Genomic DNA, 1,153,433 nt, shown 5'->3' on the forward strand with positions numbered 1-1,153,433 from the left:
TTTAACACCTGCTCTGGACAAGCATTAAAAGTGCTGAAAAAAATGATACAAGGAAATCTCTTAGATTTAATTGTGCCATTTTTTTGGCCCCCCTAACGGGGGAATGGCACCTTTGCATACATTAATCCTGGCGCAGGTATAATGTAGCGCAAAGAGTTACAAAATGGCACAATCCATGCAGCGTATTTGGCCTTCTAACGCCACATTAGCATAAAAAAATGATGCAAATGTGACATTACAATGGCATTAGGCGCTCTTAAATATGCCCCATAGTCCACAAAAACTGCAGTTTTTAATGAAGACCCCTCGTCGAATTGAAGTTTTTCAGGTGACAGTTTTTTTTTTTTTTTGGTCTTGTATGAGTTTGCACTTCACTGGTTTGGTTGCAGCATCCCCATGAAATAATGTGTTTGTTGGAAGAAGATCATTCAACAGAATGTCCTTGATAAATTCACCCCCTTCTTTTGCTACATCCATCTCTCTATGTGCTGGCGAAAGTTATTTTTTTGTAACCTGTTTTGTAGTGGCTGGTTGGACGAAACTCTTACTATGGCAATTAAAGCATGGAAGTTTAGCTTTAGTGATTATGTCAAACAGCTTTGTCTCTTTCACTACAAACCTCTCTTGCTTCAGTTCTGCGTATGGCAATTAAAGCATGGAAGTTTAGCGTTAGTTATTATGCCAAACAGTTTTTTCTCTTTCAATACAAACCTCTCCTGCTTCAGTTCTGCGTATAGTTTCAATCCATGTTCCAGGACATCAGGTAGATGTGTCTTTATATTATTATCCACATATTGTTTGGTCACTAAGTTGTGTAATCGCACAGGCTCAGTCATTTCAAAGGGGTTTCCTTGCTGCTGCATGAAATTAAGAAGGTTGTCAACATTTTTATTAAAATGTTCTCCTTTCTTTCCCACAAGTTTGTGGTGGGGAACAGTTTCACGATGGTCCATTAATTTTAAATTTGTCATCTCTCTCAAAACATTGCAATTAGGAAGGACTTCATGGTATACTAGCTGCCACTGACCACCATGTTCACTTTTATGTGCCTGACAAACAAATGCCTTAGAGCTTTTCTGTGATCTATGGATTGTCTGTCCCAGTTTCATATCTGGAGCCACAGCATTGAAACTTCTCTTTCTGTTTTTCACCACACAATGTCTTTGGATGAATTTTCTGTAAAGGTATGGTTTTTCCACCTCTAGCTTCTTCACTCTTTTCAAATGCCAGGACCCATATCTCAGACAGCTTATGCAATCGAATTCATGAAGAACAGTAATCAGTGACTCCACAGTCTTCACATACAGCTCCCAATCACCATCCAGATTAGCACGTACCAAGTTTTTAACTGGAGCTATCACAAAGTTCTGATTTTTCTTCCCATTTTTTGACAATCTATACAGACTTGGTTTTCAGGTTTTCTGATTTTGAATGTATTGAAAATTGCTTGGCTTTGTATTATGTCTTTTGAATGAAGTGCACTGTGTTCCTTGTTTACTTCTGAGATAAGATATGCAAAGCCTAATATGTCATTCTTGTTCCAGAAAGCATTTCAACACAATGTTTCTATAGCCTCAGATATGATGAGAATAGCTTGTATTTCAGCCTCAATAAGTGCATCGTCCATGCCACATTCACTGAGATAACTTGCTGCACACTGCAACACAACTTTTGTCATGTGTAAAACCCATAATTGGATAAAGATCATCACATTTTACTGGATTGCCCATAAAAATGTCAACTACAGTACGGAAAAAACCTTAATCACAGAAAACTATCAGGATAGGCTGGTCTTCAAGCTGAGTACGCACATTTTGGAAATTTGTTAGAGCTGTGTATACCATTGCTTAGTTTGTGACTGGAAATTGTATTATTGGTGTTGTGTGTATGGAAAATGTGTGCGTGTATGTCTGTATGTATATATGTGTGTATGAGTGCGTGTCTGTGTGTGTATGTGTAGTTGTGTGAGTGTGCATGTGGGGGGGGGGGTGTCAGTGTTGGGGGGGTGTGGGGAGGGGTGTCCGACCATCTTTGGGGGTGGTAGGGGGGTCGTGGGTTTGGGGGGAGGACTCTGGGGAGGGAGAGTGGGGTGGAGGAGACCCCTATCAGTGCCAGGGAACGTATTTCCTGGCACTGATAGTAGCTACCGCCATGGATTTCGTGGCGGTACAGAACCCCGCGAAATCCATGGCGTATGTGGGGTTGTGATACCGCCGGCGGTGTAGTGACAGCCGCCGGGCTGGAGACCGAAGTCTCCAACCCAGCGGTAGTTACCACCCTGGCAGTCGGAGTGGAGAAGTGGCAGTTTTGCATGGCGGTCACCGCCATGCTTGTAATTTCATTTTTCTTTCCGCCTGCCTGTTTGCGGTGTTACCGCCACTTCTCCACCGACCGCCAGGGTTGTAATGAGGGCCTATGTCATTATAACTTGTTGATACACCAGTCCTATTCTTTAAAATGATTAGCTCTCCACTTTTGTACTTGTCATGGATTGCATGGACAGTCATCATGTGAAGCGAGGTTTTGTTTTTTCCGTGATGTAATGCATAAAACATGATTTGGAAAAGACAGTACATTTGCACAGGATAAGCCTGTTGGTTCATGGGTTTGTATTCCACTTCTTTGCTTATATCTTCCAAGCCATCATCAGTGTTGTTGGCTTCTGTTGCAAACTCAAGAACTTTAGTTTGTAACAGTTTTGCTTTGATGAAATTAAACAATGATGTAAAAAATGTTAACACAACATCAGGCATTCTTGTGGACTCCCATGACTTGCAGAGCTCTAGGGCATCACAAAATTTGTCATTAAGTCCAAAATCTAAATTTTTCAGGGCGTTTCTTAAAATAGTTCATGCTGATTTTACTGCATCCTGTGAGATGCTATTTTGGCAGCAAGAACTTTATGAGTCAAATCAGCTGAGAACACCATAATTGGCTAATTCTTTTTGTTAGACTGATAAAAACGAATTCTGTCACTGTACACTCTCACCAGACAAATCTTAATTTCATTATTATGGATCAATAAATTTCATCAATGTTGACCTTTATTTCTCTGATCTCACTAAGCATGAACCCGTAGCCGGCACTCAAGAGTGGCTTTAGAACTTCATTTGCTTTTTCAAAGAGTGCAAACTTAACTAAACGCTGGTGGTTACTTTGGAGCTGGGAGCTCACTGTACATTTAAATTTTCAAATGAATGCACATGTACAGTTCGGGTAGGCATACAAATCTGCTGCAAATACATTCTGCTCACTGTTTAGGTCAGCTACTCGGCTCAAAACTTAATCTTGGAAGAAACTAGCTGCAGATAAAACATGTTTGCACTTTGAGACTCACATACTCTCTACTTTGTTCTTTCGTAAGTCCCTTTGGCCCTTGTTCTGGCTAACCTACAGATAACAAAATGAAGATCCTCTGCTTTCTGATCAGTTGTTGGAGGTGGACGAAGGGTTGCCATCGCTCTTCTAAGTGCATGGGCATTGGGGTTTGGTTGTCATCGCTTTCTCAGAAGATTCAGATTCTTGTTGTGATTCACTGGTTTCTGCTATTTTTTGACTATTTTTTTCCAGGCTTTCTTCTATTGTATATGACTTGTAGCACTTGCTGTTACAATGATAAAATATTTAATCCTCGTCGCCCATCAGTTGCAATCTTTTGTGAACTTCATCTTGCCATATTTTTACAGCATTTTGAACTCTCTTCTGTCCAGCCGCAGTTGATGTTAGCTTTTCTTTCAGATTAGTTGGGCATATGACATATTTTTCTTTGTTGAAGGAGTCCGTAGATTTTGTAGTTAGCAACACTCTGTCAGAAGGTAAAGATCCTCTGCTCCCACCTCCTTCGCTCATGTTTACAAATTTGAATCAACGGAAAACCTGAAACAAAAACAATGTTAAAGTAAATTACCAATATGATGGCTAAAACGCATCATTTTGGAGCCGCCATTTTGGAGAATGGCAGAAGGTTTGCTCTGAGGAGTTATTTTCTGTCTTTATATGACTACTTGACCCCCCATAAGCTATGTTTTGACACCAAAATGAAGTATATAGGTCTCATGCTTCCTGAAATAGTACATCATCACTGCAACACATCCGCCATTTTAAGAAATGGCGTCCAGACAAAATCTGCTGAATTAGCAATTTCTACCCAAGCTAAATTACTTCTCTAATGATATAAAAACACAAGTCAAAAATAAAAATCTCTGGACAACAATTTTTTTACGGAGATAAATCAAGGACTATGTGAGGTAGAGCCGCAAGGAAGTTTGGAAAGGTTGCCAAAATTATCACATAAGTCTGCTTTGTGTGTGAATTACAGTCACCATCTTTGTAGTGGAGATTCCTGGGGGCCTTATGGCAGTGAAGGAGGTGGTGAACTCGGTGTACATGTTATTCATGCCTCACAAAAGACTCATCTCTTTTGCTGCTTGTCAGTTTGGAGTGTTCAGTGAGAAGGTATGGTACACCAAACATAAAAAATGATGGATAGCTTCAGCTTCACATGTAGACGTTTTACAATTCATGGTTCTATTAAATATTACCACAGCTGCATGCTCATTGCCTTGTTACACACTTGGAAATTCTTGACAGAACACAACCCGTTTGTAAATGATGAGCTATACATCAGAACTACATCTAACCCCTTTATATCCTGAGACAAATTTTATCCTAGATTAAAGTGACCATTTACAGCCCTTCTTTAAGGGCTTCGTTACACAAATGTGCAGGATACCACCAATGTGAATCGAACTGTAGCACCCCTTCTGCTAATTACAAATAAGCCAGAGTCAGGCAGACACACCCTCCACTGCAGGAAAACATCATGCAACTTATTCCTGTCGCTTGAGGCACATTAATCATTTCTTGTATTAGAATAATTCATAAAGTTCCCAAATTATACGCAGCTTTTTTTAGCGCGTGGGTGTGGGGGGGGGCAGGTGGGGGGCGGTCCATGAGGCTTTGTTCAGGCGTTTACTTCTCCAAAGCAACTTGGATATCACTGCTGTGAAGGGACCATGCTAAGCACATGCTTACACCACAGAACTGGAAAAGGTGGGATTACTTTGCGTATCCCTTTTAACCAAGATGTACCACTGGGTGCAAATAAATAACCACACCTCGGCAGTTAAACTCTGTCCACTTTCTGAGAAATACCACTGTGTTATATTGCTCTGAAAAACGTATATCATAAACTCTTTAGAACTTTCGCACTGTCACATGCAAGAAAATAAACATAACTGTGATGACAAAATATTTATTGACTTGATCACAAGTTTACAGCGTCCCAAGCCAGAATGAGGGAGATCAACTCCTTTCTGCCGGGGAGATGGCTTGTTAGTAGTAACATACACCAATGGCATGTACTGTACGTGTTGAGACATCAATTGCACTATAAATTCCGGAACAACAACTAATGCTACAACATGGCATATGTACATATGTATAAAGTTAAGTTCAGAAGATACAGAAAAAACGTTAAAGTCAGTCATCATTTGGGATATTACTGTAGTGGAACAGGAGTGTCGTAGGCACCACCACCTTCAACTTTATTTAACTTGTGGCTCGAAGTGAAACAGTCTTCATAGTCTTCAACGATAATTTAGAGTACTTACAAAAAAATAACTTAATTGTTATACGACATCAGAAGAAGAACATAACAATGAATATTAAATATTGTTCTTTTAGGAGAAAGTAAATAGCAACAAAAAAAAATTAACAACACAATATACATTTTAACTCGAATAACAAATGACGTTGTATGGATGAATGTTTGTCTAGGTGTGATTTTGATGAGCTCCATGGAAGTTGCTATAAATGATTGACACCTGTGTTAGTCATTCCAGAATGTACTTTGGTCTTAGTCTGAAAGTCTCTGTCCAATATTTCACTTTGTATTGTAGTCGCAACGAAATCTTGCTAATGGCAAGTAGCTATTTTGCTTTGCTTCATCAGTTGAATTCCGCACTCGCTCACTACGTGATGTCAAAGGCATTTCAAATAAAAGGAAGCAGGAAATCTCGGTTTGGATGAAGAAAAATCCACTTACAGCCTACCCCGCCACCCAAATATACACCATTCTTGGTGAATGAGCAAAAATATTCCCAACCTTATCACAGAAAAACAGTAGATTGTTGAAGGAAAGGTTAGTATTTCTCTCTCTCCACGGCTACCACGAATCTATTAGATTTTAAAACACTCTCCCCAGGCAAAAATAGAGCTTCATATGGTGGTAATGTTTTGTCCTTCTTTATATATATATATATATATATATATATATATAGACACTTTTTTCATCTATCACTTGTTAATGAAAGTGTTGACTGAAAAACACAATTGTCAGGGATGGTGTCACACTGATTGCCAGAGTTGTCCTTGGCACTGATTCCTGTCATGTGCCCTTTGTACATCATCATTCTCTTGGCCTTTTTATCTCTCATGTGTGCTCAGTGACATTTCTCTAGAAAATGGTAGCCAGAAAAATGACCCGTCCCTAAGGCTGAGAGGAGAATGAGATTATCAATGGAGGTCAACATAATCTATAGGGGTAGGAGGTTCAGTTTTACTCTCACCTCCGGTTTTTCCTTTCCATTCTCATCCAGATTTACCATTTCCTCCCGAGGTCGGGAAATGTTTCCTTACAATGCGACTCTAAGTCAGGCCTTGAAATTCAGAGACCAGCTGACACCCCCCTCTCCATTGCTGACATCTTTGTCGGGAGTTTAGGAGGGAGACACATGCTACAGGAGTAGGGGAACTTTAGTTCCTGGAGACTCAGCTAAGCATCCCCTCACCCTAGAAATGTTCAGAAAAAACAATTATTTAGGTATTCTTTCATGCTTGGCATGGCCTTTGTGTATAAGCTGTTGCTCCATGTAGCGCATTTAGAATATCTTCTTTAGAATTTCCTAAACTCAGATTATCCCTTTCAGAGGCAGTTCAATCAGTTAAATAAGCACTTTTCTGTAAGCCGTCAAGTGACATTTACCTGTATCCCTGTCAGTAGGCTGGCAACCTTTGCTGCTTGTACTCAACTAGCAATCTGCCAGCCCTGATCGTGCTACTCTAGGTGTTCCACCAAGATTTATTCTCCCAAGAAAAAGCCATGGGGTTTATCTGGTGGCTTACTGAGGGATGCCTCAATTGTTCACTATATAGAACTTATGGGAAAGAGGTGGTAGGAAAGGTGCATCTCGAAGAGGAATTGTACACTTGTACTTTGAATACCAGTAACCATGTAACCTGCCCGTGACTGAGGAACGTGCCCAGAATCAGAGGTGACTTGCAGAGCTTCTAAAAGCAGTGATTTTAGTCTTAGAACTGTGGATTTTAAACAACAAAGCCAGGAGGCTCAGGCAATATTATAGGAAAGGGAACACATAAATAATTATCTGCTTAACATGGCTGTTTTTTTGCTTTTTGTGTAATATGTTTGACGTCAGAATATGGAGTGTCTATAAACTGCAAATTATAACCAGTTCTCTACATATGTCCAATCCACACAAGAGCTAACTAAAAGGTGAGTACACGAGGTGAGTATGTACCACCATGCAGTGACAACCAGTATCACTGTTTAACGCTTCCACGTCTCCTCTGTTTCTGTCCTAGAGTATTTTGTGTGGTTAATTGGGTTCTCTGAAATGTCTAAATTTCTCATACATTTCAATAAACAAAGCCTGGAAGGAGTTCACAGAAACGAAAAAGATAAAATTATCACAGATAATGGATTGAAAATTCAATTTTATGGCGAAGTACTGGCCGTAGATGTATCTGCTGGGATTGAGCAGTTCTCATTGAACTATTTTATGCAAAGGTTCTAGTCTCATGCTCTTCAACCCATGTCCTCATCCAGGAGACGTAGTAAAGGTTTTGTACATATGATGGTACCCCTGATAAGAGTATGGAATAATACCATTCCCATTTTAAAGCACTCAGATAGAAGAAACTCCGAGAAATTCTCACTGCAATTTATGGGCTTGCAACTGTTCCTTTTGGCGCTTGAGATCTAATTGACAATAGAGTGGCTGAGCAGCGAGGAGTCTCGGTACCGATCCAGAAAAATAAAAAATGAGTTTCAGAGAACTATCACGCTTTGACTGGCTATGATCCTTGGCTGGCTTTGATCGCAGAGACAAGATGATCTGAAAGATGTGTCTGAACCTTAACTACCACGAGAATAAATGAATCTGCCATGGAAAGCTATGTTTCCTAAAGATGGCAAAGAGATTTGTTAAGAGATTGGTCTGACTCCTAAAACAATCTACACAAGGTATTTGTCAGCGTACCAGTGGCATACAGGGCTTTTTGTAAATTTGCCACTCTTCTCAGTACTGCAATATTCCTCTTCTTGCATAGGGTCCTTGAGATTGAGGGGTTTTATCCACGGGTTGACTATTCTCACCCACGTAAACTTGAAAGGATGGCTCCCTTAATCTCCTGAGAAGGCCATTATTACAGTGTGAGAACTATACTGGTGATCATGGTGGCTTTCCCCAATAAACTGCTCATTTGCGGTCCCTCTCTCTGGCTTCTGCTGGAGTTAATGACTCTGGTCAAAAAGAAGACAGTGCATGGACATATTGCAGTTTCCAGTCGTCAGTGGGCAGATGTTGATGTACAGGGAGATCACAGGAAGTAGGCAGAGATGGGAGTTTGTAAGAAAAGGCAGGTGAAGTATAGATCTGTAAGTGGTAGGCTAAACCCACCTCCTCCTCATTAAATGTATATTGAGATGTGGGATGGCTTCTCTGCATTTATGACCACAGGTCTGTGAAAACACCGGTCACACACCAGACACACATACCCTAATGGTGGATTCCTAGTTATTTCCCTGAGGTATTTATATCTTCTATGAAATAGAAAAACACAATGGGGGTCATTCCTACATGCGGGAACCGCCAATTGGGAACCGCCAATTGGCCGCTCCGCGGTCAAAAGACCGCGGAGGCCATTCAGACTTTCCCGCTGGGCCGGCGGGCGCCCGCCAAGGGAGCACCCGCCGGCCCAGCGGGAAAGGCCCTGCAACATTGAAGCCGGCTCCGAATGGAGCCGGCGGTGTTGCAGGGGTGCGACCGGTGCAGTTGCACCCGTCGCGATTTTCACTGTCTGCTATGCAGACAGTGAAAATCATGCTGGGGCCCTGTTAGGGGGCCCCTGCACTGCCCATGCCAGTGGCATGGGCAGTGCAGGGGCCCCTAGGGGCCCCACGACACCCGTTCCCGCCATCCTGTTTCTGGCGGTGAAAACCGCCAGAAACAGGCTGGCGGGAAGGGGGTCGGAATCCCCATGGCGGCGCTGCTTGCATGCCATGGAGGATTCTCCCAGCCGGGGGTAATCCGGCGGGAAACCGCCGGACCCGGCTGGGCGACCGCGGCTTTACAGCCGCGGTCGGAATGCCAGATGAAGCACCGCCAGCCTGTTGGGGGTGCTTCCGGCGACCTCCACCCTGGCGGTCTATGACCGCCAGGGTTGGAATGAGGGCCAATGCCCAAACAGAGCTGCCAGAGAGGTGCAGTGGAGTGAGTGTTACTCTGTGTTCCCAAGGTAATATTCCTTTAAAGTGAAGAGAATTAGGGCCAGATTTACAATGCCCTAGCGCCACCAGAGCATCACTTTTTGCAACGCTCCGGTGGCGCTAACCACTTCTCCATATTTACAAGGAGGTGTAACCCCACTTTTTGTGGCTTCACACCTCCTTGTAAATATGGGCCCCTTCGACACAGTTTTCCACATCAGAGGGGGACACTGCCCCAGATTTACAGGAATTAATAAATCTGAGTCAGCAACAAAATCTAACGCCACCCCAGAGGTGGCTTTAGCATGGCGCAACAATACTTTTATTCCTCCTTGTTTTTTGCTTTTTCTATGTGTGCTGCATTTTGCAGCACACATAGAAGAAGCAAAATGTCATGAATGATTGTTTATGTGCAGGAAGGGACACCTTCCCACACATAAACAATCACACCCCTCAATGCAGATACCCTTGCACTACGGTGCAAGGATGCCTGTGTTGGCGCAGGCTGCTTAATGTAGCGCCGGCGGAAGGGGGAAACACAGGTGTGTGCTGTAATCTTGTAAATACGGCACATCCCTGTGTTTCAAAACTGGTGCAGTGCAGCACTATTAATGTTGGGGCACACCTCGCTCCACCACGTTCTTGTAAATCTGTCCCATAGTTTTTACATTTGAAAGCAAAAGTGCCATTTGTACATTGTAACTTCTCACCTTCCTTCTTCTCACATAGCAATGCATGCTACGGTCATGGAATTCTACGTTAAAAATTTAGCATTCTTTCTATGTATAAATAGATTAGTTAATGCCTCATCATCATCAACAAAAAATGTAACTTTTTTTAGTACAGTAATACAAATTTTAGAACCTTTCCTACCAGTCCACCTTGTCTTTGTGCTGTGGTTAGCAGCCACCACAGCTCAATGACTGCTTTGTTTGTTGGTCAAACTATGGCAGATACTAGAAGTGATCAGAGATAAGAAAGGAGACAGAAACGCGGGGGGCATTCTTCTCATAGAGCAAACAACATAAGGGGACTAATGACCCTTACCTGCATAATGGCCTAAACAGTATTGCAGGTAAGTAAAATGCCAATGTCCTCCTGTAGATAAAGGTTTAAAAACAGTGCAAAAAACACAAGTGAGAATAAAAGAATGGTGCCCAGAATGTTTCTTTTTCACTTTTTACAGGCTTACATTTCTACTGCAAATTATCAGGATTCATTTTTGTATGGAGTACGTTTGTCTAGTGCAACAGATATCTGCTATAATGCAGTTTAGAGTCCCTTTGGGTTCTAGTGACATTTATAAACTACTAGACCTTGGTTGGCCCGGATGCATTTTGAATACAGATTAGTGGTTTTCCTGCAGCTGACGCCATTTTTGTTTTTTCTTAACGTTATATGTGCTTTATGTGTAATTTCCACCCAGAGAAGGATGTTTTGAGCAGAAACGGTCTTGTGGCTACATGCACTGAGAGGCAACATGTACTGCGTAACTTCAAAAACTGTAAGAAAATACATCAAGAGCGAGCATCTTGTGTGACATCTGAGAGCAAGCTTTGCATGCATTTTTCACGCAGATGACTGCCCAAATGTGTTTTGCGCAAAATCAGTTAAATTACACATTTTTACATGGAACGTGTTCAAAATTGCGCACAACTACTTGTCGCATACTGACAGTGACACTGTATTTCAAGAGGAAGCAGTCGCAAACCTATTAAGTCCTAGTTAAAAAGCTAGACATCCGCTCCCATAGATTTTCTCCTCCATTTGTAGTACATTCCCAACCTTCAGGGGATTCATGAACACCCCGTAGTATTCCCGCAGATATACAGCAGACACTGTTTTCGGGGAGTACTTCTCTCCCTCTGTACTTGGTGAGGTGGATTCCCCATTTTTTTATTTCGTTTTTATGCGCAGGAAAACGATTTTCTCTATAGAGAAAGCCCTTCTCCAACACCCTATGAAATGCGAGGGTGAGCCCTTTCCATTAAAACCCTAGAAACACCTTTATTGCAAACTTTCTGGATAGCTTCAAGAGAGTCTCAAGGGCGGGAATGGCCAGGCAAAATGTTTGTAAAAACCAACAGAACTGTAATGTGTACTCAATGCATTTAGCATGGCCGCCCAAACAGCCCATCTTGATTACCTTTTGCGCTTTAGTGCTACTTGTATGATGCTAAAATCCCTACGTATCCCAGTTTTGTCAATCAGGATGTGGAGTCTAGAACTGTACATACCCTTTTGTGGCTCTAAATTAATATTGTGATTTGGCCCGATGTGGTGACATAACAGACACTTGTGGATCATGGCCTTGTGCCGTCAAGGGGCCTGGCGACACGGTATTAAAACAACGAGTCAGTTTTCGCCAGATCCCCAATATGGAATTATTGAACCACGATACGTGTACCTGTTATGCATTGGTATACAGCAGTTTTCACCTTCCTATTTATTGGTAGAAAAACTGGAATTTACAGTGCTATTCCCATGAATTAAGCAAATAATCCACTGGTGATATTCCTATAAATTACTGATTTTGAAATGACTGATGTTTGTGCAGTAACAAACTTCAATGTAATATATATGTATAGGCAATAGGTACAATTATAAACAAATATATACACACACACAATATAAATATAAACTTAGAGGTAAACAATATTTTCTTCCACATTTCCACTTTCTACGTCTTGTGAGACATCAGAATGTGGATTTGGCAGTGTCTCTGACGTGTGTTGCCGCTGGCTGCCAGTAGGATTTGGACTGTACGTTCCTGACAACATGGCCCCACGAATGATAAACTGTAATGCATTTAGATCTGAAAAACAAAACAAGTGTAATGATAATCCTATTTATCTTCAACAGCAGTTCAAAACAAGGATTCCTACTAAAAGTATATGTGAACAAAAAAATAATCGATTTGAATACTTTAACAAAAATACCAATGTGATCTGCAAATTGGAAATGTAATGATGAAATATTAAGTGCAAAAACTATTATTATTTAACTCATGTTTCTTTCATAAAGCACAGCATTTTAATGAAAAAAGGAGACATGCTTTATATGCAGTAACTCTCCAATTAGTTGTGTTTTCAGCAACAACTGAGGCATTGATTTCTTCAGTGATATAAACAAGGAATATCATGTTGAGAGCGTGTGCCTAGCCCTTGTTGCACCTGCTCCCTCACTGAGATCAGCATACTTTAATCTAGCCCCTTGCTTTAATGCTTTTTATAAATATTTACTTATGGCTTTTTCGATTTTACTATTTCATTTTAATTTGATTAATATTTTTATTTGGTTAGCACTTCCTCCTCCTTTCTTGCATTAATTTATCCTCCTTGCCGCTGGTGCTTCTGGATGCCTAGGCAGTCTGCCCCCATTTTTTTTTTTTCTCTTCACTACTTAACCACCTCAGTGCTCCTTTTCTATGATACACCCATCACCTATTTTTTAAGTCACCCACTCACTGTCGCTCTCCACTTGTGCCTTTTCTAGGTTGAGCGCACAAGCTCTTCCGACCTGTTGTGATCTATTCTGTGGGCTTTAACCACACCCATGTTATGCCCATCACTTTCATTCATTCAAGCCTTGCCTTTAAAATTCCTTGATTTCATTTGTCAAAGGCATGCATACGTCATACTTTTTACTGTGTTTAGCCTTCCTCGAGAGCACCAGCCAACTACTATTAACATATGCAGCATCCATGTTTTAAGCATGGTTTCGGGATTACTTTTTTTTTTAGTTTACCCAGGCTCCAAGCTGTGCTAATGTTGAACACTTTTATTTGTTCACACTCTTGCTGGTATTTTTTTGGCAATTTTATAGAGCTCAAAGTCGACACATAGGTATTGGAGTTTATTTTTTGTTTTGCACTTTTATGGAGCACAAACTCACTACCTCCTATCGACCTTTCCCCGGTTTATGTGGTGGTGGTGGTGGTGGTAGGCTTTACTTGGTCAAGCGTAATGTACCATTATTGTCCAAAGAGGCCCAAACTATCATTTCATTTGGTCATGGCAGACATTGGCATTAACGAAGCAGACTGACCCTATAATTGAATTTTTTAGGAAAGTAACTCCAGGTATTGGGTGAATAAAGTCATTTTTTTAAAATGATTTATGCAGACATTCATAAAGACGTCACTGCCTCAATGACCACGAGGTTATCACTGACAATAACACTGAGGTAATCTCACCATCTCTTTGGTACTTGACATGGACAAAACATTTTGGATGTCAGAGATGTTACAAATTCTTAAAACACAAACATGTCCAACCCTTTAAAGCAAGCATTTAACAAAGATCGCACTTTCCGGCCAAAGCGGACGTTTGAGCCTGGTACGCAGCACTTCAAGCTTCACAAGAAGGCACAGGCTTTCCTCCACGCTGGGCTTGGCCTGAAGCTGGCTGTCCAGCTACCACACGGCGAGGACCAGAATCACTGGGTGGCTGTGCATGTGGTGGATGTCTTCAACCGCATCAATCTGATCTACTGCACAGTGAGCGATAGCTGCAGAGAGCAGTCGTATCCGGTCAGGTCTGGTGGCCCTAAGTACGAATACCGGTGGAAGGACGATCAGAAGGTACTGGAAGCCCACAGCCCTCTCTGCACCCAAGTACATGAACTTGCTGATGGATTGGATCGACGTAAAGATTATCAATGAAAACATCTTCCCAACCAACCACGGTGAGTTTTGTGAAAGTGGCCATGCAAATTCAGTCTCAAGGGGGAAAAGTGGCTGCTGTGTGTTGCTTAAGGCATCTCAAAGAGTGCATTTGTGGTCCATGGTTCAACTGTTGCCCTGGTGTGATATTAGTCATCTCAGTTGCCTTGGTTTTGACTGACAGTGGGGGCACCGAAAAGCTGTGATTTGGGGCCTAATGCCGGCTCTAAAATGCACCTATGAAGGTTTCTTTTCTCTACTTCAGAGTTAGCTCAGGAAAACACCGGTGGGGACATTTCCTATGAAACTAAAGTTCGGCCTTTTAAAGCTGTGAACAGCGATTTGTTTCTGCTCCTCGTTTTAGCTTATTTCCAGTCAGACATAGTGTATGACTACAAGGGTTCTGATGGGAATCCAGTCAGCAGGTGAAAATCATAGATTGTGCTGTTAACAGTCCAATGTATTTCTGTACTTGAGGGTCCAACAAAGCGTGGGATTGGGAATGGCCCCCTTACACATCGAAAGCTGTAGCAGGGATGAACCCTCAGAGTAATCCTTCACAGGTGACTCGAAACTCCATTAAAAAAACTTAACGACTGGCTGTAAATATTCTGCATCTCACTAAGGGCCACATGTACGAACACATATTCCCATTGACACAGAATGGGAAAACCCTTTGCTACATCTGGCCCTAGATATGTTGTTGTTATGGTTCAGTAAGCAATCCATTGCTATGTATTTTTTAAAGGCACAAGTAATCACTTTTTTGCTCCTGTACCCCTTGCAAACCTTATTTTTCACTCCCTGTGGCTGTTGTGGCATATGCATCTAGCCGAAAAAATACGTTGTGTACTAGAATGACTAACAGCTGAAAAGCATGCAGGCGCCTTCCAGGGGCGGGCCTTTTCCTCGGCACATCCTTTTACCGGCAGTTGCTCTGCAGTCTTATTCCATAGCTTATGTGAGTATGGTCACAGAAAAGGGTTTTTGTCACACAGTTTCGACAAGGATTTTGTCCTTAAGTAAATCGTTTCTGATTTTGCATATATTTACCGAGTGACCACCTTTTCTCACCAATTTATGGCTGTCAGGGTTTTTTGGGCAGGGCTGACACTGCAGCTGTCAAACAAGTAGCTTACAATATACATCGAGTGGGTTTTAGGTACATCCTTTTTCAACCTTTGGCCTTTTTCGACCAGCTTCTTTCAGTTGTTGGCTTGGGACTTTGTCAATCACCTCTTTGCTCAGCCCAGATGAGTATTAATCTCTCACGTAGTACTATTGGCTATTTGATTGTATCCTTCCTTGACGATTCATGTATTTGCATTGAATTGCAGGAGGAACTACATTACAACTGTCTGTCCGCTCTTGCAGGCTCCTTCCCATATGTCTTGCTGTAATGTGCTAACCCATTTTGCGCTAGGACATTAAACCCAGACCTATTGGCTTTTTCATTGCTTGCTCCTAGTGTTTCTGCCACAGCACATTCATCTTGCCCAGACTATTTTTAAGTGCTCTTCCTTCAGGAGGAACACAAGCTGCATATGACCCACACTTGCTACTATCGCTGGTTGATAACCCATATTGGTCTGCTGCACATCTCTTTTAGAATTCCTGGAGTGAGTGTATTCATGTGGGTTTTCATATTTATCGTGGAATAGTGTTCAGTTAAATCTGCCTCCATGATTTGGTCCATGGTAGCCAATTCATGATTTGCTACTAGTGATTGACTACTATTTTCCCCTTGTATTTTATTGATGTTTTAATTGTGGCTGTTAAACTCCTGGATAACCTTTGACTGTGCACAAGTGGTGTGCCCACTGTATAATATTACAGCTAATCTACAATGATTTTTAACTTTTGCTGTCACACACAAACTCTGCTTTTTATTTTCCCCATCCCAGTTTTGTTTATGGAATGCATTGTTTGTTTTCTAAGTCTATCTTCCAGTAACATCACTCACTTTGGTACTGAACCAAAATCTGGGGTTCTTTCCTTTCCGCACACCTGAAGCTAAGAACGCTTAGCTGGTGGCAATCTCTATATTTCCATCCTCTACAAGGTTAAGGCTCTTCTCTGTTTGAGCATTTTCCTTTGTATGTGTTTCTTGTCAGTTGAACCTCTCTGACTGCATTTTCTGACTACACATATGTTGTTTGTGAGTAGAGTGGAAATGTATTGAACCAAAGAATTTCTAAAATTCTGATCTCCTTTTGAAGGAGCCCGGGGTTAACATGGGTATTACAGCACTGTTTCTGTTCCAACTTGTCAAAGTTAGTTTCAAATATGTACATTTTAAGCAACTTCAGCAGTATTTGTAATTCCTTTCCTGGTGGGGCCCTCCGAAGTTGCTCCAGTGCCGATCATCCTACAATGACAGCGTCCCTAGTCTTTAGGTCGAGCACAGCAGAGTGCAAGCTCATCACTTTAATTCATTCCTTGGCTTGCCTTTCAATAATTCCTTGATATCATTGGTAAATGCTTTACGTTTGTCCCACCTTGAGGCTCTTTTATTACCCCTTTCAGAGTGACCCTATTACATAGATTATTGCACGCTTTCCGATATACTATCTGAAGGGTGAACTATTGTTTTCTTTTGTCTCTCCCCTTTGTGCTGCATGGCAGCCATGGCACTTTGAGTGTGAACTCTGCAAACCTGATTGGCGGTATTGGAGCGCTTGTCACATTGTTCACACTGTTACCTAATAGGAGTCATTTCAATTTTGTCTATCCCCTTCATGCTCCAAGGCTTTCAAAAAACCCTTGTAATTGGTAAATGCTTTACCTGAATAAAAACATAGAAATCATCAAAGCAGCTCTCTTGACACAGGGCAAGAGCTGATACTACAATATTCCTTGCACTCAGGGAAACTCGCCCCATAATTCTTTCTCAAAACATTTGTGTCCATAACTGAGCCTGTGGTGATCCTACGACGCTGAGAACACCACCACCACCACCACGATTAGCACAACACACTCTTTCTATGTATGTCATCTTTGGGTCCCCACACTAGGTTAGTGGGGACCGCAAAATGATAAACCCTCCCACCATTCACTGTCTTTTTAACCTCTCTCATGGCTGGAACTTTTGTTTCACAGCTGAGAGTAGTTTGTGTTAAGGGCCTTATTTTAATACCATTGCAGTAGGATTGCTAGTCTTTAAAATATGTAACACACAACGTTCTCTAGAGGTTAAATATATGGTTGCACTGCATTACTTTCTGCCACTCTTTTTTCATGTGGTTATGTCCTCAAGGGGCTAACTATAGGGTTACATGACCCTGTTTCCTACAAATGCTATTTTTTTGTGGTGTCCTCTAGGGGCTGTTCTGAGCTTTACAGTCAACATGCTACAATATTCGTGGCACTCGGGAACTCGCTCCATAATGCTTTGCAGGGCATTCCTTTTAGAAAACATTTTTGCTCATAACTCAGCCTGTGGTGGTCTTGGGACAGTGGGACCACCTTCAAAATGTTCATTACAACGTGTTCTTTATGTCTAGATTATCTCTGGATCCCCACACTGTGAGAGCACAAGATATTAACCCATCCAACCATTCAGTGTATTTTTAAGCTCTCTAATGGCTGGAACTTTTGTTTTGCACCTCAGACTAATTTGTGTTTTAAGAGCCTTGTTTGAAAAATGTTCCAGTAGGCCTACTAGCCCTTTAGTTATATGAAGGGCTACTGGAATTATGTGGCAGAAAGGACCAAAATATGTGGCAGGGTCGACCAATTTATGTGGCAAAAAAGTCCAGTTTACATTTACAATGCCAAGAGCTCCAACTCAAGTAAATGAGAGACCTATTGCATTGCAAATGCCTGATCTCTTACTTCGAGTCACCGATACTTGCTGCGCCTGACTAACAAACAGAATGCTGTTGGGCCCCTATTATACTCCTTAACAGAGATCCTATGCATCCCACTCATTTGGCATACATCCATAGTGTACTAAGGATTCCCACTCACATCTAGGCTGCTCAGCCTGTAACCTTCCAATCTGTCCACCCTGGCCACCGAGCCCAATTCCAACCACCCACTGAGGTGCTCCTCCTTATCACACTTAGGCCCGTATTTATACTTTTTTTAGCGCCGCATTTGCGCCGCTTTTTGACGCAAAACGGCGCAAACCTACAAAATACAATGGTATTTTGCAAGTTTGCGCCGTTTTTGCGTCAAAAAACGACGCAAATGCGGCGCTAAAAAAGTATAAATACGGGCCTTATTTCCCTGGTCCACGTGGATCACAGATTACTATCACAACACCTTCCTTATCTTCTCTTTTTTCAAGTGCCTTTTGAACCTACTCTGGTGTGAGTCAGTTTTTGTTACTCCAGTTATTAAAAATATGTATGTAATTGTGACATTTGTCTAATTTCTCGAATTCCTCTTTCTATAATTCCCTGGTCTCTCTTGGGCTCCTTATTTTTTATAGTTGTGAAGATGCCATATTTCAGAAAAGGATCAAAACATAGTTGACTTCTGTCGCAGACCAATAATAAAATTCTGTATTCATGCTCTTTCTGATTATAAAATATGCACATTGATCGCTTTATTCACAAGTGTATCATGCCGAAGACAGTATAAAGGGCCGCTGCCCACATTCGGACTGCATTTTAATATTACAGCATTTAGAAAGTTACTTGCGCCAGCGCTAGAAATTATGGCCCAGATTTAAGAGGCCTAGCGTCTCCTTGTGGCACATTAGCGTAATTTTTCATGACGCTAATGTGGCCCAACAAGGCCAAATTCGCTGCACCAGATTTACCAAATGGCACGATGCAAGCAATGTGCTACTTTGCAACCCCTTGGATCACATTATGCCTGTTCCCCTGTTAGAGGGGCCGAATAAATGGCGCAAAGAAATCTAAAAGATTTCTGTGCGCTGTTGTCGTCAACATTTTTAACATCTGCTCAGAGCAGGCGCTAAAAGGGGGGACACCATTGGTTACAATGGCCTCTATGTACTATTCAGGTTAGGCGCCAAAATTTTGGCGCAGCGCTAACCCTGAACAGTACATCAATAGCATCAAAAATAATTACACTATTGCCCCCTACCGTGCGCCATGATTCGCTGTATTTTAAATATGGTGCACATGTGGTGGCGGTAGGGGGGTGCAAAGGGGCACAAGGAAAGTGGCGCTGCACTGGGTACAGCACCACTTTTCTTAAATCTGCCCCTATATTTTCCTTAGTCAATTGTTTCAAGCTCAGGATCCGAAACATATTGAGGTGGCCTCAAGAACTCCCCACCCTGTCCCTTTTATAAATTCATTAAATATTTGGTCACGCAACCTCGGAGCCTATCGTATCTGAAGACGTTTCATTTAGGTGCTTACTTTTTTTATGCTCTCAAACTTTGATTTTTTTTCTCAATCAAAATAACACGCGGCTTATGTAACTTATGGGTGTTTTTCTCCATGGTGCCACAAGGTGGCGGAAGTGTATTCCTTTAGCCTCACTCATTGGATGTTAGTTCTTAAAAAGTATTAATTCTGAAATTCATCTCGACTTGCAAGATGCCACAAGGAGGATAAGTGTATTTTTTTAATTCGCTTTATTTGTATTTTATAGCATAAAACTCAAACAACAATAAACATAGTATGTGAACCGAAACTGCCTTCCAAAAATTTTTTTTTTTACATTTGTTACTGTTTTCCTTACTCAACATTTACAGTGAGTATCCACCCATCTCGTTACCATCTCACTAGATCCATTTGGCAGTATTCCATTTCTTTCCACCTAGGGACACTTGTTGCTAGGGAGGGCTGTTTATAATATTTACAGGTATCTCTCCCCAACCAGCGAGAGCTTCAGTGACTCTATCATCCCTTTCAGGCTAGTTTCATGTGCTGCTCATCTGCAATGGTCCAATCAAACACATCTTTCTACACCCGGGCCTGAGGAGCCGGTGAAGCCACCGAGTGCATGGCCAGCGCTTAGTTTGAGATGGTGGTTGCTAGTGGGGCCCACAGCACTCATTTCTGGGGACCGGCACTTATTTTTTCTAATCGGACATTTCCCAGGAGCAAAAAAAGTGAAACACACAAAGGAAAAGTAGGAGAAAGAAAAAAGATGGTAAAAGGTCAGAAAGGGAGAAAGCAGGAACCTGCAGGAGTGAGATAAAGAGGCAGGGAGTGTCTGGAAGTTGATTACAGAGGCACAAGGCGGATTCCAAACTAGTAGCCTTGGGATTGGGCCATTAGTGGGCGTGAGCAGAGTTTTGGGCACCAGCACCTATTCTTCTACAAATTAAGCATGTGTGTGTCTATCCGGCGTATTGCAAGCACCATACCCAGCGCACCATGCAAGTTTGCATTTTTGTGGCGCTTTCGGAGGTCGAGCGCAGTTTTGAACTAATGTGGGAGGTCGGTGTTAACGACTTCCGAGGGTGAGTGTGCTCTTTATTTTGATGGTCATACTTGGACCTGGATTGTTACATGAGGTACACGGCCAAGAAGAAGATACATATTAAGTTTTCAGCCAGAGATTCCGAGGCACACATGATCAAAGAGAGGACGAATCCCTCCTGTGGGAAACAGTGTATTCATGCTGTTATCAGTGGCCTTCCTTGAAGTAACAAAAACACTATTTCAGAAGAAGTCCCCCGTTCAGCGGAGGTAGTTCCGCAGGTTAATACTTAACAGGCGTGGTGGCGATGGGAGGGCGGAGAGGGGTTCCCACGCAGCTTGCTGTCAGGTTACAGGCTCTCACAGGGACACATATGCAGTCCCAAGCCACAGTTTTAATTTTTCGTTCTGCTTTTATGATCAGTTTCAATGCCATTGCAAGGAAAATTCGACGTTGACTGGTTTGGACTGTTTTACAATAGTTCTGTTTTGTTTAGACGGTTTTTTTTTCTTTACAAGCTAGTGCACTACCTTGACTCAGCTGTGGCCCTTGTTTTCAGCAACATACGCCCTCAGGGTACACATTTTAATTGTTTTGATGTGAAATTACCTTGATGCCTTGGCGGCGGGGATTTCAGTAAAGAATCGAGGGGGCTCGACGATTTTAAGCTTGCGTTTTCCCTTTGCGGATAATTAGTGCAACTCAAGTCTTCAGTGGAAGGACCTGTCATTCAAAGAAGCCAAAATGCTGTTAATAAACAAATATTACGAATTGCACCTCAAAGTCTTGCTTGCAGCATAGTAACCTGATGGCTAATAAAACGTCTGTCTTCTATGTCCTTTCCCTTTAGGATGCTGGTAAACGTGAGAGAGAACAGACTCTGGCACTGAGTGTCAGGGATCTGACTGTTGCTCCACCTCCGAATACCCCCCATTGTCACTCAGACCTAAGATTGATCTTTGTAAACTTCACTAGTATTGGTGTCTGGTGGACGTTGTGACAAGTGGGGTATAACAGCACAGCTGAGCACAAAAGCCGCCCCAGATCTTTTTAAAACAGTGACACGGTTGGATAAACTTTGACAACACATAGCAAACGTGCTGTTAAAATCTACAACACTCACAAAAAAGTAGTGTATCCCCTATTGACATAGTTAGAAACTGGTATGCACTTCTGTGAATATTGGGGCAAAAATCCACCATGCAAATAAGTTAGTGGCTTCACATCACAACAACATGATCAATGTGTCAATGGGTGTAGTCTTTGGCAATTCAGTCGGTAAGTCAAGCTGAGCACGGATGGTGCCAAAATGTAATTTAGGGTGTTTTTGCTCTATGAACACCGGATATGAGAGAAGCTGCACTTGAGCATTTTATTTCCAGATAACGCAGTATACCGGATACTCCGTGTCCAGCCCAAAGTATTCCTGTTTGTATAGACAGGCTAGTGTTAACTGCATTATTAAAGGCTGTTCTCTTGAATGTCAGGACATGTTTCCTCATGCACTTTAATTTGTGCTTGACATTGCCTTGCATCTGCTCATTTCTCTGCCTGTCTGGTGCAAGTAGTTATGCAAGACTTGTAACTCATATAAAATGGCATCGACACAAGTGCTCTATTTTACTACAACTGGCCATGAGGGATAAAAGTGAATTTTGAGTACATCTATGGCACAAAAACTACCTATCTAATGTCTGTAGACCCCATCTCTTAGGGTATAAATGAAGGCCCACCCAATCTTTAAATCCGACCTCTTTGTAAAACATTTATGAATAGTTAGCTGAGGGAGGGTGAATGGGCACTTTGTTGCATCTTGTGCTGTAGAATTTGGATCAGCGGTACAGTGTGTGGCCAGCAGGTCCATCTGATCCTGTTTTGAACGACTAGAGATCTCTGGGGGGAAGTAGGGAGCACCAGAGCCTGCCCAGGAAGCAGCGGGATGCCAGCCATTGATTGATACAAGACAAAAAGGACCAGCTTATCCAGTGGGTTTCATGAGTCTTACTGTTTTAGAAGTTCTAGAACTTGGAATAAAGAGCTCTCTTCAGTTTATGCCTAGAGAAATGCGAGCAACTATATGACCTTTTGTAGGAGAATTTTTCTTGCCTCCCCCTCAACTCTGTTGTAATGTTAGCAATCGTTACGGAAAACCTAAGGTCCTACCCAAGAGAAAGGAGCCACGTGTAAGTTCCAGTGTGTTTAAGACTACTGCATTAAAATTCTCATCTTTAGAGAGATGGGCCTCTTTGGTTTGGGGAATACAATGATCTGCTGTAGAAAAGGACTGGTGAAAAATTATCACTGGAAGGAGTCAGTATGGCTTAGTTTTAATTGTGGGATTGATCACGAGTGGTGGGCGGTCAAGCTCCCAGAGTTGGAATGTGTAAATAGCCAATATAAAATCTATATTTTCTTATACAGCCTATGAACAGATATTTCCTAAACACAAGTTTCTATGAATTTAATAGCTGTCCCAACCAGGACATGCTCAGCTTTGAATATTTACCTCTTACTTGTCAGATATGTGATATATTCTATCCTTGGATTTAAAATAATACGGATTAATTAGTTATTTTGTATTGCATACCTAATATATACAAATAAAACTGCTAGCACCAAACAATGAGGTATAAGTGAAAGCACTTAAGCTAGATATTTGTGCGCACAGAAATCTGGACAGGATAATATCAGGATACCTGACCTACATCAAAAGGGAGAAAGTAGAACATTCCTAAGGGTGTCTCCCATCAGCCTTGCTTTGGTGAAGGTTATTTTTACTAATTAGAAATAATGCTAAATTTAAATGGGGTCCCATTAGCATGACTAGGCCACAGACAGCTTGCATTGATGGCTATTCACCTTTGAGGAATAATACTGCTCATTTATATTAAGTGAGCACGCCAATCCCGCTCTTTGAGTGCTTGTGTATTTTTCAATTTTAAGAAAATTATCGAAGAAGAAACTTCCACTCTGGTGTTTGTAGTTTAACATGTGTGTTCTCTCTAGGAAGCAATGTTCAGGATGTTTGTCCATGTTCTGTGTATGTCATTCATTAGCTTAACAAACCATTGTATTGCTGTGTTATATAAAATGTTATTAGTTTCTTTAATTAGATATGCATAGCCTATCTATGAAATACATTAGAAACTAGCTGTCTCTAGAAGTACCTTGCTTACCAGAATATTCATTAGTTTATGTGTTTGCAGCATTGCTAATCAAAGTTATGTCATATGATGCCATGAAATACATGTGGCGTCTATGCCCTGAAATATTATAAAAGCTGTTTTATTTTGTAGAAGAGCCAGTTCTTTCTGGGTCTTCTTTAGAAGCAGACACTATGTGGGTCTGTCTAGTTGATTTATACTTAGTCTTCCTGTGTTTCATTAGAAGGTAGACTCTGCACTATTCTGTTTATTGATTTATACTTAGTCCTTCCTTGGGTTTTCTTCAGAAACAAACCTTATGTTAGACCTCTTGCAGAATTATGTTTTGATTATTTTGTTGATGCTCATTCCTACTTAAATAATTACATTTTGCTTTCTGCAATGATCATATTTTTTATTAAACCCATGAGGTATGAACCTGGAATCTTGTCTCATGCAAGTTTGTTTATTAGCCGTGGACTAAGTCTTATAAAGACTCAGACTGTCCTGATCTTGTGCATCGACCCTCTCAATTAGATTAATTAGAATGTTGGCAAGTACATGCAGTATGGCCGGAAAATGAGATCGCTTGATATAGAAAATGTCATGTATCAAGTCATATTATGTAAAATAAATCACTCACTGAGATAGGAGGTAAATCTTATCCCTTTCCCAGTGCAAGTAAGGAAACAAGGCAGTTTAGTTCAATTTTCACCAGACCTTCAGACCTAGCAGACAACCTGGGCATTAAATGGAAATGGCTGGTTCAGACAGAGGGGGCTTTGTAGTATTTCCCATACTCCTATAGAGGATGCCTCATGGGCTCTCTTTCTAAGGGTGAGAAGAACGCCACCTGCTCTCATAAATTGATAGACCAGAGTGAGATATGGCAGCATCGGCTCTGCACTGATAACACAAGAAACATGGGCAAAAAGCTGATAAAATACTGGGTGGCCTTTCGCTCTTTTAATTTGATTTGTGTTTGGACTAAAACAAGCTGCAAATAGGTCCATATATTATTCACGCAAGCCTCATATATAGTCCTGCTCGTGGCCCACCAGAAGCAGCAACCACCATCGACTTCTGGGGGTGGCAGTTCCACACATCACCACCATAAAATACACAATGTCTTCCAGCTGCACATGCACAAGTCATCACGTGGACTGTGCTGCAAATTGCTACAGGGGCCTCAGACACAGTGAGTCAGTAGTCAGAAGAACAGACCTACAATTAAACAACCATGACAAACTTAGTAGCCTCTTTTGATCTGGAGTGATCTAAAAGCTTATTATCAGGCATATCTCTCTTCTTAAAAAAACATCAGAGATGTCTTTATGGTCACGTAAAGCAACTCATTTATGATTAGCACTTGGGAATGCAGCTTATTGTGTTGGGTGGCAGATGTTCTTTCTATCCTAGGTGTTTCTGTTCATTAACTATAATGGAAGTCAGATATAGCAGCAAATAGAGTATTTAGAATCTGCTCTGTAACATACTGTTTGTAGGTGTAGCAGGGAATCTAGCCTTCATAAGAAAACATGCTTGGTTAAAAACATTGTCAAGCAACAGACTCTAGCTGGTAAATGGGTTAAACTAAGGTGCACATATGATGCCACACAGAGGAAATCCAACTAATGAAGACCCCTTTCAGCATGAAAGCTAACATATGTTGCATATCATTCAAATTCAGACGGGGTGCAAGGAGTTGTGCTGGGGGATCTTTTTGAAATCCAACTATTTACTTTGAACAACATGTAGGGCAAGATGTATAAAGCCATTTAGCATTTCTTAACGGACCGGATCACTATTTTGGAAATGACAAACCAGCCCATTAGAATGAATGGTATGGAATTTCCTATTCAGCGATTTCCTAAAAGCGATTCTTTCTCTATATCATTTTGCATTTCCTAAATAGCGATTTCTCTCAAATCGCTATTTAGGAAATGCAAAATAAGAATTTTGTACATCTGGCCCTAAGTCTCATGAATTCTAACACCATTTTCACAGAAGATAGAATATTATAATTTGAAACAGATTTTTGGATGGGCCTTTGACAAGCCCTCTGTTTGATGCATGCAAGCTAGGCAAAGGACGATGGCAGAAAAAAATAAAAAATAAACCCAAAACCTCATACCTGGATGGCCACACAACACTCCCTAAGAGAGTTGATGAATTCTAAAAACAAATATTATGGGTGGGATCACCAAATGGAAATCGCCCTCTGTGTGCAATACTTGGCCTTTTTTAGAACCAGGGCTCTTTGGGCTATGTTTACTTTGATATCAAGAGCAGTTGTGTTGATATACAAAACTGTTTCACATAAATGGGCCCAGGTGTTATGAACTGATCATAAAATCAAACCTAAAACTGCGAAAACTACCTGGTCTGCTCACATTTTATGGTGTTGTACCTGAATGCTCAAACAAAGGGCTGCCATTGTATACACGTTGCACTAAAGCTTATCTTTCTCCTATCTGTGATTTGTATCTTTCTGTGACTTTGTTCCAAAGTATAATTTTGCACCAAAAGGGGATTTTGCTCTAAAGCCTGTTTTTGCTCACACTGAAGTTCTATAATAGAAAGATCTCTCCTGAGATCCACCTTGTAAACCAATAACCAATAAATAGTAACTCTAAATACTATGTTACAACCTTTAGGCAATGGGTGTCTCAGCCACACTTATTCTCCTTTTTTACTCAAAAGTATCTTCTAAAGAATTAGACAATCCTTTGTAAAGTCCTGGAAGCCCTTTTCTTTGCATTAGCACTACTATCACAAATAACATTTCTTCAGCTGTTCTTCAACTCAGTTCCAAACATGTTCTCTGCCTCCCACCGTGCCAAAGATTTTACAAACCATCTTCTCATCAACTTAAATACTGCCTTCTTCTATATGCCTTGAAAAACACTTGGTTTAAAAGTCCCATCTACGGGATTGTGTTACATCACTTTCCGCCTATGCCATGGCCATTCAATATGAAATAAGACTGAGTCTGCTGCCGCGCTTTCAAAGCAGGGCAGATACCCCCACCACAGGCCGGTGCAGTGAGTTATTGCATTTGCCTGCAGTGGGGTGTCTGAGGGATCCATGGATCCCCATATGAAGAGGTGCTTCTCAGGGGAGCACAGACTGTGTTACCTCAATTGTGGTGCACGGGTAGTACGCACATGATGGCATGTTTGTCACTGCACCTGCATCCTTAATTTGGCAGAGTGCAATAGCAGAGTTACCTCATCAGTGTGGGACACGCCCCATGTAAATGAAGTAGTTCCCCTTTGTAATCATACGGAGTAAGATGTGTGCGGGAGGGGCTGCACCACCGCCTGCAGGCCTTTCTGTGACAGCATAATGCCTCAAAGGTGCAAAAAGCAGGTGCAAGTGCCCATTGTGCTCTCGGGGACTATATACAGTGTGAGACCAAGTCATTATTATCTATTAATGTCTGCAAAATGTGTTCCCACAACCACATTCTTTTGGTTGAAATACTAATCTGGCCAAGAGGGATAACTGTGATAGCCTGTTGCTTGGCCTTCATCAATGCACATTCTTCCCTTGGACAAAATGAACGAGTTACTTACCTTCGGTAACGACTTTTCTGGTGGATACATTAGCTACCTGTGGATTCCTCACCTCATGAATACTCCCATGGCGCCAGCATTCGACGGAAATCTTCTTACTAGTCTCTGCACGTCGACGAGGACGTCACTGTCGCCCACGCGACGGCGTCTGACGTCATACAGGCAATAAGAGGTCCTCGACGACGTGCGGACGTCAGTACCAATCATTTTTTACGTGCATGAGAACAACCAGGCAATGCAATGAAAGAGCAAGGCAACATCCATTATATTGTAAAAATACACCACATTGTATGAATAACTGTAAATCTTTTTATGTACATATATATGTATATATAAAACTCTCTCTTTTAAAATATATACACACACCAAGTATATACATAAAGATATATACATATATACATATATATACATAAATATATTATATATACATCTATTGCACCCTCAAAGACCAAGAGGAGCGCACTCAAGGATTACTTGGCAAGACCAGAAAGGCAACGGGGAGGCGGGTGGGACCGTGAGGAATCCACAGGTAGCTAATGTATCCACCAGAAAAGTCGTTACCGAAGGTAAGTAACTCGTTCTTCTGATGGATACAACTACCTGTGGATTCCTCACCTCATGAATAGAGTCCCAAAGCAGTACCACGCCCGGCGGTGGGTGCCTAAATGGTCAAACCAAGAAATCCTGCAGCACTGACCGTGCAAAATGGCCGTCCCTTCTAACCTCAGAATCTAAACAGTAATGTTTTGCAAAAGTGTGAAGGGACGACCAAGTTGCGGCCTTGCAGATGTCGACCACAGGAACCCCTCTGGCTAAGGCCGAAGTGGCCGACTTAGCTCTGGTGGAATGAGCTCTAATGCCCTCAGGAGGATCCTTCTTTGCCAAAGAGTAACATATTTTAATGAAAAGAACAACCCACCTGGATAGTGTTCTCTTGTGGACTGCCTTTCCTCTCCTCTTGCCCACGTATCCAATAAACAGCTGATCCTCCAGCCTGAAATCCCTTGTTCTATCGATAAAGAAGCTCAACGCTCTCTTTGGGTCCAGACGGTGCAGTCTTTCTTCCTCTTTGGAAGGATGAGGCGGAGGATAGAACGTGGACAAAGTAATTGCCTGAGCCAAATGGAAGGGTGAAACAACCTTCGGGAGGAAAGCAGCCTTGGTCCTCAACACCACCTTATCCCCATAAAAAGTTGTATAAGGGGGTTTTACTGATAAGGCCTGCAACTCACTCACTCTCCTTGCTGATGTTATAGCTATCAGGAAGACTGTTTTTAAAACCAAATACCTCAAGGGGCAAGAATGCATAGGTTCAAAAGGGGACCCCATAAGGAAAGTCAGGACTAAGGACAAATCCCATTGCGGCATAATGAATGGCTTTGGAGGATATTGATTTAGAAGACCTTTCAAGAATCTGATAACAATAGGGGATTTAAATAAAGATGGTTGGTCTGGAAGACATATGAAGGCTGACAAGGCCGATAAATAACCTTTAATGGTAGCCACTGCACAACCTTTCTGCGCCAGAGATAGAGCAAAAGACAAAACGTCCGATAGATGAGCATGTAAAGGATCAATCTGCCTCTCTCCACACCACGCAACAAATTTAGACCACCTATTAGCGTAGATAGATTTAGTGGAGTGTCGCCTGGCCGCTAATATAACATCCACTACCTCAGGCGGGAGAGAGAAGGAACTCAGGTTGCCCCGTTCAATCTCCAGGCATGTAGGTGCAGACTCTGGAGGTTGGGGTGTAGAACCTGCCCCTGCGACTGTGAGAGGAGGTCTGCCCTGAAAGGGAGACGGAGCGGCGGGCACATTGAGAGTTGGAGAAGGTCGGAGTACCACACCCTCCTTGGCCAATCCGGAGCTATTAAGATTACTAGAGCCCGGTCTTGGCGAATCTTCCTCAATACTCGAGGAATCAAGGGTATGGGAGGAAACGCGTAAAGCAACTGGCCGCACCAGGTCATTTGAAACGCGTCCCCCAACGCTTCCTGCATCGGATACTGAAGGCTGCAGAACAACGGACAATGCGCGTTCTCTCGAGTGGCGAACAGATCTACCCGAGGAAACCCCCACTTCTGGAAGATTAAACGGACTTGATCTGGATGGAGACGCCACTCGTGGTCTGCCGAGAAGTGGCGACTGAGACTGTCCGCACGCACGTTCAAAACTCCGGCCAGATGGTTTGCTATCAAGCAAATCCGATGGTCCTTTGCCCAGGACCATAGTCGAAGAGCTTCTCTGCAGAGAAGGTACGACCCCACTCCTCCCTGCTTGTTTATGTACCACATCGTGGTAGTATTGTCCGTTAGGACCTGTACCGACTGACCACGAAGGGAAGGGAGGAAGGCCTTGAGAGCCAGACGTACAGCCCGTAACTCTAACAGATTGATGTGAAAAATCTGTTCCTCTGGAGACCAAAGACCTTTGATCTCCAGATCCCCCAGATGAGCTCCCCACCCTAGAGTGGAAGCATCCGTTATGACTGTGGCCACTGGTGGCGACTGCTGGAACGGCTTTCCTTGTGAAAGATTGTTGCTTGCAATCCACCACTTCAAATCCACAGCAGCATCTCTGGAGATCTTGACAGTACCCTCTAGATCCCCTCTGTGTTGAGACCACTGCCTTCGGAGGCACCACTGAAGAGCCCTCATGTGCCAGCGAGCATGTGTGACCAACAGAATGCAGGAGGCAAAAAGACCGAGCAGACGAAGGACCTTGAGGACTGGAACTACCGCTCCATTTCGAAACATTGGAACCAAATCCTGAATATCTTGAATCCGCTGAGGCGGAGGAAAGGCCTGACCCAATGTTGTATCCAGTACTGCCCCTATGAACAGGAGGCGCTGAGAGGGCTCTAGGTGAGATTTGGGCTCGTTCACCGAAAAGCCCAGGTCGAACAACAACTGGGTTGTTGACTGCAGATGACGCAACACAAGCTCCGGGGACTTGGCTTTGATCAACCAATCGTCCAAGTAAGGGAATACTGCTATCCCCTTCCTTCTGAGCTCTGCCGCAACCACCGACATCACCTTCGTGAAGACTCGAGGTGCTGAAGTAAGACCAAACGGAAGGACCGCAAACTGGTAGTGATGCGATCCCACCACAAACCGAAGTTACTTCCTGTGTGACTTGAGTATCGGGATATGAAAGTAAGCATCCTGCAAGTCGACAGACACCATCCAGTCTTCCATGTTCAACGCCAAAAGCACCTGTGCTAGGGTCAGCATCTTGAACTTTTCCTGCTTGAGGAACCAATTCAAGATCCTCAGGTCCAGAATTGGTCTCAAACGACCATCCTTCTTGGGAATCAGGAAATACCTTGAGTAAACTCCTTGACCCCTTTCCTGCTCCGGGACCAACTCCACCGCGCCCTTTAAAAGGAGGACTTCTACCTCCTGTTCTAGCAACAGGAGGTGTTCTTGTGAACAATACGAAGGGCGGGGCGGGATGAGGGGCGGAAACTCCCGAAAGGGAAGGGTGTAGCCTTTTCCCACAACACTGAGAACCCAAGTGTCCGACGTAACAGTCTCCCATTTGGTGAGAAAATGCTGTAATCTTCCCCCTACAGGAGAGGAGTGAGTGGGAAATGGTGGAAGCCTAAGGCTGCTTCCCCTGCTGCACCCCGCCAGAGGATGAGGAAGAGGCAGAGTGCTGCTGAGAGGCTCCCCTGGTGCGGACCCTACCCCTCCCCCTAAAAGATCTATAGGGATGGGAAGAGGCAGGTTGCTGATATCTTCCCCGAAAGGAAGAGGAGGAAGAACCACGCCCAAATCCACGAAACCTCCTGAAGAATCTGGAAGAGGCCGTGGAAGAAGGAGCTTGGAGTCCCAACGACTTAGCCGTGGCCCTGCTCTCCTTAAAACGTTCCAAGGCCGAATCAGCCTTAGCCCCAAACAGTTTGTCCCCATCAAACGGGAGATCCAACAATGTGGACTGTACATCTGCCGAAAAGCCCGAGTTACGGAGCCAGGCCTGTCTCCTTTCCACCACAGTTGTGCCCATTGCTCTGGCTACCGAGTCGGTGGTATCCAGTCCCGTCTGGATAATTTGGGTCGCAGCAGCCTGGGCATCAGAGACAAGATCCAAAAGACCCTGGGGAAGCTCTGTAAACGAAGAGGAGATGTCATCCATCAGAGCATGAATATACCTCCCCAGGATACAGGTTGCATTGGTGGCTTTTAACGCCAGACTGCAGGACGAAAAAATCTTCTTCGACTGCGCCTCTAGCTTTTTTGAATCTCTGTCCCCAGGCACCGTCGGAAAAGAACCAGGCGCTGACTTGGACGAACAGGAGGCCTGCACTACCAAGCTCTCCGGCGTAGGGTGCCTAGATAGGAAACCAGGATCAGTTGGAGCCGTCCGATACCTCCTGGCCACGGCTCTGTGAACTGCTGGGGAAGATGCCGGCCTCTTCCACACCTCTAAAACCGGATCCAGCAGAGCGTCATTAAAAGGTAACAGAGGCTCCGCCGCGGCTGAGGCCGGATGCAACACCTCTGTCAAAAGGTTTTGTTTCGCCTCCACCACCGGCAAAGGCAGGTCCAAAAAACTAGCTGCCTTCCGTACCACTGTATGAAAGGAAGCAGCTTCCTCAGTATATTCCCCCGGGGATGAAAGGTCCCACTCAGGGGAAGTGTCCAGCCCACTGGCCGACTCCAGTCCACGCAGCCCATCACCCGAGTCCTCTAGCTCTCCTTCCTCTAGGACTCGTTGGTACTCCTGCTCTTCTAGTACCCGGAGAGCACGCCTCCTTGAATGCAGTCGTTGCTCAATCCGCGGAGTCGACAATGCCTCCGCCGAAGTCGGAGATCGGCGCCGATCTTCCGAAGCCACCGACGCCGCATCCGGCGCCACAGGTAACTTCGGCGCCAACTGAAGAGCAGTTGAAACGGATGGACCCACCGGAGTCACAGGCCGAAATCTCGACGTCGACGGGATGGAAATCCCTGGGGCCAATCCCTCCGAAGCCACCGGAGCGGCCACCGGCGCCGACACTGGCGCCGAGCCCACGTTCCCAAACGGGAGAAAGGGCATAAAGGGTGCCGGCCGAAGAGGCGCAGGATCACCCAAAGAAAAGGCCAAAGGCCCAGCCGGAGCACCCCCTGGAGCCATCTGTTGGAAGATGGCATACATCGCATTCAAGAATGCGGAACTATCGGCTCCAGGGGTGGGAAAAGCCGGATACTGGGGTGCCTGTCTCGGAGGCGACCCCGACGCCGGCCTCGGCGTCTGCGCCGGAGAAAACACTTGAGGCTCCAATACCTCAATCACCGACGCCTGTCCAGGCGAAGTTGGAGACGCCGGAGAGGGCAACGGCGTCGAAGGATGCGGCGTCACCGTGGGGCTGACCTCCCATGTCCTTCGGCGCCGATCCGGAGACCTGGAACGAGCCTCCCTTGAATGACGCCGAGATTCTCTACGGCGCCGGGAGTCTCGATGACGCCGATGTCTTGGAGAAGACTTCTTGTGATGCTTCTCCTTTGACTTGGCCATAAACAGCTTCGCCTCACGTTCTTTAAGGGCCTTCGGATTCATGTGCTGACATGAATCACAAGTCGAGACGTCGTGGTCGGAGCTCAAACACCAAAGGCAATCGGAATGAGGATCCGTCACCGACATCTTGCCTCCACACTCACGACAAGGCTTAAATCCAGACTTTCTCTGCGACATTATTTCCACAGAGAAAGAGTACGCAGCAAGATATACACTGTAACCGCAAGAGTAACAGTTGCTCCCTCGAAGATAACCGTTTCGAATGCACGGAAAAAAGGGAACTGACGTCCGCACGTCGTCGAGGACCTCTTATTGCCTGTATGACGTCAGACGGCGTCGCGTGGGCGACAGTGACGTCCTCGTCGACGTGCAGAGACTAGTAAGAAGATTTCCGTCGAATGCTGGCGCCATGGGAGTATTCATGAGGTGAGGAATCCACAGGTAGTTGTATCCATCAGAAATTACACTTTGCTAAAATAACCCTTCATAATCGTCCTATGTATGCCCTTGTATTATACAATCATCATTAAATCAGCTAGTTATCAGCAAAACAACAGGGCACATGCAAACTACTAATTCTTTCAAATATATGAATAAGCCACCCCTTAACTACCTATCTGAAATGCTAACAAGATGTGTGTTCTTGCAATCTTCATTTGACAAACTTAAACTCTCTTGTCTCTCTACCCTGTGTTCAGACATGTTAATTGGAAATGCTTCAGAAGATGACTCCCAGTTGAACTACGCTCCATCTCCTTTCTTTCCGCTTCCTAGATCACCCTAGTGACTCACGTACTCTTGCAACCTGATGCCATTCCCTTACTCTTCAAACTAAAAATGCAGACATGCTGTTGACCTTATAGCTGTGTAGATGTTATTTTTGACTCACTAAACACGTGTCATGGATCTAACATACAATTTTCTGCCTGTTACCTCCCAAAATGAACCCAATCGAATTGATAATTACCATTGTCATAAATGCCATCCCCTTTGCTGAGCTGGGATGTGTATTCTGTTCTTGTGCGATGCAAGCTGTTTGAGCGCCATTGCTCGCAGGTGACACCGGAATAATGAGAGTTGTTCACTGCGTGGTCGGAAGGAAGCGCACTAGTCCTTGCCAAATCTTCATCAGCACAAAAAGGTTGCGGGTTTGAGTTGCTCGGGCTGTTCACTGACATGTGTCCTAAAGCTTCAGCAATATGGAGTGATTCTTCACTGCGTAAACTGTTATTCCTTGAATGGGGCACAACCTGTAGGACACAAAAGAGAGAACATAGAGTAATCTACAGACCGAACACTCATTCTCAGTATTTTTTATCTAGCACCCAAAGTCAATGTTTCCTTAAATCCCATTCATGATCACACATACTGAGGGCAGTCACAGTCCAGATAACAAACTTCACAAAAGGGCATCCACATAGTAAGAAAAGTGGCGAAACAGCACTGAACCACGAAGAACAACAAATGTATCAGTATGACAAAACCTTCCATTTTAAGTAATGGCATGGGGTGGACCATCCAGAGGTCCCTTGGACTACTGACTGCTGACTATACCACCAGCATCAACTATTCACAAGGTGGTAGCTGCTAGCCCTGGACCATTTCCACTTTGTGAATGATGATGACTTGCTTTGTTTTGACAGGTCTGTGTTACATCAATGAGATACCCACTCATCCTTTCATGCCTTTCACAAACGAAATCAAGCACATTTTAAAAGGCTGGCCCACGAACCAACGAAACTGATGGGTGTGACATGGGTGTGGTTAAAAGCCCACAGAGAGATTACAGCAGGGGCCAGAGGGCTTGCGCGCTCGACCTTAAAAGCGACTTTTTTTTTAGAAACTTTGGTAAAATCTGTAGGATGTTTAGGAAGCTGCAATTTCTCCTTTCTTTTTCCAAATCAAATAATCGTCATATTCCGGGGGGGTCTGTCATACACACTACCTGGAAATTTCTTTTTTGGCTAACATTGTCTAGATTTTCAAAATTATATTAAAGTTATGATCCTTTGCATAACACTGACCTGTCCCCTCACAATCTTATCTGTTCTTAAAAATCAACAGATGTCTATTTAAATAATTCACTCAAATTGTACATTCTACTTGAAGATAACGTTGGAAGAGGGTAAGCGCCACTTTCCTCTTGGCATCTAGACTGTGGGGGTGATTCTAACCTTGGCGGACGGCGGAGGCCGTCCGCCAAGGTACCGCCGTGAAATGACCGCACCGCGGTCAAAAGACCGCGGCGGCCATTTAAACATTTCCTCTGGGCCGGCGGGCGGTCTCCGAAAGAGCGCCCGCCGGCCCAGAGGAAATGCCCCTGCAACGAGGACGCCGGCTCAGAATTGAGCCGGCGTAGTTGCAGGGGTGCGACGGGTGCAGTTGCACCCGTCGCGTATTTCAGTGTCTGCAAGGCAGACACTGAAATACTTTGCGGGGCCCCCAGGGGCCCCGCGGCACCCCCTACCGCCATCCTGTTCATGGCGGGTTTCCCGCCATGAACAGGATGGCGGTAGGGGCTGTCAGAATCCTCATGGCGGCGGAGCGCGCTCCGCCGCCATGAAGGATTCCCCCGAGCAGCGGTAAGTCGGCGGGAGCCCGCCGACTTGCCGCTTCTGACCGCGGCTGAACCGCCGCGGTCAGAATGCTCGTGGGAGCACCGCCAGCCTGTTGGCGGTGCTCCCGTGGTCGGTGGCCGCCAGGGTCAGAATGACCCCCTGTGTATTGCAAGATAAATTGGGTCTGCAGACATAGCATCTGACCACTAGGGGGCGCCAAATTATAACAAAATCCCTTAATGCTATTCACTCCTTTTAGGAAATAGGGTAGGTAGCATCATAAAAGCAATTTTGCTCGGAGTGCTGAAAACGTTTGTGCCGTTGTTGCATGGATGACAAGTGAAGAACTTACGTCGCACAAAAAAGTTAAAAAGTATTTCTATCAGTTTCGCTTTCTTTTTCTCAAGCAGCATAGCAACATACTTTCCTCAATGCCCACGAAGGCTTGGAAAATAAGAGCAGCACTATAGCTAAAGTTTCTTCAGTAGATTTTCAAATAACATCAGCACGACTCCTATTCAGCACATACCAAACGTCTTTGAAACGTCAAAGAAACGTCTTTGCTAAAAGAAAGTGCTTTTGAATGCCAGTAGCTCTACCGTGCAGGACGTTACTACGCATGCCTTTGCCATGCAGGTAAGCACCACGCACCCCTTTTCTGTAAGGGTTATGGGGTGGGTAAGGGTTCAGGGTGGTAAGAGTTTTAAATGTCTTTTAGGGTTCAGTGGTTGGCAACGGCACAGGCTAGTAAGGATTGTAAAGGGGTTTTAGGGTTCAGGGATGCGTAAGGGTTTTATGAGTTTTTTGGGTAAAGGTAACGGACAGTAGGTGGTTATTAGGATTCAGGGAAAGGTACGCGGAGTGGTAGTAAGTGCTTTTTTTTAGGATTCAAGAATTGTTAAGGGTAGGGAGTAGTAAGGGGTTTTTAGGGTTCAGGGAACATAAGGTACAGGGTAGAAAGGACTTTTTAAGGTTTAGGGTTGGGTGTGCATAAGAAGTAGTAAGGGGCACATATAAAAGGGTAGCAGAGAGAGAAAAAATACACAAAAAACATGTAAGGCTATCAGTCAATAAAACTGCAAATGTGTGGTCAAACCCTGCGTGGTATTACATCAGGTTAACGGCAGTGCTTTAAATGGGCCGGTACTGTCCGGTACTGAGTACCGGCACTTTTCTATTTTGAGCGGGAGAGTACCGGCACATCTCAAGAAAAACTTAATACTTTTAATTGGGGAGTACCGGCACTTCTCAGAAACAAGCAGGTACTCTAGCACAGAGTACCTGCACTTTATTTTTTCCATTTCAAGCACTGGTTAACGGGGTGTAAAGCTCTTGGGGAAAAGGCATGCGTGCTATTGACTTATACTTATCTCTACACCTTCATTTAGCTGGGTCAAGGAGCATCGGTCACTGGGGCTACTTGTAGAAGTATTTTACAAGAAAATGAAGAGACCGCGTGTGAAACATTCAGCTCACCAAAGGAGGTTCAACTCACCTCGCTCATAGAAGGTAAGACCATCACAGGTAGGCTACTGTGACGCGTGTGTTTTAAGTGCCTCATGAGCTTTTGTTGCACGTGTAGTTTTTCCTTCTCTTTCACCACCAGTCTCTGACCTTCCTTGAGTCGTTCAAGGTTTTGCTGATAGTCCTGAAATTGAAGGCCCAGCTCCTCTTTTTTCTTCTGGAGAAGCTCCTCCTGGCTTTGGCATTCCTTCTCTCTCTCCTGCAGCCAGGTCTCTTTCTGCTCCTGCTCCCGCAGCCTCTGCTCACACTCGCGATACCAGCGCTGCTGCTCTTGGTGGAACTGATGCTGAAGTTTGTTCAAGTTGGCTGCTTCCTCTCTGTGTTTCTCCAAGTTCCGGTACTTTTCCTTTTCTTGGAGCATGCTCCCCCTGGAAATGTGTCCTCGGGCCGTCCTCTCGCCTTCATGCAGCAGCACCTTGTGAAGTTCAATATGGCTGTCCTGAATGGTCACAGCAGCCTGTAAACAAAAATGTTATTGTTCATTTATCTCCTCTTCATTATTACTTACAGAGTATCACAACTTGGGCACCTGCCACTGAGAAGTAACATATTTTTGTTTTTTTATATCAAAATATTTCCTAAATCTTTACTGAATAATCAGACAAATTAAACCGGGCGTTGTTGCAATCTGTGCCACGCTGTCATATTTTGGGCACTTTCATAGCACACACCCAGCACCAGAGGGCAGCAGAGTGTTGTCCTCAGTACAAGTTTAGGGATGAAGCAGAGAAGCAACTGTACAAAGCATTATATAAAGTCGCCCAGGACAACATAAAAAATTGAAACATGGGGTGGAAAGACAGTCAAAGGGCCAACTGGGCATACACTCTCAAAAGGCAATAGCAGGGTTGAGCTGTGCTGTAGCAATGGGCATTTGCAGTGATCCAGAACACCCAGGTCAGTTGCGCCAACAGGAATTTTACCCAGTATCACTGATCAGAATGTCTGTGTGTACATACAGTAAACTGTGAAACAAACCAAAAAAGTGGCATTAGATGTTGTGATGGGAATCTACGTGCACATGCGCCTGCACCCCAGTAACCAGATATCAGTAGAGGGTTCACCACCCATCTCTAGGCGGGACTGTATCAGGCCCATCCATGTCTTTTCACACTTAAACATTGAACACACTCTCTTTAAGCACTTTTTCCTGACCTATAGTGTGCACTGGAATTCCAAAACTGAGAGTACCCACTCACCTGAGGGTTATCCAAATAATTGCAGAGTGGAAATTTGCTTTTACTTTAAAGAAGTCATTTCTCAATTGATGACAACGTTCTATTATATTTCAATAGACCACATCTTGTGAAGAGAGCTTTCCTTTACTGTCTTCTGAATGTTTTGCCTTCTCTCCCAGAGAGCTATTACTCCTCAGGGAAATACAGGGCTATCAATAGTCTATCTCACACTGGTATCTGCCAGTGGCATGGTGATATGCGAATGGTTTCTTAATTATGTATGTTACTCCCGGTGTAAGATGGGGAACACCTTAGGTGAACAGTAGAAAAGTTGGTGTGAGGATTTGAATTGGATATTCATATGGAACCCATAAAGGAATCCTCATAAAAAAGTCCTATCATCTGATAGGACAGAGCAGAAAACCCTCGTTATATGAGCTGTCCTTAATGCTCTGTAGGACCTGTGCCTATGAATATCTAATGGGAGTTTCCTATACAGTTTCACACAAATCTTAAGTAAGTAGCAGTTTTCTAAAGCGAACAAATACCGAACTGTCTTGGCGCTAGCATCTCCCAGGTTACAAAAGAGATGCCAGCCTAATTCCATATAGAACTGAAAAGCCACGTCTTTAACGATTTCCTAAAAGGAATAAGATAAGTTTGGGATCTAATGGATAGGGGTAGGGAATACCAGAGTTTGAAAGCCAGAAATGAAAAAATCCTGCCTGCCCATCTAGTCTTTTTTACATTAGGGATGGACATCAATTTAGTAGAGGAAGATCTTAGTTCACGATGTGGAGCATACCATTTAAATACGTTTTGAAAATAAAGAGGGACAGTATCATGCAGAGCTTTATGGGTTATGCAAGGAGCCTTAAACTTAACTCTTTCTGAAAACCAATGAAGGTGATAGATCTTCTTGGTTAGAGGACTGAAGTTAGGTACTTTCAGAAGCAGATGGACATTTGCATGTTGTAGGGATTGAAGCTTAGACTGAGATAATTTGTTAATGCCCAAATAAAGTGCATTGCAACGATCAACCCTAGAATAAATACAAGCAACAATAACAGATTTTTGCATCTCAAGAGGCATATTAAAAAACACTTTTTTAACATATTAATTAAATAGAAACAGGAAGACGTTATGAGGATAATCTGTTCTGAAAAACCCAGCTACTCATCACATAAAACCCCCAGATTTTTAGCTTTCCGAACTGGGGGGTAGGGGTAGTGGACCAAGGTTAGCTGGCCACCATGCATTATTCCGAAAAGCAGGATCATTTCTAAAGCGTATGACCTCCATTTTATTGGAGTTTAACTTCAAGCAGTTTTCTTGCAACCAAGTTAAAATATGACCTAGACAATTATTAAAGATTTTGCAACAGCATCGACATCAGAAGGAATAAATACATCTCTTTGAGTATCGTCAGCGTAAGAAATAACAGAAAAGCCATATGATTGAATACGTTTCATTAGCGGGGTGAGATAGAGATTAAAGAGCATGGGGGATAAAGAAGAATCCTGGGGAACCCCACATGGGAGAGTAAATGGATTAGACTTAAGCAACCACAATATTGCTTATTTGAGGTACATGCTAACATTACTGGCAGGTGACATTCATAACTACTTTGCCTCCTTTAAATATCCTGTTATGGGGCAGTAAAATCCTTGCAGGACAGGATGATTTTGCTTTTAATGTCCTTTAAGAGATGACAGCGTATGCGAGGGCAGTGTACTGTTTTTTAATTGGTTTTTTTTGTGAACTGTGTGAGAGGATAGGTCCCTCCAGGAAAGTTTATCTTTTTACTTTCTGATTTACTATCCTGATGAAAATGGTAGGCCATGTGAGTCATACATCACTCCACATAACCCAACATATTTATTAATATGTTAATTGTAAACAGACTGCTGCATTCTAAAGAAAAAAGTAGCCTGTTTACTATAGACAAAGTTGGGAGACTGCTGGACCAACCATTAGATTGTTACAAAATGTGGAGCTTTATGTGCCTTTTTCTGTCTTACAAGTCTGCTAACCACTAATTCAATTTGTTCAACTGGTCCATAATAAAGAGATACTATCTTCTGTACTAGATGGAGATATGTTTACTATGATGCTAGCAATCAAGTTACACTGTGAACTAGGTAGCTTGTAAACACACCAATCCACAGTAACACCTTCCAAAGTTGTAAAGCACTGTGGGGCCTTCTCTTTTGTGCAGGATATGAAGAAACATTAGATATTAAAAGACTCTTAAGGAACACAGCAGACAAAGAGGTTGCACCCCCACCCCCTCCTCAGGGCTGAAAACCTGAAATTGTCTTGGGGCTCAAGAGACCCGCAATGGTATTGGCAGGAATCCTAACCTCCAAATGAACTGAAAACAAAAAATCTGAATTTTCTTACAGGTTAACTGCTTAATAGTCATGAACCAATTATTTTTTAAGTATTATGTTGGTGAATGTCTGGAACAACCGTTGAGCTCTATAAACAGCAGTGATGACTGCTGTCCCAAACAGACTGACATTGTACCTTACAAACCCACAATCCTCAATGTATCCCACATTCTTTCCTTCCATTATGAAATTTAAAGTTTATTTCATATTAGTCCTGTTATACTAGGATTATAGAATGTCAGTTCAAGCCCTTTAGTATCACTGGTAGGAAAAGTTATGGTTTTACATTCCATCACCATCACAACCAACAAGATCACTTTGACCATTGCCTTATTGCATTTGTCTCACATTTACTTTAGTTTTTACCATGGCATCACCTATTTGCTGTGCTTCTGTAAACTTGAAAGTGCCTAGAAATTAGTTCACTCTGCTTTTTGCATGACACAGAAAAAGAAATATACATGTATTAATATAAGCTAATTTACCTGTATACTATATAAGAGTCGGGTCAGGTTCTGTATGGCTTGAACAATCTGAAATGTAATGGCAGAGAATTGATAATTAGGTTGAAATGTGGTTTGTAAACAGCACTTCACATCCCTTCCTCCCAAGAAAAGAGTTTGTCAACTACTCATTAGATGCACATCTGCCATAACTTACCTCTGCTTGTGTGATTCCTGAGCCGTTTCCACACTTCATCTAAAGTAAATATAGAAATGCAATTCTTTAACTAATCTATTCATTGATTATGTCAACTTTTCGTTAAACCAGGAACTCCATTTATTTATGTGTATGTGTTAGAAATGGGGTATTTGGTTGGCAGTCAGGTTACCCCCTGTCCAAGCAAGGACCCTCACTCTAGTCAGGGTAAGTCACACACAATCCAAATTATCCTGTGCCCACCCTCTGGTAGCTTGGCACTGAGCAGTCAGGCTTAACTTAGACAGCAATGTGTAAAGTATTTGTGCAATAAATCATACAATAACAACACCACACAGTGGGCCTGATTACAACTTTGGAGGAGGTGTTAATCCGTCCCAAAAGTGACGGTAAAGTGACGGATATACCACCAGCCGTATTACGAGTCCATTATATCCTATGGAACTCGTAATACGGCTGGTGGTATATCCGTCACTTTACCGTCACTTTTGGGACGGATTAACACCTCCTCCAAAGTTGTAATCAGGCCCAGTGTTTAGAAAAATATATAATATTTATCTGGATAAATGCAGGTCAAAAATACAATACGTATATGTTGAGATATCACTGAAAAGTGATATAAAGTGTCTTAAGTCTTTTTAAAAACAAAGGGGGTCATTCCAAGTCTACCGCCGCCAGGCGGGAACCGCCATTTGGCCGCCATGCAGCCAAAATAGCGCTGCCCCCATTCCGACATTCCCGCCGGCCCAGCGGGAATGGGGGCCGCAACACAGGAGCCGGCTCCGAATGGAGCCGGCGGTGTTGCGGCGGGGCGACGGGTGCAGTTGCACCCGTCGCGCTTTTCACTGTCTGCTAGGCAGACAGTGAAAAGCTTCATGGGGCCCTGTTAGGGGGCCCCTGCACTGCCCAGGGGCCCCAGGACACCCCTTACCGCCAGCCTCTTCCTGGCGGTGAAAACCGCCAGAAACAGGCTGGCGGTACGGGGGTCAGAATCCCCAGGGCAGCGCTGCTTGCAGCACTGCCCTGGCGGATTCCCCAAGCCGGGGCAAAAACGGCGGATGACCGCCGGCCCCGGCAATCCGACCGTGGCTTTACCGCCGAGGTCGGAATGGAATGGGAAGCACCGCCAGCCTGTTGGCGGTGCTTCCGTCATTCGTGGCCCTGGCGGTCTTGGACCGCCAGGGTCAGAATGACCCCCAAAGTCTCTTTCAAGCACAAAGTACCTGGTTCGCGTGAAAAATCTCCACAAAGAACCGCAGAGGAGGAGATGCGTGGAAACAAAGGGGTGTGCATCGATTTCTCAGGCCGCACACGACGATGCGTCATTTCGTTTTCACGCAGGAATGGGTGTGCATTGATTTTTCGGTGCTCGGTTGTGGATCCTCTTCTAGTTGCTGGGTTTTCAGATGCCCTGGGGACGATGCGTGGATTTCCTGAGCTGGCAGGAAGAAGTCACAGGAGCTGCATCGATTCGGTGGGCGTTGCGTCAAATTTTCTGCCACATGGCAGGCGCTGTGTCGATTCCTCTCTGGAAGTCGGACTGCTTTGTTCCGGCTCAGCTGTGCGTCGATCCAGTGAGCCGTGCGTCAAATTTCCGGTTGTTAAGCTGGCGCTGCATCAATCTTCTCGAGGCGAAGTCGGGCTGCGTCTTTCCGGTTCTGCGTGCGGTGAGACTTTCACAGCAGGGCAGGCTGTGTGTCGTTTCTGGCAGGCTGTGAGTCAAATTTTGCCGCACAAGGAGTCCTTCTTGTAGAGATGAAGTCTTTTTGGTCCTGAGACTTCAGGGAACAGGAGGCAAGCTCTATCCAAGCCCTTGGAGAGCACTTCTTCACCACAGCCAGAGAGCAGCAAGGCAGGTGGGCACAGCAAGGCAGCAGTCCTTCACAGAAGGCAGACAGGTGAGTCCTTTGGGCAGCCAGGCAGTTCTTCTTGGCAGGATGCAGGTTCTGGTTCCAGTTTCTTCTCCAGGACGTGTCTTGTCAGGTAGAGTGTCTACCTCAGAAGTGTCTAAGTTGGTAGGGTTAGAGACCCTGCTTAAATACCCAAATTTGCCTTTGAAGTGGGGGAGACTTCAAAGAGTGGCTTAAAAGTGCACAAGGTCCCCTTTCAGCTCCATCCTGTCTGCCAGGGTCCCAGTAGAGGGTGTGGCAGTCCGTTGTGTGAGTCCTTTGACATGTAAGTGTCAGGCCCTCCACCCTCCCAGCCCAGGAAGACCCATTCAAAATGCAGATGTATGCAAGTGAGGCTGCGTATTCTGTTTTTGGGGTGTGTCTGAGTGAATGCACAAGGGAGCTGTCAACCAAACCTAGCCAGACGAGGATTGGAAGGCACAGAATGATTTAAGTGTAGAGAAATGCTCACTTTCTATAAGTAGCATTTCTAAAATAGTAATATAAAATACAACTTCACCATTAAGCAGGATTTTGTATCACCATTCTGGCCATACTAAATATGACCTGGCTAATCCTTTCAGATCAGGATCTACCACTCAAACAGTAGATGAGAGTAGCCCCACTGCTATCCTATGAAAGGAGCAGGCTTCACAGCAGTGTATAAAAACGAATTTAGGAGTTTTACACTACCAAGACATATAGAACACACATGTCCATGTCCTGCCTTCTACCTACATAGCACCCTGCCCTATGGGCTACCTAGGGCCTACCTTAGGGGTGACTTATATGTAGAAAAAGGGGAGTTTAAGGCTTGGCAAGTACTTTTAAATGCCAAGTCGAAGTGGTAGTGAAACTGCACGCACATCGGCACCGCAGAGGCAGACCTGAGACATGGTTGGGGGGCTACTTTTGTGGGTGGAACAACCGGTGCTGCAGCCCACTAGTAGCATTTAATTTACAGACCCTGGGCACATGTAGTGCACTTGACTAGGGACTTACAAGTAAATTAAATAAGTCAATTGGGTATGAACCAATGTCACCATGTTTTAAGGAGAGAGCATAGCATAGACATTGTAGGGCAGGGTAGCCATATTGAGTATATGGTCTGAGACTCTGTCAATTACGAACTCCACAGTTCCATAATGGCTACACTGAATACTGGGAAGTTTGGTATCAAACTTCTCAGCACAATACACCCACACTGATGCCAGTGTGGGAGTTATTGAAAAATACACAGAGGGCATCTTAGAAGGTGCCCCCTGTATGTTAGCCCAACTGCTAGGGTAAGGCTGACTGGTCATGCCAGCCTGCCACTTCCAGAAGAGTTTCTGACCACATGGAGTCAGTGCCTTTGTGCACTCTGTGGTCAGAAACAAGGCTGTCATGGGTGGAGGTGCTTCACACCTCCCCCTGCAGGAACTGTAACACCTGGCGGTGAGTCTTAAAGGCTCAAGCCTGGTGTTACAGTGTCCAAGGGCACTCCAACTAGTGGAGATGCCCACCCCCCGGACGAGCCCCCACTTTTGGTGGCAAGTCCTAGGAATAATGAGAAAAACTAGGAGGAACCACCCCCTCAGCCAGGACCACCCCTAAGGGCCCAGAGCTGAAGTGTCCCCCCTCCTTGAGATATCCTCTATCTTGCTTGGGAGGATTAGGACCAATAGAGATGGGGATGTGCCGCCCTCCCCGGAGGGAGTGGGCACAAGGAGGGTGTATCCACCCTCAGGGACAGTAGCTATTGGCTATTCCCCCCTGACCCTAAACACACCCCTAGGTTTAGTGTTTAGGGGCGACCCTGGGCCCCGGCTCTTCAGATTCCTGATGACCTCAAGAAAGGACTGCTGAGCTGAAAACCCCACAGAGAAGAGGAGACGCCGGCTGACTCCACCCCAGCCCTACTAGGCCGTCTCGTGCTTCAAAAAGCTGCAAAAGAAGCAGCAAAGTGTTCTGCAGTACCAGCAGCCCCTGAAAAGCCTCCAGGGGACTGCCTGCATCACCAAGAACCAGGAAACTCCCATGGACAGCAGGCCTGTCCAACAAGAAGATAAAGAAACCATCTTTAAAGGAACTCTCACCTCACTCCAGAAGCGTGAGTCCAACTACTCTGCAACCTACGTCCCTGCCCCGTGTCCAGTGAAACCAACTAGCCGGAGAGGATCCCCAGGCAATTCCAACTACGTGTCCACCTTGGGCTGATCTTTCTGCACCCCACGACAGCGCCTGCAGAGGGAATCCGGAGGACCCTCCTGACCGCGACTGTCCGGGACTATGATATCCGTTGCCTGGAGAAACACTGCACCAGCAGCCCCTGGGCCCGAGAGAAACAGACCACTGGTGCAGCAACGACCTGCAGGCGGCCGTCACCCTTGCCCAGTTGGTGGCTTGCCCGGGAGGCCTCTCTGTACCCTGCCTGCAGTGCCTAGGTGACCCCCAGGTCCCTCCACAGAGTTCTGTTGGGAACTTGACGCCCTGTTTGCACACTGCACCTGGCCGCCCGCTGAGGGTGTGGTTTTTGTGCCTACTTGGGACCCTTCCAGTGCTACTTCAAAGCCCCTGGTCTGCCCTCCGACGCGGGTACTTGCCTGCAGGCAGACTGGAACGGGAGTACCCCCTGTCTCCATAAGGGCCCATTGACCTCTGCGCCTGACCGGCTCTGTGTTGCTGGTGCTTGGTGTTCGGGGTTATCTTGAACCCCCCAACGGTGGGCTGCCTATGCCCCGGAGATTGAGCCTGTGGGTTTGTTGCTTACCTCAAGAACTGTACTTTACTTGCCTCCCCCAGAAACTGTTGAAAATAGCAGTGTCCACTTTTGAAACAGCTTTTTGCCATTTTGAAGAAAACTGTGTACATTGTTGATTCAATTCAATGTTTTAAGTATTACTATGCAAAGTACCTTTCATTTAATGTACTTACCTGCTAAATGAATCTTGTGGTTCTAGAAGTGAATTGACAGAAGAATGTTTTTCTGTATGGAAATCTATTGGTCTGGAGTTGTCATTGAGTGTGTGTTTTCACTTGTTGCTTGTGTGTGTGTGCAGCAGATGCTTGACACTGCCCTCTGGTGGTCCAACTGCTCGACCACACTACCACGGGTAGAGCATTGGTATTGTCTATTATTGCCGCTGTCAAGCCTCTTGGGGAACCCCTGGGCTCTATGCACACTATATCTCATTTTGATATATACCCCACCTTAGAACACCACCATACAAGAAAAAGACTATAGGTGGTACATCCTTCTCCGTTCAAGCAGCCAAACTATGGAATTCATTACCCCCAACTATAGGAGCCACAGATAACTTTCTTGTCTTCAGAAAACTACTCACGAGTTGGCTCTTTCCTTCATAACCACCATATTCAAACAACTATGGACTGCATATGCCTATGTTGATAAATATTTGTTTATGATTATGTGTATATTTCTAGTTATGTATAGTTCGTTAGAAAATATGTATCGCTACTATGCCATAACAATAAAATACACACACACTGTTTAAACCTGTTTGACTAAGTATATTTACCCATGGTTCTAATTATGTATTTATGTGCATATGTGTGTGTATTCATGTGTGTTTGTATGTGTGTGTGTATGTGTGTATGTATATATATATATTTATATATATATATGTATGTATGTGTATATGTTGTTTCTGTGCTTGGCATGTTCATGGGTCATTGCATGGTTCCTGGATGGGTTGTTATACTAGATATCTATGAATTTCTGCTCTCATCTTATCACACTTATCTACCCATCATCATATGTCATGTCTCTATCAAACTACCCTCCATTCCCACTCTGACTCATCCCAAATCCTTTCTAACTACTTTCATCTGCTAAATAACTCTGCCTAAGCTCTTCCCTCCGCTTCCACATCTAACTCACCAAACCTCACTCTACTACCATGACCTCCCACACAACCCTACTAAATTCTCCCTCATTTATCTCACCCTGCTACTATGCTCTCCCTAACCCTTCCACAGACTCTTCCCTCCTCCATCCCCCTTTACTCATCCCAAGCCTTTGGGTTGAGTAAATGAAGGATATACTCCCAAGTAACACTTCTGGATTTCTTTCCTCCTCCACCCCTCCATTACTCCAGTCAATCTAACTAACAAACTCTCATATCCACAGCTCAAATTAATTCATAATAATACTAAAACTGTACTCATTATTTCCCGATACTAATCCATCACTAATTCTTGTTGGGTTCCAGAGTAGCGTGCTACTCACCGAAAAGCGCTTCAACGCCTCGTCAGGGGTAGTAAGCGCTATATAAATACTATTAAAATACAATACAATATGCACTTTAGCACTGATTAGCAGTGGTAAAGTGTGCAGAGTCCTAAAGCCAGCAAAAATTAGGTCAGAAAAAGAGAAGAAGGAAGGCAAAAAGTTTGGGGGTGACCCTGCAAAAGGGCCATTTCCAACAGTATGTATATATATAAAAAGAAAATATTACTTATAAATACTCAATACTCCCAAGCATACAGCAGACAAAAGGAATTTACACTTTGTTTTATATCTGCCTGAACTGCCTCTGCTTTGGGGTAACTCTGATTTCAATGTTCCTCTGACCCTAGATATGAATGAGATGAAAACATCTAGGGTATTTTGCTTGGCACCACCTTGCTCCTGCCACCAACATTGTATGTGGGCTCCAACACTCATGCAGCTACCATTTACCATTTACCTAAATTCCACCATCGTAGATACAAGGGAACTGCCAATACTACCAGCCAATGCACAAAAGGCAGGTGGAAAGCATTACAGCACTTTATCTAAAAAGTATTCTGGAAAGGTTTTTCCTAAGTAAGTGGAATCACTTTATGGTTCACATCGAGCCGAAGATAGAGTTATGTGAAATGATCAAACTCACATTCACTAGCTATACGGTGCAAATTCATGGGGAAACTGTAGAAATCAAAATCTGCTATCTATTTACAGTCTGGTAACACAAGGCGTTTCCTTCCCAGAAAAGTGAATCTTAAATAAATATTATTTTTATTATGACGTTAGGTTTTTGCTTTTTCAAACTTGTAAATATTTTTACATTTTAATGAACTTTTCTAAACTTCTTACACAAAATAACAATTAGCAATTTTAGTAATTACATTCTTCTTCTTTATTACAATAGCAGTAATATCAGCTTTGACTTTGACTTGTACTCCATATTCAAAACTACCCATTATCAAAAAAACAGTTTAGTTTCCACTCCACTAAAAATACAAACCACATCTTTTCACTCCCATTTCTAGTGCACAGCCTATTCCAGCCTATTAATCATTTCACTTTCTAAATCATTTGCTGGAGAGTTTACAATCTGGGCAGACACACTCAAATTTCCAGCATTCACCAATGTTATCAGTTATTCTAACGGCTTCTGTCTGGAATAAGCCCTTTGTTCACCTACTGTAATACAATGCACATCCCTTTTCAGCACCCATTCTAAACCTTTCAATATTATACATCTCTGGAGAACACTCACTAACACTGAACCATAAAAGAGCACACCAACTCTTCTAAAGAAACAAATTGATTCTTTCAACAATGACAGTCCCAGTCTCCTCCTACACACCTTTAATTGTAGTCTTAACAAAACAATGCCATGTCTAGTTCTACTGATTTCTACCAAAACAAAGTTAAATCCTAGCCATTGATTTCCATCTCAATGAAAAGCCGAGCATCTCAAAGCATGCCAACATGAACTTTCTGGCGTTTTCTTATTTAAAGACAATCACAGACATGGCATCATACTGACCCTTGAGGCCACAATCTCTGTGATAGCTACCAATCCAAGCAAGCCGCAACTTGCAACCTACTTCATGAATGTTATTTACATAGTTTGGATTGTGAACCATTCTATTCAAAATTTTGGTAACTGACCTATTTGTAAATAGGTTAGGCCATAGTGGGGGACCTTGCATTTTAGAAACATGATAAAGAAGTTGGTGTGCATGTTGAATAATGGTAGGGTGCAGGCTTTTATGTGCGGTAGTCACTGAAGAGGAGTTTTTAAGGACTTCACACAAAATACCTATAAACCAGATCTAATGATGCATCTCCAAAAAACTACAAAACCATTGCCGTTTCAGTCCCAGTCATGAAGGCACTGCTATGTACAAGCATCTCATTCATCAAACTAACAGTAACACACAACTTACTATATGTATCTCTGTCCAGACTCAAAGGGTCAAGAAGCACGAAAGCAATCACCATCAACGTAATTTAAAAAAAATATTGTGTGTTTTTAAAAATGAATTTACATGTTATAAATTAAATGTCCATTTTAATGCAAGTAGTAGCAACATTTGACTTTGTCAATAAAACGGTTTTCATTGAAAACCGCTTATTTAAACTGATATCCTCTGAAAAGTACTTTAAAAAATGAACTGATTCGATGAGTTACACGAGCAGAAATAGAATTGGCGATATTAAATCCTCTAATGGTTCTGCTCATTCTTCATTTGTAATAATGGGTATTGTTAATCATCAAAAACCAGTATTTATTGACTCACATGTTAGCACACTCTGAAAGAACCTGCAGGATTTTGATTTAATATATTGTTCACTAAAAGTGGTTACCTTATCCTCTGAGTAAGATTCCTCCACTTCAGTTTGAATTTGACAGACACTGAGATCCGAGTCGGAACAGCCTCCTTCTTTAACCTCTGTGTTCAGAGCTGAAAAATGGAGAATGGAACATAACATCTATAAAAAATAATTTTGTACACTAGCATTCCTTATTTTTGAGAACTAGGAGAACTAGGAAATACTTAGATTTCATAGCACTAATGGCAATGATTGTTATGCAGTTATTGTTAAACAGAACTAATGAAAAACTAAATTTCCATGATTAGAATCAAGAGCATTGTGCCATTTACCTACAAAAACATAATCTGCACTCTGCAAGCTCGGCGACTTCACCCCTTTTAGCAAGAAGTTCAATTAACTTCTTCAGTCTTAAAGAAACACTTTTTTGACTAATCATCCACATTCTAATGATGGGTATCACACTAAAGCACATGGGTCTTCTCGGAATTAAAGTATTAGTAGTCTACTAACTAAGATAGCCAACCTAGGGCACAATACCAGAATGCCAGTGCACACATATTGCCTGCCATTAACATATTGTCCTAATTATCATTTAGAAAAAGTGTGCCATTGGAGTTATTGGAGAAAAATCCTAATCCAATGGGATGATACTTTTGAAAACAATATTTAAGGCCCAATGTTTATGTCACATGATACTTGTAACAACTTCTGACAATAGTTTTCTGACATACAGCCCATTATTATTATTCCAGCCCGTAAGGGTATACTTAGTGGTTCTAAAATTGGAATAGTGACCTTAGGGTGCTTCTGAAAAGAGATTCAATTTTAAGTAAGTTTAAGTAAAGAGAAGATTTACGGCCCTATTTCATGACATAACGGAGTGCTGAGCAACATTTAACAAAAAATCTTGCTCAAATGAATAAATAACTCTGCACTGGATTTTTAGTTTGTCTTCTATTTTCCATCTGAGAATCTGTGGCTTCCTATGGTATCAGCCACTCAGTTCAGTTGCTACTGTGGATTTTGCTTGGCCAAATTATTCCACTAATTTATTCAAAAAGTGAATCCAGCCTAATAGCACCTCAGTGACTCAGGGCCTAATTTAAAAGACAGTATACTTCATATCGCAGTTTAATATCGTATCATGTAAGTCTGTCGAAATGTGGACTCATGAATGGCCAGTAAGCCGAAATAGTTAATCAGTGGCTGCAAACATGTTAAGATAAGCCAAACTGTGAGAGAAGCAACAACAGTTGGTGGGAAACTTTGAGCAATATGTCAACTAGTCTCAATGCTTGAATTATCCTCTATGCTTAAATGGGTACATTCCCTGCAAACCAGTGACCCACTGCCGGAAATCCGCATTGTGGAAGGACAATCACAATGAATAATTCTGCATGACACATAAAACCAGATCTGCTGAGTGGACAAGGGGGACAGCATACACGGGTAATTTCCATAGTGGTTCACTGGACTGAATGTCTTTGGCGCTGAGAAACATGGAAACTGGATTATAAAAGTACTGAAGGCAGATGTGAAAGTTATCAATGTTACTCAACCCACTATCATTGGGAGATAAGTGCTATCCCTGTAACCAGAACACCTCTGCAAATGACGAGGTACTAAAATAAGTTGTCACACTTTGCTTAATATGTTGCGTTAAGGTTCATAAGATATGTGATTTGTTCCAAGAAGGCAATGTGTATAGACCTTTTGTTTCAAGAAATGATATGCACATTACCTAGTGTTCAGACTCATGAGTATTCCTGAGCAAGGCTAATTTGCACAACACTGTATCCTGCATGCCTAGCCCTATAAGTGGGCATGGGATGGACATGAAATGTGATACAGGATATGATGTGCAGTACATTTCTGTGATGAGCGGACTCTTCCAACTAGTCCAACAAGACTCATTCAGCATTAGAAGTCGATCACCAACCAGCATGCTGTGGTGCTATCTTACTTTCCTTTGAACGTGGCAGTAAAATTTGCTTTAAATTACAGCTATGCTACAGGATGGTTTTGCTGAATGTAAACACAAGAAAATCATGCATAGTCCCAATAAGACTCACTAGCGACTCATACAGAAGGGACTACCACACGCCAAAATATCATGGAAATGTTATACTTTTCAGTATTTCTGAGAGTGTAGAGGGAAGAAATGGACCTAAGTTTAGGAAATGTGAGACCAGCTGCGGCAGCCCTAAAGGGCTTTATAGCATGTGGAAACTTGTCATTGGTAACAGGAAGAATTGCACTAATGAATATTGGTGGCACCACCCTGACTCCAAAAATATTTTGCAACAACCCCTTTTTCCTTGCCGAGCACATTATTTAGAAAACTTAACTAAAGCTTAACAGATTTTGGGCCTGATTTACATTTTGGTGGAGGAAATACTCTGTCACAAACGTGACGGATATCCCATCTGCCCTATTATGATCCCCAGAGGATATAATATGTAGTTTATTTATTCATTGTTTCAGCTGACAGCCATACAATATTTTAAGAGAAACTGATTAAAATCATTACTCAAGGTACGCCCTAAAACAAGTAAACATAAACAACCAATACACTCAATTGCTAAAACAAAAAAAATAGTAAGTAAAAGACTACATTCCAAACCTGAATAACATTAGCAAATTCATAAATTATGTCAAAGTGCAAATGCAATAAGCGAATGGAAACATGAGATCCAATCATACGCTAATGAGGAGAAACAAATACCTCATTAATGACTTGGTTACATGGAGAGATAAAAACTATATTCTGTCCTCATATAATTTCTCTGCCACACATTGAATATGAAAAAATGCAAGTGCACAGCGATGTTAGGGGGTTTAAAATGGAATAGTAATTAGTAGCATATTGTGGCCTGAGAAGAGGACAAACCCATAGCAGCCATGTGGATGAACTGGTAGCTATCGCTGAGGACATCTCTCTCAGGCATGTCCATGTTGCCCATAAAAAAGATTCTACATAATTGACCACATAGACATTGTCATATTTAATACACAACGCCATGTCTGACCCTAAAAAATATGAAGAGGGGGGGGGGGGGGGCATCACCATCCTGCAGAACCAAATTTGTTGCAAAACAAGATAAAATGTACTAAATTATCTACCCCCCCAAAACTGCAATCACATTGTTCGCAACTAGCGTCAAGCCTTTGGGTTCGTATATAGTAATCCCATACCTAGCCAAAGTTTTATGTACAGTGTTCGATTTACAACATATCCAGGTAGGCTGAGCCAGGAGAGCCATGGAAGTTACAAATATTATTGCTTGCAATGGAACCTGGCTTCAACTCCTGGCGTTTTTATTGCTGCATATATTCATAATACCGCCCTTTAACCAAAGCTGCAGTACCCTGCCTGACTCTACCTGGATCTTCCCACAGGGACACCATCTGCAGCTCACCTTGGATTTTCTGTATATGAGAGAACAATGTATGGCCACAACTAGAGTCACTAGAAATGACTTTTTTAAGGATATCTAGGTAAACTGCAGCCTGAGGGTTTCTTAGTAGTCTAACTGAATAAAGGGTTATTCTGAGGGCTGAAGTTTCCGATATTGGGCTAAAATGTAGCTCTGTATACAGTGCCACTAGAGGTGTGTCAGGTCTGAACCCAAGCAAAGCTCTTAAGAAGTTATTTTCAGCTACTTGGAGTGTTCGTATATTTATGTACCCCCACAGCTCTGTCCCATACAGAGCAGCTGCTACTGCCCTCTGCTTATATATTTACAAGATGACACTGATGCCTCTAGCCCCAGCTTTTTGCCTAAACTTCAGGACAGCACCTGCCAATTGTTTCAGTTGCCTTCTGTATATGACACCCACAGGATAGGTTCTCTGAGAATTGAATTTCCAGATAATCAAACTGCCTAACAATGTCCGGGGGTACACCTTCGGCCAATGGCTTCTGCTTGAAGTTAAGGGAGGGCCTCATGACCATACACTTCATTTTATTTCCGTTAATGGTCAGTGACTTCTTGCAGCAATATCCCTCTAAGCCTTTTAATAGGTTTTGAATAATGGATGAATAACATGAAGAGGGCACAGCACTCTCTGGAAGGGCTACATTAAACATTTTGGTGAGAATCTTGGCCCACAGATGCAGTTCCTCCTGGTATATGTCAATATGGAACATATCCTGCCTGGGGCCTTACTCTTTTTAATTTGAAGAATAGCTCTTTCTCCCTCGTATTAAAATATTAATTGCACAAACCTCAGTAAGATTGTTCTCTGGAACTTTCCCCAGAACAGGAAAGCTAAGCTTAAAAATTGCACTAAAATGAGTGGTCCGTACAGAAGGCCCAATATGGTATCCTATAGTACTTATTGAGCCCTTCTCCACCCGAGATAACAATTCCCAGAATAGTCTGGTATTTTTCCTATAAGTGGCCTCCCTCAATTCCTCCCGGAGTGCCGATTAATGCAACAACTTTTTGGTTCTCAGAAGGTGTTTGCATTCCCCTCTAGGTTTTCAGAATGTCAACACATCTGTAGGGCTTCTAAGTCACTCTACTAGGGCAGATCAGATGAAACTACTCCCTTCATTCTGCAGCATTCGTCATCATACCAGTTTGCCCTTGCCCCTGGATATAATGGGATCGTAATATGACGGATGGGATATCTGTCAGGTTTGTGATGGAGTATTTACCTCCACCAAGATCTATATCGGGCCCTTTATCTTGAATGTGAGGGATTGCAGAGTCACTATGCAGACACTCATGATGCCCATGGATGAGGGCAGCTAGAAATACCAGATGTTGAACTTTACTACTTAGCAGCTCAACTTCAGTGGGCATTCAAGTGGGCAAGTACACTGACCTAGTCAGCGTCTGCTGCCCTCCCCAGCTCCTCTGGCTGCTGCCTCTGCCTTGCCTGGGAATGAACTGAGAGCCTGCCTGACTCTCAGCTCGAGGCCCTCCTCCACCCGCATGCTCCTGCCTGCTCCTCATCCCTGGTGGTCTATTGGCCATCGACAAGTAAGTATCTCTCTCTACCTCTCCTTTACTCCTGCTTCTATACTTCTGTCTTTTCTTTCACTTGTTTTTACTTTTGGCTTCTTCCAACCCTTTTCTCTTTTTCTGTCCTTTCCTTGACCCTTTCCCTCTGCGTAGCTCCTGCCCCTGTGGCCTTACCTTCCTTCACCCCCTGTGAAGCGCCTTTCCCACCCTCCTGCTTCCCAGCTGACCGGTCTCCCTCCCCTTCCGAGGGCGCACCAAAGACAAGCCCGTCTGCGCCCGTCCACGCTCAGACCGCGCCTAGTGCCAGGAACCCAGGATCTCCATCAAGTCATCCCCTGCCCAGCATCCATTTCGACGTCGTGACCCTCCACCGCCTTACCACCGGACGTCTCAGCGACTGCTGCACTACATCCCCCAAGGACACCCACAGACCTTTTTCGTACAGGAACTGCAACTTCAGTGCCAGCCACAACAAGCAGAAGGTACTCCCCACACCCGGAAACACCAACCACACTACAACCCCATCAACTGCCTCCTCCCGAACATCCACTCTCTCCACAAGCATGCCACTGAACTCTGGGATTTGATCGACACCACCTGACCAGACAGCACCTTCCTTACCGAGACCTAGACCAAACCCCAACTCGGGACCGGACATGGCCATCGCCATCTTGGATGGATACAGCATCCTATGGAGGGACCGGCCCTCCCACCTGGGTGGAGGACTCGCCATCATACACAAGTCCTCACTACATCCTCACTACGTATCAAGCCCAACTCAGAAGAACAGTGCGCCATTGTGGAACACCTTCACTTCCTGGTCCACACCAATCACAACTCCTCCATCCGTGGTACCCTGGTCTACAGAACACCTGGCCCCCACCCAGCATTCTTCGACGACATTGTAGACATCGCCACGCCCCAGGCACTGGCATCCGACAACTACCTCCTCCTCGGTGACCTGAATTTCCACCTGGAGGACCGCAACGATCTAAACACCACCGTTCTACTTGACAACCTCGCCACCCTCGGCCTCAGACAGCTGATCACCGTGCCCACATACATCGCAGGCCACACACTGGGCCCCATCTTCACCTCAAGCAACCGGACATCGAGACCATCTCCACCCCAGACTGGACCGACCACCACTGCCTACACTTCACCATCACTGCACCCAGTAGCCACATCTGTGCCCCCAGAACCCCCACAGGAAATGGTATGAAATAACCAACGAGCAACTCACCACAACTCTTGCCAAATCCCTCCCACCTCCCTCCGATGACGCCAACACCACAGCGCGCAATCTCAACACATGGATCACTGAGTGCGCCAACACTCTAAACCCCATCAGTCTGACATCAGCTAAGCGCATACCAAAGAAAGCCAGCTGGTTCACCACTGAACTCCAAGAATCCAAACGCACCCGCAAGCACCTAGAAAAAAAATGGAGGATAGCCAAACCAGCGAAGACCTCGCCTCCTTCAGAGCCGCAACCGCCATCCACCGCAGACACATAAAGAACACAAGAAAGAACGCACTCCGGGAACGCATCAACTCCTCCACACAACTCAAAGGAACTTTTCTCAGTCATCAACAAGTTAACAGATCCCCCCTCCGAAACCACCAGCATGCCCCCGTCGCCAGACCTCTGTGACAAACTTGCCACCTTCTTGCACCGCAAGATCCAAGACATCTACGACAGCTTCCTCCCGGGACACCAACCCAGAACCAGAACCTATGACTGACCCACCCCCCTAGAACCCATCATGACCATCCACAGCTGGTCCACGCTGACCACAGAAAAAACAGGTAGCATCATGAACAGCACCCACTCCGTGGCCCCCACAGACCCTTTCCCGCACCACATCTACGTGCGAGCCATCACATCTATCGTCCCGAGCTCCGGAACACGATTAACCGCTCCATCAACACTGGCACCTTCCCCAAGGTCTGGAAACACGCCGAAGTACACCTCCTCCTGAAGAAACCGTCAGCCGACCCATCAGAACTAAAAAACTTCCGGCCCATCTTGTTGCTACCCTACCTGCTAAACTACTGGAGAAAGCCATCAACACAAAACTACGAAATTTCATGGAGGTCAACAACTCTCTGGACAGTTTCCAGTCCAGGTTCCGCAGCAACCACAGCACGGAGGCAGCTCTTCTTGCAGCCACCGATGACATCTGATCACTTCTCGACCACGACCACACTGCAGCACTCATACTCCTCGGCCTCGCAGCAGCCTTCGACATGGTCTCCAACAGCACACTAAGCATCAGACTCTACAACGTATGAATCAGCAGAACAGCCCTCAAATGGATCCACTCTTTACTCTCTGGAAGGACTCAGAAGGTCAGGCTCCCTCCCTACACATCTAAATCCAAGTGAGTCAGCTGCGGAGTTTCCCAAGGATCCTCTCTGAGTCCAACTCTTTTCAACATATACATGACCCCACTCGAAGCCATCGTCAAAAGCTACGGAATGAACATCGTGTCATATGCCGATGACACACAACTCATCATTTTCTTCACTGAAGACCCAGACATGGCCAAAAGGAATTTCCACTCAGGAATGGAAGCCGTTGCCGCCTGGATGAGAAAAAGCTGCCTCAAGCTCAACTCTGACAAGACAGAGCTCATTATTTTCAGAAACGCCACCTCAGCATGAGACGACGCCTGGTGGCCCACATCTCTCAGCACCCCGCCTTCACCGACTGAGTATACCTGATCATCCTCGACTCCTCCCTATCTATGACCCAACAGGTAAACTCAGTCAACTCCTCCTTCTGGCACACCCTCTGCAAACTCCGGCAAATATTCAAATGGATCCCACTAGACTGCTGCAGGACAGTCACCCATGACCAAGTCACAAGCAAGCTTGACTATGCCAACGCTCTCTACGCCGGCACCACGACAAGAAAGATCAAAAAGCTGCAACTCATCCAGAACGCTGCCGCCAGACATGTCCTTAACCTCCCATGCCAAGAACGTATCTCCCAGCACTTCAGGACCCTCCACTGGTTCCCGATAGAAAAACAAATCACCTTTAAGATACTCACCCACACGTACAAAGCCATACACAACGTCGGACCAGCCTTCCTGAACCACTGCATCTCATTCCACACCCCTGCCAGATCGCTGCGCTCAACTGGCTCTGGCCACTATCCCTCGCATTTGAAAAACCACCGCTGGAGGACGATCCTTCACCTACATCGCAGCAAAGAGCTCGAACAACCTGCCCCTACACCTCAGACAAAGCCCATCGCTCACCATCTTCAGGAAGAACCTCAAGACATGGCTCTTCAGATGAGGCTCTACCTTTTCCCCCAGCCCCTCCGCCTCAGTCCCCCCCAGATCCTTGAGACCCTCATGGGTGAGTAGTCACGCTTTACAAAAACTGAATGATTGATTGATTGATATCTGACCTCCAGCTCCAAAACAGAGGGGCAAAAACTCCAATAGAATCAGAGAGCGAGAGACCAGAGGGAGAGAGTAAGCAGTGCAGTTCTTGGGAGAATAGACATATAGAAGGCACCAAGGTCAGGAGAAAAGAATATTATAAATGAGGCTGGTGCCTCAAGAGAACAGATATGACTGAAGCTTACACCCCTGAACTCACTTTGTGCAGTCAAACAAACAAATGAGTGCAATGACACTCTAGCAAATGGTGGGAATAATGGCAGATTGAGACCTCTATGCAATAGATTTAAATTATTTTAAAACATAGTAGTAGAATATCCAGCCTCTCTGGATCTTAGGGTACGGAGGGATAAAAGGGCAGTAGTCATGAGATGTGAGCTGACCAAACAAAGAATGGGAGGCAACTTTGGAATACACATTGAAAGTATCATGGAATTTCTGCTTTTGACTTCAGTAGTATAACAACATTCATAGGAATATCTAACTTCCCAGACACTGGGTAAAATGTTTCAAGTAGTTGTGTATTCCTATTCTAGATATCAGAAACTAGATGCAGGTTTTACCACATGTACGGGTATGCCAAAGTTTGGCTGAATACTAGAAACCTGTGACAAGCACTCTGGCACAAATAACTGGCAAGACAGGGCTACTCCGGGTTTGTCTCCTTGGGCTAACTACTTAAACGCAGAAAAAGAAGTCCAGCTTAAGCTCTATACAAGCTCTACTACTGGACAAACATTTAATTGCCACACACTGGCATCCAAGCATTGCTCCTGCAGGGCATTATTTTGATCTGGTGGTTGCCAGTCAGAGAACATGAGGGAAAAACAAACCATAAAGTCCTTCTTTTAAGGCAGTAATAGCAGGGAAAAGTTTGTTACAACAGCTCACTGAGGGTGGGGCACAGGGTTGGTCAGGAAGCTCTCTCTCACTTCTCTTCCTTCCCCTCCCTCACCTCACCCCTTATGCTATCATTTCACTCCCCTCTTACTATGTGTAAAGGCATTGTTTAATACTGAAGGTGTACTTACACAAAGTAGTAAAGTGGAGTTTTAACTGGTATCCCAAAGTTTAGTTGGAACAGTCAACAAATTTGTCAAAGATGGGACTAAACAGAAGCATGATATAAATGGGTAGTTTATTTTCTAATACTGGAATATGATTATAACTTTATGACTAAATAACAATAAAATGACAAAACAAATAGCTTGTGCCAAACAGTGGACATGATTTGCATTGGCATAGAAAATATAATAGAACACTATAAGAGAATGTTCAGAATCCCCACATGCTTCTGCTCACATTCATTACTAGTATTCGTGTTCACTCACTTCAGCCATGCATTGCTGTAGTTCATATTCTGAGAAAAGAGCATGAGTTAACATCAGAAGGAGAGTTAGGGATAAAGGGGTGTGGCTAAATTGAAGAGCAAAGCCTTTAGATTAACAGAAAGAGGCCATGAGGGGAATTATAGTTCAGTTAAAGGCAGAATGAATTGGAAGATCAATGAAACACATTGTAGGGCCAAAGTAATTTTTGGCAGAGACAGCAAGTTTTTTGTGGAAGTAAATTCAACTTACATGTGCTAGACATAATATGTGGTCTGAAATTTCCTAATTATGACAAACACATTCAGGATCAGCAGAAAGTTCTTCCACAGACTAGATTTAATACCTGCTGACAATCTTCCTGACTTGAGTATTGTCCAAAGGAGCAAACCACTGAAACAGCATAGATTGCTATCATCCCAGATGTCGCAATGTTGATTTAAATGTAACCATACTCTAGACCTGCTAATCAAACTAATTTATTGTTAAGTGTTGAACTTGATACATATAACAGAGTGCATTCACCATAGTCCATAGATGACGAAAACTATGTGGTATGACCTTAACAATTGAAATGTAAACATTAACGTTGCATAGCAAACTTTACAATAAATAGGTATGGCTTACCCTGAAATGATAATAGACTTCATATCATGTATGCTAAAATTATTGATTAATGTTGTATAAATGTAGTTCTCCATCGTCTTCGTTTACATGTATTATCAATTGATTAGTTTGCATTTTGTTGTGACATGAATTCTGACAAAGTACAACTAACATTTTATGTTGAAAACGTTAGCATGCAGTTTATTATAATATGAATTAAACATGCATTTTGATTTTCTCTAATTTAGCTGTACTAGGCCTAAATCATATTTTCCCTGAACAAGAGAAACAGTTTTCGATTTTCTGTTAGTGTGCCATAATTTTTAGGTATTTTGTGCGGAGAAATGTTAGTTTAGAAATAGATATGCTATTGTCTTATTCATAGAGAGCCTGAAAATGTAGCATTGGAAAAGGTACACTGAGAGATTAAAAGAAAATGTGACTGCCTCTATTCAACTATGCTGCAAAGCTGTATAGGAGACCAAGTACGTTTACCTTCCTACGATAATATTGGGAAAGTATGAACTTGTTGTAAGTCTCACCGTGAGGTGGGAAGAAGATGACAGAACTGTGTGGGTTGACCAGAGGAGGCATTATTCAATTAAAATTGTGACTTTAAATAGGACTTTAGCTAACTGATTGTAGGCTAGATTCCCTTGGACTTTGAGAGGTACAGACCTCTACTTTCCTTTTCCCCGTGTTTGCCAAGTGTAGCTTAGGCTGACACTTGATTCCCTGAGAAGACTCTTGACCGAGGTTCTGATATGCTGATACCTTCCCTTCATTCTCAATTGTTTCTTTCTTTGGCTATTTTCAATTTTTCCAAATTATTTTTGTCTTATTTTAGCTATTTACTCTTTGCCCTTGTGGCCTTTAGTTTTGGGACAAATGCATTATTTAGGTTTCTTTAGGAGATTCCTGACTGATCACAGCTTATTTAGTTAAATGATTATATAGTGCACTAATGTGCAATAGATTGCACCAACATCTGTTTTCAGAGCATCAGATTTTACTCTGAAGTTCTTTACAGCCATGACGGAATTCCTTGCATGTTTATTGTTGGATTGTTTCCAATACATTGGGAGATTTGGATACCCCATTGCTATTTTGTATCTTTACAGTATGTTTTTGAGAATTTCTTACATTAAACTGAGTGTTAACTTGAAATTAAACCCTTTAACTTGATTTCCGACTTGGGTTGTCAGTGTGTGGCCAATTTGGTTACACTGTTTAAATCTTGATGATGAGTGGTCTTCCCTATTTCTAGTTCAATCCTCAACAAAATCCAAAGGTTTGTCGAACTCCTTTAGAGCATAACAGGTAAATGCTCCATCACTACCTACTGGGTAATTTTCTGCCCAAATAAATCTCCACAAACACCCAACATCTAGCAAGTTTGTCGATATTTACAGAAATATTGCATATCCTGTCACGCATTGTACAGCTAGCTATTCCTGTGAAGAGTATGAATTAGAACCTGATGTACTATTCCCATTCACATGCCATGGATGTGCAGTTTGCAATTATCATCACAAACCGCTCACACATTTGTTAACGAATTCCAAGTAAAACTGAGATGGTTCTTTTACACTCCCTCCTATTTGTAATTCGTAATGGATCACAAAAGCCTTTTCACTAGAATGAATTTTCCAACACTTAAGATGACTGATATATTTTGAAAAGGCATTTCGAGGTTGTGAAGTGTGTATGTCTTTAAATCGCAGGCTTTTCAAATGTAAAACACCATAGTACATAGGACCCAGGTACATTTACATAATGGAATGGAACCGGAACACATCCGTATTCCAGTGGGGATAGGGCAGTAAGTTGCTACACAGAGAATAATTTTGCTTTTCCACATTTCCAGCATAGTACCAAAGTCTACTGGAACAAGCCTAGTGGTTCATAAGTACTCCTTGAAATAAAACATTTATGTAAATGGCAAAGTGTATGGGTCTCCAAATACCCAAAATATACAACTGGAAGTAAATCGTAGCCATACATCTGTAAAGGGTACATATATGTATTTTCTTTCAAATGAGACCCTGTGTCTTGGTAGTTTTGGTAGTGAATGTACTTCAAGATTGAACATCGATCAGTTCTGCTAGGAAATAGAAGACATCATTTTTCAATAAAGTTTAATTCTCTTCTACCGAAATAAACTTTCAGTTTTCAGTTGCCGGAAATGGCATCAGCTAACATTTGTACAGCACATACCACAAACAGGTTTGTCTATGCGACTTGTGTTAGTTTCAGTTATTAGATATAATGATTATCAACAATTGAAAGATATAAATCAGTGTCAATCCCTGATACTACATTCTAGCGAGCTAAGGTTGCTCACGATTCTTTCAGACAAGTACAATTTCTAATTGAAACAATGTATTTCCAGTTCCAGCCAGCACCTCTGTTGTTCAAAGTATATAGGTTTTCTTCACGCCATATTTCTTTATCCAATGCAGACCATGTTGTTTTTTAAGGCACTCAATAATATATAAGGCAGCTCTCAAAACTACCATTATCAAATACTAAAGCATTTCGCAGGGCCAGGCACCCAAAATGCAGTAGTACTACTTCAGAGTATTAGGAGCAACTTGAAAAGTTATTCAAAAATAGGAATCACAGCAGTACTAAGTGCTACATAAATTAATGCAGAATCTGACTTTAATAAGTGCAGAACAAACTGCTGTGAGGGCACCCACTGCATGACTGCTCTTCCTTCTACTCTAATGTGATGTCTCTATATGTTATACCACATTTTACTTACATTCTGAAGATGATGCCAGTATTTCATCTGCACTATCATAAGACGTAAGTCGGTTTGGTGAAGCAGATGTTTCAGAACTTTCCTCCAGTGAACTGATGGTGCTGTCAAGTTGTGACGTTACAGCCACATGGAGATTATCAGCTACAGAAAAACATATTGTTCATTAAAAACACATTAAAAAAGAATAAATAAGGTATTACTGCATTATTAGAACATTGGTATGTAGAGAGCACCATTGAAAACAATGGAGTTGGTCATGGCTATTAATGGCTGGTATAGGCCTTCAGCTCCAACATCCTAATGTTTATTTTTCAGTTGCTCTGTATAATTTAGAACATTCTACCTTCAGTGGGTGGAATATTGTAATAGTCATTCCACCTCAGGTTATACTTGTTGTTAAAGTCCCTCTTTCTTGCCGTAGACCCGAACCGAGCTTCAGGGCCTTTAACAATCAGTAAAGCCCTTAGCTGCCAGAAGTCTGAAGAATTTTGCTGAAATTAGTTGCGGTTGCACAACAAGATGCAGGAGTGTAACATTACATTAGACTGTCAGCTACACTTGTTTTTGTTACACAAACAGGGAACAGAGGTAAAAAGGATTGATCTTCTTTTATCTTGATCACATGATTTGTTTACATAGAGAGTGTTGGAAATTGGGATACTGGTTGAGGGGGGTGAAACCCTGCTCAAGCTGCTGCCACAACTTCGGTCAGGGAGAAGTCACAAGCAGACCTCAAAATAACCTGTGCTTAATCCTCTGGTAGCTTAGCACAAAGCAGTCATGCTTAACATAGAGGCAATGTGTAAAGTATTTATGCAGCACTTCAAACTCAAACAGTAATAAAGAGAAAAGATAGTACAAGAAAAAACCCACACCATGTCGGAAAAATAGAGTAAAATTGAATAAATTAATTACATTAATTGACACCAAAACTACAAACGTCCAATAAGTAGAACTGGAGCAGTGAACTGGAAATAGACAATTTTAAATATTTAAGTGAAAATAGTACTTAAAAGCACAAAGAGCCAACTGTGGTTATCTGGCCACTGTGGATCGGGACAAAGTCACAAGTTCAGCTTGACCGCAATGGAGCAGGGGTGGATACAGGGACCAAATTAGGCCAGCTGAACAAAAGTACTGTAAATCCTGGTTTGTAGAGAGTTGCAAGATCCTGTATTGAGGATGCATCAAGCACCTGCGGTTTCAAGAAACTGCGGGGCTGAAATGCACAGTCCTGTGTCTCTGTTGCAGATGCCGTAAAAGAGGTGCTTGTGATGTAAAGTCCTGCATCGAAGATAGGTCACACACCGGCAGTTCCGGAGAAGCTGCAGGTCTATGAAGCAAAGTGCTGCATTGTCATTCAGGATGCCCTCAACGAGGAGCTTGCAATGTGAAGGCCTGCGTCAAGGATGCATCACACAGCAGCGATTCTGAGGAGGTTTTAGGCCGCGATGCGAAGTCTTGCATCAGGAATGCATCGCACTGCAACGGTTCTGATGTGGCTATGAAGAGATGCAGTTATGCTTCCAGGACAACAACTGGGCTAGCAGAACTTTTTCAGGTCCGCTACCAAGGGTCCATGACTGGGGTGGCACCACTTGGAGGACAATAAACACAGCAAGTAAAGTCCAGGTGCTGGGTTCAGTGTGGCTGGAGCTTTTTCTGTCCCAGAGGCTCTGATCAGGAGGCCAGGCAACTAACCCTTGGAGTCACTCTGCTGGTCCTGGGATCAAGATGCAGGTCCAGTCCTTTCACTCGGGCAGCAAGGCAGCAGTACAACAATCATTCTTGTAGAACAGCATAGCGGATTTCTGAGTCTTTCACAGGTCCAGCAGAGTACTGAAGAGTTGGGTCTGAGGGTCCAATATTTATACCTAGTAACCACTATGAAGTAGGAGAAGGTTGTGGAGGTTTCCACCTCTAGAGGTGTTTGGAATTTCCTCCCTCGTGGCTCCGGCCCCAGCTTGTCTGGGGTCACAAAGCCCTTTGTGAGAGTGATCGGGTGGAGCATCTGTGATGAGCAAGTGTGGTAGGTGATAGCCTCGCCCTCATAAAGTCAGGGATGGTCCATCCTGCCAACACCTATGCTCCTGGCAGCAAGACACAAAGAGCAACTCCCAACTACACCTAGTCATGTGACTCAAGACACAGACTGCAGGCACACAAAGGTTGGAGCAAGAAAATGACAACTTTCTAAAAGTAGCATTTTCAGAACTGTAACTTACAATCTGACTTTACCATTAAAGAGGATTTTAAATGACAATTCTTTAGAAACCAAACACGACCTTTCTACTTGCTCCCAATTAACACTTATCACTTAATAAATGTGATAAGTTAACCCAAAGTTGTCCTATGGGAGAGATAGGTCTTGCTGTGGTGAAAAACAAATTTAAGAGTGTTTTCACTACCAAGACATGTAAAGTTAAAAGTACATGTCCAACTTGCTCAATACACTGCACCCTGCCATATGAGCTGCTTAGGGGCCTACGTTAGGAGTGACTTGTATGCATTAAAAAGTAAGGTTTAGGCCTGGCAAAAAGTTTATTTTGCTAGGTCGAAATGGCAGTTTAAATCTGCACACACATGCTGCAATGGAAGTCCTGAGACATGAATTACAGGGTTACTTAAGTGGGTGTCACAATCAGTGCTGCAGTTCCACTAGTAGCATTTAATGTATAAGCCTGAGGTACATGTGGTACCACTTTACTAGGAACCTAGAAGTAAATTAAATGTGTCAATTGGGTGTAAGTCAATTTCATCATGTTTCAAAGAGAAAGCACTGGTCAGCAGTGATAAAGGGGCATGAAGTCCTAAGGCCAACAGAAATGAGATCAGTAAAAATGGAGGACTAAGGCAAACAAATTGCGGGAAGGCCATCCAAAGCTTGACAGGTCTAACCGAGGGCCAACTAATGTAGTTTACCCTATGGGCAATTGAGCCTGGGCTTTTTATGGCAGGATATGGTGAACTATAAGTATATCTGGCACTTAACCCTCTGCAGTCTGGTAGCACCAGTATCATACAACGGCAAGTCAAAGGAAATAACTCACGGTCTTGAGTGACCAGCGGTTATAGCTGCAGATCAGCAGTGGAAAAAATTCCAGTGCAGTTGGCGATCAGTAAATGAGTCATATCTTGAGGTCTGAAAGAGGCAGGAGTCTCCCTTCCACCCTGTAGGATATTGATTTTTTTACCAATCTTTTACTGAATTTGATTTTTTTTTTAAAAGAAGGAATCTTCAGATATTTTCAATTTAACTGTAAAGAGGACCTTAACCATTTACAGAAATTATATCTGTACCGCACACTATTGATCTTAAATATCATTGCCAATATGGATGGTAAAAGGTATTTGGAGCCTGTGCATACTTTAAACTCGACTATTAAAATATGTCCTTGTTTAGGTGAGTAAAAGAAATGGGAATGAACTACACAATATATTAGCCAATTACATATTGCCAGTCTCCTATGATCACCTACACAACAAATCCCCCCCTTCCGCCTATGGAAGGACTGCCCATTCTTAATCAATATTTTACTGAGCAGTGCCTATTTATGACAATCTTCTGACGCCAGTCAATATTTGAGTGTGCAATGCATTACATTTGTCAGAAGATCCACTGCAGTTGCATTTGCCCTTCCTACATGTGAATGATTACCAATAAATGAGAAATACCCTCCAGTCTTGGAATATAAGAGACAGCACTTCAAGAAGCTTTCTTGCAAGCAGTAGCGTCCTGCTGACATGCAGACTATGAAAGGTCATATATGAATCAAAGCAGGGTTTCGAAAGTTCACAGGACCGAACATTTCTTATGTCGCATGAAATTCTGCTAACCTTTGTAGCAAAGGAAGAGTGGGTCGGAAGAATCAATTTGTCCCTACGAAATTAAAATGGCAGTTTTCCACTTTACCATCTGAATGACACTGAAGGCCATTAGTTCAACTGTTTTATGATTCAACACAGAAATACCATAGGTCAAGCCCTAAACAAAGAGGTGTCGCATAAACATTCATGCAGGGAAGGCCATCAAAGTATTTCTTGTTCTTTGGAGTAAAAAACACTCATTCTCTGAGTTCATATTTTCCATTCCTAGACAAATGGGACCTGTGAAAATCAATATGAATGCAGGAACAAAACAAGTGAATAAATATAGATAATGCAAAATTAAGAAAGTGTGCAGTAACATTCATCTATTTATTCAACCCCCACCAACACATTCCAAGCCGTTTACGCTTGTACTGGCTCCTAGTCAAATGTGTTCTGCACCCTAGAAGATACAGGGTCTCCTCAGGCAGCCTATATTATGAAAGGCCAAAGCTGCAACAGGCAGGATGTCAGATGCAACCTCCAGGGCAAAGAGGGGCATGAGTTATTTTGGCTGATAATGAAGCTTCCATTTGTTTGCTAGCTAGAGCAATCACACCTGTCAAGGTAACAGATTCAAAATGATGAATTTGTTGGGCCATTAGAATCCACAAGAATTATTGTCTGAATTTAGAACATAGATATTCACCACTGAGAAGGGATCCTTCTGTATGGAAGACACAACTAGGAAACTCTTTGGAGATGGAGTGGTCATAAGTGGAAAACCAAGAAGAAATTGCATACCACTGCACCTGCTACGCACCAATTTCTACGAACAGTTGTTTGTAGATAAAGTACACGAGATTTGATTTGTTTGGACTAGCTACATAATTTTGTGTGCCTAAAACTCATTCGAACTTTACCAGTAAAGCATGGAGTTTTAGATGCATGTACCCTATAGATATTCCACAGCTATAGTTACACTTTATGCAAGTATAATTAGCATACCTTCTCTCAAAGCTGCTGTGAGCAGTGATGTAGCATGTGGGATCTCACAAGGGTCAGGCTTCACAAGAAGGTGTGGCTCCAGGTGGACATCTTCGCCTGCACTCATTCCCGCAAGTTCCGTGTATATATGAAGCTTCTCCTCCAAAATACCACAGATTTGCTGATCCTGGTTACTAAGCGATTCTGTACAATAAAGTGGCGTATCATGTGCCATAATAATAAAATCTTATTTGTTGGCTTGAATAATTTCAGAAGCAATTTGTAATGCACAAAGATAAATAAAAATTAATTTCATTGAGATTATTTACAAATGCTTTAAGATATTTGCATGCATTAATCTCTTACAAATTAACATACATGTTTATGCAAATGAAAGATATACTATAAGAACAACCCAAGTAAACATAGCACGGCTTTCTCATCATTTTTTACTATGAATTCCGTGTGTTGTTTTGTAGTTTTCCACCTAGATCTGATATCTGAAGGTTCTTGTTCCTTCAGCTGATTCTGATAGCTGACACTCTTTGCTTTTTCAGCAAAGTGTGACAACTGGAGCTTTTCATTCTTTTATATGGATTTAGCAGCTGAGCTTTTTTATTCTTTTAGCTAGATCCGATGGCTGGGGCGTTTTATTCTTTCAGCTCCGCCTGACAGCCAAGATTATCTTTTTTTGTAGTTAGGTGTGAAGCGTTTTCTTCTTTTGGTTACCTCCGACAGCTGAAGGTTTATATTCCTTAGCTACACCTGAAAGCTAAACTTTTTTTATTCATTCAGTTAAGTCTGACAGCTGAAGTATTTAATTATTTCAACTATATCTGATGGCTGAAGTTGGCCATTCTTTTTGCTGGGTCTGACAGCCTAAGCTTGCTCTGTTTTATCAAGGTTTGACAGATGTAGAGTTTGATTCTTTCAGCTAAGTCGGACAGCCGACGTTTTCTATTTTTTCGACAGGACATGTACCCTCTGCCCAGGCATAGGGAGTAATGCTCAGGTTGTGCAGTATTGCATTAGGTTATCGAATATTTTGCACAACACATGAGATGACCACCAATGACAGCATGAGAATGTTTCTTGGCAGAAATAATTATTACAAAGAGAATGGTTCTATTGCAGCAAACTTAGAGCAGCCAGAAATGCCACCAACAAACAAAAAAGGTTCAACAGAGCCATTGTGAGATCAAATATTTCAGGAGGAATCTTTAAAACAATTTTTAAATGCCCTTCTGAATATGTTTGCAAGAAGTACTCTGGAATGGAGATACACAGTAAATGTGCTTAATCATCGGTACAATGGGGGGGGTGCTTTTGGAGGTAAGTGTGCCACAATGTCGTGACCTCCCTTGTTCACAGGATGGCACACGTGCAATGTCAGACATGCTAGTATCATGCTTGACTCCTGTGTGCCTGCAAGTTATGGAAACAGGGCTCTGGCCAAGCTCGAGTGCAGCTCGATTTTATATATTTATCCCTAAATATTGTACATTTTTTAAAAAGAGAGGTTCCTTCATCCGGCAGAGTTCCTCCTGTTCGCCATACGGTGTGGACAAGCCCAGTGAATGTGCAGACCCTGGCCATGAAATAATGAGTAGAGTCCCGTCAAATCCGTCCGCCCTCTGAATCTGTGATTTGTCCCTTTTCACAAATAGGAATTTCTATTTATATCCATATAGTTGTAAATATTTAGAGTGCACATTGTGCACATTCCCATGAAATGGAACCCTTCTTTATTTGGCTCATTTCCTTAACATCACACCGTGGATAAAAGATCATATCATTTACAGAGATGTACCTTGGAATTTTTGTATTTGAGCCGTTCTTGCCTCCGTCACTCGTTTGTCCTCGTCGGATTCACACGTGTTCTCTTCTTCCTCCTCTGGGAAGCTTTCGCACAAAAGGAAACAAATTGAAAACCAACACTTTAATACTGGTGTCAAAAGAGAAGAAAAGAAAGCCCAAACCTTGCAAGGTGTTCACTGAACCTCTCCTAGAACTCATTTTCAGTAATGTGATATAAATATAAAATTCCCCACTATCTGAAAGTCTCCTTTTCTACCAATTGTAAATATCTCAAGACGCACACTTATTAATTACTGGGTGTCAGAATCTTAATTCATCTTCTCTAAAATAAGCAACAGTTCAGGACCCAGAACTGACTATTGAACATACAAATAGTTGAATTGACACCTAAGCTTGCCATCAGCCTCCGAATCACTCGGTTTCACCCTTGAGACTGACCTCTCATTCAGCACATTAATGCTCGAGAGAAACCAGATAGTATGGTACCAGCTTTCAATGATAAATAAGGTAAGGCTCTACCTCTCTTAAACACACTTCAGAATGTCTACCCAGGCCCTCATCCCCTCTCACCCATGTGGGGAAATGCCCTGGTCACCAGCATCCATTTCCATACTATCCATATGAGGGGTGCCATATATACCACAGTCCAACTCATCAAAAAACTGTAAAAAAAGACCCCGAATGACCAGAACTGGCTCCCCGTCAATTGCATACCATCTTATAAACCCTCTGCACCAAGAGGAAAGAATCAAGGTACCAGCAAAACTGGACAAAAGCTAACCACGTCATGTCGACTGCATAAAACAAACATCTAAGACATTGTTACGCTTCAAACTAAAAAACACAGAAAAAAAAACAAGCATTTGCAATGCAATGGGTCTCTCATTTGCTCGAGTTAGAGCTATTAGTGTTGTAAACTCCTAACCGGACTTTACTTACCACATAAATTGAAAATTAAAAGTAAAACATTAGTTGACATAAGCAAGTCGATTCACAGCATCACGGCCGCTATGAGCATCAGCGCAAAGGAGAGACACAAAAGAAAAAAGAAGTTCGCTCGCAGTCAAACTTATCCTCAAAAGTGTAATTAGCCATGTAACAGGGGCGATGGCCAAGGCGGTAACAAGAGCTCCCCAAAGAGGGACAAAGGTAAACCATTTACCAATGTCATCAAAGGATTTTTGAAGGGCAAGCCCACCAACAAGCGACAGTGATGGGCGTGAGGTGGCGTTGTTTAAATCCCAGATACATACCAACACGTCGGAAAAGCAGCGCTCGCGCGATGCTATGCTCGACCTAAAAATTTTCATGATCCATGTCTGAATGATCTAAAAGGCATCCTTTCAAGCACCTGGTTTGCACCACTACTCTGGCGATTGAGAGAGAAATACAAGAATAATCTCTTCAAAAATCATCAACAAAGGCCCTATCGGCTCCTCCGGCTACTTATGTAGCAACCACCCCGTCCCAGAATAGTTCTAGGGCACTTCACCTCTGATGCTCTCAACTACGTTTGTGCCATAAAACACTGATACATCTGTAGGTGCCATCCTATTACACAGTTACAAAGAACACTTCTGACACATAAACTGTACGTCATGAAGATCAGAAATGTGTTTAAAAACGTCAAAAAATAATAGTAGGGTGAAAGCCAAGCCTTTCGGTTGATGTCGGCATGGTACATGAAAGAAGGTCATGTGGGATTCTAGATGCTGGCGCTCCTCCTGGCTGCACTGCCAATATTTGGAAACAAACCTTACCTTTGCACGGCTTCCTGAATATGTCTCATCCAGGTGTTGCGTTCGTCCTTGGAGTTCGTGTGGATTTCATACATCTCCGGCCCCGCAGAAGAGGCACTAATCAGGAACATGCCCCTTTCTTCATTTGCTACTTCTCTTACGATTAGCTTCTGGAGCGAGATCACAGGAGGCTTCTGGTCCTGCAGAACATGTTACGCAGAGAACAACGTTAGGGTTACTGAGATGGGCCATAGAAACAACAGCGTTTTAATAATCGCACAACGAACAACTGCGTTTCTGAGGGACGCCCTTTAGTTGCATTCATTGCCATGGATTTGAAGGTATATAAGGTACATTTTGAATTTCGGCTGCTATTACGTGGTCTACATTGGGGCAACAAGGATGCTGTTACTCATTCCACACTGGGACAGCGGGGATGCTGTTACTCATTCCACACTGGGACAACTGGGCTCGTGTTATGTAGACTACTCAGGGCTACCAAACAAAAGCTCACAGCCAGATTACAATGGCCACAAATTTAGATGACTGGAAACATGACGATAAAAACTGAACTCTCCAGACTCCACTTCAGCCCCACAATGACAGGGTCAGCTACAGAGCACTGCCAGATCAGGAGTTCGCATCTTGTATCCGATCTGAGTTTAAATACACTTGAGCTATAGTGCAGCCAGTCTATTACCTAGCACTCTGTAGTAGCTGTAGGGTGACCTCTTACTCTAAAAAATGCAAAATAAATGAATTAGTTCGAGGCTCTGTTCATAAATTCCTCATTGTGCTTCAAATATGGCCACCAGAGTGCGTAGAGAAAGGAGAAGCAATTTCAGAGCTTTCAATCTTGCCAGATTCACACTTGACTTGTTTGGCATTCCGGGACTTGTAGTTCTGGTTATCTCATTGTAAAATCAGGACTACGCGTCCCAAAATTCAAAGCACAAGACCTGGTCTGGCACAGCTAGTTCTGCAGGAAACTGGGAATTTTGAGAGCTATGCAATATCATGTTTGTGCCCAAGTCCGTCTCCTATGAAAAGCTCTTTTTACAGTGCTAACAGCAAGAAACTTTCAAGCTTGTAACATTGCCCAGCTCTGCATTACCACGTAGGACTCGTGCGACATGCTTCCTCTTGTAGCATCAACAGCACATGGCCTGCTATCGCTACTCTTCACAGTAACTCCAGCGAGTTTTTCTTCTCATCATACCAGTGACCCAATGTTTCCCATATACTTAACAGTCCCTCCAAAGGCGAGTTTCCTTTATGCATGTCTCTAGCTCCAAGATTCTCAACTTGCATTAGCACCGGTACCCAGTTTCCTATCACCCCATATTTGAGATTCCCACCCGCTTCCAGAGACAACATAAGCAAGGGGCTCAACATCCATTCTCTTCTCAGTTCAAACAGCACCAAGCTTTTCATCCTATAGTAAACATCGACTAGCCAGGTCCCAGGCAGGTGCACACAAATAAATCTATGAATACGGCCTGATGAGTAAACTGCAGCCGTGTAGGGACCAATGGCCCCGCAGCCCCCTGGGCCCCGGTGCAGCTGCACCGACTGCATCATTGGACGCCATTCTACGACCATCCTTAGGTATTTGAAGTCACACTGCCACTGTGATTTTTTTTTCTAAAAGGGCAAACAACGGGCCCTTTTATCGTCATTAAAAGGGCCAGCTGTGCAGATTCACGCTGCCTTGCCAAGTTCCACAATGCATAGGACTCTTTCAAGAATATGGCTATTAAATCATATGCAAGTATGGATACCTCATGGCCACACAGTGTGCGGTGTAAAGCACTTACGAGTACAACGGTCGAAAATGTAATCTAAAAACGTTATTCCCTGCTGCTTTTTATTTTTGTTTTTATCAGATCACTTGGTCCATCTTTATAGCATTCTAACGTTTTTTACTATCAAATACTGTGCAGCTACATTTTAAACCAATTGTTATCGTGCGATGGAGAAATAAAATAATGCTCTGATTTAGAAATTAAGCTATTTTATTTTCAAAATGTGTTTCTCTTAAAATAATCTCTTGTCATACAAGGAAAGCGGTTAACAAACCGAGTAAATAGGCTGAGTAGTATAATTCACTGAAAAAAATCAGTTTCGCTAGAACCATTCCGTAAATTACCACTAGGTGGCACACGTTAACAGATGCAAATAAATTCGATGAAACAGTACAAGGTTTCGCGGGATTTGTTCCTGAGCTGTGCGTACAGCCACCGTAAACAGGCCTAACATTTGCTTATCCAAATATGGAACATCTGTGACTGTTGTATAAAGATGACCAGATCCCGTATGCTCTGGAAACTTTGTATAAATATATTAAATTAATACCCGCTTCGGGCTGTTGGTTAATTGCAGATTCTAACCAATGGTGTTTTCCACCGAGTGCGTGTCTGCACTGTTATGAAGGAAGGTTTTAAATAATTGAGAATTATACGGTTAACTTTTTCAGAAATTGAGGCACACAAAACAGCCCAAACTTCAAACAAAACAGGGCCAAAGAAGGTTGAACAAACTTCGGTAAAGACATTTTTAGTCTTTGAGTCTAGATTTTGCCTCTTGCAACATCTCACACGAATCCAGCGTCTGACCATTCTGTTACCCCCATTTTGAGGAAGATTTGCGGAGGGTGGATGTTTAGTGCACTAATTCACGGCACTTAAACAAGCCATAGGGACACATCACTTGACATTACAGCTTTAATTGTGATCACCAATAAATACAATCAACCTCCTCGTTAGAACAGGGAAATTAAGAGCAAAGGTACCAGGATTTGTGGAAGCAGAGATTTCACTTATAAAATGTGTTTTTACGTAATCATACTCACGGATTAATGTGTGGATTAATTAGATAATAATATTATGTTGATGAAAATGTGACTAATTGAATGGCCACCATTTTATGTAAGGCCTATATTTTGTTCATGCTAACTTAAGCTGATGGAATTATTCTACCTTTACAATATAGTGTGTTTCTTAACTAAAACAAAATAATAAATATAAATGTGTATTTAGTGTCCTCTGCTGGATTGAAGTGGAAGCAGATGCAAGGTCATTGTGTAATGCAAGCTGTATAAAATGTTTCTAATGTGTTCCGTAGTTTGACTGACTTAATTGTTTAGAGATATGTTTCTAACTTGTATGTCTTTCTTGGAGGGTAAGTGGATGGATGGAGTAACACATTTTGTGATCGTTCTTCCTGTGACTTTGTATTTAGGTGCAGTGGAAACAAAGGATCCACATATGAGGTGGAAGAAGAGGAAGTCTAGAATATAAAATGTATTAGTTTAGTTTTTCGACAATGGAATAACAGCAAATAGAAGAGCTTGGAGTAAACTAATTGTATAATTTTGATATCTGTTAATGTTCTGATTGGTCATAACTTTCTCACATGCTTTATCCAATTATTTTTATTTAACACGTTTAATTTAATGTTCAGACACCATTGTTCACGGATCCATTTCCTTCAGGTCATTCTTTCGTTGACTCTTCTTTGGGATTCTCGTGTATCCTGAAACCTATAGATTCTATTACTTTATGAAGAAGCTTAATGCTTAAATGGTTTAGCGTATCTTATAGTCCAAAATTCTAAACCATTACCCCTGTCCTTATTCTGTCCCATTCCTGATGATTGGTGCCTGATGCTGTCCCACTGACGAAGTAGATGTTGCTGATTTCTGTAGTATTTTGGTAAAGTATAAATGTGAATTGTTATTTGTCTTTTTTTTCAGGTACCAGCTGCAACTGCTTTTTTACTGCTGCATATATTTTGATAGAACCTTAGCTAGATGTTTTCTAAATTTGTGTTACCAAACTTTTTACATGAAGCCCAACATGTCAATGCTAATTAATGGTTAGTGAGAGAGGCGTTTCTCAGATGCTCATGATTTATATTGATATTTCTCTGTGTAATCATTATTCAGATGTGTTCCCCTGCTAACAGCCGAAGACTCACATCTGAAAAGACCACTGCACCACAGTGTACTAACTGTCCACAACTTAGCTTCAACTCCTGTTACTTGGTGACTTTATGATTGTTTTGACCATGTACAGTGCTCTCCTGGTTTAGGCTAGGTGTGTGCTATACAGATACCACATACATTCAACTATACCTACATAGATACATGTATGTATGAACAAACAAAAGAACAGTAGAAAGTGAGAGAGGTTAGGTGGAGGTAGAAGTATGATAGAGATAGAGATGAGGTAGAGAAATAGGAGAGACAGAGAGAGATTCGAGGGAATGAGAGAAAGGTGAGGTACACAAAGCAATTAGCAGACAGGAAGCAAGAGAAAGATGTAGGTAAAGAAAGGTAGACACTTGGGTAAGGTTTCAAAATGAGGGCTAGGAATCAGGAAATGTAGAGAGGGTGAGGAAGGGGTGAGATATATAGAGAGAAAAGTGGAAAGAGACGTACAATACAGTAGAGACAGGCAGAGAGGTGAGGCAATGAGATGAATGGCGGGGAGAGAAGTAAGGGAGAAAGAATTGCAGAATGAGAAATAAGATTGGCACTGAAAGACATGTCAGTTAAAGAGAGAAGTGAGGTGGGTACAAAGAAGAGGCTGAAGGGTAGAATGATTTATAAGGAATGAAGAAAAAGATGCTAAGCACGGAGACAGAGGTGAGGTGAAGAAAGAGGCCAGGTTGATACAGTGACATAGAAAGGGTGAGGCCAATTAATTTGAGGATGAGAGAGGGGTACAAAAAGAAATATAAAGTCCAAAGATGTATAAAGAGAGAAGTAGAAAGAGAAGTGAGGTAGTGGGGGTGAGGTGATATAAAGAAGGAGGTACCGGGAGAAAGGGGGCAATAATGGTCGAGAAAATGAGGTAGAGATAAAGTAGAAATGAGGTAGTGAGAAAGTAGCAAGGTAATGACCAATCAATCAATCAATCAAAAAAAATTGTAGAGCGCGCTACTCACCCGTGAGGGTCTCAAGATGCTGGGGAAGGGGAAAAGGGTGAGGGGAAAAAGGGGGGGGGGGGGCAGGGAGGGTCACTGATCGAGCAACCATGTCTTGAGGTTCTTTCTGAAGACCAGTAGGTCTTTGGTTTTGCAAAGGTCGGTGGGGAGGGAGTTCCAGGTTTTGGGGGCGAGGTAGGAGAAAGACCTGCCTCCTGTGGTGGTGCGTTGGATGCGGGGACTGTGGCTAGGGCGAGGTTGGCTGATCGGAGGTTGCGTGTGGCAGACAGAAGTGGTAGAGAGAGATGCAATAGAGGGAGTCAGAGAAAAGGGTTGATAGATAAACGAGTTAGACAGAAGGGCAGTTTTAGGAAGCTAAGATGCCACGGTAAGGAAACAGACTCTCACCACTACAATAAGCAAGCTTCTAATCAGGCAAGCACTGTGTCTCTGAGGTAATTCTATCTTTCTTCTTGTAGAAACTCTGCAGATAACTGTAGGCATCCTTCATATATGGCAGTCTAAAGATGTAACTGTACCAAAATAACACCTGAATCAAGAAATCACTCGGCAATACTCTCAAATAAATTTAGTAGAACTAAAAGGCAGTTTATGATTACAATAAGATGAAAATGGCAAAAATTGGCTGTCACTTAAAAGATATAGATTTTCAAGGTAAAGTTTCCACTCCACACTTCTCTGTTCTTTTAGAAATACACACAGTCCTTTGCCTATAAAGCCACAGTCCCAGTAGCCCTCTCCACGCTCCAAGTTCTGCACCACATATGTTTGTGGTCTGGCTGTCTTCCAAATATGTTCAGACTTACAGTGTTGTACATTTTTTGAGATGCACACGCCTTGGCTCCAGAGGTATCATGTATCCCAACACTGAGATTACAGCATATGTTTTCTGGCCGGTCCACCAATATTTTGCCCCATAAGTGTGTGTATAAGAAGTTTATGCAAAATGCATGGAGATTTTCAGTTTTGAGACCCCCCCTCCTTTTTTCTCAAACCCCACTTGACAGATCACCCTAACACTTTCCAGGAAGGAGCTAAGGTGGATGAACTTTTGTTGGAAAGTTTCATGAAGAATCGACAAATGGGCCCAAAGATATTAGCAAACAACAAAGGCTCTGTCTATGGAAAAGAAGGCCTAACTATAACTATCTACTGGCAACTGGCAGTAGTTTATATATATATATATATATATATGGAAAATGTCACTTACTCAGTGTACATCTGTTTGTGGCATTTTGTGCTGCAGATTCACATGCTATGCATATCGATTCCGACATCTAGTGTTGGGCACCTTCTGCCAGCAAACAAAGTGCGAGTGCAGGGCGGGGCCAGTGTGTCACTGCTGCCAATCATTTGCAGCAGTGAGGAGTGGCCCCTTTGTTTGAAGTGTGCATGATGGGTTGACCGGCTATCTTGCTACTGCCAAACCGACATGCACATTTTAAACCTCTCCAACCCGGCTGTCTTGGACAGCTGGGTTGGAAAGAAGGCATACAGTGCCTTTTGGAGGGTGGAGCTATATATATATATATACATATACATATATATATATATATATATATATGTTCAATGGCATGTGTAGCTGCAGATACACATGCTTTGCATATCGATTCCGACATCTAGTGTTGGGCTCAGAGTGTTACAAGTTGTTTTTCTTCGAAGAAGTCTTTAGAGTCACGGGATCGAGTGTCTCCACCTCTCGGTTCCATTGCGCATGGTCATCGAATCCATTGTTAGATTGTTTTCCCGCAGAAGGTGAAGAAAGGAGTGGTAAAGTATATAAGAGAAAAGAGATGTCCATGCAAATATATAAATGTATATACATATGTACAAATGTGTTAGCTTAAACGACTACAGGCATCCGGGGAGGAGGGAGGGTGAATCTGCAGCACAACATGCCACAAACAGATGTGCACTGGGTAAGTGACATTTTCCGTCTGATGGCATGTGTAGCTGCAGATACACATGCCATGCATAGACTACAAAGCAGTTAGTCCTCCCAAAAAACAGAGGTGGCTAACCTGTAGGAGTTGAAGTTGTTTGTAATAATGTTCTTAGGCCAGCTTGTCCTACAGTGGCTTGTTGCTGTGATAAAACATCAACACAGTAGTGTTTAGTAAATGTATGAGGTGTTGACCATGTAGCTGATTTACATATATCAGCTATTGGTATGTTTCCTAAAAAAAAGCCATTGTTGCACCTTTTTTTCTTGTAGACTGTGCTTTAGGAGTGACTAAAGGTTGTCTTTTTGCTTTGATATAACATGTTTGTACACATCTAACAATCCATCTTGCTAAACCTTGTTTTGATATAGAATTGCCTGTATGTGGTTGTTGAAAAGCTACAAAAAGTTGTTTGGTTTTTCTAAACTGTTCAGTTCTGTCTATGTAATACATTAGAGCTCTTTTAAGATCTAGTGTATGCAGAGCTCTTTCTGCCACAGAATCTGGCTGTGGAAAGAAGACTGGCAATTCCACTGTTTTAATGATGTGAAATGGTGAGACTACTTTTGGTAGGAATTTTGGATTTGTTCTTAGTACAACCTTGTGTTTGTGTACTTGGAAAAAAGGTTCTTCAAGTGTGAAAGCTTGTATTTTACTTACTCTTCTTAAAGAAGTAATTGCCACCAGGAAGGCAACTTTCCATGTTAGAAACTGAATTTGGCATGAGTGCATGGGTTCAAAAGGTGGTCCCATAAGTCTTGTAAGCACTATATTTAAATTCCAAGATGGAACTGGTGGTGGTCTTGGTGGAATGATGCGTTTTAACCCTTCCATGAAAGGTTTAATAACGGGAACTCTAAATAAAGAACTATGTTGAATAGTTTGTAAGTATGCAGATATTGCAGTAAGGTGTAATTTTATTGAGGAAAAAGCTAAATTAGATTTTTGCAAATGAAGTAAGTAACAAACAATGTCTAGTATTGATGCTTTAAGAGGATCTATAATTTTAGATTGGCAATAATAGACAAATATTTTACACTTGTTTGTGTAGCACTGTCTAGTAGTGGGTTTTCATGCCTGTTTAATGACTTCCATACAATCGGTTGGGAGTTTTAAATATCCAGATTCTATGACCTCAGGCACCAAATCGCTAGATTGAGAGCATTGGGGTCTGGATGTCTGATTTGACTTTTGTTTTGTGTTAGCAAATCTAGTCTGCGTGGGAGTTTGGAGTGAGGGTCTACAGATAGATCTAGTAATGTTGTGTACCACGGTTGGCGTGCCCATCTTGGTGCTATGAGTATCAAGTTGAGTGGAAGTTTGATGCAACTTGTTGACTAGAAATGGAAGGAGTGGGAGAAGGGGGAAAACGTAAGCATATATCCCTGACCAATTGATCCATAGAGCATTGCCTCTGGATAGAGGATGTGGGTATCGGGATGCAAAGTTTTGGAATTTTGTATTTGCGCTTGTTGCAAATAGATCTATGTCTGGTGTTCCCCACTTTTGAAAGTACTTTTGAAGTACTTGAGGGTGAATCTCCCATTTGTGTGTTTGTTGGTGATTTCTGCTGAGGAAATATGCCAACTGATTGTCTATCCCTGGAATGTACTGTGCTAATAGATGAATTTGATTGTGAATTGCCCATTTCCAAATTGTTTGGGCTAGAAGGGACAGTTGAGATGAATGTGTCCCTCCGGTTGTCATTTTGTCTGTCTTTATAAGAATATTCTTCTGTTTGAGAAGAGGTTGAAATGCTTTTGGGGAAAGAAACACAGCTAATAATTCTAAATGGTTTATGTGTAGCTGTTTCTGTTTGACATCCCATTGCCCTTGAATATTGTAATTGTTTAGGTGAGCTCCCCAACCAATCATTGATGCATCTGTCGTAATTATTGTCTGAGGCACAGTGTCTTGAAACGACTGCCCCTTAATTAAGTTGCTGCAATTCCACCACTGAAGGGACATATGTTCTGGCTGTCTACCAACACTAGATCTTGAAGTTGACCGTGTGTCTGTGACCATTGTTGTGCGAGGCACTGTTGCAAGGGCCTCATGTTTAATCTTGCATGTGGGACTATTGCTATGCAAGATACCATCATTCCTAAAATGTTCATGACAAATCTTACAGTGTATTGTTGATTTGGTTGTATAAGTGAAATTAGATTTTGAAAAGCTCGTATCCTTTGTGTATTTGGATAAGCTAGAGCTAGCTGAGTATTTAGGATAGCACCTAAATACGGTTGTACTTGTGCTGGTTAAAGGTGTGACTTTTGGTAGTTTATAGAAAAACCTAGCGTGTGCAGAGTTTCTATCACATAACATGTATGATTTTAGTATTGTGTACGATTACTTGATTTTATTAGCCAATCATCTAGATATGGAAAGACATGGATGTGTTGTCTCCTTAGGTAAGCTGCTACTACTGCTAAGCACTTTGTGAACACCCTTGGAGCTGTTGTTATGCCAAAAGATAACACCTTGAATTGGTAGTGTTTTCCTTGTATGACAAACCTGAGGTATTTTCTGTGAGCTAGATTGATGGGTATGTGCAAATACGCATCTTTGAGGTCTAGGGCTGTCATAAAGTCTTGTTTTTGTAGCAGTGGGATAACATCTTGCAGAGTCACCATATGAAAATGTTCTGATAGGATGTACAAATTTAGGGGCCTGAGGTCTAATATTGGCCTGACGGTGCCATCTTTTTGGGGAATTAGAAAGTATAGTGAGTAAACTTCTGTTCCTAGTTGAGACGGTGGAACTAATTATATTGCTTGTTTGAGTAGTAGAGATTGAACCTCTTGTTGTAACAGAACTGTATGCTCTGGGGTTAATTTGTGATATCTTGGTGGAATAGTTGGAGGAGTGTTTATCAATTCTATGCAATAGCCATTGCGAATAATTGATAACACCAACTTGTCAGTGGTGATATTTTGCCAATGTGCATGTAACTGCTGTAGTCTTTCCTCAACAGGAGATGTGTGGAGTGGAAGGGAGTGAGGAAAGTCACTGTTTTGATTGTGTTGCTGGTTGTTTAGAGGTTTGGAATTTACCTCTATTTCTAGTGTATTGTCCTCTGTATGTTCCTCCAAACCCACCTCGCTGGTACTGGGTTTGATAAGCTGGTTTTGCTATGCCTCGGAGGATTGTGATCTAAAACCTCCTCGAAACTGAGGCTTACGAAATGACCCCCTATATGGGGTAGTATACAGAGCACCCATTGCCTTTGCTGTATCAGAGTCTTTTCGCAAATTTTCTATTGTAGTGTCCACCTCTGGCCCAAAAAGATGTTTCTTGTCAAAAGGCATGTTTAACACAGCCTGTTGGATTTCTGGTTTAAAACCAGAGGAGCGCAGCCATGCATGTCTTCGAATGGTAATTGCTGTGTTCACGCTCCTTGCAGCTGTATGTGCCACATCAAGAGCAGACCTTATCTGGTTGTTACTGATAGATTGCCCTCCCTCTACTACCTGTTGTGCCCTGTTCTGGTGTTCTTTTGGGAGATGCTGTATGATATCCTGCATCTCATCCCAATGGGCTCTATCATAACGGGCTAGTAGTGCCTGGGAATTAGCTATCCTCCATTGATTTCCTGCTTGGGACGCAACTCTCTTCCCTGCAGTGTCATATTTCCTGCTCTCTTTATCAGGAAGGGGGTGCATCTCCTGAAGACTGGCTATTTGCCCTCTTTTGTACAGCACTAACCACCACTGAATCGGGAGGCACCTGATGGGTGATGTAATCAGGGTCAGAGGGTGCAGGCTTATACTTCTTCTCTATTCTAGGTGTGATTATTCTTGCTTTCACAGGCTCATTAAAAATTTGGTCTGCGTGCTTTACCATGCCTGGTAGCATTGGGAGGCACTGGTACCTAGAATGTGTTGAGGATAACGTGTTAAACAAAAAATCTTCCTCTAATGGTTCTGTGTGCATTGTTACTCCATGGTAGGCTGCAGCCCTGGCTATGACCTGATTGTATACTGTGGTATCTTCAGGTGGAGATGGCTTAGAGGGGTAGGTGTCTGGGTCGTTATCTGGGATGTGATCAGGATCATAAAGGTCCCATGGATCTACAATGTCTTCCTGGGAATCAAAAGAATGTGTTGGAGAAGGCATTGGAGGAGGGCTGGTGGGAGGAGAGGTAGGTAGGTGCGGAGAATGAGGAGGAGAAGACTGGGGAGGTACTGGTTTCTCTTTTTGCATTGGCACCTGAGCTGGGGGATGTGCAGTGTCCAGTTCTTGTTGGAATACCAGCTTTCTCTTTGTCTTTAGAGGAGGTGCTGTAATAATTCTCCCCGTTTCTTTATGGATGGGTATCCTAGATTGCCTTTCATCCATAACTTGAGAATGGGCTCAATGTCCAACTCTTCCTCAGAGGTTTTATGGCTTTCTCGTAGTTTTTTGGAAAGTCCTTGCTCCTCTGTATAACCTGTCTTTTTCGGTTCCGAAGTTCCGAAGTTTGATGTTTTTTCGGTATCGAAAATGCTGTGAAAGGTCCCGGCTCCGAAACTGTCTTTCTAATTTTCAACTCCGAAAATTGCTGTTTTTTGCTGGAGTCTGAAATGGAGCCTGGAGTTTTTGTCGACTCCGAAGTAGTTGGAGGTGTGGCCTTTTTCGCGCCGAACCCGAAGGTCGGTCACTGACAGTCTTTTTTCCAGGCGAACCATGGCCTTCCGGCAGTGGTGTACCCAAGGCCTTCTGATGTTTCTTGTGTGGGGGTGCAGGGGCAGACGTACTCATATGCTGGCCGGCTGTGATGGGTCTGTCATCTTCAGACTCCTGCTCAGATTCTGTGTCTCGGATAGAGACTGCTGTGTGCGTCTGCTCCTCTTCAGTCGAGATGTTCACTGCTCTTCGACACCATTTCCAGCCTTCTTGCTCTTCGGTCTCTAAGAGTATTTTTTGATCAAAACTATCGACAGGCCTCACAGTTTTCCTCCCGATGGTCTGGAGAAAGGCACAGGTTGCAAATTAAATGCTGGTCTGCGTATGGGTACTTGACGTGGCACCTAGGGCAGAATCGGAATGGAGTCCGATCCATCAGGCTCTCCACTCGGTCGGCCCGAATAGGCCCGAGTTGGGAGCGTGCACCCCGAAGGGCGAACAAAGTGGTTTCCCAACGGTACTACTGGTTCGATGCTAGTTGGATAACGCAATCGAGACAATACCGATGAAAAGAAAGGTTTTCTAATGTTTTCCAAATCGAAATCTCGAGTGAAAGGAAACACGTCCGAACCCGACGGCGGAAAGAAAACAATCTAACAATCAATTCGATGACCATGCGAAATGGAACCGAGAGGTGCAGTCACTCGATCCCGTGACTCTAAAAGACTTCTTCGAAGAAAAACAACTTGTAACACTCCGAGCCCAACACTAGATGTCAGAATCGATATGCAAAGCATGTGTATCTGCAGCTACACATGCCATCGAACATATATATATATATATATATATATATATATATATATATATATATATATATATATATCCAGCAAAATAAATTGGAGAGGCACAAAAAACTACAACATTCACACATAACATAACATACACACATAACAAACATACAAACATAACATGCACACCAATATAAATATTTAATAAAAGACACTTACCTTACTCGATGTCATGCAGCACGTCCTTGTTCTGCACCACGTTCTTCTAGTGCAAAGCCCACAGCCAACTGCCTCATCCAATAAAGACACTGTTTTCATGCTGCTAAGCAGCATGAAAAAAGTGTATTGATTGGATGGAGCGGGATGGCTCCATGCTCCAAAAGGCACTGTATGCCTATGCCTTCTTTCCAACCCAGCTGTCCAAGACAGCCGGGTTGGAGAGGTTTAAAATGTGCATGTTGGTTTGGCAGTAGCAAGGTAGCCGGGCAACCCATCATGCACACTTCAAACAAAGGGGCCACTCCTCACTGCTGCCAATGATTGGCAGCAGTGACACACTGGCCCCGCCCTGCACTCGCACTTTGTTTCCTGGCAAAAGTTGTCAAAAATAAAATGGTAATTAAATCATTTTATTACCATTTTATTTTGTATCGCTTTCTGCACAGCAGTGCAGGGGACGACACTCCTCTGCTCCCATGGAGGAACTGGCACTGGGTACAAATATCTATTGGTATATAAATATATAAACATTCACTGAAAAAACAAAGGTTAAAGTAATGTTATAGTTAGGTGAATTTCTTAGTGCCAATGTTAATGTTTTAAACTAAAAAAACACAGAAATTCACCAGTAATCGTTAGCAGCACAACTATAACTTGCGCCCCCAGCCATTATCATACGTTAATCCAACCTCTGCCGCGCATGGCTGGGGGTTGGCAGCAGGGCCTGACAGCTGTGGCCAACTCCTCAAAGGCATTCAAGCAGGGCGGGAGGCATGCAGTGCCCCTCCTGGGCCAATTTCGGCCTTGGGGACCCCATCTATCGTAGCTGTTTATTGCTTTAATTGGTAAATAGAAATTCTTTATACAAAGATTTCTACATTGTATCTAACAACCTTAGGGGATATGTTTGTGCTTTAGATAAACAGAACAAGTAAATAGGAATATTTGCACTGCCTTGCAGGCTCACTAATCTACTCAAAGTAGCAATATGATAAAATATGATAAAATGCACAAAATAGCATAAATAGGTGTTTATTTCCGTGCCCAATGAACTGCTGTGTGCAGAATTCTGCCTAGATGCTCATGCACACCAAATGCAGCTAACTCTTTGCCACACAAGAGGTTAAGAAAGTGCTACACAAATACCAATACAATACAATGAAAAATGGAAGCACTCTTTCCATCATCAGGTGAATGTGGCCTTTCTTTCTTCACTCTCTGCACAATCTCTTCTCTTGTGACAAGCCATAGCTTGAGACTGCCTTTTATGCTGCCTCCTCAGAGCTGACAGTGGTAATTGGTCGGATTCCGGGTGCTGGTCTTAGATTCATCAATTTCGTGCCCCAGTGCCCTGTGTTGAGACTGGGACACAACGCAGCACACACAGCAGCAAAAGCAGCAGTGATGCATATGTAGTCTTGGGTGTAAAGTGAAGTGCCATGTAGCGAACTTCATGAGGGTTCGTGATTGGAGACTCTTTCCTTGGGTGCTCAACTCCAACTGCTGCACTTCAAGGGTAGTGGGCAATTCCTTTTAACACTATGTCCTAGCTGGGAGCAGGTATTGGGAATCAAACATAGCAATGCTAGGCAGTGCCACACCCCGCTTCCAGGTTTAGCAGCTCATTCGGGAAACAATATATGAATTGTGCATGGGACTGCACACACTGGCCCAGATATGACACACATGAAAGTGTTTCACTATATATGCCACAGTGCAAATGTGTTTGATGTTTATGCCTTAGGTGATATTTTCTTCAAAACACAACGTCACTCTTATCATCATCCTTAAAAATAAAAGGATAAAGTTAAAAGGAAGTATTCAGATTCGCTCTTTATAGGTTATATGCTGTAATTTGTAATGGGTTCATGTACACTGAGCAGTTTTATCCGGATTGGAAGTTGTCATCTCAGGTTAAGGAAGGATCTCTGCAACAAACACATTGAATCTGAGCTATCTTACTAGGTTAAGAACCCGTGACCTACTTACTGCAAGTAGCGCTGTGCTGCAGCCACAACAACTCTCTGAGCTATTTATGAAGTTTCAAATCTGTTAACACAGTGATCTCTGTTGCACGGGCCTTAACCCTATACACTTTAAAATGTGACCATCTGTGAGCAATAAAGCCAAACAGAACAACTTTACTATCGTATTTCTACTTGTCAGTGTAGGTGCAGTCAGTGTTTGAAAAATAATCCATATGCACTGGGAGATCGTACTCCGAGTTTCACAGCCTTATCTGACTAGCTCGCTTCTTCCGCCTTGAAGACTCCTCCTCACTATTGTGTGCAGGATTTCACTTCTTGTCCACCCCTCTGGGGCTATTCAGCAACGCGTACACAGGCTGGAGACTAAGGTGCCAAGACAGCGACGACAGGCACAACTCCAGCTACTGCGAGAATGGAAAACACTTAAGAAATGTAACGTGTACAGGGCTGGACTGGCTGACTGGCATTGCCTGGCAGTGTGAAGGTTAGGGAGACTGCTTCCATAGCATGATACATGCCATGACCCAACCGTGCCTCAATTGCCCCATCTAGTGGCGGCCTCCTGCAGTGCGGGGCTGGTTTGAACTTTTTTGCCAGGGCTGATTTTAATTTCCAGTCCGGCCGTGAAAGCGTGAAAATAAGCGAACTCTGAAAAAAGTGCAACAATACATGAGAAACTGAAAATAGGGTACTTAGTCAAATAAATCTAAGATAAAATATACAAAAAAGAAAAAACTCAAAGAAACTGAACAATATGAATGTGTGCATAATAAGAAACAAGTGCAGCGAAGAAATCGCCATAATGTGAAACTCAAAATGACAACCTATAAAAAGGTATCAGAAAAACTGAAAACTCAGAAATACAGTATGCTGAGGAAAAGTTAGAAATGTAAAATGGAACACGGTGTAAGCTGCAAAACAATGAAATCAACTGTGAAAAAATGTGGTACGGCCCAAAAGCATGAGTGGGTCAGAAAGACGAAGGGTGTATTGAAGAAGAGTCGGGAGGAGTGTGGTGAGAGTTGGTCAGAGTATAGGGTGACCAGATTTTGAGGAGTTAAAACCGGGACAGGTCCAACATAAAAGAAGGACTAAAGACTTTACTCTCAATTTTATATCTGGCCTGTCTCGTTTTTTTGCGTAGCCTTGTGAAAGTGTGTGTGTATATATATATATATATATATATGTATATATATATATATATATACACACATACAAACACACACACATTTACAAGACTACATATACAAAATTAGTTATGACTTGACCTCCCACCCTGCACCCCCAACCCGCCCCCCACCAACCTCTCTCTGGCTCCCCTCTCCGTCTCTCTGCTGGGAGCAGACAGGGGACTGTGTTGCCCGACAGTTACAGATAAATTACTTTAATTATTTCATACTTTGTAGGCGTCTTTAACTTATGCTTCCCTAGATGAACTGACCTTTGTCCCACAAACCTGGAAATGTATTTAATAATCTGACCTTTGTCCCAAAAACCGGGACATTTATTTAAAATTAAGAGAAGCGTCGGGACACCGGGATAGTCCTCTAAAAACCGTGACTGTCCGGGGAAATCCGGGACGTCTTGTCACTCTATCAGAGTATGATGTGTGTAGGTGTGGCGTGATGAGTGTGTGTGAGTGTGGTGTGATGAGTGGGGGTGTGGTGTGATGAGTGGGGGTGTGGTCTGATGAGAATGGGTAAAGATCAGGGCCGGATTGGCCAATTTTCTCATTGGGCATTTACACCGGGAGGCTGGAGCCTCTAGAGGCCTCTTTTTGAAGGTGAGGTCTAGGCCCACTGCTGGTACCTCCGTCACTCCCCCAGCATCCCGAGGTTTACTGCAGCAGCCACAGTGCATGCGTTAAGCAGAGAGAGAGGTGAGGGAAAGAAAGTGGATGGCAAGGGAGAGACAGAGTATGTAAAGAGAGAGAGGCAGAAGAGAGAGATGAAGAAGGGCGAGAGATAAAAATCATATTGAGGAAAGAGATCGGGGAAGGCGGTGCTTCATATGGACTGCTGGTTGGCATAAGGCCACCGCCACTTACGTTTGCAGACTGGCACATATTTTTCCTGACTGGACATTTCCTGAGAGCAAGAGATAGAAAATTATACAAAACAGAAAGACAGAGGAAGCGAAAGACAGAAAAAACATTGCAAAGGGGAAAAGGAGGAGCCTGCAAGAGTAAGATAAAGTGGCAGGGAGTGCCTGGTAGTGGATTAAAGAGCCATCAAGGTCCATACTAGGGATAGGGTGCACTTTCCATGTTTGCGCCACAGCACACCTTAATGTAGGTGCGCCAGATGCAAACATGGAAAGTGCGCCCTATTAGACAGAACGTGCTGCCCCCAGGGCAGTGCATTCAACAGAAATACGGAGCAGCTGTTTAAAAGCTGTTCCGGGTTTCTCTGTGCAGGTGGGTGTAGTGATTCACTGCACCCGCCTGCAAATGGGGATGTCTGGGGGGTCCATAAGGACCCTTTTTCATCCCTTTCGAGGGCTGCTTTTAGAAGGATCACTGCAAGTGAGCCACCTTTTTGTTGCCTACTTTCAGTGCACTTTCTAAAGGAATGTTTGCCTCTGTGCTCATGTCGGTAATACAAGCACAAAAATTTGTGGCCCCTTCTGTAATACCAAAGTGCCCTGACGGTGCACAAAGCAGGTGCAAATGCCCATTGTGCCCCGGGCACTTGTGTAATGCAGCCCAAGGTGGTTTTTAAAGCTATTTAGCCTTGGAATTCTGCACACTGACTTTTAATTGCACTGACTGCTGGCTTCTGAGCAGAGCTTCGGTACCAGCACTGATTCTTTTGCAAACTAAGCACAGGAGGAAGGGAAAAGGAGGGTGGAAAGCATGATACAGTAATAGAAACAGTGGAAATCTCTCCCACTCATTCACTTTGTGATATTTGAAGCTGGTTTGGACCTTTTTGCCAGGACTCATCTTGGTTCCCACTCCACCCTGGTGAAGGTAAGCTGAAGAGTGGTTGTGGTGGACTGACTGTGGGTATGTTGTGCTGGGGATGGATGAGGAGGAGTTGGGTGGAGTTACGTGCTTCCATGTGAGTGATAAATATTAGTGGATGCAATTAATGCAAATTTGAATAGTTAATGAGAAGAAATGTGCATGGTGAAAGTGAAGGCAGTGAGCGGCTCCAATGGGAAAAGCAAGAGAGTAGATGGTAAACTGAAGGAGCACAGAGACCAACATTTGACTCTGTAGAGTTTTTCATACCATGCCATTACAGGAATTCAAATATTAATGTGAGCTCCTAACATTAGGACGCAAGAAACCCTGGTATCTTCAGCAAACATTAATTGATAGAAACTATGTATTAAATTATGTGTTGCACAATACTCACAACTGCGGCAAAAACAAACTTTTGGTCCTTTTCTTGTAAAAATAGCAGTATGTCATTTAGAAGCAGAGCTGAGGTATCTGAAAAAGATAATAATTTAGTTACAGGAATGTTTGGTCAATATAAAAAGACTTGCGTAGAATGTACAAGGTTTAATATGCGTTAGCACTTTACAAATGTCATCGATGTCTATGGTTCATAGTAACCCAAGGATTGCTTTATAATATAAAATAGCAGCTCTTACGCAACGGATTAAATGATATACTAGCAAGACCCTAACACACTGGCTGCGGGTCAAATCTGCCTGTTTCAGGCTCTTGAGCTCAGGCATGACTTGAGGAGAAAACTATCTGAGGATAAATAAAGATAATGTTAAGTCTCTATGTAACACCAACATTTGAGAAACCATTAAGATATTCTAGCAAACAAATAGTTTTAATGTTTTCTGTTGCACTTATAAAATGACTTTCATGCTCGTCTGTCTCTTTACAATATATCCAGGTTGCCTGGGGGGTACCCTGGCATCTGTGCCCAGAGAGACAATTAATCTCACTGGGCTTGGCTCTGCTTTTGTTCTTTCTCACAGTCACTGTGGCAAAATGGGGGCAACTTTCAAGAGCATAGAACAGGAGCATGAATGGGATGTTCCTGCATCCGTGCTCTAATAGGGCCCATCCACTCTACTTGTGCTATGCTTTTTCCCTCTATTTGCTTGGTTTCTCAGCTTTGAGAGTCACACTCTGAAAAGGACAAATTATAGTGCGCTCTGAGATATACATCAACTAGAAATTCTGTGCATTGATTACTATGGTGCTCCGTAAGGCTGGGCAAGGTGTGTACCAGGCTACTCACCTGCAGATAAACTGCTGGCATTTGGCAGTGTAGCTGCTGCACCCTAATAGCCCATAAGGCACTTCTTACCACCTACCCCATAGAGATCATGCTTAGGCTGGTCATCAATCAGTATTTGTCTATGGAGGGCCACTGTCCATTGTGTATGTTCAGTAGCACGCCATGCTCCAGAGCATAAGGGGATTCTCTCAGTCACATAGGCAGTGCCCAGTGCAAATGGGTTTATTCTCGTCTGAGAAGGAACCTGCAGAGGATCTCTGCCAGTGCATCCAATAGTACAGAACCACCGCAGTGTCACAGTGCACTTGGAATATGATGTCTGCTCAACAAAACATGAGGTTGGAGGATACCTCACAGTACAGAGAAGAAAGAAGAACTCATGTGAACTTCTGCACTGAGCCCAATGCTTAACTTTGCTGTAAAAATCTGAAGGATACCATGGACGTTCCTGTAAATCAGAGCCTCTTCCTATAAAGAAGACTCTGCAGACAACAGATATCAAGTATGCTCAAGTTGAACTGTGTGATTGTTGTTTCTAACAGAGACCCCTGACCCCTAAACCCAACTTCAACTGGTCTACTGACTTTAACTCACAGGTGTGTTATAAGACATAGTACTGGAAAAGATGGTCAATGTTTGCTACTATTGGCAGAATGCAGACTACTTCAACTATCCACTGCTAAGCATCTTTCCTTATGAACTTGCAAAATAAATGTGCCCAATCCATGAAGAGGACTCCTTAAGTTAGTACACAAAGGTTCATAAAAGGGACGTTAAGTACAAGAATGGTAGTTGTTGCCTATCATCTATCCCACCCATATTCATCAGCAAATTTCACCACAGCAGGCTCCAGGAAGACACCCTCAAATGGATTGCATCTTGACGAACCCAGAAAATCTGCCTACCACCCTTCTTCATAGAACCCAAGAGCATCATCTCCGGCGTCCCTCAAGGGTCATCCCTCAGCCCCACAATGTTCAACACCTACATGACACCCCTGGCCAACATCACCAAAACACATGGCCTCAAAATCATATCCTTTGCAGACGACACCCAACTCATCCTCTTGCTCTCACGGACAAGAAGGATGTGCTGATTTTTTGAAACAACACCTACCTGAGGAACAATACCTAGTGGCCCTCTGAACTTGGACCCACACTCACAAAGACAGACCACGCCCGCAACCTTGGCATTATCCTGGACAGCAATTCACCATGAAGTGCCAGATCAATGCAGTCTCCTCCACCTGCTTCCACACACTCCACATGCTCTGAAAGATATTAATATGGCTTCCTGCCGACACTAGGAAAACCATCACTTAAGCCCTAGTCACAAGTCTGCTGGCCTACGGCAATGCTCTTGATGCAGGGATCACCATCCAACTCCTGAAGAGAGACCAGATGATACAGAACACAGCTACCAGATTCATCCTCGACCGCTCTAGGCAGACCCACCCCACCACGCAACTCAGGAACCTCCACTGACTTCTCATCCATAAAAGATGCAAATTCAAGATGCTGGCACAAGCCTAAAAGGTCCTCCATGTCCAAGGACCAGCTCACGTCAACCACCAATTGAACTTTCATGGACCATCCAGACACCTGCACTCCACCTCCTTCACCCTTGCATCTATACCCTGCATCCGCCAAAGTCACAATGGAGGACGCTCCTTCTCCTGCCTCTCTGCAAAGTCCTGGAACAACCTTTCCCTGTACTTCTGAACAGGACCTTTGCTTCCGGAATTCAGAAAGGAACTCCAGACCTGGTTCTTTGACTGATCCCAGCAAGATGCTAATGCCTGAATACCCCTGCAGGTGATTAGCCGCACTTTACAAATCCAAACTGATTGAATGATCTACAGATACCTACACATATAGTATGATGCCACAATTCTGCAGTGACACATACACTGAAATGAGCATTTTGCATTTGTCAGTGACAAAAACACGAAATTATGGTAGTAAGTCAACCTTATTCTAGTCTCTTTCTTTATCAATCAAGACATGTTTCACTATAATTACAAATCCTTGTCATTTACAGACTGAAGCCCTCCAGATATGGTGCCATTTAACTGCCATTAGTAACGATGGTATAAAATGCTCATTATATCTTGTACAATGACCATCAGTTACATGCTGTCCCATGAAATGATCACTAAAGTCTCAATTGAATACACATCATCTATAAGGATTCTAGCCTTAGTTCAAGGAGAACAGACTTATTTGAAACACGGGTGTTATATTCTTCTAATCTGCTGCCCTACCTGCATTTTATCTCTCTGTACACTCCAGACCAAAGAATCAAAGTCTGTACATGCAATGACACTTTTACATAAATTAAAACCGGTTAAGATGACAGTCATAAAAGTGTTATTTTTTGTTAAGCTACTGTACCTTTAAGGCGTCCTGTAGCAGTTTTCCAGTACACTAACCCCTCATGTACCAGTATTCTTTCTTTGCTTGTCAAATCCTGCTTTCTGAATGTATTGCCATTTTTTAGTTTGGTGCAGGTTTTATTCTCTATCTTGTTCAAGATCTCCATCAATTTTTGTTCTTTTTCAAATTCATTGACTCGTAAATCAACTGCAGCGATCATGTTCTTAATCAATCCAAGTGCTTTGCAGAGGTCCTTGTGCTCCTCCGTCGCTTCTGCACCAATCAAAATAGACAATAAAATACATCAACCGAAGAAAACTGAAACAACCATGTTAATTTGCTGAAAACAAATAATGTGTACAAAGATTTAAAAAATGCACACAATCCAGTTTTGCACAGTCGGATTAGTTTGCCTTTAAGCAGGGCCGGCTTTAGCGCTGGTGGCGCCCGATGCAACAAGAACATTTGCCCCCTTGAAGCCCCATGACCGCTTCCTGGGATTTCGGCCAAAAGTGCCCCTCATCTCTCCATAGCCCCTCTCTCACACACATTTCATTTGTTTTTAAGCACTGGTAAAGGTTGGCGTCACTAATAAGAATGTGTATCTACATAAATGTACGTTTTTTATCAACATTATGAATGGATGATAAAAGATTGGGGGAAAACATAACGCCCTAACCTATTCTTTGCAGTTTGCATGCAGCTCTTTGATGACTATTGTTGACCATCAACGTTCTATATTAGGGTTGTATCTATGAAATGGTAGCAAAAGGATTTCTGCAACAAAAACAGTAATCCCATCCGCTATCCACATAAAATAAGGATCTGAAATCTGCAAGGTATGCGTTCTTTATGGCGAGTCAAAACTGCTACTAGACAAAACTCCGATCTCTCTCTCTAGCTGGAACATTATCCACAAGAGTTATCTATATATTTTTTGTTGCTGCCTGAAAGCTGGACCCACAAGGAACTGTGCAGCAGGTGTTTTTAACTTGTAAATTATTGCTAAACATAGCCCGTCTCCCCAGAGCAGCGCCCGTAGCCCACCGGTCGCACCGCCCTAAAGCCAGCCCTGCCTTGAAGCCACTTTGGCGCACATTACGAGTGGCGTCTTAATTCCAGTGGTTGCTAGTAACAGCAGTTAACAGCCCCATCAAAATTAAGAGATGTGCAGAAAACTGCGGTTAACTATACTTTCACACAGAGATTTTAGCTGCAGAAATCTGTTTGAAAGTCTGGGTTAAATGAGGAGCTGCCAAGGGAATCGAATCTAGTATTGCTTATTCCCAGGTAATTCCTCATTTCTAAATTGGCCCTTAGGATCCACCTCGTGATGGGCTTTCCCTACCCCTGGAATCAGTAATATCTGAGGGTGATCAAATACTAGGTAATGAGGCCTTTGTGCTTTGCCCTACAACATATTTATTCACAGTGCCAAAAATGGTTGGCAATGAGAGCTATAGTATATGATGATTTGCAGACAGATAAATATATCACACTACAGCCTTATGGCGCTTCAAGCAAATCTGCTTCCAATGATTCTTTGAATTATATCAATCAGTCAAACTGGTAAAGCGCAGCTAATCACCTATAGGGTCTCAAGGCGCTGAATGAAGCCGTGCTTTCTCAGTAGAAAAGCCAGGTCTTGAGGTACTTCCTGAACTGCTTCAGTGATGCGATCTACCTGAGCTTGAGGGGAAGTGTGTTCCATGTCCGGCATGCTAGGTAGGAGAAGGATCTCCCTCCTGCTGTACTTTTCCAGATCTTGGGGTCGGCTGCAAGGGCAAGCTGGGAGGAAAGGAGATGTCTTTTGGGTATGTAGAAGTTGAGGCGGTGGTTGAGGTATGCTGGTCCTATGTTGTGTAGTGCCCTGAAGGTGTGGATCAGGAGTTTGTATGTGATGCGCTTGTTGACTGGGAGAAAGTGTAGGTCTCTGAGGTGGGAGGAGATTCAGCTGTGTTGGTGGGGATGTCCAGGATGAGTCTGGCTGCTGCATTCTGCACTCGTAGTCTTGATTGAAGTTTCTTGGCAATGCGGGCATATAGTGTGTTGCCTTAGTCCAGTTAACTGGTGATGAGTGAGTGGGTGACTGTCTTCCTCATGTCGGGGGGAATCCATTTGAAGATCTTCCGCAGGAGATTGAGGGTGTGGAAGCTTGATGAGGAGACAGCGTTAACTTGGCGGGTCATCAATAGAGTGGAGTCCAGGATGATGCCCAGGTTGCGGGCATGGTCTGTGGGGGCGTTACCCAATGCGGTGGGCCACCAGGAGTCATTCCAGATAGAAGGGGTGGAGTTGATCACAAGGATCTCTGTCTTGTCCGAGTTGAGCTTGAGGCAGCTGGCCTCTGTCCAGGCGGAGACTGCTCTCATCCCGTTGTGGAAGTTCCTCTTGGCTTGCGCAGAGTCCTCGGACAGGGAGAGGATTAGTTGGGTGTCGTCAGCATAGGAGACTAAGTTTTGCTTGTGTTGTCTGGTGATCTTGGCGAGTGGGGCCATGTAGACGTTGAAAACCGTCGGGCTGAGTGAGGATCCTTGGGGCACTCTGCAGAAAGTGTCTTTAGATTCTGATGTGAACGGTGGTAGTCTGACCTTCTTTGTTCTTCTGGTGAGGAACGACCTGATCCAGATCAGGGCTTTGTCTCGGATGCCGATGACATGCAGTCTGCCTCAGAGGGTGAAGTGGGAGACGGTGTCAAATGCAGCGGAGTGGTCAAGCAGGATGAGTGCGGCAGTGTCACCGTGGTGCTGTATGATGCGTATGTCATCGGTGGCTGCTACGAATACGGTTTCGGTGCTGTGGTTGCTTCTGAAGCCAGACTGGGAAGGGTCCAGGAGATGGTCGAGGAAGAGATGGGTCTGTAGTTCTTCAGCCCCCTAGGGTTGGCGGTGGGTTTCTTGAGTAGTGGGCTGATTTCGGCGTGTTTCCAGTCTGATGGGAATGTGGCGGTCTTGAAAGACAGGGTGAAGGTTCGGCACAGCTCCTATGCTATAAAGGCGCTGTCCAAGTTGAGGCTGTGATGAGGGCATTGATCCTAGGGTACTGATGAGTGGATGGAGCTCATCAGTCTTTGGATGTCCTCTACGGTGCTGGGGGTCCAGGCGCTTTGTATCTGGTGGGGTGCAAAGTACATGGTGGTGAGCGGTGCTGGAGGGCTTTGGTTCCTGAAGCCTTCATAGGGCTTCATAGGTGTCCTGGATCTTACAGTGAAAAAAGGTGGCGAGGTTGGCGCAGAGGTCTTGGGAGGGAGGGAGGGATGGATGAGGTGTCTGCCCCGGGGTTTGTGAACTCTTTGACGATGGGGAAGAGCTCTTTGCTGTGGTGAATGCTGGTGTTGAGGTGTGCTTGAAAGGCAGCTTTTTTGGCGATTCTGATGTGCTGGTGGTGCGTAGTGACTGCTATTTTATAGGCTGTACGGTCTTTGGTGGATTTGCTGAGCCTTCATTTACGTTCCAATCATCTGCAGGCGTACTTGGATTCCTTTAGGTCTGGCGTAAACCACTTAGGTGTTTTGCTCTGTCGATTCCCTGCTGATTTCCTTAGTGGGGCTATGAGGTCGGCGCAGTTTGAGAGCCATCGGTGGAGGTTGGCTGAGGCTTCGTTAGCGTCTGTCGCATCCAGTGGGACTGAGTGGTTGAGCATGTTGGTGAGCTGTGCTTCTGTGGCTTTGCCCCAGCATCTGCCGGGAAATGGGGGATGTGGTGGCATGCAATGTTCTTTGTGTAAGTAAAGTGGATGCACTTGTGGTCGGTCCAATGGTGTTCGGAGGTGTAGGAGATGGTGATGTTGTCCCCTGCTGAGAAGACGGGGTTGAGAATGTGTCCAGCTCTGTGGGTGGGGACGTTGACGAGTTGTTTGAGTCCGAGAGTTGTGAGGTTGTCCAGGAGGTTTTGAGGTGTTGGGGTCATTAAGGGTGTCAAGGTGGAAATTGTGGTCATGGAGTAGGATGTAGCCAGAGGAGGTGAGTGCTTGCGGGGCGGCGAGGTCGGCGATGTCTTCGCAGAACAGGGGTCGGGGTCCGGGTGGCCTGTAAGTACCATGTAGGGAGGTGTTTGGGTTGGGATGGATCTGAAAGTGTATGTGCTTGTGCGTTGACTGAGACTGTGACTCGATGCTGGTAGTCAGGCGGAGGTTGTTCTTGTACATTATGGCAATGCCCCCTCCAGGCGGGTTGGCTCTGTCCTTGTGGATGATTTTGTAGTTCTGCGGTATGGCCATTACGATGTCTGGAGCAGTGGTGGGGGTGATCCAGGTCTCTGTGAAGAAGGCGATATCCAGGGCTGTTCAGCTGAGGAGGTCCCAGACATCTACTGCATGTTTGACGAGGGAGCATGAGTTGAGGAGTATGCACTTGAGGTGGCTGTCCATGCTTGCTGTGGGAACATTGGGTGGTCCTCGAGGGTGTTGGAGCAGGCGCAGCAAGAAAAAGGTCCATGGGTGTTCCTGGGGTCAGCTTGGTGGCAGGCTGCAGATCTTCCTGGGTTGAGGTCACTTAGAGTGCTGGCGTCGAACCGGTTGATGGGGCAAGAACCAGGGTTCGTGTCGCTGGGCACGGTCCAGGCGTGTACGGGCACAGACTGGCTTGCCTTCGGTGTGCCTTTGGCACGCCAGCAGCATGGCCATGCTGCGGCCGCCATGGAGAAGGGGAGGGAGGTGGGGAGTCAGGTCAGCTGGGAGGGTGGGAAAAGCGCTTCAGTGGGAGGAGGGAGGCAGGGCCGCAGGGGCAGCAGTGGTGAGGGAGGGAGAAGGTAACAGAAGAGACAGAAAAATAAGAGAAGAGACAGAAAATAGAAAAACTGAAGTAAAAACAGAGGTAAAAGGCAGAAGTATAAAAGGAGAGAGAGAGAGAGACAGAAGATACTTCTTGTAGATGGCCACTAGGCCACCAGGGATGAGGTACAGGCAGGAGCCTGCGGATGGAGGAGGGCCTCGAACTGAGAGTCAGGAAGGCTCTCAGTTTGTTCCCAAGGCAGAGGAAGAAGCAGCAGCTGGAGGAGCTGGGGAGGGCAACAGACGGTGACCTGGAGGTCAGTGGAGTCGCCCTCTTGCAGTCCTGCGGCCCCCATTAAGAAGGGGGGGAGGCGGGAGGGTAGGAAAATCCCTTCTCAGGGGGGCGGGGCTGCAGAGGCAGCAGCGGCACGGGAGGAAGAGGGTAACAGAAGAGACAAAAAAATAAAAGAAGAGACAGAAAAAATGAAAACAAAGTAAAAACAGAGGTAAAAAGTAGAAGTATAAAAGCAGGAGTAAGGAAAGACAGAGAGAGACAGAAGATACTTACTTGTAGGTGACCACTAGGCCATCAGGGATGGGGAGCCTGTGGGTGGAGGAGGACCTCATACTGAGAGTCAGGCAGGCTCTCAGTTCGTTCCCAAGGCAGAGGCAGCAGCAGAAGGAGGAGCTGAGGGAGGGCAACAGACGCTGACCAGGAGGTCAATGGCGTAGTGATACATTACCATTTCTTCCTTGCCTTTTAAGGTGGGCTCCAAGCCTGGGAGTAGATAACCGATCTATCAATTGCCATACCATGATACTTGTGTAGTCCCTCCTATTAAAATGAAGGTACTCATACCTGACCAAGGGGGGTTGCTTGCACCCCCTGGACTTAGGTACAGCCTGGTGTGCAGGCTCACAGTGCACAGTGGCCGCCATAGTGTTAGGCTGCCTGCACTAGTACAGCCGCGGCCCCCCGCTGATGTTAAAATTATGCCGCCCCTCCCCCATTTTTGTGGACGTCCATGACTGATGGTCATTGTTCAGAGGAGATTGGGACCTGATGTTGAACAAGAAGACCAGTTCTGAGCTACCTGCTGCAGCAGATGAGCTCTGTATCTGCAAGAGGCTGTTCCTACATATTTTCCAGCATTCTCTTGTCGTCTGGTTACACAAAAATGAGGACAGGAAAATGTCCTTTATTTGACGAGTGTCCGGTGGATTGTAGTACCAGATTTGCATGATCATAAATAGTATATACCCTTATCTTGCCCACAGTGAGAAAATATAAGAAACTAATATACCTGTTAAAACAATCAATTACGACAAATACAAATTGGTTCTTTAATTCAATACAGTGGATACACAAAGGAACTGCAGTTCTATAAAATAATTTGGAGGATTTTGCATTGGACTCAAAAGGGAGGTCCAATAATGACCGCAGGTTTGTGTATGGCTTGCCAGTGTCAAGATAAATGCACAGTAAAATATAAATATAATATCTATCTATTGATCTACATTGCATATAGCTGTGACCTTTAATTTAAGCAGCTGTGATTATTGACATATATAAATATATATATGTATACATATATAAATATATATTTATACTATACTATATATTTATATTATATTTTGTCATTTAAAAACCAGTGTAGGCAGTTGCACTTACTAGTGAATGCTAGTACTTCACACAAGAATATCTTCACAAATGTTTAATTCCAATAAGGACATTCATTGATTTTTGCCAGCCCGATGTGTTTCAAAAAGTTTACTTTACAATATGTATTATTAAATGGTCATTAGTGGACTACCTTTATCTATCAGGCTGCTCCATTGTTAGTCAAATTATGCTCCTCCCAACACATCACACACAATAGGTGAATGGATCAGCCCACTTCAGCCTGTTGAGTTCATTTACTTCAAGATGACGTTTAGAATGCACACCCAAATACATCCACCTAAACATAAACACCCAAGGTTAGCTGCTCGAAGGCACTTATATTTACCAGTTACTGTGCAAATCTCTATGTTAAAGCCACACCTCCTTAACTTGGCATGGGCACTTGAAGCACTAGCATCTGGCTCAAGAGGGACCTCTAGTAACAACTTAAGGTATTACAGGTTTGTGGAGACCAGCTTGATCTGACTTGGGAGCAACACTTAGTAATGACTTGAGGAACATTGGCCTTGTAAAAGAATTTGAGATTTTTGTATCTGACTCAAGAGGGACCTCTATTAATGACTAGATGTACTCCAGGTTCATGAATAACTTGCTAATCTCAAGAAAAATAAAAAATCCATAGTAACATCCATATACTTGACAAAGTGGCGGTCACTACTGTGTAGTTATAGTTACATCGGAGTTTCTATAGGCAGAGCGTTTATTGTTCTGCTAAAAACTTCTTGAAATTTTCACAAAACTGTCCCAAAAAATTCATCTAACTCAGCTTCTACCTGGAAAGTTTTGGGATGATCCGTGAAATATGGAGGAAAGAAAAGGGGGTCAAAATCATTGTTTTCCCATGTTATTTACCAAAGGACATTTTGACAAGTGATACAGAAAAAAACAGCTCAACAGAATTACACCAAATTTGGCAGAAAGTTGGAACTCTACTCAGAAAGTGTTCTTTTTCTTATTCAGCATAAACCTGCCCTGAGGCAGGCACTGACAAGGATTTTCAAGATTTCTCCTCACATATTTCACATGGCAGTGTGCTGCACTGTACGGCATGCATCCAATGTATGAGCAGTTTTAAAGTTAGTCAAAGTATAGTATTTTGCACTGGAAATGTGTCCTGCCACTAGAAAACCTATGGTAGACATCACACACACACTTTCCACTATCGCTGAAAGGCGTTCAAGATGTGGAAGGGCATTCATGACAGAAGATGACTGAGACCTTTAGAACCCAGGCTGAAGGCAGGTTTACGTTTGTCTCCATGCCTGCCGGTGAGTTATTAAAGTGTTCAGAATTGAGGCACATTCAATTGTTGACCTCTCTCCAGAGTGCACAGATACATTTTCACATGTATTCCAATTGTAATTGTCATTCTTTGAAAAAAGAGTGTGAAGGTGGTACACAGCTTTTGAAATATTGACAGAGTCAAAGGAAAAGAAAATGCATTGCTTACAGGTGACTGGATGTGTTGTGTGTAAGTGCATGAGTTTGTGAGGTGGTGAAGATGAAAGGGAGCATGTGCAGGATAGGTGCCGAAGATGAAAGAGGTGATGTGTGAGGTATGCAGTGGGAAGATTTCAGAATGATGTGCGGAGAAAAAGAGCATAAGTGCCTTAACAGAGTGGAGACTGCAGAGGAAAGTGATGTGAAGGGGAGAATGGGAGAGATTGAGACACTGTGAAGACCACTACCCCACAGCCTTGTAATGTTTAATTCACAGTCTCATTTTCGGCCTAGGTCTGTTGTTGTGTTGTGTATCTGGACAAAATAACAGAAAACTCACAGAGAGGCAACTGAATACTGGTCAGGTGGCACAATGTGTAAAGCCCAGGGCTGTAGCTTACATGTTTGAAAACATGTCCTTAATTACAAAGGCCATGCCTCCATGAAAAGATTTCTAGTTATGCTTCTTTAATGACACAACTTTTAGAGATCTCCTGCTTTTTCTTCACGCTTAAAACACCTGCTGTGGACTGTTTGTACACAACTGGTTTCAGTAAGCAGCCTTCCTCTATGGTGACATTGAAATCAGTTGTCTTTGAATTAGCCTCGACTTATTTAGCCCCTAGTTAGTTCCTCGGTTAGTACCTCCTGTCTCATACACATGTGCCTATTGCCACTTCTACCTACAATGAAGGGTAGACAGAAGATATTGCAAGTAAACTGCAGACATGCTATAAGGTAAGTCTCTTGGGGCATGTAAGGCCATAGGCTTTGACTTTCAGGCTGAACATGAAGAGTTCAATTTTAACTGTCATGTGCTCTTATGCTGAAAAATGTAGCAATAGCTGGACACCAAATCTTTACATGCATCCCAAAACCCTCGGTTGCAGAAGCATCTGGGTAGGAATTGGGGAAATGCCTGTTGTAATTTTTCATCTGGATTTCATTACTACCACTGACGCATTAATTGGTACCATGTAATACTAACACAATTGGTCTTGGTGGTCTTATACCTATGAAGTGCTCAAAGGCCTGTGTTTGGTGTGTCGCTTGGTTCAGGGCATGTGATCGTGTATGTCTGTTGGTTGAGTATACGCAGGTATATTTGACTGTCTTTATGGATATCTCCAGCTCTGTGTGAGTGCCTGCAGGTGGCCTGTTCTCTGCATGCCAAAAGGCATAGCTTTTAACTCAAAATGGAAGTCAGACCTATTGATCTTGACAGTGCTTGTTGCATGTGCAACTGCTGAAGTGGGCAGGAGGATGGGAGTCTCGAGGACTGAAGGAACTGTAAGGATACGGTGAATCTTGGCTAGAGGCACAACTGACTCCAATGTTTAGGTTTAAAACTGAGCGTAGCTCACCTATCTGTAGACCTAGAATGATAGTTTTACAGAACATTTCTCAACTCCATGCTAGAATCACTGACCACATGTGGCCATGTTGCTTACTGCATGATATCTGGGTCTGTGCTAAAGGATATCAGTCCACGTTTTCCAACCTTAGCTCGGATGGGAAGGGATTTGGTGATGGAAAGGCACGATACTACACTAACACTTATTCTTCCTCCCTGTCTTTGATGGCTGTGTGATTGACCAATACAATACAACCCAAACATGATAAACAGGAAGTTCTAAGTGAGGTCCAAATTTAATTACCTTCACTGTACTCTTTATGGTATGCAGTGAATGCCAGTTGCTCCTTCTGTTGATACCCAATTTCTTCCATGAATATCGTGGACAGGTCAAGAGGAAGGGCTAACAGTGTGTGTGATGAAATGAAAGAGATAATTTGGCTCACATTGCCTCTCCATTGTGAAGTGAGGACTTTGATGCAAAAAAAGTTGAAGTACTAGTACAGTTGATGGAATAGGTTAACAAAAATATGCTTATCATCTGCTTCCATACAAGGAATACTGCATTTATGAGGTTTTCTTGTTTTGTACTTCCCACATATTGTATGGATAGCTTTTCATGTTGTACTGCATAAGGCCACATATTGGTTCACTACAAGTGAACCACACTGTGGTTAGCCATATTTTAGACACGTTAATTTAGCAAACTAGGCCTGCCCTTGTGCACTTTAGCCCGATTACATTTTATTTGGCATCACTTTATTTTTTTAGCAATAGCCACATTTGCAGTGTTGTTTTATTTCTCTTTATCTAATTCTTCTTTGGCATAGGAAAGCAATACATTCTCAGTAGGACATTCATTTCACTTTGTGCTTTCTTCAAGGCTACAGTCAGATAGGTTGCCGGCAGTGTGGTACGCTGTGTCTACAACATTCAGAGAAACATACAAACTCATATGTGGGGATTGCCAATAAAAATACTTATGTTAAATTAAGAGTTTCCTTATATTCGCTTTGATGTGGAAGGAATTACCACTGTTCAAAATTCACAAATGCTGACATGGAAGGATCACACAAAACACCCCTGGTTTAGCAAAGGTGACTGATGGATGAGTAGGAGTAGGATCTCGGCCCTGGCCATATCAATCCTCCATTAGAAAATGCCGTGACTTGGGACATTTTGGATAATCCAAGCAAAGATGTCACTTTGATGCTATCCTGCCTATTTTTATTCAGTGATAAGCACTCTGGTACCTCAGATATCAATAACAGCTGAAGGGCCTGATTTAGATATTGGCGAAGGGGTTTCTCCGTCACAACCTTCCCATGCACCAGAATCTAAATCCCATTATAGCCTATATATATATTGTAGATGTAGATTAGGCAGACAGGATATCCGTCACCGTTGTGACGAAGTAACCCCTCCGCCATGGAGATCAATTCACCAAAATGCCTGGGGTAGTGGAAGTGGCATATACCATTTGATCTTTACCTTCACTCATACACACATGCTTACACATACACACCCATTTACACACTTTCTCTGACATAAACACACTCTCACCCGCAAGCACATATACAACATGCATTTATAAGCATTTTACTTACCTATATTGCAGCTACTTGTACTCCAGTTTGTACACTAAAGTGGATACAAATATTTATTTGTGTAATTGAAAAAAATTGCAGAAAATCTGGAATGTGGAGGCCCAATACACGTCCATTAGGACAAGCCGGCTAAGTGTTCCTAGCACTGATTTTGCTTCCACTAAGGCCAGGGGTTGCAAAGGGCAAGCCAGAGGTCGCAAGAGGCAAGCCAGAGGTCGCAACTAAGACCCCCTAGCAACCCTGAAATGAAGTCCATGCCCTTCGCCAATATCTAAATCAGGCCTAAAGTGTTAGAATATGAGTTTTGCATTGTGATGTACTGATACGTCCCAAACAAAAAGTCTCACATTTGAAAACAAAATTATAGATTGGTAGTCAAACCAATATGACGCATAAAAAGGGAAAACCTTTTAAAAGCCTGACTGCTGTGTGTGGAATTATTCATTTAGTTCATGGGAGGAAAAGTATATGTCATATTCAGTTCGTTGATTTGGTGCCCTCCCCCCGCCGCAAGAAGAAAAAGATACCTACCCCCTCGGAAAAAAACTAAGAGAACATGCGTAAAGCTACTATTTTTCAAAATAAAAACTATTCTATTGTGTGGAATCATATTTGCAGTACAAACAAGGCGGCAGCAGTACGATAACTTAGACAGGATTTCAGTGCAGTCCAAAGCGGTCGTATATTAAAAGATCCTCAGCGTGTCTCACCTTTTGTGTACCTCAGTATCCTCTCCACCAGAACAGGATATTTAGTGATGCGCTGTGTGACTAGAAGAATGCATTCTGGGATTCCTCTACGGCGAGCTAGAAGATTACTGTTTCGCAACTAAAAAATATGAATTTGCATTACTTTCACAACACAGAGGCATAGCACAGATAAGATATTTTATCCCCCAAAATTATTGTATTTTGAATAAAACATAAAAACAGAAGCAGAAGCAGTGCAAACACAGATAAAAAACATATCCAGAAAGCACATATCAATGAATACATTCCTTCCTCAGATCAGGCCTAAAAACATAAGCCCATAGCAGACCCACCATAACCCACAAATCTTACAATAGCATTCCCTCACTATGTAGATGTAGATTGTTTCCTCCTATTTAGAACACCAGTCCAAGGCCGCATGCCAGGCAGCAAGGAGTGGAGGGATGAGCAGTGCAATATTTTGCAATGTCCCTCTTGGCAATATTAGGTGCGTTCTCCACAAGCCCCTCCTATTTCTTTCAGGATGCCCAGCATTGCAATGTGTGGCATGTGTCCCACAGGTCTTCCCAGTATTTGTGAAACAGTAGTAAAGATATGCATCCAGTTTTTCTCTATGATCAGGAAATCCCAAACCAATGGGAGGAACTCTCCTCCTACCACTGTACATTGAAACATGTGGACGAGGGAATCATCCGGGCCCACCGGAGAATTTAAGGGGTGAGATAGGAAGCCTGTAGGTACTTAAGTCAGCATGGATATGTTATGTAAAAATGGCAAGCGTAAAATATAAATTGTACAATTTGGTGTCCAGAGTAAATGATTACATTTGCTTGGATTTGTGTGATGTAAAATATTTATGTATCTGTGATGGGGTTTTCAAAAATAATCACACTTTTTGGAGCAAATATACATATGGATGCTTAATTATGAGAGGAGATTTAATCCTTACGATTCAAAGCTCACACAAACATATTTTAAAAGCCTTTTTTAAAAATACCAAGAGTCTTAATACACATAGGGTGCACTTTCAGTGTTAAAATGTAAACTTAAAACAGGTGTGTCAGGCACAAACAGAGAAAGTGCACCCTATTACACTCAATATGCTGACCCCAGGGCAGCTGCAAACTCGTGCTATCCTAGAGGCAGCGCAATCAAGTAAAAAACAGAGTGGCTTTGTAGCCATGAAGGACGCAGCAGTCTGCAAGGGGATGTCTGAGGGGGTGCACAGGTCCTCCTTTCCTCCCTCCAGAGGGCTTCCATTAGGAGGCGCACTGACAGTGAACCACCTTTAAGGGGGTGCCCTGACAGTAGCCCTCCTGACAGTTTCTTTGCACCCATGTCTATAATACGATGCGGGCACAGAGAAAAAGGAATTCCCTGATTTGCATGAGGCCATGTCCCCATGCAAATGAGGGAACACCCTCTGGTGATCGCGCTGGAACTATATGTACCCCAGTGCTATCTGTATTACAGAATGGGGTGCACAAGTGTCTGTGGCCCTTTATACCAAAATACCCTGTAGGAGCACAAAGCTGGTACACATGTCCGTTGTGCCCCTGGGGCACTTTGTATATTGTTTGATATTGTTTCTCAATTTAGTGTCAAGACTGCTGAATTGTTCATCTGTTAGTCTTTTAAAAATATATAAAAATGCATTCCTATTTACCAATAACACATATGTACATATTTTTCCAATTTTTTATTTTACTTTTATCAGTGGGTCTACTGTTGCCTAGTGAATATATCTATAATGCCAAAAATACTCACTCTGATAAAATTTTGGAACTTTTTATTTTGCTGCAACTCCTTGAAGATGTTCACTGCTTCTTTGTGGTGGCTGCAAAATTCTCCATATATCTGCTTCATTTTTTCAGCGTTCTCTTCTGAAAACTAAATACAAATGTAAACACCAGTGAAGAAAAGGCAAACCTCAAAGGAAATGCTATAGAGCGGGGAATTACACTAAAGGAGAAGCAAAACACTAAACAAAATAACAGTGTTAATGGTTAACTGAAGCCTGGGACACTTCTCAATCAGAAGAGTAAGTCCTCTTGTCTGGGAAGTTTTCTTTAAAAGCTGCATAAAACAGAAGCATTATTAATGACTGGGGAAGAGAATTCAAAGAATAGGGCCCATGCTCTAAAGTTTTTACAGGGGTTCTCAGAGATCGGAATCAGTTATGCTTCAGAATACAACAACTAATGTTGCGGTTAAGACATTTTGGGCCAGATGTATCAAAGGTTTTTACCCATTCTATGTCTATGGGTAAATGTGTTCATACATATGGCCCTTTGTCATTAAGAAGTCTATAGTGATGTAGTCTAAATTGTGGTAGAGCCCCTCGTGTCACATGGGCCATCAAAATGTGACAGTTTATATCTTATGTTAATCGAAGTATTAATAGTTAAACGCAAAAGTATTAATAGTGAAACTGACACCCAATTTAAACGTGCATTTGCTTGTATTTCAGAGCTTGACTTAGGTGGTATTTGTACTAAGTCACATGTTCGAAGGATAAAATTAATATTATAATGTTATTTTGACTATAGACTGATAGTGCATATTAAAACGATGTTGGATCTCTAATGATTAATGAATTTTAAAAATGTGTGCAAAACTGAAAGAAATGCACTTCCCTATTATATTTAATGAAATGTATTCACAAAATCTTATTGTTTAAAATAAAATGTATTATTCTTATTAATGTAGTGTTATCAATGATGATTTCATAAGTTTGCATATTACATGTGTTTTAATAAAACATATTAATTGAATATCATTTCATGATTTCTTGCTTTAGCATAAGTGAGGCCTGCAGAGTTAGCATTTTGGGATCGTGTTAGAATACTGATTGATGTCCTAACAAGAACCATCTTTTAGGTTACGTTCCCATGAGAAGACTAGATTTTGGTAATAGATCCCATTGTTTAAGCATAGAGTGAATGTATGATACACCCCTGGGAAGAGAACATTGAGGAACATGGACTGATTTAGAATTCAATTGGTTCAAACTTATGTGGAGTCACACGGACTGAAGATGTTCTCATGAAAAGCTTGGGAAAGGAAGAAAAGTTTCAACTTGGAATTGTATGAATGATTGTTATTGGATGATGCCTCTTCAACGTGACATGGACTGATTCCTTTGGCGATCTTTTTGATATGACAATGCCATGTTGGACTTTGGTCGGAGATCTTCTTTAGACAAGATTCTGTCCTGATGTTTGCAGATGCTTTTGCTGATGAAAAGCCCCTGAATTCTGAGCCGTTGGTGAGGTATCTTCCTCTCTGCTTTGCCCCTTGAGATGTCCCTTTGAGACTTAGAAATGTTTATCCGCCTTTCAGAAGACTCTTGATAGAGGTTTGGATGTGCTGACGCTATCCCTTTCTTTTTCTATAATTATTTATCTTAGTTATTAACCTATATCACATAATTATCTTTTTCCAACTTATTTTGATCCTTTTAATGCTTTTTGACTTTTGCCCTCATGTTTTTGTCCCACACATGCATTTCCCTGTTTTGGTTAGCTGTAGGGTTTTCATTGCCCACCCAAAATTATGACTCTGCTAAATTGAATTGACTGATGTTTGCTTATTCTGAGAAACATATTGTATCTGTATCACAGATATTTCTTTTAATATTATGTATTTTCCTACCTGAATGCTTAGTTTTGTTAATACTGGTTCGCCTAAACCTATTTCATCGCCTTGGACAAGCCTTGGTGATTATGTATCTTTATAATCTGGTACTGCGAATAGTCTACATGACTTTGAGCTTGTGTTTGTAGTAAATCCCTTATCTGAGTAAAATCTCGAAATAACATTTATATCTGTCTTCCTATGAAGGTTTTCGATTCTTCAGCCAACTGCTGCATAGACATCTGACTTTGTCAAAGGGAACAACCCAAAATAAATCACAATATCTCATTTCTAGTCATTGTGTGATTTGAGCACAGATAAGACATTCTGGCAACCATTAAAATAATCTGGTTACCCTCCTATCTGTGGGTGAGGTCCCTAAACTCATCGGGCTGTTCCTGTACAATCCTAAATAAGTGATGTGAAGACCAGTGGCCCAAATCAAAAACACATTTTCATGACTGAGACTTCATTTTGCCCTGTCTTGCCTAATAGTGGAAATCACTGACAGCATTGGTAAAACTTAGAGGATTAGGCATGCTAAAAGGTTGTGCTCTAATAATGCATAATTAATAACGTCTTTCCAAATGTTCTGATTTCCAGAGGATGACTCTAACTGGACCAGCAGAGGGGACTCAACCAGCTTGTTTAAACACAAGGGCGGTAGCTATGCAGAACACCATGGTTCGCTGTCCTCTATCTTCTCTGAAAAACGGACCTCATCATTGTAATCACATTGAGAAAACGTACACAACTGTCTACCGCAAATGAGAGGAACACCTTGTGTTTGGAAAACAGTGTAGTGGTTTGTATGCTATGGAACCATGCCATATTGTCGGACTATTTTACCAGTTTTTATTTCAAATAGACAATGTTATTTTTGCAATTACATTGTTTTCCCTTTTCTCAGAATGGCAAAGACTCCTATTAATGGAGCTATACAGATTCATATGGTAATCTATTTTTAGGATGAGTATTTCATGTTACAGATGGAACAGGTTACTTAACAAAGTGCTAAGCTAGGTTTAGGATGTTCTTTTTTAGTCATGCCTTTATAATCACGAAATGAGAGTTGCTGTACTGTCAAGAGATGGTGTACTTCATGAATGTGGCAGTAAGTTCATATTTAACAAATGGAGGCACACAAATCCTCTCTTGTGAGTGATGAACAGTTGACTCCAACTTTTCTAGCATAGATATCTTAACCTGACGTCATAAGAGTGCTACAGAGTGGTAAATTAACAGTATGCGGTCAGGGATACCCTATATACATAAGTGACATACTCATTGTCCACTATATCAGGGTATGTTAATGTTAATATTAACCACATTCATTGACACAAAGAAGCTGCTGTACAGAGAGAAATGAAGAGTCAGATCCTCCTTTCATTTTGGCTCCTACTTGTATAGCTGATAATTCTCAAATGCAATTATTAATGAAGCAAGTTGTTTTGAGGGGTTCCATGACTAATTTTGAGGGATTTATATATGTATCAATTGATCTTTACAGCAAATGTAACTGTAGAGAAACAAGGCTCTCCTAGTGAAGGTATGTTGATGGAGGATGATGAGATCTTTCGTGGCTACGGCCAAGGTATGATAAACTTCAGGATTTTGTAATTTTGCTAAGCAGGCAACATCTTTCCTCTAATATTGAATACCTCTGCAAGAAACCTGGAAAGCATCTGCACACCAGTCTTCGTGGTCTGATCTTCTAGACCTGAGGGTCTGATCTTTTAACAATGTAGTTTCACATGCTGATGGACTGCTGTTAGGGGACAATGTCAAAATGTTCTAAAGCACCATTTTCAACATTACTGCTGGCCTTTGCCACATTTTTTGCCACTGCTCATACCTGTAAATTGTCGTTTGTGCTTGCATTCTACAGCCCTCTTTGGAAATTCAACTCTGTTCTTTTGCTTCCCAGCAGCTGCTTTTAGACACCAGAGATGCACCAAAGATTGAAAAACAGACCATATACAATCCTGTAGCTTGCATCTAACCCCACTTCTATAGGCCAGAATTTTCAACTTTTTCCTGAATTGTTCTCAAAGCATGTAAAGTGACACAAAAGCATTTTCCAGACGCTCTCATGTTCCATCCAAGAGATGACGCTCCGGATTAGGATAACTCACATTTTGGTACAACCATCTTGTAATATCCACTTAACCATAAGGATTATGAGCAAACTACCCTCATTACAATATTGCTCAAATGGCACTGTTTTTTGCCCTCGAGGGTCCTATGTGCTGGACACAATACACTGCAATCAATCTTCTTTAGAGAGAACTAAGACTATGCAAAGTTGAAAAGCTTTATAGCTGGTAACACTATACAGCTTTTCAAAAAAGTTTGTTAGATTTGCTAATTTCATATCTGACAAATCTGTGCCTTTGAGACCACAGTAAGTTATAATGGGGGAATAACATTTGTCAGAACATCAGGGCTATGGATAACTGTTTTAATAGCTTTGTGTCATATTAATACCACCAGAGAGATATAGTCCTGTTGAAGCGACTGGTGATGATGAAGCTGCGACAGGGACTAACAGGGAAAAAGAACAATCAAATGCATATAACTAACAGGTATATGAAAAGAATTATGGCAATGGCTACTGGGTGTAAGAAAGTAAAACACAGATGAGTCGACTGATTTTATTGCTCTGGTCAGCAAAGAAACATAATTGAGTAAGCCATGGCACATGATTTGCTGTACATTTGCTTGATCCTGGCATTGCTTTGAAAACAGAAAATTTAGGACACATCTTTTTGGTCAAAGAACAGGGATAAGGGACTATGGATTTTCCACAAGATCCTTTATGTGCATTATAGGTATATAAAATGGAGTAAAAATAATAAAATAACGAAATGATAATGCACAGATAGCGTCTCTTGTCTAGTTTTCTTGCTTGTTTCTGCTCTTGTAATCGTTGGCTTGAAGAGTGACACAGTTTCATCCCAGATGTTTTGTCCTAGATTGCGCTAGCTAAATTTTCATCAAATTGAGTATTTTGTTTTAAAAAAGAGCTCACCTGCTGCACAAGAATATCGCCTATTCTGCTGATGATAAAATTCCGATCAGTGTCCTCACTAGATTCCAGTCTTCTTTCTTTCATATTGTTGAAAAACTCCTTGTGAATATCGAGGAGTTCATCCAGGCAGGGGAATATTTTATCCACTGTGCTGTGGTCCAGCTGAAGCTCATCCTTCATTCCTTTCCTGAATATTTCTGACATTATAAACAAGGTCTGTATATGATGGAGTTCTGTCTGCATTAGTTCTGTAACATAAGTGGTTTTATTTACAGCATGAGTTTCATAAAAATCAATCAACCACATAGAATTATACTGGTGAGAAGAAACTGTAAATTGGTGCACTGAAGTAACAGAATATTAAAATGCCCTACCTTACCAGTTAAGCTGCCATGCTAGCTTCTTCTACCTATTCTACATTCAACCACTATCTCCTCCCTTGGTAGGTATTTCTCCCATTTTTGCAACAACATAAAATTGAGGCACAACAGTGATGCATTGGGAGAGTGATGCTGCCTGATGTGCAGTGCTTAATTTGAGCTGCTGGTTGCAGGTGGGGCCAACAGGAACTTATGTTTCCTCATCAGACTTTGACCTAAAACAGGACAGAGAGAAAAGGCTATAGAGGAAAAGGAGGAGGAAACGAAAGATGGAAAAATAGTGACAAAGGGAGCAAGTTTCAGGGGCAGTGAGTGCCTGGTGATCAATTAAAGATGAATGAGGGGGAATTATTCAGCACTGGTGGCAGCTGAGCACAAGTGCGGACCTAGGCAGTTATTATTTTACAAATTAAGCACTGCTGATGTGATACCAGATTTTCTTTATGTTGGTGTTCTTCATCTACTTTTACTCTCATCATGGGATCTGTGAATCCAATAGTTGGACTAATTACATATTTGTAGGGCCCTTAGGACATGAGGAAGGAAGAAGACTCTCTGCACTATGAGCAATTTTACTTAGATGTATAAGGCTCGATTAGTAGTGCCATGGAATTATAATCATAATGTAGTGCACAAGATACAATCTGACACCTTGAGGTTCAGAATTTATTGGAAGCAACAAATTACTCCTATTCCAAATGTTTGGAGAATAACGTGGATTTTGGTCCACAGAGCACCAAACCAAAATACACATGTCCAAGTAAATACCAGGTCTTTTTCCATGGTTAAATTTCGGCAGGTTTAGACTGCTGTAATTTAACGGATGGTGCAGTCTTGTCACACAATATAAACATCACACTACTTGTATTTGCGGTTTGGTTTCTGTATAGGTGGAGCTGCAGGGATGATAATTTAAAGGGCCACTAGAAATGCATGCATGTATGTATAGGGTATTTCTATAGTGCAAACCCAGCCAAAAGGCAGCAGAGCAATGTACATTGTCAAAGATGTAGCGTCTTCCTCAACCAAGGTACCCGCCAATGACTACGCCACACACAGAGCTGTAAATCACACATCTGGGTGTACCTGTAAACTCTTCAACATTCTAAAACAAGCCTTCGTTATATACCATTCTAGGGATTACATCACACTGATACGGAGTCCATTGGGAGCCATAAAGGTTCCTTTCTAATCAAGCATGACACTACATCTCCCCCTCTGTTAATTGAAAAATTAAAATGTTTAGAAAATCATTATACATACAGAAACATGTACAGCTATATCTCTTCAATCAATCTTTTTAGTGCTTTGATCCTACAACCCGATCTGGTTACCGGAAGCGGTTGTTGTTATTGTCAGAAATTGCCAGGGATGGTAGAGAGGCAGCATCAGTCACTGAGTTTTCAGAGTTAGGGTCTGACATTGGCAGTCCCACTGCGAGACTGCCTATATCATGGGGAGGACGCTGCCATCATGTGTCCCCCCTTTATATTACAATGTTCCTGTAAGGATGACCGGCAGGAACATTGTATTACGACGTTCCCGCCGGTCAGCCCTAAAGGGAGCCAAGGCCAATACCAGCAAAGCAGACCATGTGCATTCCAACAGTGCTGGGCAGGGGGGCCCTGCACTGCCCATACCCTTGGCATGGGCAGTGCAGGGGCCCTCCTGTGGCCCCTGGCACTGGTTTTCCGTCAGCCTTCCCATGGCAGGGTGACGGGTATGGAAAAGCTGGTGGAAAGCTGAGTTGTAATCAGCACAGAGGCGTAGAGTTCCTGGCAGAGATGGCGGTCTTCAGGAGGTCCTGCCCGTCTGAGTTGTAATGATGCTGTTGGACTGCCTGGAGTGCATCAGTCCGACCATCGCCACGAGGCTGGCGGTCTGAAGATTACCAGCCCCATAATGAGGCCCTTAATCTTTCTTTCACCATTACAAGTTGACGATCAATGAGACATAGGCCTAAAATGAGAAGTCTCTAGTAACAGACTTCCCGGAGTGCTGGGCAGTCACCCTGTGTCCTAGGTAGACACCACTTGGAAAGGTTCAGCATTATAAGCAGCACCAGATTTTCTTTTGCACATCTGCTGGGCGATCATCAAATCTCCGTTTCTAAACGAGATATCCTTTGCATGTCGCCTCTTGCCTGCACTGTCATCTTCTGTTTGTTAACCAAGTCTCTTGTACGAATTATGTTGTCACTTTTATCTCTCTTGACAGTCCATTGAGGCAACTTGGTTGTTATTGTTCTCCCCAAAAAAAGGTCACATAACTTTCAACAGCAGTAGAGTGGCATGTCGCATGATAAGCTTGGAGAGTAGAATTATGCATTGCTTTCTTTAGTGGACCTATAAAACGCTCAACAAGTCCATTGGCCTGTGGCCATAAAGATGCAGTCCTTTCATGCTTTATGTTCAGATGCTTCAGAAATTTCTGTAGCATTTTCAATGGCATGTTCGATTCTCTGGAAACCTTCCTCATATTCCTGTAACCACTGAAAAGAAACATTTTTCTTAGTCAACTCTTGTAATGGAGAACTAACAGTGGCAAAGTCTTGTATGTATCTTGAACAGTAACTGGCCTTGCCAAGAAAAGAATATACCATTGAAACATCTGGTAGGGAGGTCAGCATTTGACATGACAAAGCATTTACTTTTGTGGGGCCAAGTGTCATTACCCATCAGAAACAAAATGGCCAAAGAATTTCAGTCTTATAGAACTCACACTTGTCTGCATTCAAAGTCAAATCTACAACAATGAGTAATTGACACACTTGTGAGAGAGCTCTACTGTGCTCCTTCTGTGTAGCTCTGAAATCTAATATGTCATTGCTATAATTAAATGTATTAACAACAGTCTGTATGATGCATCGAATGATGTACTGGAAAAGTTATGCTGCCGGTGACATACCTCACACATGTCAACGCATACACATACAGCTCCATTAATGTCCTTTAAGGGCACTACTACTATGGGAGAAATCCATGATGGTGGACCACTAGAAAGCTCAATAGTGTTAAGTTCTTTTTCAACAGCTTCTTGTAAATGAAAAGCAATTTGTTGATGTCCCTGAGCAACAGGATAAACATCCTCATACATTTGTAGCTTTACTTTCATAATTTTTAACTTTCCTAAACCATGAAACAACAAAGGGAATTGACTTACTATTTTGAGATGAGCACTCATATTGTATTTCACAGAAATCAGTCCCATATCAGCAGCTGTGTTGAAACTGAACAAATAGGCACTTGCGCTGTAATTTGAAGCACATGGATCGGTGCTTGTACCTCCATTTTCTTATGCTTCTGTCTATAAAAATTAACCTTGGCTCTTCATGGGCATTAATGTAGCCGAGGTATACACTTTGTTCTTTGATGATGTAAACTGTGGTAATGGAGACAGTTCATTGTATCTCTCTTTAGTCATCATATTTATCCACGTACCACTGTTAATAATGAAAGGTGTTGATCATACATTTATTTTCAATGTAATCTTTGGGCAGTGTTTGTATGACTTTGCTGCTTTGGCATGTCTACTTTTCTTTGACTGACATTTTTCTTAACATGCGACTAGTCCGACGTGCAAGTTTTTCTGAGGTAAACATCGACATAGCACAATTACTTTCTTCACTTTCACTTACTATTGAGATGGAATAACTGTTTGACAATGATTTAAATTATATTTAGTATATATTTGCCTCCACTGATATCACCACTCGGCCTTGTGAGCGTGTCAAACATTGCTTCTGGAACGTTCTGGTGGCCATTTTGTCTTCGTGCTGTGATGCACTTACTATCTCCTTTGCCTTACACATTGTCACAAAATGGTTCTCTTTCCCACGGCTTTTCCATATCTGTCCAATGGCGGGACACTTTCCTTCATGTGAAGACGAAAATCCACATCTGAAACACAACTTCTTTTTACGTGCAGACATCATTTTGTGTGCTTCAGTTTTCTGCTTCAGATTACTTTTCACACTTAGGACTGACTTGCTCTGGACACCTCTGTCCTCCATGTCAGAAGCTTGTCTCTCAGCACGCCCCTCAGCTCTGGCAGCCATCAACACTCATTCCAGACTAAGGGTTTCTCTCAGCATTCATCATCTCAATGAATGGAACAAGCATACATTAATAACTCTAAGCAATATTGCTTCTTCATCACTGAATTAATTGAACTTACAGTGTTTGAAGAGTGTGTTGAGTCTTTCCACAAATTCATCAATTGTTTCACCAGCTCTTTGACATTGTGTACTGAAAACCTATCCTTGATAATTAACGTTTGGTACTGGACTGAATTTGAGATTCTTAATCTGATGGATGTGACTTCTTCATCAGTTCTCAGCATTTTCTTTCACATCATCACCAGTAAGATTTCTGAGATATTCGATAATCTTTCTGTTATCAGTTTCTTCAAATGCATCAATGAAATCTTCAAATGTCTCTATCCAGTCAGTACATGTATTGCCACTATTCAGCTTTTTGGCTGTATTGAAAGGTGGTGGTGGTGGTATCAATCAGAACTTACTGACCTTGAGAGTAGCGTGCTCTCTGATGCTTTAGGATGATCATGGTTGTGCGAGCCTTCTTTAAAGTCTTTTGACGTGTGAGCCTCAGAATTGTCTTTAACATTAAGTGGAATGGTGTTTTCTCTCTTAGATGCCATCCTCAAGTTTCATGAATCCAAATGTTGCCTTCAACTCTTTGAAGAGCTATGAAGTTGTTCTGAGCACTATTTGCTACATTAAGGATGCAACTGCTCTGTGTATGGACAGCTCTGTAAGCACAGCCGAAGCACTTCTCTCCTTGAACCACTCTGTCGAATGCTGTGGCACGATGACTCTCTTTAGCAGGTTTAGTAAGTTATTTATTTCCTCTGTTCTATAAGTCAATTCGCTTTTTCTAACACCTTGTTGATTTCGCCTTGCAGCGCTTCTATTCCCAGCATTATCTGGTAAATGATAATTGTCTCCAACTGAATTTTGTAAACCTAGGTGCATCCACCTTAAGCATTAACTCTTCGTACAATGTATAACTTTATTTTGCATGGCAGCGTGGTACCTTTTTGTATGATCTTGGTTGTAGCTTCCTGACCAATAATACACAGACTTCTTAGTGAAACGTCCTTTTCATTCACATACTTCACACTGACTGGAACTGCGCTTTGACTCCACATATGACTCTGCACTTCGACGAAGGCACATGTGGCCCTCACAGGCAGTTTGCTTTAACCATGGCAAACTCTCCAGGAGAGCACTTTCTTCTTTGGGTTACTTCTCCCCTATCTTGTCAGTTGTAGCGTCTACCCCAGCCAAGGTACCCACCGATGACGGCACCACACACTGAACTGTAAATCACGTCTTTATTCTTCTGCGTGTACCTGAAAACTCTTCAACATTCTACATTCTAAACTAAGCTTTCACTACATACTGTTCTAGCGATTACATCTCACTGGTACGGAGTCCATTGGGAGCCAGAAAGGTTTGGTTCTAAATCATACAAGACACTACAAAAAATAAGTAAAAAGTCAACGAGTAATAGAAGTGGAAGCTAGGTTATGGATGGTTAACACATTGTGATGTAGATGTAGCCTTCTTTAAAGAGGTGAGTCTTCAGCTCTTTCCTAAACTGGAGCGGCCTTGGGGCAGTCCTGACGAATACAGGGATGCTCTTCCAGATCCTGGGTGCCTAGATTGAAAATGCCTACTGTCTTCCATCTGATAGTGTCCTAGTTGCAGGAATGTCAAGAACCACCAGAGATGGTGACCTCGTCTGCTAGATAAGTAGGGATCCTGGTCACAATGGCTTTGTATATGATGCAGATGGTTTTGAAGCATGCTGCTGGCCAGCAAGGAAACCAATGGAGTTTCATCAGGACACAGGTGATATGATTACATTTTTTTCACACTGTGGATGAGACATACTACAGCATGTAGGACCCCCCCCTCAAGATTGCCAGTCTGGAGGCTGGGAGGCCCTGGAGTAGGGCATTATCACCATTCAGATGCAAGAACATGAAGGCTTAAACCAGCATTTCTAAAGACGTTTTCTGAAAGAAACAGTTTGTCTTTATTTAGAAGAGAGAGCTGGTGCCAGACAGTTTTTGCTTTTGATAATGCGTTCCTCAAGACTGAGACTGGTGGCCTTGGTGAATCCAAGTAACTTGGCATTAGGTGAAAGATGAGGTTGGAGGCCACCAAGGTAGGAACTCGACATTCAGTTCTGTTTTGGCCTGGCCTTGAGTGGGTGCTCCTGTGGTGAACTTCCATGGTCTTTTCCTTTCTTTGTGCTCCTGCCACGGATCTGGCATCTGTGCTTCCCTCCTGGTTGGGGGAGGGACAAGGTATTAAACCAGTTCCATACATCTGTTGCCCTTTCAAAAAGTGGGTTATCCGATTCACTATCCTTCTCATTTTGGCAGTGAACAGTAGGGCATATGTAATAGACCATTTGCGAACGTTTCACACTGCTTCTGATCCACTTTGATGTGGTATTCATAGATGCATACCTCACTCCCTTACACTATATAGGGGTCATGCGTCTGCACCCTCTGAAATATTATTTCCCTGTCTCAGAAATTGAGGAGCCCTGCCATCATTGCGTGAAGTGGTGCCCTGGGTCGGGCAGTCTGCCCAGCACTCTGTGTGCACGCTCCAGTGCAAACCAACTGGATGTATTCCCTGCTAGGACCACTGACTCAAGCAACTCTTCAAGAAAAGCTCCATGCTAGGACTTTCCAGCCCTTCCGGGAGCCCAAGTAGTCGGACACTGTTGAGGAAGGAACGTCCCTCTGCATCCTCTATTTTTTGCCATAGCTTGCCCAGCTCTTTTTCCATAGTTAGTATGCGTGCAGAGTGGTCAAGGAGGACTTGTTGTTTTCACTCCAGTGTAGATTTATATTCTGGTACTGTAGTAACGCTAACCTCTGGACCATGGCCATTTTGGTATCCTGTATGGCCAGTATGTGTGCCATGTGTATCCTGATGTCCTATGTCTCAGGTAATCCTATCAGTGGGTGCTTGTATTCCTGCAGGTGGGGTGTCTCCAACCCTTGGGAGGGTCTGGTCATTTTAGGTCTCATCACTGTTGCCGCTTGAGGCCTCCTTCCCGAAAGAGCCTTATAATTACTGCCTTATAAGGCCACACCCCCATGTACTCCTGGTCCCAGCTCAGCCTTCAAGGCCACCTCTGACAGGTGCAGCAAGCCAAACCCCAGGAAAGACCCAGAAAGCCCCTGTAGAGATATATATCACACAGGGGATATTCGGTCAGGAGGTCCCAGCTTTCCTGACTGGTCAGAACTGTTCTGGACCTTTCATCCCCAGGGACAGGCCTTGGCCTTGGAGTACAAACTATGTTGGTTTGAAGCTATGATCAAACAAAAAGTCAGACTAACAGCTTCATCAGGAGTCTGGATGTCAGTGCAGTCGACAGTGCATTCGACCTGCAGGAGACCTTCCCATTCCAACAGTTATTAGCTACCATCAGAAAAATACTGTGCTGTCAACCTGCTCATAATGAGCCCAGGTGACATTGTATATTTAAAGGCATTCATCCTAGACGTGTGTGTGTGTGTGTACAGAGCACATCACTCTGTAACCTGTACAATTTGTTTTTCAATTTTGAAGACATGTACATGTTGTGTTGGAGTTACATATGTAAATATTTAATATAGGACATGTGCTTATTTCTAATATAAACGTTATTATGAGCAGGGAAAATAACTTAGCAAAGTAGTCTGTATTTCTATATCGAGCTGTTGTAAAATTATAAACATCTGCTAAATCCACAAATCGAAATGCAATTTCAGTGCATGTTTTTGATAAGTCTTGGATTTATTTTTCTCCGTGTTTATACTCACAGTTACAAAAAAGGAACACTGCTTTTGTTATTTACCATGCAACACTCAAGTTTCAGAACAGTTTTCTGCATCGCAATGTAAAAGTATCTGGGGCATACTCACCGAATATCACATCCTGCCTCTTGATTACATCTTTTTCTTGCTTACTACAAAATGATGGATCCACGGCCAGGCTCCAAGTTTCTGCCTCCAGCTCAAGAGCATCTACACAGAGGTCACCCAAAAGCGGTGAATCCACAACATCTGTGAAATGTAGAAGACACAATTCTTTAAACAATATACATTTTCTAAAATTGTTAGATATCATAACAGCTGTTGTTCTATACCATGAACATATTTCTAGTCAGACATTCAAAGTGCATATTCAGAGTTCAGGAGATCAGAATTGAAATCACTCCTGCTCATAGGAGCCTGAGAAGAAAGATGATATCTTTCTTCCTTGGCTTGCCTCTGCCACCTGGAGGCTGATCAATAATCAGTCTATGTTCTGACACTATTGTAAGGTCCATGATGTGATATACGATCATTCATTGAATATCAATTTGTCTCCCGATGAGCAGTTAAAAAGACATCTGGTACCTGCCATCCAAAAGCCCATTCAGACCCTACAAGTGCTGGTTTTGTGCTTGCTTGTTTTGTGGACATTACCTATTTGTTGTATCAATCAGATTTAAAGTTTTTAATATCACAATATGTTTTCCTACAGTCATGCTAGAAACCACTTATTAGAGAATGTGGTAGCTACAGTAACTTCATTTCATGTTCCGTTTTTTCTTCCATCTTTATTCTCTTAGGTGATTCACTTTGATTCATGTTGGTTCACTTTGAGATGAAAAGGGCCATAACTCCTACCTTAAGAGGGCTTCATAATACTTTATTCAACAAACACTTTGTCAGGCTATTTATCTGCTCTATCTGACCACTGAGTTGATGGAGAGAGATGCTACAAGACTTTGTTAAAGTTTCTGATTGTTTCTACACATTTCAGGTGGAGTTATGGTCATCCATAGGTAACATAACTAAAGTGTATTTAGAAAGCACACATTCCACCTGAATGATAACTTGGCACTACCATTAGATAATGGATGTATATTGTTACCCAACTCAATGAAATTAATTTTATCCACATGTGACAAAGGGCTTAGTGAACCCACATCAATTCAAACTCGGGCCAATGAGGTTAAACACAAATGCCTGAATTCCTTGCTGTTAATACAGTGAACCAGACAAAATTAATTAATTGATCACCTTCAAGAATCTGATGCTCACCTTCAGAAGTTGTACTGGACTTGCTAGCTACAGGTAACACAGAGCCGGATTCCAGTGAGTATTTGGCTTCGCACAATTTTATACTGTCTTATGTTCCTGTACACAGAGCACCATAGAATACCAAATCTCATTTTAAGGGCTCGAAATTCCACTGGTAAAATTGCATTTAGAAGAGGTTGCTAGTACTCAGCCCTAGCCCAACCGTCGCCAAGACACAGAGGGAGAATGTAATGCTACCCCTGCCAGGTGACACCTTTCCCTTTCCTTTCCACATTCTCCCCACCCCTGTACATGGGAGCACTTGCTGACAAATTCCAACGGCATGTGGAAGAAGACTGTGTGCATTTTGATGGTGCTGGGCAGTGCAGCCTCCAATCCCCCGTGGCCCTTGCACTTGCTCTTTGCCAGCCTTTTCATGGTGGGAAAACAGCCATGAAAAGGCTGGCAGAGAAAATGGTCGTAACAGGGCGGCGCTGGCTGATTACAACCAGGACTGCTGTCAGCCCGTCGTGATCTTGCATCCTGGCGGAGATGGCGGTCTGTTGGTGGGACCGCACGCCAAACATGTAATGTGGGGGTCAGACTGCCGCAACCGGGGTGGTCCGACCACCAACTCGAGCCAGACTCGTAATCAGGCCCTATATCTTCAAGTAATATCTTTCAAGAAGAAATACACTCCAAAACACTCCTTCTCTGGAAATTAACTAAAGATCTAGAATCTATTTTCAACACATTTCAAACCTGCCCCATTCTGCAACAGTTTCTTAAAAATACATCCTTCACAAACATAGCTGCCAGTGGATGACCTACTATATATAGGTAGAACTGATGAATTGTATTTTTAAATTCAATCTCTGATGGAAACTACTGTATCCTTGCCAAGATTATATTTTCCCCCATTTTAACATTGCTATATTAACCACTACTTTCTTAACAAGTGGTCTGTAACTCTAATAGAGACTAGTTTGTGCTCTACAAAAAACAAGAACATAAACGAAATAAGATATGTTGAAATAAAGCAGAGCAAATATTTCTCACACAATCGAGTGTAAACATACAACTACTGGAAACAACAACACTGTCAGCTCTGAGCATTTCAAACATGGTTTCTCACCTTCTATTGGAAATGTGTCAGCTGATGGAGGAGTTCTAACAAGTTGCAATGACTCTTCGGATTGCGACCGAGGCCTGGAAGCATAAGCATCTGCATCCGGTTCCATAGAGCTTCTGAAATACACAAAGAATGGCACTATTTCCTGACATCGCCAACTATGTTTACAAAACTTTGACAATGAACACAAAACCTGTCATTTAACATAAAAGAAAGGCCGGATCTGAAACAGTAATAACACATTCAGCTGTTAATTTTCATGATCAGTCAGCTTTTCTTTGTAATTAATTCCCTTCCTACATGCTTATCTCCTGATTTACATTTTTAATAAAGAAACATTGTCATGAAAAAACACCTATGGATTTATAACACTGAGCAAAAAGGAACAAGACATATGGGAAGAAATACCTTTTCCAGTTACATTGCTTATTAAAACAGAAAACCTTAGCGCTGTGGTAGACAGCAAGGGGGATATCATGGGCATTGCAATTAATTAAACTGAGCCCATAAAATAGTTGTTCCATTAGGATTCAAGTAGCATATATGAAGGAAAAACAATGGGATGGGATGGTTTAGAATACAGTGAGCATCTCGCCAGCTCATGTATCTGCAAAGGCCCTCCCCTCCAACCCACAGCAGAAGAAGGCCTGCTATCAGCGTTCAGTCTGTTTTGCTCAGAAATCTGTGGCCAACACTACTGAATGTCAGTGTGCTGAATACCCAGGCTGCATAGTCTTGATTCCACCTCACGCCTCTTTAATTAACCACCAGACGTTCCCCGCCCATTTATCTCGCTCTTCCAGGTCCATGCTTTCTCCCTTTGCCATGTTTTTTTGTCTTTTCCTTCCTTCTTATTTCCCTTTGTCTGTTTTTCCTGCTCTTGTTCTTGAGCAAAGTCCGAAGAGGAAAAATACGTTTCAGTCCCCAAACATTAGTGTCCCTGGGCCTCGCCTGCAAACACCTGATCAAAATACACACCGCCTGCCGTACCGTGTTTTCCCCGTCAGTGACTGTCATGGCATTTGTGGACAGGAAAAACTATTGTCAGAAGGCCTACTCAAAGTAGGATGGCCTATCGATAATCTCTATAGACATTGTCACTGCAGCTTATGGTTACTAGGAAAAAGTATACCAAAGTAAACTGAGCAGTACCACCTGAACCCAGCCATTCTGCCACCTCCAAATGAGGCAGGGAAACTAAGGTTTGGTGGGCTGAGGAACTGCTGATTGCAGTTACCTAATCCTGTCATGATCGATATTGTAGTCAAGCACCAAACCAGTAATGAAGAATTAAACAGAGAAAGCTTTTCGCATCAGGGATATCATATATTTAGTGCTTGTATTTGAGAGCACATAAGCTTCCAAAATATGTTTAAGTTAAATTATGACAGCAGGGAGGATTAAGCAATGCTTAGCCACTAATGCCCATTTATGATTTTTTTAAATTTCTATACAAAACCTTTCTTTGACTGAGGGAATAGGCCAGTCATTAAAACACAGAGTATGATACGTCTAAATGACATGATTGAAGTGCCACAAAAGATTCCGAAAGCTTATCAAAGATGCACCACACACCAACACAGATTTCTGAAAAGGTCACACCAAAGGAAAGTCTTTGAGGCAAACCCCTAAAGAGCATGACTGACCATTCAGTGAGATACATTTTTAGCAGAATAAAGAAAGATAAGACGTTCTAAACAATGACATCTACTGCTGATTGTTAAAAGCCATTTTATTTCCTGGCATTGGCTTTAGGTAAATGGGACATTATGGCTAGGAATAACCTATGGGACCATGCATATAACACTACCTTCTGAACTCAGATTATTTTATTTTCAGCAGTATCTTTTACTATGCTAAGGTTCCATGTTTTCCTTGGGCAAAAAATGTGTGTGGATGTCACTTGCCACATTCGGAACAAAGATTCCAAGCTTAGACTTGCAGCAGTCACTCTTATAGGTATAAGGTGGGATTTAGGAAGGCATGGCCATTCCCACCTGTTTTTAAATGACAGTTTCTTCCTACCCCGATAATGAGGTAGGCAGGAACAACCTGTGCTTTACCAGGTAATCTATCACATGTCAATCAGTTATATAAGGCAGGTTTTCTATAATTTAGTTAATGCAGACCTGCTAACCACCTGACATGCTGAAATTTAACTCACAATATTTCTAGATTTTGGAACACATCTTGATCACAGTATCATGAAGGATCTGGCAGTGCTTTTTCTCCTCTCTGCTTCTGTGACCAGGAAAGCCTCTACACGAATGACCAGAGAAGTTGTGAACGTTTGTGAGGCATCACAACTACCGTCCTAGAAATGTTTATAGTATTTGCTAATGGAGGTTTGTTACATGATCATTGAACCCGTCTATTTGCTGCAAATGATCTAGCAAACTCTGCCGTGCATGTTCTTGCCATTGTACTGTGAATGTGCAGTTATTACTAATCAATGGTCTATGAGTTGAGATATTCACTATAAACATGGAACTCAAATTTATTTCAATTGTGACAACCAGGCAAGTGTTTATAATTTATAGATGGCAAAAATATGGCTCTTGATGTAAATTATTCCCAGGCTGTAATCCATGGTGGATAAAAGGATTTTTAAAGCCAAGGAGTTATGTAGTTTACAGAACCTAGTAACACTGAGAATACTACCACTAGCAGTCTTCCAGCAGCAATGTGTTGCCAAATGTTGCATTTCATAAATCATCCATGTCATAACAACAGAACACAATGCTGCAACATGTATGTACCATTTCTTATCATGGATAATCTTAAATGGCAAACTTCTAAACTTCTTTTAAAACACTCTGGGCTAACAACTTCATTTAACTATTTCTATTGTTTACGTTCACATCCAGTTAATGTTTTAATCAGTTTGCTAATACTTGTTTCCAAAAATGGTTTTGATTGATTTGCAAAGGCTTATGGACAATGGTCACAGTGCATAAGGTAATATATTCTTCATTTCTTTTTGAAGGACAGCTTTATATAAAAACACACATCCAAAGTGATGTATTTGTCTTCTACCTTTCAAAGATCGCAATAGGTACACTTTTTGATACAGGTAGAGAGGCCTCTTGCCTTGCTCCGGATAAGCTGATAGGCAATGACGAAGACGACCGCATTGACAAGGAAGACATTAGCTGTGCATTCTCTGCAAACGATGGACCTATGAAAGGTAAATAAATTGAGATATTTATCAGAGGTATAAACGTGTTTAAAGGTAGTCTCACAGGTACAAATGCTTCAATTATGGTATCTTCTTTTGAATGATATTTTAGACCTACTTTCAAACTTATAGGGAAACCTCATATTGTGGAATTTATAAACACAATATGGCATATCAAGGTCCTGTTTGACAAAACAATTTCTATGAGTAGTTATTTCCTACTCCTTACATTGATGTGACATTACTCCTAAAGTTTAAGATGTAAGGCACATGTAATCACAGAAAAAAGCTTTATGAATTGGGCTCTAAGAGCTTAATCTACAAACCAGATATTGATTACTTACCTATTTGGTATTTGACATATATGTTTTTAATCTTAATAATTTAATCAACAAGCAATTTGATATGAGATCACACCAAGCCAATGTGCGTCTTTGAACACAATCAAAAAATACTGTTTCCAATGTTTCCAAATAGTGAGCCTACTGGAGCACACCTTAAAATGTGTAATACAACATACATTTATTAGAGAGATAATTCAACCCCAACTTAAACTTTATTCATTTGCACAAACATTTTCCTGGAAAAACGTAGGTTATTAATTTTGTAGCTAAATTTGCTTAGGTAAGGACTAATGATTCTGAGGTAAGAGTGGCATCAGCAGCATGACAATGCTTGGCATCAGCGATTGTTAGGGTTTCCCACTTTGCCTCAGTTTGCACTGAATTTTGTCCTTCAAACTTTTTTTTCTTATCCTAAATTCTTTTAAAAAGGCCTATCCTTGGCAGGAGGCTTCCTATGACCTTTTGTGTTTTTAGCTGCCTCCTTCATGTTTGGTGGAAGCTCATCACCTGTATACTGGTTTCTTCTTCACAGTTCAGCTCCAAGTGGTATCCTGCTAATACATGAGGGCTAGTTGCAAGCTTCTTCCACATACTGGAGCCAAGCTAAGACAATATTGTATACATACCTTCTGTTTAATATTCTTGATAATCTTTTATGATCAAGTTTTGGGGTTATTTGTGCCTTTTATAGACTGGGGTTCCCATGAAATGTTCTGTCCTACCTGATCGGAACAGTGAGAAGTCAGAGGGAGTGATGCTTTTTTTCCAACTTGATGCCTTTTTTTAACTCCTTCCCAACCCCTTTTTTCCCTTGTAAGTGGAGCTGATTTGTGCATGCTTTGCCTGCACTTAGAGAGGACAGAGTGTGGATGAACATTAATATCCAAAGCTGCCATGGCACTTGTGACATTACTGAGGGTCACAAAATGGTATAGCAAAGTGTGTGACTGAAATTTACCCAACAAAATTGCCACAATAGCAAGATATCCAGCTCACATACTGGTACTACAATGTTCCCCATATTTATTACCAAAATACCCACACAGAAAATACTACAAACAAAAATAGTTTGAATAATTTGATGGAAGAGAAACTAGCAACAATTGTCATCACCAGCAAATATTGATACTTATACCTACACCAAGATCACATCTAGACACAATGCAACAACAAAAAAAAACTGGTTCAAATAGTGGCAACGCAATTTACTGGGCGAAAATCACAACTGGTTAGCAGCTCGTGGTCTACCTCTGTTCTATGCTTTTCATATATGTAAACATGTTGGGAGGCATATTTTACACTGTGTTCTCCAGTCCAGTGGCACATCTAAAGAATTGATCTAAATTGCTTGATACCCCAGATAAAATGGACCAAGACTACTGTTTTTCCTAGTAGTATAATTATAAAATATTTATATTGAGACTCTATCACCAGAACATGAAGTTTATGATTTTCGGGAGGCCTTTTCACTGTTTCCTGTAGTGAGGTAAGTGTCAATTTAAATTTCATAAATTGGGACCTCAGCTTTCTTGCTTTAGTTGCATCAAAATGATTTTAAAATATGAGTCTCTAGCCATGACTAGCTAGAAACAACAACATGATAAAACACTGCCTGCAAACGCCATTGAGATCTAAATCTGAAAGGAAAGCTATCTCCATCAATTTTCGCAGTTTGTGTAGCATAGACCAGTGGTTGATAACCTGGGGTGTCTGTGGCCTCGACTGTTTAAAAAAAAAGATAATAGTATGAGGCTTCATAATGCACAGATACATAAAAAAACTGACTGGTGAAAACAGTGCATGTACAGAAAACAAAATCTAATATGGATACTGGAAGTGTCAATATAAGCACTGGTACATGCTGATAAAAAGAAAGCATGTAGTATGAGCAAGAAAACACAAAGTGGTATGCTAGAGTTAAGCATATTGCTTCTTTTTTAAGAAATAAAAACAAATCCCCCAACCATCTCATATAAAATTAAAATTAAAATGTTTGTGAAAAATGTCCTAATTTGTGTATTTTTTATGTATTCTTATTACTATAATTGGGTATTGTTTTGTGGTTCAAATCACAGAAATTGCTTAGGTCTGGGGCCTTTGCTTTCTCTTAGCGACTCAATGAAGGGTCCACAGAAGTCAAAGGGTTAAGAACTGTTGGAATAGACAAAAAATAAACCTAGATTTTTGTCATCCCTTAAGACCAATGATCTCAGCAGAAAGTAGTGCCAATAAAGCTGAGGCTAAAAAAAATGGGTTTTTTTTGTAGTCTGGCTTAAAATCCTTCAAAACTTCACCGTTCCTACAGCATAATGTGTCCACTCTCCTACAACTCCACAGACAAAATTGACCCCCCTTCCTGTAGGCCTCAGATGATCTTTGACACAAACACCTATACACACCAACAGTCACACAACCTACAATATATAAGATCTCAATGGAGACTGGAACCTAGAGAATGGGTTCACAGCACATTGTTTGCACCACCTACCCACACCACCTCTCATCATGCACTCTATGTGAAACCACCAAGATCAACCTCTTCTTTGTTATGAAAATAAGCACCACATGATACATCTTAAACCACTCAGATTTCTACAGAATATCCCCCATAAAACACCTCCTGGCTATTATCTCTTAAAGACTCATTTAGCATCCTAAATGCACTCTAGGAAGTCTTGAATGAGAAGATGAAACCACAGTCATCTCCCTTTAAATCATTATCTCAAACTTCGCTTCTCTTTCCATACTTCCTATAATTCGTTCAAATCCTCCACTCCTGAAAAAACATGCCCAAACACAGACAAGTCTGTCACCTTCTGCATTCTTGGACACTTCCTGTGTTGTCTAATATGTTTATGTTATATTTTCAGCACCCACCCACTGGAGTATCTTGGTGCTATAAAGAAAATACAGCAAGAATTAAAACTAAAAAAAGATATACAACTATGTAGTCACAGATTATTTAACAAGTCTAGAGTTTTCTCCAAATTTAGGGATGAGGCATGATAACCAAAAGGAGTAGTTCCAAATTTTGGAAGAATTCCCCAAAATTGACAGATCTTGTTCTGGGAATATAAAACAAAAATTGCAGAAAGAAACTATGTGCAATTTTGATAGCTTTGGAAATTATTCATTTGCTGATGGACACCAAGTGAAGAGTTCTGAGTAAACGGGTAAAATATTTGGTCATTTCAGGATTGTTATGATCCTGGCCGTTACTTTCTGGGCATACTGGAGACACTGAACTAGCTTGTTGGGCAGATTCAGTTGAAATGCATTTCAATATTCTAGTTTGGTTTGGATGATGTCTAGTAAAACTTCAGTGTGATGCTCAGGTTTGAAAGTGAAGAATCTTTCTAAGACATTTCATCTGCCAGAAGCAGGAAGTTGCTACTTTGTAACTTAGAGTCATAACTGACAGCTGAGAGTCATTCAGATTACTAAAATTGTGCACCCCTTAAACAGGGGTATGAGGAGAACCCATGAAAACTGGACATTTGTGGGGAGACCAAAAAATTCGATGGAGTTCTTGGTTACCAAAATCTCTTTTTTGCTGGGATTTAGCTTTTAGAAAATTAAAGGCAATCCATTATTTAAGTGATTTGAAAAAGAAGGAAGAAAATCATTAAGCTTGGGGCAGGAAAGGGATTCTTTAGGCACCACCAATGTGAGACTCAGTTTTGTCATAAGCATAGATGTAAAATTGTACCTTAATTGAAAGAACAGTAAGGGCTAGCAGCAGCATGTATACATTGAATAATAACATTGACGTGACCAAGTCCTGAGAGACACACCATACTTTGGCCCTGATTTATACTTTCTTTGCGCCACTTTAGCGTCATGTTTTGACACAAAAGCGGCACAAACTTACAAAATACAATTGTATTTTATAAGTTTATGCCACTTTTGGGTCAAAATATGATGTTAATGCGGCGCAAAAAAAGTATAAATCAGGGCCTTTATGTTTTTTCCTGTTTTCTAATGATGAAGGAAGATGATCTGGGCATGACTAGCCAGAAATATTTCTAGCCATTTCAGAGCTAAATTGTCCAAGTCACTACCTTGGAGTTTTATGAGGAACAGTGCATGGTCAATAGTGACAAAAGCAGCTGACAGATCGAGAAGGACAAAGGAGGACGAGGGCCCCAACACCACTGGCACCAACTGGTCTATGCAGATCATCCAAAACAGAAAGTACCACTGATTCAATGCCATCTACAGCTCCTAAACCAGCTTGAAGAGAATAGAGACTGTTACCTGATTCTACAAAAACATAAAGTTGTTTGAAAACTAGTTTCTGTGGTTTTACGATTGCAGCTTTTAAATCGTCCAGTACACTAGACAGAAATAATTCTGTCCATTTAAGAGTTAAATCATCCAAGTCAATTTCTTGGAATCTTATGGGGAAGAGTGCATGGCCAATGATATCAAAATCGGCTGACAGATCGAGGAAGATGAAGGCTACAAAACCACTGCCATCAACTGGTTTGTGCAGATCGTGAAAAACTGAAAATGTCACTTACCCAGTGTACATCTGTTCGTGGCATTAGTCGCTGCAGATTCACATGTTGTGCACAGTCCGCCATCTGGTGTTGGGTCGGAGTGTTACAAGTTGTTTTTCTTCGAAGAAGTCTTTCGAGTCACGAGACCGAGGGACTCCTCCTCTTTGCTTCCATTGCGCATGGGCGTCGGCTCCATCTTAGATTGTTTTCCCCGCAGAGGGTGAGGTAGGAGTTGTGTGTGTTAGTAATAGTGCCCATGCAATGGAATGAATAAGTATGTACAAATTAAGGTTAAGTAATGTATATATATACAAATGTACAAATGTTGAAGATAAGTTCCAATGGCTACAGGCTCCCGGGGAGGCGGGTGGGCACATGTGAATCTGCAGCGACTAATGCCACGAACAGATGTACACTGGGTAAGTGACATTTTCAGTTCGATGGCATCTGTTGCTGCAGATACACATGTTGTGCATAGACTAGTAAGCAGTTATCTCCCCAAAAGCGGTGGCTCAGCCTGTAGGAGTGGAAGTAGTCTGAAACAAAGTTCTCAGTACTGCTTGACCTACTGTGGCTTGTTGTGCGGATAGCACGTCTACACAGTAGTGTTTAGTAAATGTGTGAGGCATGGACCATGTGGCTGCCTTACATATTTCGTGCATTGTAATATTTCCTAGGAAGGCCATGGTAGCGCCTTTTTTTCTGGTTGAGTGTGCCCTTGGTGTAATGGGCAGTTGTCTCTTTGCTTTAAGATAGCAGGTTTGGATGCACTTAACTATCCATCTGGCTATACCTTGTTTTGATATTGGGTTTCCTGTATGAGGTTTTTGAAATGCAATAAACAGTTGTTTTGTTTTCCTAACCTCCTTTGTTCTGTCGATGTAGTACATTAGTGCTCTTTTGACATCTAATGTATGTAGTGCCCTTTCAGCTACTGAGTCTGGCTGTGGGAAGAACACTGGTAGCTCTACCGTTTGATTTAAGTGGAACGGTGAAATAACCTTTGGTAGGACTTTAGGATTGGTTCTTAGTACTACCTTATTTTTGTGTATTTGGATAAAAGGTTCTTGTATTGTAAACGCCTGAATTTCACTTACTCTTCTTAGAGATGTGATGGCAATGAGAAATGCAACCTTCCAGGTTAAGAATTGTATTTCGCAAGAATGCATGGGTTCAAAAGGTGGTCCCATAAGTCTTGTCAAGACGATGTTAAGGTTCCATGAAGGAACAGGTGGTGTTCTTGGTGGTATTATTCTTCTTAGGCCTTCCATAAATGCTTTAATGACGGGTATCCTAAACAGTGAAGTTGAATGGGTAATCTGCAGGTATGCAGATATTGCTGCAAGGTGTATTTTAATGGAAGAGAAGGCTAGATTTGACTTTTGTAAGTGTAGTAAGTATCCCACTACATCTTTTGGGGATGCGTGTAATGGATGAACTTGATTATTATGGCAGTAGCAAACAAACCTTTTCCATTTGCTTGCATAGCAGTGTCTAGTGGATGGTCTTCTAGCTTGTTTTATGACTTCCATACATTCTTGAGTGAGGTTTAAATGTCCGAATTCTAGGATTTCAGGAGCCAGATTGCTAGATTGAGCGATGCTGGGTTTGGATGCCTGATCTGCTGTTTGTGTTGTGTTAACAGATCTGGCCTGTTGGGTAACTTGACGTGTGGTACTACTGACAGGTCTAGTAGTGTTGTGTACCAAGGTTGTCTTGCCCATGTTGGTGCTATTAATATGAGTTTGAGTTTGTTTTGACTCAATTTGTTTACTAGATATGGAAGGAGAGGGAGAGGGGGAAAAGCGTATGCAAATTTCCCTGACCAGTTCATCCATAGGGCATTGCCTTGAGACTGTCTGTGTGGGTACCTGGATGCGAAGTTTTGGCATTTTGCGTTCTCTTTTGTTGCAAATAGGTCTATTTGCGGTGTACCCCAAATTTTGAAGTAAGTGTTTAGGATTTGGGGGTGAATCTCCCATTCGTGGACCTGTTGGTGATCTCGAGAGAGATTGTCTGCTAGTTGATTTTGGATCCCTGGAATAAACTGTGCTATTAGGCGAATGTGGTTGTGAATTGCCCATTGCCATATCTTTTGTGCTAGGAGACATAGCTGTGTCGAGTGTGTTCCCCCTTGTTTGTTTAGGTAATACATTGTTGTCATGTTGTCTGTTTTGACAAGAACGTATTTGTGGGTTATGATGGGTTGAAATGCTTTTAGCGCCAGGAATACTGCTAGTAATTCGAGGTGATTTATATGCAGTTTTGTTTGATGTACGTCCCATTGTCCTTGGATGCTGTGGTGATCGAGGTGTGCTCCCCACCCTGTCATGGAAGCATCTGTTGTTATTACGTATTGTGGCACTGGGTCTTGGAACGGCCGCCCTTTGTTTAAATTTGTACTGTTCCACCATAGAAGCGAGATGTATGTTTGGCGGTCTATCAACACCAGATCTAGAAGGTGACCCTGTGCATGTGACCATTGTGATGATAGGCACTGTTGTAAGGGCCTCATGTGCAGTCTTGCGTTTGGGACAATGGATATGCATTAGGACATCATGCCTAGGAGTTTTAAAACCACTTTTGCCTGTATTTTTAGTGTTGGATACATGGCCTGTATGACCTTGTGAAAATTTTGAACCCTTTGTGGACTTGGAGTGGCTAATCCTTTTGTTGTGTTGATTACCGCTCCTAAGTAGTGCTGTATTTTGCACGGCACAATGTGTGATTTTGTGTAGTTGAGGGAGAACCCGAGTTTGTAGAGGGTTTGTATGACATACTCTGTGTGTTGTGAACACTTTGTTAGCGAGTTGGTCTTGATTAGCCAATCGTCTAGATACGGGAATACGTGTATTTGCTGCCTTCTGATGTGTGCGGCTACTACTGCTAGGCATTTGGTAAATACTCTTGGTGCGGTTGTTATACCGAACGGTAAGACTTTGAATTGATAGTGTATTCCCTTGAATACAAACCTTAGGTATTTCCTGTGCGAAGGATGTATCGGTATGTGGAAAATACGCGTCTTTGAGATCTAAGGTTGTCATGTAATCTTGTTGCTTTAGCAGTGGTAACACCTCCTGTAGCGTGACCATGTGAAAGTGGTCTGATTTGATGTAGGTGTTTAGTATTCTGAGATCCAAGATTGGCCTCAGTGTTTTGTCCTTTTTGGGTATTAGAAAGTACAGTGAATAGACTCCTGTGTTTATTTCTGTACATGGTAACAGTTCTATTGCTTCTTTTTGCAGTAGTGCTTGAACTTCTATTTCTAGGAGGTCTAAATGCTGTTTTGACATTTTTTGTGTTTTTGGTGGGATATTTGGAGGGATCTGTAGAAATTCCATGCAATAACCATGTTGGATAATTGCTAAGACCCAAGTGTCTGTTGTTATATCCACCCACGATTGATAAAACTGACTTAGTCTTCCCCCCACTGGTGTTATGTGGAGGGGTTGAGTGACTTGTAAGTCACTGTTTGGTTGTTGGGGTTTTGGGGCTTTGAAATTTTCCCCGGTTTCTCGGGAATTGTCCCCCTCTGTACTGGCCCCGAAAACCTCCCCTTTGGTACTGTCCCTGGTAGGTAGACGGTGTTGATTGTGAGGTGCTGGCTTGTGTGGCCTGACCCCGAAACCCCCCTCTGAAGGTTGTTTTACGGAAGGTGCCGAAAGTGCCTCTGCTTTGCGGGGAGTAGAGCGCGCCCATGGCCTTGGCTGTGTCAGTGTCCTTTTTTAGCTTCTCAATTGCCGTGTCAACCTCTGGTCCGAACAATTGTTGTTCGTTGAACGGCATATTGAGTACTGCTTGCTGTATTTCTGGTTTAAAGCCAGATGTGCGTAACCATGCGTGCCTTCTGATGGTTACTGCAGTGTTTATTGTTCTTGCAGCTGTGTACGCTGCATCCATAGAGGAGCGTATTTGGTTATTGGAGATGTTTTGTCCCTCCTCAACCACTTGTTTTGCCCGCTTTTGAAATTCTTTGGGTAGATGCTCGATGAGATGCTGCATCTCGTCCCAATGGGCTCTGTCATAACGCGCTAGGAGCGCCTGAGAGTTTGCGATGCGCCACTGGCTTGCAGCTTGTACAGCGACTCTTTTCCCAGCTGCGTCGAATTTTCGGCTTTCTTTATCCGGGGGTGGTGCATCGCCCGATGTGTGTGAATTGGCTCTTTTGTGAGCTGCTCCTACCACGACTGAGTCTGGTGGCAGTTGAGAGGTGATAAAAGCAGGGTCTGTGGGAGGTGCTTTATATTTTTTCTCTACCCTTGGAGTGATCGCTCTACTCTTGACAGGGTCTTTGAAGATTTGCTTCGCGTGCCTTAGCATTCCTGGAAGCATAGGCAGGCTTTGGTAGTTGCTATGGGTGGAGGAGAGGGTGTTAAAAAGGAAGTCATCCTCAACAGGTTCTGTGTGTAATGACACGTTGTGGAATTCTGCTGCCCTAGCTACCACCTGTGCATACGCTGTGCTGTCCTCGGGTGGTGAGGGCTTGGTAGGGTATGACTCTGGACTATTGTCTGATACTGGGGCGTCGTATAGGTCCCAAGCATCTTGGTCATCTTGGCTCATGGTGGTGTGAGCCGGTGAATGTGACGGAGTTTGTGCCGGTGATATCTGAGTTACAGGTGGAGGAGAGGGTGGCGGAGTTGCTTTCTTTGCCACCTTTGCTTGTGGTGTTAGTTGTTCAGTTTGGAACTCTAGTCTCCTTTTTCTCCTGATTGGTGGAAGAGTGCTAATCTTCCCTGTTCCACTCTGGATGAAGATCCTCTTTTGTGTATGGTCTACATCAGTAGTCTGTAACTCCTCTTCAAACCTGTGTTTACGCATTTGAGAGGACAATGATTGTTCCTCTGAATATGAGCTGGTAGTGGGTTCGGTTGCTGGTTGTTTTGGCACCAAAACTGTGTCTTTTTTTGTTTTCGGCTCCGAGGCGAATTTCTTCTTTTTCGGAGTCAAGCCTTCTCGGCGTCGATCATCCTCGGTGCCGCTGTCTCTGCGTCGAGCAGCGTCGGCTCCGCTGTCTCGGCGTCGATCTTTTTCGGCAACACTTTCTCGGTCCCGAGAATGTTGCGTGCCTGTGACTCGACCCGAGTCGGACGATCTGGGCACCAGTTCGGCCTTTTTCGGTGCCGATGGACGGTCACCTTTATGGGTTGAGCCATGGCCAGTTGGCAGTGGCGTCCCCTGGGCCTTGTCTGTTTTCTTGTGCTGTGTGCTTTTCGACGTCTTACTCACAGTTTCCTCGACGTCGAATTCCTCCGAGTCCGATTCATGGATGGAGAAGGCTTCCTCCTCTTCTCCTTGTTCCTCGAACTCTCGGTGTTCTGTCGGCGTGGACGCCATCTGTAATCTTCTGGCTCGACGGTCACGGAGCGTTTTTCGGGACCGGAACGCACGACAGGCCTCACAAGTTTCTTCTTTGTGCTCGGGTGACAGGCACAAGTTACAGACCAAATGTTGGTCTGTATATGGATATTTATTGTGGCATTTAGGACAGAATCGGAACGGGGTCCGTTCCATCGGTGTCGATGTTACACGCGGTCGGGCCGACCAGGCCCCGACGGGGGATCGAAATTACCCCGAAGGGCTACCGGAGCTCTTCACGATTCGGTGTCGATTCTAACTATCCCGAGCGAAACAATACCGACGTATTTTTCCGAAGTTTTGACTATCTTTCCGTCCCGAAACCCGGAGCGAAAAGGAACACGTTCGAACCCGAGGGCGGAAAAAAAACAATCTAAGATGGAGCCGACGCCCATGCGCAATGGAAGCAAAGAGGAGGAGTCCCTCGGTCTCGTGACTCGAAAGACTTCTTCGAAGAAAAACAACTTGTAACACTCCGACCCAACACCAGATGGCGGACTGTGCACAACATGTGTATCTGCAGCAACAGATGCCATCGAACATATAGTACCACTAACTCAATGCTATTTACAATTTTGAAAGCAGCTTGTAGAGAGCTTGTACAGAATAGAGACTGTTACTTGATTCTACAAAAGTGGAAAGTAGAGACTGTAACTTGATTCTACAAAAGTGGAAAGTTATTTGAAAACTAGTTTCTACATAATCTTCCCAAGACAGGATCTGCTGATAACACAGACTGTTTACCATTGCAGCTGTGAACTCATCCAGTGCACAGTCTTACTGTAATGAAAAGATTGAACAGAAAGGCACGGCTGTCAACCAACACAAGGATTAGCTGTTTAATGACTTTGACAAGGACGATGCCAGCTGGGCAACCTGAGGGTCTGGAGGAAATAACAAGGCTGATTAATTAAGTATGGATACATCGCTGTCAGATAGGTAATAAGGAAGGACTCCATGGTGTTCTCACCTTGTTCAATTCTGAAGTTTATTTGGTGTCCTATCATGTCGACATTAATCGAGAAGAAGTAAGAAAAACTGATTACAGAATTCCAGTGACAAAGCCATAGCCGGTTTTGAGATTGGGAAGGGGGTGAAAGATCAACTTTTATATGAAACAGGTCTCGCATTTTGTTGAGGGCATTGTATGCGCTAGTTTCATTTTGCCAATCACATCTGAAGTGTGTAGATGACGAGAGTGTTCAAATATATATTTTTCATTTCTGTGCAGTATTTGATCCTCCACTGCCCACTGTTTTTCAGCTCTGCTGGTTTCTAATTTGAAAATAGCTAGTTCTAGTGTAAACTAGGGGTTGTTTCTATGATAGAGTTTATCAACATATTTTACTGTCTTAGATGGAGAATGTCTATCCAATAGATTAGTAATGTTCTGGTTAAAGCTTTCTAGGCTAATGTTGCTGTCTACTGCCTTTTGAATTTCTACAGTGGAAGCAGAGTAGACGAAGGATTGGGCTCTTTGAGTAAAGTCTGTGACTTTGAGTGATTTCAAGAGTTGTGATGGATCTTCTCATAGATTTGAATTTCTATGCTTTAGGTATCTTTAAGCTAAAATGAAATGCTGGATGGTGAGTCCAAGGCAGGAAAATATTGTGGTTCATGGTGGGAGAAACAAAAATAGCATTAGAAATTGGCCTGATTGGTGGGTTATTTCCTGGAACAAGGATGAAGGTTTCAAGGTCTTTGCAAAAACAGGAGGAAAATGTTTTCTCTGTTTCAAACTTCATATTGAAGCCACTAACGATGGTGTGCTCATTTAAGTTGTTAACTGTTCAACCAATTTGACAAAATTGTGGACGGTGGCTTTTGAAGGTCTGTAGATAAGAAAATGTATTGCTAAAGGGCCAACCTTGCATTACCAAGGGAAAAACAGACTCTCCAGTGGCTTCTTTTTGCTTTACAAATGGTTTTACTAAGGATGACTACTCAACCACATGTTTTGTAAGTACAACTGCATTAAAAGTGGTGACAGAATCATGTATAGACCAGTAAAAGCATGCGTAGACCAGTAAGAATGAACTCGTCAAAAAGGAACATTATGATATAGGTTGTCATTTATTAAAGTGAGTTTAGAAATCTCTGAAATTTTATATCGAAGCAAGGATAAATTCAGAATGATTATATTGCATGAAAGATTTCCCTGACTCATTGCTAGAAAGTTGAGACGATTTACAAGCACCTGGGTGTTGAAGCTCATCAACAGTTGTTGTTCGCGCTAGGTCTGGAACTGGAAAGGCTGCGTGGCTAGCAGCTGGAGGCATTCAGGGACAACTGGTGCAGATAGGCTTGCCTCCCATATTTGTTCTACTGATGCACCTTCTGCGGGGAACCACACAGTGTCAACTCTAAATAGGTGAATAGGGCAGCACTTTTTAACATATTACCTGCCAATTGAGAAGGAGAAAGGTCCTTGCCTAAGGTGGTGAGAACAAAGTTTGAAGAAATACTTTGGGAGAAAGAGCCCTGACCAAACACCAAATATTGGTCAGGTTAGAGGGACAGTTCTAAGCCCTAAATGGCATAAAGATAGCCAACTAGATTATATTTAAAAAAAATCCAGAAGCAAGAGGCACAGCACAACAGCATTCTAAAGTTCAGTAACTGCTGAAAGTAGGAAGTGTGTAGCATCCACCTCTAAACGTGTAAAACAAAAATATACTACCTATATAGGAAAGTAAGTATTTTGATGTAGAGCATGCTCTCCATGACATCTAACAGTTTACTTACTTGTGGAAACAGTTGGGTGTCGAGGTTTAGTTTGATTTTTCTCTTTGCTCTTCTGCTAAGGAAAAATATAACATTACAAATAAATGGCAACTGCACTGGGAAACTGGAATATCTTACTGTCTGCAAGTTAAATATTCTACAACTAAAGGAAAAATAAAATGTATCAGAACATTTAGTAGAGCTACGTAGGAAGTCAATCTGTCTAACAACAGCATATTTCTTCAAATAAATATACAAAAGTATGATTTCAACTGGAAGCATGAACAGGATTTATTTCTCTAAACTATAATTTTGCTCATGTACATATCAAATAGAAGCATTCCATTAAAAATAGTTTATCAATATAAGACTTCACTCGACTAACTAAAACACATATAACAATAGGGTTACAGTTTATACAAATTTGAGCAATTATGTTTATACATTTTTTTAAATACATATTAGTTTATACTAGCCCTCACAATTGTACCTATGACTTCCATAAATTATACTATCCAGGGTATTTAGGGCTCAGACATATACTTCAAAAGGAAACCCCTGTATAAAAGTAAACAGCTGTAAGACCCAGAGCACAATAAATATTGTGAGCTTGGCACTTCATGATTATTAAATGTATCAACTGTTTTACATATAGAATAATAACAGAATCAAACATATGAGCAATCATAATATTGCACAGCAGTGTGTGACTGTGTGAGTGAAGGTTTGCACATTGACTATCAGGGCAGATGATCATTCAATTTTTCTGTTTAAATTATTGAATTGACTACACTCTAAAAATTGTTACGAATGTTTATGTTTTAATAATTTTATTTGAACTCAATAATATATTATCAGCAGTGTATGAGAAATGGTACATCACTAAAGGTATATTCTACAACATTTGCAAGTAAATGAGAAGGCTTTAGGGTCTATCAGATTTAAACAAATGACTAAATACTGGTGACAGCTGATGTAAAAGATGGGGAGGTGAGTAAATTAAATGGTCAGAGTGGTGAACTCTACAGATAAACATAAACCATTTTGAGGCTATCAAACCAAAGCCTAGACTCTCGGGCTCCTAACTCTTAATTTTTTGTATAGTAGTATACCGTCTATTGTTAATCTTTACCTTTGTACACAAAGGGGCAGAATCCTTGCAGTTCTTGTGCACATTTACATTACAATCTGAAAGGAATAATCAGAAAAATTACTTATCACTCACAGACCTTTAAAAGCAGCTCAAAATAACACTACAATCAATGGCTTCTAAGCATTTGGCCTCTGTTTATAATAGTAAGTACATTTTATTTTTTCGGCTTACAAATATAAGTCATACAAAATAAAAACACAGTAAAAATCTAGGACATTAATGCATTTAAAATCCACTTAGTTAATACATTAGAGTGTCACTACAAAATGTGATTACTACAGTGCTAAGTGCATGAATTCAGAACTTTGATTAGTCTGTCATAACACAGAATTCAAGCAATAAACAGCAAAAAGTTCAAAATAAATATTACATTTTTTTAAAAAATGAATATAGAAAATGTATAACAGTACAAACAGTACAAACTGTGGGTCTGATGTGTATTCAAGTAGGTCGCAAACACCAGGTGCAAACTGCACACAGATTTCTCTGATCTGCCTGTCATTGTGCAATGCAATCCATGTACTAAAAGGTTGCATTGCAGAATGTCCTTTAGCAGAAGGTCACAAAATGGCAGGACACTCTTTGCAACCCTCCTGAGATTGGCTGCAAGCATGGGTATGGTGGTCTGCCAACGATAACAGACCTCTATCTCAAAGTTCATATCACTACAATTTTTTTTTTTATTTAAAGCAGCTCCTGCTCTCTTAAAGGGAGAGGTTCTGTTTAAAAAATGTTTTTGATGTGGAAGACACTGGGGAGCATGTAAAGGTCCCCTAGATCAGTTTGTTCCCAGAGACATGCCTGACACCATTCCACGCAACTTGGGGGGCAGTATCTGATCAATCGTCAGCAAACACAATTGTAGGTACAATAAAGCAATACTAGTCACTGCAAATTGCAACTAAGAGGGACACCTTTTCCCCCTTACTAACTGTGATTCAGAATGAGCCATAGCGCCAATTTTGCATGTTGGAACGTTTTGTACATTAGACCCAATATTTGTTCCATCTAATGCCCCACTAACCTGCAAAACTGTGAAAATTGTGAGTGTTTCCACATGCCACGTTCATAATCACAGTTTACAGTGTGTTTTTGACAACCTTCTCCATTACTAAATTCATTCAGGAAACATTATTTCTGTCTGCAAATCCACAGCAATATTTGACTTGCCAACAAGCTAGTAAAGCACAGTACGGTACTTGAAAGGTTTGCAATGGTCCAAAAAAAATCGAACCCATTAGTCTTCTGTTCATGGGTGTGTGACATCGAAAAATATTATGAACTTATTCACATTGACAACACAGATACATGTCTGATTTCCATACTTATAACAAAGAGAAATTATCTTGTAAAGCAGTTGTTGCTACCTATGGGGCATCTCCATCCCAAGAAGCCCACTTATTTCACTGATATTGCCTGCTCAGAAAAGATGGTTAGTTACTTAGCAAAAGTAGTCTATTCTAGACAAGTTAGCAAATATTTGGAACAGAAACACATCATGAGTCAATCACAGTATACAAGGACTGTTCGAACTATAGTTTTGGGACATAAAATGAGCAATGATTTGTTTTCTTTCATGAAGAAATACTGTCAGAAGAAAGAGAATTATTTTAAGAAGCATGTAAGAGAACTACAGAATCTGTAATTTCACCAAACTTCTATTGAAAATAACCTGATTTTCTTAAGTATTTGAAAATTAAGTGAAAATGTTTTGAGGTGTTTAGGACTGTTGCATTTGGAATATTGCAGCACTGCAGTGTTTTACACCTGCAACCTGCCACTGTACATGGAAGGGGGTGCAATTAAACACCTGCTCCAAAATAAAGCTATCTTTTAAAATGTGATGCCAATGTCAAACTTTATCGCCAAGTCACTGATTACACAGATCAGAGTGCATTTAAAATGCAATTTTATAAATATGCAACAAAAATAATGTTGAATTTGAAAACTACATTCCAAGATAGACCCTTCCACAAATAATAATATCCAGTCATACCTTGATATGCTTTATACTGAATTAAAGTTACTTACGGGAGCACTGAAGTGACTCTTTCCCCAAAAGCGCCTTTTCGCACACCAAACAAGGAATAACACCTGAAAGTGTCCCAGCCACAAAGTGATGCCTGTTTGATTTTTCTTTATCTTTGGAGTCCTTATTTTTCGTCTTCATGAGCAATGTTTACAATATAAGGGAAAACAAAAGAAATTTAAAGAGAAGAAGCAGAGATTAGCAAACGGCATCTCTCTATCTCCAAACATATAACTCACAAAATTAAAAGACTTGCTTGCATATAGAGAACAAGACAACATACTGTATGTGCAGCACAAGAAGAAATGGTTACACTTGCATGCTATCTTTTATCCTTGTCGCCTGTAGGGATAAAAACATGTTTTGATGCATAGTGACAATGTGTCCAAAATAATCTACATCCATATCATGTAAAGTGATGACATCATCTGCTAAAGAAACTGAGGCTGAGATTTCTATTACCCAAATCTCTTTGTATTTTTCATGTAGTATTTCATATTGACACTTAGCCTGCTTCTCATCCTCATCTTTGAGAATAGAGGAACAGAGTCATTGCGGCCAAAAGATATATGCCCTGCATCACTCAATGCGATCAAGTTGAGAAGATGGATTTCATTCACTAAGATCACAATGTCACTCTCCTACAGTTATAAACGTATTAGACACAAGGGGCATTAGAGGACAACATACCTGCAGCCTGAAACATACACGGTTCTTCTAAAACTTATAATCCTTTCCCAACATCTTGCAAAACACACTTGGTGAATAGAATTCAGCCCCTAAATGCAACAGTTTGAGATGGGAGTCCTCCGATTGCTCTAGAAAGGTCTGAATTATTGAGGGCATGGGTTTTGTTCACGTTATAATCTGGACCTGTAGATGTCTAGCTTCTTTTTAGGTCTGCTGCAAGCATACAAGCAATTGGTGCTGAGTGGCCTTCTCAACATTATGTTTAAGAAAGTATATGCCCCAGTCTGCAGAAGTCTGTGTAACCCTGAGCCTGCCTTTTCCATTAAAGAGGGCCCAAAGTAAGGCACATATACATTAGCCAACAGTACAATGAAAGATTCTGGGGCTCCAAGGACTGAATTTGAATTTGAATTTAAAACCTCTGATAAGCACCACACTTTACCACCACACTGAACACTGCCCCTATCTGAGAGGTGGGATTCACTGCACCACCCACACTGGTCAGCACGGTGTAGCAGATAATTGTAATGGGAAGGAAAATGCTTCATGTATGGTTTGCTGCCACTAATACGCCAGGGGTGATGTTGCAGATAACACTGCATTATTGATGCTGGTGAATGCCTGAGAGAGACAGTCTTGCATTGTGGTTGAGAAAGTGCTAATTTGCCATAAGATTTAAAAGCCAGCTACATCACTGTTACAGTTACATCACGGGTCACTCATTCCTGAAAAATACATTGACAAAAGTGAGTAAAAGTATTACTTTTGTGGTCAGGTTTTTTAATACAAAGAAGATTCAATTATCTTAAACATAATGCATTATTATAAGAATTGATTATTATACTTAAATGACTAACATATTATAAAATGTACAAAGTAGTTATAATTGAAATTGCCCCTGAGCTATATGAATCAAAAGTACAAATCCAAAATGTAAAAACGAAAGTAGAAAAATAGGTATATATTTAGAAATTGTTTTATTCACCTTAGGAATAAATAGAAAACGTATAAACATATAAATTAATACAAACCTAAATAGCTGGAAAGGTTAGTTATATATTATTATAATGAAAACGTCTAAATTTAGGTCCAAACCCATAGCACTGAGTAAGAGAATATTGGATTAAATTACTACTTAACTAATAAATGTATATCGTTTATTGTAGAACTGTTTAGGTTATTAATGTAAAACATTTCTCACATAGGTAAATACAAGTTAGAATGAGATAAGAAGTTTCATTTAATTATAAGTGTGTAAAATAGAGAAAAATGTGAGGGTTATATTTCTAAATAGAATAAAATATAAATTAACTATATATGTATAAAATGGTAGATAAACAATAGATTATTAATGAAAATATATAAAATGTTAGGGTTATATCACGCACAATCATTTTAAAATCAATTAAAAACAAACAAGAGACAGGGTTCCAACTACATTTTTTTTTAAAGATTAACAAAATACACAGTCACTATCAAACATAGGTTAGAGACAATGTGATGGCAGTCAATAAAGTAGTAAATGACATATGAAACTTAGTTGGATGAAGTAGTGGTAATGTAATAGAAGTGTGATGTAATGATGGGCAATATTGTAACATCAATAAATACAGTCTTGCAGCACAATAGATTTTAAGTTTTGTGATGACTGGCACTGTGGTAGAAGTAGGAACTAAATCCGACCAAATATAATTGAGAACTTTACATCTGTGTATGCTTTCCGTGATTCAGTGGTTGGATATTGCTTGGCAGTTGGAAAATAGCTTGCAGTGTTAAAAGGGCATCCCTAACCAACAGCTGGTCAATGCAGAGGTGTTGCAACTGATGGGCACATTTCTCAAACTGATGGGCATATTTCTCGGTCTATTAGTTACTGATGAAATAGATTGCTACTAATATCAGTTTATGGTTGAATCTGAAGACATGCAATACCTCTTCCCAGAACGAAAAGGACATTTATTTGACAAATTCACTTTATGGCTTGAGGAAAATCAGAGTTCTAGAACCATTTTATTTCAAGGTAAATCAGGAGCAGATTATGGGGGTCATTATGACTTCGGTGGATGGAAAAATATCACCCACAGAAGTCCCAACGGGTAGGTTCCCACCAATGCTGCTGCCTCCCCGACGGCCCCATTACGAGTTTCCTGCTGGCCCAGCGTGAAACAGCCTACAGCATTGATGCCAGCTCATAATAGAGCCGGCGGCAATGTGTGGTGCACAGGGTGCACCAGCACCCATTGCAATGTTCATTGTCTGCTCTGCAAAGCAGACAGTGAACTTTGAGACGGGCCCCCCTGGGGCCCCCTGTACCTCGTCTCCGCCAGCAGTTTCATGGCAGTTCTACTGCCATGAAACTGCTGGCGGAGAAGGGAGTCGTAATTCCCAGGGCAGTGCTGTTCTGGCAGATCAGGACTGCCACACCGACCTGTGGAGGAAATGTGGCAGTGCTGGAGGTCCAACCGCGGCGCTACCCCTGTGGTCGTAATGTGGTGGTCCATGAGGGCCTATGTGTTCAGTCTGGTAAAGCAAATCAGTTTAATGTGAAATACAATCAATCCAAGAAGCCTCAGTCTTCTTCCAGCAGGACTGTGTTCCTTGCCCTGAATATGTCACGAACTTAGGCTTCTGCTCATACTTGGTAGTTGTTTGCTTTGATAGTTCCTTCCTGTACTGAAAATCCTAGTGACAACAACAGATTCAGAATCCTCTTAAAGTGACTGCCTAGCATACAGAAAACATACAATTCTCTTTACCAAGTCTTGCCTCTAACAATCACAAACAATAGGCATTCTAAAATGTTGTGTTGTTTTATTATATCTGCTTGCGTTTTAAGATCTTTTGCAGCATCATTCACCTGATGCCCCCTTTAAGTGTCATGAAGGTCTCTCTTTTTACAAATAAGCTTTCAGAAGTTAGTATTCTGGGGGTGGAGAGTTAGAACATATACATCTTCTAGGAAAATAGAAAATAGAATATTTTTAGATCGAGGGCACATTAGAATTTTTTTGTGCCCAAAATTCTACCTATTCAGAAATACTTTTTGATACTTCAATGCCACGACAGGTCATAAAGAGCAAAACCATGGTCTTTCCTATATGCAATCGCAACTGTTGGGCTGCTGCTTCCCCTTTGATGAACACCAAGACTTTTTACATTTTACATTTCATTAGTATTTCATCTAAGACTGTTGATGTGCTCACTTTTGTCATAACCCAATGCCTTTTGCTATAACTAGGGAAAGTGTGAACTGTAAGTAAGGATTTTGTCAGCCAATAAAACAACTTTGAACAAGCTGCAAAGTTATATGCTCATTTCTGGCTGATACGGTGTGTCACTTTTTTGTCAATCGACCCCTGGCTGTTTTAAATGTGTCACTGAGTTTCTTAATTTTTTCCTTCCCCCACATCAGTTGGTCACTGGAGGCCAGATACAGATCAGCTGATGAAAACAAAAAAAGTAAATGGTTGTAGTCAGTTGCTATCTTGAAATTAATCCCTCCATCTGGTTCTTGAGAAACCAACATTTTTCAACTCACATGGTTGTCTAAGAGCCCTGTATCCCTCATTGCCTTCTGATAATGCCTTCCCTTTCATGGAGGTTGTTTACCTTAGCAGATTTTCTGTGCCAGCCCAAGATCATGAAACACAACATTGCTAGTGACCAGTTCCAGCTTGTCCAGTTATTGAAATTAAAATACTCTACCTCCTTTAGACACCGTAGTTCTGAAAGTGAAGTCAGTGTTATATTATGCATATTTATAGATCTCACTATCACCCGGGAGAGTATCCTGGTGCTGAGCAGTTGTGAGTCGAACCACACTTAGGGCATAGTGGGACAACTCAAAAGTCCAGGTCTTCAGATTCTTGTGGTATTGAAGAAGTGAGGAGAAGACTTTTATGTGAAGCAGCAGCTCATTCAATGCTTTAGGAGTAATGCAAGAGGAGCTCAACCAGCAGATCTGATTGTCTTTATTTGTGGGATCTGTGCAAGTAGGAGTCAGGATGAACGGAGGTGTCTGGAAGGTTTGTGAAAGCAGATGTGATTGTTGAGGTATGCTGGGCTAGTGTTACGTAGTGCCTTGAAGGTGTCGCTGAGGAGTTTGAATTTTGCTTGATTGTGAATGGGGAGCCAGTGGAACTCCATCAGGTGTGGTTTGATCGAAGGGTGGGATGTTGAAGGCGATTCTGGCTGCAGAGTTGTGAATGGTCTACAGACTTCTGGTGAGCTTTTTGTTAATCCCAGCATAGGGGCTGTTCCCATAGTCCATCTTGCTTGTGACCAGGGTGAGCATGATAGCTTTCTGGTAGCGATTTGGAAATCATTCGAAATCTTTCACAGCATCTTCAGGATATGGAGGCATGGAGCAGTTACAGCATTGACTTAGGCAGTCATGTCGAGTTTGATGTCAATGATGATCCTGAGGTTCTTGGCATGGGTGGTGGGAGTGCCTCTTGGTCCTAGAAGTTCCACTGTCACATGCTCTTCCCAAAGATCACAATTTCAGTCTTGTCAGTGTTCAGCTTTAGACAGTTGGTCTTCATTCAGGTTGGCAATAATGAAGATCTGAATGTAGTGACCTTGTCTGATACTTATACTGAAGCTCACTGGCATCTGGCACCTGAAGAAGTCTTTGGGGCTTTGTAAGAATATACACTCCAATGAATTTGCACTTTATTTTTGCTGCTCCAATAAAAGATATACAACTGTATTGTCTTGTAATTATCTACTAGAGATGGTGCATTAGAGTCTTGTTTTGGGATGAATCAATCACTAGAAGATCCTATGAGGATCAAAATTAGGCATCAGATTTTATAATATTGGCCACTGTTAATTCACTCATAATTTATCGTTCTGTGTGCAGTGTGTGTTCTCTACGTCATACATTGTTGTTTTTAATAATTGTCACCTTACCTTGCTTTTATTGCGCGTGCTGCTCATTCTGTTCTTCAGAAAGCTCAGAGTTCGGCTCATTGTGTATTTTTCAGATTCTGCTTTGGCGGGCGCCATATATTTGTCCCATTCTTCCTCCTCAATCCTGAAAGACAAACATAGTTACCACTCCACACCACATACTTCAATTACACAAAACATGTCCAGATATGTATTTTACAAATCTGACACTACAGGCGCTGCTATCGTGAAGGCATTAGTGATAGACACGTCTACAATAGTCAAGCACTTGAAAACACTAAGAAATACAAAGATTTTCAGTGCTCAGTGTGTGTGTGAGTGTGTGTATATCCTACATTTTTACCTCACCCAGTGGTAGTTGCCACTTGGTAGTTATAGTTAGGCCAGCTGTCCCATAGGAAAAGCTATTTTTGTGTTGCTAATAACTTTGGCCCTGTTTGACGAATCTCCACTAAACTTCCTAAAAAGGTGCTACTTTTTGCCTAGTTTATGCATGTAAAGTTTGGGGATCAAGAAAAAAGGGGGGTCCCAAAGCACAAAATCCCCAGCATTTTCCATAGACTTCTTTGAAGAAGCGCTACCGCAAAAACGATTGAACAGATTTACTTCAAATTTTGCAGGAAGCTAGATCTTGGCCCACAGATTGTGATTTTGTCAATTTGTTGCAAAACCATGAAGTAGTGATGGAGAAATTAAGGTTTAAAAACATTTGTATCTCTGGACAGTTGGGTTTGAGGGACTCTTGCGAGAGTCTCTCAAACCCATTTTGTGAAACACAGAGGACTCTGATTGGCCCAGGGAGCTTTTTTCCCCCTTGGGCCATCTCGCTCTTGCAGGGGTCAGACTCCTAAGGGAGAGAGCGCTCTGATTGCCTGCCAGCAACATGGGAAAAATGTTACTGGAAGCCATTACAGGACTCAGGGACTTAGGCCCTCATTCTGACCTTGGCGGGCGGCGGAGGCCGCCCGCCAAAGTCCCGCCGTCAGATTACCGTTCCGCGGTCGAAAGACCGCGGCGGTAATTCTGACTTTCCCGCTGGGCTGGCGGGCGGTCGCCTTCAGACCGCCCGCCAGCCCAGCGGGAAAGAGGCTTCCACGATGAAGCCGGCTCGGAATCGAGCCGGCGGAGTGGAAGCTGTGCGACGGGTGCAGTTGCACCCGTCGCGTATTTCACTGTCTGCGCAGCAGACAGTGAAATACATGTAGGGGCCCTCTTACGGGGGCCCCTGCAATGCCCATGCCAGTGGCATGGGCACTGCAGGGGCCCCCAGGGGCCCCGCAACCCCCCCTACCGCCATCCGGATCCCGGCGGTCGGACCGCCGGGATCTGGATGGCGGTAGGGGGGGTCGGAATCCCCGCGGCGGTGCAGCAAGCTGCGCCGCCGTGGAGGATTCAATGGGGCGGCGGTACACTGGCGGGAGCCCGCCAGTGGTGCCGGTCCGACCGCGGCTTTACCGCCGCGGTCGGAATCCCCATTGGAGCACCGCCGGCCTGTCGGCGGTGCTCCCGCGGTCCTCCGCCCTTCCTTAAGTTATAAAATACATAATATAAGGTGACAGGGTAGGGATGCCCCGTCCCCCTAGGCCCTATGGGAGGGACCCAGAGGGACCCCCCAGGGTCAAATTGGAAAAACAGCAATGTTTGCAGTGATCCCGAAGGACTCCGGCGGGATCAAAAATGGTGGCCCACCATAAAATTAAGGGGAGGGGTCACTCATCCCACCTAATTGGGCCATTGTGAGTCCCCAGGAATCCCATCTCCCAGGGCCAAATGTATTTAATAAGGAGAGGGGGCCATGAAGCCCTCCTCCCCAAGCCTTTAAAAGACCCTGGGGACTGCATTCCTCTGGGCCATCACTTTTACAAGAGCTTTCTGTGGCCCTGGGAACCTCATCCTCTGGGGGCGGGTCACATGCTGTGTCAGTGTGCCATGGGCGGAACAGGCACTTGCACCCCCTTCTTGCCACTCTGGAACACTTTAGCCAGGGGCGTAGCTTCGGGGCAGTGTTTAGGGTGTTACACCCCACCCAGTAAAATATATTTAATGATAAATAGTTGGGTACATGTGCTTTCAGTCGGGTATAGTGAGGTGTTTGTCGGATTTCATCAGAGATAATTACATAAATACAGACAAAAACGCACACACACTCTCCCTCTCTCTGTTTTGAAAGTCTTAAAAAATGTGGGTTATTTTTACATAAGCTTGTGTTTTCTCTTACTTAGTAACCTTACCAATCTGCATTCTTCTTCCTTTCCACCTCCCCTCTCTTGCACCTTAACGTTAAATGCCAGCGTATTGTTGCAATCTGAAGTTCGCCTCCCCCAATATCACTGACCAAGTTACGGCCCTGGCTTTGGCATCATAGAAGTATCCACAGATGCTAGTGCCGCTCATTCTACAAGGATTGTGCTGGCACACATTTTACAATGGCATGATCACAATTGGGCATTATCTCATTAGTGCAACTTGGAACAAACCAAAACAGCCACCCAATACAAAAGTCAGGCCCAGGAGCAGACATCTTTATTTAAATATGTGTTTGCAGTTAGAGGATGGAATCACTTCTCAGAACCATTGCGGAGATTTTATTATTATTCTGCCAGATTCGTACTCCTATACCAATGCATAAACATTTCAGTGCCAACAACGACATATACTAATGTGCAGAGGGTGGGTGCCATTACAATTATTCCATCCATGGTGACTCTCGGATTCTGCAATACACACATTCATAATGAACTCTCCTAGCTCACTCGAAGCCGGTGGTTGCATTCACAAGTTCACTTGGAAGATTGTAAGACACATCTAACGCTACATACAAAAAGGCAAAAGCCCTATGTGCCACAAAAATTACTGAGCTTCTAATCCAACCATTTATATCTACTTTTTGAGCCTGTTGGGACAGAGACTGAATTTATAAACATTGTGGTGCGTTGAGCACCATAATCTCCATATTATTCCCGTTATCAAAGAAAAACGAGCAATATGTGCTACTTTTTTACACCCAGTAAATTCGAAACCTAGCAGTGTTGGAAATTATCACGTGATATAAAGAAAGCACCGTCTTAAAGGCAACCCATCCTGAGAGCCCTAGTAGAAGACCCAAAATTATAACCTACCCAAACATTTAGGCTGGTAACAGCAGGCCCAGAATCCTGTTGTTGTGCTGTCATGCCATTTATCCAAAAGATCATGGTCTGTAAATATGGCACCCATCCCTACCACAAGGGTAACCAGCCGTTAAAAAGCACAAGTGGCACTGCACTACTGAAAATATCACACACCGCCAACTCAGTACCACAATCATGTTGCAGGGTGAACTCTTATAAACAGAATCACATGATGCATATCATATGTTTGGACATCATCTGCATGAGAAAAAATGCTGCAGATGTTTTTCCTTGTAGCATGGGGGAGTAGCAACAACTTCTGTAAACCACATGCCTATGAAACTAAATAGTTTAGAAAATGGTGCAATTATTTTCTCGGGGAGGATCAGCAAATAATCAAGATGGAACAGTGGGATGGTGCAAACCATATCAAAACTGTACTAACATTTACTTACATTTAAGTGTCTATCTTGTACCACATACTGTCTTCTACAGCAGTTTCAAGTTAATGCCTAAACCAAGGAATGCCATAATAATGTTCTACACTGCAAGTAGGACATCAGGGCCAGTTTGAATTCCTGTGTCCAGTACACATGTTCTAGCCTTGTGATTTCTGTATCTTCAACCTTCAAACTTTAATCTCTGTCTACTGCAATAACAGCAGGAGCAGAATATAAGGACTTCAGATCAAGTTTAATTCTTTAAGGGCCAAATTACAAGTTTGGTGGTCTGAGGACCGCCAAACCCGTGGTGGCAGTCAGACCACTGCACTCCTGGCAGTCGGACCGTCAGATTACGACCCTGGCAGCCAGACCACCAGGGGACCGCTGCCACCACCAGGATCATGGATCCCGGTGGAGTGGCAGTGGTCAGAATCGTGGTCAGCCACTGCGGCGCTGAGTTCAGCGCCGCCGTACTGATCGCGAGTCCTCTTTCTGTCCTGAAAGGCCTGGCAGAAATCCAGTGCTGAGGGATACAAGGGGGGTCTGCCATTCCCCTTGGAATGCGCACTGTTTGCAATACAGACAGTGTACATTCCGAGGGTGCTGTTGTGATACCGCATTGGCCTTGGGTCCCTTCAGAGAGCTGAGCCAATGCCGTAGCACTGTTCCACCGGTCAGACTGGCAAAAACACCATAATATGATCTTTCCGCCAGTCAGTCCGGTGGAAACATCGTAATACGACTAGGGGGGAGGCTGTCGGTATGACAGCATCCTCCTCCCCGCGGCTTTGGCGGTCGGATCTGTCCAACCGTCAAACTCGTAATGAGGCCCTAAGTATGCTAATTCCGCCTGCTGCACAACTGGTGGCCATTGAAGCAGTATTTAATACTGGTCATGAAGATAAACAATTTGATACAAAAACAATTGGTAGAGATTACTTATGCGCAGGTTCCAGAATGTGTAAGATCTCGTGTTGGACACAGATATGCTGGTAAGTCTCACAGTTAAGAGGACGCTGAGCACTCAGGTCATGCCCTGGAGTACCAGACATTCTTCCAAAAGCCAGTACAGATGGATGTCTGCCATTTTCACTACAACACTAAACTGCTAATCAGAGAGTAAACTGCTATTAAATACCACAGACAAATTATGAAATTGATCAGCTGCCTCTGGGGCAAAGATATATCACAGAAATTAGGTATAAGCTAATGTTAGAAATGCAGACATACAGAATTTTGGTACAGATAAGGACTGCTAGATCTATCCATTCCATCCATGCCCTCTACAGGACTTACATGATCAATAATATTACTCTTGTTTAGTAAGGACCATTAAACTGGTTTCTTCCCGAGCCTTCATGAATGTGCCTGCTGTTTTTCTTCCACTTCCATACTCACTACAGTTTCCTTTGCCTTGCACAAGAAATTTCCCTTGAATTCAACAAGACTTTGGAATAATCTTTGATCTGCAATCGCAGTCCCTCCCCAGCTTCACAACGTTCAAGAGGAACATGAAAAATGGCCTATTATTAGAATACTCTTGGTACTTAAAGAATATGAACTCCCTTTTAATCATCGTTTTCCCGTTTATGTTGTGCAGTTCCAATGTTTCCTTCTCCCCTTTCATCTCCCTTTACCTGATCTCATCTCTACTATCCCAATCCCTTTTCCCCTTGGTCAAGGTCCCCTATCATGTGAGCGCTTCCAGAGCTCTTGCAGTGCAGGATCCATAAAAGTCAAATTAACAATACTAAATAGTCTGGTTATATTTTGTAATATTAATTCTGTCACATCCACTTTCATTGTTTTCTAATATAAAACCCTTGAAATATGGAATTCTGAGTTAGTAAATGATAAACATTACACAAAACCTATCATACCATAACTATTGCAACAGTCACAATTGCCACAAATCTAAGTAATTGTAGTACAATAATATATAGGTTAGTAGCAGAAACATCTTTGTTTGATTCACGTCAATACCTTTGCTGTTTTATCTGCTCTGGGAGACTGTAGGCCCTTTGTTCTGAAACACATAAAAACAAAGGAAAATCACAAACTGTATGTACGTTTGTGTACGGTATGAATATGTTAAAGCACACAGCCACCACCACAATTTATGATTAACTTTTATTATGATTGGTACAATGCCACTTCACAAAATTGATCAGATTCAAAAGACACAACATAAATATGATTGAACACCATTGCACACAAATTTCTCCACTGCCACATTGGAAAATGGAAACAAACAAATGGCCCTGTGCTTTCTGAGTAATCATTTGAAAGGTTTGCTTTAAAATGTGTTCTGAGTTTTATGGTTAAAAATGTGAGATTCAGAGATTTAGTATTGGATATGCAGTTGCAAGGAGCCTGATTCACAAAAAGAAGAGTAAATATATGAAATGGGATATACGTCTACATTTCTTATAGATGTACTAGGAAAACCAAAGGTAAATAGTGACATTAGAAAAAATAGGCATTAGAAATCACTTATGTATTTACATCTATTTTCCATAGAGAAAATATTTTCCCTGAAGTCAAGCCCTTTGCCTATACGGGAACAAATATGTTATCATTCTCCTGCATTTACTGGCATTAGGAGAACATACTCAAAATGGGTTTGAAAAGCCACGAAGAACAGAATGGAAGAATGCCAGTGAGGGAAATAATACTAAGCAATTCCTGGCATATTTTTTCAGCACTGATTTCAAATTGTGCGAAATAGGAAAAACCATGTTTGACAATTTCACTACATGGCCTCCCATTCTTACAGATTGACTTTTCTCCTTTTACTGTTACATCCCAAGTCACCCAGGCATTTCCACTGAGAGCTCTTGGTAATTTGAAGCCAATGTATGTCATACTTTGCTGTTTACTGTGATTTATTGATGTGGATACCAAACCTTGCATTCTCTGACTGAACTAAAATGCAAACAGGTGTACTTTCTGGATGCTGCATGAAGAGTACATCAGTACATCACCACCACTGCCCAAAGATCAACAAAGAAAATCTCATGCAAGGTTGTTTTGTGGCCTTGGTTACCATTCCAGTACTTACTGCTGGGATGCAGCAGAGACATAGATTTAGACAGCGAAAGAGCCTGCAGTAGGGACCGGCCACTGTGGAAAACACCATCTACAGAGCAGGAATAAACCCTTTAGAGATACACATAGATTCTAAGACGTTCTCGACCTTTGCTGATGTCATCCTATTTGACTGATAAAGTCTTACATTCATAGTGTTTAAATCAAATAAAAGGATTGCAGTTCCAGAAAATGACCAGCAAATCGTTGCAAATCATCCTGTGTTTAGGTATGAGCACATTTAAGTAATGGGTTTTATTGACATAGTAGCTTTAGCTAATAAAATTCCGCATTTAAAACTTACAATGCATCTCACACTCCTTAAACATCAATCCCGATTCACAGGTGATCCACAAATATTTTTCTCAGCACTTACCTGGCTTAAAAGTCAATTTTAGTGCAACATCTTTTTCATCTCTTCTGCTCAAAACAGCATGTAGAAAAGTTTGATTTAAAAACATTTTATAACTCTTCTGTTTTTTTGATACTTAACTAAACCACCATTATTCCTCAGTTACAAGCATCTGAAAACCTCAAAGTTAAGCACAGTTACTTCGTGGAATTCCCTCCATAGGACTGACATTCGCTCTTTTTATTTATTCTAGTGTAGCAATCTTTCATTTGCTTCGTGATCTGGCAGCCACTTGTCTCCTAATTTGTTTATTGAATACTCTAAGCCACTACCGTCGTTTTTCACTTTCACTAATGAAACTGAATGTTTCATTGTCTGAAACTAGTTTCCAGCTCGTGTATATAACCACTCCCGGTTTTGTAGCCATTTAACTTAGTTTTATAAACTTCTATCTATCCAGTTATGGATCCTTCTTTCCCCTGATTTTACCCCCAGATTTTAATTGTGTATACACTTGCCCGCTTAACCAGCCCTTTCTCCTGCTTTCTATACACTTTCCTGGTTTAGGGCCAGTCTAGCATGTAATCTAGATTAAAAATCCAAGTAGCCTGAAGACATGCAAAGCAATATGTTGCAAACCTAAGATATCTTAATGGAAATGCGAAAATCACACTATAATAACAATAATCACGATAACAACAAAATAATGGAAACAATCATAATAGTAAAAAATAATAGTAATAATAATACTAATAAGAACAATTATAATAACAGATATTATAAAATTATTATTTTATCATTACCTATAGTATTTGTATGTCATGTATTTATATTAATAACGATACCAATTCATAATATTAGTAGTAGTAATAGTAATAGTGATGTATTATCAACATTGCTAAATAAAATTAGTAATAATAAAAAAAAAATAAGAAGAAGGAAAAGGAGAAGGAGAAGAAGTGTTATCATAATTATCTTTGTTATTAGACATATCTTTAATATTGAAAATAATGATCGTAAACATAATGATAATAATCATAACTATTATTACAATTATCTTCATCAATATTAGTAGCACTATTAGTAGCAATGAAAGAATACTATTAATACTAGGACTACCAGTACCACTTCTAATGGTAACAATAATAACTATTATTGTCATTATTAGTAGCAGTAGCTGTGGTAGCATAATTATTATTGTTGTCGTTGTTGTGCCATCAACAGTGAACGAAGATTCTGAAAAGAGAGCAAAGCAGCGTTCAAAAATGAAATGAAGATAATACACATATCCCACATCTTGAGTAAGCAGCTGTTGACATGCGGGAAAAAGAAACTTGCATAACTACCAATGACCAGCTTCCACTGAGTAGCGACAGAGCTCTGGTCAAGGGGGAGCAGAGGTACCGTAGAGCACGGGGAGTGTCGCTAGTACAGTGGCTGGCACTAGAAGACGGGGCCTGATTCCCAATGCCACCTGCACGTGTGAGTCTCACACAAACAACTCACTTATTTTACAAATCAGAGTTTGGAATTCACAAATTTCCAGTTATTCTAGCAGTCACCAATGAATAACCACTATCCCTTCATATGGTAGTATTATTCATGCGTTAACTGTATTCCAGTGGTGTCGGGTGGGTGCTCTGAGCCAGCGATTTCCTGCTAGGTTTGGAGGCACATGGGCTTGCACTAGTGTTTTTATGGCCCATGTTTCTGGAAGTGGTCAGAGATGTACACCTGTCACAGGTGTGAGCACCTACCTTGGTGTGGTGGGAACAGGAAGGGAACGCCCCTGAAAGAGGTTGGGGTCCAGAGGAGGGGGGTTTATCCGAGGAGAAAAGGCTATTTCCACATGTGCAAATTTCTAGTGTGTACAATACCTCAAGCAAAAACTTGTATGCGTAGTTGGAGATAAAAATTCTCAAACGGTTTGGCAGGAGTACTACTGCAAAAACTTAAATAATCACAGGCTTCCTTAGGTACTCTTTGAAATTCCCAAATTTCAAAACTTTGCACCCATGCGAGGAAATTAACGTGTGTGCCGATTTCTGGAACCTTCCTGATTGGTGTCTGCTGGATTTATTTTCATTGAATGCATGTTTCATACATAACTTCATGTTGATGGCATTGGTAACACGCAAGCAGGCGAGGGTATACTGTTTTGCGTTTGCAATGAGTGCACTGATCTCCTGCACTCTGGTGAGTAATTCAGACACTACTATAACATAGCCCTCGGAAATCTTCCGGTGTGCTCCAGGTGGTGGAAAAAATAAACTAAGGAAGACTGTAAAATCAGGTTAAAAAATATCGAATTCGGGAGCGGTGGATTTGAGATGGGTGGCTGCAGACGGCTGCAGACTACAAACACGCTCTTAAAGCTGCAGATGTCAGTTTTTAACAGTTTAAATAGTTCTATGAGATTCCTAAACAAACAAAGTATGCCTTGGTAACTTTTTTATGAGAATCTCAAATTTACATGGTTTTGTCTTTGTATATTCAAAATTAGAATTTGTCAAACGTAGAATACTTTGAAAATGGTCAATAAAATATGCATTATTTGATTGGTGTTTATCATTGGTAAATTTTTAATGAGAATCTCAAATTTACATCGTTTTGTCTTTGTATATTCAAAATTAGAATTTGTCAAACGTAGAATACTTTGAAAATGGTCAATAAAATATGCATTATTTGATTGGTGTTTATCATTGACCCTGATGTTGCTCCGATTGAAGAATACATCTAAATATGCCAACAAAGTCACACAGTTCCCATAACTGATATCATTCACAATGACGCCTTCAAAGCAACCCTTTATTGCCGCCATAATTAGGACCCAATTGGACCTGCTGAAAAAGTCCCTGTCCGACTCCACTTGAACTGACTCTTCTTCCCACCTGTTCGATTTTACCTTCTTTCATAATGTCATCTTCTCACTGCTATCGCATTTTTCAGGAAATGTCTTATTTCGACATGTCACCTTGATTACTTGTAAAGCGCACTTAGTGGTGTAAAGAAAAATAGTAAACAAACGATTACTTTGATTTCGCAAGCTTGCCCATACATAATTCTACATATGAGCAGGTCACATAAGAAGGGCCCAGCTGAGACTCATATAATTTTCAGTTTACTGAAAACATCAGCACAACCTAAAGCCTAGTCTCGTGCCAATAACTCGTCACAAAAATGTTCACTACTTTTGTTGGAAATGTGCGGAATATCAGACAGATGAATGGAACTGACATACTGGTGTAATCACGGAGATCACCTGCTTCACTGCATAAGGACGCTTTGCAGACTTACTTAAGGGTACAGGGAACTCAGTACTCACTCACTGAGCTCCAGGCATGTCCTCAGCAGGGAGGCTTTTGATTTCATGAACTCGAGATCACATGTATTATCTTGATATTGTATACACATCTCAACTATATCAACAAGGTTCCATTTACAAAGCACATTTCCTCTCTTGGATTTTTTCGGTGGTAAATAGGATTATTGTCGTTCATTTTAATGGATTTTAATAGGATTAGTGTTGTCCCTCTAGCAGTGTGGAGTGCTCTAGGAAAGTGAGGCTTACCTTCAATGGAATCGCTCGCCGCAACATCCCGGATAACACGGGATTTCCCTGGTAAAGACTTTGGTGATGAGCATGAATAGGAACGCAGTCGAGTCCCTGATGCCAACAGCTCCTAAAAGATGATAAAATAGATCATAAGTAGTTGATGATCATCATTACATTGTTCTGAGGTGCATATATACCGGACAGTTTCTAGATGTTAATAAAAGCTCTGTGGGAAGCACCTACTGCGATCTAACACTGCCCAAGACTGTCCTACAAACTGAGCAGCTTTCAGTACAAGGTGTCTTGGCTCACCTGAGGAAACTGGGCAGCTAAGCAGCTCACAGAGGAATCTGTTAAGTGTTGTGTGTAACAAACCAACAAACAGCAACACATTTGAAGAAATTATGAACTGAAGGGCCAAAAGCAGATTTAACTGGAAAGGAAAAAGGAATGTCACAAAAAATGAAGAGAAAGAGCGAGGTAGTTTGAAAGAGGGGAACCATAACAAGACGTGATGTGATGGAAAAAAGGGGGAAATGGCCTAAACAACGTGAGCTAAGCCACGCATGCCGGTTCAACGCAAGCATATCAACGCTTGCCTGAACCACAACTCTCCCGTTCTTTGCCTTACCCTTGCATGTGCCTAAACCAAGCCTATGCTCGGCTAAGGCAGAGCACGGTCTGCGGCCTAGTTGTGCGGATGGGTGGTGAAGAAGAGAAGAGGAAGAATCTGGAGAGGTAAGTGGGGGTAGGGCTGGGTACGGGGGTAGTTTTCAGGAGTTGGGGAGGGTTTTAGGACTCTGGGTGAGGGGTGGGATGGTGGTACTTTTTAGGGGTGGGGGTGGTCTTAGGTCTCATGGTGGGTGGGTGTTTGGAGTACTTTTTAAAAAAGGGGCATGGTTTTAGGTTTCAGGGCGGGTGGGGCAGTCAGGGTAGTCTTTTTAAAAGGGAGAGGGTGTTAGGGGTCAGAGTGGGGTAGTTTTGAGGGCATGGCAGGTCAGTCGGAAGGCTCAGAGCAGGGGTGTTTGGGTAGTTTTAAGGGCAGGCCGGGGTCAGTTTTAAGGCTCAGGGCTGGGGCGTTAGGGTAGTTTTAAGGGCAGGGCAGGGTCAGTTTTAGGGCTCTAGGGGTGTCAGGGTAGATTTAAGGGCAGGGTCAGTTTTAGGGTTCAGGGTGGGTAGGGGAGTCGGGATAGTTTTTTTAAAGGGGTCTCAGGCAGGTGGAGGGTTCGGTGTAGTTTTTTAAAAAGGAGCAGGGCTTTAGGACTCAGGGCAGGGGGGTCGAGTAATTTTAAGGGCAAGTCAGGGTCAGTTTTAGGTGTCAGGGCAGAGGGAAGGGGTAGTTTTAAGGGCTGGGGCAGGGTGGATTGAAGGGTTGGGGTACCGGGTGTTAGGGGCAGGGCAGAGGGGTATTTCCTTTAGCAAACATGCTTTTACAATGAAATTCATTGTAAAAGCATGTCTGGTGAAGACACGGTCGTGGTTCCACCCGCACCGTGAAGGCACAAGTGGTTTGGGCATGCAAAATCTTGTGTCATACAACCAGGAAAAGGGGCTATACATTGGTCTATGTGAAATTTAAAATAAGCTGAAAAAAGTCAAAGTTTGGCTTAAACTGAGAATCACAGCAAGACTGACCTGCAAGGGTGAACAGTCGGCTTCAATTAGGTGGTTTTGCCCAATCAGATTTCTACAGTAAAACTGCCACTTATACAAAGTGGTAGTGTCAAATTTTGAAGCCATGGGATGGCTCTCTGACTTAGCTCTACATTAAGAGGCCAAACAGAAACGCAACCTGTGTTGTTGACTAATATGCTGGCCCCTAAGTGGTCTAAGCTCCTGTACCCAAGGCCAGCTTTCAGGAGGTAGGCGTGAGTGCTCTGGTAGCTGTGAACATCAGCCTCTTGGAGGGCTGTGGCATGGCCGAAGGGTTGAAGGAGCAGCAAGTAAAGCGCATTGATGTTTGGATAGTTGCTTGATGAAGGATGACATGGAGGTCCTGGCTGAAAACTCACCAGGGAATTGAGTATCACATTATTAATGATCGCTCCTGCCAGTGGATGGGCTCAAAGAAGTTGGGTGAGTGAGGACTCAAAAACAAACCCAGACAACAAATTGGTAGAGACATGGCACCCACTGAATAATCCTTCTCCATGACACAAATTACTGCACAGGGACTAATGACATAATATCAAAGGAATGCACTAATCCCATAAAGGGCAAAATTGCTAAAACAAGCACAAAAAACATTAGGACTTATGCCCAGATCAGAATTACCATGTTTGAGTACTCTCAGATAGCAATGAAACTAACTATGCATATGCACGCTTCTTTATTCATCATAAAACCTAGAAATCCAGAGGTAGATTAGTTGGACTCAGTGTAATTATTTCCTCATCCACTGCAAAAGATGAGAATGTAATAAATGGTACAGGTAAATAAGAACAGTCACATCATTACAGAACGGGTAACAGAGGATGTCATTCCAAAACTGCTAAAGTGCAGCAGATAATTAATAATTTAGAAAAGGTAACAAGCATGCTTTAAAAACGACATCAACGAGTATCACATATTACTCAGCCTCCAGATAATGTGCTGCGGAAGGGTGTGAATTGCCAGATAAACCTGTTTAGAAAGGCCATGATCTGTTCTATTGAAGCATAGCATCAACATGAACAGGGTCCTGGTTCTCCAAAATGGTCTGCTGCAATATCATGAACACAGTGCTACCCAAGAACAGATACTGAAACATCAACAAAGCATGTACAAGCTGCAAAGTCAAGAAACACATCTTGTTTCACCAGGTCCTGGACCCTGCACTTGCTCCACCCACAACAAATAATCAAATTTAAAAGACTGTGTAAAATCCACGAGGCCTTCTGGGAAGGAGTCATTTCTATCAGCAGTCTGGCAAACCATTAGAAATCTAAGATGAAGGCAAGCAACAGAGATCACACTCAAAATTGATTCAGAAAATAAAAAGATAAGTCCCCTGAAGAGTCAAACAATTTTCAAAGATTTGGTAAAGAGCTGAAAACAATGCTATTCAGTCAAAATTATTTCAATACTCTTCTGCGCTTCCATACGTCAGGAACTGCACTTTTCCATTATCACTTATCTCAGCATGTTTCCTTCAAGTACTAGCATTAAAGAACAAGCTACTTACCTTTGGTTACGCCTTATCTGGTAGAGACATATTCTAGTTGCAGATTCCTTACCTTTAAATTTCCCCCAGACGTCAGACTGGATCTGGAGAATTTTCTAAGCAGTATCATTGCGCGCCGTTAGGTGGTGCAGATAGGCTCCGTGTCCGTCGTTGTCTGCACCGGAAATGACGTCGCGGGTCCCATACAGACACCACCCTGATGAGCAGACAACACTTTCTTTTCATGACTTTCCATGCCAGAAGCACAGAGCTATGAAGAATACTGACTACTGGTGCATCAAAACTAAGGTCCTTAAGGGAGTCCCTGTCCATAGAAATCAGTTCACAGAGTGGGGAGGATGAGTGGTTCGGTAAGGAATCTGCAACTAAAATATGTCTCTACCAGATAAGGTGTTACCGAACTTAAGTAACTTGTTCCTCTGATAGAGACTTCTAGTTGCAGATTCCTTACCTTTGAATAGATACCCACGCAATACCAACCCCGGCGGTGGGTCTGGCAACCAAGATCATACTAGAAAATCCTGCAGGACGGAAGGGGCAATGTACCCGTCCCCACGGACCTGACTGACCAGGCACTAGTGCTTGGTAAAAATGCGCAAAGATGTTCACACTGCCACGTGACAGATATCAAGGACTGGAACTCTCCATGCTAACGCAGTGGTTATAACTGTAGCTCAAGTAGAATGAGCATGCAAGCCCTCAGGGAGTTCCTTTTTGACCAGTGCATAGCAGATGTTAATGCAGAGTAAGACCCATCTGGAGATGGTCTGATTCTGAACCACCCGACCTCTCTTCACACCCACATAACTGACAAAGAGTTGAACACCCAGCCTGAACTTATATGTACAATGAAAGTAGAATGCCAATGCTCTTTTGAGGTCCAGGCGGCGGAGTCTCTCCTCTTCCTTAAAAAGATGTGGTGGTGCATGAAATGTAGTTAAGGTGATGTATTGGATTACATGTAAGGGCATAACCACTTTTGGCAGGAATGAGGCCCTAGTGTGAAGCACCACTTTGTCAGGATAGATGGAAAGGTAGGGCGGCTTAGATGACAATGCCTGAAGCTCACTCGTCCTGTGGGCAGATGTAATGGCCATAAGGAAGGCTGTTTTCAAAGTCAGAAGCCCGACAGGATAATTGTGGAGAGGCTTAAAGGGAGATCACACGTCAGAAAGGTCAAAACAAAATTCAAATCTCCTTGGCGCATAATGAATGGCGATTGAGGAAAAAGATGCATAAGGCCTTTAAGGAACCTATTAACAATAGGACACCTAAACACATAAGGTTGAGCAGGCAACCTCAAAAAGGTAGAAATAGCAGACAATTTTTGAGAGTGCCCATAACAGAGCCCTCTTGACCCAGAGAAAGGATAAACAATAGGACCTCCGAGAGAGGAGCAGAGAGGAGGTCAACAGACTTGCCTGTGCACCATGCCACAAATATTTTCTTAATAGCAGGCGGATACCGCTTTGGTGGAGAGAAGCCAGGCTGCCAAGATAAAATTGCAGACTTCGGGCAGAAGGTCAAAAGCTGTCAACTGTCACCGCTCAATATCCAAGCAAGAAGGCAGAGATTTGACAGGTTCGGGTGCAGAACCCTCCCCTGCTGCTGCAATAGAAGATCCTCCTAAAGGGGCAGTCTGATCGGAGGATCGTTGGACATGATCAACAGCTTGAGATACCAAACTCTCCGTGCTCAGTCTTGAGCCACAAGGATTACTTGGGCCCGGTCATTCTTTATCTTCTTGAGAACTCTGGGCAGAAGTCGTGTGGGTGTGGGTGTCGGTGGAAAGGCATACAGGAGGCCTAAGTTCCAATCGACCAAAAAAGCATCTCCGATCGAGTGCTGCCCTGGAAACTCCAATGCACAAAACTGCTGACATTGCGCATTCTCTCTGAGGCGAACAGATCTAACCAAGGCTCTCCCAACTGCTGAAAGAGACCTTGCACCACCTCCGGTTGGAGATGCCATTCAAGATCCGGTAGACATTTTCAGATGAGTTTGTCTGCTCTGGTATTCAGAGAGCCCACCAAATGTTGAACCACCATGTATATGCCCTGCTGTTCCAGCCACATCCAGAGGTGCAGAACTTCCCGACTAGAGGTCCACGGCCCCACGCCCCCCTGCTTGTTACAGTACCACACGGCAGTGGTGGTGTCCGTGAACACCTGCACCATCTTTGAACCTGCTAGCACTGAAATGCCTTCAATGCTAGCCGAATGGCACGGAGCTCCAACAGACTGAAGAGGAGTCTGGATTCCGCCTGAAACCCGATACCTCTAATATGCACCTCTTCCAGATGGCCACCTCATTCCCAGGAGTGACACATCTGTCACTACTGTCAGATCTGGTTGAGGAAGGGAGAAGGATCTGCCTCTGAACCATTTGTGGTTTGTTAACCACAACTGGAGATCGTGCGCAGTTCCCTCCAAGATCTGGACCTTGCTGGAGAGATTCTCCTGATGCTGTTCCCATAGGAACTTCAGGTCCCACTGCAGAACTCACATATGCCATCTGGCATGTGTTACCAGCAGGATGCAGTAGGCCATGAGACCTGCAGCCTCTGACTCATTCTCACCGAAACCTGGATAGAGGCTGAAACAACGGTATCATAGCCTGAATATCCTGGACTCGCCACTGAAGAGGATAAGCCCAAAACGGCACTGTATATAAAACCGCTCAGATAAAAGGGAGTGTGTGAGAGGGAGTCAGGTGTGACTTCTGCACAATTATAGTAAACCCCAGCAAATGCAGAAGGTCCGCCATAGTCTGGAGGTGGGAGACAAGAGCCTGCGAGAACCCGCCTTCAACAGACAGTCGTTGACCAGGGGAAGACTGAAAATGATAATCTGCGCAAATGAGCTGTGACCATTGCCATCACATTGATGAACACCGAGGGGCGCTGATAAGACCAAAGAGGAGCAAGATCAACTGAAAGTGCCTGTGGCCTACCATGAACCACAAGTAACATCTGTAGGCAGGCGGAACTGGAATATGGAAATAAGTGTCCTGCAAATCCAATGCTACCGTCCAGTTTCCTGGGTTCAGGGCAGATAAAACATGAGCCAGAGTGAGCATTTTGAAGTTCTACTACTCTAGGATAGGGCAGAGGCCCTTTTCCTTTTTGGGTACCAGAAAGTATTGTGATAGCAACCACAACCTACTTCTGGCACAGGAACCCTTTCTATGGCTCCCTTGGTCAAGAAAGCCGTAACGTCCTCGCGGAGAAGGCATAAATGATTCTCCTTTATCCGAGCGTAGGATGGTGGCATGGATGGAGAGATAGTCTCGGAGGGGACGGTGTGGCCCCTTCAGACTATCTGCAAAAACTATCTGTCTGACGTGATGGATTGCCAGCGGAGCAGGTGATGGCAGATCCTGCCACCGACTGACCCATGATGGGAAGTCAGACCGGGAAGGCTTAGAGGCTGTTCCAGAGGGGGTGGTGACGGACTGGACAGACCACTGGCTTCCTGATTCACAAGGTCAGTGGATCCCATGCCCTTGGCCATGCACAGGCTGGGCAGCATGTGCAGCACCATGGTTAGTCGGGAATGAGTGCAGTTGGAGACCCCTTCTGTAGCTTCAAAAGGGGCGAAGGCAGCCTGAGGGGGGATGAGGGGCCACTGTGAGACCCAAGGACCTGGCCATAGCACGAGAATCCTTGAAGCACTTGGGTGTCGAGTCTGCCTTAGATCCAAAGAGACGGGTGCCATCAAAGGGCATGTCCATCAAAGTAGCCTGGACATCCCCTGAAAAGCCAGACATCCTCAGCCTGGTGTGGCGCTTCAGGGCAACTGTATACGAAACCGCTCTGCGTAGCGAGTCAGTCATGTCCAATCTGCAACTGTGAACTTTGCTGGTCTTTTGCATTGGCAAATGCCTGAGAGAGTACAGCCCCAGGCCTTCTTCGGGACCTGTGGCAACACTTGCGCAACCGTATCCTACAGTGTGTGGGAGTAACAGCCCAAAAGGCTTGCGGTCTTCACAGGCACAATGCTAGGCTGGTGGAAGACAACATCTTCTTCCCAAACCTTTGGATTCCCTATCCGAGGGTGTGGAAGGGAACGTGCCCTGGGAAGTAGAGGCTTGGATAACCAAGCTCTCTGGGGTGGGGTGTTGTGTCAGAAAGCTTGGGTACCCTGGAGCATCACAATGGCGACAGGCAATGGCCCGTTCACAGGAGCCCCTGTGTTAGGTTTGGACCAGGTATCCAGTAGGAAATCTGTGAGGGCTTCATTAAAAGGGGAGCATGGTTTCTGAGAAGGAAGCTACTGATTGAAGCAGGTTAGTTTTGATGGCCACTGAAGGCAACCCAAGGTCCAATACCTCAACTGCTCTTCTCACCACCATGGAATAGGAAGTTCTCTCCTCCATAGCCATGGTAAGGGGAGAAAGCATGCTTTACTGGTATTCTAAATGGTCCAGCGACCCCTCTCATTCCGACATAGGAGGCAAGGCTCCTGCCGGCGTCAGAGTCAGCAATGAGAATGTGGATGGCATCACCCATGGGCGCGGGCGATGCTGACAGCGTCGGGGTCGGGACCGGCTTCGGCGAAGGTTGAGATGATACAACCATCATCAGTCTGGATCCAGGACTAGATCTATAGGTGCCCCTCGGCAGCAAGACCGATGTCGCCAGCGCGGAACCCGAAGGGGCCGCTTCCGACTCCACAGGGCCATAAGGCGCTGCAGCGGTGTCACACTGCCCAAATATGAGGCGTATGGTCTCAAAAAGCTTATTGACTTAGGCAGGGGTCGCTACAGCTCCTGGAAACTCCGGGAGGCACGCAGACATCCAAGGCACAGGCTCCGCAGAGCGAGGCCTAGAATGTCAACACCCCCTCATCTTGTCGGCTGAGAAGAAGGCGAAGAACGCTTCGACTTCTTGCATTTCTTCTTGTGCCTCTACTTACCCAATTGCCCGAGGACTTGGAGTGGGACAACGATGATGGAGGACTGCGTGACCATTCCCGGGACCTTCCTCTCGACTTGCATGGAGTCGGGCATCGACCTCCATCAGCTTCAGGGACCGCTTCCTCAAAGCTTTCATATGCATGGCCTGACCCTTGGAGCATGACTTTGGGTCGTGGTTGCGCTCCAGGCACCAAAGACACACAATGTGTAGGTCCGTCAGGGACATCACCAGATGCAGGACCACAGGGCTTAACCTGGTCTTACTCTATGACATCCTCGATCCAACAGGAGTTGAAAACTCAAAAAAAATATTCGACAAAAAGTTTTTTTACAACAGTCAAAAATGGCTGAAGAGTAGGTCTCTTTCGATCAGCACTAGCTAGCATGGAAGGAAAGGAACTGATGTAAGTGCGCTGGGCAGGTGCCTATTTAGACCTTGGAACGTCATATTTGGCGTGAACGACACCGATGATGGACGTGGAGCTGATTGATGGTACCTAACGCGCGCATGGGTACTGCTCAGAGAATTCCCCAGATCTAGTCTGATGCCTGGGGGGAAATTCAAAGGTAAGGAATCTGCATCTAGATGTCTCTATCAGATGCATAAAATAATAAAATGCACCCAAGATGGTTATGGGTTGAAGGCTAAGCAAAAGAATTGCAAACAAAGAATAAATCATACCCTAGTACTAATGTTATTACACATTTTTAATCTAAAGCTTCAAAATACACAATGATAATATAGAGGCAGAAATTGAAAACATAATAATAAAATTGTCTGATGAATAGAAACAATTACTCGGTCTACCGAATTGGGCAGAGCAAGGATGTAGCATCTTTAAAGAGTAATGCTGTTAGGTTCTGGGATAATGGGGCAGGTTGAAGTTTTATAAACTGATGACAAGTGACAGAAACAAATCCATCAGTAATAATCCCAGGAAACAGAAATTACAATGTTTCTTATTTTAAGGTGTAATGATCTGGTGTCACTAGTCTGGGTAAAAATGAAAGATACCCTGGGAGTTCAAATAGTGCTATTGTGCAAATAAACTGTTCTCTACTTGAGGAGAGTTGGACCATGAAATATATTAATAGAGGCTGAGAGTTCCAGAACCATCAGGGAAGTGACTGAATGGTGTAACAGGACATCTGGGGCTTCAGATCAGCAGAGAATTGTGGAGCTGGTGGGTTTGGAAACAACAGGAGATCTGTTTAAGTCTAGAGCCCTAACAACATTCAAATTATTAATGAAGAGTCCTGGGCTCCCACCAGTTCAAGTCTTGCAACATAGCATCCTGACTGTGGGAATGCACTCATTGTGGGAGATCACAGAACCGCCAACCTATGAGTATATTCAGGTCGTTTTCACAATGGGCTATGGCAGGAGGCTAATCACTCGGTTATACAGGGCCCTATTGGGTATTGGAGGAACGTCCCTGTACAGTTTACAGGATAAACGGGAAGGTGAACTTCTCACATCTTTCCACAAGACGGAATAGATGAAGGTATTGGAATATCACTGAAAAGTATCTCTTTTGCTAGATTTCAAAATATTCATTTTAACCACCTGCCTATATAACCCCAAAATACTTAGTAAAATGAACTCTACAATTTCATTACGTTGCTCCCCACTGTCAAATTGATCAAGGGGGCTTTGTCCACATGATATGGGACTGCTAAATAGTGGATGAATTCTAGTAGGCAGCTCTGAGAATATAGTAGGGAGAACCTATTACGATACCTTAGGGAACTGTATAGTAGGATTGTCTCCCTGCTTCAAAACAGGCGAGACATAGACAAGAGTTGCAGATCTACTAATGTTGGAAAAATGTACTGTTGGCATGAACAGGAAAACCAGTTCAGGCCCTCCTGCAAATCAGTGGAGCAATGCTTTTGAATGATATACAGCAAACGAGAGTCTGACTTTACATACAGAAGAGGCCAGAGGTCTCTGGAAATACCCGATCACCTGTGCCTAGGACGAGATAATGGTATCATTCTCCTGAGTGGTAAAAAAACAATGATGGACTTCCCTAGAGAGTCTAACCCTGGTACCTATATCTGTGGATCTGTCATTTATGAGTATCCCCAACTCATTGAGGTAGTTCGTACATGCCCCCCACCATACACAGGACCAGGAGTCCATACCTGATGCACTTATTATTTGGACCAACACCACTCACTTGTGCACAGTGAGGTGACCTGTCTGCTGCCCCCAGCCCTCCCCTGGACCTGTCCTGAACCCGCTTCATAGACTCACAAACATGTACATGATCCTTCCCATGTGTCCCCACCACCACGTGTTACCCTGCTTACATCACCATTGAATGGAATATACCGCATGTACTGTCCTTCCCGACAGCTGGAAGGGTTAGTTGCACAGATTGTTAAAAGACTGAAAAGGAATATACATCTTGCCCATGCATGCAGCTGACAATGGAGTACACATTGATGGGGGCATTGACTAGGAGCTCTTGACCCTTAGTGTAGTTGTTAAGCTGGGTGAATACAGCTATTTCAGTGTCAGTTTATGTGGAAACTGTCTAATGGTAATTGGAATGTAATTGACTAAAATGTTTGGGCTTGGCATTGACTTAGTCAGGAGAAGCTTGCCTGTGACGGTATGCTCAATAGTGTTATGAATTGCCTGTGCTACAGTGATGACTGGCAAATACTTGTTGAAGATAAAAGGGAGGCGATCCAGAATTGCATATAGAGGTGACAAGGTTCATGAAGATGGTTATAAGGTTCATGGTAATTAGGGTAATTCAGAAAATATCTTTAAAGTTCCTTTGGAGAGCAGCTAGAGTTAGTCGTGCATGAAACATGAAGTGTCCTTTATATTTTTAGTTCATGTTTGCATAGTCTTAGTTGTTGACTGTACAGCAGTCTGTCCGCTTGTCCTTTACAGTTCTTTCCTTCTCGTTCTAGGATAGAGTAATTTCACATGAGTGTGGGAAGTTATTTGGTAAAGCCTCTGAGGCTGTGGTGGCGTGCATAGCTTTGCTGGAGTTTTTGAGCAGTGCCATTGTGTTGGTGGCATCTGATAGCCAACGAATGAAGTGAACAGTTTGCATTTTCTGTTAAGGTAAAAGCTGGAGCTTAGCCTACAAAGCACTTTGAAGAGTGAATATTTCAAAGTGCTCGAACAGCGTGGCATACCGCTGGTTGTACTGCTGGCACATGGGACGTGTCAAGGAGTATTCATGAATAATGGTAGGTGTTACAACTCCAAGAAGGATTCGGAGTCGGACGCACTGGCAGCAGCGAGTGCCTTTGGCATCATGTTGTGCGATGTGAACAAAGTGAGCCTTATTCACAAAGGTAAACTTACACTTTTGCGTACGTTTACATTTCCTTTGGTATTCACAAACTACAAGTCAATAAAAGGTTTGCGACTGCGGACAGGTATATCTTTTTAGCTTTTATCTTTCTATCTGTGGAGTTCTCTACCCCGATTAGAGTCTCTGCAGTCATAAACTTACTACTTACTCGCAGTTTGTCAATTCCCACAAAAAAAAGTGAATTGTGAATCTGGTCTGGTGTGCCTCTGGTACACACACTCAGAATGTTGTGTGAGGATTTCACTCAATCGGTGTTTCAAGTGTCAGCGTCTCCATAGTTGATTATATTTCACAGGCTATATGGGGTACTGGATGCAGGAGACAGATGGTAAAATGTAGAGGCATAAAGCATATCAAATGTGGGTTCCTTTTTCCTTTTCCAAGCCATTACCCGAAAATGCAATTTTCCTAGAAGACTAAACAGATCTAACAATATATCCATCCAAAATGGTTGTTTCTACAATGTTTATTGTCTGAAAATCCCAAACCAAAATGGCCATTAATTTTCTTCCTATGATATAATTTCCATTCATAAATATGAATAAGCAGACTTCAGTCAGAGAAGGATGCATCACAATACAGTCATCTTTGATTTTTCATTGCATTCATAACTCATTATTATAAATTTTTCTCCCAGGTTGTTGTTTTTCTGTCATCAGGTTGTATTGTGGATGTGGCTCCTCCGGAAATATCTGTGCTATGCTTTTTCTCAGCACTGATTATTTTTGCATCTCACCTACAATCAATATTGCTGAGGTTTTTTGCCATTATGTTATTTTTCCTCCTAAGGCCGCATTATGGAAACTATTGACATCTTTCACATATGTAATAAATTGCAATATGGCACTGTGGCTAATGGGAGAAGACACCCTTTGTTCGGTCAATCACAAAGGAAACTATTGAGACTTTCTTTGTGTCTAGTCCTCAACAGTATGAAGAAGAGGCCAACCCTGGGAAGAGGGTAAAGCATATAAGTGCCCAGATCTTGCTCCTTAGAGATAACAGTGGTGAAGATATGCCTGGCTATCTGCAAATACCCAGGATTCTGGCTGCAAAGGCCAAAGGATTCTCAGGCAGAGAGAACTGTTGCATCAAGGATTATCATTGAGGAGTGGTACAGCACTTCTGGCACAATAAAGTCATAGAAGGAGCCATGGAAGGAATAGTTAACCTGCAGAGGTTGATAGATTAGGAGGGAAGGGGAAACGTATCAAGGGGACAAAAGTTTGTCTCTGCCTGTATGATGACGATACTACTCCTTTGACATTGCTGATTTCGCATTCACCATATGCAAAATGTCTCATCAAAGGACAGGACATCTTTAATAACCTGTAGGACCTACACCGGCTGCCCCTCCATGGAACATTATCTTGAAGACTGGCTATATTACATACTGAGCAACAATAACCCCCTCATCCACTACCAGGAATAAAAATCAAACATCTCCAGAGACCAACATAATGCTGAGATCCAGAATACTGCCATATCAAAGCAAATTCATGCAAGAAATTATTTTTAAAAATTGAGTCAAACAGTCTACAGCTGTGCACCACCAAGGATTTAGAACGCATCCCTTCAAATGTAATACTTCATCCAACATTTCTTACTTTCAGGACAGAACTGAAACACTACCCAAGCACCAGTGTCCACCCAGGCCACACACAGAAGGGACATGTTTTCACCCATTCATCTCCATTGCCATTCCACATACAGAGCTCCGTCGCATACATGCACACAATCTGTAAAAAAAAAACAACTGGCATCCTAGGTAAAACATGAAACAAGTGCATATATTATCCTTTTACAGATCTTGTGAGACTTAGAGTACAGAGTACATGACAACCACTGTTATTAGTTTCCTCATGAACACAGGTCCATATGTAAAATATTCTGCATACCTTTGATAGTAGGCTGGTTGATTCCATTCTGTTTATGTTATAGTTCACCTCACTGTTGGTTTCAAAAGAATCTAGTTCGTCTCCACTACTGCCTATTGGTCGAGGGTTTAGGTTGACAGGGTCAAAGGTGTTGTGCGGCCTGTCAGAGTTACCTTCACTTTCACTGTCTGCATCAAGGCCGTCAAGGCTGGAGCTGAAACAAATAACAGATTATCTATTAGACCTTTGTAGGAAAACAAAGTTTTAACATTTATAACTTGAAAAATAATTAATGCCCTTAGTTTTGTTAATTTGTAAGTATTTAAAGAAGCACAGCTAATTTGCTGAGGGACGCTCGAATGACTGGGAAATGATGAACACAGAGAAACCCTAAAGATCTTACAAGCCAGTTTATTTACACAATATTTGGAACCACTGTTCAATAAACTATTCTCAAATGAAAAAATAAAAAAATTAAAACATGAAACTTACCCACCTATCAATCATCAAAAAGGACACCATCAGCAACCCAATGCAGAGGTAACAATCTTTTATTGGTTTAGCTGAATTTTGCTCAAAGTATATACCGAACTTTGCTAAAAAAATTCAATATAAAAGCTAAGTGTACTGTTGAGTGTGAAATGGATTTTCAAACAGTAAAGAATTGCTTTTCTAATGTGGCATCACTCAAATGTTTTGATCCTAATATTCCTTGCATAATCACCACTGATGCAACTTGTAAGGGATTATGTACAGTACTCCCCAAATTGAGCACAATGGTAGAGAAAATGTAATTGCATATGCATCGAGCATTGTCACCTACTGAAGAAAAGTATTTGGTGATAATGAAAAGAGACTCCTGCCTGTGCATGGAAAGTTAACCACTTTAGGACATTTGTGGGGGGAAGACGTTTTACATTAAGATGTGACCATAAACCTTTAGTTAAGGTTTTAACTACAGAAGGTACTATTAATACTTCTGCCACATTAGCTAGATTATGAGTTAAAATGCAAGATTATAATTACCAGGTGAAATATATATCTGGAAAAGTAAATGTAATAGCTGATTTTTTTTTTTAATCACGTATGCCCAAGCAATTGGTTGAGTGTGAGGATGAAGTGTGGAATGATCTTCACATTGCATATGTACAAGGTTCTGATAATTCTTGTATTAAATAAGAAATATGGAATCTTGCATACTAGGAGGATAAGGTGGCATCTTATCTACATAATGGTTGGCCTGACAAATATAAATCGGAAATAAAATGCAAACCTTTTTGGGAAATAAGAATGGATTTGAGTATTCAAGATGGTTATATTTGAAGAGGTGAACGTGTTATACCACCAAACAGTATGCATGGCAAAATAATAAAGCTTTGTCATGAAGGTCATTTTGGTATAATAAGAACTAAACTAAGAACCTGTTTTGGTGGCCAGGGATGGATATTAATATCGAGAAGTTTGTACGAGAATGTTCTAAATGTAATAACGCAGATAAAACTTTGGTGACAATGAAGCCACCCATGAGTATGTTTTCGGTACCAAAGGCACCTTGGGAATCTGTTGCTATAGATATCATGGGGCCAATAGAGGACATGCAAAAATTTGTCTTAGTACTAATGGACATGTTCTCTAGGTGACCTGTGGTTAAAATAGTGCAGATAGTAGATTCTGATACTGTATTGAGATTTATTGATAAAAAAAGTTTCTATGGAGGGAATACCTACAGATGTTTTGAGTGATAATGGAGTATAGGTTTTCTTTAACAAAGCTAAAGACTACTTTAATAGACTTGGTACTACACACAGAACAACTTCACACTATAATCCAAGCAGTAATGGGGTTGTGGAGTGCTTTAATAGGGTAATCAAAAATGCCATCCAACTATCTGTTTCAGGGGGTTGTGACTGGGAAACTCAGTTAATGAAAATAGTGTGTGCATATAGGGTGTCGAATTGTAAAATGACTGGATATTCACCTTTTGTTCTTATGAGAGGAAGAAATCCTAGAACCAAGTACAATCTTGGATGGCTTTTTGAACCAGGTATTGTACAGTGGTCAAAGGATGATGTGCACAGGAGGATAGAATCCATACAGTTAAAAAGGAAGAATTGGTACAGGATGAAATATGGTAATAAGGAATGTCAACTTAGTGGGGGTCAATGGGTACAAGTTAAGAAACCTTACAAATTCTTGAAGGATGAAAGTCAGTTCTATGAATCTATGGAAGTTGTGGAGTTTAATAATACAGTACGTCTTTCTGATGAGAAAGTTTAGAACCTTAAAAGCATAGCGAAATGTCATGCACCAAATTCCACTCTGAGTCATAATGAATGTATTTATGATGAACTGGATGAGAATTTTATTAATGATACTGAAGATGGGGCGAATGTTTCTGATAATTGTATTACTACACAGGTTGACATTGCGTGCGATGAAGCCACAATGAACCAAGAGAATGAGATTTTTGGAAACAAAGATAACATTATTAGCAATGGTAATGAAAATGTATTGAATGAGTCTATGGTCAACAAAGATAACAATGAAGGCATAAATGTTGAAAGGGACTTGTATATACTGTAGAAAGGTCTAAGGACACTAAACGACAAAAAAAAACTCCCATTTGGTTAAAAGATTATATTTCTGATCATTTTCCTTTGTAAGTTAAAATATATAAGATTTGTTTTGTTTTCTAGTCATTTCTTTGCGATGTAAGTTGTAGATAGTTTTTTAAATTAGTTTAACATAGAGTTTTCATTTAATGGACAATACTTATATTGTTCAGAAAGGGGGATCTGTTGTGGGTGCTTTGTACTAGAGAATGTGGTAGAACGAAATGATGCAGGAAGATTCAGGACTAGAAGGGTGAGATGAAGGGAGATTGTTAATGTGATGGAAGCTTGCTGGTCTGCTCTTAAATATATATAATAAATACTCAAGGAACAGAAACTTTGTAAATGGATGTCATTATGTAACACTCTCTGAGCTTTCTGTTATTCCATCCAGATATATAACACAACAACTGACATATATCTCTGTCCCGGTTATGCAGCACTATGGATCTTTACACAGTATACATTCTCCTATTGCGTGCTAACTCAGAAAGCCTTCTCCCACTAGACTCCTAAATCCTGCACAGAAAATTGGCCTTGACTTACTCCCACTTGATTTCTCTTCTTTCTTCAGAGTGACACTCTTCTTACCTTCCATTCTTGACTTACTCCCGCTTGATTTCTCTTCTTTCTTCAGAGTGACACTCTTCTTACCTTCCATCCTCTGTATAATTTCAATTTCTTAGAACAGCCTCCTCTCCGTCTCATGCTTGCCTGCCTCAATGGTTCTTATTGAAAATTCTGCAATTGGATGATACCTCATTCACAGATCACAACCTCTCTTCTTTAAAATCCTATCCCTGTAATCTAACATTACCTAATCTCCACCAGCCTATCTATCTCACCAACCATTCACCTGAAACCTAACAGCCCGCACTAATGACTACACCTATCTGGTATTATTATATCACAAAGTAACTGGAGTAAATGCATGCCGTTTTTCTTGAGATCACATGATTATTTGCAATAACCAACAATAACCACTACATTTACCTCTAACCTTGGGTTTCGGAGTAGTATACTATTTGCCGTAAAGTACTTCATCACCTCATCAGGGATAGTAAGCGCTATATAAATCCTACAACAATTACAATTGTAATAAAGGTGCAAAAAAGCCTTGCCTCCAATTTTGGGCAAGTGCAATGTCTATGGTATCAGGGTCAGATTCTGTGTCTCTACATCTAGTACTTCAGCATGGCTGCAGGGTTCCAGAATTAGAAGAAGCTGTTTTATCCATATGTGCAAATTACTTTCACAGTACAGCGTAACTCTGACTGGGTGTCAGATTTGTAGGTAGGTAGATTTTTATCTGCTACTCTTCACCAAGACTAATGCACAGCACAGTCACTGGAGAGCTCCAGAAAAATGTGGGAACAGTGATCCACATAGTAGTTCGAAGACGTAACCTGACAATAATGATCATGGCAGAGATATCTGCTTGGTCCATGGAGAGCTGCTGTTTTGCAGTAGCCATGGTAAAATCTTCCATGTAAACATTTAGCATCTGCTTACTCAAGGACATAAGTCTACAGCAACAAATCTGTGAAACTGCGACAACTGCCATGTTCTACTCTTCTGCCAATGCTACAGAAGACTAAAGAAAAAATAAAAATTTAATATCTTAAAATCTGCAAGGACATAGCCATTGGATTCCAGAAGGAAATGACAGAATTCCTGTTAAGTAACATCTCTTGTCCCGCGCTAGTTAAAGCTGCAGGATATCTAAAACTAGCTGTGAAGGAGAGGAATAGAAGAATGATAAGCTAAGATGCTCAAGAAATGAAAGATATAAGATGAGCAAAAAGTGAAAGTTCCAGCTGCAAAAATGCTTATGATACAGTTAGGTATTTGGTGTGTACCTTGCACTGCACGCAGCGATGGACCAACAGGGTTAGAGTACCAAGGAGAATGAGTACATAAATACAAGGACACTTAGGGAGTAGATCATGATTGCTCCCCTACAACGTTTTTACTACCTTTCTCAAACCCCGATGGCAGGTTGCTATCAGCAAGGTGAATTTATAGATACTCAATTTGGGGTATCACATGCAAATAATAAAAGACACTACTAAGCTTATGTCAATGGTGTCCACCACAGTCTTCACTTCCATCCTTAACATCACCTTTCCAATCAAATGTTTTTTTTAATAAAAAGGTTTTGGGGGTCATTCTGAGCTTGACGGGCGGTGGGAGCCGCCCGCCAAGCGGGAACTGCCAGAATACCGCTGCACGGTCAAAAGACCGCCGCGGTTATTCTGAGTTTCCCGCTGGGCTGGCGGGCGACCGCCAGAAGGCCGCCCGCCAGCCCAGCGGGAAACCCCCTTCCATGAGGATGCCGGCTCCGAATGGAGCCGGCGGAGTGGAAGGGGTGCGACGGGTGCAGTTGCACCCGTCGCGATTTTCAGTGTCTGCTTGGCAGACACTGAAAATCTTGGTGGGGCCCTGTTAGGGGCCCCCTGCAGTGCCCATGCCAGTGGCATGGGCACTGCAGGGGCCCCCAGGGGCCCCGCGACACCCGTTACCGCCAGCCAGGTTCTGGCGGTCAAAACCGCCAGAGCCAGGCTGGCGGTAAGGGGGTCGGAATCCCCATGGCGGCGCTGCCTGCAGCGCCGCCATGGAGGATTCCCCAGGGCAGCGGGAAACCAGCGGGACACCGCCGGTTTTCCGTTTCTGACCGCGGCTGTACCGCCGCGGTCAGAATGCCCATGAGAGCACCGCCAGCCTGTTGGCGGTGCTCCCGCGGTCGTTGGCCCTGGCGGTCCATGACCGCCAGGGTCAGAATGACCCCCTTTGTCTCTTACTTACATCATTTTCCCTATGCCTCCCCACCCTTAAATCTGTTTAGATTTGCAATCAAAGGCCTAAATTAGAGCGAATGTGCATTAAACAAAAATTGAAAAGAACTGAAATTGAATGCAGAAGCCTGCACAAGCTGCATTTGCCCATCTAAGATTGAGGTACCTGGTTGGTGTCTCTGAATCTATGAGTAAAATTACTAACTTAAAAAAATGTAGGTAGATAACAGACATTGGCAAAAGGGCCCTTTTAAGAGGGGAATCTTTCTCCAATTTCAAAACCAAAGTGAAGACCCATCTCTCTAATGTCAGTGATACCACCACTTAGTTGATACCATTCTTTGCAAGTACCTTACTTTACAACATCTGTAGATGTATGGCCCACAGTGCTCTATACGACTGTCCTCAACATCATCAAATCATGCAATGGCTTTGCACTGCATCCAATATCGACCATCTAAAGTTACCTTACATCCCTGCAGTTTTTACATATTCCTTTTTTTATCTTCACTGGAGCAATCTGACAAGCTGATAAAGCCTCATGAACCTTTGTCAAATGAAGCCTAGGAAAACTCCAAGCTGGTTCGAGCTTTTACAAAAAACAGTCTAAATCGAGTCAGCCCATTGTGAACATTCTCTAATCTCTCCTAGATGCCTCGCAGAGTCCTCTGACATTTGAAATAGTGGCCAGCAGCTGGATTTAATTGAATGGCTATTTTCTGTTTTCATTTTTAGATTAAGGGCCTCATTACAAGTGTGGCAGTCTTCAGACCGCTGCACTCACGGAGGTGGTCAGGACCGCCAGCATTCATGATCCCAGTGGCCTGGCAGCGACGGAGATCACAATCCGCTAGGGCAGCGCTGCATGCAGCGCTGCCCTGCGGATTACGACCTTGTTCTCCGCCAGCCTTTTAATGGCAGTAACACATCCATGAAAAGGCTGGTGGAGAACAGGTGCATGGGGCCACAGGGGGGCCCTTGCACTGCCCATGCACTTGGTGTGGGAAGTGCAGGGACTCCCCTGCCCAGCACTGTCGCAATGTTCATTGTCTGCTTTGCACCTACCGACCCAGAGGGAAACTCTTAATAACTCCGGAGGGGAGGTTGCCACGAAGCCGGCGGCGACCCTGTCAGGAGTTTGGCAGGTGTCCTTTCCTGTGTGTCAAACACTTAATTAGGCCCTAAGTGTTCCAGTCATCAGATAGAGCAAAAATATATCCATCAGCAGTTGGCTCTTGGTGGACGATGCTGTTACATGAAATTGTCTAAAATACACAACCATATCATGTAGGTACAGTCACGTTCATAAGCGTAAGTACTCAGAAGTTTCAAAGCCCTAAGAAAATTGGACCGGGTCTAACTTGTAGAGCTTGTGCTAAAACGTCTCGTCTTCTGTGATCTTAAATGTTTGTCAATTCGATACTAGACTGCACAAAATATATATTTTAGAAAATAAATCACAGGGAAACAAAACTAAAAGAAATATATAGTATGCAATGAAACAGCACAGAAACTGGACCTATTTCTGTGAACGTTTCACGACATCAAACATAACAGAGAAACAGGAATATTTGTGGATATGAGTAGATTCGCTTGATCACTCCAATTAATTCAAATTTCTCAAGCAAAATTTCCATCAGGTGAGAAATTCTACATGCATAAATATTGCATGAACATATGTAACTTTTTCCACTCCTCTTAGAAAGTATTTTTCAATGTGAAGAATCACTTTACTCCATAAATGATTGAATGTGGGTCCTCTCACCCCTTTCTCACCCCAAAAGGCACTTAGTTTTATCTTTTCCAGGGGTAAATTTCAAACTGTTTCCATAGTGGGAGACTATCTCCAAGAGGTGTCTGATTACCCATGTAGTGCTTTAGTGTTTTATTTGTACAAATAAAAAATAAAAAATACAGAGGGCCAACATTTTTCTTAGAACGGCTGTGCCCTTCTACTGTGGTAACTGTATTGGTGCCACCTGCTGCACTGTGTGCTCAGTTAAACTGTTATTGGTGCTAGTTCCATTAACGCTGAAATTTTACTAATGAATATTCATGTATTCTGAATATTAAATCTGAATAGAAAATGAGTTAATATAGAAAATAATACACAAGTTTGAAAATGTGCCTACTTGAGTTACCATCAATATTCACGATGTGTACTTATTAACAGATTATTAATGAAAAACGTTGAGCTCATGTTTGGATTAATGTAGTAGTATGTCATATTAATGGTTATGTATTATTTATGTGCTTTATTAATAACAGGCCTTAATTTAGCGAGGTCTTGGGCCTAGTTGCACGGCCTCATGTCAACTTGCATTGCTTAGACGAATGATAAAACAGTTGTTTAAATAATTAAATTGTAATTTTCCATTGCGTTGACCTAATGTTAGTAGCTAGAATCCTTTCCCATGAGAACTGCTTGCTAGAATATGTTGAACTAGCTAAGTTTACTTTGTATAACTTAGTGTGCGTAAAGGCAATGTTCCCTTGAGCTAACAATGGATGCACTGACTGGAATATAAGCTGATACAAATTTGTGACGTGACAAGCCCAATGACAGGAACAGGAGAAGAGAAGCCAATCATTGACATGTGAACAACGGTCTTAGATTTGAGGTTCTACTTTCATTGGACTAAACGTAAATATATGATTCTTTGAGCAATAGTAATGTGGGAAGTCATTTTAGGGAATCTAACTTAGCCAGACTGTACCGAGAGGAGAGAGGACATTCCCCCCATTCTTTCCTAACCATCCGGAGAGGATAGTCATTATTCTTTCTGAACTGCATGAAGATACCTTTCTTTTCTTTAACCTTATTGCTGAAGTCTGATGTCTTGCTGACTGAACATATGCCCAATTGACGAAGACAGTCGCAGCTTGCTGAACCATACTGAGGCAAGGTATAAGACGATATTACTGATTGCTATGTCTATTTGCTTTTGTCCTTAGGTACCCACCACTAATTTTGATAGAGCCATAGTAAGTTGTTCTCCAAATTTGTGTTGTCTAAATTGTTTTGCATGAAGCCCAAACATGCTATTCTAATCAGAATAGGATACTGACTGAGTGATGCCTGCAAAATATTAACAACAGTTGATGTCTTTTCTTGACTAAATATAAGTGTATGCCATTTCTATTGTACAGTTATTCTTGCTATTGATTTGTACTGTAACTCTAGAATGTGTAGAGATCCAAGCTTTGATTAAATTGAGATTCTTTAGATGATTCTGTCAACCAGTAATGTTTCTGTATGCTTATCATTTGATTTTGAGACTAGGGGCCAGATGTAGCAAAATTAAAAATTGCGACTCGCATTTTGCGAGTCGCAAAATGGGGTTGCACCGGATGCGACTCGCAAACGGGTCCCATCGCTTTTTGCGAGTCGGAAATGGACTTTTTGCATCCCATTTCCGATTTTGCACTGTCGCAAATTGCGATTCGGCCCGTTTGCGAGTCGCAATCGTTTGCTACATCTGGCCCTAAGTTACATGATATTAGCATTGTTCATTTAGGAAAATAAACATTCTAACTTTTATACAAGGTGTGGTTATTCATGGCCAAAGGGGTCATGGTGCGTGGAAATTACTGACTCCCAAGATTATTGATGTTATTGATTGGTATTGCTATTGATTTGTGTTGGAACTGAGTTTGATGGTCGGAACTACTCTAAGCGTAGTCAAAAAGTCAATCGAACCTATAAAGTGCCCCCTTATGAACTAATGATAAATAACCAAATAATGTCAGACGCGCAAACAGTTCCAATCCTGCCTCTAAGACATGATGCTGTTGATGTATGTTAAGCAATCAACCACAACATTTTAGGCGGTTGAAAGCTGGCTCCACCCAACACAATGTTAACTGTGTACCAAATGCCTTATTAAAAGACAAACTCCATATTGTCAAAAGGGGCATTAACCAAAAAATGAAGCTTTTTAAGATGTTTCTAGCATGTGCCTTGTGGAGGCAGACATGGGAGGACGTTACATGCTTCTGGGGCATAGTGAAGCACATAGAGTGTTAAGCTTAGTCAATCTTAACACTCAAGGCAACAGGCAATTGCAAACTGCAAAACCTCCTGAGTGCAAAATGTGGTAGCCTAAAATCTCTAGTAATGTGCCCCATTACCTCAGTAGTGGACTTTAGGTGTGTTACAATGGGCAGGATCCCTGCTACCCCACATCATGGCTGCTAGTGATATAGTGAAGGTATTTTGAAGACACTGACCACGATACAGGGGTACATTCTTCCAAAAATGACTTTCATTCTCCCTTTCCCATTCACACAGCTAAATAAACTGTACATTCTTAAAGTGCATGCCCATCTCTTACATAAGAGAGTTGAAGAAAGTCAAAACCCACCTCCAAGTCATAGTTTCTTTAAAGTGCTTATGAAGAGATAAGTAATGTGCCTTTGTTTCCTTTAACTGCATTGGCAGCTAGGTGTTAGGCTCCAGATGGTTCCCAGCCAGGATGGTACTTGTAAAAGAAAGTCTGATGGCTCTTTATACCATGACTTTGAGCCCAGGTGGAAGTAAAAATAAGAAAGCCTCCTCGCTGGCTGTAGGTTGCTGCACCAGCAGAATGCAGACAATGTGATAATGCTGTATTGCTGTGCTGTGTTAATATGATAATGCTGTGTTGTGTCCCGGTGTCGGAACATGACACCTGGAAAAATTCAACACATTTTCCAAGTTGGCGGGATCCCAGAAATAACAGCCGGAGCCGGGATCCAGCACGATCCTGCTACTTTACAGCAGAGCTTCAGCTGTAAACTATGACTGTGAAGAATGTGCTTATTTATCGATCTCACTTGCCCCCAAGCAGCTTTCTCCATTTTTATTGCTCACTGGTGTAACGCAAATAATGGGCCTCTCCTGCAGGCCCCTTAGTCTCCTCTATCTCAAAGATATTCATTGGCCTTGGGCTGAATGGGGCCCCTGTGGAGCTGAGGACCGTCTGAAAGGTTAGAGACTCCCCATGTTCCACAGGGGCTGTCATCCTCTCTCCATATGTCTTGAAAGCTGCCAGTTTCACCATACACGTCCAAGCGTTACTTTGGCTAGCCACCTCTCAGGATCCATCTTAGATCATATATTTTCCAATATGACTGCTCTCACTGCTTCTACTCCTTTTCCCCTCATCTGGCTGTGGCATTTTGTGGTGACTTTTTTCTATCCCTTACATTCCGCCTCAACTGTCCCACTGAGCTTTACTTAGTTCCAACTTCCCCCACCTGGTTTGAAATCCTTCCCATCAGATTCAAATAAATCCTCAGCCTTACTCTACCTCATCAACTCATCTTTTCATTCCACAGCAAAATTCTTTAAGGCCTTTCCCAATAATGCCACTAATTCCCTCACCCCTCTTGATGGAAAAGGGTCAAACGCAATGCTCCCTCTACAACATGATAATCAATGGAACTTCATCAGCCAGGCACAAAGGTAAGACACTTGAGCAGTCAAGGCAGAAGTCTTACAATCCAACAGACAAATATCAGTAGAACAGCAAACAAATTAAAGTTGTGACCAGCATCACACGCACACAGTATTTTTTTTAAAATTGAGTCCTCCAGCAACTCATCCAGAGAAATCTTTTTGATTGTTCAAAGTTTCCCTGTACTCCATGCTTGTTATAACACTATTCTACCCTCTCAAGGGCTCTATGATAAACTCTACTTTCTTCTGAAACAAAATTAAAACTAAACAATCAGCTTTCGAATAACAACCCTCACTGGATGAATAGCATTTTTTACTTACACATTCCTGTTCTTCCAATGGTGCTTCTCTCACGGACTTTCCTCCACAAATAAATCTCCTCTCTACTATCCTCCATCAAATCAGTCCCCCCTTTGGAGCCAGTCCCCACTTTCATTCATTCGCACTATCTATCCAGCATTACTCAATCTGTGCAAACTCTCGCTTGCTTTAGCTAAGGGGGTGGAGGCGAAGCACACGAGGGACAGCAAATAGCCCATGAAGGAAAAAGCAACACAGAGCACAGGAGTGGGTATTTGGTAAGGGGGTAGAAGCACACAAGGGGGAGAGCAAGACAATACAAGCACTCTCCAGGAGTGCCTAACCAAAAAGAGAGAAAGTAAGTAAATACCTAAAAGAGAGCAGTGGAAGGATACTTGTCAGACTATCAAAAGAATAGTAAGGAGGTTATGCTCCAGCGGAGGAACAAACATAGGCAAAGAAAGGTCAGCCATTGAATAAGAAGCAAGAAAATGAGAGTAACAATAATGCCAACCAATAGCAAGCAATGGGCAGGCTGTAAGCCAACAGTAGGTTTTTGTAAGGAAATGCCTCCTTGGCATGGTTGCCCCCTGACTTTTTGCCTTTGCTGATGCTATGTTTACAATTGAAAGTGTGCTGAGGCCTGCTAACCAGGCCCCAGCACCAGTGTTCTTTCCCTAACCTGTACTTTTGTATCCACAATTGGCAGACCCTGGCATCCAGATAAGTCCCTTGTAACTGGTACTTCTAGTACCAAGGGCCCTGATGCCAAGGAAGGTCTCTAAGGGCTGCAGCATGTCTTATGCCACCCTGGAGACCTCTCACTCAGCACAGACACACTGCTTGCCAGCTTGTGTGTGCTAGTGAGGACAAAACGAGTAAGTCGACATGGCACTCCCCTCAGGGTGCCATGCCAGCCTCTCACTGCCTATGCAGTATAGGTAAGACACCCCTCTAGCAGGCCTTACAGCCCTAAGGCAGGGTGCACTATACCATAGGTGAGGGTACCAGTGCATGAGCATGGTACCCCTACAGTGTCTAAACAAAACCTTAGACATTGTAAGTACAGGGTAGCCATAAGAGTATATGGTCTGGGAGTCTATCAAACACGAACTCCACAGCACCATAATGGCTACACTGAAAACTGGGAAGTTTGGTATCAAACTTCTCAGCACAATAAATGCACACTGATGCCAGTGTACATTTTATTGTAAAATACACCACAGAGGGCACCTTAGAGGTGCCCCCTGAAACTTAACCGACTATCTGTGTAGGCTGACTAGTTTTAGCAGCCTGCCACAAACCGAGACATGTTGCTGGCCCCATGGGGAGAGTGCCTTTGTCACTCTGAGGCCAGTAACAAAGCCTGCACTGGGTGGAGATGCTAACACCTCTCCCAGGCAGGAATTGTCACACCTGGCGGTGAGCCTCAAAGGCTCACCTCCTTTGTGCCAACCCAGCAGGACACTCCAGCTAGTGGAGTTGCCCGCCCCCTCCGGCCAGGCCCCACTTTTGGCGGCAAGGCCGGAGAAAATAATGAGAATAACAAGGAGGAGTCACTGGCCAGTCAGGACAGCCCCTAAGGTGTCCTGAGCTGAGGTGACTCTAACTTTTAGAAATCCTCCATCTTGCAGATGGAGGATTCCCCCAATAGGGTTAGGATTGTGACCCCCTCCCCTTGGGAGGAGGCACAAAGAGGGTGTACCCACCCTCAGGGCTAGTAGCCATTGGCTACTAACCCCCCAGACCTAAACACGCCCTTAAATTTAGTATTTAAGGGCTACCCTGAACCCTAGAAAATTAGATTCCTGCAACTACAAGAAGAAGGACTGCCTAGCTGAAAACCCCTGCAGAGGAAGACCAGAAGACGACAACTGCCTTGGCTCCAGAAACTCACCGGCCTGTCTCCTGCCTTCCAAAGATCCTGCTCCAGCGACGCCTTCCAAAGGGACCAGCGACCTCGACATCCTCTGAGGACTGCCCCTGCTTCGAAAAGACAAGAAACTCCCGAGGACAGCGGACCTGCTCCAAGACAAGCTGCAACTGTGTTTCCAGCAGCTTTAAAGAACCCTGCAAGCTCCCCGCAAGAAGCGTGAGACTTGCAACACTGCACCCGGCGACCCCGACTCGGCTGGTGGCGATCCAACACCTCAGGAGGGACCCCAGGACTACTCTGATACTGTGAGTACCAAAACCTGTCCCCCCTGAGCCCCCACAGCGCCGCCTGCAGAGGGAATCCCGAGGCTTCCCCTGACCGCGACTCTTTGAACCTAAAGTCCCGACGCCTGGGAGAGACCCTGCACCCGCAGCCCCCAGGACCTGAAGGACCGGACTTTCACTGGAGAAGTGACCCCCAGGAGTCCCTCGCCCTTGCCCAAGTGGAGGTTTCCCCGAGGAATCCCCCCCTTGCCTGCCTGCAGCGCTGAAGAGATCCCGAGATCTCTCATAGACTAACATTGCGAACCCGACGCCTGTTCCTACACTGCACCCGGCCGCCCCCGCGCTGCTGAGGGTGACATTTCTGTGTGGACTTGTGTCCCCCCCGGTGCCCTACAAAACCCCCCTGGTCTGCCCTCCGAAAACGCGGGTACTTACCTGCAAGCAGACCGGAACCGGGGCACCCCCTTCTCTCCATTCTAGCCTATGTGTTTTGGGCACCACTTTGAACTCTGCACCTGACCGGCCCGGAGCTGCTGGTGTGGTGACTTTGGGGTTGCTCTGAACCCCCAACGGTGGGCTACCTTGGACCAAGAACTAAGCCCTGTAAGTGTCTTACTTACCTGGTTAACCTAACAAATACTTACCTCCCCTAGGAACTGTGAAAATTGCACTAAGTGTCCACTTTTAAAACAGCTATTTGCGAATAACTTGAAAAGTATACATGCAATTTTGATGATTTGAAGTTCCTAAAGTACTTACCTGCAATACCTTTCGAATGAGATATTACATGTAGAATTTGAACCTGTGGTTCTTAAAATAAACTAAGAAAAGATATTTTTCTATACAAAACCTATTGGCTGGATTTGTCTCTGAGTGTGTGTACCTCATTTATTGTCTATGTGTATGTACAACAAATGCTTAACACTACTCCTTGGATAAGCCTACTGCTCGACCACACTACCACAAAATAGAGCATTAGTATTATCTATTTTTACCACTATTTTACCTCTAAGGGGAACCCTTGGACTCTGTGCATGCTATTCCTTACTTTGAAATAGCACATACAGAGCCAACTTCCTACAGTTTTCAACAAAAGGTCTTTCACAATCAGATCGACACAAACTAAAAATAACTTACGCACCTTTTATAGACAGTAGACCTCAACGTGAGTTACCAAGGTGTCAAGTTGCCCTATTTTCCGTTCCCAGGATGACAAGCACTTTCAATATCAAAGAAAACAATGTATATGATACTTTGGTTACTAGCACTCTGCATGCACTACCCGCTTTGAGCATATAACATCACTGGTGAGGTTCACAGTGATGCAATTTTCAATTTACATAGAATTCTTGGTCATGACATTCCAGCAACAGAGTTATAAAATGACAAACAGGCACTGGAAAAGCCAATAGGTCTGGTATTGACTGCCAAATGTTTGGCTTTGTCAGCATTTTTATTTTCTCTTTTTTTAGACAACTATATTTTGGGGGAAGCCACTGGGCACTTGTCAATATCAAACAAAACATTGACTCAGAAAGAACATATTCCCTTAGTAGTCCCTTGCACTGAAGTAATCTACTTGAGAAAGGCCAGAATGGCATCACTCACAGTGTATTTAGCCAATGGCAGAAGTGGGCTGACCTACTCCCCCATGCTGTATGCTGTGGTGGGTGTAAGAAAAAAAGGAATTACATAACAGCAGACTAATGGATCAAAGGGGCTTTGTGAAAGTGTATAATCTTAGTAAAAGGAATAGGTCGTGGCTAATGCCAATCCTAAAAAGGGGTACATGGCAGTAATGAGAGGCCTACTACCTGCTTTATAACCGTCAGACTCGGACTCTTGGCTGTGTTGCAGTGGAGTCCTGGTCTTCATGGTCGGTGTTGGGACTGTCACTAGGCTGCACCAGAATTTGGTTGACCCATCTAGGAAGATGATGACAGGCTCAGGCTAGTGGAGTGGAGGGCAGTTGAGGGAGCAGCAACAACCCTTGGCAAGGTGTTGGGGCATGGCCAACTACAATATGTAGCACTGCACATTGTCACCACACGTTCCTCTAATGCACAGGACCAGCAAGATGCATTAGTCCGTCTCTAGCTGAACTGAAGCGAAGATAAGGAGGGGTCACATCATGCCACACTGTGCTGCTTTGTTTACTGGTCATGACCCACCCTGGTGCCCACATGAATTTGGATGTTCTCCTGCTGCAGGGTTACTCTCGAAAACCCAACCCCCCTCCCAACTTAACATGAGAATGAAGCAATTCTACTTTGCTAGTAGGTGTTTGTTTGACCTATAGGGCAACCAGACGGTTTCTGAAGGGCTAGTCTGACTGGTCAGTGTGTTGGCCAGTTTATTGGCTACTTTCAGATCTGTTTTATGGCTACTGGGTCGGTTTGTATTATTGATTCCCCTGATATTAAAAGAAACTCTGACTGAAGCAAGCTCAAATCCATGGAGCCTTCCATACCTGGCAAAATACATATACAGTGTCTTTACAAGTTCAAAAGTGCCTCAATTTGGGAACATGAGCCACTTGTTTAGCTTTTTAAATCACTAATGGGGGCCACTTTTAGTTTGTAGCCTGGGCATATTTTCTGTCCACGTCCGACCCTGAAACAAGTATATTTCCTGAATGTATAGGTCCATCTTGAGAATGTTAGTCAGGATGTGGACTGTAAGTCTGCAAGCTGCTTCTTCTGCATTTGAAGAAAGGATATATATAATCTGAACAAAAAGCTAGTTTGGGAGGTGACATTACTGGTTCAGCTGTGACAAAAAAACTGCAGCCACGACACCGTTCGGTCTATCCCCTAAATAAGACCAAATGCGTTCTTGGCAGTAGCACCCAGGTTACCACTTGATGTAATCAAAATTAGAGGATTTTTTAAATAGAGTTCACACTACAAAACAAGAAAATAGAAGTCAGCAGAAAAATCAACAAATCACACACAACCGTTTGGAAATGAATAGCACAAACTCCAAGTGAAGTGAAAAATAGCACACCACGTGAAAGTGGTCTAACACCAAAACATTACCACTTACAATCAGGTGTAATACAAGGATTGTGCTTACAACCTTGGATCAAATACCTAGTGGTTGTGTCAAATAAGCTGGGTAGATACAAAATACATTTTTCCAAACGTTCTGTTGATCCTCGCATCACTCCAGTAGGTATGCTCATGATCGCAGGAGTCGTAGTTTATAAGTAGTATAGGAACACGCCAACAGGATGGGATTGGTGTCCCTTACAAGAGGTTATATTCGGATAAACATTACAAACGTATGACATCAGTGCACAAAATAAAAATAATCGCCACGTGGCACAAATTTGCTGATGCAAAATTCTGCTTGCTCTTTGATATTGTAAAAACTAATAAAAGGAAGGACAACAGGTACTGATGCAAAACTTTAAGTGACACAACCCGAGTTGTGTCACACCGCTGTCAATGTGGGCTTTGCTGTATTTTACACATGATGAAATTAGTACGAAAAGATAAGTTGCTTCACAATAGTATGGCAGTCTTTCCGAAACAACAAAGGTAAGAATTGCACACAGCGAATCAATATACAGCTTTCGTCAACCACATGCATCACTACAATTTTAATTGAATATGCCGTCCCTTTCTCTAATTGGCTAATTTAATATTCAGGTGCAGCAGCTCAGGCAGTACAATCAAGTGCAATTCAGCAGAAGAAATACGAACATAGAACATCCGTCCCTACCTTCTTTTCTTAATGTTGTAATAGGCAGGGCCTCGTTGGAATTTAAATTCACGTGGCCTGAAAGGTGGATGTGGGCTGCCAGATGCACGCCGGTCTGGGGTGCACGATCCCCGGTCTGCGCTCTCCCCACCGTTTGCTGGCGTCTGGTTGGGTTCTGCGTGCCGGTTTTCGATGTGGTTCTTGTCCTGGGGTGAAGGAATTGTACAGCTCTCAGAAGCCGAGTCGGCGAGATCTGTACTAGACGCATCTGAAGTGGCCTTGTCTATACTAATGTAGTTTAAGTCCAAGTCTGCATGCTGTGGAGAAAAACACAAACCATATATATGTATTAGTTGATCTCTGAGTTAGGCCTGCCACTCTAACGTCTATGGACGGCTGCTTATTATGACAGATCACCAAGCCGTTCTAATTTAATTTCTAGGCATATTGACTCCTAGTCACAAAGTAACTTTAACACCTAAATTCAACTCATATGTATAAAAGGCATGACACTTGTTAATGCAAATGTCTTAATTAGACATTATTAATGAATGTTTATGTATTTTGAATATTGAAATTGGTAGAAACTGAATAAATTAGAAATATAATGTGCACGTTTGAAATTGTGACCTAGGAGAATGGCCACCAGTATTTACGAATTGTACTAAATGAGTGATTAACATACAGGAAATATTGGAAAAATATTAGATTAATGTAGTAATATGTCATATTGAGAATTATAAACCTATGTTTTTTATTAATTGTAGGCCTTAACTTAGCGAGTGTCTTGGCCTAGTCTTGCTAGGCCTCATGCTGAAGCTGTATTTCTTAAAGTTCAATGGAAAATGCTGACAAAATGAACTAACCATGAACTGCTCATTGTTTAATAAAATGCTTAACTGGAGCTTCCTATGAGAACTGGCGGACAGGAGACGAAGTCTCTAGAATTGTGTCTAATAGTGTGTAATGTGCGCTAGATGTACTTTCCCAGGACTCGAACAATGAAGACACTGACTGGAGAAGAAGATGCAACATTTTTGATACCTGACGAGCCGGATGATGAGAACATCGTAAAGCGGACCAATCAACGACATGTGAACTGTGAAATATTAGAATTTATAGATTTGGTACACAGACATTATTGGTTAGGGTAATAACGTACGACTAATTGACAAATTGGAAATTGGGGGATAGTTTGGGTGACTTTGAAATAACAACGTGACAGAGGGAAAGAGACTCAGATGCTAGATGTTAGGGGAGCAAGACCTTATTCTGAAATTGATGCGATATTGGGCTCATACTCTCTGACTGAGAGCCTGATGTGATGCAGATCGACTGATGACCTGAGGACGAAGACTGAATCTATTGCTGACCCATACCGTGGATAGGTAGATATGACAATGTGACTGAAATGCATTTTTGTGCCTTTTCTTTCTAGGTATCAACTGCGCTGTCTAAATAGTATTCTTAGGTAGATGGGTTCTAAATTTTGTTTCTAAATTGTTTTTGCTTTAAGTCCCACATGCTGATGCTAATGGGGGTAGATGAGGGTTTCCTTACATGACGTTTGACAGATTACAGAAACAAATGGTTGACGGACTGTTTTGCTCAACTCCATGACTAAAAATGACTTATTGCCTTTGATTCTTTTATTGACCTGTGTTAATGCTTTAGAATGTACTCTGATGCAAGCTTTGATTAGTTTATGTTTTTGGCGTCTTCTAACAAATTGATGCTGGTTTTTATTTTAATTGAATTGTGTTTGAATTAATCCCATTACTTAGTATTGTAACCAAAAGGGAAATAAAATTACTAAAACGTATATTGTGGTGTGGTTATTCATGGCTGAAAGGCCATGGTGTGATGCTTATTGCTTTAACTGACTATTGAATAATGATTGGTCTAAATGGTTATTAAATTGTGTGCACTGATTCAGAGAACATTGGTCACATCAAAGCTAGGATACTCCATGCGAATCAAAAGGTTAATCGACCTATACGCATCACCTTGTAAGTTTACTTATTAAGGACCAACGCGCTAACACACTCATGAACAGATTTAGTCCAACATTAAATCATAGCGGTGTGATGTACGTTTATGTAGTAGGAAATCTGTTTTCGTGGACCTGGAGTGGGTTTTCTGAGGCAGGGGTGCCATGCAAAGTTAGTTTACGTCAACAAACTTGTGGGATTATGTGTATACACATATATTATCACACAGGCATCTGTAGACTGGATGTAATAAGTGATGTACAGCTGGCAGAGGCAAAGGTAGATCCATCAAAGTGTTGGGCTTTATCTTTTGTTGTGTTGCCTGTATCATCCTTTGTGTCGCACCCCACTTGTCTGTTTCTGGTACCCACTAATCACAACCTCCTATGGTGTGAGCAGGGCCCCATCACAATCCTCAGAGGCCTAGGTGCTAGAAGAGGTGATCCCGAGCCACATATGGTGGTCATCCACCCCGGCACCATTATGAAGAGGTATAGCACCAAGATACTAGCTGAAACAATATAGTTCAAAGCCAGTCCCAGTGTGTGCCCTTCAGGCTTTGGATTTGCACACCAATTGTTCCATAGGTCATATAGCTGTCTGTCGCCATCACTACCTAAATATGCTCCCCCTGATTGTAGCGCCATTGATATAGAGTCACTAGTATGTTAAGATTGCAAAATGTTCTTTTTTCAGTGAACTGACTTGGCCCATCCCTAAACCAGAGGAGAAGCATATCTTCTCAGTCTATAAAAATGGAATGTGAACACTGAGACACCTGATTCCATTGTGTTCTAATCTTGTTTTCATCGTCCCCAGACTGGACGTTTTAGGGTCGAGCCTGCGATAGCATGCGCTAGCGCATGCATATCACTTGCGAGACGCTGTAGTAGTTAGAAAAGGGCTCGGAGCCCGCTTGTCGCTCACCATTTGTTGGCTTTTGTGGCACTCTTCTTTGCAGGCTTGTAATTCGTCCAGTTCAGGCTGGCATCATTTCCGGTCCGGTCTGTGGAGCAAGGATCAAGCCCTAATTCATTTAAGTTAATTAGTGCCCGTCCGCTGCTCCCGACGTGATTGAGGTACTCTTTTTTAATATTTTGATATTCTGAAAATGTGGGTTGTGTTTTCCTTTCCCATTTGCACTTTATTGCTGTAGGAAAGCAGTGGAAATCAATATGTACCAAAAAAATATGCCTTCAGTCTTTCTTGGTTGTTTATTCCTAGGACCGAGGTCTGCATTAGAAGTGTTAAGCTTTCTCGCCAGGAGGCTTAATTTGTCTCCACACGGCCTTGCCATCTGTGCACTGAGGCTGATCTAAGGGCAGTCCCCCTGCTGCGCGGTGCTGTTGAAAGTGCATGTTAACTCACTTTCCACCCTCCTGGAGACAGCTGACAGCTTGTAGGGTGACTCACCACGTTATCACCAATGATCAGTGTCATTGATGACTTCCTAAACACATTTATTCTAAATGTGTACTACTACTTAGCATGCGTAATCATCTGACCCAGTCATGTGACGTGTGTATTACATTAGATATGTGCATTAAATATGTAGTATGGCTCTTTGTAATTAACTAAGCGCTTAAATCCCTCAGGTCAGGAGTAGAAAGCAGTAAATAAATAGAAATGACGGTGCAATTCGATTATTTCTCACTGTAAAGTGCAGAATGCAATGCTCACCTTTAGGATTCCTCTTTTTTTTAAAGTAATGTGCATCTTGTCTGAGGTTTTCCTTCTGTCAAGTAGATTCACGTAAGGCTTTTTATAGTGTTTTGTATTCATAGGCGTGGTGGCTGAACTATTAAATACTCTCACATATTACGTAAAATCAGAAGCATTTTTTAATTCTTTAGAATATAAACCAGACGTACATTGCATTTAGCGCCTTATTAAATATTTGCATTTTAATGTATTAAGATGTCTTTGGATATTTATTTTTAAAAATACAAGCCCACAAGTTGTACAGCAAGACAATAGTTGCTAAACTGTCTATTGCAGGCATTAAACAGACTGCAAAACAAGAAAATGTGAATATTCAGGTCTGCCCAACTGCCTAACAAATAACATGAGGTAGTCAGGAACATAATAGTCTAGATCAAATATAGATGTGGAAGGAGCAGAAAATCAATCTTTCTCTCTCTCTCCCTCTCTCTTTCTCCCTCACGCTCTCTCTCTAAAAAAAACACACACACACTCCCCCCTCCCCCACACACACATAGTAGCACTATTCATTATCTTTTTAAGGTTTTCTAAGGGCTGTTTTGAGCATTAAAATCTAATGCCAAAAGTTTATTTCTGATAAAGATTTCTATGAAAATTGTATATGTTTTAATAATCTCTCCTTATCACAATTAGAACCATAATGCAGGCCAACGTAACATCCTTACTACACTATTACTGTTTCAACACTCTTGATATGTTTGAGTGACCCTTCTAGTTTATTATTAAACATTCGCGGTCACAAAGCAATTCTGAATTGCGATGCGAATCGCAAATAGGAAGGGAACACCCCTTCCTATTTGCGAGTCGCATTCCCAAATTGCGAGTCGGTACCGACTAGCAATATGGGAATGAGCATCGCGTTAGGCTGTTTGCATGGCGCAAACTGCGATTTTCGCAGTTTGCACCATGCAAACGGCTACCTACATCTGGCCCCATATTTCTTTATCACAATATTTTTATTTGATATTTTCTAACACACCCACTCATCTCACTCCCAATGCTCAGCACAACTCACCCCTTGACTGTTCCAAAACTATGAGATGTTCGTTCAAGGATAAGATCTTTCCTCACCAACTCAGAACTACCTGATCACAGATAATTCACTAATATTAGGAAATCCTTCCTGGCTATCTGTTTCTTTCCCAATAAGTCCCTGACAGTGTGCTGCAAACTCAAACCACCAACACAAACGTAAAAAACCTTCACAATTACTTGTTCTTATCTTTTTTTCACTGTAGCCCCCTGTATAACTTCACACAGTGGCTTATTCATGATATAATTTCAGGTAGTTTGAGTGAGATCTTTATCTTAGATGTTATGGGTTTTGCCTTTATGGTGTTTCACTGTGATTCTGTGCAGGAAGCAGCACTTATCCTGGATGAGTAAGTATGTGAGTGAATGTGTCTATATGAAGCTGCAGAGTGTTTCGGAAATTACCTTGACAGCCAGATGCCTGAGATGTCTCTTTGGAATATTTAGGTATAGGCTTCTGTGTAACTGGCATCTTGACAGTACGAGGATGACTTGGGAAGGCACAGGAGGTGGTGGGTTCCTAAGCCTGGCAAATGGCCTTAAAAGATGAAAAAATGCTGAAGAGGCTGGTATAGCTCCAGAATATCAGGTTTTAAATATTGTGGTATGTAGGAAGCTGGTTATTTATGTAGTGTACCAATGTATGTGCACTCTATGCAGATAGTACAGGCAACCCTCATTGTCTGACAGGAGTTAAAATAATAAGCTTAAATGCTCTCTTTTTGTGGTAGTGTGGGCAAGCAGTTTAGGCTTATCAGAGGTTAGTGTTAAGCATTTATTGCACACATAGAACCAGTAAGCGTGACACACACTCAATAAAGAAATCAACTCCAATTTAGAAATATAACATAGGGGCTCATTACGACTTTGGCGGTCCCAATTCGGGATCGCCAGACTCAAAGGGGTGGATGCCACCACCATGGCGGTGGTGCCCTCACTCGCCCCAGTACAAGATTTTTAAAGTTCTGACATGGTGGACAGGCAGAAACCTTGAAATAGAGCATTCCCTTAAAGGAGCTGAGTGCTATCTCGTAGCACAGAGGGGGCCGTACACCACCCTCAAAATGCGTGCATTCCCAGGGTGCTGAGCAAGAGGACCCCTGCACTGCCCATGCCATTTTATACACAAATTAAATTACAAAAAATGCAAACAAATCTAGATTTCTAAAGTAAAACAAAAAATACATGGGCAGTGCAGGGGTCCTTCTGTGGCCCCCAGCCTTTTAGTGGTGGGGAAACTTCCATGAAAAGGTTGTTGGAGAACAAGGTTATAATCAGCAGGGCGGCACTGAGTTCAGCACTACCCTGGCTGATTACAACCAGGGCTGCCATCGCCCTGTTGGGATCATGGATCCTGGCGGAGAGGGAGGTCTGTTTGCGGGTCTGACCGGCAAACTCGTAATGTGGTGGTTGGACTGCCACAGCCACGGTGGGTGGTCCAACCACCACCGTGAAGCTGGCGGTTACAAGAGGCCCATAGATTTTTATATAAATTTAGACACCTAGATCATCGTAATCAGGGAAGTACTTTTCGAGTTATCAATCTCTAAGTCACAATAAAATATACTTGTATTGACTGTAATGGGGTAATGTTATCCTATGGGAAAGACACGTATACTGCATACTAGTAATTAGCAGAGACTTACAGGGCCAATCTTCAAGAGTTAAGGTAAGTATGTAGCCAGGTCCATGGCAGCACCAACAGGTTAATTTGGGAGACACTGGGGCTTCTAGGTACAGAGGTACTTTTTAGCATTGGGGGCCTTAATGTTATCCTATAGGAAAAGGAACATATAATGCATTCAGGAACTTAGAAGTGACTTACAGGACCAATCTTCAGGAGTTAAGGTGAGAATAGGGCAAGATCCAAGGCAGCACCAACAGGTCACCATGGTCGGCTCTAGGGCATCCCGGAGCAGAGGCGCTTTTCAGCTTTGTGTGCCCTAATGTTATCCAATGGAAAAAGAAACATACTGAATTCGGGCACTTAGCATTGACTTACAGTACTGTTCTTCTGGATTTAAGGTAAGTATGGGACAAGGTCCAAGGCAGCACGAACAGGTCACTTCGGATGGCACTGGGGTGCCCAGCGAGAGGTTCTTTACAGCATCGGGTGTCCCATTCACTTTAATGGGAAACGGTCCTGGGGAATAATAGGATGCAAGCGGGGTCTGGCTGAACCCAAATGGGGGTTCAGGTCTTGAGGGTCTTGGGCCTGCAGGAACACCATCAATCCACTTGAACTCGGAATGAGGGGTTTGGGTGCAGTAGTGCCTTGTCTGGCAGGGGTCGTGCTGGTGGTGACGCTTGGTTTTGTAGTTGCCTGTGAAAAAAGGTTGCAGATGCGGACTGGAGGACCAAGCTGGCCAAACCCAGAGAGGGAGCTCAGCTTTGGATGGCCTCAGCACCCCATGAGAACAGTTGATCCAATTCTCCTAGGGATGTGGGTGCAGTCGTGCCTTTTGGTTGGGTCACTGCAGTGATGAGGCTCTTGCGGTTACTGCTTTTCCTGCAGACTGCAGCTGCAGGTGGGGCTTAGGGGACCAGTCTGGCTAAACTCAAGGAAGGCTCAGCTCTTGAGGGTCTCTGGGTGCTAGGGACATCATCGGTTCTCCTGGAATTGGGCTGTGGGGCTCAGGTGCATAGGTCTTTTTCTGGAGGGTCACAGCAATCAGAGGCACTTGTTTTATGGTGCCTAAAAGATGCTGCTAGTTGGTGAAGGGCTGGCAGTCCTCCCAGGCTTTTGGAGGTTGCACAGCGGCAGTGCGAGCCATTGCAATTGTCGGAAGCAGCAGTCAGTCCAGTAGTGTTGGCACCAAGTCAGTCACAGGTCCTCCGTTCTTGCTTCTTTGTCCTTCTGAATTGTTGAATCTGAATTCCTGTCAGGGGGCCACCTAAATAATAAAATTAGGGGCATTATGGGGAGTGAAGAGTAGTAGCCAATGGGCTACTTACCCTTAGGGTGACTACACCCACATATGACCACTTCCTGTAGGAAGTGGGCATAACCCTGTCCCAGAGTGTCTAATTCCACCACACACAAGATGGTGGAATTCCTAGTTTGGTGTTCACTTCAGGTAGCCCACTCTAGAGGTGTGACTAGACTCGGAGTGTAACACGCCTCCTGACTATCTAATTGCCCACCTGACCTGCTCCCAAATGGGCAGAGGGTTGCCTCTCCCAGGTCTGGGGAAGCTGGAGTCACATATCAAAGGCAGCAGGGACTTTGAAGTCCCTGGCCTTGGTATGCAGATTTACTATCCATCCTGCTAGTGGAGGTGATAACACCTCCCATCAGAGCAGACATTGTTTCTGGCCTTTGAGAGTGGGACTCTCACCTCCAGAGAGTCAGAAATTCATCTGTGTTGGCAGGCTACTCTATACCAGTCAGCCAGCACACTAGAGGGCTAGTAGGTTTTAGGGGGTATCTTTAAGGTGCTCTCTGGGTGCATGTCATAATAAATCCAATGTCGGCATCAGTACTGATTTATTACCACAAGGTGTTTGATACTAAACCCCATTATTTTCTGTGCAGCATCATGTAGCTGGGTCACTCACGATGATCAGTGTCCAGTTCATGTTCTAAGATGGCTGCCCGGTCACTTGTAATGTCCGGTAATAGAACTATATAACATTATGATACATTAATATACATGCTCTGTGATATTGTGCAATTCACCTTACTAATGTGGTGTCATAAGATGATACCTATCGTTTATGGTGTCCGTCATTGATAATCGGTAGTATTTGGGTTCTCGTATCATAGCTCCTCCGGGAGGGGGGTGTGCTTGTAGTCACACTTTCCTCAAAGCAACATTCCCGCTCTGTACCTAATGCTCACCGGAGGAGTAAGGTGAATTGCACCATATCACAGGTCATGTATTATTTATGCTTTCATTAGACGTAGTCAAACAAGGAGTGGCACCAGGGAGTCCACCTTGATCCTGAAGACGAGCCTAGGGATAAGGCTCCGAAACCTGTAGACTAGGAAGTCAGGTACATTACATCCCCCACTTCTGCGGCCCCCTTTTAATCATACCGCCTCCAAGAGATCTATTAAATCATTGAAATTACTAGGAGACAGATATTTTTAACTCACCCAAGACCCCACCACTCCTTTCCCTCCTGTGATTCACATTGACGAGACTACATCCATCAGTGCTCCCATGTATCCCGTAGGTCATAGCACTCCCCGCTCCGTAGCGAAACGGGAAGAAACCCAATGATGAAGCATGCCACCAAGGGGTAACCCTGGTGGGTGAGGGTTTTTCTAACAGGAAAATCCTTTTTCCTATCCACCCTGTGGTAGTTCTTTTAGCTGGGCCTCTTTTGTAATGTTATATAGGCTATAAGGAGGACAGACACAGCCCCACAACCTCCTTCTCCCTCTTTGTTTTTGCAGTAATATAACTAGACATCACAGGGGCATATCTGCTCATGCAGACATGCCCTTGCATGTATTATACTGCACCCTGCATTAGGGCCCTTAAGGCCTGCTGTAGGGGTGACTTACATATAATACATGCAGTGACTCTGATGTGGCGCAAAATGAGTGTTCAATGTTTTGTTTTCAAGCAGGGCTTGCACCCTGGCATTCTATCTGCCATGGCAGGTGGTTTGCAATTTGTGTGTGCGGTGTCTTAGGGTGGCATAAGATATGATGCAGCCCTTAGGGGCCCTCTTTAGTACCCATGCCCTAGGTACCAAGGGTACCATTTACTAGGGACTTACAGGGTTGATAAAGTCCTGCACCAATTGTAAGACAATTGGACATACCTTGTTTTAAAGGAAGGAGCACTGGCACTGAGGTCTGATTAGTAGGCCTGTCAGAGTCGAAAACCAGCATCTGGTAGTTCTGGGCGGTTGGCAAAAAGTGGGGGATCTCTGCAAAGAAGACCAGTTTCCTACCTGGTACAAAATATCGTGCCACAATATAGGCTACCAAAACATTATGAAAGTAAATATATAGAGTATAGATTTACCATTTGCAACTCCACATACATGTTTCTTGATGGCGTATAAATATATTTTAAGGACACATGGATGTGGAATCAAGAACAGTAAATCTATACTTACCTTCACAATATTTGGTAGTCAATATCTGCCTACGTTATTTTTGCAGAACTACATTCATGTGAACAATATTCTGACACACAACTGACTATCTCACAGTAGTCTTTGTTTACAACCAACCAACCACAGTTCTTGTCATGTCATAAGAAGATTGAGCCTGTCTTTTTCATTTCAGAAGGACTAGACAAAAGATGGACCCGGACACTAGCAAATATCAAGTGAACCATCACAAGTCCCTGCGGTACTGTAAGGTTCAGAGGATACAGACACACTGAAAACCTCAGCTGTGTCAAAATACCTGCATTGGCAAGCACAGCATAATGCCAGTGATAAGCATCTGAGGAGAGAGAGAAACACCTGACTGGAGCTCATTCCCACATGGAATTTTCTCACTGGAGGAATTGCCTGGTGCAGCCTCCATATTACGAAGACAGTTTACTTTCAATTGCTGGAAAGCAAAGAAGGACAGGTGATTATGTCGAACCAGATGGTGAGAAGAGTTAATGACAGAAAACGATTCAAGATTACCGATTCTGGCAGCGGAAATTCGGTGTTGAACCAAACATGAGGTTTGGATACAAGTTTGAACTGATACATAAACAGAGAGAGCCAATGCAACAAACAACAGTGCTAGGCAAACATTCTGAGCCCTGAATGATCTCAAATAGGAGTCCACCACTGTTGATCCAGCTGTGACCTAAACAAAAGGAAGTGACTATGTGACCTGTCTTCCACCATTTCCAGCCCCTAAGTATGCTACACTGCTTTTGTTTGCCCTGAATCTTAACCATACTCCTCCCTTTTCCATTCCCTGCCCTAGAACAATCCTCCGTCTGGGAAATAAAGTTGCATCCAGGTCTAAATGAATGAGTCTTATGAAACCCTTTAACTAATCTAGAGGCTTGGACAAAAGGCATGATTAGGACTGTGGTGGTCCGACCATCGGACCGCCACTACGACTGTCAAGAGGCCTGCTTGGCCGGCCGGCAATGACAGTGCAGTAGCATTAGCTTTAACTCTCAGGGAGAGCCGAGGCCAATGCCGCTGCACTGTTGGTGCAGGCAGCACACTCAGAATGCACACTATCTTGCATTCCAAGTGTGCTGACGGGGGTCCATGCACTGCACACGACATGGTCATGGGAAGTGCAGGGGCCCCCGTGACCCCGTCTCTGCCTTTCCGACAGATTTTTCATGGGGTTGACTCTGCCATCAAAAGGCTGGTGGAAAAGAATGCCATGACCAGCACGGCAGTACTGACAACAGCACAGCAATGCTTGAACATGACTTGCACCGACGCCAACCCATCAAGATCCATGATCCTGGCAGTGGCGGCGGTTGTCTGGTGGTCCGATCATCAGCATCGTAATCTGGAGGTCAGACCACCAAGACTGCAGTGGTCAGACCACCATCACGATTACGGCAGTCTTAGGACTGCCATATTCATAAAATGGCCCATCACATCATCTCTTTTCCAGGTACCACCAATTGTAATTGGCCCAGATGGATACAAGAATCTGTAATTATTTCCACCTCACAGACGCGTGATCAATCTACAAACACTAGCGGAGGTCTACCGACTCCATCAGGCAAGTGTGGTTTGACTATAGAGACATGAAAGACGGCACTGCCATGCCAATGTACGGAAAAGGTTAAGCAGACTACAGAACTTTCCTTGTTTTCTCAATTTTTGATGGCCCAACAAAATGGGGATTGAATTTAAAATGGGAACCAAGAACGTCTAGATATTTGCTAGACAACCACATCGTTCTACTACACTTATAAACTTATAGGCTCTTCTCTTTACCAGATTCTGGTAGTCACTGTGGGAACAGAGGATGTTGGAATGTGTCTTTATTTCGACTGCAGATAATATCCCTAAGAGCAAAAGAAGGGTGATTTTCCCAAAGAGGAATGCAAGGAGTTGTTGTAGGCAAGTTTTGCTATAGCAGCACATCAGAACCAGACATTTGGATGGCTAACAAAAAAGCATCCTCAGTTGTGTTCTAGTGAATAATTTAATTACTCTTAATGCCCAACAGCCTCTTGTTGATAACTTGTAGATTTAATATGCCTGGTACCACCTATTTTCATTAGTTCTTACCACAAAAGTGCCATAAATTATGTCCCTCTATCATAATGACTTTTCTGGGAGGCCATTAACTTGGAAAATCAGGATAATGAAGATGCCTTCTCATGCAACAGCCAGTTGACATTTCTTGAGTTGTAGCAAGTGTCTCATCTCTGTGAAATAGTTTGTAACTACTATTAGTGGTAAAGCCATTTGAAGGAGGAAGTGCAACTATAAAATTAAGGTGTAGGAAGTGGCTGTAATTCTCCTTCTGGTGACATATGAAAAGCTTTGACTTGTGCACACACTACACGTCTTTCAACATAATTTTAAAGAGATGTCTTCAGATTAGGTCACCAGAATTCTCTATTTCTCAAGTACAAAATTTTCCTTTGCCTGGGACGCTCTCCTTCTTAACAAACATTACACCATTTCAGAGCCTTAGAGTGTAACTGTTGAATAAGAAGATACAATTTGCCTTCTCTATAAAGAACTCCATTATCAATGATATCTTCTTTAGCTCCATCTGTATACATTGCTGTTTTGTAGCACTCTCCAGCGCATCCTTGGTGAGATTTAAGAATTCAGTAGTTTGATTCATGGAAAGGGCCACGATATAGTGTGCGGACTCTATCATTTCCATATCAATTCCCTTTTCTGTATAGCAGGAGAGGGCATTAGCTTTGCAAGCCTGTTCACAGAACAGAAAGTTATAACATAATGAAACTGAGAGAAAAAGTGCCTAAAGCATTGGTGCACATTTCATGCTTTATAGATACAGTGTGTTTTTGTGGCCAGTCCAAACAATTAGCTTATGACATGTCCCATTTAAAACAGGCCTCCAGTGTGAAAAAGTTTAATGGCTAGCAATTCTCGGTTGTAGAGCATGTAATTAATTTAGATATCTGTAAAGGTCCAAGAATAATACCCAAACAGGTGAATTTCTAGCAGAAACAGTGGAAAGGCCAATGGGCATTGTAAGGTACTCAAAGTAGCCATAATGGGTGCTAAAGGCTGTTTTCCAATTATCCCCCTCACAAAGGTATACTAGATTGTAGACACCTCTGACATCCCAACCTTTCGAAGATCTTGGCAGATCTAATCTGATCGAGAAGAACAGAATTGAGGGGTCAGGTGTCGATTATGAATGACGATGGCATTGAGTTCCCTGTAATTGATATAAGGTATAAATTCCCACATTTGCCTTGACTACAAAGAAAATTATTACTCCTGTAAGAGAAGTTGAGTGTCAGATAAATCCTTTCTCAAGATTATCTTACAGATATGGTTGCAAAATCTCATCTTGTCTTACAGGTAGAGGATAGACTTGACCATGTGGGATGGCTTCTCCTGGAATCACATTGATTTGGTAGTCATATGCTCTGTGAGGAGGAAGGGAATTGGCCCCTCTTCTTATGGTACTGGGATAGCATATTCATCGGCTAGGGATGATGACTGCAGAGTAAAACAAGTCAATTGATGAGTCCTCTGATGTGTGCTGGTTTGAAAGTAGTGTTTCTAGTAAACACAGGAAGCAAACATAGGCCCTCATTATGTCCCCAACAGGATGGCGGTACATACCACCATATCATGCGATTGGCAGGTTGGCTGCAGCCAACCCGCCAATTTACCATTCATACCGCCATGGCGGTATGAGCCGCCAGGCCGGGGATGTGAATCCCCAGATCTGCGGCCTACAGAGTACCGCCCCTGGCATTCTGAGCCAGCCTACCGCCATGTTTTCCGTGGTGTTAGCAAGGCCACCAAAATCATGGCGGTAGGCCCTATGCGTGAGAGGGAAGGAATTCCCTATCACCGGTAGGTGGCTCCCTCACCCCCCAACACTCACCAGACACCCCCCACGCCTCCTCCATCCAAACTCCACCCCCTGACATTCAGATACACCCCTCCAAGTCCTCCCCATACACACATTAAGCCCCCATCCCCTCCGATTCATTCAAATAGCCTCCCACCCCCCATACACACACACAGACACGCACCTCACATACACCCATTAACTTACACTCATCCATACACGCATTCATACACACACTGGCATACACGCATTCATACACACGCATACAGGCATTCATACCTGCATTCTTCCAGACATACACACATGCACAACATGCCCTCCACCCTTCCGCCCCCCTTCTCCTGTCGGACGATCACCTTACCTGCTCCGGGGAGGTCTTCCGGCAGGGAATGGGAAGAGGCGCTGCTACCACCAGCACCGCCCCGCCAGCTGAACACCGCCAGGCCGTATCACAGGTCATGATACAGCTGGCAGCATTCAACTGGCGTGGCGGTGCTGGTGGTAGCAGCATCAGCTTACCGCCGTCTGCCAGTCTGATCACTGCCGGATTTCTGCCCTTCTTGTGGTGGAAGTCTGGCAGTGCTCATAATCTGGCGAATGGATGGTAGCCGCGGTGGCGGTATTTTGGCGGCCGTCACCGCGGCGGTAGGCGGCTTATACAGCCAACATCTAAATGACCACCATAATGTTTAATTGATCCCACTTATTTTGAGGATTTTGCAGTCTCTGCCACCTAGAATGAAGTATGATGGGGAGGGAAGGTACATCAATAGATTTCCTCACCATGACCAGTTTGCATGGTACAATCCCCTTGCACACCACTCGAAAAGCTAAAAGCGTGCCATCTAGTCTCAAAATGTTCTCTTGTACAGATTTGTCTTGAGTGGGTACCTCAGCCTCTGCCTGAAACTTATTATCCATAAAGCATCCAAAAGCACTTGAATCCACCAAAGCATATATGGTAAGTGGTCCTCAGGCTGTGGAGATAACTACTTGCAGGAAGTAGTATACATTCTTCTCAATTGACACTTTGGTAATCTGCAGGGATGAACCAAGCTGTTTTCCGGCAGCTGAGTCCTGCTTTTCTCTGTCTTTTCTTTTCGTCAGGATTAAGTTTCATCCATATATTCTATTCACCTAGGTTCTTCAGGCAAGACCACCATTTTCCTGTTCTCCAGGGGTTTTGGAACATTGCAATTATGAAATATATTTCTGTGCTCTGAACAAGAGGTTTTCTGTTGAGCTTCTGTTCTGTAAAGTTAGTTTGGTTAAGGCAATAAATGTAGTGGGTCGATTTACAATGAGGGACCTAGAGTCTCAATTCCTCTTGCAGGACTCAATAAAATGGCAGCTTCTGCAAATTCATCAGCCCACACTACTTCACTAGCTAACTGTCAACGTATACAAATGTAACTAATGAGACCTGGCTTTACTTGTCATAACATTAATTAACCTTCATGAGCAGATTGCGTATTGCACCTCCCATCCAAGATTGCCTTAAATTAAGCCAGGAATTGTGCCCAATCAGTTAACCAGGGACTTTGATTCAGAATATGGGGTTTGGCCCATTGAAATGTGGTCATTGTTTAGTTAGATCACAACCAAGGTACCAAAAAAGGGTGGTTTAGCTAAACAAAGCAGTTGGCATTGAGCCATGAAGCTTTGAAATCTGTGGAGGTCACCACCAAAATTTCTCCTGGTGTTTTAAAACCAGACTATTGCTATTCCAAAGACATTCGTTGGCTGCCCCACTGCTGATATTAGTCTCTAGGAGATTAATACACAATGTAAGGCTGTCAATCGGCTGCATAGGGGAAACGGGACTAGCAGGACCAGGTGTGAATGAATCAAAAATCTCAGGGTAGCCTTTGTTTAAATAACAACCGTGGCACAAGATGATTGAGCAGTTGCAGGGATAGCTCTGAAGCTTGTTGTGTCCCTGTAGTTCATACAGGTCAGCCAACTGACTCTTGGAGTCACTCTAGGTAGCCTTGGAGAAGTCCAAACATCCTTCTTAGACCACAAGGCAATCCTTCAAGCAGCAGAGCAGTGCTTCTTCTGTAACTTCCCCAGGTCCAGGATTGTTTAGAAGTGTGGTTCTGGGGGGCTAATATTTATAGCTGGAGACAGCCTTTGTATGTTGGGGAAACACCCTGCCCTTCTCCTACATCTGGTTCTGGAAAGTTCTTCCGTTACCCTGAGAAGGCTTTAAACTGTCTGGGGTAACAGAAGGATGGTGTAAGGTTCCTTTGATTGTGCTGGGGGCAAAGCCTTTTGAAGGGCAAATGGCACAGCGTACAGGTCCGCCCCTGCCATCCTGCCCACACCTATTCCTCTTTGAGTCACTATTTGGGAGGAATACACACACCCCAACAGCAGGGCCATTAACAGTAATGTGATCCTGGATAGACGCAGAAGGCACAAATGGTTGAAACAAGATTCTAAACGTTTTAGCATCACAATTGTGACTTGAAATCCGACTTTACCATTTAAGAGGATTTTTAATTACATTTCATTTGAGTATAAAACACATATCTCTATCTGCTCCCAATCCAAAGTTAGCACTTATTAAATGTAATAAGGTAACCAGAGTGAGTCAATGAGAGATATAGGCCTTACCACAGTGAAAAATAGCTTTGGAGTTTTTTATTCCCATGACATATAAAACCTAAGTTCACATGTCCTACTTGTTAAATACGACCACCCTACACTAAAAGCCTTGTATATCACCTTACAGTGATGTATACGTATTAAAAAGGAAGGATTAGGCCTGACAAATGTTTTATTTTACCAGGTTGAAATGCAATTTAAAACTGCACTGCAGGTTGCAATGGCAGGCCTGATACATTTGTAAAGTGGCACTTCAGCGGATGGTACAATAAGTACTGCACACCTACTGGTAACATTTTATTTACAGGCCCTGGGGATACGTAGTTCCATATACTAAGGACGGATAATTAAATTAAATAAGCCACACAGGGGTAGGTCAATTTTACCATGTCTTAGGGAGAGAGCACAAGATGTTTAGCACTGGTTAGCAGTGGTAAAGTGCACACAGTCCTGAAGCCAACAAAAACAAATTCAGCAAAGCAGGAATAGTCAAGGCACAATGTTTGGGAGAATACCATGCCAAGGAAATCAGGTCTAACAGTGTTGAATTGTTATCTTGGTTTTGTGTCTCAAGAAGCTATGTAATCTCTTAATTATTTTAATAGAATAGGTTGTTTGCCTGCTTGAAGCAACAGGGGAACCCACATTTTAAGACAGTCTTTCCATTTCAGTATAAGATATAAGTTGCAAATTAAAACAGGTTATTTCTCTGTTTCCTGTGCTTTCATATTTAGTATTAACTTTTGAATCTGTTTCGGGAAACTAGGAATGTCCTGTTTTCTTCTCGTCAAATTTTGAGCGCTCACGCTGGAATTCCATTAGAAATGCTACTAGTCTGTAAAGACAGCAGTATTTCTTCCTTCAACACTTCCTAAATGCTAGTACATGCAAAGCTGTGCAGATCACCATTGAGAGTATACTAGGGGATACATAAGGCAATCCATCTGCACTACCAAAAAATGTCTGTCATATGCAGGATCCCATCTCACATATAAGACTGTGGACCTGGTTCCTCATTTGGTAAGCATTTTTTAATGCACTTTCGGAAAAAGCTTTAAAAAATAAGAAACAGTGGAAGGGGAAATTTAAATGTAGCTCTAGCATGAAGAGTTTAAAGATCTCGAAAAATCTAATCATTGTAATTACATTCCCCAGAGTTGATACATAATTTAATTTACATTGACAAAACACAGATCATATGCAATGGGAAAGAAGAAAAATATGAATATTTTACAATATCAAATTAAATTATTGGGCGCCACAGCAAGTAATATGATTTTCCTCAAGCAGGAATGGAAAATCTGAAATGAATTGAAGCTTTGAAGGATTACCTGATTCACAACCATATAGTTTGTATAAACTTCATCATGCCCGTTCATCATGGCACTTAAGCTTGACGCTGCAAGTAAGGCAGGGGTTTGCTTGTACTTCTTGAGGACATCTAAGGAAGAGTGCTTCTTCTCTGAAACAAAATGTGTGTTGAAAGGTGGTTATTTTTTCTGTGACTTAAAAGAAATATTAAGCACATATCCGACGAAAAGCAATATCTAAAGCATTCCCCACTTCACAAAAACATAAAATTCAACCATGTTGACCTAAGTAAGTAGCTTATTTATTTTTGGTGTAGAATAGGAAAACAGGCAGATGGAAATATTAAAAAGAGACTGTACTTCCTCAAGGAAACAAAAGCAGTAATAAAAAGGAAACCATTTTGCAATCAAAAAAGTATTCTAAATCTTATAGCATATATTAAATCTTAAAGGGAAGTCCAATTGTATAATAACTAAGGTGATCACAGTGATGGTCGCCCTCACCCTATTAGGGCAAACTTTATTCGATTTCCCTGCCCAGGGTTGCCACACAGCCCCACACAGACCAAGCCACTGATGGCCCCAAAGCTTCAGAAGAAAATTCCTGCACTGGAAAAACCTTGCAGAGCAAGTGGAAACAAATGGCACCTACTTGCCAAGGATCCCTGGCATTAGTGCTGCTTCCAGAGTGGTGTCTCCACCCCAGGCTTTAGACTTCCCAGACATATGGTCGGACTGGCCAGCCAGGCAAGCAGGCAATCCCCGTGTGACTGGAGCCCCAGGTGGTCGGTTTCGGCCTCAGGAGTATTGGTGCACATTACACTGTGAGCAATGCCCATAGGGCTAAAAGGGCTTTAGCCTCCCCTCCCTTCATGTGTATCAGCCTGGGCTGCTGCCTGTGGTCTAGGACATACTCAGTTCTTGAGCTGCTGTGGGCTTGGCTGGCCAGTGGCTGGAGTCTTATCTCAGCCTTATCCAAGTATTTCTCAGGTGTATAAAATACCGTCTACATGCCTTTGTCAACTGGTTAATGTGGCTGTGTTGTTTTTTTCCTCACTGGTTCCGGCACCCTCCACAGAGTCCCACTCTACCTAAATACCGGCCATTTGTTGTTGTTTAAAGAGTCTGCAAAGGCACAGACATGGTGCTAACTAGGGTTGTAAGCAAAATCCCATGTATTCATTTGTAACAGGAGTTTTCTGCTTTGGTTACTTTAATCATTAGACATGGCTCATTAATGTGGTCGTAGAACATATTTAAAAGTACTTTTAATTTGTATTTGCTGTTTCAAGTATGTATAGATAAAGACAAAAAATACCGGCTTTATGTGATTTTGCTTATTTTTGTACCAGCAAGACATCAAAATACCGGTGGTATGGGTTATAATCTACTCAGCTAATATTGTGCCTATGTGCAATGTTTTGGGGGTCACTGACTTGGTTCAAATGGGGGCTGAATTTATCATTTTTGCCAGGGCTGTTTTAAGTTCCCGGTCTGGCCCTGCCTAGACAGAAGGACTGGGATGTCTCAGATCAAGGCTATGGACAGGAGGGCAGTAATCTCCGTTGGCCTGGTGAATGTTGTTCTTTACATAATCCTGTTTGTCTCCTCTTCAACCTTTAGGATAAATACATAAACAAACCTAAGATTGATCCTTTCAAATTTGTGTGACTAGTGATGACGCAGAAAAAGAAGGTCCGACATATATTCATATAAATTGTGTAATCAATACGTGTAATGTAGTATGATTTTAGTAAAAGAAATAATGTACGAGGGGAATTGTGCCCTCAGGTTAGTTTGCCATCATTATAAACGAGCGTTATTAATCACGAAGTATTAAAATTGTAGTAATCCGTCATAATCGCAAATGTATGCCATGATTTCTTGTTTGAAAACTGTTTTGCTTAGCTTAAATTTAGTACAGGCTTTGGCCTAGTTGCTTGGTTTTCAAATTCTAACTGCGTGATTCTTTTTTTTCCTTGAATTAATGAAATATATTCTTGCTTGAAGTTGTATTTTTCCAGTAGAAACTGGCTGGTACACTTATCTCCAAGGTTTCGTGCTAGGCCGGTTACATCCCCTTTGATACAAGGTCAGCCTCTGCAGGTGCGGACAATGGAGGTACAGATAGTAAAATAATTGGCAAACCATGATACAACTTGTGTTCCAAGGCTCCAAGGCTAATGTATGCACAAATAAGTTCTAGTGAAAGACAATTTTTATTGGACAATTTGAAGCCAACCTATGAACCCTCCAATGGAGGACCCTGCAGAATTCGGAATGTTTCTTACTTAAACCCACCGGACAAAGAGAAGTCAGCCATTTTTCCTCGATGCCAGTTTGAAGCCTGATGCCAGACTCCATTTTGGGACGACACCCTGATGCCCTTTTCTCTATCCGAGAGAAAGAGACTTTGACAATTCTCACCCTAGAGACTTTAACTTTGATTTGCCCCCGTCTTGCCCATGCAGTAACTTTGCCCTATTCTCCTTGCCGTTGCAAGGAAGCTTGCCCTTAACTTTGCCCCTTTGAAATTTGCCCCATGCTGATCAACCGGTACCTGAAGGACGAAGACTTTTCTTGAATGCTGATTGTATTTGGTAAATATGAAAGGATAAATGTATTATGCATTGTATTTTTCCTTTTAGGTACCAACTGCTATTTTGATAGGGTCCTAGTTAGAACTTTTCCAAATTTGTGTTGACTAAATTCGTTTTGCATGAAGTCCCACATGCCAATGCTAATTAGAGGTTAGTTGAGGTATTCATTCAATGTATCATGAAGAATTGAAATCTTGTTATGCTGACCGAATGTATGCAATTAGTCAAATACAGTTAGTCACATTGGTGATTTGCATTGCTATAACAGAGTGTATCATCATCCAGATTTTGCGTAGATTGCGTTTCTTCCGCCGTTATGGACAACTAGTAATGTTCATATACATATATCAATTGGTTTTGAGACATATATATATCGTGCTAGCTTTGTTAATATAGGGAAATAAATTTACTAACTTTTAATAAACTGGTGTGGTTATTCATGACTGAAAGGTCATGGTGCGCCGAAATACCAACTGTTATTGATTTCTGATGTGCTATATTGACCTATTAATTGAGTATTGATTACCGATTACAATAGTCATTGATTATTGATCTGAGTGACTCGACTATTGAGGATGAGAAGAGCCCGACTCGGTTAAAAGATTCACCGACCTCCAACGTGTCCAGATACAGGTAATTTTAGAAGGGCTGGACGCGTTATCAGTAGATGGTAGCAGAGATTGATGGTTTAGCCCTTTGGGACCCCATCCGAACAATAGACAGAGTCAGGTTAGAATTTTCTTTGATAAAACAAGTCGGAGAGATGATGATGCCCTAAGTCCCCAATGACTTTCCCGGGATCTCGGAGCTTGCGAATGAGGAACATGAAGGTATGAGAATGGTCTCAGCATTTCTAGTGACGGTATGAGTGAAGTTAGGGTTTCGCGCTTGCACAGCTTATCGCCGCAGATTAATTGAGAAGTCTGTGAGGATTTAAGGAGTTAAAAGATATTAGAGGAGTGTTCCTCCAAAGGTGTGAGAGTAGGGAAGTCGTCGAACTTCATGTGTGTGTAGCGCTTTGAGCAGAAAAATTGTCCACGTGGTTGTTGATGTTGAGACGGGCCCTGCGAGGTCAAGAGACTCCGGAGTATGTTGAAAAGTGTATGTGACACTTGTTTGATGTTGTGATCTGGTCGGTTTAATAGGTTGATCAGGCGTGGTCAACAAGTCGGTATGAATGTTGCAGAGTAAAAGAAAACTTCGACTTTGAGATTTGACGAATTCTAAAGTGCACTAGAATAGTTCATTGATCAGTTGAGAGTAAAGTTTGCGGGTCAAATTTTGCTTGCGAAAGTGGGAAACCGAGAAAGATGGAATAACTGCCAAGGCTAGTGAAAAATCCCTAAGGTTTCTGAAGCGATTGTATTACCTTTCCTGTAGTAAACCGACAGATCTGTTTTATTCTTTTGGTTAAGTGCTCGCGTTATATTGCAGAAATTAGTTTATGAGTGAAGCCGAATGAAAAGAGGACAAGCCGCAGGATTTTGTCAGCCGCAGTGTGTGAGTGTGACGTCACTAGGAGCCGCGCTGGGATAGGTCGGTTGGTGAGAAGGGTCGCGCACGGATTGGACGCAGTCCGTGAAGCGCAAGTGGAAGGGGAAAGGCAAGCGAAGAGTATTCCGGGAATTAAAGTCACTTATTGATTACATATTTTTAGAAAAACAAAAGACGGAAAGATGAAATTTTTCAAAGCATTTAAGAGTGCCATGAGGGGAGATGTTTATATTAAAGCAAATGTAGGAGAAGAAACACCGCCTGAGGGTACACCAGCTTACATCGTCATTGAAGAAAAGGGTGTAGCGCTGTGTCTTTGGCTAAAGCAATGGTGCAAATTAACAGAAAAACATGGAAGTGTAGCGTTCCCTATCCACGGGTCGTTTAACCTAAGGGTTTTAGAAAATCTGAGGTTTGCGCTATACAACATGAAAGTACCCCCAAGGCCAGCACAGTTTGAGGCATTGGCAATTTGGGAGCTAATAGCTAGAAATCAACAGCAAAAGAAATTTGAGACAAGAATAAGGAAAGTAGAAAAGACCCTAGCGGATGCTAGATGGGACAGCACACAAAAGGTTTGGAGATCAGACGTATTGCAGGGAATTAAATTGTTTCCAGCGATTGCCGAGGAAGAGGAGACGGAAGGAAGGAAAGCCACCTGTAAGACAAACAGGAGTCAGTCCAGGGAGGGAGAGAGCAATAGAAACTCGAAAAGGGGAGACGAGTCAGATGATGAGGAGTTCATTATACAATTACTGAATGATCGCCCACCACCATATGTGGAAAGCGAAAAAGGCTCAAGCATTAGTACTGCCCCTCCAGAACCAATACAGGGTAATGTGACGCCAAATTTGAGAAGATCTCAGAGGCCGAGCAGTTCTGACATGCCTTTCTCACCACGAATACCACGGGTTCAGAGGATGTACCCAGACGTGCCAACATTGAAACCTGCTGATAACTATCAGCCACAGGTTCAAAGGCATTGTTGTGATGAGCATAATGTGGGAATGACTTCCGATTCAATGGCGCAGGGAGGACAAAACTATCAAAGACCGACCTTGATTCAAGCTGAATCAACACAGTTCTCGATGCCCCCACAGTAGACACAAGAAGTGCGAGTAGTAGAAAGCCAGTTAGGTATGCCAGCAATGATGAACCACAATGTGGGGATTAATATGCCACAGAATTCGGGGAACAGACAGAATCCAGACGCGATATCTCTACCTATCACTGTAGGTCCACCAGTACCACTGTACATACAGGCAAATTCAAGCACCAGCGACCAAGGGTTAATGATACAGAGTGGGACAGGGAGAAGATGCATAGAAACCACTCCAGAGACAACTCCGATAGCGGCACTGCCAAATGGATCTGGGTCCCTGTCGGAATTTAGTCCAATTCCAATTTGTGCTCCGTCAACCGTGGTAAGGTCACATCCACCACTATTAGTACCGTTAACATCACAGACTGAGACATTACAGAAACCGTCAATGGCAGTTGACGTAACTGCTACATTGATGGGACTGAACGCGCAACAGCTAACACAATGGTTCAACAGCCTGAATTCCCCACAGAGTACATCTAGTGGGAAGGGAGAGGAATACCTGAATAAGATAAGGTTGGGTATGGAGGCAGATGAACTGGTTGAGGGAACAATGGGTTTGAACAGATTAGAATCATACACGGAGGAAGAACTAAGATACATGTGCCCTAGGATTACAAGAGAAGTGAGCAGCATACATAAGAAATTACAAGAAATTGCAGACAGACACGAGATTGATATAGGTAAGACTAAACACCTGAGTAGAAGTTACAGGTTAGATTTCGACACAAAAGACTTCGAACACATGAGATCCGCAGGGATGAAAACACACCTTAAAGAGATACTGCAGAGTGCACAGGTCTGGAGATGTTTAGACAAGTGGGAAAGCAGGTGGGTCAAGAAAAAGGATAAAAAGAAGGAAAATACTTCAGAACGAGGTGAGAAAAAACAACAGAATGACGATTTGATAACCATGTTACCAATGAGAGAGACAGCAGGGGAAAAACTTGTGCATGTACCATGGCACAGGTGCGATATTCAATCCTTTACGGACGACTTTCCCAAATTGAGAGAAAAAACGATCGAGTGGTATCAACAAACAGATAGATTTGTGAAACTCGCGAAGTGTCTCTGGGAAGACCTGAATACCTTATTTGAGATTGTGGTTCCGGCTGATCTGTGGGAAGATTGTAAAAGGGCTGTAGTTTGGCCGACGAGTGAACCAGAGAGAGATAGGGACACAGGTGCGCCATCACCTACGGTAATGAGTTTGTACCACAAGGTGATCGAGCACTTGAAAACCAAGGTTGCGTTGAAAAATGTGGATTGGCAGAGAATTGACAGAACAGCCCAAGAGGTTAAAGAGTCTATACATGCGTACTACGAGAGATTGTTGAAGGCGTTTAAAAATTACAGTGGCACGGAAACGATTGAGCCAAAGGACATGCTTCATTTTGTGTTCAGGTTTGTGGAAGGGCTGAGACCTGAAATTAGCCAGATGATTAAATCGCATTTGATTTGTTGGCAGTCAAAGTCGATCGATGAAGTGTTGAACTATGCAAAAAACTGCAGTGATGAGATTGAGACAAAGCAGAAAAGATTGAAGGAAAAGGTGATGGTGATGCAGCTCAGAGCAGCTCAGACAGGTTTACAAGGTTTGCAAGGTTTTCAACAACAGATGCCGCAGCAGCAGCAACAGGGAAATGCTATGTTTCAGCCGCAGATGAGAGGCAGAGGCCGAGGAGGTTTTGTGAATAATGGTCCTGATTTAAATACCGTTATGATTCCAAATGGTATACAGGCAATGAAGAAGGTGATGCCATGTCACACGTGCAGAATTGTCGGGCATTGGAAACGGGAGTGCCCAATGATGGTGCAGGAAGGTGTAGGTCAGCAAAACAATGATGTCAATGCATTTCAAACTATGAGAGGACCGAAACTGAGAGGTCCGAACCCAAATTTTCAAAACAATATGAATCAGATGCAGGGTCTACAACCCATGCAACCGCAACAGGTGCAAATGCCCCATGTGCAAATGACACAATTGCAGCCAATGCAACAGCAGTTTCCCATGGTACCTAATCAGCAAATGCAAATACCCTTAGCACCAATGAATCAGCAGCAAGCAATGCTTCCTCAATAGGTCACGGGTCAGGGAATGAGTCAAAATGACACAGTACACCAATTCCCACTACACAGAGAGAATGGAATAAACGATGTATGGGAGAGTGGAAGTTCAGATGAGGAGGGAAATTGTGTGCTTGCAGCATCCTTGGAAGTTGATCAAAAGGGTCCGTATGTGGAGGGAAGAGTTATGGGTCATCGTGTTTCATTCTTGGTTGACACAGGAGCTACACGTTCCACTGTTAGGAGCATTGAAGTACCAAATTTGCCACTCTCAGGGAGAACAGTTCAAGTAGTGGGAGTAGCAAACAGGTACCTGACGAACCCAATCACAGATCCAGTACAAGTCAGAATTTGTAACTATCAAGGGTCACATAATTTTGTGGTATGTGACTCAAGCCCGATATCACTGTTAGGGAGAGACCTATTGTGCAAATTGGGATGTTCGATCATGTGTTCGAACAAGTGAATTAGAATTCAGACGAGCAGTGATGGGGAAGAAGAGGACAGTGTAGAAGGGGATGAGATGGAGACTGTCGATGAAGAGTATCCTCTGATTACCCTTTTTCCGATGATCACTGAAGTAGATATTCCAGCCGAGTTACAGGAAACAGTCGGAAAAGAAGTGTGGGATATGACACGAAAAGAGGTGGGACTGGTGAAAGGAGTGGAACCAGTGAAAGTGACTGTAAAACCCAATGTAACCTTTCCCCAGACCCCACAGTACCATATGGCACAAGACACCCTCATGAAAGTCGCCCAACTCATTGATGATTTTGTAAAGCAGGGAGTACTGAAAGAAGTGTTAAGCAGTCCATGTAATTCACCAATTATGGGACTAATAAAGCCAAGTGGAAAGGTCCGAATTGTGCAGGACTTGAGGAAAATAAATGACATAATAATTAAATGTTGCCCTGTAGTACCAAATCCAGCTGTGATAATGTTTCAAGTCCCTTGTGATGCTGAGTGGTTCTCAGTCATCGACTTGTCACAAGCATTCTTTTCGGTGCCTCTTCATGAGGACAGCCAATTTCTCTTTTGTTTCAAATTCTTAGACAGAGTTTACAGTTGGTGTCGAATTCCTCAAGGGTTTTCGGAGTCACCGTCAATTTTCAATCAGATTCTAAAGAAAGACTTGGAAGCGTTAGAATTGCCATTCGAGTCAACCCTAGTACAGTACATTGATGACTTACTGATTGCATCCAAGACAGAAAGTGACTGCACAGCCGACACCATTGCCCTATTGAACCATTTGGGAAGGAATGGACACAAGGTGTCTCCTTCAAAATTACAGTTCTGTCAGAAGAAAGTGAAATATTTGGGTCACCAAATAGAGAAAGGGTCACGGAGGATAATGAAGGAAAGAATAACAAGTGTACTTCAAATGAGTCCCCCAAAGACGAGGAGGGAAGTGAGGAAGTTTTTGGGAATGGTGAGCTACTGTCGCCAATGGATTCCCAACTTCTCAACTCTAGCAAAACCTTTGCTGAAATTAACCCAGAAAGATGCGTTGGATGAGATTGAGCTGAAAGGAGATGAGATGGATGCTTTTATTGAATTAAAGGAATGCATGTGCAGGGCTCCAGCTTTAGGTATGCCTGATTACACAAAGCCTTTCACATTGTTTTGTCATGAACGTGATGCATGTTCCTTGTCTGTCTTGACCCAAGCCCATGGTGGTGTAAACAGACCAGTAGCATATTTTTCAGCTACTTTGGATCCGGTCGCAGCAGCACTGCCAGGGTGCTTGCGCGCCGTAGCCGCAGTTGGTATCAGTCTCACTCAGAGTGAAGGAATAGTGATGGGACACCCATTAACAGTCATGGTCCCTCACTCAGTCGAGATACTTTTGACACGTTCCCGAACACAGCACGACTGGTGCTAGACTCACAAGGTACGAAACAATAATTCTGGGATCACCTAATGTGCAGCTGAAAAGGTGCACTACGTTGAATCCAGCAACCTTGTTTCCCAGTGAAAATGCTGGAATTGAGAACGCTGAAGACATCGAGCACGACTGTCTTCAGGTGACTGAATTTTGCACCAAACCAAGGCCTGATATCAAAGATACCAAATTAGAAGAAAATGATCAAATCATTTTTGTTGATGGTTCATGTTTAAGAGATGCACTGGGTGTATTGAAAGCAGGGTACGCTGTATGTACTGTAACAGGTGTTCTGGAAGCCTCTTGGCTTCAAGGGGTTTACTCTGCACAAGTAGCAGAATTGGTAGCTCTTACTAGAGCATGCCAACTTTCTGCACTAATGAAAGTTACCATTTACACTGACAGCCAGTACGGGTTTGGAATAGTGCATGATTTTGGACAATTGTGGTCACAGAGAGGCTTCATGACCTCTTCAGGATCACCAGTGAAAAATGGTGAAAGAATAAGAGAATTGTTACATGCCATTCAGTTACCAGGGGAAGTAGCAGTGGTGAAATGCAGTGCACACTCAAAGGGACAAGACTATGTTTCCCTAGGAAATGGATATGCGGATCAAGTCGCAAGGTTTTGCGCATTGAACTGTATATTGCTCAGGGATGAATGGAATTTGATAAGTGAACCAGAACTTGAACAAAGCGACATTTTTGCTCTAAAGGTTATAGATACGATGGACGAATTGAAATCCCTACAGAATGGTGTCAGTGAGGATGAAAAACTCTCGTGGACTAAATCACAATGTGTAAAGAGACTAGATGAATTATGGGTTTCAAGTGAAGGGAAATTCGTTCTTCCAAATAGCCTTTTGACACAGATAGCCAGATTTTACCATGGACAAGCTCATCTTGGGAGGGATGCCATGATTAGGTTATTTAAAACTGATTGGTTTAACCCCAAATTCCGTCAAGTTGCTGAAGCAGTTTGCCACCGTTGCGTCATTTGCCAACAGATGAACGCAGGGAAGGGAACCGTAGTAAACTTGAGCCACATTGGAAGAGCAGGGGGTCCATTCAGCAGGATGCAAATGGATTTCATTGAGATGCCTGTGCATGGAGGCTTGAAATATGTGTTGGTGATTGTGTGCATTTTTAGTCACTGGATTGAAGCATACCCTACACGCAGAAATGACAGTCTCACAGTTGCAAAACTACTCTTGAGAGAGTTAATACCACGTTTCGGATTCCCGATCTCTTTAGAATCAGATAGGGGAAGTCACTTCAATAATGAAGTAATAAAATTGCTTTGTGCAGCACTGAACATTGAGCAAAAGCTGCATTGTAGCTACCGCCCTGAAGCATCAGGTTTAGTGGAACAAATGAATGGCACATTGAAATCAAGAATGGCGAAAATATGCGCATCAACAAACGTGAAATGGCCCGACGCATTGCCTTTGGTGTTAATGTCAATGAGAAACACCCCTGACCGAAAGACTGGACTGTCTCCACACGAGATTCTCATGGGCAGAGCTATGAGACTTCCAGCAGTTCCTGCAAATGCACTTTTGAATATTACAGATGATATGGTGTTAGACTACTGCAAAGGTCTAGCTGATGTGGTTCGCTCTTTCTCTCACCAGGTGGAGGCAACCACCTTGCCATCGATCCAAGGTCCAGGACACACCCTGAAAGCAGGTGACTGGGTCGTGATAAAGAAGCACGTGAGGAAGTCGTGTCTGGAACCCCGTTGGAAAGGACCTTTCCAAGTGATTCTGACGACTACCACTGCTGTGAAGTGTGCGGGAGTTCCCAACTGGATTCACACCAGTCACACAAAGAGGGTGTTGTGTCCCACAGATGAGGAAGTTGAAGCGCTGAAATTACCAGTACCTGATAACAAAGTGCCAAGCGCTGAGACAGAGCGAACAAGGACTAGAAGCGAACAGGCAGAAATAGAGGAGGGAGAAATATTCTCTGAGGACGAAGCAACTGATTCACTTGGGGAAGATCAAGGAGAAGCCTCAGACAGCGACGAAGCAGCTGAAGGTAACAAAGAGCCTGAAGCAGCTGAGAGTGACAAAGAGCCTGAAGAAAGTAACGGTGACAAAGGGCTCGAGACAGGTGAAGAAGCAGGAAAGTCTGATCAGAGGAGGGCTTTCCCAGAAGCAGACGATACAGGAAGGGAACAGGAGAACCTGATTGATTTCCCAGAAGGAGAAGACGAAACCAGACAGAGTGAAACTGTTCAAACTCCTTCGGAAGAGGTTGCAGGTCCGTCAAGTGGACCCAGTGCAAAACGTAGACAAAGCATATCACCAGTAAAACTGAGAACTAGAGAAACGTTGAATGACAGTGAAGGGCCAAGAGTGAAAGAGAAAAGAAAGGAAGTGTCTGTCGTAGTACCAACACCAAGTGAAGAAAAAGACTTGGCCAAAGAGGAAAGTACGAGTGAGAAAGAATCAAAGAGAGATGCAAAATTGAAAAGAAAAAGGATACAGAGCAGAAGGTATTCCGGTCCGGAGTGGGCATACATAGCCAATAACGACTGGTCAGACGAATTTGTATCCCTCAGTCTCGAGAACGAAGAAGCAGAGCTACACTTTGGAAATAAAAGTTCTATGGACTCTGTTGATTGAAACATTGATAACCTGATTGACTTTTCAACCGGCTAAGACATTGCTAACTTGATTGACTTTGAAACCGATTTTGAGACAACGCTGCTAACCAATAAGAGACTAAGCTGCTAAAGAAAACTGTGTGAACATTGAACTCGTTCAGCTTTGTAAATATCTGCAAAACCGCTTTGATAAAGTGTCTTCAACTTTCTGATTCTATACAGATCATGACTAGTTTCACTACACAGGGGCGTAAAATGAAGTATTGTAAATACGTGTGTATAGGCTTGATAACCGCATGCGTACTAATAATTGTAGCAATAATTCTTGGAATGCATGGTAAAAGTGAGAGTGAGACGAATGATGCTTCCACTTCTAAACCTATTATCGTTACTGAACTAACAGCTCTCAAGAGACTAGAGCAAGACGAGAGACACTTGCATGATAAGAAGGAACTTTCATCTAACGTTTTCTATCGCTTACTGAGTGAGTATGTTGAGACCATGGATGCGAAAGATTGTTATGTGTGTACACAAATACCTACCTCAGTAGTGGAAGGGGTAACGTATCACAGCATGCCTCTTACGTATGGAATTACATGTAGTATAGTAGCTTCTAGATTTTATGCTCAAAAGGACATTCATTATTTCTATACTAATTACGATGTTACATTTGCATATGTCCCCATAATAGGGCATTTAAGTAAGATAGCTCGAGATTATTATGCCAAGCTAATGAGGGAATTCTTCGAACCAATGTCACCTTTTCACACAGCTCACGCACATAGGGAGAACCTTACATGCTTGCTTTCACCAGTAGAAATAGAATTTTTAGATCGCACTGATGATAGGAAGAATGAAATGAAGGAGAAATTAGAGAGGGAATTACACGAAAGGACGTCTGTAGATAATTATGCTTTTGCTGCAATAAAGACACAAGGGAAAATAGCTTTAGATACATTGCATGTAGGAAGATTTTGTATACATAGATTTCCATCATATTATGACACAGTTTTTGTGGGAACGAGTGAGTGTAAACATACATATGCATTTCAATCTAAGTGGACGTTCATGCTGAATGGACAAGATCCAGTTATTCCTGGAGTATATTATATTTGTGGACTCAACGCCTATTATCGTCTTCCCAAAGGATGGTATGGGAGGTGTTATTTGGGAATAGTGTTCCCAAAAGTTTACCAACTAGATGACTTAAAGAAATTTCCAAAGCTGTCTGAATCACATCGTGTTCAGAAAAGGGAGACAGCTTCTGGTGTGGTAGGAGACATATGTGGAGCATTGATTCCTTCAGTAGGAGTCATATTGAATTCAATCAAAATACGAAAGTTGTCTACTATTGTGGATAACATGCTGACAAAGTTTTCAGGAGCTATAATCCTGATGGATGCTGAACTTGCTGCAGAAAGAGCTATGACTCTTCAAAATCGGCTTGCCTTAGACATTCTTTTAGCAAAGGATGGCGGCGTTTGCAAAATGCTTGGTACACGTCACTGCTGTACCTATATACCAGATAATAGTGGAAAGATTAGAACAATGCTTACGAACTTAACCAAAGAAAGCATAGATTTGAAGGAATTGAAAGAGCCCGGAGTTTGGGAGAAGGTTGGAAAGGGATTTGCTTCCGTGGGAAATTGGCTCAGCAACGTTTGGAACGGATTGTTATTAAAGATAATAAAGGGAATATTAATAGTGTTAATTTGTTTATTAGGTCCTTGGGGAATATGGAAAACTATCAAAATAATAAAAGCAAGGAACAAAAGAAAGAGAGAGGAGAAAATAGAAAACAAAATGGTGGAAATATATAGAGAAAAATCAAAAGGGACTAAAAGAAAAAGGGAATTGACTGAAGTGCCAAATTACTATACAGAATTTTAATGGAATAAAATTTGTGGGTGGATTTGATGTGATGACATAATTAGTCATCAGAGGAGGGATTGATGACGCAGAAAAAGAAGGTCCGACATATATTCATATAAATTGTGTAATCAATACGTGTAATGTAGTATGATTTTAGTAAAAGAAATAATGTACGAGGGGAATTGTGCCCTCAGGTTAGTTTGCCATCATTATAAACGAGCGTTATTAATCACGAAGTATTAAAATTGTAGTAATCTGTCATAATCGCAAATGTATGCCATGATTTCTTGTTTGAAAACTGTTTTGCTTAGCTTAAATTTAGTACAGGCTTTGGCCTAGTTGCTTGGTTTTCAAATTCTAACTGCGTGATTCTTTTTTTTCCTTGAATTAATGAAATATATTCTTGCTTGAAGTTGTATTTTTCCAGTAGAAACTGGCTGGTACACTTATCTCCAAGGTTTCGTGCTAGGCCGGTTACATCCCCTTTGATACAAGGTCAGCCTCTGCAGGTGCGGACAATGGAGGTACAGATAGTAAAATAATTGGCAAACCATGATACAACTTGTGTTCCAAGGCTCCAAGGCTAATGTATGCACAAATAAGTTCTAGTGAAAGACAATTTTTATTGGACAATTTGAAGCCAACCTATGAACCCTCCAATGGAGGACCCTGCAGAATTCGGAATGTTTCTTACTTAAACCCACCGGACAAAGAGAAGTCAGCCATTTTTCCTCGATGCCAGTTTGAAGCCTGATGCCAGACTCCATTTTGGGACGACACCCTGATGCCCTTTTCTCTATCCGAGAGAAAGAGACTTTGACAATTCTCACCCTAGAGACTTTAACCCCTTAGCTGCTGGGCCTTTTCCCCCCCAGTGCTGAGCCCTTTTTTGGCTATTTGGGGTAGTTCGCGCTTAGGGCTTCATAACTTTTTGTCCACATAAGCTAACCACGCCAAATTTGCGTCCTTTTTTTCCAACATCCTAGGGATTCTAATGGTACCCAGAGTTTGTGGTTTACCCTGGAGGAGACCAAGAAAATAGCCAAAATACAGTGAAAATTTAGTTTTTTCCAAAAAAATGGGAAAAAAGGGCCGCCGAAGAAGGCTTGTGGTTTTTTCCCTGAAAATGCCATCAACAAAAGGTTTCTGGTGCTGAAATCACTATCTCCCCACCTTTCAGGAACGGGCAGACTTGAATCAGAAAACCACATTTTCCAACACAAATTTGGCATTTTACTGGGACATACCCCATTTTTACTATTTTTGGTGCTTTCAACCTCCTTCCAGTTAGTGACAGGAATGGGTGTGAAACCAATGCTGGATCCCGGAAAGCTAAACATTTCTGAAAACTAGACAAAATTCTGAATTCAGCAAGGGGTCATTTGTGTAGATCCTACAAGGTTTTCCTACAGAAAATAACAGCTGAAATAAAAAAATATTGAAATTGAGCTGAAAACAACAGCCATTTTTCTTTATGTTTTACTCTGTAACTTTTTCCTGCGATGTCAGATTTCTGAAAGCAATATACCGTTTTGTCTGCTGGACTCTTCTGGTTGCGGGGATATAAAGGGCTTATAGGTTCATCAAGAACCCTAGGTACCCAGAGCCAATAAATGAGGTGCACCCTGCAGTTGGTTTTCATTCTATACTGGGTATACAGCAATTCATTTGCTGAAATATGAGGAGTGAAAAAGAGGTATCAAGAAAACCTTTGCATTTCCAAAATGGGATCAAGATAAGGTTTTGAGGAGCAGTGGTTATTTGCACATCTTTGAATTCCGAGGTGCCCATACTAGCATGTGAATTGCAGGGCATTTCTCAAATAGACGTCTTTTTTACACACTCTCTTATATTTGGAAGGAAAAAATGTAGAGAAAGATAAGGGGCAATAACACTTGTTTTGCTATTCTATGTTCCCCCAAGTCTCCCGAAAAAAATGATACCTCACTTGTGTGGGTAGGCCTAGCGCCCGCGACAGGAAATGCCCCAAAACACAACGTGGACACATCCCATTTTTTCACAAAATACAGAGCTGTTTTTTTGCAAAGTGCCTACCTGTGGATTATGGCCTCTAGCTCAGCCGGCACATAGGGAAACCTACCAAACCTGTACATTTTTGAAAACTAGAGACCTAGGGGAATCCAAGATGGGGTGACTCGCGGGGCTCTGACCAGGTTCTGTTACCCAGAATCCTTTGCAAACCTCAAAAAGTGGCTAAAAAAACAAGTTTTCCTCACATTTCGGTGACAGAAAGTTCTGGAATCTGAGAGGAGCCTCAAATTTCCTTCCACCCAGCGTCCCCCCAAGTCTCCCGATAAAAATGATACCTCACTTGTGTGGGTAGGCCTAGCGCCCGCGACAGGAAATGCCCCAAAACACAACGTGGACACATCACAGAAAACAGAGCTGTTTTTTGCAAAGTGCCTACCTGTAGATTTTGGCCTCTAGCTCAGCCGGCACCTAGGGAAACCTACCAAACCTGTACATTTTTGAAAACTAGAGACCTAGGGGAATCCAAGATGGGGTGACTCGCGGGGCTCTGACCAGGTTCTGTTACCCAGAATCCTTTGCAAACCTCAAAAAGTGGCTAAAAAAACAAGTTTTCCTCACATTTCGGTGACAGAAAGTTCTGGAATCGGAGAGGAGCCTCAAATTTCCTTCCACCCAGCGTCCCCCCAAGTCTCCCGATAAAAATGATACCTCACTTGTGTGGGTAGGCCTAGCGCCCGCGACAGGAAATGCCCCAAAACACAACGTGGACACATCACAGAAAACAGAGCTGTTTTTTGCAAAGTGCCTACCTGTAGATTTTGGCCTCTAGCTCAGCCGGCACCTAGGGAAACCTACCAAACCTGTACATTTTTGAAAACTAGAGACCTAGGGGAATCCAAGATGGGGTGACTTGCGGGGCTCTGACCAGGTTCTGTTACCCAGAATCCTTTGCAAACCTCAAAAAGTGGCTAAAAAAACAAGTTTTCCTCACATTTCGGTGACAGAAAGTTCTGGAATCGGAGAGGAGCCTCAAATTTCCTTCCACCCAGCGTCCCCCCAAGTCTCCCGATAAAAATGATACCTCACTTGTGTGGGTAGGCCTAGCGCCCGCGACAGGAAATGCCCCAAAACACAACGTGGACACATCACAGAAAACAGAGCTGTTTTTTGCAAAGTGCCTACCTGTAGATTTTGGCCTCTAGCTCATCCGGCACCTAGGGAAACCTACCAAACCTGTACATTTTTGAAAACTAGAGACCTAGGGGAATCCAAGATGGGGTGACTCGCGGGGCTCTGACCAGGTTCTGTTACCCAGAATCCTTTGCAAACCTCAAAAAGTGGCTAAAAAAACAAGTTTTCCTCACATTTCGGTGACAGAAAGTTCTGGAATCGGAGAGGAGCCTCAAATTTCCTTCCACGCAGCGTCCCCCCAAGTCTCCCGATAAAAATGATACCTCACTTGTGTGGGTAGGCCTAGCGCCCGCGACAGGAAATGCCCCAAAACACAACGTGGACACATCACAGAAAACAGAGCTGTTTTTTGCAAAGTGCCTACCTGTAGATTTTGGCCTCTAGCTCAGCCGGCACCTAGGGAAACCTACCAAACCTGTACATTTCTGAAAACTAGAGACCTAGGGGAATCCAAGATGGGGTGACTCGCGGGGCTCGGACCAGGTTCTGTTACCCAGAATCCTTTGCAAACCTCAAAAAGTGGCTAAAAAAACAAGTTTTCCTCACATTTCGGTGACAGAAAGTTCTGGAATCGGAGAGGAGCCTCAAATTTCCTTCCACCCAGCGTCCCCCCAAGTCTCCCGATAAAAATGATACCTCACTTGTGTGAGTAGGCCTAGCGCCCGCGACAGGAAATGCCCCAAAACACAACGTGGACACATCACAGAAAACAGAGCTGTTTTTTGCAAAGTGCCTACCTGTAGATTTTGGCCTCTAGCTCAGCCGGCACCTAGGGAAACCTACCAAACCTGTGCATTTATGAAAACTAGAGACCTAGGGGAATCCAAGGAGGGGTGACTTGCGGGGCTCGGACCAGGTTCTGTTACCCAGAATCCTTTGCAAACCTCAAAAAGTGGCTAAAAAAACAAGTTTTCCTCACATTTCGGTGACAGAAAGTTCTGGAATCTGAGAGGAGCCACAAATTTCCTTCCACCCAGCGTTCCCCCAAGCCTCCCGATAAAAATGATACCTCACTTGTGTGGTTAGGCCTGGTGCCTGCGACAGGAATAGATCACACAACGGTCAATGTTGGTCCTTACGTGAGGCAGCTGTTGACCCTGGGGTGATCCATTCCTGACACAGACACTAGGTGTAGGCACTCAAGTGGGGTAGTGTTTTTATCAGGACAGGTGAGGAGTCACTGGGTGGTAGGAATATTGTGGATCCCAGCATATTCCTGTAGTTTGTGTGACAGAAATGCGAGAAACATTTAGTTTTTTTTCAACATTTCAGCTTTGCAGGGTATTCTGGGTAAGAAAACTTTGGGGAAGCCACACAAGTCACACCTCTGTGGACTCCCCCGAATGTCTAGTTTCCAGAAATGTTTGGGTTTAGTGTGTTTCTCTATATGGCCGCCGAATCCAGGACCAAAAACACAGGTGCCTGCCTTACAAAACCAGTTTGTTTTGCCATGGATAATTTTGATGTCTCCACAATATGATTTGGGTGGTGGAATTTGGGGCTGAACTAAATTGGGGAGCTCCCAAGAGAGCACTCTCTCTCTGCTTGCCGCCACATTCACCTGCTCTCTGGGTTGACCTAACCCACTATTACCCAGTTGCACAAACAGCTTGCGAAGGGACAGCAGGACTGTCCTCATCACCTCCCTCATAATGTACTGGAAGAGGAGTTATCGAATGGGACTCCTCTGACTGAAAAATCACTCCCAGAGTCTGCGCCATTGTCCTATCCCTCAGATGCTGTCTCAGTATCTGATGTCTCAGTCTCTGATCCTATGTCAGAGCGGTCCTCTATAACCCGAGTGTAGGCAGCAGTCATCCATCAAGATGCCATCTCTGCTATTGGCTAAACTGTTGCTCTAAAACACTAGCCTACGTAGACAGTCACAAAATCGATGGTGTGTGAGATACGTGCAACAGTAGAGGCCACCTTACCTGCGCTTCTTCCCTCAATCAGCACGTACTTTCAAGACACTCAAAAAACACCTTGTCACATACCATTCGTCACAGTCTTTAGCACCTCCTGCGCCCAGTCCAACAATCATTATTGGTGCTCCCACTCCCTCCTCCTCGGATTCCCTCATTACCACCCAGCAAAAGTGCCCTTCATCTCTCCATAGACTTTGCTAATGTACTCAGCTATTTACATAAAATACAGATTTGCTCTTTGCAGTAGGCATATAAACCTTCTGCGCTTCTTTATGGCACTAAAACTGCCACTAGACAAGTCGGACCCTTTTCCCCCCGGGGAAACCACACACATATTGACAAAAGTGATATATATATGACAGCCAATCACCTGAAACTCAACTCAAGCAAAACCGAAATAATCCTCTTTGGCCCACACAAAAACACCTGGGACCCCTCATGGTGGCCCACCACGCTAGGCCCTGCACCCACCCCCGCCAACCACGCACGCAACCTCAGCATCATCCTAGACTCCTCCCTCTCGATGACCCAACAAATCAACGCTCTCACCTCCTCATGCTTCAACACACTCCGTATACTGAAAAACATTCAAATGGATCCCCACAGAGACCAGAAAAACTGTCACTCACGCACACAGCAGCAGGCTTGATTACGGAAACGCCCTCTACGCCGGCACCACTCTAAAACTCAAGCGCAAACTACACGCATCTAGAACTCAGCAGCACGACTCATCCTCGACCTCCGCCGACACGAACACATCTCTCCACACCTCAAATCCCTCCACTGGCTCCCCATTGACAAAAGGATCACCTTCAAGATCCTCATCCTCGCACACAAATCACTCCACAACACAGGCCCTGCCTACCTCAACGAGAGTCACCTTCCACACCCCCACACAAAACGTCCGCTCAGCTGACCTCTCTCTCGCCTCTGTCCCCCGCATCAAACACACCACCACCGGGGGCAGATCCTTCTCCTACCTTGCACCCAAAACCTGGAACGCCCTCACAACCCACCTTCGCAAGACCCAAAACCTACTTCTTTTCAGGAAGGGCCTCAAAACCTGGCTTTTCGAACAGTGAACCTCCCAGCCCCTTTCCCTCCCCCCGCCCCCCCCCAAGCGCCTTGAGACCCTCACAGGTGAGTAGCACACTTTATAAATCTCTTTGGTATATATAGATCTACCTCTATATATATATATATATCTATGTACATAGATATATCTATAGATATATCCATGTACATAGATATATCTATCTACATAGATATATAAATATAGATCTATATATAGATCTATTTTTTTTAGTTGTTGTATAGTTTCCTTGGGGGCCAAAATGGCCCCCAGGGAAACCCTACAACATCTAAAAAAAAAATTGCCCCCACAGGGGGTCACCCTGCCGACGGGCGACCCCCTGTCATTTTATATATTTTTTTCATTATTTAAAAAAAAAAAAAAAAACAATCCCCTGGGGGGAGGGGGGCGCGATCGCGCCCCCCTCCCCCCAGGGGGCACCTACCTTTTTTTATTTTTATTAATTATGCCCCCGGGGGGGGGGGCGGCCCGTTTTCCGAGGGGGCTGCCCCCCCAAAGTGAAATCCCTGGCGTCTAGTGGTGTTTCCTGGCCCCCGATCGCAGCTGTGCTGCGATCGGGGGCCAGGAAACACTTTGAGAAGGCCTCGTAAGAAAGGGGAGACTCTCCCCCTTTCTTACGAGGCCTTCTCAAACTGTTTCTGGCCCCCGATCGCAGCACAGCTGCGATCGGGGGCCAGAAACAGTTTGAGAAGGCCTCGTAAGAAAGGGGAGAGTCTCCCCTTTCTTACGAGGCCTTCTCAAACTATTTCTGGCCCCCCGATCGCAGCTGTGCTGCGATCGGGGGGCCAGGAAACCTGAAAGTGTTTCCTGGCCCCCGATCGCAGCACAGCTGCGACCGGGGGGCCAGGAAACACTTTCAGGAAGGCCTCGTAAGAAAGGGGAGACACTCCCCTTTCTTACGAGGCCTTCCCGAACGTGAGAAAGGCCGTTTTCCCCATCAAAGCAGGAAGCGGCCGCAAGGCTGCTTCCTGCTTTGATGGGGAAAACACCTTTGCAACGTCAGCGCGCCGCGAGGCGCGCTGACGTCACAAAGGGGCGGGTGGGGGGGCGGGGGGAGACACGGAAGCTTCCGTGTCTCCCGGGGGGGGTTTAAAAAAAAATAAAAATCCTCGGGTGCGACGCACCCGAGGATTTATTGATACCCTTCCTGGTGTCGGCCACTGGTCGTGACCTGCACCAGGGAGGGTGTGTGGGCGTCGGCCAGTGGCCGACGCCCGCACCTATCAGGTTAACTTTGATTTGCCCCCGTCTTGCCCATGCAGTAACTTTGCCCTATTCTCCTTGCCGTTGCAAGGAAGCTTGCCCTTAACTTTGCCCCTTTGAAATTTGCCCCATGCTGATCAACCGGTACCTGAAGGACGAAGACTTTTCTTGAATGCTGATTGTATTTGGTAAATATGAAAGGATAAATGTATTATGCATTGTATTTTTACTTTTAGGTACCAACTGCTATTTTGATAGGGTCCTAGTTAGAACTTTTCCAAATTTGTGTTGACTAAATTCGTTTTGCATGAAGTCCCACATGCCAATGCTAATTAGAGGTTAGTTGAGGTATTCATTCAATGTATCATGAAGAATTGAAATCTTGTTATGCTGACCGAATGTATGCAATTAGTCAAATACAGTTAGTCACATTGGTGATTTGCATTGCTATAACAGAGTGTATCATCATCCAGATTTTGCGTAGATTGCGTTTCTTCCGCCGTTATGGACAACTAGTAATGTTCTTATACATATATCAATTGGTTTTGAGACATATATATATTGTGCTAGCTTTGTTAATATAGGGAAATAAATCCACTAACTTTTAATAAACTGGTGTGGTTATTCATGACTGAAAGGTCATGGAGCGCCGAAATACCAACTGTTATTGATTTCTGATGTGCTATATTGACCTATTAATTGAGTATTGATTACCGATTACAATAGTCATTGATTATTGATCTGAGTGACTCGACTATTGAGGATGAGGAGAGCCCGACTCGGTTAAAAGATTCACCGACCTCCAACGTGTCCAGATACAGGTAATTTTAGAAGGGCTGGACGCGTTATCACTAGTTAAAAGGAGTACACGTTGAACTTCCTATTCCAGTCCTTAGACGAACATTTGCTGTCTGCTATAGCAAAAGCAGTTCTACACCTCTAGACCAAACCTGGTGTGAAGAGCGTGGCCCAACCTAGCTCCTCTGAATATTTTAGCGTCTATTCATTGACTACTTTTTGAGAAAGTTGAAAACCATCGTTAGCAAACTTTTCTTCAATTGGATTAAAGTGCAAAGCTTTCATCTTCCTTTCTATACACATAAAACACAGATTTATCTGCAAGTTCAGTGATCCACAGGAAGAACCCTTTACAGTGGTAGAAGCACTGAAGGAGCTGGCCCTCTTTGTTGGATTAAGTTGTCTTAAACTGAATGGTTTTAAAATGCAGGCTTTGTACTCGACCACTGATAGCGTTTATGATCAGTGGGAAAATCCCTTCTCATTATGCTTTGGTTGGGTTCTCTATTTCTGATGCCTAAAAAATAGAATGAACGTGGGAATAGTTCAGGATGCAGAGCTGAACCTTGGCGCTCAGATTGGCTTAGTAAATGAAGTCATATTTTTCTTCCTAGGCCAGTTTATAAGCATACATCTGCAGACTATTGATGACCACCATAAAGGTGCAGCGGAAATCATGATACATCCCAAATGTTAATATACCAATGTCCTTTTTGTGAGTTAGTGTAATTTGAGTGGCTAGCCCTCAGCCTGTCAAAACAATGTGGTCAGTTGAAAGTCCGAAAATGTAATGCAATCACAGAGGCCATTCATCAGTTCCACTGGCTAGCTTTCACATAGAAAGTGGTCCACAAACTGATATGTCTAATGAACAAATGTAACATAATAAAGTCCCAATGTACCTTGAAACAAAATTTCAATTGCGTTCTGAGATCCGGCAACCTGGCCCTCTTCTCAGTCCCAAAGGACTGTGGCCAGTGCTTAGGAGGGAGGCTGGCAGGGCCCAACCACCCCATGTTATTGGCTGTCCCCTAAATGATTCTAAAAGAAGACCATCTGAGGCAGTCAATACTGACTAAGATATTGAGCATCGCCACCAAATAAGCATAACTAGGAGCTGTGCAGAGTTAAAAAAAATTGCAAAACAGCATACATTTTTCTTTTTGTAAAACACGTACTAAGGATCATCGCCTTGAGACCCTAAATATCGACTTGAAAACCTATGGGTGATTAGCCGCGCATTAGAAATGATTGATTGAGTGAAACGAGACTAGGGCTGAAATATGGTAATACAGTACTACAGTACAATGTATGCACTGAAAAGTTAGCCCTATTCACATACAACACAAAACTCCTACACACATATATCTGTAAATTAAATATCCTCACAGGGATCTGCGTTTGACCTCTTGATCACAGCTTCAAAACCCAGAGGGTGTTCTCAGCCGTTAATCTTTTTGAGGCTGATAACACCAGTATCGTTGGGTAATAATAAACATCTGTTATTCAGCACCAGGTTGGCCCAAAGGGTTAACATGTGCGTTGCAAATAAACGTTATGATACGACTTTCATGGCTCCACTGGTGCAGGCCTGTCACATTTAGGAATCGCACACTGCTTTTTTCTCAGTTTCTCGTTTCTTCACATGAAGTAATCGCTTTCGAAATACCCCGCAGTGAGTGGCGTGTGTAGGCATTTCCCAAAGCTTGATTAATCAATTACGCTTCCTTGAAGAAGGCGTAGTGGAATGAACATTGGAAAATGCATTGTTAATACTAATAAAACCATGGCAAGTTAGATGTTACTCACATTGCAATGCTACCTGAAGTGACAGTCCCATAGCAGTGACAGTAACGAAACTGAACCCCACTCCTAACTGCAAGGTGCATGGAGGTGGCCCCCCTCCGGACTCACTCAGGCCAGGTGCTGTGCTGTGCTGAAGGACATCCTGGAGTTCGCTCCCGCCCCGCAACCCCCCCCAACTCCCCCCCCCCCCCGCACCGTGCAAAAACCTTTCAATATTCATTATCTCATTTTTGGGAATAACAACCAAAATTACTAAGTAAAACCCAAACGTTTAGGAAACGCATATATTCAATTAAAACATATATATGTTGATCAGCATTTCGTCACAAATGATCTGCTGTCTGCCAGGCAGTGAGTGGGCAGTCCATTAAACTCATGGAAACCCGGTTGAAAAGTGCCGGTTCTGTCTCATTGAAAGGCCCGTGACTGCTGCCCACTGTGGACAGCTGCAGTCCTGTTTATCTCTTGCTGTACCAGAGTTCAGATCCAGTTCCCTGGCTACCCTGAAGCTGATCCAGACTAATCTGGAGGAAAGGCGACACGCCATGCAGCACAAGTGCCCATCTGCAGTGCCGGCATGGTGCTGCTGCAGGACCTGGCTGACAACAGAGTTGGTGAGGAGACTGATCATAGCTTTACATGCTTGATTGGTAACCTAAGTGCTGCTGCTGGTTCTACATTTGATTCATGCAGCTGCGGGACACCCCGTTTTTGCATTAAGTACCCTCATTATTAAACTGTTTGAATACCCATTTTCACCATGCCAGGTTACCCTGCTAGTTGCTGCCAGTTGTACACTCTGTCTTTTTTTAACCAAGACCGAAGTCACTGGAGCACACTGGGATGAGAGTGTCTAAGAAGCCCCACAGAAGCACCACTCTATGCAGAACAATTTTAGAAGACAGAAGTTGCCTCTTACATGTGCCATGAATAAGGCCATTCCAGTAACTCCATCTAGAGACTGGTCCATCTCCAATGCTCAGCACTGCTGCTTATAGGAAGGGTGCTTGTAGGAGTTTCCGAACTTTGAGCTCGACTTTTGGAAATAGTTAGGAATTAAAGCTTCACTGGATACATGAAGGAGGGGGAAGGAACCGAGACTGTAGATCCCCTGTATCAATTATTCCACTATTACTTCTTCCTCACTACCCTGCTGCTCCTAGCCCTACATCATCAACACAGCGCCTAGCAGGCATCCTTGCCTGGAATCACTGAGGTTTACCAATGGGTCCACGAACAGGAGGGACAAAAACTAGTATAAGATGGAACAGAGAAGAGAAGCCTCCAACCCTTGCGAAAGTGGTTCGGCTGGTACATGGCAAGGGTGGGGAAACATGCTATGATTGTGTAAAAACAACAAGCAATCACTGAACAAAGACAGAAAGAAAAGAGGATCAAACCCCTCACAATTACTTTGAGGAACTCCCACATCTGTAGATTAGAGTTTCCTTGATGATAATGTTGTTCACAGCATCGCAATTAGAAACAAATTAGGGATACTATATTTTGGTCATAATGGGCTTCATACCTGGATCGAGCATGGGGTGTTGTTATTATGGATACTATATTTTGGTCATATTGGGCTTCATACCTGGATCAAGCATGGAGTGTTGTCTTTCGCTGCCAGAGCACCAGGAACTGGGGCGTGGGATCAGTGAAGGGTTGCTGCCATTGCAGTTCCTAGTCTTTTACTGGGACAGCGAAAGACCCACATCATCTGCCAGGCCACAGGCTGCCCCACCCTTTCCTTTATCGCCAGCAGCGTTAGGCTCGCATGACAACCTGGCTTGCTGCGGGCTCTCCCACCAGGTTCTCCCTTTTATGGTGATGTTACTGGGGACAAAGCCCCACCTCCATAGATATGGCCTTGGTCCCTAAAGAAATACGTCGCTATTATGCACAGTCTTAATTAATACCTTTCTCGCCTACACTAACGCAGAGCCTGGCTACGGATAGTGCCCTAACAAACCTGTAATATGTGCAGCCACAGACAAAAAAAACACATTTTGGATTGCTTATAACTTTGGCCACATATATTTGCACAAAAGATTATAAAAACAATAGATGTCCACCATAGGCTATTCGCAGCACACTCTGGGGTTTGGGAGTTAATTACTATGGCACACCACATGTCCAGAGTCCTCCATGCCCTGTGGAATCGGGGTCAAAAGTCAAACAGAGTGGGCAATTCCATGCTCGGTACCCAGATCCTACAGGCCATTGTTGAAGGCTGTGGCCAGTGGGCACTAGCGGTTGGAAGAAGTACTACTTCCATGTTCTGTGACCAGAGTTCGCATGCTGCAGGTGAGGACTAATCACTGGAGGCTCGGCAATAGGGGAGAGGGCACAAGGCATGGTTGTAGAGAATACCGTGTAGCCAGAGTTCAGAAAAAAACAGAAGAGAGCAGTGTACAGTGTGCTCCTGGGGAGCTAGAGTAGGCCACATCACACAAGAGACTACAAGGAACAGAAAAGACACAACTCTGTTAACTCCAGGTAGAGGGTGGATACAAGGCATTGTCATACGCAGCCACGCCTTTTGCCAAGTGCCCAAAGTGCTTACTCTAAGGCCAACCTCAGTGGGATGTGGGGATCTGAAAAGCAAATAATAGTGTACCTAGGCCCAGACCTTTGCAGGACGCGGCCACAGGCAAAGCCCAGTGGACACGGACGGTCTAGCGGCTGTACTGTGCCTCCCTTTTGTTTTGTCATGAGGATGGAATGTTACCGCTACCATTACCCGGATTCAAATAATAATACGTCAGACACACAGAGTTCTAGTTACGAACTACCAATCATTTTGGCAAATTCAACTCCTCTGAGAACCAATATTTATTTATTATAAATATTTGATTTGACTTTCGCTGTCAGATTACAAAATATTGTATTATCAACAAGACGAAATCATAGATATAATAATTGAATTCTTATGGCACTCAATGTACTATGGACTAAAGAAAACTGTAGAATAGCAGGTGCATCAGGTAAAACAAAGGCAAACGTGAATGATGTGAACAATGAAAAGCAACGATGAGGCTGCTCATATTACATGTCAAATCTTAAAACCTATGGAACATAATTTGTTCCACGCTGTTCTAGAGTCTTTTAACATGCAGAACTATTTGTATATTTCTCCAGGGCAAGTTCAACAAGCTTTTAGCAGTAAACACCTTTAAACCCAATAGAAAACCTCACTGATGTGTTTGCTGGAACAGGCCTGGCTGCTGATTGCCAAGAGCAGCGGCTGACTCCTGTTGCGCTACCAGCTCTTCGAGCCCTACTAGGGGTTGGTATTCATGCGACTGGCACTGGAGGGACCTCTCCGGCTCAGCTTCTAAATCTCTCTCTCCTCCCAACCCAAAGTTCAATATAAACATAAAAGCTCAATATAAACGCAGGTGGCAATATTTTTTACTGATTTTACCATGCATGTGTAAACAGTGGCATCAAAAGCAGGTGTACTATAAAACAAGCATTAGCAAAGCTGTTGGAGTGTAGTTTTATAATCAAAATTAACATGAAAAGTTTGCGAATTAATGCATAATAATGCCGCATAGAAATTATATTAAAGTGCTTTTACTAAACGTGTGTTTGAAATGTGCCCACGGGGAGTGGCCATCAACATATACGATGATAATTGAAACTGACTAATAGTGAAATATTAATGTACTAATGTATGATTTTGTATTAGTATTAAGAGTTATATGTTAAGGGTTTGCTAATTAATCACTAGGCCTTAGTTAGCATGAGTCGGGGCCTAGCTGTCCGGTTTCATTTTAAATGTGTTTTTCTAAAGTGCAATGTGCTGACTTGCTGAAGGACATGTAGCCGTACTTTTCCAGAAGACTAGAAGATGTGTGTAATCGTAGTAAATTCTTTCTCATGTGACTCGACTTGCTCAAGGAGACATTCTTGCCGAATGCAACAGTGTGAACTTGCAACAGGTACAAGGTCGCCTGAACTGGTATAGACAATGGAACTACTGACTGGGTCTGTGAGAGAACCGTGAAAACATGAAATTGTACCTGATATTCTGCCCGTTGGAGACATCAATTACAGAAACCAATCAACTACGTGAGAACTGTTCTGAGGTGACAATCTTAATGAGGCGACAAGTAAACCACTGGATGGAGATAATGGTGCATCAAAACTTGCCCAATTGAAATTAGGGGACTGTACAACAAGTTTGATATAATCGTATGACGCAAGAAGAATTCAGCGATTACGTGCCTTTGCTATTGCCTAGACACTTTGTCACTCTGTCTTAAAGACTTTGCGGTTTATCTCTTCGAACCATCCTTATTCTGCCTTGCCCGATTCATGCTTTCCTCCTTATGAGGGAAGTGTCCCTTTTTGCCCCGTCTTGCTGAACTTTGCTGTGTTTTCTTGGTGATGGCGAATCAACTGGTGTCCTGAGGACGAAGACTGACTCTGTATGCTGACTCAATACGGAGGGTAACTATATGATGATGAAATTTTAATTGTCTGTTTGCCTTTACTTTCTAGGAACCAACTGCTATCTTTTGATAGAGACCATAGTTAGATATTTTCGAAATTTGTGTTGCTAAATTGTTTTGCATGAAGCCCAACATCCTAATGCTATTTCGAGGTTAGCTAGGGAATTCACTAAATGGACGCAAATAGACAAACAACTAAATCTATGCTTTGTTGAATAATGCGCTAATGATACTCTGCTAAGATTAACCCATGTTGACGTCGTGCTTTGTTCTAATGTTTATGATTTTTGCGTTGATGAAGTCCTATTCGAGTTTCCATATTATTACTTTGTTGATGTGTTTTCTGGTATTGAGACTAATAACCTTACTCGCAGAGGTGTAATCAATAGGGAATAAATATCATAAATCATACTAAATCTGTGTGGGTAGTCGCGACTGAGAGGTCTTGGTGCGTTTTGATTCTTACTTATGCCATCATCCAAATTGAATCAATTTGCTATAGTGAATATTGATGATGTTATTGATTGATTGATTGCTATGTTGATTAATTGTCTCGTCCTGAGTTGTCTTCAATCAGGGTCAAAAGATTCATTGGCCTAAAACGAGTCCCAGACGAATTAAATTATCTAAGATGGGACGGGTTATCAGTTCTGGTAGCAGAGGACGGTTCAGGCCCTTGGGGCCCTCGGACGAGGGACCATTGTTTAAAATTGTTTTTGAAATAATGCAAATTGGAAAGATGATGTGCCCCTAAGTCCCAAATGACTTTCCCGGAATCTCGGAGCTTTCTGAAGTGAGTTGGGTATGTTCTCGCCGTTCTAGTGATAGTATGAGTGAAGTAGAATTTGCGCTTGCTCAGCTTATGCATATCGCAGGTGAATTGTGAGGTTTGTGAGAATTTATGCCAGGTGATGTTTTAGTAGGAGTGGGCGTACTCTGCAGTATGAGAGTAGGGAAGTCGGCGAAATTCATGTGAGTGTGGCGCTTTGTGCTCAAAAATTGTCCACGTGGTTGTTGGTGATGTACTGACCCGGAGTGGTCTAAGACTCCGGAATATATTGGTAAGTGTATGAGACACTTGGCTTATGTTGTAATTTGCGCGGTTTAATAGGTCAATCGGGCGTGGTTGGCGAGTCGAGTTTGAATCAAATTGTGTGAGTGAAACCTTCGATGGAGATTTGGTAAGTTCTAAAGTGCACTAGAACGAACCATTGACAAGTCAAGAGTAGAATTTGTGGGTCAAATTTTGCTTGCGAGTGCGGGATCTGAGAAGGAGAGAGTAGCGGCCGAGGCTTCAAGTGAAATCTCTGTAAAGTTCTGAAGCGATTGTGTTACCCTTCCTGTAGTAAACTGGCAAATTTGAATTTGTTGTTAAGGTGCTCGCAATATTGCATTCGTTCTGTGTGAATAGAGAGTGAGGAAGACAAGCCACAAGACTTTGTCAGCCGCAGTGTGTGAGTGTGATGTAATTGAAGCCGCGCTGAGATAGGTCAGTTGCCGAGAGGGGTCGCGCACGGATTGCCAGCAATCCGTGAGAGGCAATTGGTTGAGAAGGTAGGCGGAGAGTGTTCTGGGAACTAAAGTTACTTCCTGATTTGATTCTAAACAAAATAAAAGACGCGAAAATGAAGTTTTTCAAGGTTTTAAAGAGTGCTTTGAGGGGAGATGCGTACATTACAGCGAGTGTGGGGGAGCCTACACTGCCAGAGGATACCCCGGCTTATGCCGTAATGGAGGTGAAGGGAGTCGCGCCATGTCTTTGGCTAAAGCATTGGTGCAAATTGCCAGAGAAAGATGGGTGTTTGGCATTTCCAGAGAATGGAACATTTAACATAGGGGTTCTAGAAAATTTGCGGAAAGCGATAAATGAGCAGAAGCCGCCTCCGAGACCAGCTCAGTTTGAGGCGTTAGCGATTTGGGAATTAATGGCCATACGACAGAGGCAACAGAAATTCGAGCGGAGAATGAGGAAAGCAGAAAAGACCTTAGCAGAAGCTAGATGGGATAGTGAGACCAGGATGTGGAGAAGGGAAATAATAGACAGAGTTAGGATGTTTCCGGCAATACCTCAAGAAGCTGAAACACAAGGAAGAAAGGCCACTTGTAAAACAGACAAGGGCTCTAGCAAGCAGAAGGAGACACAGAAGTCTTATGCAGATGCAGATGATTCAGATGATGATGAATTTCTTAATCAGTTGTTACACGATCGACCGCCACCATATGCCATGAATGACAATAGACCGAGTACTAGTGCAGGTCCTGTAAATCCGACACAAAATCAGGGAACCACAAGCGCAGCACAGGCAAATAATGTTATTACCTCAGCTCCGATACAGAATGGTGCTAGTGCATCCACTGCACCAGACACACAGATACAGTTGCAGCCACCACCAGTTCAGAGGCTCTACCCTGATGTCCCAGTATTAGAGACGAATACAGGTTTGATGGTGCCCCCTGACCCAGTATACACAAGATCAAAGTTAGTGCAGACTGAGCCAACTCCACAATTGCTACCCCAGCAGCAGCAACAGGTGGTTCTGAGTTACACTTCGGTCACAGGACCGCAGTCAGTTACAGCACCTATGATGAATCAAGCTATGGGAGTTAATGCTCCACCAGGATTGGGAAACGGACAGGCACCAGCCGCTATATCATTACCGATTACCGTTGGTCCGCCAGTACTGCTATATGCGCAGGCGAAACCTAGTGTGTGTGATCAAGGAGTAATGACTCAAGAGGTGATAAGAGGAGGGCTCACGGGAAGTTCCCAAGGGATGACACCAGGAGAACAGACAGTCGAGAGATCTAGATCTTTGTTGGACTTCAGTCCGATTGGGGTTCCTTTAGAGACCATGAGACAAGCAGGCTTGGGTCTACTAACCCCACAGGTAATGAGTGCAAACACATCGCAAACCCCGATGGTGCAGGCTGGAAATATCTCATTGCAAGGTTTGACAGTGCAACAATTGAACAAATGGCTGGAAAAGCTTAACACTCCGCAGACTACTCCTGTGACAGCAGAGCGGTCAGAAAGAGAGGAATACCTGAATTTTGTGAGGTTGGGTGTGGAAGCAGCTGAATTAGTTGAAGGGACTATGGGAGTGAACAGATTAGAATCATACACTGAGGCAGAACTGAGGTACCTGTGCCCGAAAATAACCAAAGAAGTGAGTAAGGTGCACCAGAGGTTAGCGTATGTAGCAGACAAATACGGCATAGACTTAGACAATACTAAGCATCTGAAGAGGAGTTATAGGTTAGACTTCGAACCTAAAGATTTTGATCATATGAGATCTACTGGGATGAAGGCACACCTTAAAGAGATACTACAGAGTGCCCAAGTTTGGGGAGCTTTAGAGAAGTGGGAAGGCAGATGGGCAAATAAGAGAGATAAAAGGAATAGTGACTGCCTGGAACCGCAGCAGACGAAGGCTGCGCCAGACAAGAGGACAATAAAGATGTTACCAATGAGAGAAACAGCTGGAGGGGTCCTAGTCCATGTACCCTGGTCTAGGGGAGACACTTTGTCATTCACAAATGATTACCCCAGGTTGAAGGAAAAGCCAATAGAGTGGTATCAGCAAAAGGATAGGTTTGTGAAGCTTGAAAAGTGTCTCTGGGAAGACTTGAATATATTGTTTGAGATTACAGTCCCAGCCGACTTGTGGCTTGAGTGCAAGAGGAGTGTGGATTGGCCGACGACGGAACCGGCAAGGGACAGGGCTACAGGAGCACCATCTCCTGAGGAGATGAAATACTAATATAAGGTTTTTGAAGCAGAAGGTGTCACCACAGAATATTGATTGGCAGAAAATTGATCGAACGGCACAAGAAGGCAAAGAGTCGATACATGCTTACTATGAGAGGTTGTTAAAGGTATTCAAACACTATAGTGGCACGGAGGTCATAGAACCAAAAGACATGAATCACCTTGTGTTCAGGTTCGTTGAAGGATTGAGGCCAGAGATTAGCCAGATGATTAAGAATCATTTGATCTGTTGGCAAGCGAAACCGATTGATGAAGTGTTGCAGTATGCGAAATACTGTAGCGATGAGATTGAATTGAAGCAGAGAAAGCTGAAAGAGAAACTAATGGTGATGCAAATTAAGGCAGCTCAGGCAGGGATGCAGGGAAATGGAGTACAGCAGATGGTACAGCAGCAGCCTCAAAGGAACGGAATGTTCCAGCCGCAAACAAGAGGCAGAGTTCGGGGAGGTTTTGTGAACCGTGGTCCAGACTTGAATATTGTTGTGGTTCAAAAAGATGTGCAAGGGATGAAAAAGATGTCACCATGCCATGCGTGCAGGGGCGTGGGACACTGGAAGCTGGAATGTCCAATGATGGTGCAGGATGGTGTTGTTCAACAAAGCAATGATGTCAGTACATTTCAAAATGTGAGGGGTCCAAGAATGAGGGGTCCAAATCCGAACTTCCAGAATAATATGGTTCAGCTGCAGGGTCTCCAGCCTATGCAACAAATGCAAATGCCACGTGTCCAACCAGCGCAGGTGCAGCAAGTGCAGCAAGTGCAGCAGCAGATTCCCTAGGTACCTAGGAAGCAAATGCAGTTGCCTTTAGCTCCGAAGGGACAGCAACAGGTGATGCTTCCTCAACAGGTCAAAGGCTAAACAATGAGTCAAAATAATACAGTACAACAGTTCCCATTGCGTGGTGAGAATGGAATAAACAATGAATGGTCGGAGGATTGTTCAGACAGTGAGGAATGCAGGCTTGCAGCATCCCTAGAAGTAGATCAGAGAGGACCTTATGTGCAGGGAAAGGTGATGGGTCACAAGGTTTCATTCCTGGTTGACACAGGAGCTACACGCTGTACAGTCAGAAGTGCAGAGGTTCCAAAATTGCCGCTTTCGGGGCGTACCATAAAGGTGGTAGGAGTAGCAAATCATCTCTTGACTAATCCGATTACAGATCCGGTTCAGGTTGAGATTGATACCTTTCAGGGATTGCACAGGTTTGTAGTCTGTGATTCAAGTCCCGTATCCCTACTGGGAAGAGACTTGCTGTGTACGACAAGGTGTTCAATCACCTGTCCCAATGAGGGAATTGAGGTACAGACAAACAGTGATGATGAAGGGGACGATGGTCAGATCTCAGAGCCAGAGACAGAGACAGAGACCACAGATGAGGAGTACCCTTTGATAAGTTTCTTTCCGATGTTCACAGTGACCGATTTGCCAACAGAATTACAGGGAACAGTGACAGAGAAGGTGTGGGACTTGACAGGAAAGGAAGTGGGACTGATCAAATGAGTAGAACCAGTCAAAGTAGATGTGAAGCCAAATGCCGTGTTTCCCCAGGTACCACAGTACCACATGGCATAAGATGTCCTCATACAAGTGATGCAGATAATTGCAGACTTTGTGAAGCAAAGGGGTCTTAAAAGAAGTGATGAGCAGCCCATGTAATTCGCCAATAATGGGACTGAGAAAGCCTTGTGGGTAAGTTCAAATTGTCCAAGACCTGAGAAAAATTAACAAGATAGTGGTAAAATGTGGCCCCATAGTGTCAAATCCAGAAATGATCATGTTTCAGGTCCCATGTGATGCAGAGTGGTTCACGGTTGTGGACTTGTCTCAAGCGTTCATTCTGTGCGCCTCTTCACGAGGACAGCCAATTTCTCTTCAGTTTCAAATTCTTGAACAAGGTTTACAGTTGGTGTTAAATTCCTCAAGGGTTTTCAGAATCACCTTTCATCTTCAATCAGATATTGAAGACGGATTTGGAATCATTGGAACTGCCTTTTAATTCGACTCTAGTACAGTACATTGATGATTTGTTGATTGCGTCCAAAACAAAAGATGACTGCAGGTATGATACAATTGCCTTACTGAATCATTTGGGAAAGAACGGACATAAAGTGTCCCCAAAGAAGCTGCAATACTGTCAGAAAGAGGTGAAGTACTTAGGCCACCTGATTGAAAAGGGGTCAAGGAGAATATCCAAAGAAAGAGTGACAGCCATATTACAGATGAGTCCCCCGACTTCCAAAAGAGACGTGAGGATGTTTTTGGGAATGGTGGGCTACTGTCGCCAGTGGATTCCCAACTTCTCAATTATCTCTAAGCCTTTGGTGAGGTTGACTGTCAAAGAGGTTGAGGATGGCCCGGATACCCTAACTATGTCCGAGAAAGAAATGAGGGCATTCATTAAACTGAGAGAGTACATGTTCAGGGCTCCAGCTTTAGGTATGCCTGACTACACAAAGCCTTTTGTACTGTTTTGTCATGAACGTGATGCTTGTTCTCTGTCTGTCCTGACACAGGTCCATGGAGGTGCAAACCGCCCAGTAGCATATTTTTCAGCTACTTTGGACCCAGTCGCAGAAGCCTTACCGGGTTGTCTGCGTGCAGTTGCAGCAGTTGGTGAGAGCCTCACTCAGTGTGAAGGTATAGTGATGGGACATCCTTTAACAGTAATGGTCCCACATTCAGTTGACATACTATTGACCCGAACTAAGACCCAGCACATGACAAATGCTAGATTGACCAAGTATGAGACAATTATACTGGGGTCACCAAATGTGTCGCTCAAACGATGTACTGTGTTAAACCCGGCAACTTTGCTTCCTAATGAGAATACAGATGTTGATGAGGCCGAGGAGGTAGAACATGATTGTCTTGAGGTAACAGAACTGTGCACCAAACCAAGACCTGACATTAAAGATACTCAATTGGAAGAAAATGATTACATTATCTTTGTTGATGGTTCATGCCTGAGGGACTCAGTGGGAGTGCTAAGAGCCGGATACGCTGTGTGTACAATCACCGGTATCCTGGTAGCATCTTGGCTCGAGAGAGTGTATTCTGCTCAAGTGGCTGAATTGGTTGCTCTTACTAGGGCATGCCATGCCACTGACAAACTAAAAGTGACTATCTATACTGACAGCAGATACGGATTTGGAATTGTCCATGATTTTGGCCAGTTATGGTCACAGAGGGGTTTCATGACCTCTTCCGGTTCCCCCATGAAAAATGGTGAAAGAATTAAGGAGTTGTTGGACGCGATTCAGTTACCTCTTGAAATTGCCGTGGTGAAATGCAGCGCTCATGTGAAATCACAAGACTTTGTGTCAATGGGAAACGGATATGCAGATCAAGTCCCAAGGTTTTGTGCATTGAACTGTATATCGTTCAAAGATCAGTGGGAATTGTTACCGGAAACTGAAAATGAAACATGCACAGGTTATGCATTGAGGGTGGTTGACACAATGGAAGAGTTAAAATTGTTGCAGAGACGTGCCAGCAGAGAAGGGAAACGTTCTTGGCTTAAATGCAATGTGTACAAAGACCTGATGATTTGTGGGTTTCAGATGAGGGGAAAATGGTTTTGCCAAACAGTCTCTTGTCACAGTTTGCAAGTTTTACCATGGGCTAGCACATATTGGGAGAGACGCCATGATCAGGTTGTTAAAAGTTGACTGGTTCAATCCAAAATTCAGACAAGCTGCAGAAGTAATCTGTCACAGGTGCATCATCTGTCAACAGATGAATGCTGGGAAAGGGACCGTGGTGAATTTGAGCCACATTGGGAGAGCTGGAGGTCCATTTAGCAGGATGCAGATGGATTTTATTAAGATGCCTGTGTGTGGAGGTCTGAGGTACGTGTTGGTGATTGTCTGTATCTTTAGTCACTGGATTGAAGCTTACGTAGGAATGACAGTCTCACAGTAGCGAAGTTGCTGCTTAGGGAGTTGATACCACGTTTCGGGTTTCCGTTCTCTTTAGAATCAGATAGAGGAAGTCACTTCAACAATGAGGTGGTTAAACTCTTGTGTGCCGCACTGAACATTGAACAGAAGTTGCATTGTAGCTATCGTCCCGAAGCCTCAGGACTAGTGGAGCAGATGAATGGTACCTTGAAGTCGAGAATGGCGAAAATGTGTGCAGCTACCAATTTGAAATGGCCAGATGCATTGCCCTTACTGCTAATGTCAATGAGAAACACACCTAACAAGAAAACAGGACTGTCTCCGCATGAAATTCTCATGGGCCGAGCTATGAGATTGTCCGCAGTGCCTGCAAATGCTCTTGTGAATATCACGGATGATATGGTGTCGGACTACTGCAAGGGTCTGGCTGACGTGGTCCGCTCTTTCTCTCACCATGTGGAAGCCACCACACTACCACTGATAAATGATCCAGGTCACAATCTGAAAGCCAGTTGTTGTTGGGTTGTTGTCAAGAAACACGTGAGGAAGTCGTGTTTGGAGCCACGTTGGAAGGGGCCGTATCAAGTGATACTGACAACTACTACTGCTGTGAAATGTGCGGGAATTCCAAATTGGATCCATGCCAGTCACACAAAGAAGGTGACGTGTCCAACGATGAGGCACTTGAGTTGTCGAAAATAACCGCTACAGAAAAGGAAGTCTTAGGGCCGGAGAGTAATCAAAGGGGAACTGAGACTGAAGGAGAGCCTGTTGAGGACGGCCTGGTCACTCAAACAGCAAACAAGATCCCGAAGGGTGACGGTGAGCCTATCTCAACTGAGGCAGCAGGGGAACCGACACAAAGAGAGGTTCTCCCAGAAGCTGACGGATACGGGTTCGAAGTTGAACCCCTGACAGACAGGGAAGGCGAAGGAGGTGAAACAGAGGGAAGTCAAGGTGTTCAAACTCCTCCTGAGCCACTTGCAGAGCCAGCAAGAGAAAACACCATAGCACAAGAGGAGGGCAGTGAACAGCAACCTGAAAAGCCAAACAGAAAAAGGGCAATGAGAGGAGATAAATGGCCAGAATCACAAACTGAAAAAGGGAAAGTAGTCATCAAAGAAACAATAGAGGAAGAGGTCGATACCACAAGGAAAGAAGACCTAAGTGAAGGAGAATTGCAGGGTGACCGCAAGTTGAAAAGAAAGAGAATTGTAAACAGAAGATACGCGAGTCCTGAATGGGCTTATGCAATGACAGCCGAGTGGCAACAAGAGTTCTTGGCTTTTTGTTTTGATCGCGAAGTTCCAGGTCAATATTATGGTACTTGAAGTTGGCCACAAATAAAAGAGACTGTGTTCAGCTGAAATTTGAATAAAGGGAAACCTGAGGAAAGAGACTAATGAAAATTACTGGATGTGACACTGCTAACCTGAATTGACTTGAAACCTGATTGTGACAAGCTGCTAACCTGATTTGACTAAGACCATGGAGTCATGGGAGAGCTGTAAATACTTGCTGAAGAAAGACTTTGCTTAGCTTCGCAGAGAATAATAATTTTCTAACCATCCTCGTATTAGTTGATTACATTCGTAGTTCTTTACTTTCTGATTCTTTACAGATCATGCCTAGGTCAGGAGATGACGTTGAGGGAAATAAGCGTTGTAAATATTTGGGTGTCGCTTTAGCTGTTGTATGTGTGATATTCATTATAGCTATATTTGTGGATATGCGTCTGGTAGATGAAAATGCAGCTAACAATGCTACAGTTTCTGAAACTGCTACATTAACAACGTGGGATAGGTCTGAGTAGGATGCGAAGTATTTGCATGGTGTGAATAATGCAAAAAGGGAGCTGTCTACTAACGTTTTCTATCACTTGCCGAGTGAGTATGTTGACACTATGGATGTGAAGGCTTGTTATGTGTGTACACAAATTCCTCTTTCAGTCCAGGAGGGAGTTACCTATCACAGCTTACCATTAACCTACGGGATTAGTTGTAGTCTGCTACTAACGCGTTTTTATAATCAAGAAGAAGTGTAATATTTTTATTCAAATTATGATTTAGTGTTTTCGTATGTGCCTATCATAGAAGATTTGAATAGTGTAGCTAAATGTTATGCCATAAAGCTGGTTAAGGGTTTCTTCGAGCCTAGAATGACAATTAGTACATCATATGCGCACCTCAATAATTTGACATGCTTGCTTACACCTGTAGAAAAGAGCTTTTTAGATCACACTGAAGACAGAAGGAGGGTTTAACCCAACAAGAGATAGTGCAGATTTAACGGAACTGAAAGAACCTGGAGTCTGGGAAAAGGTTGGAGAAGGATTTGCGCATGTGGGAAGCTGGTTTAGTGGTCTTTGGCATGGGTTTTTAGGAAAATGAATACAGGGAATATTAATTGTCTATGCTTGCTTATTCGGACTACAGTTATTAAGTAAATGCAGTAAAAGGGTTAAAACAAAATGGGCAAAACATAAGGAAAGGAGGGAAGACAGGAAAAGGGAGAAAATGTTCAGAGCAAAATATGAAAAGGCAAAACGAAAAGAAGAAATTGAAATGAGGGAAATGAACAAATGAAAGAAAAATAAAGAGTGGATTTGTGTGATGACAAGTGTCATCAGAGGAGGGATTGTTGGAGTGTAGTTTTATAACCAAAATCAACATGAAAAGTTTGCGAATTAATGCATAATAATGCTGCATAGAAATTATATTAATGTGCTTTTACTAAACGTGTGTTTGAAACGTGCCCACGGGAGTGGCCACTAACGTATGCGATGATAATTGAAACTAATAGTGAAATATTAATGTACTAATGTATGATTTTGTATTAGTATTAAAAGTTATATGTTAAGGGTGTTTTTCTAACGTGCAATGTGCTGACTTGCTGAAGGACATGTAGCCGTACTTTTCCAGAAGACTAGAAGATATGTATAATCGTAGTAAATTCTTTCTCATGTGATTCGACTTGCTCAAGGAGATATTCTTGCCGAATGCAACAGTATAAACTTGCAACAGGTGCAAGGTCGCCTGAACTGGTATAGACAATGGAACTACTGACTGGGTCTGTGAGAGGACCGCGAGAACATGAAATTGTACCTGACATTCTGCCCGTTGAGAGGTCAATTACAGACACCAATAAACTATGTGAGAACTGTTCTGAGGTGATAATCTTAATGAGGCGACAAGTAAACCATTGGATGGAGATAATGGTGCATCAAAACTTGCTCAATTGGAAATTAGGTGACTGTACAACAAGTTTGGTATAATCGTATGACACAAGAAGAAATCAGCCATTACGTGCCTTTGCTATTGCCTAGAAACTTTGTGACTCTGTCTTAAAGACTTTGCGGTTTATCTCTTCGAACCATCCTTATTCTGCCTTGCCCAATTCATACTTTCCTCCTTATGAGGGAAGTGTCCCTTATTGCCCCGTCTTGCTGAACTTTGCTGTGTTTCTTGGCTGATGGCGAATCAACTGATGTCCTGAGGACGAAGACTGACTCTGTATGCTGACTCATTACAGAGGGTAACTATATGATGATGAAATTTTAATTGTCTGTTTGCCTTTACTTTCTAGGTACCAACTGCTATCTTTTGATAGAGACCATAGTTAGATATTTTCGAAATTTGTGTTGCTAAATTGTTTTGCATGAAGCCCAACATGCTAATGCTATTTTGAGGTTAGTTAAGGAATTCACTAAATGGATGCAAATAGGCAAATGACTGAATCTATGCTTTGCTGAATAATACGCTAATGATACTCTGCTAAGATTAACCCATGTTGACGTCGTGCTTTGTTCTAATGTTTATGATTTTTGCATAGATGAAGTCCTATTCGAGTTGCCATATTATTACCGTGTTGATGAGTTTTCTGGTATTGAGACTAATAAACTTACTCGCAGAGGTGTAATCAATAGGGAATAAATATCATAAATCATACTAAATCTGTGTGGTTATTCACGACTGAGAGGTCTTGGTGTGTTTTGATTCTTACTTATGGCATCATCCAAATTGAATCGATTTGCTATAGTGAATATTGATGATGTTATTGATCTATTGATTGCTATGTTGATTAATTGTCTCGTCCTGAGGTGTCTTCAATCAGGGTCAAAAGATTCATTGGCCTAAAACGAGTCCCAGACTAATTAAATTCCCCCTGCCAAACCCAAAATGAGCCCAGTAGTTGTGCTTTATCTGGATCACTTTTATTGCCCTCACTTCCTGACAATGCAAAGTTAAGCATACCAGACACATATAAATTAAGTGGAAGAAGCCAGAATAAGAGAATATGACATTCTAAACTTGGGAATTCCACTCATCTGAACTTCTTCATACATATTGATGCACCAACAAGACATAAACTACAGGTGTTTTAGTAGGAGACTGTGCTAGTCTGTGAGGAATAATTCTAAAATGTGCATGGTGCTCTCTCTTCTCTCTTTCTGCCTTTCCTTCTGTCTTTGCTGTACTGACTACACAGCTGTACAGCAGAATATTGAGGACAAAATATGGACTGGCCAAAATCTTGTGGACAAAATATCAACTACCGTATTGTGAAGGTAAGTATGCTTGGAAAAGTACAGATTTATTATTCCTAACACTGCCTTTACTTACCTTGTAGATATTTATATATTAACCTGGCACATACAAGTGGAATTAGGAACAGCAAACCTATGCCTATCTATATATACTTAGCTTTATGAAAATGTGACAGTTAGTATTTTGGCAGTATTATCTTGGTAGGTCAGGATGCTATTTCATTCTCAATTTCAAGGAGAAATTCAGCGTTTGGGTGCTTTAGAGGGGTTTTTGAGGTGTAAACCCTAGCTCAAAGTTTTGGCTCCCTTTGACATAGCAGTAATACGTGGAATCTGGGCTTTGTAAAGACTGTGTAGTTTCTGCTCAGGTTAAGACCCTTGATAGCTGTTCCTCTTCTGTTCACGAGGAGTATTTATTAGGCAGTAGGCAGTATCACTGCCTTTAAAAAAGAAAAAGCTGCATTTCTACTGCTCATGTCACCAATTCCCATTCTTGCCCTTTTGGCATCCTTCTAATAGTTTGACAACATCCGTGTCTAGTGCCTGTTGCCACATGGATTTTTTAGTGTACCTCCACATGGCACCTTGCTGCCCCTTTGAGTACGCTGGTAACTTGTAGCTCGTTATAGGTTTAGTCCTTATGTTGATTATAATAATTATAATTTTTCACATACCCTTACCTATCCCACCCAACAAGCACTGCATGGTCATCACACATGACATGAAAACACTTCCCAAACAGGCTCAAAACTAAAACCACATCCTTCTAATCACATACATAGTGTAGCTTGCTCTTGGTGTAGGAAGTCCTTTGGCACCTTATGTAGGGCTAGGAAGTAACATGCAAATGCTACAGTGCAATAAAGCAAAAGTCCTGAGGACTGCAGCAACTGACATTTCTGCCCCAAGACATTTCTGGTCTAAGTTACGGGTGTCCGAAGGTACTAGAGTGCAGGGCTCAATACACTTCAACATCAAATGCCTATAACAGAAGGTTGTAGGCATCACCTCTTCAGTGCTATGGGTCAACTGGATGGGACCAAGTGCCTAGAAATCAGCTGGGCTAGTCCAAGACATTGAGCCCAGTCTTAAAGGTGTAAGAGTAATTTGTTTTCCAGGTTGGAAGAGCTCAGCATACTTTAACTTCCAAAGCTAATAAATGTGGTCACAGCTTTACAATGGGAAGGGTCAACAGGATGGGGCCAAGTGCCCAAGAATTAGCAAAGCTAACCCAAGACATAGTGACTAACGAGAGGTACTTTAATGTCTCCCTAAAATCTAGCTACAGGACACAATGCCAGAGTCCTTGGATAAACAATGCAAGTGAAAGCTCTGCTCTTCCTTGGGAGTCTTGCATCATAGAGCAGACTCAATAAACGTATTCTGCTTCCTTTAGCCAGCGTTCAGACATTGAATTACGAGCTGGCTATGACAGGAAATGATGCATATTGACTACTATTGTTTTAGATCAAAGGCCTCTTGTTAGAGATGCAAGCAAAATTAAAATTAATGGGGGTAGTGGGAAGAAGGGACAACAGAGGCAATTCACAGGGACAACAGAGGCAATTCACAGGAAAGTTAACCTGTGGAGACATAAATAAAAGGTGTTTTTTGCAAAGGCTTACAAGTCAACGTAGAACTGGGTTAAGGCTGAAAAAAATAAGAAGTTCTAAGTCTGTGCCATGCTGAAGTCCTAGCTGAAACAAAGCAAGCGCGGTGTGTCTCCTTTCACCACACCTTGTTTTCTTTACCTTGAAATGTCATTTCCTACTACTACTGAAAGTGGAATTTGCTTTGGAGGAAACTCTAGAAGGGCAGGAGGATCTTTCTGTAAACTAGAAAGAACAAGCATCTCTGAAAAGTATTGGACTCGCAAGGAAAGGTGAGGACTGAAAAGTAACTCTAGGCAACTCTAGGCATGCAGATTTGCTCTTGCGCTGTTCAGGCAGCAACCTACCACGCCCTTAGTTTCTCACCCTTAAATGTGCAGGGTCGCACTTTGGCTGCTGTTTGAGACATGACTCCAGGGTTTGCCCGACTGGTACTTCTCCATCCTTGGGACCCTTCAGGTGATAAGAAAATGTTAGGACGTGAATCCCACCTCAAAATATTGGCATCCATCAGCCTAGACAGAGCAGATGGAATCAGGGCCTTGTAAAGAATGTGTAATTTCAACTCAATTTTCCATCCCTGAGTGTTTTTCCTCTCATACATGGGATGTATTTGTTCAGCAATAAGCAGTAACCAGCCATCGAAAAAAGGTGCATGATTGCATGAGTACCGCTTACGCCACTGATTCCTATTTTTGCCCCTTTGGCATCCTTTTATTTATTGAACAGCATCTCAGCCATATGCATGTTGCAAAATTGGTTTTTCAGCCTTCTCTGGTTCCTCCTCCTTTTTTGGTGTACTCTACACAGCATTCCGCTGTCACTGTTGCTAGGATGGTACTTTGCTACTGCCTATATGTTCAGTCCTCATTACAATGATAATTTGTGTACCTATCTCTCACAAACCCTCACCCATCATACCGCAAGGCGCTGAGTCCCAAAACCTGATGTCCTCCCCTCACGCATGACATGAAAACACGTGCCACATAGGCTCTACACATAAACAACACCCTTCTAGCTACACGCTTTACATGGTGGAGCTTGCTATCCATATGGGTAAGTGCTTCAGTACCTCACACAGGGGCAGTAAGCACCATACAAATGCTACAGTGCAAAACAATACAACCAACAGAATATTGAACAGATTTGATTGTGTACGCATTTGCCTGTTCAGTACAGGCATGGACCAAAATCCCAAATAGTAGCTACATGACCATGTCCCACGCTCTCTAAATTTGTCAAGATATTTTTCCATGCAAAATTAAATATTTTCCACCATCAGTGAGGACAATAGCTGTAAAGAAGACGCAAATAAAACATAACAATGGGCAGCTAGCACTGCAGCACGAAATCAATAGTTTGTCACAAAAATGTAGGCAAACTTTTCAAGAATAACCTTGCAGTGAACAGTATAGTTTTGTCTACCTTTGTTTATTTTCGTTTTTTGCCCGAAAGGAGGGCTAAAGGACAGATATCTGGGAGTATATTATGACTACGTTGCTGCAGATGCATGTTTTTGTTCTACACACACGGCAGCCACAGTCGCAAGCAAGTTTATATAAGTTACATTTCGGAAAACTGGACCGAGGCCTAAAGACAGCTTGCTCTAGTGAACGCGAATTACTGTAGTCAGATCAGCAGTTCTAGTGGGATGTAGGCGTCGCAGGTGGTACATTGTCAGTCATCACCAGCCAGGGTCAGAAGTAATCTGGGGCTGGCACACTGTGGAGGCGGGCTGCTCCGCTCCGGTGCCAACTCATTCAGCTTTCTCGTACAGACAGAACTCACAATTAGCGGCTCAGTGATATATACTCGAGTACTAATGCATCTGATACAATCGCAGCATTTTCAAAGCACTTTTTATAATGGCCCATTGTTCGCAGAAATTATAAAAGCAATTGCCTTTTGATTTCATCAGCAAAAGCCATCTAAGTTCACTCAAAAACTTTGATTCCTGAAACCATTTTTCAGTTTAAAAGCGAAGCCAATAATATATTAGCGCAAACGAATTCCAACTGTGAACAACTGTATTCATCTGCACCATTAATCAGATTGCTAAATCTGCAGTTTTGGGGAGATTAATGCCCGTCTTGACTCAGTTAGGGCTTTGGGCCAGAACATGCAGAAGGCCTCAAGCAGCTCCCAGCCATGAAAGGGCCTGTGTTCTAAGTGGCTGCAAAACAGAACTTCCTTACCCAGACAACAGTACCTTCCGAGGAAGGCAACATGAATGAGACGAAATGTACAGTAACTTTATTTAAAGATAGCAAGATGTTGTGTAGTAAATTTCGCTGTTGCCCCAACTTGGTAAGTTTTGCATTTCCATTGTACTTCTGCTGAGCATCTTGCTAGCCACATTATTCTCTGTCACCACTGAACCTTCTTCATTTTCCACACTTCTCGTCCCCCTTTTACCGCACTTGTGACCTATTTAATTTATCGCTGTAAAATAAACGAGACGGTGCTATTGAAGATGTATTGCAGCTTAACCATAACAAAAAAGCAGAGAGTTCATCCCGACCTCATAAGCAAATGGAGTGGACCCTGGGAGAGGCGACCCTAGAAGCGGGCGGCTCATGGACAGAGACGGAGACCTGCACACCCCATGTCCTTCGAATGAGTACCCTAACCAGGCTTGCTGGAGCCCCGCCTGAGGAGACATGGCCATGGGGACTTACCCATTTTTTATTTCACTGTTGTTATTGGGCGTGTTACCATATTTCCAAGAGGGGAGTGGGAACTGCGAGGGAGGGAAGACTGGGGGAAACATCATCCATACACACAACGAAACACATGTGGTAGCTACTCCAGTGGACAGATAGGAAACGTTGCTTTTACAACATGGGCTCCAGAATGGCTGCACTAAATGCCACAACTTAGAACGTTAGAGGGCCAAACAACCCCGAAAGAAGGAAGAGTATTTTCACTAACTGCGCCTCCTAGATACAGAGATACACTCCTCCAGGAGACTTACCTACTACATCGAGACCAGCACCGTCTTAGATCTAGGAAATTTTCCAAGCAATCCTTTTCTTCAAGAGGGAAGAAAAAGTCCATTGTCTGCATTTTGATTCATCACAACTGCCCTTTTCAGATAGAGGGAGACCTTATTTGCAAAGATGGCAGATAGGTAGCAGTCAAAGGGACTCATAATGGTGTGCCACTGGTGATGGTTTTGGTCTATGCACCCAATCAGGGACAGGGAAGAGTTTATCTTTGTATGTTCCAGGCACTGAGGGCTTGGGCATTAGGTTCTATGGTGAGTCGGGGATTTAAATCTCGTGTTTGATGGCAAGCAAGATGTGACCCTGAGCAAGCTTGGGAGGCGGTCGTGATCTCACCAGCAAGGAAGATATAGCTAGAGGATCTGGAGCTGATAGATGCATGGAGGTCTAGGCACCCATTGGTAGACTTTTCCATTGCTCAACAGCATACAAGAGTTATGCGAGACTCAACCATTTATTCATGAGATAACCTGTTGCTCTCTGAACTTCAGCTGGCCACCCAGAGTTTGATTATACTTTCAGGTAATTGCCCAATATCTCGTACACTGCGCAACCTACAGCTGAATCAACAACAAGGTAGGGGTAATTGGTGACCGCAAGATACACTACTAAAAGACACCATAGTGGAAAATAACATAAGAAAAAGTATTGAAGAATGCATACCATATAATGATACCACGGAACTCAAGGCAACAGTTGTATGGGAAGCACTGAAGGCTCTGATTAGGGCAAAATTTACAGCAGAAGCTGTCCTATCAAAACATACGAGAGAGGCCCTACACTCCCAAATTAAGGGAGCTGGAACTAATACAAAAACAAACACAATCGCAGAAAATCTGGAGGAAGGTAATAATGAAAAGAGTCCAACTCAGGACATTGGAATTCGATAGCGCACCCCATCCACTAGTCAAACTCGATGCAAAATAAAATGAATTAGATAATATGTCTGGGAGGGTGAGTGCCTGGCATACACAAACCCAGACTGTTGAAGTCAGAGGTCAAAATGGTCAGTTACATATCGAAGAAAGTGATGAGGCTGGCTGCTTCCATATTGTTATGACAGCCTCTACACAAGAAGCCCAGGGAGCCCCGAAAAAAGACCCCCCTTCTTAAAGCAGTGCAGCTGACCAAGATATCCGCTAATCAACAGAGACAATTAGAAGACCCAATTGAAAAGAAGGACGGAACTCTTAAGGGCCATATCAAGGCTGCTCGAGTTTGTAATGATTATAGTACCTGTTTAACACCTGTTATTCTTAGGACATTCCAAGAGATGATTAGTGACAAGAAAGGGGCACCCGCTATGATGGAGTCTATTGTGTAGCTGATACCTTAGCCAGGTAAATGACTGGATGAGTTTACCTTGAAAGGTTTATATCACTATTGAATATTAAAGTGAAAATTGTCACTAAGATAGCAGCACTGCACCCTCAGACAGTGATAGGTGCTATTACACACCCTGACCAGTAAGGTTTCATTCAAGGAAGGCAGGCCAATGAGAATACAAAAAGACTCTGCACCTGTTGGATATAGGAAATTCGGGGGAAACAGGCAGTTCTGTTTCCAGTAGACGGTAAAAGTGTTTGACAGGATGGACTGTGAGTTCGTGGCATTAACACTGTGTGCATTGGGCTATGGGAAGAGCTTTTGTAGATGGCTGCTGGTGGGCTATCAAAGTCCAAGGGCAAAGATTAGAGTTAATTGATCCCTTTTTCAATGGATGCCTCTAGAAAGAAGCACAAGGAAGGGGAAAGGGTGCTCGCCTTCACCCTTTCTATTTGACCTCTTTGGACCCCATTGCAAAATAGAATAAATAAGAGCATTAACGGGATAAAACTAGGACCACAAGTGACTAAGCTCACAATTTGTGCAGATGACCTATTGCTTTGGTGATGCACCACTGAACTCACTCTCATACTTGATGAAGGAATAGCAGTCTTATCAGTGGGTGCTGGAATTCGAAATCAACTACTACTAAACATATCCACCCCCAAAAACTAAACTGAGACGGTACAGAGCATGACCCTTTGAAGTGGACAGCCATGAAAGTGGAACTGTACAGTTGGCGTGACAATACACTTTATCTATTGTGTAGAATCGCTGCAGAAAAAAGTCAGTTCTCCTCAAAATACTTTATATGTTCCAAACGATGTTCCTCAATGTCCCCAAGGACTATATCACTAAGCACCAACTATATTGCACAGACTTTATTTGGCAGGGCAAGAAAGGGAGAATTGGCATACGTCAGTGTACAATGGAACCAGTGGTCAGGGTTTTGATGTTCCCAATCTCCTTAATTATTACTGTGGGGCTCACTTGTACTTCCTTGTGCACTTGACTAGAAGGGAGACAGACAATGGTTGGTGCATGATGGATCACACGCTAAGTGGTGGACCATTGTGGGAGGTACAGTGAAAACCAAAGGCTCAGGCAGATCCCAAGTTATATATGTCTCAGGTATGAGAAGGAATAGCTGGAAAAAGGGGTTGATGTCAAGTCCCTCACTCTTTACACCTCTATAACAACTTTACAGCAGGGTTCGATAAAATTGCCTTTTGGCAATGGCAAGAAGTGAGGGGGTGCATAACTTTGAAAGCGATGGTGAAACATGGAAAAGTGAAATTATTGGAACTCTTGAAATAACTATTTGAGCTAAAGGAAACGGAATGCTTCAGGTATATTCAGCTCAGACACTGACACCTCAACCCCTAAGTGTACAGAATGTGATTACAGAGATTTCCAGTTTTGCAAAATACTTATGAACCTGCTCAGATTGACACCATGGAACTTCACGCAACTACAGGCTTCTCACCACCAGAGGGGGAAGAGAAGCTACACTTTCAAAAAGCATGTGAGAAAGAACTACAGATATCCATAAATGTAAATCAATAGAGAGACATTCTCACCTAAACAAATAGTTTTGCTTCACACGCAGGCAGAAGAAAGGCAATGTTGAAATCATTATGTAGGTGGAACTATACTCCTGCAAAACTGGTATCATCAGGGTGGTGAGGGATGCTGGAGATACTGTGGTGGAAGGAGAACCCTAACAAACATTACTTGGGCCTGTCCTCGGGTAGAGACGTTTTGAAATACGTTTTGCTGATTCTCTTCACCTACTGTAGCACAATTAACCCAATTTATATGAATCCCATTGTTCCTGCACCTGGATTTTGTAGGTTGGAAACACAGGACCCAATGTTGCCTGCTAGAAAATCCATCCTGTAAAACTACCTTGAGAATGGGTTGTGAGTGCTACTCTACTGTGGTAGCCAGCACCCACGTGCCTGCTTCAAAGGCACAGAGGTAGCATCTTATGCATTCACCTTCCCAGCCACATAATCCCTTCCCTCTGCAGCCCACCGTTTCCTACATTCCCTCGACCCCTGAACCTCACCTCAGCACCTGACCCGCATTCGCACCGAACACCTGCTCGGGTACCCCACTTCCTACATCGGCCCCCAACACAGAGCAAGCGGTAATCTTGAACAGAATTCGGAATTTTGTGCAGAATTGTGTCCAGAGAAAGCCTGCAAATTCTGTGGGTATTAACTCATATCTGGTGTAGTGAGGTGCAGAGATATTGGCTAACCAGTATCACCACATGTAAGTAGCCTTCCTTGTAACTGGGGACCCGAGAGCCTGATTTATAGTTCTGCGGATGGGTTACTTCATCACAAACGTAAAGAATATCCTGTCCGCCGTATTACAAGTGCCATTTAATATAATACTCTTGTAATACGGTGGACGGGATGTCCGTCAAATTTGTGATGAATTAACCTGTCCGCCAAATACTAAATCCGGCCCGAATCATTAAATCAATCTTGCCTCTCACTTTACAGCTCATCATTTGTGTCTCTCAAAGAATACTCTTTAAAAAAATGTATTTCAGGTTTCTTCAACGTACAATGGTGCATACGTATTCCAGTAGGAAACAACAACAGCACAAGATGCTCATATTAAGGCATGTCTTTGCAAAATAGTCCATGTATTTGGGACAGAGTATCTCATCAACATGAGCAAAGTGTGAATGGTAAGAGCCTCACAATTTCACTACTTATCAACGTAATATATTACCAAAATAGGAAATCTTGCTCGCTAGACATAATGGCTGACAGGATTGAACAGCTACTAGTATGACTTGTCCAGTTCAGCTAAACACCATACAAGGGGGAGGAGGGCGTGGGAACAACCCTTCGGTAAATAAGAATGATCACCTGTGGGAATATTACATTATAACATCTATGTCCTTCAGATATGGCCAATAAGCCACACACGGGAGAGAGCTCAATGAAAAATCTCAGGGCCAATCAGAGAAAGCATTTGTTTTTGGATCAGAATCAAATTGCACTTGGACGTTTAAAGACCAGAAATGCACAGTAGCAGACAATGGCAAGACACCAAACACGCATTTATGTACTCCTAGAATTAATTTAATAGACAGTGGTGGTGTATGAAGTGCCCTATGTAAATGTAAGAGTCATAGTGTGCAGCATGCAAATATAGACCTAACGAGAAAGCAAGGGCAGGGCTGGATCCAGAGGGGAGTCGTGTCACTCTAAAGAATGGAAGTCTCAAGTTTGCACTATACATTGAGGAATTTGCAAGAGTTTTCGAGGTGCTGGAAAAAATGGGCACTTGTTTTGTAATGACATTTGATACTATGCATTTCATTTAATGTGATTTACTAGGTACCACTCTATTTCCTGATTCATGGTGTCTTAGAGAGAAAAGCGGGATCACCGAAGAGGGAAAGAAATGAATGTGGAAGACAGCAAAGATAAAACCAGGGAATATCAACAGACTCTAGGCAGCTGCTATTCCAGTTAGAATGGAGAAGACCAAAGTGAGTAACCTCCTACGCCCCTGCTGTAATCTGAGGTATTATTGTCGCTGTAGCATAGATTGATATGTCACAGAGAGAACCATTCGCAGAGTAGCCATTTGGTCAGTGTGTAGCTCAAGGAAAGACTGATGACGCAGAAAAGCCTTCAGTTTACTTCTGAACTTGAGATTGTTTTGCAGTTTCTTTCGACTCTTCAGAGCTGAGTCTAGGTACACAATGAAACATACTAAAGATTCCTCAGTGTTTAGACCTAAAGTGTGGAATCTACAGATAACCTGTTCTTTTCAGTAAATTTAGGATCAGTCTAGGTATGTACAGAAAAGCACTTATTTACAATAGTCAAAGCCCAATATTGTACACTTCTTCACAAATTACTTTGAAAGTTCATGAAGTCGGAGGACTTCATACACTCAAAAAGATATTATAAAATACTTCAAAATACTAAATGAATCTTATGTAATCTCTGATGTGTGGCATATCATCAACTTGGTGTTTTACTATGGGTACTGAAAGGGTCCGCGGGCTGGCCACGAGGATTGAAGACTTTCAGCTCACAAATCTATTACAAATACATGATGGTTTTCATTCACAACTGAGATGTCCCGCCACTCAAATTAATGCATGATTGGTTAAAAAATGATACCCTGCTTTTGTGCATGCCATTCTGCACTGAGGAGATGAAGAAAACAGAAGCAAACTGTGAGTTTGGACAAAACACCATCGCTGCGGTCTCTAAAAGAGAACAACTACTTTTAGGACAGAGTAATGTAGGACCATCGTAGACGTCACTCGATGCGCAGCAAAAACATGAGGTCACAGTTATCAAGTAGACGTCTGAGAAAATGAAAACAACTATGAAGAATTCTCTTTTGTGGGATTTTTCACTCATTCACCTACTGAAAAAGTAGACTGCTCACAAAGTAACATAAGACCTTCCAATCGAGTACTGGTATGTGGCCACAGAGGACTTTACTCCTTTGAAATATCTAGAATGCAAAGGCATCTCAGGGCAAAGCATGATGAGTTCACTAGAGAGTTATTAATGCATACAACCAACCCACAAGGCAGTTCCAGACTAGATGATGAGCGGGATGAGTATTAGCAAATGTTCCCCAGGGTATCACTGAACAGAAGACAAGCCCACATTTAGAGAGTGTGAAACACTTGTTTGAGAACAAAACACGAGGATGGGGTGTAATGTGTTTTTAGCAAAGCTAATTGTGGTCGTTTTAAAGTGGCTACTTGTCACTAAAGGCTCTGCCTTACTTCCACCCTCCCCTTTGCAAGCCTGTTGACTACACACAGATTATTTTATCAACGTAGAAGCTGCAAGCATCTTTAAAAAAATGGTTCACCGAAAAAGCTTAGTATAGATTAATTTCTGTTAAACAAAACTCAGAAATTACATTAAGGAAACGATTAAATTGTAGCTCTGGTTATGATTTTGAATCGAAACCCCCACAAAATCACCAGATATTGTTAGAAATGCAACAATAAATCACCAATCAATGCTCAGCCTATTACCTCACACATCACAGATAACATCATAAATGCAATCCACGATGCCATCACCGATGATGTCACCTCACTATTGGGATGCTTTATACCAACCACCACACTTAAAACTGTGTAACCAAAGTCTTATAGTTCCAATTCAACAACCACCCACATGATCAAAGCATTTACTGGGTTCCAGAGGCACTTTGTAAACAAAGTCATCAATCAGCACTTCATGACAATAATCCAAGTGAACGTTCCCAAAAACGTAACCTGCCCGCCTCAACTCCAACATATTGTGAGGAGACAGGTCCTTCAGACATGGGTAGGTGCTGGTAGAGAAGCTGTAGCCTCAGAAACCTCCAGTAGCTGCATGATACCATCTACATATGCAGGATATGCACGCACGTATGTAGTCCTGAATTATGCTTGAACTCCGGGCAAGAACATACCTGTATGTGTCTTATTCCCAGGGGCGCTCTAACACACCCCATGTTTTTGCCCTATACTTGATGATGTGTATGAATGTCCTGGTATTTACATGGGGCAAACCTAGCATGGGATCAACATAGTGCTGCGAACTCCATGTTACTGCCATTTCATGAGGGGTTCAGGCGATGCTTCAAGCCCATCTACATCAAATGGGGATTTGCAATTATAAATACCTAACATTTCTTTATTTACAAGTAAAAGCACCTCTTTACATTTTTAAGCTCAAAAGTCCTATGTCCAGTGACCTTTGTACCTTATCCTTCACCTCCAACTCCAACGTTTTGGCCTACACCCCTACATAATTAGTCAGTCTTGACCCCAATAAACACAGGCGTCAAAAACATCCTGGCCCTAGCGACTGCAGAAAAAGCTCAGAGTCCGACCTGCTGCTGGACGATTGAGTGTGAGATCTTGGCTTAACCACTCACATGTGACTCGTCCAGTTGGATCTGTCCCACTCACCACTTCCCACAGGCGGGCTGATACTGTGGCCATCAAGAAGATAGTTGCCGTACGAAATGTCTTCCTCGTTGTGAGCTGAATTTCCTTGTGGCCTTTTCACCTTTGCCATTCCTTCTCTGTAACAATGTGTATTTGTACCACCTCTGTGCAGTAAATAGAGGCCCTGAGAGCAAAATAAACTACTGTCCCTGCTGTTGTTCCCAGTGGATCTGTGAGTACTGGAACAGTTAACCTATGGCCATTCTGTGGTACGGCCACTAAATACTGGGGGACAGTAAAGAGTACTGACATTCATCACAAGCCTGTGACATCCTCCGTTTGACAAAACAACACTTGGGCAGTAGGTAGCCAACAGAACTCTACTAGAACTTTTTTTTACAATACCACCAATTCTGATTTACCTGCCCGTATTAAGACTTGAAACTGCATCAGTTGTCTGATGTAAGAGCAGTTCAAATTAGACACGCAAGACTGCATTAACAGTACAAACATTCAAATGTTGACATACTCTCTGAAGAATGTAGAGATTTGCCTCGGGCAAAGACTGTCTGCTTCATTCGGGAATCGGACGACATTCCATTTGAATTCTTCTGTAATTACATTACGAGCAAAAGGTAGTGGCATGGATAGTGTGGTGTATATTTACCTATTCTGAGCTACACAGAACCATCCTGGGGGTCTGCCCATCTGTTGGCTTGGCCATCAGACAGAATATGAGGCCCTATAGCTGATCAAACAACAGAGCATGCTCAAAACAAATGCTAGCACAATGGGGTAACTATTAGAAAACAAACGTTTACAGAATATATATATATACATACATATATACATATATATATATACATATAAATACATATATATACATATATATATATATATATATATATATATATATATATATATATATATACAGGGAGTGCAGAATTATTAGGCAAATGAGTATTTTGATCACATCATCCTCTTTATGCATGTTGTCTTACTCCAAGCTGTATATGCTCGAAAGCCTACTACCAATTAAGCATATTAGGTGATGTGCATCTCTGTAATGAGAAGGGGTGTGGTCTAATGACATCAACACCCTATATCAGGTGTGCATAATTATTAGGCAACTTCCTTTCCTTTGGCAAAATGGGTCAAAAGAAGGACTTGACAGGCTCCGAAAAGTCAAAAATAGTGAGATATCTTGCAGAGGGATGCAGCACTCTTAAAATTGCAAAGCTTCTGAAGCGTGATCATCGAACAATCAAGCGTTTCATTCAAAATAGTCAACAGGGTCGCAAGAAGCGTGTGGAAAAACCAAGGCGCAAAATAACTGCCCATGAACTGAGAAAAGTCAAGCGTGCAGCTGCCACGATGCCACTTGCCACCAGTTTGGCCATATTTCAGAGCTGCAACATCACTGGAGTGCCCAAAAGCACAAGGTGTGCAATACTCAGAGACATGGCCAAGGTAAGAAAGGCTGAAAGACGACCACCACTGAACAAGACACACAAGCTGAAACGTCAAGACTGGGCCAAGAAATATCTCAAGACTTATTTTTCTAAGGTTTTATGGACTGATGAAATGAGAGTGAGTCTTGATGGGCCAGATGGATGGGCCCGTGGCTGGATTGGTAAAGGGCACAGAGCTCCAGTCCGACTCAGACGCCAGCAAGGTGGAGGTGGAGTACTGGTTTGGGCTGGTATCATCAAAGATGAGCTTGTGGGGCCTTTTCGGGTTGAGGATGGAGTCAAGCTCAACTCCCAGTCCTACTGCCAGTTCCTGGAAGACACCTTCTTCAAGCAGTGGTACAGGAAGAAGTCTGCATCCTTCAAGAAAAACATGATTTTCATGCAGGACAATGCTCCATCACACGCGTCCAAGTACTCCACAGCGTGGCTGGCAAGAAAGGGTATAAAAGAAGGAAATCTAATGACATGGCCTCCTTGTTCACCTGATCTGAACCCCATTGAGAACCTGTGGTCCATCATCAAATGTGAGATTTACAAGGAGGGAAAACAGTACACCTCTCTGAACAGTGTCTGGGAGGCTGTGGTTGCTGCTGCACGCAATGTTGATGGTGAACAGATCAAAACACTGACAGAATCCATGGATGGCAGGCTTTTGAGTGTCCTTGCAAAGAAAGGTGGCTATATTGGTCACTGATTTGTTTTTGTTTTGTTTTTGAATGTCAGAAATGTATATTTGTGAATGTTGAGATGTTATATTGGTTTCACTGGTAATAATAAATAATTGAAATGGGTATATATTTTTTTTTTGTTAAGTTGCCTAATAATTATGCACAGTAATAGTCACCTGCACACACAGATATCCCCCTAACATAGCTAAAACTAAAAACAAACTAAAAACTACTTCCAAAAATATTCAGCTTTGATATTAATGAGTTTTTTGGGTTCATTGAGAACATGGTTGTTGTTCAATAATAAAATTAATCCTCAAAAATACAACTTGCCTAATAATTCTGCACTCCCTGTATATATATATATATATATATATATATGGAAAAATAAACAATTTGCAGTTGCTGTGTTCTAACGGCTGGAAAGGTATCGCAAACCGTGGTCTGAATTATAAGGCAGTCACAATAAGTATTCTGTGTCAGGTTTTTATTCACAGCTGTGGCGTGCTGGGGTCAGGTGGGTGGCATGAGTTTACTACCGCATCACAGACAATTTATACTCAAATATTTAGAAGCCTGGAACCAGGGGTGTAGCTTAGCGTTTGAGATTTGTGGGGTGTGAATCTCAAATTTCCCAAATAAAGAAGCAGTGGGGTGCAGGGTGGAGGGGTGAGATGACCAAGGTTCGATATGGACTGTTTCCATGAACAACAGGGTCAGTGATGATTTGCCTCAGGTGAGCCTCTGCCAACAGTGGCACATTGGGTGAAAAACAATGGGTTGGAATTCTACTACTGTTGATAGACACTGGTTAGACTATTTACAAGCATTCATCCCATCACCTTTGGAGTGGTTCATTTCCAGGAGTATGCCTGGAAACTTTAAACTGGTACAGCTTTCCAAGCCTATTGCTCTCAATGTTTGTGAATTTCAAAAAGTAGTAAATTTGCACCCATTCCAGGAGTATTTCTAAGGCTGTGGACTTACTACACGTTCTGGCAAACTGGTCAGTATATATTTTTAAGATCCTGATCCAAAAAATTAACAAATTCAAACCTCTTAGTGAAAGAAGAATGACAAGAAAACTCGTCACAGACATAGAAGACTAGACTCATGTCTCCTAGACCCACTACCAAATCAATAATGCATTTGAAGGGTGTCACACTCCTGCTGAAGCTCTGCCTCTGCCCGTACCACTTGGGCCTTCAGTTCTCCCTGGGAACACATGTCTATGGCCACATATAACAGAACGGCCTGGAGTCCCTGTCTTTGAATCACCTATTTTAATGTATTTTCACTCCACGCACCCTGTGTCTCTTCGACAAGAACGCCTGATGTTAGAGTTGTTGAATCAGTGCATGTAGGCATGCTTCCATGTTTCTATTATTGACCTTTTACAAATCATTTTATCAGGTGACTGGTGGCTCCATGCGGTAAGTATGAGCTGCAAATAAAGAAAGGCTCACAGGCAAATTAATAGGGCAAGCCAAGTCATGGGTCTGGCTTAGGTCTAAGACTGTACACTAGCCGAGCCATGAATCATTTGGCATGTATAGCGTGCAACAAACATAATGGCCTAGATTCTTATTATTGATGGAGCAACATTACAGTCTATTGAATAAAACATAATAGGTGCTTGCACAGTGCACATCCTAAATTCAAGTTTTTAAAAGCGCACTGATATGTGACAATAAAGCAAAAGAAGGTTCTATGAAAGAAAAATCTGTGCCTAGTATCACACAGTTTGGACAAGCAGGGAAACTGGTGTTGATTCCAGGTTATCTGGTCTCACATTTTGAAATGCAACCAACAAATGGGTATTACAATCTCACTCTCTTTTTTAACATCATAGGTCACTGTTTTGTTTTTTATTTCTGGCTCACAATGAGAAAAACCAACACAGAGATAACCTTGCATGGCTTGATAAATCTAACTTGAGTTGTGTCGCTCTTGCACCCCACTGCATGGTGCAAGCTTGACACAACTCTTTGATAAATATGGCCCATAGCTTTTCAGGTAAAAGATCTGACAAATTGTTTTTTTCTGTTCTTTACTGAAGGACAGCAGGTCAGCATTAAGTCCGAGTTCTTGTTGCAGATGGTTCCAGAGACTGGGTGTTTGTCAGGGGACAGCATGATTGTAGGTCTTGAATGCTTTTTTCACTTTCAGGATTTCTAAGATCAATTGTAATTTAGTTCTAGTATTTCCCTCCCCTACCATCATGAGATGTTTGTTTTTCAAGTAATTAGGTAAACTTAACTGCAGGTGATTCACACCGTTTTTAGCTGAACCTTGATTTGGAGAGACAACACTGAAATCCTTTCACAATGGGATGATATGTTCTGATTTATTAGCCCTATGAATAGGCTGCATGATCTGGGATGGCTTTGATGGGGGTAGTACTGCTTTTGTAAGACCATCCATTATTGCCTTTCCACCACATAAGAGTGCAAAGCAAGGGGCTGAACAGTGTACTGACGTTTTGGGGCTGGAAGGAGTGTTTTAATGTTCTTGAAGTTAGAAAGAGGAAGTTTTAGTCAACTTGGCATGCACGGTACCATAGCAACATTTTGGTCAACTATAAATCCTAGAAATTTGGTGGTGGAGCTCAGCATGGGCGAGACGTCAAAGCTGGCAGGATTTATCACCCATTTTGGACTGGAGATGTTGATTCACAAGCATAAAACAGGAGAATTCAGATTTTGATGGATCTATTGTTAGAAAATATGTGTTCCATGCATCTAGTGTTAGAAACATGCATCCCACTTTTTAGGATTACGCAAAACATTGCTCTGTAGAGGGTGAATTGGTGGAATGCTTTATGCATTTCTCTTGTTAACTTATTATTTTATCTGTGCTTTTTAACCAATTTCCTTGGAACATAGAGCTTTAAAATCAACCCGCTCACAAAGCATGTAGGTTGTGACCGTGCTTTCCACACCTGGATGATCAACAGAAAGGTACTATGCACTTGTGCAGTAATTTGCAGAGGATACAATGCACAGCGGCGGCAATATGCACAAAAAGGTGTTGGGCCGAAGAGAATGCTGATCAAAGAGGGTACAGGACACACAATGCTATTGTGCACAAGTGGTGTTGGGCACAAAGGGATAAATTGGAAGAGGTTGCAGTGGGAACATGATGAATTGGCGAGTGCACTGGGAGCAGAGGCTGGTTTGAAGCGAAGAAGATGCTGGGCACACTTGAGGTGTACTGAAAAAACAGTGCCTGGCACCCATGAGGTCCTTGTGGTTGCTAGGCACAGAGGGTGCAATGCACAGGTGGCCTCTGCTTACCTTGTGCTGACCTCCTGGCTCAGGATAACCCCAACATCTTCATTGGTTTCTCTCTGTGCGTCAAGGTGCCTTTACGAATCCAACAGTGAATTCCAACAAGGAGGTGAGGGTCACATATCCTCCCTTTCCCCCTACATCCTGCCAGGAATGCAACAGCCAGCCTTTGAACTAGATGTTCATTGTGGGAAGTAGGTGTCATTCCTTCCTGAGACTGGGGCAACGGTGCCTTCCTAGGTGAGTCCAGTCATTCCTTAGCTTGAGGTAGGCCTGTCCATCCTTGCTGGATTCGAAGTGGGAGGTGGTCTCCCCAGTAAACCCCCACTAATACTCTGGCCCTTTGAGTTCCACTGCAGGGACCGGCCCGGGACATTGGCACTGTTTTGTTTGGTCACACACAGTGATGCATTATTCGTGAAGCGGGTTCTTGTGTCCGTGCATCTAACGCTAACACGTGGAAATGTCACAACTTATCTGGTGGCAGGATTCTCAGCACCGATGGGCCTTGCTTTGGAAAGCTTGGGCCTGCTTGACAGCTACCCATATCCTTAAATACCTTGTCAAAGCGATTTTGAAAATGGTATATAATTTGTTAAATAATTACTACTATTCTTTCACAGATTTCAGCTCCCATTTCCTCGTGCAGAATAGCCTTGGGGACCGTGGAGCATAAAACGTTGTTTATACGTAGTTCAGGTTAATTTCTTAAAGGTAATTATTAACGTTCTAGCTCGTCCTGTCCGGCTTGGAAACATGTCCGAAGCAATACTGCCCCAAGCGGTCAGTGAGCAGGACTGGCTCTGCCTGCCCTTTGCGGATGAGTTGTATGCAACAAGCATATTCCAGCTATTGTTAGCGGCTATATTTGTGCTATTCGATAACAGTGCGGTTATGTACGATACAAAGGAAAAAACTGGTATTTTTCCATTGTATTTTGGCGCCATATAAAATGTAAAACTGAATGAAATTAAATTATATCGACTTGAAACAACAAAGCAGAAAACTGTACCATATATTTATTTATTTTTTTAATAGTTGATTTCGAACATGACACTACTTTAATTCAGGGATTCAGATACCACCATAATGTTCAAAACGAGAGTCCCACCCACGCATAGAACACATCACAATTTATCAAGGATGACTGCTGCGTCACCAGAAGATGCGAATTTTGTCAGCTGACTCCTTGGGTATTCGAAATGCATTATCTTAACCTCCTCTCTGACTACAGCGACTGTCAGTGGGTGCACCAAATAGGGTGCAAGCCTTCATGGGACTACCCCCCATTGTGTTGTGTCACTTTACCATTGAGTTTATGGAGTCAAACGCCACCACAGACTATGCCTACTCCATTTCTGAGCAGTAAATATGCTGTTTATTAAAATCTCATATAGACGTTTCTCTTTTTCGCGTTTGATTCAGTTACAGTGTCAATTTATATCAGTTTTTCTCGTGTCCTGTGAGTCACATCAAATATTCATGCTGGGTGTTTTTTTTAAAGGAAAAGAAGGTCTGTGCGAGGTACCTGCAGAGATCACAAAAACGCTCAACTAGACATCAGATTCTTTATTGCATCCATTAGGGGACATTCCATCTCCTCCCAGGCATTTTGGCAGCAGGCCTTGTCCGTGCACCCCTACAAACCAGGCTTCCATTACCATAGCTTCCAGGATGCTTTGTACAGGAGTGAAACATGAGGGGGCAACAGAGGGGTAGGAACTATTCACGTTCAGCCTTCCTAAAAATAACATCTGTACCAGTGACAACTCTCTCTGTAGGTAGGACCTTTGTTCACTGACTGTCATTCAATAAAGAAGTAACCAAAAAGCCTAGCTTACTCACAGAACAAGGCCAATCATTATAAGAACCCCAAGAAGTAATTTGCAAGATGGATTCTGAAAAGCAGTGGTGTTACTTAGGGCCCTGTTGCAGAGGTGGGGGGCAGCTCCAGGAGCCACCTCAGCACAGTATCCTGGCCGGTTGGCTCCTGATTGAGCCTGAGGGGGGAGGGAGGGGGGACCGAGGTACCTTGCAGGGCGGCCCCCTCGAGTTTTATTACACCGCTACTGAAAAGTCGAACGCAAATACATGACGTGCATGAAAAAATTGCCATCACCTACCACACACACTAGTGAACTTTACAACGAAACACAAACAACACCAAGGAATACATTACAATACACAACACAATACATTCTAATGTCAAAGGTTAACTACCTGCTGATCACCAGACTGATCGCTGGACTGAAAGGCAACACCTCTGAAAACATCTTCAGCACTACACATAAATCACTTGATAAATGTGCATCATAATCAGGATGGAGAGCTGTGAAAAGTGAAGGCACTGGCTACCAAACTGAGCCGGTTCACACTGACAAAGCTCTGCAATTCTCTTCCTTACAGAGGAAAGAGACCTTAATAAGAGTGCCACAGGACATGACGCACTCCACGTGCACATTACATCTGAACACAATCCCAACACAATTACTGGCTTTCCCTCACATACTGCTAACCCTCACAACACACACACTTCATGACATAATTATGATGGCATTTGCACAAAGCGCAAAAACGTCTGAAGTCATTCTACACAAAAGGCAAGACGTGAACTCCAATTCAAAAGCAGCTGCTAGCTTGAGCCCAGACTGTATTTCTTCTAAATACACCCTTGCCATGAAAACCTGTAAAGTAGGGTTTCTGAATTAACAAGTTTTCCTTACCAGGGCATTGCATGTCTGATTTAGGTTGGTGTCTTTTGGTCGTGGTGCAGGGGAGTAATTGCATTGGCCAGGGCAGATATCCCACTGGACGGGGATCTGCCTAGTGTGACTCAGGTTAATTAGCAGCACCCTTTTCAGAAGCTACTCTTATTTCTAAGATTTGCGAGACTTCTCTTATTTTAACTTGCTGATTTCCTTCCTATTTAGTTGCTATTTAGTTGAGCTAAAAAAGGTTTATTTAGTTTTATTTAGTGTGCATTCATTGAGAAAAGAGCTTTGCGATTGTTTTTCTAATTAACGGAGAAGCTGCACTGTGATTGATTAGTCAGCTAAACAGCTAATCTGGGACTGGTGAGATGTCAGCACAAGACTATGCTGTTGCTGACTGACTGATGACAGAGCCGCACTGGGATTGGCTGTTGTTCATTAGGTTATTTTATGCAATTTTTAGATCTTCTTAAGAAAAAATTAATGGGTGTTGTGATGAAAAAGGCTAAAGTTTCTGTTGTACCTTTCACTCAGGGTCAGAAATTATCTGAGGATGTTACAAGTTACAATTGATGTAAACACATCATTGATCTACAATATTGATAAAACGAGGTACTTGATTAAATAAGGAGTTAGACATGCAAAAGAATCACACATTAAAATGGAAGAATTGACTGATATGTATGAAGTTGACAGGACCAAAATAAAAAATATGAGAAAGAATTATTAAATGGACTTGACCTATGATGAAATAAAGGAATTGAATTTAATGACTTTGAGAGCTGACAATATGGATGTAACTGAAAAGACAAGATAATGGGTTGATTTGAAAAATAAAAATAAATATGGAAGAGAGGGACAGCAAGCAAAAAGTGAGCTACAGAGTCAGGAAGGAATGAAATGAGATCTGTTAGTGATCCAGAAGCCAGAAGAATTTTAGAGTTTCCACTGGGAGAAGTACATGGAGGGAATTTAGCAGCTGTGGCTTGCACGAGAGCTGGTCTTTATGCTTTTACCACATATTTCCCAAATAAATGAGAGGAGTCTGCAAGGTGGAGAAGGAAGTTTATGGTTTGACAACAATTTTGCACATGCTGTGGACTGATTTGAATTAATTGTTTGAAATTGTAATTCCTAGTGACTTGTGGTCAAATGTAGCGTTGCTGTTGCTTGACCAACCGAAGAACCAGATAGGGTTGCATTTATATTTGTTAGCTACCCGCATCTGTGGAGGTAGCAAAAAATATAGACATGTGATTGAGCATTTGAAAAAGAAAGTGCCTGAAAAGATTTTGACAACTTCACAAAAGCCAAAAGAGGCAGTGCATTCTTAATACAAGAGGCTTATGCAGATATTAAAGAAACGTAGCAGAGTCAAGAATCCAGGGAAAGATGGTGGTAGTGGTTTAATTTCTGCCTTTGTTATTTGTCTGCGCCCTGAGGTTAGTAATCACAGGCAGCAAAGTGAAATGTGCTGGCAGGCAAAAAGTATAGATAAGACTTTGAAGCTTGCCAAGTACAGTAGTGATTGTTTTGAAGAAAAGCAGATAAAAATCACGGAGAAACATTTGGTTGCCCAGACAAAGCAATTTAAGAAGACTACCAGAAATTGATGGTTTCATATGTGCGTTATGTGCCATCTGAAAATGTTAAAGTGAAGGGGGTGTCTCAAGTGCAAGGCGTGAAAACTGGAAATGGTCAATACAAATGCAGGGTCATGAAAGAGCAATTGAGAACAATCCTGGCATTTAATGCAAATGTTAAAATGTTGAAGAGGATCTCTGCTTGTCATTTCCGTGGTAAAATCAGGCACTGGAAATGGGAAGGGAGACAAAATATAGGTAGAGTTCAAAATGTAGTTGTTCCCCAGATGCAGAAAGACACACTGCCAATGTCCCTGGTCAAATCGACTTCTGTGGAGAGTATGAAGGATCAGAAACAGTTTTACCTGATGATGCCTTGAGCCCCAATACTTCAGCAAAATATTAAAAATAAAACGCCACACATTCTAGGGTGCCACCAGAATCCATTGATTTAGAGTAATGATTTTCAACAGTTTTCTTCAGGAAACAATTCCCAACGATCATGTCTAAAAGGGGAGGATCTAGCCTACTTGGCGCAGTCCTAGAGGTAAACTAAAGTGGCCCATACATTGATTGTGAAGTCAATGGCCACTAAGTTTCTTTTTTTATATCTACAAGAGCTACTCATTCTACAGTTCTTCTTTTTGTGGAAGTCCCAAGCCTACCCACTCCTTGAAGAGAAGCCCAAGGTGTAGCTATTAGTAATAAATACATTGGTAACCAGGTGGCAGCAGACGTCCCAGTTAAAATAGGACAAATGAAAAACAAACATTAATTCATTTTGTGTGATTCAAGTCCTGTAAATATTTTGAATATAGGCTTGTTATGCAAAATAAATTGTATGATGTACTGCACACTGGATGGTGTTGCAAATGAAACCCAAGATGAGGCTTCTGTTTTTTAATATTAAAAAACAGGAATCAAGATTTCAGTTGTTCCCAGTCTTGGAGTGAAGGAATAGGCCTGAGCCATAATTTAACTGTGTATTTCCCACACTCAATTGAAACCTTATTGACATGTACAAGAACTCAACACCTGGCAAGCAGTCCATTTGACAGATATGATCAAGTCATACCAGCAGCAGAAAACATCTCAATTAAGGGGTGTAACTCCTTGGATCCGGCAACATTGCCTTTCCATTCCAAAAAAACTTTGTGAAGACAGGAATGATGATGAAGAACATGAGAAGGACTGCATAGCAGTTACAGAATTATGCACCAAACCAGGACCAGATTTTAAAGAAACTCCTCTTGAAATGGCTGATCTGACTTTGTTTGTTGATGATTTTTATTTAAGAAACCAGTATGTAGGATTGTTCTATTTCTGAAAGCCTTTAAGCACCATACCTGCCAAATGTAACTTCAGCACATGTGGTAGTCTTGGTTTAATTGTCGAGAGCGTGTTGCTTGTCAGAAAATGTGAATGTGAACATTTATACAGACAGCCAGTATGGTTTTGGTGTGGTCCATGATTTTGTTCAACTGTAGTCACAAAAGATTTTCTGACATTATATACTTTATCTGTTGAAAGCAATCCAGCAGCCAAAGGAGATTGCTGTGATCAAGTGTGCTGCTCATAAGCCTTGAAAAGATATGGTTACTCTTGGAAATAATTGTGTGGATCAAGAGGCCTAATATTGTGCACTTCATGATGAGACAGTGGTTCAAGAAAATGAAAATGATGAATCAATAATACATTCAATGCTAATTGAAAACATTGTGGCTTGTTTCTTATTGAGCTCAAATCAAACTTATCTAAGTGAATTGAGAGACCTTCAGGAGAAGCTAGAGAAGTTGCAAAAAATAAATTAGGTTACAGGAAAATTCATCAAGAATGGTAAGTTACTACTGCTCATAAGCATGTACTCGCGGATGCAATGTTATATCCCATGGCTAGATACGCCCACTGACAATCGTATTCAGGAAGAATGCTGTGGTCAGGAATTTTAGGAAATATTGAGAAAATACAAATTTCATAAATGTTGCCAAGAGTTTGTATGTGTGCGGTTTGGTGTGCCAGAACAATAATCAGGGTAAGAGAATATTAACTATCATGAACCACAATTGCAAATCAGAGGACTCATGTACAAGACTCCAGATAGAGTTTGTGTAGATGCCAGTTTGCAATGGCTTAAAAATACACTTTGGTGATTGCTTGTTTACTAAATGGGTCGAGGCTTATTCTAGCAGGAGATCCGACAAACTCACCATTGCCAAACCGTTTTTCAAGGGAACTGAAACCACAATTGAAATATCAACTTATTTTGATACAGAATATGGTTTCCATTTTAAAAATTTGATTTTGCAAGTTATTTGTACTGTTTTCCACTTTGATCAGAGGTTCCACTGTAGCTTTTGTGCTCCATCTGCTGGAGTGGTTGAAAGGATGATTGAGATCCTCAAGAACAAATTGGCCAAAGTTTGTGCTGTTATTGGTTTGAAGTGGCAAGAGGTCCTTCCTCTTGTCTAGATGAGCATTAGATGTACTGCTGACAAAAGACCAGTCTTTTGCCTCATGAGGTGATCATGGGCAGTTCAATGAGATTGGCTTATACTCCTCCAGCTGCCATTGTTTTATTCACTGATGATATTGTGATGGGTTAATGCAAGGGTGTGGCTGATATGGTGAAATCTGTCTCTCACCAAGTAAACTTGGTAACAGAGGCAACAAAAGAAAGATAATGCCTCTATCTGTATACTGATGACCAGATGCCAGTGGCATGGGCAGTGCAGGGGCCCCCAGGGGCCCCACGACACCCGTTCCCGCCATCCTGTCCCTGGCGGTAAAAACCGCCAGAAACAGGGTGGCGGGAAGGGGGTCGGAATCTCGCCGCCATGGAGATTCAGCCCAGACAGGGAAAATCCGTCGGGAAACCGCCAGATCCCCTTTTCTGACCGCGGCTTTACCGCCGCGGTCAGAATGGGCAGGGAAGCACCGCCAGCCTGTTGGCGGTGCTTCCGTGGTCATCCACCCTGGCGGTCGATGACCGCCAGTGTTGGAATGACCCCCATAGTGACACAGCTGCCCACATCTAAAAAATGACACAGACACTTTGGGGGTTATTCCAACTTTGGAGGAGGTGGCAATCCGTCCCAAATGTGACGGATTTACTACCAGCCGTATTACGAGTTCCATAGGATATAATGGACTTGTAATACGGCTGGTGGTATATCCGTCACTTTACCGTCACTTTTGGGACGGATTACCACTTCCTCCAAAGTTGGAATAACCCCCTTTAAGTTTTATAGCATTTTTTTACAGCGGGCAGGGGAGTGGTAGCAATAGGATAGAAAATCAACAAGGTCGGTGGAAGCAACACAGGAGCACGGGGGGCACAGAAGCAACACATGGGTGGGCAGGGGATACAGAAGCAATACAGGAATAGTGAGGGGACATGGAAGCAACAAGGAGAGGGTTAGAGATGCATAAGCAGCATGTGACAGTGCAACAGAAAAGGAGACATGCAGCAGCCTGAGGAGGGGGGAGAGAAGTATACGAGAAAGAAGGCTGGAAAACACATGTATTTTCTGTAAGGGATTACACAAAAAAGAAAAGATCGTTCACTAACATCAAACACACAGACGGTAAAGAGGTACTGCTCCATGAGAGCGACTAACACAAGGTTGAGAAGCTGGTAATATGAATAAAAAGCAAGCAAATGAGAGTGGTAAGGAAAGCCAACCAACGGTAAGCAATGGGAGGGCTCCCAGCCCTCCATGTTCATTCTAAGCCGAAATATGACTTTCAACAGAGTGCATGTGCTGTGTAGAAGGCTGGACCTAAAAAGCAGTATAGCCCCTGTCCTGTACCTATACAAGACAGACAAAAAGATGCCTTTCACAAAGCACCCAGGGTCAAGCACCATGAATAAAATGCATTTACTAAAGAAACTAAGAGTGAGCTTCCATCAAGTGAGTATCACAGCTACTAAGAGGTAAGAGGGAGAGACGAATGAGAGCCTCCAGTGGAGCATCTCTCAGCAGGAGGAAAAGAAGATGTTTCTGGTGCACAGTCCTGGCAGAAGTAGAAACTACAAACAACATATAATTTCACTCAGTGGGCTTGCAGAGCTAATCACAGATACGGAGTGAAGAAAGACTGTGGATTAAAATAGGCTGAACGCACAGAATGCAGAAAGTGTTTTTTTAAGGACCAAGATAACTTAGGGCCAGATTTAATTATTGGCGGACAAGTTACTCTGTCACAAAGGTGACGGGTATCCCGTCCGCCGAAATGTAAATCCCATTATATTCTATGGGATTTATATTTTGGCAGACAGGATATCTGTCACCGTTGTGATGGAGTAACTTGTCTGCCAATATCTAAATCAGGCCCTTAATCTTCAAGACGAAGAGGGTCAGCACATAAGAAGAGAGCGGTACAAAGCTTTCAGGCTGGGCAAGTATCAACTATTGATATATAATTCCACTCGCAAATTCCACAGCCAATTACAGTCACTGGAGGGATGCAGGGTGGTGACCTTCAGCAACCCATCACCTAGGAGGCCCCAGAGCGTAAATGAGAGAAGGGGGTGGCACAGACAGTATCCTCCATGAGCCAAAGCACAGAAAATCAGCAACAAAGCATCAGCAGATAAGGTGTAGTGACTGCCAAACACATGAATCTTATCACATGGCTCTTACAGTCAATCATAGGTAAGGAGTAAGGCAAGATGGCAGCCTCAGTAGACCATCTCCGAATAAGAAAGAAACATTAGCAAGTTTGACAACGCTACACTGAAAAGGTGCAGTGAGGAACTGTTTCTCAGTCCCGTAACTGGTTATGGGTTTCCTTTTGCTTATTCCACGTCCTGAATTAGATAATGTTTACCACATGGCTGAGGAGTGGTCTATTTTTCACACAATAGATATATGCCACAGTTGTCCAAACCAATCCCAGGGTAAGCTTGAAGATATTACTACTGCAGGCTTCCTCTCAACCAAAGCCTTTCCAGGGGCTGGTTTTCATATAAACAGGGTTTATAGAAAGCAGCTAAGCTCACGCTCTTCATGCAGTCAGCGTGAAAATCCACTCTCATTGCTCCTAGTTATAAACATCTCTGTGTGTTCCCCATCTCAAGGGTGTTTTGCTCATCAGCTTCAAAATGCAGCACGAACTTAGACACACGATGACGTGCTATAGCATTGATTCTTAACAATATCAGACATTCTTAACCTTTTATCCCCAATTCAGATTGGGGACAGAGAATTTGCCAATATGAAAAAATCCACTTGATTTCATAGATTGCAATTGTACTGTCACCTGTGGCATACTATTCTAAATAAAAAATGAATATAGCTAATAGACTAGGGTTATCAGCAGTTAGGTGAAATTAGCCTGTAAACCAAATCTAGGCGCACTATTCCTCGGGATATTTTAATGAGTAACAAAATAAATATTATTACTAATAAACATTGAACTTATTTTAACAAGACGCAGCAGAACAATATTTGTGACTCCTTTATTTTCATTTACAAGGAGAAGTACCTTACATGATAAACGAAAATAAGGTATTTTTAATGGATGTGGTGATCTTCTATGTTCTGAAGAAGGGGGCGTGTACACGCCCATCCGCATGCAGGGATGAGAAGTCTATCTAACTTGCTTCAACTGCAAATGTTTGTCAATCGTTTTCATAAATCTACACTCAATCTGATTAATTAGGTGATCATAAGCCTTTCCCGTGGTATAACATTCCTGACTATAAACAAATGACTATGTGGCACAATTTTAGATGAGCCTTTGAAAAGGCAATTGTCCACCAAACCTGTTGTTCCGAATAATTGCTTTAATGTATAAAACTATATTGGAGCTATTATCTCTCCAGGTGGCAAAGGCAATCAAGGAGTAACCTTGTCACCCTTGTGGCATACATCATATAGCATCCTGTGCCAAGGCAAATACCCCCACGTCCACACCATTCTAACATTAATCAAGGCGCACCCCATCTTTATTTGTTTTGCTTATGAATAACACTTTGCCCTGAGGACACTTCAGAGTGCTTGTACACGTCCGTTGTCCTGCTGACATAGGATGTTCTTTCTGGCAATTAGTCAAGATGGCCTGTAATGACGGGTTTAACGTGTTGGCGGTGTGAAAGTCATTTGACATGGTGCCCATGTGGCATGTGTCTCATTGTATAATTCTGGCTGATGCACTATGTTTTCTGGTGCAAGAGACCCGTCTTTCAAGTCTCTTGATCAGCTCACCATGTGGCTATGGCGCGCACGTCATCAAGAGAGCCCTGGGCTCTGTTGGAGCAGTGGGGACCACCCAAACCGGCATTCATCATAGCTTTGGTGACTACTATACCCTTAAAACTATTAAGAGTTGGTAGCAGCTGAATTACAGGCAGGGGTACAGACCATTTAGCAGAGCCCCAATGAGGAGACTGCTCGTTGGCTCTGCCTGGCAAATTTGTTTGGGGTGCTATGGCTGGGCTCATCCCTCTGACTGTATGAGGAATGGGTACCATGTGAGGTGATGCACCCACTTTGGGTTCGCTCCTACATGTATGTAGTCCTTAAGCTGTAGGCGGTGCCATAGAGTTAGTGGTGGAATTCTCTGTAATGTGAAGATTCCAGTCTGGCTTTGAATCATCATCCATAGGAAGAAACTTTTGTTGCAAGTGACTGAAAGTGACTGAAACTGAAGCAACCAGGAATCTAGGAAGAAATATGTGGCACATTACTCGAAAATTCCGAGTCCCAGATGTCATTTGAAATTATGGGTCCGACACTCAGGATAGCTGGTAACTGGGCTAGTGATACTGGCTGAAATCAGTAACGTCATGCTCAGTATTACCCCCTGCTACCGGCCAGCTTTGAGCAAGGGCCTTTGGGGTGGTTTAATAATGTGATTGCTGGACGGGACTCTTATTCTGTCCGGCTATCACCTCTTTCATGAACTGATGAAAACAGTTATACAGAGCACTACACTATTCTTCTCTATGTATCAGGTGTAAGATCCGGCCAGCAGCAGAATGCAGCCTGGATAACGAACTAACCAGAACACTATGACTACTATCAATCAGAGTTAAGTCACCTGCACATTTATTGTTGATTTTAATGAGCTATGAAAAGCTGCTAATCCACAGTCAAGCGCTGAAAACAAATAATCTGCCCTTTAAGGAAAGAAACTGAGTCTGAAACAAAGCAAGAGAAGTCCCCACCACCCCAGCCAAACCTTTGATTATGTGTTTTACAAAGAAGCTAAGTTCAAACAGGTAGAGACGTTTTCAAAACAAGCAAACCTCTTCTCCATGTGGAGTCTCAGCATCCTGCCGCAGGGCAGAGAGTTTTGCAATTCCTGGAACGAGCGTTGGTTTCTGATCCTGACCCATTTCATCTGTTTTTTCTCAAATTCAGTACACTTAGTCTTGCTGGCAGGAGTGCCTGGCATCCGTGATGCACATGCTTTCTGGTTTTAGATAGCTATCTCTTTTCCCGTCTTTTGACAATTGTTATGGACCCTAACAAACTAGTGATATTTCTGACAGTTTGACTTTTTTTGCTTATGCAGGGCCATCCCCAATCTTTTTGCCTCCTGCCTCCTATTTTTTCTGACCTGTTGCTGTTGGCTTTTGAACACTGAGCACTTTACCACTGCTAACCAGTGCTACAGTGGATATGCTCTCTGTGTAAATTGTATGGTTGATTGGTTTATCCATGATTGGCATATTTGATTTACTAGTAAGTCCCTAGTAAGGTTCACTAGCGGTGCCAGGGCCTGTATATCAAATGCTACTAGTGGGCCTGCAGCACTGGTTGTGCCACCCACATAAGTAGCTCTGTAATCATGTCTCAGACCTGCCACTGCAGTGTCTGCGTGGCAGTTTTAACTGTAAATTCGACTTGGCAAGTCTACCCACTTGCCAGGCCTAAACCTTCCCTTTTCTTACATGTAAGGCACCCCTAAGGTAGGCCCTAGGTAGCCCCAAGGGCAGGGTGCAGTGTATGGTTAAGGTAGGACATATAGTAATGTGTTTTATATGTCCTGACAGTGAAATATTGCTAAATTTGTTTTTCACTGTTGCAAGGCCTGTCCCTCTCATAGGTTAACATGGGGGCTACCTTTAAATCTGATTAAAGTGTAGATTCCCTTTGGGAGCGGATGGATATGTGGAGTTTGGGGTCTCTGAGCTCACAATTTAAAAATACATCTTTTAGTAAAGTTGATTTTAAGATTGTGTGTTTGAAAATGCCACTTTTAGAAAGTGAGCATTTTCTTGCTTATACCATTTCTGTGACTTTGTCTGTTTGTGGATTCCCTGTCTGGGTCAGTTTGACGGTTGGGCTGGTTACACCTCCCACTAGACAGTGACACAAAGGGAGATGGGGTGTAGTCTGCATTTCCTGATGAGTCATCTGTGCTAGGAGGGTGGGAAGGAGTGGTCACTTACACCAGAAAGGGCTGTGCCTGTCCTCACACAATGCAGTCTCCGAACCCTTGGTGAGTGTCTGGGGCCTTGCCTGGGCAAGGCAGGATTTCACATTCAAAAGAGACTTTACTTTGAAGTAGGCCTACTTCAAAGGAGAAATTGGGTATAAGAAGGGCACCCAAAACCACAGACTTTAGAACACTTCTGGAAACAAGAGGAACCTCTGCCTGGAGAAGAGCTGAAGAGCTGAGGAAGAAGAGCTGTCCTGCCTGTGACTGTGCTTTGTGGAGCTATCCTGCAGTTGCTGCTTCTGCCAGAGTAAGAGGGCAAAGACTGGACTTTGTGTGCCTTCCATCTTGGGAAGAAATCTCCAAGGGCTTGATTTAGAGCTTGCCTCCTGTTGTTTGAAGTCTCAGGGACAGCAAAGACTTCTCTCTGCCAGCACCTGGAGTCTCTGGAGAGACTCCTGCTCTGACAAGTGGTGCACTATCCAGTCCCTGGGCCCTTGAAAGGAAAAGCTGGTGAAAATCCAAGGAAATCGACTTCGGACAACTCCGGACCGACGCCACTGCTGAATCCGGTGACGCCGCCTGCAACCGACTCCTTGATCTTTGCTGGAACGCAACGCCCCTCGCAGGCGCAACGCCGCAGCAGCCCCGCCGAAATCCGTGACTCCATGGGAGTCGCCGCACCACGTCATGACCGACGCGCCTCGAAGTGCGTGGATTCAACATTTCGCAGACGCCGCAATCCCCGACTTCGCGCATCAGCTTGTTTTCACTCTTCACCAAAGGAACTGTACCTAGGGGTCCACGTGACTCCGTGGTTGATGCCGCTGGTGTCGGATTGTTGGGAACGACTCCGTCACGACGCCGTGTTAACACCTCATCGAAGTATTTTGTGTTTCTAATCGCTATTTTTGAATTTAGTCTTTAAAAATTCATAACTTGACTTGTGTATGTCGGATTTATGTTGTTTTGGTCTTGTTTTGTTTAGATAAATATTTCCTATATTTCTAAACCTGTGATGTGTAATTTTGTAGTGTTTTCATTAAGTTACTGTGCGTGTTGGTACAAATACTTTACACCTGGCACTCTGAAGTTAAACCTACTGCTCTGCCAAACTACCAAGGGGGTAAGCAGGGGTTAGCTGAGGGTGATTCTCTTTTACCCTGACTAGAGTGAGGGTCCTTGCTTGAACAAGGGGTAACCTGACTGCCAACCAAAGACCCCATTTCTAACACTGACAATGTGAGAAAAGTTCCACACGGGCGTGTACACAATCTTACACACTAATTCCATATGTCCAGAGATAATGGCGGCTCGAGAAGGTCACCTGTGCAGAAGTTCCTGTGAAATGTGGTTACCACCAGGAATCATCGCTAGGTAGCTTGAAAGTGCTACATTTAATCACCTCACCTTCTTTAGAATTCCCACACCCGACACTTGTTTTTCTTTAAAAAAATCTTTAGCCATTTTTCTTTTTCATTAATTCCATCACATAGTCTTACATCAAACCATACAACAGAACTAATAACAATTGGTTATCCTTTATCTCTTTGTAAATGTTTGGTTAAACCGAGGCAATACGCATGCTCGTGTGAACAGATCAGAGTAGGGGACAGGAAAATAATGCAGGTCCCTTCAATGAAAGGTAGGGGGGGGCGACACTTCTGGGAGCCCTTTTGTGACCATGGCCAATGAGTATCTGTGAAATATGGAATACTCTGGGCCAATCTTTACCTTGTGCAGGGGCCCCAGCATTTTATGTTATGCCACTGTTATGGGTCTATACTCGTTCATGCACAAGTAAAGAGGGTCATGAAGTTAACTTATCCTCGTGTCATGGAAATATCGCTTATAACGTCTTGACGAGTGTCCTATGCTCTGCTCGGTGTCTCCCAAATATGACAGTTATAATTCTTCTTTAAAAAAAATATTTGTATTGAAACAGTGCTCATCATACAAGTTATGGAAGGAAATATTGCAAAGTATCTAATGTCATATAGTTATAGCACTTTTACGGCTCAATCCACTACATGGAACATCTGCCAAACCTGGTGCAATAATAGCTATTCCACTTGATCCCCCATCCTCCTTACCTCCATCAGTAGCCTTGGTAGGCTCACCAGGCCCCCCACACCGTCTCCCATTTCCTGGGACAGCCATGACTTTGGTAAATCACTTGTTCAACCCTCTGGCACCAGTCAAGGTCAGACTCCTAGTCTTCGATTTTAGAGGGGTTTGCCTTCCCCCAAAGCCTTTGCAATATTGCACTTGGCTACCCCTGCTGCCACCACAATCCAGATGCCCTGGCATTTCAACCAGGATTTATCTCCCAATATCATTAGAAGAAGCCATCTTGGGTCCAGGGGAACCACTTGTGATAGAACCCAGGGCATCCTCTCTGTAACTTCCCGCCAATATCGGGATATCAATGGGCATTCCCACAGAATGTGAAAAATGTACTCTCCTGGTCGCACCCTCTAAGACATACAGGTAATTGTGCTGTACCTATTTTGTGGCGATGGGGTCAAAAGTAGTAAGATCTGTGTAGTATCCTTACTTGAACTATTCGAAACTAAGCCTGTATTGCTATTTCCCTCAGACTTTGAATGGCTTTTGCCCAGTCATCATCTTCAATATCTCCTACATCCGCACCCCACTCCCCTCCCAGGGCTGCCACTGAATCCGGGGACTTATTAAGTAGCTTCCTGTAGATTTCCGAGATTGCATTTTCTGAGATGGACTCTGTGAGGATGCGGTCCTCCAGGGGGGAGGATCGGGAAGCTGCTCTCCCTGCAGTACATGACACTGCAAGGCATGTCCCAATTGCAGATACCTAAATTTCTCTGTCTCGATCAGTTCAAACTTTTGGCTAAGGATCTCAAATAGTATAAAGGCTTGTCCCCGCTAGACACCCCCCATATGTTCTATTTCAATTAGCTCCCACTTCGAGAAACCTGTCAGGCCTCCCACCTTGGATAGCATGTTGCATTCCCACAACACAGTCATTGTGGAAAGTTTACCTTTCCATCCTAGGTAAGCAGTGGCCTCTCTCCAAACCCTGACCACCGTCTGAGTATGTATCGGCAAGGCTCATCCCCTTTTCTTACAGTATAGGATCACTTCATGTCCTCTATGACCCATGGCTTCCCTCTCTACTCAACAGGCCGGTTGCTGATGGTCTGAGAATAGCCGGTCATTGATCTTTAGTAGCTGCATCACCCAGAAGTACTTAAGGAGACAAGGTACTGCCAAGTCCACTGTCATAGACTCCCCTTTGTAACTTAGTCAGTGCCCCTACACTCCAGAGCAAGAGACAGAGTTCATGGTCATTTTTTCTGAAAAAACTCAGAAGGAACTGGGAAGGGTATATCTTGAAGGACACAAAGGAAGCGCGGGAGGATCAACTTATAGAGTGTCGCTCTGCCCATAAGGGAGCGAGGAAGGGTTCTCCAGTGCACCAGGTCTCAATTATACCACGTCTAAAAATTCTTGTCGGTCCCTGGTAACGTAGATTCCTAGGTTTGGGAAGCCTTCTAGAACTGGAGGTGCTAAACAATCGGTCGGGAGGTTCGGAAGTCCCCCGGACAAAGGAAAGATTAATGATTTGGTCCAATTAATTCAGTAGCCCAAGTGGCTACCAAAGATATCAAAGACTTGGAGTATCCTGTTTATGGATAGGGCGGGCTGTGTGACATAGAGCAGAACATCATCAGAATAGAGGGGGTTATGCTCTTCCCATCCCCTGTACACTCTTACTCCCTGCATCAGGGGGTCCTGGCCGATCCATGCCACCAGTGGCTCCAGTGCCAGTGGACGGTTCTAATTTGTAGTCATATTGAGTTCTCAGATCAAAACATCTGGCAGTGTTATCAATCGACATGGACAGAAGTGAGCATCGCACTTTCAAGTGCTAGTAATTTACACAGTTTCAATATGCTTCTTTGCACCATTCAGCAATTGCAGGTTCCTGCGCTCTCCTGGCACGTATTTGATCGGTTTCAAAGACTACAGTTTATTTGTCCTACACTAGCTGGGTAAAGCATTTCACTTTGATTGAAATAGTACAAATTTATATTTCTAGATATATTGTAAATAAAACAAAACACTTGTGAGGATTAGTAAAGTCAAATCCAAACATGAGAAAATATTCATCACGCCATTGTCAACATGCTGCTAGGTTCCTCACAAGAAATATCCCCAGGAAAGACAGTGCTTGTTAATGTATAATGCATAAAAGCTAACCACCAGATTAACGAGAGTAAATTTATTCTGGCATTTTAACAAGTTTCGTCTGTGACACAACAGTGGTGTGATTATTGGTGAAATCTTCCAAGAAGAAGGGGTGAAAAGAGGGAGTGCTCATTTATGAGCTCTGTTTGTGATTCAGGTCTCCCTGATCATGTCTTGCTGCTCAATCAATCAATCAATCAAAGATTTGTAAAGCACATGGCTACTCAGGAGTGCCCCTGGTTCTGAGGATGTGCCTGAAGCGATTTTCGTCTTTTTGCTCTATTTCACTGCAGATTTTTCACTTGAGTTGTAAATTGTGCACTTAAGTTTCCATATTGTGCACAGAAGTTATGTTTTTATTTCAAAGGGTTTATAAGCCACTGTTGTACCATCTTCTGTGGTCTCCCGTTGTTAAGTCATGTAAGGTTCACCCCATGACACGTGAAGAAGTTATCTCAAGCACAACGTTCCTAATTAATTCATAGGAAGCTGATAACAATGTTTCTTGAATGAAAATGTTGGGGGGCATGGCCAGTGGGCCGATGGAGCAAACCTGAGTTTGTTAAGCTACCCTCCCTATCCCTACAAAGCAGTATATTTTAACGACCCCTAGTCCCTAACTGCGACCACTGGGCTTAGTTAGTGGTCTCACTGTTGCAGCGCACTCCTGGGGAGAGAAAAGATCCTTCAAAATTGATGAGTTGGGCGGTTGTTGTCATAAAAACCCCCTTAGCGGAGGGCCGTCATTTTGGGTTTTGTGATGGGCCTGTGTGTTGTAACCGGGAGCTGCAGCACCTCTCAAGCAACAAGCTGTGCTGGGCCCCGAGCGGAGGGCAGCCTGCTGGTGAAATGGCCCTCAAATTGACTGATGGTGCAGCCCTATTAGGTGGGAAAGCCCTGATGGATTGTCAAGTTGCAGACCCAAAAATCGAGAAGCAGAGTTGGCACAGAACTACAGTCCTGCAAATGGTTACAGAAGGTTGGCCCTTTCGTTGATCCTAGAGTCAGCAGAGTTTTGGGGCAGCTTCAGAGCGAACCAACAGGTCAATGGGCACACCTGGGTGGCAATGGCCTCATTGCAGCTGACCAGTGGATATTTTAAGTGAAAAGCCCTAAAAGCCTTGGAGAGGGTTTCATCCACCTAAAGCAGGCGCTCTGTGTGATACACAATATATAGCATGCAAGGATCAGCAAAACTGGATCCGTTTGACTCCCCAATAGAAGCCCCAGAGGTGGCTTGTGTAAACCCTCAAAGTGTGGAACACACAGCAGAAGTACCCTGAGGCCCTGACTATGCTTGTTTGTCTGGCCCTGGCATTTCCATGATTTAGTACACTGGAAGTGGTAGAGGGGCCCATCCTCAAAGAATATATGATCCAGCAACCACTGTTCAATTTCTTTGCTGCCTGCCCTGGTTCGGACTTCGACTATGTCTGAGTTATCATACCAACTATGCTTCTTGCAGGGATTGAAGGAAGCCAAGCTTAGAGAGACTTAAAACACTAGAAACTGACAGGCCCCACTACACTCAGGATGGACTTGCAAGAAGAGAGTGGAGCGACCTGGATTTTTAGACACGTCTGCCTATGTGACAGGCGATCGAGTGCCCACAATGAGTTTTCCTGGAGGCTGCTGCACCTGCTACAATAAAGCTCTAAGTGCAGTGTTGGGGACTGGCGGCATGACTCTGACTATGGCATCCAACAGATCAAAGAGAGACACATTTGTTAAAGATATGCTCACAATAAATGGGAGCAAAGTGGACAAAGCAGCAAAAACCTTGGCTCTTGACAGACAATCCCCAGACAAAGATAACAGGGGAGAAATATATCTAGTAATGTCACAAGACTTCTTTCAGCACTTCATGCAGGAAATCAAACGAGAAGTTGGAACAATCAGAAGTGACTTTAAAGATTACTTATCAGAAGTTCAAAAGAATGTACAGAATCAAAGACAACGAGTTGATAACCTAGAAAACAGGATGGATAACCACTGGACACCCACCTTGTCTCCCTGGAGGGATATTATGAGGATATTGCATTTAAGCATAAGCACAAAGAAAACCAGTTGTATAAGAACAGCATCCAAATGAGAGGTCCCCCTGAGGGCAATGGCATTCACACCTATATACAACAGCTGTTGAACCACCTACAAGACAGTCCAACAGGCCCCATGATTCATATTGGTAGAACACACGGGGGCAAGAGCTCGAAGGGAGGCACCACCAGATATCATAGCCTAAATCCAGTTCTATGATAAACAAGAAGAGCCCATGGAAAAGACTGGAGACACTAACCATGCTAAATTCCATGGCCACAAGCTTTCATTTTACAATGACTTGGCAGCCAGCACCCTTCACAGGCAATGTGAATTTAGGCCGATCACAGACTTTCTGCGACAACACAATACATTTTATCAATACATCAGTTCTGTTTAATTTTCGCATGTTCAAAGCAAAAATATCATCATACCACGTCACTGCAGGAAGGTAGAGACATACTGAGGATTGCACAGACCGAATCTCAAATGATCCACAGATGTCCACCAACCAACAAGAAGAACATGGACAAGAACTGGGGGACACAAGCCGGAAAAGAAGCACTTAAGGAAGTGGGCAGGCCTATAGATAACTCACAAAGATGGTTACAAAAGCGTCTGATGAATGGAGACCAACGAGAAGATAAGGAGAACTCCACATGAGCCTAGCATGTGACAGACTTGAAGGGATACTTAGGAAGGTAAGAGAAGTTGCAACTGGGAGGGTGGAGAATCCACCATGGGACAGTTTAACATGACCTTCACGTTTAGGGGAGAAACTCTTGAGCAACATACCATTTTAATATTACTCTCAGAATACTGGAGAACATACGTTTGTACTTTATATGGATTCTTGGGTGGGCAGGGGATTGGGTAAGGGAAAGGGAGCCTGGCACCATCTGGGGAAGGAAATGAACTTACGGCATGCCGCTACACCATTTGTCCCTAGGCCTATTACGGCCTAGTTTGCATGACAAAACACGCATTTGCAACAGCTGATGTGTCACAAACCACCCTTAAGATAGTTAGCCTTAATGTCAGAGACCTTAACTCCCTCCACAAGAGGGTGGCTGTATTGAGCTTCTTAAAATCTACAGGAGCAGACATATGCTTACTGCAAGAAACACACCTTCTGGATAGAGATCATCACAGTATTACCTTTAACCAATTTCCACAGAAGTTCACCTGCGGGCATCAAAACTGTGGGGGTGGTGATACTTTATAACAGGTCCTTATTATTACACAAAGGTAGGGCTGGGAGGTAAACGGGGATCACTTTTTTCAGAGGGTGGCAAAAGAACTACACAGTGATATCTCTTTATGTGCCAGATGACAAACATGAGGCTCTCCTTTAATACAATGTACTGGAAATCATTGACAATAGAGAGGGTTCTCTAATCTTGGAAGGTGACCCCAACTTGTTTTTGAATCCAGCTAAGTCTAGGTCCCAGCAGAGATATCACACAATGGTTGTGGGAGGTGGAACTGACGGATAGCTGACAACACCTCCATGATGAGGAAGTTGATTGCACATTTTATTCTGGGGAAGATAAGTTGCATGCATGACTCGCCTATTTCCTGATTCCAGACACCCTGCAAGGATCCCTCAATGAAGCAGCTGTAGGTGCTACATCACTCTCAGACCATACACCAATATACATCCATCTTCAACTAAACAACACATACAGGAGAACTGGTAGTTAGAGGATAAACAATTTCTTACTCTGAGCCCCATTTAATGACAGACATAACTCAAAGAATCAAGGAATCCCTACAAAATAATGAGACGCCATAAAAGCCTAGATGGACATTGTGGGCGGCACTGAAGGCCTTTAGGCAGTGGCATATTACGACAGCAGCATCTGACATGAAAGCAAGAGTGAAAGCCATTAGAATCATGTTAGAGGCCCAAATGAAAGATGTAAAACACTAGCACAAACTTACCAAATCCAATAAGATAGGGAGAAAAGTCCTGGCCTTGCATTACCAAGTCCGAGCATTAGAGTATGACAAAGCAGGACACGCCATGATTTGTATCAAATAACTATTCTACATAGAAGGCAAAAAACCAGGGAAACTCTTAGAAGCCCAACTAAAAGTTAAAACTGCATCCACTAGAATTCAGAAAATAAAAACCGCAGAGGGTAGACTAGTAGAAGAGGATGTAGTGATAAGCAGGGCATTTAGGGACTTTAACACTTTGCTTTATAGTAGAGAGCATACTAACTTAGAGGATGTAGACTAATACCTCACTGACCACCTACAACGGTCCATCACGAAGGCTTGCAGAGAGGGCTGAGATGCACCCATAAAACAGCGGAAGTAATAAAGTGCCATTCAAAAACTGAAACTAGGCAAAGCCCCAGGGCCTGATGGCTTCACTGGAGCCCTCTGATTGCATACCCACATTGGCCAAATGGTAAAATGATTTTGCCAACACATGAGAAATGGCTGACTCCATGAAGGAAGCCACTATAGTACTCAAACCAAATCTAGGGAAGGACTGGGAGAACTGCACACTATACAGGCCAATCTCCTTATTAATTAATAATATTGATGCCAAAATGTTGGCAAGCATCTTGGCAACTCAACTCCGAGGCCAGGACATTTACATGTGGAAAAACTAGGGTTCATCCGTGAACAACAATGTAATGAGAACACCAACAAACTACTATGCTTAGTAGAAAACACCAAAAGGAGATGTAAGAACTTGCTCTTCCTATCTCTAGACATTGAAAATGCTTTTGGTTGATTAGACTGAGGACAGGTGAGATTAGTCCTCAACAAATTGGGCTTTGGCGACCACTTTTTACCGTCAGGGCTGGCCTGATATAGATCCCCACGGGCGAGCACTAAAGTTAATGGGACAACTTCAATATTTACCATGGAGCAGGGGACATAACAGGGATGTCCCTTATCTCCCTTATTCTTGGCCCTGACACTCAAACATCTGACTAACTCCATACATGGAAGAGGAGCGATTAAAGGGGCATCAGTAGGCCACAATGAATATAAGCTGATGATGTGTGTGAGCGCTATTGTAGAAACAATCCAGGACATAGTGAATTCAATAGGGCCACTACTAGAAGAGATGGAGAAATTGCAGCAGTTAATATAGAAAAAAGTAAAGTGCCTCTACTTCATCTCTTACAAAAGCAAACTCATGAATTAGGGAAAATCCTTCAGATTACAAAGGGCTATAACACAAACTACTATCCGTAGATTAAGATATTTCTCTCAATAGTTCAAATAATAACCACCAACGACTTCACATTATTAGGAGCAATAAAATCATATCTTGGGAAATTGAACCTCCAACACTTTTACAGGCTTGGTAGAATAACCACTATTAAGATGAATGTCCTCTCTAGGATATTATACCTTTTCCAAACGATCCCAGTAAAGGTCCCTAAAGATATAATTCACTACCTCCAGGTAATCATTAATGGATAAATATGGTCCAATATAAAACTACGAATAGGAACAAAACAGACATATAAGTTGCATTGCAGTGAAGGACTAGTGATCCAATATATACATATGCATCCCTCCTGAAATACCTGGTGGAATGGTGGCTAGCTGAGTCCGACAAACAGTGATATATCACTGATCACCTAATAGCCACTATACCAACATGGAAAATCCCCTGGATACTCAGGAAACATAGGGGCTGGGGACAATATTTATCACCCATAACACATGCCCGCTAGAAGCTGGGATGCAGTAGCAGTTAAAAAAGGGTTTATGTCACTTTCCTTGCCCTTTACACATATATATTTAAGCCCAGATTTACAGCCAGCCATAGACAAACATACATTCACCTAGTGGAGAGACAATGGATGTATCATGGTAGGGTCCTTGTTTAAAAATGAAAAAAGTGGATTCTTAGAAGAAATATCAGCTCCTGGAAAGCTTAACGGTTTGCATATCTCCAAGTCTGACATTGGATTCTACACCCTGCTATGGTGGAGAGGGCATCCAGGCCACTAACACCATTTGAGAAATGAATTAAGGACTAGGACTACCAGGTTCCAAGGAGGGTTACTGTGGAGAGTGTTGAAAGAGAGTTGTATGTTATCACTGATGCCAATTGAAGATCCTTGCCAGCCATCTGTTGCAGATGATGATATATGTGACAAAAAATTATAAAGAGGTTTGATAATAGAATGAAAATGTTAATAAGCTTCACAGTGTTACAGAGGGAGCAAAATATAAATTTGTGAGTTGTAAAGCAGGACATTCGCACCTGCCAACTGTGGAGTTCCTGAAATGATGTTCATGCCAATGCTTACTGGGCACCAGAAAGCCTGGTCATCAGTTGCTCCAGGTGCCAGATAGAAAGAATGGTGAGTAAAAGTGTTCAAATTTCAAAACCCCTGGGCAAGACCATTCACAAGATAGCTCATCTGAAAATTCAGTCTCTCAAAAGTACAAAATTTGCAGGAAAAAACAGAAGGGTCTTAGTTTTGGAGCTCTGCCATTCCATGGTTGATGACAAAGAGTGGTTCGGGTTTTAGTAGGTATTGAGAAGGGGGATTAGAAGACGTTGCTGGAGATAAGATCTAATCAGAAGTGAACCAACATTTAAAATGTTGAAGTGCAATGTTGGATTTAAGCTCACATGTGTCATCATGGGACATGTAGAATTGACAGATAGGAGCTTGATGAAAGTCCTGCATTAATAATATGAATTCTGCATTACGGAAAGCACTTAAAACTAATTCATCACCTGGCTAAAAGATTGCATCGCCAGCATCTAGGCCTGGATCGTGATTTGTACTATTTGCCAGCTACAACCAACAATAACCAGAGGTCTAATCGATCTTAGTGATAAAACTTGACAGCATCTCTCCACAGTTTGTCATCGGTGCCAGCTCCCTATAATTCGATATGGACAACACTCGCAGCTTCACAAGGAACATCTCAGAAAAGGCAAACCAAAAAATCATGCTCTGCAAAGTAAAAGCTTTTCTTCCAGAAGCAAACTTCATACAGCCATGTAAGCCCCCTGGGGTTTGTCTCACCTCGATGGAGGGCATTTGGTGCTGTCAGGAACAAAGGAATAACATCTGGCCCACTGAAGAGAATCCTTTATGCCACTGCCTGACTAGTAAAGAGCTTCTAGAGGATTTTTAAAAATCTAATCGACCCAAGAAGCTCCTCTTTTCCCCTAGACTATCCTATATTACCTGCAAGGCTATTATATCCCCTGCAACCTGGTAAACTTGAACACTCTACCATATCTGACAAGCTAGATCAGTATGTCAACAACACAGAACAACAGAAACATTAAATGATCTGAGACAAAAAAACACAAGAAGGAGAAGTCAAGACTCCAGGTCTTCTCTTGCTGCGCTCCACCTGGACACCCCCGCACACAGATCTGGCATGCTTTTTCACTCCTGCATTTCGAGGTGAAACTGAAGACCCACCTCATTCATGTGTAACCCTTCAGACAATTCACCTCATTGGAAAGCCCCTTTATCTTCCCTGAATTTCCAACCACACTTCCTCCTGTACACCGCTTCCTTCTCAATAAATCCCCTACACACAGAGCCTTTGTGCTGAAAATGCTGACAACCGGCCAGCTGTTGATGATTGTCCATACCCGTGCAGGTCTCCATGTGTAGAAGTCAGGCACAGTCACACCAAAGGGACCAGCATCGAAGTCGAGTGTGGGAGGCCACAGAAAAATACGGTAATTTCAAGTTTGTTGCACATGACACAAAAATGGTGCTATGAGTAAACCTGACAATCTCTATGTTTTAAAATACGTTTAACAGTCATCCAGACATCCGTGAGCATTGTTTTATCAGAAGAAGAAGAAGAAGAAGAAGAAGAAGAAGAAGAAGAAGAAGAAGAACAACAACAACAACAACAACAACAACAACAACAACAACAACAACAACAACAACAACAACAACAACAACAACAACAACAACAACAACAACAGCAGCAGCAGCAGCAGCAGCAGCAGCAGCAACAACAACATTGGAAGGTTGAGAGCTCCAGTGAAGGCCCTGAAGAGGCTCAGAGCACATTATGGATGGTACAGGCCTTTGCTCCAGCATCCCAATGCTTGTCTTTCTGCTTCTATTTATTTTAGAAAATGTTGACCTCAGTATACGGAATGGTCTAATGGCAATATCACCCTCCTGCCCCGGGGTTCCAGGCCCTCTCTCTCTTCTGTTACAGGCATGAGCCTCAGAAGAGGGTGGGTCTTTACCAGCAGTTATAGTGGTAGTCAGTGGGCTACACTGCTACATTAATATGACTGTTCCTTATAGTTTGACCTGTTTTATTGTGCGTTTGCCCTGCGCTGCCAACAACAGTTGCTAATACTGCCCAGTGTACTGGTAAATGGCAACTGGATTCTGCATTATGGCGAATAAAGCGCCCCGAAAACTGTAGAATGATAACGGGCGTTTATGAGTACTTAATTGCGTAAATGATCTTCATAAGTGAACAGAAACGCACTTTTTGTGCCCGGGCTTTGGTGCTGCTGGGAGAAACAGCTGGGAAAGGTTTATGATCAGAATTGTTCCCAGTCCCAGGCTATCCTGCAGCCTTGTGGTGGCCGCTGTGTGTGTGTTACCTCAGCACTGCTGACTACACAAGCAGCAGAAGGCCCGGTGTGAATGGATCACCCATCATCCAGGCCAAAACACGTACTTCCGCAAGCTATCAGAAATGCCGATTACAGGCTCCTGTCAATAAGTAACGCGAGAGCAGAGCGTCATGTTCCCGGTGCCCTCATGCATGCGGTGTTTAATGGTTCCCTGGAATAAACAAATGAGGTGCTAGCCTTGCACTTCAGGCAGAAATAGGCCAGAAGCACAAAATGTGCAAAGCCTTTTCTAGTGAAATAGGGCTCCTGTACCAGCCAAATGAAAACGTGTTGGTTTCATACGGTCTTGAAAGGGTGATGCATTTCTCATCTTTCACTGCCTTCTGGACTCAGCTTTCAGGGCCACATACGTCACGCGCTCAGGCCGCCTCTACCCAAGATAATGCAGAAATCCTTCATTCATTGACAGCCACTGATGGGAGTAGAGGTTGGATGGTATGTGCCTTCAGGGCACGAGTCACAAATCATTATATTCACTTAAGTTCGAATTATGTGTGCAAAAAGTTGAATTTGTGGCCAGAATGTGTTAATCCTAATTCAAAGAATTAAGATTTGCAGATTTCTCTAGCCACAATATCCATTTACTACTTTGCGAAAATCTGTTAGTGCCTCCGAATTTCTGAAATAGTAATAGAAAGAGTTTTCGAGCGGGTGCAGGTACAGGTAATTCTCTACCAAAAAAAATATTTACTTAGAGTAGAAAAAAAATGCAGATTAATTTACATGTGCAATACCTCCTCCTGCGGATTGGCCATGGGAGATAGTAAAGACGTCTTTGATTTGCATGAGTCCTCTTGGCACAGTTTCACACTAGCTGGTCAACGCTACAAGGCGCTAGGCCCCAGTCAGCTCTGGTGTTCACCCTCATCGGGTGCACCTGGCACAGACGGGAACCCGACCAAATCATAGAAAAATCCGCTCTGCCAGTGCAGGAGAGGACTCTTGGAGCTCGCAGGTGCACTTGAGAGCGCATCGGTGAAAGATGAGCAGCGCTCACTGCTTTAGGATAGCAGCTGGAGTCGAGGGGGCAGGGCCCCAGGCCCCAGTCGGTGGTTGACAGTGTGAATGCATCCTCCTGTTGAGGAGGATGCGAGGGCTCCTCGGGCATTTGTGGACCATGGAAAGCTTCCTAGGTGGCACAAGGTAGTGCACCTCACCAGGCCTCTCAATGCCTGTGCCTGCTTTTGTAATATGATGTGGTTAAAGGGACAAATGTGTTCCTTCAGTTGCTCTAGGCCTTTGCCCCACGCAAATTAGGAGAGAACCCGTTGACACTGCACAGGCGAAACAATAAGGATCTGCACCGCGGAGATTGCAGAAGGGGTCGCACAAATGTCTGCAGCCCACCCTTTAATACAAAAGTGCCCTACAGCAGAAAAAGTGATGCAAACGCCCACTGTACTGCCAGTCACTTTAGAAATCCAACCGCTGCAGAGGTTGTCAGTCAGCAGAAAGTCAGGAAGCTCTGATGTGCAGTATGACTTCTTTATACTAGTACATTTTTAGTGAATCAAATCCTAAGTGATCTCCTAAACATCAGCACCCCAGAAAGAGTTTATTTGTAACACTAATCATTGTCTTGCTGAGAAATAACACCAAGATCGGCCGTACTTGAATTAAATGAAACGAAAGTTTATTTGATGATTTGGGGCAGTGTTTTTAAATAGAACATTTGTTTTCCATATATAATAAATTGTCCTATTCAGTGGCAATAATTTGCATTGCTGCTTTCAGGCACTCAAACATCAGCGACTTATTCCTTGTAGAATACTCCCAGTATATTCTGAGAGCTAATGATGGGGTTAGGAAATAGAGTGATATGTCTCCCATCTGTAGCTGCTGTAACACATTGAGAACTGACGGATCTTCAGAAGAAGCATTTCACCTGTTGTAGAACCGCTGACAGTATGACTGGTAGCCTAGGGACCACAAGAATCAATATGGCGGTACATCTGCTTTATTGTAGATAACATACATATGTTGATTAATTTATCACTCCGATATAACGTTAGTTTAATTAATATAACAAGGTGCACACAAGGGACAGGATTTTCCAAGGCTAAGCTGCTCCGATGGTTAAAGCAGATTTCCTGTGACGGAAACTAGATGTCTTGTTTCTAGCCTTAAACCAACCACTTGTGTATAACTAGTTGCCACCTTCCTACTGCCCATTATCCCCATCCAGACGACCTCCATAGTTTAATTGAATCTGGCCAACAATTTTGGAACAATATACTAGAACTGGATTCCTTGCAAAATATCACTTCATCTGCAATGTCGGCCATCACAAAAGTGAGAATTCAAATGTTAATGAGGTCCTTCAAGCTTGCTGCAATAAAACGTGAGTCCTCTGAGAAGCTAACTGGTCCTCCTAAATCCCTAACACCAAAACCAAATGTTTGATGCCCTGGAGTTACCACCCACTCCACTCCTACCTGCCCGCCACTGCAAATGGATGCAGCGATTGAAAGGTTAAGATAAACCACTGAACATCTCCTGTTTTCTTGAGGGAGCCAAACATGGTGATAACCACCGGACATCAGCCTAAGGGGCCTTCTCACACCAAGAATATATCCTCCCCACCACTAAAAAGGGATCTGACAAAACCCCACCTTCTCCTATAGAAAGTCACATGTCACTAGTAATCCCTGTCAATAAGTGACAAAGAGATGCCAATACAAGGTATATACACAAAATGTAATTTGATTCTCTACAGGGAAACTTAAAAACGAATCTGATGTTTATACATGCAGTGAGTAACACACTCCAAGTAACTGAACGACGTTTCTAGTAAGGTGGAAAAATGGCTCAATGAAAATACCCTACATTTTCACCAAAACAGAGACACGTGGAATAAAGGCAGGAATGCGTTCAGTTTTTGGAAGAGGATTAAAGGAGATCTCTAACAAAGAAAGACTTCCAAAATTCTGCACTAGGTAGAGGAGAAAGGGTTCCCATCACTAACCAAACTCAGCGAACATATTCCAGAAATGCGTACCTAATCCGTGCGGGGCTTTCAACCCGTGATGCAGCAGAAACCTGTGGACCTCCCTGTACTGTGTCAAGGGCTTGTAGGAGTTGTATCAGTAGAGGAGGCATAGGCTCCAGTGTCTTGTAAGCATAAGGAAACCGTGCTTTATTCCTTCTCAACCACACGCCCTTGCATCATTCCCTCACTTGCACTTCACTGTCTCAATGCTCTTCCCTTGGCTGCTCTAAATAAGTACATTGATTATATGGGATATTAAAATTGACATTTATTTTGAGGCTTGTAACAAAACTAACCCGTTCTACATTACAAAGGCATTAACAGCTCTTGCCACATTAAGTATATTATGAGAGCCATATGGCATTGTGACGTAAATCTTCACGGCTTGCCTAAGTACAGATTAAAGTCTAAAAAGGAATATAATTGCTGGTCGGTGGATGATGCAGGTGTGCACGTAAAGTCACCTGAATGTAATAAGATAAGCTAGAAAGGATGCTTAAATCACAGTAAACCATCTTATTCCTTCGGGTGAGGGGAGGGCTACCCATTGACCTTCCAGGACTAATGCCAAGGATACCAACTGTTATTCATTTTTAAACAGTGATCATCGTGTATGCCACAGTGAACAAGAGTGAATCCAAAGCCTAACAAGATTATGGGCCCAATTGACAAAGATATTTCCACACAAGTGGCATTTCGATGTACATTATTCATGAGTGCAAATTGTAGTTGAAGATTCATAAAACATGAATTTGCACTCATATACTGGTTTACTCAACCAGTAGTATGCCATATATTTTAAGTAGCTCTCCTCCCACGGTAGAGATCTGACAACCACAAACCTGCAAGGGTATTGACAAAACCTATGCAGGTCGCATCCCACCCTGAAAACGGCACAAATTTACTCCCACCTGACAGGACTAAATCTGTTTTCACAGTGTGAAAAGAAGGAACACTCCCTGCATTAACAGCTTAGAAGGGGAAATAGTTCTTCCCTTGCGAAAATGGTTTTCATAAAGAAATAAATACAGCTACTTACTGTAAATGCACTGAAGAATTAGGGAATGATCACTTCCCACATTTGGGAAAGTGTACATGTTACTGGGAAAACGCAACCATCACAGATTTCTAGGAGTACCTATAGCATCCCTTGTGATTTTCAAGAACGGTGAAAATTTGCTTCAACAAGAAGCGTGATTCTACAAAGCACTTTTACAAATTTCCTTGTGAATTGGGCCATATGTTGGAATTAGACTACGTTATTGACTAATTGACACTTAACCAGTATAAGAACTGGTGTGTATGCAGGCAAACCCGGTGAAATTGAAACTGTCATGAAACTAAATTGCGTATTCAGTGGGGTTGTTGACACTGAACCACAGGGGCTTTCTGATGCCTATAAACCCCAGTCACAGATAGTGGCAAGCTGGTTCCACCCTAAACCACTCCATCAGATGCCCCTGAAAGACGCAATTAAATTCAATGGAGGGTGGACCATCAACTTTAGCAGACACAGATAATGTGGGTTCATGAAATGGAACCTCTAAAACCCCAACAAGGCTAGCCTGGTCCTGCAAGAGCAGTCTGCTTCTGAGCACTACTGGTGAATGTTGTGCATAGAAGCATTTTGAATCAGCGTAAGTGTCAGAGCCTCTTTTCCTTTTCTCTGCCAGTTTTAGGTGTTTACACAGTGACACATCTGTACACGTTAAACTGTTAAACGTTGTGTGCTGCAAGTGCACATCATGATTGCAGTAGGTTACTGACAAGAACTAAGGACAAAACGTCTGACATCAAACAACCCAATTCGACTTTCAACGCTAATTTACAATAGATAATGCACTTCTAGGGTCCCCTTATGCTGTAATGCTTCACTTCATTCTCTCCTTGTAATTCATGGAATGAAACCTTCCACATACCCCTTTAAAAGACAATCTGTAAAGCACTATTCAAAGTCCAAACATTCCAGATGATTCCCCACCCTCCTATCTAGGAAGCAAACCACCAGGAAAGTAAAATCCATAGATGTGATTATACTAGTGGAAAATACTCAATTTCTGCATTTGCTTTTGTTTAAGCGTGTGAACAGGTAAATCACATTTTTTGCTTACAACCAACACAAATCGGATTCTACAAATGTTGGTGATTTTTTTAGATTTACTGCCTGAAACAACAAACACTGGCAACTCCAATAGGTCATGCCTTTGGGACCCATATATAAAAGTTTTTAGCAATGCTGTACAGCACCCTCGATGCCATGCAGCATGGCAACAGATGAGATTGCAAAAAAGCCTATACTGACGACATCATTACGTAAGCATGCACACCACGCATGCTACATGGAGGGTGTGGGTGGGAGGAAGCAACAAGGAGATTATGGGTGGAAGCAACCTGGAGGTCAGAGAGAGTAAGCAACACAGAGGGTGAGGAAGAAGAACATACATTGGCAAAAGAAAGCAACATTGAGCTGTAGAAGAAGCACCCATGAGAAAGCAATGCGAGAGAAGCAGCACACAAGGGTAGGCGCAACACAGAAGGGGACAGAGGAGAAGCACATGGGGGAGAGACAAGAACATAAAACATTGGGGGGAGAAGTGTTAAGAAGACAGCTGGAAAACACATGCACCCTCATAGACTACTTAACCAAAAAAGTATAGCCTGAAAATTAAGCAGAGGAAGTACACAAGTATCCAGGCCATGCTCTGGGGAACAACAAATAAAAGAAGAGGAAGGGAAGCCACACAAGCTAACGAATAAAAAACAAGAAAATTAAAGTGACGATAAAACTAACCAATGGTAAGCAATGTGTGAGCGCTAAGCTCACTTTAAGCTGACAAACGGTCTTTTCACAAATAGAAAGCTTGTATTGTCTGTTAGGCGAGACCTAAAAACGTTCCTATCTCCTGTGAATGAACCGAATAGAGAACTGGTGTGTTGTTCAAACTGTGCTCAGACTGCAGTCTGTCGAGGGGGTCGGATCTTTGCTGCCTGACCTTGCTTTATCAGTGTCACTCGGGCACCCTCTGTCCTTGCCTCTTTCTGAAACAACTGCATTGGCAGATTAAATACATAAATAATATAGCATAACCTTCTTTGTCCCTTCCTCCTCTTGCCCCGTGCCCCTCTTATTTAGATTCCTGACTGTTCTTTCTAAGTTGCTGGTGTGTTTAAGCTTGTTCGCAATGTCTCTTGCCTGTGTATTACTTGCACAATGGTTTATTTATAGCAATGACTTTCATTCTTCGGGTTCTTGTATTTCATGGATGTGAAGAGTCGGATTAAAGTGTGACGCGATGCAGGAGACAGTTTTGTAATCTTTGTCAGATGTATGGGTCCCGCCGTTGTGGGGAAAAGTAAATGTCCTCGCTGTGGCAAAGTATGTTCAATGTCTGCCCACAGGGAGCTGCACTGTAGAGTGTGGTGAACCCTCCACCTGCGCAGCTCCTGAAATGATGTTATGCAATAAGTGGCACATACATGCAATCACGCCACAATACAAAGAATAGTGTCTGAAAGGGCAGACTGAAGGGAAGAAGTGATGTGTATGGATTGAGTTTGTTAAGCCTCATGGGCTGTCCGTGCCAAGGACATTCCGTGGACTTATTATGACTCAACAATTGGCTTAGACTGTAATGGAATCTGTGCTTAGCAACAAAAAAAAGGGTTTATTTTGTTTTAAAATGAAGTAAATCAATGACTGAGAGAGAAGCTGGAATAAAAGCGGGACATATGCATTTCCAGAGGTGTTCTACTATGTGATGTACTGAAAGGTTCCTCAATTAAAATAATACAGTTGGTTTGGACGAAATATTGCTTGTTGAACTAGCCTAGGTTTGCAAAGCTGAAATCTTTTTTTGTCATGCGAATACCAGTATTTTTCACAAGATCTATGCTTAATACTAGCAGGTTGTCCTCCGCATAGGAGTTTCCACCTGAAAATCTAGACTTGCGCACCCCCTTTCAGTTGTTCTGAGAAGAAAAAAGACCACCTATAACAATCTGATTTTTAAGATAGTGAAAAAAACACTGATAAGTCATCTTGCACGAAAACGCCTCATCCATTCTCAGTGGCAACCAGCACATGTGAGTAACTATTTTCAGTTTGCAGGGAAAACTATGACAGGACGTGAATGCAGGAAAAGTATGAAACTGAATGAATGACAGCCACACCAGCAGCGAGCATCTAAATGGTTCTTGGCTTATGTAATAAAAACTGCATATTACTAATACCAGGCACAGAAGCTCTCGCTCATCAGCAACAGGAACGAGCTGCATCCTAATCACAGTTCACACAGTTAGTTGACAGGTTCCCTCATTAACTCGATTAAGGAGGACAAAAATATCGACCTTTCAAAATATTGTGGTCAATATACCAACTACCAGAATACAGTGACACTATATGAAAGTAAGAAGAGATTCACTGTCCTTAAATCCACAAATATGTTCCCTGATGATATATATATAATTTCAAGACATGTAGGTGTAGAATTAAGAATAATAAACCAATACTTACCTTTATGCATTTCCTGTTACTATATTCTGGCCACAATATTTTGGCAGGTCAGTATATTCTGGTAGTAAACCTTCTCGTTTTTATCTGTTCTGTTGACTGATTATAAGCGGGGCATGGCTTGCCCATCATGTGCCTAGCTAACAAGAAATGGTTTGAGAGAAGATGGCTCCATTTTCAAAGCACAGCCCTTGAAGCTGTCCTCGTCTTTATTTAAGCCCAGGTAATGATTTCACGTTATGTTGATGTTATCTCACTCCTCAGTTCAGCAGTCGGCCTCACTGCACCATCACGACCCTTAGACACATCCTTGCTGCAGTGACCTTCTTTGCCCTTCACCCTAGAACACACCTCTTCCACACCTTCAACACGTGCTCTGAAAAGGAGTATGAGCTTACTTTCATTTCATCACATTTGATCACATTGTGAAACTCAACTATATATCTAGTTACTCTCTGTAATAGCTGTTCCTTTGTCGCGCTACAGCATTTTCGCACAATATCTCACCCACTTTTTTTACTATCCAAAAAATGTGTCCATCAAGCTCTGTACCTCTTGTGTCCTACTGTACACATTACAACACTGAAATACAATTAGTAAAATTAGTATATATATACATATATATATATATTTTTTTTTTTAATTTATGTTTTTTACTTGAGAGCACGTCTAATCGCAAATAGTACGCTATATATATACATACACACATATATACATACTAACCCTGATGAAGACTTTGTAAGTTAAAACGCGACTGTGATGGTGTTTGTTTACTTTGGCGACTATTTAACAAGAGTACTAAGTCTCCTGGAGTGCTGCCGTGAGAGGACTGTTTGGTTTGCGTATAAACATTTCCTATATAAATATACAAATCAAGCTCAATTAAAACCAAACATCATATAAGCCGTTTCGCGAATGCCATTCTATTTTATTGACATCATCCTAGCCGCACGGAAATTACGCGGCGGAAAACGCGTTCTGGATACAGGTCCCGCGGAGTCCCGGTAACCACAAGGCGAGGCGCCCGGCTCCTGAGACAAGGCATTGAAAGTGGTGGATCCGTTAGTCCTCGCAGACAGCGCCGCCGTCTTCACAAGCCGCGCTCCAGCCAGCAAGGGTAGGGTCTGAGGAACAGAGGGATCTCCGATGTCAACCAAGTGAAAGCGCGTAACGAACCACAGGCGAAAGCGAGCGAAAGCAGGCGACGGCAAACAAAACAGCAATAACCGCAATGACGGCAGCAGCAATAACGTGTCTACCTTTTATCGAGGTCCTCCGGCGAATCCTCATCTTGGGCAGGGAAGGCCACGAGTAGTTGAAAGGTGAATCGGAATCCGACTCCATTGTTTTCGCTTAAATACACAGAGCGGGCTGCAGACACTCGAGCAGCACTTTGTTGTGTTCAAAAGCAAGTCAAGTCTAAGTGTGATGTGAACTGAAGGCATGGGCCAGGCTGGGTCGGATCGCCCTCCCGTGGGAGGGAGGGGGTGGCAGTAAATGTTTGCTCTCTTCAGGCGTCCAGGCATGGAGACAGCTCGGGCTGTAAATATTAAGCCAGAATGGGGAATTGTGAAAAGAGAGAGAGAGAGAGAGAGGACGCAAACTTTAGAGCGGGGCTGCGGCGGGACCCACAGTGATTTTAAAGGTCAGACGGAGCCAATGAATGATTAACCCACCTTTTCATTCCCACGTAAATGAAGGCTGCTGGAGGTGAGCCCGGGCGGGAGAGCACACCCCCAGGACACACCGCTCTCGAGCCAAAATAATAACAAAGCGCGTATGTCAAGCGGGCTCTTGTCACACCGCATGCTTCTGAGGGTAGCGGGAGAGCAGTACCTGCGGACCTAAAATGGCTGCAAGAGTCCTGCTCAGGTGTCCTGCTCAGGTGTCGGAGTGCCCAGGTGTCGGAGCGCAAGTATCAAAAGCGTCAACAATCATTGGTAAAGCCAGTAAGTCTGGCTGTAATGTACTAACATAGGCAAACGACATTTGTGCATCAGAATAACGCTAGGCCTTTTAGCAGTGGCAGTGTTTCTTTACTGTGTCTTTTTGTTCAATGTAGTGCAAGTTTTAGTGAAATGGCTGCCACAGAACTTGACCACTGATTCACTGCATATCAGGAGGGCCTGTGGGTTTTCTTGGCGATGGGTAAGCAATGCAATGCCGAGTACTGAATTTGCCTTTTTGCCAATTGACTCAATGATTTGAGAGAAAAAAAACAGAGGGGTGGCAGCGTGCTGGACCTATCGACACGGAGTCATCTGGCAAACCTGACAAGTGAGGCGCTATGTTATGCAGATTTGTACAGCGCACCATCACCTGGGAGGGTATCCTGGTGCTGAGCTCTTGTGGCCCTAGCCAAACCTGGGGCCTAGTAGCACCACTCGAAAAGTCAGGTCTCCAGCTTCTTGCGGAATTCAAGACATGAGGAGGAGGCTCATATGTGTAGCGGCAAGTCCTTCCACGATCCATACAAATACACAGCCACAGACTCCTGTAAAGCAACCTTCACATGCCTCTCAGACCTCAGGTACACTTCAGTAGATTACCACTGAAAACCATTTACTCAGCAAAGGGCCTCGCCAGCAGCCATCAAAATGAAATAAGGATTCCTATAGAACTCATCTGAAGCCCTTCTGCACTAGGAGAAAAAAGTGGATTAAGTTTGTTTTTCACCATTTTAGGTGCTTGCATTTTACCTAAGAAATATTCTGTCATGTTTTGCATCAGGTAAACATGGAAACCATGGAGTTGATTGTTCTCTTCATTATTTTGTCAGTTTCCGCTGCAAAGGACAGAGCAAACTGATTCTGTTCCAATAGCAAATGCAAACTTGAGAATAAAGTGGAAACAAAAGCATACTTTTTATGAAACGCCATACAAATAACAATGTGGGCTGTGAAAGGCTGGTAGAAACCATTCTTGCCAGAAGCAGATCTGTGATGGCCAGGGGCGACAGGCTGCTAGTGTAGGGCGCTGAGCCTGAGAGCACGGGTGAGGTGACTCGAGGCCAGCATTGTAGGGCGATACCCCTAACCACGATGGTCGGAGTGCACAAATCAGAGTTGAGGGACTGGGTGAGAAGGCCGGATTCCTTTTTTATTTTTATTATGAACCAACTTCACTTTATGCTTCCCAAAGAAGCATATAACTTAAGCTACCACATTAGATAGGTGGCAGGCATGGTTTTAATGTTCACCCATGAAAAATAAGAACTGCTGTAAGAGGTTTAGGTATAATAGTTTATTTTAAAGTATGGAAAGTAAATATCCAATACATTTTAGAAACATTAGGAAACCAAGGCCTTTTAAATTGTATGTTAACCATTATACTATCTTACATGTGGGCATGGTTATGAGGACTTAGCAATGTCTGTCGCAGCACATTGCGGGCGGCAGTCAGAGAGGTTGGTGGTGCAGGGTGATGAATTGTTGGGAGTAGTGCTGTATATTTAGCATGCCTCTCATAGTCAGTGGGAGAATATGAGCTCTTGACCTAAAGATGCCCACTTCAAAGTCTCAAGAGAATTCGGCTTTTGCTGCAGATCTCCTGCAACTTCAACCATAGAAGCCATTTGTCTTAAAAGGAAATCAAGCTACGGATTTCGATTGGAAGCAGCTAAAGGAGGTTTTTCCGGACGGCAGAAGCCAGAGAAGAACTGGGCCGGTGAGTCTTGCTAGAAAGAGGAAGAAGCCCACTACAAAGTCTTTCCAGTCCAATGTCTTTTAAGAGTCTGCCTTTTGCTGTTGAATTCCCAAGACTTCAGGTATGAAATCAAATTTGTTAGGTTGTCATTTTTAACGAGTATGACTAAATTCTTTTGTGTAGCTGTTTTACAGGCAAAAAGAGTCTCATTACAAAAACACATAACTATTATGGTGCTCTTTACATACTTAGATCATAGTTGAAGCAAGCATTTCATTATAATGTAGAATCTATTACTTTTAATGTGGGAAGCCTTATTTCCAAGACAGTTTCTGCATTCAAAAAATGCCCCTGCCAGCAGCTATTATTCCTGAAAAGAATGTACCTCCTGCATTTCCACGAATGATTTACCAAAGAAGCCACTTCATGACAGCAAGAGAGAAATAATCCTCTGCTGCCCTCTCAATGTATATTTAAGAAAAATATCATGAATAGCCATGGTGGGCAGAACTAAAGGTGGCAGTAGCGGGTGGTGCTTTTATAAAGAGGTGGGCAGAAAGTGTATTAAAAAAAAAAGATATAAAAAAATTAAAACAGGTACCGCTGGTCACCAGGGCCTAGAAGCACACTCTGGGCAGTAGAGATGACATACTGCTCGCTTCAGCAATCCCATCCCTGCACTTCACGTCACTGTAGTCTCCACTCACTGCTCTCAAAACAACCAATCCGTGCCTTACTCTCATGCTGTTTTTACTAATAATCAGAATGAGAGAAAAGCAAGGGTTAGTGTGAGCAGGAGAACCTATCACTCCAAAGGAGTCTGGGGCAACTGTGCTGCATTTCCCCCTGGGTCCTAAGCAGTGCGGTTTGGAAGCCTAAAATAAGCATGTCTGATTGGACACAATAACAGACCTGTCCAACCCGACATGCGCACCAGACTTTAGCTGCTGACTGCCAATCAGCAGCGGGCAGACAGACCACACCCGAGGTAAGTAAATAATCTATGCCAAATTGGCACTTCCTATTGGCAATGGGATTTTGGAGGCAACAGGAGTGGCGGGTCAATGCCCTCACACCTAAATGAAGAAACTGCTGCTGAAAGGAGGAGAGAAACTATAGCATCTGTTCTGGTGGAAGAAACTGATATCATTAATGCTGGATTTTGAAAGCCACCAGTCCTAAAATGGAATAGTGACTTTTCAACTTGACCATATTTTGTGAGCTTGAGCAAATCACGCTCTGCCTTCAGTCGTGCCATTACCGGAAGTCCCCAGAGGCTGAGTCATTGACAATAGAAGATGGTACATTATTTTAAGAGAGAGCAGAGGATGCAGTGACACATCAGTATTTCTGCCTATGCCACTTGGCCTACAATTGCATGCATACAGCACAAACAATAATGTGTTGCAGTCTCGGTGTCCTCCCAACCCTTCCCAGTCTTCACGGGCAGCTGCCAGGGTCACCAGCTATGAGTGTGGAGAGGAGAGAAATACTTCAAGCTCAACCAACCATCAACCTATCTCACCTTGATATAGAAATGCCTAAGTAGTGACAAAGTTTGGTGTCAGTTACTGTTTGCTTAGTAGGGAATGGAGCAAATAGGAATTGCTCCACACTAAAAGTTTGCGCTTTGGCAGAAAACAGATTAAACTGATTTATTAAACTGTTTACCGTTTACATTGTATAAAATTGAGCCAGGCATCTTTCTCCACTTTCCAAAAGAGGGAACAACGTTTGAGTCACGATCAATATGTTTCTTTTCATGATAGAAAAGCATCAAATGTAGTTAATAGTCAATTAGCTTAATTATCAAAAACAAGTTAGTTACAGATCAGGGAACATTTTACCACTGGGACACAGACGGTGTGTACACCTGAGCTTTGCATTGTGTGGCTGCTTCTGTAATAGTCATTTCACAAGTGTGCATTTTAAGCGTGTGCAGTGTAAAGGTGAAATTCCCTCATTTACATGTTGGGCTTCGCGCCATAGAAATGACGTAGCGCCTCTACCTTTAGCGTTGTCATGTTACCATTGTGGGCGCACAAGGAAGAGGCTATGGGGGGGGGGGGGGGGTGCATTAATTGTGCCCTGCTTAGGAAGTGGCAGACAATTAGTGTGCCCTTCAAGGGCCCAGGTATAACCCAGAAGCCTTCCAGGAGGTGGGTGCCAACCGGAAGACACCATTCTGCATCCCCAATCCAGACGCAAGAGGGATCCAGCTACAGACAAAGACAGGACAGTGGTTAGAAAACTACCGACCACACCATCAGACCTCTCTTCGGCGCAGTGGCAAACACGGAGTTTGCAAAGAGGGTAAAAATGTCTAAGAAAAGTTAGCTGATAAAAGTGGAGGCTACGATGTGTTCCTTCGAACACAAACCATTGTTGTTTAATTTTCTTTATCCAGCTTTACTTTTTTATTGTTTGCAAACGCTATGAACTTCAAGAAGCTTATTCATGTTTGTAAGAAAGTTTAGTGAAGTTTACACGAACGTCACACTGGACGGCTCTAGGTTTTTAGGAAGAACTATCGCAGCCTCCCTTCGCCTAGCCCCATTCGCCTAGCCCCATCGCCTTAAGCATGGTTCCGATGACTGATGAGCACGTTTCCAGCGGGGCACTTGGCCGAGCAGACAGTTGCCCTGCGGGATTTATTGGGCTGGCACCTATGCAGCACTGACCTAGCCTCTCCAGCGGCGCACAATGGTCAGTGGTGACTGATTTACAGCAAACCCTCCATTCTTACACAGTCTCCCCAACAACTCGCGGCCGATTAGTATTCAGCCCGGACCACGTGCCCCCTCCCAGAAACTTTACGGTAGGCAGAACAACTCCTCGCTGGAGCAAATGTGGCTTTATGGGGTCTTGCACAATGTTGCCTGCCCTCAGGCTGCTTCTGAGAATGTATTTAAACTGCTCTGTGAGTTCAAATATTCCTGAAAGAAGCCAAGTAGATGGCACCGCGGCTTGTTAACATTCCTTCAGTTAGCGCCTTAAGTTTTGAGGTCTAAGACTGGCAGCTCTCCACTGGTCCTGGAACGACTTCCCGGCGCTGCATTTGGTGACTGGTAACCATTAAATACTAAGCACATCTTTGCCAACACCCACCAAGGCAGAGACGTACGAATCTTTGTTCTAAACTTACTAATGAGTGTGCAAAGTTGCAGAAGCAAGTGGATGCTGTGTTAATGTTGCACGCGTGGCACATATGTATGTAATGTCACAGCCAAGACAGGTGAAAGCAACATTGTACTCCCTTGCGGAGTTACCACTGTATATACGTGTCCCATAAGGGAGACAACACACCTGAAAGGCACGAGCCGCTGCACCTTTCCTGTGCCCGCCGCTGGTATCTAGTAGAACAGCGGGTTCTCGATGACGTAATGTCCTTTGCTCATCTGGCCTTCTATAATTTAGGATGCTTCAGAGAAGACAGGAGCAGTTTAATCCTCCATGTTCCTTACACTCCATACTCTTTTTCACTTTGGCACTCACTCCTTGGTGCAGGTGATCCAGAGTAGGAGGTAGTTGTTTAAGCTCTGGCCCCTCAACTTGGGAATGGGCTGCCATTGACATCATGCAAGATGTCTAATTTCTGTCAGTTTTGCGGGGCTCTAAAATCTCATGTGTTTTGTTAACGTCTGGTGTATCTTTTTCCCGTACTTGTCCTACCACCATGAAGTTTATGTATGTCAGTATTTCACAAATGTAGTAATTCATTCATTCATTCCATGGACATCAATTCACCAAAAGACATGGGCAACGAAAGTGACATCACGTCTTTTGACCCTAGTGACTTCACAGTGAGTGACATCAACTGACTTTTGACCTGGGTGATTTCACAGAAAATGATGTCACACAATCATTAACCTTGGTGTCATTAACAAAAGGGACGCCATGGAAACTGATAAAAATAAAACCTACAATATTTGCTATTGAAAAATAATAAAAGTATATTAAAGTAGGTACAAATGTGCTTTAGTAATCAGCCATATTCACTAGGCTGTTGCAATAATATTCCATGGGCTCAACCACAAAAAGCCTGCACCATACAGTAGGAGGGCAGCTACCATAGACCAGGAGTACAGCCATCATAGACCAAGAGAACGGCCATTATAATCAATCAATCATTTCTAGAGCGCACTACTTACCCATAGGTTCTCAAGGCCCTGTGGGGTATGTCCTCAGGGTTCTGTCGAAGAGCCAGGTCTTGAGGTTCAGATGCAACCATCAAAGTCTTGAGCACAGCTTCAAACGCTCAGATACAGGCTCATGCTCTGGGCTCAGCCATTGTATGTCAACCATCATTTGGCTATGCACAACCATAACAACTGAGACATACTCTCAAAGACTTAAATAAACTGGCAAAAGCCCAGGCAGAGTCTCCATGTGTCATGGCAAAATTAGTAAATCCCAGGAAAACCCCAATATGCCTGTGCTGACTCATAATATCATAATCATTAATCACAGGCTGACCCCAGTTGGTACAAATGTGTACACTCTCCTAATAGGAGCTAATCTGCACACAGAATGCATCTACTGAGTCTCAGGAACAAATATACCCATCAAAAATGCAGTCACTCTGCTCACATACGATTTCCAATCCTTTGTTTATTTCGAGTTAAATCTGACTGCATTCACAGGAAATCTGCGTGCCTAGTCTGGGATAAGTGTTTACCTAACCTCTTATTTGTGTAGCATGTACCTACCTATCTTTGAATCCTAAAACTGTATTTTTAAAAAAATAAGTTGATATTTTCAGGATATACGCTTTATTTTATGTGGGTATTAAAACTCCGGCATGGAGCAAGCCTTCTTGGACCTGCTTTGGACACCCATTACATACAAGAATCATGTTAGGCTTATGTATAGTTCATGTCTCAAAATGGCTTGTCTCTTGGAACTTTATTAATAGATGGTACCCACCAGAACGCATTTTCATAAATTATAAACCTATGACATCACCATGTGCATGTAGACATGTCTCGCTAGAGTACAGCTAGTGCTCTAGCACCTTTCTTCATTAAGCCACATCCCACCTGCATGCAAGTTCTGGCTACATTTCTTATGGGTGTGGGCACAGGTGGCACACATGTGCACCTAGTCGCATCTGGTAGTGTGTAACTCAGTGATCTTTAAAGTGTGTTTTGCTTCATGTCTGAAGAATGTGTGTTTGTTGTACCTATGTTGGAACATATTTGTGAGTGCATGTGTTTTAGGAATGCGTGTCAGGTTGTGTGTGTCAAAAATAAGTGTGTGACTGTGACCATCTCAGATATGAGAGCTCAAACATGGTCGCAGTCCCACACATTGTTGATAACCGCAACCTGACACACATCCCTAAAACACATACACACATAAACACATTCTAACATAGGTACACCCAACACACATTCATCAAACAAGCAGCAAAGCATGCAATTAAAAAACACTCATTTACAAGCTCTCAGTTCGACAGCTACATTAGGCTGAGTGAGACACACAAACAATGTCACTCTCTCACAAAGGGTAACAAGCTGCAGTATTTCGCAGCTGTGACCCCTGGCGACCCCTAAATGAGATCCATAGCTGATTGATTGATTCATTCATCCATTCACACAAGAGAATTAACTCTGCTCCAGGCCTTAAAGGCGCTCCTTCCTCGAGCTGCAGAGCTGACCCAGACCTGATCACCTACTGCTGCTGGCTGTTGTGACTGCCACTGCATACACTGCTCACATGCTCCATAGCTAGGCACCACTGTCAACACTTGCAGGCGTGTCTGCTTGCTAACAACATCGACCAAGTCCTGCAGGGAAGCAACTGTTTTTGTTGAATCAGAAGTTTATAATTGTATTAATCATTTAAAACATGAGTTGTGTTGGGCTTTGGGGGCATACAGCAAACCCTGTTACAAAATGTTCAGAGAGATGAGATGATATTAACGATCATGTTAGGGGGAGTTGGTCACTTCTGGAGTGCCGAGCTGCAGGTTAAGTTTGTTATACAGGGGCTGATCCTGTTGTGGAAATAAGGGGTGGGATCTTTAAATTATTATTACCATACACAAGTACCCCTACACCATGAGTTGCAAACACTATTTAAGTTGGTCACGTAATCATCCTGCGCCACTTACCAGTTCTATTAAGGATTGTTATTTATCTCAACCACTAAGTGGGAATATATCCCCCCCTCTAGTATTGTTTTTGTATTCCCTGAAAGGCAGCTTGTAAAGAAAGAGTGCACCCTAGAGAAATTGTTCACGGGGTGAAAATTATATTCATCAAAACAAAGTTATGAATACTTTAAAATGAAATACACATTTCAGACAAGCAGTAAAATATCTTGTCACGTAAACCAGGTGTTCAATATGTTAATATCAACCTTTACATATCCACATTTATTACGTTCAACAGATAAATACACATTTTCACAACACATACTTTTACAACATAAATAAGTGTCCACAAAGACAAGTGTCCAACATATAAGAATTCATACTAGTGTCCAACTGTTTTAGTTATATGTGTCGGTGGTATTGCATGTCTCCACACATGTACTTCTTCAGGTAGAGTGGGGCCCTGAATGGGTGGGGCAGATACCTTTAGCAGTTTGCAAGGCTATGTGAGTGAAATATATCTTCTAGCTCATAGTCCACAGAAACACTATTTTATTTGGATTCACTGACCCCTATGCCACATTGTAAGCTTTGCTGATGTGTTTCAACCTTCAGGATGTGCCCACAGAGATTTGGAAGGTCTTCTTCAGGGCAAAAATACTTACTGCTGATGAAGAAACACAAATGCTGGACATAAAAAGGAACCACACTTACTATAGTGCTAAAAGGAGCAAGTAATTATGTGGCAGAAATGTCTAAGGGGCTCACCACACCTTAGGTTTTCATAAGGGTCCTCTTAATGCCTAGGGGCGTGGGGACACCGGTTTTGCTCTTGCAGATTCCACCATTGCTTAAACAATATTTCTTAATAGGAAGAAGCGAGAGAGCATATATGGACCCGTCGTCATGCGTCTAAATCTGTAACGGGTATAGAAAAACACACACACCACGTTACTTAAAGAGTTGCAGCCTAAAGTCACCTTACAAGGCTGGCGGAGGTGGAAGCAACCACTTTGGAAAAGAAGGCAGGAGTGAGGGAAGGAGGTGACAGTGAACATATGATTCTTCTGAGGCTTTTGAAATGTCATGGGCACCAATTAATTTTTATTACATGATGGCAGCCAAATTATCTTTTAAAGTTATTCTTAAAACTATTGTCATGCTTATTCTAGAACAAAATTTCCAGCTGTCTTCAAGACATTAGACACTGGATGATAAACAATCAACTAAAGCCGAACCACAGTAGGACTTAAGTGGCTGTGTTTTGGTCCTGCTCTGATGTGGAGACCACTGAGTTCTGACTTCTATCTGATTGCCTATTTCACACCTTCTGATAGAAAAAACAAGAGTTTATCGTGAAAGAAGACCTATTGCTTCTTCTGCACCCACCTCACAATGTTCATCGAGAGCTGCTAGTAGATGCTTCAATGGATTTTCAAACATCTAATCTTATCCAAACAAGTGACGGCTACCTTGGCTTTATGTAGTTTCTTTTTTATCTACGCTAAAAGAAACTCATACAGATCATGTAGATCACAAATTCAATGGTAAAAGGTTCTGGGGCCAATGCACATTTTGTCCCAGTCATGAAGTATAGCAAGGTCCAGAAATATAACCTAGGTTGTGGTCTTATCTGCAAGATAAATAAGGATTAACCGCAGTGGTCCGGAATGCACTACTCTTTCTTTGATAATAGCCTTGTGCCAGGCTCTTCAGCTTCTCAAGGTAAAGTAGTTGCCTGGGAACCAGCAGAGTTTCCTAAGATGAATATGATTCTTCCTCTACCAAGGGACTTTGCCACTGTTGAGTTCCCATGATGCAGGCTATACCTTTGGAAAACAGTCAGGTCATGGCATAGGACCTAGGGGTCTCTACCTGCTGAAGCACATTTTGGGGAAGGGGCTCACACTTGCCTTTCCTGATAATTTGGATCCACTATGTCTGGGACAGTGCTGGATGGTTCTGGTATTCCTAGACTCATTTTACTAGCAATCACCAATGGAATTGCTGTTGGTTCAGCTCATTACGCTATCACACATACCAAATTGGTATGGGTCCGCCGACAATTAATGGAAGATGAGACCACAGTCTTTGCAGGCAGCGCTGGAGTGCATTCACCATCCTTCCGCCACAGTGAGGAATGCTTCACCTCACTAAGGGAGCCAGGAAAGATCGAAGGCCCTTTACATTTCAGGATCGGTAGCTCTTTTTCTGTAGGATATGGGGTGCTGATTGTAATTGAAGCAGACTTTTGTAAACTATTGACCCTTTTCTGAATCGAGCTTTAGTTCCTCTTCATCACTGTGTGACCGTATTTCATGTCAACCCCCCAGGCTCGTGGGCATGGCTAGCATGAGTGACTCTGCCAGTGCCTGCAACCTGTGCTGATCTACAACCTTTACTCCAACTGCGCGACAGGATTCAAGCGCAGGCTTTGAAGATCACCTTAACCAAACTGAGCACCAGAAGCACAGAGCTGACCTCCAGAATGTCATGCTGACAAGTGGCATGGTGTGTTTCTTGGTTTACTTTTAACTTGACATGGGATTCAAACACAGCATTTTTGATTGTCAACTTGACAGGTACTCTCTCTTTCGTGAGAAAGTCTCCTATCATGACAATTTTACCAAGGACCCAAGATGATGACGAAAAGTTTTGTCCTTTGAACACATATTAGTGTGAAAATATGTGCATAAGTAAAGAGTAATAGGTCTGCACAAAGGAGCTAGGAGGAGGGCTGCCAAAAATACTGCATCAATAGCGATTCATGGTAATATCTAACACTGCTTCCGACATAAATACAAATCATTTGAATACTGTTCTCACAACCTTTTATCATGGCAGAGAAAAGGCTACACTGTGTCATCCTTTTTTCTATATATTATTTGACTTGGACTGTCACCATACTTTACTATGGTGTCTCTACTTTATTATGGTGATCTATAATCGCCACATATTGTAAGCCTCTCCTCTGAAAGGGAAACTCATTTATTCGATGCAATGTCATGTTCTACCTGACTGCAGAATACCTCATCTCATCTTCTACCTACATATTTGCACTTAATCAGAGTGATGTATGTCACTCAAATTATTAATCTAAGTTCATTTCAAGGTCAACACATGCTTCCTGTCCCAGAAACTCCTATATCATCCAAATACAATACGAACAGCCTTGTATTAAACCACCGAGAGAAAGAGAGTGAGTGATAACCAGAACAGGCTGTCACAACTGCGCCCACTCTTATATGTTTATAATACATGTATGGGAATTCAGCCAAAGCGGGCAGGAAGACTCTCCTCTGGAGTAACTGTAGGACTTAGCTATACACGAGGGTAAATTACATTAAACCACTGTATCTTGCTTGAAACTGGCCTGCTTAACTGTATATTGTCTCCACTATCCCCTCCTTCACTACTTAGTGATAATGCATCCGTTTTGACTTACAGCATCCATTTCCTGTGTACAGGAAGGATCCCGTGCTGCTTCTCTAATTACCTCTTCATCCTCTCCCTCCGCCCAGTCCTTACACCAGTGAGGATTAAGCACCTCCCACACACCACCCTGAGGTCCACCTAAAATAAGAAACGTCCTGGTCACTCCTTCCCCTCATTAGGCACTATAAACCACAGCTCACACCTTCCCAACGGCTGTGTATGTGCAGACATCCTGGCGTGCCCCATAGCTGGGCCCTCCCTTTGTCTCAAGGCCACAGGGTCAAGATGGGGGATGCAGGGCTCTCTGCTGTGTGGAAGAGACAACAGCGGCTACTTTAGTGAAAATCTGTATATAGGCCCCATTGAAATGTACGAGGCAGAACTGCCCAATATCAAGATAAGTAACATTTTTTGAGAAAGTAGAACATGATTCTAAATCTGATGGTGTAGTTTCTTTAACAATATTCTTTGTTTGTCCTTATTCTGACATTCAAAAGGCTGTTCATCATCCTTCCTTTGTTCCATTAAACCTTTCTCAAGGTTGGAAATCATTACAATAAAACAAGTGGCATAGAATCAAATTGGAAAATATACTGAAAATTATACTGCATTAGTTGAAATTCAAGTGTAGCATAAGGTGTGCCGTTTCACTTCATGCTGCGGCCACTGCAAACTGTGAGCTAGTGAACATGTATTGAAAAACCAAACTAGGGCTACCTTTAGATGTTACTGAGGTACACTTGTGTCAAACTTGGATACCATGGTGGACTTGCTTGAAAAAGTTGTAATTCTGTAGGAAGAGGTAAAAATTAGTAAATGGTTGGAAAATGGTAGTTGGGAATCCGTCAAGTCGCACCCCAGGGGGATTAATTACCTTCTCTGTTGTGAGGAGTGGTCATTGCTAGTAATTGCTTTCAGTTTAATCAGTCTTGGTCCTTCATACAGCATGAGGATGAGGTCTGGAGGTTTTGGAGTTTTGGACTTCTGAATCGGGTAGTGGAGATACAGTCAAGGAGAGCGGTCAGTATGACCACGGCCCTCCCTGCGACCATGCTGACTATGTCTAACTTAATGGGGAGGGATCCTGTTGAGGCAATAAGGGGTGGGATCCATAAATAATCAAAAAGAAAATGCCTTGGCCCTTATATCATTAATCTGGTAAAAACTTAAACCACAAGCCACATGACTATTCTACGCTTGTATTCGACAACCGTTAATCAGTATTATTTTAAATCAATCTTTGTGTCTTTCCATAATGTACATTTACAGTTAGATATTAAAGCTGGTACTAATTTCACCACCAGGTTAAAAAATCAATGACAAAATGTTTCATTTTACTTATGGGTTTGGGACAATAATATACATAACAGCATGACATGAATATTACATTGACCAACATAACTTATAAACAAAACAACAAACGTGACTTTCAATATGTACAATAACTGCTTCATACAATGTTCATAGCCTTTCATCAAAATAAACGTGTCCAACATAAATTACATATATAAAATATGTATGTGTCCAACATAAAGTCTTTTTACATCACTGAGAATACAGCATCCTAGTGTATGGGTTCAATGATAATAGGTGGCCCATATGTGGCGGGGCAAATATACGACGGAACAATGCATGCTTTTTAGTTGTAAAGGCATGCCTGGTAAAGCCATGCGTGCAACGGCATGCATGGTTCCAGCTTGCAACATCCCTGATCCCTGCCCCTAAACACAATCCTACCCGACCCTCCTCCCCGCCCCTAAAACCTAATAGTACCCTGACCCCCAACCCCGCCCCTAAAAACTAAAACTACCCCGACTCCCCACCCCCTAAAACTCAAACTACCCGATCCCCTACCCTGACCCTAAAACTACCCCACTCCTAAAACCGAAAAACTACCCAGAGCCCTCCACCCCCACCCCTAAAAACTAAAACTATCCCCACCCTTAAAAAATCAAACTACCCCACCCCCACCCCTAAAACTGCCCCTCAACCTTATCCAGCCCCACTTACCTGATTGCGTCCTCTACTGATCGTGAGTCTGTTTTCCATGTTTGTTGTTCAGGATATGCGTGGTTAAGGCAGAGAAAAGCAGAGTCATTGTTCACGAAAGCGCTGTTCCGCTTTCGTGGACAAAGCACCTCGGTGTTTAGGAGTCGTGGTTTAGGCTGTTTTCCAGCAGGGGCACAACATGCTACCGTTATGTGGTTTCTTTGGCGATATAATTCCTCTTAGTCTCTAATGAATGGCTGTTATTGGCTTTGTGTGGATGTATTAGCCCTTCTAAAACACTGTGTTATGCCGACGCGTTTCGACCTTCTGTGTGGGCCTGATGACTGAATGTTGAAAGTCTTCCTCAGGGATGTGCGTATTCTAATAGCGGACACTTCTATATTTCTCAAGTTGAAATTTTTTCGAAGGGGTAGCCTACTTAGCCACAAAGATCTGAAAAAAAATTCAAAACAAAAAGCACAGCAGTCCTTCTTAGTCTTCCACAGGTCCAGAGGTGTACTGAAGAGTTGTGTCTGAGGGTCCAATATTCATAGTTGGTGCCAGCTTTGAAGGAGAAGTTTCCCATTCCCAGAAGTGTTTGAAATTTCCTGCCTCTCTGCCCCAGCCCTAGATTGTCTGGGAATACCAAAGACTAGAATCCAACCCTGTGTTGATGTGCTGGGCAGAGCCTTTGTGGTGTGCAAGTGTGGTAGATGACAGCTCCTCCCCCTACTCAAGGCAGAGACGGCCTGTCTTGCCAACACCTTTTCACCATTTGTCTCACTGTTTGGGAGCAATACACAAAGACAAATTGCCAGCTACACCTAGTCACGTGACCCAAGATACAAGGCAGGCACCAAATGGCTGGGACGAAAAAAATGCCAACTTTCTAAAAGTGGCATTTTCAGAATTGTGACTTCAAATCAGACTCTACCATTAAAGAGGGTTTTAAATTACAATCTTTAGACAGCAAACTGCGAGTTGGTGTGAAATTACCAACTCTCAAAATAGGGATTGTGACTCGCAATTAGGAAGCAGTGTCCTGATGGCGTCCATTCCCACTCGCAGTGGTATGTATGATTGTTTTGTGACTGTGAATGTGGTTGCAAAACAATCACAGTTAACATCAGTTTCAGATTGGTGCTAACCTCTTCACAAACAGGACGGAGTCCCTATGGTACCCCCCTCCCCCTTTGTGAATGGTAGCCAAAATATTTTTTCAGAGACCCTATTGGGAATTGCAAACAGCATGCTTAACATTGCTGTGCATTTTGTTTTGTGACTCGCAATTTGCGATTACCAAACGGATCGCAAATTGTGAGTCACAAAACAAAAGGTTGTACATCTGGCCCTAAATATCAACTCCCCCCCACCAAACATGTGCAGTAACTTCAACAGAGAAAACATCCAGGGAATAAAACACAACATTGTCAACCAACTCACGATACTCACACCAGCTCGGTTCCATCGAGTACCTTTCCTGCCAGAATTCAAATGTACCCACATTTTCTTTCCACTAAGACAAAAAGCATTATTCTACAACCGCTGGGCATTCTAGGTCTCCAGCAATGCTATTGCCACAGCTCTCACTGAAGAACGGACCACCAGCCTGGCCACCACCACCACCACCATTAGTTTCAGCACACTTCGTGAGTCTGGCGCAATATTGGTGCCCGTGATGTAGACGCAGGGCAGTTGTAGGTACCGATGGGGCCATTTGCAGTGCAAGTGCAATGTGGCATGCCAGCAGGATGGACCAGCGGACACCATTGATCAGCCGCCGCATACAATGCCTGGCCCTACGGGGTCACCTCACTCAGCTTCCCTCTGTCAGTGCTAGTATTACCACATGCAGAACAATCAGTGCCCACAGCCGGGGAGTGGGACCAAGGGAGGCGACTTTCCTTCTGGACAGCAGAGTCCAAGCCTCATTGTGTCTAGTGTTACCAAAGTGAATGTACCCTTCCCGTCACCAACGCGTTTCTCCGATGTGTAGGGCGTCTGTATCTGTGAATACAGCTTTTTTGCTTATATGCAATGCTAAGAGTACACTTGGAACGACTGCTTTACCAGCGTAAAAGAAATTGTGCCTGGCCTTGTCGCCAATCAGTAAGTAGCTCTGCTGCTCCGGCGGTGCTGTGTGTAACAGGGTTGTTATGGGCCTTCAGGCAAGCAGGTAGAATAAGCCCTGCTACTGCCTCGTTGGGTAGCAAAGACAACCATAATGTGGAGGCACTTGGCCCCTCACATCTTTCCACCCGGTGCCACTGCATCTGCTGCACTAATGGTATCTACGCCCCTGAGATAAAGGTCCTTGCTGGTGAAAGTGGCCTTTAGGTGGCCCTACCTAACACACACGCAGTGATAACAGCAGCTTAGTAACCTGCTGGTGATGTCAGTCCTTCCACTTATGCTATAGCAAGGGATGTTGCCTTTTACGGATGTATGGAGTATTCGTGAGCAGGTATTTTATGAATGAGTCATGGTTTTCCGTAGTTTTGAAAGGACGCCTCGACTAGATTTGGGTGCACGTGGAAAAATATGTGATTAAGGAATGTCTCATTTGAGGAAGGAATGTCACTCCCCGGCGACACGAGGTGAATATGTAACTGCGATTAATAAGTAAGCCCCACCACAGAGCCCCCCACGGAGCTGTGAGGACAGGAAACGGGTTTTAATCTTTTTTAATACAGCTTTATCTAAAAGGTAAACCGGATGTTACGGGCGAAAGCAACTATTTCTCACAAAGATGTACCCGGTCCAGTGGCAGGTTGACAGCTCTGAACAACTCCATCCAGTGTTCTAACCCACATGTTCAACACTTAATGTAGTGCTCCGGGTATCAACAACAGTCAAGACAACACCTGCCTGATGCCCGTGGCCCCGCGGGCGCCCGTGGACTTCCTGCTGTGGTGTGCTGTGGTTCACGCGGGCCACTGCTGCAGTCTTATCAGCCACAGGAGAAGTAGCTTCTTTAGTTATTTCAAAGAGCTTTTCAATCTGGGAGCAGCAAAACAAAATATAACTTCAATACATTCTAATTTAAGAAAATAATACAATAACACATATTAAACTGCATGTTGGAATGGGCGTTGCCAATACGGCAGCGACCTTCTAATAAACAATACAAATGTATGCACTTTTATACAGAGCTCCCAAATTTGTCTGATCTCTGTGTGCTGATAACAAGTGTTATTGCCCTACTCGATAGTATTTATTTTAGCGAACTCAGAAGGGTTACGTGGGCTGGCTGTGGTCCACTCAACCTTGCCACCAGGTCATACCTGTGACATCACGTTACATACATGCAGATCTCTGCAAAGGATGCCTTAGTCCACTCATCTCGGGTTCTCTCTCTCATTGTCTCCACTCCAAAACGACTGTACCTCACTATATGGTATCCCTAAAATTGCATACCTTTAAACGATGTAACAGCAGACAATATTCTGGCATAGTGACCATGGCAATGGTTTAGGGCAAATATATCAGTATGAGGGATAATAGGGGTAATAGGGAGGCAATATAATAGGAATACACGGTCAGTAGAAAAGGAAGAAATAACATACCATGGAGAAGAGAAATGTTTGTGCACAGAGGGTCCACCAGGAGGACCTCTCTGCGGCCCTGGGTAGCATATGCCATCCTGTATGAATTGCTCTCTTCTGCTCCCCATGCTCCAGTTTCAGACTCAGGTTTTGTTTTGCTCTTGTCTACCTGGAACCAGAGCATGAATTTAAAGCTTTATCCGGAGGTTAGCCCAAGGTCCAGGTTTCAGTGCAAAATTCCACATCAGTGGAAGATTGCAGTTACAGAACCCTTATACCATCTTTTGCCCGCCACACATTTTTTATTGCTTTCTAAAGACATCCCTAAATCTAGGCCAGATCCCAAGGACAACATGGGAACTCCACTGACAGAGGCCTGTAACTTTGAAAAGGTATTACTAGGTATGGAATGAAATGATGAATACTTACTGCCTGCATTCCTTCCAAAGGGAATTTCAAAGCATGGGTTAAATGACAATGTTTGTTCAAGAGATTCATTTCCGGCTAGCCAGGGAGTTCTTATTCAGAAGGTTGATGTTCTGGTGTCCCTGCTGATACCGTGAAGTGATTACAGTAGATTTTCAAGGTGTATTCTTTCTTAAATCATGAACAGCTCAAGCTATGGCAACATTCTCAACTCGATTGGAGGATTTTGGAAAGATCAGAATCTTTGATGTAGGAGATCCAAACTGTACTCTACTCTCTCTTGTCTCACACTGTGGACAGAAACTCTACTTTGAGGTGTCAATAACTGTGTTGCGCACGACTGCCCAACTGTACTGGAGCCAACTGTCAAACTGCTTTGCATCAGCTTCTTTCACATGCAGGCTTAAAATGGATCTTCCCTCCTAAAATGGAAATCCAGAGTCACAGACGCGGGATTTCCAAGTGAACATGCACAGTTTTCTGTCTGAGGAGGTGCATGAATTTGGCAGGAAGGGAAAGAGCATGCAAAACATTTGGGATTTTTCATAAAGCTGCAACGTTTTAGTTTTCACACATTTTTGCAGGCATTTTCTCTCTTTTCAAACACCTCTTGATGAGCTGTCACCAAAAATTGGTGCAAGTGAGTTTGCATGGTGGGAAGATGGATGTCATCACCCACATGTTCAATGCGGCTGTAGGGGAATGTGTTTCTCCAAATGGACCTATTTTACATGTGGGCAAAATATGAAGAAAAAAATAATAATATGGAAATAACTGTTTCACTTAGCTCTATATGGGCAGGCTTTCACTGGCAAGGCATTCACATTTGACGCTGGTTGATTTGTGGTACAACGAAGTTACATTACGTGGTGATGAGGGAAACCTGGACTGGGGCAGGTTATCCATCATCACCCCAGAAGAGCATGCTCAAGATAATACCGAATTAACCTGCACAGAGTACAAAGATTGAAGGTGTGCTGGCGGTGACAAACAGTGTTAGCAGTGAAAGGCAAGTTGTACCTTTACAGCTTGCTCTTATTACAATCTTTTGACAATTATTTATAAGCAATTGCACATACATATGGTTGACGGTTAATGGTCGCGAGTAGCAGATCTTTCACTAGACTTCTGATGTGTCCGCCGGCAATGTGTACGACCAGTGCTTAATTCGTAAATAAAAAGGTGCCGGTGCCCAAAGCCCTCCTCATAAACACGCAGCTGCTGCAATTAAATGTGTGAACACGGAATACTGAGGCAGCGTAATCCTGAAGCCATCTCGGGCCTCTTCAATCCGTATAAAACCCCTGCCCCTTCAGCTCACTATTGCAGCTTTCTAATTATTCCCTTTGTGACGCATTTCGTTTTTCCCTTCCTCTGTCTTTCCCATATGTCTCTTTTGCTCGCAGCAAATGCTTGGGGCAGAAGAATAAACCCCGTCCCTCAAAAATAAGTGCCAGTGCTCAGCACTGGAAATAACAAGCACAAATTAAGCACTGTGTACAACTGAACAAAATGGACTGCTAGTGCGCACACAGCTTGTAAGCTTGAAACTCAGTGAAAGGGAGAGTGCAGTATTTCATGCCACTCTACGTGCAGCCATCTTGTTTTTTTTCGTGAATCATATGTCGGAGGAGAGACAGTGCCGGGCACCTGCATTCCAGCTGGCATAAAGAAGAATTACCAGTGATTGCATAGCTGCGCCTCACCTACGTATAAAAGATGAACCTAAGTTTTATGTACTGTTCCACTTAAACTTCGCACAGACACGCCTTGCCCGCATGCACCAGGCGAGCCTGAAATTGGTACAGCATGTTTAAAGTATTTAAAACACTATAACCTGTGAGGAAATGGAACAAACACTGAAAGATAATACCACATATATCTATGATGAAGGGACGTAAAAAATTACAGAATCCAAAAGAAAAGAAGCATCAATTTTTATGGAAGTTGGTTATGTTATTTTATCATTTTAGGTATTTATGTTAACTTGTTTTGATAGTTGTTTTTAAACTGAAACTTTGTGGACCTATCAACCAAGTGACTAGCATAGCCTACTATTCACCCAACAATGACTGCCACAGGAATGTGGCAACCTCCAGCTTTTTTATCTGAGGCAGGAGAACCTTTATTGACCTGGCAAAGATCGAAATACCTCTTTGACTCTTATTTGATCACATTTGGGTGGGGACAATTCTCTCCTGCTAGAAAACAAGGTATTCTTCTCCACAATTTAAGAATTGAGGGAAGGAATATTTATGAGAGCCTTGATGACATTCCTATAGGTCAAAGAGAGGGTCAACCAGGCAATGTGTATAAGGTGTCAGTGATGAAACTAGAACAACATTTTGAAACTCAAATTTATGTAGTCATGGAAAGGCATACATTTTACTCGAGGAACCAAGGAAAGACGGAGAAGATATCTAAATATGTAGCTGCTTTAAAGACCCTAGGAAAAACATGTAAGTTTGGGGAACTTACTGACTCACTAATTAGAGACCAACTGGTACGGGGTACATTACCAATAATCCAACTATTGAACATACCTCGGGATGGATAAAAGAAATGCGAAATGATGAATTAAAAGTATCAGAGGCTGCTAAATTGTGTGATAAATTGAATGAAGACTCACTTAAAGGAAAGAAAATACACGTGGATGGGCAGAGACAAATGTCAGGAAAATTCAAGTGTTTGTGATGTGACAGCATGTTTCATTGTTCTAAGAGTCCCTATTGTTATGCGAAGAGGGCCACCTGCAGAAAATGTGGTAAAAAGGGTCATTATGCCCATGTATGTAAAAGTCCAGTAACAGAGGAAGCTTGTAACACAGATACCATTCAACAAATGCAAGAGTTACAAGATAGTCTTAATCAAATAATTTTTATAGTGACTGATTCTCCTGCTGTAGGAACAGATTGTGATAGGTGCAATAAGAATGTCAGAGTGTCAAGTTCCTATAGGGGGGAAACATGTAAGGGTATTGGCGGATTCTGTATCTCCTTTTATGTTGATAGGAGATAAGAACTGGAACAACATTTTTGGGAAGGATGATATTACACTGCTTGAACCCAACATTAATACCATGACCTATGGTGATGCAAGTGAAGATTTGTTGAGGTATGTACCAATGAGCATTGTATTCAATAGTAGAGAAACTGAAGGAAAGATTTACATGGCAAAAAGCGGTGACAACATTTTAGGTTAGAGGCATCAGCGTGATTGGGGATAATTCTGAACCCTAATTCTCCAGAATAAGTAATGATGATTATGGGGGTGAGTGAGGATGCTGACATTGTGAACCATTATCTGGATGTATTCACCAGTAAATTAGGGTTACTGCAAGGATTCAAACACAAAATCATATTGAAGGAGGGAGCGAAGGTGGTAGTTCACAAAGTATGTAAGGTTCCTAATATGATGATGGAATCACTTAAGGAAGAAGTCAAAAAGCTGAAAAAGTTAGGGGTGATTGAGGAAATTGAATCCTTGGAATGGTTAGCCCCGTGGGATTTGGCACCTAAAGATGGGGGAAAGAACATTAGAACGTGTGTGAATCTCCGTGACTTGAACAGGAATATATGGGTAGACAGACAACCTTTTCCAAACAAATCTGAAGAATTATCATTACTTAAGGATGCACAGGTTTTAGTGTGTTAGATCTATTTTCGGCATATCACCAAGTATTACTGCATGAAGATTTGAAACATCTAACCTCCTTCTTTACTCCTTTGGGAGCTTTCTGTTTTAAATGGATGCTCTTAGTGCTAGCATCAGCTGCTGTTTGCTTTGAATCAATCAATCAATCAGAAATTTGTAAAGCGCACTACTCACCCAAGGTGCTTTCAGAGGGCGATGAGGAAGGTACTTGAAGGTGTAGAACAGATTTTGTTTTTCCAGGATGAAATATTGATTTATGGTAAGAACAGAGTAGATCATGACAACACATTGGAAAAAGTATTGTTGAAGCTGCAAGTTGCAGAACTCATGGTAAAGAGAGAAAAATGCCAGTTCAGAGTAGGCACAGTTACATATCTTGTCCATACTATTTCAGGAGAAGGAATAAGTCCTAAGTTGTATTTGGTGATATCAATGGTCGGATCACTGGTACCGGAGAACAAGGAGCAATTGAGATCATTTCTTGGTCTTTCAGAGTACTATTCTAAATTTGTTGAGAACTTTGCATCATTTGTACATCCCATGAGGGGGGAAACATCCTTTTTTACGACTTTTTTATTACGAAAGTCGTGGTTAACGAAAGCGTAACAACGCTTTTTTTAACCACGACTTCGTATTTTTGTGCCTTAACTACGTATGTTCTGAACAACGAACATGCGTGGTTAAGGTACAAAGAAGGGAGTTGGCGAAGGTAAGTGGTGGGTTTAGGTTTTGGGGTGGGGTTGGGGGGGGTGGGGTGTTTTTGGTTTTGGGGAGGTGGTGGGGGTTATGGGGTTTTAGGTTTTGGGGTGGGGTGTTTTTGGTTTTGGGGAGGGGATGGGGGGTCAGGGGGTTTTAGGTTTTGGGGTGGGGTTGGGGGGGTGGGGCGTTTTTGGTTTTGGGGAGTGGGTGGGGGGGCCAGGGGGTTTTAGGTTTTAGGGTGGGGTTGGGGCGTTTTTGGTTTTGGGGAGGGGGTGGGGGGTCAGGGGGTTTTAGGTTTTGGGCTGGGGTTGGGGGGGTGGGGCGTTTTTGGTTTTGGGGAGTGGGTGGGGGGTCAGGGGGTTTTAGGTTTTAGGGTGGGGTTGGGGGGTGGGGCGTTTTTGGTTTTGGGGAGTGGGTGGGGGGTCAGGGGGTTTTAGGTTTTAGGGTGGGGTTGGGGGGGTGGGGCGTTTTTGGTTTTGGGGAGTTGGTGGGGGGTCAGGGGTGGGGCGTTTTTGGTTTTGGGGAGTGGGTGGGGGTCAGGGGGTTTTAGGTTTTAGGGTAGGGTTGGGGGGGTGGGGCGTTTTTGGTTTTAGGGAGTGGGTGGGGGTCAGGGGGCTTTAGGTTTTGGGGTGGGGTTGGGGGGGTGGGGTGAGGGATGTAGGGTGAATGGTGCCTATTGCTAATGATTTTATCGGGAATGCCTTTACAACGAAATATCGTTGTTAAGGCATTTGTGGTAAAATCATTAGTAGTAAGGACGAGGTCGGTGTTCCGACCTCGTTGTTAAGGTTAGTAGTTGTTTTTAATTCGGTGTTCCGTCATATAATCCCATGAGGGTGCTTCTCAGGAAAGAGGTGAAGTTTGACTGGAACAAAGAATGCATGGCAGGTTTTGAATCTATGAAACAACAACTGTGTAAAATGCCTACATTAGGACATTTTGATATGGAAAAAAAAAATCTTGATAGTGGATGCCAGCTTATATGGGTTAGGTGCTGTGCTAACCCAGGGGAGCAAACATGAGAAAAAGGTAGTGGCATTTGCTATCAGAACTTTGAGAGGTTCTGAGTGTCATTATTCCGTGATAGAGAAAGAGGCACTGGCATGCATACTGTTAATTCAGCATTTCAAGTTTTATCTCTGGGGGATACCCTTTGTAGTAAGGAGTGATCATAAGCCTTTAGTTTATGTATTTTCATGCAAGGATACTGCACATGTTACTCCCGGAGTAAACAGATGGATGGAAGAAGTGGAAATGTTTAATTTTGAGGTGAGATATGTCAAAGGTATAAAAAACAAAGCAGCTGATTGCCTCTCTAGGCTACCTATCAAGAGTGAGAATGAAATAAACTCAAAAAGCAGGAATTAGAGTCTTGGGTAAGCCAGGAAGCTGTGAAGAAAATGAGTGGGACCTGGCGAGAAAGGATGACAAGCTGTACAACAAGATTAGTGAATTTGTGCTCAATGGCTGGCTGGATATAAAAAAATTGAGCGAAGAGGAAAAATATTTTCAGGTTATCAAGGAAGAACTGTACTTAAAAGAAAACTTTTTATGCAGGTGCAACAAAAAAATCCATCCTGAGAATTTGCAGAGCAAAGTAGTGTGCTTAGCTCATGAAGGTCACCTAGGTAGGAATTTGACGAAAGGAAGATTGCGAGAAAAGTACTGGTGCCAAGAAATGGACAGAATGGTAAAGGATGTTGTGGGAGATTGTATTATGGTGCACAAACTGACAAAATGAAGGTTGAGAGACAACCACCATGAGAGCCTGTAAAAATACCTACTGACCCACTGGATAAACTAGGTATAGATATTGTAAGGACATTTGAATGTTTGAGTGCATCTGAAAGGTTTCTCCTTGTTTTGGTTGCTTGGGTTGTTGCCAAATACTATAGCTCCATAACTTCCAGGGAGGTTGTGAGTTCTTGAAAGAACATTTTTCCAGAGAAGGGCTGCCCAGGCATGTGGTGAGTGACACTAGGGCACAGTTTGTGTCACATTAGTTTGGAGAGTTTCTGAGTAAAATGGGAGTGGATCATCAACTTACAGCACTTTACCATCCACAAGCAAATGGTGAGGTCATGAATAAAATGATGACGGGGTGTTGCAAAGTGGTACCTCTTTATCGGACACCCTCAGAGAAACACTGTGGGCTCACAGGACTACTCCAAATAAAATAACTGGAATGTCTCTGTTTGAGGGGTTGAGAGGTAGAATTGCAAGGACTAAACTTTCTCCTTATATTGGAGATGCAAAAGTGTATGAAGGAGGTGTGATAAGAGAACATCAACTGAGGTTCAAAAACACTATGATGAATTACACGATGCAAGGAGAGGAAGATGGTGTGTAGGTGATTGGGTGTACATTAAGAAACCTCAGTTTGTGAAGAATGGTGAACCCAGTTTCATGAGTCCCTTTAAATCAAATGGGTTACAAAGAATGTGGGAGTGATGGAATCTGGTAAGGTATGGAGTATGTCAAAAATAGTAAAAAGGGATGTGAATGCACCCAAAAAAATCCCAATCTTTCTGGTAGCTTTTCCTCTGATGCTAAGGATCCTGTAACTGATCTCAAGAGTCAACAGAAGAAGAGACAGAGAAAGAGACCAGGATGGTTACAAGGTTTTGTTTGACTGTCTGGTACACTACCTTATTGTGCTTATGTCAGGCATATTGTGATGGTGGTTTTCTTAAGATTTGTTCATATCAATGTTTCTTATTGATACACTGGTTTACATATATAATTTACTTAAACACGCATAATTCTATAATTTGTGACTTTATGACTAGGATATTAATTAATCGTTATGCTGAAATTTATTCGGTTAAATGCACCCTTTGTAATTTAGTTATTACCATGCATTGTTACATATTGACACAATTTATATCCAATGCATCGTAGGTATGTACATTTATGACGGAGTTCTTTTTCTGTCAAGTTTTTCTTATTAGTAGTAAAAAGGGATGTGCTATATCTTGATTTATTGGGAGAGATTTGTAAGATGCAGGAGGGTTCTTAGATGGAATGCTAAGGGGAATGAGAGGGGAGTCAGAAAGAGAAGACAGAACGTACTGTGAGGACGTGGGGACAAGGCGTTCCTGATGATGAAAAGAAACAACTAATAAACTTCAATATATGACCATGTTTGACTCCAGTTGATTTGTGGTAGAACGAAGTCACATTATTATATGATACTACTGACACTTTACCCAAAAACAAAGAAAAAGAGTTGTAATATTATACTTTTCAACTAAATGGCCAAGTAATTAGCGACTTTGCAGAATTATCAGAAAAACTGCAGCATTACAAGGACGTTATTCCTGCTGAATCCTCTTATCAAAATGTATTTTTCCAAGGCAATATTTGGTTTTGTGAAATGAGATACACATATGAAAGTATTTCCTACCTATTGTTAAAATATGGTTGCATTTATTTTATCTGTGAATGGTTTGGTCGTTGTGGTGCATATTTAGGCTTAGCTCCTGTGCTAGGGCTATTCACAAGATTGTGCCATTCTGATGTCGTTGAGCATGAACTCACTGTGTGCACTGTGTGTTAAGCTCTGCCAAGATCTTGCTGCTTGCCTTAGGACAGGCAGCCCCCTGGGCACGGGGTCCATACGGCTGAAAAGGTTTCAGATTCACACTGTTAAGGCTTTCTGTGTGTCAGCTCCGGAGGAAGAGGTGTGGCTTGGAATAAACATTCTGTGTATTTATATGTAGATCTCTTTATATTTCCATTACTGTTGGTGTTTTCGTTGTAACCATTGGGCAGGTGGTTTTGTTAAGATATAACTCAAGTTCAGTACTTATGCTACCATGTAAGTCAGTGTCTGAAAATTCAGGCCCATATTTATGGAATTTTGGCGCAGGCAGTGCCCTGCATCAAGGGGAAAGGGCAGGCCAGTGCTGTATCTATGGCATACGCCACATTCCTGTTCTTTCCCACTGAGCTGGTGCCGTTTTGGAAGCCTAGAGACCATGCAGCCACCCTTGCACCATTGTACAAGGGTGTCTTGTTGGCAAGATTGTTTTTGTGCTTTAAGGGGCACATTCCTGCACAAAAACAGTCCTGGGAGGCTCTTTCCTCTTCTATGTGTGCTGCTGAATACAACACACATAGAAAGGGGAAAAAACAAGGAGAAATAGATACTTGTCCTTGTCGTTCCTTCTCTGGGGAGGCTTAAGGCCTTGGTGCATCCCCAAGTTTACAAGGTCTTGTAAATCTGGGGATGTGTCAATGTCCTTGGGTGTTGCTTGGGAACATCTACTGCAAAGCCCAGGGAACACCTCCCTTGCACAGAATAAGGCAACGTAGCGATTTGTGCAGCTTTGCCTTACTCCATATCTATGAGGCCATTCAAAGCCACACAAAGCAGCGTTGTGTGGCCTCATAGATATGATTTCAGTGTTTACGTTGCCATTGCATTGAAAAAAGGGAAGCAACGGGGGCACAAGTGACTTGTAAATATGCCCTTCAGTATGTACTACATATGCAGGCACATAGAGTGTCATGCTATTTCTTACTATTGAGTGAGGGAAAGAGGATGACTCACAAGAGGTGAATTCTCGAGTGGGTCATGATGTCTCAGCCCTCCCTCGCCAATGGTAATAAACAACATACTATACCATGCACGTATGGCTTTTGTCATGTTGGCCTTTTTTGTGTGGAATTTATAAACCAAGATATTCAAGCAGAGCCAGAGCACAGATGAAGAAAACGTGCATTAATCTAGCCTGTATTGCGGCAATAACAAAGATCCTGCCCTTCACACTGTAGTAATAAAAGTGTAAATCTACGTTTACTAGTATACCTGTTCCCTATAACATGTTTTAATGGGACACATTTATTTTCACTGGCACAACATGCCCACGGTTATAAGCTACCTCTTTGTCACTTGTTTTTATCTTTGGGAATCTTTAGTTAGAAGTACAATAACTTTTTATGTTGTTTTAATGATTTTGCCTTTTGTTTCGAAAACATTTATAATCCTTACTGATCTACCTTGAGGCGACCACCATTTTCCTCTTGCTGTAAACTGCCTCAGCTTTACTGACTGTAGGGGTACACGGATAGGTGTTTCACTCAACAGTACTCTGCAGTTTCAGGAAACCCCTCTTAAAAACATGGGGCATCTATTTTAATAAGCATGCATTAATGGTCCAAAATCCACCAGGATGGGTTAATTAGAATGATTTGCACTGATGCCAGTGCAATTTTGGACCGACACTCAGGGCGCAAGCCGGGGGAGCGAGAGGGGTTACACGGGTGAATGGAGTTCCCCAACTATTTTGTGAGAGGGGACACTGTTCCCCTTACCCAAGACCAAAGGAGGCTGAGAGGTGTCATGTGTCCCAGCTCAGCAGTTGCTTGTATTTACAAACACTGCATGCCTGTAACATACCCGAAGGGTGCTTTTAAACCCCTCCTTACCCTGGCATCCACTTTGATTGAGAATTATCTTTGGATGTCTTACCTGAAAAGTAATAGAGAACTCTACACCATTAACTCTTCTGTTGCCTAATGCCCTACAAATGTGCACACAACTGTGCTTTGCAACTGGATAAAGAGTATCAGCAGAAAAAAACAAGCATTGTAACCAAGTTTTACTGTTCAAAATTATATCAAGCACATTTTGTTTACGCTTTAAATGAAATTTAAAGAGGTTATATGGTAATATATGAATATGTTACCAATTGGTAACTAGTGCCTATAAGTTAAATGTCACAAGTGGACTGCAGAACCCATTATGCCGCAGACTACATTGACAATGTAAACATGACTGCAGGCCTGCCACCTGGTTGTGCAGGTTTTAACTGCAAATTCGACCTGTCCAAATAACCCCTTTTGACAGGCTTATGCCTCCCTTTAAAATATGCAGAAGTCATCCCTAAATGGGCCTTATTGCCCATAATGCAGGGTGTATGGTATTCAGAAGCAAGACATCTAAACGTTTAATATCACATATGTCCTTACAGTAAAAAAAAAAGTCCTAAAAGCTATTTTCACTGTAGCTGTGTTGGCTGCTTCATGTGAAAGCACAGGGATACAATATTAAGTGTCACAAATATTATCCAGAGCTAGGAAACAGGTACAGATGTTTTTTGGGCTTTTTGAAATATTTATTACAACCACAATTCACTTTGTAATGAACAGTTTGAAAAGATGACTTTTAAAAAGTTACCTTTGCCCTGTCTGAAGTCACTGGGAGCTAAATCTTCATTTTGTTTTCCCACTTCTGCCAGGCAGTAATTAACATTTCAGCAGGCGTGGATGAGGTGTGAACTTCCTACCAGGACAGGAACAACAGCCTTGAGTGTGGTGAGGTGTTGTTGTGACCTTGTCAGGATGGCGGGTGGGCAGTGCCAAAGGAGTTCATTAACGTCAAAGAGGCCTACACTAGCCGATGTAGCTAACATCCATGCCTATTCCATTCTTTCGTCTTTCAACTATTTTTGACATCACAGTGTCGGAACCTGCTGGAGTGTCAAGACCTGTTCGACAGGTCTGTTGGTTTTACAACATTTGGGGTGCACTTCATGGGATGAAAACAGAATGCCAAAACAATTTGTCTATATCCACTGTCTTGTTGCCAAAAGCTCAGCTTGCCTCTACCACACTTCTGTTTCTGAGTTGCCTGGAGATATAGTGACTGCCTAAAATGGAATTTTAGTGTTAGATGTGGGAGGACACTCAGATTACCATTGTACACTCCTCTCATACACACACCTAAAAGCCAAGTTTAGTGTGTCCAAAGACTTCAACCATTTTTTAAATGCCTAAAGTGGGTAGGGTTAGCCCAGAAAAGCCTCTATCCCATTATTTAGGGCATTTCCAGAGGTCATACCCACCCACTAGCTTCTGTAAGGCACAAATACAGCATCTCCAGGAACCCACACTCATGAACCTGTGGGATATAAGGATAGGACTGAATCTGCTGTCTAAGACCTGAGAAAAGCCTAAAAGACTAGATCTGCTGGAGGGGGGACGACGTGGCTAACCACTTAAGATGGCAAATGCATTTTAGTGAGGCTTCCAACAGGCGTCCAGGAACTAGCATAATCATTCATCACCCTGCACATCTATTACAGAAATTAGACACCTGCAACGCCACGTGTCTTGTGTGAGTCCGACATCTGAAAAGCCAACCCCTGGACGAGACGGCCTCACCCGATTGTATTCGAAGCGCACCTTCCCCCTGCTAAGCTCTGGCTACCTAGACCCTCTGAGCTGCCCAGCTGCTGCCGGAAAACTGGGAGAGGTGTCTAAGAGAGGGGCCGATACACAGATACACCATGTGGTATGGCCCAGAAGAGTCGGACGGTGTGAGCGATGCCAGCAGTGAACCCTGTGTTCCGACTCCTGATCAGGCCACGAGACTGAAAATCAGCAGAGTGGTAATCAGGCCGCAAGTACAAAACAGAGGGAGAAACCGACGACCCGGACCACTTAAACACTCTAGCTGCTGCTGGAACCACAAAATACAAAAAATGGTCCTGGGAGAGGGGTCGGGACATTGATACGCCACCTGGTCCTGCAGAACCGGGTGTTTGGGCCAGGCCACGACTGAGCCCTGAATCAAAGAATCAGCAGAATGGTAAGTTGAGTTGCTCGCACACAACTAAGGGAGCATGGGGGTGAGATGACGGGGGTCAAGAGCTGAGGCGGCCTTCCTGCATGGAGAATAGATAACAAACAGCATCATGTTTTGGGAAAACTGATCTCCATGTATCCAAAAAGCATCAAAAGGACTGCCACATTACAGCCAGGACAATTTCTCCACAAAAGGTGACCGTGTGCGCTGTAAAACTGTTGTCCGACATACTAATAGCAGTGGGGGCCAGAATGGGAGCGTTATAGCAAGCCAGGGCTTCAGTTCTTCTCCCTATAGTGAGCCTCCAGGGTACTGTTGGTATCAGGGTCAAGTACAGGCGCAAAGAGAGGGGTCTAAACCTACAATGACCTCCATGCATGAAATACAGATGAATAAAAAGTGACATTTATAAGAGGACCGATTACCTCGCCTCAGTCAGGATAATTGCCAGGATAATTGCCATGCAAGAGTGACCCAAAATACAGCTACCTACTAAACTAATTACTGTGGGGGGCAGACTGAGATGGGCATAAAAGGTCAGAACTCCCACTCTTCCCTCTAAGCCTTGAGAGCGCAGCTTGAATCATTGCAAAAGACTCAGGGGCAGATTTAAGAGCCCCCGGTGCCTACCTGTGCCACATTAGCGTCATTTTTTTTACGCTAATGTGGCCAAACGAGGCCAAAATCACAGTGCCAAATATACAAAGTGCGCAATGCATGCACTGCACCACTTTGTAACCCTTTGTGCTACATTATGCCTGCACCAGGCATAATGTATGCAAAGGGAGCGTTCCCCTATTAGGGGCGAAAAAATGGTGGAACGAAATCTAAAAGTTTTTTTGCGTCATTTTTTTCAGCACTTTTGATGCCTGTTCAAAACAGGCACTAAAAGGAGGCACACCATTGTTTACAATAGGCCTCAATGGGCTGTGCAGGATTAGCATCAACATTTTTGACACTAATCCTGCAAAGCTCCGTACCAGCGTCAGAAATTTTGATGCTAGTTCTGGAACTACTGCCATGGTGCGCTGTATCTTTGATACGGGGCACACATGGTGGCATTAGGGGGGCGCTAAGGGGCGCAGCGCCACTTTCCTTAAATCAGGCCCTCAGTTCCTCCAGCACAAAATATACCATGAACTGGGATATTGTTCCTCCTGACGGGTTTATTACCAAGATACTGAAAGACCATCAGTAAAATAATTGCTTTGTGCTCGGACGATAGCGTCTATCCTACACTTACTCCTGGCCTGCCTGTAACGCTGGGATGATAATACAACAACTGCTCCTCGTCACTTCATTGGACCCAATAACAATGAGCCACTAGCCATTAAATATAGAACAGCACCAAGCAATATTTTGGACAGTTGCCTTTAGCGACTCACATAATGGGCCGCAGCAAAAACACAAAGCCTGTCCTTCCTCCTACCCAGGACAGCCTCTGCTCCGACTCTCCTCAATCAAATGGATTGCTCAACTGCACAGGAGTGGATGTAATACCTCCTACTGCCCCAACCCCTGGTACCGACAAACTTGACCTCACACTAAAAGAAATCCGAGACTCCGGGCCGCCATGGACTTCTGAATTGGCACATTGGCAAAGGATTTGGGGCTGCTCCATGATGATCATCGCAAGCTCACAGACAGGGTCAAGAGAACACAAGCCGATCTCAAACACTTGAGTCCACAAAAAGCTACCCCCTCCTCTGCACTAGACGATTAGCACACCCAGGTTTGTCTCCTGCACAACAGGGCAGAGGATGCAGAAGGGAGGGCATTGCATAACAATGTATGAATAATTGGGATGTCTGAAGGGGCAGAAGGCCCCAATGTGACTCAATACATTGAGAACTGGCTAAAACACACAATAGCACCACAAGGCCTCTCATCTCACTTCACGGTGAAGAGAGCTCACAGGGTACCCACGAGATGACCGGCCCCACCCATGGTTGTGCGTATCTTGAACTATATAGACTGGAACACCATCCTGCAAAAAGCCAGAGAGTGTACACCGATCTTAGTACACAACTCAAGGATTTCTATATTTCTGGACTATACCTTGGAAGTCGGGCAGAAAAGGTTGACATTCTTAGCACTAAAACGTCAACTGTGAGCCTAAGCACTACCTTATGCACTAATGTTTCCAGCACAACTTCGAGTACTCCATGACCAGAAAACAATATTTTTTGATACCACAGAGGCAGTCTGGGATTGGCTGGAAACCCACTATCCCACTTTTTGTTGTCTGGACACCGCTGGAGAACTACGTGGCCCTTCTGGTAGCATAACTCAGCGCCAGAAACATGACAACACCAGGCAGCTCTCCCTCGAGTGATCCGACACCTAGGCAAACATTGGAGGAACATCTGGCGGTGCTTGCTACAATGTCAGAGGCGGTCCCCTTACTCATCGTCCAGCTCCCTGAACAATGGATCATGGGACTCTGACTTCAACGCTAGTGCAGCACTGTTCCCAACGGTGACACTGCAAACATCAACACAGTTAAATAATTTCAGCCCCTTTTCTTTTCTCCTTACAAGTTATATTCCTGGGACACAGTATCCTTTGTTTGCATATTTGATAAGCAAACGTATTTCTCCTGGTTTGAAGCCACAGGCTATACTGCTGATGGTTGTTAGGTCAGGCACAGTGGCTGAGCTAAATTTTTGACACAACTGGTGTGTTAAAGTGGTTCTTCCTAGGTTGCCCAAGGGAGCCACTCCACCCGTTTGGCTGTACCTACTTATTTAGTGGATTACATACTTGACAGGTACTATCATTGAAAATGTTAGCATATCCCCAGACCAAATGTTACAAAACATGTGTTGTGTTCCTATGTTTGCTGTTTTGGTTGAATGACTTGTTTTCTTTGGATCGAGTAATAAGGTTCACCAGTTCTGAAGGTAGTTACTTCTGCTCCAGTAACTTATTATGATGGGGATATGTCCTATTGAGAGAACTCCTGTGGGCAGAAATGAGTCATCTAAGTGAATTATACCATAGGTACATTAATGCAAACTGCAGTCAGTTCATATAATATAATGGCATGGAATGTCAGGGGGATAGGCACAGCGCAAAAGCGACACAGAATACACACCCTCTTGATTCAGGAGGCATATTTACAAGAAACACATCTCTCTTTCACAGAAGTGTTAAAGTTCCGTCGAAAATGGCGAAGGCAATTATGTGCTACAACATTCTTGGCATATGCACGAGGAGCAGCTATTTGGATTCAAACTGGTGCACAGTTTCAAACACTCAAATCCAAGATAGACACACACGGTTGTTACGTGCTAGAATAGGGGAACCTGGATGGTAAACCATTAGCATTAGGCAGTGTGTATGCCCCCATTACAGAACATGACTTCTTCCTATAACATCTTTCTGCAATGCTGGCAAACTGGTCCCAAATACCATGGTTGATCGGTGGTGATTATAATGTAGTCCTTGATGTTGTCCTAGATCGGTCTTACGCTCCTCTTCCTAATGTGCCCCCGATTTGAAAAGCCAAAGTCCTGAAAGAATAGGCCATGGGGCACTCTATGCTGGATGGCTAGTGTGAGTTGAACGCGTGGATGAGAGAATACTCATTTTATTCAATCCCACACAATCTACACTCCTGGCTAGATCACATTTTTGTTCCCCTCACCTCCTTAGAAGCATTTCTCATACAACGCATTTAGGTAAGACCCTATCAGATCATAACCTGCTCGAACTACGCATTGTATGGGGGTGAGTCCCCACTTGGTTGCCCACATGGTGACTCCAACCCGGTCAATTGGAGGACACAGCCTTCAAAGATACCCTGGCCACTAACATTACAACTTATTTTATTGGAAATGTGGGTACAGCTTTATTGTTGGCAGTTGAATGGGAAGCATTTACGGTAGTTATACGGAGAGCATCTATGTCCACCTCGTCTAAGTCACGCCAAACAGTAATACAAGACATAAAAGAGGTGGAGAACTGGTTAAGATTCCTAGATCAGGTAATGGTCCACAATGAAGCACAGATAAAAGAACTACAGGATTGCCGCACCCGATATGCGGAACACCTGGAATGGTTCTGGATGCTAGTTTATCGCATTTACATGAATAAAATACACACAGAGGGCAATAAGGCAGGCGCCATGGTGGCCTGTTTGATTCAACCACAGCAGTCCCCTACACCTATGCTATTGATATGAATGCCCGAGTGGACCACACTTAGAACACAAAAATCCATGAACACAGCATTTCCAGACTATTACATACACCTATAAGGGCCCCCTGTACCCAGTCTCCAACCAATTTACATGGCTTCTCACATGATGTGAGACTTTGGAGACTAGTCCCCAATACACACAGTGTGAAACTAAATGCGCCCTGAACACAAGAAGAAATCCGTAACACAATAAATGATCTCTCACATAATAAGACGCCAGGACTGGATGGTCTGCGAGTTGAACTTTATGCCACATGCCACCTGTGTACTCCCACACTTAGAAAACTTACATAATAAGCTACTTAAAAGCAGATCAGTCCCACCCACTACTTCTCAGGGCCTGGTGGCCTTCCTGCTCAAACCTGGCAGAGAGCCGACAGACGTCAGCCTACAGGCAATTATCCCTGCTTTCCACCGAATATAAAATATAGAGTAAAGTCCTAGTCACCAGGTTACTCCCACTATTATTAAATCTTATACATGCAGACCAAAATGGGTTTGTGCCTCGGTGTAGTACATTGTTAAACATTAGAAGATTATATCATGTAATGGAGGTTGCTAAAATGACCTATCCGGATGCTGGATGTCTTTCCCTTGACCTCCAACAAGCGTTTGATACCTTAGGTTGGGATTACATCTTTGCAAAACTGCAGAAATTTGGTATTCCCCAGTACTAAATCAATTGGGTGAAATTACTATATACAGACCCAACTGTCAGCGCCTGAACAGGTTTATACATTTTCTCTGCTTACCCAATCTTTTGTGGCACAAGCATCTGTGCCCTTTATCACTACTCCTTTCTGTACTGTCCATGGAGCCACTGGCACATAGAATCTGACAGAATGCACACACTTCCGGTATTCCACAGGGACGCCGCCATCATGCCTTCTCACTTTATGCAGATGACCTCATAGTATATCTCCCTGACCCGACAATGCATTCCTCACTCAATTTGCAGAACTCTCGGGGCTAAGAATCAATCATAATAAATCATGCGTTTTCACTTTCAGAGAAGACGCTATACTTAGACATATAAAAATGGGACGAATGCAATCCCATTAGCGCCACACACATTTTGTTACTTAGGAGTCCAGAACAGCTCCTGAGATTTAAGAAGGCAACTTAAACAGAACAATTACTTCCCCCGCTTGCAGATTCGGTTCTGGATCACTGTACCCTTATCTGTGGCCGGATAAATAGCACTGGCAAAAATGGTAATGCTGCCCCGATTGTTATATTATTTCATAAAACTACTGGTAGTGGCCACAATGGAGTATTATTGACAGCTCAACACAATGCTTATAGATCTGGTTTTGAGGATCGGCAGACATAGGATGAGCCTTGCAAAAATTACAACTCCCCCCAGACGAGGGAGGACTGGGACCCCCAGACTTTAGGGCGTACTGCTATGCAGGCCAGCTGCAATGGCTGGCGTTCTGGCTACCAGACATCCACCTGATAGAAATAAATTACACACTAGAGACCTACTGAGGGGCAGGTTACAGACACTGTTATTACTGGGAGCGCATCATCCCCCTAAACTACCTTTGCTTTTAAATAGTGCCCTGCTATACTGGAAACAAGGTCTAAAATACACGAAATGTCCATTACACTACGCACCCAACATTCCTCTGCTTGGCATACCGTCACCCCTGGGCCCGCTCACATCCGTTAGAAGCCACCCATGGGACGCAGTAGAAGTTAACACAAATGGAGATTTATTCAATGACGATGGGTTGATGTCCCACCAAGACTTTGCCCAAATGCATGGCTTGCCAGAATTACCTTTTCTATTGCTTGCTGGAATATCCTGTTATGTTTGCACAACTTGGGCCATGAACCACAAACGTATTCACTGGTTCAGGCGATATGTGAGATGGGAACAGGCAGACACCTGGTCAAGTTGTTGTACAGAGGCTTAAGTACACAACACTAGCACTCCTTAGGACCTGCAGGGAGGAAGATATAGCCTTGGCATTAAATGACAAGGAGTGGTGTTTCATGCTGGAATATCCCAGCAAGATATCACGCAACTCCCATTTTAAACACAAACAGTTTTCCCTGGTGCATAAGGCATATTTAACACCACAAAAATTACACATTATTTTTCCCACAGGATCCCCAGCTTGTCCCAGATGTCACACAGGTCCTGCTGATCTACCATATATGCTCTGGCCATGCCCGTCCTTACGAACCTACTGGGCCTGTGCTAGAACTGCCTTGACAGGCCTGGCAGAATCCCCTCACTGGCACACATAGGAAAAATGTATATTAGGCCTTTACCCTTGTCCAAATTCTCTAAAGCCCTTTCTCGCTTTGTGGATCTGGCTTTACTGTTAGCCAAAAGACAAATAACATGAAGGTAGAAATCACCCATGGCCCCCAATGTAGACAGCTGACGTGAAGAGGTAGATCATTGGGGATTGGCTGAAAGTCAAGCACTTCGAAGAGAAGAATAATGCTGCCTCCGTAAAAGACGTATTTCGTTGCAGTGGGATACCCTATATGAATCAATTAAATCACAAACCGCTGGAAGAGAAACACAGAGAAACATTAAAGTGGTCTTTCCCAGTATGGTGACCCCAGACACCTAACTTTCTCCCCCAACAGCCAATAAGGAAGAGGTAGGGCACTACCACACAACCCACATCTTCTCCCAAGATCAAAACTTGAGGTGCAAATAATGCCTAGGCAAGTTCCCCTGCCTCTTCCCCCACCATTCTCCTGATTACTCACTGACAGATTCCCCCCCAACATTTCTTCCCTTCTTATTTTGCACTGGAAGCAGAACAGTTGGGCTAGGGAGATGGAGAAGGTTGAGATTCAGAGTACATTAGATAGACCATGGGAATGTTAATGAATAAAGTTATTTTGTATATCTTTATTGTTATATAGAACTGAAATGTTACAAGTATACCGTTATCATTATGCAACGTACAATCTCCCATCCCACTTCAATATTTAAGTAATGTTGACAGTATTTAAATCAATTTTCTATTGCAGGTCTCTTCCAACAGGCAAGGGTAGATGAGAATCTGAGGTGAAGATTAAATAATTTGTGAGCTCAGAGAATATAGAAGCCTCAGCATTGATTTCACACATATTCATCTCCACTTTAATAGTAATCTTTAGTATAGGATTCTACTAATCTATGTACATTCTTTGCATCCTTATTACCAAGTTAATAAAATAGTGTGTAATCAATAAAGGAAACTTAGTTTATTATGTCATCACAATCAGCTGGGTGGTTACAAAAGTTAGTTCACCAGTGCAGTACAACGTTTTCTCCTACTGAACAAGCACTGCCAAAACAATTAATAGTAATAGTTTGTAATAGTAATAGTTTGCTTTAATATGCCTTTCTGTTATGAAATTGCATTAGTACTGGGAGTCAGATGAAGCTAACACATAACAGGACCCACCTATTGTGATAGACTCCTAATAATGTGGTGCCACAATAATAAGCAGTAACAGGTTAGCAAAGTAGCAACTAACACACAACTTTCCGGCCAATGACGGACCCTGTAGAGAGAAGGCCTCTTACTACTTGATACTTAATGTAATCACAGCTCACCAAAATTCTATATGTCTCCCGGTGGTTTCAGTAGCAATGCATCAACCCTGTTAGTACCTCCAATAAGTCAGTTCCTTATCATTTGACTTTTCATGATTTGTTATTTGGTTTCATTTACTAAACCTACAGCATGTTGTGCCCCCAGTGACAACAGAACAAGAATCTGAGGAGAAGCAGTGCAAGTATTTTGGCTGTCCTATCAAAGTATAATTTTCAATGCAAATCCCATGCCCACTGTCTATGTAGATGTCTAGTATTTCCTTGCCCAATAGTTTGAAACCTTCTATGGCAAACCACATAGATGTTTATAAAACAACACCCTTCAACAGAACTTGGTTTTAAGTGAGAAACCGTAAGTGAAACTTGCATTGCAATGTTTCCATTTCGCTGCCAGAAAACTCTGAAATCAGTTATCACATCTCAAGTCTAATGGAGGGCTGACCTGTCAAGTGAAGGCCCTCTTGGCTTTACTGCAGACATTAAGATGAATTTGACATTTAGGACCTAATTCTACGTGTCCTGCAAATTGTGATTCATCACAGGCACAAAGTGTACACCCATGAAATACGTATGTGAAGGTGTAAAGTATTTACTGAGCTTGAAATGTACCCCCAATTCGAAATATGCACCTCAGAATAAGGAATTACGAGCTAATGAATAACACATAGGTAATGAGTGGAATGTTTACAATAGTCACAGCCAGTGGTAATCGCTCAGGGTCCCATGCCTGTCCATTGTCCTTCACGTACTATGCCACTCCAGGCAGAGACTAGCTGTATACAAATCAGCAATGGTTCTGCCCCAATAGGAACAGTCCAGCAGCCCGAACTGCTAAGCCAGGTCCCCATGGAACAGGAACAACTTCAAACCACTTCAGAGCAGACCTGGCTTGTCAGTTTCAGCTAGTCTCTTCTTAATGGAGCAGGACCAAGGCTAATTTGCACATGGCTGGTTCCTTCCTAAAAGATGATGGACTGGATTGCGGCCCAGAGTAATTATCAGTGGTTGAAATTAACTCAAGCAGTCCACTGATCTTATTTTTGTTTTCTTCAGTGTGAAGCACTAAGTGCAATGGTCATGCTTAGATGTGATTCATGCATTCACCGTGCCATAGGCCTCAAGGTGCACCCTGCTGAGTAGGCACAAATAGGCTGAAGCCAGTCTGTGGTTTCTTGTGAACGTGTTCAGAGGAGACTGAGGATGCCAGTTTTGGATGATGACCTGTTCCTACTGGAGCAGTACCAATGCCGATGTACATATGGCTGCTTCCTGTCTGAAGTGATATGGCAGGCAAAAGAAAGAAAGACTTTGATTATGGCCAAATTAGTTCAAGCAATCCACCCATTGCCTTTTTGTCTTCTTGAATACGCATTAATAGCACAACTTACTACCCCAGTATGTGGTTTCAACCTCTAATTATCGGCTATCTGTAACTTTGGCTTGCACCAGATTGTGTGTGTGTGTTGTAATGCCATTTTAGGTGCAAATGGGAGTTTAGGTCCTTATCATGATTTGCACCCACATTAGAATGAGGACCTAAGTTGTTAGGAGATGTTCCAACTTAATGTCTCTACGTTCTTGAAGTGAAGCTAAAAAGTAATGTGTACAACACTGTCATCACTTCAGACCACCTTTCTACAAGTCACTAAGGACACTGTCTTGAGTAAGGAACTTTTAACCTACAAATCACTGTTTTCATGTGGGTTGGTTCAGTGAAAGCAAACCACAACTACAACACACAGAATGCAGTAGGTGATCACACAAAAATGCAATACTTGAAACAGTGTCAGTAATAACCTGAGCTGGTTACCCTAAACTCATTTTAACCAGCAAAGAAAAAACAACTTACCTGTTCCCGGTATATCCTGGCTTTCATTCTCACAGGGCTGCCCCAAAATGTTTTGACAGGTCTGGAAAAGAAAACAATTATGGCACGCGAACTAAACAATGGGCAGCCTTAAGTAATGTTTCAAGCGGTTAATTTGCTATGGGGCAATTGGAAACAGAATGTATCCAGTGAGTCATGCAATGAATAAACCACACAATTATAATGGTACATAATAATAAAAGCATTAAAAGGACTTAAGAATCAAACATGGTGACATGATGAAATGTTTTGGTCAGCAGCAGAATTAGCTGCTACGGGACTGGCCTCAACAAGGAGCTAGACAAAGAGGTTAATTTATTTCTCTACAAGAATGAATTCCTGGAACTGAGCACTTGCTTTAAACCGGCCAGAATGGTGGCTCTGTTGCTTTAAGACAGAGGTCTTCAAACTGGGTGGTGGGCCCCCCTAGGGGGGCCTGAAGTGATCCCAGGGGGGGCCCCAGACTCTGGCCAAAATAAATATTATACAGATAACAGGCCTTTATTTTAAGCAGAAGCATGTTATTGCAGTTTTAAAAAGGTAACAGTACTTAACTGCAATGTTTAAATAGGTTTAGACATATTTAAACATTGCCATGTTTATAACATAATTGTGAAAAATTCTGAGGGGGGCCCAATGATTTTTATTTTTCAACTGGGGGGCGCGGCATTAAAAAGTTTGGAGACCTCTTTTAAGACGTTCATAGTTTGCTGCCTGATAGAAGCAGAATATGCTTTACACACTAACATTGTTAGGTAAGGCACATTTTCATAGTTAATAGCCTTATCTGCATCGACTACAACGATTCAGAAAGCCTCTATGTGGTTGTCTCTACAGATCAAATAAGAATTTCATGGTACAGGTATTGCTTCCAAGGATAATTTGGCATTAGAGAAGGGGTCGCAAGCATTTGTGTTGTACGTTCTGTAATTTCAGTTGTGCAGGTGCTTAGAGAGCACATACGCAAGGTAAGGTGGGCGTGCCCCCACCTGCACTGGAGCTGTGCCCCCATCTGCACTGGAGCTGTGCCTCCATCTGCACTGGAGCTGTGCCCCCATCTGCACTGGAGCTGTGCCTCCATCTGCACTGGAGCTGTGCCCCCATCTGCACTGGAGCTGTGCCCCCATCTGCACTGGAGCTGTGCCTCCACCTGCACTGGAGCTGTGCCCCCATCTGCACTGGAGCTGTTCCCCCATCTGCACTGGAGCTGTGCCTCCATCTGCACTGGAGCTGTGCCCCCATCTGCACTGGAGCTGTGCCCCCATCTGCACTGGAACTGTGCCCCCATCTGCACTGGAGCTGTGCCCCCATCTGCACTGGAGCTGTGCCTCCAGCCAAAAGATGAAAGCCCTGCCTCAAGCCTGTAACATGTAGCAGAACACAGGTAAACAGACACAGGGACCTGCGAATGTGCACTATGCACAAGGCGGTGCGCGCTATATGTGACCCCCAGGTATAGTGGGGGTGGCCCTGAAGAGACACTGACTTCCATCAGAAGTACCATGTACAACAGGTTCTGAAGGACTCCCAGAAGATTCACGCCTGCACCAGCCCAGGGAGCATGTGACGAACCTCCTTCCAGTGTTTCTTTACTGCGCTCTGCCTGCAGTGAATGTGATATCTTGCTGAGTTAGCAAACACACTACAAACAAAACATGCCAAATCCAACTGGGCCAATGTCTGGTCTGCCCAGTGACCACCCAGTATGGGTTTTCACTACCATCAACCTAGGCCCTGCCATATTTTCCAAATCCAAGTACTGGTGTATATTATTCATGCTGTAATATTTTGCTCAGAATAACACAAGACTGTTCACAATGTCCATCGTAACTCATGTTAATGTCATCTATTACAAACAGTGTATGTTGAAATAATCATACTTTCATACATTTCCATTTGAATATACTAAGAGATAAAGCAAAATCTGACGTTCATATGCTACACCATTATGCTAAAATCACTTTCGGCCAGATATATTAAGATTCCATGTACAAAAGTGGTCACAAATTTCACAACATCTTTTTGCGAATGGAATCTGTTTTTTGCAGACTGACAGGTAGGTTCACAAGATAAGGCACTGAGAGGGCTCTCAAAATGGCCTGCCTTATTAATACCCATTATGCAGCTCGCATTTGGAAACCCCCTGTGATTCGCTTCAACAACAGTGATTATGGCCTGCAAGGGACAACAGGCTACCATCCTTGTCTTTACATTACAAAACGAAAACAATATTTTTGTTTTTAATGCAATCCCTTGTTCCTTACAGGAACCGATGACTTTTTTTTAAATAGTTTTACAAAATGGAAACCCTCTTTTGCCTGCTTCTTCTAGGCTGCCATCCTGATTCCAAAGGGGAAGGAGCCCATATGGGACCTCTCCTCATCCTTTGTGAATCAGTTATCACCCCAGCTTGAGAGCCAGTAACTGATCAATAGTTTTCGAATGGGACTGCAATCAGAAACCCTCGATTCTGTCTATATCAGTTCTCAGTTTGAAAGGGACGGCCCTTTCATGCTCCTTCCAAATTGCAAATTGGTGTGAATCACTAACCCCGTTTTGCGATTCAGAAAAGTTTTATCGAATCTTAACATGTGGTTAATATATACTAAACAGGGATTCGGTGGTCACCAACCCTGTGATTTTGAGAATCGCACTGTTTTCCACGGGAATGTCTTTATTATAGATCTGGCCCTGTGTTACTGGTGACATATTATTATGATAAAGGTCTTTAACACAACCCTTGAAGTCATCAGATGGTGTCGCAATCTAGTTTTCCTACCCACACACTGTACCGTATTACTGATAAAAAAATATTCCACCTCTAAGCCAGGATCGCACAGTATTCTCAAAGTGCCGCTAATGATCTTTTTTGGAAAAAAGGCTTACTTTTTCCACCTTAGTATGAGGTGTCTAATGACAGACCGCACTAAATAGCACGGCAATACTTTGAAGACCTGAAAACAGGCGGTTTAGCAACTTGCGACCTATTGAGCACTCAATCTGTCAACAAATTGTGGCTCTGCATACGTTCTTTATATTTGTATGCCAAGGAGTTTTTATTTTATTTTACAAATGAAGCACTGAAAAAGATGATTGAAACGTTTTTGTTTAACTTGTAAGAAACTGTCAAACCTTGTCATTCACTTACCAACCTCTACCCCCATGCCCTGATAGTGTAACGAGCTCCAAGTTAAAAATGTAGTAGTTGATCTTAAAAAAAGCTCATTTGTGGAAAGCCAGTGAAGGTGGGTGAGGTGTGATATCTTCCCTAAATCTAAGCATCCGCATTGGCTGCTACGGTTTTTTTTGTTGAGTCGACTGGCCTATTTCTCAGGTGGGAATCCACACAGGGCTTTGCATTACAGTAATAGTCGCATGCCTGTGTGTCTTGTAACAGATCTTGCCGGACCCAAAGCAGCCTCAGGTAAACAATTGCAGCTTTCGTTTGTATTTAAATGGAGTAATGTCCCATTCCAGGTCTGTACAGTTCACGAACTCACCTCCACATCCTCAGCTTGGGGAGATGAACTCCTGGATATCTGGCTCACAGAGTCTGCAAGAAAGATGGTTTTCACAAGTTACTTAAAAATGCTGGAAGTCCTAGTTTGACACCAAAAAACGGCGACGGGGTACACTTTTCTTTATGACACAGATATGTTAAAGGTTGATTTTCAGACACCTAATTGTCAAAGCGAAGCAGTGTATGCCGTGCACACATATTAAGTGACAATTCCTTTAGGTTATCTTCACATGACTCACCGAGAATTGTGAAAAAAAGCGAACACAGTAGAATACAGTGGTTGGAGGATTAGTTTATTAGCTAAGAGCACTGTTTAAAGCTATAATCTTAATTTCAATACCAAATTATGGCGGTCATTCCGACCCTGGCGGTCATTGACCGCCAGGGCCGGGGGCCGCGGGAGCACCGCCAACAGGCTGGCGGTGCTCCCAAGGGCATTCTGACCGCAGCGGTACAGCCGCGGTCAGAAGCGGAAAACCGGCGGTCTCCCGCCGGTTTTCCGCTGCCCTGAGGAATCCTCCATGGCGGCGCAGCTTGCTGCGGCCGCCATGGGGATTCCGACCCCCTCACCGCCATCCTGTTCCTGGCGGGTGTGACCGCCAGGAACAGGATGGCGGTGAGGGGTGTCGTGGGGCCCCTGGGGGCCCCTGCAGTGCCCATGCCAATGGCATGGGCACTGCAGGGGCCCCCATAAGAGGGCCCCTAAAAGATTTTCAGTGTCTGCCATGCAGACACTGAAAATCGCGACGGGTGCCACTGCACCCGTCGCACCCTTCCCACTCCGCCGGCTCCATTCGGAGCCGGCTTCCTCGTGGGAAGGGGTTTCCCGCTGGGCTGGCGGGCGGCCTTCTGGCAGTCGCCCGCCAGCCCAGCGGGAAACACAGAATAACCGCGGTGGTCTTCTGACCGCGCAGCGGTATTCTGGCGGCTCCCGCCGGCACCGCGGTTACCGCGGCCGGCGGGAGTCAGAATGACCCCCTATATCTTCAAAGGTGCAGACAGTGCTTAATTTGAGTCGATGATTTCCGGTGCAGAGCACCGGCCCTTATTTTTGAGGGCCGGTACTTATTTTTCTGCCTCAAGCGTTTACTGCGAGCAAAAGACGCATATGGGAAAGCTGGAGAAAGAGAAAAACGAAAAAGCGTCACCCAGGCAGAAAGCTGCAAGAGTGATCTGAAGGGGAAGGGAGTGGCTGTAAATGGATTAAAGAGGCCCGAGATGGCTTCAGGATTACATTATGTCAGTCTTCTGTGCTCATGCATTTAATTGCAGCAGACGTGTGTTTCAGAGGAGATCTTTAGGCATCGGCACGTTTTTATTTTCAAATTAAGCACTGAATGCAGCGTATCCTCTGACTCACATGGCAGGTTTAAAGAGCAGTATTGTCTAAGACCTAGTATCCTTTGTCCAGTGTCAGTGGTTTGTCTCGGTTTACTGTGCGGTTTGCAATGATATGCTGTTAATCCTTGCTCAGACTAGTTAGTGTAGAGTGGGGAAATGTGATTTTGTACTATTTTGTGGTGTGCCACAGCAAGGCCTTCTATCTAATTTTCAGAAGCAATCAAGGTATTTATTTAAGGTTCACTGAAGAGAAGCAGAGAAGGCTGCTATGGATACAAAAATATTTCCCTGTCCTGAAAGCCCCTTAAACAGTGTCTAAAAAGTACATGGTACTCTGAATGCTTTTCCATCAATATCTCTTTTAACAACGGTGATCATTTTCATTGATAATACCTCCTATTCAACACAGTCATCTCTATAGGGAACAAGAGGGTTTACCTGTGGGACAGAAAGGTCCCAGTCTTCATGTGAGCTGCAACGCCCGAAAAAGGTAAACTGACTTCTGGGAGGAATCCCTGTCTCATACTGGGTAGCATGGTACAAGCTGATAAGCTTTCTCAGAAAATGCATATGATATATGCACAACAAATAACCCAAGCATAAATACAATTAAGAAAGGGTGTACGCAAAAGTTACAAACTAAGTAAGCAAGATGAAAATGTTATACAACAAACGTAACACAAAATGTGAAAATAGGATAAAGTGATACCATGCTCTAAAGAAAGCAAAAACTGCCCCATAGGAAAGTATCCCATAAGAAATGCAATACATGAGATACAATGCTAAAGAGACAAATCCCTACATAATCCTTTGCGGCCAACCCACGCGTGACTGCCATCGAGTAAAAGCTGGTGTGCGACAATGTTCAACACTGGAAGTCTAAAAGCTGTAACTGATAAAAGCATGAGGCTGGAAACATTGGCTGAGCAGACCCATTAGAGCACGACTCTAGATACCAAAAATCTCTGAACAGGTAAACTCCAAAATAAAGCTACTATCCGGGGTGGCAGTGCAGGATCTACTGATCCACCAAGAGGGAAAGTATTTCTAAATTCTAACGTTTTGAGCACGTTCTGGTAGCACTGCTACTTTGATTAAAAAAATATACACGTTTCAATACTAGTGCCTAAGCCTCCACCCTGAATGCTTTCCTACAACTCTCTTTTCATGTCCACGGGCAAATGTATAATTTCGATTGGTCCACTGAAATTCTCCCTGGCAGGTATCAGCTTCCACGGTTATTCTGCAACCCCACCTGCCTCAAGAACGGCAGCCTAAGTAATGTCCAGTTTCAACTTGTTCACTGCGTTTCCACCAGGAAAGTGGCAGGTCCCAGTTCTTCTGCACCTGTCATCCACAAGATAGAAGTCTTCCTCTGTGCAATATTCCTATTCAAGTGTTCAATTCAAATATCTCTGGTAGTGTTATGGCCAAAACAAAGACTCTCACATCCCATACACCAGGTCCAAGTATGAAACACACCCCGTGCATGGCATCAAGTCATCTCACAATGTTCATACACACCACATAAAGTTAACAGGCCTTCCCTGTGTAACGAATGCAACACTGGGTTTCAGAGTATCTGAACCCAGCCCACTTATCATCCACTGGTAAACACTGGCACGTGCTAATCTGGGTAACCTAAAGCACAGAAATGCATTTTATCACATTTCACACATACCAAACATACATTGTGTAAAATCTTGAAAAGTGCTCAGGGTTAGGGATTAGGTTTAGGTGTAGGGATACGGGTGGAGTTTACGTTGAGGCTGTAAAGTTACCGCCAGAGTCCAGGACAGCACTGGGTTTGGGTTGGGCGCACAGTGCAGGATCAGTGCTACGGTGAGATTTATGGTCAGAGTTAGAAATAGAGTCTGAGTCAGGGGTACGGATAAGGATAGGACTTGGGTCAGGGTTAAGGTTGGGCTGTACGTAAATTGTAGGGTTATAGCTAGGGTAAGGGTTAGGATTATGGTTAGAACTAGAGTCAGAATCAAAGCTATAGTTAAGGTTAATAATAGGGTCAGGGTTACAGCTGGGTTGTGGGCAGTATGTAAGTTGTAGGGTCTAGGAGTAGGGTTAGGGATGATTTAATGTTAAATAATTGGTAATTTAGATGGAATTTCAGTGCTTTACACATGGGTTTCTTCATGTTAAACTGCTACAGAACAATCATTTTCACTTTTCTGAAGTGCTCGTGGGGTTTGCTTCTCCTCTAATCCCTCAGAATAAAAGAGAAGGCTGCTCAGGTTTGAGAAGACGGGCAAGCGGTCAGAATCCCCATATGTTAACCTGTGAGCAGGCTCCTATGTGCACCGACCGGGCTAGCGTTGGAAAGATGGGGATACTAAAGAAGTTGAATGTGGCTCTCAGAGACATGTTTCCTTCTGTGCATGGAGCTCTGTCCCTGAAGGCAAGGGTTGCAAGGCAGACAGCATCAGAAACACCACGTAGCAAGACTAGGGTAATTCATGCCCATGGCTTGATCTTTTCGGCTAATCTCTCTTCTCTGATGTTGCCCAGAGGTACGAGGTCCATCAGAGCATTTTGCTGTGCCTCCTACATTTTTCCATCTATATTATTTACCCTTTTTGCCCTCCTCTTTTGGTGCATTGTATCAATCTCCATAAAAACTCTCTAATGGTCTTTCTCTTTCTTCCTTCTTATCTTGAAGTCCAAGATCCCATGTTTGACCGTACTATCTTAATTCTTAGATATCGTCATATACTTTGCACCTCTTCCAGTCTAAAAATGTCAGTATAGATGTAATTGAGCACACATAAGGGGGAATCCTAGATGGGAAGCAACAGGGGTCTGCACATAGCAGTGGGAGAAGAAACATTCAAGATCGCATGCAAAAGAATGGGATTCAGGGGAGAATTCTTCTCATAATTTGGCGGCTAGAAGAGGAGTCGCTGGTAGCTTCCTTAACAGAGTCAAATGAGGTCTTCATCCAAAAGTGTATGCTATTCTTTTCTTCAAACTGAGAGGTGTGCATGAACAAGCTTATTTGTGGCCAGGTGTTCCCTACCCGAGGCCCTCAGCTTGAGAGGGAAAATCTTGTGCCCGCTTTTCCCAAATAATATAAACTGATACACATGTTTAACTTGCAGTAGACATTACATCTACATTAAACAATTTTTGAAAAAATTGCTTGTGTAGCCAGTTGGAAAGCAGCTCACATATCACGGTACTAAACATAAGCTGGTCCTTTTGGCTTCTCCTGTGGTTGGAAGGGGAAACATCCTGAACAACTACGTCCTAAACAACTACTTGCCTAAACCACTTTTTTATGGTTTATTAGTTGTTTAGAATTTATATATATATATATATATATAAGTTGTTTAGAATTGATATATATACCTTTGAAACAACTAATAAAGCATAAAAAAAGAGAAAGAAAAACGTAACTTAAAATTTGTTGTTTTGGCAATCGTTATTTAGGCAAAATTGTTGTTTAGACAGTAGTTGCTCAGTACTGCGTTGTAGAGACTTTTTAGTTGTTTAGCAGTAGTGGTTTAGGCAAGTAGTTGTTTAGGATCTATTTGTTCTATCACATATTCGGTTGGAAGAACTCTCCCAACCAAATGTGGATGATGACAGGAAAGCAAAGCAGACACCTTACTGTTTCCGCTGTAGAGGAGGTATACACTCCAAGACTGAGCAGAAGACTGTGAGGATGCAACCACAGAGAGGGAAATATGCTGCTTAGCAGGCAGAGGAGCTGCCTTTCCTTGAACCACAGCCCGGGTCCAGCCACCAATGCACTACAGTGAAATATTTGAAAGGACTGAAACTGCCAAGACTTGAGGTCTGTGACCTTTGCCCAGGCCATCCTGCAAAACCTCCATGATTGACCACAACCACAGTGTGAAGGCTTGTGTACTTCATCACTAACTGTTCCACCCGAGAGCTTCTGCGAGAGCCCGCAATCTCAAGCATGAGTCAAAGTTTATTGTACCTGAGAGCCCATGCACCTCTGTTCTTGTTACACTGGTAACTACCCACAAATGATGGCACTTATGACACTCTTGATAATATCAAAGTCATATTTGCAGTAATATGTTTGACAAAAAAAACTGTGCATGGTGAGAGCACGAGTCATAGTTATTCTAAGGCACGTTTTATAGTTACTTGAGATAGCTCTAACTATAACTGGGAACATTTATAAGGTTTTGTATGTTTAAAATGTGAGGCTAACTATGATGCCCTGTAACCTTTCTCTTTTTCAGTGAATTTCTAAGTTTTTTTTAAATTCTATTTCCTAACTATAGTGTCCCTGTAACCTTTGTTTCTTTCAGTGAATTTCGATTATTTTTTTTTACGTATAGTAATTTTCATTATTATATCTTAAACAAACCACTGCCGCGCACGGCCACCCAACCTTACACTGTGCCTTGCCTTCACCCATGCGGAGGTTGCCTGCAAGACCTGGCCTGCGCCATACCCTGCAGCCAACCTCCCTAACCACCCATCCCCCTGCTGCACATTGCCCTTTGGCCGTACACAACAGGAGTTGTCTGCAGCCTCTCTGGGTGTGAGAATAGGTGTGAGGGTGTATCTGGGGGTGAGAGTGCCTGTCAGATAGTCTGTGTGTAACAGTGCGTGTATCAGTGTTTGGTGGGTACATCAGTGTGTGCGCGGGGTTGTGAGTGCATGCATGAGGGTGTCACTGGGCCTGTGAGTGGGTGTATGACAGTCTGAGTGGGTGTGTGAAAAGGTGCGTAACTGCCGGAATGTGTCTGTGGTTGGGTGCATGAGGGTCTGACTGGGGCTGTGAGTGAGTGCATGAGGGTCTGAGTCGGTCTGTGAGCGGGTGCATAAGTGTCTGAGTGGGTCTGTGAGTGGGTGCGGGAGTGCCTCAGTGGGTCTGTGAGTGGATGCGTAAGTATCTGAGTGGGTGTGTGAGTGGGAGAAATTGCTTGAAATAGAGACCGAAAGACAGTGAGGGAGAGAGATAGATTTTTTTTAGAGTTTGGTGTTTAATATACTTAGAATGAGATATTTTGTGTAAAATTTAAGCTCAAAAATCTTTTTTTTTTTTTTTTTTTTAAATAATGCTGTTGTTTTTTGTTTTTTTTAAACAAAAAAGAAAAGAGACCAGGTGGACTCGAACCCCCAATGCTCAGTGTGAGGGTCTGCAACCTTCACACTGAGCTATGTTTTTTTTATTTTCTTTTGTTAGCCTCTTATGGGCTCTCTGGAGCCATGAGAGAGCCCTCAAGGGCCCCCCTGCGGTCTCTATTAATTTATTTATACATTTATTTATGTATTTTTTTTATTAAAAAAAGGAAAAGCCCTTTAAGGGCTATCTGGGACTGCGAGGGAGCCCCCAAGGCCTCCCCGCAGTCCCTATATATTGAATAATTTATTATTTTTCTTCGTATTTAAAAAAAAAAAAAGCCCTTATGGGCTATCTGGCAGTGCGAGGGAAGCCTTAAGGGTTGCCCCGCGCTGCCAATGTTTCAGCAAGCAGGGAGCTGCTTTGACAGCAGCTCCCTGCTTGCTGAAGCATTTCATCTCTGCTCCCTGCACGCATTCAGGGTACAGAGATGAAACTTTGGATTTTGACAGTGGGACCTGCTTCAAAGGTCTCGCTGTCAAGACCTAAAATGTTTGCTGTGGCTTTGCGGAAGCTACAAATCTGCAGCCAAGACACAGCAAACAGCCATGTCCCGGGGTAGGCACCCCAGGCCATAGCAGGAGCCGGCCCTGGGGTGTGGCGGTCCCCAGGGCCATCAGTGGGTCAATGAGGGGGGGGCAGCATGGCCACCTTCCAACGAGAATTGCCCCAGGGGCTGGTGGTCCCCGGGGCTTGTGAGTCCCATAGAGATCCCCTTTCTTTTTCTAAGGATTTGCCCCGGGGGTGGTGGTCCTCAGGACAGAGGGGGCCATGTGACACCCCGCTCCAAATAAAGTGTAGCTGGGGTGTGGGGGGGCACAGGACCCCGCATTAATTAAATAGATAGCCCCAGGGAAGTGGTGGTCCCCAGGGCTGTGGGGGTGGCCAGTGGGCCTCCCCCACTTGGTTAAAAATATTTTTGCCCCTGGGGGTGGTGGTCCCCAGGATGCGAGGGGGCCGCCCGCCCCTCTTATTTGCACATTTGGCCCAGGGAGGTGGTGGTCCCCGGGGCTTATTAAAGCCCAAGGAGGGGGGCCCTGTGTGCTCCTTCCTCTATGATGCCACCTGGACCTGGCCCACCTGGAGGCACATTTTAAAAAAGCACGTGAGACCACGTTTTTTTAAAAATCTCAGAAAAATCCACAGAACCATCAGCAGATGTTTCCGATGCTTTAAAAAAAAAAAGCTTTTTAGCCCTGGAGGAGTCCTTCACGGACCCCAGCACCACGGCTAACGGGTCAGTATGACTCTAACTTGTCCCTTTTTCTTTTTTTTGGTCTTTTTTCCTGGGACTCGGCTGAAGCTGAGTCCCAAGCTGGCTGCCAACCCATCCTTGCTGAAGTGTTGGCAGCCAATCAGATATCAGCACAGGGAAAGTTGGTCCCCCGGAGGATCCGCGTCCCTATATATCTATATTTTTTGGCCTTAAATTTCACCTAAACTACTGAACGGATTTGCACCAAATCACAAAAAGCGTGACCTGTGAAACAAAACTGAGCTTTGTGTCGAATTTGGTGTAATTCAGTTCAGTGGTTCAGGCAGTAGGCGTGTCTAAAGATCCGATGGAAAAATGAATGGGGAAAGCAAGTTTTGGGACCACCCTTTTAATTGGCCCTCGCTTGACAGATCACCCCGAAACTTTCAAGACAGAAGCTGAACTAAGAAAAGTATGTGTTAAAACTTTTGTGAAGATTCATCAAACGGCAGCAAAGTTATTAGCAAAACAAAAAATGCTGTTTCTATAGAAACTAGGTCCTAACTATAACTACCTAGTGGCGTCTGCTACTAGGTAATATATATATAGATACATATCTATATCTATCTATATATATATCTATCTATATATCTATATATATATTACCTAGTGGAGGCAGTTATAGTTAGGACCACCATTCCATAGAAAAAGCGTTTTTTGACTTGCATATGTCTTTGACACAGGTTGACGAATCTTAACGAAATGTTCCAAAAAAAGTGCCCCGGTGATTCTTGTTGTACACTGAAAGTTTTGGGGTCATCCGTCAAGCGGGGGCCAAGAAAAAGGGGGGGCAAAAAAGTTGTGTTTCCCATGGTAATTTCTGTAGGACGTTTGAACAAGGCTACCCCAAATTTGGCAGAAAGCTAGCTTTCGGTACAGAGTTTGCTTTTGCTTATTTGGTGTAAAACTGTTCAGTAATTTTTGAGATATTAAACGGAAAACAAATTTGTATATCTGAGGTAGTAACGACTTTGTGAAGATTAAGACCTCGTGCACGGCAAATGCACAGCTTTGATTGGCTGCCAACACTTTAAACCAGGAAGTTTTAACAGCCACAAAAAAGTGTTAAAAAAAGACAAGGGGCCAGGATGGAGTCTCCCTCACCCCTTTGGTCTGGTGCTGGGGTCCCAGAGGGACCCCACCAGAGTAAAAAAGCATTTTAAAAAAAAAATGTTACTGCAAAATCGCAACGTCCTTTGCAAATTGGTAGGAAAAAAGAAAACAAGCGCAGGCTCCCATGCTTGTGTTTTAATAGGCCCCCGGGTGGGCCAGGTCCCAGGGGCCTTGTTTTTTTAAATATAGGGGGGCTCTTGACCCCCCTCAGTCCTGGAGAACACCACCTCCCCGGGGCTATTGCTAAAGTAAATGCAGGGGGGCAGCGCATCACATGCCCGGGGTATAACAGAAATATGGTGTAGGGAGCTGCGCAGCAGCCCTGCAGCCCCGGGGACCACCACCTCCCTGAAGCTATAATGTAATTGTATTCGTGGGTCCATGTGGCCCCCTTCTCCCCGGAGACCACCACCTCCAGGGGAAAATGCTTTTTTGATGTTGGGACGGCCCCATCGCCTCACACACAGCCCTGGGGACCACAACCTCCCTGGGGCATTGTTAAGATTCCATACGGGGGGTGCTCGCCCCCACCGCAGCCCTGGGGACTACCACCCCCTGGGGTATAGCTGAAATATGGTGTGGGGAGCTGTGTGCCCCCCCACAGCCCCATGGACCACCACCTCTCTGGGGGTATAATGTAAATGTATGTGGGGGGCAGGTGGTCCCTCGCAGCCGCGAGGACTGCCACCTCCCTGGGGCTATTAACAAATTGTGTGCAGAGGGTGCCACATAGCCTCCCCCACGGCCCTGGGGACCACCACCACAGGGCATTGTTTAGATTCCATGCCTCCCTGTTGCTCCGGGGACTGCCACCTCCCCGGGGTTATTAAGAAATTGTGTGTGGGGGCACAGCCCTGAGGACCACCACCTCCTTAAAGCAAACTGTACAAAAAATAGAAAGGTGGTCCGTTTCGGACCCCTGCAGCCCCAGGGAGCACCATGGGGGATATTCTATGTTGTGGAGGAGCCTACTATGGCCCTGTGGACTGCCACCCCGTCCCCCACTGCCGACACCTGTTATGTCCCGGGTGCCCACCCCTGGGACAAAGCTGTTTGCTATGGCTGCACCAAGCCACAGCAAACACTCTGCTCCGATGAAAGGAGAGCTGTCAAACAGCTCTCCCTTCATGGGAGCAGAGTTTTCCTCTGTCTGCTTGCTCGCGGAGATGCAGGCAGGCACACATAGGAAACTGCTCTCACAGAGAGGGAGCTTCTATAGCAGTTTCCTCTCTGTGACACAAGTGCTGGCTCCAGCAGGAGACTGGGAGCCAGAAGGGACCGTAGGGACCTTCAGGCTCCTCCACAGTCCCCAACATTGTGACTGGGTATCCTTGGGGGCACCCAGGTCACATGGCCGGTCCGCAGTGCTTGGGGTCTCCGGGCCCGAGGTCGGCCCTGGGGAGAGAGGCCATATGGCCCCCTACCAAAAAAAAAAATAATAATAATTAGGCTGGACCCAGGAGAGTGGGGTACCCCCCGCAAGAACTAAAATAATTAGGCCAGGCCCAGATGAATGGGGCCCGTGGACCAAAATCAAAGTGGGGAGTGGGGCTGTATGGCCCCCTGTCCCCAAAAAATAAATTTAAATGTTTACGCCAGACCCTGGGGGGTAGGATTCCCGGCGACAAGATCGGCCGGGGCACATAACCCCCCCCAAAATGTAAATATTTACCCTGGGACCCGGGGGACTCGTCTCCGGGGCCAATATCGGCATGAGGAGATGGGCCATGCGGGACTGGGTTGATATAGGGGTTGGTTGTATGGACTGGCCTCAGGCCAGACACTGTGGTCAAACCCAACTGCGCACTGCCGAAGGCGGTGCACAGTGCGGGGTTGGGTGGTTATAGGGGTTGTGGCCAGGCACTGCAGACAACCCCCGCTGTGCACCGCCGAAGGCCTGGCGCAGCACCAGGTTGGGTGGTTTATGGGGTTGGATGCAGGGCCTGGCCACAGCCCCTATAACCACCCAAACCCGCACTATGCACAGCCTTCGGCAGTGCGCAGCGGGGTTTGACCACAGTGTCTGGTCTGAGGCCAGTCCCTACAGCCAACCCCTAAAACAACCCAGTCCCGCATGGCCCATCTCCACATGCCAATATTGGCCCTGGACACCCAGTCCCCCAGGGACTGTGGCAAACCCCAGCCACACATGGCTGAAGGCGATGGTTGGATTTATGTATACGTAAAAAAAACATAGAAATTTCACTGAAAAAAACAAAGGTTACAGGGACGTTATAGTTAGGAAATGGAATTTTTAAAAAATAGAAATCCACTTTAAAAAACTAAAGGTTACAGGGATATTATAGTTAGGCTCCCATTTTAAACATACAAAACATAGAAATTATAGTTAGAGTTATCCAATGTAACTATAACTCGTGCCCTCGCCATGCACCGCTAATTACCCACACATGATGGCACTCATGGCATCTTTGATAACATCACTGATAATATCAATGTATTATTTGCAGTAACATTTTTGATGAAAAAAATGTGCATGGCGGGGCATAAGTTATAGTTACATTAGGGCACAAGTTATATTTACTTTAGGTAACTATAACTATAACAAGTGAATTTCTGTGGCTTTGTACGTTTAAAATGAGAGTCTAACTATAATGTCCCAGTAACCTTTTGTATATATATATATATATATACACACACATATATATAGATCAGGAACCTACCTATAATGTCCCTGTAACCTTTGTTTTTTTAAATGTGAATTTCTAAGTTTTTTTAAATTCTATTTCCTAACTATAACATCCCTGTAACCTTTGGTTTCTTCAGTGAAGATATTACCAAAGCAAACAGTTGATAACAACTGCAACACTGCACTCCAGGAGAAAAACTTGCTCTTTTCTTTATTTGCAGTCAAAAAAAGTCACCAACCATCACCACCGACTCGTTTTGACCTACTGGGTTCTCATTTCTCAGGAACGCTCTTTCACCATCATTTAGCAGGCCTTCCTCATACCGTATATCCAATTGTTGATTCAGCTTCAAGGTCAATTCATTTATAGGATTCTTTTTCAATTTCAAATAATGATTTTTCTCATTTATTTGTCGATACGCCTCCTCCATATACTGTTGCTTTTCCATAATCACTATGTTGCCTCCCTTGTCGGCTGGTTTTATTTCCAAATGGTTATTTGCCATGAGTTCCTTGCGTTCCTGTAGAGTGATATTTTCACTTTTAATATTTTTAATCTTCTTCATCAATCTATACTTCCCAGTTTGGATTGTTTGCACATGGTTTTTGCACATGGAGTAATTTATTTTTTTATTTTTGGTGGGTGGAATCCTTTGTTTTTAGTATGTGTTTTCAATCACACTACATTTTCCATAATGCATCAGAATGGGCAATAGTGAAGAGACAATAAAAAATAGACATTGAAAAAAGATTGAGATACTGTAAACAAGACCAGTAGGTCGAAACGCGTCGGTGGTGATGGTTGGTGACTTTTTTTGACTGCAAATAAGGAAAAGAGCAAATTTTTCTCAGTGAGTGCAGTGTTGCAGTTGTTTTGCTTTGGAATTATTTAGAGGAAAGGTCCATTCCTCAAAACTGCATCAGCATGAAATAGCGCGCCATAAGGAGGACCATGTTGTTTGTGTGTGGATATATATATATCTATATATATACACCAGAGATTACAGGGATGTTATAGTTAGGAAATAGAATTTTTTAAAAACATAGAAATTCACTTTAAAAAAACAAATGTTACAGGGATGTTATAGTTAGGTTCTGAATTGACTCATACAAACCACAGAAATTCACCAGTTATAGTTATAATTATCTCAATTAACCATATCTCAAGTAACTTCCGCCCTCGCCATGCACAGTTATGTGATCAATAATTTTACTGCAGATGTTACAGTGGCATTATCAAAGTTGTCATGAGTGCCGTAATTTGTGGGGTAATTAGCAATACATGGCAAGGGCGCACGTTATAGTTACCTTAGGAGGTGGTGGTCCCTGGGCCAGATTTAAACTCCGCTTTCTGCAAGTGAGAGCTGTTTGACAGCTCTCAATTGCAGAAAGTGGACTTTGTTTGCTTCTGCTTGGTGGGAGCTGTCAGCTTCCAACAAGCAAAAGCAAACAGCTATGTCCCACGGGTGGGTACCCTGGGACATAGCAGGAGCCGGCCCTGGATGGTGGTAGTCCCTAGGGCCATCAGTGGCTCCTTCATGGGGGGCTGTGCACCCCCCCTCCAACTGTGAATTTAGCCCCAGGGAGATGGAGGTGCCTGGGGCTGCTGGGGTCCGAAATGGCCACCTTTTCTCTTTTTCATGTTTGCCCCGGGGAGGTGGTGGTCTCCAGGGCTGCCAGGGAGCCACACAGCCCCGCATGTAAATACAATCAAGCCCCGAGGATGGCGGTCCTCGGGGCTACGGGGGAGGAGGTGGCACATGGCCCCCACCATTAAATGAAAAATAAGCCCCAGGGAGGTGGCAGTTTGGCAGTTACTCGGGGCACTGAAAAGCCCAGGAGGGGGGCCATGGGCAAACCCCTCCCTATTTTTTACTTTGTCCTGGAGACCTGGCCCACCAGAGGGTTTTCTTAAAAAACAATCGCAAGAGCCCAACCTTGTGTTTTTTTTTTTTTTTTGTCATTGATTCTGGAATTCCACAAATTAGCTAAGGGGTCAGGGAGACTCTGGCCCCTTTTCCTTTTTTTTGCATTTTTTTTAGGGACTCGGCTAAAGCTGAAACCTCTGATTGAAGTGTTGGCAGACAATCAGAGCTGTGCATTTTTTTGCTCGTAATGATTTGCGAAGTCATTGCGGCCAGAGATATATAAATTTGGATTTCCTTAAATTTCTCAAATACTATAGAATGGATTTACATCAAGTAAGCTAAAACATAATCGGTGTACCAAAAGCTACCTTTCTGCCAAATTTGGTGTGATTCTGTCCAGCGGTTCTGTCTGTAGTCGTGTTCAAAGGTCCTTTGAGAATTAACATGAAAAACACAACTCTTTTGGTGCCCCCTTTTTCTTGGTCCCCGCTTGATGGATCACCCCCAAACTTTCAGTGTGCAAAAAGAATCATGGCACACTTTTTTGGGAATATGTTGTGAAGATTCGTCATATGATGACAAATACATAGGGAAGTCAAAAAACGCTTTTTCCATGGAAACACATGCTCCTAACTAAACTACCTACTGGCGACCACCTCTAGTTATTAATATATATATATATATATATAAATATATATATATATATATATAAATATACACACACAGACTCTGCTTGTTTTGAACATAAGAATGAAATTAACTTTTCAGCGTGTTCTTTTACTCAGCCATTTATTCTTCTGAAAAAACTCGGCAGTTTCAGTGGCAGCAGGCTTAAAATGTGGTGGGGCACCATGGTGCCAAACTAACCATATTTGCGGCCTTCCCCCCCATCCCTTTGTACGGCACTTCTGCCCCACGCCCACAAGCAGGAATCAGTGGAACGGGGTTCCAATGAATCCTGGAGTAGCTCTCAAGCTGTTTTCAGCATTAGAACTGCTCCAGGGTTGGTGGGAGCAGGCGAACCCAGCACTCATTTTGAGGCTGGGGGCCTGTGCCAGCATTTCCACAGCTGTTTGAAAGCCCTGGATTTGCTGGTTCTACAGTGCACATGTCAGGCTGGTCATGGCTAGACAGCTGGCCAACCCGACATGCGCACTGAAAGGGGGAGCAGTCATCCTGCAACCTACAGGATGCAACCTCGCCCTATGCCCTCATGCTCGCACTGTACACAGCGCGAGCATGAGGACAAAATAAAATGGCATTATTATGCCATTTTGTTCAATTGTGTTTGTCTGCTGTGCTTGCAGCAAGCAGGGTGACACTTCTCTGCTCCTTAGGAGGAACCACCCCTGGTCAGGATGCAGCTCTGTAACCTTAGTTGTAGTATTTGATGCTATCTCACCTTTTACCAACATACCTCAACTTATGTCAGTTAGGTGTTCACTCGCTCATTGGTCTTCTCACATCTTCATTAGTGTACCATCCCACTGCTGGACTGAACTGCCTGCTCCCATGCTCTTCTACAGTCAACCTTTAATTCCTTCATTCCTCTGCTTTCAAATGTCTCTGTCACTTCACATATTGTTCATCATTCTACCTTTTATCTGCTTTTTGAATGTGTCAATGGCTTTCACGTTCATATCTCCTACCCTCGTGATACACCTAAGAACTATGTGATGTCCTAGCTACCACGACCCACTCCTCTCACGCCCTCACTCTTTATATCTCTCTAGAAAGTCACATCCTTGTGGTAACCTTCTCAGGAAAACTACCCATAAGTCTAATGGAGCTGTGATCCATCAATAGTTCATAATAGATTTTATATTCTATCAGTATCGTCCAATACAGGTGAATTGTCTACGTTCATGAGCATAAGAACTCGACGCATGAAATACATAAATGAATGAAGATCAGTTTACTAATGCATGTGTTATGGAATGGATCTCTCAACCTGCTTGTTTATACTCCAATTTGTGGCCTGGGAACGATGACACAAAACACGTCCCCATAAGCAAGTGTAGTCATGGAAAATAAAAGTAGAATGTACAGTGTGAAATAAAACACCTTAATTTTATATACCTAAGTGAATACACAGATAATTATTTTGAAATGTGGTTTTATATTTTGTAAGACATTTTGGAAAGATGATTTTTCATTATTAGAAGGACTGTAAGTAAAACATGTAAACATAATAAAACAAAAATGTGCAAGCTCTGCATCTGGGGCATGTTCATACGAAAAAACAACAACATACACATAGGTAAATAGGAGTAAGCAATTTACAAGGGAACACATTTAATTTGCTATCGCTGAAAAAGATATTATTCCTATTATGAGTGTCCTCACGAACTTGGTCCAAACGATAAAACGTGCAATTTCATCAGAGGATTGTTGGCTGTTGCACACATCACGTACAGTGTTTCACATTATCTGAGAAGCAAGGTTCTGGTGTATGTAATAAAGTTTAATTAAGTTGTCATAAGGCTTCCCCTGTTGGCTAATAAGGATGCACAGTATCACCTTACGCCAGCCTGCTGCCCTGGCATGAAAATGCAATAACAGCACATATCCTGCACAGACAATGGCATCAGTCACTGAGCCCTGGTGGTTTTCAGGTCTGCTGATTATCATTTGAGGCCACCCAGAATTGAATGCACTCGCACTGCTCTCCTCAATAAAGAGGGTGTAAATGGAGCTACTGGGGAGAAAAATGTGGCGCTAGTGACTCTGAATGTACAGTAAAAATCAGATTGGCAAATGCCACTGTAGGCACAGGACCCAAAGCTAAGCTGAAGTATATTCATTCATTACCAAAGAAGATCTCGTTAAGGCACATAATGAACATATTTTAAAAGCCTAGGCTTTGGGCTGAGATCGTTCCTCATGAGTTTGAAATTAAAGACAATAGACAAGTTGGACGAATGGCGGGTGCCATCACAGATGCTCTCTTTGAGTCATGTGCGATGAGACTCAACCATTTTTGCTCTGTGTTGCGTGCACGAATCCAAGGCAAAAGGAAGGCTCGTGCCCCGGAACAGCTGGGAGATCGTTCTACTACCCAGAGGGTAAAGGGGTCCACTGAGTTCTATCAATGTTCATCAGAGGTGATGAACAAGCATACAACAGTTAGAAGGTCACAAACTCCCAAAACTGTCAGGACTTTTTTCAGTTTTTCATCGACTTGTCTTATCAAACCTAGTAAATTCTCTTCTTTTCCACCGGCTACCCTTTGCAGTGAGTCAGCGCACCTCATTGTCGTGGAGGTGGCAAAGACAATAGCTGAAGATATGAGACCATGCTTTGTTGGCTTCCCCCACATCTCCTGAATATTAGAGATTGGCATAGTGAACTGCTGGGATGGTCTTAAGTTGCCTGTCCACACAGAGTGACTTAGGTACTTCTCCTTATAGTGTCCATCACTTTAGTAAAAGCCCACCTTGTCACTAATTGAGTTCCCAAGAGTGGAAAAATACAAATGCATCTCTTTTTTACAAATAAGCTTCCTCCGGATCCTGCAGATTGTTCACACATTTAAAGTTGCATTGTATACCCACGTTTTGAGGCCCATATACTGTTAATATTAGATGAGGATCTTGATTCAATTTGTAGACAAATCAGTCAACAATGGCTGAATGGCTAGAATATGACTGGCTAAAATGAAATGGCACCAAGATCAAGTGAATTGTTTTTGTGAACGGATGAGTGACCATGACTGACAAAACCTCATGGGTAACTGCCCAAGCCAACACCATTATTTATGGGTTCATGTTTTTTATGAACGAGCTGATCCCGCTCTGCAAGTCAACACACTTGCTACAAGCTCATTTTCCATGTGGCAACACTCTGTGAGGTCATAGCATTTCAGTACTTCCATTACGTCCATAAGAACTAGATCATACCAACAATTTTAGCTGTACAAGTCCAGAGGCAACAGAGAATCTAGAGCCCCGCAGCCTCGTACTGTCGGGATGCAGCAACTGGAACTATAAATCTACACCCACTCTTTCCTACACTGCTTCTGAGCTGAAATAAGGATTTCCGTGAAAAGGGGGTGGTGGCTGGCAAGAAATCCGATCCTAAACTTGCAAATCTCTGCTGGCCCTCCAATCATCCTGAGATTATATTGGCATTCATGTGGGCATCCGTTGGCAATACTCATGTGAAGGTGAATTGGAAGCACTTTCCAAACTCCTGAGCCTACTATCGTGCTGCAGACTGCCGGGAGAGACTCTGGTGAGACCTTATGTGGGAGCCTCCTGAACCCACAACAGCCCAAAGATATAGCAGTACCGTGATTTACCATTGCGAGTCTCCAGACAAGACAGAAACATCTGCATGGCAAGGTATTTAACTCAAAAAATATTTTAAAAGCTTTTATGTTATATATTAATCCAAATCATTTGATCTATTTATTGTAAATGTACAACTAAATAAAGAAATGTTACAACAATATTAACTTAATTTTGAATTAAAACTTTAATAGTATTAAATTAAAAATAATTTTAAATGTTAAATAAAATATACATTCTAACTTAATGAAAAAATGTTAATATGAATTAATTGTTATTAAAAGTGATGTATGCAATTAATTAAAACTAATCTGGTGATAGTTTAATAAAAGCTATAGTTGCATTATGTTTTTTAAATTCAAAATAGGGAAATAAAATATTTTATAGTTACTAAATCTGTTCTATTTTTGTATATTTTTACATTAAATTATATTTTTTTATATTTTTAACAGTTATAAATAATTTAATTTACTTTAACGTTGTATTCAATGAGGTATTTTATTTTAATTCTCTTCCTTCATTATTTTCCAATGGAGGGTGTTGCAGTACCACAGGTTGGCCAGGTGAGTAGGTGTGGAATTTACTACTGTTTGTTACTAGTAATTTACACTCAGATTTTGTGATTAAGCAAAAAGTAGTAAACTTAGTCAAAAGTGTAAATTACTCAAAAGTGTAAGTTATTGTGAGTCAGGCCATTAGACTCAAAGTAAAGACGAAACACATTCCAGTTAATGTCACGCCAAAGAAATGAAGGTTTGAAGTGCTAACGATGGTCAGATAGGTGGACATAACCACTGAGGAAGGACTTGCATTCCACCTTCTGACTGCAGTCTATTTTCTAAATGAAACATTTGTTGAGCATCTTTCCCTCAGAACAAGAAGGAATCAGACGTAATATCAGCAACACACAGAAGGATTCTGAAGTAGAAAACGCTCAGAAACACTGTTCCTGTCTTTTCCTTTAAATAAATACTTCTTACACAAATATTTTATTCCATAACAGCTCACACTTTTAATTCAAAAGGTTTTGCAATTCTTGATCTCTTAAACGGAATTCGTATTCACTGCTGCGCTATTATTTTCAGTACTTTAGCATGTTCTGTTCTCAGTATTTAAAAATCATCACGATATGCTTTGGTGAAACAGCACCATCTGCTGATATTATTTAAACACTACTTTTAAAAGCAACTGCATTAAATAATAGAACTGCTAAAAAACGAAAGCCAAGTTTTACGTAAACATGCACGACGCTAATGTTAAATAAATAAGCATGACTTTCTCTTTATTTCTTTTTGTTTTTTTTAATGCTTCATCTGCATAGGGGAGAGGATGTGGCGTTACTGCCAGAGCTTCCGACTTTGGAATTGGGAAACCGGGTTGGAGTCTTAACGTCCTGTGATTCTGGGCACATCACTTAATCTCACCGTGCATAGGAAAAAACATCTGACCTTGTGTAATGTAACTGTTGCTGATGTAAAGGGCTCCAATATCTTTGGGTGTAGTTAGTCCTATATAAAAATGCAAAAATAAATGTAAAAAATACATATCTGCTGGATTCTGGAATTTCAAGTTAGTAGGTGTTTAGTAACAGCAGGTCCCGGGTAGAGGGACTGATAATTCACTCAACAGGAGCTACCATTACCGGCCCGCATGTTAACTTCAGGGTAGGAAAAACGAGTTAAACCCTAAGGGTCAAGAACTGGGGAATAAATGCGGGAAATGGGATACCAGGTGCCCCAGTTATTACCCATTCACGGCCGCATCACCTGGAGATTTCAAATCCTTTGAGCAGCTGGAGACCCTGGGGGAAACTGTGCAGAGCAGCAGTGGTTCTGCGTTGCAGCTAATCCTGGTAGGCCCAGTGACTTCTGTCACTGGGTAAGTCAGAGACTGCGAGTAGCTGGTGATGGGTTTTATTTCCAGGCCAATGTGCAAAAAAATTGACATGACCACCGGACTATATACACTCTTTTATATTGCTTTATCCGTTTTTAGATCATGAATCTGGGGGCGTTACAGCAACAGGTTCACCAAGTACCGCCAAAGCCAGTGAGACTTGACTCCAAATGGCTGACCTATTGCTTCTGCATATTGGCTGCATGAGTTGCAGTTGCATGGACAGCAATTTTCCAATGGGTATTCTGTTAAAGAAAATCCATTCCAAGATGGCCACCCTTGGGTGTGTCTTACGGATGTGCGCACATGAACAGCAAGGCATGGCGGCTGTTTTTCATTTACCAATTTATTACGGAGTGTGGCCATGTCAAACCAGTACGTTTTAAGTAACAAAAAAAGAGTGCCCTCTAGGGTGAAAAAGGGAGCGAGCTCGCTGATTAGCACTTTGCAGCTGTTGGGCCTGCGCAACAATTTTGAGAAATGCTAAAACATGTAAAACAAAATAGGTTGGGAGTGGGGTAGGCAGCAGGGAGGAAAATAAACATAGATTGCACAAGGCACAAACAAAGGAAAGCATAGTCTGTGCAAGTGCCAATAAAGGAGGCGACCAGACCATCAGCGCTGCTGGGCCCTCATAAACATAAATGGAAAAACTGTAAAGCAGGGTGAGAAAAGGAGAGTAAAATAGAGCATTTGGAGTGACACACAAGGGGGAAGAAAGCAAGGGAACAGAAGCATTTGCAAAAAGTGCTAAAGGTAGAATAAATAAAAAGAGCCCCATCAAGCCAACAGTGGAATAATATAATTTTATAACTCATCCAATCAGAACACTATGAGACTAAAATGCTCCTGGGTAGACAAATACAATAGTAGGACGGTAAACATGAAACTGCTGAATAAAAAAACAGACACCTGAGACAGACAATGAATGCATCCAATTATGGGCAAGGGGTTGACACAACCCCCACTCTAAGAATACAGTATGCATTTGAAACAACAGTTCTTGCACACAGACAGCTAAAGCTCTCCGCAGCCGTGACCGAACATGTGCAAAAACTCAAACTCACATGCTTACAAAGTAATGTGCTGAATGCAACTAAACCACTGCATTACAAAATTATTGCACGTAGCAACTTATATAATTTATTCAGTGTGTACAGGGAAATAAAGTGGAACAATGAAAATGAACAGAGGAAAACAATAGATAATGAATGTGGAATCTTATGCCTGAGCCCTTGTTCACCCATTTTCAGTCCCTCTCTCCAGCTCTAGTACACAGATATAATGTCTCCTCTTTTTATTTAGCTCAGATCCCTCTCCCACCACGCTCTAATGGCCTTGCAAGCGTTGGATGGGAGAGGTATCGACTACATTAGTGTCTTGCTACAGCTTGAACTGCTCCCTTCAGGCTTATTGACATTCAGGCTGTTCACACCCAGCCCAATCTGATATCTGCCTGCAGCTGGGACAAGGTCAGTGCCCAGACTGACAACATCTGAAAATCATTGACAGTTTCCTCCCACCTTCTACCCTAATGAACTTCAAACCTTCAGGAAGGCGTCCTTGGACAAAAAGGTCCCAACAACTCTGATTCATGTTACACCAAAATGGCAAGTTAGAACTGGTTATGGGTTTCCTCTGGCAGCAGTGCCAACTCCATCACTGTGCAGGACCCTTTCACAGACACAAAGGAGAAGGTTCACATGGGCTGAGTGAAGAAACGTCCACTAATCTATTGGCTCTCTTTCAGGATGACACTGTTTCTTCGGTGCCCACAACTTCCCGTGCTCTCCACCTTCAGGAGAGATGTCCCAAAGCCAATCAGGCTTCCCTGAACAGGACCTGGATCCCTTCCTTTCATTGGGTCAGTCTCACATTGTCAAGGAAAATCAGGAGGCAAACATTGCGTCACAGTCTCCTATTGGGCAGATGAGAACTCTTCCAGCGAGCAGCAAATAATCTTATTTTCTTCATATGCTCCATGCAGCTCTCTGTTTAAGAATGCCCATGCAACTGTTTTCAAACTAAGGATCTTGCAGTTTCACTACCTACCATTTATAGGATTTTCACTGTTTTTGTTTGAGAAAGGAACTGAGTACAAGTGTAAAGACCCCTTTTGAAAGGGAGGTGAGTGCTGGTAGCGAGGAGGGTTCTTGTTGTAGCTCACTGTGCTGCAACCCTTGAAGCCAGGCATTTGGTCAAAGTAGCCCAAGGATTGATTAGGTGTGAAGTGGGACAATTAGATACAAACTAAACAGAGTTCACCCAGAAAATGGGACTAGCTCTTTTACAAATATTAAGTAAAGATTAATCACACAATAAGCAGGGGATGTGGCTTGATCAGTAAGATTGAGGGGTGGGGGTGAGCTTCAGATTTTCCAACAATCAGACTGGCATATATCATTTAAATATATTATACAACAAGCTTGGTGCATAAGAGGGGCGGGGGCTGTGGCAGGGGCGGCTCCTTCGCAATGGCCAAGGAGCGTCGCCCCTGGCTAAGAGTCAGCAGCTGAAAAATAAAACAATGTTTAGTAATCGTTTTATTTTTCAGCTGCAAGTTCAGCTGGCAGCTGCAGGGGCTGGTCCAAGGGAGAGGGGAGGAGTGGGAGTGGAGTCAGTGCACTGAGCGCGCACATCTCAGGCCGGCCACACTGACATGTGCACTTAGATTTCTCCAATTCAGCTGCATTGCACAGCTGGGTTGGAGAAACTGCACAGACTAACGCAGTGTCTGAGCGGCAGAACAAGCCGCTCAAACCAATCCTGGTGCTACTTTCATGCTAGTTATAGCATAAAAGCAGGGCCAGGATTGCGTGGGGGAGCCTGTGCCGCTGTCCGATGGCAGCAGGAAAAGGAAAGTTTATTTGTAACAATTATTTTTGTTTATTTCCCCCGTCCCCTCGCCCCTCCCCTTGAGATTAGCAGCTGTCGCCACTGGGCAGTGGAGAGGGAGATGAAGGCTGATTGGTAGGAGTACTGTGAGAGAAAACACAATATTTTGTAAAATAAACAATATTTTGTAGGACTTTCAAAGCAGAGGGAAAGAGAGAGAGAGAGATAGTGAGTGTGTGTGTGTGTGTGTGTGTGTATATATATATATATATATATATATATATATATATATATAAAACGTCCTGCTCAAATCCTAGACATCTCACAATACCAGACTCAAATGACTTGTTGGGGGTAAATAATGACCAGAAAATAGATTCATTAGGAGTGTAACACCCCTAACATCCCCCTGAAGCTTTGCACCTGACAATAAGACAACTTCTGAAACATAAATAAGACGTGCAGAAGATCAAAATCTAATATTTCCACTCATTTTGCATACTTAACTCCCTACATGTTGCAAATATGAAATGTTTTACTATTTTCTAACATTTTTTAATAATAGGGTTTTCGCCAGTTTGTCACATCTTTAAAAAATGAGTCTCTAACGTGCACAGACAAGTGCTTTAAACACATTTTAGATGCAAGCAGAAAAAACACGTTCGCATCCCAGGTTTGAACTTTGTGCGGCTATGCAAAGCTTTGGCGCACATTTACAGCTGATTTACTAAAGAGTAAATATGGTATTTTAAATTTAAACACATTTTTATTTTTATGGCAAAACATGTGCAGCTGGACGCTGATTCACACCCACCAGTGCGTCAAAGATCAAAAGACCAGATGCCCTGAAACATGAGGGAATCAGAGCAAAAAAGATGGATTTTGTACAAAGAGGCTGTACGTTTGCCTAACTCTGTTGTTTATGGCCTGTGACTCTGAGATATGAATCACTTTGGTTTGACCACCCTTCCCCTTCCAAGTAAACTCTCGGCCACTACCATGAGGCATAACACAAGGTTTTAACCTCCCATAATGCCTGGAGCTGAATAGCCTGGTTTGTATGGAAATTAAGCCGAATATGCACTGCTCTCTGACCTGACCCAAAGCCTAAAAGAGCCATGCTTGACATACAAACTCCTCCCCACTCGGCCTAGAGAGGAAGAAGGCATCACCACCAGTAATATTCTGGCCCAGCAACTATCTATTTGACATATATATATAGCATTTTACTGTAGAACTTAAAGTATACATTTATAACTCAATCTCAGGTAAGCATATGGCCAGAAAACACATTTGGTGCGAGTGAGGCAAGTACAAATATTCTATCGCACACCCCTCGCTGATGAGGAAAAAGACACTGGAAGAGAGAATTTGTACTTAAAAAGTACATATTTATCATGTGAATGCTTTTATTGAAGAGGGATGCAATATATTTTGCTTCATAACTCTACCTTCCTCCGTGTCTTCTAGGTAAGAGATTTTCTGTTGTGCTTCTGTGCCACCATCTTTCAGACTTAGCACCTACAAACATGAGGAATACACATTTTAGCAAGCTTAATTCAATGTACATATTGCATAGATATATATTCACATAAACACGGTATATACACGTGCATGAATATTACATAGGCTTCTGTGGCAGTAGTTCTAATAAACAAGACATAACCTTTACAAGCCACAACATCCTTCTGCTACATGTTGGTGAAATATTTTCTATATTACAGTCGATTTACTCAGAGGTGTAGCGTGGTCAGTAAGATTAGGGGGTGCTGACGAGCTTCAGATTTCCCAACAATCACACAGGTTACAATGTTAAAATACATTATAGGATAAGCATGGCGCATGCGAGTGGCTTAAGGGGCAGTGGAAAGGGGGAGGAATGCAGATTGGTAGGGGTATTAAGAGATGGAAAACACTATGGGCCAGATGTATCAAACTATTTTGCATTCACAAACAGTGCGAATCACAAAATTCCACCGTTTGCGAATGCAAAATAGCCTTTCACGATTTATGAAAGGCATTCACAGTGAAATTTTAAGGAATCACTAAAATAGCGAATCCTTAAAATTTTGACTCAGCTTTGTATGTCTCAAACTGCGATTCCCTAAATAGGAAATCGCAAATAGGGAATACCTATTAGCGATTACCTATGCACATGTATTATGCATTTCCTAAATGCAAACTGGGCGTTTACAAAATGCAATTACCACCAGCTCCAAGTTGGTGGTAACCATGTGCATGTGTGCACTTTCATGTGCACATTTGTGTGGTGGGGGGCGGGTGCATCAAAGGCGGCCTTGGGCCCCCAGCACCCTTGGATTTCCGTGACCTAAATTGCGAATTCCTAAAAGGATTTAGCAAATTAGGAAATACAAAACCATTCGCACCTATAGGCCCATAAGGATGAACGGAGTCCCATTTACTAATAGTGATTCCCTAATAGCAATTGCAAATGTTAAGAAATTGCTATTAGGGAATCACTATTTTCTTACCATTTTGCATTTCTCAAATAGCTATTTCTTAAAATTTGCTATTTAGGAAATGCTGAACGGTACTTTGATACATCTGGCCCTATATTTTGTAAACTAACAAACATTTTTAACACTTTCAAAACATAGAGGAAGAGTGTGTGTTTTGTTTCTGCGTATGTCAGAATTCCTGGTGAAATCCGACAGATACATCACCATAACCGACTGAAAGCACCCTATCCAACTATTTACCAGAAAATAGATTTATTAGGGGGTGTAACACCCCAAACAACCCTGAATCTACGCCCCTGGATGTACTAGAGACAAAGAAAACGGTACGATTGTCAATCGATATCGCAAAGCCAGTCCAGTCAAATACTCCAGCTTAATAGCAGCATGCTTACACATTAACATACGATTTATGGCTAGTCGAACAACTCATAAGGCTCGATTACACAAGTAACCTAATAAGGCATTTAAAAAAAACGCAAAACAGAGTAGTTCAAATGTCAAACGGGCCCAAAGCTTGTCCAAGCACCTCAGACGCTGTTTCTCTCTTCCAATTATGTAGACATTTGGGAGCACAAGATCATGTTTTTTTCTGTCCCCCTCTGATGCCAGGAGGAGAAGTGCCCCATGCAGACTGCCGTGCACTTTCAGCGGCTGTACTAGAGCTTCCAATTGTCTGCTGCCGCGAAACTTAGCCGGAAGAATGGGCATGGCTGAGATCCAATCCCAATTATTTTTTTTATCAAGGACAATTCAGTTCTTAGAACCAGACACGTTCTCCCCACGTTTTATGTGGCTGCCTTCTCTTCACACAGCAGCATGGTGTTGTTTGGTAATAGCAGAGAGATGCAGGAATTGTGTGTGTAGTGGCGGGGAGGAGGGGGGAGGGAGGGAAGGCGCGAGAGAGGGAGAGAGAGAGAGGAGAGAGAGTTTTTTTTTTGGTTGAGCCTACCAGACAGCGCAAGCTGTCTAGTTGCAAAACACCACTTCAGCTTACCAAGACCTTACCAAGCACTTCCATGGGCTTAAAGCTTGTCCACTGCCTACTATGGGTTGGCTTTATTGAAACTATCATTTGTTTGCTTTTTAGGTGATGGCTTGGCTTGCTAATTTTATGTTTGTCCCTCTCCTGGAACATATCCGCTTTACTTGTGTCCTACCACTGCCACTTTTAAGGAGCTACGTTGTCCTTTCTGCTTAAGCACTCTGCGAGATTGCATGTGTTTTTAGTTGTTGGCCTTGCTTGGTTCTGTCCCCCTCCTGCTATGGGTTGCTCTCTCTCTCTTTTCGTTCCTCCCCTTTATCTGCTCTCTCATTTCTTTTTGCTTTACCACTCCATGAGTGCATGTGTTGTCCAGCTGTATCACTTGTGTGCTTCTCCCACCCTCCCACTCCGCGTTGCTCTCTTTCACCCATGTGCTTCTGCGATGTTCTCTCCCTCTTGTGCTTCTCACCTTCCCTGTGCTTTCTTTCCTTCTCCTCCGTTACCTCCCACAGCCCAAACACCGGTGATCCTTTTTTATTTTTAAATGCTGCTTTTGCTCTACAACATCTTTAGATTTTATTTAGCAATTCCGAGTACCGTCCGGGAACTCGGACTGGTAAATAAAAACTTAAAGAAAGTGGCGCCTGCACCATTGCACTGGCGTGCCTATCAGTTCTGCCACTTACTTATTTTTCTTATGATGCTGCACAGTATCCAGACATTGCACTGTATTGCCAAAAGCAATTTTTACATCCAATAGGTCCCAAAGGAGAAACCTGTTGGCTTTGCTAGTGCTTGTATGCATTATTGTTTCCACTTCATCTGGAATGTTGAACTTTGGGCAACAGAAAGCATAGGTATTTGGGACTGCCACATGAGTATATATTTTGTGCTTTCTGCAGCATCAACTTTGACCTAAGATATATTTATTCTCCTCACACATTGTTCTAGGAGTGGCATGAACCATGAATGGGTGATGGTTGGGGGATTTAATAGAGGTACTCAAAGGTGACTCTTCACACATGTGTACCACTATGCTATTACATCTTTCATACTACATTGAAATCTTACACCGTAGGCAGCGTCTTGTTTGGTCTTACACAAATCGTGGTGATGTGCCCATATAAGAGTTCACACTGAGAATGGCAGAAGACGCTTGGATACAGTGACGCCTCACTCTACACTGAAGGGCAGTGCACGAGGAGGAGGGGTTGACGGGGGAGGGAAGGGGGATTACATTTAAAATAAAATAAAAAAAACACTTACCTGTGCCGCCACCACCTTCACCTCTGCACTGCACCTCTCCTCTTCCCTCCCTGCAGGCACAGGCTCCCAACCTGCCTTGCGCCAATCCTGGCGCTGCTCAAAGCAGCGTCAGGAATAGCTGGGAGCACACAGCCAGGGCTCTCCCAGGCAGACTGGGAGCCTGTGCAGGCTCTCTCCAGCCCAGCAGCTGTATTGCTGGGCTGGAGACAACCCTGTGCTCATGTGTGTTTGGCCGGCCCAAACATACATGCGCCCCTCACACTTGTCATCCCCGAAGCCCCACCCCTTTTCCACAAAAACGATAATAAACAAAGTTTATTATCGTTTTTGTGGAAATGGATTGCAGCTGACGCTGCTGGCGGTGGGGGGGGGGGGGGTGACACTCCTCCGCCCTTATGGAGGAGCCGTCCCTGCTTGGATATAGCCCATACACATTTGTCTTCTTTCAATCCAGCCCTGTCCCAGCACTTGCTTGAGTTTAAGGTGTTAGCCTCAACATATTATTCCATACATCTCTGTGTGGTTAATCTAACTTTGTGACCCCCTTTATTTAAAGGTGGACTCGACTGCACAGTTTAACCATGCACCAATTTCTTTTTTTTCACAACACATTTTTATTGGTATTTTACAAACATGGGGCAAAATGGTCAAAGTCAGAAATAAACATGAATAAACAATGTGCCCCTATCTGAGATCACAAACTCAAAATGCCCGAAATACTTGATCTTGGAATTCACCTTGTCCAGTGATAAGACTGACCTTGGTGAAGTCCCTCCATCCAAGCACCCCATATGTTGCCATGTGTTTTAGGACAACCTCTCGCCTTATATTCACTTCCTTAGGTGGTGGCACAAACGTCCATGGCTCTAAGCTAGTCATACAGTGAGGGGCTGCCAGCATCTGCCAATTGCGAGCCATTTCCCTTTTAGCAGTCATGAAGCCAGCTTCTACCAGTTGTTGTTGTGCCCAGACACCATCCCACTTAGATGTTTCTGCTAACACTGCCACCTTAGGAGTACAAGGAACCTGTCTTCCTCCTAACTAAGCTAGAGCACTGCGTATGACCAATATCTTTGAAGAGTGGCGCATGCCTAATCTGTAAATATTTGAACAATTATAATTCATATAACCCAAATTACGCCTTCAGATCTGCAATACTGCAGTGCATTCCAGTGCCATCTGCAGAGGCTGTATGCTGTGCCAAGTGCCCAGGCTGGGTATGAACCCGTATTGGTTCCAATGCACTAGATCACCCACCACCAGTCAATTGGCCAAAACCTTTGCTAAGATTTTAACTTCAGTGATTATTAAACTGATTGGCCTACAGGAGGCACACTCTGTTTTTGGTTTTCAAGCCTTGTGAATGACCACCACTGTGGCCTCCATACATCCTAGTATAGCATTTCACGCTGTGCGCATTTGTGAGATCAGCCTGGAGGCATGTCACTTAAGAAATTCTGGAAGTAATTCATTAGGGCCCAGGGCTTTACATAGGGGATTTGTCCCTAATTAATTTGCCTATCTCCTCCACTATTATTGGTAGGCCTAATGTATCTACTTCTTCAGGAGACACCTTGGGGAGAGGAAGGTTGTCTATGATCAATTTGTCGAACGTGAGGGATAGGAAGTCCCTCTTAGCGCATAGAGCGATATAATATTTTGATAACACATTTGCAATACCTTGTGCCGTTGAGACCATCCCCAAGCCTGGGTGTCTCACTGAAGCCACAAACTGAGATTCAGCCTGCCGAGTTGCTAACCAGAAGGTAATTTTTCCAGATTTATCCTGAGCTTCACAGATTAAGCATCTTTTGGCAAGTATAGCTGTTTTTATGCTATCCCAAGGTTTGGTATGTAAAGACTCTCTAGCAGCCTCTGGGTGTCTGCTGGTAGGCTCGGTTGGGGGCAGGTCTATAGTCTCTTGAAGTTAGACTATCTTATGTTTTAGTGTCCGGCATTCTTCTGCTTTTACTTTCTTTTGTTGGGACGTAAATAAATTATACCTTCATTCACAACTCTCTTTGTGGCTTTGCATCAAGATATTTCCGAAGAAAGGAAACTCTGTGTCCTCACCAATAATTCAATAGAAGAGTGGTCAGGCAGACATCTTCGAAGCATTTGTGATATCAACGAGAACTATAGCAGGTATGAAGTGGATTGTGTATTGTGGACATGTGATTAAAACCTGTATTGTCTAACTGGGGGATGCTCCAGACATCATTAGACCTATGGTGCATGGCTTCTCTGAAAGGGCCTCTCTCCTGGATGGGACAGCGGAGCTGGTGAATTTGAACTCCGGCTTCATAATCAAGTTGAAGTCACCTCCTGTTAGAAATTGGGCCTCTAGTTGGCAGAGGTTTGCACTCTGTCCAACTAGGGACCACAATCCTCGACAGGGTAAGTAATAAACACACTAAAGGTTTACCAGTGCTCACCTTGGGTAGGTTGGCACAGAGCAGTCAGGCTAAATTAAAGAATAAATGTGTAAAGTATTTGTGCACACACCTGGTAACACAGTGAAAACACCACAAAACGACTCCACACCAATTTAGAGAAATACGAAATATTTGAGTCAAACAAGACCAAAATGACAAAAATCCAACATGCACAAAAAGTTATGAATTTTGAAGATTAAATCAAAATACAGTGCTTAAAACTCAGTAGCTCCCACCCGGAGCCATCTGGTGGTGCTGGACTGGAGCAAATACAAAAGTTCAGGTCGACCACACTAGAGCGTGGGCCAGTTACAGGGGTCAAGCACCTTGGTTGCATTGATGCTCAGTGATCCAATGAGAGGATGCATTGCACTTGCAGGCGATGCTTTGTTTCCTGATCGGATAATGTAGTTGATGCATTGATGTTCAGAAGCGATGAGTACTGGTTCTGATGCACTGATGCTGCTTCAGCTAAGCTGGGTCTGTGTTGTAAGTTCGAGTTGTTGCTTTGCACAATCAAAGAGCAGTGTCTACAGCTTTGGTGCAGGCTGCAGCAAAGCAACGTTTCTGCAGCAGGATGCGTTGGTTCCAAGTGATGCGCCGGTGTTGTTGCATCAGTTCATGTGTTGCAGTACAACACTCATCTCCAAGGGCCCAGAACTGGATTTGGCACCACTTGGCAGAGCAAGATAGACAGAAGGGGGGCCCAGGTGCTGGTAGCAAGATGCAGGTGAAGTCTTTGATATCCCTGAGACTTCAGAACCAGGAGGAAACCTCAATTGGGCCCGTGGAGAAACTTTAGATTGCAGGATGTAGCGAGTTAAATCCAGTCCTCTCACTCCTAGGCAACAAGTAGCAGGCAGCAAGCCAACACCGCAGGGCAAACAGCAAAGTGGCAGTCCCTCAAACAGCACCACAGTCCTTCTTCTCTGTAGAATGTCCTCAGTCCAGAAGTGTTTTAAAATATGGGATCAGAAGCCCAGTATTTATACTCAATAAGGCCATTGATGTAGGGGTAACTTCAAAAGAATTCTCTGAAGTGCACAAGGATCCCTTTCAACCCATTCCTGGCTCCCGAGTACCAGCAGGGGGTAATCAGCCCTTTGTTTGAGGGCAGGACACAACCTATTCAGATAAAACTAAATCCCCTGTCACACCCAGCTCTTCCTTTTAGTGGCTGACCGGAGAGAATGCACAAATGTTGCTGTAACCTAAACCCAGACGTGTATTCAGAGACAGGCTATGGAACAGAATGGTCAAAGTAAGGAAATGCCATATTTCTGAAAATGCAAAGTTCAGACCTGCAATTTAAAAAACAACTTTATCAAAAGATGCATTTTTAAATTGGGAGTCTAGAAACACCACACTCCAAATTTCTATATTTTCTCAATTGGAAATGACACTTAAAAGATGTTGCAAGGTAACCACAATGTTAGCCTATGGGAAAGGTAGTCTTTGCAATAGTGAAAAACGAATGTAAGAATGTTTCCCCATCTGGACATGCTAAGCGTAAAGTACATGTCCAACAATTAAAATATATTGCACCCTGCCCTTGGGGCTAACTACAGCCCACCTTAGGGGTGATGTACATGTAATAAAAAGGAAGGTTTGGGCCTGGCAAGTGGGTACACATGACAGGTCAAAGTGGCAGTTAAAACTGCACACGCAGACTCTGCAATGGCAGGCCTCAGACATGTTTGAAAGGCTACTGTAGTGGGTGGCACAACCAGTGCTGCAGGCCCAATAATAGCATTTGACTTAAAGGCACTGGGCACACTTAGTGCACTCTCCTAGGGATTTACCAGTAAATCAAATATGCCAATCATGGATACACCAATGTTACCATGTTTTAGAAACAGAGCACATAAACTTTAGCACTGGATAGCAGTGATAAAGGGCCCAGAGTCTTAAAGCCAACAAAAACATGGTCAGAAAAAGAAGAGGAGAAGAGTAAAACATCTGGGGGATGACCCTGCAGAAAGGACCATTTCCACAACCTCCTATGAGGAGCTCACCCATATCAAATGTACCTAACATCTTGGCCAACTTCTTCAATGGGTCACCTATCAGAGTTGGTAGGACAGACACTTCCAGCTGTCCAGTGCCTTCCCTCCATGGTACTTTAGATCACCACCCATCTACCCAAGGGGTCATGGTAGATGCTATTGTTTCAAAGGGGAAAGACCTATCTATGAGTATGGACAACCCTCTAGAGCCCCTGGTAAATCAGGAGTGATATACTGTGGAATACACCCTTGGGCCTAGTAACTGGCAGTTGCTACCCAAAGTGTGGTTTCTTGGGATAATAAAACCACTGGAGCCCACCTTTTTAGCTCCTGTGCTTTATCTTGGCTATAAGTGGACTAGTGTTTTGTGTATCTGATGCATACATTGACAATTCGAAACTTGACAACTTGTAGTTGAGCAGGCAGCACTATTATGTGAAAGAAAAAGAAAATTACTGTACACTCCCCAAATATCCTTACCTCTTCCTAACCAATACTTCTAGTAGTAATGCATCTGTCACCCATCATTTAAAAAGAAACGGGTATAGGTAACCAACCAGAACCTAACATCCCAACTAAATAGAGTTAAACAATGTTATAACAACTAGCATAGTGGTAGTTAGCATCCACCCAAAGACCAGGGTGGAAGGAAGCCTCAGTTCAGTATCAAAATTATCAAGAACATCATTTAATTATGAGTTCTGTATCCAGGAGGGAGGAAAATAAGGATACTTTCAATAAGATTTGTCTTCTTCAGCGCAGACAAGAAGAGTGGCATCTTTGGGCTGTTACATAATATCTATGCAGACTGATGTAATCATGTGTTGCTCCGACTTTGGTGTGGGAACTGCTTCCAGGGAGACAGGCCATCCACCCCTCCCACCAAGTGCCCTGGTGAGAATCTTCTCTGCCTGAAGTCTGGTCACTCATCCACCCAACTCCAAGCATTGACAGGAATGTCAAAGAGCAAAGTCTTGTCCTTCTAGAGGACCTTGAGCCAGTCGGGAGGAGCAACATTTATTGAATCTGCATGGCACACAACTTTTGCTTCGCTTTTAGAAAGGTTTGGTGTTTCTGTTGGACCTTTAACGTGTAGTGTTGAAAAAGCATGTACTATGCCAAGCCACAAAAATGTTTATCCTGCCTTTGGGCTGCCCGGAGGATCACATCTCTGTGCACTAAATCAAATATCCATCATATTATTGACCCAGACGGGGCGGTGGCTGTGGTGCTAGGGCCCTGTGTGCTCTTTTGACTATTAAGGATGTCGGCACTGTAGCTACCCAGCATTTCAACCATGTTGTTATAAACTTAGTAAGTGATTTTCTCTCTGTCCCCTTCGGAAGCCCCACAATTCTTAGATTGTCTCTTCTTGAGTGACACTCAGCATCTTTCACCTGGGTCAGTTTTCTATAGGGACAACATTTGATTCTGACCCATGCAGGCACAGTCTTCCATTTCTGACATGTGACACACCGCTGCTGTCACCCTATCCGCCGCCTTAAAAAGATCTTGTTGGAGCAGGGTGATGTCCAAGCTCAGGTTGCAAATTTTAGCCTCCATCGACTGATGAGATTCTTAGATTGCCAGTGACTCCCCCGCCCCTCCACCACCGACAATGTTGCTCCAGACTCTGGTTTGTCAAAATTGGATTGAGGTTTTGTGATGTGACCAATATTCCAATGTGCAGGCCAGGGAGTCTGTTTATCCTTCCTCATATTGATTCTGCACTTGATTTGAATCTATGTGTACGCTGAGGCTGGTCCTCACCCCCCAACACACCCACCAAAATGGAAAGAGGTCCTGAGGGCACCACCTCACCCAGTGGCCTTCCCATGAGAAGTAAAGCAATGGGAAGGGACAACCACCACCTCATGGTAGGGAAAGGATCAGTAACTTCCATTTTGAAAGGCTTTTGTCCAAAGGGGCAGCCCGGATTTTCCACCGGGAGATGGGAACAATGAGGGGGCCCCAGCCATGTAATAGTTTGAAGCAGTGAGGGCAGCCCTCAATGTAAAGAGCCCACCTGCAGCCAGAAGTAACAGCAGTAGAGTAGTCAGATGGATGTGAGACCAAAGATGAAGGCATCAACTCTGAGAATCAACCACTCACCATAGGATCAGGCCCACATGTTAGTTCATCCCCATGTCATCAAATGTGCATCTTACACTGTTTAGGGATTACTTTCTCTCTGTGAATTCAGTCTCTTCCAGTCACCTCCTCCCCGATCAGACATGATCAGCCCACCCATCCCCGATGGACGGGTGGATTGGGCAGGATCACTGCTGCTCGGTGCTGCTGCCACTATTGTGAGTGGCCTGTACCCAACCATCGATCACAGACTCTTTGTACCACAATCAAGAAGACAATGGGAATCTGGGTGCCAAGCAAGCTGCGCACAGCCCCAAGGGACAGGCTGCTCTCCAACCATCCCTGGCCGACCCCTAAGTCATGTCTCGGGACCCTGGCAGGCACCAGTGAGTGAGTAGTCCATGGGCAGGCTGTGACCTAGTCCCTCCAGCCCCCTACCCAATGTTTTTTAGGTACCGATGGGCTACATCAAGTCCTCCTCTCAGGAACCTCGCCACCCCTTTCCAAGTGGCCAGCTGCTTTCCAGTTGCCCTCAGCTGGTTCATAATAAACAATTTCTAGGTCTGGCCCCAAGCAAGAAGTGCATCAATGTCTCTGCGCTCTGTGTCTAGAGGAACCACTCTGAAAACATGATCTGGGAGCTCTGTTTCCCCAGGGTCAGGAACAACCCTGCAGTACTTGGCACATCTCAGGGACACATGGGCAGGGGCCCAAAGCAGGCCATGCACCATTCTCACTCGCTGGCTGCACTGACCACGGCAGCCGTGGGGCCTGCCCTCGTTTGGCCTTTCGGATCCATCAGCCCTCGGGGGCCTCCTGTGGTTCTTTAGCCTGAGTCTCCTCTTGCAGTGGGTGGGGACCTTGGTATACCTTCAGTACCATGCATACCCTTCCCTCAGCTCTCCCCGTGGCAGGCTTTTTGGGGCTGAGTACTGCCGACCCAGCACACCTCCCTGCCAGGTTTACGGCTCCCAGTAAGGTGTGGAGGCCGCCAGGCAGCACTGTGTTCTTTATTATGATGATGTCCAAATTTTGGCAGATTAAGCTGGGGTACCTCACATAAAAGAGCAACCACCATCTTCACAGCTGCCCATGCTCCCACACATGTCCAAATTTCTATTGGCATGTTATTCCAGCATATCAGTATATTTCTTAGTTTTGAGGAAGCATGGTTCCGCTACTTTGCTCCAAGCATATTTGAGGTGCTTAGATGGGCGAACACTGATCAGATCTAAGGAACCTTATATATTATAGCTGATTCAAGCCCAGTGATTGTATGTATTATAGCTGATTAAAGCACAGTGACTTTATGTATTATAGCTGATTGAAACACAGTGATTTTGTGTTATTTTCAGGTGTGTATATGTACGTTTGGATGAAACAAAGAGAGAAAGGTGGAGAGAGAAATCAATTTAAGGCAAGTACTTAAACATTCATGTTCATCTTTACTGCATCTAGATGAAATGACCTATTTTAGCAACCACAACGTCAAAAATGAACGCATAAAATGAAGACGATTCATCATAAAATTCACCAAAAAGAAAGAAACTATGTTACATTACATTAAAAACGTAAAAGTTTACATTGAATAAACAAACAATAATCAATAATAACTTATCATGTGGAAAAAAGAGACTCCCGGCCGTATGCGTCAACGAAGCGGTCCTTTTGCCACAGAAGTTTACACCTATAAGCTAAAATGTTAAAAGATGCCTTTAATGTTCTGGTTGCCACTTTCATCAAGAGCACAAAGCATGCACACTGTTGATTAGGAAGAGAGGACTAGAGGACTAGTAAATAGCCTCACTTTCACATTAAAGCGAGTTCAATTATTTTTTAATTCTCTTCTTTTTTATGGTGAAATAGTTTAAGAAATTTGGGCAGCCACGGATGACATGGCTAATTAATTCCGATGCCGGTCAACCTATGAGACACAAGGGCTGAGCTCATTTACACAAGTCACTGTTAGATCAGTGAGTTCCAGTTGTCTTCAGGGCTAGCTTCAAAGCCCTAGCCCACCTGTGGTGCGATTTGCCTAAGACAAGATTTAATTGAACATTACATAGCATACATAACATCAGACAGCGCGAACCTTACTACGTAATTACAAGCACCCTCACCATGTTTAGCACTTACGGTTGCACACGTACATATCGGAAGGCAAGTCATATAAAACATCGGGTGGGATTTAAGAAGGGCTGGGGTGAGCAAGGATTACATAGGTAAATGTAAAATTCCCACGTTAATCAGTAAGTGTATGCGTAGTTGGTCTCCTTCACAACTCGTCCTAATCCCTTTCAATGATAGTGTTACAGTGGTGTCAGCAGCTGGCTGGTTGTGCCCTCTCCCTCACTCCCAATAGAATGTTAACTTGGCGCTTAAGTTAGGGCGACCAGACGTCCCGCATTTGCTCGGACAGTCCCGGTTTTCAGAGGACTGTCCTTGTTTGGGACAGAGTGACACACCGAGACCTGTTTGTGTGTGTAAAAGGCCGCTTTATTGGAACAGGTGCCCCTAGGCCTACCCCCTTGGCCTTTGCCTTACAAAACTAAAACCTCACTAGACATCGAATCACCTGCCCCTGCCCCTCCCCCACCCCTACCCCGGTCCCTCCCCCCCTTTTCTCGACCTGTCTTTTCCTTCCTCTCGTCTCCTTTACTTCTCCCCTTGTTTGAACCTGTCTGCTACTGAGCAGTCTCCTGCCTGTCCTTGTCTAATTAATGTTCCCCCCCGTCCTAATACCTGACTTTCCCTGCCAGCTCCGTCCTCCCCCGAGCTTTCAATAGCTGCCCTGCAGCTGTCCCCGCCCTGGCACGCACCTGTCCAAGCGACTCCTACCTAACGACCTCGGACACCTGTTCCAAGAAAACCCCCAACAAAAACAGCCTAGTCTGAGGGAGGGTGGGAGGGAAAAGCAAAACCAGAGCCTGCCTGACTAACGCCCGGCCACCAGGTCACCTTCCCAAAATGGTGCCTGGCTTCACAAAATGGCCGATTAAATAACTGACCCACCCACCTAGAACTGACACCCCGGGAGACCAACCATGTCCCGGGTCGTGCCACCCGTCCCAAAAACCCCGGGGGGGGGAACTCCTCGTTCCTCGTCTTCCCCCCCGAGGCCCCATTGGGACAGAGTGACACACCGAGACCTGTTTGTGTGTGTAAAAGGCCGCTTTATTGGAACATGTGCCCCTAGGCCTACCCCCTTGGCCTTTGCCTTACAAAACTAAAACCTCACTAGACATTGAATCACCTGCCCCGCGCAAAAACCCTTCATCTCTTTATTAATCTTACGTCTGGCCCTCTCAATGGCCCCCGGTTTCCTGGCCCCTCTCCATACCCGCCGCGGTATAAACGCCGTGAAAACAATGTGACACCCCTTCCACTGCTCGCTGACCAACTGCAAATCCCTTTTCATAATCTTCAGCAAGCTCAAACCTGTTGATCTTACCAAATCGTTCTCCCCCAAGTGAACACAAAGGAGATCCGGGCAATGCCCCCTCCCCCTCATGGTCTCAAGCCGAGGTACTAGCTCTTCCCACTTCATTCCCCCTTTTCTGCTCCACGTAACCCTGTAACGCTCCTCATCCAAACCCAAATTGCCCCCAGCCGCAGTCCTCCGTGCTTGTCGTTGGGCCCATTTTATAAAGGAGTGCCCAATCACCCATATCTCCAAATGTGCCGCTTCTGGCCCCAGGACCACACCTGTAAAAGAAAAATAAATGTGAGAACATACAACTTTACACCGGCCCTTAACAATCACCGCGCACATATCGCCTAAAGCAGTCCGACCGCCATCTACCCAACGCCATCATCTCTTCCTTATCCCAACCTTTGGCTCCTGCCTCTGTAGCCACCCCTATCCGAAACGAATGCATCCCAAACCCTTCTGCATCACAACCTATGACCTCCAAACCCTTTCTCAATACCGCCAGAAGCTACGCCGACGTCACCCTGCTCCCATCCACATGACAAAACACCACATCTTCCAAATTCGATGACTTCGCACGGAGTTGTACCCCCAACTTAACCGGGCAAATGTCCTTGTAGGGATACCGACGCAGCACGACCGTAGCCCCAGCTCCTTTTTGATCCGTTTTTGATCGCCGTACCCACAGTGCCAACCCCTCTTTTACTGCCCGAACCTCCCTCCATAAGATACCCGCTTTGCCGGTGAGACCCAGTAGCTCCGATACCCGAAACGCGCCAAAAAACATCCACGACATCAGAGTTCGGAAGAGAATGGCCTCCTGATCATTATAGCACAACTCTCCCAGCGTCGTTATCAAACGTTTTAGCAATGACAGCGATATCGGCTGCCGCTCTCGAACTTTCTGCCCCAACGATTTTTCCCAACCCTGCAAAATTCTCAAACCCAATTCCCCCGCCGACGGCTGGTAACCCCAGACCAACTTACCCATGAACCCGATCGCCGACAACTTACCGGAAATCGTGACTCTCGCCTGACCCTTACCGATCAAATCCATAATGAACTGGATCACATCTTCCACCACCTCCTCCTGACGCTCCCGCCGCCGAGCCCCAGATCCCAGAAACTCCGCCCATGCCTTCGCATAAGCCCTCCGCGTAGACGGCGCCAGTGAATTCATAACCAATCGAAGAATCCTGGATCGCCTACTTTCCACAACGCCTCCGGCATGCGAATTCTTCTCAATGCCACGCCCGTGGTTAATCCATGGAAACGCTCCCACTGTGAACGAGACAAAGCATCCGCAATGTCATTATTCACGCCCGGTACATGCTTCGCGCTGAAATGTATGTCATTTCGCAAACATAGAAGGACAAAAACCCGTAACAGCTGCAACAAGCCTGCCTCCCGCGCCGACTGCCGATTGACCATCTGCACAACCGCCAAATTATCCACCCGAAACAACACCCGCGAATGCTCCAATTCCCCGCCCCACAAACACACCGCTACGATCAGCGGAAAGAATTCCAAAAACGCGATGCTACGGCTGCCATGCTTCCACTCCCGAGGCCATTCCTCCGCGCACCAGCGCCCTTCCCAGTACAGGCCAAAGCCTGCCGATCCCGCCGCATCCGAAAACAGCTGCGCATCCCATTCCCACTCCAGCCAGACCTTTAATGGGATCCCATTGAATGACTCTAAAAATTTTACCCACATGGACAAGTCCGCCCGCACTCCCACCTTCAACCGCACATGGTGGTGAGGGAGTGTATGCCCCGCCAACGCTAGGGATATTCTCCTGCAAAACGTTCTCCCCGCTCGCACCACCCTACACGCAAAATTCAGATGTCCCAACAACACCTGCACCTCCCGCACCGTGACTTTGCGCCTCCGTAGCATGTCATGTATCCTGCCAATCATGTCCCTCTTTTTATCGGCCGGCAACTTGGCTACTCCTGCCACCGTATCCAGCTCAATCCCCAAAAACGACAGCGCCGTTGCTGGCCCCACTGTCTTTTCCGGAGCCAGGGGCACGCCCAGGTCTCCCATAATGTCCATAAACCAGCTCAGCACCGCCGCACAGCGCGGGCTGTCCGCTGGCGCCGCAAAAAAGAAGTCATCCAAGTAATGCGTTACCTCTTGGTGACCCGTAGCCCTCACGAATATCCACTGCAGGGCCGTGCTAAATCGCTCAAACAGCGCACACGAGCTGGAACACCCCATAGGCAGTGTCTTGTCCACATACCAGTTTCCTTGAAACTGGATGCCCAAAAGTTCAAAGTCGTCTGGATGCACCGGAAGTAACCGAAAAGCAGACTTAATGTCCGTCTTTGTCATCAAAGTCCCCGGCCCCAGCTGATCCACCATCTAAACCGCAATGTCCACCGACGCATAGGACACCTTTGTAAATTCCTCCGGGATAAAATCATTCACCGAGGCCCCTTCCGGCCATGACAAATGATGGATTAACCGGAATTGTCCCTCCTCCTTTTTCGGGACTACACCAATTGGTGACACAATAAGCTTCTCCAACGGCCAATGAGAAAAGGGGCCCGCCATGCGACCCTCTCTTACTTCTTTTGTTAGTTTTTCTTGAACCAGCTCCTCCCTTCCGCGCACTGATCGCAGGTTTTCAGCCCACCGACGCTCCCGCGGACCTTGGTACCCCAGCCTAAACCCCTCCCGAAAACCCCGAACCAATAGCTCCGCTTCCTCTTGCCTGTCATAGCCCACCAGCCATGCCCGTAACCGATCCAATTTAACCGGCGTAGTAGCCTTTTCCTGCCAAGCCTGGCCGCTGTCGTTGCCCCTCCTTTCCTCCGCCAGTACCCCCTTGACTCCCGCTCGCTGCTCCCCCCGAACTGGCTGAATTCTGTTGGCCACTGCATGCTGTGACCGGATGTCTACCCGCGCATTTGGTACATTCATGCCGAAACTTGCAATACTCTCTGGAACATATTCCTTTATTATAGTCCCAGCACGCTCCCGACCTTCCGGACCCTGTACTGTTATACGTATTGGGGCTGGACCCCCCAGACCCCACCCCTTGGGTGGGGCGCTCTCGAAAGGGCCGATATATTATAGGCAACCCACTGGCTGTGAAAACCGTTTTCCCAAATTTGGCTGGCCCCATAGTGTGCTGCCACAAGTCTGTGTCAATCTCCCCCCACTGCACCTCCGAGTCCGCGGCCATGCGCGCCCGAAACTCCTCATCGTACTGACGCCACGCATAACCACCATAATTAAGCTGAGCTTTTCTTATGATGTCCATATATTTAAATAACGATACGGACCTCTCCGGGAATCGCTCGCAATATACGCTAGCGAATATCAAAAACCCCGCTGTCCAATTCTCTATCGTGACCGGCACCTTCGGCCGCTTAGAAAGCTCCCACTCCTCCTCCTTGGAGCCCTCCTTAGCCCTGATCTCTCTATGTAACAATTTTAATATGTCCACATACTCTCCCTTCCAAATCTTTTCTTTTGTTACCGGCATTAAATGCGCCCCAGAGGTTTTGCCGTGCCCATATAGGGCAACCTTACCTTTTTGGACGACGGCTCACCCTCCTTTTCTTCCTTCGCTCCCTTCTCCGTCCCGGGAACCGCCGCACCTTCCCCCTCTTTTGTTGCCCCCACGCCCTGTCCTTCCCCTGACACTTTCCCGTCGCCCTCTGTCGATACTCCCGCGTCCTGCATATACACTCCCTTCACTAAGCGCACCGACTCCTCTCTCGCCTCCGACGCCACCGATATCATCGAGCATGACGAAATCTTACCTGGAGACAGCAGCGGGGGCCGCTCCTGTACCGTCCGCGCTTCTCCACCCTTACGCTCTCTGCGCCGCTCTCCCTGCCGTGTACCCGACCGCTGAACCTGCAATGACTGACGGACAGCGTTAGACGTTCCCCGCCCGCCTCTTTTCCACCACTCATCCTCACTGCCACTGTTAATCAATTCACCCTCCTCTAAGCTCTCATCCGACCCCTCTTCTCGCCCCACAGCACTCACACCCGAGTCACCGCACTTCGCGCAACCAGAATACTTCCCTCTGTCTGTTGTCCGCCTTCTTGATGAACCCGGACGTCGCTCTCCCCGGGCGGCGGCGACGGGGGGTGCCCGACCCTCTCCTCCAGACCGCCCAGCGTAAGCGTCCGCGGCTCCCAAACACCGCCTGGTCCGTCCTGGTGATGCCATCCGGCTAGCCGCCCAAGGGCCAGCCTTCCCTTCCTCCCAGCGCACTCGAGCCGCGTCCTGCTCGCCTGGGTCGTCATCCTCGTAATCCAGTGGCCCCTGCCAAACAAGGTCTGGTGTGCCGGGGGACGAACCAATGGCCCACTGACTATAAACCCCTGGACCCCCCTGCCCCCCTGAACCCTCCTTACCAGACCCCTCGCCCAGACCCAGGACCCCCCTTTCTTGAGAAACCTCTCTGCCTGCCTTCCAGTATGCCCCCAGGGAGCTATATTCTGCGGTGCCATCCTCGTACCACCTGCCCCCTGGGGAGCTCCCCCCCTCCTCATCGCTGCTCCACTGGAGCATAGTAGGCCATTTTTTTGACACCGGTACCTTGGGATCTCTTTCTGCCTGCTTCGCCAACGGCTCAAAATGTGCCCCCTGTAATGATGAAACTGCCTCAGAAGCCCTGCCCCCCGCCCCAATGTGGTCCCCTCCCTTCTCACTCGGGCCCTGGCCCGTACCCGGCAGCACTGTCGCCCTCTGAGCTGTCCCGGCAGCCCCCACTCTGCCCGCCGAACCCTGAACTGCCCTGGAGGCAGCCGCGAGCGGCAGCCGCGCGCCGGCCTTCCCCCGCCCCATGCTACCAGAGGGGTTTCCCCCTCTCCGCGCGGCCCCTTCTCTCCTTTTTTTAGCGCGGCGCGCTGACTCCAAGGGCCCCGTCTTTGCCCTGGGAGCCGGAATCCGGCTCGCGCTGTGCAAACCCTGCCCCGCCTCCCGGGAAAGCCTCGGGGAACCCCGGCCCATCGCCCTCCCACGGAGCCTCCCACTCTCCGCCCCCAACACACCCTTCGCACCCGCCCCCCGGGCCGCCCCACTCACCTTCCTACCGCCGGAGGAACGCGGCGGGGAGCATGCGGCAACCGCCGCTGCAACTCCCGCGGAGGCCCTGCGCGCCGGGCGCTCCGGCGCCAGGGCTCCTTCAACCAGCAAATCTAGACGGCCCGCCTGGCGTAACAGCGCCGCGGCCTCAAGAATTTTGGGATCCTGCTCCATCCTGCCGACGATACGCCCGACTCCGCCACCTGCCCCACCTAGCACTTCTCTAAGGTAATCAGCTTAAGTAACTCACAATATTAAAGTAAATATATCTATTTTTTTTTTTTTTTATAATAAACCCACAACTAACCGCCACGTGAAAAGCAAAACCAGAGCCTGCCTGACTAACGCCCGGCCACCAGGTCACCTTCCCAAAATGGTGCCTGGCTTCACAAAATGGCCGATTAAATAACTGACCCACCCACCTAGAACTGACACCCCGGGAGACCAACCATGTCCCCGGGTCGTGCCACCCGTCCCAAAAACCCCGGGGGGGGAACTCCTCGTTCCTCGTCTTCCCCCCCCGAGGCCCCATTCCCGACGCTTTTGTTCATTTTCAATAAATGTCCCGGTTTTTGGGGCAAAGGTCAGGTCAACCTGTGAACGCTATGTTAATTTTAAATAAATGTCCCGGTTTTTGGGACAAATGTCAGGTCAACCTGCGAGGCAGAAGTGAAAGGTGTGCTCTCCTTTCACATGCAGCTCTAGAGTCTTAAATAATTGAGAAGTACTTTATTGGTTTCTGCCTGCTCCTCGGTGTGTGTGTGTGTGTGTGTTTGTGTGTACACATATACACACACACATTTATAGGACAGCTCAGATATAAAAGTGAGACTAAGGGCTTTAGTCCTACTTTTATGTCTGACCTGTCTCAGTTTTTTCTTTTCAAAATCTGGTCGCCTTAGCTCAGGTCCCGAGAGAGATTTCACCTGCTACAAGGCAACACACAGGATTTTAATAGCACTGAACGGGGTCATTTATAGGAATTTCCCTTAATATTTCCTTATAACTAAGCTTTTATAGTTTATATGCTGTATTTTAGGGAGCGAGATTGTGTCTAAGAAACTAAAAGGATAGTATGTAGTGCCCTGACGCCAAGCCTACAGACTCACAGTCATTCCCTCATCTTAAATAAAGGCGCCCTACACAATACGGAATGTGTCACTAGTGTCCCATAAGGGACGTAAGTGAGTGCAGAAGGGGGTTGTTTATACTTGTCTATAATACAGGTCAGCACAGTAATGTCAGCCATCTATGTGGCAAATGAATAAATCAATACATATAATCGTTTTTAGGTTGAGCATAGCAGCGCACAAGCACTGCTTTTCCGACGTGTTGGTATGTATCTGAGCTTTTAACAATGCCCACCTCACGCCCATCACTACCACTCGTTCATGGGCGTGCCCTTCAAAAATGCTTTGATGACATTGGTAAATGTTTTACGTTTGTCCCACCTTTGGGGAGGTTTTGTTACCACCTTGGCCATCGCCCCTGTCGCATGGCTAATTGCACGTTTGCCGATAAATTTGACTACGAGCGAACTTCTTTTTCCTTTTGTGTGTCTCTTCCAGCTGATGCTAATGGTGGCCATGGCACTGTGAATCGGCTCCCTTATGTGAAACTGTTTTACTTTTCATTTTCAATTTATGTGGCAAGAAAAGTCCGGTTAGGAGTTTACAAAGCTAATAGGTCTAACTCGAGCAAATGCAAGACCCACTGCATTGCAAATGCTTGTTAAAAGTGTGAGCAAAGCAGTCTTTGGTAACTGGGGTACAATGAGTTAAATTGTAACATAAAATATTTTTAAATGATGTGTGTGGAAACAAAGGGTCCTTATTTTCTATCAAAGATGGGGGATTGGCCATCAGGTCTGCAGATCAGATTCTCACGTGTGACCATCATCATCATTTCTTTGGTCTAGTCTTCATGCGACGTCAAAAATGGTGACTTCCATCTGCGGATTGCTGCTTATATCCACGGCTATCGAAGTCGTAAACATGGGATCTCTGACACTTCATGCAATACGAGGAGTGAGGAAGTCACTTGAAACCGATAACTGCACATGCTACGTATTGTGCACCATCTCCGTGACCAATATTTGATGAAGTTAGCGCAGTGCTATAGCTCATGTTGTGAACCACAGTCAAACTAAATACACCTCCTCCAGCGTCACAAATCTGGGATCAGATTTTCAGGGATTAATCACTGACTGGACCGGTGCATGAACTGCAAGGATGCCTCTCGCGAGCCCGTGTCATGTATGAGCAGCTCGAAGACTTCCCTTCCCTGGTTGAACTAAACAGGCAGCCAGCTCTACCAGCAATGGGATGAGAAAGGAGACAGTCATTGATAGTGGCATATAAATTAGAACATCAAAATCACCCCAAACTCTCACTAGGACATACGTCGGTGCAGGGGGAGGTGGCCCCAGCCTAGACCTCGAGCAGTGTGACAGCTGCAGCCACCTCCCCTTCTTGGCTGGTGCTAAACCATACTCCGGGTAAAGGTCAGAGAAAGATTTCCAGCGTTAACCATGAAAGATGTTCCCTACGACATCAGTGGCTGCTTGCACCCGCTCTTTCCATTGGAGGGGCCCGCGGGAAGCAGGAGCAACGCTCTAGTCTTCCCGCGGGCCGGTTCGGGAAGGAAGTGAAGGCGCGGGACAGTGATTGGGGGAAAGGTAAGTGGGGGTGGGTTTAGGGGGTGGTAATAAAAGGGGTTGGGGGTGGAGGGACCGGCCTCTTTCCGCACTGACCCATCGCGCGGTTAGTTTGGAGTGTGGCCGGTCCCAGGGGACAGGGAGCTAACTGTAAGGTAGCGTGTGTAGGCAGGGCCGGGGCTCTTAACTGTTTTAAATTGTGTAGTCGTTGCAGGGCGGAGAGCGTGCGGGCTTCCGCGCGAGCCTGCATAACGCGGCAGGGGGCGGCAGCGCTCTCACCACGTGCCGCTCCCCTTTGGGAGCACACGTGCTTTGCTGGGCCGCGGCTCCATGGCAACGAACGGGGGGGGGGGGCGCTTTTGACCCCTTACGGCGGCAGTGCACCGCCGGGCCCCATAAAAGTTTGCCAGGCCGTGTGGGCTACCAGTATAAATAACGGGCAGGCCAGGGAACGTGCCGGCTGCGCGGGGGGCAAATTTCAAAGGCCTGTTTTTAATTTGTGGGAAAGGTAGATTAAAATTAAAAAGCGGGGATTTAAAAAAAAAAAAAAAAAAAAATGAAATATAAAAGAAAGGAGGAAATATAGATAAGGGATTATATATATGTAATCACACATATATAAATATTTCAATAATATTTAAAAACAAAATCTATTTGGATCAAGGGCAAGGACGAAGGGAGGCTGTAGAGCCAGCCACAACCACAAGTGAGGGGCGGCGTGTTGCGCACACGCAGGCCACAGACCCCCCTTGTCAGGTTTGGTTATCGGCCCATAGCTAGGGGCCGGTCAACAGGGGGCGGAAGGACCTTCCACCCCGTCGCCATGGCAACCAGCCACGACGCGGAGGTGGTCCAGGCCGCGCTCCGTATATTAGGCGAAGCTGGCTGGGCCGACCTCCTCAGGCCTGGGGTCCTCGAACAGGCATGGGTGGGGATGGTGCGACCGACACGCGTTGCGTCCGGCGGGGTAGTGGCGGCAGTAGCCGCATGCACATCACCGGATAGGGCAAAAAAGCCCAAAACAGCAGCGGTGGCAAAGGCGCGTGGCACGCCCTCCCCCACCAGTCAATTGGGCGATGGGGAGGGACCCTCGAGCGAGCCAGGGCCCTCAGAGGAGGGGACGGCCCCAGATCAACAGATAGGGGACATGGAATTACCCCAGGAGCAGAACTTGGGGGACGGGCCCCCCGCGCAAGAAATAGTGGTACAAGACCCCCCCGCCCCCATCACAGAGATGACGCCTATGGACCTGTCGCTACCCAAGGGAGGTGCCACCCAGGCGGGGGCCAGCAACACCTCAAAAAAGAAAGGCAAAGGCCCCAGACAGCCGGGCGGGCAGGGCAGGGGCAAGGCCAACAAGGGGCAGCCCAGGGTAGCCGGGGGAGGGGGCGGGCCGAGTTTCCCATATGCAAGGGCCAGGTTGCCCCCAGGGTGGGCAGGTTAGATGCAGGCGAAGTATGGAACTTAGAGGCCAGGATCCGGGAACAACGCCGCATAGTGGAGGAAACAGAGGATAGGTGGTCCCAATTGTGCATGGAGCGGGAGATGGCCGAACCATACGGTCAGCAGCTCAAGAGGCCAGCCGAGAACATGGGGTATGCAGGAAACATGTCGCAGGATGCTGGCAAAGGTAGTTGGGTGTGGGTCCCAAGCGGAAGGTGTCAGGAGGCTGGTGCGGCCGGTGGTTTAGGTAACGCGATGGGGGCCGGTGGCGCACACGGCCACACAGGGCGCGGAAGGGCAATGCCAACACAAGAGGTTGGCAGAAAGAAGGCGATGCCAACGGGGCGCAACACGGCCCCTGCACGTTGGTCTGAAGCACTAGAGGGGTCTTCGGCGGCCTTCTCTACTCCGCAGGGTCGGGGACAACACAGAGATGGTAGGCGCCATGAGGGTCATGATGAGATCACAGCGAATTACTCAATGATGAGTGGAAGTGTGGATAAGAGAATGGATGTGGGTGAAGAAGATGTTCTTGGACTATGAGGAAGAGCTGGACGATTGGGAAGATGGGGAGATTAGGGAGACAGAGGTACACAGCATGAGGGGGAGGGGAAGAGGACGCAGGAGCGGCGCAACCCCTCTTTCCGCTTCTATTTTTCAGGATCACAATACCAGCGGAGGTTCTCATGAGAGGAGACCAGAACAAGCACGTCGCCGTGGGGCCCGGAAGGTTTCGCGACCTGTGGGAACACAAGCAAGAGGTAAAGGGCAATGGTGGTCGGTTTGGGGGGGATGGAGCAGGGGTGGGGGATGCCCCGGTCTGTAGATCTGTGGGGGTAGGGGATGGTTCGATACTCAACGCATTATCAACTAAAGACACACAAGGCAGCGAGACAAATAAAGAGCCACGAGTTAGACCTTTAGCCGAGGGAAGCAGCGGGGACAAGGTGACAGGAGAAAAGTCAGGGACTGAAGAGAAAGAGGGGGGAGATCACAAAAAGAGACTTCCCTACATGGGTCTGGCTATGCCATTGGGCTCAAACGTAGCAAAAAAAACGAAGGCCAGAACATGGAGACACGAGTATGTAGACGTTTTTAAACTCTTACATAGGGACATACAAGCCAAGGAAGGGTCCAAGGAGGAGGAATGGGAATTGGCTCGAAGGCCAAAGGTGCCAATTAATATGGATTATTGGACATCAGCGTTTTTGATTTTCGCAAGCATTTATTGCGAAAAATACCCTGACAGGGCCATAGCGCTATTTAAATATATGGACATTATCGGAAAGCGCAGATGCACTTCGGGGGGTTCGCCTGGTTAAGTTACGATGAGGAGTTCAGAGCCCGTGTGAGCATCAACCCTGAGAAGCCGTGGGGGGACGTAGACCCAGAGTTATGGATGCAATGGATGGCATCGTCACAGTCCACGGCATCCACCCACACGGCCAGCGGTTTGCCAGTGGGTTATAAGCCTTTTCAGGCGCGTCCCGCCCCAGGAGGGGCGGGCGCGGGACAGAGAACAACTACTAACACGACGGGAGCTTGCTGGAACTTTAACAAAGGGTTCTATTCCAGACACCCCTGCAAATTTAAACATGACTGCTCTAAATGCGGGGTCCGTCACCCAGTTACACAATGTTTTTCGCTTTCCAGTCCAGCCGAAACAATGGAGAGCAACGAAAGGCAGAGGGACTCAGGGGGCTCCTGCTCCAAAGGGGGCCTACGCCAGTTAGGCTAGACTTCATTCTACCATGGCTGCACCAATACCCGGATAGGGCAGCAGCGATTAAGCTAGCGGAGGGTTTTCGAGAGGGTTTCAGGATCAGCTACCAAGGTCCACGGGAAAGGCGCTGGGCAGACAGTTTGCGGTCTGCAAAAGAGCTACCACGGGTGGTGAGGAAAAGGCTGGATAAGGAATTGTCCTTGGGCAGAATTGTGGGCCCATTTTATGAGTGGCCCAAAAACAATCTGATGATATCCCCACTGGGAGTCGTGCCGAAGAAGGCCCCGGGTGAGTTTAGGCTGATACATCACCTGTCATGGCCGGAGAGCGCATCTGTCAACGATTTCATTGCGGCAGAGGACACCAGGGTAGTTTATGCATCAGTGGATGATGCTGTAAAATTGGCCAGGTTGTGTGGTTACGGGGCAGAACTGGCAAAATGCGATATACAATCAGCCTTCAGACTGTTGCCAATACACCCTGGGGATTTTGAATTGCTGGGGATGCAGTTTGAAGGGGCAATCTTTGTGGACAGGGTCCTGCCCATGGGTTGCGCGATTTCATGCGCTCTGTTCGAGGGGTTTAGCACTTTCATGCAGTAGGTTTTTGTCAAGACAAGTGGGCATTACGCGGTGACCCATTATTTGGATGATTTCCTGTTTGTAGGGAAAAAGGAGTCGGGGGATTGCGCAAAGGCCTTAACAACCTTTCAGGACATGGCACACCAGATGGGGGTCCCGCTGGCACCCGAAAAGACCGAAGGCCCCGCATCGGTTCTCACCTTTCTGGGCATTGAGTTGGATACCATTACACTGACAGCTAGACTGCCGGAACAAAAAGTGAAAGACATGCTGGAATTTTTAGGAACAGTGAAGGGGGCACGGAAAATTGATTTGCGAACAGCACAGAAGCTGTTGGGGTACCTGAACTTTGCTTGTGGAGCAGTCAGAGGAGGGAGGACCTTTTGCAGGAGGTTGGGGTTGGCTATGTCAGGAGCGGTGTTGCCACATCACAGAATAACAGTTTCAATGGGCCTTAGAGAAGACGTTAGGGTGTGGGAAACATTCCTGAGACATTTCAATGGGGTATCCATGTTTTTCTGTGAGGAAGAGATAGCATGGCAGGTACAGATATTTTCAGATGCAGCAGGAACTCATGGTTTTGGGATTTTTTGGGACGGCAGGTGGTGCGCAGAGATGTGGCCAACATCCTGGTTACAACAAGGGAGGAGTATTGCCTTTCTAGAATTTTTTCCCCTTCTGGTAGCCATGGCAGTATGGGGGCAGGAGTTAGCGAATAGGACAGTGGTGTTCAGAATTGACAATATGACAGTCGTTGAGCTGGTTAATAGACAGAAGGCAAGGGACCTGAGGGTTTTGCGCTTGTTGCGCCGTTTTATGTTGCAGTGTTTATCTTTGAATGTGATCTTTAAAGCCGTACATATACCATGAGTTTTTAAAGAGATTGCGGATTCCCTGTCTCGTTCACAGTGGCAGCGTTTTCGCAACCTGGCGCCAGGAGCAGAACAGTTCAAGACAGCGGTCCCGGCAGACATTTGGGAATGGGGGGGCATGATGATCACGGGCCTGGTGGAGATGTCTTTAGCGGATTCCACTCGGCGAAGTTACCGGCTGGCCTGGTTGGATTTTCAGTTTTTTGAGCGGTTTACAGGAAAGTTTTGGGGTCAGAGTAATAAACAGCTAGAGCATCGGGCATTGCGCTTCGTGCTGTGCATGATTCAGAAAGGTTTATCAGCAGCTACTATCGGGGGAAAATTGGCAGGTGTATCATTTTATGGAAAATTGTTTTTTGATCACGACCGGCAAGAAACGATCTGTTGGGAAGGATGTTATAAGGTTGGGGCAGAATCAGAGCAGTTGAGGGTAGGGCAGCCAGGGAACCCATTGACTTTGAGTTGTTACTGGAGTTGTTACATGTACTGCTGGTATGTTGCGCAGACGAATACGAGTCAGCACTTTTCCGCTTATGCATGGTGTGGATGTTTTTTGGAGCTTTTCGAGTGTCAGAGTTGTTGGGTGTTGGGGCAGCGGTTGGGATACGCTACAGGGAGGTGTGCGTGCACGGCGATCGATTGGGGATCTGGCTTAGACAATCAAAAACCGACCAGCTAGGCAGGGGAAAGTGGGTATGGCTAGAAAAGGGGGGCAACGTGTTGGCCTGCCCAGTTACCGAATGGAGCAATTTTCAATCCTCAGGTATGTTGAACAAGGAAGCCGGGGTTTTTGTGCACAAATCAGGGTTCAAGCTCACCAGTTTTCAGCTTTTACGAGTATTGAGGATGGCGTTGGGACAGGTGGGCCGCCGGGCCATGGATTTTGGCACGCATTCATTTAGAATTGGGGCAGCTACGGCCGCGGCACATTTGGGCTGGGACTGGGCAAAGATCAGGGCGATATGCCGCTGGAGATCAAGGTGTTGTGAACAATACGTTAGACCCTGAGATGTGAGGAGAGACAGCTGCAGGGTTCTTTTTTTTGGGGGGGGGGGCGTTTTTTTTTTTTTGATATTTAAAACACCTATTACAGTTATTTTTTCCATTACAGGAGATGCGTTTGGTCCATCGCAGGGCAAGATGGTAACATGGCTAGTCGGCCATTCATTTCGCCACTGGGCAGCGAAGTTCGCGGAGAAACAAATATATGGTCGGGCCCTGGGACTATCCAGCAGGCGGCACGAGGTGATATGGTGGGGAAAGAGCGGCATGCAGTGGGGTAACCTGCTTCCTTTCATCACAGCTAATTTATTGAACTGGGGATGTCCGGATTTGTTAATCATCCATTTGGGAGAGAACGATCTGGTAAAATTATCAGGACTCACGCTACTGCAGCACATGCAGAGAGACTTGGAGATTCTCAAGCAAAAATTGCATGGTACATGCTTGGTGTGGACAGAATTTGTTCCCCGTAGAGTGTGGAGAGGGGTAGTAAAGCATGGAGCCAAGGAGCGGGCTCGAAGGAAACTTAACAGAGCAATGAGGGTTTTTTGCTGGGCACAAGGGATACAAACACTGAAACATGAGAACATTACAGAGCAGGAGGCAGCATTATTCAGAGACAATGGGGTCACCTGTCCACACTGGGAAATGCATATTATTTGACAGATCTGAGATTGCTGGTTGAGGAGCTGTGGGGGGAGAACTTATGGATTACAAGCAAGAAATGAGAAATTCTGGTTGCAGTAGCGTGGCCTTGGGAAGGGGTGGGGCAGCAAAACGCCAAATGGGTTTGTGCTGGTTGACAGTAGATGGGGGAGGGTGGTGAGTCAGATGCGGGCTTGGCCACCCTTCCAGGGAATAAACAAGCAGGTGAAGGCTCTGAGTGGGGGTCAGCACGAACCAAATGGGGCATGAAAGGAAAAGGGGAGTGCGTAGGGGAATGGAAACGAAATAAGGGTTTGAAGGGGAAGGATGAGCGAGGAGATGTTAAAGGGAGGGCGTTATTAAAGTTATGGCTTATGTTTAAAAGTTAAGGTTATGTTGTTTATGCAATCCTGTCCTAATAAATGACCTTTTACACTTAAACAGCTGTCACTGAATTATTTCCCGATGGAGGGGCCCGCGGGAAGCAGGAGCAATGCTCTAGTCTTCCCGCGGGCCGGTTCGGGAAGGAAGTGACGGCGCGGGACAGTGATTGGGGGAAAGGTAAGTGGGGGTGGGTTCATGGGGTGGTAATAAAAGGGGTTGGGGGTGGAGGGACTGGCCTCTTTCCGCGCTGACCCATCACGTGGTTAGTTTGGCCTCCCACCCACCCGGCAATTAGAAGAGAGGTCGGAAGAATGGAAGTCAGAGAAGAATAGCAAAGGGGGGGACGGCAATTGTCAGTTAGGGCAGGTTGCAGGAGAGAGCGAGCAGTAGATGGGGGAGGGTGGTGAGTCATATGCGGGCTTGGCCACCCTTCCAGGGAATAAACAAGCAGGTGAAGGCTCTGAGTGGGGGTACGCACAAACCAAATGGGGCATGAAAGGAAAAGGGGAGTGCGTAGGGGAATGGAAATGAAATAAGGGTTTGAAGTGGAAGGATGAGCGAGGAGATGTTAAAGGGAGGGCGTTATTAAAGTTATGGCTTATGTTTAAAAGTTAAGGTTATGTTGCTTATGCAATCCTGTCCTAATAAATGACCTTTTACACTAAAACAGCTGTCACTGAATTATTTCCCGAGGACAGCCTGGCGGTCTGTCACGGGACCTGCGGTGGTATCCAGCTGAGAGGCGTTTGTTGTGTGGCTACATCGTGCACGAGCAGGCTGGCTGGGAGGTGGGATGTGTGGTTAGGTGGGCCCTTCTTGGTGCCAGTCACTTAAGGAAGCAGGGAAGAAAAGGGCTGAGCTGGATTAACGTCTGGGTTCAGGTGGGCTTTTGGTTTACAGAAAACTCTGTACCTGGTCCTGAACGTAGTGAATTAAACGTACTGAATGTAACCTTCTATGTCTGTTCAGTGAATGCTACAATTTGATGAGCTGGTGCTTAAAAGAACCTAGAAGTGGCAAAGAAGAAAAGTAATGCTCTTGTATAGAAGAGGAGAAGGTCTCTAACTCTACCACTGAGAAAGAAAGAAAGAAAAAAGAAAAAAAGAAAGAAAGAGAGAGAGAAAGAGAGAAACAAAGAAAGAAAACTAGCAGCCTCCACAGCTCACTGTTTCAGCACAGCACAAAAGTGCAGATCCTATACGTTTATAAGACAAAAGAAAAGAAGAAAAGGTCAGCAGCAAGAGAATGTCCTGAACTACAACATGGAAAAGACTCTCAGCCTCTGAATGCTAATAAGGTGCAGAAACGCCAGCCAGGGGTGCAGCACAAAGAGCGAGAAGAGAAACGTTGGGAAACGTCCCTCCAGGAGAGGATGCTGCAGGAGAAGGGAAGGGCAGCTGCCTCTATGGAAAGATGCAGTTAAAGAAGAAAACATATTCCTTGAATCATCCACCACATCAGCTGGTGTTCTGCATTTTTAGGTTTTCCATCAACGTGCCCAGCAAATCTGCCCTCAGCAACATGTGGAGGATGTTAGAACGACTGTGGTGACTGGGGTGGAGGTTAGACAAAGTGAAGATCTGTTTCAGCGATGACTGATTTGGAACCAATTCACTTGGTTTCTAAGGCACTAGGAGTATGTTTTGATGAGGCAGTCTCGTTTCATATGTTGAAACTATCCCTTCTCTCACTTTTGCTGAATGGTTCGTGCTCATGGTCCGGCGCAAGAATGCTTGAAGAGCTCCACCGCCTTGTAATGGCTAGTAAGAGCTATATAAATGCAATTACATTTCAATACATTTACAAATGATACATGTCAGTCTTGTCAATTATCACAGGTTTGTCCAGTCTTGAAGGTCTGTGTCTTTGAACCACTAACCTCATTAACTACGTCGGAGTTCAGATGCGTCTCATCAGGTTTCCACAGACCGTACCTGCCTTCCACTTTAGGATGAGCCCACCAGATAGCACAAGGTGTCTGGTTGCAAAAGGCATATTGTGGGCGTGCCAAGAACATACACTGGCTTGCAGCCTGCCAATTGCTTACCATTGGTTGGCTTTACTGTCACTCTTATTTGCTTGCATTTTTATGGTTTTCCTTGCTTCAGCCTGTCCATCTTGTGTTTGAGAGAGAACAGCTCTCTTCTTTTTGTATAGGCACTCCAAGAGAGTGCCTGTGTATTCCAGCTGTCTTCCTTGTGTGCCCTTCACCCCCTCCACTTTGCTCTCTCCCACCAGTTTCTCTTCCCCCTGCAGTTGTGTTGCACACGAGAGGCCGTCTTCCATTTTGCTGTCTTTCACCCATGTGATTCTCGCTTTATCCCTGCGTTCTCTCGCTTGTGTTGCTTCTCCCCCTCCAACTGTGTTGCTTCTCTCCCATCCACCATGTTAGTTTACCCCCACCTACTCTGCCTCCCTAACCCGCCCCCACAACATGCTCATCAGTGCTATTTTTTTTTTTTTTTTTTAAACACTTTCATGCTATATTTTTCAGGCTCTCCTTCTTCGATCAGTAAATTAAAAAAGCCTGCATCCTTTTGTAGGTGTACACATGCATGTACTCACAACTACAAAATAGCACAGTGCACCATGCTCAACCAAAGGCATGATGCTGTACAGCATGGCTAAAATATATTGGCAAAGCCAATAGGTCTTATGGGCAAGATCTATTTCCTTTACCAATGCTTACTCACCAAGTAGACGCTTCACATGGTGTCTGCTTAGCATTTTCTGTTTTCCTGTGTCTCATGCTCCAGACATCTATTGCAGTATACTGCGATTACCAATATCATAGACATGAAAATAAGACTAGGCTTGTTCACTGTCATGATTCCATTTAGCGCCTGGTTGCCTTGTCTCTGTTAGCACGTCTGACCTTAATAAGTAAGCTTACAAGGGGAAGCGAATAGGTCGATGAACCTTTTGACTCGCAATTAAGATGTTCCCACCATAGATCCAGAACAGGCAGATCAATAATCAATAATTAATCATCAACACCAATAATCAATGACATTCAATAACATTAGTAATAAATAGGAGTCAGTAATTTTCACACACCATGACCTTTCAATCATGAATAAACACACCTTTTAATAAAAGCTAGAATATTTATTTCCCTATATTAACAATGCTAATGTCACGTAAAATAATCTTAAAATCAAATGATACACATACAGAAACAACACTGGCTGTCCAAACCTGCGAAAGAAACACAATCTAATCAAAGCTTGAACTACTACACATTCTAAAGTTACAGTGCAAATCAATAACAAGAATAATTGCGCAAATGATATTACATACATTTAGATTCAGCAAAGAAATTCATCAAACATTATTCCCTATAGCAAATTCTCATTAGTGAGGATCGTTATCTCACATCAGATTAGCATCAGTATGGTGGGCTTCATACAAAACAATTTAGTAAACACAAATTTGGAAAACATCTAACTATGGCTCTATCAAAAAAAGCGGTTTGTACCTAGAAAGAAAAAACAAATAGGCATAACACAACACATGGGTAAAAGAATACCTCTTCTAAATTGGATCAGGAAGCTAAGATAGTCCTCGACCTCAGGACATCAGTTCAGTCAGCAAGGCATCAGAATTCAGCATCAAAGTTCAGAAAAGGAAAAGCCTTTAAGCATTAAAGTTAAGCACGTCTCCTGTCAGGATGCACAAGAAATCATGATGGTGGCAAAAGATAAAAGTGCAATGTCAAAATGATGATTTCTTTACAGAGCAGACCTGTTAAGTTAAATTTCCTAAAACTACTTCTCAAGTCCCTATTGGTCAAGGGACCGCATGTTCACACTTTGTCCAATAAAACTAGCACACAAAATCTATACTTTCTACTAGTACTTGGTTCACATGTCGCTGATTGGCTTCTCCAGTAATGTCCTCATTGTCCGTCCAGTCAGGTAACAATATTGTTGCAGCTTATACTCCAGTCATTGTCTTCATTGTTCTCCTCCTGAGAAAGTCAGTCTTACACACATTGCACTCATAATGTTACATTTAGCAAGAACAGCATCTTCTAGGAAGCAGTTCTCATGCGAAAGACTTTTAGCTACGAGCAAATTTAGACAGTACAGTGGAAAATCACAGTTTAAGACAGCCATTTATTAAACGTGCAAGAAATGCAGCTTGACATGAGGCAGTGCAACTGGGCCAAGACCTCCGCTAAGTTAAGGCTTTCAGTTAATAAAGCTAATACATAATGCATAACCTTCAATATGATATACTACTACATTAATCAAACATAAGCTCAACATGTCATATTAATAAGCCATTAATAAGTATACTTCGTGAACATTGGTGGCCACTCATCGTGATCACATTTTCAATGCGTGCATTATCTTTCTATGTTATTACATTTTCTGCACAAACCCATTACTCAGAATGCATGAATACTCAATTTTTTATTAAAACCACCTGCGCTAGCAATCCCTCCTCTGATGACTAAATGTGTCATCACACTAAACTATCACTCACAAATTTTGCATCAGCTAAAATTCTATCAATTCAATCCCTTCTTACTTTGGTTCCCTTTTTGAATTTTCCCTAGACAATTTTTCCCTTTTCTTTTCTTCCCTCCTCTGATCATTCTTTGACTTTTTCATTTTAATCCTTTTACACAATTTACATATTACCCATATTCCAATTAGGCAAACCACAATAATCATTATCCCCTGTATGATTTTCAATAAGATCCCATTCCAAATGTTACTGAGGCAATTTCCCACTGAAGCAAAACTCTTGACAACTTTTTCCCAAACACCTTGCTTCCTAACTTCCATTAAATCAGCACTTTCATTAGTCAGATTAGTGAGTAAGCCTCTAATTTATTTACTATTATCAGGAATGAACGAACAACAAAGCCTAGAATTAATCATCCTACAAACTCCGCCATCCTTCACTAAAAGAATGTTTAAAGCACGGCGATTTTGAAGAGTCATAGCTCTTTCAGCAGCTAATTCAGTATCTATCAGGATTATGGCTCCTGAAAAGTTTGTCAGCATTTAATCCACAATAGTAGACAACTTTCGAATCTTTATCAAATTCAGAACAACTCCAACTGAAAGAATCATTGCTCCAAATATATCTCCCACTATATCAGAAGGAGACTCCCTCCTCTGTCACATATGATGTAATTCAGTTACTTTCGGAAATTTCTTTAAGTCATCCATCTGAAATCTTTTGGGGGAAACTATTCCTAAAGAACATGTCCTATACCATCCTCTTGGAAGACGGTAATAAGCATTTGGACCACAGATGTAATATTTCCCTGGAATCGCTGGGTCCTGTCTATTCAACCTAAATGTCAATTTACTCTGAAACAAAAACACATTTCTACATTCATGCATTCCCACAAACAAAGTATCAGTGCGTGATTTAGGCCTATATATACAAAGTTTCCCTACGTGTTGCGCTTCTAGAGCTAATTTCCCTTGTGTTTTAATTGCACTATAAGCATAATAATTCTTGTAAGTCCTTTTCTCTAAGCCTTTTTCTAATTTCTCCTTCAATGCCTTTCTCCTGTCATCTGTGTTATCTCAAAACTCTTCTCTAAAGGTGTAAGCAAGCATGTCAGGTTATTCCTGTGAGTGTAAGCCGTGCCAAATGTCAATATAGGTTCAAAGAAACCTCCAACTAATACTATGACATTATCCTTAGCTAACCTACTCAAATACCTAATTATAGGGACAAATGAAAACACCATGTCATAACTGGAGTAGAAACACTGGATGTACTCCTGGTTACATAATCTTATTATTAGCAGACTACAATTTATAGAGGCAGATTATGGTAAGTAACTCCTTCCTCAACTGATGATGAAATCTGCGTACACACATAACAATTTTTCACATCCATCGTCTCAACATACTCACTCAACAAGCAATAGAAGACATTTGAAGAAAGTTATCCTTGCGCATTAGTACCCTCATGCAAATACTTCTCATCTAGCCTAAACTTCTCTATTGCGGTCAGTACAGTGGTTGTCTCGAAAGCAGAAGTATGGTTGGCTTTGCTCTTATCAAGAACAGACATTCCCACAATCAATACCACAAACAATATCCCACATACGATCGCCAAACCAATACACATATGTTTGCAACGCCTATTATTCCTGCTGGCTAAAGTTACTCATGATCTGTAAAGAATCAGAAAGCAGAAGAGAAAATTTAGAAGAACTGCAGCAAAAATCAAAACAAAAATCTTCTTTCAGCAGTTATTTACATCTCTCAGCCTTTCTTCCAGGATCCCTTTGTCAAAATCGGTAAGCAGCTTGTCAAAATCAGGTTTCAAAAGGTCAAATCAGGTTATCAAAGTTTTTTCCGGTTACTTTCAACAGTCTCTTTCTCAAAAATGTTCTCAAATTGGTTCAACACTTTAGTTCATCAGCTTCTTTCAAGTGCCAAAATACTGACCCAGAATGTCTCTATCAAAACAAAAAGACAAAAATTCTTGCTGCCATTCACTTGTAGTTGCGTACGCCCATTCAGGACCCACATATCTTCAGGTTGCTTTTCTCTTTCTTTTCAACTTTCGATCGCCATTCAATTCTCCTTCAATCAGATCTTCTCTCCTTGTTGTATCCACTTCTTCTTCAATTGTTGTTCCAACAACCACTTCCTTTCCTTGTGAACCTTGCCACTAGTCTCTTTTCAGTGGACCTTTGGTCAATGTTCTTTTCAGAATTAAACTTGAAACTTCTCCTTGGTCTATGGTGTTTTCTCTTGACGGACCTGCAACTAGTTCAGGAGGAGTCAGATCACAGTGACTTCGATCCACCTCAACTCCTTCCCCCTTAGGGTCTGGCAATTGCTCTGTTTGGCTCTCCTGCTGCCTCAATTGAGATAGGCTCTCCATCACCCTCCTGGAGGTCTTCTCCTTCGTCTCTTACAGGAGTGACTGAACCGTCCTCACCGGGCTCAGATCCGGTCTCAGTTTCCCTTTGTTCTCCTTCTGGCCCTGAGACTGGTCCTATCATTGTTAGTACTTTCAACAACTCTTTTTAATTGTCCAGAGGACATGCCACTTTCTTCGTGTGGCTGGCGTGGATCCAGTTCGGAACGCCAGCGCACTTCACAGCTGTGGTAGTTGTCAGAACTATCTGGAAAGGTCCTTTCCAACGAGGCTCCAAACACATTTTCCTCACATGTTTCCGGACCACAACCCAGTCACCGCCCTCAGATTGTGCCCTGAATCATGGATTGTGGCAGTGTGGTGGCCTCCACCTGCTGAGAGAAAGAGTGAACCACATCAGCCAGACCTTTGTAGTAGTCCAACACCATGTCATCTGTAATGTTGACAAGTGCATTTGCAGGTACCGCTGGCAACCTCATAACTCGGCCCATAAGGGTCTCATGTGGCGACAATCCTGTCTTCCTGTCGGGTGTGTTTCTCATTGTCATCAGAACTAAAGGCAATCTGTCAGCCCATTTCAAATTTGACGCACACATCTTTGCAACTCTTGATTTCAAGGTACCATTCATCTGTTCAACTAGTCCTGATGCTTCAGGGCGGTAACTACAATGCAACTTCTGCTCAATGTTCAATGTTGCACACAGTAATTTAATTACTTAATTGTTGAAGTGACTTCGCCTATCTGATTCTAAATAGATTGGAAACCTGAAACGTGGTATCAGTTCCCTAAGCAGTAGTTTCGCCAGTGTGAGGCTGTCATTTCTCTGTGTGGGGTAAGCTTCAATCCAGTGACTAAAAATACAAACCATCACCAACACATATCTCAAACCTTCACACACAGGCATTTCAATAAAATCCATCTGCATTCAGCCGAATGAACCTCCTGCTCTTCCATGTGGCTCAAAATAACCACTGCCCCTTTCCCCGCGTTCAATTGTTGGCAAATGACGCAACGATGGCAAACTGCTTCAGTAACCTGCCTAAATCTTGGGTTGAACCAATCATGCTTGAACAACCAAATCATGGCATCCCTCCCAACATGTGCTTGACCATGATAATACCTAGCCATTTGAGGCAACAGACGATTCAGCAAAACCAATTGATCCTTTTCTCAAACCCACAATTCATCTTGTCATTGCACACATTTCATTTTACTCTGTGAAAGTTTTTCCTCCCTGTCAGCATTATTCTCAACATTTTCAATTCCTCCAAGGTATCAATCACTTTCAATGCAAAACTTGGACATATTTCATCTTCTTCAAGTAACAGTTCTCACTTATCTTTGAATGATATACAGTCCAATGCGTAAAACCTTGCGATTTGATCCGCATATCCATTTCCAATTACACAAAGTCCTGTGACTTCAGATGTGCACTGCATTTCACCACGGCAATCTTCTCAGGCATTTGGATAGCATGTAACAGTTCTTTAATCCTTTCACAATTTCTCACTGGTGAACCAGAAGAGGTCATGAAACCTCTCTGTGACCACAACTGGCCAAAATCATGAACTATTCCAAATCCATTCTCGCTATCCGTATAGATTGTAACTTTCAGCTGGGCAGAAACATGGCACACTCTAGTAAGGGCTACCAGTTCTGCTACTTGGTCAGAATACACTCCTCGAAGCCAAGAAGCTTCCAGGATACCAGTAATTGTGCATACGTTATATCCTGCTCTCAGTGTCCTTCTATTGTCTCTTAGACAATCACCATCAACAAAGGTAATTTGGTCATTCTCTTCCAATTGGGTATCTCTAATGTAAGGTCTCAGTTTTGTGCACAAGTCACTTACTTCAAGACAATCATGCTCAGCATCCTCAAACTTTTCAATTTCAACACTCTCAATTGGAAGTAAGTTTGCCGGGTTCAGCACTGTGCACTTTTTCAATGACACATTTGGTGACCCTAGAATACTCGCATCTTATCTAGTCAATCTTGCACCAGTCAAGTATTGGGTTTTCGTCTTTGTAAGTAGGATCTCAATAGAGTGAGGGACCATTATAATCAAGGGATATCCCATCACAATGCCCTCACACTGTGTAAGGCTCTGTCCAACCGCTGCAACTGCACGCAAACAACCTGGTAAGACTGCTGCAACTGGGTCCAAAGTAGCTGAAAAATATGCTACTGGGTGGTTTACACCTCCATGGACATGTGTCAAGACAGACGAAGAACATGCATCACGCTCATGACAAGACAATGTGAAAGGTTTTGTGTAGTTAGGGATACCCAAAGCCGGAGCCTTGCACAGACTCTCTCTCAATTCAGTGAATGATTTCATTCCAGCCTGGTCTAACATTATGGGATCAGTGACTTCCTTGTGAGTCAGCTTCTGCAATGGTCTTGAAATGACTGAAAAATTGGGAATCCATTGGTGGCAGTAACCTACCATCCCTAGAAACAGCCTGACATCTCTGTGTGTGATCGGGGATTAATCTGCAATATGGTTGCAACCCTTTCTCTGGGTATGTTTCTCAATCCCTTCTCAAGCTGGTTACCAAAGTATTTCACTTCCTTCTGACAGTATTGCAATTTAAGCGGAGACACTTTGTGACCATTCTTTCCTAAATGGTTCAGTAAGGCAATTGATGGTGTCATACTTGCACTCGTCCCTCGTTTTGGACGCAATCAGCAAGTCATCAATGTACTGTACCAAGGTCGATTGGAAAGGCAACTCCAATGACTCAAAATTCCTTTTCAAGATCTGAATGAATATGGAAAATGACTCTGAAAACCCTTGAAGAATTCTGCACCAACAATAAACTCAGTCCAAAAATTTGAAACAAAAGAGAAATTGGCTGTCCTCATGAAGAGGCACAGAAAAGAAGGCTTGCGACAAATCAATGACAGTAAACTACTCTGCATCCATGGAATCTGAAAAATTATCACAGCTGGATTTGGCACCACAGGACAACATTTGACCACAATATCATTTACTTTTCTCAGATCCTGGACAATTCGAACTTTCCCACAGGGCTGTTGCAAACCCATTATCGGTGAAATACATGGGCTGCTCAACACTTCTTTCAGAACCAATTGTTTCACAAAGTCTGGAATTATTTGTGCGACCTTCATAAGGGCATCTTGTGGCATGTGATACTGGGGAATTTGAGAAAAACTGCATTTGGCTTTACAGTAACTTTAACTGGCTCAACTCCCTTTATCAGACCGATTTATTTTCCTGTCAAATCCCTGCAAATCAGGATGAAGCTCCTTCACTGTGCATATTGGGAAAAATCCAATCAGAGGATATTCCTCATTTGTAGTCTCACACTCAGTTCCTGGGGCCTGGTCAGCTTCATCATGGCTATTCGTCTGAATCTCAATTCCATCATTTGAACAAGTAATCGAGCATTTGGTTTTACAAAGCAAGTCTCTGCCCAGTAGGGATACTGTACTTGAAACACAGACTATGAATTTGTGCAATTCCTGGAAGTTGCCAATTTTAACCTGAATTGGATCTGTAACCGGGTTGGTCAAATACTGATTCGCTACCCCTACAATCTGAACTGTTTTACCTTAAAGGGGCAAGTTTGGAACCTCGACCGATCTTACTGTAGAACATGCACCTCCCATGACAACCAAGAATGAAACTCTGTGACCCATAACATTTCCCTTCAATTAGGGACCTCTCTGATCTACTTCTAAAGAAGTGGCATTCACACATGGCTCCTCATCTGAACTTTCGTTCACCCAATCAGCATTTATTCCATTCTCACTGTGTAACGGAAATTGGTGCACTGTGTTATTACTTTGGTTAAGCTCTGACCTGTGACCTGTTGAAAAAGCATAATTTGCTGCTGTTCTGCTGGGGCTTGAGGTATTTGAATTTGCTGTCTAGGTACCGTGGCATTTGCACCTGCTGCATTGGTTGAACATTCTGCACTTGATTCACATTATTTTGAAAATTTGGATTAGGACTTCTCCCTCTGGGTCCTCTCATGTTTTGGAACGCATTGACGTAATTAGTCTGATGAACAACACCTTCCTGCACCAACATTGGACTCTCCCGTTTCCAATGTCCAACGGCTCCGCAAACGTGACGAGGCAACAATTTCTTCATCCCTGCACATCATTCTGAACCCTTACAGTACCCGAGACTGGTCCGCGATTCATATTGCCTCTGCGACCTCGACCTCTCATCTGGGGCTGAAATACCATATTTACCTACTGCTGCTGTGGTAGCTGTTGCAGAAAATTTCCCTGCATGCCTGTCTGTGCAGCTTTAATCTGCATCACCATCACCATCACCTTTTCTTTCAACTTTCTCTGCTTCAACTCAATTTCATCACTACAGTATTTTGCATACTGCAACACCTCATCTATCCGCTTAGCTTGCCAGCATTTCAAATGACTCTTATTCATCTGGCTAATTTCAGGTCTCAGTCCTTCCACAAATCTGAACACAAAATGAATCATGTCCTTCGCCTCAATTGTCTCTGTATCACTGTAATGCTTGAACGCCTGTAACAATCTCTTAGAATACGCATGTATCGACTCCTTTGCTTCCTGAGCCGTCCTGTCAATTCCCTGCCAATCAATGTTCTTGGGCGACATTCTCACCTTCAAAAATTCAATCACCTTATAGTAGTATTTCATTACCTCTGGAGACAGTGCACCTGTATTTTTATCTCTCTCTGGTTCACATGTTGGCCAATCTATACTCCTTTTACACTCTATCCACAGATCAGCTGGGACCACTATTTTTAGTAATGTGCTCAATTCCTCCCACAGGCACTTTGCAAGTTTCACAAACCTGTCTGTCTGCTGATACCACTCTACTGGCTTATCCCTCAATTTTGGATAATCATTTGTAAATGATAGAATATCACTTCTGCTCCAAGGGACATGAATAAAATTTCCTCCAGGAACCTCTCTTATTGGTAAAATATCCACTGAATTCTGGCCTTGCTGCACATTTGCAGTCAGCTCCACAGAATCCCTTTTCCTTTTGTCTCTTTTCTTCACCTATCTGCCTTCCCATTTGTCTAATGCTCCCCAAGTCTGGGCACTTTGTAGTAATTCCCTAAGGTGTGCCTTCAGTCCGGCAGATCTAATGTGTTCAAAGTCTTTAGTCTCAAACTCTAATCTGTAACTCCTCTTTAAATCCTTTGTTTTCTCTATTTCTATGTTGTACTTCTCTGCCAGGCCTTCTAGCTTCCGATACACATTACTCACTTCCCTTGTGATCCTCGGGCATAGGTATCTCAGTTCTGCTTCTGCATAGGATTCTAACCTTTTCACACCCAAAGTTCCCTCAATGAGTTCACCCACTTCCATTTCTTAGCCTAGCATAGTTCAAACACTCCTCTCCCTTAGGAGCATTCTGCGGGGTATTCAGCTTGTTTAATCATTCAGTCAACTGATGAGCAGTCAAACTTAGCAACAAAATATTGCTGGCTTGTACCGGTGGCACCAGCTGCGCAACTGCATTCGGGGTCTGAGGTGTCAATAATTTCAAGCTCTGGCTAATGTTTGACCCTATCGTAGTATCTGGAAGTGCTCTGAATGGACTAAGGTTCAGCAATGATCTTGATCTGTCAAAAGTCTGTCCCACAAGAGAGACTACTCGAGTATTTTCATTATCTCCCCCATTACATTCTGTGTCATTACACCCTGTTCACATACATCAGGTTTCTTCTGAGCAAACAGGGGTACGGCCGGACAAACAGTAATTGTCAAAGATATAGCATCTGAGGTTGGTCTTATGCTTAAGTTCTGTGGGAAAGTAACTCCCATGATCTTATTCATCATTGGAGACATATCTGACTGCATCCCTGTTACCGGAGTGAATCTCGGCATGACTTGTGGCTGCACTTGAGGCAGTAAAAGTGGAGTTGGTTCTGTCAGTTCTGTCTGAACCAACATCGGTCTGGGGCAAACCTGTTCTGTAGGCACCATTAGGTTTGTAGCTGTTTCCATAATGGGTATATCAGGGTAAATTCTCTGGACTTGTGGCGGTTGCACCTGATTTTGTACTACTGGAGTAGTAGGCATGTTACGACTACCCTGCATCATACTCTGTGTCAGGCTGGTATCAACCTGCTCAGGACACATTGACCTGTGCCGGAGCTGTAGGATCAGCACTGATGCTCAGATCACTCTCATGTGTTGCATATGGTGGTGGACGGTTCCTCAATAACTGTAAAATGAATTCATCATCATCTGATACTTCCTCCATGGTTCAAGACTTTCTAGCCTCCCTTCTTTCGAACGGGCTATTGTTATTCTTCCTAGTATCTTTCCTTCCTTCTTTCTCAGTGTCTTGTGTAATCGCTGGAAACAACTTAATTCCTTGCAAAGTCTTATTTCCCCATATTCTCTGAACACTGTCCCACCTAGCCTCCGCTAATGTCTTTTCTGCTTTTCTCATTCTCCTCTTGAATTTTTGTTGCTGTTGCTATCTGGCGACTAACTCCCAAATCGCTAATGCCTCGAATTGTACTGGTCTTGGAAGGGGCTTCGATTCATATAGCACCATCCTTAAATGCTCTAAAACCCTCAAATTAAACGTTCCATTTGTTGGAAACGCTAAGTTCCCATCTTCCTCTGTCACTTTGCACCACTGCTTTAGCCAAAGACATGGCGCAAGACCCTTCTCTTCCACTACAATGTAAGCTGGTGCACCTTGCAGTGGTGTAGCCCCGCCTATACTTGTTGTAACGTATGTATCTCCCCTTAAATCATTCTTTAAAGCTTTGAAAAATGTAATCTTTTCGACCTTTTGGTTATTCAAAATCAAATCAGGGAGTTACTTTTAATCCCAGAATTCCCTTCACCCACTTTCTCAACCCATTGCCTCTCACTGATGGCTGCCACTCCGTGCACAACCCTTCTCACTAACCAACCTATCCCAGCGCAGCTCCAATGACGTCACACTCACATATACTGCGGCTGACAAAGTCTTGCGGCTTGTCCTCCCAAACTTCGATTCACACAAAACTAATGTAATATATCGCAAACACTAACCCAAAATCAAAGCCAAATCTGCTGGTTTACTACAAGAAAGGTAACAGAATCTCTTCAGAAACTTTATGGATTTTTCACTGATGGCTTTTCGCTCTAACAGCTACTCCTTCTTTCGCAGTTTCCCAGATTCGCAAGCAAAATTCGACCTGCAAATTTTACTCTCAACTGATCAGTGGGTCTGTCCTGGTGCACATAGGACTCGCCAGATCTCAATCGAAATTTCCTTTCACTCACGTTGACTCAAACTCTGACTTGTTGACCACGCCCGATCGACCTACTAAACCAGACAAATTACAACATGAACCAAGTGTCCCATACACTTTTCAATATACTCCGGAGTCTTAGAACAACAACCACGTGGACAATTTTTTAGCACAAAGCGCCACACACATGTGAAGTTCAACGACTTCCCTACTCTCAAACTGTGGAGTACGCACACTCCTTCTACAGCCTCATTTGGAGTACGCAAACTCCCTGAACCCTCACAAACATCACAATTCCCCTTTGATTTGCATAAGCTGTGCAAGCACAAAACCTACTTCATTCACCCTACCACTCGAATACCAAGAACATCCTCAAACAACCATTGGCAGGCGCCAAGATTCTGGGAAAGTCATTTCTGGAATTAATAGAAAACAAATTCTCCAATTAACATTATTGAAAAATAATATCCAAATCTCAGTAATAATGAACTCTCAAAAGACCAAATCATCATGCTACTACCATCTCCGTTGATCTTTATGTCTTTCTGCTACCGTCTCTGTGAACATCAATCCTACTACTATCTCTGTTAATACCTGTTATTCTATTCCGGACATCGATGATGGGCTTTTAAGGAGACTAACCATCCGTCTCTGCTACCATCTCTGTTAGCGCATCTGACCTTAATAAGTAAACTTACAAGGGGACGCGAATAGGTCTATGAACCTTTTGACTCGCAATTAAGATGTTCCCACCATAGATCCAGTACAGGCAGATCAATAATCAATAATGATTCAACAATACCAATAATCAATGACATTCAATAACATTAGTAAATAATAGGAGTCAGTAATTTTCACACACCATGACCTTTCAGTCATGAATAACCACACCTTTTAGTAAAAGTTAGAATATTTATTTCCCTATGTTAACAGTGCCAAGAAGATAATCTCAGAATCAAATGATACACATAGAGAAACAACACTGGCTGTCCAAATCTGCGAAAGAAACGCAATCTAATCAAAGCTTGAACTACTACACATTCTAACAGTGCAAATCAATAACAAGAATAATTGCGCAAATTATATTACACACATTTAGATTCAGCAAAGAAATTCATCAAACGTTATTCCCTACAGCAAATTCTCATTAGTGAGGATCCTTATCTAACATCAGATTAGCATCACCATGTTGGGCTTCATGCTAAACAATTTAGTAAACACAAATTTGGAAAACATCTAACTATGGCTCTATCAAAACAGTGTGGTTGGTACCTAGATAGAAAAAGCAAATAGGCATAACACAACACATGGGTAAAAGAATACCTCTCCTCAATTGGATCGGCAAGCTAAGATAGTTTTCGTCATCAGGACATCAGTTCAGTGAGCAAGGCATCAGGATTCAGTTCAGAAAAGGCAAAGTCTTTAAGCATTAAAGTTAAGCATGTCTCTTGTCAAGATGCACAAGAAATCATGACGGTGGCAAAAGGCAAAAGCGCAATGTCAAAATGATGATTTCTTCTCAGTGCAGTCTGGATAAGTTACATTTCCTAAAACTACTTCCCAAGTCCATATTGGTCAAGGGATCGCATGTTCACACTTTGTCCAATAAAACTAGCACATCAAATCTATACTTTCTACTAGTACTTGGTTCACATGTCGCTGATTGGCTTCTCCTGTATTGTCCTTATCGTCCATCTAGTCAAGTAACAATATTGTTGCAGCTTATACTCCAGTCAGTGTCTCCATTGTTCTCCTCCTGAGAAAGTCAGCCTTACACACATTGCACTCATAATGTTACAGCTAGCAAGAACAGCATCTTCTAGAAAGTGGTTCTCATGAGAAAGACGTTTAGCTACAAGCACATTTAGACAGTGCAGTGGAAAATCACAGTTTAATTCTCTAAGACAGCCATTTATTAAATGTGCAAGAAATGCAGCTTGACATGAGGACGTGCAACTGGGCCAATACCTCCACTAAGTTAAGGCTTTAAATTGATAAAGCTAATACATAATGCATTACCTTCAATATGATATACTACTACATTAATCAAACAAAAGCTTAACATTTCATATTAATAAGCCATTAATAAGTACACTTTGTGAACATTGATGGCCACTCATCGCAATCAAATTTTCAATGCGTGCATTAATTTTCTATGCTATTACATTTTCTACACAAACCCATTGCTCAGAATATATGAATATCCATTAATATTTTTTATTAAAACCACCTGCGCTAGCATCATCAAAAATTGTATAGTCGTTTTTTTCAAACTTCCTGTCACTTTATGAAAAAATCGTACAGTCAAGTTCTTCGAGGGTTTTGCTTTTGGGTGGTCTCCTTACATTGTCTCTACACTCAGTCTGCCGTTTTGATAACTCCATCAATGCCATGAAAGAAAGCATTTCACTAAGGACATTCTGTTTCAGAAAAATGTTTCTAGATTGAGAAAAGGATGGGCTATTAAATGTAAAAAATGTTTGTGTTGGCATTTGAAAAGCAGTAAAAAGAAATAAGCAGTATGCATGTTCCTGGGTCAGAGAGAAAGGGGGCATATCTGTCAGAATAGATTGTTATAACAACTTAGGGTTGCCACTTGGCCTCTTTTCTACCAGCCTGGCCTGTATTGTTAAGTCCAGAACGGTAAAATACTGGGAAAAGCCTGTAGTTTTCCCTTCAGAAATATAAATCTAAAACAGTGAACACATTAAGAAGTTAGTTAAAAAATTACAGGAAAGCTGCCTAAGTCGTTTAAGAATGTTTATTAGGGGAAACAGAGGGATAAACAGTCATTACAAAACAATCCTGGTCATTTTACCTGAATTCTTTTCACCTGCCAGTTGTTGGCTGTTGAAGAAAAGCAAAACGTAAGCAGATGGCCGGTATTTTCTTGCTAAAGGGTGGCAGTCCTCGAGTGTGTTAAGTGGAAACAAACGTAGGACATCATGTTTATAGCTGAATACTCGGTTTATCAAGAGAAGTATACACGTTGCACATGAAAAACTTACAAAGTGTTCTGTTTACAAGTGGGTGGAGCTTTACATGATGTGACTCATAGATACATGTGCTTTGGTTAGTGCATTATATCAGACACATTATTTTCCAGTTTAGCAGGTCTTTGCCCTTGGGAGTGCACAGAGAGCACTAACATCCGGAAAGGGCAGTTACATACAACATTAAAGGTACTGTATTTTTTTTAAACATGAAAAGAGTCATTGCCAGGCAAGTGAAAAATGAACTCATGGCGTAACTGTGCAGTTTTCAGTGCATCTGGTATATTTCCTTTGTTCAAACAACACATTGGGAATATGTTGGGAAATCAAAAGTTTTATTTACTTGCTTAGACCTTTATTTAGCGTGCAGCGTGTCTGCAATTAAAATTTCGCTGCGTTGAATTTTGAATTAGTAGCATACAGTAACATTGTTTCATGGGATACACACATGCTTACACATACACACACATGCACTCATACACACACTGTCTCTTACATAAGCACACTCTCACCCACAAGCATGAACACAACACATATTTAGAAGTGTTCTTACTTTACCTCAGCCCCTAAGGAGGGTCATATTCTATTGTACTCTATTTTTTATTTCACTTATAGTGAATAACACAACATTATTCGTTAATAGTGTAATAAAAGAAAACTGACTCTAAACGAGAAAGTGGAGCCCTCAACCAAGCTGTCCCTGTGTTCCTTGCACTGGTTTTTCCACCTCTGAGGCCGAGGGTCGCAAAGGCACTAATAGGGGTCACAAAGGGCAAGCCGGGGGTCGCAGCTGCAACCCCGGCGACCCCTAAATGATGCCCACGTACCCAACTATTTATTAGAAAATACATTTATTAGTGGGGTGTAACACCCCAAACACCCCTCCTGAAGCAACGCACTTGTGTATATTTGTCCCAATGCTTTATGGTACTTGGTACTGTTCAGATACAGGAAACACCAATGTCAACAATTTCATGACTTGTGGGAACGTTGTCTTTCAGCATTTTGGATGTCATTTATCGGCAAATTAAAGCTGTAATAAACGGGTTAGATTTACTGATATTATTGTAATGCTACATAGATATGTTAGGGTATTACAGATTTTCGGACATCAAGCAACATGTCAGAGTATATTTATGCTACTGAGTTTTCCCCATCGTTTGGAGTATAAGCGAGGTAATACATGCTGATGTTTGTATGTAATTGTCATGCACTGTGTGGGCAATGCACTGGTGATACAACAGTTGTGTGGTCCTTTTTAATGGCTGTTGGGTAAGGTAAGCACATGACTATTGTTTTTAGGATATGTGCCACGGAATGTGCTTCATGATTAAGGATACGAATTTGCTTGGCACTGTCTTCTTGAAGTGTGAGGTGTATGAGGTTAAATTCACTTTGTGCAGGCTGTGCGCACATAGGCTGTGTATGTGCTGTTTGAATGGCTGTTTCAATTGATGCTAGGGAATAGAGCCCCTAGTGTGTGGTTGAGATGCAAGACGTGCAAGTCTTGTGTGGGTGGGTTTGGAGTTGCATGTGTGGGAAGCCTGCAGGTATGTCAATGTTTTTGTATTGTCAGACTGGGATATGGAGCACCCAGACTGGTTTGTGTTTGGCTGGGCTAGAGATCCCTTGATTAATTGGAGTAGTGTACGCTGTACATGGCTTGTAGACTACAGTTATGTGCACTCATTGTCATGTAGTTGTGTGTGAGGATTGTTGTCAAGCTACGGTAGGCCATTCTTGGTCTATGTTTACAATACAAGACTGATGTGTAGTGCTGTGTCACGCTGCAGGCGTGGGGAGTCTGTAGTCAGGGATGGGCCCTCTAACGGTTGCAGTGATTGGCTGGGCTATGAAGTCCCTAGTCACTTGGCTACTGCAAGGCCCGAATGTTTGGTGAGACTGTATGTTTGGTGAGCCTGTAGTTTTAATTTTATGTCTGTTACGTATAGTGACAGTCTTGAGGTGGAGATTTCAGAATGATGTAGAGTCAGGTTGGGGTATGGAGCACAACACGATTGGAGATTGCAAGGCTTGCAAATGTTGCAGACCACAGATGTGGGGAGCTTATGGTGGTGCGGATGTGTATTTGTGAGCTGTGTTAGAGGTATGTTACAGAGCCCTGGTTTTGAGATGTGTGAGCAAAATCTGGAAACATCAGTGTTGAATGTTTATTTATATTCATGTGTATTGGTTGTATGGATTAGTTGAGTATGAAAGATGTAATTTATGTGTTGTAGAGAGTATTTTTAAGTTTAGTGATATAGATAGCTTTTAGTAGTGAGTGGATGTGATTGAGAGAGGTATACTTAAGGTAATGTAGCTTTCTTTGGTTGTGTGAAACAGCTCTGTTGTGCAAAGGCAGTTATATGGTATTGAAGTCTGAGGTATTTGTCTTGTGACTATAGCATCAATGAGTAGGGTGACTGGGAGATGCAAACTGTAGTGCAGAGGTTGCGAGTTTCTGAGTATTCCACCTGGAGTGAGTTAGAGAGCTCATTAGAAGGGCTGAGCTGCATTAACATCTAGCTCTTGTTGGTTCTTCTTTTACAAAGAGAACGTTGTACTTGTACTTATATAGAGATGAATAAACTTATTAAACCTAACCTTTCATGTGAGGCCAGTGAATATTGCACCTGCATCCCAACATAAGGCTGCCACAGTTTCTACGTGGCTATCCAGTGATAACTTTTTACTTTCCATCAGGTGCCCCTTTTGAGTGGATTATGGGTTAGTAATAGTGCCCTCATCGTTCTCTTAGTCTTGCAGGACATCAAATCTAGAGTGCCCATAGAGCTTGGAAATTCCTTCTCAATCTTGACCGGTGCCAGTTTATGACTGCACTTTGGCAATAATCTTGTGAGGTGTGCTAACTGATACACAATGTAATATGATCTTGTGTGTGAACCCTGAGACCGCCATATATTTCTGAAAGTCAGATTTTGAGTCTTCTTGGCTATAGGGAGTACTTAACTCTCCAACCAGTTAATCCGATATACAAAGAAGGCTGACATGTCTCTTAGGATGCCTAGCAGTCCATGTATGGATTCATCTTGGTGTGATAAAGTAAAGGTGTTACGATTATTGTAGTACTTTCTGTCAAGATACTTTTACACGTTTCACTTCTCCTACTTAGCATCAAGATGCATACACTTTTCATGCTATTAAGTGTGTGAATAATTGTGAACATGTCCCAACAGCCTCTCTGTAAACTGTAGTTCCATAAACTAACCTCATCCTGAAAATAGCCATGTGAAGAGTGTGGGTGTATGATGTACTCATTTGCTGAAACTACTAACAATAATTACTTCTAATCAAGCATCTCAAGAGATAAGGACCTCTGGCTTGGGAAACTCCCTGCTGTGGGGTAATAGATGTGTACCCACCATAGCTAAGGCTAAGGACATCACTGAGCAGCAATGACTAAAATAATCCCACCAGTTGCCAAGGTATCAGCTTCCTGCTGCCAGATGTCCAGCCCTTCTTAGGTAGGACATCTGGCCACATATTCTAGTCCTCCACTGCTGCAAAATTCCAATGGCCCTGGTCACAGCAAGCAACGCATAGCAGTACTATCCATCATGTAAATGCATACGTGGAGAGAGAGAGGAGTGTATGAAGTCAATTTTAAAAACCTAAGGATTATGGCAGAACATAAACGTTGGGCCATATTGTAAGGGGGTGGCTCAGCGCCTATCTGTCAGTGGTTTTGAGTTTAAATTGACGCACGGTCTGTAGTCCGCCACATGAGCTTAGATACGTTAGGAGCAGCATTGCAAAATCTGTGTTTCCTGCTGCAACATGATTAATAGATTGGCTCAAATCCACCTCTCGCTCCTGTAAATAAACAGTTGGTAGAACTATATGGCGGTTGAAAATGTCTGATAATGCTTGCAACAGGTGTACAATCACCTTGCTTTCGTCGTAAGTATAACACAGACGAAGAAAATACGCTCTTCAAACGATCTGCACTGTAGTGTGGCACCGTTAGCTGGGGCTTCATTCATTAGCTTTTCTCCCAGGATGCTAGATTATATGATGTTGAGTAAGACATGTGACGCACTAAACAAACAGAAGCAGTGCTGAATTTAGCAGAGACATTAATAAGCAGATGTGTTGTGGTTCACCAGCACATACCTTGCTCAGAAAGGTCCGGTCCCAGAGGCATCTCCTTGACAGCTTGATGTCATCCTCCAGCGAGTGCTCGGTCGTGTGGTTAAACGTCAGAGTCAGGACATCTGACTGGTGGTCCAAGCGCAGGAAAGCGCTGTCTCCGATCAAGGCCGACGAGAAATCCGAAGGAGGAACTTCCGGCAAACTGAAAGATCAAGGGCTCGGAGTCAGAACGTGGCGCGCGCACCAAGTCCACACAAGTCCCGCCAAGGGAAATCCCGACCCCACCAGCCCTCGCATCGCGAGCTGTGCAATGTGGCAGAGACGCAACACCGCTGCACGAGGCTGCCCTAGCACGAGCCACTGCAAGGGAGCTCTAAATCACCCTGGATTACTTGAGAGGAAACTCAATTTGTCCCTTAATAGCTTCACAAGAGGCAGTGCTGCCCTGCCTGGGATCCAGGCTTCCTCGACGCGGCGGGCATGCTTTCCATGCCAACAGAGCTGTGGTACTTGCGGTAGAACCCGCCAGCCAGCAGCCAAACAGCTCTATTTTCCTACGACTGGGAAAAACAGACGTCTCATGGGAGAACCGGCATTGTTTCGGATATTACAAACAACAGAGACATTCATAACAAAATGTTCCGTCGTAGTAAAGTCTTTGTTTCCTGCCAAGGAAGTATGAATAATTCTGTCAGAAATGGCATGCCATGCTGATCCCTGAACAATGGAAGTACACCCAAAACACAAATGGAGCAGCATTCTTGAGCAGTGGCATAATGCAATGACAGCGGGCGAAGGGACAACAGATACACAGTCAGGGCGAGGTCTTTAGCATCGTGCGAAGCACGGTTCTTGAAAGTGCCCCCGCCACCTCCGCAAAACGAAATAAAAAAAGACTTCAAGATCTGCGAACAAGGAACTACGCACTAAATGTACATAATTACAGTTTGTGTTTTCATTTCACTTTATATTTTCTGTATGAAGATTTCGCCGTAGCGACTTATGGAATGACACAAAACGGCTCAGATTTAAAAGATACTAAATCACACGGTTAGAATCCATCGGGGTGAGGCAACGACGCAAAACCAACTGAAGTAAACAATACTACATTAATCCTTGTTCAAATCTCGATTTTAAAACCAATGGCTTAAATATTGTGTATGAGCTGGTAACGAACATTCATGACAAGAAAACTGAAAAGGCATTCAGTACATTTTGGGAATATTTTAATTATGCACCAGTAACGAATTTATACACTTGAGTGAATTTTTTAATGTATTAATTGTGCAGTTTTTCAAAGACCAGCAATAGTATTGCTTATATGTTTTTATAACCCAAAAAGAAATCATCAATTCAAAACAACAACAAAAGCAACACCATATTAAACACCAGAGAGCATGGGCCCGAGGGTAAAGTCAGGAGACGAAAGCAACCAAATTAAGGCTTTTTCAGAATATCTCGGGAAGAGTTTGGGCAGAGAGGAGATATCTTCGGAAGCTGCACAAGTTGATAATTAGTTCATAGGCCTCCAAACCTAATTCATCTAATGAATTCATTGTTGAAAAACGTACATTTAAATGAAATGCATTCACCCTACAATACACACACCAGGCAAACCGAAGAATAAGACTGATCTGTACTCTTGGGTGTATCTATCAGGGAGTGATCTTTAGATTTTCTGACGCCCACCAACATTCATCAGAGGAGAGGTGTTTTGCATAGCCAGAGCCTTTCGCTACTTGTCATTTTTAAATGAAAATAGTTATTTGGGAGCCTGAACATGCAACACGAAGAAACACTGCTGATGCTGGCAGGTCTAGTTTGCGTTTTCCATTCCATGCCAGACCTATTGGCTTCGGCGACGCATTAAACAATAAGCCAGACCTACCAGGTTTGCCAACGCTTGTCATTTATTGGTTTGTAAGGCAGTCCTTTCGGTTTCCATATGTTAGCATTTCTTCTGTTTCCCTTGGAGCAGTAAATGGAGGGGCTCCTGCAGGTGGTAAATCCCTGCCAGTAGGGGCTTCCATCGCTTATTGTCAGCATATAGGCAGGCCGGACGTGATTTGTTTGGTGTTACAACCATTATGCAAACAAGTATTGGCAAGTATGAGAGGCTTCGCCAATGTGTTTTAGCCATGTTGTACACCAAAGTGGCTGCTGTACAGCATGGCTAAAAGTTAGTGGCGTACAGGAGAGTGGCATAATGTGGAGTATTGTGGACAGGAGTAGAGAAGGGAGGCGTGGATTACAGTGGAGCAGATTGTCGCAGAGTGGAATGGCGTAGAGTGAAGTTGAGTGGCGTAGAGTGGAGTGGCATAGAGTGGAGTAGCGCAGAGTAGAGTAATACGAGTGTCATAGAGTGTCATAGAGTGACGTAGAGTGTTGTAGAGTAGAGTAGAGTGGAGTGTCGTAGCGTAGAGTGCAACAGAGTGTCAGAATGGAGTGGCATAGAGTGCAGTAGAGTGTTACAGAGTTGAGTGCTGTAGAGTGGAATGTAGAGAAGCTGAGTAACATAGAGTGGCTTAGAGCAGAGTGGAATAGAGTGTCATAGACTGGAATGGAGTACAATGTTGTAGAATGCAGTAGAGTAGAATGTCATAAAATGGAGTGGTGCAGAGTGTCATACAGTGGAATATTGTAGAATGCCATAGTGTGGAGAGAGTAGCATAGAGTGGAGTGGCATAGAGCAGAGTGGTATAAAATTGGCTAGCGTGTACTGGTGTAATGGAGTAGATTGATGTAGAGTGTCATAGAGTGGGGTGGCATAAAGTGGAGTAGAGTGGACAGTGGAGTGACATTGAGTGGCATAGAATGGAGTGGCATAGAGGAGCCGAGTGGAGTGTTTTTGAGAGGAAAGGCGTATAGTGGCATGAAGTGGAGTAGAGTGGAGTGGCATAGTGTGAAGTGGCATAGCATGGAGTAAAGTGGCATACAGTGGAGTGACGTAGATGGGTGTAAAGTGGAGTAATGAAGACTGGAGTACAGTGTCAGAGTGGAGGGGCGTAGGATGGCACACAGTGGATACAATATCATAGAGTGGAGTGGAGTAGAGTAGCAGAGAGTAGAGATTCAGAGTGAAGCTGAGTGGCATAGTGTGGAGTGACATAGAATGGAGCAGTGTTGTAGAGAGGAGTGGGATGGAAAAGAGTTGTCATGGAGTGAATGGCATAGAGTGAAGTAAGGGGGCATGGAGAGTCATAGAGTGGAGTGGCACAGAATGTTGTAGAGTGGAGTGACAGAGTGAAGTAAAGTGGAGGGGCCTGGAGTAAAGTGTCACTGAATGGAGTGGAGCAGTGTTTTGTAGAGTGGAGTGCCGTAGAGTGGAATGACATAGATGGAGTACAGTGTCACAGAGTGGAGTGTCATAGAATGGAGTAGCTTTGAGTGGAGTAGAGTTGAGTGGCATAGAGTTGAGTAGAGTGGAGTGGAGCAGTGTGTAGTGGGATAGAGTGGAGCATCTCAGTATGGAGTAGAGTGTCATAGGGTAGAGTGTTGTAGAGTGGAGTGGCATAGATTGGAGTTGAGAGGAGTGGTGTAGAGTGGCATGGAGTGGAGTTGCATAGAAGCGAATAAAGTGCCATGGAATAGCTTAGAGTGGAATGGAGTATCATAGAGTGGAATAGCTTAGAGTGGAGTAGAGTGGTGTAGAGTGGAGTGGAGTGGCATAGAGTGAACTACAATTTTGTAGAGTTGAGGGGAGCACTGTGGTATAGATTGGAGTAGAGTGTTGTAGTTTGGCATGGCATAGAATGGAGTAGAGTGGAGTGGTAGCTCACTACCATGACAAACAACACATTTTCAATTGAAATGGCCATTATATTTGCACAGAAATTCAGTTTTGCTGATAAACCTACACAGTGCGTGAAGCATTACATGCAGAAATCGGCATCACTTAGTGTACTGATTTGTTTTGATGGTATTAAAATATTTGTTTCCACCACATTTCAGAACAACAAAAAATGTGATTCATTTGCACTTCCCCAATTCTGATATCGTCTGAAATATTTATACAGTTAATTTAATGGTATTTACATTTTGTTGTGTGCTAGAAAATATAACATCCTGCAGTTTTTCATTTCATACCCCAGTACCCAACAAGATTGTCACATAAACCTTCTCAGTTTGCTATCAGAGAAAGATAAGTAAACACCAACCTCCCTCCAAAGACAGAGCCTAACATTTTACCTCTGTCTTTGAATGCACAGCAAATGTGATAAGATACAAACAAAATTTAAAGACTTGTTAATTCCTCATTCACTTCTGAACTTTAGCATGATTATTTTGGGGGTGCTTCAGAACTCCCACACCCCTACTTCCAGTGCCTACTGCATGGGCATGAAATTGAGGAAGATGATTGTTTAAGTTATGCTATTATTAAATAAAGAGCACTGACCAAAATAAACAAGTTCATGGAGAGAACATTATCCCGCACAGGCTTGGGAGACTGATGAACTGACAGTGGCAGAGATAAGCAGAATCAGTCAAGCAGAAAGACAGGGGCAGGAAACCCTTTCAAAGAAATACAGCACGTTCACTTCTGTGAACTACTATAGGTCGGATACAACTGAAAACACATACTCTTCTTGAATGCCTCATGAAAAAGAAAAAAAGAGTTACGGGAAAGCGAGGACTTGTGGAAGAATACAAAGAGCTAGTCAGAGTGGTGGTTAACAGGCTGTGCTCTATAGGGGGGACAAAAACATGCAGAACAGCCTAAAACAAATAAACCAGCAAACAACAACAAGCAATTGTGAATCACAAAACGCAAATCCAATAGTAAGCAGTAAATAGCATTTTTCCAATCTGTCTATGCATTCAGACAACTGTGCTGTCTGGTAGGTTTCAACCTAAAGAAAGGCACTGCCCCATACAGGTTAAATCCATATATCAAATTGTTTTTACACAACCCATGCTGTAAGGACCTATATTGCCAATGTTTCATCCTCAAATCTTAGTGTAGGGATGTTTCTTTGTACCCGATGGTTCATAGGAGAGAGGCCAATTCTGGCCCCCTCTGCATGAGGTTAACATTACCCTCCAACACTTCTCAGCAAGGCTGCTGTACTATTAGAGCTAATAACGGGGTTTGAATGGCACCTCTTACTAGGGAACCTACATCTTTAATGGACCACTATAAACACACTGCAGCAAGGCTTACTATACCTCTAACCAGACAGTACCAGAATGTATCACAAAGGCTGAAATACCTTTTATGAAACAGCTCACATCTGTCAGCATTGATGCTGTATGTTTAGTGGCAGTGACCAGGGACTTCTCAGCAGGACTAACACTTTGGTGGACTAGCTGCATCACACCTCTTCAAAGCCGCTGCCAAGTGAGACACTACTACCCTTTTTAAACAAACAATGGCATCCGTGAAGAACTACTGACAATTCCCTGCAGGAGTGTGTTACCTATGTTAGGGAAGCATCATGTATCATTACTTTAGTAATTAGAAGAGTAATTGTTCTCCATTGAGCTGTAGTGCATCTAACAGGACATGACATTTACGTCTTAGTAAGGTTGCCACAGTCCTGTTAGATATATGTCCCTGAAGTGATCAGTCTCTGGATGTACAGTCCCAATATCACAATAGTATATCCGAACGCTGACCCCCTCTCCTAGGTAAGGGGGTACAGATCTTATTGAGCTTATAGACGTGAGCCAAACAGGAAGTATTATATGAGTGCAGATGGAAAATAGAGGGCTACATAGAGGGAAAGGAAGGGGAGAAATAGAGAGAAGAAAGAGAGGGAGCACCCACTGGAAAAATAGAAGCAAGGGACCTTTTGGAAAACAAAAATGATATAAAAAGGCAAGAAAGACGAACTGTTGAGAGTGAGAAAAGATTGGAGGGTAGAATAGAAAGTGCAAGAGAATACATACAGAAAGGGTGGGGTGTAAATGGTAGTAAAGGGAAGGGCGAGAGAAACGAAGAGAAGAAGGCAGTTGTAACAGGAGAGTGCAAGAGAAAAGAGATAGAGAAAGAGACAATGGGAGAGGAAGACTACCAGAGAGAAGAGGAGAGAAAAGGGTGTAAATAAAGGAGAGTGAGAGAACAGAGTGAAAAAGAAAGACAGGAAGGGACAGAAAGATACTATACTTATTAATGGTATGACAGTTAATTGATTCCATTGATAAGAGATGTTCTTTACTTAGGGGTAAATATATTTGGTGTCCTCTTTATGTCAATGTTACTGTCCTAGTTTCGAGAATGGAAAGTGCTGTGCGTGAATTGCTTTCCCCTCTTAAGTATTACTGTAGTCTTAAATGGACTCCATGTTCAAACAAAATTGTTTAGGCTGAACAACTAATTGGAATTCCCTTTGTAGTGCTCTGTGCCTAAGATTTAGGGGGTCATTATGAACTCTGGCGGTTCAGACCGCCATGCCGGCGGCGGGTCAAAAGACCGCCACCGGCATGGCGGTCTGAATCGCCATATTATGAACACAGTGAGGGCTGCCCACCACCAGGCTGCCACCGACAGGCAGCCTGACGGTGGAGGGAACCATTTTACGAGAGGAAAGTGCTGCAAGCAGCGCTGCCCCTCGGATAATGATCCCTTCTGCCACCAGCCTTTCCCTGGCAGGTTCCCCCGCCAGGGAAGGGCTGGCGGAAGGGGTGCTCCGGGGCCCCCCTGGGGGTCCCTGCACTGCCCATGCACTTGGCATGGGCAGTGCAGGGGCTCCTGTGCAGTGCCCCATCGCGCAGGTCACTGCCAGATTTGCAGGCAGTGATCTGCGCGATGGGTGCAGCTGCACCCGCACCCGCCGCACACCAACATTGGCTGCGGTTCCATTTGGAGCCGCTGTCAATGTTACGGCCCAGCAGGGAAAACATTATATGGCCGGTGGGGAGTAGTCATGCTCTCGGTCTTCTGTTGACCGCCAGCACGGATCTCGGCGGTTTTAACCGCCGAGATCGTAATGAGGGCCTTAATACCGGATGGAACTGGTCCACAATAAAGCCACACATGGATTAATATTAGCTAATATCTCTGAACTGTTTTCTGCTCAATACTCCAAAGCGAGTGGCTGCTCATTTCCAGCTTCCCTACTTACTTTTAAAAGTAAAAGTCGAGGCAACTGCTTTTTGAACCTTCCGATAATTTGAAGCCTAAATCTTAACTGGAAGCTAAAAATGGCTTCCTTCAAAAAGTAAGTAGCCTTCCAAAATCTACCAATATATTATTATTACGGGAGGAACTTGGTGTGAACAACACAGTATTTTTTTGGTTTTTAAAAAATCTTTATTTATATTTTAATGTAGTCATTTACAACTCAACAATGTATTCATCTTGCTGCAAACATATCAATTACTTGACGTACTTTAGGAGGTCACATACAATAAACAGTACTACACATTTCCATCCTGCCCTGTAACATCTGATCGTTAATCTAGCCACAATTACTGCATATGTTCGTGCGATTCAATTTTATTTCGCCCCATCAGAATGTCTCTCCTGTTTCTGATTCTCTTGTTTCCTTTCCAGCAAGGTAGCGGCTAATGGCCTCCCAGTATTTCTTTGGCCTAGTGGCGGAGGGGAGCATCTTGTTATAGTTGTCTGATTGTGTGTTACAATATGCCATATCTCTATGCCACTCTTGTATTGTGGGGACTGGGCTGCGATCCCATCGCATTGCTATCCGCCGCTTGGCCAATAGGAACCCCATCGCCACTAGCCTGCGATTTTGCACCGCTAATTGTTTATCCCAGCCCAAAAGTGCTGTCAGCGGCTCACAGGTCATCTGCGCTCCAGCGATATTGTTTAATTCCTGTGTCACTGCCCTCCAAAATTGTTGCACCCCTCTGGACCCCCAAGACATGTGTAAGAATCCAGCCCGTTCCTCTCTACATCTGTGACAATTAGCTGTCTCTCGTAAACCATATTGATAGAGTCGCAGGGGGGTATAATAGACTCTGTTTAGATATTTAAAATGGATTAGACAGTGTCGGCCGTTCAAGGATATGGAACGTGTTCTAGAGCAGCAGTATCGCCACTGTGCGTCTGAGATCTGCACCTCCAGCTCTCTCTGCCATTCCAGACGAGCTCTCTATAACTCATGCTCCCTTGACTTCTGAACATGCGCGTATAGACAAGAAATCAGTTGGTGAGGTTGTTTTCCCAACAGTACCACCGAGAGAGCATGTACCTCTGGGGGCTCTTGCATACCATTTCCCAACAATTCCGTCAGAGCATGTCTCACCCTGTGATACTGATATCGGTGTAAGGAAGTTGATGTCTCCGTGTCTCTTGCTATTACGTCCCAGGTCTTCACTATGCCCTCTTCGAAGATTTCCCCCATTTTGTCAATGCCTATTTCGCGCATGGATTGCACAAAGCTACGGTCTCTCCCAGGAGAGAACCAGGCACAGCACTCTACCGGGATATGCGGAGAGTATAATAATACCAGCCCCTGTTTGCTAATGAGTTCGTGCCATGCACGCGTGACCGAATTTATGGATGCAAATTCCTTATTTCGTCTATGGGGTGCATGGAACAACCTACTACTCAGCTGCTCTGGGGCAGCCAACTCCCTCTCAATCCTTAGCCACGGGGCCTCTCCTATCCCATGAATCCAGTCCTGTGCCACGGCTGCATGCGCTACTATGTAATATATCTCAAGGTCTGGGGTGCCCAGGCCTCCCATCTCATATGGGAGTGTCAGAGTTCGCCAATTCACGTGAGGTACCTTGTTCGCCTATGCCAATTTAATTAATAACGTTTTTAAAGCGGCAAAATATGTCTTCGGCAGTACTATCGGTATATTTTGAAACAGGAATAGAAAACCACCATTTTCATCAGCGCTATGCGTCCAAGTAATTACAACGGTAGTTTGATCCACCTCTCCACATCCATCGACAGTTTTTTCAATGCAGTTTCAAAATTATCCTCTATCACTTTCTTAGGGTCGGTATGTACCTGTATCCACAAATATCTGACAGTGTTCGTCTCCCGCCCTAGCGGGAAGTCTACATCGACCTGCGTTGTTACTGGAGTCAAGGGAAACACGATGGACTTATTCCAATTTATTACTAGCCCTGACAGAGAGGCAAATTTTATGATTTCCCGAAGTATTGGGGCGACATTACGCTCAGGATTTTTGATGTACAATAGAGTATCGTCTGCATACATAGACAAAACAAGGGTGTAATTTTGAAATCTGAGACCCCGGTGTCCATGGTACTCTCTTAGTGCGCACGCCAAGGGCTCCGCCACCAATGCATATAACAGGGGAGACAACGGGCAACCCTGTCTGGTACCCCTCGTAACCGCAAACGATTCCGTCACCGTACCGTTGGCGCAAACCCTGGCTCGGGGGTCACTATACAATGTAAAGATCATTTGAAGGAAGGTGTCGCCTACCCCAAATCTGCTCAAAGTCGCCCTCAAAAACTCCCATTCTACCGAATCGAACGCCTTTTCGGCATCCAGGAAGACTGCCACTGCCCTCAATTCTGGGTTAATATTTTGGATTGTGCCAAATAATGTGCGAAGGTTCATGGACAGATTGCGGCCGGGGACAAAACCAGCTTGCTCCGGCCTAATCAGATGTGGCAGCACTCCCGCCAAGCGATCAGCCAGGATCCGGGCACATTTTTTTACATTTACATTTAACAGTGACAATGGCATATAGGAGGAGCAGTTTTCACGGGGTTTACCCGGTTTGAGCAGGGCAATTATCATTGCTTCTCTCATTGACGGGGGCATGCTACCTTTCTCTACCATTTCATCGTATACATCTTTTAACTTTGGGAGTAACAGGTGTTGATATGCTTTGTAGAAGTATACTGTCAGCCCATCCGGACCAGGAGCTTTTCCTTCTGCCATACCTCCCAGCGCCCTCGTAATTTCGCCTAGAGTCAAGGGTGCACTGAGAACCTCCCTATCCTCCTGTGTCAGTCTTGGCATAGTGATATGTGTGAGGTAGTCCGCTATTGCCTCCGGGTTTGGGTTTACCCTGTTAGAGTATAATGATTGATAGTATTCTCGGAATCTATCAGCTATACGTTCAGGATCTCTTATTTCTTCTCCCCCCTCAGTCTGTATGGTTTCGATTGTGTTTTTGCCTCGCTGGGGATGTACCAAACCCGCCAGTACTGCCCCCGGTCTTTCTCGCTCCCCGTATACTTGGGCCGTGGTGTATTTACCCAGGTGTTGTATTTCTGTATGAGCTGTCTCCTGGTAGTCTTGTATCTTAGCGTGGATTTGGCTCAATACGTTGGCGTCTGCAGTGTCACTGTGGTCTCGCTCCAGTTTTGATAAGTCGCTTTCTAGTAGTTGGAGCCGCCGCCTTATCGATCGAAGCACCCCCGCATGTTTGGTTATGGTAATCCCTCTGATGTACACCTTAAAGGTTTCCCATACCGTGCGTACCTCGGGAACGGATCCCTCATTAATCCGAAAGAACTCTGTGATCTCTGAGGCCAATTCGTCCTTAAAGACAGTGTCCAAGAGCGAAAAGGGAGGGAACCTCCATGAAAACGGAGGAGCCATTATCGTTCCGGTTGTCAACAGTATTGGTACTGGGGAGTGGTCTGAATATGTTCGAGGCCAAGGAGCTTCTGGGATCAGGTTGCACAGCAACCGGCGAGCCACTAGCCAAAAATCTATACGCATGTGCAGATTGTGCGCAGCTGAATAGTGTGTGTAGCCTCCTCTCTCAGGGTGCCTATCTCGCCACACGTCTACCATATCCAGTTCGGCGGCTAAACGCAATATCTCGCGTGCCGCCGCCGCCGGCCTACGAGCCACCCCCCGACCCGTCCAGAGCTGGGTCCAATGTACAGTTGAAGTCACCGCACCAGAGCTGTGGTTGCCCTCCTCAGGAGTCTGCCTTGAGTGCCAATTCTTGATAAAATAGGGGGTCATCATAATTGGGGCCATATATGCCTGTCAGTAAGAAATTAAATGTTCGCGCAGTGCAACGTGCCACCACATATCGCCCTCCTGGGTCCGCTGTCACTAAGGAGAGACTGATATCCGTTTCTTTTGATGCCCAGATCAGCACACCTCTGGAATGTGAGGTATATCCTGCCGCAACAAATTGTCCCTGCTATTTGGGGCCAAGTGTGTCTCCTGCAAAATGGCTATATCTACCTTATGATTACGTAGATACGCAATTACCTTACAAGTCTTCCGCACGTCATTGAGGCCCGATCGTTCCAGGTGATCAATCGAAGCTGTTTGCGATCTTTATTTATGTTGGGATGTGTGTGTGTAGCGGTTTGTCTTCTCTATTATTGTGCAGTACAGTATTAGTCCTACCTGTGTTGTAAATGTGCAGCTCTATATCTTTGTGTAAGAGTATGTACTCAAATAACTGTCCCCGAACATCCCACTTCCATCCCGCCCCCCCACCCACGATAGGCAATACCCCAACTTGCCCATCTTACCCATCCCTTACCCAACTTCGTCTCCCCCCTCCACCCACCCAAAACGATATCTCCCTCTTCCTGAGGTATAAATGGAGCACACATCAGGGCTGATGTTACCCTGCCTTGACTTTGTGTGTTAGCGTGCCAGCCACCTATGCTGGTGAGTAATCATGTCACTTTTTGCTCTCATAATGCGCCCAGATTGTTCAATAACGTGTAGTACATGTGATCTCTCTGTTCCATTGTATCGCAAGAGCTCCATCTTCTGCAGGTTTGTTAGTGTATCGAAGATGACTGTGGTAGTGGAAACACCACCCTCTTATCGCCACCTACATGTCCTCGTCCGCGGCAGCTTCAGCACCGTTGTTCGCCTTCCTGCGCTTCATAAATTGTTCCAGTTTTTTAGGGTCTGTGAAAAAAATCGGACTTCCACCCATGTCAACTCTCAATTTTGCTGGTTAAAGCATTCAGTACTCCAGGTTCATGGACCGTAATAGTTTTTTCCCCTCAATGAATTTTCTCCTCGCTTCTTGTACCTGTACTGTAAAGTCTGGGTATATCGACAACGTCGCCCCCTCATATTGCAATTGCTTAAGTTCTCTTGCGCGACGTAGGGCAGCATCGCGGTCCCTAAAGTTCAATAACCTAGCGATGATGGGGCGGAGGGGCCCCCGGAGGCGGGCGAGCCGCTAAGGATCTGTGCGCGCTCTCTACTATGAATAGGTCCGAAAAGGTAGTATGACCCAGTAGTTGCACCAGTAATTGTTCAATGTAGCTTTCCATGTTGGTAATCGCAGTGGTCTCTGCCAGGCCCACTATTCGTAGATTATTCCTTCTGGACCGGGCTTCCATGTCCTCCACTTTTAGCTTGAGCGCTCCTAGTTCTTCGCTAAGTTTCATTTGGCCGGCTGTTAGTTCCGTTTGCCCGTCTTCAGTCGCAGACACCCTATTCTCCACATGGTCTAATCGCTCCGCGTACTTATCTATGCGTTCAGACATTCTGTCCATACGGTAAGCAAGGGTGTCGATCTTCCCATCTATCTGATTAAGACTGTGCTGCATTGAAACTAGGAGTTGCCTTAAGTCCTGTTCTTCCCCAGGAGTGCCCTCCGGGCCTTTCTCTGAGTCCGTCACTGTTCCATCTCCTGCTGGGCCCTGCGTTTTCCGTCGCTCAAATTGCAGCCTGGCTTGCGTTTTGTCTGTCTTGCCCATGTTTTAGGTGTCGTGGAGATTCGACTCGTGGTTTCAAGAGGCCCCCGCCGCCTGCACACTCCGCCCCACTATGAATGGCGCTACGCGTTGATGATTACTGATGTTGGATGCGATCACCCCGTTTCGCTCAGTTGTACGTTGAAAGTGCTACGTTTGTTGAACAGTCTCTATAATGTTCCAGTCTTGTGCCAACAGTGGGGCCCTCCCACGGCAGCAGCGGCCTCCCGGGCCCGCCGGCCCCCGCGCCACACCGTCCAGCCCAGCTTTCTCTGTCGCCGCTTCTAATTTTCCCCAATAGGCCTTTTTTGACTTGAGGGGGGAGGGGGTGCCCACCTGCATCCACACGCCATGTTTCACAAGCGCTCTTGTGCCACCGGTGCACTCTCGCATTGCACGCCGGCCCTTCTCACCGCCCTCCGTTGCACGGTGTCCAAGGTTCGTCGCTGGGGCCGCCTGCCTCCGCGGGGCACGAGAGACGCTCCACCTCTCTCTACCGCTCCGGGCTCTTGTCTCCGATCGTCCCTCCCCTGGGGTCGCTCCCGTACGTACATGCGGCCCACCTCGCGCCAGTACTCGGCTAGTCGCCGTTGCGATTCGCTCTACAGGGCTCGCGTACGTCTTTTTTTCTGGGGAAAAAGGGCATCAGCTCGCGCCCCCACCTCGTAGCTGTTCTTGGCACCACACCTGGGGGCATAATTCGAATGTGACATGTAGGATTGTGGACGGATTTTACGGTGGCTGGCGGAGCTTTACTACAACGTGGCCATCTTGTAGCCGGGCAAGCTCCGCCCCCTTGAACAACACAGTTAGAATGGCAGCTTTGAATCTAATTAGTTTTAGAGTTAGACAGAAGCAAGAATCCATCAAGGAGGGTTTTATGTTGTCCTGAAATCTGATCATGCTTTACAGCTTGGTTTAGATAAATAAGAGAAACATTGATTAGCCCTGTCAAGACATCATTGTGGTTAGAATCTGGAAAAATAGCCAAAAATAACATGTGCCTATTCGTAACTCCTTAATAGGAAATGGAAGGTTTGCATCAGAAACGTGAAATCCTAAGTTCTTCCTTGGGAAAGATGTACATATATTATGCACTGAAAGAACACAATGGTCAAAGTGAAGTTATGGCTAATGTGAGTCTAAATTAAATTGCCACTCCTTACTAAATTAGCACTGTTTCCACATTTTAAATCCAATACTTAAACAGAAACTAAGATTTTACACTTCAGTTCTGGTGTTGATGTAATACGGTTTATGAAATGTGTACATTACATTAAGTTGTTAGTTCCTAAGATAGTTTATCTAACTGGTAAGTGCTTATTGTATGCAATGTCCATGTAAGGTTAACATAAATAATTGTAGTGCAAAGTCGTGAACAAATGACATTTTGTATAAATAGCCCGCACACACAAGAGGGCTATGTAATTCAACCTCTTTGTTGCCGCATCACAAAATCTGTCACCGCCATATCCTTTCTGAGCACATAGCAGCATAAACTAGCTCATACATAAGACCCAGATCACACTCTACTAAATCCTGTGTTGAGACCTCGTTAGGACATTAAGAACGCTGACTTGGGACTTCGACTCCCATCAGGGACCTGGGAGGGTACTAACATGGCAGTGCTCTAGAGATTTGGGCCGCTGTCCTGCCTCAATCATTGTCCCTCCCTGCTGCACGGATGCCTGACCCTTAGGACTCTTTGCGCCCCTTGCACCGCGCCCCAGAGCACTCCACCCAAGGCACCAATGGAAGAGAACAACCACTACCCTTCAGAGGTGAGCCCTGGTGATGTGCCGAATTAACAGAGAATGATCGCTGGCAGTGTGACATGCACAACCCGCACATAGCCTGCATGGTGAGCCAAGTGCACCACAATTCTAGTGTGGTACCCTCTGGATCACTCACCGCGGTCTGCTTTATACAATTAATGCAATCAGTGGCCCATGGAAGCTACTGCTAACAGATGCAGGGACTGATAGACGGCTTGGCTCATATCATTCTACCCATTAAGAGGTAAACCACTTGACCTGATACTGTGGTTCTGATGCCATCGTGACTTTACTCACTCTACATCTAACATTGCTCCGTAACATCTGTCTCCATAGACAATATTCAGTCCATTTCCTGCCACACTTAAGCTCTGAGTTGCAAAGTAAATTATTTCCTCTGTTTAGTTTGTGACCAAGGCAAGTACCTTCTTCTCTTTACCGCCAAGTGTACATAGTGTGGAAATCTTAGCAAAAACTATTTTTTGACAACAGATGACACACTAGACCAAGAGAGGGGCCAGATCCTGGTCAAGTTGTAAGTAGCCCATATGAGCTTTCCAACACATCAGAGGATGATATAAAGCTGATCTTACTCTAAATGAGCAAGAGCTTACAGACCGTACACATGAAATTGACAATCCCATGGTACAGTTCGACCATGTGACAAACATGCCACATAATTGTGTACCAAATCAGATGCTGATGAATAGAGTATATACTACCTTAAAGAAGACTGTCTTAATAACTCTAAAGAAACTATTCTTAAAATGGAAAACACCTTATCTGAGATTAGTCCTTAAAACGAGGACCTTGATATGAGATTGCAACAAAATAATATTTGTATACTTTGGTTACCCAGATCCTCAGCAATGGGCAGGGTTGAGGATTTTGTTGAGAATGTATTCATTTACAAGTTTGGCACACGCTATTTCTTGAATGCCTTCACAGTGCAACAAGCCTAGAAATCTTTGGTACTTAACTCCCCCATGGCCATTCATAAGCCGACTTTTAAATTAAAGTATCATACCAGGGATACTGTTTTACGTCTGGCAACAGTCAAAGGGATCCTATATCACCAAAATAATCAACTGTCCATCTTCCCAGACTTCATTGCTGAAGTACAGGAAGAAGGCTCAGCCTTACAAGCTGTGAAGAAAAAAACTAATCAATGCTAAAATAAAATATGCCATGCTCTACCCACCGATACCTAAGTTGGATTATAAAGGGAACACCGACATGTCCAGTGAAGAAGACAAGTAGCTGAAACAGGATCAAACCTTGAATCCTCCAATAATATAAGTACTTTGAATGCTACAGACAATGATCCCTGTCCAGCTCTAGCCCAAGGCTCCATATGTTCAGCAGTCAATTATGAACTGCCTTTTCTTTTCTGATATTACTCAATAAACACTGTCCCCTAACACTTCAGTTTGGGAAATATGCAGAATGTCTCACTCAAAACAGAGAGGCAACACCAAACCATTACCACTATGTTGAACCATAGGCACCTCCACACCACCACAAGTGTATTCCACCACCTATGTTTTGTAGTTAATATTCCGTTTATTCACCCATATTGGGTTGAATCCACTGAATGTTTGGGTGTTCAGTGTGAGAAGGGGATAAGGATTGTTGATGTTTAGATCACTGACATGGAAAATTAGAGAGTACAAAAGTCATATATGCACCTTTACACCTGAAAATAGGTGTACCTGTATATACCCACAACTCCAAGCACATACCAACACTGAAACACACATTAAGATTGGCATACTGGAGTATCAGAGGCCCAAATAATCAAAAGAACCAGGCTAGTGCTGAGTCTACTCAACCATCATAAATTGGACATAGCATTCATACAAGAGGTACCTGATTTGCTTACCATGGACAAGGGAGAAACTGCAGCACTCATCCTGCTTATCCTCTAAGCCACATTTGACACCTCCTCTCACCCCATCCTCATTCAACGCCTCCAAGAAACAGGTATACGAGGACCTGCTTTCAGATGGCTCAGCTCCTTCCTCAAGTAACACACCCAGTCTGTCAGCCTGGAGCCATAAACTTCCACTGCCACCAATCTGATCTGCGGAGTACCCCAAGAATCCATGTTCAGCCCCAGACTGTTCAACATCTGCATAGCACCGTTCTCCAACTTTGTCTGTGCACACAAAATCAGCATCTCATAAGTCAAAGACTCCCAGTTCTCCTCTCCCTTTCCACCGCCAACACCCAGATGAAGTTCACCACTTGTATGTCAGCAGTCACCATCTGGATGTAAACCAACTGCACAAAGCTCAACACTGGAAAGACAGAGGTGGTATTTTTTGGAAAGGACACTTCTTTATGGATCCACATCTGGTGGCCTACTGAACTAGGACAAACACTCAACCTATCTAACGAAGCCAGACCTCAGGATAATAGTGAACATGGTTGTCTCATCCTGCTTCCTCACCTTCAAGATATTCAGAAGACTTTTCAGATGGCTCCCACTCAACACCAGTAGAAATGTCACACAGGCTCTGGTTGCTAAACAAGCTGGACTACGGAAACACACTCTATGTTGGCATCAACATACATCTCAGCAAGAGACTGCAGTCATTCAGACCACTGCAGCCAGACTCATACTCACATCTCCTTATATCTAAAAGTCCTTCACTGGCTCCCTGTTCACAAAAACACAATCTTCAAGCTTTTCACACACACACACTCTCACACACACACACACACACAGACCCTCCTATACAATCTAGGTCCCTTTTACTTGAACAACTGCATACATTTTCCACACTTCGACCAGAAAGTTCTGCTTGGCCCGCCTCCTATACACGCACGTCTCCTGCATCTGAAGAATCAGAGCCGGCTGGTGCGTATTTTTGTATCTGGCTCCCAAAGCTAACTCATTCCTTTAATTTTACAAAAAATGAAAACATGGCTATTTCAAAAGGTCCCAACCAGATACACACCATCCTTCCTTTGGCGCCTTGATATCCTCCTGGGTGAGATGCACACCATACAACTACACTTTGCAAAACATAGAAATACACATAACATATCCCCTGACTCACACCTGCTCCACTTCAAAACTAACTGGGGTCACAATGCTATTATGCCACATACACTGCATATATCAGAGGTGGGTCAATAGGTATCTGTAAAACTTTTCATTTCACTCCTAAATGAGTGCATTCACACCCTGAAGGCAAAACACTGACACTAATTGGCAGGTGTATGATTCCCCTGTTACACTGATAAACACTTATTCCCCCAAATACAGACTCCCCTGAATCCTTTGACAATATCGTATCACTAACCATCATGTTTAAGACTGAAAAACCCATCTGCCCAACTCTAAATCAGGCTCCAAACTCTCAAACCCGGAAAAATAAGCATGGTTTGTCCCCGAATTTTAGAATCCTGTTTGAGATTAATGAAAATCTTAAACCACAGCAGGACATGGCTGAAAGGGAGGTTACATTTCTCAAGAAATACACACTGGCAAAAGCAACAGGTTGAGTAAGAGACCCATCAGGACTGTAGAATGGATATTACGCATGCGTCGGGAGAGTACCATTCATTTAACCTCAATACAACCAACAGTCGCATTAACAAAACCTTTCCTCTTTTGTAAATTTCTATATACTTTAAAACCGTCAATTCCACCAGAGTCCCCAAAATCATTCTTGGATGACAGAGCATTAGCATGAATAGATTATTTTAATAGATTTTCCCTAATGGAGGAGACATTTGAGCACTGAAAAGAAATCAGCAGTATATAGTCTGTCAGGCAGCAAGGCTCCTAAATCCAATTTTTACAAAACAAACAAAGACTTAGTAGCTCCATAGCTACTGACTCTGCATAATAAGACCATGGATAGGAGGCTGCCTACCAGCTACGACTAGAGAAGCATTCATTGCCATGCTGTTGAAGTCCACCATGGATGAAGAGCTACGGCACTCCTACCAATTCGCTCTCTAATTGTTAACTCTAGATAAAAAAAATTCTGGCCCAACCTCTAGGTAATAGACTCACACCCCTTATGGAAAAAATTGTGTTACCAAACCAGGTTGGTAATAGGCAGGTTGGTAATGAGACTGCTAGGCTCTGGCTGGTGTGCGAAGTTGCTGTAGATCTTTGTGATAGGCTGCAACAGAGTTCTTGAGGGAGGGTGATGCTGTTGATGGAGGCCGAGAGTGTGGGGAATTCCTTGACAATTGAAAAGATCTCCTTACTGCTGTTGCAGCTCCCTTCAATGAGCTCCACTGGTGCTCTTTTCTTGGTGTCTCAGTTGCTGGTGGAAGCGTCTGAGCATTGCCTTGTAGGTGGTTAGGCTGATGTAGGTGAAGCAGCAGTGGGTGCAGGTGAAGGTACCTACTTTGGTGTGTGGCATAGCACGGTGCAGCAGCAGTGGGAGGAGAAGCATCCCAGGTCAAGCGATAGAAGGAACGCTGCAGAGTATTGCAGAGATAGCGCAATCAGACCAGGGTTCATGTCGCTGGCCACAGTCCATGCTTGGATGGGCTATAGCCAAGCGGTATCATCTGCTACTGAATTTCCACTTTGTGAAGTTTCCATTAAAATGGTTTCTCTAAATTTGCCCTTTGGGTCTCTGTGGCAGCATGAGCACTTACCATTACTCCAAAAGTAAATATGCAGGTATGATACAATGGTTATATAAAGTGACCAAAAATCTTAAAGATACATTATGTTATGTTACATGGATCACCCTTGAGGTTATCCAGGTGCTGAGATACAGGTCATCGTGTGACTGTAATGGTCTGCAGTGTCTCTGCTTCAACCAACTCTGTGGACTCTGGCTTACTGTTAGATCTGCAAGTAACAGAGCAAGTATGTTTGTGGCCACAAGCAGTAGACAATAGGTTAGATTTACTGCTTCTGCATTTGAGGCGGTCAAAACTGATTGGAAAAGCCTACAAAGTTTAACTTCCAGATCCATTCCAACATTTATGAGTTTCTCCAACCTTAGTTGATCCAGGGCCATGGACTACAATTTCAAACATATGCACTCAGCAAACAGAACAGAATCCGAGGGAGTACTAGTCTCAGACAAATGGAGCCATTCTCTAATGAGGGAAAGTCCATCTACAGATATAGTCTCAGTGTCCTGGAACACTGAATGCAATTTGGCGGCCATTTTTTATGCAAAACTCTTTTTTGAAATGTAGATTAATGATTAGTAATTTCAATTGATTACCATTTTTACAACCTATCAAATGTAACGTACCTGATCGATAGGACAGTTCTAGCCACCTTATGGATCTAAGTGATGCAGTACACGTATTTTTTTGTTTTCTCTGCAGTCTTGATTGGCACCTACAGCAAGTGTAAGACAGGTCATCGTTAGCTCTCAGTTGGCCAACAGCCAAAAAGGTTGTAGAACAGAAGGCAATGTGTTTGCCTTTTAAAGCTACTAATAGTGTTGGCACAAAGTATCTACGGCAACCTGCAATGCACTGTGCACTTATGAGCACTTTGGCAGCTTGTTAGTTGCGTCAGGGTTGAAAAATCAGAGACCAGATGGCAGAAAGCTCTTTATGGTACTTAATGGCTAAGTGGTGCCATCAGCTTAATGTGACACTAAACGCCATGTAGGGATTCCATATTCTAGAAAATCAGAATAAAGTGTGGGACTACTAATATGTGTCAGCTGTAATTTGTAATTCTGTCAATTACAGTCACTTTTTGTTACAACAGATCAATGAAGAAATAAAAAAACACGTCAATCAGGCAAATAAACTAACCAAGAAACTCATTAGAAAAAAAATAAAAATTCAGCTGAACCAAGATCGGTTGAAAATAAAAAAATATTCGAGGTTAAGGATTTCCTTTCAATTCAGTCAAATAATGCACGGCCAGGCCACAGTATCCAAGCATTTATTCTTTGAAACAAAGAACTTTTGGATCTGTTTACCAAATGTATGATTTGCAACAACCCATGAATCATTATTTCGCTGTCAATGATCCCCTAGTGAAGGCAACCAAAACAGTTAGGTGTGTCCATGAGAAAACTGTTGTGCCTAGCACAAACACTGTCGGTGCGCTGCAGAAAGATTTGTGCGTTGCACAGTGAAGTACAAAGGCCGTCAGAGGTGGGGTACAGATCAATAATATAATTGATGGGCTCATTAACAATTAAGGTTCATACTGTCTCTATGTATTATTCTGAAAATAATACATAGAAACATATCCCTCAAAGGACACACTGGGCCTGATTTGCCCCTCTTAAAAAGTTGGTAAACTACTCCAAACTTCGTGGGAAATCTAGGACGAGCCAATTCCATCATTTTTCAAAAGAAGCCACTGCGCTCTGGCATCAAAGCTGATTACACTCAAACAGAAAACAGCTGCTATGCAAATAGTTCAAGGGCAGTCGGTAGGTGCTCCAGAACTGTGGTTTTGCAAGCCTGCGTTACACTTACTCAACCACTGAAACCCTGGCTTTCTGGATGAGTGTGTTATAGATGTTAGGGCCCAAGAGGGGCACATGAGTTTCGCTCTCGGAATAGTGTGAATTTTGTGAACCGTTCTTCTCTACCTCCCCCCAGAGTGGTTGAAAATTACGACTTGAGTCAAGACCTAAACTCCAGATCCCTAGTTACCAATGTGAACAGAGGTTCCAGGGGACTTCCGGGGTCCCCGCTGGGTACACTAGTCACCTGAATAGACTGACTGAGATCACACTTTGGCAACTTGAAATGTGGGATTAAGAAGACATACAACATATGCTAACCCATTCCCAGCATCAGTTGTCCTTGTGTTGTGACTGGTCTTCCCCTCTTGTGTACCTCGTGTCCTATCACTGATCACCAGAGCCCAGTGGTCTCATTACCTGGAAGGTGGAACTTTCCCTTTGGGGTTATAGTTTTAACATTGTAAAATAAGTAAAAACAAGTTTTACACATTTGTGTGGTGTTTTTTTTTTAAACTGTTTGTCTTTCTGACCTTTAATAAGCATTCTCAATTGGCTGGGCTGAGATACACTAAGTTGTTTTCCCCCTTAAGAACACACATTTGGAGGGGGCGTGGCCAGGACTCCGGCAATGGCGGTCGCTTGAGAGCTCGGCTCCGGAGGGGCCAGCTCGAGAACCCCGGCCCAGCGCGCCGGCAGAAGCCGCAGGAGCACTAAATCATCCGGCGCGCTGCCGGAAAGTGAGTGGAGCGGCGGGACCCCCGGGTCGAGCCCGGCAAACATTGCAGCCCGCACTGGGCTGCCTAGGCGGCGAAGAGAACTGCGGCCTCTCCTCCCCTCCGAAGCCGCGGCCTCGCGTGAGTAGCGGGCCGAGGGATGCACGGGAGGAGCTGCCTGGAAAAGACGGAGAAATTGCCCGAGCCCCGGGTCTTGGAGGCGGGACATAGCGACACTGTGGGGGCACCACTGGACCTGCTGGTGCCCCCCCTGAAGGGGCGCCTCACCCAAAACGAGTAAAACGGGTGTGGCCCTGTATCCAATGGGGCCGCCCGTGAGCACAGGCACCTGCCCCACAGGGACACCCTGAGCGGCGGCAGTAAGCAGCAAGTGGCCCTCCCTGGCAGCAACCAGCAGAAGGATAGCCGTAGGAGTGACACCCCATATCTCCCCCTCTGAGGAGACGCAGACAACTTTGCACCGCTATTTGGGGGCCAGAGTGATATCACCACCAACCATTGTGAGCACGTGTTGCGCAGGCGGGCGTGCACACCCACGGGCACACTGGTGCCGCCGGCGAAAAAGAGGGAGCGCTCAGCGGGGGATCGGCTACGCCCTGACGCACCGAGCGCCTGACACTGGCTGGCACGGCGGGCCCTACCAGCGGGGGCAGGTGAGGGGGTTGACACTGCCTGGTGCGGCAAACACTCGGGACTGGCGACGCCGGAGTACTCCCCCCCCTGAAGCAGAACACAACCGACAACGAACAGCGCCAAAATTGCGGAGCCTAAAACGCGGGGCAAATCTTGGTGGTGACTCCCACGATAGCGCCCGGGTCGGCATCCGGCCCCCTCCCCGGGACAAACCTCTTGGTCGGACCGATGCCCCCCAAGGGCCGACATAAGGGTAGAGTCATGGACCCCCCAAAACCCCCTGGGAACGGTGCGGCGGAACTGCTGAGCCAGCCACACTCCAAAGTTCAAGACACCCTAGACAAAATATTGGGAGCCATAGAGGACACAAAGTCAACGCTGCAACGAGACATCAACCAAGTTGCAATTGAAGTGGGTCTCCTGAGAGCCGAACATCACAAGCTGGCTGACAGAGTCAAAGATACGGAGGTCACGCTGGCGGACATCACCCCAAGGCAGAAAGACATGGCGGCGGAAGTAACCTCACTGGCTGACAGAGTAGCAAGGCTTGAACGACGCGCTGAAGACGCAGAGGGGAGGAATAGAAGGAACAACATACGAGTGGTGGGCCTCCCTGAGGGGTCCGAAGGAGAGAACATGGTAGAATTCCTGGAGAAATGGTTGAGAATGGAAGTTGCGCCGGGATGCCTGACTTCCTACTACACGTTAGAACGCGCTCACCGCATGCCATCAAGACCGCTGGCTCCTGGCAGACCCCCCGCGCCGTAATCGCTAAACTACTGCATTACAAGGACAGAGATATTCTCCTACAGAAAGCCAGAGAAATGGGCCCTTTCAAAGTAGCAAATGGAGAAGTAACACTATTCCCAGACTTTACGCTGGAGTTCCAGAACAGGCGAGCCTCATTCTTAGCGGTCAAAAGAGCATTACGAACCGAAGGGATCCAATACTCGCTCCTATACCCTGCAAGGCTGAGAGTGATCGTGGATGAAAATACCACTTTCTTCCAATCCCCGGAGGAGGCATGGGACTGGCTCGAGAGACGCGGGGCCCAAACACTAAGACCAGCGCTGACGGATAATGGAGCTAGTGGGACCCGCAGAGCAACTAGGAGGAAGAGGCCTGAGGATCGCCTGCGCCTGGCCCCGACGAAAACGCAGAGGGAAACAGGCAGAAGAGCGGCCTTGGAGGCGGCGGCCCGGGTCGGGTGCGAGGTGGCTTCCTGTGAGGGCTCGGAGTTGGACTCCAACGGCACGATAGTGTCATCCGCCGGGGACCCGGGGAGCCCGTCCCTGGCACCTAAGGTGACTCCACAAACAGCTGACGAGCTTGGTTGACCTGGCTGCGCGAATGGGCCTGAAGTCAGAACGAACAGAACAAATGATTGGCCCCTCCGGACCTGGCCGCTTCCCCCCTGACTATACCTCTCGCCTGTCTGGCTTGGCTGGCGAGTACTGCAATTATGTGTTTGGTAAAGTTGCACCGTTGCACGTTTTTTTGGGCTACCCATAGTTTCGAGGGTGCCCCGTGGAGGGGGAGTTGGGGTTCACAGTTTCGAGTTAATCCAACAGCATGGGCAATTGAATGTTATCACAATGTAGGAGCGAGCGCAGCAGTGGGTAGATTGAAATGCCGGGCGCACTGGTCCTCGAATTTTCAGATCCCAAGAACAGGATGGCAGATTACAATATTATAACCTGGAATGTCAGGGGGATGTGTACCCCGGCAAAAAGACACAGAATACTGTCATTCCTAAAGAGAAGGGGGGTGCAGATAGCAATGATACAAGAGGCCCACCTAGCCCCAGGGGAAGGAGAGAAACTCAGACGAAGATGGAGAGGGCGAGTGTTCGCTACGGAGTACTCAGCCTATGCAAGGGGCGCAATGATATGGATCAGAGCAGGTGTCCCCCTGACAATTGAAGCCGCAAACATAGACAAGGAGGGTAGGTTTGTGATATTGGAGGGTAAATTACATGGGACCCCATTAGTCCTGAGCTGCATCTACGCCCCTAACCAAGATCAGATTTCATTCATGTCGAGCCTGTCGCGACACCTTACCCGCCAGCATACAGGGGAGGTACTAATAGGTGGGGACTTCAATGCAGTACTAGACATAAACATGGACAGATCCACCCCACCGTTACAGGGAGCCACATCAATTAAAATAGCACAAAGCTTGGTCAAATGGCTTAACTCATGGGGGCTGGTGGACATATGGCGGGTGCATCACCCAACCGACAGGGACTACTCGTTCTTCTCGGGTCTCCATCACGTTCACACCAGAATCGACAGGGTGGTCTGTACCCCGGGCCTGGCCCGCGGGATGACACGTTCTGAATACCTAGCCCAAACAATCTCAGACCACAACCCACTATTATTAACACTGAGGACATCACAGGATAGACCCCCTATACCGTCATGGCGGCTTGCCCCCGCGGCGCTCGAGGATCAAGCGTATAGAGAGGCACTACGAGACTACCTAACGGAACACATTGAGACCAACAAAGGATCCACCTCCTCCAGGGCAGTGGAATGGGAGACACTCAAGGTGGGGACGAGGGTTTTTTGCCTGGGGCAGTCAGTAGGGGTAAAGAAAATGCTAGAAAAGGAGCTCACCACATTAGAGAAGGTCATACATAAGCGCGAGCTAGGTCTGGGCCTTGCAGCCCACGAGGAGGAAGAATACAACCGTGCCCGCAGAGAGCACTCCCAAGTCGAAGAAAAGCTCAGATGTCATAGCATGCAGAAATACCTGGCTTCCCTGCAATCGGAGGAGGGGAGGTCAGGCAGACTTCTGGCGTGGCTGGTGCGCCCGGGCGGCAGCAGTGAACCCATCACTAGTGTAACAGACAAAGAGGGAAACCGTAGACTTAGCCCGAGCCCCATCAATGACGCATTCAGAGATTATTACATGCACCTGTATAGTAGACCTAGCAGCCGGGAGCCAGTGACCTTTGACAATTATCTGCGACAGACCCCGCTCCGTGAACTGAGACCAGAGGACAGGGACAGCTTGGGGGTTGCAGTGACAATAGAGGAGATCAACGAGGCAATAGCGCACCTGGCCCCTGGGAAGACCCCCGGAACGGACGGTCTCCCCATGGACTTCTACAAAAAATATAGATCCTTGTTGACCCCAAGCCTGGCGGAAATGTACGCGGAGGCATTGCGGTGCGGAGAGTTACCAGACACGATGCTCGAGGCACTGGTGGTGCCACTCCCTAAGTCCACTAACAGTGAAGCCTCGGTGACAGATTTCCGCCCACTATCAATGCTGAACAGCGACTTTAAGATCCTTAGCAGGATCCTGGCCGACCGCCTGCTCCCACATATGCCCATGCTGATTCACGCCAATCAAAACGGCTTCATTCCGGGCCGCAGCACCTCCCTAAATCTTAGACGTCTTTTCTCTATCATGCACATGCCCCGAGAATCGATTCCGCCGACCGGGCTCCTGTTAGCCGTGGACTTCGAAAAGGCTTTTGATTCAAATAGGTGGGACTACCTGAGGACGGTGATGATGAGGATGGGCCTAGGCGAGAAATGGGGGAGCTGGGTTGACCTACTATACTCGTCCCCACTGGCAAGAGTGAAGACGGGTAGAATTATATCCAGAGCATACCCAGTGTTTCGTGGAACCAGACAGGGATGCCCCCTCTCTCTGCTTCTGTTTGCCCTGGCGATTGAGCCTTTGGCGAGCCGACTGCGGGAGGAGGGAGCAGGACGGGGGGTGATGTGCGGACCGACTGAACACATTGTCTCCCTGTATGCTGACGACATACTAATATACCTAGGTGACGGCAACAGCAACCTCTCCTGGGCTCTCAGTGTCTTAGAAAACTTTGGCGAGGTCTCCGGACTTCGCCTAAACCGTGGCAAAACGTACGTGTTCCCCCTGTCTCCTGATGGTGTGCGTCCTGCTTCATGCCCGACAGACGTGAACTGGGCCCCCCGAACCTTCAAGTATCTGGGTATCCAGATATTCCACAAGCTGGTAGATCTCAGGGAGGGTAATCTGGGCAGGGCACTGCGATCGCTGAGGTCCTCGGTAGGGTTCTGGCGTTCTTTGAAACTAACAGTAATGGCTAGAGTGGCGCTGTCCAAAATGATTATGCTTCCCCGACTCCTCTATTACTTCGCAAACCTACCGCTGCTGATCCCCCCATCATGGTTCCGCGACCTGAACACACTACTAAGGGAACTAATATGGGATGATGGGCGTAGGCGCACTGCACTTACAACCCTCTGCAGACCAACTCAAATGGGAGGACTGGGCGCCCCCGACTTTGAGGCTTATTACTTGGCATCCCAGCTACAATGGGTATCTGGTTGGATGTTGGGCAGGGGTCCACTGGAACTGTGCACTTCTAAGGGGACAATAGACGCAACATGGATTGTGGCACGCATGATAGGTAGGAAGATAGCCCTACCTGGGAGCAACATAATGACGAGTGTTGCATTGGCATGCTGGGAGAGGTGTATGAAAAGAGTGGGAGTGGGTCCCCCCTATTCTCCGGCTCTGCCCATTTCGGCGCTGGTCCTGGGAGATGGGGGACTGCTTCCGGGAGGCCTCGGACTTGGCCCATGGATGAGAGCAGGGATCGAGACCGTGAGCGACCTCTTTAACGGGGGGTACTGAGGGATTTCTCGGCCCTAACGGAAGCGGGTGTTCCCCGGGGCCAGTTCCTACTCTTCTGGAGGCTGGTCCACACCCTGAAAGATCATTGGTGCACGATAAACGCAGAGCCCGCAGTCCACGGGGTACTGCACCTTTTGCTGACATCGGGGGATGAACCCCATCTGATAGCCAAAATTTACTGGGCCCAGACCCATGCAGTATTGGCCCCCTAGCAACCTCTGAGGGAGCGATGGGTAGGCACCATTGGGAGGGAATTGACTGAATCAGAATGGAGCAGGGTGCTAGCATACCCCCGGGTGGTCTCACGTAACATGCGACTACGTTACATCCAATATAATTATCTGCACAGAACATACCTCACACCGCACCGACTATTCCGAATATACAGAGGTACCCCCAAGGACATGCCCAAGATGCCAGGGGGGCGAGGCAGATTTTGACCACATGGTGTGGGGGTGCCCGGTGCTCCAGACCGGCTGGGTGGAGACACTGGCTGCCCTATCCCGACTACTCGGAGTGGAGTTAAGGCCCACTCCGGACCTGTGTTTACTGGGACTCAAGCCAACTGAGTTAAAAGGGAGAGTAAGAGGGCGTTTCCTGGACCTAACGCTAGCCCTCTATAAAAGGCTGATCTCAAAGGGCTGGAGGGCCCCGGCCTGTCCATCGCTCACCGAATGGAAAAGGGATGTTCGAAATGGTCCAGGGCCGAACTACAGGTCCTGAAAGCTGAGGAAGCCAAGGGCGTCCGACTTGTTCCTACTGCCCCGACTTGGGAAGAACTAGTGACGGCATGGGACGCACTAACCAGGAGTACAACAGACATTGAGGTAGGGGTGGCTGGAGGGCGGCTTGCATCAGAAGGTGGTCCTGAATAGGAGGTTGCCAAGTTGGTGCTCTGAGGTCCCTGTACTAACAATAGGACCACATGTAGAAACGATAAAATAACAAAATTAAAAAAACAAAAAGCCACGCGAACAGCCACCTCCCACAACGCCCCAGGAGCAAGGGGGCGGAAGAGGTGGGAAAACCAGACTCCTATCCCGCTCACAAACTAGTGCGCCCTGGACATGGCCCCCATAGCGCGCCAGCTCCTTAAAGAACATTAATCACAAGTATCACCCACACAATGCTGTAAAGTTGACCCTTTGTTTAGTTTGGCTACCCTTCCTGTCCCTTCCAGGTCTCCCTTACATCCCCTCCTTTTCCCTTTCCCTCCCATTATCTCCGATCCTCACTCCCTATGGTCCCCCTTCCAAGTTACAAATAGGAATGGGTTTGTTATTCACAAATTTATTACATATAAAAATGGCATAAAACCAATACACTAAGACTAACGATGAACTCGGCGTAGTGGATCAAGGGGCTTAAAGCACTAGAGCCAGGACCTGATAACCGCACAAACACACTAGGGGCGCCGCAAGGACTAACAGCGTAACACGAGTAATGTATGCCACAACTGTGACCTGTTTATGTGTTCATGTATAACTGGTGCAAGTGACTGCTCTGAACCGAAACACAAATGTATAATAACAAAATGTTAATAAAATATATTAAAAAAAAAAAAGAACACACATTTGGAAAATTAGGACAAAGGGTCAGGAGATTCACAGAATATTTCATACATTTGGATAGCATATTTATTTCTATTGGCTGGACTGTAGGCAAAGCCATAGGAGGATCGAGATTCAACAGTTCTTAAAACATGTTGAGTAAAGAAGAACCCACGCTCATGGGATACATTTGCCCGCAGATGCCTATGATCACATTGTGGTATACCTTACAGTTTAACTATTTCCAAACTGTATGAAAACATATCCTGGCCCCAGAAGCTGCTAGAACCTTCTTGTTTGTTTTGTGTTTTCTCACATTTTCACTACTGTACAGCTCTATGTATAAATAAAAAACTCATCAAACACAGAGGTAATATGGTGAAGCAACCTTCGCAAGTAAATTCTCAACTGTATTTAAAAGTTTACTCCTGAAATTGGAGGTTTTTCCTTTTTCATCCAACTCTAAATCAGACCCTTCTTGTTTTTAGAATATAGTGTTTTGACTAGCCATTGAGGCCCTTTTTTATTGTTACTTTGCCAGACTGTCTGAATTTAAATGTGCCAACTTCTCCGGAAGTAAGGCTTTCTCAACCAAGCTACTTCTCTAATGCCAACTACATGAAGGAAGTAACTTAGGGCTGGAGGTACACCATTTTTACAGTTGCAAATAATCCTATTCGGAGCTTCCACCAGAATAAATGATGTGTGTTTCTTTTAATGTACTAATCACATTCTAGGAGTAGGTATACTTATAGCAGATTCTAAAATGTGATTGTGACCCCATACTAATTTGGTAATTGGAAGGGGCATGTTGTAAGCATCTCTCTCTTCCACATACCAAATTACTATGACATGTACAAATGTTAGCGTGGTAAGCCATTCGCAAAAGAGGCTCCCTTCCCATTTGTCAATGTAAACAAATGTCTGTTGGGGACTAGGCAGATGTTTTACCCACTTCGGAGCATCAGACCGCTGGGAGCCTTCCCATGCTACAGTGCTCATGTGCATCGGATGGCTTCCGGTCTTCTGCGTACAGGCACTAGAGGGATTTCTTTTAGAAAGAAACAGCCTCGGGAAATGGGGGAGAGCTTTCCCATCTCCTGAGGCTGTTTCTTTTTTTCCAGCAAAATGACAACCAGTACCGGCAGCTCGCTGACGTCATTTCACTGAAATTGAAAATGAAATGAGTCAATCACTTTCACTGTCTCGAGGTATCTTTGGAAAGGGGAGGTTCTCCCCTTTCCAATGGTATCCCTCACTTGTGGATCCCTGCTTGGGGACTGCTGGAGCAGGGTGATTCACAAGCAGGGATCCACCCACTAGGCACCAGGAAGGGGGAAGTGGCCCCTTGAGCGAGGGCTAATTCGCCCCTTGTTTATTTTGGTCATATTAAGTCTTTCTGCCCCTGGTGGGGCATAACAACCACTAGAAACCAGGGATTTCTTCTTTGTAAACATGTAGGATTGGGGACTGTCCTAAATGTGCATTGTAATGCCCCCACTCCTTCCAAAAAGCAGCACAGTCTTCCTGCACCCTGGTGGCAGATGAGGGCAATGGCCCCTGATCTGCCCCCCACTGGCAGAAAGCCCACTAGACACCAGGGATTTTTTTTCATCCTTTGAGGAGGGGGGGTTACCCTCACCCCTCTCCCTAAAAAATCAGCACAGTCTTTTTTGCACCCCTTCTCTCCTGGGGGCAGATGGGGCAATACTCCCCATTCTTCCCTCCCAGGGGGGGGGCCTGAAGCCCAGTAGGCACCAGGGATTTTTGTAAATTCATATATCCCTCCCCAAAAGAAATTGGCACAGTCACTCGGCCCCCAGTGAAACAAATGGGAGCAATAGGCCCCCATCTGATCCCCCGGGCAGAATGCCCACTAGGCACCATGGATTTTAATTTGGTAGTGTAGGGGTAGGAGCTGGCCAGAATGGGCATGACAAACGCACCCACCTCCCTCCCCAAATAAATGGGTACATTATTTCTGCACCCCTGGTGGCAGATGGGGATTATTAACTCTGATCTGCCCTCAGGGGTGGCCAGAACCTCCACTAGACACCAGGGAAGCACTTCTGAAAAATAGAGGGGTAAGGGGTGGCCACCACCATGGGCATGGATATGCCCCCCACCCCAACTGAAGGGGGCAACAGTCTTTCTGCCCTCCCCACCCCCGGTAGACTAAAGCATCTCATCCCAATTGCAAACAAGAAGACATTTGACTCTTTTGGATTTAGTTTTTACATATGGGCCAAGAGATGTTAGCTAACTCCCAATATCATCCCACTTGCAATGGTGAGCGATTGCACATTTTGGACTTGGGTACGCTGCCACCTGGAAAAACCTACCAGACACGGTCATTTCTGAAAAATAAACATCTGGGGGGAGTTCATGGTGGTGAGCCTCACATACACCCCACACCATTTCCTTACCCATAATGCCTTGCAAACCTCCAACTTTGCCTGAAATCACGTATTTTCCCTCCATTTCTGTGATGGAAACTTCAGAAATCCGCAGGAATCCACAAAATTCCTACCACCCAGAATTGCTGGGAAAGTCCTTAACAATGTGTTGGGTACAAAGCGGATATTTTCCACGCAAGCATAACCACGCTTGCCGGAACAACGCATGGCTTTTTCTCTGCCTTAACCACGCATGTGCTGAACTACACATATGCGTGGTTAAGGTAGAGAAAAAGTCAGAGTAGATCGGGAGAGGGTGCGATCAGGAAAGTGGGGTTGGGGGTAGTTTTTAGGGGTGGGGTGGATAAAAGGTTTGGGGTGGTGGGCTGAGCTATTTTTTTTAGGGGCAGGATGTTTTTTTTTTAGGGTGGTTCGGGAGAGGGCACGGTCAGGTAAGTGGGACTGGGGCAGGGTTGGGGGTAGGTTTTAGGGGTGAGGGGTGGATTAAGTGCTTGGAGTGGGAGGGTTGGGCTATTTTTTTTAGGTGGGGTGGGTGGGAGGGTTGGGGTAGTTTTGTCTTTAGGGGCGGGGCGGGTCAGGGAAATTTAGTTTTTAGGGGCGGGGGTGAGGGGTCGGTGTAGTTTAATTTTAGGATGGGTGGGTGATCGGTTGATTTTAGGACGAGTGGGGCGGTCGGGGAAGGTTTTAGGGCTCAGGGTGGGAGGGGATGTTAGTGTAGTTCAGTTTTTAGGGGTGGGGTCGTAGGGTAGTTTTGTTTTTCAGGCCGGGGTTCAGGGGTGGGGTAGTTTTGTTTTTAGGGGTGGGGCGGGGGTCGGGGAAGTTTTGTTTTAGGGGCAAGGTAAGGGGGTCGCTTGTTTTTAGAGCAGGTGGGTTTTTTTGTCGGGGAAGGTTTTAGGGTTCAGGGGTGGTGGTGTCTGGGTAGTTTTGTTTTTATGAGCGGGGTGGGGAGTCGGGGTAGTTTTGTTTTAGGGGGCAGGTTGGGGGGGTTGGGGTAGTTTTGTTTTTTAAGGGCAGGTGGGTAGTTTGGGGTAGGTTCGTTTTTAGGGGCAGGGGAGAGGGAGTTGCAGTAGTTTTGTTTTTAGGGTGGGTGGGGGGTCGGGGTAGTTTAAGTATTAGGTGCAGTGTACTTTTGGGCCTTAGGGTGGGTGGGGGGGTCAGGATAGTTTTGTTTTTAGGGGCAGGGTAGAGGGGTTGGGGTAGTTTGATTTTTAGGGCAGGTGGGTTTAAGCATTAGGGGTGTGGTACTTTCGGGCCTTAGGGCCACGGGGGGTGGCTAGATACAACAGTGCATGCCGTTCCCACACATGCCTTTAGTAGGCATGCTTTTACAACGAAAAATCACTGTAAAGACATGCGTGGTAAAGGCATGCGTGGCAACAACACGGTCCTTGTTCCAACTGCGATGTTAAGGCATGCGTGGTTCCCACATGCGTTGTTCCATCATACATTCAGCATTGCCCCATCTGTACTGATAAAAACTCTGCCCCACTTGTGTGGGTGCCCAAAGCAGAGTCAGGCTAAAACGTATGAAAAAAACTGCCCTTTCGGACCTGCTTTGGTTCCCACTCAATTTCTACACATTTTTGGCCACTCCCTGTCGCAGGCACTTTGCTCATCTACACAAGTGAGGGATCATTTTTATTGGGAGACCAAGGGGAACACTGGGTGGTAGGAAATGTGTGGCTCTCCTCCGATTTCAAAACTTGCATCAAAATAATGTGAGGAAAATGTGTTTTCTTTTTACAAATTTTGAGGTTTGCAAAGGATTCTGGGTAACAAAACGTGGTGAGAGCCACCTAAATCACCCCATTCTGGATCACCCTGGGTGCCTAGTTTAAAAAAATGTACAGGTGTGCTATCTTTCCCTAGGTGTCAGGTGAGTTAGGGCCCAGAAACCACAGCTACCCACTTTGCAAAAAACAGGTCCGTTTTATGTGGAAAAATGTGATGTATTCATGATGCATTTTGTGCTGTTTCCTGTTGCAGGCACTAGGCCTACCCACACAAGTGAGGTACTGTTTTTATCAGGAGACTTAAGGGAACACAGAATAGTAAAATAAGTGTTATTACCAATTGTCTTTCTCTGCATTTGTGCCTTCAAAATGTAAGACATTTGTAAGAAAGAAACCATTTTGAGAAATGCCAGCTAATTCACATGCAAGTATGGGTGACCCCAAATTCAGAGATGTGCAAATAACCACCGCTTTTAAACTCCATGGGGGTGATTATGACCTTGGCGGACGGCGGAGGCCGTCCGCCAAGGTACCGCCGCCAAATGACCGCACCGCGGTCAAAAAACCGCGGCGGCCATTCAGACATTTCCTCTGGGCCGGCGGGCGCTCTCCAAAAGAGCGCCCGCCGGCCCAGAGGAAATGCCCCTGCAAAGAGGACGTCGGCTCAGAATTGAGCCGGCGTAGTTGCAGGGGTGCGACGGGTGCAGTTTGCACCCGTCGCGTATTTCAGTGTCTGCATTGCAGACACTGAAATACACAGTGGGGCCCCCAATCCCCATGGCGGCGGAGCGCGCTCCGCCGCCATGGAGGATTCCCCCGAGCAGCGGGAAGTCGGCGGGAGACCGCCGACTTTCCGCTTCTGACCGCGGCTGAACCGCCGCGGTCAGAATATCTTGTGCCCATTTCGGAAATACATAGGTTTCATTGTTACATATTTTTCACTCTTTATATTTTACCAAATGATTTACTGTGTACCTGCTACACAATGAAAATTCATTGCAAAGTGCAGCTCAGTTATTGGCTCTTGGTGAACCTACAAGCCCTATATATCCCCACAGCCAGAAGGGCCCAGCAAATGTAACAGTATATGGCATTTGAAAATCTGTCATAGAAGAAGTTATAGATGAAAACGTAGACACGAATGGCTGTTTTTTCAACTCAATTTGCCCTTGCTAAATTCAGAATTTGCCTACTTTTAAGAAATGTATAGCCTTCCGGGATCCACCATTGGTTTTACACCCATTTCTACCACTAACTGGAAGGGGGTTGAAAGCACAAAAATAGGAAACGTGATCTATGTCCCAGTAAATGCAAAACTGTGTTGAAAATGTTGTTTTTTTGATTCAAGTCTGCCTGTTCCTGAACATTGGAAAGGTGATGAGTTTAGCACTGCAATCCCTTCATTGATGCAATTTCCAGGGAAAAAACAGACACTTTCTTCTGCAGTTCTTTTTTACATTTATCTAAAAAACAAAACAAAATGTAGCAGTATTTTGGCTAATTTTTGGTCCCCCTCCAGGAGAATCCACACACCCTGGATACCTTTAGAATCCTCAGGATGTTGGAAACAAAGGGTGCAAATTTGGCATGATTAGTTTATGTAAACAAAAAGTTATGGGGGCCTAAGCGCAAACCACCCAAAATAGTCCAAAAAAGGTTTAGCGCAAGAGGGTGAGGGGGGAAGTCATAGCAGTGAAAGGGTTAAATGAATTTGTTTCCTCTAAGAAATCTGGGCTGCATTAAAAAAAAAAAAAACTTTACTTTATTTAAAGGCGATCAGAGACATGGTGGTCTGCCGCCTCTTGCAGGCCACCATCCCCATGATGGCCACCAATCACAGTGTGTGGCAGTTTGTCACCTGTCTCATGAATATTTTCCAAACTAACCTGTTAGCACATAGGTCAGTTGATAAAATGTCATACTGGTCACAAAAATACCGGTTGCAAATTGCAGTCATTCTTTTGCATGCAGTATTTACTACATCCAGTTCCAAGTTTTCTAACTTATTTGATACCAATGATTCTGTATTTTCTTAAAAGGCTGGGGTGCGGGAGATCTATATTTGGATTAAAATCATTTCAGTTACAAAAGTATAGAGCACATTGTTATTCTACCAGGATGATTCTCTGAAATTTTTAAAGAAAACACAGAACGATATGTTACACTTATTAATAAGGCTCCTATTAAGGGAATACTTACTTTTGAAACATTTCAACAAGTTTTGTGTGCCCATTCTGTGCAGCTAATTCCAGAGGTGTTTCTCCATCATCATTTGGCAATGTTAGTGCTATGGATCCTCCAGGCAAAGATGCAAGAAATTTGGAAAGCCTCACAAGTCCCCATCGCATTGAGAGCTGAAGAAGAGATTCCTTACGAATTGTCTCTAGAAAAATAAAAACAATATTCTGATAATATAATGAAAGATATCAGCTTGCTGTAAAACCCCCTAGTATATACTGTGTGCATAAAATGCATGCATACATTTTGAGGTAAAAGAAAAATTAACAATCACTCTCCCAGTAGCAAAGAATGTATATTTACAATGATCCACACTCTTTGAACGTCATTCCGTGATGCTGGTAAAAAATACATTTAAGAATTCCTGTTTTGGAGAAACCTTCTCCATAACGCTACTTCCTCGATTATTTTCCAATTAATAACATTTCTAAGATGTCAGATTCATCTTGGTGACTGCCCCTCTTGTTGACGAAATTCTTAGCCTGCAAACCTTTCCATGAGCATGTAAAGCCTTTGCTACTCTTTCACAGGGAGAAACCATCTGCCCCCCTCCTTTATCTTGTCTCCTTGTCCCTCTCTCTTTCTACTTCCACTTTTCTTTCTTTCTCTTTTCGTCAGCCGTCATATACCCTGGCCGGTTCCCCCTTCTTCAACATCTCGATTTTCTTTCTACCTCTCTTCTGCCTGCCTAACCCTAGCACCACTATCCTACTTATATACTAGTACCTCTGCCTATATACCCTTACCACTAATCCTAATCCACCACATTTACCCAGGGCTATATGACAGTACCTCGTTTGCTGCCTATACCCTACTCATCTTATATCTACCTGCACCCTTTTTCAGCATTCCCCTAGCTGTACCCCACACCTACATATTTTTACAGTCCAGTACCTGTAGCCCTACTAATAACTGAGTAACTTAATTCCTCCCTATCTGCTAGTAGATTTACCTCTGCCTATACCCTGTGTCAATGTCCCACGGATACATCAGTACCTCTACCCCTGCCTGCACTCTGGTTCCTCTTTGATTACCCTGTTTATTGATTAGAAGATCAACTCCTTGCAAGTTTGTGCTATTTTCCTCTACCACGTATTCCATTTTCCTTGTATAATTTTATTTTATTACGTGTTCTCATTTTTCGATGGAAAGGGTTTTTCTCATTTTGGAAATTCGGCAAATGGAATGTTACCGACTTGTCAACCTTGTGTTCTTCATTTTGCGTTTTCTCCGAAATGAGGTTCAGCCAGGTTACACATTTAAAACTATCAAGAGGGGAGGCAGCGCTACCACAGTCCCACTTCATACCACAGGATGCTCTGAACCAGGAGGGAGAACAAGTCCACTCTAGACAAGCACCTGATAGGTGGTGGTGGTGGTTACTGAAGACTCAAAAAACAGAATATCTCATTAGGAGAACTATTCCTACTTGGAAAGAGAAGCACTCTACTGTCTCCAGTTCAGAAATCAGTGACAGCGATATTGGAATCACTCTAAAGCCCTGACTAGAAGGCCAGCACCAAATGCTGATCCCTTCACAACTCCTTTTTGAGAAGGGATCAGACTTATCAGATGTGGAGTAATTAGTGCCCACCCCTCCACTTCCCCAGGTAAATGTTGGCATGTTCAACCTGCTTCAATTTACTGGGTGAAAATAAGCAGTGGTTACTGATATATTCAGAATTTGGTGCTGTAAACACTGAATTCCACTTGTCATTCCTGTTTTGGCAGAAAGCTTGGAATCACATCTATTTACCACACCTAGTAAATACCCCATCTAGCGGCAGCTTTATGTACAAGAGGAAGCACATATCTCACTTCATTAAAATTAGTAGTAACGAGGGACTAAATTGAGTCATTAATGCAATTTGAAAGCTCAGGTTATGAACCTAACATTTGGTCTACACATCACTGATGAAAGGTCCTTAACTGTTTGATATACTCATTGGTGGAAACCATGGCCATTCCTGGACTAGGCTATGAAACTATTTCCTTGGTAGATCTCCCAAAGAAACATTAAGCTCCAGCAAAACACACTCAACATGCAGCAGCACTGGCTCTCCTGGTACAGTAGGTAAGACCTGACCACTTGGTGCCCTTCATTTTGCACTTCCAGCAAGGACCATACATAGGCTTCACCTGGTACAAAGCGATGCTGACAGAATGATACTGAATATAAAGAAATGTGATTCAATAAAATCAGTCCTGACCAAGGGGTACTGCTTCCCTGCGACTCAAAGAATAATGTTTAAGTCTCTGTACTCGGTACATGAATCTCTTTATAATCCCTGTTCTAGTGCTCTGCGTCGTAGATTTTCCTTCTACAAACCAGGACGGCCATTAAGATTAGGAAAGTTATATTTACTCAATATCCCAAAGACTGCCTGGTCACGTTAGGAGGCAGAATCTTCTCAACTGCAGAAGCAAGACCCTGGAATAAGATGCCTCTGAATTTGTGGAAAGAATAATCCCCCCCCCCACTATTTCAGGAAGCTGTAAAAGACCTGGCTTTACCTGTCCCGCAGTCTGCCAATGCAAACCTCCAGTATGTTGTTAGTGATCTTTGAATGTAGCACCAAGATGCCTTCGGGTGGAATCAGTGCATTACAAATTGCAAAATATAAATATATATAATCTCCTGTCCTCGCTGTTTTGCCCATATAACCACATTCCCCATTATATTATAATGGATACAGAGCGAGGCTAAATGCATATTCAGAATACCTGCCTTTCCTTCAAGTCTTCCACCCGAATTCACCAAAAATGTGATAATTAGAAGATCTTTAACTTTCTAGTGTGCATTTGTTCTGCACACTTTATAAAAGCTGAATGGTTATTTTATAAATAAACTTGCAACAACATTCAAATTAGATAGCACGTTTATTTAACTTTATTTGTTGTTTGTAATCTTGGTGCATTTTTGTCTCATTACAGATTTGTTTTTTTACCAAACTTCACATGCATGAATGCCTTAACTAACGTGTTCCACCCAGCAGCTGTTATGTAGTGGGCTTTATTAAGCATCAATGTACATGTATATGAAATCTCCAGTTGAATAGTGTGTAAGTTATTGGTGAACTGGGACGGCTCCCTGTCGCCTGCCTGGACATTATGCGTCCTGGTCCCGCTGTAAATTGAGCAGGTATATTTCAGGAAGTCCTTGTCTGGGACATTCCCTTGGAATTACCAGACGTCATATTCGTCATTTGACTGTATGGTGGCATGTTGCACAATAAATCTAAAGGGTTCCTTTATTACCACTGTGAAAGGCTGACAACTAGCCAATGATCCCACCATTTTGTTTGAAATAGTGGATCTCGCTTAGACATACACACGCTAGAGCATCATTCCATGGGTTGACTGCATAAATCATCACTAGCTTATTGAAAACCTCGATACCTTGGGTGCTAGCCAGCTAGTCAGCTGCACAATGCACCTGGAAGAACAAGGGCTGGATCAGGCTGTCACACACATTTCAACAATTACAAATCCATTGTGCAACAATACTTTTCGAGAATATGCTTCAGTATCCTATCCCTCAGGACATGCCAGAAGTTAGACCCATCGCAAATAGCGGAATCCTTGCTTTGAAGAATAACCACTGGTGTTTGGAAAGGATCCACACTCTCACCTTTGTTTCTATATGTATACTTTTTCATGCATATTTCAATGTCATCATGTTTACTTCTAAATGCACGCCAACAATACCCACATTCACTTTTAACTGAACATTTGAATCGTGAACCAAAACTAAAATAAGTGGTTACGCCCATCACATACTCGCTGCCTGAATTACACAAAAGCAAGTAGTCAGGCTGCTCTTTTGGCCTCAAGTCTTAGGACCCTCTCTGACAGAACAATTAGGAACATCTGTGTTATTTTGTACACAAACTTCTCATTCAAAGTCCAAATAAATGGTGTCATTAAGAATGTCAATTTCCAGTGGTAAATTCTCATCCCCACCAGCTTCAGGAGACATAAGCAATAGTGAGAGGTCTTCAGAAGTATCTTAAAGCTGCATGTACAGGGCTATCAAGAAGCATATTGATAAACTTAAAATATCACAAAATCAAGTTGTCAAACCATTCCTTAACCTTCATAAACGTGGGTCAAATGTTATCAGCTTTGCAAGCACTTGACTAACAGTGGAGTTAAGGATCCCAGTGAAAACTTTGCACCACCCACATTTCCTTTTGGAAAAAGGACCTAGCTACTTAGAAAAGCTGTTTTCTCACTAAACAACAGCCAGGAAACTATGATCAGCAAATCACATTTGATTAGAAAATGAATGTTCAGATAGCAGAAATTAGGAGGCATATACGTGGGTGTCCCTAGTCCCAGGCTCTGAAATGCCCTAAATCTTATGTTGAGATAATTTAAGGGCAGAACCCAAACATCTGCCCTTCAGAACACCTCGAGAAAACTGAACTTTTCAGAACGGGTTTACTGAAGCATTGCTATGGCAAGGATGTATAGTTAAAAGTGTTGTGTAACTCCTTGGATTATGTTTGCCCAACTGTATTGGCCTACAGAAATTATTTCCAGTTAACATTTTCAAAGCACCGATCCTGTAGTGGCTGGCAGACAACTTGTGGTGCGTTACAAAATCCTACATAAACTAATAAACTGATGGATAAAATAACTGACATAGGCACATCTCTTCTCTTGGCAGAAAGAAATAGAAACATATTTTGAAAACATTAAAATCTTCATTTGACCCGCTCATAAAAGATCAATAAAGTCTAAATATGTGTTAATCTTTCTGTCTGCCTCAATGTGTGGTGTTTGGTAGAAGAGGGGTTGAAAAAAGTGAATAATTCAAATCTTAGGGTGGTGTGCACCTTCGCAGCAATTGCTGCTGATCCCAGAAGAAACTCTAAACAGACACTGTCTCAATTGACATATAAGAACGCAAACATGAGTACAACACAAGAATGCATTTGTGATGGGGCAACCCACCCTAGCCATGTCCCTCATCATGGCCATAACGGTGAGGTTCCCAGGCCCTAATAATTCAGGATAAAGTGTTAGACCCATCTCATGAGGGATAATCTTGTCTTTGGTCAAGAGAAGCTGCCCCACCAAAACTCGCAGACCTCGCAATGTCATTACCCCCACCTCCTCGTCTGACATGAGCAGAACCCAGTCCTGCAAGCTCCTCCTCCCCAGCTGTACACTGCTGACTTCCGCCCAGATAGGTTGCTGCTTTACAAACTCCCCTACATGCGTTTGTACATAGTAGACACTCGGAATCTGGCTTGGCATTAAAAGTCAGATGTTAAGTGGTACGCAGGCATGGGAAACACACGTCATGTAATGTCTTACAAGAATTATCATTTGTTTGACCTATTTTAATTCCAATGAGTTTCATCAATTTTTTGTCTCCTTCACTACATTTAGTAGTGTTATGATATTCCTTTTGTTGAGTCATGTCAACATTTATATGTACATATTTAATTTTGTAAAGGCTCAGATGCTTGCAGGGCCATGTCAGCGTTATACAGAAGAAGATTGAAAAAAGTAAATAATCCGTGAGTAATACAGATATAAATATTCAAAAAGTGTAGTGGAAGTAAATAAATGTGACAACAGTGATAGATAGACTGCATTCTCCCTTCCCCAAGGAAAACAGCCGAGTGCGAAGAGAAGACCCATCAGAAAGCCAAGGGACTGGTTAGACACCGTGCTGACAGAGAAAACCCGCTCCAAGGAGCGGAAACATGAAGGGAAAAAGGAACGAACATTCATTCTAGCCATATGAATGCAGGCGAAAGAAAATCAGGTGTTTTATTAACTTTGTCATTTGGCGTGAGACTATATAAATATTGGGCTACGAAAAATGCAATATGGAATAATTCAGCCAAAATATTTTTTCCGACGTCAACATAAGCATGAATTGCAGGCTCTTTTGTGTGGCAGTTTTTGAATACGTTTGACCCCAATTTGTTTCCGTACATGGGCTGCTGCCAAACTGGTTCAGATGTGTTATTGTAAATACATCTTAGTCGAGTCTTCCAGATGCCAAAAAGACTCGAAGGCCTAACGGCAAGTATCAACGCTACTTTTCGTTTGTTACAGTTTCAAGCGAACTTTGTGTTTTTACTTGGAAACATGAGAAAAGGTTACACAGCTGTGTTTGTAAAAACATTTCTATAGGTTTTATTTCGGCAGATTGCATTCACCCAATAAGTGTTTGGCCGGCAGCTATTAAGAGCTTGAGGAAACAAAAACATCCTGAAATTCTTGGAATGCATGCCAGATTACAAACCTCTGCTTGTCCAGCACAAGGAATGAAGACGACTCATGGAAAACAAACTCAAGGTTTTTTTTTTTTTATATATAGATTTTAGAAAGTATCAGAAGTTGGCCACATTTTGCTCACATTTCTTATTGTCGCCTTTAAACCTAACTGGTGGATTAGTCAAAATAAACATACCATTAATTGATTTACACATAATTTATAAAATGTCAACATCAGATCGTTTTTACCATAACATGTAACTAGTGGCTAACCATCATGCGCTTGGACAGGACCTTTATCCTGCCCTACTACTGTTTTTGGCCATTACGTCACTTTGAAGTCGCCATATTTGGTACTTTTAACATTCAACCAGTCATATATAAAGACAGGGGTACAAAATGAGAGGGGTGCATGATTCTTCTATTGCTCAAACACAGCGGCCCACATCGTTAAAGGTGTCACGGACACAACGCAGCAGCCAAAAATGCACGGAGAGAGCAGGACAGCCCCATATTCACAGAGATACGGCTCTCTCCTCCCCTTTCCCTAGCACCGGCGCTGATTTCAGCTGTCGTGCTCCAGGCACACACCTAAGCGCCATACTACTACGTTGCATGCCTGAGTCTACCGTAGGTTTTTTAAAGGAAGGGTACCCCTCCTCTATGAAATACTATGGTTAGACGAGAAAAAAATATTTTTCCTACCCTGTATGTGTGCTGTACAGTGCAGCACACATGCTAAGTCAGAAAAGAAAGGAGAAATAAAAACATTTCTCCTTTTAATGCCTGCTTTTCAGAGGTGTTAATTTTTGGCACAAAACCCCAAAACATTCTACGAATGTTAGTATATAGCGTTTAGCGTCAAAAAACATGGGTGGTTGCGTTTGAACGTCCATGTAATGTCCCCTTGATACAAAGTAATGCAAAGTCACGTTTCTCGCTGCTTTGCGTTCCTTTTGGGTACTTTCCAGGGCAAAACAAGTTTTGTACTGGAAAGTGAATCAGGAAAAAAATATTTTGTGCTGGTAGCATCACTTTAGTGATGCTAACCCAGAGCAAAATGTTTGAGAATCTCTGCCTAAATCTTTACACTAGCTGCCTGTATTGTATTGTATTGTATTGTAATCGTATTTATATAGCGCTTACTACCCCTGACGAGGCATCGAAGCGCTTTTCGATGAGTAGCACGCTACTCCGGTACCCAACAAGAATTAGTGATGGATTAGTATAATTTAATAATGAGTACAGTTTTAGTATTATTATGAGTTAATTTGAGTTGCGGATATGAGAGTTTGTTAGTTAGATTGACTGGAGTAATGGAGGGGTGGAGGAGGAAAGAAATCCAGAAGTGTTAATTGGGAGTTTATCCTTCATTTACTCAATCTAAAGGCTTGGGATGAATAAAAGGGGGGCGGAGGGGAAAGAGGATGTGGAAGGGTTAGGGAGAGCATAGTAGCAGGGTGAGATGAATGCAGGAGAATTTAGTAGGGTTGTGTGGGAGGTCACAGAGGTAGAGTGAGGTTTGGTGAGTTAGATGTGGAGGTGGAGGGAAGAGCTTAGGCAGAGATATTTAGGAAATGAAAGTGGTCGAAGGGATTTGGGATGAGTCAGAGTGAGAATGGAGGATAGTTTGATAGAGACATGACATAAGAGTGATGAGTAGATAAGTGTGATAAAAAGAGAGTAGAAATTCATAGATATCTAGTATAACAACCCAAAAAAACCAGGAGCCATGCAATGATCCACAAACATGCCAGGCAGAGAAACAACATATACACATACATACACATATATATATATTTATACACACACATACATGAATACACACACATATGCACATACAATACATAATTAGAATCATGGGTAAAAAAAACTTAGTCAGACAGGTTTAAAAGAGTGTGTGTGTATTTTATTGTTATGACAGTAGCAATACATATTTTCCAAAGAAACTATAAATAAATAGAAATATACATATAATCTGAAAACAATAATTATCCACATAGGCATATGCAGTTCATAGTTGTTTGAAAAAGGTGGTTATGAAGGAAAGAGCCAACTCTTGAGTAGTTTCCTGAAAACAAGAAAGTTATCTGTGGCTCTTATAGTTGGGGGTAATGAATTCCATAGTTTGGCTGCTTGGACGGAGAAGGATGTACCACCTACAGTCTTTTTCTTGTATGGTGGTGTTCTAATGCGGGGTGCCAGTCTTGAGCGGAGGGTTCTTTGTTGGATGTATTTGGTAATTTTCTTTCTGATAAAAAGCGGTCCTGTTCCATGTATAGCTTTGTGGGTGATACAAAGCAGCTTGAAAGTGCATCTTCTGGCAACGGGTAACCAGTGTAGTGCTCTCAAGGCAGGGGAGATGTGGGCTTGCGGCTTTATATGTAGTAGTAGCCTGGCTGCGGAATTCTGGATACGTTGTAGTTTTTTCATAACAGATCCATGGTAGAGGCTATTGGCATAATCCAGTTTGGATAATACAAGTGAGATAGTAGCTTGCACCTTGTGTGGAAATCCGAGGTGGGGGAAAATGTGTCGTAAAGTCTTTAAGGTGATGAAGCTTGCGCGTGCTAATTTGTCTACTTGGGCATTCATAGTTAGTTTGGAATCCATGGTGATTCCTAGGTTTTTCACTTCCTTGGATAATTGAGGAGGTGGTCCGAGATCGTCAGGCCAGACGCACAGAGGGTCATAATGTTTCCAGTCACCACATATGAGTATTTCAGTTTTGGAGGTATTTAGTTTGAGATGGCTCCAGGTCATCCACTGATCAACGGCTCTGAGGCAACTGAAGATTTGTGAGTTTTCAATGTTTTTGGGGTCTTCTAATTGAAGTAGTATTTGTGTGTCATCTGCATAGTTGTAGCATGTGAGATGGAAACCATTGATCAGTTCTGGTAAAGATATCATGTAGATGTTAAAAAGCAAAGGTGAGATGATTGACCCTTGGGGGACCCCTGTTTTTGTGAGGTAGGGTTCGGACGAGAAGGGGGGTGAGTGGATGATATTTGCTCTTTTTTGGAGATAGGAAGTAATCCAGTCGAGAGCAATCCCTTGTATGCCGGCTTCGTGGAGTCTTTGAGTTAGGGTGTCATGGTCAATCATATCAAAGGCAGCTGAGATGTACAAGAGAAGTAGTGCATCAACTCCATTTCGGTCAACTGTGTTTTTAAGATCGTCCCAGATTGCCATGAGTGCTGATTCAGTGCTTCTTCCTGGGCGGAATCCAGTTTGGAAGTCTGAAAGTTTAGAATTGTCTTCAATGAATTGTGACATCTGGGCGAATGCTGCTCTTTCTATCAATTTGCCCAGGAAAGGTCTGTAGTTGTTGGGGTCTTGCGGGTCTAGATTTGTTTTCTTTAATAATGGTCGTATGTATGCCTGTACAGCCAGGAATCACTTACAAGACCATCTGTATCACAGGCAACGTATTAAAAATGGATATTCCGAAATAACTGTCAAGCAACCAATCCTTAGCTGGAGGAAGATTAAGAAGGGAGTCCTCTCTCCACCTTAACTTGCTCAAGTGCAAGAAAAGTTCCACCATTAAGCTGTGTTTTAGGCAATGTTCCAAGTAATTTGCAACTCCCTCTCAGTAAATATCCACTTGGCTATCGCTTTTTTTATTTGTTAATAGGAGCCTAAAGAATCGCATAAAGGCTCCTGCTAGCCTACATGGATGTGGGTACCCTACGACATACGCTAGGTGAAGTTGTATTATTGCTATAACTATTTATAATCCCTCATTACACGTCGTTTGTGTGTTATTACTTGTTTACCATGCCATCAATGAATTTGCCACTGTGAATGTACAGTTTCCTCTTTATGCGTTTTAACTGGCTTCATATTCTTGAGGAAGGAATAGGCGATGGCCATCTGAGTAAGTGGTCCAGGTGGAAGGCACAGAGAGTGAGCAGGCTGTAGTGAGAACTTCTTCTCATATTATGCCTCAATGCATAGTCTTTCTTCTAGCAAATTACTGCCGGTGCCTTATGGTAGTTGAAGTCATCTTTATACTTTTCCATACTAAAAATGCCAGTGTATTTTCTCAAATCAATATTCTGGACACAGTATACCAGCAAGTGCTCAGTTCCTTCAGATACCCATATTAATGCTATACTTTAATTATGCCTTAGCTCAGAAAACACAGAAAATTCGACTATTCAGCATACAATTGTCAGGCATGCCTAAGAATGCAAAAGTATATTTTTCGGAGCTCTTGCACAGGAAAAAGTGTGCAGGTAAGTACCTTTTATCCACACAGGCTGAAGAGTAGGAAATTAGATAAGTTTCTATCTCCTGCAAATTTCCCGCTCATGTGCTGATCGCCATCTACCCTGATGCATAGCCATTATCTTGCAGGGGAATACCATTTTTTAAAGAAATGACCAGACTACTATCAGTTATTGAATCATAGATTATTTTAATGTTTGCTTGTCATCCAAGGATATGTCAATCTGTATGCACAGTTCAAACATTTCCCCTGCTTTCAGCTTTTTCGGGAAGGAATCAGGTTTGGTAATCGGAGCAAGTGCTCCAACTGCAAGGCCATGAGAGTGAGGGGCAGCAGTGAGAGTTTATTCTACGTCATGGGAACAATACTTGGCGGAACATGGAAAGCTTGCCCACAATAACATTTTGCAGGTGGAACAGATTTAACATTTTTTTACCGAACTGTTCCCCTGACGGAAATGCTAAGGTTTTCACATATTTTATGAGGTTTCTGACAAACTACACTTTGAACCCTAACCAACACTTGACAGATGTGTGAACAGCAAAATACCGCAAATCGATGCACTGTTTTGCCTCCGCATTCTGTGAAACGGAACAAAATCCTCCCGGCCTACAAACGATCTGGTGTTGTGTTAGAGCTAAAAGCAGTGTAGCCTAGGTCCAGAGGACAAGCTTGATATCTGCTGCCAGGATTTACCATAGGCAAGCACATTTGTCAGGCACTGGAGAAACGCTAAGCTACGAAGCTCAAATCAACTACTGGCGAAAGGGTGATCCATCGGTAATGGATGAAAGACTTTGCGACCAAAATTGGTCAGTAAATTGAGTGCAAAATGTCATGGGCCACAAATCCAATAATATTCACGCAGCTTCAGAATGGACTGGTTGAGACATTTGTCAGCCATTTGATAGCATGATGTTCATGTCTTCTGTTATGCAGTGGTCAGTGTTTATCTGTTCTGAAGCTGTAGATGGTATTTAGCAGAACTACTGGTCTGAACTCATAGGTAAACACTGGAACCATAGATCATGACAGAGACTAAATGGTGTGTGTGCTGAAGACAACAGGAGACAAGTCATTTGTTTCCAAATACACAGCTGCTGAAGATGGAGGTGAGCATCGAGTCACAAGAATAATAAGTAGGTATCGGTGGGGGAAGGCAAACCACCAAGAGGCTGAGTTGGTGTGGAGCATGAGTGTCCATTTTAAGGTCCATTGTGATGTTGAGGGGGGTGAAATGAGATTGGCCAAAAAGCAGTGTCACTGATGGCAGTTCGTAATCTGTCCTTGATCTGAAGAGCTGTTAAGTTAAAAGAATTTATAGAACACATGCTCACCAAAGGTTTCTTGGTGCTAGAGTTCACAGAACAAGAAAATGGCCAGGGAAAGATCAATAACTTGATGAAGTAGCTGGGCCTAAGACCTTTAGAGGCCCTGAGCACCTAAAAGATGTTGGTGACCCATTATATATCTAATTCAAAATATAAACAATAATAAACCGTAAAAAAAGTATTTTTCTAAATGAAACAAAACTTACAGTAAGATGGAACATGTATGCAATTGTTTCATTTATTGTGGGAGCCCCTTTTTGTGAAACCTGGTTCAGCTGCACTATTTGCAGTTTTGCACCATATAGTCCATGGTAAATCCAGCAAAAGAAAATTTCTGTGGTACCCGCCCCCACCACCACTTCCCTTGATGCCCTAAGCACGTGCTTATTTTGCTAAATGGGTAATCCAGCCTTGTGCAATAGCTGTATTGCCATACATCATCTCAAAAACTAGGATTGGTTATTACTCATAATTCAAATTCTAGAGCCCGAGCCAAACATAACAAGAAGCTACAGCCTCCAAGCCTGCTTTTGTTGGATTGGGAACAATTATTCACTTTGCTGTGGAAGAGGGCAGTATTGTTTGCAGATTTTATCTTTTTAAATCAGTTGTATCTGAGTGGTTGATGTAGGCTCCAGCCCAGACAGAGAAAAGATGTCTTAGATTTCTGTACGAAATAGGCACAGGTTTCAAAGTATTCATGATATGATACTGATTTATTTCTGGAATTGATTTATTAAGTGAATGTGAAAAATAAATAGTCCAGTTCTTTTTAAAGGGAGTATGTAAAGTTGCGTTCCAATACCAATCAATGGGGTGTGCCTCCTGGTTGTACTCTACGTCAACCGCAAGACTGTTGACGGAAATACATTGAGGCCTGCCACTTGTGCCAGTTATGCAATGGTGAGGCCAGGGAGGGCATTTGAACTGCATAACCATGTTTAGTGATGATTAGAGTACAAGGAAATGTATCAGCAGTCATTCAGTAGTGTCAGTTTACGTTTTTATTCACGGTTTCAAGATAGGTCACTCTCAATGTGGATCCACAGTCATCATCTCATAAAGGTGGAGGACAGATCTACGTTTAAATGACTGTTCTGAGGACCAAGGGCCTGATTTACCGTTTGGTGGAGAGGGTACTCCACTGCAACAGTGACAGAGTAACCTCTCTGCCAAACTGAAGTTCCACATGCCTCATTTAGAGTCATGAGGAACCTAAAAAAGGCATTGACAGAGACTACTCTGTCTCTGCGGCTGACATACTCCTCAAACGGCCTGATGGAGAGAAGGGCTGCCAGAGATTTGGCCAGTTGTCTGCCCGCCCTATTTAGAGAGGGTGGACAAATTTTCTGTTTTTATTTTCACATGCCACCATCTAAAACGTGGTATTAAGTAAAAGTAAAAACATTTTCATGCCCCCCCATGCCATGGGTTAAAACTCTCATGGATGGCAATGGGGGCTAGGTCACTGCTTTATTTTAAAAAAGAAACCCCTCCTTTGGAGTTTGGTTTTCGAAAATAAAAAAATATTCTGAAAGTGTGTCAGTGCTGTTCACAGACTCAGAGAGCCTTGAGTGATATAGCAACTCATTTCTTGTAAAGTGCACTGATGTGGGCATGTAAACAGATCAAATTACTGCTCCTGCCTGGAGGGATCAGCATTAGGAGCTGCTCCCTGCGGATGGGAGCAATGCTGACTCCCACAGCATGGAGGGAGACAGCTGGGGCCGAGGGGGGCTTTGGGCTCCACCCGTGGCCCCCAAAGAGAACATTTAAGTAATGAGAGCCCAGGGGTATAGGGTCTCTGGTGCTGATAATGGTTCAGGGAGAGGGCTTGTGTGGCCCTCTTCTCCTTTATTTTTAGTAATGGCCCTGGGGTCTCCAGGGCCTAACAAGTCTTGGGGAGGAGGGCTCTTAAAAAAAAAAAAACAGCCCTGGGGGATGGGGTCCCCAGAGCCTCATTAGCCCTCAGGGAGGGGGGCCACTAGCCCTCTCTTTATTAGAAAAAGACCGTGGGGTATGGAGTCAGCAGGGTTCAATAAGGCTTAAGGAGGGGGCCACACCCCGCCCCTTTAATAAAAAAAGGCCCTGAGAAATGTGGTCCCCAGGGTCGAAAGAGACTCAGGGGGGTTCACTTTGTCTTCTCTCCCTAATAATTCATAAGACCCTGGGGTTCACGTGGTCCCCTTTTTTGTAAGTGTTGTCCCTGGGTGTTGGCTCCCTGTGGCCTATAATGGCTTGGGGACAGGGCCCCCACCCCTTTAAAAAAAAGGTCCTGGGGAATGGTGTCCCTTAGGGCTTAACAAGGCTCAGGGAGGAGGGCAACTTGTCCCACTTCCCTAAAAAATACATAATATCCTCCCCTTTAAAAGAGATATGGCATTGGGGGATGGGGTCCCCTGGGCCTTATAGAGGTTCGGGGAGGGGTGCCCCGTGAGCCCCACCCCTTAAAAGGAACACTGCCCTGGGAGGTGGGATGGGGTACCTGGTGCCTAAAAAGGCTTTGGGACAAGGGCAACGTGGCCTCCCTCCTATATAAGGCCCTGGGAGATGGGGTCCAAATTACCTAATGAGGCTCAGGGAGGGAGGCCTAATGGGCTTAATGAGGTTCGGGGGGGCCTGTTGCCTCCTTCCCTCTAAAAAACATAAGGACCTGGGGTTCCAGGTCCTAATGGGCTTAATGAGGCTTGGGAAGAGGGCCATGTGCCCCCCCCTTTAAAAAACATAAGTCCTGTGGCCAACCTTGGAAAACACAGCCAAAGGCCATGCTTGGCAGGGGATTGGCTTTACCTATGGTAATAAAACATTACTTTAAAAAAAAACTAGAAATTCACTGAAAAAAACAAAGGTTAAAGTAACTTTATAGTTAGGTATCAGTGACAACATTAACATTTTGAACTAAAAAAACACAGAAATTAACCAGTTATAGTTAGAAGAGCTATCTACAACTTGCGTCCCCGCCCATGGCTACAAATCACGTGACATCTTCTGTCAGAGGCACCACACATCACAGTGCTATGCGTGGTCATAAATATTGTTCCTGACAGCCCCACGCGGATCCAAGCAGGGGCAGTACCTTGCATGATGTTTGCTCTGATCTAGCAATAAACTCAGCCTATGCGCTGTGCAGGTGAATCAGAAATCACCAGATGTCGATTAGCAATTGCCAACAACTGGCATACAGTGCCCCACGTGGGTTCAGGGGTGCAGCAGGTTGCCTCTTGTTATTTTCCAGTAAGGCGCAACTACCCCCTGTGACCACGCAGGGTGACTGGCTCCCAAGACAGAGACTCCGGCGGTGTGAATTCATGCTCTTTGGCGTAACACTGAGAGCCCATAAGAAGGAAGATCATGCATGTTTTGTCCACTCTGCTCGCTCATTTAGAAGCTTATATCTAGGGTGATAGCTCCTGACAGAGAGCCACGTGTAGGGCAGGAACCATTGTGTTAAGAGTTCGGAGCCCTAACTCCCAAGGTTTATTGGGGAGAGAGCATCCAAAAGCATGTTTCCCCAGCTTCATTTGAACTTACTGACATCCCTTGCTACACTAATGAAGGGCAGTGTGAACATATCCATTCATGTGCCAGCAGTCACCTTAAAACAGCAAGCATAGCATTCATGCAGCTTCAAAGCCCTATTAGAAGGAGGCTTTGGTATCAGGGGTGTAGCTTCAGAGGGGGTGTTTGAGGTGTTACACCCCACTAATGAAAGTTTTTTCTGGTAAATAGTTTGGTGCAGGTGGTTTCTCTCACATAGTTCCCCTACCAATCTTCATTTGCCTCCCTTTTCACTGCCCTTTTAGCCCCTCTCACGCGTTCTGATTGTGGTATAATGTATTTTCACGATATGCCAGAATGATTGTTGGAAAATCTGAAGCTCACTGTCCCCCAATGTTACTGCCCAGGCTGCACCTCTGATTACCATTGGCATATTCGATTGGTGACGCGAGTAGCTGTGTAAATCTGCACATATAGAAATAATGCAGGACTTACTGCCTTGATTTTCCAGCTTTCGGCTACCGTAACAGCAGGTGTTATTTTTACTTTATACATTAAAAGACAGTGATTAAAGACTATGGGCCTGATTACAACTTTGGCGGAGGGGGTTAATCCGTCCCAATGTGACGGATATCCAGCCCACCATATTACGAGTTCCATAGGATACAATGGACTCGTAATACGGCGGGCGGGATATCCGTCACATTTGGGACTGATTAACCCCTTCTGCCAAAGTTGTAATCAGGCCCTATGTTTTTATTGACAGCCCTCGTAAAGCCATAATGCAATGGATGTATTGCACATTCTGTCTACAGCGTGCAACTTCAACGTGCAATAAATAACAGACAGCATTGTTAGGATAGTTTTATTACCCGGGTAACACCAAATTACTAATAATAGGATATTATAGTTTAATGCTTCTATTATGTGGCTTCTAAACGTTGTGGTATTATCTGTGTTATTATCAGCCTTCACCTGTGGATTACTGTTTAATATCATGGTTGCACAAATAATGTACAATACAATCAGCTGAAAAAGGCACAGTAGGTTAGTGGCTTTCCATTTCAGGTGCTGTGCAGCAGTTTCAAAATTTGTTTAAAGCTTCTTGTTCCTCAAAAGGAGTTAATATTTGTTCCCATCAAATGTATTGCTTCGTTTTACTCACTAGACAGTGCCACCCTAAGTGTCCCCCATTTGGTTGTTGAAAGCCACTCATAAAGTACACTGAAACCATAAAAAAGCACACATAAGCCATTTGGAAATTTGGCAGATATGTTGCTCACAACCTCCTTGTGTAGTACGGATTGCTTCCAACAGCCGTGACCCGGATGTAGTTCTTGGCTCGTTTATTCATTGCATCAGCTGTGCAGCGGACGGCCCTGGCCCTATCAGCAGGATGATTTCAACCTCAGCGCCCCCCCTTACTCGAGGGTGTTTGTACAAAGTGCGCGCCAACGCAAACTCGTACAGCTTCACTGATGTGTTCACGTTTAAACATACTTCTCCGGCCACGGCACACCGTTGACTAGATGACTGCCCCTGCAGGGCTTATACAAGTTATTTTCGCTGCCAATGAGAAAGAGCATACAAATGTGCTCGTCTGAAGTGGTGGCAAATCGTGATCAAGTGTTTTTGCTAGTTTTTTGCCAACTTTAGCAGGTATCTGAAATGCCGCCCTTTCTTGTTACTGGCCACCATTTCTGATCGGCCAACAAAAAAAATACGTCGTCCTCGACTTGGCATTTTGAATATTTTGCAGATTTCCTTTTTTAGTACAGGTTTTTAGATCAGGTATTTCTTTTAGATGTGTTTCCTGCCCCTTAGAAAACGTTACACCAGATAGATTGGAAACCACCTCTTCTTCTGAAAAACTTTGCTTTTTTCCTGACTTCCTCATTTTTTGACATGACTCCTTGTTCTCTAGCATTTCAAATAAATTGCACCCTATAACATGGCATAACCCTTCCAAGAATTATTGACAAGCGTGTAAGTGACTTGGGGCCAGATGTAACAACCCTTTTGCGAGTCGCAAACGGCGAAAATCGCCGTTTGCGACTCGCAAACGTGGGTTTGCAATGCACAAATGCATATTGCGAGTCGTTACCGACTCGCAATATGCATGTGCGACTCGCAAATAGGAAGGGGTGTTCCCTTCCTATTTGCGACTCGCAATGGTATGCAATACCATTTTCGACCGCATATGCGGTCGCAAATGGCATCGCAGTTACCATCCACTTCAAGTGGATGGTAACACAATCGGCCTGCTGACGTCAGCAGGCCTCCATGTTAGCGAGTGCCCATAGTCGCTATGGGGCCGCAATTTGCGACCCACCTCATTAATATTAATGAGGTGGGTCTTTGCGACCCCATAGCGACTTGCAGAAGGTGTCTGAGACACCTTTCTGCATCCCAAATTGCGACTTGCAATTTGCGAGTCGCAGAGACTCGCAAATTGCAAATCGCAATTTGGTTTTTTCGTACATCTGGCCCTTGGTGTTGCACAGTGGGTAGCGTTGGAGCTGTCTTGGAGCATACATCAATGTATGAATGAATAGGCAGGTACAGGGCCACCGCATAGGTGCGCCACCTGTTTACTGTCCCATGGTAAAGATGCTGTTTAGAATCGCTTCACCATGGTAATGAAGTAATCCATGATACAAGATTCACAGGACACACCTGATAAATAGCATACAGATAAACAGGTTAAACGTTTTTTTTCTGTCTGTACGTTATTGCACATTTACCTCATAAACTTCCAGGATGTTTAGTCAAGGACCAGATTCACAAAGATTTTTGTCTAGGAGCGAGAATATCTTACTCTTCGATATTCATGAGTGAGTGAGACAAAACTACTCACAAAAAATCTTTACGAATCATGCCTGTAATGTATATGATAAACATACTGCCCCTGCCCCTAGTTACCCTGCTGTGGTAAACATACAAGTTTGGAGAACAGTGCCATTATCAAAATTCTCCCAGGGGTGATTGTGCCGTGATAAACAAATACTTGTGAGTACTGTAAACATGTTTCTACGATTGCTATGATATGTAAATAAATGAGCTTCTCAGCAAGAATGTGCCAGGGTCAGCAGGTGGCTATGATGCCAGGACTCGTGTATCCTGCAGTAGATGCTTAACTGGGCCATTACTCGATGTGAAGCATGTTAACATGTTGTAAGGAATAGTGCGTCATAGCAAGCATGCTTCCTCCGAGCATCTTGGTATGGGAAAGAACCTGCACAGGATTATTTTGTATGTGCTGGTCATGATTATTGCATTCCTATCCCATGGATTCTGCCCCCATGAATGAATACATGAACACATGATTTAAATACTAATGCAATGGGTGAATACACTTGTATAAAGCAGGTCAGTTATGTGCATCATTTCCACGTGCCTTTTGCCAAAAAGGAGAGATGAGGTTTTTTTTGTTTCTGAAGGCGCTTGACCGTGCAGTGTTTTCATGACATCCCATCAATAGCATTGCGTGCAGTAGGAATACACTACCTCTTGATAAGTCGCAGAGTGCTAAGAGAGTGGGGGTGCTGGATTGTTTTTCGGGGTCTCTGTTTTGTGCAGTAATAATTATGATTAATATTTTCTTTTATACATGAATACACATATGTGCTGAATTGATATAGTTGCAGTTGGAACTCATTACATCTGATGTGTAGAACTGTGTTTAGTAATGTGTTTTAGTTATGTCCCATTTTTATGTAAAACAGGACGGATGCCATCTCTGTCACTCACTCCTGCTTCCTCCCCCTGCTCACATCTTCTACCCAAAGGCTCCAGAAAGCATAGTAAGCAGACATGTAGTAATTTATTTCCACTAGTATGATTATATTGCTTTCGGTTAAACTTCTTTTCTTCCCTATAGCTTGAAACATTATCAAGAATTTGCGTACTCTGACGAGACTCCTGGATTTGAGGCCCCAGCACCTCCACGCTGTAGGTGACTGAGTCACTCCAACACCAGTTGGCAGCTGTCAGCCCAACCCTCCCGGTTTACTAGCAGTACCTCACCAAAACCCAACCGGTAAAGGTGATTTGTGGCAGCCTTGCATGGAACTCTGAAAACCCCTCAGGGAAAATCGTGGCAAAACAAGCCTTACCCTTTTCTCTCCACATACAAGGCTCTTACACACACACAGGCAAGAAAAGAGACAGCAATCTATGATAAAATGCATGAGCTGTAATGATTAGGATAACGAGGAATAGCAGAATCAGGATTGTAAAATTAGAGATGTATATATAAACATCCCCAACATATTGTCATGGCACAAGCATACACTTCCTACCTAAAGACCTATTCTCAAGCCCATCAGCGAGCGCATGACAATGTAAGCCAAATCTGTGCATGCAGTGTCCATTGAGAAGCACGCCCCACCCCGTTAACTTGGTACAAGGTCAGCCCACCAGTCTCCATTTCAGGATCCGTGAAACACAAAAGCTGAGGTCTACCGAATACCAGCATGCAGCATGGATGGAAATTCTGGCTGTAACCCCCACCCCATGCCCTTTGTCCTACAGGATGTTTTTATAAGGGAAATGTTTATGTACATGTACAGAAGCCTGACGTGGGTATGTACCTAAGCGCTGGACTGTTTGTGCAGTCTTCGAGCCGGCAATACAAAATATTATTATGTGTGCCTCACATTCCGTTCTTGTGATTCTGAGGAAACAAACATGATACAAAGTATGTTATCCATAGCAGTTATGACAACACTTTCGCAGAATAGCAGCTAAGGATATTAAAATAATGCCACTACAAGAAGCAATAACAAAATCTATAAAATTCAATATTGAGCATAATTACTATGTAAAGGGGCACACGCCAAAAGCCCAAGCCAAGCTATTACTGTGCCCAAGCGCCTAACTAAAATTGACCCACAACACCCTCCCCTATTGCCAGAACAAGGATGCGAAGTCCAAGCCCTAATGTTAAGAATACTCTAATAAAAGCATAAAAACGTCAAAAGCATAGCTAAACACATACGTAAGAGACAGTGTCCAAGTTGACAAGCCAAGCAGGCCAACAGACAGGCTGACTTAAAAGGCAATTTGGTGACACATTTTACTTTTGAGAAAAAGTAAATGGTCGAATTCTAACAATAATCATGTTCCTGCAAAAATCCTCTGATGTCATAAAGGGAGATTTAGACCAGGAAGTACTCCACTTCAGTAGGTAGCAAGCTGATCAAAGTATTAGCAGAAGGATCCACGAAGCAGAAGTGTGCAGAAGCCTCTGGCGCATATTTAACTGCTTAGGTAACACTGTCCATTGTGCCAGATGTCACTGGAGCCAGCAAATGTACAAGCGGTGGCTCATAGGATGTCTTGTGAATCAACCGCAGTCTCAAGGGGCATGTCCGTGAAGGAACCTTAATCGAGAACATGAACAGATCCTTGTCCACAGAAGGTGTAGGCTGCACAGCATAGGTATACATTCGAAGAGGCACTAGGTGCAATGGAAGATTGACTGAAATCCCCTGTCATGCCCTTTGTACTACAAGATGTTTTTATAGGGGGCATGTTTATGTTCATGTACAGAAGCCTGACATGGGTATGTACTGTTTACGCAGTCTTGGGGCCAGCAAAACAAAATATTATTCTGTGTGCCTCGCATTCTGTTATTGTGATTCCGAGGAAAAGAACATGATGCAAAGTATGTAATCCATAGCACTGGTAATGGCACTTTCGCAGAGTAGCAGCTAATAATGAAATTAAAATAATGCCACTAAAAGAAGCAATAATAAAATGAATACAATTTAATACAGAGAATAATTACTTGGTAAAAAGGCACAGGCTGCAAGCCTCAGCTAAACTGTCACTGTGCTCAAGCGACTAACTAAAAAGGACCCACAACAGTCTCTTCTACTGCATTCTGTTGTAGTTTGCTGAAGTCCCCATGTTTAAATGTTTCCTTTATTTAGAACATCTCCAAGTGGCACTAGCATTAAGGGAGTTGAATGTGTTTTTCAGAATTGGGATGGTGCTTATGTGTTAAGGAAAGGGAGAGTATTTTTTCACGTGTTCTGATTTGCTGAAGAAATTATATTTTTGCTCACACCACAATGACCTCACGGTTTTCCTAATTTGTTTTGCAAGAAATGTTTATTAGAACACCTTTATTTTAGGGGTGAGACACATTTTTTTGAAGAGTTTCCTGTGCTGTTAGAGATGCTGCCCATTTTTTTAGGTCGAGCATTGCAGCGCGCATGCGCTGCTTTTTGGACGTGTTGGTGTGTGTCTGGGCTTTTAACAACGCCCACCTCACGCCCATCAATACCACTCGTTCGTGGGCTTGCCCTTCAAAAATCCTTTGATTACATTGGTAAATGGTTTACCTTTGTCCCTCCTTGGGGAGGTTTTGTTACCGCCTTGACCATCGCCCCTGTTACATGGCTAATTGCACTTTTGCCCATAAGTTTAACTGCGAGTGAACTTCTTTTCCTTTTTTGTGTTTCTTCACGCTGATGCTCATGGCGGCCGTGGTGCTGTGAATCTGCTCCCTTATGTGAAAGTGTTTAAGTTTCAATTTTCAATTTATGTGGCAAGAAAAGTCGGGTTAGGAGTTTATAACGCTAATAGCTCTAACTCGAGCAGATGCAAGACCCATTGCACTGCAAATGCTTGTTTTATTTTGCTTCTCATACAGGGTTTAAAATTATTTCAGATTTTACATACTCTATATAGTTTTGCATTTGTGAGCCCTCAGGGCATTGACATTGTAACACTTATTTTTTTTATTTGGTGATATAACCCTTCAACCTTTATTGATATAGAACTCAATTATTGAGACCCATTATGTATTTCAACTGTTTTACTCTGTTAATTGATGTTTGGGAGAGCACCTTGGTGCACAATTCAACCTCTGAGAGAAACGGATGAAGTACATTTATGGGGTGTCTAAATTTTGGGATACGGTTTTACTCCCAGGAATCTTGGTGGCAAAAGATGGTTGCATGTTAAAGAGCACCTCCTTTTGGCAAGAGATCCCCTTCCTTCTTCCTTATGTCTACTCCTTGGAAAGAGTGGATTTTCTGGTGGCGTTCTCAGTGTCGAGATTTTGCAAAGAAATTTGGCTAGCAGTGTTGTTTCTGAACAATTTTAAGTGTAAGTATGAATAGAGCAGTACGTTTTTGAGAGATGTGAGTCCGGTGTGATGTTTGTAATGTGCTGCAGAAGTCTGTGTTTGTGAGCTTGATGGGTATGCTATATGTGAAGTGTTTTGGTATGCAGTGTTGATCCTGGGCTCAATTCGTGGTTTGATCACTGTTGTGCTTAGGTATAGTTGTTATTATTATTTATGAGTTATGTTTATAAAGAATTTGTTTTACTATTTTTTGGTTTGTTTTTTTGACAGGGCTATTGAAATTATGCGATTGTGCGAACACAGCGATTTTGGCATAATTATAGATTAGCCACATTTGCCCTATAATCCATTATCTGATGCATAATCTGCAGATTTTAACAAAAACATTGTTTTAACAGTTTAAAAGTTACTAAAAATACAGTGACGTGTTGCTGCTCAGTGGAAGGCCTTCTGCAAAGGTTCAATGGTTGCTTATTGCTATATGTGGGTGTTCAAATGAGGTGCAACCAATGCCCAGGCAGTGTTAATAAGTGAAAAAATGACAAAATAATTAAGTAATAATATCACAAAATGTGCTGCATATGCAGCCTGATTCGGCCTTTCTTGCTGCATAATTTACTCAACCCTGTCACATAATTTGACTCTCCCCTGCCACATAATTCCAGTGGCCCTGGTTATCGGACATGAAAAAATCCAATATCTCAAGATATTGTGCTTTACTTCTCAGCACAAGGTAGCATGTCATGTGAGTCACCACGTGCACACGGATAGGGACTTCAGAATTAATAAGTTTCTCTTTCCAGTGTTGTGTTTTTAATTTGGATTAATGTGCTTTCCTCTTTAGTGCAAAGGAGTAAATGTTTGAGCAATATATATATTATCTTTGAGCAACATAGTAAAGCTGCAGCTAAGTGTAAACTGTGACTTGGTTTGGTAGTAGCATACTACTCGCTACACAGTGATTTAAAACCTTGGCAGAGGTATAAAACACTGTATAAATACTATTACAATACAATACTTCACAGAAAAAAGTGTAATTCACATGGGCAAAGACTTTCCAAAAGTGAAGAGATAGTGAAGACATAGGGGGTTATTCCAACTTTGGAGGAGGTGTTAATCCGTCCCAAAAGTGACAGAAAAGTGACGGATTTACCACCAGCCGTATTACGAGTCCATTATATCCTATGGAACTCGTAATACGGCTGGTGGTATATCCGTCACTTTACCGTCACTTTTGGGACGGATTAACACTCCTCCAAAGTTGGAATAACCCCCATAGTGACAAACATAGGATTTAAGAAATATACAAGGTTTGAACATGCCACAAACATTGTCCTACTTGCTAGGGGTCAGTGAGAAAGACTTGAAAATGTATCCAGGTTTTCCAGCAACCGCAGCCCTTAAGTATTCCACATGCCACACAAAAATTCTCATCAGGCTCACGTAATGTCTGTCTTCAGAACACAATGACAAAAAAGTGTGGTGGGTCTTTCCCGTACTTTTAGCCTAGGTAAGGGGAAGGGCAATATGGGGGTGGGCAGTGGCGGCTGAAGCTAGGAATGGCTGGTGAGGCTGTTCACAGGGCGGAGGGAGGGAGGAACAATAATAAACAAAAAAAAACATACCTGCCACTTCGGTGTTCCGCCACTCCAGATGCCTCGGTGCTTCTGTGTATGCCTTGCTCCCCTCCAAACCTAATCCAGATGCTTTTCTCATGCTACTACCTAGCATGAGAGCTGCACCGGATTGGCCTGAGCGGGCTCAAATGCCACTCAGTGAGGGAGTGGGGCCCTGCGCTTGGCTGTATTTCACAGTCGGGTGGAGAGTTCTAAGTGTGCATGTCAGTTTGGCTGGCCTCAGATGGCCAGCCAAACTGACATGCGCACTTAGAGTGCACCTAGCACGCCACCTTCTCCCTGCTGACACAGAGGATGCTGGCCCCACCCCGCCCTATGGTCAGCGGAAAAATAAAATATTTTTATTATCATTTTACTTTTCTGCTTTCTGCTCCCTTTCAGCAGTGAGGCTTCGCCATAGCGGAGGGGCTGATCCTGGGGGCGGGGAAGAAGGTATGGGGTAAAACTTTTATGCTTCTGCTTGAAGGGAGGTGTAATCTTTTCTTTGGTTTCATTCTTATATAATGCATCATAACCAAAGTGGTGTCAGTATGCTTTAGTGGTCTTTTTACTTTCTTTTGGAACAGTGTACTCTATTGTTTTAATATAATGTTTCATGAACATTTGAAAAATGTCTGCTGCTTCTGAAGGCGTGCACAGACTAATCATGAAGAAGCTGACAAAGGTATGATATGGAACAAGAGCTCAAGCTATAGTAATCAAATAGATCTGGTCCAAAATAATGGATCAAGACCAGGGATCCAAAGTGGTTCCAGTGAAGTATAATAAGTATCTCTATACTTATATTTTAATATATCTGGATGTTTTGATCAATGACAAAAGTATAGTTTATTATAATCCTAGGATTCAGTAAGATGCCATTGTTGTGATATTCAATAGGTATGCGTCTTAACTCTACTTATGAATCGGGTACGTTTCTTTATAAAAACAAAATACAACCCTTAAACGTAGGGATCATTACAAATTATTCAAATAAAAATAAACATATATCTCTGGTCCATAAAATCTGACAGTTCAGCAAAAAAGACTCTAAATCACAGAGCCAGACATAGATGAATGGTACAACAGGGTACCCAGCAGCTCAGGCAACCACAAGCTTTGCTGAGCATTCTATACAGACAGCAGCCAAGAGGAATTGCTCAAACGGAGGAAATGGTGGTTGGTTCATCTGTCCACTAGTGGTCATAGCTTTTACAATGCTACTTTACATCTCAATAGGTGGTCTGCATGTGCTAGTTGTGCATGCTAGTCATGCCCCCATCCAGATCATCACAGCTTTGGTGACAAGCTCACAAAGTGGAGAGTGCCATGAAGGTGGTAAACACCCAACTCCTCACTAGTCTGAGACCTTCCCCCAAGCCTTTCTGAGTAACCTAAAAAAGCCACTGAAGCTAGAGAGAGAGGAAAGCCTTTAGAGTACAGGATAATTGAATGAGGAAATTTGGAATGTTTGTCATCTCCAGCTTAGCTAAGGGATAAGGCAGAGGCCGATAAAAGTTCTTTGTTACATGGAATCTCCAATCAAACTGGTCTGATATATGTATACTGTGAAAAACTTTATTGTCAACATGCGCTTCCTCTATATATACAATTCTAAACTGATACTGAGTTTTCGATGGCCTTTCACTGGAGATGGAGATGAGGATATACTTTTCCATGACGCACAAAACAAAGGGATTTGACTCTCAATGATTGTGGAAGCAAACTCAAGTGCCACAGGATACTCAATGAGGAATGAATCAGGAGGTGACAGCTCAGTGGCAATGTAATGCCTTATAATGTGTGGAGTGGGTGCTTTAGCCCAAATATGTCTTTTCATGTCCGGCGGGGGCCTGCAGGCCCCTACAGGTCAGCTTAACTCTGTTTAATGTTTTTTCATGTCCTGTGGTGTAGATCAAGATCTTACAAGTGCCCTGTGTCTTATATTTTGTTTGACACGTGTGGCTGTCACACTGGCTAGCCCATGATGTTTATGTTGCACAAAACAGTGTGGCTTACAAGAACATCAAACACCAGTGCTCACCTAGTCTCACCATTGACTCCAGTGCGGAAAAGTAAAGAGGAGCTTTCGTCAGGTCACAAACTGAACAGCAGAGATATTCCTCAGGCTGCACGGCTCTGAGAGACACCTGAGAGAGCAGAGACAGTCCTTTTGTTGTACTGTATTGCTGTAGGCCTCCCAAGTCGAAGGCCACACCCAGAAAGATTTACTTAGCCTCAAGGGGTTCTTCCTTACTGAACCCCTTATAGAGGAATAGAAAAAGGACAGGTGCCTCACGCTCTTCTCTAGGATGAGTTAGGCTCATCCACAAATAGGGTGATGGCGTTGTTCAATGGGCCTGACAGCCTCAATGCAAATTAAACACTCACATGCGATTGAATGTTAAAGCGGTGTACCGTGTTTGTTACTGTTTGGTGGGTCCATTGAAAATCAGAAACTAAAGCTACAGGGCATGTACCATTATTCTATAACATCCGTGATGGGAAACATCCTTTTTTACGAATTTTTTATTACGAAAGTCGTGGTTAACGAAAGCGTAACAACGCTTTTTTTAACCACGACTTCGTATTTTTGTGCCTTAACTACGTATGTTCTGAACAACGAACATGCGTGGTTAAGGTACAAAGAAGGGAGTTGGCGAAGGTAAGTGGTGGGTTTAGGTTTTGGGGTGGGGGGTCAGGGGGTTTTAGGTTTTGGGGTGGGGTTGGGGGTGTGGGGCGTTTTTGGTTTTGGGGAGGGGGTGGAGGTTAGGGGGTTTTAGGTTTTGGGGTGGGGTTGGGGGGTGGGGCGTTTTTGGTTTTGGGGAGGGGGTGGGGTTAGGGGGTTTTAGGTTTTGGGGTGGGGTTGGGGGGTGGGACGTTTTTGGTTTTGGGGAGGGGGTGGGGGGTCAGGGTTTTTTAGGTTTTGGGGTGGGGTTGGGGGGGTGGGGCGTTTTTGGTTTTGGGGAGTGGGTGGGGAGTCAGGGGGTTTTAGGTTTTGGGGTGGGGTTGGGGGGGTGGGGCATTTTTGGTTTTGGGGAGTGGGTGGGGGGTCAGGGGTTTTAGGTTTTGGGGTGGGGTTGGGGGGGTGGGGCGTTTGTGGTTTTGGGGAGTGAGTGGGGGGTCAGGGGGTTTTAGGTTTTAGGGTGGGGTTGGGGGGGTGGGGCGTTTTTGGTTTTGGGAGTGGGTGGGTGGTCAGGGGGTATTAGGTTTTAGGTTGGGGTTGGGGGTGGGGCGTTTTTGGTTTTGGGGAGTGGGTGGGGGGTCAGCGGGTTTTAGGTTTTGGGGTGGGGTTGGGGGGGTGGGGTGAGGGATGTAGGGTGAATGGTGCCTATTGCTAATGATTTTATCAGGAATGCCTTTACAACGAAATATCGTTGTAAAATCATTAGTAGTAAGGACGAGGTCGGTGTTCCGACCTCGTTGTTAAGGTTAGTAGTTGTTTTTAATTCGGTGTTCCGTCATATAATCATCCGTGATACATGCAGTATTCTGTCATATGCACGTGGCTGAACGCCATACTTTGCGCACAACTACTGCAGAATGTCAGAAATTTCCATGACGCAAATATTAAAGACTAAAATGCGCAGGGCAGAATAGTGTTTTGAGGCTGTGGTAGATGATACTGGTGAAAAAGAATACCTTTAAAATGCGTCACTACCTCATCTCCCTCTTCTGGCTTCACAGAGGAGCTGAAGGAAGTTGCCCTTGAAAGGCTCACTGTTGCACTCCAAACTTTAACACATAGTGGCTCTGAGATGGCACTTTGCATCACTCGCAGGGATGCCACTAGCACTTATGAGATGAGACAAAGCTATACTTAGTGCACCAGTGACACCAACAACTGGCTCCAGCATGGCTGCGCAAGGCTAGCTTTAGAGCGGTGCGACCAGTGCAGCCGCACTGGGCGCTGATCTGGGGGGCACGCACTGACCTCAGGGGGAGGCTGTGTTTGGTAATAACATACGATTTAACTTGCGATCTAAAAGCATCTGCTGCCAAGTTCCTTGTCCATCCAACTTTGAGGCAGTAATTCAAATGTCGAGATAACTCTTGTGATTAATGTTCCTGCGAGAAAGAGAGAGACAGACAAAGAGATTTGACCAGTGGTACTTTTGCCACACCACAAAGTAGCGCAGAGGGTTAATATGCCTGCTGCAAAGAACAGATCTGTGTTTTACGTGGACAACTGAGTGGATTACTAAAGCCAGCCTTTACCAGCTCTTTAAAACAGATTTAATGTATGTGAGAGAGTGACTATGGACAGATAAGGAGCACTTCTGCTGGGTGGTAGTGAGGGAATACGAGGAGGAGGTCATAAGGCGAGGGGCTGCACCAAAGTAGATTGTCACACCAGGCGCCACCAACGCTGAAGCCGGCCCGGTGTCTGTTTAAGGGTGTCTTCATTCTAAAATGCACTTACGGGGTTACACAAATTTCCCAGGGCAAAACGGTATTTTTGGAGCTTATAAAAAGCGCCTCTCTTCTCAGCCAGTAATGCTGTGACCACCCCCTTTATTCCACTGGTTAACATATATAGGTGCAGCCAGTATCACACTACTAGCTAACACAAGGCTCTCATTGTGCGCCAGGCTGGCTGTTAGTATTCAGAGCATGCTCCAGGAACCTGGTGTCAGCATCCACTCCCATCTGAAGTTTCAGATGCTGCAGGCAGAGTGCGGTGCTGCTGAGCAGGACGGCACAGTGACTGCAAGTTTCAAGTGTGGTTAAAAGGCGCGGGCTTCCACCTCTCTCCATCTAACTTAGGGGGTCATTTTGACCTTGGCGGACGGCGGAGGCCGTCCGCCAAGGTACCGCCGCTGAATGACCGCACCGCGGTCAAAAGACCGCGGCGGCCATTCAGACATTTCCTCTGGGCTGGCGGGCGCTCTCCAAAAGAGCGCCGCCGGCCCAGAGGAAATGCCCCTGCAACAAGGACGCCGGCTCAGAATTGAGCCGGCGTAGTTGCAGGGGTGCGACGGGTGCAGTTGCACCCGTCGCGTATTTCAGTGTCTGCTTAGCAGACACTGAAATACTTTGCGGGGCCCTCTTACGGGGGCCCCTGCAGTGCCCATGCCATGGGCATGGGCACTGCAGGGGCCCCAGGGGCCCCGCGGCACCCCTACCGCCATCCTGTTCCTGGCGGGAGACCCGCCAGGAACAGGATGGCGGTAGGGGGTGTCAGAATCCCCATGGCTGCGGAGCGCGCTCCGCAGCCATGGAGGATTCACAAGGGCAGTGGTAAACCGGCGGGAGACCGCCGGTTTACCCTTTCTGGCCGCGGCTGAACCGCCGCGGTCAGAATGCCCTCGGGAGCACCGCCAGCCTGTTGGCGGTGCTCCCGTGGTCGGTGAATCTTTTAGTGATTGGCATCACTTTAGGAGTTTTTTCCCAGAAAGTGAACACTGCTTTCAGTTTTTATCTTGTTGCTAAGGAAAACTGCCTCTAAGGTCAGGGTTTTATCCTTTTTCCATTTAATCCAAAGAAAAGTGATCACGCTGGCATCATGGCAGATGCACTATGCGTTATAGCATATTAATGTCAATTTTGAAGAAGTTGTGCACCAAATCCCTTCAAGTCTACGGCCCTCATTACAAGTCTGGAGGAGCTAGGACCACCACGCCCACGGGACTGTCGCCAATGCGGAAGTCCAGCCTCCACATTATGACCATGGCGAACGCGCCAAGGTCGGACCGCCGGCACTGCCACTTTTTCGTTGCACGGTGGCCTGGCGGTGCCGGCGGTATTAATCCACCAGGGCAGGACTTCGAGTTCCCCATCTGCCGGCTTTTACATGGCGGTTGGACCGCCATGTAAAAGCCGGCAGAGACAGGGTGCCAGAGGCCCGATAGGGGCCCCTGCACTGCCCATGCATCTGGTAGGGCAGTGCAGGGGCACCCATGGTCAGGGTACTCCAATCGCAAAAGCAACAAAGTACCATATCCACCAAACCTTCTGTCCACCTGCCTCATGAAGATATGGGCAGACTTTTAGTTTTCTGTGGACGGAGTCAACTTACTCCAATGTTTCTATGTTGTATGGGCTGTCGGAGGATGGACATTATTACAGAACCTGCCCTATTTGGGAGTTATGGTAAAATGTCTTTTAGTTGTCCGGGTGTGGGGGGTCATTATTTTCTTTTTTAACAAACTCCTGCTTTGGGAGTTTTTTTCCGAAAAAATATCAAAACTTTGGTGAACGGCTGCCAAAATTAATGGTTGGCGTCAACCAACTATGTTGTACATTGAAAGGAATGGCTGTGACCTGTGATTCCTTTCAATGTATAGAAATGACCGCTGGATCGGCGGTCATCTCTAAATTTGCTGCACGATTGTCAGGATGGAGGAGGTAATGTCCTCCACCATCCTAATGGAATGAGTACTATCTAGCATACAATAAATCAGGCCCTAAGAAATGATAAGTAAGGCTGTCTTGCTTTCAGTGAATCTCCATATGCCATCCTTGTCTGTGCTATCACGTGATTTCTGTTTCAGGAAAAGCAGAATGGCTCTTGAGGGCACAAAATAGCAATATATGAGAACCTTTTCTATTGTGCCTGTCAGAAATGGAGTCTGTAGTTTGCAGTCAGTTTGCACCATGTCCAAGTAGAGACCCTTATTCTAGTCAGGGTAAGGGAGATACCCGCTCAAATAACCCCTGCTCACCCCCTTGGTAGCTTGGCACGAGCATTCAGGCTTATCTCAGAAGCAATGTGTAAGGCATTTGCACCTGACACACAGTAATACAGTGAAAACACTACAAAAGGACACCACACCAGTTTTAAAAAATAGCCAATATCTTTCTGTGTAAAACAAGACCAAAACAATAAAAATCCAACATACATTGCTAAAGATATGAATTTTGTAAGATTTATCTTAAAAATACAGTTCCTTGAAGTCGATAGCTCCACCTGGGACTATTATGGCGTCATGATCGACAAAACCAATAGTTCAGGCCGGCTGCGGTGTCGCGGACCAGCTACGGTGTCAGGAAGACCCGCAAACAGTACCTTGGATTTGCAAGGTGTCGTGATCCTCGCGGTGAGCTGCGGAGAACGGCGTCTTTGGCATCGCTGTGTCTGTGTGGGACTCGTCAGGCCCTTGAGGTCACATGTGTTGCGGATCGAACTCCGGGTACTGCTGAAGTGAGGAGCGCTGGCGTGGATGGCGTCGGGGCTGCGGTGCGAAGCGGACGATGCGACGTGCGGTGCCCACAAGTCATGGTGCAGGCAGCGGCTCGGTGACGGCATCCAGTGGTGTCGGTGAGACCAGGGCTGCGGTGTGAAGCGGGGAGGTGTGACGTGCGGTGTCCACAAGTCACAGTGCAGGCAGAGTCACAGAATGGTTTAAGCAAGAAAATGCCTACTTTCTAAACTCCACATTTTTATCTGCTCTCAAGGGAATCTGTGCTTTAATGATATTTAAAGGCAGCCCCCATGTTAACCTATGAGAGGGACAGGCCTTGCACCGTGAAACCCGGATTTGGCAGTATTTCACTGTTAGGACATATAAAACACACTAGTATATGTCCTACCTTAAACATGCACTGCACCCTGCCACTGGTGCTACCTAGGACCTACCTAAGTGGTGCCTAACATGTAGTAAAAGGGAAGGTTTAGGCCGGGAAAGTGGGTACACTTGCCCAGTCGAATTGGCAGTATAAAACTACACACACAGACACTGCAGTGGCAGGTCTGAGCCATGCTTACAGGGCTACTAATGTGGGTGGCACAGCCAGTGCTGCAGGCCCCCTAGCAGCATTTGATTTAAAGGCCCTTGGCACCTCTAGTGCACTTTACTAGGGACTTATTAGTAAATCAAATATGCCAATCATGGATAAACCAATCAAGAGTACAATTTACACAGAAAGCATATGCACTTTAGCACTGTTTTAGCAGTGGTAAAGTGCCCATAGTCCTAAACTGGTCAGAAAAATTAGGAGGAAGGAGGCAAAAAGACTCGGGATGACCCTGCAAAAAGGGCCAGGTGCAACAGTGCCCTATGGGGGACAGAAGTTACATGATGTTGTGGAGCTCTCTACTTGGCAGGAATAGGGAAAGGTTTTCTTTTGCTCTGTTAATAGTCAGGCAAAGAGCAGGAAGCTCTGCTCTTCTTTGGGGTCAGGGGTGCAATGTTAACAGGGTCATGGCTTGTATAATTATTGTTTAAACTAAGGGAACATATGAAAAGTGCATACTTACTATTCATAGTGTTTAGAAAAAAGAAGGGGCTGCTCAGAGTAACCAAGGGACTGTTGTCACTTGGCAGTAATCGACTTTGTGCTGTTTTGTGATTCCCTGCCCTGATGCAGTTATTTTCCTTGGCCTGAATCATCCATCCGAACCATCCGCATAAAGTCAAGCCCCTGTCCAGCATGCGCAGCCATGCCATATGACTATAGTCAGTCTCTAGCAAGTCAGATCAAAACTCACCAGCCCGCCCATCTGTACCCTTCTTTTTACCTCCGACAGCCCTCATTTTAACCAGACTGCCAATTTAGGTGTTGAGATGCCAATTTATGTGCATTTAATGTCCAGATTAAATCAAGAGACTGCTTAGTATGTAAGTGGGTGTAAGTAGTAAGGTCTTTAAAAAAAAACCTGCTGGGGATATTAAAAGAGTGGGACATAGGAAACACTATTATTCCTCAGAAACAGGGTGGTTTTAAGGAGAAACACTCAACGACTGACCACTGTTTCAGCCTGTGGGCCATTGCTAAAAAAGCCAATGAGCAGGTCCTGAGTGCTATATTGCTGTTATGTTGATTTTAGTTCCGCTTTTGACTTTGTTGATCGAGCATTGTTGTGGGATATATTAAAATAATATGGGATCTCTGATGATCTGCTTTTAATTCTACAGGAACTTCGCAGGGATAATTGGGCCCAAGTTGAACTGGATAGTGAAGGATCCCTTTCAAAGCGAATACAAATATGAAATGGTCTAAGCAAGGGTGCATGTTGGCACCAACACTGTTCTCCTAGTTCCTTGTAGATCTCCCTACGGCCCTAAGCCAATCAAATGGGTTTAGCCCTAAAATGAATGGTAAACACATTAGTTGTCTCTTGTATGCAGATGACTTAGTGATTTTTGGTTTGACAGGAATTGGGCTTCAACGGAAATTAGATACTTTTGGGGATTACTGCAAGGGGAAACCACTAAAAATAAATATGGAGAAAACTAAAGTGCTCCAGATAGGGAGGCAAAGGGGAGGAATGAGCTGATCATTTGGCAGTGAAACAAATTAAAGCACTTATGACAGTAGGGGGTCTGAAGGTATTTGATAACCAATATGGGGGGCCTCCGTGCCGCCCAGTGTTGTTTAAGGCCTACCTGTAGGAGGCTGGCCTGGCTTATAGTGGGTACCTGATGGTACTTGCACCTTGTGCCAGGTCAATGTTATCCCTTATTAGTAGATTAGTAGTGTTCTAGCAGCTTAGGCTGATAGAGGTAGCTATAGCAGAGCAGCTTAGGCTGAGCTAGGAGACATGCAAAGCTCCTACCATACCACTTATATCATATAGCACTATATCATAAGAATCACAATACTCAGAGTTACTAAAAATAAAGGTACTTTATTTTAGTGACAATGTGCCAAAAATATCTCAGAGGATATACTCCCTTAGGAGGTAAGTAAAATACACAAAATATACACACAAATCAAAATCAGGTAAGTAAACAGTTAGAAAGGTAGTGCAAACACTGTAGAATACAATAGGATGCAATAGGCCTAGGGGCAACACAAACCAGATACTAAGAAAGTGGAATGCGAACCACTTAGGGACCCCTGGCCTAGTGTAGTGTGTAGAGGGTCACAGGGAGTGTAAGAAAACACTAAGGGTGTCCAAGATACCCCACCCCAAGACCCTAAAAAGTAGGAGTAAAGTGACCCTACTTCCCCAGAAACACACTAAAGTCGTGATAGGAGATTCTGCAAAGACCACAACTGACTGCAAAGCACTGAAGACGGATTCCTGGACCTGAGGACCTGCAAAGGAAGGGGACCAAGTCCAAGAGTCACGAAAGTGTCCGGGGGTGGCAGGAGCCCACTAAACCCCGGATGAATGTGCAAAATGGCTGCCTCCGGGTGGAAGAAGCTGAAGATTCTGCAACAACGGAAGATGCCAGGAACTTCTCCTTTGCACAGAGGATGTCCCACGGAATGCTGGAGGATGCACAATTGTTTCAATGCAGAAATACCACAAACAAGCCTTGCTAGCTGCAAAGGTTGCGGTTGAAGAAAATGGGTGCTGCCTGGGCCAAGGAAGGACCAGGAGATCGCTACTTGGAAGAGGAGACAGAGGGGGCCCTCAGCAACACAGACAGCCGATGCAGAAGAAGGCAGCACCCACAGAAGTACTTGGACACGGGTTCAAGAAAATTGAGCACAGCGGTTGTCTCAACACTACAAAGGAGGGTTCCACGAAGCCGGTGGTCAACTCAGCGAGTTGAGAAATGCAGGACGGAGTGCTGGAGACCTGGGCTGTGCTGTGCATGAAGGATTCCTTGCAAAAGAGCACAAAAGCCCTAGCAGCTGCAGTTCACACAGTACACAGGATTACTGTCTGGTGAGGGGAGGCAAGGACTTACCTTCGCCAAATTTGGACAGATGGACCGCTGCACTGTCGTGGTCACTTGGATCCACCACCTGTGTTCCAGGGACCACGCTCGTCACGATGAGAGGGGACCCAGAGTACCAGTGAAGCAGAAGTTTGGTGCCTGCGGTAGCAGGAGGAAGACCCGTCAACCCACGGGAGATTTCTTCTTGGCTTCCAGTGCAGGGTGAAGGCAGACAGCCCCCAGAGCATGCACCACCAGGAAACAGTCGAGAAAGTCTGCAGGATTAGGCGCTACAATGTCGCTGGTAGTCTCCTTGCTACTTTGTTGCATTTTTGCAGGCGTCCTGGAACAGTCAGCGGTCGATCCTTGGCAGAAGTCGAAGAGGGAGATGCAAAGGAACTCTGGTGAGCTCTTGCATCCGTTATCTGAGGAAAAGCCCACAGGAGAGACCCTAAATAGCCCTCAGAGGAGGATTGGCCACCTAGTCAGGTAAGTACCTATCAGGAGGGGTCTCCGACGTCACCTGCTAACACTGGCCACTCAGAGGCCTCCATTGTGCCCTCACACCTCTGGATTCAAGATGGCAGAGGTCTGGGACATACTGGAGGAGCTCTGGGCACCACACCTGGGGTGGTGATGGACAGGAGAGTGGTCACTCCCCTTTCCTTTGTCCAGTTTCGCACCAGAGCAGGGCTGGGGGTTCCCTGAACCGGTGTAGACTGGTTTCTGCAAAGAGGGCACCATCTGTGCCCTTCAAAGCATTTCCAGAGGCCAGGAGAGGCTACTCCTCTCAGGCCCTTAACACCTATTTCCAAACGGAGAGGGTGTAACACCCTCTCTCAGAGGAAATCCTTTGTTCTGCCTTCCTTGGACTGTGCTGCCCAGACCACAGGAGGGCAGTGGTAGCTGCAGTGAAAACCCCAGAGAGCTGGTTTGGCAGTACCTGGGGTCCATGCTGGAGCCCCGGGTATGCATGGGATTGGCACCCCAATACCAGATTTGGCATCGGGGAACATTCCATGATCTTAGACATGTTACATGGCCATATTCGGAGTTACCACTGTGAAGCTACATATAGGTATTGACCTATATGTAGTGCACTCGTGTAATGGTGTCCCCACACTCACAAAGTCCGGGGAAATTGCCCTGAACTATGTGGGGGCACCTTGGCTAGTGCCAGGGTGCCCTCACACTTAGTAACTTTGCACCTAACCTTCACTAAGTGAGGGTTAGACATATAGGTGACTTATAAGTTACTTAAGTGCAGTGAAAAATGGCTGTGAAATAACGTGGACGTTATTTCACTCAGGCTGCAGTGGCAGTCCAGTGTAATATTGGTCTGAGCTCCCTATGGGTGGCAAAAGAAATGCTGCAGCCCATAGGGATCTCCTGGAACCCCAATACCCTGGGTACCTAGGTATCATAGACTAGGGAATTATAAGGGTGTTCCAGTGTGCCAATTCGAATTGGTGAAAATGGTCACTAGCCTGCAGTGACAATTTCGAAGGCAGAGAGAGCATAAGCACTGAGGTTCTGATTAGCAGAGCCTCAGTGACACAGTTAGGCACTACACAGGGAACACACATTCAGGCCACAACTATGAGCACTGGGGTCCTGGCTATCAGGATCCCAGTGAGACAGGCAAAAAGAACTGACATACAAGTAAAATGGGGGTAACATGTCAGGCAAGATGGTACTTTCCTACACTACCAAGCTATGATAAGGCCCCAGTTTATGTATGGCGCTGAGGTGGTCAGTCTGGGGGGTAAAAAGAGTTGAGACCTCAAGGAAGGAAAATGCCTAAAAAGTTACCTCCCCCACCTCCACCCATGTTGCAGGCAGTTAGATTGGAAACAGGTTCATTATGTTGGACGTTTCTAGCACAGGCTGAGGTAATAAAAGTTTGTTCTAGAATTGATAGTATGGAACACCCTAAAATCTCCCTGCTATGCAAATAAGAGATATTGCACAGTGAATTGAATTGGGCACGTGCAGTTAGAGAGGATTGAGCTATATGCCAGGAAACAAAAAATAAGTGTTGTAGAGGGCACTGATCAGCTAGGGGTGAGTAAAACGGACCTGAAAAAGTCATACAGCAGGTCTCAAGGGATGTGGATCTCACCTAATTGGGGGAAAGCTATGGGTCTCTCATTTATTAAGTTCATAGACAAATTGAGGGACAGTCCCCTATTTAGAGAGCCTACCGAATATTAAGATGCGCTGCAGTCTGCTCAGATTCAGTTGTGGATTAAATCAAGTTGTAATTTCAGAGAATCAGGGCATATGCCTAAGTAAGGGGAAAGTATGTCAATGTGGTCTCAACGCAAAAGGGAACTAAACACACATGCTGATGGATTGTTTATGGTTTATATTCCAAAGGAAGATCTTTTTAAAGCCTATGTGTTTTAAATATGATATTAGGGACAGGGGTCAAGCAATTAAATTATTGGTTGAAATTAGATATTTTGATGCGACATGTGTCTTGGGGCAATTTTTTATGTCTGTGGATAAACAGTTACAGTTAAACGCCATAAGCTAATTAATTCGTGTGGAGCCCTTCTTTTTAGAAACTGAGATGTGTTAGAATATATAGATTTGATATCTAAATGCTCAGATTGTATTGTGTTAATAGCTATGTTTATTTCATTAAAATGATTGGAATTGTATGTGGTTTGTTTTTAGAAATATTTTAAAGACTATGGTCTAAACAAACATATGTTTGACTGAGAGACTGCTTAGTGTATGTTTTGACTAGTGTACCTGTGCCACACAGGGGCACAATATCTGGGTAATTTATGTATTGGCAAAGGCTACATGGTATCTGGGTACATTACCAGAAACACATAAAAATGAATGATGAGCCCCTTAAAGAGAACTCAAAAACATTAAGTGGATACTCTGTTCAGACGGATATTAATAAACGGGCATAACTCATTAAAACGGTTTCAAGAGAGGTATCAAAGCATATAAAGTCCACTCTCCATTTCACAACACAAAGGATTAATTCCTGATTGGAATGCATTTTAGGACAGCACTGGTATCACATTGTCTCGTTATCTCTTTGATGTGTGGACTCATTTAAGAATGTTCTTGAACTGCTGGTTTACATTAATCACTTTGTATACATGTGTTTTTGAGACCTTAGAGAAATAAATACATTTTGATAATTTATATATCTATTTGTAAATAAAGAAATCAGTTAATTTGCAGCTAAAACTCTTGCGAAGCAGACTTTGTGTGATGTCAGTGTATATCTAAAGACTATAGAACTCACCTTGCTTTCTGATAAACATAAGAACTATATGGGCTGAAATACCGGCTGTCGTATGTTATAAACATAGATTGTCCAACCCTCATCCTTTCCACAAGCTGCCTAAATCCTAAGTGTTTTGGTCTGTCATGTTCATTGTAGTCATGAAGAACAAAAGGATAATCTGTACTGAGGAAGTAAATGCACTAAAAAGTAGTTAGTAACTTTTGCCAAAAGATATTGACATCAGTTTCAAGTAAATTAGATTTAAAAAGATGTGCTGAAACACGCAATCAACCAGTCAATAAAAACGTTATTCTGTTTGAACACACATACACAATAAAAGCACAATTGCAGATTAACCATTTAATTATTTTCCATGTAATCACAATTAAATTGTATTTATTAACCATTTAATCACTTACAGATTAATATATTAACCATAAACACAATTGGAATGAAAGCACAGTCCACTGTTGTCGAGAAAAGTTAAATACTGGTCTTATAAAAAAGAAAAGAGCAGGGAATTGTGATATCTTACAGCAGATTTTAAGAATGATCCCACTGCAAATCAGACTTCTAAATCTGATAACATTTGTGAGAAAATAAGCTCGGGTCTAGGGCCCTCATTCTGACCCTGGCGGTCGGCGGAGAGACGGCGGTCGGACCGCGAACAGACCGGCGGTATTAAAAATGGCATTCTGACCGCGGCGGTCCCCGCCGCGACCGACCGCCACTTCTCCACTCCGACCGCCGCGGCGGTCATGACCGCGGGGCTGGAGTTTGCGCACTCCGGCCCGGCGGCCGTCCCAAGACCGCCAAGGGTATTATGACCCTGCCTACCGCCGCGGTTTCTTGCGGGCGGGAACCGCCGTGCGAACCATGGCGGTAAGCACTATCGGGGCCAGGGAATTCCTTCCCTGGCACTGATAGGGGTCTCCCCCACCCCCCACTACCCACCCGAGTCCTCCCCCCACACCCTCCACCCCCCTGCCACCCCCCAGAGGTGGTACGAACCCCCTCCCCACCCCCACCCCGACATGCACATACATGCACCCCGACATGCACATACCCCCAACATGCACATATACACACCCCCTACACACACATACACAACGGGGACACATACCCGCACACATACATGCCGACATGCACACCCGCCGAACTAAACACATTGCCCATAGGCACAGCAGCACTCCCCGCCCGCATGCACGCACTCACACACCCCCTCTACACACTCCCACGCACACCCCCATGCACGCACACATCACACAACACCCCCCCACCCCCTCCCCTCACGGACGATCAACTTACCTTGTGCGTTGGTCCTCCGGGAGGCGACGGGAGCCATAGGGACGTGACCGCCAACAGAAGACCGCCAACAGAAGACCGCCACACCGAAATGTGGGTCGTAATTCTGGGGGCGGTGTTCTGCTGGCGTGGCGGTGGAGGTTGACCAGTCTCCACTTTCCCGCCGACCGCCAGTGTGGCTGCTGGCGGTATTCCGGCGGAACGCTCCCAGCGGTCGGAATACGCGCAGCGGCATACCGCCGCGGTCGGCGGTCTTTACCGCGGCGGTAACTCGGCGGTCTTGCGAAAAGACCGCCAAGGTCAGAATGAGGGCCTAGGGCTGCTAAACCTTCACATCTGTATTAACAGGACTAGATATCTAAGAGTATACAGGCAATAAAATGTACTAAAAAGGCAAAATGCATTAATATCTGGGGAAGTTTTCATCACCGAGAATAAGACCCAACCTAAACAAAAGAGCTCTGTACCATGGCTGCACTACTAGAAGGAGATAGGATCCCAGGCCTACAAAGGTCTGCAAAAGTGCTTATTTTCTAAGCACTGGCTTGGAAACTCCACAACCTCCTAGGTAATACTCGTGTGTTCCAAAAAAGGCCTTCTTGGCATAATGTTATCTGGAGAATTTCTCCAGGGTGAAAAACTAAGGACGGTCTACTTAACTCTATTAAAGCTGATTTAATATAGGAAAGCCAAGGAATTTCCACGACCTTCAAACAATTCAAGCAGCCTTCAATAATTGTTCTGCTGAGACGGCTCTTGAATTAATCCATACGAAAACTCACAACAATAAAAGGAGCCAGCTTTATAAAATCCTCAACACATGCAATACCTTATTCCTCAGTGTAAAAACTAATGGAAACTACTCAAGGGAAGAGCTAAAAGCCGGCAACAGAAACAGTTTTTTCAATTTGAAAATGCCTAGTAGAGCCGTAGTCCCAGATGCTGGAACCATAAGACAGAGTGGATACACACTGCATTTTGTAAATCTTCAACAGGAGAGAGAATAGATTTAGTTCCAATATTTGAGGCAAAATAAAACTGGCTTTCCACCAACTGCACATTTCTTTGTCATCTTAAGCTAAAGCATAGCACTCATGAACCCCAGGAATCAAAAGTAACCCCTAAATAAGAGAAAGTATGCTCTTTTTCAATTACCGCTCCTTTCTCTATAAGTGGCCTGGATTTTGTTGAGGTGGGTCCACAGATCACAGCTTGGGTTTTTAGAGAGGTTGCTTTCTAAATTGAGGAGTTCCATGAAAGAAACGAAAGCATTGACTAAACATTTGAGACCATTGGTCGAGCGTGCAAGATAACAGAACAGCAATGTCAGCGAAAATCAAAGCTGGAATAGGACTTTGCTTAATAAGTGGAATATCCTGCCCTTTGTCTAACAAACACAAATTCAAATTAATAAAATGGAAAATAAACAAAATAGGGGCAAGAAGACAAACCTAAAGGCACTTCTGTTTAAATTAAAAGAATCTGTACGCTCAACCTGGTCACCAAACTTAATGGATGCAAACAGACCAATCTAAAGCATACACGAAAAGTTGACTAAGAGAGCATCAAGGCCTTGTTGTAAAATAATTTGCCAGAATTTGGACCAGTTCACATGAGCAAATGCGCAATGTAGGCCCACAGAGGCCAGGTGAACAGCGCTCACCCTACCCACAGTATACATTACTAACAATTCAGTGTAAATTAAAGCATTGCTCCAGTGTCCCAACCTGATCAGGTATCAGTCTGTACATCATTCTCATCTGCTCAGGCGAGAAATCTTTTTAACAAGACCCTGCCTCCCACCTTGACAATAAAGTCAATTAATGAGTTTGGCCTGTAGCTATCAGGTGTAAGTGGCTGCCATTTTAAACCGCAGGAACAATGAATGAAGATGACCACAAATGAGGAAACAAAGTTCTGTGGGCAGAATTCAAAACATTAGTTATCAATGGGGCCCATAGATGAATATTAGATTTGGATGGATCCATAGGAACCCAGTCAGGACTCAGAGCTTTACCATCAGTGCTGCATGAATTGTGGCAACTAGTACGCAATGAAACATTTCAGCCTGGGGGACATGGAGAATGAGGAATGCATGAAGGTAGGTGGTCTGCATAGTGATAGAAATGTTTTAAATGACTGACCCATTGAGCTGCTGAAATATCTCGTGCCAAGAATGGGTGTTACCTCTATCGGAGTTATGTGAATTGACAGCCCTCCAACCCGAAGGTTATAGAATGTTGTGTCATAAGGTGTGAAGTCTATTGTAAAGAGTGGGAGGATAGGAGTTTATATTATCTTTTTAAATCCTTTACAAGATGCAATGGCAAGGAATTGTATTATATTATTTTACTCGTTTGTATTATTTTTAAATGTGGACCTCTGAGGAGTTCCAAATCATGATAATAGATCATTGAATTGAATTGACAGCTCTCCAAAACATTGATTTTTTTTAATTAACAAACACCCTCTACGGTCTCCTAGGCCTTTGTTCTGATTTCATTTTTCCAATTCTTAAAGGCAGATTTATATCACACTTTATGGAGAGCAACCTCAGGTTGGTAACGTGGACGCCGAGCTAGGGCATAGTATAACGTCCTGTTAGCAGAAGAGCAAGCTGTGTCTAACCATTTAAATATAGTTGACTTTTCCCCGCTGATAGGAATATTGATTAACTTTTGACAGAATGACCTAGTCAATAAAATATCTTGGAATCTTAGCAGAGCTAAAGAACTGTGATAAGCATGACTGGTCACAGACTAAAATATGTTGTAACAAAGCAAACAAAAATGTGTTGGAGTTAGGCAGTTTTCAGTTAAGCATCAGGCCTTTGTCCTTAATAGTTTCCCATACTTTATCCAAAGAAATAAATCATACATTGGGAACAGCAATAGAAAGTCTATAATGAGAGGATTATGGTCACTGAAACAACATGTCAAGTTAACACCATCAATAATAAAGTCACTTATAACCTAGAGACAAACGTAATTAATTATAGAGGAACAACTCTGCCCATTAAATGGAGGAATAAACCTCTCACCCGAGTTACAAACTTTGTGAACGTCGACAAAGTCACGGTCAATTAAGTGATCATAAAGTGTTGACCTGTGGGAGTCAACAGGTAGTGGAGAAGGAGAAATATCCACATTGGATGAAGGAATATGGCCGAAGGAAAGAGACTTCAAAACAACCTTGGCAATAAAATCCCAACCTAAAACTATGTTTAAACTTGGGCCAGCTTGCTTGGAGCAAAACGCTAAACCCTAAATGAAAACAAAATACAGAAATTAGGATTATCATGTGAGGAAAAATCATTGTCATAAAATGTAACACAATAAAATTAAAAAAAACACTGATCAGGTAACAAAAAACGATTGAATCCTGACAGGGTTGATTTTTATTTGGCATAACACAATAATTCAGAGAGATTCTAAACCAAGTAGAAAGGACCCCAGTAGTGCTGCCACAGGAAGAAGGAACAGAAGGAATAGACTAACTGAAAAACATTGCAACCATCTGTTGTGGCCCAGGTCACCTGCAACATCACTATATATAAGAACATAACAAAGGAATGCGAGCAATCCCTAGTTAGTTTAGAGGATATGCTGGGAGTGTTCTGTCTGGCAATGAAAAGTATCCAGGGTACTGTCCCGAGGTCATAACGGGGGAGGGGGGAACCCACTGCAATAAGGTGTTCTGGTTGGCTGCTGAAAAAGAGGGCATGTAAAATAATCAAGAAAGCAAAACATTAATCAAATCAAAACTGATATGGCGCAATTGGGATTCGAACAAAAGGTGTCTCACAACCAGAGGATTTTTAAAGTTAACGACCACACAATCACCAATAAACAATTTGCAGGACAGGGCAATTCAAGTCACCCTTCTCTGGAAAGAAATTTGGTCCGGTCTTCACAGGGGCACTGCACTGGCAGGCACCACACACAAGAAGGGCAAATGCACTATATAGTGCTCATCCCATCTCCTCCTTCAAGAGATGCATCTTTGGAATTGCAGTTTGAAATCACCTTCCTAGGTATGCATCAAAGTAAGCAACAAACAAAGCATCTTGTGGAGCAGAGTGACAGATGTGCTGTATAGTGCTCTTCCTGCCTCCACCTCCTCCGAACAAATACCGCCTGGGTGGTGTAGTTTGGAGTCACCCTCCCAGGATGCCACCAAACCAGGCAACAAACAGAATGTTCCATGCACCGCTGTGGCAAAGGCGCTATATGGTGCTCATCCCATTTCCTAACCTTCAAGAGATGCAGCCTAGGAGGTGAAGTTTGGAGTCACCCTCCTACACACCCATCAAGCAGACAACAAACAGTGCATCTTATGCTGTGATGTCCTGCCTCCTCTTCCAAGAGATGCACCCTGGAAAGTGTAGTTTGAATCCAACCTCCCAAGAGCCGACCATAGCAGCCCTGAGGAGCGGTGTGGCAAATGTGCCATATAGCACCTGGCGGAGCAGGGATTCTTGTATCTCAGTCATCAAATATAATCATTAAATAATCTCTGCCATTAGTCTTATGGACCTTTGTAAGTCGACAAGGAGAGGATAAGGTGCAAGCATTTACATCAAACACCATGAACATTGAAGTCCAATAAAGAAAGTTGAAGTAAGTTAAAGTGTTTTATTAACAATTTAACTCCAATTGAGTTATTCAATCAGTAAATATTAAATGTAGTCATCATGATTACAGATTCAAATAATCCATTAGTTGGTATTTCAAAACAAGATAAAATACCACATTAGTAAGAATTACAAATAAAATAGAGAAAATACAGTAAGGGCCAGATGTAGCAAATTCCGATTATGCGAATCGGAAATTGCAAACCGGTGCGACTCGCAATTTCCAATTCTCAAAATCGGATGCAGAACGGTGTCTCAGACACCGTCTGCGAATCTCAATGGGGTCGCAAAGACCCACCTCATTAATATTAATGAGGTGGGTTGCATTTTGCGACCCCATTGAGATTCCCTGCACTCACAGGGATGGTGGCCTGCTGGAAACAGCAGACCTCAATGTCTGTGACTGCTTTTTAAATAAAGCAGTTTTTTGTTGTTGTATTGCAGCCCGTTTTCCTTAAAGGAAAACGAGTTGCAATACAAAAAAAATAACGAAACCATTTGGTTTCAGTTTTTCAGAGTAGGCAGTGGTCCATTGGACCACTGCCTGCTCTGAAAATACATTACCAGCGACATTCACAAAGGGGAAGGGGTCCCATGGGGACCCCTTCCCTTTTGCGAATGGGTTACCACCAGTGTGCACTGGTGGTAACTGCGAATTTCTTTGCGACCGCGTTCGCGGTCCCAAAGCAATTCTGCATCGCAGTGCGAGTGGCAAATAGGAAGGGGACACCCCTTCCTATTTGCAAGTCGCATTCCCATTTTGCGAGTCGGTACCGACTCGCAAAACGGGAATGAGCATCACGATGCGCGTTTTGCATGGCGCAAACTGCGATTTTCGCAGTTTGCACAATGCAAAACGCTTACTACATCTGGCCCTAAGTGTGTTCCATAAAGGAATCCCCTCATCTAAATTAATAGGGTTTTTGGCATAAATGGCAAATTCTTCAATAAGCAAGCAAGGGTATTCGTTTCAGAATCCCAATTGAAGGGTTCTGATGAGAGAATGAAAATGCATAGGCATGAAGCCTTAGCACTTAGCACTTAAGCAGTGGAAATTTGCAAAAGCAGGAAAGTATTCTCAGCTATGAGTCCGCAGGCGTACCTAGTCAATGAGTGAGAAAGGAAATGGCTCAGATGGGTTCTCTCCTCCCCTGACTAAACTAAGGAACGCACTAATATATATCATTAGCAACAAAGCTTACTTTTCCCAGTTTCCACCAACCAGTCAATATGCAGAAAACTCTGGGTAGTAGTAAACCTCCTAGTTTTTCATGTCTTCACAATGGAGTACAGAATTAAGTTATTGTATTGTTACATTTGATCACATCCTGTGGTTCAAGCAGTTCTTCCCACCAGTCACATTTCCTACCATCTCCTCTCCTCCCAGTGGGAACCTCAATATCATTTGTCTAATACATAAAATGACTTTTCACTAGCTTTTTGCATCTGCAGTGGAACAGAAAAACATGTCATGCAAAACAACAGTTTAATGCAAACACAGGTCGCTTAACCCTAACGTATAAAGTCGACATTTAATATGGCATCAGAAGTCAGACTATCTTAAATCAAAACAATATGTTGATTCATTTCTGTGCTTTTAAAGTTTGAGATTACCTACTACAAATTTGCATCCATTAAGTGTGTGTTATTCAGCACAGAAATGTGCTCTTTCAGTAAAATATGTTTAATTTGCAAGAATGAGGAAATTTGCTCTATGCAGCCTGGGACATGTAAGTAGTAGTCAACCTTTCAAGCACCCACCAAAGCAGGAAGCACTGTGTCTAGCATAGTTGTGTGGCAAATGTGCTATGTAGTATTTGTTCCTGTCTCTTCCTCCAAAAAATGCAGACCCGGAGATGTAGTTTGGAGTCACCCTCCTAGGCACCCACCAAAGAGGCAATGAACACTGTGTGCAGTAGTGTGGCAAATGTGCTATGTTGTGCTTGTCCCACCTCCTCCCTCAAGAGATGCAACCTGGGATGATGTACTTTGGAGTCACCATCCCAGGCACCCACTAAGGCAGGCAACAAACAGCTTGCCCCTAGCAATTCTATGTTTCCTGTACTGACCCATGGCGTGGAAGAAATATAAACTTGTTGTCGTAAATTTCTTCTTTCTGCTGAATTATTTTCATTTTAGAAAAACAGATCAGAAGAAGAAAAATGAGGTTCCCATTTTCCTTGTTTAAAACACAGCTGAAATTATGCTCATTACCTTCCTTTCACACTGGTTGCTGGCTCTGGCAGCAGTCACAGTGATGTCAGAACTCCAATGTAGTGCCTTATTATAGTTGAGTGGTTACGAGATTTCTTTATTACAGGCAAATAAATGTGTCACACGGTGCCTATATTAAGGAAACTAGACATAGTTTTTTTGCATATGGATTGGAGGCTCCCATTATTATATAGATGCTAAAATCTCACCTGTCGTACCTTATAAGGATATTGCGGGTCGCCAAGGAATTACATAACCATACACGGGAACAAAAGCAGAAGGCAAAGTTCCTTCATGAGTTCATGAACTCGAAGGTGATTTGCAATATCCATCTAATGGACAGCAGAGTGTATTTTATTCCTTATAATGGATGTTGCAAAAAAACGTTGTTCATAAAAGCATAGAGGGTTCTCTAAGGGGTTTCCCCTCCTCAGAATAAAAAACAAATGACAGATTCAGGCAGGGTTCCCACATCTGCTATGTTCATTAACGCATGCTGAAGAACCACTTGACCTAGAAATATCCACAAGTTTCCCGAATTATAATGTGTCAATTTTGTGGAGTTTTGCTCACACCTCCTTACATCAAAATGTCTGAGGATTGCAACATAAGGGAAAGGAAGCTAGTTTAAACCGGACATACTAAACAAGCTAAGTCAGAAGGTGAGCAGTGATTGCCAGAAAAACAAGTCACAGACTTGTCTACCGCACATTCATTGCAGAGTTTTTACTGCGTTGTACAAGTTATCTAAATCACCTTGTGTTTCACTGACTAACAAACCTGAAGAAAAAAAAAACACATCAAATTATTCTTTGAAGGGAACAATTCAGACTTTGGGGGCCTTCTCATATCGAGGGGTCTCTCTTGAAGGTCTTATTATTCACTATCTAAAGCTCCAGAAACAGTTAAGTAAACAAACAACTTCGCCCTGCTGGTGTGCAGAACTAGGTCATGCATATACAGAGCCATTTTTCATGTAATTGGATTAACATGGTTTCCCGCTTGCTCTAAGGCATTTGGATTTTTTTTCTTGCAAATGTTTTTATAATTATGTTACGGTTCAATTTGTACATTATATTTGAATTAAAAAAAGCAAATCATTTAAACAGTGCTGGGTTGTCCTGGAGGACATTAAGCATCAGCATTATATATATATATATATATATAAGTGTTTACCCAGTTCCGCTGCGAAAGGGAGGGGCACAAAGAGAAGAGAGTCTAGAGTGAACTATGGTGGCCGAGTCACACTGTTTGCTTCTGTACATAGGGCCGTTATCTAAGAACGTCAGGATGTTTTTCAACACTTCCTAGAAATTCCAAAGGTTGACAATATGCCTATGGAATTATGGAATGCAAGTAAACTACAGTCCTTTGTGACCTCATTGACACCTACGGCTATAAAATTAGGATATTCCTTCATGCGCAATTTTGAAAAAATAATTCTGAAACAGAATTGTAATTCTATATTTCAAAATGTTGATGTACACTATAGGAAACGTTGGTATATTGACCCCTTTTGTCCAGTGCATTATATAATGTCCTATTAAGACTGAAAAACACATGTATTTGTGCCTCTTAAGTTTAACCAAGGTGTACAAATGTATGCTTTGACTGTGGCAAAATCCCAGGCCTTATTCCCAGAATCAGAATTTGTGGCATTCTAGTCTCGCACATGCGAAAGGGGGGTACAGAACGTGAAGCAGTATAGTGAAATGTTCACATAAAGGGTGTATGTATGGGTTAAAGATGGGAGTATCGTCATTTCAAGAAGACCCTAACTGTAAAAATAGGAGAAGATCCGCAGAATATTTTCTCAGAACTTGCATACCCCTTGCAAGTACTTTACTACCTTGGAAATCTACTCCTGTAGGTTGAGTAAGGACCATATTTTTGGGATTGTGACGCAGCGCTGCATCACAGTGGAAGGGCATGAATGTGCCATATTTAGAAGAATACAGCCCATTCCTACCTTTGTCTCTGCACTGGCACGATTTTGGCATCCTAGCGACAATGCCAGCAGCCTTGCACCTTGCGCCATGCTGCAAGCATGACTGCGTTGTAAGGAGGATTGTGTGTGTGTGCAGAACGCAGCACACATAGAAAGAGGAAGTGGTGCGGAGAAATAAAGCTATTTCTCCTTGGCATGCCTAACATGGGCAGGCGTAGTATTTTGGCGCATTCCCAGGTCTACCACTTCTGGTAAATCTGGGAATCCGCTATAATCTATGAATGCTGTGTGGGAATACCCATGCAACACCCATTGAATGCCTCCCTTGGACAGAGTATCGCAACACAGCAATTTGTGCTCCATTGCTTTACTGAAGATTTAAAAATCCACTCAGGGCCACGCAAGGTGGCCTGGCTTCATAAATCTCTTTTTTGAGTTGCATTACGCATGCACCACATTGCATGGTGCAAGTGCGACGCAACTGGGCTCATAGATATGGCCCTGAGTGTATTTCCAGATGAAATGGGCAAGAAAAATGCATAATGAAAGGGAGTTTAGTGTAAGATGCAACGATGTAGGGACAACATTATTGTGTACAAAGGAAAACGTTTAAGTGTGCAAATGCACATTCGCACCACATTTCCATGTGTGGGAACTTTCTACGTGGTGGAAATCTGTATGTTACACTTGAGGGTACTCCTAAAACGCTGTGATAGTCTTATTCTCCCAGGACCAATCCTAGAATTTGTTTGCATTCCACAGAAGCTTGAATATTGCTCCAAACACAGAAGGGATCATACAGAAACATGTTTCTAATTTTTGCTTTAGCTTTTATGAAACAAAAATCTAAAAGGTTTGGTAGAGAGGTATTGACATTTAGGGTGAATTTTCCAGTTGTGGGAACACTTTTTGATAATTCTTCCAACATTGGGAAAAGTGCGCAATTTGACCCACATAGTTATAGGCAGTGGGACGTGTACTCTGGGATCTGAGGGAACCTCTCAACCATAAATATGACTGTAATTTGCTACTTACATGTGGCTATGGGGGCCCATTCACACCGCTTGCATGAGAGACCAGGGCACCCTTGCGCTGTCACTGTCCCCATTCCATTGGATTGACTAGTAATTGCATAGCACCGGTGGGCTTTTTCCCCATGATGCCTGTGTTTATGGGTGCAGAGTTTGCATCAGATTAGTACCATACAATCTCACAGTCGGAGCCAAAGTGTGCAATGGGGGAATTTATCTAGCGCTGAAAGGCATGTGGTATAAATATCTCGATACATGGTAGTACCGAAGTGGTGTCAATCATGGATAGGTAGAGTTTGTTATTGTTACTCATAAGCTACTGTCTTCAGTTCTGTACACTGCAACCACTGTTAAATAACCAATCTTGACTCCTGGAGTAAGGATTCCTTCAGCTTTTGTAACATTGTAAGCAGATTGCTGTGTGTGCCTGCAATCAATCAAATCACGTTTTAATAGTTTAATCACTGCATAGACGAGCTTTTAATAGTGAAATTAAGTTTTTGACCTCTCAAACGCTCAAAGGTTGTGTGATATAATTTCCTCTGCTTTCCTTTAGGGATCCAAATGTGTGCAATATTGCTTCCCCTTGCCCTATGGTTTGAATAATTTGTGCTCCAGAGTCCTCAGGTACATGGTGCTCACAGCAGCATACCGTTATTCCGAACTGAATACTGCTCTGCAGTGTTTCAAGCTCTTATTCGATTTCCACCTGATCCGATGCATATAAATTGAGTTGCTACAGAGAAATGTTTAGATGTTGTTAGCAACCCTCTATGTGGCCACTGACAGAGGTGCAGGAAGTCCTTGGGTGTTTTCACTAAAACAACATAAAATCAGACTCAACCAGCAAGGCTGGCTGACATTTAATAGCCTGCACAACACCCAAATCTGTAACCGAGCTCCTGGTATCACTAACACAGGATTGAGCAAAACATTTTAAAAGGTTTAGCTAAACAAGGAAGGCTATTTATTCTTTGTTTCAGAAATCACCAAATTCAAAGCGTGTAATAAAGGCACCAGTTATTAGGGGTTTTAGCCCGGAACACTATAAAGAAAAAAATAAAAATGTTATTGCTGAAAAAAAGTATGTACGACATTTCTATGGCACCCAATTACAAGTGGATCCAAAGGAGAAGGTGGAAATGATTTCCCTGCAAGTAACACGGACCAAAAGGAACTCTAAAGTCGAAGCTCCATGCAGCTGGAGACATCGAGATTCAAATTCCCGTGTGCCCAGAAACTCTTTTATTGGTGCCGCGGTTACCACGTGGAACTCTTTGTCTACAGACGTAAGAACAAAGCCTGCCCTTCCTTTCAGTAAACCATTATACACTCACGCCGTCTGCATCTTCCACAGCTAAAATATCACACATTCTGGCAGATCAATAGACTTCAGAATATGTAATAATCACCTTCCTCGAGAAAAACTATGCTGACTAAAGTTAACATGTTAATGATGTGAGTTCATCTGAGTTCTATAAAAAGCGTCCTAATCCTCTTTGTTCCCCATTAAGAGCCAGTCTGAGCTGCATCCCACTCCCCCTGATCACGACTAGCCTGGTGTTCCTGCCCCAGTTTTCCGAGGTGCAGGAACACCGACCTGTTTTTCAGGCGCGTAGCTTTGTCAGTATGGCTGGGGAGCCTGAGCTTCAGATTTTTTTACAATCAAGCCGGCTTATCATGTTTTTTGCGTTATAAGACAAACAGTATGCATGAAAGGGGCCTAAGGGACAGTGGAAAGGGAGTGGCATGCGGGTTGGTAGGAGTACGAAGGTGCTCATTACGAGTTTGGCAGTCGGACAAGCCATCCGCTAAACTCGCCGGGATGAGGCAGACGTCATCCCGGCTGCTTCACCCCTGCCGTATTACGATGTTCCCATCGGGCTGGCCAGTGGGAACATCGCATTACGACGTTCTCGCCGGGCAGCCTGGCAGAAACTGTTCTACTGTATTGGTCTCCGCTACCTTAAGGGAGCAGGGGCCAATACCATAGCACAAAAGCACCCTCGGAATGCGCACTGTCTGCAAACCAGACGGTGCGCATTCCGAAGGTGCTGGGCAGGGGCCCCACTGTGGTCCGCAGCACTGTGTTTCTGCCAGCCTTTCCATGCCGGGGTCCCCATGGCAAGCCTGGAGGAAACAGGAGTTGTGCTCAGCGTGGTGGCACTGAGTTCAGCACCGCCGTGGCTGATCACGAGTTCGACTGTCATGACCCCGTCAGGAACCTTGACGGCAGTCCCCTGGCGGTCTGAATGCGAGGGTTGTAATGTGGCGGTCAGACCACCTGGAGTGCAGCGGTTGGTCCGCCACTGCGAGTCTCGTAATAAGGCTCTAAGAGAAAAAACAGAATATTTTGTAAAATGAGGACTTTCAAGACAGAGAGGAAGAGAGTGTGTGTATATATACACATTTCTGGTGAAATCTTACTCACAGCTCACAATACCCAACTGACAGCACCTGTACCCAACTATTTATCAGAAAAAACATTTATTAGGTGGGTCTAACACCCGAAACATCCTTCCTGAAGCTACACCCCTGCCGATTTTAACTGGCCTGTAACTCAGGCAGGTAATATTGCATAAGGTGTTGTCTACAACAGTAGGCAAGTCCCTGCACAAGCCCTGTTGTGGCAGGACAGGTGGGTGTATGTAATGCCAAGGCACCTTGTTTCAAGCACTTGCCCCAAGGTCGCATTTACCACCTGCTTAAAGTAGGGAAAATAATGCAGAATTACACCCAGTAAAATCACATTCTTCTTCATTCTGGTGAGGAAAATAAAAATACCACAATATCTTCTTACAAGAATAATTTTCTTATTTTGTTTAGCCTAGACCCAAATAGCGAGACACTGTAGAAGGCAGTGATCTCCACCAGGTCATATCCTCAATGGCCTTCTCTCACATTCCACCTGATGCCTAACCGAGAACGCACAGATGAAATACAAATGAAGGAACAGAAAAGACGGAATACAAAAGAGCTCCACATTCTAGGCTCAGGGAGAAGTTTCACTCTATCTCCATAAAAAAACCGCAAAGGGCAAAATACGCATATATCATTTTCAGTACTGGTAACTAAAAGAATGATAGCAAGATTATAATTCAAAGTTACATACATTTATGGTGATACGTATATCCGCACACAAAACTGTGCATGTTAATGCCTTTAAACCTCTGTTACTTCTATGCTAATTTATATACAATATATTTTTGGTTCAAAATGGACTCTTCCAAATCGTCACTTTATTCTGCTCTCTCCACTACCAAATGCAGGAGTGGGTACCATGGGTCCATCACTTGCTCTGTCACAAATTCCCTTCAGCTGTTATCCTGAACCACTTCACTAATCCCATCATCCAGTCAGTTATAAGTCCTCACACTGGGCAACAATTCAATATCGTCTTTACCTCTGTATTATGACAAATGGCTGGCATGCTGGTTTTCTCCATCACCCAACAAAGCTGCATTGCATAATATTTTCCCCACCAATAACAGAGAGGAAGAACTACTCTCTACTTTCTTCACTATGCCTCCTTTCTTCACCCTGACATTGTTTCCGACCTTCTGGTCCACCTTCTTCACCCCATATATTTAATCAAATCTTCTTTTATATACAGCCTGTGCTTGATTTTTTCATGACCTCTTCTGCTACAGTGGAAATAATAAATGTCACCCCTTTAGTGTCCAGCGCCTTCCCCTAAATGGCTTAGTATTGAGTGGGGATAATACATGTGACCACATTGGTGTCCATCATTTTCTGATTTGTTTAGATTGGAGTGGGAATAGTAAATGTGAGCCTTTCAGAGTCCAACACCTTCCTGCAAATGGCATAGATTGGAGCGTGAATAGTAAATGTGACCACTTTAGCATCCAACACCTTCCCTTAAATGACTTAGATTTTGTGGCAATGTTAAATATATTATGTGTTATATTTAGTGATCAACACGTTCAGAAAAAAAATTGATTGGACTGAAAATAGATAATGTGACCACTTTAGAGTCCAAACATTTCCACTAAATAGTTTAGATTGGAGTGGGAATAGTAATGTCGGCCATTAAGAGTCCAAAACCTTCTCCTAAATGGTTTAGATTGGCCTGTGAGTGGTAAATGTTACTCCTTCAGTGCCCAAAGCCTTTCACTAAATGATTTAGATTGGAGGGGGACTAGTAAATGTCACCCTTTTGGTGTCCAACACCTTCCCCTAAATAGTTTAGACTGAAGTGGGAATAGTGTTTGTGACCACTTTAGTGTCCAACAGCTTCTAAACTGCTTAGTTTGGACTGGGAATAATATATGTCACCCATTCCAAGTCCAAAACCTTCTACAAAAAGGTTTAGATTAGAGTGGAAATAGTAACTGTAACTCATTCAGTGTCCAACACCTTTCCCTAAATGGTACAGATTGGTCGGGAATCGTAAACTTCACCATAGTAAATGTAACGTTTAGTGTCCAACAACTTCCCCTAAGTAGTTTGGATGGAGTTGGAATAGTAAATATTGCCCCGTTAGTGTTTAAAAACTTCTCCTAAATAGTTTAGATTGGAGTAGGAGCAGTATATGTGACCAATTTAGTGTTCAACAACTTCCTCTAAAGGGCTTAGATTGAAGTGGGAATAGTAAATGTCACCCCTTTAGTATACAAAACCTTTCCCGTAAATGGCTTAAAATGTAATGGGAATAGTAAATGTGACCACTTTAAGGTTCAACACCTTCACCTAAATGTCTTAGATGGGATTAATGATCATACATGTCACCCCTTTAGTGTCTAACACCTTTCCCTAAATGGTTTAGTTTGGAGTGGAAACAGTAAATGTAACTGATTTGGTGTCTAAAGCCTTCCTTTAAAAGATTTAGATTGGAGTGGGATAAGGAAGTGTCACCCCTTTAGTGTCCAACACTTTCTCTTAAACGGTTTACATTGAAGTGGGAGTAGAGCATGTAACCACTTTAGTTTCCAAACAACTTCCTCTAAATGGCTTAAATTGGAGTGTGAATAATAAATGTCGCTTCTTTTGTGTCGAAAACCTTCCCCTGAATGGTTTAGATTGAAGTGGGAATTGTATGTGACCACTTTAATGTCCAAAAACTCCCTCTAAATTGCTTAGATTAGAGTGGGAATAGTAAATGTAACAGTTTTAGTATACAACACCTTTCCACAAATTGTTTAAATTGGTGGGGAATCATAAACCTGACCACCATCCCCTAAATAGTTAAGATGGAGTGAGGATAGTAGATGTTTCCCCTTTAGTGTCCAATGCCTTTCCACTAAAAGATTTAGATTGGAGTGGAAATAGTAATTGTCTCTGCTTCGAAGTCCAACACCTTCCCCTAAATAGTTTAGATTGAAGTGGGAACAGTAAATGTCTACCCCAGTGCCGAAAACCTCAGATTAAATGGTTTAGATTGGAGTGGAATCAGTAAATGTCACCCTGTTACTGTCCAATACGTTTCCCTAAACAGTTTACATTGAAGTGGGAATAGTATATGCGACCACTTTAGTTCCCAACAACTTCCTCTAAATGGCTTAGATTGGAGTGGGAATAGTAAATTTCACCCCTTTAGTGCCCATCACATTCTATGAATTTCTTTAGATTGAAATGGGAATTGTATATGTGGTCACGTTAGTGTCTAACAACTTTCACTAAATGGCTTAGATTGGAGTAGGAATAGGAAATGTCACCCCTTTAGTTCCCAACAGCTAAATTATTTAGACTGGAGTGGGCATAGTAAATGTTACCGATTTATTGCCCAACACTTTCCCTTAAATGCTCTGGATTGGAGTAGGAATAGTAAATGCTGCAATTTTAGTGCCCAACATGTTCTCCTAAATTGCCAGGATTGGAGTGGGGGTAGTAAATGCGACCATTTTAGTGTCCAAAACTATCCCATAAATAACTTCAATTTGGAGTGGGAATAGTAATTGTGATTCCTTTAGAGTACAACAGAACTTCTGAAAGGGTTTCAATAGCAGTAGGAGTAGTGAATGTGACTATTTTAGTGTATACCAAGCTTAATCTAATTACATTGTGAGAATCAGATGTAAAACTTTAAGTATTGCATTTTCACATACATCATTAGTATTGACTCTTTGAAAGAGCAGAAAGGACACCATTTTGGATTTTTAGATTTTTTTATTGATATCTTATTTCATGTATATGTTTACATTTTTATGACAAATGCAAAAAGAACAGATGATGGACGGAATGTAGAACAAATCAAACATTCACCCCCAGTCAAAGATCTGGTTTTATCCATTAATTCTTTTGCTCACCATTCCATTCCAGTATGCACTCAGACAGATGCAAATCAGTTTTGACCCTGCTCCCCATGGGAACTGTCTAGCCCAAACTGACAGGTCAGGTCCTCCCTGAACCAGAAACTAGCATCCCCTGGGACCAGTTTCAGGGTATCACCTTTCATCAGCCAGGCTAGCCTGAACCTGGTGGCACAGTGAGCACATGACCTACGTCTGGGCATACCCTTCCCACTTAGGGTGACAAAGGCAAAAAGAACAGATGATGGACACAATGTGGAACAAATCAAACTTTCACCCCCAGTCACAGATCTGGGTTTAATCCATCAGTTTTTTGCTTGCCATGCCATTCAAGTTTGGACCCAGCCATATGCAAATCAGTCTTGACCTTGCTCCCCATGTGAACAGTCCAGCCTGAACTGCCAGGCCAGGTCCTCCCTGGACCAAAAACAAGGCTCTTGTGACCGGTTTCGGGGTATCATTCATCATCAGCCAGGCTAGCTTTGCTCTTTTAGAACTCCGATAACATGACACCCGTCTGAGCATACCCTCCCCACTTAGAGCACACCCTCCCCACTTAAGGCACAAATGCACAAACAATAGATGATGGACGGAATGTGGAACTGATCAAACATTCACCCCAGTCACAGGTCAGGGCTTAATCCATACGTTTTTTTTTGCTCACTATGGGGGTCATTCCAACCCTGGCGGTCGGTGTTAAAGCGGCGGCCAACCCGCCAACAGGCAGGCGGTAAAAAAAATGGAATTCTGACCCTGGCGGGAACCGCCAACACAGCCCACCACTTTAACACTCCGACCGCCACGGCGGGACAAACAAACAGCGCGGCGGTCACCGCCAACAGACAGGCGGCAGACAATGTACCGCCCACACTATCACGACCCACCAATCCGCCACTTTTTCCGGGGCGGGAGCCCCGCCGATAAAAACACGGCGGAAACAGACTACGAACGGGAAAACGCTCACCTCTATACACTCCACGAGGAATCTGGACAGCATGGAACCCGAATTAAACATCCTACTAGCTATCGTCTACCTGCTCCTCTACCAGGAGCACGAACGCCGGCGCAGACGACAACGGTGAGTACTGCACCTACGACACAGGGGAGGGGGGAGGAGAAAAGGTTACGGGCACACACATATGCGACACACCCACCCCCCCACCCCCCCACCCCCAAATCCCTACACACCAATGCAGAGCAACAAGTCAGAGTGACACCCCCCAAACCCCCTGGAATAATGCAAAGACAAAATAAATTGATCATTAAAATTGAAGTATATTATAGCATATTTGAAGTTAAGTGAAATATGAAATATCTAAATAAAATATATTACCACATGAACAATATATACATAGCCCAAAAGTCCGGCACATATTGGCTACCTTCCATTGTTCGTGGGCCAATGTGCATAAACACATGGGCAAAGCCCACACACGAGACCCGATTCCATTGGAGAGAACACTGCTGGGGCATCAGATAATAAAACTACAGGCACCTCAGGGGGAAGGGAAGGGGGGGCACCTCAGCCACATGAGTCCACGACGCCAGATCCATGAGGGGCCTCCATGCCCACTGTACCATCCTGGGGAGTGCAAAGCCACAGTCTCTCAAGTCTCTACAGTAGGTGGATTGCCCACTGTACCATCCTGGGGAGTGCAAAGCCACAGTCTCTCAAGTCTCTACAGTGGGTGGATTGCCCACTGTACCATCCTGGGGAGTGCAAAGCCACAGTCTCTCAAGTCTATACAGTGGGTCGATTGCCCACTGTACCATCCTGGGGAGTGCAAAGCCACAGTCTCTCAAGTCTCTACAGTGGGTGAGTTGACCACTGTGACATCTTGGGAAGTGCAAAGCCACAGTCCATCAGGTGGATTACAGACTCCACTGGTTATGGAGGAGGCATGTTGGCCAGAGTGCTTCGTGAAGCCCTGCCCGACACAGATCCGGCCCTGCCAATGGGCCAGCGGTGCTTGACAGGAAGGGCCCAGCGGAGCGGTGCTTGACAGGAAGGGCCCAGCGGAGCGGTGCTTGACAGGAAGGGCCCAGCGGAGCGGTGCTTGAGATGAAGGGCCCAGCGGAGCGGTGCTTGACAGGAAGGGCCCAGCGGAGCGGTGCTTGACAGGAAGGGCCCAGCGGAGCGGTGCTTGACAGGAAGGGCCCAGCGGAGCGGTGCTTGACAGGAAGGGCCCAGCGTATCAGTTCAGAGACGGCGGGGCCCAGCGGAGCGGTGCTTGACAGGAAGGGCCCAGCGTATCAGTTCAGAGACGGCGGTGCCCAGAGGAGCGGTGCTTGACAGGAAGGGCCCAGCGGAGCGGTGCTTGAGATGAAGGGCCCAGTGGAGCGGTGCTTGACAGGAAGGGCCCAGCGGAGCAGTGCTTGACAGGAAGGGCCCAGCGGATCAGTTCAGAGACGGCGGGGCCCAGCGGAGCGGTGCTTGACAGGAAGGGCCCAGCGGAGCAGTTCAGAGACGGTGGTGCCCAACGGAGCGGTGCTTGACAGGAAGGGCCCAGCGGAGCGGTGCTTGAGATGAAGGGCCCAGCGGAGCGGTGCTTGACAGGAAGGGCCCAGCGGAGCGGTGCTTGACAGGAAGGGCCCAGCGGATCAGTTCAGAGACGGCGGGGCCCAGCGGAGCGGTGCTTGAGAGGAAGGGCCCAGCGGAGCAGTTCAGAGACGGTGGTGCCCAGCGGAGCGGTGCTTGACAGGAAGGGCCCAGCGGAGCCGTGCTTGACAGGAAGGGCCCAGCGGAGCGGTGCTTGACAGGAAGGGCCCAGCGGATCAGTTCAGAGACGGCGGGGCCCAGCGGAGCGGTGCTTGACAGGAAGGGCCCAGCGGAGCAGTTCAGAGACGGTGGTGCCCAGCGGAGCGGTGCTTGACAGGAAGGGCCCAGCGGAGCGGTGCTTGACAGGAAGGGCCCAGCGGATCAGTTCAGAGACGGCAGGGCCCAGCGGAGCGGTGCTTGACAGGAAGGGCCCAGAGGAGCAGTTCAGAGACGGCGGTGCCCAGCGGAGCGGTGCTTGACAGGAAGGGCCCAGCGGAGCAGTTCAGAGACGGCGGTGCCCAGCGGAGCGGTGCTTGAGATGAAGGGCCCAGCAGAGCGGTGCTTGACAGGAAGGGCCCAGCGGAGCGGTGCTTGACAGGAAGGGCCCAGCGGATCAGTTCAGAGACGGCGGGGCCCAGCGGAGCGGTGCTTGACAGGAAGGGCCCAGCGGAGCAGTTCAGAGACGGCGGTGCCCAGCGGAGCGGTGCTTGAGATGAAGGGCCCAGCAGAGCGGTGCTTGACAGGAAGGGCCCAGCGGAGCGGTGCTTGACAGGAAGGGCCCAGCAGATCAGTTCAGAGACGGCGGGGCCCAGCGGAGCGGTGCTTGACAGGAAGGGCCCAGCGGAGCAGTTCAGAGACGGCGGTGCCCAGCGGAGCGGTGCTTGAGATGAAGGGCCCAGCGGAGCGGTGCTTGAGATGAAGGGCCCAGCGGATCGGTGCTTGACAGGAAGGGCCCAGCGGAGCGGTGCTTGACAGGAAGGGCCCAGCGGATCAGTTCAGAGACGGCGGGGCCCAGCGGAGCGGTGCTTGACAGGAAGGGCCCAGCGGAGCAGTTCAGAGACGGCGGTGCCCAGCGGAGCGGTGCTTGACAGGAAGGGCCCAGCGGAGCAGTTCAGAGACGGCGGTGCCCAGCGGAGCGGTGCTTGACAGGAAGGGCCCAGCGGAGCGGTGCTTGAGATGAAGGGCCCAGCGGAGCGGTGCTTGACAGGAAGAGCCCAGCGGAGCGGTGCTTGACAGGAAGGGCCCAGCGGATCAGTTCAGAGATGGCGGGGCCCAGCGGAGCGGTGCTTGACAGGAAGGGCCCAGCGGAGCAGTTCAGAGACGGCGGTGCCCAGCGGAGCAGTGCTTGACAGGAAGGGCCCAGCGGAGCGGTGCTTGAGATGAAGAGCCCAGCGGAGCGGTGCTTGACAGGAAGGGCCCAGCGGATAAGTTCAGAGACTGCGGGGCCCAGCGGAGCGGTGCTTGACAGGAAGGGCCCAGCGGAGTAGTTCAGAGACGGCGGTGCCCAGCGGAGCGGTGCTTGAGATGAAGGGCCCAGCGGAGCGGTGCTTGACAGGAAGGGCCCAGCGGAGCGGTGCTTGACAGGAAGGGCCCTGTTCAGCGGTGCTTGTCTTGGCGGGGCCCTGTTCAGCGGTGCTTGTCATGGCGGGACCCTGTTCAGCTGTGCTTGTCACGGCCGGTGCTTGTCACGGCCGGTGCTTGTCACGGCGGGGCCCTGTTCAGCGGTGCTTGTCTTGGCGGGGCCCTGTTCAGCAGTGCTTGTCACGGCGGGGCCCTGTTCAGCAGTGCTTTTCACGGCGGGGCCCTGTTCAGCGGTGCTTGTCTTGGCGGGGCCCTGTTCAGCGGTGCTTGTCACGGCAGGGCCCTGCTCAGCGGTGCTTGTCTTGGCGGGGCCCTGTTCAGCGGTGCTTGTCTTGGCGGGGCCCTGTTCAGCGGTGCTTTTCACGGCAGGGCCCTGTTCAGCGGTGCTTTTCACGGCGGGGCCCTGTTCAGCGGTGCTTGTCTTGTGTTCCTATGGAACCAGATCTGGCCAATAATTCCCGCTCAGTCGCCATCCGACTTTTCGCTAGCGGGGCCCTCCTGGGCCCGTGGGTGTCCTCCGTCACACCCGAAATGGGGCTGGTGGGGCCCTCCTGGGCAGCTCGCCTGCTGCCGGACTTGTCCGCCCTGCTGCCCTTGCCCTCCTTCGCCGAATCTCTGGGGCCCTTGCCTCCCTTTGTGGATGTGCCAGGTGACGGTGCAAGGGTAGTGTCCTTGGGGGCAGCCGTCTCAGGCCTGTCGCGCCGGCCCTTCCCTTTTTTGGTTCTTTTCCCAGGGGGTGGGCTGGCTGTCCCCTTGCTGCTGGCCGATGTTCCGGCCCTAGGAGCTGGTGGACTCCAATAGCCCTGAACTATGGTCCTAGTAGGTGCAGGGCTTGTGGTGGCTGAGGTGCTGTTTGGACTCTTACGAGATGGAGGGGGTGGGTCAGGTGATGCAAAGAGGTTAATTTTGGAGAGGAAAAACTTTTTAGGAGCAATGGGAAGGGTAGGTGCAGTGGGTATGGGAGTGGAGGAAGAGGATGTGGTTGTAGGAGAGTCAAGTGTGCTGTCTTTGGGTGCAGGTGCTTGTGACGGAGGCTGTCGTGAGGTGGATGGCTGTTGGGTGGGTGGCTGCCTGCGTTTGTGTGGTTTGGAAGAGGGAGTGACAGACACACTGGGAGAGGACACAAGGGACGTGTAAATGGCAGTGGGGGTGGTGACTGCACGTGTGCGGAGTGCTCTGGTGGGTGTGCTGGTGATGGACATACAGGCTGATGGTGGTGTGCATGCAGGTGTGAGTGGAGACGTCACAGGGAGGGAGGAGGGAGACGAGGAGGAGGGGGACACAGAGGAGGCAGTGGCTGTTGGCATGTCTGCATGTGGATGTTGCTTGTGTGAATGCTTGTGTGATCTGTGGTGCTTATGTCTGGATGAGCTGCCCTTGGGTGTTGATGTGTGTGCAGGCTGGTCTGTAGGTGTGTCTGGGATAGGCAGAGGAACAGGGGAGTGGGACTGGGTGGAGGGAGTTGGAGGAGGGAGGCTGGAGACAGGGACAATGGCTGCCGTCAGTGCTGAGGCCAGAGCGTTGAACGATCGCTGATGGGCAGCCTGACCCGAATGAATGCCCTCCAGGTATGCATTGCTCCGATGCACCTCCCTTTCTACCCCCTGGATGGCATTCAAAAGGGTAGACTGCCCAACAATGAGCGTCTGGAGGAGGTCAATGATCTCCGCACTGAGGGCAGCAGGGGTAACAGGGGCAGGGCCTGAGGTGCCTGGGGCGAAGGAGATGCCCGGCTTCCTGGCCGAGCGGGCACGGGGCGAACGCTGAGGGGCTGCTGGGAGGGCGGAGCTGGTGCGCTGGGTGGCGTCTGTACCTGTTGTTACGGTGGGCACGGATGTTGCCGCCACCACAAGGGAGCTCCCTTCCGAGGACGTCTCCGCGGGTCCCCGTTGTGGAGCTCCCCTCGCCCTCTGTCTCACTGGTGAACTCGGAGTCGGTTGCAGGGCCCTCCGGGGCCATGTGAGATGCAGCTCCCTCGTGCGCCGATGCCACTTCTCCTCCGCCTGATGATGCTAATGCACACATGAACAGGAAAACCAAAAAAAAGGGGGGGAGAAGAAAGAAAGACATGTTGAGTGCATGCATTGGCGGCACCGTTGGCGGAGAGGACAGACACAGAAGCCCCCTGCACTACGCCGCGCACTCGGGGTACACTACTCAATTATTGTGACTTGGCCTACAAGTCTATGGAGGACAACTGCACACATAGGTGAGCCCGGGCCATGGATAGCTGTACTTAGCACCCTAAAGAGGTGGGGGGCGGGGGCACAGGGCCATGCCTAACGGAGGGGCCTAGCCTACAGAAACCGCCCTGGCCTAGAGATAGCCACAGCCCTCCTCCCCCACCCAGACACCTCCACTGTGCGCTAATATAGCAGAATGTGCTTGTACTCACCCCCTTGTGTCTGCTGTGATGTCCTCACGCGCCCATCCAAATCGGGGTAGGCCACCGCCAGGATCCGGGACATCAGGGGGGTCAATTGCCATGTGGCACCCCTCCTAGGTTGGGAGGCCATCCCCAGCAGAGCCTCGGCGGTCTTTCTGCTCCCGCGGCGGATGTCCTCCCACCTCTTGCGGCAGTGGGTGCCCCGTCTGTTGTGTACCCCCAGGGCCCGGACGTCCTTGGCGATGGCACGCCAAATGTCGATCTTCTGATGGGCGCTGACCTATGTGACATGTACAGGGTGGGAAAAAACATATCATCACTTTTCTGCATGGTCGATGTGAGTGGCCCCCCCTCCCCAACCTTGCCATGTGGCACATGCTCTCATCTGTCGTGCGTTGCATTCCTCATTCGCTCCCCTCCCCACCATCTTACATCCACCCCACTCAACACAGGCATAGCCCATACAACGTGCTCCCTGTGTACTTACCTGTTGGTCTGGAGGACCGTAGAGTAGCGCATACTGGGGGAGGACCCCATCAACAAGTTTCTCCAATTCCTCAGATGTGAAGGCAGGGGCCCTTTCCCCAGTCGCAGCAGCCATTGTCTCTTCCAGACCGAGGTCACAGCAGCACTTGCAGTATAGGTCTTCTCCTGTGGATGATCAGGTCTCGAGTGATTAAGCAGATATAAAATGGCGGTCACGCCCGCGGCGGTGCGTACTGCGGCGGTGCGTACCGCGACCGCCGGCGCACATCGTCATTGGCTCATGAGACCCATAGGGTTCAATGTTAACCAATGCTGCTTTGCGCCGCGGTTTTCGACCGCCTACCGCCATGGTGTGCCACGCCAGCGCATTGACCTCACATCCCATTGTCACACTTCACAGGTCAGGCAGCCGCCATTTCAAGGGCCCACATGGCTTAATTTCTACAGCGTCACACAGGCCTAGGCCTTGCATTGCCAATCATACAAGCCATTCAATGCATAGCGAATAGTGTACTGTGCAAGCTGTGGTTACGTACCTGTGGGTTGCTTGACTCTGTGCTCCATGTTGTCCTTCCTAGGCACCGTCCACTGGGACTTGCGAGGAGATGGAGGAATGTTCCCGTGTACAGACCGCTGGTGGACCTGTCGACAATGGAAGAAAGACATGTCATACTGACATACAGACTTGACCGAGCCACTATACAGGAACTGTGTGCCCAGCTGGAGCCAGACCTGATGTCCCCCATTCGCCAACCCACAGGGATTCCCCCTCTGGTGCAGGTTCTGTCAGTACTCCATTTTTTGGCAAGTGGATCATTCCAAACAACAGTGGCCATATCATCAGGGATGTCTAAGCCTATGTTTTCTAAGGTTTTGTCCAGAGTGTTGTCTGCCCTGATGAAATACATGCAGAGCTACATTGTTTTCCCTGAGGTGGGCGATTTGGCTACAGTGAAGGGTGATTTCTATGCCCTTGGACATATCCCCAACATCATTGGTGCCATTGATGGGACTCATGTGGCTTTGGTTCCCCCCAGTGAAAGTGAGCAGGTGTACAGGAACAGAAAAAGTTATCATTCGATGAATGTCCAGGTGGTCTGTTTGGCTGACCAGTACATCTCCCATGTAAATGCCAAGTTCCCTGGGTCAGTGCATGATGCGTACATCATGCGAAATAGCAGCATCCCTTATGTGATGGAACAGCTACAGAGACATCGTGTGTGGCTAATAGGTGACTCTGGTTACCCCAGCCTGTCGTGGCTACTTACCCCAGTGAGGAATCCCAGGACAAGGGCAGAGGAACGCTACAATGAGGCCCATGGGCGAACTAGGAGGATTATAGAAAGAACCTTCGGCCTCCTGAAGGCCAGGTTTAGGTGCCTGCATATGACAGGTGGATCCCTAATGTACTCACCAAAGAAGGTGTGCCATATCATCGTGGCCTGCTGTATGCTTCACAACCTGGCTTTGCGACGCCAGGTGCCTTTCCTGCAGGAGGATGGTCCAGATGGTGGTGTTGTAGCAGCTGTGGAGCCTGTGGAGAGTGAAGAGGAGGAAGACGACGGGGACGACACAGACAACAGGGACACAGTGATACAACAGTATTTTCAGTAGCACACAGGTACGAATCAACCACGCCATTTTACATTTACTTAAAGTCTCCTGCCTCTCTACTGTCTGTGTTCCCCCCCAGTTCCTGTTAACTGAGTTGTGACTTTCCCTTCCGTTTTCAGAGCTGTGGGCCCCACTGCGTGACCTCTGCTTTGTTTGCCCATGGACTACAGCTGTGTGACAGTGGTATGTTGTCATCACAATGTAACTGAACATTTTTGCACCGTTATGTCTAATACATTTGTTCAAAATACAAGCAGACTCCAGATTTTTTAAGTGCAATAAGTGATTTTATTAAAGTGCTACATTTAGGAACATGATTGTAAAACGGTGATGGGTGATGGTGGAGTAATGTCCATGGCAGAGTCCAGTTTTCAGTCTCACAGGTGCATTGTCCATATGCCTGTGGAAGGATGGAGCAGGGGCAGTTCAAGGTTGGACAGGGTGACAATGTGGGACAGTGGGATGACATCAGGGGGTATCCTTTGCTGGCGGGGGTCTTGGCATCCTACTCTGTCTTCTTGTGAGATCTCAGGGACCGCTTGCGGGTGGTTCTTCTTCTGCAGGAGGTGGGGTTCTGGTGGCCTGTTGTTGTGTGGGGGCCTCCTGTCCACTAGCGCCGGCGGAGGTGGTAGGCTGTTCCTGGTCCATGCTAGTGACAGGGGCCCTTTGTGGTGCCACATGGTCCCGCAATGTGGTGACTATCTGGTTAAGGGCCACGACGATGGTCCCCATTGCGGAACTAATGTTTCTCAGTTCCTCTCTGAACCCCATGTACTGTTCCTCCTGCAGTACCTGGATCTCCTGGAACCTGGCCAGTACCGTAGCCATCGTCTCCTGGGAGTGGTGGTATGCTCCCATGATGGAGGAGAGGGCCTCTTGGAGAGTCGGTTCCCTGGGCCTGTCCCCCCCCTGTCGCACAGCAGCCCTCCCAGTTCCCCTGTTTCCCTGGGCCTCTGTCCCCTGGACCGTGTGCCCACTACCACTGCCCCCAGGTCCCTGTTGTTGTTGGGGTGGTGGGTCAACCTGGGTGCCCTGTAGTGGTGGACACACCACTGATTGACGTGTCCTGGAGACAGAGGCATGGGCCCGCTGGGTGGGAGCTGTGCTGGTGTTCCCAGAGGGGGTTAGGTCTGGTGTAGCCTGTGGCTGTCTGTGGGGAACCGACTGTCCCGAGGTCCCCGATGGGCCGGGCTGGTCATCTGGGTCCAGGGAGACAGAGCTGCTGTCATCACTGGGGGCCTCTTCTGGGGGTGGGATGGACATCTCTGGACCCTCCGTGGCGGTGTGGTGGCGTTCGGGTCCTGCAGGGGTATAAGAGTATGGTTATTGCTTCTGTGTGTGGCATTTCGTGTAATAGGTGGGTGGCCGTGTACCCGAGTGCTGGCATTCCCTTGTGGGGGCTTTTGTGACGGTGGCTTGTGGGGGTGATGGGTGTGTGCAGTGGGCATGCTTTGGTGATGGGTGTCCATGCTTTGGGGACGCATGCAGGGCTAGGTTTTGGGATGGGTGGGTTGTGATGGTGAGCCATTTGCAAGGAGTTGGTGTGATGGGGGTGGGGGTGAGGGTGGGGGTATGATTTGGCATGCAGGTGGGGTGGGGGGAATGAAGTAGTGGAGATTTGACTTACCAGAGTCCATTCCTCCGCCTACTCCTGCGAGGCCCTCAGGATGCAGGATGTGCAAGACTTCCTCCTCCCATGCTGTGAATTCTGGGGGAGTAGGTGGGGGTCCGCCGCCAGTCCGCTGTACCGCGATGTTGTGCCTTGATACCATGGAACGCACCTTCCCCGGTAGGTCGTTCCACCGCTTCCTGATGTCGTCCCGATTGCGTGGATGCTGTCCCACAGCGTTGACCCTGTCCACTATTCTTTGCCATAGCTCCATCTTCCTGGCAATGGTGGTGTGCTGCACCTGTGCCCCGAAGAGCTGGGGCTCTACACGAACTATTTCCTCCACCATGACCCTGAGTTCTGCGTCAGAGAACCTGGGGTGTCTTTGGGGTGCCATGGGGTGGTGTGGATGAGGTGAGGGGTGGTGTATGTGTTGTAGAGTGTGGTGAGTGTGGTGGTGTATGGTGTTTTGTGTGTGGAAATTGTGTGGGTGATGTTGTGATTTGCCTCTGTGTGATGGTCTACTCTATGCTGTGCTGTCTCTCTCTGTCCTTCAGTCGCAATTGTGGTCGTAAGGGTTTGTGGGTGATGTGGGTGTGTGTTTTATATTTAATTGGGTGTGTGGGAGTGGTGTGTGTATGTGTCTCAGGTGTGTGTATTTTGATTTGTCCAATGTGGCTGTGTTTTGTAAAGGTGTGTGTATTTTGACCGCGGCGGTGTGTACCGCCAATGGAATACCGCGGTTGAAAGACCGCTGCGGGGATTTGTGGGTCGGAATGGCATGGGCGTATTTCTGTTGGCGTGACGGTGGAGGTTTGGTCATCGCCAGTTTTGCGCTGGCCGTTGCTGTGGCGGACTTTTGTTGATGTCGGGTTTTTGGCGGTTTGACAGTTGCGGGTCAGAATGACCGTGGCGGTTTACCGCGACCGCGGCGGTGTTATGGCGGTCTTCTGACCGGCGGTAAGCGCCTTTTACCGCCGAGGTCAGAATGACCCCCTATGTCATTCCAAATTGGACCCACTCGTGCAAATCATCTTGAGCCTGCTCCTCATGGGAACAGTCCAGCCGGACTGCCAGGCCAGTTCCTCCCTCGACCACAAAAAAGCATCCTGGGACCGGTTTTGGGGAATCACCTCTCATCAGCCAAGCTAGCTTGATACTGGTGGCATTGCGGGCATGTGACGCATGCCTGGGCATCCTCTTCCCACTTAGGGTAACAAATGCAAAAGGAACAGATGGTGGACGGAATGCGAAACAAATCAACCCCCAATCACAGATCTGGCTTAATCCATTTGTTTTTTTGCTCACCATGCCAGTTTGGACCTATCGATACGCAAATCAGTCTTGACTCTGCTCCCCAAGGAAACAGTCCAGCCCGAACTACCAGGCCAGGTCCTCCTTGTTCCAGAAACAAGCATCCTTTGACCAGTTTCAGTGTAACAAATGCCATTCTAGTTTGGAGCCAGCCATATGCAAATCATGCTTCACACTGTTTCACAAGGACACAGTCCAGTCTGAATGGCCAGGCCAGGTCCTCCCTGTACCAAAAACAAGCAACCTGGAACTGGTTTTGGGGTAGCACTTCTCATCAGCCGGCCAGCTTAACTTTGGTGGCATAGCGAGGCCAGGACCCACATCTGGGCATACCCTTTCCACTTAGGGGGACAAATGCAAAAAGAACAGATGAGGGACAGAATGCGGAACAATTCAAACATTCACACCTAGTCACGGATCTGGGTTTAATCCATCAGTTTTTTTGCTTGCTATGCCATTCCAGTTTGGACCCAGTCATATGCAAATCAGTCTTGACCATGCTACCCTTGGTAACAATCCAGCCCCAGCTGCAAGTCCAGGTCCTCCCTGGAACAGAAACAAGCATCCGGGGACTGGGTCTCGTGCTCAAGACTCAGGGTCAAGACTGATTTGCATATAGCTGGGCCTGAACTGGAGTAACATAGAGAGCAAAATTATGATGGATTAAACCAGATCTGTGACTGGGGGGTGAGTGTTTGAAAAGTTTGAACACTCCGTCCATCAGTTTATTTTGGTTTTGCTATGTGCGCCCTAAGTTGCAAGGGTATGCCCAGAAGTGGGTCCCTTGGTTTCAAGCTAGCCTGGCTGATTATGGGTGATACGCCCGAACCAGCCCCAGGATGCTTGTTTCTGGTCCAGGGAGGACCTGGCTTGGCAGTTCAGGTGGGACTATTCTCATGTGGAGCAGGGTCAAGACTGATTTGCATATAGCTGGGTTCAAGCTGGGATGACGTGGCGACCAAAATATCAATGGATTAAACCCAGATCTGTGATTAAGGTTGAGTGTTTGAAAAGTCTCAAAACTCCATCCATCGTTTTATTTTGGTTTTACATTTTGATGAGCACAAACACACACACATTTACATATGTTTCAAACATAAAACTAAGGGCCAGATGTAGCAACCCTTTTGCGAGTCGCAAACGGCGAAAATCGCCGTTTGCGACTCGCAAACGTGGGTTTGCAATGCACAAATGCATATTGCGAGTCATTACCGACTCGCAATATGCATTTGCGACTCGCAAATAGGAAGCGGTGTTCCCTTCCTATTTGCGAGTCGGAGTGGTATGCAACTCCATTTGCGACCGCGTACGCGGTCGCAAATGGAGTCGCAGTTACCATCCACTTGAAGTACCATGGGACCCCTTCCCCTTTGTGACTGGACCCCATATTAATTTTTCCGGGCAGGGAGTGGTCCAAGGGACCACTCCCTGCCCTGAAAAATCCGAAACTAAAGGTTTCGGATTTTTTTGAAATGCAGCTCGTTTTCCTGTGCGGAAAACGGGCTGCACTTCAAAAAAAATAAAATGCTTTATTTAAAAGGCAGGTCGCTAACATGGAGGCCTGCTGACGTCAGCAGGCCTCCATGTTAGTGAGTGCCTATAATCGCAATGGGGCCGCAATTTGCGACCCACTTCATGAATATTCATGAGGTGGGTCATTGCGACCCCATTGCGAGTTGCAGTCGGTGTCTCAGACACCGTACTGCATAGCAATTTGCGATTTGCAAATTGCGAGTCGCAGGGACTCGCAATTTGCAAGTCGCAAATTGCTTTTTTTGTACATCTGGCCCTAAATGTTTAATTGTTAATTTCTTAACAGCATTTCTTAGATTTTTTTTAAAATACCAAACATGTTATGTACTTTTAACATTGTTTCACATTCTGGTATTTTTCAACATAGTTACAAATATGGTACCATATAGATTTGTTATACATACATTTTTAACAGGTTTGATACACTTTTGTAATAGTGCTATATTATATTATTCATTATTTTTATATTACTACTTAGGTAAACTTTACGTAATAATGTATATTTTCTTAATACAGTTATTGACTTTTTTCATATTTTATAACATTATTACACATTTTTTAAAATGTTATAACAATGTTTAGTTGAAGTCCCATTGCTTTCTATAAGCAAATCGTTTTTTTGTTTTTCTTTAGCAGCCTTTTTTTTTTACTGCTTTTGCACTTTTATAGTCTATTCCTGTCATTTTTCATTGGACTCGAACAGGTATGCAATATGTTCAGCTGTAACTGATTCACTGGTTTATGTTCATACAAGCAACAAGTTCCCAGCTCCCTCTGCATGCTTTGTCCGCAAGAAACGGGTTAAAACCCTGAAGCAAGTCTCATTGGCCTGACAGGATTTATAATCAACATCCTCAAAGCATCACTAGCCCAATGCATTTTCCCAGACAACCTCAGGATTGGTTAGATTCTGCCCCTCCTGAAATAGGCCAATCTCAGCACAGATGTATTTGCTAAATACCTGCTTATCACTCATTCACCATTTCTGAGAACGAACATCGAGAAGGCAGTTTCCTACCAGCTCCATGGGAATATCAAAATCAAACTCCTTCTGCAAAATTACCATTCAGAGGTCAGACTACAGTTTTCAAACATTACTGATACTCCATTAAGTTGCCAATTATTCTTCTCTGCTGGTCGCTGGCAATGATGACCTGTGAGTTTCCATCCTGATTGACTTTTCTGTGGCATCCGTCACCATCATCACCAAGCCCTAGTAAACACTCTTGCACTGCACATGGAGTTCGATGGGTTCATGATGCAATCCCTTCGGTCCTATAGAAGAGGACTCCACTAGTCTAGATAGGTTGCTCTTGATCAATGCCACTCCAGTCGCTCATGGAGTCCTACAAATATCCACCCTTCAAACTGTACTCTGCAATATATGGAACCCCTGGGGCTTCTGATGTTGTTCTGGCTTAGCTGTACTATAAGATGTCATTGGGCCATAACGGTGACTAAATGTAGGACAGCATGTGTGGCATTCAGGGATGGCAACCAAATCTTTCTTCAAAGTGAACCCATGAACTTGTGCTCACTGAAAGTGAATGCAAGCCACAAAGATGTAAAACTTACTACAAACAGGAAATATTTGCCGGGATACTTTGACCCCAGTACTTTATGATAACCAAACCATCCTTGGCTGCCACATTGGCACAGATGGCAGCTTCAAGGCAGCGTATCAGCTATGCCTGCAAGATAATCTCACCACTAGAGCTGACAAAAGGATCACCCTCTAGGCTCTATCCATCTTGATAGATGGCCTGCTGGCTGGCATCCAATAGATAAACTTGGCTCAACTAAAACTGGTGTGAATGCAGCAGACCACATCGTCAACGGTCTTTGTAAACATAACAGAATTACCCTGATACTCAGAAGCCTCCAGTGGCTTCCATAGCCCGCACAGATCCAATTCAATATCCGCTGTATCATATACACAGCACTAAACACCAACACTGACCTGTAAAGAGGGTCCTAGATCAAGACACGTTGCAGAAGATGTATAACACATGAGTTATATCACCAGGATGGAAACAAGAAAAATATGAAACATCAAGCCTACTTTGCCACTGACCCAAGTTATGAGATGTCACCCCAGTTCCAATACAATAGGCTATATATCTTCTCCACTTCCTGACAGAGCTGAAAAGTCATCTCTTCAGCAGCACCTTAGTGCTAGATAAACATCCCCTTTACTGATTTGTTCAAGGAGGGTGTGCTCTATTTCCTCACCCTGCACCCTATAATGCCTTTACCAGGCAGCCTTTTACCACCTTCTTTGGCCATCCTCATCCCCCATGGCAACCTGTGCCTCCTTACCTTCCTAATACTACATACATCCTGCACTGTGCTCTATTGCTTTGTATGGAGACGAATGCTACACGTTGTATGCATACATACATAGTACATACAGGACGTGGGCACCTAAGTCCTTGGGGGTCAAAATGAGAATCGTCCCTCTAGCCTTAGAGCAGCCCTCTGCTCCCAGAGACAGAATGAGGAGCTGGAGACAACTCTCTCTCTGTATGTCTCTGTCGTGCAGTTAAGAATTATTCAGCGTTTCAACCAATTAGGTCTTATTTCCTTCATATGTTCTTAGCAGCTGTTGACTGGGAGTTGGTCAAGCATGGATTTTAAAAAGTAAAAAACAGGCAACTTTCTGTGATGACCTCACAGTACAGAGGAGTATAATTCACAAAAATTCCTCCTCCACTGTTTCGCAAAACTGTGACCTACTTCTTGATTGAGCGACATGCTCTCAGGTAAAAATGTAAAAAGCTATACCACAGTCTCCGTCACCAAAGAAACTGCAGTGATAGAGGCTTTGCTACGTTTTGCTAAGCTTTACCTGACTCCATACCCCTCCCTGAGCCAGTTTAGTTACACCTACGAAGCAAAAAAGCACATCTTCGCCTCCATCTTCATCTGCTCCAGCACTCCTATGATGTGTTTGGTACGATGTTCCAGAGCTCTGTTCCTGTTCCCCCATACAGAAAGAGAAGTCTCTGCAAGGGCTACTCACAGATATCCATGGCCTGGAAAACTTAGAGAATAATCATCTGTTTCATTCAGGAATACTGTGTGGCCTTCTTTTTAAATAGCAGCTTATGGCTCCACACGTTCACATTTCACATTCATCCAGACCTATAGTGTAAAGAAATTCAGGCTACCGTCACGTGCCCGCGTCTGGTCCATTACTGCTGGGTGCAGGAATACACTCTCCCAGGGAGCATCTGTGCAACCTTTATTCTTCATCCACCTGTTATATTGTCTGTCTTGGTAAAACGTATTTATTTGGCTTATTTTCAGTGGTTCATAAGGAGACATTTGCTGCTGTGAGGAATCACAGTTGGATCCATATTGAGATAAATACTGCAAAGAAGCAGCACATCGTGTAATCCAGGCCATAAAAAGTGTTTACCAGTCAAAAGAAGACTTAGCAGAAGACACATTTTTAAGTGTTCTTTAAGTCATTTCCAGCTTTTTGCTCAGCACTCAGTGGGTTTGGTGATGGAGGTCTCTGATCCAGAAGATCTACCTCCCCCACGGCAATGTTTGCCTTTGCTTAAAGGGATTTCGTACCATCCTGGGGAGTGCAAAGCCACAGTCTCTCAAGTCTCTACAGTGGGTGGATTGCCCACTGTACCATCCTGGGGAGTGCAAAGCCACAGTCTCTCAAGTCTATACAGTGGGTCGATTGCCCACTGTACCATCCTGGGGAGTGCAAAGCCACAGTCTCTCAAGTCTCTACAGTGGGTGAGTTGACCACTGTCACATCCTGGGAAGTGCAAAGCCACAGTCCATCAGGTGGATTACAGACTCCACTGGTTATGGAGGAGGCATGTTGGCCAGAGTGCTTCGTGAAGCCCTGCCCGACACAGATCCGGCCCTGCCAATGGGCCAGCGGTGCTTGACAGGAAGGGCCCAGCGGAGCGGTGCTTGACAGGAAGGGCCCAGCGGAGCGGTGCTTGACAGGAAGGGCCCAGCGGAGCGGTGCTTGAGATGAAGGGCCCAGCGGAGCGGTGCTTGACAGGAAGGGCCCAGCGGAGCGGTGCTTGACAGGAAGGGCCCAGCGGAGCGGTGCTTGACAGGAAGGGCCCAGCGTATCAGTTCAGAGACGGCGGGGCCCAGCGGAGCGGTGCTTGACAGGAAGGGCCCAGCGGAGCAGTTCAGAGACGGCGGTGCCCAGAGGAGCGGTGCTTGACAGGAAGGGCCCAGCGGAGCGGTGCTTGAGATGAAGGGCCCAGCGGAGCGGTGCTTGACAGGAAGGGCCCAGCGGAGCAGTGCTTGACAGGAAGGGCCCAGCGGATCAGTTCAGAGACGGCGAGGCCCAGCGGAGCGGTGCTTGACAGGAAGGGCCCAGCGGAGCAGTTCAGAGACGGCGGTGCCCAACGGAGCGGTGCTTGACAGGAAGGGCCCAGCGGAGCGGTGCTTGAGATGAAGGGCCCAGCGGAGCGGTGCTTGACAGGAAGGGCCCAGCGGAGCGGTGCTTGACAGGAAGGGCCCAGCGGATCAGTTCAGAGACGGCGGGGCCCAGCGGAGCGGTGCTTGAGAGGAAGGGCCCAGCGGAGCAGTTCAGAGACGGTGGTGCCCAGCGGAGCGGTGCTTGACAGGAAGGGCCCAGCGGAGCGGTGCTTGACAGGAAGGGCCCAGCGGAGCGGTGCTTGACAGGAAGGGCCCAGCGGATCAGTTCAGAGACGGCGGGGCCCAGCGGAGCGGTGCTTGACAGGAAGGGCCCAGCGGAGCAGTTCAGAGACGGTGGTGCCCAGCGGAGCGGTGCTTGACAGGAAGGGCCCAGCGGAGCCGTGCTTGACAGGAGGGCCCAGCGGAGCGGTGCTTGACAGGAAGGGCCCAGCGGATCAGTTCAGAGACGGCAGGGCCCAGCGGAGCGGTGCTTGACAGGAAGGGCCCAGAGGAGCAGTTCGGAGATGGCGGTGCCCAGCGGAGCGGTGCTTGACAGGAAGGGCCCAGCGGAGCAGTTCAGAGACGGCGGTGCCCAGCGGAGCGGTGCTTGAGATGAAGGGCCCAGCAGAGCGGTGCTTGACAGGAAGGGCCCAGCGGAGCGGTGCTTGACAGGAAGGGCCCAGCGGATCAGTTCAGAGACAGCGGGGCCCAGCGGAGCGGTGCTTGACAGGAAGGGCCCAGCGGAGCAGTTCAGAGACGGCGGTGCCCAGCGGAGCGGTGCTTGAGATGAAGGGCCCAGCAGAGCGGTGCTTGACAGGAAGGGCCCAGCGGAGCGGTGCTTGACAGGAAGGGCCCAGCAGATCAGTTCAGAGACGGCGGGGCCCAGCGGAGCGGTGCTTGACAGGAAGGGCCCAGCGGAGCAGTTCAGAGACGGCGGTGCCCAGCGGAGCGGTGCTTGAGATGAAGGGCCCAGCGGAGCGGTGCTTGAGATGAAGGGCCCAGCGGAGCGGTGCTTGACAGGAAGGGCCCAGCGGAGCGGTGCTTGACAGGAAGGGCCCAGCGGATCAGTTCAGAGACGGCGGGGCCCAGCGGAGCGGTGCTTGACAGGAAGGGCCCAGCGGAGCAGTTCAGAGACGGCGGTGCCCAGCGGAGCGGTCTTGACAGGAAGGGCCCAGCGGAGCAGTTCAGAGACGGCGGTGCCCAGCGGAGCGGTGCTTGACAGGAAGGGCCCAGCGGAGCGGTGCTTGAGATGAAGGGCCCAGCGGAGCGGTGCTTGACAGGAAGAGCCCAGCGGAGCGGTGCTTGACAGGAAGGGCCCAGCGGATCAGTTCAGAGATGGCGGGGCCCAGCGGAGCGGTGCTTGACAGGAAGGGCCCAGCGGAGCAGTTCAGAGACGGCGGTGCCCAGCGGAGCGGTGCTTGACAGGAAGGGCCCAGCGGAGCGGTGCTTGAGATGAAGAGCCCAGCGGAGCGGTGCTTGACAGGAAGGGCCCAGCGGATAAGTTCAGAGACGGCGGGGCCCAGCGGAGCGGTGCTTGACAGGAAGGGCCCAGCGGAGCAGTTCAGAGACGGCGGTGCCCAGCGGAGCGGTGCTTGAGATGAAGGGCCCAGCGGAGCGGTGCTTGACAGGAAGGGCCCAGCGGAGCGGTGCTTGACAGGAAGGGCCCTGTTCAGCGGTGCTTGTCTTGGCGGGGCCCTGTTCAGCGGTGCTTGTCATGGCGGGACCCTGTTCAGCTGTGCTTGTCACGGCCGGTGCTTGTCACGGCCGGTGCTTGTCACGGCGGGGCCCTGTTCAGCGGTGCTTGTCTTGGCGGGGCCCTGTTCAGCAGTGCTTGTCACGGCGGGGCCCTGTTCAGCAGTGCTTTTCACGGCGGGGCCCTGTTCAGTGGTGCTTGTCTTGGCGGGGCCCTGTTCAGCGGTGCTTGTCACGGCAGGGCCCTGCTCAGCGGTGCTTGTCTTGGCGGGGCCCTGTTCAGCGGTGCTTGTCTTGGCGGGGCCCTGTTCAGCGGTGCTTTTCACGGCGGGGCCCTGTTCAGCGGTGCTTTTCACGGCGGGGCCCTGTTCAGCGGTGCTTGTCTTGTGTTCCTATGGAACCAGATCTGGCCAATAATTCCCGCTCAGTCGCCATCCGACCTTTCGCTAGCGGGGCCCTCCTGGGCCCGTGGGTGTCCTCCGTCACACCCGAAATGGGGCTGGTGGGGCCCTCCTGGGCAGCTCGCCTGCTGCCGGACTTGTCCGCCCTGCTGCCCTTGCCCTCCTTCGCCGAATCTCTGGGGCCCTTGCCTCCCTTTGTGGATGTGCCAGGTGACGGTGCAAGGGTAGTGTCCTTGGGGGCAGCCGTCTCAGGCCTGTCGCGCCGGCCCTTCCCTTTTTTGGTTCTTTTCCCAGGGGGTGGGCTGGCTGTCCCCTTGCTGCTGGCCGATGTTCCGGCCCTAGGAGCTGGTGGACTCCAATAGCCCTGAACTATGGTCCTAGTAGGTGCAGGGCTTGTGGTGGCTGAGGTGCTGTTTGGACTCTTACGAGATGGAGGGGGTGGGTCAGGTGATGCAAAGAGGTTAATTTTGGAGAGGAAAAACTTTTTAGGAGCAATGGGAAGGGTAGGTGCAGTGGGTATGGGAGTGGAGGAAGAGGATGTGGTTGTAGGAGAGTCAAGTGTGCTGTCTTTGGGTGCAGGTGCTTGTGACGGAGGCTGTCGTGAGGTGGATGGCTGTTGGGTGGGTGGCTGCCTGCGTTTGTGTGGTTTGGAAGAGGGAGTGACAGACACACTGGGAGAGGACACAAGGGACGTGTAAATGGCAGTGGGGGTGGTGACTGCACGTGTGCGGAGTGCTCTGGTGGGTGTGCTGGTGATGGACATACAGGCTGATGGTGGTGTGCATGCAGGTGTGAGTGGAGACGTCACAGGGAGGGAGGAGGGAGACGAGGAGGAGGGGGACACAGAGGAGGCAGTGGCTGTTGGCATGTCTGCATGTGGATGTTGCTTGTGTGAATGCTTGTGTGATCTGTGGTGCTTATGTCTGGATGAGCTGCCCTTGGGTGTTGATGTGTGTGCAGGCTGGTCTGTAGGTGTGTCTGGGATAGGCAGAGGAACAGGGGAGTGGGACTGGGTGGAGGGAGTTGGAGGAGGGAGGCTGGAGACAGGGACAATGGCTGCCGTCAGTGCTGAGGCCAGAGCGTTGAACGATCGCTGATGGGCAGCCTGACCCGAATGAATGCCCTCCAGGTATGCATTGCTCCGATGCACCTCCCTTTCTACCCCCTGGATGGCATTCAAAAGGGTAGACTGCCCAACAATGAGCGTCTGGAGGAGGTCAATGATCTCCGCACTGAGGGCAGCAGGGGTAACAGGGGCAGGGCCTGAGGTGCCTGGGGCGAAGGAGATGCCCGGCTTCCTGGCCGAGCGGGCACGGGGCGAACGCTGAGGGGCTGCTGGGAGGGCGGAGCTGGTGCGCTGGGTGGCGTCTGTACCTGTTGTTACGGTGGGCACGGATGTTGCCGCCACCACAAGGGAGCTCCCTTCCGAGGACGTCTCCGCGGGTCCCCGTTGTGGAGCTCCCCTCGCCCTCTGTCTCACTGGTGAACTCGGAGTCGGTTGCAGGGCCCTCCGGGGCCATGTGAGATGCAGCTCCCTCGTGCGCCGATGCCACTTCTCCTCCGCCTGATGATGCTAATGCACACATGAACAGGAAAACCAAAAAAAAGGGGGGGAGAAGAAAGAAAGACATGTTGAGTGCATGCATTGGCGGCACCGTTGGTGGAGAGGACAGACACAGAAGCCCCCTGCACTACGCCGCGCACTCGGGGTACACTACTCAATTATTGTGACTTGGCCTACAAGTCTATGGAGGACAACTGCACACATAGGTGAGCCCGGGCCATGGATAGCTGTACTTAGCACCCTAAAGAGGTGGGGGGCGGGGGCACAGGGCCATGCCTAACGGAGGGGCCTAGCCTACAGAAACCGCCCTGGCCTAGAGATAGCCACAGCCCTCCTCCCCCACCCAGACACCTCCACTGTGCGCTAATATAGCAGAATGTGCTTGTACTCACCCCCTTGTGTCTGCTGTGATGTCCTCACGCGCCCATCCAAATCGGGGTAGGCCACCGCCAGGATCCGGGACATCAGGGGGGTCAATTGCCATGTGGCACCCCTCCTAGGTTGGGAGGCCATCCTCAGCAGAGCCTCGGCGGTCTTTCTGCTCCCGCGGCGGATGTCCTCCCACCTCTTGCGGCAGTGGGTGCCCCGTCTGTTGTGTACCCCCAGGGCCCGGACGTCCTTGGCGATGGCACGCCAAATGTCGATCTTCTGATGGGCGCTGACCTATGTGACATGTACAGGGTGGGAAAAAACATATCATCACTTTTCTGCATGGTCGATGTGAGTGGCCCCCCCTCCCCAACCTTGCCATGTGGCACATGCTCTCATCTGTCGTGCGTTGCATTCCTCATTCGCTCCCCTCCCCACCATCTTACATCCACCCCACTCAACACAGGCATAGCCCATACAACGTGCTCCCTGTGTACTTACCTGTTGGTCTGGAGGACCGTAGAGTAGCGCATACTGGGGGAGGACCCCATCAACAAGTTTCTCCAATTCCTCAGATGTGAAGGCAGGGGCCCTTTCCCCAGTCGCAGCAGCCATTGTCTCTTCCAGACCGAGGTCACAGCAGCACTTGCAGTATAGGTCTTCTCCTGTGGATGATCAGGTCTCGAGTGATTAAGCAGATATAAAATGGCGGTCACGCCCGCGGCGGTGCGTACTGCGGCGGTGCGTACCGCGACCGCCGGCGCACATCGTCATTGGCTCATGAGACCCATAGGGTTCAATGTTAACCAATGCTGCTTTGCGCCGCGGTTTTCGACCGCCTACCGCCATGGTGTGCCACGCCAGCGCATTGACCTCACATCCCATTGTCACACTTCACAGGTCAGGCAGCCGCCATTTCAAGGGCCCACATGGCTTAATTTCTACAGCGTCACACAGGCCTAGGCCTTGCATTGCCAATCATACAAGCCATTCAATGCATAGCGAATAGTGTACTGTGCAAGCTGTGGTTACGTACCTGTGGGTTGCTTGACTCTGTGCTCCATGTTGTCCTTCCTAGGCACCGTCCACTGGGACTTGCGAGGAGATGGAGGAATGTTCCCGTGTACAGACCGCTGGTGGACCTGTCGACAATGGAAGAAAGACATGTCATACTGACATACAGACTTGACCGAGCCACTATACAGGAACTGTGTGCCCAGCTGGAGCCAGACCTGATGTCCCCCATTCGCCAACCCACAGGGATTCCCCCTCTGGTGCAGGTTCTGTCAGTACTCCATTTTTTGGCAAGTGGATCATTCCAAACAACAGTGGCCATATCATCAGGGATGTCTCAGCCTATGTTTTCTAAGGTTTTGTCCAGAGTGTTGTCTGCCCTGATGAAATACATGCAGAGCTACATTGTTTTCCCTGAGGTGGGCGATTTGGCTACAGTGAAGGGTGATTTCTATGCCCTTGGACATATCCCCAACATCATTGGTGCCATTGATGGGACTCATGTGGCTTTGGTTCCCCCCAGTGAAAGTGAGCAGGTGTACAGGAACAGAAAAAGTTATCATTCGATGAATGTCCAGGTGGTCTGTTTGGCTGACCAGTACATCTCCCATGTAAATGCCAAGTTCCCTGGGTCAGTGCATGATGCGTACATCATGCGAAATAGCAGCATCCCTTATGTGATGGAACAGCTACAGAGACATCGTGTGTGGCTAATAGGTGACTCTGGTTACCCCAGCCTGTCGTGGCTACTTACCCCAGTGAGGAATCCCAGGACAAGGGCAGAGGAACGCTACAATGAGGCCCATGGGCGAACTAGGAGGATTATAGAAAGAACCTTCGGCCTCCTGAAGGCCAGGTTTAGGTGCCTGCATATGACAGGTGGATCCCTAATGTACTCACCAAAGAAGGTGTGCCATATCATCGTGGCCTGCTGTATGCTTCACAACCTGGCTTTGCGACGCCAGGTGCCTTTCCTGCAGGAGGATGGTCCAGATGGTGGTGTTGTAGCAGCTGTGGAGCCTGTGGAGAGTGAAGAGGAGGAAGACGACGGGGACGACACAGACAACAGGGACACAGTGATACAACAGTATTTTCAGTAGCACACAGGTACGAATCAACCACGCCATTTTACATTTACTTAAAGTCTCCTGCCTCTCTACTGTCTGTGTTCCCCCCCAGTTCCTGTTAACTGAGTTGTGACTTTCCCTTCCGTTTTCAGAGCTGTGGGCCCCACTGCGTGACCTCTGCTTTGTTTGCCCATGGACTACAGCTGTGTGACAGTGGTATGTTGTCATCACAATGTAACTGAACATTTTTGCACCGTTATGTCTAATACATTTGTTCAAAATACAAGCAGACTCCAGATTTTTTAAGTGCAATAAGTGATTTTATTAAAGTGCTACATTTAGGAACATGATTGTAAAACGGTGATGGGTGATGGTGGAGTAATGTCCATGGCAGAGTCCAGTTTTCAGTCTCACAGGTGCATTGTCCATATGCCTGTGGAAGGATGGAGCAGGGGCAGTTCAAGGTTGGACAGGGTGACAATGTGGGACAGTGGGATGACATCAGGGGGTATCCTTTGCTGGCGGGGGTCTTGGCATCCTACTCTGTCTTCTTGTGAGATCTCAGGGACCGCTTGCGGGGTGGTTCTTCTTCTGCAGGAGGTGGGGTTCTGGTGGCCTGTTGTTGTGTGGGGGCCTCCTGTCCACTAGCGCCGGCGGAGGTGGTAGGCTGTTCCTGGTCCATGCTAGTGACAGGGGCCCTTTGTGGTGCCACATGGTCCCGCAATGTGGTGACTATCTGGTTAAGGGCCACGACGATGGTCCCCATTGCGGAACTAATGTTTCTCAGTTCCTCTCTGAACCCCATGTACTGTTCCTCCTGCAGTACCTGGATCTCCTGGAACCTGGCCAGTACCGTAGCCATCGTCTCCTGGGAGTGGTGGTATGCTCCCATGATGGAGGAGAGGGCCTCTTGGAGAGTCGGTTCCCTGGGCCTGTCCCCCCCCTGTCGCACAGCAGCCCTCCCAGTTCCCCTGTTTCCCTGGGCCTCTGTCCCCTGGACCGTGTGCCCACTACCACTGCCCCCAGGTCCCTGTTGTTGTTGGGGTGGTGGGTCAACCTGGGTGCCCTGTAGTGGTGGACACACCACTGATTGACGTGTCCTGGAGACAGAGGCATGGGCCCGCTGGGTGGGAGCTGTGCTGGTGTTCCCAGAGGGGGTTAGGTCTGGTGTAGCCTGTGGCTGTCTGTGGGGAACCGACTGTCCCGAGGTCCCCGATGGGCCGGGCTGGTCATCTGGGTCCAGGGAGACAGAGCTGCTGTCATCACTGGGGGCCTCTTCTGGGGGTGGGATGGACATCTCTGGACCCTCCGTGGCGGTGTGGTGGCGTTCGGGTCCTGCAGGGGTATAAGAGTATGGTTATTGCTTCTGTGTGTGGCATTTCGTGTAATAGGTGGGTGGCCGTGTACCCCAGTGCTGGCATTCCCTTGTGGGGGCTTTTGTGATGGTGGCTTGTGGGGGTGATGGGTGTGTGCAGTGGGCATGCTTTGGTGATGGGTGTCCATGCTTTGGGGACGCATGCAGGGCTAGGTTTTGGGATGGGTGGGTTGTGATGGTGAGCCATTTGCAAGGAGTTGGTGTGATGGGGGTGGGGGTGAGGGTGGGGGTATGATTTGGCATGCAGGTGGGGTGGGGGGAATGAAGTAGTGGAGATTTGACTTACCAGAGTCCATTCCTCCGCCTACTCCTGCGAGGCCCTCAGGATGCAGGATGTGCAAGACTTCCTCCTCCCATGCTGTGAATTCTGGGGGAGTAGGTGGGGGTCCGCCGCCAGTCCGCTGTACCGCGATGTTGTGCCTTGATACCATGGAACGCACCTTCCCCGGTAGGTCGTTCCACCGCTTCCTGATGTCGTCCCGATTGCGTGGATGCTGTCCCACAGCGTTGACCCTGTCCACTATTCTTTGCCATAGCTCCATCTTCCTGGCAATGGTGGTGTGCTGCACCTGTGCCCCGAAGAGCTGGGGCTCTACACGAACTATTTCCTCCACCATGACCCTGAGTTCTGCGTCAGAGAACCTGGGGTGTCTTTGGGGTGCCATGGGGTGGTGTGGATGAGGTGAGGGGTGGTGTATGTGTTGTAGAGTGTGGTGAGTGTGGTGGTGTATGGTGTTTTGTGTGGGGAAATTGTGTGGGTGATGTTGTGATTTGCCTCTGTGTGATGGTCTACTCTATGCTGTGCTGTCTCTCTCTGTCCTTCAGTCGCAATTGTGGTCGTAAGGGTTTGTGGGTGATGTGGGTGTGTGTTTTATATTTAATTGGGTGTGTGGGAGTGGTGTGTGTATGTGTCTCAGGTGTGTGTATTTTGATTTGTCCAATGTGGCTGTGTTTTGTAAAGGTGTGTGTATTTTGACCGCGGCGGTGTGTACCGCCAATGGAATACCGCGGTTGAAAGACCGCTGCGGGGATTTGTGGGTCGGAATGGCATGGGCGTATTTCTGTTGGCGTGACGGTGGAGGTTTGGTCATCGCCAGTTTTGCGCTGGCCGTTGCTGTGGCGGACTTTTGTTGATGTCGGGTTTTTGGCGGTTTGACAGTTGCGGGTCAGAATGACCGTGGCGGTTTACCGCGACCGCGGCGGTGTTATGGCGGTCTTCTGACCGGCGGTAAGCGCCTTTTACCGCCGAGGTCAGAATGACCCCCTATGTCATTCCAAATTGGACCCACTCGTGCAAATCATCTTGAGCCTGCTCCTCATGGGAACAGTCCAGCCGGACTGCCAGGCCAGTTCCTCCCTCGACCACAAAAAAGCATCCTGGGACCGGTTTTGGGGAATCACCTCTCATCAGCCAAGCTAGCTTGATACTGGTGGCATTGCGGGCATGTGACGCATGCCTGGGCATCCTCTTCCCACTTAGGGTAACAAATGCAAAAGGAACAGATGGTGGACGGAATGCGAAACAAATCAACCCCCAATCACAGATCTGGCTTAATCCATTTGTTTTTTTGCTCACCATGCCAGTTTGGACCTATCGATACGCAAATCAGTCTTGACTCTGCTCCCCAAGGAAACAGTCCAGCCCGAACTACCAGGCCAGGTCCTCCTTGTTCCAGAAACAAGCATCCTTTGACCGGTTTCAGTGTAACAAATGCCATTCTAGTTTGGAGCCAGCCATATGCAAATCATGCTTCACACTGTTTCACAAGGACACAGTCCAGTCTGAATGGCCAGGCCAGGTCCTCCCTGTACCAAAAACAAGCAACCTGGAACTGGTTTTGGGGTAGCACTTCTCATCAGCCGGCCAGCTTAACTTTGGTGGCATAGCGAGGCCAGGACCCACATCTGGGCATACCCTTTCCACTTAGGGGGACAAATGCAAAAAGAACAGATGAGGGACAGAATGCGGAACAATTCAAACATTCACACCTAGTCACGGATCTGGGTTTAATCCATCAGTTTTTTTGCTTGCTATGCCATTCCAGTTTGGACCCAGTCATATGCAAATCAGTCTTGACCATGCTACCCTTGGTAACAATCCAGCCCCAGCTGCAAGTCCAGGTCCTCCCTGGAACAGAAACAAGCATCCGGGGACTGGGTCTCGTGCTCAAGACTCAGGGTCAAGACTGATTTGCATATAGCTGGGCCTGAACTGGAGTAACATAGAGAGCAAAATTATGATGGATTAAACCAGATCTGTGACTGGGGGGTGAGTGTTTGAAAAGTTTGAACACTCCGTCCATCAGTTTATTTTGGTTTTGCTATGTGTGCCCTAAGTTGCAAGGGTATGCCCAGAAGTGGGTCCCTTGGTTTCAAGCTAGCCTGGCTGATTATGGGTGATACGCCCGAACCAGCCCCAGGATGCTTGTTTCTGGTCCAGGGAGGACCTGGCTTGGCAGTTCAGGTGGGACTATTCTCATGTGGAGCAGGGTCAAGACTGATTTGCATATAGCTGGGTTCAAGCTGGGATGACGTGGCGACCAAAATATCAATGGATTAAACCCAGATCTGTGATTAAGGTTGAGTGTTTGAAAAGTCTCAAAACTCCATCCATCGTTTTATTTTGGTTTTACATTTTGATGAGCACAAACACACACACATTTACATATGTTTCAAACATAAAACTAAGGGCCAGATGTAGCAACCCTTTTGCGAGTCGCAAACGGCGAAAATCGCCGTTTGCGACTCGCAAACGTGGGTTTGCAATGCACAAATGCATATTGCGAGTCATTACCGACTCGCAATATGCATTTGCGACTCGCAAATAGGAAGCGGTGTTCCCTTCCTATTTGCGAGTCGGAGTGGTATGCAACTCCATTTGCGACCGCGTACGCGGTCGCAAATGGAGTCGCAGTTACCATCCACTTGAAGTACCATGGGACCCCTTCCCCTTTGTGACTGGACCCCATATTAATTTTTCCGGGCAGGGAGTGGTCCAAGGGACCACTCCCTGCCCTGAAAAATCCGAAACTAAAGGTTTCGGATTTTTTTGAAATGCAGCTCGTTTTCCTGTGCGGAAAACGGGCTGCACTTCAAAAAAAATAAAATGCTTTATTTAAAAGGCAGGTCGCTAACATGGAGGCCTGCTGACGTCAGCAGGCCTCCATGTTAGTGAGTGCCTATAATCGCAATGGGGCCGCAATTTGCGACCCACTTCATGAATATTCATGAGGTGGGTCATTGCGACCCCATTGCGAGTTGCAGTCGGTGTCTCAGACACCGTACTGCATAGCAATTTGCGATTTGCAAATTGCGAGTCGCAGGGACTCGCAATTTGCAAGTCGCAAATTGCTTTTTTTGTACATCTGGCCCTAAATGTTTAATTGTTAATTTCTTAACAGCATTTCTTAGATTTTTTTTAAAATACCAAACATGTTATGTACTTTTAACATTGTTTCACATTCTGGTATTTTTCAACATAGTTACAAATATGGTACCATATAGATTTGTTATACATACATTTTTAACAGGTTTGATACACTTTTGTAATAGTGCTATATTATATTATTCATTATTTTTATATTACTACTTAGGTAAACTTTACGTAATAATGTATATTTTCTTAATACAGTTATTGACTTTTTTCATATTTTATAACATTATTACACATTTTTTAAAATGTTATAACAATGTTTAGTTGAAGTCCCATTGCTTTCTATAAGCAAATCGTTTTTTTGTTTTTCTTTAGCAGCCTTTTTTTTTTACTGCTTTTGCACTTTTATAGTCTATTCCTGTCATTTTTCATTGGACTCGAACAGGTATGCAATATGTTCAGCTGTAACTGATTCACTGGTTTATGTTCATACAAGCAACAAGTTCCCAGCTCCCTCTGCATGCTTTGTCCGCAAGAAACGGGTTAAAACCCTGAAGCAAGTCTCATTGGCCTGACAGGATTTATAATCAACATCCTCAAAGCATCACTAGCCCAATGCATTTTCCCAGACAACCTCAGGATTGGTTAGATTCTGCCCCTCCTGAAATAGGCCAATCTCAGCACAGATGTATTTGCTAAATACCTGCTTATCACTCATTCACCATTTCTGAGAACGAACATCGAGAAGGCAGTTTCCTACCAGCTCCATGGGAATATCAAAATCAAACTCCTTCTGCAAAATTACCATTCAGAGGTCAGACTACAGTTTTCAAACATTACTGATACTCCATTAAGTTGCCAATTATTCTTCTCTGCTGGTCGCTGGCAATGATGACCTGTGAGTTTCCATCCTGATTGACTTTTCTGTGGCATCCGTCACCATCATCACCAAGCCCTAGTAAACACTCTTGCACTGCACATGGAGTTCGATGGGTTCATGATGCAATCCCTTCGGTCCTATAGAAGAGGACTCCACTAGTCTAGATAGGTTGCTCTTGATCAATGCCACTCCAGTCGCTCATGGAGTCCTACAAATATCCACCCTTCAAACTGTACTCTGCAATATATGGAACCCCTGGGGCTTCTGATGTTGTTCTGGCTTAGCTGTACTATAAGATGTCATTGGGCCATAACGGTGACTAAATGTAGGACAGCATGTGTGGCATTCAGGGATGGCAACCAAATCTTTCTTCAAAGTGAACCCATGAACTTGTGCTCACTGAAAGTGAATGCAAGCCACAAAGATGTAAAACTTACTACAAACAGGAAATATTTGCCGGGATACTTTGACCCCAGTACTTTATGATAACCAAACCATCCTTGGCTGCCACATTGGCACAGATGGCAGCTTCAAGGCAGCGTATCAGCTATGCCTGCAAGATAATCTCACCACTAGAGCTGACAAAAGGATCACCCTCTAGGCTCTATCCATCTTGATAGATGGCCTGCTGGCTGGCATCCAATAGATAAACTTGGCTCAACTAAAACTGGTGTGAATGCAGCAGACCACATCGTCAACGGTCTTTGTAAACATAACAGAATTACCCTGATACTCAGAAGCCTCCAGTGGCTTCCATAGCCCGCACAGATCCAATTCAATATCCGCTGCATCATATACACAGCACTAAACACCAACACTGACCTGTAAAGAGGGTCCTAGATCAAGACACGTTGCAGAAGATGTATAACACATGAGTTATATCACCAGGATGGAAACAAGAAAAATATGAAACATCAAGCCTACTTTGCCACTGACCCAAGTTATGAGATGTCACCCCAGTTCCAATACAATAGGCTATATATCTTCTCCACTTCCTGACAGAGCTGAAAAGTCATCTCTTCAGCAGCACCTTAGTGCTAGATAAACATCCCCTTTACTGATTTGTTCAAGGAGGGTGTGCTCTATTTCCTCACCCTGCACCCTATAATGCCTTTACCAGGCAGCCTTTTACCACCTTCTTTGGCCATCCTCATCCCCCATGGCAACCTGTGCCTCCTTACCTTCCTAATACTACATACATCCTGCACTGTGCTCTATTGCTTTGTATGGAGACGAATGCTACACGTTGTATGCATACATACATAGTACATACAGGACGTGGGCACCTAAGTCCTTGGGGGTCAAAATGAGAATCGTCCCTCTAGCCTTAGAGCAGCCCTCTGCTCCCAGAGACAGAATGAGGAGCTGGAGACAACTCTCTCTCTGTATGTCTCTGTCGTGCAGTTAAGAATTATTCAGCGTTTCAACCAATTAGGTCTTATTTCCTTCATATGTTCTTAGCAGCTGTTGACTGGGAGTTGGTCAAGCATGGATTTTAAAAAGTAAAAAACAGGCAACTTTCTGTGATGACCTCACAGTACAGAGGAGTATAATTCACAAAAATTCCTCCTCCACTGTTTCGCAAAACTGTGACCTACTTCTTGATTGAGCGACATGCTCTCAGGTAAAAATGTAAAAAGCTATACCACAGTCTCCGTCACCAAAGAAACTGCAGTGATAGAGGCTTTGCTACGTTTTGCTAAGCTTTACCTGACTCCATACCCCTCCCTGAGCCAGTTTAGTTACACCTACGAAGCAAAAAAGCACATCTTCGCCTCCATCTTCATCTGCTCCAGCACTCCTATGATGTGTTTGGTACGATGTTCCAGAGCTCTGTTCCTGTTCCCCCATACAGAAAGAGAAGTCTCTGCAAGGGCTACTCACAGATATCCATGGCCTGGAAAACTTAGAGAATAATCATCTGTTTCATTCAGGAATACTGTGTGGCCTTCTTTTTAAATAGCAGCTTATGGCTCCACACGTTCACATTTCACATTCATCCAGACCTATAGTGTAAAGAAATTCAGGCTACCGTCACGTGCCCGCGTCTGGTCCATTACTGCTGGGTGCAGGAATACACTCTCCCAGGGAGCATCTGTGCAACCTTTATTCTTCATCCACCTGTTATATTGTCTGTCTTGGTAAAACGTATTTATTTGGCTTATTTTCAGTGGTTCATAAGGAGACATTTGCTGCTGTGAGGAATCACAGTTGGATCCATATTGAGATAAATACTGCAAAGAAGCAGCAAATCGTGTAATCCAGGCCATAAAAAGTGTTTACCAGTCAAAAGAAGACTTAGCAGAAGACACATTTTTAAGTGTTCTTTAAGTCATTTCCAGCTTTTTGCTCAGCACTCAGTGGGTTTGGTGATGGAGGTCTCTGATCCAGAAGATCTACCTCCCCCACGGCAATGTTTGCCTTTGCTTAAAGGGATTTCGTACCATCCTGGGGAGTGCAAAGCCACAGTCTCTCAAGTCTCTACAGTGGGTGGATTGCCCACTGTACCATCCTGGGGAGTGCAAAGCCACAGTCTCTCAAGTCTATACAGTGGGTCGATTGCCCACTGTACCATCCTGGGGAGTGCAAAGCCACAGTCTCTCAAGTCTCTACAGTGGGTGAGTTGACCACTGTCACATCCTGGGAAGTGCAAAGCCACAGTCCATCAGGTGGATTACAGACTCCACTGGTTATGGAGGAGGCATGTTGGCCAGAGTGCTTCGTGAAGCCCTGCCCGACACAGATCCGGCCCTGCCAATGGGCCAGCGGTGCTTGACAGGAAGGGCCCAGCGGAGCGGTGCTTGACAGGAAGGGCCCAGCGGAGCGGTGCTTGACAGGAAGGGCCCAGCGGAGCGGTGCTTGAGATGAAGGGCCCAGCGGAGCGGTGCTTGACAGGAAGGGCCCAGCGGAGCGGTGCTTGACAGGAAGGGCCCAGCGGAGCGGTGCTTGACAGGAAGGGCCCAGCGTATCAGTTCAGAGACGGCGGGGCCCAGCGGAGCGGTGCTTGACAGGAAGGGCCCAGCGGAGCAGTTCAGAGACGGCGGTGCCCAGAGGAGCGGTGCTTGACAGGAAGGGCCCAGCGGAGCGGTGCTTGAGATGAAGGGCCCAGCGGAGCGGTGCTTGACAGGAAGGGCCCAGCGGAGCAGTGCTTGACAGGAAGGGCCCAGCGGATCAGTTCAGAGACGGCGAGGCCCAGCGGAGCGGTGCTTGACAGGAAGGGCCCAGCGGAGCAGTTCAGAGACGGCGGTGCCCAACGGAGCGGTGCTTGACAGGAAGGGCCCAGCGGAGCGGTGCTTGAGATGAAGGGCCCAGCGGAGCGGTGCTTGACAGGAAGGGCCCAGCGGAGCGGTGCTTGACAGGAAGGGCCCAGCGGATCAGTTCAGAGACGGCGGGGCCCAGCGGAGCGGTGCTTGAGAGGAAGGGCCCAGCGGAGCAGTTCAGAGACGGTGGTGCCCAGCGGAGCGGTGCTTGACAGGAAGGGCCCAGCGGAGCGGTGCTTGACAGGAAGGGCCCAGCGGAGCGGTGCTTGACAGGAAGGGCCCAGCGGATCAGTTCAGAGACGGCGGGGCCCAGCGGAGCGGTGCTTGACAGGAAGGGCCCAGCGGAGCAGTTCAGAGACGGTGGTGCCCAGCGGAGCGGTGCTTGACAGGAAGGGCCCAGCGGAGCCGTGCTTGACAGGAGGGCCCAGCGGAGCGGTGCTTGACAGGAAGGGCCCAGCGGATCAGTTCAGAGACGGCAGGGCCCAGCGGAGCGGTGCTTGACAGGAAGGGCCCAGAGGAGCAGTTCGGAGATGGCGGTGCCCAGCGGAGCGGTGCTTGACAGGAAGGGCCCAGCGGAGCAGTTCAGAGACGGCGGTGCCCAGCGGAGCGGTGCTTGAGATGAAGGGCCCAGCAGAGCGGTGCTTGACAGGAAGGGCCCAGCGGAGCGGTGCTTGACAGGAAGGGCCCAGCGGATCAGTTCAGAGACAGCGGGGCCCAGCGGAGCGGTGCTTGACAGGAAGGGCCCAGCGGAGCAGTTCAGAGACGGCGGTGCCCAGCGGAGCGGTGCTTGAGATGAAGGGCCCAGCAGAGCGGTGCTTGACAGGAAGGGCCCAGCGGAGCGGTGCTTGACAGGAAGGGCCCAGCAGATCAGTTCAGAGACGGCGGGGCCCAGCGGAGCGGTGCTTGACAGGAAGGGCCCAGCGGAGCAGTTCAGAGACGGCGGTGCCCAGCGGAGCGGTGCTTGAGATGAAGGGCCCAGCGGAGCGGTGCTTGAGATGAAGGGCCCAGCGGAGCGGTGCTTGACAGGAAGGGCCCAGCGGAGCGGTGCTTGACAGGAAGGGCCCAGCGGATCAGTTCAGAGACGGCGGGGCCCAGCGGAGCGGTGCTTGACAGGAAGGGCCCAGCGGAGCAGTTCAGAGACGGCGGTGCCCAGCGGAGCGGTCTTGACAGGAAGGGCCCAGCGGAGCAGTTCAGAGACGGCGGTGCCCAGCGGAGCGGTGCTTGACAGGAAGGGCCCAGCGGAGCGGTGCTTGAGATGAAGGGCCCAGCGGAGCGGTGCTTGACAGGAAGAGCCCAGCGGAGCGGTGCTTGACAGGAAGGGCCCAGCGGATCAGTTCAGAGATGGCGGGGCCCAGCGGAGCGGTGCTTGACAGGAAGGGCCCAGCGGAGCAGTTCAGAGACGGCGGTGCCCAGCGGAGCGGTGCTTGACAGGAAGGGCCCAGCGGAGCGGTGCTTGAGATGAAGAGCCCAGCGGAGCGGTGCTTGACAGGAAGGGCCCAGCGGATAAGTTCAGAGACGGCGGGGCCCAGCGGAGCGGTGCTTGACAGGAAGGGCCCAGCGGAGCAGTTCAGAGACGGCGGTGCCCAGCGGAGCGGTGCTTGAGATGAAGGGCCCAGCGGAGCGGTGCTTGACAGGAAGGGCCCAGCGGAGCGGTGCTTGACAGGAAGGGCCCTGTTCAGCGGTGCTTGTCTTGGCGGGGCCCTGTTCAGCGGTGCTTGTCATGGCGGGACCCTGTTCAGCTGTGCTTGTCACGGCCGGTGCTTGTCACGGCCGGTGCTTGTCACGGCGGGGCCCTGTTCAGCGGTGCTTGTCTTGGCGGGGCCCTGTTCAGCAGTGCTTGTCACGGCGGGGCCCTGTTCAGCAGTGCTTTTCACGGCGGGGCCCTGTTCAGTGGTGCTTGTCTTGGCGGGGCCCTGTTCAGCGGTGCTTGTCACGGCAGGGCCCTGCTCAGCGGTGCTTGTCTTGGCGGGGCCCTGTTCAGCGGTGCTTGTCTTGGCGGGGCCCTGTTCAGCGGTGCTTTTCACGGCGGGGCCCTGTTCAGCGGTGCTTTTCACGGCGGGGCCCTGTTCAGCGGTGCTTGTCTTGTGTTCCTATGGAACCAGATCTGGCCAATAATTCCCGCTCAGTCGCCATCCGACCTTTCGCTAGCGGGGCCCTCCTGGGCCCGTGGGTGTCCTCCGTCACACCCGAAATGGGGCTGGTGGGGCCCTCCTGGGCAGCTCGCCTGCTGCCGGACTTGTCCGCCCTGCTGCCCTTGCCCTCCTTCGCCGAATCTCTGGGGCCCTTGCCTCCCTTTGTGGATGTGCCAGGTGACGGTGCAAGGGTAGTGTCCTTGGGGGCAGCCGTCTCAGGCCTGTCGTGCCGGCCCTTCCCTTTTTTGGTTCTTTTCCCAGGGGGTGGGCTGGCTGTCCCCTTGCTGCTGGCCGATGTTCCGGCCCTAGGAGCTGGTGGACTCCAATAGCCCTGAACTATGGTCCTAGTAGGTGCAGGGCTTGTGGTGGCTGAGGTGCTGTTTGGACTCTTACGAGATGGAGGGGGTGGGTCAGGTGATGCAAAGAGGTTAATTTTGGAGAGGAAAAACTTTTTAGGAGCAATGGGAAGGGTAGGTGCAGTGGGTATGGGAGTGGAGGAAGAGGATGTGGTTGTAGGAGAGTCAAGTGTGCTGTCTTTGGGTGCAGGTGCTTGTGACGGAGGCTGTCGTGAGGTGGATGGCTGTTGGGTGGGTGGCTGCCTGCGTTTGTGTGGTTTGGAAGAGGGAGTGACAGACACACTGGGAGAGGACACAAGGGACGTGTAAATGGCAGTGGGGGTGGTGACTGCACGTGTGCGGAGTGCTCTGGTGGGTGTGCTGGTGATGGACATACAGGCTGATGGTGGTGTGCATGCAGGTGTGAGTGGAGACGTCACAGGGAGGGAGGAGGGAGACGAGGAGGAGGGGGACACAGAGGAGGCAGTGGCTGTTGGCATGTCTGCATGTGGATGTTGCTTGTGTGAATGCTTGTGTGATCTGTGGTGCTTATGTCTGGATGAGCTGCCCTTGGGTGTTGATGTGTGTGCAGGCTGGTCTGTAGGTGTGTCTGGGATAGGCAGAGGAACAGGGGAGTGGGACTGGGTGGAGGGAGTTGGAGGAGGGAGGCTGGAGACAGGGACAATGGCTGCCGTCAGTGCTGAGGCCAGAGCGTTGAACGATCGCTGATGGGCAGCCTGACCCGAATGAATGCCCTCCAGGTATGCATTGCTCCGATGCACCTCCCTTTCTACCCCCTGGATGGCATTCAAAAGGGTAGACTGCCCAACAATGAGCGTCTGGAGGAGGTCAATGATCTCCGCACTGAGGGCAGCAGGGGTAACAGGGGCAGGGCCTGAGGTGCCTGGGGCGAAGGAGATGCCCGGCTTCCTGGCCGAGCGGGCACGGGGCGAACGCTGAGGGGCTGCTGGGAGGGTGGAGCTGGTGCGCTGGGTGGCGTCTGTACCTGTTGTTACGGTGGGCACGGATGTTGCCGCCACCACAAGGGAGCTCCCTTCCGAGGACGTCTCCGCGGGTCCCCGTTGTGGAGCTCCCCTCGCCCTCTGTCTCACTGGTGAACTCGGAGTCGGTTGCAGGGCCCTCCGGGGCCATGTGAGATGCAGCTCCCTCGTGCGCCGATGCCACTTCTCCTCCGCCTGATGATGCTAATGCACACATGAACAGGAAAACCAAAAAAAAGGGGGGGGAGAAGAAAGAAAGACATGTTGAGTGCATGCATTGGCGGCACCGTTGGCGGAGAGGACAGACACAGAAGCCCCCTGCACTACGCCGCGCACTCGGGGTACACTACTCAATTATTGTGACTTGGCCTACAAGTCTATGGAGGACAACTGCACACATAGGTGAGCCCGGGCCATGGATAGCTGTACTTAGCACCCTAAAGAGGTGGGGGGCGGGGGCACAGGGCCATGCCTAACGGAGGGGCCTAGCCTACAGAAACCGCCCTGGCCTAGAGATAGCCACAGCCCTCCTCCCCCACCCAGACACCTCCACTGTGCGCTAATATAGCAGAATGTGCTTGTACTCACCCCCTTGTGTCTGCTGTGATGTCCTCACGCGCCCATCCAAATCGGGGTAGGCCACCGCCAGGATCCGGGACATCAGGGGGGTCAATTGCCATGTGGCACCCCTCCTAGGTTGGGAGGCCATCCCCAGCAGAGCCTCGGCGGTCTTTCTGCTCCCGCGGCGGATGTCCTCCTACCTCTTGCGGCAGTGGGTGCCCCGTCTGTTGTGGACCCCCAGGGCCCGGACGTCCTTGGCGATGGCACGCCAAATGTCGATCTTCTGATGGGCGCTGACCTATGTGACATGTACAGGGTGGGAAAAAACATATCATCACTTTTCTGCATGGTCGATGTGAGTGGCCCCCCCTCCCCAACCTTGCCATGTGGCACATGCTCTCATCTGTCGTGCGTTGCATTCCTCATTCGCTCCCCTCCCCACCATCTTACATCCACCCCACTCAACACAGGCATAGCCCATACAACGTGCTCCCTGTGTACTTACCTGTTGGTCTGGAGGACCGTAGAGTAGCGCATACTGGGGGAGGACCCCATCAACAAGTTTCTCCAATTCCTCAGATGTGAAGGCAGGGGCCCTTTCCCCAGTCGCAGCAGCCATTGTCTCTTCCAGACCGAGGTCACAGCAGCACTTGCAGTATAGGTCTTCTCCTGTGGATGATCAGGTCTCGAGTGATTAAGCAGATATAAAATGGCGGTCACGCCCGCGGCGGTGCGTACTGCGGCGGTGCGTACCGCGACCGCCGGCGCACATCGTCATTGGCTCATGAGACCCATAGGGTTCAATGTTAACCAATGCTGCTTTGCGCCGCGGTTTTCGACCGCCTACCGCCATGGTGTGCCACGCCAGCGCATTGACCTCACATCCCATTGTCACACTTCACAGGTCAGGCAGCCGCCATTTCAAGGGCCCACATGGCTTAATTTCTACAGCGTCACACAGGCCTAGGCCTTGCATTGCCAATCATACAAGCCATTCAATGCATAGCGAATAGTGTACTGTGCAAGCTGTGGTTACGTACCTGTGGGTTGCTTGACTCTGTGCTCCATGTTGTCCTTCCTAGGCACCGTCCACTGGGACTTGCGAGGAGATGGAGGAATGTTCCCGTGTACAGACCGCTGGTGGACCTGTCGACAATGGAAGAAAGACATGTCATACTGACATACAGACTTGACCGAGCCACTATACAGGAACTGTGTGCCCAGCTGGAGCCAGACCTGATGTCCCCCATTCGCCAACCCACAGGGATTCCCCCTCTGGTGCAGGTTCTGTCAGTACTCCATTTTTTGGCAAGTGGATCATTCCAAACAACAGTGGCCATATCATCAGGGATGTCTCAGCCTATGTTTTCTAAGGTTTTGTCCAGAGTGTTGTCTGCCCTGATGAAATACATGCGGAGCTACATTGTTTTCCCTGAGGTGGGCGATTTGGCTACAGTGAAGGGTGATTTCTATGCCCTTGGACATATCCCCAACATCATTGGTGCCATTGATGGGACTCATGTGGCTTTGGTTCCCCCCAGTGAAAGTGAGCAGGTGTACAGGAACAGAAAAAGTTATCATTCGATGAATGTCCAGGTGGTCTGTTTGGCTGACCAGTACATCTCCCATGTAAATGCCAAGTTCCCTGGGTCAGTGCATGATGTGTACATCATGCGAAATAGCAGCATCCCTTATGTGATGGAACAGCTACAGAGACATCGTGTGTGGCTAATAGGTGACTCTGGTTACCCCAGCCTGTCGTGGCTACTTACCCCAGTGAGGAATCCCAGGACAAGGGCAGAGGAACGCTACAATGAGGCCCATGGGCGAACTAGGAGGATTATAGAAAGAACCTTCGGCCTCCTGAAGGCCAGGTTTAGGTGCCTGCATATGACAGGTGGATCCCTAATGTACTCACCAAAGAAGGTGTGCCATATCATCGTGGCCTGCTGTATGCTTCACAACCTGGCTTTGCGACGCCAGGTGCCTTTCCTGCAGGAGGATGGTCCAGATGGTGGTGTTGTAGCAGCTGTGGAGCCTGTGGAGAGTGAAGAGGAGGAAGACGACGGGGACGACACAGACAACAGGGACACAGTGATACAACAGTATTTTCAGTAGCACACAGGTACGAATCAACCACGCCATTTTACATTTACTTAAAGTCTCCTGCCTCTCTACTGTCTGTGTTCCCCCCCAGTTCCTGTTAACTGAGTTGTGACTTTCCCTTCCGTTTTCAGAGCTGTGGGCCCCACTGCGTGACCTCTGCTTTGTTTGCCCATGGACTACAGCTGTGTGACAGTGGTATGTTGTCATCACAATGTAACTGAACATTTTTGCACCGTTATGTCTAATACATTTGTTCAAAATACAAGCAGACTCCAGATTTTTTAAGTGCAATAAGTGATTTTATTAAAGTGCTACATTTAGGAACATGATTGTAAAACGGTGATGGGTGATGGTGGAGTAATGTCCATGGCAGAGTCCAGTTTTCAGTCTCACAGGTGCATTGTCCATATGCCTGTGGAAGGATGGAGCAGGGGCAGTTCAAGGTTGGACAGGGTGACAATGTGGGACAGTGGGATGACATCAGGGGGTATCCTTTGCTGGCGGGGGTCTTGGCATCCTACTCTGTCTTCTTGTGAGATCTCAGGGACCGCTTGCGGGGTGGTTCTTCTTCTGCAGGAGGTGGGGTTCTGGTGGCCTGTTGTTGTGTGGGGGCCTCCTGTCCACTAGCGCCGGCGGAGGTGGTAGGCTGTTCCTGGTCCATGCTAGTGACAGGGGCCCTTTGTGGTGCCACATGGTCCCGCAATGTGGTGACTATCTGGTTAAGGGCCACGACGATGGTCCCCATTGCGGAACTAATGTTTCTCAGTTCCTCTCTGAACCCCATGTACTGTTCCTCCTGCAGTACCTGGATCTCCTGGAACCTGGCCAGTACCGTAGCCATCGTCTCCTGGGAGTGGTGGTATGCTCCCATGATGGAGGAGAGGGCCTCTTGGAGAGTCGGTTCCCTGGGCCTGTCCCCCCCCTGTCGCACAGCAGCCCTCCCAGTTCCCCTGTTTCCCTGGGCCTCTGTCCCCTGGACCGTGTGCCCACTACCACTGCCCCCAGGTCCCTGTTGTTGTTGGGTTGGTGGGTCAACCTGGGTGCCCTGTAGTGGTGGACACACCGCTGATTGACGTGTCCTGGAGACAGAGGCATGGGCCCGCTGGGTGGAAGCTGTGCTGGTGTTCCCAGAGGGGGTTAGGTCTGGTGTAGCCTGTGGCTGTCTGTGGGGAACCGACTGTCCCGAGGTCCCCGATGGGCCGGGCTGGTCATCTGGGTCCAGGGAGACAGAGCTGCTGTCATCACTGGGGGCCTCTTCTGGGGGTGGGATGGACATCTCTGGACCCTCCGTGGCGGTGTGGTGGCGTTCGGGTCCTGCAGGGGTATAAGAGTATGGTTATTGCTTCTGTGTGTGGCATTTCGTGTAATAGGTGGGTGGCCGTGTACCCCAGTGCTGGCATTCCCTTGTGGGGGCTTTTGTGACGGTGGCTTGTGGGGGTGATGGGTGTGTGCAGTGGGCATGCTTTGGTGATGGGTGTCCATGCTTTGGGGACGCATGCAGGGCTAGGTTTTGGGATGGGTGGGTTGTGATGGTGAGCCATTTGCAAGGAGTTGGTGTGATGGGGGTGGGGGTGAGGGTGGGGGTATGATTTGGCATGCAGGTGGGGTGGGGGGAATGAAGTAGTGGAGATTTGACTTACCAGAGTCCATTCCTCCGCCTACTCCTGCGAGGCCCTCAGGATGCAGGATGTGCAAGACTTCCTCCTCCCATGCTGTGAATTCTGGGGGAGTAGGTGGGGGTCCGCCGCCAGTCCGCTGTACCGCGATGTTGTGCCTTGATACCATGGAACGCACCTTCCCCCGTAGGTCGTTCCACCGCTTCCTGATGTCGTCCCGATTGCGTGGATGCTGTCCCACAGCGTTGACCCTGTCCACTATTCTTTGCCATAGCTCCATCTTCCTGGCAATGGTGGTGTGCTGCACCTGTGCCCCGAAGAGCTGGGGCTCTACACGAACTATTTCCTCCACCATGACCCTGAGTTCTGCGTCAGAGAACCTGGGGTGTCTTTGGGGTGCCATGGGGTGGTGTGGATGAGGTGAGGGGTGGTGTATGTGTTGTAGAGTGTGGTGAGTGTGGTGGTGTATGGTGTTTTGTGTGTGGAAATTGTGTGGGTGATGTTGTGATTTGCCTCTGTGTGATGGTCTACTCTATGCTGTGCTGTCTCTCTCTGTCCTTCAGTCGCAATTGTGGTCGTAAGGGTTTGTGGGTGATGTGGGTGTGTGTTTTATATTTAATTGGGTGTGTGGGAGTGGTGTGTGTATGTGTCTCAGGTGTGTGTATTTTGATTTGTCCAATGTGGCTGTGTTTTGTAAAGGTGTGTGTATTTTGACCGCGGCGGTGTGTACCGCCAATGGAATACCGCGGTTGAAAGAACGCTGCGGGGATTTGTGGGTCGGAATGGCATGGGCGTATTTCTGTTGGCGTGACGGTGGAGGTTTGGTCATCGCCAGTTTTGCGCTGGCCGTTGCTGTGGCGGACTTTTGTTGATGTCGGGTTTTTGGCGGTTTGACAGTTGCGGGTCAGAATGACCGTGGCGGTTTACCGCGACCGCGGCGGTGTTATGGCGGTCTTCTGACCGGCGGTAAGCGCCTTTTACCGCCGAGGTCAGAATGACCCCCTATGTCATTCCAAATTGGACCCACTCGTGCAAATCATCTTGAGCCTGCTCCTCATGGGAACAGTCCAGCCGGACTGCCAGGCCAGTTCCTCCCTCGACCACAAAAAAGCATCCTGGGACCGGTTTTGGGGAATCACCTCTCATCAGCCAAGCTAGCTTGATACTGGTGGCATTGCGGGCATGTGACGCATGCCTGGGCATCCTCTTCCCACTTAGGGTAACAAATGCAAAAGGAACAGATGGTGGACGGAATGCGAAACAAATCAACCCCCAATCACAGATCTGGCTTAATCCATTTGTTTTTTTGCTCACCATGCCAGTTTGGACCTATCGATACGCAAATCAGTCTTGACTCTGCTCCCCAAGGAAACAGTCCAGCCCGAACTACCAGGCCAGGTCCTCCTTGTTCCAGAAACAAGCATCCTTTGACCGGTTTCAGTGTAACAAATGCCATTCTAGTTTGGAGCCAGCCATATGCAAATCATGCTTCACACTGTTTCACAAGGACACAGTCCAGTCTGAATGGCCAGGCCAGGTCCTCCCTGTACCAAAAACAAGCAACCTGGAACTGGTTTTGGGGTAGCACTTCTCATCAGCCGGCCAGCTTAACTTTGGTGGCATAGCGAGGCCAGGACCCACATCTGGGCATACCCTTTCCACTTAGGGGGACAAATGCAAAAAGAACAGATGAGGGACAGAATGCGGAACAATTCAAACATTCACACCTAGTCACGGATCTGGGTTTAATCCATCAGTTTTTTTGCTTGCTATGCCATTCCAGTTTGGACCCAGTCATATGCAAATCAGTCTTGACCATGCTACCCTTGGTAACAATCCAGCCCCAGCTGCAAGTCCAGGTCCTCCCTGGAACAGAAACAAGCATCCGGGGACTGGGTCTCGTGCTCAAGACTCAGGGTCAAGACTGATTTGCATATAGCTGGGCCTGAACTGGAGTAACATAGAGAGCAAAATTATGATGGATTAAACCAGATCTGTGACTGGGGGGTGAGTGTTTGAAAAGTTTGAACACTCCGTCCATCAGTTTATTTTGGTTTTGCTATGTGCGCCCTAAGTTGCAAGGGTATGCCCAGAAGTGGGTCCCTTGGTTTCAAGCTAGCCTGGCTGATTATGGGTGATACGCCCGAACCAGCCCCAGGATGCTTGTTTCTGGTCCAGGGAGGACCTGGCTTGGCAGTTCAGGTGGGACTATTCTCATGTGGAGCAGGGTCAAGACTGATTTGCATATAGCTGGGTTCAAGCTGGGATGACGTGGCGACCAAAATATCAATGGATTAAACCCAGATCTGTGATTAAGGTTGAGTGTTTGAAAAGTCTCAAAACTCCATCCATCGTTTTATTTTGGTTTTACATTTTGATGAGCACAAACACACACACATTTACATATGTTTCAAACATAAAACTAAGGGCCAGATGTAGCAACCCTTTTGCAAGTCTCAAACGGCGAAAATCGCCGTTTGCGACTCGCAAACGTGGGTTTGCAATGCACAAATGCATATTGCGAGTCATTACCGACTCGCAATATGCATTTGCGACTCGCAAATAGGAAGCGGTGTTCCCTTCCTATTTGCGAGTCGGAGTGATATGCAACTCCATTTGCGACCGCGTATGCGGTCGCAAATGGAGTCGCAGTTACCATCCACTTGAAGTACCATGGGACCCCTTCCCCTTTGTGACCGGACCCCATATTAATTTTTCAGGGCAGGGAGTGGTCCAAGGGACCACTCCCTGCCCTGAAAAATCCGAAACTAAAGGTTTCGGATTTTTTTGAAATGCAGCTCGTTTTCCTGTGCGGAAAACGGGCTGCACTTCAAAAAAAATAAAATGCTTTATTTAAAAGGCAGGTCGCTAACATGGAGGCCTGCTGACGTCAGCAGGCCTCCATGTTAGTGAGTGCCTATAATCGCAATGGGGCCGCAATTTGCAACCCACTTCATGAATATTCATGAGGTGGGTCATTGCGACCCCATTGCGAGTTGCAGTCGGTGTCTCAGACACCGTACTGCATAGCAATTTGCGATTTGCAAATTGCGAGTCGCAGGGACTCGCAATTTGCAAGTCGCAAATTGCTTTTTTTGTACATCTGGCCCTAAATGTTTAATTGTTAATTTCTTAACAGCATTTCTTAGATTTTTTTTAAAATACCAAACATGTTATGTACTTTTAACATTGTTTCACATTCTGGTATTTTTCAACATAGTTACAAATATGGTACCATATAGATTTGTTATACATACATTTTTAACAGGTTTGATACACTTTTGTAATAGTGCTATATTATATTATTCATTATTTTTATATTACTACTTAGGTAAACTTTACGTAATAATGTATATTTTCTTAATACAGTTATTGACTTTTTTCATATTTTATAACATTATTACACATTTTTTAAAATGTTATAACAATGTTTAGTTGAAGTCCCATTGCTTTCTATAAGCAAATCGTTTTTTTGTTTTTCTTTAGCAGCCTTTTTTTTTTACTGCTTTTGCACTTTTATAGTCTATTCCTGTCATTTTTCATTGGACTCGAACAGGTATGCAATATGTTCAGCTGTAACTGATTCACTGGTTTATGTTCATACAAGCAACAAGTTCCCAGCTCCCTCTGCATGCTTTGTCCGCAAGAAACGGGTTAAAACCCTGAAGCAAGTCTCATTGGCCTGACAGGATTTATAATCAACATCCTCAAAGCATCACTAGCCCAATGCATTTTCCCAGACAACCTCAGGATTGGTTAGATTCTGCCCCTCCTGAAATAGGCCAATCTCAGCACAGATGTATTTGCTAAATACCTGCTTATCACTCATTCACCATTTCTGAGAACGAACATCGAGAAGGCAGTTTCCTACCAGCTCCATGGGAATATCAAAATCAAACTCCTTCTGCAAAACTACCATTCAGAGGTCAGACTACAGTTTTCAAACATTACTGATACTCCATTAAGTTGCCAATTATTCTTCTCTGCTGGTCGCTGGCAATGATGACCTGTGAGTTTCCATCCTGATTGACTTTTCTGTGGCATCCGTCACCATCATCACCAAGCCCTAGTAAACACTCTTGCACTGCACATGGAGTTCGATGGGTTCATGATGCAATCCCTTCGGTCCTATAGAAGAGGACTCCACTAGTCTAGATAGGTTGCTCTTGATCAATGCCACTCCAGTCGCTCATGGAGTCCTACAAATATCCACCCTTCAAACTGTACTCTGCAATATATGGAACCCCTGGGGCTTCTGATGTTGTTCTGGCTTAGCTGTACTATAAGATGTCATTGGGCCATAACGGTGACTAAATGTAGGACAGCATGTGTGGCATTCAGGGATGGCAACCAAATCTTTCTTCAAAGTGAACCCATGAACTTGTGCTCACTGAAAGTGAATGCAAGCCACAAAGATGTAAAACTTACTACAAACAGGAAATATTTGCCGGGATACTTTGACCCCAGTACTTTATGATAACCAAACCATCCTTGGCTGCCACATTGGCACAGATGGCAGCTTCAAGGCAGCGTATCAGCTATGCCTGCAAGATAATCTCACCACTAGAGCTGACAAAAGGATCACCCTCTAGGCTCTATCCATCTTGATAGATGGCCTGCTGACTGGCATCCAATAGATAAACTTGGCTCAACTAAAACTGGTGTGAATGCAGCAGACCACATCGTCAACGGTCTTTGTAAACATAACAGAATTACCCTGATACTCAGAAGCCTCCAGTGGCTTCCATAGCCCGCACAGATCCAATTCAATATCCGCTGCATCATATACACAGCACTAAACACCAACACTGACCTGTAAAGAGGGTCCTAGATCAAGACACGTTGCAGAAGATGTATAACACATGAGTTATATCACCAGGATGGAAACAAGAAAAATATGAAACATCAAGCCTACTTTGCCACTGACCCAAGTTATGAGATGTCACCCCAGTTCCAATACAATAGGCTATATATCTTCTCCACTTCCTGACAGAGCTGAAAAGTCATCTCTTCAGCAGCACCTTAGTGCTAGATAAACATCCCCTTTACTGATTTGTTCAAGGAGGGTGTGCTCTATTTCCTCACCCTGCACCCTATAATGCCTTTACCAGGCAGCCTTTTACCACCTTCTTTGGCCATCCTCATCCCCCATGGCAACCTGTGCCTCCTTACCTTCCTAATACTACATACATCCTGCACTGTGCTCTATTGCTTTGTATGGAGACGAATGCTACACGTTGTATGCATACATACATAGTACATACAGGACGTGGGCACCTAAGTCCTTGGGGGTCAAAATGAGAATCGTCCCTCTAGCCTTAGAGCAGCCCTCTGCTCCCAGAGACAGAATGAGGAGCTGGAGACAACTCTCTCTCTGTATGTCTCTGTCGTGCAGTTAAGAATTATTCAGCGTTTCAACCAATTAGGTCTTATTTCCTTCATATGTTCTTAGCAGCTGTTGACTGGGAGTTGGTCAAGCATGGATTTTAAAAAGTAAAAAACAGGCAACTTTCTGTGATGACCTCACAGTACAGAGGAGTATAATTCACAAAAATTCCTCCTCCACTGTTTCGCAAAACTGTGACCTACTTCTTGATTGAGCGACATGCTCTCAGGTAAAAATGTAAAAAGCTATACCACAGTCTCCGTCACCAAAGAAACTGCAGTGATAGAGGCTTTGCTACGTTTTGCTAAGCTTTACCTGACTCCATACCCCTCCCTGAGCCAGTTTAGTTACACCTACGAAGCAAAAAAGCACATCTTCGCCTCCATCTTCATCTGCTCCAGCACTCCTATGATGTGTTTGGTACGATGTTCCAGAGCTCTGTTCCTGTTCCCCCATACAGAAAGAGAAGTCTCTGCAAGGGCTACTCACAGATATCCATGGCCTGGAAAACTTAGAGAATAATCATCTGTTTCATTCAGGAATACTGTGTGGCCTTCTTTTTAAATAGCAGCTTATGGCTCCACACGTTCACATTTCACATTCATCCAGACCTATAGTGTAAAGAAATTCAGGCTACCGTCACGTGCCCGCGTCTGGTCCATTACTGCTGGGTGCAGGAATACACTCTCCCAGGGAGCATCTGTGCAACCTTTATTCTTCATCCACCTGTTATATTGTCTGTCTTGGTAAAACGTATTTATTTGGCTTATTTTCAGTGGTTCATAAGGAGACATTTGCTGCTGTGAGGAATCACAGTTGGATCCATATTGAGATAAATACTGCAAAGAAGCAGCACATCGTGTAATCCAGGCCATAAAAAGTGTTTACCAGTCAAAAGAAGACTTAGCAGAAGACACATTTTTAAGTGTTCTTTAAGTCATTTCCAGCTTTTTGCTCAGCACTCAGTGGGTTTGGTGATGGAGGTCTCTGATCCAGAAGATCTACCTCCCCCACGGCAATGTTTGCCTTTGCTTAAAGGGATTTCGTTTGTCAGGCTGGATCTCGGGCTTCTTGTTGGTGTGCGCTTGAAAAGAAACGTGTGGTGAGCGCTTTTGTACGTTTTATGGCGCTGCAGAGCATGTTTCTCGCCGAAAAGAGAATTTGGAAAGCCAATTTGTAACGGTCTGTCTTAGAAGTTTGTGAAGTTTTTCAGAACTATTTTGCATTATTTGTAGTAGTATAGACTGTTTTAATAAAGATACTTGCAGTGGGAATTGCAGATGTTTAGCTTAACAAAGTCACACATTTTGGCAGCACTGGAACAGTTGTGGAGTGAACCATGAAAGGATGTTTACCAACTTTTTATCTAGTCAAAGACTGGAAATGCAAAGTAAAATCAAACAATACCGAAAAATATAAATAAGACAGCATTTTGGATTTAAGAGCAGTAAGGAATTGTTGGTGATGTCTTTCAGCTGACTCCTGCAATAACGTCCCCATTCACTAATATGAGGCAGTCAACCCACTGAAATTGTCCCTGCTAATGGTTTAAAATAAAGTTTATTAGCAGATTCGGTTGTCATTATTGATGGCTATCAGCAACTCATGGAGCACATTATTGCAAGATATCTGCCCGCAACCTTTGCACGGAATACTTTTTTGTAATACATATAACTAGAGAATTAATCTAAGCACCACTTGTATCTGTTCACTTCATTAACATGTCACCTATATACAATAGGCTGTATAACGCTCTCATCTGTGAGAGTCAAAGTGCATCTGTCAAGGGCCCTAGATTCTGTTGTGTTTACAGCCACGCCCACTAGCCTCATTAATAGGTTTCCCCAACACCATAGATGTATTGTATTCATGCGCCTGGACCAACCCTCCTGCAGGAGAAGTGAAGCGACCTCCAATGCAGAGCAATCTCTTGCTTTGCCAACACAAACCACAAGTTCAAGTGACACCTCTTGCACCTGTATGTCTCTACATCCTCTATAATGTGAAGGATAGCTATGTTGTGGAGTCCAGAAGCAGTCCACCCTAGCACCCACATCAGTCCCCTTGTCACACGCCCTCACCCAGAACAACAGAATAACAGGATAACTCCTTATTGTCTGTTAGAAGTCTTCCTCCCCTGTATGGAAATTGATATGGTTTGGGACAGAGTATCAATTACTGTGCCATAGCTTTGGCCTGGTGTAAAATTCCCTGTGTAGATATTTGAACTGGATCAGTCAGACTCAAGATGAAAGTTAAGCATTTAGAAGTACCAAAACAATTAAAAAGACAATAACACAACACAATAAAAATCCTATTATACTTTATACAAATAGAGCATATTTTAATGAAGAAGAGGGCACCAAAATGACAAAAATCCAATGAAGGGAACTGGAGATATTAACTTTTAAAGTTTTAAATAAAATAGGGCCAACAAGTGCAAATTGCCAACTCCCGGCAACTGGTCACGCTGGAGCAAGCCATGCGTAAGGTTTGAGGCTGACAGCGATGAAGCGTGGGTCAGATACGTGGGCTAGGTTGGTCCTGGTGAAAGAGTTGCCTTTGTACTTAAAAAATTTCTGGGAGAGTAGAGGCTTTAGCTAGGCAAGACAGGGTTATCTGCGATGGGTTGACTCAGGATTAGATCTCAGTGAAGCTGTTGATGAATGTGGGAAAAGCTCAGAGTGGGAAAAGTCCGGAATTCATGCCCAGGAAGTCATCTATATTGATAAGATGCTGCTTAGCATTGGGCCTGGTGAAGCTTTCCACCATCGGATTTAGATTATTTTCTGGAAGTTGATTTCTTCAGTCGGCCAAGGCTGTAGCTGGAGAGGGTCGATGTTGTCTGATGATGGTCGGCATTGAGTCAGCTGAGTCGGATTTGCTGCGAAGAAGAACTTAGCAGGAGGTGCAGTGAAGTCAGGCTCACTGGCGATGCACCGTTGGGGGATCGGCTGGCAAGTTGGTCCTAGTCCCGCAATGGTTCTCCAGGCAAAAACTTAGCAACAAACTTTTAAGTCCCAGGTTCTAAGTCCTAGGTTTGGGCAGGAGGAGTACACTGTTTTACCAGCCATGGTTCCCAGACCTCAGGAACAGGATTTGGGAGTCAGAAGTCAGTCCCCCAGGAGCCATCAGCAGGGTCCAAGGCAGGTATAGTTGAAACAGGTCAGCAGGGCTTTTTCAGGAAAGTGGTCTTCTTACAACTTTTGCGTCCCTGTAACTTAATATGAAATCAGCCAACTGACCCTTATAGTTCACTTCTTGTCCTGGGTACAAGTGGGATCAGGTCCAGCCCTTAGGGTTCTTATCACAGTTCTCAGCAGCAGATGCAGGCTTTCATCTGACTTCCATAGGTCAAATAGTGATCGCAAAAGAGGGAGTCCACATATGGCACATTAATGTCTGCCACTAGCCTCTGGGTGGCGTGATTCCTGGCCCCTCCCTAGCCAATAGGGAAATAGTACCCAGGGGTAGGCCTACCTATTTTTGAAGCAGTTCCTGTGTGTCCCATTGCAAACAATCCCACAGTGTCCCTCTCCACCTAAAACCAAACCAAGATGGTAAAACCTTTCCTCCCTTGCACAGAGCTCTTGTGCCCACCCTAGAGGTGTGGCCAGGAAAATGAGCAACCCCTCCTCTGTGATCACTCAAAACTTGTTCTGGTGGTAGCTCCTCCTCCACTGCGATTGTCACCTCAATAGCTAACAGGACAAAAGAGGGACAGGTCTATATGTTTACTATATCTGCCTGTGACATGGTAGTCTTCGTTGAAGATAATTATGTTTCTGGCCACTGCCCAGGTGGTCATCCTTTCATAGGAACAGAGCACCTCCCCACACCTAAGGCATTTGCCTCAACTCTGGGAGCTAATTCACACTTCATCAAGGTCCTATTCAGCTCCTGGGTGGCAGGGGAAATTGGTTTCTAGAGGCTTTAGGCAGGCAAAAGGTAACTTTTTTTAAAGTACCTTTTGTAAAATATTTACTTTGAATTTGAATTTACCAATGAATTGAATTTGTAATGACATTTTTTGAATATAGAACAGATAACCATTTCAAGCATGTTGCCTTATTGGGCCTTAATGCTTTCTTAAGGGTGAGTTATTAATATTTAAAAGAAGGGTCCTGTCAAAATGCTTTATTTTGACAGGTCGAATTTGCAGCTTAAACATTCACAACTGGTGGTAGACCTGCAGTCATGTTTGCATTGTCACTTTAGTAATGGCACAGTAAGTACAACAGTCCACTAGTGGTATTTAACTTACATGCCCCGGGTATACTTGGTACTTATAGGTAAGTTAAATATTCTTAGTAGGAGTATAGCCAATGTCAACATGTTTTAGGGGTCAGAACACATGCACTGGGGCCTGATTAGCAGAATCCTAGTGCATAGAGTCCAAAAACCAGCAGCAACAGTCCGAAAAAATGAGGGTGTTTATGCAAAAAAGAGGCATTTTCTTACATCGGGGAAATCATCAGTAAAAAACGATCCACCAGACTCACAATGCAAGCCTCACAAACAACCATATAAACACTATCAGACCAGCCCTTCTGGTCTTGCCAGATCACCCTTTATGTCAATCTGGCATAGTATACATGACTCTATTAATTATTTGAATTATTTTTCACTTTTTGCTAAATACCTTTGATACCGGCAGACGAAGGCAGGTCTCTCTGGTTTGCATGAGTCAGTTCCTTTAAAACCACAATATTCACAATAACATGTAGATGATGTGCCAATGTGTTTCTTTGCCAAAATTTGGAAAGACAAGACTGCATACAGACTCATAGAAGCAATTATTTAAAAAACTTGCCAGAAGTCGTCACTGGCAAGTTCCAGATCAATGTTGTAAAGCTCTAAATAAAGATTTTGGGCATATGATATTGAGTCAAAATTGTTGTTAGAAAAACTGATGGAACAGCACTGGTTGTGTAACCAATGTGCAGATTTTTAACCATGACGCTGGAGATGTTGAACCGCCATTAAACACACAAATGTAAAAATGTATCTGTGTGTCATGAACGTTAATATAGAACAACTAAAACTACTATAAAACTGCTGCATTAAAAGGCAAATCTTAAAAGTGGAAAAGTTGGCAAAGCATTTTTTTTTTGCTAGTTAATTATGAAATAGAACGTTGGTTAGTTGTGAAAAAGATTAAAACACATTGACAGTTAATTACAATACAATTAAATGTATATTAAACAGTTCACCGATAACGGGTGAATTATGCTCATAATGCCAATAAAGCTTGTTCAGCAGGAGAGTGCTAAACATGTAGTATGGAAACAATGGGGCATTTTGAAGCAGACTGTTGCAAATATATAACTACACTATGGCGTGGTAGTGCACCCTCATTTACAGACAGTAAATTCTGCATGGAAACGGTCACTAAATGTGCAAATACATACAGTTTAACAGATAAAACTATTTAGTGCAAATGATTATGTGTAGAATAAGGTTCCAGTGATTATTTGTCATTTTCACATCACCAAGTAAAGTATCTTGATTTGTTGTGATCCTAGTAAACTCTTTCTTTCAATCACACTTCAGGATTACAATAAAGCACTTGATTTGCTTTTCTAAATACCAATATATTTTGAAACCATTGTACATTTTTTTTATAGATATTACAATTTTGTTATGTGTTAGGAAGAAATGATATCAAACAGCCTTTCCTTTCATATCAGCAATAATGTCAATAAAGTTGATTTCATAAAATCCTCTCACTTTGCAGTCAGAAAAATGAAAAACTCCAATTACCAAGCTAAAAGAATAAGCAGCAATTTGTCAGAAGACATAGCCTGACATTTGACCTGTTTTTGAACGCACAGGATATTTGACAAAATAAAACAAAATTTAAAGGCATCTTTATTTCTCATTCACCATCAGAACCTCAGCATGGTTATTTTTGGGGCACTGCAGCACCCCCAAAACCCTACTTCCAGCACCTATGGTTGGAAGTTCTGTGTCCCCATAGAACTCAAAACATTTCCCATCATGCTCTGTCATGGGAGCACTTGCAAGCATTGCTGTGATGAATGCAGGGCCGTCAGAAGGGGAGAGGAGCTGGGCTGTTTGTTCCAGGCTCGCTCTTTTCAAGGCCTTGCGCTGTCACTGCTAAATCTATCAAAAAAGCGGACTTAGCCTGTTTTTGTTATATATTTTCTAAAAGGCATGCAACATTGGCCACCACTATGTGTCGCCATGAAACTAGAGAAAGCCTTGTATCAATCTATCAGGGAAATCTGCAAAAACTAGAGAAAGCCCTATCTCACGTTTGTAACCAGAGTCCCAGAAAGGTTTCTGATCATTCTGGATAAATGTTGAAATGGCATTTTTACTTATGATCTGTATTATAAGTTAAGATGTAAACTGAAGGCTATGAGGCTGTATGAGACTGGCTGTGTGACTCAGTACTTCTGTTTATCAAAACACCTTTTCTTTGGCTGTATGCTTCAATGGAGAACCTGCATAATTTTTTTCAGTCAGAATCAAGGTGGTGATTGACAAACACTGGCAACCTCGCTTGCAGAAAGACGAGCAGACTGTGGAAACATTGTGGTTCCACCTCTTGAGCACATGCCCCCCAACCCCAAATTATAGTCGGCAAATGTGCTATTTCTTGTTGTTTTCACTTGTGCAAAACATTTTGAGAAGTTGGAGGTGATACGTGAAGGGAACCTTGCCTTTGTTTACTTCCTGAGAAGTTGGTGTTTTGACTGTAACTGTCCTTTGCCTGAGGCCATGACCACCGCAGGTGTATGTAAATTCCTCCGCTGCCAAACTGAGCCAGTATTGATTGGCGACGCCTTGTAAATATGAGATAGCCTGGCTAGGGAAAAATAATATTCAGGCAGTATCTTAGAAAAGGATTCCATTGTGTAGAAAACTATCATGGACTCAGTAGCTTTTCAGAATAACCTGCCAGGTACTATCTTTCACATTGTTCTAAATGCCGCTGTCCCACAATGTTACAAATTTTATAAAGTCAATCAGAGAGGGTAATAGTAAACTAATGACTGTTCTCGAGATAGGCTTTTCCTTCACCAATATTTTGAACAGAGTCTCCAGAACTGAAAGTGCCCACCCAAACTCTCCAATTTTGATTCATCCAGTTCTTCTTTAAGCTGTATGAAGGTTAAAAACACACAAAACAAAATGCAAGTGGATAAAGGTGAAGTTTTTGGTATGCAAGCCTCATACCATCGGTTGACCTCCCCTGCACACAGAAAAAAAACATAGTTATGCCTAATTTAAATAAATCTAAAATATGTATAATTTAGCATATCCTCGAGTACCACATTCAAAGCCCTTTTGGATGATTTTCACTTAGTTTGTAAAGAAGTTGTTGAGCGTAATGTTCAAGATCTTAGCAAAGATCTAAAGGTCAACATTAATGGCTGATATGTGACAATATGAAGGGTATAGTTTCAGGCCATTGGGCACCTTAACAATGACTTGAATCACGTTGTGTTGTGGGTATAGGTTTTGTCATGGGGTTCTAATAAGTATAGCAGCCACCATAAATGACCCTCTGGTGTGCACTGTTAGATCTCTGGTGACTCGCCACATAGAACAGGGATCTCTTAAGTTTGGATCTGAAGTAAAGTAAAGTACTGAAGGAAGGGAATTCTATATTAATTGCATCCTAAAATGACAGTAACTAACCACCTGTTCTCTGTTTGATGTCATTTATTTAGGATCATAAGTGATACAGTGAACCCATTACTCGGGGTGTTTAATATGGTAATAGCTCACCAATGAAGTCAGAATCAAAAGCCTTGATCAAGGATACCTTTACGAATTACAAACTATAACATGCAGGAAATTAAATAGTTCATTTTCACAATCTTACACAAGTCTTTCCTGATTTGAAAGAGTGGGGAGAGATGTGCAACACACATTTTATTCTGTCCATGGAAGTACACCTTGCCATAGACAAATATTCAGTGTATTATAATTGTGTTTAAATTTGTGACACCATTCTAGCACGATATAGAAAATAACTTCTTTAATTTCACACTGTATGGATACTCCTTTCCTCCCTCCTAATTTTTAATTGGTAGGCCAAGTATTTGTCTGCTTTGTCTTCTTATTCACAGTAAAGTTGGCCCTGGTAATGAAGTTTACCTTTGGTCTCTAATGGGTGCAGGTTGCTAAGAATATCCCAACTAAACAAAGATAAAGTCGCATTCTGGGTCCGACCTGCTCTTATCTGCATTTTTATTAGTTGCTTAAACCTGTATCTCCATACCACTTCTTTCCAGCTATCTTCCTCTACTCCTGTCATTCTAGTGCCCATGAGAGCAATTTTAGACACAGCACATGAAATAGGCTGTGCCATCTCTTCAATATTGTTCATCACATAATAGTCCCTATGTGCCTCCTTTGTTCATTTTACTGATCAGGTTGACAGAGATTGTGTCTAAATAACATGACTGTGCCATTTCTTGCCTAGTGCTAGTGGTGACTAGTGTGGTTAGTAATATTGCAGAATGATCGTAATGCGAATATATATTTTATTTAAATGTTGAGTCTGCTAACAAAATTCAACACACATTCTACACAAAACACTGCAACGCAGAAAGCACAACACAACACACCCAACACAAAATGCAACACAACCACAATACAATAACTCAAAAAACAAAATAGTACAAACACAACAAAAGAACATAATATAAAAACAAAACACAATACAACATAAAAGTAATAAAATAAAATGTAAAAAAATGCAACACAATATTAGCAAGAAACAAAACAACCACAACTAATCAAACACAAGAAATTTGCAACACACAGCAACACAGAAACCTACGACTACACAACAGCAATGAATCACAGCACACAAATGCACCTCCAAACAAAAGAATAGAACACAGCAGCACAAAACACACCACAGTACCCATACATCACAACATAACACAACAAAAATATAGCAGTAACCCAAAACAACATATCACAGCTACAAAAAATGCAAAGAAATTGTGTTTCTGTGTTTAATTTTGTGGTTTTGCTACGTAGTTGTGTAGTTGCATTAAGGTTTTGGTAATATATTGTATGTGTAACTGTTTTACAGTTTAATTAGCAGTGCTGTATATTTTATGCTGCGATGGGTTGTAGGTCTGTTTTACTGTTGCTGGACCTCAACTGCCATATGAGTGATTAAATATGGACAAACATTTTGTCACATATTAATAACTTTACAAATCCCTTTTTCCTGACACAGAAGCAAAAGGTGGTAACATTCAGAACTGCACTGTTTACAACCAATAAGATATAATAAAAAATGTTTTTGTGATCCTCCCCAGAGAGTTGTAAAAATCAGAGTACTCACATTTCCCAGTTATATTCATAAATAGCTCCTCTAGTAAAGGTTTTCCATTTGTTTTTAGGTCGAGCTTTGGAGAACTATTTTATATACTTCATTAGGTCGAGTTTTTGAGATCTGTTGTATATACTTTAGTATATACTCCTTTGTGGGCTTAAAGCCCACCCACTTTTTTCATTTGCTTGTTTCAATATCCTTTAAAAATCCTTGCTTGCTAGTGATCCATCCTTCCTCTTTGTCCCTCCTTTTTCTCTTTCATTGCCTCCCATGGAGCAAGGACCAAGTACTGTATCTTTATGCTTTAATTGTTTATTTGTTTGTTTGGGGGACTCTTTGGTTTTTTATTTCCTGCTCGTATTACTCTGTGGGTGCCTGTTCAGCTTTGATGCCTGTATGTTATTACGTTTTCACCCCTTCTTCTCCTGTTGTTTCTGTCATCATTCCCACACCTCCTGCTCCATTTGTTCTGCCCCCCCAGCCTCTCTCCCACCCTGCTTTCATGTCCTCCCAGTCCCCGTAAATCGTTGTTCCATCTGTGCTGTTGTCAGTCTGGATGCGTTCTTTTAAATTGCTTATTCTCTTGTTTCCCCTGACCCCTTTGCTCTATCCTTGTTTATTGTTCCACCTTGTCCCCAGCTTCTCTCCTACCCTGCTTTCATGTCCTCCCAGTCCCCGCAACCCGTTGTTCCGTCGTCGCTGCCGCCGGTCCAGCAGCATTCTTTTAAATTGCTTATTCTCTATGCCTGATGAGGTATTTCATCCACCCATGTTTGGGCTTAATACATAAATTATGTATGTTTTCACAGTAGATCATTGAGATTTTGAGTGGGTGGGACGGCGGGAGGGTAGGGTCAATGATCAATCTTTCTTTTAAAACCATGCATCGGCCTCCAGAAATCTGAACATCTATTGATCTTATCAGTATCCTCTGAAAGGTAGCACCAAGCCAAATATTTGAGAGCAGGCTTGTGTCACCGACATTACCTAAACCTTCTTAAATGGGCTGTCTTTCTGCAACCACTAACTGGGAGGGGAAGTGGGGTCCAAAGAGAGTGACATTATCCTGAATGTTACTTTGTATCACAACACAAAGTCACATCGACTGCTTCCTTTCGGACTGCTTGGGAAAAGAGGACAAGTGATGTGATTCGAGCTTTAGCTAGGAGGAGTGGGCACTGAGAAATGTCTTTTGAAAACATTATATCAAAGTCTTTGAACAAACTATTCTGTTTCACAGATTAGGAAAATGGCTTCCCAAGCCAAGTGAGTGGTTGTCCATGAGATTGTGGGAATGAATGTTTCCCTAAATGTAATATAAAAGCTTTCACTTTGTTTGCAAAAATCGGTTTAAGTGGAGCAGTGGTCTGCCGGGACAAGATTCCAGGCTACAGTGGTTCAGAAGTATCATTCACCAACTGTGTACTTCCGCCCTGTGATGGGCATACATTTACCGCAGTGGCATAACAAAGGCCCAGACCCCTCAAGGACAGTACCCTGGCCTGGAAACTCCTGACTGTGATCGGAGAGGAGGTCCTCCATGTACTTTGCATGAGGGCCCCCCTCAAGTTTCGTTATGCCACTGATTTACTGCAATAATGACTACTGGTTTCACAAACTCTACTTATAAAAAAGTGTGCACATCAGATTCGATTTGAGCTGACACATTTAAAAGATTTTGAAAGCATGTTAAAGTCCCTAAAGCTTGTTTTTTAGGCCCTGCTTGCATGTCCTCCAAGTTCCTGCAAACCGTTCTTCCTTGGGCACTGCCCCCAAAACTTCTGTGGGGCCCAATTAAGATAGAGGAGAGCTGCCAATCTCGGGGAGGAATCAACGAATACCTGTGGAAAATACTGCCACGAATATGGGCATTCTGTGAAGCATATAACAATCCTTGGAATAAAATGTAAACATGCTAATCAGGAGTTTCTGTTTGTGTGAGGGTCCAGCATTACAACCAGGCCACTCGTTATGTGGCATTGTGCAAACTTTTTTTAAACAACAATGTTGCTATTAAGTACCAATCAGCCATTTTGGGAATGTAAATACATTTTTCAGATAATATATGCCAAATTGGCAGCCACTGCATGACACTGTAGGTGCACACAAGGGCACACACATCATTAGCCATATATACACTTGATATCTTAGAAAAGATTTGGATCGTAAATCGTTGACTATGGAACCAGTAGACTTGGGTTTTAATCTTGACTCTCTCACTTGACTACATTGTGTAATCTTGGGCAAACACAGTAATCTTCATTAATGTGAATCCTGTCTGAATATTCTGAAGAAGATGTGGAATAAAGAGGATTGCTTCACTCACCTGGGTACCTTGTGGCATACCTGGATGTTTAGTGTGACATACAACACCACACAATTCACCGCCACACAATTTAACACCATCCAACATATTTACACTCCACATAATAGCACTCAACACAACATGATTCAACTCCACGTAACTACAATCTACTGAATACCACATAAATACACCCTGCATAAAAACAACTCTAAGCCACATAGTAACAATCCACATAAATGCACTCCACACCATGCTACATAATTCCAATCAGCATAATTTCACTCAAAGCCAAACAGTCCTACACCGCACAATTCAACTCTACACATCTCCATTCCACACCACATAATTCGACAACAAACCACATAATTCAACTCGACAACACAATTACACAACACACCACATGCATCCAATCCACACCACAGAATTCCACACCCAGCCACAAAATTCAACAGCACACAACATAATTAAACTCCTCTACATACCACTCAACAACACAAAGGGCCTGATTACAACTTTGGAGGAGGTGTTAATCCGTCCCAAATGTGACGGATATATCACCAGCCGTATTACGAGTTCCATAGGATATAATGGACTCGTAATCCGGCTGGTTGTATATCCGTCACTTTACCGTCACTTTTGGGACGGATTAACACCTCCTCCAAAGTTGTAATCAGGCCCAAAATACCAATCCACATAATTACACTCCATGAACACAATCCCATCCCACATAATTCCAGTACACTCAATACTACATAATTACTATCCGCATAATTCTACTGCACACCATGGTACATAATTCCACTACACAAGTCAACGCCACACCAAACTATTCCACACCAAACATTTCCAATCCAACCCACGAATTACACTCCACACCACATATATCCACTCCACTCCATTACACATGCGTAAAAGACATTGGCCCTCAATATGACTGCAGCAGTCTTTTCCGAAGACAGCCGCAGCTGTGGCCACCGGAAGACCGCCATATAATGACTGCCACCGGATAGCAGGTTCCACCGCCGGCACCGCCATGCCAGAAAAAGACCTCCCACAGAATTACCACCCGTAATTCTGGGTGGCGGTCTTCTGGTATCGGGTGCAGCCGGCGGTGAGAGTGCCGGGTCCCGTCCCCTCACGGAGGAGCATCTCGTCGGACGAGGTAAGTGTCGTCTGCAAGGGGGAGGTGGAGGGGTGAATGGGTGTGTGTGAGTGTGTGTATGCATGTCATGAATGTGGGGGGAGGGTGGGGCAGTGTTTGTGCATGCTTGCATGTGTGCCTGTGTGTAAATGTGGTGATGGTGATGTGTGTGTGGGTGAATGTGTATGGTGGGTCGGTGCATGTGTGTATGCATATGGACAGGGTGTGGGGGTGTGCATGGGTGAATGAGTGAAGGGAAAGGGAAGGGGGTGTAAATGACTGTGCGTGCATGTTTGTATGTATATACGGTGTGTGTGTGCGTGCGGTGAGGTATGATAGGGGGTGGTTGTGTGAAGATGAGTGAGGGAGGGGTGGGGGGATGGTGTGTGGGTGCATGTGTGCGTGTGTGCGGAGGTGTTTGAGGGGTATACCGGTGACATGAACGCAAATTCCTGTAGTCGGGATACCTTTCTCCCAGCATTTTCGTGGTGATGAGACCTCCAGGAAAAATAGTGGTATCCTGAGTCCAAATAACCTCGCCGGTTAATCAACTCTTGCCGGGCTGGAGCTGGAAGGCTGCAGTAAAGCGGCAGGACAGGGCGGAGAAGCGGCAGTTTTGGCAGTGGCCAAACCACTGCGGTCGTAATATGGTGGTCTTCACCGCCAGTCTCACGGCCGTGAGAACGCCACTGCGGCCTGCCAGGGTCATAATGAGGGCCATTGTCATTTACAACGCCAATAGCTCTAACTATTGCAAAAACTAGACCTATTGGCTTTGCCAATGTGTGTTTGTAGATTTCTTGTTCCAATTGTGTAAAATCAGAATTACAATTCTGAATGTAAAGAGAGAACCGGGACTGGATGAACTGTTTACGCCGGGGAACTTCAGAGTTCTGCAGTATGTAGAATTCATAAGACAGCGATCTCTACACAACTTTAGAGTGCTGTTTTCTGAAAGCACAAGTACCCGCTATGTACAGGAAACATAATCAGACTTTCAGATTATGCTGCGCCACTGTCCTCTACACAGCATTCTTCTCTATGCTCAGGAAGACAGAATAGGAACGCCACAGCAGTTGGACGGCATACACCACGCCTAAAAACAGAGCCAGGCAAACATTTCTTATTGAATCAGATTTGTATGTTACTGTTTGTCTTCGGGGAACATTTGAAAAACAATTTGCGTCTTCAACGTACTGAACACAAGCTCTTCCTCCCCCTATTGCAGCAGAGACAATAAATCGAGGAGGTTCCCTGCGCTGCTTTATGTTAGACTCATTCCTAATGGTTGTGTCTGAAAGGTGTGGCTGTGCTCACAAAGGATTAAGGGCGCTGTTGACATTAAGTGTGCCTCCACACACAAAGCGGAAAAACTAGAATTTCTGTAATACAACATTGCATTTCTGAAGAGCGTGTCAGTTGTTGCGCGCGTCCCAGAATTTCTACGTTTCCACAGTCGTCAGCGACGGCAACTATTCATTGAAAAGACGTCACGGGTGGGAAAGAAACTTCTCTTGTTCATGTCTTTCTGCAAACAATGAATTCCTTAAAACTAAAGGTGTAGTGGGAGAACAAGGGGTAGAAGCGGCCGAGTTTCGTGTTATCTTCATATGCTCACTATTAACCAGTGGATTTGTATCTCCATTGATAAAGACTAGTTTCCTTAACGACCTCTTGGTAGAGGGCAGATAACTGCCCTCTCCGCTAAGTGGATCTGGGAGAGGGCAGCTGCAGGTGCTCCAAGATGACGTGACTCTATATGGAGTGGGTCGTACACCAGCACTGCTCCCATGAATCCCTCTAGTAAAGTTAGTTATCATGCATAATTTTGACTGAAAAGGGCCGCTCACGGCTCGGCCTGTGTCCCTGCGGCAACCCTGTAGTGGCCTGTCTGCTGCGCCTTAGCGCAGATTCATGCTGTGGGTTGGCGGCAGTGCTTAATTTGTGTTTTTTGTTTCCGGTGCTGAGCACCTGCACTTATTTTTTAGGGCTGGGGCTTATATGGGAAAGACGGAGGAAATAAAAACGAAAAAGCGTCACGAAGGTGGAAAGTAGAAAGCTGCAAGAGTGAGATTAAGGGGCAGGGAGTGGCTTTACATGGATTGAAGAGGCCGAGATCGCTTCAGGATTACGCCGCCTCAGTATTCCGTGCTCACACATTTAACTGCAGCAGCCGCGTGTTTAAGAGGAGGGCTTTGGGCACCGGCACCTTTTTATTTACAAATTAAGCACTGGTTGGCGGCATCCTGTGCATTCAAGATAATACATATAGCGAGGGTGGATCCCAAGACCTTCGAAATTCGAGCCCGTGGTGGCCGAGCTTTGTCTGCCCCTGTGAAACCTCAGCACAGGCTGTGCCATGCCTGGCGGAGACCTGGAGAGCAGAAGGTAGATGCTCTGGTATCGCCGCTGGTCCTTACCTGCTGTGTCAGCCACCATGGACTATGGTGCTGGAGATTCACCGGAGAGTGACATGGAAGGGCAAGGATCAGTCTATGTCCCCGGGCCACGGACATTCTGAGGAGCTGTGGAATGCAGAGGAGATGATCGCTGCCCCGAAGCAATAAACTCCAACCTGCACTGGCCTGGTATGTACTGGCGGTGCCCCTGGGGACTTGGCTACTGGGAGGGCACTAGGTCATAACTGCACAGGCCCAGAGGCAAACGCCACGCGGTGTTTTCCGAATCCGCTCATGTGAATATTGTTTCCACTGAAACTGGCAAAACCATCCTTTACGAGGCAAGAAACCTCTGGCACTGCGGAGCTATAGACTGCCGATTGCACTCTATGAACACCTGTTGCCCCTTGTGGCTCTCGAATCCACGCAGGTTAAATTTGATACAGTCCTGCACGCCATCTTTAATACAAAATGCATTCTGGAGGCCAACACTGACGTGATTGCTATCGATGAGAACTGGTTACCAACTGATCTCAAGAAGCGTGCTGAAAAAGTCACTGAATAGGAGTCCATGCCAGCTGGATTGAGGCCTACTGCACGGGAATTACACACATAGGTGAAGGACCAATATGATGTGGTCGAGTACCTGCTACACAGAGTCTATGATGCAGAGGGTGGTTCTTGGAGAAACCACATTTGCCTAGTGGATATGGACAAAGGGTGGAAATGTTTGGAAAAATCGACAGGGTACACCGGGTCACGGGTTACCCACCTGTTCTAGGAGCAACGTTTAAACTAATGATGTCTCTCCTCTTAAATTTCTGGACTAGAGAATGGATACTGCAAGTAGCCAGAGACCATGAATCATGGACAATTGAGAACAGTAAAGTAAACATTTCTCTGGGCTATACTAAATTAGTGCAACAATAGAGACGATCCTTCATGGAGATTAAACAGATGTTATGCAAACACAAGATTCATTACACCCCACTAAACCCAGCGAAACTGAGAGTAATTACGAATAGAACTACACATTTCTTCACCATGCCTGAGTGAAGCTTGAGCATGGATGAAAACACCTGGGATTGTGCAAGGAGCTACAAGAAAATAAACAGTTAAATCAGGGTGTAGAATGTGGTGAACTGAAAAACAGAAAATATGAGCTTTGGGAAGCCCAATTAAAGAACAGGATACACAACAGAGGACACGTCTAGCGGAGGATGACATGAAATACAGGTACTGACAGGAGGTAGCAACAGATGCCAATCACAACACAATGGGGGAAGAGGATGGCTCAGACGTCGCATCCATGAATGAGCTACTGGGACACAATGCTTAATTTGAGCCGGTGGTTCCTGATGTTCGCCATAGGCACTTAATTGTCAACACCGACACTAATGACAGTCCACTGCATGGTGGCACTTTCTAATTCGGAGATGAGCACCACAGCAGTGTTTAATAATTCACTAAACTTTTAAAATTGACAATTCAGAATATTCCATGCCATTCTTCTAACTTTCAGTGGCTTGGAATAGTCTGACTTGTCACACCAGTAGGACTCTGATGGTTAGTATTTACTTTTTATTTTATTTATTTTTTACAAATTAAGCACTGCTGGATCATGCCCCAATGGTAACCTCAATGACTGCTGAACACATTGCTTAGTGGAGTATGTGACTGAGATATTGTTTTAGATCAGTGGCTCCCAACCTGTGGGCCGTGGACCCCTGGGGGTCCGCAAAGCCTCCTCAGGGGGTCCGCGGCTGCTTAAAACATTTAATAATATTAGGTCCCAGCTATCAGTAATGACTCCTCGGGGGTCCCTGTGTTCCAATAATGATTCAGTGGGGGTCCCCGGGCTCCAGTATTGATAAAATGGAGGTCCACAGAAGTCAAAAGATTGGGAACCACTGTTTTAGATATTATGGGGACATAGTCGTTTATAAATGTTTTGGATTGCAAGGCAGAGTGGGGAAGTGAGAAGAGTAAGGAGGGGATGCTAAGTTTACATAGACATATGTTGGGGAGGAGCTGAACAGGGGCACTTACAAAACATCTACAATTACCTGGAGCGTGAGTAGTCTGGTGATGCTGACCAAGCCCTATAGGGTTACCATGCTTTTGAGTTGTACTAAGGTTAACATTGCTTGTCTGCAGGAGACCCACCTCACCAGCACCAAAAAGAGAAGTCAGGTTGTTGTCACCACATACTCCTCTTATTCAAGAGTTATGCTATTAAGGATTTCCCCTAGGAGTCCCATTTGATATCCATGCACTACAGACTGAGAGAAGGCTGGTTTGCAATGCTAGGAGCATTAGCTGAGGAAGGTCTCACGTTGGTTGGTATTTATTCCCGTACACTAACCAGGTGCAGTTTTATGACTCATTTTCCCCTGCAGTGATCAGATATCATGAGGTACCTGTCATCCAGGGGTGAAGGGGGGGGGGAGGTGATTACAGTGATATGTTTGACATACAAAAAGATAGATCACTCCCCCCCTTATACAGGGATATTTTGAAAAGGTTTTCAACTTGGACATACCAGTGGCAGGTTGTTGATGACTGGAGGGAGCTGTACCATGAGAATCAGGTGTATGCCTTTTATTCCCCTATAAATTCAATACACAAGAGACTTGATATGTTTCTTGGTGGGATCGAGCACAAGATCAGTAACACTGAATATCTATGTCACACATACTTGGACCACAACCCATTCCTTATACGAGTCAAGTGGGGTAGATCGTTTTCTCCAGAACTGCGTGAAGTGGAATAATGGTGGACTTTTGCATCACAAGTAAAAAGCAAAATTCTTGAAACTACTTTGATTACATTGCTGAATTTAAATTTTGCCCAAGCCTATTTATTTGGGGAATGTGCCTGAAAACCACTTATGGGAATAGATGACTGTAGGGTGCAAGAATAGACCAGAAGAAGCAAAAGTTAGGAATGAAAACAATGGTTGGCGCACAATGTGAAAAGATTTACTAGAAGCAGGAAAGAGATATTGCAAACTGAATAACGCAGCTAAAACGCGTGAATTAAATAGAATATGTTGCTAAGCAGCACAGTGAGGGGGACAGAGTAGGATGCTTGGTGCCATGGCTAGTATTATTGGATATTAACAGAAGGCCCATATGCACTGTTATCATAAGGACAGATGAAATTCTACTCATATAGGAGAATCAACAAGGCCGTTCCAAAAAAAGACAAATAATTAAATTCAAAGCCCTCTAATTATTCCAACAGTGTGCCTTACATAGTACTTGAGAGAAACACCCACAGAGCCGATAAATCAGGAGCAGATGGAGGACCCAGAATCACCATTTACGCTGAAGGGGAAAATCGCTGTCATTGGGAAACAAGCGCGGGGGCAAGGTTCTGCTTCTGATGGTTTACCTTCTGAATTTTCTACTGCATATAAACTAAAATTGATTCTCATGTTCTTAACTACATACAAAAAAGCCCTTGATAAGAGGACTCTACCCACCACAAGAATGAAGACCACAATAGCAGTTGTGGCTGCGACTTGGAAAAGTAGCAGGGCGGAGGAAGGGGAGGATTAAAAAAATAAAATATAAATACATTTTAAAAAAGTACTTGGACGTTGCCGCCCCTCTCCACTGCACTGCAGGCTCCCAGCCTGCTCTATGGCCAATCAAGACGCTGCTCAAAGCAGCATTATGTTTGGCTGGAGCGCCCTGGTTGGGTGCTCCAACGCAGACTGGGAGCCTGGGACAGCTCTCTCCAACTCAGCTACACAGTGCTGGGTTGGAGAGAGCCCTTGTGCGCATGTGTGTATGGCTGGCCCTAGACAGCCGGCCAAACATACATGCGCACTGAGGAGAGTGCTCTGTGCACTCCCCTCGGTGCTCATCACCCCATGTCCTGACCTCTTTAAAAATAAAACTATAATAAACTATGTTTACTATAGTTTTATTTTTAAAGGTTTGCAGCTCCTGCTGCTGGTGATGGGGTACGACGCTCCTCTGCCCTAATGCGGGAGCAGCCCCTTCACAATAGTGGTATTGTCCAAGGCAGAGAGAGATATATTGGTCATTCAGTCTCGTAGACCATTCTCCCTATTCAATTCCAAACATAAAGTACTGAGGAAAGCAATAGATCATTACCTTCAATGCAAGACATAATGTGCCCAGACCAGAGTGACTTTGTTCCTAGATTCAGCATCTATATCAAAATGGGACGCATCTTTTGTGTCCACAATAAAGTTTCACAAGCATGCCAAATGTCAGCTGTTGCCTGCTTATAAATGGCAAAGGGGTTTGACACTTTAATGTGGCCATACTTCTTTGATAGGGTGAGAGAGCACTTTCTAAAGAGTGTCAAATGATTATATGCGCAGCCACTCCCAAGAGTTTGGATGGCAAATACTCTCACAGTGGTGGCTTATACAGAGGAATATGAGACAAGGGCATCTCTTCTCACCACTGTTGTCTGGTGGTCTTGCAATGGAAACAGTGGCATGTATACTACACAGCAAGGCCCTTGAATGTGGGGTGATGTTGCTGCATGGGGCACACATTGGTTCACTGTATGCACATGGCACCCTTCTCTTTCTGAATTATCTCTTCAGCCATCTGATCGAGATAATGTTTGGCTGGGCGAGTTTGGTGACATGCCATGGTTAAAAATTAACTGGGACAAATCATGTATTTTCGAGATGTGCTCTATCCTGCCAGACTGGAAGAAATGTAAATACTTGAGTACCCAAATCTGCTAAAATGGTACTCAGCTCCCAGTAAGTAACACTGAGAAGACACTGACTATGGTTAAACAACTGTTCCTTTCTAGTGCAGACTCTCTTTCCACTGGGATGAGTGGCAAAAGCCAGGATCCTGTAACTGTATCTAGGCTTTTGTATGACTTTGTGGCTATTCCTATAATACACAAATAATGGTTCTTTAAAGAATTAAATGAGTTCTTGTCGGGATTGGTCTGAGGTAATGCTCCTAAGAAACTAGTCATTGAAAAAGGAACCCAACCATTACATGAGAGTGTACTAGGCGTTTCGAATTTAGATGCTTACTATCTAACAGCTCAATTAATCTGCCCAATACAATGAATGGACAGGAAGATTGATCAAAAAGGGGCAGAAATAAAGTCTTGCGTATACAGAATTCAGGGAGTGTTCCTATGGAATCTACAATGAATCACTTCAATTTCCGAGAGGGCCTAAGCTTGGCGCACTACTGCTGGACACGGTGTATGCGAAGGGTAGGAACTTCCGTAGCATATGCTCCAAGATTCCCATGTAGTGCCCGCAAGATTTAGACTGATAGCGAAAGTGAATGACAAAAAAAGTGAATGGAAAATGGACTGCACTCTGTCTGAGATATATATTTGGGTAGGTTGCGCCAAACTTTTGAGACACTGATGGGAGACATAGAATTGGCTGTGGGACAATTCTTGATGTATCAAGCACTGGATCGAGCAGTTAAACTGACCTGGGAAAAAGAAGGAATAATATGAGGGTTGATCAAATTACCGACACATGGGAGGTGTGGACATGCTGTAACCATCTTATAATCCACCCTAAAAGGGAAAGTGGGAGGAGAAAGTGGAATGAAAACTCACTAACAACGAATGGATAGCCACTCTACTAAAAAGGTGATCAGAACGTTTCAGTTTATAATCACTCAGTTTTCACATGTCCATCAAACTTAGGCCGAATAGCTCGAATGTACCAGTAAACAACTGATGCATGCCCAAGATGTAACAACACACCAGCAGACTTCAACCAAATGGTGTGGGAGTACAACATGATAACGCAGTATTTGTAGAAACCCTTAAGATCAGAACAGAAGTGTTGGGGAAACACCTAAAACTTAACCCTCTGCTGTGTTTGCTGGGACACATGTCTAGGTCGAGCGGTACCAAGCATGTGTGCAGATTTGTAGATTTGCCGTTGGTGATTGCCATGAAAAATACAGCAATGAACTGGAAAGCAAAGTGCTCCCCAAGTACTAAGAAATGGACGTATGATATTAGGAAATTGACCCGGGCTGAACTAACTGGACTCTTAGCTCCACATAGGCCGGGGGAAGTGATGATAGTGACACTGTATTGTTGACTATATCAGCCAAGTCAGATGATCAGCTGAACTGATTGACCCAAGCACTATTCAGAACACATATTAATATACTTCAAATTAATATACTTCACTGCGAGCTCTGGTTTTCAGACTTACATGGTGGGCCCTGTAAACAGGAGACGGTGGGAGGGTTGGGGGTCGAGGAATACTATTCAGCATGTAATGTACAAGCCAGGCAACACCGCCTTCAACAGTTTGGACTGGTGATCCTGGACCACAGCACTTTTACATGATGCATGGGAACACGTGAGATAACATTGGGACACTGTGGCTGATTGGGGGGAATTGTCGTATTTAAGATTTTAATTGATGTGTTGTCACGCTTACTGTAGTATGGCGAAATGCTCTGTGATGTTTGATCTTCTTATCCACCATGACCAGGCTATGAGCGGAAACGCTACTAATAAAACCGATTAAAAACGAAACTGTTTATTGTTTATGAGGAAAAGAGGTAAGAGCGGCCGAAGTGATTCCCTTTCTAAAGTGGTGTTTGTATTTGCATATGTTCTGTGGTTGACTGGACTTGCAAAAAAATATCTCGGGGCGGCTCTAGTAAGTTAACTAATTGACAATAATACTTCAGAGTAGAGCCTTTACGTAACTACAATTCTAACTTGCATGTGCAGCATGTATCCAGTAGCCGTGTTGTGAAATACCAATGAAAAGTGTGTGCACTTCACAAAGAATGGTGACTTACAACCATTTTCTGAACTCTATGTGGGTGTAGAGCACACACACCTGACCTTAGAGTTTTCAGTTGAACGTTTCATTTTTAATACGAATGTTTTTGACTTAAGTGATCCTCCATCAGACAACCACTTTGTGATTTGTAAATCATTGTAGACATTTTTCTATCCTTATTGCAGAAACAAGGCAGGAACATTTCACAAGTGCAGATATATTTAAACGATCAATACAAAATGTTATGTGAATATCCAAGAAAGTGAAAATTGGGTGAGTGTTTACCTCATTCATAACGGATTCCTATGTCCACTCATTTAAAACTCAGCTGCAAATGTTCACAGGTCTAAGCCAGTGGCGGCCCGTCCTTTAGGGCGGAGGGGCTACGTCCCCCCACCTTTTGCCCCTCATGAAGAGTGTCTGTCAGGCTGAGCATAGGCCAGCCTGACAGACACTCTTCATTTTCAGCTCAGACAGCCAGGAGTGAGCCATGCGCTTTGCGCAGACTCCTGGCTGCCTGAGCTGAACTTTGCTGGGCTGAGGAGGTCACAGCTCCTATGGGCGTGACCTCCTCGGCTCAGCAAAGGTGCCTCGAGGCCCTCCCCTTGGTGACAAGGAAAGCGTCACCCATTGACTTCGCCCTGGGTGCTTCAGGTTTAAGCCCTGAAGCGCCCAGGGCGAGTGTCAATCAATGACACTTCGTCACAGAGTGGGGTGGGGTCAGCAGTCTCACTGACCCCATACCACTCTGTGACGAGGCTGGGACTGCTGCCTTCCCTCATTGGCTGACCTTAGGGAAGGGAGCAGTTCCAACCCTCCTGGGACCTGGAGGCTGAAGGTAAGTGTGTGTGTGTATGTGTGTGATGCTTGAAATTGAATGTTTGGTGCCCGCGTGCATGTTTGAGTGTTATGAGTGTTGTTAATGGATGTGCGTGCGTGTGTGTGTGAAAGAATGAGTGTGTGTGATCTTTTAAAATGAATGTTTGGTGCATGCGTGCATATTTGAATGTTATGAGTGTTAATGGATGGATGTGCGTGCGTGCGTGTGTGAAAGAATGAGTGTGTGTGATGTTTTAAAATGAATGCTTGGTGCGTGTGTGCGTGTTTGAATGGTATGAGTGTTGTTAATGGATGTGCGTGCGTGTCTGTGTGTGAAAGAACGAGTGTGTGTGTGTGTGTGCTTCCCGCCCGCCCCCTCCCTCCTAAAGCTGCCGGCCGCCACTGGTCTAAGTTCTGTGTGTGCGTGTGTAGTGTATGTTGTAATGAGTACTTATGCTATATACACAAATATAATATGCATATGACAGTATGGCAGCGCAAAGCGAGATAAAGGCCTGTTGTCACTTTCTGTGTAGAAACCTAAATGAAAAGATATGTCTCCCGAAAGACCAACTCCAATAGTAATTAGAAAAGTGTGAAATCAGTCACGAAGCACTTCAAGGAAGGGATATGATTTGTAATGTTTTCCACTTTGAGACTGTGCCTCAAACCATGCAAGAACAAAGCCCTCCTCTTGAAAGGTGTGTAAACCTTTGTGAATTCATCGTCGAGTGTTTAGAAGTGTAGCAGATTCACCATGCCACCATCTAGCTATCATATATAGCAAGAAAGAGCCCTATGTAATAGTTAATGGTCTAAAATTGATCACAGATATTACCTTTTGCCAAAATAGCTATCATTTCAGTGTCACGGAAAGAGTGGGCTGTGTGGTGCAAGTGTAACTTGAGGGGGCAGACTTCCTTAGGTATTGGTTCAGAGCGCTACGCCCTTCTTTAAACTCAGCATTGTAGAATATGGGTTTAACATTCAGAGGTGATACATCTGTGGTGGTAACTACTCCTTTTAGTTTACTGCTTGCACCTTACAGAACCATTAGGAAATGAAATCAGCCTAGCCTTAATGTTCCAACGCATGTAAAGCACAGACATTCACAAATTCTGTTAACACTCACTGAGTGAACCTAATACCTGCCTTACTTCCTCCTCCATTGCTGGGAAAATAGCAAAAGGAGTGGCTTTTTGTATCAATGCATTAAAGCGGTGCTTTAAATGGGCCGGTACTGTCCAGGACTGAGTACCAGCACTTTTTTTATTTTGAGAGGGAGAGTACCTACATTTCTCAAGAAAAACACAATACTTTTAATTGGACAGTACTGGCACTTCTTAGAAACAAGCAGGTACTCTGGTACAGAGTACCTGCACTTCTATTTGTCCATTTCAAGTACTGCATACAGGAGACAGAGAACTGAATATGACAAACAGCATGATGATTCACTGTACTTTTCAGGTATAAGATAGTTGAAGAAAGAAGGTACTACGCATAAATTGCATTTTCACAATGAATTATTTAATCCTCAGTATCGCATAACCAAGAGGGTGGATACAGAGCGGCAACTGTCCCAGTTTCAAAGCCCCGCAATCCAAACCCAACCTTCTACATTCCAACCCTACATTCCATTCTCAACACAAGCTTAACACAACAAACACATCTTCCCCTTTTCAATAATGAAACAAAATTAACATTCAAATTCACATTTCTCACTATATCTAGAACAATAATAAAACATAACTCTTTTGTACTAATATAAAGAAAACTTTATACACTGTCTTCTTTCATGTATTCTTTAAAGCTTACACTGCATATTCTTGTAACCATCCTCGTCTCTTTCTTTCTCTTGAAGATCTCCTACAACACAAGTTTTTACTAGGTTCCGATTCATTTTCTTTGTCCATTTCTGGGGTTGCTCCCACTTTATTTTGTATGGCTAATCTTTCTTTATTCCACCATTTACCATCATCCAATTTGACCACACACCTCTTCACACATACCACTTTCTTGGGACTAGCAATTATTCCTGGTAATCTGACACAAACCCAATCACCTTCCACTACTTTCATGCATCGTCCTTCCTTTGCTGCCACGTATTTACTCTGTGCACTCTCTCGTCTTTTCCCCACATTAATTTTCTTATCCTTTGATACCTCTAAGTCATTCATCCAAGGACAAACTAATTTGTTTGCCGCCTCCCTTCCCTTGAGTGAAGCAAAAGGTGACATTCCTGTAACAACATTAGAAGTAGTGCATAAAGCCCAAATCAATTCTTCCAATTCCTTTTTCCATTTCAAGCCATTCACCAATGATAGTTGTACGTTATCCTTTATCCAAGGGTTGCACCTCTCCACCAATCCATTGCTCCTAGGATGATATAGAGAAGTAGTTACATGCTTTACACCTCATTTACCGATAAACTCTTTAAACTCCTTAGATGTAAATCGCACCCCATTGTCCGTGACTATTTCAGACAGAACACCTTCCCTCATGAATAAATGACGCAAAAATATCATTACTTCCTTAGTGTTTTCAGTCTTAACCAGCTTCACCTCTGGCAAGTGAGAATAATAGTCCATTAATGCAATACCAAACCTATGACTATTATTCAGCATATTCATTGGTCCAATAATGTCCATGCCTAATTTATACCAAGGTTTATCTGGCACAGATACTGCTTCTACCGGACTAGGCACAGTTACTTGGGACTTGTCAATCAACGTACAAGACACACTCTCTCTGACCCAATGTTCTGTGTCTCTGTCCATGCCCGGCCACCAAAAAGTCTCCCTAAACCTTCTTTTCATTGCTCTCATTCCCACATGGCCTTCATGAGCTAAACTCAACACTTTACCATGCATCGCTTGTGGCACTACTAGCAAATTTGCTCACCTCAAAACATCTTCAGCCAATCTTAATTCCTGAAACATATCCTTATAAACTTTCATCTCATCATCCACCTTAACCTTTGGCCATCCACAACTTAACCACCCAATCAAGTCTTGCAATACCTTGTCTTGTTTCACAGCTTCTTTCCATTCTCGTTCCTGCACACACTTCTTTTCATCTATCATAGTACAAGCTAAAACAGAAAAATCATCATCCACTTCTTCTGTATCTGCCTTAATTGGAAGACGTGACAAACAGTCTGCAAAAATATTTCTAGCTCCAGGAATGTATTCAAACCTGAATTGAAATTCTTGCAACCTATAATGCCATTTGGCAATTCTTGGAGTCACTTTAGAAGCCCCTTTAGTTGACAATAAATTGACCAATGGCTTGGGATCCATTCGCAAAACAAACTCTGTGCCCCATAAATATTTCCTGAAATAATTCACTTCCCACCAACACGCCAAAGCTTCCAGTTCTATGACCAAATATGTGGATTCAGCTCCTCTCAAAGCCCAAGAGGCAAATGCTACCACTTCATCTTTGCCATTCCTGCAATGCTTTGATCCCTTGTATCAAATGGTTTCAAAGGAATGGCTTCCACAACTTCATGTTTCATCATATTGAATTCATTATCTTTCTCCTTTGTCAACTCAAACTTGACATTATTCTTTTACAACATTGGCATTTCTTTCGTACGTTCAGCACACCTTGGAATAAAACATGCATAAAATTCTAACATCCCAAAAAATGACCTCAATTGATCCTTATTTTGAGGTGCGGGGAATTCTTTCATAGCCTTTATTAGAGTCTCCTTTCGTTGTACTCCCTTATCTGATGACTTGTGTCCCAAATATTCCACACTTTTCACTCCAAAATGACATTTGCTTGCTTCCAATGTAATGCCTTTCTCCTTCAAAATCGTCAACACCATTGTTAAGGCTTCATAATGTTCTTTTTGATTTACTCCCCACACTAGTATATCATCTTGGAAGCATCTTACTCTTTCAATGCCTTTAAACATCACTTCCATCACCCACTGGAGCACAGACGAGGCGGAAGCCAAACCAAATGGCATACGTTTAAATCTGTATGCTCCATCTGGTGTGACAAAGGATGTTAAATGGTGCAAATGTTTATGTAACACTATTTGATGATAAGCTGATGACAAGTCAAGAGTTGTAAACACTTTTGCTCCCTTTAAAGTGGACAACATTTCTGTAATGTTAGGTAAAGGATGCCTATCAACCCATATCCTTTCATTCAGGTCTCTCAGATCAATACACATCCTTAACATTCCGTTGGACTTCCTTGCCAATACCACCAGAGATAACCACTCAGAACCTTCTATTGGTTCTATGATGTTTTGATCACACAACCTTTGTAATTCCTTTGTTAATTCTTCTCTCATTGCAATTGGTACATGTCTAGGTATGTTAGCAACAGGTTCTAGTCCTGAATTCAATTGTGGCTGAATCATTTTATTCTACTTAAAGTGTTGTTAAACACCTCGGGAAATTTCCCTGTCTAAGCATACTTCTTTAATGACACCAAGCTCACTATATCTTTACTTAGTATCACTTATTCAGGACTGTTCGGATCTAAAACAATTTCCAATTTCCTTTGATCCAACCAACCTAATAAATTCCCTTCATTGCGTGCCGCGTACACCGTCGTTACTATCTGGTTGCCTTTAAAATTCAAGTTCGCATCAAATTCACCTACTACTTCAATGGTCTTGCCACCATATGCTATTGGCTTCACCTTGGACTTCCTTAATTCCCCATTCTGTATCTTGCTCCATTCATCCACACTGATTAATGTAAAAAGAGAGCCAGAGTCTGCCATCATATCATATTTGATCCCATTGATCTCGATGGAACAGAAGGGTTTCTTGAAAGGAATTTCTGTCACTATTGCAACATTTTCTTTTTTCTTTGTGGATACCATCTTCTCATTTTCCTCTACTACAAATAAAACACTGTCTTCCACTGAGTCACTTAGATTCCTGCTTGTACCGCCTTCTACTACATTAACTGATTTGAAATTCTTTGCGTCTTTTACCCAATTACCTTCACATACTTTAATAAAAATATATTTTTTCTTGCATTTATTACACCATTTATCTAGCACCAGACACCATTGAGAGTTTCCTATATGTCTTTTGCTGCCACAGTGATAACACTCAATTGGTTTCCTTCTATTCTCACTGGATGTTTCTATCTTCTTTTCTATTTGCTTGCTATTATATTACTTCAACTTTCATACTCATCTGTTCCATAAATTTAGTTGTCGATTCAATGCTGCTGGCAATTTCTATTGCTTTTTCTAACGTGAGATTATCTATTGTAAATAATTTTTCAGGAATCTTAGTATTATTAGATTTTTCCACCACTTGGTCACAAATTACTTCAACTTCAAATGTCTCAAAATCACATGTTGAAGCCAAAATCCTTAAGTCACTTACAACATTTTCTATTGACTCAGCTGGCATTTGTTGTCTCCTATAAAATTTATGTCATTCCAAAATGATATTCTTTTCATTCTTGAAACGTGCATCTAATGCTTTCATAGCTGACTCATATTCATCAATTTCATCTCCCTCAAAAGCAACAAGTGCTTGTGGCAAATGTTTTAACACTTTTCTACCCTCCATTCCCAAAGAATGTTTTATCAATGCACATTTCTTCTTTTGAGTAAATACTTCACCCTCAATCACGTCTAAATATGCTTCAAATCCTTCCTTCCATTGTTCCCACTAGATCGGAGGTAAACCTGGCGATGCTAAAAACGGGACTGGTGGCATTACTGATTGCTGCATTGTGATTTTGCTAAATGAGAAGAATATATGCGTTGCACACTGTGATTTGACCCAAATCCACTTATTGAGGTTATGATGAAATTCAAAAATATGCAATTTGATCAACCCGGATAGATACACCTCACCACGGTGCAACTGACCCATTGCGCAAACAATCGTCATTTACAATTAAATTTTATTGGCGTGTGACTCACCGGTTTATTAATTCTAAGGTAATCCGCTTTTAAAGTTCTGGTGTGCGCATCACCGAAATGCGCGTTCGTGAGCACAACTCGTTCCCTTTCAGCTGTTCATGCCAGCGTGTACGTTGCTATGGAAATACTAGGTTTACACGTTGCCTCGACAACCGCACGTCAGCGTAGACTAAACGCGCCGTGTCAATCACTGACAGTACGTCGTCCATGGCATCATCGCCACGCTTCAGTAGCGTCACGTGCTGGGTCTCACGCTCAGGGCTCTCCAAACCCAACAGTTCCTCAGATTTGTCCAACTTAAAAAAAACTTTGCCCACCTTTCAATGCCGCTCTTCGGTGCTCTACCGATGCCGCTCCTCTGTGAGTACAAGTATAGGCATCGGGAATCCTTCACACGCATGCAACCGATAAAGTAGAAGTGGAAAGAATACGTACACACCACCCTGTTGCAGTGCGGCTGGGATCCGCATGGTTCTCCACTTGTCGCCAAATGAAGAAAGAAGGTACCTCGCATAAATTGTATTTTCAAAATGAATTGAATCCTCAGTATCGCATAACCAACAGGGTGGACACAGAGCGGAAACTGTCCCAGTTTCAAAGCCCTGCATTCCAACTCCAACCTTCTACATTCCAACCCTACATTCCATTCTTAACACAAGCTTACTACAACAATAGTCCCTCATGAATTTCGACCAAAGGGCTTCCTGGAAGGTGGAAATAACCAATAGGCTTAAGAAAGAGAGAGAATGCACCTCCGGCCGAGCCAAAGCCCACTTTATGTGTATTTTAAAAGAATTGGTAACAATATCTCATGTAGACAGCTGTGCTGCCAGCCAGAGCTAAAAATAAAATACCAAATGCACACCTGAAAAGGACTCTTGCTAACATGGCTTCAAAAATATCACAGATGCAAGTGACTACAGTGCACGAAAAATGAATTTTAAAGCTAGCACACATATGCCACTATACGACCAATGAAGTGAAGTCGGGCATTAACTGCAAAGCCCATTTCCGGATCCTTAACTTGCCAGCACTAGTTAAGGACCTGCCCCAATCCCGATCCATATTAGATGTGATCCCTTCTTTAAGGGCAAGCCAAGCTGCAAGGGGTGAAGAGGATCACTTTGAGCTAACTCCTAGATATGGGTGTTGGGGTGTTGGTCCACTGCCATCACTTAATACTCTTATACCCCTTCAGACACCTAATGTATCTTACCACTTTTATGCTTATATAACATGGTTGATGTATTGCGTACATGTTACGACTTAAAGAAATTTATGTTGAAAAATAGACTATTAGGTCCATCACAGAGTGATCAGGGACAACAAAATCACTCTTCAAGACTTTGCTCCATTCAAAAAATGTACATATTTGTCCTCATTTTGTTTAAACCAACCTTGATTTTGCTTGGAATTAAAATACATTATTAGGTATAAAGTCACACACATGCGGACTAAGGTGCTCATTATGAACACAGCGGTAACAACCACTGTGTTCATTCTGGCGGTCAAAACACTGACCGCCTGTGTCCCCGGATCCCCACCGGCCGATAATGAACCTTTCTGTGGGCCGGTGGGCGGAAACAATGGGCCCACAGAAAGGCCTGGCCAGGACATTGACAGCGGCTCCAATGCAGCTGCACCCGTCGCGCAGATCACTGCCCAAAAATCAGGCAGTGACCTGCGCGACGGGGCACTGCACCGGGGCCACTGCACTGCCCATGCAAACTGCATGGGCAGTGCAGGGGCACCCCCTCCGCCAGCCTTTCCCTGGCGGGGTAACCCACCACAGAAAGGCTGGTGGATTAGGAAACATTATTCGAGGGGTAGCGCCGCTGCCCTGTCGGATGGTGTTTCCACTCACCGCCAGACTGCCTGACGGAGGAAGCCTGGCGGTGAGTGAGGGCTGCCGATGGCGGCCCTCACCGTGATCATTATGTGGCGGGTTGACCCGCCAGGCCGGCTGGCGGTTTCAGCCGCCAACGCCGGAATGGCGGGCCAACCCGCCATGTTCATAATGACCACCTAAGTTTTGAATGTCTATCATCATGATGTTCGCACAGCTGAGGTGATGGCTCGAGCAGAATTTTCTCCATTCCGATGCGTATTTGGTTAGACAAATCAGTGACTATAGGAAATTTGTCAAAGAGGTGTCTACAATTGGGTGGAGGGGTTAACTCATCAAACAATCAGCATAGCAATGGTACCTTCAGGATGACATACATCAGCACAATTGCATACAAATTAAATACCAATGTAATGGTGAAATCACCAAACGTTTTAGAGATACAAAACTTGATGGGCCAATAGGAAACACAAAGGAATTCTGGAGGCCGAGAAATATAGCTTTATTAATCAAGGATACAACATTTTCAGCCACAGACACAAAGGCAGTTTTTTCATGTTTGCTAGTCTGCCTTTTCTCCTACACATGACCTCCTCTGCCAGTTTCTAGGTGCTTTGAATTAGAGGGATTTGCAGGGATATCAACATCTCAAGGACATTCGGAAAGCTTCCTTGGGAATGAATTCTGCCTATTGCTTACCATTGGCTTTGTGGTTTGCAACTCCCATTTGCTTGCTTTTTATTTGCTAGCTTTATTTATTTTAGGCTGTCCAGCCTGAGTTCCTCCCTTCCCTTCCCCAAACCTTATTTATTGTATACTTCTGCCATTACTAGATTTCTGTAAGCCAGCCTTTAAATCCAGTACTTATCTTATTACATTTACTGTCAATACAAAGACAGACGTCAAATGTCAGGTTCTGTCTTCCAGGAAGCTTGGTGTTTACTTTTCTTTTTCTGACTTCAAAGTGATGGGGTTTATGTGACAGTAATGCTGGCTAATGAGGAGTGCTGGATGGAAGGCTGAAGGATGTACAATGTTATTTTTGTTTTCCAGCATACACCAAAATGTACATGTAAATAGACTATGCAGATATTTCAGAATATATCAGAATTAGGACAGTACAAATGAAGCACATTTTTTGGTAATTTTGAAGTTTGGTACAAACAAATATTTTAATATAATCAAAACAAATCAATAGACTAGGTGATGACATTTCCACAGAATAACGTTTGTTGCTGTATACGTTCATCAATAAAACTGTATATGCAGATGTAAGGTCATTTCAATTGAAGATGTGCTGTCTGTAATGGCAGTATGCTACCTGACCATCCATAACCCACTTTACACTACTCTACTCAATTCTGCACCACTCCACGCCACTGCACTCTACTCTACACTACTCCACTCTATGCCTTTCTACTTTACACCACTCTACTCTATGACAGTGCACTCTATCCCACATTTCTCTTCTATGCACCTCTGCAATCTACACCACTCCACTCTGCACCACTCCACTTTATGCCACTCTTCTTTGCAGCACTGCACTCTACGCCAATGCACTCTACTCTGTACTACTCCAAGCCAGTGCACTCTATGCCAATCCACTCTACACCACTCTTATTTACTCTGCACCAATGCATCCTACGCCACTCTACTCTACACCACTATACTCTACCATGCACCACTCCACTCTACTCTGAAACAACGTACTCTACACCACTGCACTCAGTGCCACACCACTCTGCACCATGGCACTCTACTGTGCACCACTCTACTCTGTACCACTCTATTCTAACCACTGCACTACTCTGCACCATGGCACTCTACTGTGCATCACTCTACTCTGTACCACTCTATTCTAACCACTGCACTCTACACCACTTTACTTAAAACCAATGCACTCTACACCATTGCACTCTATGCCAATCTATGTTGCACCATCGCACTCTATGCCACTATACTCTACAACACTATACATTACTGTGCTCTAAGCCAAATGCACTCTACGCGTGCACTCTCTACACCACTCTGCTTTACACAAGCCTACTCTATGCCACTGCATTCTAGGCTAATGCACTTTCTGCCACTCTACTATATGCCACTGCACTCTATAACACTCTACTCTGCAACACTACACCCTCTGAAACTGCACTCTGCTACTGCACATTCTGCCACAGCACTGTATGCCACTGCACTCCACGCCACTGAAGTCTACTCTATGCCACTCCACGCCAATGCACTCTATGCCACTCCACTCTACACCACTCTACTCAGCATCACTCCACGCTACACCACTGCACTCCACCCTGAACCACTCCACTCTACACAAATTCATTCTATGCCATACTACTCTGCAACACTGCACTCTCTGCCACTGAACTCTACACCACTTTGCACCAAAGAACTCTAAGACATTGCACTCTAGTGTACACCACTCTACTGCACTCTATGCCATGCACTGTACTCCACAACACTCTACATCTCTCCACTTTACGCCACTGCATTCTATGTCAATCCACTCTAAGCCACTGTAATCTACTCTACACCACAGCAGTCTACGACACTCTACTCTATGACACTCTATTCCACTCTGCACTATTACACTCTAAGCCACTCCACTGTACGCTACTGCAATCTACCCTGTGCCACTCCACTCTATGCACCTTTATTTTATGCTGCTGCACTCTATGACACTGCACTCTATGCCGCTCCACTCTATAGCACTTAACTCAAAACTCTACGCCATTTAATTCTACGTCAATCTACTCGGCAGCACTGCGCTGTACACCACTAAACTCTACTCTGCATCACTCTATGCCACTGCACTGTACACCAATGCACTATACACCACTATACTCTGCACTACTGCACTCTGTGCCACTCTTCTCTGCAACACTGAACTGCCTGCCAATGAGCTCTACGCCACTCTAATCTGCACCACTATACTCTGTGCCACTGTACTCTATTCCAATGTGCTCTATGCCACCTCACTCTACTCTGCACCACTCTACTCTGTGCCACTCTACTGCACTCTATGCCAATGCACTTTCCCACCAAAGCACTCTGTCACTACAATCTACGCCAAGGCACTCTATGCTGCTGTATTCTACTGTGCACCACTGCACCCTGTGACACTGCGCTCTGAGCCTCACTACTCTAGTCTTCACCACTCTACTCAATGCCAGTGCACTCTACCCCTCTCTACTATGCACCACTGCACTCTTTCCCATTGCACTCTACACCACTGCAGTCTATCCCTCTCCAATTTACTCACCACAACTCCACTCTATGCCAATCCACTCTGTGCCAGTCTACTCTGCAATGCTGCACTGCATGCAACACTCCACTCTATGCCAATGCACTCTACGCCACCACTGTATGGCACTGCACTCTACCATGTTAACCTGAAAAAAACGGTGTGAAATCTAGCCAGTGCGAGGTTGGAAAATTACAGGCGAAAATAACATTTGTTTTAGAATCAAGCCCTTGGTAATGTATTATTCATGTAAATATAAAAACATCTGTTAGTACTGTAATGTTCTTCTCCAGATCAACGGCAACTCTTATGGCATTCATCGCTGTGGCATCATGCATCTAGAGTTACTGAAACTATCACGGCAACGAGGCAAAGGAGATAGCTGCAAAAGGCAGACTCCTGCACATACATTTTTAACAGATCGCTTTCTCGGGAGCATCTTTATTCTATTTTTTTATAAAGTAAATTATTCTGGCAGGCTGGTACTATTCTATCTAGATCGAGGGCATGTGCAATTAAATGTAAACAATTCTGAACCACAGAATATCCCAAGTAGAATGGCAGATATTTTGCAGTGCTAAGTTTAGGAGTAGAAATAAATTAAAACAAGCATGTTTGCCAAAGAGGTAAGAAAGTTCATATCCACCAACAAGCCTGAGCATTTTTTCTGTTTTTATGTTATGGAATGCGGCAGTGAAACAGTAGTGGTTTGCAAAATTTCACTTCCATGCTGTGCTAAATAAAAGAAAAAAATGCGTCAAAAAAAGCCACAAAACATGAGATTTTGTGAACGTTTTGGCATTTCGGGGTGGTTCACAAACTATGCGAACCACATGAATTACTCAGAAATGTTCACGAAATGGCCCAAAAATAACAAAACCACAAAATTCTACAGAATTGTGCGAGGTGAAAAAGTTTTACGAAACCCTTGGTAAATCAGTTCTGCATACAAAATTGCTTTACAGTCAGATTTTTTGCATTTCATGTATTGGCACAATGCTTCGTCCAGGCATAACCTCAAACTTTCTCAAGAATGAAGGGTTCAGAGGCACCTTTCTGGGGTTCACGATGGAGTGGAAAGTTCCTAAAGCCCCTTTATATTTTGTGGTGTATTTGGGAAGGGATTTTACGAACCAGTAAAAATAGTGGCTTGAATATAAAAGATTTAAGGTCTGATTTAGATCTTGACCTGTATTACCACCAATCCGCCATGGTGGCGGACCCGTGTACTCTGTCAAGTTAACAGAGTTGCAACCGCCATATTTAGATGTTATGGGTCTGAGCCACGGACCACCATGGCTGAGTGTTCATCCTAGCCGTCAGGCTGGTGGGTTTCTGCTGACCATATTTAGATGTTGCAGTGCTGCTGGTGGTGCACTGCTGGTGGATTGCTGATGGAGGGAAGCCATCACTGTACACAATGGGCATTGTACAATGGCAGTGGCTATGGAATATAGGTAAGTCTCTCATACACACACTGTACCTTGGCCATATGTGTCCACCTGCACCACACACAACATACCACATACACATTATTACCCATTGCCATTCCACCACAACACAACATGTACATGCCAAAACCTCACATTAATGTACATCCATACCACAACATACATACACTGTTGACAACACACACACACACACCACACAAGCACAACAACCAACACAACTACACACTCATCTCCACAAACACACTCATCCAAAGGCACAACTACACACATCGCCACAACGACTGCCACACAACACTCACCTGAATGTTGCACACAGCAACACAACACACAGCCCAACATACACAACATCAAACCGATATGCAAGTGGCACACATTCTGACATACCCACACCACCCACTCCAGCTCCATCCATCTCAACTAGCCAATCCCATCTCATGCACACATACACATACTGACTCACATACACAACTGGCAGCACAACATTACAGGTACAGGTCCCCTTGCAATGTGCACACATGGGCATAGCTGACAAGTGCAATTGTAAAATGAGTGTGGTGCTATCATTCATTTGCCAATGAATACTGACACCATAATGACAGTTGTGTACATGTGCGATATGTGTCTTGTACCCATCCATATCGGAGTAATTAAAAAATCACTGTGACATGTACATTACTGCGGTGGTCCTGAGCTCATCTGGAGTGACCTCAGGCAGTGCAAGTTCCCTACCTTCGAGTCTGACAACAGGGGCGGGGAGGTTGTGCTTCCTATGTGGTACAGTGGCAGCAGTGGCAGAAGGTGTTGTCCAGTCATGTCCAGTCGAAAACAAAAGTGGAATCGGGCAAAGAGATAAGCTTTACCTCATTTCACCTCCAATCTGCCAACTCAGGTGTGGAGGTTGGACGCCACAGTTGGCTTGGTGGTAGGACACATCCAAATCTGCTTGCCGTAATGATGGCTGAAGTCCCACCACCAGCCACTATTTCCAATGGTGCTGTTGACATTTGTGGAGTTTTCTGGCAGAGTCGGCGGGACTCAAGAGGACTTTCTTCTATGGGACGCCAACATGTAAATTGGTCTGGCGGACTGCCAGGCCAGCGGATGGGTTTTCCGTCAAAAACAGTGATGGTGGGACCATTACCGCCAAGATCTAAATCCGGCCCTTCATATCCTGCAGAATGTGCAACATGCTTACTATCTGCAGGGGAATGTACAGATGTAGGGCAGTACTTATGCAAATCTTCCATGATCATTTCTAGTGTTTGCTGGGAATCTGCAAAGTTGAAAATCTACTCAAATAGTCATAATAAACCTACAATTAGTAGATTTCTAATCAGTACATATAGCTCAGATATACAATTAGAAATGCATGGGGAAGCTGAATTATGACATGTTTTTACAATTCATAGTCTGACATTAGGCACAAAGGTCGTAATTCTCAAAGACAAAAACCTGCTGTTGATTCAAATTAACAGCATCAGTGAAGTTTGACCTTTGTAAATGGTATTTACTGACACATAATTCCACCAGTATAGTGGAATCTTCGAGTGAGGGGACTTGCTCTTAGATGCAGGTTTGTGGACTTTCTAGAGCAGGACGATGACTATCTGTAAACAATGGTGGAAATCAACAACCTCAGATGTTTGTGTGCATTCATAAACATTTTGCTGGTAGTTGCCCACCTCACTGATGGTCTAATCAGGTCAAAACTTGTCTTGCGTTCCCATATGAAGAGGAACCTGTCCTGGCAGTTTGGACTGGACTATTCCTACTGGAGCAAGACTAATTTGCATAATGTGTGTCTCTGTCTAGAATGGTATAGTGGGTGAAAAAAACATGGTCAGGAATATTGCTCAAACGATTGCGAATGGTTGAGATTAGTTCAAGTATTCCTTCCATCACCTTGTGGGTTTTTGCACATTTCTGCATGCAGCAATGTGCATGTGTATATGTAAGCAAAACAAAAACTTGTTCAACTGTTATGGCAATCAGTGACATTCACAGTTTCCCAAGTGTACTCTTAAATATTTTAGAAATTTTGTCAAAGCATAGGCTTAAGCTTATTTGAGTACATTTCTCACTTTTCAGAGGGTATATTCTTTTTGGTATACAAGTGGGGCAGATTAGACACTATAAAGATAACAGTGTTACTCAACATAATTTTCAATATATCCATGCTTCATGTGAAATTCCCTCAAAATTCTTTTAAAATTTCTTGACAGTATGATGATAACATTTGTATGGAATAGAAGAAAAGCACACATATCTTTACATAAATGTAAAAGACCTATGTACAAAGGTGATGTTATATCATTCTGATTATTTTGTTAAACAGAACTGGATCTCTTTATCTGATGACTTCAATAAGGATTCAAATATTTGGCAAAAGCTGTAATATACTTTTATACTCTCTTTTACATTTAAGCACCTGGTCTATATCCCACAAAATCCTGAATCTTTAACGTCCTCAGTAGTAAATCATTCCATATCACTAGCCATGTCCTTCTAAGAGCCTTCTTTGATTTGCACAACTTCAGATTATCCCCAATGTTTTAAGATAAATAATAGAGTACTATTTTGGAATGATTGGATGGGCAAGATAAATTCAACATCTTGTTCAGTAAAATTGGCCCTAATTCCTACTTGACAAGATAAAATGAAAATTTCTAAACATAACAAGTGTTGGTTTTGTAATAAAGATAATAGTGATGTTTTAGATATGTTTTTGAATGTTCAAATGTAAGATTGTTTAGGATTTAAATGTGGGATAAGATTACTGATATATGTTCAATCAAACTACTCTTTGATAAAGTGCAGATATTTAGTGCATAATCTTCTAATGTTTGGCATTCTTATGCCATGATCAGAAACTTTGCAGATTTTCTTTTCCTATTGGCAATTAAATCAGTGGGAAGACACTGCAGACATCACTTTCACTAGATGGTATAATTACAGACTAAGGGCCTGATTCTAACTTTGGAGGACGGTGTTAAACCGTCCCAAAAGTGGCGGATATACCACCTACTGTATTACGAGTTCCATAGGATATAATGGACTCGTAATACGGTAGGTGGTATATCCGCCACTTTTGGGACGGTTTAACACCGTCCTCCAAAGTTAGAATCAGGCCCAAAATAGAAAAAATGTATAATATACACAAACGATGATTAAGCGAGACATGTTGTGGATGTCACTTTCTTCTTCTCTATCTAGACATATTGCAGAGATTTCTATGGAAGTTGTAGTTTATGATCCTCCATGAATTCGTAGAATATTTTAGCTCTATTTACATATATATACTACTTAATATAATATTCTTATATGTTATTGTTAGACCTTAGCCTCAGGGTGGTCTGTCTCCAAACTGTTTGCCTTACTCCTCTATTTTAATGATATTGTGCTTGTTGGTATTAGTACTATGTGCACTTTACCACTGCTAATCACTGCTAAGGTGTGCGTGTTCTCTCCTTTAAATATGGTAAGTTTGGTTTACAACCAATTTGCTCATTTACATCACTTGTAAGTCCCTGATAAAGTGATATTACATGAACCCAGGGCTTGTAAATTAAATACTAGTGAGTCTGCGGCCTAAGCAGACTTATACAACTTATTGTGTAGACTTATGCAACGTATTGTGCCACTCACTTAAGTAGCCCTTTAAACATGTCTAAGGCCTGCCATTGCAGCCTGTGTGTACAGTTTTAAACTGCCATTTAGACCTGGCAAAATAAACCTTTTGCCAGACCTAAACCTTCCTTTTTAATACATATGTCACCCCACCCCAAGAGTTGGCCCTAAACAGCCCATAGGGCACAGTGTAGTGTATTTAAAAAGTTGTTCATGTACTTTTAACTTTTACATGTCCTGGTACTAAAAAACTCGCAAATATGTATTTCACTTTTGCAAGGCCTGCCTCTCCCATAGAATAACATTGTGTTAATGCATTACATTTAATATTGAATTACTTTAAACTGGGAGCCGGTAGGAATGTAAAGTTTGGTGGCTATGGAATTGTAATTTAAAACCCTCTTCAATGGTAAAGTCGAATTTTAAATCACAGTTCCGAAAATGCCACTTTTAGAAAGTCGGCATTTCCTTATCTTTAACATTTGGTGCCTGCTGCCTGTATCCTGGGTCACATGACTAGGTGTAGCTGGCAATTTGCCTTTGTGTATTGTTCCCAGACAGTGAGACAAAGAGCAATAGATGCTGGTAGGATGGACCATCTCTAATTTGTTGAGGGAGAAAGCTGTCACCTAGCACACTTCCACATCACAAGTGCCTGAGCATCTTCACAAAGGGTTTGACATTAGACTTTTGCGACCCTATGCAAGCTTGGCCCAGGGCAGGGAAGCTGGAAAATCCATTCACCTCGGAGGGCAGAAACTTCCATAGATGTCTCCTACTCAAAAGCTGGCACCAGGTTTAAATGTTAAACCCTCAGACCCAACTCTTCAGTACACCTCTGGACCTGTGGAACACACAGAAGGACTCTGCCAGAAGGACTGCTACTCTGTTGCCCTGCTGCCTGAGTAAAGAGGACTGGACATGCTTCTTGATCCCAGGACTACCAGAGTGACTCTCAGTGCTAGCTGGCTGGGCTCTTGATCAGAGCCTCAGGAACAGAAGAGGCTCCAACTATCTAGAACCAGACACCTGGACTCTACTTGCTGTGAGTCCCCCCCTCCACCCCACAAAGTGGTGCTACCCCAGTTTTGACCCTTGAAAGCTGACCTGAAGGTGCTCTGCCAGCTCAGCTGTGGTCCTGTGAAGCAGAATCGAGGGAGTTTGACGCATCTCCTCGCAGCCTCTTTACAACTACCACTGTGTGATGCATCTTCTATGCAGGACTTCACATTGCAACCCCCTCATCTTCAGCATTTTTAATGACGACACAGGACTCCGCATCATAGCCCTGTAGCTCCTCAGAACTGCTGCTGAGTGATGCATCTTGCAACACTCCACAAACCCAGATTTAAGGTACTTTGCTTCAGTGGTCTAATTTGGTCCCTGTATCTGGACTGCAATCCATCACAGTCACACTAAACTTGTGACTTTGTCCCCGTCTGGCATGAGACAACCACAGTTAGTGCTTTGTGCTTTTGGGCACGTTTTTTACTTAAAAATTTGAAATAGCATATCTCCAGTTCGACTGATTCGGTTTTGTCGTTTTGGTGTCAAATAATTTATGTAAATTGGAGTGGGATTTTTCTCGTGTTGTCACTCTATTACAGCTTAAAATGCTGCATACATATTTTACATATTGCCCCTAAGATAAGCCTGACTGCTTTGTTCCAAGGTACCAGAGGGTTAAACATAGGTTAATTTGGGGTTGCTTGTGACTTCACCCTGACAGGAATGTGGTTTCTGCTTAAGTGTGATTTCACACACCACCACCATCCCCAACCAGTTACCCTATTTCCAACAGCTATGCTTTGTTTATGTCACGATTATCAAAAATGTATCACATTGATTCATAGTACTGGTGTTCAAAATCACTATCTTCTATAATCTATGATCTTCTTATTACTGCCATTTAAGGCTTTCCTGCCTCTTTTTCTCCCTCTCTCATTGCTTCTCCTTTCTTTTCTTCTTGCCCTCTTCTTTCTGTTTTATATTTTTTTAAATCTTGAAAAAATTATAAAATTCTACTCTTTAACTCTCATGAAGTCCAAGATACCTTTGTAATATTCATCTGTTCGATAGTTCTTTATACTTTTGTAACGATAGTTGGTATTTTTTTGCAATGCTGTACTTTTGCCGTATGTAATCACTCTTAATAAAGCACTCTTAAACCAAAAAGTGCACATCAACGAATCAGGCTCAATGATTTCGAAATATGAAAATAAAATCTAAAGCTATAGTGGATTGTGATGCCAATATGCACATCATTGCATTTTTAAGTATTAAATTATGACACCAGAACAGAAAATAATATCACTTTAATTTTCAGGAATTGGCTGTGGTCATAAGGATATTGAGTGATAACATCCGAATGCATGGAGTACTAGGAAGTCCAACTTGAGTTGGAGAGCATTCCAAGCAAAATGCATCAATCCATCTGTGGCACTGCATTATATAAAACTGGGTGTAATGTAGACTGATGTATTTCACTTGGAATGCCCACCAACGAAAACGGGATTTTGTCCCCGACCTCCTAGCTTGCCTGTCTCTACACACATTATCCTTATTTATAAATGAACACCACTGGTAGTTTGATGCACATAACTTCTAAAGACTTGCCATTCAACAGAGGAGTCTCGCAGAACCCCTATGCCTGATTTCTCAGATGTATGCAACGTGACACTTAATGTATATAAATTCTTTCTTTTCATGCGTGACAACAAAATAAGTAGCAGAAGTAACAATTATCAAAATCTAATCTTCAAATTAAAAAAGTATCCCTAAAATCAAGTTTCCATCCTGTTATGTCTTCCAAATGGTATACAAGCGCATCACCAATTCTTCGGCATTATGCAAATAAGTAAAGAAAGCTTGCAATGGAAACCTACCTCCACCGCTACCCCAGGACGTTGGATAGTCTGTACAAGACATGGCTAGTGCCAGTTGATGGTCGAGCACGAGCAGGTCACCCACTGTAAGCCCAAAGCACTCGAGCAGTGTCTGGTGGCTGTCGGAAGTCAAGGAACCAGCTTGACTAAGCAGTTCATTGGCCAGCATACACGCAGTGTCCTGTGCGTAAGTGATGGAGCCGCAGCCCACTGTCACCGGTGAATACCCCATTGTGTACATGCAGACTGTGATGGATACTGTTTCTTGGGAACGGTGACCTGCGATAAAATACAGAGTGCTCACTTAAAACGCAACAGACCTAAAAAGCAGCAAAATGCATATGTGCAACAAATTCCGAATAGTCAAAACACAGACCTCCTTGTTTCCCTCGCTCATGATGGAACACAATACATTGTAAATCATGCATTTTTTCACATGGGGACGAAATTGCAGGTGAGAGGGCACGACAGAATCTTTCTTTACGAATCTAAACAGACTTTGATTTAAAATTTTGTAAATCTAACACCATATCTGGAACACACCATAACTGACCTTGCTCAGGTGGAAACTCAGTTGACTAATTACAAATGGTTTCAGTTACAGAGATATAAAATACTGGATGTAACATTAAATGCTATCAAACAACATTCCACTTGGTTTATGTTGCATTTTTTGGGATGGTTATTGGTATACAATGGTGTTTGTTGGGTTAAGGTGGCATTCTTTTAAATGGCACAACCCCTCCTGTATTGTCTGCTGGACGAATATATCCTAGTGTTAGAAAACCTACATCCTTCGAAGTCCTATCGGAACCAGTTGCAATGGTCAAATGGAAATTACCAGTACATCTTAGAAAGCTGGTGAAAGATGAAGTTGGGCTTGGGATGATCTAATGTCTATTAAACTGCACGTTCTGAATGGCAGTCAGGTTTAGATTTTGCAAAAGGAGGACTGAATCATGTGTCAGGGTTCTGGTCATTCTCCTCAATGAAAAATGCTGAAGACACTCCAGTTCCTCTGCGTCACCCTCTTGTGAGGGCGAAGAGATGCACTGATGAAAAAGATCTCCACACGTAAAAAGGTTGAGAGTTGTTGGCTCAGTTTTGGTTTGACGTTTGGGTGGTTTGAATGTCTTCGAGACAAGTGTGAACAAACGTTTCCATGGCAATCATTTAGCAGCCGTATTGTGGGAAAGGAAGGAGAGCTCTGCAGGCTTAAAGGGTCAGACTTGGTACTTTCTGTGAATGCACATTGTTTGTTTGGACTGCCTATATTCGGTAGGTGTTGGAGGTGGCAATCTCCGGCACTCTTTTTTGGGCAAAAGATTTATTTGTCATGAACCGACTTGAGCCAGCACAAGAAAGACAAAGGCAGATAAATAAGAAAGACGGGTGGAGAGAAAGATTGGAAAACAGTGACAAATGGAGAAAGCAGAGAGTGACAAAGGGACAAAGCAGAGATGAAAAAACTGTAAAAAATGAGGTAAAGAGACAGGAAGAATAGGGTGGGTGAAAAAAGAGGTAGGAGCAGGGACGGCTCCTTCACTATGGCTGTGCCAGAAGCAGAAAAATAAAACAATAGTTTACTTTTGTTTTATTTTTCTGCTTCTGGCACAGCCAGCAGTGCAGGGTGGGGCTGGACCACAGGAAGTGGTAGGAGGGAAGAGTGCACCTAAGTGCGCATGAGTGTTTGGCAGGCCGTCTGAGGCCGGCCAAACACACATGCGCACTTAGGTTTCTCCAGCCTGGCTCGGTTTAACAGCAGGGCTGGAGAAACTGCACAGTCACTGCCACTCAGACCAATCCTGGTACTGCGCAGAATTGCTGGGGAGCCTGTGCTGATGTCCCAGCAGTGAATGTTGTGACACCAAAAGAAGAGGAGCGCGAGGGTCAGGGAGGGAGGCAAGGTAAGTGCTTTAAAAAAAAAAAAATGTATCTCCTCTCCCTCCCAACCCCCATCACCACACCTCCCCTTGAGTTATGTGGTGGCCGACGCTGGGTAGGAGGTGGAATCAAGACTATGCAGCCTTGAAATTATGCATCCTACGTTCGACAGCTTGAATGATGGTCTCCGAAAAAAACTTTGGTTCCCCCTACTTGTTGTTTGTTACATATTAAGCACGTGTTGTTTCTGTCTGCTCGAGTAGCCTTCTTCCATTTTCTAAAACATCTTGATGAGTTCTAATGGAACATCATACTCAATACATCAGACGCCTGGCAGGAGTGCAGATGAAATGGTGCTCGCTTTGCCTGGGTACAGATGCCTGTGTGTTACTTTGGTGATGCTTGCAGGTCTGCTAGGTGTATGACCCCTCGAGGACAACAGTCACGAGGAGGAAGGCTCTGGGTGTAGCGGCTGAGGGCAGGGAGGCTCCTACTGTATTATTCATTTGATTTTTTTAATGTGCATTTTTATGCATTGATTTGAATATAATGACCGCCGTTCACTAGGTGCACAGATAGTTGTGCGCTTGAGCTAACAGCTGCAATAATTTCATGGAAGGGTCTGGCCATCAATGTTGTGGCAGGTGAAGTGGCACCATGGTCTGGAGGTCCCAGAAGACACTGAACCCTGACCGCTGCTGTGATTTACTACCCCAACAGCAGTCAAGGGACCCGTTTTCCTTGCTGGCACCCGGCTCACGGTGCCCTTGCAACCCGAGCTTGCCTGTCATGTCTTGGCATTACAAATCGAAGAACCAAATGAGGAGCGAGCCACAGTAAGGCACACATAGGTCAGCAGCCTTTGCTTAAACCATCAACTGTATCTGTGGGTCTCCAGTACGAGGGGGCAGCTCTCACATCCACTGTTGTTAGGATAAAGAATTCCAGCAGAAACGTCGTCACTTGTTTATAGGCGATTTGTGTATTTCATATTTTATATGTATTTATTTCTTAATCTACTCATTAGAACTCATTTACTTGCATTTAGGCCGAGATATTTGACCATAGGTTGTGCTGGATCTCTTCGACACCTAGCCACTCCAGATGCCACTATCCTCCCCACCCCTCCATCTCATCCCCTGAGCTGCATCCCCTTTCCTCTTCTATCCCTTCATATCTTTCCTTACCTTCCTTTTCTTCATTTACTTAATTTTTTTTGCAATCCTTTCGTTTTTTAATGTCAGGAAATCATTGCCTCAACAGGTTGTTATGTAACATTACCCATTCAACGCTCACCCATTTGTGAATGCCTCTGAGGATTTAGTTGACTTCTTGTCACTGCGCAGACGCTATACCATGTCTGACATGAACACCTGGTTTTAACACCAGCATTGCGATGAATGTACAACTGATTACTGAATGTCTTGAAGTCTCTGGGGTATGTTCCCAAGTAGTCAAGCAAACTGAAGTACGTTTTGTCCGCTAGATTTGCAATATAGGTTTGACCCTGAAAGAATATCCTTAGATTGTGGACTCAGTGGAAGGAGATGAGGTAGGCAGTAGGCCTCACAGCTTCCCAGGACATTCCATTAACCAAAGGCCACAGCGGAGAGGGAAGGAGATGCACAGAGTGGGACTAGCCATGCCCCACCAACGTTGGCAGCTCTTGTCAAGAGAGCGAAGCCATACTCGTCAATCAGTCACTATAGCCCCCACTCAGTCTTTTGAGTGCACAAGGGTGGAAGCCCCCTGCCCTCTCTGTTACTTGCACAGAAGAGATTTTGTCCCAGCCCGAAAAAACTGGTGGGAGGGGGTCCGCCTCCATATTCAATATGTGTACATCACGCAAATCTAATCTGACACCTTTTGTGGTTGTAGTAAATATAACTGTCAACTGCAGGCCTTTTTACATGCAAAATATTGTTTTGTGTCCTTATTAACTCCACCTAAAGTTAGTTGTGGTATCCAACTTTCTGTTTGTAGCTAACAATTGGGATGCTATAATGGTTAAATAATATGAGCAATACATTGAAACCAGTGAGGTGAAGCCAGGCCTCCTGACCCATGCAGTGTCTCCATGCCTTGTCCCATCACAACAGGAGAACAAAACAAAGTCATTCAAGGGCAGCACAGCTCCACCCAGAGACACAGGCTCCGGCAAGAATTTTCCAGTTGCACCTCCTCCTGTGCAGTGGTGGAAGGTGAGTGACCAAGTCCAAGGATGTGTGGAAAAGGTTCACTCAGTGATCGTATGTGGTGAATGCACGTCAGGAGCAGATTATTTTGAAAAGCTAATCTTTATAGAAGATATAGACAACCGAAACGAGAGGTCTCATGGCAAACAAAAGAGTTGGAGAAGTGCAGGGGGATCTGGAGGGCTGATGCAGATAAAATCAGGAGCGGGAACAGGAAGACTGGGGTCAGTTTTAGCTGTATATGCTACTACAGTAATTTTCCTTCACATGTGCCACTCTGGAACCTCACCACCAAAGCACCAGCCACCTGGAAATACAAATCCTTGGACTTCTAACCCATTTACCCTCGGGGCTGAATGTCAGGTGGCAGAATTTCTAAAGGACCAGCAACCAAACATAATATCCAGATAATTCCATCCACCATCCAAGCCAGAATTATGAACTTCAGATGATGGTGTCTACTCAGACATCTCATCTAATGCTGATTGATGGTCAAGGTGCCGGACACTGATAAACTGTGCATGCAATTAAGGTTAGTACAAACCAAAAACGAGTTTTTCTTGGGAAAACATTCACATACACCAAATCTTCATCTTGAATTACAGCATAGATGAACTACGTGGCAAAAAATATCCTGGAATGCAGCAAAAAGTGAAAACAAAGTGTTTGTGTCTGGTCACTTGGAATATGTGTGTCCATATAACTCTATGTGCATACTAATTAAGAACAGTCAACAATTATCAATGCTCACCTGCAGCATGGGTATCTATATTTATGTTCTCCTGATTAAATCAGTTACATAATAATCTAGAACATAATGCATGCATAGTGTCTATTACTGCCTGAAGAAATGCTAATCATGCATATTGCTTACTATTTTGTGATAGCGTTTTCTAGAAATATATTTTCATTAACTTGAAATGATGATATATAATGTTTTTATATTGGATCCAAGTTGTAAGCACATAAATAATATGGTTGTAGTTAAAATACGTTTAATCTAATGTAATTTAGTTGTGCTACATTTTCATCAAACCACCATATTAGTTAACATAGTGGAGGGTTTTGATGCTGCTGGAGTATAAACATTATTAATAAAATTATGTCGCTACAACAACGTGTATTAAAAGGCCTAACTGAAAAGGAATGTTAAAAAATAAACTGTGTGCTTTGAAATATGGTGGCTTTGGTGTCAGGCACAATGAAGTTCCACATGAAATAAAATAATGACTAATGAAAATGTATTTTGCTTAAGCATAATTAGAAATACTGAAAAGATTATTATTAACATGTACTAAAAGATTTATGGTTTACATTTATTATGAAATGTTTTATTTTTCATGCTTAACACTAGTTTAAAGGCCTCCCATTTTAGTACTTGTCCAGAGGCGGGATGTTTTAAGAGAATGTTAACTCTTCAAAATAATGTTGCATCCTGTGTGACTTTGCACAGTGGAAATTTCTGTATTACTCTTAGTGTTTGGTGTTGCATATTTCATTGACATAAAAACTGTTAGTTAAACAAAAGAGCTCAGTGCTCAATGTCCTATTTTCCATGTAACATATTTTGTTTTGTTCAAGTTTCGTTTTTGGAAGGAAGGTCATGTAATGTTTTCATATAGTTCTAAATGTGATTTTGCATGGAAGCTGATGTCAGGAGAGGACAGGAGAGGACAGAGGAGTGACAGCGTAATCCAATCATGGCTGCAGAAAACATGAAGAGATACATCTGATGTGCAGAAGATGATCATCGGCTGCAAACAAAAACACCCCATAGTCTGTCCAATAGAAGCTTGGTTAGTAACTTTTGGGACTTTAATATAGCAATGTTTTAGGTGATGTAAGTCAGATTCCATTTAGCTTCACTTCTGTTCAGATGCTGTTACTTAGCACCTTGCCTATGATATTAACAGTAAAGCTATATTAGGCCCAATTTTACTGAACTGTTTCCCTCTAATGTCCTGATGCTGTTCTATTAAGACCTGATGTTCCTGTGGTCTGCTGAAGAAGATTCTGTTGCTTGCTGATCCATTTAGGAGAGGTAGAACCAATGTGCACTTGTGTTTTCTTTTCAGGTTTTCTCTTTAGAAAATCCAACCACTTATTTTGGTTAGCGCCATACATAGATGTTTTCCAAATTAATTTTTGTCTTATTTTTCTTTTTGCATGAAGCCCACACATGCTTTTCTAATTTTCAAGAGTGCTAGTTAGGGATGCTTGACTTAATGTCTCAAATTGATTGTTTATCAAATCAAATCAAATCATTAGCATTTATAAAGCGCGCTACTCACCCGTGCGGGTCTCAAGGCGCTAGGGACAAAGGGGGTGGTTATCGCTGCTCGAACAGCCAGGTCTTTAGGAGTCTCCGGAAAGCGGAGTGGTCCTGGGTGGTCCTGAGGCTGGTGGGGAGGGAGTTCCAGGTCTTGGCCGCCAGGAAGGAGAAAGATCTCCCACCCGCCGTAGAGCGTCGGATGCGAGGGACGGCGGCGAGTGCGAGGCCAGAGGAGCGGAGGGGGCGGGTGGGGACGTAGAAGTTGAGCCGTCTGTTGAGGTATTCCGGTCCCTTGTCGTGGAGGGCTTTGTGTGCGTGGGTGAGAAGTCGGAAGGTGATCCTTTTGCTGACTGGGAGCCAATGCAGGTGTCTCAGGTGTGCGGAGATGTGGCTGTTGCGGGGTACGTCGAGGATGAGGCGGGCTGAGGCGTTTTGAATGCGTTGCAGGCGATTTTGGAGTTTGGCGGTGGTCCCAGCGTAGAGGGTGTTGCCGTAGTCCAGGCGGCTCGTGACGAGGGCGTGGGTCACGGTTTTTCTGGTGTCGGCGGGGATCCAGCGGAAGATCTTGCGGAGCATGCGGAGGGTGAGGAAGCAGGCGGAGGACACGGCGTTGACTTGCTTGGTCATGGTGAGAAGGGGGTCCAAGATGAAGCCGAGGTTGCGGGCGTGGTCTGCGGGGGTCGGTGCGGTGCCGAGGGCCGTGGGCCACCAGGAGTCGTCCCAGGCGGACGGGGTGTTGCCGAGGATGAGGACTTCAGTTTTTTCAGAGTTCAGCTTTAGGCGGCTGAGCCTCATCCAATCTGCGACGTCCTTCATACCCTCTTGTAGGTTGGTCTTGGCGCTGGCGGGGTCCTTGGTGAGGGAGAGTATAAGTTGGGTGTCGTCGGCGTAGGAGGTGATGATGATGTCGTGCTTGCGTACGATGTTAGCGAGGGGGCTCATGTAGACATTGAAGAGTGTCGGGCTGAGTGATGAGCCTTGAGGTACGCCGCAGATGATCTCAGTGGGTTCTGAGCGAAACGGAGGGAGGTAGACTCTTTGGGAGCGGTTTACGAGGAAGGAGGCGATCCAGTCCAGGGCCTGGTCTTGGATCCCGGTGGAGCGGAGGCGGGTGATTAGGGTACGGTGACAGACGGTGTCAAAGGCAGCCGAGAGGTCAAGAAGAATGAGGGCGACTGTTTCACCGTTGTCCATCAGGGTTCTGATGTCGTCTGTGACTGAGATGAGGGCGGTTTCAGTGCTGTGGTTGGTTCGGAATCCGGTCTGTGAGGGGTCGAGCAGGTTGTTGTCTTCCAGGAAGGTGGTCAGCTGTTATTAATTGATGTAGTTTGTTTCAACTGCACAAACTAAATGTATACTATTTCTCTTTTTCACTTGATTCTGCTTCTACTCTGCATTGTTCTTTTGGAATGTTGAATGTTAAACTTCTTAATTAGATTGAGATTTTTCAGGCGTTTAGGACAGCCTGTGATGTTTCTGTTTTTCTATCATTCGGTCTTGCACATGATTTATGGGATCTTGGCATTGTTAATCTAAAGGGCAATAAATGTTTAAACTTTAATAAACTGGTGTGATTCATGGCCACATAGGTCATGGTGAATTACTGACTTCAATTAATTATGTTGATTATTTAATGCCATATTTGATGAGTATTGGATCATATTGTTTGGCCGGATGATTACACACTCCTGTTTAAGTCAAAAGGTCCAAGTCAACCTCTGAGGGTAATAGATGACTTACCCTATACGTGTCACCTTATCATAATAATATAAAAGCAAATAAGGTCTGACACGCCTACAATGCTGCTCATTTCACTCATGCTTTTCCCCCTGCTATCTCGTTCCCCTGCGTATCGTATCTCCCCACAGGTTCAGCTGAGCAAGGACAAGCTAGTGTAATAGAGATGTTCCTAATGTGCATGTATTGTCAGTGAACTGTCTAGTGTTCCTAAATGTTGCAAGTGCTCAAGGACCTTCTGCTGTAGTTCCAGTGCTGGGCTTAGCACTCTTCTTCCACTGGTATATACTCCACCGTTTAAAAATGCTGCATATTAGTTGAACTTCCTATGATAATGTGACATTGAAAATGCCACCGGCGCTCCTCCATTTTGGCGGAGAAGCGTTGCTCCCCTGCCAGCAGAGGCAAACAAAAAATGAAATGGTAATAACAGGTTTATTATAATTGTATTTTTGTTAGAAGCCGAGTCTTGGAGGCAGGGTCATAGGAAGCAGGTGGTCGGCACTGCTGTCAGGGCGCATGTCAGTTTGGCCAGCCGAGTTAGGATGGTCAAACCGACATGCGCATTGACATCTCTTCAACCCAGCTGCATGCACAGGCTCTCAGTCCACGTTGGAGCACAAAACTAGCCTGGTCTGCCCAATCCTGACACTTCTCTCATGAGTATAACCTGCATAAGAGAAGCGTCTGGATTGGCCGTGGAGGAGCCTGGAGGTTAAGCCTGTGCACACACAGCAGAAGAGCAGCAAGCGGTGAACGGCGAGCTGCAGGTAAGTTCTTTTTATGTTTTATTATTGCTCCCCGTGCTGCCCTACTACTTTTTCCTGACACCAGCCGCTACTGGAAGATGCTCAACTCATTCTTAGAAAATGGGATAGTGCTAACGTATAAAGTTAGTTATGTGGTTTTCTCTGAATTGCTAAAGGAAATGATCCATGAGATCATAACATGCTGAATCTTTTGTTTGTGTATAAATCCCTTGATTTTGCAGATGAGCTAGATGACTTTCCTGTTGTACTAGGGACTCTGTCCATTTATGGGATGATTTTTAATGCTGTATGTGAATTAATGGAAAAACGAAAACTGGGAAACCGCATTGGAGGAAACCAAATCATGGAAAAAACAAATTTAAGAAAAGGCAACTTTAAGGTAATACAAATAAATAAAAAATCAAATGAAACATTTTAAAGGAAAGATCGTTTTAAGGAAAAATCCAAAATTACATTAAACGTGGATGGAGTTTAGAAATAGTGAGGGGTTTTTGGGTTCAGGAATGGGTAATGCTTAGGGTTGGTCAGGAACTTTAGGAGTCAGGAATGAGTGTAGATCAGGCACAGAATGGGTGTTTTAGAGTTCAGGGATGGATGGACAACAGTGGGGTGAGATATTCTGTATGTTATCTGGAGTAGTTGGAGTTTGGAGGTGGTGAGAGGTTTTTATGGTACATTGATGAGCCTAATGTATGGGAGTGTGGTGTTTTTAGTGTTTAGGAAGGGGTGGGGCATAGGGGTGTTGAGGGGTTGTATGGTTCATAGATGGGCAGAGTTTAGGGCTTGTTTTTAGTGTTCTGGATTAAGTGGAGTTTATGTCGGTGAGAGGTTTTAAGGATTCAGGGATGGGTGGATTTTAGATGTAGAAAAGTGTGTTAGAGTTCAGAGATGGGTAGTGTTTGGGGTAGCAAGGTGTTTTAGGGGTCATGGAATGATGGTGTTTAAGGACGGTGAGGTTTTTTTTTTAGGGTTCAGAAATGGGTGACGTTTGGGTGTGGTTTGAGGTTCTAACGGTCAAGGATGGGAGGGGTTTAGGTGTAGAAAGCGGTTCAAAGGGTTCAGGAATGGGTGAAGTGTATGGGTAGTGAGGAATTATCCGGTTCAGGAATGAGTGGAGTTTAGTGGCCGAAAGAACTTTTAGGGTTCAGGGATGAGTGTAATTTAGGGATTAGGGATGGGTGTAGTTTAGGTATAGTGAGGTGTTTTTAGGTTTCTGGGATGGGTGGAGTTTAGGGGTAGAAAGGGCTTATAGCATTCAGGGATGGGTGTGGTGAGGGTTTCTTATAGAGCAGGGAGGGATGGTGTTTAGGGATGGTGAGCGGTCAGCAAGTTAAAAGCCTCCAAAGTAATTGTTTGACAATATAAAGGATATAAATCTAAAATAATGCCCCGGAAGTACAGCAATAAAATAAATACCTCTGACAATTCTGTTTCTGAAAGTAAGATTTGCAGCCACTGTATTTTCATCTTAAACATAAGTATGCGAAAGCCAATTTCAAACAAAAAGGCATTCTATTTTTTGATTTCTATGAAATGGTAAATGCCATTCATTCTAAAATATGTCTGTTATGGTATTTCAGGAATGGTATTGCATACATTTGTTATACAACTGATTTTTAGAGGCATTCCATTCTGCTAGAGATGCTGCCTGATTCCTTATGATTTTGCTGTTTATTTGGACTTATAATCATTATGATTTCAGACTATGTATTCTGCATCTGGGCCTTAATGGCATTTTAACTTTTACTTTGAGACTTTGTAATAAATCCCTTTAACTTTTTCCTGATCTAGAACTCAGTTACTGAGTGGTCCAAATTAATTATTTCCAACTCTACTGACTAATGCTGGTTTGATGTTGACAAGGGTGCTGTTTAGCGTAAGGACAGCCCCAGGACAGAACTGCCAGAGGTGAATTTGGGGAGATTTAAATTTTGGGGTGTCCTGAATTCTGGGTTTCAGGGTTCTGCTCCCAAAATGTCATCTGAGCACACATAGGGCATGATTATTGATCATTGTGTTACACAAAGCAGGATTGTTTTAGCTGTAAGGCACATGCAAGTAATCTATTCTTACCTACATGTATGGTCATAAATGTTCTTTTGTGTCAAGGGTATTTTTATGCACTTATGCTCACCTGGAACAACAGATTGAAGAGTGTTGTCGCTGAGGCGATGTGCAAACATCACATGCCTGCAAGTGGATCCGGTGTAAATGAAGTAAAACTCAGCATCTTCGGGAAGATAAATGTTTTTTTCAAATTTTGCAAACACATCCACATGCCCCTGGGAAAAAATAAAAGTTTTGAATGAACACCAGTACTAATAAATAACACTGACTTCTTGTTTGTGTAAGAGTAGTATGTTGCACTTACATAATAATAATAAAAATATTTTAATCGAGGATTTAAGTGCAATAACTATGGATCTGCTCGGATACACCCTCTTTGGTATTGATTATTACTACTATATGTGTCTTGGTTGGAGTACTCTCATATTAACTTATGTTTGTACATTTACACTTCACAATGCATTTTCACATAATATTTTCGCCACTCAACTCAATGAGAACACATTTAGGATAATTCACATAACGCTTCATTTGAGTGATTGAGGAACTCAAGGCGCTTTGGGCAACATAACAATAACCACTGGTGGAGAGAAGCACTATTGAGAGCCTACTTTCCCTGTTAACTTGGCTTGCCCACCTAGTTAAATATATGAAAGCATGGAGCACCTAAGGGATGAGTTGGTGCTTTGTGTGCATGCTGACATGCCTGTGACTGCAATGAAAACAAATCTGAATTACACAGATTTTTTCAGGTTAATCAGACTGAGACATTTCTTCTATGAAAATTATATACCCTCATATGAGAGCATCCCAGCTGAGACCTGGATCTTCATTCATACCACACAATGCTGTGATGCCTCCGGGGATACTGGCATTAAAAGAGTGGTACTTGAAGATATCAATGCCCTCAGATCAACTAGGTCATTTACCCTGTGCAACATGAAATGGCCTGTGAGACAATCATTTAACAAATTAAAATATGATGAGTCCATCATAATCAAACCTGTATACAAAGGTTGGGGGATGGTTATACAGGACAGACATACACCAGAGGCAGCGATTATGAGACAGCTCAGTAATCCCAATCATTATAAAGAACTGCCCACTAACCCCCTGCCTAAAATCAAGCGCAAAATTCTTGAGACCACTACCCGTGGCCTTGAACATGGATTCCTCACAGAACAGGAGTTGAAGTTCCTTAACAAAAAATTATCGAAGACACCTGTAGTATATGCTATGCCCAAAATCCACCAAGATGCCACCCAATGTCCTGGCAGGCCCATACTATCAGGTTGTGACTCCATCCTTGAGCCCTTAGGTGAATATATCAATATTTTCATCAAGGATTATGTCCCCCTCCTGGACACATACGTATTGGACAGCACATGTATGATCATCCTCATCGAAGGTTTGGAGTTTGATCCTTCACAAGAAATATTGGTGACTCTTGATATTGAGTCACTCTACAGCAACATTCCCCAGTGAGACAGTATTGCCATGATCAGAAGCATTTTAGACACATGTCCTGCCCTGTGTCATGTCCCTACATGTTTCATAGTAGACCTTCTTGAGATCGCCCTCCCTACAAACTATTTCTTATTTGAACGAGACTATTACCAACAATGCTCAGGACATCTATGGGAGCAAAGGTTGCACCGAATTTGACAAATCTTTATGCCGGCCAATTTGAGCATATCTATACAGAGCTCAACCCGTACCTCAGCAACATTAGTTGCTAGAAGAGGTACAGTGATTCTATTTTCATGATTTGGAGAGGTTCGGAAGATTCACTGACACTATTTACACAATACCTTAACCGTTGTCAGTCTCACCTGAAGTTCACACAAAACACTTACCGTCACAGCCTACCCTGCTTAAATCTTGAGATTAAAAATAATGAGAAGCATCTCAATGTCTCTATATATTGGAAACTCACTGAACGCAATACATTGCTACAATATAAAAGATTTAATTACAGGCTCTCAGGGATGGCCTGTCTGTGGGCTAATTCCTAAAATTCCAAAAGGCTCTGTAGGAACTGCACACTTAAAGAAGATTTCTGTAAAGAAGGGGCATTATAAGTGCTAAATTCTGAGAGAGAGGCCACCCTAAATGCCTTGTTAAAGGTTCTATGACAAGGGCACGTTTAGCCCCGGAGAAAACATATTACAAACCAGGGAGAAACCTTTATTGGACAAGATTGTTTGTGTTTTCACATATTGTTTAGACATGATCAAGATAGTTAAGATTATCAAGAAACACTGGTCTATTCTCAAAACAATGGATCCTTTTTACAAGCTCCCCCTTTGTTTCCTACAAGAAATGCAAAAACATCAAAGACCACTTGGTACATGCCAACTCCAATATTCTCAATGCAGGTCATACAATTCTAACTTCGATGGTCTCAATTCCATCAGGGGCCACTACAAATGGGGCAATTGAGTCTTTTGTCAGTACACTATGAACACTAGGACCCTCATACATGGAAACATTAAGATCACTCTGAAACACATCATACCAACTGTGCTTCAAGTAATGTAATTTACTGTATTTGTTGTCCATGCAATATGATATGCATTGGTCATACATCTCAATAAGTCAAAGCCAGGATAAGTCAATACAGGAGCTACATCTGATGTGATACAGAGACTGCCCCTATGGTTCAACATTACTTGGAAAAACATCATGCAGCAAACAACATAAGATGGCAGGAGATAGAGACGGTATTACCATCCCCCAAGAGGATGAGACACATAATACATTTAAATGTAAATGGATCGACAAATGCAACTCTATAAGAAAGGGACTGAACACCATGGAAGAATGGAAGAAATTCATTGCACTTAGGAACTGAAATCTCTGGGGCATCCCATGGCTTCAGAGAGGGAAAGTTATCTGACCTTTTCCTCCTTTCCTAGATGTATATCTGTATCATGCAAGAAATAACTGGCTCCAGTTGGCACACTATTAGTTTCTAATTGGACTAATTTTAGAACTTTTGAACTGTCCATTGTGGACCTTGTCTGACCACTCATGTCTGTCCCCTACCGCCTTTGGACAATTTCAATTAACTCTTTTTGTGGTTCTAGTATTTTATGATAATTAATTTTTCTTGTTCTATTATTCATGCAATTAGATGTTTTGTTTTTTTCTTTGTCATGTTAATTACGTTGTTTTTTTCCACATACTGTGACTGTCTCTTTGCTTAGATTTTTTCTTAATGCGTTGTATAATGTAAGAAATTATGCACGCAGGCTAGTGCACCATTGGGTTCAAATTGTATCTATCATTTGAATCACCTCCAGCGGACCTTTTTGACCATTTATGTTTGCCCCCCTAGCATTTTTGTATGATGGCTCTCGTCATACTGACAATTAATGATCTTACAACTTCGGTTTTGGTTAACATCAGATTGGATATTTTGCCATTTTTTAACTTTGTGTCATGTTGGTCATGCTTTTGCACAGTATCCCTGTGCCCATTAGTTTTGTCTTTCCTGTGAAGTCCTCCCTTTACATGGTTTAACTTAATCAAGAAAGATACTGCCACTGTATTGCCATCATTCCAGCTCCATCGGTGGCTCGACCGTCTGAACAACCTCATCTTTAATCGGCATGTATTAGGGGTTTGAGTCCCCTCTTTTTCTTTTTTCTTTACCTTTTTTTGTATTAATCATTTTATTCAAAACTATTTTTCTTTTATTCCTCTTAATACTGCCCCCAGAGGTCCTGATACTGGTAGGTAACTCCCAGCATGCACCCCCCTGTATCAGCTCAAGAAACACACCAATGCCACACTTTTTGCCCCCCCCCCCGCCTTAAAGACGGAGCATCTGCCAGGTGCTGCTTCCGCTAAAAAGGAGATGAGTAACTAAGATCCTTTTTTGTTGTTTCCAAGGTGTATCTCTGCTTGGGAGGCCCCCATTTTTTGCTGCATCTTCCTGCTTCCAGCCCCCATTGGGAGGCCAGCGGCTACTTTCCTTTCAATCACTCACAGGCAAGCGGTCATGTTTTTAAATGTTACGTAGTCCTTCTTATTATTTTTTTACATCTATGAGCCACACAATATTTTTATATTGACTTGACTTTTTGTTGGTTCCCACTGCTGCTATAGGTCTCCTGTGAGTATAATTATCAAAATATTTATCCTCACTGAGCACATCCGTGAACCTACTGTTTTTTCATTATTCCTTGCTTAACCAGTACCTATTAATTACCGACTGACACTGAACTTGCCAGTGCCCTCCCCGATATATTGATGCCTCTTATTCGCTCCACTGGTCACATCTCGGGACCAATTTAAGCGCCCAACAACCATGGCCAGGTGCTATTCCACACATTGATTTGATTCACCTCTGCAACCAGTATGTAGCCTAGATTACCATTCTGACCTTACTGGCCTATCCTTGATATTAGTACTAATTTTACATATCTTATTAGCCCCAAGGTTATTTCATGTCCTCATGAAACCCTAGTATCCTATGCATGGTCGAAACTCAGTCAACACAAAATGAGACAGACCTCTTTAATATTAACTGGACACTGGAGAAGTTACCTCACGTGGTTATCCACAGTAAATACCTGTGGCTGTCTTTGAATTTGATACCAATATGCCATCTATTTTCATATTATTGGTCATTCTTTTTTTCTTTGGTTTTGGTTTGGTTCACTTGGGGTGTGTTTGCCAGTGTTTCACTATTTAATATTCATGATTTTCTGGCATTTACTGCATTTCTATGCACATAGGAATAAAAATGTATTCTGTTCTAATTGAGTAATACATTCATTTACTGGTTGTTGTCCACTCCTTGTCATTATTATGGAGTAATACCCGACAGAATGTGTACTGCCTTAATGGAAATGTTTGATTGTTGATTGATTCCACACAGAATTTCCTGCTTTACAATATTTACAATGCAAATGAGTTTCATGTGAACCAGTTGTGGCTTACATGGGTTAAAAGGAGCAGGATGGCGCGGAGCGTGCCGGGGGTGGGGGAGGGGTAATGATAATAAAATTTCAAAAGTAGTAAAAATAAAAACGTACCTGCCTCGCTGCTGCCGTGCCGCCGCTCCTTCTTCCTGCCTGCCCTGCGGCCAATCCTAATGCTGCATGAAAGCAGCATTAGGACTGGCTGTGAGCGCCCAGCCAGGGTGCTCACAGGCAGACTGGGAGCCTGTGCCTCCTCACCCCAGCCCAGCAACACAGAGAGGGCACAGTGTCCATGTGTGTTCGGCCAGACAAACACACATGCGCACTGAGGAGAGTGCACAGTGCACTCCCCTCGTCCCCGTCATACCCCATGGCCCTGCCCCTTTAACAACGAAACAATAATAAAAAGAGTTTATTATCATTTTGTTGTTGAAGGTTTGCAGCGGCTTCTGCTGGCGGGGGTGACGCTCCACCGCCATAGCAGAGGAGCTGCCGCTGATGTTAACGCTTGTTCTGTACTTTAGCTTGATTCCCATGTGCGCCTGGACATTTGGGTTGCGCTTGTTTTTTTCAGATTATTTGTGGCTGCGATGAAGCATAGGTCAAGCAGTTGTCAGCTGCAGAAAGGAGCATAACTTGGCAAGTAACAGGTCCTATCAATATGATTACTTTTTGAACAATGCTAAATGCGCAGCACATAAACAGTTTATTACTTTCCTTAATGAATATAAGCACAACAAACACACTCCTTCCAGCTTGCAGGCTCCAACTGGCATGGATTTCTTCACTCTCTCCCACAGGGATTACAAGGCCTCAGGCAGAACAGTAAAGCAGCAGTACACTGCCAACAGCAACACTGGTTGGTGAGAAATGCAGGCAAGCATTGCCCCTGGGCCAAAACGTTAAACCAATCAGCGGCTCCAGCGCAATGTTGCGCTAGTGCTGAAGCTGCTGATTGAATAAGCCACCTTGTACAAATCATTGCCAAAAACACAATCTATTCTGTGTGTTCACTGCTCCGTTTATCTACTGTGACGCAAGCTGGCCTCAGAGCATTTTGGGAGGTGTTGTTGCATCGCCTCAAATGCTGATGCTGGTGTTGTGGAGTGTTAGCAATGTTCAAGCAGACTGAGCCTTCTCCGATCACCGGGGCCCGGTGCTTTGCCTCAGCTGCGCCAATGGTAGATACCTCACTGGAAAGACAGACTGGTGAATTTTCCACAAACTACACTTTTCCCTCTAAAGTTTCACTTGACCTTTTCCTGTGACTCGGAGTGTTAAACCTGGTATCACAAATGGATTTTCTTGCCCGTGCAAGTTATACAAGTGTGGACAACAGCCTCTGTGAATAAGTCCTGTTACTTTCAAACGTCTCATTTCTTTCCTTCTCTTTCAAGACATGGAAGAGACCAGGCCACTTAGAAGCTTTTATGGCCGTTGGCCAAAACTTTTGCACAAAAATTTGCAGTGCCCCTGGTAGTTTCTGATCCAAACCTATATGGTAAGGAAAGAAAACTCCAGTATCTTAAACCACTTCATTCTGTTCCTGTGTTAGCTTCATCACAAAGGAACATGTCAGGCATTCATTTTAACACATAAACTGTTGTAATGGAGATCGGAGGCAGTTGTGAACCTTGAACATAGGTTTACTAGGAGCAGCCCGACAAGACCAGATCCTAGCTAGCAGCCACAATCCAAATGACATGGGTCGACTACTGGTCCCCCAGAGAGCATCAGAACACTACACAAGATCCACACTCCACCCACCTGTAGAGGACAGATTCTGATTCTCCATTACCCCTGCTTCCAGTGTTAAATTACTCACAAACACATGCTGCTACTGGTAGTGCGGGTTCTGCTAAAAGCGCCAGGCTTCGGGCAAGGAGCCCCAGTTGCCCCACCATGTGATGGCCCAGGAACTTGGCTGGTAAAATAAAACAGCCTTTCTCCATCCTGTCCAGGGTTCTGCAAAGTCGGTCCTGTAGAGCCGGGTCCATGCCAGATTTTTTGCATATCCACATTTAGAAAAATGTAGATTTCTGAATTTTTAGCATATCCACATTTAGAAAAATGTAGATTTCTGAAACATCTTTTTTCTAAATGTGGATATGCTAAAAATCTGGCATGGACCCGGCTCTCCAGGACCGACTTTGCAGAACCCTGAGTAGCCCATGTACAACAGTAAAAAAAAAAAGGTAGGCGGAGCAAATTCATCTCTAAATACTAGAGACAAACATTCGGTTCTCAATATTTCCATCTGCTTTCTTTCAAGGAGTGAAACTCAGCACGACAAAATACTAAGAAAAGTACCACCTAGGACAAATATAGGAAAGGGGCGCCTTAGCAAGCAAATCGGGAGTAATGGAAAGGGAGGTTTCCTCCTGAAAAGAGCAGTGTGCATTCGCCAGGATTCAGTTGCTGCTGCTGAAGCTAATGAGCTGCAGACAGGAGTGATCTGTGCGGCACAGAGCGGGGGTTTTATTGAGAACAAATTGCACGTGAAGATCACAGCCTTTCATAAACCGCGCGGATACCTAATCTGCGGCCTTTCAGAGCGTCTATCGTGTTACCCATCCACAGGGGCGGCAGAGAGAGGACTGGGCTTTCTGGAGCGCAGGGGAAAATGTTCCTCAAATGTTTAATCAGGGATAATACAACAAAAACTGTGTACGACCCGGGGCGGCGTTACAAGCACACGTACACACAGAAAACTGCACTATCAGTAAAAGTGCTTGCCATGAGCTGCAGATAACACTAAAAGTGTTTGCCTTCACGGGCTGCCAGAAAGTGCGAGCGGATACAGCAGACCGCTCGCCTTAGGCAACGAGCACTCTTGTAGACTAAACGTTTTACGTGAGAAGAGGCGTCTTTCAACACTTTCTTGGCATTCACTGTCACTGTGCAGTAATTCTTGCTAACCAGTTGCTGATATCCCACAGCTATGTTGCTGCATACAATTAAGATGCATGTTAAAAGCAATAATTTTGTTTACAATTTATTGCTCTTTTGCATTTAATTTTTCTCCTGGAAATCACCAATTTACAGCTCCCATTCCAGAGCCTGACATGAACATTTTAAAGTGTTGGTACTCTTCACTAAAAGTGCTGCACCCCTCCTGAGAAGTGCTGGTACACTCCATATCAGTGGAGGTGCTCTGTACCTGGCAGTGCCACGTCATTTAATCGACTGCCATTTTTATCAGAGCTTGGCTCAGTTGGCTTGAATGCAGCCCTAAGGGACTAGTGCTCACTTGCTAAAACTCAAAAGAACTCTGTGCATTCTAGAGAGCCCGGGGGGAAAGAGTATTATAAACTGAAAGGACTGTCAGTGTGCCTGAAGGTATAGCTAGAACAAGCAGCTCTGATTTTCAGTGGAGACCCGCATAAATGAGCCTTGTTAATAATTTGTCTGATGAGATAACTGAGTTTATGACACTTCTACATATCATACTTTACACATATAAAATAATTTTGTGCAAAATGCTGACAAGTGTACATCTGCAAAACATATGGCCCAAAAGGATTTTAATTGTAGTGCTGAATTTGTCCATGAACCTTTCCTTGAATTTGTTATCACCAATGAAATAGACCCGTAATGACCACAAGTTGTTTCAGAAAGTGAAGATATGGTTCCATTTTAAACAGGCAACAACTTTCCAGAAAATAGACCAACATATTTATTTGTGTAAAAAAAATCAATTGCCCTTCCAGAGTAACTATCACAGAGATCACTCAGTGACTGCTCTAGCTATACTTTACAAAAAGCTTTTGGTTGGCAGGGTTGCCAACCGAGTGGTCTGGAGCATAATGCAGGGGCACTGAGTCCCCTGATCCATTTTCTAGTCTAAAATCAACCCATTTTTTGTTTTTTGGATTTCAGTGTGTGTTGTTTAGTGATAATTGTGGGGACACATTATAAACAATTCTCAAACTAGAATGAACCTATTGGTATGCGTTTATTCAACACATTTATTTTAAGCTAGGCACAATTTATGGACTTCAATTGAACAACATATGCATTATGTGCATCTGTTACTGGTGACATCAGGCAACATAGGGCCTCATTATGAGAGTGCCTGAGAGAGTGCTGCAGTCATACCGGGAGGACCGAGATCTCCAAATCTGCCTGCTATCTCCACGCCAAATTCCAGCCAATGCAATTTTCCCAGGAATGGGGAATAACTGCACAGACCTGGTAATACTGGGTCCTTTTCTGTGTAGTTGTTTCTGATTCCAGAAAGAAAACTACTGACACTCAGGTGGAAAGTGTCTATGTGAGGTCACAGGTGGGGAGTGGTTCGGAGCACACTTGAGCCTGCGTGGTGGGAGCACGGTCTGTTTCAGGGGGTCACACAGTGGCTGCGCTGTGGTTGCAGCCCATGCAGCATATAACAGAGATCAGTGTCTCTGGGCCCAGCATTATCAGGACCTGACTTTGTGCATCCAATAATTTCGGCCCAAGTAGAGGATGTTATTCCTGTAGGTTCTGCTCCAGGTGAAATTCCGCCACTCAAAAAGGGGCCGTAGGTGGGTTGGTGAGGTGTTGCGCTTAAAGGAGGAACATGAACCAGATTTTTTAGAAGAATATAAGGTTGAAAAGCAAATAATAATAGGATACTGACACCATACTCTTGTGTAGGTACATCTGAAACCTGTACGATAATACATTTAACAATAAACATAATGGAGCATTGGTCAGTCACATCACCACCAATGCGCTTTTATTCTCATATTATCGCTTGAATGAACCACCATGAGGACGAACACAAATATTAAGAGAGGATTGTCAGTCACCAAAGCTCCCATACCTCAGTAATAGCAATAATTAATTCTAAACGGAAATATCTGATGTAGTGTGAATGTATAAATGCTGCAATATACGGAATAGGAAACTGTCTGCAAGTCTGGCTTCTTTCGTTATTCCCACTGGATAATGCAGGAGCGAATAAATCCATCACAACCACAGTTCACAATTCAATGTTGGAGTTTCATGATTGAGTCCTTATAGGCCTTCCATCAAATGGATAACTGGCATAACTTGTCCACAACATAAACGTTATTCCTCTTTAAATGAGCTGCACATATTGCACGGGTGCAAACTCTTAACGCATTTAATTTGACATTTCACCCATAAGTTATATTAAATATACCTGTTTTGAATCACAGGATTGAAGAAATGTGTACTTAGCATGCTGGCTTAATGAATTCAGTTCTTTCTATTGACATATGTCCATGGCCTGAAGGTCTTACGTTTAAATTCTAGCAATGTCAGCTCGGAGACTAGTGCCTCCAAGGGCCAGAACCAAGCACCATTGCACTGGGTAAAAAACAACATGAAACCTGCTATTCACCCCACAGTGACAAAAGTAAGGGCTATGTAACAGGTATGTCATTATTACTCTTATTCTACAATGAAAGCTACCATGCAAGAAGAAAGAACACATAGTTCAAAAACGACTAATCAAGAAAAATAGAGGGAAAACAGTGTGAGGCCCAGCACAGAATTACAAACATACATACAGTGACGAACGAAGTGGGGGTGGGGGGGTATAGTTCTTGCTACTGACTGCAGAGAGACGCAAACTGCAATGGGTCGTCAGACTATGAGCGGATACAGTAGCCGACAGGAAATAGGAAGCTATCGTGTAGACTAAACATTTCTCGTACAAGTGACTTACTTCGGTATTTTCTTTGGCGTTGTTGTGCTTCAGTGCAACAATTTCAGCTAGCTCGTTTCTGAAACCTCCCAGCTAAGCAACTGCAGTGACTTTCAGGCTTAATGGGACGAGAGATTCGTCTAATCTGACCCTGAATGCAGCTAAAAGAGTGTCACACTTGGCTCATACTAATAAATTAAATAGTAGGCAGGTAATGTAACTTGTTTAGCGGTCACTGCACGTACAAAGGTAAACCTTTGAAATTAGAGGGCTCCAACTACAAGCATTTCTTTATCCAATCATTTATTAAAAGACAGATACAATTCACGAAAGGCACTTGATTAGCTCATACAGACATTCTGTGGATATGTTACTGATGAGGCTGGAAAGTGTACAATTTACTACGGCTCAGGAGCCCCCCTGATTGTGAAGAGAAACGGAAACCTGGAGCCTCATAACCACACAATGTTGAAAGATAGCCTGCTGATTATTTCTGTGTGAGTGCATCTCCATCAAGTACAATACACAAACCACTAGTTACATTAAGAAATTTGTCAGTTGCTATCTGCATCAATTCAAATTTGATATTAAGAGTTGAAATACCTTGCATCGCGGTGGCGTCAAGAACACTCAATTAAAAATAGTTACTGTGACATCCCCTGTGAGTATGGTACCATAATATCATAACCAATATATTGTCAGGTAAAAATATTGTGTCTTAAATTTCGTTTAGAAAAATATTTCCCCATTGGAGTTAACAATAAGAAATCAACTCCCATTGGAGGGATATTTTTGGAAACAATAAGTAGACACAAATATTTAGGTCGGATGATATTTCCATAAATGATATTCAAGCATACAACCTCTCTTCCACCATCACTCACTTGCACCAGTCTATATAGGAAGGCCATAAACTTTCAAGTCTATAATTAGCACCTTGGCGTAAACGCTGTGGGAGGTTGACTAAAGCTCTTTTATGGGGGTCAATAGTACCATCTCACCAGGCGAAAGGGCTGATGCAGCAGGCATCTCTGTTCCAATATCTTCCCTTCTACAGGTAGGGAGCCTGTGGGTTAAAAGGTCACATTTATCCCTCTGGGGCTTGGCATTATCGGCTTTCCACGTGTCCATAGCGAAGAAATCAAACAGTATCAACCGCCAAACAATGGGAACAAAGTTGTCACACTTCAAGATACATCCCTGCTAAACATTTGTTTTCAGCATCAAACCCAACCAGCAGTCCAGAGATAAACATAGAGATGTAAAAAGAGGCTAGACAGGACAGCCATCCTCATCTCTTTTCCCACCGGGCACCGGTGGGAAAGCGACAGCTCCCTTTGCAAGGTCTGCTTTGGTACCTCCTTGCTTTCTTCCTAAATATCCCACTCCACTCTGGTCCCAGACTGAACCTGTAACAGCCCAGGCACCCATACCTCCTGCTCATCACTTCAGGAGAACGCCGTGTCAGTACTGCAATTGGTGTTCTGTGGCATACGACCAGGTCAACGCGGCAATGCTATTTCATCCCAATATGGAAAACAGAGTACTATGACCAAGGCTCTCACTCCCCAGGAAATTAGAAACAATTGTCACCCTAGGCTTGGAAAGTTGCTGATTTATGGTGCTGTCTCGATGTTACATCAGTTAGATGAGGTTACTTGATCTACGTTAGTGGAGGCACTATCTAATTCATTGTACATAGGTGTAGGCAACCGTATGTGTCTGGTTAACACTGTTTTAACTTCATCCAGGAGGACAGCTTTATGGCTCAGTGAAGGAGACACCTCATGGAAGCAACTGGAGGGGTGCACAGATAGCAAATTGATGTATCCCTGGCTTCTCACCATTGGTGCAAACTCTCCTGTCAGAGGGTCTTCCATGGTAACCCCCACACCAGTTGGAATTAAGAATTATGTTCATTCCAACCAGTGTGTGCCAATGTGATGTTGCAGTGTGCGGCTAAATCTACGGCTAAGGAATATCTTGGCTATGTGTGGGTGGTTCAAACACTAGATAGATCCTCATTGGGAAAAGATTAAGCGTTTCTTTTGTTTGAAACGAGACTAGGGACCAAAGCATAACTTTTTTGGTCATGTTAGTTAGCACGTATTAAAATATGGGGACGCGCAGAACTTTGCAGTGGGATCAACATGTTTCAATGTCTACATATTTCTGACGTGCATCAAGACCTGAGGACTACTGCATTTGTAATCAGTGTTTCCGGGGTCCTTTCGATCCTCCGTAACAACAAAGTGGATGACACATCACAACTTGACCTAGTGAAGTCAGCAGGCAGTTCATCCAGAAGGAGCACTGCCAGTTCCACCAGCCCCTTGGGCAGTTGCAGCTAACCGGCACCTCCTCGCACTCTTTTTGGCTAGCAGGAAATACAATGTTTTTTTCATTGCTTTGTGCGAGCGTGTTCTAATCAATGAATTACAGGCTAGAACTGTATTGTTCAAGCCATTAATAGGTCAATACCTCTTGTCTATTGTTGACACACGATAAGGAAAAAGTACCTATTTCCTGGAGAATTCCAGAAGATACACTGCTCATTACCTGCCTCAATCTGTTCCTTCAGCCATGCCCCGAACTGCTGCAGAGACTTTCATGTAGTGTCTCATGGTAACAAGCATTGGCAAAGACAAGTGATCTCGTCTTTGGAACCTATTAGCTTTGTCAGTGTTTTTTAGCTATGCTGTGCAGCATGGTCAAATTAAAAAAAGCCTGCTACGTCATTTTGTAGGTACACGCACCATGCATGCCAGTGCCTACAAAATGAGTCAGATGCTTTTTTTTCTTTTATTTGTTGATCCAACTGGTATTATGAAATAAAAAGAAAAAAATGTGAGAAAGCCTTTTTTGGAAAGCAAGTGCGGGAGAAGCAGCATGTGGAAGGGTTACAGAAGCAACATGGGGCAAATGGTATAGAAAGAATAAACTTATGTTTGAAGAAGCATAAGGATGAGAAAGTAACATGGATGATGGAGCACAAGACGGCAAACTCATCCTGGAAGGGGGCTGAGAAAAAGCATAAGGGAAAGAGAGCGCAGCGTGGAGAGGGGAAGAAAAGAACACATGGGAGAAAACTGGAAAACACATTTACTCTCATAGAGTGCTTAAACAAAAAGACAAAAAATTGCCTGACAAAGTGAACAGTGTCCGGACACAGTAATGCATCCATGCTCCAGTTGAGGGAAAAACACAAGAAGAGGACGGAAAGCCCACACACCTTAATGAATCTGGAGCAAGCAAATGAAATTGACGTTGAAGCCAACCTAAAGTAAACAATGGGTGGGCTCTAAGGCCACTATAAGCTAACAATACAGACAGCTTGTGCACTGTCTAGTAGGAGAGGCCTAAAATGCAAAGGCATTTGATAATTTTGCTATGAGATGCTCATAGTCGTTCACAAATCTTTGTGCTAACAAGCGCTCAGAGGTAATGCCTTACAGGTGGTTGCTAATCACTGATGTGCAACATATGATTTCAGATTTTCAACTAGAAGAGATAACATAGAGGACCCATATTCTCAAATGGCTCTTTCACAATGTGGGAGCCTGAATCAGAGGAGCTACCCCCTCAGGAATCACCATATTAAAATTCAGCAAACTTGTTATAAGGGCCATATATGTTAGACATTCAATATATGTATAATGGCAACTGGTGAAAGTAAACTGTGTTGAAGATCTGATCCAAATGGTCCTTTTTGTTTAGTGAGGCCATGCCAGCCATCCACTCTAGACTAGAAGACATAGGCTGCACTGCCCTTAATTGTATTAAATCACTAAAGTTATGCCAATAACCTAAAATTGATTGTGTGGTTTATCATTTGTATAATGTTATTCATATTTATAATTTATATTTTTATATAAATATGACTTATTAGGTACAGCATTCAATCAATGGTTTTCTTGTCACAGGATGGACAGATTACTAAATGTGAGCAAGCGGGGCATGGAAGAGCGCCGGGAGGTGCACTGCACTCTAAAACAACATGGCCGCATCTGCAAGTGTACACAAAGCATCCACAGAGCTGTGGACAGAGAGTGGAGGTTCAGGCACACTAGGCTGAGGGTGCTATACTGGAAAGGATGGTCATCAAGTGCCTGTCTTGAAAGGTTCTGCAGTACAGGTTAGGCCTTGTGCACAAGGACGGAGCACAACAAAAGCATTGCACTTCTCCAAGATTAGACTAACTGCTCGACCGAGCTACCATGAAAATGAGAGCATTGGGTGGTCTAGTTTTAGCTCTGTAAACCAACGTGTGGTTTTGCACACTGTACAGAGGGCCAGCCTCCTACAATATCCATTTCCTAAAATATTATTCAAAACAAAAAATAATGAAAGAGAGGCAAAATTAGAGCACTTCATTGTTTGCGTTGTCTCTGGTCGGCCTGCGCCGTCACGTGCTCGGATAACTATTGTTGCGGAGACATTTGCAGCCCTGGAAGAAACTGAGCCGCCCTTTGATGCGGGATGAGGAGAGGAAGAGCTGGATTATTTCTGCTTTTTATTGGGGCATTTGATCTGATCCGTGTTACCTGATCTGCCTGCTTTAAAGCCAGGGAATAAAATGGGAGTCGCGGTGCCACATAACACCTCCAACTACACTCAAAACAGGCCCAAAAGTCTAACACATCGAAATTTCAGGAGCGTTTTCATAAACACCGTTCGTAATGAACAACGCTGGGGCTCCGGGGCGAATCCGTGTGCGTATAAAGTGTCTTTTAAATATGTTGAATTGAAAAAACAACTAGTCGTGGTTCGCACGAGCAGATTAATCACCAGTGCGTCTGGTAAACATCAGCGTTTTCACGACAACATGCAAGTCTGGCACGCAGCAACAAGTAACTGGATACGGCAAAAACAAACCAGCAGGGTAAAAAACACCACCTGCCTGGAAAGCAGCTTTGGATAAACAAAGGCCTGCGAGCCTGAATGCACAGGATGAACCATCTCAGCAAGTACATGGGTAGGGCATTTACATTGCGTTATTTGAGTCACACCCCATGACGTGCGTACATCTGAATATCTCATTTCTGCAAGTATACCTGATTGCAGAAAAAGGAACAAATAGTTGTAAGGCGTAAACGATGAAAGCAAGAATGGTATTAAGGCTAAAAAGAGCAACAAAACCTCTATATCTCTGTGTTAAATAAACTTTTTCTTGAGTTTTCTCTTGAGTTTTTAGCACACAGATAAACTTGCACGTGCTAAAGGAGGCACAAGCCACATTAATCAAAAGTCAGATCTGAAAAGCAAATTCCTACCTTAATCCACAGGTACCGTCAAGGCGCGGTTCCTTTAGTTAGGGTGAACACAAACATAAAGCCCTACAGGGCCATACTGCCCATTCAAGAGCCAACACACAATTTCAAACATAACCGAGGATGCAGCATAAACAACCAATTGCATTTGTGAAAAGTCCTAGGGACGGGGAAGGAATCCATGCCATGTCACACATTTCGCTACCATTTGTTGTCTGGGAATCCCCACTGCCGATTGGTGTTTAGACATCTGTCATTAATGGATAGGTGACAATGTTCCCCTTTCAAAGTATCTTTGGTTATTCAATGGTTTGTTTCAAATGTATGTATTTGTTTACTTGCTCAGTGTGCAGCGTGGTGCTAACTAAGCTAGTTCCAGATAAACTCTGCATCTGAAATTCACAACATGGCAAGTTCCTACAATGATTTACCAGTCTCACTATGGTGAAGGTCAACAGGAAAACTACAGGGTCTATGACCATGATGTGGCGTGCACCAAGACTGAGCTAGTGTTTCAGCTGCAGAAATCAAGAAATCTTGTAAGAAAATCCAACAATGTCTATCTCTTCTCTATAAAATATAAAATAACAGTTCACTGTGCAAGTGTCCAAGAAATAGAACGTGCCATGTTCAAGGTCAGCCAAGGCATATCTATAGCAGAAAAGTTTTCAAAACTTTCCATATTACCAATAGGTTTGGTTCCAAGTCCATGAGGGTGGAAGCCTATTCAAAATCTTGGCAACCTTTACAAAGATGGTTGCGATATTGATAACAATAATAATATCACAAAAAATTCCAAATCACTTGCCATCTTAAGGCCTGCATTTTTGGACTGGTGTGTAAAATACATTCCAGTCAACTGGAAATGTAATGGCATGGTCCTCACTAAATGGGGCTACTCATAATGAGACAAGTACCTCGTGTGCCAAATTGGTTGGTGTACATTATGTTATGCATTGCAAACAGTTGTGTAGCCCTTCCACCATTGCTAAGACAATATACTCCCTCGTACAGGTCTGAGAATTTAATTGCTTGATCGAGTATGGTAGTGTATGGTTAGAAGAGGTTTGGTAAATATTTGGATTAGTAATGGTTAGTTTAAGCCAATGTGAAAGTTATAGGAGATTGATGTAGATGCTAGATTTGTATGGATGGATGTTTCCAAGGAATTATGTTTGTTAATTTGAGCTGGGTGGTTGGTTGACGATTGCCCAGCATTTTCAGATTGTTTTTCTAGAGATACAAGACACAATGGCAGTACAAGTGTTTTCCTATAGAGGCAGGTATCCAGGTAGTTGTAATAGTGTGTGTAAGTGGCATAAACGTCAGTTAATCAAATTGTCAGGTGTACGGAAGTGATATCACATGTCTTTTTCATTCTGATGATATCATAGGCCAACCATTACCCTCTCATCAGCCTCCAATTTGCTGGTGATGGCTTAGGGAAATGTCAAGTGGAGGTGGAACTACAGAAAGTGAACGGCCTCCAACATCTTTGCTATCAGTCTGCGCCTGCCACTATCTTCCTGACCACATGGACCTCTGGTAAAAAATAAAAATAAAGGCAATACTACAGCTAGCAAACAGCAAACCAGGTGTAGCAGCTCCTACCCTAAATGATGACCATAGGGTGAGAGTGTGGATGTTTATGCTGACATTATCTGAGGACAATGATGGAATCATGAACAAAAATGCAGACCATATTCACAAACAATGTTGAATATCTAAATTCGATTTAGATGAGCAAAAAAGTAAGAAAAGGGAATCCACCTATGCAGAACTTTAAAATCATAAAATATACGTGCAATGGTGGAAAATATGCCAGTCTGGCAAATTTTCAACAGTTGTCCATTTAGCTTGAGAGGCAAGGATTGTTGGTAATTGAAAATGCATGCAACACCCACCAACTACTTAGATTTTGAGTATTCAAAAGCAAATTGCTTGTCCATTCCCACACTGGAAAACCTAGCAAAGGTGAACCTAAAATAGCAGAAGAAATCGTGCTTACATAATTAAATGGATAGGGAACACAAGAAAATGTCTTGTCATGTGGTCGAAGAGGTTTCTCTAGATTGAACTTTTCAACAGTTCTAAAAGCTTGTGAACTCCGATTTTCAAAAAAGCTCCAAACTTGAAAGAACAAATAAGAAGACAAAATATCAGTTGTTTTGGTTGCATGTTAAATGATAAAAAAAGTCAGTACAAATTCAAAGCCAAGAAAGCACAATCCAACACTAAAAAGGTAACTGAGTTTCAAAAGAGTTACAAGTCACTTGTTAATGACTTGTAAACTGTTGCTCACTACAAGAAAGCAATAAGAAAACTAGAGCATCATTGGCAAGGTATGTTTTACTATTTATTACATTTAGAAGTCCTTTGTCTGATAATGTATAGGTTCATTACATATGTCAGGAAAGCTGTACTGGGTGATGTCTTTGCCTGAGGGGATTCGAGCAGCCTGCCTGTTCACCTACTTTAATCTCCAGTACACATTTCACCACTATCTAGGTCCATTCAACTGCAGCTCTCTTGTTCACTTGACGAACAATGGGAGACAGTGGAAGGGCTTGGGGTGAGAAGATGAGAGCGGCAAGGTATTGATATCAAAGCGAGGCCGGGCTCTTTAAGTATCTATTGTTATGGTGAAGGTGAGGGACTCTCAGAGGGTTTCTAACTCTCTGTAGTTTCCCAGGCGTGCTGATGACTGTGCATGCCCGGGACTGGGGAGGGGGAAGCACTAATTCACCCCTGCTTACATTGTTGTTCAAATGTATATTTTAAGTATTATGTTATGTTTACATGTCCTTTGTCGAGCAAAGTTAGAAGTTTTGTAGCGCAGTTTACCAGTTCCTCTGGCTCTTGGTGCTGTAGGTTCTTGGCCACTCTAGCTGCCTGTGGCAGTACTTCGTTTGGGAGAGTGTGGGAACAAAGGGATCAACCTATCTACCTGTGGCAATGTACATGAGGTGGTTTGTAGTTAATCCTCTTCTATAGTGTTCCATAGTTTACGATGGAATCTCCCAGTGAAATTTCCATATAAATTGAGCCATGAGTTAACTCTATGTGGTGCTTTGCAGGGCGGAGGAGGAGGGTAATATTCTATCTTGTTGTGTCTCCTAAACTATATCAACAATGACACTTCCCTCTGCATGGGTTTTGTGTTCTTACAATGATCTACCAGCCAGTTTTGACGGTGGGGTACTTAATGGTATTTGTTCCTGAGACAGAGTCTGATATAATCCATGTAGAAATAACTGTGTTTTCTGTCACTTGGAAATGTGGACAGTTTGTTATTTCTAGCCTTGATTCTCTTGTTTTCTCATTCCTTGTCCTTGTGGGTTTTTTCCTGACCTCATGTCAGCTTTGCAAGAGTTTCCGTCACTCCATATGGCCTTCTTGTGTCACCCTGTTGTGGCTCTGTTGTGTGCACAGTGTAGAGCCTGATGTCTGCCGATTGCACCCTCCACCAAACACACGTCCGAGTCTTCAGCTGGCCTGGTGTTTCAGTTGCAGTGTGTCAATATCTCCCAGTCCTAGTGTGTGAATTGTGTATCCATTCTCTCTCTTTCTCAGAGTCAGTGTGTTGCCAGTGTGTAAGGCAGGTGTCTCCTCTGTCTCAGTGTTAGGATAGTTGGATCATCTTTGGCAAGCTAGATCCAGTCCCAGTGATGGAGTGTTCCTAGCACACTCCCTGACAAGGCTAAAGGAAAGGTCCTTTTCTATGCCCTGTACACCAGCAGATACATTTACCTACAGACCCCAGGATCTCTGAAAAATATGTAACTACGGAAGCAAGTGCACCCAATGCTGGAGTGTATACATCTTTGGGGCACAGCACACAATGTTTTTGTGTTTAAACAAAGCTTTGCTTACACATTTGCCTAGAAGTAAACAGATCTACACAATATACACAAGCCATGCATTTACAGTCCTTTCAGTGATTTTGTTTCTCACTTGCCCGTCAACTATTTTTTCTTTAAATTTCTATGCAGTGCATCACCAACTAGCGGTCGCACAACTCTACACCGAAACACAAAACCGTCGTTCACAGTAACAGGTACAGGATTAAAGACAGGGTTGAAGCCATTGTTATGCCCAGCGCTGACTCTGGGATTGCCCCGTTAAAGTTAATCTTCCTATCACCTAGAGCAAAGCAAAGGCTTGCAGCTTGTGTCTCATGAGAATCTTCAGATCTACCACATTATGCCAATACCAAACTCTCTTTGCCGGCTACCTATGGACATGCACATCCCGTTAGCTGCCTGATCATTTCTTACAAAAGTAACGCGCTTCAATCATTTAACACTGAAATGTCATCTGTAAAGAAAAAGACAGACCTCTTCAGCCACGATCCCATTAAAACATTAAAAAAACTAGACATCTGCTGTTCTCTAGCTGCCTCCACTCTTTATTGGATTAAGTGTAGGTAATTTATACACCAAAAGCACTCCCTTTTTAGCTGGTGTAGCATGTGTCTGTTCATTGGTTAAGTGCAGGTGAGACCCCGGCAGATGACCTCGCTTTGCACTGCTGACGCGTTGTTGTTACATTGGTGCTTCCTGGTCTTTTCATGACGTTTCCTGTGTTTCTCAGGTGGTTGCAAGGCGCTGCATCTCAACAACTGTGTCCTGAGGTGTAGGACGTTTTGGTCAGAATTTGCTGCAGAATGATGTGACTGGCAGGAGCTGAGAAAAAGAGCAAGTTATACGATCGAGCGAAAATGCTTCCCCTCCCGCACAAAAACGTGCTAATTGCGTGCTGTGTGTGTACTAAGCTGAACATTAACTATCTTAATGTTCTATAAAGCCTGCCAAAGGTAACCAAGGTTTCTGCTTGCACACTAGCAGTCACCTCATACCAGGACTTTGAAGCAAGCTGGTTGACGAGTGCTACACTGAGGACGGTGCTGCTTGCCACTTTATTAAGCTGGTGCTGGTCTGAATTGCATCTGGCGCCTTTGCTGAGCAACATCATTAATGCTCATTATCTTCACTCCCAGAGCGTCTTTTTCTAAGGATGTCTCTTTTCCAGGATGTGCTCTCGTATTTGAGATGAGAATGGAGATGGCATTAATCCCCTCTGGCATGTGTCAGACCCAGTTGAGGTGGGGTCACAGGACTGAGAGGGCTCCTGGGCTTCAACCTTGTGGTTTCAGGTCATTTGTTATTTCTGTCCTGAGGCCCTTCCTACTTTGGCTCTGAAACTACAAAGTACAAACTCTTCCTCACTTGCCTCAGAGTAGTGAGGGCAAGCAGCTGCAGGCATCTCATGGAGGTGGTGTGGGTGCTCAAGTTCAGCACTCAATAACCAACCAACAGATGCGATAACTCCTATGTACAGCCCAAGTGCTGATCTCTTCAAAGAAAGGGGGTACTCTAAATCGCACAGTTGTATTAAATACTACACAGTACAGTGAGTTCAAACAATGCCCTTTCAGGCTTAGAGTGCAGCAGAAATTATGCAAAAAAGAAGTAGAGCGAGCCCTCAGTAGTTCTCAGGTTTCAGGGGTCGAGCAGTTCCTTTATGCAGAGCACTCTACAACACCACCGACACTCTAAATATGCTCAACTCAAGTGTCTTGTTTTCATAGAAGAATTTTAAATATAGGATTAGAGCAGTGTCATCCACAATGAGCTAGAGAAGTGACATTACTTTTGCTGTTTTTATAGCAAAATCTTTAAGCACTGGATTAGCTAAAGCTATACACATCAAGCTAAAAAATGACAAACGACTTTTACCATGCCCAGTATTTCAGCTGTGGACTGGTAGAATATCATCCAAGCCAACCTGGAATGTGTTAGACAAGTTGCTGTCCCTGAATGTGACACATCTGTGTGGTGCTATACTCTCCTTTATCCCTCCCTACTAACTGTTTTCAGGGTAGCTCCCTAGCTTCTGGCTTCCCCAGTAATTCAGTATATAGTGTGAATCAAGAGCAGTTTCAGCCTTTCCTTACTCATAGTCAAATGTGCATTCAATGTTCAATCTTGCCACATTGCAATAAAGGGGTGGCATGTTCAAGCCCTCAATTATCCCTTCCATGCTTGGGCATCCAGCCTGCGTGTCTACTGCAGGACGGAGTGAGCAACAAATTTGCTGCGTGCAAGCCACATCCGTCTGTGCACCTGGCTAAGCCTCCGTCCTTTGAGTCCATGGTGCCAGCAATAACGCAGACCCGGCTGCTCTGGTCTCTGATGGATGAAATGATATGGCCCACCTGGGCCAAGTACAGTCCCTGTTCAGATCAGGTCAACTGTGGTCACAACATTTGAGATCCTGATTGGACCAGAGGAATGTGAGGTCCTTTGAATACCCTGCAAAACACTCCCTTCCCTTATCATAAAGGAGTTAAAATTGGAAGAAAGTGGGGTAGTTTGGATCCCTCTTTTATACACAACATCTAGACAAGGTATTTAGATTCGGTATCTCAAAGTGTAGAACCGGCTTAGGGTCGTTCTTCTTCCAAGTGTTCTCCCCAGGCTGCTCTCCAGACAGAGTCTTTGTGTAGAGTGATGCTTCTCACAGCAAGTAGCACGGGGGCTGTCTCCAATCTGGACCTACCTCAAAAGAGGTGTGTGGTTTCTACACTGGCAGTCATCAGCCCAAATGAAGGAATAATCAGGGAAAGAAAAAAGAGCTGGTATTACCTAGAAACGTCCTGACCTCTCAAAACAGAGGCCGCAGTCCCATCCCTCACCCTTACAATCCACCAAATGGTAGTGCTCCGGAAGACTAGTCAATAGTTCTTTGCTAAAAATAGGCCTCATGGAATTTTTAACGACAGCACTGTCCCAACCCTCCTCATTTTAGTGTCCAGATGATCTCTCTGTGTCTCCCTCTTCCAACTGCAGGAATGCAGGAAATACACTTCCACAGTGTGGCAGCACTGCCCTCATCCACCATCTTGTGCTATGCCAAGCCAGGGGTATCCAAATTAGACACCACCTGTCTACGTTACTCGGGCTCAACCCACACAATCATGACACTTGTTACATAAAGTAAACATGTGCACACACTTGCAACATACATGGGATGCCAGTGCAAGGTTCTTGGTTTACACATAATAGTCAAACTTTACTTAAATGGCCTCGCGGTCAGTGGCACAGATATTAAAGTATGGTCACCCTACTCATCTCTTCTAAAAACATGGAACACTGCCACCACTGTTTTTCGTGCTACAACAAGGACAGGGCCAGTGATTCACTGCCCACGAGAGGATGCTTGGCGCACCACTACAGGTCACAGGACAAGTCTAGAAACTCACATAGTCAGACCAAGCTCACTGTGCACACGGTAAATTACCTGTGACGCTAGGACCAAAATAAAAGTCAGGATACCAGATATGGATGCAGTTGGGCACTCAGGGAAGGTGAACACCTATGTGCCACGGAAAGAACATTCTTGTCCCAATAGCACTTAGAAAATACAGAGCAATAATTTATAATTTATAAACAGATGTTAAGGGCACACAGCCCCGGAGGTCTCCAAATTTGCTTCTCAAAGTACCAGTACCAAGACGGTCCTAATCTGGATCTATGTATAGATAGGAGTGGCTTGCAGAGGGTCGGGGTAGTGAACTATAGGGCAGATAATTTTATTTAGGGTCTTTAACTGGAAAACTCATGAGGGTTTGAGGACATACATCCAGGGCAGTGTAATGGGTCTCTTACTCTTGTACGCAGTAAATGTTATGTAGTGGCACGATCAATAGTGGTTTTTCAGAGGTAGCAAATGTATTATTTTGCCTCCAATATAGCAGCCCCTCAATATAGCGGCCTTAACTGGAGTGACATGTAACCTTTCTGCGCTACACGTGAATGTCCTTGCAATGTCAATGTACATAATGAAGTTCCCAGGAGCACAGGATAAAGCCCGCAACTGAGGCAGGTTCTATGTACTCAAGAGTAGGGAAGAGAGAAATAGAAACAGCTCATGCCCAGCTCATCACTACCAAAAACAATTAAGTAGCAAGATTAGGATCTGGATGATACTCAATGATATTAGAAATCCTAATACAGCACGGTACTGTGACAGATCGCCCAAATATTCCTTTATAGAAGGTCCAGTCATCTCCTCTCGCTTTACAATGCTACCCCCCATTCCCCATTTGCATGCGGTAGTAACATCTCTCCTAAGCTAAGCCAGAAGGCATGCGGTCTCTCTGTCTATGCACAGAATGAAGAAAGCTGTCACAACTCATACATCTAAAGGAGTCCAACATGGATGTCATATTTCAATTGCTAGCACAAATGTTTAAACAAAAAAGTCAACATTAACAATCTCAAATCCTGCCATTCCTTGTAACATATGACTACTGAGGTTGAAAGCCTATATAAATACACAGACAAGCCTCCATTATTGCCAATGCAAGAGTAATGAACCAGTGCTTTCCATACACCTCCAAAATAGACGTTCTTCTAGCCAGCAAGCACCCATGACTGACAGTTGTTGACAGTATATTATCGTATTTCATCACTTCCAGAGGAAAGAATTTTAAAAACCACAAACGAAAGAAATGTGCAAATCGAGCCCATGACAATGTAAGGTAACTTATAATAACACTAAAACGAGTAACTTTAGTCGGGCATGTAGGTATGGGGGACCTTCCTAGCCATGATATTCCTGTTTCCTCATTAGTGGGTAACAATTTTGTCGAATTTGCGCGGATTATGGTAAACCTTAATCGTGGCGGAGATTTGCCTAATATCTATAGTAACGCCTGGCACTCTTTATGCTTAAAACACATTTTTCCATTGTAAGCTAACTTTTTCAGCATTGGTAGGTTCCTGTCGCTCTAACTGAAGGGGCTGTGATATTTAAATTATTTTGGACAGTGTTTAAAATTAAAAGTCTCTTTGAATGAAGGCGTGAATCAAATAACACTGAATTTGGCATTCTCCCTCCTTACCTCGTCACCCACGTTAGTAGGCGACTTGACAGAAAATTCCAGCTGGGCAGTGATGCCCCTTCTTCACTGAAAGGACAGATTAGGCCACTATCTTCAACTTCCCATTAAGCAATGGCCACACCATTTACAATTACCACCTGTAGGATTTACACCTTAGAAGCTGGGTGCCCTTTTTGTCATTCTTAATCTGGATTCCTTTATGTGCAACAGTTTTCATGATCTTCTACCATAAGCTGACCCTCAAAGGAGACCTCATTAGCACTGTGGTGGAGCCACCTGCAAAAGGCCCTTCATTTCAAGAGCATATCAGCAACCATGCCGTCAGGTTAGCCTGTGACAGTGCTACTCAACACGGACCCAACATATTCTCTTAAAATTAGTTTTTCCTCTGACACCAAGTTCTTGCAGTCCGATTCTGCCTCACTTTTTAGTTGCACACTCACTGCACCTATTCTAGCATCAACAAAGTCACAAAGGGTGACTAAGCAGAAAGGTTTGATAAACATCCCTACCACAATACTAACCGAATAAAAAAACTGGTAATGTGTTAACTTTTTTTCCTCGTTACCACAGTAAAAGGCCCACAAAGCCACCTTCCAATCCTTGAATACACACAACACCTCTCCAACAGCTCTCGGAACACAAGAGTACATTGTTAAAGTACATGTGCTATCAGAAACAGAGTTAGCTTTAAAATATGCAACACATATGCTTTTCCCATGCCAGCTGCTTGATTTCAGTATAGGTTTTCAATCCAGTCCAGAATTGTAGGAGTATTTTCATTATATTGAATGTGAAAAGATCACAGCTCCTTAGCACAAGGGCTGCATCATTTGAATGAGGAGTCACACTTGTGCAAATCAAATACTCCCTGGCCATCTTCAAAAATTCTTGGGGCCTGATTACAAGTTTGGCAGTCGGAAAACCCGACTGCCAGACCTGTGGTGAGGAGACCGCCACGCAGCTAGTGGTCTCCCCACCAGACCTATTATGGGTTTTCCACTGGGCTGACCTGCAGAAACTGGTTTCTGCCGGTCAGCCAGTGGAAAACGTTCAGCGGCATTGGACTCGGCTTCATACGGAGCTGAGTCTAGTACTGTTGCACAGGGGGCCCCCCTAGCACCCTCAGAATGCGCACTGTCATTCTGACAGTGCTGGGGAGGGCGACCTTTGCACTGCCCCCTGTGGCCCCCTGCACTTGTTCTCCACCAGCCTTTACATGGCAGTTGAACCGCCATGAAAAGGCTGGCAGAGAATATGGTTGTAAACAGCATGGTGCTGCTGACTTCAGCACCGCTGCCATGGCTGATTACAACCATGACCGTAGTCATCCTGTCAGGCTCAGAGATTCTGGTGGAGATGGCAGTTTTTTTGCGGCACCGACCGCCAATCTCGTAATATGGCAATCGGACTGCCACACCCACGGTGGTCCGACCTCCACTACGATTCTGCGGGTCTTTGGACTGCCAGACTCATAATTGGGCCCTTAGTTTCTACAAAACAAAATGTTCCTTTGCTACCTCTCTCTACCTACCCCACCACCATTCCATTTGATATAACCACACTGCATTTCACAGCTTGGCATTATGGTATGTCGATGACAGAGTGGAGTATGACTGCAGATACTGGGTATTATAGATATCATAATGTGGCAGTGGATAAGCAAACAGATTAGGCATTTCAGTTAATCAGACAGAGAGAACACTAGGCCTGGAGTTTTAAAATAGATGAAGGAGAAAGAAGGATTAGATTATTGACACTTGCTCTGATCTGAGGCATTGCTTGGAGCCAATGGCATGATGCAGCTCTTCAGCTAAATTCCACACCGGTTGCCTCACGTGTCACTAACCATGCTGCACTGGGATGCATCTGGGCCACCAAATGCACTATATTCGGTGACAGCAGCTGTACAGGCACTATAAAAGCTTTCAGCGAACTGAATGGGACACAGGAACCCGAAAACAGCTATTGGAAAGAAAAGTCAGAACATGGTACTGTCAGTGTGTGTGTCTAAATCCTAAAAGTAGAACTAAGTCTTGGAGGGAAGGGGGAGTGGAATGAGAGAGAAAAGAAGCAGCCATTCCGTGGCAGGTACCTCAGGTGTGTCTCTTTCAGGCTTCAATACATTCGCACCAGTGTTTTCACAAATATTTATCTTTGGCAGTTTAAGAGTACACCACTGATGCACCGAATGCAAAGATATTTAATATAATCTGCAGACATCATGCAGTGTAATAAAAAATGGCAATGCCAGCTTCAAAGTGGCAGGCTAAAATTAACCTAAATGGAGCTGTAGTAAGCTCGTAACAGCGAGGTCCAAGTTGACACCAATCCTGGAAACTGAAGTTAGAGGCATAAAAGAGCAAGCAAAGCAAACATGCCAATTTGTAATCCAGAGTCAAGTCAAATTTCAGGCAATAAATCAGGGAACCAAGGGAACACAAAAAAGGAACAAAATAACAAGTGAAAAACGGAGGAACCATAAACGAACAAGTAAAAGCAGCAAAGGAGCCAATACAGTGAGGAAAGTTGCCAGGCATTTTTGAACTGGAAATGAACTCCTTAACAAGCTCCACTGCCCATCGTGCCCTGGAAGTCCTAACCTTTTGACATTCCCATGCTAGTCATTTCTATGTCTCACCTGCCGTTGTCCAGTTTGCCATTGTCTCAGGAATACAGGCAATTATTCTCTTTCATTTTGTCCCAATGCATGCCCAGATCTCCTCGCCCCAAGCTTATTCCTGACAGTTTTGCATCAACTGGAGAGAAAGGTGCATTACCCAATGGCAGAGGGGAGATTTTAAAAGTCTGATAGACCTATATTTAGGCAGGTCGCACTTTCCCTTAACCAACTCAACAGTGGTGGGAACAGAGCAGACACTAGGAGAATGGCTGAAGCATTGTGGCATGACGGACTCCTGAAGGACAGCTAACCCTGTTGGCAGAGATAACTCCTTTTACACAACAATGCGTGATTTACACGTTAGGTTGGACAGAATAGTCTGTACAGCTGGAGTAAACTCTGCAGTAACATGGGTAGAATATTTACGTAGGATGTTATCCTACCCCTCTTACTATAAGTATAAAGGTGGAGCCCAAATGTTAGATCAAGCCCTTCCTGCAAGGTTAACCCATGAGTTTTGCCTCCCTTTGCCGAATTGGCTTTTAGGACTCTGGGCACTCTTAATGCTAATCAGTAGTAAAGTGCTTTTCATCTCCCTTGAACACATGGCGAAATTGGTCTACACCTGACCAGTATATTTAATTTACTTGCAAGTCCCTAGTATATAGTACTACATGTCCACAGGGTCTGTAAATCAAATGTTACCAGTGGGCGGCAGCACTCATTGTGCCACCCACTAACGTAGCACTGTAAAACTTGTCTAAGGCCTGCCACTGCAGCCTGTAGGACAGTTTCAAACTGCCATTTCGACCTTGCAAACTATTTTTTTTTGCCAGGCCTGATTATGTCTTGTTAATACTTATTACTCATTGAAGTAGGCCCTAAATGCTCAGAAGGCATGGTGTGTAGTATTTAAAAAGTAGTTCATGTGCGTTTAACTTTTACATGTCCAAACGGTGAAAAACTCCTAAAGTCTTTTTTCAATGTAGCAAGGCTATCTCTCCCATAGACTAACAGTGGACTACTTTCTTACCCTTTAAAGGAGATAACTTCAGTATATTAACAGATAAAGAAATACTTGTTCCACTGATCTGAATTGATTGTAATTTAAAATCCTCTTTAGTGGTATAGTTGGATTTTGAGTTACTATTCTGAAAATATCACTTTTAGAAAGTTTGAATTTTTCTTGTCTAAACCAAATATGCCTTTCTGCCAGTGACAAGGGTCACATGACTGGGAATGGCTCTCCGGTGGTAAGTTGTGTGTTTTCCTACCAGACATGGGGACAAAAGGTGCCCAGGTGTAGAGGAAGTGTGTATTCCTGACAGGATGGCTATCAAGTTTTACCCTGCCCTGATTACATTTCAAACATCCCTGACTGCAACACCAGGCCTGACTTTCCTTTTGTCACCCTAGACAGTTTGGAGCCAAACCCAAAACAAGGGGAAACTGACAAGAACCAGTATAGTAGTGGGGCATGTATTGCCCCACACAAATAGTGGAAATCAGCACAAATGTGGCACCTTCAGACCTCTCATCAGAACACTCATGGACCTGTGGAAGATTCATCAAAAGGCCTGCCCTGCTGACTAAGGAAGGAAGACTGAACCTGCTTGCCTTAAACCAGGATCCCTGGAAGCAACTCCAAGGGTCAGTTGGCTTCTGTTTGAGGTACAGGGACACAACACGCTTCCAGAGGCCTTCCCTGCAACTGCCCAGCTGACCAGTATCACCTGTACCAGCTGACCCTGCTGTTGGCCTCTACTGGAGTTCGCCCTGACCCCCAAAGGGTGCACTCTAGGTCCTGGGCCTTTGGCCGACTTGAGAGTGAATGCCTTGTTCCTCAAAACAAAACTCCAGTGAAAATCCAGAATTTTGGGATAATTGCAACAACGATCAGACTCTTCTCTTCAAAAAGCGACCATCTGGGAAGCCCACCAATGTGCAGCTCCAACAATGGCCCGCTCTACATATCAGCCACAACTGCCCATGTCATCAGTGACCAAACCTGATTCATTTACCCAACCTCTGCTCTATTGCAGTAGACCTGAACTTGTGACTTTGACCTGGTCAAGCGCAGTCAGATACCCGCAAATGGCACTGAGTGCATTCTTTTTTTTTTTTTTTGCTGTGTGCATTTTGCCACTATTTTCACCTAGAAGTTTAAAAATTCAAAATTCTGGTTCTACTGATTGGATTAAATCCTTTTGTTATCATTTTATTTGTTAACTTTTACTCTATTTCGCAAAATTGGTTTGGTATTTTTTTATGTTGTGTTCTATTTGAGTGCAGTAAATACTTTACTCATTGCCTCTAAGTAAAGCCTGACTGCCTTTGTGCCAAACTACAGGAGGGTTATGCACAGGTATATTTAGTGTCTTTTTTTATTCACCCTGACAAGGATTGTTTTTATGATCTTATTTGTTGCATCCACCCCTTTGGCTCACAGAAAGGCTCGGCCGGGACATTGAGCCGCCGTCAATGCCTCTGTGCACCCGTCGCGCAGATCACTGCCCGAAAATCATGCCACTTTGCATGGGCAGTGCAAGGGCCCCCAGGGGTGCCCCGGGGCACCCCCTCCACCAGCCTTTTTCTGGCAGGATATCCCGCCAGGAAAAGGCTGTCGGGAAAGGCTGGGGGGAAATTAAACATTATCCGCAGGGTAGCACAGCTACCCTGGCGGATGGTGTTTCAACTCACCGCCATGCTGCCTGACGGCGGGAGCCTGGCAGTGGGTGACGGCTGCCACTGGAGGCCCTCACCTTGTCCCTAATATGGCAGTTTGGCCCGCCATGCCGGCTGGCAGCTTCAGCCGCCACTGCTGGCATGGCGGGCCAAACCACCATGATTGTAATGAGGGCCATAGTGTTTGGCACAGAGCTGGAGGAATATGTCAAGAGAGTGAGGCTAGAGGAGCTCCAGCCAGAAACAGCAGAAGAACTGTGTGGTGGCGTAATGACAGCTGAAATAAATAGGTGATAAAGGGGATGACCAGAACTGAAAACCCTGGGTTAGATGATATACCAATTGAGTTCTATTCCATGCTCCACTAGCTGTATGGCTGATAAATAGAGTCCCTGCCAGGAACCTGTTTGCCTATGAGCCCACATCAGGAGTGCATCATGGCTGCAGTTGCATAGATGTTCTCTCATTTGCAAAGGGCCACACCTCTATGAAAATGACAGAATGTCCCTATACACAGCCTGTTCTGAAATGCAGAAATGCCATCAAGGCACAAAAACAGGCACAAACATCTGCTGTGCCACTGGCACACTCCTGTGATTTACACACGGTGCTCACTAGGGACACCCTTTCGTGTCTCCTGAGGTGGGAGATTCTCCATTGGTCTCAAAAGAATGCAGTGCTCTGAAGGCAGTCCACTTGATACCTTCCGCACAGGTCCTTGCTGGCTCCATCCATGTTACAATGTTTGGGTGGAGCTGGTGCACCCAGGAAGGATGGCTACTGAATTACCTGAGTAAAATTAAGTTCAGCTCACAAAGCAATTAGAATGGCATTGTGTTCCTTTTTGTTTGTGTTTAAGCAGTTTACAAACATTAAGCTCATAATGTTTACAACATTGATCATGGTCATTAAAGTGTGTTGCTTCATGAACACTATCAGTGCCCCTATCCTTAATATTACCCTCAGTTATTCACAATCTTTTAAATGTAAAAATTGGAAGCTGGAGAATGGATGCTGGGCCAAAAGAACAACACTATTCCACACTTCCTTACTCTTCAATGTTCCTAGGGCCATTTGGGTGAAATACAAGAGGTTTCCCACAGAAGTAATCACTTGAAGGTGGATCTGGCCCAGCTGCCTGAACGTAGACATAATAGCTGGAGTTCCCTAACTGCACCCCTTTCGGACCTGGTTCTGATGGTCAAAGTGTGTAAAGCAGAGTGCAGACTGAAGGAGTCTACTGGCCCGCATGTGTAGGAGCCTGCAGCCAGGCCAGGAAGTCATAAGACTCTGAACTAATGCTTCAAAAGTAAAAGTTATGTTACAGAAGGTGGGATAAGTAGGATAGAGTGAGATGATTGTGTGAAAGGGTGGAAGCAGGGCAGAAGTAGAAAGTTGATGTTCGAGAAAGGAAAGAATGAGAAGAACAAACGAGAGTACGCAAGTCTGGTATGCTTAAAGGATGAACAAATGGAAACAGACGAATATCATGATTGATGACAGAGGGGTAGATGAAGAGCACAATAAGATGAACACGCTTTGGTAAAGCAAATATGTCCCCATTGCCATTAAATTCCTGGATAAAACAGTACAGTAAAACAACTGAATATATTGGCCTTCTGTAACCATTGCATTTAGGAGGTATACAATTCAGTGTACCTTTCAGATGTACAATAGTATTTTTTAAACAAGGCAATGCAGGCAGTCCTCAGGAGGTGGAATGACACATCAAACAACCAACAGGAGTGGGTGAAAGACTAATAACTCTCTGGATGGAGTTAAAGCCTACTTGATATACAGTTTAAAGACTTATTGGGACAATTTAATTTTGGGAGCTCCACTGAAGACAATAAAATGGCCCTGGGCTGATAATGGCTACTATAAGCAATCTATTCCACCTTTCCAATGTCTGTCTTTCTGTTTCTCCCTTTTTAATTTAGAACATTCTACCCTCAGTAGGTAGAATGGTCTAATAGCCTTGTAGCCCTTCTTCTTCAGGCTATATTGATTGTAAAATGCCTTCTCCCTCGTTGTAGGCCCTCACCCTCGTTCTGTACTACTGTGTTTAAAATAATGCTGAATAATTACAAAGTTAAACAATGCAACAGAGTATGCCTGTAAGTTTGCTGGTATCTCCTAGTCTTTCTTTCCAAATGTACAGAACGTTTATTTTCCATTTTTATAGAAACTATGTTTAATTGGGGTAACCATCCTATTATTTAATTGCCAAAATGCCACTTACGGGCTGGAAACTGAATATTATGTTAAATTTAATAATGAAATCAAATAGCAATCTTGGCTAAAAAAGCAAGGTCAAACAAAATGTTAGTAAAAACAGAAAAATAAAGTAGAAACTGGGAAAATGTGAAAGCCCTGAATGCTTTTCAAGGTAATTATTGCTTCGTACCCAGCAATCAAAACACCCTTGCTTCAAATGAATCACAGAGATGCAATGTGCCCCAGACATTATTATGTTGTGTGTTATGTTGTCAGTGTTTTCATGGTATGTCAATCACCTGCGAGGGTATCTAGGCACTCTGCGACATGTGTGGGAGGCCAGCCTTCGGGATTACTCCAAAAGCCAAGTCTTCAGCTTCTTTCAAAAGTCAAAAAGAAAGGAGGGGGCACTGATGTGCTTGGGTAGGTTGTTCCAGGCTTTAGGGGCAAGGTACGAAAAGGTGTAGCCCCTGCTCTGCTTTTGTGTATGCATGGGGTGTGCGATAGTGAGAGACCAACTGTCTGAATAAAGACTTGCATGCTTTGTGATGTTAAATGTGGTATGCAATTTGGCACCTTTGTTTGCAGTGGGTTGTTGTGCTTTATCACTAGACGTGTTTACGTATTCAGTCACTAGTGCACGCTAGAATCAGAGCACCTCCTACGAAGGAGCAAGTTTAATGTATTTTGTCTCCTTTTATGTATAGGTACCTCCAACCTTTCAATGATACTCAGGTAGGCCTTGAGTATGTTGGATGTGAAGTAGGATAGAATAGGATCCACCTCACAGATGCCTAGATAGGGATCTCTGGCTCTGAAGAATACCCCTGACCAGTTATGGCTCAACTTGAGGGCAGAAAGATGTTGGCCTTAATGATTGTTTTCATGGAGTGAGTCATTATACTCATAAAAACCGTCCAATTTTTGATTCTTACAAACAGACACCACTATTAAAGGTGTAATCTACACTGATTATCTGTAAGGTCATTTTAAAAGATGACTGGATCACTGTATTATCCAGAATAACATTATCTAAGAACTCCCCCTAGTGTATTTCACCACGAGGTTGAGTCCGTCCAGGTGGCACTGTCCTACCTGGGTGGGAACAGTTGGCAGATGATGAGGCATGGCGAGTGTGTGAGACCACCTATTCCATAAGGAGGAATCCCCAACATAGGTTCCAAACCGGCAGTCTTCAAGAATTATCTTGGAGGAAAATGATGGGATCCCAACCACAGAGGTCGTATCTGACAGTTTTCTCTTTTCTCCTCAACACCTGTTGTGTTCACTGTTACAATTTTGGGAGGAAGTGTGCAGTTTAGACCTCTCATCTCTCTGCTTGTGTAAGAAAGACAAGAGAATACAGCCCAAGAGTGATCACAGAAGTGGTAAGGCTGAACAGGGAAACAGTTACCTAAGTGCTGAAGGCTGCCTTTTTGTGGTGAAATAGCTGGTTTCATGTGTGAGGCCTTCCACTTCTGCAGTAGTTGCAGCTTCTAGGAGCCTAATTTAAAGTCCAGCAGAGTGGTATTTCTCAGTGGAATACCCCTCTGTCTGATCGCAACTGGTTTGGTGCTCCTCCACCCAGTTTACCTGGACTTGTAAAGTCACATCAGTGATCAGTGTAGTGGGGATGAATTGCTGGCGAGACAGAAGGTAGGTTCATCAAAGTAAGTTTATTATTTAAGAATACAAGCAAATAAAGTGAGGTCATCAGCTTGCGTCCATCCAATCCAGCTCCAACCATCAACTGTCGCTCCAGCCAAGATCGGAGTTGGAATGCATGTATGCAACAAACTCTAAGAACACTATATAAACAACACTCCTTTTACCAAGGCATTAGACATTACCAAGGACACAACATCTTCCTCCTAAATATTAACCAAGTACAATAGAATCGTAACTATAATTTACATGCAAATACTATGTAACAACGCCCCTTGCTGCTAAGGTAATAATACATATGGAAGACATGCATATAATGAAGGTACATGTAAGATCATAAAACTTGTAGTAAAAATATGCATATAATGATGATACACGTTGCTAAGGTATTAATACTAAGGTTGCTAAAGTTATACAATGCCCATCTTCATTTTAATAAAATGAACAAAAATAAACTAATAAATGACTCTACATAGTTCCACATTTTAAAATCCTGTAAATACCTTGATTTCTTAGACACACAACCACATCTAGTAATAATGATTTAATCATTTTAACTAGTGAGTTCATAATTTTTTTGGAGCAAATTCAATAGATATGTCTTCTTGTCCAGGCCCCATACACAATGTTGAATCAGAAGAATATAAAGCAACCGATGAACAACCATTATGTTCTTCACGTTGTGAATCTCTTACTTTATTACTCTGCAGAAAAATATTCAAGGGAACTATACCTTGACCAGGCATTGTTAGTCTTCTCATTATAACATCTTTTTGAAAACTGAAAAGTGGAATAATATTCCTCTTGGACCGCTAATGTCCATCAGCTAATCGTGCAGATGTACGTGTGATCTTGACCACTTTAAATGGACCATTGAAATTAAATTCAACTTAAGGTTTCTTCAACCTCATTTTTTTTAGCATTACCCATGTTCCTATAACAAGTTCCATGTCACTTACTGAGTGAGCTTGATCATAGTATTTGTTCATTTTATCCTGTGAATCTTTTACTTTTAACCTTAATTTTTCCAAATCAATTTGCTCGGGTATATTTCTGGAAGTTGACTTTTCATTTAATCAAGGTGGAATTAAACCTGTATGGGGACTCCTACCCCTCAACAAAGAAAAAGGTGTTATTCCTGAGATAGTGTGAGGAGTGTTGTGATAAGCCCACGGTTTGTTTCTCACAAATTCTTTGACCTTCACCTCGCTGTTTGAATCCCTTCTTTAAGCAATCTATTTACTCGTTCAACAGCTCCTTTGGAATTTGGACTGCATAATGCTAAATTTAGATGCTTCAGGTAATCTTGAAATTGATCCAGAAAATTCTAATGCTACCTTACTCCATGGGCAATCTGGAAATGGAGAAGGCATCAATGGTGTTTCTTTAGTTTTCCAACGTTTGTTGGAAAATAAACATTCTACACATCTGTTGTAGGAAGCTGGCTCTGTATATTCTATCTCAAAGTGAGAGATAATGTGCACAGAGTCCAGGTGTTCCCCTTAGAGGTTGATAGTGGCAATAATAGATAATACTAATGCTCTACTTGTGGTAGTGTGGTCAAGCAGTTAGGCTTATCAGAGGGTAGTGTTAAGCATGTGTTGTACACACACACAGGCAATAAATGAGAACACACACTCAAAGACTTAATTCCAGGCAAATAGGTTTTTATATAGAAAATTATTATTTCCTTAATTTATTTTAGAACCACAAGATTCAGATATCAAGTAAGTACATAATAAACCCACACTGATGCCAGTGCTGGATTTATTCAAAAAATGCACACAGAGGGCATCTTAGAGATGCCACCTGTATTTTATCCAATCCTTCAGTGCAGGACTGACTGGTCTGTGCCAGCCTGCCACTGACCCTGAATCTTAGGAAGGGATGCTGCATGACCTTGATCCCGATGAAATCATAGTAATAGACATCTCTGAAGCCTAATATAAACCTAACAGAAAAAAACGTACAGGTAAGTCAAATCGAGATGCACTAAAAAGAGACTTACAGACACAATAAAGGGTCAGGTCTACCCATACTAATTCATATTGGCAATATATTCAACATGAACTACATTATTAGCTTGTTTTACTCCTATGAATTGTTGATGTTTTGATTTGTAATCTCTTCTTAGGAACGACTGCACATTCAGAACATAGAGGTAAAAGTTTTGTTTAAACACATAGGGCCTCATTTTGAGTTTGGCGGACAGTATAACTATGAAACTGCCATGAAAAGGCTGTCGGAGAACAAGGTCGTAATCCGCAGGGCAGACCTGCATGCAGGGCTGCCCTGACAGATTGGGACTTCCATCCGCTGCCAATCCATCAGGGTCACCGATCCCGATGGAGACAGCAGTCTGTCCACCACGGTCTTAATGTGGAGGTCAGACCACCACAGCAGTGGCAGTCTTCACTGCCACCGCGAGACTGGCAGTCTTAAGACCGCCAGCCTCGTAATGAGGCCCATAGTATTTTGCCAACAATGACATATGGTAACAAAAAATGTATCTGTTTTAACATTTCTTTAATTTTATGATGCATTCTAAAAAATGCACATTGCACTTCTGTATTTATTTTACAGAAACGTGTAATCTTTCAGTGGGATCACAGAATTATCTAGGTTCTGTTCCTGACACTACTTTTGACATCTAAGGCTAGTGGTCAGAGTGGCAGTGACAGGAATTGCAAGGGACAAACCATGAATTGCAGCTGCTATCTCCTGGTGATTCCTAAATTACATCTATTGAGGCTAGTGGGTAGAAAATATTAAGGTTACGCAGGAAAAGGGAAGATGCTTAGCCCCAGTGACCATGGCATATCTACTTGGTCCTATAGGTAGAAAGACAATTAAATTCAATTCTATGGTTGTAAAGTATGAATATTCCCCTCTTGCCTGCCTTTAGGTATTAAATGACACTAGAATTTTCATGAAAATAGAACAGCACAGTCAGGCATGAAGTGTACCAGGTGTGACCTAAAATTTCCCAGACCATCCATGGCCCATTTAATCAGTTTTCAGTCATATCTTTTCTCTTTTCAAAATACTAATGCAATGAACTGAACTTCTAAGTTTCCAAGGTCCAAGTAGGAGTAACCGATGCAGTACATGTTTTTTCCTTTTAATTCTGGGACTTGAACTGGTGTTTATTCAATTATAAAGACAACAATACAAGTCTCAAAATGCATAGGATGAATGTAGTACTGGAGTGGATGCACTACTCATGCATGGACCATCAAATCTAGAGAGTACTGCAATGCTTTTGCTGCCTAAGTACTTGTACTCCCTCTCACTCCCTCCCATTCCCTCTCTTTGCCTTCATGGGTGGGTCGTCACGTTTAGGCTTTTGCCTCTGCATCCCAGCACTTGTAGTCCTCAATGCTCAATTGGTTGAATATGAAAACAAGTACCAGTAGCCAAGGAACCCCTGGTGCAAGGTTCAAAATGGTGCTGCGGGGGTCAGGCAGAGTTCAAACAAGGGGTCTGTGGGAGTTGCCAACAGGAACATTTTTACAAATGGCATCAGGCAATTATATTTTGCTTCCCCCTTGTTCAGTAGTCTTTAAATCTTATGCGCTTTTGAGCAACAAAACTGGCCAAATATACTAAAAATAATTTAAAAAATAATTTTCAACTAAGGGTCGCATTATAAAATTGGCGGTAAGTGCCGCCAACTGGAGCGGCCACAGCCACCAAAAGACCATCAGCGTGGCTAACATCCATCTGCCAAATTATGACCACAGCCGGATTTCCGCCACAAGAAGGGTGGAAATCCGTCTGTGGGCATACTGGCGGATGGTGTTAAGGTGGAGCTGCTACCACCAGCAGCGCCACACCAGTAGACTGCCGCCAGACGTATTGTGAAAAATAATACAGCATGGCGGTGTTCTGCTGGCATGCGCTGCTGGTGGTAGCAGCGCACCATCCCGTCCCCTGACGGAAGACCCCCTGGATGCAGGTAAGTTGGGTTTCCGACAGCAGGTAAGTTGGGTTTCTGACAGGGGGGGGGGGGTTGGGGGTGTTGTGTGTGTGTGTGAGGCGGTGTGCATGAATGTGTGAGTGTGTGAGTGAATGCAATTGTGTGTGTATGAATGGAAATGTGAATGCATGTCTGCAGTGTGAATGTGGTACGGATGTGTGTGTGTGAATGAATGGATGCATGCATGTATGCATGCATGTATGAATGTGTGTATGCCTGTGTGAGTGAGTGTGTGTATGCCTGGTGCCTGGTGTGTGTCTGCGAGTGTGCATGTATGGGGGGAGCGTGGATGGAGTGGGGTGGGAGGTGTCTGGGGAGTGTCTCCTCTCAATGACAGGGAAGGATTTCCCTGTCACTGGTAGGGCCTACCGCCATGGTTTTCGTGGCGTTACAAACGTCATGAAAACCATGGCGGTAGGCAGGGTCAAAATGCCGCAGGCGGTGCATTAGCAGCTGCCGGGCTGGAGATTCTTATATCTGGCCCAGCGGCTGCTACCGCCATGGCGATCAGTGTGGTATGTTAGCAGGTTAGCTTCAGCAAACCCACCAATGTCATAATGTGGTGGTATGTACCACCAGCCTGTTGGTGATACTACTGCCACATTATCACCGGCCGTCATGGTCATAATGACCCCCTAAATGTTTGAAGCTACATTTGGATAAAAATCCACAATTCCACCAGTAAAGTAGTCCATAAATTATATAGCACTTGGATAAAAAAAAAACTTCCATGTGACTCCTGACCAAGATGAAATCATGACAAATGAATAGCATGAAATAAAACTGACCTTCTTGCACCAAGGTTACTTTTAACTTTGCCAACACTTCCCTTCCAGAAAACATGCATGTGCTTCTGGACTGCGACTCCCCGAGAGGGATTAGTCACACTGTGGCAGGAGACCCCAGAGTTGGATTTGAACAAAACTTAGAAGCAGTTCTTAATCCAAATATTTAACTCCTGCAGGTGTTGCCTCTGGCTGGACTAAAACAATACAAGTTTCTAGACAAATTATTTGGTCCATGCCACAACGTCAAGGATGGTGAGAGTGTTTTCGATGCTAACAGGCTGAATTGAATGTTGCCTATTTTGTTTATATCTATAGTCCTCCTAAAAAAAGTGTGGTGTGTACAGCACCGAGCTGAAATCTAGCACCTCCTCCTGCCCCCAGCTGATGGCGCGCCTTATGCCTTTCTTAACCTTATGGAAATACCGGCCCTGCAAAAAGTGAATGGTTTTCTACTAATGCTTAAATAACATTTTATAAGGGATAAAGTACCCCCTGCCATGCATGATAAGGAAACTGCAAGTCACCAAGGAGTTCCTTTATAGGGTTATGGAACTCAGAGGTGATATCCTTATCATGCGTGGCAGGGGTACTTAATCCCATATAATACAGGAATAATACCGCCTTTCCCGCAAACCACTTAAAACCTTGGCAAGTAGCTCTTTCATATGAACGAGTGAGCAGGTTCACAAACATGAAGAATAAAAATAGTACTTCTAGTGCAAAATTAAACACATCAAAAACCTATAAGATATTGTTGGCAAAGATATTAGAAACAGTTCAGTAAAAGTCAGTTTTTTTTTTATAAAGCTACAATAGCTCGGAATGTGTAGAAATATGCAGAAAGATTCTAAATTTTATGTAATTATCTAAGGAGTGCACAAATAAACATGTTCTTTTTGCTTGCTATTGTAAACTAGAAAAACAGAGCAGAAGATAGAAAAGCAGTATTTCATTTCTGTTGCTTCATTCAGCTGATCCGTGAACTGACCTGTTTTTCACCTCCGCTGCTAATTTGGCAGCAGGCATTGTGACATCAGAACTCCATTGCAATAACTTATTACAGTTGCGTTCTTGCATGTTTTCAACCGGTTGCATCACAAGTCTCAGATTATATGACATAAAGTAGCCCCTGCCATTCATTATAAGAATAGTACAAGTCACTGAGGAGTTCCATAACCATATTGTGGAAGGAGACTGAAGGTCAGGTTTCCTTATAAGGTTATGGAATTCCAAGATGATTTGAAATATCCTTATCATGTATGCCAGGGAGTACTTTATCCCAGATAATACATGGATATACCATCACCCATTTCACATGAAAGGATGAGCATATTTGCAAACATGAAGACTAAAATAAAATTTCCAGTGGAAAATTAAATGCATCAAAAACCTGTTATATATTTGTGGCAAACTGATATAAGAAACCATTCAATACAAGTCAGTTTAAAAAAAAAAGCTGGAGTAGCTCGGAATGTGCAGAAACTTACAGAAGGATTTTAGCCTTTCTCTATATAGGGAGTGTGAAAAAAAATATTCTCTCTGCTATTAAAATAGAGCAGAAGAAAGAAAAGTAACCTTCTGTTTTCATTGCTTTAAACAGCTGATTCAATTATGCTCCCTGACCTGCCCTTGACCTCAGTTGCTGGCTCTGGCAAGAGGAATTGTAACATCAGAACTTGATGGTAATAACTTATAATAGTCGAGCTCTGACGTCTTTTCTTTATAATCTGCGACGGGGTGCGTCACAAGGCGCTTATTATAAAAAAAACAGAGACTGTCTTTTATGTAGGGATTACAGAATCCCATATATTATAAAGAAAGTAGAGACAGGCATTTTTACAGGGATTGCAGAATCCATGTATTACATTTTACTTCGTTTTTTCCATGTATTTGACACAGTAGGAATCAATCTACAATAAGCAATGGAGCTCTTCACAGAGAACATTTTTGTCATAGCAGGAGCATGTGGTACAGAGAATGCCATACAGAAAATATTTTAGAGATATGCAATTGAGGCCAGCTTACAGAAACAAAAATGTGATGTTGCGCAGTGATAGTAACGTGAATGTTAGGATTTCTGGATGTGCCACTGGCTGAATCGCCCAGTAGTTGTTGCTTGGTTAACTATCGTATTTTGTGTTATTCTAAATGAGTGCTGCACTCCTTTTGGTTTAACTCTCCTACCCAGTTGCAAAGAAATCCAAAACATTTGGGGGTTACTGTAGCACTCAACTTGCATGCAAGAAAGAGACACCCCTGGATATGTGCTTTTAGAACATCCTCATTTGCAGTGCGCATGACTGTCTCTTCATTAGGTCTCAAACAAAATGAAACATACCTTCTAAATGCAGATATGGCTACACCAGTGTTGTTAGAGTTAGGAGCTCACACTGTCTCTGAAGCATCAGAAAGATAGTGTGATGTTCATGGGCTGCCACCCTTCACTGCGTAGTATGACTACTGTACTCTGTCCCCACTTTAAATACGGACCCCTGATGTCTGCGTGAAATGTGACTCCCATGACTCCCCGCCCAGCCCTCTCAAATACCCCTTGCTTTCTATACACGGACGAGATGAGGAATGAAGAGAGAGGGGCAGGCAGAGGATGTTGCTTACAGGCATAGCAGCTGAGTTTGGATCTAGGGAACTATGGTTGAGTTCCAGTGTTGTCTTAAAATTCTGGGCAAAACACTTATTTTCAATGCCTAAAACATGAATGTGACCTTTTATAATGTAATTGGTGTTCAATCCAAATGATTCCTATGCACCTGGGACGGAATGCCTGATATATTTATACAAAAAGTACTAAACAATATCATGAGAAAGAAAAGAAAAGGGGCATGGGTTGGGGCACAGAAGCACACTATGATGGACAGCGACATGCGATATGCAGAGAGTAGGGGTGGCAGAAGCTTACAAGGGAGACACAAAGAGATAAAAGCACCAAAATGGGACTTCTGGACACACCAGACTGGGACAGAGTCACAAGTTCAGGATGACTGCGATGGAGAGCAGGCTGGCTACCAGTACGCAGTTAGGCCAGCTGAACAAAGTACCTAAAATGCTGGTTGCGGGAAATTGTGTAGAGCCGCATCGAAAATGGGCCATGCAGCCATAGTGATATGTCTGTTCCAAGATGCGGTGAGGCTGTGATGTGAGGTACTGTTACATCAACATCAAGGATCCCGTCGACCGGGCTTGCGATGCGAAGTCCGATCTCTGGGGTGCATCACACAGCTGGCGATGCATCAGTCTTGAGAAATTAGGAGGCTGCGATGTGGAGGCCAACATTGTCATCGAGGCTGGTCCTCTACGAGGACAAGTTTGGGGAATCCCTCTGAATAAGAAGCTACATATCGTCTCACTTTATGCAGATGATGACCTCAGATATGTGCGAGTCATCTGGGATGGCATTGGTGGGATAGTGGAGATTCTGACCACGTTCCAGAGGGCCTCAGGTCTTGGGGTTACTGGGCCATTGGATATTGTGTATTTTTGCTCTAAATGCGCACTGCCCACCACAACACTTGATGATCGATGCACATCCCCTACGATGGAAACCCCGGGTGTTTTGTTATCTGTGGATATGAATATTCTACCAAACATGTTTTCGGAAGCAGACAGCTGCGCTCTGTGGTAGGCTTCAGCCTAAAAAGGGAATCAGGCCAGGCAGCAGGAACTACTCATTGTTTTCCAACTTTACATGGGAAGATTATATTTGTTTGTGCACTTTGATGTGCTGGTGGCAATTATACAGCATTTAAAACATTAGTTGCACTATAAAGATGCCAGAAGGAAAACCTTTCATTTTTAGCCAAAAATAGGTTTTCATTAAACAAGGTTCTTTAACCTTGTTTACACCAGTAATAGCGACAAAAGTTAAGAAGCATTATAATGTCACTTCCTGCTTCACGTCCAACTCCTATAACTCTGATGCTCTTCTTTCCTCTTACTGGGGGCTAACCTGCACTACCCAAAGTAAAGAACAGGGGCAGCAATACTTTACAAATGCCCAGATCACCATTGAGTTTAGTTCAAGCCATGCAGCATTATTACCATATATGGTGAATGAAAACATTAACCTGTGCAAAATATATCTTTCTATGTTAAATAGTATTTTATGAAAGTTAATTTATGTTTTTTGTTTCTTTGTGTAAATGTTTTCAATGAGGCATTAAAAAGGACAGAACACCAAAAAATTACTAGTTTCGTAATTGTGCGACCTACAAAAGACAGTAGATCCTGGCTTAAGTATCATTCACATATACATATCAAAGAAATGTTAAGATCAATGCTTCACGTTAAAAAATACGAGCACTTGCTAGAACTGAACTCCTTATTTTTAACCCCACTACAACAAAGATCCCCCAACTCTACAAGAGGGGAAATCCCGCTACAGCATGACAAATATCAGTATATTTCCAAAAGATAATACTCGGTCATCCATGAAGGAAGACTCTAGGCCTCACCACGCAGTAATGCAGTCTCTTTCCCTAACCAAAAAATATCTTTTATTGTCTGGAAGCATAAAGGAGTGCCATTCAGGTTGGAAGTCCGCCGCTCCATTGCCAAAAGAATCCATAGTCTGTGAAACCATTGTGTGAGCGCCTGTTGATCTATTTTCTGTACCATTCAAGTTTCAACATCGCGGAGACACCTACTGGCTTTAATTCCAAGAGCATCACATCTGGGAAAAAAGGGAAGGGGTATCCCAAGATGTCTCTCAACGTGTCGGCAGCGCCCTGCCAGAAGGGGCGAATCCTCAGGCACTGCCACCACACATGTCGAGTGCCACCAATCTCTCCAGATCCTCTTCAGCATCTAATGTTTGCATTGAGGTACATGCAGCGCAAGAGAAAAGGAGTGTAATACAACTCGTACCATAGTTTGTAATGTATTTCCCTGCTTATTATCAAGGTGGATGAGGGATTAATATCCCCCCTAAACCTATTCCAATATCATTGTGTGATGCGGCCCCCTAATTGGCGTTCCCATGGTTCGTTATGTTTCCAGGTGGAGGACACCTCCTGTGCTAACACCATATGATATACATTCGATGTCGTGCCCCTCATACCCACCAGCCTAGGAAAGACTGCCTTCAAAGGGATATAAGCGCACGTGACTGCCTCAGGTTGTGTGACCCAATGCAGTAGCGTAACAAAACCTGAGGGGCCCCCCTCCACACTATATGGAAGCCCCCCCCTCTGAACTCAGTCATCAGCTCTCAGGCCAGGGTACTTTGCTGAGGGGGCCCCCTGGAGCTCAGGCGCCCCGCCCCCTGCACCTTGTGGCTATGGGGGCCTGTGTTACGCGACTGATTCAATGTTCAATCTGCCCATAGTGCATACGTTCCTTCTCAGAAAGATGGAACTCGGTTTTCCACTAAAAAAATGACTTAGGAACAGGCTTCCTATACGTGTAGATTTGTAATTCTGTAATATGTAATTGCATTTATATAGCGCTTACTACCCTTGATGAGGCATAAAAGTGTTTTTCGGTGAGTAGCCAGCTACTCCGGAACTCAAGAGGAATTAGTGGTGGATTTGCACAGGGAAATATGAGTACAGTATTAGTATTATTATGAGTTAATTTGAGAAGAGGATATGTGAGTTTGCTAGTTGGATTGACTAGATTAATTGAGGGATAGAGGAGGGAAGAATCCAGAATTGTTAATTGGGATTTTACAGTAATAGGATGAGGCTCAGGATGAGTAAAGGAGAGATGGAGGAGGGAAGAGTCTGTGGAAGGGGGTTAGGGAGATCATAGTAGAAGGAGGGGTTTTGGATGAGTCAAAGGTGAGATAAATGAGGGAGAATTTAGTAGGATTATTTGGTAGATCATGGAAGCAAACTGAGGTTTAGTGTGAGCTAGATGCGGTTGAGGAGGGAAGAGCTTAGGCAGGGGTATTTTGAAGATGAAAGTAGTAGAATGGGTTTGGGAAGAGTCAGAGTGGGGATGGAGGATAGATTGATAGAGACATAGGGTGATGTAAAGCTTACGACAGAGTAAAATGTACATTATTTTTTATTTATTGTATTTATAGTTTTTTATTTAGTTATTTTTGTTTAATTTAATAATTTACATTTTGAATTTTATTTCTAGATTTAATTTGATGTATTTTTATTTTTTTCTCTAGTACAGTAGTACTAGTGTAATAAATAAATAGATATGTAAATACATAGTAAGGGAATATATGTGCAAAGGATATAATAATGGGTATAATACTATGAGAAGAAAAGTAGTATTGTATAAATACAGACTTTCAAGATTCATAATATTTGAAGTTAATTAATAAGTGTACTAACCTTCAATAATCTTCCCTGAATTTTTCAATAGCAAAATGCTTGCTGTTAAATAGTTAAGATAACATTTGCTCATTGTGTTATAAAAAAGAAAGCAGGGATTCATAAGTATCTAATATAAAAACTTATCTAGGAGCTATGCAATGACCAATGAACATGTTAAGCATAAGATAATATACACATTTAGATGTATATACACACACATATATAAATACACACATACACACACATATATATATATATATATTTAACCGTGAGTAAATATACATTTGTTAAACAGGCTTAGAGAGTATGTGTATACTTTATTATTATGAAATAGTAACTATACATATTTCTTAAAGAACTATGCATATCTAGAATATACAAGTAATCAGATTATAAATATTTATCAACACAGGCATATACAGTCCATTGCTGTTTAAATATGGTGGTTATGAAGGAAAGAGCCAACTCTTGAGTAGTCTTCTGAAGGCAGGATAGTTATTCGTGGATCATATATTTGGGGGTAATGAATTCCACAGTTTGGCTGCTTGAACAGAGAAGGATGTACCACCTATTGTCTTTTACTTGTATGGTGGTGTTTTAAGGCGGGTGCCAATGTTGAGCAGAGGTTTCTTTGTTGAATGTATTTGGTTATTTTGTTTCTGATGAAAAGCGGTCCTGTGGGTGATACAAAGCAGCCTGAAGGTGAATCTTCTGGCAATGGGTAACCAATGTAGGCCTCTCAAGGCAGGGGAGATGTGGGCTTGTGGCTTTGCATGTAAAAGTAGCCTGGCAGCTGAGTTCTGAATACCTTGTAGTTTTTTGATTAATGGATAGAGATGATCCATGGTAGAGGCCATTGGCATAATCCAGTTTGGATAGTACAAGAGAGATAATAGCCTACACCTTGTGTGGAAATCCGAGGTGGGGAAAGATGTGTTGCAGAGTCTTCAAGGTGATGATGCTTGATTGTGCTAATTTGTCCACTTGGGCATTCATTGTTAACTTGGAGTTCATGGTAATGCCAAGGTTTTTAACTTCCTTGGATACTTGAGGAGGTGGTCTCAGATCATCAAGCCAGCCGCACAGTGGGTCATAATATTTCCAGTCACCACATGTGAGTATTTCTGTTTTGGAAGCATTCAGTTTGAAATGGCTCCAAGTCATGACTGATCAACAGCTCTGAGGCAACTGAAGATTTGGGAGTTTTCAATGTCTTTGGGGTAGTCCAATTTAAGTAGTATTTGTGTGTCATCTGCATAGTTGTAGCATGTGAGTTGAAAATCATTGATCAATTCTGGTAGTGACATTATGTAGATGTTGGAAAGCATAGGTGAGATGACTGATCCTTGGGGGACCCCTGCTTTTGTGAGGTAGGGTTTGGACAAGAAGGGGTAGAATAGATATTATTAGCTCTGTTTTGAAGGTAGGATGTAATCCAGTCGAGAGCAGACCCTTCTATGCCGGCTTTATTGAGTCTTTGAATTAGGGTTTCTTGGTCAACAATATCAAAGGCAGCTGAGAGGTCAAAGAGATGTAGTGCAGCAACTCGATTGCAGTCGACTGTGGTTTTACGATCATCCCAGAATGCTATGAGTGCTGATTCAGTGTCTCTTCCTGGGTGGAATATAGTTTGTTAGTCTGAAAGTATGTCATTGTCTTTAATGAATTGTGACATCTGTGCGAATGCTGCTCTTTCGATCAGTTTGCCCAAGAAAGGTCCATTTATGATTGATCTATAGTTGTTGGGGTCCTGTGGGTCTAGGTTTGGTTTCTTTAATAATGGATGTATGTATGCCTTTTTCAGGTCTTCAGGAAAAGTTCCTGTAGTTAAATAGTTATTGATGATTCTTCTTACCAGTGTGGCTGAGAAGTAGATAAAAGAATGTTCTTGAAGATGTGTGGTGGACAAGGGTCAGAAGGGCAACTAGAAGGCCTGCTTGTTTTGACCAAATCCATAAATTCACCTTGTGATATTTGTTTGAAGGAGTGCAGAGGCTTGGTTGGCTTACTCTTGGAGGGGATTTTAGGAAACGGGTTGGTGCTGATAGTTTTCTTCTGTTTTAAATAGGAGTACAATGTGGCTGCCTTGGTTGTGTAATGAGTTGCCAGTTTGTTTGTGAAATCTTGAGTAATGGGATGACTTCCTTCCATGCATTTAGGTTTTCGCAATTCATTGGGAATTTTATAAAATTCTTTAGTTGCAGATTTTGCATTTACAATTCTGTCTGAATAGTACCTTTTTTAGCTTTTTGTGTAGCTGAAGTTTGTCTTGAATGTTGTTTTTTTCAGCTAGGTCTGCTGCAACCTTCTGATTTGTTGCTTTATCTTTTTAAGTTCTGTGTTTCTCCAAGGTGTTGGTTTTCTTTTGTCCTGTTTAGTTTTTCTGAGTGGTATTAGGATATCGAAAGCTACCTGTAGCCACTCATAAAGTTCTGGAACAGAATTAATTGCGTCTAGGTCTCTGTTGGCTGTTAGTTGTGTTTCTAAGTCTTCAAAACTGATTTTGCTCCATGGTCGATAGATGCATGTATGTAAGTTGCTATGGGGTGTGCTAATTTGTGGTGTTTAATGTCAGAAGGTTATCAAATGGTGGTCTGACCATGTGATTGGCGTGATGCTTTGAACGGTAACTAGTTCAGAGTTTGCACAAATACCATTTAGGATATGTCCAGCGATGTGTGTGGGATTGCGTACAATCTGTTGTAGGTTCAATGTGACTAGGCCAGTGGTGATAGCTTTTGGATGGGGCATATTGGGTTTGTCAAACCAAATGTTAAGGTCCTCAAGAATGCATAGGTTTGAGTATAATGTTATAAGGTTTTAGACTGTATCTAGAAAAGTGTCTAGAAATGTTGAATTGTTAGTTGGATGTCTGTGAAGGATGAGAGGGTTACAGAAGGAAGTTGGTGTATGTTTGCATCTGGGGACGAGGGCCTCACAACCTTGTATGGAAATGTTGTCTGTTTTACTGAGATTTTGTTGCTTGTTTGAGTATAATAGCTAGTCCACCTCCTCTCTTGCCTATACGGTTTTGTGTGATGGTTTGATAGCCTGGAGGAATGGCTTCATGCAACACCGGGCCATCTCATCTCCCAACCATGATTCCGTTAGGAATAGTAAGTCAGGTTGTGTGTCCGTGAACAGGTCGTAGATGTGGTGCTTGTTTTTTTTAGAGTAATCGAGCATGTGTGTTTGTGGTGGTGTTGTTTTGCTTTGGAAAAGGGTGAGTAGTATATTTTAAGCTTGTAGCAGGTGTGTTGTTAGTTGTGATAATTGTGTGAGGGGGTCACAATAGTCCTGTTTTTAAATATTGTGTTCCTTTTCCAGCAGGCTTAGGAGGCATTTTGTTGAGTCTGTGTGTGTTGGTGGTGGACTTAGTTGCTGAGAGTGACATGATGAGTGTAGTTATTTTGTAGAGTAGTCTTATTGTGTCATAGTCAAGGGGATGTGAAGTTCTTAAGAGTGGCATGTTGTTTATTTTGTTTGCCTCTGTTGAGTGTGGAAGGAGTATGGGTTAGGGGTAATGGGGAAGCATGTGGATCATAATGTAAGGCTCTAAATTGTGCAATGGAGGAGAGACGGTTGAATGAATATTGCTGTGTTGGGGTGCTTGTGGTAGATGTTTGTGAAGAGTGAGAATGTTGGAGTAAAGATTGGGCAGGATTTAGGTATTGTCATGATAAAAGGGGGTCAGGCAGGAGCAAATAGAGGGTAGTGCTGTTGGTTTGTATGAGAAGGCAGTGTGCATCTGGATGGCTGAAAGTAATGTATAATGTGGTTTTGTGTTGTGTGGGCGATGCCAGGATGTGTTCGTGGGAATGAACAGAGTAGTGTTTGGTGTGAGAATAAAGGTGTCTTACTGTTGAAGTTGTGGTGGATATGTGTATAGGTGTAGTATGTGGTATGTGGGGTTTTGTGTTGGTTGATGAGACATTGCAGTCTGTATGAGATAAGCTTGTGGTGCATGAGTTGGATGTCTTTGTTGATATTGTGTTTGCATGTTGAAGGATGTGTAGGGTGTAAGGTCCTTTCTGGTAGATGGTAAATTGGGCAGCATTTCTGGCCCTAGGCTGGGCCAGTCCTGAACAGGCCCAAAGAAACAACTGCCCTTGTCCACTCCGCCCTTAGCCTCGATGCCCGGGCTGAGACGCCCTGGGCCCTATGCTTAAATAGCCCTATTGGCCAATAGAAACCTAGTCCTAACACTAACCAATCAGATTTGTAACCCTAAACCCCACAGCCAATGGGTAGACCTAGCCCTATTAACCAACCACACCCCTAGTCCAGACAACCAATCACAATACTAACCCTAAAACCATGAGCCAATAGGAAACTCATCCCTAGTACCAATCACAACACCAACCCTAAAAACCATGAACCAATAGGAATCTCACCCTTAGTTCCAATCACAACACCAACCCTAAAACCATGAACCAATAGGAATCTCAACCCTAGTACCAATCACCACACCAACACTAATCCTTAAGCCAATAGAAATACTAATCCCAGCAACCAATCACAACAACATATGCAACACCAATATAAACTTATATAAGGGCCTAGTTAACTGACACCCAATCCCCTGTGGAAGGGAGAAGGGAGCTGCTCCTCTATTTAGAATCTTCTTGGATAGGGACAGGCAGAATCCACATTTCCAAACTAGCAAAGTCTCCTTTCCAGGTATGGGACAGATTGAAAATCAATGAAATACTTCTTGTCGTGCACTTGGATATTTGGCTTTTTTTTCCAGGTAAAACAGGTGACGCAGACACTTTCTAGATCACAAAAACAGATTAAGCAGTCTCCTAAACACACTCTGGTTAGCCACTGAGGTGTATGTAGCCTTTTTTCTAAAAAAGAGAGGGGGTGGCAGTTGGCATTATGCAGTCTTTTGCCACAAAGTAGGAGGGACATTTCTAACAGTCATGGGTAAAAAACAGCAGTTTAAAAAGGCCGAGCTGGCTAAAACACAGGGAGCCTACAGTAAACAGGCATGGGTAGCAGTACAAATAACAAGATTTCCCCGAAAGTCTGGGGATCTTATCAGTCTCCTAGGATTTCTTGATCACTGGGCTGTATTAGGGCACAGGGAAAAAAGCTGGGCTCACAAAATGGAGATGGCTGTCTTGGGGTTCCCTCCGCAAACTTAAAGGCCCAGTGCAGGTGTTAGAGGAGAGCTCAGGTTGCCTGGGAGCTAGAGAGCCAATCAGCGAGCCCAAGCCCCTGTAGAAGGGAGGAGGGAGCTGCTGCTCTATTCAGAATCTCATTGGATACAGACATGCAGAATCCCCACTTCTAAGCTAGCAGAGTCTACTTTCCAGGTAAGGGACCGATTGAGAAGCACTGAAATACTGCTTGTCACGCACTCATATATTTGGCTTTTTCAAGGCAAAACAGGTGATGCAGACACTTTCTAAACACAATTTAAATCACAGAAACAGATTGAGCGGTCTCGTAAACATGCTCTGGTTAGCCACTGAGGTGTATGTATGTATGATGTAGATCCTATAGCAACCACCCTCCCACCAACAGTGGAAATCTTGGCCATCGAGCACAGGGGTAGATTTTTTACTATAATGAAAAGGAGCGTTGGGGGATGGGTGCATCACTAGGCCCTTAGATGTCACAAAGGCATCACACACAAGACATTTAAGAGTCTCTGCTGTTTTTTCAACCAGACAGGATCCCGCAGAGGCCTGCAAATAATGGTGTGATCCATAAGTCTTTAGTTTTACCCAGATTCCAGACTCCAGCATCATCCACTCCAATGCTAGTCTCAGTTGAGCTGCTGCATAGTGGTGGGGAACACTATGCACGGACAGACCTCCCAGTACTCCAGTCTGTATCAAAGATTTACAAGGAATTCTCAGTGCTTTACATCACCACACAAATCTCAACAGGATCAGTTGAAGATCCGGCCTGTCAGTCCACAAACTGATGGCTAGAACAGGTACAAGAATCGTGCCAAGGCACTAATTTTTATAGTATTAATTCTACCAAGCCACAAACTTATCAGGTGACCCCATGACTCAAGTGGGGTCATTCTGACCCTGGCGGTTTACCGCGGGAGCACCGCCAACAGGCTGGCGGTGCTCCGTTGGGCATTGTACCGCCGCGGTCAGAAACGGAAAACCGGCGGTGTACCGCCGGTTTTCCGCTGCCCTGGGGAATCCTCCATGGCGGCGCAGCTTGCTGTGCCGCCATGGGGATTCCGACCCCCATACCGCCATCCTGTTCCTGGCGGTTTTGGCCGCCAGGAACAGGATGGCGGTATGGGGTGTCGTGGGGCCCCTGGGGGCCCCTGCAGTGCCCATGCCTGTGGCATGGGCACTGCAGGGGCCCCCGTAACAGGGCCCCACCAAGATTTTCAGTGTCTGCCATGCAGACACTGAAAATCGCGACGGGTGCTACTGCACCCGTCGCACCCCTTCCACTCCGCCGGCTCCATTCGGAGCCGGCATCCTCATGGAAGGGTGTTTCCCGCTGGGCTGGCGGGCGGCCTTCTGGCGGTCGCCCGCCAGCCCAGCGGGAAACCCAGAATACCCGCGGCGGTCTTTTGACCGCGCAGCGGTATTCTGGCGGTCCCAGCCAGGCCGGCGGCTTCTGCCGCCGGCCGGGGTCAGAATGACCCCCAAGATCTTGTTTATTTGCTTTCAATAATGGAGATTCATTAGTATTAAATAAATCCATGCAAATCTTAGAAATCCACACTCCAAGATATTTAATAGAGTGTGATTTTTGTTTTCTATGTCTTTTATTGTGGCACATTGGTATTTGGCAGGCTTATTAGATTGTTGTGTGATTATTAGTGCTAGGCAGAGCTGCTGTCAGTATCTAACAGGGGTGATGCCCCTGCTCTGTAGGTTCCGTCTCTCATTAACCTCCCATCTTGTCTGCTGACTGAGGTCGCAGGACACAGGGGATGACAATGCAGCCTGGTTGTGAGTGGTTTCCCACCACTGATGCTTTATTATGTTGGAACGGGATCATTAACCACAGATGCTAAATGAATCAGTAGAAGAAAGACAGGAAGCTGCAGTTGAGACCCATTCATGTTAGAGCAAGGAGACAAAAGGCCAGACAGTAAAAGACATCAGACTGAGGAAGCTGGATTCAGAGCTAGACGATTCAGAATTTGATTATTTCCTGAGCAGAAAGTGACATCATTATCCGGCCATGTTAACTATCTACTTCATGTCAGCCTTGAAGCAATACAAGATAGTCATTGTTTATCTTTAGTAACAAGTAACTTTTGCACAGGCTAGCACACTTCAGAATAAATGATGCTAAAATGTGCCATGCTAGTAGAAGGAACTGATGAGTGGGGTTCCACAAAGACCAGTCATCATTCAAGGGCTTGCCAAGGGTTTCATAATGGGTATTGTTATGATGTCAATAATTAACTAATGACACAAAGATTTGTTCTTAGTGTGTTGTTCAAGAGATTGCAGGAAAATAAGGCAGGATTTAAGGAAGGTGTCGGGGGAGGTAGGAACTAAGGTTCATGTTGGTCAAGTGAAAAAGCAATCTTTGTTCTAGAGCAACATTCCATGGTGCAATTTGACATCTTAAAATCAATCAAAGCAGAGACGAATTTTGAGGTTTCCATATCTGATGGGATTTGTGAGCGAACAAAAGAGGCATTTGGTTACACAGGGAAATCAATAATCTGAAGATAAAAGAACCCATGTGAATATTAATTGAAGATAAAAGAACTAATGCGAATATTAATCCAGTGGCAGCTGCTGCCAATGTAAAGTTGTGTGTGTGTGTGTGTGTGTGTTGAGGGGGGGGTTAGGGGAAATAAGAATAAAAGAAAAAAAATGTACCTGCTGCTTCGGTCCCAGCGATGGCCGCCTTGGTGCTCCTTGTTCTCCTGGCAGTCACTGGGGCACAAAGCACAGGTTCCCAATCCAGACACTGTTCTCATGCTATACCAAGCATGAGAGCAGCACTAGGATTAGGCTGAGCGGGCTGGTCTGACGCTCGTTCAGGCACAGGGAGCCTGTGCCATTTCTCTACCTGGCTGCGTAACACAGCTGGGTTGGATAAATGTAAGTGCACATGTCAGTTTGGGTGTCGTGAGATGGTTGGCCAAACCGACATGTGCACTTTACAGTGCCCCCACACCCCCTCCCTATGGCCCGGCCCGCCTTAGATTCCATGGCTGTCAGAGAGGCAGTGACAAATAAAATGATAATGAAATTGTTTTATTATCATTTCATTTGTCACTGCCTGACTCTGAGCAGGAGGGAGACGCTGCATCGCTATTACAGAGCAGCCGCTCCTGTATTAATCACAGCTCTAGTGAAGTAGAATCTGCAATGTTATGGTCAGTCCCGGAGGATACATCTCTACAAAAAGGATGATTTAGTGGGGGACTTGACTACATCTAATATTAAATACAGATGATCACAGGCAATATCAGAGACAGTATCCTATCAACAATGTTCACAAAACACAGACAACATCAAAAGAGCCTATAATGTTTAATTGGATGACTGCATACAGGAGCAAAGACTTAAATCACACAAAAGGAACAACACTAACCCTAAAGCATTCAACACAGCAAAACACTGCGAGCCCATACACAACAATATCATAATCTCACACTCATATTACATATACAGGCAAACATGACCACCCTCCTTTACTACCTCAATTGCTGCCTTTCCCTGTTCTTCCCTTTAAGCAGCCTTTAAGATCTAGCACCACCTCTGCTTCTCCACTGAATCCTAAGTTAGTGTGTCTATTGTGCTAGCCTTGCACTCAGTCTTCCAAAATGCTTCCTCGTCTCTCTTGGCAATGCTGTAACTTTTGCCGCTCACCATCATTCACCCTCCTCTACTTCAGCCACATCTAATTTCCTCACTTCTTGGTTGGCTAGCTGTTAGTTGGAAGGATTTGCTAAAATTCCAGCTAAAATTGCTAAAATCAGAAGTAATCACTCTATACTACAAGTGGCTCCATCTTCTCTAAGACACACAACCACTAACCCACTCAAAACCACTCTATTCTAGGGGCGGCTCCTCCATAAGGGTGAAGGAGCATCGCCCCCCACCAGCAGCAGCAGCTACAAACCTTTTCCCCAAAAACGATAATAAACTGTGTTTCTTATTGTTTTGGGGGAAAGGGCCGGGGCCACGGGCGTGACGAGCAATAAGGGGGAGTGCTCTGCACTCCCCCTCACTGCACATGTATGTTTGGCCAGCCGTCTCGGACCGGCACACACACATGCGCAGAAGGGTCTCTCCAGCCCAGCAACACAGTTGCTGGGCGAGAGAGCCTGCACAAGCTCCCAGCCTGCCTGGGAGCGCCCAGCCAGGGCACTCCCAGCCAATCCTGACACTGCTTTAAGCAGTGTCAGGATTGGCCAGAGGGCAGGCTAGTAGCCTGTGCCTGCAGCGCCAGCGAGTCAGAGGAACAGAGGAGCGGCGCAGCGCAAGAGTGAAGGTAAGTCAGTTTTTTAAAAAATATATATTTTTAATGTAATGTGTGTTCCACTCTTGCGTGCCGCCCCCACTGTGACCCGCGAGCCGCGAATGCTCTACTCTACATCCAGTGTTAAAGTTTTTGAAAGCCTCTTAAATTGCCCACGAGATTTGAAAACAAACACCTGTATAGCAGCTTTGAAAATGGCATTCAAGAACGTCCTCCTTTACAATATAAATCAAAAGCACCACAGCAGACAGCCAATCCTTCAACACTCCACAACCTTATACATGATGCATTTCATTTCTTCTTAGTGCGGTAATGTCGGGAATATCCTTTTTAAAAAGCAAGAAAGGCCAGGGGCTATTTCTCCTCGGGGACGGAAAGGCTTTGCCCCATCTCCCATAGCCACCCCCTATCTTAAAAAATTAAGCACCAAACAAAATCTACTGGGCCTGGGAGGCTCCATGGGCAGTGTAGCTGTGGGGGCAGAGCAGTGTTCACTGGCAGGGGTAGCCAATCTGGGTGATTGGCAATGCAGGCACCGTGAAGTCCAGTGCACATGTGAAGTTGGACAGGTCTCTGGCTGTGACCAACTTGACATGCGCACTTCACGACTCGAACCAGTGCTCTCTTTAGGAGCCAGGGCCTGCACAGCACAGCCCTCCTGGTCCCTTTAGGAGCACTGGGTTCACCTGTGCAAATGAATTCTTGCTTTGTTCTCATTCTCGTTTAGGTATGAGAGGAAGCCTTGAATGGTTTGGCTAGACAGGCCTGTTCCCCAGGGATGTGCATTCAAAGCAGCACAGAGGTCAGATCATTAAAGACATGACCATCACTGGCTGTTTTTCTTTAATGGAGACGTGATAGCGCTGCTGTCAATTCATTCACATTGTCAATGACGGCATTGCACAGGAAGGGAGTGAAGGTAGCAGTCGCCATCTCACGCATCCTAGGCCACCTCTTTGAACAAGTACAACCAAGCCCGATGGTGGTTGAGGTCCCGTTCTGGGCAGAGTAGGCATGATTACTGTAGGCAGCGTCGTGGCCAGTCCTCAGTCAACATCCGATAAAATCCAAAGACTAAAGAGAGGCAAGATCAGTCTCCTGCGTTTTTATATTCATTCATATTTTGTATGCAGGGGAGAGCTTGAGAAGTGTTATTACAGCCAGAGCTCTTATTTTGCTACTGGGAAACCATGTTCAAGTCTTGCCCTCGGTTCAGTATCCTGTGATTCTGGCAAAATGTGTTAATCTCCCCGTGTTCAAAAAATGAACATGACCTTGTGTAATGTAATCTGTGCTCATATAAAGCACTCCAAATACCTTGGTTATATAAAACTGCAAATGAAACAAATGGTGACAAGTAGAATAAGCCACTAGTGTTGTGTTTTTTAGGCCAGCATGACTCCCAATGTTTTCAAATGCACACGTTTGAGCTGTGTGCAGGGGAGAGTTAAATACCATTATTAGAATGTAATGTTTTAAAATGTGAATTCCTTATTCTTTCTTAAGCCTTTTAGAGAGCACGTTCCCCAGAATGGACATATGCATACTTGGGCTGGGCTCGCTGGCGCTGATAGCGCTGTGACTCGAGCTGGCACATCGATCAAGCTGCCTGACTATGGATGTTTCTCGGGGGCCCGGACAGGGGTAAAGTGCCCCGTGAGGCTGCTGGCTGAATCTGGTTTACCCCCCTGCACACAAGTCCACCACATGCTCAGATGCGCTCGAAGCGCATACTTTGCAGGCGGTGACAGCAGCTCCAGTTAGTTATCCTGGGTTGTGCACGAGTCAGTTCTATTGCAAATTGTATTTCATTTAATGAAAAGTCAATATCACTGTGTTGTACGGAGCCATTTACCAAAGCTTCACTTTTTCCCTATCAAATCTATTCTATACATAGTTCCTCATATCACGTGGCCCTTAACTTTGCATAATGGCATTAAATGCCTTTTGTGATGCTTCTCATAGAATGCAACGTGTGCTAGCTCAAACTATAAAAGGTACAATTGTGCATCCAAGTAGGTCAGTTAAAGGAGGCAGTTGCTAGAACTTGTTTAAATTCTCAACCCCAGGTCTAATTGCATGTAAAACAGTTTGTATTGATGGCACTCTTTTTTAGGGTCGAGCCTGCGTTGCATGCGCTCGCGCATGCGTATCGCAGCGAGACGCTTTAGGGTTTAGAAAAGGGCTCGGAGCCATGTCGTTTTTCATTGGTTCATGGGCTTGCCTAATAAAATCTGCTTGCTTTCATTAGTCGAAGGCATGCATACGTCATGCCTTTTCCAGTGGCTAGCCCTCCTCGAGCACATCGACCAAGTACAAAAAACATGCGAGGCTCGCTGTTTTCTGTCCGGCTCGTGGACTACTTTTTCTCTAATTTACTAGCGCGATTTCGCTTCGCAGAAGTCGAGCGCTTTACATAGTTAATTGCACTTTTTCGGGTTACGTACATAAATGCACTTTTGCCGATAGGTGAAAAGTCGGGTTAGGAGTTTACAATGCTATCAGCTCTAACATGAGCAAACGTGAGACCCGTTGCATTGTAAATGCTTGTTTTAGATATTGTCACTGAGTGGACCACCCCCGAATTCCCCTTTTTTCAGTCGGGCTTATGTAATGTAACATTCATCCTCAACTTTTACGCCCCCCTACTTCCAAAAGTCACCAGCAGCCACTGAAATGTACCCGGAAAAAAACCTTGAGCATTCCTTGGCCATTTCTGATCTCTGTGAAAAATGTAACTATTAAAACATCTGCTGCAAATGTTGCCTAATCCATTATCTCCTTAAAGTTCTTATCTGCCACTAAAAGTAAATGTAAATTGAGGAACGTGTTTCATGCCAACGTGCTCAGCAGGAAAAGAAAAAGGGAAATAAAATGAATAACATTACACATGTCACAGGCAGGGCTGTGCAGAAAAATCTCTTTCCACACCAGAGTGAAACAGGACTGAATACTCAGTACAAAAACCCAGGCATTTCTTATATTTCGTCCAATTGGCACACTCAGTTTCCTCTGAAATTGTGGTAAGACATGTTGAGCAATCTCCTTAGATGTATTTGCTGAACTCCATAACGTTCATTAAATTATGTGGTCTGCAGACTGTTTGGTATAGAAAATGCAAAATGACTCTGCTTAGTTAGGAGTAAGATGGTGTGGAATCCTGACTGTTTGCTTTTTCTGCATACATGCAGATGCATACGGAAGATCTTGTCCAGAAGAAGATCCTTTGCCTACCTCGCGGCAAAGAGCTGTAACACCTTGCCTCTTCACCTCAGGCAATCACCATCGTTGCCTCTATTCAGGAAGGACCGTAAGACCTGGCTCTTCGACTGAAGCACAGAGGACCAACCCCCTCAGCGTATTGAGACTATTACGGGTAAGTAGTTGCGCTCTACAAATTATGATTGATTGAGACTATTTCACCTATCTCTACATTTTCGTGTGAAGTTAGTGTCAGGATATGGTGGGAAATTGAACAGTGGAGACCCAAATGAAACTTCTAGGAACTGTTGTGTTGCCGAAGAACAAAGATTAAACAGAAATGAAAAACTGGAGAACAATGATGTACCAGTTGAAAGAACACCAGGCTGAGTGAGAACAGTGCTCTGTCAAGGAACACAGCAATGAAAAACGGGGGATCAAGTAATGCAATTGTAAGGTTTTTGAGATTAGAAGAGAGCTGTGGAGATTTAAAAGCCAGTTACATAACTACCATTTAATGAACAAACGAAAATCCTTCAACATTGTAATTGACACTGGGAAGTTAAATAGGTCCACAAGAGTGTAAACATGAATTCAAACATGTGACAGATAATATGGGTGGTGTCACAAAAGCATCCATTTGATTTGGTGATTTGCATGTACTGTGAACTCAGTTGAGTAGAGCAGATGGGATTTTAAAGTTGGATGGTTAAGGAAGATGCATGTGGCATGTTAGATCGATGCACTCAGGAGACACATTTTTTAAGTATGTTTGCAGAGTTATCTCATTATAGAAATTGTGCTGAAAGATCAAATCTGAGAAATTCATCAAATCTACTGATGTACACCAGTGTCGGTGGCTCTAGTGCAATGTGTTCATAGAAAACCTAACAAAACCAAATGCACTGGACCTGTGCCAGTGCATTTCTTGGGGAGTTGCCTTATTTTCATGAGGACATTCCTCATAGAAATGAGGGAATCCACAGCGGGAAACGCACGGGGGCAACATACCTGTAAAGAAGGGTACCAAATGTAGACTACCTTTACCGTTATGTACTTACTGTACCACCACATGTACGCTTCGCTCTCCTAATAGAGTGCGCCAAAACAGCACAACTAGAGCAGATAAAACAATCCCTGGGGAGTAGGGTCCCTAGGGCTAATAAGATTTGGGGAAGGAGGCCAGTGCCCCCTTCCCTTTAAATAACATAAGGCCCTGTGGTCCCCAGGGCCTACTTGGCTTAATTAGGCTCAGAGAAGGGAGCACATCCCTTTTAGAAAACATAGGGCCCACCGCCCAACCCCCTGCTGGCGGGGGTGTTGGCTTTACATATGGTAATAAATATTACTTTAATTTTTTTTTTTAAACGACAAAATTCACTGACAAAAATAAAGGTTAAGTATCGTCATAGTTAAGTTAGATGTGATGAAAAGATGTTTAAAAAAAAACAAAAAACTTACATTTATTGAAGAAAACAAAGGTTAAACTAACGCAATTAGGTGAATTTGTCGGTGACAACATTAACGTTTTGAACTAAAAAGAAATCACAAAATTTCACCAGTCACAGGTAGCAGAGCTAACTGTAACTTGTCCCCCCACCATGCACTGCTTCTTTTGTACACATTGATCCATAAATGGGTATAGCATTAGAGCTTTGAGAGTAAGTACTAAATAGCTCAGAAGAATATGAGGCGTCATTAATGCTATCACAGAAGCAACTCCCTTTGGTGTAGAAATAATGGGTTATGTGCCACATTGACCCTACCATACACCTCATGGATAGCATAGTTCACAATAACAATCAACCAGAAACACATGGGAAACCCTCATTGCTTACGGCATTCAGTCTGTATACAACTGCTCAGAGAAAGCCAAGTACCTAAAAATACTGAACATCTGTTCAAAAACCAATGTTCTAATATGGACAGCTTTTATCTGTATCAAACTCCTGACAATCACCAAACCTACATTGAGAAATGACATTGATATGATAAGAGAAGTAGGTACTGTAAACATTATTCACTCTATGGAGAGAGTTTACCATGCACCACACTATTTGCAGTCAGTGAAACTCTCATGAGAAATACACTACAGAGTATTAAAAAAGTATCCATTAAGTGTATACTCTATGCAACACCTAGTAAAAATACACTATGCGCTCAAAATAAGCAATGTCTGAAGGTGCTAAAGATTATACTACCCACAATCTTCATACTGTGATGAGATAGCCCATCTTCTGAAGTAAAACAAGCCCATGTACATAGCTCAATCCCTGGTGCACAGTCTTCTATATTACATAGAAATTGTCGTGCTGAGACGATTCCAACAACTCAAGGCTGCTTAGAATACTTAGAGCCTGATTTAGAGTTTTATGGATGGGTTACTCCATCACAAACATAACGGATGTCCTGTCCGCCATATTACAATGTATATGGGATATAATGGAATCGTAATATGGCGGATGGGATATCCGTCACTTTTGTGACGGAGTAACCCTATCTGCCAAAGTCCCTTAGTATGCTGTACGTAGAATCTTTGCCCTTTTGCAAACTTTTTCTGCCAAGCCTAAAGCTTTTGTGGAACATAACAGACACAAGTTGTCAACTGTCACCTGCACACAGAGCTATTTTTCAATGCAAGCTTTTATAATGTGTTTAATACCTCTACACACCTATGATGCATTAGGAGCACATGCGTTTTGTAAACACTTGCACCCATTAGCTGGAATCAGGCTGTACAAAATTAGGTAGAAAAGTAATATTGTAGTTATCCAACACTATGTAAACTATAAGAAAAACTAGCACACTCATTGGATGATGTCATCAGTGATGTCATCAATTAAGTCATTTGAAATGTCATGAGTGATGTAATTAATTATATCATAGAACATGTCATGAGTGATGCAACATGTGAGGTCATAAGCAATGCATGGCAGGGAAGCAAGCTGTGCTAACTATAACTGGTGAATTTCTGTGTTTTTTTGTTCAGAATGTTAATGCTGTCACTGACAAATTCACCTAACTATAATGTTACCTCAACCTTTGTTTATTCTGTGAATATATATATATAAAGAAAAATATTAATTCAATTCCAAAACATAAAATTAATTAATAAACAAACTAAACAAATATAATAAAAAAATGAAAACCGCATATACAAAAAATATTATGACAATTTAGAAAAAAAGAAAAATATAAACAAATACTATAAAATCAAAAGTAAAAACAAATATTAATAATATAGATACTTAACCAATATTAGGTAAAGTATTCAAGTGTGAGAATAATACATATACTATTTCTACTCCAGCTTATGCAACAGTAGAGAGGTGCAGGACTTCAGAGTGCAACAGTAGGAAAATCGTTTGACTTTGGAGGGGTTAATAGTAATATTCATCCCTCCGAAGTCCATCGCTTTCCTTACTGTTGCACAAACCGGAGTGGGAACAGCAAATTTTACTAATCTGAACTCCAACACTTTTCCTACTGTTGCACAGACTGGAGTGGAAATAGTAAATTCTACACGTTTCTGGCACCACAGCCATATGTAGGCCAGGGCTTCTCGAGGCAACAAAGAAGCAATTCTTAAAGCATTGACTAGGGCTTTTACCATGTGCTCTAAACACAGCCCCCTGGCTGAAAGATGCAAATAACACTACCTGCCACGTATGCCGGGAGGACACAGAAGATCTTCTACATGTCCTCTGTTCATGCGATCATCTTGTATCAGAAAGAAAAGACTTACTAACAAACAAATTCAACAGAAGAGGCCTAAGGACAAGTAGGCAAGCTGTGCTGGCATGTTTTGCACCTGAGGATCTGCAATTAAACTGCGCTTTAGTGAAATTTCTATTCCTGGTAACACAAAAGCAGCACTCAATAAAGTAGCATCACCCTCTCTCAAACTCCTCACATGGTCCTCCAGGTATAAGACCTCCGCCATCGCGTTAAACTGGGCCGGTATTGGTGGTTAAATTAACCACCTAAAAGGGAAATATGCAAGGTTGTGCAAACTGTTTTATGCAATGGTTCCTGGTAACATCGCAAATAAACAAATAACAATAACAATTTATTAGGGAAGGGGTGGGACACTGGGAAGTTTGGATGAAACCAAAAGATGACATTTCTCAGCCTAACGCTTGATATTAGTATCCAGTGGTATCAAGAGAAGTTTAATCATAATTCGAATGAGCAATATTTTTAAGAAGCAAACAAATCATTATGTTATCACAATGTGTTTTATATGCATTAGGAAGGAACATACAAACAAGCAATAGGAGTATGTGTAAACCAATTAGTCTGCTAATGATGTCTTACTAACGATATAATGTATTTTTAAATATTTTCCACACTGCTATGGTTTTAAGTAACTAAACAATAAACCTTTACCTTACCTTTCCACTCCAGTCTGAGCAACAGTCGGTAAACTACTTCTCTTCAAAAACATTAGATATTTGCATTGCCATAATAATTTAGAAAACATATAAAACTCTTATTATAGACATCATTACTTAACATAACATACATATTTATCTATAAAAAAATAAAAAATAATTAACCATTTACAAAATTCATAAACAGTGTAATAATTATTTTTTTAATTGAAAAATAATGATTATTTAATTATTACTTAATTAACTTGTCACCCTATACCCCAACAAACCTGGCAATCCACACCTAAAATATAAATAGGTATAAAAAAATAACATAATTTATAATCAATTACATATCTAAAGAACAATAACTGTTAATTAATAATACAACCCTACAAACTCAGCAGCCAGCTTTTTTTTTAGAGATTCACCCCCCTGAATTTTACCGACTAAACTACTCCCCTGCTACAAATGTATGTACACACTGGAGTAAATGATGAAAATGAAAGATGCTAATATATGTCTGCATTAACACATTTCGAATTAGAAATAACACAGTACAGACGAGCATATGCTGCAAAAGAGCAGGTATAGAATGGATCCCAAAGCAAACTGAAATAGGTCTTTGTATTTCTGTGACTGTGTGTAAGCAGAGGGTTAAAAAACAGCAGATATAATATTTTGTATCTCATATATTGTAGTCATTTTATTAAAGAGTCTCCCATTATAATCGTTGGAGAAATAAATGGCAAATGAATTGAAAATAGTTCTGGGAGAGACCCAGGAAAGCAAACCTATTAAACAGCCAATCAGGTACGAACACGAGCAGGTTGCCTGTGTTTGGAATTATTGGTACTGTCAAATTCTGTGTTCCTATCATTATTTACATGAACAAAAAAGCATATTTTCCAGTTTTGAAATTAATAGCCCTATCAATGCGCAAGATAACCTGGGTCTGAAGTGTTTTCACATTTTGTTGCAGTAAATTGATCTCTGATTGACATGCCACTGACCTTCGCTAATAGGTGGTCGTATGCAAGTAATCGCTCACTTCCAGGTGTCATTTCATTTATGGCTCTTTTCAATCAACTGCAATTTCTAAACCCAGATAATCCAAGGACCTAATCAAATCAATCGTAAGGTTTTTCTCTGGCGGACAGACATATGAGCAGAAAATGATTTGTGGAGTTATGACCTTAATAAATTTAATAATTTACCTCAGAATGAAAAAGAACCCATGGCTAGAAAATTATTTGAGGTAGCGGAGTATATCTCGCCCTTCTGCCCCAGACATCATATAAATGTATTCTGAGCGTCATTTTCAGCAGATCTGACAGTGCAGCAGTGGAAACGGCCTCCATTCCTGCCGCTCAGAGCCCTTCTCAGCAGGAGGGGGGGAGTATAACAGGAGAAAGTAGTGAGACTGCCCGACAGAGGGAGGCGAGGGGTCAGGGGCTGGGGGGTGCCGGGAGGTGGAAAGGGAGCACATACCGGCCACAAGAGTAGGCCAGCATGGATGGATGCAGGAAGAGATGGTCTGAAGGATGGCTCTTCCTAGAGCTTTTAGATCATAGTTGAAATAGCTCCCTGCTCAGAAGGGGCACAAGTCAATTAATTGGCTTCAAAGAGTGCATCAGGGACAGCTACGGAAAAAAACAGCGAGAGATGCTCTAAGCCAGTGGTTCCCAACCTGTGGTCCGGGGACCTCCGGGGGTCGGCGAAGCCTTCTCAGGCGGTCCGCGACTGCTTACAAAATTTAAAAAAATGAACAAATATTGGCATATTAGGGCTCATGCTTACAGTCATGACTATGTGTGGGTCCCCAGATTCCAATGATGATTCACTGGGGGTCCCCGAGTTCCATTAATGATAAAGTGGGGGTCCACAGAAGTAAAAAGGTTGGGAAACACTGCTCTGAGCACCAAAAAACAACAGAACTATGTAAGTTATGGCATTCATTGAGTAGTAGAACTATTTAGGGTCATCCTAAAAGTAGTGGATGTCCAAAACCATTCTTGCCTGCTACGTTTCGACCTTGCATTGCAGGTATTTTCAACTGAAGGTTGGGGCAGTGCAATATTAATGGAGGTTGGGCCTCATTACATAGTATACTGTAAAGAAATGAGTCAAAAGGGATTTTTTCAAGAGAATGTATCATTTCCTTATCTGCATTTTCACAAAGCATAGTATATTACCAGTGCATCCCATTCAACATGTAATGTGCATATATTTTTGTATACAATATATGTGCATGAAAAAACCCATCGCCAATTACTGTGCCACATGCTTTATGTTTGGGGAGAAGGGCTTAAACAGAAAAGATCTGAAATCCAGTACGACATTTCTATTCATATTACAAATTCATGAGTCAATAATCTTTGATTCTCATGGAGAATTACAATTATTTCACAAGTTCATTTATTGGTTCCTGGATATATTTTTTGGTGTCTGAATGTGGTTCGGGGTACGTTGCCATCAGGGGCCGAGCATTTCATTTGATATCTTGTGTCTGCCCCATTGGTGAGTAAAATGGTTTCTCGTCCCAGTGTGGCGCTGTCAAGTTTCGACCTGGAAGAGTATTGCAGGCCAACATCACAGGCTCTCTCAATCTATAAGCAACCTTCACCATGGCACGTGAAGCCACCTTCACTCTTACTCTACGAGTACAGAGTGCAGAGATAGCTTCATGAGGCAAAGGAGGAGGAGTGATATTCAGGTGGGATATGGAGAGGCAGATAGTTCCTGTGGGGCAGTGAAGTGATACTCTTGGGTAAGGGTGGCGTATGGAGGAGGATCAGGAGAAATGCGCAGAACTATATGTTATCAGGAAAAACGCAGTGCAGAGCATCTGCGAGGTGTGAGTGGGCAGTAGGGCGAGGAAAATGATGAAACGCTGGACGTTGGTGTGCCATGAGAAAGAGTTACATTTATAGCACATATGACACTCCGATTTGCAACACTGAACACGAATGATGAGACCCACATATAATGCCCTGCCTGTGTTTTAGCACTTCTGACTGAGAAAAAGTGTGAATGGTGAAATGGGGTCATCAGATACAAAACTGTTTTACAGGTCAGTTTCTTGCAGGCAGTACCTAATTGTGCTGTGACAGGAGACAAAGAGATTCTATGCTTCAGATATCTTAAATTAGCATATCTCATGCTTTAATTTCTAACTGTAGTCTTTTATCTTTTACAGCCCTATATGTGTTACTTACATTAAGAGAGTGTAATATTGCAGAATATTCACCAAAAGCATCAGTTTGACCTACCTTGGACCTAGTCTCACTCTCCTATTGGATGATGTGCATTTTGTCCAACATTTCCCATAATTGTACACCTCATTCAGCTTGAAGAGGAAAGCTTTCGAATCACAGACTATTGATTCTTAAATGATGGCATTTGAATTGCTTGATATTAACTAGTGTCCCATCCATCTGTGTAGTATAAAACCAATCCTGTGTTACGGGACGAATACATTTATGCATGGGAACGTTTCTCTTTATTGCTTTTAGGTGGATTACATTGGCCTTCAGACCAGGCCTTGTTACACAGCCTGCCCTGTTCTTGCTTTTCACATCTGCTGATGAATTATCTGCATTGCCATAGTGCCAGGACCACGATGTCAAAGTCTTAAATTTGTTCACTAAAATATTTTTAATTTCATGCTCATTTCTGCATTACACGCTTAATAATGAACCTCCAGGTATGAATACTGTTTTAAAACGTCAAATGGCGGGGGAGGGTGGGTTCTAATTCTTCAAAGAGCAAATAACAAGAACTCTTAAGTAATGGAATCCCAAAATTACTTGTCACAGTCTGTGGTACGTTCATGATGGGAGCATTCTATACTGCTTTCCTGTTCTCCTTTCTGCTCCCTACAGGTATTGCTTATTATGTCCTTCCCATAGCCTAACCTCACATGTAATTTCTGAAAAAATGAACATTCTAATGTAGAAAGACAAGAGACTACTTTTAAGTGTAACTGATTACCCATTTCTTTACAAAAACAACTCTTAGAAATCTTTGAAAACAGTTATCTGAGATTTGAGAATGAAAAAAATTAATGCTGTTTAACTTACTTGTTCTTTTACTGTTTGTAACATTTGCTGTTAAAGTAAATAATAAGTTTTACATGTTATAGTGCAACCATAATACTATTAATATAAACATTCAAAGTCAGTGCTATCTAGATCAGTATAATTAATTTAGCAAAGCTCTAGACTATGAATTACTGCATTACATTAGTCACTACACCAGGACTATATGTGCTTATCATTTCTGTTATTAAATGAATTGTATGTAACTGGATTATTAATTGGGGTGGGCGACTACCTGCCTGAAGGAATATTCACAACCTTCGTCAGGGCGATTGCTTAAAGTCACTAAATTAACCTGCGTTCAACCTCTCGGTGGTTACTGCAATGAGCCATGAAGAACAAAACAATGATACTTGATGGTAGCAGAAGATTTTTCCTTGTGACCTAGGGTCTGATTTAGATTGCGGCAGACGGGTTACTCCGTCACAATGGTAACAGATATCCTATCTGCCAAAATATAAATCCCATTGTTTCAGCAGATGGGATATCCGTCACCGTTGTGGCAGTAACCCAACTTTCTAAATCTAGATCGGGCTCTTAGGGCCTCGTTACGAGTGTGACAGTCTTACGACTGCCACACTCACAGTTGCGGTCTGTCATAACAATCCTGGCGGTCCAACAGCCAGGGAACCGCCAGGATCTTGGATGGTGCGCTACCCTGCGGATTACGACCTCTTTCGCTGCCAGCCTTTTCATGCCAGTAACACTGCCATGAAAAGGCTGGCAGATAACAGGTGCAGCCCCCCCTGCCCAGCACCCTGCTGTCTACAGCATTGCCACTAGCTCCATTACGAGCCGGAGACAATCCTGTAGCCTGTTTCCCACTAGGCTGGTTTCCACCCGCCAGCCTAGCGGGAAACTCTTAATGGGTTCGGAGGGGAGGTAGCCAGTGCAAACTGTCCGCAGAACTCCTAATGAGGCCCTTAGTCCTTCAAGTCCCAAACCACCACAGGAGTACATTTCTAAAGCCCCCAGGACCTCATTGGAGGCACTTGGAGACTAAAGACTAAAGGCCTGATTACGATTGTGGGGCAGTTCTGGCGGTCCGACTGCGCTATTACAAGGTTGGTGGGCAGCCCTGCCAATCTACCAACGTCTCCGCCGGGATCAGAGATCCCGATGGGCTGACAGGGGGTGCATGTTGCAATCAGCCAGGAAGGCGCTGACTTCAGCGCCACCTTGCTGATTACAACCTGGTTCTCTTCTAGCCTTTTCATGGTGGTCTCATAGCCATGAAAAGGCTGGCAGAGTACAGGCGCAGGGGTCGCCCTGCCCAGCACCCTTGTAATGCGCACTGTCTGCTGGTGCCCTTTGTGGGCGGCAGCATTTCTGCTGGCTCTATTACGAGCCGGTGACAATGCTGCCACCACTTTTCTGCTGAGCTGACAGGTGGAAACCTTGGTTTCTGCTCGTCAGCCCAGAGGGAAAGTCATAATTGGGCGGCGGGGATGTCGCCACTACATTGGTGATTACCCTGTTGGGAGTTTGGTGGATGGCTGTTCCCCTCTGCCAAACTCATAATCAGGGCCTAACACAGTGTCAGGCAGAGGCCAACAATGTCAAGTCCTGGTCTAGTTGCCACTGGTCAGCTGGGCAGTTGCAGGAAAAGGATCCTTGTAGTTTGTTGTGTTCCTGTAGCTTTAATAGCAGGTCAGTCTTGGGACCCTTGGAGTCTACTTCTTTGTCCTCGGAATAAGAGGAACCAGGTACAGTTCTTTTAGGGCTCATCACAGGTCATAGACAATAGGTTCAGGTAACTTCTGTTCTTGCTCAGGTCCAGGAAGGAGGTGCCTGCAGGTGGTACATTTATGCCTGGCATGAGCTTGTTGGTTGAAATGACTCCTAAGAACTCCCTAACTAATGGGGTAAATGTTCCCGGGACCAACCCCACCCAGTTTGGGCATTTTCAAGATGGCAAATGTCTTTGACCACACTAAAATTGGGCTCTGGAGACTGGCTGTGTGAGTGAGGAGTCTACTATGGTAATCTTTGTATTTTCCCACATCTATCACTATAATCTAGTTTTGGACATCCCTTGTATCCACAATAAACCCAGATACAGAAGTCTAGTAGAACACAAGTAGGGTTTTTCAACAACACAGTGGGGAAATAATAATGGTTTTAGCATCCTATTCTCTTCCGTTCAAGTGCGCCTCTGTGTTACCAGTAAAACCCACAAACAGACATCTGGTGGTTGACTAGGTACTTCAGCAACTAGACAGTGGAAACATAATAATTATCTTGCCATCCTCTTCTCGGCCTTTCAGTTGTGACCCAAAGTGTTAAATGCAAACTCAGCAGACTTCTCAAGCAGGCTTGGACACTCAAGCAGGTTTGGCACTGTAATGTCGAAAAGGAGGCTTTAAACCCCCCACTCCGCATACTCATTAAGGTTCAGAGGTGTCAGATATGCCCATCCAGGTCAGCCTATTGTTTGCTTCTGCAAGGCACTTTTCACACATATTCAAATGCTAATTACTGTCTGACAGAAGTGGTAGAGCAAATGCAAATCTAGCCTCCAGGAAGTTTAGGCAGGGAAAATGTAACTTTCTAAAGTATTTTTTTCCTTAATTTCTATTAGAAATCTAACTAAACTATTGAATTGAGTTTGTATTATCTATAAAAATAGTAATAGGTATTTTTATAGCTAGTCCCATTTCAGAGACAAAGTATTATGACATTAATCTGTATTCTGGTTTTCTACATGGGACGGCTAGGCCTGCCACAGTAAAAAATAGCTTTTAGGTGCTAGTCATTATAAGGACATGTTAACATTAAAATGTACATTTTAAATTATAAAATACCCTGCACCCAGCATTGTGGGCGACAAGGCCTACATAGGGATGACTTATTGAAAAGGGAGGTTTTGACCTGTCAAAGGGGCTTATGTTGATAGACAGGGTAGGTAGGCCTGAAGTCATGCTAGCACTGCCAATGTAGTGAATGGCACAATAGGTGCTGAAGTCCAGTGGTTCCCAACCTGTGGTCCGGGGACCGCTGGGGGTCCGCGAAGCATTCTCAGGGGGTCCGCGACTGCTTAAAAATTGAAAAAATATTAACAGATCAGGTCCCCAGCTTTCAATAATGGCTCAGTGGGGGGATCCTCGGATTCCAAAAATGATTCAGTGGGGGTCCCTGGTTCCAATAAAGATAAAATGGGGGTCCACAGAAGTCAAAAGGTTGGGAACCACTGCTGTGGTCCATAAGTGGCATTTAATTTACAGGCAATTTACAGGCAATAGGTACATCTTGATCCACATACCAGGTACCTATAGGTAAGTTATATATACCACTTAGGAATATGCCAATTTAAGCATGTTTGAAGGGGGCGCACAGGCACTTTACCTCTGGTTAGCAGGGGTAATGTGCATAGACGTCTAATGCCAGCATAAATGTAGGGCCCAACAAAAGGTGAAAAATCTGGGGTGACCACACAGAAAAGGCAGATTTCCTATATGAATACATTGATGTACAAATATGGTTTCACAGGAGTAAAGAGAAGCCAGGTTACTTTGCAAGCGTTTTATTTCAATAAACAGTGATGAATTTGTTTTATATTACCTTAAGGCAGAGGTCTTGAAACTGTGGGGTGTGCCCCTTTAGGGGGGCCTCAAGTGATCCCGGGGGGGGTGCCAGACTCTGGCCAAAAGAAGCATTATGCAGATAACAGGCTTCTGTTTTAAGCAGAAGCATGGTATTGCATTTCTAAAAAGGTAACAGTACTTAACTGCAATGTCTAAATAAGTATAGACATATTTAAACATTGCCATCTTTATAAAATATTTGTGAAAAATTCTGATGTGGGGCCCAGTAATTTATATTTTTCAACTGGGGGGGCACGGCATTAAAACGTTTGGAGACCACTGCCTTATGGAGAGTCTTCAATTAATGTTGAAAATGTCTTTAACAGACCAGGGAGATGAGAACAGGTTGGGTAAACAGGGCTGGTAACTGATTAAGTAAAAATTAACTAATATATCTGGTAAACTTATCTTACGAGGTGCCTCATCAGACACCAATTAAGGGGTATGTACAGTAGGGATTTAGGAGATGTTAGTATCGATCATATGGAAATTAATACATTTTGGATGCATATATTCTAAGAAGCAGCAAAGGATGAGAAGTAAACTTTTAGGGACCAATTCACATAAAAGTAATCATTTCACAACTCCGAGGTGTATACCTACAGTGTTCATAAAGCTAATTATTTTTATGGAATGGAATTCACAAAATGTAACTGTGCACAGACACCTGAACTGATGAACGTCATAGATTTTTTTTATGTATGTCTAAACTCAACTCAGCTGAATTTACACTGGAAGAAAAGAAACTGTGCTGGTTCAAGACTACAGCTAATATTCAATTGCAGCTTAACGTCTGGCTGCACCTGGAAAATTTTTGTCAGGGTGGAAAATTCCTTCCACAACACCCCTAAAGCATGAGTTTGTTTAGTGTTGCACCTCAACTCCTTAATCTTAGGCGGGACTACGGATTATTCACCACACCCATGGACTTTCATATTTAGTAGCTTTTTAGTGCAGAATTAAATAGTCTATGCATCATTATGCCTCATTTGCACACACCCATGGCCCTTATTTAATCAGTAACATTATTTTTTGTTGGATTTCAATAAAATCATTTGATAGTTTTATTCAAATTCTTACATCAAAGTTACACAAAAATACAACACTTCATTACCTATTCTATAAATATCTATTTACAAGATACTTAATTCTACTAAATCTATTTTCCACAAAACAGTTGATGGTAATGATGAATTTAATTTGTTAACAATATTATTCTGTGTTTGACTAAACGAACACCTGCAAAATTTAGAACAATGAGTCACATCACTTCTGTCCCTTAGGAGAAGCTAGTGTGTTGATAGTACGTTTCAATACGCCAGATATTGAAGTTTACTGTTACTTAATAATCTTATATATATCCTATTTTTGTGTGGCCTATAATGCTATCTGAAGGATTTGGTGCCCCTTTAGCAAAGTTAAAAGCCTCCTTAATTGAACTGGTATTATGTTTTTTAAAGTATTTATTTAGCGTTTATTTCTCAGTATTTTTAAACCTGGACAAAAAATAATTTTAATAAATGGGTCTTAGTGGTCAGGTTTAAACCACTGATCTGTGCACTAACTGCCTTGCCACCTCCTGGTGAGAGGTAAAACTTCCACTTTGTCAAAGCAGAATTTTATGAAATTGTAATTCGTTTTTAATGCCAGGCTAGCTCCAAAATAACAATGCAAAGCACTGCATAACGCTCATTTCGGGTTCTACTAATTTCAATTTGTTCAATAGAAGATATCCACTGTACTGCTATGTATCTTGATTGTGCTATTCAAAATACATTTTTTTAATAATTCCATTATTGTTCTAACTGGGAGTTAAACCATTTCCAAGTAATACATATTTGAGTGTGTTGGCTGTTAATATGCTAACATGGTAACAAGAATGTTCAGACTTCTAATAAAACAAAAATGCAGAATCAGGGCCTAAACTGCAATTCTAGGCAAGATACCTCTAACAAAATCTGAACAAACCAAGCATTAAGAGTTGTCTGTTTCAAACAGGGACGTCACTGCACTGATTTATATTAAATTCTGTGAAGGTCCCTGCTTGTCTGCAACACAAAATAATATTCTAATGTGCTCAGATGACACCGTATTTCTAGTCTAGCTCCAACTGGGGTATAATGATTGCTTGATCAAATACACTAATACAATACATAAACAACATAATCAATCGTGGTAATGATTAGTACTTGTTTGAAAAATGTATTGGTTTATTAATGGTAAGAATACTGACTGTTGTACTCCATTTGTTTTCTTTTTCACCATTCCTTTCACCTTCAGACGACAAATAAACTTATCAATGATTAGAACCAGGGACAAACTATAAAAAAACGTGTTTTCCTTGGGGTGCGTTCAAGACCTTAATGCTGGGATCTGATAAAACATCAAAAACATCAAAAATACAGAGCCCGATGCTGCAAATAATGGGCTCCGAAGTGGCTACAATTCGAAATGTGTAGATGCTGTACAAGCCAAAAGGTAAAATAAATAAATAAAGTGAGCATGTACTCTGGGCAGTGTAGATGTGAGCACAGGTGTGCAGATATGAGCTTAAAAACATCAGTAATGCAGGCCTTCCTTCTGCAGGCCAGCGTGCAACCTTTTCTTCTACATGAAGAATCGAAAATCTGTATGCCTTCCTGTCTTACATACCTTTAAATGTCATTCCTCTGTATTGCATCTTCCTATCTGCTTTGGTCAGCCAGTATCTCATGTCAAGCGTGTAAAACCCAGGTGTCTACCTATTGCATAGTCTCAGTCTGCCCCACAGGTCAGGGTGGTAACAAAGAGACCCCTTTTTACCACAGATAACTCCAGCAAATCCTTCATCCTACAGTCCCTTTGTGCTGCAAAATCTTGTATTTCTTCCGTTGATACCCTTTTTTTAATTGAGTTTGTTTCACTTTTGTCAGTAATATCAACAACTTAACAAAGCAGATGGACAAAACTCCAAGAAGGCTATGGTCATGCACCCATCAGAAGCTTTTACCATTGGGGCAGACAACCATGACATGAGTTGGACCATATCAAAGATATCCACTTATTTATGATATGATGGTTCAGCAGTGGAGAAGGTAATTCTGCAGTGGGTACCACATATCATGTCGGTGTGCTGATACTGGCCATAAGGTTGAATATATTTCATCAGTGCCACTGCAGAAAGAGACATCTTTCAGCCAAGTCAGTGCCGCTTGGGGTTCAGCCAATAGAGAAAGAGTATCTGTCAGACGTCAGACTGAAGGTCAGTATCATAACCAAGAAATTGTGCATGCGGTGAAAGGTTAATGGTAACCTAAATTTGATTTAGTATTGATTATCACCTTCTAATAACTCTGAGTGCCTGGGCAATGCCATCTAAAGTGAATAAAGTCTGTTGGTGTCCACGAGTACATCAAAAAGGGCTTATCATTGGAACAAACCTGTGGAAGTGTACCGGAGTAACATACATTCAATTCATAATTTTTAAATGTATGCACTTTTGTCTAAAGTTCATGGAAAGGTTGTCCATCTGTGCAATATAATGCTGCCAGCAATTTTCGGCTTGCCTATAGTTTTATCTTTAAATCGTTCTTCCATATTCTGTGAGAATGGTGCACAGCAATTGCACAGGCAGTTGTGAACATGGTATACAACTTGGAAACCCCTCTGCAGGTGTCTTGAGAAAATATCGTTTGTGGCAGCGGTATGCATTCTGGTGGTTCAATTGAAGGGGTGGGAACTTAGCTTGTACAACCCATCACAGTCTAAAGTATGTAAATACTTCTAGAGATGTATTGTTCTGACTCTTATGAAACTGATCAAACATCAGAAAATCTCCCTCCCTGTACAGATATTCCATTTGGGTCAGACCACTGCTGTCAACATAGCTTCTACTGATTTGACAATTGTTGGGAGGAACATGGCATTATTTGGGAGGGGAAAAGCATGTGCCCCTAATACGTCCCACCAATCTGCCTATCGCCTCCCAAGCTTAAGTGGTGCAATGAAATGTTTGTATAAGAGTGGTTGGTTTAGGCAAATTCGACATGAGAAAGGTGTACAGTGTTCTTACTTCAATTTGGCCCCTTTCTGTCACCAGGAGTAGCATGTGAATATTTGGGTGAAAGCAAAAAATGCTAGTTGAGCTTCATAACAATACTTCACTAGGTCTGGTACTGAAGCCCCTCCCTTTATCACAGAGCACAACAGTTATCATAGAGCACTATAATTATAGCACAGCTTTTGATTCCAATACTGTTAAAAATGCACTATTTATTGATTGGACAGAGATTCGAATTTACATTCTGACTCATACACGGTCGCTCAAGCTGCACTAGTAGTTGAGAGTCGAGTATTTGGGGTGCTGTGTGATGGTTCTTTCAGGAGAGGAGCTATGGGAGGTGGTGTGCCACGGAGCATTCCCTGAGGCGCACTGTCTAGGTTTGTAATTTCAGTAAGCAGTGCCAGGGTAGACAGTGTCATGAAGGCAGTATCAAGGTCTGCAGCTTGTGCTGTGTTAAGATCTGCAGTGCAAGCAAACAATAACAGAGTTTGCGGTGACAGGCACCAGTGAGAGGATATGCAGTGTCCGTAGGCAGTGTCACAGAGCGCAGTGTCACAATTCCACATTGTTTTTCAGGGTTGGGTTGTAGACGTTGACAATTATTGACATCTCGCTTTGGGTTGAAGAGAACTTGACAGATTGACGAGTTCTTCTAGGAGGTTGTCCCTGGCAGGTCTTTCAATGAGTGGGAAGTCATCCTTAGGTCTCGCCTAACATAGCATGTGCACTTGTCTCTAGTAGGACCCTTTGTTTTCTAACAGTGGCCTTAAAGACCACCCACGACTTATCATCGGTTGGCTTCATTTGCTTGACCTTACTGGTCAGCTACAATAGGCTTCCTTCTTCTTTGTGTGTTTGTCCCTCACCTGGAGCATGGACACAACACTTGTGTTCTTGCATTGTTCATTTTGGGCACTTTTTTCTTTGTGTTTGAACACTCTTTGAGAGTGTGTGTTTTTCAGCTGGTTCCCTTGTGTTCTTTCCCCCTCCGAGTACTTCCCACCTCCCAACTTCTGTGCATCTACTTCCCCCAAGCACCTGCCATCCAGCCTCTGTTGTCCATCTGCTTGACAAAGCTCCTCCCTCCCAGCCACCGTTGGCCATCTTCACGCTCACAACCCCTACCTCTAACTCTCTGTTGTCTGTGTTGATGGCCCACACTTGCCCTCACTCCGTTTACTATGCTGCCCCCCCGTTGTGTCCCCCCAACTGCCAAAGTAAAGCGTTATGATGCTGACACCGATGGGCGCATAATGGCACTCTTTTTCACTACATGCTCCTTTGTCCATGTTGTCTCCTTCCTCCCAATTAAAAAGAAAGCACTATGACATGGAAAACTGGAACCTTCATAGCACTTTTTGTCTACACCATACATTGTCCGTATTGCCCCCGCACAAAACAACCCTCCCACCATGCCCTCGCTCCTGCCAGCAATGATAAAAAAAAACTGCTGAGGCAACCAGCACTGCCCAAATCATAGCACTTTATTTATTTTTTATTTCAGCCACGCTGCTGTATAAAATGGCTAAAAAACATTGATAAATACTTCTCGTAGGCAAGACCTATTGGCTTTGCCAATGCTCGTTTTTGATTGATCGAGATACAAAGGAGGGGTCTGCCGGATGGGAAAGGGGAACATGAATGGGATGGTGAAGCGATGTATGCTATCAAAGCATATCTGAGTTTTGCTGTAGATTGTGGGAGAGGCCACAGGATTAGTTTGTGGGTGTTGCATTTGGGGGGGGGTTGGTTTGGAGATGCAATGCTGTATGCTCAGAGTATTACTGTGACAATGGGAGGTCTTCAGTGTGAGTGTATGCAGCGTCCAGAACATTAGTGTGTCACACAGGGCAGCGTGACGTTACAAGGGGTCAGGGTGCAATTTCACAGTTCACAATGTGGGAGGCAGAATCTGTAGCGCCTGTAAATACAATGTGATATCAGACTGTGTGGTATCAGGGTGTGCAGCAAGTGACAGCGCTAGTTCTTGCTGCTTGGGTAGGGGTAGTTAGGGTGTACAGTGCCTAGAGTCTGGATGGGCAACATCAGATCCTGTAAAGTCAACAGGCGGGCAAGTTCAGGGAACGGCTTTACCTATTTTACAATGTGAGGGTGGGAATTGTCAGGGCAGGCAACTTCAAGGTTGGCAGTGCAAGTGCACAGTGTGAGGGTGGGTAGGGTCAGTGCATCCAGTGTCACGGTGGCCACTGACAGGCCCTGTAGTGTGTGTGTGTGTGTGTGTGTGTCAGTATGCAGTGTTGGTTTCTGAGTGAGTGGTGTCGCAGTAGACAATATCAGTAGGCAGCATCCAAGTGCAGAATTAGGATGTCCAGTGTCAGGGAGTGCATTGTCAGTGGGTGGTGTACCTTTGCTCGGTGTCAGCGGGCAGTGCCAGCGTTGGCGGTGTGAGCCTCCGCTGCCTGAGCTTCTGCAGTAACAAGGTGTGTAGCGTCATGGTGGGCAGTGCCTGGGTCTACTGTCACGGTCTGTAGTGTCGGGCTATGCAGCAAGAGGGTGGTTAGTGCCATGCTCTGCAATAGTGGAGAGGACAATAACTGATGGGCAGCATCAATTGTGTAAGAGGGTACTGTGTAAGGGGATGTAGGGTAAGGGACTGATGTGTCAAGGTAGGCACTGTCAGCGGGTGGCATGTCAGTGTCCAGTGTCAAGATGTGCATTGTCAGTTGGCAGAGTCAGACGCTGCAGTCCTAGGGTGGGTAAAGTGAGTGGAAGCAGTGCCAAGTGTGGCAGTTTTAGAGTGTGCTGCTTAGAGGGTTTTACAGTGGGCAAGGTCAGTGTTCACTACCAGGGGAGCAGTGGTATGGTCTGAAGTGTCAGTGTGTCGTAGTGGAGTATATAGTGCCCAGATGGGAATGGACAGATTGTCAGTGGGTGTGGTTATGGCAGATGATATGTGTCTCAGCGAGCACCAGTGTGTGTTAGTGCATGTGTATTTGTATTTCTTCGTACATGAGACAACGTTACATTTTTCTTAGCAATGCAATTATTTCATGAAGCCCAGAATGTTTAAAAGCAGTGAAATAAATGAGGCATGACCAGATTGAACACTGACCACACTGCTTTTGAAAAAATAAAAAGTAAAGGGCTGTGTGAAGGTTCTCTGTCTCTTCTGAGGCACGAAGCACATTACAGCATGGCACTTTTCATGCTTCATTGCTCAGTGGACATGGACAACTTGTGGTTTAAATTCGTGCAATCTGTAGGTTGAGTTCGCCTACGAGAGCTATTGGCTGTGGCACAATGAAACTTGAGGTGGGCCCCCTGCAAAGTACAGGGAGTGCAGAATTATTAGGCAAATGAGTATTTTGACCACATCATCCTCTTTATGCATGTTGTCTTACTCCAAGCTGTATAGGCTCGAAAGCCTACTACCAATTAAGCATATTAGGTGATGTGCATCTCTGTAATAAGAAGGGGTGTGGTCTAATGACATCAACACCCTATATCAGGTGTGCATAATTATTAGGCAACTTCCTTTCCTTTGGCAAAATGGGTCAAAAGAAGGACTTGACAGGCTCAGAAAAGTAAAAAATAGTGAGATATCTTGCAGAGGGATGCAGCACTCTTAAAATTGCAAAGCTTCTGAAGCGTGATCATCGAACAATCAAGCGTTTCATTCAAAATAGTCAACAGGGTCGCAAGAAGCGTGTGGAAAAACCAAGGCGCAAAATAACTGCCCATGAACTGAGAAAAGTCAAGCGTGCAGCTGCCACGATGCCACTTGCCACCAGTTTGGCCATATTTCAGAGCTGCAACATCACTGGAGTGCCCAAAAGCACAAGGTGTGCAATACTCAGAGACATGGCCAAGGTAAGAAAGGCTGAAAGACGACCACCACTGAACAAGACACACAAGCTGAAACGTCAAGACTGGGCCAAGAAATATCTCAAGACTGATTTTTCTAAGGTTTTATGGACTGATGAAATGAGAGTGAGTCTTGATGGGCCAGATGGATGGGCCCGTGGCTGGATTGGTAAAGGGCAGAGAGCTCCAGTCCGACTCAGATGCCAGCAAGGTGGAGGTGGAGTACTGGTTTGGGCTGGTATCATCAAAGATGAGCTTGTGGGGCCTTTTCGGGTTGAGGATGGGGTCAAGCTCAACTCCCAGTCCTACTGCCAGTTCCTGGAAGACACCTTCTTCAAGCAGTGGTACAGGAAGAAGTCTGCATCCTTCAAGAAAAACATGATTTTCATGCAGGACAATGCTCCATCACACGCGTCCAAGTACTCCACAGCGTGGCTGGCAAGAAAGGGTATAAAAGAAGGAAATCTAATGACATGGCCTCCTTGTTCACCTGATCTGAACCCCATTGAGAACCTGTGGTCCATCATCAAATGTGAGATTTACAAGGAGGGAAAACAGTACACCTCTCTGAACAGTGTCTGGGAGGCTGTGGTTGCTGCTGCACGCAATGTTGATGGTGAACAGATCAAAACACTGACAGAATCCATGGATGGCAGGCTTTTGAGTGTCCTTGCAAAGAAAGGTGGCTATATTGGTCACTGATTTGTTTTTGTTTTGTTTTTGAATGTCAGAAATGTATATTTGTGAATGTTGAGATGTTATATTGGTTTCACTGGTAATTATAAATAATTGAAATGGGTATATATTTTTTTTGTTAAGTTGCCTAATAATTATGCACAGTAATAGTCACCTGCACACACAGATATCCCCCTAACATAGCTAAAACTAAAAACAAACTAAAAACTACTTCCAAAAATATTCAGCTTTGATATTAATGAGTTTTTTGGGTTCATTGAGAACATGGTTGTTGTTCAATAATAAAATTAATCCTCAAAAATACAACTTGCCTAATAATTCTGCACTCCCTGTATAAGGAGAGCCCCCCTCCGAACTAAATCAGGAGCTCTCGGGCCAGGGTACTGAGCTGAGGGGGCCCCTTGGAGCTACTGGGACCTTTGTTTCACCACTGGCTATTGGCTTTGTCAATGTTTTGTAGCCATGCTGTATAGCATTACAAAAGCTAGGCTAAAAAAAAATAGCCTTTTCTCTGCGAAGCCTGTATAATTCTGAAATAAAGTGCAATTTAATCTGTTGTTATGGGTAGGAATGTGTTAAACAATTACCTCACACATCTTATACATTTTAACATAACGTTTATCTTATGCCCTAACATATGATTAACAACACAAATGGAGAACTGGAAAAAAAAATTAAGGGTATTAGATACACCATTTTTTCATATTGAAACGTGTAGCACAATAAAGTTCGATGTAACCTTTCCTCCCTCAACTCATCACCTGCAAGATGTTTTCATGTGGTACTGAAATTATCACTCGAGGAGGCAAGGCTCGATGTTCTGCGGTTGGGTTTATCTCCACTAAGTACATTAAACTAATAACCACAAACAAATCTCATCAGTGACCGCACAGACTCGTTCTGAACTCTCCCATCCCAGATGCACTTTCATAGCCTAGATCTGTCAGAGATCTAATTCAGTTAAGTCTATCACGTTTTCTCGTTTTTCTTTGCTAAAACATTCATTATGGCAGCAACAATGCCCGATCATGTCAAGAACCTGGGCGAGTGAGTAAACCTTGACCCAAATAAAGTTAAACATCACATCACAAGGGATATATTTTTCACATGCAGATTTTCAATTCGACAGCTAACGAGTTCAAATCGAATTAACGTCTTTATACAAACTAGCAAAACAAAACAGAGTGTGTAAATGGACACACCAAAGGCTTTTATCACAATATCCATTGATAATTCAGCCACCCCCTGTCCCGGAAACCAGACAGCAACAAATCACTTATCCATCCTCAATTTAGATGAAGTAATCGGTGAGTATAATATCTTCAGAAAAAACAGACCTGCTAATCTGCAAGTCTACAAATGATTAAACGGTATTAAGGGGGGATTATCAGCACAATAGTTTGAATCGGCCCATTGGTCGCTCTGGTCCAACTTTCTCATTCAAGCTGTCTCAAAACAAAGCTGCGCTTCATCGACTCTGCCTTTGATAGAAGCATTGAACCGCGCGCTGCGCTCGGCCAGCGCCCCATTGGCCCAGTACTTACGTAAAGCGGTACTTCAGTGCAGCTCAGCTCCATCGCTTCGGCATCTAGACAGGCAAGAAAAGAATACAGTTACTGCACATTGAGGCTCGGCCCTTGATGCGCTCTCAAGCACGCACAGCACGCCAGCCAGCACGGGACGAGCTCGCCCCGTCTCAGCAATAGCAGAAAAGCCGCGAGCGCTTGTTGTGGCGCGAGCCCCACTCAGTGAATGCTTCAGTATTGTGTGTGCATGTCCAACATACGGCGCAGATTTAATCTCTCTTTAACAGGGTGCCGACATTGTGGCAACAGTCTCCACCCAGCAGGGGAACAGGGCGTTCATCCAGAGCCTCGAAATGTCCTGTAACACCACTCCACGCACACACATCCAGGGGCTCACAGTGGTCTCCAACAGGGAAATAACTATCAACAATGCGGTACAGGGGCACCTAGGCTTAGGGGCCCGATGGGATCCTCTGAACCCCAATTCCTTCACTACTCAACCGTGGGCACTACAGGGACATCTAGGCGTGCGGTGCCAAACCTATATATTTCACTACCCGGCGAGGGGCAGTACACACACACCAGGGTGTGAGGAGCCCACTGAACCCAATTATTTCACTATCCTGCTATAGGCAGTGCATGCACATTAGGATGCGAGGGGACCACTGAGCCCATTTATTTCACTACCCTACAAAAGGCAGTGCAGGGACACAGGTTGTGAGTGGCCCAATGGACCAAGAGTTATTCACTGCCCAACAGTGGACAGTGCATTCACATTAGGGTGTGAGGGACCCTCCGTTCCCCGATTATTTCACTACCTGATAATAGGCAGTACATGCACATTAGGGTGCAAGGAGCCTACTAAACCCTAACTAGTTCACTACACTACTATTGGCAGTACCCTGAACCCCAATTGTTAAAATACCCTACAATGGGCAATACAAGGACACGGGTTGTGAGGGGCCCACTGCAGTAACTGTTACTCCCTTCCCTGCAATAGGCAGTACATTTACATTCAGGTGTGAGGAGCCCACTGAACCCCAATTATTTCACTGTTCTACTATTTGCAGTACACACACATTAGGACATGAGGGGCCCACTGAACCCCAATTATTTCACTACCCTACAATGGGCAGTACAGCAACGCAGGGTGTGAGGTGCCCACTGCGCCCAGAGTTATTCCCTTCCTTACAATGGACAGTACATACACATTCAGGTGTGAAGAGCCCACTGAACCCCAATTATTTCACTACCCTACGATGGGCAGTACATGAACGCAGGGTGTGAGGTGCCCACTGCACCCAGAGTTATTCACTGCCCAACAATAGACGGGGCATGTGTTTTTCTGGCACACAGGTGGCCAGCCTACAAGGACAAGTGCTGTTGGTCACTCAGTTAACACATCCATAGTTGTGTGAACAGAGCAAAGATCAGTTTATGACAGCCAGTGAAAGGTTCATTCATGCTATTATCGGGTGGCGAGTATGCATACAACAATGTGTTTTATGAGACTCGGTGGATATTCATCAAGAGACGAGTGATGGGCGGTGCGTGCAGTGGAGAAAGCGCAGAGCACGGGTACAGGTGAGTGAAGACAAGGAGGGAGTAGCACCTGGATGGGTAAAAGCCTCTTCCGGGTCCCACCATTCCCTTCCCTCCTAAGGGCACCTTGTTTACTCTGTGGCATGTTTGCTCTCCAGGAGTAATGCCAACGGAGGCCATTACAGATGACATTTTCGTGGGCTCACGGCTCCACTTCTTCTAGTCCGTTTTCGCTTATCGTCCTTCTAACACACCCTGCTGGTGTTCCCAAACGTTTGCTTCCCTATTCATGGGGTCGTACAAGGACGGCGGCCGCCTTCCCCACAGCCCCGTGAATGGTTCCCCAGCAGCAAGGACCCTAGTGCCTTGAACTCTTCTAGCCGTGGTGCTCCGTTCTGCTTACACCACATACACAAGTACCAGCGGCTGTCCATTGTCTGCCGCCTGTTACCTTCATGTTGATTATCTCTGTGTTTCCCCTTCTTTTGTTTCTAGGCAGGGTGCCACATGTTGATGGCTCTGCAATTCTCCTGCAGTGGTTTGGGGTTTTCAGGGTAGGCAGAAATGCCCAGTCTTCATTCCGCAGCCGATGCGTTTTGCACCTACATTTATTTCCTTTTGAATCTGCCCAAGCCACTATTATATTACGATTTCAAAGGTTTTAGTGTAGATCCTCTACATTTGCCATAAAAGCCTTATTTTGTTGTGGGTCAAAGGTGGAGCTGGGCGAGCCACTGAAAGCTCAAGCACATGCCTGGTTCTAGCTCAGCTCGAGGTCCTCTTGGATCCACAAGCCCAAAAGGAGCTGAGCCCATCATGTTGTCTGCCTGCCAGTCGCACTGTAATTTCATGCACAAAGGATAAAAGTCAAATCCTTCATCTGTGATAATCAAAAGGGGAACAAGATGCACATCAAATGGCTGAATTGCACAATGTGACACTAGAAAGCCAGAGCGCAATCCCAGCTTCCCTGCTTAACCAAACTGTATGATTCTAGGCAAATATTTTATTTTGGCAAGCCACTCTTTTTACATTATTGCATAAGAGAGCACATTCAAACATGTGAGTTGAGGATTTGTGCTGTACAACAATATCTTGTGTTTGGTTTAAAAGACTATACAGTCACTCCATCTATAATAAGAATTTAGGAAGCATATAAAGCAATGGTTCCCAAACTTTTCATTTCTGTGGACCCCCACTTTAACATTAATGGAACCCAGGGACCCCCACTAAATCATCATTGGACTCCGGGGACCCCCGCCGCAGTCATTACTGGAAGCTGGGGACCTAATCTGTCAATATTTGCTAATATTTGTTAATGTTCTAAGCAGTCGCGGATCCCCTGAGAAGGCTTCCCAGACCCCCAGGGGTCCCCGGACCACAGGTTGGGAACCACTGGTATAGAGTACATAATATAAAACACTTGCATTTTAGTGTGTTAAAGGCATTGCTGTGGGGGGTGGAGCATGAATGTTTCTAAGTTGATGTTTAAAACTATCACTTTAATTAACTTCTTGCTACTAATTTGATTAACCATGGTGAAATGCTTCCACATGATAAAAATAACACTTTTAATGAATTTTGAAGAGACTGTCACTGTTTTAAAGGAGGCCTGTGACATGATTTACATAGCAAAGATTTTCAGAACTCTGCTTGTGCATGGGCTCTTAAAGCCAGAGCTGACCCTTGGCTCTGGCGCGGCTCTACCTGTTAATTTGTTGGCACACCTACCTCCACGAAGAGGTTGTTTGACATGCTCAGGTCTTAGGCAGCTTCTTCTATATGGTCTTTTCTGGGGTTTACCCCATTGGAAGTAGCGCTCCAAAAGATCCTACATACGATATTTATACCATGTCGTGGAGTGCAAATCATCGTCACAAGTGACCCGATGCATTGAAGGTCCCCATGCAGGACAGTCATGGGAATAACACACTACTGCTTTGCAAACAGATATCCTGACTTCACATTAAGATTATTCCCTTCCTGGCACTCTTACGTTCACATAAGTCAAAGCTGCTAATGGTTACACCCATCACTCAGTACTATACCAGTCCACAGCAATAAACTACTCAACACCAACTGAACAGGCACAAAATAACTGAGGAGATCTGACATATACAGCTGGCCAATGGAAGGGCTCTAATTTAGTCCATCACTGCAGGTCTCGACTCACAACATAGTACAGCCACTTCTTGCCATCTCACAAAGTCCATCCCAGCAGATCTCTCCACCACTCCTCCCTTTAACCAATGCCTGCTTAGAAGCATTAACTTTAAACACAATATTTCTGAATGGACAAACCTGTACAGTAATCAGCTAAGTGCACTATGACCATAAGAAATGCCAAAAAGAGACATGCAGAGCTGCACAAAGCTGCCAACCATGAACTGCGCACCTATCTCTCATACTTTAACCATCAAACTGCCAAGCACTGCATTTCCTAACATAATAACCGCACCTCAGTGGTCACCACGCACAACATGGAAACACCCCCCACAAAGTACATGCATACTACAGCAGAGCACACTCTTAGATTGAGTTCAGCAATGACAAAGTGGGCAATAAATTCAATGTCCATCTACTGGGGTTTTGGCTAAAGTGCTGATTCTTATTTATCACGGAGTCAAGCAACTTGAAAATCATACTTTGTTGACCACTAACTTAATGTACCCATGTTTGTGTTCAAACGGACTTCTGTGGACAGAGTTCAGGCCTTGCAGAGTTTGTACGGTCACACAATCTATTTTGTGTAAACACCCCTCGGGGGAACACAAGATAGGACATTGTTTACATGTATTTGTCTCCGGCTTGACCCCTCCAGACTCCCCCCTCACACTGTGGTTAATGGGGCAGTGTATGTTTCAATTATTATTTCTGACTGCACCCCTTCACCTCATCCCCCAAATTGTACTGCACATTGCATGTGTAAAATGACAACTTCACCAATTATGGATGCTACTTGTGAGACGGCTGTATTCTTTTCACATCTACACATTTTAGACATTTGACCAGATGAAAGGAGAAGGATTTCAGATTATCGTGTATGGTAGACAGACCTCTAAGAGAATCAATAATAAACTTAAGGCATTTGTGTTTACCACAGCGAATGGACGTTTTCATCTTAGGGCCCCAATACAAGTTCTTCGGTAACTCCAGGGAGATTTTCTTTAACTTCACCTGGGGGTGCCTTTTCTGCTCCCACAATGCTGAAGTGAGTGAGTGGGAGAGGGTCAGGCACAACAGCTGACTGTAGCTTCTTCAGCTCTACTGAGGAGTCTGCTCCAGGTCTGCCTAATTTACAAAAGAATGGGCGCTGAATCCACAGTGCACTAATATTAAGTATCAGTGTGCTAAATAATAATGCTGGGTAGTCTTGAATTCACCTCAATCTTCTTTAATCCACTACAAGCACTCTCTACCCCTTATTCTCACTATTATTGGTCCCTGCTTTCCCCCTTTGTGATGTATTTTCTGTTTGTCTTTCCTCCTCCTTTCCGCTTTGTGTGTTTTTCTGCTCTCTTGCGCTTGGTGAATGTCTTATGAGGGAAAATAAGTGCTAGTTCCCAGAAATGAGTGCCAGTGGGCCCCACCAGCTCAAATTAAGTACTGGAACTAGGCTCCTACGGGCCAAGAATTATTGGGCTTGGAATTTACAAACCTGATAACTCCTGGCTCGAGACACCAGGAAAGTCGTAGTTGCCTGGAGCAGTATCCCTTACAGGGATCCATCTCTGAGCAACTTGTAAGGAGGGCCTTCTAGATATCCTTGACGGAGAATCAATTGTTTTCCTGGAATGCTGTCAACTGCTATACTGCACATGGAACAAAGACAACAAAAGTTGTCAAGGTCTGTGAAGTTTGTAAAACTGTTCCATGTCAAATATTTACGAAAATATTCTGGATGCATAAAACGTGTTACAGAGGAGTACCACAGTTTCAATGAGCTTCAAGATGGAAACAGCTCTTCTGAACCAGCAATGCTAAAATACCTGCAGTGGAGTTTATGTAGCTACATTAAGAAACCTGTAGTATTCCCTCTATTAATGAAACTGCTTGAATGAGCTTGTAGATGCATTTACACGTTGTCAATATCTGGGAGCTGATGTACATGTCTGCACGTCTGTGTGTATATGTGTTTCTCTATTCTGTTGTATATTACTGTAGCATGTATACAGTACTTCATAACCCAGATAAGACTGTGAAGCACTCCAATTTGCATTGAGATCCTGGATGCCCTTTCGGGGTGCAGGCATGTGCATGCTGCATTTGAAGAATGACCTACGTGGGAGGACTTGGGTGAGGCATGTGAGGTTTTGGCATGTCCTGCAGACATTTGGCATGGCATGGGATGCAGGTGAAGATGTGTGTGTCGGCAAGCGGTGCAGTGTGTGTGTGTGTGTGTGTGTGTGCATCTTTTTGTATGGTGGGTGTTTTTCTTGATGGAGAGTTGTGTTTAGTGAGTCTTGTGTAGAGGAGAAAGCCTCCCACAGTTGCTTAAGTATGTCCATCTACATTTGATGGTTGGTGTAAGGAAATGCCTCCTTGGCATGGTTGCCCCCTGACTTTTTGCCTTTGCTGATGCTATGTTTACAATTGAAAGTGTGCTGAGGCCTGCTAACCAGGCCCCAGCACCAGTGTTCTTTCCCTAACCTGTACTTTTGTACCCACAATTGGCAGACCCTGGCATCCAGATAAGTCCCTTGTAACTGGTACTTCTAGTACCAAGGGCCCTGATGCCAAGGAAGGTCTCTAAGGGCTGCAGCATGTCTTATGCCACCCTGGAGACCTCTCACTCAGCACAGACACACTGCTTGCCAGCTTGTGTGTGCTAGTGAGGACAAAACGAGTAAGTCGACATGGCACTCCCCTCAGGGTGCCATGCCAGCCTCTCACTGCCTATGCAGTATAGGTAAGACACCCCTCTAGCAGGCCTTACAGCCCTAAGGCAGGGTGCACTATACCATAGGTGAGGGTACCAGTGCATGAGCATGGTACCCCTACAGTGTCTAAACAAAACCTTAGACATTGTAAGTGCAGGGTAGCCATAAGAGTATATGGTCTGGGAGTTTGTCAAACACGAACTCCACAGCAACATAATGGCTACACTGAACACTGGGAAGTTTGGTATCAAACTTCTCAGCACAATAAATGCACACTGATGCCAGTGTACATTTTATTGCAAAATACACCGCAGAGGGCACCTTAGAGGTGCCCCCTGAAACTTAACCGACTGTCTGTGTAGGCTGACTAGTTCCAGCAGCCTGCCACACTAGAGGCATGTTGCTGGCCCCATGGGGAGAGTGCCTTTGTCACTCTGAGGCCAGTAACAAAGCCTGCACTGGGTGGAGATGCTAACACCTCCCCCAGGCAGGAGCTGTAACACCTGGCGGTGAGCCTCAAAGGCTCACCCCTTTGTCACAGCACCGCAGGACACTCCAGCTAGTGGAGTTGCCCGCCCCCTCCGGCCCCGGCCCCCACTTTTGGCGGCAAGGCCGGAGAAAATAATGAGAATAACAAGGAGGAGTCACTGGCCAGTCAGGACAGCCCCTAAGGTGTCCTGAGCTGAGGTGACTCTAACTTTTAGAAATCCTCCATCTTGCAGATGGAGGATTCCCCCAATAGGGTTAGGATTGTGACCCCCTCCCTTTGGGAGGAGGCACAAAGAGGGTGTACCCACCCTCAGGGCTAGTAGCCATTGGCTACTAACCCCCCAGACCTAAACACGCCCTTAAATTTAGTATTTAAGGGCTACCCTGAACCCTAGAAAATTAGATTCCTGCAACTACAAGAAGAAGGACTGCCTAGCTGAAAACCCCTGCAGAGGAAGACCAGAAGACGACAACTGCCTTGGCTCCAGAAACTCACCGGCCTGTCTCCTGCCTTCCAAAGAACTCTGCTCCAGCGACGCCTTCCAAGGGACCAGCGACCTCTGAATCCTCTGAGGACTGCCCTGCTTCGACGACGACAAGAAACTCCTGAGGACAGCGGACCTGCTCCAAAAAGACTGCAACTTTGTTTCAAGAAGCAGCTTTAAAGAACCCTGCAACTCCCCGCAAGAAGCGTGAGACTTGCAACACTGCACCCGGCGACCCCGACTCGGCTGGTGGAGAACCAACACCTCAGGGAGGGCCCCCGGACTACTCTCCGACTGTGAGTACCAAAACCTGTCCCCCCTGAGCCCCCATAGCGCCGCCTGCAGAGGGAATCCCGAGGCTTCCCCTGACCGCGACTCTCTGAAACCTAAGTCCCGACGCCTGGAAAAGACCCTGCACCCGCAGCCCCCAGGACCTGAAGGACCGGACTTTCACTGGAGAAGTGACCCCCAGGAGTCCCTCTCCCTTGCCCAAGTGGAGGTTTCCCCGAGGAAGCCCCCCCTTGCCTGCCTGCAGCGCTGAAGAGATCCGTTGATCTCTCATTGACTAACATTGCGAACCCGACGCTTGTTTCTACACTGCACCCGGCCGCCCCCGCGCTGCTGAGGGTGAAATTTCTGTGTGGGCTTGTGTCCCCCCCGGTGTCCTACAAAACCCCCCTGGTCTGCCCTCCGAAGACGCGGGTACTTACCTGCAAGCAGACCGGAACCGGGGCACCCCCTTCTCTCCATTCTAGCCTATGCGTTTTGGGCACCACTTTGGACTCTGCACCTGACCGGCCCTGAGCTGCTGGTGTGGTGACTTTGGGGTTGCTCTGAACCCCCAACGGTGGGCTACCTTGGACCAAGAACTGAACCCTGTAAGTGTCGTACTTACCTGGTAAAACTAACAAAAACTTACCTCCCCCAGGAACTGTGCAAATTGCACCAAGTGTCCACTTTTAAAGTAGCTATTTGTCAATAACTTGAAAAGTATACATGCAATTGAAATGATTCAAAGTTCCTAATGTACTTACCTGCAATACCTTTCAAACAAGATATTACATGTTAAATTTGAACCTGTGGTTCTTAAAATAAACTAAGAAAAGATATTTTTCTATAACAAAACCTATTGGCTGGATTTGTCTCTGAGTGTGTGTACCTCATTTATTGTCTATGTGTATGTACAACAAATGCTTAACACTACTCCTTGGATAAGCCTACTGCTCGACCACACTACCACAAAATAGAGCATTAGTATTATCTCTTTTTACCACTATTTTACCTCTAAGGGGAACCCTTGGACTCTGTGCATGCTATTCCTTACTTTGAAATAGCACATACAGAGCCAACTTCCTACATTGGTGGATCAGCGGTGGGGTACAAGACTTTGCATTTGCTGGACTACTCAGCCAATACCTGATCACATGACAAATTCCAAAATTGTCATTAGAAATTGATTTTTGCAATTTGAAAAGTTTTCTAAATTCTTAAAAGACCTGCTAGGGCCTTGTGTTAGATCCTGTTTAGCATTTCTTTTAGAGTTTAAAAGTTTGTAAAAGTTTGAATTAGATTCTAGAACCAGTTGTAGATTCTTAAAAAGTATTCCAACTTTTAGAAGCAAAATGTCTAGCACAGATGTGACTGTGGTGGAACCCGACACCACACCTTACCTCCATCTTAAGATGAGGGAGCTAAGGTCACTCTGTAAAATAAAGAAAATAACAATGGGCCCCAAACCTACCAAAATACAGCTTCAGGAGCTTTTGGCAGAGTTTGAAAAGGCCAACCCCTCTGAGGGTGGCAACTCAGAGGAAGAGGATAGTGACTTGGAGGAAAATTCCCCCCTACCAGTCCTATCTAGGGAGAACAGGGTCTCTCAAACCCTGACTCCAAAAATAATAGTCAGAGATGCTGGTTCCCTCACAGGAGAGACCAACACCTCTGAAATCACTGAGGATAACTCCAGTGAAGAGGACATCCAGTTAGCCAGGATGGCCAAAAGATTGGCTTTGGAAAGGCAGATCCTAGCCATAGAGAGGGAAAGACAAGAGATGGGCCTAGGACCCATCAATGGTGGCAGCAACATAAATAGGGTCAGAGATTCTCCTGACATGTTGAAAATCCCTAAAGGGATTGTAACTAAATATGAAGATGGTGATGACATCACCAAATGGTTCACAGCTTTTGAGAGGGCTTGTGTAACCAGAAAAGTGAACAGATCTCACTGGGGTGCTCTCCTTTGGGAAATGTTCACAGGAAAGTGTAGGGATAGACTCCTCACACTCTCTGGACAAGATGCAGAATCTTATGACCTCATGAAGGGTACCCTGATTGAGGGCTTTGGATTCTCCACTGAGGAGTATAGGATTAGATTCAGAGGGGCTCAAAAATCCTCGAGCCAGACCTGGGTTGACTTTGTAGACTACTCAGTAAAAACACTAGATGGTTGGATTCAAGGCAGTGGTGTAAGTAATTATGATGGGCTGTACAATTTATTTGTGAAAGAACACCTGTTAAGTAATTGTTTCAATGATAAACTGCATCAGCATCTGGTAGACCTAGGACCAATTTCTCCCCAAGAATTGGGAAAGAAGGCGGACCATTGGGTCAAGACAAGGGTGTCCAAAACTTCCACAGGGGGTGACCAAAAGAAAGGGGTCACAAAACCTCCCCAGGGGAAAGGTGGTGAGACAACCAAAAATAAAAATAGTCAAGAGTCTTCTAAAGGCCCCCAAAAACCTGCACAGGAGGGTGGGCCCAGAGCCTCTTCACAAAACAATCCTGGGTACAAGGGTAAAAACTTTGATCCCAAAAAGGCCTGGTGTCGAAACTGTAGTCAGTCTGGACACCAAACTGGAGACAAGGCCTGTCCCAAGAAAAATTCCACTCCAAACTCCAATCCAGGTAACACTGGAATGGCTAGTCTCCAAGTGGGATCAACAGTGTGCCCAGAGCAAATCAGGGTCCACACTGAAGCTACTCTAGTCTCTGAGGGTGGGGTGGATTTAGCCACACTAGCTGCCTGGCCTCCTAACATGCAAAAATACAGGCAGCAGCTCTTTATTAATGGGACAAGTGTAGAGGGCCTGAGGGATACAGGTGCCAGTGTCACCATGGTGACAGAGAAACTGGTTTCCCCTGGCCAATACCTGACTGGAAAAACTTATACAGTCACCAATGCTGACAATCAAACTAAAGCACATCCCATGGCAATGGTAACTTTAGAATGGGGAGGGGTCAATGGCCTGAAACAGGTGGTGGTCTCCTCAAACATCCCAGTGGACTGTCTGCTTGGAAATGACCTGGAGTCCTCAGCATGGGCTGAGGTAGAACTAAAAACCCATGCAGCCATGCTGGGTATCCCTGAACTGGTGTGTGTGAAAACAAGAGCACAATGCAAGGCACAGGGTGAAAAAGTAGAGCTGGAGTCTGGAAGAATGGCCCAGCCTACCAAGAGAAAAGGAAAGTCAGTGGGGAAACCAACTGCAACACAGTCAGAAAAAGAGAACCTCTCTTCTCAGGAAGAAGTTCTGCCCTCTGAGGGAACTGAGCCTTGGGAGCTTGAACCTTATCAGGTTGAGCTCTTGGGCCCAGGGGGACCCTCAAGGGAGGAACTGTGTAAGGGACAAGAAACCTGTCCCTCTCTTGAAGGCCTTAGGCAGCAAGCTGCTGAAGAGTCCAAGGGCAAGAAAAATGGAACACATAGGGTCTATTGGGAAGATGGACTCCTGTACACTGAGGCCAGAGACCCCAAACCTGGTGCCACTAGGAGAGTGGTAGTGCCTCAGTCGTTCAGAGAGTTTATTCTGACCTTAGCCCATGATATTCCCCTTGCTGGGCATTTGGGACAAACCAAGACGTGGGAGAGGTTAGTCAACCACTTCTACTGGCCCAATATGTCCCAGAAGGTTAAGGAGTTTTGCCTCTCCTGCCCCACCTGTCAATCCAGTGGTAAGACAGGTGGGCACCCAAAGGCCCCCCTCATTCCACTTCCAGTGGTGGGGGTCCCCTTTGAAAGAGTGGGTGTGGACATAGTTGGTCCACTGGAACCTCCCACAGCCTCAGGAAATATGTACATCCTAGTAGTAGTGGATCATGCTACTAGGTATCCTGAAGCTATTCCCCTTAGGTCGACTACTGCCCCTGCAGTAGCCAAGGCCCTCATTGGTATCTTTACCAGAGTGGGTTTCCCTAAGGAGGTGGTGTCTGACAGAGGTACCAACTTCATGTCAGCATACCTAAAACACATGTGGAATGAGTGTGGAGTGACTTACAAATTCACTACACCATACCATCCACAAACTAATGGCTTAGTTGAGAGATTCAACAAGACATTAAAAGGCATGATCATGGGGCTCCCAGAAAAACTCAAAAGGAGATGGGATGTCCTCTTGCCATGTCTGCTTTTTGCTTACAGAGAGGTGCCACAGAAGGGAGTAGGATTCTCACCCTTTGAACTTCTGTTTGGCCACCCTGTAAGGGGACCACTTGCTCTTGTTAAAGAAGGCTGGGAGAGACCTCTTCATGAGCCTAAACAAGACATAGTGGACTATGTACTTGGCCTTCGCTCTAGAATGGCAGAGTACATGGAAAAGGCAACCAAAAACCTTGAGGCCAGCCAACAGCTCCAGAAGTTTTGGTATGACCAAAAGGCTGCACTGGTTGAGTTCCAACCAGGGCAGAAAGTCTGGGTTCTGGAGCCTGTGGCTCCCAGGGCACTCCAGGACAAATGGAGTGGCCCTTACCCAGTGCTAGAAAGGAAGAGTCAGGTCACCTACCTGGTGGACCTGGGCACAAGCAGGAGCCCCAAGAGGGTGATCCATGTGAACCGCCTTAAGCTCTTCCATGACAGGGCTGATGTGAATCTGTTGATGGTAACAGATGAAGATCAGGAGGCAGAGAGTGAACCTCTCCCTGATCTTCTGTCATCAGACCCAAAAGATGGCTCAGTAGATGGAGTGATCTACTCAGACACCCTCTCTGGCCAACAGCAAGCTGATTGTAGGAGAGTCCTACAACAGTTTCCTGAACTCTTCTCCTTAACCCCTGGTCAGACACACCTGTGTACCCATGATGTGGACACAGGAGACAGCATGCCTGTCAAAAACAAAATCTTTAGACAGTCTGACCATGTTAAGGAAAGCATCAAGGTGGAAGTCCACAAGATGCTGGAATTGGGAGTAATTGAGCGCTCTGACAGCCCCTGGGCTAGCCCAGTGGTCTTAGTCCCCAAACCTCACACCAAAGATGGAAAGAAAGAGATGAGGTTTTGTGTGGATTACAGAGGGCTCAATTCTGTCACCAAGACAGATGCTCATCCAATTCCCAGAGCTGATGAGCTCATAGATAAATTAGGTGCTGCCAAATTCTTAAGTACCTTTGACTTGACAGCAGGGTACTGGCAAATAAAAATGGCACCTGGAGCAAAAGAGAAAACAGCATTCTCCACACCTGATGGGCATTATCAGTTTACTGTTATGCCCTTTGGTTTAAAGAATGCCCCTGCCACCTTCCAAAGGTTGGTGAATCAAGTCCTTGCTGGCTTGGAGTCCTTTAGCACAGCTTATCTTGATGATATTGCTGTCTTTAGCTCCACCTGGCAGGATCACCTGGTCCACCTGAAGAAGGTTTTGAAGGCTCTGCAATCTGCAGGCCTCTCTATCAAGGCATCCAAATGCCAGATAGGGCAGGGAACTGTGGTTTACTTGGGACACCTTGTAGGTGGAGGCCAAGTTCAGCCACTCCAACCCAAGATCCAGACTATTCTGGACTGGGTAGCTCCAAAAACCCAGACTCAAGTCAGGGCATTCCTTGGCTTGACTGGGTATTACAGGAGGTTTGTGAAGGGATATGGATCCATTGTGACAGCCCTCACTGAACTCACCTCCAAGAAAATGCCCAAGAAAGTGAACTGGACTGTGGAATGCCAACAGGCCTTTGACACCCTGAAACAAGCAATGTGCTCAGCACCAGTTCTAAAAGCTCCAGATTATTCTAAGCAGTTCATTGTGCAGACAGATGCCTCTGAACATGGGATAGGGGCAGTTTTGTCCCAAACAAATGATGATGGCCTTGACCAGCCTGTTGCTTTCATTAGCAGGAGGTTACTCCCCAGGGAGCAGCGTTGGAGTGCCATTGAGAGGGAGGCCTTTGCTGTGGTTTGGTCCCTGAAGAAGCTGAGACCATACCTCTTTGGGACTCACTTCCTAGTTCAAACTGACCACAGACCTCTCAAATGGCTGATGCAAATGAAAGGTGAAAATCCTGAACTGTTGAGGTGGTCCATCTCCCTACAGGGAATGGACTTTATAGTGGAACACAGACCTGGGACTGCCCATGCCAATGCAGATGGCCTTTCCAGGTTCTTCCACTTAGAAAATGAAGACTCTCTTGGGAAAGGTTAGTCTCATCCTCTTTCGTTTGGGGGGGGGGTTGTGTAAGGAAATGCCTCCTTGGCATGGTTGCCCCCTGACTTTTTGCCTTTGCTGATGCTATGTTTACAATTGAAAGTGTGCTGAGGCCTGCTAACCAGGCCCCAGCACCAGTGTTCTTTCCCTAACCTGTACTTTTGTACCCACAATTGGCAGACCCTGGCATCCAGATAAGTCCCTTGTAACTGGTACTTCTAGTACCAAGGGCCCTGATGCCAAGGAAGGTCTCTAAGGGCTGCAGCATGTCTTATGCCACCCTGGAGACCTCTCACTCAGCACAGACACACTGCTTGCCAGCTTGTGTGTGCTAGTGAGGACAAAACGAGTAAGTCGACATGGCACTCCCCTCAGGGTGCCATGCCAGCCTCTCACTGCCTATGCAGTATAGGTAAGACACCCCTCTAGCAGGCCTTACAGCCCTAAGGCAGGGTGCACTATACCATAGGTGAGGGTACCAGTGCATGAGCATGGTACCCCTACAGTGTCTAAACAAAACCTTAGACATTGTAAGTGCAGGGTAGCCATAAGAGTATATGGTCTGGGAGTTTGTCAAACACGAACTCCACAGCACCATAATGGCTACACTGAACACTGGGAAGTTTGGTATCAAACTTCTCAGCACAATAAATGCACACTGATGCCAGTGTACATTTTATTGCAAAATACACCCCAGAGGGCACCTTAGAGGTGCCCCCTGAAACTTAACCGACTGTCTGTGTAGGCTGACTAGTTCCAGCAGCCTGCCACACTAGAGACATGTTGCTGGCCCCATGGGGAGAGTGCCTTTGTCACTCTGAGGCCAGTAACAAAGCCTGCACTGGGTGGAGATGCTAACACCTCCCCCAGGCAGGAGCTGTAACACCTGGCGGTGAGCCTCAAAGGCTCACCCCTTTGTCACAGCACCGCAGGACACTCCAGCTAGTGGAGTTGCCCGCCCCCTCCGGCCCCGGCCCCCACTTTTGGCGGCAAGGCCGGAGAAAATAATGAGAATAACAAGGAGGAGTCACTGGCCAGTCAGGACAGCCCCTAAGGTGTCCTGAGCTGAGGTGACTCTAACTTTTAGAAATCCTCCATCTTGCAGATGGAGGATTCCCCCAATAGGGTTAGGATTGTGACCCCCTCCCTTTGGGAGGAGGCACAAAGAGGGTGTACCCACCCTCAGGGCTAGTAGCCATTGGCTACTAACCCCCCAGACCTAAACACGCCCTTAAATTTAGTATTTAAGGGCTACCCTGAACCCTAGAAAATTAGATTCCTGCAACTACAAGAAGAAGGACTGCCTAGCTGAAAACCCCTGCAGAGGAAGACCAGAAGACGACAACTGCCTTGGCTCCAGAAACTCACCGGCCTGTCTCCTGCCTTCCAAAGAACTCTGCTCCAGCGACGCCTTCCAAGGGACCAGCGACCTCTGAATCCTCTGAGGACTGCCCTGCTTCGACGACGACAAGAAACTCCCGAGGACAGCGGACCTGCTCCAAAAAGACTGCAACTTTGTTTCAAGAAGCAGCTTTAAAGAACCCTGCAACTCCCCGCAAGAAGCGTGAGATTTGCAACACTGCACCCGGCGACCCCGACTCGGCTGGTGGAGAACCAACACCTCAGGGAGGGCCCCCGGACTACTCTCCGACTGTGAGTACCAAAACCTGTCCCCCCTGAGCCCCCACAGCGCCGCCTGCAGAGGGAATCCCGAGGCTTCCCCTGACCGCGACTCTCTGAAACCTAAGTCCCGACGCCTGGAAAAGACCCTGCACCCGCAGCCCCCAGGACCTGAAGGACCGGACTTTCACTGGAGAAGTGACCCCCAGGAGTCCCTCTCCCTTGCCCAAGTGGAGGTTTCCCCGAGGAAGCCCCCCCTTGCCTGCCTGCAGCGCTGAAGAGATCCGTTGATCTCTCATTGACTAACATTGCGAACCCGACGCTTGTTTCTACACTGCACCCGGCCGCCCCCGCGCTGCTGAGGGTGAAATTTCTGTGTGGGCTTGTGTCCCCCCCGGTGTCCTACAAAACCCCCCTGGTCTGCCCTCCGAAGACGCGGGTACTTACCTGCAAGCAGACCGGAACCGGGGCACCCCATTCTCTCCATTCAAGCCTATGCGTTTTGGGCACCACTTTGGACTCTGCACCTGACCGGCCCTGAGCTGCTGGTGTGGTGACTTTGGGGTTGCTCTGAACCCCCAACGGTGGGCTACCTTGGACCAAGAACTGAACCCTGTAAGTGTCGTACTTACCTGGTAAAACTAACAAAAACTTACCTCCCCCAGGAACTGTGCAAATTGCACTGTGTCCACTTTTAAAGTAGCTATTTGTCAATAACTTGAAAAGTATACATGCAATTGAAATGATTCAAAGTTCCTAATGTACTTACCTGCAATACCTTTCAAACAAGATATTACATGTTAAATTTGAACCTGTGGTTCTTAAAATAAACTAAGAAAAGATATTTTTCTATAACAAAACCTATTGGCTGGATTTGTCTCTGAGTGTGTGTACCTCATTTATTGTCTATGTGTATGTACAACAAATGCTTAACACTACTCCTTGGATAAGCCTACTGCTCGACCACACTACCACAAAATAGAGCATTAGTATTATCTCTTTTTACCACTATTTTACCTCTAAGGGGAACCCTTGGACTCTGTGCATGCCATTCCTTACTTTGAAATAGCACATACAGAGCCAACTTCCTACAGTTGGTCAGTTTGACTGATCAGTTTCTGTTTTGAGCTGACTTTCCTGATTCCCTGTCGGTACATCATATTGTGATGTCATTTGGCATAGGTTGGTTGCAGACCTGCCAATTTCAATACAAATCTTACAGTGTGGGGAGGTGGATAGGGCCTTGGAGGGGGTGGGCCTCATGCCGAGAAGTACCTAACAGGCACTTTGGCCCCCATCCCGTCCCCAAGCACCCTCCTTTAAAAAACCAAACGCTTGCTGAGGCTGTTGCCAATGTTCTGGGGTATTTTCACACCCATTAATGGACGTCTGCAGTTGAAAGCCTCTAAAAACAAGCTGAGAACCACTGTTAGCAGTGGTTTTGACCTTGTTTTCACTGCCATCATGTGATGGGAGCCAATATATTGTCTCACACAGTGCATCATGTGAGTTGGCTGATCTGTGATTGGGCAAGCACTGTGGACACTAAGCGCAGGCCGGTGCTAGCCTGGAGTCTGTGAACGAGTTTGTCATTATATTCTGTTGCCCCTCTACATGCACATCATACCCACCTTAGTGATGTCAATAGAAGTTGCTAATTTCAGTTTCTCTTTGCAGCTGCAGGGCATGGGCACATATAAAAGAATGAGTTATCCTTGGATTAGCACCTTGGGGTAGACAGACATGGAGATTAAAGCAAGGCAGAATGAATAGAGAAGGTGGCAAAAGATTAAAGAATAAAGAAAACAGTGAAAAGGAGGCAAACGAGAAAAAGAAACAGTAGAATATAGAGACAAGAAAGCAATAAGAGGAGGAAGCAAAATGCAAGAAAGAAAGATGGGAGGAGAGCTAAAGAACAATAAAAAAGGGGGCATCATTAAGGAGACAAAATAATGGGCATAATTAACAACGACAGGAGAATGGGGGCCAAATATAAAATGGACTCAGTCAAGAAGGCAAGACGTACATTTGTGGGCATTCCCAAAGCTCCAGGCAAACTATGCCATGGCACACAATGTGACGTCTCAACCCTTGGGTGGGATAAACATTTACTCACGCCCTGAATCCCTTTGTGGATTTCCAGCAGAAGTTTAAAAAAAGGTAAATATAGCAGCAAAATTACGTTTATGACCAAATTTGTCCTTGTGAGCAGAGCCAATAGTTTTTAAAAATCTACCATGATTCTTCAATGTTTTTACCGGCTGGACAAGGTCTAAGAATTCTGGGCCAAGTAGATAAAGGCCAGAAAACTGAGTGGGATGCAACAACCATGACTTCAGTCTTAACACGTTAATTTACAGGGAGTTGGCACCCATCCAGCCACTGATCTGCAGACCAATTCATGAATCTGCCATTTATAGCAGGAGAGTCATGGCATAGACTAAGCAGGAGTCGAGTTAGCTCAGCCTGGTCATGCATATTTATCCTGACACTCACCTCACACCCCCTGTCACTTCCTCTGTCCTAAATAATGGGCCTTCACTGCAGATGAGCGTGCGGAAGCCGGATAAGGGACAAGCACCAGGGTCAATAATTCTAGTAGAATACGTATGTGTGAGTGTTATGACCCCACCCTCCCCATCAATACCCTGTGGGGACTCTTCGATGGAGTACCTCTACAACAACTTATGGACTGCAGTCCACGGAATCTGATTGGCTGTCCCACCCTCAGCATTTTAATGAGTATGCTAATCACTGTAAAATATACTATGTCCATCTAACGCTGACTAGCCCAAACTTAAACATTTTTTTGCATGTGTTGAGACCTCACGGCAAACACGAGTATGTACCACAGCTGTGAATATGCAGTTAGTGCATACATTTCTGATACTTTCAATACCGTAAATTGTGCAATTTGGGGTTTAAACGGATCTTGTACTTGAATAATTGTGACACCGCATGGACATCGATAGAGGTCGAATATTTCTGTGCAATCATACTTAATGTTTGGGATTCTGGTTTCCTCCCCACTAGCATACAGTAAAAGTACTCCGTGCTGTATTTATGTTCATTGATATCCAACAAAGACTCAGTCTGTTTTAACTTAAAATTATAGGGATTATTATCATGCACTTGACATCCATGTGAGAGGAGCAGGCCGTGGGTCTATTTATTGTACACGGGTTTCTGCTCAAGTGACGTTCCTTCTAGTTAACTTGCACGGAGTATACACTTTATACAAATTATGGATACTCTTGCACCAAACAGACCGCTGTTGAAGAATGAATCAAAATTCTTGTAAAATAAGTTACCTTTTCACCCATAAATGTCTACTGGAATTCCTAAACTTGGGGTAAATCGAGAAATGATACTTCTGATGTTTGTATCTCAGAACGCACGATGTAAGTGCCACACAGGGCTGGTGCATTCTCTACAGAGTGTTCTGAATTTATAAGGCCCGGAGGGAGAAACACGATGTTTTAGTCTCTACGTCACACATGACTTGGAAAAGAGCGCGAGGCTGTCCTACGGAAGAGCGTGTGCTGTAAACATTCGACACTTACTGCGATTGGGTCTTTGTGGCGAGCATGAAGAGCACGTCCTTCTCGGTAAATGTATTAAGCAGCAGTTTTGTATGTAACCAGAATACCGTGTGTGTGCAATGTGAGGAGCCAACATGGTTGTAAAAAGGAATCTGAGAACGTACGTTGTGCTGGAATGATTTACACGAGTGCTGCATTTGTACTGCGCCGAAACAAACCCAGCAGGACCGTCCCTAAGCATGCTTCAGGCAGAGCCGCCCCCGTGTTATGGTGATGGTGCCAGCACAGCCCTTGAGCACGGCAAAAGAGGAGCCCATGTGTGAACCCATGGAAGGCACGCCCCGTGGACCTTATGCTGCTTTGGGTAAGTTCTAACGCGAAATCCATAAAAGGGCTAAAGCAATAAATAAATGCTTAGAAAAAAATATATCTTCGGTCATGTACCACAAACTAAAACGAAAACCTGGCAGGAGCTGAACAGGAAATACATACTATTTACATACTACAATTTATAATTCTTTATGAGTAACATTTTGTCATTCAGTTAAAGAAAACACTTTATATGGACGTATCCTTTAAACATACTGCTCCTGTATTGGCCATTTCTGTAGAAGAGAAGAAGCATAAACAGTACAGTAATCATTCTCGGTGGGACGGATAGGGGCATGGAAATGCAAGTAGGGTCATGCATTGTAGCCAGCGTCCTAAAGGTGAAGTAGCGTGATGCACAGTAGTCAGGGCCATGGGAATGGAAGCAAAATAAAGAGGGTTTGAGTAAGGGGATGACCTGAAACTAAAGAAGGGACATAGCATGAGAAACGAGACTATTGGCACTCCCATGCAGGATCTATCTTTATATCCTGAACGTCAGCAAAAATCTTATCTTGGCGCTCTTGCCTTTACAAATAACGTCCATTCCTGGTGGCACCCTGAATCATCAGGCGGCAGACACTGATGCTCCAGTGTGTAGCTCTGCACACCTCTCTTATGTTTACCTCGCTTCCAAGTATGTATCCACGTGAACAGCCTTTACCTTGGTGCACCAGGCCTGCAGTGTTATGAGCTCCGATCATCTCAAATGTAGCTCATGCCACTCACACGGATGCGGGTCTCCTGGAGAACATTTCATGCCGTCTTCTCATGGCGCAAAATTGTGTCATTACACTGATGTAAATATATATTTCTGAAACCAGGGTAGTCCACACGAGCTTCCAGTAGAATGCCTACTTACGTCCTTTCACATATCATCAGCTCTTTCAAAGCCTAGAGCGGCAGCCACAGGCAGTGTGATGTTGTAGACAGTTCCTTCATAACGCCTCCCTTCAACATGGCTGCTGTATATATCATCAGCCTGTAGACTGTAGACCATAGCAATGCAACTAGTTTTACTCCTATGCGTTAAGCAGACCTCCACTCACAGCTGTTTGAATAGTTTCCTCAAACAGATATTGTCATTGTTTAAAGCTAAGTTAGAAAAAAACAACCTAGTCATGCAAACCCCTGCACACCCAACAGAGTGAGGACTGACCCACAGAGAGCAGCACCTTGTCTCAAGTAACATTCGGAGACACACGTGGCTTCACAGCATTCTGAACTGTGATATGTTTTATGTTCTCTTCCCACCGTCAGATACTGGACTCGTTGTTCTCCGTGTTCATGTTCAACTCAGTCTATTTCTTCAGAAAGTTAAATAGCTATTGACTGAAGACGTTGGTTTCCAGGGGCAGGTCCCAGAGGAGGTCAGACTTTGGTTAAGTTTTTCCAGCATCCAGAAAATATTTACAGTAGTTTACAAACAAAAAAGAGACAACCCCATATTTCCTTTTTATTATATATGTCATTTGAAATTGTTGGACTATCTTTCCCACTTGCTGTGAGTGTTTTCCTTGTCATGACAGTAGGCTGGCTGTGCAGTGTCTGTCACATGAGAGACTGAAGGTGACCATGGAGGGTTTATGGTCTAGTATGGTAGACTTAGAGGTTGGATGGCAAAGGGGCTTTGTCTGGAGAGGGGGGGGGGGGCATTCCTATGTAGATTCCTGTCTTCTGAAAAGAAGCCCAATAGGAGATGAGAAGTAAAAGTTGGAGGAGTTACTTTAAACTGACCCTTGTTTCGTTGTATAAGCACATTGACCCATAAGTAGGAGGTAGGGTGTGACTGCAAAAAAAAAAAGATGTACGAACCTTCAGTCAGCCCTCAACTTAAATATTGTCAGTTAATGAATATAACAAATGGGCATCATTCTAAAGCCATAGTTATTTTTTTTATCTCCATCATTTTGAAGTGATTAGTTCCCGGGTTGCCTTGACCAACACATACAATTCATTGGAAAGTCATATTTTCATCATGAACATCCCACCACTATCAGTAATGTTAAAATAAAACACAGAATAAAGTATGTTGAAACCGTCACTGAAAAGGACCCATGTTCCTCTTACTCTGGTATATAATAAAATAACCTAAAGGATCAAGAAAGTAAACCCTTGTTTCCCTACGATCACAGTCAGACGTTCACCAAATGAGTCATTCTGAAGGTATAATGCCCAAAAAACATTGTTGTAAAGTCCAGAGGTTAAGCGCCAGTTCCGTGGATTTATACTATCTACCGAACATTTATTTTGAGTAGTCCTCAGGTAACACTTGTCGATGCTGTGGTTTTCGACCTCACTGTGGGACTTGAATATTAGGGGATCTTTACCTTCGTCAGGCCTAGGACTCTTGGTTCATTCCATCTGTCGCTTTTCATGGAGTTGTGTTAGTCTTACTTCAATGGCCTCATACCATGACTGCTTGCCATTTTTTTACCTGCACCACGCCGTGCCAGGATGACCATCACTCAGTATTTTGGGCAGACACTAGCAGGCTTCAAGGAAAGCTCATAACAGGTGGCTTGGAATGAACACATTGGGAAATTGACTTCTCATCATAATGAAGAACTGGTTGAACTAGCTGAAAAGACCCTTTTTTCCTGGACTTCAAAGTTTTATCAATCTCAACCCTCTCAATTTCTCTCTCCCCCTCAAAAAAAGGCAAGCAGAAAGATACTGTATTAATGGGTCTCTTAACTTTGTGGACCTTCTTCTGAGTGAATCTGTGCTAACTGCACCTCTGCACCCAGTGCAAAGAGCACTGCAATGGAGGACTGACAGACACTGACTTTACCGCCACCAGGCCTCTTTACTCAGATGCTCCCTCTCTTTTTAGGGGCGAGCGCAAAGAGCTCCCTGACCTGTTGTAATCTCTCTTTGGGATTCTAACCACGTCCATGTTACGTCAGTCCCTTACATTGGTTCTTGGGGTTGCCTTTTAAAATTTGCTTGATTTCATTAGTGAAAGGCATGCATAGTCGTCATGCCTTTTCCGGTGTTTAACCTTCCTCAAGGGCACCGACCAACTTCTGGAAACATACGAGGCTCCATGTTTTCCGTATGGTTTGTGGACTACTTTTTCTCTTTGTTTCACAGCGCGATTGCGCTTGTTTTTTTCCATTTAATGTGGCAAGAAAAGACCAGTTAGGAGTTTACAACGCTAATAGCTCTAACTCGACGAAATGCGAAATATGTTGCATTGCAAATGCTTGTTACTGACTGCCCTTACACCGAGGAGAAGTGTGCGGAGGGGTGAATCCCCCAGATGCCACCGTGCCGAGGAGCACTACACGAAAAATCAATGTAGCTCCTTTAGGGTATGAGAAAAACTCGAATTTGTATAGCGAACTGTTGGCATGGCTGATGCCCATTTCATCTCTTCATATTAATGTACAAACAACCAGTCGTTCGGACACGACATATGTAAAAACTGTTCGAATCATAACATACTGAGAGATGATAGCCTTCTCTGGAGTTTCACCCTCCAGAGGGAAATGCAAGAGCCACTGCTTGTGCGGGTGCTCGCTTCCCACCTCGACTGTGGGAAAAATCCTTATCCATGCACGTGTCAGCTCATCAAACGGCATACTTTCACCTTGTCAGCTTGGTGGGGGTACACAAACACTGAGTCCGGAGTCCACAGCGGCGTGGACCCTCATGCTAAAGTGGCAACAGAGTAATGTTCACATGGGGACAACTTGAGAGATTCACGTGAAAAAGAGTCGTGTGTGTTGAGTCAGACAGGTCAACAATTTCCTTGTGTAAACCAAGCATGACGTAAGCAGTGTGCCCGCATACAGGGTCATTGGCATCCCGTCCTGACAACACACGGGCCATCTAGAACAGCGTACACTCCTCCATGGTGGCTCGGATCTCTCGACTTTCTTATTCTCCTCTTTAAGCTGCCCCTGCATTAGAAACAGGGCTTTTCATGTCCTCTCTCTACCCGTGGCGTGTCACTGTATCCACCTCCGTATCATTAGTGTCAACCTATAAACTGCTTCTGTTTCAGTTGTGCTTCTCTGTATTCCAACTCGGTGACAGTACTCCCCCACTCTTATCAGTTGCGGGCCTCTGTATACCCCCCGTATCAACCAATGGGCCCTGTATCCTGACTCTGCATCAAGACTGTGGCGCTCGATTCCACCTTTGTATTAAAAGTGTCAATCTGTACTCTAGATCAGCGAGGCGACCCTGTGTTTTAAGTCTGTCAGTAGTGTGACTCTATACTCCACCGTAGTGTCAGTAGTGACACCCTGTATCCTACCTCTGTATCAGTGGTGTCAATTTGTAAACTACCTCTATATTAGTGGGTGACCCTGTCTTCTAGGTCTGTCAGTGGCATGACTCTATGGGCCATGTGTACAAAAATTAGGAATAGCGATTTCTAAATTGTGACTCTTGTCGACTCGCAAATTGGGAATCTTGAGTTTTGTACATTTAAAAGTTACAACACCCCGATTCCCGTAAATTGGGCCATTTGTGACCTCCAAAAAAGCTTTGTCCATATAGCCCTACATTCCATGTCAGTATTAGTAGAGTAACTCTCTGTAACATCTCCTTATGAAAAGTGGTACTCTAGGTCCACCTCTTTTTCAGTAATGGGTCTCTGTATACCATGTCTGCAGTAGCAATGAGGCCCACGCGTCCACCTGTGTATCAGTACTGGAACTCTGTATCCCCCCTCTATATTAGCTTTGTGACTCTGTAGTTCACTTTGGTATCAGTACAGTGACTGCATATTCCTATCAGCATTATGACTATATATGCCCCTCTGTGCAAACAGTGGCTTTTTATGCACCTCAGTATCTCTTCTAAGATACTTTATGTCCATTTCTATCCACATCATGACTCTGTGTTCCTCTGATTTAGCACAGTTACTATAGTCCATCTCTGTATCCGCACTATGAAATGGATACCTAGTATAAACTCGCTTTAACAGCACTGTGACTCTGTATACCCTCTCATTACCAGCACTGTGACTCTGTATACCCTCTCATTACCAGCACTGTGACTCTGTATACCCTCTCATTACCAGCACTGTGACTCTGTATACCCTCTCATTACCAGCACTGTGACTCTGTATATGCTGTCTTCACCCCCACTGTGACTCTGTATGTACTCTCTTTACCAGCAGTGTTACTCTGTGTATAAACTCTTTTTACCAGCACTGACTCTGTATACCCTCTATTTACCAGCACAGTGACATACCCTACCTTTACCAGCACTGTGACATACCCTCCCTTTACCAGTACTGTGACTCTGTATGTACTCTCTTTACCAGCAGTGTTACTCTATGTATAAACTCCCTTTACCAGCCTTGTGACTTTGTATGCTCTCTGTTTATCATTACTGTGACTCTGTATACCCTCTCTGTACCATCACTGTGAGTCTGTATTACTCTTCTGCATCAGCATTGTGACTTTATATATGCTCTTTAATGGCACCGTGACTGTATTCTCTTCTGTATCAGAACTTTATGTAAGCACTGTGACTTTGAATTCCACTTTTATATCAGCACCTTGCCCTTCTACACCAGCACTGTGACTCTGTGTACTCTCTATGCATCAGGACAGTGACTTTGTATGCCCTCTCTACACAAGCTCGGTGACTCTGTACACCCTCTCTACCCCAGCACATTCACTTTGTACACTTCTCTACACTAGCACAGTGACTCTGTACACCCTCTGCACACCAGCATGGTGATTCTGTATACCATCTCTACACCAGCACTGCAACCCTGTGTACCTTCTCTGCATCAGCACAGTGACTCTATATACCCTCTCTGCACCAGCACAGTGACTCTGTATACCCTCTGTACACCAGCACGGTGACTCTGTATACCCTAACAGGATGATTCCATATACCTTCTCTACAGCACCATGGTGATTCTGTATATCCTTTCTACACCAGCACAATTACTCTGTATACCCTCTCTACACCAGCACAGTGACTCTGTACACCCTCTCTGCACCAGCACAGTGACTCTGTATACCCTCTGTACACCAGCACAGTGACTCTGTATACCCTAACATGATGATTCAATATACTCTCTCTACAGCACCATGGTGATTCTGTATATCCTTTCTACACAGCACAATTACTCTGTGTACCCTCTCTACACCAGCACAGTGACTCTGTACACCGTCTCTGCACCAGCACAGTGACTCCGTATACCCTCTGTACACCAGCACGGTGACTCTATATACCCTATCAGGATGATTCCATATACCTTCTCTACAGCACCATGGTGATTCTGTATATCCTTTCTACACCAGCACAATTACTCTGTATACCCTCACTACACCAGCACAGTGATTCTGAATGCCCTCTCTACACCAACACTGCGACTATGTGTACCCTCTCTACACCAGCACAGTGACTCTGTACACCCTCTCTACACCAGCACAGTGACTCTGTACACCCTCTTTACACCAGCACGGTTATCCTGTATACCCTCTTGTAGGAAAGTGCTCTCTTTCTTGGCATGGTTAACCCGATTTGCTGCCTGCAGTCAGTGTGTTTGACTGTGTTCACTGGGATCCTGCTAACCAGGACCCCAGTGATTATGCTCTCTCCTCTAAATTTGGTTGTTGCTAACCTTTTCTCCCCATAATTGGCATACTGGTAACCCCATGCATGTCCCTAGTATATGGTACCTAGGTACCCAGGGCACTGGGGCTCCAGGGGATCCCTATGGGCTGCAGCAGCTATTCTGCCACCCATATGGAGCCCATGCAAAGGGTTCTGCAGGCCTGCCATTGCAGTCTGCGTGAACCGGGTACACGCACCCAGTTTTACTACAGGTTACTGCACCAGGTCAGTGTAAGTCACCCCTATAGTAGGCCCTCTCAGCCCAGAGGGCCTGGTGCAGGTACCTGTGTGTGAGGGCACCCCTGCACTAGCAGAGGTGCCCCCACGAACTCCAGTTCCATTTTACTTGACTTCGTGAGTACAGGGACGCCATTTTTTTATATGTACTAGACATAGGTCACTACCTATGTCCAGCTACATGATGGTAACTCCGAACCTGGGCATGTTTGGTATCAAACATGTCAGAATCATACCCCAATACAGTTGCAAGTATTGGAATTATGATCCCATGCACTCTGGGGGCTCCTTAGCGGACACCAAGCATTGCTACCACCAGTCTTATAGGGTTTCTCGAGCAGCCCAGCTGCTGCCACCCCTCAGGCGGGTTTCTGCCCTCCTGCTGCTTGATCTGATCAAGCCCAGGAAGGCAGGATTTCATTTGGGAGAGGAGGTAACACCCTCTCCCTTTGGAAATAGGTGTGACTGGCTTGGGAGGGGTAGCCTCCCCAAGCCACTGGTTTTGCTTTGAAAGGCACATTTGGTGCCCTCTGTGCATAAACCAGTCCACACCGGTTCAGGGCCCCCAGTCCCTGCTCTGGCGCAAAACTGGACAATGGAAAAGGGAGTGACCACTCCCCGGTCCCAGGGTGGTGCCCAGAGCTCCTCCAGAGGGTCTCTGAGTTCTGCCATCTTGATTCCAAGATTGGCAGGGAACTTTGGGAGCATCTGAGTGACCAGGCCAGGCAGGTGACATCAGAGGCACCCTCTGATAGGTGGTTACCTGGTTAGGTGACCAAGCCCCCTCTTTGGGCTTCCTCTGCGGTGGGTCCTCAGATTCGGCTTGCAAGACTCCAGCAGGACTCCTCTGCAACCTCTGCTTCGACTTTTGGCCTCAGGAACCACAACTGACCCTCCAGGAACCTACAAGCTGCAGATCCAACTCTTTTGCAACATTGTATCCGGAACTCCTGCCAGCTTTGCAACATTTCCCCGGCTGTGCATCCTAAGAAGACTGCAACTCTTCAGCCTGCACGAGAAGAAGAAGGAATCTCCCTTGGGGTGAAGGCATGTTAGAAATGGGGTATTTGGTTGACAGACAGGTTACCCCCTGTTCAAGCAAGGACCCCCACTCTAGTCAGGGTAAAAGAGAATCACCCTCAGCTAACCCCTGCTTGGTAGCTTGGCAGAGCAGTAGGCTTAACTTCAGAGTGCTAGGTGTAAAGTACTTGTACCAACACACACAGTAACTTAATGAAAACACTACAAAATGACAACGCAGGTTTAGAAAAATAGGGAATATTTATCTAAACAAAACAAGACCAACACAACAAAAATCCACAATACACAAGTCAAGTTATCAATTAAAAATCAAAAAGAGTCTTTAAGTAGTTTTAAACACACACTATAACACTGTTAGTGTCAAAATGTACCTTGGGTGCGTCAAAAATAACCCTGCATGGGCGAGTGTGTGTCAAAAAGGGCTTGCGATGCGTCGATTCCACTCATGAGCGGGACCTTGCATTGTTTCTCCTTTCATCGGGTTGGGGCGTGTCGTTCCTTCTCTCCGCAGGAGAGCAATGCGTCGATCCGGTCAGCACTCTCGAGTCTGGGCAGGCCTTGCATTGTTTTTATTTGCCCAGCGGTACGTGTGCCAGAAATCCAGACGCACGATGATCTGAAAACCACGCAGCGCGGGTTGCGATCTCCCAGCCTCCGTCAGCGATGCTGCCGTCATTTCTCCTGCTCCGTGCATCAATTTTTTCGGTCGCGTTTCCGGCGAGCATCGATTTTCAGCTGTAGAGCCGGCGGCGCGTAATTTCTTCAGCCGCAGATCAGAATCGCGTCGATCTTTTCCCCGCACGGTGCTCTGTGCGTGTATTTCCTCCTCTTAGGCTGCCAGCTTCTCCTTTCAGGGTCCCAGGAACTGGATGGGCACCACAGGGCAGAGTAGGAGTCTCTCCAGAGACTCCAGGTGCTGGCAGAGAGAAGTCTTTGCTGTCCCTGAGACTTCAAACAACAGGAGGCAAGCTCTAAATCAAGCCCTTGGAAAGTTCTTCGCAAAATGGAAGGCACACAAAGTCCAGTCTTTGCCCTCTTACTCTGGCAGAAGCAGCAACTGCAGGATAGCTCCACAAAGTACAGTCACAGGCAGGGCAGCTCTTCTTCCTCAGCTCTTCAGCTCTTCTCCTGGCAGAGGTTCCTCTTGTTTCCAGAAGCGTTCTAAAGTTTGTGGTTTTGGGTGCCCTTCTTATACCCAATTTCTCCTTTGAAGTAGGCCTACTTCAAAGTAAAGTCTCTTTTGAATGTGAAATCCTGCCTTGCCCAGGCCAGGCTACAGACAGTCACCAGGGGGGTTGGAGACTGCATTGTGTGAGGACAGGCACAAACCGTTCAGGTGTAAGTGACCACTCCTTCCCTCCTTCATGGCACAGATAGCTCATCAGGAAATGCAGACTATACCGCAGCTCGTTTTGTGTCAACGTCTAGTGTGAGGTGCAACCAGCCCAATTGTCAAACTGACCCAGACAGGGAATCCACAAACAGGCAGAGTCGCAGAAATGGTATAAGCAAGAAAATGCTCACTTTCTAAAAGTGGCATTTTCAAACACACAATCTTAAAATCAACTTTACTAAAAGTTGTATTTTTTAATTTTGAGCTCAGAGACCCCAAACTCCACATGTCCGTCCGTTCCCAAAGGGAATCTACACTTTAATCAGATTTAAAGGTAGTCCCCATGTTAACCTATGAGAGGGACAGGCATTGCAACAGTGAAAAATGAATTTAGCAACATTTCACTGTAAGGACATATAAAACACATTACTATATGTCCTACCTTAACCATACACTGCACCCTGCCCTTGGGGCTACCTAGGGCCTTCCTTAGGGGTGCCTTACATGTAAGAAAAGGGAAGGTTTAGGCCTGGCAAGTGGGGACACTTGCCAAGTCGAATTTACAGTTAAATTTTCACACACTGACACTGCAGTGGCAGGTCTGAGACATGAATACAGAGCTACCTATGTGGGTGGCACAACCAGTGCTACAGGCTCACTAGTAGCATTTGATTTACAGACCCTGGCACCTCTAGTGCACTTTACTAGGGACTTACTAATAAATCAAATATGCCAATCATGGATAAACCAATTACATACAATTTACACAGAGAGCATATGCACTTTAGCACTGGGTTAGCAGTGGTAAAGAGCTCAGAGTTCAAAAGCCAACAGCAACAGATCAGAAAAAATAGGAGGCAGGAGGCAAAAAGATTTGGGGATGACCCTGCATTAGCAAAAAAGTCCAACAAGGCATCACTCTCCTGTAACTACAGGTACCTGTCTGCATCAACAACTAGCTGCGTGGATCTCCCCTCATCCTGAGTGGCGTGGGTCCTGCATCACAGGTGGTGGTCCAGAGAGTCTCCCTTGGTCCTCTCTACCAGCTGTCGCACTTTGGTGGTGGTAAGTCCTTTCCACTCTACGCAAGACAGTACCCCGTGCACAGCGTCCTTTGCAGCTGCCAAGGCTTGTTGCTTCACCTCCATGGGGGACTTCAGGTGACGTGTAGCTCAATCCCTTAGCACCCCCTCTTGCAACTTCTGGACCTCTGCGTGGTCCTCCGGCGACGTGGGAGCAACTTCTGTGGTGCTACGTGGGCTGCTTCTGCAACTTCTGTGTCCCTGCTGTGTGGGATGTTTGTGGGTGCTGCCTCTGCTCCCGTGGGCCTTCTGCAACACAAAGGGTCCCCTGTGACCCCCTCTCCTGGGTAGAGTCCTCTTGGACCTTGCTGGTCCCCGGCAGCACCTCTTTTCCTCCAACCAAGAGTTTTGCCTTTGCCAAGGCTTGTTGGTGGAAATCCTTCACCGACACCCATTTGCAATCCAGCTTCCAGTGTGGGACATGTCTTGCACGCATCAGGAACTCTTCTTCAGCTTCGGTGCTACAATGCTGAACTGTCTTCCTTCTTCGTCGACCAACTCCAAAAGGTACCTCTGGGTGGGTATTATCTCCTACTCCTTCTGGACTCCACAGACATTTCTGGACTTGGTCCCCTAACTGCACCAGTCTCCATCTTCGGTTTCCCACTGCTGGTTCCTTGCAGGCAGCTCTGGGTGTCTTCATTTTCTTCTTTTCATCCTTTGGGGTGGTTTTGGGGAAATCCAGTGTTTTACTCCTGCATTCCCAGTCGCTGGGGGTACTACATTACTTACCTGTGTGGTTTCCTAGTGCTCCCAGCTCCCCTCTACACGATTTACTTACCTAGGTGGGGGCCCTGTGTTCACATTCCACTTTCTTAGTATATGGTTTGGACTCCTCCTAGGGCTACTATTGCATATTTCTATTTCACACTGTTTTCTAACCTTTTTATGCCTCTTACTGTTTCTTAGTGTATATATAGTCTATTTACTTACCTCCTATTGGAGGGGTGCCTCTCTTGTATTTTCTGATACTGTGTTCCAATAATAAAGTGCCTTTATTTCTGAACAACCAAGTGTTTTCTTTCTTGTGTGTAAATACAGTGTGACTGTAGTGGTATTGCATGAGCTTTGCATGTCTCCTAGATAAGCCTTGGCTGCTCATCCACAGCTACCTCTAGAGAGCCTGGCTTCTAGACACTGCCTACACTTCACTGAGAGGGGATACCTGGACCTGGTATAAGGTGTAAATACCATAGGTACCCAACACACACCAGGCCAGCTTCCTACACCTCTCTACACCAGCACAATGATTCTTTATACCCTCTCTACAGCACCATGGTGATTCAGTACACCTTTTCCACACCAGCACAATGACTCTGTATGTCCTCTCTACACCAGCACAGTGATTCTGTATAACCTCTCTTTATCAGCAGAGCACCTCTATATTCCCCTCTGTCAGCAGTGTGATTTTATATATCCTCTCTGTATCCTCGCCATGTCAGCAATTTGGCAATGGTGGGTGAACACAAATGGGCTACATAAAATGGACTCTGTTCAATAGAAGACCACCATGTCTCCTCCGATAAGTGTGTTCTAGTAGGAGCCACAGCACTTAAAAGCATACTACTAGGAAGTCCAGATTCTAAGTACAATGCTGCATAAGACATGTGGTGCAGCACTCCACTGTGTGTCATTTTACGTGTAGACAGTTTTTGTAACACAGAGGACAACCTACACTGCAATTCCCTGCCCTGCACCGACTTATTCAAGTAGTAATGCCACCTGGGTACAAATGTACTGTGGGTACATACATGGGTGTAACAGAGGTCCATACAACCCCTGCGGTGCGGGGGGGCATGGTCCTAGGCTTACCCATACTGGAGGGGGTCCCTCAGCCCTTACTGATGTGAGTGTGGGGGGCCCATTCAGTATATCTTAAAGAGGCATCCCCTCACGTTTTGATATGCCACTGGTTCAAAATGCTTTATTTTAGTGTGCAATACTGTGAAAGTTGTGGGGCCTTCAAATGCGCTAAGCAGCATGGACTACTTGTCTTTTTTCCATCCTGTGCACAGGAGCAGATGATGTGTGGCTTTAACACAAGTCCTTCTCCATTTAAAGGGAAAGTACAAGCACTTACAGTCCTGCCAAGCATCACGCATCAGAAGTTAGACCAACACATTTTAATGCGGTGGTCCGCATCACCGCATCAAATTATCACCCAGTTTTAGCAACTTGACCACCTGTGAGCGCTGAGCCTGGGTGAACTAAGCAGGTAGTGGAAACTGCAGTGCACATTCTGCCACACTGGCGATGATGCTCCTGCACTTTACGATAGGTATAAGCTTTCCCTGACTAACATTGTCATGTGCAGACACGCTGTTGCCAGGAAAGCCGAAAGGAGTTCTGCTCTTGAAAACCAGAAGCTATAGTGATCAGGTGGAAGTGTGTGAGCGTTCTAACGTTCTGCCATGAAAGTCTGCGTAACCATGAGCATTAAAAACGTCGAGCACGTCACTGGAAAGGACAGAGCTGGCACAAAGAAAGTTAATTTAAATAGGGGGATGACCAGGCCCCGTGAACCGGATGCAAGTCGGGCACATTGGGAGAGGCTTTGTGGGGCATGGCAGAGTGTTGTGCGAGCCTGGACCATCGAGGGTCTGAGAGGGCATTTGCCACTCGGTACCATGGCAACCAGCATCACTACTCAACGAGGTCTGGTGACAGGATGTTATTACTATGAATCTCCAAACTCCAAACCTAGGAATGCAAGAATTCTAATTTGGCGTCAGTACCCCCACCCTGAGGAAGAAGAAGTCCCTTTGTTGGTAGTGCAAGAGGATTTTCCCTCACGCTTAGCAAGAGACCTTCTGTCCACTGTATCATACCTGTGTCCATTGGTCTAACACAACGAACGTCCTGTTGGTTTATAAGGTGTGCTATTTGTGATCTGCCCCATCCACCTATGCATGCCCTTACGGTATTACTCGTCTAGATCTGCATCAGACAGCTACTCGTGTTTCTTACCGTGAAGTATGTTACTTGTTTAAATGTCAGGATTTTCCTGAGCAGTTAGTCTTTCTTTCTGGATCTACACCCTGCACGTTATTGCCACAGTGTTTATTTATAAACACAGCATAATTCACTCAACATAAAACACCCCCTTACGCAAGCCTGGCCTCTCCGAACCGGCAACTGACTCTTGACATCACAGCAATACTGTCTTAGAAGCTGTCTGCAGCCAGTAAGTGTGACTCTGCAGACAGTTCAGCTACACGGACAGTGGTAGTACAAAGCAGCATGCTTTATTTTCCCAGCACTGTCAGACTTGGTAGTCAAGGATAAGGCTTATGATTAATGTTCCAGTTGGAGAGAGGTTGGAGTTTTGTCTACTTGCAGTTTTAACTCTCACCATAAAGTAGTGCAGAGGGTTAATATGCCTGCTGCAAAGAAAGTCTACCAGAATATTACAGAACTGTATTTTATGTGGATAGCTCTGTGGGTTGCCGCTTTTGACACAGATATCCCTTTGTTACTTCTCACCTGTTGCTGAGGTTGGGGTGGAGGATGATGATTATGTTCCCAAGGTGGTCGCTCACTCAGCTATTAATGATCATTTTTATAGAATGGTGACTGAGCTGAGTCTTTTTGAAATATTGGTGCTTTGGAGCAGTTTAAATATCTTAGAATTTCTCATAGCTCAAATAGGTGTAATATCTGATATTTGTATATTTCCCTTGTATTCATTGCTTGGTTTTGCTTGCGAGAAAGTGTCACTCATAGTTGTTGAAATGTCACTCATAATTGCATTGAAGTTATGAAAATGTCACACAAGCAATCTGAAACCCTTGCAGCTATGCAATTACCGGGAACAAACAGGCACTCTAAATAGTGAGGACCTGCACTTCTATATTATCATTGAAAGCACTGCTAATTATTTCCCACAAATCATGCCCTGTTTGGAGGTGAGATGAAATGGCTGCATCAAATATATTGTTCTAACTCACTACACTCACTAATGCACCACAGCACTGCAGCTCTCCACGCCGTTCCCAGCGCTGCATAAGTGGTAACATAGAACGTGGGTCTTTGCGCCCATACAACAAACATAAACAAGCTGGAACAATTATAGTAGTCTATTTTGTGAAAGAGTTGATCCTTTTAACAATGTCCAAGTCTTCCTTCCAAGTACTTACGGCTTGAATCCTGACCATGAATGTACAGGAGAAAGCATTGTACCAGTGTGTAGGATTTTTTGTGCTTTGGGCAGAAATTACATTTTCTGGCTATGGGACCTCTATCAGTGAATCAAGAAAGATCATAATGTAGCACTGCATGTAGGACAGTTTACATCTCAGGACAGTGGACATACTAAGGCTCTCCTGCCAATCCTCTTGCTATTTATGATGCAAGGGCAAATTCTTATTCCTTAGCTGAGCAGAAATTGAGGCACCTGCTTGTGGGTCCCAACTTAATTTGTGGGAGGCCAAACAAACCTTATGCAAATTGTGAGGGCAAATACTCCACATACAATAGGTGTGTTATCCCTGAATCTGTGCTACCAAACTCGAAGTGGAGTGGTAATAGCACATCTCAAGGTATAGAAATTTGGAGGTGCACCAACACTGCACCAAATTTGCCCGTAGGGTATAATCTGGGCCTACTTGCACAAAATGCGTTGTACCAATTCCCAATTCAGCTCTTGTTAATGGAGACCTGGTGCCATGATTATTTAAAAAATCAGGCCACTGTAGGATCCGTATGCTTGGAGAATCATCTCCAAATTAATCTTGAATTTAGATTGAAAATGTTAACAAAATTCTAGTTTAATACACAGAAAATATTGGTAAACTGAAAGCCCCCCTAGAAAGAGTTCATTTCAGTCTGAATTCTGAGAAACGTTGCTGGGGAACTTCCTTCTCACTGGCATGGCAGCACATGGGAACTTTCCCACGCTCTTGTAAATATTCAATAAAAAGTTATACAAGGAAGCAGTTCCTCAAAACAGGTGTAATAAAGCAACAAAATCAGAAGTCTCACCAATAATCATTCACAGAACTCTGATGAGAAATGATTTAGCCATTACAAACAAGCATCCATATCCATTTTGTTACCTCATATGCTGTAAGCACCCTGACAATTTGGGCTGGACTGTTCCCATGAGGAGCAGGTGTCAAGACTGATTTGTATGTGGCTGGGTCCAGCCTTGGGTGGCATTGAGGGCAAAAAATGATGGATTGAGATGTGACCTGTGTGACTGCCAGTGGCTTAGATTAATTCAAGCATTCCACCCATCACCATGTTGTAATTGCATTTTAAGTGTGCCGGGTATGCCCAGAAGTGGGTTCTGGGATCACTGTGCCACTGGAACCAAGCTATAACCGGCTGAAGAGCCCTAACTAGAGTGAAAATGGTCCTACGTTGCTTGTGTTCCTGTTCAGGGAGGACCTGGCCTGGCAGTTCGGGCTGGACAGTTTCCATGTGGAGCAGAGCAGGGCCAAGACTGATATGCATATGACTGAGTCCAAACTGTAGTGGCAGGGTGGGCAAAAAACAATGGATTGGGATGCGGACCCCAGTGACTGCCAGTGGCTGAGATTAATTCAAGCATTCCACCCATTAGCTTGTGGGTTTTGCACCTAGTGCCCTAAGTGCACCGGGTATGCCCAGACGTGGGTCCCAGGCTCATCGTGCTACTGGACCCAAACTATACCTGACTGAAGAGCCCTAACTATGGTGAAACTGGTCCTAGGTTGCTTGTGCTCCAGATCAAGGAGGACCTAGCCTGGCAGTTTGGGCAGGGCTGTTCTCTTGAGGAGCAGGGTCAAGATTAATTTGCATATGGCTGGGTTCAAACCGAAGTGACATGGTTTGCAAAAAACAATGGATTGTTATGCTGCCTGAGTGATCACCAGTGGCTGAGATTAATTCAAGCATTCCATCCATCACCTTGTCAGTTTTGCATTTGCGGCCCTAAGTGCACTGGGTATGCCTAGACATGGGTCCGGGGCTCACTGTGCCACTGGGGCAAAACTATACTTGGGTGAAGAGCCCTAACTAGGGGGAAAGCTATTCTAGGTTGCTTATGTTCTGGTTTAGGGGGACCTGGCCTGGCAGTTTGGGCTGGACTGTTTCCAGTAGGAGCAGGTTCAAGACTGATTTGCATATCGCTGGGTCCAAACTGAGGTGGTATGGTTGGCAAGAAACTATGGACTGGGATGCAGCCCTAAGCGACTGCAAGTGCCTGAGATTCATTCAAGCATTCCACCCATCACCTTGTTTTTTTTTAAGTAACCACACTGATGGCATCAGGGCAGTCCCCAGTGCAGTGTTGCGAGACCAAGCAGCATAGTTATTTACTTTCCTGCACATGGGTGGAGTAGGCAGAGCAGCATTTTATGGTTTTACAATAGTCGAGTTTGTGTGCTACATGGCAATGGTACAAGAGAAGGGATCCTCCTCCTCCGCCCCTCTTCCTCTCCCTGTCTGATCTCACTCCACTCCCTCTCTTGCTCTCTCGACCTGAAGCCCCACTGTGCTTGCTGCAATTAATATTGGGTACTGCAGAGAGTGACAGAGCCTTCAGCAGCCACTGTGGACCTTGAAAAACTGAAGCCACCTAGGAAAATACCCAGTGGGATAAATGGCCAGTCCAGCCATGAACAGAAAAGCGAAACAATAAAATAACACTATAAATTTCTTCTTATAGTGTATAAAGAAAATATTTAAACACAAAGGTTTACAGGATCAAAACACCAACAAGGACATATTTGCAGATGATAAAGAATAAAAAATTAAAGAAGAAGAAAGACCATGCTTAGCATTCTTTATTGATAGAAATGAAGATAAATGTGTCCGTTTTTAGTCCAGGGCACAATGAAGTAGAGCAGGGGTAGGCCCAAAGATTCACTCGGTTCATTGTTTAGAAGGGATCATCCTTATGGAAAGTCCAGCGAACCAGTTACAAATAGTTTCTGCTAAGTGTTGTTGCAGCCAGATATATTTTTGAATATAAAATGTATAAGCATTCGTTTTATTTGAAATTTTTCATCACCAATTACAAATTCCTTTGGATTTTCATTCCGATTGGCATATAAATTCTGAACGATAAATACTCCACAAAATCTAGGAGAAATTATTTTTAAGCAGTCAAATGAAATTTCCATCTGGCCAAATGAGTGAAAGTGGCAACAAGTTGGGGAAGCAAGCACTGGCCACCTGGAAAGGTGGTGAAAGCTGGTAACCTATAAGTGGACAAGACCACCTGGCATGAATGTGCCTGTGTTGATATTTATATGACGAGAACCTTGCAAGACAGCACTGTGGTGTTGACTTTGTGATATGGTAAAAAGACAGGACCACTGAGGTAACGGAGCGCGTCAAGACTGATGAGGACCTCTGCCATGACAAGTGTGGCACTTTTCAGAATGGTAGGTGCGCGTGTGACAGAAATAGAAATTTTCCCTGTGACTATTAGAAACGAGGGCACTGGTTGTCTGCAGTGAAGTATAACCCCCAACTGTGTGGTTTCCGAGGATCTAGCATACCAGGAAGTCTTTAAAAGTTCAGACCACGGTCTGCTCGTAAAATTTACTTTTATCCAATATTCATCATTTGGCTTGTTTCATGAAAAACACTAATGAAGAGTTTAGAGCGCCGGAGAGGCTCAGTAATACACACTTGCCCAGCATTTTCAGAAATTGGTGCTTGCAACCTCAGGCTACTGGGCTCCTGAAGAGCCTACTCAGACAGACATTAAAAAATGGTGCTACATCCTATCACTATTGCTCCATTGTTTCCTGTGACAACTGTATCACCAAGCGGAACCATGGAACAGAACCCACACCGGCTCAAGAATCCAGAAACAGTCAGGAAGATGCAAGACAGATTTAATATGCTTCCTTCTTTGAGCAGGATGTACATTTGTATTTCACATTATAGCATAAATAGTATTTCTGAAAGACCTGTGATCAAAGACTGGGATCAGTGTGCCCCCCCCGGCTCCAAGAATCTTGCTGGACTATAATGTCTGTGTTAGTCTGTCTCCGTGCCAGCAGTCATGATAAAATGGCACCAAGTGATTTACAGTGCATCTAAATAAATACAAATTAAATCAACAAATCGTGCCTTAACGATGGAAGTCTGAGGCTCTGCCTTTCTGCTTCAGTCTTAGCTTGATGAGCAACAAAAAAAGAACAATTCCTGCAATATCGGCCCTGCTCTTCAGAAAGTCCTAATAGTTACTAAAATATGCCCTTGGCATGGTAGAACAGGGATTACATAAATGACAAATTAGTTCATCCCGTCAGAATTACAAGTGGTGCAGTTGGGGAGGAGGTACTCCCTGATATTGACATTGCAGAATGACCTGTTTACAGGATGCAGCAATTAGATCATATTCCAAGATCCTCTTGAAATAGGACACTTGTAGAGTTCTGTGATAATCACAGTGTGTAAATGAGTGTTTTTGTATTGTGTACTTTGCTGAGTGTTTGAGGAATGTGTGTTGGTTGTACCTATGTTAGAATGTGTTTGTGCATGTATGTGTTTTAAGAATGTGTGCCAGGTTGTGTGTATCAAGAATATTTATATGACTATGACCAAGTTAGACTAAGATGGTCATACACATATTCTTGACATACACAACCTGCCATGCATTACTAAAACACATACACACACACATATACTGTACCATAGGTACAGCAAATACACATTCCTCAAACATACAGCAATCACACATTTAAAAAAACATAAAGTTACACGCTAACAGCTGTGACTAGGTGCACACAGGTGAGTGGGTCTTATACCCACACCCAGAAGAAATGCAGCCAGGAACGTGCACACAGGTGGAATGTGGCTTAATGAAGAACAGTGCTAGAGCACTATTTGTACTCCAATGAGACATGCCTATTTGAACGCACGGTGGTATCATAAATTTAAAATGTATAAAAATGTGTTCTGTTGAGTACCTTCTATTAATAAAGTTCCAAAAGACAATTCAGTTTGAGACATTAACTATATATCAGGCTAACATAATTCATGCATATAATTGCTGTCCAAAGCAGGTTTCGGAAAGCCTGATCCATGCCGTATTTTTAATTTCAACAAAAAATAAAGTGATTATCCTGAAAATGTCAACTAATTTTAAAAAACTGTTTTGGGATTCAAGGGTAGGTACATGCTACACCAATAAGTGCTTTAGGTAAAATGCTAAAATGCTTATCCCAGAATAGGTGCACGGATTTCACAGATTTCCTAGGAATACAGTCAGATTTGGCTGGAAAAAAACTAAAGATTGGAAATTGTATGTGAGCAGACTGACTGCATTTTTTTATGGGTATATTTGCTCCTGGGGCTCATTAAATGCATTCTGTGTGTAGATTGACTCTTACACGGACAGCCTACATATATGTACCAACCAGCGTTAGCCTCTGAGTAATGATTATGATAGTATGAGTCAGCACAGTCATATTGGGTTTTGCCTGGCATACACTGGTTTTGCCAAGACACATGGAGATTCTGTCTGGGCTTTTGAGGCAGTAGTTAGGTCTTTAAGACTATGTTACGTTTGTTATGGTTGTTCCTAGGCAAATTATGGTTGACAAACAATGCTTGAGCCTAAGGTGTGAGACTGTCTCTGAGCGTTTGGAGCTATGTTTAAGAGATTGTTGGTTGTAGCTGGTCTACGGTGGCTGTTCTCCTGATCTATGATAGTTCTCTCCTACTGTATGGTTCTTGCTTTTTGTGGTTGAGCCCCAGGAACATAATCACAACCGCCTAGTGAATGTAGCTGTTAAACCAATGCACAATTTTACCTACTTTAATATAATGTTGTTATATTTCAATATCACATATTGTAGGTTTTATTTTTATCGATTTCTGTGAATTCACTTGTGTTAATTACATCATGGTCAATAATTGTGTGACATCAGATTCTGTGAAAACACCTGATTCAAAGGTCAAATGATGTCACTTCCTGTGAAGTCACTAGAGTCAAAGGGCATGTGATGTCACTTCCGCTATCCCTGGCATTTTGGTGAATTGACATCCATGACAGTAAATAGCATAAGTTCATAATGAAGAGAGTGCTAGCTCGGAACAAAGGATCTGCATTTAATTTAAATTCATGTGAGCTGTGTAAAGAGTTCTGAAGTGGCGCAGAAAGTTCAATGCACAATGAACAAAGGCTCAAGAGAGCCAAGGTGATCCCATGACCAATCAACACCTCAAAGTTTTTCCAATTACGCACATCACACTCATTCTTACAAGGGAAATCCTGTCCTGATGGGCATGTAAAGCCCGTAAATGAGTTACAGTGCCATGACAGTGTGAGCCCTGTTGTGGAACAATTTCAATATCATTAGCCACCTTACAACAGGACTTTTAAATGGGTCGTCCAGTGTAAAGAACAAAACACAAGTTACTTTGTCCATTTCTACATCACTAACGATCACCAACACTGAGCTTTCTAGATTGTTTGATGCCATGGGTTTAGGGTTGGAGATCTCTTTGACACCATTCACTAGATGCCCTCTGTATATCCTCACTAGGTTTGTACAGGATTGTGGCTTGGCAGTTTCAAAGACTCCTGTAATTCGAAGCTCTACGCAGTACTTCTTCTGAACAGGGTGTCCCAGTACCTTAGAATCTCCATAAAATGGGCTTTAAAGGAGTCGCGTGACAGTGGGATGCACTATGCGAAGCAACTTACTTCAATCATTGAAATGTGTATATCTTTCACAGCGAGCATGTAACTGCAGAACACTTTAAAGTGGAGAGGCTGGTCACCTAAGACAGTGAACATCATCTTTATTGAGTTTGTGGCTGAACACAGATCTCATGTTTGTGTTTTTTTAAACAGTGATGTATGTTTTATTTGTTTAAGGCTTGCAGAAATCGATTTGTTCTGATAGCCAGAAGATTATCTTTGGTCTCAGCTATCGTTTGAGCTCTAGTACCCAGATACATCACTGTGTACTCTCACACCAGCCTACTGAGAATGAATTAAATCAACTGTAAATGGGTGAATTGTGTTCAGATGATCTTCAACACCGTGTATGATGTTTAGCTGATTTTTATCTGACTAAACTATCTTCCGAGCTCATGACAATGAATTAAAACAAATAATTCTGCAACATAAGGCAAATCAATTTATAGTTGTTAAGAGGGTGAAACACAAAGGTAATTCTGAGCAGTGGACATACTTCTGAAACACATCAGCCCAAGGTCAACACAGTAGCCACGTTATATGTACTCCAAACAATAGGGGCCTTGAGAAGTGTCATTAATCTGGGGATTAAAGGAAAATAATGGTTTGTGGCAGCCTGACCATCTTCACATGTACTGGATACACAAGGAGCAGCGAGCCATATGGATTACACCCAACTGTTTACATATGAAGAAAATATTTTGGTCTGGATTTAGCCAGGACCTTTTGCTTTTACTAAAATTATATAGAAAATACTTACTTATAGGGCCTTGTAGCCAGCCTACTTCATTCATTGGTCTGTTGTTGTGTCATTCACATTTTCTTGCGCCCATTATAGCATGGGTCCATGGGTAAGCCCAATTTAGCCATTGGCTATATTCACTGTGTATGACAGCATTCTGCCCTTTCAAAGGAAGCACACAAAGTTGCGCCCTTCTATGAAAGGAACCAGTATGGTAATGTGTTGTTTTCAAGACAAAAAGCATTTTTGTTTTTGGCCAAAGTTTTTGCTTTTTATACTGGGGAGGGCTCAACAGCTTCCCCAGTGCTAAAGGTTTACAAACTCCATGACAAAACTAACATTGATAAAGGCAATAGGTTTATGGACAATGCCAGACCTACTGTCTTTGCCAATACATGTTCGGATTTGATGGGAATTACATTGGTAAACCATGATCTGTGCTAAAAATTTCATCTTTAAAGAAGTAAGCTAAATGGAAACTTTAGTAGGATTTTACAGAATTCTGTTTTTTCGGGAGCAAATTGGATTCTCTGCCACACTGCCAACCTGGGGACAGAGTACACCCAGCATAAGATAGCCTTACTGAGTCAGGGTCAATGAACAGACAAATAGTGCCTCTAGGGGGTGTAGTGCTAAATGAATTACAAGAGTGTGCCTCGTTATCAAAGATCAAGTCCTTCCAGAAGGAAGCACTGGCTATTAAGCCCAATAATTTAGTAGACACATGAACGAAAAGGCAACATTTCACATGGTGTACACACTTGGAAATAACCAAACAGAGCATGACATAAAAGAGGCAAATGGTACAGCGAAAGCACTGTGAAGCAACTAGGATTTACTGCCTTTGCCTGGGTGGGCAAATGTATTAAACTTTATGCACCTGACCACCATCATGCACCTCAATCTTGGTTCCCTTCGGAAGTGTATAACACTTGCGTTAGTTGTTGGGTATGTTGGTGACTGCAGTTGTATTGTATTGTACTATATTGTACTGTACTGTATTGCGCATATAAATCGCAATTACGGACCCTATGTTGCATGCTGAAGTACTTGCCTGCATGAGCAGCATGCTACGCGCTGTAGGGTGTGTGGTTGAAAGGAGGTTGTCCTTGTTTGATCCTATGTGGGAAGTGTTTCCATGTTGTGTGTGAGGACCATCAAGGTGAAGGTATTGTGTTATGGGAACCAGCGCACAGCAGTGAATTGGATAGAGAAGTCTGAGAGACAGATGCACAGTGCTATGGTAGCTTTGAAGGGCTCTGAAGGTCCCTTTGTTGTATTTTATATGATATGGTCTGCTTAGCTGGTTGCTGCCGGGGTTGTCCAATTTGAGATTTGGTGTATAGATGTGGCCCTGATCTGACATGGGTAGAGGGAGAGAGAAGTGGTGAGATGTGGGGATTGGCTGTTTCATTATCATCCAATATCTTAGTGTCTTTGTGAGATGTAAAGAAGTGGTCAGATTGTATAGATAATTGGGATCTGTAGTGGTCCTCCAGATTGTCCAGCAGTGTGTGAGAGATCTCTTCAATTATTCCATGGCTATTTATTTGGGGATGACTGTTTTATTTGTTGTACAGTGCTAGTGATAGACAACCGTCAGCAGAGATGTTTTATGTAAACATAAGAAGTATAAATTACAATTTGTTGCAGACCGCTATGTATTATTGTTTAGTATTACTTTTGGCCCTAACTGTATGGAAGTAAATAACTATATGATGCACTGTGAACTATAGGTCAGCCATTCTTAGCTTACATGTATATTGAAAGCAGTTTGCTGTATAAGTATTTTGCAGTTTGTGGGTTGTAAGCTGAGGATTTGCACTTGTGGGTATGACTGCTTTCTGAGCTGCCTCGATGTGGGTGGTGCAGTTGTCTAGGAAATAGCTGTGTTTTCAGCTGTCTTCAGAAGTGTATATACTCCTGGATGTTTCTAATGTTGATATATATCAGTGTGGTGTAATGCAAAATAAAGAGGCACCCTTACGGAACGTGATGTGATCATGTGATGTGAGCTACCGAGCCTCCCATATCATTGAAGAATTGGGAACCCTCTGGGGTGTTAGGAGCCCCCCATAATTTTATAAGTGGAACTAATTGAACTTATTTAACCTTATTTTCTACTGAGTCTGATTTTAAATTCCTGCCTCCAACATTTCCTATAAGTGGCCAAGTATGGTTGACTTACTCCAAAGATGTGCTGGAGTCTTACGCTTCTGTGGGTGAATGTTTGTTGTGGCATGTCGCTTCCTAAACCCCTCCCTTTTAGCATTAAGTATTCCCCGTTTTACTGCCATACCCAATTGAATCGGCCCTATATTTTGGCTTAGAGATAGCTGAAAAATAATAGTTCTACAGTTACTCACCTTTATTCCTTCAATATGCAACATTTTTGCCTCCAAGTACAATTTGTTCTTAGGTGACATCAAAGGAATGTGTCCTGTACAGTATGTTTTCAGACACTTGACCTTGAAATGGTGCTTATTACCATCTGTAGCTGCCAGGGATCGGTCAAACATAGTTGACAGTAATTTAGAGTGACCTGGGGCCTACTAAAAAAAAATCTTCCTGGGCTGACATTTTTAACGAATCTGCCATTGCTCTGAAGGCAGAGCTGACAATATTGTACAATTCTTGCACTGGCTGTTTAAGCAACAACTTTAATAGCCAACAGCGATTTGACTGGAACTTCCAGAAAATGTGCATGCAAGTAACTTAAGGAGAGGGTCATGTTGAGCTCAATCCGGATGTGTGTGAAGAAGCCTGCAGAAAATCGTGGAGGTCTAGTCACTTAAGTGCAATAATGTTAATCTTTCCAAGAACTCGTGGCGTGTGATGGGCTTATGCAACTCTGTCCTGGGCCTGGTCACACTCAAACTTGTTACAGGATGTGTTTGTAGGATCTTTCGTTCAATTTGTCATTTGCACGAAGAGGGCTTGGTTATGTCTATACAAGTGAAATCTGATAAATCTACTGATGCTGCATAATATTTGCGTAATCCATCTAAGAAGTTTCTTCTATTCTTACGTTCTCAACCTTGCAATGTACACCTTTCTGAAAATAAGGAGGCTATTGAACTATGATTGTATCAAATGGTGCGAATCACAGAGCCGAAGAACATAAAGGAAACTTTTTTATTCCGACTTTTTTGTTATTATAAAACACTGAATTTCAAACTAGTGGTCTGACTGTGTGGTAAAATTGGATACCCATTGCAAATAAAAGAGCAGCCAAGAAATGCATTGTTGTTATGGCGGAAACATGAGATTCAACATAAAATTTATAATAAGATTATGTACGTGAAAGAGTGGTATTTTACTAGGTTAATTCATAATCAATTATGTGCTAAGTTAGGCTTCAATTGGTGAAAATATGGGTCAACCTTTGAGGCAATGGTCAGTCTGGGAGACAGCAAAAGCTTTTCGCCTATATGAATGGGAAAACCTGTTTGGAAAGGAGTGGATGTAGGAACAAGGGAAGCCAACCATGCAGGTGTAAAGGATACAGCAATGCACGTGTCCCTCTGTGATGCCCAGGTCTTTCCATTTTGGTAGTATATTGTGTTTGCTACTGGATGTTTCTCAGGACCTCCCAACAACAGTAGCATTCAGGGCACAGCATCAAGTGCAGCAGACGGGCCATGTGAGAAATGGGTGGGTTTAGAGGATAAAGAGCATAGTGCTTACTCTTAAATTGTAGCCCTTACTCTCAATGGCAAACATACTAGCGTTGAAAGGGTCTTTATTAGTGGGTAGCAGAAACCTTTGACTTTTTTAGGGTCAGAGCACATCTACTAACAAATGTGATTCCCCTCTGCCCGACCCAACTGAGTATGTCTGCAGTAGGCTTCAATGATGCACCTCAGCCCATTTCTTAGCTCTGGTCCCTCCATCCCCATATTTCAGCTGTTGCTGAACCATGCAGAATTTAACAAAAAAATCTGTTTACTCCAACAAATCAAAAGTTGTTAAAGCCAGTGCACACTGGAGGCAATGCCACACCAGGTATAGTGCAAAAATGAAATGACCACCTCTCAGCCGTGGGAGAGTCTAATCCAGCATAAAAAAGTGTCAATTTTGACCAGATAGTATAAAATATGTTTAGTTCATTGACTAGCGTTGAGGACTTTTGTATGCACCAGGAACCAAATAATAAATCCGTGTACTTGAATGTAATCCAAACACAGATGAAAACAAATCCTTCTTTGTCAAGAAAACGATTGTTTCAGGATTCACACAAATTCATGTGTACATGCTAAAGCCGCAGACATTTCAAGGAGGCACGCTGACTAAAAAAATCCATGTTGCATTTCTTGTTAAGATTCAATCCCTTGATTCTAAAGTATCTTCTAGAGAAAAAAAACTATATTATTTAAACAAAGTGTACTATAATGTTCGGCAGGGCTGTTTGCTAATTTGAAGAGCTGGACTCGGAGGCTGTAAACTTGATCATAAGCATTGCTTTTTATTTAAACCTGGGCTTCCTCCTTTAACCATAGTGTTGACCTTATCCTTCACGTTATTACCATAATTTAAAGGACTTATATGTTTCTGATTTTTATTTGCCTGGTTATGATACTGATGATGAAAACCGTACCCAACACAACACGGACCACTGAGCACCTGAGACTGTCCAAATGTATAGGTACACAAATAATGGTATATCGCCATTGTAACAGGAGCTTATGAGGCACAATCTAACTTTTTCAAGTCGCCACCTTAGCCACCAGTACTTCATCATCCTGAAGTACTGGACCACTGTTCCATGAGGTAGTACTTATTTAATAGTGACATTATTGAGTTGCCTTAAACCCTGTAATCATATATGTAAAAACCTTTCAAAGGTTCAAACATGAAATTTAAATCGTCCATGGATATGTTAAAAATTGTTCATCACTTTTAGATTAAAAGACTTCCACACAGCACATATTATTTTGTCTACGGTGTACGGTCTTATCACATGTAGCCAGCAACAAATTAAACCTGCACATAAATACCCAGTTCCATTTGCTGCAAGTATAAGCCACATATTTTCCTTTAAGTACTTCTTGCCACTGATACATTTTAATGTTTTGACATGTGCTAGGCGGAGTTTCATGAGCTGTTGTCCTACACTCGGATGAAGAGAATACTCCGATAATTAGTTAAATTACAGTTTTGTGTAATGTAGTATGAAAGCTAAAGAAAAATGTGTTTTTCCATTGCACTTCGATCAGCCTTGGCGCTAATTAGAATCGCTGATGTCTGGGGTGTACTTTTACAAATTAACATGGTTGTCAGCGTGACACAGTGCATCATAGTCTTTAGCCAGATCAAACCAAATATTGTATATTGGTCATGATCCAATTGTTTTTGTCCATTTAGTTCAGCAAAGATTGCGTATAACAACAACATCTGTTTTCAGCACAAGATTCCTAAAAAATCAGCCAATTTTGGATATGTACATTGGTAACAAAAAAATAACCTCACACTTAATTACTTCAACGGTGGATGAGTTTAGCAAATGGTGATAGTTGTTCTATCATGTCCAAAAAAGTAACCCTGCTATTGGTAACTACACCACTTCACTGTAAGTACGCCTGGGAATCAAATATAGGGTGTATGTTCTCAAAATGTGTTACTGTTGCCCTTCACTGTTCAAGTCTTGCTGATTCTGCAATGAGATGATCTCCCGGTGGGCATTTACCACTGTAATGGGATACTTCAGTATAGTAACTACTGTGGTCTTTTACTCATCAACCCCAGGGCGCAACTGTTAGTTCAAGTTGTACTGCAATCACCCACTTCCAGTTAGGTGAGGCTGGTAGTATGCACTTATCCTCTCAGTGAACATACCTCTCAGAGTAGATGCCTTAGGGCAGAAGATCCTTTGCCTAATGTTATTGCTGAATGTTACAGTGCACCCTTTTGACATATTGAACAGTGCACCATCTAGTCTGGGCTCTTGTAAATACTGTGCAGGGTTAGACAGCGTGAACTGGATGATGAATGCTCAACAAGAGAACAAAGTGATACAATCAAACCTTGAGCAATGGAGCTTCAACCAAGACCACTGCATCTTGCACCTCTGCCATCTGTTGATTGTTGCACAGTTATTTCTAGACAAAAACCGATGCTAGTACTTGTTCGCTACAGCTCCTCCATTCAAACATAGCAACAGTCTCCACCGGGACACCCCTCTCTGCTGAAGATACGCTGAATACAATTAAGTCCATACACTCCGGGGCCCCCGCGGACCCATGCCCCCATCACATCTTCAACAGAGCTGCAGACACCATCGCCCCCAAGCTCCGCCTCACCATCAACCGCTCACTAGCTGCTGCCACCTTCCCCAACGACTGGAAGCACACTGAGATCAACTCCCTACTCAAGAAACCCTTGGCAGACCCCAGCGACCTTAAAAACTTCAGGCCCATCTCCCTACTTCCATTTCCTGCGAAAGTCATTGAAAAAGCAGTCAACAGCCAACTCACCATATTTATAGAAGACCACAACATTCTCGACATCTCCCATTCCGGATTCAGGTCAAAGCACAGCACCGAAACAGCCCTCCTAACTGCAACAGAGGACATCCGCTCCCTACTGGACAAGGTAGAGACGGTAGCACTCATCCTACTAAACCTCTCAGCGGTTTTCGACACAGTCTCCCATCACACCCTGATAAGAAGACTCCACAAAGCCGGCATCTGTGACAAGGTCCTCGACTGGATCCAATCCTTCCTCTCCGGCAGAACGCAATGAATGAGACTTGCCCCCTTCCTCGCAGATCCCACACCCACCACTTGCGGAGTGCCCCAGGGATCCTCCCTTAGCCCCACGCTGTTCAACGTCTACATGGCCCCGCTAGCCACCCTTGTCAGAAGCTACAGAGTAAACATCATCTCCTGCACTTACGACACCCAACTCATCCTCTCCCTCTCCAATGAACCCAATAAGGCCAGATACAACTTCCAGAAAGGCATGGAAGCAGTCGCCAACTGGATGAGGAACAGCTGCCTTCAACTCAACACAAACAAGACAGAAGTACATCATGGGCCTCAACCCAATGCATGGAGCAACTTCTGGTGGCCACCCACCCTCGGAAACCCGCCCACACCCGCCAGCCAGCCAAGCCCGCAACCTCAAAATCATCCTGAACTCCGACCTCAGCATGAACCATCAAATCAACTCAGCCACCTCCACCTGCTTCCGCACCCTCTGCCTCCTTACCAAGACCTTCAAATGGATCCCCCTCGAACATAGAAAGACTGTCACACACGTCCTCATCACCAGCAGACTGGACTACGGCAACGCACTCGATGCCGGAATCAAAAAAAAACTCACCCGCAAATTGCAAAACATCCAGAACGCCGCTGCCAGACTGGTCCTCAACCTATCCCGACACGGCCACATCTCGCAACACCTACGTACACTGCACTGGCTCCTCATAGAGAAAAGAATCACTTTCAAGATCCTCACCCACGCACACAACACAACACCGGACCAGCCTACCTGAACCAGCGACTCAACTTCCACATACCCCACAGGGCCCTAGGCTCAGCCCAGCTCTCTCTCTCTCACAGAAGTACCCCACATCAGGAAAACCATAACAGGAGGATGTTCCTTCTCCTACCTCGCAGCCACCGCCTGGAACGCCCTACCCACCCAAATCAGACAAACCACCTCCCTCATCAGCTTCACGAAGGAACTGAAGACATGGCTTTTTTAAACCACCTCACCGGTACACTCCCCCACCCCCAGCGCCTTGAGACCCTAACGGGTGAGTAGCTACGCTTTACAAGCACTGATTGATTGACCCTTGTTACCTGTGGCCAGTGCCACACCTGTCAGCTCCAGTACTTAAACATTTGTCATCCTGGAAACAGCGCCTTACAAAAAGCACTTTTTCATCCTGTGACCACTGAGACTCACAGAGACTATGAAGATTCTCGTTCACACCCGCATGTAGAGATGGGTACAGGTTGCTGGATGGGATATGATTCAAAACACTCGGACCCAAATTCCTGACAAAAAACGAATTCACACCCGAAATTTACCCTCATTTAGTGCTTTAAAAAACCAATCACGGGGATGGACTTGCAGATGAAGAAAAAAGGAAGCGAGTTAGAAACTGGGTAACCATAAGCTTCGGATAGATTTGTGGTGACGTTTCATGGGTGTCTATTCATAGATGCTGCGCTTGAATCAGCATTTTTAGTCTGAGATCTCGACTTTCTATCCCTGTATCTAAGGTGTCCCTCCTTTCACAGATTCTGGTTGTTTTGCATTTTATTGCTAATTGATTTGTTATCCTAATTCGAAACTTATTTTAGACCTTTTGTATAGCACACTAATGTCGCTAGGCCATGCCCATGCTATAGAGAAGAGAAGAGAAGAGAGGAGAGGAGAGGAGAGGAGCTGAGAGAAGAGGAGCGTAGAGAAGAGAAGAGGAGAGAAGAGAAGGGGAGCGGATGGGAGGGAAGGTCAGGGAATGGAAGTTGAGGGGAGGGGAAGGGCGTTGAGGGGAAAGGAAGAGACCGAGTGATGTAAGTCACAAAAGCCATGTGCTGTTACAGTAACTCCGCACAATGAAGGCGAAAATGGGATTTTCTTGATGAGGAGACGATAGTTTAAAGCTACTTCCTTACACCGTGTGCTAGGTGTTTAGATGCTTGCCAACGCTATACAAGAGGACTTCTTCCCGCACATTTTGCCTTCCCCGATGGATCTGATTTCCTGATCCTGTTAAACATAAAAGAAAATCGTGAACGTGTCCCTAACCCTCGTCAGCAGACATGGCCTTGACCCCGGCCAAAACGTCAGCCCCTGGCAAGACGGTACAGCCACTGGTTGGCAGGCTTACATGTTCCTGTAAACAAACCTCGTAGTATTCGTTCACGTACTTCCTGGAAACAAAAGAGCTTTTAATTGACCCTTGCCAGCTTCCTGCAGAGGAACTCGTTAACATCAACAAAACACACTGTGCCGGCACCCAAAAGAGGCCGCTCGACGAAGCAAACAAACACGGCGTCCATTTAAATGACGAGCACCGCTCTCCAGGCCTGCGGCAGCAAAGGCCGGGCCAGAGGAAGAGCGTGGCAAGGGAATAACCGGAAATGTAGAATACTCCACCCTTTCAACCATACCACTAAGGCGCCGAGCGAGAGGAGGGAAAGAAACGAGCCAGTGAGTACGACTGGCCTTAGAGAGTCCTGGATCCGAGTGTTGTGTGGCAGGTAACACTTTTTTAAAAGGTTAAATTGTGCGCTTCAAAGCACGATATTTTAAACATTTTTTTTCCACAGATAAACTTTATTTTTTTCTCCCCACCTTACTTTTTATTGCTTGCTTACTCTATTTGCCCCTCTCTCTTCTTTCTTCCCAGTTTTTTATAATTTCTCTTTCTCTGTCACCATCACTGCAACCAGAAGGTGCTCAGCAAGCACTAATTAGACTTTAATAACAAATACTGTGCAAAAAAGAAATAAACAATGCAGCCAGTACAATGGAAATGAGTCATCACACTGATAGTACAACACATATTGACATTACACAATTTGTGATCACGATGACCTCACAGCAGGTGAGCCCACATAACATCTAATCTGTGCAGCGATACCTTGTACCGTGCTTTTATTAAACAGTCTTTAGTGAAGACTAGAAACTGCATAATTTAATCGAATGGCATTGATAAGAGCTACAAAGACCCAGTCACAAATACAAGCAACAGCAAAAGACAAGTTTACTTTTAAAAGTTCAGTAGTTAGATTGGCTAAAGGAGAGGGGTTGCACAGCAGCTCACATGGGTTGCCAGATATAGACCCGTAATTGTTTCTAGATATGGGGTACATGCAATAAGCTTGCAGGAACTCAGAGGTTTCCCACCATATGTACTGACCGACAAATTTCAGTGTACGTAGGTCCCGTCACAGGCCTATTTTGTTGTTTATTTGGACAGGAACAGTGTTTCTGGTCAAATCCGCAATTACAAGAGGTGCATTAATTCATTATTCATCAGGAGGCTCATGTAAAAAGTCATGTATTTCTACAACTAAAATATACCACCACGAAATACTCAAGGTACTATTAATTTCAGGTGCGGGAATAGAGCCCTTAGTGCTGTTGACTGAATGTGGCACTTATGACATGGGGTAAATGAAAGGCATGAGGTATTATCCCATAAATCCCCATTAAAGCTCCATCAGCAAAGACCACAAACAAAATCACTCTTGTCTAAGGTCCATTTGCAACTGTGTTTTTGCTACTTCCATTCTTTCTTCCTTCATTGGTCCAAATCATGCTGTTATGGTGTTTCTAGGAAGACACGAGCATTGTCCTATGCGGCCTGTTCAAGATGCATAATTGGAATTGAAGTGGAAGTGGGGGGATGTGACCACACAGATATGGCATTGTGCAAACCAGTACTGCTGGGAGGAGGCAGCTTCGTATACTCCCACAACTAAGTCCCAAGAGGCTGAATGATGGAAAGGAGGCACTGTAAATCGCACATGGCCACTGACAAAATGCTGTGATGGTCAAAGGATAATGAAGCACAATAACAAAAAACAACGTCCTAATGAGCACTAGAGGTCACTACAGAACTGGTCCATTAATAGAACATCCACACGGAAGGGCATCTAAAAAGTACTGCAGGTCAAGCAGGCAAAAGTCTACATCCGGCTAAGGGCAGTGCTAAACGTATAATGTTGATTTTTGGATAGTTTGTTACAAGGCCATTGCCAGAGAGAGGTACTGGATCGGAAGGGGTGTGAATTTCCAGGGGACAGGAAAGTAGGAAAAGGTGTGAGCTGAAGGTATGGGGCTGCCAGGTAGAGAGGCTGGCAGGCAATAATTCCACTCAATCATCCCAGTTAAACTACATATATATTCACTGCACCCAGGTTCTCCCCATACGCTTGGGATGACACGAAACGGATTATGAAAATAATCTTTAAATCATACATTGGGTGACATAGAGAACTTTCCCTGGGTACAGGTACACTGTACACCCCAAGACTATAAATCGCCATTACCAACCAGTGTCCTCTTCTTAAGGACGATGAGGATAGACTACTTCCTCAAGGATTATTCAGGGGTATTATTTGGAGAGCCTCCTGTTTCCAGAAGTAATCTAAACTCTCCTGGGATGGGGTGTGTGGAAGAGAGGGATATTTATTTCAATGTCTGGCCAGTCCCTTCAACTAAGACCTATTGGACTGACTAAATAGAGGAATTTACAAGGAGAAAATCAGAAAACAACAACATTGGATAACTGGTAATAGCCCCGTAATTCCTTCTGTACACAGGTTAAAAATATTCCTTTTTGCTATCATTCAATTTTGTTAAACGTAAACTCAGAATAACATAACATGTATATTCTAGAAGACCTCATTCTTGTTAACAAATTAGCTGGCTGTACAATATACAAAAGTGAAGTTATTAAATATATGTTATTGTTTATTAATAAATGAGAAGTGAGGGGTGCATTATTGTGCAGAACATTTACTTCACAGGGCACACTGCATGTCATCACATCTACCACTAACAGTTGTCAATACTTTGCACAGTGGTTTACCAATAAAACAACGATAGATAGATAGATAGATAGATAGATAGATAGATAGATAGATAGATAGATAGATAGATAGATAGATAGATAGATAGATAGCAGATAGCAGGTGTCGATGTTTCTGAAATCAACAACACCCAACCTAGAATTGATGAAATACCAAATCCACTTACTGAAATCTAAACCAGGGTAATACAAAAATGTTTCTTATGTCTGCATATTTGTACTAATTCGAGAAACTCCCCACCTGGCATTCCCTGCAGCTGAATGTTTTGCGCAACAAGGACTGGACATCAGGCTGCAGGGACACATGTTTCACCGCTGTCACCTAAGTGGCTGCATTTTCTTTACCTAGTGCCGGAAGTCCCGCTTTGGGATTTCCAGCAGCAGGAGCCATAGCGAGAGAACTGGACAAGAAAGGCGAGCCGCTGTTGACCCCCCTCTCTCCTCGTCCCACTTCCTTCGGCACCCTTCTTGTTTTGGATTTGGAACCTTCGGAACCTTCAGGATTCGCCAGACTGGCACAGTTTAAAATTCTAAACACAAAAAGCTGCGAGGTCGATAAATTTAGCAACTTCGCCCACCCTCTGATCCAAACCCGTGAAGGGCTGATTACCCATGGGGCTCTGCAACAGGCACATTAACACACTGATCTGTCTTATCTTAATAAGCTCGCTTAAGGCACAATTTCAGTGGCGGTTTCTGTGTAAGGGCGTAGGGACTAAGCCCTCTTTACTTCCAGGGTGAAAAAGAAAGCAATGTGCATTGCTAAATCTGCCTTTATTTACGTTTTTTAGCCTGTTATGAACCCTTACAAACAGAAACTTGAACGAGGGGCTTCTCTCTGCGAGACTGCCACTTTTTATAAATTTGCAAGCCGCTTCCCTGGAGGGCGGGCCCAGAGTCTAGAGAGTATTTTGCCGGGCTGACAATCTCTCAGCCCTGAGGTCTGTGAGGTCATCAGCTCGGCAAAGACCTTCCACAAGGGCCAGTCTCCACCCCCTGAGGGCGTGGGGATAAAGTTAGCCCTGGGCGCTTCAGACCCAAGCCCTGAAGCGCTAAGCCTCCACGTCAGTCAGGTAGTGGAGAGAGTATCGTCACCCCACCTTCCCACCTCGTCACAGGGTGGGGTGGGACTCACTCTGTGACGAGGTGGGAAAGGACCTCCTCCCTGGGCTTCTGGTCCATGTCAGAGCAGCCTGAGCCCGCGTACCTCCATCAGAGCTGCTGCCTGTTCCTGTAATGGGTGTTTTTACACACTGGCGGCTCTCACTCGATAATTTGAGTGTTCAGCACTGGAAAAACCAAACTGTGTGCTCTAAGTGCATGATTGGCAGCTACTGGTGCTGCAGCCCCCGTACAGGCTCGAGAGAGGGGAACAGTTGGTCTGCGCTCTCAGATTCAAAATGGCAGGGGGAAACCTGGCATCTCAGTGACTGCAGCAGCATGCTTGAAAAGACCCCATGGCCGCTGTGAAACGAGTAGCCTGCAGGTAGGCCATAGCGGGGAACCCCGCGCTGGTGGAGAGGCTTTGCCGATGAACTTGTGCGGTCCTAGAGGGGGAGGATACCAGCGATATCGAAGAGGAGAAGTGGGGCCGTGGAACAGCTAGCGCATTCCCCTTGCGGTCGCAGAGCAGCCCTGTGTGAGAGGTAACAGGTGCACTCCCTTAAGTCTCTACAGCCTGTGCGTCTGCCCAGAGAGAGAGGGCCCCTTGCGCATTGGTCTGGCAGCAGCAAGAGGCTTCTGCCTTGCCTGAAGCCACAGATACCCTAGTGCTACCAACAAGCTGCATGAACAAGAACATTGTGCTTTGGATGACCTGGCTGGGAGGCCTGACTTGGACAGTCATTGGACAGGCTACGCCTGGGCACCTGGACTGTGGATGAAATGCGCAATTCAACGAGTGCTGGTCCCTAAGGCTGCTCTTGAGTGCCCATTAGGAAGAAGCTGGATAGTGCTTGGGATCCTATCCACAATCTCTGAGCGGCGAAGACACTGTGCTGCTCCCACTCACGTGTCACCGGATGGAACTCAATGGAGCCTTGATGTTGGTCGTGGTGGTGCACTGTCTTGGTCACGCTGTCTAGTGTGACCCGGGCTTGTGGAGCTTGTTCCCCCTCTGTGTGGGTTGTCGTGGGGGATCTATCACAGCACATAGGTACCTGGCACATCACAGCAGGCAAACTTAAGCCATGACCCCATGGGTAAAGTTGAGAAGTCACAGGCCAAACTCACCTTCGAGTCCAATAAAAATGCTCCAGAGGTACACCTGAGGCTGAGGCGGACAAAGGTGACCCGAATCATGACACTGGGCACCTAGAGAGCAGTGATACAGCAAAGTCTACACACTATAGACTGTAAAATTGATAAACTTAAATGCATTTACCCGTTTCCAGTGCAAGACGGATACATGTGAACCCTGGTTTATGCTGCTGTGCGTGTGTTTAAGCGGACAGGCGAGAGCTTTTGGTAAGTAAATACTCATTTATGATGGACATGTGGCGTAGTTAATGGTCACTATTGTTTTAGTATTTTTTTCATGGCAAATAACTGATGTTGGCAGCTAGCAAAGCAACACAAGGAGAGTAGAAGTAAAAAAATTTTAATTCATTAACATAAAAGATTGTGTTGGAAATGCACCATTTTATCCCATTAAAAAAAACATGGGGAGTCGAGGCTGGCTTACCAAATAACTCCATGCCCACCGAACGTGAACTCGCCCTCCTCTTCCCCAAGCTGCGGAATCCCAGCCCCACCACTCTCAAACTTCAACATCCGCCACTGATTATTATGTGGCTCTGGAATATAAGTCACAAAGAACGAAATAAAGTTCTAAAATATATCAACAAGCATGAAGGAAAATCTAGGTAACACTACCACTTTAAGGCAGAGCGGCCTAAGGCACAACAAACTATTCCACGCAGGCAACAATTAACTCGAATGTCTTTGAAAATGAGGTGTGGAGGCTCCTGGGGTGCAGCTGCTTTGAGCAGCCAGTGCGGAACATTGTGTGACTTCAATAAATCTATGACTGCTCCGTGCTGGAAACTTACAGCAGGGAAAGGGACCTAAAATTGTAAGGATGATTTCTAGTTCAAAGAAAACCACCAGACGGTTTGAAATCACACAGAATAATGTACTGTTATATGTAAAAAATATTACATGCTGCAGCCGTGTCATTTAGGGATAAGTAAAACAGTGGTAATTGCTTCTTTACGTTTCTGCGTGTAACCTCATGGACTTGTTCATAATATTAACGACTTTAAATTCTGCAACCTCATCCTACATATTTGAAATAAATATCACATGTGCAATGGTCTTTGGTTGCACCATGTACCATCAGTGATCAGTGGCCCCTGGTGCCACTCCCTCTATGAGGCCGGAAATGTCACTGGCCTGGCTGGAAGGAAAGGGCTTACTAGAAATGGATGGGCTTTTGGTGATCCTCATGTGAGGCTTGCCTTTATTCATATTGTACACTAATAATAACACTCTCCCATGTCATACAAGCTAGAACTCCTTTGGGAGTTCCAAAGTGTGACAGTGATCCTCAATCCACCGACCATCACCTCCTCAGATACCTGGAGACCCGGGGAGGCGGTGGAACAGTGTCTATCATTCTATCACTTCTGTAGGGTTCCTGAAGAACAGATCGTGTGAGATAACAGCAGTAGAAACATGCTTTGGTTTTCACTGCTGTGTTCTAACAGTAGTCAATAAGCAGGTTCTAAATCCAGTATTTGAGCTGTTGGCTTCCTTTGGAAGTCACAGACAATTTGCTTCAGAATGTGCTTGGTTCTACTGCTGTGCCTCTTTGTATTTATGTAAATAACAGATATTACAGTTATAACCAAAGCCGTCACTATTATGTCAATAATAATGTATGTCAAAGAGGTTTCAAACAAGTTAAGTTTTGCCTTTCAATTTTTCCATTTGGCATAGAGTTGTATTGGTTCTACAATAACGTTCAAACGACTTATGTGAGTTGTGCCATCTTACTCTCAAAGCTGAAGCGAGAAAAAAAGACATAAACAAAATCATGACTTAACCCCTTTGCTGCCAGGCCTTTTCCCCTCCTGTGCTGAGCCTTTTTTTGGTTATTTGGGGCAGTTCGCGCTTAGGCCCTCATAACTTTTTCTCCACATAAGCTACCCATCCCAAATTTGCGTCCTTTTTTCGAACATCCTAGGGATTTTAGAGGTACCCAGACTTTGTGGGTTCCCCTGAAGGAGACCAAGAAATTAGCCAAAATACAGCGAAACTTTAGTTTTTTTCAATAAAATGGGAAAAAAGGGCTGCAGAAGAAGGCTTGTGTTCTTTTCCCTGGAAATGGCATCAACAAAGGGTTTGTGGTGGTAAAATCACCATCTTCCCATCTTTCAGGAACAGACAGACTTGAATTAGAAAACCCAATTTTTCAACACAACTTTGGCATTTTACTGGGACATACCCCATTTTTACTATTTTTTGTGCTTTCAGCCTCCTTCCAGTTAGTGACAGAACTGGGTGAGAAACAAATGCTGGATCCCAGAAAGCTAAACATTTCTGAAAACAAGACAACATTTTGAATTCAGCAAGGGGTCACTTGTGTAGCCCCTACAAGTGTTTCCTACAGAAAATAACAGATGAAATAAAAGAATATTGAAACTGAGGTGAAAAAACAGCCATTTTTCTCCACGTTTTACTCTGTAACTTTTTTCTGCAATGTCAGATTTTTGAAAGCAATATACCGTTACGTCTGCTGGACTTTTCTGGTTGCGGGGATATATAGGGCTTGTAGGTTCATTAAGAATCATGGGTACCCAGAGCCAATAAATGAGCTGCACCTTCCAATGGGTTTTCATTCTATACCGGGTATACAGCAATTAATTTGCTGCAATATAAAAAGTGAAAAGTAGGTATCAAGAAAACCTTTGTATTTCCAAAATGGGCACAAGATAAGGTGTAGGGAAGCAGTGGTTATTTGCACATCTCTGAATTCGGGGGTGCCCATAGTAGCATGTGAATTACAGGGCATTTCCCAAATAGACGTATTTTTTACACACTGTCTTACATTTGGAAGGAAAAAATGTAGAGAAAGACAAGGGGCAATAACACTTGTTCTGCTATTCTGTGTTCCCCCAAGTCTCCTGATACAAATGGTACCTCACTTGCGTGGGAAGCCCTAATGCTCGCGACAGGAAAAACAAAATGGACACATCACATTTTTACATTGAAATCTGACATGTTTGTTGCAAAGTGCCTAGCTTTAGATTTTGGCCTCTAGCTCAGCCGGCACCTAGAGAAACATACCAAACTTGCGCATTACTGAAAACAAAACACCTAGGGGAATCCAAGATGGGGTGACTAGTGGGGCTCTCACCAGGTTCTGTTACCCAGAATCCTTTCCAAACCTCAAAATTTGGCCCCCAAAACACTTTTTCCTCTAATTTTGGTTACAGAAATTCTGGAATCTTAGAGGAGCCAGAAATTTCCTTCCACCCAGCATTCCCCCAATTCTCCCGATAAAAATGGTACCTCACTTGCGGGGGTAGGCATAGCGCCCACAACAGGAAATTCCCCAAAACACAACGTGGACACATCACATTTTCACAAACAAAACAGAGCTGTTTTTTGCAAAGTGCCTAGCTGTGGATTTTGGCCTCTAGCTCAGCCGGCACCTAGAGAATCCTAGCAAACCTGCGCAGTTTTGAAAACTAGACACCTAGGGGTATCCAAGATGGGGTGACTTGTGGGGCTCTGACCATGTTCTGTTACCCAGAATCCTTTGCAAACCTCAAAATTTGGCCAAAAAACACTTTTTCCTCTCATTTCAGTGAAAGAAAGTTCTGGAATCTGAGAGGAGCCACAAATTTCCTTCCACCCAGCGTTCCCCCAAGTCTCCCGTTAAAAATGGTACCACACTTGTGTGGGTAGGCCTAGCGCCCACGACAGGAAATGCCCCAAAACACAATGTGGACACATCACATTTTCCCAAAGGAAACAGAGCTGTTTTTTGCAAAGTGCCCAGCTGTGGATTTTGGCCTCTAGCTCAGCCGGCACCTAGAGAATCCTAGCAAACCTGCGCAGTTTTGAAAACTAGACACCCAGGGGTATCCAAGATGGGGTGACTTGTGGGGCTCTGACCAGGTTCTGTTACCCAGAATCCTTTGCAAACCTCAACATTTGGCCAAAAAAACACATTGTCCTCACATTTCGGTGACAGAAAGTTCTGGAATCTGAGAGGAGCCACAAATTTTCTTCCACCCAGTGTTCCCTCAAGTTTCCCGATAAAAATGGTACCTCACTTTTGAGGGTAGGCCTACTGCCCGCAAAAGGAAATGCCCCAAAACACTATCTGAACACAGCAAATACAAAACTACCTGTTTTTGTGGGGGGGGAATGGGGTCACCTGTGTTTTTGGTCCTGGGCTCAGCAGCCATCTAGGGAAACCTACCAAACCCAGACATTTCTGAAAACTAGACACCGAGGGAGTTCAGGGAGGTGTGACTTGTGTGGATCCCCCAATGTTTTCTTACCCAGAATCCTCAGCAAACCTCAAATTTAGCTAAAAAATCTAAATTTTCCCACATTTCCGTGTGGAATCACCGCACTAGGACAAATCTCATACCACCCAACGTTCCCCTCAGTCTCCTGGTAAAAATGATACCTCATTTGTGTAGGTGGGCCAAGTTTTTGTGACAAGGAAGAGCCAAAAACCTGTCGAAATTGAGGAGGAACCAAAGCAGGTCCAAAAGGGCAGTTTGAAAAAAAAAGTTTTTAGGCTGACAAGTGCAGCAGAATTTTTACCGGTATAGATGAGACAATGCTGGGTGGTAGGAATTTTGTGGATTCCTGCAGATTCCGGAAGGTTCCATCACAAAAATGTGGGAAAAATGTGTGATGTCCAGCAAAGTTGGAGGTTTGTAAGGCATTGTGGGTAAGAAAATGGTGCGGGTGCATGTGAAACACACCACCTTGGAATCACCCAGATGTTTCGTTTTCAGATGTGTCTAGTGCGTGTGGAGTTTTCTACACTGCAGAATCCCAAAGTCCATAAAGTGCAGCTCTCACCATTCCAAGTGGGACGATTTTGAGAGATAGCCAAGCTCTCATGGTCCAAATGTAAAACCAAAACCCAAAATAATCAAATGTCCTCTTGCTTGCCATGGGATAAGATGTTTTACTGTGCGTGGGAGAACTGAAAGACTGATACTCCCTTCAGTTGGGTGGGAGCATAACCAGGCCTATACTGGTTGGTAGCCACCACCCCACTTTTTTTTGTTTTTGTTTTTTAATTCCCTGGCATCTAGTAAACTTTCTACCCCCCGGGGTGTGGATCGGGGTAATTGCCCCATCTGCCCACTGGTGGGCAGAACAACTTTGGCCTCATTCATTTGGGGTGGGGGTAAGGCCATATCCCCACCCTCTTATTTTGAAAACAAATCTTCCCTGGTCTCTGGTGGGCTTTCACCCCCCCCATTGGGGCAGATGGGCCTTCCAAAAATAGGCCCATCTGCCCCCTAGGGGGGCACATTGGGGGGCAGATATGGCCAACAGTAATGTGCCCCCCCTGGGGAGCGACCCTTACCCAAGGGGCTGCCCCCCTAAAGAAAACACACACATGCACACACACCAATCCCTGGTGCCTATGTGGTTTCTGCCCCCCCCGGGGGCAGATCGGCCTAATAGAAATACGCTGATGTGCCCCCAAGGGGAGCAGAAATGGCCTATAATAAATTTGCACCCCCCCAGGGGAGCGACCCTTGCCTAAGGGGTCGCTCCCCTTACGTGAAATTGGCGCAAATAAAAAATTCCCAGTGCCTAGTTTTTTCTGCCCCCTGTGGGGGCAGATCGGCCTAATAAAAATAGGCTGATCTGCCCCCAAGGGGGGCTGAAATGGCCTAAAATAAATTTGCCCCTCCAGGGGAACGATCCTTGCCTAAGGGGTCGCTCTCTACCTCTAAAAAAAAAAAAGATCCCTGGCGCCTAGAGGTTTCTGGCCCCATCGGGGGCAGATCGACCTAATAACAATACCAGGGGGGGCAGAAATGGGCTAAAATAAATTTGACCCCCCGCGGAGCGACCCTTGCCTAAGGGGTCGCTCCCCTTGCGTGAAGTCACCTTAAAAAAAACTCCCTGGTGTCTAGTGCTTTCTATGAGTATAACGTATAACCCAGCGTTCCCCCAAGTCTCCCATTAAAAATGGTACCTCACTTGTGTGGGTAGGCCTAGCGCCCACGACAGGAAATGCCCCAAAACACAATGTGGACACATCACATTTTCCCAAAGGAAACAGAGCTGTTTTTTGCAAAGTGCCCAGCTGTGGATTTTGGCCTCTAGCTCAGCCGGCACCTACGGAAACCTTGCAAACCTTCACATTTTTTAAAACTAGACACCTAGGGGAATCCAAGGTGGGGTGAGTTGTGGGGCTCTGACCAGGTTCTGTTACCCAGAATACTTTGAAAACCTCAACATTTGGCCAAAAAAACACCTTTTCCTCACATTTCGGTGACAGAAAGTTCTGGAATCTGAGAGGAGCCACAAATTTTCTTCCACCCAGTGTTCCCTCAAGTTTCCCGATAAAAATGGTACCTCACTTTTGTGGGTAGGCCTACTGCCCGCAAAAGGAGATGCCCCAAAACACTATCTGAACACAGCAAATACAAAACTACCTGTTTTTGTGGGGGGGATGGGGTCACCTGTGTTTTTGGTCCTGGGCTCAGCAGCCATCTAGGGAAACCTACCAAACCAAGACATTTCTGAAAACTAGACACCGAGGGAGTTCAGGGAGGTGTGACTTGTGTGGATCCCCCAATGTTTTCTTACCCAGAATCCTCAGCAAACCTCAAATTTAGCTAAAAAATCTAAATTTTCCCACATTTCCATGTGGAATCACCACACTGGGACAAATCTCATACCACCCAACGTTCCCCTCAGTCTCCTGGTAAAAATGATACCTCATTTGTGTAGGTGGGCCAAGTTCTTGTGACAAGGAAGAGCCAAAAACCTGTCGAAATTGAGGAGGAACCAAAGCAGGTCCAAAAGGGCAGTTTGAAAAAAAAAGTTTTTAGGCTGACAAGTGCTGCAGAATCTTTACCGGTATAGATGAGACAATGCTGGGTGGTAGGAATTTTGTGGATTCCTGCAGATTCCGGAAGGTTCCATCACAAAAATGTGGGAAAAATGTGTGATTTCCAGCAAAGTTGGAGGTTTGTAAGGCATTGTGGGTAAGCAAATGGTGCGGGTGCATGTGAAACACACCACCCTGAAATCACCCAGATGTTTCGTTTTCAGATGTGTCTAGGTCGTGTGGAGTTTTCTACACTGCAGAATCCCAAAGTCCATAAAGTGCAGCTCTCACCATTCCAAGTGGGACGATTTTGAGAGATAGCCAAGCTCTCATGGTCCAAATGTAAAACCAAAACCCAAAATAATCAAATGTCCTCTTGCTTGCCATGGGATAAGATGTTTTACTGTGCGTGGGAGAACTGAAAGACTGATACTCCCTTCAGTTGGGGTGGGAGCATAACCAGGCCTATACTGGTTGGTAGCCACCACCCCACTTTTTTTTGTTTTTGTTTTTTAATTCCCTGGCATCTAGTAAACTTTCTACCCCCCGGGGTGTGGATCGGGGTAATTGCCCCATCTGCCCACTGGTGGGCAGAACAACTTTGGCCTCATTCATTTGGGGTGGGGGTAAGGCCATATCCCCACCCTCTTATTTTGAAAACAAATCTTCCCTGGTCTCTGGTGGGCTTTCACCCCCCATTGGGGCAGATGGGCCTTCCAAAAATAGGCCCATCTGCCCCCTAGGGGGGCACATTGGGGGGCAGATATGGCCAACAGTAATGTGCCCCCCCTAGGGAGCGACCCTTACCCAAGGGGCTGCCCCCCTAAAGAAAACACACACATGCACACACACCAATCCCTGGTGCCTAAGTGGTTTCTGCCCCCCCCCGGGGGCAGATCGGCCTAATAGAAATACGCCGATCTGCCCCCAAGGGGAGCAGAAATGGCCTATAATAAATTTGCACCCCACCCAGGGGAGCGACCCTTGCCTAAGGGGTCGCTCCCCTTGCGTGAAATTGGCGCAAATAAAAAATTCCCAGTGCCTAGTTTTTTCTGCCCCCTGTGGGGGCAGATCGGCCTAATAAAAATAGGCTGATCTGCCCCCAAGGGGGGCTGAAATGGCCTAAAATAAATTTGCCCCTCCAGGGGAACGATCCTTGCCTAAGGGGTCACTCCCCTTGTGTGAAATTGACGCAAAAAAGAAAGATCCCTGGGGTCTAGTGGTTTCTGACCCCCCTTGGGGCAGATTGGCCTAACAAAAATCAGCCGATCTGTCCCCAAGGGGGGCAGAAATGGTCTAAATACAATTTGCCCCCCAGGGGAGCGACCCTTGCCTAAGGGGTCGCTCTCTACCTCTAAAAAAAAAAAAGATCCCTGGCGCCTAGAGGTCTCTGGCCCCATCGGGGGCAGATCGACCTAATAACAATACCAGGGGGGGCAGAAATGGCCTAAAATAAATTTGACCCCCCGCAGAGCGACCCTTGCCTAAGGGGTCGCTCCCCTTGCGTGAAGTCACCTTAAAAAAAACTCCCTGGTGTCTAGTGGTTTCTACCCCCCTTGGGGACAGATTGGCCTCATAAAAATAGGCCGATCTGCCCCGAAGGGGGGCAGAAATGGCCTAAATACAATTTGCCCCCTAGGGGAGCGACCCTTGCCTAAGGGGTCACTCGCCACCGCTTTAAAAAACAAAATAAAAAAATTATCCCTGGCGCCTAGAGGTTTCAATAACAATAGGCCGATATGCCCCCGGAGGGGGCAGAAGTGGTCTAAAATACATTTGCCCCCCTGCCCCCCCAGGAAGCAACCCTTGCCTAAGGGGTCGCTCCTCTTGCGTGAAGTCACCTTAAAAAAACCTCCCTGGTGTCTAGTGGTTTCTGCCCCCCTGGGGGGCAGATTGGCCTCATAAAAATAGGCCGATCTGCCCCCAAGGGGGGTAGAAATGGCCTAAATACAATTTGCCCCCTAGAGGAGCGACCCTTGCCCAAGGGGTCGCTCCCCACCTCTAAAAAACAAACAAAATAAACTTTTAAAAAAATGATCCCTGGTGCCTAGAGGTTTCTACCCCCACTAGGAGCAGATCGGCCTAATAACAATAGGCCGATCTGCTCCCAGGGGGGCAGAAGAGACCTCGAAAAAAATTGCCCCCTGGGGAGCAACCCTTGCCCAAGGGGTTGCTCCCCTGATGCCAATTTCCTTTTTGGAAAAAATCCCTGGTGTTTAGTGGGCATTTCAGAGCCGGATCGCTTCACGATCCAGCTTCTGAAATGCTCTGCGAGACTTCAAAGGGAAGGAAATTCCTTCACTTCCCTTTAAAGCCTGTCAGGCCCCCTTCACATGATCGGAAGAGAAATGCTTTGCATTTATCTTCCGATTTCGCTGGAAGCTGAGCTTCCAGCTGGATGGGGAGGTGGCCTCTGATGAGGTTAGTGCGTGATCGCGTGCTGATGTCATCAGACGTCACGGGGGTGTAAGGGGAAGGGCTTCCCCTTTCATCCCTGCCTTGGGGGGTTGGGAGGGAAGCCCACAGAGAGCTCATGGGCGAGGACGCAATGGTTACGTCCTCGGCACAGGAGCACTGTGCCTGTGGACGTAACCATTACGTCGCCGGCACAGAAGGGGTTAAAAAAATCTTGACCCAACGGACCTACCTGTATCTGGTTTCTAAAAGGCAAAGAGAGGAACACACCTTATGGTGGAAGTGGCATTATTGGTAGCAGTACTAACATTGGGACTTCCACTACAGAAAGTCTAGCAGTCTGGACTTTTGTCAGTCTTTATTTAACCTGGGTTTGGGCATTTCAACAAGGCAAAGTAATGTTATAACACGTGGCTCAGTTATATGGTACCCATACCACAAAGAAGCATCATCACCCTACAGGTTACTCATCGGCTTTTAGAGGAGGGTTTTTAAAGGATTCTTTGGATTTCTAAACTAAATATATTACGTTGACATCATTCCTTTACTTAAAGGTAAAGCTATAAGAGGCCCTGACATCTTCCACATGTCAAACATCTTCGAATGTGAAATGATAGATCATCATGTTTGAGATTAACAGTCATCCACCTCTGAAATAGAAGACAGTGACTCATTATCAAAAAGTCTTCACTGCACATTGCCCTAGTCACGCAGCTGCCTAATGAACAGAATCCCGTCCAATCCCCTGCACATTGAGCTAGATGCCAATTTCAAAATAATTGGAATATTGTGCAACAACATTCGAACATATATGACAAACATGGCAGTAGACACACTTTAAACTTGTCTGTAGCTGATAGATATAATATACCCTGTCTCTGTATAATTTAGCCATTCACATGATATGAAAATGTTCGCATTTTTCTTTTTGACTGTTAAGAAATTCTTAAGCATTGTTATGTTGTGTGTATTTATAAAGCACACTATCAATCACAAGGGTATCCTGGGGCAATGCAGGCTTGTGTGTTTAGCTATGCCTATAGTAGGTTGGTTAATTGAAAAGCCAGGTCTTTATCTTCTTGCAGAGTTTAAGAAGAAAGAAGGAGGCTCTGATGTGGAGGGGAAGGACATTCAATGGTTTAGGAGCAATGCAAGGGAATGCTCCTTCTTCTGATCAGGTTCTGTGTATACGTTGGATGTGTGTGACTAGGAGTCCTGCTGAGCGGTGATATCTGGGTGGTTGGTAGAAGGAGATGCAACTGTTGAGGTAGATGGGGCCTAAGTTGTGTAGTGCCTTGAATGTGTTTGTAAGAAGTTTGGAATGAGCACGTTTGTGAATCAGGAGCCAGTGGAGCTCTCTGAGGTGTGGTGTGAGTTGTGTGAGCTACATTGAGGATGAGTCTGGCTGCTGAGTTCTGGATGGTTTGTAGTCTTCTAGTGAGTTGCTTGGTGATCCTGGCATAGAGGGTGTTCCCATAGTCCAACTTGCTGGTGACCAGATGTTGAGTGACAGTTTTTGTTGTGTTGTTTGGGAGCCATTTGAAGTTCTTCCTTAGCATCTTCCGGGCATGGAAATAGGATGCAGTGAAACCGTTGACTTGTGTGACCATGTCCAATTTGCTGTTGAGGATCGTTCTGAGGTTCCAGGCATGGGTGCTGAGTAGAAGAGGTGGTTCCAAGTTCAGTCGGCAACCAGTTGAAGTCTGAAGGGGAGGTTTTCTTGCCAAAGATCGCTACTTCTGTTTTGTCAGTGTTCAGTTTGAAACAGTTGGCTTTCATCCAGTTGGCAACTTCGTCATGCAGACGGTGAACTTGTTTCTTGTGTTGAGGGTCCTGTCTGAAAGGGAGAGTATGAGTTCCTTATCCTTGGTGTAGGTTAAGGTGCTGATGTTATGTATGTGTTGAAGAGGGTGGGACTGAGCAATGAATATTTAGGCACTCTGCAGATGTGTTTGCAGGCTTCTAAGGAGTAAGGTGCCAGGCTGATAGCTTGTGTTCTATCTGTTAAGAAGGAGCAGATCCAGAAGAGAGTGGGTCTTCAGATGCCATTCTCATACAGATGAATGAGGCTAGGGTGTGCGATGTTGTTTAATGCTGCAGGGAGGCCCAGGAGAATGAGGGCTGCCATATCTCCACTGTCAGCAATCATGAGGTTGTCATCTGTGGTAGCGATGAGTGCTGTTTCTGGTTGGGCCTGATTCTGGACTGCTTGGAATAAAGGAGCTGGTGGTTGCTGAGGTGGTCGGTGAAGCGTTGGTTGATTATTTCTCTAAAACCTTTGCCGGGTATGGTATGAGGGAGATGGGTCTAAAGTGGGAAAGTTTTGGCTTGGTCAGTGGATGGTTTCCTGAGCAGCGGCATGATGGAGGCATATTTCAGGTACTTGGAAAAGTGGCTGAGTCGATGGAGGCATTGAGGATATGTGTTTGTGCTTTTCTGATTGTTAGGAGTCCTTTGGTATAAGCGTGGTGCAGACAAGGGTCAGATGTGGCCTGGTAACAGCAACAGTGATGGGAAGTTGAGTTGTGATGGTTATGTGGTCCGGTTAAGGGACGAAGTTACAGTATATGCAAGTGATTTTGTTACAGAAGAATTCTGAAAGCATGTTGCAAAGGTCTTGTGAGAGGGTGCTGGAGGAGGCAGGAGGCGTGGTGAAATCTTTGATGATGTAAAGATTTCCTTGCTGCTGTTAGTGCCAGTGTTGATGCGATCTGCAACAGCTTTGTGCTTGGTGTTCTGTTTCTGCTGGTGATAGCGTATTAGGACTGATTTGAAGATATCTTTATCTGTGGTGTCTTAACTTGATCTACATTTGCACTTCAATTGCTTGCAATGGTGTTTCATCAACCTGAGTTCATTTGTGCACCAACTGCTCTGCGATTGGGCTCTTGCCATTGGGCTGCACTTGAGAAGGATCAGTGATACAGCTGTTGAGCTTCTTGATGGCTTTCGGGAAGTTGCTGTGTGCTAGGGCTGGTGCGCGTAGAGAGCGGAATTCTGTGATCATTTTCCAGTTGCGGTGAGTAGTTATAGTGGTGGTAGGTCTGTGGTGGTGGGGCATGGGTATACTGAAACTTATGAGGGCGTGGTCTGTCCAGGTTATAGTTGCCGGTGTGTCAACTGTGATGTTTGCTGATTGAGAAGAAAATCAGGTCCAATAGGTTTGTGGTGTGTGGGATGGTTTGGTAACATGCTGGGTGAGGCCAACATTTCAAAGGTTTATAGCAGCGCCATAGAGTCTGGGTTGGTTCAGTCATTTAGGTGAAAATTAATGTCTACAAAGAGAATGAAGGTGCTGGCATTATAGATGAGGGGTGAGGCAAAGTCTGTGAGGTCCTGGTGAAATTAGGGCATGGCCTGGCCATATGTATATGAGGATTCCACCCAGAGAGAAGCTGACTGTGATCTGTATTTTGAACATGAGGTGTTCCATGTAACTGATAGAGGTGTCCATATAGGTGGCCTAGCTGATGGTATCTTTGAATATGATTGTGACTCCATCTCGGGCTAGCCTAGAGATCTTCTAGCTGTCGGTGATAACTATAGCGATGTCCAGTGCAGATTTTAGGTTTCTGTGAGGAACAGCAAGTCCAGAGCATGGCAGTGCAGTAGATTCCATATTTCTGTGGCATGCTTGGTGAGCAAGTGGGTACTGAGGATCATGCATGCAAGTGTGGCTTGTTGCATGGATGGGGTTTGGTCCGTGTGAGTGTGTGCGAGTGGGGTGCTGGGTGCTGTTGGTGCAGAAGTGGTGGGTGTAAGAGATTTCATGAGAAATTGCAGGGGGTGCATGTAAAGGCGCCTTAAGCTTAAGTATTTTGTGATGCAGTGTGGCAGCAGTACAATGAATGGTGGCCGAAGTTGACAGCACAGAGGAGCGCAGCAGGGTAGCAATGGGTAGGGGAGAACTACTATTCCTGGTGCTGGGCATGGATCAGGCATGGACCGACACAGACAAGCATCCCTTTTATGTGTCATCAGTACATCCGCTGCAAGGCTGTGCTATGGCTGTCATTGAGTAGATCCTGTTGGAGGAGAGGAGCACAAGGTGCCGTGGACAGGAAACCAGTGATGTCACTTCCTGTGAATATGGGTGACTGGAAAGGCACTGGATATTTCCAACTTACTATTACCTGCACGTAGTCTCTGTTCGTGGTTCTCCCAGCTTGCAGTTGCCGCTGTACATTTATTTGAGAATCCTGCTGCTCAGAGGCATAGAGAGAAAAATTTAAAAGTTTAAGTGCGAAGCCTTGAGCACACCTCAATACCTCACCTTATCTAGAAAAAGCTATTGATGAGGCATTCCAATTGTGAGGGATCATAATAGCATAATTATGTTTATGTATTTATTGTGTGTGTGTGTCAATGTATGGTTTAAAAGAAATCTCAACAAAAATAATAATGATACTTAGAAAGGCCATAAAAATATAACATAAAAATGTTTTAAAGCTTTTTTGTTTAAAATCTGATATTCCTGAAACATAATAGCAAATAATTTTAAATGTACAAAATGCAATTCTATTATTATTAAGGTTAATAAAATTTCCATTAGCATGAAGGAATAGCAATACATCATTTGCTATCCTAACACAGAATTTAAAAAGTAATGCTTTTACGATACTGGCAGCTTAACCCCTCGGGTGCCTCGGACGTAACGGTTACGCTAGCGCTCCCCTCGGGGGCCTCGCAACTCCCATTCCCTGGGCAGAGATGCTCAGCTTCAGAGGAGTTATGCAAAAGCCGAGGGAGGGACTGAGAGAGCGTCAAAGGAAAAGAAAGGCCTTTCCTTTCCATTGAAGTCTCTCGCTGCATTTCTACTACCCGATCGCATCTAGACACCAGAAAGTTTTTGGTTTTTTTTTGTTATTGAATAAGGGGAGCAGCCCCTTGGGCAAGGGCCGCTTCCCATGGGGGCAATTTATTTTTAGGTCATTATAATTAGGCCGCTAGATACCAGGGATCATTTTGTTTTTGTTTGTTTCTCTTTTTTTTATATGTGGGGAGCGACCCCTTAGGCAAGGGTCGCTCCCCTGGGGCAAAATTACTTTTAGGCCTTTTCTGCCCCCCCTTTGGGGCAGATCAGCTTATTTTTATTAGGCCAATCTGCCCCCAAGGGAGGCAGAAACCAGTAGACACCAGGGATTTTTTTTGTCAGTTTCACGTGAAGGGACTGACAGGCAAGGGTCGCTCCCCTGGGGGGGGGGGCAAATATGTTGTAGGCCATTTCTGCCCCCCTTGGGAGCAGATAGGCCTATTGTTATTAGGGCGATCTGACCCGGGGGGGGGGGCAAAAAGCCCACCAGAAACCAAGGAAGATTTTTTTTCAAAATAAGAGGGTGGCGGTATGGCAATACCCCCACCCCAAATAAATGGGGCCAAAGTTGTTCTGCCCACCAGTGGGCAGATGCACACACCGGGGAGGGGGGGCAGAAAGTCTACCAGATGCCATGGAATTGAAAAAAAATAGTGGGGTGGTGGCTACCAACCAGTATGGGCCTGGTTAAGAGGGTAAGAGTCTTTCAGCTCTTCCCCCTCACACTAAAACATCTTATCCCATGGCAAGCAAAAGGACATTTGATTATTTTGGGTTTTGGTTTTACATTTGGGCCATGATAGCTTGGCTAACTTTCAAAATCGTCCACTTGGAATGGTGAGGGCTGCACTTTTTGGACTTTGGGACACTGCCATGTAGAAAAATCCACAAGACCTAGACACATCTGAAAACTAAACATCTGGGGGATTCCAGGGTGGTGTACTTCACAAGCACCCCGCACCATTTTCTTACCCACAATGCCCTGCAAACCTCCAACTTTGCTGGAAATCACACATTTTTCCCACATTTCTGTGATGGGACCTTCTGGAATCTGCAGGAATCCACAAAATTTCTACCACCCAGCATTGTCTCATCTATACCAATAAAAATTCTACCACACTTGTCAGCCTAAAACTGTTTTTTTCAAACTGCCTTTTTGGACCCACTTTGGTTCCCCCTCAATTTCGACATGTTTTTGGCTCTTCCCTGTCAGAGGCACTTGGCCCACCTACACAAGTGAGGTATCATTTTTACCGGGAGACTGAGGGGAACGCTGGGTGGTAGGAAATTTGTCCTGGTGCGGTGATCCCACACAGAAATGTGGGAACAATTTGATTTTTTAGCTACATTTGAGGGTTGCTGATGATTCTGGGTAAGAGAAAACATTGAGGGATCCACACAAGTCACACCTCCCTAGATTCCCTCATGTGTCTAGTTTTCAGAAATGTTTGGGTTTGGTAGGTTTCCGTATTTGGCTGCTGAGCCCAGGACCAAAACGCAGGTCTCCACCCCCGCAAAAACAGGTAGCTTAGTATTTGATAATTTTGATGTGTCCACATAGTATTTTGGGGCATTTCCTTTCGCCGGCACTAGGCCTACCCACACAAGGGAGGTACCATTTTTATCGGTAGACTTGGGGGAATACTGGGTGGAAGGAAATTTGCAGTTCCTCTCAGATTCCAGAACTTTCTGTCACCGAAATGAGTAAAAAGTGTTTTTTTGGCCAAATTTTGAGGTTTGCAAAGGATTCTGGGTAACAGAATCTGGTGAGAGTCCCACAAGTCACCCCAACTTGAATTCCTCTAAGTGTCTAGTTTTAAAAAATGGACAGGTTTGGTAGGTTTTCCTATGTGCCGGCTAGGCTAGAGCTAAAAATCCAAAGTTAGTCACTTTCTAAAAAACATGTCAGTTTTCTTTGGGAAAATGTGATGTATCCATGTTGCGTTTCCTGTCGTGGGCATTAAGCCTACCCACGCAAGTGAGGTACCATTTGTTTCAGGAGACTTGGGGGAACACAGAATAGCAGAACAAGTGTTATGGCCCCTTGTGTTTCTCTACATTTTTTCTTTCCAAATGTAAGACTGTGTAAAAAAGACGTCTATTTGAGAAATGCCCTTTAATTCATATGCTAGTATGGGGACCCCAGAATTCAGAGATGTGCAAATAACCACTGCTTCACAACACCTTATCTTGTGCCCATTTTGGAAATACAAAGGTTTTCTTGATACCTATTTTTCACTCTTTATATTTCACCAGATGAATTGCTGTATACCCGGTATAGAATGAAAACCCATTGCAAGGTGCAGCTAATTTTTTGGCTCTGGGTACCTAGAGTTCGTGATGAACCTATAAGCCCTATATAGCTCCACAACCAGAAGAGTGCAGCAGACGTAACAGTATATTGCTTTCAAAAATCTGACATCACAGTACAAAGTTACAGAGTAAAACGTGAAGAAAAATGGCTGTTTTTTTCACCTCAATTTCAATATTGTTTTATTTCAGCTGTTATTTTCTGTAGGAAAACTTTGTAGGATCTACACAAATGACCCCTTGCTGAATTCAGAATTGTGTCTACTTGTCAGAAATGTTTAGCTTTCCGGGATCCAACATTGCTTTCATACCCATTTCTGTCACTAACTGGAAGGAGGCTAAAAGCACAAAAAATAGTAAAAATGGGGTGTGTCCCAGTAAAATGCCAAAATTGTGTTGAAAAATGTGGTTTTCTGACTCAGGTCTGCCTCTTCCTGAAAGCTGGTAAAATGGTGATTTTAGCACCGCAAACCCTTTGCTGATGTCATTTTCATTGAAAACCCCACAAGCCTTCTTCTGCAGCCCTTTTTCCCCATTTAAAAAAAAAACGAAATGTTTGCTGTATTTTGGCTAATTTCTTGGTCTCCTTCAGGGGAACCCACAAATTCTGGGTACCTCTAGAATCCCTCGGATGTTGGAAAAATCGAACGCAAATTTGGCGTGGGTAGTTTAAGTGGACAAAAAGTTATGAGGGCCTAAGCGCGAACTGCCCCAAATAGCCAAAAAAGGCCTGGCACCTGAGGGGGGAAAGGCCTGGCAGCAAAGGGGTTAATAGCATTTAATGTGTTGTATTTAAATGCTCTCTGCATTGCTGATGAACTAATCTACTTCAACCGATATTAACAGTCCTGCCTTTCAATTCAGACGGTTTGGCAGGTCATTGGGAAGTAGCGGAGACCCCCTTAGGTGAGTACAGTGTCTGATTGTACCTGCATCTCCCTGCAGGGGGTGTCCAGTAGGTCCCTGGGACATTTCCGACAAATGTAAACATGTTGATTTTTGAACCAATAAGCAGGTTCGCCAAAATGTTTACAATCTGCCCATCTCTGTGTCTCTCTGAACTCACTAGACCAGCGTTTCCCAACCTTTTGACTTCTGTGGACCTCTACTTTATCATTACTAGAACCCGTGGACCCCCACTGAATCATTATTGGAATCTAGGGACCCCCCACTGAGTCATTGCTGAAAGCTGGGGACCTAATCTTTTAATATTATTTACTTTTTTATGCAGTCGCGGACCACCTGAGGATGCTTTGCGGACTTCCAGGGGTCCTCCAACCACAGGTTGGGAACCACTGGACTAGACTGCTCTGAAAATAACCTACCCCAATAAAGGTGAAACTTGGCGCATCAGGTACCTGCATTAGAAATTAACTGAACCAGAAAGTCAACTGCTGCACTTTTATAAATAAACTATAATTTTATCTCACAGTGATTAAAAAAATTGGTCCTGAGAGAATTTTGTTTTGCATACACAAGTAATTTCAGATAAGGGTAGACGGAAAGGAAAATCTGGAGCAATACCGTTTATAAAAGGTGACCTTGATCGTGCTAACAACTTTCTCCATTTCTGATGTCTCAACTCCATGTAAACAGTGCGCCGCACGCATATGTTTACAGAAGAATTATCTTCAAATCTTTGTGCCGCCTAAATTGGCTCAGGCGGATCATGTTTTATAAGGATACTCGGCCAGGCATAAATCGTATTCATTTTATGTCTTCATATTATTAGAAAGTCGTATCAAATACTGATGTTGAACTCTCGGAAAGCACAATAGGCATTTTACCACTTAATTTATTTCATTTTGTTCGTAAATTAGAAGTTAATCCTGAAACCACAGGAAGGTCAGCTTTTTGACATCCCTACGGTCTGTGACAGCTCGGGATCTCTTTAAATTATATTGAGGTTCTCTTGACGGGAGTGTTCTCCACTCTTTTTGATAATCTCTCATTGAACCATTCTGAGCATGAGTGTCAGCCCGTTTTACCTCTTTTCATGAAGCTTTAACCGACTGGGAAGCGCAAACATGGTGTATGAATGGATTTGCTTAGCCACACTACATGAGTACCACACGAGTACTGATTTTAGAGCTTGATGACCTGTGGAATGCAGGTGATGGTAGTATGGTCACAGGCAGTGCTTTAAATGGGCCGGCACTGTCCGGTACGGAGTACCGGCACTTTTTTATTTGGAGAGGGAGACTACCTGCACTTCTCAAGAAAAAAGTAATACTTTTAATTGGGGAGTACCGGCACTTCTCAGAAACAAGCAGGTACTCTGTAACTGAGTTCCTGCACTTTTATTTTTCCATTTCAAGCACTGGTCATAGAACACATTTTTCTTGACTTGTCATTGGCACTTCACACAGTCAGCTGTCTGTGAGAAATGGAAGTGGCATGTATTGTGTTGAACTGATTGATATATCTTGTTTTCCAGAGGGCACACAGAGTTCCTTCGCCTCCCAACACATCTCACTTTCCAGGCACTCATTGTGTTCTCCGTCATGGGTCGATTCTACCATCATGCTTATTCGACCTCTTTGTTTTACTTTTACATATGTGTGGTTAATGCATATGTCCTACCAAAACTTTACAGAAACCTGCGTGTTGGGACTACTGAGTTTCAACTGGGTGTGGCAGAAATTTGGTACTGAGTGGATATCCATTTTCCAAACTTGAATCCTACCAATCTTACCGTGCATTATTGAGCCTCCTTTGTACTGCCACTTAAGGACTCCTGACTTAATTATAGTAATAGCTTTTATCCAGGCCTACCAAAGAACTGTTATCTGTAACACATCGGACGATCCAATGCAGTTGCCAGTCGCTGCTTGACAGCGAATACATTTGGGCACATATCCTCCTTGCTGAGAGTCCCTCACTACCTGCCAATGCGCCAGAGTCTACAGCTTAAAGTTCTTTTCATTGCTGATGGATCAATCTACTTCATCCCATATTTACATTCTTGTTTTTCTATTCAGATGGTTTGGCAGCACATTGAGGAGTATTAGGGTTCACTGCCACAGGTGAGTGCAGCCTGCGATTGCACCTGTTTGCAGGGAAATGTCTGGTGGGTCCCTGGTACACACGTTCCTTTCACCTGGGGTACCCACGGTGTGGGTATTTACTGTGCACAGCTTAATATGTGATGCACTATCAGTGGGCCTTGTGAAGGCTTGTTTGCTCTGGTTGTATCTGGAGATGAATGGACAAAGATGTTTCCTCATTTGCATGGGGGCTTTGTCATCATGCAAATGAGGGAATGCTCCCTTGGAGTCATGCAGGCATAACGTGCACCTATGCAATCCATATTACAGGACAGGCAGTAATAACACTTTCCACCTCCTGTAATTCCAAATTGCCCTGAGGAAAGTAAAAAACAGGCACAAACACCTATTGCCCCAAATCACCCATCCCCCAGAGATCTTTTTGTAATACAGCACTTAAATGTATTTTTCTGATAGATACCACAGTTGTGACTGTGACCCTTTGAGAGTTCATCTAGATATTAATACTGAGCCTATTGGCCGGTATTTCCGCCATGTAAGCCGAGCCACTGGTTATATATCAGAAGCTGCTGCTTCAGAAGGATACTAACCTTCCAAACTCCCCGTAACACAGACTGAGCCAAGACTGGAAGTGGTTCACGCAATCCATCAGGCCAGCCCTGCCTCTCTGACACTGAACTATCAGCTTTGCCATGCTGTCTCTCCACAGCAAAATTAATATGTTTCTTCTTACCAGCTAGCTTTGGAGAAGCAGGGAAAGATGCCCAGCATTGCGTGTCCTGACAGATTTAAGGTAACCCCACAACTGGTCCAATCTTATCTGATCTGTTGAATTTGGATAGTGCATGGCTACCCGGAGGCTTCCCAGTGCTTAGAACAATCAGCACAACCTCAACTGCATCTCCATACAGGGTCCGAAGAAACAACTAATTAACAAACACACACGTTTTCAGACACTTTCTGAAGATGGATTCTGAGTCTATTTGTTGCAGTAAAACCTGCAAAAGTTCCACAACTTGGGGGCCAGATACCTACACAAACGGCCAACCCATCTCACTCTGCGGATCTTAGGTACCATTACAAGATGTGCATTCACTGATCTCAAAGTCCTTCTAGGTGTTTAGGGTTCAAAAATAGCTTGTACTAGTTGAGATCCTTTGTTATATAAGGCCAAAAGAACAATATAAAGGGCTTTGAACTGCTCCCGCTGCTCAACCTGGAGCCATTGAAGGTCTGCCAGTACCCTGTTTGCTCACTGGTGCCTCTGAATATTAGGCGGGAAGAGGGCTGCCACATTTTGACTAACCCGTAACTTTTTTATTACGTAGAGGGGGAGCCAAAGTAGAAAGAATTCTTATGGCCCAACCAGGAGAGTATCAATGCCTGTACAATAAGCCTTCTAGAAAGGGAAGGCAAAAGATCTAAAGCTTTCCTCAGCATCTTGATATGCCATAACAACTCCCATAGTAAACGAGTTGTCCATCCAGACAGCCAGGCCTTTTATTGGGTTTTTGGGAATGGTGTATTAACTAGACAGTCCATCCAGGGAAACAGTGCTTCACACACACACATGCTTCCAGAGGGCACAACCTGTTTTTTTTCTGTAGTCCACCCAGATGTCATTCCTTTTGCAGGTGCATGCCATTTGATTGGGCGGAAAAGTCCGTCAGATTCAGATGACAAGGACACAGACTCTGCGGCACCCGTCAATGGCACCACCTCTTTCGAGTACTGAACTTGCACCAAATAAAGTAACATACTGGCACATGCTCTCACTTGAGTCCTCACAAGTCCAGCTGAGAAGAGTACACAACAAGACATAACTATGTGTGGGGCTAAAGAGGAAGAGGAGGAGGTCAGGGGCAGGAGAGAGAGATGGTTTAGATCAAAGGAGAGAAAGTTAGATTTTTTACATCTGTGGAAGTTGCGACTCAGGTTCCAGGAGCAGTGATGTTCCCTCAGGATAATTTTATGAAAATAGGTAGCAGAGATGTCCTTTGTTGAAAGAGTCATGAAGCAGTGGTTCCCTATGTGGAGCATCTGGTAAAGTGATGTGCAGTATGGAGTTGGTTTGGGTAATGAAGGATAGTAATAGCATTTGTAAAGGGAGCAAAAAAGACACAGTTCACCAATGTTCTCTACAGAGTGAATAATAAGTTTAAGGGCAATGCCACCATCGGTGAAAATAGCTTGGCAGAAGAGGGTGGTATGCAATTACATCATGGGTGCCTAGAGCTGGGTATCAGTGCAGATAAGGGGACAGTGATGTACTCTATAAATGGATCTTAGTAGTCAGAAGCTTTTTATAGTATTCAATGAGAACATCAGAGGCTTTAAAGTTCTGTGCAGAATTGGCTGTGGGCCATGAGTGAAAAAAGAAAGTGCATCCTTTGTGACAGATTGAAGACTGGACAGTCATTAAAGAATAACTTTAACAGTTAGCTATCTGTTTTCTGGACTATTTAAACAATGAATCAGTGCCTCATGGAATAAATGAAAACTCCCCTGCTTTATCATGGGGATTCTAAGCATATATCATTTAACCTAGAAATGAAAGTCAGTATAGACAAGGGTGCGTCAGAAAGGAAACCGTTAGGCAATACTGTTGAAGAGGCACTCAATATTGACAAATACTTACATGTCTTAATACCACAGAAGCATTATATCACATACATAGGTTCACAGAATGTCTACATTTGCTTGAAAAACCTGCACAAATGTAAACTTACTCATCATGGTCCACAGAAAAAACAGTTCTGGTCATGAAAATGGTTCACATTATATTATGCCTCCCCTTATTTTAAATTTCAATCATACTACTTATCTATACTTTTAGTAAGTGGTCTCATATGTTGATTATATCTTCCAATGTACAATGATTACATTTTTTATTTCATGTAATGGCGATTCTTAGAGATTTACTGTACAAAGAATCGTGATTTTATTAAAGACAAGGAGGCTAGCATTATGCATTAACCTTTTATTTACTTCTTCTGAGCAGCAAACCATTAAAACTATGCATTAGAACCTGAACAACATCACAATGAAAAAACAGAATGTTCAGTTCCATATAAACTGTGTGTCCTCCATTTTCTTCCTCTTTTGTTTGAAATGTTATCCTCCTCCACAATCTTCCTAAATTGAAATTATCCTTTCTTAGGATTCTGCAAAAACAAAAATGAACAAAAAACTCTTTGAAAAATATAAACTACCTTCTATTTAGTCCTTCCTTTCTCTCCTCTCCTTTCCTTTTTTTTGTTTTTATCAAAAAAATAAACAACATAAAATACACTGAAATTCATCCTTCCGCCACTCCTCGGGAAGGGAGGGTGGAGTTAATGCAAGCCTCTTTGTCTTTAATAAAATCACAATTCTTTGTACAGTAAACCTCTAAGGATCACCATTTTATGTCAAGGCAGGAGGCCAGCATTATGCATGTTTAAAGTCAAGCAACACACATTTTAAAACATGATCTATTTTTTTTTACATAGAACTTCCTAAATGTTTCAGCTGAAGACCAATCTGCAGCCTTCAAAATAAAATCCAGATTTCCTCCTAACATACAAACCTTACTTGCCATAGCTCCTCTTGCCGAATGTGCTGTGAATTTTGAAATATCCACACCAGTCTCCTTCATTGCACCTTTCACCCATCTTGCAATAGTAGCGTTTGATACCCCTTTAAAAGGTTTTACATAAGAAATTAAGAGTTGCTCAATCGCTGCTCCTCTTCTTTCCAGCATTCTTGATTCATACACTTTCAAACAACATACTACACATATTTTTGGATATTTATCAAAAAAATGGATAAAATATCGTACCAGACATTGTCTTCGTACGTTTACACACTTCAAACAACACTCCAGTTGGCTGATAACATCTATGAGTAACTTCCAAAGCCCTTACACCTGAGACCCTTCTAAAAGACAAAGTAAAGTAGCTATCTTCCAAGAAAGCTCTCTGTCACCGAGCTATTTATTTGCTGGCCACCTTTGGAATTAATCAAGGACCAAGCTGACATTCTAAAGTTCATGATATTTCGAAGTAGGTGGATGTTTCAAACGAATTCCCTTCATAACTCTGCAAATCAAAGGACTCCTACCAATGGAAACTCCCTGAATAAGAACATGACCTGCAGCAATAGCAAATCTGTAACAATTAACTGTTCTGTAAGACATACCCTTATCAAACAGTTCTGCTAAAAAATTTGCTACTTGAACTTCATCCGCCTCCACAGGATCCAAATTCCTTTGTAAGCACCAACGAGACCAGACTTTCCAAATACTTCTATATCTCTTTTTAGTTCCTGGAGCCCATGACTCATCCAAAAATCCTGCAGCTGGTTCCGAAAGGCTTGTGAATCCTCCTGAATCCCTGCTATCCTCCAAACTAGAAGGTTCAGAGAACCTGACATCACCAGAGGATGCTCTCCACCATCTGCCCCTGACAAGAGACCCTTGCAACACCTTATTAAAAGCAGATAATCTATGGTCATCTCCATTACCATTAGGAAGCAAAGCTGCGTTGTCCAAAATGGAGTTACTAGGACCAACCAACATCGCTGACGCCTCACTTGCAACAAGACCCTCTGTATCATTGAAAAAGTAGGAAAAGCATAACCCTTCATCCTGCTCCAATCTTGCATAAACGCATCCACTGCCATGGCACCCAGGTCGAGTCTCCAACTGACATATTTTTTGCAACTGAAAGGTTATCCTGGAAGCAAAAAGATCTGCCTCCAAAGGACCCATAACACGATTATTTCCTTGAATAAATCCTCTCTTAATTTTGAATCGCTGAAATCCCTCATCTGACGTGAATTCCAATCTGCTATCACATTTTGTACACCCGGCCAAAACTCCGCTTTTAAACTTATTTTGTGCTCTAGACAAAAACCCCACAATTCCTTCGCCAACTCAGCCAGATTTCTCAAAGTGCTCCTCCCAATTTGTTTATGTATGTCACTGCAGTAACATTGTCCATCTTCAAAAGTACTGATTTCCCTTTCAGGACGTACCTGAAACTCTGCAAAGCAAATACTCCTGCCTGTAACTCCAAACAATGTATATATTTCTCTTTTTCCAAAAGAGTCCACATTCCACCTTTCTCCAATCCCAGACAATGAGCACCCCAACCAAAATTGCTCGTATCTGTTTCTAATACAAAATCTGTTTTTATGCCAAAAATCGCTCGACCATTCCATGCGTCCAAATTTTCCTTCCACCAAATTAACTCCTCTTTTGCCTCTTGAGAGATAGGTAACCGATCCCGGTACCATAAACCTTTCCTTAATCCCAACATCTTTAAGCGTTGCAAAGCCATGTAATGTAACAGACCTGGAAAAATCACCTGAATGGACAAAGACAGAAGCTGTGAACTTCGTACTTGTATAGCGCACTTTTACCCTAGGGCATCTTGGCGCTTTTATGCATACCGCTGTGGAACCCTTCCTGGCTTTCCCTGTGAAGTGCCCACTCCTGGGCACCCCCAAGGTGAAGCCAGGCATCCCAGCGCTGTTGGGGCCGTTGAGGAGATTAAGCAAGCTATTGCCCAGAGTTACAGAGTGGGACCCCATGATTAGATTGGCACCGAGGCGAGAGTTATCAGGTCTGAGGAAATTGAGCCCAAGACCTGCCAAGGCGGGAATTTAACCCTGGTCCTGGGCCACACCTCTGCATCAGGGTCTGCCGCTCTAACCATTGAGCCACACTTCTCCCCAGCCCAATCACACATGCTGAATCTCTCAAAGTCGCTTCTTGCTACCTCACCAAAGACTGTACCTCTTGTTTTATCTTCTTCACCTTCCTTACTGGCAACTCTAGTTGACATAAATCTGTATCCACTATGAACCCCAAATATTCTATTCTTCTCATAGGGATCAACACTGATTTCTCCAGATTTATAATGGTACCTAGATTTTCCAATAAATCCTTTACTAGACACAAATTCTCCTTCAAGACCCCTATTTCCTGATTCAAAATCAAGATATCGTCCAAATAAATTATCATTCTCACACCTCTTTCTCTGAGAAAACCAACCACTGGTCTCAATACTTTCGTGAAACACCAAGGTGCCGAAGCTAGACCAAAAGGTAAGCTTTGAAACTGATATAGCTGGCTTTTCCACCTGAACTGCAAAAACCTCTGATTGTATTGAGCTATCCAAATTGTAAAGTACGCATCCTTGAGATCCAATTTCACCATCCAATCCTGTTCTTGTAGAAGGTCTCGTAAAAGATGAATTCCCTCCGTCTTGAAATGATTGTAAGTCACAAACTGATTCAATTTCCTCAGATTGATCAACAGCCTCCAACCCATGTCTTTCTTCTCCACCAAAAACCAAGTGCTTATGAATCTCTTCTCTTGCTCTTTCAATCTCACAATCACATTCTTTGCCAACATCTGACTTACCTCCATCTGAACTATCTCTTCCAAATCCTTCTAAAACACTAAGGGGGTGATTCTAACCCTGGCGGTCTTAGACCGCCGGGGCCAGGGTCGGCGGGAGCACCGCCGACAGACCGGCGGTGCCCCGCAGGGCATTCTGACCGCGGCGCTTTGGCCGCGGTCAGTGCAGGAAAACCGGCGGTCTCCCGCCGGTTTTCCGCTGCCCGTTGGAATCCTCCAAGGCGGCGCAGCTTGCTGCGCCGCCGAGGGGATTCCGACCCCCCCTACCGCCATCCAGTTCCCGGCGGTCTGCCCGCCGGGAACCGGATGGCGGTAGGGGGGGTCGCGGGGCCCCTGGGGGCCCCTGCAGTGCCCATGCCACTGGCATGGGCACTGCAGGGGCCCCCGTAAGAGGGCCCCTAAATGTATTTCACTGTCTGCTGCGCAGACAGTGAAATACGCGACGGGTGCAACTGCACCCGTCGCACAGCTTCCACTCCGCCGGCTCGATTCCGAGCCGGCTTCATCGTGGAAGCCTCTTTCCCGCTGGGCTGGCGGGCGGCCTGAAGGCGGCCGCCCGCCAGCCCAGCGGGAATGTCAGAATTACCGCCGCGGTCTTTCGACCGCGGAACAGTAACCTGACTGCGGGACTTTGGCGGGCGGCCTCCGCCGCCCGCCAAGGTCAGGATGAGGGCCTAATTCTCTTGGTTCTATCTCTTGCACCAGGTCCGGTTCGGACTCTGTTACATAACCCGTCTGCAAAACCCACATAGCCTGAATGATTAATTCCCAATTTTCTTTGAAATACTTCAATCTTCAACCTACCCCAAAAGGGATAGAAGTAGAAATAGTCTTCATACTTACCCTGATTTTGCACATTTCCAAGGTTTCCACGTCTCGTTCTTGAAGATCGTGCACGTCCCAAGGTTCCCTCTGAAGAAACCTGATCCATGAGATTGGGCTCTAAAATTTGCTCGGCTGGTAAGTTGCCCTCTCCTACCAGCCCTCCCTTATAAATTATTATTTGAAAAAACTCTCTTCATTGAAAAGTGAGCTTTATCAAGACTAGTAAATGTGCGTACATAATTTGACAGAGCTTTCACCATGCCGTCCCCGATAAAAGACCACAAGCCTCCTCAGAAGATTCCTTAGTAGCTAAATCAGATAACTTTGTGTTTATGCGCATTAAAACTGTTTTCCTTCTCTCCACCAAAAGCCCTGCATTATTACCAATAAAACAAATTGCTCTTTGACACCAGCCCCGTAGGAGATGCACATCCACATTTTTTCCTTTTAAGTATGCATCCTCCACTGTGTCAAATATCCTACCCAAAGGGCCCAAAACATCAAGAAATTTGTCCGGAACCTGTTTCAACAACTTCTCCAAACCCTTTCTTGGATCTCTACCTAACTTAAATAAATAAGTTATCATTTCTGGATCCAAATTAGGGATTAAACAGACCATTTTTTTTATCAATCACGGGCCTAGAACACTCAGCCCTCATTATATTCCATTCATCCTTCTCTAGAGGTTTGCGAATCCTTTCTCTAATGTAACTTGCAACATGTTCCAATGGCCACCACTCTTTTCCTCGAGGATGCTTAATATCCTTGGGTTCAAACAACTTTTCCCCTAATGGATCTAATAAATTCTCACAGTTTTTCGTTCTAAAATCATCTCCCAATTCGTCCTCAAGTTCATCCTTATACTCCAGATCTAAAACGTACTCAGCATCATCTTTATTATCAAACTCTCCACTAAAATAATCTTTTTCAGCGTCAAGCTGACTCTCCATTGCACCGCTTAGGGTACCTTTCTTTTTGTGGCCGCTGTGGACTCTAAGCTTATCATGAATTCCCATTAAATGCCTTCTTTTACTTAATCATTTATCTCCTGGACTTCTAAAACGGTCCTCATCCTCCGATAAAGAATAAAATTCTTCCTCATCAACACCTTTCCTCCTGCCCAAGGCTTGCTTCACAGACTCCTGGACCACTCCCCTAACTTCCTCAGAAACAATCTTTCAAATTAAATTCTCTTGTGAACCTTCCTTCTCCACATTAACATCAGACATAGTTCCAAAAATATATATATCTCTATATACTATCTCTTTTAAAAATATAATAGCTTAAAACTCAATTTTTCATCAAATTTAAGCAAACCCAGCCGAAAACAAAGTTTCCCTCATAATGAAACACCAACCGTGATTCATTACCATGGGAACGCATAAACAAGCTGCAATCAGCCTTAGAAACAAGCTGAATTACTAAATATAATGCCCAACTTCCTTCAAAAACAAGGGAAAAACCTGCCTTTCAAAACAGTTGTTGTCGCGCCGCCGCGGCCACGGGCTCAGGCGGGCGTGGGCTCAGGCGGCCGCGGCGCGGCATTTGAGGAATACCGCGGCCTGCGTGCGGGCCGCGGGGGAAGCCGCGGCCTGCGTGCGGACCGCGAGGGAAGCCGCGAGTTCGGCCAGGGGTCGCGGCACTCGCCGCGCCCCCTTCTTCTGTCTCTACCGCAATGGCAGACGCGGCAGGAGATAAGACCCCGAGTTGGGTCTTGATCCTGCCGCGCATAGCGCATTTAGTGCGCTTTACATTTAGGCATTTAGGTAACCTTTTGCACTTACCAGTATTCACAGGCAAAAGCCGGATACCTGCACATGGTGGTGTTTATATGCATGCCTTTTCTCTTTCCCAGCATGGTGCCCACTTCCTCTCTTCGCAGCATGCCTTGTTTCTTTTTGTTGGACGCATGTTCTTTATTCAATGTTATACTCTTTTCCCCAATCCAAGATGGTGGTGTTTCTACTTCCTGTTTCCTACTTCCTGTCTAGAGGTATATAAGGGGAATTCAGCTGCTTGTTCATTGCGTTGCAACACTCCTTTGGTGGTAGTCACGCTCCGGCTGGTTTCCTCTTGTGGATCCAGTATTTCCTGACCAACCTTCATCTCCAGTTTTTTCCTGTACTCTCGGATCTCCAGTTCTAACGCCCTTGTGTCCTCCTTCTGTTTCAGGGAGTTCCTATTGGAGGTTTTTTACTCTTTTGGGGTTTTTCCTGTGGGACTCCTTCTGGAGGGCACGGACTGTAGTGGCTTGCTATTGTCAAACAGCACCGTGGCTACCGGAAGGGGTCGCCCCTACCTCGGCCAGAGCAGAACCTGCCGGAATCGGGGTCGTTCCCCAACCCTCATCAACCTCGACGGTAAGCCCAGTGAAAACCGTGACAGTTGTTGACGCGCTGCCAGCTCACACGTTCAGTCCAACATGTCCACGCTGATCCGTCAGCGCATCTCGTTTAAACCGGACTCGCTGCACAACAGCGCATCTTATTCAAAAGAGAAACGCTGAAATGAAAGCGCGCCTGAAACAAAAATAGACATGCAGAAGCGACAGCGCGTCTACAACAACTATGCGCTAATCGAAAGCACTTCACTTTATTTAAATGGAAAAAACATGCGGTGAGCCATACTCGACCACAACAGAGGAAACAAACAAGAACATTCATTCCTCTAAAGTGGTCGATCATCTAAAAAGCAATACCTGCCTCACACTGACAGCGCTAAAGTTCTGAATAAATTAAAGTTCATACAAGACTAAAACGTCACCACACCAAAACATCTTATTTTTCTTTTTAAACCGAAATTATTAAAAAGAATATAAATACTTCCTAAAACAGATCTACCAGTAAATTGGGTAATAACAAAAAAAAAAAAATTAACACATACTGTTCAAAACTAACATAAACAAAATATACCCTCCATGAACATATACTTATCTGCTCCGAAGCAGCAAACAAAAGCGGAAGATAATGGAGGACACAAAGTTTATATTGATATTGTTAAGGTTCTAATGGATACTTTTAATGGTTTGCTGCTCAGAAGAAGTAAATAAAAGGTTAATGCATAATGCTTCCTCCTATCTTGACATAAAATTTACTGTTGCAGAGAAACAATAACCTAATTATTCAAAGACCATATGTCTATCTATGAATAAGGTTCTCTGCATTTTTCTGCACTTGTGATTCTGTGGTCATCTCTTCAAAACATAGTTCCAATGAAGTCCAAGTAAATACAATATACTGTCAATATAGCCATAATAATAAAATAATGACTTTGGGCCCTATTACAAGTCTGGCGGTCACAAGACAGCCAGACTCGCGGTCGGACCCCGCGGCTCTAGCGATCTGACTGCCAAAAGACTGCAGTCTCCGCCAGGATCTTTGATCCCAATGGGATGACAGCAGTTGTGGTTGTAATCAGCCACGGCGACGCTGAAGTCAGCGTCACCGCACTGATCACAACCATGTTCTCTGCCTGCCTTTTAATGGCAGTCCAGTGCTGCTTTCACATTTTTCACTGTTCTGAATAGTGGAAACCTTGGTCAGCCCAGTGAAAAACTCGTAATGGGGATGGTGAGGAGACTGCCAGCACTGTGGCGGTCTCCTCATCAGGAGTTTGACGATTTTTCTGACCACCAAATTCATAATAAGCCCCTTAGGGAGTTATTCACCACGGCACCCATTGGGAAGTATTCATGAAGATAAACTAACTCACAACTAAATCTAAGCATGTTACTCTTTTAGGGCCTGATTCTCAAATGGAATTTTGTAGTATATAAAGTAGTACTGCAAAAGTACTATTTACTTTTTACCATAGTAATACTTAGTACATAATGCAGTTCACAAACTTAAAAGCAGAAACCTATCTTTTCTATGGGAAGAGCTTCACACCTGTAAGTTTACTACTTAGTAGGTAATTGGGAGGAACAGTGGGAGTGGTAGGAAGAACAGGAAGACGTTCTAGTAAATGGAAGGGGGTTAGGAAGGGCTAAGGAGGGATTTAGGGAGGGACAGCACACACCCACAAAAATGTACACCCACTGTTATTCACAAACTGCATTTCTAAAGTTACTACAGCTAAAAAGGACTCAAAATAGAAATAAATGTACTCCAGCTCAGACCTGCAGTAAGCCCAGCATTACACATGGCCAACTATTGCTACTGTAATACCCTCCCACTGACCTTAATGGAGATGGGGACTTAAAATAGAACCCCATAGGAAATAATGTTAAAATAAATTAATTTAGTTTAACTTTATAAAAATATATATGTTGAATCTAATATTAAATATATATATATATATATATATATATATATATATATATATTTATTTAATGGTAAAATATGTATGCATTTTTCAGTTAAAAAATAAAGGCAACTATTTTTTAAAGAACTTAAATCTATGCAAAACCTTTTATGTTTTTAATACATAACAAATAAAATATAAACATCTTATTTTAGGTGCGATGTTTTTAAAAGTAATCTTCTAAAAAAATAATTTTAATGTAATTTATTATATCCAAATTAATTAAATATTTGAGTCAAAATGTTAATACAGCGTATCATTTTAATTTGGCCTACATTTAAAATAAACATACACATTTATGTTAATATTTAACATAAAATATTTTTTCAATACTGTTTAAAGTTTAATAAACGTTTTATATTTTCCCTATATTTTACCACAGGGTGATATCTGCCCCAGCGACTGAGAACTCTATGTTTGAAAAGTTACTAGTAGTAACTTTAAACTAGTAAATTTGACTCCAACCCATTTCAGAATAGATGGGAGAGGTAGAAGGGTAGATGTACGCACATAGGTTGGTGAATAGCATTTTGTAGTTCGTTTGTAGTGGTCTTATAGTACTAACTTACTTCAAATGCTATTCACTATTATTCTTGTAGTACTACTAATATACTACAAAATGCACCTTGTGAATAGAACCCTTTCTAGTCATGAGTGTCAGAGCAAGGGATCAGGATCTTGCCATTTGACATGGAGAACTATTCAAGGATTGATCAGCTTTGGGGATAGCAGCTTGTTCTTCTGAACTCGGAGGCTCATGCCAAGGCATTTTGCAATGACGAAAGGATGACAAGCAGATCTGATCATGAGAAGAACTCTGAACTATATCTATTGAAAGAGAAGCATTCTAATTGTAACATGGCATGTGCTTGTGGTGTTCCATCCTACTTAGGCCAAAGCATGTACTGTGTTCACCAAATGAGTGTAAGCAGCCCTAAACGCAACTAAAATGGGCACTTCTGACAGATTCTACAATAGTGACTGCTCATTACAGAGTGAATTTGGTGGCATGTTCTAGACTATCTAACGGATACATGGTCAAATACAAGCAGGCTGTTGAAGTCAAAGGGTGGTGCTTAACCCCTTCGCTACCAGGCCTTTTCCCTTCAGGTGCCACGCCTTTTTTTGGCTATTTGGGGCAGTTGGTGCTTAGGCCCTCATAACTTTTTGTCCACATAAGCTGCACAGGCCAAATTTGCGTCCTTGTTTTTCAAAATCCTAGGCATTCTAGAGGTACCCAGAGTTTGTGGGTTCCCCTGCAGAAGACCGAGAAATTAGCCAAAATACAGCAAACATTTAGTTTTTTTTAAAGCATTGGAAAAAAGGACTGGAGAAGGCGGCCTGTGTTTTTCCCTGAAAATGACATCAACAAAGGGTTTGTGGTGCTAAAATCTCCATCTTCCCAGCTTTCAGTAACAGGCAGACTTGAATCAGAAAACCACATTTTTCAACACAATTTTGGCATTTTACTGGGACATACCCCATTTTTACTATTTTCTGTGCTTTCAGCCTCCTTCCAGTTAGTGACAGAAATGGGTGTCAAACCAATGGTGGATCCCAGACAGATAAGCATTTCTGAAAAGTAGACATAATTCTGAATTCAGCAACGGGTAATTTGTGTAGATACTACAAGCGTTTCCTAAAGTAAATAACAGCTGAAATAAAAAAATATTGAAATTAAGGTGAAAAAACTGCCATTTTTCTCCACGTTTTACTCTGTAACTTTTTCCTGCAATGACAGATTTTTTAAAGCAATATACCGTTACGTCTGCTGCACGCTTCTGGTTGCGGGGATATATGGGAATGTAGGTTCATCAAGAACGTTAGGTACCCAGAGCCAATAAATGAGCTGCACCTTGTAATGGGTTTTCATTCTATACCGGGTTTACACAATTCATTTGCTGAAATACAAAGAGTGAAAAATAAGGATCAAGAAAAGCTTTGTATTTCCAAAATGAGCACAAGATAAGGTGTTAAGAAGAAGTGGTTATTTGCACATCGCTGAATTCCAGTGTGCCCATACTAGCATGTGAATTACAGGGCATTTCTCAAATAGGTCTTTTTTACACACTGTCTTACATTTGGAAGGGGAAAATGTAGAGAAAGACAAGGGGCTATTTTGCTATTCTGTGTTCCCCCAAGTCTCCTGCTAAAAATGGTACTTCACTTGCTGGGGTAGGCCTAATGTCACGACACATCACATTTTTACATTGAAATCTGACGTGTTTTTTGTAAAGTCCCTAGCTGTAGGTTTTGGCCTCTAGCTCAGCCGGCATCTAGGGAAACCTACCACACAAGTGCATTTTTTAAAACTAGACACCTAGAGGAATCCAGGATGGGGTGCCTTGTGGGGCTCTCACCATGTTCTGTTACCCAGAATCCTTTGCAAACCTCAAAATTTGGCCAAAAAACACTTTTTCCTCTCATTTCAGTGAAAGAAAGTTCTGGAATCTGGGAGGAGCCATAAATTTCCTTCCACCCAGCGTTCCCCCAAGTCTCCCGATAAAAATGGTACCTCACTTGTGTGGGTAGGCCTAGTGCCCACAACAGGAAATGCCCCAGAACACAACATGGACACATCACATTTTGCCAAAGAAAACAGAGGTGTTTTTTGGAAAGTGTCTAGCTGTGGATTTTAGCCTCTAGCTCAGCCAGCACCTAAGGAAACCTACAAACCCTGTGCATTTTGTAAACCTAGACAACTAGGGGAATCTAAGATGGGGTGACTTGTGGGGCTCCCATCAGGTCTTGTTACCCAGAATCCTTTGCAAACCTCAAAATGTGGCAAAAAAACACACTTTTTCCTCACATTTTGGTGACAGTTCTGGAATCTGAGAGAAGCCACAAATATCCTTTCACCCAGCGTTTCCCCAAGTCTCCAGATAAAAACAGTACCTCACTTGTGTGGGTAGGCCTAGCGCCCACAACAGGAAATGACACAAAACACAACGTCGTCACATCACATTTTCCCAAAGAAAACAGAGCTATTTTTGGGAAAGCGCCTAGCTGTGGATTTTGGCCCCTAGCTCAGCCGGCACCTAAGGAAACCTGCCAAACCTGTGCATTTTTGAAAAATAGACACCAAGGGGAATCCAAGATGGGGTGATTTGTGGGGCTCCCACCAGGTTCTGTTACCCAGAATCCTTTGCAAACCTCGGAATCTGGCCAAAAAAACACTTTTTCCTCAACTTTTGGTGACAAAAAGCTCTGGAATCTGAGAGGAGCCACAAATTTCCTGCCGCCCAGCATTCCCCCCAAGTCTCCCGATATGAATGGTACTTCACTTGTGTGGGTAGGCCTAGCGCCTGCGTCAGGACAGGCCTCAAAACACAACGTGGACACATTGCATTTTCCCAAACAAATACAGAGCTGTTTTTTTTAAAGTGCCTAGTTGTGGATTTTGGCCTCTAGCTCAGCCAGCACCTAAGGAAACCTACCAAACCTGTGCATTTTGTAAAACTAGACACCTAGGGGAATCTAAGATGACTTGTGGGGCTCCCATCAGGTCTTGTTACCCAGAATCCTTTGCAAACCTCAAAATATGTACAAAAAACACTTTTTCCTCAGTTTTTGGTGACCGAAAGTTCTGAAATCTGTGAGGAGCCACAAATTTCCTTCCACCCAGCGTTCCCCCAAGTCTCCCGATAAAAATAGTACCTAACTTGTGTGGGTAGGCCAAGGGCCCGTGACAGGAAATGCCCAAAACACAACGTGGACACATTGCATGGGGCTCCCATCAGGTCCTGTTACCCAGAATCCTTCAAAATGTGGCCAAAAAACACCTTTTCCTCACATTTTGGTGACAGAAAGTTCTGAAATCTGAGAGGAGCCACAAATTTCCTTCCACCCAGCGTTCCCCCAAGTCTCCTGATAAAAATAGTATCTCACTTGTGTGGGCAGGCCTAGCGCGTGCAACAGGAAATGCCCAAAAAACAACGTGGACACACCACATTTTCCCAAAGAAAACAGAGCTGTTTTTTGGAAAACGCCTAGCTGTGGATTTTGGTCTCTAGTTCATCCAGCACCTAAGGAAACCTGCCAAACCTGTGCATTTGTGAAAACTAAACACCTAGAGGAATCCAAGATGGAGTGATTTGTGGGGCTCCCATCAGGTCCTGTTACCCAGAATCATTTGCAAACCTCAACATGTGGCCAAAAAAACACTTTTTCCTCATATTCTGGTGAAAGAAAGTTCTGAAATCTGAGAGGAGCCAAAAAATTCTTTCCACCAAGCGTTCCCCCAAGTCTCCCGATAGAAATAGTACCTCACTTGTGTGGGTAGGCCTAGCGCCCGCGACAGGAAATGCCCAAAAAAACAACGTGGACACATCACATTTTCCCAAAGAAAACAGAGCTGTTTTTTTAAAAGTGCCTAGCTGTGGATTTTGGCCTCCTGCTGAGCCGGCACCTAAGGAAACCTGCCAAACCTGTGCATTTTTGAAAAATAGAAACCTAGGGGAATCCAAGATGGGGTGACTTGTGGGGCTCTCACCAGGTTCAGTTACCCAGAATCCTTTGCAAACCTCAAAATGTGGCCAAAAAAACACCTTTTACTCACATTTCGGTGACAGTTCTGGAATCTGAGAGGAGCCACAAATATCCTTTCACCCAGTGTTCCCCCAAGTCTCCAGATAAAAATGGTACCTCACTTGTGTGGGTAGGTCTAGCGCCCGTGACAGGAAATCCCCCAAAACACAACATGCACACATCACCTTTTCCCAAAGAAAACAGAACTGTTTTTTGGAAAACGCCTAGCTGTGGATTTTGGCCTCTAGCTCAGCCGGCACCTAAGGAAACCTGCCAAACCTGTACATTTTTTAAAACTAGATACCTAAGGGAATCCAAGATGGGGTGATTTGTGGGGCTCCCACCAGGTTCTGTTACCCAGAATCCTTTGCAAACCTCAAAATGTGGCCAAAAAGCAATTTTTCCTCACATTTTGGTGACAGAAAGTTCTGAAATCTGAGAGGAGACACAAATTTCCTTCCACCCAGCGTTCCCCCAAGTCTCCCGATAAAAATAGTACCTCACTTGTGTGGGTAGGCCTAGCGCCCGTGACAGGAAATGCCCAAAACACAATGTGGACACATTGCATTTTCCAAACAAAATACAGAGCCTTTTTTTTTAAAGTGACTTCTGTGGATTTCGCCCTCTAGCTCAGCCAACACCTAAGGAAACCTACCAAACCTGTGCATTTTGTAAAACTAGACACCTGGGGGAATCTAATATGGGGTGACTTGTGGGGCTCCCATCAGGTTCTGTTACCCAGAATCCTTTGCAAACCTCAAACTGTGGCCAAAAAGCACTTTTCCCTCACATTTTGGTGACAGAAAGTTCTGAAATCTGAGAGGAGCCACAAATTTCCTTCCACCCAGCGTTCCCCCAAGTCTCCCGATAAAAATAGTACCTCACTTGTGTGGGTAGGCCTAGCGCCCGCAACAGGAAATGCCCAAAACACAACGTGGACACATTGCATTTTCCAAACAAAATACAGAGCTGTTTTTTTAAAGTGACTAGCTGTGGATTTTGGCCTCTCGCTCAGCCAACACCTAAGGAAACCTACCGAACCTGTGCATTTTGTAAAACTAGACACCTGGGGGAATCTAAGATGGGGTGACTTGTGGGGCTCCCATCAGGTCCTGTTACCCAGAATCCTTGGCAAACCTCAAAATGTGGCCAAAAAACACCTTTTCCTCACATTTTGGTGACAGAAAGTTCTGAAATCTGAGAGGAGCCACAAATTTCCTTCCACCCAGCGTTCCCCCAAGTCTCCTAATAAAAACAGTACCTCACTTGTGTGGGCAGGCCTAGCGCCCGCGACAGGAAATGCCCTAAAAAACAACGTGGACACATCACATTTTCCCAAAGAAAACAGAGCTGTTTTTTGGAAAATGCCTAGCTGTGGGTTTTGGCCTCTAGTTCAGCCGGCACCTAAGGAAACCTGCCAAACCTGTCCATTTTTTAAAACTAGACACCTAGAGGAATCCAAGATGAGGTGATTTGTGGGGCTCCCATCAAGTCCTGTTACCCAGAGTCCTTTGCAAACCTCAAAATGTGGCCAAAAAACACCTTTTCCTCACATTTTGGTGACAGAAAGTTCTGAAATCTGAGAGGAGCCACAAATTTCCTTCCACCAAGCTTTCCCCCAAGTCTCCTGATAAAAATAGTACCTCACGTGTGTGGGTAGGCCTAGTGCCCGCAACAGGAAATGCCCCAAAAAAACAACATGGACACATCATATTTTCCCAAAGAAAACAGAGCTGTTTTTTTTCAAGTGCCTAGCTGTGGATTTTGGTCTCCAGCTCACCCGGCACCTAGGGAATCCTGTGCATTTATGAAAACTAGACACCTAGGGGAATCCAAGATGGGGTGATTTGTGGGGCTCCCACCAGGTTCTGTTACCCAGAATCCTTTGCAAACCTCAATATTTGGCCAAAAAAACACTTTTTCCTCACTTTTCGGTGACAGGAAGTTGTGGAATCTGAGAGAAGCCACAAATGTCCTGCCGCCCAGCGTTCCCCCAAGTCTCCCATTAAAAATGGTACCTCACTTGTGTGGGTAGGCCTAGCGCCTGTGACAGGAAATCCCCCAAAACACAAGGTGGACACATCACATTTTCCCAAAGAAAACAGACCTGTTTTGTCCAAAGTGCCTAGCTGTGGATTTTGGCCTCTAGCTCAGTCGGCACCTAGGGAAACCTACCAAACCTGTGCATTTCTGAAATCTAGACCCCTAGGGAAATCCAAGATGGGGTTACTTGTGGGGCTCTCACCAGGTTCTGTTACCCAAAAACACACTTTTTCCTCATATTTCGGTGACAGAAAGTTCTGGAATGTGAGAGGAGCCATAAATTTCCTTCCACCCAGCGTTCCCCTCAGTCTCCCGGTAAAAATGATACCTCACTTGTGTAGGTGGGCCAAGTGCCTGTGACAGGGAAGAGCAAAAAATTTGTCGAAATTGAGGGGGAACCAAAGCGGGTCGAAGAGGGTAGTTTGAAAAAAAAATTGTGGATTCCTGCAGATTCCGGAAGGTTCCATCACAAAAATGTGGAAAAATTTGTGATTTCCAGCAAAGTTGGAGGTTTGCAGGGCATTGTGGGTAAGAAAATGGCATCGGTGCATGTGAAGCACACCACCCTGGACTCACCCAGATGTTTTGTTTTCAGATGTGTCTAGGTCTTGTGGATTTTTTTACATGGCAGCGTCCCAGACTCCATAAAGTGCAGCCCTCACAATTCCAAGTGGGACAATTTTGAGAGTTAGCCAAGCTCTCATGGCCCAAATGTAAAACCAAACCCAAAATAATCAAATGTCCTTTTGCTTGCCGTGGGATAAGATGTTTTTGTGTGGGGGGAGAGCTGAAAGACTGTTACCCCCTTCAGTTGGGGTGGGGGCATAACTAGGCCCATACTGGTTGGTAGCCACTACTTCATAATTATTATTTTTTAATTCCCTGGCATCTAGTAGACTTTCTCCCCCCCCGGTGTGGATCGGGGGTAATTGCCCTATCTGCCCACTGGTGGGCAGAACAACTTTGGCCCCATTTATTTGGGGTGGGTGTATGGCCATACCCCCACCCTCTTATTTTGAAAAGTAAATCTTCCCTGGTCTCTGATGGGCTTTCTGCCCCCTTGGGGGCAGATGGGCCTTTCAAAAATTGGCCTGGGGGGCAGAACTGGGCAACAGTAATGTGCCCCCATGGGGAGCGACCCTTGCCGAAGGGGCTGCCCAACCAAACAAAACTCACACATACACACACATACCAATCCCTGGTGCCTAAGTGGTTTCTGCCACCCCTCCCCCCGGGGGCAGATCGGTCTAATAGAAATAGGCTGATCTCCCTCCAACGGGAGCAGAAATGTCCTAAAATAAATTTGCCCCCCAGGGGAACGACCCTTGACAAAGGGGTCGCTCCCCTTGTGTGAAATTGATGCAAAAAAATAAAAATCCCTGGTGTCTAGTGGCAGATTGGCCTAAAATAAATAAGCCGATCTGCCCCCAAGGGGGGCAGAAATGGCCTAAATAAAATCCCCCCCACCCCCAAGGGAGCGACCCTTGCCTAAGGGGTCACTCACCAGATATAAAAAAATAAAGTAAACAAAAAATATTTTGCCCCACTGGGGAGCGGCCCTTGCCCAAGGGGAAGCTCCTCTCATTCAATAATATATATTTTTTTAATTCCCTGGTGTCTAGTGGTTTCTGCCCCCTTTGGGGCAGATTGGTCCAATAAAAATAGTACAGTCTGCCCCCAAGGGGGTCAGAAATGGCCTAAGAGTAATTTTGCCCACTGGGGCGCTATCCTTGCCTAAGAGGTCGCTCCCCACATATAAATCTTTTTTTTTTTTATCCCTGGTGTCTAGGGCAGATCAGCCTAATTATAATACGCCCATGGGGGGCAGAAATGTCCTAAAAATACTTTGCACCCCTGGGGAGCAGCCCTTGCCCAAAGGGCCGCTCCCCTCATTCAATAATGTAAAAACACAAAAAATTCCCTGGTGTCTAGTGGTTTCTGCCCCCCCTCTGGAGCAGATTGGCCTAATAAAAACAGGCTGATCTGCCCCCAAGGGGGGCAGAAATGGCCTATGAGTAATTTTGCCTCCAGGGAGCGACCCTTGCCTAAGAGGTCGCTTCCCACATATTAAAAAATAATAATAATAATCCCTGATGTGTAGTGGTTTCTTGGGTGGGGTGGGGGGCAGAAATGGCCTAAAAATAAATTGTCCCCCTGGGGAGCAGCCCTTACCCAAGGGGCCGCTCCCCTTTTGCACACAAATAAAAAATAACAAACTCCCTTGTGTGTAGTGGCATTTCTGCTGCCCGATCCCATCATGATCGGGCAGCAGAAATGCTGAGAAAGACATCGAAGAAAAGGTCTTTCCTTTCCTTTGATGCCTTTCTCGGCCCCTCCAGTGATCGGAGGAGAAATGCAAAAGCATTTCTCCTCCGATCGGTGCTGGAAGCTGAGCTTCCAGCACTGAGAGGCAGGCCTCTGATGAGGTCAGATGCCACAGGGGGGATTAGTGGGGAGGTGGAAGGAGACGCAAATTCCCTTCTATCCCTGCCCAGGGGAGGGTGGTGCGAGAACCCCGGGTGGAGCGCTAGCGCTTCCACCGAGGGCCCCTACTTGGACATAACGGTTACGTCCTGGGCACTCAAGCGGTGCTGCCCAGGACGTAACCGTTGCCTCCAAGGCACCTGAGGGGTTAATACAAAAGTCTAGGCCCTCAGCTGTATGTATTGTGAGGGCTTTAACCTCCTCCAAGTGTCCCTATCTCATTGTTCTACTCCATAACACACACACAATATTACATCGTTAATCATTACTCATTATATCCGTCATTACATTATTAATGCATCATTCACTATCAGCAAGCATGACACCACCTCAGACATACAGGGAATGGTGACAGTCAGGACTGTGTGAATATAGAGCCCAATATATAATTGATCACATTGTAGCAGGTCTAGCAACAATTATTACTGAATTAATATCTGCCTGACTGACTCTCACAATCAGATACTGTGCCTGTCACTACCAAATGGCAGCGGATCAGCCTTAGCCACCAAGGACAGCCATCTTCTTTGCTCAGGTTTAGCAGCTCAACTGCAATGTTTCTTTAGAAATACATTACTTTGTATCCTCTGGCTTTGCAGTGTATGGGATTTTGCAGCTAAACTGTGAACAAATGTACTGACACAGATATGAGTATCCTAACCAGTCACTACCATTTGCTTGACTGTCGCTAGGATGTCTTTGCTATGGGCCTTGTTTTATACAGTGAGTTCAAACTTTACTCATAGAAATCAGCTAACAATATTAGCTTTCTGCTCTCTTAAATTATTCTCACATGAATGGTATGAGCATGTTATGATGAAGGATAACATCGGATTTCATCCACTTATTTATCCTGGCTTCATAGAAAAGAAAGAAAGAACGAAAGAAAGAAGGAAAGATTGATGGAATATTTATATGACAGTTTAAATAATTATATATTTTTCTAAGATCTGGGGTTCTAGTTCCTAGATCATTTATCAGCAATTTAGAGGAGTGCACTAAAGAAAAATCCACTTATAAAATGGCAGATACTGCAATTCTGAAGGGAGAGGTGCAACTGCAAACTTAGAGTCATGCCAATCAACAATAATTTCACTGTACTGACTCTGCTGGCTTCCTCATTGTTTCCATTGCTAAGTAGTGGTAGAAGCGACAAATAAAGTGATGATAACAACACTGTATCGACAGTCAAAAATCAGTGATGCTAGTTACAGATTTCTGGCCACAACTCTCTACAACAGCAGACACTTACTACAAAAGTAACCAAGGGCCATATGTACGAAAGCTTTTTCCCATAGACACAGAATGGGTCAAATCCTTTGGTACATCTGGCCCTAAATCCCCACAATAAATATACAAGCCAGAGAACGTGGGTACTGGCTGTATATCTACCCATCAGTGGTCCATTTACATTGTCTGCACATCGAGATGTAACTTTGAAGTCCAACAGTGGTCACTGTTGAAAATCTACTCTGGGTTAGCAAACTGTAGCCCGGTTAAGACATTTCTGCTGAAATCCAGTTGGTAGATTTCCCTCTGGTTTCCTACAATGGCAGACAAGATTAAATACAGCAGACTTTCCTCCACCAATTTGGTGCAAAATCCACTCTTGCTGTAAACAGAATTTCTGCTGGTTAAAGTCTTCATCGCCCCTTTGTCTATCAAAGAATATCTTTGAATGTTCTTTTATATCACTGCTTACCCTGTGTTCTAATTTCTTCATAGTACTCATTTGCTGCTATTGATGTAATCACACCATGGCTCCTGCCAAGGAAATTGACGATACTTTGAGCGCAAGCCATCAGAATCGCAAAATATCTTCTATTTTGATTAGCCTTCCTGTTGTGTTTGGTCTGCAAAAACCTCATCTACCTAAACATTAAAGTCTGTGACCTGCATCTTAGGAGGCCACGATTTAGTGATGATGCTTCAAATTGTGTCTACAGTCAGTGGTGCTGCCATAGTCTGGTTGTTCCCAACGGCAATCACATTGCCATTTTCTGTATGACTAAAACAACAAATGTGAAGATGGAGTCCTAAATCATAGGCTTCATTATTTTGCCAATTTCTCACAATGGGTTGAATACTTGTTTTAGTTCAGCTGTGGTAGACCACATCATCATGGCATATGCTTCCCATCCACAAATGTATTTATCTTTCATACCCATTTTCCTTAGATATCAATGAAAAAACTACAAAGATTATTACATTCTCAATTGTCTCTTATAACTTTAGATACTACCATGAATAAGAAAAGTGATTATTAAAAATCCAAATTAGTGAAAAAGAAAGGACAGGACAAACAGAAGAAAATATTAAAATATCTACTACTCAGTTTAACATTGAAGCCATTTCAAGCCCAGAATCTGTTATTGTTCCGAATCAGCTGAAGGTAGTAGCTAGGTCAGCTGCAGTGTCGGGTCTGATATACAAAACGTACAAGAGGACAGTACTGCTGAAATCCATCAAGCATTCTCCATGGGGGAAGCTGACTACGGAATCTACAATGCCTTGAAGCATCAGTAGTAGTGATGAGGTGTTTACTCAGTAAAATATCCAAGATCAGTTGCCAGAAAGCATGACAGCCTTTGATTTAGAATTACCGAAGATAAAGAGTGATGGTTTACTAGACGGAAATTTAAAGATGTCAGCTTAAGAGTCTATTAGATTTTAATGATCCTTTCAGGATTTATTATGGTGTTCATCATGCCAGCATTCAGAGCCTCAGCAGGTTACAAGGCCTTATCAGAGTTTAGTGCTAGTTTTATTTCCACTTTTCACTACCCACTTGGACAAACCTCTTGAGTCCACGTCCTGCATATTTGTTCCACCACCATATACTTACTCCTCTAGGTTGACTTTCATCCCTTTCACCCTCTGTCATTTTTTCACGACGCTTCCTCTTTGTTTCTCATTTTTTTGCCTTTCTCTCTTGCTCGTGTTCAGAGTGAGATGATGAAAACTAAGTCCTGGTCACCAGGTGCTGAGGCCCAAAACCTGCAACAATTCCACAAATTAAGCATTGACCTCCATTATGATTCTTCATCTGCTCGTTTCAACTGCTGGTGCGCATGACAGATGGAGCTTCTTTCTGTCAGAAAACACCAACAACTTTCATAAGAAAACTTCAACATGGATGCAGTTGCCAGCAAAAAGTAGAGCTGTGGCTACAGGAACATGTCAGTAGGCCAGCTTTTCAATATTCAGTTGTCAGCTTCTGGGCAAGGCTCTACTCTCTCCCCACTGATCTCGCAGCAGTGTAGAGTAACTCACTGTGGTACACATCAGGGAGCACTGAGGAAAGTTGTACCTGCCCCCACATACTTCCCGGGGTGGATCATCCTACATTTTGAAGAACAGTGCTGGGATTTACACACTCCAATAATACCCAAGGTGGAAGACTTTTTGCCAACGGCAACATTTCTTCATTAATGGTGTGTTAATTGAAATAAGACAAACACACAAGTATCTAGTCAAGCTACATTCTATCGTAAAGACCAGTAGTATTTTTACACTTTAGGACTCACCATTTCCCACTAACTCAGTTCAGCTGACTTTCTTGTCTCCATGATAACCTATCTGCATATGTACTACTCTCCTGCATTATTTAGGATTTTTTTTTAGGTGATGTTCTTTGGTTTTCTGTTTTCTTTTATTTGTTTGATAATGCACTAACTTTAATAATTTCGTTTTCGAATTAACAGGGCAGTCAGCACAACTTAAATAAATATATTGCTAGTATATTCTAAGTGTTTTCTAAATTCTAAAGTCTCCTTAAAAATATTTTATCCAACTAGGACCTCGTCTTCAATTTAAGGTATTATGTTCAATCTATTACACCTCTCTTTTTGTTGATATTTCGCTCTGTATTTCTGACCGCCATTCCAATATCAATCACTTTCTATGTTTAAACAGTACAACAGAACACAGCAGTGTCAAAATGCTCGCTGCAGTAGGCTCAAGCCTTGTAGGGGTTGCTTCAGTCTCTGAATAAATATGATACATTGGCAGTTCGTCTTCTTATTCATACTACAGTTCAGTGAAGAATTCACGTGTTCAAGAAGCACAACATCTTTTATACTCGGTGATGCCCATATTCGGTCGACTAGTCCTGTGCAGTGTATCATACACGTGTCTGGCTTATTCACAAATCTGTGCACTTAAAAAACATTAATATTCACTAACAGATTCATTTTTATTCAATAATTGTGCATTTATTAACTTGTGAAATTAGGTCCTTTTTTGTGTAATTTTACAGATGAGAAAATCTCCTCCAGTGGCAGGTCGTTGGGATTACAGGGACTGAGAAGCGATGAACAATGGACACCCTTCCGAGTTTGTGAATATTCATAAAACGTTTCTATATAGTATCCCACCCCGGAAAGGGTTGAATACCTACTCCATTTAAAGGCAGGAGTAACCCCGTTTTCAGGATGGAAAAGAGGAGGAAACGTCTCCAAGATTGATAGCACTGTAGGAAAAGGTGTTTCTTTACAATGAAAAATGTTTTCCCATGGAACACAAGAAGATGCGTTCCCTTTTCTGACATGCACACCAGTTACATTTCTGAACATGTAAATGTTTATGCACGGGGTGCTCTTGGGAAACACTGAACCCAAAACTTCACCGGGATGTTTCAGGAATTCTGTGTGAATTCCAAATGCTGGACACCTGCTCAAAATAGAGATGAAAGCCTAGAAATGTAAATGGTGGGCTTCAAGCTGCTCAGTAGCTGGTTCAGCCGGTCTCTATGGTCTCAAAGAAGCGCTAGGTCTTGGAATTCCTACCAAGAGTGTCGTTGAATGTGTACGTGTAGCTGTTATAATGATATTCCAGGGTGATTCCTGACAGTATCAGTGCGGAATTGCTCATACGCCACATAATGAGGCGATGAGGAGTTCTGTTGCAACTACTGTGTGCATGGAGAACACGCTTCTTCCTGCTTTCAGTAGATATATCTAACATGATATTCTCACAGTAAAATGTACAGAAAATCATACAGACAGCTCCTGACCAAGTCTTTGGTTGCTATCATTGTCCTGTTCTAGACAACCAATCAGGCGCGGCCCCTTTCACAAGACCAGAGGAGCATCGCACGCTAAACAAATGCCCCCAGAACTGAAAAATAAAATGGTAATAAAGTTTATTTACAGCCATTTTATTTTTCAGCACCACGTCCTGAACCAAGTGTCAGGACAGAGTCAGGCCACTGCTGTTGAGGGACAGCAGCAGGGAACTGTGCACTTTAGATTAAAGTGTGCATGCCCCTTTGGCCGGCTGTCTTGTGAAGGTCAGTCAGACATGTGCACTTTAATCTTCTCTAACCTAGCTCTGTTAATGCTGTTTCCTGGTCCCCGCGGCTGTGATGGAGTTTCCTGCAGCACGCCGCAAGGAAAGGAGGACGCAGTGAGGAGAGGAAGATGCCGCCAGGTAAGTGCCTTTTCTTTAAAAAAAAAAATATTTTATTGAATTACTATTGCCCCGCCCTACCGTCGTAAATACGAGCCAGCTGCCACTGCAACTAATAGACCAGTAATCACACCAGCAATATGCCTTGAATAGCTATTTCACCCAGCATTTTCTGATTCGGCATCACATTCATTTTGACAGTGCATGACCATTTTTGAAATGCAGTGTTGAAGGGGAGGGATGAGGTGCACCAGCGAAACTTGCACTATTATGTGGAATGTACGACAGAAGTTTAATGGGGGCACACTTAAGAGGTGAAAGTGGAGTAATGGAATTCAAACCAACAGTGGCACTGGTACTGTAGGATACAGACATTGGCAAAGCCAGTGGTTCTGGCTTGATCTTGCTAACGCATGCAAACATCAGTTGTGCATTGCTTCTGTTTTTAAGCCAGCTCTATTGGGTTTGTCAGTGCCATTAAGTGTGTGGTTAAATGAAGGAACACTTTTTGGGTGGCTGGATGAGTTTTCCAGTTGATGCCCCAATTGAAATATATGGGGAAATTTGGCCTTGTTTCTATGAGGAAAATGAAAGTTACACCTTTGAAGTGAGGGTGACTAAGGTCAGAGGACTGACATGGAGCACATATCTCTACAAGGCTGCTCAGTTATAAGATGAGAAACATTATACGTATCCAGTGGAGCCAAACAAATGGCCTTTAAATGAAAAGTCCACCTCCATTTGAAAACAACACCTCAACTTCCTGAACTACATGCACGAGTAGAACGGGGTCTAAAATAATATAACTGCTTTAGAAACAAGCCCACAACAAGAATGGAATACACAATGATAAAGATGGGTTGCAAATGTGACGAAATAAATGTAAGGGAATTTTGCAGTGCAGCAGAGCATGTTGTAAAATGTTTGGCGATGGGCAGCAGTAAGGCGTTATGGTGAAGGCGAACCTCACCTCAAAAGTCTGGTTGGAATGATTTGCCCTTCGTTGGCATCTTCAAAGATTTATATGATTCAGTACCCTGTAGGCCATAAGTACTATAGACCGGATGAGATACTGCAGAAGTTGGCAGACTGAGCAATAATGGCTGCAATGGGTGGTTGGAACTGCAGGGCTTGAAGGTGAGGTGGATGATCCATCGAGGAGCCTGGATCCACCTCAGAGGAGAATTGCTTGACTGCGATGGTTGCCCCTGAAAGCTGGTGAGCCTGCACAGCCTGGAGCCCCTGTGAGGTCTGCTGGGGGTGCATAGTGAGGTGGTGAGTAAAACAGGCCTGCCCCGCAAGGACAACAAGGACACTCAGCAGGGATTTGGCAACCGCTGCCAATGAGATAACCACACCAGTGAGTACGGGCAAATACAATAGCCAGCAGTTCCAGCCCACCTTTGATGGTGGCAAGAAACTGCTCAAGAGACAATCACACACGCTGGCCCCAGACGGCAGTACACACAGTTCCCTGGCCCCTGAAGCCATGGCTGATCTTGATGTCAAATCCCTTCTTTTGTACATGAGAGGAAGCCTGGCTGCAATCAACAACAAAATAGACTTGTCGTAGTTTGAACTCTTGCTCTAGGCAAGACTGCTGGTTTAAGGATGACAGTACTTATGTTTGTAGGCGACTATGCCTATTCTACAACAAGTCGCAACTGTCGTCCCAACCCTTCCAGCACACTAGCAGCACCTCACCAAAAACCCAAATAGTAAAAGGTGATTTGTGGCAGCCTTTACGCATGGAATCGAGTATGACATCTCAGGGAGTGTCGTGGTTAAACGGAGATTACCCCTTTCTCACAGATATATTATGTCTCATCCAAACACAGGCAACAACTAAGATGCAGTAAAGTTTCAATAGTTTTTATTTAACACAACTGCAATCTGCGATAAGTTGCATGGGCTGCAATGATTAGGATAATGAACAGTGCAAGAAACAGAATTGTAAAGACAAGAGTCATTATTACGAAGCCCCCACCATCTTGCAATAACATGAAAAGACATGAAGTGTATAATATGTCCTAATACCCTATCATGATAGGCCTAACCTCCTACCTAAAGGAGAGCTGGGTATGGTAAACCTAATCTGCCAATGCAATGTCCATGAGAAGTGTCCCCAACCCTCGTTACCTTGGAATGAGGTCTCTATCTCAGACTCCGCAGGGACACAAAGACTGAGTCAGCATCAAGACGACGTGCAGCATCGATATCAGCGATGGTGGCGATGCCCTCTGGTCAGAATCCCTCTGATTATCTGTCTAAAGTGTGATGTATTTATACAGATCTACTTGGACCCCTGACATAGGTGTGTTCCAAAACAATAGATAACGGCATGCTTGGGGTGGCAATTAATATAAACAATTCCCTCGAAGGCATGGAGAGGGAAAGTCCCTAAGTGTGAACACCTACAGTTTGTTTGTCTTTGTCACTTGATCTTGACGCCTTAACGCGGTGGCACTGATAATGCAAATCATAACAAGTGGCCTAACTATAAACAAGGCAGCCATCTTAGAAGAATTAAATAATTAAATGGGCTAAGAAAGAGCAAGCTAAGTAGGTTAAAAGTCTGCAAGCCAAAGGCTAAGCTAACTCCTGCTATCCCGTTAACACAAACTAGGATTCACTACAGACTGTGTTACACAACACATCAATGCTATATAAGAGTGCCTGGACCGTCATCACATTCGGCTCAAAATGGCTGAACGTTGGATCTCTATTATTGAAGACAACGCTACTCATCAGCCAAATGTGCAAAGTGAGCTTAAAATTGAACTGGAATTAAGTAAAAGCCAAGAATGAGGACTTGGAGGCCCGCTCACGAAGGAACAACTCAAGTATAGTGGGCATTCCAGATTCCACAGGTATATCACAGCCAGAGGAATACATCAAAAACTTGCTGATCACCATTTTAGGATGCAAGTACCTCTCACAGGTATCAGTGGTGGAGAGGGCCAACCATTTGTCTAGCTTGGCCCGAATATGGTGCACAGCCACATCCCTTCCTAGTCAAACTGCATAACTACAGGGATAAAATTCTTCACCTGCAAGAGAGATGGCATACAACATGAATGATCCACCGTGTTGTTCTACCCTGACTTTACTCTTGCGGTCCAAGATGCCAGGTGCAAATTCATCACCACCAAGAAAAGGTTCTACAACCGTGGTAGCGAGTATGCCATGTTATACCCAGCCAGACTATGAGTTATTTACAAAGGCAAGCCACATGTGTTTAGGACCCCGAAAAATGCAAACAAATTACTGACATAACTGCAAAGGGGTAAACATTCTGCCAAGAGCTCACCACATAAATGAAAGAAGTGGAGTGACTTTGGAAAGGAATCTGAGTTCACGCTGGTAGTTAAGAAACACTGGCACTTCCTGGCTAAATTATCTGGCGTATTGTTACACAAGACGAATGTCCACTGTCAGCCATCATACTCTAAGTGCCTGCCCTGACCACTGACATGATGGCAGAAGCACACAGCACACATTGCTGTCCAACGACTGACAGGTACTCCCAAACATAATCTCAAATTCTTGACTTGGAATGTCCGGGGAATTAGTAACCCACGTAAAGCCTGTCTAATTCTCTAATACCTCTCAATACATAATATAGACATCACATTCATCCAAAAGATGCACTTCCCAGTGCATCCTCACAACATTCTCCAGTAAATGGTGTACACATATATATTAATCTTCCTACTTTGCTGCTTACGCACGGATGGGTAGCTATCTTAATCAGAAGGGGAAGACCCATTCTAGCCCCTGCATTCCACAATGAGTGAACAATGATGATACATACTCTTGCAATGTCTGATTAGCATCACACATCAATTTATGTGTGTACAGTCCAAATATGGATAAACGCGATTCCTATGACAGGTTGGAGCAAACACTCTCTAATGAGGGGCAACAAACAATAATCTGGGGCAGCTATTTCAATTTTACTATGCAATCTGGTGTAGACACTTCCAGAACTGGGGCAACAAGACATGTGGAACAGCAAAGGTGCAAAATGTAATGGCCAGAGGTGGGTTGGTGTGTGTGTTTCACAAGCAGTACCCGTTTGGCTTTTCCTTTCACTCAGTAGTCCATGGTTTAAACTCCCACATAGACTTTTGGTTGGGCATTCATGATGTGATGGCATGGCTTGATAGTACGCTTGCCCAGAACACCATTGAATCACTCACCTGTGGCACTCTCGCTGCACATTCCTGCATGAAGCCATAGCTCCACACACTGGAGCTTGCATCCAGAAGAGCTCCTAGATGAGGCCTTTTGGACAGAAACCAGGCAGTCTATTAGCTTTCATTTAGAAACAAATTGGGTTTCATGATGATGGTGGGTATGTTGTGGGAAGCGTTTAAAGTGGTCATGAGGGCCAACTCCAAGGATCATGACATACTCAAATATCTACTTAGACACTTAAATCCAAGTGCTGGAAGAGGGTCTGACAAAGCACCCTGACCAAGAAACACTTGAGGCACTAAACTCCAAAAGGGTGGACTCTGGCAACACAGTAGGGCGTGTTGTAAAATGTTTGGCAAATAGGCAGCAGTGAGGCGTTATGGTGAAGATGAACTTCACAGCAAAACTCTGGCTGGAATGATTTGCCCTCCGCTGGCATCTTCAAAGATTATTATGATTCAATCACCTGTAGATCATACATACTACAAGCCGGATGAGATACTGCTGGAATTCACACACTTTTACTCGGATCTCGACACAGTTAAAATACAGAACACAACCCAAAACATCCATGAATTTCATGACAGGGCTAAACTACTTAGTTAGAACATTAGAGAGTACAATTATGCTGCCCTATAATGGTACAAGAAATCAAGGCTGGTATAAAAGCCATGAAGAATGGGTCTGCCTGTTTGCTAGTAGAATTTAAAAAAAAATACACTGAGCAACTTGAGCCATTCCTGTTACACAAGGAGGCATTTAAGGGGAGAGACCCCCCACACACGTTACAAGAGGCAATAGTTATCACAAGGAGGCTTTTAAGGGGAGAGACCCCCCCAAACACTTCACAAGAGGCAATAGTTATCACAATTCTCAGGCCAGGCAAGCCCTCTCACTTCTGCATTGTGTACCAACCTCTCTCTTTAACCAAGGTAGATACAAAAATACTGGGAAAAATATTAGCCAACGGGCTGCTCCTAATACTCCCTTACACGGTTTGGCTAGACTAGGCTGGATTTGTCCTGAACAGGTCAACATCAGACAACCTGAGTACTCTTTTCACTCTAACCCTTCAAATTGACCTAACCCTGGCTGTGGTGGCTGTCTTTTTAGACGCGGCCAATGCCTTTGATTCTGTGGAATGACTGTACCTTATAGCAATGATGGAGAGCATAACATGGGCTGGGTCTAATATGTTGAAATGGATAACTCTGCTAAATACAAACCCAAAGGCAAGAATTAGAGTCAATAATCAGCTGTCCTTCACCAATCCTTTTTGCTCTAGCGTTAGAGCTCCTCACATGCATCATAAGACAACATCTTTACCAAAAAAGAATTCAGTTCTTGACATGTAGGCTTATTATCTCTCTCTACACAGATGACATCCTGCAAATAATTAGAAACACAGATAAAAACCTGACACTCGTCGCAGAAATCATAACATTCTGGAACTGGTTGGGCTTATAAATCAGCTGGAACAAATCTCTCATTGTGCCATTGACCACAGTGTGCACTCAACCAACCCTGGAGATTTCACTCCAATTGCATATGGCACCTATCTAATCTGCTATTTGAGTATTCAGTTTTTTTAAGACTGTGAGGTACTGCATTGTGAAAATTATGGCAAAATTCATCTCCAAACTTGGGTGACAGGTGGAGGGGTGGATAAAACTTCTTTTGATATTAGCAGGAAAGGTGGACCTCATGAAAATGTTAATCCTGCCTAGACTACTGTATCTGTTCTAGAATCTCCCGCTCCCCCTTTCCCGAGCTTTTTTCCCAAAACTCATGACTATCATGAGATGACTGCCATGTGCGGGCCAGTGGCGTAAGGAAACTTGAGGGGGGAATCTTCAAGGTGCATTGAGGGCCTCCTCCTGCCAGACTCAATCATGAACCCTCAGGCCGTGGTACTGTGCTGAGTGGGCTCCTGGACCCCCCGTACCACAGGGGCTGTGGGGCCTATGTTACTCTGCTGTTGCGGGCCACCAGCCTAGAATAGCATGAAACAAGCTGCAACTTCCATGTGGGCACGTGGGATTTGCTGCTCCTAGCTCTGAATTCTATTATCTGGTGGCATAGGTGCAATTTGTCCATTACTGGGCACACAACGCATTTGTATGCCCTCACATAACCCCTAATCAGGACTGGATGTTCTGCTTCCACTGTGCTTTTTACAAAGCTTGCGTCCCGCTCTGAAATTCACACAATACAGCTTACTAACTAGGTTTGAACAAGGCTTGCTGCAATAATGGATCACGCTGATATGTATTCCCCACACATTCTACTTCTGCATAATCCGCACCTTGTGTGACAACTGAACCAGGATCAATATGGCATCTACAAACTAGAGGCCTGCTCACTATGGGAGCCTTGTTCATAAATTCCAGTTTTCTCACCTTCAAAGAAGTCTTGGGAACTGATCGCCCCAGTTCCATGCACATACTATTGCACAACAGACTCTGAATTCCCATAAAGCCATCTATCCCTCCTTTCCAGCTGAACCCCCTGAAAGGCCACAACTGACAGTGATATTAACTAATCCCAGCCCCCAAAAGTTGATAACCAAAATCTACAGTAGTTCCATTTAATCACTCAGGCCTCCTTATACAAGGACCAAAGAGAGTTGGGACATCAAACTGGGCAATGAAATCCCAGATACACAGTGGGCTTACTGGTACAAACAGACTAAGAAAGTGTAATTGAATGGTCAGCGCCGCCTCCTCCAACTTAAGTTACTCCATAGCGCGTATTATACCCCAAAGTCCATGGTCAGATTTGGCTTTCCGATGGACTCTAGCTGTTGGAGGTGCAGGGCCCTTGATACAGACCTCTTGCACATAGAATAGGGATGTCAGTAGATACAAGCATACTGGTCTAAACTGACTCAAAAACGTAACATAGAAACGAGAAAGAAAAGGCTTACACCAATCATCAAAGGAGCAGCTGTTTTCACTCCCAGGTCAATAACCCTACTGCCCATACAGTTAAGAGCTCCATGCCAATTCAAGAAAGCAAAACAAAAAATCCAAGATGTTTTAGATGCTTTGAATCCCGTGTGGCAGCTTCTAGTGAAAACACACAAATGTGATAGGTCTTACTTTTCAATAAAACATAGCATTAGGGTGAGGTGGGGGCAGAAATAAGGGGTTGAGCAGTCTCTTGACCGACTTCTGATTTCTCTCAGAAGCATTCCACCAGCCCAATCAATTACTCTCACCACCCAGGCTCCATCCGGGCAATACTGTCTGGCACATGCTGTTGTCAGGGGCCGGGTGAGGAGTGGGCAGGTAGTTTGCCACTAAGAGGGCTCAAAAGGAGCAACTGATGCAGGGAGGAATGTAGCAGGGAAGCCTCTTGGAAGGTAGAGGTGCCTCTTTGGATACATGTTGATCATACTTGCACCCAGGCAATCTGGGTACAACATCTGGTGCACGATGATCTGAGTCACACCAGACAATTCTGGGTTCACACACAACAATGAGTTGCAAATTCTGTGCCTCGAATATATGCAATTCAGTACCTCCCTGGAAATGAGGCACAATGCCTAGTGCACATTGATGTGGGTCGCACCAAACTGTTCCGGTCCCACACATAGGTGCAAGTTCAGTAGTGCCGCATGTGGTACAATGAGGCACTACTACGGTTATGCCCCCAACTCTGAGGAGCTCAACCTGGGAATCGGACACCGCATGCAATGAGCATTCAGTCGGCGTGATGCACAAGAGAGATGCAGCACAATCGAGGAAGCGGGCCACGTGGGGTCCTACAACTAGTGAATCAGTTCATCACCACGAAGATGCGTGTGCTGAGGACACACCCCTTAGACACTGGCAATGCTTTTAAGGCTCCGCTCCCGGCAATCCGGTCTCCAGGCACAATTCTTAGTTCCAATCTCATTCCGTGCTGTCAGTTGTAACCCAGCAAGCAAAGTGGGCGCTTATGACAGAACCACTCTCCGGGTGCAACAAGCAGACAGTGTGGGTTCCTTGATGGAGGTCTTTGATGTCCCTGAGACCTCCAAAAGAGAACAGGGGGGCAAGCCAACAAGCCCTTGGAGAGCACACTTCAGGGTGCCACACAGCAGCAGGTAGCCTGCCCGGGCCACCCACAATTCAGGATGGGTGCGTGGTCCCTTCCAAGGGCAGTAATCCTTCTTGTGCACAACAGATTCCTCTGGCAGCGTGTACCACACAAACTAGGTTCTCTGGTCCCATGTCCCTGCAAATGTATCGCTAACCTACTGCAGTATGGCACTAGTATTTATACTGTAGTGTGCCTTTCAAGTTGGGGGTGGTTCAAAGGTCCTCCCTTTGAACCACAGATGTCTCCCCTAAATTTCCATCCTGCCTGCCATAGGGCTGTGGAATTCAGATCTTTAATGGGGCCATCATCTGGCTGCCAGAGGCAGAGTGTCAGAACCTCTACCTCCAATCTATCCAGCCAGGCACTCAAATGGCAGAGGTCATTCCAGTTATGTGCCCAAGGTTTATACCTTTGACTGGGAAATGCACAGATGCGATTCCCCCATCCTTCGGTGTCGATTGGAGCCAGATAGAAAGGCACACAACGAACTTTAGAGCAAAGAAATGCCCACTTTCCTAGAAGTGGCACTGCGAGTTCAATGATAGGAAACATCATGAGGCTGCTCCACTGAAATCCACTATTGCAGTTGGGAGTGATTTCAATTATTCCCCCATGTTAGCTTATGGGGACAGAAACCTCCAAGGTAGTGAGAACACACATGAGTATTCTTCACTATGTTTAGAAACACCCTTGGTGCAAGTGCGCAAACACAGGCCTGCCATGGCAGACTGGACACATGTTAAAACAACATTGTGCAAGCACAGACACATCAGCCTGCAATGGCAGGCTGGACATATGTTAAAACACCATTGTGCAACCGTGCACACACGGGCCTGCAATGGCACACGGGACAAGTGTTTAAACACTATTGTGCAAGCATGCAAACACTGGACTACAATGGCAGGCTAAGCACACACTGGTTAGCACCACTTCCTAACATACGTAGGAAGGGCACGTGCACTTTCACACTGTACTTACATTGAGAAAGTGCCCAGGGCCCTAGGGCCACTAAAAGAGAATCGGCAAAACCCACAGGAAAAAGCAAAAAAGGTTGGGGAAACACTACCTTAGTGTGTCAGGTCTAACACACTATAATGAAAGCACTCACTTCTAGGTGGAATTCACCCAATGACCAATACCATGACAGTGAGAGAGGGACATTCTGTGGGCTGAATCTAAATGTGATTAACCATGTCTTTAAGCAATGACTGAATAGGGCTTACCCAAACAAACCAATGGGTGAAGGAGGATGAGCCAAAGTCCACTTTTTTTATTGGATACAACATGTCTAGTAGACAGCTAATGCTGTCAATCCAGACCTACAAAGGAGAGAGAAAGCCAAGGTTGGCTTCAGGACAAAGCAGCACAATCATATTTGTTAACAAGAATCCACCCTATAATTACACATATGTATGTTGTTCCAATGAGTAAACACAAGACAACCAATCACAGCCCATTGTCAAACCGCCCAATGGACGGACCATCCACATATCTGTTGGAGTACATTGGACTTGCTATTCCAAGATGTGAATGATCAGATTCCCATAAAAGATCATATGAGTCTATAAAACCCATTTCATGTACATGGGCAATCTTCTGCTCCCATTTCGCTAAAGCCAGTGAAAAAATAAACCAATGCGTGCACTGCAGGCCTTGGGGTTTGGCCTCAAGGTCAAAGGTACTAATCAGAATGGATTACTGAGCCGCTCATTGTCCTGATCCAATAAAATGAATGTTGTATAGTAACAATAGGCATCTGCTGTTCAGATACCTTGCAGGTAAAATGTGTTTTATAAATGCACATGTTATATTTACTGTCCTTTTTGCACAGCCTGACAATCTAGCTCGCCTTGTAGTTCAAGCTCATGCAATGCAGTATCTTAAGAAAGATAATTTTGAGTGCTTCTCTCATTGTCAATTGTTTTTTTCTAAACTGCTGTTATGGGATTTGTAAAGAAACTTAACACTATGATTATCTATTTTAATGATTTAAGGAAGATAGAATATCGTGTGTCACAAAAAAAGCTACATATGGTCATAATTTCACCCTGAAGGACCCCTATATCACATCCCTGTGGTCAGGGGACCTCCACCCTGACCCCTTATACCACTTTTACATTTCTTTCCTTGCCCTGGGGACTGTGACCCGTTACCTAAAAAGCTACCTTTCTGCCAAATTTGGTGTAATTCCATCCAGCAGTTCGGGCTGTAGTCGTGTTCAAGACTCCTATGGGAATTAATATGGGAAACTCACGTTTTTTATTACCCCCCCTTTTTCTCGCCCCCCGCTTGACGAACCATCCCAAAACTTTTGGTGCACAACAAGAATCACCAGCACACGTTGTTTTGAAGATTCTTCAAACTGTGCCAAACATGTAGGTAAGTCAAAAAATGCTTTTTCTTCGGAAACATGGTCTTAACTATAACTACCTATTGGCGACCGCCAGTAGGTGATAAACAAAGGTTACAGGGATGTTATAGTAAGGCTCACATTTTAAACGTACCAAACCCTAGAAATTCACCAGTTATAGTTAGAGTTATCTCAAGCAATTGTAACTTGTGACCTAAGGTAACTATAACTCATGCTCCCGCCATGCATAGTTTTTTTCATCAAACATTTAACTGCAAATCGATGATATTATCAAAGATGTCATGAATGCCATAATTTGTGGGGTAATTAGCAGTGCATGGTGAGGGCACAAGTTATAGTTACCTTGGGGCACAAGTTATAGTTACTTGAGATAACTAACTATAACTGGTTAATTTCTATGGTTTCGTAAATTTAAAATGTGAGCCTAACTTAAGTGAATTTCTATGTTATTTAATTCTATTTCCTGCCTATAACATCCCTATAACCTTTGCTTTTTCAGTGAAATTCTATGTTTTTTTAATCTATAGTATTTTTGATTATTATACGTTAATCTAACCACTGCCGTGTACAACCTTTGGACGTGGGCAGATGGGGATGGCTGCGGGACCTGGCCTGCAGCCAGTCCCTACAGCCAGACTCTATTACCACCTAACCCCGCGCTGTGCACAGACCGTGACCGTGTGCAATGGGGGTTGTCTGCAGGGAGGGGACTCCATCCACCGGGGCCCAGCGTAAATATTTACTTTTTGGGGGGCGGGGGCTGCGTGGCCCCCCTTCCCAGGCCGATCTAATTTCAGGGACTCCATCCTCCAGAGCCCAGCATAAAATGTAATTTTTTTTTGTCCCCAGGCCTATCTTGGCCCCATGGACACCATCCCATGAGGCCTGGCCTATTTTTTTGGGGGGAGGGGTGCTGCATGCCCCCTAAGCCAATCTCAGCCCCGGGAATCCCATCCTCCAGGGCCCAGCATAAATATTTACTTTTTTGGGGGGTGGGGGCTGGATGGCTTCCCCCAAGCCGACCTCTACCCTGGGAATCCCATCCCCCGGGCCCTGGCCTATAAATTTAATTTTTGGGGCAGAAAGGGGCCACTCAGCCCCCCTTCCTAGGCCGATCTTGGCCCCAGGGTCCCAGTACCCTGGGGCCCAGCAGTCTCAATATTTGGGACAATGGAGGGAGACTGAAGACCCCCACAATCTCAGCTGGGTCCCCGCCTCTTGCGGGGGCCTGCATTGCTGTCACAGAAAGGCAGTTGCTAAAGCAGCTCCCTATCTGTGAGATACGTTTCCTCTGTCTGCCTGCCCGCACCTCCATGGGCAGGCAGACAAAAGAGTGTTTGCTGTGGCTTGTCAGCAGCTGTCAAAGCAGCCGCCAAGCCAAAGTAAACAGCAATGTGCCAGGAGTGGCACCCCGGGACATAGCAGGAACCGGCCCTGGGGGTGGCGGTCCCCAGGGCCATCAGTGGCTCCTTAAGGGGTCCTGCGTGGCCCCCCTCCAACGTGTATAGGCCCCATGCAGCATAATATTAGTTGTAAGCCCCATGGAGGTGGAGGTCCCTGGGGCTGCAGGAGGTCTGTGCAGCTCCTGCATTCTTTTTCTTCAGTGCCCTGGGGAGGTGGCGGTCCCCAGGACGGCCCCCCTCACTCCAATAAACAATGCCCCTGGAGGCTTTTTAATTTTTACTTTGGATTTGTGACCCCATCATGATTCCGCAGCAATTTTCTTTTTTAAGGTGCCTTTTAGCCTGGGGGGGGGCGTGGTCCCTCTGGGACCACCCCACCAGAGCTAAGGGGTCAGGGTGTCACTACCCCAGCCCCTTTTCTTTATTTTTAACCTTTGTTGAAGTGCTTGCAGCCAATCAGATGTCAGCACGAGATCGGTAGGGGTAATCAATCCTTCGCATCCCTATATGTACAAATTTGGATTTCATTTAATTTCTCTAAAACTACTGAACAGATTTACACCAAATAACAAAAAGGCCTCATTCTGGACCAAGGGCTACCTTTTTCTGACAAATTTGATGTGTTTCCGTCCAGTGGTTTAGGCGCTATCGCTGTTCAAAATCCCTAGGGAAAAATGAATGGGGAAAACGTGTTTTTAGGACTCCCCCATGTTCTCGGCCCCCAGTTGACAGATCACCCTGAAACTTTCCAGACAGCAGCTGAAGTGGCCATCGTTGTTTTCCGGAAAGTTTTGTGAAGATTCATCAAATGGCGCCAAAGTTATTAGCAAAACATAAACCTCCTTTTCTATAGAAACTAGGTCTAACTATAACTACCTAGTGCCAACTACTAGGTAACATATATATATATATATATATATAGATATAGATATACATATATATACATATATATATGTGTATGTATATATATATATATATATATATATATATATATATATATATATATATATATACCTTCTTCCACAAGGATGAAATTTCGCACACCATTCGGCTGCACCGAAAAACAGTTTCACAATTGCCGACACATAAGAAGAAAAGCCAATCTCCCATTCGTTGATGCTCATCTGTTTATTCCAGATAAAGTGCTAATTAGGTGCTACTTCCAAACAAAACTGAAATGTCTACGCGTTTCGGCTAACGCCTTCAACTGGACATTTCCACCCCACACAAAGGCCTCTTCAAATACACATAATGGTCCCTCGTCTATTTTGGCTACTAACTGGTGCAGAATAATGGGGCGGCCATCTTGTAACGTATAAATCGTCTTGTTGTTAATCATCATATCTCATGTTTGATTACTGCTTGTCAATAGTCACTTAATGGCAAGTGTATCAATCTTGTCATACACATACTGTTAGCAAAATATTACTCAATATGAAATATATAAATACTCAAATATATATATATATATATATAAACATGCCATAGTTCTATTAAGACATACATTCACGTTGTCTTCGATATTCAATCTGTTGATAAAAGTGCATTCATAAATAGCATATCTTCTTTTTATATGTCAAATATCAAATTGATCAGAAATAAAGTGACATATGCATAAAATAATCCTAAAAATTCAAAATAGATCAATAAGAAATGTATAAATACCCACAAATATATATAAATATTCCATTAGTCTATTAGAACATATATTCACATAATCTTCGATAATCGACCTGTTAAAAAAAAGCATTTCAAAATATCAAATCTTCATTTTGTATGTCGAATGTCAAATTAATCAGAATAAATAGACATATGCATAGTAAAATCCTAAAACTTCAAGGTGTGTTGATTAATCATTTATATATCATATGGTATAGTATGCCTATATGAGATGTTTATATCACTATTGGGATATGTGTAATATCTTATATTTTTATTTAAAATTGACCTCATCATTCAATGTGTATGATATAGTACTAAAGTGATCTAGTGCCTGTCATACAACCGAAATAATTTCTGGTTTCTATTACAATATCAGTAAAACTACATTTCAAAATGTCTCACTGACACAGATGGAATATAATGAATCCCCTTTACTTATCCACCCAAATGGGATAAATAAATAGAATATCTATCTTGGAAATTATTTTTGTAATGTATGTATTTCACTGTCCTTATTGAGAATGACATAATATATTTATCCCATAAATATAATCACCTATTTGGCTCATGATGTAACTTGTGCAAACATGCCATATTAACATCCCCACAATTTTAGTGGGCCACATCAAATAGTCCATACCAATAGATTTGCATGACCTAATGAATGAATCCCAACTGTGTTGTGAAGCCTTGACCATACCGAATAAAGTGTCATGTGAGAGAGGTGAATTAAAATATTGTGAAGAAAATATTCTAAAAATTAAAAAACATCACAGCAAATTTCAGCAATCATGATTTCTACTCTCAACATCTACCACTCTTCAGATATCAAATATGTATGATGACAATCTTAATATCCATTACCAAGTATGATCAGTATATCAAGTCTCAACATAAAGGGAGTATATATAAACACTTCTAGCAACTCAACCTTTGCTGGTGCTTATTTTAAAATATATTTTGTACTTCCTTCTTCATAAATGCACATGTAATTCAGCATCAAGATTGTGTCCCCAAGGATTCTCTGAACCAAGCAATAAAATAATTTTGGATTCCATTTGTCTTAATTCCAATGTCCTATCACCCTATCTGGGACCTAATTTGATCGATTTAATTCCATAGAAAGGTTAGAGTACTACAATCTCCTCCATGAAAGTCCCAACATTTTTTTGCCAGAGGATAGGATCTATCCTGGTTCTTGATTGCTCTAAGATGTTGCAAGAACCTGATCTTGAGTTTATGAATAGTGCTGCCTACATATTTCTTCCGGCAGCCACATTCGATGAGATAGATAACATATTCAGTTTCACAAATGATTCGATCTCTAATCAAACACTTTCTGCTTTCAAATGTTTGGAAACTCTCCACATTTTCAGCATATTTATAAGCCTTACAATGGCCACATTTCCAAAATCCCAAACTTTTTTTGGTCAACCACAATAAGTTATTTTTGTTCTTTTTTTTGACAATTAAACCCTTAGTCCAATGATCTCCTAATGAATAAGTCTTACGATATGCGATTTGTGGATGTTGACCAATTACCCCTTTTATGTGTTGGTCTTGTTGTAAAACATCCCAATTACGTTGCAAAATATTCTTAAGTGCTAAATGCTGATGACTTTATTCTAAAAAGAGTAATGGAGGGGATCTGCTTGTTGTTACATTGTCATTGACAGATTGATTTTTAAAAAGCAATTCTTCTCTTGTTTCACGTTTTACTCTATTCTGTGCATCAATCAAAAAATCTTTGTGTCATTGCCATGATTTCCTTTTTAAAGCAAGTTAAAGTTACTTGTAATACCTCTAACTATAACTGCTGAACTTATATGGTTTTGTGTGAGTACATTCAGAACCTAACTATAACATCCCTGTAATCTTTGTTTTTTTAAGTGAATTTCTATTTTCTTTTTAAACGTAAAGTAATTTAAATTACTATACGTTAATCCAACCACTGCCGCACATGGCACTGCTATAACCACCCAACCCTGTGCTGCACATGGGCAGGGGTTGGCTGCATGGGCACCCGAGGACATAGCAGGTGCCTGCCATGGGGGTGGCTGTCCCAAGGGCCATGTATGGCTCCACGAGTGGGGTCACGCAGGCCCCCTCCATCATTTCTATTTAGCCCCAGGGAGGTGGTGGTCACCAGAGTCGGGGGTCCATGATGGACCCTCCATCTTATTTTATTTCAGCCCCGGGGAGGTGGCGGTCTCCGGGGCTGCGAGGGGATTGTGCGGGCCCCACCACATTAATTACATAATTAGCCCTGGGAGGTGGCGGTCTCTGGGGCTGCAGGGGAGGACATACAGTCCTCCCTCTTAAAAATAAATGTTTTGTCCCAGGGAGGTGGTGGTACCGGGGCTTTGAAAAGTCCTAGGAGGGGGACCCCTATGCCCCCCTCCTTTTTTCAGCCCCAAAAGCCCCTGGGACCTGGCCCTCCCAGGGGCAAAAATAAAAGCAAGCGTGTGAGACCACACTTGCTTTTTTTTTTTTTAAATCACAGTAAAATTCATGGATCTGCCACACATTTTGCCATGCTTTTTTTAAAAACACTTTTAAGTCTTTGGAGGGGGCGTACTAGGGGGACCCCTGCACCAAGGCTAGAGCGGCAGGGCAACAGCACCTCATCCCCTTTTCATTATTTTTTTACTCGGCTTAAGCCAATTCTCAAAATGGCTGCCAACACTTCCTGGTTGAAGTGTTGGCAGCAAATGAGATCTCTGCACAAGATCGGGAATATTGGCGAAGCCTTCGCACCTCCCAATATACATATATATATATATTTTAATATCTCAAAAACTACCAAACGTATTTACACTAAATAACAAAAAGCACTCTTTCTGTACCAAGAGCTACCTTTCTGCCAAATTTTGTGTAATTCCGTTCAGAAGTTTGTCACTTTTTTAATGGAAACTAGGCCCGAACTATAACTACCTACTGGCATTCGCCAGTACGTATATATATATATATATATGTGCATGTATTTTATATACATATTACCTACTTGCAGTTTATGTTAGGCACTGATGCTAACAATTGTATAGCTTTGGTTAGGTCAGAGTTTCCATTGAAAAGCCACTTTTTGTTTTCATATCTATGTTGATGCTGTTTGCTGAATTTGTATGAAACTTAAAAAAAGAAAAGTCCAACTGGTTTGTTTTCAGCATGTTAAGTTTCGTGCAGATCTGTCAAGTTGGGGAATTAGTGGAGTGGCAACAACATGACTTTTTCCATTTTAACTCCATTAGGAAACTTTGTGTTCCACTGTAAATGTCTTTCTGCTCCTCTGGGAAGTATAATGTGGGTGAAACCTTGGGGGGATTAGGGGTGGTGGAGTGCAAAAAGTCCATTAGGCACCAGGAAAAAAGTAAAGTGTTGGCTCACCCAGGCATGCCCCCCAAAAGGGAACAATAGTCTTTCTACCCCCCTGGGTGGCCAATAGGACGTTTGCCCAGAGTGGGGGTTTTCCCCTCTAATTTGCCTTCAGGGGTAGAGATTTTACATTTGGGCCACAAAAGGGGTAGGGCCACCCTGGCTTCAGATATGCCCCACCTTAAATCCACAGTCACATTGCAAAAAAAAAGGGTTTGATCAGAGTAAAAAATAATTCATCTGTCAATGCTGTGTTGTGGGGCCTTTCCTGATGCAGACTCTAGTCCCAACCACACAAGTGGGGTACCATTTGTTATAATAACAAGTGTAGGAACACTGGATGCTGGGAAATTTGTGGATCCCCATAGACACAGGATTGTTGTGTCACAGAAAATTCAGGACAATATTTTTTTTTGTCAAAGCTTGCTGGTTGAAGTGCATTATCGGTAAGAAAAGTTAGGAGCTAAGCAAGCCAGAATACCTTGGACTCCCCTTGACATCTAGTTTTCAGAAAACTCTGGATTTGGTAGATTTTCCTGGGTGGCAGCCCAGACAGAGCTCAAATTCCACAGATGCTCATGTAGAAAAAGAAGGGTCAGTTTCGAAATGGGATGTCTCCGCATCTTTTTTGAGGATGTTTTGTGTCATGGGGACTAGGCCCATCCAGTACCATTTTTCTCAGGAGAAAAGTGGGAATGCCAGGTGGTAGGAATTTTGTGGCTCTCAACAGTTTCTCAAACTTTCTCCCACCGAAATGTGAGTAAAACGGCTATTTTTAGCTAAAGTTGAGGTTTGCAAGTCTTTGTGGGTAAAACAATATTATGGTATCCACATGAATCACACCAATATGGATTCCCCTGGGAGGGCAGGTTTCGGAAATATCTTGGTTTGGTAGGCTTCCCAGGGTGGCGCCTGAGGTAGGGCCCAAAATCCGCAGCTACCCAAATTGTTAAAAAAGAGTTGATTTTACTGGGCAAAATGTGATGTCTTTTAGTTTCCTTAGAAAGACCTCAAGGAACCTACAGAAATTACCCTTTGATTATTCAGAATTTTGTCCACTTTTTAGAAATGTATAGCCTTCTGGGTTCACCCATGGGATTAATGTCTGTTTCTACCACAAACTGCAAGTAGGTTGAAACCACAAAAATTAGGAAAAATGGACTGCATAATAAAAAATTTAAAAACTGTGATAAAAATGTTTTTATACACCTCTGTTTGTTTCTGAAAGTTGGGAAAATGGTGTTCCTAACACAGCAATGATAGCGGTATATAATAAAACACATGCTTTGTTGAACAGCACTTTATTCTCATTTCCCCACCAAAAAACAAAAAACGCTACATACTGGGAATCCAAATTCTCTGGGAACCCTTAGAATTCCCAGGATATTGGTAAAATGGGATGCAAATTTGGTGTATATGCCATTAGTGGAAAGCAAGTAATAACGGTTTAAGTGTGAACTACACCAAGCACCCAAGAGGGCTCAGCACCAAGGGGGAAGCCCTAGCAGTGAAGTGGTTAGTAGCTCTGGCGCTTTTAACAAATCTGAACAAATCTTGAAAAAAGAAGGCTGTCCACTTTGGCTTGTTCATAATCCTTTCACTCTGATCCATCAAGCAGGGGACAATAAAAAGAGGCGATAGGGGTACCAAAATGTGTTGAATTCTCAGTCTATATCCCATGGGAAAGTTTGCTCTTCAGTACAGAAACAAAGGATGACCAACATAACTTACAATTTTTCAGAAAGTTAGAACTGTATTCAGAAAGTGTGGTTTTCATTGTTCGGTATGAATCTGTTTAGTACTTTTCAAGAAATGTTGTGAGATCATAAGCAGTGCATGCATGGGCCCAAGCAGTAGTTAACTAACTAAATTATAAATGGTGCTTTTTAATCACTTTCACTCATTTATAAGTACAATGCAAAGGTCAAATTTACATTATTGCCACAATGCAGTGTAATGGATTTGACAAAACTATGTTTATTATCTGAAACATTCCATTCTAGAATTAGCTGATAGATGAGAACAACTGGAACCATAACCACAACGCTTAGTTATTGTGATTCTCAATGCAGCAATGTAACCACTTGCATCGTGGATATTATTTTCTACTTTTGTTTATAACTACTGCACATGGAAAAATATATATGCAGTTGTGCAGAGAGTAATCCGCATTTTATTACCACTGTTGAGGAAGATAAAGGAAAGCTTGATCACTCTTGAGTTATTCATCCTCCCTAAAGTGAAAAATGGTAATAATCAGCATCTGTGTGTGTGTTTGTGTGTGCTAATCACCCCTAGAAAGCAATAAAATGATATCTGTTGGACCTGGTCCTTTTTGCAGGGTCATCCCCAAACCTTTTGCCTCCTTCCTCCGAATTCTTCTGACTTTTTTTTGTTGGCATTAGGACTCGGGGAACTTTGCCACTTCTAACCATGATTGGCATATTTGATTTACTGGTAAGTTCCTAGTAAAGTGCACTATGTGTGCCCAGAGCCTGTAAATCAAATGCTACCGGTGGTCTGGCAGCACTGATTGTGCCACCCACATAAGTAGCCCTGTAAACATGTCTCAGATCTGCCACTGCAGTGTCTGGGTGTGCAGTTTTAAACTGCCAGTTCGACATGGCAAGTGTACCCACTTGTCAGACCCACACTTTGCCTTTTACTACATGTAAGTCACCCCTAAGGTAGGCCCTAGGTAGCCCCATGGGCAGGGTACAATGTATTTAAAAGGTAGGACATGTACTGTTGTGTTTTACATGTCCTGATAGTGAAATACTGCCAAATTCGGTGTTCACTATTGCAAGGCCTATCTCTCCCATAGGTTAACATGGGGATTGACTTTAAATATCTTTTAAGTGTAGTTTCCCATTGGGAGCAGATGGAAATGTGGAGTTTGGGGTCCCTGAACTCACAATTTCAAAATACATTTTTTGGTGAAGTTGATTTTTTTATTATCTGCTTGAAAACGCCACTCTTAGAAAGTGGGCATTTTCTTGCTTAATCATTCTGTGCCTCTGCCTGGCTACTGAATACACGTCTCCGTCAGACTGACAGTTGGGCTGTTTGTGAATTCACTCTAGACAGTGACACAAAGGGAGCTGAGCTGTGTCCTGCTGAGTCTTTCTGAGCTAGAGTGCGAGAGAGGAGCTGACACCTGCACTTGAAAGGGCTGTGCCTGCTCCCGCACAATACAATACAGTATCCAACCCCCTAGTGTGTGCCTGGGGCAGGGCAGGGAAGAGGCAGTCTCTTGTGCACTGCAAAGACTTTCCTTTGAAGTCTGCCTACTTCAAATGCAGAAATGTGTATAAGTAGTGGGCCCAACCCCCCAGACTTTCAGATTACTTCTGGATCAAGAGGAACCTCTGCCAAGGAGAAGAGCTTGATGCTTGAGGAGGACCTGTCACTCTGCCTGTTGCATTGCTGTGCTGGCCTGCTGCTGCTGCTTCTGCCTAAAGAGAGAAAGGACTGGACTTTGCTTTCTGAATTCCTGCTTGTGAAGTTTCTCCAAAGGCTTGGACTGAGCTTGCCCCTGTTCTGAAGTCTAAGGGACTTAGGGGGTCATTCCGACCCTGGCGGTCCATGACCGCCAGGGCGGAGGGCAGCGGAAGCACCGCCAACAGGCTGGCGGTGCTTCCTGGGCTATTCTGACCGCGGCGGTAAAGCCGCGGTCAGAAAAGGGGAACCGGCGGTTTCCCGCTGGTTTTCCCCTGGCCCAGGGAATCCTCCATGGCGGCGCTGCTTGCAGCACCGCCACGGGGATTCCGACCCCCTTCCCGCCAGCCTGTTTCTGGCGGTTGTCACCGCCAGAAACAGGATGGCGGGAACGGGTGTCGTGGGGGTCCCTCACAGGGCCCCATACAGATTTTCACTGTCTGCTTAGCAGACAGTGAAAATCGCGACGGGTGCCACTGCACCCATCGCACCCCTGCAACTCCGCCGGCTCCATTCGGAGCCGGCTTCCTCGTTGCAGGGGCTTTCCCGCTGGGTTGGCGGGCGGCCTTTTGGCGGTCGCCCGCCAGCCCAGCGGGAAAGTTGGAATGGCCGCTGCGGTCTTTTGACTGCGGGGCGGTCATTCGGCGGTAACCGCATGGCGGGCGGCGACCGCCGCGGTCAGAATGACCGCCTTAGTCTGAAAGTGCCTGGCCCGTTCTGCTGAGAGTCCTGACTTGACAAGTGGTGCCAAATCCAATCCCTGGGCCCTTAGAAGTGGAAGCTGGTAACCTGTGAGGGAAAAACCATGCACCTCTGTGTTTGCGTCACAGAAATCGATGCAGCGCATCTCCCACGCATGAAAATTTGACGCAGCGCCTGCCTCGAGGCTGGAGAATCAACTCAGCGCCTGTTCTCAGCACAGACCCTTTGCACAGTACTTCAGAATTTTCCACGCATCGACGTGGGTGTCAAAATCTTCCACATCACCACACAGAACTGAGGCTGCTGTGCAGGAAATCGACGCATCCCTTCCCTGCAAGGAATGAATCAATGCACTGCTTCACTTGCGAGTAAGGAATCAACACATTGATTGCTTTTACGATGCACGGTAGCCTGTGCGGCTTTATTTTTGATGCATATCAGGTACTTTGTGCTTAAACAACGTATCCATTGATTTCTACATATTAAGACTCTCTTTATTTCAAAAATTCATATCTTTGCTTGTGTAAGTTGGATTTTTGTCATTTTGGTCTTGTATGATTCAGAAAAATAGCTATTTTTCTAAAATGGCTTGAAGTCCTTTTGTGGTGTTTTCACTGTGTTACTGTGTGTGTTTGTACAAATACTTTACACATTGCCTCTGAGATAAACCTGACTGCTTCTATCAAGCTACCAAGGGGATGAGCAGGGTTATCTGAGCTGTGAAGCACCCTTACCCTGACTAGAGTGAGGGTCCCTACTTGGACAGGGTGTAAACTGACTGCCAACTCGAAACCCCGTTTCTAACAATATCTCAATTCAATCATTTATTTCAACCTAATCTGATGACTGTCACTTCTTCAGGCAGGGTCCAAATGAAGAAGACACAATCATCATAAAAGCTTGCAAATAATTTATTTCTATAGCCTAATTATGTTACCAATTATTTGCTTTTAAGGGATCAATGTACCCTTTGTAAGATGTCAGGTTAGTTCTGATACTCTTCCTCTCAAAAGTGTGCTAAAATACTTTAACTGAAAACATGAGGTTTGAAGGAAATGAAAAATATTTCCTGGCTGCGCAGGTTGTCTTATGTAATCCTGCAACCACCTAGCAGTCTTTTCATCCTAAGGCAAGAGTTTGCTTAATTTTCTGAGGATGAGGTGAGTCATTACTAAATGTATTAATATACTTCTGCTTCAGTTGGCCATGTCATAAAAGATTGTTGTACTTCTGGTTTGGTATGTTCCGCCATGCTATTTACTGTAAAGAAGCATCCACCCAGTTATAGATTACATTCGAATTTCAGCAGAAAAAGCTGCTGAATCCCTAGGAGTACGTGGCTTTATATGACACCCAAAAGTTCAAAGACATAGGAGCTTTAATATAGTAACAGTATCTCACATATAAGATTACTTGCCTTTCCAGTCTCAAAATTAAACCAGGAACAAATAGATATAACACTGTGCACTATATATTTGTGTTTAGCCGCACCTATAAAACATTACAGGATTGAATCATTTCGAAGCATGGATTGACTTCTCTCCACATGAGAACTGGATGGACCAGGATTTTCATCTGTCGCAGGCCCCATTTTAATGATATTGTCTGCTGCTATAAAACGAAGGAAAAACTGAGAGGCAACACAACCTGTCAGTAAAAATATTCACTTAGGATCTGATTTAAATTTCGGCAGATGAGTTACTTTGTCACACACATGGCGGATATGCTGTCCTTCGAATTACAAGTGCATTATAGCCAATGGTACTTGTAATACAGCAGATATGAAAAACATCCTGTTTGTGACGGAGTAACACGTCCACCAAACTCTAAATCAGGCCCTAAATCTCAATGCACTTAACTGATAGTGAATTAATTTCCTACTGTTTGCTGTTCCCGGTCCTCAAATTTCGCTGCTGTAATGGTGAAGTACTGAAGTAATGTGCCTCTTCAGATAACTGAGGTTTTGCTGTTGGACCATAGGGAAGACAAATAAATTACATATTTCGTGGCCAGGACTGTTTCTGAATAAATACAGATTTGCTGCACTTACCACATAGCCCATCCACCAACTACTGCATATTTTAATAAAAACAAATATAACTTAACTTTTTCACTCACATTTTTGTTTTTTGTTTTGGGGTTGTTGATTTTTTTCACTTTTTTCACTTGATGCCATATTTAAGTAAGTTGAGAAATGCAAAATTTCCCAGATGGTATAAACATCTCCATCTAATGAACAAGGGGAATGGCCTTTGTCAATACATGGAAACAAAATACTGTGTCTCATAGCACGAGGCAGATCTTTACTCAGATAGACTTGTGGCAAAACGCCTTATTATTCTGAAGTCGTCATGCTCCTGAGTCAGCAAAATGCTACAAAGGTTTGCAAGTGCTGCTACGCTCGGAGCAATGCTAACAAGCCAGTTTTTTTTCCTTTTAACTTAGAACTCGCCTCTTACTGCATTACCACATCTCTTTTCAGCCGTGCCTTCAATCCAGTGTCAAGCAAAAGGAACAGAAGATGGACAGAATGCTGAACAATGCAAGCATTCCCCCCAGTAACAAAGATCTGGGTTTAATCCATCGTTGTTTTGCCCGCCATGCCAACCCATATGCAACTCAGTCTTGACCCTGCTCCCCATGGGAAGAGTCCAGCCTGAACTGCCAGGCCAGGTCCTCCCTGCACCGTAAACAAGCATCCTGTAACCAGTTTCCAGATATCACCCCTCAACATCCAGGCTAGCTTGATTCAAGTGGCGCAGTGAGCATGGGACCCATGTATGGGCATACCCTTCCCATTTAGGGCGACAAAGGCAAAAAAAACTCATGAAGGATGGAACGCTGAACTATTCAAACATTCACCCCCAGTCAAAAAGATCTGGGTGTAATCCATCCTTTTTTTGCCTACCACACCTCCTCAGTTTGGACCTAAGCATATTCAAATCAGTCTTGACCCTGCTCCCCATGGGAACAGTCCAGCACGAACTGCCATGCTAGGTCCTTCATGGACCGGAACAAGCATTCTGGAACCGGTTTGGGTATCAGTGCTCATTAGCCAGGCTAGCTTGAATCCAGTGGCACAGTGAGCACTGGACGCACGTCTGGGCATACCCTTCCTACTGAATTTCAGCCGAAAAAGTTTCTGAATCCCTAGGAGGACGTGCCATTATAAGACATCCAAAAGCCCAGAGACATTGACCCTTTAATATAGTATCAGTACCTCACATGTAAGATCACTCGCCTTTTCTGTCTCAAAATGAAATCAGCGACAAATAGATATAACACTGTGCACTATATATTTGTGTTTAGCCGTGCCAATAAAACATTGTCTTGATTCATACTGTAGCACGGCTTGACTGCCTCTCCACATGAGGATTGGATGGACTAGGACTTTCACCTATCGCAGGCACCATTTTAATGATATTATCTATAATGATATTATCGGCCGCTATAAAACAGAGGAAAACTGAGAGGCAACAAAACCTCTCCTTAAAATTACCCACTTAGGATCTGATTTAAAGTTCATCAGATGGGTAACTCTGTCACAAATGTGACGGAAATGCTGCCCTCCATATTACAAGTGCAGTATGTCCGGTGGTACTTGCAATATAGCAGATGGGAAAACCATCCTGTTTGTGATGGAGTAACACGTCCACCAAACTCTAAATCAGACTCTAAATCTCAGTGCACTTAGCTGATAGTGAATTAACTTCCTACTGTTTGCTGCTCCCTGTCCTCAAATTTCCCTGCTGTAATGATGAAGTAATGAAGCAATGAGCCTCTTCACAGAACTGATGTTTTGCTGTTGGACCATAGTGAAGACAATAAAATCACTTAGTTCGGGGCCAGGACTGTTTCAGACTAAATACAGATTTGCTCCACTTACTACATAGTCCACCCACCAACTACTCCGTATTTTAATAAAAACATATAGTAGCTTATATGGACCAAATGTTATTAAGCTATCTGCATAAAAGATGGTAAATAATGCCAGAAGCTGTCACTGTCAGTCGTTTCTGTTTCGTTTTTATGTTGTTGATTTTTTTCACTTGTTGATGCTGTATTTTAGTAAGCTGAGAAATGGATGGAAAATGTCCCAGATGGTGTAAACATCTTCAACTAATGAACAAGGGGTATGGCCTTTGTCGATAGCTGGAAACAAAGTTCTGTGTCTCATAGCACGAGGCAGATCTTTACTCAGATGTGCTTGTGGCAAAACGCCTTATTATTCTGAATCTCTCGTGCTCCCGAGTCAGCAAAATACTGCAAGGGTTTGCAAGTGCTGCTACGCTCGGAGCAATGCTAACAAGACAGTTTTTTCCCTTTAAACTTGGAATTCGCCTCTTACCGCATTAACGCACCTCCTTTCAGCTGTGCCTTGAATCCAGGCTCAGCACAGTTAGGCGCTACTAAAAAGAGGGCAGTTTAGGTTATCTGAAGTACGAAAATTAAAGTGTTAAAAAGTGAACAAGTATTTTTAAACAAAACAGGATTGTACTATCCTTGATGGCTACATTTACATTTTTGTAGCACAAACATGTCTGCATATGCTGACTTTGCAAATTATGCCCCTTACATGAGAACTTGGAAACTGCACAGCTTGGAAGTGTACCACAACTTTTAAACCGAGAATGCGCGTGTATTAAATTATGTCCAGTACGCTAACTACGGTAAAGCCCTGATATATGATACATGTTCACTGCTTCTTTAATCTGCATAGTACTAGCCTCTCTCATGTGGGCTGGATGGCCTCTAACGTTTCCATTCTAGTAAATCGGATTCAGGACTGGAAAAATGTCAATTCTGATTCTGTCAGTCAATATTTGGAAACTGTGACATTTTGCCACTGCAAAGCGGTTTATGGAAACTGACCAATATATTTATTTGGAATAATATATCATCTAGTTAAAAAGAAGTTAATGCGGAATATACCTACTTTTTGTTCCTACATGATCTCAGTTTAAGGCAACCTTGGTTTAGTCTAACTCGTTTAGAAGCACGACCTTCAGCTTTGCATATTACTAATATCATCGGTTGGATATTAATTTAGATTTCGAGCTGGTAGTACGTTTTGTTTCAGACCAGTAATTGATTAGAATATTCCACTTGTGGTCTAAAAATCGAGAAGAGAATGGCTGTTTTAAAATTCATAGACCATTTATTTTGATTCAAGGAATTATAATCCAAAAACAGCTCTTTCATGAAGCATAAAAGTTCAAACCTGAGAGGATCCACTTAAGCAAAAACCTGTAGGTGCCGGACAAAACATTACAATGTAACAACAACAACAGAACATCTTCCACAGGGCAAAAATTACAAAAAGAGAATTTGACAGGCAGAATAACAACTCTCATTAAACTTACAGGTGTCAGTCTTCTCAAACTAGTGAGAAACAAAAGGGAAGTGTTGGGTGGCACATTTAGAGGCATCCAGGAATGGAGCAAGAAGGGCCTTCATGACTTACAACAGTAACTTAAAAAAATAGACTAGATGGTCCTCTAACATACTTCAACAATTTCATAAAATGTGCTCACTGGAGATAAAAGGAACCGCAAAAAGTGGGCAACGGGCCTCCAGGGAAGGTACTGCAAACACCAAAGCATAGCCTCAACTGGTAAGGAGAGAATTTCATCATAAACATTTAGTGGAAAAGTAAGGGACAATAACAGTCGTGCAAGGCAAATCACAAACCGTGCATTCAGCGTGCCCCTGTGCTTTGCAGATGGAAGTGCGAGATGTGGTATAGAAAGGTTTGCATTAACTCTGTCCTAATCCGTACATGGAAAAATGATTGAACTTTTCAGCACAGGATCTCTGGGTCAACAAGAAACAGGAAACAAGAAACGCGCTTTCCTTTATTTCTGCAAGAATGCGTCTATCTTAACCCTCACAGGGATTACTTCAAATAAACAGGACTGGGGCCGGATGTATCGGTATTAGCAACCCCGGGCCAGTCTGTCCCTTTTTAGATGTGTTCTATCTGGCAGTGGACAATGCAGGAAGCGCTCGAGGCAAGAGCAGCCCTAAACAAATCCCCCTGTCAGGTGGAGAGTGGAGAGTTACTTAAGGCTTTTGCATCTGCTACTGAGAATCTCCTCCAGTGACGGGTGAGTGGACCACCTCTGGTAAATCGAAGGCACCTTTAAAAGGATCCTTGCCTCAGTAATAAAGTGGAAAGACCTCAAGTATTACTTTCAGGTGGGGTGCAAATTTCAGCAACTAATACAGTTAAAAGAATAGATAATGGATGGTTCAAATGGTTGATTGAAGGAGACAAAAATAAATCACCACCTAAACAAGCATTACAATTACAGACAGCTGCAATGTTATCTAAACACTTTAAAACTTTAAAAAGGAGACAGAAAATAAATCATAATCTAACTGGGCACCCAAAGTGCAGGTAGGCTAAGCAGCTGGTGTTTAATGTTAATATAAAAATAAATAACATGTAAAAAAACACAATTTAACCAGCTTTATCACTAAATAGAAAGGAACATTTTAGGTGGATGTAAACAACCTGAATAAACGTAGGTCAGACACTCAGAGTGAAGGGATCCAATAAGTAAAGTGGGATGACACATTGCTTTATTCTGTATTTTAGGAGGAAACAAAATGTAAATTACAATTTGGGAGACTAATTGATAAATCCCTCAGACCAAAAACCCATGTAAGTTATGTATGATTTCTAAAAAAAACAATAGTCTAGTGAGCCAGCTGAAACTGTTTCAAAAGTCACATAAAAAAGAAATGACAAAAGAGGGGAGAAAGGAAAGCAATAGACAATAAAATAAGACATCTAAAATAATTAAGCACCCTCGTTCACAGATGCATAAATACCATAACATTGGGAACCATAAGCAAAATGTTGAATCTATTACTACTTGCTGATACCTATTTTTATGATTTCTCAACTTTTTAAAACAGCTGTGCCATTTTGAAACCCAAAGTCCAACATCATGAACTTTCACAACTTATTATAAAACCTATATTAAACTCAGAAATGATTTAAATAACTTAAATATGGTAGTTTAAATAACAATCCCAACCCTTGCCAACTTTGAAACAACATTTTTATTAATATTCTATAAACGTCTAAGTACCAGTACAATGAACCATCTCAGCTTATAATACATGCTTAAATAACTTTCATAACAACCACATTTCAACAGCCACTCTTAATAGCATTTGCTAATTTTCACTTACATCTCACAACTTTGTTAAGTGTAAATTTCTTAAACTTCAAATTAATTGATGAATTCCATAAAACGTATCTCACTTTCATCTAACAACTGCTGTTTTTCAACCTTATGACTAATTTGAATAACTTTTCAAAATGTTCATGTTAATTACATTTGTGTATAAACTAGATCCCAGTATGCAACTTTGTAAGAGGCCCAATTTTGTTAGCCTTTTAAAATGTTCTAGCATTTCAACATTCACAGATTTCAAAATTATATTAAAACTTTCTGCTTTTTCATCAGCAATCAGAAGTTTTTTTTCAAAATTTGCAAGAGCATGTTTAAAAAAGAAATCTATTTAAAAACATTTTTTTTCAATCTCATTCACTAACACCCCCATTTGTTTCAATTTCCAAATATAGGTGGGGCTGTTAAAGAACAGCCGCAATAGAGCGTTTTTATAAGTCTAAATATCAATATCTTCTTTATTCTGATTGTAAAGGCAGGATTCCAAGTTGGACAGATTTCGGTTTGATTTTCCCCTTCTCCAATCTAGTTATCAATAGCAGGGAGCATGGTAAATTGGGGTGGGAGAGGTGAGATGAGAATACTTCCTATTAAGAGATAATGTGAAACGTGATGCTAGTGAAGATGAGGACTAGATGGGAACTGGTGTTTCTGACCTTGTTCCCATGTTTTTTGAGCATGTAATCCCACCTCAGCTTTTACCTCTGGTTACCAGTCCCATCGGGATTACCAGAGGTACTTGTAATGTATTTTGAGACTGAGATTATTTGACTATTTTGAAAGAGATTGTATTGCAACTGCATGTATATATTGCTTAATACTCCTTAGAAGGCACCAAAGTACATTAGCATTTGGGTAGCACTCTATTCCATGGGGAAGTACTTGGATGAAAGTGTGTTGAGGAGGAGTTTGAACTGTGTGGCAAACATTTTGGTGTTGTGCACGAGAGACCAGATTGGTGCATTTATCTTCTCACCTAAGCGTTTCATGGTGAGAGGATAAGTGAGATAGATATGTAGTTCTGAATAACTTGAGTGAGTCTTAATATAATCCACCAATAACTGACAGAGGAGCAGCCCAGAGCATGCACTGGAGAGAGTCAGCCATGGCAGAGGCCCTATATACTCCTGTGAAGCAACAGATAAGCGACTGCCTGGCATTTCCTAAAAACAATCCCCAATGACGAATGATGAAGAGCCCACCCAGGAGTGCTGATGAGTAACCCATAGGAATGCACAGGAGACCACAACCATTGTAAATGGTCTTTAGGGACTATGCAGGAGCAGCAGAGGACCAATTCATAGGGGCATTGATTATCGGGAAACAGAGTTAGAGCTCTAAAAGATGCTCCAGGGTGACATGGGGACAGAGGAACAGCCTAAGCCATACTACGTATACAGGCAGCTGTTGCAAATGATCTAAGCAAAGGTCATTGTACATGTTTTCAAGAGTCAGGTCAGGAGTGGCAAAGAGCAACCTATAAGCATGCACAGGAGTGATGCAACCATAGTTAATGTTCTTTACAGGCTACCTAGGTGCAAAAGAGTGACAATCGTCAGGGTTGCAATGGTTAAAGTATGGTCACAAGTAGGCGTACAAACCCTCAAACAAAGAAACTTGACTAAACGAGGCATTCACATATTGTAAATTGCAGATCTAATGCATAACTCTTACAAATAACATTAAGCCCTATATGAGTAACAAATTAGCAGTATCAGGGATATTTCAGATCTTATTTTCTAGGTGCAACCTGAAGACTGAGTAAGCGCCTGTGGCATGCACAGGTTCCTGGCATTCTGAACTGATGCTGAATACAGTCAAACCAGAATTGACAGAGAAACAATGCCGAAGCATGTACAGGAAACCAACAGCCATGGCAAATGTTCTGTAGAGCCCACTGATGAGAGAAAAAAGCAACCTACAAGCATGCTTTGTATACAGGTAACTGGGGTAGGTGCTCTTCAGTGTGAGTCTGATTGTGGCCTTGTGGCAACACTATGGAGTATATTTGACACTCCCAGGAGTAACATAGTTGACAGTAGCATACCTAAGGTGCCATTCCAAAAGTGGTAGAAAACCCACCCAAGGGATTTACAATAGGACAACTTGAACAGGTGTAGTGTCAACAAGGAAACTGTGGTGGGACGGACAAGTCAGGAAAAGCAGACACCAAGTAGGGCCTGTGTGGTTTACTTTTGAATGGAAATGTATCAATTCGCCTTGAACTGCATCTTTTTGAATCACATTTTACTCTTGCCTTCCTCCAGTCAGGCTGGTGGCAGACCTACGTCTATGGATGTGAGTCCAAAGGTGCATTTGCAACTCAAACCCAATTGCTAACAAGCGGATTTTCCACCTACGGGAAGTTCACAGGTTCCAGGTTCATGGAAATCAATGATTTTATATATTTTGGGGTGACGTTTAAGGATTGTTATGAATCATCTACAAAATGTGAAACTTTATGAAAATAATAGGCAGACACAAAGGAGTCCTACAGTTACTCGTCTGTTTGTGAACAGACCTTACTTGTCATGGGGAACAGGGCGCCTAGATCAAACGGATGCACAGGACAACATACAGACAAGCAACGCGCGCTCTGGTTTGTGACGCATTTCAGTTAAGAGTTTCAACGGAAAATAACGGCAGCTTGCAACGAGATCGTCTGTGGTTTGCTGCTGTTTGCGTTCTGAGGAGGGAACTCCTCTCATGTTACTAGACGGTGCGTGGTCTAACTATACCAGAGGCTTTCCCGCCAAATATATGTACACGCTCAAGAGCTGACACAAACAAAACTAATCTTTTAAAAAAGCTTATTGTTCTTCCAGGAAGAAATTTTTACCAGCACATTCATTTTAAATATCAATCAACAATACAAATAAAGTGCCCGGGTGCCAAAATACACAATCTAAAAATGTTTGTGCGCCACTGGACAGAAAATGATGTTAGTGCAACTGATTCAGATGGCTGCTAGACGTGATGCACATCACCGTGCACTCTTCATTTTTATGGATGGTTTCGTAGCAATAAATAGTGCAGCAATGCGAGCATGCAGTGTCAAACACCCCAGTAAAGCCAACAATGGAAGGACAATGTCACTATGTTTATGTTCATGTTTATCGGTACTTACAGGAAGCCTTCAAAGAGAGCTGTTCTTTTAATTCAGGAAAAAACACAATATCACTTGAAAGGCCATTACAAAACCTGCACCATGGTAATCACTCCTTTCCGGGGCAGCACGGATTTCAGCCAAATAAGGTAGAATGGTTTTCCGTGGCACACCACTACCCCCACCGTTTTTTTAAAAGTGAAAAGCCTGCGGTCCTCTTTAGTACTGCACCACTCTCAAGGGGGTCTTTGTTGACCCATGAGAAGTATGACGACACCTGGGCATCCTCAAAGAGGGAGGCAGATGAGACCTCCTCACACTGATTGTAAGCATCCACACAAGAACAGTCACTCACTCAAAATGTGTGTCTCAGCAACCTTGACTAGGGCACCTTTGTCAATGGGGCACACAACAGGTGCCTCTGCTGGTTGCAGGGGATACATCAGTCTCTGGTGCAGTTTCCCATCTTCCAAGCAAATCGTTATGCAGTTAACAATAAATAACTAGTTAGGGGAAACTGGAAGAAAACCATTACATTGAATGATTTTAGATGCAAATGTTCAGACAAACTGATGAATCTGTTGCTCACTGTCATTGTGAATGTCCGCTCTGCTAGGTATCACAACTCAGTGCAATGAGTGACCTAGGACACAGAGATAACCTGGCGCTCAGAGACAACCAACCTAGGGCACATAAGATATCTAACTTTGGGGAACAGAGACAACTAACCTGGGACACATGAAACAATCATCCTGAGACATAGGGACAGTCAACCTGGGACATAAAAACAACTAACCTCGGGCAAAGAGACAACTAACCTGTGGCACAGAATCAACTAACCTGGGGTACAGAATCAACAAACCTGAGGTACAGAGACAACCAAGCTGAATCACAGAGACAACTGAAGTAGCGCAAATTTAGACTCCATCTTTTACACGTCAATCATTGCATAGTTATACATTTATATTTGAAATTATATTTACTGTGTGTTTTAATATTGTTAACATGTCTGTATACATTGATGAATTAGTGAAATGCAATGACTTAAAGACTGAAGCATTCTAAATGTGGACACTAATATTCATTTAAAATGCTTTCATACAGTCATTATTCATGTTTTACATTTACACTTTAAGTTGCATTAGTTGAAGCAAAATGCATTTCTCTTCTTCACATTTATATTTATTATGAAAAGTTGAAAGTGCATATGTATAACCATGTATTTGAAATGCACATTTAATGTTTAGTTGAGGTTAGCGTGACTAAAGACCTTAATTCTGAAATGCATTATTTGTTTGCTTAGCGTGTTCTTTCTTTGCAGGTGCATTTCAAGGCTTGGGTAGCTAAAGGAAAGGAGTATAGTTTGTGTATTGGTTTTATTAGTAGTATGGCCTGAGAAGAGAAAATCTTGGCATGAAGCATGAAGCTCTAATGAGCAGCTAAAGTCTCCTATTCATCGTCTACCAGGAACATGGGATGTTCATGGTTGCAGAGACTGTTTGATTTTTGTGGGATGAGAAACCTGGGTGATGTTAAAATTTACGAGACGGATGAAAATTCCATTGGTCCCTGAAAGGAAGGGGAAAACTCCACTGATGTTGAAGGTTCTGTTTATTTTAATTGATGCTTACACTGTTAGAAGTTAAGACAGAGACCCTTAGACTTCGAGGGGTACAGAACTCTCTGCTTCTTTTATTCATGCAAGCGTGGAGCTTTATGCTGAATACTTATTCCTTTGTGAAGACGTCTACGGACGTCTTCACTATGCTGACACCTTCTTGCATTCCCAAATTGCCTTAAGCCTTTATTCCAACCATCCTTAAGATTTATTGCTGAACCATCCTCATTTCTTTCTTAAAACTCTGATTAGATGACTTCAGAATGATTTCATGTTTAAGAGAGAGAACAGGAGTTTCTTTATGGTAAACCTAGTTCTAATTCTCAGTTTCTGTATTGCTGTAATTGTAATTGCTCCGTACCTAAATCTACTGAGACTGAATCAATTGAGATATTTCAGCATGCCAGCTGTAATGCTCTATATGTTCAATATTATCATGACATGCATATATATTTGATTGATTATTGATTGGAAATAAATAAACTTAACTCCAATCATTGATTCCTGGTCCTTATTGTGGGGCCAAATGGGCTTCATAGAAATTTGAAATTGTCTATTATTGCTAACTCCCTTGTGTATGACAAGCAACATAAAAGATCCATTGGCCAAGAGTGTAAAATAACACTCCTGTGCGACTCACAACTCACCAGGTGTTAGGCTTTTCATCCTTGGCGATGTCTCCCCTAACTTTTTGCCTTTATTTATTTCTCAGGTTGTTGATGTGTGCTGTTGTTGCTGTTTTTGTTACTACGGGCACTTTACCACTGCTATCCAGTGCTAAAGTGCAAGTGCTCCTGTATAAAACGTGTATGTAATTGGCTTTCCATAATTGGCATATTTGATTTACTTGTAAGTCCCTAGTACAGTGCACTAGAGGTGCCCAGGGCCTGTAAATCAAATACTACTAGTGGGCCTGCAGCACAGGTTGTGCCACCCCCATTAGTAGCCTTGTAAACACGGCGCAGACCTGCCACTGCAGTGTCTGTGTGTGCAGATCTTAACTGCCAATTCGACTTGGCAAGTGTACCTACTTGCCAGACCTTAACCTTCCTTTTTCGTACATGTAAGACACCCCTAAGGTAGGCCCTAGGTACCCCCATGGGCAGGGTACAGTGTATGAGTAAGGTAGGACACATACTAATGTGTTTTATATGTCCTGACAGTGAAATACTGCCAAATTCAGTTTTCACTGTTGCAAGGCCTTTCTCTCTCATAGGTTAACATGGGGCTGCCTTTAAAAATGATTAAAGCGTAGATTCCCTTTGGGAGCAGATAGACATGTGGAGTTTGGGGTCTCTGTGCTCACAATTTAGAAATACATCTTTTAGTAAAGATGGTTTTGAGATTGTGTGTTTGAAAATGCCACTTTTAGAAAGTGGCATTCTCTTGCTTAAACCATTCTGTGACTCTGCCTGTTTGTGGATTCCCTGTCTGGGTCAGTTTGACAGTTGGGCTGTTTGCACCTCTCTCTAGACAGTGACACAATGGGAGCTGGGGTGTAGCCTGCATATCCTGATGAGCCATCTGTGCTAGGAGGGAGGGAAGAAGTGGTCATTCACACCTGAAAAGGCTGTGCCTGCCCTTACACAAGGCTGTCTCCAACCCCCTGGTGTGTGTCTGGGGCCTGGCCTGGGCAAGGCAGGATTTCACAAACAAGAGAGACTTTCCATTGAAGTAAGGCTACTTCAAAGGCCAAAATGGGTATAAGAAGGGCACCCAAAACCACAGACTTTGGATCACTTCTGGAAATCAAGAGGAACCTCTGCCTGGAGAAGAGCTGAAGAGCTGCCCTGCCTGAGACTGTGCTTTGTGGAGCTATCCTGCAGTTGCTGCTTCTGCCTGTGCAAGATGACAAAGACTGGACTTTGTGTGCCTTCCTGTTTGTGAAGAAATCTCCAAGGGCTTGTCCTGAGCTTGCCTCCTAATATTGAAGTCCCAGGGCCATCACAACTTCTCCTGCCAGCACCTGGACTCTCTGCTGAGACTCCTGCCTTGCCAAGTGGTGCCCTATCAAGTTCCTGGGGCCTTGGAAGGTGAAGCTGGCAGCCCAAGACTGAAAATCCACACACAGACCGCCGGGAAATTATCAACGCACCTTCCAAGACGTGGCTGAAAAAGGATGCGCTGCCGGCTTTGCAGCAGAAATCGACGTTCCACCAGCATCTCTGTTGGAAAATCGACACACGTAGCTATAAGAACATTGCGCAACACCCGCTGACGGAGGCTAATAACGTCGCAACCCACATAGCGCGGTTTTGCTGATACCGTGCGGCTGGATTTTATATGTAAACCTTGCTGGGCGTGGCGCCTGCCCGGACCTGAGTGCTACCCGGATTGACGCATCGCTCCCCTGCGGGGAGGAAAAATGACGCGCGCCGCCCCGGACGGTGAAGGCGAAACGACGAGCGGTCTTGCTTCCGGGTGAGAAATCGACGCACCTTTTTCGACGCACACTCGCCCGTGCATGTTACTTTAACGCTACCCAGGTACTTTTCAACGCTAACAGTGTTTTTACTGTTTTCTAAAGGATTTAAGACTCTTTTTGCTTTTTAATTCATAACTCGACTTGTGTATGGTGGATTTCTGTCATTTTGGTCTTGTTTTGTTTAGATAGATATTTTCTATTTTTTCTAAACCAGTATTGTGTCATTTTGTAGTGGTTTCATTAAGTTACTGTGTGTACAAATACTTTACACCTAGCACTCTGAAGTTGTGCCAAGCTGCCAAGGGGGTGTGCGGGGGTTAACTGAGGGTGATTCTCCTTTACCATGACTAGAGTGAGGGTTCTTGCTTGGACAGGGGGTAACCTGACTGCCAACCAAAGACCCCATTTCTAACACCGGGCCACAGAGACAACTAACCTGGGGCACAGAGACAACTAAGAAGGTACACAGAGACAGCTAACCTGGGGCACATAATCAACTAACCTGGGCTACAGAATCAACTAACCTGAGGAACAGAGACAACCAACCTGTGGCACAGAGACAACTAGCCTGGGGAACAGAAACGACATGGGGAACAGGGACAACTAACATGGGGCACACAAGACAACCAACCTGGGGCACAGAGACAACTAAATATGGGCATATCTTGACATATCTGAACTCTGACCCATTTACACCAGAAACCAAGGTAATTCTTGTGTGATGCCTTTAAGTATAAATCAGTCCTTAAATTAGTAAAAAAATGAGGCTTCAGAAACTAAAATCCATCAATAAATGGTTAAACCTGCTAGCCCATTCACAGCTCTTCAGAGTCGATATTACCAGACAGTTTTGATGGCTTCCAATCCCTGTCACCACTGACAGACGAGGATGTCGCTCCTCGTCAGTCAGGTCTAAGGTGTCATCTCTATGCCTCCCCTCCCATGTCAAAGCTGTCTTAAACATCTGACCTCTTTGGGGTAAGCCAGGATACGAATGGCCATCTTCTGACATCATTTTCCATCATCCAGAAAGAGTGTGAATAACACCAAACATGAAGCAGATAGTCATGCTGGTGCTTTTGGGATACAGTTACTAAAACCGTCCTGAAAGTTAGTTGGACAGACTGGTGGGTTACAGCACTTTGATCTGTATCCCAAACTGGCAGGTGTTTTGGCCCAGAGGAAAACAGATTGAAGCATGGGTTCTTGTGGATAGTTACCAGCATCTAAGCAACAATAACCTTTATAGGATGAGTACAATATATGACCCAGGAAGGGTTTCTAAGGATTTTATGATTGATACATAGGACATTCATTCCCAGAGAAAGCAGTTCTTGGAGAAACACTTTTGTAAAGAGAAGCTTAATGGCACACAAGAGTTTAATTTGGTAGCCATTCTTTATGGGCAGTTACGTACAGTGAAGATGGTGGTGAACTAATTTGTGAATCCAGTGATTTACAGTGATCACAAATGTGATATTGTTGGACCTGGCTTTTTGACAGGGTCATCCCCAAACTTTTTGCCTCCTTCCTCCTATTTTTTCTGACCTGTTGTTGTTGGCTTTTGACCTCTTGGCACTTTACCACTGCTAACCAGTGCTAAAGTGCATATGCTCTCTGTGTAAATGGTACTATTGATTGGTTTATCCATGACTGGCTATTTAATTTACTTCTAAGTCCCTAGTAGAGTGCATTATATGTGCCTAGGGCCTGTAGATTAAATGCTGCTAGTGGGCCTGCAGCACTGGTTGTGCCACCCACTTCAGTAGCCCCTTAACCCTGTCTCAGGCCTGCCATTGCAAGGCCTGTGTGTGCAGTTTCACTGCCACTTCGACTTGGCATTTAAAAGTACTTGCCAAGCCTAGAACTCCCCTTTTTCTACATACAAGTCATCCCTAATGTGTGCCCTAGGTAACCCCTAGAGCAGGGTGCTGTGTAGGTAAAAGGCAGGACATGTACCTGCGTAGTTATATGTCCTGGTAGTGTAAAACTCCTAAATTCGTTTTTACACTACTGTGAGGCCTGCTCCCTTCATAGGCTAACATTGGGGCTGCACTCATACACTGTTGAAGTGGCAGCTGCTGATCTGAAAGGAGCAGGAAGGTCATATTTAGTATGGCCAGAATGGTAATATAAAGTCCTGCTGACTGGTGAAGTCGGATTTAATATTACTATTCTAGAAATGCCACTTTTAGAAAGTGAGCATTTCTTTGCACTAAAATCTTGTTGTGCCCTTCAATCCACATCTGGCTAGGTTTAGTTGACAGCTCCTTGTGCATTCACTCAGACACACCCCAAACACAGGGTACTCAGCCTCACTTGCATACATCTGCATTTTGAATGGGTCTTCCTGGGCTGGGAGGGTGGAGGGCCTGCCCTCACACAAAGGACTGCCACACCCCCTACTGGGACTCTGGCAGACAGGATTGAACTGAAAGGGGGCTTGGTGCATTTCTTAGACACTCTTTGAAGTCACCCCCACTTCAAAGGCACAACTTAGTATAAAACAGGGCCTCTGCCCTACCTCATCAGACACTTGCTGGAGAAGAAACCTGAACCAGAAACTACATCCTGCCAAGAAGAACTGCCTGGCTGCTCAAAGGACTCACCTGTCTGCTTTTCTACAAAGGACTGCTGCCTTGCTGTTGGCCTGCTGCCTTGCTGAACTGCCTGGCTGCTCAAAGGATTCACCTGTCTGCTTTTCTACAAAGGACTGCTGCCTTGCTGTTGGCCTGCTGCCTTGCTGAACTCTTGTCTGGCTGTAAAAGTGCTCTCCAAGGGCTTGGATAGAGCTTGCCTCATGCCTGTTCCCTGAAGTCTCAGGACCAAAAAGACTTCTCTCTTCCACTTGGACGCTCCGTGCGCCGAAATTTTCGACGCACAGCTTGTTCCGCGGCAAGAAAAACGCCGCACACCGACGCTGGTCGACCCGACGCCTTCGGGACGACCGAAACTTTGACGCACGGCCTCGCAAGGACAACGCCGCCCGACTTCCCGGGAGAAATCGACGCAACGCCTGCCGTGAGATCGAAACTTTGACGCAAGGCCTCGCAAGGACAACGCCGCCCGACTTCCCAGGAGAAATCGACGCAACGCCTGCCGTGAGATCAAAACTTTGACGCACGGCCTCGCAAGGACAACGCCGCCCGACTCCCCAGGAGAAGTCGATGCGACGCCTGCCGTGAGATCGAAACTTCGACGCGCAGCCCCGCAGAACGACGCGCAGCCGGAAAACAAGCAGGAAAATCCACGCACAAACCCGGGACATCTGGTACTCCACGCGAACCACAGAAAGAGACTGTCCGCACGCCGGAAAACGACGCCCGACTCCCCACGTGGAAAATAACGACGCAAGTCCGTGTGTGCTGAGGAGAAATCGACGCACACACCAGTTTTCCACGTATCTCTTCTCCTGTGGCCCTCTGAGGAGATTTTCCACCAGAAACCAGGTACTTTGTGTTTGAAAGAGACTTTGTTTGCTTTCTAAAGACTTAAGACACTTTATATCACTTTTCAGTGATATCTTTACAAATTCATATTGCAACTTTGATCGTTTTGACCTGAAAATACCCAGATAAATATTATATATTTTTCTAAACACTGTGTGGTGTATTTTTGTGGTGTTATGCTATGGTGTTGTATGATTTATTTCACAAATGCTTTACACATTGCCTTCTAAGTTAAGCCTGACTGCTCGTGCCAAGCTACCAGAGGGTGGGCACAGGCTGATTTTGGATTGTGTGTGACTTACCCTGACTAGAGTGAGGGTTCTTGCTTGGACAGAGGGCAACCTGACTGCCAACCAAAAACCCCATTTCTAACATTGGTGATCAGCGGTGAGGATAGGACTTGTGTTTGTGCAGTGACATACAGTAGCTAAGTATTTCACTACCTACCCACAGTGGAAGGTCAACTTGATTTTTCATCTTTTTTGCCTTTGGTTCTCTGATGTCCTCCTGGATATACTATTGATATTTTGGACTTTGGATTTTGGTTTTTGCCAGTAAGACTTTATCAACAATGAGATTGCTTACCTACTCACTCTTTGTGCCTACTGACCACCTCACTAAGGCTGACCTAAGAAGGCTTTGCAGAAAATGGGGCCTTCCTGTATCAAGGAGATCTATTAAGATGGAAATGCTACATGCCTACATAGTCTGGGGGGAAGAAAGATGGGCAGAGAGAGAGGCAGAAAAAAACCAAATGACTAAGTACCCCTCAGATGAGGAGGGGGACTGTTCAAATGAGGAGGAAGACTACTCAGATGAGGAAAGAGAACCAGTGAGAGATGAATGGCTCCTAGCTCTAGAGCGGTGTATGGAAGAGCTAGATGAGCAGCTTGAAAGGGCTGAGGCAGCAAGTCTCTTAGCCCTGGAAGAAGAAAAGATTGCAGCTCAAGAGCTGAGCTGTAAAGAGCTGAAACTGGAAGCCGGAAGGGCTGAGTCCAGTTCAGATGGTGGCAGCAAAAATCTTGCATCTAGTACTGCTGAAGAAGGGCACAAGCCCAGAGATGTGGTGCCCAACTTGAAGAAGGGAGTTGACACACCCCAGGCGGTGCAAGGGTATGAGGTAGTTCCCGTTATGCACAGGATCCCTGGGAAGGATTGGGGAACTGGCACAGGGAGTCATATTCCTACTGGGGGGAGGGACACTTTACTGACTCTAGCAGAGAGTGACAGAGAAAAGGGTTCCCCCCTGGTGGACGTCCTGGATATAGAGTGTAGAGACATCCCAGAAGAGTATGGGTTGAGTGTCAGGGACAGTCAGATACTGTCTCACCAGTCTCAGAAGGGTGATGTAGAGTGCTTTTTCAAGGTTGAGTCACTGGATGGTTGAGTGAAGAGTACTGTGGTTAATACATGTGAAGGGCAGAGTGATGTAATTGCTGAAGAGCATATGTCTGGTCCTTATTTTCCAGAGCTACGCCAACACCAGGTGGAGTGTGAGTTCTCTGACCCCAGGGAACTTACAATGGAGGCTGACTTCTGGGTGAGTACCAGAGAGTCTGAAGAGGCATTTGGGGGTGCTCCTGAAGGGAGTGGTCTAGGTGGTTCCCAACCGAGTGAGGTGGGAAAGGATTGTAGTGTCCCAGGTAGGTCCCAGGTCCTAGAGGGTTCCATGAGGGAACACCAGGAGGGAAGCCTAGCCTGTACCGTAGGGCCACCTTTTGAGGGAAGCCCCGCAGTGTCAGAAGAACTTGGGGGGGGTGACTGTAGCCAGCATCCCAACAGTTCTGGTGTCTGGCAGTACCCCTCCTAGTGAGGGGGTGCAGAAGTCCAGACATAGGGTTGAGAGGGGGTTGCAGACCCCAGTGGAGGACCTTGAGAGTCAGGGGTCAGCTCTGAGAGCAGAGCCCCCCAGGAATGACCCAGGTGAAACCGTTTCTGGTTTGGGGGAAACACAGACTCTGCCGGATGGGCAGAGGTCAGGAGACCTGCGCCAACCAGACTCTTGTGTGGCCCTTGGGGACGGTGTGTCCCTTGTGGAGGGTGAGAGTGCCCCCCAGGAAGTCCTGGCATGCCAGGCAAAGATTCAACCTCAGGGTGGTGACTCTGGGTTGGATACCCAGGTTCAGGGGTTAAACTCTGACCTGGTGGGAGGTAGGTGTGCCTCCCAAGAAGTCCTGCTGTGCCAGGCAATTGTCCAACCTCAGGGTGTTGACTCTGGGTTGGATGGCAAGGTTCAGAGGTTAAACTCTGACCTGGTGGGGGGTAGGTGTGCCCCCCAGAAAGTCCTGGCATGCCAGGCAGTTGTCCAACCTCAGGGTGTTGACACTGGGTTGGATGGCCAGGTTCAGAGGTTAAACTCTGACCTGGTGGGAGGTAGGTGTGCCTCTCAGAAAGTCCTGGTGTGCCAGGCAATTGCCCAACCTCAGGGTGGTGACCCTGGGTTGGAGAACCAGGCTCAGATGTTAAACTCTGACCTGGTGGGAGGTAGGTGTGCCTCCCTGGAAGTCCTGGCCTGCCAGGCAATGGTTCAACCTCAGGGTGGTGACTCTGGGTTGGCTAACCAGATTCAGAGGATAAACTCTGACCTGTTGGGGGGTAGGTGTGCCCCCCAGAAAGTCCTGGTATGCCAGGCAATGGTTCAACCTCAGGGTGGTGACTCTGGGTTGGATACCCAGGTTCAGAGGTTAAACTCTGACCTGGTGGGGGGTAGGTGTGCCCCCCAGAAAGTCCTGGCGTGCCAGGCAATTGTTCAACCTCAGGGTGGTGACCCTGGGTTGGAGAACCAGGTTCAGAGGTTAACCTCTGACCTGGTGGGAGGTAGGTGTGCCTCCCAGAAAGTCCTGTGTGCCAGGCAGTTGCCCAACCTCAGGGTGGTGACACTAGGTTGGAGAACCAGGTTCAGAGGTTAAACTCTGACCTGGTGGAGGATCAGTGTGCCCTCCAGGAAGTCCTGGCGTGCCAGGCAATTGTTCAACTTCAGGGTGGTGACTCTGAGTTGGATGGCCAAGTTCAGAGGTTAAACTCTGACCTGGTGGAGGGTCAGTGTGCCCTCCAGGAAGTCCTGCCGTGCCAGGCAATTGTTCAACTTCAGGGTGGTGACTCTGAGTTGGATGGCCAAGTTCAGAGGTTAAACTCTGACCTGGTGGAGAGTCAGTCCCCTCCAGGAAGTCCTGGCGTGCCAGGCAATTGTTCAACTTCAGGGTGGTGACTCTGAGTTGAATGGTCAGGTGCAGAGGTTAAACTCTGACCTGGTGGGGGGTAGGTGTGCCTCCCAGAAAGTCCTGGTTTGCCAGGCAGTGATACAGTCTGAGGGTACAGACCCTGGGCTGGAAGACCAGGTTCTGGGTGTCCCCCCGGACCTGGAGGGAGGGGCTACTGATAACAGTGCCCCTACCATGTTGTCTTCTGAGGAGGCCACTCCTAGTTGGAGGGTGCTGGACCCCAGAAGGGAAGGCAGGGGGAGGGAAGCCTCACCCTGGGCCCTAGTCCAACCTGAAGGTACAGACCCCAGGTTGGAGGGCCAGTTGCAGGTTAACAGCCCTGCACTGGTGGAGGAATGGTACAGGGCGACTTCTATAAGCACCCTGACCATGTTGGACTCTGGGGGTACCGCTCCAGGAGGGAGGGTACAGAGCCCCAGAGGGGAGGACCAGGTTCAGGCTGTCATCCCTGACCTGGTGGAAGGGAGAGTGGTTAAAGGGTGCCCAGCACCTGGGGCTACCGCCCCCCACTCTCCACAGCCACAGGGGTGGGAGAGCTTTGAGAGGCCTGGGGCCTGGCTCTCATCCCTGGCAGCTGTCAGTGACCACTGTGGCTTGCTGTCCGGGTGGACAGAGTTATCCCTGGGGAGGGGACAAGTGTCACACCCCGGGGGTAGAGTGGGCAACACCACTGTGTTGGTCATGGTGGTACTATCCTGCTCCTGGGATACATCTGTGAGCAAAGTAAGGTTAGGTGCTGCACAGATGGGATCCGCAGGTAAGGAGAAAGGTTCCCCATGGGTTGGCTTAGTGGGCACTGAGAGTATGGACAGAGGGATCCAATTGGAGTCAGGAAGGCGAAGAACTGGAGCATGCCCCTGCTGTTGTGGGCCTGGGTCCTTGTTCTGTCGCCTCAAACAGGGAAGCACATCAGGATAGTGATTGTTCTCCCCTGGCTTTAGGCTGGTAGGGGGTCATGTTGGACCTGGCTTTTTGACAGGGTCATCCCCAAACTTTTTGCCTCCTTCCTCCTATTTCTTATGACCTGTTGTTGGCTTTTGACCTCTGGGCACTTTACCACTGCTAACCAGTGCTAAAGTGCATATGCTCTCTGTGTAAATGGTACTATTGATTGGTTTATCCATGATTGGCTATTTAATTTACTTGTAAGTCCCTAGTAGAGTGCACTATATGTGCCTAGGGCCTGTAGATTAAATGCTGCTAGTGGGCCTGCAGCACTGGTTGTGCCACCCACTTCAGTAGCCCCTTAACCCTGTCTCAGGCCTGCCATTGCAAGGCCTGTGTGTGCAGTTTCACTGCCACTTCGACTTGGCATTTAAAAGTACTTGCCAAGCCTAGAACTCCCCTTTTTCTACATACAAGTCATCCCTAATGTGTGCCCTAGGTAACCCGTAGAGCAGGGTGCTGTGTAGGTAAAAGGCAGGACATGTACCTGCGTAGTTATATGTCCTGGTAGTGTAAAACTCCTAAATTCGTTTTTACACTACTGTGAGGCCTGCTCCCTTCATAGGCTAACATTGGGGCTGCCCTCATACACTGTTGAAGTGGCAGCTGCTGATCTGAAAGGAGCAGGAAGGTCATATTTAGTATGGCCAGAATGGTAATATAAAGTCCTGCTGACTGGTGAAGTCGGATTTAATATTACTATTCTAGAAATGCCACTTTTAGAAAGTGAGCATTTCTTTGCACTAAAATCTTGCTGTGCCCTTCAATCCACGTCTGGCTAGGTTTAGTTGACAGCTCCTTGTGCATTCACTCAGACACACCCCAAACACAGGGTACTCAGCCTCACTTGCATACATCTGCATTTTGAATGGGTCTTCCTGGGCTGGGAGGGTGGAGGGCCTGCCCTCACACAAAGGACTGCCACACCCCCTACTGGGACTCTGGCAGACAGGATTGAACTGAAAGAGGGCTTAGTGCATTTCTTAGCCACTCTTTGAAGTCACCCCCACTTCAAAGGCACAACATAGTATAAAACAGGGCCTCTGCCCTACCTCATCAGACACTTGCTGGAGAAGAAACCTGAACCAGAAACTACATCCTGCCAAGAAGAACTGCCTGGCTGCTCAAAGGACTCACCTGTCTGCTTTTCTACAAAGGACTGCTGCCTTGCTGTTGGCCTGATGCCTTGTTGTTGGCCTGCTGCCTTGCTGAACTCTTGTCTGGCTGTAAAAGTGCTTTCCAAGGGCTTGGATAGAGCTTGCCTCCTGTTCCCTGAAGTCTCAGGACCAAAAAGACTTCTCTCTTCCACTTGGACGCACAGCTTGTTCCGCGGCAAGGAAAACGCCGCACACCGACGCTGATCGACGCGACGCCTGCCGTGAGATCGAAACTTTAACGCACGGCCTCGCAAGGACAACGCCGCCCGACTTCCCAGGAGAAATCGACGCAAAGCCTGCCGTGAGATCAAAACTTTGACGCACGGCCTCGCAAGGACAACGCCGCCCGACTCCCCAGGAGAAGTCGACGCGACGCCTGCCGTGAGATCGAAACTTCGACGCGCAGCCCCGCAGAACGACGCGCAGCCGGAAAACAAGCAGGAAAATCCACGCACAAACCCGGGACATCTGGTACTCCCCGCAAACCACAGAAAAAGACTGTCCGCGCGCCGGAAAACGACGCCCGACTCCCCGCGTGGAAAATAACGACGCAAGTCCGTGTGTGCTGAGGAGAAATCGACGCACACACCAGTTTTCCACGTATCTCTTCTCCTGTGGCCCTCTGAAGAGATTTTCCACCAGAAACCAGGTACTTTGTGTTTGAAAGAGACTTTGTTTGCTTTCTAAAGACTTAAGACACTTTATATCACTTTTCAGTGATATCTTTACAAATTCATATTGCAACTTTGATCGTTTTGACCTGAAAATACCCAGATAAATATTATATATTTTTCTAAACACTGTGTGGTGTATTTTTGTGGTGTTATGCTATGGTGTTGTATGATTTATTGCACAAATCTTTACACATTGCCTTCTAAGTTAAGCCTGACTGCTCGTGCCAAGCTACCAGAGGGTGGGCACAGGCTGATTTTGGATTGTGTGTGACTTACCCTGACTAGAGTGAGGGTTCTTGCTTGGACAGAGGGCAACCTGACTGCCAACCAAAAACCCCATTTCTAACAGATATGATACATACTTAATTTAAAGGCATTTTATTTATTTATTGTTTGGCCATTCACCACCGACAAATTTAGAAACACTGTCTTCGACCAATAAAATAAAAACCCAACTTCCTGTTAAATGAGTAACTTGTTGTTGACAAAAGTTTTTAACACAAGTATTTGTCTGAAACATTAAAACTCAGCAATGATTTTCTTTTTAAAACCATTTATGCAATAGGAGCTGCACAAGCGCAACCATCAATTGTATTTGTGTCTGTGGGTAGAATTCATAATGTCAAATGTTTGAGGGTGTTTTTGCAGTTTTATATAGCGCACACCTGGCCAAAAGGCATTAGAGAGCTTTTCTTGAACACCAGATTACAAAGTAGATGAGATTCATTTCATTTTTTAGGTATTGGAAGATTTGCCCAGAATCACAGAATGTTGAGATGGTGCGGACCTCAAACATGGTTCCCCAGATCCAAAGTCGGCAGCTGTGACCACATCTCTTACCAACGATACTGTGAAATGTCCGGGCACGTTGTTCATGTGTGTATGGATATTGTCTTATGCTACCTTTAGGCTAAGTGCTCAGAAAACGTTAGAGGACCACAAAGTATCAAACTAACTAGCACAGTCATATTTGCTTACCACCAGCACTACTGCCATCCCACGCAGAGGATTTGGTACTTATAATGCCTGTCCCAGTATATAAGTCAGACCCAGCTCTCAGATCTACCCATTAGTACAGATTGCTGTGCCCTGCGGTGATATTATGCGAATATATAGACCAATAATATTTTTACAAGTATCCTTTCGAGGAGAGATATTGGAGTGTTGTTTTAGGACGTTAAATTCAAAATAAGCCGCATTCATTGAATTATATTTTATAGAAAAGTCTCCAAAAACACACACTTATTAAACAAACTGAACAGCGATATATCACTCACAACGTGCGTAACGTAAGCGACTTAGCCTACGTGACACTTAGGAATGCAAACAGCAACATCTAGTAGTGAAAATTAAAGTTTATTATTCAAAAACATGAATTTTCAAACTCATTTATTCATAGTGAAAATGGCCCCAAGGTGCTATAACCTCGCACTTCGTTGGGTTGGCTGGTGTGGGCACTGGAAGACCTGCAACCTGCAGGTTTATGATTACTCGAAAACAATAGCAGATAGTTTTCCACTATTTGAACTGTCAAAGATTTACTCCTAATAACGCCAGGGGTAAAACTGTTTTAGTTGGGAAATGGAAAAGGGCACTCCTAAAACGGGTGGAGGGGTAGTACAAGGACTTCCTTATCGGTGGTGGGGAGGGGGGGATGGAGAAGGTGAGGGGGTTAAAGTGGCAAAAGAAGAAAAGTTAAAGGCTAGCAGGTGCTAATGTACTAATGTATAGGTTCCCTATTCCGAAAAGTACACCTGGTATATTTCTGCGTGTGTGCGTTTTTACGCATGTAAATGCTCCAAAGAAGCTGTTAAAAGGCAGAGCCTCTAAAGCTGAAGGTATTTTCCGCACACAACTCGAAAATACTTCACGGTGTACTGAAGGTCTCTCTATTAAGTCACCAAAACAATAATACATTGCATAGTTAATGAGGACACGTCTGTGCTTTGCTGAAATTGAACAAACACTTACTTGTGCACATATGTTATGCGAACTTGGTGGATGAAACTAGAGAAGTATTACAGTCCAAAGACACAACCTGCTGATGTCGTTTGCGGTTTTCAATTAATGTTTTCCCACAGAGCATCACTCACTAGTCTTCTCAGCGGGCTCCTTTGACAGAAAACCATGACACTTTAATTTCAGAAAAGGAGCGGCAAATGGGTCTACACAGAACACTTTTGCAATGCTTCCTCTGATGGAAACCATTCAGGTGACACAATTACAATTGCATTGTGTAAGAAGTGAAAATGACTTTTAAAATCAATTGTTGAAGCGATTTCCATGTGAAACTAGCTGGAAAAACAATTACCACCGAACAAGTGGATCCGCAGAGGTGATTAGTCTGCCTTGCTCCGCCACAGCAGGCAGTGTTTGGTATTGACCCACAGACTCATGGGGCTCTTGGTGCATCACGACGCCTTAGGAGGCGGGAGACTGGAAGCAATGCACTATTTACTGCAATCCATCTCTCTTCATCAGGAAAGGGAGTTCGTCTGCCATGTTCCAAAATAACTTAATCAAAATCACGAATGAAGACTGCAGGTGTAAATGGTCTTTTACACTTGTCCATTGCTGGTAATTTAAAATTAGGCGTGTTCCTTCTTCAGGGCCAAGGACAGATTTGACTCCACCTTCTGGCTCATGGAGTTCTCCGGCCACCATGTGGGACTCCATAACACTTCAGGAGTTGGAGACACATTGACGAGATTTCCAGAGTTTGCTTCTGAACTAGGTTGACCAACTGTTTTTAGAAAAGAGATGAACCCACCTTAAAGAAACAGTCACTTTTTCATTAATGACATGGCCAATCAATAGCAACAGAGGAAACTAAGGGAAAGGAAATTGATACCATCTAACTGGAAAATCTACCGAGATTCCACAAGAAAGGAGTTGGCCCCAGCTGAAGGATCTATAGTCCTCATGGGCCACCTAGATGGAAATAACTTTCTGGTGTTTAATGAAGCTAGTATCTGTTTACAAAAGACTGAGGTTTTACGTTATATGAATGGGAGATCTTTAAAATATACAAGTAGGTTAGTGACATTTTTGACTCAGTAATACTTTGCATGAAGTAACTCATGTTGTACTCAAACTTCATGTAATGTACCTCTTAGCGCCTTCATGATATTGCTGGAGTATAGGCATCCCTTACACTTAGATCTATGCCTTAGTGTGCACAGACTCCAATTTACTACACTGAGCGTTGATTTTAGGGCTCGATGCAATTTCATATGTAAAATTGCAACCTCTGTTTAATGTACTTTCACGTTCTGTTTAAGGAGCCAGGTTGCACACTTTAACTTTACAGCCACCATTGTTCAATTTGTCATTAGATTAATAGCATTAGATCTTATACAATAATACTGAGGTTATGTGATTTGTTGAATTTGTTGTATAATTAAATTGTAAGTTTTTTAACTAAATCCGTATTTTTTTTATTACTTACGAAGTCAACGTTCTGAAATGTTGCTAGTTCTGCAATGATTGGCTGCTTACAGTAAATGTCTTTGCTGGAAACTGGGGGAGTCAGCACCATACTTGACTAACACCATGAGCCAATGTCGCAACCCCAAGTAGATGGTAAAGAACCTTATCTTAAAATTCAACAGGGATCTTACCTAGTCCAACCAAATGTCAGACTTCATGTCATCCTGCACTTACTATCTTCCCAGAGTGCGTAAAGTGATACCCTGCTTCACTCAGGAGGCTAAAAACCTTGCCATTTCTACTACCATAGGCTCCCTTGTCGACCAAGGTCACTTTTTTCTTTAGGGCTTCCCAAAACTCCAACAGTACACCTACAGGTTATGCAACATAACAAAGCCAGATTGACGGCTTGAGCACCTAGATTCAGCCATGACACCCATCTCCTCAGGAAGATTCATTGTGTTTCTATCCAAGGAAGAATGCACTTTAGAATCCTCTTCACAATCCATAAGTGTGCATAGGGTACATCACCTCACTTCCTGAGTCGCCATTTACACCATCACTCCAAGAACAAGTCATTGTATTGTTCCAGATTCTGCTGCTGAAAATTCTTTCTGGGTACCACTGTTATTGGTATCCCTCCCCCTTTGTAATTCACTACCCATCTCCCTGTGGCTCACTCATGAGGTATACCATTTTTTGCAAAACTACGGTTAAACTTGCAGTTCATTACTGCACTGATAATGAGTGCCATCTGTGTGTCACTTGAGTGTGACAAATGGTCTTGTGATGCCATGTAACATATACGGTATTTGTACAGAAACTATTATTTGGTCTCACCCAGCATTGTGATTCATCCATCAAAGAGTCTCCAATCTGTGTGAGGGTGCATAGTTTGTAGGAGTAGGTTATTCATGCATAGGTGTTCTCAAAGGAGGAAGAATCTTGTAATCTTCTCACCCAAATATTGTGAATAGGGAGGCTGTAGTGGTTTGTCTCTGCATGCTGGTCTGCAGTGAGGTTTCAGATCTTGAGACCCTGTGCCTAACCAATGTCAGCTGCCATACCCTGATGCAAGCTGGATCTTGGTGAGCCTCTGCTGAGAGGGGTGTTGCTGGCTTGAGCTAGGGACCATACTGTGCTGGTTCAACCAGTTATTTTCATCCTAGTTACATTGGTTCCATCTACTTAGCAGAGGCAGTGGCGTGCAGTTCTAGGAAAGCAGCACGTACCTGGGATCCACGCCCAGCATGTGGAAAGGCAGTGCATCTTTGGTCACTGTGCTCATTACATGGGAATGAGCCTCTCCCTTGACTGCCCAGAAAGGTGTATAGCCATCTTTGAAGGACAGTCGTCAGGCCATAGAATGCTTAAGGCATGGAATGCTTAAGGCAAGACACTGTATTTCTAAAGAAATAGGCACTGTTAGCCTTATATATAACTCTTCCCAAGATGGTGGCTTTACCACTGATTTGCCCAAATCACCCAATCCAAGATGAAGCTAATTTATAAGAAATGGATGTGTCACAAAGCATTTTATTCCATATTTTTGTCACATTCATTGCGCTCTTGATATGATTTCTTTTCTGATTTTTATTCTCTACTTGTAGTCGAATTTATGTCTAGATGTCTTACTTTGGAAGACATGCTAGGCTCTTTCTTAACCATGGATCATGGTTCATGGTTGTTTTGGTGCCTTACTTCGCAATGCCTGCATTATTTAACCTTATTTAATCAAGAACTAACAAGAAAGCCAATGAAGGTTTTATTGTGCCATTTGAGGGGTTTTCCTTCTAACTGGGAACATCTGAAGGTGACACTCGACTCCTCTCCTGTATAGTGCAGGATGCCAGATTGTATCTCAAAATGTATGTAGTATAAATGTGGTAGTGGTTATAATGTAAGTATTGATTAACATGTTTTGTAGGGTCACTGGCGGCAATGCACTTTGACTTTGTGCTCAAAGCAGTATTTGTAGCGAAGTATTTCCTGAAGATGTAAATACAGTCGGGGAGCCATAAATTTAAGATTACTTAAAAAACTAAATTGTTTTAAACGTTACTTTGCTGAGGCTTTATTTTAAAGATCAAAGTGTCCAGATATTATTATCTCGCACATCCTCAGTAGAGACACAGATTCTGAGAGAGTATTCTGAAAACATGAGAGTGTAATTTACCATTCCACCACAATCATACACATCAAAATAACTTCTGGCACCACTCTCACAACATGCCAAGGCTGCTGACGTTCTAAATCATCTAGTCGCAATAAAGGCCATCACAAGTTTAAGTGACAAAGCAACAGAAAAACACTTTTTTTTTATCCCTGCCCACCCAAACTTGCTTTTCCATCATTTGACCTGCCATTGCAGAAACCTGTACATGAAAATGATAGTAGTTTTAAAAAGTTTGGAAGGTTTTCAATATAGATGTCAGCATGGACAAAATTTAAGTTGAAGACAGATGTTACTTATAACCATAACTGTAGACTGCAGTGCTGTGCACTTAAAAAACTACTTTTTAGGAAGAGAACCGTAACCCATTTTCTAAACATGATCTCCACTGCTAGTCACCAGCTTCCTGATATCCTAGTTAGTTCCTTAAATAACGTTTTAACAGGAAACACAACCCCCAATTTCCAGTGTAAACACTACTCCTTAGCCATTTTACTCCAACCCACCTCTTATTTTAAAGTTGTAGAAGAACTCTGAAACAAGGGTTGTCCTGCTCCTGGCTGCTGCCATGTCGAAAACATGGATCTTACTGCCTGAGCTCCATCGTTCTTACAGCTCAGGTGATACTGCTTTCACACACCTGGGGTCATTTCGAGAACCACTGTAAAGCTGGAGGTGGCCCTAGGTAAAGTTCCCCTTTGCCACTCAGAGTACTAGTTTCCTTGGAGGCTTGTAGGGGCAATGTGAGGTGGCTATCTACCATTGCATCAAGCTGTAGATCAGCTCATCTCTCACAGCAAGTTATGTGTAACAGGACAAGTAGGGTGTAACCGCAGACTCAAAAGCTGCTCAGATGTCAGGCAGTTTCTTCCTGCATTTGAAGATGAGGGTATCTACACAGAGGTATAAAGCTATTTCCAAACACCATCCAAATACATTGGTGCTTAAGGTGTCAGTTACGCAGTGATGTATACCTACAACATCTGCTCGTCCCCTAATCAATTTAATTCAGCATAAGGACTCAAAATAAAATAGACACGTTGCTGCCAAAATGGCTCGAGAGTCAAGTGGCAGCTGCTGACATAGGCTGGATGTGTAGTTCAGGATTCTGAATTTCAACAAGGGCCACACTCTGTGCATAGTCAATAAAACAGGTATATTCGATTGGGATATAGTAACACCTGTTATTTTAAGGATGTAGAAAAGGCAATTTGTTGTTAACTAAGCTATCTGTTTGACAGGGCCTTCCTTCAGTTATGTCGAACTCTCATAGACCATAAAGCATTCCAGATATGAAGGCCTGCACCCTGCACCAAAGAACATTGATTTTTTGTAGAGCGCGAGTCTGAGATTGTTATGATTGGATATTGGTTTAAAGATCATATCTGAGGTTACATGTGTTCATGCTAGAAAATTAATTTTCATCTAGGAATCTAATTTTAGATAAATTCTCAATCTCAGAAGCCTTTTCGTCAATTTCCCAACCATAGATTTACACCATCCAGTCTGTAGCTACTAGCAACCAGAAACTTCTAACTACGAAGAGAGCGGCCATGTTACTCAGTGTTCTGTGACCTCAAATGGGTGAAGCTGTACTGCAAACCTGCTATAGCGTGAAGGGCAAAAATACCCACAGTGAGTCACTAAAAGAGTGCTCCTCAGCTGTGAACCTCAAAGTAGAACTTCCATACTTTCTGTCCTTCCACTAAGATGCAGTTAGCCTTCAGGACAAAAGGGTAAAAACACAGTATTAACCATTCACTACCACTGTAATCATTACAAACATCGCCACCAATTGACCAAATCTCATGTGCCTCCTTCAGCCAGACCTGACTCTTTAACCCACAACGTTCTGCAAGAAGTGGTTTGACAGCTCACACTCGGAGGGGGAAAATTAAAATGCACTTTAAATAACGCAAGTACATTTGGCTTACACGCGAGAACTAGATGTAAGTTCAAATAAGGATGCATTGGGGTAGCACAGAGTTAAATCTATTGCAATGTTTGGGTAAATGCAGAAAAGATAATTTTATCAGCACTGCCTTTCAAACATTTTGCAATACTATATTTTTTTGAACACTTTTCAAGGAACACAGTTTGTGGCATGCCCGCCAGTGGCTTTAAGTTCCCTTGTTTGTTCTAAAACCAACCAGTTGTAACCAGTTGTAACCAGTGACAAATAAAATCAGCTAAACATCGGTGGCCTTAGAGGTTCCTGCGAAACATATTCAAACAGGGTGACTATATTTTCAAATTCAAAAATGGGCACCTACTTCTATGTCCACAGACAAAGAAGTAGGAATAAATGTTGGCATCTCCTATGGACATAGAAGGACCATAACAACAGCAAATGCCACTCCTGTAGTGCTCTTTTGCGTACTCCTACATGCCTTTGTGAATTGGTCCAAAAACTTCTAAAATACAAATAAAATGGAAATATTCATGGAATACTCACACACAATAAGTACAAATAGTGGGGGTCTCCTCAGATGCATCAACAGTGCAAAGATATATTTTCTAATCAAAACTGGTGTAGAGAAGCTTTGCTCCAGAGGTGGAACAAATCCATGCGTAGGGAGGCAAGCCACTGATGTAGCAGAACTTTTATTACTGTCCCTTATGTCACAGTGATCATCTATGTGTGACAATTTATGCATTATGTTAACCAAAGTACTAATAGTTTGTAAAGTGGTGCACTGAGAAGCCATATTAGTGTACATTCACCTTAGACTAGCTGTGGAAACCCACGTGATATAGAGATTAAACCTCATGTTTGAAGAATTAATCTGCCATTATGTTATATTTTAGAGTATAAACTAATAAACTGCATTAAAATAATACTAGATTTTTAATGAGAAGTGTTTTAATATTGTATGCAAAAATAGTCTCTCCTACCACCGAACAGGGAGCAGTTGACTGAGATAGACGAGAAAGCCACCCGATCATGTACAAGGCTTGCCCCAAAGCCCACTCTCTACATTGAATTTTAGACAATAGGCCTTCAATGCGGACAGCTAAAGCTGTCTGCAGTTGAGACCTAAAAAACAATCTCTGGGTGCTGTACTCTGGATGAATCAATGGGGTCATAACTGCCTTGAAATCAGTAGTACTTTGTCAATGTATATGGTAAAATGTTTTTGTTAAATGACATTTGAGCACAATTATACTGTTTCAGTAACTGTGAAAAAGGGTTCACACATATGTTTTTGTAAAACTTTCTTGCGAAACACTACCTAGATTTCCCCCACTCACCCACTTTGCACCTAGTTTGACACCTTTTGTTGTACCCCTGGCAGGGCTGGACTGAGAACCCAAAGAATCCCTGGTAAATTTTGTCAGACCAGCCCCCAGAGGGTGCATGGCGAGTGAGCCTGACCATTACAATGGAGCTTGGTTGGTTCAACCCCCCCCAAATATTATTTGGAGAAAAATGCCAGAAACAGTGCATTCTACAAGACATTTTTCATTATATATTGAATTGTATTAGTTTATAAAGAATGGTAAATGATAACCTTACAGTTCACCAGGCTATGACAATCTTTAATACGGCTCTTCAATGATTCCCTCATTATCGCCCTCCAACAGTGCCTCTCATCTCTTCATAGTCCCTCCCTCACATGTGTTTCATTTGTTTTGTAGCACCTCTCTTAACAGCATAGGGTGTTGGAAGACTTTACATCACACACAAACAGAGATAATGAATCATACATGTGTAAATCAGTGTATGGAAAATGGTACATAAGACAAAGGGGACAAATCATCCATACTGGTAGGCATTTTGTAAGAGTGCTTGGTCTGGGGAAGCATAACCTTAGGATTCAGAACGTAACGAGTGGTTAGGGTTGACTTTACTAACAACAATTTATTTCTACCCAAACTAACCCTTTTTTAGCAAAATTAGGATAATCAAAGATTGGGAAGAAACATAACTTTCTAACCTGTACAATACAGTTGCACGCAGCTCTTTGATGTCAGTTCCCAGCTCACTGTGCTAGATTATAATTGTAATTTATGAACTGCACAGTAACAAAAGGATCTCTGTGACAAAAGCAGTATCCCACTTAGCGTTGCACATAAAATACAGTTTTTTGCAACAGGCATATTAACCCTCTGCGCTACCTAAGATAAGTCAAAACTGCCACTAGACAAAACTCCAATCCCTCTCCAACAGATACATTGATCACCAGAGTTATCTTGGCACATGTATTATTGCCTGAAAATTGTTGGCTATACAAGGAACTCTGCAGTGCTTTTGAAACTGCTGCACTGCTACAAAACGGGCCCCCGCTCCCGGGGAAACGCCCGATGCCCAGTACGGCCAGCCCGGCCTTGGCCCCTGGCCCACAATGTTTTACATTTTACATATTCATTGTGAGAAAATGTTCTGGTGAAAATAATTTGTAATTAAAGGATATCTCCCTTTTGCCCACCTCAAAGATGCATACATTTACCTGGCTCAGACACCTGAAATATTATATACTATTGTACAAATATTGTGAAAAAGTGAAAACCCTGCTGAACCGCAGTATTGCCTACATGTTGTGATGCTTCTCAATCAGCCTTCCAGGAAGTTATAGCTTATTTTCTACGTTCTCTGACAATATTTGATGATTCTGCTGTATAAGCATTTCTGCCATTTGAAGGGGAGACCAGTATGAATTTGTCCAAGGTGGAATCAAATAAAAGAACACTAAAGGAAACAGGGACATTAGGTGCGTTTCCCCCCATCACGTCGTGCAGAAGAGATGCAGTTGATGTTCTCTGCGGGATTGTGCGTTCTCACAAGATTTCCTCAGTTGTCGCTGCCTCTGACGACAGGGGGTGCCTGGGAAAGTCAGTATTGGAGAAAGTGCGCAGCACTCCGATAGATCAGCAAGGTTCACGAGGCGGCAAGGATAAGTACAAACCGGACTGTCTAGTCCGCTCCTTTCTCTGGTGGTAAAAATATGACTTGAATGGCTTTGATTGACATAGACTCAGCCTGTGCCCCAGGCTCTCAGCGCGCTCTAAACACGTTTTTTTTAAATAAAGCTGAGTGTTCTCGGTGACATAACTAAAAGGGAAAAGAGCAGGTTAACGTAAAGATAATCGTCTCCCTAGCCCATAGGCCTCTTTGTACATATATACGTATCATTATCTTGTGGAGATGCCTTGAGTTGTGCAAAAGTAAAGAAACGCTGGCTAAGCTTAAACACATTAGGAACATTGCTCAGAGCTGTGCACATGCTGTCTTTAGCCCTGCCCGTGACACCGACAATGGACACACCCCTGATGGAATCAGATAACAGCCTAGCCTAATCTTTTAGGAGATGAATGGGACAAGACTGGGTCCTGTCACTGAGGGGAAAACAATAACCAGGCACAATTAAAAGCAAGACCAAAAACGCAATATGAAAATCACAACAATTTCTCTCTTTAAAACAACAACTAAAACAGGCTGTTTAAAGGGCAATGGAGGAAGAAATAACAACAACATTCATGGAATCAATTACTTTTTCACAGAATAGTCCGTCTTCTTGGAATGATATTTTTCTCTCTAACATACTCACACCCAGAGAAAAGCATCATTTGAATTCACATACAGTAGCCAAATAATATAGATCTTTCTGTTAGCAAGTGTTGTCTTTCTCCTGCTGCAGATGTAACAGGAGACAGAAATAAGCACAAAACGTTTTTTGTAATTCACATCCAAGCAACACACAAGTCTGGAGTAAGAACCCTAGTGATCAATAATGCTTTGTGGATCAGGAATAAATATCCAGCTGTCATTCACAAAGAGTGTAGGAGTAAAACACAACTACTCATAGAACAAGCGTTTGCAATGCAACAGTTTGATCGCGTTAGTGCTATTAGCGTTGTAAACTCTTAACCGGACTTTTCTTGTCACATAAACTACTAATGAAAAGTAAAACAGTTTCACATATGCGAGCTGATGGTCGCCATGAACGTGAAGGGGACACAGCAAAGGAAACATAAATTTGCTCACAGTGAAACTTATCTGCAAAAGTGCAATTATCCATGTAGCCAGCAAAAGTGCAATTATCCATGTTACAGGGTCGATTTTATGCAAAGCGCTCGACTTCTGCCCAGCGAGATCGCGATTCGCGGGAAATGAAAAGAAAAAGTAGTCCAAAGACCAGCTGAATACATTGAACCTCGTAAGTTTTCAGTAGTTTACCGGTGCACTCAAGGCGGGCTAAACACCGGGAAAGGCATGACCTATGCATGCCTTTCACAAATGGAATCAATCGATTTTTAAAAGGCAAGCCCATGAACGAATGTAAGTGACGGGTGTGACATGGGCGTGATTAGAAGATGGTCCAGAGAGCTTGTGCGCGCTCGACCCTAAAAAGGTTGGAAAATCAGGTCTGCTGTGTCTGACTACAACTTGCAAGATGAGCATGATAAATTAGCCCCAGAAATGTAAAAACAGCTCCTTATGTGCATAAAATAAGAAGAGCAAAATGTAACTAAGTGCAAAAGGATTGGCCAATAAAGAGGTTATGTCACTGCATTTGCATATGCAGAGAGTATCAGAGGAATAGGGAAGGATTGACAATGAAACACAGATAACAATATATAGAAATGGCAACATTATTTGTCAACAATTATAACTAGTTAAATCAGTATTGATACCAGTTTTCGGTCACACTATCACAATAGAAATTACCTACAAAAATACTGCATCCATAATATCGACTACCACTATTCCTTCAAAGGAAGATTATATAGTGATGTATAGATTTACTATTCTTAACTTCAATCTACTTCCCTGAATGATACAATAGTAGTTGATATTCTTTATGTGATATTTTTATAGCTCGATATGTCTGCAGTATTAGAGTGACCTTCTAAATTGATAATAATATTTTTATAATACATGGGGTTCTGTAATCCTTGTAGAAATGCCTGCCTCTAATTTCTTTATCATCGGCAACATGTGCTGCATCCATTTGCCGATTATGAAAAAAAGACGCCAGAGCTCGACTATTATATTGTAAGTTATCACAGTCGAGTTCTAAAGTCACAATGCCTTCTGCCAGAGCCAGCAGCTGAGGTGAAAGGCAGATCAGGTCACAGACCATAATTGAAAACAACTGTTTAAAGCAACAAATACAAGACATTGCTTTTCTTTCCTCTGCTATATTTGTTAGTTTGCAAGGACAGGCAGAGAAACCATATTTATTTTTTGCACTCATTAGACGGTAAGTGAAAAGCGGAATCCTTCTACATGTTTCTACAAATTCTGAGATACTGTAGCTTTTTTTTTTTAATGACTTGTATTGAACTGTTCCTAATATCTGTTTGCAAAAAATATCTAAAATGTTTTTGTTGTGTTTAATTTTGCACCAGAGGTTTTATTTTTATTTTTCATGTTTGCAAATGTGCTCACTCATATGAAAGAGCTACTCACCATGATTCTAAGTGGTTTGATGGAAAGGTGATGGTGTGATGATGTATTATATGGGATAAAGAATATCCTTGCATACATGGTAAGGATATTGCAAGTCACCTTGGAGTTCCATAACTTTGCAAAGGAACTCGCCTTCTGCCTCTTTCCTCAATATAGTTACGGAACTCCTTGGTGACTTGCACTACTCTTATAATGTACGGCAGGGGGTACTTTATCCCATATACGTATACATATATAAACTGCTTCCTTCCTTGCACCTGTCATCCATACATAAACTATTGATATCAAGTCACAGTCATGCCCAAAGTATCCAAAGTAGGTTAACAAAACATTGACTTGCGGCCCTGTGGCCTGACGTTCCTTATGGGTCTGGTGCCTGTTAAGACCATACCATAGCGAAAGTTGCCAGGCCAAGAGCCATTGACAATTTGCCCATGATCAATTGCTTATGGATACGAGCAGCAAGAAATAATAACCTACAATCCAAGCTATTAACTGCAGAGTGAACAAGCATCCATTTACTACTGTAGGGAAATTCCATTTGCTGCACAATCTCCTCAGAGTTTTTGCTTTGCTGAGCTGAATTTCCTGGCCTATTTTGACACTCAGCAATAGGAGGCTCCCAAACACCTCCCACTGGATCTGGCTTGCCCATTAAAAACTGGTAAGAGTGTTTTATTTCTCATTAGCATATCTGGTTCTTAATATGTCAGAAAGGCCGGAAGTCCCATGTTGGCTGGAGTGTGTGTTTACATAACCCACATGTCATTTTACAACTTTGGCTTCATACCTGCCACTGCAGGCCTGAACTGCTACACACGATTGTACTACTGAATATCAACGCCGAAAAAATTGTGGTACAAGAATAACAAGGACAGAATATTGAAGGGCAAAACATTGAATAGTAAGTGTATATATGGAAGTATAGATTTACTATTCCTAATTCCACATCTACATACCTTGAAGGCGTCTGTAGAAAATAGGTACATAAATGTGGAGTTAGGTATAGAAAATCTAGACTGACATGTCAATATTTTAATATTCGATATTCTATACTTAATATTGTTTCACAACCGTATTACAGTTTCAAAACTCAGGAGGCACACCCTGCTGCACCACGTCAAAATAAACCATTTTTGACGTGTGTAAAAGCCTATATTTCACATTATCTATGCCACTCGTAAGCACTACTTTAGCAGTACCTTGAACGCATTAAATGTAAAGGTGAGATAGGCTAAGTGTAAAAATAGGAGGCCTCGATCATGAAAAGATTCAAAACTCATTCATAAATGGAAAGGGCTGCATGAACTAGAATGAAAAAATACATGGACATTTGTTATATATGCAATAGATGTGGTTTATGGAAAAGCTGTTCATTTCTGACTAAGCCTGCGCAATCACCAATCCGGTTCTTTCCTTCATGTGGCAGTAAAACAAATCTTCCTGCTCTGCTGATTTCACATGCCTCTAAAGGGAGAGCTAAGGATCTTTGGGAGTTTATGGCTTTTTGGCAGAACCGTGGCAGACGAACAGGGGGGTGTTAATTACAGGGCATCCACCTCTAGTAAGCTAGGCATGTGAGAGAAGGTCAAGCTAAAAATGGCCTCCAGGAAACAGATATGATTCTAATAGTCGCTGGTTCACTCAAGGCATGTCTGGTCTGATCAAACCCATTTTTAAAATTTGTCTTCCAACTAGCCAGAATGGCACCAGCCTGTGAAACAGGCAGTGCAGGTCGAGAACCAATAAGAGTGGGTCACTATCGGGAAAGGAAGAGTCTCATTTATGTAGACCAGCCTCTGGAAGAGCATGCAGGTGCTCCACACATTGACTGTGGTGGTTCCACCATTTCGAAAGACAATTAAAATAGGCTGTTCTGGATTATTTTCAATAAAAGTACTACACAGAAAGTTCAAGTGAAGTCCAGAAACAGACTGAGGATTGACTGGTGTATTACCACCAATCACTAATGAGTAGTTATCATCTGAAAAGGTGAAACCCCAAAGAGTTTAGTTCACTGCTGGACCCGAAACATACAAGAGCGTATGTGAGAGTTAGTTTGCTTTTTTCGTTGGAAAAAACGGAGGCATGGCCTGTTTCTCTTCAATCTAAAATCCGGAAGTGTATTTAGAACAGTCAAGGAAAGTGTTCTTTGCTTGTCAAGTGGGAAACACTAAGCAAACAAAGTGCTTCTTGGAAGACTGGAAGAAAGAAGGAGGATGCCCAGTCAGACTGGAATCTTTGCTCTAACCCTAAAGGCAGAAGAAAGAAAATAAATTAGTTGCGTATTGGAAAAGAGGCCCCCCTTGAAGAAGGAGTCAGTAGAACTGTGAAACTGGAATGTGGCTCTGGATCTAAGGCAACAGGAGGAAAGAAGTCTGTTTCCACCTTGGAAGAGAACGGCAAATGGGGAACTTTGACAACACCGCAGCATGGGACTCAAACTGGTGGCCAGCCGAACTCGGACCCACACCCAGCACCCATAATGGGACATCAGAATAATCATCAACAGCAAACTGGACATGACCACACAAGTCAATTCTGTCTCTGCATCCTGCTTTCACACTTTGAAGATGCTGAGGAAGATCATCAAACGGATCCCAAGCAACACTTGATAAACTGTCACTCACGCTCTAGTCACAGCAAGTTAGACTACGAGTACACCCTCTACGCTGGGATCACCACACAACTCACTAGAAGGCTACAAATCATTCAGAACTCGGCAGCCACACTCATCCGCAACCTCCAACACAGAATTCACATCACACCACAACTCAGGGTGCTCCACTGGCTCCCAATACACAAGCACACTAATTTCAAACTGCCAAAAAGCTCTGGGCATTTCATCAGAAATGTGAATAGACCCTAATTAACTCAGTAAATCAAGTTGTATATCAATCGATTTAAAGTAAAGAAAGTTTCAATATGTCCCTTCTTACACTTGGCATACTTGGCACAGTTCCCCCCTAACTTGTTTCCTTCAGACCTATTGTTTTTGATGACTTCATTTTTGCTGGCTTTGGGCTTCTGTACACTTTGTATCTACTAACCAGTGCTAAAATACTTAATCTATTTCCCTAAAATATGGTAACATTGGCTTATACCCAATTGTCATATTTAATTTACTATATGTCCTTGGTAAAATGGCACTACATGTACCTAGAGCCGGTGACTTAAAAGCCACTTGTGGGCCTGAAGGACTAGTGTGCCACCCACTTAAGTATTACTTTAAACATGTCTAAGGCCTGCCACTGCAGAATCAGTAGGTGCATTTTAAACTGACATTTCGTCCTAGAAAAATACACCTTTTGCCAGGTCCACACCTTCCTTATTAATACATATAAGACACTCCTGAGTAGGCCCTGGACAGCCGAGAGGGCAGGTTGCAATGTATTTAAAGAGTGGGACATGTACAATTATGTTTTACATGCCTTGGTAGTGAAAACATTTTAAATTCATTTTTCACTACTGCAAGGCATTTCTCTCCCATAGTATAACATTGGAATTGACTTATTATGTTTTGTTCTAAGTGTAATTTTCAAAAAGGAAGATATAACTCGTTCATGTTTGTTGTCCCTGGAATCTTAATTTAATATATTATCTTATGAAGTCGGATTTTAAATTACAATTGTGAAAATGCTACTGTTAGAAAGTTGGCATTTTCTTGCCTTCGCCATTTGGTGCCTACATCCTGTCTCTGGGTCACATGACTGGGTGTAACTGACAGTTGGGCTTTGTGTATTCCTCCTAGAGAGCCACACACAATGGGAGCTTCAGTGTAACTGGATGGGCCATTACTGGCAGGATGGGAGGGAGCAGCTGGGCATAGCCCCACTTACACTTGAATAGGCACCTGAAGGGCTGCATACCCCCTGTAGTTAGTTTGGGGCCAGGAAGGCAGGGCATCTGTGCGTTTCAAAGTCATTCCTCTAGAAGCTTCTCCCCACTTTCTAGGCACAACTGTGTATTAAAGAAAGATCTCAGACATCAACTCTTCAACACACTTTTAAACCTTTTGGATAATCTGCCAGGAAGAAGGACTGCTGCACTGATACAAGGACTGCCACTCTGCGGATTGCTGTTTTAAAAACAACTGCTGCCCTGTTGTGCTGACCTGCTGGCTGTTGCCCTTTTGCATGGGGAACACGGGGATCATGGGGAAGAAGAACTAGACCTGCAACTTCATCTTGAACCCAAGACCTCAGAGTAACTCAAAGGGTTAGTCTGTTGGCCTCCTAATCTGAGCCCCAGGGACATAAAAGACTCCTCAACAACTCCTGGACCAGTCTGCAGCGAGTTCCTGAACCCCAAGTGGTGGCTCTCAAGTCCTGGACCCTTGGTGTGGTGCACAAGCTCTTGAATTCAAGTTGTTTGTGGACTGTTTGTGACCACCTATGGGTCAGTTTGCCCCAAAATCACATCACTCGCACCGAAATCTGACGCTTCCGCGAGCCTGTCTCTTTGTACAGCGGCATCAACACCTCATGTGGGACCACCAATTCGAAGCTTCAGCCAGCCTGTTGTGACGCCCGACCTGCTCTTCGAACCACACCCATTCCTTCCCATGATACTCTGTTTGCTCCTCGCGACCCTATATAACATGAACGGGACTCTTGGCACAAAATTTGAGGAGGTAAAACTTCAGAGGGACTAATCTGGGACTGTGTCCGACCTGTACTCTATTGCGGTCAGACTGAACTTTTGACTTTGACCCTGTCTGGTCGGCACTTTCTGCTACTAGGTGCTATTTTACAATTTATTCTTTAAAAAAATCATAACTTTGGTTCTACTGATTGGATTTTTGTTATTGTGGTCTTGTTTTTTTGTTAAATTAGCTCTATTTTCCCAACATGGTGTGGGATATTTTTGTGTGGTGTTTACACTGTTTTAATATTTGAAGTGTTGCACAAATACTCTACAAATTGCCTCTAAGTCAAGCCTGACTGTACTCTGCCAAGCTAGCAAGGGTTGAGCACAGATAGGTTAATTTCGGGGTTACTTGTGCCTTACCCTGATTAGGATTGTGGATGCTGCTTGACCAGGGCTCAGACTCCAGCCACCCAACCACTCAATTTCTTTCACCCCTTGATCAATTTGGTCCTTTAGTAAGGGCTCCGTAGGGAAAAATAGGAGCACCAACACCTCCCAACACTGATTTCAGAGAAGACGTGGTGGAAATCCTACCCTATCAACTTCATTTACTGAGTAGATTAGGGTCTATTGATGTACCTGATGAAATGCCCTGACCTTTTTGGCACTACTGAGCATGAAACATGCTGACCCTACTGAACACAACCAAGAGCTCATTGTATGGTCTGGTTTTGGCCAGTTTTATTTTTAATCTTGACACAGTTCCTCACCATGAATAGAGGTTAGGAAAGGAGAACCCATAGGCAATTTTAAGCCATCTTTTCACCAAATCTACCACCTAGAATACCCAGTAGTGGGACACTGACCTTAGCAGTGGCAAACATCGGGCCAGGGGTAGAGAACAAAAGATAACCGTCCAAGAGCACCAGTGTTTGGGTGCCCGCTGGGTATTGCAGCACCCAGTGAAAAGCTAGCCTGATGATGAAGCATGCCATCTAGGAGGGTGAGGGCTATTGCTTCCTTGTAATAAGAATCCCGGAGATCTCTGAAATATTACCGGATCAGAACTTTAATGCATCCCTGGGCTCATAGCAGAATGACACATTACATTATTTGTTGTGAATTTTCAATTAGCCAACCTACCATAGGCAGACTAGGCACACACCTGTTCAGCCCCAGGATACCCTAAGGGGTAATAGTGCACTTTATAAATGCACATAACATAATGTTATCCTTGTTTTCTTGTGCAGCTTGAGGTATTACATTATGACAATGCAAGGACTCCTTTGCAATTCTACATTTCTACAGTTAGAATCAAATTCTGTGTAGCTATTCACTCACATATCATAAGAAAGGGCAAGCGTTGTTGATTGGCTGGAATGGCCAGAGGAATGTACTGATTGGCTGGAATATCTCTAAACCTTTTAATTCATCCTAGTTAGATAATTGCGTGATGATGTGGCTCATATCTTTGCTGAGACTGCCAGCAAACAGAATAACACAAGCAATATGTGTCTCTTTGTGACTGATAAGATAATTCACTTTGCATTACATAACTTGAGGTACTATCTACTTCAAATATTTCACAGTAGTAATGTCATCTAACAAGTTATAATAGTGTGACTGTCATTGAAGGCCACAAACATTATGCAAGAGTACTCAATGTTTCAAACAGTGACCATGTTTAACCCACGGCTAGAGTTTCCTTTTTTATTCCATTGGTAATCAACACATTCTGAAAAGAGTACAGTATTATTAAAACATTGAAAGTGAAATGGCAGCAAAATCATATTCTGAAGGTTAGCAGCGCTACAAATTTGAAACATGGCCAGCAGAATTTTGCCATTGCCCAGTTTTTCTCTCTGTATTGTGAGGTGCATTGAGACATATTTACGCTTAAATGTAATTTGCTTGACAGACAACTTCATCCTTGTAATGAGGTTCAAAGAGGCTAACTTGAGCTTTGCTTGTAATCCTTTATATATTGCTGTCTGTCACACATTCTTTTCCTCGACGACACCTTCAAAGCACGGTCACAGTAATTAGATGTGGCATTTTTAAAATCAGTAGACTGAGATGAGGTGTCATTACAAAGATCTTACACTCCCAATCATGTAGGGACGACCGTTTAGAGTTTTGCACCAAGGTATAATATTTTAGAAGATATATTATGATTCTCAGGAGTAGAAAGCCATTGAAGTCTATGATGCATCTGGGCTGGCCAGTGTAAAGTAAAAAAATAGTGGCAGACTTGTGAATTTTTCTTACTCCGGGAACAGAAGAAACCAATTTGGCAAGATTAAAAGGGACTTATAGAGTGTTTCCCACTTTCACAAGAAACGTCTATAGGGACTTTCTCAAGACAAGTGGTCCCTAATTAATGCCAGATTTAATGAAGAACATGCGAACCAGAGCTTTAATGTTCATGTTTTTACATAATAGAAACTTTGGAAAATGGGGTCCACAAAGAAGGCACAAGTTGACTAAGCAACCTAGTGTTAAGAGGCATCTAAAACTGGATGCTGTGTTTAGGTTTTGACACCACAGGAAAGCTGTCAAACAGACCTACTGCTAACTATGGGCCTGATTCACAAAGGGCCTCCACACTCGTGGCAGAGGTCCCACACTTGTGAGGGAGTCTCCGTACTCGGGACGCAATCTCCGCAATAAGAATCCTCAATATGGAAATTCTGCCCCAAGTGCTGAGACAACCCCACAAGTGTGGGGCCTCCGCCACAAGTACAGAAGCCCTTTCCTTTGTGAAACAGGCCCATAGTATATACAGAGTGGGCTCTGTGTCTGCCCCTCTCAAGCACTAGCTTTCTTTGACCACCCTTTTTCAGCCACTAGCTGTGTCATTTGCACTGTAGCTCAGCCCAGTAGAGTACTCATTTCTCACCTAAATTGTATGCATTGTTTATAAATACAATATATAGAAAAGTAACAATTCCTTTTCTTCATTATGGTTAGGTTTTACACCCTTTTTCTATTACCCTCACCTGCCATTGGAACTCGTGAACCCTCCCCTAACCATCGTCGCCCTATGGTGGGCACTCCCGTGGTCCTGGTGTGTCCAGGTGAATCTCCATGCTTCTTGGTGCCCTGACGTAGCACCATATTGTTCATTTTTTTTAAGTGGCATGCTTGACAAAAAGAAAACAGACAACCAAGCCTAAAACGAGTAATATGAACTGAGTGTTTCATACTATGACTGTTTAACAAAAATTACTTCCACAATAAATCTAAATGAACCGTTTAATGCTATGAATCATTCTCCATATATTCTTAGATTTCTGAGATCTCTAACTCATTAGTAACAAGTCTGGGGTATCTGAGAAGCCAAGAAGACATAAAAACGACCAAATCAAAGAACTTTTAATTTGGCTGATTGATTCAATTGTGTTAGTGCACTAAGTGAACTGAATGTTTCCCCACAAATGTTTGAACTTCCAGCAGCGACAAGATGTGTCACAGCATACATCTGAGATAACGTTAAAGGCGTCGTCATTGTTGACTTTTATAGATTTTAGTTGGATAAGTGTCATCAAGTTTTTCTCTTTTCTTTTATGTCCTGGTGAAAAGTAAGGTCATTCGAGGCATGATTTTAGCAATGGAAAGATTTTCAGTAGATTCAGAGAGGATTTGTTTTGAAATTAATTGTTTTTTGCTCAATTGAATCCAAATTATTCTGAACAGCTTCAGCTATTTAAACAGAAATGCCTTAATTTCTTGTATGTCCTCTGACAAATTTTTGTGCAGTGCTAGCACACAACCCAGAGAGTGGTCAGAACTCTTTAAGCAACATCTTCCAAAGACAATGGGAGCTTCCAGAGTTTTTGAAATTACAATATTTAGCCAAGAGTTGGTTCTGCCAAGGAATTCAGATATGAACTTCTCAATTCCACCTCCTTCAGAGGAACTTTAACTTGATTAGGGTTACAGTCTGTTGAAGTCGTAGGTTGAGCCTGACACTTCTTTTGGCCTAGTGAGAGGATACTGTAGAATACTTATATCTTCTGTTACTGTACACAAAGATGGTTCCTTCTTTAACTACTAGAAATGGTTCCTTACACAAGAACAAACCCAAGATGGCTGCCAACGCAATGAGACCACATACTGCAAAACAGGCCTGTCCAGGCTAGTTGCAACTTTGACTTTTAATCATTATTGCTTACAAACTTGACGGTTACTGATTTGGGACATAGACCAACACAAAAACTAACTAGACATGTCGTCAAATGCTGTCAGTTTTTTGTTAAAATTTACATCATAGATGAACACCCCTGAAAATTAGAGCAGGAAATACATTTTATTTAGAAATAAAAACTAGAGAGAACTAAAAGTTCAATAATAACGCAATGAGGTTATATTCATACAAGAGGGTAATGTGACACTGACACACATTGAATATTTTGAAGAAAAAAAGGTGGAAGTCTAACTGCAGGGGCGGATTAGTCATCTTTCATTTCATACTGCAAAGGGATCGCCCAGCCATTGTTCTCCCTACCAGTGGCAATTCGTAATCTGTCTACAATTACAGTATCCTCTGCTCCTTAGCTTGCCTCCATCACTCAATGTACGCTCCACAAACATGGCCACCTGCTCATCAGCCTGAGAACGTCTGCCCTTCGTCCATTGTTCCACACATTTGTCCGGAAGGACGAGGTATTTTTATCCTTTGTGCCTTAGGAAGAAAAACTAAAACCAAAAGGGAGTTTACATACACCAAGGTTTTCTCATCCCAATTTCTAGCTCAGAACAATGTGAGTTTGTTTCTAGCATCGTATGTACAGTAACGGATCCTAAACAGAAGTTGCTCAGCACTTATTGAAATTCTTGAGCTCCTGTTTGAACCTCCACTACTTAGCTCACTTGGGGCATGATTACAACTTTGGAGGAGGTGTTAATCTGTCCCAAAAGTGACGGTAAAGTGACGGATATACCACCAGCCGTATTACGAGTTCCATAGGATATAATGGACTTGTAATACAGCTGGTGGTATATCCGTCACTTTACCGTCACTTTTGGGACGGATTAACACCTTCTCCAAAGTTGTAATCAGGCCCTATGTGACCCGTATGCTCTTTTAGCTCAGTCCATGTAAAGGAAACATCTCTGCTGCAGTCCAGATAAAAGCCACGTGTCAACAGTAATTTTTCATTTACCATCTTTTGCTGATGTATTTGTAGTCAGAAATCGATTTTCTTTCTGAATCAACATCACTTCCACTCCTTTATGCAATTCTTTACTACTTCCAGTCTACATATGTAGCATACAAAAACTACTACTATCTGTGGTTTCTCCACAGAATATATTATTTTATTGAACACCTTTGTGTAAAAGCCCTAAAGGTACCAAGAATAGTTTGCTTGAGGTACCAGTGTAGCTCCTTCAAAATGGCTGCTATCATCTGGCTAGAATCATATATAATCAAGTATTTGCACAAAATAGCCTTGTTTGAATACTTTTATCATATTCTTTATTAAGCTCATTTTAACAGTTAGGGAAAATGTTATACTGGTAATGCTGTTCCCTATGATGAATCATTTTGGCAAAGTGACCCTACCATACAAAGGCAAGCAACTCTGGACTGCTGCGCGATCTGTAAAGCAGAGCCATCTATTGCCTTTGAACTACCACCGGGTTAAACAAGAGTCAATATCCTAAAGGAAAGGTCGCACTTCGCATAGCTCCACAGGGTGCGGTCATGCCTGACGGATTTAATACCACATTGGAGACCAGTAGCTAGAACTTAGTGGAACTCTGCATTGAAGCAAGATAGCAGCAGGGAGCGAATAATCGGTGGGAGTTTAGAGGGAAAACTCACAGGGAATAGCCAGAGTGCAAGCTGAGAAAGTGAAACAGTAAAAGGCTTGCTTGAGCAGGTCCATAATTAGAGATTTTCTTGAAAGCATTTGCTTGGGATCTCTTCTTTAGGATAGAGTGGGATTTTCAGAAAGATTCTAAAATACTAAAAGGGAAATGTCCCTGTGGTAATCTGCTTGATAGGCCGGTGCTTGAGCTAAGATTCCTCATTAGTGCACAGAGGGTGGCAGCTTCTACAGGGATCCTAGGACAGGTATTGTGCACAATACAGAGATCTTTGAAATACATTCTCTGCTAATACTAGGAGCCATTGAAATTATTAAAAGTGTGTTTTATTTGTTCTTGCTTTTCATGTTATGGCACAGTGCGGTTTTGTGGACTCATTGATCCACCCATGCCATGATGATGGGTCTATTAAGTTGCACATTAACTCAGTGGTGTAAAGAAACTTGAGGGGGGGCCTTGAAAGTACAAGGAGGGGTCCCCTCTTAGACCCAGTCAGAAGCTCTCAGCACAGTGCTGGGTGTTCTAAGGGAGCCACCTGGAGCTTGCCCCCCGACACACATACGGCTGGGATTCGAAGGAGTGAATGTTATGCCACTGCAGTGATTTCTAGCAAAGACTGCTGAGAATGAACTTGGGGTCAGAGATACAAAGGCCTTTTGCATTTCTTAACAGGCGAATCACAATTTCGGCTCATTAAGAAATGCAAAACAGCCTTTTCCTACGTACAAAGGCCTTTAAGGAATTGCAAAATGCGATTTCTACCTAGCAGAAGTCACCAATTCCCAAAATAGAAAATCCCAATTAGGAATTTTCCTATCTGCAAATTCTTGTCAGATCTACAAAGCATTTCCTAAAGGCTGCCATTACCATTGACTTCAAGTCGATGGCAACCATGTGCAATTTCAAAAAAACACCAGAGAATGCTTTTCCTAAAGTGCAATTTGCATTTACATGTGCACAACTTTTTTCATTGTGCAGCAAGGGGGGGGGGTTTAAGCTGATCGTCACCCTTGCTTAGCATTTCCTAATTTGCGTTTACGTATTAGGAAATTGCTAATTAGTAAATGCTAAACCATTCATACCTGTAGGCCCATAGGAACGATTAGTTTGTTATGGCCATATGTACGAAAGCTTTTTCCCATAGACACAGAATGGGTAAAATCCTTTCGTACATCTGGCCCTTATTACCTAGACAGCAATTTCCTAATAACGATTCCTACACTGTAGGAATCACTATTGTGGAAGCTCTATTTTTGTACATACCACTTTGCATTAACTAAATAGCGATTTATAAGGAGTCACTATTTAGGAAATGCAAACTAAGTATGTTGTACATCTTGCCCTTGGTCCCCTTGACCACTGGCACAGTTAGATCTGAATTGAAGATAGCTCCCAGATTCTTTAGTTTTTCTTTTTTGTGCCAGAGATGGAGCTTTTTGCAGAGTTACAGACAAACAAGTACCAGAGCCTCTGCTTTGTATTCAGTAAGCTAGAGGTAGTTTTACTTTATCTAGTCATATATATGAACCAGGGACCCTGTGATGTTGTCTTAACATTCAGGTTGATTCACTAGATAGAAATTAATCTGGAAATGCAGATGGCTCTTTTACTAGGATCGTGAGGCAAACATATATTTTAACAACAGAGATGATAAAAGGGGCCCTTTTCCACAATTCATGGTTCATTTTCGTTGTAGAGTTCCATGGATTTATTTTTCATATGATTTTTGGAGATCTTTTTGATAAATTCACCAGCAGTGTCTGGGATGCCCATCCATCATTTCATTCACATAACCAGTGTGACATGATGAACAGTACCATATACTGCAGAGAACCTGAATAGTATCACAGAAACATGGTGGTCTTCAGCAAGAACAAAGCAGAGACCAACCCTGTTCTTAGGTACCTCCATTTTGGTCTCTCTACCTGGTTTGAAACCTGCCAGGCAGCAGTGGGGGTGCACTGTGGTATCCAGCACAGTCCTGAAAGAGTCTGGCATTTACCTTTCTAGGATTTATCTGGATTAGAGTATATTTAAGATGGTATGGGATGGGAGTTGTAGAGGACATTCCAGCCTGCCACGAGTTTCGGTCTCTATCTGGTTTGAAACCCGACAGGCAGCGTGTGATGCACTGTGGTGTCCAGCACAGTCCTGAAAGAGTCTGACATTTACCTTTCTAGGATTTAACTGGATTAGAGTAGATTTTAGATGGGATGGGATTTGGCGAGGACATTGCAGCCCGCCACAAGGTTCATCAGAAGAGAGTCATAATCACGTGTGTAATACCATGACAGTGTAGGTCCTGGAGCTCTTCAGTGATGAGAAAAGCATTGGTAAGAATTCTTAATTCTAGCGTAGCCGGTGTTTTGGGGGCTTTACATCTGTTTGGTGGGTAGAGGTCATTGTCCAATTTGGGCCAAAGTGGTGTTATATACACAAAACCTCCAACAATGCCATCCATCAAAGAGGCTCTCAACAGAAATAATACTGGACAGGATAGGAATCACTGCCCAGCCCATGGATGGACCTGAATGATGGGTTAGTTGTTAGTGTGGACACACAATGTCCCCAAACTAGAGAGAGATCTCCAGTTGGGATTTTTAAAAACAAAATCTGAAAAATCACAACCAAATAAACCACTGAAAATGTTCAGCATAGTAAGAGCCAGAATGCTGAAAAACATTTGGATGATTGCAGATTAAAACTTTTGCTACTTTACCCTTAAATACATCTGGATATGCAAAGGGCCCTGCAACACAACACAGACATACATTTGGCAATGCCAATAGGCCTGGCTTTAAAGGAATGTTGTATGGTAATGTGAACATTATTGTTAAATAGCATGGGAATGGAGATGTACTTGTGTGAAAGCAAACAACCTTGGAATAATATTGGTGTGGGTTAAAAGGTCAGGTGACAGTTGCACTGTCAAACCAGACGTAAACATTCATATATGTTAATGATCGCTCTCTTCACATCTGTGCTGCTGCCAGAGAAAAACACCATAAATGATCTAAGGCCTGACTTAGATCTCAGTGGAAGGGTTACTCTATCGCAATTGTGATGGATATCCCGTCTGCCGAAATGTAAATACTATAGAAAACCAATGTTATTTAGATTTTGGCAGATGAGATATCTGTCACCGTTGTAGCATAGTAACCCCTCCGCTGTGATCTAAATCAGGCCCCTAGTCATCTAAGACACTTTAATAGCATTACAATGTCCTGTTTGTGCAGCTGAAAGTTCTAGCTCAGGCAGCTGGATAATTAAACAAAGTGATCACAGGTGTGTGGAGGGCAAGCATTTTGTCACTGAAGCACACAACTTCTGCCTAATCAGAACATGTACTCCTAGCTCCCAACATGAGGGCAGAGCCAAAGCCCTTCTCTAAGTGAGAATCACATCATTATATAGCGACGGCTGTGCTGTAGAGTCAGACCATAAAAATGCCTCAAAGCCAAGCAGCATCATATCCTACTCACCGCATTTTACTCCCATAAAGAAACTTGCAACTGCCAAATCATAGCAGCCCTCGCTTCAAATGAAAATAAAACATGCATTGTTTAAGGTTTTTCTAAACTAATAACAGACAACAGCAAAAACTGATGTAAAATGTACAAGAAATGATTGGGAATGAGTGTTGTCTCATGTATTCAGCAACCATTTGTTACAATACTGTCAAAGATATTCACATAATCTGGAACTCTTGGCAGCCACTTCATCAAGTACATGACATGCTCACACATTGACAACAGTCTTTTCAAATAAATATGTCACAATAATGTAAGGAATTTGATATAAACTGTAAATCAGCATCCGATGATTACTTTGTCTATGTCAATTATGTTAATTTGTAAAAATGAAGCGAGATTGAGGGACTGGCTTGCCTTAAAAAGACAATTATCCAATGTCCCTGCAATTACTGTTGGTTACTCTGATAGCTATGTTGCCAACAATGATCCTTCATATTTTCCCTTCATGTGCTCACAAAAACACTAAAGCATCATTAAGATAAATATGATAAGTCTCTGCAATACATGGAAATTTATGGCAGAACCGCGATTCCAACTTGTGTGGACAACACCACACTTTCAACTTCATTTCCAGTGCAGCTTTTGCCAGGTTCTGGATAAGGAGAAGGACTTGGACTGGAGTTATAACATGAACTGGCAGCATTTCCCAGCATGAAACTCTTAGTAGCCAGGTAATCCAGAATTCTAGAATTACTGTACCCAGCATAATTGTAATTCCGCATGCAGGATTATGGATGGATGTGTTACTCCGCCACATCGCATAAGGAAGATCTAAATGCCTGTAAATCTTACATACTACTCTCCCGTTCCACTCATATCAATACAAACGTAATGGATCCGCAATGCATAGGTGCAGATGCTTTTATAGAACTCTATATATATATATATATATATATATATATATATATATATATGGTCAAGTTTAGGGACAGCCTGTATCCTAGTTTATCCCTTTTCTACATTTAAGTGAAGAACTCTTACTTATCATTACCTTTGTTTCAACCTCTTGCGGACGCATGAGACAAAGCAGCTGTTCTTAACACCTCCTACCCAGTCTTTTCTTGCCTTTGTAAATATTTCAACAAATACACCCTAAGTAGCCGCAAATAAAGTAAAGCCTATTGAGGGATGAGGAACATGATTACTAACAGGGGAAAAGCTACAACCGGCTAAAAATAGGACTGGGACAAACTTAGAAAACAGTAAAACATTACAGTGCTCTGGTTAGAAAACTATTACTGTATATTCTCCAGGCTCTTCAGGCACACCATTAAACTCACACTTCACATAATTCTAAGCATTATGACAGACATCTTGACTGTAGTAGATATAGACCGAAGCTATGGTTAAATTAAAGCTGTGTGAAACTGCAGTAGGGACCACATTCTGCATTTTATATCCAATTTTCAGAAAGGAAAATCTATATGAGGAGTATTTAACATGCAATATAATTACCACATGCTTCGGGGATATCATTATTTACCAGGTGGAGTAAACATACGTCCCACTTGTGATAAGGGCCTTAGAGTCTTTTAAATAAGGATGATGAAAGTTATTAAGTGGTTCAATGTTTACACACAGTATCTAAGTTTTCATATTTATACTTCTGTTTATACCATGTAGAACTATTTAGGTGAAGTGTTATGTCCTGTTACTTAAAATGTGCATATTACACCGTTTGACAATTATTTGGCTTCTTGGCACTTTGTTGAGACAACAGTGTGAAGTTGGTTATAAGTGTGTGATTTTTCATGAACCCTATACATCTGGGTGGTTGCTTTGAAAGCGGTGGGTTATCCTCACAGATGTATTATGTAAAGATGGTATGGTTCTTGCAACCTTCCTGCTTAACCTATTGGAAGGTAGAATGTGTAATAGGGTGTCTCTCTGTGGTGGTTTATAGCAGGGTTTGGGTCTTGAAGTCCTCACTGAAAGTCCTTTCAGCATCCTACAACTGTCAGCCACAGAACTGATATAGAGCAGTGGAAATGATCTTGGTCCTTCCAAAAGACCTAAGGACTACATGTTCAAAGGCTTTTTGTGGTTGAACGCAAAAAAGCTTTTGACAAAGTCCTATGTGCAATTGAGTAATTTATTACCGATTCAGTATTAGGAAAGGGCGTGTTTGGAGTGTCCCTAATCCTGAATCACAGTGGTTTGAGTGAATGTTTTGTGACAGAAATGCGGTCGCAAAGCATTGCCATTTTGCCACCTACTTCAAGTAGGTGGTAACCCATTTGCAAATTCTGAACCCCAAGGGATCCTTCCATCTTTGTATATGTTTGTAAAAACGTTTTAAAGACCAGGCAGTGGTTACACGAGTCACTGCCTACTCTTAAAAAATGAAAAGAAAACTGTTAATTTTTTTTAATGCATCCCTTTTTTCTTTGTGATAAATAGGATGCATTTAAAAAAAGATTGCTTTATTTAAAACCAATCCCAGACCTGGTTGTCTGCTGACCCCAGCAGGCCACCATCCATGTGATTTTAGCAATTCCCAATGGGTCACAAACCGAGACCTGCCTCATACATATTCATGAGTTAGGTCTATTTGCGACCCACTGGGAATCGCAAAAACATGTCAAGGACACATTTCTCCATTTATGTTTGCGATTACCAAATAGCAAAAATTCACTTTTTGGTATTCGCAAATGATTACCTTTGTAAATGCGGCCCCTAATTGCCTGTGAGAGAGTTTCTAATGTAATATTTTTATTTCTTCTTTTTCTCATCTGTGGTGTATTGTTCCTGAACGAGAATCTGTCAGAAAAATTCCATGCTGGTTTCTTCTCTCCCTTTCGTCTTGTCTAAAAACACATCTGCTGTTATCAAGCACAGTTTCTATTGTTCTTGAGTGCGTGCTCACTGTGTACCTGCTGTTTCCCTGCCCAAGTTAGCAGTTTTTTTGTAAGCCACCATCTGTCCGTGTTACCCCTGTATATGTCCGCTAGTCTCGTCATTCTCTTGTCTCCCAGAGTCACCACTGAGGTTCTTTTACATCACCTGGGATGTCTGTGAAGTTCTCATTCCCCACGGCTTCCTGTTCCCTGGTTTCATAGAAAGACATCCAGCTAGACAGATAATCAGGCAAGTACAGATCTATCTATGGCAGCAGCACATCCTTAAGGGCGGAGGGGCCACACAACCCCACCTATTATCACACATTAAGAGTGGCACGCAGAGCAAAGGTCAGTCTGACAGACACTATTTATGTCAAGGTCAGACGCCAGGTGCTAGACATACGCTAAATGCTCAGGCACCTGGCTGCCTGAGCTGAACTTTTCCTTGAGGGTGTGACCTCTTAAGCTTGGCAAAGCACTTGGAGGAGCTCCCCCACATGACGAGGGGGAGCATCACTCATAGCCTCGGAACTGGGTGCTTCACTTTTACGTTCTGAAGTGTCCAGGGCCCAGTGCCTATCATTGATTGCCTTATCACAGAATAGAGTGGGGTCAGCGAGTCTCACTGACTCCATCCCACTGTGTGATAAAGTAGGGACTGCCGCCTCTTCTCACTGGCTGACCTAAAGGAGAGGAGGTGGGGACCTTTGGCTTGGGTCAGCCAATCAGAGGAGTCCCAATCCTGCAGGAACCTCGAGATCGAGATCTCTGATGCAGCCGGTAAAATATTTTTACTTTGATGTTTGATTTGTGCATGCATGTGTGTATGTATGAATGTATGTGTATTTGTGAGTGTGCTGTGAATGTGTATGTGTGTGTGTTTGTAAATGGTGGATGTATGGGTGCACGCTTGTGAAATCATGGGGGTGTGAGTGAGTGTGCCTGTACACGTGTATGTGTGTACGTGCACGGCCTGCCCACCCCAACTCCTGCTTGAATTACAAGCCGCCACTGATCTATGCAAAGCTCAGCAGAAGAAGGTGTAACTCTGCTGTCTGTAAAGATTTAGATAAAATGTTAAAGTGTTAGATACCGAACGAAAGTTATGATTGTATTGAAAAGCTGCGTGTTTCACTTGGGAGTCATAAGATAAGTAACTTTGTGCAGAAGTCTAAATTAATAATATTAGACTTTATGTTATTAGGGTCATTTAAATAGTGCAGACCTGCCTGAAGAGCAGTGCAGCACTTGCCATAAAACAGAGTACACTGTGAAGTACATGTTACAAACACAATAATGAACACTGCCAAAAGCTCATAGGATGATGACAACAGTGCAGCTTAAGGCCATTTTTATATTATATATTTTTTACATTTTTATCTTCATTTATCCATATTGAGATAAAATGTGATTTCAACTAGGATACCTGTAGAATTGTCGTATGGAAGATGAAACATTTTGTACTGCAATTTTGGTTGGGGCATTGTATTATTTTTAGAAATAGAGCTTAAACCTGGAGTTATCTGATCACTGCAAATATTAGTGCCCCTGTGAAAAGTGTTAGATGGAAGTGGAGAAAACTGAAGCCATCCATCTTGGTGTGAGCTTCACCACTGCACCAATCAGTATGCAGGGTTTCTGATCATGAAGTGGAGAAGGAAGTATTGTTAATTTCATGCAAATCATTCATCCATCTGCTCCTGGATAGGATGACAAGCAGACACAATTAAGAAGGTTGGAATTTTTTGTTAAACAAATGTTTCATATTTGATCCAAGTTTACAAACAGAAACATATCAGGTCTTCTTCTCAGATGAGTGAGGTGCTGTCAGTCAGATTCAAGTGCAACGTGAGAAGAGCTTGGAATGAGTGAAAGGCCATGTAACATGTAGCGGCATCGCTTGATTTTTAGTTGTGGCTTGTCAGTGTAGCTGTTGAAGACCTTATGTGATCAACGTACAAGAGGGCTTTCAGGAGTCCTACAGAGAGAAACTTTGGCTCCGCCCACATGTCAGTGGGCAGGAATACATGTTTTGATTCAGCAGAAATTGAGTTCTTCCACAGAAAAAGCACTTCCCTCTGTAGGAAGGTAGCCTCTTTCTAGCCTTGTTACCCGCTCATTTTGCCTGTTTGTGAGTATATGTCAGGGTGTTTTTACTGTCTCACTGGGATCCTGCTAGCCAGGACCCCAGTGCTCATAAGTTTGTGGCCTATATGTGTTCCCTGTGTGGTGCCTAACTGTAACACTGAGGCTCTGCTAACCAGAACCTCAGTGTTTATGCTCTCTTTGCTTTTAAAATTGCCACTGCAGGCTAGTGACTCATTTTACCAATTCTCATTGGCACACTGGAACACCCTTATAATTCCCTTGTATATGGTACCTAGATACCCAGGGTATTGGGGTTCCAGGAGATCCCTATGGGCTGCAGCATTTCTTTTGCCACCCATAGGGAGCTCAGACAATTCCTACACAGGACTGCCACCGCAGCCTGAGTGAAATAAAGTCCATGTTATTTCACAGCCATTTTTACCGGCACATAAGTAACTTATAAGTCACCTATATATCTAACCCTCACTTGGTGAAGGTTAGGTGCCAAGTTACTTAGTGGGTGGGCACCCTGGCACTAGCCAAGGTGCCCCATATTGTTCAGGGCAAATTCCCCAGACTTTGTGAGTGCGAGGGACACCATTACACGCGTGCACTACATATAGGTCAATATCTATATGTAGCATCACCATGGTAACTCCGAACATGGCCATGTAACATGTCTAGGATCATGGAATTGTCCCCCCAATACCATCCTGGTATTGGGGGGACAATTCCATGCATCCCGGGTCTCTACCTTGCTTTCCAGGGTCTACACTGCAGCTGCTGCCAACCCCTCAGACAGGTTTCTGCCCCCCTGGGGCCTGGACAGCCTGGTCCCAGGAAGGCAGAACAAAGAATTTCCTCTGAGAGAGGGTGTTACACCCTCTCCCTTTGGAAATAGGTGTGAAGGGCTGGAGAGGAGTAGCCTCCCCCAGCCTCTGGAAATGCTTCGATGGGCACAGATGGTGCCCTCTCTGCATGAGCCAGTCTACACCGGTTCAGGGATCCCCCAGCCCTGCTCTGGTGCTAAACTGGACAAAGGAAGAGGGAGTGACCACTCCACTGACCAGCACCTCCCAGGGGAGGTGCCCAGAGCTCCTCCAGTGTGTCCCAGACCTCTGCCGTCTTAAATACAGAGGTGTTGGGGCACAATGGACAGCTCTGAGTGGCCAGTGCCAGAAGTTGACGTCAGAGGCCCCTCCTGATAGGTGCTTACCTTTCTCAGTAGCCAATCCTCCTCTGTGGGCTATTTAGGGTCTCTCCTCTGGGCTATTCCTTAGTTAACGAATGCAAGAGCTCACCAGAGTTCCTCTGCACTTCCCTCTTCGACTTCTGCCAAGGATCGACCGCCGACTTCTCCAGGACGCCTGAAAAACCGCAACAAAGTAGCAAGACGACTACCAGCAACATTGTAGCGCCTCATCCTGCCGGCTTTCTCGACTGTTTCCTGGTGGTGCATGCTCTGAGGGCTGTCTGCCTTCACCCTGCACTGGAAGCCAAGAAGAACTCTCCTGTGGGTCGACGGAATCTTTCCCCTGCTAACGCAGGCACCAAACTTCTGCATCACCGGTCCTCTGGGTCCTCTCTCATCCTGACGAGCGTGGTCCCTGGAACACAGGAGCTGGGTCCAAGTGTCTCCCACAGTCCAGTGGCCCTTCTGTCCAAATTTGGTGGAGGTAAGTCCTTGCCTCCCCACGCCAGACAGTAATCCTGTGTACTACGTGATCTGCAGCTGCTCCGGCTTCTGTGCACTTTTCCAAGGATTCCTTTGTGTACAGCCTAGCCTGGGTCCCCAGCACTCCGTCCTGTATTGCCCAACTTGCTGAGTTGGACTCCGACGTCGTGGGATCCTCCTTTGTGACTCTGAGTCGACCGCTGTCCTCAGATCCTCTAAGTGCCTGTTCTGGTACTCCTGCGGGTGCTGCCTGCTTCAGCGGGGGCTCTCTGAGTTGCTGAGCACCCCCTCTGTCTCCTCCTCCAAGGGGCGACATCCTGGTCCTTCCTGGTCCCCAGCAGCACCCAAAATCCTCAACCGCGACTCTTGCAGTTAGCAAGGCTTGTTTGCGGTATTCCTGCATGGAAACACTTCTGCATCCTCCAGCACGCTGTGGGACATCTTCTGACCAAAGGAGAAGTTCCTGGCACCTTCCGTTGTTGCAGAATCTTCGGCTTCTTCCACCCGGAGGCAGCCCTTTTGCACCTTCATCCAGGGTCTGGTGGGCTTCTGCCCCCCCCCCCCGGACACTTGCGTGACTCTTGGACTTGGTCCCCTTCCTTTACAAGTCCTGAGGTCCAGGAATCTGTCTTCAGTGTTTTGCTGGTGGTTGTGGTATTTGCAGAATCCCCTATCTCGACTATACTGTCTTTCTGGGGTATTCGGGTAACTTTACTCCTTCTTTTCAGGGTCTTGGGGTGGGGTATCTTGGACACCCTTACTGTTTTCTCACAGTCCCAGCGACCCTCTACAACCTACCATAGGCCTGGGGTCCATTCGTGATTCGCATTCCACTTTTGGAGTATATGGTTTGTGTTGCCCCTAGGCCTATTTCTACCTATTGCTTCCTATTGCATCCTATTGTGATTCTACATAGTTTGCACTACTTTTCTTACTGTTACTTACCTGATTTTGGTTTGTGTACATATAATTTGTGTATATTACTTACCTCCTAAGTGAGGGTATCCTCTGAGATACGTTTGGCATATTGTCTTTAAAATAAAGTACCTTTATTTTCAGTCACTCTGAGTATTGTGTTTTCTTGTGATATAGTGCTATATGGTATAAGTGGTATAGTAGGAGCTTTGCATGTCTCCTAGTTCAGCCTAACCTGCTCTGCTATAGCTACCCCTAACAGCCTAAGCTGCTAGAAACACCTCTATTCTACTAATAAGGGATAACTGGACCTGGCACAAGGTGTAAGTACCACAAGGTACCCACTATAAGCCAAGCCAGCCTCCTACACCCTCCAACAGCTGTAATCATTTGTTTATCAGGTCGTGTGAGTCAGAGCTCTTTAGCAAGTCTAGCTATTGTGTTAGAACAGAGATTGACCTTTAGGTCAAATGCATTCCACTGTAATTTTATATGTCTCCTAGATAATTACAGTGTTTGTTCTTGTTCTCAGGCAGCAGCACTGAGATGGCAGGAGGGCAGTGAGAAGGAATGTGTTGCTGTATTTCAGTTCCAGCTACCTCCTCCACTTCTCTTCCAATATCATCTTCAGGGATACATTTGCAAGGTACTTCTTGAGAAAACAGCGTTTCTTCTTTCTAATTCCTAGTTTCAAGATATATGAGCCAGAGAGACTTTTTTAAAGCTCAATTTCTCCTAAAAGTTCATTGTAATATTAATTTTAATTATTTGATTTAAAGAAAATGCATTACTAATATTATATATAATGTACTTCACATTCATTATCTATATATATTAAATTGCCCTTCACCGAATCCTTAAAACCCCCTTACTCCTCTTTAAATCATCATTCTCTGAACCCTACAAACTCCTTGCTACCCCTTAGCACTACCCTTCCTTGAATCCTAAAAGCCCCTTACTACCCCTTAATGCTACCCTTCCCTAAATCCCCCCCAAAACTTGCTACCCTCGATACTACCCTTCCTGGAACCCTAAAAACTGAATATTATCCCATAATACTAGCTTTCCTTGAACTTATTAATACTACCTTCAAGTGAACCCAAAAAGTTCTCAAAGGCTAGCTGTCCCTGAATCGTGAACACCTCTTACCATCCCTTAATGCTTACAGTTAAACCATGAAAACCCTGACTACCTCTTAACGCTACCTTCCATAAACCCTAATACTCCCTTACTATCCCTTAACACTATGCAACCATGAACTCTAAAAACCTTTACTATCATTTAATGCTACCCTTCCTAGAACCCTAAAAAAACCCTTGCTACCACCTAACAGTACACATTCAAGAACCCTAGAAAGCCTTATTACCCCTTAATGCTACCCTTCTCTAAACCCTAAAACACCTTTGCTATCACTAAATGCTATTCTTTCCAGAACCCTAAAATCCTTACTACACCTTAATGCTACCCAACCATGAACCATAAACATCCTTTCTACCCCTTAATACTACCTGTCCCTTAAAATTCCTAAAAAACTGACCATCTATTAACGCTAACCTTGCTGAAACCTAAAAATGCCAACTGCCCCTTAATGGTACCCATCCTTAAACCCTAAAAGTCCCTTACTATCACTGACATCTACATGTCCGTAAAGAATAAAAACCAATACTACTCCTTAACGCTACCCTTCCCTGAACAGGAAAGCTTGACTACCCTTAACATTACCCTTTCCTGAACCCTAAAAAACCATTACTACCTCGTAATGCTACCCTTCTGTGAACCCTAACAACACCAGGATTCCCCAATATGCCAATGATAAACAACTCTACTTGAAATTCTCCTCTGCTTCAGACTGTCAACGCTTCAAACACTGCTTGCACATCATCCAAACCTGGCTGTCCAGCACCTACATGAAGCTCAACTCAACCAAGACAAAAATGCCTATTATTAGCCAGAAGAAAACACACATGATACTGTACAAATGTGGCTCAATGACATGACTATTGATGGCTTTGAACCCCATCTCTCCTCAAATGCCAAATCACTTGAATTCAAAATCAATACTGGACACCAACCTCTTGAAGAACACATTGCCAAAAAAACACAGAGACAGCTTGATACCAGCTCTTTCTACTGAAGAAACAGTTTTTTTTCCAGAAAGGGACTTCGGAATTACTGTTCAAGCACTTGTACTGTTGCATCTGCATGGTGGTAATGCCCTACTCCATTGCCTCCCAGGCTCCACACTGTAACCCTTTAGATGTGTCCCACACACTGCTGCACATCTCATCCATGGCCTGAAGAATTATGATCACATCATCACCACCATTATAGAACTCCATTGGCTCCCTTTGCCAGCCTGCACCATCTTCAAAATCTGGTTCTCAGCACACCCACTCCACATTAGACTGCAGACTAAGCAGTGTAAAAAACAGAAAAAAACAAAACAGGACTTCCATCTATGTAAGTACGATTTGGAACAACATCCCAGTATCTGACAGGGCAGCTCCAATGCTGCTCTAATTTAGGAGAAAGTTGAAGAATCACCTCTTTAAAGAACAGTACTTCACAATGCATTAACTATTCATAACTCAGCTTCCTTTATAGTGAACCCCAGCAAATGCAGGAGGTTCGTCATAGTAGTCTGAAGATGGTTGATGACGGGTGGTGCGAAGGAGCCTTCAACAACCATTCTTCGAGGTAGGAACCCAACCTGCGCAGATGAGCTGCGACCATCGCCATCACCTTGGTGAACACCCAAGGGGCACTGGTAAGGCCAAAGTGTATCACATTAAACTGAAAGTGCTCATGGCCTAGCTTGAACCGCAAGTAGCGCCTGTGGGCAGGCAGGATGGGGATGTGAAAATATGCATCCTATAAGTTCAACGCTCCTTGGTCTAGGGCAGACAAGACATGAGCCAGAGTGATCATCTTTAATTTCTCCTCCTTGAGGAAGAGATTGACGCCCCACAAATTTATAATAGGACGGAGACCCTTGTTCTTTTTGGGTATCAGAAAGTAGAGGGAATAACAACCACTGCCTACTTCTGACATCAGGACCCTTTCTATGGCCCCCTTGGCCAATAGAGACATAACTTCCTCACGGTGCAAGACTAAGTGATCCTCCATCGGCCGTTCTTTTAATGGAACACTTGTGAACCACAGAGGATTACCCATAAACCCAAAGGGGCTGGGTGGAAACTGAATATCAAAGATTACAACGCCTCCAAAGGAGAACAACAATTATTTACAAACATTATAAGCAGCATAGGTGCAAGATGCGTTAAGAGTAATCTTTTATTTGTTCACATATAAACATTAAAATCCTATTTATATAATTGTTCAGTAGGAACAACCCATCATAAAACCAAAAACGGAAGGACAAACCAGTGCAAAAAATAAATAAAAAGTGCTTGTGTGTAACAATAAAGAAAAAGAATAATCAATATCCCAATGAGCCACAAACTGTATAAAGATAAAAAGGCAGCCGGTTGGTTACTCTTTCACTGCATTGAATCAATCTCAAATTTTTGGAGATATAAATCTACTTACTGAGTCCTTCCTTGATATCCTGAGCAAAAACCAATCCAGGCTGAAATATTCACGTCGACGTTTCGACCCCTTTCTGTCCTGGGCCAATTCACCGCTCCACAACGGGTCTTCTTCAGTACTAACTGATGGGAGTCTCCTATCTTGTAAAATCTTATGGACACCTCCTTCTTCCCAGAATTTAAACTTGCCAACCGACTGAATCTATTTGTTTATTCAAGGGTTAATTATTCCAAAAAATCCCGTATGCAACGCGTCTATCGTTCATTTAGTTCAATCTCCATACGGAGAGTTTGAATGGTGTGGTATCCCATCCCTTCCGAAGCCTCGAAAGGGGCGAAAGACAGGCTGTTGGTGAGGGGCCCAAGGACCTAGCCGTAGCCCAGAATCCTTGAAACGCTTCAGCGCCGAGTCTGCTTTTTCACCAAATAGGCGGGACTCATCGAAGGGCATGTCGGTAAGGTTGGCCTGGACATCCCTCAAAAAGTCAGATGTACGAAGCCAGGTGTGGCAACCAAGGGCCACCGTCGATGGAATCACTCTACCCAGCGAGTCAGTTGTGTCTAAACCACACCTAATAGTAAACTTGGCTGCATCCCTCACATCTTTGACTGCTTGTGAAGGAGTGTCCCTCACACCCTCCGGGACCTGAGACAGCACCTGAGCCACTGTATCCCATAAAGTATGGGAAAAACAGCCCAATAGGCATGAGGTTTTTACTGACCTCAATGCCAGGCTGGAGGAAAAAAACATCTTCTTCCCAAGTTGGTCCACCCTCTTGGATTCCCCATCCGGGAGAGCGGACAGGAAGGCGCCATTGGAAGTGGAGGCTTGGACCACCAAGCTCTCCGGGGTGGGGTGTTTTGAGGAAGCTAGGATCAATTGGAGCTGGGCAATGGTGGCGACCAACTGTCCTGTTTACAGGAGCCCCTGCGCTGGGTCTGGACCACGTCCTCAGCAGGACATCAGTGTGGTATTCATTAAAGGGTAATATCGGCTCCGATGTGGAAACCCCTGCTTGAAGCACCCCTGGAGGTTAGTCCTGACCAGCACCATAGGCCGAGCTAGGTCAAAGACCTCAGCTACCCTACGCACCACCATAACATACGATGCTCCTTCCTCTATAGCCACAGGAGGAGGTGAGGGCATGCCAGTATCTGGAGAGGTGTCTAGTCCACTGGCTTCTCCTAACTCCTCATACCAGTCCATTTGCACCAACCCATACGCAAGACGGTCCTGAGACCCCTCCCATTCCTTACAAATGCCTGTTTGATCATAACAAGACTAAGGCAATGATCTGGCCCCTGTAAAAGCCGTTGGTGCCGGAATCGGCATCGCACAACGCCGTTCCGGTCCTGGATCATCGGGTATGCCAATGGGGCTCGTGCCACAGATGGGCACTGGTGGCGTGGGGAGCGTCAACGTTGGGAACGATGCCAGAGAAGGCCAACTGTGTGGAATCGGCGTCATTCAGGATCTGATATTGGATCCTAGAAACCCCATCAGCACTGAGGCCGAAAATGCCAGCACGAAACCTGATGGGGCCTGAATGCGCACCAGCGAGGCCAGCCCACTTAAATACAAGATGCATGGCCTTGTAAAACCCTTTGAACTGAGCGGGGGTCGCTTCTGCTCCCAGAAATGGGGGTAGGTTTCAAGTCAGCCCTGGCATCAGCTCAGCAGAACTGTGCTCGGAACGTCAACATTCCTGACTTACCTCGTCAGCCGACAAGCGAGGTGAAGTCGCAGTCTGCTTGGACTTCTTCCTCTTTTTGTGCCTCTTCCCCGAGTGCCCAGAGGACCTCGAGTGAGATGAAGAGGACTTGGGGCTTCTAGAGTGATCCTGCGACGTCCTCCTCGACCAGGACCGTGACCTCCGAGGAGTCGCACCTGCCGACGTCAACTGCAGGGCTGCCATGAGCTTCGGGGACCACTCCCTCAAAGCTTTCGGAGCCATGGCCCGACAGACTGAACATGACTTCGAGTCATGGTCTTGATCCAAACACCAGAGACATACCTTATGGGGGTCCAGCACCGACATGGTGCGGTGGCAGGTGCCACACAGCTTGAACGCCATCTTCCTATATGACATTCTTGCACAGACTTGAAAAATTCTATGACAAAAAGGTTAAAAAAAAACCTGGGAAAAAAGACAGAGGGTAGCTCGATTCTGGATCTGCGCTAACTGGCGCAGAAGGAAAAGAACTGAAGTATGCGCACCTGGGTGGTGCCTTTATAGGCAACCATGATGTCACAAATGGCTCCAATGATACTGACGACGCCACGCAGATCTGAATGATGCCACCCGACAGCGTGTGCAAGGGTACTGCTCAGCAAAACTCAGCAAAGCTGACGCCAGGAAATTCTAAAGTAAGGAATCTGCAGCTAGTAGTCTCTATCAGATAAATTATTTAGAATGGTTTTGTAAATATGAAGTAGCATCGAGCTGAAACCAAACATGCGTAACATCAAACATGCTGTCTCACAATTATTTCTTTTACAAGAGGTTTCCGTGGAGTTTACTGAGCAGTGATTGTTAAAAATGAGTGGAGCGACAGATATTTGTTTACACTGCAGAAGAAACCATTACGTGTTACTACAGTATTTATCATGTTTTCACAGGCTAAGATACAACAGATAAAAAAACAGGTAGATGGAAATTATTAAGGAGGACATTAAGAGAAATCATAGGAGACATAGCGGGTTATTACAACTTTGGAGGAGGTGTTAATCCGTCCCAAAAGTGACGGTGAAGTGACGGATATACCACCAGCCGTATTACGAGTCCATTATATCCTATGGAACTCGTAATACGGCTGGTGGTATATCCGTCACTTTACCGTTACTTTTGGGACGGATTAACACCTCCTCCAAAGTTGTAATAACCCCCATAGAGCCTGATTTAGATTTTGGCTGAAGGGTTACTCCATCACAGAGATGACAGATAGCCCGTCTGCCGAAATATAAATCTCATAGGAAATAATGGGAGTTACATTTCAGAGGGTGGGATATCCGTCACCAATGTGACAGAGTAACCTGTACACCAAAATCTAAATCAGCCCCATTGTTTTTACAGTCAAAATCATGACATGGATATCATGTTCATATATTTTTCTTTTGGGTGATGGCAATTTACAATTCTGTGCATAATATCAGGGGCAAATTTGTTGTCGATGTGAATCATGCCTCTCGTTGTCCAAAGGATAAGGTATATAGTAATGTAACAACGTACATCAAGAATGAAAAGTACATTAAAGGAGACTACGCAAGATCTCCATTTAGCTGATTTCTGGTAAGAGCAAGATGATTCTTAAACGAAATGTACTTGTTATTCTTAGCATCACAGTGTATTGTTGCATAGTACTGGTCTCTAAACAACTGGCTAAAACCGCTTAGCTCCTCTTGAACAGATTGTTAAACCTGACAATGGGAGGATGATTTAGGAACTGGTGACCAGTGTGGGTGCACATCCCTTGGTGTGGGTGACGGAAAAGATCATTGGATTTTATCCTAGCCACCATGGTGAGATACCACGCTTTCAACTTTGGAATGGGTGAGATGGCAATGTACGGGATGCTTTAATGTGCATGTCTGGGACCAAGGTACTGTATATAAAGCATGTTTACAGTACGTTAAAAAAAAAAATTTGCACTGTGTTCTACATCGGAATTATTACAATAGCGAATATATAAAGGTGCATGTACATTAGTAGAAACTTTTGGGGTGTGCACAGCAAATGTTTATCACTCCATATGAAGCAGAATCAAAGAAAATATACTATCACTTATAGGTGAAGCAACATGAAACCTGTGTTGACTCAGAGACATAGACACCTCTTGTTTCTAAGGCTGTGGTAAACGCTACTATGAAAGCTATTTTTCAGGATTTCCCTGGCAGCTTATCAGTGAGAGCAGACAAATGTTTTACTTTTTTACTGGTATCAACGCTTATGTACGTCTGAATTTCTACAGAGCATCAATTTTTCTTGCACCTATTTAGTAAACAAACTTGTCTTAGTGGAACTGCAGTACATTTGACTGAAGAGCCCCAGTCAGGGCCAGACATCTTGGGTCACTTGTGTTCCTGTATAGGTAAGACCTCGCCTGGCAGTTTGTGCTGGCCTGTTCATATTGGAGTAATGTGAGGGCTGAGTTGCATGTGACTGGGCCCAAACTAAGTTGGTATGGTATGCAAAATGATGAAAGACTGGGATGAACTAATTACCAGTGGCTGAGATTAATTCAAGCATTCAACTTATCACGTTTTTTTTGCAATGCCCGAAAGTGTAACTGATGTGTCCAGGCATGAGTCCTGTGCTCACTGTGCCACTGGATCCCAGTTACACCTCACTGAGGAGACCCATAGAGGATGAACCGGTCTTGGGTTGCTTGCGTTCCGCTTCAGGAAGGACCTGGCCAGGCAGTTTATGCTGGACTGTTTCTAATGTGGCAGGATCAGGACTGATTTGCATATGGCTGGGTCCAAAGTGAGGATGCATGGTGTGCAAAACCATGATAAACAGAGATGCAGCCTGAGTAGTTCCCAGTGGGTGACACTTTTTTGTATACTTCGGTTGGAACTGCAAGCAGATGTATGGAATGAATTAGAGGATGTTACAAAATCTGGTAACTGTAAAAGGGAGAAATAATCACTGAGGCTATTTCTCTAAACCCTTCAAAAAATTCTAAAAATTAATTGCAATTTTTTAAAGATGAATAATCTCCCCCTAGCCTGGAATGTGCTACTATTGTGATAATTCCTAAAGAGGGTCCGAATCCATAGAAAACTGTTTCATATGGATTCATTATGTTATTAAATGAAATATGTCATTTTCTAAAATCATTTCTTTCAGACTGGACAGAGTAACTCCTGGAACTTCACACATCAACACAGTTGTGTCCTTGAACAGGGTGTATTCTCACAAACACACACATGCTCATTAACAAGTGGCATGCAAATCTGCGATGGAATCACTATTACAGTGGTCAGTTTGGAAGCAGAAGGAGCTTTTGTTGAGATTAGTAGACTTCCTCAGTGCTGCTATGCTTATATTAGGTTATAATGCTGGCTGGGCTGGTGAATTTACTCTTTATATTGTATTAGAATCCCTTACTAACATTAGAGGCTCGGTTCAGGAAAATTTAAAAGAGAATATTGAGATGCAGACGGAACAAGGCAAGGGTGTCCTTTAACTCCCTGGTGATTGATTTCTATATTGAACCACTGACTCATGCAGTAGGTTCAGAGAACTCTCTCAAGTTTTCTTTGTAAATGCAGTGCTCGGACAACTTTAGTATATTCAGATACAATGGTCATTTTACCACACGTCTGTAACAGGGTGTTATTGCTATTACAATGGTTGCCATCAGTGTCTATGGTGGTGTTCATGACTAGAGAGGTAACCTGGAATCAGCATTTGATAAGGAAATATTAACTACCCAGGTGAAGCAATACTAATATTTTTGTAGAGCATGGACAGATCTTTTTTAAAAATGAGACTCATTTAAAAAAACTTGAAAGATTCAACTGGATGAGATAAACTTCAAGGTTGAATGGACTAGCTTGTCTAATCAAGTTTCTGACTATTACCCATATTTCTGTTATAATGTTAGGCTGCATCATCCAACATTTCTCATTATTGTGAATATCATGGCCCCTGAGTCTACGTGTCGACCTCGTTGGTCTTACACGTGATCCAGGTGCCTGTATGTCTCATAAGACCCGAGGTTTCCCCAAGATACGACTATGTCCTCCATCAGCTCCTGACTGTATCTCCGGCAGTCCTGCATGTCTCCCTCTTCATCCTCTGATGCTCAGTAGGGTGGGCCAGGACAACCTCTGCTCCTTATCAGCAGACTCTATCTTCATCTAGGTCAGTGGTTCCCAACCTTTTCACTTCTGTGGACCCCATTTTATCAATACTGGAGCCCGGGGACCCCCCACTGAATCATTATTGGAACCGGGGGACACCACTGAGTCAATACTGATAGCTGGGACCTAATATTATTACATTTTGTAAGCAGCCGCGGACCCCCTGATGAGGCTTTGCGGACCCCCAGGGGTCCCCGGCCCACAGGTTGGGAACCACTGATCTAGGTACTCCAATCCAGCCACGCAACAGTATCCCGGATGTAGTGCTGCTGAAAGCATTTCAATATCCGGTTAGCTGACACAAAAGTGTCAGGCTGGGCTTCCATTTTTGTATTCCCACAGTAGTAGTCTGCCTTTCGGCTGTCTTAGACTGCTTTGCGGCAGAAGTCAAGGTAGGTACATTAAGCATCGAGCTCATGGGATCCTGGACGCATCACTCATACTTTGAGGACAGTCAGTTGTCATCTCATGATTCCTAATGAACTGACTTTCCTGTGGGGAGGCCCTGGTGGCAGGTTTTCATCTCCCAAAAATAGGTGGTAGGGCCAGCTGTAACCGTCAGATATTGGCAACAGCATGCTAAGATGGACTGTTACATGTTCTAGAATAGATAAATGATTGGCTTTTATTTAAACTTTATTTATTGAAAAGAAAGGCTGTACATGTCAGTAAACAAAAATAAATCCATGATGCAAATGCACCACTACGGCAGCTAATGGCGTGATTAGAGGGCTTGCACGGCAGTCTACAAGAGATTCAAACAGAACATAGGGGCTGCAAATCCCGCCCTTCGCTAGACCTACATGACACCTTTGTGTATGAGCGGGACCATGCCGGGTCTCTTTGTAAATGTAAAGAGTAGTTACAGCCAAGAAAGAGCACAGATACTGGGGCTCTCGGGTCACACCTACCATAGAAATCCTATGTTACCGTGTATTCGTCCATATACATAAAATACATTCTTTATTTAAAAATGATTCACCTCCATTCTTCCACAAACATCGCCTTTCATCAGAACTCAAAGAGAGACCTGGCTGTCATGGCAGACAACAAGTGAAACGGGAAAGGCTTCGTGCTTGCTGAACTGCGAACCTCGAGCCAGACGTTGAAAACCCGCGATGACTCAGAGTACAGTGATGACGGTTTAAACCGTTGACTGAGAAACAGATCTCCAGAGTGGCGGAGCTTTCTTTCGGAAAGGCCTTTGAACACGTTGGCACGTAATTTAAACTCTGACTTACATGCCAGCCAGCTTTCATCTTGGCACTGTAGATAAAACACCGGTGCAGAGAACAAGGCCGAGGCAACATCGCCTAGACTCCTCTCTTAACCACAGCCTTGGTGTGCATGAAAGTGATGCTCAAGGCGTCGGCCAAGATTGGCGCTTGTAGGCCCACGCCTTGGCACGAACTGCTTGAGACCTGCCCAGCAGACGCCTTCACTGCCAGGGACATCTTAAGGAATCTGGGGGCCTGGGGCCTAATGTATTTTGGGGGACCATGTTCGGAACATCTTTTATTTTATGATCCAACTTGTCTCTTACATGCAACTCTTTGGGATGTCACTAACTGCACATGCGCACTCGTTCAAATTCTATAGTCGTTAAATCTAATATTCAGGGAGAGTGATGTGTGTTTTCAGCATTGTAACCCAGCAACAGCTCACTAATATTACTGCAAATAAACTAGGTGGCACCCTCCTCTTTCTCATAAGTAAGGACCTGTTTTGATCTAAAAGAAACTTTTTTATGGATGTTTGAAGAAACAGAGACACATTTATCTGCAAAATGTCTATAGTAGAGTCTCACACATCACTCATTTAAAAAATACATTAAAGGGAAACACTATTTAAAAAAGTCTGTTTAAGAATTATTCAGTCATGAGGGCAAGACTCAATGCAGAACAGAGTTGGCTTTATCAGGGGCCCCCAGACCACAGACCACTTTGCCGATGCCTTAAATAGTCACTGTTCACTGCAGACGGCGTGGATCCAGTGCAAATGCCTCCTCGAGCATGCAGAGAACCACAAATGCTCAGCATTTATCTTAGCACAATTTCACTCAGTAGCCAAGTGACTGGACAGCACTGTGGCTCTTATGCATCAAAAAATTTCAACAGAGAGAGAATGTGCAAATCCTTTGATATTTCAATCCTTGTGGTGTAAACCCTGATTGGATTAAGGGTTTGGCAAAAGGCTAGACAAGGCAGCCCAGGTGAAATCAGTTGAGGATTTAATATTCACCCAATTTATTTCACTGATAATGCCACCAACTTAGATTCATGTTGGCAGCCTCAACAGCAGGGCAAAGACTGAAAGACCATAAATGAAAAGCAGGTCTCTGAACCCCCTCAGCCAGGCTAGTGGCAAAGAAGCCAGTGTGTGGAATCCTGCACTGGAGTGGAGAAAGCTAGCCTGCAGTGCTTGCAAGCTCCCATTTCTCACAAGCACTAAATTCACATTCCAATCAGGAATGTTCCAAAAGGCTCTGTCTTACATACCTATGTTTTTGAAGGATATTATTTCAAAATACTCTTATTGGCTTTACCTCAAAAAGTCAGACGCTGCCTCCACAAAAGAACCAGGACAAAAATGTTTATTAAGCAAGAGACTGCGCTTGTCATGTTTTCAACAAGAAACAGTTTTGCCATTATTTTCATATTGGCATTGGTCTTTGTGTACAGATACAAGCCACTTTGGTGTAATACATACCCTATGGCAACACCGAACTGTCGCATCCCGGTAACAGCAGATGACAGACGATGTACCCTAACGCGTGTACTCTGAGGAACTGGCCAAACCAATGACAGCAGAGATTACACACTTCTGTAGGGGGTTACATAACACTATCAAACACAACAGCAATGCCCATATAAACCCTCGCAGTTGGAATGTCCATACCATCGTGCTATGCCGACTACTGCAACAACCTGATTGATGGAAGTTTCAGAACACAGACCATGGTCATCTTGAAGGCTTCTCTTACACAGGCATTAGCATAGCAATCACAGACATGTGATACAATTTGGAGCCGACATGGAACACAATTACACTGCAACAGAGCGTGCTTGGTTCTTCCAAGGAGTCAGTTCTGCAAGTCATTTCAAGGGTGTATGTGTTGTGGCACCTGTGAATGTTTCCCTGTTAAAAGTTCACCCTGCTAGCGGGGCAGGCTCGAGTGTATATCTTGTTAGGAATGTGATGGGTACCCATGCCACCACCCAGATGGTGTCTGGAACATTACATATATCCAAGAGATGATAACAGCATTGTTGTAGTTGGCGAGGGCAAGTAGTAATGGGGAGCACAGCTTATTGAGGCACAGACGGCCCATTTTACATTGTTAACCGAAGTCATGGGAGGAAGCCAATAGTAGTTAAGTTGCCTTCTGTAAGGGTAAGAAGCCGTGAATGCACAATGTGTATGTATGTTGGATCAAACTGACATTTCTGAAAGATCCTGAGCTACTAATCTTCTAGGATGCTTTAGAATTGGATCCTGGGTGAGGGATATTGCATCAACAAGGAAAGACAACATTGAGGTCAGGAAGAGATGAACTCTTGGTAATGGACTTGTTATCACTGTAGGTTTGCCTTTATCTTTTGCACAACACATTTACCATAACGCTTTCCTTTACATTTATGGATGATTTAGAGGAGGAGGACATATTACCTAAGTTGTATGACCATATTTGCTCACCTGAATGATAATTTTTTATTGCACTTTTGCCATATTATCTGCATGTGTTTAGCCTACTGCCTGTAAAAAATACAGAATCAACAAAAAGCACTTTCAGTGCTCCAAAGATTTTATAGGACAGAATAAGGAACTATGTAGACAACAATAAAGTACCATAAATATCAATCAGCTGCCACTTGGGTGATCTTAGAGTCGGCACTGTTGTATGTGAACAAACACACTACAAAAACATGGACTCCCTACTATAGGCTGCATCAATCTTGACTTTGTATTACTATCCCACAACAAAATGTTCACCTGGTGTCCATTCACCAAACTGAGTCTGAGCAAACGCAACCTCACATATATTAGTATTGGGTTGGTTTTGCTTTTTTTTAAAGCCAGCCCTTGCAAATTTGGGTGAATTGTTTGATGGTGGTGCAGGTGCATGCCGAAATCATTGTTTTGTTATAAAACTATTTATTGTTTTGTTACATAACTTATAACAGCCACTGCCAAGAGGCTTATATTCGTACCACTTTCTATTCACAAAACAGCATCTCTAGATACAGTACATCAGACATAGCAGTTCTTTGACCATTAATTTCCTCCGGTGTACAGTGCAGTTGGAATTTTAATGTGGTATACAAGTCAGGTAAGGCATATGAACCATTACAAATAGGTAGGAGGTGTATTAGGTATATCGAAACTATTGTAAAGAAATATTTAGGTTAGGTTGTAGTTTTGGGAGCCATGTTGATGGGATGTGTGGTTCAGCAAAATATATTTTTATAGTCCATGTTTTTGCATGCTACAAATAGTGTTAGCCTATTATCTGTTGATAAAAACAACGAGGGGCATTCATATGAGATCTAGTCATATTACTCATGTGAAATATTGCCCACACTTAAGTTTGCCAAAGGAAGGTGGTGCCTTTCAAATCAGGTAGTGTTTAGGTGACACTACATATTTATATGAAGGTGTGCCTGTCCTGTGACCACATGTATCTTTAGTGTTTCTCATTTCCAGATCTAGCCACTGCATCAAAATTCATGTGAAACCTAGGACAGGCAAGCACGCTAGATATAATTAGAGACATTCCTATAATTCATTGCTATAGCTGAGATTATTTAAATCAGATATTTGTGTTTTTGATAGTGGTAGCCTTACAAGTCTAGTAAAATCAAGACCTCTCAGAACACTTTGGAATATAGGGGGATATTTAAACTCTGTTTGCGCCGAATGTGCATCAAAAATTTTGACGCACATTCAGTGCAAACTGTGCACCATATTTAAACTTTGATGCCCGAGCCTGCGGACATCAAAATTACTCTGAGAGAATAATTTTTTGGATGCGGGAAACTGCCTTGCGTTAATGACATGCAAGGTAGGCGTTCCCCCCAAAAAATGACTGTATGGCATGTGTGCCTTATTTATACTCCTGTGTCATTTTGACGCACAGAAGGGGGCGGGCCTTAAAAAACGGCGCACAGCCTGATGTGCGACGTTTTGTAACGCCTGGGTGAGGGCAGGCGTTAAGGGACCTGTGGGCTCAGTTCCATGGTCTCTGACCATGGAAGGAGTCCACAGGTGCCCTTCCCTGCCCCCAGAGACACCCCCTGACACCCTCGCCTACCCCTGGAGGTAAGTATTTTTTTTTTTTTTTAAAGTGGCATAGGGGGGCCTAATTTGGGCTCCTCTATATGGGCTCCTCTACATGCAGGGGACAGAAGTCCCCTGGGCATGGCCATTGGGCAAGGGGGCATGACTCCTGTCTTTGCTAAGACAGGAGTCATTTCAATGGTGGTTGTGCGTCAAAAAATGGCGCAAGTCCGGTTTGAGGCATGATTTTTGCCTCAAACCTGACTTGCAACATTTTTTGATGCAGAACCCCCATTTTCCCCTACGCTGGCGCTGCCTGGTTTGAGTCTTTTTTTTTCACTCTGACCAGTCCACAGGGCTGGCTAACGTCATTCCTTAAATAAGGCGCCCGCATGGCGCATAGGAATGGCGTTAGCCGGCTGTAAAAAAAATTACGCAAACCAGCGCCGGTGCTGGTTTGCGTCAAAAAGTATAAATATGGGTCATAGTACATTACAAATGATGAACTGCCCCCAACATGTGTCAGTTTTTCCAAAACAGATATGATTGACTGCAAAATGAGTATCAGATTGTCCTCAAAGACCATCCTAAAAACGAATTTTGTCCTTTCTCCACTCCACACCACTGCCTGCCCTACTCATAGTATTTCCTGTAAGAAAGCGGCAGTAAGGTATGACTAGAGCAGTGACAATGTTGGCGACAGAAGCATAGTTGAAGGCTGTGATAGCAGATCTAATTTGTCTGCATCAAGAACTGCATGCTAAGGTAACCACACTTGGAGGTGTTTTGCAGTCCAATTTGATAATGACGGTTTCTGAGAATGAACATACAGCATGCTTGTTCTGTCACCAGAGAAAAGAACTCCAGCCATGGTGCTCCCCGAAGCAAAGCACTTGTTACATTTGTACTGGCGTCAGTACAGAGGACAATACCAAGAGCTTACCTGAGACTGCCTGGCTTCAGGTGGGGAAGATGTTTTTCATGCCCTCTCCATCAGCACATTCCCTGATGCAGCGCTCAAACCCATATTTAGGCCTATATTTATCATACTTTCATGCAGCCAACACAGCAAGACACTGTGCTGCGCTGCATGGTAGGGAAAGGGCAGGAATGTACCGTATTTAACATTATACTGCGCATTTCGGTCCTTTTCTTGTGCTAGTGCACTTTTGACTGCTTGGCGCCAAAGCAGGCACCCTTGTGTCACGATGCAAGGGTGTCTGTGTTGCAGGCAGGATTGTTTTTGTAGAGGAAGGAACGCCTTCTGTAACATCCTCTCCAGCCTTCGTACATGTATTTGACTCTGTCACACAAGGAGCTTGGTATTACACGTCTTTATTCCTTAGCGTGTAACCATGAACTCCACATTCTAAATCATGAATTCTATTAACTACACCCGAACACTTACTTCATAGTTCTACAAAGTCCGTCAGGAACCAAAATGGTCCCGCCATCTCTAACTCCCAAGGCACTATATCTTCCTACAGAAAAACAATCCTGAGAGGCATTTTCCTCTTTCTATAGAAACTAGGGGCCAGATGTATCAAAGGGTTTTACCCATTCTGTGTCTATGGGTAAATGAGTTGTTACATATGGCCCTAGGAGAAGTAAAGATATTTCTCATTGTTATGCCTTACCTGGGGAGGTGTATCATTTTGGTGCATTCCCACGTATACCACTAATGGTAAATCTGGGAATGCACCAAAATCCATGGGTGGATATGTGGGAACACCCACTCTCTAGGGCACAATATCGCAAGGCAGTGATGTGCACTGCCTTCTGTTACTCCAGGTTTATCAAGCCATGCAGGGCCATGCAAAGTGACATTGCATGGCTTGATAAATCTGACTTTTGTGTTTTGTCGTCTTTGCCTGGTGCAAGGGCGACACAAAACTATGATAAATATGGGCCTAAGTGTTGTCACTATCTGGGTCATCAGGGGTACCTGAAAGGCAGCAGTGGGAGTCCTGAATTCCACATGCCATGCAAAATGTCAAGCTTGGGCTTCTTCTTCATGAGTTTCAGGAAAGGGGCAGAACCAAATGCTATAAATAACCCTTTTCGAGGAAAGTGCTTATTAGTTGAATGATTGTTTCCTTTTGCGATCTTCTCTTGTCATGGCCTGACTCTCTCTCTTCCCTGATGTTAGGGTGAGTTGGGTGCTTTTCTGAGTTCTCTACTGCTACCTTCATCTTTAATCAATGCATGCAAGATTGTCAAAGGAGATTCTCTCCACTTTGTGGGTTTTTCCTTTAGTGACCCATCAAAGAGGAAACTTATCTTCTTTCACGTATAGTATTCCGTGCAGTGTGGCACTGACAAAACTGTGAGTAGTGCACTTTCCTCGAGCAAGGTAGAAGGGTACTCAACAGACCTTCTCAGCATCTAGTCCTTGTGAGCATACTATGTTAGAAAACCTGAGATTTTCTGAGGTGATAAAGACTTAAATTCAAACTTTGTGGGATACTGACACTCACTCCTTACACACAAACACGTTGGTGTTTAAAACTTACTCCAGTTTCTATGCACTTGATGCAGAGTAACAGGTAGATGTTTGTAAACATGGCAAAATACAAAGGAGTAAAAATGAGATTAAATCTAAAATACTAACACATCAGTTACAAAATAGGCCTGCAGTTTGCTTTGAAGTGGAATTTTTACTATAAAGTCTCTGTTGTAGACCACTATCCCTTGAGGGAATGACAGTCATGCTCCATGAAGCTTCAACATAAAGTGTGTGCACATCACAAACCAGTGTCTGCTTTGGCCTGTGTGCTCACACAGTATGAAAGTGACTGTCGCCCCCTTCTGGAAATGTACACAGTAGGTTCCTCCTCCAATGCTTAACAGGTGGGGTTCCATAATTTGCACTGTGATGTTCCCTATGCTAACAGGGCAATTCCTCCTTTCTCCGGGGAATTCAGATTTTAGTCCACAAAATGTTCAAAGACGGTGGCATTTGGAAGGAAAGATAAATAATCCCACGGATTCAACTTCCAAGGCTGGGGATGCTTGCTGGCTCAACAGCAAGCAGTAGGGCATCCAGCAATGCTGCAGGGCGATCCAGCCAATCCCCATAATCGGCTGCATGCTAGAGGCAACAAAATATGAGCCTCGTTATGAATATTACCGCTCTTTTCACCTGGTAAAACCCTTCGAGTTTGTAGCATCATAGGTTTTAGAACATGAGTTGACAGAAATCAGTGCGGGTGATGAAGCTGCAGACAAGCACTCTCAGGTCAGGCTACGCATCCGCATGCCCCGCCCACTTGGCCCTGGATCGAAGCACTACAGTCTGCACAGAGTCAGGAATAGTGACTCTGAAACTGAGTACTCTCTCAACAAAATACTTCACAGACACTAAGGTTATAGGCTTGCAAACGGATGTTTATATATAATATCTACCCATGTGTGTAGTGGATGCACTCATGAATACATCATTCACACAGGGTTTCAAAGTAGTGCAATGGCCATTCTCAGGATAGCGCCATTAAAGAAGTCGGGGAAATACAACGCAAATGAGGCAAACTACCCCTTAGTTGTAATTCTGGGGGATGTGTATTGCATTTATGGGCTAATTTATTTGTGGTATAGCAAACTAAACTGAATTTTATAATGTATATAAAAAGATTGTTCACAAATATTTAGTGACACATTGCTCACAGACAACGAAATACCCTAAAAACTCTGGCAGAAGTCTGCAGTATGGGTGGGAATGTGCAAAACACCCCAGGGTGGACGAAGGAAGGGTGGGCATATAAAGAACAACATTTCCATAATACGAACAAAAGTCATCAAAAATGTGGAATTCCCCTAAATTTCTGTAACTTACAAAGCATATTATTTGCAATGTTTCCACTGCATGTAGTATATTTAAAAACGCAGAAACATGCGCATATTGCCTATTTAGTAGCTTACACGTGTAGCTAAGGACATGAGTAAACTGCAGATAATTAAATCCATCGTTTATGAATCAGGCAAACCATGCATAGGATTAAACTACGTGTTTATCGAGTCAGCCAGTGGTTTAAATACGACGGTGCTGACAGGGACAACGTACCACACTTCTTTCATGTGAAAGAGGGCGCACCAACACTACTCTGCATAATTTTAATGCTTTTAACGAGATAATATGATAATATCAGCACATTTGTGTCATGGATAGTGAATACCTGCACTTTTATAGTTCTGTTTACAGCACTGGCATTAGGCACAGTTTCAAACACGGTTTTAAAACATGTTTAAACATTTAAGCAACGGCCCTTATCTCTCATACAGAAATGTTCGGATGAATGACGTTGCTGAATTGGCGGGGTGAGCTCACTGAAGGCATACTGGTTAAATAAAGCATGACTCGGCGAGATGGTAACAAATCTTAGCAAACAATATTATTATCAGGCACTCAGATTGCAGGGTAAACACACCAGCCCCAGGTTTGCACTTCTCTTTCTTTAAGCGGGTTTGTTTTTAAAGATACACAAAGGACAAAATTCAGTGGGCGTGGTGCAGTGTATTTATACTTATGTGCAGCTCTAGGCTCTGGTAACATTTAGTTTTACGCACAGCTTCCTTTTAACTTGTGTCACAAATGAGTTCGTGTGGAAGACGTCCTGTGGGCGCTGCACGCGTTACCATCTCTTGCAGAGCATGTTCCTTTCAGGATACCCACCTAACTGTACATCAGAAGGGCCTTTCCATCAGGTCTGTGCCCTGTGCTGAACATCAGATTAGCAAACAAGAGTTGTGTGAAGCCTCGTGCTTTCACCCGTTGCAGAGTTTCTGTGACTGCTACTTGTTGTCTTTGTGTGTCTGCCTGGGTATTGCAGAGTTTAACAGTTTGTTGCTGCGTGAATGTGTTAGCTAGATATGACTGATTGATTGTCTGCATGTCATATGAAAGGAAAATGGCTGTTCTTGATGTCTGACCTGGTGTCTGGAATGCAGAGAGTGGATGACAATAGAATATTGAGGCGTCCTCTGGCGAGGGGATGGGGAGAGTTGGAGGGAGAAGAGGCCTGACAGGACCTACCTACTGTTGCTGTAACCCAAGGGCCTACAATGAAATAAAGATCTTACCTCTACTCTAATGGTTCCAGACTCTTGTACGAAGACCCTGTCGTTGTATTTTGCACTTACAATACTAAAGTCTTGAATTGTGTTCACATTTCACTTTCCTCACCCATGTTTTTTATTGTTATGGTTTCTCCTAGAACGTTGAGTTCTGGAGATTCTAGGAGGAACGGTTTAGGGGATTCTGCTGGTTTAGGGGATTCTGCTGATGCCAACCTGAGTGAGAAGACATGAAATAAAGACTTTCACTCACCTTTATTTAAGAGTAGCCACATCCACGATGTGACGCCTGCCCTCCAACTACAACACGCCAGTTGTGGTTCCATCAAAGTATTGAGGCACCTGAAAAGTAGCCCTGCGCTCCTACACGTTGCTTGCAGTACACGATACAGAGAATTCACCACATATGGGCCTTCTCTAATGCACTGCGAAGACAGCTTCTTAAATTTAAGCCCACCTCTAAACCTGCAGCATATTTTCCTACTCTGATGCAATATGCAGGGACCAATAACTTTACCAAAAATATTTTAACAAGGTTATCAAATGTGGCCTAGTCTATAGTCAACGTTTTACTTTCTTAATAACTCTTGACAGAGCCTTGTGCTCTAAGGCTTTGTTTTAGTCTATCGGTGTTTTCAGTTGGTTCCTTTCACATTAGATTTTTGAGTTAGCAGGGAAGCCTCTCACACTGACACTGCGGAGGATATAGTGCCTATAAAGGGGCGGTGATAAAAAGTGGAATCAAAGAGAGTATAGACATGGAATCAAAGAGATTATAGAGGGAGGTGAAGGTGCTTCACTCAAAGACAGTGCTTCTGGGAGTTGAGAGTACTGGCAACCTATAATAGGAAATGAGAGGGGCACTTACTAACAAACTCTGGCAGGGCCAAAAGGGAGCAAAAAAGAATCCCTCGCACCAAAATAAAAGTACACTCTTAGTGAATTAGAAAGCTAAAAAAGTGGTCCATGCTTGTAAATTTGGTCAGTTTTGAACTTGTAAAGACACACTGTATAAGGGTTTTGTAAGGTATGGAAGACTGCATGGATTTATGTTTGATGCAGGCAAAGTTTGTGTAAATATCTGGGAAATCCACAGTATAAACCGGCCCCGCAGAATATAAAACAAGCCCAAAAATAGACAAAAAAGGCCTACACACTGATCTGTCAGACCTTGCCACTGTCTGATTGGCACATAGGCCAGTTCGACCCTGCACTTTGGCTTTATTTATTTGTGGACTCTAGATTCCAGACGGGGCAGTGACAGTAGATATCGGCCAAATTGGAATTATATACTTTTCACTTTCACATGGAGATTTCTGCTGCTGAAAACAGCAGAAAACTCAGTGGGAAACTTTGAGGAGAACGAGGCATTTCTGTGGAATCAGACTCGGAATTACCAATTTCCCTGATATTTCTTACTAGATAGTCAGGGTCCAGCTGTTGACAGTTCAGATTTCCCCAACCTCAGAGTTACCAGTACTCCCGGTACTAGTAGCTGCATGGATCTGGAAAATCCAGCCCATTTCCGGGCCATTCATAAGAAAGGCCTTTATGTGCTGCACCCCAACCTATGGAAAGGCCAAAAAAACTTTGCAACAAAAACACTTTTCAGAACCAAAGTAATGATCATCCTTCAAGTATGGGAAATAAACCAATAATCTGAAGAAATGAGATATTTGTACAAACATTGGCTCACAGGAAACCTAAGGAAAGGATTAAGGGAGTCTCACACGTGTAAAATAGTGGCGGACAATCAGTTGTCTGGTCCACAAAACACATTACGTTGCAGTCAGTGCGAACCATCGCAAGTCACAAGGAGAGGAGGGCAGTCTCTACCCCTTCTTATTCGCAACGGAATACAACAATATTTTGCTACCGTTTTTTATTTGATTTGACAGCTTACACTCCGCCTGTGCAAGAAGCAGACACTTAGAGACGTAGACAGTGGTCCCAAGGACCACAGCGTGAAACCTCCAATTTCATGTTCACAATGTGCCATTTGTTTGTGGCATAGTGGCCCCTGTTTCCTGAAGGTGTTCGCTGTATGAACACGCTGTGAATCTGAATGCTGAGATGACGTGCAAGAGACGAATAAACATAAAATATTTAATTTCACCAGTAGGAACCTCAGTGCCATCGAAGTAACATGCAATCTGCTGCTCCCTGCAATTTAGGGAAGAAAATGACTGATTCCGCCCCAGCCTGTTTGGTCTGTTTCCTGAAATATGCATGCCTGCAAAGCCTGCAAAAGCCTGAATAAGAAGAGTTCACTATACTGGACCCCGTTACAATTGGCACAGTTATATGGCATGGTAGATAGTACTGCACACTGCAGTACTGATACTAGACAGTGTTTCGTGACATTTTTCGAGCTACTTGGACTCTACACAACTTGAATGCAGAATAACATGCCGAAATTGGTGTTACACCACATAATTCATTATGTTTTCCCTACCTTCTGGCCCATTTTCCAGCTATATTTCCACCTACTCTTAGCAAGTAGATATGTGTCCGGAATACCACTTGAGATCACATTTTGGGCCAAAACAGAATACTGGCCCACTTGTAATCGGCCATTATAGTGTCCTGAGGACAGGTCACTAGCGTCCCCTTTCCCAGACAGCCGTCCCTACACTGCACACACCCATCCGTTCACAGACATCACCAGTCAGGAGATCTGCAAATAAAAGGACAGCTGGGTGCGCGTGTCCTCACTTCTATTATCCCCAGCAGTCCAGTTTCAATGTCCTCCTTTACAATAATGATGGTCTGGGCCCCCACTACAACAGGAAAGAGGCGGACCAGACCCCACTTGTCACCTCAGTCCTGGCTGCTACTCTGGTCCCTTGTGGAGCCTCTGATCAGGGCAGACATCAATCTGTCCCTTGAGAGGATTCCTCTACAAGACTTTGCCGTGGGGGAGACCGTTTAGGTACTGGCCTAACAGAGAAGAGGCACACGCCCATCCATAGCAGCACTGACGCTGCTCTGTCTACAAAATAAAGGAAGGACTACCTGTCTGTAGAGCCTCTGCATCTGCATACTCCCCTGGGAAAACGGCCTTCTTTTCCACGAGAAAAAGGTTAGCCACCCAGATTCCTACTCCATAGTGTAAACTCCAGCTGCCCACACTCAAAGAGCCACACCCTCTAGGTCCACACCCACCCTCAGAACTCACCGGCTCCTCCGGAAAAGCTTTCTGAGTCATCCCCTCTCGTGCTGTCAGGAAAGTGAGGCCCTGGAAGTTGTACCCTGCCGCACAGGAGACCGAAAAGTGGACAGGTGGACGAAGGAAAAGGTTTCGACTCAGGCTTTTATGCGTCGCCTGCATCACAGTCTAGTCTCTCAAGAAGGCTCCTTGAGGCATCACACACGTGCTTCTCATAGGGCAGGGTAGGAGTACTAGCCTGCATGTTACATCCATCTTCAGCCAGTCAGATTTAAAGAGGCAGGTACGCACACAAAATGAAACTGAAATACATAGAACGAATCCACCACCTGCAAACTGGACTTGATCTGTTCAGCCCTCCAGTCTTATAGGAGAATAAAACAATCGGCTGTGCTGACCCTGCTCCTGCTACACAAAGCCCCTGCAATGAGTAATGAAAATGGCCTGGCCAGTCTTCTTTGCTGGTCCACCTCTTGATAAAACTGACTCCTGATAAACTGACAATCCAAGAACTTGCCTTTGCCTTAAGTGAAGGCCGAGCCCAGAGAAGCAATGGACAGAGAACTGTAATTCAAAAGGAAGTGGCTTGTGGTGAACAGGGTGCTTCCAGACTAGACATTCTCCGAGTACAGCGACCTCCCAATGCACTAGAAAACCAGTGCAGGACAGGACCAGAGACATGAAGCAATCCCCAACACCTCCCACTACAGACCCTGCAGCTGCACACCTCCACTTTAAAAAACATGTCCTTGCTGGGAGATCCTGTGGAATCATGCTAAAAAGACTGGTTAGCCCCTGTGAAAGGGAAGTGGGCCAATGTCTTGGGCAAGGGTGCTCCACCCACTTCTTCAAGAGATAATACTACTCAGTGGCCTGTTGGCTTGATTGCAAAGTTGATAATGCCTCACCCTTGTGCCAAGAAGAAAGATGAAATTGAGTGACTTGCCAATCCACACTGGAGGACAAGAACACTGCTTCTGCAGTATGGTTGTAGAACCTGCCATGGCCTTCGATCGGATGAATCATGCCAAAATATCATCACTGTACCAAATGCATACTGCTGATGCCCAATGGCCTACAACAGGCAGGCCACTGATGTAGCAATGACGACTTGGTGATTGCCTAGTCGGAGAACCAAAAGTAAGCCACAGAGATGTGCAAAAACAGTATCTACCTCTAGCTTCCCTAAGCAACTGTCCATCACTGGCTGCCTTGAGAACAGTGACATACATACTGAAGAATGGCCAATACCTTGTTCAGCACCAGCATTTTAGCTCCACGGGTATTTAAAGGTCTATCCAGTCGCCATCTCACTAACCCTCCATGCACCAGGGTAGAAGCTCTGCAAACCCATGGGCAAATTGTCTACAACCATTAGAAAGCTACTTCAGTCAACTGGTACCATCAGTTCCTTTAAAAGTGCATCATTACTACCACCTGTAGAGCATCGTACCATGTTATTGAAGTATGGCTATCAGCATCACACCAAACACCAAATAAGCATCCTTGACTCACAAAAGAAATAGCAAATTAGCAACAGTCCGCTCACTCTATCAGTATTCTGTCCCAGTCTCCAGAGCTCAATGACCATGACCCACCTGCCCCTAAGTGTCCCACAAATGACTAGGCAGTGACTCATTGGGAGTCCTGCAGCAGCACATACACAATCCTAGCACAACCCATATATAGTCCAATTAGCAACACGTCTAAGGAGCCTCTGCATGCAACAGATGAACTTGGTACTGCTCAACTTAAAGGCATCGAAGTTTGAGGTGGCCCAGAGGAACACTTCAGAAGCTCGTTAACAAGTTTCAACGCACCTCAGAGACTGCCTTTGGAGATACAAGAGACACAGCCAAAGGAAAACCAAGCTACGCAACTAACTCTACATAGCTCTAGCAATGATCCTGATGAAGTATTTGAACTCTGGACCACAAACAGTCCTGAGAATCAGCAGGGCAGAACAACTTTGTGCTCTTGAAACATGATACTATGGTAATCCATCAAAAGATATCCGACTCCTCCTTATCAGTGTGAGTGTCTGTAGGAAGTTGGCTCTGTATATACTATCTCAAAGTGAGAGATAGTGTGCACAGAGTCCAAGGGTTTCCCTTAGAGGTTGATAGTGGCAAAATTAGATAATACTAATGCTCTACTTTGTGGTAGTGTGGTTGAGCAGTAGGCTTATCAGAGGGTAGTGTTAAGCATTTGTTGTACACACACAGGCAATAAATGAAGAACACACACTCAAAGACTTAACTCTAGGCCAATAGTTTTTATATAGAAAAATATATTGTCTTAATTTGTTTTAGAACCACAAGATTCAAGATTTGATGTAAGTACATAAAATGCAAGGTACTTCACACAAGTAAGTATAGAACTTTGATTTAAAACAGTAGTACACATAGCTTTGGTTAAGATGGCAATAAGCTATTTTGAAAGTGGACTCTGCAAAAATCAACAGTTCCTGGGGGAGGTAAGTTTGGTTAGTTTTTGCAGGTAAGTAAAGCACTTACACAGTCAGTCTCCTGGGCATAGGCAGCCCACCGTTGGGAGTTCAAGGCAACCCCAAAGCCACAGCACCTGCAACACAGGGCCAGTCAGGTGCAGAGGTCAAAGGAGGGCTCAAAACACATAGGCACCTATGAAGAACAGGGGTGCTCTGGTTCTGGTCTGCTTACAGGTAAGTACCTGCGACCTCGGGGAGCAGACCAGGGGGGTTTTGTAGAGTATTGGGGGACACTCACAAGCCCACAAAACACACGGTCAGTGGCACAGGGGCGGCATGGTGCAGTAGGTAAAGTAGGCATCAGGTTTGCTATAGAAAACAATGGAGGGACCCGGGGGTCACTAAAGCAGGGCACAGGGGGGCTTCTCGGGCCAGCCACTGAGTGGGCTAGGATAAAGGCTGCCTGCTCTGCACTGCACTGGTAGGTGGCTCCTCTTAGTCCTGGGGGCTGCGGGTGCAGTGCTTGGTCCAAGCATCAGGTTCCTTTGTTACCAGGCAGTCGCGGTCAGGGGGAGCCTCTGCATTCTCTCTGCAGGCGTCGCCGTGGGGATGCAGGGGGGTCGACTCAGGGTGTCCACGTCATTGGAGTCGACTGGGAGTCCTCTCTGCAGTGTTTGTTGTCCTGGACTCGAGCCGGGGGCGTCGGGTGCAGAGTGTGAAGACTCACGCTTCTGGCGGGAAGTGAGAGTCTCTTTAAAGTTGTTTCAGGGTTGCAAAGTTGTTGCAGTTTCTGAACAGTGCCGCTGTTCTGGGGAGTTTCTTGGTCCTTTAGGTGCAGGGCAGTCCTCAGAGATCGCTGGTCCCGCTGGATGTGTCGATGTGCAGGTTCTTTGAGTCTGGAGACAGGCCGGTAGGGCTGGGGCCAAGTCAGTAGGTGTCTCCGTCGTCTCTGCGGGGCTTTCAGGTCAGCAGTCCTTCTTCTTTCTTCAGGTTGCAGGAATCTGATTTCCTGGGTTCAGGGTCGCCCCTAAATACTAAATTTAGGGGTGTGTTTAGGTCAGGGGGGCAGTAGCCAATGGCTACTGTTCTTGAGGATGGCTACACCCTCTTTGTGCCTCCTCCCTGAGGGGAGGGGGATACATCCCTATTCCTATTGGGGGAATCCTCCAACCTCAAGATGGAGGATTTTTAAAAGCAGGGGTCACTTCAGCTCAGGGCACCTTGTTTTTCTCATTATCTCCTCCGGACTTGCTGCCACAAATGGGGGCTGTGTCTGGAGGAGTGGGCATCTCCACTAGCTGGGATGTCCTGGGGTGCTGTAACAACAGGCAGAAGCCTTTGAGGCTCAGTGCCAGGTGTTACAGTTCCTGCAGGTAGAGGTGAGAAGCACCTCCACCCAGTACAGGCTTTGTTCCTGGCCACAGAGTGACAAAGGCACTCACCCCATGTGGCCAGAAACTCGTCTGGTTGTGGCAGGCTGGCAGAAACTGGTCAGCCTAGCACTAGGAGTCGGACTGGTATTCAGGGGGTATCTCTAAGATGCCCTCTGGGTGTATTTTACAATAAATTCCACACTGGCATCAGTGTGCATTTATTGTGCCAAGAAGTTTGATACCAAACTTCCCAGATTTCAGTGTAGCCATTATGGAACTGTGGAGTTCGTAATTGACAGACTCCCAGACCATATACTCTTTATGGGTACCCTGCACTTACAATGTCTAAAGTTTTACTTAGACACTTTAGGGGCATAGTGCTCATGCAACTATGCCCTCACCTAGTGCACCCTGCCTTAGGGCTGTAAGGCGTGCTAGAGGGGTGACTTACCTATGCCACAGGCAGTGGGTTAAGGGCATGGCACTCTGAGGGGAGTGCTATGTCGACTTAGTCATTTTCTCCCCACCAGCACACACAAGCTGTGAGGCAGTTGTGCATGTGCTGAGTGAGGGGTCCCCGGGGTGGCATAATACATGCTGCAGCCCTTAGAGACCTCCCCTGGCCACAGGGCCCTTAGTACCAGGGGTACCATTTACAAGGGACTTATCTGTGTGCCAGGGCTGTGCCAATTGTGGGAACAAAGGTACAGTTTAGGGACAGAACACTGGTGCTGGGGTCTGGTTAGCAGGGTCCCAGCACACTTTCAATCATAACTGGCATCAACAAAAGGCAAAAGGTTAGGGGGTAACCATGCAAAGGAAGGCATCTCCATACAGTGTCCTTACTCAAATCAGGTTAAATTATGAACGCTAGCAAAGATGAATTGTGGCAGCTGACATCATTCGTCCACCACTGTCCTGCTGATTGACTCAAAGACCAATAAGCTCAGAGATCCCGTTTTCTTTGTTTTGTTTTGTTTTGTTTTGTACTGTTGGACTCTGACTTTTCTTTGTGTTTTTTTTGGAAGATAGATGAGTGTCAATGGCAGGTCACAGAAGCCCCATCTTACTGAAGGCTGTCTCCACACTGCATGTACCCAACCACTCACAGGTGTCAACAATCAGGTGACTGCCAATAAAGGTGAGCTGGGAACACTTTTAGTTACTTCCCGCAGTTCCTTGCCCGAGTCGCCATGTACAAAATTGCAGGCCTAGTGCCCATGGCATTCCAGCCCCCTACTGTGTCCCACATTGACCTTCCACCTGTAGTGAGGCCAAAGAGTTGGGGTGAGCGCCTTTCATTTCATTCTCAGTATTGGGTTGGCCTGGCAGGCAGTCTGGCATTGCCAAGTGTGTCAGCTTAAAAAGACCAGCATGTGGGCTGCTTTTATTTTAGTGCCGTGGGCCGCACATGGACTAAAAAACAGCCCACACACTGGTCAATTGAAGCTGGCCAACCTGGAAGTGCCAGGCTGCTCGACAGGCCAGTCCAGCACTGCTCATGCTCGCAGAGGCACATGGGTTCTGCATGTACAGATGTGCCCTTGGCCTGCTCGCGCTGGCTCTGGGTGTGAGGCAAACTCTAATGTGCTTTAATCCCATCTGTCGCACGCAGCCCCACCCTTCGTGGTGAACGTCTAATGACGGCCAATGGTTTATGATGCCACTGACAAGCAAACAAAGCTTGAGCTTAGCAATGCCTTTCACTGAGCATTTAAGAGTGAGTAAGGCAGTGATTATTACCTGGAAGCCGAGCAGGTGTCACCTGCAAATCGCTCGGGAGGGAGACAGAGCTGAGGGATCGAAGCATCCTATTTCACCTCTGAATGTTAGCAGAGAGCGGCTGCGTAAAGGTCACCGCTGACGGTTTACCTGCGCGCCTCACTGCTGGCCAGGTCACCTGGCGAGCAGAATGAGATGCCACTGTCCCTGTCAAGTAGGAACTCAGGAATTCATTTGGTTTTATTCGGCCCATGTATCCAATCTAAACTTAGACAAAATAATAACTCTGCCAACAGTTTATTAAATCATAAAATGTTGCAATTTCTCTAAAGAGAATACCTAACAGACTATTAACCTGAAAACTCCCTCCTCTAAAAACTGTTAAACCCCCCCCACATTATCGGCACAAAGTAATTACTTTGCTCTCTTACCTTCAATGTAGTTCAGTTTGCATTAATTTAACACCGCATACATAGCAGCGAGTTAGCCTCAAGGCACTAACTCATCGTATGAGAACGTTAGCCCTTGGGAAGGGCACAGATAGAGCACATACAAATTAGAACGACGTGCAACTTCTCTACAGGACCCCTTGTGACAAATGTTTACTGATTATGATCATTGTAAACTTATTTTACTTCTATTTTACTATCTCTGGTGTAGTCTAATCTTTTGTGGGCGTGGTTTAGCCGATGAAGTCACATTTATAGACTTCTGTTTTTATCAGTCAGTGCAGGTGCCTGCCTGATTATGAGGGGAAGATTGTTTGTCAGAAGTGTCCCACGCATGTTTGAACATATTTACCACTCCACTACAGCTCCCACTAGGGTCATTTTCAAAGGGTGTCACATGAAAACGTCTCACTTCAAAACTATTTGACTGAAATGACTCATTGCACATACGATCCACATACACTTTTATTGTTTACTTTTGCTCAATATTCCTGCAAATCATTTTTCACAATTTCATTATGTGTTCACATTGTTTTTTTAGTAATTGTAAACCCAGTCTTTATATTGCTTTTTTTTAACTAAATGAGTATACTTTTTTCTTAATCAAGCAGTTTCTGCTTCATTATTGTTTTCAATAACTTAATGATAAAACAGCCGCATATCATTGTCTACAATGATGTTATGTATACACTTTTTTCTATTACAAGAAATACAAATTGCCTCTTTATCACTCATAACAGAAAAGGCAATATGTCCAGAACAGCACTATTTTTTCTTGCTGATAATGCTTTAACCTCGTTATCACCCCAGGTAATTACAGTATTCTGCTTAATACATTGGCTTCACAAATACTTTAGACTAACTGTAAATTAGCAAAATAATGTTTTCATTGATTATTTATCAGACACTAGAGCATGTGTCCTGAGTACTTTTGTTAATTATTCTATGTTTTCCTTTTAATTACGCGTTTTGCCCTCATTTTCAACTTGTGTTAAATGAAGGTAGAGTAAAGTAACTGTATCCATCGATATGTTTAAATAATAATAATTTAAATGAACCACTTGAACCTCTGAAAGAAGTCGTTCTTGGAAGATTTGATTTAAGGGCATTAAAATGAGCGTTTTCGAGATGAAGCATTTTGAGGGTCATCTTTTGTAGATGATACTGTTCAGGGTACCTGGGCAAGATTCTACAAAACATATTAACTAGACAATTCGAAAAGCATCTGGAATCCTGATGACTGTTGTGTTGCGTCTGCCAGGATTTATGCCAGGAAAGGGAACAGTGGAGGCCCTGAAGAACGTCAGAGGAAGACTGCTATCAATAAAGGGGAAACTTAAACTATTATGGATGCTAAGCCTCTGGGGGGTATTCTAAGGAGTAGACAATGATATGTTTTTAGACCCTTCAGCTTAGGTTTCAGGTACGTTAGATAAATCAATCGAATTGCTTACATTGTTTTTCGCAGTACATTGTCTCACAGTTTATTTGAACGCTTTATGTTTCAAAAATCTATCATTGAATGCAGAAAGCCATAGGGATTCGGTTTTGCTTGCTTTTTTAGAGTATAATTAAAAGTGCAACATCATTTCTTGGTAGTGTGGCTAGGAACGGAGCAAGGAAATATGGTGTTTTATGAATATATTGCACTCTGCTACTGGACGATTCTGCATCCATTAAAAATGTTAGTAATGAAAATGCAAACAAAATTGATAAGTGTCTCAGTGGGGATCTGCTATATGAAAGATATTGAATTTATTTCAGAATCGATTTCCATAAAGATGAGGTAATCTATTTTTAGGATGAAATATAATCATGATAAGATTGTATGGGGTGCGGAGCGAGCCAAGATGGCCGATTACACGTCATTTGCACTAGCTCACCCCACTGAACTATTCATCCTACACATCCTTTGTTTAAACCAGCATCCCTCGCATTGCTGTGCCTGACCAAACACTTACCGGTGTGGAGGATCTGGCAGAGATTTGCTGGGGGAGCCTGCGGTGCCCTGGGCCAATAACACAGCTGCTAGAAGTGGCAGCCTAAAATGAACACGAAGGGTGTGCAGACCTTAGGGCTTCATTCTGCTACAGCGGCACGACGGGGTAGCCTCAGAGCAGATCGGATGAGGGGACGCGTCAGTGATGCAGATGAGGTAAGGGCCTGCCCGCAACTCCCCCTGACAATTGCTGGCCTGGACACGGTGAGGAAGGCAGGTGCGCCGAATAAAGTTATAGTGCGGTGTAGGAAAGTACCATCTTGCCTGGCATGTTACCCCCATATTTCACTGTATATATGTTGTTTTAGTCTATGTGTCACTGGGACCCTGCCAGGCAGGGCCCCAGTACTCATAAGTATGTGCCCTGTATGTGTTCCCTGTGTGATGACTAACTGTCTCACTGAGGCTCTGCTAACCAGAACCTCAGTGGTTATGCTCTCTCTGCTTTCCAAATTTGTCACTAACAGGCTAGTGACCAATTTCACAAATTCACATTGACATACTGGTACACCCATATAATTCCCTAGTATATGGTACTGAGGTACCCAGGGTATTGGGGTTCCAGGAGATCCCTATGGGCAGCAGCATTTCTTTTGCCACCCATAGGGAGCTCTGACAATTCTTACACAGGCCTGCCAGTGCAGCCTGAGTGAAATAACGTCCACGTTATTTCACAGCCATTTACCACTGCACTTAAGTAACTTATAAGTCACCTATATGTCTAACCTTCACCTGGTGAAGGTTGGGTGCAAAGTTACTAGGTGTGAGGGCACCCTGGCACTAGCCAAGGTGCCCCCACATCGTTCAGGGCAAATTCCCCGGACTTTGTGAGTGCGGGGACACCATTACACGCGTGCACTGTACATAGGTCACTACCTATGTACAGTGTCACAATGGTAACTCCGAACATGGCCATATAACATGTCTAAGATCATGGAATTGTCACCCCAATGCCATTCTGGCATTGGGGGGACAATTCCATGATCCCCCGGGTCTCTAGCACAGAACCCGGGTACTGCCAAACTGCCTTTCCGGGGTCTCCACTGCAGCTGCTGCTGCTGCCAACCCCTCAGACAGGTTCCTGCCCTCCTGGGGTCCAGGCAGCCCTGGCCCAGGAAGGCAGAACAAAGGACTTCCTCTGAGAGAGGGTGTAACACCCTCTCCCTTTGGAAATAGGTGTGAAGGCTGGGAGGAGTAGCCTCCCCCAGCCTCTGGAAATGCTTTGATGGGCACAGATAGTGCCCATCTCTGCATAAGCCAGTCTACACCGGTTCAGGGATCCCCCAGCCCTGCTCTGGCGTGAAACTGGACAAAGGAAAGGGGAGTGACCACTCCCCTGACCTGCACCTCCCAGGGGAGGTGCCCAGAGCTCCTCCAGTGTTTAAAAGACCTCTGCTATCTTGGAAACAGAGGTGTCTGTGGCACACTGGACTGCTCTGAGTGGCCAGTGCCAGCAGGTGACGTCAGAGGCTCCTTCTGATAGGCTCTTACCTCTCTTGGTAGCCAATCCTCCTTCCTAGGTAGCCAAACCTTCTTTTCTGGCTATTTAGGGTCTCTGCTTTGGAGATCTCACCAGATAACGAATGCAAGAGCTCACCAGAGTTCCTCTGCATCTCCCTCTTCACCTTCTGCCAAAGGATCGACTGCTGACTGCTCAGGACGCCTGCAAAACCACAACAAAGTAGCAAGACGACTACTAGCAACCTTGTATCGCTTCATCCTGCCGGCTTTCTCGACTGTTTCCAGGTGGTGCATGCTCTGGGGGTAACCTGCCTCCTTTCTGCACCAGGAACTCTGAAGAAATCTCCTGTGGGTCGACTGAATCTCCCCCCTGCAACCGCAGGCAACAAAAGACTGCATCACCGGTCCTCTGGGTCCCCTCTCAGCACGACGAGCGTGGTCCCTGGAACTCAGCAACTCTGTCCAAGTGACTCCCATAGTCCAGTGACTCTTCAGTCCAAGTTTGGTGGAGGTAAGTCCTTGCCTCCCCACGCTAGACTGCATTGCTGGGTACCGCGTGATTTGCAGCTGCTCCGGCTCCTGTGCACTCTTCCAGGATTTCCTTCGTGCACAGCCAAGCCTGGGTCCCCGACACTCTAACCTGCAGTGCACAACCTTCTGAGTTGTCCTCTGGCGTCGTGGGACTCCCTTTTGTGACATCGGGTGGACTCCGGTTCACTTTTCTTCTAAGTGCCTGTTCAGGTACTTCTGCGGGTGCTGCCTGCTTCTGTGAGGGCTCCCTACGTTGCTGGGCGCCCCCTCTGTCTCCTCATCCAAGTGGCGACATCCTGGTCCCTCCTGGGCCACAGCAGCATCCAAAGACCCTAACCCTTGCAGCTAGCAAGGCTTGTTTGCGGTCTTTCTGCATGGGAACACCTCTGCAAGCTTCTTCACGACGTGGGACATCCATCCTCCAAAGGGGAAGTTCCTAGTCCTCTTCGTTCTTGCAAAACACCAAGCTTCTTCCATCCGGTGGCAGCTTCCTTGCACCCTCAGCTGGCATTTCCTGGGCTCCTGCCCACTCTCGACACTCTCTGCCCACTCTCGACACTCTTGGACTTGGTCCCCTTGTCTTACAGGTACTCAGGTCCGGAAAACCACTGTTGTTGCATTGCTAGTGTTTGTTTTCCTTGCAGATCCCCCTATCACGACTTCTGTGCTCTCTGGGGGTTGTAGGTACACTTTACACCTACCTTTCAGGGTCTTGAGGTGGGCTATTTTTCTAACCCTTACTGTTTACTTACAGTCCCAGCGACCCCCTACAAGCTCACATAGGTTTGGGGTCCATTCGTGGTTTGCATTCCACTTTTGGAGTATATGGTTTGTGTTGCCCCTATACCTATGTGCTCCTATTGCAATCTACTGTAACTTTACATTGCTTGCATTACTTCCTTTTGCTATTATCTGCATAATTTTGGTTTGTGTACATATATCTTGTGTATATATCTTATCCTCATACTGAGGGTACTCACTGAGATACTCTTGGCATATTGTCATAAAAATAAAGTACCTTTATTTTTAGTATATCTGTGTATTGTGTTTTCTTATGATATTGTGCATATGACACCAGTGGTATAGTAGGAGCTTTACATGTCTCCTAGATCAGCCTAAGCTGCTTTGCCATAGCTACCTTCTATCAGCCTAAGCTGCTAGAAACACCTCTTCTACACTAATAAGGGATAACTGGACCTGGCACAAGGTGTAAGTACCTCTGGTACCCACTACAAGCCAGGCCAGCCTCCTACATGCGGCCACCCTGAAAGTTGCCAATACTGGAAACAAAGTCAGCGAAGTGCAGGTGGCTTGCCTGAGCTGCTGGCAGTTATGAGAGCTAGAGGGGGTCTCTCTGGGGTACTCCTAGGATTGCTGCATCCTATTGATAAGAGGCTGGGGTGCTTCAGGACCTGACCTACGCAACAGGGCCCCACTAAGCTTGTAAGACAAAGGGGATGCGGTGAGTGGACCGTGGCCCGGGGACAGACGTGTGTCTTGTTGAGACTTCCTGCCCCCCCTTCCCTACCTCGGGTTGTGCTTCTTGGAGTCTGTGGGGGACTGGGAGGGATACCCTGCACGTCTGTCCTAGATGATTACCCTGGCAGAGAAGAGCCTGCAATGCTTGTGGAGCTTGTGGATGCCATACCTTGCTATGTGCCTACTGCCCCAAGGGGATGGGCGCGACCTGAAGATTGGCTTCAAATAGTAGAGGCCTGAGGATCCCATTAAGTATTAGGAAAGATGTTGGCTGGCTACATCTAGGGCTTGCAGGTTTGTTTGCTGGCCCCTTAGAAAGACAGAAAGACAGCGCATGAGGAATCATTAGCCTGTTCATGCAGCTGGACCAGCAGACAGTTGTTGGGCCGACTGCTGCACTGACAGAGGGAGAGAAAACTAGTAGGCCTGAACTGTCAATTGGACTTTGTCCTGTGAATTATCTCCTGGGACTGGGACCTGGGGGGCAACAGTTTTGGATGGAGAGACCCACATAATCTGGAATACTGCCAGGCATGGGGAAAGATAAGGGGGCAAAATGGGCGCAGACCAACCAAATTAATCAATATACCATGACTTCTCCAGGGGCTACACTGTTGATGCCCCAGACTTCAGACTGGCCTGAGACCACATTGATCCAGGAGCCCACTGTGGCAGAGTTGATGTTCATAATTACACTGGTGATGTTTTCCACTTGTTTTCATGGGGCTGTGCTATTGTGTGCTAACATACCTTACACCCAAGTGTTTACATATAATTTATCCTAGTAAAAGTGCAGGCTGCCCGTGATGCCAGAATACATAGGCAGACTGCCTCCATATGATATGGACCTGCCCTTCAATTATGGACTACTGGGTCAAGATTGTAGACCACTTACACAGGGCGACTGGACAACCATAAGAGCGGGATCTGAAGCGATGTTGCTGGGGCTGATCCCAGAAAGCTGAGTAAGAGATTTAGACTTCTGGGATTGGCCTTGGCCAAAAGACGGATAGTCATTAGGTGGCTCAGCCTGACACCCTGTGGACAAATGAGTGACTGCAGGATGTGACGGAATGGGCTGGCGCAGGAGAGGCTAATATGAAAAAAATTTGAGAGGACGATAAATTGGCAGATGATCTGTTAGTATGGGGAACCATGATTCATGATCTCACGGATGAAGAGCCTGGTACCTCAATCACTGGATCAGGTGCCCAAGACAGGGACTCTGGGAAGACATAGAATGTAAGGCATCTGGAGGGAACAGGGGCTGACCCCACTGAAAATTGATGTGGAGGTGATGGTACATTGCTTGGTGTACGCTGAAACATTAGAGAAGACGCCAGGTGGTATGACCATTCTACTGACACTCCCAGATATGGTGAGCTAGCACAGGAGGGAGGGGAGATGGGGAAAGAGGGGGGTTGTTTGCAGTCGTTGTACTGGTTATCATTACCTGTATTGTTAACAGAGGGAAATGTAATGTTGTGGAATTCCATAATTAATACTTATGGCAACACTGCTTCTTACTGCATACTGTGTGATGATTCTGGATGAAACCGAAATGCTAATAAAATAAATATATATTAAAAAAAGATTGTATGTGTTCAACTTTTAAACAAAATTAATGAATACATTAAAAAGATATCAGTGGTTTTGTTTCATTTTTCCTGATTTTATAATTTCTAAATGCTCAGCTTTGAAGTCTTGAAAAAGTGTCAGAAAGTGTCAAAATGCATTGGCTGTGATAACAGATAAAATATCTAACGTTACATTAAAAAAAACATTGAAATTCACTGAAAAAATAAAGGTTAAAGGGGAGTAACACTTGAAAATGTAAATTCAAACATTCCATTTTAAATTAACACACCCAACAAAATTCACAATTTATAGTTATCTCGAGTAACTAAAACTCATACCCTAAAGTAACTATAACTCATGTTCCTGCCATGCACATTGTTGTCATCAATTATGTCATTCCAGATGTTGCAATGATGTTATCAATGATGTCTTAGAACATTTCATGATAGATGTAACATGTTAGGCAATGAGCAGTGCATGGCAAGGGCCCAAGCTATACTTATTTTATGGCACAAGTTATGGTTAAATTGCTGTTTTTTAACAAACATTTGCATCTTTAAGGCAGGTTTTTGAATTTTGGCTGCCATAATTCACTGTAAATTTCTGTTATTTATATATGTGCATATGTAATGCTTTGCAGACATTTGCACTTTTTCCTTCATTCACAAAGGTTTACAATTTTGATAGATACTCTGCCTATACCGATTGCTCCTAACACTGAGTTTTGGGTTGTCTGTATACATAGGAAGCGGAAAAGGTGCAGTGGCCCCATATTTATATCCCTTTCTTTTTCATGTGGAAGACATTTTTCTAGGAATACATTTTTCATGTGAAGAACTCCCTTTCTCTATGCCTTTAAAATATATACAACACATAATAAACCACAAAAGTTTACTTTATTTAGGTGTAAAATAAGAAGTGCGGTAAGTATGAGAAGGACATTGCGAGTGTTCGCAAATACCAGTAAAGTCGTCCCTATATGGATGGTCACCTTATTTTTACAGAACGTTTCCAAGACCTTTATAATTAAAAAAAATCACATCCACCTCAGCTGGACACATTTACAACTGCAAAAAAGCCCTACAGCTTGGGGATTTTTTGTTGTAAATGTAATTTCTGCTTAGATTTAGCTGCAGATTCTGATTTTGTGATTGAAGATCTGGGAGTTCTGTTGGTCATAAATGCTCCCAGATATGGCTTACAAGCTCTCCATCTTCTGTGACTGTTGGCACACATACACAGTGATCACTCAGACTGGTGACAATGAAGTGTAAAAAACAAAACACAGAAACAGGCCTTCTTTTCTATTGTACACAGAATCTAGAACAACATTTCCTTATGCATTGTAACATGTCTGATTCTGCTCCAATTTAGCAAAGAGCTAAAGATGCACCTCTTTAAAGAACACTAGCTCAGGGTGCAGCAGCCGTTCACTTCTGCTTCCAGGGCCCAGCTTATCCTACTTCATGTTTGCCTGTGCCGCTGTATAGTGCTCAACAGCTTTTTTACTAGATTTGTGCTGTACAAATGCCACATACATATTTACTCTCACCCAGGCTTGCCATGTCAAATGCTATGTCCAGTGTCGGGCTGCGGCAGAAAATACGCCAGGGCACCAAAGTAAAAGTGACCCCCATTAGTGAATTAGATAGTTAAAAAAGTGGCCCATGTTTGCAAGTTGGGGTAGTTTTGAACCTGTAAAGACACACAGCATAAGTGTTTTGCAAGATACGGAAGACTGCATGGATCTGAACTTGCAGCAGGCAATGTTTATTATCTATCAGAGAAATAAAGAGTGAAAACTGACCCCGCAGACCATCAAAAGGCTCACAAACACCAAAAAACTGCCACACACACATACTTTCACACCTGCCCATTGGACACTGCCCTATACCCCAGTCCACTAATGGCTCTGTCCAACAAAGACTAGATGCATGAGCACCTGAGGTTTGATGCTCCCTTGATGGCCTTCTTAACAAAAAGAAGCATCTATCAGACATTATTAACCAATTTAGAACTCTAAATAGCAGCAATACAAGGGGGGACAATCACAAAGTTAACAAATCCCACTGTGGATTACAAAATACATGTTTCATTAAAGAGGTGTATTTAGAAGAGTCAGTTGTATCTGATGCTAACTATTGTGTATACATTTCTATCAACAAGAGCACACCCAAATGTTCACGTGAATTTGAGTTAAATGACAAAAAAAGAGAGCACACGTGCACGTGAAACTCATTTGAAGAAAAAAAAGTTAAGCAAATAATTATTTTGCCAAAGAATTAATCAACCTCAAACTTCTCTCTTCTGGATAGTTTTTGACAGAAATCTGCCCTGCTACCAGTACTTGACATGTTCGGAATAGTTATTAAACAGTTTCAAAAAGACTACGCTTACTATGAAAACAGTTTTTGAATCATTTAGAAAAAGAAATGTGTGCTCTCCAAGTGCAAAACAAAAACTCCACGGAAAGAAAATCAAAACAGCACATTAATATTTCTTTACATAGTCTAGTGGGTGTACTATGAAAATCCAGACAGCCTTCCTGGGTTTTTAACCAATTATATAAATATTGTGTATAGGCACCTTTTGGGGGTTTCTGTTGTGGCTGCCAAAGAGACATTATAAAAGCAGCTCTGGGGTCTTATTACTTTGTTTCAATAATGCTTGTTTGCAACCAATGAGATACCAAGATGAATTAATGCAGGTGAGAGATATTAGTTAAGTTACTCAGGGACATATAACTTCAGGGGTATACTCACAATGGCATTTAGAAGAATGTGTGATAGTTCTACTGTAGTATTTTATTGCATACTCTTAAAATCTAAAATATAAATATGCAAGGAATATTCAGAGGTCAGTGCAACTTAAAAGACTGCACTTTTTTGCACTTTTAATAATAGGGAGTTGGACGTTTCAGGCTGATTCACAAAGGCCAAAAAGAGTACAATGTTTTTGAAACTCGTCTCATCTACTCATCAGACTGTAACTCATACTGCCTTCAGTTGAAGAGGTCAGCTCTCCCCACCATACATTATTTAGGTTTGCATATAGTCCCCAAGCTGGTGTCTTCATCACAGCGGGCAGGGAGCGGTAAGGATGTGTGGAGAAGGAGATCCTTTGTTGCTCACCTTGAGGGGGCCTCCCTCCCTGCAAAGTAGATGAAGGGCCCCCCTTTCCCGACCCAGGACAGGGGTCCATCGCCCATGCTGCTAGGGCTCCGGGGGCCACCTGGAGCTCGCCCCTCCCTGACCCCCGCACTGCGGAGCTGCAGGGGCTAATGTTATGCCACTGCTTCCTACAAGTACTCCTGGGCAACACCTTCCATTCGCTTCAACTAGGTGAAAAGTTGTCAGACTGGCACTATTTGGTGGGCACCTGGTCCGTCAGAAGGGCTACGGGTGCTTCTGGGAGGGCCAGCATAGGTAACATTAAAGAGGCCTCTAAGGTCGCCTCAGTCTCGTTTGTGGAAAGCCTGAGCTAAGGACTAGGGGCCCGATCCACAAAGATTTTTGGTGATGGTAGGAGTGACCCATTCTTGTAATACTCCTGGGCTATGCCTGAATTCAGGAAAACAAGGAGCTCTTCCTACATTCCCCTAGCTGGTGTTTGAATCCCCTGGTGGTGGGAGGAATTTCAGTGTACCTGCTAAAAATGTTTCCTACTAAATCAAGGTGTGAGCTGCGCAGCGTCCGAGAAGCCATGTTACAAATCTAAATCCACTCCTGGATTCTAGCCAACAGCGTTGTGCATTCTGTAGTTAGTGCGTTTGCAAATGCTTTTCATTTGTTAGTGTGGCCTTCAAAATCCATGTACCTGCGCGTCGAGTGTGTGCTATACAAAAGACTGCAAAAACAATAAGGGTTTAAAAAAAAATATTAACACCTCTCAAAGATCTCCTGAGTTTCTGCTCTATAACGCAGGGACCAGAAACACACACACTTCTCTCTCCCTTCGCTGTTAAACGAAACGCTCTGCTCACTCTTCTGAATTTCTCGCGCCCCTTCCTTGCCCCTAATTAAAGCAGGAAACGTCTGACGGGGCCTTCTTGACGCTCCGTGCGTCCTAGAGTGTACTGTACGCTTAGAATACGCGGGAGGAAACAGAAGCGTCCGGCGGGGATGTCGGGAATAAGCACCCTACTGCTTTAGAGGAGGCACTCTTCGAGGACTGCATCTGAAGGGCTGTGATTGTAAGTACCTCAGACGTCTCGGTATCCTAATAAACCGAACAGCAGTTACAGAGGAGACATGTCTGTGTCACCCAAAATTCACAGGTGAAACTCTATTGCAGAAACTTCGCATTTCTTTATCGTTTGTGTTAATAAAGTAATGATGCTTACACTTGATCATGATCGGTGCTGCTGGGGAAGGGGGCCGTAAAATTATGCCACATGCTCATACTGGAATCAGATTATACCTTTTTTCTACAAGGCTTTGCATACATTTCAAGTGAGACTCATTCTGCCACTCCTGGCCTTTAAGTTAATATCACGTTGTATTCTGGGACTTGTAGTTCCACTTTTTACACAGTAAATATGTTATCTAACATCTCACCATGCAAAGTGTTGTTGCCTGAAAACTGTCTGAAGATGTCACACATGACATGGGGACACTTCCAACTATATTTTTAGACGGATTCCTCGATTAAGAGAAGAGTCTAGCTCTAGTAGAATGCTCTGCTCTTGGAGATTGACAAAAAGAGCCCGCTGTGCAGTGGCCAAAAAGTCTGAGGCAGAACATTAGCTTTTCTTTCGTTTGTTGGATATAATGCACACCTAGCTCAAAGGAGGAAGGCAGTCCTTAAATAAAAAAAAGAAGCACGGTGCCCAAAATTCTGGCTTTGAGTAGTACCAAGGTTGCCTGCTTTTATTCCATCTCATAACCCTTTCTTCCACAGCCCTACAACCGCAGCCACTTTATTTCGCTCTTGTAATATCTTTTCATCCTTGTCTCTCTTTGTCACAGTTATTCTATCTTGTTCTCTTCCTCCGTCTGGCTCAAAGTCTGATGATGGAAAATAAGTCTCCGCCTAAAAATGAGTCCCAGTACACCGTCATGAGTATCGGTGTCCACCAACTTCAACCAACCACAAATTAATCACTGGAGCAGGGGAGCGCTTTAGGGACAAAGGATTTATACATGATAGAGTAATCTAGTGTGGGGCTCAGAGGCACTTGAGACACCAGGCCGTTATGTAACTTGTTAAGCGGAATGATAGCTGTCCCAGCTGGCTTCTTGGCACTAGAGACAGAATGTCATCCGAACACCACACTAAGCACAATTTTGGTTATTGGGAGGCGCCGAGTCACCATAGTCAGTGAACCCCACTGGAATTATGCAATTTTGCAGCCACTGCGAGGTCCAAATAATTAAAGAGTTGCTGCATTGGCCAAAAAGTCCACCATGTGCTGTATAATCTATTGGTTTTAACACAAAAAATATTCTAGCTCAAACGGATCAAGATTTAGTAAAACCATGGCAACACGTGTTGCCGCACAGTGGAAACCCACTCACAAATATTGACTGTTCACCTTTCTGCTACTTATTGCTGTATATGGGTGTCAAAGTGGTACCCATGCGGTCAGACCAATCTGTAAAAATGGCAAAATAATTAGGTAATGCTAACACAAAATGTGCCGCATCATGTTGCATAATTTGTGTTTTCATGCTGCATAATTTAGTCCTCCCCTTCCGCATAATTCCAGTGGCCCTGCCCCGCCCCTCAGCCACAGGCGACAAGGAGTGGCGCCGTGGAGAGTGTGCAGCGTGCCTGGAGGCGGGGGTGGCAGCTGCGCATCCTCGTGGAATTCCACCTGCAACTCAGTCCAAAATGCGGGACTCTTCATCCAATATTCACGCTTCAGAAGTGAAACGTGAATGCAAAAAGCAAAAGCATATGGCACAGACACACCTGAGGCTGCCAACAGTTGAACTGCATGGGGGGAGTTAGAAAGAACACCACATAACTATCTTGACAGTCCATTCGCAATCACTATACAGTTCGCATTTGATACTGCAGGTAAAACGTGCGTTTGAGAGTAGGACAAAACTAGGGAGCGTACGCGGGCAGCAGCGCATATCCCAGCAGGGCAGCCGAGGAAGAGCCCTTTAACGACAATATCCAGGAGACAACATTCAAATGCAGAAAAGTAGCAAGTGGCAGCAGGCGAAAGAGCAGACGTAGCTAGGAGTAAGAGAGTAGGGACTGGTGCATTCGTTACCTGAGGGAAAGGACTCCCCCTCATGCCAGGATAGCGGGGACCCTTCTGTGGGGGAGATGAGCTGCTGCACCGGCTGTCAGACACTCCTCGCTGCTACAGAGAAGGAACCTGAGCGCCGGGAGGAGCGGCGGCCACAGAGCTAGTGACGAGTGGGAGGAGCTGGGCGCACCCCTCCTACCCAGCCTCTCCTCTAGTGACAACCGTGGCTCCCTAGCAGCGGACACCTTTCTGTGCCTGGCAGCTGCCATGACTTTCTTCCTGCCCCAGGCTCCGGTGTCTGCCCCGCACGGCCCCTCCCAATAATGGACCACCGTGGCATCACCGGGAGAGGACACAATAACACAGTCACATGCGCTGAAACATGAGCGCACCCAGGAGACCCAGTGCTGTGCTCCCAGCGCCACAACCTGTTCCTCAGACACTCTCAGTTCCCAGCATGCGCAACAGGGACACCCGTCTCCGGCTCGGACGCGAAATGCCCGTGTTTTTTCCCACGCGCAATCAACTTCCGCGTGGAGTTTTTCACGTTCTTTTGAGAGTTTTTCGCGCCATTTTCGGGACAATTTTGCTGCGAAAACGCACAAAAATAAAACTAAAAATTTCACAGTACGTTCGGAAAGAGATTGATATTGAGAGGAAATTATTTTTCCCTATGTAAAATCAGCGTCTTATGAATGAGACCCACAATTTCTTTGTAGTAATGTTGAGGGAATGATACGTTCTAAGCCCAAAAAACGTACTCGTCAGCCGGCTGCAGTGCGATTTCCGCAGAAACCCCACCAGTCGCGTAACGAAACTTGAGGGGCACCCCCTGCAAAGTACAGTGAGCCCCACCTCTCCGGACTCACTCCATAGCTCTCAGGCCAGGGTACTGTGGTTAGAGCGCCAATCACCCCCCAACCCATCTCCCCGCATCGCGGGGGCCTTTGGTACGCCACTGCACCCCCACTATTTACTACTAATAGGAAGGTTCCTGAAATTCTCTTTTGTACTTTCACCTTGGGTGATCACCTGACAAGAAAGTAAGTTCTAGGCAGTGGCATTAAATGTCCAGAATAAAGGGTTCAAAATTCAGGACTTAAATCTGGACAAAATGTCAGTTTTACATGGACATCTGAGAATGTTTTATCCCACTACGTTAGCAGTGCCTTTATCTACTATATTATAGTATTTATTAACTTTGCTTAGTATGCGAGTGCCTCGCCATATTACACTCAAGTGGTTCATTATGTCCTTATTCAGTAATAAATTGATTCCATTGAGCTCAGTGTCAAGGGCATCAACCAGACCAGAATCTACCCAATCTTTCTTGGGGAAAAAAATAACAGCAACATTTTGAATATGTTTCTAAACATATTCGACCACTGGCAAAAACACTTTGGAAACACTGAGGTAAATAATTTTCCTCTTCTGTCAGTTTAGACAAGTTGAACAACAGCATTGTGCTCACCTCTCCCTTCGTTAGACAAAACAACTCCAATATTAATGATAGAAAAGGAGCACATACTGCAATTTGAAAAATCCCACTCATGTTTACTCCATGATCATTATGTCAGGGATGTGCCAAACAATGCACCACTTTGTGCTGCACTAATTACACACTGAGTATTGTACCCCCACCAACAACATAGAGTGCCACCACACATGGCACAGGTCACTGCCACTCTCAGCACATTCAGCCTCATTGCACCTTCAGGACACCCTCAAAACAGTGCAGGGGCGGGTCCTCCGCGATGGCAGAGAAGGGTCGCCCGCTGGCTAAGAGCCAGCAGCAGAAAAAGAAAACAATATTTGAATATCGTTTTATTTTTCTGTTGCTCGCTCAGCCAGCAGGTGCAGGGATGGGCGGGGCAGGGTCACGAGAAGTGGGGGGGGGATGAGGTTTTGTGCACTAAGTGCGCATGTGTGTTTGGATGGCCTAAGATGGCTGTCCAAACACACATGCGCACTTAGGTTTCTCCAGCCCGGCTGTATACAAAGCCGGGCTGGAGAAACTGCACAGGCTCCAGGGTTGGGTCTGAACGGCAGTCACTGCCGCCCAGACCAACCCTGATGCTGCTTACATGCTATGTTTAGCATGTATGCAGCATCAGGATTGCTGGGATGCCCCCCGCCCCGGGACTTCCCTTTATATGTGCAGCAGCCGCCGCTGGTGAGACCTTGGCTGACTTCTGGCTCGTATTTACCACTTGAACACTTAGCAGGCATCCAAGTTAGTTTATCACTATTTCTGAGATAAAAGGATTCGGAACAAGGACAGGTACAGGCCAGGGCACGGACTGCTGTCTGTAGCGGAAGTACGGACATCTTCTCATCAAAGGCATCCATTATATTGTTTATTTCATTGGTATGGATATTTTTAATGTGGCTGCAAATGGAGAAGAGCAGAAAGTCAACTATAATTTTATTTTTCTGCGTCTGGCACAGCCAGCAGTGCAGAGAGGGGCGTAGCTGGGCCACAGGAGGAGGGGAGAGTGCACCTAAGTGTGCATGTGTGTTTGGCCGGCCATCTGAGGACTTATGTTTCTCCAGCCTGGCTGTGTTTAACAGACCCCAGGGCTGTGTCTGAGTGGCAGACTCTGCTGCTCAGACCAATCCTGACGCTGCTTTCATGCTAGATTTTGCATGAAAGCAGCACCAGGATTGCTGGGGAGCCTGTGCTGGTGTCCCAGCAGTGACTGCTGGGACACCAGAAGAAGAGGAGCGTGAGGCAGCAGGGACAGAAGCAAGGTAAGTGCTTTTTTTTTGTTTACCCCACCTCCGCCCACTCCTCCCCTCGAGTTATGCAGCAGCTGCAGCTGGAACAGTGCACCACCACTCTCAGAAACAGCGCACTCTCATCCACTTCATTGTGTCAGATACAGCTCTGGTAGAGACATTTAGGTCCAGATCAGGCCAGATTTTTTCTTAGAAAGGCAGAATAGAGGTCTTACTGCAACCATTGAGCCTCACTAATGTAAGCCAGACACATGCCGAGCTGGGTTGGGAAGCAGGATCCTGGCGAGGGCTAACTCAGACAAGGTTGCCAGACAATTGCAATATTTAAAAGGTTATAATAGTGCGAAATCTGAGGTCCTGAGCTGCCCCCTCTAGACCCAGGGGTGGCAAGAGTGAAAAACCAGCATATATGGAAAAACAGAGAGCAGCAAATAAATGTAGTATAAAAGGTCCTTTTTGATCAGAAGTGGTAGTTAGCGCTGTGTGTCTGGTATGGTAGTGCTGGGACTGAGTAAGGCTTTGCAAAATCTAACGAAGTAGACCAAGTTTCTATCCATGGTTGCAATACGTGGGTAGCAAGCAAAACCTCGGACAATGTTCTCCTTGGTATCCCAAAGTGCACAGTGATGTGCTGTATGTGTCACAGCTCTATATTCTGAGAAATTGCGTGGTTGGTTGAGGGGGATGTGAGCCCTTCTTAAGCAACAGTCACAATACCTGTCAGTGTGAACAACAATAAGTCAGAAAATGAACCTGTGCTTAGTCCTCTGGTAGCATGGCCCAAAAGCAGGCAGGCTTAACTTAGAAGCAATGTGTAAAATATTTATGCAGCACACAAATAGCAAAAAAAAGCAACACAATACAAGAAAAATCCTGCTCCAGTTTAAAAACAGTAGATTTTAATAAATTGACACCAAAGTGGCACACATTCAATCCGTAGAATCGGAGTTATGAATTTCTAAAGTGGAAAATAGCACCTAACAGATCAAAGTGCCAACCTTGGACATCTAGTTGAGCGAAATCAGGGCAAAGTCAGAAGATGTCGTGGGAATGGGTTGGGTACACAAATTGGATTGGGCTCAGTTTCTGCTTGCCTTCAGACTTAGAAGTAGTTTTGGAAGAAAATATCTGAGAAAGTAAATTTTAACAGGAAAGGCAGCTGGAAGTATCCAAGGTGGAGGAGGCGTCATCGCTGAGCTGCTGGACGAAGTCACTGTCAGATTTCTACATTCGGATTTAGTCTATTTTGCGAGTCGAAAGAGAGTCTCTTATTTAGAAGTTGAAAATCTCCAGCATGACAAAGCTGCAAGCTGTTGTCAACAAGGGTCCACAAGGCCGGATACCCCTTCTGAGAAGAGTGGCTGAATAGGATTTGTTGCTACAGAGAAGAACATAGTGGGAGTTGCCACAAAGCCAGACTTGTTGGACCCAAAATTGTCCTTACATGGTATATAGGCATCTTTCTTTGCCCTGGGAGCCCAGCTCTGGTTTTCTGAGGATCTTTTTGGCTTTAGCTACAGGCTAATAAAAGCATGTTTTCAGAGGGTGGGTTTTTCTATGAATATGAGGGGTCTTCCACCTGTCCTGTGACCAGGAGGGAGGTGCCAAGCATGACCTCATTCCTGACAGTGGACTACCATCCCTTTCGAGGGTGGTCCACATAGAGTAGTGGTGGCAGCATACAGTGTTTTAGATGGATCAGTAGCGTGAAGAGGTATTTTTATCTGGGTCTCTCGAGTTGAGAACCAGAGGCCCACGTATGTAAAGTGCTGCTTCTATGCTTATGCCCAGACCCTTGCAATGACATCCCAACTGCCTGTTAAATAGGTTTGTGTGTGTAGCTGGTGTAGCACACGCATGGTATGTGAGTGAGTAATAGTAGGAAAGACCAGTGAGATCCATTTCGGAATGCCCTTGGCCAGGCCAAGCACAAGATGGAGGGCGAGGACTGTGATCCCAGACACTGGAAGTATATTGCCTACATTCCAATAGCTGGAGAGAGGGAGAAGCCCAGACACTGTAGTGAGAGAAGTGGAGAAAGAGCTACATTTTGAAATTCTTTGATGCCTTTTAATTAGCAAGGAGCTTCTGATTTAAGAGAAGAACAGTTTTGTGAATGATAAGAGTGTGGGGTACTACTCCATACTTTGTGGAATGTGAAGAACATTTAAGGTGAAGCCTGAACTTTTGTCTTTCTATGATTCTCCTTCTTTTTGGCTGATGAGACCTAGGGTCAGAATCCTCACACCTCTTTGTGCCTCTGAGTTGGGAGCTCCAGAATGGCGATAGCCTCAGTGCTACCTGCTGTAACACAAAGGCTGTGTCTGGACAACTGATGGTGGTGTGAGCATTTGGCGGATTTGGGCTCGTTAACACTTGAGAATTGATGGGACTAGGATTTTGTCGAGCCTATTTAGGTATATGCCCAGGTACTTGAGGCAGGACGGAGTCCACCAGACAGGAAAGGTCGCGACTGCCGCCTTGGTAGTGTGACGTGATAGTGGTAGTGCCTTGCTTTTGACCTTGTTGATCCTATAACCAAAAAATGATGCGAAGTCAAAAAGAAGATCCCATATCCTTGGGAGAGGATGCTTGGGATCCATAAGAGTAAGCAAGATTTTGCCTGTGTAAAGATATATCTTGGACATGCCCCCTGGTACTGGGACTCCTGGGAGAGCCGGCTCCTACTGTATGGCAGCTGCAAGTGGTTCCATAGCTAGAAGAAACAAAAGCAGGGAAAGAGGGCATCCCTGGCGGGTACCTCACCTGATGGAAAAAGGGTCAGACACAAAAACCCTGCAGTTCACTTGTGCCATGGGAGACTCCTACAGCCAGTGCACTTTGTCAATGAATTTGTCAACCAATCCGAAATGATGTAACACTCAGAAGAGGTACAACCACTCTATTCTATCAAACACCTTTTCTGCGTCGAGAGACAGGACAATAGCTTTGTTAGGTAGGTCTTTGGCAGACCATAAAGTGTGTGTGAGCGTTCGTAGGTGATTCTGTGATGAACAAACGGGTACGAATCACACCTGAGAGTGGTGAATAAGGGATGGGATAACCTTCCGCAATCGGTTAGCTAGAACTCCATCCAGTATTTTAATATCCCCGTTCAATAGGGAAATTGGCCTGTAACGGCCACAGAGTAAGGGGTTCCTGCCTTGTTTATGGTCGGTCTGTTAGAAATGGGCCCAAGGGTGTCAGTTGAGGAAATCTTTTGGAAGGCCTCATACTGGGAGTCCACCACTTCTGCGCCTGTCCATTTATATAATTCCACAGGGAATCCATCCTCACCTGGTGCTTTATGGTGTGGCAGTTTGGTGATAGCTTGTGCAATCTCTCCTTTTAAGAGGTCTCTACCCTGCGCCATGAGTGACCGTAGATCCGTTAAGAAAGCGGTACAGTGCTCCGGGTCTTCCACTGTTTCGGGGGTATATAGTTTTTGGTAGAAGTTAGCAAACTCGTCAGCAATGTTCTGGGGGCAAGTAATGATATTGCCGGTAGGGTCTTGTATAGCTGGGATGGCGAGTGCCGCTTCTTGCTGGTGTAGCTGTGATGCCAGCAGGTGGCCCGCCGTTTCCTCGTCCTCATAATGCCACCCTCTCATCCTCTGGTGAGCATATTCAGCCTTAGATGTGTAAAGGGTGTTGAGGGGCATCTTGGCCTGTTCCAGTTTATGGCGGTTCTGTGGGGAAGCGTCAGTGGTATACAGGCACGTGTAATTCGCTACCTGTGTTTCCAGTTCTGCTGTGAGCGGCATCTGGCATTGAGGAGAGCTGCATCTCTCATAAGTTGGCCCCATAGTGTTGCCTTTGCTGCTGCCCATAGCATGCCTGGTGAGAAGACAGCGCCTTTGTTGTTGGCGAGGTAGGTAGAGATATGGGACCTTAGTTGGGTTTTACCCTAGAGGGTGTGATAGGGGGGACATTAAGGGGGTCATTCTGACCCTAGCGGTAAAATCCGCCAGGGCCGGGGACCGCGGATGCACCGCCAACAGGTTGGCGGTGCATCCCTGGGCATTCTGTCCGCAGCGGTACAGCCGCGGTCAGAAACGGGAAACCGGCGGTGTACCACCGGTTCCCCGCTGCCCTGGGGAATCCTCCACGGCGGCGCAGCTTGCTGCGCCGCCATGGGGATTCCGACCCCCTTACCGCCATCCTGTTCCTGGCGGTTTTGGCCGCCAGGAACAGGATGGCGGTAAGGGGTGTCGTGGGGCCCCTGCAGTGCCCATGCCAGTGGCATGGGCACTGCAGGGGCCCCCAGGGGCCCCACCAAGATTTTCAGTGTCTGCCATGCAGACACTGAAAATCGCAACGGGTGCAACTGCACCCGTCGCACCCTTTCCACTCCGCCGGCTCCATTCGGAGCCGGCATCCTCGTGGAAGAGGGTTTCCCGCTGGGCTGGCGGGCGGCCTTCTGGCGGTCGCCCACCAGCCCAGCGGGAAAATCAGAATTAACGCGGCGGTCTTTTGACCGCGCAGCGGTATTCTGACGGCGGTACTTTGGCCAAAGTCAGAATGACCCCTAAGTCGCCACTGTTTGTGTCCTGGGGAGGTGAGTCCTAGATCCAGAGCGAGAAGGACTGGTGAGTGGTCAGAAAGTGCAGCAGGCGGGAGTCGCCAACTAGTGCCACTGTCCTATGAGAAGTCAGGAAGTAATCAATCCTGGATTGGGAGCCATGGACTGCTGATATAAAGGAGTATTCCTTGTCCCTGGGGTGGCCAGACGCCATGAATCTGTTAGTCCATGGTCCGCTAGGATGTCACGTAGGAGGGCTCTATCTGCCTGATTGGAGTGATCTAAAGGACCCGTGCGGACAAGGACTGGGTCGAGGGCTAGGTTCCAATCCCTGCCCAGAAGATAATATGAAGCAGCTATCTCAGCGAGGAGGCGGTTGAGGGAAAGAAAGAAGGAGTGCTTGTTCCCAGTTTGGACGTAGATCAATCCCAAACATAGAACCTTGTCAGCTATCTTGACCTTGGCCAAGACATAACGACCCTGGGTGTCCGACCATGTCTTCAGGATGGTGAGGGGTAGGGACTTTCTAAAGAGAATGGCAACACCACACTTGCTTGTTGGCCCTGGCATAGAGGTGGGAGGGCAGCTGCTATGTATCGTTCTTCCCACCCAGTCCCAGCGTAGTTTATCGGATTCGAGTTGGGATAAGTGTGTCTCCTGTAGTAGGGCTATATCTGCTCTTTGGGCCTGCAAATAGGCCAATATCGTCTTCCGTTTAATGTAGTGAGTTAGGCCGTGGACATTCCACGAAATAGCTGTCAGGTTAGAGGGGAGGTTGGTTAGGCCAGTCTGTGACATACAGTCAGCTGGGTGTGTAGTCTGAGGTGTTTAGGCTGTCCCTAATGGGAGGTTGTGGGGACTGGGGGTTGGTGGAGAAGGTTTGAGGGATGTCAGCTGGGTGGTGAGTGGGAGAGGGGTTTCAGTCTTTGAGGGGGAGGGGCTGGTGCCGTGGGAACTCTGGGATAAGGTGGTCGTCCCCTGATAAGGCAGCGGGGGTGTAGCGCGCAGGGAGGAAGGGGGATGTAGGGTGCCTTGGGTGAGTAAGGGAAAGAGGTCAAGGGAGATTGGCAGGAAAGGAGGGGGCAGCGGGGGCAGGGGGTGTCACGAAGGAGGAGCCGGAGAATAAAGGAGCTCCGGTGTCAATCAGAAGTTGTAGACTGTGGACCTAAGCTTGGTTGGCCCGCGCGCCGGAGGGTCCCTGCCGTGGCAACAAGGGGGGGAGGGGGTGAGGCGAGGAGGGTATGACAGTATGCGTCTTGCCGTAGGTTCGAGTGTGAGGGCCAGAGGAGATTATTGTTGCGCAGGGCGAGCACGGGGTGAGTACTAGATGGTGGAACGAGGGGGCAGGAGGATAATGACGTGCTACGGGTGATATTCATGGGGGCAGGACGCCTGTGGTGGTTCTGTTGTGGGTTCGGAAGGCGGTAAGCCTCCACTCGCTGAGCATGCGAGGGGATCCTTGAGGATGGTTTGTCTTTGTGTATAGGAGGTATGTGCCAGGTCTCAGAAGGTCAGCTAGTATCGAAGGTCAGAGGCCTTCTACGGTAAGAAGGATGGGGCTTGGTCATGGTCGTCAATGGGGGAGGAGGGTGGGCAAGGGTTGTGCTGCAGGGGTGGAGACCTATAGTGGAGAATGCCATATGCCGAGCAAGGGGGAGGGCTGGGACGGAGATAGTGTGTCCAGGAGGCTAGTAATGGAGAGATAAGGCGTTAAGAGTGGGAGTTAGAGCCTCCAGTCACCGTTCATAGCTGTGTCCCGAGGAGTGGGGAGTAGAGGGGGCCCCCCACCCTAGCGAAGTTCTGGTGGAGGCGAGTCCCGTGTAGGAGGGGGAGGGCAAGAAACGGTGGTGGATGGTCATAGCGGTTGACTTTTGGTGGGGGAGAGTGAATCAGCGAGCAGCAAGTAATGGGAAAAGGGTGGAACCTCAGCATGGGAGTGGAAGCAGGTGTTGTGAAGCATAGTATGTTAGACTTTGAGGTCCAGTCAAAACTAATATAAACAATAACAGTGCACATAGGGCTAAGCCCTCTACAGATTAGTGATGGCTATAGTCTTAGGATCTCTGGATTATATCGCCAATCGTTGGTTTGCATTGTGCTCAACAAGTCCAAAGAGATGATAGAGATAATGTTAATGTCTCGCCCTGGCGTATTCTATTGCAACATGAACGTGTACTATTGGGGCCGATGGTTAGTCCCCCTCAGGCACGGTTTTCAGTGGGGACCTAGATTTGTCTCTGCCATGGTCATGAGTAAGATCTGCCACCGCATGGAGAGCTGTTTCCTTGTCTTCGTGTGATCGGAGAAGTTGATCGTTGGGTCTATTTCTCCTGGCAGACCGTGGGCCAGTAGAGCCATGCTCAGTTGAGTGGTGCCGTGGATGTGTAGATGTTTCTTGCGGCCCTTGCGTCGTACAGGCGGTAGCGGATGAGGAATCATTGGGTTGTGGTAGTAAGTTGTCTAGGAATTAGTGTAACGCTTGGGGGTCAAGAAAGTCTTTGGATTTTCCGTCTTTCGTGACCATCATACGTGCAGGTTCAAACCGGCCAAATTTGATGTCCAATTGGCAGAGTTGGGGGCACAGTGCCAACAACGCTCTCCGCCTTTCGTTGGTGTCTTGGGAGAAATCTGGGGCCATTCTCAGCTCTCGATCCTCATATCTAGAAGGCCCGTGAGTGCAAGCAGCGGTTAGTAGCTGTCGGGCTTAGTCATGTCGGAGAAAGCAGGCTATGATGGGGTGGGGTTTGTCCTCCTGGCCTTTGCGCATACGGCCTAGGCTATGTGCCCTCTGTAATTCCAGCAGGTTGGGGGAAGAGCAGGTGGGTGGGTGTGAGAGGGAGGGGAAGGGGTACCCCCACCACCACCCCGCTCACCTGTGGCTCCGGTTGCCCTCTCCACAACAGGTCATCCGCGGTCTCAGGCGGTCCTTTGGGTCAAGCTCCGCAATCTAGCCCATTGGTCCAGACAGGGTGCTAGGCCTCAACTACGTCTGGAGGCAGGCTGGCTCGTCCCGGGTATTCAGCAGCAATGGCGCTCGGGATACAGGGGCTGCATCTGTTTTGGTCTTTTTCCCAGAAGCAGAGCAGTGGCTCGCCCTCACTCCCCCGGCGCTGCAAGCTCCCCTGTCACCATCACAGGCCTCCGGCACACAGAGCTCTTCTAACAAGCGTCCATCTCTATTGTTCGACCAGGCCATGCCTCTTTTGTAAACCACTGCACGGCCCGACCCAGTCGGTTTAAATACCAATGGTCGCTTCATTCAGAGGCGCGAAGGTGCAGCAGCTAGACTGCTGACCTGGTACCCTACCCCCAATATGGCCACCGCTGAGGTAAGGGGAGGGTTCTAACAGACCATAGACCCTATAACAGAGGAAAGGCACAATGTGTGCCCAGTAAAAGCGTAACAGAAGGGAAATGCAGATTCAAGAGAACACAATTTTTTTTATAGTTTCAAAGCATTTTTGGCAAAGAAATAAAAAAGTCACAGCGAGGCAAGAAAAAAATATAAAAGCAGAATAAAAGCTTAAAAGTCACTTCCAAGATTCCCACACTCACTTTCGTAAACTGCTTATCCTGCCCTTTTCTTTTCTTTTTTTTGTTCACAGGTAGGCCAGGTCCAGGGGGGATTTGGGGGCTGAAAAAAGGAGGGGTCGCACAGGGCCTCCCTCCCAGGGCATATAATAGACGAGGGGACCACCACCTCCCTGGGGCTAAGATACAAAAATATGCGGGCCCACATGGCCCGCAGCACCTCGGCGACCACGCCCTCCCCAGGAAAAGATACATTTATAATAGTAGGGGGCATCCTGTGGACCCCCTGGGGACTGCCACCTCCCTGGGGCTTATCTTAAAGTACAGCAGGGGGTCCGTCACAGACCCCCAGTCCCGGGAGCCACCACCTACCCAGGCCTAAATTGTAAAGATGGAGCCATAGATGGCCCTGGAGACCGCCACCCCATAGGGCCGACTCCTGCTACCTCTTGAGGTGCCCACCCCAGGAGGTAACTGTTTGCTATGCTTCCTGGAAGCTGACCGCTCCTACCAAGCAAAAGCAAACATAACTCCGCTTTCTGCAAGCGAGAGCTGTCAAACAGCTCCCGCTTTCAGAGAGCGAAGTTTTTATCTGTGTCCCTGCATATAAATATACGTGCAGGGAAACAGATGAAAACATTGCTCCCACAATGCAGATTCACACAGGAGTTGAGAGCATAGAGGCTCCCCCTGCTGCAGCCCCTCACCCCCTCACCCCAAAAAATAAATAAATAAAACATAAATTTCAAAGTGTAACTTTATATTTGCAGTTTCACCTTGAAAATTATCTGATGCGGATGCTCTAGGAAAATCATATTGGCACAGTTACAAACACAGTAGGTCACTGAAGACACTTGCCTAACATCCTTTACACAGCTGTAGTGTCAGAGATGGACAATACAATTACACAAGGAGGCAGCACTCACTAATTAGGCAGTAGAAAGTATTCCATTTGGGTTGACATTTAGCAGAAAATGGTGGCCTCTTCTTCGATAAATATGCATGGCAGCATTCATTCTGGCACGATGCTTATTTGACAGAAATTGAACCTCAGCAGCAAGCACTTTCAGAAACAAAGCAGGTGCCCATGTTGAAGCTCCACTTCTGTAAAGTACTAATCAGCCTAACTTTGTGCGCATGGCCAAGGGAAAGCAAGTGTGTATTCTCTGCATTTCCACCTAGAAATGTTATCTGTAATCCTTGATAGAGGTGTTTGAATCCTCGCCTTTTTTGAGCGCAACATCTCATGTAGTGAGTTTCTTTCTTGTCAACTGCTGCTTAAACCCAACCCCGCCGCATACAGCCAAAGACTGTGCTTGGCGCAGGGTTGGGTCGTTATAGGGGGATGGCCACAGGGACTGGCCGACAGTGTCCGGCGCTGGGTCGTTTTGGGGAATTGGCTGCAGGCCCTGGCCACTGCGGCCAATCCCCACCACGAACAGCCAAGGGATGTGGTTGGATTAACGTATTGTGATTAAAATTACTTTATGTAAAAAAACAAACCATAGAAGTTCACTGATAATAAACAAAGGTTACAGGGACGTTATAGTTTCTGAATTTACTTGCACAAAACCATAGAAATTCAGCAGTTACAATTAGAGTAATTTCAAGTAACTATAACTTGCGCCCTAAGGTAACTATAACTCACGCCCTTGCCTTGCACTGCTAATTACCCCATATAATACAGCACTCAAGACATCTTCTATAGCGTCATTGAAAATATAAAAGAAACATTAACAGAAAAAAAATTTACATGGCAAGGGTGTGAGTTATAGTTATATAGTACCCAACTATAACATCCCTGTACCCTTTTATTTTTTTTCAGTGACTAATATATCTCTCTCTCTCTCTCTCTCTCTATATATATATATATATATATATATATATATATATATATATATATATATATATATATATATATATATATAGATGCTTCAACTTGCTTTGGATCCTGACAGGGGTGAGACTGCACTTCAACAAGCCCCAGAATGCTGTTGGGGAAGCTGGGGAGCATCAGTCAGGTGCTACAAAAGGGCCTCTTATAGTGAACTGCACTGTAACTTGCTTTGGCTCCTGAGAGACTAGACTTCGAGTCCCAGAGTGCTGTTGAGGGAGTGTCATTTGGACGCTACGAAAGGGGCGCTCCTATTCCGGAGTGTGGGATACGCCCCGGCCAAGAGCGGGCCCATATTTGTCCGTCGTCGCCTGGCAGAAGCTGGGCCATACTTTGTTCACCTTGGACAACGTCATACACTACAGCTACAGCTAGAAACTATAAGTGAAAAGTTGTTTTTACCTATTTCTTTTGCTTCTACAACTGCTGCCCTTGAGTTGGTGGGGTGAATATGGGAAAGCATAAGGGGCCTGAGTTGCTCAAAGCCAATATAAAGAAGCCCAAAAACCACCAAGTGAGGTCATTCCCTTCAGCTCCTCAGCCGAAAATAATTGCACCCTGGATGCCTGTTATATTTAAGAGGGATATGCAAAAAAATTAAGAGAGGGGCTGACAAGCCTACCTTAAATAAAAGCTTGCTAGAAGCGAGTGATTTACAGCCTTTAGACTGTGAACTGACATCATCCCACAAAGTAAATAAATCTGTAGATGTGGTACAGCTGCCAGAATGTGAACTGCCATTATCCCACAAAATAGTCATACTCTCTAATGTTCCCTGCTCTAATAGATACTCAGCGTTGTCAGGTGAAGCGCCAATCACTTGATGCACTAATGCTATACAAACTCTGGGCATACAAACAGCTGACTCAGATGACCGAGGCTCATTCGCAGACACAAAACCATTGGGGTCCATGGTAAATGAGAAACTTTTTCTGATCCATCGAAAATTAGACAAGCTTAAAGAGATGGTATCAGGCCTTACTCATCAATTATTGCAGGTAACTGAACAGGGGAAAACTTGCTGTTGTATTTGCCGTACTAGCAAAGACTCAGTCCCTCATTACGAGTTTGGCAGTCTTTTCGGAAGACCACCGTGGTGGCGGGTGCCAAAATTCTGCCAGTGATGGTGGTATCCCGACCGCCGGAGTCACATTCTGAAGATCGCCCAAAAACAGCCACAAATCTGACAACGCCAGGCTGACCGAGGGCGGGAGAGAGGTGGTCCCACCACCAGCCTCACCACGCCGACAGCATCCCGCCCTCCATATTATGACCCACAAATCAGCACAGTGGTCATTGCACGATGGAAAACCTTTGGTGGTGCAAACCACCGCAGTCAAAATATCACCTCAACAGAACCCAACCCCACATTGGGCAGTATGAATACCCTACACCTGACACACACACCCACACTACACACACCTACCACTATAAAACACCCCCCCACACAACCCACAACCTTTGCAACTACAACCACAGACAGACAGCGAGGAGCCACAAACCCATCACTTACCACTGATACACCATAGGCACGTATACACTTAACACCCAGCACACACCACACAACTGCACCATCACACAATACACACATCACAACTGCACATAAACAGCACAATACACCAGCACACCAAACTAAGCACCTCCTACACCCCATCAAGCCCCAAACCCCCCACCCTTGCACACAGCTCCCCCCAAACCACATCACTACCACCATGTCCCCTCAAAAGCACCCACGATTCACAGGCAAAGACTTTTGAGGGTCATGCTCTATGAAATCGTCAGGGTAGAGCCACAAGTGTTGGGAGCACATGTCCAGCTAACATCCATAGCCAGGAAAACGGACGGCAGAGGATAGTTGACAGGGTCAAAACAGTGGGCACCCACTCACGCACAAGAGAGGACATCAGGAAGAGGTGAAATGACCTACGAGGGATGGTGCGTTCCATGGCTTCACAACACCAGATTGTGATCAACAAGACTGGCGGTGGTCCACCACCTCCTTCCCTAGAGGTCACATCAAGGGAGGAAAAGGTCTTGGACATCATGAATCCGGAGGGCCTGACTGGAATAACTGGAGGACTGTAAGTCAACAACACTTCCCTGGCACCAACGACTTCTGTACAGCATGCGTCCCCACCACCCTATCACTCCCCATTCACCCCCATCTCAAACTTCTACCCTCGCCACCCCCAATCACCTGATACCCCTCCCCTGCATGCCACATCACCCAACTCCCACTATCCCCACATAGTCCCTCCCTAGTGCACAGATAGCACACACAAAGTCAAGCAGCACAATTCCCACAATGCATTACTTCTTACACAAGAAAAGATGCAATTCCCACCTCACAGTGGAACACCTGCACGAAAAACCATTGCACATGCTACACATACTAGATGTTTTGTCTGCGTACTATTACATGGGAATGCCAGCAGTGCTATTCACTACCCTCAATGGAACATGGAAACAATGTCACAATCCATCTCCCAACAAAGAATGTCTGCAGTGCTGCATCCATCATTGCCATCACTGGGAAGCTAGTCAAGCCATTGAATGCATCCGACTATTAAACTAACAAATACACCTTCACAATGTAAATCTCTCCCTCTCCATCCACAGGTACCCCTGCCACTGTCACCCTGCAGAAGTTGCCAGAGACAGCCAGCCCTTCCCAGGATGAAGGCCTCAGTGGATCTCTGGACATTGATAACTTACCTGGCCCACCTGGGACAACTGGTCAGTCCACCACCACCAACCCCACCCTGCCCACATCTGAGTACCCCTCCCCAATGGCAACAACAGAACAGCCACCCCCTTGTTCTCAAGCCTTTGTTCCAAGGACTGTACAATCCGTAGTGTGCCCCCACAGTACTGCGACCAGAGTCAATCCCTCACACCGAAGACGACAAAGGTCCTGGTGTAACTGGGAGTGGGCAGTGGAAGGGCACCTATGGGCCATGGGATGGGGCCCCCACGGGAAACGACTGGCCAGGAGGCCATCTCCCAAGTCCTGGGAGCATACCAGCAATCCCAGGCCAAGATGGCCCAGATCCACTCAAACTTGCAGGAGAACCAGAGGCTGCAGAGGGAATACCACCAGGAGGCCATGAAGCAGTGGAAGGCTTACAGTGCCACCATGGCCTCCATTGTAGGGGTGCTCAAGAAACTTACTAACATTCTGCGTGCGTCCACCATCCACCAGCAGGCCCCTTCCACTAGCCACATACCAACTGAGTCACTCACTTCTGCCGCAGCTAGTGGAAAGGAGGCCCTGTCAGAGGACCAGCAGATCACCACCACCCCTCCCTCTGTAGCTGAGGAACCCCCACGCAAACTAGGTTGTCCATTGGACCTGATGCCAAGACCAAAACCACTGCCAGTAAGTGACCTTCTTCTGAACATTCTCCCTTTTGTTCCAATGAGACACAGTGTTGACTGTCCACTGTCATGTCTCCATTTTCCCAAGGCCCCTTGGACACTGGACCTGGACTACCTACAGCTCGTCCAACTACTGTGATGATTTCTTCCACCATGACCCCACTCATCACCCATTGCGTTTGTAAATCACAATAAACACTGTTGAGCACAGCTACCTTTTCCCTGTCTTTATTGTAACAAGTACGATTTACCGTTGTACAATATGTCATTACAGTTAACCCTTTGACCATTAAAAGTCTGGAAGATGGACAGAAGGGGAAGCAATGTGCAGTGAATATGACAGTAGACCAGACATATTCTGAAATAATGTGCCAAAGGAGCCACCAGTCAAGCCAGGAACCAGAGTTACACCACCCAACAGACCTGGAAGTAGACCAGGACAGGGACAACCATCACAATAGGAGTCAATGTTGCCCACTCAACACACATGCAGTACATTGCAAAGCTCCCCAGTGCAAATTTGCAAGTGGAATGTTAACACATATTACCATGGCAGACCCACATTTCCAGACATGCATACCCAGTGGTCCATCCCTCACAGCTGACGTAAATCCACTAAAGGCAAGTTCCACTGTCAGTAAAAGTTATGTTCCATAATCGTCTATTGTGTACAGTGGAGATAGATAGCAATACTGAGAATACTAATATGTTTGGCAGTCCTATTGCAGTTGACATAGCAGTACAGGGAACATAGAACATGCCCAAGTCTTTGCAGATGTGATGCTAGACAACAGCATAGTAAAAATAGCTGACATTAGGACAATAACACTTCTTCTGTTGACCAATATGTTTTCCCCCAAACCCACACAGAGGGGTAGCTGCACTCAACATTTCCACTGATAACACATACCAGGATGAGCAATGTCACAAAGCAGGCAGCAGTACAGGTCACATACAACACACTTAACACATACCTGTATTTTATTAGAAGTATTGTTGGATGAACTCTGTTCTAGAGTCCGCTGCATCCTCATCATCTACCTCCTCATCACTATCTATGTCACCATCATCAGCCACTGGCCCAGCTGCCAACTCCTCAACATCCAGTAATGGGATGTGACATCTCAGGGCTAGATTATGTAGCACACAGCAGGCAACAACGATCTGGCAGACTTTAAGTGGTTTGTAGAGCAGGGCACCTCCTGAGACGTGTAGACACTGGAATCTGGCCTTCAGTAGCCCAAAGCTCCTCTCGATGACACACCTTATCCCGTCTTGGGCCTCATTGAAACATGTCCCCCATCTGTGGTCTGAGATCTCACTGTTGTCAGCAGCCATGTTAGGTTAGGATAGCCAGAGTCACATGTGTGCACAAAGGTATGACCCATAACAATACAAGTAGAGACAGAGGGCAGAATATGAAGAGAGGTGAGAAAACGGATGCACACATACTATTGGATAAATACCAATGAGCCAGGCCCTCTCTCTCTCTGTAGTTGTGCCCTCATGTGTGGAACATTGCTGTTCCTCAGAATGTAGGAGTCATGCACAGAACCAGGAAACTTGGCTGTCGCCTGGGAGATATACTGGTCAGCAAGACACACCACCTCGACTTTGATGGAGTAAAGGTTTTTCCTGTTCCTGCACACTTGTTCCTTGGCCCTGGGAGGAAACACAGCAGTGTGGGTGCCATCTAAAGCCTCTAACACATGAGGGATATGTGCCATATCATAGAAGTCAGCTTTAACAGTGGGCAAATCCGCACGTTGGGGGAACCTGATGTAGCTGTCTAGATGTTTGAGTAAAGCTCACAGTACATTCTTCAACGCAAGAACGAACATGAGCTGTGACATCCCTGCTGCCAAGCCCACTGTAATCTGGAACGAACCTGAGGCAAGAAAGTGTAGCACAGACAACACCTGTACTGTAGGAGTGATGGCATAGGGATTATGTATGGCAGCCAAGAGATCCGGCTCCAACTGGGTACACACTTCCATGATAGGTCTGGATGATGTGTCTCTCTTCCAGGGTAACCAGGTCGACTAGGGTCCGGTACACTGGTGCATGTCTTATTCTCACCATTGCACGGTATCCAGGAATAGGAGCGGTGAATAGCCACCAGCTGTTGTCGACAGTTCACAAGCCACCGAACACCATACATATAGCACACAAGAATACTGTGGACATAATGCTGAAGTACACTGAATCAATTTGACAATGTAGACTGACCGTGTATGCCAACGTTGATGACAGTTGCAGCCACAGACAGACAGTTTGGGACACACAAAACATTTGACACTTCCATGTGACAACACCCTATTCCAACAGGTAATAAGGTGTATGTGAAATTTGAACATATAGACATTGTTACCCCATCTATGAGCCAGCAAGCGACTGCATATGTCATGGCATATTTATCAGAACATCTAACTACACTATCCATAAATGTCACATGTGTCAACTTTGCTTTGATGTGTGACCATAGTGAATCTATCCATGTCACTAAAAATTATCCATGACGCACTTATCATTCACCTACAATACACTACCAACATGTAAAATGGCAGGCACCTGTCGTGCAAGCACAGGACAGATGGATGTGACCTAATTCTTCCGGCATTAGTCATCATGGCGGTAGGTGGTCTCAACTGCTGTACAACTCCTCATTGGCTAACATTGTTGCCTGTGGGAGACTGGGGCAATGATGATGACCACTGGCAGTAACGGTCATGTACGGGGCAGACGTGCCCGCCATTTTCTGTTGCATAGCTCACTTGACTCCTGACACTTGTGCAAGCCAGACCTCCACTGCGTGACCTGCTGTGTTCTGTCTCTGGGAGACATAATGCCACGCCCTGCAGGAGATAGGGGCCCCTAACTTCACCCAGGAGGAGCAGGAAAAGCTAGTCGATGGGGTCCTACCCCTGTATTTAGAGTTGTATGGGGCACCAAGCAGCAGGTGAGTCCAGTGTTCCTGTCCTGTTTGATAGTGGTGTGTGTGGAGTTGAAAGGCATTGAGATGACACACACGGAGTGGATGCATGCAGATGGCAAAGGAGTTGGTACGTTTGTGCCGTAAACACATGTTTGTGTGGTCATGAGATGTGTCTGATGTGTGAAATTCACTGCTGTTTCTGTGATGCCACTCTACATGACTTTCTCCTTCTGTCTGTCACCCATGCAGGTCAGTGCCCATCAGAAGAAGGGGATTTGGCTTGGAGTGCCATCACCAAGCAAGTGTGGAGCCTGGGGGTCCATGCCTGGCAGAGCACCCACTGCAGAAAGCAGTGGGAGGACCTGAGATGCTGTGCCTGTAAGACTACTGTGGCCCAGCTGGGGATGTCCTCCCAACGAGGGAGGGGTGCCTGTCGGACCCTGACCCCCCATAATGGGCCACATTTTGGCGGTGGCATACCCTGAGGTGGATGGGCACTTGAGGGCAGCACAGCAGCCACAAGGGAGTGAGTACACATTCACACCTTGTTAATGGTAGTCATGTATGGGTTTGCGTAGCCTACTAGTGGGAAGAAGTAGTGTAGATCTATGGTAGTTGCACATCAGCCATGGGTATGAGCCACCCTGCCAGGATTTGCCTCGATTATGTGTGCCAATACCATGCAGACAGTGACTCATGTGGGGACTTACTTCCATGTTTGAGTTTGTCTGGACACATTTGACATCTTTTGAGTGACCACCTCCTTCCATCAGTATTCCTGAGGTGTCAGGGCATTGCCACCAGTAATATTCTGACACTATGACAGAGGTAATTGGTGAAGTCTCAAACTGTTGATGTAGATGGCTGCAAGGGGCCAAGATATTGCTAGCCACATTGGTAATGGATATGTTGGCATATTACCTTGCCATGCAGGAATCGGTTGAGTGAGGAGTACAGGGTATGTCTATATAAACAACCATGGTAGTGTGCCAAGAACTGTGCTACTCTGCATTGTATGACCTGTCATCAAGTCAATGTGTGTCAATGTTCCCACATTAGTAGGTTTTGACTGCATAGCTTTTGTTTCGCCTATGATTACCCACAGTTGTGCATGTCAATGTAAAGGCATTCAATGCCATGGCATTCCACCAGATTATGAGATTGTTACTCTGTGTGAATGATGGGTAGGTATTGATCCATTGCACCCTTTCCTTCTCTCCAACTCTCCCTCCTTCTCCTTCTCTGTCTTTATGTGCATCAGCATCATCAGGCGAAGGAGAAGGGGCACCGAAGAGTGGGGAAGCTGCAGCCCATGGGAACCAGGAGGCTGAGACCAGCGGAGCCGACAGGACCAGTAGGACGGAGGACGAAGGGAGTGCCACGAGGAGACCAGATCAACAACATCCTCTTCGGATTCCTCCTCAGATGGACACTCCCTGGTGGTGGCGGACCTATCCGGAACCAGCCCAGCACCATCCCTGTCTGCCACCCCCTTACCAGCACTGCCATCCCTGTAGCTCCCCACCTAGTAGCCCGTGCCCGTTCACCCAGGAAGGTGGGCGTCTCCTTCACCACAGGCACCTCTTCCCCGGCCCCAGTTAGCCCTGCTGCCCTCAATGAGGAGGCCATTGACCTCCTGAGGTCATCTCTGTGGGATAGGCAGCCATTATGAATGCCATCTAGGCACTGGCATCACAGATGCAAAAGACAAATGCCTATCTGGAAGGCATTCACCCTGCCCTGACTACCCTGTAGAGATCCTTTCAGGCTCTGGCCTCCTCATTGACAGCAGCCAGTGTACCTTCATCTTCCGTCCCCCCTCCAGCTACCAGTGCCCAATCCCTCGCCCCTCTCCCCACACCCACCCAGAGCACTCAGTCAGACCACCATTCATCCACCTCAACAGCCACGGTTCGCAAAGACAAACACAGGCACCACAAGTTCCACCACCGCCATGCACACAAACAGACACATGCAGACACAACAACATCCATTCTCTACACAAACTACCCCGCCACCTCCTTCCTCACAGACACTATACCACTCAGACCTCCTATCACAACATCAACACTCCGAAATCCAGCCACTAGTCCCCTCATGCACACCATCACCACAATAGCAAATCCCCATACACCACATGCGCACTCACCACAACTATCAACAAACCCACACACAGCACCTCAACCTTACCTGCAGACACCACCCCAACAGACACACATCCGCCCTGTGATCTCCCTGCATTCCCCCCTCTTCCCAGTACACCTAAATGCCCACACTCACCCACCCAACAGACACACAGCACACACATGGCATCCACTCAAGCAATAGCACCCAAGGCACAAACACATACACACCTCTCAAGCACTCCTTCTCCGTCCATTCCCAAACTTTTTCCTCTATGAGTTTGCCCTGTTCCCTCCCACTGACCCAGCCCCTGTTTCTTCCAAGCACCCTGATACCCTCCCCAAACACTTGACACGTTGTTTGTCAGTGTTGTTGTTTGTATTGGTTGTGTGCTGTTACGTGTTGCTGCCAGTATGTGTTTTCCTGTGGAGATAAGCAGTGTGCCTCCCTGCCAATGCATTTGTATGAATATGATGGGCTTGTCATTATGTGACTGGGTGGTGTTGTATGTGGATGTGTTTGACAGTGGTGGTGGTGTGTGTGTGCGGTGTGGTGTGTCTATGGCACGTGTATGTTGGCCGTGGTGTGTTGTTTGTGTGTGAGTGTGTGTATGCAGATGTATTTGTGTGTTGGATCTGGTGAATGTTTGCGTGTGTGTGTGGTCGTGGCTAGCGGTGCCGGGGTTGTGTGTGGGTGTGTACTAATCATCTTCCCTCAAGTGTGTGCTACGCGGGTGTACTTACGGTGGTTGCCTTTGTCACTGGTTCTGGAGTTGTATGGCCAGCAGGAGCAGTGGGAAGACTTCAAGTTCGGGTTCCATGGCGGCTGCGGAAGTGTCTGTGTTCCTGAAGGTGAGTGTCTCCTTTTATGTTGTTCGTTTCCACCAGGCTTTTCATTGTGGTGAGTCCGCCCTGGAAATCCTGGCTGTGTGCAACCTTGTAATATGGTTGGTGGAAACATGGTCTCGACTGGCCTGAAGTTGCCAGTCGTCGTCCGCGGCGGTCCGTCCGCATTGGCGGGACTGGCGGTGTATTGGCTGCGTTCTGTTGGCAACACCGCCATGCTTATAATATGGCGGTCTTCTCTGCCGGGCCCGCCAATGGTGCGACTGCTATCACCACAGTGGCAGTCTTAGGACCACCAAACTCATAATGACCACCTCAGTACAGCAGGCATTACTTGCTGAGCCTTGGGCATAGGTCCAACGAATCTGCAACACTGAACACTTCAATCCTTCATAATAAGGGACCATCCTGTTCTTCTGCTATTACGCAAAGTAGAGATGCTTTGTCTGTCCCAGAGCCATTTGGGGGGGTACCATGGAAGCAGTAATTTGTTAAGATCACATAGAGTGAATTCCACATTTGTCACTGCTAACGCACCATACTCACATGAAGGAAACAGGTTGTACGACGGAATGCCGACTGACAAAACAACGGGTGACTAAACAACGAGGTCGGAACACCGACCTCGTTGTTACTACTAATGCCTTTACCACGAATGCCTTAACAACGATATTTCGTTGTAAAGGCATTCCTGGTAAAGTCATTAGTAACAGGCACCCATTGATCCTGCATGCCTCACCCCACCCCCCCAACCCCACCCCAAAACCTAAAACCCCGACCCCCCACCCCCTCCCCAAAATCAAAAACGCCCCACCCCCCCAACCCCACCCCAAAACCTAAAACCCCGACCCCTCACCCCCTCCCCAAAACCTAAAACGCACCACCCCCAACCCCCCACCCCCTCCCCAAAACCTAAAACCCCCCACTTACCTGAGTCGTCGCCTCATCTGCGTCATCCTCCTCAGCCGACTCCCTTGTTTGTACCTTAACCATGCATGTTCGTTGTTCAGGACATGCGTGGTTAAGGCACAAAATAACGAAGTCGTGGTTAAAGAAAGCGTTGTTCCGCTTTCGTTAACCAGGACTTCGTTAGAAAAAAGTCGGCATAAAGGATGTTTCCCAAGGAAACAGTCTTTTGATTTCTTGCCCCCTTGTGCCTAGGGATTTACATTTAACCTAACGTCAGCCCTGCACTTCCAGACTAATGCACCTTCTAGTCAAAGATGCACTGTATTTTTTTACATCAGTACCAAAGCTTGGATATAAGGCCTTCGAGGATGTTGACTCAGTCAGTCAAAATATCTTTATTCGGCGTATTGCCATAAAAGTGCACAGGCATACATAAAATATATATCGCCATAAAATACAATCCTTATTACTTGATTCAAAAGGCCAATTTTTTCAATCTACAAATATTACAAAACGAATTATCAAAAATCCAGACATATCCCTTAGCCCTTCTAAATCAATAAATAATAGTTAACACTTATTAAAATCCTAAACAATAATAAAATCAGTATTAACTCATTCATTAGTAAGGTTTTTCGTTGGCTTCGGCATGAGAGGAGTTGTTTATCCATTATTAGGTCTGACATTGTGTATGCTGAAAGATTTAGCTAGGAATTAAAATCTTCTTTGGATTACATAATGGTGAATCTCTCTGATGAATCTCTGGCAGAGAAACTTGTTATATATGAACTCCGTATTTGCCAGTAACACCTGTCTCTATTAATGGAGTAAGAACCAAATTACATCCTTCAATTCAACAAACAATTGTCAAAAACCAACTCAGAGTCACAGCATGACCCGGCCAATCCTCCTAGTGTTTTTATTTCAAATTCCTTATCCCATTGTGAACATGGTGAGGTCCCTGATCGCAACATGATAGACTGACTGGGCCAAGAACAACTTGGTAGTGATGCCCTGGACTTACTCTCCTTACTGGCTCCCTGTATGAAGGCACTATTGCCAATTCCTGAATCTACAGTAGTGATGAACTTGGCAAATATTGTTGTACTGTCAGATGGGCCTATTAACAATGGCTGCAGCAAGTGAAGAATCAACTCTTCTTCCCAAACCAAAAAGTGTGCATTGGTCTGGACTTTCCTTGATATCGTAGAAATTAGCAGGGATTAAAACTAAATTGGTCGACCAGGACTGGCTATCTTTCATAGGGGGAGCATGATATATGTATGATTCAGGAAACATGGGCTGTAACTAAGGTTTTCCTAAGCGGATTCACCACCCATAGTGTGGAGGCAACTCCTGCAGTAAAAACTGGGCGGGCAATTGGTGGATTGAAGATTCTGGTAAACAACGACATTGCCTGCTCACATGAGTCTCTAAATATAGACTCATTGGATCTAATGGGCATTAAACTTAAGTTTCCAAGGGGCATGATTTTGGTATTGTTTACTGTGTTAGTTGTCCTGATTGAAACTTGTCAGCAGGAAGACAAAGTAGTAGCAGCTGGTGACTTTAACACGTCCTTTGAGCCCTCGCTTTCTATCAGTTTGGTAACTGAGGAAGAGGATGAGTTTTGGGGAATTCCTGACGTAATGGGTAATCCACCCCATTTTTCTACTAACACTGCCTTGCAAGTAGCTTCAGTAGGGGTTGGCAGCAGTCTTCGAGCATGCAACGGGAGAACCATCCAGATCTAAGTAGGGCCATCACTTTTAAGAGAGGTTGTCAGAGGCGCATCATTGATTATGTCTTAGATTGTAAGCTATAGCCGTACCTCAGTGACATGAAGGTCATCAGTTCCATCATCAGTTCCATGATCATGATTATATTCCCCTGATTACTACTCTGATGGGGGAAGAGTTTCATAGATCACTTCTCTCCAGTTTTGCTAAAGCTCCTGAACCTACTGCAGCAAATAATTGAAGCAGAGTTACATAGCCTAGTGTCATGGTGAACTGAAATTTACATGCATTGATCTATCAGCTCTTTGTACATTTTATGCCTGGTTTTGAAACACTACTTCGAATCCCTTTTCCATTCTAGGTACCCATAAGATCTTTTATGAAAAATTAAAGACCATTTTTTAGAAGGAGTCTCAGAGTAAAAATAGAACTATTAGAAAGCTCCTAAGTGGTTCTCCCAAGAATGTAAGCAGGCAAAGGAAATGCTGAGAAGACCAGTTAGGAAATGCAGTCGTAGGGAAGTTAGGATTGCACGCCTTAGGTATAAATCAGCACTTAAAGCAGCCAAGCGCAAATGGGATGAAAACAACTGCCAAGATCTACTACAAGCTCTTAAAATGAATGACAATTGTACTTTTTGGTCACTAATTGCATATGGGTGTAGAGAGCATTGTAGTCCTAGGCGCTTTCATATTTCAATTGATCAATGGGAGGATAATTTTTCCGAATTATATTCTAAAATCAGTTCTAATGAGTACTCCTTAATTGTGGGACAAGGGGATTTCTAGTATTGATCAAGTAATTCAGGTTTATAGCCCAGGTGCAGTGACTTTTCTTTTATTCTGGAGGAGACCCTTTCAGCTATCAACAGTTTAAAACCCCTAAAGGCACCAGCACCTGATCGAATTCTTGGGGATTTGTATAAGCCCAAACCCCAGCTCTGGGCTTGTTACTTGAATATTCTAACGAATGCAATTGCAAATGGTGGTGAGAGCCCTGACACCTGGAAAGGGTCTGAGTTCATCCTGGTGTTTAAAAAAAAGGGGACACAGGCTGTTCTGCCAACTATCAGCTTAATAGATAATCTTCAAAAAAGCTTTTCAAGACAAGTACTATATAAATTACACACTTGGGTTGAAAGTGAGCAGGTCCTGTAGCCCCCGCAGCAGAGGTTTCGGGCAAAAACTAGTACTTTAGGTTTTCCCTCCTATATTGGAAGCAGGTATTATTGAGTAAACATAAGCTTTATGTTGCTTTTGTTGACCTTTGAGCAGCATTTGACCTGATCCCCGTGGTAACCTTTGGAGGGTATTAATTAAAATGGGTGCCCTCTGTGATCCTATCAATATCTTGATTAGACTACATGATAGGAATTATGCTCAGGTTCGACAGGGAGAACAGGGGGAATTAACAAACCAAATCCCAATTCTACGTAGAGTGCAGCAAGGGTGCATACTTGCACCCACCGTGTACTTCTAGGTGTGCAGTGACCCTGCTAGCGACAATGAATTGCGCTTTGGGTGGTAATTAATAAATTGATGATTGATAATGACATCTTAAATCAAACATACTTTGAATAACTGTTGTATCCAAAAGCTTTTTTGATGTAGGTGATTATCTTATTATTGTGTTTCATTGTGTTTTATTGGTTATAGTGTTTTATATTGTGATGTATCGTGTGTACTGTTGAGGTATGATCTACCAAATTAAGTTGATTGGATACATTTTAATGCTGACACTGAGAAATCCATCTAACTATAACTTTACTTCAATTTTTGTTATTTTTCATTGAATACATACATATATATCCAAAAGAAAGAAATAAGAAATCACTGCACTCCGTTTCTCCAGAAATAATTACCAGTATCTTAATCCATCCAACAAAAATCAACCAATGCCTTTCAACTCTGAAGTCGTGTTCACGGCCGTGGAGAAAAGGAGTGCAGTGGTTTCTTTCTTTTGGATTTACATATTGAGGTGGATTGGTCTACCTCCTACCTCTGACACCGGCTGTTGGAGTGCACTGTGTCTGGACCATAACCTTTTGTTTTGATATATATATATATATATATATATATATATATATATATATATAGTAGTTAATAAGGTTACATTGATCTCTCTGTGGTACGTCTTTCATCTGTGTCGTCTTCTTATTTTAATAAAATGTAAATTGTGATGTTGTAAGTATTGCATTGTGGGGGCGTAAGTTATAGTTAGCTCAGATACATATAAATATAAATGATGAATTTCTATGTTTTTCTGTGTGTAAGATCTGAGCTTGTTAGAAATGGGGTCTCTAGTTGGCAGTAGTTTGCACCCTGCACAGCAAAGCAACAGGGAGAGTCCTTCCCACAGCATCCAGCTCTTCTTCTTGGCAGAAGGTCCTCCGTCCAGAAGGATTCTAAATATGTGGTGTCAGAGCTCTAGAGCTTATACCCATTTCTGTCTTTGAAGTAGGCAAACTTCAAAGAGAAGTCTTTGCAGTGCACAGGACCCTGCCTTCCCTGCCCTGACCTTAGACACACTCCAGGGGGTTGGTGACTGCTTTGTGTGAGAACAGGCACAACCCTATTCAGGTGCAACTTTCAGCTCCTCCCACCACTCCAGCTCAGGAAGGCCCATCAGGATATGCAGGGCACAGCTCAGCTCCCTTTGTGGGACTGTCTAGAGTGAATGCACAAACAGCCTAACTGTTATCCTGACCCAGACGTGCATTCATAAGACAGGCAGAGGCACAGAATGGTTAAGCAAGAAAATGCCCATTTTCTAAAAGTTAGCATCACAAAAGGATGATGGAGTGCCAAACCTTTTCAAACACTCACCCCTAGTCACACATCTGGGTTTAATCCATCGTTCTTTTGCTCACCATGCCACCCTAGTTTGGACCCAGCCATATGCAAATCGGTCGTGACTTAAAAAGATATTTCAAGGTATTTCCCATGTTACCCTATGAGAGAGATAGGCCTTACAATAGTGAAAAACAAATTTAGCAGTATTTCACTATCAGGTCATGTAAAACAGTAGTGCATGTCCTACCTTTTAAATGCCCTGTAGCCTGTCTATGGGACTACCTTTCTTAGGAGTAACTCACAGGTAATAAAAAGGAAGGTTAGGGCCTGGCAAGTGGGTGCACTTGTCAGGTCGAAATGGCAGCTTAAAACTGCACTCAGACACTGGGATGGGAGGCCTGAGCCATGGTTAAAGGGCTACTGAGTGGCTGACGCAATCAGTGCTTCAGGCCCACTAGTAGCGTTTGATTTACAAGCAATGGGCACAGTTGGTGCACTATACTATGGATTTATTAGTAACTCATATACGCCAAACATGGATCAACCAGTCACCAATACAACGTAGACAGGGAACACTTGCATTTTAGCACTGGTCAACAGTGGTAAAGTGTCCAGAGTCCTAATGCCAGTGAAAACAAAATGCAGCACACAGTCAAAAACAGGAGGGCAGAGGCAAACAGTTTGGGGATAACCCTGACATTTCCAACAGTAACTCTAATAGCCTTTGTGCTTTTCAGTCAATTTCTAAGGTTTTTCTATTCTATTTCCCAACTACAATGTCCCTGTAACCTTTGTACTTTTCCATGAATTTCTAAGGGTTTTTAATGCTATTTCGTAACTATAACGTCCCTGTAATCTTTGATTTTTTTTTGTGTGAATTTCACTGTTTTCTTTAATACAAAGTGTACTAGAAATGTTCACCTATGTTAAATTTAGTAATACACATTTTAAAAAGTTTATAAATACATTTTAATAATGCATTTATTCTTATTATACATTTTAAAAGTAACAATTAACAATTGCATCGCCGACAAGCAAACCTATCTACAGGAAACTCACCTCACTGCACCAGAAGCCATAAAGTTGCATAATAAATGCAGAGGTCAAATTTTTGCCACCACACATTTGGGTTTCGCCCGTGTTGTGGCTATCTGGTTACCTGCTGAGGTTCCCTTTGAGGCACTAGGTGAAGTCAGTTATGGACGGTCGATATGTATTTATCCATGGACGTTAGATGGGGCAGTGTTGATATTAGGCAGCTTTTATGCTCCCACATTCCAAGATTTATTTTTGCAGTGTGTCTCCCCCATCCTTGCAACATTGTCCCACTCTCCATGGGTCACTGGGGGAGATTTCAACTCGATACTTGATATCAACCTTGACCGCTCCTATCCCCCCCACACTGCTGCTATTAAACAGGCGACCTCGCTAAAGCACTTGGTGACCATCGGCATCTGGAGAGAATATAATGCAGGTGTGCCTGAATATTCCTTCTTCTCCCGTTCCCCCCTCTGACCCCCCCACAAACACAAAACCTCCACACCTGGCTGGATCGTACACTATGCACTTCTCATATGATAGGGAAATTTACTAGATCGATCTATCTGGGGAAGACCCTCTCAGACCATAACCCACTGGAAGTGGTCATAGCCTAGGGCAGAACGTCTTCACCTATTTCAACTTGGGGAATGCGCCTGCTATCTTGGAAGATGCAGTGTTTCCTGATACACTAGGTAGGGCAATCGATACATACTTTGCAGATAATGAGGGGTCAGCTTCCTCTCCACTTACGGAATGGGAAGCCTTTAAGATAGTAATTAGAGGAATATCAATATCTGCTATTGCGGGGTAGGCCGGTCCCTTCTCCAAGAGCTAATGGCTATAGAGTCCCCTTTTGGAATATTAGAAGATGAAGCAATACGAGACCCTACCCAAACAGAGGCGCTCCAGCACGCAATGCTAGAATATGCTGATTTACTGGAGAGGCTTAGACTCATAGAGCACAACTCATATTTACACAAGAAGCACTCAGTGGGTGATAGAGCAGGCACTCTACTAGCCAACCTGATATGTCCTCCCCTGTCTCCTACCCCAACACTGAAGATTAAATCCCTTACAGGGATCCTATGTACCACTCTAACGGACATTAATGCAGCATTTCACTCTTATTATTCAGTGCTTGATAAACTTCAGTCTGCACCATCTGATACAGACAAGAACATTTTTGTTGAAGCCCTGAGTCTCCCACAAATTACACCTGTGGTAACGGAATTATTGGGGTCACCTGTTACCTCAGCAGAGATACATTTGGTGACCAGGGACATGGCACGCAATAAGACGCCTGGCATAGATGGCCTCACACATCTGCCTCACGTTTATCCCAGAACTTGAAAAAGTGTATCAGGCTTCCCTAGCTGCAAATACTCTGCCCCAACCACTAAACAGGCCCTGATCACTTTGCTGCTTAAACCTGGTATGATCCTACAGGGCTGTCTTCCTACAGACTCCTCTCCCTCCTGACTACGGAATATAAAATACTTATTAAAATATTAGCTCACAGATTGCTCAGATTGCTGCCAGACCTGGTCCACGTGGACCAATGTGGATTTATTACGGGTTGTATCAGGTCATTAAATATTAGGCGTTTATACCAAGTGATGGACACATCACGTGCCAGTTTTCCAGATGTCGGCTGCCTATCACTCGAACTTCAACAGGCGTTTGATTCAGTGGATTGTGCTTATATGTTTACAGTGCTACACAAATATAATATACCCCGGCCTTTATTAAATGGGTTAAGTTGTTATATACAAAACCTACAGCTAGAGCAAAGATGGCCCCATATATTTCCAATGAATACGAGATTGATAAAGGCATGAGGCAGAATGCCCTCTTTCCCCGCTAATATTTGTATTAGCTGTGGAACTACTGGCCCATAAGATTCACAAAGATGTGAATACCTGGTGAATCCCTGATGTTCCACAATCACATGCTAGCTCCTTATATGCAGACAATATGCTTCTCTTTCTCCGTAACCTCAATACGGACTTGACACCGGTTGCCTCTACCTTATGTTCCTCTAGCACATTGTTGGGCCTCCACAATAATTATTCAAAGTCATATGCCTTCTTCTGTGACACTCTTCATCAGGAGGCGGTACACATGGGGGAGCAGTCTATACCTGTGGCCAAGCACACATTTAGGCATCAGGGTATTCAAATTTATAGGTCTCCACTGGACCTTCTTGACGGGAACTTAACTAAAGCTATTGCAGCCCTGAGAGCACAAGTGAGATTTTGGATTACACTGCCAAAATCAAGACTGGGTCATCTGGCCCTCTCTAAAATGGTTATGTTACCAAAATTACTAATCTTTTTTTGTGAATCTACCAATATATGTTCCGCTAAGAGTGTTCAATATCTTAGACTTGCTCCTTCTTGGTTTGATCTGGAGGACTGGGAGATGCTGTGCCAACCTACATAAATTGCAGTTGCAATCAGATGCTGGGGGAGTGAGGGCTCCTGATTTCAGGGCTTACTGCCTAGCGGCTCAGCTGTAGTGGGTTTCTCATTGGCTAGCAGAGCTTCACCTGCAAGAGATTGATTACACACCGGCTATGCTGGAGGCGGGCCACCTTCATTCCTTGCCGTTACTGGGAGTACCTTCCCCCCGGCTCTCCCCTGCTCCTTCGCATTGCACCTTTATACTGGAGGGCACCACTGTGTGCTACCCATTCAATCTCTTTGAAAACTGTATGCTGCTGTCACACCAAGATCTCATGCACCTGTTTGACCTACTGGATACTTTGTTCATGTCACATGCCCACATTATGCATTATATTCATACACATTGGTCCCCAACGGACTCTGAGCCAAATACACATGCACGTGTTCAATCAATTCATTTGATGGGGTCAGGATGTCATTTAATCAAGTGGTTTTACAGGGGATTAAGTTCACACTGACAGTTACCACTCACACCACTGAAGTTTCAATGGGACAAAGATCTCGGGCAAGTCCTTCAGGACAAAGAATGGAACTTTCTGTTGGGTTACCCCAAAATGACCCCTTGCAATACAAGGTTCAAATGTATTCAATTTTCAATACTACATAAGGCCTACCTTACGCCCCTAAAATTGCATAGGATCTTCCCTAGGCTCTTCCCCAACTGCTCACGCTATCATAGAGCAGAAGCAGATCTAATATATATGTTGTGGTCATGTTCCACATTATCCACTTACTAGAACAAAATAAAAGTAACACTGGTGACACTAATGGATCGACACTACTGGGACACAGAGGAAAATTGTATATTGAGGCTTTACTCCAGGCCTAATAAACACACAGCTGAAAATCGTTTTCTGGATTTATCCCTTCTATTGGCAAAATGTCAAATAACGCTCCTGTGGAAATCCCCCCCCCCCACTGCACAATTAGTATCCACTTGGAGGGAGGAGGTGTGTAATTGGGGATCAGCATAGAGTGTTGCAGTGCGTAGAGAAGAGTACAGGGGTCTACGTAAGCACCCGCTAGCAATGACGTGAGATACTCTACTAGAGCATTTTAGGGCACAAGAAAGAGACAGTGATAGATACCAATCAAACCATTTACCACTGGATACTGTCAAAGTAATTATCCCATTATTTGGTGGAAGTCTCTTACACTTCACCTGTTGTGTGTGTGAACCAAATGTTTACCTGTTATTCTTGCTATCACCAACCTTTTCAGTCTCCTCTACCATCTGACATTATTGTGCGCTGAACACAGAACATGTCAGGCCTAACCTTGGAGGGGGAGTAAGTATAGTTCATGTTCATGGACTAATTTACTCTAGAATTATTACATTCATTGTCAAAAATAGCTTGTTAATTAATGCATCCAGACCTTGACTTGTACTGACATCAGCCAACAGAATGTTATTAGTTGTTATCGCTTAAAGTAGCAGTTTGATATATTGTACAGCACCCTGAAGCATGTTTGTAAAATTGTGTTTTGATTGCCTATGCAATTTATTGAAATCAATAAAAATAAGTTTAAAAAAAAAGTAACAATTAACAAATCAACATAAGGTAACTTATGTAATCTTTCTATAAAAGCAACATAGCAAGTCTTTCTCTTTTTTGTATTAATTTTATGGACATGTCGATCTGCCACAATGCCATCATGAATCTGCCACCATTCCAGGAACACACCCAAATCTGCTCATTGGTTACCACGAGGGCCCGATTTAGAACTCTGCGGATGGGTTACTCCATCACAACAGTGACAGATATCTTGTCCGCCAAAATTGAAATCCCATAGGATATATTGGAATTTAGATTTCGGCAGGCGGGATATCCATCTCCATAGTGAAGGAGTAACCCATCCACCAAGTTTTTAATCGGGTCCCAAATCCCCACCCTTCCACATTGCAAAGCACACCCAAAATCAGTTATTTGGTTTTCACATCTCTCCGGAGACATACTAAAAACCACAACTCCATTGTTTTTCTAACTTTCCTTCAAAAGAAAAGAGTTTCAAAGTTAAGATGTCTTCTACTGAAGAGAAGGGGAACAGTAGTAACATTTGAAAATATTTCTCCATCCCTTCAGGAGAAAAGATAATTCTTCAAAAATGTGGTCAATGCAATAAATGCAGCAGAAACTGTCAAGAGGTACAGTGAAGATGTATTCACAAACCATACATAGAAAGATGTATCACAAGATAAGAGAGATGGAAGGTGGTGCATAACCATCAGCCGCTGCACCACCTGGGCGAACCTTACCACCTGACTAGTTGGTTACTATCCTCCCTGTTTCTTCAAAACTGCGAGAAAAGGTCACCTATCGTGGCAAACACCATATGAAAGTTGCACTAAAATGTCATCTGTTTCCCAGTTTATGGATGCATTCAGCAAGCATAATTATTTTCTTCACCTCACCGTTCCATCTTCCGTACTTCTTTAAACACAAGTAGATATCTGAAAAGCAAATATAGACTACACTTAACTTTACATCACTTACTATTTGATTACGTACTATAAGCAAGTGAGTAGCTACATAAGTGGTTATGTCAGTGTGTAACAGGCTGTGTAAGTTCCTGAGTATGGGTGTATAAATTGGTATATGAGAGGCTGTACAGGGGGTGACTTGGTGTGTGATTGGTTGAGTGGATATGTAAGTGAGTGTATCATTGCCTCTATGGGTGGGTCACTGGATGTGTAAACAGCTGTGTGGGGGACTGGGTTTGTTAATGAATGAATGGGTGTCTAAATGGGTATGTAAGTGGCTGTATGGATTAGTAACTGGTTGTGTTAGTGAGTGTTTGAGTGTGTAACTGTGTGCAAGTGTCTCTGTTAGGGGTGGATACACGAGTGCTGCCTGGGTGTGTGAGTGGATGTGTAAGTACCTCTGCTACTGTCTGACTGGGTGTGAGAGTAACTTTTGGTTTTGTAAATAGGTATGTTAGTGGCTGTAAGGGTGGATGACATTTGTGTATAACTGGGTGTTTGGGTGTATGTATGTGTAACTGATTGAGTTCTGGTACATGAATGGCTGTATAGGTGAGTGAGCGGGTGTGACAGTGCCTGCATGGGTGTATGAGTGGCTATGAAAGTGGATGTATAGGTGAGTAAATGGGTGTGTGAAGGGTTTAATGGGCCTGTGGCCAGGTATGTCAGTCACTGTCTGTCTATATGAGTGGTGGGTACATACATGCTTTTGTGGGAGTGTAACTGTGTTTATGTGTGCCTGCTTGACTGTGTGAGTGGTGCAAATTACATACTATTAAACTACATACTATAAGCAAACACCCACATCTAATTTCAAACACGTGTATCCATGCTGGCTTAATAAAATAACTATATTTTCAGTATAGTAATTTTTCTTCCTCCTTTGCTGCTCAATATATTTTTACTTAATGTTCTCATCTAACTTTCCTTCTAGTTTACCTTTTTACTGTAATTTTTCTTCCTCCTTTGCTGCTCAATATATTTTTACTTAATGTTCTCATCTAACTTTCCTTCTAGTTTACCTTTTTACTGTAGTGCCCAAAAGCTACACATTTTTTAGCTTATATACCCTTAAAGGTTTTTTCCTTAAAAGCATTCAACAATCTTCTGTCAGTGCTTTTCATTTATATTTTATTTTGTAAAATACTGTCAACTACAAGACATACACTCCTTACTGAGCAATTTCTGTACACCAGTCTGCCTCTTAGTTTCACTCTGCAGTCTTTCTTGTTGCTTTCCCCCACACTCGTTTAGCTTTGTTTCCATGGTACCCATGTTTCTAATAGCCTCTGCATACAGACTTTCTGTCTACAGCACACTAGCTTCAAGTTAATTGTAGCAGGTGTGGTTGACTGTTTGCAACTCCAAGCATATCCCAAACAACATAATTTTTCTTTTTCCAAAGCAAATCACAGAGTTAGTTACTTTTTTTTTAAAGTCACTACCTAATTTTAGTTCTCTGAGCATCTCCACCATACAATTAAATATGTTCTTTTATATTTTACTTGCTTTCCTCCATTTTAACTGCCGTTCATGTACAAAACTGCCTCATTTCCTGTGTGCTACTCCTGCTTGTCTCAAAAATGGTCAGAGTCTGGATTGTGGGCCACAGTTTTGTGCTTTGGTCCAGAGATAGTGCAATAAAAAGTGGCATTGACAAATACCTATGTTTACCTAATTTAGAAATGACTTGGGATGGCCATAGGGGGTTAAAGTGACATTAATTGCTGCCTTTGGTTAAAAGCATTGCAGATTGCCAACATCCAGACCTCATGATAGTGCACTGTGGTGGCAATGACGTAGGCACAATTACTAGGGTAGGACTGGAAATCCTAAAGAAGAATACCTTTGCTAAATTAATGTTACTTTTCCCACATACTGCCTTGGTGTTCTCCAACATTTGCCAAAGACAGACATGGCAGTGGACAACAATTTTGTCCGCAGATAGAGAAATCCAGGGCACATGTTAGTAAAGTTGCTTCTGCATTTCTCTGAGACCACAACATGGGCTCTATATACCATAACAACTTACTCTTGGACATGGATGGAATATATCGAAAAGACGGAGTCCATTTTGACACACAGAGGAAATAGTATTTTCCTCAACAACCAAAAACAGACCGCATCCTGTTCTATGTGTAATTATCATCTTCGCACCTTAAACACAGAGGCTCTTTTCAGAGGCAACCTTTTTCCCAAGCACTGGTTCTTTTTGTTTTCAAATCCTTTTTTTTATTTTCTCACTCGGATCTGCAGATCTCCTGTGAATCCCTGTCCAAATAAGGGGTCTGCATGTTATATTGTGCGAGGATCCATGACGGATCCACAGATTTGTTCCCAACCAAAAGCACACATTCAATATAAAACAACATGGATCCATCAAGGATTCACACAGGGGCCTCACTGAGTGCGCAGTGTGTATCCATGGATCCTTGCATCCCCCCCAAAAAATGTTTTTGGAGAATTTCTTGCCCATGAGGGTTCCAATCACAGACCTTTCCATCAGTCCGATGGTGTCAGGATACCTCTAGTCTTACCCTTTCTATCACATTTCAGTTTTACTTTTTTCCCCGGGACCGGGTCCCAGTACACAAAACAGTGCCTGCAACTTTCCTGTGAACTTGCTGCCAGCCAACATATGGCATCGCTGCTGGCGTGTGGATCCGCTTTTCCATCACCGTGGATCCACATTTCTAGATATACATATATCTTTTTTCTTTGATAACTCAAAAACTACCGAACAGATTTACAAAAATTACAAAAATAGAGATTTCTGGATCAAGATCAGCTTTCTGACAAATTTAGTGTAATTCTGTCCAGCAGCATGAGCAGTAGTCGAGTCTAAAATTCCTGTGGGAAATTACATGTGGAAACGTGTTTTTTTTTTTTTGGACCCACCCCTTTTTCTCTGTCCCCACTTGACGAATCATCCCAAAACATTCCAGGCAGCAGTTGAAGTGAGGTCCAAACTGGTTTTGAAAAATTTGTGAAGATTAGTCAAACAACGCCAAAGTTATTAGCAAAAGGAAAAAAATGCTTTTCCTATGGAAACTAGGTCCTAACTAGAACTAGATATTGGTGACTGCCAGTATAGGTCACATATATATATATATATATATATATATATATATATATATATATATACATATATATGTGTGTGTGTATTTGAAGATATAGATTTAGCTAGCACGAAGGCTAGAGATTTGGCTACATAAAATTATTCAAATGAATTTCTATTGGAAAACAAAAGACTAGATGTAAGAAGCATTTTTGAGGTCGCAAACAGCCCGATTCTCAATACCAGGCCGTTTGTGATTGCAAAAAATGCTTTTTGGGGATGTAAAAAGCCCAAATTGAAATTTGGTAACTTGTTACGGAAGTGCAGTTTGGGTTTTGCGATTCTGTTTTGCAATTTTGCAATACTCAGTCGGAATGGTGAGTACCAATGTTTTGTGACCAAAATGCAGTCACAAAACATTTGCAAATTGTGGTAGCCCAAATATATTCCCAACCATTTTCAAAGGGAAAGAGGTCCCTTGGGGCCACATGCCATGATATAGGATTTGGTGAAGTTGGTTTGCACATCCAATGTGCCCATAAAGTCCACAAAGACATGTACTAAGAGGCATAACGCTTTTGACGTAAACGCCATCAGCACTGCGTTGTCCATATATAGGACAGTAGGGAGGGACAAGCCATTAACCTTTGGAACTTCTTGGTTATGGAAGTTCAAAATAAATAAAAGGGGGACTGCAACACACTCTTGTCTCACTCCCTGAAACACCTCTGTCTTGCCTTAGTCGTTCCCATGAGTGCTGATTCTAACTCTTGCCTTCATATCCCTGTGCAAGAAGGCTCCAAAGTGCACCAGTGCTTCGTCCATTCCACGGGTGAGGAGATTTACCCATAATTTTGATCGGTCAATGCAATCGAATGCTGTAGTCAGGTTCATGAAGGCCAAATATACAAGGAGTTGCTATGATATATTTTCCAATAAACAGATTAAGGTTCAAACATTGCTCACCTGTCCCGATCGGTTTCCTAAACCCCTACGGGCAGGGATGCAAAATAGACTCCTTCTCTACAAGCTCCTTAATTCTATTATATATTATATATAGCACCCTTACTGTTGTATCGATTAATGATATAGGCCTATAGCGTCCCAGCTGTGAGAAGTCACCTTTCTATGGGCACTATAATGGAGGTTGTCTATGAAGTTGGACAATGGGCAAGATGGTTAAAATTGCTTGTTACTAATGGGGCCCAAAAATTGGGGTTACACTTTATGAGCTCAATTGGCACGCCATCAGGCCCGGGAGCCTTGCCACTAACACTCTGGCATATAGCGTCTTTAACCTCGCTCAGGGTTACTGAAATACCTACACAATTAGCGACCACGGGGAGATCGGTCTCAACTGTTAAAGTAGTATAAATCTTTGTAAAATGCACCTCCCATGTCTCACTAGAAATATGACAGGTGATTGGGGAAGCTATTTGGTTCGTACATCTCATGCCTAATACCATGGACCAAAAATTTTACTATCCTTTTTTGTTGCCGCCAATGCTAATAAATCCCATTTTTGGGCTAGTACCTCTCTCATCATCCTGGAGGTGATTTCTTTATATTGCCTGCATGAAAATAGCACCTCCAAAGGAACCTTAGGTTTTGCCGTAAGAACCTTGAACAATAGGCGAATAGCCACAAACTATTTGTGGTTGAACCACCTCAGTCTGGTATCAGTTGGGTAGGATTTTTTTTTATGAATAAATCTCTTATTAGTATGCAAAACTGATTAAAAGCACCAGCTACTTGTTGTTCTGTATCATCTTCTATTAGACATGCCATAACCAAATCCAAATTCTCCCTGACCACTAAAATGAAACATTGAGTAGGATCCTGCAATCTCCATATCAATCTTAAACTATCTTTAGTTGGCTCTAGATTACTAGCTCCACAATCTGTTAAAAAATGGAGCTTTGATGGCATTACAAGTTCTATCTCAATAGGGTTATGATCCCTGAAATTTGAAGGAACCACTTTCCCATAAAGCAGAGGCTCCATCAATTTACTTGATTTGAAAAAGTCATCTATTATTGAGAAGCAGCCTCTGGCCCTGTAAGTAGGTATCAGTGGACCATTCCAGCTTGCTCTATCCATTACATTATGTAAATCCTGGGAAGCCAGATTGGACAGCACATCTGAGCTTCTGGGGTCAGAACAAGTCAGAGAGTATGCAGACTTGCCTTTCTCAGCTCTTGTGGAAATATTCAAGGAATCAGTTTATATGGTGAGCCTTACATTAAAATCACCTACTAAACAAAACACTCCTAACTTTCATTTATTTACAACCTTACTTTGTAGTGCTGCAATATAGTTAAATGGAATCGTGAACTTAGTTTTTGGGGTGTTAAGAAAAACATTATTATAGAAGTTGATTAGATAAAAAATCAGAGCCCTCTTATATATACTATCTGAGGTACTTTGGCACAACCTGAAGCAGATAGATTCACCAAAACAGTCAAACTACCTGACGCTAGTCCTGACCAAGGAGTGGTTACTGAGATACTATAGCACTGAAATCCATCAATTTGTAAGTTTGGTGTCGCCCAAGTTTCCTGCAGCATAAGAATATCATATTGTGTTATAAAATGTAGCCAATCAGGTAACAGAAGTTTAGAATGAAGTGCTGCCACATCCCAACTCAGTATCTTTAGCACAGCATCACACAAGGCCATAGCATTGCCCAGACGTAATAGGGTATCATGTTGGGACACTGTCACCGGGAGAGTGAATGTGTGAAGAGCCGTGTAGTTAGCATCATTCTAGTGCCATATTTCTGCACTCATGTGTTACCTGTTATACTCATATATACTTCAATCCGTTTGCAGGCCAACAATCGGGCTAAACGCTGAGAGGACATCATCCTGGAAGGCCCTCCTCCCAGAACCTTACCTATTCTTCTGGAGTTATGTATATCCCTGACGATAGGGAGTTGGGAGATGAATCCCTATCATCCCCGGAACGTTTTTGTGCACTTCTCCAGGTAAGAGTGTTCCACAACGGCCTTGACAGATCGCAAACCCTACGAACTGAAACATTGCCTGGACAATAAAGATCCACAAGTAATCCTGCAGGATTTGGCCACCATGTTGTCCGCTATACAAGTGGAAAACTCAGCCAAGAAACAAGAAATGGAGTCTATCCAGTCTCAGCGCAAAGGGGTGGACTCGCTGGTCCAGGAGAAACTTCAGCTGCTCAGGGAGCTGCATCTGTCCCACCACCTATGCCACTCCGTCATTACCCCAGTCCCGGTTCCGTTAGCACCTCCTGAGTGGTTTTACGGGGATAATAACAAAATTGGTATTTTCATGAACCAATGCCACTTACACTTCATGGCAAAGCCAAAGACATTTCCATGTGATGCCTCCAAGGTGGCCTTTGTTCTTTCCTATTACGGGGGAGACACCAACTTGTGGTCTATACCATTGGTAGAACAAAATTACCCCACGTTGAATAATGTCCAACGATTTAAGGAGTCTATGCAAAAACTGTTCGCGTGTCACGCCTTTTTGCAGGCAGCAGAAAAAGAATTACTAAACCTCAGACGCGGGTCCTCAGACTTACTGTACTACATAACTGCCTTTCACAGTCTGGTCATTGAAGCAAACTGGCCTGAGGATAAAAGGGAGCCCCTTTTCAGTCAAGGACTCAGGGATGAGTTAAAGGATTTACTCTTACAGCTCTTGGAGCTCCCTGAAGAATGTGCTGAATTCACTGACCTGGTGGTTAAACTTAACCACAGGCTTCAGGGAAGGAAATCTAAGAAAGGGAAAGGCCCTGATCATAAGGTCGTTGTGTTTCAGATTCGAGCCAAGAGGGATATCCAAGCTAAGCAATGCAGATTGGGTCAGTTAGAGGACCATTATTGAAAGAGGAGAAAGAGAAGCGTAGGAAGCTAAAGCATTGTTTATACTGCGGAAGGACAGGGTGCTTTGTCAAAGAAAGCTCAGCTCGACCACAGAAGCCTAAACTCACCGCAGGAGTTTCCTCTGCGGCACTAATCTAGTTACCAGGACTGTCAGAAAACAAAGGAACTCGATAAGTGAAGAGCTCCACCTATCGAAGATAACAACAAGAAAGACCTCATCCTCCCATCCCTGCTCCACTTACCATTATCTAACTATCTCAGTCATGTTATATTCTCTCTCTGGGTGGTATTGCAAGGTGGAAGCGCTAATAGACTGCAGGGCTTCGGGAAACAATAGAGATACCCAATTCACTACAACCTTAGGCATACAAGTCTTTGTAAAAATACCAACCCGAGATCGTTCAAGCTGTCGATGGTGAAGAACTTACCTCAGGCCCTATACAGTCTGAGATTCTTACCATACAGTGTGACAGCAATTACAAGGAACAAATGTACTTTGATATAATTGACACACCACAGTTCCGACTCATTCTGGGCTTACCATGGTTAGTAAAACATAACCCACATATCGATTGGCATACTCCGGTCATAACTTTGGGGTCCCCCTTCTGTACCCAACATTGCTATGCCCCTACGATACAATGGCTTCCTAACATTCAGGCCCAAAACACTGTAGTGAACACACCAAGCATTTCAGCCGTTGGAAGGATCCCAGAGGTTTATGCTGATTTGGATGATGTGCTTGATAAAAAGAAAGCAAACATTTTGCTACCACATCGGGAGTTCGACTGCAGAATATATCTAGTGCCAGGAGCCAAGTTACTGTGTAGTCGAATATACGCCCTCACAGTATGGGAAAATGAACACCTTTGTCAATATTTAGATGAATATTTAGCAAATGGTTTCCTCCGCCATTCCAAATCTCCGGTATCATCAACCCTTTTCTTTCTCCCCAAAAAAGGGAGGGTATTACGTGCTTGCATAGATTATAGCGCACTTGGTGGCATCACTGTTAAAAACAGATACTCCCTTCCGGTAATTCAAGATCTACTAGACAAGGTAAAGGATGCAGTAATCCATAACCAGTTAGACCTTAGAGGGGCATATCATCTAGTGAGGGTCAGACGAGGGGACGAATGGAAGACGGCCTTCCAGACTAAGTTCAGTTTGTTTGAGTACCAAGTAATTCCCCGGCTGCCTTTCAGTTCTTCAATGATGAAGTCCTTCTGGAATTCATAGACATTTGCTGTGTCATTTATATAGACAACATTCTTATATACTCAAAGAATGAGAGCGAGCACGTACATGCCATATTTCAACAACTGCAAAAGTACCAATTGTATGCCAAATTAGAGAAAAGTGAATTCCATAAAACAGAAGTTGACTTTGTGGATATGTTCTAGGACCTGATGGCATACAAATGGACAACACAAAAGTCGAAGCAGTGATTAATTGGCCATCACCCACAACAACAAAACAAGTCCAGCGTTTTTTGAGCTTTGCAGATTTTTACCACATCTTCATTCACAATTTTTTTGAGACTGTCCATCCCATTACAAATCTCTTACACTAGAATGTACCCTTTGAATGGAATAATGGTGCTGACAGCTTCAAAAGAAAAAATGTACTGAAGCCCCTATTTTAGCGCACCCCGATACTAGGTGTTAAAGTGGATGCCTCTCAAAATGCCATAGGAGGAGTCCTGCAACACCATGATGAAGTCACAGGCCAAATGCACCCAGTTGCACAGTACTCTCGAAAATTGCTCCAAGTGAGCAAAATTATCCCATTGTAGATTGTGCGTTTTTATCTATAAAAGCAGTTTTTTAAGAATGGTGACAGTGCTTGTTGGTGTCTTGACATCCTGTGACCGTATACACTGATCATAGAAATTTCCAGTTTCTGCACTCAGCCTGCCCTTTCACAGCCAGGCAGCTGATGTGGACTCTATTCTTTAATGATTATGACTTTCTAATAACGGACAAGCCTGGCAAGGAGAACGCCAAAGTGGATGCCCTTTCATGGCTTGAAGAAACAGAGCAGATGCAGATACAGAGGGAGGCCAAACCTATAATTTCAGCAGAACATTTCCAAGGGGGAATCATCACTTCTGGTTTCTTAGATGATCTCATACAAGAGATCGAGACAAAAACCATGCAAGAATGGGGTCAAATTGATTCAAAGTTGTTACTAAAATACAAGCTGTTATTCTATGATGATAGAATGTTTGTAACAAGTCAAGAATTACGAGGACAGGTTCTTCACTTATTTCATGACACTACGTTAGCCAGGCTTCCTGGTGTACAGAAAACCTTACAACTAGTGAAAAGATATTTCTGGTGGCCATCCTTGCCCAATGATGGGCACCAATACATAGAATCTTGTGGAAACTGTGCCCAAGGGAAAGGACCACACGGTCTTCCCAGCGGGTTTGTTATGTCCTATTCCGATACCACCAAAGCCACGGCACACCATATCTATGTATTTCATTGTAGAACTCCCAGATCCCCCACAGGGCATACAACCATTATTACTGTTCTATTGTTGACTACCTCTGTGAGGCAGTTCATTTGGTGCCATTAAAGAAACTCCCAACTGCCCAGGAATTTGCAACTATCTTTCTACAAAATGTAATATGATTACATGGCCTACCATCAGTAATTATTACCGATTGTGGTTCCCAATTTATCTCTAAATTGTGGTCAGCCATGTGCACTTCGTTGGGCATGGATGCACGCCTATCATCTAGTCACCACCCACGAACAGAAGGCCAGGCTGAGCACATGAACCAAACTATGGAACAAACCCATTGTTGCTTACTTTTTACTTGTGACAAAGAGTGGTCGGAATTGTTATGGGTTATGGAGTTTGCTTACAATAATGCTGATCATAGTTCCATAGGAAGGTCACCATTCTTCTGCTTAACCGCGGAACATCCATGCATGACTCCCTGGGGAGAAAAGTCACATAGCCCCGTCCCAGCAGTCCCAGAGTATCACACTCATCCAACAGCTCATACAAGCATCTTGAGTACAACTAGCATAGGCCAAATAAACATGTAAATCTATGGCAGATAGACACCGTAAACCAGCTCCCAAATACAGGCCCGCGGATAAGGTATGGTTATCCACCAAGAATTTGCCCCTGAGTGGTACTTAGAAACTACTACCTCGCTACATTGGACCTTTTACTATAGGTCAAGTAATTAATTCAGTGGCAATAAAATTAGCTGCCATTCTCACCCTTAAGGTCCACCCCGTCTTTCACACGTTTCTACTAAATCCCTGGTGCCAAGATACTAGAACTACCTTACCGCCACTACCTATTAAAATAGAAGGGCATACTGGATACAAAATGCGTAAAATTATTGATTCCAAAAGCATACAAGTCAAACTATATTATTTAATAAACTGGGTAGGCCTCAGTCCAGAATACAGGCCCTAGGAACCAGTCTCCCATGTGATTCATGCCCTTCATTTAATTTGTGCATTTCATCGTAACCATCCCGAAAAACCCAAGCCAATTACAACAGTGTTGGGAACGCTTCTAAACGGGTGGGTACTGTCAAGAGCCATGCGCATCCATGTAGTTAGTATCATGCTAGCGCCATATTTCTGTATTTTTGTGTTACCCATTGTACTCATCTATACTATTGGCTCTCTGCAATTTGTAGAGCTAACATGATTGTAGAGCGGTATATTATGCTAAACTTTGGTGCCATGTTTGTAATACAGTGGCATGTTGCAAACTATTATAATGAAGGACATATCTGCTTTACATGTATATGACCTCTTAGGCATGGTGTTGCCCATGTGTGTGGATTGTGCTTGGTTGTGCTAGTGGCCTGTAATGGAACATGTGCACGTGCTGAAACAAACAACCAAGCCGCCCAGCATGACTCACCCAGGTAACACTGCTTACTGCACAGGCTGCACAAGCTGCATGCATCACTGTGTGACTCATCCAGGTGTGGTTGAGAGCAGCTTATTTAACCCCCTCCAAACCACCAAGCATTGCTTCTGTGGAGTTTCTGGAGTCTCAGCGTAGCTGTCTGAGTTCTCCAGAGGCTTCCGAAATTCGGGCAGTGAAATGCGCGACGGGGCTATGCCTGGGGGCCCCTGCACTGCCCATGCCAAGTGCATGGGCAGTGCAGGGGCCCCCAGGGGCACCCCAAGTTCCCTTACCGCCGGCCTTTCCATGGCAGTGTGTACCGCCATGGGCAGGCCGGCGGTCGGGGACTCATAATCCCCAGGGCAGCGGTGCTTGCACCGCTGCCCTGGGGATTATGACCGCCAGGCGGAATCCTGGTGGGGAAAATGGAGGGGCCGGCAGTATGGCCGTGGCAATTCCGCCACGGTCATAATTGCTGGCGGAACACCGCCAGCCTGTTGGCAGTGTTACCGCCAACATACCGCCGGCCGCCAGGGTCATAATGACCCCCAAAGTGTCTTAAGTCTTTGAAAAGCAAACAAAGGGGGTCATTCTGACTCCCGCCGGCCGCGGTAACCGCAGGGCCGGCGGGAGCCGCCGAATGACCGCACCGCGGTCAAATGACCGCGGCGGCCATTCTGGCTTTCCCGCTGGGCTGGCGGGCGACCGCCAGAAGGCCGCCCGCCAGCCCAGCGGGAAAGCGCCTTCAACGAGGGAGCCGGCTCCGAATGGAGCCGGCGGAGTTGAAGGCGTGCGACGGGTGCAGTGGCACCCGTCGCGATTTTCAGTGTCTGCCATGCAGACACTGAAAATCTTAGTGGGGCCCCCAGGGGCCCCACGATACCCGTTACCGCCAGCCAGGTTCTGGCGGTCAAAACCGCCAGAACCAGGCTGGCGGTAAGGGGGTCGGAATCCCCATGGCGGCACTGCCTGCAGCGCCGCCATGGAGGATTCCCCAGGGCAGCGGGAAACCGGCGGGACACCGCCGGTTTTCCGTTTCTGACCGCGGCTGTACCGCCGCGGTCAGAATGCCCATGGATGCACCGCCAGCCTGTTGGCGGTGCATCTGCGGTCCCCGGCCCTGGCGGTAGTCAACCGCCAGGGTCGGAATGACCCCCAAAGTCTCTTTCAAGCACAAAGTACCTGGTTTGGAGTGGAAAATCTCCGCAGAGGGCCGCAGAGGAGGAGATGCGTGGAAAAATGGTGTGCACGTCGGTTACGCCCCTTCACACACGGACTTGCGTCGTTATTTTTCACTCGGGGAGACGTGCGTCATTCTACAGGAAGAAAAATGGTGTGTGCGTCAGTTTCGCCCCTTCACACACGGACATGCGTCGTTATTTTTCACTCGGGGAAGACGTGTGTCATTTTCCCGCACGCAGACCGTCTCCTTCTGTGGGTCGCAGGATTACCAGATGTACCAGGGTCTGTGCCTGGAATCCTAGGCTTGTTATCCGGCTGCGCGTCGTTCCGGTGGGCTGTGCGTGAAATTTTCTTCCTCACGGCAGGCATTGCGTCGATCTCCTCTCTGGAAGTCGGGGCAGCGTTGTCCAGGCGGGGCCGTGTGTCGAAGTTCCGGTCGCACCGCAGGCGTCGTGTCGAGCGGCGTCTTTCCGGATCGGCGTGCAGTGAATTTCTCACCGCGGAGCAAGCTGTGCGTCAAATTTTTTGGCGCACGAGAAGTCCAATTGAGAAAGAGAAGTCTTTTTGATCCTGAGACTTCAGGGAACAGGAGGCAAGCTCTATCCAAGCCCTTGGAGAGCACTTTTTGCAGCCAGACAAGAGTTCAGCAAGGCAGCAGGCCAACAGCAAGGCAGCAGTCCTTTGTAGAAAGCAGTCAGGTGAGTCCTTTGAGCAGCCATGCAGTTCTTCTTGGCAGGATGCAGGTTCTGGTTTCTTCTCCAGCAAGTGTCTGAGGTGGTAGGGCAGAGGCCCTGTTTTATACTAAATTGTGCCTTTGAAGTGGGGGTGACTTCAAAGAGTGGCTAAGAAGTGCACCAGGTCCCCTTTGAGTTCAATCCTGTCTGCCAGGGTCCCAGTAGGGGGTGTGGCAGTCCTTTGTGTGAGGGCAGGCCCTCCACCCTCCCAGCCCAGGAAGACCCATTCAAAATGCAGATGTATGCAAGTGAGGCTGAGTACCCTGTGTTTGGGGTGTGTCTGAGTGAATGCACAAGGAGCTGTCAACTAAACCTAGCCAGACGTGGATTGTAAGGCACAGAAAGATTTAAGTGCAGAGAAATGCTCACTTTCTAAAAGTGGCATTTCTAAAATAGTAATATTATATCCAACTTCACCAGTCAGCAGGATTTTGTATTACTATTCTGGCCATGCTAAATATGACCTTCCTGCTCCTTTCAGATCAGCAGCTACCACTTCAACAATGTATGAGGGCAGCCCCAATGTTAGCCTATGAAGGGAGTAGTCCTCACAATAGTGTAAAAGCGAATTTAGGAGTTTTACACTACCAGGACATATAAACTACACAGTTACATGTCCCGCCTTTTACCCACACAGCAAACTGCTCTAGGGGTTACCTAGGGCACACATTAGGGGTGACTTATATGTAGAAAAAGGGGAGTTTCAGGCTTGGCAAGTACTTTTAAATGCCAAGTCGAAGTGGCAGTGAAACTGCACATACAGGCTTTGCCATGGCAGGCCTGAGACAAGGTTAAGGGGCTACTTAAGTGGGTGGCACAACCAGTGCTGCAGGCCCACTAGTACCATTTAATTTACAGGCCCTAGGCACATATAGTGCACTCTACTAGGGTCTTACAAGTAAATCAAATAGCCAATCATGGATAAACCAATCAACAGTTCAATTTACACAGAGAGCATATGCACTTTAGCACTGGTTAGCAGTGGTAAAGTGCCCAGAGTTCAAAAGCCAACAACAGCAGGTCAGAAAAAATAGGAGGAAGGAGGCCAAAAAGTTTGGGGATGACCCTGTCAAAAAGGCCAGGTCCAACACTCACCAAGAAATTGCACATATGCGTTTAAGACTACATGGCCACAGTTGTTGAACCCGTGGAAAAGAGGACACGTTGGGAGAGCATAAGTAACAAAGGGTTGTGTGCAAAACCGAGTGATCTTCTCTCAAAACTGTTTACTTGCCTGTGTAGTGAGACATTAATGTGGTAATGAAGCTTGCTCTACTTACCTGTGTAGAGAGACATCAGTATGGTAACAAAGCCTGTTCTACTTATCTGTGTAAAGAGACATTGATATGGTAAATGAAGTGAAAGCAGCTTTGTAGAACAAGAAGTAATATCCAGAATGATGATGTTTATTGACAATCTCCTTGAATCTCCACCGCATCCCTCAAAGTTAGACAGTTCTTTTGGTTCTGATTAACCAACACTTCCAGGCCTTCCATAAATGCTGAGAAGACATCATCCTGGAAGGCCCTCCTTCCAGAACCTTACCTATTGTTCCGGAGTTACACATATCCCTGATAATAGGTGGGGAGTTAGAAGGTGGGCTCCTATCATCTCCACAACATCGTGGTGCACTTCTCCAGGTAAGAGTGTGCCACAACGCCCTTGACAGGATGTCATAACATCAGATCTTGGCCTCAGTCAGTCTAGCCCATCAGGGTCACTTAAATCAGAAAACCTATTTCTATATGCGGTTTGAGGCCTTAGATTATATCGGTTGTGCTGACCTAAAAAGTTGTTTAGAACTTTAGGTTTATAAAAATAGTCTAAGGGAAGTGCACATATTCTAGTATCGCTAAAACCAAAGTCCTCTTGTGACCTTAATATGTTTCTTACACAGGATGATTTACAGAAGTTCACCACAATGAAATCCACACTTATAAGCTTACTGTAACGTCCCACCCAGACCACCCTCTGTACCATTATGATCTTGTTTGTGTCCCTCAAGCTAAAATGCTTGTGCTTGGCAAGCCAATCAACAGTTTTATTGCTTTGCTCTGTCCACGTTTTTCTTTGATCATCCCTAAGAGAAGGAGACTCCTGACTGCACTAAAACATACAGGCAAGCTGTGGGAGGCAAATCTAATATGTACTGGGTTAGCATGTTCTATTGAACGACCCTGCCCTACTTCTAAAGACCTCGCAGGTTTATTTGAAATCTCTGCCCTTTATAACCTGTAGTATTTGCAGAACGTGTCACAGATATACTCCTACTTGCAAGGGCAATTAACTGGCTAGATGGGTCTAACATGCTGCTGTCGAAACGTTTGAGATGTTCCTTGATTGGCTCCAGCTGCTCTTCAAAAATTTCACATAGCTTCCCGTTTAGAATACCATAGTTAATAGGGTCTGGGGTCATAGGATCTGACGTTTGTGTTGACGATGTTTAATATTGCGTTTGACACCACGGTAACAGTTGACCCTGTTGCAGGGCAGTAAGTTTCTTTGCAGTTGAAGGTTCCCCAGCAAGTGTTTTCCTCTTAAGAACTGGCCCCGGCTGTACAAAGATCCTGGAAGGGCTGTAGGGGACTAAAACCAGGTCTGCAGCATTAGTTGTAGTCACTTTATGTGCTGGAGTCCCAGGATCACAAGGTCTTATCAAGCTGGCATTGTATGGGGAACTTTCATCAAGGTCTGATGGAGTAGTCAAGTGCTCTAGTGATAATATGCCCTCAGTAAATGCAATCTCATTTGCAGTAATCCCCATGGCTCGTTCAAGCATGTTATCAATTGTCACCATGGATCGCGCAGTGGTGGCTACCCCCACAGGTTTTCGTTTACTCATATATACCAACAATATAACTTATCTTCCACGAAGACTGTGTGGGTAAGTGCTGTGTCAGGGGCCAAAGAGACTGGGCCCAGCCTGGCCTTGTTCGGCAGTGGATGAGCACAGACAGGCCCGCTCTTGACCTAGCCTTCACCTGGGTGGGCCCCTTGCTGCGGGACTGATTGGGCACGCAAACGTGCATTGCTGCTGGTCTCCGGGCCTGCCTCTCCTCAGTGCAGTCTGGGGAACGAAGTCCCACCCCAGACTCAGGCTCACAACAAAGTTCATTGATGCGAGCAGGGAACTGCTGTGCAACAACCCGTGCTGCAGGACTGATCGGCACTTAAAAGTGCGTTGCTGACTGTCTTCGGGCCCCACCTCTCCTCTGTGCAGTAAGGGGAGACTCAAGCTCACAACAAAGTTCAATGACGTAGGCAGGGAACCACTGTGCAACACCCCACCCCCAGTTGTGTCTATAATTTACAATATACTACCAAGGCTATTTAGAGGAAAATACAAAAAAAGTCTCTTGGCAGCTGACTACATGGCAAATATGAAAAGATGAAAAGACAATTTAAGGTTAAAAAAATGAGTGCATTAGCTTTTGTCCCTTCAGCACATGTAAATGACTTTTACAATGCTTTCATTCAATTGGAGTATTTCTTTTTACAAAATATTTGAATGATTGGCACAATTTCAAAATTATTTTGAAGAAACATAGACCATCTAAAGTGGTCAGGTTGCAGAAGGGCTGCAAAATTCCAAGTAAAATGGTGGAAATACTACTTGACATGCTAAGAGGGAGAAATGAAAGCAAATAATGCCGTACAAAGTTTGGCATACATTGTTTAGTAGCTCAGTTGACACAGTGGAGCCTAAAGTTTATCATTTTTATTTTTATTTTAAAAAGTTTAAATCAACAGCTCTCTGGTATTGTCACATTTTGTCTAGTTGGTATATTCCTTCCCCCCCCTCCCTGTACATTGTTCCCACCTCTCCATTCCAATATAGAATGTTATTATTCAAGTGAGAAGGATTAGAGATCTGATAGAGACCTATGAGATATGTTACTGCTCTTTGATGTGACTGGAGTTTCTTCCTTATGGACAAAGCATCTCTCCAGGACTATGACTTCTCTCTCTTCATTGCTATCCATACCGGATTAAACTTCACATTTTGCGACGAGGACAATGTTCTTATTTCACCTTGAGGAACACGTGGTCAGGGTCAAAGAGATTTTGAGTATTCTTCGCACCAAAGTCATTACTCATAAAAGTGAGAAACATAGGTTCTGCCCCCCTGAAATAATGTATTTGGGATATGTGATTACTGGAAAGCGGGTCAGACCAAAAGCAGAGTTAGTTAATTGCATTCTACAGCTTGTGCAACCTACCAAGAAAGAGGAAGTTCAAGTTTTCTTTGGTATTGCAGAGTTTAATGCCATATTTCAAATGTTGCTAAGCTGTCTTGTTGCATAACGTAATTGCTTAAGAAGGGTGCCCACTTTGAGTGGACTGATGCTTGTCAAAGGGAGTTTGAAGATATTAGGATGGCTTTACTATCGGCACAATCACTGAAACGTTTTAAACCAGGCTTGCCGTGTTGCATGATTACCAATACAAGCGACAAAGGCCCTGGCAGTGTGATAAAACAGGTGCAGGGGGCAAGGAGGTCACAAAAGCCTCTGCATCTCAGTCTCTTAAGGGAGTTGAGACACATTATTCAACTATTGAGAAAAAAGCTCTAGCCATGTTCTGGACCATAAAGAAATTTTAACGGTTTTTGTGGGGTGTACGTTTTGTTGTGTAGTCTGATCACAACCCCTTGCAAGAGATCTTTGTTAGGAAAGGCCTGGTGAAGTGTTTCCTCCAGCATATGTAAGTGGATTGTGGGTTTGCAGGATTTTCAGTTTGTGGTTAAATGTATTCTAGGTGTGGAAAACAAGTCAGCTGATTGCTTATCCAGACTGAGAGGTGGTGAGCAAGATTCAAAGAATGATGCAGAAGAATGGTAGATGAATGAAGATGTCAAGCTGTGTGCCATTACTGATGGCTGCATTTCAGAAAATGAATGGTTGTCTGAACTGGAAGATGATGAGAAATTGAAATGTGTAAACGATGAGCTATTATCTGGAAATTACACATGACCCTAAGATGAAAAGTTGAAGTTGAGAGTGGAGAGAGTAGTCAGTGATTGTGGAGAGTGTAAGATAGCTGATAAAACACTTAAGACTAGAACTCCATCGATGATCTGCTGTGATATTCCAGAGGAGGTGTGGGATGAAGTTGATTCGGACATTATAGGACCTATAAGTTGTGGTTCCACTCTCAAGTATTTGCTGAAATTAATGGATACTCTCTCTAGGTGACCTAAGTTGTTGATCACCAGAGAAATCATGACTACATCAGTGTTGAAGTTTTTAAGTGAGATCTTTTCTAAGGAATGCATCGATAAGAGTATTTTGGCGGATAAATGAGTTGAATTGACATCTAAATGCATGGAAGAGTTTTTGGAAGCAAGATGGATTAAACACAAGAAATACGTTTTTTACCATCTAGAATCCACTTGTATGGTTGAAAGGTTTAACAGAACGCTGAAAGAGACAAGTTAAATTGCTAAACTGAATGATGTGAACCAGATTGACATGGTGAAATGTAGACTGGAAGAGTACAGTATTAAACCACATTCTACCACAGGCATGAGTCCATTTGTACGATTTAGAAAGCACAATACACAAAACAAAGTGTGTCCACCTTGGGTTAGTCTATGTTGTGAAGATCTTTCTCATGTGACAGACCAGGTAGAGGAAGGTAGGATGAGAGAGGCACACATTCAAGAAGACAGGAAATTGAGGTATGATCTCTGCAAAGATGTCAACCACCTGGATGTTGTAGTGGTTGATGTTGCCAAATTGAAGCTACCAAAGAATTCTGGGAATTCTCCTTCACATTTCAGTAAATCTCATAAAGTACTCAAGGTGTTCATGGTAGCAGTGAAGGTAGATGATGGGAGGATTTGGAACCTTAATCGAGCAGTGATTGTTCCGAAGGAATAAGTGGTGATAAGGTGAAATTTTGCTGTATTTGATACTACCGTAGTGGTACTGCATCGTTACGTTTTGTTTCTTGTATATACCTTTGTTTTACATTTGTAATAACTTCTATTTAATACAGTTTTTCATAGTTGTTCTAATTATGTTTGGTTTAGGGAGGGGGCTGTGTGATATTGTCACATTTTGTCTAGTTGGAAATTATGTTTCCTCTCTCTCTCGGTACATTGTTTTTCCTTCTCCATTCCAATATAGAATGTTATTATTCAAGTGAGGAGGGTTATAGATCTGATAGAGACCTATGAGTTGTGTGACTGCTCTTTGCTGTGGATGGAGTTTCTTCCTTATGAATAAAAGATCTCTCCTGGACTATGACATATCTGTCTTCATTGTTATCTATACCAGATTAAACTTCACAGGCTTATTACTGAGATGCAGCGGTTTGGAATGTTTAGTGGTCCAGACTACTTGAAAAATATTGATTACATATTACATTACTAATCTTACCAACATAGGGAACATAGTAATACAACTTTACTTTACAGTTGGTAACAATAAAAAATATACTGAAGCATTCCTTCTTGAAGGGGTCTTCTTTTTTTCACGTAACAGTAGTATTTTAAAGTCTGACTGCTGTCACTCTGTGTAAATCCAAAAAGTATTAATCAATGGAGATAACCATACAAAACATTTTGACTCCAAATAAGAGGGGAAAGTTACTGTAAGGACTATTTTAGGCCTCTAAATGACATTATGTTAAAAAAAAAAAAAATGTATAAAACTGATTAAAAATATATTTTTTCAAATAAAAAAGACAAAATAGGATAAAAGTAAAATTATACCTTACTATGTTTTGAAGCTTATATCGAAAACTTAAAAATAAACTGGAAATCCGAATCCAGTTGTGTGTGCCTCCAGCAACCTGAATAGGGAAAGGAGTTTAAAAAACATAGGAAACTAACAACATTATTGTTCTTAAAATACCTCACTTAGGGCCATATGTACAAACACTTTTTCCCATAGACACAGAATAGTAAAAACCTTTGATACATCTGGCCCCTAGACTCTCCCTGTAGTGAAGGTAGCCTTCTTAATGTATATAGTAAAACACTTAAACGTTCCTACATCTTCATTGTAGCAGCATTCGTCCACAGACTGGATAGACAAACATTAACAGAAGAAATTTGTAAACAAAATAGCTGAGTTCAAAAAAAAAAAAAAAGGACTTGTGTGCCCACAGAAACTAATGGAAAGTGTAAGGAAATGTTAAGAAGTGATTTATAAAATGAAATGTTTTATTAATTAGAAAATAACGGAGTCATTTTTTTCAGTTTTAAAATTTCATTTTATAATAAAATATTTGTTAGAAATGTGTATAGTTATATTTTTTAAATAAATATATTGAAAAAAAAAATATTTATAGATATTATTTGTTTTGTCCATACAGACTATTTATTATTTAAGTATAAATTAATGTTGGTAATTTACCCGTTAGGGCCTTGAGACCTTAACAGGTGAGTAGCTCCGCTCTATAAACTCCTGATTGATTGACTGATTTACAATAGCTTTATTTTTATATCTTATTTTTAATAGTTTATATTTGCATTATTTGTAATGGTCCAATAAAATACATTTATTCTAAAACCCTTAACCATTTATCCCCTAACATCCCAGCATTTTTATTAAATGTAATGTATATTTAAATGGCTTTATTACTAGAGTATTCACAGAGTATGTTTTAATCTCTATACAAATGTGCAATGTAAAAATTAAATACCTAGTTCTGGCCCAATTAACAATGCTTTCCCATCTGGGCCCCTAAAGACCTAGCATATTGTCACTTCTGAAACAAACAATGTATTATTTAGCAAACATCATCTTGAAATAATATTAAATAAAATACTGTGAGAGAAATAAATCAGTATTTGTATTCAAAACATTACAAAATCAATACCTAATAGCCATTTTTTAACCCAGAATTAATATACTCTGCACCTTAAGCCCTTCTCCTCAAACAAACTGTAGTGTAGCCATTTTCAATATAGCTTCATGCATGTTAGGTTAACATATTAGGCCTTTGTGCACTTTGCCCTAGATACATTTTATTCAGCCTCGCACTGTTATTTTACAATAACCATTTGTACGGTCTTGTTTTATTTCTTTCTATCACACTGTTTAGCTTAGTTCAGCACTGTGTTCTCAAACAATGCATTCTTGCTCACCCTGTGCTTCAAATGCATTCTTGCTCACCCTGTGCTTCAGTCAAGGCTACAGTCTGGTACATTGCCGGTAAACATGGTAGAAGTTTAGTCTCTAGTGTTCGTAGACAATACGCATCCTCACGTAGGGACATTTTCTTAGAACATCTGCGTGTTAGTTATAAAACCACTTTCTAGTCCTAGTACAGGGCAGAGGGAGATTACGACCAGGAACCTACAACTAGATGCTGACTGCCCCGTTGCAGATGCTGATGCAGATTACAGGCCTTTGCTCAGGTATGAGGGTTGATGTCCTCCCGGGGGAACCTGAAAGGCAGGCTTAGAGCTTTACATGCTGTGCTCAGAATATAATTTAGAGAGAACCTAATCTAGTTGCACTATGATAGCCTTATTCTTGTGCTTCACTCTCATCGTTACTTTTTTAATCCTACTGTGTTGCGTAGTTCTGGTTATTACAGCTCACGCTTTGCTATCTAAAATGCAGTCGTTTTATTAAACCAATCTTTAAAACTCAAACTGCCTTTGTCATTTATATATGAGACCGCACTGTGTATGAGACCGCACTGTGTGACCTGTGTGACCACGACTTCCCTGGGAAGTACTAAGATGTCATGCGCGCGGCTGCCCAATTGTCTCTTCCCTTTGGGAGAGATGAGGCACTGCTAGTTAGCCAGAGCAAAACCCGGAGTCAGACTTAGTCCCCCGCACTGTGAACGATCTTGCCGCTCAAAATCCAGTAGTCTCATTAGGATAATGAGAGCCTACGCGACATGGCGCCACCAACGTTTGGTCAGGCTCTAATTTTCGGGTCCACCGGTATATCTCGGTCTCATATAATATAATGACCCCTCAGTTCCATATACGGAGACGTCCGTGGTACTGAGGATTTCCACCACCGCCGTAAAGGTAACCCTATCTTACAGCGGGTGGTTGTTCAAGCTTGAACCTTAAAAGGAAAAAAACCCTTTTGGTGTGCCTTCTCTGAATTCTTGGTGCTTTTCTAATGGCGAAAGCCCAAGTTGTCCAAATAGCTCTTAACATGAGACAAATGCTCACAGCACATTTGCTAGCACACAGCCTTATGGCCCAGGGTGGTCCAGTCACGTTTGTGGTGGACGCCCACGCAGCCTATAGAACAGAACCTTTTTAGTCTTGGGTCACATTTCCAGCAGTTGATGGGAACACAAATACATTCCATACATATACAGTAGCGAACGCGCCTGGACAATACAGGGCGTACCATATTTAGAGATACCTCTATCTTATCAAGAACATAATAATTGGCTTGATGGCGCCCTACCGAATACGATATTACCAGTAAGGTTAGGTCCACTCAGTAATGAAGGTCCCACCTGGCCTTTGTTGGCCACATATACACCTCATCCTGCAGCTGCAAATATGGTGGTGGCTGAGGTTCGACGCTTATATACTGACTTAACAGCAATATATAGACGATTTGTACAATTTGTAATGCAGACACTAAATACAAACCCAGCATGTGCTGCTCCAGCACAACCACACGCAGTAGCACCGGGTATAAATCCGGTGACTGTACATTCTATTATGGGTAAAGTCCCAGCAAAGCAGGAGGAGACTCCATTTTGGCTGGCACAATATTCCGGTATCAGTTGTGATAGCCTGGGGGCTGGACCGCAAAAACCTCAATTTCAGGGAAAAAGTAAAAAAGACAATACTAAACAACAACCTGAGGGTACTAAGAAGCGCTGGAAAAAAAAACACCTAAAAAAGAAAGGGGAGAATCTCCACGTACGGAGACCCCGCAGACTAGGTATAATCTCAGGAATAGAGATAATATAAAAACGCCTGATAGATATCAATATACTGATACACGCCAATCTCGTTCCTTTCAGGACTCATCAGAAAAGAGAAATGAGAGAGGTGGGCGGTCAGAGCGGTGAACAGAGTACGTGAAACCGAGACAGGAATCACAACGCTCTTCGGAGGTTTCTGTCAAGAAAGAAGAGAAACCGGTACAACAAAAACAACAGTTTAAAAAGAAAAAAGTGGCAGCAGTCTCAGTTAGACATGCCACTCAGGAAGAGGGTTCTCTTGAAGAACAAGAAATGGGCTCTAGCACTACCAGACAGCGCGGCAGAGGTCACAATAGTTCGCCGGATTCTTCTAGAGCATCTGGAGGTGAAAGCAACTGATGACTTCATACAAGTAGAAATGGCAGATATGTGTGTCGCCGAACCCGATAGGGTGTATAGAGTAACTTTACAATTGGAAGGAGACATTGAACGCACTATACACGCAATCTTCTGGGATCGTGTAGTTAAGATATATGACATTTTGCTGGCCGAACAAGATTGGCCTCCTGATTTTGTCCGCACCTGCCCAGCTGGGGAGGAGGTTATTAAACCTTCCTTCTCGCCCCTTGTTCCACAGGAACTCGCTGAGTCCTATTCTATAAAATGGGCTCTCGCACAGGCACCTGCGTTATATAGAAATCACATAGGGTGGGACAGGGATTCTCCATATCGTGTAATTCCCATTAAAGGTGAACCTCAGCCACAACCGCAGTATCCCATTAAACATGAAGCAAGGGCACCGGTGAGAGAAATACTTACACAATTAGATTACCAGGGAGTGATTGAGCCCTGTGTCTCACCGATGAATAATCCCTTATTTCCTGTAGCAAAGCCAGACCATTCATATAGAATAGTTTTAGACTACAGACATTTGAACGGACATACACGTACATATGCTATATAAAATTCGCATAGCACTGCACTAATGAGCAACATTCTCGAATGGATTCTTCTGCCAGAATATAGCGCCTGAAAGCAGAGACTTAACAGGCTTTAGCGCGCTAGGCTCCCAGAAAATATTCTGTTGTTTTCCTCAGGGGTATAAGAACAGCCCAGGACTGATTTCAGCCCGTGTGACTGCTATTTTACACGAGTTGGACTCTGAAGCATTGTCATATGTGGATGATATATATCTCACGGATGATGAGTTACTACAACATTTAAGACGGGTAGCCCGCATTGTTGTGGGGTTTGCCGAACTCGGCTATGAATTTAATTTCAAAAAATCGATAATTGCCTTCCTCAGCGTCCTATTCCTGGGATATGAGCTGTCGAATGAAGGGAAGAGCCTAGCGCCACAATTTTTAGAAAAGTGGGCACAATTGCAACCACCAAACACGATTAAGAAACTCCAGTCATTGTTGGGCTTTCTAAATTTTGGCAGAACATACATTCCTGATTATGCTACATGCATAAAACCTTTATATGAATTAATACGTCCTGATTTTTTTAGCAAATTCTGGACAATTGAACATACACATACTCTTCGAGAGTTACAAGCAGATATGCTAGCGGCAAAACATCTACACACACGGGACAATACGACACATTTGGTCATCAGGGTGATAGCTTGGACCATTGGGTTTACTTATGTCACATTTAATGAAGGTGAGACATTCCTGATTGCATACAAGTCACACTTGTATTCCGCTGCTGAACAACGATTTGCACCCACAGAGAAAATTCTCACTGCTGTACAGATGGCTGTTATTAAAGAGAGACCTGTGGCCCAGGGAAAACGCATTGTTGTCTTTCTCCTATTCCGGCCCTTGAGGCTGTTACAAAAGCGAGCGTCCTGAACGCGAAAGCACTCCACCCAAGATGGATACAATGGGCCACGTCCTTGACAGCCATTGATGTAGACTACATTTTTGACCCAAAGTTACAAACTCAGGAATTTCTACAATATGAAGTTGAATATCCAGTACCTGCTGACACATTGCCTATTGATCAATATCAGGTAGTCATGTACACCGATGACTTTGCGCAACCAGCGGTTGGTACAAAACATCAATATTCTGCTGCATGTGCAGTTGTGAGCGGCTATATGGAGGGGGAGAAATTCTGCCCCCGACATACCTATACCCAGACCTTAGGGGATTGTACAGCGCAATTGGTTGAGCTAAAAGCTCTACTACTGGCACTAGAACATACGGATCCGACACAGTTCACCCTGGTTGTTTGTGATTCGTATTATTGCGTCCAGTCCTTTAATGAATACCTGCATTACTGGCGCCTGAATGGATTCAGAGATTCGAAAGGCAACACCATAAAACCCAGACTACTGTGGGGGAAGGTGGCAGACCTGAAAGAGACACTACCCAAGGTCCATGTTCTGCATACACTTGGGCACCAGCGCGTTGGAATACACGTTGCTGGAAATACCTTGGCTGATGAAGCCGCAAAGTCGGCAGTGGCAGTTGCCACTGTAGCTGCAGTGACTTGTTCGAGTTCCAAACCAGACACAGATATTATGGCTGCTATAAAAGCTCCGGTTGATGGCACGCCTTATCGTAAAGGATTTCCTAATAAATACCAATACTTGATGGGAAGTATGCTGATGGCTGAAGTTAAATTTCAAGGCGTAGGCGTACGCAACATCCTCAATAAAGATGTAAGACCACAATTGTTTAAAGCAGTGCATGAGGGGGTGGCATCTGCACATGCTGGCATGGCTGCTACAGTTTCACTCTTGCAGGCCCATTATTGGTGGCCTGGTCTATATAGAGAGACTAAACAGTATGTCCTTTGTTGTGACATCAGTCAACTAATTAAAGTTTCCGCAGCCAAATGCCCGCCGCAGACACCCCTCTTAATCTCAAACAGACCATTACAATGTGTGTACCTGGATCATTGCGGTCCACTAACACCGGATAGTGCATATAAATATATACTAGTCGCTGTTGATTCCTGCTCCAGATTTGTGTGGGTGTGGCCACAACGCTCGGCTGATGCTCGGACTGTTATTAAAGATTTGCGAGTCTTTGTCGGTACATATGCAGTTGAGGCATTCCATTCGGACCAGGGCCTTGCTTTTTCCTCAAGGGCATTTCAGGGATACCATGGCTTCGTTGGGGGTCCAGCTCCAGTACTCGTCTCCATTTCACCCCGAGGGAAATTCTGTCGTGGAACGATTAAACTGTGATTTAAAGCAATCCTTAACAGCCAGAGTCTTAGGTACGGGTCGTGGTTGGCTAACTCACCTGTATGGAGTTCAGAGAGCACTAAATAACCTGCCTAGAAGGTCCCTGGGGGGGTCGTACTTCATATGAGTGCCTGTTCGGAACACAAATGTTTGTTCCGGATCTTGATGGTCCTGGTGTGGAGGCAGCGGAAACACCTTTTAACATAAATGATCATGTCACTGTTTTACAGGAATTACAGCAGTTCCGTGAAGATAACTCTTCTAAAAGTGCTGCCTCCACAGGAATTAAGGATGTGCCAGTAACACCTACCGGCTGGATTCCCAGGGTTGGGAATCTTGTGCGTGAAAAGGTTGCAGTGAAAAAAGAATTTGGCCCTTCTTATCGAGCACCAGTCCCTGTGTTGGGGATACACGAACCAGAACTGTTATTCTACCCCCGTTGCCAGGTGCCAAAGAAAATCGCTTTGTTGCTATTGACAATGTCAAGTTACAACATGTGGCCGATTCTACACAGCCGACCAAGAGGAACGTCCAGTAGTTCCCGAATCCCTCTCACTACTGGAGAAGAAGTTCTGCTTCAAGTTGTCTATACCAACACTGTTGCCTCTCCGAGCTTGGGGAGGGTGGATGATGATCTCGCATTAGTTCCACTAACAACGAGCAACTTAGAAACATTTGATCAAGTCACCATGACTACAAATGTGGCGGATGGTGCTGTCTACAGTATACCCCCGCGGGAAACACCAACTCCTCCATTGACTATGGCAACGCCTTTTGCACGAACTGCCTCTGGTTACATTGCCGATAACAACGATGGTCTATCGGACTCGTTCGCCTCTTCGACTGCTGACCTGTCAGGTCCACATAAGCTGATGCGTTGGCTGAAAGATACGTATTTTGTTCTTCCATGGAACTATCTGTGGCTTTTATTGACTATGCTAACATTTTTTCTTTGGATTGGGTTTGTCGTTACCTTTTTTCTGTTGATACATGGTCATTTATCAGCGGTTGAACTGGTGGAGGAGGTGTTGAAACCACATTTTTCATCACATAAGGTTCGAAGAGACTTGTCCTTTGTGAACATTTCTGCAGTGCCGATTCCAGATGGGATTGTGTGGGATAAAGTAATGTTTGATATATACGGTCCCACTGAAATAATTCAAATACCATATGTGCTAAAGTTATCTATGAATGATATAGTCATACCAGGCATTGTATCTGATGATTGGGATGTGAAGACAGTTGACTCAATGATGACAGAATTGCAATATTACACTGTCTATAAAAATGAAGATGTTTACCAGTTTAGAGACAATTATGGTGACATGTTTTGCTATAATTATTATGGACACCACTTCATACATAAAGCGAGCAGTCCAAAAACAATATTTGGCTATGCGCAATGGGAACATTGCCCAACTCCCCCGCGAGGGAGTTCCAAAACTTATTTTGATAAATTTACGTATTTTTCTGGGCCTCATCAAAAGAACGCTCAGTCATATTATTTTAAGTTAACTCCGACTAAGGATAAACAAATGTTATTGACCAACACAAAATTTATATATTCGGACTCCTTTGTTTCTCGGTTATCGATTGAAGGTTATGAATATTGGTCAAAAAATGTTGATTTGAAAAGCGTTTGGGGAACAAAAAATTGGCAAACTCAGGGTAGAGAAACATTGTTTAGAGCATGTCTCATTCCCGTTCAAATTATTTTTTTAAATGAAACAGTACAACAGACCAGCTGCTTAGGTTTAGCTACAATCAGAGAATTAAACATGCCTAGCATCCCTGCCCCTGCTCAATTTTATAAATGGCAAAAGCACACGAATGCAACTTTTAGTGAGCTTACTGAATGGGTTGAGAATGGTACATTTAACACGTCCAGGCGGGTGGTTATTGTGGCCAAAAGATACCAACGGGTGTCATCAACTTTTTGTCACCTCCTCGAGGGGTTTCTGAACGAGTAGGTCAGACCCTCGCTATATATCACCAGCACATGCTGAAATAATTACGACATATAGTGTGGGAAAATTGTGCCAGCAATGGCTAAAATCATCCTCGCTAGATGCAGTTAAGACACATCTCACTCTCCTGTCTAATAACAAGATTTGTTGTCACGCCCGAAGACACCACGTAGGAAGCGTTTCTTGTATGAAGTATACAATGAAATATGGAAGCTTTCCCAACAAGAGGCTGCAGCCCGGTTATGGCAGATAGATCAGGATAATATGAAAAATGCATTAGCTATTGTGGATAATGGAATTCACACCTTGTCCAACCGGATATATACAATTAACAACATTGTTTCTTCTGCTACAGACATTATAGGATCTGATATGTCTTCTTTATATCATGGACAGAGTCAGACCAGGTCCATTATGCAGTTGGGTTGGACGCTTCAGACATTGAAGGCGGATCGCGTTCCGTGGCAGCACATCAGTGCCAGGGAAATATTTTTTTCCTTTAATTTGACGCAGCAACAACAAGTAATGGCTAAGAAGGAGGCGACTTATGTCATGCTCAACATTGAAAAGTTAGAAAGATTGCCGTTCACCGTGGCCAAGATTCCCTCAGCAGAGTGGTTGATATACGGGGTTATTAATTTGCCTATTTCTACATTACAATTCACTTCTTGTTTGAACCATGTTCATGTAGGCAGATATGAAAGGTTGGGAGATAGTTACATCCATGTGGTGTGGGAGCCTCCCTTCCCGTACAAATGCCTCAATGGCATGAAAGAGGTCTTTCTTAGCGGCGGTGAATGTGAGACTTCAGTCAGCCATTCGATGATTTGTAAGCAGCTGTCCTTGCATGGGGCGTGTAATGCCTCGGTTGCGAACTTGGCTTGCTATCTGAAGGGAGTTCCAGTCCCCTTGATTAAACGCACGTTCCAGGTACTTTCAAACGGCAGCTACCTCCTCCTCAATAGTGAAGACTGTTGTGGCATGCGGGCCGGAATAGTTTACGTTGTTTCGGTCACTAAGGCCGTTACTTGCTGCGGCAACGTGTTGTTTCCCCCCACTAAAATTAGGGAGGTAGCAGATATTTGGCCCCACATTGCTACTTCCGAGGTGAATTTTGACAAGTTAATCAGACTGAAGGCTTTATTGTTTCAGAAGCATATGGCCCTTACATCTGTACGCGAGACCTACGCACTTCAGGTGGCAAGGTCATCAGCAGAAATACAGTCCCTGTTAAATACAAACTTTCCGAGCCACTTTGGTGAACTCGTGGGACGTATATTTAATGCTTCCAGCACGGCTAGATTGGCACACTTTTACAAAGCCGTTGGTGTTGGTTTCGTTCACACCTTCTCTTCCATATTCGGTTTAATACCTTCGGCTATTCATTCAATTCTCAGAAGCATTTTTGGGGGATTTCCAATAACTTTGGCTTTATTAGCCGGCATTTTGGTGTTGCTGTTGTTTTTCCGCAATGGCTGTCCCGCCGCAACAAGGAGGAATGTGGGCGCTCCCAACAGCGCAGCTGTGTCGTGAACGCATGATGCAGCACTTTGGAGCAACACTCCTAGAATATTTGGAGTGTAACTGGTCTTTGTCATTCAGACCAGTTTTGGATTGTGTGCAGCCCCTGTTTTGGTGCCGTTGGTGCTCTTTTGAACATGCACTGAACGTTTGTCTCTCACAGCAATGCCCCCCAGTGGTTGATGCTGATCTGTTGATGTTCTCGATGAGGGCTCATTACCAGACATGCGCGCTGCGGCTGCGTTTGCTTCGAGAGGCTGATTACGAGATACCCTTCCCGGAGGAAGTTGATATTAACTCGTTCATAGGCACTGCACAGGATGCCGCCTTGGTTGACACTGGGGCTTATGAACACACCTGCTCCTTGATATTATTTGACGTGGATTTTCCGGTTTTGTCATCTGCTGAAGTGGAGAATCTCCTGCTTTCCATGACCACTGCTTGATTTGGACTTATTCTAAAATTGACATTATCCTTTGAATTCAGCATTTGGCCACATGCTCATTTTTTAAATTGAAAATCACCATGCTTGTGTGTCCTCTTAACTTGTTGAAACTGAATAGGGTTTTACTTATATTTTAACTTAGGGCATTTTTAGCTTCAGAATAAACCACTTTCTACCGACAAGGGGAGGGTGTAGTGTAGCCATTTTTAATATAGCTTCATGCATGTTAGGTTAACATATTAGGCCTTTGTGCACTTTGCCCTAGATACATTTTATTCAGCCTTGCACTGTTATTTTGCAATAACCAGTTTTACGGTCTTGTTTTATTTCTACCACACTGTTTAGCTTATTTCAGCACTGTATTCTCAAACAATGCATTCTTGCTCACCCTGTGCTTCAGTCAAGGCTACAGTCTGGTACATTGCCGGTAAACGTGGTAGAAGCTTAGTCTCTAGTGTTCGTAGACAATATGCATCCTTACGTAGGGACATTTTCTAGGAACATCCGCGTGTTAGTTATAAAACCACTTTCTAGTCCTAGTACAGGGCAGAGGGAGATTCTGACCAGGAACCTACAACTAGATGCTGACTGCCCTGTTGCAGATGCTGATGCAGATTACAGGCCTTTGCTCAGGTATGAGGGTTGATGTTCTCCCGGGGGAACCTGAAAGGCAGGCTTAGAGCTTTACATGCTGTGCTCAGAATATAACTTAGAGAGAACCTAATCTAGTTGCACTATGATAGCCTTATTCTTGTGCTTCACTCTCATCGTTACTATTTTAATCCTACTGAGTTGTGTAGTTCTGGTTATTACAGCTCACGCTTTGCTATCTAAAATGCAGTCGTTTTATTAAACCAATCTTTAAAACTCAAACTGCCTTTGTCATTTATATATGAGACCGCACTGTGTATGAGACCGCACTGTGTATGAGAGAACCGGTTGTGACCTGAGTGACCACGACTTCCCTGGGAAGTACTAAGATGTCATGCGTTCGGCTGCCCAATTGTCTCTTCCCTGTGGGAGAGATGAGGCACTGCTAGTTAACTTAAGCAAAACCCGGATTTAGAGTGAACAGGGGTCCTTCACCGTGGGTCAGACTTAGTCCCCCGCACTGTGAACGATCTTGCCGCTCAAAATCCAGTAGTCTCATTAGGATAATGAGAGCCTACGAGACAAAACCACCTCTTAAAAAATATACTTAAAAGATCCAAGAATTTCTTATGAATATAATACTGTAGAACAGACTTGGGTAATAATTATATTTAAATTTAAGAAACCTTAACCCTGCCTTAGCCATTATTTTGTACCTATTTTATGTGCTACCACAACCACATTTCTGATTTTGGTTCCCTGTTTAGCAATTGGAAGGAACTCATCCAATGCTCTCGTCACTCCTTGTCAGCAAGAACAGTGAACACAAGGATAGGGCTACTATAGTATTGGTGTTCTGTGACCTGTACACTAGGCTTCCTGGTTTGTGACTGTGACATACATAGACTGCACAGAATGGTACTATACTTCCTTCTGTGTGGAATGTACTGCCTGCTACATTGGACATGTTGCCTCTCTTCCTTGATATTGAGTCTTACACTTGTACTAACTAGAACAGACTAGTACATATGTTGCCACTCTGATTTTCAGAGCATGCACTCAAGTTATAGATTGATACAGATAAAAATACCATTTAGGGTATAACACAACTGATCCAAGCTGTAATCCATTGGGTTGATACATGTGCCAGATGCAAGCCTTTTGGGATGAAGCTAATACTGAACTCTCTATATTGTTCAGCTGTGAAGTAAAACCATTAGTAAAATTACTGGGAATTTGTGTGGACAGTGCCTGCCTAAACCTAAGATGATCATGTATACGATGTAAGGCATGTTGGATCTCTGTGGTTTAATGGATTGTTGGCCAAAGCACTTGAGAGTTATTGTGCGCTCCAGACCTTTTAAAATATATTTGCTCCATGGAGGGATGACTGAATCAGTCAGTGATGAGAGGGTGGTCTTAAGTTGTGGTGTGTGGTGGTAGTTTTGTTTGGGACAGGTTATCTATTGAGACAGAATAATTGTTATCAGAAATTCTTTACATTGTGTAAATAGATACTGGTCATGAACATGCCCAACTTATTCGTTTTCAGTAGTTTTTGCTGGGAATAACATTGTCTTTAAAAAAAGGATGGTTCTTATCCACATGCTATTCTGTATTTCCTACTTGACTTTCACAAGAAACTACTAAGTTTGCTGAAGAGTCAAGCAGCACTCATTTTGTCAACTAATCTCAGATTTGTGTACAGAAACATCCCAGATCTCTACTAGAAAACATCAGAGTAGCAACGGGAAATGCACATTTTGATCCCCTGAATTGAATAAACTGTGTGCAAGCTCAGACTGCACATCGTAGAATGATGATGAAGGACAACTGGCTGCCCAGATCCATTTCTACAGTTTTCAGTTAATGCCCTATGCAGATTATGATCACCTTTAGTGAAGAGGCCCAATCAGTGTAAGAGAAATTTCAGCTCTGCTTCGCAAGTATGACAAATTGGATATCAGCTAATTTGTTGAAGCTGTATGGGGACAAGACAGAGGTGGTGTTTCTTGGTGGACCACCCTTGGTCCGGTACTCATGCTGGTGGCCAGGGGATCTTCTCCTATTCCAATTGAAACAGCAAAGAGGTTGGGTAAGCATATCTTGATTTAGAAAAAGATCAACACAGTTTGCTTTAGTAGTTTTTTCCATATATGTTAACTTTGGAAGGTATCACCATTACTACCAATGGAGCAGCATAAAACTAATTGAGGCTGTGATGTTATCGAGGCTGGATTAGTGTAGTTCCTTATACATGGGTCTGCCTCTCACACTCCTGAATAGGGCTGTAGCTGGAGCAGAACACTGCAGTGTTGTAATTAAAGGTTCTCCCATTGTTAGCAGAAGTCAAATAGCCAGTTCTCGTAGGTTAAAAGGTTGTATGTTTATTGCAGAAGTTATAATTTACATAATATAGTACCCCACCAGGAGCAGCAGCCACTCTGATCAGCCCACTCCCTTTAACTGCCAAGCAACCTCCACTTACTCACCAACTTTCCATGACATCACACACTGCTGAGCAAAGCAGGGAACAATGGTGGTGTTCACAAAATGCATCACAAACATAGCAGTTTATAAACCAACTCCTTACCTTAGGAAATAATAAAATGCAAAGAGGAAACGTTAGATAGAAAGTAATAAAATACAGCCCTATAAATGTTATTCCAACAGAAGATGTAACAGACCCTAGCTACAATAAGTGGTATAAATTGCCTACACTGGCTCCAAGTCAACAACTGCATCGCCTTCAAACTCCTGACCCACGCATAAAAGGCCCTCCATAAAATCGGACCTGCCTACCTCAACCACTGCCTCTGCTTCTACACGTCCTCCAAGTAACTCCGCTCAGCACAACTGGCCCTCACTACCATCCCCAGGATCGGGAAGAATGCGGCTGGAAGAATATCCTTCTCCTACCTCGTCACGCAAACCTGGAACACAATGCCTCTCCACCTCAGACAGTCCCCATTCCTGGCTCAGTTTAGGGAGGACCTTAAGACCTGGCTCTTTGACTGACCCGCGCTCCCTGCTAGCCCCTTGAGGCCCTGTGGGTGATAAGTTGTACTCTATAAATGTTGCTGATTAATAAGTTATTAAGACAGTGGTTGATTCAGACCCCTCCCATACGAATCAAAAGCACACGTACACAGGTCACACAGAACCCATCCAACCAAAACCTTTACCACTTGCCCTCTGCCATGTACTCTTGCTGGACCAGGGACATAGAGTTAAACCACCCTCTACAGCTACATGGCTGCACCAGGGAAACACACATCCCCTCTACTCGAAATATTTTTGAATAGTGGTAGGACCAGAAGAAAAAGCACATCCTCTACTGTGCACCCTTTTGCATATTGGCAGGACCAGGACCAAGGAAATATTCTCTCCACTTACCATCTACTGCACCTAAAACACTCACCCACTACTGCATGCTCCTGCAGGATAAGGAAACTAAAATACTCACCCTCAACTGCATACTCTTGCAGGACCAATGACACTATCCATCAATCATACACATGCAAAACATTGACACCCTCTACTGCTCACACTCTCAAAATCAGGGACCTAAAACATGGAATTTGCCATAACTACAAGTCCTCCTAAGGCTCCTGGATACTCTTACAGGAGTAGCAATGGAAACGAGGAGCACTAACTCCTCACAAGACTCTTGAATACAACAATCATAAAAAACATTTTTTTAAATTCAGCATGGCTTTGAAAAATATACACAGGCAGCAAATTCAGCATGGTACAGAAAAATATACTCTGGCAGCAAATTCAGCTCTGGCAGCAAACCCAAAATCTTCCACTCTGGTGAGTGACATCTATTCCAAACCTTCCCGTAGTACACCCAGATGCACATCCTAAACTTAAATGAAGTTACTTTGAGAGACCACTTTTTACTCTATCATTGCCTTGCATCTTCAAAGGTCCTGAATACGCCACTTCATTTTCATTCTTCTTTTTTATTTTCAGGCAAACTGCTGTACACTACAGTCACTACAAGGCATCCCAGCACAGTACAGGCACATTAGGTCCACCTGGCTACTAAGTATTGCCATTCTTTGGCAGAGTACATGCGTTGTTTCCCCTTTATTATTAGCCAAAGTATATATGCTTTGCCGGCAAGCGCGTCTCCTTACAGGCAGGATATTATCAGGAGCGTGTCTCCTGTTCCTCGCACCCCACGACTTCCTGTTGTGTTTAAAGCAGAGGACATTGGTAGGAGGAAAGAGTGCTGCCGAGATCTAGAGCGCATCCTGCATTACATGGTTCACTCTTTCCAACTTGCTGAGGGGCACAGTTCCTTTACGTCACACTCTGCCAATGCCACTTTGGTTAGGGTCTGCACGCACATACACACACACATGGTGGGAGCAAAATTCTTCATGCTGCACAGCGTTCCACTCGCTGGGGACTTGCAACTCGGCCTTACAGAACAGCAAGTACTTGCGCATGAAGCTCGCAACATAGCCCTCTGCAACGTCAGTACCTTGAGCTAGCAACGGATTCAGCCGGCCCAGTGTAGCATGTAACTTCTGTTTTGTTATTGTTATTTTTTTACTGTCATTTCTTGTAATAGAAAATACGTTTCGTATTTGTGTTTGTTTATTTCAGTTTTGCTCGTGCCCCATCAGCGTCAGCAGAACATTCCAAGTTCGAGGAGTCGAGCTCTCGGCAGTTGCCGACTGACTCTCGACTTGGATGCTTGTGCTGCTCATGCTGTCATGGTTTTTTTCTTCTACAATAAATTCTTCCAAAAATCTCATTATCGCATCGGACTTCTTTATCTTTATTCCAACCACCTTTAATGCTCTTACATTTTATGGTACCAGGAGTGGGGTGTTTTTGGAGCATTTTGGAAGACGAGCAATTTTTATTGAGGACCCACCGACCCCAACCTTCGTCTTGTATGGGCAGGAAGTAGAAGCGAGGATGTCGCGTGAGTAAGCCAATTTTCTCTTGCTGCAAGCCTGTGTGATTCATAGTGACTTTAATTTTTTTGGGCCTTAAACCCATAGCGACACGCGCCAGCTTTGGATATAAACTGTTGGGCGCGTACTATCGCCTTACTGTACTTGCCAGCGTTCTTCTAAGCGAATTTCCACGAGCCGTTCTTCACTCGCGCTTTGGAGCTCTTATTTGAAGACTTACAGGAAGGCTGCTGGTGCTGACGTATAAGAGACGCTCGAACTAGGCTACACATCACGGAGGTTGACCTAGGGAGCGTCACTATTCGTCGCGGAGGTTGACGCGGGGAGCGTCGATAGTTGCCTAGGTGATTTATGCTGCGTGGTGTGAAACAATGAGTCACAGTGGCTGACGCTCCTCAGGTGACATTTTCCATTGCCTAGTAACCACTACGCTACGCGAATTATTACCTTGCCATCGCACCGTCCAGGCAAGGTTTTATCTACAATTGTTTTCAAGATACCAGTTCCGGCCTGCCTTGAAACGCGCAGTGAGCGCTTAGTTTATTTTTCTCGCTTCAATTATCATTAATTTTTTTTTAACTGTTCAAGAAATCCACTCGTAGTGCTTGCTCTTCACATTCCAAACAGGTTATTAGCACAAAAGAAGAAAAGGATAAAAGGATAAGAAGAAAAAAAAAAATATATATATATAAACATATGATTTCTCCAAAGAACAGCACCCAAAGAACAGCGCACTAAAGACTGTATCAACGTGGGAACTGTTAAATATTGAACTGTTAATAGTCATAATCTTGAACTGCCTTTCACACATTGCCATTTTTTAGTTGGTACTTTACATATTTAATTTCAACCATGGCATCTTCTCAAGGTGTTGCTCAGCCTCCTCTCTTTTTACACAAAAATGGGAAACCTGAATTGAAATGGTCTGAATGGCTGAGGATGTTTGAGAATTATCTCACAGCTATTGATGCCATTGAATTCTCGCCAGCGAGGAAAATGGCCTTATTATTCAATCACTTGGGGGTGGCGGGTCAATGAGTCTTTGACAATTTACCACCCGTTTCTGCGCCCTCCATCAACCGTGTTGGTTGGAATGTATTTGAGGAGGGGAAAGAAAGAATGATGAGACAGTATACTGGCGAATCAAGTGTGCTACTAGAGAGACTCAATTTCGCCATGTGTAAGCAGTCTGCTGACGAGTCAGTGGAAGAATATGTTGCAATGTTACGAGTGTTAGCTTCTAAGTGTGACTTTGGTGCTAATGTAGACGTATATATAAGAGATCAATTCGTCTTCTATTGCTTTTAGAAGAAAATTCAGGAACGGCTATTGGCTTGTCGCAACCCAACTTAAGATGAAACTATCGATATCACTAAAAGCATTGAAAGATCCATAGTTTCTTCAAAAATTCTCTCTAACCATAATTCTCAGGTGGCAGTCAGCTGTGTCTCAGAAGATTCTGTTTGTACCATCAGTGACAGATCACAAAGGAACAGGAGAAATCCAGGTCAGAGTACCGGCACCGCTGTTTGCTACAGATGTGATTCTTGTAATCACATTGGAAACTGCCCATCGTGCCCTGCATTAAACAAGAAATGTTTGAAGTGTCGCAAGATGGGTCACTTCCAAAAAATGTGCAGGTCAACTAAATTCAAGTCAGGTAGGTGCAGCAATGTATCCAAAGTGCTTATTAGTAATGTATACACCAAATAAGCCGATGAGGATGTTTCTGATTGTACTGGAAGGCTTTCCAATGTAGTTTTGACTGTAGACATACACAAAGAAATGAACCCCAAAGTACAGTACATTAAGGGACCCATAAGTGAAGCAAGCATAGACGGGAAGTTACTGAATGTTATGGCTGATTCAGGAGCTCCAGTGACCATAATAGCTGATAAAACTTACTTTTCATTATGGCCACAGTCTAATGGTTTGGAATGTCCTGATATCAATCCTAAAGCTTTTGGTGAGCAAGATATAGACTTGTTGGGTTATTTCTGGTCAGATTTGACAATTTTAGGAAAATGTGTGCACACTAAAATATATGTTACTGTCAAAGGGAGGAATATCGTAGGTTGGAGGGATTTGGCCAAACTAGGTATTGTTTTGCGTCCTGGCCATGATACACCCATTGCACTAGCAAATGCACAAAATCAGGGCAGCTCCATTATGACAGTGCTATCTTCCGAGTCGGTCCTTGAAGATTTGAAAATCCAATTTCCGAAGGTATTTCTTGACAAAGTTGGTAGAGTTACAGGTTTTGAACACTGCATTAAACTCAAACAAGGAGCATTGCCCGTTGTACACAAGGGTAGAACGGTACCTTTGAGCATCAGACATAACTTGAAAGAACTACTGGATAGATTGATTGCAGATGGTATAATTGCTCCTACTGATTCTTCAGAATGGGTCTCACCCATTGTTCTTACCAAGAAGAGATCAGGGGATTTGAGGTTATGTGTGGACTTAAGATCACTTAACAAAAACATACTGATCGATTGCCATCCCCTTACTCACATACAGGAGTTGATCACGAACATAGGTAACTCTAAGTGTTTCTCCACTATTGACTTACACTCAGCATACCAACAGATACCTTTAAGTGAGAAGTCCAAAACACTTACCACCAGTTTTGGGACTGTGCGAGTATTATACACGTTTTGTGCCTGGATATGCCTTAATAGTCCAACCTTTGAGATCTATGCTCGAGAAGGGTCAAAAGTTTATCTGGAATGAAGAGATTGAGGTAATTCAAGACTTACATATGGGGAAGGAAATGCAACGTGTTCACTGACCAAAAACCGTTGGTGTACCTTCTTAGTGGTAATGGTCTAGGAAAGGCTTCTGCTCGTTTGGTACGAATTTTATCTAAACTACAGGAATACAATTTGAGTGTTAAATACATACAGGGGGGGAAAGAATATTCGAGCCAATTGCTTGACCCGTATGCCACTGCAATTTTCCTGTGGGGAAACAGAAAGTCAAGAGAATGAGTGTGTGGTTGGTTTAGTTGATGCTGTCTCGGCTTGTGATGGCAGAATCACTGTAAATGAATGGAAAACAGCCATGGTGAATGATAAAGTGTTGTCTCGCGTGTCCTATTTCGTCAACAGTGGTTGGCCTTCAGAGAAGACATTAGATAGTGAAATGGGATCCTACAAACAAGTGGTGGGGAAGTTATCATCTGAAAATGATGTTTGTGTGAGGGGTGATTTGTTTATTCCTCATAACAGTCTTCGCAATAAAATTGTGAAAATTGCCCATCTTGGACATATGGGGATTTCGGCTACTGTGAAGAAACTGAAAGCTTCATATTGGTGGCCTGGCTTAAACGAGCAGGTTACACATTTTGTTGAAAATTGTAATCATTGTGTTGTCTCTGACAAACACTGGAAGAATCACACCAAACCTTTACATCCGGTTCCTTTACCTAGTAAAGCTTGGGACAACTTAGCTAATGATTTTTCAGGTCCATTTTACATTTTACCTAGAGAAATGAGGTTCTTAATTGTGCTAGTTGACTATTTCTCAAAGTGGATATACTATTCATTTGTTGAATCTGCGGACTCTGAATCTGTTATAGCATTTTTGGAGAGACTATTCCATTTGCAAGGGTCACCAACATCTATGACAACTGATAATGGAGTACATTTTACGTCCCACAAGATGGGAACTTTTCTCAGGAAATATGGCATTAAGCACTTTCAGGTTGCACTATACAGTCCTACATCTAATGGTTTGGTGGAAAGGGCCAACCGCATTCTAAAAGAAGGGATACAGACAGCCATTGCTATGAACGTAAATGTTGTGTATTTTATTCAAGAACAAATTTGGGCGTATCATACCAGCCCTCATTCTACCACGGAATTGACCCCTTTCTCACTGCTTAGGGGAAGGGAAGCTGTCACTAATTTGACTCCTTTGTGGCTCCTGCAGAACAGGAAATGCAAGAAGGAAAGACATTATTTAATAGATTTGGACAAATTAAGAAACACAGTGTCAGAAAAACAATCCATACAAAAGAAAAACCATGACATCAGAAATAGAGTCAGATAGAATGTTGTCAATGTCCATGATTTTGTTTTAATCAAAAAACCGCATAAGATCATGAAAGGAGAGTCCAAGTTTTCTTTACCAGTAAAAATTAGTAAAACAAATAAAAATTAGCTTTTGCTAGATGGTAAAGGATGGTGGAATAGGAATAGTGTTGTCTCGATATCTACCGAACAAGCTGAGATCTTTGCTAAGGTATATTATGGGTATACCCAGTTCGAATTCCACTGATTTTTCCATTGATGTTAGTAATGTACCATCTGAAAGAGTTGTCACGTCGACACCTTCAGAGAACACTAAAATCATCCCACCTGACATGTCTGACACAGACATCAATTCTGGTAGAATGAGGGACAAGGAGGTACGAACAAAGCCGAATCGTACTATTAAATTGCCTTCTAAATTTAGTGATTACTTGATGAAATGATTCTTTCATTGTTAGGGGAGAAGGTGATGTAGCATGTAACTTCTGTTTTGTTATTGTTATTTTTTACTGTCATTTCTTGTAATAGAAATTACGTTTCGTATTTGTGTTTGTTTATTTCAGTTTTGCTCGTGCCCCATCAGCGTCAGCAGAACATTCCAAGTTCGAGGAGTCGAGCTCTCGGCAGTTGCCGACTGACTCTCGACTTGGATGCTTGTGCTGCTCATGCTGTCATGGTTTTTTTCTTCTACAATAAATTCTTCCAAAAATCTCATTATCGCATCGGACTTCTTTATCTTTATTCCAACCACCTTTAATGCTCTTACATTTTATGGTACCAGGAGTGGGGTGTTTTTGGAGCATTTTGGAAGACGAGCAATTTTTATTGAGGACCCACCGACCCCAACCTTCGTCTTGTATGGGCAGGAAGTAGAAGCGAGGATGTCGCGTGAGTAAGCCAATTTTCTCTTGCTGCAAGCCTGTGTGATTCATAGTGACTTTAATTTTTTTGGGCCTTAAACCCATAGCGACACGCGCCAGCTTTGGATATAAACTGTTGGGCGCGTACTATCGCCTTACTGTACTTGCCAGCGTTCTTCTAAGCGAATTTCCACGAGCCGTTCTTCACTCGCGCTTTGGAGCTCTTATTTGAAGACTTACAGGAAGGCTGCTGGTGCTGACGTATAAGAGACGCTCGAACTAGGCTACACATCACGGAGGTTGACCTAGGGAGCGTCACTATTCGTCGCGGAGGTTGACGCGGGGAGCGTCGATAGTTGCCTAGGTGATTTATGCTGCGTGGTGTGAAACAATGAGTCACAGTGGCTGACGCTCCTCAGGTGACATTTTCCATTGCCTAGTAACCACTACGCTACGCGAATTATTACCTTGCCATCGCACCGTCCAGGCAAGGTTTTATCTACAATTGTTTTCAAGATACCAGTTCCGGCCTGCCTTGAAACGCGCAGTGAGCGCTTAGTTTATTTTTCTCGCTTCAATTATCATTAATTTTTTTTTAACTGTTCAAGAAATCCACTCGTAGTGCTTGCTCTTCACATTCCAAACAGGTTATTAGCACAAAAGAAGAAAAGGATAAAAGGATAAGAAGAAAAAAAAATATATATATATATAAACATATGATTTCTCCAAAGAACAGCACCCAAAGAACAGCGCACTAAAGACTGTATCAACGTGGGAACTGTTAAATATTGAACTGTTAATAGTCATAATCTTGAACTGCCTTTCACACATTGCCATTTTTTAGTTGGTACTTTACATATTTAATTTCAACCATGGCATCTTCTCAAGGTGTTGCTCAGCCTCCTCTCTTTTTACACAAAAATGGGAAACCTGAATTGAAATGGTCTGAATGGCTGAGGATGTTTGAGAATTATCTCACAGCTATTGATGCCATTGAATTCTCGCCAGCGAGGAAAATGGCCTTATTATTCAATCACTTGGGGGTGGCGGGTCAATGAGTCTTTGACAATTTACCACCCGTTTCTGCGCCCTCCATCAACCGTGTTGGTTGGAATGTATTTGAGGAGGGGAAAGAAAGAATGATGAGACAGTATACTGGCGAATCAAGTGTGCTACTAGAGAGACTCAATTTCGCCATGTGTAAGCAGTCTGCTGACGAGTCAGTGGAAGAATATGTTGCAATGTTACGAGTGTTAGCTTCTAAGTGTGACTTTGGTGCTAATGTAGACGTATATATAAGAGATCAATTCGTCTTCTATTGCTTTTAGAAGAAAATTCAGGAACGGCTATTGGCTTGTCGCAACCCAACTTAAGATGAAACTATCGATATCACTAAAAGCATTGAAAGATCCATAGTTTCTTCAAAAATTCTCTCTAACCATAATTCTCAGGTGGCAGTCAGCTGTGTCTCAGAAGATTCTGTTTGTACCATCAGTGACAGATCACAAAGGAACAGGAGAAATCCAGGTCAGAGTACCGGCACCGCTGTTTGCTACAGATGTGATTCTTGTAATCACATTGGAAACTGCCCATCGTGCCCTGCATTAAACAAGAAATGTTTGAAGTGTCGCAAGATGGGTCACTTCCAAAAAATGTGCAGGTCAACTAAATTCAAGTCAGGTAGGTGCAGCAATGTATCCAAAGTGCTTATTAGTAATGTATACACCAAATAAGCCGATGAGGATGTTTCTGATTGTACTGGAAGGCTTTCCAATGTAGTTTTGACTGTAGACATACACAAAGAAATGAACCCCAAAGTACAGTACATTAAGGGACCCATAAGTGAAGCAAGCATAGACGGGAAGTTACTGAATGTTATGGCTGATTCAGGAGCTCCAGTGACCATAATAGCTGATAAAACTTACTTTTCATTATGGCCACAGTCTAATGGTTTGGAATGTCCTGATATCAATCCTAAAGCTTTTGGTGAGCAAGATATAGACTTGTTGGGTTATTTCTGGTCAGATTTGAAAATTTTAGGAAAATGTGTGCACACTAAAATATATGTTACTGTCAAAGGGAGGAATATCGTAGGTTGGAGGGATTTGGCCAAACTAGGTATTGTTTTGCGTCCTGGCCATGATACACCCATTGCACTAGCAAATGCACAAAATCAGGGCAGCTCCATTATGACAGTGCTATCTTCCGAGTCGGTCCTTGAAGATTTGAAAATCCAATTTCCGAAGGTATTTCTTGACAAAGTTGGTAGAGTTACAGGTTTTGAACACTGCATTAAACTCAAACAAGGAGCATTGCCCGTTGTACACAAGGGTAGAACGGTACCTTTGAGCATCAGACATAACTTGAAAGAACTACTGGATAGATTGATTGCAGATGGTATAATTGCTCCTACTGATTCTTCAGAATGGGTCTCACCCATTGTTCTTACCAAGAAGAGATCAGGGGATTTGAGGTTATGTGTGGACTTAAGATCACTTAACAAAAACATACTGATCGATTGCCATCCCCTTACTCACATACAGGAGTTGATCACGAACATAGGTAACTCTAAGTGTTTCTCCACTATTGACTTACACTCAGCATACCAACAGATACCTTTAAGTGAGAAGTCCAAAACACTTACCACCAGTTTTGGGACTGTGCGAGTATTATACACGTTTTGTGCCTGGATATGCCTTAATAGTCCAACCTTTGAGATCTATGCTCGAGAAGGGTCAAAAGTTTATCTGGAATGAAGAGATTGAGGTAATTCAAGACTTACATATGGGGAAGGAAATGCAACGTGTTCACTGACCAAAAACCGTTGGTGTACCTTCTTAGTGGTAATGGTCTAGGAAAGGCTTCTGCTCGTTTGGTACGAATTTTATCTAAACTACAGGAATACAATTTGAGTGTTAAATACATACAGGGGGGGAAAGAATATTCGAGCCAATTGCTTGACCCGTATGCCACTGCAATTTTCCTGTGGGGAAACAGAAAGTCAAGAGAATGAGTGTGTGGTTGGTTTAGTTGATGCTGTCTCGGCTTGTGATGGCAGAATCACTGTAAATGAATGGAAAACAGCCATGGTGAATGATAAAGTGTTGTCTCGCGTGTCCTATTTCGTCAACAGTGGTTGGCCTTCAGAGAAGACATTAGATAGTGAAATGGGATCCTACAAACAAGTGGTGGGGAAGTTATCATCTGAAAATGATGTTTGTGTGAGGGGTGATTTGTTTATTCCTCATAACAGTCTTCGCAATAAAATTGTGAAAATTGCCCATCTTGGACATATGGGGATTTCGGCTACTGTGAAGAAACTGAAAGCTTCATATTGGTGGCCTGGCTTAAACGAGCAGGTTACACATTTTGTTGAAAATTGTAATCATTGTGTTGTCTCTGACAAACACTGGAAGAATCACACCAAACCTTTACATCCGGTTCCTTTACCTAGTAAAGCTTGGGACAACTTAGCTAATGATTTTTCAGGTCCATTTTACATTTTACCTAGAGAAATGAGGTTCTTAATTGTGCTAGTTGACTATTTCTCAAAGTGGATATACTATTCATTTGTTGAATCTGCGGACTCTGAATCTGTTATAGCATTTTTGGAGAGACTATTCCATTTGCAAGGGTCACCAACATCTATGACAACTGATAATGGAGTACATTTTACGTCCCACAAGATGGGAACTTTTCTCAGGAAATATGGCATTAAGCACTTTCAGGTTGCACTATACAGTCCTACATCTAATGGTTTGGTGGAAAGGGCCAACCGCATTCTAAAAGAAGGGATACAGACAGCCATTGCTATGAACGTAAATGTTGTGTATTTTATTCAAGAACAAATTTGGGCGTATCATACCAGCCCTCATTCTACCACGGAATTGACCCCTTTCTCACTGCTTAGGGGAAGGGAAGCTGTCACTAATTTGACTCCTTTGTGGCTCCTGCAGAACAGGAAATGCAAGAAGGAAAGACATTATTTAATAGATTTGGACAAATTAAGAAACACAGTGTCAGAAAAACAATCCATACAAAAGAAAAACCATGACATCAGAAATAGAGTCAGATAGAATGTTGTCAATGTCCATGATTTTGTTTTAATCAAAAAACCGCATAAGATCATGAAAGGAGAGTCCAAGTTTTCTTTACCAGTAAAAATTAGTAAAACAAATAAAAATTAGCTTTTGCTAGATGGTAAAGGATGGTGGAATAGGAATAGTGTTGTCTCGATATCTACCGAACAAGCTGAGATCTTTGCTAAGGTATATTATGGGTATACCCAGTTCGAATTCCACTGATTTTTCCATTGATGTTAGTAATGTACCATCTGAAAGAGTTGTCACGTCGACACCTTCAGAGAACACTAAAATCATCCCACCTGACATGTCTGACACAGACATCAATTCTGGTAGAATGAGGGACAAGGAGGTACGAACAAAGCCGAATCGTACTATTAAATTGCCTTCTAAATTTAGTGATTACTTGATGAAATGATTCTTTCATTGTTAGGGGAGAAGGTGATGTAGCATGTAACTTCTGTTTTGTTATTGTTATTTTTTACTGTCATTTCTTGTAATAGAAATTACGTTTCGTATTTGTGTTTGTTTATTTCAGTTTTGCTCGTGCCCCATCAGCGTCAGCAGAACATTCCAAGTTCGAGGAGTCGAGCTCTCGGCAGTTGCCGACTGACTCTCGACTTGGATGCTTGTGCTGCTCATGCTGTCATGGTTTTTTTCTTCTACAATAAATTCTTCCAAAAATCTCATTATCGCATCGGACTTCTTTATCTTTATTCCAACCACCTTTAATGCTCTTACATTTTATGGTACCAGGAGTGGGGTGTTTTTGGAGCATTTTGGAAGACGAGCAATTTTTATTGAGGACCCACCGACCCCAACCTTCGTCTTGTATGGGCAGGAAGTAGAAGCGAGGATGTCGCGTGAGTAAGCCAATTTTCTCTTGCTGCAAGCCTGTGTGATTCATAGTGACTTTAATTTTTTTGGGCCTTAAACCCATAGCGACACGCGCCAGCTTTGGATATAAACTGTTGGGCGCGTACTATCGCCTTACTGTACTTGCCAGCGTTCTTCTAAGCGAATTTCCACGAGCCGTTCTTCACTCGCGCTTTGGAGCTCTTATTTGAAGACTTACAGGAAGGCTGCTGGTGCTGACGTATAAGAGACGCTCGAACTAGGCTACACATCACGGAGGTTGACCTAGGGAGCGTCACTATTCGTCGCGGAGGTTGACGCGGGGAGCGTCGATAGTTGCCTAGGTGATTTATGCTGCGTGGTGTGAAACAATGAGTCACAGTGGCTGACGCTCCTCAGGTGACATTTTCCATTGCCTAGTAACCACTACGCTACGCGAATTATTACCTTGCCATCGCACCGTCCAGGCAAGGTTTTATCTACAATTGTTTTCAAGATACCAGTTCCGGCCTGCCTTGAAACGCGCAGTGAGCGCTTAGTTTATTTTTCTCGCTTCAATTATCATTAATTTTTTTTTAACTGTTCAAGAAATCCACTCGTAGTGCTTGCTCTTCACATTCCAAACAGGTTATTAGCACAAAAGAAGAAAAGGATAAAAGGATAAGAAGAAAAAAATATATATATATATATAAACATATGATTTCTCCAAAGAACAGCACCCAAAGAACAGCGCACTAAAGACTGTATCAACGTGGGAACTGTTAAATATTGAACTGTTAATAGTCATAATCTTGAACTGCCTTTCACACATTGCCATTTTTTAGTTGGTACTTTACATATTTAATTTCAACCATGGCATCTTCTCAAGGTGTTGCTCAGCCTCCTCTCTTTTTACACAAAAATGGGAAACCTGAATTGAAATGGTCTGAATGGCTGAGGATGTTTGAGAATTATCTCACAGCTATTGATGCCATTGAATTCTCGCCAGCGAGGAAAATGGCCTTATTATTCAATCACTTGGGGGTGGCGGGTCAATGAGTCTTTGACAATTTACCACCCGTTTCTGCGCCCTCCATCAACCGTGTTGGTTGGAATGTATTTGAGGAGGGGAAAGAAAGAATGATGAGACAGTATACTGGCGAATCAAGTGTGCTACTAGAGAGACTCAATTTCGCCATGTGTAAGCAGTCTGCTGACGAGTCAGTGGAAGAATATGTTGCAATGTTACGAGTGTTAGCTTCTAAGTGTGACTTTGGTGCTAATGTAGACGTATATATAAGAGATCAATTCGTCTTCTATTGCTTTTAGAAGAAAATTCAGGAACGGCTATTGGCTTGTCGCAACCCAACTTAAGATGAAACTATCGATATCACTAAAAGCATTGAAAGATCCATAGTTTCTTCAAAAATTCTCTCTAACCATAATTCTCAGGTGGCAGTCAGCTGTGTCTCAGAAGATTCTGTTTGTACCATCAGTGACAGATCACAAAGGAACAGGAGAAATCCAGGTCAGAGTACCGGCACCGCTGTTTGCTACAGATGTGATTCTTGTAATCACATTGGAAACTGCCCATCGTGCCCTGCATTAAACAAGAAATGTTTGAAGTGTTGCAAGATGGGTCACTTCCAAAAAATGTGCAGGTAAACTAAATTCAAGTCAGGTAGGTGCAGCAATGTATCCAAAGTGCTTATTAGTAATGTATACACCAAATAAGCCGATGAGGATGTTTCTGATTGTACTGGAAGGCTTTCCAATGTAGTTTTGACTGTAGACATACACAAAGAAATGAACCCCAAAGTACAGTACATTAAGGGACCCATAAGTGAAGCAAGCATAGACGGGAAGTTACTGAATGTTATGGCTGATTCAGGAGCTCCAGTGACCATAATAGCTGATAAAACTTACTTTTCATTATGGCCACAGTCTAATGGTTTGGAATGTCCTGATATCAATCCTAAAGCTTTTGGTGAGCAAGATATAGACTTGTTGGGTTATTTCTGGTCAGATTTGACAATTTTAGGAAAATGTGTGCACACTAAAATATATGTTACTGTCAAAGGGAGGAATATCGTAGGTTGGAGGGATTTGGCCAAACTAGGTATTGTTTTGCGTCCTGGCCATGATACACCCATTGCACTAGCAAATGCACAAAATCAGGGCAGCTCCATTATGACAGTGCTATCTTCCGAGTCGGTCCTTGAAGATTTGAAAATCCAATTTCCGAAGGTATTTCTTGACAAAGTTGGTAGAGTTACAGGTTTTGAACACTGCATTAAACTCAAACAAGGAGCATTGCCCGTTGTACACAAGGGTAGAACGGTACCTTTGAGCATCAGACATAACTTGAAAGAACTACTGGATAGATTGATTGCAGATGGTATAATTGCTCCTACTGATTCTTCAGAATGGGTCTCACCCATTGTTCTTACCAAGAAGAGATCAGGGGATTTGAGGTTATGTGTGGACTTAAGATCACTTAACAAAAATATACTGATCGATTGCCATCCCCTTACTCACATACAGGAGTTGATCACGAACATAGGTAACTCTAAGTGTTTCTCCACTATTGACTTACACTCAGCATACCAACAGATACCTTTAAGTGAGAAGTCCAAAACACTTACCACCAGTTTTGGGACTGTGCGAGTATTATACACGTTTTGTGCCTGGATATGCCTTAATAGTCCAACCTTTGAGATCTATGCTCGAGAAGGGTCAAAAGTTTATCTGGAATGAAGAGATTGAGGTAATTCAAGACTTACATATGGGGAAGGAAATGCAACGTGTTCACTGACCAAAAACCGTTGGTGTACCTTCTTAGTGGTAATGGTCTAGGAAAGGCTTCTGCTCGTTTGGTACGAATTTTATCTAAACTACAGGAATACAATTTGAGTGTTAAATACATACAGGGGGGGAAAGAATATTCGAGCCAATTGCTTGACCCGTATGCCACTGCAATTTTCCTGTGGGGAAACAGAAAGTCAAGAGAATGAGTGTGTGGTTGGTTTAGTTGATGCTGTCTCGGCTTGTGATGGCAGAATCACTGTAAATGAATGGAAAACAGCCATGGTGAATGATAAAGTGTTGTCTCGCGTGTCCTATTTCGTCAACAGTGGTTGGCCTTCAGAGAAGACATTAGATAGTGAAATGGGATCCTACAAACAAGTGGTGGGGAAGTTATCATCTGAAAATGATGTTTGTGTGAGGGGTGATTTGTTTATTCCTCATAACAGTCTTCGCAATAAAATTGTGAAAATTGCCCATCTTGGACATATGGGGATTTCGGCTACTGTGAAGAAACTGAAAGCTTCATATTGGTGGCCTGGCTTAAACGAGCAGGTTACACATTTTGTTGAAAATTGTAATCATTGTGTTGTCTCTGACAAACACTGGAAGAATCACACCAAACCTTTACATCCGGTTCCTTTACCTAGTAAAGCTTGGGACAATTTAGCTAATGATTTTTCAGGTCCATTTTACATTTTACCTAGAGAAATGAGGTTCTTAATTGTGCTAGTTGACTATTTCTCAAAGTGGATATACTATTCATTTGTTGAATCTGCGGACTCTGAATCTGTTATAGCATTTTTGGAGAGACTATTCCATTTGCAAGGGTCACCAACATCTATGACAACTGATAATGGAGTACATTTTACGTCCCACAAGATGGGAACTTTTCTCAGGAAATATGGCATTAAGCACTTTCAGGTTGCACTATACAGTCCTACATCTAATGGTTTGGTGGAAAGGGCCAACCGCATTCTAAAAGAAGGGATACAGACAGCCATTGCTATGAACGTAAATGTTGTGTATTTTATTCAAGAACAAATTTGGGCGTATCATACCAGCCCTCATTCTACCACGGAATTGACCCCTTTCTCACTGCTTAGGGGAAGGGAAGCTGTCACTAATTTGACTCCTTTGTGGCTCCTGCAGAACAGGAAATGCAAGAAGGAAAGACATTATTTAATAGATTTGGACAAATTAAGAAACACAGTGTCAGAAAAACAATCCATACAAAAGAAAAACCATGACATCAGAAATAGAGTCAGATAGAATGTTGTCAATGTCCATGATTTTGTTTTAATCAAAAAACCGCATAAGATCATGAAAGGAGAGTCCAAGTTTTCTTTACCAGTAAAAATTAGTAAAACAAATAAAAATTTGCTTTTGCTAGATGGTAAAGGATGGTGGAATAGGAATAGTGTTGTCTCGATATCTACCGAACAAGCTGAGATCTTTGCTAAGGTATATTATGGGTATACCCAGTTCGAATTCCACTGATTTTTCCATTGATGTTAGTAATGTACCATCTGAAAGAGTTGTCACGTCGACACCTTCAGAGAACACTAAAATCATCCCACCTGACATGTCTGACACAGACATCAATTCTGGTAGAATGAGGGACAAGAAGGTACGAACAAAGCCGAATCGTACTATTAAATTGCCTTCTAAATTTAGTGATTACTTGATGAAATGATTCTTTCATTGTTAGGGGAGAAGGTGATGTAGCATGTAACTTCTGTTTTGTTATTGTTATTTTTTACTGTCATTTCTTGTAATAGAAATTACGTTTCGTATTTGTGTTTGTTTATTTCAGTTTTGCTCGTGCCCCATCAGCGTCAGCAGAACATTCCAAGTTCGAGGAGTCGAGCTCTCGGCAGTTGCCGACTGACTCTCGACTTGGATGCTTGTGCTGCTCATGCTGTCATGGTTTTTTTCTTCTACAATAAATTCTTCCAAAAATCTCATTATCGCATCGGACTTCTTTATCTTTATTCCAACCACCTTTAATGCTCTTACATTTTATGGTACCAGGAGTGGGGTGTTTTTGGAGCATTTTGGAAGACGAGCAATTTTTATTGAGGACCCACCGACCCCAACCTTCGTCTTGTATGGGCAGGAAGTAGAAGCGAGGATGTCGCGTGAGTAAGCCAATTTTCTCTTGCTGCAAGCCTGTGTGATTCATAGTGACTTTAATTTTTTTGGGCCTTAAACCCATAGCGACACGCGCCAGCTTTGGATATAAACTGTTGGGCGCGTACTATCGCCTTACTGTACTTGCCAGCGTTCTTCTAAGCGAATTTCCACGAGCCGTTCTTCACTCGCGCTTTGGAGCTCTTATTTGAAGACTTACAGGAAGGCTGCTGGTGCTGACGTATAAGAGACGCTCGAACTAGGCTACACATCACGGAGGTTGACCTAGGGAGCGTCACTATTCGTCGCGGAGGTTGACGCGGGGAGCGTCGATAGTTGCCTAGGTGATTTATGCTGCGTGGTGTGAAACAATGAGTCACAGTGGCTGACGCTCCTCAGGTGACATTTTCCATTGCCTAGTAACCACTACGCTACGCGAATTATTACCTTGCCATCGCACCGTCCAGGCAAGGTTTTATCTACAATTGTTTTCAAGATACCAGTTCCGGCCTGCCTTGAAACGCGCAGTGAGCGCTTAGTTTATTTTTCTCGCTTCAATTATCATTAATTTTTTTTTAACTGTTCAAGAAATCCACTCGTAGTGCTTGCTCTTCACATTCCAAACAGGTTATTAGCACAAAAGAAGAAAAGGATAAAAGGATAAGAAGAAAAAAAAATATATATATATATAAACATATGATTTCTCCAAAGAACAGCACCCAAAGAACAGCGCACTAAAGACTGTATCAACGTGGGAACTGTTAAATATTGAACTGTTAATAGTCATAATCTTGAACTGCCTTTCACACATTGCCATTTTTTAGTTGGTACTTTACATATTTAATTTCAACCATGGCATCTTCTCAAGGTGTTGCTCAGCCTCCTCTCTTTTTACACAAAAATGGGAAACCTGAATTGAAATGGTCTGAATGGCTGAGGATGTTTGAGAATTATCTCACAGCTATTGATGCCATTGAATTCTCGCCAGCGAGGAAAATGGCCTTATTATTCAATCACTTGGGGGTGGCGGGTCAATGAGTCTTTGACAATTTACCACCCGTTTCTGCGCCCTCCATCAACCGTGTTGGTTGGAATGTATTTGAGGAGGGGAAAGAAAGAATGATGAGACAGTATACTGGCGAATCAAGTGTGCTACTAGAGAGACTCAATTTCGCCATGTGTAAGCAGTCTGCTGACGAGTCAGTGGAAGAATATGTTGCAATGTTACGAGTGTTAGCTTCTAAGTGTGACTTTGGTGCTAATGTAGACGTATATATAAGAGATCAATTCGTCTTCTATTGCTTTTAGAAGAAAATTCAGGAACGGCTATTGGCTTGTCGCAACCCAACTTAAGATGAAACTATCGATATCACTAAAAGCATTGAAAGATCCATAGTTTCTTCAAAAATTCTCTCTAACCATAATTCTCAGGTGGCAGTCAGCTGTGTCTCAGAAGATTCTGTTTGTACCATCAGTGACAGATCACAAAGGAACAGGAGAAATCCAGGTCAGAGTACCGGCACCGCTGTTTGCTACAGATGTGATTCTTGTAATCACATTGGAAACTGCCCATCGTGCCCTGCATTAAACAAGAAATGTTTGAAGTGTCGCAAGATGGGTCACTTCCAAAAAATGTGCAGGTCAACTAAATTCAAGTCAGGTAGGTGCAGCAATGTATCCAAAGTGCTTATTAGTAATGTATACACCAAATAAGCCGATGAGGATGTTTCTGATTGTACTGGAAGGCTTTCCAATGTAGTTTTGACTGTAGACATACACAAAGAAATGAACCCCAAAGTACAGTACATTAAGGGACCCATAAGTGAAGCAAGCATAGACGGGAAGTTACTGAATGTTATGGCTGATTCAGGAGCTCCAGTGACCATAATAGCTGATAAAACTTACTTTTCATTATGGCCACAGTCTAATGGTTTGGAATGTCCTGATATCAATCCTAAAGCTTTTGGTGAGCAAGATATAGACTTGTTGGGTTATTTCTGGTCAGATTTGACAATTTTAGGAAAATGTGTGCACACTAAAATATATGTTACTGTCAAAGGGAGGAATATCGTAGGTTGGAGGGATTTGGCCAAACTAGGTATTGTTTTGCGTCCTGGCCATGATACACCCATTGCACTAGCAAATGCACAAAATCAGGGCAGCTCCATTATGACAGTGCTATCTTCCGAGTCGGTCCTTGAAGATTTGAAAATCCAATTTCCGAAGGTATTTCTTGACAAAGTTGGTAGAGTTACAGGTTTTGAACACTGCATTAAACTCAAACAAGGAGCATTGCCCGTTGTACACAAGGGTAGAACGGTACCTTTGAGCATCAGACATAACTTGAAAGAACTACTGGATAGATTGATTGCAGATGGTATAATTGCTCCTACTGATTCTTCAGAATGGGTCTCACCCATTGTTCTTACCAAGAAGAGATCAGGGGATTTGAGGTTATGTGTGGACTTAAGATCACTTAACAAAAACATACTGATCGATTGCCATCCCCTTACTCACATACAGGAGTTGATCACGAACATAGGTAACTCTAAGTGTTTCTCCACTATTGACTTACACTCAGCATACCAACAGATACCTTTAAGTGAGAAGTCCAAAACACTTACCACCAGTTTTGGGACTGTGCGAGTATTATACACGTTTTGTGCCTGGATATGCCTTAATAGTCCAACCTTTGAGATCTATGCTCGAGAAGGGTCAAAAGTTTATCTGGAATGAAGAGATTGAGGTAATTCAAGACTTACATATGGGGAAGGAAATGCAACGTGTTCACTGACCAAAAACCGTTGGTGTACCTTCTTAGTGGTAATGGTCTAGGAAAGGCTTCTGCTCGTTTGGTACGAATTTTATCTAAACTACAGGAATACAATTTGAGTGTTAAATACATACAGGGGGGGAAAGAATATTCGAGCCAATTGCTTGACCCGTATGCCACTGCAATTTTCCTGTGGGGAAACAGAAAGTCAAGAGAATGAGTGTGTGGTTGGTTTAGTTGATGCTGTCTCGGCTTGTGATGGCAGAATCACTGTAAATGAATGGAAAACAGCCATGGTGAATGATAAAGTGTTGTCTCGCGTGTCCTATTTCGTCAACAGTGGTTGGCCTTCAGAGAAGACATTAGATAGTGAAATGGGATCCTACAAACAAGTGGTGGGGAAGTTATCATCTGAAAATGATGTTTGTGTGAGGGGTGATTTGTTTATTCCTCATAACAGTCTTCGCAATAAAATTGTGAAAATTGCCCATCTTGGACATATGGGGATTTCGGCTACTGTGAAGAAACTGAAAGCTTCATATTGGTGGCCTGGCTTAAACGAGCAGGTTACACATTTTGTTGAAAATTGTAATCATTGTGTTGTCTCTGACAAACACTGGAAGAATCACACCAAACCTTTACATCCGGTTCCTTTACCTAGTAAAGCTTGGGACAACTTAGCTAATTATTTTTCAGGTCCATTTTACATTTTACCTAGAGAAATGAGGTTCTTAATTGTGCTAGTTGACTATTTCTCAAAGTGGATATACTATTCATTTGTTGAATCTGCGGACTCTGAATCTGTTATAGCATTTTTGGAGAGACTATTCCATTTGCAAGGGTCACCAACATCTATGACAACTGATAATGGAGTACATTTTACGTCCCACAAGATGGGAACTTTTCTCAGGAAATATGGCATTAAGCACTTTCAGGTTGCACTATACAGTCCTACATCTAATGGTTTGGTGGAAAGGGCCAACCGCATTCTAAAAGAAGGGATACAGACAGCCATTGCTATGAACGTAAATGTTGTGTATTTTATTCAAGAACAAATTTGGGCGTATCATACCAGCCCTCATTCTACCACGGAATTGACCCCTTTCTCACTGCTTAGGGGAAGGGAAGCTGTCACTAATTTGACTCCTTTGTGGCTCCTGCAGAACAGGAAATGCAAGAAGGAAAGACATTATTTAATAGATTTGGACAAATTAAGAAACACAGTGTCAGAAAAACAATCCATACAAAAGAAAAACCATGACATCAGAAATAGAGTCAGATAGAATGTTGTCAATGTCCATGATTTTGTTTTAATCAAAAAACCGCATAAGATCATGAAAGGAGAGTCCAAGTTTTCTTTACCAGTAAAAATTAGTAAAACAAATAAAAATTTGCTTTTGCTAGATGGTAAAGGATGGTGGAATAGGAATAGTGTTGTCTCGATATCTACCGAACAAGCTGAGATCTTTGCTAAGGTATATTATGGGTATAACCAGTTCGAATTCCACTGATTTTTCCATTGATGTTAGTAATGTACCATCTGAAAGAGTTGTCACGTCGACACCTTCAGAGAACACTAAAATCATCCCACCTGACATGTCTGACACAGACATCAATTCTGGTAGAATGAGGGACAAGGAGGTACGAACAAAGCCGAATCGTACTATTAAATTGCCTTCTAAATTTAGTGATTACTTGATGAAATGATTCTTTCATTGTTAGGGGAGAAGGTGATGTAGCATGTAACTTCTGTTTTGTTATTGTTATTTTTTACTGTCATTTCTTGTAATAGAAATTACGTTTCGTATTTGTGTTTGTTTATTTCAGTTTTGCTCGTGCCCCATCAGCGTCAGCAGAACATTCCAAGTTCGAGGAGTCGAGCTCTCGGCAGTTGCCGACTGACTCTCGACTTGGATGCTTGTGCTGCTCATGCTGTCATGGTTTTTTTCTTCTACAATAAATTCTTCCAAAAATCTCATTATCGCATCGGACTTCTTTATCTTTATTCCAACCACCTTTAATGCTCTTACATTTTATGGTACCAGGAGTGGGGTGTTTTTGGAGCATTTTGGAAGACGAGCAATTTTTATTGAGGACCCACCGACCCCAACCTTCGTCTTGTATGGGCAGGAAGTAGAAGCGAGGATGTCGCGTGAGTAAGCCAATTTTCTCTTGCTGCAAGCCTGTGTGATTCATAGTGACTTTAATTTTTTTGGGCCTTAAACCCATAGCGACACGCGCCAGCTTTGGATATAAACTGTTGGGCGCGTACTATCGCCTTACTGTACTTGCCAGCGTTCTTCTAAGCGAATTTCCACGAGCCGTTCTTCACTCGCGCTTTGGAGCTCTTATTTGAAGACTTACAGGAAGGCTGCTGGTGCTGACGTATAAGAGACGCTCGAACTAGGCTACACATCACGGAGGTTGACCTAGGGAGCGTCACTATTCGTCGCGGAGGTTGACGCGGGGAGCGTCGATAGTTGCCTAGGTGATTTATGCTGCGTGGTGTGAAACAATGAGTCACAGTGGCTGACGCTCCTCAGGTGACATTTTCCATTGCCTAGTAACCACTACGCTACGCGAATTATTACCTTGCCATCGCACCGTCCAGGCAAGGTTTTATCTACAATTGTTTTCAAGATACCAGTTCCGGCCTGCCTTGAAACGCGCAGTGAGCGCTTAGTTTATTTTTCTCGCTTCAATTATCATTAATTTTTTTTTAACTGTTCAAGAAATCCACTCGTAGTGCTTGCTCTTCACATTCCAAACAGGTTATTAGCACAAAAGAAGAAAAGGATAAAAGGATAAGAAGAAAAAAAAAAATATATATATATAAACATATGATTTCTCCAAAGAACAGCACCCAAAGAACAGCGCACTAAAGACTGTATCAACGTGGGAACTGTTAAATATTGAACTGTTAATAGTCATAATCTTGAACTGCCTTTCACACATTGCCATTTTTTAGTTGGTACTTTACATATTTAATTTCAACCATGGCATCTTCTCAAGGTGTTGCTCAGCCTCCTCTCTTTTTACACAAAAATGGGAAACCTGAATTGAAATGGTCTGAATGGCTGAGGATGTTTGAGAATTATCTCACAGCTATTGATGCCATTGAATTCTCGCCAGCGAGGAAAATGGCCTTATTATTCAATCACTTGGGGGTGGCGGGTCAATGAGTCTTTGACAATTTACCACCCGTTTCTGCGCCCTCCATCAACCGTGTTGGTTGGAATGTATTTGAGGAGGGGAAAGAAAGAATGATGAGACAGTATACTGGCGAATCAAGTGTGCTACTAGAGAGACTCAATTTCGCCATGTGTAAGCAGTCTGCTGACGAGTCAGTGGAAGAATATGTTGCAATGTTACGAGTGTTAGCTTCTAAGTGTGACTTTGGTGCTAATGTAGACGTATATATAAGAGATCAATTCGTCTTCTATTGCTTTTAGAAGAAAATTCAGGAACGGCTATTGGCTTGTCGCAACCCAACTTAAGATGAAACTATCGATATCACTAAAAGCATTGAAAGATCCATAGTTTCTTCAAAAATTCTCTCTAACCATAATTCTCAGGTGGCAGTCAGCTGTGTCTCAGAAGATTCTGTTTGTACCATCAGTGACAGATCACAAAGGAACAGGAGAAATCCAGGTCAGAGTACCGGCACCGCTGTTTGCTACAGATGTGATTCTTGTAATCACATTGGAAACTGCCCATCGTGCCCTGCATTAAACAAGAAATGTTTGAAGTGTCGCAAGATGGGTCACTTCCAAAAAATGTGCAGGTCAACTAAATTCAAGTCAGGTAGGTGCAGCAATGTATCCAAAGTGCTTATTAGTAATGTATACACCAAATAAGCCGATGAGGATGTTTCTGATTGTACTGGAAGGCTTTCCAATGTAGTTTTGACTGTAGACATACACAAAGAAATGAACCCCAAAGTACAGTACATTAAGGGACCCATAAGTGAAGCAAGCATAGACGGGAAGTTACTGAATGTTATGGCTGATTCAGGAGCTCCAGTGACCATAATAGCTGATAAAACTTACTTTTCATTATGGCCACAGTCTAATGGTTTGGAATGTCCTGATATCAATCCTAAAGCTTTTGGTGAGCAAGATATAGACTTGTTGGGTTATTTCTGGTCAGATTTGACAATTTTAGGAAAATGTGTGCACACTAAAATATATGTTACTGTCAAAGGGAGGAATATCGTAGGTTGGAGGGATTTGGCCAAACTAGGTATTGTTTTGCGTCCTGGCCATGATACACCCATTGCACTAGCAAATGCACAAAATCAGGGCAGCTCCATTATGACAGTGCTATCTTCCGAGTCGGTCCTTGAAGATTTGAAAATCCAATTTCCGAAGGTATTTCTTGACAAAGTTGGTAGAGTTACAGGTTTTGAACACTGCATTAAACTCAAACAAGGAGCATTGCCCGTTGTACACAAGGGTAGAACGGTACCTTTGAGCATCAGACATAACTTGAAAGAACTACTGGATAGATTGATTGCAGATGGTATAATTGCTCCTACTGATTCTTCAGAATGGGTCTCACCCATTGTTCTTACCAAGAAGAGATCAGGGGATTTGAGGTTATGTGTGGACTTAAGATCACTTAACAAAAACATACTGATCGATTGCCATCCCCTTACTCACATACAGGAGTTGATCACGAACATAGGTAACTCTAAGTGTTTCTCCACTATTGACTTACACTCAGCATACCAACAGATACCTTTAAGTGAGAAGTCCAAAACACTTACCACCAGTTTTGGGACTGTGCGAGTATTATACACGTTTTGTGCCTGGATATGCCTTAATAGTCCAACCTTTGAGATCTATGCTCGAGAAGGGTCAAAAGTTTATCTGGAATGAAGAGATTGAGGTAATTCAAGACTTACATATGGGGAAGGAAATGCAACGTGTTCACTGACCAAAAACCGTTGGTGTACCTTCTTAGTGGTAATGGTCTAGGAAAGGCTTCTGCTCGTTTGGTACGAATTTTATCTAAACTACAGGAATACAATTTGAGTGTTAAATACATACAGGGGGGGAAAGAATATTCGAGCCAATTGCTTGACCCGTATGCCACTGCAATTTTCCTGTGGGGAAACAGAAAGTCAAGAGAATGAGTGTGTGGTTGGTTTAGTTGATGCTGTCTCGGCTTGTGATGGCAGAATCACTGTAAATGAATGGAAAACAGCCATGGTGAATGATAAAGTGTTGTCTCGCGTGTCCTATTTCGTCAACAGTGGTTGGCCTTCAGAGAAGACATTAGATAGTGAAATGGGATCCTACAAACAAGTGGTGGGGAAGTTATCATCTGAAAATGATGTTTGCGTGAGGGGTGATTTGTTTATTCCTCATAACAGTCTTCGCAATAAAATTGTGAAAATTGCCCATCTTGGACATATGGGGATTTCGGCTACTGTGAAGAAACTGAAAGCTTCATATTGGTGGCCTGGCTTAAACGAGCAGGTTACACATTTTGTTGAAAATTGTAATCATTGTGTTGTCTCTGACAAACACTGGAAGAATCACACCAAACCTTTACATCCGGTTCCTTTACCTAGTAAAGCTTGGGACAACTTAGCTAATGATTTTTCAGGTCCATTTTACATTTTACCTAGAGAAATGAGGTTCTTAATTGTGCTAGTTGACTATTTCTCAAAGTGGATATACTATTCATTTGTTGAATCTGCGGACTCTGAATCTGTTATAGCATTTTTGGAGAGACTATTCCATTTGCAAGGGTCACCAACATCTATGACAACTGATAATGGAGTACATTTTACGTCCCACAAGATGGGAACTTTTCTCAGGAAATATGGCATTAAGCACTTTCAGGTTGCACTATACAGTCCTACATCTAATGGTTTGGTGGAAAGGGCCAACCGCATTCTAAAAGAAGGGATACAGACAGCCATTGCTATGAACGTAAATGTTGTGTATTTTATTCAAGAACAAATTTGGGCGTATCATACCAGCCCTCATTCTACCACGGAATTGACCCCTTTCTCACTGCTTAGGGGAAGGGAAGCTGTCACTAATTTGACTCCTTTGTGGCTCCTGCAGAACAGGAAATGCAAGAAGGAAAGACATTATTTAATAGATTTGGACAAATTAAGAAACACAGTGTCAGAAAAACAATCCATACAAAAGAAAAACCATGACATCAGAAATAGAGTCAGATAGAATGTTGTCAATGTCCATGATTTTGTTTTAATCAAAAAACCGCATAAGATCATGAAAGGAGAGTCCAAGTTTTCTTTACCAGTAAAAATTAGTAAAACAAATAAAAATGTGCTTTTGCTAGATGGTAAAGGATGGTGGAATAGGAATAGTGTTGTCTCGATATCTACCGAACAAGCTGAGATCTTTGCTAAGGTATATTATGGGTATACCCAGTTCGAATTCCACTGATTTTTCCATTGATGTTAGTAATGTACCATCTGAAAGAGTTGTCACGTCGACACCTTCAGAGAACACTAAAATCATCCCACCTGACATGTCTGACACAGACATCAATTCTGGTAGAATGAGGGACAAGGAGGTACGAACAAAGCCGAATCGTACTATTAAATTGCCTTCTAAATTTAGTGATTACTTGATGAAATGATTCTTTCATTGTTAGGGGAGAAGGTGATGTAGCATGTAACTTCTGTTTTGTTATTGTTATTTTTTACTGTCATTTCTTGTAATAGAAATTACGTTTCGTATTTGTGTTTGTTTATTTCAGTTTTGCTCGTGCCCCATCAGCGTCAGCAGAACATTCTGAGTTCGAGGAGTCGAGCTCTTGGCAGTTGCCGACTGACTCTTGACTTGGATGCTTGTGCTACTCATGCTGTTGTGTTTTTTTTTTTCTACAATAAATTCTTCCGAAAATCTCATCATCGCATTTGACTTCTTTATCTTTATTCCAACCACCTTTAATGCTCCTACACCCAGCCCTTCCCAAATGACCCCCATTCTGTGCCAACGTCCCAAAATATGAAGTTGTGCACCCAAAGTCGAGTACACAAAGTGTGCGCAGCAGCCCACTCACCTCTTCCGAAGTTCAAAATGCACTTCTAAATTTGTACATACAGCTGACTTCACACACCAAAGTGCATGCAGCATTAATTACCTTTTAACCTAGGAGAACTGGCTACCTGAGTTCTGGTTATGATGGGAGAAATTTTGATTACAACACTGGTGATGACTGGAAACCTACGCATGAGGAAAAGTAATGAAAACAAAGAAGTGACAGTATATTGAAGATTTAAGACTTAAGAATGAAAAATAGATGCCCAGAAACCCCACCAGTGTCTTTTGTACCATACAGCCTGCAGACAACTGAAGTCTCCGGGAGTTGGACTGGCTGAGCTCCGAATGTACGCAGATGTACGAAGATGATTGTGTAGCAAGTGCCAACATTGAGTGGAGCTGACTTTGATACAGCATTTCGTCACTTTTGCAAGACATTCCAGATGTAGCTGAACTGGCAGTGGGTGAAGACATGCCGGTGGTGAGTGAACCAACACTACATTAAATGTGGGAATTGTCAGCAATTTTACCTTGAATTAACCTTTGCCAGTGAAGAAGTGTGGCAGACAAATACGTCTAGAGATAAAGGGTGAGTAACCCTAATTTTTGCAGCAGTAAGAGTACAGGCATTGTGAAGCGTGAGACAGGCAAGCCACAGTGGTATGGTTTGAACAGCGCGCGTGGTACTGGATGTTCGTGCGTAGCACTGTTTTCAGAGGCATTATCTCTGAGGAGTGCATGGGGCCCGCTTGATGCATTGCCAGGACCATCAATGCCTTACAAAGAGAAGCTCTTATCTCATTGTGCATAATGTTAGGAGCTCCAGGAATTCCAAGTTTGATGATCGAGTGCGGTGTTTGAAAGTAACCTCAAATGTACAGTGCAGTGCTCCTGAGAATTCTGTGGGCATACATGCATAACATATTACCAAGTGCGTGTGAGGTACGTGCTTGCGGCCAACATAGTGACATCACAGCTGGGATGCTGGCACGTGAACTTCTTTTGTTGATGGGGTGGCAACACCAGGAAATGTTTAACAGCATTTTTAGCAGGAAGTGTTTGACAGTGCAACACACATCAGAACATTGCTTTTTTTATGTGAGGAAAAGTGTACAGAGCCGCAATGTAGACTAAAGCGATGCTCTCTGGGACATCGTAGCCACCTTTGGAAATGTTTGGGTGAAATGTCGCTCATCAGAGAGGAGGACTTAGGGTTTTCTGCCAGCAACATTGTAATGCTGTGCTGAATGTTCATACCTGATGTCAAATTGTATTGTACATTTTTGTTCTTTCTGTTCCAGTTTTGTGTGTAGTAGTCATGAATATATGTTTATATTTGTTGTATGCAATGTATTGTGTTATTTGAGTCTCTGGTCCTACAAAAGTGTGCAGTAGAGTGTGCCCATGTTTTGCATGCATATGATAGATGTACTGTCATTTAAGTTCCGAATCCTGTGAAAGTATGCAGTAGAGGGTGAGTGTTCCTAAACTTGCAAGTGTAGGCAGTAAAGAGTGACAGCCCTGCTACATTAACAAGATGTCCTGTTGTTTTGGGATGAGTGTGTGTTGAAAGAGACCCGTTGCTAAGTTCACAAGATAACCTGTTGTTGTGGGATGAGTGTGGGCTGAAAGAGACCTGTTGCTCAATTCACAAGATGCCCTGTTGTTTTGAGATGAGTGTGGGTTGAAAGAGACCCATTAGTAAATTCATGTGGTTCTCTGTTACCACAGGTTGGATGAGGTTTGAAGGATACCCACTACAAATTTCTGGAACGAGGGTAGAAAGACACAGTTTGCCTACTGCTATAGTGAGGGTAGAAAGACACTCATTGTGTTATGCACAAGATACCCTGTTCTAGGTTGAGTGAAGGTTTAAAGAGACCCAGTGTTCTGGGGTGAGTGAGGGTTTAAAGATTTTTGTGGTTTTGAGGTTCATTTGATTGTTTCTGCCTGGTTGAGTCATAGGTGGTGAGTGAAGGGTTCAGTGGGACCTGGGTATGCGTGTGCTTTTGGTTTTGTATGCATAAGGTTGGATGCGACCACTGTGTAAATCATTTATAGGGTTTGAATAATTTATAGGACTTATCGAAGTCTCTTAAGTTTTCTGTTTGTATTTGATTATTTTCTATTTTACTGTTGCTATTTGCATTTTATTATTGTCTAAGGGAAGGAGATGTGTTATAATCTGCTATGCTTGTGATGCATTTTGTGCACACCTCCGTTGTTCTCTACTCTGCTCAGCCAGGGTGATGTCATTGAATGGCGGTGAGGGACTGGATGAGTGTGACAGTTAGAGAGAGTGGGCTGAACAGAGAGGATGCTGCTCCTGGTGGGGTTTCCTTATTAAGTAACTTGTAACTGGTGGGTGATCCACCCCTCTTTAATATCTTTCTATCTGGACCCTCAATATAGACATTTTTCTGTGATTGGCAAAAGTAACTACAGTGCTGCAACAACAATCAATTATTTAGCACATTAGGTTCCTAGAGTCAATTAAGAGAGTTTTTAATAGTTTCTTAATGATCTAGTCTCAAAAGTTTTAGTATGGCTTATTAATCAAATAATATCAAGTTATCGAAACACAAGTGAAGAGTGTCCCAAATCTGTCCCTACTCTATTCGTCTCCAACCCACAAAATGCAGTAAGACTGAATATTACTGTTTCTCAGTCAGTGTAAGTTGGAAAAGAACATTCTATCTGTTGCATTACACAAGATTATTATGGGTATCTGTTTCATGTGCTTACAGCTATCATAAAATGTTTATCAACTCTCTCTAAGACCTAATACAATCTTGCAGCGGAATGAATATCTCTGTTGTATCTAACAGCTCAGTAACTGGAAAAGTCACACAATAGTCCGTTCTCTATACTCAATTCTATTTCCTTAAACTAACATAGTCAACCCAGTTTATTATATATATGAAATTCTCAATCTGTCTGTATTTCATGTGTCTATATAGTTACCTATAGCTCTCAGCAAAAAAACAGTGGCTAGAAGGGGACACAGTGGTCGTCTCTCACCAACGGACTCAGCATAGCCCTGTGTTCTCCCGTCTCTGATTCTGAAACCACCCTCCCCTGCTTTCCCTAGGACACCTTTTATAATTAATTGATTGATACTTTTTTTTACATCGTAAAAATATTCAGGTGATATTTTCTAATTCAAACAATACAGTGTCTAGTTGGATGGCAAGGTTGAATACATTCTCTTCCGTTCTCATACGCTTTCATTTCTGTAAGAATAATTTTGTACACATAAGTATGACACCCACGTAATTCACATCACTCATGAAATGTTAATGTTTCCAATGTTGTAGGTAACTTACACTTAAATATAATCAGTGCATTCCAAAGCCGTTTAGTAGGTGGGTCAGAGTGCAAATAATACTGGTTATACTGTTTTAAAGAAAGATGTCATTTCATAGGTCAGGAAGAGGTTGTAGAAGAAACATTTAGAGATTTTTTTTTGCCAGCCAAGTGAGCTTCGCAAGTCATACAGCATGGATTAGGCAAAGTTCAGAGCATGCTTTTAAATGTTGCAGCAATGACAGTTTTGGGCATAGCAGTTAATTTTCATGATAATGATTAGTACTTATGATTCTTAATTTACAAATTTTCTATGGAGGCCCTATCTTATCTATCACATAGGTGAGACATATTGGCTTTGCCAATGCTTGTAGGTTCCATGTCACCTTTTAAGTAAATCCACAAACTCTAACTTACATGGACTGGTTACTTGACTGGCTCTTTGACTCCTACTTACCAAGACAGAATCCTTGATTACAGCATGAAGCTAGGATACTAATTAATATTCCACTTCAAGAATGAAGATACAAGGCTTACACTAGTCGCCAATATGGAAAAGAGTAATCTTTGAAATGCCCTGTATCTGCCACAAGACACTAGTGAATAAAGGGCCTGTTACTATTAAATGACATTTCAGACTTCACCAATCAGCTTGGACACCATAATTTCCTTACAAGATTTTGATAGACATCCCAAAAGTTAAGAAGGCTGAGATAAGGAACCGCTCTCCTGGAACATGTTCTGCATTATGCTTCCTAGGTCCCTAACCCATATAAAGGGGGCCCCTTTGCATTTCCTTTTATAACCCGCCCCTCTGCATAATTCGGGAGCTTGCATTTATTACTGCCCCTTCCGTATAACTCCACTGTAACAACAATTGCTATGTGTGGTGTTCTGTATCTAGGGGTGAGGAAGCATGATTCTGTATCCAAATTATGTTGTAGTGTCCTTGCTACCATGCTGTGATGTAACTTGTTTAGAGTTTGCAATTGTTACCATGGGGGACTGAGAAGCAGTTGATCTTTCGTTGGCTGTGGATGAGGCCTCTCCTATGGATGTACTTGAATAAAGAATTCCTGCTTTACATCAATATTTCCTGGCCTGCCTTCTATACTTATTTTACATTTCTGCGACGAGGATGTGATTCAAACCCTCGCATCTTCCTGATCTGTCTGAGAGTGATTCTTCAGGGTTAAACGACTATGAAATTTGTATAAAAAAGTTAGACTTGCATTATATTCTCAAAATCAGTACAATACTTGTAGGAAAGTACCATCTTGCCTGGCATGTTACCCCCATATTTCACTGTATATATGTTGTTTTAGTCTATGTGTCACTGGGACCCTGCCAGGCAGGGCCCCAGTGCTCATAAGTATGTGCCCTGTATGTGTTCCCTGTGTGATGACTGTCTCACTGAGGCTCTGCTAACCAGAACCTCAGTGGTTATGCTCTCTCTGCTTTCCAAATTTGTCACTAACAGGCTAGTGACCAATTTCACCAATTCACATTGGCATACTGGTACACCCATATAATTCCCTAGTACATGGTACTGAGGTACCCAGGGTATTGGGGTTCCAGGAGATACCTATGGGCTGCAGCATTTCATTTGCCACCCATAGTGAGCTCTGACAATTCTTACACAGGCCTGCCAGTGCAGCCTGAGTGAAATAACGTCCACGTTATTTCACAGCCATTTACCACTGCACTTAAGTAACTTATAAGTCACCTATATGTCTAACCTTCACCTGGTGAAGGTTGGGTGCAAAGTTACTTAGTGTGAGGGCACCCTGGCACTAGCCAAGGTGCCCCCACATCGTTCAGGGCAAATTTCCCGGACTTTGTGAGTGCGGGGACACCATTACACGTGTGCACTGTACATAGGTCACTACCTATGTACAGCGTCACAATGGTAACTCCGAACATGGCCATGTAACATGTCTAAGATCATGAAATTGTCACCCCAATGCCATTGTGGCATTGGGGTGACAATTCCATGATCCCCTGGGTCTCTAGCACAGAACCCGGGTACTGCCAAACTGCCTTTCCGGGGTTTCCACTGCAGCTGCTGCTGCCAACCCCTCAGACAGGTTTCTGCCCTCCTGGGGTCCAGGCAGCCCTGGCCCAGGAAGGCAGAACAAAGGACTTCCTCTGAGAGAGGGTGTAACACCCTCTCCCTTTGGAAATAGGTGTGAAGGCTGGGGAGGAGTAGCCTCCCCCAGCCTCTGGAAATGCTTTGATGGGCACAGATGGTGCCCATCTCAGTATAAGCCAGTCTACACCGGTTCAGGGATCCCCCAGCCCTGCTCTGGTGTGAAACTGGACAAAGGAAAGGGGAGTGACCACTCCCCTGACCTGCACCTCCCAGGGGAGGTGCCCAGAGCTCCTCCTGTGTGTCCCAGACCTCTGCCATCTTGGAAACAGAGGTGTCTGTGGCACACTGGACTGCTCTGAGTGGCCAGTGCCAGCAGGTGACGCCAGAGGCTCCTTCTGATAGGCTCTTACCTCTCTTGGTAGCCAATCCTCCTTCCTAGGTAGCCGAACCTCCTTTTCTGGCTATTTAGGGTCTCTGCTTTGGGGAATTCTTTAGATAACGAATGCAAGAGCTCATCAGAGTTCCTCTGCATCTCCCTCTTCACCTTCGACCAAAGGATCGACCGCTGACTGCTCAGGATGCATGCAAAACCACAACAACGTAGCAAGACTACTAATAGCAACCTTGTATCGCTTCATCCTGCCGGCTTTCTCGACTGTTTCCAGGTGGTGCATGCTCTGGGGGTAGCCTGCCTCCTTCTTGCACCAGGAGCTCTGAAGAAATCTCCCGTGGGTCGACGGAATCTTCCCCCCTGCAACCGCAGGCAACAAAAGACTGCATCACCGGTCCTCTGGGTCCCCTCTCAGCATGACAAGCGTGGTCCCTGGAACTCAGCAACTCTGTCCAAGTGACTCCCACAGTCCAGTGACTCTTCAGTCCAAGTTTGGTGGAGGTAAGTGCTTGCCTCCCCACGCTAGACTGCATTGCTGGGTACCACGTGATTTGCAGCTGCTCCGGCTCCTGTGCACTCTTCCAGGATTTCCTTTGTGCACAGCCAAGCCTGGGTCCCGACACTCTAACCTGCAGTGCACAACCTTCTGAGTTGTCCTCCGGCGTTGTGGGACCCCGTTTTGTGACTTCGCGTGGACTCTGGTTCACTCTTCTTCCAAGTGCCTGTTCTGGTACTTCTGCGGGTGCTGCCTGCTTCTGTGAGGGCTCCCTGACTTGCTGGGCGCCCCCTATGTCTCCTCATCCAAGTGGCGACATCCTGGTCCCTCCTGGGCCATAGCAGCATCCAAAAACCCTAACTGCAACCCTTGCAGCTAGCAAGGCTTGTTGGCGGTCTTTCTGTGTGGGAACACCTCTGCAAGCTTCTTCACGATGTGGGACATCCATCCTCCAAAGGGGAAGTTCCTAGTCCTCTTTGTTCTTGCAGAACACCAAGCTTCTTCCACCCAGTGGTAGCTTCCTTGCACCCTCAGCTGGCATTTCCTGGGCTCCTGCTCACTCTCGACACTGTCGCGACTCTTGGACTTGGTCCCCTTGTCTTACAGGTACTCAGGTCCGGAAATCCACTGCTGTTGCATTGCTGGTGTTTGTTTTCCTTGCAGAATCCCCCTATCACGACTTCTGTGCTCTCTGGGGGTAGTAGGTGCACTTTACACCTACCTTTCAGGGGCTTGGGGTGGGCTATTTTTCTAACCCTCACTGTTTTCTTATAGTCCCAGCGACCCTCTACAAGCTCACATAGGTTTGGGGTCCATTCGTGGTTCGCATTCCACTTTTGGAGTATATGGTTTGTGTTGCCCCTATACCTATGTGCTCCTATTGCAATCTACTGTAACTTTACATTGCTTGCATTACTTCCTTTTGCTATTATCTGCATAATTTTGGTTTGTGTACATATATCTTGTGTATATTTCTCATCCTCATACTGAGGGTACTCACTGAGATACTTTTGGCATATTGTCATAAAAAGAAAGTACCTTTATTTTTTGTATATCTGTGTATTGTGTTTTCTTATGATATTGTGCATATGACACCAGTGGTATAGTAGGAGCTTTACATGTCTCCTAGTTCAGCCTAAGCTGCTTTGCCATAGCTACCTTCTATCAGCCTTAGCTGCTAGAAACACCTCTTCTACACTAATAAGGGATAACTGGACCTGGCACAAGGTGTAAGTACCTCTGGTACCCACTACAAGCCAGGCCAGACTCCTACATTGGTTGTGCAGCGGTGGGATAAGTACTTGTAACTACTTACCACTTTGTCATTGTGTACTTTTCATAAGAGAATAATATACAAAACAAGTTCAGTGTATGTACACTTAACCAAAAAGTTTTGCTTTTCTCCTCTTACATTTTCTACTAAGTGCTGAAAAGTACTCTAAAACTTGTAAAAGTTTCCAAAAAGTTTTTTCTCTGTTCTTTAAAAAGTCCTGAAACTTTTTCTTTCTTCTCACTGTCTCTAAACCTTCTTTTATCATGTCTGCAGTAGAACCTACTCGTAAAATGGTCAATACTACCTATGACAATTTAAATTTCAAGAGCCTAAGGAGTCTCTGCTGAGATAGAGGTTTAGTGATAGGAAAGAACCCTACTAGAGAATTTCTGTATAACATGCTCATTGTGAATGATGAGTCCCTAGCTGGCACTTCAAATGAGAAGTTAGTAGATAGCTCCCATTCTGACTCAGGGGAACCCCTTGAGGGAGGTGGGGAGGGTTCTATTCCAAACCTGCCCCTCAGCAGACCACATAGCAATGCTGGTAGTAATAGGAGCTCCCATCATAGTAGGGATGTTTTTATTCCTGGAGGCCAGGTTGTTAGAGTCCAAGCTGTTAGGGACAGATCTCCCTCTGTTGTTTCCAATTTATCCTCAGTGTCCAAGCATTCCCAACCCACCCACCCTGAAGACAACATGTTAGAAAGGGAACTCAAAAAATTGAGAGTGGAAGAGACCAGACTGAAGATTAAACAGCAACAGCTGGCTCTAGAAAGGGAATCCCTAGACCTGGAGAAGGAGAGACAGAAATTGGGGTTAGGACCCCATGGTGGCAGCAGCAGTATTCCTGATAGTAATCCTGTTAGAGAGCATGATTCCAGGAATCTGCACAAGATAGTTCCCCCTTACAAGGAGGGGGATGACATCAACAATTGGCTTGCTGCACTTGAGAAGGCCTGTATGGTACAGGGGGTCCCTCAATGGCAGTGGGCTGCTATATTGTGGCTATCTTTCAATGGAAAGGGTAGGGATAGGCTCCTTACTGTTAGAAAAAGTGATGCTAACACTTTTGCAGTTTTGAAGGATGCACTCTTGGATGGATTTAGCTTAACCACTGAACAATACAGGATTAAGTTCAGAGACACCAGAAAAGAGTCCTCACAAGACTGGATAGACTTTGTTGACTGTTCAGTGAAGGCCTTGGAGGGGTGGTTACATGGCAGTAAAGTTTCTGACTATGAAAGCCTGTATAATCTTATTCTGAGAGAGCATATTCTGAATAACTGTGTGTCTGACTTGTTACACCAATATCTAGTGGACTCAGATCTGACCTCTCCCCAAGAATTTGGAAAGAAGGCAGACAAATGGGTCAGAACAAGAGTGAACAGAAAAGTTCATACGGGGGTGACAAGGATGGCAAGAAGAAGGATGGTAAGTCTTCTGACACGGGTGGGGACAAATCTAAAAATGAGTATTCATCAGGTGCACAAAAATCCCCTTGTTGGGGTTGGTGGGTTCAAATCCTCTTCAAATCATGTTAAAAAGCCTTGATGTTATTTGTGTAAAGTCAAAGGCCATTGGACAACTGATGCCAGTTGTCCAAAGAAAAACACCAAACCTCCCACTACTACAACCCCTACTGCAAACTCTAGTGCCCCTAGTAATAGCAGTGGTGGTGGGAGCAAACCTACTAATAGCCAATCCAAGGGAGTAGCTGGGCTCACTTTTGGTAATTTAGTTGGGGTTGGTCTTGTTAGGGAGACCACAGAGGCTGTGTTAGTCTCTGAAGGTGCCATTGATCTGGCCACCTTGGTTGCTTGTCACCTTAATATGGATAAGTACAAGCAACTTCAATGCATCCACTTCACTTTCAACACACCCACCATCACCAAACCCCAACTCCGGCCATCGCAATGAAACTGGACAAGAATAACCGACGATCAGCTCACCACCGCCTTTGCCATCGCCTCCTCCACCATCGCACACAACAATGACCCAAACACCGCTGCACGCACCTTCCGCAGCTGGGTCACTGACTACGCCAACACCAAAGCCTCCCTCAAAAACAACACCACCACCCACGCTAAGAGAGCCAGCTGGTTCACCCCCGAACTCTTGGAATGGAGACGCACTTGTTGCCGCCTTGAGAAAATCTGGAGAAACACAAAATCCCCAGAAGCCCACAGCAACTTCAGAGCTGCCACCACCGCACACCACCAACTCATCAGTAGCACCAGAAAGAAGGCTATCCAAGACAGGATCTCCTCACAAGCACACAACAGCAAGGAACTTTTCAGCATCATCAAGGACTTCGCCCAACCCAACAGCGAAACGGACATCCTACCTTTACAGGACCTATGCACTAGACTCAACACATACTTCTACCACAAAATCAAGACCATCTACGACAGTTTCAACAAGGACAACCCACGTGCAGAACCCCCCCTCCCAAACCCCGACACCAACAAACCAACAATCTCCAACTGGACACCCTCCCCTCCGAAGATACAATGAAAACCATGAAGTCCATACACTCCTGGGCCCCCACGGACCCAATCACATCTTCAACAGAGCCACAGACACAATTGCCCCCAATCTCTGCCTCATCATCAACTGTTCTCTAGCTGCCGCCACCTTCCCCAACGACTGGACATATGCCGAGATTAACCCCCTCCTCAAGAAACTCGGCTGACCCCACCGACCTCAAAAACTTCAGGCCCATCTCCTTACTTCCATTTCCCATGAAAGTCATTGAAAAAGCAGTCAACAGATCAACTCACCACGTTTTTAGACAAAAACAACATCCTCGACATCTCCCAATCCGGATTCAGGTCAAACCACAGCACCAAAACAGCCCTCCTGTCTGCAACAGACAACATCCGCTCCCTACTGGACAAGGGAGAGATGGCGGCACTCAACCTTCTAAACCTCTTGGTAGCTTTCAACACTGTCTCCCATCACACCTGATAAGAAGACTCCACAAAGCCAGCGTCAGAGACAAGGCCCTTGACTGGATCCAATCGTTCCTCTCCAACAGAACGCAACAAGTGAGATTTGCCCCCTTCCTCACAGAGCCCACACCCACCACCTGCAGTGTGCCCCAAGGATCTTCCCTCGGCCCCACACTGTTCAACGTCTACATGGCCCCGCTAGCCACCATTGTCAGAAGCCACGGAATAAACATCATCTCCTACGCCGATGACACCCAACTCATTCTCTCCCTCTCCAACGAACCAGACAAGGCCAGACACAACTTCCATGAAGCCATGAAAGCAGTCGCTAACTGGATGAGAGACAGCTGCCTTCAACTCAGCACAAACAAGACCGAAGTACTCATCCTGGGCCCTCAACCCAATGCATGGAGCGACTCCTGGTGGCCACCCATCCTCGGAATCCCACCCACCCCTGCCAGCCAAGCCTGCAACCATCACACATGCCCTCATCACCAGCAGACTGGGCTACGGCAACGCACTCTATGCCGGAATCAACAAAAAACTCACACGCAAACTGCAAAACGTCCAGAACGCCGCCGCCAGATTGATTCTTGACCTACCCCGACATTGCCACATCTCACAACACCTACGTACTCTGCATTGCCTCCTCATAGAGAAAAGAATCACTTTCAAGATCCTCACCTAGGCACACAAAGCCCTCACACAAGACTGGATCAGCATACCTTAACCAGCGACTCAACTTCCATGTACCCCACAGGGCCTTACGCTCACCCCAGCTCTCTCTCGCAGAAGTACCCCGCATCAGGGAAACCAGAACAGGAACATGCTCCTTCTCCTACCTTACAGCCACTGCCTGGAACACCCTACCCATCCACATCAAACAAAGCACCTCCTTCCCCAGCTACACGAAGGAACTGAAGACATGGCTCTTCTAAATCCACCTCTGGTACACACTACACTTCCCCCCATGCCTTGAGACCCTCAACGGGTGAGTAGCTGCGCTTTATAAACATTGATTGATTGATTGATTGATTACTAAGGAAAGGAATTTAAATGGTAGAGTGTTTGTGGACGTGAATTTGATGTGGTTAAGAGTTTTGATCCGGAAAGAGAATCCTACATTAAACCGGATGCCAGCTCAAGAGGTTTGGGAGCTGTCCTTACATAAAGGATTGATGGAGAAGAAATAACTTTATTGTCTAAGGGTAGCTAAAAACAATTACTCAGTTATTGAGATGGAAGCGCTAGGAGTTTTGGGGGAGGTACACAAACTGAGAAAATGTTTGTGGGGAAGGAAATTTGAGATTCAAACTGATCATAAACCTCTCAATTAAGTATTTATCAAAAAGGGCATAGACTCTGTCTCACAGAATACGAAAATGGGTGGTAGCATTACGAGAATTTGACTTCACAGTTTCCTATTTACCAGATGTCAATAATATTATTGCTGACTGTGCATCCAGACTAGGTGATGCTGAAAGTGAAAATAAGGAAGATGGTGAATGGTTTGCTGGAGAAGAATTTGATGAAGAAATCAAAGTTGTGTGATTACTGAAGGATTAGTATCTGAGGAAGAATGGAGAGAAAATTTGAGAAATGACACTAATTTACAAAAAGTTTGTATAATGGTTAATGAGGGTTGGAGTGGAAAGAAGGATTGCGAAGAACAAATAAAAGGATATTGGCAAGTTAGACATGAGTTAGTTGTAGTGGACGGATTATTGATGCTTGGCAGCAAGCTGATTCCCCAGTGCGAGCTAAGAGAGAGATTATTAAGTAATGCCCATGCGAGTCACATGGGAACTACAAAAACAAAAGAAATAACAAGAGAAGCATATTGGTGGCCTGCAATGGACGTGAATGTTCAAAGAGAGGATTGAAATTGTGTAGAATGTTCATGCAGTGAAGGAGTTCTGAAATGTAGGACTCAACCAATGGTAGTGAGGCAGCAAGCCATTGGTCCGTGGTCAGATGTTGCCATAGACATTTTGGGTCCTGTCAGAGTGAGATCTCAGGATCACTACGTGTTAGTATGTCTAGACATGTATTCTCAAAGGCCTGAAATTAAAGTTGTGAATTTGATAGAATTGAGAATTGTCATAGACTTTTTGGAGGACTTTTTTGTGAGAGAAGGATTTCCTACGACATTACCCTCAGACAATGGGGTACAATTTACCTCTAGGGTGGTAGAAGAATTTCTGAAGACTAGGGGTATAAAACATAAAAGAGCAGCATTGTATCACCCTTAGGGCAATGTAGTTGTTGAGAGATTTGTGAAGGTTTAGATAGAGACCTTACAACAAGCTCTAGTGTCTGGTTTGGATTGGGAAATGGCGATAAGAAAGAAGGTACTTGAATATTTATTTACCCCACACTCCTCAAAAGGAGTGAATCAGTTTTGGCTGTTCAATTGAAGTGTTGCTAATACTGAAGTGATTCCCATGTGGGTGACTGAGAAAAGGAGAAGTGTAGATGATAGTGTTGGCAGAATAGAAGGCTGGGAAGAGAAGGAAATGAGAGAATAGAGAAAAGGAAAAAAATGGTATGATTTGAGAAAAGCAGTAAAGAATACAGTGTTACATGTTGGAGATTAGGCAAAAATTAAGTCTCCCAGAATGGATGGGAAAGTTTCTAAATTCAGTAAACCTTTCAAAGTTATCAAAGTGTTCATGCATGCTGTAAAAACCAGTGACCATAGAATTTGGAATTTAAACAGAGTAGCAAAATATCATAACTGCAATGAGAATGTTTCTGAAGAAAAAGAACTAGGCAAGGGATCCGATGAATTACAAAGAACACAATGTTCAAAGAAGGCACCTCTCTACCTAAAGGATTATGTCACTTAAGTATTTCTTGCACGGAAGAGTACCTTTTAAGTACCTTGTACAGTTTCCTACTATCTTTTGCTGTTTCTTTTGCTGGGCGAGGGAGGTGGTGTGGTGTTCTATATATAGGGTGAGGGAGCATGATTCTGTATCCAAGTTATGATGTAGTACCCTTGTTACCATGCTGTGATGTAACTTGTTTAGAATGCGTGATTGTTACTGTTGAAGCAGGTGTTTTAATTAGAAATTACTAATGAGTGTTTATGTATTTTGAATTAATAAATTTCATAGAAAAATGAATAACATAGAAAAATAATGCACACGTTTGAAAATGTGACCTCGGAGAACGGCCACCAGTGTTCACGATATGTACTAATTAATGATTAATACTTATGAAATATTGAAAATGTAGTAGACTAATGTAATAATAGGTCATATTTAGGGTTATGAAGTATGCTCTAGCTTATTAATTGTAGGCCTTAACTTAGCGAGTGTCTTGGCCTAGTTTTGCCAGGCCTCATATAGAAGCTGTATTTCTTAGCGATTAATAAAAATGCTGACAGAATGAACTAAACTGTGAAATGTCCATTGTCTTGTTAAAAGTGCTTAACCAAAGCTTTTCGTGAGAACCGACTAACAGGAGATGATGTTTCTAGCAATGTAACAAATCGTGTGCAAGGTGTGTGAGATGTACTTTCCCAGGACGTGAACAAAGAAGACACTAACTGGAGCTGAAGATGCAACAAAATTGTTGCCTGACGAGCCGGATGATGAGGACATCGTAAAGTGGACCAATCAACTTTGTGTGAGGCGCAAAATATTAGAATTCATAGATTTGGTATAGAAATATTATTGGGTAGAGCATAACCGTACGATTAACTGATCAATAGGGAATTAGTGGATAGTTTAGGTAACTTTGATATAAGAACGCGACAGAGGGAAAAGACTTCGGATTGAGAATTCGAGATACTTTAGGAGAGAGACTTATTCGGATAAGGGGAGAAGAAGAGACTTTAGAAGAGATTTGAGATTCTGTCATTGGGCTCATACTCCCTGACTGAGAGCCTGATGCTTTGCTGGTCGATTTGATGACCTGAGATGAAGACTGATTCTGCTTGCTGACCCATACTGTGGATAGGTAGATATGTCAATGTGACTGTTATGCATTTTTATGCCTTTTCTTTCTAGGTACCAACTGCGCTGTTTGGATAGACTCATAGCTAGATGTTTTTTCCTAAATTTGTGTTCTAAATTGTTTTGCATGAAACCCAACATGCTGGTGCTAATCTGACGTTAGTTTAGGGCACTCAAATTTAACTGACGAATACAGGGACTAATGATTGATGAGTTATCTTGCTGAATTCGATTTATCATATATCTCTATTGCAGATGAATCTGCTATTGATCTGCACCGTAATCTTAGAATGAGTTGTGATTCAAGCTTTGATTAGATTGCGTTTCTTTCGCCGCTTTGGACATTCAGTATTGTTCTTATATGTGTTCCAATTGATTCTGAGATTAATCTACATGACTTTAGTATTGTTAATATAAGGGAAATAAAAGTACAAAACTTTTACTAAAGGTGTGGTTATTCATGACTGTAAGGTCATGGTGCGTGATATTTACTGACTCCATTGATTTATTGATTACTAATGATTGTTGATTATTGTGAATTGATTATTTGTTCATCTACTGGAGCTATGGCGAGAACATCTTAAACGAGTCAAAAGGTTCATCCACCTATATGCGTCCCCTTGTAAGTTTACTTATTAAGGTCTGACGCGCTAACATTCCCATGGGAGATTGTTGTTGGGTGGCTGTGGATGAGGTCCCTCCTATGGATGTACCTCAATAAAGAATTCCTGCTTTTCATCAAGATTTCCTGGCCTGCCTTTTATACTTATTTTGCACTATGCAGTGCTCCACTTTGTGGTTTTTGATTTTTGTTGTTGTGTTGTTATTGAAAATAATAAATACACTGTACAAAAAAGAAGGCTGAGATAAGAGGTAGTTCTCTCTTTGTTCAATCTGCCATAATTTGGAATTGAATATCTTCAAATGAGTAAAAGATCTGAACTGGTTGAACCAGAGTACGGTCTTTCAGGAAGAAAAATGAAGACCTGGTTGTTTAATTAATGTGCTTCTCTCCTTACCATAAGTGGTTCCAGCAACCCTTGTTGATAGCAGTTTTGTGCTTTATAAATGTGACATTAATTAATTCATTCAGAGGCCTAGGGCCTGCACTGCTTTTCTGAAGTCAGTGTGAGGAGTGAACGTTTTTAATATTTTTATTAGAAATGTTTGGAATTATGTGTTTTTCACAAGTGCGATATCATAGTGAGTTTTTGATATGTAGTCAGTTGCCCAGGAGAGGGGGCTAGGCAGGCAGTGATGCAGAGGTATGCGAGTTAAAGCAGCCATAACTGTTTTTGCTCGAGTTAGTTTTAGGGACAGTGAAGTCATCCAGTTCCTAAGTTGCAGTATCTTAAACTTTCCTAGGTCGCATCCTGTTCTCATCCTCGCATGTTTTAGACGTTTTTGTGGTGCCTACACGATCTCTGTATTCACATGCCACTCGGTGTATGTGGTGAAGGAGACGGATAAGGATAATGAGAATTCGTAAGGGGTAAACGTATCTTCTTGCCTTGTAACATAGATGTCTGAAGAATGCAAGACTGTCCATTATTATGGGAAGTAATCGGCGGTGAGAAACAGATGGAGTTGTGTGGCACTTAAGTATACCATTTTTTTTAAAACTTTCATTTTGAGCGACAATTTCAACGCAATAGGATAAGGCTAAACATTTCTAAACGTGTTTTTAAAAAAAGGCCAACCAATTGTTAATTTCCATGCTAAGAGGCCAAGTTAAGACTAGAAACTTTAGTGTTTGCGCACCTGTTGTTTTTTTAAAGTAGAACACTCAGCACATTGAATTTACAGTTCAACTTGTTTTACTGGTAAAAAATAATATTCTTAATCCTTTATTCATTGTTAACAGCCATACTTTAAAATGCAGCAAAACACGTTTTCGCTATTCTTGAACTGTTCAGGCAGTTACACAAAGGCACCAGAAGCCCAGCCCATAGTATTAACAATTATACAAATACTAAACTATTGTTGGGGATTTTGATCACACTTAAATGTTGGTGTGGTAATTCTGGAAAAATAATAAATTATCCACGTAACTCTAGTTGATATTAGCTAATGCAAAACCCTGGTCAAAATGTCATATGCTCTGAATTTGTGTCCATTCACAGCCAATAAGACTAAGTTGAACTGCAGAGCTTCAAGTAATGGTCATAATCAACAAACACACGCCAAACAAATTCCTAACCGAGTATACCAATATAGCCAGAATTCATCCCTATGTCATTATGAAATCGCCATGTTCTTAGAAGGGCTGTTTAAACCTTTCTGTATAGGAGCAGGTGTATTGGGCTGGTTGCCTGGTGGGCACAACTAAAAGTAGCTAGGATTATACACTGGTGGGAGGAGGCAGTTAACTTCATCCTGTAATTGCGTTCAGAGTCTCCTGACCTAGAGATGAGCTGGAGACATAACTATCATTAGCCTTACTAGCGCAGCTTGTTCTTTGCCCTCCTGCCAACTTGAAACTAAGCAGTGGAATCCGCCACCTGATTTGTTGTTAACCAGAGAGCACTAATGAGTGGTGGTAGGGATGATTCTTCCCTTTCCAGTTCTGGGTAATGGAAGACTCTTGTTCCACCTTCTGGGAACCATCTCATCATAGTGATTTTTTCACCCTTTCTACAGTGCGAGATTGGCTGGAAAGAGTCTCCAGTATTCCAAGTCACCAACGTATGTATGACCTGAGAATGACATGTTTGTGATACCCTTACAATAAATCAGTGGGTTAATGCATTTACTACTGAAAGCGTTTGTAGCTTGCAGATGACAGGTTTAAATTCTTGATAACATTATTTTCGGTTCTTCCCTAAGTAATATTTGTTTTACTCTGTCTTTGTTGTAATTTAACTTTTGACAGTGAGACTCCTTTAAGAACTTCAACACAAAGGCAGCACCAGAAGGATGATTGGCTCAATTTGGACCTACTGTTAAGAAAAGGCAAAACAAGAAGTCTGGGAAGGCAGTTGAGGAAAAAGCATAACCAAGTGGGAAAACAGATACAGTAACAACATGGTATCTACAAGCATTGGAGAAGCCAGTAGGTGTCGCCTGTGTGATAGCTGTTGGCTTTGCCAATGTCTTTCAGCCATGTTGTACAGCAGCATGGCTAAAGGGTATTGGTGTGGTGTAGAGGAGAGTTGAGTGGAGTGGCATAGAGTGGCCTGGAGTGGAGTGGCATAGAGTAGAGTGGTGTAGAGTAGTATGGAGTGGCATACAGTGACTACAGTAGAGTGGTGTACAGTAGAGTGACATATAATAGAGTTGAGTAGAATTGCAAAGAATGGCATGGACTAGAGTGGCTTTGAGTAGAGTGGCATAGAGGGACATGGAGTGAGATGCTGTTGAGTGGCGTAGATTGACAGAGTGGAATGGAGTAGCGTAGATTGTCAGACAGTGGAATGGAGGGGTGTAGAGTAGAGTGGTATAGAGTGTAATGACATAGAGTGGTGGAGAGTGGATAGTGTGGCATGGAGAAGAGTGGAGTAGAGTGGCATAGAATGACATAGAGTGGCAGAGTGGGGTTCCATAGAGTAGGGTGCAGTGGAGTAGAGTGGAGTGAACTGGAGTGGTGTAGAGTGGAGTGGTGCAGTGGCGTGGAGTGCCATAGAGTTGAATGGCCTAGAGTAGAGTGGAGTGGAGTGGAGTGATGTAGATTGGCTTAGAGTAGAATGGAGTGGCATAAGGTGCCATAGTGATGCACTGTGTGAGTGGAGTGGTGTAGAGTGGTGTGGCATAGAGTGGTGGGCAAGGAGTGGCATGGCATAGGGTGGCGTGGAGTAGAGAGGCGTGGAGTGAAGTAGAGAGGAATGGCATAGAATGGAGTGGCATAGAGCGGAATAGATTGGAGTAACATAGAATAGAGTGGCATAGAGTAGTACAGCTGTGGGTGTAAGTAACCAAAGAGTTAATAACGATGACAGATAGGGTGAAACTAACATAAAGAAGAAGCTGTATGTCTGTGTTAAAAAAGTATGCCACTTTACTCCACGCTACACCACTCTGCTCTGTGTCACTCTACTATGCACCAATCCTCTCAATGCTACTCTACTCTATTCAATGCCTATCTACACCACTCCATGCCACTTTACATCACTCTACACCACTTTATGACACTTTACTTGACTCTACTCCAATCTGTGTGACTGCACTCTGTCACTCTCCTCTCTGCCACTCTATTATATGCCATTCCACCTTCCTTAAAGTTCCTGCACACATTTATATGATACTTTTAAATGATGTACATATTATCTGTCAAGGACCACTCACCATGCAGGTGTGGTGTTGCATCAGAAGCAAAGAAGAACCCACCAGTCCCCGACTAGGTCACCCACGCTGATCAAAAGTACCTTGTTTTGAGCATGTAACCCAGTAGGGAAGAGGTGGTGGGCTGAGAGAAGAACACTGAAAGATATTTTCTTGGATTTCGTATCTTCAGGACTTAGGCCCTCATTACAACCCTGGCGGACGGTGGTAAAGCGGCAGTAAAACCGCCAACAGGCTGGCGGTAAAAAAAATGGAATTATGACCATGGCGGAAACTGCCAACATAGACAGCCACCTTAACACTCCGACCGCCACGGCAGTACAAACAAACAGCATGGCGGTCACCGCCAACAGACAGGCGGAAGACAATGTACCGCCCACACTATAAGACAGGCCAATCCTCCACCTTTTCCGGGGTGGATTCAACGCAAACAAAAACACGGCGGAAACAGGACTTGGAAGGGAAAACACTCACCTCTACACACCCTACGAGGAACCAGGATGCCATGGAGCTTGAACTCCAAATCCTCCCTGCGATTGTCTTCCTGCTCCTCTACCAGGAGCACGAACGACAGCAGCGACGACCACGGTGAGTACTGCCCCTACAACACAGGTGAGGGGGGAGGGAAAAGAGAGTGACACACACACGCAACACCCCCACCCTCACCCACAACAACATACACACAAATACATGCTGCAACATTACATTTACACCCCCCAACCCACCCCGGAAGAACACAATGACAAAAGGAAATGATTGTAACCATTGTAATCAAGAATAATCCATTAGTCAAAAATGTATATACACTATAAACAATTATGTACACCAAGAATTCAAGTCCAGGTACTGCACCTATATAGTCTGTGGACCACTGGGCCCAAAATGCATGGACGAGGCCCACACTCGATACCCGATCGCAATGGAGAGAACACTGCAGGGGCATCAGATCGAAATAAAACAGGCACCTCAGGGGGAAGGGAAGGGGGGGGGGGGCACCTCAGCCGGATGAGTGCACGACGCCAGCTCCACGAGAGGGCTCCATGCCCATTGATGTATCCAGGGGAGTGCTAAGCCACAGTCTCTCAAGTCTCTCCAGTGGGTGGTTTGCCCACTGCTTTATCCTGAGGAGTGCAAAGCCACAGTCTCTCAAGTCTCTCCAGTGGGTGGTTTGCCCACTGCTTTATCCTGGGGAGTGCAAGGCCACAATCTCTCAAGTCTCTCCAGTGAGTGGTTTGCCCACTGCTTTATCCTGGGGAGTGCAAAGCCACAGTCTCTCAAGTCTCTCCAGTGGGTGGTTTGCCCACTGCTTTATCCTGGGGAGTGCAAAGCCACAGTCTCTCAAGTCTCTCCAGTGGATGGTTTGCACACTGCTTTATCCTGGGGAGTGCAAAGCCACAGTCTCTCAAGTGGATAACAGTCTCCACTGGTTCTGGAGGGGGTTTTGTGCCCAGAGTGCTTCATCCTGCCAAGGACTGAGGTAGTGGATGTCTTTCTGCCCAGAGTGCTTCATCCTGCCAAGGACAGAGGTAGTGGATGTCTTTCTCCACTTGTTCTGGAGGGGGCTTTGTGCCCAGAGTGCTTCATCCTGCCAAGGACTGAGGTAGTGGATGTCTTTCTCCACTGGTTCTGGAGGGGGCTTTGTGCCCAGAGTGCTTCATCCTGCCAAGGACTGAGGTAGTGGATGTGACACTCCACTGACGGTGGTGCAACATGCAAGCTGCCCAGGTCCCTGAAACTGACCACCAGCCTCGTACGAATGACCACTGGGGATGGCAGCCATGTCTGCGGTGGTGCCACTGGCTCAGGATGTCGCGGGGCCGCTGGCGGTGCTGGCGGCAGGGTCAGTAGCGGCGGTCCTTGCGGCGGTCACTGTGGCGGCGGTGCTGGTGGCGGCCTCACTGACTGCGGTGCAGGTGGCTGGCTCACTGACTGCGGTGCTGGTGGCTGGCTCACTGAATGCCGTGCTGGCAGCAGTGTCAGTAGCGGCGGTGCTGGTGGCGGTCTCACTGACCGCGGTGCTGGCGGCGGTGTCAGTAGCGGCGGTGCTGGTGACGGGCTCACTAACTGCAGTGCTGGCGGCGGTGTCAGTAGTGACTTGCCTTTCATTTTCAGGCCCTTCCCCACCTTGGATGGTGGCGCAGCTGTCTTGCCACTTCCAACAATTGTCTTGCCTGAGCCCTTGGTGGCAGGTGTTTTGGTCTTCTCCCTCTGGGATATGGGTAACTTTTTCTGTTTTGGAGGTGGGGGAATGTCCTTGGCCTCGCTCCTTGGGACAGTGGCAGCCCTGTTGCTTGGCGTACTCCAAAATCTGGCTATTCCACTGTGCCCGATGATGTGGTGGCTGAGGTGCTGGGTTGGGACCTGGAAAGGCGGGCCCTAGGGGTCGGACGGGGTGGGGGAGGTGTAGGGAAGAGGTCAAGATTTGATAGGAAAAGCTTTTTAGACACACTGGGACGGGTAGATGGAGGGGGTTTGGGAGTGGAGGAAGAGGTAGTGGTTATAGGAGGTGTTCGTTTGCTGACTTTGGGTGAAGGTGCATGGACTGGAGGCTGTTGTGAGGTGGATGGCTGTTTGGTGGGTGTGTGACTGCGTTTGTGTACTTTGGGAGGAGGGCTCACAGACACACTGGGAGAGGACACAGGGGATGTGTGAATGGCAGTGTGGGTGGTGAGTGCACATGAGCGGTGTGTGGTGATGGGCGTGCTGGTGATGGAGGTAGTGGCTGAAGATGTAGTGTATGCAGGTGTGAGTGGAGACGTGGCAGGGAGGGAGGAGGGAGATGTGGAGGAGGGGGACACAGTGGAGGCAGTGGATGTTGGTATGTGTGCATGGGTATGATGCTTGTGTGAGTGCCTTTGGGATGTGTGGTGCTTATTTTTGCCAGAGCCACCCTTGTGTGTTGAGGTGTGTGCATGCTGGTCTGATGGTGTGCTTGGGATAGGCTGAGGTACTGGGGATTGGGTCTGGGTGGAGGAAGTTGGAGGGGGGAGGCTGGACACAGGGACAATGGCTGCCATCAGTGCAGAGGCCAGAGCCTGAAAGGCTCGCTGTTGGGCTGCCTGGCCAGAATGAATGCCCTCCAGGTATACATTTGTCTGTTGCAACTGCCTCTCTACACCCTGGATGGCATTCGAATGGTAGTCTGCCCAACAGTGAGGGATCTCAGGAGGTCAATGGCCTCCTCATTGAGGGCAGCAGGGCTGACTGGGGCAGGGCCTGAGGTGCCTGGGGCGAAGGAGATGCCCACCCTCCTGGGTGAGCGGCCACGGGACACACACTGAGGGGCTGCTGAGAGGGCGGTGCTGGTAGGGCTGTACCTGTAGATGCGGTGGGTACAGAGGGGCCCGCCACCGTAAGGGAGCTCCCATCAGAGGAGGAGTCTGTGTCGCTGGTCTCTACTGTCCCCGCCGTGGAGCTCCCCTTGCCCTCCGTCCCACTGGTGACTTCAGACTCCGTTGTCTCGCCCTCCAGGGCCATGTGGGATGCAGCTCCCTCCTGCTCCAGTGCCATAGCTCCTCCGCCTGATGATGCTAATACACACAAGAACTGGGAGACTACAAAAAGGGGGGGGGGAGACAGAAGAAAGACATGTTCAGTGCATGCAATACCGGTACCGTTTGCGGACACTACAGACACAGAAGCCCTCTGCACTACGCCATGCACTTAGAGTTCCCTAATTAATCACAGGGACATGGGGTACATGGCCTATGCCCGATTGCTGCACACATGGAAGTCACAGGAGTCTGACTAGGTGTAGATGGCTCTTACCAATTGTGGGGTTGGGGTGCCACTTAGCCTGCCTCACAAAGGGCCCTTGCCTACAAAGCCCGCCCTAGCCTAGGGGACAACCCACTGTCTACCTCCCCCACCCAGACACCTCCAATGCGCGCAGAGTCAGATGGATGTGACGGTACTCACCCCCCCTTGTGGCTGCTGTGATGCCCTCAAGCGCCCATCCAACTCCGGATACGCCACCGCCAGGATCCGGAACATCAAGGGGGTCAAGGTGCGACTGGCACCCTTCCCACGTTGGGAGGCCATCCCCAGCTGGGCCTCCGCTGTCTTCTTGCTCCAGCGACGAATGTCCTCCCATCTTTTACGGCAGTGGCTGCTCCGTCTGTGGTGGACCCCCAGGGTGCGGACGACCTTGGCGATGGCACGCCAAATATCCTTCTTCTGGTGGGTGCTGACCTACAGGAATAGTACAGGGGAAAAGGAAAAGCTTTAACCGTCCGGACCGCCACATTCATTGTCCCACGTTCCCACCCTTGCCCTGACGCACATACACTCACCGTCCTATCATGCAGGCCTCATCCCCCCTCCCCTGTATCTTCCATCCACACCACTCCAAACAGGCATTGCCTATACAGCATGCTCACAGTGTACTCACCTGTTTGTCTGGAGGACCGTAGAGTAGCGTGTACTGGGGAAGGACCCCATCCACTAGTTTATCCAACTCCTCCGATGTGAAGGCAGGGGCCCTTTCCCCAGACACATGAGCCATCGTCGCTTCCAGACTGAGGTCACAGCAGCACTTGCAGTGTAGGTCCTCTCCTGTCGAAGATCACGTATCAAGTGAGTGAACAGAGAGAAAATGGCGGTCACGTCTGCGGTGGTGTGTACCGTCACCGCCGGCGTACATCTTCATTGGCTCCTGGGACCCATAGGGCCCAATGTTAACTAATGCAGGATTGCGCCGCGGTATTCGACCGCCTACCACGACGTGCAGAACGCCAGCGCAGTTACCTCATCTTCCCTTGTCCCACATTACAGGTCAGGCAGCCGCCATTTCAGGCCACATGGCATTACTTTTAAATGCGTCACACATATCTAGGCCTTGCATACACACAAAGACAGACACATAGCTGATTGACAAATGTGTGCAATAAAATTGTTTTTTTACTACTTCAGTGTTGGCTGACTCTGTGATTGCTGTTCTCATCCATAGGGCACGTCCGCTGGGGCAGGTGAGGAGATGGCGGCATCCTCCAGTGTACAGACCACTGGTGGACCTGTCGACAATGGAAGAGAGACATGTAATAGTCACCTGCAGACTTGATCGTGCCACAATCCAGGAACTGTGTGCCCAGTTGGAGCCAGACCTGATGTCAGCTATCTGCCATCCCACAGGAATCCCCCTCTAGTGCAGGTCCTATCAGTACTCCATTTCCTGGCAAGTGGGTCTTTTCAAACAACAGTGGCCATTGCATCAGGGATGTCCCAGCCTATGTTCTCAAACATGTTGTCCAGAGTGTTGTCTGCCCTGCTGAAACACATGCGCAGCTACATCGTGTTCCCTCAGGTGGAGGATTTGCCTACAGTGAAAGGTGACTTCTATGCCCTGGGACATATCCCCAACATCATAGGTGCCATTGATGGGACACATGTGACCTTGGTCCCCCCCGCAGGAGTGAACAGGTGTACAGAAACCGGAAGAGCTACCATTCAATGAATGTGCAGATGGTGTGTTTGGCCGACCAGTACATCTCCCATGTGAACGCCAAGTTTCCTGGCTCAGTGCATGACACTTACATTCTGAGGAATAGCAGCATCCCTTATGTGATGGGGCAAGTCCAGAGGCACCGTGTGTGGCTAATAGGTGAGGACAAGGACCCTATACCCTGTGAATAGTTGTCTGGGTCTGGGGTTGTCCCTAAGGGTTAGTGTGTGTCTAACAGTTGTCCCTCGACATTTGCAGGTGACTCTGGTTAGCCAAACCTGTCATGGCTACTGACCCCAGTGAGAAATCCCAGGACAAGGGCAGAGGAATGCTACAACGAGGCACATGGGCGAACTAAGAGAGTGATAGAAAGGAACTTCGGCCTCCTGAATGCCAGGTTCCGGTGCCTCCATATGACAGGTGGTTTTCTGTACTACTCACCAACGAAGGTGTGCCAGATCATCGTGGCCTGCTGTATGCTGCACAACTTGGCTTTGCGACGACAGGTGCCCTTTCTGCAGGAGGATGGTCCAGAAGGAGGTCTTGTGGCAGCTGTGGAGCCTGTGGACGGTGAAGAAGAGGAGGCAGAAGAAGAGGATATCGACAACAGAAACAACGTGATCCAGCAATACTTCCAGTGAGACACAGGTAAGAAGACATCACTACCTCCTACATCTGATAAAATTGTCAGACCTATCGTATGTCTGTCACTTTCACCCAGTGTATGGACCCTGACCTGTCACTTTGCCTTTCCATTTCACAGATGTGGGTCCCACTGTGTGACCTCGGCTATGTTACCTCATGGACTAGAGCTGTGTGACATAGGTATGTTGACAATACAATGGACATTGCTATTTTCCTCAGTTATTGCAAATACACATTTGTGAAAGCACAGACTAACTCAGCTTGTTTTGTGATTCAAGGGTGTTTATTTAAGTGCAAAATAGTGGAGGGGGTTGTAAAATGGTCAGGGGTGATGGTGGAGGAATGTCCATGGCAGAGTCCAGTTATTTGTCTCACAGGTGCATTGTCCAATGGGGCATAGGAAGTGGAGTTAGGGCAGTTGAAAGATGGACAGGGTGACAAAGTGGGACAGAAGGATGACATTCAGGGTGGTCTCATTTCTTGGCGGGGGTCTTGGCATTGTTCTCTGTCTTTGTCCTGGATCTCAGGGACCGTTTGTGGGGTGGTTCTCCATCTGCAGGGGGTGGGGTGCTGGTGTGGTGGTCCTGTGGCGGTGCCTCCTGTCCACTAGCGCCGGCAGAGGTGGTGGGCAGTTCATCATCCAGGCTAGTGTCAGGGGCCCCTTGTTATGCCACAGTGTACCTCCTGGTGTTCACAAGGTCCTTCAGCACCCCTACAATGGTGACCAGGGTGGTATTGATGGACTTGAGTTCCTCCCTGATCCCCAAATACTGTTCCTCCTGCAGCCGCTGGGTCTCCTGAAACTTGGCAGGTACCGTTGCCATCGTCTCCTGGGAATGATGGTACGCTCCCATGATGTTGGAGAGTGCCTCGTGGAGAGTGGGTTCTTTGGGCCTGTCCTCCCCCTGTCGCACAGCAGACCTCCCAGTTCCTCGGTTTTCTTGTGCCTCTGTCCCCTGAACCGTGTGCCCACTGCCACTGCCCCAGGTCCCTGCTGTTCTTGGGTTGGTGGGTTTGCCTGGGTTTCCTGTAGTGGTGGACACACTGCTGCTTGACATGTCCTGGGGACAGAGGTATGGGCCCGCTGGGTGGGTGTTGTGCTGGTGTTTCCTGAGGGGCGAGGCTCTGTGGTGGCTTGTAACTGTGTCAGGGGAACCGACTGTCCAGAGGTCCCAGATGGGCCAGGCTGGTCATCTAGATCCAGTTGGACAGAGCTGCTGTCATCACTGTGGGCCACTTCTGTGAGGGGGTGGACATGTCTGGAACCTCCTGTCCGGTGATGTTGGGTAGGGGTCCTGCAGGGATGTAAAGGCATGATTATTGCATCTGTGTGTGCCATCGTGTGCAATGGGTGGGTGACCCTGTACCCCAGTCTTACATTCTTGTGTAGGACCTTGTGTGATAATTGTTTTGGGGTAAGCTTGTGCTTATTTTAATTCTGCTATTTTAGGGAACTGAGCTTCAAAACAAGACTAACAGGTAAATAACCATTATTTTGTGCCCTCTTCTATGGAACAGGGGTGTCTCTGGTTGCAGCTAGTGTTACTAGTGATGAGATCGGGAGACAATGTATGCGATTTACATGGTAGATGGGCTGAGGTATTAGGGTTTATATTTGGTCAAGTTTTCGCTTTTATTGAGCACCATGTCTGTTCACGTTCAGCAGTAAGTATGTTTATATACTATGGCCCTCATTAGAACATTGGCGGTCGGCCTCGGCCACCTATGCGTCCAGGAACCCGCCGGCCGCATTTGGACATCGCCGCTGGGCTGTAACATTGCAGCCGGCATCTAATGGAGCCGGCGGCAATGTGGACATGCGGCGGGTGCAGCAGCACCTGTCATTCAATCCACTGCCCGTAATTCGGGCAGTGGATTGCGCGATGGGGCTGTGCCTGGGTGCCCCTGCACTGCCCATGCCAAGTGCATGGATAGTGCAGGGGCACCCGAGTCCCCTTACCGCCAGCCTTTCCATGGCGGTGTTCACCGCCATGGAAAGGCTGGCGGTAAGGGGAGTTGAAATTCCCAGGGCAGTGCTGCTGGCAGCGCTGCCCTGGTGGATTACGACCGCCGGGACCACCATGGCGGTATTCCCGCGGTATGACCGTGGCGCTTTCGCCACAGTCAAAATACGCAGTGTAGTACCGCCAGCCTGTTGGCAGTACTACTGTCACATTTCCGCCAGGGTTGAAATGAAGGCCTATGTTCCTACATTAACAATTAGTCTGAAAACATAATCTGAGGGGTATTATGAAAAAACACAAAATAATAATATAAAAATATAATGAATAATAGCAATATTTTCATTTTTTGCGGCAGATAGAGGAAGAAGGTAAATGGAAGTGCTTTAGTTATATGCAAGGCCACTGGAATTATGTGGCAGAGAGGACCACTTTATGCAACATGGTTGACAAATTTATGTGGCAAGAACAGTCCAGTTATGCATTGACAACACCAATAGCTCTAACTCAAGCAAATGCGAGACTTATTAAATGGCAAATGATTGTTCCTTACTTCCTGGCATTGGCTGAAGGTTCTCTATGATCTCTGACATTGCCAAGCTGAAGCAGTCAATATCCAGAGCAAAAGCAAGCAAAATCTTAGTAAGAACGTTGAAACGCATTCTCTCTCCAGGCAAATAGACTAAGCAATTGATGGTCACCTTGGGCCTGGTTTAAATAAACTGTGTGATTCCTGAAATCTCACTTCATATCATGCATGTTTTCAGAAAGTCACTAACGGGAAATTCCCACTCCCAAAACATGATCCTTGGACCTAGCAACAGTGGGCCTAAACATGGAGTTATTTTTCATGGGGCAAAAGAGGTTGCAGTTCTTTAGCTTGCAGATCAGTGTTGAGACCACTAGGGCAATGAAAAGGGACTTGAGAGTTTTGGACATCAAGAACTTGAGTAGGTATATGCAAGCCTCAAGTCAGAGACTTGAGCTGGCTCGCTAGAACCACTAATGTCTGACTCGAGGACAGTTTCCCTAAAACCACAATTGCAAACAAGCAGTTCTTGACACGATCACCAGAGATGAAACTGCATATTTTAAGTATTTTAGTAAATGTATGTCCTTTAGTGGTATCATTGCCTATTAATACTGCTGGGTGCACCACTCCCACACCATATACATCACAGTTTGATTAATCAATTATACTTTTTTCCCAGTACCACTTTCTTTTTGTCTGGACCGTGAGTATGCCTCTTTATCTGAGAGTGGCTGTAAGAAATTTAGTAAGCTGCAAACAATAATTTCAAAATATAAATGTATTTAATGAGTCAGTTTTCTAGAGTCAGTAAAGATAGTTTTAGTAGTTTTGAAGTATTTATTTTAAATAATTATATGCAGGTATAACACAACCATGTTGAAGGAAATCCAGGACAATTTCTCAAGCTTGACATCCACATCTATGTGGGCAGATGTATTGAATAAATAAAAAATAATAAAAACTATGTACAAGTGAGGTCTACTGGCCAGTCCAGCAAATGTCTTAAGTGCCCCAGGCACATTGGGCACACTCACATGCCCCAACTTGACTCCTGACTGCAAATTGGCCTCCACATGGCAGGGGCATCAATGGGTAAGCAGGCACTTCAGGGGTGGGGGGGGGCACTGGTAGGGGCTTGGGCTTGGAAGGCGGGACCTTGGGTTTAGGTTTGGGAGGGGGGTTTAGGCTTAGATTTTGATTGTGGAGGAGGGAGTTTGGATTTTGGGGTAGGAGTAGGGACCTTAGGCTTTGGAGGGGGTGGTTTCTCTGCAGGGGGAGGGGCATAGGCACTACTAGGGGCTTCATGGGAGGACTGGAAGGTAGAAGGTCTGGGTTGAGGCAGGGAGACATGGCACTTAGGGGCATCACGGGGTGGGATAGGAACAGGGAACAGGTCAAGACTGGCAAGGAAAACAGTTTTAGGTACACAGGGGCCGTCATGGGTAAAAGGTTTAGGAGGAGAGGTAAAGGGAGTGGTTGTATGAGGTGTTGGTGTGCTCGACGTGGATGCAGGTATGTGCAATGTGTGCTTGTGTTTGGTGGCTATATCTTGGGGGGGTGAGTGAGGGCGTTTATGTTTTTTGGGAGGAGGGGAAGAGATGCAGGGAGATGGTATTCAAGATGTGTGAGTGTATGTTGGGGTGGTGGCTGTAAGTATGGTGGATGTGCTGCATGTGGTTGTGAAGGTTGTTGTGAGTGCGGATGTGGTGTGTGGGTTGTATGTCTGCAGGTGTGCTGTTGTGGTGTCTGTGAGAATGACAGAACTGGTGGCAGGATCAAGGAGTGTTGATGTAGTGATAGCAGGTGTGAGTGGTGATGTGAATGTGATGGAAGAGGTGGCGGGGAGACAGTGTAGGGAGTGGCTGTTGTTGTGTCTGCAGGTGTGTGTTGTGTCCTGTGTGCCTGTGTTTGTCTTTGCACACTTTGGGGGTGATTCTAACTTCGGCGGGCGGCGGAGGCCGCCCGCCGAAGTTCCCCCACCAAAATACCGCTCCGCGGTCGAAAGACCGCTGAGGGTATTTTGGGATTTGCCCTGGGCTGGCGGGCGGCCGCCAAAAGGCCGCCCGCCAGCCCAGGGCAAATCAGCCTTCCCACGAGGACGCCGGCTCAGAATTGAGCCGGCGTAGTGGGAAGGTGCGACGGGTGCAGTGGCACCCGTCGCGTATTTCAGTGTCTGCATAGCAGACACTGAAATACTTTGTGGGGCCCTGCGGCACCCCCTACCGCCATCCTGTTCCTGACGGGAGTCCCGCCAGGAACAGGATGGCGGTAGGGGGTGTCAGAATCCCCATGGCGGCGGAGCACGCTCCGCCGCCATGGAGGATTCTGCAGGACAGCGGGAAACCGGCGGGAGACCGCCGGTTTCCCGCATCTGACCGCGGCAGAATGCCCTGCGGGGCACCGCCGGTCTGTCGGCGGTGCTCCCGCCGACCCTGGCCCCGGTGGTCTCAGACTGCCGGGGTCAGAATGACCCCCTTTGTCTGTTGTAGGGGGTGAATGCTGGTCTGTATGTGTGCTCTGGATGGGTGAAGGGAGAGGGGTGTTGGATTGGGAACAGGTAGCTGGAGGGGGGACGGAAGATGTAGGGACACTGGCTGCTGTCAAAGAGGAGGCTAGAGCCTGAAACGGTCTCTGCAGGCCAGCCAAGGCACTATGAATGCCTTGCAGGTAGGCATGACTTTGTTGCATCTGGGATGCCAGTCCCTGGATGGCATTCATGATGGTTGACTGTCCCACAGAGATGGACCTCAGGAGGTCAATAGCCTCCTCATTGAGGGCAGCAGGGATGACTGGGGCAGGGGTAGAGGTGCCTGCGGCGAAGGAGATGCCCACCCTCCTCAGTGAGCAAGCACGGGCAACTGGGTGGGGAGCTACAGGGAGGCCGGTGCTGGTAAGCGAGGTGGCAGATAAGGATGGTGCTGGGATGGACCCAGATGGGTCTGCCACCGCCAGGGAGGTGATGACGTAGCTGTACCAGTCTCCCCTGTGGTGCTTCCCTTGCTTTCCGTCTCACTGGTCCCTTCAGCATCGGTGGACTCTGCCTCCTGGGTCCCGTGGGCTGCAGCTTCCCCACCGCCGGTGCCACTTCTCCTTCGCCTGATGATGCTGATGCACACAAGGATAGAAGTCGACAGGGAGAGAAGGTGGGAGAGAAAGAAAGGGAGAAAAGTATCAATACCTACCCATCTAGTACACATACCAACAAGTAATCTACTCATCCTCTGGCACGGCAAGGGATGGCTATGATACTTTGTCCCCAAATTTTGGTCATGAAGACATAACCTAATATTCAAGCTGTAACCTCCTGATTCCAACAAAATGATTAGTTTGGACATGCTGCAGTCTGTCATCAGTCGTTCTACAATGTAAAAAATGACCAATTACCCATATAATCTTACCAATCTGACACTTTTGACACATTGTTTTTCAAATGTCCTGGGTAAGTACATTGCACACAAAATGTAGGACAGGTTGGTAAAGGACTTGTGATGTACAGAAGTCCATTGACAATGCAATGATTTCACAGTTCCCTACTCACAGGATTTATAACCCAATATCAGCCCTAACTAGATTAAATTGGCCAATCTAAAGCAGATTTAGGGATAGGGAAATAAGGTTTGGAAATCACACAACATAGGAGTGTGTCTAACGTAACTGGACAAGGAGGCATATCACCAACATATTACTGGTTGCTTGGTGTTTAAAAGCTAACTTACACAACTTCTAAACATTGGAAGTAATAGCCAGGACTATAATCCTATCTAATGTACACACACCTCATTAGTACCTAAGTAATCTAATTGGCACAATAAAAGCCAATGCAACTTATATTAAACAGTCTGTACTCACCCCCTTGTGACTGCTGTGCTGCCCACAAGCGCCCATCTATCTCGGGGTAGGCCACTTCCAATATGCAGGCCATTAGGGTGGGTCAGGTTCCGTGGAGGATGTCCCCAGCTGGGCCTCCGCAGTCTTTTGGGCCCAGTGTCTCAGGTCCTCCCACCGCTTTCTGCAGTCGGTGCTCCACAGGCTATGGACCCCCAAGGTCCGCACTTGCTTGGCAATGGCTCTCCATAACCTCTTTTTCTGATGGGCGCTGACATGCATAGGTGACACAGACAAAAGGAGATATTCCTGTAGAGTTACAGTACACCTACAGCAGTCGCGTACACACAGCATGCACAGCACAAGCTCAAACCGAGTCCACAATATGCTATTATCAATCATACAACACAACCCAAGCAGTCAATCATGCCATGTCAATATTCACACACTTTCGCCATCAAGCACCACCCTAGCTGATAAGTATTCCACATTGTACTGACCTGTTTATCTGGAGCCCCATACAACTGTCCATACAGGGGTAGGACCCCTTCCACCAGTTTCTCAAGTTCCTCCAGGATGAAGGCTGGGGCCCTATTTCCTGCAGGACGTGCCATTGTGGCTTCCAGATACAGAACAAAGCATCTCACGCAGTGGAGGTCTTTCTTGCTCGAGTGTCAGGAGTCAAGTGAGCTGGGCTATAGAAAATGTCATTCACGGCTGCTGCGGTCATGACTGTCACCACCGGTGGTGATCATCACTGGCCCCAGTTTCCCATAGACATCAATGTTAACCAATGAGGAGTTGCACGGTGGTTACTACCACCTCCTGGCATGACGCATAACGCCAGCGGAATGAGGTCACTTACATCTGTTATCCGCATGCAGGACAGGCGGATGACATTTTACATATTTTTAAGATTTCTATGTCATCCTAGTGCATCATAGCTTGATGTTAATCACTAGTTGCTTGATGTACGATGTCAACACATGTTAACTCACTAGTGAACTGAGTGTTACCTGCCAATATGTCTGACAAATTATCTTTTCATTGTGTGGACGTTTGATAACTGTATCCGACTTAGAGACAAGTTTACTATGTCTGACTTCCATCTCTGGACAGACCCCTTGTGACAAGTATAGTAATGGAATTGACAGCCAGGATGTTGCAGTTGTGTAGTTTGTGAATAACTGATTCCCTATGTCAGGTTTCAAACACCTTACATGGCTTGTCCTGTTTTCCACTTCTAGGGTGTGCTTTAGTAACAACAGTGTAACAGATGTCCTGAAATTTGTTCTGTGCTATGTCTTTATACCATCCAATAGGGCGATTGAGAAATGCACCTGTCTACTGGCCCCTAGTTGACCTTGTACCATGGAAGACAGACATATTATACATACCTATCGTCTGAACCGTCAGACCATCAAGGAACTGTGTACACAGTTGGAGCTGGATCTCCTGCAGCCATACGCACAACAGTAGAGGTGTTATCTGTCCTGCATTACCTCGCATCAGGATCTTTTCAGGTGACAGTGGGACTGGCTGCAGGAAGGTCACAGCTGATGTTCAGTTTAGTGTTACAAGATGCCTTACTCAAGCACTTCATCAGCTACATCAGGTTCCCACAATGTGCTGATCTGTACACTGTGAAGTTTGCCTTTTATGACATTTAACAAATGCCACATGTAATAGAGGCCATTGATGGCACCCACATCATTTTGTTTCCTCCCAGAGCCCATGAGCAAGTCTGCAGGCACAGGAAGAATCACTATTCGATAAATGTGCAGGTGGTGTGTATTGCCGACCAATACATATCCCATGTGACAGCAAAGTTTCCGGGATCTATACATGATTCTTATGTCTTGAGGAACAGCAGTGTCCCACAAATGATGTTGCGACTACAGAGAGAGAGAGGGCCGGCTCATTGGTAAGAGTACCACTGTCTATGTCTTACGTCTATGCTACTTCACTTCACAGTCAGCTCTAGGCCTCTCATAGTTCCCTAATGTTTTGTACCTTTGTGCACACAGTTGACTCCGGCTACCCCAACCTGCCCTGGCTCCTGACACCAGTGAGGTACCCTAAAAAAGATGGGGAGGACAGTTACAATGAGGCTCACTGCCGAATGAGGCGTGTAATCGAGAGGACATTTGAGCTACTGAAAGCAAGATACAGATGCCCGCATTTGTCCGGTGATGTCCTACAGTACAGACCACAGAACTTCTGCCAAATCAGTGTAGCATGTTGCATGCTACACAATCTTGCCCTGAGAAGACACATTCTACTGTTGGATGAGGAGGAGGTGGCAGCTGGACCAGTGGCTCAGGCTGATGAATTTGAAACTGACTAAGAGGCAGATGAGGAGGATGCAGCTGACTCTAGGACTGAGTTCATTTGGCAGTTCTTTCAATGAATGCCAGGTATGTGTGGTCTAATGTTAATGGAACCTCTAACCGTGTCTGCCTAGTGGCTTTGTCCATGTTTGTGTTTTGCATCAGGGGATATGAGTGTACTACATCTATCTGTCTGTGTCATTTTGATGGGATGCTGACTTACCATCAGAGGAGGTGTAACTGCTATACTGCCAAGGCCATGTGGTACTTTCTGTTGACATGGCATGACTTCAGCATAGGGTTCCCCATGTTGCATGGTTTCAAGACTGAGGTTTGGATGTCAATGGTCTGGCCTAATCCTATCACATAACAGTCCACATCCACACTGTTCCCAAAGCTGATGTCTGGTACCTACCTGTTTTAGACATTGCAAGATAGGTTTTTTGTTGGTGAAGTTAGCTATGAGGGATGGTTCTTTTACTCTGCATGTGTGTGACCTACAGACCTACCTTGTAGATATGTGGTGACCTCCCCACTGCAACATGATTCCTGTGGATTGCATTATGTCTTGTATGTGTATTGAATGGGCAACATGGGAGACATCATTGAAACTTTACCCTATCTTGATTTATCTTCAAGTCAGATGTGTGGTTCCACTCTGCTTTTTGACATGACTGTTGGCACCCTTAGCATAGGATTACAATACAGGAAGGATGTCATGACACACCTGCTGGACATTCCTGCCACATCTATCCATCTGTCAGATTATTGACCCCTATAGGTGTATTTCAGTTTAAAACTTTCACATTAAATGGTACTGGTGACAATGATGACACGTAAGCCATTACTGTTCTGAAATGTGTTTATTGTGATGCAATTGCTGAGGAGTGGGGTCATGGGGTTTGAAAGCATCAGAGTAGGTGGGCCCGGCTGTTGGTTTCACAGGTCCAGTCTCCAAGGACCAAGGGGAAAAGGAGTTTAGGCAGTGGACAGTCAACTGGGTGACTCACTGGCACATAAGGGATCACTTCCTGGCAGTGTTTTTGGTCTTGGCCCCAGGTCCTGCAGGATGCCTGGATGGATTACCTTGTTTGCATGGGGGCTCCTCAGCTGCAGGGGCATGGGGTGCTACTAGCCTGTGGGTCCTCTGGCTGGGCATCCATTGCAGTAGCTGTGGCAGATGTAGATGGCACAGGAGTTGATTGGCTACTTGCAGGATGCGGGTAAGTCCAGTGAGCACCTCGCAAATGGAGGTCATGGTGGTAGTGTCTGTCTGCCACTGCTTCTTGGCCTCCTGGTGGTATTCCCTCTGCAGCCTCTGGTCCTCCTGCAAGGTTGTCAGTATTTGACCCATCCTGTCCTGGGATTGCTGGTACGCTCCCAGGACTCTGGAGATGGCCTCCTGGCCAGTCGTTCCCCTTTGGTGCCTCATCCCTTGACCCACAGTTTCCCTCCCACTGACCCTTGGCCCCTGTGCCTGTGACCCTGGGAAAGTGTGTCCACTCCCACTGACACCAGGACCTTCATTGTCTTGGATGTTAGGGGTTGAATCGGGTCCCTGTACTGTGGGGCACACTATAGATTGATCTGTCATTCAGACACAGATTTGGGCAGGAGGGGTTTCCTGTGCTGTCGTAGCCAAAGATGTGGGGGACTCAGATGTGGGCAGGGTGAGGCTGGAGATGGTGGACTGACCACTCATCCAGGATTGGCCAGGTGAGACGTCCGTTTCCAGACATCAAGAGTTGCAGTCCTCAATTGGACCTACTTCCAGGGGCTGACTCTCTGTCCCTGGCATCCTCTGCTGGGTGGCAGTAGTAGGGAGACCTGTGGATGGAGAGGAAATGTGTTACATTGTTGAAATGTACTTGTTGTTCACATGGTTGTTTGCAATTATAGCCTTGACATGCTTTCCAGTGATGGCAATGACAGCTGCTTGTCCACTGGCAATGTTTAAGGGCTAATGGATAGTGCTGTTGTATGCTTCTAGTATAGAAGGTTGTGGTCATCAATACAGCCAGTTCCATGTAGTAGTGAGCAGTCCAAGTATCCTGTAGCTGAAGGGGGTGACATAGTTATATGTGCAGGTGTCCTAATATGGAGTGGAATTAGCAGTTATACAAGGGTGGGGGGTGTTGCCTTGTGGTAGTTGTAGTACTTGCTCCAGTGGGAGATATCCGTGCACTTGATGGGCCTGTGTGGGATTAGTGGTAGTGGGGAAGGGTGGCATGCAAGGGTGGATTAGTTCACGTAAGGGTGCTGTGAGGGGGTGTAAGGATGGTGGGGGTATATGCTGTGCAGGAGTACATGGGGCCAGGGGAGTGTTATTGACTTACCAGAGTCTAGTCCTCCTGGTATTCCAGTAAGTCCTCTGGGTGCAGAATAGCCAAAACCTTCTCCTTCCACAATTATAACTCTGGGGGATGAGGTGGGGGTCCACTGCCAGTCTTGTTGATGGCTATCTGGTGTCTTGTCGCCATGGACTACACCTTCTCCCATAGGTCATTCCACCTCTTCTTGATGTCCTCCCTTGTGCATGGATGCCTTCCAACTGAGTTCACCCTGTCAGTGATCCTCTGCACAAACTCTGTTTTCCTGGCTATGGATGTATGCTGGACCTGTGCTCCAAACAGCTGTGCCTCCACTCTGACAATTTCGTCCACCATGACCCTCAACTCCTCGTCTGTGAATTGTGGGTGTTCCTCTTGTGACATGCTGGATGTGTTGTGGTTGGTGTAGTGTGTAGTGTGATGTGTGGTGAGGTGGGGTTGTGTGGTTTGATGTGCTTGTTGTATGTGGGGGTTGTGTGCGGTGGCAACATGTTTGCTGTGTGCAGGGGTGCAGTTGTGTAGTGTGTGCTGCATGTTAGGTGTGGTGGTGCCTATGGTATCCAGGTGCAGTGTCTTCTGTTTGTGCATTCTTCCCTTTCTCTTTGAAAAATTCAGGATGCAAGGGGTTGTAGGTATGTGTGAGTGAGTGTTTTATTGTGCAGTGATCAGGTGTGTGTATGTGTGTCAGGTGTAAGTATTCATACTGTCCAATGTGGTGTTGTGTTCTGGTGGAGTTGTTTTTGACCGCAGCAGTTCAGACCACCAGTGGCATACCACCATGCAAAGACTGCTGTGCTGATTTGTGGGTCGTAACTTGGAGAGGGGGATATTACAAGTGTGATGGTGTGGGTGGTGGGTCCACTTCTCTTCCACCGACGTTCAGCTTGGCGATGTCGGATTTGTGGCTGTTTTTGGGCAGTCTTCAGTTTCTGACTTGTAATATGGCGGTTGTGATACTGCCAACACTGGTGGTCTTTTGGCACCCATCTCCACGGCGGTCTTCTGAAAAGACCGCCAAACTTGTAATGAGGGCCTCAGTCTGTTACATTAACTATAATTCTCATGGTTATCTGTCTCATGTGCTTACGGCTTTCACGCTGTTCTGAAACCATTTATCGATACTCTCTAAAAGCACAATACAATATCTGCAGCGGAATAGATACGTTTTTGTATCTAATAGCTCTGCAATCAGACTGTTCTCATGAAATTATCTACACTCAAACCTACACTCCTTAGCTAATGCAGTCAACTCAATGCGGTCACTCTAGAATGCAGTCTCAATCTTTCTACAGCTCAGTTGCTGTCTAATGCTCTCTAATCATCTGTGGCTCTGGGCTCTGACAGCAGCAGTGGCAGAAGAAGTAGTGGCTCAAAGCAAAATACACTGTGGTCATCTCTTGCTCTCTATCCTCTTGTTCCCTAGGACACCTTTTATAATTATTTTTAACAAAAATACACATTTCTTGAGATGTTGCAGAATTAAATAGTGCTTCTCTTGACAAGCAGCAGGGATTGGATATTCGTACTTCCTTTCACATCCATTCCTTCACCTCGGCAAGAACAGTTTTACATACATGAGTGTAACGCATCTCAATTCCCATTATTCATATAATGTTAATGTTTCTATCACACAAGCAGTTGTTATTTTCTAAATACAGGTCAGCACATACCAAAGCAGTATAGTAGTTGGGTGAGGGTGTAAGTAATATTGGTTCTATTGTTTAAAGAGAAGTTTGTATTATCTTTTAAGTCAAAAAGAGGTTATAGAAGAAACATTTAAAAGAAATATGTGCCATCCTAGCGATTTCTGCAAATCATGCAGCACGGGTTACATAAAGTTTAGAGCATACTTTTAAACATTTAAGCAACAACAGTTTCTGGGCTTAGCAATCCATTCTTGTTTTAATAATTAGTATTTTAATTTTAATTTTCCATTGGGGGCATTATCAATCTCCGCTGTGATAGTTTGGAACCATAATAAAACCACTTCAGTTATTCATTCATCGGTTATTTCAGATTCTTTCCTTCTTCATTTTAGTTTTTCCTTTTCTTTCAATCTCTTATATTCTTCACTTACTCTTTCACTCATTCCTATATCCCTTTCCATTCTACTTTTTATTTTGTTTTCTCTGTGTTTCTTCATTAGTACCCTTATTATTATTATTACCTTCTTACTTTCATCTGGAATATAACTGCAGCAATTTTCAATCTCCGACCTACTCAGCCATAAGAATGTCTAAAGCATGTTGATTTTGCAAACCATTGATTTAACCTCAATAAGCTCTGTGGTTTCCAGCACAAAAAGTCCTAAATGTACTTGTAGCCAATCTTGCTACTACTGTGGATAGTTTTCTTATCTCTTCATCGTTCAGTACTACTCCCACCACTTCAATGATTGCCCCAAATATGCCTCCCACCATTTGTGTCCCTTTATTCACACTTCTTGCATATCCCCTCGTTGTTGGCATCAATGTTAGTGCATCTAAAGAATCCACATGTTACATCCTGGGGAAAGATTAGTCCTAAATAACACATTCCCTCCCAAAATGCAGGCAATTTGAAATAAGGATTTGTTCCAAAAATAAAATACACTCCTGATGTGGTTGGAACATCTTCTTTAAAAAATTGACATTCACCTCCTGATAATTAAAAGGTATGTTCACACCTGCTGTTTCCTGCTAATTTTTTCTTCCCTTGTATCCGTCGTTCACACACACATCTTCCAAGTCAAACTTTCTTCTAACTTTAATTTAGGAAAAGTTATCTTTTTCCTGAATTCATCTTTCGCTCTTCTCTGTACATTTTTTTGCACATCATTTCTATTATTTTCAGCCTTTGTAAGTCCTTCATTTCTTTCTTCTAACATTGTATAAACACTTTCTCTTGTTTACTCATTTTATATGTTAAATTTCTCTCATGTGCCTTAACTACATTTACAGGGAAATTAGGTTTAAAATAGTTCCATGCTGTCTCCATTTCCTTAGCTTTTGGATGTAAGTTCATGACTTTCATTAGTGGTACTTTAGAAAGCAACATTTCATAACTTGAAAAATAATAGTCGCAATCTATATACTAAGCTAACCAATATACTACACGAAGTGGCATAAGTCAACGTGTGTGATGGTATGAGGCTTGTTCATATGCTGAAGATGGTATCTTTGCACATACAAAACAATCCTTAACATCTAAAGCCCTAGTGTATTCTTTCACTAATCTAGAATAAACATTTGTTGCATAGTTGTCTTTCATATAGTCTACAGTTTGTCTTCATCTATTGTGGAATGATGTGTTGCATTCAATAATAAGTATACAATCTTCTTGGTTTCAGATGTGAAATAAATCACTTGAAAAATTGCTATAGCTATTAATACTGTCCTTATAAGAAGAGTTCCTTATAAGAAGAGTTTCTAGTTCAAGTTACAATGCATGTTTTCTCTACAATCAGATATACTACCAAAATAATAGCAACAATGAGGTTTGTATGTATACGTGTGTATATATATATATATATATATATATATATATATATATATATTTATTTATTTATTTCAAATTTTCTTTCTTGTTTCAGTTATTCAATCAGTAAAGTTTTCTTTTTCTTTGTTAGTACAATCTTTGTTAGATAAACCTTAAACCTACTCCAGGATCTTCTCAATTGTTCTCCCTAAATCCTAGGTCTCTGTAAATTTCTTGTTATTCCTGTTCATTCAATATCTTTAGCAATTTCAAAATTTCATGTTTTCCCTCCAGAGTATCTTTTCCTTGTTCCTGCATGGAGGTTCATGTTGGTCTTTGCTCCAGTCAAGTATGTCAGAGATGGGTATGTTCAGTATTTGTTCCAGGTAGAAAGTCATTTCAGGTGATGAATACCTTTGACAAGGTGCTCCTGCTCTTTTTGACCTTCTGATTGTGTCTGATATTTCTTTTATTTCACTATTATCACTTGATTCTTCCTCCTCTTTGATTGTTTCAAGTGGTGGTAGATTATTGCTTGCACTCAATCTTTGTTTCCTTTTGGCATTCCTCTGCCAAATTTATGTTCCTGTTCTTTCATTGCTGGGGCTGGTACCAGAACTTGCACCCTCTTCTGAGCTTCATTTTCCTGTGATGCTTCTTCATTTCCCTCTGAATCTTGGTCTCCAACGATTACAGTTTGCACCTCATTGTCTACACTGTGTGAGATGTCAAGCAATTGGACCACTTCAGAGTTTCTTCACCCCAACTTCCTCTTCTCTGATTCTCATCACTGATTTCTTCTCATGCAATGTCCGGTGGCATGTACACAAAAGCTCCTGGCTCTTTCTTCTTCTGGGTTTCTCGCCTTCTGGGTGTGTGAGGCATGAACCCAGTTAGGAATTCCAGCACACTTTACGTTAGTGTTCATGGTCACAATTACCTGAAAGGGGCGTTTCCAACTGGGCTCTAAACTTAACATTCTCACATGCTTCTTAATGTAAATCTAGTCACCAGGATGCAGATTGTGGCACTGTTCATGACTTGGGTTCTCGGTAGACCTTTACAGTAGTCGAGTACCATGTCATCTGTTATAGTCACAAGCACATTTGCTGGGACTGCAGGCACCCTCATGGCTCTCCCCATCAACACTTCATGGGAATACAACCCAGTTCTCCGAAATGGTGTGTTTCGTAAACTTATCAAGACTAAGGGTAAAACATTTGGCCACTGTAATCATGTTGATGCACAGACCTTGGCCAGTCTTGATTTTAATAGTACCATTCATTTGCTCAACAATGCCAGAAGCTTCTGAACTCTAGCTGCAATGAAGTTTCTGATCGATTATCAATGCTGCACATAACATTTTTATAATCTCACTATTAAAGTGAGTACCTTGATCTGATTCCAGAGAAGGAGGCATACTGCACCTCGGTATCAGTTCTCCCAGTAGTAATTTAGCCACTGTGAGACTGCCATTTCTTCTTGTTGGAAATCCCTCCACTCACCGGGAAAAGATGCAGATAATTACCAAAATGTACCTTAGCCCATTGCAAGGTGGCATCTCAATGAAATCCATCTGAATCCTGTTGAAGGGTCCTCCTGATTTGCCTACATGACTCAGTGTGATGTGTGTCTTTTTTTCCAACATTAATTTGCCGACCTTCAACACATCTGTTGCAAACCTCTTCAGCCTGTGCTCTAAACCTTGGGTTGTACCAATACTACTTAACATTTTTAATCATGGCATTCTTACCCAAATGTGCCTGTCCATGTAAATACTGTGTCATTGGGATATGCAGATTGTCTGGTGATATTGGTTATCCTTCCAATTAAACCCAAATGTTATTGTCATCAATTTCACATCCTGCCTTGATCCAACCTTGTTGTTCATTGGTTCATTCTCTTGCATGCCCCTCAATTCATCCCAATTGTCTGCAGTTATGTATGACTCATTGTAAGTGCATGACATAATCACACAGTAAAGTGCCACTTCATCAGCATACCTGTTGCCGATTGTGACATAGCTACAGTCACTCCTATGCGCCACACATTTTACAATGGCTATTTCAATGGATTCTTTTAAAGCCTCCAATAGATCTTTCACCTTTCATCTTTCGACCATTTCTAACAGGCGTTCCAGCAGACGTCATAAAACCCTGCTGTGACCACAATTGCCCATAATCATAGTCAACATTAAACCTATATTGACTGTCTGTGAATATTGTCAATCTTACTCCACTGGTTTGTTTGCAACTTGGGCCGATGTAATTTCTTGCAACCATGAGGCTTCAACTACTTCTTGAATTATGCAGACCCCATATGATGCTCTCAAGCATCCCCCAATTCTTATTAAACACGAGCCATCCACAAACAGCACATAATCTGGATTAATTAAAGGCTCATCTTTTATGCCTGATCTGGGTTTGATTCACATATCTGTGACATCAGGGCAATCATGTTCATAATGATCAGATCCATTTTCTTCGGGTATTGGCAACAGAGTACTGGGATTTAAAACACGGCATCTCTTTAGTACCACATTGTTTCCAGACAATATCTATTGCTCATATTTGGTGAGCCACAAATTAGGGAGGTGCTGAGTTTTAGTTTTGTTTAGTAATGCCTCAACTGAATGCAGGACCATAACAGTCAGAGGAAATCCCATCAAAATATTTTCATACTTTGAGACCAGTACTTACTGTGGCCACCACTTCTAAGCATCCAGGCAAACTGACTGCCATTGGATCAGGAGTCACAGATAAGTATGCCTTTGGTATTTTGTAACCTCTGTGAATTTGGGTTAGCACTGCGAGAGTGCACCCTTCTCTCTCACTGCAGAACAGAAAAAATGATTTAAAGTAATCTGCCATTCCCAATGCAGGTGCGGGCCAGAGATTTTCTCTCAACCCCGGAATGCTTTTATGCATTTGTTGTCCAATGAAATCGGATCAGTTATGTTTTTATGAGTCACCCTCAGTAAAGGTTTGGCCACCAGGGAAAACTTGGATATCCACTGTCTACAGTAGCCAACCATTCCAAGAAACATTCTGACCTCTTTCTGCATTTTTGGAGTGTTCATTTTTAAAATAATTTCAATCCTGTTTTTGGACACCTTCCTCGATCCTTTTTCAGTTACCAGAGTCCCATGAGTTGTACTTCCTTCTGACAATATTGCAGTTTCTGTGGTGAACTTTGTGCCCATTTTCAGCTAGATGGTTTATCAATGCTATAGAACCTACCTGACATTTTTCTTCAGCACTGGATGCAATCAGTAGTTCATCAATGTAATGGATCAAAACTGAATCTCCTGGCAGTTTCAAAGGTTCTAGATTTTTCTTTGAAATCTGAATCAAAGGTGACAGGCTCTCAGTATACCCATGTGGGACACTATACCACATGATTACCTTCTCTTGGAACATGAAGGAGAATAAGAACTGTCTGTCTTCGTGTAAAGGTATGGAAAAAATGCATGGCAGAGGTCAATCACAGTGAACCATTCAGCTGTGCAGGGTATCTGATGAAATATGGTGGCTGGATTCAGCACCACGGAACAACATGGGATTAGGATTTCATGAATTTTTCTCAAATCCTGCACTATTTTGTGTTTCCCATTTGGTTTACGTGATCCCATGATTGGCGAGTTGCATGGACTCTCAATCGGTTCTTTTAATATTCCCCTTTCTAAAATGTTGTTTATGAGGGACGCAATTCCTGCTATTGTTTCTGATGTTATTGTGTAAGAGAGTGTTCATAAGAAAATCACATCGGGCTTGACTTTTACTCATTAATCCAATGTCTGTTGCAGTTCATTAATCCAATGTCTGTTCCAGTAACGTCCCAGACATCTGCCTTCACTTTTTCGATCAACTCTTTGGGCAAATGATTTAATACCAACATCGGGAAAAATTCTCTCAAGCCTTGTCTGAGTTCTACATCTTCGGCATTGTTTATTTGAAAAATTACTCCATCCGGAATACAACTCGTAGTGCAATATAATTTGCACAATAAATTCCTCCCTAAGAGGTTAACAGGACTAGAATCATAAACCACAAACTGATGTTTGTCTCTGAATGATCCCATCCTTACCAGAACCTCATCTGAAATTGGATTAATAGCCAGCTTATTTGCAACTACTTGTAATATTTTTCCAGAGGGGGTAAGTCTGGTACTTCAGCTGTTCTCACAGTGAAACGGGTAGCCACAGTGTCTATTGAAAAGACTACTGAGTGACCATTTACGATTCCATCTAAATATGGTCCGCCACTATAATTGCACCAAGCATGCAATCAGCCTCCCCTCTCCAGCACGGTCATTGCAAAGTGCCAAAATTCAATGCCTCACTTTCGTGGAACATTAGGAATTGTGATAGTGATTCAGTATTCTAAATTACATTTTGGGTCATTCTGGGTAATTGATTTTGATTAAATCGGGCTATGTTTACAATTGGTTGAATTACAGGGGGTTGTGGCATGGATATAACTTGATTCTGGTTCTGTAGAGGAGCTCACATCTGTCTCCTGTGGCCATTTGATAGATGAACCTGATTCATCTCTTGCATTTGATTACCTAGATTCTTATCAGGATTAAATCTACATTCCTGCTTCCAGTTCCCCACCTTATTGCACACAATATAAGTAGTTGTTTTCTTTAACGTCACAAAATCAACACCTGTACTTGAATCAATAGTGACCCCTCTTCCTCTTCCTGGTAAAGTCTGAAGTCCTGTTTGCATCACTCCTTTCATCCCCTGGATAGCTACCACATGATCAATACCTGTAGGGTTTTGAAAACCTAATTGTGCCAACTTAGTCTGGGCTAACATGAATTTCTCCTTAATCTTTTGCCGTTTCATTTCCTGTTCATCACTACCATACTGGGCATATTTCAAAATCTCATCTAAAGACTTTGGCCCTCATTACAACCCTGGTGGTCGGTGGTAAAGCGGCGGTAAAACCGCCAACAGGCCGGCGGTAAAAAAATGGAATTATGACCATGGGGGAAACCGCCAACATAGACAGCCACTTTAACACTCCGACCGCCAAGGCGGTACAAACAAACAGCATGGCGGTCACCGCCAACAGACAGGCGGAAGACAATGTACCGCCCACACTATTATGACAGGCCAATCCGCCACCTTTTCCGGGGCGGATTCAACGCAAACAAAAACACAGCGGAAACAGGACTTGGAAGGGAAAACACTCACCTCTACACACCCCACGAGGAACCAGGACGCCATGGAGCCTGAACTCCAAATACTCCCTGCAATTGTCTTCCTGCTCCTCTACCAGGAGCACGACCGACGGCAGCGACGACCACGGTGAGTACAGCACCTACGACACAGGGAAGGAGGGAGGGAAAAGAGAGTGACACGCAACACGCAACACCCCCACCCCCACCCTCACCTACAACAACACACACACCAATACATGCTGAAACATTACATTTAGACCCCCCCTGGAAGAACGCAAGGACAAAAGGAAATGATTGTTACCATTGTAATCAATAAACATCCATTAGTCAAAAATGTATATACACTATAAACAAATATGTACACCAAGAATTCAAGTCCAGGTACTGCACCTATATAGTCCGTGGACCACTGGGCCCAAAATGCATGGGCGAGGCCCACACAAGATACCCGATCGAAACGGAGAGAACACTGCAGTGGCATCAGATCGAAATAAAACAGGCACCTCAGGGGGAAGGGAAGTGGGGGCACCTCAGCCGGATGAGTACACAACGCCAGCTCCACGAGGGGGCTCCATGCCCATTGATGTATCCTGGGGAGTGCAAAGCCACAGTCTCTCAAGTCTCTCCAGTGGGTGGGTTGCCCACTGCTTTATTCTGGGGAGTGCAAAGCCACAGTCTCTCAAGTCTCTCCAGTGGGTGGGTTGCCCACTGCTTTATCCTGGGGAGTGCAAAGCCACAGTCTCTCAAGTGGATAACTGGTTCTGGAGGGGGCTTTGTGCCCAGAGTGCTTCATCCTGCCAAGAACTCAGGTAGTGGATGCCTTTCTCCACTGGTTCTGGAGGGGGCTTTCTGCCCAGAGTGCTTCATCCTGCCAAGGACTGAGGTAGTGGATGTGACACTCCACTGACGATGGAGCAACATGGAAGCTGCCCAGTCCCCTGGAACTGACCACCAGCCACGTACGGATGACCACTGGGGATGGCAGCCATGTCTGCGCTGGTGCCACTGGCTAAGGTTGTCGCGGGGCCGCTGGCGGGGCTGGCGGCAGTGTCATTAGTGGCGTGCTTGCGGCGGTCATTGTGGCTGCGGTGCTTGCAGCGGTCATTGTGGTGGTGGTGCTGGTGGCGGCCTCACTGACTGCGGTGCTGGTGGCTGGGTCACTGACTGCCGTGCTGGTGGCTGGCTCACTGACTGGCATGCTGGTGGCTGGCTCACTGACCGCGGTGCTGGCAGCGGTGTCAGTAATGGCGGTGCTGGTGGCGGGCTCACTAACTGCGGTTCTGCTGAAGGGCTCTGTATCTGGGCTGCTGGCGGCGGTGTCCTTGGAGGCGGTGCATGTGGCGGTGCCGGTGGCGGTCTTGTCCGCCGTGCAGGTTGGCGGCGACGTTGACTTGCCTTTCTGCTTCCCCACCTTGGATGCTGGTGCAGCTGTCTAGCAACTCCCCACACTTGTCTTGGCTGACCCCTTGGTGGCAGGTGTTTTGGCCTTCTCCCTCCGGGATGTGGGCAACTTCTTCTGTTTTGGAGGTGGGGGAATGTCCTTGGCCTCGCTCCTTGGGACACTGGCAGCCCTGTTGCTTGGCGCACTCCAAAAAATGGGTATTGCTGGCACCACTGTGCATGGTGATGTGGTGGCTGAGGTGCTGGGTTGGGACCTGGAAAGGCGGGCCCCGGGGGGGATGTGGGGGTGGTGTAGAGAAGAGGTCAACATTTAAGAGTAAAAGTTTTTTTGACACACTGGGACGGGTAGATGGAGGGGGTTTGGGAGTGGAGGAAGAGGTAGGGGTTGTAGGAGGTGTTCGTTTGCTGACTTTGGGTGAAGGTGCATGGGCTGGAGGCTGTCGTGCGGTGAATGGCTGTTGGGTGGGTGTGTGACTACGTTTGTGTAGTTTGGGAGGAGGGCTCACAGACACACTGGGAGAGGACACTGGGGATGTGTGAATGGTAGTGGGGGTGGTGAGTGCACGTGAGCGGTGTGTGGTGATGGGCATGCTAGTGATGGAGGTAGTGGCTGAAGATGTAGTGCATGCAGGTGTGAGTGGAGACGTGACAGGGAGGGAGGAGGGAGACATGGAGGAGGGGGACACAGTGGAGGCAGTGGATGTTGGTATGTGTGCATAGGTATGATGCTTGTGTGAGTGCTTGTGGGATGTGTGGTGCTTATGTTTGCCAGAGCCACCCCTGTGTGTTGAGGTGTGTGCATGCTGGTCTGATGGTGTGCTTGGGTTAGGCTGAGGTACTGGGGATTGGGTTTGCATGGAGGAAGTTGGAGGGGGGAGGCTGGACACAGGGACAATGGCTGCCATCAGTGCTGAGGCCAGAGCCTGAAATGCTCGCTGTTGGGCTGCCTGGCCAGAATGAATGCCCTCCAGGTATGCATGTGTCTGTTGCAACTGCCTCTCTACACCCTGGATGGCATTCAGAATGGTAGACTGCCCAACAGTGAGGGATCTCAGGAGGTCAATAGCCTCCTCACTGAGAGCAGCAGGGCTGACTGGGGTGCCCGGGGCGAAGGAGATGCCCACCCTCCTGGGTGAGCAGCCACAGGACACACGCTGAGGGGCTGCTGCGAGGGCGGTGCTGGGGGAGGGAGCTCCCATCAGATGAAGAGTCGGTGTCGCTGGTTTCAGCTCCTGTCCCTGCCGTGGAGCTCCCCTCACCCTCCGTCCCACTGGTGAATTCAGACTCCGTTGTCTGGCCCTCCAGGGCCATGTGGGATGCAGCTCCCTCCTGCTCCGGTGGCACAGCTCCTCCACCTGATGATGCTAATGCACACAAGAACAGGGAGACCACAAAAAGGGGGGGAGAAAGAAGAAAGACATGTTCAGTGCATACAATACCGCTACCGTTGGCGGACACTACAGACAGAGCAGCCCTCTGCACTACACCATGCACTTGGAGTTCCCTAATTAATCACAGGGACATGGGGTACATGGCCTATGCCCGATTGCTGCACACATGGAAGTCACAGGAGCCTGACTAGGTGTAGATGGCTCTTACCATTGGTGGGGATGGGGTGCCACTTAGCCTGCCTCACAAAGGGTCCTTGCCTTCAAAGCTCCCCCTAGCCTAGGGGAACCCACTGCCCACCTCCCCCACCCAGACACCTCCAATGCGCGCAGAGTCAGCTGAATGTGAGTGTACTCACCTCCTTGTGGCTGTTGTGATGCCCTCAAGCGCCCATCCAACTCCGGATACGCCACCGCCAGGATCTGGAACATCAGGAGGGTCATGGTGCGACGGGCACCCCTCCTACGTTGGGAGACCATCCCCGCTGGACCTCCACCGTCTTCTTGCTCCAGCGAAGGTCCTCCCATCTTTTACGGCAGTGGGTGCTCTGTCTGTGGTGGACTCCCAGGATCCAGACGTCCTTGGCGATGGCACGCCAAATATCCTTCTTCTGGTGGGCGCTGACCTAGAGGAATAGTACAGGGGAAAATGTAATACTTTTACCTTCCCGACCGTCAGTCATTGTCCCACGTTCCCACCCTGACGCACATACACTCACCGTCCAATCATGCAGGCCTCATCTCTCCACCCCCATATCTTCCATCCACACCACTCCAAACAGGAATTGCCCATACAGCATGCTCACAGTGTACTCACCTGTTTGTCTGGAGGACCGTAGAGTAGCGTGTACTGGGGGAGGACCCCATCCACTAGTTTATCCAACTCCTCCGATGCGAAGGCAGGGGCCCTTTCCACAGACACATGAGCCATTGTCGCTTCCAGACTGAGGTCACAGCAGCACTTGCAGTGTAGGTCCTCTCCTGTCGAAGATCAGGTATCAAGTGAGTGAACAGAGAGAAAATGGCAGTGGCATCCGCGGCGGTGCGTACCGTCACCGCCGGCGTACATCGTCATTGGCTCCTCGGACCCTAGGGCCCAATGTTAACCAATGCAGGATTGCGCCGCGGTCTTCAACCGCCTACCGCGACGGTGTAGAACGCCAGTGCAGTTACCTCATATCCCCTTGTCCCACATTACAGGTCAGGCAGCCGCCATTTCAGGTGGCCACATGGCATTATTTTTTAATGCGTCACACATATATAGGCCTTGCATATACACAGAGACAGGGGTATTGACAAATGTGTGCACTACAATTGTTTTTTTCCTACCTCAGTGTTGGCTGATTCTGTGCTCGCTGTTCTCATCCATAGGGCACGTCCGCTGGGGCAGGTGAGGAGATGGTGGCATCCTCCGGTGTACAGACCGCTGGTGGACCTGTCGACAATGGAAGAGCGACATGTAATAGTCACCTACAGACTAGATCGTGCCACAATCCAGGAACTGTGTGCCCAGTTGGAGCCAGACCTGATGTCAGCTATCCGCCATCCCACAGGAATTCCCCCTCCAGTGCAGGTCCTGTCAGTACTCCATTTCCTGGCAAGTGGTTAATTTCAAACAACAGTGGCCATTGCGTCAGGGATGTCCCAGCCTATGTTCTCAAACGTGTTGTCCAGAGTGTTGTCTGACCTGCTGAAACACGTGCGCAGCTACATCGTGTTCCCTCAGGTGGAGGATTTGCCTACAGTGAAAGGTGACTTCTATGCCCTGGGTCATATCCCCAACATCATAGGTGCCACTGATGGTACACATGTGGCCTTGGTACCCCCCGCAGGAGTGAACAGGTGTACAGAAACCGGAAGAGCTACCATTCTATGAATGTGCAGATGGTGTGTTTGGCTGACCAGTACATATCCCATGTGAACGCCAAGTTTTCTGGCTCAGTGCATGACGCTTCCATTCTGCGGAATAGCAGCATCCCTTATGTGATGGGGCAACTCCAGAGGCACCGTGTGTAGCTATTAGGTGAGGACAAGGACCCTATACCGTGTGATAAGTTGGGTGGGTCTGGGGTTGTCACTAAGGGTTAGTGTGTGTCTAACAGTTGTCCCTCGACATTTGCAGGTGACTCTGGTTACCCCAACCTGTCATGGCTACTGACCCCAGTGAGAAATCCCAGAAGAAGGGCAGAGGAACGCTACAGTGAGGCACATTGGCGAACTAGGAGGGTTATTGAAAGAACCTTCGGCCTCCTGAAGGCCAGGTTCAGGTGCCTCCATATGGCAGGTGGTTCCCTATACTACTCACCAAAGAAGGTGTGCCAGATCATCGTGGCCTGCTGTATGCTGCACAACTTGGCTTTGCGACGACAGGTGCCTTTTCTGCAGGAGGATGGTCCAGAAGGAGGTCTTGTGGCAGCTGTGGAGCCTGTGGACAGTGAAGAAGAGGAGGCAGAAGAAGAGGACATAGACAACAGAACCACCGTGATCCAGCAATACTTCCAGTGAGACACAGGTAAGAAGACATCACTGCCTCCTACATCTGATAAAATTGTTAGACCTATCATCTGTCTGTCACTTTCACCCAGTGTATGGACCCTGATTTGTCACTTTGCCTTTCAATTTCACAGATGTGGGTCCCACTGTGTGACCTCTGCTATGTTACCTCATGGACTAGAGCTGTGTGACATAGGTATGTTGACAATACAATGGACATTGCTATTTTCGTTAGTTATAGCAAATACACATTTGTGAAAGCACAGCCTGACTCCAGATTGTTTTGTGATTCAAGGGTGTTTATTGAAGTGCAAAATAGTGGAGGGGGTTGTAAAATGGGCAGGGGTGATGGTGGAGGAATGTCCATGGCAGAGTCCAGTCTATTTGTCTCGCAGGTGCATTGTCCAAAGGGGCATAGGAAGTGGAGCTAGGGCAGTTGAAGGATGGACAGGGTGACAAAGTGGGACAGAAGGATGACATTCAGGGTGGTCTCATTTCTTGGCGGTGGTCTTGGAATTGTTCTCTGTCTTTGTCCTGGATCTCAGGGACCATTTGCAGGGTGGTTCTCCATCTGCAGGGGGTAGGGTGCTGGTGTTGTGGTCCTGTGGCGGTGCCTCCTGTCCACTAGCGCCGGCAGAGGTGGTGGGCAGTTCATCATCCAGGCTAGTGTCAGGGGCCCCTTGTTGTGCCACAGCGTCCCTCCTGGTGTTCACAAGGTCCTTCAGCACCCCTACAATGGTGCCCAGGGTGGTGTTGATGGTCCTGAGTTCCTCCCTGAACTCCAAATACTGTTCCTCCTGCAGCCACTGGGTCTCCTGAAACTTGGCCAGTACCGTTGCCATCGTCTCCTGGGAATGATGGTACGCTCCCATGATGTTGGAGAGGGCCTCGTGGAGAGTGGGTTCCCTGGGCCTGTCCTCCACCTGTCGCACAGCAGACCTCCCAGTTCCCCGGTTTTCCTGGGCCTCTGTCCCTGAACCGTGTGCCCACTGCCCCCAGGTCCCTGCTGTTCTTGGGGTGGTGGGTTTGCCTGGGGTCCCTATAGTGGTGGACACACTGCTGCTTGACGTGTCCTGGGGACAGAGGTATGGGCCCGCTGGGTGGGTGCGGTGGTGGTGTTTTCTGAGGGGGGAGGCTCTGTGGTGGCCTGTGACTGTGTCAGGGGAACCGACTGTCCCAAGGTCCCAGATGGGCCAGGCTGGAAATCTAGATCCAGTTGGACAGAGCTGCTGTCATCACTGTGGGCCTCTTCTGTGGTGGGAGTGGACATGTCTGGAACCTCCTGTTCGGTGACGTGGATCCCATGTCTTTGCGGTGCCATGTGGTGGTGTGTGTTGTGATGTGTGATGGTGTGATGTGTGGGGTGATGTTTAGGGGTGTGTGTTGTTTTGTGCGTGGATGTGTATGAGTGATGGTGTTGTGTGCCTCTGTATGCTGGTGTGGTCTTTGCTTTTCTTTCTCTCTGCTTCTTCCAAATTTTTAATTGTAAGGGTTTGTGGGTAATGTGGGTGTGGGTTTTATATTGCATTGGGTGTGTGGGAGTGGCGTGTGTGTGTGTGTGTATCAGGTGTGTGTATTTCGATTTGTCCAATGTGGTAGTGTTTTGTAAATGTGTGTGTATTTTGAGCGCGGTGGTGTGTACCGCCAATGGAATACCGCGGTTGAAAGACCGCCGCGTGGATTCGTGGGTTGTGATAGTGTGGGCGTATTCCTGTTGCCGTGACGGTGGAGGTTTTGGTATGGCCAGTTTATCACTGACCTTAGGTTTGGCGGACTTTTGTGGGTGTCTAGATTTTGGCGGATTCCGAGCTGTGGGTCGTAATAGCTGTGGCGGAATTCCGCGGCCGCTGCGGTGTGTTGGGGATCTTCTGCACGGTGGCAAGCGGGATTTACCGCCAATGTTGTAATGAGGGCTTTTGTTTGCCAACAAATAACATTCTGTTGTATATGCTGACAAATCTCGGGTCACATTCCAAGCACAAAAGTCGTAATAATGAAATCCATATCTCCTGGATCTAAATGTGTCTGTTCAGTATGCTGCTGAATAGCCTTCATCAATCATTCATAAAATTCATGCACTATCTCTTTAACCTCTTGCTGCATTCTGTTTAACTTTAAATAATTCAGGTCCTTGAGAGGAACTCTTCTTTTTAAGAACTTGTTTACTTCATTATAGTTAGTCATCCTTACAGGAAACAGCGCATTTATGCCAACTTCCCTTTCAGGCTCTGAGGTTGGCCATTGAACCGCTGCCTTACATTCAGCCAACAAATCACTTGGCACTACAATGTTGAAAAAGGTATCTAACTCAACCAACAAAACTTTTGCCAATTTTACAAACCTTTCAATCTGGGAATACCATTGCATTGGACTGTCCCTTAATTACGGGAAACTGCTAGTAAATGACAAAAGACCCCCTCTGCTCCATGGCACATAAATGTATGTCCTGCTTGGGGTTTCTCTCAAGAGATAGGCAGTAGTGGTTTCCTTCATTTCAGACTGCTCTTACTTTTTATCCTCAGCTTCCTCAATTACCTTCCTTTTCCTTTCCTGTTTTTGTGACCTTATTTCTGTACTTCTCCATCTCACTCCATTTACGTACCTATTTCGCCAATTCGGTAAGATGTATTTGCAGTCCTGGTGTATGCATGTTTTTAATAGATTTATCATCTAACTGAACCCTAAAGATTCTCTGAAGAGGTATACATTTTGAAATGTCTATATTGTAATTGATAATTTGGTTAACTGGTCATGCACCATTGCTGCTCTTCTTGTAATTTCTTGTCATAAATAGATCAATTCCTTTTCTTGAGATTGTTCAATGTGCTCAATATTTAAGCACCCTCTCAAGATTTCCTCCAATTCTACTTTCAATTGTGGAATATTTATTAGTCTTTCATTTTGGATTTCTGGACTGGTCTCAGTACTAATTACACTAGTGCTAGTGCATGGTTTCTCTGCCTCTTCTGTATTTCCATACGTCTAATGGCTTCCTGTATGCATTTTGGGACCCATCTTTCTCTCGCCGATTCCTCAGTCTGCGTTGGTTATGTCATAAAGTCAAACCAAGTTCCCTCTCCCAAAGTCATATAATTTTCTGGTGGTGTCCAGATGACAATTTGTGAATTCTGTGAAGCTGGGATAATTGTGTACACTGAAGTGTCCCCTGAAGCTTGCTGAGTCTCGTCAGCCAGTATCACTTGTGTAGATCCTGTCTGCTGTGTCACTAGTCCAGTACCCTGAGTAACTGTTACCTGTCCAACTGGCACCTCAGCTGGAGGTATTAATTGGGAAGTCCCAATTTGTGCAGGAGTACTAGCAGTGGCTTGCTGTGAGAAGGGTTGTATGGTAACAGGCTGTGGAGTAATTGATTGGGTTATTATTACTTGTGATGACATTGGCTGTCTCATTTCAGATGGTATATTCACAGGCATCAGTATTTGCATTTGACTAGAAAGCTGTGAGATTGCAGGATCTATAGGAGCAGTGGCATTTGTCAAACTTCTTCCAGCATTCTCCATGGATGATTCAACATAAGGTGGAGGACGCGTTGATAACATTTCTCCCAATGTATCTTCCACTATTCAGCGTCAGTATCTGTCATTTGTTGTTCCCGTACCTTGCTTTCCCTCTTAAACCTCTTCCTAGGTGGTCTTTCATGGTCTTTTGGTCTTCTCACTGCTTCATTTTTACTCACAGGGTATAGTCTTGTCCCTTCAGCTATGCTCTTCCTCCACATTTGTGCCTTTTGATCCCAAATCACATCTTTATAATTCCTTACTTACCTAGTTGGTCTGACATATCTGTCCCTTTCTTGCTTTACAGCCATTCTCTCCCATTCACATAATGCTTCAATCTGGGAAAGTCTAGGGAGTGGCTTCAACTCACACAGCATGTCCCTTAATTGTCTGATTACTGCCAGATGAAATGTTCCCCATCTTGGTAAACTCAAATCACCCTCATTTTCTGTAATTTTACTTTATTCTCAAAGCCCAAAGACATGTATGTCTCGCTCCACCACCATTTGGCAAGCTGGTGTCCCTTCTGGAGGAGTCTCTTCTCCCTTTCTAACTGGAATGACCACAACCACTCTTACCAATCTTTTTATTGCTTTTAAAATCTTCATTATTGTCAAAACTCAGGTTAATTGTTAATTACAATGATCAAATACAAAATGTCTTCCTTGCTGAACTTCTACCAATCACAGTGCGAACCTTCACCAACCGACCTGTAACAGCGTGGCACCCTATCAGGTCACAACTCACTCTCTGCAGCAGCTCCCTGTTCTTTACAATTCTCTTTGTTCTCAACAGAAAACCACAAAAAAATGCAAGGTTTGTTAAATCTTGGTCTGCTTCGCCTAAAGAAATAAAAAATAATCTCTCAACCTGTCAGACTAGGATCCCTTTTAAAGAATCTACTGAACTTTAAATTCACAGTTCATTTGAGTGAGTTCTCAACCGGCGGAAAATCACCCAATTAGCGACAAGTCCCCTTTGCGCATCAGTTTTCCCAATAACCAATTTCTGTTAGTCCACGGACACAAAGACATTAATTCCTAATTTTGTGTAATCAACGCCGTCTCACAATTTAAACTTCACCTTAGCAGACAAAACAATCTTTTATCTATCCCAGGAACTTGGACTACTTTTTCGTCCGATAACCTCTATTTATTCTTTCCAAAGTTTGAAAGTTAGAAAGAAGAAAACATCCAATAATTTCCACATACGTTGACGCAAAAGCCCTATTAATACTCACATCTGTTGAACGTCTTCTTCGATTCAGCAGCTGACACTTGTGACCACCTCATCAACTGCACTCCGTCTACTCACCACAGTCGGGCTTCAAACATTAGATATTTTTATTCTATCTTTCTCCTAGCTTCTAATGTCTTTTTAATATTTTACAGCTTAATTTCTCCCTAGCACTCAACCATTCTTTGCTATCAGATTACCTGCTGGGCGCACCACTCCCACATCAAATACACTATCACAATTTGATTAATCAATTATACTTTTTCCACACAACCATTTGCTCTTTGTCTGGACCCGCAGTATGGATCTTTATCTGAGTGTGGCTGTTAGAAATTCAGTAAGCTGCAAACTATAATTTAAAAATATAAACTTATTTAATAAGTCAGTTTTCTAGAATCAATAAAGAGAGTTTTAGTAGTTTTGAAGTATTTATTTTAAATTAATTTATTAATCAAGCATAAAGTCACAGAAACAAGCAGGAAGTGTGTCCTGAATCTGTCCGTACTCTGTCTTACAAAAATGTAGTAAGTTGAAATATTGCTGTCTCATAGTCTGGGAAAGTTAGAAACAAACATACAGGTCCTCTTAATGGCTTTGGCGGTCTTTTTCCAAGACCGCTGAAGCTGCTGCAGCCAACAGACCACCAGTGCTTGAGGTCTGCTGGCTGCCATATTAGGAGTTGTAGGGCGGAAGTTTAACTCCGATGGCCTGGATGACGGAGTTGAAGAGGCAGGTGCATTGCCAGCATCGCCATGCCAGCAAAACTTCACCTGCCGTATTACGAGCCATAATACAGCTTGGTGGAGTCTTGCTGGTGTGGTGGTGCTGGCTGTGCAAAACCGCCTGGACCCATCCCCTCCCGGACAGACAGCTCGCCAGAAAAGGTAAGGTGATTGTCCGAAAGGGACGGGTGTGTTGGGTGCATGTGTGTGGTGAGTGTGTGTGTGTACGTGTGCAAATGGGGGTGTATGAGTGCTGGTTTAGAGCGAGTGAGTGGGGATGTCTGTGTGCAAGTCTACGAGTGAGTTGGGGTGCATGTGTGCAAGTGTGCATATGCGGAGCAAGGAGTGTGTTAATGTATGTGTGCGTGGAAGGGGTGGGGGTGTGAATGATTGTGGTTGGAGGTTTGTGTGTGTGAGCGATTGTTTGTGGATGGGGTGGGGGTGAGTGAGTGTTTGTGGATGGGGAGGTGGGGTGCGTGTGCATGTGTTTGTGTAAGTGGAAGGGGAGAGCGAGTGAGTGTATGCATGCGGTGCAGGGGGAGGAGGAAGTGAGTGTATGTATGCAGTGCAGGGGGGGTGGATGTGTGAATGTTTACGGAGTGGGGTGCGTATGTGTGAGTGGGGGTGTTGTATGGCAGTATGAGAGCGGGTAGGGGTGTTTGGATGGATGTGTACGTTTGGGTGGTGTTTGGACGGGTGGAGGGGGTGTTTGTACATGTGTGGATGAATGGGGGGTGCATGGAGATGTAGGGACATGTGTGCATGTGTGTTAATGCGGCGTTCTGCAGCCTTGTAATTTGGCTGGCAGGCTAAGGCCTGCCGCCGGGCTGGAGGTGCTCACCGCCGGCCGCGTCAGTGCACCGGTGGGCCAGGTGGCGTTGTCGGTTTGGCTTCGGCCAAACCCCACAACTTGTAATGCGGCGGTCTTTACCATTGGTTCCACAGCAGTAAGACTGCCACAGCAAGGCTGACGGTCTAATGACCGCCAGCCTCGTAATGAAAGGCCTCAGTCTGTTACATTAATTGTAATTCTCACGGTTATCTGTCTCGTGCTTATGGTTATCAAGCTATTCTGAAACAATTTATCGACACTCTCCAAGGCACAATACAATATCTGCAGCGGAATTAATAACTGTTGTATCTAATAGCTCTGTAGTCAGACAGTTATCATGAAATTCTGTACACTCAAACCTACTCTCCTTAGCTAACGCAGTCAACTCAGTTTGGTCACTCTAGAATACTGCCTCAATAGCTCAATTGCTGTATAATGCTCTCTGGTCATCTGTGTCTCTCCGCTCCAACAGCAGCGACAGAAGAAGTAGTGGCCCAAAGCAAAGGACACTGTGGTTGTCTCTCACTCTCTATCCTCTCACACTCCCCCCCCGATCTTTCCCGAAGGCACCTTTTATCATTATTTTGATTGTTATATTTATTAACAAAGATGCACATTTCTTGAGGTGTTGCAGAATTAAACAATGCTTCTCTTGACAAGCAGCAGGGACTGGATACTTGTACTTCCTTTCACATGCATTTCTTCACCTCTGCAAGAACACTTTTACATACATGAGGGAAATGCCTACTCAATTCCTATTATTCAAATAATGTTAATAACACAAGTAGTTGTTATTTTCTGAATACACATCAGCGCATACCAAAACAGTTTAGTAGGTGGGTATGGATGTAAGTAATATTGGGTCTATTGTTTTAAGATATGTTTGTAGCATCTTTTAAGTCCAGAAGAGGTTATAGAAGAAACATTTAATGGAAAAATGTGCCATCCTAGTGAGTTCTGCAAATAATGCACCACGGGTTACATAACGTTCAGAGCATGCTTTAAAATATTTAAGCAACAGCAGTTTAAGGGCCTAGCAATCCACTCTTTGTATTTGAATGTTAATTTTCTATTGATTCCTTATCAATACAAATATAGAAATTAGGTCACCTAAAGCTGCTAGTCTAATTTCTGTTTAGAAGGAAGACCAGCTTAATCAATATCTTCTTTTGCACTGTGCCATCCCTGATAATCAAAAAGAGGGGCGCCAATGGATCAAAATAGGCAAAACATTTGATGGAAGATATAGCCTCTTCATAAGTGTCACCTTATCAAAGAGAGTGTCAGTGACAGCGATTAGTTGAACATCACTATTGATAATCGAGAGCACTGCTCCGACTTAATATACATTCACAATGCTGTCAAGAATCAGGAATATAGAAACCCACATTTTTAGGGAAGAAAGAAGAGGACTAGAAGCTAGCAAGAAGTTATTTTAATCATAGACTTGCTATGGAATTTACACACTTAATGATAAGATTTTAATCATTGTAAAATATATGCAATCTTGGTCTTTCTCAGAAAAAGTAAATGAAATAGTGGAATCAGTGTCACAGAAATGATCAAACAAGTACATAAATATATTGCCTGCAAAATGAAATGATATTGATGATTGAGGTGACCAAAAATTACATTATTATGTCAAATATACATTTTTTTATATCTCCCATATACAGGTTCCTATTCGTTGATGCCTCATTTGAGGCCAGAGATGTACCTAAAACAAACAAATAGCCATTTCCAAATTGAAATAGTTATTGTTTGGTACCAATTCCAATATTTCCACGATGAAATAAGATATTTGTAATGTTTTTCAGACCTGTGTAAATGTCAGCAGGGAATTAGTTATATCTTTGGATAAAATGTTTGTGACAACTTTTAAGTCACTGAGCTCTTGAGACTCAGGAGAAAAGGTTGTGCAGAAAGTAAATTGTCCGCTTGCTATAAAGCTCCGTAGTGTGAATAGGAAGATGAACAAGTCACATAGCTGACACAGTTTGATCTACTGGCCCCACAGCCAAGATGATTGGGCTCAGTCCAATTGGATGTACTCATATGTATTTCTAGTAGTGAATACATCCTCAGTGTTCTCGGTTTAGATTTTTTGAAAATTGTTAGACATCTAGCATGTCCTTCATTGCTGTAGTCTAATGCTCAGAATCCACTCAGTTACCATTTCAGTATATTAGCTAGCTTCTCATAAAGACAATTATGTCTCATCCTTTAATGTTCATGTGGTGATAAATTGAGCATCACTGTGTTGGTAAATATTAACTGCTCTTATAAGGGCTAAGAGATAGTTTAGTTGTCCAACAAATATTCAAACTCATGACATGAAAAGTTACACCGCACAGGCCTCTGCAGTAGGTGTTTCCCTCTGCCATCTCTTTGTAGTATTTTTGTCACTTCCAAATAAAACGTTGACTTATTTTCATTTCTCTCACCAACAAGCGGGACACTTCTTTCCAGTCAATTCCTGTAATTGGGAGCTGCTGATTGATGTGATCTTTCAACCTGTTGGTAACTGAAAGTCTCTGGACTTCAACTTCTCTGAATGCCACAAACATTTTCCCAAACTGCTACAAGTGTATAAGCTTAAATATTAACCCCTTGGGTGCCTTGGACGAGCTGGGCTCAGCCACGGTTGCCGTGTGCCGAGGACGAGCACAGCTTGTCCTGCACACAACTAACAGGGGGTGCGCTAGCGCTCCCCCCCGGGCCTCCCACCCACACCCTCCTGTCAGGGATGGAAGGGGAATCACTTCCCCTTCCACTCCCGACCCCCCCGGATTATTCCCCGTGACATGTGATGACGTCAGCACGCGATCACATGCTGACCTCATCAGAGGTCACCTCCCATTGTGCTGGAAGCATGCTTCCATTGCGATGCGGAAGAGAAATGCTAAGCATTTCACTTCTGCTCGGGAGGAGGGGGCAGGCAGAGACATCAAAAGAAAGGAAAGGCTTTTCCTTTCTTTTTGATGTCATTCTGAGCATATCTGCAGCCTGAGCAATGCGATCGGGCTGCAGAAATGCCCACTAGACAACAGGGATTTTCTTTTTTTTAAATTTATGTAATGAGAGGAGCGGCCCCTTGGGCAAGGGCCACTCCCCAGGGGGGCAAATCATTATTAGGCCTGGGGAGAAAAGTATTATTAGGCCTTTTCTCCCCCCCGTAGGGGCAGATTGGCCTATATTGATTATGCCAATCTGCCCCTTGAGGGGGCAGAAACCCCACCAGACACCAGGTAAGAGTTTTTTCAAGAAAAGAGGGTGGAGGTATAGCCATACCCGCACCCCAAATAAATTGGGACAAAGTTGTTCTGCCCCCCAGTTGGTAGATGGGGCTAATTACCCCCCCCCCCCGATCCACTCCCCGGGGGGGGACAGAAAGCCTACTAGAAGCCAGGGAATTAAAAAACAAAAATAGTGGGGTGGTGGCTACCAACCAGTATGGGCCTGGTTATGCCTCCACCCCAACTGAATAGGGTAACAGTCTTTCAGCTCTCCCTCCGCACACTAAAACATCTTATCCTGCGGCAAGCAAGAGGACGTTTGATTATTTTGGGTTTTAGTTTTACATTTGGGCCATGAGAGCTTGGCTAACTCTCAAAATCATCTCACTTGGAATGGTGAGGGCTGCACTTTTTGGACTTTGGGACGATGCCATGTAGAAAAATCCACAAGACCTAGACACATCTGAAAACTAATCATCTGGGTGATTCCAGGGTGGTGTGCATCACAGGCACCCCGCACCATTTTCTTACCCACAATCTCCTGCATACCTCCAACTTTGCTGGAAATCACACATTTTTCCCACATTTTTGTGATGGAACCTTCCGGAATCTGCAGAAATCTACAAAATTCCTACCACCCAGCATTGTCTCATCTATACCAATAAAAATTCTGCCCCAGTTGTCAACCAAAAAATTATTTTTTTCAAACTGCCCTTTTGGAGCTGCTTTAGTTCCCCCTCAATTTCGACATGGTTTTGGCTCTTTCCTGTCACAGGCACTTGGCCCACCTACACAAGTGAGGTATAATTTTTACCAGGAGACTGAGGGGAACGTTGGATGGTAGGAAATTTGTCCTGGTGCGGTGATCCCACACAGAAATGTGGGAAAAATGTGATTGTTTTTAGCTAAATTTGAGGTTTGCTGATTATTCTGGGTAAGAAAACATTGGGGGATCCACACAAGTCACACCTTCCTGGATTCCCTCGAGTGTCTAGTTTTCATAAATTTTTGGGTCTGCTTGGTTTCCCTATATGGTTGCTGAGCCCAGGACCAAAAATGCAGCCCCCGCAAAAACAGGTAGTTTAGTATTTGATCATTTTGATGTGTCCGCATAGTGTTTTGGGGCATTTCCTGTTGTGGGCGCTAGGCCTATCCACACAAGTGAGGTACCATTTTTATCGGGAGACTTGGGGGAACGTTGGGTGGAAGGAAGTTTGTGGCTCCTCTCAGATTCCAGAACTTTCAGTCACCGAAATATGAGGAAAAGGTGTTTTTTTAGCCCCACAAGTCACCTCAACTTGGATTCCCCCAGGTGTCTAGTTTTCAAAAATGCGCAGTTTTGGTAGGTTTCCCTAGGTGCTGACTGAGCTAGAGGCCAAAATCCACAGCTAGGCACTTTGCAAAAAACACGTCAGATTTCAATGTAAAAATGTGATGTGTCCTTGTTGCATTTCCTGTCGCGGGCATTAGGCCTACCCATGCAAGTGAGGTACCACTTTTATCGGGAGACTTAGGGGAACACAGAATAGAAGAACAAGTGTTATTGCCCCTTGTCTTTCTCAACATTTGTTCCTTCCAAATGTAAGACAGTGTGTGAAAAAGACGTCTATTTGAGAAATGCAGAGTAATTCACATGCTAGTATGGGCACCCCGGAATTCAGAGATGTGCAAATAACCACTGCTTCTCCACACCTTATCTTGTGTCCATTTTGGAAATAGAAATGTTTCCTTGATACCTATTTTTCAGTCTTTGTATTTCACCAAATGAATTGCTGTATACCCAGTTTACAATGAAAACCCATTGCAAGGTGCAGCTCATTTATTGGCTCTGGGTACCTAGGGTTCTTGATGAACCTACGAGCCCTATATATCCCCGCAACCAGAAGAGTCCAGCAGACATAACAGTGTATTGCTTTAAAAAGTCTGACATCGCAGGAAAAAGTTACAGAGTAAAACGTGGAGAAAAATTGCTGTTTTTTTACCTCAATTTCAATAATTTGTTTATTTCCGCTGTTATTTTCTGTAGGAAAGTGTTGAAGGATCTACACAAATTACCCCTTTCTGAATTCTGGATTTTGTCTACTTTTCAGAAATGTTTAGCTTTCTGGGATCCAGCATTGGTTTCATACCCATTTCTGTCACGAACTGGAAGGAGGCTGAAAGAACAAAAAATAGTAAAAATGGGGTATGTCCCAGTAAAATGCCAAAATTGTGTTGAAAAATGTGGTTTTCTGATTCATTTCTGCCTGTTCCTGAAAGCTAGGAAGATGGTGATTTTAGCACCACAAACCGTTTGTTGATGCTATTTTCAGAGAAAAAACCACAAGCATTCTTCTGCAGCCTTTTTTTCCCATTTTGTTTTGTTTTTTTAAATGAAACTCTCGCTGTATTTTGGATAATTTCTTGGTCTCCTTTAGGAGAACTCACAAACTCTGGGTACATCTAGAATCCCTAGGATGTTGGAAAAAAAGGAAACAAATTTGGTGTGGGTAGCTTATGTGGACAAAAAGTTATGAGGGCCTAAGCACAAGCTGCCCGAAATAGCTAAAAAAAGGCCTGGCACCTGAAGGAGAAAAGGCCTGGCAGCAAAGGGGTAAATCACCAGAAAATATATGTGATTCAGAGTTTGCACTATGTAAACTCTGAAATATGCAAATGGACACTGTGCAAAGTGATGTTTGCTTTCTAATCTACTCTGGCAGTGGTATAAATATGTATTATTTTATCTAAATAAAATGATTAAATATTTGACTTATAATGTGACAACCGTCACTGGTCTACGAATTAGGAGTAAGACGTATGCCATCAAGCAAGAATATGTCTATAGTGAAAAATAAATTTAAATACATACAGAAGATAGGCTGGCAGTGCATGGGGTCTAATTCCTGCCAAAGTGGTATCATTGCTAAATAGATTTCTGTAGGCAATAGATCTTATGATGTATGTAATGTGATTTGAAGATATTTGGTCAGTATTCAGTGCACATGCGCATGTTTCATTGCACATAACATAACGTAAAGGAATCTCTTTACATTTTAAGCAATTGTCACATCACCTTTTTAGAGACTATGGCTCAAAGTGTGCAGTAAAAGAAGTATTACTCCTTGGCAGCATTACTGTAGATCCATGCCATGTCTAGTCCTAGGAATACTAATGCAAAAGCAGGAAACAGCTATGAGCTGGTTCCGTGAATCAGACTCATTCTGTGACCGCCACAGGGTTTGGGAGATGGTTTATGGTTGTGGATGCTGAGGGTGAGATTCTGGAACGAGACGATAATCGTTTCCCCTTTAAATTTCTTCAAAGACAATATGATTTTCAATGTGTAAGTCTCCAGGCAATGTCCTGAACATGTGTTGCTATACTGCCTCTTCGTCTTTCAACAGTGTTCGCGCAGGTGACGCACTCCTTCCACCCATGAACACTGTTTGAATCCCATCAATTGTGAACCACAAATGCCAAATTTGAGGGCTCTCTTTCTGCGTTTGATCTACTTGGCATCCTCTAAACAACCAATAAAAGTACTTGTATCAACTGCATACTCTCACCATTTTCCGTAGCCAAATCACACATCTCCACAGTCCTTTGTGATGCAACAGCCTCATTCACTAGCATGAAGAAGTAAGTTCTGCCCCATTTCATGGATGATGGCTGATGGAGAGGAACATGAAACACACAAATATGAGGAATGCTGACTACTCAATGTGTCCTTAAACAAGAGGGATGGCTTGGGGACAAGAGATGTATTCCCTAAAGCATCTCTCACCCCTCGGAGCACAACAGACAACCTCCACGGCGGGCAAGGGATGTCGGGTTACCATGTCTGCAGCAAGGACAGTGCTCTGCACAATGGAGTCTGTATGCTTTCGGAATGTAGTAAATGAAGAGAAGGGGGACTATGGGCCAATAATACCAGGAGGCAACTTTTCGAGAACAGGGCCCTCAAAAAGCCAAGTATAGGGGAAAATTTATTTTAGAAAGAATGTGCTAGTTGTTGGTTTACAGAGGATGTTCGAGCTGTTGAACACACTTTCTGGCTCCAAAACGATACCCCATTTGGGGAACAGTCTTAGCACCTTTGCCTCCACGTTGAGACATTGGGAAATCCGGAAGCAGCTGAGTTTATCATGAGAATGTATGTGAAGCATAGTATGTGTGTGAAGTATGGTAAGTTAACAATTGTTCAAATCCTAATTACTAAACACTGTCCATCGTGAATCCATGGACCAGCTATTTCCATATCCCAATGACTTTCCCTTTGTGATACTGTTCAAATAAATCAGTTCTCCTGTGCTGTCCTCATTCTTTACCAACATTCTTTGTTCTAAACAAAGTATTATCTGATTAACATATGTATTTTAGTAATTAAGTTGACACCTCAAAGTAGTATTTTTTTACATGGTAGGTAGTAACCATTAAGTTTTTTTTCTTATACAAAAACCTCATCCATGAGATAAATAAATACCCACCTTGCATGACTGTTCCATTCATGAAGGAGTCTGTAATTCATTGGACCATTCGCAGTGTCCTCATCAGTCAGATCAGCAGGTGGTTAGTAAGAGCACACTATCACTGCTGATTGATGGTCATGTTGTTATGGCAACAACATAAGCCTACGTCTCCTTCTTGTCACAGATCTCTTTTGTTTTCTTACTTCATTCCATATTTTGTCACCCTTTATATTAGGCTTTTCTTAAACAGTGCCTACTGTTCCGTGTGTACATCACTGTTTGTGGCCTCCTACTTTACGCATGGTTTCACCTCAACTGGAGACAACCCATGTGTTGTTGACCGTTTACTTTACTTTTTTTTTCTAGTAACTTACACTGAAAATTGTGAATTTTTTCTCATTTCAATTGGAAATAAAATAGTCATCTTGATCCTGTATGTTGGCTCCTAATCAAAGTCCAGTGTACATTACATAAAACTTGTTGTTTGAAGAAAGTGTTGTTTGGGAGCTTCAAACTCTTGTTGGTTGGCCTGTGTTTTCCCAGTAAATTACCAATGATTCAGAAAGGGATAATGTTTTTTTTACATTTTGGTTTGTAATATCTAAGACATACTGTGTTACTCATGGTGTTTAATGCTGACTTCCTCATGGATGTGATGCTGTAGCAGAGGCTTCTCCAAAGAGTAGCTTGTGAGCTACTGGTAGCTCTCCAGCTTCCTATAAGTGTCCAGCCCAGACTACTAAAGTAGAAGCTGTTTCTTAGATGAATTAATATATGTTGACCAAAATTTACTGGTGTGTATTCAAGACAAAACATATATGTGTATTTTCAGACCTCATAATTTCCAAAATATATTTAAAGCTGATATTTGAATGATAAATCAAGTAGCTTTTGGGACTTATTGAGGAATATTATGAACATGGTACCAGAGGCACTGCTGCTATGGCAGTTAAATATTACCATGTAGAGGTATTCCAAATTGATAACGCCTTTTTAGGTTGAGCCTAGAGAGCGCTTGCGCTGTCCCTTAGTGACCCGTTGTCGATGATATGGGAGGTTCAGCTCCACCCACTTCCACCCACTCATTGTGATTTGTTCTTTTATGTGCTGTTCAGAAATACAGTCTTTTTATTGGTGCATTGGCTGTGTTTGTCCCTCCGTGGGTGCTTGGCTCCCTCCCATGGTGACTGCCTCTTTTACATGTAGGCGTTTGCTTCTGTCATTATCCATTACTTTAGACACACTTTAAAAAAAATAATCTGGGTCAAGTTGTGTATGTGAAAGATTTGCTAATGATATTCTTTTGTAGCCCAGTCAGCTTTGGTTTGAGCAGTACGCATGCCTTTCAGTTGATCAGCACGGCACCCGGCTATATGGGAACTGTGCTTCGCGTTTCATTTTTTGAAAATTTTGATTGAGCAGCACAGGCGGATTTTAGCCGCCTTCATGTTCCATTTATTTTAAGCGCTGTCCTTGACATTCGTTTGCATTAATTCCCCCTCTAGCCCCCTCTTGTCTCTGTGCGGCTAAATCTTAGAAAAATCTCTCGAACGAAACTCGTTCGTTGTTTATTTTGATCCGTTTGGCTTTTATAACAAAACATGATCAGTTACCTCCTTTTGTTTTTTTGCCCTGTTTGGATTTCGATTGCGGTACAAATTGCGCACAGACTATTGCATTTGTTTTTCTTTTATCCTGTTCTTTTGCATTCATTTCTTTCTCCCTCCACCTTCCCTTGTCCTCGGCTCCCTATTCTTAGAAATAAACTGGGCTGTAAATGTTACTTTGTAGCATTTGCTGTTCATAGAAAGAGGGAATTTTCCCTGAGGGCGCCTGGATTCTTCTACCCACAAGACAGAGCCAACCCCTCCTCAATCCACTTTAGGTAATCAATCATGTTTTAAAATAGGTCTAATGTGTAATCTTCAGTCCATGCGTGTTCTCTGCACCCCCTACCCATTACATGGCAGTGTATCAAGGTACTTTCACTGTTTAACTTGTGTGCGTCTTTTAAATGAACTAAAGCAGCACATCGCCTCACCTTTCAGTATATATTTATAAGATACATTTCTGTACAGCACTTGATGTTTCTTCGTGGCACTATAAATAATGAGAAGACAGGATCTTTTGACACCGTGATTCTGAATACAAACCCTACACTCATTCATTGACTCGGATGAAAGGAGCGGTTAATATTAGAACCTGTGAACACCAGAGCACACCAAGCGGTCAGAAGCTAACTCAGTGAGCTGTACTTTGTTGTGAATTCAGCTCTTGGTAACAAGGGAGTTCACTTTTGCAGTACCCCTTGTTATTCTCCTGTTACACCATGCATGTATCTGGCAATGTTCATAACATATGTAATTAAACAGGAGTTTATCTTCAAAATCAGAACTCAGACATGGCACGTGAGGAACGCTGCGTAGTAGAATTCAGCTCACAAAGTTGTGTGTACCTCTTCAGGTATCTTTTCCTCTTGGTTGGACCATTGTCCTACCAGGCTATGTGAACAGAATGGTGATCCACCAGTGCATTAGAAACATGCTACCAAATTGTAATCTTTGCTGCATATTTGTTTTGTGTTCTTTTTTAAATAGGTGAGTGTCAGAGTAACCCGCTGGCACAGGGAAGGCTTTAGGAGTGGTGGCACCTGATAACGCGTCCAGTCCTTATAAATTACTTGTACCTGGACATGTTGGAGGTCGGTGAACCTTTTAGCCGAGTTGGGCTCTCCTCATCCTAGAATAGTCGGATCACTCAAATCTATAATCAATAACTATTGTAATCGATACCCAATACTCTGTTACTAGATCAAAATAACACATTAGGAATCAAATAACAGTCGGTAATTTGACGCACCATGACCTTTCAGTCATGAATAACCACACCAGTTTATTAAAAGTTAATGAGTTTATTTCCCTATATTAACAAAGCTAAAACAATATATATGAGTCTCAAAATCAAATGATATATGTATACGAACATTACTAGCTGTCTATAACGGCGGAAGAAACGCAATCTACGCAAAATCTGAATTATAATACACTCGGTTACGGCAATGCAAATCACTAATATGAGTAATTGAATTTGACTAATTACATACATCAGTCAGCATAACAAGATTTCAATTCAACATGGTGCATCAAGTGAATACCTCAACTAACCTCTAATTAGCATTGGCATGTGGGGCTTCATGCAAAACGAATTAAGTCAACACAAATTTGGAGAACTCCTAGCTTGGGCCCTATCAAAAAAGCAGTTGGTACCTAAAAGGAAAAACACAATGCATAATACAATTATCCTTTCATAATTACCAAATACAATCAGCATACAAGGAAAGTCTTCGTCCTTCAAGTACCGGTTTGATCACCATGGGGCAGATTTCAAGGGGGCAGAGTTAAGGGCACGTTTCCTTGCTGCAGCAAGGAGAATGGGGCAAAGTTACTGCATGGGCAAGACGGGGCAATTTATAGTGAAAGTCTCTAGGGTGAGAATTCTTAAAGTCTCTTTCTCTGGAATAGAGAAAAGGGCATCAAGATGTCATCCAAGATGACGTCTGGCATTTGGCTTCAAAGATGGCATCAAGGAAAATGTCTGACTTCTCTTCGTCCAGTGGGTTTAAGTAAGAAACATTCCAAAAACGTCAGGGTCTTCCATTGGAGGGTTCATAGGGTGGCTTCAGTTTGACCAATGAATAGTGTCTTTCTCCTAGTACTCATTTATGCATACATTGTCCTTGGAGCCTTGGAACACAAGTTGCAACAAAGTTTGCCAATTAATTTTATCTTAAAAGCCTTTATTGTCCGCACCTGCAGGAGCTGACATTGTATCAAAGGGGATGAAACCGGCCTAGCACGAAACCTTGGAGATAAGTGTATTAGTCATCTCTACTGGAAAAATACAGAATAATGTCTTTTTGTTAATCAAAGTGAAAACCACGCAGTTAAATTTGAGACCAGGTGACTAGGCCAAAGCCTCTACTAAATTTAAGCTAAGCATAAAACAGTTTCAACAAGAAAATCATAGAACACATTTGCATTTATGACGGATTACTAAATTTTTCAATTCTTCATGATTAATTAAGCTTGTTTATAATAATGGCGAACTACCCTGTGGGCACCATTTCCCACGTACATTATTTTCTTTGATAAAATCACACTACCGTATACGATTTTGGTTACATGATATATGAATATATGTTGGTCCTTCTTCTGCGTCATCACACCCACTGAAACAGTTTATTGTGGCGCCCCCCACCACATGACCTCCTCCTCGGTTTCACTCACTACCACCCAGCAAATGCGACCCTCATCTCTCCATTGCTCCCCCTTCACATACATTCAGGTGTTTTAAAGCACTTGTAAAGGCTGGCTTTACTACTCCAGCCAGCTAGCCACATTAAATATAGGGGCATAGTTAAGAGCCCCTAGCGCCATTCTAACGCCACATTAGTGTCATTATTTTACGCTAATGTGGCTTTAGAAGGCCAAAAACGCGGGGCCATATTTACAAGGTGGTGCAATGCTTGCATTGTGCCACTTTGTATCCCTTTGTGCTACATTATGCCTACGCTAGGCATAATGTATGCAAAGCTAACATTCCACTGTTAGGGAGCACAAAAAAATGGCGCAAAGAAATATGATAGATTTCTTTGTGTCAATTTTTTCCGGAACTTTTAATGCCTGCTCGGAGCAGGCATTAAAAGGAGGCGTCTGTTGGTTACAATGGGCCTCTGAGTGCTTTTCAGGATTAGCATCAACATTTTTTACGCTAATCCTGCAAAGCGCTAGACTAGCGTCAAAAATTCTGACACTAGTCCCCAACTACTGCCATGTTGTGCCGTATTTTAAATACAGCGCACACATGGTGGTGTTAGGGGAGCGCTAAGGGTCACAAGAAAAGTGGTGCAGCACTCTGTGCAGGTCTACTTTTTTCAAATATGCCCCATAGGACATATTTAGGAGCCCCTAGTGCCATTCTAACGCTACATTAGTGTAATTGTTTTAAGATAATGTGGCATGAGAAGGCCAAAAATGCTGCGCCCTATTCACAAAGTGGCGCAATGCAGGCATTGCGCCACTGTGTAACCCTTTGCGCTGCATTTTGCCTGCGCCAGGCATAATGTTTGCAAAGGGGGCACCCTCCCGCTAGGGGGGCCAAAAAAAATGGCGCAAAGAATTCTGACAGATTTCTTTGCATCATGTTTTTCCAGCACTTTTAAGACCTGCTCAGAGCAGGCTTTAAAAGGAGGCTTCCATTGGTTACAATGGGCCTCTGGGTGCTTTGCAGGATTAGTGTCAACATTTTTGATGTTCATCCTGCAAAGCGCATGACTAGCATAAAAGATTCTGACACTAGTCCCCTAACTACCGCCATGGTGCGCTGTTTTATAAATATGTAGCACACATGGTGGCGTTAGGAGGGGTGCTAAATGGCACAAGAAAAGTGGCGCAGCACTGTGTGCAGCACCACTTTTTTCAAATATGCCCCATAGGGCAGTGCTTAATTTGTAAACAAAAAGGTGCCGTGCCCAAAGCCCTCCTCTTAAACATGCGGCTGCTGCAATTAAATGGGTGAATACGGAAAACAGAGGCAGCATAATCCTGAAGCCATCGCGGGCCTCTGCAATGCATTTTCAGGCACTCCCTGCCCCTTCAGCTCACTCTTGCGGATCTCTGCTTTTTCCCATTGTGACGCTTTTTCGTTTTTCTCTTCCTCCATCTTTCCCCTATGTGTCTTTTTCTTGCAGTAAGTGCTTGAGCCAGAAAAATAAGTGCCCGCCCTCAGAAATAAGTGCCGGTGCTGCGCACCGGAAACAACAAGCACAAGTTCAGCACTGCTATAGGGGCATATTTAAGAGCCCCTAGTTCCATTCTAACGGCACATTAGTGTTAATTCTTTACACTAATGTGGCTTTAGAAGGCCAAAAATGCTATGCCATATTTACAAAGAGGTGCAATGCATGCATTGCGCTACTTTGAAACCCTTTGCGCTACTTCTGTTAGATTTCTTTGCGGCATTTTTTTCCAGCACTTTTAACGCCTGCTCAGAGCAGACATTAGAAGGAGGCTTCCATTGGTTACAATGGGCCTCTGGGTGCTTTGCAAGATTGGCGTCAACATTTTTTGTGCTAATCCTGTAAAGCGCTGAACTAGCATAAAAAATTCTGACGCTAGTCCCCTAACTACTGTCATGGTGCACTGTATTTTAAATATGATGCACACATGGTGTCGCTAGAGGGCGCTAAGGGGTGCAAGAAAAGTGGCTCTGCACTGTGTGCAGCGTCACTTTTCTTAAATACACCCCATAGTTCTGTTTTTTGCAGCAGGCATATTAACCCTCAATGCTACTTTATGCTGAGTCAAAACTGCCACTGAGCAAAACTCCCATCTCTCTCTCTCTAGCAGGAGCACTAATCACAAGAGTTATCTTGACATTTTAATTGTTACTTGAAGGCTAAACGCACAAGGAACTTTTCAGCAGGTGCTTTTAAATCGCAAGTTTCGGAAGTTATTGCTAAACACAGCGCCCCCCCTGAGGTCAGCGCCCGGTGGTGTCGCACCACTCGCACCGCCCAAAAGCCGGCCCTGTGCTAGCAGTCACTGTGAAAGGTATTGTGGTCAGTGCTGGCATAATTTATGCACAAGTCACTGTGAATGCTGCCAACGTCGAAAGCATTTATTTCAGAGATGCTTGTTGATATTGCCAAAATTTGAAGTATTTCTAATATGTGTGAATGAGGTGTGAACAACACAGTGGATTTTTGTTAAAGAAATGTTTGTGAATTCAACAGGCGAAGAGTACGGCTGTACCAAGCACTGAGAACAATTGTTTTGTTCCATGGACGAATACCACGCGTGTGATCCTGCGTGTCTAGCATTCAGGGTGTGAAAGTGGAGATTGATATTGTAATTTAACGCAAATACAAGGGATGATCTAACAGGGGCCCTTCACAGCTGTTCCATGTGTCGAGGTTTCCCAGAAAAATATGGTTTTAAAGATATCTCCCCTCTCCGGAATGAAATGAAGTTAGGTTTAAATTTCCAGTACTTGAAATCAATTTTGTACCTTTACTCCGATGACAGCAGTAAGGTAACATAAAATGACGGGACACCCTGTAGAATGTGATGTGGGGCCCATCGAGTCTTCCATGTCGCATTCATTGACCTTGGGCTGAATGGGGGCTCACTTAACGGGTGAGGCCCTAGCTAGCAGTACAGAATACATTACACCAACTACTTCAGCCAATATTGACAAAGATGACAGCAGAAATATTGTATACCACCTTCATATTTCCCAACCCTCCATGATTTAGACTGCAAGGTACGGTCTTTTCAGCGACACTGCAGGTTTTACATTTGATTAATTTCACTTTTGTGGAAGCTTCTGTTTGATCCTGAAGTAGTAAAAGCCAGCTCTTGCGGCAAGTAGAGCCATGTGCTATGCCAAATTGCATGCCTCATAGCAGCTACACAGGGGCAACTCGCCCTTTCATTCTTTGGGTATTACTCCAGCACTATTCTTCCCATCACTCAAAGCATCTGAAGGTGCAGTACCGCCTTTTCAGCACAGCTCTTAAAGCATGATGGGCTAATTCGTTTTACAATTTCTTTATAGCATGAACACTCCAATTCCAAATCCAAACCCCAATCCCAAAACACAACATTCTATCCCACTGTATGCCACTACACATTACCTCACTCCACTTTCCCTCACTCCATTCTACGACACTCCACTCCACGCCACTAATGTTTAGCTATGCTGAACAGCAGCCACACTAGTGTACAATATGGCTAAAACACATTGTCAATAGCACTTCCATAGGCATTGTACCGTCTCTGTGAGGGAAGCTTGCATTGTACCTGCTGAGTGAGGGAAGCTTGCATTGTACCTTCTGAGTGAGGGAAGCTTGCATTGTACCTTCTCTGTGAGGGACGTTTGCATTGCTCCTTCTCTGTGAGGGAAGCTTGCATTGTACCTTCTCTGCGAGGGAAGCTTGCATTGTACCTTCTCTGCGAGGGAAGCGTGCATGGTACCTTCTCTGTGAGGGAAGCTTGCGTTATACCTTCTGTGTAAGGAACGCTTACATTGTACCTTCTCTGTGAGGGAAGCTTGCATTGTATCTTCTCTCTGGGGGAAGCTTACATTGCTGCAATGCTATGTTTGCTGTGTGTGAGGGAAGCTTGCACTGCTGCCTGCACTGTATCTGTTCCTTGTGTAAAGAAAGCTTACATTGTACATTCCCTGAGAGGAAAGCTTGCACTGCTGCTGTGCGGTATCTGCTGTGTGTGAGGGACGTGTGCACTGCTGCTGCCTGTCCTGTATCTGCTGTGTGTGAGGGGAGCTTCCACTGCTGCTGTGGTGTATCTGTGCTGTGTATGAGGGAAGCTTGCACTGCTGCTGCCTGTGCTGTATCTGTTCTGTTTATGAGGGAAGCTTCCACTGCTGCTGCCTATGCTCTATCAGCTATGTGTGTGAGGGAAGCTTGCATTGTATCTTCTCTGTGAGGGAGCATGCTCTGCTGGCTCTGCTGTGCGTGAGGGCAAAATGGACTGCTGCTGCCTGTACTGTATCTGCTGTATGTGAGGGAAGCTTGCATGGTACATTCTATGTGAGGGAAGAACGCATTGTACCTTCTCTGTGAGAGACGTTTGCATTGTACATTCTGTGTGAGGGAAGCTTGCATTGTACCTTCCATTTGAGGGAAGCTTGAATTGTACCTTCCCTGTGAGGGAAGCTTGCACCAGTTCCTAAATAAACTCCCTATCCCTCTCTATCTTCCTTTCTATTCTATACAACTGTCACCCATATATATTCACCATGCCACATAATTCCACTGCACAAATACACTCCATACCACACAATTCAACACTGCACAATTCCACAAGTAACAATTAAAATAAAAACCACAAATGTCCACTCCACACCACATACATCCCCTACACCCCAAACCAAAACAAATAAATAAAATACATTGTCATTTACAACCCTGATAGCTCTTTCGCAAATGCAAGACCTATTGCATTGCAAATGCTTGCTTTCTATTACAACGCTGCCTGATGCACTGCACTGAGGTGATCACTGCTAGTAATCTTGTATATGGTGACCACTAATATAATATTGTCTAATACGATTGTGATTACAACACTAATAACATTAGTGGATCTGGATAATTTTCAATGAACATAAGTAGCTCCTATTGGTGAAAATGTTGGAGACCCCTGCTGTAGCATAAACCTGGATCAGCCCAAAAACAGTACTATGCAGGACCTGGGTGTGCACTACCAAACCTCATCAAGTAGAGATGACCATGCTAATCCACACCTGTTAATCAGGCCAAAAAAGAGGTAACTGCAAGACACATTTGTCCATTTAAAGCACTGCTTTAGTTGAACTTGAACTACACACTGTGCTTGAGTGAAGTGGCCCTATACAGTATCTTTTAGGATCTAACAAGTATTGCGCTCAGTATTTAATATGAGCTGGTGGTCACAGGTGAGGACCACCAGCACTCATTTTTAGGGACTGGGACTTATTTTCCATCATCAGACTGTGACCCAGACCAAGTGAGCGAAAGGCAGGAAAGTGGAGGCAGAGAGACAGAAAACACTTACAAAGGGAGGAAGGATGGATAAAACATGAACCTGCAAAAATGAGATAAAGAACATGGAATGTGGTGTGGAGTTAAAAAACAGGTATGAAGTGGAATGAAGACTAGACATCCTTGGTGTTCAGCTGTACCAGTATTTAGCATCACTGGTGGTGGGCTCCTAAGAAAACCTTTGCACACCTTCACGTATTCTTTTACAAATTAAGCACTGCTTCGGCTGCAGGAGCAGCTTGCACACACTGTCTCCACAAGTAAATGAATGATCATGATATCTATAGGAAAACCCTGAACATGATCAACTTTTACAGAGGTACAAGTCATTAGAAGCCAACTTCGAGGTACCTGTCCATCGGCTGGTGCCATACAGTACCCAGAACCTTTGTGGGACCAGTTTGACATAATTACTGTAACCTGTACAGAAACTGGTAAATCCAGAGTTGAGGTTGTAGTGTGCTCAACACATAAGTGAGACAGACTTGTCTTGCTTCATTTTGCTGGCCAGTTTCATTTATGTGAGAGAGGGGGAGAGAGGGGGATTTCAATGTTCTCTGCAACAAAAACTCCTATTGACAAACTGCCTGTCCTGGCTTCAAATGAAATTAGGATGGAAGACAAACAAATCTTAACATAGAGGATGCTTTGTAGAAATTCTTTGATTTATCCTAATAGATATGTCCAGGAGTCAGCCCTGGCATTACCAAAGGAGAGAGAATTGAGATAGGAAAGCTCTCACTTATGGAGATCAGCGGACACTGCCCTCAGCTATTTTGCTCCACACAGTATACATTTCTAAACACTACAATCATTTATGGGCTTGGAGCTGGATCTCAAAACATTTTTGGACTTTTTCATTTCTTTTGTTTTGACTTGTTCTAGATGGCCTATGTTCCAGCTTGCAAATACGGACTTTTCCTGTTTATAAAAGGTTACTCTGACTGAACATATATTGTTTGTAATTATTCAGTTCCAACCCTAGTACTGCCTCTATGAGTAAGCATTAACTGCTTACCTGCAAGAAATTGTATTACTGGTTGACTGGGGTGTGAGCCCTGGTCAAGCAGCAATCAATGAGGGATATGAGGGCCTGTGCCAATTATGTGTTGTACATTGGCAGTTCCAAAGGCGAAGTTGACTGTGGCACCGATGCTAGTCTTCACGATGTGTCCAATTCACGCAGCAGTGGTGATGCATCAGCACTGCTTGGGCTTGGGCTATGCAGCAGAGGCGATGCATCAGTTCTGCTGGATCCACAGGCTGGCAGAGAACCTTAGGCCCACTTCTAATTGTCCAGGGCTGGGGTGGCACTACTTGACAATGCAGGGTTGTTAGGCCTTTTTTGTGTGTGGAAGCGGGTCACAGCCCGTTCAGATGTAAGTGAGGCTGTGCCCAGCTCCTCCTTGCCAAGGATAGCCCATCCCATCACACCTAAGCTCCCATTGCGTGTGGTTATCTAGGAGGAATACACAAATCCCAACTACATTTTAAATACATTGCACCCTTCCTTCTGGACTGTCCAGAGCACTCCCTAGGGGCTACATTTATATGTATCAAAAAGGAAAATGTTAGGGCCTGGCAAAAGGTTTATTTTGTCATATTGAAATTGCACTTTAAAACTGCATCAACAGGCTCAGCAATGGCAGGCTCGAGACATGTTTAAATAACTTTTTAAGTGGGTGACACAATCCGTGCTGCAGACCCACCATTAGCATTTTGTTTACAGGCCCTGGGCACCGATAGTGCCACTTTACTGGGGGCTCACATGTAAACTAAATATGCCAATTGGGGATAAACAAATATTACCATGTTTAGGGGAGAAAGCACAAGCACGTTATCACTGGTTAGCTGTGGTAAAGTGCACAGAGTCCTTATATCATCAAAACCAAAGTCAGAAAAAGTGGAGGAGGAAGGCAAACCCTTTTTTGTGGGGGAGGGAGGGCGGTTAGCCCACCCTAAGGCTGACAGGTCTAACATTATCCAAGTTAGTTCTGGAGAGTTGTCACCATCATGGAGCCAGCACTCAGTAATGCAGTTGGAATATAGCAGTATTTTGGATCTTGCATTTATGCTGCAGAAGGGGGATTTGGAGTAACTGCACCTTGTGGCAGGACAGACTGAGGCATACTGAATTTCTGTGACAGTCGAGAGAGCACTACTGCTATCCAAGTCCTTAAGTCAGAGTGAAAGTCACTGGAACTTTTGAAGGGATTATGCCACAGCTCTACCTGTGTAGTCATTATGTCTACCTGGTGGAGGAGTAGACACCAGAAAAGCAGCAAAGATGGCACTATAAAGACCAACACTCATGTCCAGTCAGTTTATCCCACCTAGTCAGAAAACAGACTGGCTATACTTTATTTTACTTCATTATACTCACTTAGAAATTTAAGTAAAGAGCAGTGGGTAGGAGGGCCAGGAGGAGCCCCAGAATGGGAGTCACAAATGTAATCTAGCCCAGGCAGGTTCATGAGGCCCGACTGTGAATCCCTACCTTAGGAGCAATATTCTAAAATGTAGGAGGCTGGCTTCTGGTGTGGTGGGTACCTATGATACTTACACCTTATACCAGGTCCAGGTATCCCTTATTAGTGTAGTGTAGTCAGTGTCTAGAAGCCAGGCTCTCTACAGGTAGCTGTGGATGAGCAGCCAAGGTTTATCTAGAAGACATGCAAAGCTCATGCAATACCACTGTAGTCACACCTAGGCCCATATTTATACTTTTTTAGCGCCGCATTCGCGCTGCTTTTTGACGCAGAAATGGCACAAACTTACAAAATCCAATAGTATTTTGCTAGTTTGCGCCTCTTTTGCTTAAAAAAATTAGGCAAATGCGGCGCAAAAAAAGTATAAATATAGGCCTTAGTACTTACACGCATGAAAGAAAACACTCACAGTTACAAAATAAAAGGTACTTTATTTTGGTGACACAAATACCAAAAACACCATAGAGACTATACTCCCTTAGGAGGTAAGTAATACACAAATTATATACACTAGTATGTAGATATAGGCACAAAAAAAGTTAGAAAACAGTGCAAATAGTGAAAGTCACAATAGAGAGAAATAGCCCTAGGGTGAGCACAAGCCATATACTAAAAGAATGGAATGCAAAAGTCAGCCCCCCACCTAGCTAAGTGGAGTGTGTATAGGGGATCTGGGAGTACCAGGAAAGCCCAAAGGTAAGTACCACAACCCACCCCAGTGACCAGGAAAGCAGGAGTAAATCACAGTAAGTTCCCCAGATCACACACTTTGAAGAAAAGAAGAATAATGCAAAACCCAGAAGAGACTGCATGACACCAACAGTGGATTCCTGGACAAGAGGATCTGTGGAAGAAGGGGAACAAGTCCAAGAAGCACAGCAGAGTCCAGGGAGGGCAGGGGCTCCTACCCACCAGACTGAAGGTGCAAGAGGTGAGTCGACAATGAAGAAGGAGAATCAGCACTGTAACCAAAAAGACAAAGTAGAGTTCCTGGAGGATGCAGGTGATGTCCCATGCCGGAAGGAGGATTGCGTCTTCGGATTCCGCCAACAAGCCTTGGCACACACAAAACTCGCTGTTAGCAAACAGTGGAGCTGCTGGGGATCAGGAATAAGCAGGTTGACTCTACCCAGGAGGGGAAGTCATAGGGGGTCCTGAGCAACACAGAGAGCCCACAGACGTCCAGGCACCACCCACAGGACGGGGACACAAAAGTCATAGAAGAAGCCCATGCTGCACCACAAAAAGGGTTCCCACGCCACCGGAGAACCACTCAGGGAGCTGTGCATTGCAGGATGGAGTGCTGGGGGCTGAAGCTTCAAGATGCCTGGAAATCTTGTGGAAAAGATGCCAACCAGCCTTGACAGTTGCAAAGGACGCGGTGCACAGGAGTACTGTCCTGCATGGGCAGGCAAGGGCTTACCTCCACTCAAGTTGGACAGTTGAAAGAGAGGACCGTCGGACCACTTCAGTCCACCACCCATGATGCAGAATTCACGCAGCCAGTCGTCGTTGCAGTTGGTGCCTGCAGAAGCAGGAGAGTGACTCCTTCACCCCAAGAGAGATTCCTTCTTCCTTCTGATGCAGGCTGAAGATCGGCTGTCCTCAGAGGATGCACCACCGGGGAAATGTTGCAGTTGCTGGAAGGAGCTGTGAATACAATGTTGCAAGAGGCATCTTGCTTCCTTTTTGCAGCTTGTCAGGTCCTAGAGCATCAAGATTCAGTTTCTTCAGTCAGAAGTCGAAGTGAAGGGTTCAGAGGATTTCTCCTGCAGTCTTGCAATCCAAATCTGAGGAACCACCCAAGAGAGAGACCCTAAATAGTCCTGAAAGGGGGCTTGGTCACCTAGCTGGGTGGCAACCTATCAGGAGGGGGCTCTGACATCACCTTCTGGCACTGGTCACTCAGATGCTCCCAGAGTTCCCTGCCAACCTTGAAACCAAGATAGCAAAACCCAGGGACCCTGTGGAGGAGCTCTGAGCACCACCCCTGGGGTGGAGATGGACAGGTGAGTGGTTACTCCCCTTCCCTTTGTCCAGTTTCGTGCCAGAGCAAGGACTCGGGATCCCTGAACTGGTGTAGATTGGTTTATGCAAGGAGGGCACCAAATGTGCCCTTTAAAGCATTACCAGTGTCCTGAGGAGGCTACTCCTCCCAAGCCTGTAACACCTATTTCCAAAGGGAGAGGGCGTAACACCACTCTCCTAGAGGAAATCCTTTGTTCTGCCTTCCTGGGCTTGAGCTGCTCAAGCAACAGAAGGGCAGAAACCTGTCGGGGAGGTAGCAGCATTTGGGCTGCCCAGAAACCCTCAGAAGGCTGTAATGGCAATACTGGGGGGTCCTAAGGAGCCCCCAGAGTGCATTGAATTATGCAACCAATGGTTGCAAAATTCTTGGGGTATGTTTCCAACATGTTTGATACCAAACATGCCTATGTTCAGAGTTAGCATTATGTAGCTGGACATAGGTAGTGACCTATGTCCAGTACAAGTGTAAAAAGTCGTCCCCGCACGCACAGCGTCTGGTAAAATGGGCCTGGAGTTCATGGGGGCACCTCTGCTAGTCCACGGGTGCCCTCACACACAGGTAATTTGCACCCTGTCCTCTAGGCTAGGAGGCCTGTCAGAGGGGTGACTTTTAAGTGATCTGGTGCAGTGGACAATGGCAGTGAAAGAGTGCTTGCACCTTTTCACGCACGCTACAATGGCAGACCTGCAGAACCCTTTGGTGGGCTCCTTATGGGTAGCAAATTATATGCTGCAGCCCATAGGGATCCCCTGGAACCCCAATGCCCTGGGTACCTAGGTACCATATACTAGGGACTTATAATGGGCACCTGTGTGCCAATTGTGGATATAATACAGAGTTTTGGGAAAGAGAGCATAATCACTGGGGTCCTGGTTAGCAGGATCCCAGTGAACATAGTCAAACACACTGACATCAGGCAGAAAAAGGGGGTAACCATGCCAAGAAAGAGGGTACTTTCCTACATAAAAAGACTAACTTAGACCAGTTTATTCCATCACAAATGTGATGGATGTCCTATCTGCCTTATTACTAATGCATTATATAATTTTGTTGTTTATGGTTGCAGATTGATTTTGAGACTTGCTGTTTTCCTCAGCACATGGTCTTATGAAGGAGAGAGAGTTCAAGGGTGTAATAAAATAGTCGTGGCTCAGAATTCAAGGGAGCACTACAGGCAGTGCTCGCTCAGGAACAAGAATCAGCAACAGCTCAGGAACAGAAAACAAAGAATAACTAAGGTTCAGGAACTCTGGAAACAAGGAACAACTACAGTTCAGGAATTCTGGAAACAAGGATAGCAAAGGCTCAGGAACTCACCAGACCAGGGGTTTGCCAAACAAGAACACTGCTACAATGAGCAACAGTGGATTAAAGGGAGCTGGGGCTTAAAAGAGCTCACAGTGATCACATGCATCAGGTGTGAACAAGCTATCACCTGCCAGCCACAGGTATGCTGAAGCCCTCCACCCATCTTAGACCTGCAGGGGTGGAGACATATCAGTGATTAGGGAATTATAGAAAATCAGTATAAACATACATTGGAAGTTCTAGAAGCTTAGTAGAACACTGGTAAGTCCCACAGGTAGGCCCACTGGCAGTTGGCATGAGAGCGCAGGGAGCAAATCATGACAGTTTAATCCTAAACAAAGCAAGCTGCATGCAGCTCTTTGATAACAGTTCATTGGACACTCTGTGATATTAGGATTGTAACTTATAAACCGCAAGTCACAAAAGGATTTCTGTGACAAAAGCAGTAACTCACTGAGCTAACCACATAAAATGCCATTTCTCAGATGTTTGATGGCTTGCCATATTTCTACCTTGTTCGGTCTGCTGCAGTCGATTGGCAGGTCCTTGTCAGCTGGATGTATGTCTGGTGGAGACTGTGGCACAGACTGGTTCTTCAAAGTGTTCCTACCCATCTTCGTTGTTGGCCTTTGTTATCCATGATGGCCTTCCCAGCTTTGTCTTTAACAGGCCTTTCTGGGTTGCTGTATCTGTCAGAGAGTTTCCTTGTTATGTGTGGAGTTTATTCAAGTTTCCATGGCTTGCTGCTTCCTTGGCTTCTATGGCAAGACCATTGATGAATCTTCGCCTATCTGCTCTTGAGTTTCTCTTTGCTTCCTTGGTCATTTTGGATGTATTTGCCTTGAGCTTCTGCTTTTTCTGCTCTTGTTCAGCTGGTTTTGCCCGCAGTTTTCTTTTCCTTTCTCTCTTGGATTTTGCAGAGAGTGTGGGTGGAGATCCATTTTTTTTGCTGATCTTTCTTGGGAGTTAATACCTTCTGGCAGGTTGATGTCACTGTTTCTTAGATCTTCTCCCACTGAATTTCTACTGAGTCTCTCTCGTGCTCTAGTTCTTGCAGGACTTGAAATTTGTTACTAAGGGTGACTGAGTTTCATTCAGTTTCTATGCATCTTTGAGGAGGTTGGTTTTATATCACTGGTGTTGGTTTGTTGGTTCCATCCATGCTTTCTTTAGCTTTAGCCTGGCCACGACAAGGTGATGGTCTGAAATCATGTCTGTTCCTCTCCTCACTCTCACGCCCTGCAGGGACCTCCTCACTTCTTTGTAATGCAGACATGGTTGATCTGACTCTCTGTTATATGGTCCGGATGACAACCATGTTGCCTGGTGTATCCTTCTGTGTGAGAATACACTATCGCCTATCACCAGACTGCCAAGGGCACACAGATCTGCAAGCCTTTCACCATTCTCTTTCATGTTGCCAAGGCCATGGTTGTCCATGACTTCTCCGTACCCAGAGCTGTCTCTTCCAGATGTGGCATTGAGGTCTCCCATCAGTACGTGTGGGACAGCTACCCCACTGTTTAAACAAAATTCTACAGAAATGTCAATCAAATGACTTCCAAACCTTGGGAAGTGACTAATCTTCATGGAGAGCTATGACACCTTGTGGTGAAAGCCAGAGATCCCTGGAAGCCACAAAGCCGATTGATTTGCTTTCAACCTAGACCATCACCATTGGGACATGGAACGTGAGGACCATGTACGAGACAGGCAAGACAGCCCAAGTGGCAGCAGAGATGAAGAAGTACAACCTTGCCCTGCTTGGTATTAGTGAGACCAAATGAACACAATCTGGACAGAAAAGACTGGCTCCAGGAAGAATGCTGCTGTATTCTAGACACAAGGATGAGAACACGCCACAAAGTCAGGGAGTAGCACTGATGCTAACGCCAGCAGCCAACAGAGCTCTAATTGGATGGGAAGCCACGGTCCTGAATCATCATAGCAACCTTCCGCGCAAAAAAAAAAGAGGATCAACATGATTGTTATTCAATGCTATGCACCTACAGATGTCAGCAAAGTAGAGGAAAAAGAACAATTTTACAACAGACTCCAGTCCATCTCTCTCCAGCAGGAACATTAATCATCAGAGTTTTCTTGACATTTTTGTTGTTGCCTGAAAACTCCTGGACACACAAGGAACTCTGCAGTAGGTGCTTTTAAATGCATAAGTTATTTATAACACAGCATCCCCCAGCTCAGCACCAGGAGTGCCTGCACTTGTCTCACTGCCCCAAAGCCAGCCCCGATCCAGAGTTATTAGCTGATCTAGAAGAATGGATTGAATGTGATATCAAAGCAACAGCGTAGCGGTCCCACGCAATGTTCCTGTTGGGACCACTGATACCAGGCTGCTTTGTGGGACTCCGCCCATTGCATTTTCCCACCAGGAGGCACTGGGACATAAGCAGCATAGCGCTTCCACACCCGGGTTGTCTTACGCTCTGTTGCTGGCGGGACCACTGACACCAGTCTGCTTTGTGGGACTCCGCCTCTTGCCATCTTCGTGCCTGGAAGTGCTGGAACACTGCGGAATTTGCCTGGGCCAAGACTGGCCTTTCTTCGCCCGTAGGAGGCCAGACCAGGCAACTCCCTTTTAGTCCTGTGTCTGCTGGTTCGATTTGTCAAATACGTCTATTAACATTTTGTTTTTGGGACTCAGAGTGGGACCGTGGGCAAACAGAAGATGGTTGGAGGCAAAGACTCTGCTGCCAGCTCTTGAAAACAAGGCACTTCTCTGGATTCTTTTCTAGTAAGGGCCATTAGTGTGTATCAAAAGAAACTGAATTGGCTGAAAGGTGCCTCTCGCTCGAGACAGAGGAAAATATCAGCGAGTTAAACCATGTCTAAATTCCCCAGTAACTGATCTTATAAAAAATCCAGTGGCTGATAATATAACTACGCAGCGTCCTGAGCCTCCCATTTTGACATCAGTAGGCCTAGCAGAACATGGGCTAGCTATTGTCTCTCCATGCACCGCACCTGGCCCTGGTTTAATTAGTGGCACGGGTGAACCTTTACTGAAAAGGAAAAGCAGCAGAATATGAGCAAAGCTGCTCATGAGAATAATAAGCCAGACGCTAGACTGACCAGACAGAACATGGACTCGCTGGTGCAGCAGCTCCCCACAGCATCGGTATCTAATAGTGCCCACAATCCATCATGGAAGGCTATGGTGTCAATTTCGAATGATTCTGTTGCTGTTGCAATTGTGCCAGCGCTGGAAAGAATGGGTGTCCGTTAGGAATTTCATTTCCCAGCATATGAACATATCGAACCCTCCAGCGCTGACGTCTCTCACAGTACCAGTCCATGTACTTCCCAGCGCCGCTACAGGAGCTCCTTCAGGCAATCCTAATACTGAGGGAGTTAAAGGGGTACCCGGAAGGCCAACACTGTGTATCACCAGCCCACACTGCGTTACAACGGCATTAATGACTAAATCTAATCAAGTCACAATTACGAGGAAACTGCGAGTAGAAAAACCCCCGTCCTTGGAGGAGGGTCAGAAACCAGTCAGTTCTCTAAACTGTTTATGTACTAATGAGAATGTCTCTCCTCATTCTTCTAGATCTCCTACATTTGCCTCTCGAATGTTCACCCTGTGTAGTGGTATTAGCAGGGTTTCACCCCTGCAGGTAACTGCTGGAAAATCTTATACTGCTCTTAAAAATAAAGTTTGCCATTGGCTTTCCAGAAATGGAGATTTTGCCTTCTTGGAGTGTAATGACATTCTTATGGTGAGGAGATTCAACTGGATAGGACCCTCTCCTAAATTTCTACAGGGTGATTGTATTGTTATCAATTGTAGTTATCCAGCTTTGGCCCATCCGCTGATAAACACAATTCACTGGGCCCGGTGGAAGAGAGTTGGTGATGGGGTAACAGTTGTCTCATCAGATTACTTTTATTGGGCATGTGATTATAGTAGGAAAAAAACAAATTTGGAATCTTAAGTATCTCTCAATCCACCCATTGAAGGCACTCATGGAATTCTGACACAAAACAGATTTCAGGTATTATCATATTTGGACAGCAATAATTGAGTGTCCAAGGACGAAGATGAGCTACAAAAAAAGGATTAGTTAGCCTCACCTCAAACTGTCCAGCTCAAATTCAATGGAGAGATAAGGATTTGGATAAATTAGGGGTCGCTTCTGGCAAAGGAAACATGGAATGGGAAATTTCAGCCTCTTACTTGCCACTGATGTAAGATAGGGGGCAGTCGGACATGGTATTTAAAGGAGTGGTTGGTCTAACTCCTATCCTTTCAAATAAGAGGGGGAATTGGGAAATGAGGATAGCTCCCTATCCTTGGTACAGAATATAGGAGATTCCGCTCCACCTCAGTTTCCTTGCTCATCCATTTCAGACAGCCTGGAGGACATATTCCACTCAATAGCCTTACGACTCCTATCTTGGAATATGGCAGGGCTTAGATCTAAACTGACTAACCAGGAGTGGTTGAGTTTTATTGAAGCATTTGACATTATGGCCCTCATTAAGATATCAGCTGTCTTTTACATAGACCGCCGAGGCTGCGGTCCCCAGAAGACTGCCAGTGCTGGCGGTCTTCCGACTGCCATATTAGGAGTACTGAGGGATTTCCACCACAATTTGGGTGGAAATACTTCAGCAGTCGTGCTGGCAGTCAGTGGTGCAGAGGCGGTTCCACAGCCATCACCATCACGCCACAAGGACTCTGCATTACGAGCTGTAATAAGGCGTGGCGGTGTCCTGATGGCAGGGTACTGCCGAGGGTGGAAGCGCCGGGTACCATTCCCTGGCAGACGACCTCCTCACTGAACAAGGTAAGTCAATTGTCCGACAGGGGAGGGTGGTGGGAGGGTGGCATATGTTGTGTGTGCATGTGTAAGTGAGTGTATGCTTGCGTTTGTGAATGCAAATGTGTATGCGTGTGTAATTGTTGAAGTGAGTGCATGTTGGTATGTTTGTGTGAATGCGTGCCTGTTGGTGCGAGTGAATGTGTATATGTATGTGTGTTGGTGAATGCGTTTATGTATGTGTGTTGGTCGAATGCATGTATGTGGGGTGCATGTGGGGTGTGTGAATGCGGGGAGGGTGGAGTGGTGGAGGGGGGTGCTGTCATGGAAGAGGGGGTCAAGAAATCAAAGGGGGGGTGTTGGGGAAGTCATCTGCCGGTGACAGGAAAGGAATTTCCTGTCGCCGTCACCTTTTCCGCCAGGGTTTTCATGGAGGTACTACTGCTGTGGAAACCCTAGAAGACCGGCAACTCGTAGTACCGCTGGCGGTCTTCAGTGGACTGCCGGCCTGGAGGTGCTGTCCTCTGGCCCGGCTGTCCTACCACCCTGGCGTTACCAGCGGGGATGTGGCGGCTTGGCAGAGGTCAAACCACCACGAATCGTAATGTAGTGGTCTTCACCACTGGCCTGTCGGTGGTGAGACCACCACTGCAGCCCTGGCGGTCTTCGGACCACTAGGGTCGTAATGAGGGCCTATATGTTGTCAAGAGACATGGCTGTTTGACAGTCTTTTAATTAATGGGTACAGATCCTTTTGCTCCCATGTGGTTCTTTCTCGGTCGGGTAGGGTGATGGGCAGACTTGCAATTTTTGTCTCTACAGCAGTAAGGAACCTTGAACTCAAAGATGTCTTCTCAAATCTGCACTTTTGAAGTTATCCTATCCCCCGGTGTTTAATATCCTGCTTATTAATTTTTATTAAAAATATTTTGGGTGTCAGCAAGTAGGCATTGTCAAACAGCTAGAAACCATGCTTAGTGAAACAATGGAAAAAGACCCCAATGTTTTTCTGCTATGGGCAGGAGATTTTAACATAACTAAATGTTGTTATAATGGAAGTAGAGCCTGTGGGTTTGTAAATGGCCCGGGGGACTACATTAGTAATTTTCAGCATACGGCCTATAGGGAACAATTAAGTAGGATAACATTGATTAATAACATGTATTTTGCATCAGAGCAGAGAAAGGGAAATTCTCCTACTAACCCAACTTTCATAAGGAGAGGCAGGGGGTGTGCCATTTATCATATCCTGTCTGAGGATCTGTTTGAATGGATGGGAAGGAATGAGGTATGTCATTCCCGTGGAGTGATCTTTATCCTATTCTGAATGAGTTAACCAGTGCTCTTAGGACCCCCCTGACCCAAAGGAAAAACTCACTACAAATTTTTACTGCAAATAAAGGGTCTCGTAGGAAATGGCAATACGCTGATGCCAACAAAATATTGGTGGAAACGGTTGGGAAAAATCTTAGAGAGGTGTATTGCTGCCTAATGGACATCTCGAAACCAGACTTTGTGTGTTCTAATTTTACTAAAATCTGTGTTTTTATCTCAGACTTTTTGTTGATTGATGTACAAATACCTTATAGGTTTTAAAGAACTCCAAAAAAAATTGTGCCACATTATGTAGTCACAGTGCAAGCGGCTAGAAAACATTATAGAGCGGCCATTGAAAATAGGCAGAGAGAGGTTAGAGAAAGTTCATGGGAAGAATTGGATCGAGCCACTGTCTTGAAAGACAATACATTATTCTGAGAAGTTGTAAATAAATCTCTCTTCACTGAAAAGAATCCCTCAGGGATAGATTGTCAAATAACGGAATGGGTTGCCCACATTTTCACAAAATATTCAAAGCAGTACAGCTTGATTATGAGAGGCACTGCACAGAATGGGCTGTCTTGTTGATGGAACTTAAAAGATTTAGCAACTCCATTTTGGTGGGAGGAGTACGAGCAGCAATTCTACGCTGAGCAACAGGAAAAGCACCAGGACCAGATGGGGTCCTGGTGCTAATTGAAGATAATTCTTCATATACAACCTTGATTTATGGGCCCCTTTGCTTACTAATGTTTTCAGGTCCTTGGTAATTAGGGGAACATTCAGTTGTTTCAATTTATAAAAAAGAAAAAGGGATAAAAATGTCCCTTTAAACTATAATCCGATTTCCCTGTTAGGTCCTCCCTGAAAGATTTCGGCAGGGTTATTTTGGGGAAATTAGAAAACTGGGTCGTAGAAAATGTATTTTCTCACAGATGTGCAATATGTGTTCCACCCAGGTAGGGGCACGACAGAACAAGCCCTAAATCTTTCCCTGATCCCAGACAAATATGTAAAAGCTAGAGGAGGGGTCATTCATATGACCTTCATGGATCTCTCCTCTGCCTTCGATTTAGTGGACAGGGAAAAACTTTGGCACATCATGACTTCAGCGGGAATTGATCCTCTTCTCTTGGCCGTTCTGAAAAATCTGCATCGAGATAATTACATGAGAGTGCAGTACTCCAAGGGGGTGATCTGATGGCCCCTGTTCTGGTGACCTGTGGGGTGAGACAGGGATGTATTTTGGCCCCATTTCTATTTTTGTTTTATATTAATGCACTGGGCTCATTTTTAAGTACATGTACGATAGAGGTGCCTAAAATTGGCTTGCCATTAATCCCTGTTCTGCTCTGTGCAGATGACTCGGTCCTTTTAGCTCATACAGCTAATGACCTGCAGATACTCCTAGATGTTTTTTTTAGTTATATGAAGGGACTGAATCTGAAGGTGAGCAATGATAAATCTTGCATCTTAATCTGTGGTCTAAAAAACGCTTGCTCAAAAACGTTTTCACCTGGGCGGTATACCAATTAGAAAAACAAAGAACTTTATAGTTATCTCTGAATTGTATTTGATGCAAACTTATCTTAGGAACATTTGCTTTCTCAGAGGCCACAAAGGATGGAGGTGGGGTGCAGAGATATGCATTAAAAGTATCATTATATAGATATCCATTGTGAACCAGCAGTTCACATCTGTAGAGTAGACACAATTACTCAGCAGACATACAAGTCAGACTCGTGATATTCAGTTTCTCTGTTGATCTCTTTTATTTAATTTCCCATTCCCTGATTGTACTTGCAACAAACATATCACTATGGAGAATGGTTGGCTGTAGATACAGAGAAGCGTGAAAAAGTGCATTGCTCCCATTGGATACAGAATTCAGGTGAGTGCATTCCGACACTGCCCTCTTATGCCCTTTTATGCCCATCCCATCCTATCTAGTCTGTACACCTAGGGCTAATATAGTTATTTACTGGATGATCTAGGAACTGGATTGCCTGGTCCTTCTTTATGCTGACAGTTTTGTTAGTCAGGACTCCAGCAAACTGTGCAAACTGTATGGTACAATGGAAAGTTATTCTAGATACAGTCATCTGAAGATCAATGAGACCAAGATAAATTTAATGAAATGTGTGCCAACAGTACCATACAGAAACAAAAATAAAATGTACACTAAAACACTAAGGCCCTCATTACAACCCTACCGGTCAGTGTTAAAGCGGCGGTAACACCGCCAACAGACCGGCGGTAAAACAAATGGGATTACGACCACAGTGGAAACCACCAACACAGACAGCCACTTTAACACTCCGACCGCCAGGGCGGTAGCAACAAACACCGCAGGAGTCACTGCCAACAGACAGACGGAAGACAACGTACCGCCCACACTATAATGAGAGGCCAATCCGCCAGCTCTTCCGGGGCGCTACCAACGACATCAAAAGCATGGCGGAAACTCTACACTGAAGGGGAACCACCCACCTTCCGACACGCCACGAAGAACCAGGACGCTATGGAGCCCGAATTGCAGGTCCTCCCCATTTTGGTGTATCTACTAATACACCAGGAAGTAGAAAGAAGGCGACGATGACAACAGTGAGTACTGCACCTAGCACACAGGGGAGGGGGAGAGGTAAAAGAGAGTTACACACAAACACGGCATGCAACACCCCCATACCCCACCCTCACCCACAACACCATACACACCAACACATCCAACAACATGACAGATACACCCGTCACCCCCTGGAAGAACGCAAGGACAAAAGAAAATGTTTTGGAACATTCAGATATAGCAAAAGATTTTTTAAAAAATCAGTATATACAAATATTTACATTATGTACAAAAGGCCGTACACTGTCCTTTGTAAATGTCCGTGGACAAGTGGTCCCAAAAATCATGGGCAAAGCCCACACATGACACCTGCCTCAAAACTGAGAAAACACTGCAGGTCGAAAACACACAGGCACCTCAGGGGGAATAAGAAGGAGGGGCACCTCAGCTGGAAGAGGAGGGAGACACCAGACCATCTCCGGCAGCCTCGGACGGCTGATCACTGTGGAGGATGGTGGTGACTGACGTTGTGGCAATGCCTGGTGCAGGGGGTTGTGCAGGTGGCGGTCGGTGTGGCGGTGCTGACCGTGGTATAGTTGCTGGCCTGTCTGGGGAAATGGTGGTCACCAGCCCATCACCAGGAGGCTTCGTGCCCTGAGGTGACTTGCCCTTGCTTTTGTGTCCCTTCCCCACCTTGGTAGTTGCTGCTGGGACCTTGGCACTGTCCTCTTTGTGTTTGGATGAGCCCTCGCTGGGTGGGTGGTGCGACCTTTCACAGCTGCATGCTGGCCCCTTCTTAACCTTGGCAGGTGGCGGAATCGGGTGGTCCTTACCATCTGTAGGTGGCACACTGGCAGCCCTAACGGGTGCCGCCTTCGATCCTCCCGGACTTGCAGGCCCCACGACGGACGCCGATTTGGTGGCTGAGGTGCTGGCCAGGGATCTAGACATCCTGGCCATAGGGGAAGGACGGGGAGGTGCAGGGAAGAGGTCAACCTTAGGTAGGAAAAGTTTGTTTGACACACTGGGACGGGAACATGGAGGGGGTGTGGGAGTGGACGAAGAGGTAGTGGTTGTAGGAGGTGTACGTCTGCTGGGTTTGGGTGAAGGTGCATGGGCTGGAGGCTGTTGTGAGGTGGATGGCTGTTGAGTGGATGTGTGCCTGCTTTTGTGTACTTTGGGAGGAGGGCTCACAGACACAATGGGAGAGGACACAGGGGACGTGTGAATGTTTGTGGGGGTGGTAATTGCTCGTGAGGGGTGTGTTGTGATTGGCGTGCTGGTGATGGAGGCAGTGGCTGATGATGTAGTGCATGCAGGTGTGAGTGGAGACGATACTGGGAGGGAGGTGGAGGAAGAGGAGGAGGGGGACACAGTGGAGGCAGTGGATGTTGGTATTTGTGCATGGGTGTGGTGCTTGTGTGAGTGCCTGTGTGATGATGTGTGGTGCTTATGTTTTCCTGAGCCACTTTTGTGTGTTGATGTGTGTGCATGCTAGTCTGAAGGTGTGCTTGGGATAGGCTGAGGTAGAGGGGTTTGGGTCTGGGTAGTGGAAGTTGGAGGGGAGAGGCTGGACACAGGGACAATGGCTGCCATAAGTGCTGAGGCCAGAGCGTGAAATGCTCTCTGTTGGGCCGCCACACCAGAATGAATGCCCTCCAGGTATGCATTTGTTTGTTGCAAATGCCTCTCAACACCCTGGATGGCATTCAGAATGGTTGACTGCCCAACAGTGAGGGATCTCAGGTCAATAGCCTCCTCACTGAGGGCAGCAGGGCTAACTGGGGCAGGGCCTGAGGTGCTTGGGACGAAAGAGATGCCCACCCTCCTGGGTGAGTGGGTACGGGAAACACGCTGAGGGGCTGCTGGGAGGGCGGTACTGGTAGGGGGGTGGCAGCTGTACCTGTTGTTGGGGTGGGCACAAACGTGTCCGCCACCTCCACGGAGCTTCCATCAGAGGAGGAGTCGCTGTCACTGGTCTCCCCTCCTGTCCCCGTCATGGATTCACCCTCCTGGGCCATGTGGGATGCAGCTCCCTCCACTGCCGGTGCCTCTGCTCCTCCGCCAGATGATGCTAATGTACACAAGGACAGGGTGACAAAACAAGAAGGGGAGGATAGACAGAGGACACATATGGTCAATGCCAGCAACACCACTACCGTTGGCGTACACAACACACACTGTGCTGCCCTATGCACTAGGCCATGCCCAACCACTTACTAAGGTAGTCACCAGCCCATGGGATACAATGCCTAACGCCAGCACCTGCACACCTGACACCCACAGGACCCTGCACACTAGTAGTTAGCCACTTGTATCATTGGGGTAGGGGTGCTTCAGAGCCTGCAAACAAGGGACCTACCCTGGCATGATCGCCCTGGCCTAGGGGCACACACAGCCCACATCCCCCAGCCATCTAGTTCCTAAAGCACGCAAAGTCAACTGTCTGAAACGGTACTCACACCCTTGTGGCTGCTGTGATGCCCTCAAGCGCCCATCCAACTCCGGATAGGCCACCGCCAGGATGTGGAACATCAGGGGAGTCATGGTGTGACTGGCACCCCTTCCACGTTGGGAGGCCAGCCCCAGATGGGCCTCCGCCGTCTTCTTGCTCCAGAGGCGCAGGTCCTCCCATCTTTTGCGGCAGTGGGTGCTCCGCCTGTGATAGACCCCCAGGGTCCGCACCTCCTTGGCGATGGCACGCCAAATACCCTTCTTCTGGTGGGCGCTGACCTAGAGGGTAAAGACAGCGGAAAATTTAATTACTCACCCGTCCAGAGCGACATACCCATTGCCCACCAGTTCCCACCCATGCCCTGACGCACATACAGTGACCACCTCTCAAGCAGCGGTCAGGCCAGGACGTCTTAGCACCCCCAACATGTGCCTTCCATGCACACCACTCCAAACAGGCATTGCCCACGCCTCATGCTCACAGTGTACTCACCTGTTTGTCTGGAGGACTGTAGAGTAGCGTGTACTGGGGGAGGAACCCATCCACCAGTTTCTCCAACTCCTCCGCAGTGAAGGCTTTAACCAGACACATGAGCCATTGTCGCTTCCAGACTCAGGTCACAGCAGCACTTGCAGTGTAGGTCCTCTCCTGTTGATGGTCAGGTATCAAGTGAGTGAATGGGTAGAAAATGGCGGTGACGTCTGTGGCGGTGTGTACCGTCACTGCTGGCGTACATCACCAATGGCTCCTGGAACCCATAGGGCCCAATGATAACCAATGTGGAGTTGCGCAGTGGTCTTCAACCACCTACAGCGACGCTGCACAATTCCAGCGCAGTTACCTAATTTCCCGCAGACAGTGAAAATCGCGATGGGTGCCACTGCACCCGTCGCACCCCTGCAACTCCGCCGGCTCCATTCGGAGCCGGCTTCCTCGTTGCAGGGCCTTTCCCGCTGGGCCGGCGGACGGCCTTTTGGCGGTCGCCCGCCGGTCCAGCGGGAAAGTTGGAATGACCGTCGCAGTCTTTTGACCGCGGTGCGGTCATTCGGCGGCAGAATGACCACCTAGATACCTGATCAAAACGGAGAGAACACTGCAGGGGCATCAGATAGAAATACAACAGGCACCTAAGGGGGAAGGGAAGGGGGGGCACCTCAGCCGGATGAGTGCACCACGCCAGATCCACGAGGGGGCTCCATGCCCATTGATGTATCCTGGGGAGTGCAAAGCCACAGTCTCTCAAGTCTCTACAGTGTGTGGTTTGCCCACTGTACCATCCTGGGGAGTGCAAAGCCACAGTCTCTCAAGTCTCTACAGTGGGTGGGTTGCCCACTGTACCATCCTGGGGAGTGCAAAGCCACAGTCTCTCAAGTGGATGCATGTCTCCACTGATTCTGGAGGGGGACTGGTGCCCAGAGTGCTCCATCCTGTGCAGGACAGACGGAGTGGATGCATGTCTCCACTGGTTCTGGAGGGGGACTGGTGCCCAGAGTGCTTCATCCTGCCAAGGACAGACAGAGTGGATGCATGTCTCCACTGGTTCTGGAGGGGGACTGGTGCTCAGAGTGCTTCATCCTGCCAAGGACAGACGGAGTGGATGCATGTCTCCACTGGTTCTGGAGGGGGACTGGTGCCCAGAGTGCTTCATCCTGCCAAGGACAGACAGAGTGGATGCATGTCTCCACTGGTTCTGGAGGGGGACTGGTGCCCAGAGTGCTTCATCCTGTGCAGGACAGACGGAGTGGATGCATGTCTCCACTGGTTCTGGAGGGGGACTGGTGCCCAGAGTGCAGCACTCACCCTGTGACGGTCCCAGTTGCGTCACTGCCCCTGCCGCTAATGGGCTAGCGGTGCTCGCCTTGGCGGTCTTTGCACTGTTCAGCGGTGCTTGAGTTTGCAGTTTCTGACCTGTTCAGCGGTGCTTGCCCTGTTCAGCGGTGCTTGCCATGGCGGTCTTTGCCCTGTTCAGCGGTGCTTGCCAAGGCGGTCCTTCATTGCCCAGCAGGCCTGTGGCTGGAGGTCCTTCATGGGTCAGCTGGGCTGTGGCTTGCGGTGGCCTCCTGGCCAGTGACGATTGGGCTGGCCTCCTGGGCAGTGACTCTGGCGGTGGCCTCCTGGCCAGTGACTCTGGCGGTGGCCTCCTGGCCAGTGACGATTGGGCTGCCCTCCTGGGCAGTGACTCTGGCGGTGGCCTCCTGGCCAGTGACGATGGGGCTGGCGGTGGCCTCCTGGGCAGCGGGGATGATGGCTGTCTTCTCCGCCGTGCTGCTCTTCCCAGACTTTGGAGATTTCTTCTGCCCCTTCCCCACCTTGGGAGGAGTCACAGCTGAGTCGACACTCCCCCCAGGACCCTTGTGAGCGGCTTTGCTGCCTGGAGTCTTCCCCCTCTCCCACCGGGCACTGTCCTGTAGTGTGGTCGGTTTTATGTATCCTTTGCGTGTTAGCTTCAGGCGTTAGGCCTTTGTGCACTTTGCCCTGGATGTCTTTTATTCCTTTGCTCGCAGCATAGAGCCTCTGTGCACTTTGCTCTAAATGCTTTTTATTCCGCTTCGTACAGTAATTTTTCAAATAGCCAGTTCTACGGTCTTGTTTTATTTTTTATATCACACTGTTTAGCCTACTTCGGCACTGGAGTTTTCAATAACACATTCTTGTTCACTCTGTGCTTCAGTCAAGGATACAGTCTGGTACATTGCTGATAGACGTGGTAGGAGTTTAGTCTTTGGCATTCTTGCGTAGGGACATTTTGTGATCACACTGACATGTTAGTTATAAAAACACTTCCTTGTCCTAATACACGCAAGAGGGAGATTCCGACCAGGGAACCACAACTAGACGCTGACTGCCTCGTTGCAGATGCTGAACCAGATCACAGGACTTTGCTCAGGTATGAGGGTTGATGGCTTCGAGGGGAATCTGAAAGGCAAGTTAGTAGCTTAACATGCTGTGCTCGAAACAGAACTAACTGAGAGAATAGAATTCATTAACACCATGATAGCGTTATTCTTGTGTTTCACTCTCCTCGTGACTATTTCAATCCTACTGTGTTGTATGGTTCTGGTTATTGCGGCTCACGCCTTCATATCTAAAATGCAGTCGTTTTATTAAAACAATCTATAAAACTCAAACTGCCTTTGTATATGAGATCATACTGTAAATGAGAGAGCTGGTTGGGATCTGAGTGACCATGACTTCCCTGAGAAGTTCCAAAGATGTCATGCGCTCGGCTGCCCAATCATCCCTTCCCCATGGGAGAGATGAGGCACTGCTAGTTAGCCAGAGCAAAACTGGATTTAGGGTGACAGAGGTACTTCCAAATGGGTCAGACTCAGTCCCCCACACCAGGAACGATCCTGCTACCTACAAATCCAGTAGTCTCATTTAGGATAATGAGAGTCCACGCGACGTGGCGCCGCCAACGATTGGTCTGGCTCTAATTTTCGGGTCCGGCTGACTCTCTCGGTCTCATATATATATTGACTCCTCGGTTCCGTTAACGGAGACGTCAGTGGCGCTGAGGATTTCCGCCACCACAATATAGGTACGTCCTATTATTTTGTGGTCGGTTGTTCAAGCTTGAACTCTGAAAGGAAAATACCGATGTTGGTGTGCCTTCTCTGACCTAGCGCTGTTTTCATAATGGCGAATTCCCAAGTAGTGAACGTCGCACTTAATATGCGACTCCCGCTCACAGGACATCTGTTAGCACATGGTCTGACGAACCAGGGGGGTCCGGTCACATTTGTGGTGGACGCCCATGCAGCCTATAGAACAGAGCTTTTTTATTCTTGGGTCGTATTATTGGCAGTTGATGGGACATCTCACACTTTTCATGATTACACTGTAGCAAATGCCCCTGGACAATACAGGGCATATGCATACTTAGAGATACCTTTATCTTATCAAGAACACCATAATTGGCTTGATGGCGCCCTCCCACACACCATAGCACAAGTTAGGTTAGGTCCACTAAGTAATGATGGTCCTACCTGGCCTTTATTGGCTACATATATACCACATCCTACGGTTGCTCAATTAGCAGTGGCTGAAGTTCGTCGTTTATATACAGACTTAACTGCTACATATAGACGATTATTTCAATTTGTAATGCAGACACTAAATACAAACGCAGCGCGTGTTGCTCCGGCGCAACCACATGCAGTGGTTCCGGGTATCAATCCGGCCACTGTACACTCAGTTATGGGTGAAGTACCGGCAAAACGAGAGGAAACTCCATTTTGGCTGGCACAAAAAATTAATACGCTGGAAGCAGTATTTCCCCATATGGGACCTCAGGATAAACATAGAATATTGATGATGTGTTTACCGTTTGGTATGGTTCCTACTGTGGACCATTGTAATACATGGGGCACGGTGTTTGCCGCGCTCTACACTACAGCACACGGTACACCGACATTGGCTAATTTACCGGAAGTGCTTAAACAAATTCAAGATGAATATGGGGCTGCCCCAGCCTTAGATCTAGGGATGCAACTGATTGGCAATTTTGCCACGGTTTCTTCCATCATACTGAGTAATCTAAAAGGGGAGGCAGTGGCACTAGCGGTGCGTATGCGTCTTTGTGACGTCCCGCAACTCGATCAGGAGCGGGAGCTGCCGAGAATAATAGCGGAAAAATATTCCAGTATCGGTCGTGATAGCCTAGGGGCTAGACCACAGAAAGCACAGTTTCAAGGTAAGGGTAGTAAGGATACTACTAAACAACCGCAACCTGAGGGTACTAGAAAGCGCTGGGAGAAAAAACAACAAACACCTAAAAAAGAAAGGGGAGAATCTCCGCACCCGGAGACCCCGCAGACTAGGTATAATATCAGGAATAGGGATCATTTGAAGACGCCTGATAGATATCAATATACTGATACATGCCAATCTCGTTCCTTTCAGGACTCATCGGAATAGAGAAATGAGAGGGTGGGCGGTCAGAGCGGAGAACAGAGTACGTGAAACCGAGACAGGAATCACAACGCTCAACTGAGGTTTCTGTCAAGAAAGAAGAGAAACCGACCCAACAAAAGCAGCAGTTTAAAAAGAAGAAGGTGGCGGCAGTCTCAGTTAGACATGCCACACAAGAAGAGAGTTCTCTTGAAGAACAAGACATGGGCGTTAGCACTGTTAGACAGCGCGGCAGAGCTCACAATAGTTCGCTGGAATCTTCTAGAGCATCTGGAGGTGAAAGCAACTGATGACTTCATACAAGTCGAAACAGCAGATATGCGTGTCTCTGATCCCGATAGAGTTTATACAGTAACTTTGCAATTAGAAGGGGACATTGAGCGCACTATAAACACCATCTTTTGGGATCGTGTAGTCAAATTGTATGACATTCTGCTGGCCGAACAGGATTGGCCCCCAGGCTTTGTTCGCGACTGTCCGGTTGGGGAGGAGGTTATTACACCTTCCTTCTCACCACTTGTTCCGGGAGAACTTGCAGAGTCCTATAGTAATACATGGGCTCTGGCACAGGCACCCGCCTTATATAGAAATCATGTGGGGTGGGATAGGGATTCACCTTATCATGTAATTCCTATTAAGGGCGAACTTCAGCCGCAACCGCAATATCCTATAAAATTTGAAGCAAGGGCATCGGTAAGGAAAATACTTACACAATTGGAGTACCAGGGAGTTATTGAACACTGTGTCTCGCCGATGAATAATCCCTTATTTCCTGTAGCTAAACCGGACCATTCTTATAGGATAGTGGTGGATTACAGACATTTAAATGGACATACACGCACATATGCAATACAAAATTCACACAGCGCAGCGCTCATGAATAATATTGTGCGTAAGAAATACAAAACAACTTTAGATATCTTGAATGGTTTCTTCTGCCAAAATATAGCACCCGAAAGTAGGGATTTTACAAGCTTTAGTGCGTTTGGCTCTCAGAATTTTTTTGTCGTTTGCCTCAGGGGTATAAGAATAGCCCAGGACTGTTTTCGGCTCGTGTAACTGAAATTTTGCACGAGTTAGACCCTGAAGCTTTGTCATATGTCGATGATATATATCTGACAGATGACGAGTTACTACAACATTTAAGGCAGGTAGCCCTCATTGTTGTGGGATTTGCCGAAATTGGCTACAAATTTAATTTTAAAAAATCAAAAATTGCCTTCCACAGCGTCATTTTCCTGGGATATGAGCTGTCGAATGAGGGCAAGAGCTTAGCGCCACACTTTTTGGAAAAATGTGCACAGTTGCAACCTCCTAATACGATTCGAAAACTCCAGTCGTTATTGGGATTTCTAAATTTTGGCAGAACTTACATTCCTGATTATGCTACACGTATAAAGCCATTATACTAGTTGATTCGCCCAAATTTTTCGAGTAGATTTTGGATGATTGCAAATCTCGAAGAATATGTGTATGCTCAAACTGATCTCTTAGCGGTAAAGCATTTACACACACGGGACAATAAGACACATCTGGTCATCAGGGTTATAACTGGGGCCGTTGGGTTTACATATGTCACCTTTAATGAGGGTGAGACAGTCCCGATAGCATACAAGTCCCACTTGTATTCTGCTGCAGAACAACGTTTTGCACAGACTGAGAAAATTCTCACTGCTGTACAGATGGCTGTGATTAAAGAACGACCTCTTGCCCAGGGCCAACGCATCATTGTCGTTTCCCCGATTCCAGCCTTAGTGGCTGTTACAAAAGCGAGTGTTCCTAATTCAAAAGCTTTACACCCGCGATGGATACAATGGGCAACGTCTTTGACAGCCACTGATGTAGATTACATATTTGACCCTAAACTGCAGACTCAGGAATTTCTTCAATATGAAATGGAGTACCCAGTTCCCGCTGGCACATTGCCTATTGATCAATATCAGGTGGTCATGTACACCGATGGCTCTGCGCAATCAGCGGTTGGGACTAAACAACAGTATTCTGCTGCATGTGCGGTGGTGAGCGGCCATATGGAGGGGGAGAAGTTCTGCCCCCAACATACTTACACAAAAACCTTGGGAGACTGTACGGCACAGTTGGCTGAGCTGAAAGCTCTGTTGTTAGCCTTGGAACATGCAGATCCGGCAATATTCACACTGCTGGTTTGTGATTCCAATTACTGTGTTCAGTCTTTCAATGAATATTTACATTACTGGAGGTTGAATGGGTTCAGAGATTCCAAGGGTAACACCATAAAACACAGATTGCTGTGGGGGAAGGTTGCGGATCTGAAGGAAACGCTTCCTAAAGTCCATGTTGTGCATACACTTAGACACCAGCGCATTGGAATACACGTTGCTGGGAATACTTTGGCTGATGAAGCCGCGAAATCGGCAGTGGCAGTTGCCACTGTAGCCGCAGTAACTCGTTTGAGTTCCAGACCAGACACAGAGATTTTGGCTGCCATAAAGGCTACGGCTGATGGCATGCCATATCCTAAAGGATTCCCTTCCAAATATCACTATTCCATGGGTGGTATGCTGAACGCTGAGGTTAAAATCCCAGGCGTTGGTGTACGTGAGATGCCTAATAAAATTGAGCGACCTCGATTAATTACTGCAGCACATGAGGGGGCGGCATCTGCACATGCAGGCGTGGCAGCCACAATTTCACTCTTACAGGCTCATTATTGGTGGCCTGGTCTCTATAAGGAGACAAAGCAGTATGTCCTTTGTTGAGACATCTGTCAACAAATTAAAGTTTCCATGGCTAGACGCCCGCAGCAGACGCCCCTTCTGATATCGAATAAAACTTTACAGTGTGTGTACTTGGATCATTGTGGTCCGCTGACACCAGATAGTGCATCCAAATATATATTGGTAGCTGTAGATTTGTGCTCCAGATTTGTGTGGGTCTGGCCACAGCGCTCGGCTGACGCTCGAACTGTTATTAAAGATTTGCGCATCTTTGTCGATACATATGCAGTTGCGGCTTTTCATTCGGACCAGGGCCCTGCTTTTGCCTCTAAGGCATTCAGGGACACCATGGCTTCGTTAGGGGTCCAGCTCCAGTTCTCGTCTCCATTTCATCCCGAGGGAAATTCTGTCGTGGAGTGTTTAAATCGCGATTTAAAGCAATCCTTAACGGCCAGAGTTATAGGTACTGGTCATAGTTGGCTAGCCCACCTGTACGCAGTACAGAGAGCACTTAATAACTTGCCTAGAAGGTCCCTGGGGGGGTCGTACTTCATATGAGTGCCTGTTTGGAACACAAATGTATGTTCCTGATCTAGATGGTGATGGTGTGGAGGCGGCGGATACGCCCTTTGACATAAATGATCGTGTCACTGTTTTGCAGGATTTACAACAATTCCGTGAAGATAACTCTTCTGCCAGTGCTGCCTCCACAGGAATTAAGGATGAACCAGTAACGCCTACTGGTTGGATTCCCAGAATTGGGGATCTTGTGTGTGAAAAGGTCGCAGTAAAAAAAGAATTTGGCCCTTCATATCGAGTGCCAGTGCCTGTGCTAGGGATCCACGGCACAAGAACTGTGATTTTGCCACCGCTGCAAGGGGCCAAAGGAAATCGCTTTGTTTCCATCGATAATGTCAAGTTACAACATGTGGCCGATTCTGCACAGCAGACCAAGAGGAACGCCCAGTAGTTCCCGAATCCCTCTCACTACTGGGGAAGATGTTCCGCTGCAGGTGATTTGCACCGATGCTGTTTCCTCTCCGAGCTTGGGGAGGGTGGAAGCTGATCTTGCGATTGTTCCACTAACGACGAATAATTTGGAATCTTTTGATCAAGTTGCTGTGACTACTGATGTTGCTGATGGTGTTATCTACAGCGTACCACAGCGAGAGACACAATATGCTCCTTTGTTTACGGTTGCACCTTTTGCGAGAACTGCCTCCGGCTGCTTTAATACCAATGATGATACCGTGTCGGACTCTTCGTCCTCTTCAACACCAGCCCTGGGTCCACGTAAGCTGCTGTGTTGGCTCAAACACACATATTTAGTTGTTCCTTGGAACTATCTGTGGCTTTTCATGACTGTGATGACTTTTTTCCTATGGCTGGGGTTTGTTGTTACCTTTTTTCTGGTGATACATGGTCATTTTCTTCCTGAACGATCTGAGATTGAGCACGTGGAGAAGGTGTTGAAACTGCATTTTTCATCACATATGGTTCGAAGAGACTTGTCCTTTGTGAAAATTTCTGCTGTACCAATTCCGGATGGGATTGTGTGGGATAGAGTAATGTTTGATATATATGGTCCCACGGAAATAATTCAAATACTGTATGTTCTCAAATTCTCAATGAATGATATCGTAATACCAGGCATTGTATCTGATGATTGGGATGTGAAGACAGTTGATTCTATGTTGACAGAATTGCAGTATTATACGGTCTATGAAAATGAAGATGCTTACCAGTTTAGAGATAATTATGGTGACATGTTTTGTTACAATTATTATGGACACCACTTTATTCATAAAGCTAGTAGCCCTAAATCGATATTTAAGTATATGCAATGGGAACATTGCCCGACTCCTCCACAGGGGAGTTCTAAAACTTATTCTGATAAATTTGCATATTTTTCTGGGCATCATCAACAGAGTGCTAAGTCTTACTATTTTAAGGTTACTCCGCATGCTAATAAGCAGATGTTATTGACTGATACTAAATTACTGTATTCAAATTTGTTTGTATCCAAACTTTTGGTTGAGGGGTATGAATACTGGTCTAAAACTGTTGACTTGAAAAGTGTTTGGGGAACGAAAAATTGGCAAACGCGGGGTAGGGACACATTGTTTAGGGCATGTATTATTCCTGTCCAAATGATTTTCTTAAATGACACTGTGCAACAGACTAGCTGTTTGGGCTTAGCTACAATTAGAGACTTGAATTTGCCTAGCATAACTGTCCCTTCCAAAATGAAAAATTGGCAGCAATATATTAATGCCACGTTTAGTGAGCTTACAGACTGGGTCCAGAATGGTACGCTTAACACTTCATTGACACGTCTGGACGGGTGGTTATTGTGGCCCATAGACACTAATAGGTGTCATCTGTGTTTTGTCACCTCTTCGGGGGGGTTCAGGACTAGTAGGGCAGACCCTCGCTACATTTCACCAGAACAAGCTGATATCATTACTACATATAGCGTGGGGAAACTTTGTCAACAATGGTTGAAGTCATCAACGCTAGATGCAGTTAAGACACATCTCACGTTATTGTCTAATCATACTGACTTGCAAGATTTTTTGTCAGGTCCAAGAGTGCCCCGGAAAAAACATTTTTTGTATGAAGTGTACAATGAGATATGGAAACTTTCACAACAGGAGGAGGCAGATAGATCAAGAGAATTTGAAACAAGCATTATCTGTTGTGGATAATGGAATGCATACCCTGTCTGACCGTGTATATACGATTGATAACATTGTTTCCTCTGCTATAGACATTATTAGATCAGATATGTCTTCTTTATACCATGGGCAGAGTCAAACGCAGTCCATTATGCAGTTGGGTTGGACACTACAGACATTAAAGGCAGGTCGCGTTCCGTGGCAGCACATCCGAGCCAGGGAGATTTTTTTTCCTTTAATTTGACACGTCAACAACAGCTAATGGCTAAATGGGCAGTGACTCTGGCGGTGGCCTCCTGGCCAGTGACGATGGGGCTGGCAGTGGCCTCCTGGGCAGCGGGGATGATGGCTGTCTTCTCCGCCGTGCTGCTCCTCCCAGACTTTGGAGATTTCTTCTGCCCCTTCGCCACCTTGGGAGGAGTCACAGCTGAGTCGACACTCCCGCCGGGACCCTTGTGAGCGGCTTTGCTGCCTGGAGCCTTCCCCCTCTCCCGCCGGGCACTGTCCAACTTCTGGTGCTTCACAGGGAGGGGGACTGGCTGTGCTGTGGCTCCGTGCCACACTGGCTGGCCTGGTGGCCGGTGCACTCCACATACCTGTAACAACAGGCACCACTGGTCCCGGAGATTTTTTGGCTGAGGTGCTAGTACGGGACCTATGAGTTGGAGGGGGGGGGTGGGAAAGAGGTCAAGCTTGGCCAGGAACAGTTTCTTAGGAACACTGGGACAGGTAGCTGGAGGGGTTTTGGGAGTGGAGGAAGAGGTAGTGGTTGTAGGAGATGTACGTTTGGTGACTTTGGGTGAAGGTGCATGCGCTGGAGGCTGTCGTGAGGTGGATGGCTGTTGGGTGGGTGTGTGCCTGCGTTTGTGTATCTTCGGAGGGGGCGTCACAGACACACTGGGAGAGGACACAGGGGATGTGTAAATGGGAGTGGGGGTGGTGACTGCACGTGAGCGGGGTGTGGTGGTGGGTGTGCTGGTGCGGGACGTAGTGGCTGTAGTGGTAGTGCATGCAGGTGAGAGTGTAGACGAGACTGGGAGGGAGGAGGGAGACAACGAGGAGGGGGACACAGTGGAGGCAGTGGATGTTAGTGTGTCTGTATGTGTGTGATGCTTGCGTGAGTGCCTGTGGGATGTGTGGTGCTTATGTTTGCCTGAGCTTCCCTTGTGTGGTGAGGTGTGTGCAGGCTGTTCTGATGGTGTGCTTGGGATAGGCTGGGGTACAGGGGATTGGGTCTGGGTGGAGGAAGTTGGAGGGGGGAGGCTAGATACAGGGACAATGGCTGCCATCAGTGCTGAGGCCAGAGTTTGCAGGGTTCGATGAAGGGCAGCCTGACCAGAATGAATGCCCTCCAGGAATGCATTTGTGTGTTGCAATTCCCTTTCTACACCCTGGATGGCATTCAAAATGGTAGACTGCCCAACAGTGAGGGACCTGAGGAGGTCAATGGCCTCCTCACTGAGGGCAGCAGAGTTGACAGGGGCAGGGGCTGAGGTGCCTGGGGCGAAGGTGATGCCCACCCTCCTGAGTGAGCGGGCACGGGGCGAAGGCTGAGGGGCTGCTGGGAGGGCGGTGCTGGTAGGTGGGGTGGCGGCTGTACCTGTAGAAGTGGGGGGCACAGATTTTGCCACCACCACAAGGGAGCTCCCATCGGAGGACGAGTCTGTGTCGCTGGTTGCAGATCCTGTGACCGCCGTGAAGCTCCCCTCGCCCTCCGTCCCACTGGTGTATTCCGAGTCCGCGGTGTGGCCCTCCATGGCCATGTGGGATGCAGCTCCCTCGTGCTCCGGTGCCACTGTACCTCCGCCTGATGATGCTGATGCACACAAGAACAGGGAGACCACAAAAAGGGGGGGGACGACAGAAGAAAGACAGGTTGAGTGCATGGATTACCGCTACCGTTGGCTAACAATACAGACACAGCAGCCCCCTGCACTACGTCGCGCTGTTGGGCTCTACAGATGCAATTCCTGGGATATGGCCTACATGGCTATGGTGGACATCTGCACACATAGATGACACAGGGGCATGTATACCTGTACTTGGCACTCTACAGAGGTGGGGTGGGGTGCCACATGGCCTGCATTACGGAGGGGCCTAGCCTACGGAACTCGCCCTGGCCTAGCGAAACCCACAGTCCTCCTCCCCCACCCAGACACCTTCACTGCGCGCAAAGTCCGCTGAATGAGAGTGTACTCACCCCCTTGTGTCTGCTGTGATGCCCTAAAGCGCCCATCCAACTCAGGGTAGGCCACCGCCAGGATCCGGAACATCAGGGGGGTCATGGTGCGACGGGCACCCCTCCCACGTTGGGAGGCGATCCCCAGCTGAGCCTCCGCCGTCTTCTTGCTCCAGCGGCGAATGTCTTCCCATCTTTTACAGCAGTGGGTGCTCCGTCTGTGGTGGACCCCCAGGGTCCGGACGTCTTTGGCGATGGCACGCCAAATATCCTTCTTCTGGTGGGCGCTGACCTACATGGCATGTACAGGGGAAGAAGAGAAGTCATTACCAACTGCACCGTCTAAGTGAGTGGCCCACATCCCTACCCTTGCCATGTGGCACATGCATTCACAGTCCTTCATGCACCCAGAACTCTGCCCCCTTTCTTCTTACAACCAGCCCTCTCCACACAGGCATAGCCTATACAACGTGCTCCCTGTGTACTTACCTGTTGGTCTGGAGGACCGTAGAATAGCGTGTACTGGGGGAGGACCCCGTCCACGAGCTTCTCCAACTCCTCTGCAGTGAAGGCAGGGGCCCTTTCCCCAGACGCACAAGCCATTGTCTCTTCCAGACCGAGGTCAAAGCAGCACTTGCAGTGTAGGTCCTCTCCTGTCGAAGATCAGGTATCGAATGATTGAACAGCTAGAAAATGGCGGTCACGTCCGCGGCAGTGCGTACCATCACCGCCAGCGTACATGGTCATTGGCTCCTGGGACCCATAGGGTCCAATGTTAACCAATGCAGCATTGCGCCGCGGTCTTCGACCGCCTACTGCGACGGTGTACATCGCCAGCGCAGTTACCTCACATCCCATTGTCCCACTTTAGAGGTCAGGCAGCCGCCATTTCAGGGGCCCACATGGCCTAATTCACAACTGCGTCACACAGACCTAGGCCTTGTCGCACAACACAAATACAGGCCAGATTTGGTGTATGAATGGTGTTCTGTGTAGACTGTGGGTACATACCTCTGAGTTGTTTGACTCTGTGGTCGCTGTTGTCCTTCCTAGGCACTGTCCACTGGGACATGTGAGGAGATGGCGGAGTCCTCCGGTGTACCGACTGCTGGTGGACCTGTCGACAATGGAGGAGCGACATTTGATCATCACCTACAGGTTTGACCGTGCCACAATCCAAGAACTGTGTGCCCAGTTGGAGCCAGACCTGATGTCAGCAATCCGCCATCCCACAGGGATCCTCCCTCAAGTGCAGGTGCTATCAGTGCTACATTTCCTTGCAAGTGGGTCCTTTCAAACAACAGTGGCCATGGCATCAGGGATGTCCCAGCCTATGTTTTCCAACGTGTTGTCCAGAGTGTTGTCTGCCCTGCTGAAACACATGCAGAGCTACATCGTTTTCCCTTAGGTGGAGGATTTGCCTACAGTTAAAGGTGACTTCTATGCCCTTGGACATATCCCCAACATCATAGGTGCCATTGATGGGACACATGTAGCTCTGGTCCCCCCCCACAGGAGTGAACAGGTGTACAGGAACCGGAAGAGTTATCATTCCATAAATGTACAGATGGTATGTTTGGCAGACCAGTACATCTCCCAGGTAAATGCTATGTTCCCTGGCTCTGTGCATGACGCCTACATCCTGCAGAATAGCAGCATCCCTTATGTGATGAGTCAACTCCAGAGGCACCGGGTGTGGCTGTTAGGGGACTCTGGTCACCCCAACCTGTCATGGCTACTGACCCCAGTGAGGAATCCCAGGACCAGGGCAGAGGAATGCTACAATGAGGCCCATGGGTGGACTAGGAGGCTGATCGAACGCACCTTCGGCCTCCTGAAGGCCAGGTTCAGGTGCCTCGATATGACAGGTGGTTCCCTATTCTACTCACCAAGAAAGGTGTGCCAGATCATCGTGGCCTGCTGTATGCTTCACAACTTGGCTTTGCGACGACAGGTGCCTTTTCTGCAGGAGGATGGTCCAGATGGCGGTGTTGTGGCAGCTGTGGAGCCTGTGGACAGTGATGAGGAGGGAGCAGAGGAAGAAGACATTGACAACAGGGACTCAGTTATCCAGCAATATTTCCAGTGACACACAGGTGAGAACACATTCCTGCCTACTACAAGTACTTTCACACTTCTACCTCTATCCTGTCTGTCGATTTCAACCAGTATATGGTAACTGAGTTGTATATTTCCATTACAGTGTTGCAGGTGTGGTTTCCAACGTGTGTCATCTGCTTAGATTCCTCATGGACTTGAGATGTTTGACATAGGTATGTTGACATTACATTTGAGAACGCATTTTTTCACTGTCATTACTAATACACATTTTCGAAATCACAGACTGACTCCAGATTGTTTTGTGCTTCAAGGGTGTTTATTTTAGTGCTCAATATTGGAGGGGGGTTGTCAAATGGTGAGGGGTGATGGTGGAGGAATGTCCATGGCAGAGTCCAGTCTATTAGTCTCACAGGTGCATTGTCCAAAGGGGCATAGGAAGTGGAGCTGGGGCAGTTCCAATATGGACAGGGTTACACAGTGGGACAGTAGGATGACAATCAGGGTGGTCTCATTTCTTGGCGGGGGTCTTGGCATCGTGCTCTGTCTTGTTCCTGGATCTCAGGGACCGTTTGCGGGATGGTTCTCCGTCTGCAGGGGGTGGGGTGCTGGTGTGGTGGTCCTGTGGCGGGGCGTCCTGTCCACTAGCGCCGGCGGAGGTGGTGGGCAGTTCATCATCCATGCTAGTGTCAGGGGCCCCTTGGAGTGCCACAGTGTCCCTCCTGGTGCTAAGTATCTCCTTCAGCACCCCTACGATGGTGCCCAGGGCGGTGCTGATGGTTCTGAGTTCCTCCCTGAACCCTAAATACTGTTCCTCCTGCAGCCGCTGGGTCTCCTGAAACTTGGCCAGGCCTGTTGCCATCGTCTCCTGGGAGTGGTGGTATGCTCCCATGATGGAGGAGAGGGCCTCGTGGAGAGTGGGTTCCCTAGGCCTGTCCGCCCCCTGTCGCACAGCAGCCCTCCCAGTTCCCCTGTGTTCCTGGGCCTCCGTCCCCTGGACCGTGTGCCCACTGCCACTGCCCCCAGGTCCCTGTTGTTGTTGGGGTGGTGGGTTATCCTGGGTTCCCTGTAGTGGTGGACACACAGCTGATTGACGTGTCCTGGGTACGGAGGTATGCGCCCGCTGGGTGGGTGCTGTGCTGGTGTTACCAGAGGGTGGAAGGTCTGTGGTGGCCTGTGACTGGGTGTGGGGAACCGACTGTCCTGAGGCCCACGATGGTCCGGGCTGGTCATCTGGATCCAGTTGGACAGAGCTGCTGTCATCACTGTGGGCCTCTTTTGTGGGTGGGGTGGAGATGTCTGGACCCTCCTGTCTGGTGACGTTGGGTAGTGGTCCTGCAGGGGTGTAAAAGCATGATTATTGCATCTGTGTGTGTCATGGTGGGCAATGGGTGGGTGACTGTATACCCCACTCCTGTGTGGGGGCTTGTGTGATGATGGTTGAGGGGGGTGTTATGGGTATGTGCAGTGGGCATGCTTTAGTGATGGGTGTCCATGCTTTGTTGTGTCATGCAGGGCTTGGGGTTGGGATGGGTGGTTTGTGTTATTAGTACATTTGTGAGGAGTTGGAGTGATAAGGGAGGGGGCAAGGGTGGGGGTCTGTGATAGCATGCAGGTAGGGTGGGGGATATCATAGTTAAGATTTGACTTACCAGAGTCCATTCCTCCACCGACTCCTGCGAGGCCCTCAAGATGCAGAATAGTCAAGACCTGCTCCTCCCATGTTGTTAGTTGTGGGGGAGGAGGTGGGGGTCCGCCGCCAGTCCGCTGTACCGCCATGTTGTGTCTGGAGACCACGGAACGCACCTTCCCCCGTAGGTCGTTCCACCTCTTCCTGATGTCGTCCCGATTTCTTGGGTGCTGTCCCACTGCGTTGACCCTGTCGACTATTCTTTGCCATAGCTCCTTCTTCCTAGCTATGGAGGTGTGCTGCACCTGTGATCCAAATAGCTGTGGCTCCACCTGGGGTGGTGTAGGTGATGTGTGGGGTGGTGTGTGGGGTGATAAGTGTGGTGATATGTCGTGGTGTGTGGTGTTTTGTGTGTGGAAGTAGTGTGGGTGATGGTGTTGAGTGCCTGCGGCTGCTAGTTTGTGGATGGTGGTGTCTCTCTCTGGCCTTCTTTCAGAATTTTTGGTCGTAGGGGTTTGTGGGTGATGTGGGTGGGTGTGTGTTTTATATAGTATTGGGTGTGTGGGAGTGGTGTGTGTATGTGTATCAGGTGTGTGTATTTTGAATTGTCCAATGTGGCTGTGTTTTGTAAGGGTGTGTGTATTTTGAGCGTGTCGGTGTGCACCGCCAATGGAATTCCGCGGTTGAAAGACCGCCGCGTGGATTCGTGTGTCGTGATAGTGTGGGCGTATTTCTGTTGGCGTGATGGTGGAGGTTTTGTATTCGCCAGTTTATCACTGACCTTTGGTGTGGCGGACTTGTGTGGGTGTCTGCATTTTGTCAGATTTCGGGATGTGGGTCATAATAGCTGTGGCGGAATTCCGCGACGGTGTGTTGACGGTCTTCTGCACGGCAGTAAGCGGCTTTTACCGCCAATGTTGTAATGACCTCCTAAGTTCTGTTGCTTGGAGAGCCGCTTAGATCCTGCTTTAGGAGGCGTTTAAGGGTGTGAGGGACAGTGGCCAATGTGCTACTGTCCCTGCGGCTAGTTGGCCCTGCAGTGATGACTTAATGTGGGGAGTATGTCACTTTTTTACACAGAACCACTATTCTTAGGTTTGCCAATATGGCAGAACTCTTCTTTTGTTCTGCAGACCTTCTAGCCCACCTCAAAGGTGTGGCTAGTTTTAGCGAGGTACACACCTTCTGCATAGCTAATTTCCTGCCTTCCTGGCCGGGAAGGACAGGAAGGTCTTTGTCCTCTGCTGGGGGGACAGCTCTCTGCACATCAAAGGCGGGGGAAGCCTTTGAGGCTCAACTCCCTGATGCTAATCTTACTAGCCAGCCTGGTAGAGAGGAGGTGTGACATCCTTCCTGCCCAGGCCCTTTGTCTTATGTCCTGCCAAGGTGCTAACACTACCGGCAGGAGGTCTGATTTCTGTCTGTGGTGGCAGCGGCGCAGGAGAGCCTGCCAAAACAGTACAAGACTGGATAGTTTGGTGGGCACCCTCTAAGGGTGCCACCTGGGCATCTGCATTTTAATCCTAAACATGGGCATCATGTTCAGGGTTAAGAAGCACAGTGTTTGATACCAAACACAACAGGATTGGGCCGGGCCGTTGGAGAGCAGGACATCTGAGCAGTGGCCAGATGCCAGCCCATGTTATCCAATGGACCATCAGTTTCCCGGGCCGGCATCGCGTTTTAGATAACAGTATTGGGGCATATGTGCTCCTGCACATATGCCCTCACTCATGGAACAGTGCACCCTGCCCCCTTGGCTAGAGAGGGCATGCTTTCTAGGTGATTGACCTGTCCATGAGCAGTAACAGGGACTTTGTCTGCGCGTGGTGTGGGCAGAGTCCCACTTGAGTAGGCTGCTCGTGTAGGCTGACATGGCAGCTCTGTAGTCTCTCTTTTACTTGGGGTACTGAGGGTGGTACAATCAGTGCTGCAGCCCTGGTACCCCCTTTACCACCTTTGCCCTGGGTATCATTTACTGGGGACTCACAGGGGTGGTAGGGTGCTTGTCAATTGGCCGATGTAATTCGACATATACTTTAAGGGACAAAGCATTGGTACTGGGGCCTGGTTAGCAGGCCTTGGTACGTTAACAGGTCAAAAGCATTTGGCAGCAAAATTGGGGGGTGACCTTCCAAAAAGGGACATTACAACACTTTTATTAACAGCTTAGAGTATAATTAATACAACTCAGAAATGCACCCAAAAGCACAGTTAAAGTGCAGTTATGGTTATGAATTAAAAATAAAAATAACCCTAGAAATTTGCAAGTTACGGTTAGGAGCACAATTCATAACTCACACACAACAGCAATACAAACTATAACTTGTACACCAAATACAGTGCTCATGGATTTACTCCTAACAAAACAGATGCAGTTTCAAATGGTATATATCATCTTACAGTTGATTATTACATATCACATTACCCCTCCTAGACAGAGATGACTCTGAATGTGGTATCATTAAATGGTATCATTAGGTATTGCTGTTCAATTACATTTCACTTTTAAGTGTTGTTCATTATTGGTATAAATATATTGAGGTCACGAGCACTTCATTTGGTGTGTGACTTATGGCTGTTGTACGAGTTATGGTTTATGCTCCTAACAATACCTTTCAAATTAAAGAGGTTTTTGGATTTTAGTTGGTAACTGTAACTGCATCTTAACTGTAGTTTTTAGGTGAATTTCTGAGGTTTTTACTAAATATATGTTGAGGTGTTGTAGCCAAAGCTAACCGTGACTTCAATTTAACATTTGTGTTGTTAGTGAATGTTTGTATTTTTCATCATTATATACCACATCTTAGAGTTACTTTTGCCCAACTCGCCATGGGTGGCCAACACTCAGTGTGCAGGAAATTCTGACGTGCATGGTATAGTTTGTCACAGAGTATACCCTTTTGGACATGTGCCTCAACCCTCCTTTGGCAACCTATCCCTAAGTAACATGGGCCTCAGCCTCAGACAGCAAGGCTGTGTGTAGGGCCTGTGCCCAATACTCCTTTGGTGGCGGACCCCCACTGCGCATGGCCATTGGCTATGAGCAGCCGGAAGTTTGCAGTGGCACCTGGCCTCCAGACAGACTGTGACCAACCTTCAGTAGGTGGTCAACCACAGCTATCCACAGCTTTCAGCTGGGCGCAACGGGAGTTGGCCACTCTTCTCCTTATGCTCAGCGAGTGTCTCCACCCCCTCTGCACCTAGCCTTTGACTGTGCACAGGGTCTGGCCTCCAAGCCCCCACCCCAATCTCTTCAGATAACTACCACTGCTACACACAACCTTCGGCCATGTGCAACTGAGTTGGCTGGAGAGCCTAGAATCGGGCCAGACCCTGCAATCAACTACCAGCAGGAGTAGACAACATGACCTGGCCTTCAGCCAGGCACTGCCCCAACGCTCCACGGGTGACCAATACCACCTGTGCATCGCCTTTGGTCATACGCAGGTGGGGTTGGTCACAGGACCTGCACTACAGCTAGGCCTTGCTGTGGTCAACCTTCATGTGACCATTGTCACTGGCAAGTGCCACATGTAGCAGTGGCCACATTGAATACTTCTTTCATTTTAAAATGTGTTCAGAAATCCTGGGTTGGGCTTGTGAGGACCAGAGGAGTTATAGTGGACGCAACAGAAATGCAACAGATTTACAAGTCCACTGGCAGAATCTCAAATCCACAATAGGAAACAGTACAAAAAAAGCTCCCTAGTCCAATGTGGTGCCTTTATTGTTTTTAATTGGATTTACAAATAGTGGATTTGTGATTTTGTGGAGTATGTGTGAGTTAACAGTTCAGATTTATAGAGAAAATAGTTAATACATATTCACTGAAAAAAACTGAAGGTTAAAGTAACGTTAGAGTTAGGTCAAAATTTCACTGAGGACACATTTTCAACTCAAAAGTCCACTAAAATTCTCCAGTTATAGTTATTTCTAGTAACTATAACTCATGCCCAAAAGAATCTGGACCATCTCAAGGCCTATGGTCCCATTCTGGAGAAGGTTTGATGATGTGGGACAAATGAATTTAATTGCACCATGGAGTGAAAAAGATATATCTCTGACTGAAGTAGAGGGTTTGAGGATGAGGTTCATTGTGTACAGACTTGCAGTGGAGACAGCATAAAGTAATCTGTGTTCTACTGAATACAAAGGTTTAGGGCCATACCTGGGCATGAGAAATGATGGTACTAAACAAGAGGTGACCTTGTAGATGAACACATTTGATAGTCACGTTGCGGGGGGGGGGGAGGGCTCGAGGATACTATTATAGGGGCTCCTGGGGAGCGCTGGGCAGACACTGAGGCAACAATTTATACTGCTTCTTCATGTTGAGGGCTGACCCTATGATTGTACTGGGGGCAGCCCTCCTGATGTATCTTATTAGTCTATATGGCATACAAATGGCAGTTAATTAGGATTCTTCTCATTTTTGACTGCTGCAACAGACACAGGAGGGTCGGGAGGAGGGGTTCTTCAGATAGTAGGTTGCGGAGGCTCCTACACTGTACACTCAAGTGGGGGTGGGGCAAGGATGATGCACATCCTAGCACATCTAGAATTATGGACAAGAACATGTTGTTGTTTATTAGCTCGCTGTACAGGGTGGGTGCAGGGGGGATAGTGTTGGAATGTTTTGTTAGTTGGTTAAGATGATGGAGAAACTGTGAATACATTGAGGCGAGTGCCCCGTGGGGCATCCATTACAAACATTAACTGGTGCTCATTATGCGTAAATACAAGCTACTTACCTGGAATGTTTTAGTGTTGGGGTACTATCAAAAACATTAGGGAGTGCACAACATGCCAAAAAGACATGGGGTGGATACAGTCTGCCTGCAAGAGACTCACCTTACGGATCAGGAAGCAACCAAATTGACAAAAGGAGGGGACAGGTATACTAGGATAATTACTCCTATTATTCTCTGGGGTAGCCATATCGTTTGCCCGGGCATACCGTTTGCACTAACATGCATGGAGGCAGACGTTCAAGGCAGATACTGTTTCTACAGGGTAGATTGGACAGACTAGACATAGCCTTTTTGAAGTCTTATGGACCGAACATTGATGATCGTCAATTTTATGGTACATTACTAGAAATGATTGCTCCAGTGGTTGATACAAATCTGATCTGGGCTGGGGTTTTTAATTGTATCCTGGATGGTGACCTAGACGGACATCCAACTAAATATAACACGAAACCCTATATGATGGTGCAATTATCTGAGGTCATGACACACTTGTCACTCCGCGATGTCTGGAGAGAAACACACTCTCGGCAACACAAATATACCTGCTATTCACCCACACACAACACGTTTAGTTGACTGGACAGAATATTGGTATTGGGTGAGTTGGAATCAGGGGTGACTGAAGTGGAGCTTCCACCTCTCACTAATTATTGGACCACGCTCCCGATGTTGTTTCAGTGGCATGAGGTATGGGCACAAGGGCTTTAACTTCCTGGAGGTTTCCACTAACATTTTACAAGACCCCTATGCACAAGAGACACTGGCAGAGGCCTTGCAAAACTACTTTGCAGATAATTGGCAAGGCACAGGTAGTTGAGCAATAGAATGGGAAGCCATGAAGGCAGTGATAAGAGGGCGATACATAGGACTTACCTGCGTGGTGCGTAAGACACTCCAACTAGAACTATCCTGAAAAGAGGAGGAGCTGGCGGCTCGCAACGATTGGAAGGGAGACTGGGTGGGAATGAAGAGACTGACATAAGGAGGCAAGTGATGAAAATTAGGGATAGGCTTGAACGATACACATTGAAATCATATTGGCATTTACTGCATCGGGAGGGACACCGTTCGTGGCACTTCCTTGCATGGATACTGCGCAGGAAATTGCCATATCACATCATTATGCCCCTAAGAACACCCCAAGGATGCAAGCAGACCTGTTGATAGTACTAAGCGATCACCTACAGCAGGTCTACAATAGTCCACTTATACAGCATCTTGGCTCTAACCCCTCAGCTCCTCATCTTCGGCTCCACCACCTCCGCATGGGATGACTCCTGGTGGCCTGCCACTCTTGGAGGCGCTCCGTCTCCCACCGACCACGCACACAACCTAGGATTCATCTTGGACTCCTCATTATCCATGACCCAGCAAGCCAACGCCATCTCCTCCTCCTCCTGCTTCAACACCCTCTGCTTGCTCCGAAAGATCTACAAATGGATACCCAGCAAAACCAGAACAGTCACCCAAGCCCTCGTAAGCAGCAAACTGGACTACAGCAATGCCCTTTACACAGGAACCATGGCCAAACTACAGAAGAGGCTGCAACGCATCCAGAACGCCTCTGCATGCCTCATCCTGGACATCCCCTGCCACTGCCACATCACAGACCACCTGAGAAAACTGCACTGGCTTCAGTCAACAAGAGAATCACTTTCAAGCTCCTCACCCACGCTCACAAAGCACTGCACAACACCGGACCAGAATACCTCTACAGACGGCTCTCCTTCTACACCCCAACCCGGCATCTCCGCTCTGCCAACCTCGCCCTCGCAACCGTCCCACGCGTCCGCAGAACTACAACCGGCGGTAGATGATTTTCACACCTCACTGTCAAAACGTGGAACACTCTTCCAGCCCACCTGCGCCAGACCAAAGACCTCCTTACCTTCAGGAAACTTCTCAAGACCTGGCTGTTCGAGCAGTAGCAGCACCTCCTCCCCTCCTCCTCTTCAGCGCCTTGAGACCCTCACAGGTGAGCAGTGCGCTTTGCAAATTCCTGATTGATTGATACAGCACACAGGCAAGGCAAATTAACTTCTTGCCACACTGGACATCCCACAACTAGAGGAGGGGGCGGTGAGAGACCTAGATGCAGCTTTTACATTAGAAGATATCAGATTAGCCCTCAATAGCCTTCCCAGCAGAATTTTACCATAGACATACAGTGGACATCTCTTAGCGACTACTGGAGGTGTATCTCGAAGCCAAAGAGCATGGCATGTTGCCCCCATCCATAAGGGAGGGCTGCATAACAATGGTCCCCAAACCAGGCATAGACGCCTCAGATCCTTCCTCGTACAGGCCACTCACAATGCTTAATACAGATGTTAAGATCCTATGTAAACTGTTTGCACTCCATCTCCGCCCAGTAATGACTAAGGTGGTACATGTTGACCAGTGTGGGTTTATACTGGCAAGGAATACCAAAATGAACCTGAGACGACTTATGCACATGTTGCACGAGACAGCAATGGCACGAGACGACATGGTGGTGGTATCTGGATATCGCCAAAGCTTTTGACACAGTCGACTGGCATTATCTTGGGAGTGTATTGGAGGCTATGGGACTGGGCTCTCAGTTTCATGCCTGGGTCCAGCTCCTCTGTACGGAACCCATGATCAAAGTCAAATGAGGGCAGCTGACTTCAGACCAGATCCCAGTGGTAAGGGGCAAGCAAGAGGGGTGTCCTCTGTCCCCACTGATCTTTGCGTTAGCAATGTAGCCTGTAGCGATACAACTTCAACAACAGATAGAGAGGTGGGGATTGTGGTTGGGGACACCAGTCACTGGTTTCCTTATATGTGGACGATATACTCTTTCATTTAGGATCACCAAGGGAATCATTACCTATTTTACTCCAATTTCTGAAACCTTTTGGAGAAGTAACGGGTCTGCGAATTATTCAGGCTAAATCTCTGGTGTTCCCACTGCAATGGCTAGCACAAGTGGGCCCTGGTACACTACCAAAGCTCCCACCACAATGGAAGACAGAAAATTTCATCTATCTGGGAGTGACAATAGCGACTTCACCACAACAGTGAATCTATTAAAATGATGGAAGGCCTGCAGGCCTTGGTCCAATTCTGGAACATGCTACCCCTCTCGCTGATTTTTAGAGTGGCAGTTGCAAACGTGGTGTTCCTTCCCTGTTGCCTATACATTATACAACACATGTTCAACATGCTGCCTTGTGCAGTGTTTAGGCACCCACATCCACTTCTTACGACTCTGCTATGGAGGGCCTGAGAGCACCTACACTTGCTGACACTCGAGGGCGACCTAGCAGTCTTACAGATAGAATGGTATCTCAAGTACAACATGCAGCTCACTGGTTAGCAGAGGACATCAATTGGGAAAAGGCATTACTGGCAGACGAGGGAAGAGACACGGAAAGTGTGCCATACCTAGTTACACACACAGCAGCATTATGGGAGAGAACAGTTAAGGTGATACTGGGGAGAGCCACATTCACCAGAGAGTTTACTTTTTGGGATTTGCCAGCTTTTTGAGTGCTGAACACCACAGTGGATACATCAGCTTGGAGAGCGGGAGGTTGTGAGACATTGGGGGACCTCTACCCCACGGACGAGTTTCTCTCATTTGAGACTGCAAGGGACACATTTGCTTTAGGGGTGGGACAATTCCTGGTGTATGTTAGCATAGCTAACATAGCTAAAGAAATTCGGTCGACTTATCCAGCTGCTCCCCACCTCCCCCATCTCTAATATTTCTGATGCTTCTGGAATATGGAGGTGCAAGGCACTTGATATCCCACCTATATAGAGCTGCAATCAGTGACAGACTGAGAGCCCAGTTTCCAGGTGGGGAGGCATGAAGGAGGGAGCTAGGGACCCCGCTCATGGATAAAAAGTGGTCCAAGATGTGCTCTTTGGTCTGTGTGGTGCCATCCAATGCTAGACTCAAACTGACACACTTTAACTATTTGCATTGCACATATGTCACACCTGTTCTACTTAGTAGAATGGATCCCAGTAGGACAATGTGCTGTCCTCGTTGCCATGAAAATAATGCCACTTTTATACACCTGGCTTGGAGTTGCCCACTTGTGAGGGCATTTTGGGAGGAGGTTTTCCAACATATGGAGGTTAGGTGGGGGATAAGGTTGGAGCGAGGCCCGGAGGTGGGGTTGTTGGGGGATGGCACTCACGCAAGGAGAAGAAGATGGAGTATAAGTTCTTGCAATTAACACTACTTTTAGCAAAACGTAGGCTCACCATCACATGGATGGGGCCAGATGTTGCCCGAAGGAAAAGTGATGTAAAGGAATGGGCAGTGGCAGAAGAAATTTGTTAAAAGCAAACAAAGACCGACAACAAAGTAGAGGATGACTTACACCCTTGGGGCACCTTGCTGGCAAGATTTCAAAGGGGAAATGCATAGTTCACACGGGACTCATCAGATGAGGAGGTATGAGTAGGGCTACAGGACCGTGTAGCCCCTGGGACATTCTTGGATGGGGGACCATTAGGAAAGGGACAAGTGTTTGTTGATTGCGCCTTTGAAAAGATAGGTTGCTCTTTCTGAAACAATAATGAATGTTAAATACTGTTACATTTGTATACATGTATCACAGTGATCTCCCAATTTCAAATGTTGGTAATTACCAGTTCAAGAAAAATTTTACTATTTATGTATGAAAAACGAATAAAGAAATTCTTTAAAAAATACTATAACTCATGCCCTAAAGTAACTTTAACTTGTGCCCCCGCCATGCCAGGATTCAGCACCTTTTCTCTGCTCCCACCCTGGTGGCAGCAGCATTTTGTAACTTTTCATGCCAGATGAGATCAAATTTGAGAGTGGGGGAGGGTATGCTCACACTCTCTTGGGCAGGGAACCACATTACCCTGGGGATGGGCTTCCAGGGACAATATTCAGTATCAGGCTCCAGGGCATGGGGTCCCCAAGTCCGATACCGGCACAGGGATGGAAGCGGCCAGCCCCTCCCATTTTTTAAGAAATATGACCGGGGGATAGGGTTCCTTGGGCCCAGCAGTGGCTAGGGGAGGGGGGCAGTGTGTCCACATGCCCCTCCCCTGGAAATTGTATTTGGCTTTGGTGACGGTGTTCCCAGGACCAAGAGTAGCTTGGAGAGTGGGCTTCACTCATACACCCTCAACAAATATTTACAAATGTGACCTCCCAACGTGACCCCTCCCCCCTGTGTGGCATCTGCCATTTTATATCCCTGCAATCCCAATCATCATGGCAAAAAAAAAAACATTTTGAAAAAAGTTTTGGCCCTGGACCCTTGAAAGGGCTAGGGGGGCATAGGTATCTCTACCTTGTCCCTTATATCTTTTTTTTAACACAATCTCAGGACAAAGGACGAGGGGCCACATGTACGAAATTCAGGTTTTGCGACTCGCAAATTGAGAGTCATAGCGACTCGCAATTTGCGAGTCGTAAAACCTGATGTACAACAGTGTCAATGACACTGTTTGCGTTTCCCAATAGGGTCTCAAATGACCTATATTATATTATATTATATATATTGTGTGTGTATATATATATATATATATATATATATATATATATATATATATATATATATATATATATAATAAATATACCATGTATATGAATATACATGAGGTAGGTCACAATTTGTGACCCCATTGGGAATGCCCACCTTCACAGGGATGGTGGCCTGCTGGAGACAGCAGACTACCACGTCCGTGACTGCTTTAAAATAAAGCAGTTTTTTTTTTTTTTAAAGGCATCCTGTTTTCCTTAAAGGAAAACGAGATGCATTTCAAAAACAAAAATGAAAAGTTTTCTTTTAATTTTTTTAAGAGCAGGCAGTGGTCCGTGGGACCACTGCCTCCTCTGAAAAAATATTTTCGCTGCCATTTACAAAGGGGAAGGGGTCCTATGGGGACCCCTTCCCATTTGTGAATGGGTTAACACCAGTTTGAAATTGGTGCTAACTGTGATTGTTTTGTGACCGCACTTGCGGTCACAAAACCATCATACATACCATCTGGATTCGGTATTGGGAAGGGACGCCCTTGTCACGCCCCTTCCTAATACCAAATCGCAAAACCCAAACTGCGATTCAGTAACAAGTTACTGAATCGCAGTTTGGGATTTGTACATTCCAAATAGCATTTTTCAAGTCGCAAACGTCCAGATTCGCAGTTTGCAACTTGAAAAATGCTTTGTACATCTGGCCTGAGATCCCAGAGTCTTGTGCAAAATGTTCTTTCATGTTGAGGCTACCCAACTGCTCAGATATACAAATATTTTTCTACCTACATTTCTCCTAAACTAATGAACAGATTTTCACCAATTCACAAAAAGCACACTTTCTGGCCCAAGATCTAGCTTCCTGTAAAATTTGGTGTAATTCCGTTCTGCCATTTTGGCTGTAGACCTTTTCAAAAAGCTCAATGGCAGTGCTACCCAAACATTTTAGAACCATGGCCCACTGTTTAGAATGCAAACTTAGGTGACCCAACTAGCATTAATGGCCATGAGGCAGGCAATTTTTCAAAATTAAACTAAAACTTTGTGTAGTAGAAAATGTGCTGTCTGTAAATGACAGTGTGCTATTGAAACGTCACTGAATATGCACAGATATATAGTTTTACTGATAAAACTATATTGCAAACAAATGAGGCAGAAAGCTCATCGGTATGCACTGCTCAGGTGCAGTCAGCTAGACCCTAAGGACATCCCACTATTTTTTTAATAAGTATTGTTTATTAAGGTTTTTCACAAAGTACAACACACATTATGACTGGTTTTGAATTACAGAATATCTTTAGGAGCAACGTTGTGACTGACCATGTGTCAAAATGAAGTTATAAGGGTGAGAAGGAATCTGGGCTGGGACAGAAGGACAGCCCTCTGTTGTTTAGTAAAATACACAACCCACATTGCTGATATCAGCACAATGGCATATTAAGCCATGCTTACTACCCCACTGTGAGTCAAATCACCTCTAAGTGGATCACTCCTGAATTTTGTCATTCTTCATGTGTGGGCCATATCTCAAAACCGTCACAGAAATTCTGCTTTTAAACTTACACAACTTATAAACCTGCACTTTAGATAACATTTGTCTACTGAAGTGTATGATATATATTTAACCAGGGCGTGTATCCAGACAGCCACATGTGGATAACTGTGAGAAAGTAGCCTCTTTCTAGGATGGTCACCCCCATTTTTGGCCTGTTTGTCAGTGTGTTTTGACTGTGTCACTGGGATCCTGCAAGTCAGGAACCCAGTGCTTATGGTTTGTGGCCTACTTGTCAGTATGTTTCACTGTTTTTGGCAGTATGCTTGACTGTGTCACTGGGACCCTGCTAATCAGGACCCCAGTGCTTATGCTCTCGCTGGTTCCAAATTTGTCCTTGCATACTGGTAACTCAGTATTTCACTCCAAATTGGCATACTGGTCCCCCCTTATAAGTCCCTAGTATATGGTACCTAGGTACCCAGGGCATTGGGGTCCCAGGGTATCCCTATGGGATGCAGCATTTCTTTTGCCACCCATAGGGAGCCCATACAAAGGCTTCTACAGGACTGCCATTGCAGCCTGTCTGAAATAGTGCATGCACTATTTCACAGCCATTTTCACTGCACCAGGTCACTTATAAGTCACCTATATGTCAGGCCTTCAGACCCTGAAGGCTGGGTGCAAAGTACCTGGCTACTAGCAGAGGTGCTACCTCGTCGTCCAGGCCCATTTTCCCAGACTTCGAGTGCGGGGATGCCATTTTAAGTGTGCACTGGACATAGGTCAATACCTAGGTACAGCACCCCGAATATGGCCATGTAAGGTGTTTAACAAGTGGGAATTGTAGCCCAATACTGATTCCAGTATTGGTTGCACAATCCCATGCACTCTGGGGGCTCTACACTGGACCCCCAATACTGCCATACCAGCCTTCTGAGGTTTTCACTGCAGCCCCAGCTGCTGCCACCTCACAGGCAGGCTTCTGCCCTCCTGGAGTTTGAGCAGCTCAATCCCAGGAAGGCAGAACAATGCATTTCCTTTAGGACAGGGGTGTTACACCCTCTCCCTTTGAAAATAGGTGTTACAGGCATAGGAGGGGTATCCTACCAGAGCCTCTGGAAATGTTTTGAAGGGCACATATGGTGCCCTCCAGTCTACACCGGTTCAGGGACCCCAGTCCCTGCTCAGGCGTGAAACTGGACAAAGGAAAGGGGAGTGACCACTTCCCTGTCCATCACCACCCCCAGGTAGAGCTCCTCCTGGGTTTTGCCATCTTGGACTCCAAGTTGGTGGGGCATTCTGGGAGCATCTCAGTGGCCAGTGCTAGCAGGTGAAGTCATAGACCCCTCCTGATAGGTGCTTACCTGGTTAGGTGACCAATCCCCGTCTCAGGGTTACTTAGGGTCTCTCCTCTGGGTGTTTTCTTCAGATTCGGATTGTAAGTCTCCATCAGGAATCGTCTGCATCCTTCACTTCATCTTCTACCGACAGATCAACCGCTGACTGGTCCAGGAGCTCTACAAAACTGCAACAAAGAAGCTAAGACGACTTCTGCAACATTGTATCTTCAGCTCCTGCCAGCAACTGCAACAGTTTCCAGGTCGTGCATCCTCTGAGGACTGCCTGCCTTCAGCCTGCACCAGAAGAACTGAAGGAATCTCCTGTGGATTAACAGTCACTTCCCTGCTTCAGCAGGCACCTCTCTGCAGTGACGACCGGTAGCTTGGGTCCCCCCTCCAGACAACAGGCGTGAATCCAGGGACTCCGACAGTCCCAACGTCCAGCTGACCAAATTTGGTGGAGGTAAGACAGTACCCCCATGCACAGCGTGACTTGCAGCTGCCAAGGCTTGTGTGTGACCTTCATTGAAGTTCTTTGTGCACAGCACAGCTTAGGACCCAGCACTCTATCCTGTGATGCACAGCTTCCTAAGTAGTTCTCCGGCGGCGTAGGAATCCTTTGTGTCATGCTGGGCCTCCATTTGCACCTCCTTTGTCCACGGGCTGTGGGACTCCTGTGCGCGCTGCCTGGTCTTCTGAGGGCTCTCTGAGTTGCTGAGAGTCCCTTCTGTCTCTCCTTCCTGGGTAGAGGCCACCAGCTCCCTCCTGGTCCCGGGCAGCACCATTTTCTGCCAACTGCGTGTTTTGCTTGAGCCAAGGTTTGTTGGCGGAATCCAACAATGCAAACCAGACTGCATTCATCCATCCGGCGTGGGACATCTCCTGCATCAACCAGGAACCCGCATCTGTCTTCTTTGGTGTAATACTGACTTTGTCTTCTCACCTGTGGTTCTTCTTTTGCACCTTCATCCAGGTTATAAGGGGCTTTTGCTCTCCCTGGACACTTCAGTGCTCTTGGACTTAGTCCCCTTCTTCCAAAGGTCTTCAGGTCCAGGAATCCATTGTTGGTGTCTTGCAGTCTCTTCTGGTTCTTGCACTGTCTTCTATCACGACTTCTAGTGTGTTTTAGGAAACTTGTTATGTTTTACTCCTGCTTTCCTGGGCTCTGGGGTGGGATAGTTTACTTACCTTTGGTGTTTTCTTACACTCCCAGCGCCCCTCTACACACTACCCTTGCCTAGGTGGGAAACTGACTTTCGCATCTCACTATTTTAGTATATGGTTTGTGTTCCCCCTAGGCCCGTTGCAACCTATTGTGATTTTAACTATTTGCACCGCTTTCCTACTGTGTACTTACCCGTTTTTGGTTAATAGTGTATATATTGTATAATTTACTTACCTCCTAATGGAGTATAGTCTCCAAAGTATTTTTGGCATTGTGTGACTAAAATAAAGTACCTTTATTTTTGTAACACTGAGGGGGTCATTCTGACCCACCGACCACGGGAGCACCGCCAACAGGCTGGCGGTGCTCCCACGAGCATTCTGACCGCGGCGGTTCAGCCGCGGTCAGAAGCGGCAAGTCGGCGGGCTCCCGCCGACTTACCGCTGCTCGGGGGAATCCTTCATGGCGGCGGAGCGCGCTCCGCCGCCATGAGGATTCTGACCCCCCCTACCGCCATCCTGTTCATGGCGGGAAAGCCGCCATGAACAGGATGGCGGTAGGGGGGGTCGCGGGGACCCTGGGGGCCCCTGCCGTGCCCATGCCAATGGCATGGGCACGGCAGGGGCCCCCGTAAGAGGGCCCCGCAAAGTATTTCAGTGTCTGCCTTGCAGACACTGAAATACGCGACAGGTGCCACTGCACCCGTCGCACCTTCCCACTCCGCCGGCTCGATTACGAGCCGGCATCCTCGTGGGAAGGGAGTTTTTCCCTGGGCTGGCGGGCGGTCTTTTGGAGACCGCCCGCCAGCCCAGGAAAAAACCCATGATACCCTCCGCGGTCTTCTGACCGCCAGAATCAGAATCACCCCCTGAGTGTCTTGCATGTGTGTGACTATAGTGGTATTGCAAGCACTTTGCATGTCTCCTAGTTCAGCCTTGGCTGCTCTGCCCACAGCTACCTCTAGACAGCCTGGCTTCTAGACACTGACTACATTTCACTAATAAGGGATAACTGGACCTGGGATAAGGTGTACGTACCTTTGGTACCCACTACAAACCAGGCCAGCCTCCTACAATAATCAATTGTGACTAGAAACCTTTGGCTTTTCTTGCATAATTTTGACAGGCTTTCCATTTAATCCACGACCTAGTTTACAACATGCCGTTGCAACCATTAGAAAGCGTGTTCAGCCTTTACCTTGGTTAAGAAGAAATACTGTTTACATTCAAATCTTTACTGATAGTTAATTTGGGTACCATATAACTTTAGGAATGCAGTGCTATACTTGGCTCTAGGATGTTCCCATGGTTCATTCTATTCACCGAGACCTGTACACAGAGGGATTTCTCTTTTGGCAAGGACCAAGGCCAAGTCTATGAATTTGGTAGTTGTTTTAAATTTAGCGGGCAAGGGAATCCTCCCAGCAACATGCCATGGGGAAGCAAGAGATCTGTCTCTTGGTGACCTCATTTATGTGTTATGAACCATTCCCAATAATTGAGCAAATCATGACAACTCCACACTGTATGTAGAATTTCCACCCCCAGTTCCCCACACCTGGGGCACTTTATATCCTGGGCTCCAAATGTTCACATGACCTTGCCAGGTGTAAGTTAGGCTCTGTGTATATAGTATAAGTTATGAGTTTAACCCAGGCATTGCGGGAGATAGTATAAGTGTGTGCCAGGATAGATACCCACTGCTCTTCCAGGATTGGGTCTGCCGGTCTCTCCTCCCATTTCAGGCACAATTCCTCTAGAGCTGTATTGGTACCTGTCTGGAGTGCCTGGTACACTGGGGTGATCGTCCTTGCCCTGCCCATGGTCATGCAGAGAACACAGCTACTATCATGAACCCTGGCCCCAATGGTTCTGCACTGATAGTGCCTCTGCATGACTTAACAAGACTTGGCCTGGAGATAACTCAAACGTCTCCGAGATGTCCGCAAAGGACAGTAACTCATTGTCTCTATGCAGGTTGCCCACTTTGCTTATGCCAGATGTCGCCCAATCTATTATGCCCCCCAGGGCCTCTTCTGCATCTAATATTATCAGGCTTTGCAGTGGAAGGTCTGGTGCACAGGGTTGCAGGGTGTGGATGCGTTGCAAGCAGCATTGCTAACAATGCCTAACAGTGCGTAGTTCCATAGATCTCCCAATTACAGGGAGTCTGAGGGTCAAAAGAATTTGGAGCAAATTGTGTAATCCCAGGCTCTCGCCTAGGGCTCCCCCCCCCCAGGTTTAGCTGGGTGTGTAACGTTTGATTCAGCCATTGGATTTGGGCTGCTAGGTAAAATGTTTCAAAATCATGTGCGGCCAGCCCTCTTCAGCTGTAGGTTCAAGGGGTTTGGTCATGGCTACCCTCCGTATGCCAGTTCCCCAGGTGAGTGCAGCTAATAAAAAGTCTATCTACTTGAAGAATCTGTGAGGAAGTGTTACAGGAAGGGTGACAAAAAAAAGCAGGTGAGGGAGAGCCACAATTTTAGCAACTGCTATGTGGCCCGCCACAGAGAAGGGGAGGATCCTCCAGAAAGTCACACTAGCTTGAGGGGCCCTCAGGGCTGCTCCAATGTTGACATCTAAAATGTCACTGCTCAATCAGTGTTATAGCTCCAGATAGGCCCTCCTCTGCCCCAGCAAGGGACAACATGTCATCAGCATAAAGTGCGTTGTTATGGAGCTGCCCCCTCCGCTTCAGTCCCCGAAATGATCCTCCCTGTTCGTGCCCTACAGGCCAGTGGTTCTACTGCAATGGCAAATAAAAGTGGGGAGTGGGGCAGCCCTGCCGGTTACTGCTCCCACCACAAAAGAGTTGGAGATTGCTTTGCCAGTGCAGACCCGTGCTGTTGGGGCTGTGTAAAGGATCTGTGTCCATTGCAAAAAGCCCACCCACTGCCTCAAACTGTCCATTACATCATACATGTAATCCCATCATAAGCTAATCAAATGCTTTCTCTATTCTCTGCTTTCTCTATTTCGATGGAGACGACCACCGAGTTGTCTTCCTCTGGGCTTGCAGTGTCCATGAGAGAGAGAAGTCTATGAATATTTATTGCTGTGTTCCTTCCCATGATAAATCAGGTTTGATTGGGATGTATAAGTGTGTACATGTGGCAAAGGGGATGGAAGGCTCAGAATTTTGTAATCCATGTTAAGCATGTATAAAGGGTAATAGGCTCAAACATCCCGAGTGGATCCACCTGGTTTGAGCAATGGGACCACCAGAGCTTGACCTGTAGTGGTCAGCAGTCCACCTGCCTCCAGGGCCGCTGTATATGACTCACCAACCTAGGGGCAAGTTCTTCAATATAGTTGGCAGAGTTCCAGGCACTTTGCCTCATGTCATGGATTTTACAGCTGCCTGCACTTCCTGCAAGGTGATAGGGCCTCCCAGGCTGTCAGCGTCTTCCACATCTAAGTGTGGTTGCTCTGCTTTTCACAAGAAATCAGTTAGACTCTCCCGTGGCGGCCCAGTGAGGGGACATACAGGTCTCTATAATAGTCCTCAAATTGCTGGTTTATCTCAGCCTGGCCATATAAATTTACACTTTGTGCTGATTCTAGTTCCAATATTAGGGAACATCTACAGGCGGGGTTAGTAAGCCACGCCAGCAGTGTAACAGCTTTGTCGCGCTCTGCATGAGCACTGATCATATATTTGTGATGGTCAAAGCACCGAAGCTTCTCCCTGCATGCAGCTACTTGCTCTTTGGCGTCCAACAGACCCGTAATCCCAGGACGGGCCCTCTCTACTTCTCTTGAAGCTTGTTTTTGTACCTCGGCCTCTCTCAGCAGAATGTGCCTACTCCCCACTGTTTCAGCAAGACATTGACCCCCTGATCACCACTCAGTTAGGGCTTAATCTGTCAAGTGGGCATTCTCTGCATAGTAATTGCCTCCCCTATCATTTGTTTAAACACCGGGTCTTCTAGTGTCTCTACACGTAGATGCCGATTTGGGATTCAGGGCCACTCCCAGTGCCAGTCCAATGATTGTAATATTGGATTGTGGTCAGAGACCGTGCAGCAGAGATATTCTGCATGTCACACCCTCACATGCACCCCTGGAGAGCAGAGAAATGTGTCCAATCGAACATGTAAGTCATGAAGCTCTGAGAAAAATGAATACTCCCTGGTTCCTGGATACAGCCTTCTCCAGGAGTTTACCAGGCCCCATTGTTGCAAGTCCTGGAATGTCTGTGTCAACTGAATCACAGGAGAGTCCCTCAGGGGTGGGTGGGATCTATCAACTGTGGGATCAGACACACTATTGAAGTCCCCACCTAGTATGAGAGGGTATGTGAGACGTAAAGTTATTGAACGCGAGAGCACATGGAAGAATGTCCCCTGGTCTGAATTTGGAGCATAAAACCCAACAATAGTAATATCCTGTTCTGCGAGTCTGCCAGACACCAAGACGTACAATCTGTTAGGATGAATGAGTTACCCTGTGTTTTGAAATGGAACCCCAGAATGGATCCATATCAAAACTCCCCTTGCAAAGGCTGAGTAGGTTGTGGCATATAACTGTCCTCGCCATCGCCTGTGCTGAGTCTCCCGCACGGGGACAGCGAGGTGGGTGTCTTGTAAAAGGTCAATATGGGCACCTCGTCTTTGCAAATACAAACATACATTGTACCTTTTTGACATGCTGTTTAAGCCCCCGACGTTCCAACTAACAAATGTATAGGCTAAGGATGTTGCCATGAGTGATCTGTACAATAATGTCCAGGAGCTATTGCCCAGCCTTCCCAGCTCCAAGGAGGAAGTGGGGTAACAACCCACCATACAGTGGACATAATAACAGATGCAGAGACAGCAGAATCGTCCATTCCTATTAACCAGTTAACATTCCATTCATCCCCACCCAAACTAGCAAACAGTGCAATAACATACGTGCTCTTTTTATATGCACAACTTAGAGCTGCTGGGGCTCTTTTTGGTGGGAGCCTCCCAGCTTCGTCGCCCACCATTCAGGTAATATAGTGAAAAAGGATATATGAGCCGATCTCGCCCCATTTGTTAGGGCACATCATTACTTCATTAACAGGTTACACAAGTATGCCCAGTTCCAGTGTAAGGTATCTTGTCTCTTCTCCTGCAGCTTCTTTAGATAAGAGTTACCCGTGGGACAAAGGTCTCTGAGTTCTGTGAGGAGTTTGATGCTTGTTCAAAATCGAAGTTCTCTGAATCATCTTCATCCATCTCTGATGGGGGAACTGATCCTCTTCTGCCCATGGCTACCACCTCCTCCACCGCTCTTGGGCGCTCTTGCAGGCCTTACAGTATTGCATTCTTGACGGTTGTGACTCTTGTGCTTTGGGATCTCTGAAAACACTGTTGGCTACCATTAGCTGAGTTGGTTTCCTTCCGAGGCAGCTGCTCTATCCAGTCCCATAACTGGGGTGGGGATGTAAAGAACTGCTCAGAGTTATCATGCATCATGTGAAGCTGGACAGGGAGCAGCGTTGTATAGGTGATGCTCAGTTTTCTGAATTTCTTTTTCCCATCTATGAAGGAGGCCCTTTGCTGCTGAACATCCCTAGTAAAGTCGGAGAAAATCATGACTCTCCGATTTTGTATGGTGATATTTTCTTTCACTCGTGCCTAGGTCAAGATGTGATCTTCGTCCTTGAAGTGTAGTACCCTGGCCACAACTGACCTGGGACCCGCACCAGGTGGCAGGGATCCAGAGGGCACCCAGTGGGCACCCTCAAGGACAAAGAATGGGGAGACGCCCTCAAGGGCCACCTTGGTGTGGAGCCATCCTTTCAGGAAGGCAGTCATATCAGCTCTAGGTCCCTCTATAAGCTGTGGCATGCAAATTATACGGAGGTTGTTACATCTTGCTCTGTTCTCTGCATCTTCAGTCCTTAGTTTTAGTGTCTTTACCCTGGTGCCCATTTTTAACATTTGGTCCTGCAAAGTATGAGCGTCCGAGATGAGATCATCCAATGTTCATTCAGTAGCGGTGACCCTCTCTGTGACCCGCCTCTGGTCATCTTGCAGCAGTCCTAGCTCAGTGTCCAGTGTGTCGATCTTGAGTTCAAGTTCTTCTCGGGATACATTAATCATCTTAAGAATGGTAGCCAGCATTGTACTGCCATACTCCCATTGCTGGGTTCCCCCTTTGCATCAGCCAATCTGGTAGCCAGGAGGGATCGCTAGTATCCCTTTTTTTGTTGCATTTGCCCATCATGAAATGGAGGTTCACTGTTAGCAGTCCCCTGTTTTCCAGCACGGGTGCAGGGAAGGCCCCTCATGGCAACACAGGACCAGATATGGCCCGGACAGTTGTACCAAGGACTACCAGCACAGTTGTTAGGGTCTAGTATAATCTGTTAGGTGGTGCTCCGCAAGGCACCCCTGGATAGCAGGCCTCTTCTTTCTGCTGGGACTCCTCCCTTCTGTACTGCAGCGGTTCAGGAGGAGGCCAACTATGCCTATGTAGGTAAGTAATGGTGCTGATCTAGTTCCTTGGGGCAGTCCTCCTTTGCCTAATTCGTATATGGGCTAAAGTTCAATGGGAGAGCTGTGGGGGGCCTGCAGTGTTATCCCCCCTGCCAATGTCGCAGGTCCGGTACTTAATCCCTAAAGGGGGGTCGCTAGTTACCTGCAGTTCTTCAAAGCTGTCAGGAAGCAGGAGGGTGAGTCACCCCAGACAGTGTCCCCAGCGCCGGGGAGGGGTAAGCTGGTGGCTGCCTCTGCACTCACCACTGCTTGGTTGCTTCGCTCACACACAGATCAATCTCCCCTTCCTCCCCCACACCTGTGGGCCTCCCAGGGCCTTGGAGGGATAGGCGGCCCTCCCTTCCTCCATGCTGGCCATGTAGAGATCCTCAGTCTCTGCTGTCAGCAGGGAACTCAGCTCCAACACCATCTGAGGCCCAGTAGGCCCAGTCACAGGTAGCCCTGCAGACCAGGAGGGGAGAGTACAGCCGTAGCACCACCCCACTGTCCACGGGCTCAGTCACAGCAGCCCGCCCACCGCCATCTTGGAAGCAGCAGCTTTGTGCTTCTTTGGGGTGTATTTTCCCTTTCTCTCTGCCGTTAGCCCCCAAATCTCTGGCAGCATGCAGGGCACAGCATGGCACACCCACGTCATACTATTAGGGTGCAAGATCGATGGTTGTCACTCGGGATGGGCCTGGATGGTGGAGCTTAGCCGGGAGCTCTGTTCCTTTGCATCCTAATCCGTCGGCGGTTAGCCACGCCCCGGCCCGCAGTAATCTTGAAGTTTTCTGGTAGTACCCATAGAGTCAATGATAGCGGGGCATTTCATTTTCCAGATGTGTCTGTTGTTAAAGAAAAGATGTGTTTAATATGAAGGGGACATTACATTTCACCTTTGAGCATAGTGATTGTGTTACAGTCAAAAAAGCAAAATGTCTTGTAGCTTTCAATAACACTTGTGTGTTTTATGAGTTGTTGTGGCTTCCTTAAAAGCGAATATGTTTGATTGAAGTGACTATATTACTGCATTTTTAGGAAGCTCTCACCCCTTTACCGTCATTAGGGACTTGCACTTGGGCGTGCAAACATTCTGTGGTCTGCAATGACCTTCTTGCTACACCAACAAAAATATATATCATGGAATCTTGAAAAGAAGAGGCATTGCAACAAGATCCTTAGGAGGAGAAGGTGAGGACCATGCCAGATGTCTGGCAGTTTGTTTCTAATCCGTCTGGGGAGAAAAATGTGTCCATAAAGGTGGCCACTTGTATTTTCTGCCACAAGGAGTTTAGCTGGGGTGCCAGCAAAAAATATTCTGCTGGAAAATTGGCACATGGGAACATCTGGCATGGGGAAGCATTTGAATTCCTGGCATAACAGACAATCTAGTGCTGCAAAAAGAAACGGGAGGAGGAAGAAGAGGCTTCTTCTGCAGAATTACCTTTTACTCCAATATGGAGACTCTGTGCCATCTTATATCTTATCAACACGAACTGTTGCTAATGCACGCTACTCTGTGTTGCTACACCAGGTGCAACAAAATTCTCTGTATTGTGTATCTGCTTCTCGGGACACATTACTAGCTGCCCACAAACAGATCTGAAAAAATATAATTTCTGGATTCAAGTTCAAATGGACAGTTTTGTTTTGTGCTTACTGTAACCCCCTGCATTTTTTTAAAGGTCTAAAATCTCAAAAAATGTCATTTTCAGAACCACCTCTGTTGGTTAAAGAATAGAAAATAACGTTATGTTGCTTGTCATGTAAGTGTTTTAATGTTAAACTACATTAGTATGGGGCTGATCTAAAGTTTGGCAGCTGTCCATGGTGATTTCTATCAATGTAGGCAACGATTGATGGATGATACCATGAGCAATGATGGCCGGTTGTCAAACTCTGTTTTTTGTTTTACTAAAAGCACATTTCCAAAGCGGGAATTTGTTTTTGAAAAACAAACAACCCCCACAACCTGGCAGGGTGGGATCATTCTGGGTTTTTTCCTGTCCCACATCTCCAGGTTTCTCCTGGCGATGACCAAGGAAAAAAGCATTACATTATCTACTCTAACTATGGTGTACCCCTTTCCTTTGAGGGCCCCTACTCCATTGAAAGGAAGTATGCCATAGACAGAGAGAACAAGCGCTCTGTAGACCAAATGCTTAAGGTCTGCTCATCTTTAAATCGGACAGAAGGTAGGAGAATTTGACGATCGGGGTACTGGCACAAGCCACTCACCTGAATTCCACAGGTTGTTCCGATGGGGTGAGTTTGGCCCCAACTCCTTCAAGGGCCTTCGCTGTTGCAGTGATTCTTTTAGGTAAGTGCTGCACAGGGCAAGGCCCTAAAGGGAAACTGGGTTTGGAGAAGAAAAGAGAGAAAAAAAGAACCACTTGGGTCTCTGCTCTACTTCTTATCGAGGCAGTGATGGGTGGACAGGATGGGTTGTGATATGCATCGGGTCCCCTTGGTTAGCAGGGCTCCAGCATGGGAACAGGTCTGTAAAAAGAGGCACAATTAGTTTACTAGCGTGTAGACTCTCCTGAACATAGCTTTGATTTTATGCCCCAAAACATAACATGTTAAAGGACATATAGGTTAGAGTACCTAACATCTCAACAGGGGCTTTTATCGCATACTATGACTTTTGTCCCATACAGCACATAAAGACAACAAGGTTCTCAAAGACAAAATACTTTAGTCTTTCACCAAGTCTGGGCTCCTGTTTCTTCACAGCAACCAAAAAAGTCTTGGTGATCAATAGCGATAATGTTTTTTTTTAAACATAAATATCAGTAACTGTTCAAGAGTCATTTGTGCAAACAAACACAAAACAGTAAATTAAAGTGTTCCAGGTTTCTGGTATTACTCAGTCTTTCTTGCAAGAATTTCACCAAAAGATTATTGTCTGTTACGCAGTCAAATGATTTTTCCTAAAAAGGATCAAATAAGTTAGTGCTAGGTAGTTGGTCAACAAGCCTTGCACGATGTGAGTTCACATATTTTTTACAACTGGTTTGTTGTCCCTTTTCCCAATATTCTTTCACATAATTTGGTTCAACCAACTGTGCTCTAACGTTTCAAACAAAGTGAACTATAAATACATACACCCTAGTGCAAAAGGTCACCACGGAGAAGCACAATGTCATGACCCAATCAAATGCATGCATACCTTAATTCATGAACATTACAATCACATCCCATTGTATTGTAGCATTGCTCATGAGCGTGCTGTAGCATGAGGGACTAGGGTGGCGACAGGTACTCTGCCACATTTTCACTGGAGCACCCTGTCTGCCAAACACTAAATGAGGCCTTATATTTTAAATGACAAATGTAATGATTTTTGGCACCATGTTGTGAGGTTAATTAATAAAAGACCTAGATTTTCTAATATTTCCTGTAGGAAAGTATCCCCTTTCTTGGCATGGTTACCCACATTTTCTGCCTCTTGCCACTGTGTTTGATTGTGTTCATTGGGATCCTGCTAACCAGGACCCCAGTGATTATGCCCTCTCACTTCTAACTTGGTAACTTGTACCATTTTCACCCATGGATCCTGCATCATGGGTGTTAGTTCGGAGTAGTGCTCTTGGCCTTCTCTGCCAGCTGTCCAACTTTGGTGGAGGTAAGCCCTTGCCTTCCCACGCAGGACAGTACCCTCATGCACCACATCTCTTGCGGCTGCCAAGGCTTGTTTGCATCTCCTCCAAGGGATCTTCAGGCTGCTCGTAGCTCCAGCCCCTAGCACTCCTTCCTGTGATGTACAGCCCTCTGAATGGTTTTCCTGCGGTGTGGAACCCTTCTCCAGTTGTGCTTCCTGTGCTTTTCTGTGACTCCTGTGTCCCCATCCTGTGGGACTTCTGTGGGTGCTGCCTTTGCTCCTGTGGGCTCTCTGTGTCACTGAGGGTCCCCTCTGATTCCCCCTCCTGGGTTGAGTCCTCTAGGGCCTTGCTGGTCCCCGGTAGCTCCCCTTTCCACCAACTGCAACATTTGATTTTGCCAACGCTTGTTGGTGGAATTCCTGCACCAACACCCGACTGCAATTCTTCTTCTAGCATGCGACATTGTCTGCATTCCTCAGGAACTCTTCACCAACTCTAGGACTGCAGTACTGACCTACTTCACATCACTGTCGACCAACTCCTGATCCACAGCTGGGTGGGTAGTAGCTCCTACTCCTCCTGGACTCTTCTGTGACTTCTGGACTTAGTCCCCTTCTTCTACAGCTCTTCCTCTTCAGGAATCCACCACTGGTGTCTTGTAGTCCTGTCTGGCTGTTGCGTTTTCTTCCTTTTATTCCATTTGGGTGGTTTGGGGAAAACCTAGTAATTTACTCCTTTCCTCCTGGTTGCTAGGGGGCATTGTGGTACTTACCTTTGGGGTTTCTTACTAACCCCAGCTTCCCTCTACACATTCCACTTACCTAGGTGGGGGTCCTATATTCGCATTCCATTTTTTTTAGTATATGGTTTGGGCTCCCCCTAGGGTCACTATTGTTTAACTGTATTTGCTCTGTTTTCTATCACTTTCTATGCCTATTGCTGATAACAAGTGTATATATTTAGTTTATTACTTACCTCCTATTGGAGGGTTGCCTCTCTAGTACTTTTTGGTATTGTCTCACTAAAATAAAGTGCCTTTTTTTGTAACACCAAGTATTTTCTTTCATGTGTGTAAGTGCTGTGTGACTACAGTTGTATTGCTTGAGCTTTGCATGTCTCTTAGATGAGCCTTGGCTGCTCATCCACAGCTACTTCTAGAGAGCCTGGTTTCTAGACACTGCCTACACAAAACTAATAAGGGATACCTGGTCCTGGTATAAGGAGTAAGTACCTTAGGTACCCACCACACACCAAGCCAGCTTTCTACATTTCCCCTAGCCTTTTTGCTACTTTTATAATGCAAACCCTGTGCAAGGGGTTGTGGTTGTATTTACCTTCTAACACCCTGCACCCAGCTCGTCTGTGGGCGCCCAACCCCCCTGCTTTGGCTGTAAGCGCCAAGGGGAACGGATGGAGGCACTCAAACCCTACAGGAACCCAGCCTCATGCTGGGCATTGCGAGATGTTCCCCAACCCCTTCACCGGCTCCCAACCCTCCAAACACAAACTGGCATTTTATTTTCTTTTTCTTTAACAATTTTTCAGGGACAGTGGTACTTCCAATGGTACCACCACACAAGCTTCACATCCTATGGGCCTTGGGGAAACTTGCATGGTATCATGGTAGCATGGGGGTCAAGCTTGAACCGTGACTGCCCTGGGAGTACTGTGGTTCCTCATCGGAGATGGCCTGCTTTGCAGCATGGCTAAAGATTTTCTTTATTGTTAAAAAAAGCACTTTAACACAGCCAGCGCTGGCCATGTCATATCAACTTTTTTTTTGTGCTGGTGGGAGGGAAAGCAGGGCAAGCAGAAACACAGTGGGGGAAAGGGCATGTGGGGGAGCAACACAGACAACAGAGGGTGTGGTAAAAAAAGCACTATGACACAGTCAGCACTGGCCATGTCACAGAGATTTTTTGGGTTATGGCAGATGGTGATGGGTAAAACGGAGGGAGGGCAGTGACAAGGACAACACAGATAACAGAGGATGGGCTGGTGGCAGGGTTAACCTGGACAGTGAAGGTAGGACAAGTGGCAGGGGCACCAGGGACAACGGGGTGGGGGTCAGAGCAAAGCAGGTGCAAGGGGCAACATGGACAATGATGAGAGGGTGAGTGTGATGGGCAATACAGACAATGAAGAGAAAGCGTGTGGTGGGGGCAACACAGACAACCGAGGGAGAGCAGGTATTGTGGCAACACAGACAACAGAGGGAGGGCAGGTGGTAGAAGCAACACAATAAGGGCAACATAGAGCAGATGGGGGTGGTCTACATGACCGACAGAGGAAAGTCAGCAGGCAGAAGGAACACAGAGATAGAAGTACATGAGGGAGACAGCTGAAAAAGATGCTCTCTGGTAGAGGTCTTAAACAATGTGAAAAAATTAGCACCAACAAAAATGAGCAGTGGATGATATGTATGGCAGCTGAACATTGAGCAAGCAACTGCGAGTGTCAATGAAGCCAACCAAAAGTAAACAATAGGCTGTCTCTAGGCCCATTGTTGCTGACCATCAAGCAAGCAAATGATAGCGGCAATTAAGCCAACAAAAAGTAAACAATGGGCGGTCTCTAGGCCCACTGTTAGAAAGCATTATGCCTCACAAGAGGCAGCACATTAGCTATTTTAGGTGGGACCTAAAAAGAGGCATGAGGGAAAATCAAGAGCTAGACAGCCTTGTTATTTGGTAGCCATTTTGTTAGGCTGTGCTAGCAGCAGGCTCCGAAGAAAACAACTGGCCCCTAAACCTTCTTCCTTTTACAAACTAAACATTGAATATTCTCCCGAGAGACCCATACATGCTGGGATTTTGTTCTTAACTTGGTGAAGTATTTTTCTTACCAATTATAACAGACAGTCAGCTGCAGGCTGTGTTATTTCAATTTCATTGAAATGTTCTTTTAAGGAGTGCCTTGCTACTGGACTTTGTAATGCTTTAATCCTTGTGTGGGAGGATCAGTTCTTCAGAACATGAAGGCACACTCGCCAGCAGAGGTGTCTGTGTTGATGTGCGGTAAGCCACGAGTGGTGCCAGACAATGACTGCGTTCTAGCCTCCGGATCCCTCATGCTTCTGAGCACAGTTCCGGGGATCAGTGACTTATGCACGATAATCACCCAAAGAGTGAGAAAGACATCAACTTCAAAAGATATACTCATTAAGAACCTTCTAAATCTATTCACCTCCCTACACCATTTGTAATAATGTCATACTCCTGACTTGATTTCCTTGGAATCCATCTATGTTTGGAATGCTCCTCTGTCATACCTGTATGATTACCTTACAGTTTTCGGTGGCAGCTGAAGCAAAGAATATAGAATGCGGCAGCAATAGAGATCAAATGTTGACTTCTGGAGCGGTGCAGACCCGAGCAGCTACTTTATGCGCCTGTAGGGCTTAACGTGAATTTATTTAAGCAAATATTTCTCTGAGTTAGTACTTTTTTTTCTGATGTTATAGTTGTGGCACATTGAGCAAAATGTGTGTTTCTCCCTTGTTCCAAGAGCCTGCTCTTTGCATCTTATCTGCTCCCATCGGTTGTTTTACCTGCCTTCAGCAACCAGCACAACAGTGCAATACTTACCCTTAAATGATATAGTCAAACACCAAGAAGCCCTTTGGGGGGATTGATGCCCCATACAGCTGTGAGATTGATTTCTGATCCGGCCCAGCCCATCAAGCCTCAGAGACCCCGGGGACCTATCATCATTGGCATTGCTGGCGCGCCCGCTGAGCGCCTGTTTCAAGCGACTGAAGTAAACTAATTTTACCCAGTATTTCTCTGAGTGATTTGTTCATTTTTAGACTGCAGAGCTCGGAAGCAAAAGGTGGCAAAGAAAGCTCTAACTCAAAGGAGTATCTGCTTAAATTACATCACTTTACACGCTGCAAGCTCAGCTCTGCACCGTGCAAAAATAAAGCCAGCTAGATACCCTCCCCCCCGAACATTATAATAAACACTTCAATAATACACACCGAGGGGTGCCATCTGGTGAAATACAAAGACCACATGGCGAAATCAGCAGTTTTTCAACTTTAACATCAACTTCAGTTAAATAAAGAGACGAGACTTAAACTCTCATTTAATGCTGATTGTGGGTGTTTCGTTTTACGTTGATTTTGTAACTGTATGGGAATGCCATGCTTTTATTATGGAAGCAGAACTGACCATAATCCCCGTTTTGCTGTTCATTACACGGCGCAGTTATCCAGACCTTTTTGGGTATAATTCTTCTGCAAATTATTTTTAGTGGGTACACTTTCCGCCCCAAAATTAATATGCTGACATTTAAATGAACCAAAAAACGATCACTTATTTTACTAGGAAATACATCTTAAATTTTACTTCTGCAGATTTATTTTACAGCAAAATAGAGGCCAATAGTATTTTAACGATGGTTTATTTTTTGCTAAAAGAAATATCTAAAAATTGTAATTTGCTGTGCATATTTTGCAGCAAAGTGAGTGTTAACTCTCAAGACAGTTATGTAGTCATTACTTTTTTTTTTTTAGCTAGGGTAGAAATAACATTTTTACTATTAGGAAACCTCAAAATACTTATTTAGAATTTTAATATAAAGTTTGAAGTGTTTTCATGTTGTAAAAAAAGTGAAAGTTCCAAAGAACATGTCTACCATTATGCTTCCTGGGCCTCGGCCCCCCGCCCAGAGCTGAGCCCTGGGGTAGTTCGCGCTTAGGCCTTCATAACTTTTTGTCCACATAAGATATCCACGCCAAATTTGAGTCCTTTTTTTTAACATCCTAGGGATTCTCAAGGTACCCATAGTTTGTGGGTTCCCCTGAAGGAGACCAAGAAATTAGCCAAAATACAGCGAAAATTTGTTTTAAAAAAAAAAAAAATGGGAAAAAAGGGCTGCAGAAGAAGCCTTGTGGTTTTTTTCCCCCTGAAAATTGCATCAACAAAGAGGTTGTGGTGCTAAAATCACCATCTTCCCAGCTTTCAGGAACAGGCAGATTTGAATCAGAAAATCACATTTTTCAACACAATTTTGTCATTTTACTGGGACATGCCCCATTTTTACTATTTTTTGTGCTTTCACCCTCCTTCCAGTTAGTGACAGAAATGGGTATGAAACCAATGCTGGATCCCGGAAAGCTAAACATTTCTAAAAATTAGACAACATTCTGAGTTCATCAAAAGCTCCTTTGTGTAGATCCTACAAGGTTTTCCTACAGAAAATAACAGCTGAAATAAAAAAATATTGAAATTAAGGTTATAAAAACAGCCATTTTTCTCCATGTTTTACTCTGTAACTTTTTTCTGTGATGTCAGATTTTTTAAAGCAACATACCGTTATGTCTGCTGGACTCTTCTGGTTGTGGGAATATATAGGGCTGCTAGGTTCATCAAGAACACTAGGCACCCAGAGCCAATAAATGAGCTTCACCATGCAATGGGTTTTCATACTATAACGGGTATACAGCAATTCATTTTCTCAAATATAAAGAGTGAAAAATCATTGGAAACCTTTGTATTTCCAAAATGGGCACAAGATAAGGTGTTGAGAAGCAGTGGTTATTTGCACATCTCTGAAATCCGGGGTGCCCATACTAGCATGTGAATTACAGGGCATTTCTCAAATAGACGTAGTTTTTACACATTGACTTACATTTGGAAGGAAAAAATGTAGAGAAAGGCAAGGGGCAATAACACTTGTTCCGCTATTCTGTCTTCCCCCAAGATTCCCGATAACAATGGCAACTAACTTGCGTGGGTAGGCCTAATGCCCGCGACAGGAAACGCAACATGGAAGCATCACATTTTTGCATTGAAAACTGGCGTGTTTTTTGGAAAGTGCCTAGCTGTGGATTTTGGCCTTTAGCTCAGCCGGTATCTACAGAAACCTAACAAACCTGTGCATTTCTTAAAACTAAAGCAATAGGAGAATTCAAGATGGGGTGACTTGTGGGGCTCTCACCAGGTTCTGTTACCCAGAATCCTTTCCAAACCTCAAAATCTGGCTCAAAAAAACACTTTCCCCTCACATTTCAGTGTCAGAATGTTCTGGAATCTGACAGGAGTTTAAAATTTCCTACCACCCTGCATTCCCTCAAATCTCCCAATAAAAATGGTACCTCACTTATGTGGGTAGGCCTAATGCCCGCAACAAGAAATGCCCCAAAACGCAACATGGGCACATCACATTTCCCCAAAGAATACTAACCTGTTTTTTGCAAAGTGCCTAGCTGTGGTCTTTGGCCTCTAACTCAGCCAGCACCTAGGAAAACTTAGCAAACCTATACATTTTTGAACACTAGACATCTAGGGGAATTCAGAATGGGGTAACTTGTGGGGCTCTCACCAGGTTCGGTTACCAAAAATCCTTTGCAAACCTCAGTATTTGGCAAAAAAAACGAACTTTTTCCTAACATTTCGGGGGCAGGAAATTCTGGAATCTGAGGGGAGCCACAAATTTCCTTCTACCCAGTGTTCCCCTGAGTCTCCCGATAACAATGGTACCTCACTTGTATGGGTAGGCCTAGTTTCCGTGTCAGGAATAGATCACACAATGGTCAATGTTGGTCCTTACATGAAGGCAGCCGTTGACCCTGGGGTGATCCATTCCTTACACTTGCACTACGTACAGGCACTCATGTGGGGTAGCGTTTTTATCAGAACAGGTGGGGAAACACCGGGTGGTAGGAATTTTGTGGATCCCAGCATATTCCTGTAGTTTGTGTGACAGAAATGTAAGAAAAAATTGAGTTTTTATTCAACATTTCAGCTTTACAGGGTATTCTTGGTAAGAAAACTTTGGGGAATCCACACAAGTCACACTTCTGTGGACTCCCCCGAATGTCTAGTTTCCGGAAATGTCTGGGGTTAGTAGGTTTCCCTATATGGCCGCTGAGCCCAGGACCAAAAACGCAGGTGCCTGCCTTACAAAACCAGGTTGTTTTGTGATAGATAATTTTGATGTCTCCACAATAAGATTTGGGCGGTGGAATTTGGGGCTTAACTAAATTGGGGAGTGTAGGAAAGTACCATCTTGCCTGGCATGTTACCCCCCTTTTTCACTGTGTTTATGTTGTTTTAGCCCTTGTGTCACTGGGATCCTGCTAGACAGGACCCCAGGGTTCATAGTATGTGCCCTGTATGTGTTCCCTGTGTGGTGCCTAACTGTATCATTGAGGCTCTGCTAACCAGAACCTCAGTATTTATGCTCTCTCTGCTTTCCAAATTTTTGTCGCTGCAGGCTAGTGACTAAATTGACCAATTCTCATTGGCACACTGGTACACCCATATAATTCCCTTGTTTATGGTACTTAGGTACCCAGGGTATTGGGGTTCCAGGAGATCCCTATCGGCTGCAGCATTTCTTTTGCCACCCATAGGGAGCTCAGGCAATTCTTACACAGGCCTGCCACTGCAGACTGAGTGAAATAACGTCCACGTTATTTCACAGCCATTTTTCACTGCACATAAGTAACTTATAAGTCACCTATATGTCTAACCCTCCCTTGGTGAAGATTGGGTGGCAAGTTACTTAGTGTGTGGGCACCCTGGCACTAGCTAAGGTGCCCCCACATTGTTCAGGGCAAATTCCCCGGACTTTGTGAGTGCGGGGACACCATTACAGGCGTGCACTATACATAGGTTACTACCTATGTATAGCGTCACAATGGTAACTCCGAAGATGGCTATGTAACATGTCTAAGATCATGGAATTGTCACCCCAATACCATTCTGGTATTGGGGTGACAATTCCATGATCCCCCGGATCTCTAGCACAGAACCCGGGTACTGCCAAACTGCCTTTCCAGGGTTTCCACTGCAGCTGCTGCTGCCAACCCCTCAGCCAGGATTCTGCCCTCCTGGGGTCTGGGCAGCCCCAGCCCAGGACCGCAGAACAAAGGATTTCCTCTGAGAGAGAGTGTTACACCCTCTCCCTTTGGAAATAGGTGCGAAGGGCTGGGGAGGAGTAGCCTCCCCCAGCCTCTGGAAATGCTTTGATGGGCACAGATGGTGCCCATCTCTACATAAGCCAGTCTACACCGGTTCAGGGATCCCCCAGCCCTGCTCTGGCGCGAAACTGGACAAAAGAAAGGGGAGGGACCACTCCCCTGACCAGTACCTCCGAGGGGAGGTGCCCAGAGCTCCCTCAGTGTGTCCCAGACCTCTGCCATCTTGGAAATAGAGGTGTTGGCGGCACACTGGACTGCTCTGAGTGGCCAGTGCCAGCAGGTGACGTCAGAGACCCCCTCTGACAGGCTCTTACCTTTCTTGGTAGCCAATCCTCCTTTCTTGGTAGCCAAACCTCCTTTTCTGGCTATTTAGGGTTTCTCCTCTGGGGTATTCGTCAGATAACAAATGCAAGAGCTCACCAGAGTTCCTCTGTACTTCCCTCTTTGACTTCTGCCAAGGATCGACTGCTGACTGCTCCAGGACGCCTGCAAAACCGCAACAAAGTAGCAAGACGACTACCAGCAACATTGTAGCGCCTAATCCTGCCGACTTTCTCAACTGTTTCCTGGTGGTGCATGCTCTGGGGGTCACCTGCCTTGACCCTGCACTGGAAGCCAAGAAGAAATCTCCCGTGGGTCGACGGAATCTTCCCCCTGCTAACGCAGGCACCAAAAGACTGCATCACCGGTCCTCTGTGTCCCCTCTCATCCTGACAAGCGTGGTCCCTGGACCACAGGAACTGTATCCAAGTGACTCCCACAGTCCAGTGATCCTTCAGACCAATTATGGTGGAGGTAAGTCCTTGCCTCCCCACGCTAGACTGCAAACCTGTGTACTGCGTGATTTGCAGCTGCTCCGGCTTCTGTGCACTCCTCCAAGGATTCCTTTGTGCACAGCCTAGCCTGGGTCCCCAGCACTCCATCCTGCAGTGCTCAACCCTCTGAGTTGCACTCTAAGGTCGTGGGACCCTCCTTTGTGACTCTGAGCCAGCTCCGGTTTACAAATCTTCTAAGTGCCTGCTCTGGTACTTCTGCGGGTGCCGCCTGCTTCTGTGGGGGCTCTCTGAGTTGCTGAGCGCCCCCTCTGTCTCCTCCTCCAAGAGGCGACATCCTGGTCCTTCCTGGTTCCCAGCAGCACCCAAAAATCTTTACCGCGACCCTTGCAGCTAGCAAGGCTTGTTTGTGGTATTTCTGCGTGGGAGCACTTCTGCAACCTTCAGCACGCCGTGGGACATCTTCCATCCAAAGGAGAAGTTCCTAGCTCTCTTTGTTGTTGCAAAATCCTAAGCTTCTTTTATCCGGAGGCAGCTTCCTTGCACCTTCATCCGGGGTTCTCTGGGCTCCTGCCCCCCCTGGACACTATCGCGACTCTTGGACTTGGTCCCCTTGCCTTGCAGGTCCTCAGGTCCAGGAATCCGTCTTCATTGCTTTGCTGATGTTTGTGGTTCTTGCAGAATCCACCTATCACATCTATTGTGTCCTTTTGGGGTAGTAGGTGTACTTTACTCCTACTTTTCAGGGTATTGGGGTGGGGTATCTTGTTCACCCTGACTGTTTTCTTACAGTCCCAGTGACCCTCTACAAGCTCCCATAGGTCTGGGCTCCATTCGTGATTTGCATTCCACTTTTGGAGTATATGGTTTGTGTTGCCCTTAGACCTATGTTCACCTATTGCATCCTATTGTAATTCTACACTGTTTGCATTACTTTTCTTACTCTTACTTACCTCTTTTGGGTTTGTGTATATTACTTACCTTCTAACCGAGGGTACTCACTGAGATTCTTGTGGCATATTGTCATAAAAATAAAGTACCTTTATTTTTAGTAACTCTGAGTATTGTGTTTTCTTATGATATTGTGCTGTATGATATAAGTGGTATAGTAGGAGCTTTGCATGTTTCCTAGTTCAGCCTAAGCTTTGCCATAGCTACCTTCTATCAGCCTAAGCTGCTAGAAACACCTCTATTCTACTAATAAGTGATAACTGGACCTGGCACAGCGTGTAAGTACCACAAGGTACCCACTATAAGCCAGGCCAGCCTCCTACAGAGAGTTCCCAAGAGAGCACTCTCTCTGTGCTTACCGCCACATGCACCTGCTCTCTGGGTCGGGCTAACCGCTATTTTCCCGCTGCACAGACTTTGTGTGTGAAGGGACAGCAGGACTGTCCTCATCACCTCCCTCATAATCACTGGAAGAGGAGCTATCGAATGGAACTCCTCTGACTGAAAAATCACTCCCAGAGACTGCGCCATTGCCCTGTCCCTCAGATGCTGTCTCAGTATCTGCTGTCTTAGTCTCTGATCCTACGTCATAGCTGTCCTCTATAACCCCAGTTAGGGCTTGAGCAGCAGTCATCCAACAAGATGCCATCTCTGCTACTGGCTAACCTGTCGCTCTAAAACACTAGCCTATGTAGACATTCACAAAATTGCTACATAGATATATCTATATACAGCTCTATCTATATATAGATCTATATTTTTTAACAGCTCTATGGTTTCCTTGGGGGCCATAGTGGCCCCCAGGGAAACCATACAGCTGTTAAAAAAAATTATTGCCCTCACAGGGGGTAGCCCTGCTCACGGGCGACACCCTGTCCATAATAATTATTATTATTATTTTTTTTTCTTACACCCCCTGGGGGGAGCGCGATCGCGCGCAATCAGGGCTAAACCTACAGTTGCAAAAACAATATGCCCTCTGATGGGGAGGGGCGACCCATTTTCCGAGGTGGCCGACCCCCCACTCCCCAAGTGAAATCCCTGGTGTCTAGCGGGGTTTACTGGCCCTTCATCGCAGCTGTGCTGCAATGGAGGGCCCGGAAACTGGTTCAGGAAGGCCTCTTTGAAAGGGGAGTCTCTCCTTTCAAACAAGGTCTTCTAGAATGTCGGGAAGGCCGTTTGGAGCTGTTTTCCCCACCGAAGCAGGAAGCGGCCGCAAACAGTGACGTCAGCACACCTCGCGGCACACTGACATCACAAAGGGGCGGGCGGGTGATGGGGTGGGGGGAGACACAGAAGATCTTCTGTGTCTCCTGGTTTTTTTTTCATTAAAAAGCTCCTCCTATATGACGCATTGGAGGATTTTTTAACTCCCTCCCTGGTGTCAGCCACTGGTCGTGACCCGCACCAGGGAGGAAGTGTGAGCGTCAATCAGTGGCCCACGCCCTCTTTGTAAGGGTTAATAAATTTGAATTGGTGGTGGTGGGGTGGGATGTTCAAAACTAACTCAGGCATAAGGGAATCTTCATTTTTAAAATTTCACTGGCAACACAGGAACTGCAAAAAGTTATGCCCTAGCTCTTCGAATGTGGGGACTCAGTAATTTAAGAGTTATCTAAAACAAGTTTACATTAATGAAGTATGTTTTTATGTTTAAACCCAGACGTAGAGGCATCATACGTGTATTCTTGTGAGTTTGAAAATTCATGCAGTACACTGACGAACAATGCATCTGGAGAGTTTAATCTGACTTGGTGGATTGAGCACAAAGATCCAAACCTTTGCATACTACATGAAAAAAACATGGCAATCTCATGTATATACATCCGGAGTAAAGATAAGATGAAACGAAAAATGTACAAGGTGTACCTTGCTTGTGCATCAATTGATTGTTAAATGTTTCTCTGTACCCCTTTATCTGACCAATATGCAATAAAATAGAACAGCGAGGATTTCAGTTTAACTTGTTTAAATCATGATCCAAGGAAGTATTGCGATATGAGATGTTAAGCTGCTTCTTAAGTATGTCTTTTGAAACACTATCTCTTGTTGACGTTATTTTAAAAACCAGCATATGACTTACTTTTATGTTTGTTTATTGAAACTGCTTGAAAGCTGCCAAATTTTAGATGCAGTTCTCCACATTTAAACTCCATAAAGCATTTGTGTGGATATCTTTAATTCACAGACCCTAATGAGAAGGAACGAAGTAGAACAAAATCATTAAAGGGCTCTCAGAGGGGTGTGAACTGTCACACATAAGTAAAATGTGGAAGCCATCTTAAAGTGGGTGTAAGAGTATGGCACATTAAACAAACAGAGGAGATGTTATATGGCTGCTCTAAGAACAAAATCTAAAAAATTACATTGGGCAGGTACAATAGGTGTGTCTTGCATTTTGAAGTGTTAACCTCCAGGCCGTGCCTTTGACAATAATTAAAAAGGTCATCAAACAAGCGTTGATGAACCTTTGAATATTGGTTAATAGTGCAACCTTTGTAGGAAAACAGTAGAATGCTATAAATAGTGTGACTTACACCTAGAAAGAACTCGTTTATTGGCAGCACATATTCTGGCGTATCCCAAGAACTTAAAAGAGAGGGCTAATACAAAACTCTTCTTAAGATTATTATTGATCAAAGTCTTGTGGGTGAGCTGGAACTTCTCTCCATACTGCACGTTCATCCATGTATTTTCCGGATTAAACCACTCAGATCCCCAGTTTTTCGAACTTCTTCCATAAAAGAAAAATGGGAACTTTCTCAAAGGTGGTTTAATGCTCTATTTTTCTCTCTGTAAATGTATTATCAACTGAATATAACAAGTAGGACGTGTTTTTATATAAAGGACCTAGAGCTGTATATTATCCACACCCCAAACCTAGAAATTATTATCTACATTGATGAAAATTTTAGGTAAGTTCTCTTTTCTTTTCTGAACAGTGGAATCATACCGCCAGGCCATAATGAATGTTGGTTTAAGCAATGGTCTCAATCATATTAAACAGTAAGTGCAACCACCGTACCACTTTATCTTTAACTATGGCATTTGCTATACTATCATGCACTGTTGTAATTGATGGTTTAAGGACCAGATTCCTTACCTCCGCCAATGACACCCTAAGTGGTTCTTAAATCAATCTTAATTAATTGGCAAATCTAACTGGCATGCAGTTGACATATACATAACTATACATTAAACTCATCATCATCAAATTCTTTATTCGGTTTTTAGAAACGCAATAATGAGTCAAACAACAATACAAATACATTTTATCATAAGCCAATTTAGACCGCAAAATCAGGGACCCTGATTCACAAAGAGCCTCCACGCTCATGGACACTCTCTGCACTCAGGGCAGAATCTCCACAATGAGAAGTCTCCTAAAGGAGGTTGCACCCCGAGTGCTGAGACTCCCCCACAACTGCAGGACCTCCGTCACAAGTGTGGAGGCCCTTTGTAAATCAAGGTACAGAATATAGTAATATGTGGATAAAACTTACTATTTAAAAATAAATTACTTACAATGCTCCCCTACTCTGTCTAAGCTTGATAGGCCCTTCTGGAAATCACACTGCTGAGAACCAAACATATTATTTTGACATTTGTCAATGCAACAAGGCTGGTCAGACATGGTCAAAATGAAGATCTCGTAGCAGTGGTTTTATAGAAGTCCCTTGGAGATTACTACAAAACAACAGAGCATGATAAAGTGGAGTGTGTCTTGTGGAGACACATTTTTGCAGCCACAAGGACATAGGGCCTCATTCCAACCCTGGCGGTCTATGACCGCCAGGGTGGAGGTCGGCGGAAGCACCGCCAACAGGCTGGCGGTACAGCCGCGGTCGCCCAGCCGGGTCCGGCGGTTTCCCGCCGGATTACCCCCGGCTGGGAGAACCCTCCATGGCGGCATGGGGATTCCGACCCCCTTCCCGCCAGCCTGTTTCTGGCGGTTTTCACCGCCAGAAACAGGATGGCGGGAACGGGTGTCGTGGGGCCCCTGGGGGCCCCAGCATGATTTTCACTGTCTGCATAGCAGACAGTGAAAATTGCGACGGGTGCAACTGCACCCGTCGCACCCCTGCAACACCGCCGGCTCCATTCGGAGCCGGCTTCAATGTTGCAGGGCCTTTCCCGCTGGGCCGGCGGGCGCTCCCTTGGCGGGCGCCCGCCGGCCCAGCGGGAAAGTCTGAATGGCCTCCGTGGTCTTTTGACCGCGGGGCGGCCAAGTGGCGGTTCCCGCCAGGCGGGCGGCCCCCGCCGCCCACCGGGGTTAGAATGACCCCCATAGATTTTTTATTTGACTCCGCCCTTTAGGGTCTGCCAGAAGGCAATGTTATATGTATGGCTAAAATGTAGTTAATATAAATCTGCAGTCAGAATCAATGACAAAAGTAAGGTATAGTTCAACTAGCAGGGTAATATTAAGGAGGACATACCCCAATCCCATCGGCTTCATAAATTCGGAGGTTTTCCTTTCAGGTTGTCTAGCAGCTATATATGCTTTTTCCACCCACCGGCATCGCCTTTTATAATATTCCCAGGGTAATCAAAAAGTTGTGGATGACCGAGAGCTACAAAGGTGGTCTTAATGTACTTCAACCATATAATAGACATAGCCCTTTCTAGTCCTAGACATTCCCAGAGTACTGTGCAGTTCAGTCCTAGTTCTTGTTTCGACCAGACCACTAGCTGCCTTAAGAATGGGCAATTAACTTTTAGGTCAGACAGGTACTTTAAACCTAGCTCTTGGTGGGTTATTTAGAAAAGGATTGACTTAGGTGCGCTCAATAAGTGCCTAGTTAATTGATTTTCAACAAGTTGAAAAGAACAGCAATCTACAGACCCAGATATCAAAACCATAGGGTACTAAAGAAACAAACTTAATCAGGTATATTTCAGACATTGGTTTAACTACTGTGCTTCCTAGTTTGGAAATAAAATCAAAGTCTGAAGTTATGAATCTTAGAAAAAGATTTTTCTTTGCGGACAGAAAAGGAGACCACTTTCCAGCAGCGTCAAACAAAAATCGTAAGTAAGAAAAGGAATCAACCCTCACAATTTTCCTACCTTGTACATAAAATTTTGTAAGATCTGGTAGACCATGTGCAAGCCATTATCACATAGAACTTTTTGAAATTAGTCTTCTATTCTAACAAGTCCATAAAGGTGACAAAACTATCAATCAGGTGTTGGAGACAAGTCACAGATCTAAAAAACTGCATGGTGTCATCTGCATATAATAATACCTGCAAGGCGTGACCTCCCACCCTTGTGAAGTCACTATTATTTGAAAGACGAGCTTAGTCAACATGACCAAACAAAAAAGGAGGCAGGATACAACCCTGCCAAGTGCTGCATTTTAAAGCAAACGCCTCAGAACAATACCAGCAGCATGGTATATCACCACCTTGGACATATTAGAATGCAAATCCATGAGAAAATAAACAATATCAGGATCTGGTCCCAGGTGCAATAAAATATTCCACAATATTACCTAGTTTACAGGATCAAATGCCGAGATGAGGTCCATGAAGGCTGTGTGAATGGACGCATATTTACCTACTGTGTATTTATTGACTAGAAAATAAAGGTAGAGACACTGGTCTTTAGTGCCCATCACCAACCTAAACCCATATTGAAGATCTTTGATAACCCTGCTGTCCTCAGCCCAGGAGAATAATCTGTTTAAAAGTAACCTATCTATGAGTTTGACCACAGAGTCAATTAAGGAGATACGTTAATGACAGTGGGGTTTGCTCTTATAGCTGTTTTTCAAAAATGTGATTGTGACCTTGACAAAGCAACTGCCTCTTTTACAGTGTGGTTCATTCTTTGGACCAACAGAGGGGCCCATAGAACGAGATCAAGAATGTAAATGTCTGGAGGGATCCCATCCAGGTCTGGTTCCTTATTGACAGATAGCCGCTGTTTTGCTTCTGTCACTTGCTCCATTGGAAAATCCAATGTTTGTGACTTCAATAGGCATGGACACTCGAATCCAATGTGTGTGACTTCAACAGGAATGGACACTCCCCCAGTGCAATACGCTAAATTGGGGTCATCATAGAGCCTAGAAAAATGTGTTATCCAGGAAGTAGGAGAAATATGTGCACATAGAGAGCCCTCCTGAGATTGTGCAAATAAAGGACTATTTACCACGTTCCAGAACACTAATATGTAGCTGACTCACTAGATGAAGGTCATCCGAAGCTTCCTTCCTCAAAATGAGTTTCTGATGTTTAGGTGTACCTGTTTGTATATGGCATGGCAGGATATAACCCTGTCCCTAGACAAAGCCGTAAGAGCCTTGATCAATTTGCGTCTTTTCTACAGAAACCAGATGTAGTAAGGAGCTCATTTATCGTAAAGGCAATTACATTAGGGATGGATATATCTGTGGTGTCCTTACTAAGGCAGGTCTGAAACTCAGTCTGCATGCATTCGAGATGCAAGCAATTTTCCTTTAAAATCTTTGTGGACTACGTGGGACCATTTTAAACAGTGTCCCTTTTCAGTTGAGATCACTGGGCGTAGCATGCCCTAGGTTGCATGCTTAACTTCACTACCCCATATAAAAGCAAAAAAATAGGAATATGATCACAAAACAAATACATTTTGTTACTTGTTCACAGATAAGATTGAAAAAATAAAAAAAGATTATAAAATGAGGGAGATACCATAATAATCATCAGTAGAAGACCTACCACAACCACTAAATGTAGGTGGTATACAATAATGGGGACTGTGGGTCACAAAGTCCAACCCAAAAACAAGGTTAAGTTTATGCTCTAGTAATGTGCAAATTAGACCCTTGGTCGCCAGACTTGCAAAGATGACTATTAAAGTCACCTAATGTAACATAAGAAATAGATTCCTCCAATTTTGTGGTTCTTTGCTCCAAGAATCGACAAAACAGGTGTAAATGGTCTGTATACCTCACAAAGGGCCAGATGTAGCAATGGTTTTTCACATCGCAAACAGTGAATTTTGCTGTTTGCGACGTGCAAAACCCACATCGCGATGCCCTATTCCCGTTTTGCGAGTCAGTAACCTAGTTACCGACTCGCAAAACGGGACTGTGAGTCGCAAATAGGAAGGGGTGTTACCCTTCCTATTTGCGAGTCGCAGAACGATGCTGCATTGCTTTGTGACCGCGAATGCGGTCGCAAAGCAATCGCAGTTACCACCAGTGTCACACTGGTGGTAACCCATTCGCAAAAGGGAAGGGGTCCCTATGGTACCCCTTCCCCTTTGTGAATGGCCTGGAAACAATTTTTTCAGAGCAAGCAGTGGTCCACAGGACCACTGCCTGCTCTGAAAAAATGAAACTGAAACGTTACATTTTTTCATTTTGTAATGCATCTCGTTTTCCTTAAACACCCTGTGAGTGCTGCGAGTCGCAAGTTGCAACCCACCTCATTAATACACCATCCTGCATCTTGAATTGCGACTCGCAATTTGCGAGTCACAATTCAGGACATACGTACATCTGGCCCAAAATGAGATAGAATTATAAAAATCGATTAATAAAATCTTGGAGGACTTGAAGATGAAAGCAGGACTGTCTGTAGGTTCAGTGAGCCTATGTCAATCTCCCTCCAGTTACCGTTAATAGAAAGAGACACAAAATCATCAGCCCTCCCTTAGCACGTTCCGAAGAAGAGGAGATGGCCGCCACAAAAAAAAGACTCATGTACATCCAAATTAAAGTATTGGTTTGTCCCATCTTTCTTGGACACAGATTACACTATGCGTGATTATAAAATTTATCAATGACCCATCAGAGGCCTTACTGCATAATCCAACAATGTACCATGATAGGACGCCAAGGCGTGTGGAGTGTCCATTTATGTGCTTACTTGAATGAGATGTGGTCACTGTTGGTTGTCAGTAATAGGATTCACTGAGTCCCTAATAATCATCTTCTTATCTTGGGAGGAAAAAGATACCACTTTGCTAAGCCGCGGTGGACAAAAAAACTATACCCCTCCCTGGGAGTCAATCACTAACATCCAAAGAGCTTAGAGTCTCAAACCTAATGGGGGTGGTAAGGAGGGGTCGACGGTCAAGATATTTCTCCTACAGTGGGGGGGGGGGGTGTAGACATTGGGTCTGGGGATGAAAACAAGACTTCTAAAAGAAACCCAGTGGTGGAGCCTGAATGACTGAAGGAGGAACATGTGCTCCATAAGCCTAAACAACAAATTGCCTACTATTGCCAAACTGATCAAAAGTAACCACTACGCAGTCCCCTGAAAACTGGGATTCTTTCCAAACCATCCCACTCATTTAACCATTAATATGTGTTGTGCAAGGAACAAATCCTCCCATACAGGTATTAAGCCAATAGGTTACCTTGGTTTCCAACAGGGAGAGATGTATCTCTCTCCTGGCTTTAGTGGGGGATGTTCCCAAGGACCACAACGTAAAAGGTGACATCAAAAGGAAAATTTGTGGGGTAGCCGGGAGGCCAGCTGGGCCCAGAAATGTCTGATTCGATAATAGCCTCACCCTTATAGACTTTGCTGAAATCTTGGATGTTAACTCTGCAGGAGCTGGGTCCCTTGAATACCAGACCCAGTGTACGGTGGGGACACAAAAGAGAGAATCCAGCTACCTGGATCCCCTACAGCTTTGCCCAAGTCAGAATCAAAGACCTGCAGAGACTGGGTTGCCCCACTAAATGCACCCCCACCCTCCCCCAGAATCTGCAAGATGATCTTGAGCTGGCCTCCCTCTTCAAATTTCGGAGTATGACAAATACATTATGGTCCTCTCTCCCACCTCTGCGATTGCATTCCCACCAATCTCCTATGAATATCAACAGAGGTTTTCTTAACGAATACCTCAAGTTTTACAATATAGCAAGTCTTCATACTCGTGAGGTTGTTTATCATGTTAGCTACCCCCGAGGCCCCACACATACAGTAGAGATGCAAAACTGATACCACAAAACCGGTCCCTGGATGCTTGTTTCCGGTCCAGGGAGGACCTGACCTAGCAGTTCGGGTTGGTCTGTTACCATGGGGAGCAGGATCAAGAGTGATTTGCATATGGCTGTGTCCAAACTGGAATGGTGGTCGAGCAAAAAAAACAATGGACTTAGGCCAACATCTGTGACTGGGGATGAAGGTTTCTGTCCATCCTCTGTTCTTTTTGCATTTGACTATCTTGATGAGCCAATATCAATCCACAATGTCATCTCAATTTAAAAATGACTCTGGTTAGTTGGAAGCACCCACTATGAATGTATATATCCAGCTACCTGCTGTTAGAAATCGGGTTGTTAAGTTAGGTGGATGCCCCTGCCAACTCAATAAAACTCAATAGTTTGGTCACAACACATTTCAGTGAGAAACTCTGCTTAACCCCTGGTAGCTGTGGCACAAGCAGCAGCCAGTTCTCCAAAGAAATGTGTGTTAAGGTCAAGCAGTACCTTAATAACATTGAAGTTAAAACTATTACCACATAAAATTCCCAAACCATTCTAAATATTTTTTTTATTAAAAAAAAAAAAAAAAAAAATGACATACAAATGGTTACAAAAAGATTAGAGTATACATTTTATAATATTTTAAGCAAAAATGCCAAAAATTGCCTATGGGTACAATGGGCGTTGTTAGCGTGACGGTTTAGTCTGTGTGCTTTATTCTAACATGCCACTGGAGACTGTTTTTGCATTAAAAATGAAAACTATAAAAAGGTTACTAGCAGATTTTTGTTCTTCACAGAGGCCAAGATGTCGAGCAAAATCAGTAATCTTCTAAATTGGAACACACCAATGCTTTCAATCTTCCTAGTACTTTTCTGTGGGATTCAAGTAACAGCTCCAAGAGTGAAGCAGGCCTCTCTGTCACTATTTCTTGCTTCAGCCAAGTGTCTGAATTTTTCTTGATACGGGAAAGGTCACTCTTGGTCTCTCTTACAGTCCCAGAGGTCAGAGGGCAGATTAGGGGCTATTTATGAGAGGATTGCAGCACTGTTGTGTCATTTTTAGGGATGCAATGGTGGCGTAAACCTTTCAGCCATATTTATGAGGCTACACAAAGCCACTTCACGTGACTTTGAGTGGCCTCATAGCTATGGAGTAAGGCAAGGCAGCGCAAATTACTGTGTTGCCTTATTCTGTGAGTTCTTTCCTCCACGTTTTACTACTCATGATACAAGACTGAGGCCCATTTCTACCACAAGCTGTGATTTCTATTACTTATTGCAATATTCAACGTTTTTTAATGCATTGTTATCACTCCTGTTTTTTCACATATTTAGCTTGAATTTAGGTTTTCAAATCAGGGTTTTCCCTTTTCCCTTTTCTCTTCTGCTTGGTATATATATTTAGTACAGTCACTGTAGGAAAGGCAGAAAGCTGAATCGGTTTTGTTTCAGTGGCATTCAAGCAATACAAAGTATAGCTTGTAAAGGATGATTTTTCGTTATATAGACCTTTTTCATAAAATTACATTTTTGATAAAAGTAGAAGATAAGTTTTGAGAGTGCTTCCACCATTTTTCTCAGGCTGAATTTTAAAACTGAACTTGTATTTGTATTTAATATTTAAAATGTTCCGCCATTCTATAATAACCACTAAATCAATCCCAAGGGCTCTTAGGGGAAACTTAGGTTTTCTACATGGGAAAACACAAACCCTGCCGTGTTACTTCACTGATTTTAAAACTGCAAAATAATTAGGGCATGATGTTGCTCTCTGGAGTCATACACTATAGCCATATATGTGGTTGGGGTAACAATGCACCTCATCCAGCCTATGACATTTAATGTCCACACTGCAGCTGAATATTGTGTGCCACCCTGCCACGGATTTACTGGAAAATTATATATATGCCAACTGAGAAAAGGAATTCTGGATGTGACGCTGTAGGACAGTGTAATTATGTACAGAATCGTCATGTCACCAAATTAAGTCCAAAAAATCTCGGGAGATCACACAGAAAAGTAGATTTGCTACACCTGCTACCATAGAATTCTGTTTGCACAAGTAAAGAAGATATTTGAAGACTTGCAGAACTTCTACATTTCAATAATTGGATCATTATGATTTTTTTATTAGAGTATGTGTGTGAAAACCTCGGGACATATGCTGAAACTAGTTATAATTTGCAGTCATCAGCAAACCTGTTTTCTTTCCATGAGATAAGTAATTAATATGCAAACCAGAGGCTATTATGGTGTGACCCCTAATTAGCTAACCATTACTGTCCGACTTTGGTTCTGTGCCTCAAATTACTCCCAGAGAAATGGACTGAGTGTTCACAAACTGCTGCTCTGGCATAAAACCATTAGCGCTCTGTTAGATGGATTGGGTCTTTGTATTTGGCACTCTAACAAATTCCCATTCATACTGGGCATTGCTTCCTGCGAAACTGGATAATTGCTTTTCTCTAATTGTCCCACGCTGTTTTCAAGGTTTTTGAACACTAGCTTCCTTTGTAGAAGGCAGTCTTGGAAGGTTCCTTGACTTCTGCACATCCAGAATAACTCATCTCTTCGAAGACTAGCTTATTTCTACTTGATGAGTAGGAGTGGCAGGTAACATGTAGTTTTTGCTTCATTGCCAAAGTTATGAATACCTCTAATAAACATTCTATTTTATGAAGCCGGATATTGCTATTCACAAACTGCACATCTACAGTTACTGCAGCCAACAATGTCCCAAAACAATCAGAAATATGCTCCTGCCCACCCTTGGAGAAAGTCCAGCACCAGACATGGCTACTCACAGGGACTACAAGACACCCCCATAGAAAACAATGGATGCAGCGACTTAAAACAACACCCCATAGGTAATTATGTTAAAATAAACATAATTATTTGACTTTTTAAAAAATATGTAACTTTTGTTGAATTTGAATACACGCATACACACAATTAATACATAATTATTATATTATTAAAAAAATTAATACTTAAGCTATGTTAATATTAAAATTATAAACAGCTTTGGTAAAAAAAAGTTTAATAACTACTTATTAATGGTATTTAAAACTATTCCTATACACACATTTCAATGTATTTCAATAAACATTAAGTGCAATGTTTAATACAGGGGGCATCTTTTAAAGTGTATTCTTTAGGTATATCATATTTAACTATATTTTAAATAATTATTTAATACATATTTAAGTTAATGCGCTGTAACATTCATTTTATTAGTTTTATATTTAAAATAAATATATTACATTATTTCATAATGTTTCTTTTTTTTAACTTGAAAACATGTTCCTATATTTACCATAATGAGATACCTGTCTCAGTGACTGAGACCTCTGCCTGCTTGTGAAATGTTATAAGTAGTAACTTTACCCTTGTAAATCCTATTCCAGGAGGTTCGAAGTGGTGCTGGAGGCATAAACGTTTGAGCAACTTTATACTCTGCAATGGTGAAAAGCAAACAATTGTAACGCTACTTATAAGTGCAAGAGTAGCTATACATGCGAGTGAATGAATATTTGTAAATTTACCATTGTGAATCAGGCCCGAAGTGGCTAAATCAGCCCTGTGGTTGAACAGTGTTGTGATCTGTGGGCCTCTGGAAACTTGGCAAGACTGATTGAGCCTTCCACATAGGTGAATTGAGCATCATTAAATGAGATAATAGTATCAACGGTTATTCAAAGTTCTTATAACCTACAGAAGTGCAGCTTGAAGTGCAATAATAACTAGGTTTTTATCAGTTGTTAACTATCATCTCGCCTATTCTCATGTATTTTATGTGCCTGCTCTCATCATTGCTTTCTGTTGAGAGCAAAAGAGTGAATGACAAAGAAGGTATTGAATCAACATTTAACAATTCTTCGTTTTTCTACTGGTTTCACTACATTTATCAACAGATTTATAGTTGCGCCCCTCCATTTTCTCCTTCCCTGAAATAGCTAAAAGAATACATCTTCCTGGTTCACCAGGTTACTAATGTTCTCCTGTATGTGTGGCTTTATTCTCCTCACTGACCTCTTTTCCTCTTTTGCAAACTCTTCTTTTTTCAATTTGTGTTTACTTCATACTTTGATATCTGCACTCTCAGTATTTTGAAATTAAATGCATTTATGGTAAGACCAACACAATACAATTCTCTCCAGGCTCTTCAAAGATTAACAAACCTATTTACAGAAAATAAAAGTATCTGTAATCTGCCCCGCTGAGACATCAGTCAATATTAGGTTACCTTAATCAAAAAGTGAAAACCAATGGACTGTTCTGAAATGTTATGTTCATCAGGGTCTGGCATCAACACTGCATGCTTGTGAGTGGCGGAGGTAGGGCTTTGTGTCAAGACAGTAGAGGCCCAAGTCTGCTCCAAGAACACCATATTGAACGGAGGCTGTTAAACTTTCTAACCGTGCAACAAAAGGTCTTCCCTGAAAATCATGAAGCAAGCAAGTCCAGCTTCAAGGCAAGGTTTTGGGAGTCCACTCATCTCCAATACAAATTGTTTAAGGAAATTTGTTTAAAAGGTATGGGCCCTCATTATGACCCTGGCGGTGTTGCACCGCCAGGGCCAACGGGGGCGGGAGCACCGCCGACAGGCCGGCGGTGCTCCCTTGGGCATTCTGACCGCGGCGCTTTGGCCGCGGTCAGAAATGGAAAACCGGCGGTCTCCCGCCGGTTTTCCGTTGCCCATTTGAATCCCCCATGGCGGCGCAGCTCGCTGCGCCGCCATGGGGGATTCTGACACCCCCTACCGCCATCCTGTTCCTGGCGGTTCGCCCGCCAGGAACAGGATGGCGGTAGGGGGTGTCGCGGGGCCCCTGCAGTGCCCATGCCAATGGCATGGGCACTGCAGGGGCCCCCGTAAGAGGGCCCCGCTAGTATTTCACTGTCTGCATAGCAGACAGTGAAATACGCGACGGGTGCAACAGCACCCGTCGCACCTTCCCACTCCGCCGGCTTGTTTACGAGCCGCATCCTCGTGGGAAGGGAGTTTTTCCCTGGGCTGGCGGGCGGTCTTTTGGCGACCGCCCGCCAGCCCAGGGAAAAACCTAGAATACCCTCCGCGGTCTTTCGACCGCGGAGCGGTATTTCGGAGGGGGAAGTCTGGCGGGCGGCCTCCGCCGCCCGCCAGACTTAGAATGACCCCCATAGTGTTAACAAGCAGTTCTGCTGTGGCTCTCATGAAATAATCTCCAAAGCCCTCTACAGAGAACTGAATGTGTTCCAGTCATACTTTAAATGTCTGTGACAATCTTATTTGTTTTCTTTTGGTCAGTTGTGTGTCACTTATATTTGGTTGGACAGTGCCAATGTTGTCACACAGATGTCCTTGTAGTGTTATGTGTAGGTCAAATATTCAATTTTGGAATCTTATAACAGTTTTGACTGGAAGAAGGGGCCGAAAACGGGTATAGCATTGAGTCAAGAAATGAAATTCAGTAATCAAACAATTCTGTCCACTAAGAATTTACAAAGAAGGGCCCGAGATACTCTGAGATGTTATGGACAATTAAGCGATGAAGGAATTGCAGCTGGTGATGTTCAAAAGTAGTGAAGCATTGTCCTGAATTCCAGCAAATAACCTGGGCTCCTTGCATTAACGTGAGGGAGTTCTTTCACTGACAAAATATGTAACAAATTGGACAAATAGTGCATTTTACATGAGATATTTCGGTACTGTGCATCTATGTCAAACAAGCCAGACCGTCACTAAAAGTGATGGAAATTCACCAGTCCCATGAAAGGTTTGAGCAAATGGCAAAACGGTGCATGTTTTTAGTACAATCTCTCTAGAAATGCTTAAACAGTGAAGGTGGTTTGGAAAATGCAACTCCACATGGCATATCATCTTTCATATACTCTATTCTACACTTCACTGCCTTTTCAATTTTTCATCCTGCCTCTTCCAAGTAGATTCCAAATAATGTCATGATTGACAATTTCCTTGGAAGGAGCAAGGTAGAAATAATCTTGTAATCTCAGGCAGTACACAGTTTAGCTAGACAGATTGTAAGTAGTGCTATTGCTCAGGTTGCAGAGGTCTTAGAGTTTGACATGGGAAACAAGTTACACTAATATTACAAACGCCAGAGTTTCAGTCAGCAGTAGATATTAACACTCAAGTAAGTACAAGCTGTAAATATATATTTGGAAATACAATAATTTTGTCTTCACACATCAGATTGCCAGTTTATGAAGAAATACTAATTTAATTGCCAAATACAAGCTTTTCATTTTATTAAAATAAACCAAATACCCCCAAAAGAAATCTTACAATTTTCATGAAAAAACATTTTTGTTCTGAAATACCAGCGTTTTATTTCAGTAAGTGTATGATTATATCCCAAATCTCAAATTGTAATTTTTATCAAGTACACACGTGTATAGCGGCCCCACATAGCTCAATTTTGTCTTCCACGGTCATACATAGCCCTCTCATGCCATGTTTGTCCGTTATGTCAAAATGCCCAATGTTATGCTGCGACCAGTATTATATAGGGATGGGGCTTTATCATGCCATGGGTGTCCACGATGGACCAAGAAACACAACTATCCCAGGAAGAGCGCCATTATGCCAAAGCATGTCCAAAATTACCACCATTGTGGTAGGGACTGGAGTGGCATGTTCATGCCATGGATGGTCACAATATTCCATGAAATACTACCATCATTCCATAGCCAGCACTTTACCAAGGGGGTAGATGGACACAATCCTGCACTGGATGCTCATTGACTACCAAGGCTAATGTTAATAAGAACACGGCTAGTATAATACCGAGGGTGGGCAGGGCACCTTCATTCATACATTCACACCTAAGTGCACACACACACATGCACTCATACAGGCACAGCCATTCGGAAACATCTTTTGTTAGTTCTTACATCCTTTGGCGCAGATACCTAACCTTGTCCCAAGCAGGCTTCCTCTTCACTTCTCACAGCAACTCTTGCTCCCACCGGTTTGAGTTCTTGAAATGAGCAGGTCCTGTGTCATGCATGAAGTGCAAGTGATAGCAGAGGGCAAGATTGAATCCTGCACTCTCAATCACATATGCCAAATGTGAAGACAGTGAGTTGTGCTCCATGTTCCTAGGTCCCTTTTCTTTCTCAAATGGCATAGTATATTAATCCTCTGCACCCATACTAACTATACATGCCTCTAAGGAAGACATTTCACACATGGGGAAGAAGCAATGCATATGGGGAGAACATGAGATGGAACAATCCTGGCCTCCCTAAAATTATCTTTCAAATTTGGCCTGTTGGTATAAAAACATAGATTCTTTTTTTTAGAGTTTGATGGATGGGATACTCTGTCAAAACATGGCAAGTTCCCCGTCCACAGTATCGTTAGTGCCATAGGCTATCATGCACTTGTAATATGGTGGATAGGACATCTGTCAGCTGCCGAACTCTAAATAAGGCCCATAGTGTTGTTTAGCCTGAGGCCGGTGCTTAACTTCAAGGCCTGTTTTTGTGGCACTAGCCAGACCTGATCTCTTTGTCAGCAGTACTTTGCATTCAGGGACATGTAGCTTTGTTTTTCCCCATCAAGGGTATGCACATTCCACTATTCACACCATTCATTGCAAGACAGTTAAAAGGCAGATGTGCATGGCAAATAACCAGCCTCTGAAAACACAAAAACGTCTTCATATTTAATTTCAGGACACAACCAAGCTTGTTCTTTTAATGCAAAATGGTTTATAAACATGCCAGTCTTTGGAAAAATAAATCTACACAAACTGGGAAATATCCCAACAGGTGGATCCCTGGAATGTTTGATGAATTTTCCAAATATGAGCAGTCTCAGTTTAGGAATTTGTGCACCCCAAAGTCTCAGTGTGGGTTTACTTCTGACTGGCAAGGAAGAGCGTCAATGGCATTCGGCCATAGAGTTTTTGACATTAGGAGAAGGAGCGAAACGTTTGTAGGGAAAAAAAGCACAGTACTGTACTCCTAAGTGCCATCGTTCTGATAGGGGAGCAGGCCAGTTTGTAATAAGTCCTGTCTGAGAAATGTAAGGGTAACGTTGCATAGAGTCCCCTGCTGTGTTGGCAGAAGGAGGGTACTAAAAATCTGATCAGTGTTTGGCCTAATCTAATGAGGAAGACAGGCGTTTTGAGTAAGTTCTGTGAAAGTGGAAATACACTGGGAGAGTGAGTATCGTCCAGGAGAGTAGGAATCTCTGGGAGTGTGTAGTTAGGGAAGAAATGTATGTGAGTGATACTAATTAGGCTGATTAACGTGTATATCAAGAGTTAGTAAAGTCAAAATTAAGTGATGTATGGTTTCCACAGCAGAGCATGGGCAGTGTGGATATGAAAGCAAAGAACTGTACTGAATGTAGAATTTCCACAGCAGGGGACGCACAGTGTCAATATCAAACGGAAGGACTCAACTGGCCCACGATTCTGGAAAAAAGCAAGAGAATATCCTTGCATATGTACAAGCCTGTTGAGATCCAGGGCACTGTATGCAATACAGTCCCTGAGCTACTTCCTGGATTTCCTATAGTCCTAATGTTGGATCGTTTTGTTATGTCAGGTTACCACCATTTGAGTGGCACACATATGCTGTTTGCTTCTGCCTTTTAGTGCTTTATAAATTACAGTTATCATAACACACCTTTCTATTAACCGTACATTTCCATAAATGTTCCTCTGTAGGGGAAGCACCAACACTACATGAACATTTCCATGCAGATAATATGTAGCCCTCTGCTTGCGTTCATGCAGGGAATAGATTATTTGATGCCCAGTCCTTCTGGTGATGCCCTTCCTGATCCACGTTTTCAAATGAGTGATGCCCAGCCATGCACATTTTCCTGTAGGCAGTGTTCTATATGGGCAACTACTGTCAAGTTCTCAGTACTTGCACTTATCCTATTTGCTAGGGAAAAAAATAGCACTTCTCAGTTGGGATAGTGTGTGTCTATCCTGTTAATGATCCATAAACAGTACCTGGAGGTGATACAACCCCTCCCCCACCAAATGTCTGTGACTTTTGTTATATATATTTCAATAATAATGCCAGGGCTAAAGTTCTTCTTCGTGCACAGTTCTCTGCATGCATTTTCAATGGATTTTCACTGCAGTTGATGTGACTCAGGCCCCTGTAGTATTTGAATGCAAATCCACCTGCAGATGCCACCCCCTGTAGGGGGATGCACGGGCTTCACATGCAT

The 1,153,433-nt window shown here is 44.3% G+C and overlaps 1 protein-coding gene across 6 annotated transcripts; it reads right to left on the bottom strand.

Annotated features, from left to right (window-relative positions):
• Window positions 1–9,202: 9,202 nt before the first annotated feature.
• Window positions 9,203–901,812, bottom strand: ARHGEF28 (Rho guanine nucleotide exchange factor 28). 6 transcript variants are annotated; one of them, XM_069223958.1, is made up of 38 exons: window positions 901,704–901,812; window positions 679,846–679,889; window positions 600,098–600,245; window positions 589,106–589,384; window positions 446,476–446,659; window positions 411,793–411,973; window positions 362,963–363,032; window positions 339,126–339,178; window positions 335,608–335,668; window positions 204,211–204,341; window positions 186,587–186,882; window positions 169,575–169,767; window positions 156,268–156,379; window positions 152,319–152,396; window positions 151,241–151,283; window positions 145,705–145,828; window positions 140,103–140,235; window positions 138,051–138,106; window positions 136,940–136,991; window positions 123,849–123,990; window positions 120,816–120,928; window positions 118,535–118,675; window positions 110,199–110,446; window positions 105,299–105,421; window positions 103,532–103,649; window positions 92,045–92,299; window positions 88,803–88,879; window positions 70,969–71,147; window positions 69,201–69,292; window positions 67,412–67,594; window positions 62,597–62,737; window positions 49,534–49,631; window positions 41,062–41,100; window positions 40,887–40,934; window positions 36,802–37,287; window positions 33,716–33,998; window positions 21,135–21,248; window positions 9,203–12,326 (listed from the first exon to the last, which is right to left on the bottom strand). In XM_069223958.1, exons 2-38 carry the CDS (start codon window positions 679,876–679,878, stop codon window positions 12,154–12,156), a joined length of 5,280 nt encoding a protein of 1,759 aa, XP_069080059.1. In that variant the 5' UTR covers window positions 679,879–679,889; window positions 901,704–901,812; the 3' UTR covers window positions 9,203–12,153. The 6 variants fall into 6 exon arrangements, with proteins under 6 accessions (XP_069080059.1, XP_069080051.1, XP_069080084.1 ...); XM_069223950.1 differs by having other exon boundaries at window positions 136,940–136,994; XM_069223983.1 differs by lacking the exon at window positions 152,319–152,396.
• Between the last annotated feature and the right edge of the window lie 251,621 nt (window positions 901,813–1,153,433).

The sequence above is a fragment of the Pleurodeles waltl genome, chromosome 1_1 (assembly GCF_031143425.1).
Source record: "Pleurodeles waltl isolate 20211129_DDA chromosome 1_1, aPleWal1.hap1.20221129, whole genome shotgun sequence".
Lineage (NCBI taxonomy): Eukaryota > Metazoa > Chordata > Amphibia > Caudata > Salamandridae > Pleurodeles > Pleurodeles waltl.

What these genes read in the sequence shown, in the direction of transcription:
- ARHGEF28 (XM_069223950.1), bottom strand. Translation starts at nt 679,878, where the DNA reads ATGGAGCTGAGCTGCACTGAAGTACCGCTTTAC. An exon ending in GTCTCTGCTGCATCCCAGCA is followed by an intron (nt 151,284 to 152,318) that starts GTAAGTACTGGA and finishes TATGTGTTTCAG; the next exon opens with AACAAAGGGCCTACAGTCTC. An exon ending in TGCTACAGGACGCCTTAAAG is followed by an intron (nt 88,880 to 92,044) that starts GTACAGTAGCTT and finishes TATCTTTTTCAG; the next exon opens with ATACCTCAGCTCTGCTTCTA.